A 1153433-nucleotide genomic window follows, 5' to 3' on the forward strand; every position below is an offset into this window, starting at 1 on the left:
ATGCTACTATCTGACTCTTAGATAGCATATGTGTATCTAGAGCAGGGGTACTCCTAGTATGGCCCGCGGGCCGGTGGTGGCCCGGCAAGCCTTCCTTGGCGGTGCGCAGACCTTGCAGACAATCACTGCTCCCCCGGCCCCCACAGAGCAGAGGCTTTTTTGTATTTCACCTGTTAGCGCCCCTGCATCTCCACTCTGACAATCACTGCTCCCCCGGCCCCCACAGAGCAGAGTGGAGATGCAAGGCCACAAAGAGGTGAAATAGAACAAAGCCTCTGCTCTGTGGGGCCGGGCAAGCAGTGATTGTCAGGGTGGAGAAGCAGGGGCGCTACAACAAACAAAGCCTCAATAATATGTTCATGGTCTTTTAAAGACCTGTTAAGTACTTTGGTGTTGTTGTCTGTGTGTGCGCGTTGAGGAAGCGGTCTCAACCCGGGCTGAAGGCTGACACAGATAGACACACACACAGTGAGATGACAGAGGGGGAGGGAGAGGGAGGGCAGGAGGGAGAGAGAGCTGGAGGGAGGGCAGGAGGGAGAGCAGGAGGGAGAGAGATGTATGTAAATGCTGGGTCTGGTGGCTCAGTGGATGAGGGCATCTGCTGCAGGGACCTGTGTGCAACCTCATGGTCACAAGTTATCGTTTTGCTTTAGCCCCGCCCCCTCTGACTCCGCCCCCACCAGTGCGGCCCTCGGCCCCAAACTACACTGTAAATGTAGCCCCTGAGAGAAAGTTTGTGAGTACCCATGATCTAGAGAGAGTAGACGGTCAGTGGATGAACTAAGTGTAACTTTGAAGAGCATGTAACACTGCACCCGCACGTCCGTTCCAGTGTAGGAAAGGCAAGGAAAAGAACTTTTAATTTTGTCCAAATACTACCATAAATAGTAGCAGTAGTTTGTATTGCAAGCACTGCATAGATCCGGTTATTATGGTGGCCACTCCCTACCTCTCTTAATAAGTTTAGTAGTACTCAGTCATTCATGTGTGGATGTATCACTGGTCACTCAATAAAAAGCAAAGCACCTAAAGTCATCCCATATATAAGCAAAAACATCCCATGTGAAGTGATAGATAATCAGATTATTTATCTTCTTCAATTTTCCATTTCTAGTACTCATTTCCACTGTAGGGTGAAAGTTAAATTAATTAAGCAGTAGCCCTTGAGTTGTAACAGAGTATTCTCAGTGCCACCCGTACTAGAAAAGTAAGAGCTTCACCACCTGCATGTACTGGACGGGTACAGTAACGCAACGGCAACGCAAGTCTAGGTCACTCCTCATGGCGTGCGTCTCTTTTTCTCGGGTGCAAGTTTACTGCGCTGGCATTATGCCGGCTTGCAGAAAATAACGTACCAATTTTCCAAAACAAGAGATAAGAAGAAGAATAAGACTGGTGTACTTTCATAGTCGACTCCAATGGAAGTCCACAGTGCTCGTAGAATTTGTTCCTTAAACTCCCACTAATGTTAGAGCAAGGATGAAGAAGTGTGAGGTTAGATAGATACTGGCCTCAATAGTTATGTAATGCGCTTGCAAGTTGCTAGTTGTACTGCAACACAAATTTCTGCTGAATGATTGAGTTAATCTTAAAGAGCATTGGTTACAGACTATGTCTTTCTTTCTTCATATAGGTTCTCCTTCCAAACGAACAAGGAGGAAGGAGCTGGCTAGAGCGGCCCGGCAACGGAGGATCGAGGCCACTGTTGCGGAATATCGGCGGCTGGTGGCCCTGGAGGACGAGGAAAGTGTGCAGTCGACAACAACAACAACGTCGTCTGCATCGGCCTCCGTGGCCCCACGGGCTGCCACCCAGCACAGTGGTCCACCCAGACTGAGCCGGGCTGCCAAAGGCAAACGCCACCGCCGAGCAGCAAGGCCAACAGCTGCCTCTCACAGGCATTGCACCTGCAAGGCAGTGAAGGCACGCCTGCGCCGCACTACCCTGATGGTGTCCCGCCTTCAGCAGGAGCTCGCCTTGCTCCGCGAGGAGCATGATGCCCTGGCCCAAAAAGTTAACAGCATCCACCCATAGTGTCCCTTGCCCCTTTTTTAGAGACTTTTGGGGGGTGGGAATTGGGAGTTGGGTTTTTGGGGACTTTTGAAGGACAATGGTTGGGGTTAGGGAGGGTCTTGCGGGAGATTATTTTGTTAGGGATATAAATATACTTTTTCAAACTTTATCTGAGCATACCTGTTTTTTACTGCTTGCCTGGTGGGTGGGGGTTTAACGTTGACTGTTTTCCTGAAAGTTTAGTTCCATTTTCTTCCTTTAAGTGTAAATGCCCAAATGTTTTCAACACTAAGTGCCTCTCACAGACTAAGTGAAGTGAATCCAAGAGTCCTAGGACTTTAGTAGTACTACCTTCAGTCTCTCGTCTCTCGTACTAATACTCCATTATACCCCCAAACCACCAAACGCTTATCTTACCTGTAATTTGTGTTTGAAAGTAGGGCTAGACCCAGGGCTGGCTCCACGGGAAACACCGAATAAGGTTGGCAATCTTGGTCGGATAAAATTTCCTCATAGCGGTGGTACTAGTGGTGTGACACAGTGGCAGTTGCATGCCTATGAAAAAAAAGAAAATGAAATCTGGTTTGTCCTCCTGAGCAATTCAACGGTACAACTGAGAATATAGCAGGTGACAGAAGTACAGTAGAGCAGTGCCACATTGTAGCCTAACAAATGGTAAAGTATAACTACTAATTCGGTTGAAGTTCTTTCACATTAGCAATGGTTCTTTGTGAAGCAGAGTAAGAATATATCCTCGGATTTCTTCACCAGCCTGTTGCTATCACCTTATCCTCCCCAGCAAGTGTGTGGATTTATTGCTGTAATAATAATTTAGTCACACATCAATCAAAACCACACAGCCCGGGGGAAGAGGGTTAGGGTTTGAAAAATGGATGGGTACGGGGGTTTTTGGGAAAGGTTTTGGGAGACAAGAAAAAATAGCACAGCATAGACAAACTATTGTGAACATAAACAAATCTTTGGGTACAAACCTATCCATCAATCTTTGAAAGTGCATGCACTACTGCATGCATGTCAGTGAAAAGTAAGTAGTACATTCGACAACTGTGGAAAGAAAGAATGCGACAGTACAGGGCCTGTGTGGAATTATTGATAACGATATTCAACATAAGGTCTCTGTAGCCAGATACCCGAGAGCCTTGCTGGTCACTATAAATCCATTCACAACAACACTCAATGGGGTTGGTCTGGAAGGTGTCAGGTTTACTCCCCGTGATCCAGTCGATGCAAATATGGTTCCACCTCCAAATGTCACCAACACCCAGAAGTGTAAACACAGGGTGTTCGAGCCATTAGGCGGGGGAGAAAAATAACAAACTAAAATAAAAAATGTGGGATGGGTAAAGGTAGGGTCAGCAGGGAAAGGATACCTGTAACAGAAGACAAGACAGGCATCAGTGAAGTGCTGTCCTAACATACAAGGGTACTCTCATATAGTCTCACTAAATAACCAAGGAAGTAGACAAGTACCTGAGCACCAAGAAAACATGACCTTGGATAGGAAATACTATAGCCCTTCTGCCACAATCTGTGAGGAAGGCCTAAGAAACACATAAACATATAGTTAACGAACACACTCCTGTCGCACCAAACACACTCGCGTTATACTAAGACATCAAACCCACTACTCACAACATACCACAAACTTGGTAGAGGACTCAATGTACAAAGGGGGTTCCAAATAGTCAAAGCAAAGATGTATGGTCCAACAAAAAGGAAGAGGGAAACGGTAGTGTGTAGGAAGCAAGTACTACAACACTGCGCTCTCTAAGTAATGACCCAGTAGAGAATCTTTGGTGAAGGTCAAACAGAAAAACGTAGTTGCGACCACCACTGAATTCTGCCAACAACACACCCCACGGTGCACTACACAAAGAGAACTGGGGTAGCCTGTAGTTACCTCACTACATGCCCAGTTATGGAGGTCCTTTGAAATACACAGTTATACAACGGAGACGCGTAGTTGTCCTTACTACCGTGCTCCGTTTTAATAGTACAAAAACGATCCCCGATGTGAACGCTAACACGTGGTATAGACCGCCACTGTGCTCCGCCACACACAATTCAACCAAAGAGGAATTCATCAAAGGTAGAATTCTGTTAGAAAACAGTCACAGAACCTCCCTTAACAATCCGTTCAGGCAGTAATCAGCTGACTGCACGGGCGGCCGAAGAGTTTAGAGCGGCTTTACCTGAAGACGCGTGAAGTCCGTCTACCGTCAAGGACAGAACACGGAAGCGCTCCCCACTGAGCCTCGGGGGGGGGGGGAAGGTGATAGTCCACAGGAGACACGATAGAAAAGCATGCAGAGCGTCCGCTCTCATGCCGGTGCAGAACAGAAACCAGAATAACGCGCAACAGGAAGCGCGTCTGTTCCCCAGATAAACTTCCTGCAAGTCTCCCGCCTACTCATGGGAAATGTAGTTTCATAGTACGGTAGGCGCTTAGGGGCTGCGTAACCTGACAGAAGGTATAGTAGATAGAAAAGGAGAAATTGCTTTTTTTCTAGGTGTCCCCTCACTCACCAGGGTTGCCCCTTGGTGACATGCTTCATCATTGGGGCCATCCCAGTCCTCTACGGCCTGGGGCGTGCTGCGACTTGCGAATTACGTTGGAGCACTTACAAATGACTATGTGTGGTGCAGATGTGATAGTGGAGTGGACTAAGTGATGTGTTAAGGGATCAATTTAGAAGCCTAGAGAGAGCCAAGAAATGCAGTCACAGTCAGAGAAAAAGGCAAGGGATACTGTATCTATGTGGTTGTAGTGGTCCTGTTGGAAGTGGTAAGTAAGTTGCCTGCAGAAAAAAAATCCTCCTATTAGCGGCACTCCTCCATTGCAGCCGACGCTTCGTCCATCGATGTTGGTCACCAGAAGACACCCTGTAAAAAAAAGCACAGCATAGACAAACAATTGAACATAAACAATTCTTTGGGTACAAACCTATCCATCAATCTTTGAAAGTGCATGCACTACTGCATGCATGTCAGTGAAAAGTAAGTAGTACATTCGACAACTGTGGAAGAAAGAATGCAACAGTAAAGGGCCTATGTGTAAATTATTGATAACGATATTCAACATAAGGTCTCTGTAGCCAGATACCCGAGAGCCTTGCTGGTCACTATAAATCCATTCACAACAACACTCAGTGGGGTTGGTCTGGAAGGTATAGTAGATAGAAAAGGAGAAATTGCTTTTTTTCTAGGTGTCCCCTCACTCACCAGGGTTGCCCCTTGGTGACATGCTTCATCATTGGGGCCATCCCAGTCCTCTACGGCCTGGGGCGTGCTGCGACTTGCGAATTATGTAGGAGCACTTACAAATGACTATGTGTGGTGCAGATGTGATAGTGGAGTGGACTAAGTGATGTGTTAAGGGATCAATGTAGAAGCCGAGAGAGAGCCAAGAAATGCAGTCACAGTCAGAGAAAAAGGCAAGGGATACTGTATCTATGTGGTTGTAGTGGTCCTGTTGGAAGTGGTAAGTAAGTTGCCTGCAGAAAAAAAATCCTCCTATTAGCGGCACTCCTCCATTGCAGCCGACGCTTCGTCCATCGATGTTGGTCACCAGAAGACACCCTGTCCACTGCCTGCCTGATGCTGAATTGTGGCTCGCTACTTTGAAGCCTGACTCCATCCTTTTTTCCCCATTGCAGAGACTGAAACCCGGCCTGTAATTATTCAACGAAAAACAGGAAGTGATATAATATTACAACACCACTGATAAATAAATATAAGGTATGTAGGCTGTGGAGTGCAAAAAGTCACAATTTGATTTTCCTAGTAGACAGTACAATATTTTTGAAAGTGCGTACTCTGAGTCACCTTTTGAAGGATAAATAAGTATGGGCAAATTAATGTAGCGGATCTTGCCCCTCAAGCTAGGTGTACTGTAAACTGTGTTTTAGAACAAAATTAGATCTTCCTAGCAGTGCTCCCACCCAGACCCTTACTAAAGCCAGTCGCAAAAATGTAGAAGACCCCCAATCAAATCTCAAAAAACGAGGCCTAGCAGAAAACTGGAGACAAAACTTACTTTGAAAGTAAAAGTAGGCCGAAGTACCCCCTTCCTAATTACCCATTACCCACCGTGGATTGCATTCAAACCTCTTGCAAGCAACCAAGCAAAAGTAGCCATAGCCAGCATCGCTCCAAGACTCGAAATCCCCCCCACTCAAACACATGCAATAGAAATACTGCTAACCCTAACGAACCCTAAGTTAAGAATAGTGGCAAAGGCTTTCTTTAACTATGCCAAATCCCCCCTTTCCCACCATGGATTTTCTTCAAATGACTTGCAACCAAAATTACACATTCTCATGAGTGCTCTAAGACCCCAGAACTCAGTTGGAAAAATCTAGAACACCCCGAAACACATGCAATCCTGCTGCTAGGGCTAACCCTAACGAACCCTAAGTTACAAAAAGTGCCAAAACTAAAGGCTTTTCCGCGCGGATTTTGTCCCAACCACTTCTATTAGACCTTCCCAGGAATGCCCCAAGACCCGGCAACCCACCCGCCAAGAAGCGTAACACCCCCAAACAGGCCAAAAGCAAAATCTCATACTTGCAATATTTCTGGGCCTTCGGTCCAAACGCGCTGCGTAGCTAGGCCATAAGTCGGGGTTGGCACGACGAATTTCCTGAAAAGCAAATGCAATCAAGATTAGAGTGTCCCAGCAGTGCTCCCAGACCACGAAACTCACCCACAAACACCAGGAAGCCCCCCAAACAGGCCCCTGAAAACGCTACATAGAGCAAAATGTCAGAAATAGCCCAAAAAAAAATCGGCCTGGATTTTGTCCCAACCACTTCTAGCCGGTATTAGACCTTCCCAGGAATGCCCCAAGACCCGTCAACCCACCCGCCAAGAAGCATAACACCCCCAAACAGGCCAAAAGCAAAATCTCATACTTGCAATATTTCTGGGCCTTCGGTCCAAACGCGCTGCGTAGCTAGGCCATAAGTCGGGGTTGGCACGACGGATTTCCTGAAAAGCAAATGCAATCAAGATTAGAGTGTCCCAGCAATGCTCCCAGACCACGAAACTCACCCACAAACAGACGGAACCCCCCCTAAGAGCACCTCAAAGGCAAGCAAGTCATCAAAAACACAAAAAAAATTCCGCCTGGGATTTGGTCCAAAACACTTTTATCCGGTATTAGAGCTTCCCAGCAATGGCCCCAGAGCCGTCAACCCAGGAGAAAACGAGTAGAAGACCCCCAAACAGCCAAAGAGCAAAAGTACAAAAATGGGGACTTAGTCAATTTTTCACAGATTTCCCAAATCACTCCGCGCGCGCTCTGCAGCTAGGCCCTAAGTCCCCTCTGCCACCATGGATTTGCTTCAAACCTCTTGCAAAGTAAAGTATATATAGCCAGCAGTGCTCCCAGACCACGAAACTCACCACAAACACCAGGAAGCCCCCCAAACAGGCCCCCGAAAACGCTACATAGAGCAAAATGTCAGAAATAGCCCCAAAAAAAATCGGCCTGGATTTTGTCCCAACCACTTCTACCCGGTATTAGACCTTCCCAGGAATGCCCCAATACCCGTCAACCCACCCGCCAAGAAGCATAACACCCCCAAACAGGCCAAAAGCAAAATCTCATACTTGCAATATTTCTGGGCCTTCGGTCCAAACGCGCTGCGTAGCTAGGCCATAAGTCGGGGTTGGCACGACGGATTTCCTGAAAAGCAAATGCAATCAAGATTAGAGTGTCCCAGAAATGCTCCCAGACCACGAAACTCACCCACAAACAGACGGAACCCCCCCTAAGAGCACCTCAAAGGCAAGCAAGTCATCAAAAACACAAAAAAAATTCCGCCTGCGATTTGGTCCAAAACACTTTTATCCGGTATTAGAGCTTCCCAGCAATGGCCCCAGAGCCGTCAACCCAGGAGAAAACGAGTAGAAGACCCCCAAACAGCCAAAGAGCAAAAGTACAAAAATGGGGACTTAGTCAATTTTTCACAAATTTCCCAAATCACTCCGCGCGCGCTCTGCAGCTAGGCCCTAAGTCCCCTCTGCCACCATGGATTTGCTTCAAACCTCTTGCAAAGTAAAGTATATATAGCCAGCAGTGCTCCCAGACCACGAAACTCACCCACAAACACCAGGAAGCCCCCCAAACAGGCCCCCGAAAACGCTACATAGAGCAAAATGTCAGAAATAGCCCAAAAAAAAATCGGCCTGGATTTTGTCCCAACCACTTCTACCCGGTATTAGACCTTCCCAGGAATGCCCCAAGACCCGTCAACCCACCCGCCAAGAAGCATAACACCCCCAAACAGGCCAAAAGCAAAATCTCATACTTGCAATATTTCTGGGCCTTCGGTCCAAACGCACTGCGTAGCTAGGCCATAAGTCGGGGTTGGCACGACGGATTTCCTGAAAAGCAAATGCAATCAAGATTAGAGTGTCCCAGCAGTGCTCCCAGACCACGAAACTCACCCACAAACACCAAGAAGCCCCCCAAACAGGCCCCCGAAAACGCTACATAGAGCAAAATGTCAGAAATAGCCAAAAAAAAAATCGGCCTGGATTTTGTCCCAACCACTTCTACCCGGTATTAGACCTTCCCAGGAATGCCCCAAGACCCGTCAACCCACCCGCCAAGAAGCATAACACCCCCAAACAGGCCAAAAGCAAAATCTCATACTTGCAATATTTCTGGGCCTTCGGTCCAAACGCACTGCGTAGCTAGGCCATAAGTCGGGGTTGGCACGACGGATTTCCTGAAAAGCAAATGCAATCAAGATTAGAGTGTCCCAGCAGTGCTCCCAGACCACGAAACTCACCCACAAACACCAGGAAGCCCCCCAAACAGGCCCCCGAAAACGCTACATAGAGCAAAATGTCAGAAATAGCCCAAAAAAAAATCGGCCTTGATTTTGTCCCAACCACTTCTACCCGGTATTAGACCTTCCCAGGAATGCCCCAAGACCCGTCAACCCACCCGCCAAGGAGCATTACACCCCCAAACAGGCCAAAAGCAAAATCTCATACTTGCAATATTTCTGGGCCTTCGGTCCAAACGCACTGCATAGCTAGGCCATAAGTCGGGGTTGCCACGACGGATTTCCTGAAAAGCAAATGCAATCAAGATTAGAGTGTCCCAGCAGTGCTCCCAGACCACGAAACTCACCCACAAACACCAGGAAGCCCCCAAACAGGACCCCCGAAAATGCTACATAGAGCAAAATGTCAGAAATAGCCACAAAAAAAAATCGGCCTGGATTTTGTCCCAACCACTTCTACCCGGTATTAGACCTTCCCAGGAATGCCCCAAGACCCGGCAACCCACCCACCAAGAAGCATAACACCCCCAAACAGGCCAAAAGCAAAATCTCATACTTGCAATATTTCTGGGCCTTCGGTCCAAACGCGCTGCGTAGCTAGGCTATAAGTCGGGGTTGGCACGACGGATTTCCTGAAAAGCAAATGCAATCAAGATTAGAGTGTCCCAGCAATGCTCCCAGACCACGAAACTCACCCACAAACAGACGGAACCCCCCCTAAGAGCACCTCAAAGGCAAGCAAGTCATCAAAAACACACAAAAATTTCCGCCTCGGATTTGGTCCAAACCACTTTTAGTGCTTCCCAGCAATGGCCCCAGACCCGTCAACTCACCTGCAAAGAGGTAGAACAACACCCCCACAAGTGCTGAGTCTTTCTTCATTGGGCGTAAACCAGCCCTCTGCTTTGATGGAAATAGGAGTCTGGAGGAGGAGGATAGAGGAGCATGTTCTTCTGAACTTGTGAACCTGAGGAATGCAGACTGCGGCACCTTCAAATAAATTAGCAAACAAGTGAAGACAGTTCTGCTGATGGGCTTGTTTTTGTGATTATCTGATTAAAGTTTGAATTATATTAACTGTGCACAACAAAGAAAGACAGACACACAGGAATAAAAGTGAATAAGGATGAAAAAGAAAGTTATTGATTCGTTGTCTCATTTTCAGGGCTCGAAGTCGGTATCACGGTCCAGGAATAAGAATAAGGCTTCGTCATCATACTCTGCGAATTCAGGCAGGGAGAGCTCAGTGTCACCTGACAGAGTAGAAATTCCCTCATCTATGTTGCTGGCCACCTCCTCTTCATCCGGCACGCTCTCTCGTACTCTGAAATCTGGTGGTATGAGGTGCTGATTCATCTTGATCATTGTTAACCTCTCCACATTTTTGGGCGAGAGGCGGCTCCGTTTGGGAGTTACAATCCCACCAGCCGCACTGAAAACCCGTTCAGAAGATACGCTTGCGAGTGGGCAAGACAAGTAGTTTAAAGCCAGGTTGGTGAGCTGTGGCCACAATTCTTTTTTCCCATGCCAATACGCCAATGGGTCAGAATTAACATAGACCTCTGTTGAGTCATTCAGATAGTCCTTCACCATCGACTCAAGGTCCTCATCCAAGGTTCCTCCACTTTGCTTAGCTCTTGCTGTGCCTCTGACCTTTTGAGAACCAAACCCACGCAGAGCTAGCCAATCCTCTTCAGCCTCCAATGTTTCTGTTGTCTTTCGTGCAGATGATCCGGTTGCCGGTGTCTTTAACGGCTGAGAGGTCACTTGTGCCACAGCCACAGGTGCAGAAGTGGATTGTTTTGACTGGGGATGGCCTGCTGATGTACTGCCATTTCCTTCAATTTCCAGCCGTTCTGTTTCAAACTTCTTGGCTGACAAGGCTAGCCAACGTTTGTACTTTAGAACATGTTCATCATCAAAAGGAAAGAATGCTTGGCCTGCCAGCGCCTTTTTGTAGCGTGGATCCAGAATAGTAGCACAAATGTAATGCTGTTCTGAGTGGATCTTTTTAAGACGTTCATCACCTTGTAGGAGCTCTAATAATTGCTCGGCCAGAAGCAAAGAGTCTTGGTTTTTATCTTTTCTAAACACAGAACACACCTCCTTCAGTTGGTCCTCCAGCATGTACAACAATGGGATAGCTTTTCCCAAATTAGAGTCCTCCTTGCTGACTGCACGCGTGAAGAACTCAAAAGGACGAAGCATGCGTGTCAGGCTTTCAACTATGTTCCATTGCGGCCCACCCATCCTCAGCTCCTCTGCACCCTCTTTAAGGAAATATTGATCGAGTTCCGTATACTGCTCATACAGACGCTCAAGCATGTAGAAGGTTGAGTTCCAACGTGTTACCACCTCCTGGATGAGTGCTTTCACTGGCATATGATGTTGATATAGCAGGCTCCTCAGCTGCTTCCGGGCCTTAAAAGAATGGCTGAAATGCTTGCACATTTTTCGGCAGGTGTCCAATACACCGTACGCTGCACTGCCTTTATTACCCAAGAATTTTTGGACAACCAGGTTTATACAGTGCGCCAAACACGGCACTCTGAATAGTAACCGTCCCTCATGGCCTTAACTATATTGGCGCCATTGTCCGTGGAAACATAACCAACCTTGCGTTTTAGTGGGGACAGACAGTTAAGGACCTTTGTGTTAAAGACATCCAAAATGTTTTCTGCTGTGTGACGTTTCTCCAAACCAAACATGGCTAGTGTTGCATGTTTCCGAGCACCTTTAAAAACAATGTTAGTGTCAACACCTGAGTTTAGCTTTGCTTTAGCCCCTGAAAAAGAGACCCAGTGTGCAGTGATGCACATGTAATCAGCGCCTGCGCCACTGGTCCACATGTCTGTTGTCAGATGTATAGTGTGAACAGCACTCTTCTGCAAAGCTGCCCCAATCACCTTCAGAACATCTTCATGTAGTGCTTGAACCGCAACTCGGGCAAAATAGTACCGGCTAGGAACCTTCCATTTAGGGCAGAGCGCTGTCACTAATTCTAGAAAACCAACCCCTTCTACAAAAGAAAAAGGGAGAAGGTCCAGAGCTAGCATTTTAGCCAGCTTAGTGTTATACAGACGGGTCATTGGGTGGTTGCGTTCATATTGCGCTTCTGTAAACAACATCTTTTTAATGTTGCCCTGGACCAATGATTTACGGGATGATGATGATCTCTTCGACCCAGTTACACTCGCTGATGAACTTTTCCGCATTGATGTCTCACTCTCTCCCACACTCTTAGTGTGGCTCCCATGGGGTGTGCTGCTGACATGGGAACTGGGTGTAAGTGAAGTGTTTGAATCGTCTTCTTCTACCTCCTCGTCATCAGCAGATGAAAAATCAACGTTTTCATTACGTGCAATTCCGGCTTTCTTGACCGCCTCTAGGTGCGGAAACCATCGGACAGCGTGCCTTCTCTCAAGATGACCTCTCTGGCCTCCGGTACCATAGTTAGAACCAAGCTTACCACGACTAACTCGAAGCTTACAAAGGCTACAAATGGCTACGTTTTCCTTTTTTGGGCAAACACTAAAGAAGTCCCAAACTGGAGACTTGAAATGTCTTCGGGGGCCGGAGGAGGCGGCGATACTGGTGGTGGTGGTCCTGCTGCTAATGCCAGATGAAGTGGAGGATGTGGATTGCCGAACTTCAGTACGTTTTGCACTTTCACCACCACGAATTGAGGTCGAGGACGAGGTGGGTACCTTCTTGCGAAGAAATATGGAAGCGGTAGGTTTTGGTGTACTACTTAACTCCAAATCTAATGATTCCATTTCCATTGCCTCCTCGCCGACATCATCATCACGCTCAGCAGCTTCTCGGGATAGGGTCAAAATGTCTCTTTGCTGCATGCCCGGTGGGGCTGCAGTGACCTTTGTGATGACTGGCTCGTCGTCATCGTGAGAGGCTTCATCACTAGCAGTATCTGTCACTTCTTGTTGAGCCTCATCACACTCCATAGGTTTGAGTTTTTGGATGACCTTCCTTTTACGCTTAGGTACCGGTGTCAGATCATGGTGTGCCTCACTGTCAGACCGCAGTTGTGGTTCCCAAGACAGATCACTTGCATCAGAACGAGGTGGGCTTGAAGAAGATGTAGACACCCCCCTTGATCTTTTCCTTGCTAGGGATGTGGAAGACAATGAATGATCATCAGGAGGAGTGGCTTCCAATGATACCTCGGCTTCATTGTCGATTTCCTGATGTGCCCCTACTTCGGGAGGAACAACTATTGTGGGCACTTTGAGGTTCCGTGACAATTGTAAGTGGTGTTTTTGACTCGCACGAATATGGTCGAGTCTGGTATCTATGAACCGCAAATGACGAGTTTAATAAGTGTGCGCAGTTTCGCTGTGCTAACTTAAACCGTTCGTTTGTTATATGGGTTTTTCATCTGTACCCACGGGTTCCATCTTAGATACGGCATCCATTTTGTCTCTTGCCCTCAAGTAGCCAGCGAACGGACGATGTCCGCTTCGCGACCCTGGGACTCCCAAGATATTTGCGGAAGACACATGTTCTTTGTGAGTGTCTTTATGACGAGGGGGATGCTACTGTAAGGCAGATGGCGCCGCTCGAGGCTCATCTTGCCGCACGGACTTATTGTCTCAGCCGTGCATCCCATTAGGCACGTCCCTTTGATGCCTGTATCTCGTGTTTCCCGATACCTCCCCTTTTACACCCTTTCCGATCTCCCCACTGTCTCCGTCTTCCTCTGCACCTGTCTTTGTTCCTATTTCGATCTGTTTTACTGCTGATTGGAATTCGCTAATGTTGGGAAGATGGGTTTTTACAGTTGGGAACCGCCAAATGTTTCCGCACTTATGTTCCGGACCTCATGTGTTTCAAAGTGACCAAAGCGACCCCTCTGGGGGATAATGGTGGGAACCGGGTTGTAAACTTTTGTGTTCAAAGTAACTCTATGGGTAAAAACTGTATAAAAGGAGCGATCCACAGAACCAATTTGAAGCAGTCTCCCCAAGTTGCACGTGGTGTACTTGTCGTGACTTCTGTGTTCCCTGCAGCAAATAAACCTTGAATCTTTGACGCCTAAGGAAGTGTCCCGTGTCTCTGTGATTCGTACGCCGGAGCAGGTTACCCACGAAGGTTTCAGGTGTTGTGCCCTGGCACCGCTGGGTCTTAAAGAACCCAGTCCTTCAACTTGTGAACCTCCATGCACCTTTGCTTGCGCATCTCCTTTTGCTGCCTCTCCTTCCACATGTACTTGGGCGTGTACTTGCACATGGTGTTGTTGTTGCGGCTGTGGTTGTTCAACACTTGTCAGATGAGTTACAACAACCTGTGTGGATTCAGGGACATTGCTGCTACTTTCTTGCGATGAGCCAACATCACTGGTCGATGGTGATTGGAGAAGTACACTGACTGCCTCTGAAGCACTCAAGGGCTTTGACTTAAGTTGGCGTGGTGGTGGAGGCACTGAACCCAATGGAGCAGGGGTGCTGCTCCCAGCTTGGTCCCCAGCAGAACCTGCTGCTGCAGGCGTACTTTTTTTTTTGCTCCCAAAAAACGTGGCGGGTGGCACACCAGCCTCCTTGGTAACTTGCTTCTTCTGCTCCTTACTAGCAACTTTCTTGCTAGAGGAGCTACGGAGAACTTTCTTTGGGGGCGGGGCCATCTTCTTCAGAGCAGGTCAGACAGCAGGCCGCAGTTGCACGAATTGTAGAGTTGTCTGAGGCCAGACGTGACGTCGCGTGACGTTATGCTGCACACACACACCGCTGCAGGACTTCTTCCTGGCACTGGTGGTTCTCTTGAGTCTTGTGCACCTAAAAAAAATGGAAGACAGAGGAACATCAGTTCAGTTATAGAGCACAAAAAAAATCGAAAAACACTGCAAAATCAGCACAATCCCAATCCATCCATGCCCTCCATAATGTTTAAATTCAAGACAACCCACAGAAAGACTAGGCCCATGCAAGACTCACTAGTACCCCTGGGCATAAATAAAGGTTGAAAAGTAGGCAAAATGGTTGGAAGCCTAACAACAAAGCCTGCATTCAAAATGGCCACTTGCCTCCTAGCACATGGCCAGGGCCTGCCTGTACCAGCACTCAAAATGGCCCCCACCCACATGGCCTGTCCCCATGAACACCCCCAAAAATCGAAAAACACTGCAAAATCAGCACAATCCCATTCCCTCCATGCCCTCCATGATGTTTAAATTCAAGACACCCCACAGAAAGACTAGGCCCATGCACCACTCACTACCCCTGGTCAAGGCCCCAACAACAGGTCAAAAATCGAAAAACACAGAAAAATCAGCACAATCCCATTCAATCCATGCCCTCCATGATGTTTAAGTTGAAGACAGCCCACAGAAAGACTAGGCCCATGCTAGACTCAAATACCCCTGGTGAAAAGGCCACAAGTACAGGCCCAAAAAACGAAAATCACTGAAAAATCTGCACAATCCCATTCCATCCATGGCCTCCATGATGTTTAAATTCAAGACAACCCACAGAAAGACTAGGCCCATGCAAGACTCACTACCCCTGGGCATAAATAAAGGTTGAAAAGTAGGCAAAATGGTTGGAGGCCTAACAACAAAGCCTGCATTCAAAATGGCCACTTGCCTGCCAGTGCCAGCACATGGCCAGTGCCTGTAGCTGCACTCAAAATGGCCACCAGCCACATGGCATGTCCCTCCCCATGAACACCCCCAAAAATCGAAAAACACTGAAAAATCTGCACAATCCCATTCCATCCATGCCCTCCATGATGTTTAAATTCAAGACAACCCACAGAAAGACTAGGCCCATGCAGGACTCACTACCCCTGGGCATAAATAAAGGTTGAAAAGTAGGCAAAATGGTTGGAGGCCTAACAACAAAGCCTGCATTCAAAATGGCCACTTGCCTCCTAGCACATGGCCAGGGCCTGCCTGTACCAGCACTCAAAATGGCCCCCACCCACATGGCCTGTCCCCATGAACACCCCCAAAAATTGAAAAACACTGCAAAATAAGCACAATCCCATTCCATCCATGCCCTATATGATGTTTAAATTCAAGACACCCCACAGAAAGACTAGGCCCATGCACCACTCACTACCCCTGGTCAAGGCCCCAACAACAGGTCAAAAATCGAAAAACACAGAAAAATCAGCACAATCCCATTCCATCCATGGCCTCCATGATGTTTAAATTCAAGACAACCCACAGAAAGACTAGGCCCATGCAAGACTCACTACCCCTGGGCATAAATAAAGGTTGAAAAGTAGGCAAAATGGTTGGAGGCCTAACAACAAAGCCTGCATTCAAAATGGCCACTTGCCTGCCAGCACATGGCCAGTGCCTGTAGCTGCACTCAAAATGGCCACCAGCCACATGGCATGTCCCTCCCCATGAACACCCCCAAAAATCGAAAAACACTGCAAAATCAGCACAATCCCATTCCATCCATGGCCTCCATGATGTTTAAATTCAAGACAACCCACAGAAAGACTAGGCCCATGCAAGACTCACTACCCCTGGGCATAAATAAAGGTTGAAAAGTAGGCAAAATGGTTGGAGGCCTAACAACAAAGCCTGCATTCAAAATGGCCACTTGCCTGCCAGCACATGGCCAGTGCCTGTAGCTGCACTCAAAATGGCCACCAGCCACATGGCATGTCCCTCCCCATGAACACCCCCAAAAATCGAAAAACACTGCAAAATCAGCACAATCCCATTCCATCCATGGCCTCCATGATGTTTAAATTCAAGACAACCCACAGAAAGACTAGGCCCATGCAAGACTCACTACCCCTGGGCATAAATAAAGGTTGAAAAGTAGGCAAAATGGTTGGAGGCCTAACAACAAAGCCTGCATTCAAAATGGCCACTTGCCTGCCAGCACATGGCCAGTGCCTGTAGCTGCACTCAAAATGGCCACCAGCCACATGGCATGTCCCTCCCCATGAACACCCCCAAAAATCGAAAAACACTGCAAAATCAGCACAATCCCATTCCATACATGCCCTCCATGATGTTAAAGTTCAAGACAGCCCACAGAAAGACTAGGCCCATGCACCACTCACTACCCCTGGTCAAGGCCCCAACAACAGGTCAAAAATCGAAAAACACAGAAAAATCAGCACAATCCCATTCCATCCATGCCCTCCATGATGTTTAAATTCAAGACACCCCACAGAAAGACTAGGCCCATGCAACACTCACTACCCCTGGTGAAAAGGCCACAAGTACAGCCCAAAAAAACGAAAATCACTGAAAAATAAGCACAATCCCAAGCCATCCAGCCCCTCCATGATGTTTAAATTCAAGACACCCCACAGAAAGACTCAGTCCACCCACCACTGAGTACCCCTGGGCAAAAGGCCCCAAAACAGCCCAAAAATCGAAAATTCCAAAATTTTAATTGCAGCAACTGTATTGCCCCAAACAAACTTACTTGTAAAATTTCTAATCCAACAGTGATCCAAAGAAAGTCAAAAAGGCCTCAAATCCAAATATCCAGCAGCATCCACAAAAAGTAATCCTTCCAGCTCCAGACCCAAATGAAAAGTGACCAGGAGATGGACAAAGCACTGGGAGGAGCCTGCTGAACAGGAACAGGAAGTTGAAGACTGTGGGTCACTTCCTTCCTCCCACCCCCCTGCCCCCTCCCCAAAATGGACTCCTCGCTAAAAAAGTGCAGGCAAATGTCAAACTAAGGAGTTATTCAGATAAAAATCATCATTTCTAGAAGGTTTATGCTGCTTGCTGGTGGATTTCTTGTGCAGAATTGCAAATTTATATTTTCGCTCGCCGCATCTCAAATCTCGCAATTGCGAAGTACCGCGAGACGTGATCTCGCCGTACTCGTGTTGACAAACTATCGCTGGCAAGCCGCGATGACGTAATCGCGCTCGCCAATTCCCGCGGGATCACACAGCAAGATCCAAAATGGCGCAGCACTCGCAAACTATCGAAAAAAACAACTCAGCAAACGATGATAAACGCCGCGCGCCGCAAAAATTGTATCACCAACGCCGCGCGCCGCCAAAAAAATCCGCTGCGTGCGAATTTGCGGATTTTGCGGGAAATCCGCAAATCTCGCGGATTGCGGATTTCCCGAAAATCCGCAAAATCCGCGAGCGTAACGGATTTTCCGCCCATGCTTAGTAGTGAATGGGGCACTAGGGGGGCAGAGCCGCAGGGAGGCAGCGGCGGGAAATGCGAGTGAGGGTAGCGGGGGGAGTGCACAGGGCAAAAAAACAGAGGCAACAGTGGCAGAAACAACAATCAGGCAGAGAAATAATAAACGGTAAACAGACTGTAAACAGTCCAGTTGACAATTTAAATTCAGTTGCAGGTCCAAGCTCAGCTCAAAATTCAGTTTAGACAATTAAACCGCTCATGGATGTGAGCCGATTAAAGTTGATTTAGAAGAAATTATTCAAGCGTTACTTATATCTTAAAGATTAGAGACTTATCAGGAAGATGAACTAATGTTCCTCTGTAACAATATCACAAGATGAGCAAATGTGGCTCATGAGAGATTATTTGAATTGGCTCAAAATATGGAATCGACATTAGAGAGTCGAAGATTTTACAGAAAACTTACAGGACTGATTTTTCTGATAAGGACACTGAAAACATGTAAACCCCAGGAAAGTAACTGCGGGTAAAAGAGATGGCGACATTTATTAGAAAATGGGAATATAGAGAAAAACAGCAAGGTAGATGGTCAAAGAAGAAGCAGGTGAAGCAAGTTCAAGAGCAGACACCACATGATCTTTCACATGGTAGACCTATAGCTACATAATTACTCCCTTTGAAAGAAGCACCTGGAGGAGGATATGTTCAAGTACCATGGAATAGACAAGACATTTTGTCATTAGAAATGATTTTCCTAGGTTGTGAGGAAAGCGCCTGAATGGTATAGGCAAGTCAAAGTTTTTGTGGATCGGTCTGAATACCCTATTTGAAATCATGGTTCCAGCAGATCTGTGGGTTGAATGTAAGATTGCTGTGAATTAGCCAGAGGGAGAACCTCAAAGTTATACTAGAACTGGTACACCATCTCCAGAGGTAATGAGGAAATATCCTCAGGTGATAACTCAACTGAAGACTAAGGTCTCTCCTAAAGAGATTCATTGGATGCAGATTGACAGAATGACACAAGAGCTGAAAGAGTCAGTACATGTTTTTTATGAGAGATTAGGACACAATTTTAAACAGTATAGTGTATCAGACACTATTGCAGAGAGAGATATAAGAAATGTGTTTATAAATTTGTCATGGGATTGAGTCCTGAGATTTCTAAAAGGATCAGACAACAAATACTCTGTTGACAGGGTAAATCTGTAGACGAAATATTGTGTTTTGCAAAATATGTTGCAGATGATATTGATTTGAGACATTAGCAACTTAAGGAGAAACAAATGCTTAAACAGATAAAAGTGATACAGAAAGGTCAGAATTCGATGGGTTTTGAAAATACAGAACAGGCACAGTGAAGTTTTAATAAGGTTCCAATGATGCAGGTTGTTAATGGATTATGACAGTTGAATTTCCTGTTTCAAGGTAGAGGTCGTGGGGGGTCCGATTGATCCTAAAACAGGTATTGAGGTGTCTTCTTTGAAAATTACAAATCTCTGTCATGCTTGCGGCAAGCTGGGACATTAGTGATGTGAGTGTAAGGCTGTTTTGAATAACATGGGAAATCAGATGCAGAATGTGGATTATGTACAGTCTCAAGGGAACAACATGGGACAGGCTCAACAGATGCAAGGACAGAGCATGCAAAACTCTAATGCAACATAACAAATGCCACAAGCTCCAATGCGACAACAAAATGTTCAGGTACAAAGATACCAGGAGAATTAAAATTCTATCCAGAATCAGAATGTAGCTCAGCAGTATTTGATTCAATTGGATGACAATGATTCAGAACTGTTCTCATGAGAGTGCCCGAAGGGGGAGAAGGACCGCCTGCTTAGCGTAGCCTTAGAGGTAGACCAGAGTGGTCCCTATGTAGACAGAGAAATGGATGGGAATATTATGTATCCTTGTCGACACTGGTGCAATCAGCTCTACTGTAATTACAGCAGAGGTTCCTAACCTACCCCTCTCGGGAGAAAGTATCCCAGTTGTAGGAGTTACTAACAGAAAGATATTGACCCCAATTTCAGAGGTAGTGACTGTTAAAATTGGATCCTTTGAGGATTGTCTTCGGTTTGTGGTGTGTGATGAAAGTCTAGTACATTTACTTGTACATGATTCTCTGTGCAAACAGAATTGTTGGACTTATTGCACACCTGAAGGAATTGAATTCCATACGAACGACGAAGATATAGTTTCTAAACCTGCCCAAAAGAAAACAAGTATTGGGATGTATCTTCTCCTGATATGCCTAAAGATTTGAGAGAGAGACAGTTCGACCTGAAGGTTGGAACTTTACAGGTAAAGATATTGGACTAGTCAAATGTGTTGATCCTCTTCGAATTACAGTGCAATCAAATGCAAAGATTCCTAGATCACCACAAAAGAATTTGTCTAAGGATGCAGTTCCAGGAATTACTCCTGTGATTGACTCAATGTTTGAGCAGGGAATTTTGAGAGATAACAGAGGTAGTCCATGTAATTCCCCTATCAGGGGCTTACAGAAGCTGCACAACAAGTATTGCATTGTTCAGGATTCGAGCAATGTGAATGCTATTGTTGTTCAATGTTGTCCTGTTGTACCAAATACAGCTGTAATTTTATTCCAAATTCCATGAAAGGCCAAATGGTTTTCAGTCATTGGCATTGCGACAAGTTCCACAAAGACATACTGAAAATCCTTCAATATTTAATAAGCTACATTAAAAGAATCTTGAAACCCTCATAATGTCTTATAATTTGGTGTTTTTTCAATACATTGACAACTTACTTCAACTTAGCATCAACAACAAGAGAAGCTTGCAAAACTGATACTAATATTCTACTGAATCATTTGGCAGAAAATGGACATAAAGTAATTCCAACTGAGCTATAGTTTTGCAAAACTGAAATCCTGTACTTAGGACATTACATTGAGAAGGGAGTGATGAAAGTTTTGTTAGAAAGAATGTCAGCAATTCTTAATATGAATCTGCCAACTACTCAAAAGGAAGTCTGAATGTTCTTAGGAGCTGCGGACCATTGCAGACAGTGGAATATACATTTTTCTTTAACAGCCAATCCCCTTCAGAGGTTGACACACAAAGACCTGTCAGATCTTGTACCCTGTGATAATGATTGCATGACAGCTTTCACAGAGCTGCAAAAAAGCCTTTGTGGAGCATTATCTTTGGGAATGCCTGAATATAATAAGTGCTTTGTGTTATTATGGAATGAAAGAGAAGGTTGCGCTCTTTCAGTGTTGACACAAATGCATGGATGCTATCGTAGACCTGTTGCCTACTTTTTGGCAACCCTTGATCCTGTTGTGGCTGCTTTGTCTGGATGTCTGAAAGTGGTTGCAACTACATGCATGAGTCTTGAGCAGTGTGAAAGTATTGTGATGGGTCATCCACTGACAGTGTTTGTACCCCATTCAGCGGAGATATCGTTGATGTGCACGCACACCCAGAATTTGACCAACTTGCCGTCTGACTAAGTATGAACAGGCCTTCTTGGGTGAAAAAAATGTGACTCTGAAAAGATGTATGGTGCTGAATCTAGAAACTGTATGCCATTGTCTGGAAGTGAGTGTGTGATGGATGAAGCAGAACATGATTGTTTAGACATGACTTCATTGTGCATAAAAGCCTATCAGGACATTTCTGACATACCATTGCCTGAATATGATCATGTATTGTTTGTTGATGGATATTGTTTGAGAGACAAAGAAGGAAATTTGAAATCTGCGTATGCTGTGTTTACAGCGGAGGGGTGGTGGAGGCATCCTGGCTGCAAGGTGTGTTTTCTGCACAAGTTGCAGAGCTTATAGCTTTGACATGCACATGCCCTATTTCAGAACAGCTTCGAGATTACAATTTACACTGATAGTCAGTATGGCTTTGGATTCATACATGATTTGGTAGCAGTCGTGCTTGGAGGCTCTGAGCTCTTGGGACTACCAGCTGGCTTGTTTTGAGGTTTTGTTGGATTTTGCTGGTTTCATCAGGGTGACTCTGTCGACACATTTGGTGATACAGGTGGATACATTTTGGATGGCCTGGTCTAAGTCTGCTGAGGTTATTAGGTAGGGAGGAGCTGAAGGCCTGTGTCCACTGTGTCTCAGTTACCTTGCTGTAGTTGTGGTGCTTGGTGGTGGTGGGCTGAGCATTGGCGATGATGAAGTGAATAAAGGCGTTGTCGGACCAAGTGTGTTTTGTGACGTTGCTGAATTTGATTTTGCTACTGGAGGTGAAAATGGCATTGAGAGTATGTCTGGCGTTATGTGTGGGTTTGGAGACCAGTTGGGTTGGCCGATATTGTTTCCGGTTTCCAGGTGGAGTTGTTATCCTTTGGGTCATTGATGTGGAAGTTGAGGTCAGAGAGAAGTAGAAAGTAGTAGGAGTTGATGGCCGGGAGAGAGATGATGTGGGTGATGGCATCGCTAAATGCTGGTTGGGGTTCAGCGGGTCTGTATACAAGGGTGCCTCTGAATGTCGTCTTGGTATTTGTCTGCACTTGGAAGTTGAGGTTTTTCATGAGGGGAGTGCACTAGTCGTTGATTGAGATGCAATTGTTGGTATCCCTGAAGAGGATGGTAATGTTCCCGGCTTGTTTTCCAGTGTGGTCATTGGGTACCATCTTGTATTCTCCAGGTGTTGCTATGGCAATGTTGTGGTACAAGGAGGGGTTAAGCCAGGTTTTGGTGATGAAGGAAACATCCAGTGAGAGGTTGGTGAGGGTGTCCATATTTCTGTTGCGTTTTTGCAGAAGGATCAGGCTTTGAGAAGGATGCAATGAAGTGGCTCCAAGATGCTTGTGGCAGCACGGGCTCCATTAAACGGTGTCAGTTCTATGTTGTAGGAGTAGCGGCAGTGGTGGCAGGTAATGGGTTCCTTGGTAGATTGCAGTGAGGCAGTGCAGCAGTAGTTGTCACAGTGACCAAGGTGCAGGGCCAGGAGCTCCTCAGGGTGAGGCGCAAGGTGTTGGGAGAGCCACTGGTCCTGGAGTTAGGTGCAGTACGTCTTCAACTAAACAACAAGCTGGTTCTGTCCAGTAGAAAGTACGTTACTTAATCTAGCTTCTAGTGCTAAATAAAAATGATTGCAACGAATGGGACACGCCTACAAAAAAAAACGTTTACTGTGGAGGAATTAAAGACAAAGCGTAAGTGCTGGAAGTTATTTCTTTTTATGATTAACAGAATTGATTCCTTCAATATATCATCATGATGAGCAAGTAAAGAAAATAAAGACTGTCAACATGAAATATTTACATGACAATGGGGTAATTTATCTGACATAAGTGCTCAGTGCTGTACAAATATGTAATATATACAATATGCTGGTGGTTTTTATATAAAAAGAGGGGGATGATAGGCCAGATGTTGATTTCACTCCAATACCTCCTGGCTTGCGTTGGGAGGAAGCTTGGTGGGTCTGGACCTGGAGAGAGCGTTGACATTTCAACCCTAAATTTGCCCCAATAGGTGGTCATGGCGGGTCTTCATGAGGGCAAAGTGTGTGGGGGAATGACAGCCTAGAAGAGTTGGAGGGTAGCGTGTTATAGGCGAGGTTGCTGGTGTACTCATGAAGCTGCAAAATTGGAAACAGGGCAGCGAGTACTCACCCTGTGGTGGCTGGAGGAAATCAGAGCCAAGGGCTGAGGACAACCGTGGAGAAATCTGTTGTGTGTCCAAGAGGTCACTGCTCTACAAAGGGGGGTAAAAAACTGAGGGGTCAAAGGTGCCCACTGGCCCAAAGGGGGGTACCTAAGTGATTTGCCCAATTGTTCATGTATAAGTTAAGACGCGTTAAACATGCATGGTCCTGTGAGTAAGAGGGTGCACACCGCTGGGAAGTGATGCCCATCTTGGTACTGAAAAAAGTGATGATTGAAAGCGGGGGCAACACCACTATCGGTAGTGGTTATAGGCATCTGTGAAGTGGCTAATTCGGACCAAAGAAAATTCAACACACAGCTCTGGAGACTGCCAGGTCCGTAATAAAGTACTGCATGCTGTGCAACTATGTTGGAGACGGTTGATTACTCCTAATCGGACGTGGACTAGGCTACCAGCGGGCCGAATGCATGGACGCCTCTCCGCGGTGTGACTTAAAGGGGTGACTTTAAGGTGTGACGCTAAAACAACAGATGCGTTTGAAGTGCGTTGTATCCTAAGGGGAGGATAAAATAGTGCGGGCGCAACGTTGTCTAAAAATAGGTGATTTAAAAACCAGAAACAGGCCAGATGTGCTGAGGGCCATGATCGCTGATGAGTGGGATATGACAGCCGGTATTATGCGATCTGAATCGGGCGCGACGTGGGCTTAAATAAGTGATTAAGATAGATGTTCGTTGTGACGATGGACCTAAAGTCGAGAATTGATAACTAAAAATGCCACATGTAACGGGCCCAACAGGGTCTTTAATAAGTGATTTTAAAAAGCCAAAACATGCCTAGCAACAACGCGCGTTCCTGTTGTGTATTAAGCCGTGGGCTTGAGCAAGTGCAGCGTTCTCCTATAGGTGTAGGGAATAGAGGGTTTTGAGCCATGATTTGAGGTGAGTAGTTCAGTGTGAGCTCTCAATTTTTCATGTGGTGATAGAAAAAGGACTATGGAACTGGGCAAATATGTAATTAAAAGCCGATAATTCAAGCATTGCAAACAATGTTTTTTTTAATCAACACGAGATTCTAAACAGTTCATGCTCAAATAGAGAACAGTCAATGCGTCAGCTGTGAGTTGTTTGTAAAAAATGGCAAGTGACTGGCAAGTATTATATAAAGCAATTACAAGTGTTTAACAGTTTCCATAAACCCAATATGAATTGTATAAAAAGGTTGTCCAAGCTTCAACATGGGCAATAGAAAGATCGCAATGGTCTTACAAATTGGTATATCAAGGTAATATTTAAAGCAATTACAAGTGTTTGACAGTTTCCATAAACCCAATATGAATTGCATACAATGGTTGGCCAAACTTCAACATGTGCAATAGATAGATCGCAAGTGGTATTACAAATTGATATATCAAGGTAACACAGTGTTCTAGGTGTATGTCATGCTATAAAGCGGCAGCCGCCACTAGATAACAGTCTGTGGGAGAACAGTTCTATTGTCATCAAGGCTGCAGACAAGGGTGGTGTAGTAGTTGTGCAAATCACTACAGATTATACAGAAGAAATTGAAGACCAACTAGCTGTATGGAAAACTACCTCCCCATACCCAGAGATCCTACATTGGAGATCATATCCTTGATTGAAGCACTCACCGAAGATGGAGTGAATAAAGGTTTCTTGAGCACACAGGTGAAAGACTTTCTGAACAAAAAGGAACCCAGAATCCCGACAATATACACACTGCCCAAGGTGCATAAACGCATACATAAACCACCTGGCATGCCGATTACCTCAGGATGTGGTTCGATCCTTGAGCCCATCAACCAATTTATTGGCCATTTCTTGCAACCATGGGTCACAGAGACTAAATCCTTTGTTCGGGATTCCATGCATATCATCTTACTGCTTGAAGCCCAACCCTTTGACACCAATGCTCAATTTTTAGTTACATTGGATGTTTCATCGTTGTACACATCAATACCACAAGGCAAAGCACTGGATGTGGTTCAGATGACTTTAGATAAACGACACAATCCGCATTGGATTTCAACAGATTTTCTAATCAGCTTTTTGGAAATCGCTATGATGAGGAATTACTTTGTATTGAAAAAACCTTTTTACTTCCAGTGTAAAGGAGTAGCCATGGGCGCGATGTATGCACCCAGCTTGCCAAACATCTACATGGACTACTATGAAGAGGAACACCTGTACAGTTTGAACATCTGATTCAATAACAGTCTGGAAAATATGCATAGACAACGTGATCATGATCTGGTCGGGCACAGAGAATCAACTGAAGGAGTTTACCGTTTGGTTGAATGGAAGAGATAATGATAACCAATTCACCATGAATTACAGCAGGAACTCCTTTGATTTCCTCCACATCACGTTCAGAGCTGATGAAGAATACTTATCTGGAACCAGCAAAACAGCCAAACCGATGGAGATTACTAGGATTACCACCCGTAGTGGGACACTTTAAGTGCGGTAAATGCAAAGCCTGCTCCCCCTGCCTTGTAGGGTCCGCGCTGACGCTGAACAATGTTACATATAAACTGTCTTCATTCATGAACTGTAACACTAAAAACGTGATATACATCATTCTTTGCCCATGCGACTCTCCCTACATAGGTCAGACATCGCAAAAAGTTAAACCCAGATTTCTACAGCACATGAGTAGAATCAGATGTAGGGTACAGGGAACACCCTTGGTAGAACATTTCTTGGCCTTGAATCATCCTCCAGAAAACATCAGATGGAGGGTAGTTGAGAAGATCTGTCCCAACCCCAGGGGTGGTTCAATTACTAGATCCCTTAACCTGAAGGAGTGTAAATGGATACACACATTAAATGCAGTAACCATCTGAATGAGCATGAGGAAATTGCGAAACAGATGGGTCTACTGTAGTTACAGTAGTTTTCCTCCACCCTGCTTAGTTTACAACCCAGTATACTGCTGACGAACAACAGACAATTTGTTCATCTACACCACTGATAGCCTTCAATCAGTTATGTACCTCTAGTGGTGGCTGCCGCTTTATAGCATGATATACACCTAGAACACTGTGTTACCTTGATATACCAATTTGTGATACCACTTGCGATCTGTGGGCTCGATTCACAGAATGAACTTAAGACTAAATCCTAAACTTACTACTATTTGGTATTCACAGAATGCACTTACTACTTCCGGGATTCACAGAGTGAACTTACTACTTTCGGGATTCACAGAATGAACTTACTACTTTCGGTATATTGTGTTTTATCTAGGAACCTGAATCAATATTGCTATTTTATGCCCTTGTACGGCTATAATCAATAATATCCCTATAATGGCATAAGGAATCAGATCCATATTTAAGTAAATAGCCCTTGCAGTCCAAAGCACGGCAGAAGCTACTTCCTTGGATTCCTAGAAAGCACAACGAGTTCTTTCGACACACCAAACCTCCAACAACCTGGGAAATCTCCATTTGCTTTTGTTTTGATTTGTCATTAAACTCCTGCGAACACTAAAGGAACAGTCAGTTCTTCGTGACATCTTTATTGACGTCTTATGTCCAAACCTTATGTCAAACTCGGCACCTTTCAGGTATAAATATACCAACGTTGCCTTAAGCAAACACACAGTGGTGGTTTTGGAGCCGAGCAGCCATCTACTTGCCCGAGAGCCCAGCTGATGCGAGAGCCCACGGACGCTGCCCCTCCTCTTTGACGCACTCAGAGAGACTCTGTCTTTTCTCCTGCCGAGAAATCCAGCTCCGGTGTTCTCAGCCGCCTTCGCGGGCTGCTGGGATATCGAGTCCTGAAAGAGAGATACCAGACCTCCTGCATTCTATTACCCAGGTACGGAGCTGACTAAACCCTTGAAGAGAATTCTTGAGTCAGATTCTTGGCAAAATCAACTTAACTTAAACTGCTACTTACTTACTTCTTCCCACGTATTAGGCTTAGGTCAGGTACACCGGGGTAGGCGTATCTAGAAGCACCAGTTGAGTACGTTAGTAAATGTATATATGTATGTATATATTTTATCCATTTTAAAGTATCTTATGGCTAAGAAACCATATCAATGTTTTTACAGTATTATTTTATAATACTCTTTTTACTGTACGCACTTTGATTTACATTAAGTATTGCAATAATGGCAATTCATTTCTCTTGCATGAAAAAGAAGACTGCTCAATAAATTACACCTTTTATTGAAAACGCCCGTCTCTCTTTTCTCTGCACTCTGGTGAAACTAAGTACGCACAATGACTGGGTGAAATAGCTGTCTATTGTTTTCACATGACTCTAGAGATACACTCTTATTCTGAGGGAGCAAAGTTGTCATGTTATATGGTTGTCGGAAGCTAATCCCTTCTTGTCTATCCAGGGAGGTTAAACTCCTCCTGGTTTATTCGAGAAAGTTTCTTGTGACCTCTGAGCTAGCTGGCAAACCTTAAGTCTAATATAGTCAGTAGAGACCTAGTCGACCTCAGTCCTACATCTACACTGCTGAATATATTATTCCAATGCGCAGAGCCTATTGGGAATATCGGAACTACACTACATGGCGCCCAACGTTTGGTAAGGCGATAAAACTAACGCAAGACGTTAGAGTAACTCAGTCGTGCTTTTTCACACAGAACCTTTTTCCCGTAAATATTCCAAAAGACGTCTGGAATGGGTAAAAGGTTAAAATCCGCCGGAACTTAGTAGGAAGAGATTCCTATGTATAGTTTTTGGTTTAGTCAACGTTGAAGGATACAGTGTTCCAAAATATTGTGTACCTAATCTTTGTTTCCTTGGAAACCTGCTCTGCAAACTTTAATTAAAACAATGCCAATTGACGGCGACAACAACGCAACCGGTGAGGCTGCAGTATATGCGAATCAACAGAGTTTCGATGTTACAGGGTTTAATGAAAATTAACCGGGTGCAATTATCATCCCGGCAAATATAAGAAGAACTATAACTCTTAAACTTATAGAAAACGGACTGACACCACGAGGTGGTACAGTAATATTCGTGGTAGAGCCCCATGAATTTTGGCAGACAGAGGTATTCTATTCATGGATAAACTTTCCAGCAGCAAACGCTGCAACACAAAAATTCCACTATTACAAAATAGAGGAACCTCCGGATGAATAAACTCCTTTCGAGGACGTTGAAATCCCACTAAATTACCAAGAGCACCTGCTCTGGTTTAAAGGCGCCCTAAAACATAATAATCACATAACCAGGTTCGGTCCACTAGGTAGACCAGAAGCAACGGGCCGGTCTTATGCGACTATGCAACACACCCAGACTACAAAACAATGTCAAGCGCACAACTCCTAGTTAAACTGAAAGAGTTAACAAAGGCATATAGAGAATTAGTTCAATTGACTAGGGATGATATAAAGATCCGCCAGAAACTGAAGGAAACAGATATAGCAGAACAACCATTTGAACTTGCCAGAATCATAGAAAAATCCTATGAAGAGGTAGGAAGAGATAGTCTGGGTGGAAAACCGGTAAAACCCCAACTAACTGAAAATCCTGAAAATATATTTATTAAAAATAATCTAAACACTCCAAAAAAGAGCTGGGATGGAAATAAACAATCCACTCCCAAAGGAAAAAGATTCCAGTCAAGAGGAAGGTCTCCTCAGCGTAGAGAGAGATCTCCAGGCCGAGAAGACAAGTCTCCCCAAAGGAAGCCCTCTGAAAAAAGATACAACCTTAGAGATAGGGATAAAATAAGAAAACCTGACAGATATCAAGATGTTGATACACGTCCCTCTCGATCCTTCTCACTTAATCTTTCTCGATCTTCCTCACAGAAATCGGAAAGAAGAGGACGGTCAGAACAAAGAGAAGAGCACGTCAAGTCCAAAGACAAGGAACCTGCTCAAAGTAAAAAATTACAATTTCCAAGAAAGAAGGTAGCCAGTATTAAAATAATCAAACATGCCAATGATACTGAGGACACAGCTGAAAAATGGAGAGTGGGCCCAGACAATGCTAGACAGCGCAGCGGAAGTGACAATAGCTCGCAAGATCCTGATGAATCATCTGGAGACAGTGGGCACGAATGAGTACATTCAGGTGGAAACTGCAGATACCAGATTTAGCAAACCTCATAAAATATATGAAATAACATTACGTATAGAGGGAGATAAGACTAGGAAAGTAAGGGGTCTGTTTTGGGATAACCTTTCAAAAGGCTATGACATCCTATTAGCTGAAAAAGACTGGCCGCCAGAGTTTGTCAGGGAGTGCCCTCATGGCGAAGAAATGATAATGCCTGCCTTCTCAAATCATATTCCAATCCATGGTAAATACATATATGCAAGAAAATGGGCAGTAGCTCAAGCTCCTGCATTATATAAAAATCATGTAGGATGGGATGAGGACTCTCCTCCTCACAAAATCCAGTTAAAATGTCAACCAACTGCTCAAAGGCAGTACCCAATTAAGCAAGAAGCTAAAAAACAAGTCAGGGAGATCTTAGATCAGCTTGAATACCAAAGGGTGATCGAAACATGCACCTCTCAAATTAACAATCCTTTGTTTCCTGTCTCCAAACCAGACGAGTCATATCGTCTGGTCTTAGACTACAGAAACCTTAACTCATGTTGCAAGACATTTGCTGTACAAAACTCACACAGTGCAGCACTAATGAATAACATCGTTCGCAAAAAGTACAAAACAAAATTAGACATCTCTAATTGTTTCTTTTGTCAAAATATTGCACCTGAAAGCAGGTATTTAACCGATTTCTCAATAATGTGGTCACAGAAAAATTTCGGTTGACTCCCACAGGGAATCAAGAATAGCCCAGGATTATTCTCAGCAAGAGTAACAGAGTTACTACAAATATATGATGATGAGGCATTATCTTATGTCGATGACAACTATCTCACAGATGATGATCTGGATACTCACTTGAAAAGAGTGAACACCATAATACTTGGGTTCGCAGCAGAGGGTTACAAATTCAACTTTAAAAAGTCACGGATTGCCCATCTAACTGTCCTGTTTTTAGGATATTAAATATCAAGTGAAGGCAAAAGCCTAGCAGACAACTTCTTAGAGAAGTGTGCTGTACTCCAAGCACCAAGAACGCTGAAGAACTTACAATCAATACTAGGTTTCCTGAATTTCGGAAGAACTTACATTCTAAATTATGCAGAGAGGGTTAAACCTCTCTATGAATTAATAAAATCTGATTTTAAAACAATCAATTGGACTCAGAAACACACAGAAATTTTGAGATCATTGCAAACAGACATGTTAGCAAAAACAAAATTACAAACTCGCGACAACACACGCAACCTTGTAATCAGAGTCATCCCAGGAAGATGCAGATTCATGTACCTGACCTCTAATGAGGGAGAAATGGTATCAATAGCTTACAAATCACATTTGTACACAAAAGCTGAAAAAAAATCCTGTCTTACAGAGAATATTGTAAATACGGTTCAAACTATTGTAGCAAAAGAAAGAGCCAAAGCCCAAGGCAAAAGAATAACTGTTTTTACAGCAGAACCAGCCCTTGAGGCGTTATTAACCCCAGTTAATCTAAAAACGGTGGCATTAGATTCAAAATGGATACAGTGGGAAAATTCTCTTGCTGCAAAAGACGTGACATACTATTTTGACCCGAACATGAAAAAACTGAAAGATCTAAAATATGAGGAAGAATATCCTCTGCCAATCGAAATTCTGCCTCTCCAACTGTACTCTTGTGTAATCTATATGGACAGACTTGCACAACATTACGATGTGGATAATAAATCCTACAATGCAGCATGCCCGATTGTTAAAGGTCGCTGGCGCTGTGGTAAATTCAGAGCAAAAATAACAAAAACTGAATCACTAAGAAACTGTTCGGCTCAGCGAGCTGAAATCAGATCTTTAAAGATGGCGCTTGAAAATGCCGATCGTGAATTCCCGACACTAATAGTGTGCGATTCACATTTCTGAGTCAAATCTTACAATAATGACTTGCAGAGCTGGGTTCAAAACGATTACAAGGATGATACAGGTACCACAATAAAGCATAAGAAGCTTTGTGAACAGGTAGTTCCTTTGCAGAAAGAACTACGAAAGACTCACGTATTACATACACTGAGTCATCAATGTGATGGCGTTCACGTTGCAGGGAATTCATTGGATAATACAGCCACAGCGGAAGCAACTAAACCGGCTTCCGTAGCCACAAATAAGCGTTCAGAAAAATCCATAGACGGGGAAACCATGCTGGCGGTAAAAACGTCTTCAAAAAGCGACTGTGCAGCACTACCATTGAACTATCCACTCAATTATACATACATAATTGATGCAAACTCCGTTCCTTTTGCTCGAATCCCTGGAGTGGGGGGATAGAGTAATTCCAAACACAAACATGAGAGTCTTCTTAATAGCGGACACACACTTGGGATTGGGTCTAAGGCACCAAGAGATCAAATAATCTCTGAAAGAATTACAATCGGAATACTGGTGGCCGGGGATGAGCCTGCAACATTACAAATTTGTAGAGAGCTGTCCAAACTGCAACAGAGATCGCAGCAGTGAACTGACCGGAGTATTGCCATGGCCATTCTTGTAGTTAGCATAAGGCTATCCATACGTAAAATCCAGCGTCCCATTAATTTCCTTTTTAAGACTAGATTCACTTAAAAATTTAGACCCCAGCGCTCGGCTAACGCCAGAACTGTTATAAAAGATTTGCGAGTCTATATCGGCACATACGCAATTGGCATGCTACATTCTGACCAGGGTCCTGCTTTTAGCTCTCGAGCTTATAAGGAGGCCATGACCAGCATGGGCATTGCATTGCGGTACTCTTGTCCCTTCCATCCTGAGGGAAATGGGATTGTGGAAAGAAAAAACCGGGACATAAAGCAATCTATAACGGCGAGGGTATTAGGTTCGGGTGATGGGTGGGTTCAACATTTAACAAGTGTCCAACGTAGTCTTAACAATCTGCCAAGAAATTCTCTTAAAGGTTTCAGTCCGTACGAACTATTGTTCGGAACTAGAATGCATATTCAGGACTTAGATAGTCAGACTTCAGTGGTAGAAAGAAAATGCTTTGACATCAAAGATCGTTTGGCTGTTTTACAGGACTTAAATGAAACAAGAAAAGACCTGAGCAACATAAAGTTAAAACAGCAGCCAACAGCCACTGAAGATAAACCACCTGTCCCAGCAAAGAAATTACAAATTCATTCCATTTGTATTCAATTAATTCAAAAAAAGCAAAGCTATTGAATGCAAAAAGAGTTTAATTCAAAATTGCATATACATCCTATTTAATGGATTTGAACTCATCATACATTTATTTGATATCAACAAGTTTATATACATGTATGTGCCCACATTCACAACGGGGGGGGTGAAGTGAGGGAAGTGTCGGGGATAGGATAGACGTGGTCTGAATCATTCAGTGACAAGTCTTATTCTTGATTTGAAGACAATGTACATGTGGTCCCTTAGAATTAAGGCCACAGCTTGAGGCTCATATAGAGTCCGAATTATATTTGGCAAAACAGGCTGAACTCCGTTAGAGCCGTAAATGTCTAAGTTGGTCGGTGGTTGTGTAGTCGTCTACGTTTCGACCCAAATAAACAGTAGGAATCTTTTCCTTACGAAAGGGTCTTCGTCAGGACAAAGAAGTTGTGGGTGGGCAACCTCCTTTCGCGAGGGGCGAGAGGGGTTTGATCAACAGAGGAATGGATTCTCTTGGTCCAGATTGGTGATTGGTGACAGCTAATATTGAAGGGGGACCGGCTCCTCCGTAATGTTCACAGCCTCCTTAGGACGTCCGCGAGCCCGCCCAAAATCGAGTCAGATTGCACAGCGTACGGTTTCACTACCGCAGTTGGGAAGTTGGGAAGTGTTAGTTCCGTAGCGGCGTTTTTGATAGAGAGCAACCGGAGTCTCAGATGGAACGGGAACGCTAACACTGTGGTAGTGAAACCGTACGCTGTGCAATCTGACTCGATTTTGGGCGGACTCGCGGACGTCCTAAGGAGGCTGTGAACATTACGGAGGATCCGGTCCCCCTTCAATAATAGCCGTCACTTGTTGGAGGCATAATTCAAAGCCATAATTTTCGACTTGATAGACGTTCCTACAAGCATCTTCCCATAAGAAGCGAAACTTTTTACTGGAATAATTAACCCTATACAGTATCCATTTCGACTGCCAAATTTAATGGTATACCAATGGCTTAAAACCAACACCTACCGATAAGAAACTTTAGAAGAACCTGCTAAGACTCTAACCTTTAGAGGTCAACAGTTACAAATCACCAATCTGGACCAAGAGAATCCATTCCTCTGTTGATCAAACCCCTCTCGCCCCTCGCGAAAGGAGGTTACCCACCCACAACTTCTTTGTCCTGACGAAGACCCTTTCGTAAGGAAAAGATTCCTACTGGTTATTTGGGTCGAAACGTAGACGACTACACAACCACCGACCAACTTCGGTCCCAATTTAGACATTTACGGCTCTAACGGAGTTAGGCCTGCTTTGCCAGTTATAATTCGGACTCTATATGAGCCTCAAGCTGTGGCCTTGATTCTAAGGGACCACATGTACATTGTCTTCAAATCAAGAATAAGACTTGTCATTGAATGATTCAGACCACGTCTATCCTATCCCCGACACTTCCCTGACTTCACCCCCCCCCGTTGTGAATGTGGGCACATACATGTATATAAACTTGTTGATATCAAATAAATGTATGATGAGTTCAAATCCATTAAATAGGATGTATATGCAATTTTGAATTCAACTCTTATTGCATTCAATAGCTTTGCTTTTTTTGAATTAATTGAATACAAATGGAATGAATTTGTAATTTCTTTGTTCTAAGTCTCGGGACCCCTTCCTTTCATTCTAATTGCTACCCAGGTCCCTACTGACTTTATTGGGTTTAACCCTGTTTTTCCATAACCTGTCCCAGCAAGGCCTGTCTGGATTCCAAAGATTGGGGATCTGGTCAGAGAGAAGATTGCGGTGAAGAAGGAATTTGGGCCTTCTTACAGAAAAGCAGTACCTGTCTTAGCTGTCAGTGGAACAAGATCAGTAGTACTACTGCCCCTTGCTGGTAAAAAGGAGAACCGAGTTGTATCCATCGACCTGGTAAAACCACAATCATGTGGCCAATAATAAGTAGTAGGCCCAGTGGACTCCCAGAAATAGCATAATACCAAAATTTGCTACAATCCAAGAGGTTCAAATTGAGAGACTAATCACATTTCATAAACATGCAGTTAATAAAAAAGGACTATATAACAATGCCATGGAACTTGTGCCTCTGGAAACCCAAATAGAAACAGTTCGTCAAGAAACACCTGTCTACAATGATGTAGCCTCAGAATATGCTAATGAAAGAAAAAATGAAAAAGCAAAAGAAAATTCAGAAGCAATTCCAACAATTGACAGAACTGCATCTGGCTACTTCATCAATTTCAATAACTTTTCTGAAGATCCAAGCGAACCTGAAGAAATGACAATAACAAAAACTTACAAAGACAAATTAACTGAACTTTTTCATCAACTCAAAGAAACCTATCTGATTTCTCCATGGATTGAATTTTGGATTGTGTTGGGTGTACTTTTTCTCCAGCTTTGGCTCATCATGGTACTTTGTTTGGGAAGATTCATTGAGGGAAAATACAGTACAATGGATACAGCAAGTCAGAACATCAACTTGGTCTAAAGCCACACAAGTTGTCTCACATCGAGAAAAGAGAACTATCATCAGTGAATGTCACAGCCATTCCAATACCCGGTGGGGTAGCTTGGGACAAAAGGGATTACGAAATCTATGGCTCCACCAAAAGCCAGTTAAAAAACATTTTATGAGAAATTCCCATACTTCTCAGGGTTTAACACAAGTGATGCAGAAACGTTTTATTTTAAACTGTTAAATAAGACAGGGATGAAAACAATGTTGACAAATACTAAATTGATTTATTCTGAAACATTTTATGAAAAAATGATTACATTTGGTTTTGATTTCTGGAAAGACAACATTGAAACAAAAACCATCTGGGGTACAAAAAATTGGCAGGTCCAAGGTTTAGAAGCATTATTTAGAGCCTGCATGATACCCGAACAAATAATATTTCTGAATGACACCATTCAACAGACTACTTGTCTTGGCCTAGCTAAGATTAAAGACTTAAACAAACCGTCTATTCCAAAGCCAATACCTGATAGTAATACCACTACAGATGTTGCGATAGACGTATCCAATATTTTTCCCCAAAACAGAACACATCCTGATTGGAAAAAATGGTTGATCTGGCCAACAGACACAAATAACTGTCAAGATAGATTCCTGAACAAAATACAGGGGTTAAAAATTACCAGACCAGACCCTAGATACTCCCAGAGATAACATCCAGGGATAGTAACAACATACAGTGTAGGGAAACTATGCCTTGAATGGCTACAGACATCCACACTGGCTGAAATTAAGCAACACTTGACTTTACTTAAAGACGGTGCTGACTTGCGTGATTTCATAATGGGACCACGCAAACAGCGTCAAAAACGTTTCATAGCGGCCGGTATATATGCTGCGTACAACGAAGCTTGGAAAGTAATGCAAATTGAGACAGCAGAAAAAATACGAGAAATTGATCGTATTAATTTGGAAAAATCACTTTCTGTTGTGAACAATGGGTTAATGACTCTGTCCTCGAGAATATATTCACTGGACAGTATTGTATCATCTGCTATCGATATAATAGATCAGGACTTACTAATGTTACAACACGGTCAGTCCCAATTACGTTCTATTGTACAGCTAGGCTGGACGTTGCAAAATCTGCGTTCCGGCTACGTGCCATGGCGTTTGATAAACACAACGTCTTTATTCTCTATCTTTAACCTTACTGATAAACAAATCAGTTTGGCACAAAAAGGAGCAGACTATACGATTCTGAGCATTGAAAAACTTGAGAGATTACCATTGACAATGTAGGAAAGACCTTTCATTGAATGGATAATACACAGAATAATTACAATTCAGATAACAACTTTCCAATTTAAATACTGCCAAGAGTATATACCAGCGGGCCAGTATGAAAGGTTGGGTAAAGGGTACATTAAGTCATCATGGAAATTGCCTTACACACACACATGTTATAGTGAAAGGAAACAGAATTTATTTCTTAGTGGTAACAATTGTAAACATTCACTAAGCGGTATACTTCTGTGCCAAGGTATTAATTTACATGGGGCCTGTGAGGGGACTTCAAATAACCTTTCATGTCACCAGCACGGCACACCTGCAGCACAGATAGAGCCATTCTTTAGACGGCTTTCTAACGGGAGCTATATTCTAATAATGGACCTCAGCTGTTGTGGCATGGTGCCAGGAAAAGCCTATCTCATAAGCGTTAGTTCCATGGTCACTTGCTGTATGCAAGTATTGTATCCAAACAGCTCTCCAGATACGGAGGCAACGATTTGGCCTTCTTTGAAAATCTCTTCTATACGAATTGATACTTTAAGCAGAATGAAGTCTGTTCTTTTACAGACAACAGTGCCTTTAACGTCGTCAAAAGAAATGTATGATCTCTTGGTTGCAAGGACAGCGGCAGAGATACATACCCTTTTATCAACAAATTGCCCTGTGCATTTCGTAGAAATGCTAAGCCAAATCCTAAATATGTCTGATGCCAGTGGTATCCCACATATATTTAAGACAATTTTTTCGGGACTGCTAACACCCTTCGAAGCAGTTCTGGGAATTTTTCCCAATTTTGTCCATTCTGTCTTTGGCGGCCTACCACTACTTTTGGGACTCGTAGTAGGAAATTTATTTTTGACCCTTCTGCTCCGATATGGCAAGCCAAGTCGCAGATAAGACTCCAGCAACGATGGAAGAAATGATCCTAGCTATACGCTATCGGGACCGCATAACTAAAGTCCTTGGATTAGCCCGGCTAAGAGATCTGAATATGACCTGGTTTCTTTCATTCAGACCTATCTGGCAAAATTGCATCTTACCTGTGCTTCAATGTATGCTTTGCGGAGAAGAATGCGTGCTGGACGTCTGTCTAACACAACCATCAGCAGTAACATTGGATACAGATACTTTGCTAAGTCCTTGAACGGCTCATGCATTGTGTTGTCCCCAGCGGCTACCCATTCTGAAGACAGCATTCATTGAGACTTCACCACTACGATTAGGTGGCAGTGAAGTACGAGATGAGAGCAGCATCACCCAGGTACGACCTTTCTGTGAGTATTGCTGATCCTAACATCGATGATAGCAATCATTCTCACGACTGCACTGTTGCGGCACTTTCAAACTTGATCGAACTTTCACCTGAATACGTAGACCAATTTTTTGCGAGTCTGTCTGAAATGATGTTCTCCCCTGAACAGAAAGAATAACGTTTTAAGCAATGAGCACACAGCGTTCCCTTGAACTCTGAATTCGGCCTTCAGCTTTGATAAAGAAAAGCTACTGAAAACATTTGGAACTATTTTTTTCCCCTGAAAGCAAATTTTTTTTTTTTAAACTTCCAAAATATTCACCTTTTTCTGGCACATTTACTCTGCTTAAAGTAGAACTATTCTTAAAGAACGGAGCTTCTATTTTTAGGAAACTCTAGAGACAATATATTACCTCAGCCTCTAGCACATTTACACCAACTGTATTTATATGTGATGGAATGGTCTCGACCTTCTTTTCTGTATTAAGAGCCATTTCATGTGTTATTTTCGCAAATCGTTCAGCTAATATATATAAGCATGTTTAACTGAATGATTACACTGCTTGAAAAGCGTACAGTACCAATAATCATTTTCGTGTATTCTGCATACACCATTTCAAAAGCATAAAATGTATTTTGGGGTGGGTTGAAATACACATGCACATTTAAATGTTTACTATTGCTTAGTTCTAGTAATGATGGACATTAGATCGTGGAGTGGGTATTGTGTTTTATCTAGGAACCTGAATCAATATTGCTATTTTATGCTCTTGTACGGCTATAATCAATAATATCCCTATAATGGCATAAGGAATCAGATCCATATTTAAGTAAATAGCCCTTGCAGTCCAAAGCACGACAGAAGCTACTTCCTTGGATTCCTAGAAAGCACAACAAGTTCTTTCGACACACCAAACCTCCAGCAACCTGGGAAATCCCCATTTGCTTTTGTTTTGATTTGTCATTAAACTCCTGCGAACACTAAAGGAACAGTCAGTTCTTAGTGACATCTTTAATGACATCTTATGTCCAAACCTTACGTCAAACTCGGCACCTTTCAGGTATAAATATACCAATGTTGCCTTAAGCAAACACACGGTGGTGGTTTTGGAGCCGAGCAGCCATCTACTTGCCCGAGAGCCCAGCTGATGCGAGAGCCCACGGACGCTGCCCCTCCTCTTTGACGCACTGAGAGAGACGCTGTCGTTTCTCCTGCCAAGAAATCCAGCTCCGGTGTTCTCAGCCGCCTTCGCGGGCTGCTGGGATATCGAGTCCTGAAAGACAGATACCAGAAATCCTGCATTCTATTACCCAGGTACGGAGCTGACTAAACCCTTGAAGAGAATTCTTGAGTCAGATTCTTGGCAAAACCAACTTAACTTAAACTGCTACTTACTTACTCCTTCCCACGTATTAGGCTTAGGTCAGGTACACCGGGGTAGGTGTATCTAGGAGCACCAGTTGAGTACGTTAATCAATGTATATATGTATGTATATATTTTATTCATTTTAAAGTATCTTATGGCTAAGAAACCATATCAATGCTTTTACAGTATTATTTTATAATACTCTTTTTACTGTACGCACTTTGATTTACATTAAGTATTGCAATAATGGCAATTCATTTCTCTTGCATGAAAAAGAAGACTGCTCAATAAATTACACCTTTTATTGAAAACGCCCGTCTCTCTTTTCTCTGCACTCTGGTGAAACTAAGTACGCACAATGACTGAGTGAAATAGCTGTCTATTGTTTTCACACAACTCTAGAGATACACTCTTATTCTGAGGGAGCAAAGTTGTCATGTTATATGGTTGTCGGAAGCTAATCCCTTCTTGTCTATCCAGGGAGGTTAAACTCCTCCTCGTTTATTCGAGAAATGTTCTAGTGACCTCTGAGCTAGAGAACAAACCTTAAGTCTAATATAGTCAGTAGAGACCTAGTCGACCTCAGTCCTACGTCTACACTGCTGAATATATTATACCAATGCGCAGAGCCTATTGGGAATATAGGAACTACACTACAGGTATTCACAGAATAGATTTAAGACTACTAACTTTATGTCTGCACTCGGGCTGGAAATTCCGGGGTGGAGGCGGAGCTTCCGGCTTGGGGGGGGAGCTTGCGGCCCGGACGCGGAAATTCAGGGCCAGAGGCGGAGCTTGCGGCTTGGAGGCAGAGCTTCCGGCTCAGAGGTGGGAATTTAGCCATGGCTGAAATCTCCACCTCTGGGCCGTAAGCTCCACTTTTGGGCCAGAAGCTCCGCCTCCAGGCCTCAAGCTCCACCCCCAAGCCGGAAGCTCCGCCTCTGGGATGGAATTTCCGGCCTGAGTGCAGACGTAAAGTTAGTAGTCTTAAATCTATTCTGTGAATACCGAAAGTAGTAAGTTCATTCTGTGAATCCCGAAAGTAGTAAGTTCACTCTGTGAATCCGAAAGTAGTAAGTGAATTCTGTGAATACCAAATAGTAGTAAGTTTAGGATTTAGTCTTAAGTTCATTCTGTGAATTGGGCCCTGTGTACTCCACATGTTGAAGCTTGGCCTACTATTGTATGCAATTAATATTAGGTTTATGGAATCTGTCAAACACTTGTAATTCCTTCATATAATACCTTGATATACCAATTTGTAAGAACACTTACAATCTGTCTATTGCAAATGTTGAAGCTTGACCAACCATTTTGTGCAATTCATATTGGGTTTATAGAAACTGTCAAACACTTGTAATTGCTTTATATAATACTTGCCAGTCACTTGCCATTTTTTGCCAAACAACTCACAGCTGACTCATTGACTGTTCTCTATTTGAACATGAGCTGTTTAGAACCTCGTGTTGATAAAACACCATTGTTTGCAATGCTTGCATTATCAGCTTTTTAATTACATATTTGCCCAGTTCCATAGTCCTTTGTCTATCAGCACTTGAAAAATTGAGAGCACACACTGAACTACTCAATTTGTTATGTGCGCTCTCACCTAAAATCATGGCTCAAAACCCTCTATTCCCTATACCTATAGGAGAAGGCTGCACTCGCTCACGCCTGCGGCGTAATACACAACAGGAACACGCGTCGTTGCTAGGCAACGTAATCCCCAATTGTAAACGTGCTTGCAGGCACTATTAATGCATCGCCTCCAGGGCTCACTTGCAATGACTTTATGCAGCCTTCGGATGGGACTACCGCGCGCCACAAATCTTTGACTAAGGTTAGCACTGAACCCGCACTCCTATACCAGCGGGTATTTCCCACATATAGTTTCATATAAGCCCTCGGCCACACATGCGACCCTTTTAGTTGTTGAATCACCACTTTAGGGCCACGCCCGGCATTTATTCAAATCGCTTTATCATACCCACTTTGCGGCTAATCTTGCGCGCTTCAAACTGGCGGTCATAACCCACTGACCCCGCTCATGGCCCAAGGCACGCCAGGCATGTTTCGGCTTTTAAAAGTCACTTATTAAAGACCCCGTTGCACCCGTTATATGCAGCATTTTTAGTTATCAAATCACGACTTAAGGTTCATCGTCACTCCAGAAATCTCTCTCAATCACTTATTTAAGCCCATGTCGCACCCGATTCTGCTTGCATAATACCGGCTGTCATATCCCACTCATCAGAGATCAAGGCCCACGTCACACCTGGCCTGTTTCTGGTTTTTAAATCACCTATTTTTAGACAGTGTTGCTCCCACACTATTTTATCCTCCACTTAGGATACAACGCACTTCCCACGCATCTGATGTTTTAGCGTCACTCCTTTAAGTCACCCCTTCAAGTCACACCAAGAATTGGCCTCCATGCATTCGCCCGCTGGTAGCCTAGTCCACATCCGATTAGGAGGAATCAACCACCTTCAACATAGTTGCACAGCACGCAGTTCTTTATTACGGACCTGGCAGTCTCCAGAGCCGTGCTTTGAATTTTCCTTGGTCCGAATTGGGCGCTTCACAGAAGCCTATAACTACTACCGATAGCAGCCTTTCCCCTGCTTTCAAGCATCACTTTTTTCAGTACCAAGATGGGCATCACTTCCCAGCCGTGTGCACCCTCTTACTCACAGGACCGTGCATGTTTAACGCGTCTTCACTCCTACATGCACAATTGAGCAAAACACGTAGGTATCACCCTTTGGGACAGTGGGCACCTTCTGACCCCTCGGTTTTTTACCCCCCTTTGTAGAGAAGTAACCTCTTGGACACGCAACAGAATTCTCCACGGTTGTTCTCAGCCCTTGCCTCTGATTTCATCCAGCCACCCTATGGTGATTACTCGCTGCCCTGTTTCCAATTGTGCATCTTCATGAGTGCACCAACAACCTCACCTATAACACGCTACCCTCCAATTCTTCTAGGCTGTCATTTCCAACCCCCAGACACTTTTTCCTGATGGAAACCCGCCGTGACCACTGATTAGGGCACATTTAGGGTTGAAACGTCATCGCTCTCTCTAGGTTCAGACCAACCAAGCCTCCACCCAACGCAAGCCAGGAGTTATTAGTGTGAAATCAACATCTGGCCTTTCATCCCTTACTTTGTATTTAAAAACCACCAGCATCTTGTATATATTACACATTTGTACAGCACTGAGAACTTATGTTACATAAATCACCCCATTCTCATGTAAATATTTCATGTTGACAGTCTTTATTTGTTTTACTTGCTCACCATGATGATATATTGAATGAATCAATTCTGTTTATCATAAAAAGAAATAACTTCCAGCACTTACGCTTTGTCTTTAATTCCTCCACGGTACATGTTTTTTCTATAGGCATGTTCCATTGGTTGCGATCATTTTTATTTAGCACTTGGAGCTGGATTAAGTAACGTAGGGGCATATTACCAAGCAATAGACAAAAATTTACCGCTGAGCTGGGGCGATTTTTACCGCAAATAAACCTTGGTATTACCAAGGTTTATCGCAAATGCGATAAAAATCGCCGCAATGCATGAATATCGCTGAAAAGTCAGCGATGTTCATGCATTACCGAGCTAATGTTCTTAGCCATGTTATCCACCTCCCATTGGATAACATGGCTAAGAACTGCTCAGGGCAGGTGTTAGCTTTTGGAGATATTCGCGCTTTGAGCGAATATCTCCAAAAGTTGGTAATAGGAGATAGCGATGTTAGCGACTGTTTTCAGTCGCTAACATCTTGGCACGCCTACTTTGCATGTCATTAGTGATAAATATCACTGACATGCAAAGTGGGGCCCAAGATGGTCGCTATCTCCTACTAGCTGTCGCTAACTGGTGTTAGCGACAGCTAGGTAATAGGGAGATAATTTTATCTCCCCTTTCTTGGCTTTTAAAGCCAAAAAGCGGAGATAAACCCCCTTGATAATATGCCCCTTACTTTCTACCCGACAGAACAATTTGTTGTTTAGTTGATAATTACCCAGGTTCTGAGGGACACAGGGTTACCCCATTTTTGCTAAACCATTATTGGTGCGTCTTCAGCTCAGCAGCCACCATAAATACTGTTTTTCTATTATAATGGTATATCATACTTTATATAGCAGATGTGGGGAAAACGATTGGAAGAAGATGAATTAAAACAGTGTAAGCCGTATATAAACCTAAAGGGGTATGGAAACATTAAGATTGATTCTGATTTACACTACGTCAGATGGGTTACTCAGTAACAACTGTGACTGATATTCCCTCCACCATATTACAAGTGTTATTGGATGTAATGCCTTTGAAAATAAATCGACAGGATATCATCACAGTTGTGCCAGAGTAATCCATCCCCGGAACTCTAAATCCAGCCCTAAGATTGATCATATTGACATTGAATTGAGAGGCAGAGAGAAGATTAATGAAGTATATGTGGCAAAGAGCAGCAATAATTTCTTGATATGGAGGTACCAACACAACCTAGGCATCCCATTAAACGCTAAAGCCCCTCAGCAAGTGATGATGGTTGCATGGTTGGGTGACAATAACATTATTGTGTATGTGCATTCACTTGGTATTTGTGGAAATACTAGGTTACTTAGGCGTTTTGAACACAAATTTGTTCACAAAGAAGGGATTAAACCATTTGTTCACAGTTTTAGAATTGTATTTAATGAAATGTTGGATTGATTTACTGATGTGGGTGAGAGCAAACAGAAAGAAGCTTCTAAGTGGCTTGCACCTGTAGTTCTGATGCCCAAGGATGAGGCAAGAGTATGAGATTATATGTGCACCACTGAGACTTGAATCGCAACATCTGTATGTTGGTCAGTCCATACCCAACATTACAAAGGACTGGGCAATGTAAGGAGGGGCAAAGTTTCAGTGTAATAGACGTGCCAGTGGATTACCATTAAGCACAACTACAGTAAGAATCTAAAGAAGTCACTTCTTTTGTCATGCTTTTAGCAGATTATTGATTTGTTAGAATGTCTTTTGGTTTAGAACCGACTGCCTTATGGTTCCAGAGAGTAATAAAGAAAGAGTTGGAAAGAGTTAACCAAGAGATGTTGTTCCCAGACAATTTTATTTATGGAAAAGTTATGGATGTTTATGGAAAAGTATTATCAGAGAATTTAGTAAGGTCAGGGAAAAGTGGGCTGACATTGAAAAGAGAGTAAAACAAGTTGTCTGTGGTCATAGTGTTATACTTATGACAAACTCTATCAGCTAAAGGCATTAGATTTATGTTTTTTTTCTGTTTTTGTAGTCCTCATACATGCCACCAGATGATAATAACTCTATATGGGATCTTCCCGTGCCTTTCACGCTGTCGAATTTGTTTGCCGCCCTGAGCTCAGTGTGCGGCGAACAGGAATCCCCCACTGAGGTAGGCTGTCTCCTTGTCCCACTCCCTTTCCCTCCGATTGACCGCCATGGGAACCCGGGAGGACAGAACCACAAACCTCTGGAATAATCATTGGACCACCATTAGATCTTCAACCAGGCCACCAGTGCAGACCAAACCCTGTCAGTACTCACTGCATCACAAGCCATATCTGACTTGCTGACCGTCATGATGTTTTTTAAACAGTCAGCAAACCTAGGTGGGCCTCAGACTTTCACTCTTTACAAATTTCTCTCCTTGCAATAACTATCACATAGAATATAAATTGTGAGGCAAAGTTGTTCATGTTATATTCCTGGGTCGCGACTTGAGAAAAGTAAAAGTGAACGAAGAAAGAAGAAAGAAGAAGAATGAGCCAATAGGGACAGCACCGGTGTGGGATGCTATAACAATGCCATATTCAGGGAAAAAAAAAAGAAGAAACAAAGAGATAAAAAAGACATATAAAATATATAAAATATATATTTCATCCTGGCACCATCCACATACTGAAAGCCATAAGATCATACCGCTTTTAAGTTTAGTGGAGGACAATTCATCCTACAGCTGTCCTCTTGGGGCCCCTAAAGGCGATTTCATCGCCAGGTATGAAGGGAGCGTTTCTCGGGGAGGGTTTGGGAGGGTTCACTGGGTGGAGGGAAAAATGGGAAAAATGTCCTCATACGTAATAAAGCTATCATATTTTCTTAGAGCTCTAGATGTTCGGCAAGCACTGGTTGGACCATGAGTAGGTCAATATGTATAAAAATCTTCTCCTGGAATGTGAATGGTTTAGGGGAAGGGAGAAAACAATCCAGGGTCTGTGAATACTTAAAAAATTTGGATGCCCATATTTTTTTAATACAAGAAACTCACCTAGAGGCGAATGTTTGTAAAATAGTATTTAGTAGAAAATAATGGGTTCAGGAAATACTGTGCTCAAGGGAGAAAGGGATAGCTAGGGGGTTGCAATAATGGTTAGGGCAAATAGGGGGATATGGGTGCTGAAATGGGATACCAATCAGTCAGGCAGGTGGCTTGTGGCAACCCTCTCGATATGTGGTACTCTCTACACCTGTGCTGTTTATTATGGCCCGAACGATGACAATCCTGGTCCTCTTCTGAAGTTGGGGGTAGGGTTACTACAGACATCGGCCCCTGTAATACTTGGGGGGGGTTTTAATTTGGTTTTTGATCAGGCCTTAGACCGGACCTCCAGGGTGAAATATCAAGCTCCTATTAAACCTATCTCAGCACTAGGAAACATTATGAATGATTTTAACTTGCTGGATGTGTGGAGATCAATATATGGCACTATGAGAGGATATTCATTCTATAGCAAAAAATACAATCAGTTTTCTAGAATTGATTACTTTTTAATGGATCAACGACTGCTTGCAGATATTACTTTGGTTTGCCATACTCCGGTGGGGATCTCCGATCATTCATCAGTAGAATTATTTTTTTACGTTGAGTGCTAGGCCCACAGAGATCAGGTGGACACTAGATAGGACGCTCCTCTTGGATGATAGAGTAAAGGTAGAGGTAAAGGAGAAAATTATTGAATTTTCTATTTTTAATATAGGCTCCTCTACTGATCAAATTGTCTGGGAGTCCTTTAAAGCCTTTCTCCGCGGATTACTGAGTTCATTAATGACTCATAAAAGAAAAACCATTAAGAAAAAAGATTTAGATGATCTGAAAGCAATAAAAGAAAAAGATCTAGAATTTCAGTTGGTTGTTGTTTCAGATAGGGGGAGGACTCTGAAGTTGGAGAAAGAGCTGCTAAATTTACAGACATCATTCAAAGCAGGTTCAGATAAGATCATTAAGGAAAGGTGGGAGGTCAGCAAATTGAAAAACTTTGAGTATGGAGAAAAATGTGGGGCACTTCTGGCCTGGAAATCTAGGACAGAGAGAGTCAGGAATAACATTTAATTGTTAATCCAGAGGGAGTCAGCCCTTCCAATTTCAGAGGACGCGGCTATAAGGGAGGAAGCTAAAGGGTTTATGCAGGGCGTATATAAGGAAGATATGAGCGTTGGACCGGAGGAGGTCAGAGCATGGCTGAGCCAGAGAGATTTGCCCCAAATATCTGAAATGAATAAGAATTATCTGGCGAGTGAGATCACGGAGGGGGTAATAAGAGAACAACTTAAGAAAATGAGTCGTGGTAAAGCTGCCAGCCCTGATGGGTTGCACATTGAGGTATATTTAGACATCTCTGAGTCAGTGGTTCCAGTGCTTACCACTCTCTTTAATAGTCTCTTTATACACAGCTATAGTATTCCCCCATCATGGTCTGAAGCTACGATAACTTTTATAGCGAAGCCGAATAAAGATCCCCAAAAGATAGAATCTTAAAGACCTATCACTCTGTTAAACTCTGATCTGAAGATCTACTCCGGGATACTGGCCACTAGACTCGCCAAAATTATAAAAGCAGTTATTCACCCACATCAAAGAGGGTTTATCACGGGGAGGCCGTTAAACGAGTTAACATTCCAGGTGATCGGGGCAATCGACTTTGCTGAGGAGAGGGGGTTGACACTAGCCATTATAGCGATCAATGCGGCCAAAGCATTTGATCAGGTTAATTGGGTGTATCTTTGGGCCGCTAATGCTAGTTTTTGGTTCCCTCCGATATTCATTGAGGGAGTTAAATCTCTCTATCAGAGTCCGCAAGCAAAAGTTCTGGTAAAAGGAGGCCTATCTGATTGGTTTAATACCTCCTGTAGCACCAGGCAGGGATGCCCCCTGTCCCCCCTATTGTTTGATATTGATATAGAGCCTTTTGTTTGTGCTATTAGAGCCGACCATGTAATTATACCCTTCAAAATAGCAGACCTGGAGCTTAAAACAGTTTTTTATGCGGATGACCTCCTTTTATGTACTTCCAACCACGTTGAGGCAATCCCTAGGCTATTCGAACTAGCTGAGGAATTCGGGAGGTTATCTGGGTACCAGATTAATAAAGGGAAAACAGAAATAATGGGAAAGAACAACCTAACAGTCATCCAGGGGGCTAGACACAAAATTAGGTATTTGGAAATCCATCTTACCCAAAAATTGACCGATATCCCTAAAGTCAGCTGGCAGATTGTTGTAAAAGAGATCTCTAAAATGCTTTCACAGGTGCAGATTCCAGGAGTTCCGGTCACGTGAGACGTGAGACGAGACGAGCAGGCAGGCTGAGGGAGGAGTGAGCAGAGTCGCGGAGCGAGCCGCGAACCGTGAGTCGTGAGCCACCCCCCCCAAGGTGTTGAGCGGCAACCAGTGGCAACCAGCAAGCACCGGCACTGGCCTCCGTCCTCTGTGCTGACTCTGGTGGTGGCGGCGGTGCGGGGGGCGGACCACGGGCTTTCGGGTGGCTCGCGAGCACGGCTTATGTACTCTAAGTGCCCTATGGATATTTGAGTGGAGAGGAGCAGGAGCAACATGCCACAGCCACACGCCACAGCCAGGGAGAGTGCGAGCAGCGAAGAGCAGGAGCCGCAGCCGGTGCGAGCAGAGAGCCAGAGATCCCCTGCAAGCAGAGAGCCACAGAGAGCTGGAGAGTGAGGGTGAGGCACGGCGTGCAGCGTGTGGCGAGATGTAACGAGTGGCAAGTGGCAGGTGAGCGAGGGGGGAGCGGACTGACAGAGTCGCCGCTGTTTTGATTCCCCCCGAGCACCGAGCCACCGCTGCTTTGAACCGCAGGACACATTTGGTGGGCGGAGCAGAGCAGTCAGAGCTAAGGAGCTAAAGTGGAGCCGCCGACATCCAAGAATACTGCCTCCACTCCCATCGGCGCTATCAGACCCACCTGGACCCCCATGAGCCGCCTAAGCTGCCTGAGTCGCCTGTGCTGAGCCATAGAGCCACTTGAGCTTGAGCTGTTCCAGCAATACTGATTAGGAAAGTGAGAGGCTGCAGTTTGTGGTGTGGCTGAGTTTGTGGGGCCATTTCCGCGGCGGGCCGCCCGGGCTCCGAACGCCCTGAACAATGCCCTGGACGCCACCCAAAAGCGGTGGGAGCCATGAAAAGTCCATCCAGTTGCAGCCGGAGCCGCAAAGCCTTTTTACAGTGGTTAGAGTTGCGAGAGCCGCGAAAGACCATCTTGCAGCGGCCGGAGCTGGAGCCGCAAAAAAACATTCTGCAGCCGGAGCCGCGAAAAAGGCATTTCACAAAGCGGTCGGAGCCGTGAAAAACTTTCCTTAACTTTCCTTAGCAGCAGGTGCTGTTATAAATTGTCCTGCAGCCGCAAAAGCCACGTAAAAGCCACGGTATCATCCAGCAGCCGAGAGGCTGAGAAATCTTCTTTAGCAGTGACAGGAGCAGTGAGAGCCTCCAATAGCGGCGGGGGCGCCGAGCAGTTGGTGGTGACTGCAGACTGTCCGGGAGATCAGAGAATCTGAAACCAGGCAAGTAGGCAGGTTGTTTGTAATACTGAATACTGTGGACTGCTGCCGCCGCCACCTCCTACAAACCTCCTACAAACGAACAAATAAACAATTTTGTATATCTTTTAAAACATAATGACAGCCAAAAAATTAAGGTCGGGGCATTTATTGGTGGGAAGGAATTGTGCAAAAACAAAATCAAACCCCCTACGAAACAAGGATGTATCGGGCAGACTGTCCAAAGGAAAAAATCAACTATTTAGCCTATGGGAAAGGGGAAAGTATACAAACTCCAAAGTTACATCAAATACTGTAATAATTTGAGACGAAGGGGAAAATGCGAGTGGGATTAGAAAAGAGTGTGAAAAGGTAAATACTACTGAAGAGTCCCATATTACTGGTAGTAATTCTAGAGGAGGAGAATCATGAGAGCCCCAAGAACCCCAAGAACCCCAGAGACATCCAGCGCGAAGTCCTGGGGATCAAATTAGTTCTTTAATTCCTCAGGTAGACTTGGGACCTGCTCTAATAACAGTAGATGTGACTGTACATAGAAAGCCTCACGCTCCCCATGGTTCCATAGAAGAACCCCTGGGTCTCAATCCAGCCGACGATGTTCAAAGTAATGATTTCACTCTCCCAGACCTAGATTTAGAACTCTGCAGGAGATATGTTTCTTGTGATTCCAGTAGGATTATAGAACTAGAAAATACTCCTACAAAGACAGTCCCTATAGGTCTAAAATTATTCAGCAGTACTCCATCAAATAAATCAAATAGCTCCCTCACCTCTATGACCCCTGATCTAAATATCAAGGATTGCCCTCCCACTCAAATACCTAGGAAGGAGATATTAGTCTCGGACTCACTACTATCCCTAGAATATCTATTATCCTCGATTGTAACGCTACTTGAAAAATTTGTAGGAGGTTCTGATTGTGTGTTAGAAACTGTAACCCAAATCCTAAAGGTATTGTTAAAAAGTAATCAGGAGAAGGAGGTTAGTTTAAAAACTGATCTCAAACAAAAAGAAGGAGAAGTAAAAATAGAAGAGGTTGTGACGCATATATGTGAGAATGCAAATAGCCATCAAATCTATATTAAGCATGACGTTAGTTCTCAAGTTGATAAGCAAATGAATAAATCGATACAGCTAAATTATGATTTAAAAGATTTGGTAGACTAAGCAAAAAGGATAGATAGGGAAGTTTGCCCCATTTTTAGAACCCAGTCAACTGGTGAGAAAGATGATGAGAAAGAAGATGCTTTAGGAATAGTACACCTGGAAAAAAAAGAGAGAAATGGGAAAAATGGAAAAATAGAGGGAAAAAGATTAAATCAAAACGAAGAATCTCAAAAAAGAAACAGCAGAGAATTTGTTTTAAAGAAAATATAGAAGGCCCTGTTAGTAAGGAATCTCGCACAGAATCACTGCAAAATGCATCACAAGATATGACTCAGGAAAATGAAGCAAATGTTTTGAATCCAGAGACTAGAGATCTAGCTTTAGGGCCAATAGTGGCCTATGAAACACCCATCTCAAACATCGCATATCCTACAACAGTATCTGATAACTTCACTACAGAGGGGTCTTCTTCCGTGATAACAGCAGAGCAGCGGAGGTCTGTTAGTCTTTCCTCTTCAGCACTTAATCCTTTGGCTATCCCCTTTTCCGACATTATAAAAAGTAAATTTAGATCGAAGGAAACTGAGGTTGATCACATCAGGGAAAGTATAGATACATTCCAATTAGATTTTATACCTCTGTTTGATACGGATTTAATACTAAATAGGTTCCTGCTTCTTAAATGTTTCCAGGAGATTGAAAGTTTAAAACTTATTCAAAATAGTGATATAAGCTTAGTCTCACTTTTAAAAACAGAAGTAGGCTATAAATCGAGGGTAAGATTTAATTCTAAAATTGTTGTTAACCTTGTATTTCAATGATCAGACGACCTACAAAGTAGTGCGATCGATGTTACTCCTTTCTTCGAGAAACCTCCAATTAGAGCCTCAGTTAATAAGTTCATGTCAACAAATGTAGTTTTATGTAGTAAAGACCGTCCACATAATACGGAGGAATTAAAAATCTGTATCACTAAAAATGGCAGACGAGTGAATTTTAAAGATTCTATTTCACCTTACTCTCAAGGGAACTGCAAGAAGAGAGCTCTAATTGGAACTGGCGTCCTGGTGTTCTATCGAGCAGATCTAATAATACACTTCCACAACAGCCATCCCCTTAAAAATATTGTCTTGGAATGCTGCAGAAATAAAGAACAATAAGGAAAAGTTACAATACATATGTGCACTTGGTGCAAACGTGATCTGTCTACAAGAGACCTGGTGTACAAAGGAATTTCTATGTAAGGATTATTTTATTTTAGATTGTATGGCAGTTCCATCTAGGAGAGGACATGCAAAGGGAGGAGTGGCATGTATGTTGTCTAATGAGATAAAATGGAACTATGACTACTATAAAGATCCTAGTAACCTTTTTATGGCAATAACACTGTATAACTCCGATAATGATGTAAAATGTAAACCATTGACTTTGATAAATGCGTATATACTTCCTGACGCCTGCCATGATGTACTTTTGAGGAAGGTTTTCTCTTATATTAGAAAACTCAATGAAGTAGAATCCTCCCCCCACATAGTTTTGGTAGGGGATCTGAACTGTAAAATCTCGAATTCCACCATGGATATATTCCGAAATAAGGAAAAAGAAGAATCCTTACAGATCCCACAAGCACTTCTTCCACAAAATATTAGAACAAATAAGAGGGGGGAAATGCTTCTGGATGAGCTACCAAAAGTTGATGGCATTGTAGTAAATGGAAGACTCTCCTCTGATACACCGGCGAATTTTACTTGTACATCAAATAACAGAGAATCTATTTTAGACTATGTGACAGTGGGAAGTACATCCTTTTTGTTATTGAAGGATCTTGAGGTTTCCAATTCTTTCTATAGTGACCATAAAATACTAACTCTCACTATAAGTTTAAATCTTCCAGGGTGTGACCCATGGTTACTAAACGGGGAAGCAGTTTGCTTTGCTAAGAATTCCGGGAAATGCTATTGCGATACTAAGGCTATTCTGGGTTTGGATAGTATCTTAGATGCTACTGTAGAGTTGGCTAACTGGAATTGATAAGAAATTGCTAGCTTTACTGATTTTATGATGAAATTGATAGCTATTGCTACGAAGTCAAACCAAAAAAGAAGCACTAAAGTAGCCCCTAAACCCTTACATCTATTTAATCTTGTAATAAATAAGCTGATTAGAGAACAATACCTTCACTACTCCTCTGATAGATATCGTACAACATTGTTATTAAAGAGGAGGAGGACTAGGGCAAAGGTAAAGTTAAGAAAAGAGAGGGAAGACAAAATGTGGATACATTTGAGAGAAGCAGTGTCAAAACGCCAAGTAAGAAGGTACTGGTCTATCATTGGAGAGGGATGTGGAGCTAGATCATGTCCTCTCCCAATTGCTATTGAGGAGCATAAATGGGTTAGTTATATACAAGACCTATATGCGAGTAATGCAGCTACAATGGTATGCACTGCATTAAAGGAAGATCTATCACTATATGGCTTGCCATCTGAAAAAGATATTGAAATGGCAATTAAGGGGATGCGGTCCTCCGGGGCGATGGGACCAGATGAGCTACCAATTACTGTTTTAAAACAAAACAGTAAAATGTGGAGTAAAATCCTCTATCTGGTGTTTAACTACTGCTAAGCAAACAAAACGGTCCTCCCATCTTGGAAAGGGAGTATAGTGGTCCCCCTTTTCAAGAAGGGAGACTGAGATGCCCCAAAAAATTATTGTCAAATTGCCCTTTTAGATTCAGTAGGTAAAGTGTTTGCTAAATGCCTCTTGATGCAAATAAATGATTGGGTGAAGGGGGGTGAAATTTTACCTTTTGAACAAACAGGGTTTAGGTCAAAACATGGAACTATGGACAATTTAACGGCTCTACAGTAGGCAGCGTTTATAGACTTCTCCACAGCATTTGATAAAGTAGATCGATCATTGCTGTGGGGAAAATTGTCAAACCTGGGTATGCCAGCCATCCTCTTGGAGTTAGTTCGTGCTCTTTATACGGATACCTGGTGTGGAGTCTTATTGGGAGGGGAAAGAGGTCTCTACCAAATAATTCCTACTGTAAATGGCCTGAAACAGGGATGTTTATTGGCGCCTCTACTATTCTCTCTTTATATCTCTGACCTTCCCTATGTTCTGTCTCAAAGTGAAGGCATTGCTCAATTATTGGGGGGAAAATCAATTGTTTGTTTACTCTATGCGGAAGACATTCTAATATTGGATTTAACGCTGAGGGGATTAAATAGTCATCTTCAGGTGCTTCATGAATATGCAGAGGCCCATTTTTTAAAGATGAACATAACCAAAAGCAAAGTAATGTGCATGCATGGTAGAAAAAAGCTGAAGTATGGAAACGTTGTTTGGTCTGTAGGTGGGCAAAAACTAGAACGTGTAAAATCCTGTCTTCTTGGGAAAAACGGTGTGTAGCAATTTAAGTGATAAAGCACATATAGAAAATAATATTCTTAAAGCAATTACACAGGGGAAAAGTTTAGGTTCCCTCTACAGGTCAACTGGAAGGAGACACTTTGGAATGCTATTGGAGTCTTTCGTGCTAAAATTCCTGCCTCTTTGTTATATGGTATGGAATTACTTGACCTAGGAAAATGGGGTTTCCTAAATATAACAGAAGGCAAAATTTTACGGAGCCTAGCCTCAGTTAACTCTGCTTGTCCCGTGGCCGCTTTAAGGTTGGAATTTGGATTAAGAAGCACTTGGGTACAGGGACTCGCGGGGATAGTACGTTGGGTTATAAGTCTTGTAGAGGGTGAGGTAGGGACAATAAGATCTTTTACCCGGAAATAATTTTTGGGAAGTTTAAATGAGCAATCTCTAATTGTTAAAAATTTTAGAGCTGCAGTAGACTTTCTTCAACTGGATAAATCCGCACTTTTCACCCTAACACCATATCAACTAAAAGCCACTCTGAAACAGGCTACCTGGAAATTGAGTTTTTCAAGGGATAGGGAAGCCCGCATTTTAAAGAGAGGCACTGACTATTGACTCCAGCATGATAAACAAACCACAGGCATATATTACTTGGAACCGGTCTCATGGAGTGCGCCGTTTTTTGTTATTAATGAGGCAATGTCTTCTCCCTTTAAACAACTTACTATCAAAATGGTATGGTTCCGCCCCAGCCTGTAATTTGTGCAATAATCCTGTACAGGACATTATGCATGTACTGTTTACTTGTCCTGCTCTATTATCATGTCGTCGTAAATGGATAAGGCCTATATGTTTATCTTTAGCTATTCTCTCTGCCCGGACTCTGACAGATTCCATTTATGTACCACCAAATACAATATTTTGTCATAGAATTTTTAACTTTTTTAAGTGCTTTTTAGATATATATTGAAACATTTATATGCTGTGTACTTTAGTTAAAATTGGTTTTAATCTGATGATTTTATAATTATAATCATTTGTATATCATTGCTGAATGTTTAAAAAAATGTACATTTTAAATTCTTTGTGGATCTCTTCGGAGTTCCAAGATCATAAATAAATAAATTGTCAAAAATCTTCAAATGCTAACAAGATGGGGTAATCTGCCACTGAATCTATATGGGCGAGTTAATCTTGTGAAAATGACTACACTTCCCAAAATAACTTTCCTTTTTAATACTATCCTGTTATCTTTTGCCCCGAAAGATATTACTAGCCTACAAGGGAAGATCGGATGTTTTATATGGGCTTCAAAATCACCCAGGATAGCCTGGAAGAAATTAAGGAGGGGATTGAAGATAGGTGGTTTGGCCCTACCGGATTTATTTTTATACTGCCATGCCTTTCACTTCAAGAATTTTAGATTATTGGCCAATAAATTTGATTCTTCTTCACAGGCCGCCTCTTTCAGGCGTTATTGCATGACCAGCCTCAGGGTCAGGAATTCTTTCTTTTCAAATTTGCCGACCAAAAATTCTATAAAAACGTCCGTCTTAAGATTCTGCAGACAGCATTTAAAAACTGGAAATATGTCCGGAGAATTTTGGAGATTCCCTACTATAATACTCATGCCCCAATTTGGGACTCCCCGGGCACTCCGGAATGTCTTCAAGACCAATTGTCCCAGCCGCTTAAAGCAGCAGGCTTCAGGAGATGGGAGGATCTCTGTGTTAATTCATGTCTTATGAGTGGGAGTCTCTAGCGATTTTGACCAACAGGTCTTTAACAAGATTCAAATTCTATCAACTTTCTGCCTGGTGGTCAAGGCAGTCGCTGGAGTTCGAAGATTAAACAGGGATCCTAGACTCTATCTGCAGGGGCGGAGCCTGGAAACGGGAGGTCTCGTTTTGGTATTGGTCGTTAATGGGGGGGGAAGGAACACTGAATTCTAAATTGGCGAGCCTCTGGGGTAATGTTTTGTCTGATAGCCCTGAGGAGGCTCAAAAAATATGGACAGATTCATTTTCTATGTCTCAGAGTTTAATAAAACCTGCAAACCTGAGATGAAATCATCTGTTCACAGCGTATAGGGTTTATTGGACCCCGGCTAAACTCTCTAAGGTCACGTTAGATAACTATTATTGTCCTAGATGCAAACTTCCGGCAGCAGACGATCGTCATATGTTTTTAGAATGTTCAGAGATTTCTGGATATTGGGAGGCAGTTTGTGGCTTTCTGGAGAAGGTCCTATCAATCCCTGGCATTAGATTTATGTTGAAATGTATGTAGTCAATAATTAAAGCACCAGTTCCAGATGACAAGGACAAATAGCCTCTATTTCTCAAAGTAGCTGAGTACTATGCTACATGTACCCAGAATGTAACTACCAATGTAAACCCCAAGAGAGTGATTATGATGAAAAAGAGAAGTTTAAATGTTCTAACAAAAGTCAGGATTTGTTTGATATAGTCAAGATTAGCATAGAAAGTATGCCTATGTTGGTTACTTTTGATGCCTATAAGAAAACGTTTTAACCACTGATGGCTTTGTATTGGGATTCAGTACAGTACTATCATAGGTTGTGAACAATAAAAAGAAGGAAATGGCTTTCATCTCCCATTTCATTAAGGTTGCAGTTAAAAAATATTTACTAATCAAGAGGGAGTCTTCAGCTTCAACATGAGCTATATATCATTTCAAATGTTGTAAGCAGCTAATTTCTTGATAAGTAAGAGTTCTCCTGGTCTACTAGTCGATGTGTTTATCTGCAAAGGTATTAAGAGGACTACCCTTCACATTGCTTGGTGGATTAAAAGTAAGATGCTTTAATTTCGATGTTTGATCATTACCCACTTTATATTGGAGCTCCTTAAAGAAAAATTCTCCACTAAAGCTGTGCCAATTGTTGTTACTCAGTGGTGGGAAAACTATACCAACTGAGTCCTCACGCAACTGCCAGCACAACCTGAGCTGTACATAGTTTTTTTATGCCAGCTCATGTTTTAGGCCAATATTTTGTTTTGTACCTACTTTTATTTTTGTACTTGTTTTTTGGGGGGAAATGAATAGCAGCAATATACAGTCCGATCACATGCAAGAAACACTTGGTGCACAGTGGGTGACAAATCAAGTTACAGTACATGTGGTAAATACCCGCCATGGTATACAATGCAACCGAAAATTGTAAAAATCGCTGCATGTCCCTAATAAGGTAACAATGATATAGTAAAAAAAAAATACCAGTTTAAAAAACTGTGCAGCAATTGGCAGAGTTGTGTGTCACATGTATCAACAAATAACTGAGATTGAGTCAGTTCTATACTATGTCCATCCCGCTCTTCACCTTGGATTGAACTATAGTTTACACGGCAACAAGTAGACACGTCAATGCCCTAAGGCTCCTTTCTCAGAGTGCAACTGGTTCCTCTCTCCAAGTGCTACTAGATGATGTCCTAGATGTACAGAGGTTGTAGGCACTATTAGCAAAATGTTTCAATATCCCAAGCCTCCCTGCAGTGGCTAGTTAGGCATCTCTGCCCCACAACCCCATTCATTTGTGCTGAGTGATGGAGTCTGAGTAATCGGGGTGCCGGTCATTGACTCCCACCCGGTAAACAGGCATCCCCATCTGTGGGAAAGCATCTGCGTTCATGCATATTTTATTTATTTATTTATTTATATTGTTTTATAGAGCGCGAACTTGACCAGTTAGGGTATCAGAGCACTTTACATGTGTTCACATTAGGCAAGGAAGCACATTAAGGGTAGAGGACAAGTATATACAGTTTACATTTAAATAGCTCCAGATATGGCCCCAGATTTCCTGATGAGGTAGTGTGGTATTCTGAAGGGAGTCGCTAGTCAGTAGTTAGTCAAAGAGTATGTGTTGGTAGGAGGCAGCATTTAGGAGAGGAATTTACCCATAAGAAAGGTGTTGGCCTCCTTTTTGAAACGTGCCAAAGAGGGGATTCTTCTGATGGCTGGCGGGGGAGAGTTCCATATTCTTGGGGCGGATCCAGAGAAAGCCCAGTTAAAAGTTTTTTTTTCCGGAACAGTGCAGGTTGGAGTAAGAGGTCTCTGGCGGACCGGGAGTTTCTGATTCCACCAGATTTTGAGTGTAAGGAGTTTGAATGTAAGGCCTTGTGTGTAATGCGGGCTAGTTTGAGTTGTACGAAAAAACTAGGCCAGTGGTATTGTTTTAGGTATTTGAGGCGCCAGTCAGAGTATCACACTGATGTAGGAAATTCAGTATTGAAAACGGTGCTAAAAGGTGGCTGTGAAAGTCCAGGAATAAACTTCATAAGAAACGACCGGACCCTATGAACAAGAGTCATTTTCTGAATGCAAGAATGATGAATGTATAACTCTGAAACACTAAAAAAGACTTGATATTTTACGTGTGCTAGGGAGTTTTTTTGCAGTTTGAGTTGTATTCTGGCCTCAAGGGGAAGCCAGTTCAATGCTTTCGGGTGTGGTGTTATATGGTCAAATTTTTTTGAGCTTGTAAGAAGTCTGGCGGCAGCATTTAGGCAGGCTCTCAAAGGTGCCAGGGAGATCTTGGGTAAACCAGAGAGGGTGGAGCATCCATATTCAAGTCTAGAGATTACTAGCGCTTGTACTGCACTTTTTAGGTCGGTAGTGTCAAGGAAGAGTTTCAGTTTCCAGAGGTAGCTCACGTGGAATCTGGCTGATTTGGCCATCAAGTTGATGTGGTCCCGAATGTTCAACTTGAAGTCAAGGGTTATTCTCAGAGATTTTGCTGAGTCTTCGATGGTCCGTGGGCAATCTAGGGCAGTGATAGCCTTGATCCATATCTGTGTCTCTGGATTGGTTTTTGGAGGGGAAATTAAGAGAAATTCTGTATTCTTGACGTTGAGCTTGAGTTGATTGGAGGTGAGCTAGTGGACAGTTGATTTCAGGGCCTCATTCAGAGAGAGAATATCCTCGAGAGAGGAGGCTTTGATGTAGAGCTGGGTGTCGTCAGCATACATATGGTAGGAGATATTTGCTGAGCGTAATACTTCGGCAAGTGGTTCGAGGTAGAGGTTGAAGAGGGTAGGGGACAGGGTTGATCCTTAGGGGACTCCAACTTTGACCAGAGAGGGAGCAGAGAGGTTACTGTTGATTAGGAATCACTGCGATTGGTTTTGGAGGAAGGATCTAAACCAATTTAGAACAGTTCCATTCAAACCCATCCTGAGTTTGAGGCGTTCTAATAGTTTTTCGTGGTTGACCGTGTCGAAGGCGATGAAAGATCTAGGAGGATTAAAGGCATGTTTTCCCTTGGTCTAAAGCTAGGAGGGCGTCGTCAACGATGTGGAGCATGGTCGTTTCCGTACCTCCTATAGAAGTAGGGTGACCACTCCCTCCCAAGCCCATGTGATATGGCGAACTACAAAAGGATAGTCCAAGGAGGTCCTGGATCCCATCATGAGACATCCCAGGAGACAAATCTCCCATCCCCAGTCTTCTAGGAAGGTCATTCTCTATATTTAAGCCATCCACACACCATTTTGCAGCATATATATGTAGGAGAGCTGCAGGATAATAAAGGTTCAGGTCTGGGAAACCCATTTTCCCCAGGTCCACATCTAACTTAAAAATCAATGGATTTACCCTGCTATGTTTCCCAGCCCACACAAGAGAGATAAGGAGACTGTTAAGGGTTCAAAGGCGGACCTGGTAAGTATGCAGAAAGCATTCTGAGAAACATAAAGACAATGTGGCAGCAGGACCATCCGGGCCAACGTCACACAGCCCATGATAGACAGTGGAAGGCGATTCCAGAAACCGATAGAAGACGGCAAACCCTAAGAACTGCTCCCATATTCAATGCGTATTGCACATTGGCTGAATGGGCCACTTAAATTCCTAGGTACCGGAAATGATCACATTCCCATCAAAACACCATTGGGGAGAGGTCAGTTACCTCTTTACTAGCCACTGCAGCAGGCGGGAACATAACCAAATTTTGGTTATCAACCTTCAGTCCCGATATTGCACCAATTCCTGATAGAATGTCCAGAAGAACAGGCAATGCCTCCTCTGGGCGAGTTATTATAAAGCAAGACATCATCCGCGTACAGTGATATGACGTGAACCAGGCAGCTCACCATGATGCCCCAACGAACCATGTCAAAACACAATCGAATTGCCAAGGGTTCTATTGCCAGGACAAATAAGAGTGGGGACAACGGTCTTCCCTGCCTCCTGCCCTGCTGATTAGGGAACATTTCAGAAAACAGACCACAATTTCAGACCCTAGCAGTCGCCAGTGGAGTAGTTGGCTAAATTTACGCTAGACCAGACAATCTAGTCTATTCCATATTTCTCCTACCCTACATTGGGCATGCGGCAATGTCTCTCCGCGTGCCTCCCCATCATGCTCTGGTTCCTACAAATTGGCCAGGTTATCCTCCACCAGAGATAAGTCACTCTCGAATTATCTTCTCAACCCAACCACCCTGGAGCAGCATTTCCCGTATGTCACCACCTTTAGAAACTCCCATTTGGTCCCTCTGTCAGTCATGTTTCCCCAGTTATCATCTGAATAAGCTCCTGTAACCTCTCTCAGTTCTCTTCTGATTATGCCATCCTTTACGGCTTCTGGACGCAATCGTCAGAGTGGAACCCATGGCTGGAGACCGCATTGTGGTCCCCACTCCAAAAGCACTAGTGCATGGTCTGGGATGTATTGCCCCAACACCCGTGCATGCAGTGCCATCACAGCAGCCTCACCTGAAAGGAGGAAGGGGTCCAATCAGCTATAACCTGTACGAGCGGGGGTGTAACGTGGATCCCCTTCCTCCGGGGCCTTGTGCGCCATCTGTCTGTATAGCCCAGCCAATCTAGAATGTAGCCATCATTTTAAGTTTAGAATTGACCCTCGAGGGATGCCTGTTCAAGGAGCTGTCTAAAACACAGTCGAAATCCCTGGCCCACACCACTGGGATCACTATATAGGGCAGCAGAAGAGCTGGTAAGTGTGGGTAAATATAGCCATTGTTGATATTTGGGGCATAAATATTCAGTAGGCAGATTTCCTTTCCATCTAGCTTCAAGTACACCAGGACAGACCTCCCCTCTACATTAGTCTCGCTACCAAGAACTCAGAATGGTACCTGCGGGCAACCCAGATAACCATTCCCTGGGCATAGGTGGAGTAAGTCACAGAGAGCATCTGGCCTCTCCATTTTTTAATGGAGCTTGCAAACCTCTGCTTCCGCTAAGTGTGTTTTCAACAGCATAGCCATATGAGCACTGTGTCTATTAAGGTAGGTGTGCACTCTGTATCTTTTCACAAAGGAATTGAGGACCCGTACATTCCACGTTATAATTTGAAACTGCGCATAAGTCAACCTATGGTTTTGTACCATTCCATCACATATGCCCAGCCTATACTGCCAACAAAAACATCCCTGAGGATAACCCATCCCCCCCCCCCGGGTAAACGCAACAATAACAAATCATGCCTCTCCAGTCATACATTAAACCCCCAACTTTAACCTAAGAATGAAAATAAAACAGGTTATAATTGTTCCACAACCACAAAACTGATTAGCAGGTCAAACCTCTGTCATACTATGGTCCTTCCAGACACGCTACGGCCAACCTAAATACAGTACTGTGCCAGGTAGAAGCAGTGCTCCAGCACAAGACTAGGAGTTACAGGGGGCCCCTAAAACCATGAAACAGTGGCGGCACACCCCACTCAGGCCACGGTGTACCGCCAGCCAACAGGGTCCCCTCACGACAACCTGCAGTATCTAGTGAGTGTGTCCCACAGAGGGGGAAGATGAAGCCAGTTAGGTGGAATGGCACAGAATTTTGTTCTGGAGAAGAGAGGTAGTTGTCGCTCTCTCCTGGGAAATTGCTCAGCAGCCCACCTGAGAGGTGCAAGGCACTCACCAGTGTGCCGTCTGTAGAAGCTAGTACAGTGCCCCAGTCTCAGCTGCATTCATGCCTGCAAACAAGGCATGGGGTAAGTGCAAATTGTGCAGGTGCACCACTGTGTTGCCTGTTCCCTCCACAACTCTTGTGGGTCAGGCCTAGTCCCTGGGCAACCCCCTATGGCTCCAGGGTGCGCCATGATGGGGGAGCAAATCAGGTTCCCCCAGGCATCACCAAGGCCAGGTAAGGCCCCATCACCACAGCAAATGGGGACCAGGGCTGGGCTCTCACAAACAGGGGCTGGCACATTGCCCTCCTAGTGGGCATTCCCGTAGTGTATCTCAACATCCTCAAAAGAGGGCACGGACCTCCCCAGCACCTCGAGAGCGGCAACAGTGACTCCCTGGCCACCGGCCGCCATACCACGAGAGGTCCAAAGTACAGGTCGGGCCTCCAACAAAGGGGGTGTCAGCACCACAGGGGCAGCCCCTTTGCCCTTCTAGCAGGAGGCCCCAGCAGCTTACCGCAGATTCCAAAACTCAGGGTGGGGCCCACCATGGCAGCATGGGTGGGGACTGACCCCCTGCACCCAAGCAGTACCAGCGATTACTTCGTTGTTGCCTGCCACCAGACCATGCAATGCCAGGTATTGTCAGTCTTGCCAGTCTGCAAGTCTGCCACCACCATGAAAAAAAGGACCCCAGCACCTCCGGGGTGGCTTCCGGGCTGAAGCAGGTGGGAAGGTCAAGAGAAATAAAGGATATTTTCGAGGCCGTTGTGGAGCTCCCTAGAGTCTTCCACTACGGGTACCATCTTGGCCATGCCCCTTTTGTATATACTTACTTTTGTTGGTTCACTTTCTTATATATTCAGTATAGCACGATGTTTGGTATGTACCACTACCATAAAGAACATCTTCTGAGTGTTCCTCACAACTCTTTTCCATTATCTTTGTTTATTATAATTGTATTGTTATGGTGAGGAATGTGTTATGGGCATTGATTGAGATTCTATCAATCAGAATGTGGAGATGTCACCAGGACGGTAGAGTGTGTTCGGGAACAGCACCTCAGTTGCACCAGACTTTCAAGCTTCCTGCATCTTGGTGGACTTTATTGTTGTACTCAAACAAATCCTATTTGTTGCAACCTTTTTGTTTTCTTCTCCAAGAGGACAGAAGATGTACTGGAGGGTTCTAATTGATCAGGTATGTAATGTGATAAATGGTCTATTGTTGTATAGAGCCACCCAAGTTGGCCCCACAAATAGTGGGGTAGAGTTCTGGAAATGTCATTAAGACATTGGTTCTTACTGTAATGCACACTAGAACTATATTTATGAAAGAATTGAGATTTAAACGTTTAAAAATTACTGGGCTTTCAAATTTTTTTAAACACAGATTATGACTGTGCTATGATTTATTATAGATATAAAGGCAAAGTGTTCTAGTGTTATGGCTGAAACTATAGCCGCCTTTCAGCTTTGAGAAAATACATTGCTCTTCTTTAATGGATAAATCTTGCTAGGATCTTATCATGATAAGGGTTTAGTGGATGCAATGCAGGAAATAAAATATAATAGGTTGAATGATGTGAAAAGAAAAGTACTTACTGTAGCAATTTTGAATTTTAGGGTCTCAAAAATAGTTGCAGCTGTTATAAGCTGCACTAATCAGAAAGATGTTTGGGATACTTCCCAACTCTTGCTAGCACCTAAAAAAGCTGGTCCTATGGGCACACTTTGCTGACAAGTTTATTAGAAGCTAGATGAGCTATGGTAAACGGCAAAGTTGATGACGCAACCCAGGGCATTTTGCAAGTTCCATGATGTCTTCTGAGTGAATTTCCAGTCTGTCAACAATTACATGATTACATCTCACAAACTGTTTTATTATGCTATCAGACAAATAGATATACCTACAAAAACTAGCGACTATGCACCTTTAGAATGTCCAATGGTGATATTTGTGCCTAATTCATGTGGTTTTTGCCATAGGGCAGTGACATAGGCTTTCCAGCTGCGCTGCACTGCAGCAGAAAAAAGTGTAGGAATGCGCTGTATCTATCAGATACGGCGCATTCATATCCTTTTCCCCTGGGCCGGGTCACAATGGGCTGCCCTGTGCCAATGCAGGCACCTTTGCACCATGGTGCGAGGGTGCCTGCGTTGCTGGGATGATTATTTTTGTTCAGGAAGAGAAACCTTTCAGCACAAACATAATCACAAGAGACTTTTTCCTAGTTCTAAGTGTGCTGCAAAATGAAGCACAGATTGAAAAAGGAAAAACGAGAAGGGATAAAGATATTTCTCTTCGTTATGCCCCCCTTATGCCTCCCTTACGGAGGCGTACGTTTTTGACCCTGCCTCAGGTTTACAATTTCAGGAAATCTGGGGCAGTGTCAAAATGATGTGGATGTTGATGGGAACGCCCCCAGCAACACCCATTGCATGCCCCTTTAACGCAGAAAACTGTGTTTGCTCGCGTGGCCATGGCAGAAGTCTCACCCCTCCCATATGTAGTAAGACAGGAGTTTCTGATGGTATTATAGTTATTTATTGTGGTCTCTTATTCTCTGCCTGATGTCTGCCCCAGAACTTCCCTGGTAAGGGCTTTCAGTTCTGGGGCTCAGGAAAATAGGGTTTGGGAGAAACAGATGTCTTAGAGGGAAATATCATAGGAATCCGCATCCACAGGGAACTGTTATCATGGTTGGGTTTCGGCACAGCTTTGGATCTTCTCCGATGGCAAAAAGAAGGGGAGGGGAAATCGTTTTTCTCCTCAGTAGGGAACCGGAAAGGAAGAAAGAGAAAGAGAAATAAAAAAATAGTCAGGCCACTGGTCTAGCACTGTCTTAGGGTAGAGTGCTCCCATCACCTGTGCGCCCTACTTGTGGCGTGCCTATGTGAAAAAGGGATATCAGTGATATAGGGTGGCGTGGCACGTAACCCCTACCACAAAACCTTTAACAAAAAAATCTGTGCTTGGGACACTTGTGTGACCCCATGACCCTTCTGGGCCATGGGGAGGGGAGTACCAGCCTCCGCTTCCCTCATTGGAGTGCTGGACTCATGGGCTTTGCTCCTTCAGCAGTCTCTTCCGGGCGGTCTTCCTCGCCCTGGAATGATTCTCCGGTCTCCGGCAACTTCTCTGTTCCTTCCTGCAGGTCAATGAGTCTCTTTCTTCTCATCTTTGGTATCTTCCTCTCCTCCCATCTTTGATCCTGTCTCACCCTGTATTCTGGCTTTCGGTGTCTTTTCGTCACTACTGGCTCAGCCCTCTTGGTTCACTGTTGGCGGCCCGCAGGTTCCTGCCTAGCCTGTTGGAGCGCATATTCCGCTTCCGGCCTGGGACATATCGGCTGCCATGTTGGGTTTAACGGGGCTCTCATCCGTCATGGGAGGTACTCCATCACAATGCTTTAAAGGGGACAATATTTTTCAAGGCAGCATTAAGCCAAAATAGTGGCTAAGTGCTGCCTCATAAATATGGACCAAGCTCCTGCGCCACGGAATGTCAAAAAAGGGACATTCTGGTGGCGCAAAGGGCCTCATAAATGAGGCCTCAAAAGGGTCCAGCCTTACTGAGCAGCAGCATCTCTAAGATCGATGAACATCCACTTTGCTCTCAATATTCTGGGACCTCTTCTAAGAATATTAATCGTGTCACACACTGAGACCCTGCAATATATTCTGAATGACATATGCACACTTCTATATAAAAGAATTAAGACCCTGTATGGCTTACAGCAGGGTCACTTTTTGTTACCCTTGCTTCTATATATATGATCAGCATTGAATATTTATTTAAGTTAGAACTTTCCCAACAGAATCTTGTTTACCGAAACTCCCCTCTCCTGCCCATACCCGACTTGAAGTTGGCCTGTACAGCCCGTCCTGGAAAGACAATCAGCCTTCCTGAAAATCTGTTTTACGCTTTGTGCAGCAGGCTCTGATACCCTAGAAAAACAACTCTGGAAAGAAATATTCAGAACGCTAAGGGGCATATCAGTAACAGACGGCGATAAAAATCGCAAAGCACGCTTAGCGCTTTTATATTTATCGCGGTCCATCGATGGAATATATCGCCCGGTTAGCATGTTATCAACAATGCATTACTCCAGGGCAATAATATTCCAGCGATATCTAGGGAAATGGGCTAACATCGCTGGAAAACCAGAGATGTTGCACTCAAAACAGCAATAGCCTTGGTGATACGACCATGTGGTGGTATCACCATAATCCACCTCCCATGTTAGGTATGCCTTAGTCAGAAATTAAACAGACGTTAAATTCCTGCGTTAAGGCATAGTTAACGCAAAGATTATTATTGCTAACGCTCTTTGCTGATATCGCGAAGCTGCCTTAGTGATAATTTCCCATGTAATATTCCCAGCCACGCTTGCTTTGCATCTCATTAGCGATGTTTATCGCTGAGATGCCAGGTGTTGGGAATTCGGCAGCTAACATGCACTAATGCATGTTAGCGCCGCCTTCTTGCAAGGGTGTTAAAATTATCGCCGCTTTAGCAGCAAAAAGTACCGCTAAAGTCGCGATCATACCCTTGATAATATGCCCCTTATTTCTTCCGCTGCCCTGGAATTCCTAAATCAATCTGTTAAGAACCTACAAGCAAATACGCTTTGGGAAGCCCCCACCTCATTTGCTAACTTTAAAAGGATTTTTAACAAAAGATTAGCTTGGCCTTTTAGTCTGATGTACTTGGAGTAACCGAAAATCTTTCAGAAGTTTTTATAATTTAATACACTATGCATTCATTTAGAGTATATAGTTTCATTTTGTCTAACCTGCAACTAAGTAACAAAGTTTATTGTAAGTAAACGAGTGCATGAAAGCCTTTGCTAGTTTCTCCTCTGCAGCTGCTAATAACGTTCCATCTTATATTGAAGTTTAAATGTTATAACAAATGAAAGATTTCCTGCCGATCCACCTCACGAACGCAGAAGACAAAGGAAAGGATGCATAAAAGCTAGATTTAACACTATTTCTTAAAGAAAATGGAGTTTCATCCTGTGCCCTTTGGGGAAAAGAGACCAGCCAAAATGTCTGCCTCTGGTGGGAAGCAGCAACAATGACCAATTCGTTTCTCAAACATAGCTATGTAATGATATGTGAGTACATGTAATTCTTTAGAGAAAGTATTACATGAATAAATACATGAAGGGTTATTTTTCAATTCCACTCTCCCTACCGCTACAGGGAGATATTAAATTTGAGAACATGCTGTCTGCTTCACAAACTATGAAACACTCCATGTTAAAAGCCTCGAGCGAGTATTAAGTGTCATTTTTAGGGCAAGTGAAAAGTGTCCTGCTAACTATGAATAATTCATATGTTCTTTAAGTTATATTTCGGATGGCAAAATTCATCAGAGACAAAGTTTTCGGTGAATCCTTTCAATACTTTTGATTGCAAATGGTTTCTCTGACGAGGAAGCTTAACATTGTTGCTGGTACAAGGTCATGCAGCTAACTAATGATGTAATGTATTCCTACATTTTACTTAAATAATTGTGGAGGGCTAAAATCTATTGGTAATAATAATAGGGAAAAATTGTGAAAATACATTTTCATTAACTGCATGTTGTGGTTCTACAATTTGTATCAGATATGTATTTATGTGTTATGTCAATTTTTCCTCATCAAACTCACCTCTGTACCTTAAGTAACAATGCAACATACTCTTTTTCCTTCTAGAATTAATTTGAGTTTCCTAATCGCATATAACTCGAGCGCCTGGCATGCACAGTTTTCTTATCAATAATTTCACTGCAAATGTTGCATGATATTATCAATGATGTTATAGACGACGCCATGAATTATGTAATATGTGAGGCAATTAGCAGTACATGGTGAAAGCACGAGTCATAGTTATATAAGGGCATAAGTTATAGTTACTTGAGATAACTATAACTGTAACTGATGAATTTCAGTGTTTTTTAGAGTTTAAAAACGTTACGTTGTTACTGAACATTTCACCTAACTGCATCGTTTTTTTAACCTCTGGTATTTTCAGTGAATTTCTAGGTTTTTTTAAAATGCAAACTAGTATTTAATTACCCTACATAAACCCTACCCCCGCCCCCCCCTGTCGTGCACAGCCACGGCACGTTGCGCACATCCTTTGGCCGTGTGCTGTAAAATGGTTGGCCACAAGGCCTGGCTTGCAGCAAGTCCTGTAGCTAACCCCATAAATGTAGCCAACCCCACACTTAGAACAGTAATTTCTCAGGGAGCAGGCACCCCTCCCTTTTCACTGGTTCAGCATCCCCATGGGATAGAGTCCATGGGGCATTTAGAGGCTTGGGGAGGGCGGCCGGAAGGCCCCCTTCAGCTTTTAGAAATAAATCAGGCTCCAAGAATGGGATCTCTGGGCCAAAAGCAGCCTGGGGAAAGGGGCTGCATGCCCCCTCTCCCTCATTCGGGTCCCTGAGAGGGGGTTCCTAGGGCTGAAAATGGCCCAGGAAGGGGGGGCTTGCCTCCTGTCCCTGAAAAAGACATTGGGCCCCAGGGCATGGGGTGTGCAGGAGCTAAATTGGTCTGTATGCCCCTTCCCCTAACTAGATGTTGGGTCCCAGGGGACTGGATCCCTGTAGCTAAAATCATCCTGTTGAGTGGGGCCACATGTACCCCCTCCCCTAAAAAATAATACCCTCTACCCCATGGGCCCCGGCCAACTCCTTTGGGGGTTAGGCCTTGCTTTTTTTTGCTGCATATTTGCGAGTCCTCTTTGAATTTGTGTCAACATTTAAGAAAAACAAAAACATTTTTTGTCCCTACACTTCCCTTCATATCTTTTTTAAATCTTTTTTTCAAACTGAGGATGGAGTCCCGAGCCCTAAGATGGCTGCCGCCACTTTCAGATTGAGGTGGTGGCAGCCAAATAGATCTCAGCTAGCTATCTGTCGGGGTCCGTGGAGACTCCACGACCCTAGATATGCAAAGTTTTTGAGCATTAATTGCACAAAAACTACCAGATTTATACAAAAAACAGAAAGTGTGCTTTCTGGGCCTGGTTATAGCTTTCTGCCATTTTTGGTGTGAATCTGTTGAGTAGTGTAGGCTGTTTCTAAAGTTCCATTGGGAAAATGAATAGAGAAAATATGTTTTGGGATCCCCCTTTTTTTCCTCAGGCCCTAATTGACGAATATCCACAAAACATTCCATGCATAAACTAGTCAACAAGTATCACTTTTTTGGAAGGTTTTGTGGAGATTCGTCAAACAGCACCAAAGATATTAGTTACAAAAAATGCACTTCCTATGGATACATGATGCTGACTATAACTATCCAGTAGTGCCTTCATTTACACATTGGACCATGGGGATGGGGTCCTGGAAATGGCTCGATCGAGATGGGCCATGAGCCCTACTCCCCTTATTAAATCAATTGCGCTCGGGGGATAAGGTCTACAGAGCTGAAAATGGAATGGGAAGGTGGGTCACGTGGCCTCCCTCCCCTTTAAAATGCTTAAGATCATGGTGGATGGGGTCTCTATGGCCTAATGAGGCTTGGGGGAGCTATGTGTCCCCCTTCAAATACACAAGGCCCTGGGAGATTGGGTCCTCAGGGCCTAATTTGGAACAGGGAGAGTGCAATGTAGGCCCCTCCCCTTTCCCCCAGGGCCTAGTGAGGTTTGGATGACTACATTTATAGATATAAAAGCAATTGGAATGTGTGGCAAAATTGAATGCTCAACCCTTTAATCTGAGTTTCACAGTAACCATGAGCTCTGAGGAAATGTCCTTTCTTGATATATCCTTAAAGGTACAGGAAGGGAGAATACAGAACTCTGTACATCAAAAGCGCACAGCAGGGAACAGCACATTGCACTCGAAGAGTGAACAGCTTAAGAATTTGATAGAAAGTATACCCTACGGGGAAACTTTGAGACTAAAGAAAATTTGCAGTCAGGAAGCATAATTTTCTAGACAGACCTCACAAGTGAAAAAGAGATTAAAAAAGAGAGGACACACACCAAAGGTGCTGCATACAGCTGTGAAGAAAGCAGAGTACCTTACGAAAAACCAGTTACTCTATCCTAACCTAAAGCCAGATAGAAATAGCAGAAATCCCAGCTTATCACAAGTTACAACTCACTGTCTCATAATGTTAAGAATGTTATCTGCTAACTTTGGGCTACTGCTAAAAACGATACATCAATATTCCCAGAATTGCCTACAAGACCACCTGAAAGGATTTTCCAGATGCGGGGACTGTAAAACCTGCAAATTTATTTCCAATACCACAGAGTACGCCACATCAGAATGACATAAAAGGAGAATAGGGAGTTTTTACAATTGTGGTACTGATCAGTGTATATATGTTTTGGTTTGCCCTCTTGCACTTATGTTCTTGGGAAGTACCTTCTTTCCCCTAGTCAAACATATATTGGAACATCAAAGAACAATAAGGTTTGCAGACTTTGCAAACCCAGTCGCAAGACATTTTTATAAATTACATAACAGTGCTGCTGCGAAGGTATAGTTTTTCGCTATAGATAGGATACCTTAACAACTTAAGAGGTGGTAAAAAGTGACATAATTGAGATGCCTAGAGTCTAGACCTGCATACTAAATTTCTATCAGGATTGAATAGAGATGAGGAGATGGAGGTGCATATAGGCTAAAACTGTACTTTTCGGCGTGGAACAGCCATGACAACGCGGGGATTACCCAGCACTGCCATTACAACGCAGGCATTACAACGAAAGTCGTTACAACGACTTTCGCTGGAGGGCGCTGTTGGATAGGGAATAGTTTAATTTTCTATCCAACACCTTCCCTACTGTCAACGTGGGCTGGAGTTGGAATAGAAAATTAAACTATTCCACTATCCAGCGCCCTCCAGCGAAAGTCGTTGTAACGACTTTCGTTCTAATCCCCGCGTTGTAATGGCACGTGTGGTAATACCACACGTTGTCATGACATACAACCTTTTCGGCCAGTATCCTCTGATGACTTACACTTGTACGGATATGTATGAGCATAGTTTATTCTGCTTTATTGTTTTTTTAAAGCTGTTTAGCCTGTATTGTAAGGTGGGAGCTTTTGGAGGAGTATTTCTCCTGATGGAATTGTGCACCAGCCTGGTATTGATGCATATCATTGGTAGTTAAATTTGAGGCACTGGCCTAGGTTGTATTGGTTTACTGTGACTCTGTATGCTGATTACTTAATAGGCATATCTGCCCAATGAACACCAGCCTTAAAATACACCCCGATTTAAGTATGCCAACTGCATGTTTTCATGCAAAATGGACATAGACGGAAAAGGGGACTAACAGAATAAATGTGGTATGAATATTTATATGCCTGAACATTTCCATTTTCTTTTTTTTTAATGTTAATCATCAACGGAACATAGTGCTGCTTGGAAATCTTTTGTAATCTCTATTTATTTATCTATTTTTTTACTGACCATCAAAATCCATCCCTGGTCAACATACGGTTTCAATTTGTAAATATCACCATTAATTGTTTGAAACTGAATGTTGGATCTATTTTCCACCATGAATTGGAAGGAGACCTCCACAATACTGTGTTTTCTATTTTTATGATGGATGTTGTATAAGTTTTCACGTGAGGTGATGGGGCTCACACACTTTGAGAAAGGCTTGCCGAAACTGAAACGAGTCAGTGTTCCTGAATCAGCTGAATAAATGGATTTTACTTGCAACACGCTATACCTGGAAGTCTCGCTTTCTTTGGTACTCTGAGTGAGACTGCAACAAAAAAAGAATGTTTAAGGACACCGGAGCTAATATAATTAAGAGTGGACCCACCTCTACTATTTTTGCACCCATCAGAAGAGGTAGGCGAATGGCAAGGTGGACTGTGGAGCGAGGATAATATGGCATCTTGCACTGCCACTGGCCGTCGGAACATCAGTGTCGTAATAAATCGCAAGCCATATAGACAGGAGGAGTATCCGATATATGCCGACCCCTGCGCTGACTGTGACAGAACCTCATGGTTGCAAGGTGTGCCTTTCCGACATTCCACACAAAGCAGTGAGGTGCCCAAGCCAGCGGTAAAGGTGAGTGTGACAGCTGAGGGGTCCAATACATTGAATACAGATTGTTGTATCTATGTATCTGATACAGATCATATACATAGGTTCCAGGGGCGTTATAGTTAGCTGGACATTTCACTCATACAAAAGAATGAAAATTCCACTGTTATAGTTAGTGAAGCTAACTATAACTCGCGCCCCCGCAATGCACTTGTCATGACATGCCATATTACATCATTCATGGCACGGTCAGTGACATCACTGATAACATCATTGATTATATCATCCAGTGACTGTGTGTTTCTGTAAAGTTTAAATATGTTTTCTATACATATGTCAAGGTGTATTGAAATATGAGTGGGTGTATAAGTGTCTGGATGAAGGATTTAAGAGGTGTGTGACTGTTTAAGTGTCTGTTTAAACGTGTCTTATTGAATGCATGTGTTAGTAACTAAACTGTGTGAATGTCTGTACCAGTGTGTCTGTTGTTGTGTAAGCTGGTACATGGGTTAGTCAGTAGCTACATGTCATTTTATATGGTTATTGATTGTTTGCCCGAGTATTAGTATGGGTGCCTGAGTGTGTGCGTGGGTGGGTTTGAGGTGTGTGACTCTGTGCCTAGATGTGTGAGTAGTTGATTCACTCGGTGTATGGGTTCAAGAGTGCATGTGGAAACAGCTCTATGAGTGGGGACACATTTTAATTTACTGCTGGCTAATCTTTATTGCTGTTGGGGAGCTGAACAACGCGCTGCCAGACCACGGAGGCTGATTCCTTAACTGCTTTTCTGCCGCAAGTGACTGCTGCTCGAGGGGTTGCCACAGGCTCCTGGGACTTCTTCTCCCAGCACCCCTGAGTCGGGCACACCACCCACGTCACTTCAGAGCACCCGGAGGCACTTAAATCACCTCTGTGCCTCCCGAGGCGTGGGATGCGCGCAGGCGTGCCCGGGCAAAGTCTGGGCCAAGGGCGGGCCTATCCGCGCCCGTCATAGCCAGGAGGAGGCAGGGCTGGGTCACCCCCTTTTCAACGTCATATTGTTGCTTCTAAAGACTTGGTTAGTGACTTTGAACCTTATCTGGTAGAGGCTGGGCTGGGACAGGTTATTTGTTTAAGGTTTAATTCTACTTTCGCGAATATTGATTCAGGTTTCATGGTGACTTTATTTTATATTTGAAATATTTGTTTTAATCTTATGTTATTACTGAGAGGCCTTTGTGATAGAGAAGCCCAGTGTTAAATCTGTTGAAGGATATTTATTCTTTGATGCTTTATTTGTATAAGGAAAGTTTGGGATATTTATCTAGTGCATCTATTATGGGGAGGCGTAAGACTCAGGCAAACCAGGATGGGGCTTTAGGTACAGCAAGAGCAACTATATCTACTATGGATGCCTTCCTATCTAGAGCTGCTACAGTGATAGATAGGGAAATTGAGATGGTAAATAGAATCTTATCTAGATCCCTTACCAGCGGTCTTTTACCTCTCTTGGGGGGGCTATTCATCATTCAAAAGAGTGTTCTGATGAGGTTGGAAGCACCATACTTACGCAGGGGTTGGGTAGTGTTACTCAAGACACGGATGTGCTCTCTCCTGTACTGGAGTTACAGCAGGATGTTACAGCTATGCCCCTGTCTCCTGCTGTTATTGTGGCAAATAGGCAGGGGGCTGTCCCTGCAGCTATCAGAAGAAAGGGTCGAGAGATAAAACGTGGGTCCACTTTTACCACTCACATTGAGGCATACGTCGACCCTAATCCGCCGCAACAATTGGGGGGGGGGCACACCTATCAAATGGTAGCATGAATAGAAAAGGTAAAGCAATTTATAGTCAAGCAAAAAAGATTACATCTAATACATTGTTAATACCAGCACCAGATATTAGGGCACCTTTGCCAGTAGTCACTGCTGCGATTGACCCCCCATTGATGGAAGTGTTTAAATCCACCCTGTGCAGTATACTGGAAGATAAATGACACCCAATTATGGTTAAGTTAGATAACATTGAGTAAAGTATAGCAGACCAGCACAACATTATACAATGCCTTCAATTTCGAAGTTGTATTGTGTCAGCTCCTTCTGTATCAAATAATGCACTGGCTAAGGTTCATATAGAGGGGAAGTCTGGAGCCCCTTGTCCTCCAATTAATAGTGCATCGCCTGATACAGATATGTTTTATAGCAGTTCAGGGGGGATGTGTGACAAGGCTCCTGATTGTCTGATGATAAATGGGGCTCAGGCAGTAAAGCAACCCATCCAGTTCCTAGTGTTGTGGGAAAGATTGGGGGCATGCTGCAGGGGAATTCCAATGATGTACAGCAGAACCTAGCAGTTATCGATCTCCCGCCGCAATCTACACTGCTGGTGGCTATCTTAGGGAATGTGCCGTCTTTCCCAACCGGAACAAAGGAGGACTTTTTTCAACTTAAAAATAAGGTTACTCACTGGCTGTCCAGCAATACAGATGTTGGTCCTGCGATTGAACGTAACATTATCATGGTTCGTCGTGTTGCCTGGTGGGGAAGTTCTAGGAAAACAAGGGAGGGTGACTGCATCGTGGTGAACTTAACAACCCATTGCCCATGGGGAGAATTTTTGGGGAGGTCAATGCTGGTTTGGCAAACAGGGTTCAAGGTATTCAGATACTGCCCTTGGGATATTTTTATAAGGCGGAGAACCCAAGACAGGCTAATTTGAATCTAGCGCATCATACGTGGCTTCAAAATTCGGGGGAGCCGACTAGGGCCAGATTTTATGACCCTCGGGCCGAAAGGTATAATTTTCTGGGGGATTGTCATCTTTCTTCTATTGCGCTGGGGCCAAATAGATTTGCAGTTCTTTCTGTGTTGAATAACTGCGATTGACTGAGTAATAGTTCACAGCGACCAGTTTCAATAGCCCGGCTATCTGCATCAGCTGACCCCGTTTTTCTCGGTGCAGGGTTTCCAGATCTAAGGTTAGCAGAGATATCTATTGTTGAGCCATTAGAGGCTTTAACCGGTGCAGGGCTACCAGCTCAGGCGCAATTAGAATTACCTATCCCCGTGTTATTGGAGGAGTTATACATTTCACCATCTATGGATCAATCCAAGATAGAGGACTATAATGTTCTGTCTTGGAATATTGCTGGGCTAGCAGAGAGGATCATAGACCCATTATGGGTGCAGTTCATCAAGCATTTCTCTGTGATCTGCCTTAAGGAGACGTGGATCGTGAACTATAACCTATTTTTGGAGGGTTATAAAGCTTTTTTCGTCCCTGCCTCCCCAGCAGTTAGTGGTAGAGCCAGGGGTGGTCTGGTTATTTTTACATCTTTGTCCCTGAACTGTAATATTAACCCCTTCGATGCTCATGACGAGCGCAGCTCAATGCCTTAACCTCGATCTGATCCTCGGAAAGTACACTGTTGCCTGCCAGGGGACAATCTACATGGCCTTCATGGATCTTTCCTCCGCTTTTGACTGTGTCGATCGGGGGAAGATGTGGCAGTCCATGAGTGCCATGGGGGTGGAGGCTAACTTGGTAGACTTTCCGATGGATTTGCATAGAGACACCAATGCAAACATCAGATTTGCCCAGGATCTGAGGGTCTCTAGGGACTTTAGCACTTAAAGGGGTGTACGGCAGGGGTGCATTCTAGCCCTGTTTCTTTTTATTCTTTATATCAATGACTTAGACAAGGCTTTGATAGAATCTGGGGCGGATTTCCCATATGTGGGACGTAGGGGACTGTCCGTCTTGCTTTATGCAGATGATGCGGTTCTCCTGGCACGCACCCCAAAAAGTCTGCAGACTCTGCTCGACACCTTCCGTAAGTTTGTGGCCGAACGAGACCTGGCCATAAATAATTCAAAATCCTATGTAATGCAAGTCGGGTTGCGTCCCAAGAGGCAGTACACCCTTAAGGTGAATGGAGAAAAAGGGCCTATAAATCAACTTTCTTCTATCTGGGTGTATTATTGGACGACCACCTGGATTGGGGTCCTCTAGTTCGGAGGAGAAGGGGGGAGGTGTCAAGGGCTAATGCAGCGATTTTTAATGTTGCTGCAAAAATGGGAAAGCGCCCGATAGCAGCTATGCTAAAAATTTATCAGGCAAAGAGTGTAGTGATTGCCAGCTATGGTAGCGAATTATGGGGATATGCAGCATTGGAGGGTATCTAAGTGGTAGAAAATAATTTTCTAAAACAGATGGTGGGGGTACCTAAAGGAACTTCGAACTTAATAGTTCATGAAGAGATTGGATTAACATTCATTTGCGATATTCTGGCTATGCACCCATTGCTTTTCTGGCTCAATTGCTGGCTGAATGAAGATCTTGGCCTTACCCAAGAGATATTGAAAGACATTTTGAGCCTGGACCACATGATTGATATTCCATGGTTAAAATACTTAAAGGGCTGTTTTGGAGAGCTGGGGCATCCAGACCTTTTTTTTAAGACCTGATCGTATTACTAGAGCAGATGTGGCCTTTGTGAAGCAATCTTTTATTTTGCAAAAGAAATTAAATAGAGATGGGATGGAATGGTCAAAAACTAGCGTCCGCAAATACGTGCTGCTCAAATCTACCCCAGAGATGGAGCCATATCTCTTGTGGCCTCTGTCCGATCATGAGCGGTTTTTACTGATCTGGGTCCGAATGGATTATTTCCATCTTTTACTTGCTGTCCTGAAGGGGTGCCATAAAGGACAAGTGTTAGCACCCTGTGGCTGCGACAGAGTGTCTCCACAGGATTTGCTGCACTTCGTGTTTTTTTGTAGCCTCTATGAAGCCCCTCGGAGGTTCTTTTTAAAATCACTTTTCAAAAAGTTAAATTTTAAACAGGTCTCTCCTGCTCTCTATTTTCTACAACTATTAAAGCCAGAATGTATTCCATTTGTGGTTGGTTTTCTGAAATGTTCTCTAAGGTACAGAAACTGTTTCGAACCTTAAAAGTCGGTTGTTGTATAATATCTGCTAAAGTAGTAACTTTTTAAATTTTTATGACGATGTGTCCATAACCTCTCATATTTTTTAAAAAATGTGGCTATTTGTGTGGTATGTCCAGAAATGTATGCATGCATTTTGTATATTTTTAAGAGGATTTGTAACTTTTTATGGTTTTCCAATATGTAAACCGAATAAAGTATTTTGAAATTGAAATTGAAATTGAGTGGGTGAGTGTGTAAGTGTGTATGTGGATGTGTTGGTGAGTGAATGGATGTCTCAGTGGTACTTGTGAGTAACTATATATGTAAAAGGGAATATATGTGAGTGATGGTGTATATAATTAACTATATGTGAGAGTGAGTGATTGTGAGAGTGGCTGCATGGATGATTGTGTACTTGTATCAGTGATTATATGTGAGAGTAATTATGAGTTAGTATCTGTATGAATAAGAGAGGTGGTGTGTATATAATTCTATAGGTGAGTAAATTGGAGTGTGATCGATTCTTTACTTGACTGACTAGGTGTGTGAGTAACTCCATAGATGAGTGGCGGTATGTGAGTGGCTGAATAGATGTATGAGTGCATATGATAGTGTTGTTTTGAAGAGCGACTGCATGCATTGTATGAGTGAATGAGTGGATGTGTGTGTGTGTAGACCTAGGAATCAGTGAGTGCATATGTAGTAACTGTATTGGTGTCTTGAGGGTTTTCAAAAATGGTAGTCTGTATTTTACAGAGGGTGTATCAAAGGTTATATTAGACTGTGAGGAGGTGCATCAGATTTTCATGTGGATGATGTCATCAGTGATGTCATTTGAGATGTCATCAGTGATGTTACTGACCATGCCATGAATGATGCAATATGTAACGTCATGGGTAGTGCATTCGGGGGCGCGAGTTATAGTTAGCTGAACTAACTATAAAAGTGGAATTTCAATGGTTTTGTATGAGTGAAATGTCCAGCTAACTATAATGCCCCTGAAACCTATGTTTTTCTCAGTGAATTTCTAAGATTTTTTAAACTCAAATTTCTAACTATAACTTCTGTAAAACCTATGTTTTTTTCAGTGAATTACAAAGGTTTTTTAAATGCTAATTTCTAATTATATTGTCACTAAAACCTATAATGTTTTTTAAGTACATTTTAAAAAGACGTGTATACTTTTTGTAGTGAAAAACTAACTGTAACAGTAGTCTTTTATAACTTATAATTATGGCTCCCGGTTTTATGGTATTTATTTTTGGGGCATTTTCGTCTGTATTTATCGGTTTTTTAAAAAAATAATTGTATCTGTATTACCCATATATATTTTGGGTTTGTGAAGAAATGAATCTGAAATGAGTATATTTCCACATTTATTTTTCTGATTAATATGTACTCATGCCTGAAGGACTGACCGTTTCAGTCTTATAAACACACTCAGATGATAACATATGCACAACCTTGATATTAAAATGTGCATGTTTTCTTATTCAAGTATATTTATTTCTGCTTAAGGCTCATTACTAAAATTGTTTTAACTCTCTTACTTTTAGAACGACAGAGCTATTGGCCTGGTAGTCATGATTGATAGCATTTAGAATCGCTCTAAAAATAACCCAATTTCTGTTTTTATCCACAATTTAAAATAAATACAGACAGGAAAATAAATAGTTTTCAGTCTGTATTTATCTGTAAAAATCAGTAAAAATGGGAAACAGGGAGCCCAACTCATAATTTAACAATGTTTATAACTTAATTAGCAGTAATTATCACATAAGTGTAGAAAAAGTTTGACACAGCACCTATGATACCTGACTTCGAACAACAGTGTTCACAGTTCGATTCCCGGCTCCAGTGGCATGTTAGCCCACCACTATGTCACTGTGGGCAACACCTTGCTTAATCTTCCCGATGACCCTGAGCACCGGCACACATTTCGAGGGTAGCTGTACGCTTTAAAACTGCTGGCATTTTTTTTATTTAACAGCATAGTGATGACAAATATTAGCACATAGTATTTTTTTCTTCTATTGTGAACGATATTTTTTGTATGTCTTCAATTTAGATGTTTTTAGTCATGAGAATGGAAATGACATGGTTTGCCAGGGAACAGTTTTTAAGCTGGCCAACGTAAAATACATATTAAAGACCTTATACGTGTTACGATCAAAATCGAAACCTTTAAAGCTTCACGTTTTGTAACTTTTCCCAACACGTGCACAAGTTAAACAGTTAAAACATGAGCACGTGTAAACTATAAAATGTGACATCTAAATGGGCAGAGCCACATCTTCCTTCCATAGACTACTCAATAACTAAAAAGTATATAAACCACACCTGTTGTTCGATTAGTTTCTTTTTTGCGAGTTATTTACCCGTGTCCATTCTGTGATGAAGGTTCCCTTTTCTAGCGTCGGATTCTTGTTTTGCAGCCACAAAACATATTCCGGAGTTGTAAGTTGTTTGAATATGGCATACTAGATATTTATAATACGTAGCTATTTGTTAATATTTAAACACTTGTATTTAAAAAAAAAGTGTTATTGCTTGTTTTTGCTTTTTTTTGTAATGTCAGCAGCATGTTTTCAGAATCAGACAGAATACAGCAAACATTTCTCCTTTTCTGGCTCCTTTGAGCTCACATATTGTGACTTTGTATATTATAATATTGATACTGTACTTCACTTCAGAGGTGATGGTGACCCGTCGAGGCAAACCCTAAAGATTTATAAGTAACGTCATCAGCTTCGGGTTGTTAGTCTGTTTTCCCCTTGGGATCATATACTGTCAATATGTATATTATAATATTGTCATTCATTGTGATCTCAGAGGTGTTCATGACCTATCGGTGCCAAGAGTACAGATGTATATGCAATGTCATCAGCTTCTGGTTGTTAGTCTGTGTCCCCCTTGGGATCATATACTGTGAATATTTATATTGTAATTTTCACAGTCATTATGATCTCAGAGGAGTTTATGACCCGTCATCACGAAAATTATTCATTTCGAAGTCCCGGAGAAAACAAGGTCTAAAATATTCAATGCTTGAAAGTATTTTGTTATTGATCTTCTGTTGTATTCATAACTTTATTTTCCTTTTCTTTTTTTGTGTAACAACAGTGTCATTTTTTACATTGTAATAAAGTGTCATATTGTTACAGAAAAGGAATTGGAGATTTGTCGGTGCCATCTGAAATACAGCTTACTAACCTTTATAACTTACTTGATCAGATATTTTTTCAGTGAGCATATTTTACTAAACTGCGGTTTAACAAATATAGCTTTCATACATACTTTCTTACTTTAAACATTGGATAAACCCTACATTTCTAAATGTTATTTTCTAATTTCAATTTTTCTCAGTTGCGGTTCCTTTACACCATCTCAATATCAAATATATATTACCAGTGCCGTATATTATAATAGTACTGTTCTATATATTCTTTAAAGGGTACGTGATTTGTTAGCGTAACAGTGTGCGACCTCTAAGCACTACAACAGAACGTTCCTGAATTCTACAGAATACAAATTTCCAAAAATGATAATGCGTACATTTCTATGCAGTAGGAAGTCATTTGTATTGAACTGTTTTTTACTTGTTCTTCTGACCTCCGATGATGTAGTGCGGGAGTGTATCTTGTAGCACTTCTTTTCTACTTTATCTAAACGTAACACATGCCCTCTTATATTATCAAGAATATGGGGCAACACTTTTACAAACTATAGAAGAAAAAAGGAGGGTGTGGCCACGCTTAAGTGATATTTTATGAAATTCCATTTTTATTTGTCATCCCTTTGATATATACAGCGTCAGTTTCCGAAGAAAGTTTATTTGTAATTGCTCTATAAAAACTGTTTGAAACCTAGACTGACATTTTTGATGCGCAACCACACCTCCCAGTCAAAAAAGTAAACACCACATTATAAGTAAATACTGCTTCTGGAAAGTATCCCACCCGCAAACTTGATAAAAAGAAGACCGCAAGACACTCAGTTATTTGTACACCCCACGGCAATTATATAAATGGTCCTTAAAATATATTAAAAACATTTTACCTTCACAATCCCTGTCCACCACCTTGTGACGCCTGTACAGAGTTAATAGTGTTCCTACCTTCCCCGCTACTACTTTGTTTCCCCGTACTCCTTTGAAGTGCATCACAAAATGGCTGACAATAGTGAACCATTCCCACCCAATAAGGAAAAAACTTGTACTCTGAACACTTTAGCCAATAAAATGTCCATACTGTTCCGCAGAGGAGGAGGGAATGGCTGGCATCTCTTCTACTGTTAATGCTTCACAGCAAATGAACATTAAGCTTGTGAAGGTCTCGCTTGGAACTCGTTGCCCAATGAGATGTCCCTAATACTCAGGGGAGGGGGAAGTAATCACTGACAACACTTCTACCTTCAATGGTTTACAGCCAATCAACATTAAGCTGAAGAAAGACCTCCTTTGAATATGTCAGCCAATCAGATGTCCTTCCTACTCCGTGGAGGGGAAGTGAATGACTGGCAACACGTCTACTTTCACAATAGTTTGCAACCAATCAACATTAACCTCTGGAAGCTTCTCCTTAGAAGATGTCAGCCAATCAGATGTCCCTCCTACTCTGCAAATGAGAAAGGAATAGCTAGCAACACTTCTACTTTCAATAGTTCGCAACCAATGAATATTAAGCTCTGGAAGGTCCTCCTTAGAACATGTGAGCCAATCAGCTCTCCTTGCTACTCTGCGAAGGGGAAGTGAACGGCTGGAAACACTTCCACTTCTAATGGTTCGCAGTCAATGAACATTAAGCTTGTTGTTGGAACACCTCAGGCAATTAAACGTTAATTTTGTTCCGCGCACAGATAGAGAACACGCCCTCCCACATATTATTAACTTTCTTGTAACAAAGTGATACTATTAGTGATAAAAGTGAACACTGCATTATAAGTAAACATTATTCCACATTATATTAAAAGAAGGCCGCAATATGGCGCATTGTTGTTTTCCTGATATAATTTCCACAGACTACTGAATCCCCCTCCCAACATGAATGAAGCCCCGGGGCTGCAGGGACCCCAGCGGGCCCGCTATTATTTTTCAAGAAATGCCCCCGGGACCTAGCCCACCCAGGGGCCTCATTAAAATAAAACGCGTTAACTCGCGACCACGGCGCGAATTACGCCAAAAATAATTTTTTACAAATATAAAAGGTGAGGGTGTTTGTACCCTGCCCCTTTCTCTTGTTTTATATGTTTGTTTCTCTGTTTTCGGGTGACTCGCTTCACCCAGTCACAAGATGGCTTCCAACTCTTCCTGGTTTGGAGTGTTGGCAACCAATCACAGTGAAGCTCATGCTCCGGACTTAGGCTGCACCCAGATATCAAAACTTTTATTTTTCTAATTTCTCAGCAACTACTGAACCGATTTACACCATTTTAAAAAAAAGATTGCTCTCTGATCCAAGCACTACCCTTTTTCCAAATTTGGGGTAATTCCATTCAGTAGTTTCGGCTGTAGCCTTGCCCAAAGTTTCTATAGGAAATTGCTTTTTTGACTACAATTTTTTGATCTTCTCAAAAACCTCTGAACGGATTTACACCAGTTGAAAAAAGGTCTCTTTCGGAACCAAGCTCTACCTTTTCGCCAAATTTGGGGTAATTCCGTTCAGCACTTCAGGCTGTAGCCTGTCACAAAATTTTCTATGGAAATTAACATGGGGAAAACGCATTTTGAGACCCCCCTTTTCTCTCAGCCCCCGCTTGACAAATCACCCTAAACTTTCAGTATAGGAGCTGACATGGATAGACTTTTTTGGGAAAGTTTTTCAAAGATTCGTCAAACAACGCCAAAGTTATTAGCAAATCAAAAAATGCTTTTCCTATAGAAAGTAGGTTCTAACTATAACTACCTACTTGGCGACCACCAGTAGGTAATATATATATATATATTCACTGAAAAAACCATAGGTTATAGACCATATATAGTTAGGAATTCGCATTTACAAAACCTTATTTTACTCACACAAAACCATTGAAATTCCATATATAGTTAGTTGCACTAACTATATATCGCGCACCCGCAATCCACTGCTGATGATGTCACATATTACATCATTCATGACATGGTCAGTGACATCACTGATGACATCACTGATGACATCTCAAATGACATCACTGATGACATCTCAAATGACATCACTGATGACATCACTGATGACATCTCATTTGACATTACTGATCACATCACTGATGATATCATTCATGTGATAATACGATGAACCTCTTCAGACTCTAATATAACCTTAGATACAATCAGTGTAAACAGACACTCACAGACTGTCACTCATCCATGGAGTTACTCACACACCTAGTCAGTCATGCAAAGAATCAATCACACCTCCATTTCCTCAACTATACAGTTATACAAACTTTACTTATTCAAACATATACTAACACATATTTACTCTCTTATACAATCCCTGATACAAGTTCACAATGATCCATACAGCCACTCACACATTCACTGGCTCTTATGCACAGTTATTTATATATGTCAACTCTCACATGTACTGTGTTTTACATATGTACTTACTTTGACATGTAGCACTGAGATATCCATTCACTCACCAATACACTCATGCACACAGTCAACCGCCCATACAGCTGTTTCCACATGCACTTTTGAAACCATACATCTAGTGAATCAACTGCTCACACATCTATGCACAGAGTCATACACCTCCCAGCCACCCACACACACACTCAGTCTCCTATACAAATACTTGGGCAACCAATCAATAACCCATATAGTTACTCATATAGCTACTTATCAACACATGCAACAGTTTACAGAACAACAGACATAATGATGCACAAATTAAGACAGTTTAGTCACTAACCCATGCACTCAGTGAGACACATTTAATCACTCACTCATACAGTCAGTCATGCACCTACTAAATCCTTCATCCAGACACTTATACATCCACTCATTCTTCAATATGTAAGACATATTTTAACTTTACAGAAACATACAGTCACTGGATGTTGTCATCAGTGATGTCATCAGTGATGCCATTTGAGATGTCATCAGTGATGTCATCAGTGATGTCACTGACCATGTCATGAATGATGTAATATGTGACATCATCAGCAGTGGATTGCGGGTGCGCGATATATAGTTAGTGCAACTAACTATATATGGAATTTCAATGGTTTTGTGTGAGTAAAATAAGGTTTTGTAAATGCGAATTCCTAACTATATATGGTCTATAACCTATGGTTTTTTCAGTGAATTTTCAAGGTTTTGTAAATGCTAATTCCTAACTATATATGGTCTATAACCTATGGTTTTTTCAGTGAATTTTCAAGGTTTTGTAAATGCTAATTCCTAACTATATATGGTCTATAACCTATGGTTTTTTCAGTGAATATATATATATATACATACATATATAAACATATATCATCTGTATATCTATATAAATACAAACATAAATGCATGCATACATATACTTATATGCATACAGTTGCATGTTATTTACATGAAAGTTGAAAAAACACTAATAAAAGCAAAGCTAAAAAGCCACCTCATTACAAACAGAATGGCTTTAACTTAAACGAGGGCGAGATCTATTGCATTTTCAATGCTTGTTTACTTTGGTTCCATCAAGAAGGCATTCAGATGTGTCACACATTTGCCATAAATTCTGAATGTTAGCACTCTAGTTGCACATTAGATCACTGTAGTAAAGCTACTGCTCACCAGGGACGTCTGCTGCTGGTATTCAAAGTGCATGTTTCAGTCTGCATGTCAGAATTTTTTTAATGAAATAGAAGAGGATTTGAGAAGTCACTCAAAATGATCCCTAATTTTTCTTTCTGAAGCACTAATCATACTTTCTATGGCAAAATTAACCCCCTCATGTTGTTCCTTTTTAAATTGAGTGTTTTCAGACTTACCACTTCATTCCAATCAAGATGGCTTCTGGTGTGCCATACTTTTGTCATAAGTAAGACTGTTAGCGCTCTAGTTGTTCTTTAGAACACTCTGGGACATTCTGTCATTGGGCTATACTTGGGGTACATCTGGGTGATATTTGGGCTACATTTAGGCTCTTTTGTCTCTGGTGGCCATCTTGGGAGACTGTATGTCAGAATTTTTTTTAATGAAATTGAAGAGGGTTTGAGAAGTCACTCAAAATGTGCCCTAATTTTTCTTTCTGCAGCACTAATCATAATTCATATGGCAAAATATACCCCCTCATTTTGTTCCTTTTTAAATTAAATGTTTTAAGAGTTACCACTTTATTCCAATCAAGATGGCTTCAGGTGTGCCATACCTTTGTAATAAGTAGGACTGTTAGCGCTCTAGTTGTTCTTTAGAACACTCTGGGACATTCTGTCATTGGGCTATACTTGGGCTACATCTGGGTGATATTTGGGCTACATTTGGGCTCTTTTTTCTCTGGTGGCCATTTTGGGAGACTGCATGTCAGAATTTTTTAATGAAATAGAAGAGGATTTGAAAAGTCACTCAAAATGTGCCCTAATTTTTCTTTCTGCAGCACTAATAATACCTTCTATTGCATAATATACCCCCTCATTTTGTTCCTTTTTAAATTAAATGTTTTAAGAGTTACCACTTTATTCCCATCACAATGGCTCCAGGTGTGTTATACCTTTGTAATAAGTAGGACTGTTAGCGCTCTAGTTGTTCTTTAGAACACTCTGGGACATTCTGTCATTGGGCTATACTTGGGCTACATCTGGGTGATATTTGGGCTACATTTGGGCTCTTTTGTCTCTGGTGGCCATTTTGGGAGACTGCATGTCAGAATGTTTTAATGAAATAGAAAAGGATTTGAGAAGTCACTCAAAATGTGCCCTAATTTTTCATTCTGCAGCACTAATCATACTTTCTATGGCAAAATATACCCCCTCATGTTGTTTCTTTTTAAATTAAATGTTTTAAGAGTTACCACTTTATTCCAATCAAGATGGCTTCAGGTGTGCCATACCTTTGTAATAAGTAGGACTGTTAGCGCTCTAGTTGTTCTTTAGAACACTCTGGGACATTCTGTCATTGGGCTATACTTGGGCTACATCTGGGTGATATTTGGGCTACATTTGGGCTCTTTTGTCTCTGGTGGCAATTTTGGGAGACTGCATGTCAGAATGTTTTAATGAAATAGAAAAGGATTTGAGAAGTCACTCAAAATGTGCCCTAATTATTCATTCTGCAGCACTAATCATACTTTCTATGGCAAAATATACCCCCTCATGTTGTTTCTTTTTAAATTAAATGTTTTAAGAGTTACCACTTTATTCCAATCAAGATGGCTTCAGGTGTGCCATACCTTTGTAATAAGTAGGACTGTTAGCGCTCTAGTTGTTCTTTAGAACACTCTAGGAGGCTGCAGTAGAACACAAAGGAATCAACTGACAGTCTCTGTCCTTGTTGGATGTACATGTTTTACTGAGAATGTCAGACTTCATTTTCACATGACTGAGAAAGATAATGTGAATTTACAGAAAATATGCTTTCAGTTTAGCTTATAGATCCCCTTCCAAACCACTGTGGGAAAATCATGAGATATTAGTTTTCTTTCAAACAATATTCATGATATCACAGCAGAAGGTTTTTTCACATGGTAAAATCACCTTAGAACCCACCACAATTCCTAAAACGAGTATGGTACCATCAACAAATGATTTATAATGTAACTAAAGTCCTAAAACCCTCTATTAACTACAATGCTTTTTAATGAGGTGCTATCATGTATATTGGTCCCAAGATGGCTGCCAACACTTCTTGGATGAAGTGCTGACAGCCAATCAGATCAGATGTGTGGTTAGGCTCCGCCCAGATATATATATTTTTTTGAACCTAAATTACTCAAAATCCACTGGAGCACATATATTGAGACCTAGCAAAGGCACATCGGGCTAACAGTCCCTACAATTTTGCCAAGTTTCGTGCAAATCCATTCAGCCGTTCGAGCTAAAAGTGAGGCCAACCGCCCTATGGAAATTAACATGGGAAAAACGTGTTTTGGGACCCCCCTTTTTTCTTGGCCCCCCCTTGATGAAACCCCCCCAAATTGTCAGGGGCTGCTCAGAAACAAAATGTTCAATTTTCCTGAAAATTTCAGCCAATTCCGTCCACAAACGCCAAAGTTATTAGACATAGAATTTTCAAAAATCCCATAGAGAAAAAATCCTAACTATATATACCTACTGGCGACCGCCAGTAGGTAATATATATATATATATATATATATATATATATATATATATATATATATATATATATATATATATATATCGCTCCAGCTATCACTCCTGGTAAGTCACACCAAATGGATCGAAGCAGACACTGAGGCAATTTCTGTCATTTTTTAACTTTATTCGCCTTCTGCCATGATGCGTTCCACCCGTCAACGTGGCCTTGATCACATGCCATGCTTGTGTCATGTCACTCTATTTAAATTTTTCTGGTATAGACATAGAAGTCAGACTTACATGTGTTATTCGCCTATATCTCCTCGTTCCCCACTGCATATCATTACATTTTTTTTAGTGTTTTTAAAAAGCTTATGTGTGTTATATATACCAAGTTGTATTTGCGAATCAGTGGGTGTATGAGTGCCTACTTGGAAGATTCAGTGGGTGCTTGACTGACTGTATAAGTGATTGATTATGTGTCTCAGTGAAAGTATAAGTGAGTGACTGGTTGTGTGAATGCCTTTATCTGTCTGTCAGTTGGTGTCTAAGTGGTTGTATGAATGTGTGAGTGGGTATGAAAGTTTATATGTGGGTAAGTGATTGCTTCTCTGAGTACCTCTACGAGTGTCTGTTTGGGTGGGTGAGGGTGTGTGTGACTTCAAGTATGGATGAGTGAGTGAGTGAGTCAGTGGCTGTATGGGTTAGTGAGTACATGTGTGAGGGGCTATATGGGTGAGTGAGAGTGTATATGGCTGTGTTAGTGAGTGAGTGCATGTGTCAGTAATATATGGGTGAGTAAATGGGTATTTGAAAGGTAGTATAGGTGAGTGATGGGGTATGGGTGAGTGAGTGAATGTGAGAGTGTCTGTAAGGGTGAGTGTGTGCTTGTGTCAGTGACTGTATAGGTGAGTGTGTATGTGTTATTATCTGTATGACTATGTGAGTACATAACTGTGTGGGTGAGTAAATGGCTGTGTGACTGACTATATGGGTGAGTGAATAGGTGTGTAAGTAGCTATATGGGTGACTGACTGTGTGAGTTGCTGTACAGATATATGAGTGGATATGTCAATGGGTGTATTAGTGAGTGAGTGGGTGTATGGGTGAGTGAGGGGATATGTGTGCTGGTCTATGAATCAGTGAGTGGCTGTGTAAGTACTGGTATGGATTTGTTAATGGGTTTAAAAATTGTAGTGTAGAAGTTGGAGTTATTGTATGAAAGGTTATATGGGGGTGTGAGTGGGTGCGTCAGAGATTCTGTGGATGGTGTCATCAATGATGTAATTTGAGATGTTATCAGTGATGTCATCAATGATATCTCTGATCATGTCATGAGTGCTGTAATATGTGAAGTCATAAGCTGTGCATTGCAGGGGCACAATTTATTGTTAGCTCTTTAACTATAACTGCTGAATTTCACTGGTTTTGCACAAGTTAAACCTGAGCTTAACTGTAACCTCCCTGAAACATTTAGATTTTTCAGTGAATTTCTACTTTTTTTAATTCCATTTCCTAACTTTAAAGTCCTTGCAACCTTTGTTTTTTTTCAGTGACTTGCTAAAGATTTTGAAATGTTAATTCCAAACTATACCGTCCTTCGTAATCTTGGTTTGTTGAGTGAATTTCAATGTTTTTTTAAATAGTAGTCACATTTATAGAGTGGTGGGTAATGGTTTGGGGCCTCTGACAACTCTCTGCAATCCTGCTGTGTAGGGTTAAAAGGAGGTACTAGGAGGGCTTCTTAGCCTCCAAGGTTCCTCAAGAGGAAAGTGGAATTCATTCTTCAACCAGCAGCTTGCCAGGAGGCGCATTTGCAGAGTGGTGCAGAAACGGGGCAAGGCCTCTGAAGACCTCTCAGCAATCCTGCTGTGTGGGACTTACTGGAGCTAACAGGAGGGCTTGTTGTCCCCTAAGGACCCTCTGGAGCCAAGGGGACTTCATCCCCCCAACCAGCAGTGAGCCAGGAGGAGCATTTGCAGAGTGTTGGAGTAAGGGGGCATGACCTCCAAAGACCTCTCAGCAATCCCGCTGTGTGGGACTTACTAGAGGTAACTGGAAGGCTTGTTAGGCTTCAAGGACCCTCTGGAGGCAAGGTGTCTCATATCCCAACCAACAGTGTGGGAGGATGCACATTTGCAGAGTGGCAGAGAAAGGGGCCAAGGCTTCTGTTGAGTTGTGTAGTGTTTAAAAAAAAGATTTTAGGTATGGGGGCTATGTAGCTTCCCTTTTCTGGGCTGATTTTGGCCCTGAGGATCCCATCTCTGGGGCCAGGCATTTTTGGAATGGCGAGGAGGGCCCACAGCCCCCTTACTAGGAAAATGTCAGCCCGGGGATCCCATCTTTGAGGCTTGCCCCTTTTTTAATTAATAAAAAGTGAAGTGGGCTGTGTGAACCCACTCCTGGGATAATTTTGGCCCTGTGGACCCCATGGCCGGGGCGCCCTCCCTCCAGTCTGGGTACCTTGGTCCCAACCAGGGTGGCCTGACACTTTGCTGGTGAACCAGGGAGAAGCCTGAAGGCTCGTTGTCCCTGGCAGCTGCCCACATCCTGAAGGTACCGGCATTGCTTTTGGACAGAGGGAGGTGCTGAACAAGCAGCTCCATCTGTCCAAAATCAATTCTGCTCCAATTTCAGCAAGCAATAGCATCTTTAATGCTCAAGCTTGCTGAAAGTGGAGCAGAGTTTGCTACGGCTTGGGGGGAGTGGTAATGCTCCCGCCAAACCATAACAAGCAGCTATGTCCCGGGGGTGGGCACCCAAGTACATATCAAGAGCCAGCCCTGGAGGGTTGTGGTCCCAAGGGCCACATATGGCTGCACGAAGGGGGCTGTGCGGCTCCCCTCCTCTTGAAATTGTGTCCTGGGAGGTGGTAGTTGCTGCAGCAGTGTTAGATTAGGCCCGCTAATGCTTTTGCAATGTCATATGTTAGTTAGCATTTGCTACCCCATATCCTTCGTAAGGGCCATTTTCGGCTGTTCGAAACTGCCCTCGTCCATTTCTGAGAAATGCCCTTTGCTAAGTTTTGTTTCCATTTTTTTTTCTTTGTAATGAGTAAACTGTACATATCAGTGCATAACTTTCTCACTAGATAGAGGCCCTCTCCCACTTGTCTGGTGACAGGCCCAGGGTGAAACGATCTTGGATTGTGCTAGGTTGTGTAAGAAACGAGAACCAAAACCTTTTTTTGTATTCCATTGTCGAGCTGCATCTGCCTGGAAAATTCCACTGTGAGCATGTTTTTGCCCAGCTATGAAATGTACATAACGCATCTCTATGCTTGCTGTTCTTTAGTTTCCACTGAAGCACTCTCATGGACTGTACAGATGGAGCTCCACTCTGAGTGTATATGAATAAATAGTTATTGTCTCATATTCTCCACTGTCTGGCCGACTTTTCATTTGGTACGGAAGGCTGAGAGGTGGTCATCAGTGACCCGGGTGAACCCAAGTGGGTCACTTTCTTCAATTGGCACCCAAACAGGGACTCCTTCTGGTTCTTGACCCATCCCTTTTCTGTGGATGAAGGGGAGGACGAGGAAATCATCAAGTCGGACTTACGGCTCAGGGATCCCTGCATGAAGAGCTTTTTTTCTCGCAGCTGCTGCCTTTGTCCCACTGTAGGGTGCCTAGCCCAGCGGTCATCCTGACTGGAGACTTGAACGGCGAAACCCTCTATCTGACTGTTTGGTCTGAAGAAAGAGTCTGCAGTGGAGTACTAGTACACTTGTACTTCTGATATCAGGTGAGTCTGTTTTGGTTCTATATGGATTTGGTACTATTGTGGTTTGATTTTGTTTCAGTCTAAGGACTGTTTTAAACAAAAAGTGTTTGCAAATACTTTGCAAGGTAAAATAATGATCCAAATTTTTTTTTGCAAAGCCTGGTTTTAGCAGAATTTGGAGTTTGTGTTGTTGTTGTTGCTCTGCAGATGCTCGGTTGGAAGACTCTCAGACTGCGCCACCTGAAGGCAGCCCTAACTTTGACATGTATGTGAAACATGGCCTTGGCCCTATTATGTTTAGTACATTATGGCACAAATATACGAGGGACAATGCTGAGTTGCACTGGCCTTTGACAGACTCTTTTGATGAATAGAAGATTGGATTTCTCCAGGAACAGTTGTTTGTGACATAGTAGACAGTCTATGTTTGACTCCAACAAACTTGGCAGAAGGAGGTCAAGCAAAGGCGGTTAAAGATGGAAAGAGATGCATGGAAAGAGAGGATGCAAACCCTTACACAGAAGCTGTAGCGTATGACAAAGAGAAACAAGAGACAGGAAAAGAATGTGAAGATTGGAGATTTCGGTTGCATATTGATAAGTCTTATATGGCCAAGTAGAAAGAGGATACTTTCATGGAAGTTCTGTTAGATACCCAACCTCCGCCCCCTTATACCCAGCAAAGGATATATCCTGTGGTTCCACCTCAGTTACAGCCACCTACCCAAAGTGTCCCCATCTCTACGGCTGTTATACCTACCACTCTGGTTACTGTGCCCACTACTCTTTCTTCTCCCGCACCTTCTTTGACGATAGTAACGTCTGTTACATCTGCTGCCCCGGTTTCTGTGCCCTCTTTTCATTCCTCACCAGTATAATCTCTGACCATGGTCCTAACTACTACTCCTGTTTCGGTTATTTATCCTACATTGTCTTTGGATATTGACACACCTGTACGTAGTTTTGAAGATATGGATTTTACGAGATTCAGAGAACGGGCAGATCCTTTGGTGCGGATATCTTGAGGATATTGGCAGGCTATACGTGATTTCCAACCTTTTATACAGCAATATGCCCTTAAGCACATGTTTGCCACGTTGAATGATCTTTGACACACGCATATTGAAACAGAGGCTCCCGAAATATTATTTGATATCAAAGACTGCGATTATGTTACTGATCTGGCACCTGAACAAGTGTTTGGTAATATTTCCACTATACTCTATTATAGAGGCAGAATATATGAAAAGAGTCCTACTCAAATAACTCAGTTACCTTATGTGTGAAGTCCACCCAATTTATCATCCAGACGTGCCGGCATTGACGGATCTTGTAAAGTTTACAGGAGTGGAACCCATTGACCAGTTCAGGACTGGGTAAGTAAAGTGCATTCAAAAACAATGTCCTGATCGGTAACAATACGTAGGCAATTAATTATGTATGCGTACAGCATTACTCATAGGGAAAGAAGGAGAAACCACTTCAATTTAGAAAAAGATAGTTAATCATCTTTATATTGTAACATCAGTTATGGTCGCAGAGTATACAGTTAGAAGCAGCACTGCATAAATAAATTGAAGACAACCATAAAACACTTGGTGCATAAAGGTGATTGTGATGAAAGTGGCGGCGCAAGTGAAGAAGTGAACAGCAGGAACGGCGCACTGTGATGTGGTGCAAATAATTTACAATGAGTGGCTCCAAGGTGAGTGACAACGTGATATCACAATACACAAACATTTTTTTAATTGGTTGTTGAGCCACAAGAGAGAAGTACGCCTGATAATATGTTGTTAGGTCGACGGCGTTTCGATCCAAATGAGTTTGGATCGTCATCAGGACTGGGTTGTCTGATTTAGGGCGTCTTTGGTAACATTCCGTTCTGGTTGGTTTGGCACCGATTGATTCAGGCGTGCTGACACACCAGCTCATCGCTTGCGGCCGCGTCAGACATCGCCCAAGTCAGAGTACCAAATTGCGAAACTTGAACCACCTTGCCTTGGGGAACCAGAATTCTTCATGGGCCACCCCACATCTCCAAAACCAACCAGAACGGAATGTTACCAAGTACGCCCTAAATCAGACAACCCACTCCTGATGACAATCCAAACTCATTTGGATCGAAACGCCGTCGACCTAACAGCGTATTAACAGGCGTACTCCTCTCTTGTGGCTTAACAACCAATTCAAAAAAATGTTGTGTATTGTGATATCACGTTGTCTCTTACCTTGGAGCCACTCATTGTAAATTATTTGCCCCACATCACAGTGCGCTGTTCCTGCTGTTCACTTCTTCACTTGTGCCGCCACTTTCATCACAATCACCTTTATGCACCAAGTGTTTTATGGTTGTCTTCAATTTATTTATGCAGTGCTGCTTCTAACTGTATACTCTGCGACCATAACTGATGTTACAATATAAAGATGATTAACTATCTTTTTCTAAATTGAAGTGGTTTCTCCTTCTTTCCCGATGAGTAATGCTGTATGCATACATAATTAATTGCCTACGTATTGTTACCGATCAGGACATTGTTTTTGAATGCATTGACGGATCAGCATGGAATGGTCACTAGGCCAGCTGTGGCTGCTAGCTTCCAGGAGCAATGGGTTTATACTCCATGGAAAAGGTGTGAGGTTTTAGCCCTTAAGACTACTTTGCCTGAACCTAGAAAAAACCCTACTGCCTATTATAAAGAATTGACAGAGACTACTTCTTCTACTGTAATGACTCTTGCTGACATTGAGATGTTCGTTGCTCTCCTTGTTCCGGCTGATATTTGGCGTCAGGTACATACTCAAGATCATGTTGCTGAGTTGGGCGGAACATGGGATGTGATTAGGGGCTGGGATCGAGATAGGAAACCAGGACATAAAGCACGTGCTGAGATACCTGGCCTGGTTGTTTTATCACATAGATGCATACACTTATTCTGCCTAAGAAGGTAAGCTGGGACAGATTGACTGCCTGTATACAGAAGAAGAATGAGAGTGTATCTGATTTCTTTACAAGGTTTGAAGATAGGTTTTTAGATTACAGTGGGCAGGATATGTCCACGGAAGGGGTAGTCTGTTTGTTTGTTGACAGGTTTGTCACTATCCTCCTTCCTGAAATAATGTCCCATTTGCAGGTGTCTGAAAGAACTTGATCTACGTCTTCTCCCTCTGTTATTCTGAATATGGCCCAATATTATGAGCACTGAGTTAAGGAGGAAAAAGATAAAAATGACAAAAGGCATAAGGATTTGATGATGAAGGTATTGTTGCAGCAGGCTTATTGGGGTAACATTAGAGGATGGGGAGGTCCTTTACGACAACTCCCAATGTACTAGGCAGCCTTGAATGATACCTTTGGGACAGAACCAGTGTGCATATTGTAAGGAGGAAGGACATTGGCATAGCCAGTGTCCTGTACTTGTGCAGAAGATTTGGTCCCCTAAAGGACGGGGTTCTGGTGGTAGGGGCCATGGGACCGATAGACCCCAGAATACCACTGCTCCCGTGGGCCGTCTGATAATAATAATTTTGATGACCCAGGGGATGGACAATACTACAATGATGATTATGATGTTGATGATGATGTAACTGGTATGTTCTATAGCTAGGGCAGCCAGAGACAGGGTGAGAGACCAATTCAGATACCTGTAGATCAGCGTGGTCCTTATGTCAAAGCGAATTTGCAAGGTTCGACTAAGGAATTTTTGGTGGACACAGGTGCGTCAAAAAGTTCTGTTTCCCGACATATGGTCCCCGGGGCGGCCCTGTGTCGCCATAGTAATTTTCGGTGGGTTTTTCAGGAGTGCCGGTTGTAAGCCCCATTTTATGACCCATTGCACTTACTGTTGGTCCTTTTACTGTTGAGTCCTCATTTCTATTAACTTAACATTGGGGTGAGAATCTGCTGGGTTTGGATTTATTGAAAAAATTACATGCTTCAATCTATTGTTCTCCTGATGGTGTAGATATTACCATGGGTCCGAATGTGAGTACTAGAGTGTCCCAAGATGTACCCCTTCCAGCTCAGTTTGATCAGGTGCCACCCATGTTATGGGCCACTGGTGATACTGATTTTGGTCTATTCCATATACCACCAGTTTCTATACAAGTTAAAGATAATGCCATCTTGCCTCACATACATTCATTAGGATAAAATACCCCAGACAGATTATTCAGGATTTTAATATGTAAGGGAGTGGTTGAGGAAACATCTGGCAACATCTGTAGTAGTCCTAATCTTCTGGTCCTTAAAAGGGCACCCTCGGGTTCTTCTGATGCTGCTCATGGCATTTATCACTTTGTGATTGAGTTGCGAGTTCAATAAAATAGTGGTTCTGCAATTTCCGGTGGTTCCTGATATCACCACACTTTTAACAATGATTCCATCTACTGCTAAGTTCTTCTCTGTTATTGACTTAAAAATATTTTTTTAGTATTCCTATACATCCAGATAGTAGGAATTTGTTGAGTTTACACTAGCCAGCAGGAGTTTTCTATTCTGTTGCACTCCTGAAGGCTATATTGAGACTATTAGTATTTATAGTCAGGCATTAAAAAGTCAGTTGGATTCACTCTATCTTTTCCCAGGTAATGCATTGGTGCAGTATGTGGATAATCTGTTGATTGCTACAGATACAGAACAAGGTTGTAAGGATAGTACAGTGAAATTGCTGTTGCATTTGGCACATCATGGCCATAAGATATCTCTTTCTAAGTTTCAGTATTTTTAACAGGAGGTTACCTATTTAGGTCACCTACCATCGAAAGAGGGTAGGAGGTTGACCCCCGAGCTCATTAGTACAATTGTTTCAAATGCCCATTCAACAAACTCAAAAAGATGTACGTGCCTTTATAGGCATTACTTCCTACTGACATCAGTGGATCCCAAACTATTCCTTAGTAATCAAACCTTTTCTTGCATTAACAACGAAAGCAGTGCATGAACCTGGATGCTAGAATGTCAGAAATCTTTTGAGCAATTAAAAACTGCACTTTGCTCAGCTCCGGTGCTTGGCACACCTAACTATAGCAAACTGTTTGTGCTCTATGTCCACAAAATGGCTGGCTGTGCACTTCATGTCTTGACCCAGAAATTTGGGGATAGACAGAGACCTTGTTCCTATTTTTCTGCTGTGCTTGACCCTGTTGCTAGGGCCCTTTCGAGCAGTCTGAGAGCCGTCATGGCTGTGGCCACTTAACTGAGGCAATCGGCTGGACTTGGACTCGATACAGTCCTCACAGTTATGGTACCCCATGCTGTTGATACACTTTTGACTAAGACAAAGACACAGCAACTTACTAATGCATGTCCTGTTGGTTATGAATTGACATTGCTCACTAACCATATAACGATCAAAAGTTGTGCCACTCTAAACCCAGCCACGTTACTGCCCCTCCCTTCTGAGAATAATGCAGTTGACAAACTCTGCAAAGCTACGCAGAGTTATGCTTGTTTCCACATGCTCGCATATGCTCGTGAGATGTTGTTGACGTTCGGCAATGCAGATTGTGTGTTCACCAGGAAATATTGCGCAAACTTCACCACGCGATCGCCAATAGACGCGGCCCTCTTGTTTTCCTATTTGTTTTCCTACTGTTTGTATGGTTCTGGGGCATGTTTTTCATCCCTTTCTAATCTTTTTAATCCTTTGTTTTACACTGTGTTTCTGATCTTTTTTTATGTATGATCTATCCCTGTCTGTCTTTAAGTGTATATTTAGCATTTTATTTCCACTTTTACAGTGCTTTTTTACTTTTTTCTACTGTTTTATATTACATGCTTTTTTACTTTCCTACTTCTACTCCTGACTTATTTTTTTCTCCTACATTTTCTTTTCTGCCCCCCACCCACCCAGAACCATGGCTAAGGCTACCTCCGGCTCCTCTAAGAATAAAGGGAAGGGGAAGGCAACTGCACCCAAGAGCCGCCTTCCTTGCGGCAGAATGCACCCGGAAGGGTTGCAGGCCCGGTTACTTTTTACTGAGGAGTAGGTGGCCGCCCTTGTTTTTTTTGTTCAGCTCCACCTCCCCTTGACCTTGGCAGCAGGCCCGGTTCCAGTTACGCTACCCAGGAGCGTCACCGCCGGTCGGCGAGGGTGCGCCAGGCAGCGTTTTGCTGCTCTGGGGTCCGGCACACCCATTACCAGCAGACCCATCGGTGGTCAGATATCTTGAACTTGGGGCAGGACCTGCTAGGTGTTGAGGGTGTGGACCTTGGTGAGCAGCTAATGCCAGTAGCATTGTGTGTTCTGTGGACTGCTTGTTACTGTCATTATGGATATAGTTTTTTTCTTAATAGCAAGAATGTTGATGCTTATATGCAGGTAAATTACTTTTAAAAATCTTCTGTGATTATTATCCTTATAGACACAGGTGCTCGGCGCTACTAATCTTACTTGTTTGCAACTTTGCGCTCGCTTAGACTGATTATGTAAGAGAGTTTTTACTTTAGAGAACTTAAGTAAGGTAATGCTAGAGAGACTCTAGTCCTTCCTTTGTCCTCCTGTCACTATGATAGTGGTGGATTGATAGGTAGTTTAGTTACTTAGTATTGTTTAGTTAGTAATGTTTTTGCAGTCTGTGTGATGCATCCTCTGTCACGTCACGTTCTGCTGAGTGCTGCTTACTCCAGTCCTTAGTAGAACCTTTTGTAGTGTGCTAGTGAGTGAGCAATAGGCTTAGCAGAACATGAGCAGCAACCAACCAACAATTTGGTGTATGCGAAAATGTATGCATGCGTGCTCCATTTACTCATTTCGACTCGAGGACTAAAATAAATGGAAATGCAGACTTAGGGGCATATTCTCATAGATATATTGCCGAGTTATCAGCACTTTATTGCAGCCAAAGTGATGATACATTTATCGCCTGATTCACAAGCTGGTGCTAAAAGCCCATATCACCAGTTTACCAGCGAAAGCAGCCGCAAAAAACATCCCCACAGATGACACCGGCAACTATCGCTAATGAGATACAGAGGAGGCGATCCCTTGCAAAAAGCCGCAACAACACCATTCCGCAACATTCTCAATGACCAGCCAGATCGGCCATAGGATCAAAGAACACGCGATAAGGCGCATTAGCAGCAGGAATTTTACACCTGCTCTCACCTGGTGTAAAGTCGGATGACAGCCTGCACCAGAAAAGGGAGCCCAGCCCAGAGCCACACCTGAAGAACAACAGATGCCATGGAGCCACTTATCATGCAGCTCGGAGCCCCAACAGGGCCACAACACCCACCACCACCACCCCCTAGACCCCCCTCCCCGGCACTCCCGGGCAAAGAAAAGTCACATCAACTTCAAGAAATCTTGTACAAATTAGCCTAATGTCGCTCAATCACAACAGGTAACATGCATGAGATATCACAAAAATGAGCATCACATATTCATCTTCGAATTACCAGACAAAACATTTTATTAAAAAAACCCTCAAAACAGCATTTATGAAGACTCATGGCGGGTCTCCTCAGGACAATCAATGATTCTGGTGATGTTGGACCTATCAGCCTTGTTCAACACGGTTTCACACCAGTTATTGCTCAGGAGACTGAAGGTGGCTGGACTTAGTGATTTGGCTCTGCAGTGGATGACGAGTTTTCTATCTTCTCATTCTTAGACCATCATCCTTGGCCCGTACTGCTCGGCGCCTATGGAATTAACCAAGGGAGTGCCCCAGCTCATCTGCTTGAGCCACACCTTGTTTAATATCTATGTTGCACCCTTGGCCGACCTCCTTAGGGCATGAGGGTTCATTTTCATCTCTTACGTCGATGACACACAACTGCTTTTTTCATTTGACTAAGTCATTTCAACAGTACAGGCGACCTCCTCCTCTGGTATGAGAGCTATCTCTAACTGGATGAAGAGTAACTTTCTCCAATGTTATGTTGGGAAGACGGAGATTCTGCTCTTTGGGGAGGCTCCTCTACTATGGACTCCGGATGGGTGACTGGCTGGCCTTGGGTTCCCCCTGATCCTAAATCCCTGGTCAAAGACCTAGGCATTTGTCTTGATCAGGCTCTTACCTTAAAGGAGCATGCCGCTCAGACAGCCGCTTCCTGTTTTCACACAATGGGCCTACTACACCGAGTCCTTCCTTTGATTCCTGACTCAACGTAGAAGACCTTGATTCAGGCACTTATATTAAGCTGTCTGGACTACTGTAATGGCTTGTTGATTTCTGCTAATGAGGTCTCACTTAGCAGACTGCAGGTAGTCCAGAACACGGCAGCACAATTGGTCCTCAATGCCCCTCCCAGTACTGCCTCCTGCCCTCTTCTTTGCCAGCTGCACTGGCTTCCTATATACGAGCGGGTCAAGTTCAAAGTCTGTTGTACCATCCACAAGGCTTTATTTAACCTTGGCCCACCTAGTTCTCTGAGAAATTCACACCTTATCTGCCTTCTAGGTCCCTCAACTCGGGATCCAAATCTCTTCTTATGGTCCCTCGAGTCAAGAAAGCTAGATTGGGTGGGATGGCTCTTTCACATCTCGGTCCCCTATACTGGAACAAACTTCCTCTGCGTCTAAAACAACGTTCAGCCTCATGTTCTGCCACCCATCCAAAGCACAGAGATACCCCTTCGGGGGTCGATTCAGGCGCTATACAAACAAATAAATGAATCTGTAGATCGCAGCCTGCAAGAAAAAAAACCAGATAAGAAGGTGTGTCATATGCTCATCAAAGGACAGAGAGAAAGCGAAAGAGAGAGAGAGATACAGAGAGAGATACAGAGAGGGAGAAAGATGGAAAAAGGGAGAGACGGAGGAAGATGGAAAGAGAGGGAGAGAGAGGGAGAACGGCAGAAAGAGAGGGAGAGAGAGACACAGAGAAAAGAAGAACATGGCACCCTCCACATCTTGCAGCCCCGCGGGCCACCAGGTTTCACACTTGATTCTGGGTCTTGATTTTGTTATGGCAGAGGACATATCAGTGCACCTGTGATCCAGCAGGGCCCACAACAATCGTCACCAGTCTGGATTGCCAGGACGAGGCATCATCGCAGGCTGCACACCCGCTCAGCACTTAAGGTGCCCCTAACTCAGTGCACCGAAAGTCAACATCCCATGGCTGTGTGCCTCTGCTGGCTGCAGTGTATCCGGTGCCACCAAGTCAGTGCCCCGCAAGTCATGGACCCCCTATGATTGAGTATCATAGTGCGGTCGCCATCATGTCACCTGTGGCCCTGGGGAATGTGATGTTGCAGTGCCCTAGGCCCTCATGCATAAATAAAAACCACACAAATACACCCAGAGAGACAGTGGATATGGCACCGAACACGTGCACCTGGCCCTTTTTATTGGCAGTGTCACATGTCCTGTGATACGTGTGCTGGTTGGGTGTGGTGTGGGTGTAAACCAGCCATGAGTGAGTGGCAGTAGCATGCTGACAACTAGACCTGTGATCAGCAGATCACCACAGGGAAGACCAAGGACATATAGCATTGTCCCTCCCCTGTGAGCGGAGTGGGCTTTCCCAGCGTATGCCAGCCAAGCGTAAGGGTGTGAACAATAACCCCAGAGCTCTTGGTGTGGTTCCGTCCTGGGCTGGACAAGGAAGTAACTAATGCGTGTGTCCCTGTTGTAGTGCCGGCGCCACCCAGACCCTATTCGGCAAAGTGTCACCCTGTGACCCAAGTCCCACAACATGAGCAACATGAACGTAAGGGGGAACTACTGACCCTACATTCACCTATACTGCCACACTTGAAAGATCATAGACATGACACATTTGTGTGAATATGAATGTTTAATGCGCATTCAGTGTTGCAGCTGGAGCAGTACAGGGTCATGCAAACCCCACTTTCTAATTGTGGCCCATGGAGGGCCAACCAGAGTCCTTTAGGGAATGACAGTCCAAAGGAAGAGGAGGAGTTCAGTCCCCAGTCTGATTGCTGTGTCATTGGCGATCAAATAGAACATGGCAGTCTCTTTCGAGGTCCAAGGTGAGTGTCACAGGAAACAACTTTTACAACACAGTCATTACATTGCACTACCTTTACATAGCAGTCATTACATAGCAACATCCATTACATCGCATGTCATTACAATGAAGCCATTATATTGCATGTCACTACAACGCAGGCATTACATCAAAAGTCATTACAATGCATACCATTACAACACATAGTACCCTTACACTATTCAACACTTACCCTACTGTTGCACTCACTGGAGTTAGAATAGTAATTTTTACCCCTACACTATCCAGCATTTACCCCACTGTTGCACTCACTGGAGTTAGAATAGTAATTATTACCCCTATACTATCCAACACTTACCTTAAATGCAGTGTAATGGTATGCATTGTAATGGCATGCGTTGTAAAGGTATAATGCGATGTAATGGAATGCATTGTAAAGGTAGTTTCTGAAAATGTGATTTAATGGCATGCTACGTTAAAGAATGGATTGTAAAGTATGTTGCGATGTAAAAACTGCGTTGTAAAGGCATGCATTGTAAATGTATGCATTGTAACGTCATACATTCAAGTGTTGCAGAGTGTATTGGGGGACAGTGGAAGGTGATGATGCAGAGGGCAGAACCAAGCAGAAACCGGCCAAATGGCAGAGGTGAATGCTACAGTTTTCTTCTTACTAGTAAGGCAGATTCATCCGCATCTTCATCCTCTGCTGTTTCATGTGCCTCACATGTGGGCGGTGGTGTTCTGTCTCCAGCACTGTGTGGCAGTGATACCTCAGGGGGCGGAGGTGCAATATATGCCACACTGTGTGGCACTGACACTTCAGGGGGTGGAGATGTGGATGAAGTGGTAGCAGCAGCATGCATCAGCGGCAGGCCTTGTGGCAGCAATGCCATGAGGATGGTCCTGATGTCATTGAGGAACCCAGCTACCTCTCGCTCGTGTGCAGCCGTGGCAGACGCTCTTTCAGCCTACGTCCCCTCCATGGTCTCCATTAACCTCTGCATGTGTGCCAACTCCCACGTGGCATTGCTAGAGCCACTCTGACTGGACAGTTGTTCTAGTCTCAGAGTCAGGGCTCCAGCGATGTCAGCCATGGTCCGTTGGAGAGCATGGAGCAGACTGTGGGTGTTAATTAGGGACTTGGAGTGGTCCCTGATGGGACTTAGACCTCCACGTATGACATCTAGTTTGGCTGCCATGCAGTCGAACTGCACTGGCACTTGTTCAGCCAGCTGCTTCTGGCATCCCAACACACGGCGTTGGAAGACCATGTGGTCTTCGTGGGGGTCCTAGGAGGAAGCCATGGTGGTGAGTTCTGCCTGCTTTGTGGTCTGTGCAGAGGGTGGGGTCCCCTTGATGCAGCTGGGCTGTCCAGCTCCAGGAAGTGGGCTCCGGAGGCTCTCCACGAACTGTTGATGGGTGTTGGAGTCGAAGGAGTGGTGGTTCTCTTCATCATCAGAGAAGCAAGGTTTGGGCTGCTCCGCAGGAGGTGTTGGGCTTCACTCTGCAAAGTGTAGGGAAGATGCAGTTTAACATTGTGTTCACATGTATGTTGTTGCATTGAACATGTCTACATACAGACTGCATGACTGTGTACATTGTGGCTGTTTGGGAAGAGCTGGCTATTTGACAGTGGACATTTCAACAACATCAATGATGTGTGTTGGTACTTGTACATTATCAACTCACATTTCTCCGCAATGCCAGATGTGATTGGCCAGTTTCTACACACATGCGGCACCAGTTGTGTCCTGTGTTCTGTTGTTGGCGTGTTGCAGTTTGTACCACATCGTTGTCAATGTTGATGTGCTCTGCATGTTATGTGTGTGTGCTGCTTTTTGGGTGATTTTCCCCTGCAGCTCTGATTTTGCTGCCCCTTATCCCTTGCATGTGGTGTGCTTTGACTTCTGTGCTTGACTTCTTTGCTTGTGCTGAGATGTTGCATACTTGGATACATCAGTCTCTGGTTGGGAGTTGGGGGTCTGGGGTATAGTTGGTCTGCAGGTTTGCTCTAACTAATTGTGCATGTGAGCCATTGTGCCCATCTCTCCTGTCCCCCCAGTCCCTGGTCGTTACGCACCCTGGTGCTGTTGTGTCCAGTCATGTTGAGCAGCGTCCGGTCCCACAACTCCTGCCACCGTCTCCCCACTGATGACTGTGGACACCATTTCCTCCACATCGTCCAGCTCCTCCTGTTGCGCAGGACTCCCACCCCCATTCTGCATTGCTGCCTTCAGGTTGTTAGTGAGTTTTTGCTTGGTTTTGTGCTTGACGTGATTCCAGCACCTCTTGACCTCTTCCATTGTCCTCTTCAGCACTCAGACTGCATTGACCTAGTCCACAATGGACTGCCATATTCCATTTTTGTTGCCAATGACAGTGGAGGTTACAAAAAGTAGTTGATGGTGTTCTATCACCTCCGTTATCAGGATCCTGTTTTCCTGTGGACTGAACTGCTTCTTCCTACTCTTCTTCTCCTTGCCCTTCCCTGACCCCGAGGTCCCAGGCTGGTCCTCTGGGGGGGCTTGTGGGGTTCCGGTTGTCCTCTGTACTTGCTCCTGCAACATTCATTGTGCTTCGCTGTTGTTTGGCTTTTGTTTGGCTTTTGTTTGTATGTTTTGTTTCTACTATTATGGAGTATTTTCCCACGTGACATGTGTGAATTGCAGGCCTGTCGCTGGTTTTCGCTGAATTTGTATTGCGATTGACCTCATCACAGATTTTTTTGTTTGCATTCGTGTTTCACATTTTTGTGGCATCGTGTTGACTTTATCGCGGACATTTGACGCATTATTGTGGGCCTTTGGCATGGTACTGCTGAGTTGTGAATACAACTTTAACACAGCGTTATTTTCCCGCGATAGACTGCGATAAGGTTAGTTGTGTTAAGGTACTTTTGCAGTAATTAGCACACGTTCTTGAGAATATCCCCCTTAGTGAACAATTTTCCCATCTGGAATAGGTGGGTTGGGTCAGGTGATACTAAGGCTTAGGATTCTGAAATCAGAATGGAACACTGAATTAATGTTCGTAAATAATAACTAGACGGTCCGCGAATCCCGCTATACTACTAGTCAATAGGATTAGATAGGTCAATTTTATTGCAATTGTTATTTCCAAAAATGTTTTTGAGCGTTTAGATTTTTTTTTATTTGTTTCACAGCAATTATCAATGTTTGTCTCTTTCTTTATTACATCTTACATGATCAGCACCCAGGGGCAAGAAGACGGTGTTGGAGTCAGCGGTAGCTAAACAAGATGCCTCCCAGGGCCAGGACCGGTCCTCTTCTGAGGGCTCTGATGCTGGGCCCAGTAAGTTCTCCTATTGTTAATATTAATACTTATATTTCCCTAACTTTTAATGCACCTTATTTTTCCTGAACTATTATTTCTGTTTCCTAATTTGATTTTTAAACAAATCTTCTTTGATCTAGACTATCTGTGTCTAAATTCTTGTAATCCCTGCCTCTAACTGCCTCTGCTCTGACTCTCTGTACTAGTACTGCTACTATTAGTTCGTCTGTAGCTAAGCTTGACCAATTGGCCACTCTTTATTTAAAAAGTTTTAAAACTCAGATTAACCAATAGCTCTAGCCACTGAGTCCAGTCCTTTGGGTTGTCCTCTTCTAATCTTCTTAATCTTGAAAGGCTTTTCGACAATTCCCACCAACAAAATGCCCAACCAGATATTTTTGATAGGATTGTACATACTGCTACCAGTGTACTCTACTTGTCTCTAGTACCTGATTTGTACTAGTGATGTATGAGGTATATGATATGTATGTATTTTAGATTTTTTTCAATCTTCCTAGTGAAAAAGAATAAATAGGGGGAGGTGTAAATGGCATCTTAAAAATGTGTAATGTTTTTCCCAGGCGGACCGACTACCAGTGCCAGAGCCAGCGGCAAAGGCGACGCCAGTAAGGAGGGAGAAGAAGATGCAGTAGCTGCAGAGGGTGAGTCAGCAGCCGTGGCGGGCGGTGGTAAGTTATATTCCTTACTTATTGACATTACTATTGCTGCAAGGGTGTACACTGTACTGATGAGAGAGACCAATTTGTTGTGAACAACGGTTGAAGAAAAAGACACCCTTTACTTAGCATTAGAGCAATAGCTTTAGTGGCGGGAGTTATTGAGTAACTAATGGTCTATTCTATATGACTTCAACTCGGCTGATAACGTTTTATTGAGAAGACTAAGAGTCAGATGACTTTGATGGATGGGTTCAACGAAAAGGGAAAGAAGGATGGAAGGAGGAAGGATGAGCAAGATGTTATATATATGACTGGCAGAGAAGGATACGCGGGATGCATAGGTGGCTGATAGGCATCAGATGCATGGAAGGTTGAAGCCTGAATGGGTGGAAGTTAAAATAAAAGATGCCTGCCAAGGTGGGTGAAACTGAATGGGTAATAGCAAGCATCCTCTGGGGTGTTTCATGGGTCAAACTCAAAGGCAAGCAAGGAAGGAAGGACGCATAAGTGGTGGTTTAAAAAAATGTTTGTTGTTGGTGAAACAAACGAAGGTTTGTTGAGAGATTAAGAAGAATGATAGACATGTTTACATTAAATGGATGGATGCCTGGATGGTATTCAATCATCATAGCATAGGTGAAGACTGGCTGTCACTGGATAAAGATTCTTTGAAGAGAATGTAAAAGAAAAATAAACTGTGCCAGAGTAGCAGAGCCAAGGAGAATAGAAGATTAGTTTAAAACAAATATAAGGCTAGCAGAGCAATGCAATGATTGATAAATGAAAAAATCACTGGGAAGAGAAACAAAGGACTGCTATTTTGCAAGGTTTTTGAGTCAAAATTGTATTTTCAGACTAATCCCTTGACTCACAGTAGTTTGCAAGCACAGCATATATATTGTGTATGTATGTTGTTATTGAGCGCCTCCCTACGACTCCGATGCCCAATCCTTACCAATGTTAATTTACTTTCAACTGTGTCAGCCTGCCATGGGTGAACTATCGGCTGCATGGTAACACAATCAATCAAAACAAAGTACGTCATCGTCCCATATATTGTCAATGATCATTTGGATCAGATATCATCTGCCTTGTTGTAGTAGTCAGGGCAGGGTGAAAGTCAAATTGAGAAGTTGCCCTTGATGAAACAGAGACTATGGCCATGCATAATAGAAAGATAAGATGACTGTGTAGTCAGCTTTCCCACCTGCAGACAGTAGTAAATAAAAATAACGCGACCTGAGTCTGCGTCACAAGTATGTTTGTCTTGGGCACAAGCTGACTGAGCTGGCATGCTGGCTACAACAAGGCTACTTAATTTGCTAAACAAGAGAGAAGGAGAAAACTGGTGTACTCAAGTCCAAAGTGCTAGTATAATGCCTGAAACTCCCACAAATGTTATAGGCCGAGGAAGTGGGATGGCACCACAAATGTTATGTACTTTGCTTGAATTTGAATTTTGAGCTATTTGTAGAGCGCACATTCACTTGGCAGTTTCTTGGCGCTATAGGATTTCAAACTGTAGAGAAAGAAGGGAACTATGGGCTGAAGGCTTGCTGAAACAAAAGAGTCTTGAGGTCTTTACGAAACTCCATGTAGGAGGGTGAGGATCTAAGAGGGGGGGAGGGAGTTCCAGAAAGTGGGGGCCAGTACCGAAAATTTCTGGCCACCGGATCGTTTCTTCTTGAACCGGGGGATGACTAACAGGGATTTGGAGGAAGAACGTAAGTCTCTGGCGGGACTATAATTGATAATGGCGGAATTTATAAACGCGGGGGCAGTGCCTGCCCGAGCTTGAAAGGTGAGGCAACCAAGTTTAAAGAGATCTCTTTGCTTAATTGGAAGCCAGTGGAGGGCCATAAGAAGAGGGGAGGAGTGATGGAATTTTGGTAGGCCATGCACCAGGCGAGCTGCCTGGTTCTGCACCATCTGGAGGCGTTGAAGTGCGTAGGCGGGGGCACCATTGTAGATGATGTTCACGTAATCGATCTTAGATAAGATCATGGCTATAACAATCAATTTAAGTGCGGAGGGAGAAAAAAACCGGGATACTTTCCTAATGATGCATAAAGTAAAAAAACAGGAAGAGACAACATAACTTATATGCTTGCTAGTGCTACTGTGTAACTATGTGTGGAATTACTTTGTTTTACTGTTTTAATAAGAGTATATTGGTTACAATAGTCTTTTTTTCTTTCTTGATATAGCTACTCCTTCCTAACCAAAAAAAACAGACCAGAACAAGTTGGCAGCCATGGCCTGGCACCGGAAGCTGGAGGCCATCTGCATAGAATATTGGGGTTGGTGGCTCATGTGGAGGAGAAGGAGGAGGATGCAGTGGTATGGTGTGGTAGTCTGGCATCCACCCGCCGCACTTCATCCAGCACTGCTGCCCCCCATGGATGCAAATGTCAAGCATTAAAGCGCTGCATTCTCCTCCAAATGGGGAACCTAGAGGAGCAGATGAAAGAGGTCCAGGTGGCTAACAAGCAAGCCGCTAATAAGAGATCCCGTTGGATTGTTCCTTTTTTATTCTTTTTTTGGTGGGTTGGCATTGGGCGTTCGTTGGGAAAAAGTTGGGGTTTACATTCATGGTCAATTTTTTAATTCAACGGACATTAGTTGGGGTTAGGGAGAGGGGTGGGTCAGGTGTTGTGGGATTTTTTACATTAGTTTATTTTGTTAGGGGATTAAATTACATTTATAATTAAACTTTACATACAATGTAAATTTTTTGTGGGGAATTACTCATTTACGTCACATAGTTTTGTTGGCTGCTGCAGGGCCACAGCCAGTTTTTGATTGAAATAATCTGTTGATAATGTAACACACGAACAGATCAATGCGGTACTCTCACTGAGTGACTTGTCCTACTAGTACTGACAGTATCTCCTCCTAGTCTATGCAGTATGCAACTGGACTGGTAAGGGTGTGGGTGTGTGAATTAATGAATTAACTTTCACTATTAATTATGCCTCCCCCAAACTTCTTCTCTAACCTGTGATTGATCTTTAAACTTAGGCACAGCAATGGCTGCATGGTGATGATGGTTTGGTTTCCCATGATCCCAGGGTGGTGGTGGTAGTGGTAGACATTGGCAGTAGCATTTGCAAAAAAAGAAAATGATTAATCCAATCAACTCCGGCAATTATTTATAATTTATGATGGATTATGTTCCTTTGTAAAAAAAATTGACTTGCAAATACTGAGTGTTGGACTTGGCCCTCTCTGCAGGGTCATCCCTGAACTTTTTGCCTACCTCTAATATCCTCTCTGACCTGTTTTTGTTGGTTTATTGACTCTGGGCACTTTACCACTGCTGACTAGTGCTAAAATGCATATGCTCTCCTTACTGAAGAGTGTATATGTGATTGGTGTCCATGATTGACTTACTTGGTTTACTGTCAGACCCCAATAAAGTGCACCAGGATTGCCAGGGCTTGTAAATACAAATGCTGCTGGTGGGCTTGCAGCACTGGTTGTGCCACCCACAGAAGCGGCTTAGTAAAATGTGTCTAAGGTCTGCCATTGCAGAATCTGCGTGCAGTCAGGTACTGTCATGCTAACTACGCAAGTACAACTACTTGCCAGTCCCTAAACCTTCCCTTAACTTCATATTAGTCACCCCTATGGTAGACCCAAGGGCAGGGTGCATTGTAAGCATAAGGTAGGACAAGCCCTGATGTGTGTGGCATGTCCTAATAGTGAATTACAGCCATATTCGTTTTTCACTATTGTAAGGCTACCTACTCTCCATAGGCCAGAATGGGCTGCTGGAATTATTACACTCTATAATCCCAGCAGACTCAGAGAGCATGGTAGAAAGTCAGGTTTAGTATGCCTGAACTCAGAATATTAAAATACTTATTTTAGTAAAGTTTATTTTAATATCCTGTGTTTGCAAATACTACTTTTAGAAAGTTAGTATTAACTTGCCTAACCATTTCAGCCCGCCTCTGCTCTGATGTGTATCTGCTGTCTGGTTTCTGTGTGTGACAGGGTTGGGGAATTCCAGGGGACAGGCTGGGGTTGACAGGTGGTGAATAGAGAGATTACACCAGGATGGGTGGGGGGAGTAACCCTTGACTCTGAAAAGGCCTGTGCTCTGCCACCACAATGCTGGCTCCGCCCCCTGGGGAGCGACTGATGACTCTGCCCTTCACCTGTTCCAGGAAGAGGGAAGACTGTCAACAGAGTGCTCCTGACTGCACTTGTCATAACAATGCTGACTCCACCTCCTGCGGTGCGTCTGATGTCCCTGCCCTGCACACTGAAACACTGAAAGTAGAAGCCAGGGCCTGAAAAACAAAGTGGTCAGAGTCTGACTGGATTAGGCAAAGGGCCCCCTGGCCTGCGAGAACAAAAGAAATGGTGTATAAAAGTAGGAGCCCTGCTCCTAAGAAATCAGATCCTGTTTACGCCAAGAAGAAACTCTGCCTGAAGAGAAGGACCTGGGAAAGCTGCATGGAGGACAACTGTCTCTAATCCTGAGAGACTTGCCTGTGGTGGGTGCCTTGCTGCAAGAAGGAGAGAGATAAAGACTAAAGAAGACTTTATTTCAACGTGTGCATTTCTGTGAACAATCTCCAAGGGCTTGCTGGTGAACTTGCCCCCTGAACTGCACCCCAGGAACATTGGGCGCTACCCCCTGAAGGAGAAGCTGCTGCTGGCGTCACTTATTCCTGCAGTGCTGCCCACAGAAAGTTAAGGGTGTTGTGCCCCGTCATTGCACCCTTTTAAAGAACCCGAGCAACCCCCTGTCCTGCCAAGCAAAATGACCTTCCGTAGTTGGGGTGCGATGGCAGCATCTGCTTTGTTGAATACGTGGTGTGGGCACGGGTCTGACGGAGATGTGGATGGAGTTCATGACCTTGCGTGTCTCGTTGTTCTTGACGTTGGACCAGGAGGTCAGGCTGTTGGCGCTGGTGGTGTTCACAGGGGAGGTGTAGTCTGGTGTAGTCGGGGTGGTCATGGTGTTGAAACTGTCATGGATGTCAGCGATCTTGAGGTGGAAGAAGATGGCCAGTAAGTTGCACAGTTCTTGTGTGGGTGGTATGTAGTTGGTGTTGGCGCTGGGGTTGGAGAGTTCCTTTACGGTGCTGAGAAGCTCTTTTTCTGTCGTGTGCGTTGTTATCCAGGCAGTCTTTGAAGGAGGATCTCTTGGCTAATCTGATGAGGTGGTGATGTCTGCGGCTGGCGTCCTTGTGGGCTGCGTGGTTGCCCGGAGTGCATTTGTGGAGCCATATCTTCTCCTGTTTCCGGCATGTGCGTTTGGAGGTCTGCAGCTCGTCGGTAAACCAGGTGGCTCTCTTGCTGGTGTTGTTGTTGGAGGGTTTCTTGAGTGGGGCGAGGGTGTTGGCGCAGTCGTCGATCCACTGTCTAAGGTTGCGGGCTGCGGTGTCTGGGTTGGTGGGGTCGGTGGGTGGGTTTTGGGCGAGGGTGGTGATCAGCTGGTCTTCAGTTACTTTGCTCCAGCAGCGGCGAGGTAGCTGTTGGGTGTGGTGGTGCGTGGTTAGTTTATTGAAGGTGAAATGGATGCAGCAGTGGTCGGTCCAGTGGATTTCAGTGGTGTGGTCGAAGGTGACTTGGGTGCCTCTGGAGAAGATGGGGTCCAACGTGTGGCCAGCGGCGTGGGTGGGTGCGGTGACGAGTTGTCTGTGGCCGAGGTGGCAAGTTTGTCCATCAGGGTGGCGGAGTTGGCATTGTTGTTGTTCTCGAGGTAGAAATTCCGGTCCCTGAGGAGGATGTAGTCCATGGAGTCAAGTGTTTGGGTGCTGGCGAGGTCAGCGATGGAGTCGCTGAATTGAGCTCGTGGTCCGGGGGGTCTGCAGATGAGTGTTCCTCTGAGGGGGCTGTTGGGGTCGGTGTGGATCCGGAAGTGCAGGTGTTTGGCGGTGTTGAGCATGTTGTATGCGTGGGTGGCGATCTTGAGGGTGGACTTGTGGACAATGGCTATTCCTCCTCTGATTCAGTTGGCGCGATCACTGCGGGTGATCTTGTAGCCGTCCGGGATGGCTATGGCGATGTTGGGCGCCAAGGAGGCGTTACCATGTCTCGGTCAGGAAGGCCACGTATGGGGAGGAGGTGTCGAGGAGATCCCAGAGCTCGACAGCATGTTTGCTTGCGGAGCGGGTGTCAGTAGATAACCGATCCACTACTGTAGACAATTTGCAAATATTCAGAACCACTCCCACTCCAGGTATCAGTGCACTAAATATATCACCTATTATTTCTCCTACACTTTCACGTCTACTACATACTAAACCATTAGTATTTTCATTGCTTCCAGCGGCATTATTCACATGGTATATTTTCGGGAAGACAATGCCAAAGTAGCAGCTTCCATACCAGTGATCCGGCAATTTGAAATAAGCCTTGTTTCCACATATATAATACATTCCGGGAAACACAGGTTCTGACCCATTTTTGAAACCCCAACCTCCAATTACCTTTTAATTATGTTCGCATTCACTGGAACCGATGAATACATTGTTATAATAACTAGTCTTTTCTCTATGAAGACAGAGTTTCCCTTTCCGTTCAAAGTCCAGCAACAGTGCAGGATTAGCTTCGCCATTTGAGGTGCTTTCCATGTTTTCAGCCCATTTAGGAGTTTTCTGTCTCTTATCATTGGCCTTTCTCTGGAAACTCTCCCTTCTCTTTTCTGCCATTTTCAAGAACATTTTCTCTTGCTCATGTAATGAACAAGTCAAATTATCTCTGCGAGCTTCATTTAAATCTATGTCACCTATAGTCAGAGAGTATTCTCCCATGTAACGAGTCACTTCGCTTCTAACATGTACAATGTTCAGGTTTCCCCGAATAGGAAGTTCAGAAAAAATCACGTCAGTGTTTGAATAGTAGTACTGTAAAGTGCTTCTATAAAATAAGCTTGCTAATATACTACAGGAAATTCCATAGGTCAGGGGTAAATGGTGATAGGTCACACCTTCAGCTACTGAAGTAGGTAGCTTCATGCAGACATAACAATCTTCTATTTCCATAGCTTCTACATAATGCACTAAAAGATTTGCAAAGACATTTAAATGTGTTCTGTTTCTCATTCTGTGAAAATGTAGTCCTTCCTCATCTGGTGCTTTTAAGTCAGGTCGGGTTTGTTTCAGGCTAACTGAATTTTCACGTCTTTCTATACTTCGTGGTGTTTCTTCGGTATGTACAACTTCTGTGTCTGGTGTCATCGATTTAGTAGGGTACAAGTTAGTATCTTTACTTATCATAAAAGGTATAAAGACTGTTAGTCCTATCCATACTACTATAACTATTGCTACGCTGCATAAGCATATCTTACAGCAAGTTTTACAACAATTCCCTCTAGATCTTCCATTCACATTTGAATCAGACATTTTTGCTCACAGGTGGCTTTCCAACCCCTCTTTGTTTCTCAACACAAGAGGCTTACATAGTTTCAATCTCAAGTTGGGTCTTCTTCCTCAGGACTCAGATCCTCAATCGAATCTTGGTCGCTTTTGTCGCTTATTTCGGGATCAATTTCTTCCAACACCAAGTAGGTCCATTCAGGACTTCGATAGTTTTTGTTATGTCTTTTTATTCTGGTACTGCGTCTGTTTTGCTGCGCTCCTGCTCTCTGTCTTTCACTAGCAGCTCTTTTCCGATCTTCTATTTTCTCTTCCACTGTTTTTAATCTTAATTTCAGTCTCTTTATGTATCTGGGTTCATTTTTCTTCTTGAGCCTTTTAGCTATTACTGTAATTTGGCCCTCTTCAGGAGCTCTTTTATTTTCGTTCTGTTGTGGCACTATTGTTTTGGCAGTGTCTTTTACCCTTCCTGTCTGACTAGTTCCAGGTCTTTCTTCAGTTTCTTCTGCCTGGTTTCTAAGCTGGCCTTGTTCAGGTATACTCTGGATTTGTCTTTGATTTTCAACAGTTTCTGGCTCTGCATCCTGAACACGTTCGTCTATGTCTATCTGTTCCTGTTCATGCACTTCGAACCTTTGTTTTTCTTCCGCATGAACTTCAGCCCTAATCACTATCTGTCCCTTTTCAGTTTCTGGAGTCTTTGGAGGTGTGTCGATGACTTGGTCTGTCCCTATTTGACCTATTTCCTGATCAGGTCTGACGTGAATCTCGATAACCTGACCTTCTTCTTCTAGCCCTGTCTCATCCTCATTATCCCACTCTCTATCTAGATAGGAATATTTTCTGGTTCTTATTGGATCAAGAATCAGATCGTCTGCTGGGAACCATTCGTCTTGACTGGTGCTCGGTAGTATGAAATCAGCTAGATCTGGACCCTCGTCTGGAGTCTCCTCAGCTGCACCACCTTCAGCTTCAGTCGCTTCTTCTTCGGTTACCTTCTTGGTATGGCTGGCATGAATCCACTTTGGCACGCCGGCGCACTTCACAGCAGTGGTAGTGACAGGATCACTTGCCTCGGTTTTCCCCACTTTGATGCAAGGCAACTCTTCCGGGTGTGTTTCTTCAACACAACCCAATCCCCAGGTTTCAGTTTATGGGCTGGAGTTGTTGGCCATTCGACAGCAGTCTCCCCAATCTGGTGAGAGATAGATTGCACTTGGTCACCCAGCTGCCTGCAGTATTCTTTTACCAAATCATCAGAAATACTTAGCAGTTTGTGTCCAGGTACCCATGCCTGTTGCGTCACTCTTCCCATTAGTATCTCATGGGGGCTCAGGCCTGTTTTTCGGTTTGGGATGCTTCTCAATCCCATCAAGACAAGAGGTAATGCTTCTATCCAGTTCAATTTTGTAGAATTACACATCTTTGCCAATCTGGATTTTATAGTGCCATTCACTTGTTCGACTATTCCAGAAGCCTCTGGATGATATGCACAGTGTAGCTTTGGCTCAATCTTGAACGCCTTATAGAGTTCGTCTAGGATTTCGTTGGCAAAATGCCCACCTCTGTCTGTTTCAATTGTCTCTGGAAATCCATACCTAGGTATTAGTTCCCTTAGTAACAGTTTGGCTACAGTCATGGCATCATTTTTCTTTGCAGGGTAGGCCTCCACCCACCTGGAGAATAGGCAAACTATTACCAAGACATACCTGTATTCTTTACACATGGGTAACTGAATAAAGTCTGCCTGTAGTCTGACAAAGGGACCTTCTGCCTTTCCAATTGTACTTTGTTGCACTACAGTCCTCTTCCCTGGGTTGAACTGCTGGCACACCAAACACCTCTGGCAAAGCATTTCCGCAATGTTTCTGAACTTTGAGTTATAGAACACTTCATGGAACATACAACACATCGCATCCCTCCCAATATGTGTGTCTCCATGGATCATCCGGGCCATTGGGGCAACCATGCTATCTGGTAACACAGGCACACCTGTCTTATCAACCATAACACCATCCCTTTCCCTGGGCTGACATTCCTCAGTCTCCCATCTTTGCTTTTCCTCCTCCTCTGCTGCTTTCTGCAACTCTTTCAGTTCCCTCCAAGAAGATACATTCTCAAACACCATAAGTTAGCAGCTGTTTCCGCCTCTCCATAATTTAATTTTTAGGGACATTTTGTATCGGGCACAATACTGGGCAATTTGGTCAGCATATCTATTTCCGGCTGTCACATCGTCATTACCAGATTTGTGAGCAGCACATTTGACCACCGCCAATTCTTTGGGTAACTGGATTGCTTCCAGTAGGTTTTGTACCACTTTTCCATTTCTGATAGGGGTACCTGAGGAAGTCATGAATTCTCTTTGCAACCATAGCTGGCCGAAGTCATGAACAACCCCATAACCATATTGACTGTCAGTGTATATGGTTACTCTCTTATTTTTCACTTGCTTGCAAGCTCTTGCCAGTGCAATTAACTCGGCTACTTGGGCAGATTTTATTTCACTTAAGTAGGATGCTTCCAGGGTCGTTTCCAGAGTGACTACGGCATAGGCAGCACTCAACCCTCCATCCTCATGTCTCAAACAAGAGCCATCCACAAACATTACGAGGTCCTCTACAGGAAGGGCTGTTTCTTTTATATCAGGTCGTGGTTTTGTGCTAAATTCAGTTAGGTCAATACAATTATGTTCAAACTCACCCTCCACTTCTGCACTCTGGGTGATGGGCAACAAGATTGCAGGGTTCAAAACATTACATCGGGAAATTATCACATTCTCTGCACCAATAGGAATTCTCTCATACTTAGTCAGCCGACTAGGTGTGAGATACTGGGTTTTGGTTTGGGTCAACAGAATCACTACTGAATGTGGAACATAAACCATTACAGGATGTCCCATGACAATGTTTTCACTCTGTTCCAGACTCGTGCAAGTTGCAGCTACTGCTTTCAGACACCCAGGCAACCCAGCAGCCACTGGGTCCAGAGTAGCTGAAAAGTAGGCCACTGGACTTCTGGTCAGACCATGTTCTTGTGTTAGGACTGAGAGTGCACAATTGTCTCGTGTATCACAGAACAATTCAAAGTTCTTGGAATAATCAGGCATTCCTAATGCAGGAGCTGAGCACAGACAATTTCGTAATTTTATCCAGGCTGTCATGTTTTCATCATCCCAGCTAACGGGATCATCTACTCCTTTCTTGGTCAATTTGTCTCAATGGTTTGGCTAAAACAGCAAATCCCACAATCCACTGTCTGCAGTATCCCACAACTCCTAGGAACATTCTGACTTCTTTCTGGGTTCTAGGTAACTCCATATCTCGAATTATTCTAATTCTTTCTGAAGTAACCCTTCTGATACCTTTTTCTATCTGGTGCCCCAGATATTTCACCGAATTTTTACAGAACTGCAATTTGTCAGGTGATACTTTATGTCCTCCCTTGCCTAAATGATTCAATAAGGCAATGGTATCAGTAACACAGTCGCTTTGACTTTTAGACGCCACTAGAAGGTCGTCTATGTACTGAACCAAAACAGATTCCTTTGGCAGGACTAAGGATTCAAGACATCTTTTTAAAATCTGATTAAAAATTGAGGGGCTTTCTGTGTACCCCTGAGGGACACGATTCCAGACGTAGACATGACTGTCGAACTCAAACGAGAAAAGAAATTTGCTGTCTGGATGCAATGGGATGGAAAAGAATGCATGACATAAGTCAATGACAGTGAACCATTCCGCATTCCATGGAATCTGGTACAGGATCACTGCAGGGTTTGACACAATAGGACAGCAAGGTACAACAATCTGGTTTACCTTCCGCAGGTCCTGCACTACCCTGTACTTTCCACAAGGCTTTTTAATTCCAATTATGGGTGAATTACAAGGACTGCTCATTACTTCCTGTATTATATTTGCCTCTAGCAACCTGTTTACTTCAATGGCAACTCCAGCTTTCACTTCTGCACTCATTTTATACTGTCTGGTTTTCGGGTAAACAGCATTGGTCTTAATGGCTATTTTAACTGGGTCCACATTTGCCATTAATCCCACATCTCTCCCGGTGAAATCCCATACCTCTGGTATCACCTTTTGTTGGAGCTCTTCAGGTAAATCCTGTATGGTCAGAGTCTTGATTGCTGCATCGGGCCTTAGCAACATAAGTTTGTACAGGCCATCTTCGTCTGGGGTCTGAATTTCGACGCCTTTTGGTGTGCAAAAGATGGTACAGTTCATTTTGCACAACAAATCTCGTCACAGTAGATTCACTGGACTGGAATCACAGACGACAAATCTGTGCATTTCTTTGAAATTCCCTATAGAAATCTCCATTGGTTCAGTTACAGGAGTACTAATTATCTGATTTGATACGCCCACTACTTGGATAGCTTCTCCCGAGAGGGGTAGGTTTGGAACGTCCGCTGTTCTCACAGTCGAACGGGTAGCACCAGTGTCCAACAGAAAGGTGACATCATTTCCTTCAACCTTTCCTTCAATGTATGGCCCTGTCTGGTCTACCGGTAAGGAGGCGCCAAGCACGCACTCCTCTTCCTCCCCCCTCAGGCCCCGTCAGTATGGTTCATCGCAGAGGAATGTATCATTTAACAGGAATTGTGAAGTTGCTGCATTTCTCTCATTCCCTCCTTCCCATACCTCGACCCCCTCATTCTGTTGAGCCTGATTCTTGTAATTAGGTCTAGGAGCTCGAGGCAATAGATGCTGGTTTACCTGCTGCTGATTCTTTCGTGGCCCCTCTTTCTGCACCTGTGGATTTAAACCATTTATGGGGGCATTACCAGCCTGCAAATGTGGACACTCGTCTCTCTAGTGCCCTATCTGACCGCACCCGTGACAGGGGAACTTCTTTTTGGCCTCTTCTTTACTCATTTTTACTCGGGGCTTCCCTCCTCCACCAGAGTTAGTATTTGGAGTATTACTATTCATTTTACTTAACAGTTTCTCTTGTTGCACAGCCAATTTTACTTGCGCCCACATAACCTTCTCCTTCAGGGCCTTCTTTTTGTTCTCCATCTCATCCTCACAGTACTTGGCGTACTTGAGAACCTCATCTATGGGCTTTCCCTGCCAACAGATTTTATTATCCCTGATCCACTGGGATATTTCAGGTCTCAAACCCAACACGAATTGATAAATGAAATGGGTCATGTCCCACTGTAGGTCTTGAACACCTGCAATAATCTTTCATAATAGGAATGCACAGTTTCGTTATGATCCTGGGTAGTTCTATCTATTCGGGTCCAATCTGTTTCCTTTGCTGGCACTTTTCCTTTTAGGTATTGTATGACTTGATCATACTTTCTCATTACATCTGGAGAAGAAGCTCCGGTTCGAGAGCCTCTCGCATATTCATCACTGGGCCAATCAATTGCAACCTTACACTCAGTCCATAAATCTACAGGAACTACAATGTCAAAGAACCCATCCAGGTCCTTCAGGAGACACTTTTGGACTTTCACAAATCGCACCACCTGTCTATACCACTCCACTGGCTTCTCTCTTAATTTTGGGAAGTCATTGGTAAAAGACACAATGTCTTGTCGGGACCACGGGACATGTACATATTTCCCACCTGGCACTTCTCTCATGGGATACAGTTTTTCTGCTTGGCCTACTTCTTTTAACACGTTTTCGGAAGTCTTTGGTTTGGCCTTACTATCTTCCTTTTTCTTTGCCCATCTGGATTTCCATTTGTCTAGATCTCCCCATTTCTGTAGTATGTTCAGTAATTCCTTTATCTGTATTTTTTTCCCTGACACATTCATATTTTCCAAATCCTTGTCGGAGATATGGTTTCTGCAAGACTTTGGATCGACTTACATCAATTCCCATATCAGCAGCAGTGTCCATTAATTATTCGTGGAGCACTCTGGTGTTCCGGGTAAGGCTTTTGCTGATAAACAGCAACTCTTCTTCATTAAGAGTATTCAATCTGTCTAATTCCACATTTCCAGCCATTAGTTCCTCCATTTCTATCCTTAGCCTGTAGATATCTAAAGGTTTGGGCTGGGGAGTTTCCCTTTCTATCTCTTTAGTCCATCTATCTAGTTCTTCTGGAGTCACCACTGTGGCACTCCTGATCCCTGAAGTGGTTTCAATTAGGACTTCCTTTGCCTTTGCCTGATTCCCTGCCCGTGGTTCACTGGTTCCAGGCTCCCTTATGGGCAAATCCATTAAGGAGATAACGGACTCACATTCACTTGCCTAATCATCAACTATGAGCGGCTCTTTTCTTGGGGGTGCTGCAATTGGAGTAATAACTGGAGTTCTTGGACTAGCCTGCCTATCCCCATAAAGAGGTATAGCAGGACCAATAGTTACTGGGATTGTTAAGGCGTCAGGACTGGGATGTATCTGAGCTATAGTCTGAATTAGGTCATTTCGTTGCTTAATCAGGGCCTCTCTTTCTCGTTCATGCAGAACCCTTTCCGTTGAGTTGTCATGCATTACTTGGAGTACCAAAGTAGGGTATATACTCGGGGCAGTTGGGTTGCTAACCCTGGTCTGTCTTCACCAAAAGGTCGGTAATTTGGGACTGCGGTACTAGGTCTACAAAAATCGTTATTACTATTGGGCTTGCTACCAGCACCAGTTACATCCGTCTCGCTGGCCCTTCTACTTCTTGGATGTCGGAAAAAGGGATTTTTCGAACTTAGGGTCCCAGATTCTTCAGCATAAGGAGGTGGATTTTTCATTAACAAATCCTCCTGGTATTCATCCTCTGAATCCCCCATAGCCATCAGATGTCGAGTTTTCTCTGTCTTTTTTTCCTCCCCCTTGCTCAGTTACCCCAAACATCGGAAATAGTCCCTCAACCATCATATTCTGTCTCCACTGCTTCATCTTCTGTTCTTTTGTTTCTCGCTGTAATTTTGGATATCATTTGCTCACTACCTTATCCATTCGGGGTCTGTCTCGCTCTAGAGCCTCAATCTCCCATTCCTCTAAAGCTTCATACTGCGTTAATCTGGGTCGGGGGTGTAATTCATTCATTCGGGTCCTTAAGTTAAACAAGATTCTGCCATTAAAGGTACCATCGAGGGGAAATGCTAGGACTCCATCGTCTTCAGTGTACTTTACCCAATTTTCCAACCACACACAGGTATGATACCCTTTATCAAACATCATAAAGGATGCAGGAGTATTAGGAGGTGGAATGATCACACCCTCCCTAGTTCTAATGGGTTTGTCTTTCTTGTAATAATTCTTGATCTTTTCGGCAAAGGTCAATTTTCTCTTTCCTCCATACATATTGTAAGGTCTACCTCTTAGCATCTGCTCCTTATGAAAACCTAGGTTTTGCGGATTAGGTAAGAATTCGGGATACCACATACACCTCTCCAAACTATCTTCAAGCTCGGATTGATTATTTTGTTTACTTCAGTGCTTCCAATGCTAGCGCGTCTTTCAACTCACGGCAACCAATCAGCACTGAGTTTGCAAGATCTGTTGACCAATGGGTGCGCGGCCCCTTCGTGAGACTCGGTCTCACTCTTCGGCGCTCACCCCTCCCTTACAATTCTGGCTTTGCTACACTCCCGCTGGCTCAACCAATACCAGCGCGGTACGGAGTGACGTCAGTGCAGCCTTGCGACCGACTCCCTCCTTCACAAGGTAACAGAAACTTTGAATTTTTCTTAAAGTGCAAGTGCTTATCTTTGTTAACAACGAATAACGTTCGCCACTGTGCTTGAGGGTTTTAAAAAGAAAGAGGGTTTTTCTTTTGCTGCAAGTAAACCACTTTTGTCTACTTTTCATTCACTACGGATAGATCTCTTCTGCCTATCCTCTCACACAAGCAATAGAGAACCTGCTACTCCTTCGACTAATCCACTTCTTTCCGGGATATATACTAAGTCAAACTTTCACCAGCGAACTCCTTTGCTGTCACTCAAGCTCCAAAGAACCTATTACTCCTGCCGTACGTGACCCTTACTAGGTGATATCACAACGGGAGTTTCATCAGGGTACTCGTAGCTAACATTTACACATCAATTAATTCGTGAAAATCCTAATTAGCGCTTCCAGTTCTGCCTAACCATGCACTAATCTCCCTCCTAGCCTGTGACCTCACAGCCAAGTGGATTCTACTCACCACCTGCTATTTTATTTCCCCGGGGATCCCCACAACACAAAAACAATCACTCACAATTTGTTAGTTATATGCAATAATGTAGCAGCATTTCATTATAATAAAACTTATTTTATAACATTTAAATGAAATAACAATCTTATTTTAGCAGCAAAAATGTGTAGCAGCACATTTTATTTTTCACGGTTCAACAGAAACTATCTTATCTACCTATCTTAACTAGTCCTAACCATCATCTTGCTACCAGAAAATACTGATAGAGCGCGCAGGTCGCCCGACCCTTAGATTTTCCAGATTTCACGCGCTTGGGCCCATGACGTGATTATGACAATATTTTTGTGAGTCGGGGGAGTTTACGCACCACTATCAGTAATTTGTATGTGTTCTTTTAAACACTATTACCATGGTACCTGACTTACCACAGGCACTTATCTTCCTGACGGATCAGGAGCTATCAGGGGACAAGAGATAAGATAATCCTTAAATACATTAATCATTCGTAAATACTATTAATAACTTTATAATGACCACAGACACCTGAAGGGTTTTAAGGATTTTATATAGTAATTAAAGTTCAAAGTGACAAAAGTATAAAGCTGGTGCAAATCAGTACATCAATAATCAGGATTACAACTATAATATAGCTTTGAATGAGGGCCAGCACCATTAAGTGCGAGTGGAAATTCTACTGGGTAAGGGTAACAGGGAACATGCTATTCAGTTTCAGGCTTATACTAGGGTAGGTAAGTTTAAAACACATTAGTCAGTAAATTTCTAAAGACCTATAAGTGCAAAAACTAATCTTGATCTATCTGCTAATTCAAACCTAAATTCTAAACACAAGAGAATTTTAGATCATGTCAATTAAGTAAAACAGTTTCAGTAATGTTCTATAGGTAGGGGGAAAAATGGAACACAACTAATAAACAGTTTGCATATACGACATTGGAGATGACAGGGAGAGTATCATGGGCATAGAGGCTTTATTTAAAGAACAGGAGGAAGGAAAATAGAAAGACGAACACCCACAGGTTTTATTTACCTAGGACAGGAATGAGGACTAACCCTGGCCACGGGTCACCTTCGGGAAAAGACGAGGACAAGGACCCTCAAGGATTTAGGATGCCAGTAGGTGAGCAGGTACAGCTCACGGACAATCAGGACAGGATACCCCTCAGGATTTGGGTCAGGACTGGGCTCACCAAAGGGCACGACCAACACCTGCAGCTTCGGATGCAACGCCTGCGCTACCCCTCACTGCACGGAATCCGCCAGTAACCCCGATTGGGTTCTCGAATCTCCCAGCAAAGTGCTTCGCCAGCACTTAAGACTATTTCCACCCCTTAGAGTTTGTGGAAATCTCGGACAGAGTGCTCCGCAGCGCTCTGTAACAATCACCTATAGAGTTCGTAGGGTCGGTGACAGGTCTGCTACTCGGACAAGTCGGACAATTTCTCTAGCTAAAACTAGGCTAATTATACCCTTCCAGGTCCCTAGACCACCCACAAATGTTGCAAGTGATAGGGCCCCCAACTTAGGATTGGTCAGGAGAGGTGGTTAGGTCATTGTCACCTCCTAAAATTCTGGGTTCCCATATTTAATATTCATTTTTCAGTACCCACCCCTTACATTTCAGTTCCCAGGCATACGTGTAGAAGAGAACAATAGAGCACACAGTGGGAAGAAACAAATGTAACAGTTTCAGGTGAAATTCAGCTTCTTCTCCCTGGGTCAGGGGGCAGGTTCCCAGGAGCATCTCAGCTTCGGTACCCAGCTGGCTGAGTTCCACTGATGTAAGGCTCGGTTCTCATGTCACATGATCGGGTCCGCATAGACTTCTAAGATGGAGAGGCTCCCCACTCCCAGGCCCCCAGATGCACGGTACATGAAAAGTAAGCGAAAACAAATTAGAAATACAGAAGAAATGAATACACTGTACACCATGATAAGCTACACTTCACCCCTTACTTTATAATAACTATAGCGGTTAAGAGTTATGCAGAAATAGACAGAAGTGCAAACGGCAGTGGCAAGCAGAGAGCGTGTTTAGAGACAAGCAGCCATTTTAGCAGTAATGCGCATGAGCGAAATATCCCTCCAAAACTGCGAGTGCGTCACATCACATGGGTATGACCGACGCATGCGCAGACTGGATTTCTGCGAAGCAGCGATTCTGTAGTATGCAAGCCTTGTTAGGATTAATAGACACATAGGCAAGCGTCTCTGGGACACCCGCGTGTACTGTAAAAGTGCCAAATTAATGACAAACAGGATTGGTTAATACTATTACAAGTTAACGAGGTTCATGAATGTGAGCAAGTCGCTTTACGCGCGAATCCTTGCTCCATCACCAGTGACAAGGATTGGTAAGTCAATGGTATAGGAATTAGTGGAATAAAATAGACTGGTAGTAGACCGTGGGTTACCTGATTGAATAGAATGTTATTTGAATTATGGGGACAGGTGAGTATTTGTAAAATGTATAGCCGGGTGACCTGCGCGCTCTATCAGTTGTATTAGGCATTGATGTGCTTGTAGCCATAGCAGCAAGTCGGGATTTCTTCCTCTTGAAATAAATCCCTTCATTTTACTTCTTTCGAGTCCTTACACTTATTGTAATTTACAAACTCAACGAAGAGCTTACTACAATGATGCTGCTTATGCGTTTCATTTCAGTATGCAAAACACTATGCCTTACATTTTAAATTTCATTTACAGTGACACAAAATTATAACAAGGTTATAATGTTATAATGTGAATATAGTATTGCACCTTCATTTTAAGAATGTATGTCTATTGAAAAAAGGGGGTTGTGTTGTGACACCTTAGCATGATGTGGGTGTTATGTATAAGCCTACGAGGCACCACACATCTAGTACCACTATTTTTGTAATGTCAGTCTGTCAGAAATTGGAACCTTGGGCTTGGATGGCGGTGGTAGATGATAAGCGGCTGACAGTCGGGACGGAGGGATATGTGCCCAGTTGTTTTGTCAGTGTATTGGAGAAATAAAGTTTAGTTTCACCAATGTCTGGTGTCAGCAACATCTCTACATATAGTGCCACAGCAAAGCATTAATACGTAACTTATCTGTAGCCGCAGGCAAAGAGAATGGAAACGGGTAAGGGTCCTCCATTGTATACTAGGAAAGGACTGGAGTTATCTCCATTTCATGCTTGAAAGAAGCAGGGTTGAAGGTAAAAGTAGATTCTTGAAAATGTTCTGTAGCTGCTGAGCAAAAATGTCTGCATACTAGAACCTCCCATATTTTAATGCAATTATAGAAAAAATTAAAGCAATATTGAAGCAGATCTAAGTTTTTCATAGGAGACTCGTGTTATCCTTGCCATTAGGCATTTTTTACCATTTCAGGTGCAAACTTTCATTTCTGTATGAAATGGAATTGAAAGCTTGTCATAAATTGAAACCATTTACATGTGCTTGCCATCTCCATTTTAGGCAAGTGAAACCCTTTGCAAACTGAGATAGCAGATAGCACAATTTGCCAGTCTGCGCTCCATGGAATGAGGAGAAACACACAGGAGAATTATCCCTAATTGCATTGTCTGCAGCGTACATATAGATTGTGCAACCAATATTTACGGCATCCTGCAGTAACAGTCATTTTTGGGTAGCTCGTGTGTTCCAGGCCTTAGCCTCTGAATGAAATCTTTCAGGAGGTGGGCACATTTTCTAGGAGCTATGGTCCTCTGGATTCCAATCAATCAATCAATCAGGGGTTGCTAAAGCACAGCTAATCATCCCCGAAGGTCTCAACGAACTAGGATTTGAAACATTCTAACAGAACTCACTATCACATAGACACATTCTCAGAAATTTTCAAAAAGCAACCTGAATCTTTTTTTGCCTCATGCAGTTTATGTCGCAAAAGCTTCATTTTGAGGGTACACATATTTTCTCTTTACAAATTACTGTTATTAAGGTGAATGAGATTTTTCTAGTTACGGTTATACTCATTTGTAAGTGTGTTTCTGTATGTTTCTGTATATTTAACAGCAAATTGAACAGCTTCAAATGCTGGAAACGAAAAATAATAATAAAAAAAATATGTTCATGGCTTAGCAGCTATAATGTTCTCAGCCTCCCTCTAACTAATGGAACCAGCACCACAGTTGTGTTAATTGAGGCTGAGTTGTAGATATAATAAGAATATTATTTTGGGAGGGAGAAACAGTTTCAAAAGGCCTTGACGAGAACTGAAAAGAAAATTGCAGATACTGTAGGCCTCAATTTAATTGAGCACTTCATATAATGTTTATTGAACATACAAACATGAAAAACAAATTGCCCTGTGGATTGAAGCAATTTTTGGTCATTATTTCTTACTTTATTTCATATAAAAGTGGCTGCCTGAAAAGGGTAAGTTTGTGTTTACAAAAATAATGTCTCTGTCTCAGATGTGAAGTCATGGCATCGTAAAAGAAATAAATCAACATTGTGGGCCAATTGACGAAACAAATAAAAAAAGTATGAACATAGATTTACACTTCTGCCTGTGCAACTTTTTCTTCTTCTTTTCTATTCCCTTCAGGTAACTGGGGCTGGATCATCCAGCATGGGGATTCTTGGAAGAACACACAAATACGCACACCCTAGACACTTAGTTTAGGGTCTTCATAGTAGGAGTATGCCAGATTTCTGGGTTGCCTTGTATGCTTACATATACACTTTTTTTTTTTTTATTGAACAAGGCAGTAGGAAGACATTGGTACATTAAATTCTTCATCATTAGACAACATTTCCAAACAATATACAAGAGACAAACCTAGAATATACAATACCACAGAGAAAGTGCAAAAACTGCAATAGCGTACGACTAAGCGAACCGATATTAAAGTGCTAGTGCAAGATAGTGCAAGGAAAACAGCTGATCTAATACATTGATCTTCCAATTATAAGTTATACAAAAAACAGCTGATATAACGCGGCGAGGATATCATTGCCATTTTTAAAGTGCTAGTACAGAGACGTGCAAAGTTGGCTAATATAAAAACAGCTGATAAAAAACATCGAGATTACTATACGGTTCATAAAGTGCTAGTGCAATAAGTGCAAAAACCACCGATTTAAAACAGCAAAAATATTATTGCAATACTTAAAGTGCTACTGCAGTATCGTGCAAAATTGGCTAATATAAGAAGAAAACTGATATGAAACATTAAGATTACTATTATAAATCCTATAGCCCTAGTATAATAAAGTGCAAAAACAGCTGATATAAAACAATAAAGATATTGATGCAATTCTTGAAGTGCCAGTGTAGTAACATGCAAAGTTGGTTCATAAAAAAAAATAAAACAGCAAGAGACCTATTACAGTTCATAAGGTGCTAATACGATGAAGTGCACAAACAGCCGATATAAAACAGCAAATATATACTTGCAATTCTTAAAGTGCCAATGCAGTAAAATGTAAAAATTGACTAAAATAAAGCAATAGTAGAGCATCAATTTCCTTTTATCAATTCCAGCTTCTCAAAATATTTCCAATTCCTTTCAAATCTTGCAATCGCTCCCACCCTACCTGCATAAGCTCTCTCAAAATTACATGTTCTTCTCATTTTATTAACCCATTTTAATTGACATGGAATCACCACAGATTTCCAATTTTGTAAAATCAAGGACCGTGCTACAACAGTAGAAATAAAAATAAATACTTCTTCTGATTTATTGAACCTATTCCTTTCTTTACAAATACCAAAAAGGGCCACCTCTGCTTCTGGTAATAGTATTTTACCAATTGCCAGCTCCATATCTGCAAAAATCGCCTTCCAGAAAGATTCTAGCTTTGGGCAGGAGAAAAAAATATGATACCAACCACCCTGACCCCTAGATTTGCATCTAGAACATTTATTCTCACATTCAGGGAATATTCTCTGCAAGGCCTCCGGGGTATAGTACGCCAGCCAGCGAGAAAGAAAGGACATTCGCTTATAATTAGCTGCCCGGAGTGCTTTGTTTCCTAAATGACATACTACTTCCCAGTCTTTATCTGTAAAAACGCACTGTGACGTGAGGCTTATTTTTTCTAGATGACTAACAATTACAGGAGATGATCCAGAAAGGAATAACTTTTTGTACCAAAATCCTAGACCCTTATGTTTCTCCCCATATAGAGCTGTTAACAAAACATTGGGTGAAGTATTCAAACCCCTTATCTCTTTTCTTATAAAATAAACCAGTTGTAGGTATTCAAAAATCCTAAGCCGCCTTGGATATGCTCTATCTATAACCGTTTGCCAGCTAATTACCTTATTTTGAATAAGTAGGTGTCTTATTTCGCAAAATCCGCCAGATTCCCATTCTATCAGGTGATTCAGGGATATCTTGAGACCCATTTTAACGCATTCTAGTAATTTCAAATAAATAGAACCATCTGAACTGTGTTTTTTATATAAAAACCGTAATCTTGATGAGTACCCTATCAAAGTCTTGTATCTTGTTTTCTTAGGAAGTTTGGCAGTTTTCAAAAAGAAAAACATTTGAGAGCCTGATTCCTCTAGCATTCTATCTAAAAAAAAATTGTCTCTTGTCTGTCTAATCAAGTAATCCTGCCACTATATCGAAAAAAGCTGCTTCCTTATTTTTATAACCAAAGGTTCGATAAAAAAGGTAAAAAGCAGGGGAGATAAAGGGCAGCCTTGCCTAGTACCGCGATTTATTTTAATCTTCCCTGCTTGCCTAGCATTGACTATTACCTGAGCTGATGCCCCTTCATAAATATTCTGTACCGGAAATCGCAGACTTGCGGCGCACCCCGGTGCGCGTACCGGTGAACGTCCCGTTTGCGCTATTGCCGCGAACAAAAACATCATCGTGACGTATCGCGTAGCCGCGTCCGCGTGATACGCACGGCGTAAGCGCACCGGGAAGCACCCGAGCGCATACGATCGCGCTACGTAAGCGCCCCGGGGTGTGTAGCGTAAGCGCGTCGGGTCATGTGACCTGAAAATAACACTTTTCATTGGTTCAGAACAGTTTTTCTTTCCAAATGATGAAAGCTCCCACCTTTTTTCCTCATTCTCACTTTGTACTTTGACTGAGGAAGACCTGTTTGCAGACCTATTTGTACTGAGAAATGGCTACAGTAGCAGCAGCAGCAGGAGCATCTCAACCACCACCACCACCACAAGGACCACCACAACACCACAGTGGTGGAGAAGAAGAAGAGGAGGAGGAGAAGGAGGAGGATGAGAGGCAGTTCCTGCCTGAAGATAATACCCCCTATAAGACAAAGGAGCACATTGTCTGGGAGTTTTCTAAAATCCCAAGGGGACTAAAGAAAGTTAATGCTCCCAAAGTTACTTGTCTGATCTGTGGCACTGTACTTTCAAGGGGGAACCCTGCCAAAAAGTATTTTGGCAACAACACTATGATTCGCCACATGCAACGCCGGCACCCAAACAACTATGCTGCGGGAGAGGTCAGAGAACTGACCAGAAACCCTCCCCAATCTTCTCCCAGCACCTCCCAAAGTAAACAACCCACTCCATCGGGTCCAGAGACAAGGGAGATGGTCCCAAATATCCAAACCCAGTTTGGAGATTTTAAAATAGTTTGTAAATTTTGCTATGGAGAGCAAAGTATTAAACTGATTAACCGTGCTGGAGACAACCACAAGTGCAAAAACAAACCTTAATTTTTTCCTTTTTTTTTTTGCTCCAGTTGAGCAGTTTACAATTCCCTGTTTTTTGTTTGTCCCAATAAAAATTACAAAAAAAATATAAAGTTGTTCATAAAAGCCAAAAAAAGTAAAAAATGTTCCAAAAAACAATAAAAAAAATATAAAACAACAAAAACAATAAAAAAACAGTTCTTTTTAGAACTACCTCCAATTTATAAAAAAATGCTACATTTTTTAAAAACTCTGTCATTCTTTTTTCCCCATGGTACGCTACCCGGTACGCTCCGCGGTGCGCGTACCGGGCGCTCCCCCCGCGCAAATCGAAATTTTTTTGTTTTTGTTTTTTGCCCCGCGGGGCCCTTTTATGGCCCCCACATCAAACCTAGGGGGTCAGGGGGCTTCTACCCTGTCCCCTTTTGGTCATTTCCCCCTTTGTTTTTGCCACCTCTTGTGTCTCGATCCTACCGAGACACAAGATGGTGGCCACTCCGGACTGTTTGGAATGTTGACAGACACCCGAGAGCCAATCAGCTTTCCGCTTGCGAACTCGCATAGCGCGCTGGAGCGCGCCCCGGTGCGCGTACCGGGGCGTGCTTATAGATATGTATATTATTTTGAACCTAAATTACTCAAAATTCACTGCAGCACATATCTTGAGAAATAGCAAAGGCACATCGGGCTACCAGTCCCTACAATTTTGCCAAGTTTGGTGGAAATCCATTCAGCCGTTCGGGCTAAAAGTGAGTCCAACCGCCCTATGGAAATTAACATGGGGAAAACACGTTTTGGGACCCCCCTTTTATCTCAGCACCTACTAAATCCTTCATCCAGACACTTATACATCCACTCATCCACTCATTCTTCAATATGTAAGACATATTTTAACTTTACAGAAACATACAGTCACTGGAGGATGTCATCAGTGATGTCATCAGTGATGTCACTGACCATGTCATGAATGATGTAATATGTGACATCATCAGCAGTGGATTGCGGGTGCGCGATATATAGTTAGTGCAACTAACTATATATGCGAATTTCAATGGTTTTGTGCGAGTAAAATAAGGTTTTGTAAATGCTAATCCCTAACTATATATGGTCTATAACCTATGTTTTTTTCAGTGAATTTTTAAGGTTTTGTAAATGCTAATTCCTAACTATATATGGTCTATAACCTATGGTTTGTTCAGTGAATTTCATCGGTTTTTTAATAGCAAATATCAAAAGCTGTAAAATGTATTCTTATTTTAATGCAAAAATATATTTTATATGTTTGTAATATAATTTTTTTTTATATATTTTTTTTATTATTTTTTTTGCTTCGCTACCGGTCCGCGCACTGGGTAGCTTCCCGTTAGCTCAATTTGGTTCCGCGACCCGGTCCGCGAACCGGTAAACATTCCGCTAGCGCAACTACCGCGTTAGAAAACAACATCGTGACGCGTCGCGTAAGCGCGACGTATCGCGTTGCCGCGTAATACGTCTTATGACGCGCCGCGTTAGCGCACCCGGAAGCGCTCCGGAGCACGAACCGAGGCGCGAAGCGCAGCGCCCCGGAAGCGCTCCGGGTGCGTAGCGGGACGCGTAACGTAAGCATAACAGGTCATGTGACTTGTTCATAAAACTTTTCATTGGTTCATTTTACTTTTGGTTTCCTAATGATGTAAGGCTTGGTCATATGACCTAAAAATAACACTTTTCATTGGTTAAGAACATTTTTTTCCCAAATGATGAAAGCCCCACCTTTTTTCCTCACTCTGACTTTCATTTTTATGAGAGAAAGACCTACTTTGATTCCTTACAAATGGCTTCATTAGTAGCTGCAGCTGGTGGACCTCCACCACCACCACCACCTCCTAGGAAGAGAGGACCACCTCCTCAGGTAGAGGAGGAAGAAGAGGAAGAAGAGGAAAAGGAGCAAGGGACGAGGAGGTTTTTACCTGAACAGCCGAGGAGGTCCCATGTCAAAGAAAATTATAGATGGCAATTTTTTACATTTCCCCAGGGCCAAAAAAAGGTAAATGCCCACTACGTTACCTGTCTGATCTGCAAAAAAGATCTGTCCAGAGGGACAGAAAAGAAATACAGCTATGGCAATTATGCCATGCATCGGCACATGGACAGGTGGCACCCTATAAATTATAGTGCTGCACAAGTACGTGACCTGCAGGATAACCCCCCTCCTGTGGCCAGTATATCCAATGAAGAGGCAGTGACGGGACCAGAGGCGAGGGAGATGGTCCCAAATATCCAAATGAAGTTTGGGAATGTGAAGCACGTGTGCATTTTTTGTGGCCAACTGATTTGCTACAGGGAGAGTAGCATACATTTGATCAATACAGCTATTTGACAATCACAAATGTCCAAAACGCCCCAGAAAATAAATTATCTTTTTTTTTGTTGCTCCTGTTGAGCCCTTTATAATGAATCATTTTCGTTCCCCCCCAAAAAAAATAAAACCGTTCAAAAAATACAAGAAAAGTAAAAAAATGTTCAGAAAAATAATAAAAAAAATATAAAACAACAAAAATAATTTTTAAAAAAGTTCTTTTCAGAACTACCTCCCCTTTATAAGAAATTGCTAGAATGTTTAGCACTCTGGCAACCTCTATTTCTTTTGATTCGCTTCCCGGTTCGCGCGCCGGTACGCGAACCGGAAGCGAACTAGAAAAAAACATTTTTTTTAAAAAAGAAGATAAGATACTGTTTAAAGAGGGACTGAGAAAAGGAATGGAAAGAGTAGAGTAAATAAGTAATAGAAAAAGGAATGAGGGAAGTAGCAAAGGCAGGAAGCTGAGGGTTAAAGAAATAAAGCAGTAGAACTAATAAAAGTTAAATGTGAAAGAGATGTAACGGAATGAGTACTAAACACTTACCTTATAATTATCGTTAACTTAGTCACTTGTTATTTTTATACTTTCAATCTGTGAATGAGAGAACAAAAATTTTAAAATCGATAGAAAGTAGTAAAAGATGAGTGAGCATGAGACAAGATGAGTACATATTAAAAATCACAATTCAAAGTACAGAATTAATTATACATATTAAATGGTTTATTTTTGCTGTTCTCAGAATATATCAAATTTCACTGAAAACAGTTGCGTTACTACATGCAAGATATCTACAGAGGAGATGGTGTGCACTTCTCAGATGAGGGAAACAGAGTTTTCATACAAAATTTAAGACTGTGTATTGGTACCTACTTATAAGTACCTTGAACTTACACATAACCCAAAAGCTCTTTTCAGAGCTACCTTAACTATAATTACTCTTTTAAAATTTCGAATGTACCTTTTTTCACTAATTTTCACTTATGTTCGCTTCCCGGTTCGCTACCCGGTTCGCGTACCGGCAGCTAACCGCGCGAAAAATTCAATTTTTTTTCCGACTTATATGAGCCTCCTCAGCTACCCTCAGAAAACCTAGGGGGTCAGGACACGTCTCCCATGCCCCCTTATATCCATTTCCCACATTGTTATTCCTCCATCTTGTGATTAAATTTGTCCAAAACACAAAATGGCGAACTCCCGTTACGCTACCGGTAAGCTACCCGGTTCGCGTACCGGGTAGCGCTCCTACCGTGAAAAATCGAAATTTTTTATTTTTTTATTTTTTACCCCGCGGGACCCTTTAATAGCCCCCACATCCTTCCTCGGGGGTCAGGAGGGGTCTACCTTGCCCCCTTTCATTAATTTCCCCCTTCGTTTATCTCCACCTCTTGTCTCTCGATCCTACCGAGAGACAAGATGGCGGCCGATCCGGACTGTTTAGAATGTTGACAGACACCAGAGAACCAATCAGCTTCACTTCGCGAAGTTCCGTTACGCGTCAGGTACACGAACCGGGCGCTAACCGGAGCGCTGTTACAGATATATCTGTTTTTAAAAACGTTAATTTCTCAAAATCCACTAGACCACATATATTGAGACATAGCAAAGGCACGTCGGGCAAACCATATCTACAATTTTGCCAAGTTTCGTGTAAATCCATTCAGCCGTTCGAGCTAAAAGTGATTCCAACCGCCCTATGGAAAAATGAATGGGAAAAACGCGTTTAGGGACCCCCCTTTTTTCTCAGCCCCCCCTTGATGAAACCCCCCCAAATTTTCAAGGGCTGCTCAGAAACAAAATGTGCCATTTTCCTGAAAATGTCAGCCAATTCCGTCCACAAACGCCAAAGTTATTCGACATAGAATTTTCAAAAATCTCATAGGAAAAAAATCCTAACTATATATACCTACTGGCGACCGCCAGTAGGTAATATATATATATATATATATATATTACCTACTGGCGGTCGCCAGTAGGTAGTTATAGTTAGGATTTTTTTCAATGTTAAATCACAAAATTATATTTGGAATAACTTTGGCACCGGTTGACGAATCTGCTTGAAAATTTCCTCAAAATGGCCTCGTCGAGTTCCGGTCTTTCCCTGAAAGTTTGGGGGGATTCGGCAAGCGGGGGCCGAGATAAAAGGGGGGTCCCAAAACGCGTTTTCCCCATGTTAATTTCCATAGGGCGGTCGATTTCACTTTTAGCTCGAACGGCTGAATGGATTTACACCAAACTTGGCAAAATTGTAGGAACTAGTAGCCCAATGTGCCTTTGCTATGTCTCAAGATATGTGCTGCAGTGGATTTTGAGTAATTTAGGTTCAAAAAAATATATATATCTATAGGCGCGCCCCGGTACGCGCACCGGGGAGCGCACCGGGCGCGCCACGCGACTTGCGCGCAGAAAGCTGATTGGCTCTTGGGTGTCTGTAAACATTCTAAACAGTCTGGAGCGGCCGCCATCTTGTGTCTCGGTAAAATCGAGACACAAGAGGTGGCAAAAACAAAGGGGGGAATTGACCATAAGGGGGCAGGGTAGACCCCCTCCTGACCCCCTAGGTTTAATGTGGGGGCTAAAATAGGGTCCCGCGGGGCATTTAAAAAAAAAAAAAATTTCGATTTGCGCGATGGGAGCGCCCGGTACGCGCACCGGGAAGCGCACCGGGGAGCGAAGTAAGGGGAAAATCCCGGACCATATTTATGAAGGCCTTGCGCTGCCAGTTTTGCGCCGTCTGTGCGTCACTTTTTGTGACGCACCAGCGGTGTAAAAAAATGCGCCTTGTTACGCTATATTTAAAAAGTGACGCATCTAGGTAGATGGGTCACTTTTTAAAACCCTGCGCCACATTATACCTGCGTCAGGTATAATGTATGCAGAGGGGGCGTTCCCCCGCAAAAAGCTTGGTAATAGCGACGCAGTGAAATCTATGAGATTTCACTGCGTCACTGTTAGGATGCTGTTGCGTCAAAATTTTGCGCCTGCCTCACAGCAGGTGTAAGACTGACGCAAGACCTTTCACATGGTGCTTTCCCCATGTGAAAGGACGCATTACTGGAGTTGCGTCACTTTTGTGACGCACTCCAGCAATGCGTCACTTTTGTGTTTACAGATACGTCAGAAATACTGACGTATCTGTAACTCCTTGCGACATGATTCGTCATACATTAAATATAACACATCTGGAATGTCGTAAGGAGTGCGCACAGAAAAGTGACGCATCGCACCAGCGGTGTAAAAAAATGCGCCTCATTGTGCTATATTTAAAAAGTGACCCATCTAGGTAGATGAGTCACTTTTTAAAACCCTGTGCCACATTATATCTGCGTCAGGTATAATGTATGCAGAGGGGGCGTTCCCTGCAAAAAGCTTGGTAATAGCGACGCAGTGAAATCTATGAGATTTCACTGCGTCACTTTTAGGATGCTGTTGCGTCAAAATCTTGTGCCTGCCTCACAGCAGGTGTAAGACTGACGCAAGACCTTTCACATGGTGCTTTCCCCATGTGAAAGGACGCATTACTGGAGTTGCGTCACTTTTGTGACGCACTCCAGCAATGCGTCACTTTTGTGTTTACAGATACGTCAGAAATACTGACGTATCTGTAACTCCTTGCGACATGATTCGTCATACATTAAATATGACATATCTGGAATGTCGTAAGGAGTGCGCACAGAAAAGTGACACATCGCACCAGCGGTGTAAAAAAATGCGCCCGTTGCGCTATATTTAAAAAGTGACCCATCTAGGTAGATGGGTCACTTTTTAAAACCCTGCGCCACATTATACCTGCGTCAGGTATAATGTATGCAGAGGGGGCGTTCCCCTGCAAAAAGCTTGGTAATAGCGACGCAGTGAAATCTATGAGATTTCACTGCGTCACTTTTAGGATGCTGTTGCGTCAAAATCTTGCGCCTGCCTCACAGCAGGTGTAAGACTGACGCAAGACCTTTCACATGGTGCTTTCCCCATGTCAAAGGACGCATTACTGGAGTTGCGTCACTTTTGTGACGCACTCCAGCAATGCGTCACTTTTGTGTTTACAGATACGTCAGAAATACTGACGTATCTGTAACTCCTTGCGACATGATTTGTCATACATTAAATATGACACATCTGGAATGTCGTAAGGAGTGCGCACAGAAAAGTGACGCATCGCACCAGCGGTGTAAAAAAATGTGCCTTGTTGCGCTATATTTAAAAAGTGACGCATCTAGGTAGATGGGTCACTTTTTAAAACCCTGCGCCACATTATATCTGCGTCAGGTATAATGTATGCATTCCCCCGCAAAAAGCTTGGTAATAGCGACGCAGTGAAATCTATGAGATTTCACTGCGTCACTTTTAGGATGCTGTTGCGTCAAAATCTTGCGCCAGCCTCACAGCAGGTGTAAGACTGACGCAAGACCTTTCACATGGTGCTTTCCCCATGTGAAAGGACGCATTACTGGAGTTGCGTCACTTTTGTGACGCACTCCAGTAATGTGTCAATTTTGTGTTTACAGATACGTCAGAAATACTGACATATCTGTAACTTCTTGCAAATTGATTAGTCATAAATTAAATATGACATATCTGGAATGTCATAAGGAGTGCGCCCAGAAAAGTGACGCATCGCTGTTTTCACGTAGCGATGCGTCACTTTTCAGAAATGAGGCCTCCAGTTTATTCAGTGTGTCACCTCTACGACCCTTTCTTGCGTCAATACGTCCCTTTTGCATACATTACACCTGACGTAGGAATAATGTGGCACAGGGGTTTACAAAGTGATGTATTTACCTAAAAACGCCACTTTGTAAATATGACTAAATAAGGTGCATTTTTTATTGGACTGTTGTGTCACAAAAAGTGATGCTTTGGTGGCATTAAAGTGACGCATGGCTTCATAAATGAGGCCTTCTACCTTCAACTCCAGCAATGCATCTTTTCTTATCCTTCAACACTCCTGTTCCTTTTCAACATTTTCATTGAATATCAACATTCCCCATATTCACTCTTCTTCTCATAACTTTCTTTCCTAACACTCACCTTCTTTCAGTCCTCCTACTTCACTTCCTTTTTCCTCTCATAACTTTCTGTTCTTTCTTACTCATTCTCCTTTCCATTATCAATGCACTCTATTTCACTTACTCTTTTTCATTTTTTTAAGAATATAGCTCTTTGATGAGAATTGGAGGTAGTTCTGAAAAGAACTTTTGTTTTTCTTCTTTTTTCTAAACAGGAACAAAAACAGGGAATGGAAACTGCTCAACAGGAGCAAAAAAAACAAAAAAAATTAGGGGTGGGAAGGGCAGCGATGGTTCTCCAATGCTCGAACCATGAGCTGGACACTTTGCTCCCCATAGGTGAGGAGTTGATTGCAGTATCTGCATCTGAGGACACCATGGTTAAATGCAGGTTGAATGTTTGGCACCTGCTCCTGTGATTGCCCCCTCCCAGAAGAAGTTGCTCCTTCGGTGGATGTAGAGGCCCCATCACTGGGAACCTCTTGTGCCAGAGCCCTGACACTTTCCCGGGCAAAATTCTGGGGATGCTTCCTCTCCACATGCCAGATCATTGTGAAGTTCCCAAAAGAGTACTTTTTCAAAGGGTTACCTCGTGACAGCTCTTCTTTGCAGATCCTGCACTGCACTTTTGGAGCATTTACCTTTTTTTGTCCAGGTGGGATTTAAAAAAATTTCCAAATGAAATGTTCCTTAACTTTTCGTTGAGGAGGCTCTTCATTGATGAACTCTGGGTCATCCTCACTGCTGGATTGTCTGGCAGCCATTGTAAAACCAAGAAATATCCAGGAGCAAAAAGGTAGGTCTTGCAGTCACAAAAGTGAAAGAAGAAGTGAAGGAAATGGGTGGGGATTTCATTCTTTGTAAAATAAACTGTTAGCAACCAATGAAAAGTGTTATTTTAAGGTCATATGACCCGACGCGCATACGCTACGCGCTCCGGAGCGCTTCCGGGTGCGCATACGCTGCGCGAACGTAGGCGCTTCCGGGGCGCATACGTGGCGCGAACATAGGCGCTTCTGGGTGCGTTTACGCGGCGCGAACGTAGGCGCTTCCGAGGGCGCTTACGTTGTGCTCCGAAGTGACGTCATCAAACTTTTACGGAAATGCATAATCATTTTCCTTATAAAAAAAACTGATTTTATTTGTATGGTACAAAATGTTTTGCATTATTATTAACTTTTCATTCATATTTTTTTTCACGAACGAAAATAGCGCTCTGGGTGCGCTTTCCGGTGAGCTTACCGGTGAGCTTACCGGAAAGCTTACCGGAAAGCTTACCGGAGAGCTTACCAGAGCGCGCACCCAGAGCGCAAAAGAAAAAAATTATATAAAAAAACTCAAAAATGAATACTTACACAAAACAGCAAATTGTCAAAAAAAAAAAGTTAGAAACTCGATATAGAAAGGAATTAGCATTTAAAAAACCTTTGAAATTCACTGAAAAAACCATAGGTTTCACACCAGTTATAGTTAGGAATTAGCATTTAAAAAACCTATTAAATTCACTGAAAAAAACATAGGTTTTACACCAGTTCTAGTTACCTGGAAATTTTACTGACATAAAACCATTGAAATTCCCACGTTATAGTTAGTTGGACTCACTATAACTTGCGCGCCTGCAATGCACTGCTGATGACGTCACATATTACATCACTCATGACATGGTCAGTGACATCACTCATGACATCACTGATGACACCATCCTAGTGACAGAGTGACAGACCTCCTTACAGTGTAATATAAGCCTTGAAACACATATTCAAAAATAGTATTTAACATTTTCAAAAAAGTGGAGATACCCATACCAGTTACAACAAACAATTCAGTAATTCCACCATCTATATACGCATCCACTCATTCACAAACAGTTCTATATAGTCACTCATACATATACTCACTCATCATATGTAGTGATACACCTATACATCCTGTTACACACCGACAGTCATCCAAAAGTTACTCACACACATACTCACACATGCAAATAAACTATTGAAGATCCATTTATTTGCATATACAACTATACACACACTACCACCTTACTTCTAAGGGAACTTACACATACTTACTCTCTTAAACAATCACTTATAGAAACACATACTTAATTAAACAGGAACTCTTACAATCTCTCACTATCACATATACTCACTTATATACATCAATACTCACATATACTAGATTAAAACATATGTCGTTACTGATAAAGACACTAGTGACACAGTCATTCACTCACTAACACACACATATACACACTCATCCACCCATACAGTCCTGCACATATGCTGTCTTCAAAACACATACAAACAGTGAGTCAGTCATTGATGCATCTATGTGCTAAGTAATACCCCCACCAAACCATACAGACACTCATACTGATACTAAAAAAAAACATCTAATAACCTCTATACACACACATGTAGCTAATCACCAACCCATGCAGCCACTTATACACAAAGTGAAACACTGATACATATATTTAAATATTTAAAAATGATTCGCTAATATATGTATTCACTAAGATACATTTAATAAGCCAGTTTACCAATCAACTTTTTTTTTAAAACATCCATTTACACACTTATTAAAACATTTATTCTTCCATCGACCTTTCCATATACATATATAAAACATATTTATTTTTCAGAAAGACACACATTCACTGGATGGTGTCATCAGTGATGTCATGAGTGATGTCACTGACCATGTCATGAGTGATGTAATATGTGACCTCATCAGCAGTGCATTGCAGGCGCGCAAGTTATAGTGAGTCCAACTAACTATAACGTGGGAATTTCAATGGTTTTATGTCAGTAAAATTTCCAGGTAACTATAACTGGTGTAAAACCTATGGTTTTTTCAGTGAATTTAATAGGTTTTTTAAATGCTAATTCCTAACTATAACTGGTGTGAAACCTATGGTTTTTTCAGTGAATATATATATATATATATATATATATATATATTTCTCCCCACCACCGCTGGTTAGGAGATGAGCTGGCGTGGGCGGTCCCGTTGCAGCCACCAGCTGGCTGTGTCAATTCACTCCGCAACGCAACAAAAGATATTGATGAAAATGGGACACCCAGGGCTGCAGTATACAAAAGTTTTATTAGGCAGATGAGAAAAGTTCCACGACGCGTTTCGCCATTACGGCTTGGTCACGCTCGTCTCGTGGCGTCCATCACCATTATTTAAACACCACACTCTAGTGCACACTGTAACATCACGTGAAATAATGGCGGCCATCTTGTAACATGTAAAATATCATTACAACAGAGCAGTTCTTACTTGTGATATATGTTGTATACATTTGTTGGGTCATAAAGCATAACATTTTTCAAAACAAACCTAATTCTGCCATGTTAGCAATTTGTTTACATTGTTTAGAAAAGCGGTGAAAGTATAAAATATACTATTTACAATGCGCTGCTAGGTGTTGAACACTATCGTGTGTGTTTATTAGCCTGTCTGAGGCCAGTGTGACAATGCAATGAGCCATAATATTGCTCGCAGTGTAAAGGCAAAGGGCTATCCCATGATTGGTCAGCATGTTATAGCGTCACTGTTTGTTTATATTGCATTTCGCCGATGCGATAAAGGCAGTCTTAGATCAGATTATAAGGACAAGCCCAGTGACTGTGAATGTATACGACCCAATAAACTGTGAGACCACCCAGTCAATCTGCCATTCATTCGACTCAACAATAGTCCTCTTGTTGCCATGGAGACCATGTATTACGTCTGTACCAGCAATTACAAGTGTCTTTCAATAGCCAAATAATAACGCCCCAGTGGGCAAGAAAGCACGTTGAGTATTACAACCTTTTAGCCCCAGTGGGCAAGGAAATTCAATTGTTGCAAAATAACAGTGTTCATCGATTGTTCTTAAGGTACTGTATAGACTTTCAACACAAGGTCAGCATTCACATATGCATCCCACTTTGAATAAATTGTCCCTTTAGTTGAGTATAAGTGCAGATCATTGGAATTAGATTCCATGTTGTACCGCCACCACGTGATGTGTGAGTTCCTGATAATAAAATAAGTTACATTAAAATCAAAGAAACCGCGGATATCAGTTCATAACATTACTTAGTCATATAGATGGATTGCCAATTCTTCAGTCACATTTAAACCTTTCGGTGTTGGACATTCAAAATCCACAATGTATTTGGACTCTAGTTTTCTAAGGGACAGTTCTTGATTACCACCCCTTACTCCCAAGTCCACACTATCTATCACAACCAATTGCACCAATTGTTCATTTTGCATATGCATATCCGAAAAAAGCCTGGCAACAGGGTATAGTTTGTTGTTGTTATGTATGGCTCGAAGATGTTCCAGTACCCTTTTCTTTGCGGTATGTTTGGTACTGCCAACATACCATTTGTTGCACGGACAGATCAAAATGTATATGCTGTAAGGGGTGTTGCATGTCAGTCGTTTACGGATTGTAAACACTCTTTTGCTATTGGGAACAGATAGTGTTTTGCAATCCTTGCTGAATTTGCACGCTTTACATTTCCGACAGCACCTGAAACCCACATCATTCCTTTTGGAATCTATTTTGGAGGTCACATAATTGTGGCTGAGTTCATCTCTTAATGATTTTCCTTTTCTGAAAGTTATTTGTGGATTATCAGAGAGATGTTTTTTCAAATGTGTGTCCGTCTGAAGGACATGCCAGTGTTTTTGAAGAGTCTTACGAACACTGTGTGCTTGTTCCGAATACGTAGTGATGAATCTCACTTTGTCAGTTTCTTCCGTATTAGTACGGGGATTTAGTAATTCCTCTCTATTTTTCAGAGCTAAACTGACAAAGTGAGATTCATCACTACGTATTCGGAACAAGCACACAGTGTTCGTAAGACTCTTCAAAAACACTGGCATGTCCTTCAGACGGACACACATTTGAAAAAACATCTCTCTGATAATCCACAAATAACTTTTCAGAAAAGGAAAATCATTAAGAGATGAACTCAGCCACAATTATGTGACCTCCAAAATAGATTCCAAAAGGAATGATGTGGGTTTCAGGTGCTGTCGGAAATGTAAAGCATGCAAATTCAGCAAGGATTGCAAAACACTATCTGTTCCCAATAGCAAAAGAGTGTTTACAATCCGTAAACGACTGACATGCAACAACCCTTACAGCATATACATTTTGATCTGTCCATGCAACAAATGGTATGTTGGCAGTACCAAACATACCGCAAAGAAAAGGGTACTGGAACATCTTCGAGCCATACATAACAACAACAAACTATACCCTGATGCCAGGCATTTTTCGGATATGCATATGCAAAATGAACAATTGGTGCAATTGGTTGTGATAGATAGTGTGGACTTGGGAGTAAGGGGTGGTAATCAAGAACTGTCCCTTAGAAAACTAGAGTCCAAATACATTGTGGATTTTGAATGTCTAACACCGAAAGGTTTAAATGTGACTGAAGAATTGGCAATCCATCTATATGACTAAGTAATGTTATGAACTGATATCCGCGGTTTCCTTGATTTTAATGTAACTTATTTTAATTTTAGGAATTCACACATCACGTGGTGGCGGTACAACATGGAATCTAATTCCAATGATCTGCACTTATACTCAACTAAAGGGACAATTTATTCAAAGTGGGATGCATATGTGAATGCTGACCTTGTGTTGAAAGTCTATACAGTACCTTAAGAACAATCGATGAACACTGTTATTTTGCAACAATTGAATTTCCTTGCCCACTGGGGCTAAAAGGTTGTAATACTCAACGTGCTTTCTTGCCCACTGGGGCGTTATTATTTGGCTATTGAAAGACGCTTGTAATTGCTGGTACAGACGTAATACATGGTCTCCATGGCAACAAGACGACTATTGTTGAGTCGAATGAATGGCAGATTGACTGGGTGGTCTCACAGTTTATTGGGTCGTATACATTCACAGTCACTGGGCTTGTCCTTATAATCTGATCTAAGACTGCCTTTATCGCATCGGCGAAATGCAATATAAACAAACAGTGACGCTATAACATGCTGACCAATCACGGGATAGCCCTTTGCCTTTACACTGCGAGCAATATTATGGCTCATTGCATTGTCACACTGGCCTCAGACAGGCTAATAAACACACACGATAGTGTTCAACACCTAGCAGCGCATTGTAAATAGTATATTTTATACTTTCACCGCTTTTCTAACCAATGTGAACAAATTGCTAACATGGCAGAATTAGGTTTGTTTTGAAAAATGTTATGCTTTATGACCCAACAAATGTATACAACATATATCACAAGTAAGAACTGCTCTGTTGTAATGATATTTTACATGTTACAAGATGGCCGCCATTATTTCACGTGATGTTACAGTGTGCACTAGAGTGTGGTGTTTAAATAATGGTGATGGACGCCACGAGACGAGCGTGACCAAGCCGTAATGGCGAAACGCGTCATGGAACTTTTCTCATCTGCCTAATAAAACTTTTGTATACTGCAGCCCTGGGTGTCCCGTTTTCATCAATATCTTTTGATGCGTTGCGGAGTGAATATATATATATATATATATATATATATATATATATATATATATATATATATATATATATATATATATTACCTACTGGCGGTCGCCAGTAGGTATATATAGTTAGGATTTTTTCCCTATGGGATTTCTGAAAATTCTATGCCTAATAACTTTGGCGTTTGTGGACGGAATCGGCTGAAATTTTCAGGAAAATGGCACATTTTGTTTCTGAGCAGCTCCTGGAAATTTGGGGGGGGTTCGTCAAGGGGGGGCTGAGAAAAAAGGGGGTCCCAAAGCGCGTTTTTAACATTGAGTTTTCCATAGGGCGGTTGGACTCACTTTTAGCCCGAACGGCTGAATGGATTTGCACGAAACTTGGCAAAATTGTAGGGACTGTTAGCCCGATGTGCCTTTGCTAGGTCTCAATATATGTGTTCCAGTAGTTTTTGAGAAATTAACGTTCAAAACAAGATATATATCTGTAACAGCGCTCCGGGCAGCGATCCGGTCCGCTTACTTTTCGCGAAACGGAACTTTGCGCGCAGAAAGCTGATTGGCTCTCCGGTGTCTGTCAACATTCTAAACAGTCCGAAGCGGCCGCCATCTTATCTCTCGGTAGGATCGAGAGAGAAGAGGTGAAAAACGAAGAGGGAATTTATTGAAAGGGTGCAAGGTATACCCCTCTTGACCCCCTAGGATTGTTGTTGGGGTTATTAAAGGGTCCCGTGGGGAAAATAAAAAAAAAATTATTTTTCACGGTAGAAGCGTTTCCCGGGCCGCGAACTGGGCCGCAAACTGGTAGCGAAACGGGAATTCGCCATTTTGTGCTTCGTTTTAATTGTTTAGAGACAAAAATTATCGCTGCACATCAGCCACAATGCATGAATATCGTTGAAAAGTCAGGGATATTCATGCATTATCCAGCAAATGCTCTTAGCCATGTTATCCACCTTCCATTGGATAACAGAAAGCTGATTGGCTCTCCGGTGTCTGTCAACATTCTAAATAGTCCGGAGCGGCCGCCATCTTATCTCTCGGTAGGATTGAGAGAGAAGAAGAGGTGAAAAACGAAGGGGGAATTTATTGAAAGAGGGGAAGGTATACCCCTCTTGACCCCCTAGGAATGTTGTTGGGGTTATTAAAGGGTCCCGTGGGGAAAATAAAAAAAAATTGATTTTTCACGGTAGAAGCGCTTCACGGGCCGCGAACTGGGCCGCAAACTGGTAGCGAAACGGGAATTCGCCATTTTGTGCTTCGTTTTAATTGTTTAGAGACAAAAATTATCGCCGCACATCGGCCACAATGCATGAATATCGCTGAAAAGTCAGCGATATTCATGCATTATCCAGCAAATGCTCTTAGCCATGTTATCCACCTTCCATTGGATAACATGGCTAAAAACCGCTCTGTGCGTGAGCTTTTTTTTTTTTTTTTTTTGCTGCGTGACGTTTGTTAACGTTCGATTCGATGGAAATCAGGAAGTGTTGAACACCATTTTGTCACTGCGAGTAAATATTTTCTTATAAATGAATCCTTATTGATAAACATTGTCTGCGCCATCTTGCGTTTTTGTCCAATGCCACAATTTTGTCGTGCACGGCAGCCATTTTAGATGCCTTGACCAGGGCCACTCTCTGCACGCCGTCGATTCTCAGCATGGCTCCCCACCCTCGCAAGAATCTCCCCCACGCACTGGTCACCCCGCTCTCTCTCTCATGCATGGGCCATATACTTCCCCCCATCTGCGCTGCTCTTCTCTGAGAATCACACCCTGTGCCCGCTCGACACCTCCCTTTCACCCTATTCACTACCGCACCCTCTGACACTTCTCTTCCTCTGTGTCCGATTGTCCAGGCCGGACCTAGGCTATCACCTAGCCCTGCGGATGTAGTTTATGGCTCCAGCTGTAGAGTATCCAGACATGCCAACCCTCCCGATTCAGGTGTGAGACTACTGATTTCAGTGCTAGTCTTTCGCTTCCCGATTCCTGCAAGGAAAAACCCGGGGGCATATTTCCAACAACTAGCGGTAATTTTTGTCTCTAACTTGTTTAGAGACAATAATTATCGCCGCACTTCGGCGAATTTTATCGCACATAAACCTTGCTATTAGCAAGGTTTATCGCAAATGCGATAAAAAACGGCCGCAATGCATGAATATCGCTGAAAAGTCAGCGATATTCATGCATTAGTCAGCAAATGCTCTTAGCCATGTTATCCACTTCCCATTGAACAAGCGCATGGTCTTTTAAAGATTTGTGAAGTACTCGGGGCGGCGGTGTGTGTGTGTCCTCTTTCAGGAGCGGGCGGGGGGGCACTGGCAGCAATTTGCAGGCCAGGCAGTGTTCAACACGTGCATCACCTTTTCTCTGCCTGCTATTGCGCTCCATTCTTCGGAAAGGTAAGAAAAAGAACGTGCATTTGAGTTTGAAATGTCCGATCTTGTAGTAGTACACTTGCAAAGCCCACACATGACAATAACCCGATTCAAGGCCCCATTCACCCGATTTTTTAAAAAAATATAGTACTCCAAGACAGTTACATTTTAAAACTTTATTAATATTTAAATATAACGAACGCAACAAAAACTGTAAATATATTTAACCATTTTTTGAAATTAACCAGAACTATAACGATAACAACAACAACAACAATAATATAACTTTTATGCCTAAATTACGCAAACATTTAGCTAATCTGCTAAAGGGGAGTCGCCATTTCTTTACAATAATCAATAATGAAAAATCCACATCAATAGGGTTGCCCGTTTTCTCGATGCAGCACTATAGTGCAATATACACAGCACCTGGGGTGTCAAGAGTGAACAGGTCTTTCTTTGTTCCTTAAGATGTTATCTCCGAGAATGCTGATGCATTGGTGTCTGTACACTTCTTTGTCAATTCTGTCAAGATGATAACTGCTTTATAAACAGACGATATCTTTGTTTCGTCATTAGTGTTAAGTGTGTCTGAAACTACAGTGCCCTTCTGTTTTTTTTTCTTCAGGCTCTACAGAGTTTTGTGTGTTGTTCTTTTGAGCGACAATTATTCCAGAGGTTTCAGGTTCACTTGTTTTGTTCTGCAGTGAGTTAACAGCTTTAGAGAGTTCATGTTTATTTGCTATGTCCTGCTGTTCGTGAACTGCTTCAGAGACGTCAGCCTCATTTTTTATGTTTCAGTAGATCCTGGACCTGCCCGGCCGCGCCCAAAATGGCGCCGGTGTAAATGGGACTCGTAACTGCTTGTTCTGTACTGGTTGCCCAACCTTGATATCACGAGATACATATGCAGTTTTGAAGCACATGGCGGAGGCTTGTCTGCTGTAGTGGGGCGTCCCTTTATCGTTTCAGTCGCCATTCCGCCCGCTTTTGCTACACTGTGCCTCATCCGCCATTCAGCTGTTTACCGCCCGCTCTTACGGCTACAGCGTCTCGCTCACCATGTAGTTGAGTTGTTCCCACTCTTGCGGTGCAGCGGTAGGCGGCTGCCACAGGACTCTTAAAATGGCGGCCGGCTCTTCGGATTTGGGCCTGGTCCAGTAAAATGGCCCTGGGACACCTTGGAACTCGGACGCTTGTCTGCCAGGGCTTGAGTTCCATTCTCGAAAGCGTCCCCTCAGCCTTGAAGATTGTACAAAAGTCTTGGGGGCCCTCGACTCCCGCAGGCTTCCGGTGGGGAGCGGCTGCCATGATTTCTTGCGGAATGGCCACGACGGAGCTACGAGATGGTGGTGCTCTCATGGTGACGCCAGCTTCAGTCTGAAACATCCAGAAACAAGGTGGGGCTTTCATCGTTTGGGGAAAAAAAATGTTTTAATCCAATGAAAAGTGTTATTTTTAGGTCACATGACCTAGTCTTACATAATTAGGAAAAGAAAAGTAAAATGAACCAATGAAAAGTTTTATTAACAAGTCACATGACCTGTTATGCTTACGTTACGCGCTGCGCGGCGCGCTCTGGATCGTTTCCGGGAAGCTGCGCCTTGCGCACCGGAGCACTTCCGGGTGCGCTAACGCGTCGCGTCATATGACGCATTACGCGACAATGCAGGTGCAGAATATAGTCAAAATGTCTCCACCAACCAGCGGTCGGAATTCCACCGCTTTCAGCAGTCCAAAAAGTTCGGTCAAATCTTAAGAGCGGGAGCAACTCAACTACATGGTGAGCGAGACGTTGTAGTCGCAAGAGCGAGCGGTAAAGAGCTGAATGGCGGAAGAGGCACAGAGTACCAAAAGCGGGCGGAATGGCAACTAAAACGGTAAAGGGGCGCCCTACGACAGCGTGTCTTCAGGTGAAACGGATTGTGGGACAAGGTCCAGAATGAAAGATTCTTCAAAAGGGAAAAAATTCCGCCGGACCCCGGGAGCCGGCCGCCTATGCCGGGGGCGATCTCAGGCCTCACCAGGGCAACTCGACTTGGGGAGGGGGCAGGAGCCAAGCGCCCCCTCTCAGTCCGCGCCATCTCACCGCCCCTCGGGGGCCTCCGTCAAGCGGTTTAGGGAGGCACCGTATCACATTGTTTTCCAATGCAGTCAGGTCCACAAATGGACCCCACTTACTTTGAATAGTGAAGCTGCAGCAGGTGCAAATAAGGTTTAAACAGTGTTACAAGAACTGCTTAGAATTCTGAAGTATGGCACTCAATAACCAAGACTTATGCCATTTATGTAAGGCAGTGACATGGAAGCAACTCAGGGACAAAAAGCATGAACGAACATTCACGTATGAAAATCTTATTTGGAGAAGGGGTAGAATCCAAACGCCCCCTGCCAGTTCGCGCCACTACACCGTATGTGGAAAATCTGAAGCCATCATTCTACAAACTCTCAACGCTTGTTATCAGTGCATGAGTTTCATGCTCGATCGATTGAGCTAGCCGGATCGGGCAATAAAAAGTATAAAATAGTTATGTAAATAGTTATTTAATAAAATGTTTTATTCTGTTTCTTTTGTGGTGTGTTGTGTATATTTATAATATTTGCATAGGGTTTGCCGTTATTTTGGGCGGTGTGGGTGGCGGAGTCGAGCTGTTTTGCAGCCCTCATGGTGTGGAGCTCAATTCATTTCACTATTTTCGTATTTCTCATGAAGGGTTATTCCTAATGTTTGTATTTTACCGAGGTTAAAAAGAGATCCAATTAGTGGCCTACTGATTTTGCTCGATTACTTTTATTTTTTTACACGATTTTTCACTATCTGCAAAGACTAAACAGAGTATTGCGACTTTGTGCTTGTTTGTAAATAGAGAATGATCCAAAGAGAACCAATTGTAAAACAGTAAATGCTTGGATAATAATCAATCAAATGGAGAGACAAGCAGGTACGACGGATTACAACAGGGGTAAAGGTCTGCGTTAACTACCGTTCACTATCTGCAAAGAGAGAGTACTACTAAGAGAAAAGAGGGGAGTGGGGAGGGGGGGCAGCGTTCAAAGCACATCAGCGTGCATAAACACGAAAACGTTTTTACCTATCACGTACTTGACATTTGACAGCTTTTGATGTTTGCTATTAAAAAACCATTGAAATTCACAGAAAAAACCATAGGTTATACTCCATATATAGTTAGGAATTTGCATTTACAAAACCTTGAAAATTCAATGAAAAAACCATTGGTTTTAGGCCATATATAGTTAGGGATTTGCATTTAGAAAACCTTATTTTACTCGCATAAAACCATTGAAATTCCATATATAGTTATAAGCGCTAACTATATATCGCGCACCCGCAATCCACTGCTGATGATGTCACATATTACATCATTCATGACATGGTTAGTGACATCACTGATGACATCACTGATGACATCTCAAATGACATCACTGATGACATCACTGATTACAACATCCAGTGACTGTATGTTTCTGTAAAGTTAAAATATGTTTTACATATTGAAGAATGAGTAGATATATAAGTGTCTGGATGAAGGATTTAGTAGGTGCATGACTGACTGTATGAGTGAGTGATTAAATGTGTCTCACTGAGGGCATGAGTTAGTGACTAAACTGTCTTAATTTGTACATCATTATATCTGTTGTTCTACAAACTGCTGCATATGTTGATCAGTAGCTATATGAGTAACTGTATGGGTTATTGATTGGTTGTCCAAGTATTTGTATGGGAAACTGAGTGTGTGTGTATGGGTGGCTGGGAGGTGTGTGACTCTGTACATAGATGTGTGAGTAGTTGATTCACTATATGTATAGATTCAAAACTGCATGTGGAAACAGCTGTATGGGCGGTTGACTGTGCATGAGTGTATTAGTGAGTGAATGGATATCTCAGTGCTACATGTCAAATTAAGTACATATGTAAAACACAGTACATGTGAGAGTTGACATCTATAAATAACTGTGCATAAGAGCTAGTGAATGTGTGAGTGGCTGTATGGATCATTGTGAACATGTATCAGAGATTGTATAAGAGAGTAAAGTAAATATGTGTTAGTATATGTTTGAATAAGTAAGGTGTGTATAACTGTATAGTTGAGAAAATGGAGGTGTGATTGATTTTTGGCATAACTGACTAGGTGTGTGAGTAACTCCATGGATGAGTGACTGTCTGTTTACACTGATTGTATCTAAGGTTATATTAGAGTCTGAAGAGATTCATGGTATTATCACATGAATGATATCATCAGTGATGTGATCAGTTATGTCAAATGAGATGTTATCAGTGATGTCATCAGTGATGTCATTTGAGATGTCATCAGTGATGTCATCAGTGATGTCACTAACCATGTCATGAATGATGTAATATGTGACATCATCAGCAGTGGATTGCGGGTGCGCGATATATAGTTAGCGCTTATAACTATATATGGAATTTCAATGGTTTTATGCGAGTAAAATAAGGTTTTCTAAATGCAAATCCCTAACTATATATGGCCTAAAACCAATGGTTTTTTCAAGGTTTTGTAAATGCAAATTCCTAACTATATATGGAGTATAACCTATGGTTTTTTCTGTGAATATATATATATATATATATATATTCACTGAAAAAACCATAGGTTATAGACCATATATAGTTAGGAATTAGCATTTACAAAACCTTAATTTACTCGCACAAAACCATTGAAATTCGCATATATAGTTAGTTGCGCTAACTATATATCGCGCACCCGCAATCCACTGCTGATGATGTCACATATTACATCATTCATGACATGGTCAGTGACATCACTGATGACATCACTGATTACATCATCCAGTGACTGTATGTTTCTGTAAAGTTAAAATATGTCTTACATATTGAAGAATGAGTGGATGTATAAGTGTCTGGATGAAGGATTTAGTAGGTGCATGACTGACTGTATGAGAGAGTGATTAAATGTGTCTCACTGAGTGCATGGGTTAGTGACTAAACTGTCTTAATTTCTGCATCATTATATCTGTTGTTCTGTAAACTGCTGCATGTGTTGATCAGTAGCTATATGAGTAACTATATGGGTTATTGATTGGTTGCCCAAGTATTTGTATGGGAGACTGAGTATGTGTGTGTGGGTGGCTGGGAGGTGTGTGACTCTGTGCATAGATGTGCATAGATGTGTGAGCAGTTCATTCACTAGATGTATGGGTTCAAAAGTGCATGTGGAAACAGCTGTATGGGTGGTTGACTGTGTGCATGAGTGTATTGGTGAGTGAATGGATATCTCAGTGCTACATGTCAAAGTAAGTACATATGTAAAACACAGTACATGTGAGAGTTGACATATATAAATAACTGTGCATAAGAGCCAGTGAATGTGTGAGTGGCTGTATGGATCATTGTGAACTTGTATCAGTGATTGTATAAGAGAGTAAATATGTGTTAGAATATGTTTCAATAAGTAAGGTGTGTATAACTGTATAGTTGAGGAAATGGAGGTGTGATTGATTCAGTGCATGACTGACTAGGTGTGTGAGTAACTCCATGGATGAGTGATAGTCTGTGAGTGTCTGTTTACTCTGAATGTATCTAAGGTTATATTAGAGTCTGAAGAGGTTGATCGTATTATCACATGATTGATGTCATCAGTGATGTCATCAGTGATGTCATTTGGGTTGTCATCAGTGATGTCATCAGTGATGTCACTGACCATGTCATGAATGATTTAATATGTGACATCATCAGCAGTGGATTGCGGGTGCGCGATATATAGTTAGCGCAACTAACTATATATGCGAATTTCAATGGTTTGGTGCGAGTAAATTAAGGTTTTGTAAATGCTAATTCCTAACTATATATGGTCTATAACCTATGGTTTTTTCAGTGAATTTCAATGGTTTTTTAATAGCAAATATGAAAAGCTATAAAATGTCAAGTACGTGGTAGGTAAAAACATTTTCGTATTTATGCACGCTGATGTGCTTTGAACGCTGCCCCCCCTCCTCTTTTCTTTTAAAAATTGGAAGAAACAAAAAGTATTCCCTTCCATAAATAACCCAAGACTTTTATTTTGTTATGGCAAGGGAACGAAATAGAGAATAAACTATAGTTGGTCACCATGGGGTTTAAAGAAGGGATGGTTTTTCACCAGATTAGATATTTAGCCAGACCCTCATTCTCCAATGTGATGAACTAGGCTAAAATTCTTCTGGTGCCTGCACCCTGTCACAGAATATCACCCTAAAACATGGAATCTCCCAAACACCAGATTGAGTTGAACCCCACAGTAAGCCTTATTTCTTCAGGGCCTCAGAATTTCTTTTGCTTTGCTCATGGAAATTGTGGGATATAGGAGAGATAAGGTGTCACCATTAAGAAAGGGTAGTATTTAAATTTGCATATCAATTATGTTAAACCTTTTAGACATATGATATGCTAGCTTGAACTTATGCTTTACATTTGAAGCCGAATTCAACAGCTTAAGTAAGTAGGTTTTCGTAGTTGTAACTTTAAAGGGTGATCTAGCAAGCTGTAAAGATTTTCTAAATCAGTGGAGCGTATTTAGTTTTTTAATGTACATGTTTATGAAACGATTACACAAATGAAACATTTGTGAGTTCTACATTTCCGGAGAAGTATAGTTCACCAATAGCTTTCTCTGTAGATGTTTTTCCATTAACAATCCCAGTTCCATCACCCGCCCAGGATATCACTACTGTTAGTTGTCATTGTTGCTTCTGTTTTAATAAAAAATGTTTTAAGGTGTTTACTGTTTTTGTTGCGATGTATATATTTATAAGTTATTAAAGTGTTATAATCCTACTAATTTTTTATCGATTATTGCTCTTTGAGATATTCCCTGTCTACAAACAGAGAAGAATAGGAATATTCTGTCTCCCTTTGCAGATAGTGAAGGATAGGTAATGCAGACTTTTGTCCCCCGTTGTAATCCGTCATGCCTGTTTTTCTCCCCACTGAATGATTGATTGGCTGGACATTTATTGTTCAAGGAATAGTTCTTTCGAGGTATTCTCTGTTTGCAAATAACGTGGAATAGAAATATTCTGTCTAGTCTTTGCAAGTAGTGAAGGGTGGGTAATGCGGACCTTTGTCCCCCGTTGTAATCTGTCATGCCCATCTACTCCCCACTGATTGATAAACTAGTTCCACCCGGACCATTTATTAGAGGTACATCATCTGGCTCAACCGGAGGGTACCCCTAATAAAGAAGACATATGTAAAATACGAAGTAATCACTGTATCCTGTTAAACAGAAACTTTAGCATGAAAAACACTTGAAAAGGAAGGGAAAGAAATCAAACAAAATCAGTAGGCCACTGATGAGTTTTTGACTTCGCTAGAAATAAGAAACATGAAAGTGGTGAGAGAAGCCAAGCTTGACGTTACCGCAGCCACGAGGTAGCTAGGCTCCGCCACCCCCCACTGCTCCAAGCATGTCTGTCCCACCGCCCGCCACGCCCAATAACGGTAACATGAAATAGATACAAATCAGCAGATACCTACCCCCCTTCCGGAAACTCCCGAAGTGCAACAGGTTCGCGGCTACGCCCATCCGGAAGACGAGGCCTTCGGCACGTGTAGGGTGGGTCCTGCTGGCAGCCGTCGGCCGGGGAGGTCGTCGCGTAAGGTGGGCCAGGAGAGGAGCCGAGGCCGACGGGATCCCTTGTCCCATCCTCTTCTTTCTTCAATAATGGCTGCGACAACGGGGGGGGGATGTCTTGCACATGCCACCGACCCCCCCCTCCCTTCGTATCTCCTGGTCTGGCCCCGGCTTGGTATGAGCTCCCCGTTCGGCCCTGAAGCGGCGCCCTGCAGGCCACGGGGGGGATGTCTTGCCTCTGCTTCCGACCCCCCCCTCTTATCGCCTGGTCCGGACATCACGGATATCAACGCCAGGTGTCGGCGTGGGGTGCGCTGGGAGGGAGAGGCGGCGCGAACAAGCCTCTCCCACCCCCCCAGGTGGGGGCCCCTCAGCTGCACCCCCAACGCTCCACTCACCCAACAAAAGGTCTTGTCCACTATTGCGAGGCAATGATGCTCCGCTCACCCAGCGGGGGTCTCGTTCACTAATGCGGTGCAACGGCGCTTCTGAGTTCAGCTAGAAAATGAGTCCTGCGTCCAGAAACGTTCTCCTCGACTTTGAAGATTCTATAAGAGCCACGGGGCCCCCGACCCCCGCAGACACCCCCGATGGGGAATGACTGCCATGATCACCCACGGAACGACCACGACGTAGCCGCGGGACGTCGGCGCGCTCATGCCGGCGCCGGCCTCAGTCTTGAAATGACCAAAATCCTGCAAGACTACCAACTTGATCAGTTCCGGTGGGACACCAGTATGACCCGGTAGGAGAGATTGTTGCCTCCCACCCCACTTTGACTGATGGTTCATGTCGACAGTCCCCTCTGTTACCCTTCAACGAAAACTTTTGGACTGCCGAAAGAGGTCCCGGTCCAACCACGAGTTGGTGGAGACATTTTGACTATACTTGGACCTTCCTGACCTCACCCAAAATGGCGCCGGTACAAATGAAACTCTCAACTCCTTGTTGTGCCCCGATTGCTCAGCCTTGATATCATGAGATATGTATGCAGTTTTTAGCACATGAATTGATATGGGATAAGACTGATTATATGTTCGGACAATGAATTGATCCGGGATGGGTATTGATTATACGTTCGAACAATGAATTGACATGGGACGGGTACTGATTACACGTTCGGACAATGAATTGATATTAAGTTCTAATGCATCATTGATTACTGTATTTATTGAAGGTTCGAATTGTCGACACTTTTGGTACTTGCTCACAATGAATTATCGATATGATTTTGTTGCACTTGTCGCACTTTTTACTATGAAATCAACGACCACTGACTCTGTTATGTTTTCCATAAATACCCCCCCCCCCATTTACAGTTCCAGCCTGCTCCATGGCTGGCCCACGGGGTTGTAGGCCCGTATTTGTGCACCAACATTTTTATTAAAGCTTTTTGAAAAAGCAAACGTAGTTGTAACGAGTAGATTGGTAAGTTTCGAATAAATGGCCACTGTTTCCGATATAAAAAAAAAAAAAAAAAAGCAGGTGAAATGAAGCAGCTCGATTAGTTAAGGGTTAAAAAGTATAGTACGCAGAAACATTGCAAATATGAATGGTCCAGGTTTGTTGTATGTGTTTTTCATTTTTGTACAGCATAAAGCAATCGATAAAGATCCTGGTATTTAGCCTCTACTTTATATGCTACCTGTATCAGGGAAGTTGTTTTAAATGCCCCTAAGCCACCCCGAAGGAATGTCACCTGGCCCCTCTAGTACGAATGAAAACGACCCCGTACCACTGTAGGTTATCTCTCTTCCTCAAAGGAGAGCACGAGCTCGCCCCCACTTTACACCGACTGCCCTTTGTTTTGACCCTCCCCTGCACACGATCCGTAATGCCACACTTGGGCGACCTATGCTATCCACAGGCCTCCGATAATTATCTCTACCACATTACCGGTCCCCCCTGGGCTTAAACGCCAAGATGGTAGGGACTGCATCCCGTGGAGATAGGCCGAGTATGTAGTAAGTAAAAGCCTTTTCTTGTTTATGCGCGCTGATGTGTTTTAAACGCTGCCCCCGCCCCTTCTTTTTCCCTCTTTTCTGCAGGTCACTTCGGAACGTCGATTAAAGTACGGAAAAATGGAAGACACTATGTGCGTGTCCGAAAATGACAGGCTCTCCTCATGAGAAATAAAACTCTGTTCTTGTGTTCCTGCTTCCAGCGCCCGTCTCTTTCTTTGGTAACCGTTCAAGATGGGAACTAAGTGGCGTCTTGTGCCAGCAGCCTGGGCATCGGTTGTAATCTGGGCTGAATTTTCCTCAGCACGGGGTGTGACCGCCAGTAGGTAATATATATATATATATATATATATATATATATATATATATATATATATATATATATATATATATATATATATATATATATATTACCTACTGGCGGTCGCCAGTCGGTATATATAGTTAGGATTTTTTCTCTATGGAACTTTTGAAAATTCTATGTCTAATAACTTTGGCGTTTGTGGACGGAATCAGCTGACATTTTCAGGAAAATGGCACATTTTGTTTCTGATCAGCCCCTGAAAATTTGGGGGGGTTCGTCAAGGGGGGGCCGAGAAAAAAGGGGGGTCCCAAAACGCGTTTTTCCCATGTTAATTTCCATAAGGCGTTTGGCCTCCCTTTTAGCTCGAACGGCTGAATGGATTTACACGAAACTTGGCAAAATTGTAGGGACTGTTAGCCCGATGTGCCTTTGCTGGGTCTCAATATATGTGCTCCAGTGGATTTTGAGAAATTAACGTTTAAAAAAACAGATATATCTGTGACAGCGTCCTAGATAGCGGACTAGTTTGCGTACTTTTCGCGTTTCGGAGCTTTTCGAAGCGAAGCTCATTGGCTCTCCGGTGTCTGTCAACATTCTAAACAGTCTGTAGCGGCTGCCATCTTGTCTCTCGGTAGGATCGAGAGACAAGAGGAGGCCAAAACGAAGGGGGAAATGAAGGAAAGGGGGCAAGGTAGACCCCTTCTGACCCCCTAGGATTGATGAGGGGGATATTAAAGTGCCCCGCGGGGCCAAAAAAAAAAAAAATGTTTTTTTCGTGGGGTGCGCCCGGTTCGCGTACTGGAAAGCGGTCTGGGGAGCGTAGTATAAGGAAACAAGAATGATTGACTTTTAACTTATTGTATGTTTATTGATTGTTCGTTTTGTTGTTTTTTTTGTTTATTTTTATTTACGTAGCTACATGTAGGTATCAATGTAGAGTGTATAATTTAATAAACGCCGTCTCCTTTGTAGATATGTTGCTTGTTGTTAAAGAAGTTATTGTGGTATATGGAATTCATACCATAGTCTGTCTGGAAAGCCGAAACAACATGGAAGCAGGAGATGATAAAGAGATGTTGTTGATGTTGTCACTTGTTGTTTTTGCAAATACACATTGGAGATAATATAGTGGGAGAAAGGAAGTAACTATATACAAAGTTAGTATGTAACACCAAAAAGTTGCACAGTATATTTAAAGTCTGACTTCACGTTATAATCAATTTGCTACTAGTTTTCAATATATATATAAAAATAAATAATGTGTCAAACAATTTTTGAATTAAGAAATTAAAATTTATTTTTCAGATTGTTTTTCAAAATTTAAAAGAAAATCTAAAAAATCGTGATCATTTTTTTCTTCATTTTTCAGTAGAAAATCTACTGCATCTACACATTGCACAAGTTCATTGTTTATTGTGTCGTCGTAGAAATCCATGTCAACTTCTGTCTCATTTTTTTTTTCTGTTTCAGTTTTAAAGTTGTTTACTTCTCCTTCCATTTTGAATTCTGAAAAATGAATTTTTAAAAAATATATCAGTACAGATAGGGCACTGTTGGGTTTCAGTACAGACAGGTAGTTTGGTTATTTATACAGTGTTTTTTTCTTTGGGCAGTGTGTGGTATCAAATTGGAAGTAGAAATATGAAGGAAATTATCAAATAAACTCTTAGTCAATTCTGAATTATACTAGAGAAGTCTAACTCTATCCTTAACTCAGGGCCGGCGCTAGGCATGGGCAGCGTGGGCTGACGGTCAGGGCCTCGCACTCAGCCCATCAGCATGGGGCCACACACTGGTGATGTGTCCTTTTGTTTTCCTGGAGATCTATCACAAAGAAAGGTGTCACCTGCAATTAAGGTCCATTGGCGGGGGCCCCTCCTTGGGCCTCTCATGGATGGTGTCAGGAGGTATAGGGGAGGGAGAAGGAGACGTTCCCTCAATTGCAAGGAGAACATTCACAGACACTGTGGGGGGCCCATTGTCCAGCATTTTGGCGCACCCTCAGTTTTAAAAATAATATCTTACCTTTTAAATATAATTTGAAGTTATCAGTTGATTTTTTGTTGTTCTGCACTTCACGAAGTAGTAGCCAAAATGGCTGTGTTTCTTTCTCTTTGTTTATATATATTCAGGTACATAACCAATCAAATGTCATGATATAGTAGTAGAAATTGAAAGTAATATTTTAATTGGTTGTCATTTCCAACACTTTCGATATTTTTTGTGAAGTAATTTACCTCAGGGATTTTAGAGAGTTTTACATGCTAAATGGCTAAATGGTATTCCAACTAAATTTGTGAAAATTGTAGGGATTGGTATGTAGTATGAGCTACTGTTTAATTGGTGAAAGTGTCTCCAGTGGTTTTTCTGTTAATTACTTTCCCACCTTTTTTGTGCGAGTGCTTGTCAGTGTGTTTCCCGGTACGCGAACTTGCAGTGTTACGGGAGTCCTCCATTTTGTGTTTCGGTAGAATTGAGATACAAGATGGAGGGTAAATAATGTTCAGAATGGAAAGATTGGGGTACTTTAGACGTATGCTGTTTCCCTAAGTTTTCTGAGGGTGGCTGAGGAGGCTCATATATGTCGATAAAAAAAAAGTTTTTTTCGTGTGGTTAGCTGCAGGTACGCGAATTGGGCAGCGTACCGGGAAGCGAATATAGGTGAAATTAAGTGGAAAAAAAAGGTTCATTCGAAATTTTAAAAGAGTACACTAAGTTAAGGTAGCTCTGAAAAGAGCTTTTGGGTTCTGTGTATGTTCTAGAAAGTTATAAGTAGGAACCAATACACATTCTTAAATTTAGTATGAAAATTCTGTTCCCCTCATCTAAGAAATGCACGCCATCTCCTCTGTAGATATCTTGCATGTAGTAACGCAAGTTATTGTTGTAGATGCAGCCCATTACATGGTCCCTCATGTAAGCTGAAACAGACTTATTTACATGCTTCCTCGATTTCTCAATTTGTGGACAAAATTGATTGGACCACCTCCATTTTTGTCTTTTGCATATATTGGAATATACCAAGGCAGTTTGAGGAAAAAGTGTCATCAATTGTTCAAAGGTGTCCTTTAAAAGCATTTCCAGTCCTACCCCAGTCAAAGTGCCCAAATCGTTTCCTCCACAGTGCACTATTATGAGGTCAGGGGTTGGCAAATTTAAAAAGGTTTTCACAAATGGTATCAATTGGTGACATTTCAATCCTCTTCGACCAATCCATTTGATTTCCACATTTTGTAAATTGAGGTTGTGTAAATTTCTGTTTTCAGCATACCTGTGAGCCCAGTGGATATAGCTATGTCCCAGAATCCAGACTGAAAACATGGCTAGAGGAGTTTTTGCTGCAGTCAGATGAAGTGTGGGAATGAAATGGCAGTTGAAATAGTGATGTTTGTAATGTAAAAAACTGTGGAGTTTAAGTGTAAATGATTCATTAGCAGTGATTTGTGTATTTTCATAGCTGAAAACAGAAAGTTCCATTGGCGGGGGCCCCTCCTTGGGCCTCTCATGGATGGTGTCAGGAGGTATAGGGGAGGGAGAAGGAGACGTTCCCTCAATTGCAAGGAGACCATTCACAGACACTGTGGGGGGCCCATTGTCCAGCATTTTGGCGCACCCTCAGTTTTAAAAATAATATCTTACCTTTTAAATATAATTTGAAGTTATCAGTTGATTTTTTGTTGTTCTGCACTTCACGAAGTAGTAGTCAAAATGGCTGTGTTTCTTTCTCTTTGTTTATATATATTGAGGTACATAACCAATCAAATGTCATGATATAGTAGTAGAAATTGAAAGTAATATTTTAATTGGTTGTCATTTCCAACACTTTCGATATTTTTTGTGAAGTAATTTACCTCAGGGATTTTAGAGAGTTTTACATGCTAAATGGCTAAATGGTATTCCAACTAAATTTGTGAAAATTGTAGGGATTGGTATGTAGTATGAGCTACTGTTTAATTGGTGAAAGTGTCTCCAGTGGTTTTTCTGTTAATTACTTTCCCACCTTTTTTGTGCGAGTGCTTGTCAGTGTGTTTCCCGGTACGCAAACTTGCAGTGTTACGGGAGTCCTCCATTTTGTGTTTCGGTAGAATTGAGATACAAGATGGAGGGTAAATAATGTTCAGAATGGAAAGATTGGGGTACTTTAGACGTATGCTGTTTCCCTAAGTTTTCTGAGGGTGGCTGAGGAGGCTCATATATGTCGATAAAAAAAAAGTTTTTTTCGTGTGGTTAGCTGCAGGTACGCGAATTGGGCAGCGTACCGGGAAGCGAATATAGGTGAAATTAAGTGGAAAAAAAAGGTTCATTCGAAATTTTAAAAGAGTACACTAAGTTAAGGTAGCTCTGAAAAGAGCTTTTGGGTTCTGTGTATGTTCTAGAAAGTTATAAGTAGGAACCAATACACATTCTTAAATTTAGTATGAAAATTCTGTTCCCCTCATCTAAGAAATGCACGCCATCTCCTCTGTAGATATCTTGCATGTAGTAACACAAGTTATTGTTGTAGATGCAGCCCATTACATGGTCCCTCATGTAAGCTGAAACAGACTTATTTACATGCTTCCTTGATTTCTCAATTTGTGGACAAAATTGATTGGACCACCTCCATTTTTGTCTTTGGCATATATTGGAATATACCAAGGCAGTTTGAGGAAAAAGTGTCATCAATTGTTCAAAGGTGTCCTTTAAAAGCATTTCCAGTCCTACCCCAGTCAAAGTGCCCAAATCGTTTCCTCCACAGTGCACTATTATGAGGTCAGGGGTTGGCAAATTTAAAAAGGTTTTCACAAATGGTATCAATTGGTGACATTTCAATCCTCTTCGACCAATCCATTTGATTTCCACATTTTGTAAATTGAGGTTGTGTAAATTTCTGTTTTCAGCATACCTGTGAGCCCAGTGGATATAGCTATGTCCCAGAATCCAGACTGAAACATGGCTAGAGGAGTTTTTGTTGCAGTCAGATGACGTGTGGGAATGAAATGGCAGTTGAAATAGTGATGTTTGTAATGTAAAAAACTGTGGAGTTTAAGTGTAAATGATTCATTAGCAGTGATTTGTGTATTTTCATAGCTGAAAACAGAAAGTTAGGGTGCATGGATGTGTTCTTTGAAAGATGTATTTTGAATGGTTATTTAAAAATGTTGTTATGAAAGATTGCAGTGGATTAGCAGGTGTACTGAGAGTTCAGAGTTCATTTGAAACATTGTTGTGTGAACTTGTGGCCATGACAGGTCAGGCAGGCGGTAGTTGCTATGGAAAAGAGGTAGAAAGGGCAGAGGGGGGAAGGGTGTTGATTTGAAAAAAGTGAGGGAAGAGTTTTTATTGGCTGACATGAGAGATATGTGTGTTGAATATCAGCGTTTCGGTGCCTTTGTTGGTTCCAGCCTCTGGAGTGCATACCTTTAATTCTGGTACAGAATAATTGGTGTGTTTCTGAGACTGTTTTCAATTTCAAAAAGAATTTGTAAAGGTGAGTTATCGTTTATATATTTTAGTTAAAGAGTAGTATGCTTTTTTGCGTAAATAAGAAAGTCAGCTGTGTATTTAAAATGATGTTTTGCGTTAAGTGTCTGCATTCTGCTTTCAAAGGCGGTTTTGCATTCTTCATTTATAGAATCGGAAAAATTTTTGGTTCGGAAAAATACCGAATCGGTAATTTTACCGATTCTGTAAATTTGCTATATAGGGGGGAGTCTTCTGAGTCTCAAATGACTTAATGAATCGGTATTTTAGCATGAAATCAAACTTCATGGTAAAATACCGATTCCGGTGTGCATGCACATTTGTGCATGCACACGTATGTCATGTGAAAGGCAGACCTGCCCTTACATGAATGTAGGTGTATAATTGTGTTACATTAAACGTTTTAAAACTTTGTTTGAAATCAAATGCATGCACACTTAGGGCCCGATGTAGGTGGTCGTTTAGGCCATTTACCGACCGGTTATGGCCGATTTCGGTCGTTTCCGACCTGTAAATGGCGAAAAGGTATGTAGGCGCCTAAATTCAGGGTCACATGTAGGTAAATTTACATTTACAGAATCGGAGAAATTGTTTTTGATGGTAAAATGATGTGACTCCTGCAATGCGTCGCTTTTGCGGAACAGATATATGATGTAATTGTGTTGTTAATGTTACGGTGTACATGTAAAAAATGATGCATAAGTGTTGCACGGGCATTGTAGATACTCTCTTATGTGTGCTTAGCAATTTCAAGTCACTTCCCCCGTGTTCAAGGGCCTTGTAAATACGTCCCCATGTGTGTCTGGTCATTTGAAGTCATTTTCCTTGTAGTGTAAGGCCCTTGTAAATACGCCCCCATGTGTGCCTGGCAAATTTTAATTTTGATTGTTTGAGTTACATAGCCATGTTAAAAGTTATTGAAAAAAAGGTGCAAGTTCCTTAAAAAAACGTTTTCATGTGTATTAGGGCATTTTAAGTCTGTTCCCCATGAATGTAGGGGCCAGATGTAGGTGGCTGAAAATAGCCATTTACCGATCGGTAACGGCCGAATTCGGCCGTTACCGACCGGTAAATGGGCATTGACATGTAGGGGCCCTTAAATGTTGCGTTTTCGGTAATTTTACCGAATCGGTAATTTTTCCGATTCGGTAATTTTACCGAATCGGTAATTTTACAGATTCGGTAATTTTACCGAAAATGCAAGATTGAAATGTGGGTAGCCAATTTTCCATTGGCACATGCCTTTCAGAATCGGTATTTTACCATGGAATACAAATCCATGGTAAAATACCGATTCCTGTGTACATGCACATCTGTGCATGTACACATATGCCATGTGACAGACAGACGTGTCCTTAGGGCATGTCTGTGTGCCACATTGCAAACAAAACAGGTGATGGACAGAATGTGGATCAATGTCACGCAATGCTTCAAGGTCCATAGGATTCAATAGCAAATATCGATTCGGTATTTACCGAATCGGTAAATACCGAATTTTTAAGGAATCAGAGATAAATCAGATGTTGGTACCTACATCCCATTTACCGATTTTGAAATACCGGTAATATTCGGTATTTCAAAATCGGTACATGTGATTTACCTACATCTGGCCCTAGGTGTTTTACATAAAGGGCCCGATGTAGGTACCAAATACCGGTCGGAACGGCCTACTGAGATGTAGGGGACCTTTTTTGTCCGATTCGGTATTTTAACGATTCGGTAAAATTACCGAATCGCAAAAATACCGAATCGGTAATTTTACCGATTTTTAAATTTGGGATGTAGGTGGGACTACTTTCTGTCCCACAGGCCCTTTAGATTCGGTATTTTAACACCCAATCCAATTAGATGTTAAAATACCGAATCCAGGTGTGCATGCACATGTGTGCATGCACACCTATGCCATGTGACAGACAGACATGCCCTTAGGGCTGGTTTGCTTGCCACATGGCACCTGTGCCTGTTTTGAGGGCGTCAGAGGGTGTCAAAGTGATACCCCCTGCACCCTTGTGCATACTTTTTTTTTTTTTTATATAGCATTGTCGAATCTAGTTCTTACTGTTATTGATTTACTGTTTGGTAATAGTGGTTAATAACATTTTTTATTATATTTCACCACAGATTCAACTGCAGATTATTTGGGAATTAGACAATGCCGTCTAAGGATAGAATTCGAAAGGCTACAAAACGTCAAAGACAGCAGTTACCAAATATTTTGCAGCAGTCCTCTACTTTAATATTATCTCAACGGACGAAGAGAACACCGGGTAAGAGAACGAAATCATTCCTTAAAAACATTTGTAGAAACAAAAGTATAACTACAGAACAAGTTTTAGTCCAGAAAAAGAGAGCCAATTTAAATGGAAAGGAAAGGCCCGTCAAAAAAGTTTGTGCTAGAGCAGGAGATAACTCTGTGCATGTCAGTAGAAGGGCAAATATTTTCAGGGACATTCGTAAGCGAATGTTCCGTAACAGGGTAATTGTCAATTTGGTAAAACAATTTAAAAAAGGTCAACAGAAAGTGTCATTTTATAAGAAAAAGAAAAATGTAGAGAAAATTATTGATCAGGCTTTCGAAATCAAGCGAAAGTTATTTATTTTGGTAATTAATAGAATTAGGAAACTAAACAAGGTGATCTATGTTTTCAAATCTAATAGTAGATGGAAGAGAGACGTTAATCGGAGTAATTTTTGTGAAGTTTTCTTAGGAGAATGGATGCATAGTTCAAATAGTGAGGCATTTTTTAATGAGGAGAATTATTTTCAGGACAATGTTTTGGTGCATGCAGTTGACAGCAGTGGTCGAGCATATGAGGTAAAAGATGGTCATCCGGTTGAAAAAGAAATACTTGTGTCTGCAGATGCAGAAGAGGCGCTAAGTGATGAGGTTTTAGGGAGACGTCCTAAGGGACCAGTGTACACCTGGAAGTGTAGTTCTATTTGCAGTGTGCGACAGGATTCTATCAATTTGCTTTGTGATTTTATACGGACATTTCATAAGAAAAGTGTAAAGCAAAAAATAAAGTTGTTGCAAGAATTAGATCCTTGCAGAGTGAGACAAGTGACAGGTTTGCGTGGTCATTCACTGGCTTGTCTTTCTAGGAGAGTATGCCAGAGTGTATTTCATCATTTCAGGATGCTTGCAGTGCATCATAATAAAGTGAGGAAATTAGTTAGAATGTTGTATTATGCTAAGAGTCCAGCAATTATGCTTAAAAAATTAAGCAAAGCTCTTTTGCATGGTTCTGAAGTAGATGTGAAGAATATTTGTCAAGAAATTGAGTTCTGTTATTTTGCTGGTAAAGAGAATAATGTTGATATTGAACCACTAGAAGATGGTAATGTGGAAGACAGTGAACAGATTTTCAGTACAGATAAGTTTCACAAGGAAATTTCCACGTTTATGGTGAAATCAAGTGAGAGGCCTAATTTCACTTGTGTGTGTTGTCGACGGACTTATTATAATAATCAGAGTAAGTTAGTGGATATATATGCAAAGAGTGATATGGAAAACAATAGTGAATGGAAGGATTTTGCCACATACTTGATGGTAGAAAATTGTTTTGATTTGGGAGCAGACCAACGTATGTGTACTTATTGCTATAACAAATTAAACCAAAACCAGATGCCTGCTAGAGCGGTTTATAATAATCTGGATTTAGATGACATTCCTTATGAATTGAAGGATTTAAATACTTATGAATCTATTTTGATTCAAAGTGTCCATCCCTTCCAGGCTATTGTACGAATGGAGCCAAAGACAGGGAAGTTGCCTCCATCAAATTTACAGAGAGGATTAAAGGGAAGGGTTGTTTATTTGCCTTTGGATTTGAAGAAAAACATTAATACAATTGGAGTAGAGAAAGTGGAAGAGGAACCTCTGGTTATCATAGTTAATGGTGTTCCGACAAAGAGTAAGAAAATCTGGCAAGATTTAGTGGATGTTAGGAAAGTTAAAAAGGCAACATTGTATTTGATAAAAAATAATAAGTACTACAAGAATGTATGTGTTGCAGAAGAGGAAGTAAGTGAAGAAGAGGACAGCGATTTGTGTCCTGGTCAAATTGAGAAAATAGAATCCTCTAAAAAGGAAGAAATATATGAACATTATAGTGTTCATCCTTTGCATTCCAAGGAAGTCATGGGGAATGCTATTGAGTTGTTTCAAATGAAACAAGCCAAAGGGAGTCCTATTAGTGTTTGGGAGGAAAGTTTGGAAGCTCGGTGTTTCCCACAGTTATTTCCCACAGGTCGAGGAGGACGTTATGATGAGCGACCTGTTCAAATTCCTGCTTCAGAATACCGGACTTTACGATTGTATACAGAAGATCCTAGGTTTCGACAATGCATTCCCTATTTATTTCGTCTATTGTTTGAAAGTGATCTCTCTGGATTGTCTTATACAGTGAACCACATCTTGAAAAGTGGTATACAACTGCGAAATATCTCGGCAAGGGACTTTATGGATAAAGTCAATGTGCAAGACAGTATTTTGGATTCTCACCTGATTAATCTCATGGCTTGTCAGCGTGGTACTAATGAGTATTGGTACCGCCGTCATGGTGACTTAAAATGTATGCTGAGGAACTTAGGAACTCCCACATGGTTCCTCACTCTCAGCTGTGCTGAGTATGGCTGGGAAGACTTACTTGAATTTCTACGAGAGGTAAATGGAAACATTGAAAATATTGAATTTAAGACACCTGGAGAACTGTGCTCTTTGGATCCTGTGAATGTTTGCAGGTACTTCAATCATAGATTTGAAGCTATGATGTCTTTCATCACGAACAAGAAAAATCCACCTCTTGGAGAGGTGTTGGATTTCTTCTGGAGAAAGGAGTATCAAGCAAGAGGTGCTCCTCATATACATATGCTACTATGGATCAAAGATGCACCTAAATTTGGAACAGATCCGGATGACTTAGTGATGAGTTTCATAGAACAGTATGCTACATGTGCTGTTCCAAAGACAAATGAAGACAAAAGTCTAAGAGAACAAGTTTTACGGTTTCAAAGTCATCGTTGTGGAAAGTACTGTCGTCGAAAATTCAGAAACAAGGACAAATACTACACCAAATGTCGTTTTTCATTTCCACGGTCGGTGATATCTAAAGGAAGAGTTAACAATTTGATGTCATGGCTGCGACATAATGTGACGAGGAAATCACCCAAAAACACATACAATTTGAAAAGAAACGAAGAGTCCAAGTACATCAACGACTACAACCCAGTGATTTTGTCCATGTGTAATGCTAACATGGATATACAGTTTGTGGCTGACAACTGTATGGCTGTTGCTCGGTATGTGACGTCTTACATCACTAAAAAAGAAAAGACAGAACTGAAGGATATGTGGGAGGATATTTCCCATGAAAAGAGCCTCAGTAAGAAGTTGTACAGTTTCAGTCTGAAGATGTTGTCGCATCGAGAAATTGGAGCTTATGAATGTTCTGACCAGTTATCTTCAGCAAGTCTCTATGCCAAATCTAGGAGTATCATTTGGGCGAGTCTTGGTCTTACTGCAACGCGTAATCGAGTTCTGAAACCTGTACGGGAAATTGAGTATTTGGCGGAGAAGGAGCCAAACAGTACAGATATTTTGAAGAGCAACATGTTGGATACATATTATACAAATAGAAGCAGTCACCTGGAGAATGCTTGTCTGTATGAAGTTCTTCAAAATTACATTTTCAAGAGGAACATCAAAGAAGATATTGATAAAGGTGTGTATGCTGTAATTGGAAGTGAGGGATGTCTGGTGAAGCAAAAAAAATGTCAATTGATAAATCATCGAAAATTGGATTGCGAATCTCCCGAAAGAAAAGAGTTTTTCGATTTAGCTCTTTTGCAACTTTTCAAGCCTTGGCGTGCAGAAGAGGAACTGCTTGGAGATTTCCTCTGTTATGAAGACTCTTTCAATGCAGCCAAGGAGTCCATAGAATGTCCTGTTTTTCCAAAATATCTACAAATGTTGAATGCAGAAATTGAGCAGGAAGCAACAATTGCAGCCGAGATTGCTAGAGACAGTTCTCAGGACAGTCAGAGTTCTGTTTCATTGAGTCAGGATCCACTAGGAGAACCAGTTATTGAAAATGAAGCTGCTACTGCCATGATTGAAGTGGAAAGAGCCATGGCACATGCTCAGAAGGATGCGGTTAACTTAGAAGAATTGGAAAGACAACTTAACGTTGAGCAGAGGAAAATATATGTCGAAGTTACCAACCAAATTGAGCATGGATTAAGTCATGAGAAGAAAGAGTGCTCATGTACGTCGTTGAAGCCTGTCCGACTGTACGTGAGTGGAGAAGCAGAAACTGGAAAAAGTTTCCTTATTAAAGCAATTTCATGTTATATGCAGAAAAGGACTGATTCATCACTGTCTTGTGTTGTGACCGCTCCAACTGGACTGGCAGCTCATAACATTAAAGGGATTACTTTGCATCGGTTACTGATGCTTCCAGTGGAGCATGATAACAAATTACAATACCACAAGTTATGTGGAGATGCTTGTTGTGAAGTATCTCGAGTTTTGAAGAAGATGAAACTTCTTATCATTGACGAAGTAAGCATGGTTTCCAATCTCATGCTTGCTTTTGTGCATTTAAGAATGCAGGAAGTTCTTAAAACAGAGTATGATGTGTTATTCGGTGGCAAACACATCATTGTTTTTGGTGATCTTCTGAATCTGACACCAGTGAAAGGACAACCAGTGTTTAAACTGCTTACACATGAAGATACCAAGAAGTGCCTAGGGAGCATTGGCAACGTTAACATATGGTTAAACTTCAGTTATGCTGAGCTGCGTGAAAATATGTGTCAGGCGAAGGACGAAAATTACAAGAATATTCTACAAGATATTAGAATCGGGAGAGTGACTGAGCGTGGTAAACAAGCTTTACATGCACGATTACTGTCAAATTTATATCCAGAAGAAGACGTTTTGCCAGAGGATATTTTTCAGAAAATTATTGTGAAGAAATCTGGATTTTGTTTGATGCCAACTCTTGCAGAATGTTCCATCTTCAACAACAAAATGTTGAATTTAGAAAAACAAGAGATTGTAAAACTTGAAGCTATTGACAAAATAGAGCATATGGGAGCAACAATTATTTTGTCAGAGAATTTGAAATCTAAATTGGATTCATTAGAGAAGACTATATCTAAAACTGCGGGTTTTGAAAAGACTTTGAATGTGTGTTTAAATTGCCGAATCATTTTGAGAAGGAATTTACATGTTGAAAGAGGTCTGGTAAATGGATCTATGGGTAATGTTGTTGATTTTGAGAAATACAGAAATAGAGATGGAATTGAATTTTTAAAAATTAAATTTGATGGCATTGAGGAAGTACAGCTAATTGGTCGTTGCTCTGCTAGGTTTTTGCTTGTTAAAGACTTATATGTTCGTCGTAAGCAGTTTCCTGTTTGCTTGGCATATGCGGTGACAATTCATAAATCGCAAGGTTTAAGTGTAGACACTGCTTTAGTGAATATTGGCAGTTCTGTATTCAAAGAGGGTATGGCTTATGTAGCATTGTCACGAGTCAAAACTTTATCGGGTTTGTACTTGATTGACTGTGATGTCACAAACATTTGTGCAGATCTAGATTGTGTTAAGGAATACAATAGGTTAAGAAGAGAGTATGCGCCACATTTGCCTCAATATCCTTTGATTGAGAAGCGTGTGGTAGGCCGGAAACGAATAAATATCAGTAATAGTAGGGAGGTTGTAGCAAAAAGAGCAAAAGTCGATGAACCCAAAAGTGGAAGCAGGAATAAAATGAATTCTGTTGAAAATGTTGTTGGTTTTAAATTTGAAAATAGTTCTGGTGTCAACTGCTATGCTAATGTAGTTGTTAATGTTCTCTTTTCACTAGAGACTTTCAAAGAACAGATTGTGATCAATTCGGAACAAAGTTTATGCTGTTTGTTGAATTCTGTGTTAGAGAAATGTAGTGCTGATAAAACGAGAGTAGAAAGTGTGTCTGAAATTCGTTTTCTGTTAGACGAATGTTCAGGTCAAACAGAATTCTCTGAAAATATTCAGCAGGATTGTCAGGAGTTTTTATTGTATATGCTTGATGTATTGCAAGATGAGGGTGTAGATGTAGATTATCTATTTGGCCTTTCTTATCAATGGCAGCATGACTGCGAGAACTGTAGGCTATCAAGTACTACTAGTGTAGACTCAGAAAGATTTATATATTTAACTTTGCCTGACAGTAAATCAGTATCCTTCAATAAGGTAGTAAATGCAGCCGATCAAAACATGGAGTGCAGGCAATGTAAGTCTGGAATGCTGTCCACGTTAATTTTACGAAGTTATGGCCAGTATGTCATTTTAATGTTCCAATGATGTAGGCCTGATGGAACTAAATTGACAACTTTAATTAATAATTTTGTGGCTTCGCAGTTGTCAATATCAGGAAGGACTTTTAAAACTACTGCAATTATATATCATAACGGTCCTTCAACTAATTCAGGACATTACACAGCTTATTTGAAATCTGGAAACGGATGGTCATTCTGCAATGATTCTGTTTTAACTTTTAAAAAAAGATTGCCTTTCCACCTTCAAAATTCTTACCTGGTGTTCTTACAACCAAAATTTTAGGAAAGGAAGCTTGGGATTTGTTTAGAGGAATTTACAGAGGTTCTAATGGTTCCTACTATATATGGCCTTGTGGATAATTGTAGTACAGAGCTAAAACTTTTTGTTTTTATAAGCAAAATCAAGCAGCAGATCAAAAAAAGGAGTAGAGGAAATGTAAGTTTGCAATGCTGTCCACATTATTTTTGAAAACTTATGGATGAAACGTCATTTTACAATTTCAACTACATAAACTAAAAGAAAATAAGTTGTCCAGTCTAATTAAAAATGTTTTTGCTACACAGTCATTGATTTCAGGAAGAACATTTGCAACTGCAGTTATTACATAATATGCTGGTACTTTGACAACATCTGGATATTACACAGCTTATTTAAAATTTTAAAAATGGCTATTCTTTCAGCAAACATTACTAATTGAGTATGAAGCAATGTTGCCTTTTAACTTGATTTTTGAAGTCAGAATTTAGGGTAGGTAATTGGACTACAATGATTCTAGGTGTTGCTGTAACTTAGTGTGCTGTTTCAAATTGCTTTGTATGTCTCAGTTTTCTTAAAACAATTGAGTTTATTTTTCAGAAAGTGGCGGGCAGAAAATAGTAACAGCACAACTGAGTATAAGCTGTTCATAGGATATCCTTTGACGTCATAGAAAGTAAGTTACTTTGGAGAAGTTCCTATTTCTGTTTATTTATATTATTTGGGTTTTTTAAACACAATCATTTTGATTGTGTTTTTTTTCCCCGCTGTTATATGATGAATACCTTCAACTCACTGTTTTCAGTGAAATTTGATTTTTTCTGATAACAGCAAAAATAAACCATTAAATATGTTTAATTAATTTTCTACTTTGAATTTTGATTTTGTAATATGTATATGGATTGGTGTGGCTCACTGATTAGAGGCGGTAGACCCAGAAGCAGAGGTTGGCCTGGGCCTTGGTCAGCGGACTTGATAATTTTTGCTTCGGTGCCTACTCCAACCATGGGTCCCACTCAGCAACTTTGGGTAATAGCTTGCTTAATCTCAACTAACAGCCCCATCAGCGCCGGGGATGCCTGGCATCACCTTGGGGATGCTCAGGAGGGTTTATCTCACATGGAAAGCCAGGATGGGTTCCCCAGCAAAATACAGCGCCGGGACGCTTCTTTGCTGGGTCAGCTGTACGCTTTACTAGTATACCACATTTAACATTTAACATTCATTTTGTCTTATGCTCACTCTTTTTTTACCATCTTGTATTAATTTAAATTTTTTTGTTCTTTTTTACATAGATAAAAAGTATGAAAATGACAATACAGTACGGTAATGACAATTATAAGGTAAGCGTTTAGTACTTTTTACGTTACATGTCTATCAGATTTAACTTTTATAAGTTCCTCTGCTTCTTTTTTGTAACCCTTAGTTTCCTGTCTTTGCTACTTCCTTTATTTCTTTTTCTATTACTTATTTATACTACTCTTTTCACTTCTTTTATCAGTTCCTCTTTCTACAGTAACTGTGTGTTATTCCCTCTATTTTTCTTTGTTTTCACATTACTCTCTGTTTATTAATTCGTCTTTTTTTAAAAAATATTTTTTTTACTTCGCTCCCGGTTCGCGTACTCGGACGCTAATCGGGAAGCGTATCAATAGAAATAGAGGATGCTAGAGTGCTAAACATTCTTGCAATTTTTTGGGAAAAGGGTAGGTAGTTCTGAAAAGAACTTTATTTTTTATTTTTGATGTTTTATATTTTTTTGGGTTTTTTTTGAGGAAGGAGAAACAAAAATGATTTACTTCAAAGGGCTCAACAGGAGCAACAAAAAAAAAAATTACTTTCTAGGACGTTTTGGACATTGATGATTTTCAAATGATCTATTTATTAAAGTAATACTCATTTCTCCGCATGAAATTAATTTCCCACACTGTACACAAGTCAATCTCATCTGCCCAAAGTTCTTTTGCAGATTTGGAATTGTTTCCCTTGCCTCTGACTCACTTATTGTAAAGTCATTGGTGGATGTTTTTGCCGGTCGGGGGTTATCCACCAAATCTCGAAGTTGCGCTCTAGAATAATTAAGAGGATGCCAAGTCTCCATGTGCCGATGCATGGTATGATTACCAAAGCTATATTTTTTTTCGGCCCCTCTTGAAAGTGTTTTTTTGCAGATGAGGCAGGTAACGTACCTAGCATTAACTTTCTTTTCATGAGAAGGAAAAGAAAAAAATTGCCAGATAAAATTCACTTTCACACGGGACGTTCTTGGCATTTCTTTCAGAAAGCCACTTGTCCCTTGCTCCTGTTCCTCGTCTTCCTCTTCTTCTTCCTGGTCGAAGATGACCTGGCTAGTCGGTCCTGTCTTCTTTGGTGGTGGTGGAGGTGGTGGAGATCCACCAGCTGCAGCTAATAGAAATGCCATGTCTTAGCAAACAAAAACAGGTCTTTCTCTCATAAAAATGAAAGTCGGAGTGAGGAAAAAAGGTGGGACTTTCATCATTTGAGAAAACAAAATGTTCTAAACCAATGAAAAGTGTTTGTTTTACGTCATATGATCAAGCGTTCCATCATTAGGAAACTAAAATTAAAATCAACCAATGAAAAGTTTTATTAACTAGTCACATGACCTGTTATGCTTACGTTCTGCGTTCCACACCGCGCCTTAGATCGATTCCGGGGCTTTACGTTTCACGCCGTTGTTCGCGTTCCAGAACGCTTCCAGGTGCGCTAACGCAGCACGTCATAAGGGGCATTACGTAGTAACGCGATATGTTGCGTTTATGGGACGCGTCACGTTGTGCCTTTTCTTACGCGGTATTTACACTACCGGAACGTTTACCGATTCGCGGACCGGCAACGAAACAAGAAAAAATAATTTAAACTATAATATAAATTGAATTAAAAAAATATAATACAAATATATATAAAAAATATTTGTGAATTAGAATAAAAAAATATATGTTACAGCTATAGATATTTGCTATTAAAAAACCATAGAAATTCACAGAAAAACCCATAGGTTTTAGGCCATATATAGTTAGGGATTAGCATTTACAAAACCTTAATATACTCTCACAAAACCATTGAAATTCGCATATATAGTTAGATGCAATAACTATATATCCCGCACCCGCAACCCACTGCTGATGATGTCACATATTACATCATTCATGACATGGTCAGTGACATCACTGATGACATCACTGATGACATCTCAAATGACATCACTGATGACATGGTCAGTGACATCACTGATGACATCACTGATGACATCTCAAATGACATCACTGATAACATCTCATTTGTCATTACTGATCACATCACTGATGATATCAGTCATGTGATAATACGATCAACCTCTTCAGACTCTAATATAACCTTAGATACAATCAGTGTAAACAGACTCTCACAGACTGTCACTCATCCATGGAGTTACTCACACATCTAGTCAGTCATGCAAAGAATCAATCACACCTCCATTTCCTCAACTATACAGTTATACACACCTTACTTAATCAAACATATACTAACACATATTTACTCTCTTATACAATCCCTGATACAAGTTCAGAATGATCCATACAGCCACTCACACATTCACTGGCTCTTATGCACAGTTATTTATATATGTCAACTCTTACATGTACTGTGTTTTACATATGTACTTACTTTGACATATAGTACTGATAAATCCAATTACTCACCAATGCACTCATGCTGATAGTCAACCGCCCATACAGCTGTTTTCACATGCACTTTTGAACTCATACATCTACTGAATCAACTGCTCACACATCTATGCACAGAGTCACACACCTCCCAGCCACCCCCACTCACACACTCACTCTCCCATACAAATATTTGGGCAACCAATCAATAACCCATATAGTTACTCATATAGCTACTGATCAACACATGCAGCAGTTTACAGAACTACAGTAATAATGATGCACAAATTAAGACAGTTTAGTCACCAACTCATGCTCTCAGTGAGACACATTTAATCACTCACTCATACAGTCAGTCATGCACCTACTAAATCCTTCATCCAGACACTTATACATCCACTCATTCTTCAATATGTAAGACATATTTTAACTTTAAAGAAACATACAGTCACTGGATGATGTCATCAGTGATGTCATCAGTGATGTCACTGACCATGTCATGAATGATGTAATATGTGACATCATCAGCAGTGGGTTGCGGGTGCCCGATATATAGTTATTGCATCTAACTATATATGCGAATTTCAATGGTTTTGTGCGAGTATATTAAGGTTTTGTAAATGCTAATCCCTAACTATATATGGCCTAAAACCTATGGTTTTTTCTGTGAATATATATATATATATCTACACCTACTTGTAGATAATTGATATCCTAAGCTTGCTGCTGTTTTGTTTCCAAACTGACTGTCCTTATTTAAGCTCTGCAATAATGTATTCAAATTGTTTGTCTTTTAAGTAGGGCTGCCATATTAGTTCCAAACTGTCTGTCTTTTATTAGCGCTGCAAATATGTATCCAAACTGTAGGTCTCTTATGTAGCACTGCAATAATATTCATTCATAATACTGCTTTCTGTATATCTGAGCTGCCTGCTCAAATATCATAGAGATACTGTTCCCAGAGGCGACGTCTTCCTCATATATGCCCAGTTCTGTTCTGAGGTGCTTTGCCTAGATTTCTATGCAACTAAATGTTGAGAACTTCTTCTCTATCGAAAAGAGGTGGAAATGCGCTTACGGCTATGTTCCAGAATTTCCCCGTTATGGTAGAGAAACCCCGGGTAAGAAAGGTGATGGATTAAACCCAGATCTTTTGACTGGGTGTGAGTGTTTGATTGATTCAGATGCTCCGTCCATCACCACCCCCTTTTGTACCGCTTTTGGCCGCCATAAGTGTGGCAGGGTATGCTCAGACGTGAGTCCCTTGCTCAATTTGCCACTGGATTCAAGCAAGCCGGGCTGAAGACGGCTGGAATGCCAGACACCGGTCCTCGGTAGCTTGTTTCTGGTCCAGGGAAGGATTGGTTTGGCAGTTCGGGCTGGACTGTTCCCATGAGGCACAGGGTCAGACTGATTTGCATATAACCATGTCTGAACTGGGGTGGCAGAGTGGGCTAAAGAAAGGTGATGGATTAAACCCATATATTTTGACTGGGTGTGAGTGTTTGATTGATTCAGATGCTCCGTCCATCATCACCCCCTTTTGTACCGCTTTTGGCAGCCATAAGTGTGGCAGGGTATGCTCAAACGTGAGTCCCTTGCTCACTTTGAAACTGGATTCAAGCAAGCCGGGCTGAAGACGGCTGGAATGCCAGAAACCGGTCCTCGGAAGGTTGTTTCCGGTCCAGGGAAGACATGGCTTGGCAGTTTGGGCTGGACTGTTCCCATGAGGCACAGGGTCACACTGATTTGCATATAGCCATGTCTGAACTGGGGTGGCAGAGTGGGCTAAAGAAAGGTGATGGATTAAACCCATATCTTTTGACTGGGTGTCAGTGTTTGATTGATTCAGATGCTCCATCCATCACCACCCCCTTTTGTACCGCTTTTGGCTGCCATAAGTGTGGCAGGGTATGCTCAGACGTGAGTCCCTTGCTCACTTTGCCACTGGATTCAAGCAAGCCGGGCTGGAGATGGCTGGAATGCCAGAAACCGGTCCTCGGAAGGTGTTTTCCGGCCAGGGAAGACATGGCTTGGCAGTTCGGGCTGGACTGTTCCCATGAGGCACAGGGTCAGACTGATTTGCATATAGCCATGTCTAAACTGGGGTGGCAGAGTGGGCTAAAGAAAGGTGATGGATTAAACCCAGATCTTTTGACTGGGTGTGAGTGTTTGATTGATTCAGATGCTCCGTCCATCACCACCCCCTTTTGTACCGCTTTTGGCCACCATAAGTGTGGCAGGGTATGCTCAGACGTGAGTCCCTTGTTCACTTTGCCACTGGATTCAAGCAAGCCGGGCTGAAGACGGCTGGAATGCCAGAAACCGGTCCTCGGAAGCTTGTTTCCGGTCCAGGAAAGACATGGCTTGGCAGTTCGGGCTAGACTATTCCCATGAGGCACAGGGTCAGACTGATTTGCATATAGCCATGTCTGAACTGGGGTGGCAGAGTGGGCTAAAAAAAGGTGATGGATTAAACCCATATCTTTTGACTGGGTGTGAGTGTTTGATTGATTCAGATGCTCCGTCTATCACCACCCCCTTTTGTACCACTTTTGGCCGCCATAAGTGTGGCAGGGTATGCTCAGACGTGAGTCCCTTGCTCACTTTGTCACTGTTTTCAAGCAAGCTGGGCTGAAGATGGCTGGAATGCCAGAAACCGTTCCTCAGAAGGTTTTTTCCGGTCCAGGGAAGACATGGCTTGGCAGTTCGGGCTGGACTGTTCCCATGAGGCACAGGGTCAGACTGATTTGCATATAGTCATGTCTGAACTGGGGTGGCAGAGTGGGCTAAAGAAAGGTGATGGATTAAACCCATATCTTTTGACTGGGTGTGAGTGTTTGATTGATTCAGATGCTCCGTCCATCACCACCCCCTTTTGTACCGCTTTTGGCCGCCATAAGTGTGGCAGGGTATGCTCAGACGTGAGTCCCTTGCTCACTTTGCCACTGGATTCAAGCAAGCCGGGCTGAAGACGGCTGGAAGGCCAGAAACCGGTCCTCGGAAGGTTGTTTCCGGTCCAGGGAAGACATGGCTTGGCAGTTCGGGCTGGACTGTTCCCATGAGGCACAGGGTCAGACAAATTTGCATATAGCCATGTCTGAACTGGGGTGGCAGAGTGGGCTAAAGAAAGGTGATGGATTAAACCCAGATCTTTTGACTGGGTGTGAGTGTTTGATTGATTTAGATGCTCCGTCCATCACCACCCTCTTTTGTACCGCTTTTGGCCGCCATAAGTGTCGAAGGGTATGCTCAGACGTGAGTCCCTTGCTCACTTTGCCACTGGATTCAAGAAAGCCGGGCTGAAGACGGCTGGAATGCCAGAAACCGGTCCTCGGAAGGTTGTTTCCGGTCCAGGGAAGACATGGCTTGGCAGTTCGGGCTTGACTGTTCCCATGAGGCACAGGGTCAGACTGATTTGCATATAGCCATGTCTGAACTGGGGTGGCAGAGTGGGCTAAAGAAAGGTGATGGATTAAACCCAGATCTTGTGACTGGGTGTGAGTTTTTGATTGATTCAGATGCTCCGTCCATCACCACCCCCTTTTGAACCAACCGCTTTTGGCCACCATAAGTGTGGCAGGGTATGCTCAGAAGTGAGTCCCTTGCTCACTTTGCCTCTGGATTCAAACAAGCCGGACTAAAGACGGCTGGAATGCCAGAAACCGGTCCTTGGAAGCTTGTTTCCGGTCCAGGGAAGACATTGCTTGGCAGTTCGGGCTGGACTGTTCCCATGAGGCACAGGGTCAGACTGATTTGCATATAGGCATGTCTGAACTGTGGTGGCAGAGGTGGCTAAAGAAACGTGATGGATTAAACACATATCTTTTGACTGGGTGTGAGTGTTTGATTGATTCAGATGCTCCGTCCATCACCACCCCCTTTTGTACCGCTTTTGGCCGCCATAAGTGTGGCAGGGTATGCTCAGACGTGAGTCCCTTGCTCACTTTGCCACTGGATTCAAGCAAGCCGGGCTGAAGATGGCTGGAATGCCAATAAACCGGTCCTCGGAAGCTTGTTTCCTGTCCAGGGAAGACATGGCTTGGCAGTTCGGGCTGGACTGTTCCCATGAGGCACAGGGTCAGACTGATTTGCATATATCCATGTCTGAACTGGGGTGGCAGAGTGGGCTAAAGAAATGTGATGGATTAAACCCAGATCTTTTGACTGGGTATGAGTGTTTGATTGATTCAGATGCTCCGTCCATCACCACCCCCTTTTGTACCGCTTTTGGCTGCCAAAAGTGTGGCAGAATATGCTCAGACGTGAGTCCCTTGCTCACTTTGCCACTGGATTCAAGCAAGCCGGGCTGAAGATGGCTGGAATGCCAGAAACCGGTCCTCAGAAGGTTGTTTCCAGTCCAGGGAAGACTTGGCTTGGCAGTTCGGGCTGGACTGTTCCCATGAGGCACAGGGTCAGACTGATTTGCATATAGCCATGTCTGAACTGGGGTGGCAGAGTGGACTAAAGAAAGGTGATGGATTAAACCCAGATCCTTTGACTGGGTGTGAGTGTTTGATTGATTCAGATGTTCCGTCCATCACCACCCCCTTTTGTACCGCTTTTGGACGCCATAAGTGTGGCAGGGTATGCTCAGACGTGAGTCCCTTGCTCACTTTGCCTCTGGATTCAAACAAGCCAGACTAAAGACGGCTGGAATGCCAGAAACCGGTCCTTGGAAGCTTGTTTCCGGTCCAGGGAAGACATTGCTTGGCAGTTCGGGCTGGACTGTTCCCATGAGGCACAGGGTCAGACTGATTTGCATATAGCCATGTCTGAACTGTGGTGGCAGAGGTGGCTAAAGAAACGTGATGGATTAAACACATATCTTTTGACTGGGTGTGAGTGTTTGATTGATTCAGATGCTCCGTCCATCACCACCCCCTTTTGTACCGCTTTTGGCCGCCATAAGTGTGGCAGGGTAAGCTCAGACGTGAGTCCCTTGCTCACTTTGCCACTGGATTCAAGCAAGCCGGGCTGAAGATGGCTGGAATGCCAATAAACCGGTCCTCGGAAGCTTGTTTCCTGTCCAGGGAAGACATGACTTGGCAGTTCGGGCTGGACTGTTCCCATGAGGCACAGGGTCAGACTGATTTGCATATATCCATGTCTGAACTGGGGTGGCAGAGTGGGCTAAAGAAATGTGATGGATTAAACCCAGATCTTTTGACTGGGTATGAGTGTTTGATTGATTCAGATGCTCCGTCCATCACCACCCCCTTTTGTACCGCTTTTGGCTGCCATAAGTGTGGCAGAATATGCTCAGACGTGAGTCCCTTGCTCACTTTGCCACTGGATTCAAGCAAGCCGGGCTGAAGATGGCTGGAATGCCAGAAACCGGTCCTCGGAAGGTTGTTTCCAGTCCAGGGAAGACTTGGCTTGGCAGTTCGGGCTGGACTGTTCCCATGAGGCACAGGGTCAGACTGATTTGCATATAGCCATGTCTGAACTGGGGTGGCAGAGTGGGCTAAAGAAAGGTGATGGATTAAACCCAGATCTTTTGACTGGGTAAGTGTTTGATTGATTCAGATGCTCCGTCCATCACCACCCCCTTTTGTACCGCTTTTGGCCGCCACAAGTGTGGCAGGGTATGCTCAGACGTGAGTCCCTTGCTCACTTTGCCACTGGATTCAAGCAAGCCGGGCTGAAGACGGCTGGAAGGCCAGAAACCGGTCCTCAGAAGCTTGTTTCCGGTCCAGGGAAGACATGGCTTGGCAGTTCGGGCTGGACTGTTCCCATGAGGCACAGGGTCAGACTGATTTGCATATAGCCATGTCTGAACTGGGGTGGCAGAGTGGGCTAAAGAAAGGTGATGGATTAAACCCAGATCTTTTGACTGGATGGAAGTAATTGATTGATTCAGATGCTCCGTCCATCACCACCCCCTTTTGTACCGCTTTTGGACGCCATAAGTGTGGCAGGGTATGCTCAGACATGAGTCCCTTGCTCACTTTGCACTGGATTCAAGCAAGCCGGGCTGAAGACGGCTGGAATGCCGAAACCGGTCCTCGGACGGTTGTTTCCGGTCCAGGGAAGACATGGCTTGGCAGTTCGGGCTGGACTGTTCCCATGAGGCATAGGGTCAGACTGATTTGCATTTAGCCATGTCTGAACTGGGGTGGCAGAGTGGGCTAAAGAAAGGTGATGGATTAAACCCAGATCTTTTGACTGGGTGTGAGTGTTTGATTGATTCAGGTGCTCTGTCCATCACCACCCCCTTTTGTACCGCTTTTGGACACCATAAGTGTGGCAGGGTATGCTCAGACATGAGTCCCTTGCTCACTTTGCCACTGGATTCAAGCAAGCCGGGCTGAAGACGGCTGGAATTCCGAAACCGGTACTCGGACGGTTGTTTCCGGTCCAGGGAAGACATGGCTTGGCAGTTCGGGCTGAACTGTTCCCATGAGGCACAGGGTCAGACTGATTTGCATATAGCCATGTCTGAACTGTGGTGGCAGAGTGGGCTGAAGAAAGGTGATGGATTAAACCCAGATCTTTTGACTGGGTGTGAGTGTTTGATGGATTCATATGCTCCGTCCATCACCACCCCCTTTTGTACCGCTTTTGGCCGCCATAAGTGTGGCAGGGTATGCTCAGACGTGAGTCCCTTGCTCAATTTGCCACTGGATTCAAGCAAGCTGGGCTGAAGATGGCTGGAATGCCAGAAACCGGTCCTCGGAAGCTTGTTTCCGGTCCAGGGAAGACATGGCTCGGCAGTTCGGGCTGGACTGTTCCCATGAGGCACAGGGTCAGACTGATTTGCATATAGCCATGTGTGAACTGGGGTGGCAGAGTGGGCTAAAGAAAGGTGATGGATTAAACCCAGATCTTTAGACTGGGTGTGAGTGTTTGATTGATTCAGATGCTCAGTCCATCACCTCCCCCTTTTGTAGCGCTTTTGGCCGCCATAAGTGTGGCAGGGTATGCTCAGACGTGAGTCCCTTGCTCACTTTGCCACTGGATTCAAGCAAGCCGGGCTGAAGACGGCTGGAAGGCCAGAAACCGGTCCTCGGAAGGTTGTTTCCGGTCCAGGGAAGACATGGCTTGGCAGTTCGGGCTGGACTGTTCCCATGAGGCACAGGGTCAGACTGATTTGCATATAGCCATGTCTGAACTGGGGTGGCAGAGTGGGCTAAAGAAAGGTGATGGATTAAACCCAGATCTTTTGACTGGGTGTGAGTGTTTGATTGATTCAGATGCTCCGTCCATCACCACCCCCTTTTGTACCGCTTTTGGCCGCCATAAGTGTGGCAGGGTATGCTCAGACGTGAGTCCCTTGCTCACTTTGCCACTGGATTCAAGCAAGCCGGGCTGAAGACGGCTGGAATGCCAGAAACCGGTCCTCGGAAGGTTGTTTACGGTCCAGGGAAGACAAGGCTTGGCAGTTTGGGCTGGACTGTTCCCATGAGGCACAGGGTCAGACTGATTTGCATATAGCCATGTCTGAACTGGGGTGGCAGAGTGGGCTAAAGAAAGGTGATGGATTAAACCCAGATCTTGTGACTGGGTGTGATTGTTTGATTGATTCAGATGCTCCGTCCATCACCAACCACTTTTGTACCGCTTTTGGCTGCCATAAGTGTGGCAGGGTATGCTCAGACGTGAGTCCCTTGCTCACTTTGCCTCTGGATTCAAGTAAGCCGGGCTGAAGACTGCGGGAATGCCAGAAACCGGTCCTCGGAAGCTTGTTTCAGGTCCAGGGAAGACATGGCTTGGCAGTTCGGGCTGGACTGTTCCCATGAGGCACAGGGTCAGACTGATTTGCATATAGCCATGTCTGAACTTTGGTGGTAGAGGAGGCTAAAGAAACGTGATGGATTAAACCCATATCCTTTGACTGGGTGTGAGTGTTTGATTGATTCAGATGCTCCGTCCATCACCACCCCCTTTTGTACCGCTTTTGGCCGCCATAAATGTGGCAGGGTATGCTCAGACGTGAGTCCCTTGCTCACTTTGCCACTGGATTCAAGCAAGCCGGGCTGAAGATGGCTGAAATGCCAGAAACTGGCCCGCGGAAGCTTGTTTCCTGTCCAGGGAAGACATGGCTTGGCAGTTCGGGCTGGACTGTTCCCATGAGGCACAGGGTCAGACAGATTTGCATATAGCCATGTCTGAACCGGGGTGGCGGAGTGGGCTAAAGAAAGGTGATGGATTAAACCCAGATCTTTTGACTGGGTGTGAGTGTTTGATTGATTCAGGTGCTCTGTCCATCACCACCCCCTTTTGTACCGCTTTTGGACACCATAAGTGTGGCAGGGTATGCTCAGACATGAGTCCCTTGCTCACTTTGCCACTGGATTCAAGCAAGCCGGGCTGAAGACGGCTGGAATTCCGAAACCGGTACTCGGACGGTTGTTTCCGGTCCAGGGAAGACATGGCTTGGCAGTTCGGGCTGAACTGTTCCCATGAGGCACAGGGTCAGACTGATTTGCATATAGCCATGTCTGAACTGTGGTGGCAGAGTGGGCTGAAGAAAGGTGATGGATTAAACCCAGATCTTTTGACTGGGTGTGAGTGTTTGATGGATTCATATGCTCCGTCCATCACCACCCCCTTTTGTACCGCTTTTGGCCGCCATAAGTGTGGCAGGGTATGCTCAGACGTGAGTCCCTTGCTCAATTTGCCACTGGATTCAAGCAAGCTGGGCTGAAGATGGCTGGAATGCCAGAAACCGGTCCTCGGAAGCTTGTTTCCGGTCCAGGGAAGACATGGCTCGGCAGTTCGGGCTGGACTGTTCCCATGAGGCACAGGGTCAGACTGATTTGCATATAGCCATGTGTGAACTGGGGTGGCAGAGTGGGCTAAAGAAAGGTGATGGATTAAACCCAGATCTTTAGACTGGGTGTGAGTGTTTGATTGATTCAGATGCTCAGTCCATCACCTCCCCCTTTTGTAGCGCTTTTGGCCGCCATAAGTGTGGCAGGGTATGCTCAGACGTGAGTCCCTTGCTCACTTTGCCACTGGATTCAAGCAAGCCGGGCTGAAGACGGCTGGAAGGCCAGAAACCGGTCCTCGGAAGGTTGTTTCCGGTCCAGGGAAGACATGGCTTGGCAGTTCGGGCTGGACTGTTCCCATGAGGCACAGGGTCAGACTGATTTGCATATAGCCATGTCTGAACTGGGGTGGCAGAGTGGGCTAAAGAAAGGTGATGGATTAAACCCAGATCTTTTGACTGGGTGTGAGTGTTTGATTGATTCAGATGCTCCGTCCATCACCACCCCCTTTTGTACCGCTTTTGGCCGCCATAAGTGTGGCAGGGTATGCTCAGACGTGAGTCCCTTGCTCACTTTGCCACTGGATTCAAGCAAGCCGGGCTGAAGACGGCTGGAATGCCAGAAACCGGTCCTCGGAAGGTTGTTTACGGTCCAGGGAAGACAAGGCTTGGCAGTTTGGGCTGGACTGTTCCCATGAGGCACAGGGTCAGACTGATTTGCATATAGCCATGTCTGAACTGGGGTGGCAGAGTGGGCTAAAGAAAGGTGATGGATTAAACCCAGATCTTGTGACTGGGTGTGATTGTTTGATTGATTCAGATGCTCCGTCCATCACCAACCACTTTTGTACCGCTTTTGGCTGCCATAAGTGTGGCAGGGTATGCTCAGACGTGAGTCCCTTGCTCACTTTGCCTCTGGATTCAAGTAAGCCGGGCTGAAGACTGCGGGAATGCCAGAAACCGGTCCTCGGAAGCTTGTTTCAGGTCCAGGGAAGACATGGCTTGGCAGTTCGGGCTGGACTGTTCCCATGAGGCACAGGGTCAGACTGATTTGCATATAGCCATGTCTGAACTTTGGTGGTAGAGGAGGCTAAAGAAACGTGATGGATTAAACCCATATCCTTTGACTGGGTGTGAGTGTTTGATTGATTCAGATGCTCCGTCCATCACCACCCCCTTTTGTACCGCTTTTGGCCGCCATAAATGTGGCAGGGTATGCTCAGACGTGAGTCCCTTGCTCACTTTGCCACTGGATTCAAGCAAGCCGGGCTGAAGATGGCTGAAATGCCAGAAACTGGCCCGCGGAAGCTTGTTTCCTGTCCAGGGAAGACATGGCTTGGCAGTTCGGGCTGGACTGTTCCCATGAGGCACAGGGTCAGACAGATTTGCATATAGCCATGTCTGAACCGGGGTGGCGGAGTGGGCTAAAGAAAGGTGATGGATTAAACCCAGATCTTTTGACTGGGTATGAGTGTTTGATTGATTCAGATGCTCCGTCCATCACCACCCCCTTTTGTACCGCTTTTGGCCGCCATAAGTGTGGCAGGGTATGCTCAGACGTGAGTCCCTTGCTCACTTTGCCACTGGATTCAAGCAAGCCGGGCTGAAGATGGCTGGAATGCCAGAAACCGGTCCTCGGAAGGTTGTTTCCAGTCCAGGGAAGACATGGCTTGGCAGTTCGGGCTGGACTGTTCCCATGAGGCACAGGGTCAGACTGATTTGCATATAGCCATGTCTGAACTGGGGTGGCAGAGTGGGCTAAAGAAAGGAGATGGATTAAACCCAGATCTTTTGACTGGGTGTGAGTGTTTGATTGATTCAGATGCTCCGTCCATCACCACCCCCTTTTGTACCGCTTTTGGACGCCATAAGTGTGGCAGGGTATGCTCAGACATGAGTCCCTTGCTCACTTTGCCACTGGATTCAAGCAAGCCGGGCTGAAGACGGCTGGAATTCCAAAACCGGTCCTCGGACGGTTGTTTCCGGTCCAGGGAAGACATGGCTTGGCAGTTCGGGCTGGACTGTTCCCATGAGGCACAGGGTCAGACTGATTTGCATATAGCCATGTCTGAACTGGGGTGGCAGAGTGGGCTAAAGAAAGGTGATGGATTAAACCCAGATCTTTTGACTGGCTGTGAGTGTTTGATTGATTCAGATGCTCCGTCCATCACCACCCCCTTTTGTACCGCTTTTGGCCGCCATAAGTGTGGCAGGGTATGCTCAGACGTGAGTCCCTTGCTCACTTTGCCACTGGATCCAAGCAAGCCGGGCTGAAGACGGCTGGAATGCCAGAAACCGGTCCTCGGAATCTTGTTTCTGGTCCAGGGATGACATGGCTTGGCAGTTCGGGCTGGACTGTTCCCATGAGGAGCAGGGTCAGACTGATTTGCATATAGCCATGTCTGAACTGGGGTGGCAGAGTGGGCTAAAGAAAGGTGATTTATTAAACCCAGATCTTTTGACTGGGTGTGAGTGTTTGATTGATTCATATGCTCCGTCCATCACCACCCCCTTTTGTACCGCTTTTGGCCGCCATAAGTGTGGCAGGGTATGTTCAGACGTGAGTCTCTTGCTCACTTTGCCACTGGATTCAAGCAAGTTGGGCTGAAGACGGCTGGAATGCCAGAAAACGGTCCTCGGAAGGTTGTTTCCGGTCCAGGGAAGACATGGCTTGGCAGTTCGGACTGGACTGTTCCCATGAGGCACAGGGTCAGACTGATTTGCATATAGCCATGTCTGAACTGGGGTGGCAGAGTGGGCTAAAGAAAGGTGATGGATTAAACCCAGATCTTTTGACTGGGTGTGAGTGTTTTATTGATTCAGATGCTCCGTCCATCACCACCCCCTTTTGTACCGCTTTTGGCCGCCATAAGTGTGGCAGGGTATGCTCAGATGTGAGTCCCTTCCTCACTTTGCCACTGGATTCAAGCAAGCCGGGCTGAAGACGGCTGGAATGCCAGAAACCGGTCCTCGGAAGCTTGTTTCCAGTCCAGGGAAGACATGCCTTGGCAGTTCGGGCTGGACTGTTCCCATGAGGCACAGGGTCAGACTGATTTGCATATAGCCATGTCTGAACTGGGGTGGCAGAGTGGGCTAAAGAAACGTGATAGATTAAACCCAGATCTTTTGACTGGGTGTGAGTGTTTGATTCAGATGCTCCGTCCATCACCACCCCCTTTTGTACCGCTTTTGGCCTCCATAAGTGTGGCAGGTTATGCTCAGACATGAGTCCCTTGCTCACTTTGCAACTGGATTCAAGCAAGCCGGGCTGAAGACGGCTGGAATGCAAGAAACCGGTCCTCGGAAGGTTGTTTCCGGTCCAGGGAAGACATGCATTGGCAGTTCGGGCTGGACTGTTCTCATCTGGCACAGGGTCAGACTGATTTGCATATAGCCATGTCTGACCTGGGGTGGCAGAGTGGGCTAAAGAAAGGTGATGGATTAAACCCAGATCTTTTGACTGGGTTTGAGTGTTTGATTGATTCAGATGCTCCGTCCATCACCACCCCCTTTTGTACCGCTTTTGGCCGCCATAAGTGTGGCAGGGTATGCTCAGACGTGAGTCCCTTTCTCACTTTGCCACTGGATTCAAGCAAGCCGGGCTGAAGATGGCTGGAATGCCAGAAACCGGTCCTCGGAAGGTTGTTTCCAGTCCAGGGAAGACATGGCTTGGCAGTTCGGGCTGGACTGTTCCCATGAGGCACAGGGTCAGACTGATTTGCATATAGCCATGTCTGAACTGGGGTGGCAGAGTGGGCTAAAGAAAGGTGATGGATTAAACCCAGATCTTTTGACTGGGTGTGAGTGTTTGATTGATTCAGATGCTCCGTCCATCACCACCCCCTTTTGTACCGCTTTTGGCCGCCATAAGTGTGGCAGGGTATGCTCAGACGTGAGTCCCTTGCTCACTTTGCCACTGGATTCAAGCAAGCCGGGCTGAAGACGGCTGGAATGCAAAAACTGGTCCTCAGATGGTTGTTTCCGGTCCAGGGAAGACATGGCTTGGCAATTCGGGCTGGACTGTTCCCATGAGGCACAGGGTCAGACTGATTTGCCTTTAGCCATGTCTGAACTGGGGTGGCAGAGTGGGCTAAAGAAAGGTGATGGATTAAACCCAGATCTTTTGACTGGGTGTGAGTGTTTGATTGATTCAGATGCTCCGTCCATCACCAACCCCTTTTGTACCGCTTTTGGACGCCATAATTGTGGCAGGGTATGCTCAGACATGAGTCCCTTGCTCACTTTGCCACTGGATTCAAGCAAGCCGGGCTGAAGACGGCTGGAATGCCAAAACCGGTCCTCGGACGGTTGTTTCCGGTCCAGGGAAGACATGGCTTGGCAGTTCGGGCTGGACTGTTCCCATGAGGCACAGGGTCAGACTGATTTGCATATAGCCATGTCTGAACTGGGATGGCAGAGTGGGCTAAAGAAAGGTGATGTATTAAACCCAGATCTTGTGACTGGGTGTGAGTGTTTGATTGATTCATATGCTCTGTCCATCACCACCCCCTTTTGTACTGCTTTTGGCTGCCATAAGTGTGGCAGGGTATTTTCAGACGTGAGTCTCTTGCTCACTTTGCCACTGGATTCAAGCAAGTTGGGCTGAAGACGGCTGGAATGCCAGAAACCGGTCCTCAGAAGGTTGTTTCCGGTCCAGGGAAGACATGGCTTGGCAGTTCGGACTGGACTGTTCCCATGAGGCACAGGGTCAGACTGATTTGCATATAGCCATGTCTGAACTGGGGTGGCAGAGTGGGCTAAAGAAAGGTGATGGATTAAACCCAGATCTTTTGACTGGGTGTGAGTGTTTGATTGATTCAGATGCTCCGTCCATCACCACCCCCTTTTGTACCGCTTTTGGCCGCCATAAGTGTGGCAGGTATGCTCAGACGTGAGTCCCTTGCTCACTTTGCCACTGGATTCAAGCAAGCCGGGTTGAAGACGGCTGGAATGCCAGAAACCGGTCCTCGGAAGCTTGTTTCCAGTCCAGGGAAGACATGCCTTGGCAGTTCGTGCTGGACTGTTCCCATGAGGCACAGGGTCAGACTGATTTGCATATAGCCATGTCTGAACTGGGGTGGCAGAGTGGGCTAAAGAAAGGTGATGGATTAAACCCAGATCTTTTGACTGGCTGTGAGTGTTTGATTGATTCAGATGCTCCGTCCATCACCACCCCCTTTTGTACCGCTTTTGGCCGCCATAAGTGTGGCAGGGTATGCTCAGACGTGAGTCCCTTGCTCACTTTGCCACTGGATCCAAGCAAGCCGGGCTGAAGAAGGCTGGAATGCCAGAAACCGGTCCTCGGAATCTTGTTTCCGGTCCAGGGATGACATGGCTTGGCAGTTCGGGCTGGACTGTTCCCATGAGGAGCAGGGTCAGACTGATTTGCATATAGCCATGTCTGAACTGGGGTGGCAGAGTGGGCTAAAGAAAGGTAATTTATTAAACCCAGATCTTTTGACTGGGTGTGAGTGTTTGATTGATTCATATGCTCCGTCCATCACCACCCCCTTTTGTACCGCTTTTGGACGCCATAAGTGTGGCAGGGTATGTTCAGACGTGAGTCTCTTGCTCACTTTGCCACTGGATTCAAGCAAGTTGGGCTGAAGACGGCTGGAATGCCAGAAAACGGTCCTCGGAAGGTTGTTTCCGGTCCAGGGAAGACATGGCTTGGCATTTCGGACTGGACTGTTCCCATGAGGCACAGGGTCAGACTGATTTGCATATAGCCATGTCTGAACTGGGGTGGCAGAGTGGGCTAAAGAAAGGTGATGGATTAAACCCAGATCTTTTGACTGGGTGTGAGTGTTTTATTGATTCAGATGCTCCGTCCATCACCACCCCCTTTTGTACCGCTTTTGGCCGCCATAAGTGTGGCAGGGTATGCTCAGATGTGAGTCCCTTCCTCACTTTGCCACTGGATTCAAGCAAGCCGGGCTGAAGATGGCTGGAATGCCAGAAACCGGTCCTCGGAAGCTTGTTTCCAGTCCAGGGAAGACATGCCTTGGCAGTTCGGGCTGGACTGTTCCCATGAGGCACAGGGTCAGACTGATTTGCATATAGCCATGTCTGAACTGGGGTGGCAGATTGGGCTAAAGAAACGTGATAGATTAAACCCAGATATTTTGACTGGGTGTGAGTGTTTGATTCAGATGCTCCGTCCATCACCACCCCCTTTTGTACCGCTTTTGGCCTGAATAAGTGTGGCAGGGTATGCTCAGACATGAGTCCCTTGCTCACTTTGCCACTGGATTCAAGCAAGCCGGGCTGAAGACGGCTGGAATGCCAAAACCGGTCCTCGGACGGTTGTTTCCGGTCCAGGGAAGACATGGCTTGGCAGTTCGGGCTGGACTGTTCCCATGAGGCACAGGGTCAGACTGATTTGCATATAGCCATGTCTGAACTGGGATGGCAGAGCGGGCTAAAGAAAGGTGATGTATTAAACCCAGATCTTGTGACTGGGTGTGAGTGTTTGATTGATTCATATGCTCTGTCCATCACCACCCCCTTTTGTACTGCTTTTGGCTGCCATAAGTGTGGCAGGGTATTTTCAGACGTGAGTCTCTTGCTCACTTTGCCACTGGATTCAAGCAAGTTGGGCTGAAGACGGCTGGAATGCCAGAAACAGGTCCTCAGAAGGTTGTTTCCGGTCCAGGGAAGACATGGCTTGGCAGTTCGGACTGGACTGTTCCCATGAGGCACAGGGTCAGACTGATTTGCATATAGCCATGTCTGAACTGGGGTGGCAGAGTGGGTTAAAGAAAGGTGATGGATTAAACCCAGATCTTTTGACTGGGTGTGAGTGTTTGATTGATTCAGATGCTCCGTCCATCACCACCCCCTTTTGTACCGCTTTTGGCCGCCATAAGTGTGGCAGGTATGCTCAGACGTGAGTCCCTTGCTCACTTTGCCACTGGATTCAAGCAAGCCGGGCTGAAGACGGCTGGAATGCCAGAAACCGGTCCTCGGAAGCTTGTTTCCAGTCCAGGGAAGACATGCCTTGGCAGTTCGGGCTGGACTGTTCCCATGAGGCACAGGGTCAGACTAATTTGCATATAGCCATGTCTGAACTGGGGTGGCAGAGTGGGCTAAAGAAACGTGATAGATTAAACCCAGATCTTTTGACTGGGTGTGAGTGTTTGATTCAGATGCTCCGTCCATCACCACCCCCTTTTGTACCGCTTTTGGCCTGAATAAGTGTGGCAGGGTATGCTCAGACGTGAGTCCCTTGCTCACTTTGCCACTGGATTCAAGCAAGCCGGGCTGAAGATGGCTGGAATGCAAGAAACAGGTCCTCGGAAGCTTGTTTCCGGTCCAGGGAAGACATGGCTTAGCAGTTCGGGCTGGACTGTTCCCATGAGGCACAGGGTCAGACTGATTTGTATATAGCCATGTCTGACCTGGGGTGGCAGAGTGGGCTAAAGAAAGGTGATGGATTAAACCCAGATCTTTTGACTGGGTTTGAGTGTTTGATTGATTCAGATGCTCCGTCCATCACCACCCCCTTTTGTACCGCTTTTGGCCGCCATAAGTGTGGCAGGGTATGCTCAGACGTGAGTCCCTTTCTCACTTTGCCACTGGATTCAAGCAAGCCGGGCTGAAGATGGCTGGAATGCCAGAAACCGGTCCTCGGAAGGTTGTTTCCAGTCCAGGGAAGACATGGCTTGGCAGTTCGGGCTGGACTGTTCCCATGAGGCACAGGGTCAGACTGATTTGCATATAGCCATGTCTGAACTGGGGTGGCAGAGTGGGCTAAAGAAAGGTGATGGATTAAACCCAGATCTTTTGACTGGGTGTGAGTGTTTGATTGATTCAGATGCTCCGTCCATCACCACCCCCTTTTGTACCGCTTTTGGCCGCCATAAGTGTGGCAGGGTATGCTCAGACGTGAGTCCCTTGCTCACTTTGCCACTGGATTCAAGCAAGCTGGGCTGAAGACGGCTGGAATGCCAAAACTGGTCCTCAGATGGTTGTTTCCGGTCCAGGGAAGACATGGCTTGGCAATTCGGGCTGGACTGTTCCCATGAGGCACAGGGTCAGACTGATTTGCCTTTAGCCATGTCTGAACTGGGGTGGCAGAGTGGGCTAAAGAAAGGTGATGGATTAAACCCAGATCTTTTGACTGGGTGTGAGTGTTTGATTGATTCAGATGCTCCGTCCATCACCAACCCCTTTTGTACCGCTTTTGGACGCCATAATTGTGGCAGGGTATGCTCAGACATGAGTCCCTTGCTCACTTTGCCACTGGATTCAAGCAAGCCGGGCTGAAGACGGCTGGAATGCCAAAACCGGTCCTCGGACGGTTGTTTCCGGTCCAGGGAAGACATGGCTTGGCAGTTCGGGCTGGACTGTTCCCATGAGGCACAGGGTCAGACTGATTTGCATATAGCCATGTCTGAACTGGGATGGCAGAGTGGGCTAAAGAAAGGTGATGTATTAAACCCAGATCTTGTGACTGGGTGTGAGTGTTTGATTGATTCATATGCTCTGTCCATCACCACCCCCTTTTGTACTGCTTTTGGCTGCCATAAGTGTGGCAGGGTATTTTCAGACGTGAGTCTCTTGCTCACTTTGCCACTGGATTCAAGCAAGTTGGGCTGAAGACGGCTGGAATGCCAGAAACCGGTCCTCAGAAGGTTGTTTCCGGTCCAGGGAAGACATGGCTTGGCAGTTCGGACTGGACTGTTCCCATGAGGCACAGGGTCAGACTGATTTGCATATAGCCATGTCTGAACTGGGGTGGCAGAGTGGGCTAAAGAAAGGTGATGGATTAAACCCAGATCTTTTGACTGGGTGTGAGTGTTTGATTGATTCAGATGCTCCGTCCATCACCACCCCTTTTGTACCGCTTTTGGCCGCCATAAGTGTGGCAGGTATGCTCAGACGTGAGTCCCTTGCTCACTTTGCCACTGGATTCAAGCAAGCCGGGCTGAAGACGGCTGGAATGCCAGAAACCGGTCCTCGGAAGCTTGTTTCCAGTCCAGGGAAGACATGCCTTGGCAGTTCGTGCTGGACTGTTCCCATGAGGCACAGGGTCAGACTGATTTGCATATAGCCATGTCTGAACTGGGGTGGCAGAGTGGGCTAAAGAAAGGTGATGGATTAAACCCAGATCTTTTGACTGGCTGTGAGTGTTTGATTGATTCAGATGCTCCGTCCATCACCACCCCCTTTTGTACCGCTTTTGGCCGCCATAAGTGTGGCAGGGTATGCTCAGACGTGAGTCCCTTGCTCACTTTTCCACTGGATCCAAGCAAGCCGGGCTGAAAACGGCTGGAATGCCAGAAACCGGTCCTCGGAATCTTGTTTCCGGTCCAGGGATGACATGGCTTGGCAGTTCGGGCTGGACTGTTCCCATGAGGAGCAGGGTCAGACTGATTTGCATATAGCCATGTCTGAACTGGGGTGGCAGAGTGGGCTAAAGAAAGGTGATTTATTAAACCCAGATCTTTTGACTGGGTGTGAGTGTTTGATTGATTCATATGCTCCGTCCATCACCACCCCCTTTTGTACCGCTTTTGGCCGCCATAAGTGTGGCAGGGTATGTTCAGACGTGAGTCTCTTGCTCACTTTGCCACTGGATTCAAGCAAGTTGGGCTGAAGACGGCTGGAATGCCAGAAAACGGTCCTCGGAAGGTTGTTTCCGGTCCAGGGAAGACATGGCTTGGCAGTTCGGACAGGACTGTTCCCATGAGGCACAGGGTCAGACTGATTTGCATATAGCCATGTCTGAACTGGGGTGGCAGAGTGGGCTAAAGAAAGGTGATGGATTAAACCCAGATCTTTTGACTGGGTGTGAGTGTTTTATTGATTCAGATGCTCCGTCCATCACCACCCCCTTTTGTACCGCTTTTGGCCGCCATAAGTGTGGCAGGGTATGCTCAGATGTGAGTCCCTTCCTCACTTTGCCACTGGATTCAAGCAAGCCGGGCTGAAGACGGCTGGAATGCCAGAAACCGGTCCACGGAAGCTTGTTTCCAGTCCAGGGAAGACATGCCTTGGCAGTTCGGGCTGGACTGTTCCCATGAGGCACAGGGTCAGACTGATTTGCATATAGCCATGTCTGAACTGGGGTGGCAGAGTGGGCTAAAGAAACGTGATAGATTAAACCCAGATCTTTTGACTGGGTGTGAGTGTTTGATTCAGATGCTCCGTCCATCACCACCCCCTTTTGTACCGCTTTTGGCCTGAATAAGTGTGGCAGGGTATGCTCAGACGTGAGTCCCTTGCTCACTTTGCCACTGGATTCAAGCAAGCCAGGCTGAAGATGGCTGGAATGCAAGAAACAGGTCCTCGGAAGCTTGTTTCCGGTCCAGGGAAGACATGGCTTAGCAGTTCGGGCTGGACTGTTCCCATGAGGCACAGGGTCAGACTGATTTGTATATAGCCATGTCTGACCTGGGGTGGCAGAGTGGGCTAAAGAAAGGTGATGGATTAAACCCAGATCTTTTGACTGGGTTTGAGTGTTTGATTGATTCAGATGCTCCGTCCATCACCACCCCCTTTTGTACCGCTTTTGGCCTCCATAAGTGTGGCAGGTTATGCTCAGACATGAGTCCCTTGCTCACTTTGCAACTGGATTCAAGCAAGCCGGGCTGAAGATGGCTGGAATGCAAGAAACCGGTCCTCGGAAGGTTGTTTCCGGTCCAGGGAAGACATGGCTTGGCAGTTCGGGCTGGACTGTTCCCATCTGGCACAGGGTCAGACTGATTTGCATATAGCCATGTCTGACCTGGGGTGGCAGAGTGGGCTAAAGAAAGGTGATGGATTAAACCCAGATCTTTTGACTGGGTTTGAGTGTTTGATTGATTCAGATGCTCCGTCCATCACCACCCCCTTTTGTACCGCTTTTGGCCGCCATAAGTGTGGCAGGGTATGCTCAGACGTGAGTCCCTTTCTCACTTTGCCACTGGATTCAAGCAAGCCGGGCTGAAGATGGGTGGAATGCCAGAAACCGGTCCTCCGAAGGTTGTTTCCAGTCCAGGGAAGACATGGCTTGGCAGTTCGGGCTGGACTGTTCCCATGAGGCACAGGGTCAGACTGATTTGCATATAGCCATGTCTGAACTGGGGTGGCAGAGTGGGCTAAAGAAAGGTGATGGATTAAACCCAGATCTTTTGACTGGGTGTGAGTGTTTGATTGATTCAGATGCTCCGTCCATCACCACCCCCTTTTGTACCGCTTTTGGCCGCCATAAGTGTGGCAGGGTATGCTCAGACGTGAGTCCCTTGCTCACTTTGCCACTGGATTCAAGCAAGCCGGGCTGAAGACGGCTGGAATTCCAAAACTGGTCCTCAGATGGTTGTTTCCGGTCCAGGGAAGACATGGCTTGGCAATTCGGGCTGGACTGTTCCCATGAGGCACAGGGTCAGACTGATTTGCCTTTAGCCATGTCTGAACTGGGGTGGCAGAGTGGGCTAAAGAAAGGTGATGGATTAAACCCAGATCTTTTGACTGGGTGTGAGTGTTTGATTGATTCAGATGCTCCGTCCATCACCAACCCCTTTTGTACCGCTTTTGGATGCCATGATTGTGGCAGGGTATGCTCAGACATGAGTCCCTTGCTCACTTTGCCACTGGATTCAAGCAAGCCGGGCTGAAGACGGGTGGAATGCCAAAACCGGTTCTCGGACGGTTGTTTCCGGTACAGGGAAGACATGGCTTGGCAGTTCGGGCTGGACTGTTCCCATGAGGCACAGGGTCAGACTGATTTGCATATAGCCATGTCTGAACTGGGATGGCAGAGTGGGCTAAAGAAAGGTGATGTATTAAACCCAGATCTTGTGACTGGGTGTGAGTGTTTGATTGATTCATATGCTCTGTCCATCACCACCCCCTTTTGTACTGCTTTTGGCTGCCATAAGTGTGGCAGGGTATTTTCAGACGTGAGTCTCTTGCTCACTTTGCCACTGGATTCAAGCAAGTTGGGCTGAAGACGGCTGGAATGCCAGAAACCGGTCCTCAGAAGGTTGTTTCCGGTCCAGGGAAGACATGGCTTGGCAGTTCGGACTGGACTGTTCCCATGAGGCACAGGGTCAGACTGATTTGCATATAGCCATGTCTGAACTGGGGTGGCAGAGTGGGCTAAAGAAAGGTGATGGATTAAACCCAGATCTTTTGACTGGGTGTGAGTGTTTGATTGATTCAGATGCTCCGTCCATCACCACCCCCTTTTGTACCGCTTTTGGCCGCCATAAGTGTGGCAGGTATGCTCAGACGTGAGTCCCTTGCTCACTTTGCCACTGGATTCAAGCAAGCCGGGCTGAAGACGGCTGGAATGCCAGAAACCGGTCCTCGGAAGCTTGTTTCCAGTCCAGGGAAGACATGCCTTGGCAGTTCGTGCTGGACTGTTCCCATGAGGCACAGGGTCAGACTGATTTGTATATAGCCATGTCTGACCTGGGGTGGCAGAGTGGGCTAAAGTAAGGTGATGGATTAAACCCAGATCTTTTGACTGGGTTTGAGTGTTTGATTGATTCAGATGCTCCGTCCATCACCACCCCCTTTTGTACCGCTTTTGGCCTCCATAAGTGTGGCAGGTTATGCTCAGACATGAGTCCCTTGCTCACTTTGCAACTGGATTCAAGCAAGCCGGGCTGAAGACGGCTGGAATGCAAGAAACCGGTCCTCGGAAGGTTGTTTCCGGTCCAGGGAAGACATGGCTTGGCAGTTCGGGCTGGACTGTTCCCATCTGGCACAGGGTCAGACTGATTTGCATATAGCCATGTCTGACCTGGGGTGGCAGAGTGGGCTAAAGAAAGGTGATGGATTAAACCCAGATCTTTTGACTGGGTTTGAGTGTTTGATTGATTCAGATGCTCCGTCCATCACCACCCCCTTTTGTACCGCTTTTGGCTGCCATAAGTGTGGCAGGGTATGCTCAGACGTGAGTCCCTTTCTCACTTTGCCACTGGATTCAAGCAAGCCGGGCTGAAGATGGCTGGAATGCCAGAAACCGGTCCTCGGAAGGTTGTTTCCAGTCCAGGGAAGACATGGCTTGGCAGTTCGGGCTGGACTGTTCCCATGAGGCACAGGGTCAGACTGATTTGCATATAGCCATGTCTGAACTGGGGTGGCAGAGTGGGCTAAAGAAAGGTGATGGATTAAACCCAGATCTTTTGACTGGGTGTGAGTGTTTGATTGATTCAGATGCTCCGTCCATCACCACCCCCTTTTGTACCGCTTTTGGCCGCCATAAGTGTGGCAGGGTATGCTCAGACGTGAGTCCCTTGCTCACTTTGCCACTGGATTCAAGCAAGCTGGGCTGAAGACGGCTGGAATGCCAAAACTGGTCCTCAGATGGTTGTTTCCGGTCCAGGAAAGACATGGCTTGGCAATTCGGGCTGGACTGTTCCCATGAGGCACAGGGTCAGACTGATTTGCCTTTAGCCATGTCTGAACTGGGGTGGCAGAGTGGGCTAAAGAAAGGTGATGGATTAAACCCAGATCTTTTGACTGGGTGTGAGTGTTTGATTGATTCAGATGCTCCGTCCATCACCAACCCCTTTTGTACCGCTTTTGGACGCCATAATTGTGGCAGGGTATGCTCAGACATGAGTCCCTTGCTCACTTTGCCACTGGATTCAAGCAAGCCGGGCTGAAGACGGCTGGAATGCCAAAACCGGTCCTCGGACGGTTGTTTCCGGTCCAGGGAAGACATGGCTTGGCAGTTCGGGCTGGACTGTTCCCATGAGGCACAGGGTCAGACTGATTTGCATATAGCCATGTCTGAACTGGGATGGCAGAGTGGGCTAAAGAAAGGTGATGTATTAAACCCAGATCTTGTGACTGGGTGTGAGTGTTTGATTGATTCATATGCTCTGTCCATCACCACCCCCTTTTGTACTGCTTTTGGCTGCCATAAGTGTGGCAGGGTATTTTCAGACGTGAGTCTCTTGCTCACTTTGCCACTGGATTCAAGCAAGTTGGGCTGAAGACGGCTGGAATGCCAGAAACCGGTCCTCAGAAGGTTGTTTCCGGTCCAGGGAAGACATGGCTTGGCAGTTCGGACTGGACTGTTCCCATGAGGCACAGGGTCAGACTGATTTGCATATAGCCATGTCTGAACTGGGGTGGCAGAGTGGGCTAAAGAAAGGTGATGGATTAAACCCAGATCTTTTGACTGGGTGTGAGTGTTTGATTGATTCAGATGCTCCGTCCATCACCACCCCCTTTTGTACCACTTTTGGCCGCCATAAGTGTGGCAGGTATGCTCAGACGTGAGTCCCTTGCTCACTTTGCCACTGGATTCAAGCAAGCCGGGCTGAAGACGGCTGGAATGCCAGAAACCGGTCCTCGGAAGCTTGTTTCCAGTCCAGGGAAGACATGCCTTGGCAGTTCGTGCTGGACTGTTCCCATGAGGCACAGGGTCAGACTGATTTGCATATAGCCATGTCTGAACTGGGGTGGCAGAGTGGGCTAAAGAAAGGTGATGGATTAAACCCAGATCTTTTGACTGGCTGTGAGTGTTTGATTGATTCAGATGCTCCGTCCATCACCACCCCCTTTTGTACCGCTTTTGGCCGCCATAAGTGTGGCAGGGTATGCTCAGACGTGAGTCCCTTGCTCACTTTGCCACTGGATCCAAGCAAGCCGGGCTGAAGACGGCTGGAATGCCAGAAACCGGTCCTCGGAATCTTGTTTCCGGTCCAGGGATGTCATGGCTTGGCAGTTCGGGCTGGACTGTTCCCATGAGGAGCAGGGTCAGACTGATTTGCATATAGCCATGTCTGAACTGGGGTGGCAGAGTGGGCTAAAGAAAGGTGATTTATTAAACCCAGATCTTTTGACTGGGTGTGAGTGTTTTATTGATTCAGATGCTCCGTCCATCACCACCCCCTTTTGTACCGCTTTTGGCCGCCATAAGTGTGGCAGGGTATGCTCAGATGTGAGTCCCTTCCTCACTTTGCCACTGGATTCAAGCAAGCCGGGCTGAAGACGGCTGGAATGCCAGAAACCGGTCCTCGGAAGCTTGTTTCCAGTCCAGGGAAGACATGCCTTGGCAGTTCGGGCTGGACTGTTCCCATGAGGCACAGGGTCAGACTGATTTGCATATAGCCATGTCTGAACTGGGGTGGCAGAGTGGGGTAAAGAAACGTGATAGATTAAACCCAGATCTTTTGACTGGGTGTGAGTGTTTGATTCAGATGCTCCGTCCATCACCACCCCCTTTTGTACCGCTTTTGGCCTGAATAAGTGTGGCAGGGTATGCTCAGACGTGAGTCCCTTGCTCACTTTGCCACTGGATTCAAGCAAGCCGGGCTGAAGATGGCTGGAATGCAAGAAACAGGTCCTCGGAAGCTTGTTTCTGGTCCAGGGAAGACATGGCTTAGCAGTTCGGGCTGGACTGTTCCCATGAGGCACAGGGTCAGACTGATTTGTATATAGCCATGTCTGACCTGGGGTGGCAGAGTGGGCTAAAGAAAGGTGATGGATTAAACCCAGATCTTTTGACTGGGTTTGAGTGTTTGATTGATTCAGATGCTCCGTCCATCACCACCTCCTTTTGTACCGCTTTTGGCCTCCATAAGTGTGGCAGGTTATGCTCAGACATGAGTCCCTTGCTCACTTTGCAACTGGATTCAAGCAAGCCGGGCTGAAGACGGCTGGAATGCAAGAAACCGGTCCTCGGAAGGTTGTTTCCGGTCCAGGGAAGACATGGCTTGGCAGTTCGGGCTGGACTGTTCCCATCTGGCACAGGGTCAGACTGGTTTGCATATAGCCATGTCTGACCTGGGGTGGCAGAGTGGGCTAAAGAAAGGTGATGGATTAAACCCAGATCTTTTGACTGGGTTTGAGTGTTTGATTGATTCAGATGCTCCGTCCATCACCACCCCCTTTTGGACCGCTTTTGGCCGCCATAAGTGTGGCAGGGTCTGCTCAGACGTGAGTCCCTTTCTCACTTTGCCACTGGATTCAAGCAAGCCGGGCTGAAGATGGCTGGAATGCCAGAAACCGGTCCTCGGAAGGTTGTTTCCAGTCCAGGGAAGACATGGCTTGGCAGTTCGGGCTGGACTGTTCCCATGAGGCACAGGGTCAGACTGATTTGCATATAGCCATGTCTGAACTGGGGTGGCAGAGTGGGCTAAAGAAAGGTGATGGATTAAACCCAGATCTTTTGACTGGGTGTGAGTGTTTGATTGATTCAGATGCTCCGTCCATCACCACCCCCTTTTGTACCGCTTTTGGCCGCCATAAGTGTGGCAGGGTATGCTCAGACGTGAGTCCCTTGCTCACTTTGCCACTGGATTCAAGCAAGCCGGGCTGAAGACGGCTGGAATGCCAAAACTGGTCCTCAGATGGTTGTTTCCGGTCCAGGGAAGACATGGCTTGGCAATTCGGGCTGGACTGTTCCCATGAGGCACAGGGTCAGACTGATTTGCCTTTAGCCATGTCTGAACTGGGGTGGCAGAGTGGGCTAAAGAAAGGTGATGGATTAAACCCAAATCTTTTGACTGGGTGTGAGTGTTTGATTGATTCAGATGCTCCGTCCATCACCAACCCCTTTTGTACCGCTTTTGGATGCCATAATTGTGGCAGGGTATGCTCAGACATGAGTCCCTTGCTCACTTTGCCACTGGATTCAAGCAAGCCGGGCTGAAGACGGCTGGAATGCCAAAACCGGTCCTCGGACGGTTGTTTCCGGTCCAGGGAAGACATGGCTTGGCAGTTCGGGCTGGACTGTTCCCATGAGGCACAGGGTCAGACTGATTTGCATATAGCCATGTCTGAACTGGGATGGCAGAGTGGGCTAAAGAAAGGTGATGTATTAAACCCAGATCTTGTGACTGGGTGTGAGTGTTTGATTGATTCATATGCTCTGTCCATCTCCACCCCCTTTTGTACTGCTTTTGGCTGCCATAAGTGTGGCAGGGTATTTTCAGACGTGAGTCTCTTGCTCACTTTGCCACTGGATTCAAGCAAGTTGGGCTGAAGACGGCTGGAATGCCAGAAACCGGTCCTCAGAAGGTTGTTTCCGGTCCAGGGAAGACATGGCTTGGCAGTTCGGACTGGACTGTTCCCATGAGGCACAGGGTCAGACTGATTTGCATATAGCCATGTCTGAACTGGGGTGGCAGAGTGGGCTAAAGAAAGGTGATGGATTAAACCCAGATCTTTTGACTGGGTGTGAGTGTTTGATTGATTCAGATGCTCCGTCCATCACCACCCCCTTTTGTACCGCTTTTGGCCGCCATAAGTGTGGCAGGTATGCTCAGACGTGAGTCCCTTGCTCACTTTGCCACTGGATTCAAGCAAGCCGGGCTGAAGACGGCTGGAATGCCAGAAACCGGTCCTCGGAAGCTTGTTTCCAGTCCAGGGAAGACATGCCTTGGCAGTTTGTGCTGGACTGTTCCCATGAGGCACAGGGTCAGACTGATTTGCATATAGCCATGTCTGAACTGGGGTGGCAGAGTGGGCTAAAGAAACGTGATGGATTAAACCCAGATCTTTTGACTGGGTGTGAGTGTTTGATTCAGATGCTCCGTCCATCACCACCCCCTTTTGTACCGCTTTTGGCCTGAATAAGTGTGGCAGGGTATGCTCAGACGTGAGTCCCTTGCTCACTTTGCCACTGGATTCAAGCAAGCCGGGCTGAAGATGGCTGGAATGCAAGAAACAGGTCCTCGGAAGCTTGTTTCCGGTCCAGGGAAGACATGGCTTAGCAGTTCGGGCTGGACTGTTCCCATGAGGCACAGGGACAGACTGATTTGTATATAGCCATGTCTGAACTGGGGTGGCAGAGTGAGCTAAAGAAAGGTCATGGATTAAACCCAGATCTTTTGACTGGGTGTGAGTGTTTGATAAATTCAGATGCTCCGTCTATCACCACCCCCTTTTGTATCGCTTTTGGCCTCCATAAGTGTGGCAGGTTATGCTCAGACATGAGTCCTTTGCTCACTTTGCAACTGGATTCAAGCAAGCCGGGCTGAAGACGGCTGGAATGCAAGAAACCGGTCCTCGGAAGGTTGTTTCCGGTCCAGGGAAGACATGGCCTGGCAGTGCGGGCTGGACTGCTCCCATCTGGCACAGGGTCAGACTGATTTGCATATAGCCATGTCTGACCTGGGGCGGCAGAGTGGGCTAAAGAAAGGTGATGGATTAAACCCAGATCTTTTGACTGGGTTTGAGTGTTTGATTGATTCAGATGCTCCAACCATCACCACCCCCTTTTGTACCGCTTTTGGCCGCCATAAGTGTGGCAGGGTATGCTCAGACGTGAGTCCCTTGCTCACTTTGCCACTGGATTCAAGCAAGACAGGCTGAAGACGGCTGGAATTCCGAAACCGGTCCTCGGACGGTTGTTTCCGGTCCAGGGAAGACATGGCTTGGCAATTCGGGCTGGACTGTTCCCATGAGGCACAGGGTCAGACTGATTTGCCTTTAGCCATGTCTGAACTGAGGTGGCAGAGTGGGCTAAAGAAAGGTGATGGATTAAACCCAGATCTTTTGACTGGGTGTGATTGTTTGATTGATTCAGATGCTCCGTCCATCACCACCCCCTTTTGTACCGCTTTTGAAAGCCATAAGTGTGGCAGGGTATGCTCAGACATGAGTCCCTTGCTCACTTTGCCACTGGATTCAAGCAAGCCGGGCTGAAGATGGCTGGAATGCCAGAAACCGGTCCTCGGTAGCTTGTTTCTGGTCCAGGGAAGGATTGGTTTGGCAGTTCGGGCTGGACTGTTCCCATGAGGCACAGGGTCAGACTGATTTGCATATAGCCATGTCTGAACTGGGGTGGCAGAGTGGGCTAAAGAAAGGTGATGGATTAAACCCATATATTATGACTGGGTGTGAGTGTTTGATTGATTCAGATGCTCCGTCCATCATCACCCCCTTTTGTACCGCTTTTGGCAGCCATAAGTGTGGCAGGGTATGCTCAAACGTGAGTCCCTTGCTCACTTTGAAACTGGATTCAAGCAAGCCGGGCTGAAGACGGCTGGAATGCCAGAAACCGGTCCTCGGAAGGTTGTTTCCGGTCCAGGGAAGACATGGCTTGGCAGTTTGGGCTGGACTGTTCCCATGAGGCACAGGGTCAGACTGATTTGCATATAGCCATGTCTGAACTGGGGTGGCAGAGTGGGCTAAAGAAAGGTGATGGATTAAACCCATATCTTTTCACTGGGTGTCAGTGTTTGATTGATTCAGATGCTCCATCCATCACCACCCCCTTTTGTACCGCTTTTGGCTGCCATAAGTGTGGCAGGGTATGCTCAGACGTGAGTCCCTTGCTCACTTTGCCACTGGATTCAAGCAAGCTGGGCTGAAGATGGCTGGAATGCCAGAAACCGTTCCTCAGAAGGTTTTTTCCGGTCCAGGGAAGACATGGCTTGGCAGTTCGGGCTGGACTGTTCCCATGAGGCACAGGGTCAGACTGATTTGCATATAGCCATGTCTGAACTGGGGTGGCAGAGTGGGCTAAAGAAAGGTGTTGGATTAAACCCATATCTTTTGACTGGGTGTGAGTGTTTGATTGATTCAGATGCTCCGTCCATCACCACCCCCTTTTGTACCGCTTTTGGCCGCCATAAGTGTGGCAGGGTATGCTCAGACGTGAGTCCCTTGCTCACTTTGCCACTGGATTCAAGCAAGCCGGGCTGAAGACGGCTGGAAGGCCAGAAACCGGTCCTCGGAAGGTTGTTTCCGGTCCAGGGAAGACATGGCTTGGCAGTTCGGGCTGGACTGTTCCCATGAGGCACAGGGTCAGACTGATTTGCATATAGCCATGTCTGAACTGGGGTGGCAGAGTGGGCTAAAGAATGGTGATGGATTAAACCCAGATCTTTTGACTGGGTGTGAGTGTTTGATTGATTCAGATGCTCCGTCCATCACCACCCTCTTTTGTACCACTTTTGGCCATAATAAGTGTCGAAGGGTATGCTCAGACGTGAGTCTCTTGCTCACTTTGCCACTGGATTCAAGCAAGCCGGGCTGAAGATGGCTGGAATGCCAATAAACCGGTCCTCGGAAGCTTGTTTCCTGTCCAGGGAAGACATGGCTTGGCAGTTCGGGCTGGACTATTCCCATGAGGCACAGGGTCAGACTGATTTGCATATATCCATGTCTGAACTGGGGTGGCAGAGTGGGCTAAAGAAATGTGATGGATTAAACCCAGATCTTTTGACTGGGTATGAGTGTTTGATTGATTCAGATGCTCCGTCCATCACCAACCCCTTTTGTACCGCTTTTGGCTGCCAAAAGTGTGGCAGAATATGCTCAGACGTGAGTCCCTTGCTCACTTTGCCACTGGATTCAAGCAAGCCGGGCTGAAGATGGCTGGAATGCCAGAAACCGGTCCTCGGAAGGTTGTTTCCAGTCCAGGGAAGACTTGGCTTGGCAGTTCGGGCTGGATTGTTCCCATGAGGCACAGGGTCAGACTAATTTGCATATAGCCATGTCTGAACTGGGGTGGCAGAGTGGACTAAAGAAAGGTGATGGATTAAACCCAGATCTTTTGACTGGGTGTGAGTGTTTGATTGATTCAGATGCTCCGTCCATCACCACCCCCTTTTGTACCGCTTTTGGACGCCATAAGTGTGGCAGGGTATGCTCAGACGTGAGTCCCTTGCTCACTTTGCCTCTGGATTCAAACAAGCCAGACTAAAGACGGCTGGAATGCCAGAAACCGGTCCTTGGAAGCTTGTTTCCGGTCCAGGGAAGACATTGCTTGGCAGTTCAGGCTGGACTGTTCCCATGAGGCACAGGGTCAGACTGATTTGCATATAGCCATGTCTGAACTGTGGTGGCAGAGATGGCTAAAGAAACGTGATGGATTAAACACATATCTTTTGACTGGGTGTGAGTGTTTGATTGATTCAGATGCTCCGTCCATCACCACCCCCTTTTGTACCGCTTTTGGCCGCCATAAGTGTGGCAGGGTATGCTCAGACGTGAGTCCCTTGCTCACTTTGCCACTGGATTCAAGCAAGCCAGGCTGAAGATGGCTGGAATGCCAATAAACCGGTCCTCGGAAGCTTGTTTCCTGTCCAGGGAAGACATGACTTGGCAGTTCGGGCTGGACTGTTCCCATGAGGCACAGGGTCAGACTGATTTGCATATATCCATGTCTGAACTGGGGTGGCAGAGTGGGCTAAAGAAATGTGATGGATTAAACCCAGATCTTTTGACTGGGTATGAGTGTTTGATTGATTCAGATGCTCCGTCCATCACCACCCCCTTTTGTACCGCTTTTGGCTGCCATAAGTGTGGCAGAATATGCTCAGACGTGAGTCCCACTGAAGGACTGGGTTCTTTTGGACCCAGCGGTGCCAGGGCACAACACCTGAAACCTTCGTGGGTAACCTGCTCCGGCGTACAAGTCACAGAGACACGGGACACTTCCTTCGGCGTCAAAGAGTCAAGGTTTATTTACTGCAGGGAACACAGAAGTCACAGGAAGTACATCGAGTGTAGTTCGGGGAGACTGCTTCAAATTGTATTTGTGGATCGCTCCTTTTATACAGTTTTTACCCATAGGATAACATGATACACAATAGTTTACAACCTGGTTCCCACAAGTCGCTCTCAGAGGGGTCGTTTTAGATCACTTTGAAACACACAAAGTCCGGAACATAAGTGCGGAAACATTTGGCGGTTCCCAACTGTAAAAACCCATCTTCCCACCATTAGCAAATTCCAATCAGCAGTAAAGTAGATCGAAATAGGAACGAAGACAGGTGCAGAGGAAGACGGAGACAGTAGGGAGATCGGAAAGGGTGTAAAAAGGGGAGGTATCGAGAAGCACGAGATACAGGCATCAAAGGGACGTGCCTAATGAGATGCACGGCTGAGACAATAAGCCCGTGCGGCAAGATGAGCCTCGAGCGGCGCCATCTGCCTTACAGTAGCATCCCCCTCGTCATAAAGGCACTTACAAAGAACATGTCTCTTCCGCCACATCTTGGGAGTCCCAGGGTCGCGAAGCGGACAGCATCCGTTCGCTGGCTACTTGAGGGCAAGAGACAAAATGGATGCCGTATCTAAGATGGAACCCGTGGGTACAGATGAAAAACCCACATAACAAGCGAACGGTTTAAGTTAGCACAGCGAAACTGCGCACACTTACTAAACTCGTCATTTGCGGTTCATAGATACTAGACTCGACCATATTCGTACGAGTCGAAAACATCACTGACAATTGTCACGGAACCTCAGACGCTCCTTTTGCCCTCATGTAGGCAAGCACTAGTCGGAATCATATTCGATACTCATCAGACCATCAAGATGTCGTTGTAGCATAGCTCTGTCCGATCGAGTCCCCTTGGTAACAGACGGTTGTCTCATACACGTTGTAGCACAGAGGCCACATAAGGCAGGACCACACTGCACACAAAGGCAACACGTGAACAGGAACACTACCACAACCCCGATGATCGTCAGAATCTTCCAACCCCAAGTCGACATCAGGCCCCAAAACCAACCAAGTAGCGTCCAATCCCCTACATCCACGTGTATGGATTCGGAGATCTTATGCAACTTCGAGATGGCTTGATAGACAGTAGGAGCATTATCTGGAATGAAAATGCAACAGCTCGAATGGATCACTTTACATACCCCACCGCGATCTGCTAAGACAACATCTAAAACCATACGGTTTTGTAATGTCATAAGTCTCTCCGCCTGAAGTTCTGTGGTGATATTACCAAGGGCACTGGCAGTAATGTTAGCTGTCGATTCTACCACTCGAGTCAAATGTCTCAGGTTCCTACTATTAACCATAGGTCCCCAAAACGGGAGGAAACCCTTGAAAAAGTCTCCTGCCTCTTGACCGGCAGTATCCTCTTCGCTAAGTACGCCTCGTACTACTCTAGTCTTATGATAATCGGCATCTACAGTAAACGTCGGAGGCAACAGATTTGCAACGAAACATGAGCCCATGAAGTCTGCGGGCAACCATGTGTATGCACGATCATGACAGATAAAGTATGTACCCTTGGCAGCCAGAAACACAGGGGACGGGGACATTGGCAGGACGTAACTTTCAGTGCAAGCACTTGCTCCAAGTGAGGCTTGCGAGCCACGACCCACAAGACAAAGATTACCAGTGTGGGGTACGACCCATATTGGAGACGAGCTTTTAGGCTGCTTTTCATTAGTGAACATACTATATTCCCCTCTACTTAGGACCCTATAAGCTTGTACCTCTTCTTTAGGGATAAGAAAAGGATCATGGATCTCATCTTCCATATCCTCTATAGCCATCGATAGCAGCCTCTGATACGAGGTAGGACCAAAGTTGGGGGAACGTTGTTCTTGCGTGGGGTGGAAACCCAGTGCGCTTCGAAACATTGTTTGGAATGCTCGAGCTGACCCTTGGGAACTATACGGTAACACCAGATATGGAATTCCCTTACCCGTAGTATGTGGCATCAACCCACACACCCAACAATTAGTAGTGTTAACCACTAACTGATGCTGATGGAGGAGCTGGATAAAGGAATTATTGCGGAATTCTACACGTCTAGCCTGTTCGTGTTCTGGTAACATATGAAAGGAATGAGGAGAAGCAGTAGAAGTAAGGTTAGGGTAAGGAGTAGGAGTAGGAGGAGCAAGGAAAACGTAAGACATAGTGTAATACACCCCACCCGCCAAAAATGCAGAAGCAGTCAAAAACAAAACAAACAATTGGGATACAAAACATTTCGTACGACTAAGTTTCTGCAGCTTGACTCTATACGCCTGAGCTCCTTCCAAATCATTCAGCTTCGAAAATGCCATTTCCCTACGACCGTCCGCAACGTTTCTTGACACACTTCGTTCTGTGCAGCAATAGTCAATCCCTAGGAGTTCCTAGGAACCGACGGTCTTTAACCTAGCGTCAAGACCTACTGTCCAGAAGGAAGTACGCGCGCGGCCCTACGGCCCTCAATACACAATGTATATATATTAGCACAATATTTCTCAGCTGTGGAAGGAAAAAGATACAGAGAAAAAAACTCAATATATGTACAAAAACAATTTTCAATGATACGATTGTTCAAAGTTGATCATGGGAAACGAGGATATTGCAGTTATCAATTTCAGCAAAGCAAGCAAATTTTATTTGTCCTTAGTATGAGATCTCAAAGAATATCGATGTTTCCCGGGACGTGTCTGCTCTTCAAACAAAGGATCCGTTGAAGAGACAGCGTCCTGCTGATCAATTCGTTGGTCTGGTCTTGAGTCTTTTGCTGACAAGTATTCAACAGTGGCTTTCTGCTGCGCTGAGGGTTCCTCAACAAGCTGTGCGTCGCTAAAAGGTACAAACGCCGGCAATGTTTCTGTTTCTGTTGACGCAATGCCTTTCCTTATCCACGGGTCTGCCGGCAAAGGAATAGGGACTCGCTTACAATGGGTAGCATGTACCCAATTTTTCCGCCCCTCAAGACGAACGGCAGTCCTCGTGGCCAGGAGCACCTGGTAAGGTCCGGTGAATCGGGGGTCCAGATTGTTTTTGCGTGAAAAATTTCGGGCAACCACCCAATCCCCGGGCTGGAGCTGGTGGCCTGGACCCTCCGTCTGCGTCGGCAAGGCGTCGTAAACCTGTTGATGAATTAACCTCAGTTTAGCAGTCAAGTCATGTAAGTAATCAATCAACATCGGAAACTCAAGATCAGAGAATACACCTGGCCTAGGAACCCCCCACACATTCGCAGGACGGCCGAACACTATTTCATAGGGACTAAGCCCTATTCGGGAGTGTACAGTCGCCCTAGTTGACAGTAATGCTAGAGGCAAAGCATCAGGCCACGAAAGTCCAGTCGTAGCTTGAATCTTCGCTAATTTCAGTTTAAGGGTGCCATTGTACCCTTCAACCAATCCAGCTGACTGGGGATGATTGGCGCTATGGAATTTCTGATTAATTCCAAGGCCCTTACACACACTCTTCATCACACTTCCAACAAACTCACTTCCGTTATCTGACCACACGACTCTAGGCATTCCATACCGAGGAAAGTATTCCTTCAGTAGGATTTTCGCAGTAGACAAAGTAGTATTGTCTTTGAGGGGATAGGCCTCAATCCATCGGGAGAATGCGCAAACCACAACCAAAACGTATTTCAGGTTATTGCATCGCTCCATATGGATGAAGTCCAATTGGATCACCTCAAAGGGATACGAAGGAGGAGCAAAACTGCCAGGAGGAGTTGGGGTTCCTTTGCCAGGATTGTACATTATACACACCATAACATTCTTCACCAAACGTTCTGCACACTTAGTAATTCCATCATTCTTCCACACATCAGCCAGCAACTTGCAAATACCTTTCGCGCTAATATGTGCTAACCCATGTGCCATTTGCACAACGGCCAGTACATACGCATCAGGCAACATCCATCTTTTCTGATCCGACAAATCAATCCAGCAACCATTCACATCCAACCTTCCCGTACTTTCTTTCCACTTCATTTTTTCAGTGTCGGTGGCCTCATTCTGAATTGCTTTCACACTCTCTATGGTATTTTCACACATACTCGATTCTGTAGGCCACCTAACCGAACTCGTCACATACATTCGAGTGCTAAGGTTCCGAGCAGTCTCCTTAGCAATCTCGTCTGCGAACGCATTACCACGACCAACATCATCCGTCACTTTACGATGCGCACTACACTTAACAATTGCAATTTGAGCAGGCAAAGTCAATGCATCCAAAAGATCGTTCACAAGCTGGCCATGCTGTATTTTCGTGCCATGCGACGTCAAGAAACCACGCTCTCGCCACAATCGTCCAAAACTATGCGCTACACCAAAAGCATACTGACTATCGGTATACACATTCACACGTTTACCTTTTGCTAATACACATGCTCTAGTGAGAGCAATCAGCTCTGCAGCTTGGGCAGAATTCTGATTCAATCTCGCAGTCTCAACAACAGTATTCAATGTCACCACAGCATAGGCAGTAGTCATATCACCATTCGGCAACTTAAAACATGACCCATCCACATACAGGGTGCCATCCGGGTCTTCCAATGGGGTGTTTTTAAGGTCCACACGACCTTTTGTTTCCTCTTCTGTCCGCAAGTAACAGTCATGTTCTGCTACTTCATCTGACTCTGCACTAATTGGTAACAAAGTTGCCGGATTTAGGACATTACAACGTTTTATCTGAATGTGGCTTGCCAAAAGCGTCAATTCGTACCCAGACAACCTCGCACTCGTCAAGTGCTGAGTTTTCGTACGATTCAACAGAGTATCGACTGCATGCGGAACCATCACCGTAAGCATATTATCCATGACCAATCCTGCTGATTGTCGGATGGAGACCGCAGCTGCCGCAGTTGCTCTCAAACAACTCGGCAATGCTCTAGCTACTGGGTCTAAGGTCGAGGAAAAATATGCACATGGACGTTGTTTACCACCAAAAGGTTGTGTTAGAACACTCAAAGCACAACCTTCCCTCTCGTGAACATATAACGTGAACGGTTTACTGTAATCAGGGGTACCTAACACAGGAGCCGAACACAATGAATCACGTAATTCAGAAAAACTTTTCTGACATTCTTCCGTCCATGGTAAAGGAGTCGAAACATCCTTGCACGTAAGAGCCACCAATGGTTTCGCTAGCAATGAAAAATTAGGAATCCACTGCCTACAGTACGACGTGATACCTAGAAAGGCACGCACATCTCTTTGGGTTTGTGGCACAGCCATGCGTGCAATCGCTGCAATTCTCTCTGGGGTCAATCTCCTTCCCTCCTTTGACAATAAGTGACCTAGGTAGGTTACTTCTTGACAACAATATTGGAGTTTAGAAGGTGACACCTTGTGATTTAACTCACAAAGATGTTGCAGCAGCGACACTGTAGCAATTTTGCAAATGTCCTGAGTATCGGCAGCCACCAATAGGTCATCAACGTATTGGATTAAAGCCGCACCAACCGGCAACCTAAACGCATCTAGTTGACCCTTCAAAGCTTGACTGTAAATCGATGGACTTTCACAGTAGCCCTGAGGAGCGCGTTTGAACCGGAAGCTACGTCCACCAAGAGAGAAACCGAAAAGGTCCCTACTCTCTTCGGCAATCGGGATGCTGAAAAACGCATTTTTCAAATCAATCACCGAGAACCATGAAGCAGTAGCTGGAATCAGAGTCAGTAGCGCCGTGATGTCAGGCACAACAGGGAATTGAGGAACCACAATTTTATTTACCTCCCGTAAATCGATAACAAAACGATAAACAGGCGGTTTGGTAGGATCAGTGCGTTTAAGAATGGGCAGTACAGGACTATTGCACACGTTTCCCCGAGTTTCTTCAATGACATCTTTCTCGATCAAGTCATAGATGATCGCTAACAAAGCTCGTTCACCATCAAGTGAGATACGGTATTGGGGAATACGTGGCAATCGCACATTCGATTTCAACTGAACAACATAAGGGGAGATATCAAGTAGGCCCACATCATTTGGACCCGTCGCCCACAAAGACGCGGGAAGAGAATCCAATTCCGGTGGAAGCTTATCAAGAGACAAGTACATGGGAGAGACTACTCTCTCTCCTAACGTAAGCTTTACACCCGCAGGAGAACAATACAAAGTTGCATACAAACGTTTGAGCAAATCCAGACCCAAAAGATTTTCGCCACAACCAGTAGACAAAATCAATGGAGCTTCGAGCTCACGAGGCCCAATTTTAAGGGGCAAAGGGCGCGAAACTGGATTGCTAACGGGGGCGCCAGAAAATCCAACGGAAACATTTGTTAAGCCAGACAAAGGTGCGCCAGGGAGTTTCGAATGGATGATAGAACTTTTCGCTGCACCAGTGTCCAACAGAAAAGGCTCAACGACGCCCGATGTAGCAACTGCGACGTAAGGCCCTCTCTGATCAACCGGAACTGATACCACTCCCTCTCCTTGTCTTTGGCTGTCCTAGTAATTACTATCGTCAGTTCCCTGATCGACGTAATAATCGTCTACATTGTACTGCGCAGATCGTCCTTGCGATGATCCACGTTGATCGAAACAGTTATTAGAATTTGATGAATGGTCAGAGCGATCATTCTGAGCACCACGACCCCTACCACGCGATGCGTGCTGTGCACCACCACGGCCTCCTCTAGACGAATTACCACCACTACGGTCATTTAAAGCAGGACAATTGAATTTAATGTGTCCCTCCTGTCTACAATAAGCACATTGGTTGTACCCTAATGAAGATCTCTGGAAAGAAGAATCATTACGCGACTGCGATCGATTCGATTGCGACTGTGATCTATTCTGCTGAGGCGCATTCTGATTAGAACGCGGCGGATACGCTTGTTGTAACAACACTTTAGTTTTTAGCTCTTTCGTCTTTTTATCAGCACGGTCATTTTCCTCTTTTTCTCTATTCTCATAATATTGTGCCGTAGCCAATATCTGAGCTGAGGTAGAAACGGCCCACGCACTTTCAGAATTCTTTAATTTATGGCTCAAGTCGGGCAATAAGTTTGACACAAACTTATCCACAAACAACCTCTGTCCACCCTCAGTACCCATATCCTGTCCACTATGATCAATGAATGCTTCCTCAAACCTCGTAAAGAAATCGGAAACACTCTCATCTTTCTTCTGCTTACAGGCTGACAACTTGTCCCAATTTACCCTCATAGCTGGCATAAGCGTTTTCATTAATGCAATGATTCGTTGGGGAAGAAGTTCAATCAACTGATCGGGTTTAGTAGCAGCCATTTGTCCAGCGTCTGCCGCTGTAATGGCAGCCCAATCACCACCTAATTCATTCGCGTGATCTTGGTGACGAATCTTGGCCCATACCGGTTGCGGTACGATATTACCAAACAACATGTCGATATCGGCCAGATTCATTATCGTAGCATCCACAAGCTGCGATAATTCTTTGTAATACCCCGCAGGATTTTTGCGAGGATCAGGCAAAGTTTGTTTCACCTGAAGCACTTCCGATCGTTTCCAAGGGAGGTGTATCCACACTCTCTGGAAATGTGCCGCCACTGGAGCATTAACATTAGTATTATCAGCGGGTATCCAAACTGGCGGAACTTCACGCATAGGATATTGGCCAGACCCATCTCCTTTCTCAATGTCCTCAACGAACAATGCATGAGGAATAGGAGCGGGACGAAGAGATAGCAACCGCTCAATAGCACGTCGGACATTAGTGTCGACTATCAGTCCACTTGCGAACTGAAGCCGAAGTTCGGACAGGGCGGACAGCACCTCGTCAGGCGCAACGGCCACTATCTGATCATGTAAGAACTTGCACATTTCATCAAACACATACCTCTGAGTAGGTATGTTGAATTGATCAAACGTTTCGAGGACAACACGAGGTGGATTTCTAACAGGGTTTATCATCCAACCCATCGCCATATTGTATAGCGCAACACGTTCTCTATTACCAGGAAGCTGGCTACGTCTCTGAGGACCATCAGAACCAGCAGACCCAAAAACAGGTCCGAGCGACTGAAAGAAGTTTGTCGCAAGGGGAGAATCACGATTACGAGTAGAGGGAGAAGAATAAGACACAGGACTAACAAGAGAAGGAGTAGAGACATTAGCAACAACAGGGGTTAACAACACAGGAGTAGTAGCGGGAACAGGAGGATGTGGAAGCGGAGGAGCAGTAGGAATAGAACCAGGCAAAGGGGCAGGAACAGGCGGAAGAGCGGGTGCAGGTTGAGGAACTGGTGGAGGAATAACAGGTGGAAGAACAGGTACGGCAGGGACCACAGGAGCCGCGGTACCCTGTACGTACGGAGGTGGCGACTTCATAAGATAAGACATTAAAGAATCCTCAACTGCCTCTTCCTTCTTATCCGACTCCGTAGGCAAAGCAGGATAGCATTTGTCTATGGACATACGCTGTAATCTCTCAAACACTTCCTTATCCTTATCCTCCTTATCACGCTGAAACTGCTCAGCTTTCTTCACTATAGTAGCAACGGTATCTCGCTGACTACGTTTATTTTGTCTGATCTCTTTCTGTCGGGCTTCTTTGCGCCAGAACCGAAAGGCATCAAACATGGCCGGCCTAGATTTACGTTCGAACAACTTTATTTCCAAATTATCTAAGATCGACGCTTCGAAGCTACCGTGAGGTGGCCAACGAAGATCGCCGTCTTTCTTTGTATATTTCATCCAATAATCGTTAAAAGCAATCGGGCCTAGCCCATGTTTGCTATATAAATCATAAGTAGGAGTTCCAACCGGAGGTATCGGACACGAGTCCTCCAGCAGGGAATCCGCACCACAAGGTCTAAAGCAACTGAACAAAGTACTACGACCAGGCATCTTGCACACTAGCCGAGTTTCACAAACTTCAAGGGTTACGGGATTTCGGGATTTACCAAGTCCCAGTAAAGAACTAAACCCTCGGTCTTTGGCGGCTGCAGTCGTCAAACAAATACAACAACAACAAAGTACGCTAGCAAAGTGTCACCGACAAAAACACTCACACAGCGTGTACAACAAAGACACCCGCTAAAGTGTCTACAACAAAAACACTCGCTAAAGTGTTTACAACAAAGACACTCGCTAAAGTGTCTACAACCAAGAACTCTGGGAGCGACCCACAAATACTTAACTCAAAGATCAATGGCGTCCTCAGGAAGGCCCGTCAATCGTCTCGCTATACCAAGGTCTACGCCAGGCGCCAAAACAGGTCTACAGTCAGGGCAGCAGTCCGTCGCAGCCGTTAGGAGGCGGGAATCTTCGCGGGAAAAGTCTTCGGGCCACTTATTTCGACAACAGGATCGATGAAGCGGGGTGCACCTTCCCTCGAAGATTTCACACGAAGTTCCTCACGATCGTCGGGCTTGGACCGGTACCACTGATGCAGCCCCACGTTGGGCGCCAACTGAAGGACTGGGTTCTTTTGGACCCAGCGGTGCCAGGGCACAACACCTGAAACCTTCGTGGGTAACCTGCTCCGGCGTACAAGTCACAGAGACACGGGACACTTCCTTCGGCGTCAAAGAGTCAAGGTTTATTTACTGCAGGGAACACAGAAGTCACAGGAAGTACATCGAGTGTAGTTCGGGGAGACTGCTTCAAATTGTATTTGTGGATCGCTCCTTTTATACAGTTTTTACCCATAGGATAACATGATACACAATAGTTTACAACCTGGTTCCCACAAGTCGCTCTCAGAGGGGTCGTTTTAGATCACTTTGAAACACACAAAGTCCGGAACATAAGTGCGGAAACATTTGGCGGTTCCCAACTGTAAAAACCCATCTTCCCACCATTAGCAAATTCCAATCAGCAGTAAAGTAGATCGAAATAGGAACGAAGACAGGTGCAGAGGAAGACGGAGACAGTAGGGAGATCGGAAAGGGTGTAAAAAGGGGAGGTATCGAGAAGCACGAGATACAGGCATCAAAGGGACGTGCCTAATGAGATGCACGGCTGAGACAATAAGCCCGTGCGGCAAGATGAGCCTCGAGCGGCGCCATCTGCCTTACAGTAGCATCCCCCTCGTCATAAAGGCACTTACAAAGAACATGTCTCTTCCGCCACATCTTGGGAGTCCCAGGGTCGCGAAGCGGACAGCATCCGTTCGCTGGCTACTTGAGGGCAAGAGACAAAATGGATGCCGTATCTAAGATGGAACCCGTGGGTACAGATGAAAAACCCACATAACAAGCGAACGGTTTAAGTTAGCACAGCGAAACTGCGCACACTTACTAAACTCGTCATTTGCGGTTCATAGATACTAGACTCGACCATATTCGTACGAGTCGAAAACATCACTGACAATTGTCACGGAACCTCACCTTGCTCACTTTGCCACTGGATTCAAGCAAGCCGGGCTGAAGATGGCTGGAATGCCAGAAACCGGTCCTCGGAAGGTTGTTTCCAGTCCAGGGAAGACTTGGCTTGGCAGTTCGGGCTGGACTGTTCCCATGAGGCACAGGGTCAGACTGATTTGCATATAGCCATGTCTGAACTGGGGTGGCAGAGTGGGCTAAAGAAAGGTGATGGATTAAACCCAGATCTTTTGACTGGGTAAGTGTTTGATTGATTCAGATGCTCCGTCCATCACCACCCCCTTTTGTACCGCTTTTGGCCGCCACAAGTGTGGCAGGGTATGCTCAGACGTGAGTCCCTTGCTCACTTTGCCACTGGATTAAAGCAAGCCGGGCTGAAGACGGCTGGAAGGCCAGAAACCGGTCCTCAGAAGCTTGTTTCCGGTCCAGGGAAGACATGGCTTGGCAGTTCGGGCTAGACTGTTCCCATGAGGCACAGGGTCAAACTGATTTGCATTTAGCCATGTCTGAACTGGGGTGGCAGAGTGGGCTAAAGAAAGGTGATGGATTAAACCCAGATCTTTTGACTGGGTGTGAGTGTTTGATTGATTCAGATGCTCTGTCCATCACCACCCCCTTTTGTACCGCTTTTGGACGCCATAAGTGTGGCAGGGTATGCTCAGACATGAGTCCCTTGCTCACTTTGCCACTGGATTCAAGCAAGCCGGGCTGAAGACGGCTGGAATTCCGAAACCGGTACTCGGACGGTTGTTTCCGGTCCAGGGAAGATATGGCTTGGCAGTTCGGGCTGAAGTGTTCCCATGAGGCACAGGGTCAGACTGATTTGCATATAGCCATGTCTGAACTGTGGTGGCAGAGTGGGCTAAAGAAAGGTGATGGATTAAACCCAGATCTTTTGACTGGGTGTGAGTGTTTGATTGATTCAGATGCTCCATCCATCACCACCCCCTTTTGTACCGTTTTTGGCCGCCATAAGTGTGGCAGGGTATGCTCAGACGTGAGTCCCTTGCTCACTTTGCAACTGGATTCAAGCAAGCCGGGCTGAAGACGACTGGAATGCCAGAAACAGGTCCTCGGAAGCTTGTTTACGGTCCAGGGATGACATGGCTTGGCAGTTCGGGCTGGAATGTTCCCATGAGGCACAGGGTCAGAATGATTTGCACATGGCCACGTCTGAACTGGGGTGGCAGAGTGGGCTAAAGAAAGGTGATGGATTAAACCCAGATCTTTTGACTGGGTGTGAGTGTTTGATTGATTCAGATGCTCCGTCCATCACCACCCCCTTTTGTACCGCTTTTGGACGCCATAAGTGTGGCAGGGTATGCTCAGACGTGAGTCCCTTGCTCAATTTGCCACTGGATTCAAGCAAGCTGGGCTGAAGATGGCTGGAATGCCAGAAACCGGTCCTCGGAAGCTTGTTTCCGTTCCAGGGAAGACATGGCTCGGCAGTTCGGGCTGGACTGTTCCCATGAGGCACAGGGTCAGACTTATTTGCATATAGCCATGTCTGAACTGTGGTGGCAGAGATGGCTAAAGAAACGTGATGGATTAAACACATATCTTTTGACTGGGTGTGAGTGTTTGATTGATTCAGATGCTCCGTCCATCACCACCCCCTTTTGTACCGCTTTTGGCCGCCATAAGTGTGGCAGGGTATGCTCAGACGTGAGTCCCTTGCTCACTTTGCCACTGGATTCAAGCAAGCCAGGCTGAAGATGGCTGGAATGCCAATAAACCGGTCCTCAGAAGCTTGTTTCCTGTCCAGGGAAGACATGACTTGGCAGTTCGGGCTGGACTGTTCCCATGAGGCACAGGGTCAGACTGATTTGCATATATCCATGTCTGAACTGGGGTGGCAGAGTGGGCTAAAGAAATGTGATGGATTAAACCCAGATCTTTTTACTGGGTATGAGTGTTTGATTGATTCAGATGCTCCGTCCATCACCACCCCCTTTTGTACCGCTTTTGGCTGCCATAAGTGTGGCAGAATATGCTCAGACGTGAGTCCCTTGCTCACTTTGCCACTGGATTCAAGCAAGCCGGGCTGAAGATGGCTGGAATGCCAGAAACCGGTCCTCGGAAGGTTGTTTCCAGTCCAGGGAAGACTTGGCTTGGCAGTTCGGGCTGGACTGTTCCCATGAGGCACAGGGTCAGACTGATTTGCATATAGCCATGTCTGAACTGGGGTGGCAGAGTGGGCTAAAGAAAGGTGATGGATTAAACCCAGATCTTTTGACTGGGTAAGTGTTTGATTGATTCAGATGCTCCGTCCATCACCACCCCCTTTTGTACCGCTTTTGGCCGCCACAAGTGTGGCAGGGTATGCTCAGACGTGAGTCCCTTGCTCACTTTGCCACTGGATTCAAGCAAGCCGGGCTGAAGACGGCTGGAAGGCCAGAAACCGGTCCTCAGAAGCTTGTTTCCGGTCCAGGGAAGACATGGCTTGGCAGTTCGGGCTAGACTGTTCCCATGAGGCACAGGGTCAAACTGATTTGCATATAGCCATGTCTGAACTGGGGTGGCAGAGTGGGCTAAAGAAAGGTGATGGATTAAACCCAGATCTTTTGACTGGATGTGAGTAATTGATTGATTCAGATGCTCCGTCCATCACCACCCCCTTTTGTACCGCTTTTGGACGCCATAAGTGTGGCAGGGTATGCTCAGACATGAGTCCTTTGCTCACTTTGCACTGGATTCAAGCAAGCCGGGCTGAAGACGGCTGGAATGCCGAAACCGGTCCTCGGACGGTTGTTTCCGGTCCAGGGAAGACATGGCTTGGAAGTTCGGGCTGGACTGTTCCCATGAGGCATAGGGTCAGACTGATTTGCATTTAGCCATGTCTGAACTGGGGTGGCAGAGTGGGCTAAAGAAAGGTGATGGATTAAACCCAGATCTTTTGACTGGGTGTGAGTGTTTGATTGATTCAGATGCTCTGTCCATCACCACCCCCTTTTGTACCGCTTTTGGACGCCATAAGTGTGGCAGGGTATGCTCAGACGTGAGTCCCTTGCTCACTTTGCAACTGGATTCAAGCAAGCCGGGCTGAAGACGGCTGGAATGCCAGAAACAGGTCCTCGGAAGCTTGTTTACGGTCCAGGGATGACATGGCTTGGCAGTTCGGGCTGGAATGTTCCCATGAGGCACAGGGTCAGACTGATTTGCACATGGCCACGTCTGAACTGGGGTGGCAGAGTGGGCTAAAGAAAGGTGATGGATTAAACCCAGATCTTTTGACTGGGTGTGAGTGTTTGATGGATTCATATGCTCCGTCCATCACCACCCCCTTTTGTACCGCTTTTGGCAGCCATAAGTGTGGCAGGGTATGCTCAGACGTGAGTCCCTTGCTCAATTTGCCACTGGATTCAAGCAAGCTGGGCTGAAGATGGCTGGAATGCCAGAAACCGGTCCTCGGAAGCTTGTTTCCGGTCCAGGGAAGACATGGCTCGGCAGTTCGGGCTGGACTGTTCCCATGAGGCACAGGGTCAGACTGATTTGCATATAGCCATGTCTGAACTGGGGTGGCAGAGTGGGCTAAAGAAAGGTGATGGATTAAACCCAGATCTTTTGACTGGGTGTGAGTGTTTGATTGATTCTGATGCTCCGTCCATCACCTCCCCCTTTTGTAGCGCTTTTGGCCGCCATAAGTGTGGCAGGGTATGCTCAGACGTGAGTCCCTTGCTCACTTTGTCACTGTTTTCAAGCAAGCTGGGCTGAAGATGGCTGGAATGCCAGAAACCGTTCCTCAGAAGGTTTTTTCCGGTCCAGGGAAGACATGGCTTGGCAGTTCGGGCTGGACTGTTCCCATGAGGCACAGGGTCAGACTGATTTGCATATAGCCATGTCTGAACTGGGGTGGCAGAGTGGGCTAAAGAAAGGTGATGGATTAAACCCATATCTTTTGACTGGGTGTGAGTGTTTGATTGATTCAGATGCTCCGTCCATCACCACCCCCTTTTGTACCGCTTTTGGCCGCCATAAGTGTGGCAGGGTATGCTCAGACGTGAGTCCCTTGCTCACTTTGCCACTGGATTCAAGCAAGCCGGGCTGAAGACGGCTGGAAGGCCAGAAACCGGTCCTCGGAAGGTTGTTTCCGGTCCAAGGAAGAAATGGCTTGGCAGTTCGGGCTGGACTGTTCCCATGAGGCACAGGGTCACACTGATTTGCATATAGCCATGTCTGAACTGGGGTGGCAGAGTGGGCTAAAGAAAGGTGATGGATTAAACCCAGATCTTTTGACTGGGTGTGAGTGTTTGATTGATTCAGATGCTCCGTCCATCACCACCCTCTTTTGTACCGCTTTTGGCCGTAATAAGTGTCGAAGGGTATGCTCAGACGTGAGTCCCTTGCTCACTTTGCCACTGGATTCAAGCAAGCCGGGCTGAAGACGGCTGGAATGCCAGAAACCGGTCCTCGGAAGGTTGTTTCCGGTCCAGGGAAGACATGGCTTGGCAGTTCGGGCTTGACTGTTCCCATGAGGCACAGGGTCAGACTGATTTGCATATAGCCATGTCTGAACTGGGGTGGCAGAGTGGGCTAAAGAAAGGTGATGGATTAAACCCAGATCTTGTGACTGGGTGTGATTGTTTGATTGATTCAGATGCTCCGTCCATCACCACCCCCTTTTGTACCGCTTTTGGCCGCCATAAGTGTGGCAGGGTATGCTCAGACGTGAGCCCCTTGCTCACTTTGCCACTGGATTCAAGCAAGCCGGGCTGAAGATGGCTGGAATGCCAGAAACTGGTCCTCGGAAGGTTGTTTCCAGTCCAGGGAAGACATGGCTTGGCAGTTCGGGCTGGACTGTTCCCATGAGGCACAGGGTCAGACTGATTTGCATATAGCCTTGTCTGAACTGGGGTGGCAGAGTGGGCTAAAGAAAGGAGATGGATTAAACCCAGATCTTTTGACTGGGTGTGAGTGTTTGATTGATTCAGATGCTCCGTCCATCACCACCCCCTTTTGTACCGCTTTTGGGCGCCATAAGTGTGGCAGGGTATGCTCAGACATGTGTCCCTTGCTCACTTTGCCACTGGATTCAAGCAAGCCGGGCTGAAGACGGCTGGAATTCCAAAACCGGTCCTCGGACGGTTGTTTCCGGTCCAGGGAAGACATGGCTTGGCAGTTCGGGCTGGACTGTTCCCATGAGGCACAGGGTCAGACTGATTTGCATATAGCCATGTCTGAACTGGGGTGGCAGAGTGGGCTAAAGAAAGGTGATGGATTAAACCCAGATCTTTTGACTGGCTGTGAGTGTTTGATTGATTCAGATGCTCCGTCCATCACCACCCCCTTTTGTACCGCTTTTGGCCGCCATAAGTGTGGCAGGGTATGCTCAGACGTGAGTCCCTGGCTCACTTTGCCACTGGATCCAAGCAAGCCGGGCTGAAGACGGCTGGAATGCCAGAAACTGGTCCTCGGAATCTTGTTTCCGGTCCAGGGATGACATGGCTTGGCAGTTCGGGCTGGACTGTTCCCATGAGGAGCAGGGTCAGACTGATTTGCATATAGCCATGTCTGAACTGGGGTGGCAGAGTGGGCTAAAGAAAGGTTATTTATTAAACCCAGATCTTTTGACTGGGTGTGAGTGTTTGATTGATTCATATGCTCCGTCCATCACCACCCCCTTTTGTACCGCTTTTGGCCGCCATAAGTGTGGCAGGGTATGTTCAGACGTGGGGTGGTAGAGTGGGCTAAAGAAACGTGATAGATTAAACCCAGATCTTTTGACTGGGTGTGAGTGTTTGATTCAGATGCTCCGTCCATCACCACCCCCTTTTGTACCGCTTTTGGCCTGAATAAGTGTGGCAGGGTATGCTCAGACGTGAGTCCCTTGCACACTTTGCCACTGGATTCAAGCAAGCCGGGCTGAAGATGGCTGGAATGCAAGAAACAGGTCCTCAGAAGCTTGTTTCCGGTCCAGGGAAGACATGGCTTAGCAGTTCGGGCTGGACTGTTCCCATGAGGCACAGGGTCAGACTGATTTGTATTGTCATATGGTTACTACGTTTCTATATATTGTGTTAAGTTAGCATGTGCTTATTAAATGTTTAAACGCCATATTTTCTTTCTGCTTCGGTTTTGCACACGACACCTAATTGTTATTGCAGCTTTTAACCTAGACGAAAGATGTGTTTATTTGAGAATAATATGTTATTGCACTGATATCAGTCGTGCTTGGTACACTTGGTACAACTGTCTGCACACTGAGAACTGCACACTCTCAGAATAACCTAACACAAGGTTGCTGTAGGCCTGATCCTCGAACCACGTTAGTCATAACACCAATAATGTTTGTGCCAAATTATGGCTCTACGTGGGTTTAAGATACAGTTACAGGGAATGAATCAACACACTTGATGCTGAGCATGCTGAGAGCTGGTAGCTGTTGATGTGATCTCCTACTACTGAGAATTAGAGGTATGGGTCCGCCCTGCTAAGAACCCAGATGAGACCTTCTTAGATATAATATAATATGCTAATTAGGGTGCGCGAAATATAGGTGACACAGAATTCTATAGATTTTGCATCATAACATGTTATCACCTTTTGCTTACTATGGATTAGTGACGATGTTGCTGACTCTGATTTTTATAATATGTATATTGATATTATACAAGATACTGCGTTTGAGAATGCTGCATTGAAAAATAAACATTTCAAACTTGCACGTGTTTTCATTGCCTCCCAGTTTCGGTTTGGAATGATAATATAACGAAAGAGTGTTCATGTGTTCCACGATACCTGAGGTATTCTAAGTTCATGTTCTGGATTGTCTAAGTCATTGGGAAGTAATTACTACCGATGCGACACTGTAGCTAGCTAGGTAAGGGGATTTCTGAAACAAAGGTGAGTTGTGTGTCACCCTACCTCACCCAGGTTCTAGGTCTCTGTGCACAGTTCTGTGAGAGAACGGAAACCCTGCGACATGGCGCCCATATGTTGGTTGGCCTTATATCATGACACTCGAGTAGTATGACATTCGAACCCTAACGCCTTCATTCCCGTTTCCGGAAAACGGCAGTGTCGGAAAAACCTACCTATTTTTGAAATAGGTCTTTTTCAAGCTTGAATCTATCTGTAAAGGTTTCTTTGAATTACTACCCAGTTGTGCTACAAAGTAATCTTTGTGTTTTAATTTTTCTGTGCTGGCATGGCACAAGCCGTGGACATCCCGCAGCATAGTCGCATTGCGGTGCGTGACCATTTGCCGATGTATGATGTTCCTGTGGAAGGCTTGGCTGTTGTTCTGGTAGTGAGTGCGGAACATGCTTACCCGTACGAACTGTTTTATTCGTGGGTGACGTTTCCACCAGTGGACGCTAATTCTGGAGTGTTCCATTCATACACTGCTACAGCTGTACCGGATGCGTACGCTCCGTACAGAGCACTGGAAGTACCTATAGACGCTTGGCAGCATGGAGTTTGCTTTGGTGGCGCCCTACCACACTCATTATCGGCTTCGAGGTTAGGTCCTTTGTCCATTCCGGGCACACCTTGGCCCGCTTTGGCTGGGTTTACTCCTCACCCCGACGTGCCACTTGTAACGTGGCAGATCTGCGGCGGCTTCATGAAGTTGCAGTAGCAGTGATTAGAGCGCTTGTTCATTACACTAGCCGTAATGTTCAGGACGCGGCCCCTAGGGGCGCACAGCTTCGTGCAGAACATGCTGGTCTGAAAATCAATCCGGTCATGGTTAATTCCGTGATGGGTAGGAAGCCACAAGAAAAGGATGATTTTCCTTTCTGGCTTGCTGAGAAATTCGGCCAGCTGGAAGCTGTGTTTCCCAATACGAGTCCGGGTGATAAGCACCGGATTCTTACACTAAGTTTGCCGAAAGATCTGGCTCCTGACCTTGCTGACTGTGAAACCTGGGGAAAAACTTTTGCGGCGGTCTATTCGAGGTGCTATGGCTCCCCGTCTGTGACCAATCTAGGTGGGGTCCTTAAACGTGTTCAAGACGAGCACGGACCAGAGGCGGCTGTTGAATTGGGCATGCGCCTGTGTGGCTCATTTGAAGTGGTTTGCGATCTGATCCTTGCGAATGTCAAGGGGGATGCAGTGAACTTTCAGGTGGCTAACGCATTGGCGTTGGTTCAAGAGGCCGACCGACCCCGACAGTTGGCAAAGATTATTGTGACTGCTTACAAAATGGTTGGCCGCAATGCGAAAGGGGTTAAAGCTTCTCCGGATAAGGAGAAGAAACAGCCCCAGGGTCAGACATCGGAAGCTAGTGTTCAACAAAAGTCCAAAAAGCAAAATTGGCCTAAAAAGCAGACTCAGGGTAAGCAACAACAACAACAAACACAGGTTTCTGCTCCTGCGTCTCCGTTGCCTGCGCAGTCGGATCGAGTTTATGATTTGCGCGACCGCGCGATGATTAAATCGCCTGAGAGGTTTCAGGCTTCTGACCAACGCTCTCCTCGTTCCTTTCAGGACTCATCGGCTCCGTCAACCGGTGGTGGAGGGGGCGGCAGGGGCCGGGGTGGCCAGCAAGGACGTGGTCAGCCCCGCCCGCGCAACGGTGGAGAACAGCAGGAAGGCTCTACGCCCAAGAGACCACAGTTTGCTACGAAGAAAGTCGCCGCCCTGACCGCGCATCGTTATGCCCCAGATAGTGAGAACGCGGCTTCGGAATCTGACGTGGGCTCTGACCTTGCTGGACAGCGCAGCCGAGATTACCATAGTGAGAGAGGCCCTCCGTCCACTGTTGAAGGTGACAGCGACTGATTCTTATGTTGTAATTGAAACTGCTGATACGCATGTTGCTCCCCCTGAAAGACTTTTTGAAATTGTCCTGTTAATTGAAGGTGACATGCAGCGAACTGTAAAAGGGGTATTTTGGGAAAATCTCTCGTCTACGTATGACATTTTACTTTCGGAGGCTGACTGGCCCCCACCTTTTGTTCTCGCAGCTCCGCGAGGGGAGGAGGTAATCCTGCCCAGCTTCGCGCACACTGTGCCGAGGGTGGAGGCGCTGCATTTTGCAGAAGAGTGGGCTCCGGCGCTGGCGCCGGCTGTGTACCGCAATCAGTGTGGCTGGGATAAATTATCACCAAGCCACGAGATTCCTTTGCGGTCACAGCCACAGCCTCAACCTCAATATCCCATACGGCGTGAAGCGAAAGCTTCGGTCGCAGCTATCCTTGAACAATTGGAATATCAAGGTATAATTGAAACATGTGTGTCACCGATGAATAACCCCCTTTTTACTGTGAACAAGCCGGACGGCTCATATCGTTTGGTTTTGGATTATAGGCATTTGAACTCGCATTGCCGTAACTGTGCAGTACAGAATACGTATGGCTCTGCGTTAGTGAATAGTCTTGAGCGTAAACGGTTCAAAACCACGCTTGACATTTCCAATGGTTTTTATGCCCATAGATTAGATGGTCTAAGTTCCCAATGGACCAGTTTTACATGCGCCGGTGTGCAAAAAATGTTTAAACGACTCCCAATGGGCTACAAGAATAGTCCTGGAGTGTTTTCCGCACGCATTGTCTCTCTGCTGGAGAGCTTCGACCCAGTTGCTTGTTCGTATGTGGATGACATTTATCTCACAGACGACGATCTTTGGGAGCATCTGTGTCGAGTAAATAGCATAATTTGTAACTTTGCTGACGTGGGTTACAAATTTAACTTTGCAAAGTCGCACATTGCAGAGTACACAGTGTTGTTTCTAGGTTACGAGCTTAACAACGAAGGGAAGGGTTTAGCACCCCATTTCCTGGAGAAATGTGCACAATTGTGCTCTCCGACAACACTGAAAAAATTACAATCTCTACTGGGCTTTTTGAATTTCGAAAGGACATACATTCCGGAATATGCCCAGCGTATCAAGCCTTTGTATGCTTTGATACAACCATCTTTTTCCAAATCATGCTGGCTGCCAGAGCATTCGGCCATTCTGCAGTCTTTGCAGGCTGATTTGCTCGCTTCTGAATACTTACAGACTCGTGATAACCAAACCAACCTGGTGATAAGAATTATCCCTGGGGCGGTGGGTTTCACATACCTGACTTTTAATGAAGGAGACACAGTACCTATTGCTTACAAGTCACACCTGTACACTTCGGCTGAATTGCGGTTTTCCACTGTGGAGAAGGTTTTAACGGCTGTACAGATGGCAATTCTTAAGGAACGTGCCCTGTCACAAGGAAAGCGCATGTTGGTTGTTACCCCGTGTCCTGCCTTAGAGGCGGTTACGAAAGCCAGTGTACCTAATTCCAAAGCTTTGCACCCTCGGTGGATTCAATGGGCTGCATCCTTGACGTCCCAGGATGTCACGTTTATTTTTGACGCCACTTTAAGGTCGCAGGAGTTTTTACAGTATGAATTTGTTCATCCTGCTCCGTTAGCAATGCGGCCGTTGGAGGATTTCCATTGCATCATTTACACTGATGGTTCGGCGCAGGTTGCGCATGGCTCTAAACATGCCTACGTTTCCGCTTGCGCCATTGTGGTCGGTGCCATGGTGAACGATGAGTTCAAGTCCAGTGTCGTGCATACACAGACACTTGGGGACTGCACCGCACAATTAGCAGAGCTTCGTGCGCTGATGCTTGCATTAGAGTACGCAGATCCTAGTGTGACGACTTTAATCGTAAGTGACTCTTACTACTGTGTCCAGTCTTACAATGATAACTTGTTCTTTTGGATTCAGAATGATTTTCGTGACTCCAAAGGTAGCACAATAAAACACAAAACGATCTGGGTAAGAGTGGCGGAACTTAAAGAGAAGCTGCCACTTGTCTTTGTGATTCATACTCTCGGTCATCAGCGCGTGGGGGTCCACGCTGTTGGCAACTCGCTTGCTGATGAAGCAGCGAAGTCAGCGGTATCGAAATACCTAGTTGCAGCAGTCACGAGATCCAAAAGCAAAATAGATGATGACATCTCGGCAGCTGTTGCTGCAACACAGAAGGGAAGTAAATATCCTGCGGGATTCCCTTCTAAATACACATACCACTTAAGTCCCGATAAGGTTCCTTATGTGAAAATCCCTGAAGTTGGCGAACGTCTAGTTCCCAACTCGGATCGCAGGGCTGCTTTGATTACAGCGGCTCATGAGGGTGTGGCGTCTGCGCATGCGGGCGTCTCGGCCACTGTAACTCAGCTACAACAGAGATTTTGGTGGCGGGGACTGTACAAACAGACGCGTGAATATGTTCTTCAATGTGACATTTGCCAGCAGATTAAGCCTTCAACTGTTGCGCGTCCGCCTCAAACACAGTTGTACATCTCGAATAAACCACTTGGATGTGTTTATTTGGATCACTGCGGTCCTTTTTCTTCTGATACTGCATATAAGTACATCTTAGTAGCAGTTGATTCATGCACACGCTTTGTGTGGGTATGGCCGCATCGAAGCGCTGATTCACGTACTGTCATTAAGGATTTGCGAGTCTTTGTGGGAATTTTTGCCTGTGGTACCTTCCATTCGGATCAGGGTCCGGCATTTGCCTCTAAGGCGTATAAGGATGCTATGGTTTCGATGGGGGTCCAAGTCAAATTTTCGAGTCCCTACAGACCTGAGGGTAATAGTGTAGTTGAACGAATGAACCGCGACTTAAAGCAATCTTTGACAGCTCGAGTTATAGGCACTGGTAGAAACTGGTTAGCCCACATTGTAGGCGTGCAGCGTGCGCTTAATAATCTCCCTAGAAGGTCTCTGGGTGGGCGGACCCCATACGAAATGCTCTTTGGTATCAAGATGTATGTACCTGACCTCGATGGGCTAGACAGCAAGGCCCAGGCCACGTCCTTTGACGTAGATGAACATTGCAATGTTTTACAGAATCTACAAAAGACCAGAGACAGTCTTGCAAAGGAACATTTGCCCTCCACATCGGATGATGCGCTGCAGATCCCGGTAGTTGGCTGGCTACCCCAAGTTGGAGAACTGGTTCGAGAGAAGATCGATAACAAGAAAGAGTTTGGTCCCTCATATCGAGCACCGGTTCGAGTTCTTGGAGTGAAGGGCACAAGAACAGTCGTTTTACCACCACTTCCAGGTCGTAAGGAAAACAGATTTATTTCTATTGACAATGTCAAGACACACAGGGTGGCCGATTCTTCATAGCATGACACCGGCTGTATCCTGTCCTTCCATGGTGAGGCACTCTGTGCTGGCTATTACATCTGGTGCAGAACAGGAGGTGTCCCTCGAGATGCCTGCCATATCCAGTCCTTTATTAAATACTATTCCTGATACTAACATTGATGAGCTAAACTACACTTATCCTGCTGATTTATCGATGCCTGATTTACAGACCCGTTTGGCAGGCCAGTCCAGATTCTCTTTTGACTCTGTTTCGGAAACTTCAAAGAAACCCACAAACATTGCCAGATATGCCACATTGTTCAAAAAACATTTTTTAATTCCGCCTTGGACATACATTTGGTTGATCCTATTTTCATTTTATCTTTTTATGTCAATTGGTTTTGTGTTTTATTTTTTCCGCCTGATTGATGGTCACTACGTTAAAGAAAGAACAGGAATTCGGTACCTTAATGGAACATTGGCCCCTCTTTCCTCTTCACATTCAGCGCACAGACTGAAACGAAACTTAAATACAGTTAACATTACTGCTTGGCCTGTCCTTGATGGGATTGTGTGGGATGCGGTTAGGTTTCAGATACATGGGCCTACTGAAGTGATTAATGTTCCAAATGTGCTTAGAGTAAACATGGGAGATGTGATTAAACAAGATATACGCTCTGATGATTGGGATATTCAGGCCGTAGAAGCATTATTCTCTGATTTAAAGTATTATGCTGCCTTCGATGCTGAGGATCTGTACACAGATTCTATTAATTATGGTGATTTGTTTTGTTTTCAACACTATGGTAATCATTTTTTACATAAAACAAAACTCCAGGAGGGTTGCTGTTAATTATACACAATGGGAACATTGCCCTACTCCATTTGGAGGCAGTTCCAATACGTTTCTGAAAAAATACACCTATTTTACAGACTTTAATCAATCTAATCCCGAGTCATTTTATTTTAAAACGACACAAATGTCCATGTCTAAAGTTAGACTTACCGATACAAAATTACTGTATTCGAAGTCCTTTCTAGACAGGTTGGCTGTAGATGGCTACGAGTTTTGGAAAGGAACAATTGACCTTAAATCGATTTGGGGTTCCAAAGATTGGCAGGTACAAGGCACTGAGGCTTTGCACCGTGCATGTCTCATCCCGAATCACATGTTGTTTTTAAATTCATCCATTTCCCAAACAACATGCTTTGGATTGGCTACTTCTAAAAAATTGAATACACCCACCATCCCAGATTTGGAGGAATATACAGGTTGGGGTAATTTTACTGATTTGTCCATTCATGAGTTGCAAACTCTTATACACAATTCGTCCTTTAACATATCCAGTTTGGATTCGAAAGGTTGGCTGATGTGGCATAAAAGTGCTGATTCTTGCCAACGCCGTTTTCTGGGTTTGGCTAAGGGGTTCACAAAAGTCAGACTCGATCCCCGTTTTGAAGAAGACTACACTGTCACTACTTATTCTGTGGGGAAGCTGTGTCAGAATTGGTTACAACATTCCACTTTAGCTGCAGTTAAAATACATCTGTCTCTATTAAATGATAATGTGGATTTGAATGATTTTATAAAAGGCCCAGCTAATGGTAGATCTAAACGATGGCTGTATGCGATTTACAATGAAATTTGGAAAGTTACCCAGGTTGAGGCTGCTAAACGCCTGAGAGCTATTGATCAAGCAAATTTAGAGAAGGTGCTTGCAGTTGTTGATAACAGCATTAACACGCTTTCTTCCCGAATTTACACGTTAAATAATATTGTGTCTTCTGTTGTTGACATTGTACATGATGAAGTGTCCGTGTTATATCATGGTCAAAATCAATTACGTTCTGTGATGCAATTTGCATGGACACTACAGACTCTTAAGTCTGGTCGAGTGCCATGGACTTTTATGAACGTCTCATCATTGTTTGCCCCTTTTAATCTGACTGAAAAACAGCGTATGCTGTCAATGAGAGATGCAACATTTTCTATGTTACATATTGAAAAATTAGAATCTTTGCCATTTTCTGTGGCTGAAGTGACTGCTGCGACGTGGCTTATTCATGGTGTTATAACATTACCTTTTGCTTTGTATAAATTTACAAATTGTATGAAATATATAGCCATTGGGCGATATGAACCATTAGGCAGTGCTTTTCTCCATGAGACATGGTCTTTACCATACACTTACAGATGCCTTAAGGAGGGAAATGAAGTGAATCTGAATGGTGAGGAATGTACACAGTCGCCTGACCGCTCACTAATATGCAGACACATCCAGTTGCATGGTTCTTGTAATCAGGACAAACCTAATTTGGCCTGTGTTTTAAAAGGGACACCAGTTCCTGCAATTGTTCCCACGTTCACGTTGTTGTCCAACGGTAGTTATTTACTTTTGAATAACGAGTTTTGTTGTGGGTTAGAGGCCGGTATCGCATATGTGGTTACCGTGTCAGAGAGGGTGGTTTGCTGCAAGAATGTGTTGTATCCACCCACGCATGGGAATTCAGAAGTTTTAATTTGGCCAAGAATACCAACCTTGAGAGCACAGTTCAATGGTTTAGGCCGTATAAGAGCCCTTTTGTCTCAAAAACAGGTGGCCCTGAGCTCTGCACGAGAAACATATGTCCTTCACATAGCAAACACGCGCACAGAAGTACAAGCACTTTTAAGTACTGATTTGCCTTTTCATTTTTGCGAGCTGGTTCATCAAATCTTCAATGCCTCCTCCACAACGAGCCTGGCTCATTTTTTTAAAATGGTTAGCAGTGGTCTCGTGACTACGTTTGAAAAAGTATTTGGTATTATCCCTGCGTTCTTTCACTCTATATTTGCTAGCCTGTTTGGCGGATTTCCTGTTTTGCTGGCTTTGGCTGCAGGCGTTCTGGTGATATTTTATTTTATAAAACATGGATGCCCATCATGCGCAAGGAAACGCACAGCGCCTACTGATGTGGTTTCGCAACCGGATGCTTGATTACTATGGATCCTTGCCGCTTGCGACATTGAGCACGGCTTTTGGATTATCCTTCAGATTTTCCTATTTTACCTGTGTCCAGCCTGTGTTTCATTGCCTGAGCTGTGATTTCGACTGGGCCATTGATTTGTGTCTCTGTTTACCGACTTCTCCTGACGTCAACTTTGATCAGCTGATGTACCCCGTAGTGGCTCACGAGTTGGTCTGTTCTGGCGAAAGGGTTATGGCTGTAGCAGCGATGCATGGACTAATGGGTCAGTGGGACATATTCGCAGCGGCGCATGACTTTCTGGCACAGAGCGTTCTCGAGAACCCACTGAGTTGTCCTCTGATGTTGCTAGAGGAATCAGTGTTGGAGGAGCACGTATGTTCTTTCCCATTGCTTAATTGGATGGCTGAACTGTTTTCGGATGATGGCAGTGATTTCATGTTGGAAGCTGTAGCTACATATTTTGCATATTCATTGAACGAGGAATGACTCTGAATACTTCCATCTGGCACGTGACTTTTTAGTAATTCTGAATGGTGCCTTTTTTAATATGAACATTCGAATTTTTCATATGTTCTAGGCCTGTTGATTGAAATCAGGCCTCAAGTTCAACTTTTTATGTTTTGTGTGGCCACTGTAGGCATTCATACATACATTTTTGTGTTTTTAAATTTTACATACATTTACATACATTTGGCTTGGCTCAATATCATTGAACTCTGCTTTCATGTCTTGCCTTTCATAGAGTATTGGCTTATATTTTTTAACCGTCCTCGGATCATTGGGGGGGTGTCATATGGTTACTACGTTTCTATATATTGTGTTAAGTTAGCATGTGCTTATTAAATGTTTAAACGCCATATTTTCTTTCTGCTTCGGTTTTGCACACGACACCTAATTGTTATTGCAGCTTTTAACCTAGACGAAAGATGTGTTTATTTGAGAATAATATGTTATTGCACTGATATCAGTCGTGCTTGGTACACTTGGTACAACTGTCTGCACACTGAGAACTGCACACTCTCAGAATAACCTAACACAAGGTTGCTGTAGGCCTGATCCTCGCACCACGTTAGTCATAACACCAATAATGTTTGTGCCAAATTATGGCTCTACGTGGGTTTAAGATACAGTTACAGGGAATGAATCAACACACTTGCTGCTGAGCATGCTGAGAGCTGGTAGCTGTTGATGTGATCTCCTACTACTGAGAATTAGAGGTATGGGTCCGCCCTGCTAAGAACCCAGATGAGACCTTCTTAGATATAATATAATATGCTAATTAGGGTGCGCGAAATATAGGTGACACAGAATTCTATAGATTTTGCATCATAACATGTTATCACCTTTTGCTTACTATGGATTAGTGACAATGTTGCTGACTCTGATTTTTATAATATGTATATTGATATTATACAAGATACTGCGTTTGAGAATGCTGCATTGAAAAATAAACATTTCAAACTTGCACGTGTTTTCATTGCCTCCCAGTTTCGGTTTGGAATGATAATATAACGAAAGAGTGTTCATGTGTTCCACGATACCTGAGGTATTCTAAGTTCATGTTCTGGATTGTCTAAGTCATTGGGAAGTAATTACTACCGATGCGACACTGTAGCTAGCTAGGTAAGGGGATTTCTGAAACAAAGGTGAGTTGTGGGTCACCCTACCTCACCCAGGTTCTAGGTCTCTGTGCACAGTTCTGTGAGAGAACGGAAACCCTGCGACAGTATATAGCCATGTCTGAACTGGGGTGGCAGAGTGGGCTAAAGAAAGGTCATGGATTAAACCCAGATCTTTTGACTGGGTGTGAGTGTTTGATTGATTCAGATGCTCCGTCCATCACCACCCCCTTTTGTACCGCTTTTGGCCTCCATAAGTGTGGCAGGTTATGCTCAGACATGAGTCCCTTGCTCACTTTGCAACTGGATTCAAGCAAGCCGGGCTGAAGACGGCTGGAATGCAAGAAACCGGTCCTCAGAAGGTTGTTTCCTGTCCAGGGAAGACATGGCTTGGCAGTTCGGGCTGGACTGTTCCCATCTGGCACAGGGTCAGACTGATTTGCATATAGCCATGTCTGACCTGGGGTGGCAGAGTGGGCTAAAGAAAGGTGATGGATTAAACCCAGATCTTTTGACTGGGTTTGAGTGTTTGATTGATTCAGATGCTCCGTCCATCACCACCCCCTTTTGTACCGCTTTTGGCCGCCATAAGTGTGGCAGGGTATGCTCAGACGTGAGTCCCTTTCTCACTTTGCCACTGGATTCAAGCAAGCCGGGCTGAAGATGGCTGGAATGCCAGAAACCGGTCCTCGGAAGGTTGTTTCCAGTCCAGGGAAGACATGGCTTGGCAGTTCGGGCTGGACTGTTCCCATGAGCACAGGGTCAGACTGATTTGCATATAGCCATGTCTGAACTGGGGTGGCAGAGTGGGCTAAAGAAAGGTGATGGATTAAACCCAGATCTTTTGACTGGGTGTGAGTGTTTGATTGATTCAGATGCTCCGTCCATCACCACCCCCTTTTGTACCGCTTTTGGCCGCCATGAGTGTGGCAGGGTATGCTCAGACGTGAGTCCCTTGCTCACTTTGTCACTGGATTCAAGCAAGCCGGGCTGAAGACGGCTGGAATGCCAAAACAGGTCCTCAGATGGTTGTTTCCGGTCCAGGGAAGACATGGCTTGGCAATTCGGGCTGGACTGTTCCCATGAGGCACAGGGTCAGACTGATTTGCCTTTAGCCATGTCTGAACTGGGGTGGCAGAGTGGGCTAAAGAAAGGTGATGGATTAAACCCAGATCTTTTGACTGGGTGTGAGTGTTTGATTGATTCAGATGCTCCGTCCATCACCAACCCCTTTTGTACCGCTTTTGGATGCCATAAGCGTGACAGGGTATGCTCAGACATGAGTCCCTTGCTCACTTTGCCACTGGATTCAAGCAAGCCGGGCTGAAGACGGCTGGAATGCCAAAACCGGTCCTCGGACGGTTGTTTCCGGTCCAGGGAAGACATGGCTTGGCAGTTCGGGCTGGACTGTTCCCATGAGGCACAGGGTCAGACTGATTTGCATATAGCCATGTCTGAACTGGGATGGCAGAGTGGGCTAAAGAAAGGTGATGTATTAAACCCAGATCTTTTGACTGGGTGTGAGTGTTTGATTGATTCATATGCTCTGTCCATCACCACCCCCTTTTGTACCGCTTTTGGCTGCCATAAGTGTGGCAGGGTATTTTCAGACGTGAGTCTCTTGCTCACTTTGCCACTGGATTCAAGCAAGTTGGGCTGAAGACGGCTGGAATGCCAGAAACCGGTCCTCAGAAGGTTGTTTCCGGTCCAGGGAAGACATGACTTGGCAGTTCGGACTGGACTGTTCCCATGAGGCACAGGGTCAGACTGATTTGCATATAGCCATGTCTGAACTGGGGTGGCAGAGTGGGCTAAAGAAAGGTGATGGATTAAACCCAGATCTTTTGACTGGGTGTGAGTGTTTGATTGATTCAGATGCTCCGTCCATCACCACCCCCTTTTGTACCGCTTTTGGCCGCCATAAGTGTGGCAGGGTATGCTCAGACGTGAGTCCCTTGCTCACTTTGCCACTGGATTCAAGCAAGCCGGGCTGAAGACGGCTGGAATGCCAGAAACCGTTCCTCGGAAGCTTGTTTCCAGTCCAGGGAAGACATGCCTTGGCAGTTCGTGCTGGACTGTTCCCATGAGGCACAGGGTCAGACTGATTTGCATATAGCCATGTCTGAACTGGGGTGGCAGAGTGGGCTAAAGAAACGTGATGGATTAAACCCAGATCTTTTGACTGGGTGTGAGTGTTTGATTCAGATGCTCCGTCCATCACCACCCCCTTTTGTACCGCTTTTGGCCTGAATAAGTGTGGCACGGTATGCTCAGACGTGAGTCCCTTGCTCACTGTGCCACTGGATTCAAGCAAGCCGGGCTGAAGATGGCTGGAATGCAAGAAACAGGTCCTCGGAAGCTTGTTTCCGGTCCAGGGAAGACATGGCTTAGCAGTTCGGGCTGGACTGTTCCCATGAGGCACAGGGTCAGACTGATTTGTATATAGCCATGTCTGAACTGGGGTGGCAGAGTGAGCTAAAGAAAGGTCATGGATTAAACCCAGATCTTTTGACTGGGTGTGAGTGTTTGATAAATTCAGATGCTCCGTCCATCACCACCCCCTTTTGTATCGCTTTTGGCCTCCATAAGTGTGGCAGGTTATGCTCAGACATGAGTCCCTTGCTCACTTTGCAACTGGATTCAAGCAAGCCGGGCTGAAGACGGCTGGAATGCAAGAAACCGGTCCTCGGAAGGTTGTTTCCGGTCCAGGGAAGACATGGCTTGGCAGTGCGGGCTGGACTGCTCCCATCTGGCACAGGGTCAGACTGATTTGCATATAGTCATGTCTGACCTGGGGTGGCAGAGTGGGCTAAAGAAAGGTGATGGATTAAACCCAGATCTTTTGACTGGGTTTGAGTGTTTGATTGATTCAGATGCTCCAACCATCACCACCCCCTTTTGTACCGCTTTTGGCCGCCATAAGTGTGGCAGGGTATGCTCAGACGTGAGTCCCTTGCTCACTTTGCCACTGGATTCAAGCAAGACAGGCTGAAGACGGCTGGAATTCCGAAACCGGTCCTCGGACGGTTGTTTCCGGTCCAGGGAAGACATGGCTTGGCAATTCGGGCTGGACTGTTCCCATGAGGCACAGGGTCAGACTGATTTGCCTTTAGCCATGTCTGAACTGAGGTGGCAGAGTGGGCTAAAGAAAGGTGATGGATTAAACCCAGATCTTTTGACTGGGTGTGAGTGTTTGATTGATTCAGATGCTCCGTCCATCACCACCCCCTTTTGTACCGCTTTTGAAAGCCATAAGTGTGGCAGGGTATGCTCAGACATGAGTCCCTTGCTCACTTTGCCACTGGATTCAAACAAGCCGGGCTGAAGACGGCTGGAATGCCAAAACCGGTCCTCGGACGGTTGTTTCCGGTCCAGGGAAGACATGGCTTGGCTGTTCGGGCTGGACTGTTCCCATGAGGCACAGGGTCAGACTGATTTGCATATAGCCATATCTGAACTGGGGTGGCAGAGTGGGCTAAAGAAACGTGATGGATTAAACCCAGATCTTTTGACTGGCTGTGAGTGTTTGATTGATTCAGATGCTCCGTCCATCACCACCCCCTTTTGTACCGCTTTTGGCCGCCATAAGTGTGGCAGGGTATGCTCAGACGTGAGTCCCTTGCTCACTTTGCCACTGGATTCAAGCAAGCCGGGCTGAAGACGGTTGGAATGCCAGAAACTGGTCCTCGGAAGCTTGTTTCCAGTCCAGGGAAGACATGCCTTGGCAGTTCGGGCTGGACTGTTCCCATGAGGCACAGGGTCAGACTGATTTGCATATAGCCATGTCTGAACTGGGGTGGCAGAGTGGGCTAAAGAAACGTGATGGATTAAACCCAGATCTTTTGACTGGGTATGAGTGTTTTATTCAGATGCTCCGGCCATCACCACCCCCGTTTTGTACCGCTTTTGGCCTGAATAAGTGTGGCAGGGTATGCTCAGACGTGAGTCCCTTGCTCACTTTGCCACTGGATTCAAGCAAGCCGGGCTGAAGATGGCTGGAATGCAAGAAACAGGTCCTCGGAAGCTTGTTTCCGGTCCAGGGAAGACATGGCTTGGCAGTTCGGGCTGGACTGTTCCCATGAGGCACAGGGTCAGACTGATTTGTATATAGCCATGTCTGAACTGGGGTGGCAGAGTGGGCTAAAGAAAGGTCATGGATTAAACCCAGATATTTTGACTGGGTGTGAGTGTTTGATTGATTCAGATGCTCCGTCCATTACCACCCCCTTTTGTACCGCTTTTGGCCTCCATAAGTGTGGCAGGTTATGCTCAGACATGAGTCCCTTGCTCACTTTGCAACTGGATTCAAGCAAGCCGGGCTGAAGACGGCTGGAATGCAAGAAGCCGGTCCTCTGAAGGTTGTTTCCGGTCCAGGGAAGACATGGCTTGGCAGTTCGGGCTGGACTGTTCCCATCTGGCACAGGGTCAGACTGATTTGCATATAGCCATGTCTGACCTGGGGTGGCAGAGTGGGCTAAAGAAAGGTGATGGATTAAACCCAGATCTTTTGACTGGGTTTGAGTGTTTGATTGATTCAGATGCTCCGTCCATCACCACCCCCTTTTGTACCGCTTTTGGCCGCCATAAGTGTGGCAAGGTATGCTCAGACGTGAGTCCCTTGCTCACTTTGCCACTGGATTCAAGCAAGCCGGGCTGAAGATGGTCGGAATGCCAGAAACCGGTCCTCGGAAGGTTGTTTCCAGTCCAGGGAAGACATGGCTTGGCAGTTCGGGCTGGACTGTTCCCATGAGGCACAGGGTCAGACTGATTTGCATATAGCCATGTCTGAACTGGGGTGGCAGAGTAGGCTAAAGAAAGGTGATGGATTAAACCCAGATCTTTTGACTGGGTGTGAGTGTTTGATTGATTCAGATGCTCCGTCCATCACCACCCCCTTTTGTACCACTTTTGGCCGCCATAAGTGTGGCAGGGTATGCTCAGACGTGAGTCCCTTGCTCACTTTGCCACTGGATTCAAGCAAGCCGGGCTGAAGACGGCTGGAATGCCAAAACCGGTCCTCAGACGGTTGTTTCCGGTCCAGGGAAGACATGGCTTGGCAATTCGGGCTGGACTGTTCCCATGAGGCACAGGGTCAGACTGATTTGCCTTTAGCCATGTCTGAACTGGGGTGGCAGAGTGGGCTAAAGAAAGGTGATGGATTAAACCCAGATCTTTTGACTGGGTGTGAGTGTTTGATTGATTCAGATGCTCCGTCCATCACCAACCCCTTTTGTACCGCTTTTGGACGCCATAAGTGTGGCAGGGTATGCTCAGACATGAGTCCCTTGCTCACTTTGCCACTGGATTCAAGCAAGCCGGGCTGAAGACGGCTGGAATGCCAAAACTGGTCCTCGGACGGTTGTTTCCGGTCCAGGGAAGACATGGCTTGGCAGTTCGGGCTGGACTGTTCCCATGAGGCACAGGGTCAGACTGATTTGCATATAGCCATGTCTGAACTGGGATGGCAGAGTGGGCTAAAGAAAGGTGATGTATTAAACCCAGATCTTTTGACTGGGTGTGAGTGTTTGATTGATTCATATGCTCTGTCCATCACCACCCCCTTTTGTACCGCTTTTGGCTGCCATAAGTGTGGCAGGGTATTTTCATACGTGAGTCTCTTGCTCACTTTGCCACTGGATTCAAGCAAGTTGGGCTGAAGACAGCTGGAATGCCAGAAACCGGTCCTCAGAAGGTTGTTTCCGGTCCAGGGAAGACATGGCTTGGCAGTTCGGACTGGACTGTTCCCATGAGGCACAGGGTCAGACTGATTTGCATATAGCCATGTCTGAACTGGGGTGGCAGAGTGGGCTAAAGAAAGGTGATGGATTAAACCCAGATCTTTTGACTGGGTGTGAGTGTTTGATTGATTCAGATGCTCCGTGCATCACCACCCCCTTTTGTACCGCTTTTGGCCGCCATAAGTGTGGCAGGGTATGCTCAGACGTGAGTCCCTTGCTCACTTTGCCACTGGATTCAAGCAAGCCGGGCTGAAGACGGCTGGAATGCCAGAAACCGGTCCTCGGAAGCTTGTTTCCAGTCCAGGGAAGACATGCCTTGGCAGTTCGTGCTGGACTGTTCCCATGAGGCACAGGGTCAGACTGATTTGCATATAGCCATGTCTGAACTGGGGTGGCAGAGTGGGCTAAAGAAACGTGATGGATTAAACCCAGATCTTTTGACTGGGTGTGAGTGTTTGATTCAGATGCTCCGTCCATCACCACCCCCTTTTGTACCGCATTTGGCCTGAATAAGTGTGGCAGGGTATGCTCAGACGTGAGTCCCTTGCTCACTTTGCCACTGGATTCAAGCAAGCCGGGCTGAAGATGGCTGGAATGCAAGAAACAGGTCCTCGGAAGCTTGTTTCCGGTCCAGGGAAGACATGGCTTAGCAGTTCGGGCTGGACTGTTCCCATGAGGCACAGGGTCAGACTGATTTGTATATAGCCATGTCTGAACTGGGGTGGCAGAGTGGGCTAAAGAAAGGTCATGGATTAAACCCAGATCTTTTGACTGGGTGTGAGTGTTTGATTCAGATTCTCCGTCCATCACCACCCCCTTTTGTACCGCTTTTGGCCTGAATAAGTGTGGCAGGGTATGCTCAGACGTGAGTCCCTTGCTCACTTTGCCACTGGATTCAAGCAAGCCGGGCTGAAGACGGCTGGAATGCAAGAAACCGGTCCTCGGAAGGTTGTTTCCGGTCCTGGGAAGACATGGCTTGGCAGTGCGGGCTGGACTGCTCCCATCTGGCACAGGGTCAGACTGATTTGCATATAGCCATGTCTGACCTGGGGTGGCAGAGTGGGCTAAAGAAAGGTGATGGATTAAACCCAGATCTTTTGACTGGGTTTGAGTGTTTGATTGATTCAGATGCTCCAACCATCACCACCCCCTTTTGTACCGCTTTTGGCCGCCATAAGTGTGGCAGGGTATGCTCAGAAGTGAGTCCCTTGCTCACTTTGCCACTGGATTCAAGCAAGACAGGCTGAAGACGGCTGGAATTCAGAAACCGGTCCTCGGACGGTTGTTTCCGGTCCAGGGAAGACATGGCTTGGCAATTCGGGCTGGACTGTTCCCATGAGGCACAGGGTCAGACTGATTTGCCTTTAGCCATGTCTGAACTGAGGTGGCAGAGTGGGCTAAAGAAAGGTGATGGATTAAACCCAGATCTTTTGACTGGGTGTGAGTGTTTGATTGATTCAGATGCTCCGTCCATCACCACCCCCTTTTGTACCGCTTTTGGACGCCATAAGTGTCGCAGGGTATGCTCAGACATGAGTCCCTTGCTCACTTTGCCACTGGATTCAAGCAAGCCGGGCTGAAGACGGCTGGAATGCCAAAACCGGTCCTCATACGGTTGTTTCCGGTCCAGGGAAGACATGGCTTGGCTGTTCGGGCTGGACTGTTCCCATGAGGCACAGGGTCAGACTGATTTGCATATAGCCATGTCTGAACTGGGGTGGCAGAGTGGGCTAAAGAAAGGTGATGGATTAAACCCAGATATTTTGACTGGGTTTGAGTGTTTGATTGATTCAGATGCTCCAACCATCACCACCCCCTTTTGTACCGCTTTTGGCCGCCATAAGTGTGGCAGGGTATGCTCAGACGTGAGTCCCTTGCTCACTTTGCCACTGGATTCAAGCAAGACAGGCTGAAGATGGCTGGAATGCCAGAAACCGGTCCTCGGAAGGTTGTTTCCGGTCCAGGGAAAACATGGCTTGGCAGTTCAGGCTGGACTGTTCCCATGAGGCACAGGGTCAAACTGATTTGCATATAGCCATGTCTGAACTGGGGTGGCAGAGTGGGCTAAAGAAAGGTGATGGATTAAACCCAGATCTTTTGACTGGGTTTGAGTGTTTGATTGATTCAGATGCTCCAACCATCACCACCCCCTTTTGTACCGCTTTTGGCCGCCATAAGTGTGGCAGGGTATGCTCAGACGTGAGTCCCTTGCTCACTTTGCCACTGGATTCAAGCAAGACAGGCTGAAGACAGCTGGAATTCAGAAACCGGTCCTCGGACGGTTGTTTCCGGTCCAGGGAAGACATGGCTTGGCAATTCGGGCTGGACTGTTCCCATGAGGCACAGGGTCAGACTGATTTGCCTTTAGCCATGTCTGAACTGAGGTGGCAGAGTGGGCTAAAGAAAGGTGATGGATTAAACCCAGATCTTTTGACTGGGTGTGAGTGTTTGATTGATTCAGATGCTCCGTCCATCACCACCCCCTTTTGTACCGCTTTTGGACGCCATAAGTGTGGCAGGGTATGCTCAGACATGAGTCCCTTGCTCACTTTGCCACTGGATTCAAGCAAGCCGGGCTGAAGACGGCTGGAATGCCAAAACCGGTCCTCGGACGGTTGTTTCCGGTCCTGGGAAGACATGGCTTGGCTGTTCGGGCTGGACTGTTCCCATGAGGCACAGGGTCAGACTGATTTGCATATAGCCATGTCTGAACTGGGGTGGCAGAGTGGGCTAAAGAAAGGTGATGGATTAAACCAGATCTTTTGACTGGCTGTGAGTGTTTGATTGATTCAGATGCTCCGTCCATCACCACCCCCTTTTTTTACTGCTTTTGGCCGCCATAAGTGTGGCAGGGTATGCTCAGACGTGAGTCCCTTGCTCACTTTGCCACTGGATTCAAGCAAGCCGGGCTGAAGACAGTTGGAATGCCAGAAACCGGTCCTCGGAAGCTTGTTTCCAGTCCAGGGAAGACATGCCTTGACAGTTCGGGCTGGACTGTTCCCATGAGGCACAGGGTCAGACTGATTTGCATATAGCCATGTCTGAACTGGGGTGGCAGAGTGGGCTAAAGAAACGTGATGGATTAAACCCAGATCTTTTGACTGGGTATGAGTGTTTTATTCAGATGCTCCGTCCATCACCACCCCCGTTTTGTACCGCTTTGGCCTGAATAAGGGTGGCAGGGTATGCTCAGACGTGAGTCCCTTGCTCACTTTGCCACTGGATTCAAGCAAGCCGGGCTGAAGATGGCTGGAATGCAAGAAACAGGTCCTCGGAAGCTTGTTTTCGGTCCAGGGAAGACATGGCTTGGCAGTTCGGGCTGGACTGTTCCCATGAGGCACAGGGTCAGACTGATTTGTATATAGCCATGTCTGAACTGGGGTGGCAGAGTGGGCTAAAGAAAGTTCATGGATTAAACCCAGATCTTTTGACTGGGTGTGAGTGTTTGATTGATTCAGATGCTCCGTCCATCACCACCCCCTTTTGTACCGCTTTTGGCCTCCATAAGTGTGGCAGGTTATGCTCAGACATGAGTCCCTTGCTCACTTTGCAACTGGATTCAAGCAAGCCGGGCTGAAGACGGCTGGAATGCAAGAAACCGGTCCTCAGAAGGTTGTTTCTGGTCCAGGGAAGACATGGATTGGCAGTTCGGGCTGGACTGTTCCCATCTGGCACAGGGTCAGACTGATTTACATATAGCCATGTCTGACCTGGGGTGGCAGAGTGGGCTAAAGAAAGGTGATGGATTAAACCCAGATCTTTTGACTGGGTTTGAGTGTTTGATTGATTCAGATGCTCCAACCATCACCACCCCCTTTTGTACCGCTTTTGGCCGCCATAAGTGTGGCAGGGTATGCTCAGACGTGAGTCCCTTGCTCACTTTGCCACTGGATTCAAGCAAGACAGGCTGAAGACGGCTGGAATTCCGAAACCGGTCCTCGGACGGTTGTTTCCGGTCCAGGGAAGACATGGCTTGGCAGTTCGGGCTGGACTGTTCCCATGAGGCACAGGGTCAGACTGATTTGCATATAGCCATGTCTGAACTGGGGTGGCAGAGTGGGCTAAAGAAAGGTGATGGATTAAACCCAGATCTTTTGACTGGGTGTGAGTGTTTGATTGATTCATATGCTCTGTCCATAACCACCCCCTTTTGTACCGCTTTTGGCCGCCTTAAGTGTGGCAGGGCATGCTCAGACGTGTGTCCCTTGCTCACTTTGCCACTGGATTCAAGCAAGCCGGGCTAAAGATGGCTGGAATGCCAGAAACCGGTCCTTGGAAGGTTGTTTCCGGTCCAGGGAAGACATGGCTTGGCAGTTCGGGCTGGACTGTTCCTATGAGGCACAGGGTCAGACTGATTTGTATATAGCCATGTCTGAACTGGGGTGGTAGAGTGGGCTAAAGAAAGGTGATGGATTAAACCCAGATCTTTTGACTGGGTGTGAGTGTTTGATTGATTCAGATGCTCTGCCCATCACTACCCCCTTTTGTACCGCTTTTGGACGCCATAAGTGTGGCAGGGTATGCTCAGACATGAGTCCCTTGCTCACTTTGCCCCTGGATTCAAGCAAGCCGGGCTGAAGACGGCTGGAATGCCAAAACCGGTCCTCGGACGGTTGTTTCCGGTCCAGGGAAGACATGGCTTGGCAGTTCGGGCTGGACTGTTCCCATGAGGCACAGGGTCAGACTGATTTGCATATAGCCATGTCTGAACTGGGGTGTCAGAGTGGGCTAAAGAAAGGTGATGGATTAAACCCAGATCTTTTGACTGGCTGTGAGTGTTTGATTGATTCATATGCTCCGTCCATCACCACCCCCTTTTGTACCGCTTTTGGCCGCCATAAGTGTGGCAGGGTATGTGCAGACGTGAGTCTCTTTCTCACTTTGCCACTGGATTCAAGCAAGTTGGGCTGAAGACGGCTGGAATGCCAGAAACCGGTCCTCGGAAGGTTGTTTCCGGTCCAGGGAAGACATGGCTTGGCAGTTCGGACTGGACTGTTCCCATGAGGCACAGGGTCAGACTGATTTGCATATAGCCATGTCTGAACTGGGGTGGCAGAGTGGGCTAAAGAAAGGTGATGGATTAAACCCAGATCTTTTGACTGGGTGTGAGTGTTTGATTGATTCAGATGCTCCGTCCATCACCACCCCCTTTTGTACCGCTTTTGGCCGCCATAAGTGTGGCAGGGTATGCTCAGACGTGAGTCCCTTGCTCACTTTGCCACTAGATTCAAGCAAGCCGGGCTGAAGACGGCTGGAATGCCAGAAACCGGTCCTCGGAAGCTTGTTTCCAGTGCAGGGAAGACATGCCTTGGCAGTTCGGGCTGGACTGTTCCCATGAGGCACAGGGTCAGACTGATTTGCATATAGCCATGTCTGAACTGGGGTGGCGGAGTGGGCTAAAGAAACGTGATGGATTAAACCCAGATCTTTTAACTGGGTGTGAGTGTTTGATTCAGATGCTCCGTCCATCACCACCCCCTTTTGTACCGCTTTTGGCCTGAATAAGTGTCGCAGGGTATGCTCAGACGTGAGTCCCTTGCTCACTTTGCCACTGGATTCAAGCAAGCCGGGCTGAAGATGGCTGGAATGCAAGAAACAGGTCCTCGGAAGCTTGTTTCCGGTCAAGGGAAGACATGGCTTAGCAGTTCGGGCTGGACTGTTCCCATGAGGCACAGGGTCAGACTGATTTGTATATAGCCATGTCTGAACTGGGGTGGCAGAGAGGGCTAAAGAAAGGTCATGGATTAAACCCAGATCTTTTGACTGGGTGTGAGTGTTTGATTGATTCAGATGCTCCGTCCATCACCACCCCCTTTTGTACCGCTTTTGGCCTCCATAAGTGTGGCAGGTTATGCTCAGACATGAGTCCCTTGCTCACTTTGCAACTGGATTCAAGCAAGCCGGGCTGAAGACGGCTGGAATGCAAGAAACCGGTCCTCAGAAGGTTGTTTCTGGTCCAGGGAAGACATGGATTGGCAGTTCGGGCTGGACTGTTCCCATCTGGCACAGGGTCAGACTGATTTACATATAGCCATGTCTGACCTGGGGTGGCAGAGTGGGCTAAAGAAAGGTGATGGATTAAACCCAGATCTTTTGACTGGGTTTGAGTGTTTGATTGATTCAGATGCTCCAACCATCACCACCCCCTTTTGTACCGCTTTTGGCCGCCATAAGTGTGGCAGGGTATGCTCAGACGTGAGTCCCTTGCTCACTTTGCCACTGGATTCAAGCAAGACAGGCTGAAGACGGCTGGAATTCCGAAACCGGTCCTCGGACGGTTGTTTCCGGTCCAGGGAAGACATGGCTTGGCAGTTCGGGCTGGACTGTTCCCATGAGGCACAGGGTCAGACTGATTTGCATATAGCCATGTCTGAACTGGGGTGGCAGAGTGGGCTAAAGAAAGGTGATGGATTAAACCCAGATCTTTTGACTGGGTGTGAGTGTTTGATTGATTCATATGCTCTGTCCATAACCACCCCCTTTTGTACCGCTTTTGGCCGCCTTAAGTGTGGCAGGGCATGCTCAGACGTGTGTCCCTTGCTCACTTTGCCACTGGATTCAAGCAAGCCGGGCTAAAGATGGCTGGAATGCCAGAAACCGGTCCTTGGAAGGTTGTTTCCGGTCCAGGGAAGACATGGCTTGGCAGTTCGGGCTGGACTGTTCCCATCTGGCACAGGGTCAGACTGATTTGCATATAGCCATGTCTGACCTGGGGTGGCAGAGTGGGCTAAAGAAAGGTGATGGATTAAACCCAGATATTTTGACTGGGTTTGAGTGTTTGATTGATTCAGATGCTCCAACCATCACCACCCCCTTTTGTACCGCTTTTGGCCGCCATAAGTGTGGCAGGGTATGCTCAGACGTGAGTCCCTTGCTCACTTTGCCACTGGATTCAAGCAAGACAGGCTGAAGATGGCTGGAATGCCAGAAACCGGTCCTCGGAAGGTTGTTTCCGGTCCAGGGAAGACATGGCTTGGCAGTTCAGGCTGGACTGTTCCCATGAGGCACAGGGTCAAACTGATTTGCATATAGCCATGTCTGAACTGGGGTGGCAGAGTGGGCTAAAGAAAGGTGATGTATTAAACCCAGATCTTTTGACTGGCTGTGAGTGTTTGATTGATTCAGATGCTCCGTCCATCCCCACCCCCTTTTGTACCGCTTTTGGCTGCCATAAGTGTGGCAGGGTATGCTCAGACGTGAGTCCCTTGCTCACTTTGCCACTGGATCCAAGCAAGCCGGGCTGAAGACGGATGGAATGCCAGAAGCCGGTCCTCGGAAGCTTGTTTCCGGTCCAGGGAAGACATGGCTTGGCAGTTCGGGCTGGACTGTTCCTATGAGGCACAGGGTCAGACTGATTTGCATATAGCCATGTCTGAACTGGGGTGGCAGAGTGGGCTAAAGAAAGGTGATGTATTAAACCCAGATCTTTTGACTGGGTGTGAGTGTTTGATTGATTCATATGCTCCGTCCATCACCACCCCCTTTTGTACCGCTTTTGGCCGCCATAAGTGTGGCAGGGTATGTGCAGACGTGAGTCTCTTGCTCACTTTGCCACTGGATTCAAGCAAGTTGGGCTGAAGACGGCTGGAATGCCAGAAACCGGTCCTCGGAAGGTTGTTTCCGGTCCAGGGAAGACATGGCTTGGCAGTTCGGACTGGACTGTTCCCATGAGGCACAGGGTCAGACTGATTTGCATATAGCCATGTCTGAACTGGGGTGGCAGAGTGGGCTAAAGAAATGTGATGGATTAAACCCAGATCTTTTGACTGGGTGTGAGTGTTTGATTCAGATGCTCCGTCCATCACCACCCCCTTTTGTACCGCTTTTGGCCTGAATAAGTGTCGCAGGGTATGCTCAGATGTGAGTTCCTTGCTCACTTTGCCTCTGGATTCAAGCAAGCCGGGCTGAAGATGGCTGGAATGCAAGAAACAGGTCCTCGGAAGCTTGTTTCCGGTCCAGGGAAGACATGGCTTAGCAGTTCGGGCTGGACTGTTCACATGAGGCACAGGGTCAGACTGATTTGTATATAGCCATGTCTGAACTGGGGTGGCAGAGTGGGCTAAAGAAAGGTCATGGATTAAACCCAGATCTTTTGACTGGGTGTGAGTGTCTGATTGATTCAGATGCTCCGTCCATCACCACCCCCTTTTGTACCGCTTTTGGCCTCCATAAGTGTGGCAGGTTATGCTCAGACGTGAGTCCCTTGCTCACTTTGCCACTGGATTCAAGCAAGACAGGCTGAAGATGGCTGGAATGCCAGAAACCGGTCCTCGGAAGGTTGTTTCCGGTCGAGGGAAGACATGGCTTGGCAGTTCAGGCTGGACTGTTCCCATGAGCACAGGGTCAGACTGATTTGCATATAGCCATGTCTGAACTGGGGTGGCAGAGTGGGCTAAAGAAAGGTGATGGATTAAACCCAGATCTTTTGACTGGGTGTGAGTGTTTGATTGATTCAGATGCTCCGTCCATCACCACCCCCTTTTGTACCGCTTTTGGCCTCCATAAGTGTGGCAGGTTATGCTCAGACGTGAGTCCCTTGCTCACTTTGCCACTGGATTCAAGCAAGCCGGGCTGAAGATGGCTGGAATGCAAGAAACAGGTCCTCGGAAGCTTGTTTCCGGTCAAGGGAAGACATGGCTTAGCAGTTCGGGCTGGACTGTTCCCATGAGGCACAGGGTCAGACTGATTTGCATATAGCCATGTCTGAACTGGGGTGGCAGAGTGGGCTAAAGAAATGTGATGGATTAAACCCAGATCTTTTGACTGGGTGTGAGTGTTTGATTCAGATGCTCCGTCCATCACCACCCCCTTTTGTACCGCTTTTGGCCTGAATAAGTGTCGCAGGGTATGCTCAGATGTGAGTTCCTTGCTCACTTTGCCTCTGGATTCAAGCAAGCCGGGCTGAAGATGGCTGGAATGCAAGAAACAGGTCCTCGGAAGCTTGTTTCCGGTCCAGGGAAGACATGGCTTAGCAGTTCGGGCTGGACTGTTCACATGAGGCACAGGGTCAGACTGATTTGTATATAGCCATGTCTGAACTGGGGTGGCAGAGTGGGCTAAAGAAAGGTCATGGATTAAACCCAGATCTTTTGACTGGGTGTGAGTGTCTGATTGATTCAGATGCTCCGTCCATCACCACCCCCTTTTGTACCGCTTTTGGCCTCCATAAGTGTGGCAGGTTATGCTCAGACGTGAGTCCCTTGCTCACTTTGCCACTGGATTCAAGCAAGACAGGCTGAAGATGGCTGGAATGCCAGAAACCGGTCCTCGGAAGGTTGTTTCCGGTCGAGGGAAGACATGGCTTGGCAGTTCAGGCTGGACTGTTCCCATGAGGCACAGGGTCAAACTGATTTGCATATAGCCATGTCTGAACTGGGGTGGCAGAGTGGGCTAAAGAAAGGTGATGGATTAAACCCAGATCTTTTGACTGGTTGTGAGTGTTTGATTGATTCAGATGCTCTGTCCATCACCACCCCCTTTTGTACCGCTTTTGGCCGCCATAAGTGTGGCAGGGTATGCTCAGACGTGAGTCCCTTGCTCACGTTGCCACTGGATTCAAGCAAGCCGGGTTGAAGACGGCTGGAATGCCAGAAACCGGTCCTCGGAAGCTTGTTTCCGGTCCAGGGAAGACATGGTTTGGCAGTTCGGGCTGGACTGTTCCCATGAGGCACAGGGCCAGACTGATTTGCATATAGCCATGTCTGAACTGGGGTGGCAGAGTGGGCTAAAGAAAGGTGATGGATTAAACCCAGATCTTTTGACTGGGTGTGAGTGTTTGATTGATTCATGTGCTCTGTCCATCACCACCCCCTTTTGTACCGCCTTTGGCCACCTTAAGTGTGGCAGGGTATGCTCAGACGTGTGTCCCTTGCTCACTTTGCCACTGGATTCAAGCAAGCCGGGCTAAAGACGGCTGGAATGCCAGAAACCGGTCCTCGGAAGGTTGTTTCCGGTCCAGGGAAGACATGGCTTGGCAGTTCGGGCTGGACTGTTCCCATGAGGCACAGGGTCAGAATGATTTGCATAAAGCCATGTCTGAACTGGGGTGACAGAGTGGGCTAAAGAAACGTGATGGATTAAACCCAGATCTTTTGATTGGGTGTGAGTGTTTGATTGATTCAGATGCTCCGTCCATCACCACCCCCTTTTGTACTGCGGCATGAACTGCGAGCACAGCTGCGCTGGAAACCAGGGGAAACCACTAGACTGCTGACCTTGCAAACACCTCTGGCGGCCATCTTGAGTTTACGCCAACTCGGATTTGATCGTTTGTTCAAAAGAAATGATGACCAACAATTAGGAAGCCACCTGCAGGAATGAAAATAGCGACTCAATGAACCCCTGCACCCTACAGGAAGGAATTTGAGTTGGACAAAGGAATTAACAGGTCCAGTCCTAACAAATGCTCCTTACACTTTCTTTGTAGACCAGTCATTTTTGCAGATGATCAGTCAAAGACAGCCTTTGCATTGTCTTACTTGAGTGGGGATGCAGCTTTGTGGTCCATGCCTATAGTTTCAAGAAACAATCCTGTGTTATATGACTTAGAAAGGTTCAAGACAAAATTTGTCTGAATTTTTGATTGTCGCGCTATCTCCCAAGCTACTGATTATGAGTTACTTGACCTTAAGCAACAGAGATCTGGTTTCATATTTGGCCCAGTTTAACAAGCTAATTGGAGAAACAGGGTGGCCAGAGACCAAAAGAGCTGCAATCTTCTACAGAGGGCTCCAAGAAGAGTTAAATGATGCACTAGCCCAAATTCTGGACCGGGCCACTGAAGTGTCCAAGTTGATTGATTTAGTATTACAAAGTGACCAGAGGCTGTTTGAAAGAAGATCAAAATGGCAGCAAGAATTTCACCCAGTCCCACCATGATTCAACAGGAGTAGGAAGGAAGGCACCAATTATTCTGAAACACATCCCACGGAGGAGCTCATGCAGATTGGCAGCGTTAGAGGTCCTCTATCAAAGGAACAAAAAGAAAAAAGGAGGTCTGGGAATTATGTTTCTATTGCAGTCCATCGGGATACTTTGTGAAAGAATGTCAAAGGTGAATAATGCAAAAGACAATCCCCATCAGTGAAAAGGGTTGCCCTGGTGGATATTCAGCAAACGTTAACCCCAGATCATCAGCAGGTGGCAAACACTTTACAGTCAGGTTCTCCTCTCCTAACTGTTTCTTTTTATCTAAATTTCAGAGAAAAGAAATTGTAGGAAATCTCTGTTATGATCGATTCCTGGGGCAACTGGAAATTTCTGTGACATCTAGTATGATTAAACAATTGGAGTACACTTTAATAAAAAGAAAATTACAGAACTTGTATGTGCTGTGGATGGTACAAATCTGTCTTCCGGTCCCATCACTGACAAAACACAACCCATCAAACCTAAGGATCATCGTGAACATCAAGAAAGAATTTCTTTCAATCTCATAGATGCTCCTCAATTTCAGTTGATTTTGGGTTTACCATGGTTGACTGAGCACAACCTGTAAATAAACTGGGAAAGAAAAACAGTCCAATTAATTTCAAGCTATTGTTCGAAGCATTGTTTTGGCCCTTCAGATGAGGACAATAAAACCTCTACAGCCGAGATTTTAGCAACCAAATCAAATGTAGCCTGTGCTGTGGAAACAGTGGTAATTCCCTCCAGAACATGAAGATTTGGCAATAGTGTTTGAAAAGACAAAAACAGAGAAGCTACCCCCGCACAGGCCCGTATGACTGTGAGATCAAATTAGAGCCAGGAGATAATTTGCCTGGTAGTAGGATCTATGCCCTTACAGAAAAGGGGAATACATTCCTTAAACAATATATAGACTGTTGGTGCATGGCCATTCTTAGTTGGAAAACAATTTGTTATTCCAATACAACAGGAGACTCCTCCATGCTAACTAGTTACATCACCTGCAGCGTTTTGGTCTAACTTCTTAGAAGGACAAGTATCATCCAGCCACACGAGTTTAAGCAATAACACAAATGTTATGACCTTAGATGTCCAGGGCTGTACATGCTGTAAACTGAATGAATTAGTGTGTGTTCAGCCTTTGCTGACTGTTGTGGGTGACTCTCTGAATCCTGTTTGTGAGACAGATTGCGGATTGCAATTATTTAACATGCATGAGGAACTGCCAGTAAGAGCAGGTCATAACCTCACGTTGATTAAGTCCCTGTTGTTTGTACAAACCACCAGTCGCTGCTACTGATTGGATGGTTCCATGAGATTCGATCAGAACCACAGGTGTCGGCAACCGCTCTGGTGTAGTGCCTATAAGATTTTCAAATTCGACAATCTAGAGGAACTAAAAGTGATAAGAAGGTTTCTGTAGGTGAATATGCGGAAGTAACATAAACAATGAAGGGGCCAGTGCGACTAAGAGTACAGCCTGAATTCTCAGACACCTCCTAAATGGAACCCAAGGAACAGGGCCTGACCCTTCTCTTATGCATCCATACCGGCAGAGCAGCCCACGGCCATTGGATGCATGAGTGAGGAGCAGGAACAGGCAGTTTCCTCCACATTGGAGGACCCAACTGACACATGAGGGCCCAGGGTGGGTGGCCCTCCTGGCCCTCCCGGTCCTCTGTGAGTGGCATTATGTGAGAGACAACCTTCCATACATGTAATCCATGCTCACTAGCATACATCTGGGGTAACCGAATTGCAGCGTCCTCCTGGGATGGGACCCCTAAAGACCCTGCCACCTGAGCCAGCTGGTGCTCATCCCTGCCGATCCAGGTTTTGAGTGTCCAAGAATTGTCCTAGATGAGAAGGAGCTGGGCCAAAAGGGAACCCTGGCTCCTCTTGACAGAGATGCAGTGCCAGTGTGAAATGCTTTGAGTGGTGGGGAAAGAAGCCCCCCAGCTGCTCAAGCTTCTATGTGTGTACCAGTGGCAGGTGATTTGCTTTGAGAGTGTGGGGGAACCCCTTTCTGTGCCTCACAACAGGGCAAGGGGGCCCGGGCTTGAGGCTGCCCCCTAAGCTGGGAACTCTCGGCATACAGGGGTCAAACCTTGACACGCACTTGCCTGGTGGGTGGTGGAGGGCTGATGAGCAGGTGTGATAACCCTCCCTTGTTGACAGGTATCTTGTGGTCTGGTCATGTGTGACAGCAATAGGGTTTCAAGAATTGTGCAGACCTGCCTAGAAGGGTAGTAGTGGAGCTGTCAACCTCCACTGCTATGGAAGCCTCTCTCTTGCCCACCTGCTGTGATGCCGAGTTGGGTCTACAGAGCCAAGTGCCTGAAAACAATCTATAAACCGAGGAGGCCAACTTTCAGAAGGGAAGGCTGCGAGGCTGCCTCTTCGTGTGGGCGGTAGATGAATGAATGAATGAAATATCATTTATAATGCGCAGCTATGCCCAGTGGGCGTCAAGGCGCCTAAATCAAATAACAGGCTGATAGCAGAACAGAAGCAGAGCCTACTGGTATGCATTGATAAAAAGCCAAGTTTTCAGTGACTTCCTAAAGAGGTCAAGGGAAGGCAGTAGCTTGATTTCCAGGGGGAGTGAATTCCACATCTGAGGTGCCAGTATAGAAAAAGCTTTGCTCCCCCATCTAGCCTTCTTGGCTCTGGGAGTTACCAGTTGATTAAGCTCACTGGAACGTAGGCATCTGCTCGGAACGTATCTAATGAGTAGCGATCCAAGGGCATCAGCCGAGCCTGCAGTTAAAGCCTTATATGTTAGGCAAAGGAGTTTAAACGTAATCCTTGAGGGAATAGGGAGCCAATGGAGGTTCTTCCTCGCCAAGGTCATAGATGCCAGCCAAGGCAGGGCGAGAGCAAACCGCGCTGCCGCGTTTTGAATAACCTGCAGACGCTGAAGCAGGCCCTTGTTGGCCCCGGCGTACAGTGAGTTGCAGTAATCGAGCCTTGAGCCAACAAGGGCGATCACCACCTGCTTCCGTGCCTGTGGGGACAGATAGTGAACGATCCTTTTCAGGGTCCTGATGACGCCCCAACAGGTAGCCACCGTTCTGTTGACCTGAAGCTCCATAGAGAGCTGGGTGTCAAAGATGACGCCAAGGTTCCTGGCAGATTGTGTAGGTATGGGGCAGCTACCTAAAAAAGGAGGCCACCAATCACCTGACCACATGCCCTGGTCTTTGCCAAAGACCAGGACCTCTGTCTTATCCCCGTTCAGCTTTAGGGAGTTGGAAATCATCCATTCTGCAACAAGTTGCATGCAGGCCCTAAAGTGCGATGCGGTTTCGTTCACAGAGTGGGTCAGGGATACCATAATCTGCGTGTCGTCGGCATACAACACTACCTCCATCCCCTGAGATCTTACTAGTCTTGCAAGGGGGGCCACGTAGATGTTGAACAGGGTCGGACTCAATGCCGACCCCTGTGGCACCCCACATTGCAAAGACTTAGCAGGGGAGAGGTACTCACCTAGCATGACACGCTGCTCTCGTTGGTGTAAAAAGGAGCTCAGGAGACTGAGTGCCGGTCCTTCTACCCCTGCCTCCCTTAACCTAGATGTTAAGGTAAGGGGAGACAGGGTGTCGAATGCTGCTGAGAGATCCAGCAGCACCAGCACGGTGGTTTGACCCAAATCCACTTTACTGCGGATGTTATCCATGACTTTCGTCAAGGCAGACTCCGTGCTATGCAGCTTTCTAAAGCCATGTTGGGACCCGTCCAGGAAACCTGAGGTATCAAGGAAGTTTGAAAGATGGAGGTTCAAATGGGTCTCCAACATCTTAGCAGGGGCCGGCAGCAGAGAGATGGGTCTAAAATTCTTCAGTACTCCAGGGTCTAAGGTGGTCTTTTTCAGCAGCGGCTTTACAATGGCTTTCTTCCAAAGTGACGGAAAAATGCCCTGTTCCAAGGCTCAATTCATTACTTCCAGCATCGGAGGAAGAATGATCTCTCTGCAGTTCTTAAGTTGTTTCAGAGGAACTGGATCAAGTGGGGAAGACGATTTTGTTTTGTCCAACAGGCTATTAAGATCCTCCAAAGAAGGAGCAGGGAAATGTTCTAAGGACTGAGGGGAGTCTTTATTCCAAGCTTCTAGTCGTTTAATTCGTGAGAAATCCTCAGAACTAAAAGAGTTCCACTGCGACTGTAGAGCTATGTAAATATCATCTATCAGTGGTGACTTCCTCCTACCTCTTCTCCATCCACAAGTGGACAAACATTTTAAATGTTACCTATGACGTTTGGCAGTGGATCAATCCCCTTACGTGTCAATGAAAAACGCTGCTAGCTGAGAGAATTAGCGTGAATTGTAGGACACATTGATCATCAACACTTCGAAAGAACCTTGCCACCCTAGGTTCCTCCCTGGGTTAGACTAGTCTAAGGGTTACTTGAATGTCAGTTGTAGGGCTCTCCCAGTGAGTAGCCGGGGCTGTCGCAGGAGGCGCTGCTTCCTTTGCCCTCCTTGCGTTTCCTAAATCACAGTCACAATTTGCAACTTTCATAAGGTAGAAATCGCAAATTGTGACTGTTTTTTGGCTTTTGTACATATAAAAAAGCTGTTTTGCAATACTTAATGGGCTGAAATTAGGATTCAGCACGTTAAGAAATGCAAAAAGCTTTCAAACTAGCCCCAGGATCTGTTCTTCTTGAAGTCGGGTTGCTTGGGAACGCAGCCCACAACTCAATCTAAGGCTACATACGGGTGTGAGACAGATGGCCAACAAATATCTTAATTGAAAGTTGAAAAGAACTTTGAAGAAAGAGTTCAATGGGCCGTGAATTCGTTGAGAGGTAAATAGGTGAGATCCGTGCAGTGCACCCGGAAAATTCAACTTAGTCAGAAGGTTGGTTGCCAGAAAAGGTGGATCACCTCCACAGGTCCACTGCTGTGGTGCACCTGGTCCCTACATTATGTATTTCCTCTGCAGCAGTGCACTGTACAGCTCCGTATCAGCTGGGAAGACTTCTGGGCAGCAGGAGGCTCTCTGCTCTGGTCGGTGGCCCAGGGGGAGTCGCACAGTAAAACCAAAGGGGATGATAGACAGAGTGTTGAACATTGCAAGCACTCACCCCCAGTCAACTGCCAGGATAACTTGAATCCAGTGACAAAGTGAGCAAGGGACCAACATCTGGGCATATCCTGCCAACTTAGGGCGAACAAAGCAAAACCAAAGGGGATGATGGACAGAGTGTTAAACATTGTATGCACTCACCACCAGTCAAATGATCTGGGTTTAATCCATCATCATTCTTTAGCTCACTCAGCCACCCCAGTTCCGACATGGCCATATGCAAATTAGTCTGACTCTGTGCCTCATGGGAACAGTCCAGCCTGCACTGCCAAGCCATGTCTTCCCTGGACCAGAAACAAGCATCCTGGGGCCGGTTTCTGGCTAATCAGCCGATATCAGCCAGGCTAGCTTGAATCCAGTGGCAAAGTGAGCAAGGTACCCACGTCTGGGCATACCCAGCCAACTTAGAGTGAACAAAGCAAAACCAAAGGTGATGATGGCAGCAGCAGTTGCAAATCTTGATTGGAATAGCAAATATTTTTGGGAAAACTTTGAAGGGAAAAATGGGGAAGGGTTCCATGTGAATAGCATTTGTACATGGGCCTGTTGATCTTAAGGGATGGGCGAGTGCTGTTCAGAAGGGACAGGCGATGGCCTCTATTGTCCTCAGCTGATCAATAGGGAGTCCGGTTCAGATCCTCGAACCTGGACTGGCAGAGATGGCCACCCTTACAGCTTCCAATGTGGTAACACATATGATCCCAGAGCAGCCTTTGGGAGCCCCAGAGAGTGTTCTTTTTCTTTGTTGAAGTGCAGGGTGCCCTGGAATGCATTTGCCCCAAAAGAGGGACTCCAGCCTTGGAAAGCATTGTGGTTCCATCAGCGTCTGGTGAGCTCTTGCTGGTCCTTGAAAATCCAGGGGAGATGATGTAAATCTTGTGCCATGCCATACCCATATCTGTGGCAGTTCTCCAAGTTGAACAGTCGCTAGTATGTTGGAACAATGGAGATAAGGGAAGTCGGCAAATTAGATTCAGAACTTTGGGATAAGAATTGGCTCTAAGGAAGTAATCAGTCAGGCTGGAGCACGAAAAAGGGCTGGGCATGCACTGCTGCTGGACGAGGCATCGTCTCCCTGGTGGCGGCAACTCTGGAAGCGAGCCAGGCCCTGTCTGTGTATCACCAAAGCTGTAGTGGTCACCTCTCCCATTGCAAACACAAGGATATGATGGACGGAGCGCTGAAACTTTTCAGACACTCACCCCCAGTCACAGATCTGGGTAGAATCCACCATCATTCTTTAGCTCACTTTGCCACCTCAGTTAAGACCCATCTATATGCAAATCAGTCTTGACCCTGTGCCTTATGGGAACAGTCCAGTCCAAACAGCCAAGCCAAGTCTTCCCTAAACCGGAAGCAAGCATCCTGGGACCGGTTCTGGGTAACACCTTCATCAGCCAGTCTAGATTGAATCCAGTAGCAAAGTGAGCAAGGGACTAAGGGCCCGATGTAGGTAGCCCTTTACCGATCGGAATCGGCCGAAAATACCGATTTTCGGCCGTTTCCGATCGGTAAAGGGCTATCGAGATGTAGGGGCACATTTTCGGTAATTTTACCGAATCGGTATCATTACCGAATCGGTAAATTTACCGATTCGGTAATATGTACCGAATCGGTAAAATAATTACCGATTCGGTAATATTTACCGATTCGGTAAAATTACCGAAAATGCAATGTAGGTAGGCTATTTACCTTTGGCACATGGCTGACAGAATCGGTATTTTACCATGGAATACAAATCCATGGTAAAATACCGATTCCTGTGTACATGCACATCTGTGCATGTACACATGTGCCATGTGACAGACAGACGTGCCCTTAGGGCATGTCTGTGTGCCACATTGCACACATGCCCGTTTTGGGGGTGCTAGAGGGTGTCAAAGTGACACCCCCTGCACCCATGACAAAATCGGTATTTACCGATTCAGTAAATACCGATTCGGTATTTGAATTGAATCCTGTGGGCTTCAAAGGCCCATAGGATTCAATAGCAAATACCGATTCGGTATTTACCGAATCGGTAAATACCGAATTTGTAAGGAATCGGTAACAATTCCAGATGTTGGGACCTACATCCCATTTACCGATTTTGAAATACCGAATCGGTAAAATTCGGTATTTCAAATTCGGTAAATGGGATTTACCTACATCGGGCCCTAAGAATCTAACAGGATCAAAACCCTGAATGTGGTGAGCACTGTTCCCTTAGAACTAACCATTCTATGTCTTCTGCAAGTTAAATCCAAACGCAACCAATTTAATCAATAAAAGAAACTCTGTTATGTTGTATGTTGTACAGATTATTATTCGTCAATAAAGCATATGGAACACATCAGCTCATGTACTATGTTTGATAATAAACAAAAAGAACATTCAAATTACTATTGTGGTTTACAATCCAAACCAAACCGTGTACAGAAAATTACAGACTTTACAATAACAGATTGTCATAGTATGAACACGAAGCCCAATGCATTTTGGGACTCTGCGGTAGGCCCGAGCGGTAAATTCTGTTCCGCTCGCGGAATTTGGGTAATTTGGGTAATTTTGTGTTCCGTGTAGTACACGGAATTGCCAAAAATTCAGCAATCCGCGGCTTCGCTTAATTTTTTGCTTGTTTGCGCTTTCAAAATGTGTTTCGAGCAATATTTCTCCCCGAGCATGCAAACAGCGTTCGCAAACAGGAAAAAAGCATCGCGAACGGGAGGAACAAGCAATTCCACGTGTTTGCAGAACTTTTGCGTGCTCGCAGAGATTTTTTACTGTTTTGCGGAGCTTTGCGTAGCGCAACTACGCAAATTCCACCTACTCTGTGGTCCCTTCCTCTGGGGCATGTTATGTAATCGAACAAATCTCAAATTATACATTCAAATATTATTTGCCATAACTGTGCAAGAAGAAAATCTTTTAGCCCAACAAGTGATAGATGCACTCACATGTTGATACATGATGTTGAATGAGCCCAAATCACGGAATGAAGAAAAAAGTGTTTGAATAAACAAAACGTGGGCAGAATGTGAGAATGAGATGTAAAATCAAGGCTAAGCAACTTGTTGAATACTAAAAACAAAAATTAATAAAGTTTTGATGTATTTAGAAAAAAGGTTTTAAAAGTGATGTTGACCCTTTTAATAGATCACCTCAAACATGTGAAATGGAGTACATAGCAATGCACTGAAGAAAACAGTAGAATGGCGTGCCTGTATTGTAATGAAAAAGGCTGTATCCTGCATGAATAAGGATACCATGTAAAATAATATGTCTACATTTATTTCATGAATAAATGAATGGGAATGTGAATATAGTCATACCTCGTCCGTACCAGTGTTGTCCGAAATGCGTTGACAAAATAATGCGGCAAGGAACTCTACTATTCCTGAAAAAATGTAAAACACATATATCAAGTAAGCACATTGTGATACTAAGACAAACATGGATGAATTCAAAGCTGAACTGAATAAAGTACTGCACTCACCAAATGCTGGTAAGACTAAATCTTAATGTAAGGATCTGCTGCTCAGGCATGGAACTCAGAAATGAGGAAAATACAATAACAATAACCCTTTAGATATGAAGTGCTCAGGGAGAATAATAACACTAACCGCAAGTTAATGAAAATCTTACCAAGGAAGGAGAAGGGATGCTGTATCTCATGTGTCGGCAGCTAAATGAGCTCCTACGCTGGACGTACGGTTGTTGCAGCAGTGATGCACCCATAAAACAAAGATTCATAAAATGTAAATAAAAAAGCAGATATGAGTAAAAGCTTAATTTAGGAGTGCTCCTCCATCCTTCATATTTTTAAATTTACTAATTTGTCAACATTGGAGGTAGCACCTAAGGAGTAAACATGTCATTTGAATCGATAACAAGCATCACAGAGAATCGTGCCACCTCCATAGCCTATACCAACGAACAGGCATCGGACATCTACGCATTAATACAAGAGGTAAAATTATCTGACTCTCATGGAGGTTCCATTACCCAACAATTGAAACAATTAGAATACCTAACTTGACGACAACTAAACCAGAGGCTTCATGCATCTACTTTGGTGCAACATCATAGAGCCTAAAGAATATCATGGGGACTTTGGTTATCTATCAGACCGATGTTATTTAGATTTCGCTGAAATCCAGCATTCATGGACAAATGGTTGTCTATTCTCAACAAATGTTCTTTGAATTTGATATTATTGATAATTGAAGAGCTATCAAAAACAATACATGAACTTGCTCAAGAAATATTTAATTTGAAAAATTCTCTGGAAAGAAGGAAATATCAACCTGGACAACCACTCTAGACTTGCAGAAGACATAGAACGGTTAGTTCTAAGGGAACAGTGCTCACTGCATTCAGGGTTTTGATCCTGTTAGATTCTTAGTTTATGATTATCACATGCTGTCAACACGTTGCAGCAGTGATGCACCCATGAAATAAAGATTCATAAAATGTAAAAAAAAACAGATATAAGAAAACACTTAATTTAGGAGTGCTTCTCTATCCTTTATATTTATAAAGTGAGCAAGGGACCCACTTTTGGGCATACCCTGCCAACTTAGGGGGAACAAAGCAAACACAAGGAGATGATGGACGGAGCACTGAAACCTCTCCCATTTCCCCGCCTGGGGCTTAAGTTCTGCCTCAGCCAGCACCTAGCATTTAACTTTGACCTGTTGCTGATCAGGGAAATCGACGCATGAATGGATGAATGAGATTCCAACTGCCCCAACCTCCTATGAAGTGAACCTAAATCCAAAGGAACAGGCTTGACATAACCAGTGGAGAAAGAAACCCTTGATGATCCTGACTCTAATCTGGCACTGTGAAGAGAAACGAGAGGTGAAGGATCATATAGGATAAGCAGGAGGCCCACAAACTACTCTTCATTCATCATTTTTTCACATACCATTTGAGGTGGGGCAAGCTCATGGGTTTTTCGCTTCTGACTCCAAGCTCCCAACACCCAATGGCTATGACCTGCTCTGGGGACAGTGGCAGGTGGGAATTCTGACTGTGGTTGTACACCTGTCAAATGATAATTCAGGCATATCAAGGTGAGTTCAGGCAGGGGAGATACTGCTCACAAAGCAGAAGGTCAAAAGTTTGCTTGATCTCGATTTTCAGTACAAATGCAACCATAAAAGTGGGGCCTAATGATCCTTCTGAGGTTTCAAGCAGGAGGTGTCCGAAAAGTTACATCATGGAAAAACTGGCCAAGCGTTCATAGCAGCAGGGCTTTTTTGATCCTTTAATGTTAGTTCTTCCTATCATTGTAAAGCATTGGATTGTTCAACGAGTAACAGGGAACATGAGTTTATACCATTGTGGGATAAGTTTGTTTTACTCTACTGATGATGTGCTGTTCCAGTAATATTCCCGCTGGGTACAAGAGGAAACGCAGATCTTACATGTAGTGTATGTACTTGGTGAAGGAGATTATGACTGAATGCCTTTAAGTAAGAACCTCCCTAATCGTAATGATACTGCAGTGCCATCGATCCTCTTCTGGCCTAGGATAGCTGACCTCTGGGCCTGTGTGTAGAGACGTGCACTTGAGAACCGGAGCATGGAAGAAAGGGCTTGCCTCCATCAACCTTAATGCACGGCATGTTTGTGAGCACCTGCTGATGAATAATTTATAAATTACTTCATTCTGGATAAGGGTTTTGTAATTAGCAGAGCAGCTGCATCACTACGATTTATTGAAAGTCATTTTCTGAGCCAAGCTTTTGTCTCCGTCGGTTTTTGCACATACGCCGCCTGGCCAGTAGGAAAGATGATGAGCGGGCCCTTGGAAGGCTGCCATCACTCTGTGCAGTGGGAGAGGGGGCATCCCCTTCCCACCCTTAGCACCAAGTGCAGGGATGGGGCATGATCCCTCACAAGTCAGAAGGATGACCAGATATCTGGGCCGGCACCAGAGGAGTCAAATGGAGTCAAGAATTCAGTGGGTGGCTCAAGTAGGAGCCTTCTGAGCACTGGCCTCATCATCTGCTGCCGTCTGGTCACTATGTTAGCCAAACCATTTGACCATCAGGGTGATCAAACAGATAACCAGCTGGTGGCTGGCTGACCAGATGATTGGTTAGTGGCTGGCCAATTATGCTGACCGGTTGGCTGGCCTGGGCTGCGATATCTGACCTCTGTCTCCCCAGGGTTCTTAAGCTTTCACTTAATGGGGGCTTAATAGTCAAGGAAAAACAGCTCAGCAAGGAAGAACCAAGAGAAGAGAGGATTGGCTGGATCCATAACCCTTCTAAGCTCCCTAGGCATGAGCACCAGGAAGGTAGTAGGCACAAACCAGGGCACCCTTTGCCAACAGACTGGGGTTTACCGGCCATATACAGGGTATGTTGATTGGAGACTAAGCAGGGCTCTTGAATCCCTCTGGGGTGTGGAGTGAAGGCTGGACCCCTGCAAAGCCCATCTAATGGGCAGATCCTGTGGCAGAGTGGTGTCGGACTGAGGAGGATTCTTTGTATCCAGCAGACTGAGCAGCTCCCACAATCCCCCATGAGCGACGGGTGAAGCCATGGCTTATGCCTGGTAGGCACGATCCCCATCGGCTGGTGGTTGCAGAAATGCCTGCTCAGGACCGGAAGAGGCCCCCACCTGCATGGGTTTGCCAGGTATTAATATGCCCACCAGTTTGCTTGTCGGCTTTGTGTTGGTAAAACGTTCACTAGTGACATTTCATTCTCAAGGCGGACGCAACCAATGGACAGGTATGGATGTACTAACTCAGTAAACCCTGTTGCAAGCTAATTTGAATTACACCCTTGCCAAATTCTTATGACACCTGAAGAGGAAGAGAAAGAAGGTGATCCCCAAACCACAACTAACCTGTTTCCCTGCAAAGACTTTGAGGGATCCGTGACAGGAACAAGTCTGTCTTCCCATCTGGCAGCAGGGCAGACGTGGGGTTTTCACTAGTTATTGTGCAGTTCCTTGATTTGTTCTTGCTGATATCAGGAATTCTATTTGGCCCTCAATATTATATTGACATGGAGCAGCTTTCAAGTAAAAAATAAATACAGAGTGTGCTGGACAAGGTAAGGGGCTGCATCAATTCGGAATCAGCCAAGATGTCAAATTTGTGGCAAATGAACTGTCCTTTCTTTTCTGGCCATGCACAGTGGGGATAATTCCAGAGGAAGAACTTCAATGGAGTAGCATTGAAATGTTTCAAATGCGTAGTCCAAAAGGGATTACAATCTGGCATACTGAGTTCACATCTTGAACTGCTGAGATAGAGTTAGATTTGCAGGTTACCAATCTCCTGAATATATTGAATGTATATAGAAGACTATCAAAAGGCCCCAATCATAAATAAAAAGGAAAGGTAAGTATTTTTGACAGCAAGGGTTCATTTAACATGAAAAACATGCATTTTCTTATAAATAATTTACCTGATGCCATCAGTCTTTACTGGAAAGGATCCTCACTAGTTTAGAATATTTCAGTTTTCATACAAGGACAACGAGGCAAACATTGAAGACGTACTGTAGAAACTAATACTAGATATTGTAACTGTTACTTTGTCAGACAAAGTAGGAATTTATTGTCTGCAAGGGTTGCCAAGTTGGTAGTGTATTTACAAAAACATTTTAAAATGTTATTTACCATAGTGTTACCTTCACCAGAATAACATTTAAGAAGCAACCTCGAATAAGTCGCCGGTCACAAGCATACCAACAAATTGTGTGACCTTGAAGGATGTTCTTTAGTAGGCCCAGTGCTAAAGACATCGGATTGCAGCAAGACATTTGTAGTCCAGATAACATCTTCAATCTAGGGAACTGATATAGTACTTTCTCAGCTATATTAGAATGTGGAATATGTGTGCCCTATGTATTTTATCAATAACAAATATTTGAAAATCCATGGTAACTATTTTATGACAGTATACATTTGGACTTTGAAGAGAAAGCATCAAAGAAGTTGACTAGATTTTCTACCATTATCAAGCTTATTTCTCCTACTTTAAGTTGAACATATACTTACTTTTGGTCTCTTTACAAAGGTAACTTACACTTATGAATTAGTTACATGTGTAAGTTTAGCTTTACGCGTTTGTGTAACTTTACTACATTTGGCTATTTACAAAATCTGAGTGTAAATGACTAAAACGTGTGGAATAACAGGTCTTTGCACATCAGTTTAGGTGGCGGAATCAGATAAATCCTAAAGTATGACCATATAGTACCATCATGTAACTTGGCATGACCATATTTACGTCTGCCGATATCTCCTCACTCGGGGAGATCTTACACATAAAATGACAGGAGAGGCAGAAACTTTGCACAAGGGTTTGCAAATATCATTCTGTAGTACTTTTTGTAGTACTACAATATGTACTACAAAATGCAGTTTTTGAACAGGAACCCACGTCTTTTCTGCTGACGAGGATGGAGGCCTATTCACTAGCCTCAGTTCCCATATAATTCATCTTATGTGGTCAGCCAAGCTCTATGGATGGAGTGCAATCTTGGCAAGAGTGGTCATACACTTGTCTGCTTTTATATAAGGACTTTGAAATGTATCCATGTAACAGGTGTAATACATATTCTGACCGCAAAGTGCCACAGGAGTGTCCCAGTTCAAAGCTGCACTGGTAAGAAATATTTTTTTTCTCTTTTACTATGCATCTACAAACAGAGAAAGTTTAGGCCAATTCACATACGCATTTTTGGCTGTGAATCTATGTTTATGGCTGGAATTGCCTTTAAGGAATTTATTTATTTATTTATTAAGTTTATATAGCACGACAGCTACCCGTAAGGGTTTCCCGGCGCTGAAAGACAATTGAAGCAACATACAACCCAGAAAAGTTATTGGGCAAAAAGCCAGGTCTTCACGGCTCTACGAAAATGGATGTGGCAGTACTCCATCCGTAGAACCAAGGGAAGCGAATTCCAGAGTCTGGGTCCCAAGGTCGCGAAAGAGCTGTCGCCCATTCTTGAGAGTCTGAACTTAGGTATGCAGAATAAGTGTTGGGACGAAGAGCGAAGTGAACGTGTAGGCAGGGGTGTAAGGTGTGACAAAGGCCTGAAGATAAGAGGGGGTAACTCCAATCTTGATCTTGTGCATAAAGCACAGTGCCTTGAATTTTACACGATTTTCAAGGCGGAGCCAGTGAAGCTCCCTCAGGCGCTCAGTAATAGGATCCCGTTTTCGGCAGCCGCAGAGAAGCCATGCAGCAGTGTTTTGAACCAATTGGAGACGGCGTATAACCGCCTTGGTTGACCCCAGATAGAGCACGTTACCGTAGTCTAACCTGGAAGTCACCAAGGCAGTCATCACTGATCTCTGGGTGTTGGGAGGTAATATCCAGAAGATTTTTCTCAGCCACCGTAAGATGGTAAAGCAGGTGGCTGCAACTTTGTTGGCCTGATCTTTCATAGATAAACTCTTGTTGATAATCAACCCAAGATTACGCGCCCGTTCTGATGGGGTGGGCAAGGAACCCATGGCCGATGGCCAATGTCTCAGGCTCCAAAGACCAGGTTTATTTCCAAAAACAAGTACCTCAGTCTTTCCGCTGTTTAATTTGAGAAAGTTACGATTCATCCAGCAGGATATTTCACTGAGACCAGTTTGCAGAGAAGAAGAATAGGTGGAGTCAGCTTGGGATAAAGAAAATACAATTTGGGAATCATCAGCGTAAGTGAATAGATTCAAACCAGAACGATGTGCAATGTGGGCTAGAGGAATAACGTAAAGGTTGAAGAGAAGGGGGCTAAGGATTGAGCCCTGGGGGACACCATGTGAGGACAGATAGGCATTGGAAATAGACGTGTGAGAAAAAATTTGGAAAGTGCAGTCCGTGAGAAAAGATGTAAGCCAGTTCAAGGCTTTACCCCCTATGCCAAAGGAAGCTAGGTTCTTAAGAAGGATACTGTGCGACACAGTATTGAAGGCTGCACTGAGATCAAGTAATATCAGTGCAGCCGTTTCGCCTCGATCCAGTAGCAGGCGAAGATTCTCTGTCACTTCTAGGAGAGTGGTTTCTGTAGAGAAACCAGAACGAAAACCAGACTGGGAGGGATGAAGAAGATTGTGAGTTGCCACAAATTGTGACAAATGCAAATGAATATGCCTCCCAAGGATTTTAGAGAATGCAGGCAATAACGAGATGGGGCGAAAATTAGAAGCAACATTTGGGTCCGCGGTCGTTTTTTTAGTAGCGGGGTGACCATTGCCTGCTACCAACAACTAGGGACAGTGGCCGAGCTAAGTGAAAGGTTAAGTAAAGTGCAAATCATGGTAAGTTGAGGGAGCTCCAGCATGCGTAAAATCGAGATGGGTAAAGGGTCAACTGGAGAGCCTGACTTAATGTTGCTCAAGATCTCCAGATGGGTAGATGGGCAAAGATCAGGCCAGGTCAAAAGTGAGGCCGAAGGAGGACACAAGGCTGGGGGCAGCATCGAGAGATCTGCGCCATTTCCCGTAATAAGGGGTGAATTCGTCAAGGCGTTACTATCATCTCGGGCTGCAATATCTGGATAGATATTCTCAATTTTATAAATAAAATACTGGGCGAGTTTGTCACATTTACTGCTAGATAAAGGGGGAGCTGTAGCAGTAGTCTGTGAGCCAACAAGGTTTCTAACCACACCAAACAATACTTTGGATTTGTTTATTGCTTCGGTGATTATTTTATTTGCATAAGTGGCCCTAGTGTGGGCACATGCCTTGTGATACTGCTTTCATTCCATTTTATATGTAAGACCGGCTGAGATGGAATAATCCCTTCTCCAGACACGTTCCAAGTTTTTGCATCGGGATTTATGAAGACGAAGTGTCTCGTTATACTAAATGGCAGGAGATTTGTGAAACACTCTTTTCTTTTGAACAGGGGGGAGACAGATGTTAATAGCTCCCAAAAGGCAAGAGTTCATAGAGCTGGCCACAGATTCCATGTCACACAAACCTAGTAAGTTGTATGGCACAAGATCGAGCAAGGCATTGTTATAAGCAACAATATCAAGATTCTTCCAGTCTCTCTTCCTGATATTCACAGAGGGATTGTGATTAAACAGTACTTCATTATTCACCACGGTAAACTTAGTGAGGTAATGGTCAGACCAAAGAACCGGCAGCGCTGGAAAGCAAACTAGTTGAATGATGTTAGAAAAAATTGGATCCAAGAGATCCCCACCTTTGTGAGTGGGGCCCTTATTATGTAAGATTAAATTCATAGAAGCTAGATCCGCAGTAAGATTGCCAGCCACGCTGTCCGTAGGGTCCTCTAAGTGAACATTCAAATCGCCAACAATTAAAAAATTACTGGACGATGTAAGGACGGATACTATATATTCTAGAAATTGTGACTGCCAAGAATTCACAGAGCCCGGAGGACGATACACTAGCAGTCCCGTAAGGGTGTTTTTAGGGTTAAGGGCAAGCTTAAAATGCAATGCTTTGCAGTTGCCTATTATAACAGGATCAGATTGACATTGATACTTTTTCTTAAATATAATTGCCACGCCACCCCCTACTTTTTTAGGACGGTCACTCCTGACAATGGCATTCTCAACAGGCAAAGCTTTGGCAATATCAGGGCCGGAACTGTCGTGAAGCCATGTTTCAGTGATGAAGAGTGCGTCCGGGGCTTCATCAATTAAAAGATCAAAAATCTCACGTTTATGCTTGGGCAGTGAGCGACAGTTCAAACTTAGAAACGTGTAGCTCGAAAGAGGAGGAGTGGTAGTCTGTGATACTAGGCTGCTGCATAACTGTGGAACGTCTAAACAGAAAGAGCAATGAGGGCAGTGTTGAGGGAATTGGTCAAGCATGTCAAAGGAGGCCACAATATGAGTCCTCAAAGGTCTCAGATCCAATAGTTGTTTGGCATTGTAAGTGAATAATGTCCACGAAATTTGGCCAGGGGCTATGGCCCTGGGGCCAGTATGGGCGCGGACGGGCGCAGACAGGCACGCCTTTGGCGCTCCTTTGGCGTGCCATCTGCGCGCCCGCTGCGCCCGCCCGCTGCGCGGACGGGAAATGACACACATTTATATGGGAAGAGGGTGGTAGAGTCGAAAAGACTAGACCGCGATCCCTGCACCTCCCTAGAAGATGGCGGCTCAGCCCGCAGCAGCGTTCAATCGGCTGTGCGGTCAGATGTCAGTGCAACAGAGTAGTCTTGTGCAAAATGAGCAGGTAAGCAGCAAATAGAGCGAAATAGTTAAAAATGATATTAAAACACAGGATAACGTATTCTGCCTAACTTTCCCAGCTTTCCGCCTCAGGAAAGTGAAATTGCCAAAAGTCAATCAATGCGCGTCATGGCCAGCGCGATTTAAATACCTGAGAGGACGGGAGGGTCGAAAAGACTACACCGCGATCCCTGCACCTCCCTAGAAGATGGCGGCTCACCCCCGGCTCAGACCGCAGCAGCGTTCAATCAGCTGTGCGGTCAGATGTCAGTGCAACAGAGGAGTCATGTGCAAAATGAGCAGGTAAGCAGCAAATAGAGTGAAATAGTTAAAAACGATATTAAAACACAGGATAACGTATTCTGCCTAACTTTCCCGGTTTCCCGCCTCAGGAAAGTGAAATTGCTAAAAGTCAATTTACGTCACTTTGTAAATGGTTTTACTACTGTAGATTTCTCTGCCACTTGTGCAGAGAGACCTGCAGGAAGTGGGAAGATCAAGTTCTTTTTTTGACTTGCAGGTTTCTGAACACCCACAAACCTATACATTTATGGACATTCACAATTTGCAATCTGACCCATTCTCAGCCTGGAAATGATGAATGATTTGCTGAAGCCAGGGGCTGATGTAACTCATTTTCAAGAATGGAACGCGATTAGTCCACCCCTTCAGGAGCTCTCCCCAGTGAGGGAACTGGGGCTGCGAGCTGCGAGCACATTCCTCTCGTGCAAATCTATTTTTGCTTCTGTGTTTTACTCATTCCGCTTTAGGAGCGATTTTTAAACTATAAAATTTGTAGAATTGTGCACCTCCTACCTTACTGTTCCGCTTTTGTTTGGGGGGCCTGAAAAGTTAAGGGGAATATTTTATTTAGGCACACTGACACTTGAACACCTTCTGCAATCCCTCTGCCGGCACAACCGCTTTTGCCGAGACTCGGCCGCGGTGGGCGCCATCTTGAGTCAGGCAGGGACAGCGCTCTAGTCGCGCCGTCCTCCCGCCCATTTGTTTACTTAAGGGATCTCTCCCTCGCGCTCGGTGCCCTTCAGGAGCTCTACCCAGTGAGGGAACTGGGGCTGCGAGCTGCGAGCACTTTCCTCTCGTGCAAATCTATTTTTGCTTCTGTGTTTTACTCATTCCGCTTTAGGAGCGATTTTTAAAGTATAAAATTTGTAGAATTGTGCACCTCCTACCTTACTGTTTCCGCTTTTGTTTGGGGGGCCTGAAAAGTTAAGGGGAATATTTTATTTAGGCACACTGACACTTGAACACCTTCTGCAATCCCTCTGCCGGCACAACCGCTTTTGCCGAGACTCGGCCGCGGTGGGCGCCATCTTGAGTCAGGCGGGGACAGCGCTCTAGTCGCGCCGTCCTCCCGCCCATTTGTTTACTTGAGGGATCTCTCCCTCGCGCTCGGTGCCCTTCAGGAGCTCTCCCCAGTGAGGGAACTGGGGCTGCGAGCTGCGAGCACTTTCCTCTCGTGCAAATCTATTTTTGCTTCTGTGTTTTACTCATTCCGCTTTAGGAGCGATTTTTAAACTATAAAATGTGTAGAATTGTGCTCCTCCTACCTTACTGTTCCGCTTTTGTTTGGGGGGCCTGAAAAGTTAAGGGGAATATTTTATTTAGGCACACTGACACTTGAACACCTTCTGCAATCCCTCTGCCGGCACAACCGCTTTTGCCGAGACTCGGCCGCGGTGGGCGCCATCTTGAGTCAGGCGGGGACAGCGCTCTAGTCGCGCCGTCCTCCCGCCCTCCTCTCTTTCTACAACATGTGCAAACCGGCCAGACGGCGCAGCGGGCTGGCGCAGCGGGCGCGCCGGACGCGCGCCGAAGCCGCGCCTAAGCCAAGCCCGTCTGCGCCCGTCTGCGACCGGACTGCGCCGGGCGCAGGGCATGCTGCCCAGCTTCCCTCTATATTCAGGTATGATAGAAAAAATGTACTTGCCCTACGTTCACATACAGTTATTCACTACGCCGATTGCCCCCCATTGACCCCCGATCCTGTCCAGTCTCATGTTCACATTGTAAATGGATACCCCCTGTTTTAACCTCTGAAGATTCTCACCCACCCTCTACCCTTAATACCAATCCCACTTACTTCAAGGGAGGTCTCATCAATGCTAGATCTCTCGCCTGCCACAGTCAAGACATATTCGACTTAATATCTGACCACAATTTAGATGCCCTCTTTATCACCGAAACGTGGCTTAATGACTCATCCAATCCTGACTTGGCTACTGCCCTCCCTCCTGATTTTACTTTTTTTAGACGGGACAGACCGCTTGGACGAGGCGGTGGGATAGCATTTGCAATAAAAAAAACTTTCCCCTGCCACATATTCGACCTAGAACATCTCAAAGAAAGTGAGGGCTTAGGCTTCTCTATCAAAATTAATGCTGTTACTTCCTTTTCGGGGGGACTTCTTTACCGTCCTCCTGGGAATGCCACCCCTTTTCTTGATTCATTAGATGAGGCCCTGGGAACACTTACTCTGCGCAATCCCTATTTCACCTTATTAGGAGATATGAATTTGCATTTAGAGTCTTGTGTGGACCCCCACGCCATTTCCTTCCAACATTCATTAAACATCTTCGGACTAACCCAACATGTCACTGCGCCCACCCATCTCGCAGGTCATACCCTTGACGGTATTTGCTCTAACCTCACGTCCCTAAACACGTCCCCTCCGATACCACAAATTTGGACTGATCACTCCTTTATTCCGTTTGACATTATGACACAAGTTCACACTCTGCCCAGCAAGATACACCCCCCCTCCTCCTTCACAGTCAATTGGAGGAAAGTGTTGGAACACATTAAGCTGGACTCTCAACCTTTACCCAAATCCCCGAAACCTACTGGAGATGTAATAGCCGATTCTCATAATTTCCATACGTGGATGGATCAAATTGTCTCGGCGAACTCCGTACCTAAAAACCAACATGTGAAACAACACAAAAGAAAACCTAATGCTCCCTGGTTTACCCAGGCCCTCTCCGACAGTCATCTTCTATGTAGAAGACTAGAAAGAAAATGGAGAAAAACGTATGATGATGCCACAAGGGCACTTTATGTCCAACAAAGGAAACTATATCTCTCCAACATAAAAACGGCTAAAAAGGAACACTTTACTAAAGCCATAAATGAGGCCCATCAAAAACAAAAAACTATCTTTAAGATAATTAAGTCCTTCACCCATCCTAAAACTCTCACGCTCGAAATCCCCCCCTCTGCAAGCCTGTGCAATCAAATCGCAGACTTTTTCGTTGAGAAAATTGTTAATATTCAGAAAGACTTCCCCTCCCCCCTGACTACATCTCACGTGGAAACAGACAATTATCTCCCTCTCTCTAACTTCAAACCTGTCTCCATTCAACAAACATGCAAGGCAATTCTGGCATGCAAATCAGGAGCCCCTACTGACCCCTGCCCTCCCAGCATCCTGCACCATTTGATTGATACTGTTAACCCTTATATCAACATCATTATTAATGAATCTCTTGAGTCCGGGATAGTGCCTAATGACTGGAAGAAGGCCATAGTGAAGCCTCTGATGAAGAAGCCAAACAAATCCCCCACCGACCTGACCAACATGCGCCCCATTTCATTACTTCCCTTTCTTGGTAAGATCACGGAACAACTAGTATATGAAGAGCTAAAAACTTTCGTTCAGATTGGTAACTTCTTACATCCGCAGCAGTCGGGTTTTCGTTCCGGTCATTCTACCGAAACAGCCCTTATAGAACTAGCTGATTCCATCAAGTTCCTGCAGGATGAGGGCAGGCAGGCCGTCCTCATCCTGCTTGACCTAACAGCAGCGTTCGACACCATCTCGCACGTCATCCTTATCAACAGACTGCGAGAGATTGGCGTGACAGACACAGTTCTGGCTTGGGTTACATCTTTCCTATCTAACAGGTCCCAAACTGTGTCCCTGGGCCCCTATCTATCCAGCAAGAAACCCATAACATCAGGAGTCCCCCAGGGGTCCATATTAAGTCCTCTCTTTTTCAACATCTATATGGCACCCCTCCTCGCTGTGATAGAATCTCATGGGATCCTTGTCACGTCATACGCTGACGACACACAACTTGTCGTCACGATTGACAAAAAGTGTACGAACGCAGAGTTGCGTTTCCAAAATTGTCTTTCTGATGTTTTCCAGTGGCTAAATAAAAATCATTTAAGATGTAATAGCGCCAAAACTGAAATCATACCGCTGAGTAAAGATCTATCCTTCTGCCCGAAGGACTGGTGGCCCATAGGATCTGAGGCCCCTCGCAGCGCCGTATCTTCAGCACGGAACCTGGGCGTGCAATTCGACTCATCCCTCTCTTTTGACGAACACGTCAGGATCACGGCTGGACGCTGTTTTGGACTTATTAAGTCCCTAAAGAAATTCTTTGACCTCCTCCTCATTGCAGCCCGAAAATCAGTTGCGGTAGCTTTGATACTCTCCAGACTTGATTACTGTAATGGTTTAATGGCGGGAGTGAAAAAGTCCACCCTCAAAAAGCTGCAGAGCATACAACACGCAGCTGCTCGATTAGTGCTGGGACTTCCTAGAAGGTCATCAGCCTCAATGGCGCTAAACACCCTCCACTGGCTACCTTTACACAAAAGGATCTTCTTTAAACTCCTTCTTACCGTTTTCAGAGTTATGAAAAACTCAGGGCCCCTTTATCTTGCAAAGCGTTTTACACGCTACCACCCCTCGCGATGTCTGAGATCCTCTGGCAAAAATCTTATCACCATTCCAAGATTTAAGTACATAACCAGGGGTGGGAAGACCTTTACTGTCCTGGCAGCCAGGGCATGGAACACTCTACCGGTCAATCTTAGATTGACGGACAAGGAGAGCATCTTTAGAAAACTTCTAAAGACATGGGTGTACCAACAATCAGACGCCGCAGTATTGGCAGCCATCTAGTTTCAGCTTCTTCATTTTTCTTTCATCCTTCTCCACTTTCATGTACTCGTAGCACGCTTTCCTAGCGCCAAGATGCTCCTGCCGGAGCGAATGTCTGCGCTCTATAAATACACATAAATATCAAAAATATCAAATAGATTTGCTGGTGTTGCAATGGAAAGGTTTTCCCTTAGAGAAAGCTCTTTCTCTCTCTAAGAGATGAATAGGCTCAAATAGGCAAACTGAAAATTTCACATAAATTGAGCAATAAATATTTTACAGTGGGTGCCCTTTCAGCCCACCAGGTGAGTGCAGGCTATGGACTCTGCTCTCCAGGAAGAGGATAGCTTCCATCCATATCTGTGATTCTCACCAAGCAGGCAGAGCGCGCTGTGCTTTAAGCAGAGCTACAGGTATGCCAGCTACACTAAAATAACTGAACATAGCAAAGCGGATGTCATGTTCCATGAGCTGAAATGTAAAGTTTGTGTTTCAAAAGAATTAACTCCCAGACTGGGAATTAATTCTTGAAAGATAATTTATTGACCTACACAAACAGAGAGTTGTATCCTTGCACATAAGGTTCTGTGAGACACTTTTGAGCCAGGATCACTATGCCTGACATGCGGGTCCTGGGAGAGGAAATCTAAATACAGTACCCCTACTCTAAATAGAGCAGGGCAACTATCTCTATCAGCTGATGACCTGGTGGATGACAGGGTGTTTCTGATAGATAAGCCAGCTGAAAACCCCTCTGTCAGAAACTCAGCACTTCCTTCTACTCCTCATAGAGTGCGAGAACCTCAAGTTGGCAGACAAGGAGCACCCCCACTGAGTTGCAGTGCTCCACCAAATCCTAAATGAAACACAAAGACTAGAAGTGGACTTGATAAATTGGGTTTATCCCATCCTGGAGGTAAACTCACTATATTGATAGCACAGAGAAATGCTTGAGCCACTGTGGAAAATATTTAAACACAGCAGACAATCACCATCATTAGTGACCACGTTTCATCCTACACAACTGCAACAGACTCTAGGATCCAAAGAGAGACCTCTATAAGATCATAGCAGCAAAAAATGAAAGACACAGTGATGGACTTGGCACTTTTTGGCAAATGTTCCCTAAACTTTTTGCCTTCCCCTAGACCTTTATTCTGACATGGTGTTCCCAACGTAGAAGCATTGGGCACTTTGCCACTGCAGATCAGTGTCAAAGTGCAAGTGCAAGTGCACCCTGTGTAAAGTGTAATGGTAATTGGTTGCCCGTGATTGGTATTTTTGCCTTCCTAGTAAAGTCCCTAGTAAAGTGCACTATGTGTTCCAGGGCTGGTAATGCAAATGCTACTAGTAGTTCTGCAGCACTAATTGTGCCACCCACACCAGTAGCCTTATAGAGAGAACTCAGGCCTGCTACTGCAGTGCCTGCGCACAGTTTATGAAACAGCCTTGTTGTCCTTATAAGTGCACCCCCTTGCCAGGTCTTACCCTTCCCTTTTTATGCACATGAGACACCACTATGGTATGCCCAGGGTATCTACTGGGCGCAGTGCAGTGTATGTGAAAGGTAGGACATGTACTGAGATGGGTACCATGTCCTGACAGTGAAATACTCTCCATTTCATTTTTCACTGTCGAAATGCCATCTTCCCCATAGGACAGAATGGGGGAGGCTGTGTAACATGTTTCCAGCCTATCTTGCCATAGGCTTAAGATAGAGAGGCAAAGTTTAGTATGCCTGAACTCACAATTTAATAATCTTTTTATGAAGGTGGTTTTTGCATTGTGTGTTTGGAAATCACACTTTTAGAAGTGGTTGTTTTTTGTGTTCTAACATTTCTGTGTGTCGCTGCCTGGTTGTGGATTGACTGTCTGGATTTAAATGTGATAGGATCTGGGGAATATCTTAACACAAGGGAGGAGGTGAGACAGCAACAGGCTGACCTGCATCTGGAGTGTAGAGGGGAGGAGTAGCCCCTGGAGGCGAAGAGGCCTGAGCTGCCGCCATAAAACAATGGCTCCATCTCCTGCTTAGTGATTGAGAATCCAGACCCCCACTAATCAAAGGAAGAAGGTGGCACTGGCAGGGAGACACCCAGAATTGTTTTAAGCAGGGGTCAGTGCCCCCCTGAACACAAAGACTTCAAAGACATTTAGGGGTATAACTATGAGAGCTGAAACACCTGGACTTTGCAATTGGATTGATCAAGACTGACTGTCGTATTCCACAGGCGGAAGAGGCGGTGCAGCGCAAGTTGAGCTGAGTTGAGCTGAGTTGAGGAGAAACTGTGCAGAGCGGCTGCAGTGGGTTCGGGTTCGGCGCCTGCAATAATCGGATCAGATTGCCGGTCGATTACCTCTGCCTCTGCATCTGGAGTCCGGAGTCCGAGCCCCCGCTGCGCTGTGTCATCCAGGCGGGAGCAGAGCCGAGCTTCGAGGTCCAAGCTGAGCCCCGCAGTCCTCCGGAGCTCGTCGGAAGTTACCCGTGCACAGGTGAGAGCTGCCCAAGCTCCGCGCTCCACATGCTCCACGCCCCACGCACCAGCCCCACGCCCCAAACGAAAACAAAAGTGAGGACAGTGACTTCGGGGGGTGAGGGGGAGTGGGGGACAGCATTGGAGCCAGACTCTCTCCCTCACCCCACATTTCCAACCTTCTCCAGGCCAGAAGAGCCAGTCCGGGTTTTGCAGTCCGCCAGTAGCAGCAGCAGCTGCAGAGTCCCATAGAGTTGAGCGGATCAGAGCGGAGCCAGCGGTACCAGCAGAACGGGGAAGGCGGCTGCTCCTCAGCTCCCGTCACCACTATCACTGCCACTGCTGTGGGACGCCGTGTAAGGCGAAAAAGCAGGAAAACAGAAAACCGAAAACAGAAGGTAAAGGTGACAGGCGGGAGGCGCCGAGGCACCAAGGCGCAGTTGGGGGAAATAGTGGAAATAGCGGAAGGCTGCGAGAAGTGGCGGAGCCCGGGGGAATCAGCAGTTCCTGGACCCCCGCCTCATAGCGCCACACAACGCCACACAACGCCTCAGAAAGCCACACAGAGCTGATACAGACATACATAGTGGCAGCTGCACAGAGGAGATACACGCTACTCCAGGGAGACGCTGGGAGCTGAAACTGCTTGACACTGCCCCTGGTCCCTGGCCCCCGGCTCCCGGCCTCAAGGACAGTCAGAGAGCAAGAGAGGCAGTGGGGGTAGAGAGGGGTTGACTGAGGCACGGGCACGAGCGCGGCTGCCGTTAGTGGCTGCTGCAGAGTAAGAGCCTGGGGATTGTCAAGGCTGAACCGACCAGGTCTGTTCTTGCTCGTGGCAACCCCTGAGTGCTCCGCTTGTGTTCTGCCCCTGGTCCCCCACCCCCCCCCCCCGCCCCTTGTGTACCTCGGGAGCCCTGGGTGCATATTATTAGTTAATTTGGCCACCAACAAGTCTTGGTGTGTTGGAGTTTTGTGAGGAGTGGAGCCGCAGAGCTGTTGAGGCACAGTTACACCTGCATCCGCTACAGCAGTCATAGTGGTGAAAGAGCAGTGATAGAGAGAGCTGCAGCAGTGGCAGGACACGCCTGAATGAAAATTGTGGGGATGACAGGTGGCAGATGAATAGGTGAAACGCAACCCAGTCTCCAAAAGGCCCTCAATAGAGTCTAGGATAAACGGCTAAACAAGACAGAGGCAAAGTTACTGATAACTGATAAAGATACTGATAAGCCAGGCAGCACAAGGCTTAGTAACGTTGGGTTTCACCATGAGGTCTGGCAAAGTGAGGAAGACACCGGGGGACAAGATTCCAGCCTCCAGAAGTGCTCTTAAACGGAAAAGATTGGAAAAGTTGAACTCCACCAAAGTAAATAGTTCTAAACAGAATCCACTTATCTCACCAATTGCCTCCCTCTTTGAAAAGTCAATTCAAAATAAAATCTCGCCTAGTACGCGATTCCAGTTTTTGAAAGATCCGGGGGGAGTTTTGTTCTCATCAACGGAAGGAGTCCTGGGCTTATCAACACCTATAGTGCCAACAATGGAGATTAGCCCAGGGGGGCAAGCGGCAGCTATGTCAATCAAAGCCGTTTCGACACAAGATACAATAACCATCCTTGGTGATATGGATGAACCCTTGAAAAACATTAGTCTAACGGAGAGCCCAGGACACACTGAAAAAACTAAAAGCCTCTGTGGGAGAAACCGTGAAGTCTTAACAGTAGCATTAGTACATACTACCTCAATGCCATCACTAAACCTGCAGTCTCCAAAAATGTTAATAACAACTAATCCAAGTCAAGTATTACCAACCACAAAAGAGTCTGCAAACATGGTGGAATTAAAAAACACTGATTTGATGGAGTTGGCATGCGACAAAAGCAAATGCGAGAATGAGCCGGCCAAATGCCTCTCGGAGAAAGGGGAGTTAGAGGAGGATGGAGTTACTGAGAGAGACAATGAGAATAAGTACCTGTCTAGTGAGTATCCTACTGAACACTTACAGAAATTAATAGGCCATGGGGGGGCCCCATTGACAATAATCAATACCAATAATAAAGACCCAATAAAAGAGGAACTCATGACTAAAACACAAATGGATATGGCCTTTGTGAATCTGGTTGCCCCTCTTCTAAAAGCCTTGCAAACATCGGCAAAAACAATGATAATGCAATCTGATAAGTTGGATATCCAAATCGACTTAATGAATATTATAGCGTCAAATATAGCAGGGATAAATACAAAGTTGGACAACCTGAATAACCTGATTACAAGAGCACAAGCTCATACATATCAGTCACAATCCACCTGCCCTTGTGGCCCTGTTTTGGACAAATTGAGCTCTCTCCCTATCATCCTCGAACAGATTTTAACCCTAAACCGAGGTTTGATTAATGCTGATCAGACGCTGGACAGTGCAAGCAGCTCTAAACTTGATGAAAACTCACTGATCGATGAAAAATCCTCAAACATGATGAGCCCCAATGTGGACAAAAAGGCCATGGTCAGGATTAAAATTAATGAAGTAGCAAATAAAACGATTTTGTTAGACTCTAGTAATAACGAGATCACAAAGCCAAGGTTATCCAAGAGACAAAGGAAAAAAGAGAGGAAACCTCGAAACAAGAAAAGTGAGGTGGTGTCAAACAAGGTATATGGAGTGTATCCTATTTTCGCGAATTTGAATCAAGGTCAATCAAAAATTGTGGACAAAGGTGGAAGTAACATGGATACTTCAGTAAGTGAAGATACGAATACTAAAGGTAACTCATCGTCCGAAAAAGCGTGTAAAAACCGAGAGCAACCAGTCACTGTTACCAAATCTCTGCAAGTTAAAAAAATACAGCATAATAAGATGGATGGTATAAATCAATCGCGCACCGCTGATCCAGACATTCAGTTCAATATTATGGGTACTAATTGTATGCAGCCGGAAGTAAATGATAAGATCAAGCCCATTGAAGCCATTGCCCATGGCACAGATAAGGGAGAAGAAGAAGGATGCCAACAACTTAGTGGCAACTCTGTGAAATTTATACCAGCTAAGTTACAGGTTGATGGTCACCTGATAGACAAAATAACTCCTCTAGAAGGTTCAAATAAACTCGCACAAATGTCAGTGAATAGTGATGAATGTCAAATGGCAATTCCAGCGTCCTCCATACAATCAATAGAGCTTGCGACTGTACCTAGAGAAGATCGATTGATCCATGAGCGCCAAAGACTAAATGCGGAGCATAGTGCCCTGACTGAGAAAACAGGGAAATTCTGTGTAAAGAATCCAGAGAGTACTCTAATCTGCATCCCTAAGCAGTTAGTCAATCACAAAGCTGGATTGGAGCTGCACAAAATAATCTGGACACCAGAGTATAAGTCTCAGGGGGCACATGACATATTAAATAGGAGCAACATTTTGAAGCTATTGACGGAATTTGAAGACCTAAAGGTTACTTGTACAGATGATCTTGAGCGGGTTGAATTTCTTAAAGGCACGACTGATGCTTCAGCAGAACAAACCTTGACAACCTGGAAAACAACACAAATAGCAGAAGCAATTATGGGGAAAGTCGATATTTTTCCATCATGGGGCATTCAGATATCGCATCAAATTTCCCCACGCTACCCTGCTCCATTGAAGAGGCAGGGTGGAGTTCAATACTCCCTGAAAATGGACAAAGTATCTTTAAATAAAATTAAAAAACCAGTATATTCCATATTATTTATTGCTAAGGGTAGGAGTGAACCCATGCCAGAACATGAAGAAATTAAACGGGGAAATGGGGAATCAGACAATTCCATAGATAATTGGAAATGGCTCCCTGGTATGTTGAATGAAAAAAGGAAGGTCTGACCAATTGAATGGAAACTGAAACATGACTCCAAAAAGGATATACATGTGGTATCCTGGAATATTGCTGGTGCAAAACGTTTACTGGAGGGAGGTTTTCCATTGGATGAATGGCAAGGGTGTGATATAATTGCTCTACAAGAAACCTGGCTACAAGAAGAAATTGCCCTTGCCGGGTTCATACACCATAGTGTAGCAGCTGAGAAATGTAAGATCTATGGCCGGGCCATTGGTGGACTTTCAGTATACGTGTCTTCATCCTTAAAGATTAATTCAGAACAATTACAGTCACCAGATTCTAGTATTCAGCTAATTAAACTAACAGATCACAGGAAAACCAATCCAATAGTTCTTGTAAATTATTACACACAACCGAAAATTAAGAAAAAAAAGTTAAAGAACGAGATATTGTGCAAAGTCATTATGAACTTACGCTCGACTGAACCATTAGCAGATATAATAATCACTGGTGACTTTAATTCCAACCTGATCCTAACACCGGTAGAGGATGATAAACTAACAATTGATAATGCATACTGGGGTGTTCCCGAACAGATACAAAGTAGCGTAGGAACACGAAAGGACAAACAGGCAATCCAATTAGTGACCGAGTTAGAGTTCCTTGGGCTGCGTGTACTGAACGGGAGGTTCCCAGAAGATCAACCCCCCAGTAAAACATACGTTGGTCCTTTTTCCCAATCAACCTTAGACTTTACAATGGTTAGCCTTTCAATCTTTCCTTTGGTAATTAGCTTTCAAATCGAGTTCACAGTGCTGAGTGACCATGCAATGAAACACATCATATTTAACCTCAACAAGGAAAGATTGCAATCGTCATATATATTGAAAGGTCAGCTAAATTCTGTTAACATGAAACGTATAAATTGGTCCAACACAAATGAACAAGAGTGGGATTCAACAGTGAAGGAAACATTGATAAAGATTGGGAATGTCCCAAATGCGATCCAAGGATGGTCTCTTTTTCTGTTAAAATTAAAACAAAAAATGAAGCTGCCTGTCATGAAATCCAGCACTGAAGGTCCACTGAGTAAGCTCCAGAAAGAGCTACAAGATCTGAGAAGACAACTTCGAAAAGCCCAAAAGAAGTTAAAGTCGGCAGACCATGGTACAAATCAATGGGCCAGCTTCCGTGCTCAGCAAAAGGAATATAAAAATATGATCTGGAAACTTAAAAGGTCAACAAATGATAGTTGTTGGTCAAAAATAATATATAGCTCAAAATTACAGAACACACATACATTTTGGCAAACAATAAATCAATTAACAAGACCCTGTAATGTCTTAACTTCAAATGTGCAGGAATCAGAGTGGGCATCATTCCTTGCTTCAAAATTTACGGACACCACGTTAAAAAGCTATTGTAGTGACCTTTGCCCAAAAAGTCTAAAAATAATACGCCCCGCGGAATATCAAGTGAGCCAATCAAGGATCAATAAAAACAGTAATGATCTGAGTACAGACTTTCAGAACAATCTATACACAGCGGAAGAGATAATTAAAATTATTAAAAGAGCAAAATCAAATGGGGCTCCAGGCCCGAATGGTATTCCACAAGCTGTGTACAAATATTCACCGGACTTTTGGGGGCCTTGCCTGGCAGAACTGTACTCAGATGTCCAAAATTTAAACCAAATCCCAGAAAGCTGGCAAGGATCAATATTCATGCCAATTTATAAGGGTGGTGAAAGATCCAAACCGAACAACTATCGTCTAATAGCGTTGCAGGATGTTGAGGCAAAATATTTTGCAACACTACTTCTAAACGATCTGGTTACCTGGTCGAATGAAAAAGAGCTGATCCCCATTAATCAAACGGGGTTTAGGAAGGGGATTGGAACTATTGCCAACATCCTATCCATCACCATGATTGCGGAGAATGAATGAGTAAAAAGCAGGATCTAAACATGTGTTACGTCGATCTTCAGGCGGCGTTTGACAGTGTCGATCGTAATTTATTGTGGACGAAACTGAGAGCATGGGCCATTCCGGAAAGTATTTTAAGGGGTTTGCTCCTATTCTATTCAGATACATGGTCGCAAGTAAAAATAGGTGATGGCACTCGGTTATCGAGAAAAGTCCCTACAACGATTGGTCTCAAACAGGGATGTGTTCTCGCGCCTCATTTATTCAATCTCTTCATCTCGGATCTAACAGGGCAATTGAATAGTTGCAATGCTTATCCACCAAAACTAGGTGATTTACAGCTCAACCATCTGGCCTATGCCGATGACATAGTGCTCATGAGTTTAACGAAGGTGGGTCTAACCAGATTAGTAAACGAACTTTCGGTTTACCTGCTAGCAAATAAACTGGCCTTAAACATCGCAAAAACAAAAACTATGCTGATAACCAATCGCCGCGGATCACATCACGCCATTTGGTTAAAAGGAAAACCATTAGAGAAAGTTTCAGCATATAAATACTTGGGCTTCTACCTTGACGATAAGCTTAATTTAAAAGAACAGAAGAAATATCTGACTCAAAGAGCGGGAGCCTTGATATTTGGTTTAAGTACGTTGACAAAAAAACTGGAAGGTCCATCACTCAAACCCTTATTAACTGTGATGGCCAACAAAGTTCTCCCAACCCTGACCTATGCAAGTGTGGCAATGCACGGAACGGACGCGGATCTATTGAATAGTTTAACAACCAAAATTTATAAAAAGGTTTTACGATTACCCAGTATGACATCACGAGCGCAAATGCGACTCGAATTTGGATTAAAAAATGAAGCCCTGGGCAGACTATACTCATACATTAAGATGTGGTATCAGATAAAGCAAAAAGCAGTTAATAGCAATCTCAATACCTATTTATGGCAAGAACTTCAATCCCAAAAAAAATCCAAAGCCAATCAATTCCTTACGTATGCTTTGAGGCCACAAGTTCAAAAACTCTATGGGATACAAATTTGTCATTTGCTTTATTAAAAAAGATATTAAATAAAGCAGCTAAACTTCATTCACTTGTTTTGGATAAAGAAATTTTCTCTCATCGTTCGCACTCTTGGATGGTAATAAATGGCTATAAGACACTGACACCGGCACTGTACTTGGAAACCAATTACTCCATTTTTATCAAAAGGAAGCTGATGTTATTGAGATTTGGTAACTTCCCAACATTAGCTGAAGAACCAGCCTGGAAACAGCTGGCAGCTGTCTCATGTCGTTTGTGTGGCAGCTCCAAAGAAGATCTTATACACATAATTTGCCTTTGTAAGTCGCTGTCCAAGGAACGGACATATTATTTAAAGAATAGTTTTCGGATCAAGAGGTTGCGAACATGTAGATCTGCCATTATTGGATGCCTAGATACAACTGCTCCTCGGTTACATTGTAAGCTGGTGAAGTTCTTGCAGGCATTTGAGAAACGCATTAAACAACATGAAGATATCTAATCCTAATGATTTGAACTATTGCACAATGATGTAAATATTGATCGGAAAATCTTTGAGTTTTACCTTTTGCCTTATAATAGACGTTTTATTACTAATTTTAACGTATTTTACAAAACAAAACAAAGCATTTTTTATATAATGGATGTGTTTTATCTTCTAAATTGTTATGGTTTTAATTAACTGAACAATAAAGTTTAAATCAGTTAAATCAGAGAAGGATTTAAACTACTTCATGATCAAGAGGAACCTCTGACAAGGAAGAAACAGCTGAAGAGACTGAAGAAAAGGACTGACCCTTGCTGTGTGTTCTGGGGCTACCCTGCAGTTTGCTGCTTTAACCAAGGAGAGGCTAAGGAACTTTGTTGTGTGCTGTGTCCCCCTGCTTTAAAGAGCTTTGCTGTGTTCTGTGTCCTGACGTAGCTTGTCCCCAAGGGCCTGAGGAGAACTGGCTCCCTGTTGTGGAAACTCAGGAACATAAAAGTTTCCAGCGGTGTCTCAGCGACACTGCCCCGGGATAGTGTGCACCCGGAATCCAAGTGAATCTCAGCAACGCTGTGTGCATGTGCTTTGTGCAGCCTGAGACCTTCGTGAAGATTGGCCTGTGTTTGTGAGCACCTGGAGTCCAAGTGAGTCTCAGCGACGCTGTTTGTGTGTGCTTTGTGCAGCCTGAGACCTTCATGAGGATTGTTCTATGATCGTGGGCACCCGGAGTCCAAGTGAGTCTCAGCGATGCTGTGTGCATGTGTTTGTGCAGCCTGAGACCTTGGTGAGATTTGCCCTCTGATTGTGTACACCCAAAGATGAAGTGAGTCTCAGTGATGCTGTGTGAGTGCCTCAGTTCTAACACAGAGTATAGCAGCCTAATATCATGGCATGAATTAATGAGTATTTGGGACATCAACAGAAATACCATCAGTGAGAAAGTCTTCATTTTGGCCCTGATCACCCCCATTTTGTGGATTTATACTGGTTGCAACTGACTGTGATTGTGTCCTGGGCTCTGCTTACCAGATCCAGGGCTAGTGCTCTGCTTTAAAAGTATATGGTGGTTAGGTATAATTACCATTGGCAGTAACAGACCCCTGTAAGCCCCTAGTATATAAAAAGGCTAGGTGGATCCAAACTACCTATATGTTCCTTGTATGTAATAGGACAGGGAGGTTTAGAGGCCCAGTAGATTTCCTGCACTGGAGTGTGCCCAGCGGTGTTGCCAGCTGTCGTGTTAAAGGAAGCCTTGCTTTACAGACTGCCTTTAAAATTAAATTATATGCAATTTCTTCTTTGGAAAAAAAGTACTTCCAAAGTAGTAATCTACCTTACTTTTACATATAAGTCACCCCTAGGTGCCCCTTCAGTAGGGTGCCATGTAATTATAAGCAGGAACATTATATAATAAGTTTTAATTGCCCTGGTGAGGGAAAAACTGTCAATTTAGTTTTTCCCATTGTAGATAATTTGCTCCGTAGGCTAACATTGGATTATTTTATTTAAGTGTAAATATTGACATGAGTGAGAAACAAAATATCATTCAATAACTTAAAAGGATAGTTATGATAAATATAACAACTTACAACTGTTAAATTTATAATACCTATCAATTTCAATTTCAGAAAGCTTTATTCGACAGCATGTCATAAAAGCAAAATTATACTTCCTCTTACATCATTAGCCATAGTTGTTATAAATACTAACCAAGTAAAAATACAATATTAAAAAGTTATTAAATCTCGTGGCTGTCATTTACAGGTTAAAAAACAGTTGTTCTAAAAGGATAATTTAAAAAAGCTAATGTATACAAAAACATGATCAATCATTTTACTGAAAGTCTTTAATAATCATTGGCTAGTGTCCAAGGAATTTAAAGTGTGTATGCGTATAATCCAGGCCCATCTTAAAAATTTGGCAACAGCAATCGCTAAACAAGGTGAGCAATCAGTCTCCAATATCCGTAGCGCCTCAATGTATCTCCGGGTGCTTATATTAATACATATTGGTTTTAGCCACTTGCTACGAGGGCATGTATAGAGGGGACATACAAACAGCATATGGGATACATTCTCAATCAAATTTTTACAATTATGGCATTTGTCATCCTGATTAGCCAACCACTTGTAACTGAAAGCTTTTACGGGTAGGGTTCCAGCTCTAAACTGGAAAAACAGTATAATAATACCTATCACAGAAAAGACGTTATCAAACTTTCTTTTCAGTAAGTCAAAATCCAGCCTACCAGCTGCCCGCTGCTGATTGGCTGTCCTCTGCCAGGCTGGCCAAGCTGTCTTATTGATGTGTGAAGTGGCCTGCTAGAGAAACGAAGGATTTCCTGTGGGTGGAGAACTGCACCTGCAGAAGCAGAATGCAGGATGAGGGAGGAGTAGGCAAACTGATCCTCAAAAGGAGAATTACACCATAGGACATCACAGGCTCATGCCCACATCCTGCACCCCTAGCCACACAGGTGCCCCAGTAATTAAATTAGGGAGAGAACTGGAAGGGGAGTGTTGGGGAAACTTAGCTATTCCAGTGGGCTGGCTTAGCCTGATTTAACCTCGAAGGAAAGTATTTCTCCATTTTGGATTTTTGGAAGATTTATGTTTTCTGGAGAAAGAATAGGCCACACTTTGGAGAAAGTGGTCATACACCTGGGTGGCACCTTGCATCCCATTGGTCTGGGGTGCCCTCCTGTTTGACGACCACGAACATTCTACAAATATGTTAGAGCTGTATGGCAACTCAGATCTGCTTCCTGAAAATACAAGGAGAAGAAGGACTGACCTGCTGGAAACCTGATCTGCCCCCCAAAGGTCTGCACTCTGAAGGACGGCACCTGCTGCATATTCTGGGACTACAGCCCTTAGGACTTTAGCTTGCTACAAGAAGGATTAAGAAGTGGACTCCCTACAAGCTACCGATTAACTGAGCCCATTTGCATCATCTTCACAAAGAAGTCCCTATCCTGGAGTGTGTGTCCAGTGAATTTTTAAGGATTTGACCAGGTGCATAATGAAAATTGTAGTCTCAACCTCCCAAGGACCATCTCAAAGACTCTAGATCCTTGGATTGGTGTTGTAGATACTATGAATTCTCAAGGAGACCTTCTGAAAGAAGATCCAGAAGTTTGGTGAAGTTTAGGATTTTTTTGTTAAGAAGATCCATAACGCGGCCATCGGCCACCTTCAACAGCAACCCAGTCAATATTTCAGGTTCATTCCGCTGAATGCTCCAGAGCCCCAAACTTCCAGGATTTCACCAGGAACTTGCAGAAACCCAAGCCGACTACGTTGACATGAATCCAGCCTGAAGAGGAGCTGCGCTCGACGTCAAGAGGAAAAGCTCCAGAAAAGGACTATGTGCGGACACAGAATTTTTACTAAGGCCTCCTGTTTAGTGCATCTAACCAGGGCTCCATTGGGGTTGACCTCAAACTTTGACTGTGTCCCTGTCCAGCATGACTAGATGTCCCTTAATTGGCACTACTGTTTTTTAAGCACTAAAAAGTGTTTATTCTTCATGAATTCATATCTCCAGTTCCCTACATTGGTTTTTGTTGTTTTGGAGTAAATATGTTTCTAGAAATATAATATAATTTTAATAATTGGTGTTTGATTTTTATTGTGTGTTGTGTTTTACTTAGTTAATGTAGTGGTGTTCTTAAATGCTTTACACACCTGTCTTCTAATGTAAGCCCGCCTATTCGATGCCACCTAGCAAGGGTTGAGCAAGGGATTAATCTATTGTGACCCTAACTGTACCTTTTATTGTGTTTGTGACCTTATTGCTAGTTGTAAGTCACTATTTATTACTACTAACAAACCACTTTCCAAAACCATGCATTAACCAGGTTTAACTTGTATTCAGTAAGTCGGCACAATTGTTAGATTTGATGCACTCAGGTGCACAAATCCTAGATCTGTCAATGTGTAAGTTTGAAAAGTGTGCAGGGATGAACCTAAATATGTAGACATCAGGAAGAATAGTTTTGGGGCCAACATTCATCATTCTTGAGCAGGGTAAGAACCAGGGCATATCCTACCTTTTGATAACTTTTCATTGAACTTGTTGTCTTAGTATTAGTAAACATGTTCTCCTTTAACCTTCAACTTCATATAATAATACCAAAGGATATATATATATAAATGATATTAGTATAGCCCCTATCCGAAAAGTTGATTGTTCTAGGCATCAGTCTTTCATTTCTGCTTTTTGGTAATTTCATCCACACTGACTCACCCAGAACATTTCTTAGAGTAATAATGTGAAGGGATTCCTCACAAATGCTGCTGGGTCTAAGGGTGACCTATGGCCATAATATTTTAGGACATTATTTATTAAAAGCATTTTGGAAGATCGTGTATTGTATTGGGGAAGAATCAAGGAGTGGGCAGACTGAGATGCTGAATGGATGTTTTTGGTATGGTTTTGAAGGATATATCCAGTTGAACTATGTATTAATCCTGTTTATTCATGCTAGTTTGCCTGATATTGCATGATGTTTGTTAGATCTGGGGGTCTCTAGTTGGCAATGGTATTCACCTTTGTCCAAATAGGGACCTTTACTTCTAAGTCAGGATAAGGGGATTACACTCCTTAATAACCCTGTTCACCCCCTTGGTAGCTTGGCACAAGCAGACAGGCTAATCTCAGAGGCAGTGTGTTAAGCCTTTGTGAATATACACAGTAATACAGTGAAAACAACACATGTTTTATAAAAATAGGTCTTTTTTATATAGACTTAAACACAAGACCAAAACTAACAAAAATCCACAATACTACACTTAATATTACTTAAAAGATGATTAAAGTTGCTTAGTTCAAGTTGTTGGTAAATGCGACAAAGTTCTCAACAAAGTACCTGGATGCTTAACGCAAAGTAAACAAAAGGTTTGCAAATGGGGCTATGCATCGGTTCCGTGATCCGGGGGAGAGGATGTGTCGTGCCTCAATGCTTGCGCAGAGTAGGAGATGCATTGTGATCCTTACCGGTGCGGAGGTGATGCGTAGATTCTCGGCCTGTGGGCCCGTTGCGGTGCGCAAGATGGCGCCTTGATGCGATGCGTCAATCCGGTTGCGATGCAAGAAGATGGCCCCCTTGATGCGGCAATGCGATGATGATGACGCCCTGGCAGCCTTGCGACATCTCTGTACTTTGGAGCCGCAACAGACCCTGTGACACGCTTCTCCGGTGATGCGATGGCGTCTCTCACAATGGCGTCACGCTGCTCCGGTGATGCGACAGCAGGCAGCTTTGATGAACACACGCTTCAAGGGAGATGCGGCGAAGGCTCGCTTCTCTGGGGATGCGACGATTTCATCTGCGGCGGCGACATACTTCTTTTCGATGTGTCACGCTTCCAGCTCCCAGCGGCACACAAGTGTCTGGAGTCAGAATTCCCAGCAAGGAAATTCAGGGGGAGCAGGAGGTGAAGTGTTTTGTCCCTGAGACTTCAGCAGGAGGAAAGCACAGTTCAAACCCTTGGAGAATATTCTGTAGATGAAAGTCCTTACAAAGTTCCTTCTCCTTTCCCTTGGCAATGAAGCAACAACTGCAGGCCAACCCAACAAACAGCACACTGGAAGAGGAACAGTACAACTCCTGCAGATTCCTTGATTCTTCTCCTTGGCAGAAAGGTTTCTTGTCCAGAAGTGATCTCATTTCTTGGGATCAGGATCCCAATATTTATACCCCAAACTCCTTTGTTCTCTGAAGGCAGAGAGGCCCCTGCCTAGTCCAAACCAGTTCCTGAGCACTTTGTTAACATGACTCTCTTCTTCCTTTCACTGTGCCGGGTAGGGACACCCCACAGGAGGTGGAGCCAGCACAGGGCAGGGTAGATACTGCTCTGGAGCATTCTGTTGACATGAATCCTCCTCTCCTTTCACAGTGCAGGGCAGAGACATCAGACAAGTCACAGGAGGTGGAGCCAGCATTGTAGAGGGAATGCCCAGCCCTATTCAGGTCCCAGGTGCAACTCCTCCCTCCCACCTAGATGCAGATCTCTCTATTCACCACTGGACTGCCCCAGCCTGTCTACTGGAATCCCCCAGCCTTGTCACTCACAAACCCAGACAAGGAATACACAACCCAGCAGAGGCAGGCCTGGATCGTTAGACAAGAAAATACCTAGTTTCTAAAAGTGGTATTTTCAAACACAGAATATCAAAACCCACTTTACTAAAAGATGTATTTTATTATTCTGAGTTCAGGCATACTAAATCTGAATTTCTACCATGTTCCCTGAGTCAGTTAGGGTTATAAGAATGTAATAATCAAACTGCCCATTCTGGCCTATAAGAACATGTAGCCTTTAATAGTGAAAAACTAAAATGGCTGTAATTCACTATTAGAACATGCTACACACATCAGAGCATGTCCTACCTTATACTTACAATGCACCCTGCCCTTGGGCCTACCATAGTGGTGTCTAACATGAAGCAAAAAGAAGGTTTAGGGACTGGCAAGTGGGTGCACTTGGCCAAGTCGACATGGCAGTGCTAGACTGCACTGAGGCCTTGCAATGGCAGGCCTGAGACACACTTTACAAGCTGCTTCTCTGGGTGGCACAACCAGTGCTGCAAGCCCACCAGCAGCATTTGATCTACACGCCCTGGGCACACATGCTGAACTGTACTAGGGGCTGACAGATAAATCAAATAACCCAATCATGGAATAACCAATTAGTACATCAATTTAACATGTGGAGCACTTGCACTGTGGCACTGTGGCACTGATTAGCAGTGGCACAGTGCCCAAAGCATAAAACCAGTAAAAACATATGAAAACAGAGGAGGCAATCCGTCAAACTGAATGGGAGACTCACGCCAATGATGCTAGGTCTAACAATGTTGAATCACTGCCACTATTGAAGCTGGAACAAGTTGTAATAAAAGTCATAAAATTGCCCTTAATGTACAATACAAATAATCAGCAGACATGAGTTGAAATGAGACCTGACAACATATTTACAATACATGGTTAATTTTACAATGCCCAGATTGCCTGATTTAGGCAGCAGTGTTACCCTTGTGGATTTTGTTGTTAACATCCCAAGCTCAGATCAGGAAGTGAAGCCACTGCCAACATGAGATCTTTCCGTGGGTCCTGCAAAGTGAGCTATTGGTGCAATGGTATCGAATGAAAAGTGGAAGTTTCATGAATAGGTCTTTTAGTAGCTCCAAATCTAAAATTATGCCCTAGACCCAATAATCCGCAGAGTCAGGAGCATTATGCTGCCTGCCCCATACAAGAAAGAGTTGAGTAGTGAGTCCTTGAGTGCTGTCCATTTGCATACATTGGTCAATTAACACTTAAAGAAAATGTTAACCCAGCAGGCTTAAATTAAATCATGAAATTAGAATAAAAAAATACATAGCTTAAAAACTGACAAAAAAAGACATGAACACTGAAATTCAAAGCAGCGTTTTTCTAACTCAACTCTCTGGACTAGGATTTTAATTATGAAATATTTTAGGGGGTCCAAAAATCCCCCCTACCCTTTTAGTTCAGGAGCTGCTCAACTGTTTCTTTTCTGAAGTGATTCTGATGGACCAGGGCCAAAATTTACATGCTAATGTACACAGATTTTGTAAAGAGACTACTTAGGCCTGCATTACAATTATCTCAATCACTTTGACGTCTTGAAATTGGAGTTACAAGCAGGCGAAGTCTGTGGGTGGAATACAGAGGATAAACATGCAGAAATCTGAAAACTAATTTCAGTTTCTGCATTCTTTTGCCCACAAACTAACAATGCACTTTATTTGTTCACCTCTGGGATGTCTGGGTGGGGAAAAACAGGATGTTTTACAGGCTACTTGTATTGACGGTCATAAAGGAGTGCAATCATGTTCCAGCATAGCTTATAGTCAGCCTTCTCTGTGGCATTACATTTGTTGAGAGGTGTCTGCTATCTCTATTGTTCAACTTAATACTTTATAGGGGGGTGCATTGCTAAGGTCAGTGAAGTAAATGGAGGCTATGGTGGTAAATAAAGAGGTTTTATTTTCTAGACTTCTTCCTTTTTGCAGGATGATCTTGGTAGCACAAGCAAACGCTGCTGCAGATGCTTCATTCTTCCCACCCCTTCTGTTTTTGGTTGATTTAATAAACTGATATAGGAGATGATATCTTCAAATCCCTGCTGCAGGCATCGCAATCCTTCATCCATCTTCAGTGGAGATTGTCTTAGTATGAAGAGATTTGTAACCAGTTCAGTGAATACATTGTACTGTTGCAGCAAAGGACTCTTGCTCAATGTCAATAATGTGGCCCATATGATAGTGTCCTTCATAAAACATGATTGGACAAAAGCAGACTTCACTAAGTCTGATGCAAACTGTGTGGGTTGAGTTTAAAAGTGCAAACTGCACAGTGCTAGGAATTCCTCATTGGTAGAAGCAAGAGTACCATTTCTAGTCGTTGCTGAATGCGGAGACATTTGATTTAATTCTACAAGTAGGCCTGCTCACTGGGATCACTTTTTTAGATTAAGTAATAGGTCCACAATTTCCCCCTACTGGGAACCAAGCACTCACAGTAGTGAAGCAGGACCATCCAAGGTATACTCAAGAGAGGTGGTGTGGGCTAGTAATCACCATTTACTGACACACAATAATAACACTCAATAAATGATTGTCCAGTCAGTGCTTTTTGTTTAGAAAAAGGAAAAATACCTTTATTACACACACATGCTACTAAATAGTATGCAATAATTTAGAATTATATACATTGGGCAGAGTGAAAATGCCATAGATGACATTGTGTAATTGCATTGGACCCCTAGAGGGTCATATAAACATATAAGATAAGTCTATTGGCTTGGTCACAGTGTTTTTTTAGAGTTCTATATAGCGCGAACTAGACACCGAGACATCAGGTATCAGACCGCTTTACATGAGCACCAGTTTAATTACAGATGGGCACATTCATTTTTGTTTGGTAAAGGGATATTAAGTGATTTGCCCAGAATCACAGGATGTTGAGCGTCGTTGCCGACGCTTGAACCAGGATCCCCAGCTTCGAGGTCGACCGCTCTAGCCGTAAGGCTACATCCTCTTTGAAGATCAAAAAAACAAATTTAAGACAAAATCCTAACTTAAGACAAAATCCTAATTTAGGACAAAATTCTAATTTAAGACAACATCCTAATTTAGGACAAAATCCTAATTTAAGACCAAATCCTAATTTAAGACAAAATCCAAACTTAAGACTACTAAATGCCTTCTGAGAATACCATAAGTAGTAAGTTTATGATTTTGTCTTAAGTTAGTTCTGTGACTCGGGCCCTATATTCCTAGCTGTAAAACAAAAGCTCCAGCTTTAGGAGCACTTTGAAAAACTGCGAGACAAACCAAAGAGTCATGGTTTTCTTGACCCGCAAACATAGGGCCCGTTTTTAAAAAGTTCCTGAGGGGGAGGGGAGCAACTGCCCTTCAGCTGCCCCAAAATAATGTTCAAGCTTTTTGTTATTGCCTATGTATTCTGGGGTCCACCATAAGAGAAGACATAATAATGCAAATTAGTCCCTCAGGGCATAATGGGACACTCCAGCCAGGAGCAGTGGATGACTAACGAGGGGCTAACCCGCTGCCCTGGGGAGAGCTACTGTTAATTTTCTTGGCACGTTGCCTTGCACAGCACTCCTCCTCTCCTTTCCTTTCCTTTCCTTTCCTTTCCTTTCCTTTCCTTTCCTTTCCTTTCCTTTCCTTTCCTTTCCTTTCCTTTCCTTTCCTTTCCTTTCCTTTCCTTTCCTTTCCTTTCCTTTCCTTTCCTTTCCTTCTTGGGTGTCTAGTCCTACAAGGGCATGCCTGTGCCTCCACACGTTAGGGCAGACCAGGGATCCCACCCCTGGCTGCCATGCCATGCCGGCTCCCATGTGCCAGCCTCACTCTCATGCTGCAGCAGGAACTGATAGCTCTGTTCTCCCCTGCCAGCTTTTATGGGCAGGGAGATTTCATCTCTGGTCGCCGCCCACAAGCCCCCAGACATGGGAAGCGGGGTCAGACTCACCTGAGCTGGTTCTGTGCCCCAGATTTGGGATCCAGGACTGTCCTCCTCCTCTCAGGAGAGCTATATGGTGCTTCTCTGCTATCTGCATTGCTGGTCCCGGAGAGATGGGGGCCCCAGGGGAAAAAGCAAAATGGGAGGGGCCCCATAAATTCCCCTCCTGGGTAATACATTAGACCCTGACCCCGTGCCCTATAGGAAAAGTGGCAAAACCCCATGTGCTCCTTTTGGTAAAAAAAAGTCAAAGGTTGCCAGTATTCCATACCCCATTACTCAGGCCTCATTGGGTAATTGTGGGTGATTGTGGATACCTTTCACTTTTGGTGGTGAGCTCTATCCCCAAGGAGCAGTTTTAGCAGAACTTCAAAGCAGTGTAATCTTCAGGGATCTGGTTTCACTGGCTTCCTGCTCCAACTTTCCTCCTTGTCTTTGTCTCTTGGCGCAGAAGTCCAAGGCTTTCCTACAACTGGTCCTCATGGGGTATAAGAGGGACTTGGAGATACCCACTGGTGCTGGGGTCCACTGAGGAAGAGTCCTTAGTCCTTTTTGTGCATAATAGGCTTCCTCCTTCTAGTTGTTCAAGGCTGTAACAGTCGAGGGTCTAACAGCAAGATGCCCAAAAACACCAACCCAGCTAGAATCTCCCCCTTGTGCAAGAGGTTTAACAGAGGGTGAAAGGTTCTAGAAGTCAGCCCTCTTTGGCCAATCCAAGCGAATCGTATCAGCTCTCCACCACTGTTCTTACCCTCCAGCACAGCATGTAGGAACAGTTTAAGATAGCGTCATCCAGGAGTCACTGGACACATCTATTCTGGGGGTTTCAGCTCTGCTCCTCACTGGCATCACTGCCATGGCCTTTCCTACCAAAGGTTTAAAGAGGAGCCCCCTCCTGTGTTGACTCCAGTTGACTGGGCTTCCTCCTTTGTTCAAGGGGCCTGAGCTGTCCCCAGCCCTGGTGCAGCATGACAGGTAAATAACAGATGCAGAAATTTTGTCCCCGTCCTTCCCTCCTTAGGAGCTGAGGGAAGCACTGTTAATTTCGCATTTTGTGTGGGGAAGCCTTTGTTACAGCTACAGGAGAGAACTGCAACTATTTGGCACACTCTGCCCAGCAAGATACACCCCCCCTCCTCCTTCACAGTCAATTGGAGGAAAGTGTTGGAACACATTAAGCTGGACTCTCAACCTTTACCCAAATCCCCGAAACCTACTGGAGATGTAATAGCCGACTCTCATAATTTCCATACGTGGATGGATCAAATTGTCTCGGCGAACTCCGTACCTAAAAACCAACATGTGAAACAACACAAAAGAAAACCTAATGCTCCCTGGTTTACCCAGGCCCTCTCCGACAGTCATCTTCTTTGTAGAAGACTAGAAAGAAAATGGAGAAAAACGTATGATGATGCCACAAGGGCACTTTATGTCCAACAAAGGAAACTTTATCTCTCCAACATAAAAACGGCTAAAAAGGAACACTTTACTAAAGCCATAAATGAGGCCCATCAAAAACAAAAAACTATCTTTAAGATAGTTAAGTCCTTCACCCATCCTAAAACTCTCGCGCTCGAAATCCCCCCCTCTGCAAGCCTGTGCAATCAAATCGCAGACTTTTTCGTTGAGAAAATTGTTAATATTCAGAAAGACTTCCCCTCCCCCCTGACTACATCTCATGTGGAAACAGACAATTATCTCCCTCTCTCTAACTTCAAACCTGTCTCCATTCAACAAACACGCAAGGCAATTCTGGCATGCAAATCTGGAGCCCCTACTGACCCCTGCCCTCCCAGCATCCTGCACCATTTGATTGATACTGTTAACCCTTATATCAACATCATTATTAATGAATCTCTTGAGTCCGGGATAGTGCCTAATGACTGGAAGAAGGCCATAGTGAAGCCTCTGATGAAGAAGCCGAACAAATCCCCTACCGACCTGACCAACATGCGCCCCATTTCATTACTTCCCTTTCTTGGTAAGATCACGGAACAACTAGTATATGAAGAGCTAAAAACTTTCGTTCAGATTGGTAACTTCTTACATCCGCAGCAGTCGGGTTTTTGTTCCGGTCATTCTACCGAAACAGCCCTTATAGAACTAGCTGATTCCATCAAGTTCCTGCAGGATGAGGGCAGGCAGGCCGTCCTCATCCTGCTTGACCTAACAGCAGCGTTCGACACCATCTCGCACGTCATCCTTATCAACAGACTGCGAGAGATTGGCGTGACAGACACAGTTCTGGCTTGGGTTACATCTTTCCTATCTAACAGGTCCCAAACTGTGTCCCTGGGCCCCTATCTATCCAGCGAGAAACCCATAACATCAGGAGTCCCCCAGGGGTCCATATTAAGTCCTCTCTTTTTCAACATCTATATGGCACCCCTCCTCGCTGTGATAGAATCTCATGGGATCCTTGTCACGTCATACGCTGACGACACACAACTTGTCGTCACGATTGACAAAAAGTGTACGAACGCAGAGTTGCGTTTCCAAAATTGTCTTTCTGATGTTTTCCAGTGGCTAAATAAAAATCATTTAAGATGTAATAGCGCCAAAACTGAAATCATACCGCTGAGTAAAGATCTATCCTTCTGCCCGAAGGACTGGTGGCCCATAGGATCTGAGGCCCCTCCCAGCGCCGTATCTTCAGCACGGAACCTGGGCGTGCAATTCGACTCATCCCTCTCTTTTGACGAACACGTCAGGATCACGGCTGGACGCTGTTTTGGACTTATTAAGTCCCTAAAGAAATTCTTTGACCTCCTCCCCATTGCAGCCCGAAAATCAGTCGCGGTAGCTTTGATACTCTCCAGACTTGATTACTGTAATGGTTTAATGGCGGGAGTGAAAAAGTCCACCCTCAAAAAGCTGCAGAGCATACAACACGCAGCTGCTCGATTAGTGCTGGGACTTCCTAGAAGGTCAACAGCCTCAATGGCGCTAAACACCCTCCACTGGCTACCTTTACACAAAAGGATCTTCTTTAAACTCCTTCTTACCGTTTTCAGAGTTATGAAAAACTCAGGGCCCCTTTATCTTGCAAAGCGTTTTACACGCTACCACTCCTCGCGATGTCTGAGATCCTCTGGCAAAAATCTTATCACCATTCCAAGATTTAAGTACATAACTAGGGGTGGGAAGACCTTTACTGTCCTGGCAGCCAGGGCATGGAACACTCTACCGGTCAATCTTAGATTGACGGACAAGGAGAGCATCTTTAGAAAACTTCTAAAGACATGGGTGTACCAACAATCAGACGCCGCAGTATTGGCAGCCATCTAGTTTCAGCTTCTTCATTTTTCTTTCATCCTTCTCCACTTTCATGTACTCGTAGCACGCTTTCCTAGCGCCAAGATGCTCCTGCCGGAGCGAATGTCTGCGCTCTATAAATACACATAAATATCAAAAATATCAAATAGATTTGCTGGTGTTGCAATGGAAAGGTTTTCCCTTAGAGAAAGCTCTTTCTCTCTCTAAGAGATGAATAGGCTCAAATAGGCAAACTGAAAATTTCACATAAATTGAGCAATACATATTTTACAGTGGGTGCCCTTTCAGCCCACCAGGTGAGTGCAGGCTATGGACTCTGCTCTCCAGGAAGAGGATAGCTTCCATCCATATCTGTGATTCTCACCAAGCAGGCAGAGCGCGCTGTGCTTTAGGCAGAGCTACAGGTATGCCAGCTACACTAAAATAACTGAACATAGCAAAGCGGATGTCATGTTCCATGAGCTGAAATGTAAAGTTTGTGTTTCAAAAGAATTAACTCCCAGACTGGGAATTAATTCTTGAAAGATAATTTATTGACCTACACAAACAGTGAGTTGTATCCTTGCACATAAGGTTCTGTGAGACACTTTTGAGCCAGGATCACTATGCCTGACATGCGGGTCCTGGGAGAGGAAATCTAAATACAGTACCCCTACTCTAAATAGAGCAGGGCAACTATCTCTATCAGCTGATGACCTGGTGGATGACAGGGTGTTTCTGATAGATAAGCCAGCTGAAAACCCCTCTGTCAGAAACTCAGCACTTCCTTCTACTCCTCATAGAGTGCGAGAACCTCAAGTTGGCAGACAAGGAGCACCCCCACTGAGTTGCAGTGCTCCACCAAATCCTAAATGAAACACAAAGACTAGAAGTGGACTTGATAAATTCGGTTTATCCCATCCTGGAGGTAAACTCACTATATTGATAGCACAGAGAAATGCTTGAGCCACTGTGGAAAATATTTAAACACAGCAGACAATCACCATCATTAGTGACCACGTTTCATCCTACACAACTGCAACACACTCTAGGATCCAAAGAGAGACCTCTATAAGTTCATAGCAGCAAAAAATGAAAGACACAGTGATGGACTTGGCACTTTTTGGCAAATGTTCCCTAAACTTTTTGCCTTCCCCTAGACCTTCATTCTGACATGGTGTTCCCAACGTAGAAGCATTGGGCACTTTGCCACTGCAGATCAGTGTCAAAGTGCAAGTGCAAGTGCACCCTGTGTAAAGTGTAATGGTAATTGGTTGCCCGTGATTGGTATTTTTGCCTTCCTAGTAAAGTCCCTAGTAAAGTGCACTATGTGTGCCAGGGCTGGTAATGCAAATGCTACTAGTAGTTCTGCAGCACTAATTGTGCCACCCACACCAGTAGCCTTATAGAGAGAACTCAGGCCTGCTACTGCAGTGCCTGCGCACAGTTTATGAAACAGCCTTGTTGTCCTTATAAGTGCACCCCCTTGCCAGGCATTACCCTTCCCTTTTTATGCACATCAGACACCCCTATGGTATGCCCAGGGTATCTACTGGGCGCAGTGCAGTGTATGTGAAAGGTAGGACATGTACTGAGATGGGTACCATGTCCTGACAGTGAAATACTCTCCATTTCATTTTTCACTGTCGAAATGCCATCTTCCCCATAGGACAGAATGGGGGAGGCTGTGTAACATGTTTCCAGCCTATCTTGCCATAGGCTTAAGATAGAGAGGCAAAGTTTAGTATGCCTGAACTCACAATTTAATAATCTTTTTATGAAGGTGGTTTTTGCATTGTGTGTTTGGAAATCACACTTTTAGAAGTGGTTGTTTTTTGTGTTCTAACATTTCTGTGTGTCGCTGCCTGGTTGTGGATTGACTGTCTGGATTTAAATGTGATAGGATCTGGGGAATATCTTAACACAAGGGAGGAGGTGAGACAGCAACAGGCTGACCTGCATCTGGAGTGTAGAGGGGAGGAGTAGCCCCTGGAGGCGAAGAGGCCTGGGCTGCCGCCATAAAACAATGGCTCCATCTCCTGCTTAGAGATTGAGAATCCAGACCCCCACTAATCAAAGGAAGAAGGTGGCACTGGCAGGGAGACACCCAGAATTGTTTTAAGCAGGGGTCAGTGCCCCCCTGAACACAAAGACTTCAAAGACATTTAGGGGTATAACTATGAGAGCTGAAACACCTGGACTTTGCAATTGGATTGATCAAGACTGAGAAGGATTGAAACTACTTCATGGTCAAGAGGAACCTCTGACAAGGAAGAAACAGCTGAAGAGACTGAAGAAAAGGACTGACCCTTGCTGTGTGTTCTGGGGCTACCCTGCAGTTTGCTGCTTTAACCAAGGAGAGGCTAAGGAACTTTGTTGTGTGCTGTGTCCCCCTGCTTTAAAGAGCTTTGCTGTGTTCTGTGTCCTGACGTAGCTTGTCCCCAAGGGCCTGAGGAGAACTGGCTCCCTGTTGTGGAAACTCAGGAACATAAAAGTTTCCAGCGGTGTCTCAGCGACACTGCCCCGGGATAGTGTGCACCCGGAATCCAAGTGAATCTCAGCAACGCTGTGTGCATGTGCTTTGTGCAGCCTGAGACCTTCGTGAAGATTGGCCTGTGTTTGTGAGCACCTGGAGTCCAAGTGAGTCTCAGCGACGCTGTTTGTGTGTGCTTTGTGCAGCCTGAGACCTTCATGAGGATTGTTCTATGATCGTGGGCACCCGGAGTCCAAGTGATTCTGAGCGATGCTGTGTGCATGTGTTTGTGCAGCCTGGGACCTTGGTGAGATTTGCCCTCTGATTGTGTACACCCAAAGATGAAGTGAGTCTCAGTGATGCTGTGTGAGTGCCTCAGTTCTAACACAGAGTATAGCAGCCTAATATCGTGGCATGAATTAATGAGTATTTGGGACATCAACAGAAATACCATCAGTGAGAAAGTCTTCATTTTGGCCCTGATCACCCCCATTTTGTGGATTTATACTGGTTGCAACTGACTGTGATTGTGTCCTGGGCTCTGCTTACCAGATCCAGGGCTAGTGCTCTGCTTTAAATGTATATGGTGGTTAGGTATAATTACCATTGGCAGTAACAGACCCCTGTAAGCCCCTAGTATATAATAAGGCTAGGTGGATACAAACTACCTATATGTTCCTTGTATGTAATAGGACAGGGAGGTTTAGAGGCCCAGTAGATTTCCTGCACTGGAGTGTGCCCAGCGGTGTTGCCAGCTGTCGTGTTAAAGGAAGCCTTGCTTTACAGACTGCCTTTAAAATTAAATTATATGCAATTTCTTCTTTGGAAAAAAAAGTACTTCCAAAGTAGTAATCTACCTTACTTTTACATATAAGTCACCCCTAGGTGCCCCTTCAGTAGGGTGCCATGTAATTATAAGCAGGAACATTATATAATAAGTTTTAATTGCCCTGGTGAGGGAAAAACTGTCAATTTAGTTTTTCCCATTGTAGATAATTTGCTCCGTAGGCTAACATTGGACTATTTTATTTAAGTGTAAATATTGACATGAGTGAGAAACAAAATATCATTCAATAACTTAAAAGGATAGTTATGATAAATATAACAACTTACAACTGTTAAATTTATAATACCTATCAATTTCAATTTCAGAAAGCTTTATTCGACAGCATGTCATAAAAGCAAAATTATACTTCCTCTTACATCATTAGCCATAGTTGTTATAAATACTAACCAAGTAAAAATACAATATTAAAAAGTTATTAAATCTCGTGGCTGTCATTTACAGGTTAAAAAACAGTTGTTCTAAAAGGATAATTTAAAAAAGCTAATGTATACAAAAACATGATCAATCATTTTACTGAAAGTCTTTAATAATCATTGGCTAGTGTCCAAGGAATTTAAAGTGTGTATGCGTATAATCCAGGCCCATCTTAAAAATTTGGCAACAGCAATCGCTAAACAAGGTGAGCAATCAGTCTCCAATATCCGTAGCGCCTCAATGTATCTCCGGGTGCTTATATTAATACATATTGGTTTTAGCCACTTGCTACGAGGGCATGTATAGAGGGGACATACAAACAGCATATGGGATACATTCTCAATCAAATTTTTACAATTATGGCATTTGTCATCCTGATTAGCCAACCACTTGTAACTGAAAGCTTTTACGGGTAGGGTTCCAGCTCTAAACTGGAAAAACAGTATAATAATACCTATCACAGAAAAGACGTTATCAAACTTTCTTTTCAGTAAGTCAAAATCCAGCCTACCAGCTGCCCGCTGCTGATTGGCTGTCCTCTGCCAGGCTGGCCAAGCTGTCTTATTGATGTGTGAAGTGGCCTGCTAGAGAAACGAAGGATTTCCTGTGGGTGGAGAACTGCACCTGCAGAAGCAGAATGCAGGATGAGGGAGGAGTAGGCAAACTGATCCTCAAAAGGAGAATTACACCATAGGACATCACAGGCTCATGCCCACATCCTGCACCCCTAGCCACACAGGTGCCCCAGTAATTAAATTAGGGAGAGAACTGGAAGGGGAGTGTTGGGGAAACTTAGCTATTCCAGTGGGCTGGCTTAGCCTGATTTAACCTCGAAGGAAAGTATTTCTCCATTTTGGATTTTTGGAAGATTTATGTTTTCTGGAGAAAGAATAGGCCACACTTTGGAGAAAGTGGTCATACACCTGGGTGGCACCTTGCATCCCATTGGTCTGGGGTGCCCTCCTGTTTGACGACCACGAACATTCTACAAATATGTTAGAGCTGTATGGCAACTCAGATCTGCTTCCTGAAAATACAAGGAGAAGAAGGACTGACCTGCTGGAAACCTGATCTGCCCCCCAAAGGTCTGCACTCTGAAGGACGGCACCTGCTGCATATTCTGGGACTACAGCCCTTAGGACTTTAGCTTGCTACAAGAAGGATTAAGAAGTGGACTCCCTACAAGCTACCGATTAACTGAGCCCATTTGCATCATCTTCACAACGAAGTCCCTATCCTGGAGTGTGTGTCCAGTGAATTTTTAAGGATTTGACCAGGTGCATAATGAAAATTGTAGTCTCAACCTCCCAAGGACCATCTCAAAGACTCTAGATCCTTGGATTGGTGTTGTAGATACTATGAATTCTCAAGGAGACCTTCTGAAAGAAAATCCAGAAGTTTGGTGAAGTTTAGGATTTTTTTGTTAAGAAGATCCATAACGTGGCCATCGGCCACCTTCAACAGCAACCCAGTCAATATTTCAGGTTCATTCCGCTGAATGCTCCAGAGCCCCAAACTTCCAGGATTTCACCAGGAACTTGCAGAAACCCAAACCGACTACGTTGACATGAATCCAGCCTGAAGAGGAGCTGCGCTCGACGTCAAGAGGAAAAGCTCCAGAAAAGGACTATGTGCGGACACAGAATTTTTACTAAGGCCTCCTGTTTAGTGCATCTAACCAGGGCTCCATTGGGGTTGACCTCAAACTTTGACTGTGTCCCTGTCCAGCATGACTAGATGTCCCTTAATTGGCACTACTGTTTTTTAAGCACTAAAAAGTGTTTATTCTTCATGAATTCATATCTCCAGTTCCCTACATTGGTTTTTGTTGTTTTGGAGTAAATATGTTTCTAGAAATATAATATAATTTTAATAATTGGTGTTTGATTTTTATTGTGTGTTGTGTTTTACTTAGTTAATGTAGTGGTGTTCTTAAATGCTTTACACACCTGTCTTCTAATGTAAGCCCGCCTATTCGATGCCACCTAGCAAGGGTTGAGCAAGGGATTAATCTATTGTGACCCTAACTGTACCTTTTATTGTGTTTGTGACCTTATTGCTAGTTGTAAGTCACTATTTATTACTACTAACAAACCACTTTCCAAAACCATGCATTAACCAGGTTTAACTTGTATTCAGTAAGTCGGCACAATTGTTAGATTTGATGCACTCAGGTGCACAAATCCTAGATCTGTCAATGTGTAAGTTTGAAAAGTGTGCAGGGATGAACCTAAATATGTAGACATCAGGAAGAATAGTTTTGGGGCCAACATTCATCAATCTTGAGCAGGGTAAGAACCAGGGCATATCCTACCTTTTGATAACTTTTCATTGAACTTGTTGTCTTAGTATTAGTAAACATGTTCTCCTTTAACCTTCAACTTCATATAATAATACCAAAGGATATATATATATAAATGATATTAGTATAGCCCCTATCCGAAAAGTTGATTGTTCTAGGCATCAGGCTTTCATTTCTGCTTTTTGGTAATTTCATCCACACTGACTCACCCAGAACATTTCTTAGAGTCATAATGTGAAGGGATTCCTCACAAATGCTGCTGGGTCTAAGGGTGACCTATGGCCATAATATTTTAGGACATTATTTATTAAAAGCATTTTGGAAGATCGTGTATTGTATTGGGGAAGAATCAAGGAGTGGGCAGACTGAGATGCTGAATGGATGTTTTTGGTATGGTTTTGAAGGATATATCCAGTTGAACTATGTATTAATCCTGTTTATTCATGCTAGTTTGCCTGATATTGCATGATGTTTGTTAGATCTGGGGGTCTCTAGTTGGCAATGGTATTCACCTTTGTCCAAATAGGGACCTTTACTTCTAAGTCAGGATAAGGGGATTACACTCCTTAATAACCCTGTTTACCCCCTTGGTAGCTTGGCACAAGCAGACAGGCTAATCTCAGAGGCAGTGTGTTAAGCCTTTGTGAATATACACAGTAATACAGTGAAAACACTACAGATGGACACAACACATGTTTTATAAAAATAGGTCTTTTTTATATAGACTTAAACACAAGACCAAAACTAACAAAAATCCACAATACTACACTTAATATTACTTAAAAGATGATTAAAGTTGCTTAGTTCAAGTTGTTGGTAAATGCGACAAAGTTCTCAACAAAGTACCTGGATGCTTAACGCAAAGTAAACAAAAGGTTCGCAAATGGGGCTATGCATCGGTTCCGTGATCCGGGGGAGAGGATGTGTCATGCCTCAATGCTTGCGCAGAGTAGGAGATGCGTTGTGATCCTTACCGGTGCGGAGGTGATGCGTAGATTCTTGGCCTGTGGGCCCGTTGCGGTGCGCAAGATGGCGCCTTGATGCGATGCGTCGATCCGGTTGCGATGCAAGAAGATGGCCCCCTTGATGCGGCAATGCGATGATGATGACGCCCTGGCAGCCTTGCGACATCTCTGTACTTTGGAGCCGCGACAGACCCTGTGACACGCTTCTCCGGTGATGCGATGGCGTCTCTCACAATGGCGTCACGCTGCTCCGGTGATGCGACAGCAGGCAGCTTTGATGAACACACGCTTCAAGGGAGATGCGGCGAAGGCTCGCTTCTCTGGGGATGCGACGATTTCATCTGCGGCGGCGACATACTTCTTTTCGATGTGTCACGCTTCCAGCTCCCAGCGGCACACAAGCGTCTGGAGTCAGAATTCCCGGCAAGGAAATTCAGGGGGAGCAGGAGGTGAAGTGTTTTGTCCCTGAGACTTCAGCAGGAGGAAAGCACAGTTCAAACCCTTGGAGAATATTCTGTAGATGAAAGTCCTTACAAAGTTCCTTCTCCTTTCCCTTGGCAATGAAGCAACAACTGCAGGCCAACCCAACAAACAGCACACTGGAAGAGGAACAGTACAACTCCTGCAGATTCCTTGATTCTTCTCCTTGGCAGAAAGGTTTCTTGTCCAGAAGTGATCTCATTTCTTGGGATCAGGATCCCAATATTTATACCCCAAACTCCTTTGTTCTCTGAAGGCAGAGAGGCCCCTGCCTAGTCCAAACCAGTTCCTGAGCACTTTGTTAACATGACTCTCTTCTTCCTTTCACTGTGCCGGGTAGAGACATCAGACACCCCACAGGAGGTGGAGCCAGCACAGGGCAGGGTAGATACTGCTCTGGAGCATTCTGTTGACATGAATCCTCCTCTCCTTTCACAGTGCAGGGCAGAGACATCAGACAAGTCACAGGAGGTGGAGCCAGCATTGTAGAGGGAATGCCCAGCCCTATTCAGGTCCCAGGTGCAACTCCTCCCTCCCACCTAGATGCAGATCTCTCTATTCACCACTGGACTGCCCCAGCCTGTCTACTGGAATCCCCCAGCCTTGTCACTCACAAACCCAGACAAGGAATACACAACCCAGCAGAGGCAGGCCTGGATCGTTAGACAAGAAAATACCTACTTTCTAAAAGTGGTATTTTCAAACACAGAATATCAAAACCCACTTTACTAAAAGATGTATTTTATTATTCTGAGTTCAGGCATACTAAATCCGAATTTCTACCATGTTCCCTGAGTCAGTTAGGGTTATAAGAATGTAATAATCAAACTGCCCATTCTGGCCTATAAGAACATGTAGCCTTTAATAGTGAAAAACTAAAATGGCTGTAATTCACTATTAGAACATGCTACACACATCAGAGCATGTCCTACCTTATACTTACAATGCACCCTGCCCTTGGGCCTACCATAGTGGTGTCTAACATGAAGCAAAAAGAAGGTTTAGGGACTGGCAAGTGGGTGCACTTGGCCAAGTCGACATGGCAGTGCTAGACTGCACTGAGGCCTTGCAATGGCAGGCCTGAGACACACTTTACAAGCTGCTTCTGTGGGTGGCACAACCAGTGCTGCAAGCCCACCAGCAGCATTTGATCTACACGCCCTGGGCACACATGCTGCACTGTACTAGGGGCTGACAGATAAATCAAATAACCCAATCATGGAATAACCAATTAGTACATCAATTTAACATGTGGAGCACTTGCACTGTGGCACTGTGGCACTGTGGCACTGATTAGCAGTGGCACAGTGCCCAAAGCATAAAACCAGTAAAAACATATGAAAACAGGGGAGGCAATCCGTCAAACTGAATGGGAGACTCACGCCAATGATGCTAGGTCTAACAATGTTGAATCACTGCAACTATTGAAGCTGGAACAAGTTGTAATAAAAGTCATAAAATTGCCCTTAATGTACAATACAAATAATCAGCAGACATGAGTTGAAATGAGACCTGACAACATATTTACAATACATGGTTAATTTTACAATGCCCAGATTGCCTGATTTAGGCAGCAGTGTTACCCTTGTGGATTTTGTTGTTAACATCCCAAGCTCAGATCAGGAAGTGAAGCCACTGCCAACATGAGATCTTTCCGTGGGTCCTGCAAAGTGAGCTATTGGTGCAATGGTATCGAATGAAAAGTGGAAGTTTCATGAATAGGTCTTTTAGTAGCTCCAAATCTAAAATTATGCCCTAGACCCAATAATCCGCAGAGTCAGGAGCATTATGCTGCCTGCCCCATACAAGAAAGAGTTGAGTAGTGAGTCCTTGAGTTCTGTCCATTTGCATACATTGGTCAATTAACACTTAAAGAAAATGTTAACCCAGCAGGCTTAAATTAAATCATGAAATTAGAATAAAAAAATACATAGCTTAAAAACTGACAAAAAAAGACATGAACACTGAAATTCAAAGCAGCGTTTTTCTAACTCAACTCTCTGGACTAGGATTTTAATTATGAAATATTTTAGGGGGTCCAAAAATCCCCCCTACCCTTTTAGTTCAGGAGCTGCTCAACTGTTTCTTTTCTGAAGTGATTCTGATGGACCAGGGCCATAATTTACATGCTAATGTACACAGATTTTGTAAAGAGACTACTTAGGCCTGCATTACAATTATCTCAATAACTTTGACGTCTTGAAATTGGAGTTACAAGCAGGCGAAGTCTGTGGGTGGAATACAGAGGATAAACATGCAGAAATCTGAAAACTAATTTCAGTTTCTGCATTCTTTTGCCCACAAACTAACAATGCACTTTATTTGTTCACCTCTGGGATGTCTGGGTGGGGAAAAACAGGATGTTTTACAGGCTACTTGTATTGACGGTCATAAAGGAGTGCAATCATGTTCCAGCATAGCTTATAGTCAGCCTTCTCTGTGGCATGACATTTGTTGAGAGGTGTCTGCTATCTCTATTGTTCAACTTAATACTTTATAGGGGGGTGCATTGCTAAGGTCAGTGAAGTAAATGAAGGCTATGGTGGTAAATAAAGAGGTTTTATTTTCTAGACTTCTTCCTTTTTGCAGGATGATCTTGGTAGCACAAGCAAACGCTGCTGCAGATGCTTCATTCTTCCCACCCCTTCTGTTTTTGGTTGATTTAATAAACTGATATAGGAGATGATATCTTCAAATCCCTGCTGCAGGCATCGCAATCCTTCATCCATCTTCAGTGGAGATTGTCTTAGTATGAAGAGATTTGTAACCAGTTCAGTGAATACATTGTACTGTTGCAGCAAAGGACTCTTGCTCAATGTCAATAATGTGGCCCATATGATAGTGTCCTTCATAAAACATGATTGGACAAAAGCAGACTTCACTAAGTCTGATGCAAACTGTGTGGGTTGAGTTTAAAAGTGCAAACTGCACAGTGCTAGGAATTCCTCATTGGTAGAAGCAAGAGTACCATTTCTAGTAGTTGCTGAATGCGGAGACATTTGATTTAATTCTACAAGTAGGCCTGCTCACTGGGATCACTTTTTTAGATTAAGTAATAGGTCCACAATTTCCCCCTACTGGGAACCAAGAGCTCACAGTAGTGAAGCAGGACCATCCAAGGTATACTCAAGAGAGGTGGTGTGGGCTAGTAATCACCATTTACTGACACACAATAATAACACTCAATAAATGATTTTCCAGTCAGTGCTTTTTGTTTAGAAAAAGGAAAAATACCTTTATTACACACACATGCTACTAAATAGTATGCAATAATTTAGAATTATATACATTGGGCAGAGTGAAAATGCCATAGATGACATTGTGTAATTGCATTGGACCCCTAGAGGGTCATATAAACATATAAGATAAGTCTATTGGCTTGGTCACAGTGTTTTTTTAGAGTTCTATATAGCGCGAACTAGACACCGAGACATCAGGTATCAGACCGCTTTACATGAGCACCAGTTTCATTACAGATGGGCACATTCATTTTTGTTTGGTAAAGGGATATTAAGTGATTTGCCCAGAATCACAGGATGTTGAGCGTCGTTGCCGACGCTTGAACCAGGATCCCCAGCTTCGAGGTCGACCGCTCTAGCCGTAAGGCTACATCCTCTTTGAAGATCAAAAAAACAAATTTAAGACAAAATCCTAACTTAAGACAAAATCCTAATTTAGGACAAAATTCAAATTTAAGACAACATCCTAATTTAGGACAAAATCCTAATTTAAGACCAAATCCTAATTTAAGACAAAATCCAAACTTAAGACTACTAAATGCCTTCTGAGAATACCATAAGTAGTAAGTTTATGATTTTGTCTTAAGTTAGTTCTGTGACTCGGGCCCTATATTCCTAGCTGTAAAACAAAAACTCCAGCTTTAGGAGCACTTTGAAAAACTGCGAGACAAACCAAAGAGTCATGGTTTTCTTGACCCGCAAACATAGGGCCCGTTTTTAAAAAGTTCCTGAGGGGGAGGGGAGCAACTGCCCTTCAGCTGCCCCAAAATAACGTTCAAGCTTTTTGTTATTGCCTATGTATTCTGGGGTCCACCATAAGAGAAGACATAATAATGCAAATTAGTCCCTCAGGGCATAATGGGACACTCCAGCCAGGAGCAGTGGATGACTAACGAGGGGCTAACCCGCTGCCCTGGGGAGAGCTACTGTTAATTTTCTTGGCACGTTGCCTTGCACAGCACTCCTCCTCTCCTTTCCTTTCCTTTCCTTTCCTTTCCTTTCCTTTCCTCCTTTCCTTTCCTTTCCTTTCCTTTCCTTTCCTTTCCTTTCCTTCTTGGGTGTCTAGTCCTACAAGGGCATGCCTGTGCCTCCACACGTTAGGGCAGCCCAGGGATCCCACCCCTGGCTGCCATGCCATGCCGGCTCCCATGTGCCAGCCTCACTCTCATGCTGCAGCAGGAACTGATAGCTCTGTTCTCCCCTGCCAGCTTTTATGGGCAGGGAGATTTCATCTCTGGTCGCCGCCCACAAGCCCCCAGACATGGGAAGCGGGGTTCTGTGCCCCAGATTTGGGATCCAGGACTGTCCTCCTCCTCTCAGGAGAGCTATATGGTGCTTCTCTGCTATCTGCATTGCTGGTCCCGGAGAGATGGGGGCCCCAGGGGAAAAAGCAAAATGGGAGGGGCCCCATAAATTCCCCTCCTGGGTAATACATTAGACCCTGACCCCGTGCCCTATAGGAAAAGTGGCAGAACCCCATGTGCTCCTTTTGGTAAAAAAAAGTCAAAGGTTGCCAGTATTCCATACCCCATTACTCAGGCCTCATTGGGTAATTGTGGGTGATCGTGGATACCTTTCACTTTTGGTGGTGAGCTCTATCCCCAAGGAGCAGTTTTAGCAGAACTTCAAAGCAGTGTAATCTTCAGGGATCTGGTTTCACTGGCTTCCTGCTCCAACTTTCCTCCTTGTCTTTGTCTCTTGGCGCAGAAGTCCAAGGCTTTCCTACAACTGGTCCTCATGGGGTATAAGAGGGACTTGGAGATACCCACTGGTGCTGGGGTCCACTGAGGAAGAGTCCTTAGTCCTTTTTGTGCATAATAGGCTTCCTCCTTCTAGTTGTTCAAGGCTGTAACAGTCGAGGGTCTAACAGCAAGATGCCCAAAAACACCAACCCAGCTAGAATCTCCCCCTTGTGCAAGAGGTTTAACGGAGGGTGAAAGGTTCTAGAAGTCAGCCCTCTTTGGCCAATCCAAGCGAATCGTATCAGCTCTCCACCACTGTTCTTACCCTCCAGCACAGCATGTAGGAACAGTTTAAGATAGCGTCATCCAGGAGTCACTGGACACATCTATTCTGGGGGTTTCAGCTCTGCTCCTCACTGGCATCACTGCCATGGCCTTTCCTACCAAAGGTTTAAAGAGGAGCCCCCTCCTGTGTTGACTCCAGTTGACTGGGCTTCCTCCTTTGTTCAAGGGGCCTGAGCTGTCCCCAGCCCTGGTGCAGCATGACAGGTAAATAACAGATGCAGAAATTTTGTCCCCGTCCTTCCCTCCTTGGGAGCTGAGGGAAGCACTGTTAATTTCGCATTTTGTGTGAGGAAGCCTTTGTTACAGCTACAGGAGAGAACTGCAACTATTTGGCACAGCAGGGTGACAAGAGGCTTGGGCTCTGATCCTGAGCTGAGCCAGAGAAATATTAAAATTCTGGATGAGCCATTAGTTGTACAGATATTCTCTTGGAAGTAGCAGATTTGCTTTACTCATGCAGGTTCCACCTTATTACATATGTCACATAACTTTGTAGACCAAAAGAAAGCCAAACTGTATTCTTAAGCAGTTTTACCCCATGTGATTAATAATATGTCCCTACAGACAAGACAGTTAATCAGACAGACTTTTCCTATGAGTGTACACTAACATTAACATTATAAGGCCTACCAAGGTCAATATCTAATCTTCCAGAGTCTCATCTGTGTCACGCTACATGTGTGCAGTTACCAGCCTGTGCACAACAGTAGTCTCACACGGGCAGCTCTTAAACATGTGTACAAGTATTCATATGTAACCAGCCAAGTGTCTCTTACCCTTGCTGCATTGCAGCACCCTTACTTTAAAAGCTTGACACTGACAGTAAACACTTGCCGTCCATTTGCCATGTGATTCATGTGAGTGGAGCACATGTAATGAGACTCACCCACAGTAAAAAGTACAAAACCGGGTGATCCAGAAGCAAAACTTCCAGGTATACTGAATGGGTGGAACCCAATCGCAACAGCTACTAGTACTACAATATCAGTTTCGCTAAGGGCTGGTCAGCTCCAGGTACTCTGTGTCCCTACACTTGTGATAACCCTGCTGTACAAACATTGGAGCATTTTGTCAGGATTTGTCCTCCTTTCGTTCAGCTGAGAAATAGTTTTTAATCCCTCTTTTTAAATAATTAAAATTTGCTCAAGTCAGACTTGCTATGGCTTAAATTGTGATACTCAGGGACATACATACCTGTGTGTGTGTTGCTAACTTCCTAAGCTGTGCAGTTAATTAGCAGAAGGCGTGGGGTTAGCATTGGTTACACTGTTCATCAGGGTGGACTGGGTGATAACGAGCCAAGTGCGCAATCAGTATTAATGTCATTGGCTTAGATTGACTTATGATATACCAGGTTGACGTATGATGCATTTTTATTGTTGCTTTTGTGTACATATGTTTTGCTTGCTCCATCAATGTTAAGATGTGCATGCATAATTTATTGTCATATAATTATAACCAAATAAAGAATAATATTACTACTAGTACTAGTGTGTACTTGAAATCATCTCAGACTCCCTGGTAGACCACAGCTGTGGGTCTTCATCCAGTCACATCACTTACGACTTTAGTTGAATGAAAAAAAACTGATACATGAGATGATATCTTTGGATGAAATTCTTCATGCATCGTCTGGCTAGTTTGTCTTTGTTGAAAAACAGCTTTAACCTATTCAAAGAATATGAAGTGATATTACAACCAAGGACTCTTGTTCAGTATCATCGGTGTGGCCTAGATATTTTAGGGGAGTTTTATATAGTACGAACTAGAACAGAAGGTATTAGAACGCTTTACTTGTACACCAGTTGTGTTACAGACAGACACATTCATTTTTGCTAGGCATGGGGAGATTAAATGATTTGCCCAGAATCGCAGGATGCTGAGTGTCCCTGCCAAGACTCAAACCTGATTCCTACGCTTCAGGGTTGACCGTTCTTGCCACTAGGCCACATCATCTTCCAGTGAGATTGTCCTTCATAAACATGAACTAAGGTAATCTGATGCGAACTGTGTGGGTCACATAGAAACTGCAAGCTGCACTCCACTAGGATTGATTAAAAATATTGTGGATCCCTGCTAAACTTCTTTGGTTGGGCCATTCCTACAGAAGGACCACTGCACATGAGATGGCATGGTGGAGTCACACCCAAATTCACGTGCAATGGAAACAGGAGTGTCATTACCTCCTTGTCAGACCTCCCTGTCACAGTCCTTACCATATGAGCAATAGCTCCTCCTCACGGAAATCCCAAGCGAAAAACTACCTTAGTCCCTACCCTCCAGGCCACTCCCATATCCTGTGGCACATAACCCCTGACCCACCAATCAACATCCTGCAGATTGGACACGCGGTAAACTTTCTGTTACACTCCAGTTCATAGAATTTACTAAGTGTGAATGGCTAACTGTACTGACCGTTTTTATATGTTAATTGGAGTCCCTGCTGTAGCTGGACTGTTCAATGCTCTACTAAGGGTACATGCACAGCTCTAGTGGTTTGTTGTCTTCCCTTCTGGATGTTTAAGGTGTTACTGGGGAAGGATTGGGCTAACAGCCCTGAGACGCGGTTGCTTGTGAGGTACCCGCTTCAGCGGGTCCTCCTGGTGTGCCATGGTACGGGTTTATTAAAATCAATGAGCCAGCGTGCCTGGGACGTGGCCGTGAGCTCCCTCTTCGACATTGAGGGGCACTCAGTGTATGCCACATATGGTAGCTGTGGGTGGCCATAGTCCTGGCTGAGCGGGATTGCTGGGTCCTTTCTTGGAGGTGGAGTCTATCTCTAGCCCCAGTGGCAGTTGTGTGAGGCTGCTTGGTGGGCTGCCTGCCTATTGAGGGTGTGGCTCATGGAGCCATGGGCTCAGTTGTTTGTTAATGGTTCAGGGGGAGGGGCGGGATCGGTGGAGGTTTGGGCCCTCCCACTCTGAACGAGTGGTATGATGCTGGTTGCATTACGGATGGGCATGGTAGGGAATTGTCCTGTTTGTCAGTCTACTTACTTGGTGGACTAGAGAGTGCCTGCTCATGCCCAAGTGCAATTCGGGAAAGGGGCTGTGATAGTTCTTTTACTTTATGGATTTTTTGGGCTGTGAGATTAGCTGCCGGAAGGGGTGTTTCTGCTGCCCTCTGGTCATTTGTTGGGCAGCTATGTGGCTTGTTTAATTGGACCTGGTTGTCTGCTAGGTGAGTGGTCTGGCCATATATATTGGATGTGCTGCCTCTGGTCAGAGAAGTGTAAGCACTTAGAGGAAGAGGAGGTGGTTGCTGGGCCTTCCACTGCACCTTCCTTGGCAGACGTGCAAAAGATGATTTAGGCCGCTGTTGCTGAGGCCTTTCTGACTAGGAAGTCCAAAGGGTCAAAAAGGCAGAAGTTGGATGCTTCTGTTGCTCCTGATCCTGACGATTATTCGGATGAGGAAGTGAAGGGTCGGTTTATTAATTGAGTGGACCATCACAATGTTCTTCAATATGTCTGGGACAATTTAGGGTTCCCTGATCCCTTGGAGGGTGAGGAATCAGAGAACTGCTTCACCAATTATCTGAGGCAAGAGCCTGAAAGTCTTCCTGTTCATAATTCAAAACAAAATGTACTGGAAGGAGAATGGAAGGATATAGATAAACATGCCTTTCCCCGGTTTCTGGCTAAAAGATATCTTTTGCAGGGGGTTTCGAAGGAATTCCATTTGGTTGTGAAGGATGATTCTCTGTTGGCTAGGCTTGAGTCACAAAGCCTGTTGGTTTCAGAGGATGTGGTGCATTCTGATCCTGTGGAGAAGAGGGTTGAAGGGGCTTTGAAAAGGTCCTTTGCCGCTTCCAACCTCGTTGTTTGTTCAGCCGCTTTCACCAATTATGTGGTTCACTCTCTGCTGAAGGACTGTCAGTGTATTTCAGAGCAGCTGTTGCAGGAGGAGGATCCCTCTGAGTCCTTGACGATGTTGGAACAGCAGTTGTGTTTCTTCTCTGACATCCTTTGAATTGCTTAGTTCTTCAGCTGCAGCGGCTTGTGCCTCGGTGGCGGCTAGGAGACATTTGTGGCTTAAACCTTGGAAGGCTGAGGTGGCGCTCATGAAGATTCCTTTCATAGTCTCCAAACTGTTTGGAGAACCGTTGGGGGCTTTGATAAAGAAAATGGTGGAGGACAAAAAGTTGTTGGCTCCAGTCCGCTCTTCACAGAACTGGAAGTTTGCTGGCTATAAACTGGCATTTGGGCAGGCATTTCAGTGTAAAATGGCCGCTCACCCCTTTCGTGGTAGGGGAGGTGGTTGATGTATCCCTTTCTTCCACAAATTCCGGGGTCAGCAGGGACACTGCGGTGCTCTCAGTCAGTCCAAATCATGACTATGCAATGTTCCCAGAGGGGGGGTTCAGTTGGGGGTCACCTCAGGAAGTTTTTCCAGTCTGGAAAGAGTTTGTCAGAGATCAATGGGTACTTCGGATTATCAGACTGGGGTATCGGATTGAATTTGTGGAGCCCTGAGGATTTGTTCAGGGCTACCCCTGTTCCCAAATCTCAGGTCCAGGGTTGGGTGCTTTTGGAAGGGGTTCAGGAACTTTTATCAAAGGGAACCGTTATGAGGGTCCCTGTGGGACAACAGGGAAAAGGGGTTTACTCAATCCTGTTTCTGATCAGGAAACCCAGTGTAGACTACCATCCTGTACTGGATTTGAAGGCAGTGAGTTTGTGCATTCCTAACCAGTCCTTCAAGATAGTGACCCTCCAGTTGATTCTGCCCTTCCTGTCGGTGGAGGGCTTCCTCACTTCTCTGGATGTACAGGACGCCTATGTTCATGTGCCAGTTCACAAGAATTCACAGAGATTTCTGCGGTTTTGTATGGGCCACTATGATTTCTAGTTTCAGGTAGTGCCATGTGGTCTCTCGGCTTCGCCTAGGATGTTTACTGAAGTGTTTGCGCCCTTGGTTGAGTTGTTATATGTTCAGGGGATCTTGGTGTTTCTGTACTTCGATGACTGGTTGATAGCTTCTGTAGGAAGGTGAATACTGAAAGCATGGTTACCCCCATTTTCTTCCTGGTGTTTTGCTGGTTTTCGACTTAGTTTGACTAGGATCCTGCTAATCAGGACCCCAGTCTATCTGCTTTCTCCCAATTTGTTTTTTAATGTACTTTAGGTACACTCCAGATTGGATTCTGTGGTACTAGTATAAGTCCCTAGTGTATGGTATACTATATACCCAGGGCATAGGTACCCCAAAGGCCTCCCAGGGGCTGCAGCATGTATTATGCCACCCCTGAGAGGCCACTCAAATTGACAGCACAGGTCTGCCACTGCAACCCATGTAAGGTGGTGCATGCACCCCTTACTTAGATATAGGGTCACTATATCTACCTCATCACTGCACATATATACCTATCAGTCACCCTTATGACAGGCCTGATCAATCCTGAAGGCAGGGTGCCGGGTTGTATGTGAGAGGGTGCCCATGCATTAGCAGGGTCCCTATGCAGCCTTCAGAATCTATTCTCTGGCGTTGTTCTGTGATGCAGCCATACCATATAACCTTGAGTGCATTATAACCTCGCTGTAAATGCTAACTTTAAAATGGCTGCACAGAAAACTGTCATGATTGGTGTCAAACACCTTGGAATCATACCTCTACACCAGTAACTGGTGTGGGAGGTATGATTCCACCCTCCTGGAGGGAGAAATATGACAATACCGGTACACCCAGTACCAGCTTTCTTGACTCTGGCATCACAAGATGGATGCTGCAAGCCACAGGCACATGTCTGCCCTCCGGCTGCTGTATGAAACTCCGGCATGGGAGGCTGGACAATAGGTTTCCTGCCACAGGGAGGAGTGATCACCTCCCAGGCAGGCTTTAGTGTATTACGGCTGGGTGGGTGCACTCCAAGAGTGCTTTGATGTCTGCACAGTGGGCACATTTGGTGTCCCTGTGCAAACGTCCAGCTCAAACCGGTTGCAGGGGCTATCAGCCCCTGCTCTGGCATGAAACTAGACAAAGGATATAGGTGTAGCCACCACTCTGTCCTGACCCTCCCAAAGGTGGGTCCCCAGAGTTTTTCCCACCCTTTCCTTGGGTATAAAGTAGGAGCCCTGACTACAGGACTTTAGATTTTACCTGGATGAAACTCTGCTACAGAAACCAAGTACTTCAACGATCTACATTGTGCTAGATGACTAAAGAATCTCCCTTGGATTAAAGGAGTTACTCCCCTGCTAAGCAGGCACCAAAGACGCATCTGACAGATTTGCAACTCCTAAGCTCCAGAGGATTCCGAAGACTTTTGTAATACAGGAGGTTGGTTTCCAAGTGTCCCCAAGAATGACTAGTGTGCTCAGCAAACCTGAGACCCGTATCCCTCTTGGGGACCATGCAACCTGAACCCCTGGGCACCAAATCTATTTGCAGAAGTATCTGCTTCCAGGTGACCCCTGAAGCTGTGCTTTGGGGTACTTGTATTCCAGACCCTGAGCAGTGATTCTACTGAAGATTACCATCCTAGACTTCACGAGTATTCCGTGGGCTGGTACTTAGTGATTCCTCTTGAGGTCCCTTTGTGATCCCTGGTCCGTTGGCCTGTGGGTCCCTGTGAAGGCAAATTTAACTTTCAGTGGGCTTACCTGGTTGCTCCAGATGTGCCCTGACTCTCCATCACTTGGGGAGTCCCCAGGACCTTGCTAGTTCTCATCATAGCATATTTTCTCTTACCACATGGATTGCAGTTGCCAAGGCTTGTTGGAGTTCAATCCGAACACTAACCCGCCAGCACTCGACATCCTTGGTGGGACAGCTCGCCTGTGGACTTTGGTCATCATCGAGATCTCCTGGTCCCGGGGTTGCAGAGTCAAGCTTCACCTTTTCTCACCTGAAGCACCCGACATCGGTGGGCATTCGTCTGCCTTAGCCCCTTGTCACTGGCAAGTGACCCAGACTCTGTCCCCTCTGCTTTCAGGTTCTTCTCAGCTTCAATCCAGGCTTGGATCACACCAGCCACTTTTTCTCTTCATGGAAGCAGCACTTTGCAGCATCACACCATTGAAAATATGGAAGGTTCCCAACACCATTTGACACCTATGCAGCAAGCTTCCCTGGGTTAGGTAACACGAGTGCTCCGGCGCTCACATGGGTGCTGGCCTTAGAAACTTGTAAGTCTGAAAGGGTTTGCTCAAAGTTCTCTCCTAAGTGTCCTTAAACTTTAAAATTCAAACCGCGATTTTCCCATAGGATTGTACCGAGTTCGCGGCTTTGTTCTGACACTGCACGCGTCCCCTGTGTGTCCCCTGTGTCACTACCTTGGGTGGTTCCTTGGGGTCCCAATGATTCTACGTGCTCTAGCCACTGTGTCTATTCAAGTCGTGGTTGTTATACCACTTGAATATGGTTCGGTCCCCCCCTTCAGCCCGCAGTGTATTGTGCTTTTTACTGTCATTCTAGTACTGTAATATTGTGTGTTTTGTTCTCTAATCTCATAAAGAGGTTAGTATAGAGTGTTTAGTAATAAATACATATATTTTATATATACCTTGTGTGGTTCTCCTTTCAACTGGTCATTCAGGAGGTTATAGACTGGTAAAACAAGCTGCTTTAAATTCCTTCGAGACTGAGCCTGAAGGCTGCTCTCCATAGCAACCACTAGGATAGCTTTCAATAAAGGTTGTTTTTAACCTAATCATCAATAAGGGTTGTTTGGACTGGTACAAGGTGCCCATTTTAATTAGTGGACAGCATATACCAGGCCAACTTCATACAGCTTCCACTTCTTTACTTAATGTTCAGTCACATACACAGAATGTCTGCCATCTGCTGTAGAAGTTTGGGTGGATTCTGAACTTGGAGAAGTCCCATTTGTGCCCCATTCAGGAACTGCTGTTCATTGGGTGGTCTTCAACATGAGGGTATGGAAGGTGTTCCTTTCCGAGCCACGCAGACTGTCTCTGGTGTAAGAGCTGAGGAAGGTGTTGGCCTCTCCTGCTTTCATGGCTCGACAGTAGTTGAGAGTGCAGAGATCAATGGCTGCAACGGTGATGATTGTTCCCTGGATCTGGCTGCACTTGTACCATCTGGTGTATCATGTTCTGGGTCATTCGTGTCTGGGTTCTAAGAATTATGACCAGTTGATTCCGGGGGGTGTGGGAATTTCCTTGGAGTTGTCCTGTTGGCTGGAAGAGTGGAATCTCTCGAAAGGCTATCCGTTTGTTCCCCAGGAGCGGTCGGTTGGTGCTGAGTACAGATGCCAGCGAGCTCGGTTGGGGGGCTGTGATTGCTCAGGATTCTGGTCAGGGCATGTGGTGGGTCAGGGAAGCTGGGATATCTTCCAACTATGGGAGTTGAAAGCCGTTCAGTTGGCCTTGGCGCATTATCTTCCTTGGGTCCTGCAGCAGGATGTGTTGTGGTAAATGGACAACACAGTGGTGTGTGCTATGCTCACCAGCAGGGGAGTGCGAAGGTGGCTTCCCTAAACTTTTTAGCACAGCAGACTTGCCAGAGGGCAGAGTTGGACTTGTTGTCTCTGAGGGCGTTACGTCTGCCGAGGGTGTTGAACTCGGAGGTGGATAATTGGAACAGGTTGCTTCCCTCCCTGTTGTAGATGTGTTTGGATCAGGGGATGTTTGGGGCTACTAATGAGGAAGTTTGGGGTCTCCGTAGTGGACCTGTTTGCAACCCAAGAGAACGCCTTGAGGGAGAGGTTTTGCTCTCTGAATCAGTAAGACTCAGTTTGGAGGGTGGATGCTCAGTCCTTTCGATGGGAGGGGGACTTCATGTATGTCTTTCTTTCAATTGCTTTAATTCAGAGGGTCCTTCTGAAGGCCAAGATGGACAGAGCTCAGTGGGCTGGGGGAGGACCTTTCAGGTTCAGGCCTGTGAACCTGTTGTGCCTTTGAGTCTGTTTAGGCCTTAGGTTCCTAGGTTTGAGTAAGAATATGATGAGTATCTTGCACATTGTTTGGGGGAGGATGCCTGCTTTCCTTGCTTCTTCGTGAACATTTTTAAAGATTGGGATTGGAGCATCTCTAGCCATTTTATAAAATTCTACCAGGAGCCCGTTAGCCCTCCCAGACAGCAGTTGCATAATGGCGGCAGAAATCTCTTCATCCTCAAAATTTGCAAAGAGGAATTCCCTTTGGGCATCCGCCAGCCAACCCAGAGTGTATCTTCAAAGTATGATACAAACTCTACTGGCTGCACTCTATGTGTTATGTATGAAGTGCTATAGAATTTGTAAAACGTTTCCAGTAAGTCTGGGGTGTTTCTATTTAGTCGTCCGTCTTCATCAGCGATCTCAAGGATAGTACTCAGGAATCTTGGTGTTCTGGTCAACTCTGCTAATGCTTTCTCTGGTCTATCAACTTCCCCATATTGTTGGGCTCTGTGGTAGTTCCCCCTGAACTTACACTCCCTGTCCCCTGTTGCCTGGCATACTGACATTCTGTCTCTCATTAATCGTTGTATGTCAGCAGTGTGTTCTGATTGCATTTTAGCCTCTAGTTGTTTCAATTCAGTTTCCAATTTCTGAAGCGTGCTTCATATATCTTTCATAATCCCACCTCCCTTTGCAATGCATATCCCTTGAATGGTAACTTTGAATGCTTCACTGTAAATAGTCCTGCAGCACACCCTTTGCTTTATCATTGTTAAACTCAGTATTTCTTGTAATGTTTTCTCAATCTTAGCGTGCAGCACTCCGTCATGCTCCGTCCCAAACAAGCACCTGAATTAAACAGCTCTGTAAAGGGCACAGGGTGTCCGTGCCACAAAGGAGTTGCACAGCCATATGCACAAATGTGAATGATGTACCCACGTATTCCATATTTACTTTAAATTCATCCATTTTTTATTCCAAGTTTTTTCAAGTTCTTTTCCAATGTTTACACATTTTTTTCACCATCACGTCAAAGATGCAAAGTTTTCATATTTTTATGCGTCTTATTGTTCTGAGAGTGCCCATCCGGGCTTAATCACAGACCATTCTTTAAAACTTCATGCATAATATTCAGAACGTTGGAGCAGGGACGCATGAAGGATCGACTGTGGATTCAGAAAGGTAGATGGGGGTTACACTTTAAGTAGATTGGATATGCACATTCATGCAAATTGGTTTTTGAGCGCGAGGTTTACCGAGAGGGCACATTGTTATCATGTGTAATGGGACAGTCCCTATGGGTGTTTAAAGACTGCAGGACGGGGGAGATAACAGCGCGCATAAGAGTCAATACATTTCATTTAGTTATAGCACCGATGAAGGGGGAGGGACACTTGGGCCAAAAGTTTGTGGGAGCGTTTTTCGTATAAATGGAGCGTTTATTAAAACATGTTTTTAATATTGTAGATACCCCCGAAGAAGGTCATGTGGACCGAAATGCATTGGGTTGAATGTTTTGGAACTATGAAGTTTTAAAGAATGGTCTGTGATTAAGCCCGGATGGGCACTCTCAGAACAATAAGACGCATAAAAATATGAAAACTTCGCATCTTTGACGTGATGGTGAAAAAAATGTGTAAACATTGGAAAAGAACTTGAAAAAACTTGGAATAAAAAATGGATGAATTTAAAGTAAATATGGAATACGTGGTACATCATTCACATTTGTGCATATGGCTGTGCAACTCCTTTGTGGCACGGACACCCTGTGCCCTTTACAGAACTTTGAATGCTTCCCATACTGTGGAGAATTGGGACATTGTATTAATATTGCATGGGAAGAACTCTTCTATTTCCTGTTCCAGCTCAGTCGGAAATACAGTGTCCAGTAGGGCAAGCATAGGCAGCCTCCAGGACTAATATGGCAACGTCATGCAGGGTAGAGTAGGTGTAATCAGCACCTGTGAATGGTCAGAGTATGTGAGTGGTACATGCATCGATTTGGTCAACCATGTTTTCAGTCCTCTAGAGATTAGTTATCCGGCTATGCGCGACCACGAGGAATGTATAGTGGAATAACGGGTGCCCTCCCTTTCAGTAGGGAGTAGGTCTCTCCAAGGGTCTATCAGTCCATGTTCAATAGTTAGAGCAACCTTCGACCCTGTCCTCAGGTAGGTCCCCCCCCAGCTGCCACACGGTCCTCCTGTGACACCTGCCACGCCTCGCTCTGGCCTCTGCCTCGCCTCTGTTGTGTGAGTCCTTGCCTCACCTGCAATATCTGTTTCCGCCTGTTTTTTACCCCCCTGTAATTTCTGTTTCTGCCCTTTTACTGTGGTACTGTGATTTCTTTACTGTCCATTTGACCTGTTTACTGTCTCCCCCCACTGTTGTGCCCCCTGTGCCCCTGTTTTTGCCCTTACTCTCTCGGTCCCTTCCCGCTGCTGCGCCCCTGCGGCCCGCCCCCCACTGCCCCATTCGCCGCCCCGCTCCCGCCTCCCAGCTGCTCCTCCCTCCCGCAGCCCCTCATATGGAGGCCGCGCAGCAGACGTGCGCAGCAGGCGCGCCGCAGGCGCACCAAAGGCGCGCCAAAGCCAAGCCTGTCTGCGCCCGTCCGCGCCTGCACTTGGACCGCCTGGACCGCGCCCAGCGCCAGAACCCCTGGCCCCCGCTGGAGCCAGGGAACCCGACTGAGATATGACTCTTCCACCCTCAACGCACTCAACACCGGACGTCGACCCGCCTGCTACAGAGAAACCCCAAAGCAAACCCAGGGACCCTTCACCTGTCAAGCCTGCAAATTCACCTGCCTCCGAACCTGCAGACCTCCCACCAGACCCAACATCAACAACAACCACCTCAAGTGCATCCTCCTCAACACCCGCTCCGTCCACAAGCATGCCATCGAACTCTGGGACCTCCTCGACACAACAACACCAGACGTCGCCTTCCTCACGGAAACCTGGATGAATGCCTCCTCTGCCCCAGACATCGCCATAGGTATCCTGGACGGCTACAAGATCACCCGGAAGGAACGAATCAACCAAACCGAAGGAGGAATCGCCATCATCTACAGGAACACCATCAACATCACGACCAACGACGAAGACACACTCTCTACCGCCGAACACCTGCACTTCCAGATTCACACCAACCCCAAGACCACCCTTAGAGGAACACTTATCTACAGAACCCCGGGCCCTAGCACACAATTCAGCAAAACCATCCCTGACTTCATCAGCCCGCACGCCCTAGCCTCACCAGAGTACATCCTCCTAGGGGACCTGAACTTCCACCTGGAGAAAAACAACGACAACAACACCACCCTGCTCGCCAACCTCGCCAACCTTGGACTCAAGCAACTGGTGAACACCCCCACCCACCTAGCTGGCCACACGCTTGACCCAATCTTCTCCGCCAGCAACCACGTCTCCTTCAGCCACTCCACCGGGCTACACTGGACCGACCACAGATGCATCCACTTCACCTTCAATAAAACCACATCCCACCTCCGCACACAACAAATCCCCCGCAGATGCTGGAGCAAAATCACCACAGACCAGCTCCTCTCTTCACTGAGCCAGAACCCGCCAGCCGACACTGCGGACACCAAAAACGCAGCCCACAACCTCGCGCAGTGGATCACCAATTGGGCCAACGACTGAAGAACCCCCCAGGCGAGCCCCGCAACAGGAAATTCTCTTGGTTCACCGACGCCCTCAAAAACTCAAAGAAAAACTGCCGAACCCTCGAAAAAACCTGGCGCCACGATCAGACTACCGAAAACATGACTGCCCTCAAGAAAGCCACCCGCGAACACCACCAGCTGATCCGCACCACCAAAAGGGCATCATTCAAAGAGCGGCTAGACAGCAACAACCACAACAGCAAGGGACTCTTCAGCATCGTCAAAGAGCTCTCCAACCCCAGCGCCAGCAACAATGACATCACACCTAGACAGCAACACCTCTGCAACTCCCTTGCCACGTTCTTCTACCGCAAAATTGCAGACATACACAACAGCTTCGGACCCCAGACACCGCCTCCAACCATCGAACCACCAACCCCCACCACCATCCTCAGCACCTGGACCCCCATCAGCACTGAAGACACCACCCACATCATGAACACCATTCACTCCGGCTCCCCCTCTGACCCTTGCCCCCATCACATCTTCAACAAAGCCGACATCATCATCGCACCCCACCTCTGGAACATCATAAACAACTCCTTCACGTCAGCCACCTTCCCTGAGAGCTGGAAGCACGCAGAAATCAACGCCCTTCTGAAGAAACCCGCAGCGGACCCCAAGGACCTCAAGAACTTCTGCCCCATCTCTCTTCTTCCCTTCCCAGCTAAAGTCATCGAGAAGACCGTCAATAAACAGCTGACCGCTTTCCTCGATGCAAACAACTCGCTCGACCCTTCCCAGTCCGGATTTCGAGCCAACCACAGCACCGAGACTGGCTCCATTGCAGCCACCGACGACATCAGGACCCTGATGGACAAGGGAGAAACAACCGCCCTCTTCCTCCTAGACCTCTCGGCTGCCTTCGACACCGTCTGCCACCGCACCATGATAACCCGCCTCTTCAACACATGGATCCAAGGAAAGGCCCTGGAATGGATCTCCTCATTCCTCTCCGACAGAACCCAGAGAGTTGGCCTACCTCCTTTCCGCTCAGCAGCCACCGAGATCATCTGCGGCGTACCCCAAGGATCCTCGCTCAGCCCAACCCTCTTCAACATCTACGTGAGCCCCCTCTCCACCATCGTACGCAAACACAACATCAACATCATCTCCTACGCCGAAGACACCCAACTGATAATCTCCCTCACCAAAGACCCAGCCACAGCCAAAACCAACCTCCAAGAAGGAATGAAAGACGTCACAAAATGGATGAAACCCAGTCACCTGAAGTTAAACTCAGACAAGATGGAGGTCCTCATCCTCGGACATTCCCCGTCCGCCTGGGACGACTCCTGGTGGTCCACAGCGTTGGGTGCCGCACCAAAACCCACGGACCATGCACGCAACCTGGGATTCATCCTGGACTCCTCCCTCACAATGGCCAAGCAAGTCAACGCCATCTCGTCATCTTGCGTCAACACTCTGCGCATGCTCCGTAAGATCTTTCGGTGGATCCCACCGAAACCAGAAAAACCGTCACCCAGGCCCTCGTCATCAGCCGACTGGACTACGGAAACGCCCCGTACGCAGGAAACACAGCCAAACTTCAGAACTGACTCCAGCACATACAGAACGCCTCTGCACGACTCATTCTCAACATCCCCCGCCACAGCCACATAACCGCCCATCTGAGAAACCTGCAGGGGCTCCCCGTCAGCAAGAGGATCACGTTCAGGTTCCTCACCCACGCACACAAAGCATTTCACAACAATGGCCCCGAATACCTCAACAACCGCCTCTCATTCTACACCCCCACCCACCAGCTACGTTCTGTCAGCCTCGCCCTCGCCACCGTCCCACGGATCTGGAGAACCACCACCGGAGGAAGATCGTTCTCCTACCTGGCAGCCAAAACATGGAGCTCCCTCCCCACACACCTATGACTGACCGAGGACCATCTCACCTCCAGGAAACACCTCAAGACCTGGCTTTTCGAGAAGTAGCAACACCCTCCCCCCTCTCCCTCCAGCGCCTTGAGACCCTCACGGGTGAGTAGAGCGCTCTATTAATTTTACTGATTGATTGATTATATCCCTTAATTGGCATTGGGCGCTCATATAAAGGTGTGCTTGTGGGTGCAATTGATCCATTGTTGGGTCTAGGGTAAGATTAAAGTATCCCCTCATACCACATGAGTAGATCCAATGTCTAGTATTTTCCCCCATAGGATACTGAAGAATTTGGTGTTGTCTGTGTTAGGTTTGTAACAACAGACAAACGTTATGAATTGGGATGCCATGTTACCCCACATCACAAAATATCGTCCCTGGGGGTCTGTTTGTGAACCCATGGCGACGTACGGCACACTATTTTTAATTAGGATGGTTGAATATGTGGAGAAGCAGCGATATGCCGCCCATCGAGCCGCAAAGGTAGTAGGAGCCGACGGGCCAAGGTGTGTTTCTTGTAACATTGCGCAGCGTATATTGTGTCTGTCTAAATATGCTAGGACATGCCTGTGCTTACGGGGATTCCCAAGGCCTCGTACATTCCATGTAACAATATTATAGCTAGGGAGTCAGGGCAGTTCATTTAGGGTGTGTGTTTTTAAGTTTGGAACAGGTGCAACAGTCATGTTTCGAGTCAAGGTTCCATAATTCTGCATGCTCTTGTCTGTGGTTTTGTTGCTGTTTCATTTCGTGAACTTTCCCACCCTCCTCCCACAATAGCAGCCCAATCCTGCCGTGACATATTGCCCTCCCCCCACCCGACCAACTCCATATTACGTGCCCATAATGTATTAACATTGAAAACATAAACCCAGTTCATGTTAGGGATGTGCTTCTGGGTAAACGTAAGAAGGAGTCACAGTTCTCACTTGTATGTACGAGGGCGCTCAGGACAGTATTTGTGTCCCATATGTCCGGTTAGACCAATTATGCTTCGGAGGGTGGACAAATGTAACAGTACTGTCTTGCAGCTCCTTATATGTTCCTGTCTCATGTACCACCAAGCGGGTCTGTATTTATTATCCATATATACACCATTGTTGATCTTGATCCGACTGTGCCATTGTGCAGTGGGTGTGTTATGATAGTTTCCTCAATCTATGTATGATAGAGCAGCTGTGGATCTGGATGGGCTAAAAGAAATTTCTTGAATAGGTGATTTTCTGATTGTGGGTTTCAGGAAGTCAGTCACATGCTAGGGGTTTGTGAAGAAATGCTGTTTGCCTTAATGTGTGAACCGAAGGCGTGTTGGGAACAGCATGGAGTATGTGATGTTTGCCTGCTGGTGTTTCTTCTTTACTGGAGGAAATTCTACTGGCTCCCTGGACCGCAATGGTAAAGTCCGGATAGATTGCCACCTCAGTGCCTTCGAATGATAACAGCTGTTTTTCCCTAGCTTATCGCAGAGCAGTGTCCCACTCACAATAATTTAGTATTCTTGCCATTATCGGCCTTGGAGGGGCTCCCAGCGGGGGTCGGCTGGCCAGTGACCAGTGCGCTCTCTCCACTATTACAATCGCTGACAAGGCTTCTCTTCCGAACAACGTTGTGATCAGACGTTCAACATATTCCTCCATTCTGCCCGTATGTAGACTCTGGTATTCCTCAAATTCATAGGTTGTTCCTGCTTGATCTGGATTCTAGGTCTCCGTTTTTAGCTGGTATCACTTTTAAGAGGCGCTCCATATTTAATATTTGTTCCTTGCGATCAGTGGATGCGTCTTCCAAATACGATATGCGCTGTTCTGCTTTTTTGATGCGTTCATCATGTTGATCCAGTTTGTGTGTAGTATTGTCTATGCACGTCCACATAGTGTCCATTTTAGCTTCTATGGCGGTTATGCTGTTTTGCATAATGAGTAGGAGTTCTTTAAGGTCCTCTGTCGAGGTTTGGGTGCCTGTGATTGGTGCCACCTCCATTGTGCCTTTGTGCTCTCCCTGTGTTCGGGCAGACTTATGGGTTTCAAAAGTGTAACTTGGTTTGTTTCCCATCAGCCTTTCCGATGCTGCCAGTACTGTGTTTTTTTTGGGCTGTTTTTTTCTTTCCTATGGCCCGTTTGGAGGATATTGTTCTGGGGTCTCGTGTCCATGCCTATCTTGTCTCCGGTTATTTATATTGTCTTCTGTCAAGCAGTTTTTGTAGTTTCAGCTCAGCCTATTTTGCTACAGGCTCAAGCCTTTTATTGGCCTTCTGGGCTGTTATTCACATAATTATGCACACTAGTGTTATTCTGAAGTGTCCCCTCAGTTGTTCTTGTCCCTATGGAGGAGGGGGCAACCACACCTATCCCAGTTCTTCGTAGGTTGGGTCCACTATATCATTTGCTATTCCTCCAATGTGTGTGTGCGTTCTTGCACCTGACCACCTTGAGGTTCTGGCGTGGGCCTAACAATATTGCTTTCAGAACCGTAGGGTTTTCGTTTCCAGCCTTCTCCCCGACAGGCTCCGGGAAGTTTCCTCTCTGCGTCTGTTGCTCGAGTTATCTTGTGCTCTTCTCTTTCCTGTGCAGATAAGGTTTCTATTTGATGTTGTCTCCGGGTTGTCTCAAGTTTCTTTCTGTTCATCTGCCATATCTTTGCTGAGTAGTTGTTTTCACTGTAGGCCTTGCAGAGCTTACTGTCTGATTTGTAGGCCCATCCCTCTGTCCAGCCGCTCTCACACGTAAGCAGTGCCTTCTCCCCTTATTATTGAGCAGAGTAACTGTTAGTTTGGCAATATCCCTGGCTTTGGGCCCTCTGTGTCTTTCTTTATGTGGGTAATATGCGCCTGTCTCTGTGCCTCTTTCCTCAGATCGTCTTAAGGTCAGGCCCAGTGCCGCTGCATCTTCTCGGCCAGAGCGGCACTCTACACTCTTTGTAAAGCAGGGGATGGGGGCAGGTGACACTTCTCTCTGTGTTGCTTCACTGCTTTTGCCAACCGGGTGGCGTGAGCAGGGGGGAAATGCCGGCCTACGCCTCCACCACTCTCGGCACCCCTACCCCTACTCACAGTTCTGCCTTCAACAGAGACAGTTTGGCTACGCACCCCGATCCCCTCAAGTGCTGACATCTCCTTCTATTTGGGGGAGGATGTTCTCACCTGCTACACTGCTGCTCCCTCTCATCACAATTTATGTCACGTCTGCCTCAGCACCCGCAGTCTTCCTCAGCGGTCGTAGTAGTAAATTTCAGCCCGCCGCTGCCATCTTGAGATTGGCCCGGTGCTAGGCTTTTTCGAATTTCTGCACTATTTAGGCTGCCTCGGTCTGTTTCGGTGTCATTGTGCAGCGGTCCTGATGTTCCGCTGGCGATGTCTCCTTTATTTTCTCCGGTACACCAACATTTGGAGGTTAGTGGCAGTTCTATTTCCTGAGCTACAAGAACCTCACGCACGTTCGGCCATCTTGCTTCTGCACTCTCTAGCGCCTCACCCTCCCTTTTTTTTCTGGATTGGGTGGTTCTCTGGCCTGACCCTTATTTTGTCCCCAAGGTTCCTTCCTCGTTTCACTGCTCAGAGGAGCTGATACTGCCATCTATCCTGTCCCGGCGGAGAGGGGTAGGTCTTCCAGTAGGAGCTCGGAGTTACACAACCTGAAAACAGAGAGGTTGAACCCGTAGCTCTACCTGCCGGGTGCTGTTGTTGTAGCTCACTTAACCAAGATAGGCAATTACAGCGCAACACAGGTACTTTTTTCCCTTTACACTTATTGGATAATATCCTCTAGCAGGTAAAGGCAACATGTAGATAGTTAATGAATTACAAACCTTTTGTTTGAATTTTCTTGGTCCTGAGGAATCGGTAGTCAGAGGACTTACAGCGAGAAACATGTCGACCGATTGATAAACTCTATAGTCTAGTCTCGCACTAGGGGACATTATTTCCCTACGAGCCTACTCTATTTTCCTATTTTAATTTGGAATAAGGGACTGCTAGAATAAACTTGATCCTGGTACCCTTTACGCCAATTTTAACTCATTCCCCACGTCAACATATTACTGGCCCCTCACCCACACTTCACCCATACAGCAGTTGGAAAAAGATCTCCGCCAAATAGCCCCTCTTTGAGGTGTTGCCCGTTGGGTATTGCACCGACGACCCAACGAGGAGCATTGCCGATGATGAAGCATGACACCTGCAAGGGTGTGTGAGGCCATTATATCCAACACAGTGGATACCCACGCGTTGATCCACGACATTGAGTAGTCACCAATAGCAATTTTTCACTCTGTTTAGGAACAGCTTGGTACTTCTTGTGTGTCACTGCCAGTGTTGTGTCATGATCCACAGTTGAGGATGAAGTGCGAGTGCACTGTTTTAATTCTAAATGGGCTACTGGGGTGTACTTGGTTTGTACCCTGCCGTTCTGTAAGGTGGATTCTATTTTTGTGACATTTGGCCTGGTCAGTCAGGGTTTGAAGCCTTCGGGTGCTACTCTCAGTAGGTGGCTGAGGTGGGCTGTAGGGGCAGCTTATGAATCCAGTGGTGTGCCTGTGCATGGGTCAGTTCAGGTGAGATCGAAATGGGTAATGGCTGCTTCCTGGGCTTGTTTCCAGAGGGCGTCAATGGCAGAGATCTGCAAGGCTGCCACTTGGTGTGCTCCACATACCTTTATGTCCCATTATCACTTGTTGGTGGGTGGGGCTAGTTTTGGAGACGCAGTGTTACGTTCTGTGCAGGTGGTGTGACTTTTCTGCTTGTTGTGCTAATAAAGCCTGCTTGCAGGTCTGTGGTGAAGCTAATTCTTGCTTTGGTATGTGCTCATATGTAAAGGACTGGGACAGGGTGGTCTGAAGAGGTTGTAAAGACTGTTTACTTACCAGTAATATTCATTACTCCGAGTCGTAGACCTCCCAGTCACAGTCCTGGTTCCCATTCCTCACTCCCTGTTTCAGCTTCTTGTGGTTGGTGGTACAGGATGTTGATCGGTAGGTCAGGGGTTTTGTGCCACAGGATGTGGGAGTGGCCTGGAGGGTAGGGATGGGAACAGGGGAGTTTTTCGCTTGCGATATCTGTGGGGAGGAGCTATTGCTCATATGGTAAAGATTGTGACAGGTAGGTCTACGAGTAATGAATATTACCAGTAAGTAACCAGGCATTATAATCTCTCCCGTATGAAGAGAGATTTGGTTTAAGCTATTCAAGACGTAAGCATGCTTTAGATCATCTTGAATCACTGTAAAAGTATGTGCCATAACCTGTAGCGATTTGGGATTAAAACTCATGTTGACTCGGGTCTTGCAATCTCTTAGTATTATCGAGTGTTATTGGATAGGTTCTGAAGATAATCCGCCTCACACCCCTGAATGCAGATCTATGTGCATCCAAAGTGAGACGTCGAAGACAAAACCGAATACCCGAGGAAAAGTAGAATAGGATGGAGAAAGTGGTACAGAGCACAGCTCTCTCTGATGTGGCCTCTCTGCTCACAGGATGGTGTTGCAATGAAGGCTCACAAGTTAGAGAATGGCTCACCAGCCATAAAAAGCACACTGGTGAAAGGCATGAAACATTTGCATCTATAGAATAGAAAACAAATATACTTGTCGGCTTCAGGTGATTAATTAATTAAATCTAGTTTACAATTCCAAAGTGTTAGTTATTCCCTTCCTCCATTGCTTTTGATTTACTCCAACGCTGCCAATGTCTCTAGTCGGTATTTCCACTGCAGTAGATTCAAATATTTATTTTGTGAATTGCTGTTGTTTTACTCTTATATAGGTGTGTGTTTAGTTTTGCTTTTCTGTCTCCCTTTTCCAAACTTTTTGAGCCTTCCGTGGCCTTGCTTATAATAGAGTGTTTACATGCTCTCACCCAAATAGAATATGTGTAAAGAATAGCACAGATAACTTTACTCTACTTTAAATCATTTCCTTTCTTCGCCAAAATCAATCGCGTGCAATTTTAAACTAAACAAACTGCTCTCATTTTCATTTACGACTTTATAGGACCATTTTTTACAATGTGCAGGTATTTAATTTTATTTAGGAATGACCATGGAATTCGTGTGTCCTTTATTTGCATGATAAAAAGGCAAAATGTCAAGAACTTCATATTTCGGAAACATTACATTGATTGTTATGCTTTAGTATGCAATCGAATTACAATTACATTTCTAACATGGCAGACGCTGCGCTTTATTGTCTGACACGTTTTTAAAAGAGATTCTCACAACAATGCGGTAAAATGGCTCCTTTGTGTGCAAGGTGCCAGAGCTATTGTTTAATGACAATGGATGCTCCTAGAACAAGCTTGCGCTTCATTGTGCTGTCCTTATTTAGGATGCCAGGCATTGCATTTCAGCGATATTAAATTCAGATTTCCCTATATTTATTCAACACAAGTCGAACAGGGTCACATTCAATATGCAGAGTCACAGGTCTGTCTAATTAGATAAAAATGAATGCTGATTTCTAACAAAATAACATATGCCATGCCATTTCAGAAATGGCATGCAAAGGCAGCATTTTAATAAATCTTAAGGTTAACGTCCAATTATTTCCTGAAAGGTTTGCGCATCGCAGCATTCAATGTAAGTTATGTTTTCTTCTCTATCATAAACAGAGCATGCATAAGGCACAAAGTTATAGTGACACCAAGATATTCGTGCTCTCTCAATTAGTGCTGTACATTTGTACCATCTGAATGACTTAAAAACATTTCGGGACAGATTTGCTAAGGCCCCTTGAGATGCTTGTCTAATAAACCCGAAGCCAACAGTTTATAGTTTACAAAGTGGTGTAAAGTTCGTTTTGTATTGTTTTTGACCCATATGTGGTGTAAAAATATCTTCCGATGTGATGGTATGAACTCTTTGCTATTACTATTATATGTTATTATATGCAAGGTGGGCATTTCAGGGCAGAATCAATAACCCGCGCAAAACAATCTATTTTCCATCAATGTCACAAAAAAATTTCTCTGCACAAAAACATAATGGGAGCTCAGTTTTAGGTGCAATAATCAAGGTTAACATCACCAGCAGTATCTAAAGGAGCAGAGCAAACACTCCTGACACTGAGCAACAACCAGGGAGATTGTTAGTCTGTGATAGTCCACCCCTGTGTCAACTTGCCACAAGAAGAAGACAAAGAAAGGATAGATCTTCAGGCAGAAGGTCACACTCCTTGAACAGAGTGATTAAGTCATCACTAAATTGTATTAATTTATTCATGAATCTGTTGGACAAAATTGGACACACCTAGAAGTCCACCACTTTCCAGACCACATGCCAAACCAGCTCATGTGAAGAACCCAGTGGCTGTATATCTATTGTGTTTATTTCAGAGCACATGGGCCATTGTGGCAGGCATATCACAATGTGAACTCTCTGTATTTTTACCAACCATCCTGGATGCCATCTGAAAATACCAACACAGCACCTTTGTTTCCCAAAACCTGGACATGAACAGATACAGGTTTAGCAAAATGTTTATCAACCAGAGCAATTTAAAATGTACTGGGGGCTATGGGCTTCGCCCATTGGAATTTATTTCCACCAGAACCCACCGCTCACCTCTACCGCAATTGCAAGCAATCCTACTCAATCAATGTGCAGGCCATAGGTCACGTGAACTTCCAATCATCAATTGACTAATGTTGTAGCTAAGTACTCTCATTCACGATTCTTACATCTTCCAACACTCCAACATCAATTACCAGTTTGGAAGGATGCATTTTTAGAAATAACCTACTGCTTGGTATTTCTACATGGTGTATTTAAATATTCCAAGACACAATTTTGTAATAGCGTTTAAATGTTCATAGGTAAATACAGTACCACGTAAGTTTCTGTGGGTATGTCATGATTGTTTGGTATCTACAGTTATATCTCTTACTATGCACATTGTATGTACTAGTAAACATATGTGTATGCTGTTAAACAAAAAAAAACACATTTTACATTTTTTTTACAACTTTAAAAATATGTTAATTTTAGCAACATATCTAACAAGTTAATTTTAATGCTAAAATTCACTTAATATTGTTTTTCTAATCCTATTTTTATTTATATCTTAAAAATGAAATGGCAATTTTGTTATTGTTAACAATTGTTTTCTTATTGAAACCTAATAATACTTTCTATTCAATTACATCGTGTATTACATGCATATCGATTGTTGATTGAATATTAAGATCATATTTATATTAAAATATTAAGGATTTATTATGACATTTATTGCTTAACTATAGGTACAAATGTATGCATATGAACATCATTCTTTTTACATGTTTTGAGAATGCTGAATCGGAAGCAAAACTCACTAGCAGCAGCTGGAAGAACCAAGTGGCAAAGTAAAGCCGGGACTGACCAACACTCTGTGTAGGTGTAGCAAGTGCTGCAGGGCCTTAGAATAGAAAGTAGCCTTCTATACACTATTTTGGAAATGCAGAGTTTGCTGCCGAAGGTAGGTCATTCCTGTGCTAGCCATGTGCAAAGTGGCTCCCGAAAACCGCAGTCAGTTGATGAGTGGACCAGTCAGTAGCAGAGAATGAAGGGCCATATTATCAAGAAAGGGCGATATATTATCGCTGCTTTTATCGGCAGAAAACTGCAGATAAAGCGGCGATAATGGGCTTGATAATATGCCCTTGTGAATTCCGATAGAACCCCAGGTTATGGTGTTAACCTGGGCTTCTATGGGAATTCTCAAGGGCATATTATCAAGCCTATTATCGCCGCTTAATCAGCTGTTTTCTGCCGATAAAAGCGGCAATAATGTATCACCCTTTCTTGATAATATGGCCCCTAGTACCACCGGGCCCCAACGTTAGTTGCATAATAAGGCCTGGAAAAAGGGCACTGGAAGTGGAGCTGGTGGCCCAATCCCTGATGGTCGCTGAAGTACAGTAGAGAACATAAATGCTGGGGGAGATGAGGAACATCTAGAAGACATGGAGGCAGGTCGGGTAGAGTCCCGAGATGCCTTAGCAATACTAAGGGGCTGATTTAGAGTTTCAAGGAGAAGGTACTTTATTGCAACGATAACAGAGTAAATTTTCCATCAAACTAAAGGTATGCCCACCTGATTTACAGACAAGTGAACCTTAAGTATTACAGCGACAGAGTCTACTCTGTCTTCATTGCTGACATAGTCCTCTGAGGGTCTGAAGGAGTGAGGGCCATTGGAGTTTTGGCCATTGGTCTGCCTGTCCAATTTAAAGTGGCCATTCGAATGGCCAGGTTTTACTCTCATTTACCACCCTGAAAAACATAGCGGTAAGGGAAAGTCACAATGTTTAAATGACGTTTGCTGCCGCTATACTTATGCCTGCAGTCTTGCGACCAGGTGCAATGAGGGTTTAGTTTGTCCCGGTGGCAAAGACGAAGGAATCAACCACAACGGGTATCAGAAACGCAGGTGTCTTTAATATTATGAAATGCCGCGGAAAACCTAGATACATTGAGGTTCTTCTGTTTCCCCAGGGGAACGTCTATTCATTGGAATAAAAAGTTTTTGGCCCCCATTCTCAGGATGTTCTTTGGCAGATTGTTTTTTTTTAGCACTCCTAGTAGTAATTGATTGGTTCCCATCTCTGTCTTTTGCAACTAGAGAGGATATGAATATTTGATGAAAAAAAATTGCTGTTTTGCTTCTACTTTTTACCCCTCTACTCCTGATATCCATACCAAGTCAAGATAGTGTGCCCTGAGGAAGTTTTAGGCTTCAAGTTGGCCCTTATAGAAACATGTGTCGGTATATGACAAAATAGACATATTTGAACACTTCTGGTGTTAAAATACAAGGAAATTCTTATTCCGATGTTAAATGATCCAGCAAAGAACTGCAATGATGTTAAGAATAACCGTTGAGATGAATTGTATGAAGCATTGAAGGATTTGGTTTGCAATGATCTAAAGAGAATACCTTTAGTAATAGATCTAGGACTGTAAGGTCTGACATTTTGACAAACACAAGGAGATGATAGACGGAGCGCTGAAACTTTTCAGACACTCAACCCCAGTCAAAGATCTGGGTTGAATCAATCATCGTTCTTTAGCTCACCAAGTTCAGAAATGTTGACATTTCGCCCTTATTTTTGTTTAGGTACACCAAAGTTGGTTTGTACCGATTGTTATTATGCAAGTTAAATGAGTACAATTGTAGTATGAATGAGAGTTGCTTCGAGGAGTGACTGATTTTGGGTGACTGGTGAGGGGTGAGAGAACAAAAGAAGAAATAGATGTATGTATCACTATAGTTATGTATATAGTGGTCATAAGTTATCTATATTATATTTTTTATACACCTGTAGCGGGGAGAGCTTACCTCCGGTAGAAGGAACCCCTCTAGTGGACTGGTGGGTCTCTGACGTAGATGTCCCTTTTTCTTGTTCCCCACACCAGGACAACCTGAATAGCTGGCCAGACGACTACGCTGGGGAAGGAGAAGGCTCCTTTAACTGGGAGACTGTGCTGGACGAAGCCAAACCCCGGAATGACGTCTTCAACACCGGATTGGTGAAAACCCAGGAAGCAGAAGGGACGGCGTGTGACATCACCGAACCAAGACCGGAGGAGGGCGAGCAGTTCGTGTGGAAGCCGAAAGACGTAACAGAGAACCGAGAAGACGTTTCTCAAAGAACGGAGGCGGAAGAAGGAGAGAAGACCCAGCCGGTGTCCATGCCAGAGGAAAAAGTAAAGCCAGGAGGCCAACGGCAACGCGAGCAGCCCAGCCGCACTCACCAGGGAGTGTGGCTCCACCAGGTAGGGCAGCGCGTTACTGGGTGGTTTGGGAGGCGGGGAGATACCGCATAACACACGAAGAGCCTGCTTGTTGGGACGCTTGTTAGTTCTTGCTGTCCTAGTACCTTCACAGTGCACTAGTCGTCTTCGTTGCATGAGACACGGTGACCCCTGCACATCCCGGGCATCCCCATGGGCACATTTTGTTAAAGGACCTTCCCTAACATCAGTCCTCATTTGTTTACTTTTCACGCATGAACGTCGGTGGAGAAACCGAGGAAGCGCTGGACCCTGACAAAGAGAGCAGCCATCCCCACACGAAGCCAGGAGGAAGAGGAGTCAACCCTGCAATACTTGCTAGAGAAAGAACTTCACAAAGGAGAAAGAAAACCTTTATTAAAATAAAACCCTATATACCACTCTCCAGTCTCCGTGCCCCTCATTCTCCCCCATCACCCCCGCAACAACCCATTTAAATGAACATTAACAAACTGGAAAAGTGCATGTGGCGATTTGTTGTGTTTTACTTGAAATCTCGATCCATGCTTATGATTTAAAACTTCCTTCTATAAGCGAGATATTTCCGCTTTATTGTATCTGAGGCAAGAGGCAATTTCCCCATTCTTTGGTATTTTTTTGGCTTTAAAGTTTAAATGACACCGGCACCAATAGGAGAAAACTCCCATGGAATGGGGGTAAGGAGTTTTTTTTTTTCAAAAGCAAAATCCCACTTTAACTGGCCACAGCAATAAATCGAGGAATTGCATACAGTGAACAAATCATAGACAACTGCCTTGTTGGCATGCTGCAGAGTGGCCCATGTGGTATTAAATGATGACCATGCAGCTCTCAGCACAAAGATGTAAGCAACCTGGTGGCCAGCAAAGAGTGTACTGACATTGATGTTAAATGCATGTAGGGAAATAAAGGAAGGAAAACTGACAAAAGTGGTGAAGTGGGCCATTTTAACTGATCCTCTCGGAGAGGTGGTCTGATTTAAATATTGTCATTGCCATCACCTAGAAATTCCTGCAGCAATTCTTGAAAGAGATCAATGAGGAAGTCAGCATCATTAGAGGAGACCTAATGGAATGTACACGTGAACTGCAAAGTGATACAAATTAACTAGGCATAATGGTCAACAACCTAAAACAAACAATTAATGAAAGATCTAAGGAGTACACCACACAGGAAACAGACTCTTGTCCTTTGAATACCAAAAACACACCTACTACTTAAGATGTTAAGGGATTAAGGGCCCGATGTAGGTACCAAATACCGGTCGGAAACGGCCGATTTCGGCCGTTTCCGACCGGTATTTGGCCTACTGAGATGTAGGGGACCTTTTCTTGTCCGATTCGGTATTTTACCGATTCGGTAAAATTACCAAATTGCAAAAATACCGAATCGGTAATTTTACCGATATTTAAAATTTGGGATGTAGGTGGGACTACTTTCAGTCCCACAGGCCCTTCAGATTCGGTATTTTAACACCCCATCCAATTGGGTGTTAAAATACCGAATCCAGGTGTGCATGCACATGTGTGCATGCACACCTATGCCATGTGACAGACAGACATGCCCTTAGGGCATGTCTGTGTGCCACATGACTCACATGCCTTTTTTTGGGGTGCTGGAGGGTGTCAAAGTGACACCCCCTGCACCCTTGCACAAATCGGTAATTACCGAATCGGCCGTTTCCGACCGGTATTTGGCCTACTGAGATGTAGGGGACCTTTTCTTGTCCGATTCGGTATTTTACCGATTCGGTAAAATTACCAAATCGCAAAAACACCGAATCGGTAATTTTACCGATATTTAAAATTTGGGATGTAGGTGGGACTACTTTCAGTCCCACAGGCCCTTCAGATTCGGTATTTTAACACCCAATCCAATTGGGTGTTAAAATACCGAATCCAGGTGTGCATGCACATGTGTGCATGCACACCTATGCCATGTGACAGACAGACATGCCCTTAGGGCATGTCTGTGTGCCACATGACTCACATGCCTTTTTTTGGGGTGCTGGAGGGTGTCAAAGTGACACCCCCTGCACCCTTGCACAAATCGGTAATTACCGAATCGGTAATTACCGATTCGGTAATGCCCATCTATTCCTATGGGCTTCAAGGCCCATAGGAAGCAATGGGGGATACCGAATCGGTATTTTCAGAGTCGGTAAATACCGAATCTTACAGATTCGGTATTTACCGAATCTGAAATACCTACATCTCCCCCCCTCTAATTTACCACTTCATAAATACCGATTCGGTATGATTCGGTATTTATGAAGTGGTAAATGTAGATTTACCTACATCGGGCCCTATATGCCTTGATTGTAGGCATTGGAAGAGCAGTTGGGAATGAATGCTGCATGTTTTATTATTGTTTTTATGGTTCATTAATATGTACTACAATTCCACGGAGTTATACTAAAATTGTGTCCTCATACTGTAGTGTTGTTCCTATTTCCCTGATAGATTCTGTGCATTGGAATAGCATACACGATAGGCTTGGCATAGGACTGAGGTCAGTATGCCCCTTTCGTGTATATTAAACCTAATTACTGTGTTCTAGCTAGCTCAGAGGCCACTAGAAACGTCTTGAAGACAAGAAGGGAATAGCTTCTGTCAACCACATAACATAAAACCCTGATCCCTCAGGATTGTGGAAACAATATACTGCTTTTCATTCAGTCACTCATCTCAGAGAAGTACATAGAAGAAACAGTTGGGTGTGTTTACAATAAATTGTATTTCACAGTTGTTATTCTAGTACTGGTTATATGTGCTGCGACAACTGTTGGACAGCAGCAGAGAAAATATGTCCAGTAGTGCAGTTAAATAAAAAGGCATTGTATAGTTCTACCATTTTGCAATAGTAATAAACACATACATGAAATACAGAATGCATTAAGATAAAGCCTATACCCCTATGATGCCTAACTAGATGTACCTAAGTGTACCTAGCACATGTGTAGTTTTTAGAGAGCCAAGAATCCCCCTAGGATTTAGTATAACCCCATTACCTTATTGGGACTTCATCTTGATCTCGAGCTGGACCCTCCAGGATAGGTGGATGAACTTCTGCCAGCAGGAGCTGTGGCATGACACAGGTTGCACCGTCTCAGGTCAGAGTGTCGGCATGGAAGTCTCGGTCTCCTCTGGTTTACTTAGGCAAAGGGAGGTATATTTATACCTGATAGGTACCTTGGAATGTTAGTATTGACGTAAAGTCGGTCAGAGGAAGACGTTAGGAATGAACCCTTAGGGAATAGTGGTTCATGCATATTTAATGAGTTCTTGGAGAAATCAATAATCCTGTGCTAGGGAAAATCCCAAGAGCTTAAGGGCCTATTTCTAAGAATTTGTTGTGACGTAGGTTAGTCACTGTTGGACATGGAGATGACGCACTTAGGATGGACCATCTTCTGCTCCCAGAGCACACGTCAGATAAGGGACAGCCTCTGTTGCTTGTTATTGTGAAGGGAGGGCTAATGTAGGTGAAAGGGCCTTAAGTGGGTGAAAGGGCCTGCCTGTCTTTGTGGCACAAAGGATTTGTGCCTCTGAAATGGCGCACCTATGTTAGGGCCTCAATCCAACATATAACACCCTCATGACCATGTATGTTAAGACAAACGTACATTGTTGTACTGCAACTCAGTACTATGTATAGGAAATGTACCCATGCTTATACTGACGTATATGATTCTTACACTCTGATAAAACAATAAAGATGCTAAAAAAGGGGGATTAAATTCCCCAGTATATCTCTTTGTTATATTCAACCTTCTAAAAAAGAGCAATGGTGAAATTCCTGCTAGAAGAGATACTCTCACCAAGAATAGTTTGGCAATTTTGTGTAGCCACTCCTTTAGAGGACACAAAAAGAAGGTATTCCTTGACAAAGCTGGGAGACTACTGGGGATGATAACACAGAAAAGACCCAACACCTACACAATACCTTCTCTTTATCTCCCTAACCTTAACAAAAAGCATCCATCAAGTCAGCCACATCAATAATCTGAGTATATAGAAGTTGTGGTGCTGAAAGAAGGGACATTAACGTAGCACTGGATTGCTTAAGGGATCGATCTTAATCAAGATTGAGGGCAGAGTGGTGACAAAACCCATATTTAAGAACTGCCGGAAAGAGGATGGAGTGGTAGATGCCTGGAACACTGCTCATGCAAAACACACAGAATATACCCTTTTCACCATGGCCCATAAATCCTATGCCCATATCAAATATTCTTGATATGTAACAGGCTAATAACAGAGGTAAATGATGCTCCCCTAGGTTACATAGCCCTTTTGCACAATGCACCAATTACACTTTCTTTAAATACAGTGAAACTGCCCAAACAGATGTCTATGCGGCGTCATAATGACAACCTGCTAATGGCCCCTGTGATGAAATGAACACAAAGCCAGGACAGCTAATGTCATGGCAAAATACAACATCAAGGGTATGTCACTACTCAGACAATGAGACACTCTGAAAGTAGTCCTGAGAGATATACTCATTGCTCCACTGGCAGGTCACAAAACAATTAGAGCAGATAGAAAGGCAACCCTGGAAAACCAACTCTCCATTACAGAGATAGAACACAAATGAAGAACGTCCAGGAAACTATGGTGAAATATCTTGATACTTTGACACACTTCAGATAGAGTTTGCCTTTTGAATTAGATAGAAATATTTTCCAAGTAAAAAGCCAATACAATTCTCCACTATCAACTCAAAAGAATTATGAATTTGATAGGATAAAGTAGGCCTGAGTTACCTGTAAAAGATTGTACAGATGACATAAAGATACAAGATTACCGTTGACAGTTCTTTCAAACCTTATACATTTCTCCCAAGGGTCAAACATAAGTTACATAAACTGCTAAGTTATCAATTACCAGCTTCATAAGAAGAAGCATTAAGTCAACCAATTTTGATGGAGGAGATGATTAGCGATATTTGCAGACTGAAAGCGGGGAAAGCAACAGGCCCAGGTGGGTGCTCTGACACTTTGTAAAAATTGTATTTTAGCATATTTAGCACCATTGAAACAAGGCTATGGAGAGTAGAACACCAGGAGATTCGAGGCAAAGATGTATTTCAGCATATTTAGCACAATTGAAACAAAGCTATGGAGAGTAGAACACCAGGAGATTCGAGGGAAAGATGGCATGTGAGTAACTGCGGTGGCCTACCATCTCCCTTGTTGGATCGATGCTGTAACGAGCGACTGTTTGGTCTGCTGGGATTGAGGCTGGACGCGCTGAGCTGGGTGCTGGATCTTTTGCTGCTGGTGTTTGTGTGGCGGCTCACAGGATCGTGTACCTGCCGCGTAATCTGATAAGACCCTGATTCCAGAGAGTGGTGGTACCGGCTGATATGTGATACTCTGCAGATGGTGGCAAGAGGATGCAAGACGGGGAAAACCCTGAGCCGTGAGATCCGCAGGGGGTGGTCTCATACCACCGGTGGGTCCCAATCTGATCAGGGCTAATGGGAGCTTGGTAGAAATAAAGCAACGCGCTGGCACAGGAAAAAAAAGATGGAGGCTGTCAGATAGAAAACAGTACTGAAGCCAGTAAGGCAGGCAGAGGGGAATCCTGCATAGCCCATGCTTAGGACAATGTTTTATAATCTCTCTGCTTCTGACCTCAATACAATTGAGATTAAAGCACTTCCCCCACCCAGGGCTGATGAAATCTTGAGCTTTGGGGCGCAGGGGAAATAGAGCCTGGTGAGAGACCGACGGAAGCTGTTAGCCTTCCAAAAGCATTACCGCTCTTCCCTGAGATTTTAAAGGAAGGGGAAAAGGAAGAAGACATTAGAAAAAAGTCACTGGGCATAGAGGAGGCCAAGCAGCATCTCGTCAGGAGACAAAACTCAAACAACACAGAGGAAGAAGCTTACAAGGGAGAGAAAAAGAAAAGACAGTCAGAAGTGGCATGTCGGCAAGCAGTTAAAGTGGGATTATTCTGACACGCGGCCTACACATCAGGAAGAAGGACCAAAGGAATGTACTAATGAAGAGGCAGAAATGGACTCTCAAGTAAAAGAAATTACACTAACCACGATTTTTCAATCTATCAAACAAATGCAAGAGGTAGTGAGGTCGTTTGGGCGCAGAGCTAGAGTGGCAAACAAAAAAGTACAAGCCAGAATTCGGAAAATAAACAAGAAATGAGGAGATATTGAGGAGAGATTGACATTTGTGGAGATGCAGACAGAGACTCGAAGTGGAGATGGAAACTTTGAAAGAACAGAATGGTGTCCAGGGGGATGCTCAGTTGGATGTTATACTCAAACTGGAGGAGCAGGAAACCAAACAGCGTAGAAACAACTTTCGCTTTTTGAAGTGTTCCGGAGGAGGTGGAAGGCAGCAATCCTAGATTGTATATTGTCAATCTGTTGAAAAACACCTTACCTGAACAAGTGAAGCTGTAATGGGATAGCGAGATCCAATGTGCCCACCAGGGACCCTTAATGATGAGAAAACCATCAATCAATCAATCAAAGACATTTATAGAGCGCACTACTTACCCGGATGGTCTCAAGGCGCTTGGGGGGGGTGTTGCTACTGCTCGAACAGCCAGGTCTTGAGCTTCTTCCTGAAGGAGAGGTGGTCTTGGGTCAGGCGCAGGTCGGGAGGGAGGGAGTTCCAGGTCTTGGCGGCCAGGTAGGAGAAGGACCTTCCTCCTGTTGTCGTTCTTCGGATGCGGGGGACGGCGGCGAGGGCGTGACTGGCTGATCGGAGATGGCCTTTGGGAACGTAGAAGTTGATGCGGTTGTTGAGGTAGCTCGGGCCTTGATCGTGTAGGGCTTTGTGTGCGTGGGTGAGGAGACGGAAAGTGATTCTTTTGTTGACGGGGAGCCAGTGCAGGTCTCTCAGAGCCCCAAAAAAGACCTATGACTTTTTTGGCATTCTTTGGAAATTTCCTGCTGAGACAACCGGTGTAGGACCAAGCCCGACCTAACTCTCCAAAATCTTATAATTGGGTTTCTTTTTTTGTCAAGCCGGATTTTGCCCACGCAACTGTTGAATGGCACTGCCGGTTAAGACAGCTGATAACTCCCTTTCTTTTTGCAAAACCCGGCTAGGCTCAAAGTTAAATTTAAAGGAACCTCTCGTATTTTTTGTCTGAGATTTTAGCACAGGGCTTCCTGGAACAAAGAACAAGGAAAGAGAAAGTAAGGGAAACCTCTAAGATATGAGGTGCAGCAATATAAGAGGTAATTTTGAGGAATAATGATGAACAATCGCCAATGATAATGTATTTTTTTACTTATCAAGGGGGATGGTAGGGCAGTTTATCAGACGCACATCGCTCAGGTTATGCCTGATTGCCTACGTTTTTTTTGGGGAGGTAGGGGAGGTGTGGGAAGGTGGGATGAGGGGGGCACTGGGGTGGGGAAGGGTGGGAGTAAGACAGGCATTGCACAGTGTGGGTTTTGTGTACGGGAGGCTGCATAGGAATCGCATGGTGGGTTATTGTAGAGTACAGAGAATTCTAGTATGGGGTAAAAGTAAAGAATCTAAAGATGAGTAAGTTAAGGATCCCAACGGTAAATATATGTGGCCTGCATGATCTAAAAAAAGGCTTCAATATTAATCTTGCTAGAGGCTGGGATCAGGAAGGACCATATGCTGGAAAGAAAGCTAAACTTTATCAAGCAATGTACAACATGTGCCAGGAGCATTGTTTGTGCGATGTCTGGGCTAAAATTGAGACGTAAAGAACATGGCTTTACATATTACTCCGCCCCTCACCAGAAACATGTAAGGCTGGATTGTTTCTTTGTCTTTCATTCGATTAGGCAGAAAAGCACAATTGGAAGTTCTCCCAGATATCTTTCAGATCACAATCCATTGGTATTTGAGTTGGGGGGGATCACTCAGGAAAAACCTTATTCTTCTTTGAGATTTGAAAGATCATCGCTGGTGGATGAGGGTTATGTGGAGTACATGAAGAAATGGATTCCGGAACTCCTGGGTACAAATCCAGGAACGGCTTCTTTGGGCACGGTGTGGAACACACTAAAAGCAGGGATCCGGGGAAAACAACTCATATAAGCAATAAGGAAAAATAAAATGGAAAAGGGGGCCTTCACTCCATAAAATTGAGCTTGGCCCAGGCTGAAGGCAAATTAATTAAGGCCCTGCAACAGAAGGAAGGCATAGAGGATGCTTGCCTAGGGGTTTGCAGTAAATATAGCAGCAATTAGAGAGAAACTACTGAGGAAAGTAACTGATAAAGCAACTGTGTACTGCGAGGATATGTACAAGTGCAGTGAAAGAGTACGCCATCTTCTCGTGGTCAGAACAAGGCAAGAAATTACACGGAATGAAATCAAACAAGTAAGGGACCCTTTTTTAGGCTTGGTTTTGAATGCAAACGTAATTCGAGCTGCTTTCTGCAAATGTAATCAGACTCTATATACAGAGGTCTAGGGGGAGAGCCAAAGGGAAGAACGGAAAAGGAAATACCTGAAGGAAGCTGCTGAGGTGCCCTCATCAATAGAAGAGAGGGACCACTTAGACCAAACATTAACCTGGAAGGAGGTTGCAGTAGCCCTAACTAGTTTACCGAGAGGGAAATCGACTGGACCCAATTTGAGCCCTACGGAATTTTATAAGGTTTTTCAGGAACAATTGAAAGAAATCATGACAACCATGTTCTTGCAAATACAGAGGGTATGAATCCATCAGCGTCATGGGATACGGTGAAGATAATTATTTTTTACCAAAAAAATAAACCTAGTGAGGAATTGGCTAATAACCCTTACAATGTCAAATTAGGGTTCCCTTTAGAATGAAATATACATTAGGCTCAGCATTCATTCGCCACGCTGTCTTGCAATTAAAACAGCCAAACTGAGAACACCCCAATAGGAATGCCAAACACAAATGAATTAAAAAAAATACATATAAAATTAACATTTAATCAGTAATACATAACCTCATGGATAACGAGTACAATTCATATATTAAAAAACACACATTACACATAATAAAAACAAAATACAGTATTCATTACAATAGTCAAAAAGACAGCAGACACAAGTTCTAAACATCAACAAATGTAGGGAAGGTAACTAAGGCAAAGACAGTTTTTAACCTTTGCACAGCTAAACCAAACACCGTGGTGTACAAGGGGAGAGCATTACTTTTTCTGCCTCTATCTCACTTGTACCCAAAAGAATTTAGCCACACTTCAAAGCGTCGACGCGTTTCGGTAGCACCACAATTATATAGCCACCATCTTCAGGACACAAGTATATAATGTTTTTTCCTTAGGTTCAATATACATCATTCTTAGAAGTCTGCTTCTTAATTGCAGTTGTCCACACATTAGAAGATGTTTGATTTAGCTTTGCAAAGTTTAAAAACTGTGTTTGCCTTAGTTACCTTCCCTACATTTGTTGATGATTAGAAATGTGTCTGCTGTCTTTTTGACTATTGTAATAAATAATGTATTTTGTTTTTATTATGTGTAATATGTGTTTTTAAATAGATGAATTGTACTCATGTTATCCATGAGATTATGTATTGCTGATTAAATGTTCATTTTATATATATTTTTTTATTCATATGTGTTTGGTATTCCTATTGAGGTGTTCTCAGTGTGGCTGTTCTAATTGCAAGACAGCGTGGCGAATGAATGCTGAGCCTAATGTATATTTAATTCTAAAGGGAATTTTAATTTGACATTGTCATTTGTGGAGCTCTGTCCCTTTGGATATACCGAGCCCCTTTCCTTGTTTTCAAGGTAATAACCCTTACAGATGCGGACGTGAACATTTACTCCAAAACGCTAGCCTCTCGTTTGTCACTAGTGATACACAAAATTGCTTCCCAGAGACAACATGGTTTATCCCAGGTAGAGGCACCATGCAACACATCAGAAATATTATCACGCTGTTTGATGTGAGGCAAGTGACAGGAGACCCTATGGCCACAATCGTCTTAGATTCTGAACATGATTTTGATAGGGTCTTCTGGCAGTGTCTGGGGGTCTCTATGCAATGGAAAGCGAAGGGGGTACAGTTCATTGGGACAGTGAAAGCCTGGCATTAGGAACCCGGGGCAAGAGTATGTGTAAATGGGGAATTGACATAGGCATTTAAAATAACAAGATGTACACGACAAGGGTGTCCCTGCTCACCGTTATTGTTTGCAATCTACACAAACCCTTTTTTGAAATACTTAGAGCATTCAGCAGATATCCACCCACTATTTGAATTGGAGCAAGCAGACAAGGTGTTGGCGTATGCTGACGATGTCGCATTAGTCACACCACACCCTGAGAAGGCAATGAGAGCAATTGAAAAGGAGGCCCAGAGATTTGGCTGGGTGTCCGGTAACGCCCTAAATAGGGACAAAACACAAATAGTTATTAAAGAGTTTGCACAGATTGTGGATAACAGAGTAGTAAAAAAACCACATATCTGGGGTTGGTAATAACTGCTAAAATTGATGAGATAGTTAGGGAAAATTTAGATCGGTGTGCCCTCGAAATGAAACAAAGCGCTTAAAAAATGGATAGTTTACATTTCACAATAATTGATAGAGTGAATATAGTTAAGATGGTATTTTCCCCTAACTTTTGAACTTTTTAAGAGCAATCCCCTTGATATTTATGAATTCCTGGTTTAAAAAATTCGAAAGCATATTTGCAAAGTTCATATGGGCGTACTCAAGACCTAGAAGATCGATTAAATAACTATCACAACCCAAACAGCATGGTGGCTTGGCCCCACCAAACCTCAAATTATACTGGTGGGTGGCCTCTATAAAGCGATATATAGCACTTTTGAATGTGAGCACTGGGATGGGAATATTCAGTGATATTTTATCTTATGTACTTGTGAGTGGCCACAATGTAAGAGGGTGTTTATGCTGCTAACTTAACTTTGGATAGTACAAAAGGGTACGCTTTAAGACACTGCTTACGGCTTTCAAAGTATGGTCTTCTGTACAACGCTTGATAGGACTAGGGAAATTATGTTAATATATACGCTTAGTAGAAAACAAACACCTTTCTGGTATTTTCAATGATTGCTATTTTGATAAGTGGATAAAGGCAAGTGTCATTCAGGTTGGATGCCTTTTCTCCTCAGGTGGTTTAATGTCATTTGAAGAACTGAGAGGGAAATTAGATTTAACTAATAGAGACTTTTTTTAAATTTACAAGTTAGAGATTTCTTGCATAAGAAGGGAGGAGGGAAGGAGAACTTTGAGAGCTGTGAGTTAGTGGATAGATTAAGGCGGCCTGAGGCACCTAGGATTGGGCTGCTATATGAATTTCTGAATGATTATATGAAAGATGATCTGTGAAAATACTCATCCAAGTGCCAAGGGTGCTGGGCATTTCAGATGAAGACTTTCAAGGGGCCTTCTCAAATACCTTATTGATTTTAATGCCGGCAAACTTATAAGCACAGTTCTACAAAACATGCTTTGAGCTATACTACACCCCTTATCGTATTGCTAAATGGGGATGGGAAAGGGGTGTTTTGTCTGCGGTGTGCGGTTTACAAAGCAGACCAAATGTATATATTTGCTACTTGTACTGAGCCTGGCCTGCTTATAAGAGAAATAGAGGTGTTCTTACAAGAGAAGCTGCTGCTACAAGTGAAAGTAACCCTCCCCCCGGCAATTATGCTTGGTACAACTAACCTGGAAAATGATGAAGGAGGGGCTTTTATTTGTATTGCAATGACAGTATATAGAATATGTATAGCTTCAGCATGGTTGGATGCTATCCCTCCAGCAATCATTCAAACGTTAGCACGTCTGTTGAAGACGTATAAGCTTGAGAAAGCTATAAATAAGCGAGGGGTTAAAAGCCCAAAAAGAAAGGGGCAAAAATGTGTCAGTACTTTGCCAATTGGAGGGAACAATTGGATGAGTAATTTACACATGTCATAAAAACGGCCTCAACCATTTTGTGTGGCAGCACTGAGAGCCCTTTTATTATATAATATCTGTGGTCTTAAAGTTTCCTGTAGGCACTTTAAAATCCTTGCACTTTATCAAGGGGCTGCTTAAACAGATAATAAGGTATGCACAAACACTTATGGATGGCAAATGATCAAGGTCTTGCAAAATAGGTCTTGAAGGTCATTAGCATTGAGTGCATTTTGACAATCTGAAGCGGCTGCTATAAAATGTGTTTCAAGCTAACTGAAATAGCAAATGAAATGTGTTTTTTAAGTTTTGTATTGGATATGGAAAATGTATGTTATTTATATCTCAGAATATTGTACGAATAAGAAAGCAGAAATATTTTTATGATATCCAAAGTTTTAGAGACTCCATGTATGCATTTTAAAAACGTTGCACTTTATTTAATGGGCTGCTAAAACAGTTAACAACGTATGCACATGCACTTTAGGGTTGGCTTAGAGAGTCTATGTATGCACTTTAAAAACGTTGCTCTTTATTATGGGGCTGCTTAAACAGTTAACAATGTATGCACATGCACTTTATGGATGGCCAGTGACTAAGGTGCTGTAGGAGGGGTTTTGAAGGCCGTCAGTGCTGATTGCACTTTGATAATCCAAAGTTGCTGTTAGAAAATGTGTTTTTAAGCTAAATTGAACCAGGAAATGGAATCTGTGCTTATAAGATTTGGTATTGGACAAGGGAAATGTAGTTCATCTGTATTCTATGATTCCGTATCCGAAATGTAATAAAACCCATATGAAAATTGGTTGGACAAATGGTGGGAAGGGTGGGGGTGTGTGGGCACAGGGAGATATGTAAAAGGAAATAAAATGTGGGAGGGAGAGAGAAACTGACTGTTTTTCTGTTTTCTCACTTAATATATATATATATATTTTTTTAAAGGAAACAAAGCTATGGAATGATTGTTCATTAGCACAATACTTGAAGCAGGTACAGACCCTTTATTGTGTGTATCATACTGACCAGTATTATTAACTGTTTGGGTGCTCGGTTGGTGTGAAGTCTGCATCAACAGCATTCCCAGTCAGGTTCTGTGGGTGTGGAGGTCACATCAAAGCACCCAGGGCAGGGAATCCTTCTGGTACAGGCACCAGACTGATTTACTTTTTTCATTTAAATTCAGGATGCCTGGGAATAGCTTCCCAGCACCCAGAGGCTATTTTCTTTTTTGTAATGATGATCAGGGTGCCTGATGAGCATCCATGTTTGCTTTGAAAGTGAAACTGTAAAACTAAAGCAAGCCAGTCAGTTTATTTCACTGTCACTTGCATCAGTGCAAGGGGGCATATCTGAAACACGGAACACCAATTTTGATGAGAGAGGTATAGGTGTAAAAAGAAGAATCTCTAATTTCCAATGATATCACACCCTGGTGGATCCCTGCTTGGGGATTGCACAGTAGGACAGAACAAGGATAAACCCACTAGACCACAGAGATGATGGATAGCAGCCCCAGTCATGGGCAAATGCCTACTAGACTCAAGGGAAATTACCTGGTTAAAAAAGGGGTGGGAAGCCAAATAAGGTGTTGGGGAGGCTCTTTGTAATAATGAAGAGGATTTATTAGTAACAGAGACACGAGTACGTGTCTCTACTAAATGGGGCCAGAGAGCAACTGCCTGTCATGGAATCTGGTGGAAGAAGATTCCATGACATAGCAGGACTCTCAGAGACGCGTCACCACACATCTCCCCTTTTCAAATAAAATACAAATAAACAGTATAACAGTAATAGGCAAAAAAAAGGAACTTACATTTGAAATATTAAAACGAATAATAATGTGCATTTATCTTTATAATCTAACAAGAAACTACATACTGACTTTCCCTTTCTTCTAAACAAAAGAAACGAAGAAATAAATTAATCACAAACAAAATCTTCTAATTTTCTTGGCTTACATTTTTCTCGAAAACTCTTCCTCACACTTTCTTCTTCTACAATTTTTTCATCACTCGCATTGAAACGATTGTCAAGAGATTTAAATTCAGCAAAACCAGCACTTGGGTCAATCGCTAAACGAGATATATTCCACCAATTTCCGTCAGATAATTTTGCAGCATTCCTTCTTAAATCTACAATTTGTAATGGATCTTTAAATTTAGAGAAACCTTTCCCAACAAGACCAGGGTTTTTGACCCGCACCCAATCACCTAGGACCAAGTTTGTTTTTGCAGTATCTTTAACAATTCTTTTAGCGCAAGAAACATCTGAATTAAATTTAGCTACATCCCATGCATTGTTAATGTCTACATTTTTGTTTAGACCAGAAGACATCCAAAGAGGGCACAATTCAGTGCTGGCTTTTCTCCCTCGCATTAATTCAAAAGGAGTTTTAGTTGTAACACTGTGAGGCATTGTCCTGTAACTCCAGATCAACTCCTTCTAGGCCGATTCCACATCCATGTTACACTTCAAAGTAGACTGAATACATTCAACTAGAACTCTATTGAATCGTTCTACTTTGCCATTACTTTGTGGACTATATAACAGTGTTCTAATATTTTCGATGTTACACTTCTTTAAAAATAGTTGCATCTCATTAGAAATAAACTGTACACCATTGTCAGTAAGTATTTCCTTCAGTATACCTTCTCTTGCGAACACATCCTTAAAAAATTTGATGACACTTGTTGTTGTTGGTTCCATTACACCTCTAACCTCAACCCACCTGGAAAGATGGTCAATTAAGACAATAAAGTACCTCATGTGACTGGGTAAAACATGATATGGCCCTAGGAAATCTACCCCAACTCGATGCCAAGCTTTTTCTGGACAACTGGTATAACAATTTATTTCCTTTTCTGTTTTCAATACCTTGTCGCTAATTATACATTTTCTACAATCAAGTATATACAAATCAATTTCTTGGTCCATTTTTGGCCACCAAAAATTGTCTCTTATCCTCCTCTTGGTAGAAGTTGCACCTAAATGACCGGAATGTGCTAAGTTAATGATTCGTTCATGAAAACAGGTGGGTGGGACAAGCTTATCACCACGCATCAGCTTATTACATTCCAATGACAATTCATCTGATACTTTCCAAAAACATTGAAGTTTTTCATCCAAACTCTTTTCTTTTGGCCAGCCTGAGACCACCATTTTTAAAACTTGACTCAGAATAGTATCATTCTGTAACTCTTGAATCCACTCATTTTCGTCCTTACAAATGCTAGAGTCACCAGTAAAGGCGATAAAGCATTCCTCTATTTCTGATTCCCAATCATACTCCTCACAATCACCAATAGGGAGTCTCGAGAGACAATCTGCTCTTGATGTTTTTCCCCCTGGGATGTATTCAATTGAAAAACTAAACTCTAATAGTCTTGTTGAAAGTCTGGCTATGCGTACAGTGGTGTGCTTCAGTTTTTTTCCTGACAAGATTTCTACTAAAGGACGATGATCTGTCCTTAAGACAAATGGTCTTCCCCACAAATAAGCTCTAAATTTTTCCACACTCCACACACATGGCAATAATTCCTTTTCGATAACGGAATATTTCCATTCAGGAGGACGTAAAGTCCTAGAAGCAAAGCCAACAGTTGTTTCAAGATTATTGTTGAATTGAGTCAAGACTGGACCTAAACTATATTCCGAAGCGTCAACAGTCACACAAGTCTTTCTTCCCTCTACAAATGGTTGCAATGCAGGTGCTGAAGTGATGTCTCTTTTAATTTGTTCGAATGTCTGCTGGAAAGCCTCGGACCAAACAAATTTCTCTGCTTTTTTAAGTAAAACTTTAAAACATTCAGTGGTGTTTGCAAAATTCCGCATACATTTTGCATAAAATTTGCACAAACCTAGGAAAGATAATAACTGCTCTCTGTTCTGAGGTGCAGGAGCATCAACAATACTCTTTACAAGGCTTGGTCTGGGTTTGATCCCTTCCTCAGTAAATACGTGCCCTAGGTATTCAATTTCTTTTGTTTTAAATATGCACTTATCTGTCCTTAAGGTTACACCTCTTTTTTCTAAGATTCCTAAGACCTCTATTAATGCAGCATCATGATCATTTTCAGAGTTGGCAAAAATCAAAATATCAACTTGAAAGATTGCTACATGATTATTACCAACAAACATATCTGACATGAGTCTTTGAAATACTGCCGCAGCCGATGCGATGCCAAAGGGCATGCGGCAAAATTGAAAAACTCCATCTGGGGTTACAAATGCTGTCAGATGTCTTGAATTTTCTTCTAACTCAACTTGGTGGTAAGCTGCCCTTAAGTCCAGCTTACTAAACCACTTAGCAGGTCCCACCTTAGTTATTAAATCCTCTATTCTAGGCAAAGGATAATTGTCTAACCAAATAGCCTCATTTACGCTCCGCATGTCAACACACATGCGTAATTCCCCATTCTTTTTCTTCACCAAAACAATCGGAGACAACCACAAAGTTCCATCAGTTTTTTCGATAATACCCTGTGAGCACATATCATTAAGCATGGCAGAAAGATTACTCCTCACACTTAACGGTATGTTCCGCAATTTATGCTTTACTGGAACAACATCACTTTTGATTTTAATACGATAAGTGAAGTCTGAAATTTTACCTAGTTTGTCATTAAAAACCTTTGAAAATTTCTTCTCCTAGAGCTTGTCTTCATTTATTAAGGAACCTACTCTCTTACTCCCAAATGAGATAGGGTGTTCTAAACCTGGTCTAATAGTAATACCAAATTCAGCTTGATGGATGAGACCTAGCACATTTACCCCTTTTCTTGTGACATAAACTTTGCCATATACTAATTCATTCAAGATTTTTATATTGGACCAAAAGAACCCAATGAGATCCACTTTACTACCTTCAAATGCTACTTTGGAAATGTCTGGAGGAAGTAAGACTTTGTTATGCCAATTCTTATCAAAGATATCTTTTGAAATGATGGTTATACGTGCACCTGTATCAACTAATAATTGTATAGCATGCCCTTCAATTGATACATTGAGATTAGGATCAATCACAAGCTCTTCATCGCTAGAATTGACACACCTCACACCCAGAAGCAATTCTTGATTACTTTCAAGATTTTCTTCATCAAAGTTATTACCAAAATCATTCAAAACACATCTAACATTAAAAGGTCTGCCAGTTCTGCACATTTTCATAGAATGACCAATTTTTCCGCATTTTTTACATTGTTGACCAATAGCTAGACAAAATTTAAAAGAAGAAACATGAGAGGGTGAACCACATCTAAAGCAGAATGTTCTTTGGAATTGTTGACCAGTTGAATTAGGTTTAACGAAAGGTTTATTTTTTAAACTTTGTTGCGGATTTCTTGTTAAATTCGGCTTATTAACAACTGCTCCTGAAATTGATGTTTTAGCTAATGAATCTTCTAAAACTTTAGCATCAATAGAGGAGCCTTCAATGCTTTTAGCTAGATCTATGGCCTTATCTAAAGTTGGATTTTTGCAAGCTAGGAGTCTTTGTTGAATATTCTTAGAATGGCACCTAGCCACTAATTGGTCGCGTATTAATTCTCCAGTAAAATTGTCAAAATCACACTTGGATGCTAACATTTTGAATGCTGTAACATAAGTGTCTATACTTTCATTAGGCTGCTGAGCTCTTGTAAAGAACTGACTCGTCAGAGACGGCCGCTCCTCATTCACGCTGCCTCCCCGACCCCACTGCGGTATTGTTCTGCTGTGCTTTGCCCAATTTGTTTGCTCATTTGGTCACTCAGCTGCTTGCTGCTTTGCTGCTTTGTGCTGCGCCCGATTTGTCCACTCATTTAATTACATAGCGCTCCTTACTTCAGCAGAGCAGAGTAGCGCTAGTCCATATCGCACTAATTAACATATTAGCACAGCGCGCTGCAACGCTGAGTTTTACCTGAAGTGCCTCGCTTTAACGATTGTGTCTCCCTGTGCCCTAATAGTAACTTTTAGCGTGTGATTGCAAGTGTGTGCCCCGACTGCCATTTTGTTTACTACCTTGTTGTTGTTAGTCTCCCCTCCCCGGATATCCACCCCGCCTCCCAGCTGCTCCGCCCTCCCACAGTGCATCAGGCTCGGTCTGTCCACACGACCTCTGTGACCATTCTGACTCGTCAGAGACGGCCGCTCCTCATTCACGCTGCCTCCCCGACCCCACTGCGGTATTGTTCTGCTGTGCTTTGCCCAATTTGTTTGCTCATTTGATCACTCAGCTGCTTGCTGCTTTGCTGCTTTGTGCTGCGCCCGATTTGTCCACTCATTTAATTACATAGCGCTCCTTACTTCAGCAGAGCAGAGTAGCGCTAGTCCATATCGGACTAATTAACATATTAGCACAGCGCGCTGCAATGCTGAGCTTCACCTGAAGTGCCTCGCTTTAACGATTGTGTCTCCCTGTGCCCTAATAGTAACTTTTAGCGTGTGATTGCAAGTGTGTGCCCCGACTGCCATTTTGTTTACTACCTTGTTGTTGTTAGTCTCCCCTCCCCGGATATCCACCCCGCCTCCCAGCTGCTCCACCCTCGCCCCTCCCCCCCAACTCCTTTATATGACTGATGTACTTCCGCGCAGCCATCGCGCCAAATCCGTGCCGAAGGTGCGCCAAAGGTAAGCCCGTCTACGCCCGTCCGCGCCTGGACCGCGCCCAGCGCCAGACCACCTGGTCAACGCAATGCCCAGCCCTACCGCATTACATACGACGCCGCCACCCTCCTAGCCCTTAACCCCGGCCGACTCTCCAACTGTGCCCAAGCCGCTCCTGGACACACCCATGGACCCTTCACATGCTACTCCTGCAAGTTCGACGGCACCAAGAACAACTCCTCATCCACTAACACCAACCAGATATCTGACACAAACCACCTACAATGCATCCTGCTCAACACCCGCTCGGTCCACAGGCACGCCATCGACCTCTGGAATCTCACCGGACGTCGCCTTCCTAACAGAAACATGGATGAATGCCTCTTCAGCCCCAGACATCACCATTGCCATCCCGGAAGGATAAAAGATCATCCGCAAGGACCGCATCAAGCAAACAGGAGGAGGCATCGCTATCGTCCATAAGAACTCCATCCGCATCTCAACCAGCTCAGACGTCAACCTTGCCAGCGCCGAACACCTCCACTTCCAGATCCACACTGACCCCAAGACCACACTCAGAGGCACCCTCCTCTACCGACCTCCAGGACCCCGTGCACAATTCAGTGACGACAACACTGACTTTATCACCCCACACGCCCTCCCCTCCAAGGACTACATTCTATTGGGAGACCTCAATTTTCACCTGGAAAAGAGCAATGACAGCAGCGCCAGCACCCTTCTGGACAATCTCGCCGACCTCGGACTCAAACAACTTGTCTCTACGCCCACCCACATCGCAGGTCACACACTCGACCCTATCTTCACCTCCAGCAAACATGTCTCCTTCAGTCACACCACAACGCTCCATTGGACGGACCACAGCTGCGTACACTTTATCTAAAATAAGACCACAACTCACAACCATCCTCAACCTACTCTGCGAAGAAACTGGAACAAAATCACCATCGACCAGATCTCCTCATCGCTTCTTCAAAACTCCCCCGCCCACTCCTCAAACCCCGACCAAGCAGCCATTAACCTCACCCAATGGCTATCCAACAGCGCCGACATCCTAGCACCGTTGAAAAAACGCCAAAGCAAACTAGGCAGCAAAAACGCCTCCTGGTTCAACGATGACCTTAAGAAATCGAAGAAACACTGTCGCTCCCTCAAGAAGGCCTGGAAAAAAGACCCAAACACCAGCACCAGGGTCGCCTTCAAAAACGCCACCCGCATACACCACCAACTAATCCGGTCTGCCAAGAAAGCCGCATTCAAAGACCGTCTAGATAACAACGCCCACAACAGTAAGGAATTATTCAACATCGTCAAAGAATTTACCAACCCATCAGCCAACTCCAACGACATCACCCCCTCCCAAGCCCTCTGCGACTCCCTAGCTTCCTTCTTCCACAACAAAATCGCAGACATCCACAACAGCTTCGACAACCGACCCGAAGACCAACCCACCCAACCTTCTGCAGGACCTTCACCCCCCTTGAACATCCTTAACGACTGGAACCCAATCTCCACTGAGGACACCATCCGCCTAATGAACTCCATCCACTCAGGATCCCCAACTGACCCATGCCCTCACCACATCTTCAACAAAGCAGACTCCATCATAGCACCACACCTCCGAGATGTCATCAACTGCTCCCTCAACTCCGCCACCTTCCCGGAAAGCTGGAAACACGCAGAACTCAGCGCCCTTCTGAAAAAACCCACAGCTGACCCCACCGAACTCAAAAACTACCGCCCCATCTCGCTTCTTCCATTCCCGGCCAAAGTCATTGAGAAAGCTGTCAACAACCAGCTCGCCGCCTTCCTCGAAGCCAACAAATCCCTCGACTCCTCACAGTTCGGCTTCCGAGCCAAACACAGCACTGAAACCGCCCTCATCGCAGCAACAGACGACATTCGAACTCTACTGGACAATGGAGACACAGTCGCCCTCATCCTCCTCGACCTCTCCGCTGCCTTCGACACAGTCTGTCATAGCACCCTTCTACAGCGCCTCAGAGACGTAGGAATCCAAGGAAAAGCACTGGAATGGATCACCTCATTCCTCACCGGAAGAACACAGAGAGTCCGCCTCCCACCATTCAAGTCAGAGGCCTCTGCAATCATCTGCGGCGTGCCACAAGGATCGTCACTCAGCCCCACCCTCTTCAACGTATACATGAGCCCCCTTGCGGCCATCGCTCGCCAACACAATCTCAACATCATCTCCTACGCGGATGACACTCAACTGATCCTATCACTCACCAAAGACCCTAACACCGCCAAAACCAACTTACACGAAGGAATGAAAGAAGTAGCCGAGTGGATGAAGCACAGCCGTCTGAAACTGAACTCAGACAAAACAGAAGTCCTCATCTTAGGCACCTCCCCCTCCGCCTGGGATGACTCTTGGTGGCCAGAAGCCCTTGGAAAAGCACCCATCCCGACGGACCACGCACGGAACCTGGGCGCCATCCTGGACTCCTCACTCTCGATGACCAGACAGGTCAACGCCATTTCATCATCTTGCTTCAACATTCTTCGCATGCTCAAAAAAACATTTCGCTGGATCCCCACCGAAACTAGAAAAACGGTCACCCACGCACTGGTCACAAGCCGCCTGGACTACGGAAACACACTTTATGCCGGTACCACCGCAAAACTCCAGAAAAAACTCCAACGCATCCAGAACGCTTCAGCCAGGCTCATACTAGACATCCCGTGTAAATAACACATCTCTGGTCACCTGAAAAACCTCCACTGGCTCCCCGTAAATAAGAGGATTACTTTCCGCCTCCTAACCCACGCACACAAAGCACTTTACGAACTTGGACCCGAATGCCTCAACACACGATTGTCCTTCTACACCCCCTCCCGTCAGCTGCGATCCTCCAACCAAGCCCTTGCCACTGTACCTCCCATCAACAAAACCACCATGGGAGGTAGATCCTTCTCCTACCTGGCAGCTAAAACCTGGAACTCACCTCCCACTCACCTTCGCCTTACTCAGAACCACCTAGCATTCAGAAAGCAACTTAAAACTTGGATATTCGACAAGTAATTCCCCACCCTTCCTCTAGCGCCTTGAGACCCTATGGGTATGTAGCGCGCTATATAAATCTCTTGACTTGACTTGACTTGACTATGTACAACCATATTTTTTGTTTTCGTGAAGTACTTATCAAGTTGCGCAACAGCAGTTTCAAATTCATCCAAATCTTCATTTTCAGCAGGTACATGTTCAGGCAAGTGATCAAAGACGTTTTGTCCTTCCACTCCCAAATGGTAGTACATTAAATTTTTTCGTCTCTCTGGTCTAAATTTCTGAGCATCAATTGCGCCTAAATAAGCCTTAAATGATCTTAGCCATAAGTTCCATTCCAAAGGAGGATCTCCAGGTTCTTGCAAGAAAGGTGCTGGAGCTTGTACACTTTGCATGTCGTCCATACAAGAATGTATACCCAGAGATTGGTATTATATTGTAATTAAAAAGAGAATTAAAAGAAATAAAGCGTACAAATCGCTGATGTAATTTGGTAAAAAAATGAAAAGCGTGCAAATCGCTGTTGAATTTTGCACTTATTCTTATTCTCTTTTATTTTTAAACAAATTTGACTTAATTAGATTTTTTTTATGAGAAATGTGTTAAATTGGTGATAAAATAAGAGTTTATGTGTTTAAACCTCTTATTTTGGGCTTATTTTACTTCTTTTGTCCCAAACATATCCCAGAATGCAATGAGAGGTTGTTTTCTATTTCCTGCTTTTATATCTTTAAAACTCACATGATGCACTGGGAGACAACGAAAACGAAAACACCATTGAAGTTAACTGCTCCAAAAGGTGAGTGAGACTCTGTGCGCTTCGTGTTGTACTCGCACTGCCAAGTGCAGTACTGCTGTGTTGAATGCCGTTCGATGACTTGTCCTTTATGTAGTTAAACAAAACAGCACACGGGAAGACTGCAATATGCTAAGTGAAGTCTGTCACTGAAGTTCATGAACGAACCAGTACTGTATTTGCGCCGTATTCGCGCTGCAGTGAGGAGATCTACCGCTGTGCTTGTGAGGCGCGTAGAATCTAAACAGCACGCGCTGATGTTGCTGCTTGGTATTTCACACGGACAGGCTCGCGCGGCGCTCAAACATGTAGAGACTTCAAAAAAAATATATTGGCTTAGAAATATTGCATGTGGCCATATGAAGCGTGATAGTGAAAAAGGAAAGGTCTCACCGCTCTTCTGGCCCCCTTTTTGTTTCGGATTTCTGTCTTGATGCTTTGCCGGTAATACAATTCTTTAAATCTCCATGTTCGTCCAGGATGAATTCAGCTTAGTTGGTTCTTCCCTATCGTCGCCAGTGTGAAAGAGGAGACCAGGAGGCTCTTTGTAATAATAAAGAGGATTTATTAGTAACAGAGACACGAGTATGTGTCTCTACTAAACGGGACCAGAGATCAACTGCCTGTCATGGATTCTGGTGGAGCAGATTCCATGACATAGCAGGACTCTCAGAGACGCATCACCACACTGTATCCCCACCCTTTGATAGGCCCAGCAGTCTTTCCAAACAGGAACACACATTTGTTCCTGTTGCAGATGTTAGGCCTAACCACACAAGTAAGGTACTGTTTTTATAGGGAGAAGTTGGGGAATATTGTTTGGATCCTCATAGGTGCTGTAACTTTCCAGTGCAGCAATGTGAGCAAAATGCATGATTTTAGCCCAACTTTGAGGTCTGGATGGTACTGTGGGTAAGAAGACATCATGGGACCCACTCAAGCCACATCACCCGAGATTCCGTTGCATGTTTACTTTTTAGAAATTTCTGGATTTGGTAGGTATCCCGGGTGCCAGCGGAGCCTGTGCAAAAATACCACAGCTACCCTCGCTGCCAAAACAGGTCATTTTTTGTACAGGAAATGCTGATATCTTCAGGTTGCATCGTGGGGCTTTTTGTGTTGCTGGTGATAGGCTGAGACACACAAGTGGGTATCATTTTTATCAGTAGAAAAGTAGAAACACTGTCTGGTAGGAATTTTTATGGAGAGACGTGTGGGAAAGAAGCGTGGTAGAATTTTTGGGGCTTATCACAAATCTCTGAAGTTTCTCTCAAAGAAATATGAGGACAAGTCTTGTCTGTAGGCAAAGTTTAGGGGTTCTAGTGGTTTGCTGGATCCATGCAAGGCACACCACTTTGCAGGCCCAGAAATGTCTAGTTTTCAAAAATGTCTGGGGTTGGTAGATTTTCCTGGGTGGCGTTGGAGTCTCCTAAACATCGCAGCTACTTCCATGGCCAAAACCGATCATTTAGTGACATGAAATGATGTATTTTGGGGCCTTTTCTGTCACAAGTGATCGACTAAGCAAGACATGTAGGGTTAGCTTTTTTATCAGAAGAAGAGTGAGAATGATGGGTGGTAGGGATTTTGTGGATTGTTTTAAGTTCTTGAAGTTTCTATCACAAAACTTCTGAAGAAAATGAATGATTATAAGATCTATTTGCTGGGTATTGTGATTAAGAAAAAGTCATTTGATTAATGTAAGGCTCACCATCCTCCACCTCCCTGGACGTATAATTTTCACAAATGTCTGATTTTGATTGGTTTCCCAGGGTGGTGGCTGAGCTTGAGTCCAAATACTACAGCTAAACCATGGCCAAAAAGGGTGATTTTTATTTACAGGAAATGCTGAGGTCTTCTCATTTCATTTTGGGACCTTATATGTCACGGCTGCTAGGCCAATTTCCACAAGGGGGAAATTGTTTCTATCAGTGGGAATACTGTGTGGTAGCGATTTTGGGGATCCTGCACATTTCATAAGCTTCCCTCACAGAAATATATGAACATTGATTTTAGGCACAGTTGATGTTTTCAGGGCATTGTGGTTAAGAAAATATGGAGTCAATGTAAGGCACGTGACCTTGGACTGCCCAATGTATCTAGTTCTCAAAAATATCTTGTTTTGATAGACTTCCCTAAGTGGCAGCCGAGATAGGGTCCAATGAACACAGAATCTGTCTTTGCCAAAACTGGTACTACTCTAGAAAATCAGTCAGCTCAGGGATTTAGGAAGTTAAGGGTCCAGGAAAAACTTACATGAGAAAAGAGCAGGTCACTTTTAGGGTTCTCCCATTCATGTTACCACACTGTTATGAGTTTTTAGTGTGCCTGTTGAGAGTCTAATGTTCAAACAATTGTCACTTTTGAAGGTCACAATCATAGTTTTTAGATCTGGCCTAAAACTGTTCTAATTTTCTTGTCAGCTGCATGCTTTCAAAAACACATGAGAAAATTATAGATTAAGATAACCTTCTAGTCAAACGCATCAATTGGGCTGTCACTCAAATGATGCTTTCTCCCACCACAACACACAGTGTAGAACAATGACACAGCTAACTTCAGTATTTGCTTGTTTTCAAATTGAGTGACTGCATTTACCCTTGCCACATATCTACATCTACGTGGTCTACATCCACCTGACAAACAAGCCCTTCAAGATTAGAAATGTGAAAGCACAACTGCCGCCTTACGATGTGGTCAGTCAGACAGCAGCAGGTGAAATGACTGACCAACACCTCCGATAGGTTCAAGGAGCCCTTCGGAGCATCGGTCCAAAAGTAATCCCAACAATGGGGCAATCCCATAGGGATTACAATGATCCCTTCCAACTGCTTTTTTAATGGTGGTTTGACCGCCATGAAAAAGCAGCCACAAAGGGACTTTGGAGGCCCCTAGCAGGTTCCCGTCCCCGTGGGTCTCTGCTATGTGCCCAGGTGGGCACGTGTGGTGCCCCTGAAACAACCATGCACAGTGTGCCAGGTGCCACATGGTGCCTGGCACACAGTAAATGGATGTTTGCAAAACGTATTTTTCCATTGCAGCTTGTGGTGTGACCCTTTTTGAGGGCAGCACACGCCTGCACTGTGGTTGTATTGTAATCAGGCAGGTGGAACTGACTACATATAGTCGGTCATTTACCTGTCAGAAGCAATGGTGGACGAACACTTGTCACCACTATCATAATCAGGCCCAAGTAGTCTGTGAGTTTCTGAGTATTTCCAAAATCTCTCTGGCCTCCAAACAGTGTGAAAAATGAATGTGTATACATATTCCCTAACATTGCCAGACGTATGCTTGGAAACCTGCAACTGGCTTACCTTTCTATGAGTATTACTGGCAATGTTGTGATCTGTACATGTTAGTAAAGCAGCACATACCTGGAGGAGTAGAAATAAATATGCAGATATACTTTTATTTTGGGTGAATGCACCCAGTGGGTTCCAACTTCCAAGGAAAAACACCAATCTCACTAGTGCCAATAAATTCATCTGAACTGTGACAGGCAGCCCACCAGGTTAGCAGAGGACTTCTGCTGTGCTGGCAGAGCACTATGCTGAACAGGTAGCACGTTGTTTTGGCACACTCCCCTAAGTTTTCTATATTTAAAAAAAGAAACTCCCAAAATGTTTTTTTTTATGAACCCACCTAACAATAGTAAAATTCCATTCAGGCATGCTTTTACCACTGTCAATTTTGAAGTAAAATGCAATGTGTTGGAGTCACTGTAGCTTCTTACCCTGGGTTCACTCTCTGATCCAGAGTGAGTGAGTTATACTTATTAAACAGCTGCATATCACTGTAATAACAGCAAAAAATGAAGTGCAAAAATTTACTGGTGGAAAATACACAAGTATTGCTGGTCCAATAAACCATAGTTGGCTATGGTAGTGATGCAGGTTTACATTTTGGCCACACATTGCAATGATGTGTGCACTTTATGACTCAACCTAATAAATAGTTCCTTGTATATTGATTTTGATGTTTGCAAATGCTTGTTAGTGTTATTGTGTTTCTGTGGTACATATGTGGGGAGCTGTATATGTCTCTTTCTGGTTGCTGTTACGTGCGTCATGCCTCATAAATTGGGCACTCAATGTGATGCATGTTTTAATTGTTTATATGTGTCCAGATTTGTTGTGCCATGTGTGTTATTATGTATATTGAACTTGTGCTACCTGCAGAGCTGTGTATTCGATTCATCCATTTCACTTTCCTTTGTGCTGTTGATTGTATTCCTTGGCTCCTTGAGTTTCTGTATGATTGTGTCACAGTTCCTGTGAGTGGTTAGGTGTGCAATGTGACATACGTTAGGGCTGGGCTGGAATCGATTTGAGCTTGTTTTGTCTTGAGTGTAATTTTATGACTTGGACTTTTGCTTCTGTACTCTTGTATTTGCTTGGCCCTCCATGTGCTCCTCCTTAATTTTGTAGGAGTCTTTCCCACTGTGTAGCACATTTTCTAAATGTTAGATTAACTCCTCTTTGCCAATTCTATGATAACTCCTGAGTAGTAGCTCTATGTGCTCAAACTTATACACAAGTTGTATTATTAACCATACAAGAGATAGGGAGCCTTAATATAGATTTACATATGTAGTTTTATGAATTGTCATTTAGGAATATGTGATCTAGTACTTCCGGAATAATTCCATTCATATTTATAATTAGCTGTTTGAATAGTGTTCAAAATGTTTATTATTAAATATGGCACTCATGATTTAAGAAAATATTGATGAGCACAGCTACATTTGTTTGTAAGCTACTAAGCAAAGGAAATACTTGTAGACTTTGGTGAGCCATTACAAGTGTATTGTATTGCTATAGCATTGTACTTTACTGATTAAAACAGCACAGTCTCCATGAAAACTTTCAAATCAATTGACATCTGAATCTGCAGTACCATTGTTAATATCTAACTACTATATTTGCTATATACTGTCCTGTTGGTGAGCAGTCAAAATTAAATATCGACCTACACTAATATCGAGGTGATAATATCGAAGGGACAGAATATCTATGTTAAAAGTATCGATGGACAGAATATCGACCCTAAGGTAAGTAATATCGATTTTGTTATATCGGTGTAAGTAAGTAATATCAAAGTTAGTAATATCAATATCAAATATATCGATGTTACTAATATTGATGCTACTAATATCGATATTTGTATTATTGTTATGTATTTTATTTAATATGTATGTGTTATATGTGTTTTGTTAAGTGTTCTACTGGTTTTAAAATATAAGTATACAATTTTTATATGTTAATAATGTTTTTTTAAGTTAATTTCGTGTTTTAGTAACGTAGCGGGTTGTGGGTTTATAGGGGAATAGGGAGGGCAGTAATTTAATTATACTGAATTAATTATTAATTTTTAGGAATGATAAATTAATTTTTATTATTTTTTGTGTTTAAGTTCTGTAGCGGGTTGTGGGTTCAAAGGGTAATAGGGTAGGAAGTAATTTAATTGTAATTAAGTAATAATTTATTTTCATTAATTGGTATTGATAATTATAGTATTGTTAATTAATTAATAATTGGCAATTCATTTTTATTAATAGGTAATTATGTTAAGTGTAGTATTTTATTATTGGAGTGTGTTGTACTTTTATAGTGGAATAGTGTTGGAAGTAATTGAAATCCAACAACGTAATTATTAAAAAAAAATTGGGGTATTGATAATTAATTTACTGGACATTAATTATTAATTGGTAATTATTTTAAATTATAACTTTTTGGTTATGAAAATAATTTTTTTTGGTTTTATCAATAATGGGTGATTAAATATTATTGAATATTATGTATTGATATTTGTAATCAATATAATAATACATAAATATTAATTGGTGATTAATGTTTAATAATGAATATTTTTGGTGTAAAAACATTTAATTGTTCAATATTTGTAAATTGGTAATTACGTTTTAATAATTAAAATGTTCTTATTAAAAATGTTTTATTGTTCGATATTTATTATTTGGTAATTAATATTCATTCATTATTATTTATTGCTATTTATTATTAATTTATAGTTAATTAAATATTAATTCCCAATTATGTATTTAATAATAATGTATTGGTAGTTGTAAATAGTTTAGAGTTATTTAATAATTAAGTAATTATTTTCAAAAATTATTTTATTTATAAGTAAGTTATTTTTAACTTCTACTCTCTCCAACACTTTCCCTACTGTTGCACTCTATGGAGTTGGAATAGTAATTTTGACCTTTACGCTATTCAACACTTTCCCTACTGTTGCACTCTCTGGAGTTGGAATAGTAATTTTTACCCCTACGCTCACCAAAAACTTTCCCTACTGTTGCACACTTTGAGGTTCGAATAGTAATTTTTACCCCTACGCTATCCAACACTTTCCTTACTGTTGCACTCCCTGGAGTGGGAAATAGTAATTTTTACCCCTACTCTATCCAACACTTTTTCTACTGTTGCTCTCTCTGGAGTGAGAATAGTAATTTTAAGCCCTACACCATCCAATATTTTCCTCACTGGTTTCTTTGGAGTTGGAATAGTAGTTTGATTTCATCCACTGTTTAATATTTTTTGTATTATTTTAGGTATTGTAGTATATAACTAATTAAAAAAAAATACCGTTTTTTTTGTTATACATAATTATTTAATTTCATGTTATTGTTTTGTGTATAGATATATTTGTAATTCATAATATTGTTAAAATAATTTATGTTATTAAAATAATTATTAAAACTGATTATTAAATAAGTATATATATTATATATTATCTGCATATGTTTAATTAATATTTTATTAAATGATATATATTTCGTATTATTTTAAACATTATACAATATTTTTAACAATGTTTATTTTATTTATAGGTATCATTTAGTTTATTTTACATATTCTTTTTAACAAAAAAAGGATATTTTTAATAACGATGTTTTCAACATCGATATTTCTTTTTTCGATATTTTTGTACTTACCATGTTGTAGATAGGATGTCGATATTCTTGACATCGATATTCTTGCTCTGATATTTTTGTAGGTCGATTTTTTGACTTTCGATATTTTGTCAGTGATCCGTCCTGTTTAATTCGTGATCATAAACGTTTTCATAGGCCAAGAATAAGCAATTTGAAGAAATAATAAAAAATTAAATACATTTCTACATTAAATAAATAAATTCTTTTTTTGTTTTTGGCACAAACTTGACCCGAAGGTATCAGAGTGCTTTACATGAGCACCAGTTGCTTTACACAAGGACACACTCATTTTTTTTGTATCTGTGTCTTTTTTTTGTTTCTCTGAACACTGATTTAAAAAATGAGAGATTTTTTTATTAACATTCATCGATATATGGCATTCAATGCAGAGGAATCTGGTACAATACAATCAGTAAAAGCAGTAGTGAGTAACAGTTTGTGTCAGAGCGCAATGAGTACAAATTATGGGGTGGGGGATCATCAGGGTCAATGTTAAGCGGAGCGTTGCAGATATGTCCTCTATAGGCGTTCCAGGGGTCCCATATCTTGGCCCCCTTTTTGGGGAAGCCACAGGCTGTGAAGACTGTCTTTCCTCTGTACATAAATCAGTCTAGGTCCTCTTTACAGGCTTCTAATTTAGGTGCCTGCTCTGAGTTTAGAGTTTAAGTTTATTAGCATAGTTTATTAAAACCATTGCAAAAGTAGCACTACAAAATTCGTATAACATGGTTAAAAACATTTTAAGAATTACAATAAAAACTACATTGTAATAAAAAATGATCGAATTACTGTATTTGGAGCAGTCAATGGATCATGAGATAGTGTGATTTTTATATATTCGGAAATCTGGGCAGCGACCATGCATGCTCAGATATCCTGGCGAGATTGTCTCTCTTTGTTACACTTAAGTTCCCGCCATTCCTCCTTGTCCACTTCCAGTAGCTGTTTCACACAGTCGGGCTTTGAGAGCAAACTTTAGCTGTGTTTTTTTGTTCGGCCGTCCTCAGATATTTTACCAGTCTACAGTTTAATTGAATGTTCGCCGGGTTAAAGCAGGCCAGCACTGCTTGCCTTCTGGTGCTGATCCCTTTCTGATTAAATGAATCTTTTAAATCTTGAGACTGTGCTTGATGCAGTTCTTCACATATGCAAATTATGTGCAGAATGTCACCATTCTTGTTGTTACACAGTCTGCAGGCAGCTTGGCCTTTGGTCCTCAACCATGGTGATACGTGTTGGGTACATGGAAGGATCCCCAATCTGTACCTTAGGAAATTCATTTTTGTCATCCTAGAGTAGGGCTGATTGAAATATGTTTGTTGGGTGAGCGATTTGTAAGAGCTAAGGGTCATCCAGGCGCGAGATCTTTTCAAGAAAGCTACCTTGTCCTTGAGTAGGGAGGATAGTTCTATGTTTTTCCAGACCAGTTTTTTTAAAATTAAGTTGGCCGAGTTGCGCCTCCCATAGTCCAGACCATTTGGTGGAATCTATGGCTAATTTGAGGTAGTTTCTCACTTGGGAAAACTCCCTATGTTGTATGTCTTGCCACAGCAGATAGTTAAGCGTGTCTGGATTGGCCTTACTTATCTTATGCCAACATATGATGTAAGCCCCATATCTAGCCAAGACTTGTTGTTGAAGGCCAAACTCCAGCCTTATTGCCTTCAATAGGGGGATCAATGTCGGTCCCATCAGTTTGTTTGCAAGATTTTTCATCGTTAAGGCAGTTAACAGACCTTTTCTTTTTATTTCCTCTTTTTGGCACCAGAATGAGCCTGCTCTGCTCCCCACTTCAATGCTATATTCTGTTTTGCCAGCAAAAGCCCTAGTGTGGCCCATTGCGTGTGATGATAATTTAAGTCAGTGGGCTCCCATATGTTTAAGAGGCATCTTAGTGCATCTGGGCGTATGACATCTGACAGCACCTCGTCCAGCATATCCAGTATGATTGCATGTATTCGCATTCCCATAGTATGTGTAGAAATGTCCCTTCCTGCCCTCATCCCCTCCTACAGTCTCCTGCGTCAGATCTACCCATGCGGACCAGAGTAGGCCCTGTGATGTATACTCTGTGAAGAATTTTAAGTTGAACTAGCCTGAGTCTAGCTGAGATTGCTACTACTTTTGGTGAGGACACTGCCTCCTGCCAGTTTTCATCATCTAATTCGATGCCATCTCTCACCCATTGCTCATGTAGTGGCCCGATTAAGTCTGCCATATTGTTGATCAGTTTTTTATAGGTCAGTGATATGGCTTTTTTGGGTAGGCGCCCGCCCAACAGCCTATCCTCTAATGGAGAGGGTGCCGAAGGGGAGGAGCCTGCCAGGAAGTGGGATTTTAGTGCATGACGGATTTGTGTGTATCTAAAACATTCTGAGTTAGCCAACTCATACTGTTGCTGCAAAGAGGTAAAGGATTTCATTTCGCCCTTTTCTCACATGTCCTTAATCAGTGACATTCAGATAAGATCCCACTTATCGAATCCTTTCAATTTCCATAAGCTGCCTAGTTACTCAGAGTCCCACAGGGGGGCTGCCAGAGTGAGATTTTGCTCCCACCCCAGATTTTTGTTAACTGCGTGCCAGATGCGGACGAGTGGTCAGTTGGTTAAGGTTAAGGGGTATTGTTTGGATTTGAAATATATTGCCCAATTATACCACCCGGTAGAGTCCATCTATCCATGGCATATCCAGGGTCGTCAAGTCGACCATAGGTGCCCTGATTAATGGCTGTAAGGTGTGGAACCCATAGTATTTTTTGATATCCAGGAGACTGATTTCCCCATCATACCAATTGAGTTTGAGTTTGGTCAAAGCAATGTGAGGTTTCCCGTCCCACAACAGGTCTCTCTGTAGGCTCTCAACCGCTCTAAAGTACTCTGCTGGGACCAGGTCCATAGAGTTCCTCAAAATGTATAGAAAGCGCGGCAGCACCATCATCTTGAAGAGGAACGCTTTGCCCAACAATGATAGCAGGAGAGTTTTCCAGCTAGCTATGCCACGTTTAAGCCTCTCCAGTGGTGAGAGAAGATTTTGAGTAAAGCGAAGTTTGGAGTCTAATGTAATATAAATATCCAGATACTTGAAGCCCACAGTGTTAATCTGGATCGGGCAATTACCTGGTGTGATGGGAGGGTCTCCTCTGAGGAAATATATGAGGGATTTATTCCAGTTGATGGAGAATCCAGAATATCTAAAAAATATTGCCGTGATGTCTAATACACATATTAATGACTTCCTTAAGGAGGCCAGATATTAAAAGGATGTAATTGACATAAAGAGAGATAAGGTCTTGGGGGACTTATGCAGGCCTCGTATCTCTGGGTCCTGACAAATCCATGCTGTCGGGGGTTCGAGGGCGAGGGCAAACAGGAGAGGAGAGAGCAGGCATCCCTGTTGAGTACCCCAGCTCTGAGTGAATGGGACTGACTTCTTGTTATTAACCACGACCTGTGCATGCAGTTCTGAATATAAGACCTGCACCCATTGGATAAAGTCAGGGGCAAAGCTAACTTTGCGAGTACTGCAAATAGGGACGGCCATTCAATGGTGTTGAACGCCATGGTTGCGTCCAATTACATCACCAAGGCATCTTTACGGATAGTGGTTACTCTACCCAGCAACCAGTGCAGCATGCGCAAGTTCAGCGCAGTGTTGCGATGTGTCATTAAGCTGGACTTATCAGGATGGACGAACCCTCCAATCACCTTGACCAGAGGGTTCGCTAGGAGTTTGGCCAGGATTTTGGGCTCAGCGTTTAAAAGGGATATCGGCCTATACGAGGCACAGTCAGTCTTGGGCCTTCCCTTTTTGTGGATAGTGACTAGCGTGGCTATTCTCTGATCCTGTGGTAGTGCGCCCAACTCTGTGCTTTCTTCGAACAGGCCATTTAGATACGGGATAATTTTTCAGGCTTGAGTTTGTAAAGCTCACTGGGTAGGCCGTTTGGGCCCAGGGCTTTCCCGGAATGCAGCGCTCTAATAGTCTGGGCAATTTCTTCATTTGTTAAGGGACTGTCTAGGAAGTGTTGGTCTTCCTCGGACAGGGATGGGAGTGCAATGTCCCGCAGCAAGTGATGTGAATTCCCCTCTGCATGTGATGAGCTAATTATAGACACTGTTTTATAATGGGTGGCAAAGTGATTTAAAATAGCTTGAGGGTCAGTAATGGACTCATTGTCTGCACCTGTGAGTTTGGGCACCAATCGACTCACCCACTCCTTCTTGTCAAGCCAGGCGATTCGTTTCCCTGCCTTGTCTCCCAGGTCATACACTCTTCCCAGCTTTTCACTCTCAATGCTTTTGGCCCTGTCTGTTACTAGAGTTTTAAATTAATCTTGTTTGAGATGTAATGTGTGAAGTTTTGCTTGTGTGACCTCATCTTTTAAATTATCCTCTATCCTGCCAATTTCTACCCTCAGTTCCACAAGCGCTTTCTGTCTCTCTATTTTCGTGCCTGCAATGAGTGACAGCGCTTGTCCCCGAATCACCGATTTGAATGCTTCCCATAGGGTATGGCAAGAATCTACTGTTCCGTAATTTTCTTGGAAGTAGGAGTCAATAGCCGTTGATAACGCTTTCAGGATTCTAGGGTCTCAGAGATGCCACAGGTTAATGGGGGCGATACTCCCCATCCTTGCCTGGCCAAGTACTATTTGGACCCAAACCGGGGAGTGATCCGAGATTCACCTAGCTAGGCGCTTAACTTTGCAGATGTATGCAGCCTGTGAAGCCGGGATCAGGACATAATCAATGTGGTAGAGGCTATAATGGGCCTCGCAGTGGAAAGTATATCAGATTTTCTCTGGGTGATATGTCATCCACCCATCAACAGGCCCCAACTCTTCTAGGAAATCTGGCAGCCACCCTGGGGAAGACCCAAGCATACACGGTGGGTGTCTATCTAATATGCCTGAGGTAACTGAGTTAAAGTCCCCTCCAACCACCAGAAGACCTTCCGGAAGAGAGAGTAGACGTGTGCCTAGATCTTTAAATGTGGTGCTCTAGAGACCAGGCAGTATGTAAACTGACAACAGCATGAGCGTGTTGCCCTCCCAGGATTCTGTGACCCCTATATACCTGCCTCAGTCGTCGGTCCAGGTTGATCGCATGGCCAGAGGAAAGGAATTTTTCACCAGAATGCCTAGGCTCCGTGAGCTAGTTGTGAATCCTGCATGGGCTAGTAGCTTGTAACCCCACCTGTTAAGCACCTTGCAGGAGGTTCCCATCAGGTGCGTTTCTTGAAGCAGGACAACATCAGGGGCATGGCGTTTAATGTATTGCAGGACAACACTATGTTTGATTTTATCTATAACCCCATTAACCTTCCAGCTCAAGATTTTGACACTTCTGTCCCATTGCATACTCATTGTGCCAAAGATAAGATGTGAGTTCCTCCGTGCAGAGATCAGCGTTCACCATTGACGTAACTCTATTGTCTTCCTTTCTAGGTCTCTTTTTCTGTACTACCTTTTTGCCTTCTGTGTTTTGTTCACCATTTTTTTTATTCAATCTCCTTTCTATGTATCCCTCAATGAACCTTTGTATTTCTGGGTCTACAGTCTCAGTATTGTTTCAGATTCACAAGTGAGCTCACCTTCTTTGGGTTCATCTGCTTCTTCCTTTTCTTCTGGTTCTACTTCTGTCTCATAAGCTGGTTCTCCTCTTTCTGTCTCGACAGCTGCTTCATTTCCCTCTGGCTTATTGGTGACCTCGCCTTCTTCTGACTCAACAGCAGTCTCCTCAGTCCCAGTATCTGGTGCCCACTTTACTTGACTTGTGCCTGGCTGTTCAGCATCAAAACATGCGTCATAATCTGTCACTCCAGACTCTTCAGCTTTATACACTTCAGATGCTGTATTTTTGTTTTGATTTACCAGTTGCTGTTCTTTAAGTCGTTCAATTGGATTTGTGACTCTGTGAGGATGGCTGGCATTTATCCAGTTTGGAAAGCCAACCCCTTCACCGCTGTGGTCATCACCAATACATTCTGGTAAGGGCCACTCCAATGGGGTTCTAAGTAAGTTTTCCTTACATGCTTCTTGACTAGGACCCACTCACCAGGATTCAGATCATATGCTTGGTCTCGCTGTGTCGTTGTTGCATCTCCTGCAATCTGGCAGGACACAGAGTGCACCAGGTCAGCCAGTCTGTTACAATAGTTTAGCACACGATCATCAGATATATTCATCAGTTTGTTCGCAGGTATGTTTGCTTGTTTCATGTATCTTCCCATTATCACCTCATGGGGACCTGATCTAGTCTTTTTGACAGGAATACTTTTAATACTCAGCAATACAAGGGGTAAAGAGTTAGGCCACTTCAGTGTTGTGGATGCACATACCTTCCCTAATCTTGATTTTATTGTGCAAACAAAAATTGACTTTCCGGGTGCGAAGAAATGGAGAAAACTGCCTGACACAAATCAATAACTGTACACTATTCTGCATCACAAGGAATTTGGTAAAGGAATACTGCTGGAGTTGACACTACTGGACAACAGATAACATGGCACTACCGTTTTATTCGCCTATCTCAAATCCTGCACTATTCTATATTTTCCATAGGGCTTTTTAATTCCAATATTAGGTGAGTTACAGGTACTGCCCATTATTTCTTTTAGAATTCCTTGTTCAATCATTTGGTCAATCACTGGTGTGACTCCAGCAATCATATCTGGACTCATTTTGGACTGTGGCATATTTGGATATATAGCACTATCTTTGACCTTAATCTGAATGGGGTCTACATTTTACATCAACCCCATTTCTTTTCCTGTGAAATGACACACTTCGGATCTTACTGTACTTTTTAATTCTTCAGGCAAATCTTCCTTAGTGAGTTGTGAACATAATTCACCTACTTTGGTCTCTCGTTAGGCCATCATCATTATACACTCAGCATCCTCACAAGGAGTCATAAATGCTACACCATCCGATGTACAATAAATAGTGCAATTCATTTTGCACAACAAATCTCTCCCCAAAAGATTCACAGGACTGGAATCACATACTACAAACCGATGCATTTTTTTGAAATTCCCAACATGAACTTCTATTGGGGCTGTGACAGGAGTTCTAATATGTTTATTCTACCTTTCCATCAACAAATGGACCTGGCTGTGGCACCTGTAACTGTGGATTAACTACCTGCTGCTGCTGTTGATTTCCCACCAACTCATTCTGCATCTCTGGATTTAAATTTTGATTTACTTCATTACCCATTTGACCAGATCTACACTCATTCTTCCAATGTCCAAACTTTCCACACGCGTGACCAGGAAACTTCTTTTTAGCTTCATTACTCATTTAAAATTTTCCATTATCTCCACTGTTTACCTGACCAACCAGATTCTGACCTTGTTGCACATTACTATTTTCTTGTTGCTGTTCTGCCATCTTCACTTGAGCCCACATCATTTTCTCCTACAACGTTTTTAGCCTTGAATCAATGTCGTCACTACAATACTTTGCATACCTCAGAATTTTATCCATTGATTTGCTCTGCCACCAGAGCCTATGCTGCTGTATCATTGCGCTAATCTCAGGTTTCAATTCATGTACAAATCAATACACAAAATGCCCCATATCTTTTTCTACGATATTCTCAATCCCACTATTTTGCTTAAACACCTGTAGAAATTTCTTGTAAAATGCGTGCACTGATTCTTTGGGCTCCTGGGTCATCCTATCAATCTTAACCCAATTTGTTTCCTATGGGGAAATTTTTCCTTTCCAGAAAGTAATGACCAGATGATACTTTTTCATCACCTCTCCAGATGGTGCACCTGTTTTTGCATCCCTGAGCCCTTTTGTCTTAGTCATTTCTTTTATCCAATTATATAATTCCTCTGGGGAGGAACCTGTCGAACTCCGTGCTACTGGAGTGGTATTTGGCCCTATTTTTCTCGGGTCTAATTGGATACTTCTCCTCGGGGTCTCTTTCAATAAATCACTAACCACTATGTCTAAAAGTGTGGGATTTTGGCCATCTTGACTACTATCATTTGTTACATTACTATTTCACTCCTTACACTACTTCTCGGGACTGCCAATGTTCGTAATTTTTGTAATGACAAATTTTCTCCAAACAGTGGAACTACAGGACCAATGGTCACTGGTACTGTCAAAGATTGTGCATTCAACTTCAATTGATTTAATTTCTGTACTTGTTCCACTCTAGCTTTATTCAACATACTCACTTCATTTTCTCCTCTTATTCTTGATATTTCAGTGACGTGAGGAGTTAATGGAGTTGCATTTACTATTTCCAGGGCACTTGGAGTCACCTCCCCTATATTTTCTTCATATGGTGGAGGCCTTTCCGTCATAATTTCTTCTAACAATTCATCATCAAATTAATCCAAACGTTCTCTGGATGTTTCTATATTTTTCTTCTCCACTGTCACTACCGCTCTTCTCCATATTTTCATTTGATCTTCTCGCCTCTCAAATAGATAGCTTGGGAAAAACCCTCTATATCTTCTACCACTTCTATCCTTCTCACGCTCAAAGGCTTCCTTTTTCCATTCTACCAATGCTTCATACTGTGTAAGTCTAGGATTTGGCTACATTGAGTTCATCCTATCTGTCAAATTTTGTAAAATCCTTACATTTTACGTACCAAACTCAGGGAAAGCTAACATTTCATCATCCTTTGTATATTTTCTCCAGTTTTCTAACCAAACACACATATTGTACCCTCGCTGCATCATCATATAGGAGGCAGCCTTTATTTGGGGAGGAATCTGAATTTCCTCTCTCATCACAACTGGTTTGTCTTTCTTAAATAAATTCTTTATTATCTTTAGCAAACCAATTCTTGGACTCTTTTACTAGTATGTCAACAAACAAAACAACAAAAACTTCTCCGTAATTGTCCTTTCCCTATTTGCTAATCTCTGTCCTATACCAGCGCAACTCACACTAACCCACCAATTACAACTTATTACGTCACCACTGTCTTAACCAATGTGAACGCGACTCACACCAATCAACTAATCTGGTCTTTGGTCACACCCACTCTCTGGCCAATGCCAGAGCAACACTTTGTGACATCAGTTTCTACTCTTTCTACTGACCCTCATTTTATACCAATAAATAAATAAACATATTTAATTAATTACAATTAAATTAATTCCCACCCTATTCCCCTATAAACGCACAACCCGCTACAGAACTAAAAAGCAAAATAAAATTAATAATAATTAATAATTGCTAACAATTAATATTTAATTTAATATAAATAAATTACTTCCCACCCTATTTCCCTATAAACCCACAACCCGCTACAGAATTAAATTACGCAAAAATTCAATAACACAAAATTCATTACTTAAAGTAAATTAAACATACATTACAAAAATAATATACACTTTTCACACATATACTAACATACAAAACACTTAAAAAAATTCCATATTATTAAAATTCAATATATTATAATGCCTATATTATATACTTTGATTATTTTGACTTCTATATTTTGACAATCGATATTATATTACTTACCTTCAATTCGATATTTTTAACCACTATATTGTGTACATTCGATATTTTGTCCATTCTATATTTTTACTTCAATATTATGGCCATTCTATATTTTGTTTTAGATATTATGTCTAGTTACCCTGAGTTCGCGTGGTCTTGGTCGTAGTAGCTCTTATCCATGAGGGGAGGCCAGAAAGGCCTTTGGGGTGGTACGTCTTAGAGGCAAATGTCATGAAGGTGCAGAGTGCAGGCATGTTTGGTATATCGATGACTATCAATGTGGGAAAGCCCGTTTGAGGAAGAGGTCTTTTAAGAGGTTTTTTATTTAACAAACGACTAATATTTGCTGGGATGGAGTTCCACATTTTTGGTGCGCTTCCAGCAAAGGATCGTGTAGCGGTTTTATTTTTGCGTGTTTTCCTAGGGATGAGTGGTAGGGAGTTGGAGCTCCTGAGGATCCATATTTGGCCGGCCTTTCTGAGTTTGGCATCCAGGTATTCAGGTTTCCCTGTGTGTGAGGCAGGCAGTTCTGAAGCTGGCACGCATTTCTATCAATCAATCAATCATCGCATTTATATAGCGCACTACTCACCCAGAGGGTCTCAAGGCGCTGGGGGAGGGGGGTCCGCTACAGCTCGAACAGCCAGGTCTTGAGTTGCTACCTGAAGGTGAAGTGGTCCTGGGCTAGGCGGAGGTGGGTGGGGAGGGAGTTCCATGTCTTGGCGGCGAGGTAGGAGAAGGACCGTCCCCCTGTGGTGGCTCTTCGGATGTGGGGGAAGGCGGCGAGGACGTGGCTGGTCGATCGAAGCTGGCGCTTGGGAGCGTAGAAGTTGAGGCGGCTGTTGAGGTATCCTGGGCCTTGGTTGTGTAGGGCTTTGTGTGCGTGGGTGAGGAGGTGGAAGGTGATTCTCTTGTTGACCGGGAGCCAGTGCAGGTCTCTCAGGTGTCCGGAGATGTGGCTGCGATGGGGGATGTCCAGGATGAGTCGTGCTGAGGCGTTCTGGATCCGCTGGAGTCTCTTCTGTAGTTTGGCGGTGGTTCCGGCGTAGAGGGAGTTGCCGTAGTCCAGACGGCTGGTGACGAGGGCCTGGGTGACGGTCTTCCTGGTCTCGGTGGGGATCCACTGGAAGATCTTACGTAGCATGCGCAGGATGTTGAAGCACGACGAGGAGACGGCGTTGACTTGTCTGGACATGGAGAGGGAGGAGTCCAGGATGAAGCCCAGGTTGCGTGCGTGGTCTGTTGGTTTGGGTGCACTGCCTAGGGAGGGGGGCCACCAGGAGTCGTCCCAAGCGGCGGGTGAGGATCCCAGGATGAGGACTTCCGTCTTGTCCGAGTTCAGTTTCGGGCGGCTGTTCTTCATCCATTCGGCTACCTCTTTCATCCCTTCTTGAAGGTTGGCTCTGGCGGTGGCGGGTTCGTTGGTGAGGGAGAGGATCAGCTGGGTGTCGTCGGCGTAGGAGATGATGTTGAGGTTGTGCTGGCGTGTGATGTCTGCGAGGGGGCTCATGTAGACGTTGAAGAGGGTTGGACTGAGCGAGGAGCCTTGAGGAACGCCGCAGATGACTTCGGTGGCTTCAGATCTGAACAGGGGGAGGCGGACTCTCTGTGTCCTTCCGGCGAGGAAGGAGATGATCCACTCCAGTGCCTTCTCCTGGACTCCGACGTTGCTGAGGAGTTGTACTAGGGTACTGTGGCAGACATTGTCGAAGGCCGCGGAGAGGTCGAGGAGGATGAGGGCCGCTGTTTCTCCGTTGTCGAGCAGCGCTCGGATGTCATCTGTGGCTGCGATCAGGGCGGTCTTGGTGCTGTGGTTGTCCCGGAAGCCAGACTGTGAGGGGTCGAGGGATCCGTTCGTCTCGAGGAAGGCGGCCAGCTGCTTGTTGAAGGTCTTCTCGATGACTTTTGCAGGAAACGGGAGCAGCGGGATGGGGCGGTAGTTCTTGAGTTCGGTGGGGTCGGCTGATGGCTTCTTGAGTAGGGCGCTGAGTTTGGCGCGCTTCCAGCTCTCCGGGAAGGTAGCGGTGTCGAAGGAGGTGTTGATGATGTCCCGGAGGTGGGGTGCGATGACAGCGTCGGCCTTGTTGAAGACGTGGTGAGGGCAGGGATCGGTCGGAGATCCGGAGTGGATGGAGTTCATCGTGCGGACGGTGTCTTCGGTGCTGTTCGGAGTCCAGGCGTGGAGGGTGGTGGTGGGGTGCGGTGGTTCGGTCGTGGCGTTCGTCGGTTGAGTGCTGAAGCTGTTGTGTATGTCCGCGATCTTGTTGTGGAAGTAGGAGGCGAGGGAGTTGCAGAGGTCTGGCGAAGGGGTGATGTCGTTGTTTCCGGCGTTGGGGTTAGAGAGCTCTTTGACGATGTTGAAGAGTTCCTTGCTGTTGTGTGCGTTGTTGTCCAGTCGTTCCTTGAATGCAGTTTTCTTGGTGGCGTGGATGAGTTGGTGGTGTTTTCGGGTGGCGAGCTTGAGGGCAGTCATGTTGTCCGGTGTTGGTTCTTTGCGCCAGGTTCTCTTGAGGGCTCGGCAGTTCTTCTTGGAGCTCTTGAGTTCGTCGGTGAACCATGGGGCTTTCTTGCTACCGGGTCTGTTAGGCGGGGTCCTCAGGGGGGCGAGCTCGTCTGCGCAGTCGCTGATCCACTTCGTGAGGTTGGTGGCCGCCTGGCTGGGGTTCGTTGTGCTTGTGGGAGGGTTCATGCTCAGGGAGGTCGCAAGCTGGTCGGCTGTGATCTTGTTCCAGCTCCTGCGTGCAACCTGTTGCTGGTGGATCGTGGTCCTTCCGAAGCTGAAGTGGACGCAGCTGTGGTCCATCCAGTGGAGTCAGGTGGCGTGGCTGAAGGCGATGTCCTTGCTGGATGAGAAGACGGGGTCGAGTGTGTGTCCTGCGTAGTGGGTGGGGGTGGTGACCAGCTGCTTGAGTCCCAGGTTGGCGAGGTTGTCCAGCAGGGTGGTGGTGTTGCGGTCGTTGTTGTTGTCCAGGTGGAAGTTGAGGTCCCCGAGGAGGATGTAGTCAGCCGAGCAGAGGGCGTGCGGGCTGATGAAGTCGGCGATGTCTTCGCTGAATTGTGTGCGTTGTCCCGGGGGTCTGTAGATGAGGGTGCCTCTGAGGGTGGTCTTGGGGTTGATGTGGACCTGAAAGTGCAGGTGCTTGGCGGTTGCGAGGGTGTCGTCGGTGTTGGTCGTGATGCGGATGGTGTTCCTGTGGACGATGGCGATGCCTCCTCCGGTGTGGTTGATGCGATCCCTTTGGATGATCTTGTAGCCGTCTGGGATGGCGATGGCGATGTCGGGCGCTGAGGAGGCGTTCATCCAGGTTTCCGTGAAGAAGGCGACGTCTGGGGCTGTGGTGTCGAGTAGGTTCCAGATCTCGATGGCGTGCCTGTGGACGGAGCGGGTGTTGAGCAGGATGCACTTCAGGTGGCTGCTGCTGTCGCTCGTCTTGGTCTTGGTTGGTGCTGGAGTAGTGCAGGTCCGGATGCAGGTGAACTTGCAGGAGTAGCAGCAGAAGGGTCCGTGGGTGCGTCTCGGGGTGGCTCGGCCGGCGTTGAGGGTGGCGGCGTCGTACGTCCGGCTGGCGGGCTGGGGTCTGCGGGGGTCAGGGGTCCTGGCACTGGGCGCGGTCCAGGCGCGGACGGGCGCAGACGGGCTTACCTTTGGCACACCTTCGGCGCACAATCGGCGCGCCCGCTGCGCGTCAACGCTGCGCGTTTGCCACTCTGCCATATGTGGAGAGTGGGGGGGCGGAGCGAGGGAGGGTCAGCTGGGAGGCGGGAGCGGGGTGGCGAATGGGAAGGACGAGCGAGGGAAGGGGGCGGGGCCGCAGGGGGGGCAGCGGCGGGGAGGTGGCGGGAAACGCGGCAGGGACTGGGCACAGCAAACAAGGGGTAAACAACAGACGAAGGGTAACACAGCGGAAAAACTTTACACACACAGTGAAGAAAGCACGTATGCAGAAATAAAAATACGCAGGGGGATGACGCGGCAGGGGCCGGGCACAACAACAAGGGGGGAGGAGGGGGAGAGTCACAGAGAGCAAGGCGGCGCAAACACTGAGGTGAGATACAGCACAGCAAAAGGGGAGAGCAGGAGGAGAGTCACAGAGCAAAGCAGAGATACACAGAGGCAAAATGCGAGGTTAGCAGGAGTACAAAATGCAAATGCGGCGGAAGTAGCTCCGGCGGTCGAGGGCCGAGTACAGCTGCGAGCAGTGGCGGCACTAGGCGGGAACAGGCTCACTTACGGGGAGTGCGCACGGTGTGTGGGGTGACCTCTATTGGGAGCCATTTTAGTTCTCTGAGTGCAGGTGATATGTGATCAAACGTCTTGACTCCAGTGACCATTCTGGCTGCTGCAACTCCACTCACAGCCCATGAATACCCCCAAGAGCAAGCCACAATGCAGCAAGACAGGGTCCCACAATTGCCTAGTGGAGGGGGCAGTAACCGATGCAACAAAAATGAGAAAAAAGGAAATGTCTAGCTGAGGCAACCTCCTCCACCTCTTCTAAAGGATCCAACCTAGACCCAGTAACAGAAGGAGGATCCCCCGGCCCGAAATACAGCCTCCACCATAGCCGCAAGAAATGCCCCGAGGTTGGGGTCAAAGCAGACCTAGTAGAAAGCCCAGCCACCACTGGGAGGGCCATAGAATCACTCATGACAGCCCAAGAAAATAGGCCAGCCAAACAGGGAATCTTCAATAGCATTGTATGCTGCAGCACTGAAGCAGGAACTAAGTATGGTCGAATGTAGCGAATTCACGCGAAAGCTTACTCGCAGTGCGCAAAATACGCGAACTTTTGTGAGATTGCGGATTTTTTATTTTTGTGAGTTCGCGAGTTCTTTTTTCACAGCGGCTACCGCGAAGTTACCCATGCGGTCATATATGGGCGCGGCCATCTTGTTTTTCACTGTTCGCGCTGCGTATTTCCGTTTCCGATGGCGAGTTGCATGCTCACGTTGCGCATTTCCTGTTCCGGGTCGCAGTTGCGTGTTCGCATCCGTTTTTGCGTGCTCGCGAGTAAAATATTCCACAAACTTACCCACACTGTTGCAATGGGTGCGGTCATCTTGTTTTTCATTCATTGCTATGGTTCTGGGCATGCCTTTTCTATCCTGCTTCAATCTCTGTAATCCTTTGTTTGTTTGAACTTTTTTTAAATCTATTTTACTCATTACCTATCTCTCTATTTTTGTACATCTATATTTTGTGTTTTTTTCTACTTTTCATTGATTTAATAACTACTTTTTTTAACTCTCTTTTCTTTTATTAACTTTTTCCCTATTCTTTCCTATTTTTTCTTCAACCCAGGACCATGGCAAAGGGAGCTGGCAAGAAATCCAAGGGGAAGAGTCCCGCACCTCAAAGCCGGCTCCCTTGCAGGCGTTTAAGGGGGGCATCTGCAAGTCTCAGTAAGATCTTCAGCGCGGTGGAGGTGGTCGCACTTGTCTTCTTTGTGCAGCCCCAACTCCCCAAGACCATCGCAGCAGGTGGCAGGCCCGGTACAGGGTACGGCCTCCGGGAGCTTCGTCAGTTATGGGGTAAGGTATTCCGGGCCATGTATCGGGAGTCAGGGGTCCGGCGTACCTACAACCAGGTGACGCACCGGTGGCCCGACATACTGGACCGGGAACAAGACCTGCTTGACCTGCTTGGCATCGAGATCCCTGGTCTTGGTGAGCACTTGTAGCTATTTAATAACTACTGTGTTTTCTTCTGCTCTGTGTTATATTGCATATATATATTTTTTCCGAAGAGAAAGAATGCAGCCGATTACATTGCAGGTAAATTATGTTTCAAAAGCTTCTGTGATAGCAGGTGCTCGCCTGCTCAGTGGCGGTGCTACTATGCTCACTTGTTTTCAATTGTGTGCTCATTTGGCCTGAGTGATTATGTATGAGTGTACTTTACAGAACTACGTAATGCTAGAGACTAGAGACTCAAGTCCAGTCATTCCTTTGTACTCCTGCCACTAAGAAGAGATAGTGGTGGTGGATTGATAGGTTGAGTATATTATGACATGTTATTTAGAAGGACATTTTTAGTGGTCTTCAATCATGCTGAACTGTGTCTGTCACTTCGCGTGCTGCTGTTTGCTGCCAATCCTAGTAGAACCTTTTTGTAGTTGGTTTAGTGAGTTAAATAACTTTCCAAGTAGACGGTCTGCGAATCCAGCAATAGTAATATCCTAGTAGACCACATCAGATAGGTCAATAAATTTAGTGCAATTGTTGTTTATTTCCCCAAAATAAGTTTTTTATTGTTTTTTTTTAAATGTTTGATTTTGTTGACAACAATCATCCATGTTTGTGTCTTTCTTTCATGTACATCAGCGCCTCCGAAGGGCAAGAGGACAGAGATAGCGGTGCCGGTGGAGCAGGAAGGCCAGGATCGGTCCACCGAGGGCTCTTCTGCTGGCCCCAGTAAGTTTTCCTGTTAATATTAATAATTATACTTCCCTAACTTTTACAGCACCTATTTATTCCAAACGTTCATCATAATTCTATTTTTTCCGAAATCGTCTTTGATCTTCTTGTAGACTGTTTCTAAATTCTTATCCTGCCTCTACTATGACTCTCTTGGTGCTACTACTATTTTATTATTAGTCTGTTTGTGTAGCTAACTCAGCTTGCACAGTTCGCAAAAGGTATTAAACAAAACTCCTATTCAGCAATAAATCTAGGCACTGAGTGCAGTCCTCTGGGTTGTCCATAATGTGTATTGAAGTCTTCTTAATGTTTATGCTTTGACAATTCCTAACAATAAAATGTCAATAGCCACCAAGAATAAGATACTATTTTACTTTTTGTTACGATAGGAGGACATACTACTATTGTTGCAGGGACTATTCTGCACACACAGAACTATGGACAGGAAATAGGGCATTGGTGATAATAGGCGCAGTTAGACTTTCCACATACCACAGTCATAACAGAAGTTGAACCCCTAATCTCCTTACTGACTAGCTAGTATGTCAAGTCATTATATGGCTCCCGAATGCAGCGATGATCCCCAATGATTATACAACCCAGAACATAAGACTACGGAGTCAGAGTCCCGACCTCTCAGAGTCACGGAATCATGCTTGCAAATTGCAAACCCTTTCCCTCACTCACTCATAACCAAACACCACAGAGTCTATGTAAGTTTTAAAGCTTTATTAAAAGTAAAACAACTAGTTGTGTGTGTACTCTGTATATTAATTTTCAATTGTGCATTATATAAAAACATTTATTAAAAGCAACTTCATAGAAGAGAAACGGTGAACTCATGAAAACTGAACTGTGGCTGATTTACACATTAATTGTGGGAGACCCCTCACCTTGTTGGAACTTAAAGTACTGGTGGTGATGATGATGAGTAACATATTGCTCTTGTTCGTAGAAGGGAATCTTCTGTCTGTTATGAGAAAAATGGTGCGCGTTAAAAAGCAAGCATTCATCAGTTGTTCCAAAAAGCATAGTATGTTATGGCTAAGCATAAATAAAAACACCCTCCCCTTCCGAAAGGGGAATTTTTAGTTTAGACTAGAGAGTCACAATAATTAAATTTGTTTATATAGTAAAAAATGTTTTCATTCCTGGACAAAATAGGGAGTGGTGTATATGGCATGTAAGAATATGAAATGCTTTTTCTAGGCGGAACACCATCGGCACAGACAACCACCAGTGCCGGGGCCAGCGCGGAGGTGGTCACTCCAGGGGCGGATGCGGTGCCACCAGTGCCAGCAGGAAGTGCTGTGGGGGATGCCTCGGTAGTGGCGGGGAGTGGTAAGCTATTATATTCCTTACTTATTGAGATTGTAGAGTATGCTTGCTGCAGGGGTGTATGTTGTACAGTACAAGTACAGTTGACTGAGAAGAATAATTACGAATTTAGAACTAAGTTTTAGTCAACCAGGTAGAAGACAATCACCCTTGACTTCGCATTAGCAATAGCATTAGCGGCAGGAGTTGACAAGTAACCAATGGCCTCCTCTAAATTTGACTTCAACTCAGCTGTGAAAGTTAAATCGAGAAGCCAAGTCACATCAGAGATGAACTTGATGGATGGGATGAACAAAAAGGGAAAGAACGGTGTAAGGAAGGAGGAAGGACGAGCGAGTTGAATTACTGACTGGCAAAGAATGGTACGTGTTTTTGAATGCAAGCTGAGGTGGCTGGTAGGAATCTGATGCATGGCCAGTTGAAGCAAGGAAGGGTGGAAGGAGAAAGAAAAGAGGACTGCCTGGGTGGGTAAAACAGAAACTGTATGAGTGCGCAATATATTAAGCATGGGCAAAATTTGCGAATTCACGTTCCGCGAATTAGTGCGAAAGCGAATTCGCGATGCGCATAATCCGTGAATTCGTACGAATTTGCGGGTTTTTTCCAGTTCGCAAGGGTTTTGTACAAGTTCGGGAACGAGAACTTACTTGTGTGGTCGCAACGGTCGCGACCATGTTGTTTCCATGTGTCCAGCCTGTTTGCGACCCTGTGGTTCATCGTGGCCACCCTCCGGTTCATCAGTGCCACCCTCTGGTTCATAACTGCCATCCTCTGGTTCACCACTGCCACCCTCTGGTTCATCACTGCCACCCTCTGGCTCACCACTGCCACCCTCTGGCTCATCACTGCCACCCTCTGCTTCACCACTGCCACCCTCTGGTTCATCACTATCACCCTCTGGTTCACCACTGCCACCCTCTGGTTCACCACTGTAACCCTCTGGTTCATCACTGCCACCCTCTGGTTCACCACTGCTGCCCTCTGGTTCATCACTATCACCCTCTGGTTCACCACTGCCACCCTCTGGTTCACCACTGCCACCCTCTGGTTCATCACTATCACCCTCTGGTTCACCACTGCCACCCTCTGGTTCACCACTGTAACCCTCTGGTTCACCACTGCCACCCTCTGGTTCACCACTGCCACCCTCTGGTTCATCACTATCACCCTCTGGTTCACCACTGCCACCCTCTGGTTAACCACTGTCCCCCTCTCGTTCACCCCTGCCACCCTCTAGTTCACAACTGCCACCCTCTGGTTCACCACTGCCACCCTCTGGTTCACCACTGCCACCCTCTGGTTCACCACTGCCACCCCCTGCTTCATCACAGCACCCTCTGGTTCACCACTGCCACCCTCCAGTTCATCACTGTCACCCTCTGGTTCATCACTGTCACCCTCTGTTTCACCACTGCCACCCTCTGGTTCACCACTTCCGCCCTCTGGTTCACCACTGCCACCCTCTGGTTCACCACTGCCACCCTCTGGTTGATCACTGTCACCCCTGGTTCATCACTGCCACCCTCTGGTTCACCACAGCACCCTTTGGTTCATCACAGCACCCTCTGGTTCACCGCTGCCACCTTCTGGTTCATCACCGTCACCCTCTGGTTCATCACTGTCATCCTCTGTTTCACCACTGCCACCCTCTGGTTCACCACTGCCACCCTGTGGTTCACCACTGCCACCCTCTGGTTCACCACTGCCACTCTCTGGCTCATCACTGCCACCCTGTGGTTCATCACTGCCACCTACTTGTTCATCGCAGCACCCTCTGGTTCAGCACAGCACCCTCTGGTTCACCACTGCCACCCTCTGGTTCATCACTGTCACCCTCTGGTTCACCACTGCCACCCTCTGGTTCATCACTGCCACTCTCTGGTTCACCACTGTCACCCTCTGGTTCATCACAGCACCCTCTGGTCCATCACTTCACCCTCTAGTTCACCACTGCCACCCTCTGGTTCATCACAGCACCCTCTGGTTCATCACAGCACCCTCCAGTTCACCACTGCCACCCTCTGGTTCAACCCTGCCACCCTCTGGTTCAGCACTGTCACCCTCTGGTTCACCACTGCCACCCTCTGGTTCAGCACTGCCACCCTCTTGTTCAGCACTACCACCCTCTGGTTCATCACAGCACTCTCTGGTTCACCACTGTAGATTATGGGGGGAAAGCACACCTGCCCAGCCTCAACTGAGATGAATTAATTTGGGGCTGGTTAATGTGTCACTGAATTTGAGATTCAAGTCTGGCACCTGCTTCCTTAGCTGTAAGTGCTTCCTGTTGCAGTTTATTTTTTTTTACAGGAACATTGTGCCATACTTGTAACTATACTCTGACCCTGCTTTGAGGGTCATAGCAGGGTCAGAGAATTGTTGCAAGTAGGAATCTGAACTCTGGAGGGGCCCCTCAGGAAGCACTACAGGGAATGGCTACAAATTAGCTTAAACATTTGCACCTGCTAAGTGCTTTTAGTTTTGCAAAATTTGTTCCGCGCGTTTTTGCGCATTTTTCTGCAATTTCGTGAAATTCGCGGATCGCGAAATAGCAGAAAATCCACAAATTCCATGAGCGGAACCAATTTTAAGCCCAATATATCCTTTGGGTCTAATTCAAATGCAAGTCAAGCACTGATGCATGGGTGGTGGTTAGTTTGTGTCATCATGGCTTGCGTCTGTTTTTCTTGGGTGCAAGCTGACTGCGCTGGCATTATGCCGGCTTCCACAAGTTTATATACTAATTTCGCTAAACAAGAGAGAAGAAGAAGACTGGTGTACTGTCTGAGTCTTTTGTAGTGAGTCCATAGTGCTAGTAAAATTCCTGAAACTCCCACTAATGTTTGAGCAGAGGCCGACAAAGTGTGAGGTTAGATAGATACATGCCACAAATGTTATGTACTATGCTTGCAAGTTGCTAGTGCTACTGTGACACAACTTTCTGTTGAAATATTTTGTGTTAATCTTAAAGAGTATTGGTTACAGTATTTTTTTCTTTCATCATATAGATACTCCTTCTAAACCATCGAGGAAGGAGTTGGCTATCCTGGCCAGGCGCCGTAAGCTGGAGGCAATTGTCGCTGAATATCGTCAGCAGGTGGCTCAGGAGGAGGATGAGTCAACAACAACAGCTGCATCCTCCTCCACTGCCCCAGTGTCATCCAGCCAGCGCAATCTTCCAGAGGTACAGCACTGTGGTCCGGCAGCCACCCGCCGCCGCCGAGCAGCGGAACCAACAGCTGCCCCCCACAGTACCTGCAAGGCGCGGGTGCACCGCCTAACCCTGCGAGTGGCCTACCTTGACCAGGAAGTGAAGAGGCAAAAAGTCCTGCTCAAGGACCTCCGGAGAGAGCTGCTGGACCACCTGGCCACAGGACACGGCCGGCCAAAGTAGAGACTGTCCCTTGCCCCTTTTTTAAAGACTTTTGTGGGGTGTGGGAATTGAGCGTTGGAGTTTTTGAACTTTTGGGGACATTTATTTCATGGACAATCTTTGGGGTTAGGGAGTGGGGTGGGTCGGGTACTTATGGGATAGTTTATTTTTGTTAGGGTCTAAATTATTATTTATTTCCCACTTAAACATAGCATACAGGTTTTTACTGTTTTGTGGGGGAGGCAGAGGGGGTTAACTGTATGTTTGTTTTCCTGAAACTTAACTGGCTGGTTGATTCAAATTGTCTAAGTAATCTCCAGAAATTTGTACAAAAGTGCCACTGACAGAGTTAGTGAATTCAATTGTCCTACTACTTTACTTGTACTACCATCAGTCTCTCCTCTCCTCCTACTCCATTATTCTTCCTCCCCCAAAATGCTTATCTTAGCTGTGATTCGTGTTTGCGAATAGGGCTAGGCACAGGCCTGGCTGCATGGCAAAGGGCGATTAAGGTTGGCTATGGAATCCTGGACGGATGAAATAGCATCGTTGTGGTGGTGGTAGTAGTAGTGGTACACACTGGCAGTAGCAGCATATGAAAAAAAGGAAATGAGACATTGAGTGGCCTGAGAGGAGTATTAGAACAGTACTATAGTACAGTACACAAGAACAGTGCCATAAATTGTAGCCTAAGCAATGCTAAAGTATTCAATCAAAAGTTAACTACTGGTTGCGTGGATTATGGCTACTACAAGAACTAGTACTGAAGGACACAGCAGCGTAAGCTTTAGTCACATGTAGGAGGATGTTGTTGATGATGAATCCACTCGATGGCGGACATAAAATTCTGAATTGATTTGCAAATACTCATGGGTGTCTGTCAAGCAGAATAAGAATATATCCATGGATTCCTTGACCTGCCTTGAAATTGATTTTCTGTTGCTTTTGACCTTATCCTCTCCAGCAAGCGAGTGGAATTATTGGTGTCATTTAGTCACACCTCCATAAAAATCACACAGCCCAGGGGAAGAGGGTTAGGGGTTGAAAAATGGATGGGAATGGGGGTTTTTGGGAGAGAATAAAAAAAACACAGTACGCATGGACTAACAACAAATGAAGAAAAGCAAATCTTTGGATTCGAAGATATCCATAAATCTTTTAAGGGACTTAAAGGAAGTGCATGCATGAAGTTGTTTGCTAAATGGATGGTTAGGTTACTGAAAAGTAGTACTTATTACAACTTACTAACTAGTACTAAACAAATAGAGAGTACAGGGCTGCGGTAATTACGCAATTTCACTTGCCTATCTGCCCTCAGAGAGAATAAACACTTAGTAGCACATTACATAAGTTTTAAAAATAGCAAAGAAACTTATCAAATAGCTGTATGGATGAATTTAAAGCAAAGAGCAAACGCACAGAGTTGCACTCATAGAAGTTCACAACAATAACATTATTTAAAAGATAAGGACAAGTGAAGTGGATACTGTAACTGTATGTTGTAGTTGTCCTGGTCAAATTGGGAAGTTGCATGCATCCAGCAATTCCTCTTATTCGCGGTACTCCTCCATTCCATCGGGTGCTCCGTCTATCAATCTTGGTGACCACACTGTCCACTGCCTGCCTGGCGGATGCGGAATTGCGGATTGCTATGGTAAGCCTGAGTTAATATTTTTCCCATCACACAGGGTAAGTGCCATCCTATAATTGTCGATGGAAAAACAGAAAGGGATATTAAAAAACCCCGGAGGATAAATATAAGGTACGGTGTATAGTGCAAAAATAACACTTTCACTTTCAGAGTCAACAGTATTACATACATGCTTCATTTCTTAAGCGCCTACTCAGAGTCTCTGTTTCCAGGATAATAATTAGCACACAGCAGGCCAGGGCCATGCAGAAGGTCAAGGCAGGCACCACTGAGTGAACCAACCTCCATGTAGCATACCTCTTTGACACAGACAGACAAAGCAGATCGAATTTTATACAGCAAGCCACATAGCTGCAATTTTACATGAACCGCTGTCTAGACTCTGGCATAACACTACACTGGCTCGACCACTCCATACCACAACTAGACAGACATGGAGTTCTGCTGTGGTTGTTGTTGACTTGTTTACCACTCACGAAATGGCCACAGTTCTTCCGTAAATCGACGATGATGATCCATCCATCCCAGTGAGTGACTCTGAAGAAATTATGTAACTTTGGTCATCATGACTCATCATCATCATGGTGTTGGCAAACTCAATGTTGTTCATGCAGTCACAGTCTACACAGTGAGTCTCAGGACATTTTCCATATTAAGAAATGCAACGTAGTGGCCCCTGCAGTGGAAGTATAATTTGTATTAAACAAGGTAAACAGAGTAGACTTGAGTTACGTTTAGTGTGTAAAAGTTTAAATAATAACAGAACACATAGGATTCATTTCATGCACAACAAACAAACAGCAATTGCTTTCATCAGAGCCAGGCAGCTAGATTTGTACACTGCATGCCATCTCATCATTCATTACCTGTTCCACTTTTTGTCAGCAGCTTATTCTTAAGTGAAGGGCCACAGGGCAGCCTCTCGTGTCAATTTCTGAAGTAAAAGTCAGCATAGTCAGTCATTCCAGTCGCACTTCTTTTGAGGGGACTCGTCTTCGAAGTGACAGTTTCTTGATTCTGTATAATCCGGCCATCTGCCTTGAGGGAAATGGATAGGGGGAGTCTGGAGGAGGAGGATAGAGGAGCATGACTGAGTTGTGAACTTGTGAACTTCAGGAATGCAGACAGCAGCACCTTCAATATGGAAATAAGACGAAGACAGTGCTGCTGATGGATTTGTTGTGATTAAAGTTTTGTTGTGCTAATACACAGAAATAAACGCGAATAAGGACGAAAAGAAAGTAAGTATTTCAAGCCTAGGTGTCAGGAAAGTAGAGCTCGTCCTCAAACTCTGTTAATTGAACCGGGAGTAGGTCAGCTAACAGAGAAGAACTTCTGTCACCTAAGTCGTTGTACTCTTCTTCCTGCGTGGATTCACGTATTTTGTAATCTGGTGGTATGAAGTGCTGATTCATCTTGATCATTGTTCACCTCTCCACATTTTTTGCCGAGAGGCGAATCCTTTTTGAAGTTACAATGGCACCAGCAGCACTGAAAACACGTTCAGAAGACACACTTGCGAGTGGGCAAGACAAATAATTTATGGTCAGCTTGGTGATCAGTGGCCATTGAGACCTTTTCCCACACCAATAAACCAATGCGTTCTGATCAAAGAAGACCTCTGTTGGGTCATCCAGATAGGCCTGCACCATCCACTCAAGGTCCTCCAGGGGTGCTCCACTTTGCGTACCATCTGTTGCCTTTGCATCAACACTGGAATGAGCAAACCCTTGATGAGTTATCTAATCCGCTTCTGACAATATTATGGCTGGGCCTGGTGCAGGTAATGATACGTGTCTTGTTTTTCAGCATCAACTCGGAACGTTGAAGACACCACCTTCAGTTGGTGCTCTAGCATACGCAGCAATGGGATAGCTTTGCCCAAAGTACAGTCCTCCCTGCTGACTTCACGCGTGAAGCCCTCAAAAGGATGAAGCAGGCCTGTCAGGCTTTTAACTAGGTCCCATTCCTCTACCTCTAGCCTCATGTCTTTCATAGAAGCACCCCGTGCCTGAAAGACATACTCATTGATTACCAAGTACTGCTCAAACAGACGCTCAAGCATGTAGAAGGTTGAGATCCAACGTGTTGCCACCTCCTGGATGAGTCCTCTGACTGGCACTCTACGGTCACGTTGAATGATCCTCAGCTGCTTCCGGGCCTTAAAATAATTGCTGAAATGTGTGCAGATTCTTCGGCAGGTGGTCAGTAACTTTCTGACTATGTTTTCTTTTTTCAAGAAATCTTGAACAATAATGTTAATTCTGTGCACCAAACACGGCACTCTGAAATAGCCAAAATCAGCCATGGCCTTAACTATATTGCTGCCATTATCCGTGGAAACATAACCAATCATGTGCCTTCTTGGCTGCAGCCATTCAAAGACCTTACTGTTAAACTCCTCTAAAATGTTTACTGCAGTATGATATTTCTCCATGGCAAACATGGCTATTGTTGCATGTTTCCGAGTAGCTCGAAAAATTGTGACACTGTCAACACCTGCAGCTATCGTCTCTCTAACCCCCGCAAAAGAGACCCAGTGTGCAGTGATGCACATGTAATCAACGGCTTGGCAACTGGTCCACATGTCTTTTGTCAGGTGGATAGTGTGAACAGCACTCTTCTGCAAAGCTGCCCCAATCACGTCTAGCACATCTTGATGTAGTGCTGGAACCGCAACTCTGGCAAAATAGGACCGGCTACGAACCTTCCATTTAGGGCAGACTGTTGCCACAAATTCTAGAAAACCCACCCCTTCCACGAAAAAAAAGGGAGCAGGTCCAGCGCTAACATTTTAGCCAGCTTTGCATTATACACACCTGCCATTGGGTGGTTGCGTTCGAATGGCGCCTCCACCAAACCACGCTTTTAATGGTGGTCTGGACCGTTTTCATATGTGATGATGATCCAGACTTCTACAACCCAGTTAGGCTCATTGATTTACTTTTTCGCATTGGTTTCTCTACCACACTCTTACTGAGCCATCTAGATGTTGCTGAGGTAGAGGGTGTGGGCGCTACCATTGCAGTGCTGCTGCCAGGGCTACTGTGTGTACCAGAAAAAATGTATCTCGCTTCATCACCTCCCCCCTGCACGATCAGCTCCTCGTCATCAGATGCAACATCAATGGATTTTAACTTTTGGCTTTCCTGATGTTACTTAGGTGCGCCTCCCACTGGATGCTGTGGTCTTTTTGGAGATGACCTCTCTGGCTTCCAGTACCATAGTTGGTACCAAGCTTACCCCGACTAACTACTTGTTTACAAATCGAATAAATAACTTGGTTTTCCACCTTTTTGCTAATACTAAAGAAGTCCCAAACTGGGTAGTTGAGATTTCTGGTGGTGGTGGAGGTGCCACTTTCAATGCCAGATGAAGTGGAGGATGGGCGTGGCGGAATTTGACTCTGTTGTGCACTTACAGCACCACTACTTGAGGTAATGGAGGTCGAGCTGGATGGAGGTGCCTGCTGGCCCTTCTGAAGAGAAAATATGGAAGCTGTAGGTCGTGTTGGTGTAGTATTTACCTGTGTTGGTGGTGGTACCAGTGACACGCCACCCACATCCCGTGCAGCATTTTGGGATAGGGTAAAAATGTCTGTCTGCTGCATGCCCGATGGGGCTGGAGTGACAACTGTGATGACTGGCTCGTCATCATCAGACTCTTCATCAGCAGCAGAATACACCACGTCTACTTCTTCTTCTTCATCACCCATAACTGAAAGCCTTGCGGGAACCTTCCTTTTCCCTAGATTTGTCGCCTCATGGCGTGCCTCCCTCTCAGCCTGTATTGGTGGGTGCCAATCAAGATCTAGATCATCAGAACGAAGGGGGCTTGAAGAAGAAGTTGTACTAGCCCTCCTTTATCTTGCTGGGGATCTGGAAGACAATGGATCATCAGGAGTGGCTTGCTCGGCTGATACCTCCACATGAATCTCGATTTCCTGATGTGATGCTACATCTGGAGGAACAAGTATTGTGGGCAGTTGTGGCTTGCTATGTGCCTCTCCTTGTGCCTCTCCTTGCGCCTCTCCTTGTGCCTCGCCTTGTTGCACCAGTGATTGCCGTTGAGGCTGTGGTTGAACTCTCGTCAGATGAGTTACACCCTGCGTTGAGTGGATGCTACTTTGCGATGAATCAACGCCAACATCACTGGTCGATGGTGAAAGAGCAATTAAAGTGGCTGCCTCTGCGACACTCATGGGCTTGTGCCTAACTTGCTGTGGTGGCACTGACACCAATGAAGCGGAGGTGCTGCTCCCAGCTTGGTCCCCGGCATACACCGCTGCTGCAGGCGTAGTTTTTTTTCCCAAAAAAAGTGGCGGTCGGCACACCAGTCTCCTTGGTAAGTGGCACCACTTGCTTCTTCTGCTCCTTCTTACCGGCAGTGGCACTGGCAACTTTCTTGGTAGAGGAGCTACGGCTATCTTTCTTTGGGTCCATCTTCTTCAGATGTCAGAACAGCAGGACGCAGTTGCACGAGTTGCAGAGTTGTCTGTGGCCACACGTGACGTCACATGACATTGTGCACACACCGCAGCAAGACTTCTTCCTGGCACTACAACAAGTGTTGATGATGATGAAGATGATTCCTGGTTCTCAGTCTTTGTGCACCTAAAAGCAAAGAAGGCAGAGGAGCATCAGTTAAATAAATGTTGCATATGTCGTGCTTCAATTAATACTATTGCATCTAAGCATTTATTATTAACACAACACACACAAAACGGAAAGACCCAAAATAAAAATTGCAATTCTAATAAAAAATTTATGTTTAAATTAATAGAAGAGAGACCACACAGAGAGAGTGGTTTCATGCACTCATTCATAACCCTAGGCCTACTGGCCTGCAAGCTTGCCGGCCAATTGCAAAAACTGCCTGGCCTCAATATGCCCCTCCCCCACCCACATGGCTAGGCCAACAACTATAAGTAGGCTATGCCAAAAGGAACACCAAAAAATCAAAATACACACAAAAATCACCTCAATCCAATGCCATCCATGCCCTAAATTATGTTTCTTTAAATTCAAGAGACCCCATAGAAAGACTTGGTCCATGCACCACTGAGTACCCCTGGGCATAATGGATGAAAGCAAGGCAGACTGGACGCAGGCCTATGGCACAAAGCACACTGCCTGGCTTCAAAATGGCCTCTAGACGCACACCCAAATTGCAGGGCCCTGGACCAGGCCTCAAAATGGCCCCCACCCACATGGCCAGGCCTCTCTACCAGGCCTCAAAATGGCCCCCACCCACATGGCCAGGCCCCAACAACACCCAAAAAATCGAAATACACACATAGATCACCTCAGTCCAATGCCATCCATGCCTTAAATGATGTTTCTTTAAATTCAAGAGACCCCACAGAAAGACTTGGTCCATGCACCACTGAGTACCCCTGGGCATAATGGATGAAAGCAAGGTAGACTGGGTGCAGGCCTATGGCACCAAGCACACTGCCTGGCTTCAAAAGGACCCCTAGACCCCCACCCACATGGCCATGCCCTGGACCAGGCCTCAAAATGGCCCCCACCCACATGGCCAGGCCCTGGACCACGCCCCAACAACACCCAAGAAAATCGAAATACACAGATAAATCACCTCAATCCAATGCCATCCATGCCCTAAATGATGTTTATGTTTACATCCAAGAGACCCCACAGAAAGACTTGGTCCATGCACCACTGACTACCCCTGGGCCTACTGGCTAGGGTGGCTTTAACACGCACAATCAAAATAAAAAATAAACTTCCACATATAACAGTGAGCTATTCAATTCCATGCCATCCATGTTGTAAACGATATTTAAGTTCAACAAAACTCACAGAAACAGTTGTATCATACACCCATGACTAACCCTGGGCTTACTGGATACTGTGGCTACCCACAATATATTTTTTTAAAGTTATGGTTCATAAATTGTAGTTGCAGCAACTGCAATGCCCCAAACAAACAACACCAACTTACTTGTAAAATCTCAAATCCAAAATTGATCCAAACAAAAAGTCCTCAAATACAAATATCCAGCAGCAGCCACAAAAAGTAATCCTTCCAGCTCCAGATCCAAATGAGAAGTGACCAGGACATGGACAAAGCACTGGGAGGAGCCTGCTGGACAGGAACAGGAGACTCTGGGGCACTTCCTTCCTCCCACCCCCCAAAAATGGACTCCTTTCACAAAAAAGTGCAGCCAAATGTCAATCTGAGGAGTTATTCTGATACAAATCATCATTTTCAGAAGGTTTATGCTGCCTGCGAGAGATTTATTGTGCAGAATTGCAATTTTTGCGAGTTCGAGAAAGCGAGCTGTTCAAATCTCCCAGTGGATGTCAGCTGCGCCTCGCATCTACGTATTCGAGATTGTTTACTCTCGCGATATGTGATCGCGGGCCCTTATGACGTATTGGCGATCTCAAAGTCTCGCAGTGCAAGATGGAGGGACTCCATGACATACTCATGGTCGAAAAGTCTCACGCGATCACGCAGCCAGATCCAAGATGGCGCAGCGCACGCAAACCGGCTGGAAAACAACTCGGCGAACTCAGAATCACGGTAAGTCAACGCCGCGCGCGGAGTATTGCATTTTTGAAGCGCGAACAAGCAAAAAAAATTCACCAACTCGCAAATTTCGAATTGTTTGGCAATTTCGCATGATTTGTGGATTGCGATATTGCCAAACTTTCGCAAATTCCTCAAGCGGAACGAATTTTCAGCCCATTCTTAGTGGGAACCAGACCTTCACAGGATTTCCTGAAAGGCCAGTCTGCAAACAATAATAATGCTGCCGCTTGATGTGCGGTCCCCTATCCGCCAAGGACAAGCAGAAGCCATGAGACACTGACCTCAAAGAAACTCACGTACCTGCAGAAGAAAGTGCTGTGCACTCCTCGCCAATCCTGGGCAGCAAAAAAGCACAGTTTGGGATATAATGGACAACAACACAACTAAATAAGAAAATCCCTCCCTGGGCCCATCTCACGCCTTACAGCTAGCCACAGATGCCCCTCTGGTCTTGCATGCCCTGCACAAGAGTGTGATCACACACAACAACAACAATAAACTGCTATAGCAGCCACAAAAAGAAAAATTGAAAATGTACCTGTAGCCAAGATGGTAGTCGGCTGCAGAAAAAAGAAAGATTAAGCCCTTCCCAGGAAGTGATGTATTTATACCCTTCAGTATGGGGGTCATCTTGGATTGGGAAGGAAAAGTCAAGTTTCTTAATTGGGTTCTGCATGAATGGAGATAAACTCATAGGTAAAGACTGTGAGAGGAAGACTGAGGAGGAGGTAATGTCCCTTTCCTCACTGTGGGCCCGATTCACAGAACTAACTTAAGACAAAATCCTAAACTTACTACCATTGTGGTACTTACAGAAGGCACTTACTCGTTTTGGTATTCACAGAAGGCATTTACTCATTTCGGTATTCACAGAAGTTAGGAGTCATAACTTTAGGACTCCTAAATGCCTTCTGTGAATACCGAAAGTCTTAAAGTAAGGATTTTTCTCAGTTTAGGAGTAGTAAAGTTAGGACTCCTAACTTTAGGACTCCTAAACTGAGAAAAATTCTAACTTTAAGACTTTCAGTATTCACAGAAGGCATTTAGGTGTCCTAAAGTTAGGAGTCCTAATTTCTGTGAATACCGAAATGAGTAGGTGCCTTCTGTGAATACCAAAATGGTAGTAAGTTTAGGATTTTGTCTTAAGTTAGTTCTGTGAATAGGGCCCAATAATCTCCTGGTGAAGGACAACACAATCTGTGGAAATGGAAAAAGAACTACATTTGCCCAGGTTTTTCCCAAACTTGTAAAACCAGAAAAAAAATTCAACAGCTTGTATCTCAGTCCTCAGTTTGAGCAAATGCAAATGGGAAGCGTTTGCAGAACCTTCCCCTCTGCCAGAAACAAATATGGGGACATAATAGCAACAAATAGCGATAATTATCGCTAAATGTGCTTAGCGCATTTTTTCTTATCGCCGGCTATTGCCAGATATCATCGCAGAGATAACGTGCTATTGTCAACGTTTATCTCCAAAGCAATAAAATATCCGGCGATAGCGGAGAAATGCATGAATATCGCTGGGAATCCAGCGATATTCAGGCACCATCACTAATGGGGACTTAACCTGTATATCCACCTCCCATTGGCTATACAGGTTAAGAAGTGGTCTGAGCAGGCGTTAGGTTTTAGCGATAATCGGGCTTAGTGCAATTTTTTTTATCGCTTCGCCTGCCTTGCTAATAGGAGATAGCTGTGTTAGCGACTGTTTTCAGTCGCTAACAGTTTGAGTACGCCTACTTTGCTTGTCATTAGCGATAAATATCGCTAACATGCAAAGCGAACCCTAAACCTGTAGCTATCGCCTAAAAGCTGTCGCTAACTGCTGTTAGCGACAGCTTGCTAATCGGGTGATAAAAATATCGCTGCTTTACTGAGAAAAAATCCAGCTAAAGCGGCAATATGGCCCTTGATAATATGCCCCATAGTTTTGTCTCATAGAGTACCATGTATAAGAGTGAGGTAGAAGGGGAACAGCTCTTCAAAACTAACATTTCGATATATGTCAATGCCTGAGAACACGTGCTATTTGAATAAACACGTTGAAAACATTCTCCAAAAAACAGGCATTGTTCTGAAACAAATGGTGCGAAATATAAAATGAAAGTGAGAGGAACTGATTACAAAACAACATTAAAAACTTTTCATTCACCCGCAAAATTTTTCGTCAAAATAGATGCTTATACTACTAAATCGAGGACGTTGGAAAACATTGTTCAAATTAGAACGCTAATTTAGATGTACACTTTTTTTGCTAAAATACACAGCGTTCATAAATTATTTGGATACAATGCACAAGCAGTTCAGCTCTTTCTCTGCATTGCATACTGATTAGCCCTAATTCCATTTGTCCATAATTAAGAGGATAAATTAAACTTGGGAGGTTGAAAGTTATTTTATGCTGTGGTCCCTGTGGAGCTGAATCGCATGCTTCTGTTTGAAGCTCGCATCTATCGAACAACTACTCATGCAGGGGGGAGTTCAAAGCATGCAGGTTTAGAAATATTGTCTTCAGTGAATGCACCTTAAGAGAATTGGTTTATCAAAGAAAAGAAAGAGCTCTCTCTCGAAGGAACGAAGCAAGGTTAATTTACAAAAGAAATGCAAAGCTTCATAGGGTGAAGATGTGCATGTAATGAATATGGTTAACATCTACATATTTTTAGCGTAACCACAAATGACAGTTTTTTTTATATGAACAGAGGTTATTTTTGTCTCTTTTTTCACCATGTAGTTAACCATAGCTTATTTCTAGGACTGTTTTTTCACAGACTAGTTAAACCACACTTTTATTCTGTGGCTGTGTTTTGCCTATACGCAAGGGAAAGAAAACAGGCTGGTCGTGGCTAAAGCAGTGTGGTTGCCGTCACTAGACACTTCTTTGTGAATCAAACGAAGTACAGATCCTTTGACGAGCAAAGATACTGTAGGAGACTGGCTATCTGTGCACTGTACTAAAATGAAGTACACTATGTACAGAGTGGGAGGAATCCCCAATTGGTTTACAGAGTTCTAAGTAGATAATACTAACTCTTTTTCAGGGTAGTGTTGGCGAGAAGATAGGCTTATCAGAGGGCAGTCCTAAGCATTTCTTGTACTCACAGAGGCAATAATTGAGACACATACTCAAGAATAAATCTGAGATCAATTTGTCAAAATAGTATTCATTTTCTATAATTTTTAAGTCCAATAACACAGTTTTAAGGGAAGTTATTTCAGAGATACGATTTTGCAAAGTCAATAAATATATGACATCTATGCCACATTTTGCACGGTGGGAAACAATGGGGAAAAGATGAAAAGTTGCATAGAAATTCATGCAATGCTTTCAGGAAGTTCACCTTATCCTTTTAGGTCAATGTCAGGACCAGGTCCAAAGTTCCTGCAGGAGGGGTTTGGGAGCATCCCAGATCGGCCGGGAGCAGAGTGCTGAGATCTTGGAAGCTGGTGCCCAAAGATGAAGGGGGCCACTTGAAAGTACACTGAACAGAGAGACTTAAAAGTAAGTCTGATGGGCCTCCTTAGGAGGAGGAGGTCGCAACTGACTTTAGACCATGGGACCAAAGCTGGTTTGTTGGTGAGGGGGCCAGGTGCATAGCGAACATGTTAGCCAGGTGTTGAGCATCTTGAGGTTCTCGCAGACAGGAGCAGGCAACTGGGAGAGTCGATCTCTGGACAGCCGGGCCACTCAGAAAGTAGGTCTCAGGTGTCTGAATGTCCCTCAATGGGTGCCTGCTTTTGGTGCTTTGGGAATTCAGAGTGAAGTCTTCTTCTTAATGTTTGCCACTGGAGGTCCGGTACCCCAGGTATATGTACTCCGTGGCTCTAGTAGGTCCCGGTGTCTCCAAAACATAGTGAGGAGGCAGATCTGACCCTCTAGATCTGTTGTGCCTTATCTTGATTTGGTGGTACATCGATGTCGCCGGGGAGCAGCAAGTCAACAAACCGGACTTCACTGGATCAGTGCCTGCAGGGTGCAGGGGAGTGATACCTTCACTCCAAGGAAGCTTCTCGCCAATTGTTAGAAGACGGAAGGCGCTCTAACTTTCTTGGAGTCATTTCAGTTTCCGGACAACACAGCAGGCAGTAATTGTCGAGTTGTAGGAGCATCAGGCAGGGTTTGGCGAATTTTTCTTCTGCAGCAGAGTTACAGTTCTAGTGCAGCGGGTCTTCTTTGTCCTGCTCTTTTCTTGTCCACTGAACCTGATGTTCAGGTTTCAGTGTGCCAACTAAATACTGAATTTAGGGGCTTACAAAGGGAGACAGGTAGTATCCAATGGGCTACTTACCTTTAGGCTGTCTACACACTCTAGTGACAACTTCCTGTGGGAAGGGGCACAACCCTATCACTGATTGGCTGTTTTACAACCATCTTAAGATGGTTGAATTTCAGGAGAGGGGTTCACATTGTTAGCCTCACCCTAGGGGTGGTGTAGGCTGAGTGGGTACCCTCCTCCTAATCTAGCACATTTTCCTGCCTTTCCGCCTGCCAAAGGTAGAGCATGATTTGGGGCTTGGACTCCCTCACTATCTGGAGGTACCTGGTTTGGATTTCAAAGATGGCATTGCCTTTCAAGCGTCGTTCTCAGAAAGGCTATCCTGTCCTGGAGAGGTGTGAAAGACCTCTGCCCGAGCTGGCTTTGTTCTCTGAGAGCACTGGCCCTCACCCCATGAGGTCACAAAACTATCCAGTGGTGGCAGACTTGTGAAAAGAAGTTAGAGACCACACCTTTGCTTGGTAGGTTTTCAGATGACCCTCTAAAAGGGTCTCCTGCGTGAATGTATTAATGATTCTAACACTGGCATCAGTGTGGATTTATTAAGACAAGATGTTCTTAGAAATCAAAGAAGCCATCATGGAGCTAGGACACTCGTATTGACACATATCCAGCCGAGGCACTCTTCATGGCTTCCCTGTGTACTTACAATATTTCGGAATAGACTGGACATTGTGGGAACATATCTGCTCATGCTGATATACCCTCACGTCGGATTTAGTGAACCCTGCCTTAGGGCTAAAGGCCTGCTAGAGGGGTGTCTTACCTATATCCCATGCAGTGTCTGTGGGCATGGCATACAAGGATGTGTGCCGTGTTGACTCTTTGGGTTTTTCTGCACCAAGGCACATAGTCTGTAATTGCAGCATAGATGGCCTTCGTGAGTGAATGTTAGGGTGGCACAATTCGTACTGCTACACTTGGGGTCCCTCTTCAGTGCCAATGCTCTAGGTACCAGGGGTACCATCTACAAGGGACTTGCAAGGGCCACCAAAGTTGTGCCAATTGCGGTATAGTTTTAGGGAAAAAACACTGGTACTGGGAACCTGGTCAGCAGGGACCCAGTACACCTCAGTCAAAGCTGCATTAAAAGCCAGGCAAAAAGTGGGGGGGTACTGCAACAGAAACCCAGTTTATTGCAGGTGCTTCCTGTGGTGACATGCCCCAATCCTCATCTAATTTAATGAGTCAGATTGGCGTTTATATCTCATAGCGCATAGCTGTGAAAGGAAAGATGGAGGCCAACAAGGGAGAGGAGGCCTCCATACTTGATTTCAGCACATTTTACTTGCTTTTTTGAACAAACGTTCTAGTGGAACAGTGAAGCTCTTCACCAAGGAAAGGTTTGTCTTTGCGAATAAATCTTGTAATTCCTAAATAGGCAGTTAATAGTTTAAAGCCAGATGATTACTACTCTTAAAATACTGAACATAATTTGCTAATAGTATTTTTGCAACCAGCAAGAAAAATTTGAACCAACCTATGTACAAATAATTCAGTTCAGAAAATTCAGATTCGAAGTGGGTCGCTGGTCTGATCTACGTAATTAATATTCATGTGGTAGCTAGATAGCAAATTGTGACTCACTGCATTTAAAAAGAAAAATGTAGGATTCTTCTTTGTATTTTTGGTAGTAATCAGTGGTCCCTTGCACCACTGCCTACGCCCCAACAACCTTTTCTTTGCACTTGGCAAGGGATTGCAATTTGTGCATGTCTGCCATATTTGACTTGTAGTGTAAACTTCATACATTGGCACTTGGGGAGTTACATTTACAAATCCAGAAACAATTCCAGAGTAAAGCAACTTTTTCTTTTTCAAATTCTAGAACATTTTGATACTAATCTTTGTTTCGCCATAACTGTAAGAGAAACCCAGACATAATGTTTTGAGGAAGAGGCATATCATTTTAAAGGGGAAGTTTTCCATGCATTCAATGGACATCATTCAAAAATCCAGCAACATAGCTCGCTTTTTTCCTACTGAACTACTGCAAGGTAACACTTGGATGCCAACATCTTTCTTCCTCATTCCTTTTTTCTGAAACATCTCATTTAAAAGATGTATGAGTTACTTTGGGGGAGATCTAGAGCTCAGCAGATGCACTGTTGTTACTCTGTCATGAATCAACAGATCTGTCCATCATGCTGATAGTTAATCTTTCTCCTTATTTAGAGTTTGGGCTGATGGGCCACCCTTAATTGTGACATAGAAGGACTTTGAGGTGTCCTTCAGACCTCTGTCATTGATTCCCCGTGCTCTGTCATCAGAAAGCCCTCTGTTAATTTTGGTAAGGCAGTCATCTGCCCACCATATTTAGATTGCTCTTCTGTCAGTGTGACGAGGATGCAAGCATGATAGATGACAGCAATGGCATACAGGGGTTCTGTTTGCAGGCGTGTTTGTCAATATTAATGTATGAATCCATCAATGCACACCTGTTCAAAATTGTTGGAGGGTGGTTTATTAGTAGGTGCAGGTGGTACCTACAGTTAGTGATAACACTACAGTCACAAATAAGGTCCAGTCAAGTCTCAATAATCCTTGCTCAACCGTTTGTTGCATGACTCACAAGCAGTCAGGTTTAACTTAGAAGACAGGTGTGTAAAGCATTTAATATCACCAAAACATTAAATAGGTAAGGCACAACACACAATAAAACTTCAACAGCACGTTATTATTATAAAGACTATTTGTATGATTAAAATGACACCAAAACGACAAAAATCAATTTTAAGGGAACCAGCGATATGTCTTTCAAAAGATTAAATGTAAAAATGTGCTTTCTAGTGCTTATAAGCATAAAGCGCCAACCTGGGGCATCTGTTCGTGCTTGACCAGGACCAAGTAAAAGTTTCAGGCTGATCACAATGGAACGCGGGATGGATTCGTTGGGTGGTTGAGGCCGGTCAAAATTTTCACTTCGTACTTAGTCACTTTTTTTGTTCTTTTTCCCTCGATGCTGAGAGAGGCTCGACAGCAAGTTGGGTTGCAGTCCAATGACAGCGGCTTGCTTCAGCACAATGACTCAGCGATTCCTGGAGATATTGGTTCTCATCCTCAGTTTCAAAGAGCTCTGGAGCTTTCAGTTGGGCAAACTTGGGTTTCATGCTGAGTCGTGGTTCAGCGTCCCTGGCTTGACTCTCTTCATCAGGGTTGGTCAACTTATGGAGCTTTTTGACAAACGGCATCCAAATGTTTCCAAACTTCTGGATCTTCTTCCAGAAGGTCTCCTTTGGGATTCTGAGGACCCACAACACCAGCCAAGGGTCCAGAAGTTCAGAGTTCTATCTTGTAGTTTTGGAACTACAGTCCTCACAATGCATCTGGTCAAATCCTTTAAAGTCCAGGTGAAGGAGGTCAGCTGGGCTTCTCTTAGTAGAGGTGATGCAGGTGATGGCTACTTCAAATGTTTAACCATGTCCACATTGTTTGCGGGATTTTTTACCTCTCTTGGAAACCGGTATCTGCCTAAGAAGAAAGAAACATATGTAGAGTCAGTCAGTCAAGGATTTTAAACATGCACCAAAGCTTAAACTTTGAAAATGAAAACTGGATATTACTCTTGACCCAGAAAGTTTCCAGAGGGTTACGTATATTCTGTAATTTATCAACACTACACCATTATTAAGTTGACGTAAATAACACAACAATAAGATATTGCTTTTATCCAGGACTATTCAAGCTATGGTTAAGGACATTTCCAGAATCAAGCTCGAAGTTCTTACAGATACAGCACTGAAATGTTGATAGAAGCCACAATCTTTAGAATAAAGTTGCTGTGTTAAAAAGAAATGCTCTATTCGAAATAACTTGTTATAGAAGCTTATCAAAGCATAACAATTTACCTCAATGTACTTTTGTTTGTTGGGTGCATGAAGTGTCTGTATGCATGACTATATGTGAGTATTAGATAGTGATGTGGACAATATGCATTGTGTGTATGAATTCATTGATGTATTTATAGATATAAATATGTATTCAACAAAAACATATTTTGAATATAATAAATAATAAACATTCATATTTATAAAATAAAAATAATTGTTATTAACTTTTTTGTTTGTGTTTTCACTCTGATCTGGAAATAAATAGCTGTCTATGATTTTTCTGAAATTGATTTTTATCCCTGCCGTAGAAAATCCATTTGTTAGCAGGGGAACTCCTCTCTTTACATTGTTGTTTCAGGTGATTTCTTGAATCTCAATTTTGCATGTTGCTTTCAGGTAGTCCACTCCTTAATCCCTTGAAGCAAGGCAAAGTTTTAATTTGTGAAGCCCAGAGTGTTCAACAGATACAGTACTTCAGAGTGCAGTTCTCTCTTGATGCAGACCAGGGGTTTAACAGGGCATTCCACCTTCTCTTGATGTTTCTAGGCAGGAATCTGAGTTACTGAACGGCTCTCCCATATTTAATCCAGTTTCTGGGCTGGCAAGAGGGGGGCACCCCTGACAAATGGGGTGCATGGTAACATCCTGCGTAATGACAACTTCCTTAGAAGTGTGGAATATGTATGTCCCAGAAAGCACTTCTCAACAGTAATCAAAATGTTGAAAATCTCTCCTGGAGGTTCGGGTCTGGGTAACTTAACCCACAGATCTGGCTAACATTTCCCTACACTATCTTTCCAGCTAACTCCTAATTCAATTAAAGGGGCTCCCCTATGGCTGATGGTGCAGGAGATGGAGGTGGACCTCGTAGTGTTGAGGCCCAGTTGTTAGAAGCACATGTCTAAACAACAACCACGAACATGAAAATGGAAACATGTCAGAATCATGGATAAGGCGACAGCTGTATCCAACACTGGACACTCACAGGAGGACCTCTGCAAGCAGTGGAACAGCCTGCGAGGGAGAGTGCGTTCCCAGTCTTTAAGGGCACATCAAGCAGCCCTGAACCTCAGAAGATGTTGTCTATACTCAACACTGACGGCATCATGGAGAAAAGAACAAACAAACAGTACTCTCTCCCTAAAAAACTCATCCTCTCCTTACTCCGGTATATCTATTCCATAATGCAAGGCTCTTCACAAATGCCAGCCTATTTGCACAAGTAGGTTACCTGATTTGTTTCTGAACTCACTACATTCATAATGTTATATTATTTATAATGTCATCGCTCTGTCACAACGTTCTTCTTAACATGACCCATATTAGAAACCCTTTCAAACAGGTGTAACATCTCATTTTGGTCAATACACACACCCTCCCCTTCTACCAAAAACATTTATCAAGTTACTCATCCCACTCCTATCATAAACAGATAGCAACTACTAGCTCTAAGGAGCCACTACAATGCCATATCAAATATAGGCAGTAATAAACAGAATACTAGATGAATCCATGTCTTTGGGACTAAACTGTTTCTATTGATGTTTTTTTTAATACACATTATTTCATTGATATAAAACCAAAGTCTAGGAATGGTAAAGATGTGTCACTGTGACATGAACCCATCTTGTCAACTAACATTACTGTGGCACTCATAAACCTCACACATAACAGTGGTTATTTTGGGGCTTTAAACGTGCATGGAATCCATATATATATGTATACAGCCACAATGCCCACCTGAGTGAACCACAACAAATCCTAAATTAACCTGTGCTTAAGCCTTTGGTAACTTGGCACAAAAGCAGTCAGGTTTAACTTTATTCATCACCCAAATAGAAATAAAGTGAAAACACACAGAAGAAAAATTACACACATATTTAGAAAAATAGAGCACATTTTAGCAAATTATTTGACACCAAAACAACAAAAATTAAATCACTTCTTGATAGTTTTAGAGTGATCTAGCACCAAAAATATCAAAGCGCAAACCGCAGACATCTAGTCACGGAAAGCGGGTCAAAGTCGAAAAAATGGCTGATTGCTTTGCATTGTGCGTCGGATACAAAGAGTGGATCTGGCCTGCCAGTGCTTACGCTCAGACTAGGTAAAGTTCAGCGCAGCAAGGTTGCAAATGGTGTGTAAGGAGGTCAAAAACCACAGTTGATGGACAGAATGCAGAACAATGTCATACATTCACCCCAGTACAGAGATCTGGGCCTACATCCATCGTTTTCTTTCACTCCACACCACCCCAGTTCAGACATGGCCATATGCAAATCAGCCTTGACCCTGTGCCTCATGGGAACAGTCCAGCCCGAACTACCAAGCCATGTCTTTCCTGGACCGGAATCAAGCATCCTAGGACCGGTTTCTGGCTATCAGCCATCTTCAGCCAGGATAGCTTGACTCCAATGGTGCGGAGAGCATGGGACTCACGTCTGAGCATACCCATCCCACTCGGAGTGACAAATGCAAAAACCACAGTTGATGGACAGAATGCAGAACAATGTCATACCTTCACCCCAGTTCAGAGATCTGGGCCTAAATCCATCGTTTATTTGCACTTCACACCACCCCAGTTCAGACATGGCCATATGCAAATCAGCCTTGACCCTGTGCTTCATAGGAACAGTCCAGCCCGAACTACCAAGCCATGTCTTTCCTGGATCGGAATCAAGCATCCTAGGAACGGTTTCTGGCTAGAAGTCATCATCGGGGAGCCACTAGATGAAGTCACAGTAAAGATTTCAATGTTTGGACTAAGTCACTTTTTTGGAAGTCAAAATCTACAGAATGATGAGGCAAGAAGTTGTAGGCAGCAAGAGTTCCACGAGGCCAGATACCTCTATGGGGAAGGACGGCTGAACAAGATTTGCTGCTGCATAGAAGAACATACCAGGAGCTGTTACCAAATCAGGCAGTCTAGCAATGCAGTAAACACCTGTTACAACGAAAGTACTGCATCTATTACATCGCGGGTGGCTGCACACCGAATGCTATTGCGCCTTATGCGAAGACGTCGCATTGGCATGTACATCGCTAGCGATTACATCGCTAGCGATGACAATGTGTGGGAAAGAACGAGGGTTTAGGTTTTAGATTTATGATAAGCGGGAAACGATGCTCCATAATATATTAACAAAGTAAACGCTCACATAATATATCACAAAGGCTCACATAATATATTAATATATGGGAAATCCACGACCACATAACGGGAAACAATGCTAACATAATATATTAATCTGTGGGGAAATCCAGACCCCAAAACACACGCTCACCTAATATAATAATATGTGGGAAATTCACGACCACATAACGGGCACGTTCACCTCATATAATAATATGTGGGAAATTCATGAGCACATAACGGGAAACGATGTGTCTGAGGCCAAGCGCTGCTGACTTTGGTGCTGGAAACCTGGTTTCGAGCCTCGTATCATGTCTCACGGTGACTACACACAAAAAAACACACTTACTACTTGTTATGTGTTTTATGTGTTTACTACATTTTAGGTGTCTCCTCATTCATGGGTGGTGGGTGCATGATGGATGGATGGGTGGGTGAATGGGTGGATGGATGCATGAATGATGGGTGGCTGGATGGATGGGTGGATGTATGGATGGGTGGATGGGTGGGCGGCTGGGTGGTGGATGGATGGATGGGTGGGGGGCTGGGGGGTGCATGGATGGATGATGGGTGGGGAGCTGGGTGGTGGATGGATGGATTAATTAATTAATTAATTAATTGCAAGTTTATATAGCGCTAGGATCGACTCCCGGAGGAGTATCTCCGCGCTTCGACCGCTGCGAAACCCTTCCTGGCTTCCCTGAGAGATGGTCCCTTAATGGGTATCTCCAGGGTGAGACCAGGCATCCCCGGCGGTCTGGTGGGGCCGTTAGTGAAGATGAGGCAAGCTAATGCCCAGAGTTGCTGAGTGTGATCGCTGATCAGAGTGGGCACCGAGGCGAGAGAATTATCGAGTCCGCTGACCCTGGTCCAGAAACTTGCCGCGTCGGGAATCGAACCCTGGTCCCGGGCCGTCCTCTGCTCTCGGGTCTGCCGCCTCTAACCAGTGAGCCACACTACTTCACTGGATGGATGGATGGATGGGTGGATGGATGGATGGATGATGGGTGGATGGATGCATGAATGATGGGTGGCTGGGTGGGTGGGTGGATGTATGGATGGGTGGATTGGTGGGGGGCTGGGTGGTGGATGCATGGATGGGTGGGGGGCTGGGTGGTGGATGGATGGATGGATGGGTGAATGGATGGATATTGGGTGGATGGGAGGATGGATGATTGAATGATGGGTGGCTGGGTGGGTGGGTGGATATATGGATGGGTGGGGGCTGGGTGGTGGATGGATGGATGGATGGGTGGGCGGCTGGGTGGTGGATGGATGGCTGGATGAGTGTATGGATGGATGACCATTGGATGGGTGGATAGATGCATGGGTGGATGGATGGACGGGTGGATGGATGATAGGTGGGTGGATGGATAGGTGGGTGGGTGGATGGATGGATGATGGGTGGCTGGGTGGATGGATGATGGGTGGATGAATAGGTGGATGGATGGGTGGGTGGATGGGTGGCTGGGTGGATGGATGGGTAGTGAAACAAACGCTCACAAAATATATAAATATATACACAAATCAGGACCACATAAGGAAAGAGGATGTGGTCTGAGGCCAAGCACTGCCTACTTTGGTGATGGAAACTAAGGTTTGCACCTCGTATCACGTCTCACTGTGACTACACCAAAAAATACACTTACTACTTGTTATGTGTTTTATGTGTTTACTACATTTTAGGTGTCTCCTCATTCATGGGTGGTGGGTGCATGATGGATAGACGGGTGGGTGGATGGGTGGATGGATGCATGAATGATGGGTGGCTGGATGGATGGGTGGATGGGTGGGCGGCTGGGTGGTGGATGGATGGATGGGTGGGGGGCTGGGTGGTGCCTGGATGGATGGATGGGTGTATGGATGGATGATGGTTGGCTGGATGCATGGGTGGATGGATGGGTGGGTGGGTGGATGGGTGGGTAGATGGATGGGTGGATAGGTGGGTGGATGGATAGGTGGGTGGTTGGATGGATGGATGTTGGATGGATGGGAGGATGGATGATGGGTGGATGGGTAAATGGATTGAATGGGTGATGGATGGATGGGTTGGTGGGGGGCTGGATGGTGATTGGATGGATGGGTGGATGTATGGATGATGGGTGGATTGATGCATGGGTGGATGGATGGATGGATGGATGGGTGGATGGGTTAGTGGATGGGTGGCTGGGTGGATGGATGTGTAGTGAAACAAACACTCACAAATATATAAATATATGCACAAATAACGACCACATAAGGGGAGACGATGTGGTCTGAGGCCAAGCACTGCCGATTTTGGTGATGGAAACCAAGGTTCGCGCCTCGTATCACGTCTCACTGTGACTTCACCAAAAAATACACTTACTACCTGTTATGTGTTTTATGTGTTTACTACATTTTAGGTGTCTCCTCATTCATGGGTGGTGGGTGCATGATGGATGGATGGATAGGTGGGGGGATGGATAGGTGGGTGGGTGGATTGATGGGTGGATGGATGATTGATGGGTGACTGGGTGGATGGATTGGATGGGTGATGGATGGATGGGTGGGTGGGGGGTTGGATGGTGATTGGATGGCTGGGTGGATGGATGGATGATGGGTGGATGGATGAATGGATGGATGGATGGATGGATGGATGGGTGTTTGGGTGTGTGAATGGGTGGCTGGGTGGATGGATGGGTAGTGAAACAAACGCTCACAAAATATATAAATATATGCACAAATCAGGACCACATAAGGGGAAACGATGTGGTCTGAGGCTAAGCACTGCCGATTTTGGTGATGGAAACCAAGGTTCGCGCCTCGTATCACGTCTCACTGTGACTTCACCAAAAAATACACTTACTACCTGTTATGTGTTTTATGTGTTTACTACATTTTAGGTGTCTCCTCATTCAATGGTGGTGGGTGCATGATGGATGGATGGATAGGTGGGGGGATGGATAGGTGGGTGGGTGGATGGATGGGTGGATGGATGATTGATGGGTGGCTGCGTGGATGGATGATGGGTGGATGGGTGGACGGATGGGTGGCTGGGCGGGTGGATGGATGATGGGTGAATGGGTAGATGGATGGGTGGCTGAGTGGATGGGTGGAAGGGACTGCGCACGCTCACCAGGGAAAGAAAACAGAATGCGCTCATCACCTAGCAAACGTTAATTTCACTAGCTGTTGCAGTTTGGTCCAATGTAATAACAACACATGAAAATAAGGGAGAATCCGTCAATTTTTATTTGCATTACATTGGATTGATATCACAGAAATAGATACAAAGTAATAACAACACACGAGAATAAGGGGGAATCCGTCAATTTTTCTTCGCATTACATTGGATTGATATCACAGAAATAGATACAAAGTAATAACAACACACGAGAATAAGGGGTAATCTGATCAATTTTTATTCGCATTACATTTGATTGATATCACAGAAATAGATACTTTGGATTTAGGGCATTACTGGCATTATTTAACTTGTATTTACACTGGGAAAAAGGACGCCATGATTTCACGTTTTGCATTCTTGTTTGATGTTAAACAAAAATTTCCGCAGGAACATTTGCATCTAACATTGACAGTATTGTTTATTATACAAATTTGCTGTGATAAACAGAAACGTACACACATTGTTAGTGATAGGAATTTCAGTATATGTGCAACGGAAGCTAGGTAGTCACTAACCACAGACAAGGGGTAAAGTTTTAGTGCTGCCAATAGTTGAGCCGACATTTCCTTTATGCGCTGGGAAATCTGTGGGTTTAAAGTACATGCTAATGATTGTGACATGCACATTACCTTGTAGCTTTGCTCCTTTCGCAAAATCTCTACAAAATGGTAGAAATTAGGGTGCGGTTTGTCAATACTTGTGTTTAAAGAGTTGGCTAACCCTCTATTCCATTGTTTGTCTTTGCTCCTCCCTCTAGGCCGGTCGAGTAGCAGTTCCACCAGTCCACAAGAAAACTTGGTTTCCTCCGGCGACCTGACCTGCTTAGATGGCCAATCCATGTGTCTTCAAAATAATTTAAAATTGGTGCCAATTTGTTTTTGTTTGCTATAAAGTACTCAGACTCAGTAATCAATGTGTAGTACTCGTCTACACTGGTAGGAGGAACAAAGCAAAGTGCAGTTAGTTTTTTAAGCTCAAACTGTAGTTTGCTATCAGACGAATATTCCTCAATTAGGGATGTTTTTTGGATTTTACTCCAAAACGCCTGAGAAAAATGGAAAAAACATCCTTGAATTTGGGTATCCAGGTACAATTTGGTTATAGTATTGAGCATTGGTAATTCAAAGTCCATGATGACTTTTCTCGGACTTTTGTTTGGATTTTTTAATTTTAGGATTGACAAAAATTCAGTATATGTTGAGGATTGTTTGTCTGGCAGTAAACTGTACACTAAAGGAACTACTGTGCTGTTAACATAGCCGTGAATAGTGTATATTTGGGTGAAAGGGGTGGGCGTACTTTTAAAGGCATCATCCAAACATCACTGTTCTCCAACCTACTTAGATTACGGGGGGTACTAAATAATAAAATACGCTTTAGAGCATTTTCATAGTCATATTTCACTGTAAGAGAAAGTTCACAAGGAATTGTTATGTCTGAAATTCTTTGTGGTGTAAAGTGCTTAGGATTAGTTGCCTGTTTCTTACGTTGGATTATTCGCCGCAAGTTTGGAATAGTGGGATCTTGAGGGGGCTGAAACCGTGCACAGGCGGAAGCTAAGGGGTTAAATACTCCCAGAGCAATACTCCTCACATGCACTGTAGGCAATCTGCCTGGAAAAGCCTTTGGGAGCATTTTTGCAAGCCCCGAATTAATATCTGGCCATAGCATCGCTAACGCGATGTCTTAGGCGAGACCTAAAAACAATGATTGGCATTGCAGCAATAACCCTATACATTTTTGTATAGGCTAGAAATGATTACGTACATCAGCACCTACAAAATGTGGCTACAAAAACAATTGGTTCACTCACAGATTATCAATGTAAGCTCTTTTACCTTTCTGGACACTGTGCTCTGGCACTTTGCGCTGACACCCACAAATGTTGCTTGCCTTGTAACTCCGTTAACTTTGAGACTCTGTAACAGAAAAAAAAAACATGGGTTTGCGGTAGAATTATTAGTTGAGTGTTTAAATGGCGAACATCCATCACAACAAGTTAATCAACAAGGGATAACAGTGAAATGCTAGAATTAAGATCTGTTGTGGACACCAAAAAATAGCAAGTAATAATGGTGAACACCCATTACAACGATGGGCTCTCATCGCAGTGGCATTACAACACAAGTTTTCCTTCGCGGGAACGTGGACATAGTATGGCTCTACAATGCATGGTTTTACATGGTAGTAGTGTGGGAAAAGGCTGGACAGGTGGACCCTGTGACAGTGTATGCAATGAGCTATCAGAAGAGCCTCATAGTCTGATGCGACATAAAAGACCAGGAACACCTGCAGTGTGTGTGATCGATCAATCCATCCAATCCCCCACCCATCCCTCTCTCCATCCATCCACCCACCCACCCACCCACTCACCACCCATCCACCCACCCACCCACCCACCCATCCAACCAACCCATCCACCTATCCTGCCATCCACCCATTCACCCATCCATCATTCATGCATCCATCCACCCAGCCATCCACCCAGCCATCCACCCACCCACCCAACCATCCAGCCATCCATCTATCCATTCACCGATTCACCCATCCATCATTCATGCACCCACCCACCCATCCATCCACCCACCCACCTACCCACCTACCCATCCAGCCATCCATCCATCCACCCATTCACCCATCCATCATTCATACATCCATCCCCCCACCCATCCATCTATCCACCCACCCATCAATCCCTCCATCCACCCAGTCATCAACCCATTCACCCATCCATCATTCATGCATCCATCCACCCACCCACCCACCCACCCATCCATCCATCCATCCATCCATCATGCACCTACCACCCATCCATCTATCCACTAAGCCATCCCTCCATCCACCCAGCAATCTACCCATTCACCCATCCATCATTTATGAGTCCATCCATCCACCCATCCATCCACCCAACCATCCATCCACCCACCCATCCATCCCTCCATCCACCCAGCCATCCACCCATTCACCCATTCACCCATCCATCATTCATGCATCCATCCACCCGCCCATCCACCCAGCCATCCACCCACCCACCCACCCAGCCACCCAGCCATCCATCCATCCATTCACCGATTCACCCATCCATCATTCATGCACCCACCCAACCATCCATCCACCCACCCACCTACCCACCCACCCATGCAGCCATCCATCCATCCACCCATTCACCCATCCATCATTCATACATCCATCCCCCCACCCATCCATCTATCCACCCACCCATCAATCCCTCCATCCACCCAGCCATCTATCCACCCACCCATCAATCCCTCCATCCACCCAGCCATCAACCCATTCACCCATCCATCATTCATGCATCCATCAACCCACCCATCCATCCATCCATCCATCCATCCATCCATCCATCCATCCATCCATCCATCCATCCATCCATCCATCCATCCATCCATCCATCCATCCATCCATTCATCCATCATGCACCTACCACCCATCCATCTATCCACTCAGCCATCCCTCCATCCACCCAGCAATCCACCAATTCACCCATCCATCATTTATGAGTCCGTCCATCCACCCATCCATCCATCCACCCAACCATCCATCCACCCAACCATCCATCCACCCACCCGCCCACCCACCCACCCATCCATCCCTCCATCCACCCAGCCATCCACCCATTCACCCATCCATCATTCATGCATCCATCCACCCACCCATCCATCCATCCCTCCATCCACCCAGCCATCCATCCATTCACCCATCCATCATTCATGCATCCATCCACCCACCCATCCATCCACCCATGCACCCATCCATCATCCATGCATCCATCCACCCACCCAGCCATCCATTCACCCACCCACCCACCCATCCAGCCATCCATCCACCCACCCAACCATCCATCCACCCAACCATCCATTCATTCATCCACCCAACCATTCATCCAGCCACCCACCCACCCACCCATCCATCCCTCCATCCACCCAGCCATCCACCCAGCCATCCACCCATTCACCCATCCATCATTCATGCATCCATCCACCCACCCATCCAGCATGCCTCATGCATCCATCTCGTGAATGAGGAGACACCTAAAATTTAGTAAACATATAAAAAGTAGTAAGTGTATTTTTTGGTGTGGTCCTGTGGAGACATGATACGAGGCTCAAACCTTGGTTTCCAGCACCAAAGTCGGCAGCACTTGGCCTCAGACCACATAGTCTCCCCTTATGTGGTCCAGAATTTTACATATATTAATGTATTTTGTGAGCGTTTGTTTTGTATTTTGCAGTGGTGTAGGTAAGGTTAATCGGGGCCTTGCACGCAGTTTACAGCAATCATTAATAAACGTAAACCTTCATTAAACAAGAATAGCACTGATATGGGTGGTTACAATGTTGTGGTTTTGTATTTGACGGAGAGGGTCACGGGGCTATCGAGAATGGAATTTTCTGACCATGAAGAAAGTCCACATTTTTGTCGGGAAATCGAAACACTTTGGGGCATCGCACGCAGTTTAGAGCAATCATTAAGAACCGTTAATATTTTGCAATGATGTAGGTAAAGTTAGTAGGGGCCTCGCACGCACTTTATAGCAAGCATTATTAATCGTAAAGTTGAACCATTTCAAGGCTTAAGTGGGGCAGGTTATAAATCCAAAATCCGCATTCTTTCACAGACGTTGGCATTGTTACTTACTTGAAATGGCGGAGGTCAGGTCGCAGGGATGTTGCACTCACGTCTGGCCAGCTGGACGATACACTGCAAAATGGATGGAGGCAGGGCGGGCGACTCCTTTTATACCATCCCAATACGTGTTTAAAACATGTAAGGCGAAGCATTTTAAAAAGACAGGCATTTCTAGTGATATATTTATCAAATGAATTTACACCCCCCCCAAAAAAAAACCCATGCAATAAAAAGTGAGGAATTGGCGTCTGGGGGACGGGGGGAGTGGGCCAGGGCTTAGAGGCGGGTTCACGCAGCAGATAACAAACACCGCGTTGTTTTGGCCTGCGAGTTCGTGTTCTGCGGGGTAATGTTCTGGCCAATAGAAAGCAACGGAATCGCGTTGCAACAGATAGCGATGTAAAAAGAGACGATGTCATGGTCTGTGCGATGTAATAGATGCGGAGTAAAAGCCTGCAGTCTCAATGTGCGCAATGTAACGTCATACATCCAGCGATGCTCCTTGGGTGGATAAACAACCAGTTTTGTCCCAGTCTTCCCTCAGTTCTCAAAGCAATTTTTGCAAAAAAGTTTAAAGTTTTGGATTTTGGCTATCTCGCCACCTTCAACAACACCACTAAGTAACCAGGACAGGAGGCGCCCACTTAGGGGATTAGGACTCACTCAGTCTGGGTCGAGGGGAGAGTTCAAGATGAAGGGAGGCTTGTCTGTCTCTGAAACTCTGAACAGGAGGCCAGCAAATTAGCCATTAGATTCACTCTGGTAATCCTGGAAGCTGACTATAAAACAGGACTCAAGCAGTAGGGCAGGATTCTGAGGGTTCAAGGAAGCCTCCAAACATCAAAGCAGTCCTTCCAAGTGTAGGAAACCAGTCTTGTGGAGTACAAATCAGGCTACAACAACAGGCAGTCCTCTGAGAGTACTTCATCAGGTCCTGAAAGAGTGGGTCTTGGGATCCCCTTTTTATACATAATGCCTTTTTTGAAGAAGGAGAAGTTTCAAGAGAAGTCCCCATGAAGTGCTTGAAGTTTCCTGACTCTCCTACCCTGGCTCCAAGCTGGCTGCATGAACAATGAAGGGATGACAAGTCCTTTTTGTGAAGGCAGAGCACAGCCTATTGAGTTGCAAGTGGGCTGTGTTCCGCTCTGCCCCTCCATCCTGCCATGCTGATGGCCCATTCAGTCACAAATCTACTTTCTATATTGTGTAACTGTTTAGGAGGAACAAAGTCCAACTGCCAACTACAACCAGTCATGTGACCCAGGATAGGCTGCAGGCACCAAATAGTTTTTGTCAGGGATCAGATGCCTATTTGCGATCTCCGGTTGTGGAAATTCGGGTCTTCGCTGTCCTGGTCTGCCAGAGGTAAGGGTAATTATTTTTGGTAATCAATATAACAACAAGGGAGAGGAGAGATGCAGTGGATTCGGTCTCCCCAAACAGAATTACATAAAGAAAAAGAATCAACACAAAGGTGTTATTGTAGTGGTCCCTGCAATGGTGGGGAGCACACAGTGTTCTTTTAATACCCCTCACACACCAGAAGGACCCTTGATGTCATGCTTCATCATTGGGGTCTTGGCACCCCTCTACGGGATGAGGCGTGCTGCTAACCAGCGATTACGTGGGAGTACTTTTATTTTGGCTATGTGTGGTATGTGAAGGGGTTGTATGTTAAGTGAGTGGTGGGTTCGAACAAGTGAAAAAAGTGATTTATTAAAAAGTGCCTGGCACGTGAGGTCTAATAACTTTGATGGGCCTCTGTGCTGGTACTATTAAAAGGGTGGTATTGAGGTTTTTTGTATGTTAATGTACAACACCTCGTGTGTGCATTGTCGACATGTTTCGAAGCCAGGCTTCTTCTTCAGGACAGGGTGCACAGATCCCCACCTTACTCACATCACAGGGTCACTCGTTTTAACTAATAAACAAGATTCTGTTTACTATTGGCTGTAAAAGTGGCTAATATGTGCCTACTTATGTAATAAAGGATATCTGCAATGAGTACTTGCTGCCAAAGCTGTGGTTAGCTTCATGAGCCGCCAATACAGTGGGGATAAAATGCTCAATGGCATCTAGAGCAGGACAATCCCGGTGCTTGTCTGCCCCAACCGTGGCTCTGTCGGTAATCATTTTTGGTAGCCATGTTCCTGATGATACAGGAAATGTCCAAGCTGAAAAGTGCCCTCCTGAAGGAATCCCAATGGAGGAAAAAGTCAGAGAATAAAAATCCTCCAAAAGTCACTTTTAATACTGGAATAAAAAATCAGGAAGAAAACAACTGGGAGGAACTAAACAGAAAGTGGAGCTGGAATAAGGCAGGTCAAAATGGGAGAGGACAAAAATGTGGGCTGGAAAAATACAATCAAAGCCGAAGCGAGGCACACTAAATCAGGAGCGTGAAGCATTGTGATGCACAGATTAAGCTGGACAGGCTTCCTTATATAGCCAAGAAACTCAGAAAACTATAAGGAAGCTATCTTGGATTTGAATAAGGTAAATGATGAATAGTCTGAGGTGGCCAGCTTGGTTTGGGATATATTAGAAATCAGGATCCCACCTAGGGAATCCTGGGAAGAAGAAAATATGATGGACTGTAGGCATGGACGGCATCCTCCAGAAGCAATTTGTCTCATGATGCTGGCAGGGGCATGACACACCAGCAGGTCAGCCTTTTGGAAGGTAAGTGTCGGCACACAACGACCCACCTGTGAGCTGCTCGTACTACCCTCCAATCTCCAACAGTGTGTCTCACCCACCCAACATGTTTCCAGGCATCAGAATCGGGTGAGATGTCAGTGGCACTGTCACAGTTTAGGGCAGGAAAATGCCTAGTTTCTAAAAGTAAATATTATGAAAAAGGGGTAACCCTGTGTTCCTCAGAACCTGGGTAATTAATGGTTAATTAAAGAGTGGTTCTGTTGGGTAGAAACACAAATAATTTAAAACTGCTGTTTAATGCAATCAAAGAATCCCCTCTGAAAACACAAGGACAGGCCTTCACAATGAATGAACAAGAGACCTGTGAGCAATTAGTTGTACTATATATTTATCTGAATTGAATTCATTCAAATTGATGTTTCATACAGTACGTACAATGACTGTCAAGATAAATTGCAAGTGCAAAAAACGTGACATTGGTAAATAGTGATCATGTGGTGAAGAAATATATACAGTGAAGATTTCAATCCAATACAATCAATATATACAAATATATACAAGTTTCTATCTGATGACCATATACTGGTTTGTTTCTAGAGATTCCTATTTCTTTCTTTCAGTTTAGTAAAATCCTAGAGGTACTAGGCCTTTGAAGGATGTCGACGTTTCGACCTTGTGGCGCCTGTGTCTATGGTCGTGGCGGGTCTTTTTCAAGACCTTTTCAAGACCTAAGCCTAGGGAAAAGATTTCTGTCTGGGCATGGAAAAATATAAATTGGGCGGAGATGGGTAACTTCCTGGCATTGAATATTCCTACCTTTCCTGACAATGTAGATAAGGCAGACGAGATGTACTCAAGGTGGATTGAGAGTGTGTGTGACAAATTTGCAAGGATAAAACTTTTCACTCCCAGGCGAGCTGAGCCCTCGGCACCTTGCTTCTCCGAATCACTGCAAAAACACAAAACAGACTGTAAGAGGCTTGAGAGGATTTGGAGAAAGGGGTACTGTCCTAACAATAAAGAAAAGTATAAAGAAAGCCTCATTATATATAAGAAATTGATATCGGAGGCAAAAAGAGCTATTTTGTTGAGCAGATACAGAGGGCCAACTCATCCTCTAGAGAACTGTTCAGGACCATGTCAAAGCTGACTATCATGACCAAGCCCAGCTCCCACAGTAGCCCAGCCTTGTGTGAGTCACTAGCCTCCCTCTTTAGGAATAAGGTGGAAGGGTTCTTTTCCTCCTTTTCCAATGCCCAAGGGGAGGCGGGGGAAGCAGCAAACAGCATCGAATCAAAGCTGAGGGTGCAGTCGGACAGATTAGAACATTTTAGTCCCTTACAGTCCACAGAGGTCTTAAACTTACTGCGGGCGGCTCAGTCGGGATCTCCCAATGATCTTTGCCCAGATCTGCTCTGAGGTCATTGCATCCACACTTACACCCATGTTCAACATGATTATTGACATGGGTGAGTATCCTAGGAGGTGGAAATCCGCTTCGGTACTTCCCTTAATAAAAAACCCCAATTTGGATGAAAATTACCTAATAGCTATAGACCAATATCACAACTCCCGCTGTCGGCCAAGTTACTAGAGAAGGCTAAAAACCAGCAACTAAGTGCTTTCTTTCAGAGGACTAAGGCACTGGACCCCCAGTTTGGGGTTCGTGCAGGGCATAGAACAGAGCTGGCCCTTTTCAAGGCCACTGAGGAGGTTAGAGCAGCTGTGGACCAGGGAGGGGTGGCTGTTTTGATTCTGTTGGACTTGTTGGCAGCCTTCGAAATGGTCCACCATGGGGTGTTGATGGACTTGTTGTCAGAGGCAGGGGTGGATGGCTCGGCTTGGAGCCTCCTGTATTCCTTTTTGGTTGACAGAATACAAACAGTTGACCTAGGATTGGATAAATCTAAGCTTTTTGCCCTCCCTTGCGGGGTGCCGCAGGGGTCCTCCCTGAGTCCAACGCTCTTTAATATCTATGTCAGCCCGCTGGCGGCCTTGATAAGATCCTTTGGTCTGCAACTTACATCTTATGCAGATGATACACAAATTGTGTTATCCATACAACGAGGGTCCCAAGTGGATTTGGCAGCGAGATGCCACAATTGTCTGAAAAATGTTGCCGGCTGGAAGGCCTCCAATTGCCTTAAATTGAATGCTGGGAAGACAGAGGTCATCATGTTTGGGTACAACCCTAACATCTGGACTCCGGATAAGTGGCCTGAGGCCTTGGGAAAGCTACCAGCCCCCACTGGAAAGCAAAAAATCTGGTTGTGATCGTGGACCAAAATCTTGACTTCGGGGATCGGGTTAGTGGAGTGGTTTCATCCTGCTTTCATATCCTTGGGATATTAAGGAAAATAAAAAATGTTCTTCCAACTGATTGAGTCAGGACAGCAGTCTCTGCCCTCATTTTCTCACGCTTGGACTACTGTAAAATCCTGTACCTGAATTTGAAAAAACAACACGGGTACAGATTGCAGCTGGTTAAAAACGCGACAGCGAGACTGCTGAAGGGGATCCCCAGATACGTCTCAGTACGAGAGGGTCTCAGGCAACTCCACTGGCTGCCTGTAACAAGACGTGCACAATTCAAAGGCCTGTGCTCTGTCTTCAAAGCTTTAATGGGCAGTGGCCCATAGTTTTTGAGTAGTTGTTTTAAGTGGTATGTGCCAGGAAGAGCGCTTCGTCGGCCGAAGGCAGACTAGCTGCGATGCCACGAATAAAAAAGGCCAGGTGGGGAGGAAACAGCTTCTCCTTCTGTGCATCAAAAGCCTGGAACAGCCTGTCGGTGCATCTCAGGAATGCCTTGGAGCTCCTCTCCTTTAAAGAGGCAAAATGGCGGTCTAAGCGTTAGACCGACTTGCAGCACTTCACTGAGCTCCGATGGATTCTATAATGACCAAAGACGTTTGAAGCAGATTTTGGACAGAATCAGTTTCTGAATGACTCGGACTTATCCGCTGATTAAAAGAAGGGAAAATCGGAGATCAAGCTACCGAGTTGCGGAGAGGCGACGGAAAAACCACTGGCCGGGCTCTTGCTAATGAACTGACACGCTGATACTCTGATTACGAGCGATCACGTCTCCACGATACTAACCTACAAGGCAATGTGCTACAAGGACTTGTATAATGCTACAACGCTACAAAGTTAGCAAAAATCATGAACAGCATTTAAATCAACTCACGCTTGTTTGGGGATCCGCGGTTTCTCCGCACGGCGTCTTGGAGAGACTTAGACCTACGCTGTCAGCAGTGCTTCAGGGGGTGTGTCAGACGCTGCAATCATCGCGGCGGAGCTCCGATCTTACGGTGTGTGGCTTTGTCTGGCGAGTGCAGCGGTGTTTAAGGAGAAGAACGCCGAGGGAGCCAAAGACAGCAGTAATGCCGCCAAAAAGTGCCTCAGCCGCTGCAACCAGAGCTCGGATCTCAAAGGCAGCCAGGGTGCTTCGCAAAGAGGCAGAAAGGCAACAACGAGAAGGCTTATTGGACGATGAAGACTCTGATCACTCACAGGTAAAAGAAGCGAGTTCAAGGACAAAGAAGCAAGCGACTTTGCCCCCAACCAACACCCCAAGGCAAGAAATCTTAACATCAGGTAGAAAGCTAAGTAACACAGGAGGGAGGTCTGTGCTTGATTTATTATTAAAAAAAACACCGATTCAGACTAGCTCACAGACTGAGGTTGAGTTTGTGTCTACCCCACCTATGAATGACGAGCAGAATAACACAACCACTTTATAACCAAATAGCACACCAGGTATGGATAACGGACTGTCTAACCCCCCAAACGCTCCTGCCACCTCCCTGCCTATAGTTGTTAACAGTGCTGTAGATCCGAAAAATATCAATATTAATACTTCTGAGACTATTGAGATTTCTAATTCCAGACAAAACGATGTATCGATAGAAGGAACAGGAAATGGCGAGAAGCAAATTGAGGAGGGGCGCGCAATGTCATTCTCCCGGTGGTAATATTTTAGGTGTACAAAATGAACAGGCTAATCTGATTACAGAAGTAACATTAATTAATAATCAGAATGTATCTACAACACCAACACCAACCCCACGCTTAATAACCCCAGTAGAGGTATCATGAGTATCCCCACATCCAGTCCCTGAGCAGATTATCGCAAATGAAGGTATTAATGACGTATTACCGAATACAGCTCTGCTACAAACTTGACAATTCCCGGAGGGGGAAAAAGACCTCAGTGAGTTCTACTCCTTTTCCGACGAAACCGGGGAGGTTGAAGTAGATGCATTAGGGGAGTGGACAGAGAGCTTCGAATCTACAGAGGGGGAGGATGACGATGAGGATTCAGAACTGCATCCGTACTCCTCAGAAGACAGCTACGGAGAAGGAAGACAGAATGTTAATACTGTCAAGGCTAAGCCAAAAACAGGTGCTAAAACCACACAGAACAAATTAGCTAAAGATCATCCTGAGACTAACCAAGGCGCCAGCTGAGACACCTCGGAGATAACTCCCACGGCACTGGAGACCATCCTACAAGCGATAGCAGCTCATAGGGAAGAGACTGCTCTAGATAGTAGAAGATCTCGCGCTGCATTGCGTAAAATGCAAGGGGTTGTCAAGAAACTCTCCAAAACGTGTAATCATATCGGCGAAAGAGTAACAGAAATGGAACTAAGGGTGATGTCAGCAGAAAAAGATTCCTCAGAGAATCACAGGAAAATCAAGCTTCAGGAGGCAGAGCTGATGGATATTAAATGGAAGCATGAAGATTTCCAAAATAGACAACGTCGCAATAATCTGCGCATCCTAGGGGTACCCGAGAAAATAGAAGGGGAGAATGTGCGAGCTTTCATTGTCAAACTTTTAAGCAAGTCTATGCCTGAAATACAGAACTGGAACTGCGAACTGGAAATCCAGCAGGCTCATCGAGTCCCATTCAATCCACCACTGAAGCCAGGGATATACCCACGTGCTATTCAAGTATATTTCGGTAATTTTCTACTTGGCAGGCAGTGGCGGAGAAAGCGAGACCAGATCGTAAACTATCTTTTAGTGATTTCTCCTTTTTCTCAAGACCTGACTTTTGCCACGCAACCGTTGAAAGACGATGGCGGTTGCGACTGCTGAATAAACCATTTCAGGAAAAGGGTGCTCTGGCTTTTTTGAATAATCCTGCTAGGCTTAAGATTATTCATGGTGGTCAGACAAAGTTTTTTCAGTCTGAGATAAAAGCAAAAGCCTATCTAGATGAAATATCTTAGACAACTCTGGGTAAAATTCATTGGTAATTCCAGCAATAATTTACATATGCGCAGAGGGGGGAAAAATGATATTCCAGTATTTCTTTGTGTTTTGATAAAACGTAAAATATCTGCTGACAGTTCTTTGATATTCTAAAAACTGATTGGTGTGAATTAGATAGAAGTCTGACTAGATGTAGATGTCACGATGGTCATGGTTATGATATATAATGTTATTTTTTTTTCTTCTTTATTTTAAGCTTTAATCCTACTCACTTTAAAAGTTTGTTTTGTTATTTATGACAAGGAGCAGTAGCTCAGTAGAAGTGCAGCAACTTCATCACACAGACTCTGGTAGAGTCTGAATGCCTGTGTAAGGGGGGGAAAGGGAAAAGGCGAGGGTTTGCGGGTGGGTCTGGGGGAGGGACAGTGGGAAGGGGGGGTGGAGAAAGGGGGGGAGGGGGAAAATGAAAAAAATGAACCAGGTTCAATAGCAGGAATAAAATTAACTTTTGAGATATTGAGAAAGGAGATACAGCAGGACAAGGATATGGAGTATTATTTGAGCAATGCTATTAGTCAACTTTACCACATTAATAATGGGTAAGCTTAGTATTCAATCCTGGAATGTAGGAGGGCTACTGTCTAGAGATAAATGCCTCAGATTAGAGGAATTAGTAAAATTACATCCTGTAGACATTCTGTGCAAACAGGAGACGCACATTCCTTGGAGTAAAAGAGCGTTACTAAGATTTAAGGGATATCATTTACTGGTGGCATCATCTCAATCATCAAATATTAGGGGTGTTGCAATTTTTTTAAAAAATTGTTATGGGCAAGGAACACGCTTTTTATCTGATGCACATGGAAGGTGGGCAATCGCTAAATTAGCAAATGGAATCACTATATGTACTGTTTATGGATCAAACCAGGACGACCCCACAATATTTGAAACTCTGGAAATAGAACTAGCTATGTGGCAAGGTCCGCTAATTCTTTGTGGCGATTTAAACATCTCCCTTTTACCACCCTTATCGGCGTATTCATCTAAACTGAAATATATGGGCCGGAAACCAAGGGTTTATCGCGCTGTTAGTAGTTTGATATGCAGCCTTGGACTAACTGACATATGGCTGCAAAATAATCCAACTGATCCCGGCTATACTTATTATTCTCATCCCCACCAAAAGCATGTACGGATAGATTATATCTTCACTTCCAGGGACTTAGCACCTTCTTCATATATAAATAAATTCCCAAAAATAATCTCGGATCATAATCCCTTAATATTACTAATTGTTTACGATACTAATCTCACTCAAAAATCCTCGTGGTCTTTTGATAGGAAGCTGCTATCTAACAAAGAAAACCTGGACTGAGGAATTCTTTAATATGAATCGTTTTAGTGCATCAAGAAACACCGTATGGGATACTTATAAAGCTGCATTGAGGGGGGAGACCATGAGCTACCAAAATAAAATTAGAAAAAAGGAAAAAAAAGAATATGAAATAAAAATAGCGGCTTTAGCTAAAGCTGAGGAAGAACACACTGTCAAAATCATACAAAAACAAGATACTAGTCACTTGATGATGCAGGTAGCAGTACTGAAATCAGAATTAAACACTAAACTTAGCCAGAAAGCTGCCCAAACATATCAATCACATAGGAAACAAGTCTACGAAAGTGGAGAGAAAGTGAGTAGACAACTGGCACTTAGTACACGACAAAAAACTACAGGAAAAGATATTATTTCTATAATAGAAAATGGGCAGACCTTCACCCATTCGATTGATATCAACTTTCAGTTTCAAAGGTACTACCAGAAATTGTATACAGAGGAAGTTCCAATCTCCGAAGAGGATATAAAAGATTATTTAGATAATTTTCTTGTTAATCCTGAGGCCACAAAATTACTAGATGATGCTACAAAGGATGATCTTGAAAAAGAAATCACACTGACAGAGGTGGGTGCCCCATTAACATTATTGGCATCCGGTAAAGCAGCAGGCCCCGATAAATTACCGATCGAGCTGTTTAAGATTCTCAGCCATCAATTAGTTCCTATCTTGCATGATCTATTTCTTGGGATACAGTGTAATGGTGTACCTCCAACCTCCTGGGATGAGGCTAACATAATCGTTTTTCCAAAAAAGGGAAAATCCCCTGAAGAGCTAACCTCATATCGCCCCATATCTCTAATTAATTCGGACTCTAAATTATATGCAAAGGTACTAGCGCTCAGACTCAGCAGGCTTATCGAACATCTTGTCTCCCCCTTGCAACATGGCTTCATTCCTGGTAAAGGAACTACAGAACATACCTGCAGGGCAATTGCCTTATTTGACGCCATGGTTGCCAAGGGGGGACGAATGTCGATGATCCTGCTTGACGCTGAGAAAGCTTTTGATCGTGTCACTTGGAACTTTCTCTGGGAAGTTATGACACGCAATAATTTTGGCCCTAAATGTATTAACTCTATTAAATCAATGTATCATCGCACCAAAGCAAAAGTTCTGGCAGCAGGGTTATTCTCTGGATATATCAACATAACTAGGGGCACTAGACAAGGGTGTCCATGCTCACGCCTACTTTTTGCTTGATTTAACCCTCTTATTTTGAAATTACTAGAAAGCAATAATATCAAACCTGTTATTAGTCATTATTTTGAAACAAAAGTACTGGCCTACGCCGATGACATTGCAATCACTACATCTGAACCAAGTGAGGCTATTCGTGAAATAGAGAAAGTCACTACCGAATTTGGGCGCTGTTCAGGCTACTCTCTTAACAAAGGAAAAACGATTATTATATGTACAGATAACACAACTTGCATGGACCAACGAAGAGCTGAAAAAGCTACATATCTGGGAATTGAACTCTGTGCAAAGACTAAGTTAATCACAAAAATTAATTTCGATCCATTACTGATTAAGATAAAGAACGACTTTGAAAGGGTTAATAGTCTTCATCTCTCTATTATAGGAAGAGCCTATTACGTTAAAATGAATACGTTACCCAGATGCCTCTATTTGTTTCGGGCAATTCCATTAGCCATTAAACATGAAACATTAGTACTGATTAACTCACTTATATCCAAATTTGTGTGGCAAAACGGGAAGATTCTGAGATCCCTTGCATCATTATCACTTCCTCTTGATAGAGGCGGACTTACTATACCTAATATAATTTTATATTATTGGGCAGCACAGATAAAACAGCTTACACCTATGATTAGATGCTATAATCCAGAGAGCCTAGAAGGCTCTGAGGAAATACCTTCAATATATGAGCTTCTCGTAGGTCAGGAGGCTAAGGGCCTACTACTACGGAAGACCGAGACAAGAAATTATAAAGATTTTAAAGGAGAAATTATGGTTAATGCATGGAAAACCTGGAATAAAGTCGCTAAATATATGAAAATTGAGAAGATTAATCGATATACACCGCTTTGGCACTCTAATGCCATTCAAGGACATGATCTCACTAGCGTGTTAAAGAAATGGGATAAGCTGGGAATTAGAACAATTGGTGAGTTTTTAACAAATGATTTTGAAACCACCTTTTTTGATCTAAAAATAAAATATAATTTACCCAATGGAGACTTTTTAAAATTTGCACAGATATTTGCTAAATTAAAGGCCAAAGAGTCCCTAATTTGTCTTTCTAAAATTGAAATTTTGGACGTAATACCTAGAACAAATACTAGAATTGGAACCTTATATAATATTCTTTTAAGTATGAAGAATGATGACCTTGATAAGACGGAAAAAAATGGGCCATAAAACTAAACAATCCTAATGTAGACATCAATAAAGTATTAGAGATGAGCAAAAAAATAACTGATGGCGAGTAATCTCAAAGCACAACTTTATAAAACTGTTTCGACCTCTATTTCACCCCCGCTAAACTGTTTATTTGGGGTAAACGTGAGAATGATCTATGTCCTAGATGCACTCAAGGACCGGCAACTCTCACTCACATGTTTTACACTTGCCCTGATTTGGTCCTAATTAAAAATATGATAGCTTCCTTTTGGGAGGAAATATTCAGGCACAAAATACCAGAATCAGAAACCTTGTTTCTACTCGGCCATGACCATTCTCTAAATTTAACGAAATCTGAAGAAAATCTAATTTTTATTGGCATGGCAGTATTTAGGATAATTTTATCTGCAAGGTGGAAAGAGGTAGATCCCCCAAGCTTTCAGATGTGGCTAGCGCGCTTCCTGGCAGTTTATAGATACGAAACTGCTATATTTGAAACAAGAGGAATACATTCTAAGTTGCGCGGGGAAACACTCTGGCGCCCAATAACTGAATGGAAAAATTGCATTATCCCCAGCGGTATTGGTTGACTTTAAAAATTTGTATGTGATCTTAGGTTTTATTTGTCTGATGTTGTATTTAATTTGACCTCTTATTCTATTCTCCTTGTTTCATCATGATCTTTGCTTTACCCCTCGTACTTTAGTACCTGCTGTATGTTTGTATCATTTGTATTATGTATTTGTATCTCACGGCACATTATTGCAAAATGACTCCTGTTTTGCCTGGTATAAAAATAAATAAAAAATAAAAAAAATAGAAAGGGGATTAAGACCTGGTCATTTATGGATTAGATCCCAGTATTCTTTCTCAGGAGTCATTATGTAGCACCAGGAAGCCCTTGGGTATAAGCGCGCTTTATAAGCTCCTAAATAAATAAATCTTCAGCACCCTGTATCCCTTGCATTAAAACCACTCCATTGACATCAATGGTCGTTTTGGCTTAAGGATTATAAACTGGATGAAGAATGCTAAGGCTGTCCCCCTGGACCTGATTGGTCCCTGTGACTGACTCCATATCGGAGTTGGCACATACACAAGTGCCCATATAGCTGTTTTACACCAGCATGTAGTGGCTAACCCTAAACCTCTATTGTGGTAAATTACAAACATTTATTGTGATGAGTGAAAAGCAGTGATTTATTGTTTCTTTGAAATTCATATCTCCGGAACCCTCCTGTGAATTTGTCTAATTCAGATGTCTATTTAAAGAAACAAAAACACCTTCTATAGTTTGGTATTGGATTTTTATTATGTTGTGCTTTCTCCTTATGCAAACACAACAGGTGATGGACCGAATGTGGATCAATGTCACACACTCAACCCAGTCCAAGGATCTGGGCCCAAATCCATCGTTTTTTTGCACTCCACACCACCCTGGGTTAGACAATGGCGATATGCAAATCAGCTCTGACCCTGTGCCCCATGGGAACAGTCCAGTCCGAACTACAAAAGCCATGTCCTTCCCAGAACGGAATCAAGCATCCGAGGACCGGACCGGTTTGAGGTAACACCTCTCATCAGCCCGGCTAGCTTGACTCCAGTGGTGTGGAGTGCCTGGGACCCACGTCTGGGCATCCCCAGCGCACTTAGGGCGGAATATGCAAACACAGCAGGTGATGGACCGAATGTGGATCAATGTCACACACTCAACCCAGTCCAAGGATCTGGGCCCAAATCCATCGTTTTTTTGCACTCCACACCACCCTGGGTTAGACAATGGCGATATGCAAATCAGCTCTGACCCTGTGCCCCATGGGAACAGTCCAGTCCGAACTACAAAAGCCATGTCCTTTCCAGAACGGAATCAAGCATCCGAGGACCGGACCGGTTTCGAGGTAACACCTCTCATCAGCCCGGCTAGCTTGACTCCAGTGGTGTGGAGTGCCTGGGACCCACGTCTGGGCATCCCCAGCGCACTTAGGGCGGAATATGCAAACACAACAGGTGATGGACCGAATGTGGACCAATGCCACACACTCAACCCAGTCCAAGGATCTGGGCCCAAATCCATCGTTTTTTTGCACTCCACACCACCCTGGGTTAGACAATGGCGATATGCAAATCAGCTCTGACCCTGTGCCCCATGGGAACAGTCCAGTCCGAACTACAAAAGCCATGTCCTTCCCAGAACGGAATCAAGCATCCGAGGACCGGACCGGTTTCGAGGTAACACCTCTCATCAGCTCGGCTAGCTTGACTCCAGTGGTGTGGAGTGCCTGGGACCCACGTCTGGGCATCCCCAGCGCACTTAGGGCGGAATATGCAAACACAACAGGTGATGGACCGAATGTGGATCAATGTCACACACTCAACCCAGTCCAAGGATCTGGGCCCAAATCCATCGTTTTTTTGCACTCCACACCACCCTGGGTTAGACAATGGCGATATGCAAATCAGCTCTGACCCTGTGCCCCATGGGAACAGTCCAGTCTGAACTACAAAAGCCATGTCCTTCCCAGAACGGAATCAAGCAGCCGAGGACCGGACCGGTTTCGAGGTAACACCTCTCATCAGCCCGGCTAGCTTGACTCCAGTGGTGTGGAGTGCCTGGGACCCACGTCTGGGCATCCCCAGCGCACTTAGGGCGGAATATGCAAACACAACAGGTGATGGACCGAATGTGGATCAATGTCACACACTCAACCCAGTCCAAGGATCTGGGCCCAAATCCATCGTTTTTTTGCACTCCACACCACCCTGGGTTAGACAATGGCGATATGCAAATCAGCTCTGACCCTGTGCCCCATGGGAACAGTCCAGTCCGAACTACAAAAGCCATGTCCTTCCCAGAACGGAATCAAGCATCCGAGGACCGGACCGGTTTCGAGGTAACACCTCTCATCAGCCCGGCTAGCTTGACTCCAGTGGTGTGGAGTGCCTGGGACCCACGTCTGGGCATCCCCAGCGCACTTAGGGCGGAATATGCAAACACAACAGGTGATGGACCGAATGTGGATCAATGTCACACACTCAACCCAGTCCAAGGATCTGGGCCCAAATCCATCGTTTTTTTGCACTCCACACCACCCTGGGTTAGACAATGGCGATATGCAAATCAGCTCTGACCCTGTGCCCCATGGGAACAGTCCAGTCCGAACTACAAAAGCCATGTCCTTCCCAGAACGGAATCAAGCATCCGAGGACCGGACCGGTTTCGAGGTAACACCTCTCATCAGCCCGGCTAGCTTGACTCCAGTGGTGTGGAGTGCCTGGGACCCACGTCTGGGCATCCCCAGCGCACTTAGGGCGGAATATGCAAACACAACAGGTGATGGACCGAATGTGGATCAATGTCACACACTCAACCCAGTCCAAGGATCTGGGCCCAAATCCATCGTTTTTTTGCACTCCACACCACCCTGGGTTAGACAATGGCGATATGCAAATCAGCTCTGACCCTGTGCCCCATGGGAACAGTCCAGTCCGAACTACAAAAGCCATGTCCTTCCCAGAACGGAATCAAGCATCCGAGGACCGGACCGGTTTCGAGGTAACACCTCTCATCAGCCCGGCTAGCTTGACTCCAGTGGTGTGGAGTGCCTGGGACCCACGTCTGGGCATCCCCAGCGCACTTAGGGCGGAATATGCAAACACAACAGGTGATGGACCGAATGTGGATCAATGTCACACACTCAACCCAGTCCAAGGATCTGGGCCCAAATCCATCGTTTTTTTGCACTCCACACCACCCTGGGTTAGACAATGGCGATATGCAAATCAGCTCTGACCCTGTGCCCCATGGGAACAGTCCAGTCCGAACTACAAAAGCCATGTCCTTCCCAGAACGGAATCAAGCATCCGAGGACCGGACCGGTTTCGAGGTAACACCTCTCATCAGCCCGGCTAGCTTGACTCCAGTGGTGTGGAGTGCCTGGGACCCACGTCTGGGCATCCCCAGCGCACTTAGGGCGGAATATGCAAACACAACAGGTGATGGACCGAATGTGGATCAATGTCACACACTCAACCCAGTCCAAGGATCTGGGCCCAAATCCATCGTTTTTTTGCACTCCACACCACCCTGGGTTAGACAATGGCGATATGCAAATCAGCTCTGACCCTGTGCCCCATGGGAACAGTCCAGTCCGAACTACAAAAGCCATGTCCTTCCCAGAACGGAATCAAGCATCCGAGGACCGGACCGGTTTCGAGGTAACACCTCTCATCAGCCCGGCTAGCTTGACTCCAGTGGTGTGGAGTGCCTGGGACCCACGTCTGGGCATCCCCAGCGCACTTAGGGCGGAATATGCAAACACAACAGGTGATGGACCGAATGTGGATCAATGTCACACACTCAACCCAGTCCAAGGATCTGGGCCCAAATCCATCGTTTTTTTGCACTCCACACCACCCTGGGTTAGACAATGGCGATATGCAAATCAGCTCTGACCCTGTGCCCCATGGGAACAGTCCAGTCCGAACTACAAAAGCCATGTCCTTCCCAGAACGGAATCAAGCATCCGAGGACCGGACCAGTTTCGAGGTAACACCTCTCATCAGCCCGGCTAGCTTGACTCCAGTGGTGTGGAGTGCCTGGGACCCACGTCTGGGCATCCCCAGCGCACTTAGGGCGGAATATGCAAACACAACAGGTGATGGACCGAATGTGGATCAATGTCACACACTCAACCCAGTCCAAGGATCTGGGCCCAAATCCATCGTTTTTTTGCACTCCACACCACCCTGGGTTAGACAATGGCGATATGCAAATCAGCTCTGACCCTGTGCCCCATGGGAACAGTCCAGTCCGAACTACAAAAGCCATGTCCTTCCCAGAACGGAATCAAGCATCCGAGGACCGGACCGGTTTCGAGGTAACACCTCTCATCAGCCCGGCTAGCTTGACTCCAGTGGTGTGGAGTGCCTGGGACCCACGTCTGGGCATCCCCAGCGCACTTAGGGCGGAATATGCAAACACAACAGGTGATGGACCGAATGTGGATCAATGTCACACACTCAACCCAGTCCAAGGATCTGGGCCCAAATCCATCGTTTTTTTGCACTCCACACCACCCTGGGTTAGACAATGGCGATATGCAAATCAGCTCTGACCCTGTGCCCCATGGGAACAGTCCAGTCCGAACTACAAAAGCCATGTCCTTCCCAGAACGGAATCAAGCATCCGAGGACCGGACCGGTTTCGAGGTAACACCTCTCATCAGCCCGGCTAGCTTGACTCCAGTGGTGTGGAGTGCCTGGGACCCACGTCTGGGCATCCCCAGCGCACTTAGGGCGGAATATGCAAACACAACAGGTGATGGACCGAATGTGGATCAATGTCACACACTCAACCCAGTCCAAGGATCTGGGCCCAAATCCATCGTTTTTTTGCACTCCACACCACCCTGGGTTAGACAATGGCGATATGCAAATCAGCTCTGACCCTGTGCCCCATGGGAACAGTCCAGTCCGAACTACAAAAGCCATGTCCTTCCCAGAACGGAATCAAGCATCCGAGGACCGGACCGGTTTCGAGGTAACACCTCTCATCAGCCCGGCTAGCTTGACTCCAGTGGTGTGGAGTGCCTGGGACCCACGTCTGGGCATCCCCAGCGCACTTAGGGCGGAATATGCAAACACAACAGGTGATGGACCGAATGTGGATCAATGTCACACACTCAACCCAGTCCAAGGATCTGGGCCCAAATCCATCGTTTTTTTGCACTCCACACCACCCTGGGTTAGACAATGGCGATATGCAAATCAGCTCTGACCCTGTGCCCCATGGGAACAGTCCAGTCCGAACTACAAAAGCCATGTCCTTCCCAGAACGGAATCAAGCATCCGAGGACCGGACCGGTTTCGAGGTAACACCTCTCATCAGCCCGGCTAGCTTGACTCCAGTGGTGTGGAGTGCCTGGGACCCACGTCTGGGCATCCCCAGCGCACTTAGGGCGGAATATGCAAACACAACAGGTGATGGACCGAATGTGGATCAATGTCACACACTCAACCCAGTCCAAGGATCTGGGCCCAAATCCATCGTTTTTTTGCACTCCACACCACCCTGGGTTAGACAATGGCGATATGCAAATCAGCTCTGACCCTGTGCCCCATGGGAACAGTCCAGTCCGAACTACAAAAGCCATGTCCTTCCCAGAACGGAATCAAGCATCCGAGGACCGGACCGGTTTCGAGGTAACACCTCTCATCAGCCCGGCTAGCTTGACTCCAGTGGTGTGGAGTGCCTGGGACCCACGTCTGGGCATCCCCAGCGCACTTAGGGCGGAATATGCAAACACAACAGGTGATGGACCGAATGTGGATCAATGTCACACACTCAACCCAGTCCAAGGATCTGGGCCCAAATCCATCGTTTTTTTGCACTCCACACCACCCTGGGTTAGACAATGGCGATATGCAAATCAGCTCTGACCCTGTGCCCCATGGGAACAGTCCAGTCCGAACTACAAAAGCCATGTCCTTCCCAGAACGGAATCAAGCATCCGAGGACCGGACCAGTTTCGAGGTAACACCTCTCATCAGCCCGGCTAGCTTGACTCCAGTGGTGTGGAGTGCCTGGGACCCACGTCTGGGCATCCCCAGCGCACTTAGGGCGGAATATGCAAACACAACAGGTGATGGACCGAATGTGGATCAATGTCACACACTCAACCCAGTCCAAGGATCTGGGCCCAAATCCATCGTTTTTTTGCACTCCACACCACCCTGGGTTAGACAATGGCGATATGCAAATCAGCTCTGACCCTGTGCCCCATGGGAACAGTCCAGTCTGAACTACAAAAGCCATGTCCTTCCCAGAACGGAATCAAGCATCCGAGGACCGGACCGGTTTCGAGGTAACACCTCTCATCAGCCCGGCTAGCTTGACTCCAGTGGTGTGGAGTGCCTGGGACCCACGTCTGGGCATCCCCAGCGCACTTAGGGCGGAATATGCAAACACAACAGGTGATGGACCGAATGTGGATCAATGTCACACACTCAACCCAGTCCAAGGATCTGGGCCCAAATCCATCGTTTTTTTGCACTCCACACCACCCTGGGTTAGACAATGGCGATATGCAAATCAGCTCTGACCCTGTGCCCCATGGGAACAGTCCAGTCCGAACTACAAAAGCCATGTCCTTCCCTTAGTCACTATTTTTGGTACTGCTTAAGGATTTACACTTGTTCCATTGATAAATCCTAACTGCTCCATGCCACAGCTATCCAGGAATGAGTTAAGGTTTTACAAATGAACCTGATTGGACCTGATACGGAATTGTGACATTATGACATGGTGAGGTTGCACTAAGAAACCATCTAATAATTTTTTCACAAGGTGGCACCAATGCACCATTGGTTCCAACTACAGCATGTACCACATGTGTTATGCCTCTCAATTCACAGAACTCAACTATGACATTGTTGAGTGTAGCATTACCCATAGAAAATTGGATATTGTCATTCATGGCCTGAGCAGAAAATGCAAAACCTGGCTGAGGACAGCAAAGAAAGTTGGCAGAGACATTCTAATTGAGTCACAAACTGTATATTGGAATGATCTAGTAGTACCATCATCTTCACAACATGTGGGGTGGGAGTCTAAATTGTGATGCCATACTGAAGTTCTGATTGAAATTTCTGTTCCAATGTCTCTGAGGTGTTGCTGTTCAGCCCTTATTTCTTAATGATGTGTTTTTGCTCCATGGTCTGTAGATCTGGACGGCGTTTGTACACATGTTCATTATGCTCGAATATCCTTTCCATCTTGCCTTGGGTGGATGATGGACATATCTGCAAATATAAGCACAATTTCTTAATGTTATAGGTACACTCACCTCACGTTAACTGAACACATTTGTTGAAATGCAAATTCCCAAAATTTATTAATGCAGACACATATACAATGGCTACAATTTGAGCAATGCTGGTAACATTAGTTACACACACAAAACAATGATGTGCAATAGATAAAATTATATATTTTTTCAAACAAATATCTCCTAAATTCCTATATACACACAGTCAAACTTATTTTCTTTTTCATTTGTACACATTTTAACATATATATGTATTTAATAATATATACATATATATTTATTTTTACATATTTTATTTATACATTTATTTCTACTTATTTCTAAAAATGGCATTCACCATATATATGTAGTTTTAGTATTTTTAAATAAATCAGCAAAATTGGCCAAAAAAACATGTTTGATCGTGTAAAGATACTGACTGTAATGGAGACATTCTAGTTGTTACTGAGAGAAGCAAAGTATGATCAAAAAATGGTGGATGCCTGACACATTATTTATGGACAAAGGCTAATAAGCCAATGTGGAGTGAACTTTTCTAGTGAACATGGGCCCTCTTTGAAATAAAAGGCTGCCTGATTTATCGCTGTGTAATGTGATGGAAATCTATCACAATGGTTAGACCTTACATGGCTGAAGGATCAGGTGACAGGGCCCCCCATTTTACTCCACAGGAATTTGAGATTCTATTCAGGTGGGGCCCTGGCCAACTACAGTCAGCTATATGTCCCTAAGCAAATCAAGTAGGTGTTACAATTGAAATCACAGATATTTTTCATAATTCTTCTAAATTGTTTAAATATACACAATAATTCTAATCTGACACTAATGGGGTGATGTTTACTCTGATGTAGTCAATGTGTCATGTGCCCTCCGGTCCACCATCTGAGTTTGGAACATAGGATACATAGTCTAAAATGTGTTTCAGTGTACTGTATGTTTCAAACAAATCAATTCAGGTATTTTTCCTCTATTATGCCGGACCAAAACGTTTGGAAATACAACTTTATGGATGACCACCCAGCTTAACCATACCAAATGTAGGGTTTTGATGCAAAAGATGATAAATGTATATACTTAAATCCACCAGGGACACTACTCTGGGTATGAATAGGCCCGGATGAAATTATAATTCACTTTGCCCAATTGCTGGAGTTTGATAACTCCGCATTACACTGGTAACACAGAGTTCCTGCCAATTTCTGCCAAATTCGGCTTGGTAGTTCAGGCTGGACTGTTCCCATGAGGCACAGGGTCAGACTGATTTGCATATAGCCATGTCTGAACTGGGGTGGCAGAGTGGGCTAAAGAACGGTGATGGATTAAACCCAGATCTTTTGACTGGGTGTGAGTGTTTGATTGATTCAGATGCTCCGTCCATCACCACCCCCTTTTGTACCGCTTTTGGCCGCCATAAGTGTGGCTGGGTATGCTCAGACATGAGTCCCTTGCTCACTTTGCCACTGGATTCAAGCAAGCCGAGCTGAAGACGGCTGGAATGCCAGAAACCGATCCTCGGAAGCTTGTTTCCGGTCCAGGGAAGACATGGCTTGGCAGTTCGGGCTGGACTGTTCCCATGAGGCACAGTGTCAGACTGATTTGCATATAGCCATGTCTGAACTGGGGTGGCAGAGTGGGCTAAAGAACGGTGATGGATTAAACCCAGATCTTTTGACTGGGTGTGAGTGTTTGATTGATTCAGATGCTCCGTCCATCACCACCACCTTTTGTACCGCTTTTGACCGCCATAAGTGTGGCAGGGTCTGCTCAGACATGAGTCCCTCGCTCACTTTGCCACTGGATTCAAGCAAGCCGGGCTGAAGACGGCTGGAATTCCAGAAACCAGTCCTCGGAAGCTTGTTTCCGGTCCAGGGAAGACATGGCTTGGCAGTTCGGGCTGGACTGTTCCCATGAGGCACAGGGTCAGACTGATATGCATATAACCATGTCTGAACTGGGGTGGGAGGGTGGGCTAAAGAACGGTGATGGATTAAACCCAGATCTTTTGACTGGGTGTGAGTGTTTGATTGATTCAGATGCTCCGTCCATCACCACCCCCTTTTGTTCCGCTTTTGGCCGCCATATGTGTGGCAGGGTATGCTCAGACATGAGTCCCTTGCTCACTTTGCCACTGGATTCAAGCAAGCCGGGCTGAAGACGGCTGGAATGCCAGAAACCGGTCCTCGGAAGCTTGTTTCCGGTCCAGGGAAGACATGGCTTGGCAGTTCTGGCTGGACTGTTCCCATGAGGCACAGGGTCAGACTGATTTGCATATAGCCATGTCTGAACTGGGGTGGCAGAGTGGGCTAAAGAACGGTGATGGATTAAACCCAGATCTTTTGACTGGGTGTGAGTGTTTGATTAATTCAGATGCTCCGTCCATCATCATCCCCTTTTGTACCTCTTTTGGCCGCCATAAGTGTGGCAGGGTATGCTCAGACATGAGTCCCTTGCTCACTTTGCCACTGGATTCAAGCAAGCCGGGCTGAAGACGGCTGGAATGCCAGAAACCAGTCTTCGGAAGCTTGTTTCCAGTCCAGGGAAGACATGGTTTGACAGTTCGGGCTGGACTGTTCCCATGAGTCACAGGGTCAAACTGATATGCATATAGCCATGTCTGAACTGGGGTGGCAGAGTGGGCTAAAGAACGGTGATGGATTAAACCCCGATCTTTTGACTGGGTGTGAGTGTTTGATTGATTCAGATGCTCCGTCCATCACCACCCCCTTTTGTACCGCTTTTGGCCGCCATAAGTGTGGCAGGGTCTGCTCAGACATGAGTCCCTCGCTCACTTTGCCACTGGATTCAAGCAAGCCGGGCTGAAGACGGCTGGAATTCCAGAAACCAGTCCTCGGAAGCTTGTTTCCGGTCCAGGGAAGACATGGCTTGGCAGTTCGGGCTGGACTGTTCCCATGAGGCACAGGGTCAGACTGATATGCACCTGGACCAGCTTCAGTACGGTCGCTCCACCATGCCCCTCTTCACTATCTGCTGCTACTCGCCCTGGTATCGTTTTCTGCACCTTTTAAACAGCACTGTAGTTACCTGCATTATAGCGCTTTACTCGCATAGCGCCACTGTAAAGATTTGCATATTTCAGCGCGACCTCACTCAGGCTATTGGAATAATATTTAGCTGTGTGTGTGCATTTGTCTCTACTGCTCACTTGCTCATTGTTGTTTGGGTCTGTGCTTTTGATTGATTAGCATTTCTCTCTCGACGCATTTGGGTTTCTGCTGCCCCTGTCTGCCTTTCCCCTCTGACCCTCCATTTTGCTGTTGTTTTCCCAAGACCCGCCCCTCATCCACACCACCGCCTCCCTGCTGACCCTCCCACCCACGTTTACCGAGCACTCCTCTCCTCTGGCCAAACTGTGACCACCTGGACCAGCTTCAGTACGGTCGCTCCACCACGCCCCTCTTCACTATCTGCTGCTACTCGCCCTGGTATCGTTTTCTGCACCTTTTAAACAGCACTGTAGTTACCTGCATTATAGCGCTTTACTCGCATAGCGCCACTGTAAAGATTTGCATATTTCAGCGCGACCTCACTCAGGCTATTGGAATAATATTTAGCTGTGTGTGTGCATTTGTCTCTACTGCTCACTTGCTCATTGTTGTTTGGGTCTGTGCTTTTGATTGATTAGCATTTCTCTCTCGACGCATTTGGGTTTCTGCTGCCCCTGTCTGCCTTTCCCCTCTGACCCTCCATTTTGCTGTTGTTTTCCCAAGACCCGCCCCTCATCCACACAACCGCCTCCCTGCTGACCCTCCCACCCACTTTTACCGAGCACTCCTCTCCTCTGGCCAAACTGTGACCACCTGGACCAGCTTCAGTACGGTCGCTCCACCACGCCCCTCTTCACTATCTGCTGCTACTCGCCCTGGTATCGTTTTCTGCACCTTTTAAACAGCACTGTAGTTACCTGCATTATAGCGCTTTACTCGCATAGCGCCACTGTAAAGATTTGCATATTTCAGCGCGACCTCACTCAGGCTATTGGAATAATATTTAGCTGTGTGTGTGCATTTGTCTCTACTGCTCACTTGCTCATTGTTGTTTGGGTCTGTGCTTTTGATTGATTAGCATTTCTCTCTCGACGCATTTGGGTTTCTGCTGCCCCTGTCTGCCTTTCCCCTCTGACCCTCCATTTTGCTGTTGTTTTCCCAAGACCTGCCCCTCATCCACACCACCGCCTCCCTGCTGACCCTCCCACCCACGTTTACCGAGCACTCCTCTCCTCTGGCCAAACTGTGACCACCTGGACCAGCTTCAGTACGGTCGCTCCACCACGCCCCTCTTCACTATCTGCTGCTACTCGCCCTGGTATCGTTTTCTGCACCTTTTAAACAGCACTGTAGTTACCTGCATTATAGCGCTTTACTCGCATAGCGCCACTGTAAAGATTTGCATATTTCAGCGCGACCTCACTCAGGCTATTGGAATAATATTTAGCTGTGTGTGCATTTGTCTCTACTGCTCACTTGCTCATTGTTGTTTGGGTCTGTGCTTTTGATTGATTAGCATTTCTCTCTCGACGCATTTGGGTTTCTGCTGCCCCTGTCTGCCTTTCCCCTCTGACCCTCCATTTTGCTGTTGTTTTCCCAAGACCCGCCCCTCATCCACACCACCGCCTCCCTGCTGACCCTCCCACGCTCCGCCCCCTCCTGTCCATTTATGTCAGATGGTCCCACGCGCAGCGTCCACGCGCCCAATCCGCGCCGAAGGTGCGCCAAAGGTAAGCCCGTCTACGCCCGTCCGCGCCTGGCTCGCGCCCAGCGCCAGACCCCCTGCCCCTCGCGCTGCCCAGCCCCCCCGCATTACCTACGATGCCGCCACCCTCCTAGCCCTTAACCCCGGTCGCGCCCCCAACTGCGTCCAAGCCGCTCCTGGACACACCCATGGACCTTTCTCCTGCCACTCCTGCAAATTCAGCGGCACCGACAACATCTCCACTACGACCACAGCACAGATTCCCGACCCCACCCACCTACAATGCATCCTTCTCAACACCCGCTCGGTCCACAGACACGCCATCGACCTATGGAATCTACTAGACACAATCTCTCCGGACATCGCCTTCCTAACAGAAACATGGATGAACGCTTCCTCCGCCCCAGACATCACCATCGCCATCCCTGAAGACTATAAGTTCACTCGCAAGGACCGTACCGGCCACACAGGAGGAGGAATCGCTATCGTCCATAAGAAATCAATCCGCATCTCAACCAGCTCTGACGCCAACCTCGCCAACTCCGAACACCTTCACTTCCAGATCCACATCGACCCCAAGACCACACTTAGAGGCACCCTCCTCTACAGACCACCAGGACCCCGCGCAAAATTTAGTGAAGACATCACGGACTTCATCACTCCTCACGCGCTCCCCTCAAAAGACTACATCCTTCTGGGAGACCTCAACTTTCACCTTGAAAAGATCAACGACCGCAACACCACCACCCTCTTGGACAACCTCGCCAACCTCGGACTTAAACAACTGGTCACTTCCCCCACCCACATCGCAGGTCACACTCTCTACCCCATCTTCACCTCCAGCAATCATGTCTCCTTCAGCCACACTACGGATCTCCTCTGGACTGACCACAGCTGCGTTCACTTCACCTACAACAAGCCAAAACCCATCAACCACCTCCAACCAACTCTGCAAAGAAACTGGAACAAAGTCACCACCGACCAGATCTCCTCATCGCTCCTTCTAAACACCCCAGCCCACTCTTCTAACCCAGACCAAGCCGCCGCCAACTTCACCCTATGGTTATCCAACACCGCCGACACCTTAGCACCACTGAAAAAACGCCAAAGCAAACCTGGCAACAAGAAGGCCTCATGGTTCAACGATGATCTTAAGAAGTCCAAGAAACTCTGCCGCTCCCTTGAAAAGGCCTGGAAAAAAGACCCAACCACTAGCACCAAGGACGCCTTCAAAAACGCCACCCGCACTCACCACCAACTAATCCGAAAGGCCAAGAAAACAGCATTCAAGGATCGACTTGACAACAACGCCCAAAACAGCAAGGAACTTTTCAACATCGTCAAGGAATTTTCCAATCCCTCGGCCAACTCCAACGACATCACCCCCTCTCAAGCCCTCTGCGACTCCCTAGCCTCATTCTTCCACAACAAGATTGCAGACATCCACAACAGCTTCGACAACCAACCCGGAGACCAACCCACCCAACCTTATGCTGAACACTCTTCCCCCGCGAACACCCTTAACGACTGGAACCCAATCTCCACTGAGGACACCATCCGCCTAATGAACTCCATCCACTCAGGATCCCCCACAGACCCATTCCCTCACCACATCTTCAACAAAGCAGACTCCGTCATAGCACCGCACCTCCGAGACGTCATCAATTGCTCCTTCATCTCCGCCACCTTCCCGGAAAACTGGAAACACGCTGAACTCACCGCCCTTCTGAAAAAACTCACAGCGGACCCCACCGAACTCAAAAATTACCGCCCCATTTCGCTCCGTCCATTCCCGGCCAAAGTAATCGAGAAAGCTGTCAACAACCAACTCGCCGCTTCCCTCGAAGCCAACAAATCCCTCGACCCCTCACAATCTGGCTTCCGAGCAAAACACAGCACTGAGACCGCCCTCATCGCAGCAACAGACGACATTCGAACTCTACTGGACAATGGAGACACAGTCGCCCTCATCCTCCTCGACCTCTCTGCAGCATTCGACACAGTCTGCCACAGCACCCTTTTACAACGCCTCAGTAACATCGGAACACAAGGAAAAGCACTTGAATGGATCACCTCGTTCCTCACCGGAAGAACCCAGAGAGTCCGCCTTCCACCATTCAAGTCCGAGGCCACTGAAGTCATCTGTGGCGTACCACAAGGATCCTCACTCAGCCCCACCCTCTTCAACGTATACATGAGCCCCCTCGCGGCCATCGCCCGCCAACACAACCTCAACATCATCTCTTACGCGGATGACACTCAACTAATCCTTTCTCTCACCAATGACCCCAGCACCGCCAAAACTAACCTACACGAAGGAATGAAAGAAGTTGCCGAATGGATGAAACACAGCCGTCTGAAACTGAACTCAGATAAAACAGAAGTCCTCATCCTAGGTACATCCCCCTCTGCATGGGATGACTCTTGGTGGCCGGAAGCCCTTGGAAAAGCACCCATCCCGACAGACCACGCACGGAACCTAGGCGTCATCCTGGATTCTTCACTCTCTATGAATAGACAAGTCAGCGCCGTATCCTCATCCTGCTTTAACATTCTTCGCATGCTCAAAAAAACATTTCGCTGGATCCCCACCGAAACCAGGAAAACTGTCACCCATGCTCTGGTCACGAGCCGACTGGACTACGGAAACACCCTCTACGCAGGTACCACCGCTAAACTCCAGAAGAAACTCCAACGAATCCAAAATGCCTCAGCCAGGATCATATTAGACATCCCACGCAACGAACACATCTCTGGTCACCTGAAAGACCTCCACTGGCTACCCGTCAATAAGAGAATCACTTTCCGACTGCTAACCCACGCACACAAATCACTCTACGACATCGGACCAGAATGTCTCAACTCACGACTGTCCTTCTACACCCCCTCCCGACAACTACGTTCTTCCAGCCAAGCCCTCGCCACTGTACCTCGCATCAACAAGACCACCATGGGAGGCAGATCCTTCTCATACCTGGCTGCTAGAACATGGAACTCACTCCCCACTTACCTTCGCCTCACCCAGAACCACCTAGCATTCAGAAAGCAACTTAAAACATGGATATTTGACAAGTAATCCTCCTCCCCTTCCTAAGCGCCTTGAGACCCTCTGGGTATGTAGTGCGCTATATAAATTCTTTGACTTGACTTGACTTGACATATAACCATGTCTGAACTGGGGTGGGAGGGTGGGCTAAAGAACGGTGATGGATTAAACCCAGATCTTTTGACTGGGTGTGAGTGTTTGATTGATTCAGATGCTCCGTCCATCACCACCCCCTTTTGTTCCGCTTTTGGCCGCCATAAGTGTGGCAGGGTATGCTCAGACATGAGTCCCTTGCTCACTTTGCCACTGGATTCAAGCAAGCCGGGCTGAAGATGGCTGGAATGCCAGAAACCGGTCCTCGGAAGCTTGTTTCCGGTCCAGGGAAGACATGGCTTGGCAGTTCTGGCTGGACTGTTCCCATGAGGCACAGGGTCAGACTGATTTGCATATAGCCATGTCTGAACTGGGGTGGCAGAGTGGGCTAAAGAACGGTGATGGATTAAACCCAGATCTTTTGACTGGGTGTGAGTGTTTGATTAATTCAGATGCTCCGTCCATCATCATCCCCTTTTGTACCGCTTTTGGCCGCCATAAGTGTGGCAGGGTATGCTCAGACATGAGTCCCTTGCTCACTTTGCCACTGGATTCAAGCAAGCCGGGCTGAAGACGGCTGGAATGCCAGAAACCAGTCTTCGGAAGCTTGTTTCCAGTCCAGGGAAGACATGGCTTGACAGTTCGGGCTGGACTGTTCCCATGAGGCACAGGGTCAAACTGATATGCATATAGCCATGTCTGAACTGGGGTGGCAGAGTGGGCTAAAGAACGGTGATGGATTAAACCCCGATCTTTTGACTGGGTGTGAGTGTTTGATTGATTCAGATGCTCCGTCCATCACCACCCCCTTTTGTACCGCTTTTGGCCGCCATAAGTGTGGCAGGGTATGCTCAGACATGAGTCCCTTGCTCACTTTGCCACTGGATTCAAGCAAGCTGGGCTGAAGACGGCTGGAATGCCAGAAACCGGTCCTTGGAAGCTTGTTTCCGGTCCAGGGAAGACATGGCTTGGCAGTTCGGGCTAGACTGTTCCCATGAGGCACAGGGTCAGACTGATTTGCATGTAGCCATGTCTGAACTGGGGTGGCAGAGTGGGCTAAAGAACGGTGATGAATTAAACCCAGATCTTTTGACTGGGTGTGAGTGTTTGATTGATTCAGATGCTCCGTCCATCACCACCCCTTTTTGTACCACTTTTGGCCGCCATAAGTGTGGCGGGGTATGCTCAGACATGAGTCCCTTGCTCACTTTGCCACTGGATTCAAGCAAGCCGGGCTGAAGACGGCTGGAATGCCAGAAAGCAGTCCTCGGAATCTTATTTCCTGTCCAGGGAAGACATGGCTTGGCAGTTCGGGCTGGACTGTTCCCATGAGGCACAGGGTCAGACTGATTTGCATATAGCCAAGTCTGAACTGGGGTGGCAGAGTGGGCTAAAGAACGGTGATGGATTAAACCCAGATCTTTTGACTGGGTGTGAGTGTTTGATTGATTCAGATTCTCCGTGCATCACCACCCCCTTTTGTACCGCTTTTGGCCGCCTTAAGTGTGGCAGGGTATGCTCAGACATGAGTCCCTTGCTCACTTTGCCACTGGATTCAAGCAAGCCGGGCTGAAGATGGTTGGAATGCCAGAAACCGGTCCTTGGAAGCTTGTTTCCGGTCCAGGGAAGACATGGCTTGGCAGTTCGGGCTGGACTGTTCCCATGAGGCACAGGGTGAGACTGATTGGCATATAGCCATGTCTGAACTGGGGTGGCAGAGTGGGCTAAAGAACGGTGATGGATTAAACCCAGATCTTTGACTGGGTGTGAGTGTTTGATTGATTCAGATGCTCCGTCCATCACTACCCCCTTTTGTACCACTTTTGGCAGCCTTAAGTGTGGCGGGGTATGCTCAGACATGAGTTCCTTGCTCACTTTGCCACTGGATTTAAGCAAGCCGGGCTGAAGACAGCTGGAATGCCAGAAACCGGTCCTTGGAAGCTTGTTTGCGGTCCAGGGAAGACATGGCTTGGCAGTTCAGGCTGGACTGTTCCCAGGAGGTAAAGGGTCAGACTGATTTGCATATATCCATGTCTGAACTGGGGTGGCAGAGTGGGCTAAAGAACGGTGATGGAATAAACCCAGATCTTTGACTGGGTGTGAGTGTTTGATTGATTCAGATGCTCCATTCATCACTACCCCCTTTTGTAGCACTTTTGGCAGACATAAGTGTGGCGTGCTATGCTCAGATATGAGTCCCTTACTCACTTTGCCACTGGATTTAAGCAAGCCGGGCTGAAGATGGCTGGAATGCCAGAAACCGGTCCTCAGAAGCTTGTTTCCGGTCCAGGGAAGACATGGCTTGGCAGTTCGGGCTGGACTGTTACCATGAGGCACAGGGTCAGACTGATTTGCATATAGCCATGCTGAACTGGGTGGCAGAGTGGGCTAAAGAACGGTGATGGATTAAACCCAGATCTTTTGACTGGGTGTGAGTGTTTGATTGATTCAGATGCTCTATCCATCACCACCCCCTTTTGTACCGCTTTTGGCTGCCATAAGTGTGGCAGGGTATGCTCAGACATGAGTCCCTTGCTCACTTTGCCACTGGATTCAAGCAAGCCGGTCTGAAGACGGCTGGAATGCCAGAAACCTGTCCTCGGAAGCTTGTTTCCGGTCCAGGGAAGACATGGCTTGGCAGTTCGGGCTGGACTGTTCCCATGAGGCACAGGGTTAGTCTGATTTGCATATAGCCATGTCTGAACTGGGGTGGCAGAGTGGGCTAAAGAACGGTGATGGATTAAATCCAGATCTTTTGACTGGGTGTGAGTGTTTGATTGATTCAGATGCTCCGTCCATCACCACCCCCTTTTGTACCGCTTTTGGCCACCATAAGTGTGGCAGGGTCTGCTCAGACATGAGTCCCTTGCTCACTTTGCCACTGGATTCAAGCAAGCCGGGCTGAAGACGGCTGGAATGCCAGAAACCGGTCCTCGGAAGCTTGTTTCTGGTCCAGGGAAGACATGGCTTGGCAGTTCGGGCTGGACTGTTCCCATGAGGCACAGGATCAGACTGATTTGCATATAGCCATGTCTGAACTGGGGTGGCAGAGTGGGCTAAAGAACAGTGATGGATTAAACTCAGATCTTTTGACTGGGTGTGAGTGTTTGATTGATTCAGATGCTCCGTCCATCACCACCCTTCTTTTGTACCAATTTCTGCCAATCAGCATGTGCCGGATATATTCTGACTTTTGAGACTTGCGATGTCCACAGGAAGCAATCGAAGCTTCATCAATGCATGCGTTTTAGCCTGCCCATGGCGTGATTTCCGGACACCATTATATAGTACCATTTTGTGTATGCTGGTGGTCAAAAGCAGTCAGGCTGCTTCTCAAGTAGAGTTACTTCAGAAGAAGTAGCTAAATCAACTCTAAAATACCTTTTCAAATTCATATTCCACTCAAATGGATGGTTCAGGTTGTATTTTAGTTCAAAAAGTGTTTATTCAATTTTAATTTTGTTTGCAACATGAAGGAGGCGTCACTGATACTCTAACCTCCTCTTCTTGTCCAGAAGGCTCCTCTTAGTTCTCTGCCCATCTGCTGGTCACTTTTCATTTGGATTTCAAAGTGAAAGAATCACTCTCTTTGTATTCAATTCCTGCTGCATGTACCATTGGATTTTAAGGACTTTGTTTTTGTGACATCACAAGTAAGCTACAAAAACTTTGAATTAGGATGTTGTTTATTTGAGGGCATGCACCAGTATATATTTGCACCTTTTATTCAATTTTTAGATTTGATTGTGGTTGTGGTGGGTGGTCTGGAGTTGCAGTAGGGCCTATTTTTGTTTTGCTTTCATTTTTTTCATATTTGTAAGGGCAAAAGTTTGCACAGTTAAAAACTTTTTATCCGTGTTTATAAAATGTGCACTATACATTTATTTTACCATGTGGCCTTCTCTGCCCATGGGCCATTCAGCCAGTACTAGGTATTGGGTATATGAACAAAGATGTTTCTCTGGTATATGTTGTTTTACCATTTCTCGGATTTAGGGATGGCATTTGATTAAACACAAAATGTGTTTTTTTGGGGGGATTTTGTGTTTTTTTCTTCAAAATATTTATTTTGGTAGGATAATATTTTAATGCCTTGGGAGGATGTGTGTTGTTTGAAATTGTGTTATAGCTGGCTTAATTTTCTTTTTTGGCAATGCTGAATTAATGGTAGTGTTTTCGTCTATGTTTGCCATGCTTCCTTTATGCTGGCTAATAGGCACACGTTTTTGTCTGAAATGCATGTGTGTGTATATATACCTTCACTGAAGAAATCCAAGCCCAACAGGGTTCAAGTCTAATCTGTGGCTGTGGGCAGATCATCGAGAAGCTATCTTCCCTCCCAGTGATGCTGACTGACCTCATTGAGGTTCTCAGTAAAGAAATACCATTTGGCAACAACTCACTGAACAGTGAAATAAACAAAAAGCCAAGCAAGAGCAGATGTCAAAAACTTAAATACAGAAGATACAAGAAGCCTATCTGAGAAGGTCCCCATCGCTGGACCAACACCATCCCGAGCTTGAGGCGTTATCACCCTAAACGCCAAACAAAGTAGACAACTCAGGAAGAAAGGTTGTTGCAAAAGATTAGAATGAACAACATTAACCATATACCCCCTTTTCTGCCCAAGAAAAATAAATGTGCCCTGAAAGCATCCAAGCTCAACTCCTCAAAGACCAAGCAGTCGAGCAAACCCCAGTCAGGGGCAAAGTACATCAACAGAGAGCCAATGGAGGTCACCACACAAAGTAAAGCAAATAGTCCAAACATAAATAATCACCAAGAGGACCCAAATTCACTGATCAGAGTGCAAGCCACTCCGCTCAAAATCTTACACACCTCAAGTAGCAGACAATCAAATGTTCAAGCTCACATCACTTGGTGAGACCATACAAGAGACTTAGTAGAACCGGGAGTAATTGCAACAAACAAAAACAGAGCCAGCACGGTCACAACCACTGCACAGGTAATTCCAAGGAGTGGGCCATAGGGATTACGGACAACTATGCACCAGAGCCTTGAGACCCTACGGGTATGTAGCGCCTTGAGACCCTACGGGTATGTAGCGCGCTCTATAGGTGTCACTGATTGATTGATTGATTGACCCTGATGCTTCAGTCCGGCAAACTAACATAAGGGAACAAGTCCCAAGAATGGACAAAACAGGGACATCTTTATGTCACCGAACGCTTGGCCCTATCGCAGCAACCCTCACTTGGATCTGAACATCCAAACTATCTTCGGTGATGGGGCATGAAACTGTCACTCCTCAGGAGGGCCACTGAGGGGTCAAGGATGCTTAAGGACATATTCCACTGGCTCTCAAATTGATGAATGCATTACATTCTGAAACCTGAATTCAAATCTAAAGGGACTTGCATCACCTTGAACAGAAGCAACATTCTGCAGTTACTATCAACTTTCTCAACTCTAAGGGATATAAGAGCAACCGATCTGCTTTCAAAAGAATTTATCAATCAAGACCTGCATTCAGAAAGGGAGATCACTAAGGCCTCAAGGGGGTAACCGGAATTGCCCAATAAAGTCCTCGATGACCAAGATACCTTCAAGGCATGGAGTATAACTATATTGGGCTATCAGAGCACAGGATACTCCTTTCCAACACTCACTAACATAAGGAAAAAAAGTGGCTGCAAAAAGAAAACAATCTCAGTATTTAAGGGAGCCCGGGACCAATCACAAATGAGGGATCCAGTAAGAAGCGATTGTTACAGCCAAGCCCAGTATCTAACTTGGCAATCGTCTAGGCTCCTTGAAACTCAGCAGATCACCCGACCCGATTACTGTTCTAGGGGTTTCCAATGACAAAACAAGCAAGATCCAGGGACACCTAAATAAAGGGTAATTCAACCATTCGTCTATGCACATGGAATGTGAATGGCCAAAAAGCAAAATAGCAGACCCAGATTTTAATCAGTATATTAGAACACATGTCATAATTTTGCTGCAGGAAAAATGGATGACCGAACCACTCCAAATACAGGGCCATACTTGTTTCCATATGCCGGTAACCAGGAATTCACAATACGGCCACCTATCCTGTGGGCTGACAACATATGTATCAATAACCAGCACAATCGCCATAAAAGAAATCCTCTCTACCACGACAACTGTCAATGTGATTAAGATAAGTCTTACCTCAGAGGGTAAATGGGAAGATGTGTTAATCTTTAACACCTACATAAACCCAAAAAAGAAATTCAAAGCCTCAAGACTCCCGGTGGACTGCCTAGTGACACACATTAAAAAGCACGACATCTCCAACTTGGTGCTCTCAGGGAACTTTAACCTTCACCTCCTAGGATCCCAGATGACGAAAAGACACTAGCCCAGTCGTCGGACTGGAATATATTCGAACAAAACAACAAACACCAATGCAGAGTCAGCACAGCAGCCAGACGTTTGCTGGACTATCTAAAGCACATCAACCTCAGGCCACTCAATGGCAGATTTCCTGATGACTTACCACCCCTAGCTTCATTTTATTCCAATAAGGCATCCTCAGCTTTGGACTATACTCTGACCTCCGTCTCATTTTTCACAGTGTAGCCACTTTTCGGCTTGGTGACACAGCAGATAGCATCCATCGACGACAGGAAATTACCCTCCTGGCAACATTACCAATATTTGACCCCCCCCCCCCCCCCCCTCATGGGGCCCCCTTTCTAACCATACAATCAGCCTTAAAATAATTAAATCCTCCCTAGTAAATCCAGAGGAGGTGTTCCAGGTTGCAAAAGCTGTACTACAGAACCAGAAAGACCACACAACCAGCCCCATAAGCAAACGGGAAAAGTTCACCTCAGTTCTATCAGGCACTTTTTCAACAGCTGCCAAATATAGGCCACCAAATGACCCAACAGAAACAGGCTGGCTCTCTGGAGCACACCAAAAGCAACAAGAGGATATAAAAAAAGGAATAAATAAAAAGCTGAGACTTTTGAGGCTCAAACCAAAAGACCCTAATCTCAAATAATATCTACAACAACAGTGGAAAACTCTAGAGGTGCTCTGGGAAAACTGTCACATGACTCCAAATTTCAATATAGCGCACACTTCTGGGCCACAGTGAATAAAATAATGCACCCATCTCGCATAGAGGGTAATTTCATACATTACAAAGGAGACATGATCGAAGTTCTTGACAACCAACTTCACCCACCAGAACAAGAGCAGGCTGAGTAATGCAAGACATGCCCCTAATATAAAAGAAGAACTCCAGATAAATATCTTCACCAAAACCGACATTTTTCCTACAATGAAATGGAAGAGTTGACTCACATTGCAGCAATTATACGCCAGATTGCAAAAGGCAGGAGAGAGGAGTTGCAGGGCCAAATGAGATTCTTCCTGCCCTCTTCAAGCAGGACTCCGATTATTGGGCAGCGGCCCTGGACCCACTATTCTGGGAAGCCAGACAACTGGGTTAACTACCGGCCTCTTGGAAAGGCTCTATTATTTCTCCCATCTATACAAGCGGTGCAAAATTTGCCCCAAAAAACTATCTCCTAGTTGCTCTACTAGATAACAAAGCCAAATAGTTAGCAGGTACCCTAGTAGAAGAACTTCAGACATGGGCAGCCGAGCAAAGAATCATACACCCAACCAAAACCGGCTTCTCTAAAAAACAGAGACTCTAACCAACATTCTAACACTGTCACTACTTATGGACAAGACAAAGCCATAAAAACAGTTGCTTCATCTGTGCATTGTAGACTTCAAGGCTGCCCTTGACAACATAGAGAAATCTAGTCTCTGGAAAACGTTGCCTACAATTACATATAGCAGTTAATCCCTAGGAGGAAGAGACTCACAAACCCTGGACAGCACCCTAAGCAGGGCCTAAAGAATTATGTTCAACATCTCAACATATGCATTTGCAGCACAAATGAGGCTGTAATTTGGTCTCATAAAACAACAGCTAGCAAGATAGGGAACCTACATTACCTGCTGGCACAAAATCAGGTACACCACCTCAAATAGCTTAAGCCATCTACTCACGCAAGAGCTTCAGCAAAGTATAGCTGCACCCACAAGAAAAGACCTATATCACTGCCTCACAAACCCCAGGTTCACCCAGGCCTGGGAAGTTTCGACCATACACGCTGACTTTTGGAATATAATGCGGAAGACAATAAAGAGCATGTCACTTGTAGAAGAAAAGTTACCTTTGCATTGAGTAAACACGCCTGGATGACATTTAATGTCTACACATCTATTAGTCAACAAACATACTTCGGCATAGGATACTCCAGTACCATCAAGGAGAATTTCCTGAAAACATCGGGTAGGAAAATTGCCAGCCATCCAGCATCTGCCACCATGGCTGAGGGGGGAAGATACCCTCACACTGCTGCCTGTGTAGCAACAGAGTTGAGGATATGGCACATCTGATATGTGCATGCAGCAGCCTGACAGGGGAAGGATCCAACCTGTTCAAACATCAATTGAACCAGCGCATGATCCATACATGGAGACAAGCCGTGATAGCCTGTTTTAACCCAGATGGCCAACAGATGAACTGTAAATTAGTAAAATTCCTAACGCTGATAGATGTAAAACTGACAAACGCATGATGAACTACAGGAAAGTCTTTGGATGGCGCTGTTTAACCAATAAAGCACACACGTGTACTGGAAATCCCCACACAATTCTGCTTTTAGAGTGAACGGCCAAAGGACTTGAGGACACTAAGCTTAATGGCCCTGGCTACTCATGCAACAGCATCTTAACAGCAAATGCTTTTTTATTTGTTATTTATCATTTTGTTTTCTCTATCCATGAGAAATGTGCAGTTTTTTACTTCCATTTCTCATTAGTTTTAGGTAACTTTTCTACAATAAAGACTACACACAGACACGAAAAAATCTAAAGGTCACAGTGACATTATAGCTTGGAAACAGAATTTTTAAAAACGGTGCACCCCCAATTTATTTTATTTGCAACCCCGGGAGGTAGATCCGCACAGTCCCTCCTTTCACATTAACATAAGCCCAGGGGAGGTGGTGGTCCCCGGGGAATAAAAATGCCCATAGAGGGGGGCCAAATGCACCCCCTCCTTTAATTTACTGAAAGAGGCATCCCCCAGGACCTGCCCCATCTGGGAGCTTATTTAAAAACAGGCATGGGAGTCCACACTTGTTTTCTTTTTTTTTATTTCTGTCACATATTTTGTGAATTTGAGGCAAACATTTTAAAAAATAAAATATTTTTTTACCCAGCCAGGACCCCTCTGAGACCTCAAGATCAAGTCCCAAGATTGCTGCCATCACTTCCTGGTCAAAGTGTTGGCAGCCAATCAGTGCTCTGCAGATCTCTGCCATAGCTCGTTATTATTCACAAAGTAGCTGTGGTCGTAGATATACAAATTTGTATCTCTTTGAATTTCTACTAAATGGATTTCCATCAAATAACTGAAAGCGTAATCTGCAAACCAAAGTCTACTGTTCTGCCAAATTCAGTGAAATTCCATCCACTGGTTCAGGTTGCAGGCATGTCTAAAGACTCAATGGGAATTTACATAGGAAATGCACTTTATTTGACCCCCCCTTTTCTCAACCCCATCTTGACAAATATCCGCAATATTTTTCATGCACAACCAAAATCTCAGGGGCTTTTTGTTTGGAAAATGTCATGAAGATTCAACAAACGGTGCAAAAGATATAGGCAGGTCAAAAAGACTGAAGTTGGGTCAGGGCACAAACCCCTTTCTACCTGCGTCACCCAATGGGTGCTGATGGCACAGCATGCTTCTGCTGCAATAATGAGGAGGGAGGCCATTGGAGACAATTGGAGTTGGGAGTGGAGTCTGACGGGTGGCATTCTGACTGGGATGGAAAGGACAGGAAAGGAAAAATTAAAACATACTACAAAAAAGTCTCAAAGACACAGTCTGAAATGTAAAACCAACAAAGGAAAGTGAAACAGTAACACAAACAAGCAAACAAAAGTTGGGATTGGGAACTGGGGTGGATTGGTTTGGACTCCGTGGAGCAGGCAGCCAGCAAGGAGAGAGAAACAGAAGTAGGCAAACAAAATGGAGTTTTTTTATAACTGTAGAATTCCGCAGAGTTAAACTCTGTGAGCTTCACCCAGGCCTAAATGGAATCATATTCCTTTCCTGCAATGTTGCACTGTCATTACAACTGCGGACATACTAAATAAATAAGACAACATTAGGGGGTCCATGGCCACCGCATCTCTTTTTGACTGTTTGATCAAGAAATCCTTCTTAACCAACATGTTTTGTGAATAATAGTTTACTTGGGTCATCTTCACAGTACCACAAATGTGTTACCTTAGTCATGTGTTACCTTAGTCTTATAGTACCACAAGACATATAACATAGGGTTTGGGGAAAGCTTACAAAAAAAAAGAAAGCAGAACAAAGCTACAGACTGAAGAAAGTCAGCTGCAGAAACAGGAAGTTTAGAAAAAAACTGATAATGCAGTGATAACAGATGTTAAATAGGGGACTTAAGAAAATTGTACAGAGTTAAAAAACACAAGGCCAAATAATTTGACTAGTAGGGAGAGGTAAAATTAAGAAATAATAATGAACAGGAATTAATGGGGGCAGCAGAACCATCTGCCGCAGTGTTGCTGGTGGTGGCGATAGTTCCACCCATTGTGGAGCTGGTGGCAGCAGCCACTTCACCCTCTGATGCCCTCTTGCGCACTGATGTAAGAAATAAAGAATATAAAAAAAATTTGACAAGCACAGCAGCATTGCACTTTCTAAATAAGATAGCAAATTATTTAAACATGCTTTGCCACTATTTGAGAACTCAGAATATATGTCCTGCTTTTAGTTGTTCAGAGCACTGACCATAGTTTCTATGGGAATAAGCCACTTCCATGGAGGAGGGTACAAAGGCAGCAAATTGACCCAGCTGGGCAGGTGGGAGGGGGAGTGGTAGCACATCAGACCATGGAGGGCAAGGGAAAAGTGGCAGGGACCACAAATGAACCATGCATTACAGGCAAGAGATGCTGTGACAATATGAAAGACATCGAGGGCAAATCGAAGTGACAGTGACAGTACAACCGTACATGCCAATAGACCTAATTCATGTATACACAGAGGTTTTGGGTCCAATAAACCGACCAGCCTGGACCTCAACAATTGCAAAACAGAAAAAATGGCTAGCCAGAATACTTTGATTTGAGATTAAAGCCCACACAGCCCATGAGTACTGTGTAACCAAACCATTTGTTTAGCGAAACATTTATTTTCGTTCAAAATCATTTTTCAAAGTTCATAAAGACATGACATCAAAAAGAGAACACTGTCGAGAATAGTCAAGTCAAAGGCAAAAACAGACAATTATGTGCACCATAAATACAAAATATACAAGCATAAATACCAAATATTCAAACGATTATATGACACCAAAGTGCAACTTAGAATATAAAATATACAGTCCAAATCAATTGTAATTCAAAACCATAGAACATGAAGGAAAAGACAGACAAAACCAGTCCTTTAGCTGAAATACCAGTGGACAGGCGGAATTAGGGGTGGTAAACCAATGCCTGCCTGTCTCACAACACCCGTGACTGAATGTTCAGTCTGGTTGCAGGCCAGGGCCCACACAAGTGGACTGAGTTGATCCCTAGCTGCACCCTTCTTTCTTGCCACGGGCTGGGGGTCAACGCGTTTCGAACCAACGTGATTCAAGGTTCTCCTCAGGACATGGACTGGGTACGATCTTAACTATAAAGAAATTAAAAAAAGGGGGGTGTCAAACTTATAGGCTCACAATTTGAGAGACCTCTCTGAGCTCTCCACAAGTAAATAAATAAACACATCACGTTACCTGCACCACATGCACAGAAAATTGCAGGAGTGGAGGTAATCTGCAAAGCAGGGGATTCTGTAGAAAAAATAAATTGAGTGGCAATCAGGGCGATATACTATTTAGGCTTAGAGACACCCACCACGCTTGTTTGTATATGTAGGGGGGCTCAGTTACCTGAATCGAGTTGTCCAGGTGTCAACAACAAGAAACGCCCGCCGAGCGGTGCACTGTTAGAAAGGTGGCAGAGTTCACATTGCTAATATGAGCTGTAAAAAGAGATCGAGAATGCCCCACATCCGAACACCGAGCCTCAATAAAAGTGGACGCTGATCGATAAAATCAATTGCGGCACTTTTCCTACCTGCACGCCGTGTGTCAAAGACGTCGGCTGTGTAGAAGCAAAGTCGGGGATTCTTAATTAGGTAGGCGGGAAAGATTCAACCGCATGGAGCCGCTGCAAAGGACACAAAGAAGAAATTGATAAAGTTGCCTGCAAACGCAGAAGCATGGTCTGCTCCAATCGGCAGGAGATCAACTTACAAATGCAGCAGGGATTGAATCCAAGCGGCAACCGAAGGCGTACAAGGAGTCCTTGGCGCGGGCTGGTTTGCAAACTACTAAATACAAACCCAGTAATCCCACCGAAAGCGAGAAGGGACACCAAGGGATTCACTGGAATGCTGGTACTTGAAGTCAAGCCAGTCCGAGTCATTAAACTGAACCAGGATGTGTCAGTGTTCGGGAGTATCTATGGGCATTTCCTCATTATGCTGAACCGGGATGTTTCAGTTTTCAGCAGTGTCTACGGGAATTTAATGTGTTTAGTAAAATAGGGCACGGTTTACCTATTCTCACATTTCCGAGCAACGGAGTTGTTCGGAACCATCTGCTGGCTATTCCCTCGTTTTTTAAGGGAAACACGGGAATGGAACAGTGTGCTTCATAATGGAACACTGTGGTTTGTTCAATTAGACACGGTTAGCATATTCTCACATTTCTAAACGGAACATTTTTCGGAACCGTCTGCGGACATTTATCTCATTTTTTTGGAAACGGGCATCAATGGAACAGTGTGTTTTGTACCGTAGAACATGATTGAAATAATCACACATCTCCATACCGTGACATATTGTTATTTGGGCAAAACCTCAGTATGTGACACATCAGTCAGTGTTTTCTGCGATGCAAATAGATGAAATATTATCACATTGCGTGTACATACATTGGAACTCCACATACAAGAGTCTTAGATACATAAATATATCAGTCATTATAGATATTCAGACACCGCATCAAAACACACTTGTCGTGTTAATGTACTGAGGTGAACAAAAGTGAAATTAGTCAAAACAGACATTGCCACTGAAAAGAAACCACTCATCAAAACTAAGAAACAGTGCCATTAAGGGGAAATTTGTAGCATAAGTGCTATATATGACTGTAATCGAAGCAGTACGGCTAAAGCTAAAAGCAGAAAAGGTAGTGAAATTAGAGATTGCCAAGTTCAGACATTTCGTTCAAGCCAGAGTTTGAAGTATCAAATTTCAGAATCAGGTAAGCCTCCTTCTGAGAAAGGCATACATCAGGGTCCCCACTGCCGCCTCTGATGACCGCAAGCACAGTCCATCTTAATTCATTGGCTGAGTGTTTGTACTGTATGAAGTGGGAAATCAAAGGAGCTGTTAAAATCTTATTGTTTATTCTCGATCGATGTTGAATGATTCGCTGACGAACCTCCTGGGTGGTCTTCCCAATGTACACCTTTTTGCAAGGACATTGAATGGCGTACACTGTATTTTTGGTCTTACAGTTTGTGTGTTCGTCATGTCTCCAAAATGTTTTGCCTTCAACAGGAAGCACTAATAGATAAAATAAAGCAGGTGCTCGAGCACCTGCTTTTTTTTTTATCTATCAGTGCTTCCTGATGAAGCTAATTTAGTAACTATTTTAGGATGGCGCTGGCAGTTTGCTGGCGCCATCCTAAAATAGTTACAGGATGATGGGGCGATTGCATAGTAACACACACATGGTCGCTGGAACTAGTTGAAGCTCAAATTCAGTGACTCATTCATCAGCCCAAAAACAATCGTGAGCATCGTCGAGGCTGGGCAGGTGTGCCTTCTTCCCAAATCTACAGTCGAAAATCAGCTATGATGCTGGATAGAGGCCTTTGTATCCTTGACTTTCACGAGCGCAATCCTCGTGCGGTTCCTGTGACCAGGAGCTTCTTTCTCTTGATCTGCTGCTCTGATCAGTCTCTGACATTTATACACACAAGAGGCATGATTGTGAACTCGCATGGAAGCCCGCACGTTTGGTCCCGTTCACAAACTCGCGGTGTGCACCGTCTTCCCGCCATCTACCCACTATGATGGACAGCTCAGCTCACTCAAGGGACCCCTGCACCCTTCGGGGCGATTGCATAGTAACACACACATGGTCGCTGGAACTAGTTGAAGCTCAAATTCAGTGACACTTTCATCAGCCCAAAAACAATCGTTATCGTCGTCGAGGCTGGGCAGCTGTGCCTTCTTCCCAAATCTACCGTCGAAAATCAGCTGTGGTGCTGGATAGAGGCTTTGTATCCTTGACTTTCACGAGCGCAATCCTCGCGCTGTTCCTGTGACCAGGAGCTTCTTTCCCTTGATCTGTTGCTCTGATCGGTCTCTGACCTTTTATACACACAAGAGGCATGATTGTGAACTCGCATGGAAGCCCCGCACGTTTGGTCCCGCTCACACACTCGCGGTGTGCACCGTGTTCCCGCCATTTACCCACTATGATGGACAGCTCAGCTCACTCAAGGGACCCCTGCGCCCTTCGGGGCGATTGCTTAGTAACACACACATGGTCGCTGGAACTAGTTGAAGCTCAAATTCAGTGACTCATTCATCAGCCCAAAAACAATCGTGAGCGTCGTCGAGGCTGGGCAGGTGTGCCTGCCTTCTTCCCAAATCTACAGTCGAAAATCAGCTGTGATGCTGGATAGAGGCCTTTGTATCCTTGACTTTCACGAGCGCAATCCAAATCCGCAAAATCCGCAAATTCGCAGATTTTGCGGATCCGCAAATACGCAAATCCGCAAATTTGTGGATTGTGGATCCGCGAAATCCGCCCATGCTTAACTGGGATCCTCAGAAAAGGTATCGAAGTTGATGAAATAGCCAGAGGCAGTTCTGTCAATGGTTGGTATTGCATCCGGATTATTTGAAATCGCTTGGTGCTACTTGTTCCCTTGACATGTTAGTATAGTCAGATACTACATCATTGTAGACAGGAGTTTTTTGATGAGCTGTTATTTGGGTTTCAAGAGGCACAAGTTCCATGGCTTTGTTGCACAGTCCTTCTTTTCTCACTGCAGATTCTTCAAAAGTGATGAGTATTTCAGTTTGAACCTCTTGGATGGTAGCAAGATTTGGTAGTCTGCTACATCTATGGAGTCCACTGGGCCTAGTACTTATTATCGGCCACATGGTGGGGTTTTACCAGGTCAATTGATACAGACCGGTTCTCCTTTCTTCCAGCAAGGGGCAGTAACACTGTTCGTGATCCGTGGACTGCTAGTACAGGTACTGGTTTTCTGTAAGAAGGCCCAAATTCCTTCTTATCCACTAGTTTTTTCTCTGACCAGATCCCCAATCTTTGGAATCCAGACAGGTCTTGCTGGGACAGGAGGTTTTACTTCAGTGTTCGTTGGCTTTTGTATGGTGTTGCTTAGACCTCTTCTGTTTCATTTAAGTCCTGTAAAACAGCCAGACGATCTTGGATATCAAAGGGTTTTTGTTCTACCACTGAAGTATGACGATCAAGGTCTTTGACTATCATTCTAGTACCAAAAAGGATTTCATATGGAGTGATTTCACTCAGAGAACTTCTTTGCAGATTATTAAGACTACTTTGGACACTTATAAGATGTTTGACCCACCTGTCACCCGAACCTAATACCCTGGCTGTTAAAGATTGCTTTATGTCACGTTTTTCTCTTTCCACAACCAAATTTCCCTCAGGATGGAATGGACTTGAGTACCGCAATGCAATGCCCAAGCTGGCAATGGTCTCCTTGCAAGCCCGAGAGCTAAAAGCAGGACCCTGGTCAGAATGTAGCATGCTGATTGCGTATGTGCAGATAAAGACGCGCAAATCTTTTATAACAGTTTGGGCGTCAGCCGAGCGATGGGGCCACATCCAAATGAATCTTGAGCCTGATACTTGTGGGACCGCTTTTGTCCATAGGAACGTCTGAGCATGGATAGTCTGTACTGGGCTGGCTACACTGTAGTCAGGAATCTGGTAGCGCTCCAAGCTGTGATCTCTGTAGCAGACATCGCAATTAATTCCAAATTTGTAAAAGTGGGCGCTCATCCCTGGCCACCAGTACATCTCTTGTAATTCTAGTAGAGATTTAGAGATCCCTTGATGTATCAGACCCTCTCCCATATGTGCTTCTTGAATCAAAGCACCTCTCTGATTCCGGTTTGGGATTACCCTATCCCCCACTCCAGGGATTCGAGCAAAAGCAACAGAGTTGGCATCAATTATGTATGAATATTCGAGTGGATAGTTTAGAGGTAACGCTGCTCTGCTGCCTTTGCTTGTGGCATTGCGAGCTAGCATTGTTTCACCGTCTATTTTTGTTTTTGAATGAGTGATTGCAGCTATGGAAGCCGTTTGCACAGCTGCCTTCGCTTCTTCATCAGCCAATGAATTCCCTTCAATGTGAACGCCATCACGCTGATGACTCAGGGCATGGATCATGTGAGTCTTTTGTAGTTCTTTCTGTAATAGAACTACTTGTTCCCAAAGCATTTTATGCTTGATTGTGCCTCCTTTTGCGTCTTTAAAACCATTTTGAACCCAGTTCTGCAAATATTTATTGTAAGACTGGACTCAGTAATACGAATCGCACACTATGAGTGTGGGGAATTCGCGATCATTATTTTAAAGCGCCATCTTGAAAGCCTGTAGTTCAGCTCGCTGAGCTGTACAGTCTCCGAGAGATAGAGTTTTTGTGACTATAGGTCTGAATTTACCATCGGGCCAGCGACCTTTAACAATCGCACACTCAGCACTATAAGCTTGTTTGCCCCCAATCGCAGGCTGTGCTGATCCGTCTGTATATATTATACAGCCGTAATGTTCTAGAGGCAGAATCTCAGTGGGCAGAGGATATTCTTGTTTGTATTGGAGAAATTCTTAACTCTTCTAGTAGGGGTCAAAAACGTATTCAACGTCTGTTGCTGCAAGAGAAATAACCCATTGTATCCATCTTGGATTTAAAGCTTTTGCATTTGCAATGCTTGCCTTTGTCACTGCCTCTGAGGCATGTACAGGCGTACCGACTTTTATGCGTTTACCCTGTGCGAGGGCTCTCTCTTTTGCTACCGCAGTTTGAACCGCTGTCAGAATTTTTTCTGTGGAAGTGAATTTCATTTCAGCTTTTGTGTACAAGTGTGATTTATGAGCTATTGGTACCTTTTCACCATCTTTGAAGGTTAGGTTTGTGAATCCGCATCTCCCTGGGATGATTCGGATTACAAGGTTTTGTTCATTTACGCATGTCTGTAAATGTGTTGTTGCTTACATGTCTGTTTGCACTGAACGCAACATTTCTGTGTGTTTTTGAGTCCAATTAGAATGTTTGATATCAGGTTTGATTAATTCGTAGAGAGGTTTAACGTTTTCCGCGTAATTTAGAATGTAAGTTCTTCCAAAATTCAGGAATTCTAGAACTGACTGTAAGTTTTTCAGCGTTTTTGGTGGTTGGAGCAGCGCACATTTTTCTAAAAAGTTTGTTGCCAGGCTTTTGCCTTCACTTGAAAGTTCGTATTTCAAGAATAGGACGTTGAGGTGGGCAATTCTGGATTTTTTAAAGTTGAATTTGTACCCTTCTGAGGCGAATCCGAGTATTATGGTGTTCAACCTGGTCAAGTACCTGTCCAAGTCATCATGTTTAAGAAAGATGTCATTGACATAAGATAATGCCTCATCATCATATGTTTGCAGTAACTCTGTTACTCTGGCAGAAAATAACCCAGGACTGTTCTTGAATCCCTGTGGGAGACGACAAAAGTGTTGTTGTGTCCCCATTATCGAGAAAACTGTCAAATACCTGCTTTCAGGTGCAATGTTTTGACAGAAGAAACCGTTTTAAATATCTAATGTTGTTTTATATTTTTTGCGCACAATGTTATTCCTCAGTGCTGCACTGTGTGCATTTTGTACTGCAAAGGTTTTGCAACAGGAATTTAAATGTCTGTAGTCCAAAACTAAACAATATGTATTGTCTGGTTTGGAGACAGGAAACAAAGGATTGTTCATGGACGAGGTGCATGTTTTAATCACCCCTTGGTATTCAAGTTGATCTAGGATCTCCCTGACCTGCTTTTTAGATTCTTGTTTAACTGGATACTGCTTCTGAGCAGTTGGTTGATTTTTTAACTGGATCTTATGGTTAGGAGAATCTTCATCCCATCCCACATGATTTTTATATAATGCAGGAGCATGGGCTAAAGCCCATTTTCTGGCATAGGTGTACTTTTTATGAATAGGAATATGATTTGAGAAGGCTGGCATAATGCTCTCTTCGCCATGTGGGCACTCCCTGACAAATTCAGGTTGCCAGTCTTTTTCAGCCAGAAGAATGTCATAACCTGTAGATAGTTTTTTCCAAAAGAGTGCTTTTATTTTCATGGTTATGTCCCCCTCTGTTCGGAGTGTTACTTCATATAATTTATGTGGTACACTAACCCTGGTATCTGCAGTTTCAACCTGAATGCATTCATTCAGGTCCACTGTCTCCAGATGATCCTTCAGGATCTTGGAAGCTATGGTAACCTCTGCTGCGCTGTCCAGCATTGTCTCGGCCCACTCCCCGTTCTTGAGTTGTGTCCTTAAGATCCTCGGCATGTTTGATTTTAAGACTTGCTACATTCTTTTTGGTACATTGAGTTTTCTTATTTTTCGGAACGTTTTGATCGTCCTTGGACTTCACGCGTTCTTCTTTGTGTTCTGATCGTCCTCTTCTTTTGGATTTCTGCGAGGAAGTCAGAAAGGTACAAGAGGAACGTGTATCAGTATCTTGATATCTATCAGGTTTTCTTAAATTATCCCTATTTCTCAGGTTATACCTTTTTTCAGAGGGCTTCTTTGGAGGAGACCTTCCTCTGGATTGGGAATGCTTCTCTTTAGGAAGTGGCTGTCTAGTATTTTCCCACTTCTTTATAGGAGTAGCGAGTGTGTTTTTGATAAAACCTTTTTCAGGATTTTTTGTTAGTTCGGGCTTTCTGGTTTCCCTCCCAAACTATCTCTTCCTAGTTCTTCATTGGATTTTCCTATTATTCTGGCCAGTTCATATGGTTGCTCAGTTACATCAAGTTATTTTAGTTTTTGGCGGATTGCCACGGATGCTGCTTCACCTTTAATAATAGCTAATATTATAGCTGAGACCTGGTTGAAATCCTTCAGTAACTTCATACCGAGATTTAAAGCAGGCTCTGCCCCGTATTCATTTTGAATCTGTTTCAGGACATCTGGTATTACCGCCCGGTGTTTTGGTGTAGATTGCAGCAAAGACTGTACCCCAAGTGTCACAGTCCTCCAGGTGGGGTGTGATCCCCATTGGTAAACAGATTGTTAGAATCCTGTGTTTTTCATGAGCTGTACTATCGGGAAATACTGCCTCGATCTGAGCGATTTTTTGAGATAACCAGAATGGAATGTGTTCCTTTTTTGTGGGTAATTTACCAATGACTGATTGTATAGTCTGTGGTGTCATTATGTTTGTGTTCCCCTGATGAGGAGTGTGTTGTGGAATTCTTATAGCAGGTTGGACTGTTAGAGTCCTCATGACATATTGCACCAATTGTCTGTATATTTCTAATTAATTGTTTTAGCTGAGCTAACAGTTCTGGACCTGTCATTTGTTCTATGGCAGGATGTGGTGTATAGCTCGCTAGTACCGGCCATATTGCTCCTGGTCTACCTAGTGAACCGAGCCTAGTAATGTGATTTTGATGTTGTAGGGCACCTTTGAACCAGAGCTGATGCTCATGGTAAGTTAGTGGAATTTCAATGTCTTTGAAAGAACGTATTCCACTGGATGTTCCTCTATTTTATAGAAGTGGAACACATGTGTTGTTGGATTACCACCACCCGTAACAGGTTCCCCGCAGGAGCTGGAACAAGATCACCACCGACCAGCTCACCACATCTCTGAACCAGAACCCCCCCGCCAGCACAACAGACCCTAACCAAGCAGCCAACAACCTCTCACAGTGGATCACCAACTGCGCTGTTGACCTCGCACCTCTGAAAAGCCATCCCAGCAGGCCCGCCAACAAGAAAGCCTCCTGGTTCAACGAAGACCTCAAGAACTCCAAGAAGAACTGCCGTACCCTGGAGAAAGCCTGGCAAAAAACCTGACTACAGACAACATGACCGGCCTCAAGCACGCCACCCGCAAACACCACCAGCTGATCCACACCACCAAGAAGACAGCATTCAAGGAACGACTAGACAACAATGCACACAACAGCAAGGAACTCTTCAGCATCGTCAGAGAGCTCTCCAACCCCAGCGCCGGAAACAACGACATCACTCCCTCACAAGACCTCTGCGACTCTCTCGCCTCGTTCTGCCACAGCAAGATCGCAGACATACACAACAGCTTCGGCGCACAGACCATGCACCCAACCACCGAACCAACGCCCCCCACCACCACCCTCCGCGCCTGGACCCCGGTCAGCACCGAAGACACCATCCACACGTTGAACACCATCCACTCCGGATCACCAACCGACCCATGCCCCCACCACGTCTTCAACAAGGTCGACTCCGTCATCGCACCCCAACTCCGGGACATCATCAACTGCTCCTTCAACACCGCCGCCTTCCCGGAGAACTGGAAGCATGTCAAACTCAGCGCCCTCCTGAAGAAACCATCAGCAGACCCCACCGACCTCAAGAACTACCGCCCCATCTCGCTCCTCCAGTTCCTGCCAAAGTCATCGAGAGGACCGTCAACAGACAGCTTGCCGCTTTCCTCGAGATGAACGGATCCCTCGACCACTCGCAGTCCGGCTTCCGAGCCAACCACAGCACCGGGACCGCCCTCATCGCAGCCACTGATAACATCCGAGCCCTGCTCAACAACGGAGAAACAGCGGTCCTCATCCTCCTGGACCTCTTCGCAGCGTACGATACGGTCTGCCACCGCACCCTATTCCAGCGCCTCAGCAACATCGGAATCCAAGGGAAGGCACTGGAGTGGATCATCTCGTTCCTCGCCGGAAGAACCCAGAGAGTCCGCCTCCCCCCGTTCAGATCCGAGGCCACCGAAGTCATCTGCGGAGTACCACAAGGATCATCACTCAGCCCCACCCTCTTCAACGTCTACATGAGCCCCCTCGCAGCCATCGCACGCCAACACAACCTCAACATTATCTCCTACACCGACGACACCCAGTTGATCCTCTCCCTCACCAACGACTCAGCCACTGCCAGAACCAACCTACACGAAGGGATGAAAGACGTAGCCGAGTGGATGATGAACAGCCGCCTGAAACTGAACTCAGACAAGACGGAAGTCCTCATCCTTGGATCTTCACCCTCTGCCTGGGACGACTCCTGGTGGCCCCCTGCCCTGGGCAGCGCACCCAAACCAACGGACCACGCACGCAACCTGGGCTTCATCCTGGACTCCTCCCTCTCGATGACCAGACAAGTCAACGCCGTCGCATCATCATGCTTCAACATCCTACGCATGCTCCGAAAGATCTTGCGATGGATCCCCACCAAAACCAGGAAGGCGGTCACCCAGGCACTCATCACCAGCCGACTAGACTACGGAAACACCCTCTACACAGGAACCACAGCCAAACTGCAGAAGAGACTCCAATGCATCCAGAACGCCTCCGCTCGACTCATCCTGGACATCCCCCGACACAGCCACATCTCCAGACACCTGAGAGACCGGCACTGGCTCCCCGTCAGCAAGAGAATCATGTTTCGACTCCTCACCCACGCACACAAGGCCCTCCACGACCGGGGCCCCAGGTACCTCAACAACAGCCTGACCTTCTACACTCCCACCCGCCAGCTACGATCGACCAGCCACGCCCTCGCTGCCGTTCGACGCATTCGAAGGGCCACCATGGGAGGAAGATCCTTCTCCTACCTGGCAGCCAAGACTTGGAACTCGCTCCCCATCCCCCACCGTCATACCCAAGACCACCTCTCCTTCAGGGCGCAACTCAAGACCTGGCTGTCCGAGCAGTAGCAGACCCCACTCCCCCAAGCGCCTTGAGACCCTCCGGGTGAGTAGCACGCTATACAAATTTCTTGATTGATTGATTTATTGATTTGCTTGTGGAAAGATAATCCATGAGTAGAATACCTCTGTCTTCCGATATTCATGTGCCTCTATGACAAAAATTACCCTACCACCTGTTGCAGATAGGCCATTTTCTATGAGCTTTATAGCTATTGTTTTCCTTACGTTTTCCAGGATGATTATAGCCTCCACATCGTCTTGTCAAAAACCTGTAACGTCTAGACCTGGTTGGTTTGCATTTACTGCATCTCCACTGTTTTCTTCGTCACTAGTCAACATTTTGTTGAAAGTCTTGCAGAGCAAGTTACAAGGAAATAAAGATAAGGTGCACAATATTTTGGAACACTGTATCCTTCAACAATAAACAAACCAAAAACCAATAAATAGGAATTAATGGCGGATTTGTTATCCTTTAACCCACTCCAGACATCTATTGGAGTATTTTACGAGATAAAGGGGTCTCTGTGAAAAGCACGACTGAGTTACTCTAGTATCTAGCGTTAAATTAGTGCCTTACCAAATGTTGGGCGCCATGTAGTGTAGTTCCTATATTCCTAATAGGCTCTGTGCATTGGAATAATATATCCTATAGATGTGACGCAGGACTTATCTCTACTAGGTCGCTATCAAATATATTAGACTTAATTGTGAGTGCCAGCTAGTTCAGAGGTCACTAGAAACTTTCTCGAGTTCACAAGAAGGGATTTAGTTTCTGACAACTGCATAAACATGACAACTTTGTTTCCCCAAGATAAAACTGATCTTTAGAGTAGTGGAGACCATAGATAGATATTTTACTCAGTCATTTGTGCATGCTTCGTTTCAGAGGTGCAGAGAAATAGATAGACGGGCGTTTCAATAAAAGAGTATTTATTGAACAGTCTTCTTTCTCATGCAGAAAAATTGAACTGCTATAATGCGTACACAACAGCTTCAGCCCACAGACAACGCTCCCCACGACCGCACCAATGCCCCCCACCACCACCCTCAGCGCCTGGACCCAGATCAACACAGAAGACACCATCTGCATGATGACCTCTATCCACTCCGGATCTCCGACCGACCCCTGCCCCCACCACGTCTTCAACAAGGCCGACGCTGTCATCGCACCCCACCTGCGGGACATCATCAACACCTCCTTCAACACCGCCACCTTCCCTGAGAGCTGGAAGCACGCCGAACTCAGCGCTCTACTAAAAAAAACAACAGCGGACCCCACCGAACTCAAGAATTACCGCCCCATCTCGCTCCTCCCATTCCCAGCTAAAGTCATCGAGAAGACCGTCAACAAGCAGCTGGCCGCCTTCCTCGAGACGAATGGATCCCTCGACCCCTCACAGTCTGGCTTCCGAGCCAACCACAGCACCGAGACCGCCCTCATCGCTGCCACCGATGACATCCGAGCCCTGCTGGACAACGGTGAAACAGCGGCCCTCATCCTCCTAGACCTCTCCGCGGCGTTCGACACTGTTTGCCACCGCACCCTAGTGCAGCGCCTCAGCAACATCAGAATCCAGGAGAAGGCACTGGAGTGGATCATCTCCTTCCTCGCTGGAAGGACACAGAGAGTCCGCCTACCACCGTTCAGATCTGCAGCCACGGAAGTCATCTGCGGCGTTCCTCAGGGCTCCTCGCTCAGCCCCACCCTCTTCAATGTCTACATGAGCCCCCTTGCGGCCATCGCACGCCAACACAACCTCAACATCATCTCCTACGCCGACGACACCCAGCTGATCCTCTCCCTGACCAACGACCCGCCGCCGCCAGAACCAACCTCCACGAAGGGATGAAAGACGTAGCCGAGTGGATGACGACCAGCCGCCTGAAACTGAACTCAGACAAGACGGAAGTCCTCATCCTGGGCTTCTCGCCCTCCGCCTGGGATGACTCCTGGTGGCCCCCCGCCCTGGGCACCGCACCCAAACCGACATACCACGCACGCAACCTGGGCTTCATCCTGGACTCCTCCCTCTCCATGACCAGACAAGTCAACGCCGTCTCCGCGTCCTGTTTCAACATCCTGCGCATGCTACGGAAGATCTTCCGGTGGATCCCCACCGAGACCAGGAAGACGGTCACCCAGGCCCTCGTCACCAGCCGACTGGACTACGGCAACGCCCTCTACGCCGGAACCACCGCCAAGCTCCAGAAGAGACTCCAGCGGATCCAGAACGCCTCAGCCAGACTCATCCTCGACATCCCCCGACGCAGCCACATCTCCGGACATCTGAGAGACCTGCACTGGCTCCCCGTCAACAAGAGAATCACCTTCCGTCTCCTCACCCACGCACACAAAGCCCTACACGACCAAGGCCCGAGCTACCTCAACAACCGCCTCAACTTCTACGCTCCCAAACGCCACCTCCGATCGACCAACCACGCCCTCGCCGCTGTCCCCCGCATCCGAAGAGCGACAACAGGAGGAAGGTCCTTCTCCTACCTGGCCGCCAAGACCTGGGACACCCTCCCGACCGACCTTCGCCTGACCCAAGACCACCTCTCCTTCAGGAAGAAGCTCAAGACCTTGCTGTTCGAGCAGTAGCGGTACCCTCCCCCCCCCAAGCGCCTTGGGACCCTCCGGGTGAGTAGTGCGCTCTATAAATGCCTTGATTGATTGATTGATTGATTGATTGATTATTATGAAATAATATTGTAAAAGCATTGTATGGTTCCTAGACCATAGATAAATACATACATAAATAACAAAGGCTAAAAAGTGCTCAACAGGTGTTTCTAAAATACACCTACCCCAATGTACCTAACCTAAGTCTAGTACGAAGGAAGAAGTAAGTGAGGTGTAGCATACATTTAGTATTCTTTGCCAAGAATCTATCCAAGATTTCTCTTAGGGCCTAATAAAGCTCTGTACCTTGGTTTTAGAATGAAGGAGGTGGATGAATGTCAGTACAACGCGATCTTTTAGATCGCAGTACTTGACCACCCTGCCATTACAACGCAAGTCGTTACAACGACTTGCGTTGGAGGGCGTGGATTGTGGAATATTATAATTTTATATTCCAACATCAGTCCACGTAACAGAAGGAAGGTGTTGGAATATAAAATTACAATATTCCTTAACCAACAGCGCCATCCAGCGCAAGTCGTAGTAACAACTTGCGTTGTATTGGCAGCGTTGTTAAGGTAGTGTGGTGTAAACACCGCGTTTTAAACGATGTTCCCCAAGGAGGTCAGTCTCAAGACTCGATTTCCCAACAACCCGCAAGGGAAGCTTGGAAACACTGGAGCTGGATTTCTCGGCAAGAGAAAAGACAGCGTCTCTCTCAGTGCGTCTCCTTGAGGGTCGGCTTCCTTCGGCATTTGCTGTAGCAGGATGCGTCGGGCAAGTAGATAGTCGAACTGCTCCAAACCACTGTGTGTTTACTACAGCAAGTGGGGGCATATTTATACCTTGAAGGTGCAGTGATTGACGTAAAGGTGGACATAATAACCTCATCAAAGAGTCTCAGTTCTTTGAAAACTCCATGAGTTCTTGGACAAGTCAGTATTCAAGCAAGGGGAAGTCCCTAGCTGCTGATGCTGAGTTTTCCAGGAAATCGTTGTGGATTTTCGGAACTTGTGGAAGTAGCCCAGCCGTATTTGGACTGCATGAGCTATGTCTAAATATGGTTTTGATTTCTATGTCTATATAAGGATATGGTGATTTATACCTATATAAGGGCATGAATCGGGAAAATTACACTAGGGTCCTAAAATGCTATACAACAAAATGACATTACTAATGACGCCATCAAGTGATTTTGAGTGTTTTATAAATATTCATGAGTGTTAAACATATATAATAACCGACTAAACAAGTACCACTTATGCCCAAGTACAAACTAGTTTTCCTATAATATCTCTGAAACAACTGAATGGATTTACACCAAGTAACAAAAAGTGTGATTTCCAGGACAAATTCCACCTTTCTGCCCAATTTGGTGTAATTCCCTCCAGCAGTTTGAACTGCAAGTGCGTTTAAAAACTCAATGGGAATTAACGTGAAAAATGCACTTTTTGACCCTCCTTTTTCCCTGCCGCCGCTTGACAGATACCCCTGAAGCTTTACACGCTCAACAGCACACTTCTCTTTGAAAGATTTCTTGAAGAGTCTTCAACCGGTACAAAAGTTATAGGCAAGTCAAAAACAGCAAAAAATGTCCGTGCCATCCATAAACACACACCCAGCCTAAACCATAGAAATGATCTTGCAAACTAAAAACACATACCCACCCTAAATCAGATAAATCCCCTTTCCATCCTAAATCCTAACAAATCCCTTTGACCCAAAAGCCCATACCCACCCTAATCCCTAAAAAATCCATTACCATGAAAAAAACATACTCACCCTAAACTCCGCCCTTGCACAAAGAAGGCAGAGATTTGAGGCAAATCTCTGCACATTCGGGGCGGAACGGAAGTTGGCCGCTCGCCCGCCGCCCGTCTCCCGCCCACCTTATTAAATTATATTTAAAACCCTAAAATGAAACTTAAATAAAACTTACCTTATTGCGGCCGCATCCTTCCCCATCGCGGCTACATCTGGAAACTGCGCATGCGCGGGAACCTGCGAATTGTAGTATATATCACTTTCATCGATGTGTACTTTAGAGAACCCAGCATGTCATTATAAACACAAAATCACAACATTATATAAAAATCACATACATTTATTCAATATACATCAACACTGATCTCTAATACAATTCTTTCAAAAAGCAAACCCGATCCAAAATGAATAAAGACAATTTTTTAAATCGGTCAATCAACAAAAAGAGACAGCAACAAGTGACATTAAAAATCATCAGCAATACATTAATTTGATGGAATCTATATTGGAATCATATCATTCTAAAAGATTTCTGACTCAGTAGTTTCTCAAATTTAATACCACAGGAGCGTTTACGTGGTTCGGTGTGCTAACACATTTTGCACCACCTCCATCCGGTCCTTTCACGATAATTGTCTCTTTATGGGAAATAGCACAAAGTCATGTGTGCCTGTGTTGGAACAAAATACATATATCAAATAATAGGTGTGCAAAATATCTACTTTAGATTCAATCAAATTAATGTATTGCTGATGATTTTTTAATATGTCACTTGCTGCTGTCTCTCTTTGTTGATTTTATGAATTGTCTTTATTAATTTTGGATAGGGTTTGTATTTTTGAAAGAATTGTATTAGTAATCAGTGTTGATGTATATTGAATAAATGTATGTGATTTTTATATAATAGTGTGATTTTGTGTTTATAATTTCATGCTGGGTTCTCTAAAGTGCACATCTATGAAAGTGATTTATATGACGTATGGTTGAATGTGGCTTATTAGTGGCTAGTTGATTTCAAGGGGAAAACTTTTTTGTTAATATTGTTACTATATTTGGCACCCTGTCCTTTGGATAGTAAGGCCACTCCCTATCTTTCAAAATTGATTAAACATAGTTACACGAGTGACACACTGTGGGTATATCTTTGAATATTGCTTGTTGCATTGATAATGTGATATATTGAGTATGCATACACCTAGGTAAACTGTATTAGTGCAATCTTTGGTGATTGATTGGGGAATCTGTGCTTATTTTAAAGTGCACTATGTAAACATGTAACATAACAATGAGTGGAGTGTGGTAATACTTTTTAGGGTATATGGTTGTTTTGTATGTTTGGGTAGTGTCAGGTAAGTCTATAGATGGGATCAAGTCAAACCACATAATATTGTTAAATGTTCAAAAAATGAGTTCAATGACTTAGGCCCTGATTACGAGTCTAGGTGCTGTTTGGAGTAGTGGAAAAGTAATAATGCCACAAGGTACATTACTTATCTGGTGCGATAAATAGTTCCAATTGCAAGCTTGTGGGGAATAACACGCGGACTTTGGCAGATTGTCCTGACGAAATTTATTGAAGTTTGAGGTATTTAACTCATCTGATACCTATCAGATGCAGTACATATCTTATAGCTCATAATTCCTTTCTGTGTGTAAACATGGGTTTATGTATGGGTTGAAATTAACCAACCCACTCTTAATCAGGCCTCTTTTGAGGCTATGAAAATACAATTTAAATTATATGGTAGTTAGCTATAATTTCTTGTATTAGATGTTATGTTGCACATTTCCAGTACATACACACGCAGTATCCTACAGATTAGGAATTGTGTGGTATTAGACTATTTCAAAATGTGTGTTTTACAAGGGTAGGTAGTGCAAGTTATATGGACAGACAAGGAGAGTTGGGATATTTCTGTTTGAAATGTTTGGAACAGCTGTAAGAAATTGGGTTATTAATTAAAAGGGGTAGAGGACCCACACAAATAGGAAATACAATACTGATCAGAATAAACCACAAAAGTCACTAAATAAATCTATGCTTAATCTTCTAGTAGCTTGGCACAAAAGTAGTCAGGCTTAACTTGGAGGCAATATGTAACATATTTATTCAGCACTTAAACCATAATAAAGTGAAAAAACCCAACAGAAGAATAATCTGAAACCAATTTAGAAAGATAGGGTTACTTTTAATACATAAATTGACACTGAAATTACTACAATTCAATCAGAAGAATTGGAGTATTGATTTTTTAAAGCTTTAGGTGAAAATAGCACCAACAAACACAAAGCACCACTCAAGTATTTCTGGTGCCACTGGACCGGAGTAAAGTAACAAGTTCAGGTTGACCTGATGGAACGAGGGTTGGATACAGGGACCAACTCATCATCCCACTAAGGAGTTTACCTTTTCAAGGCTAAGTCCTTGTGATGAGCTACAGATGGAGTTTCACACTGGTGTGGGACATAAGGAGGCAATTCTCAGTGCAAGGAGCAGGCCAGGATTCGCAAACGGTTGCTGTTGTAGAATGATGAATTAGTTGTTTCTTTGCATTGGTGATTAAGGCAGGTTCTCGCTACTGATGCGGACCATTAAGAGTGACTTGAACAACAGTCATTGCTGGGGATTCATGTTAACGGAAGTCAGGGACAGTTGTTTGCCGAGAATATTCAGTTTCATGGTCACTAGGAGCTTAAAACTTCAGCATTTTCAGCTTGATTTCAGGTGGAGTAAACTTTGATGCCAATCTATGGTCAAGAACCTGGGGGCACCTCTGGAGGATCAGGACTCACTCTAGCAGAGGATGACAGCAGGACTGATTTGCATCTACATGCATTTACTCTCCTCTTCTGCTTCTCAGAATCCCCCCTAAGAGGCTGGAGTTTGGAAATGCTGTCTCTACTTGTTCAAGGGATTACTGGAAAGCATTAAGCCAATCTATCCTGGTCAGTGTCCATGTCAGTTAAGGAATGGAGACAGGGCTTTATGGTAGTCTACTTTTAGCAATATTACTCACACATTCAATCATCTTTATGTCCTTTTTTAGGGGAACTTTTTTCAGTTACCCCTTCTCAAGGTGGTGATACAATTGGACCTTCTTTATGATTGCTATCAGTTGTTGACACTTTTTATTATTGACCCTCAAGCACATGCACATGTTGATATCCTATTCAAAGATCTAGCCTGCACTGGTAGGGTTTTATCAGTTTTGCTCTGCAGTGCTTCTTATTGATCTTACATTTGGATTAGGGTTTAGGTGGTTCCGGTCTTTTGAGGGTCATTTTCCACCAAGACCAGATTTTTTGCCTGGTTTCTACCATGTTCATCCTACCTGTACAACACTCACCAGAAACACTAATTTCAATGACACTTGATGTCTCTTGCCTTTTGATACGAGCTCATAGTTCTTAGTTCTTATCTTTCTCTGTCATTCATAGTTTTTGTTGTGTGCTTTCTTTTAACTGGGGACCTAAAGTCAACATCACATTGTATTGTTTGTGATATGTTGGTGCTAGTGGGTTATTTTATCACCTTCCCTGCCTTCTATGTTTGTTTGTGTCCAAGCTTGGCCTTCCAGGGGGCAATTTCGTTTTAAGTCGAACCTGGGGGGAAAGTAATTCCTAGGTGTTTTGCTTTTCCACAACCTAAAGTTTTTATACAGTGAGTGAATGGATGTGGTGACTCTCCTTTTTCAAGTCTTCTTCATGATGTAAGAACCAAGACGAGGAAGACAGCAGAGAAGAAGTGTTTTATTTACTTACTGTTTATCTTCATTACTCTGACTCGTGTTCTTACTTGTTACAGTCCTAGGCAGCTGCCCTAGCTGTTGGATCATAGTTTCCCAGAAGTCTGGCAAGTAATTTGGTATTTTATGATGTCCGGCAGAGAGAGTTCCTCTTCATGGTTCCCCAGATAGGTTAGGAGCCTAGGATACAGACAGAGTCTAAATGTTAGGTTCAAAGTCTATTAAGGAGTGAAGTAGAAAAAATCCTGTTTTGTCAAAATGGCACACTTCATGATGTAAATACTGTTCAAAGGAAGACGAGGACTCAGAGTAACAAATATCACAGTTAAATAATCTGGTAATTTGTCCATCTGTTGTTTACAGTAACTGTCACCAGAAAACCAAGTACCTCTGGTAAGAACTTTGCAATCTAGTCTTTAGTTTTGCCTCCATTTAGTTATGATAAACAACGTCTTTGTGTTTAACTGTTCTGAAACCCAAATATTAAAAACATTAAACTATGAACCTTCATAGGTGAAGTGCTTAGTTTTAAGAAGACCATCAAAATTAGACAATAACTGGACAAGCGGAGTGTCAGGGGACATCTTCAATTTAACACATGTTTTTCCTTTCGCAGATTTGTGTAAGAAAATGTTTCTTTGCTATGAAGAGATAAAAGAGGGGAACAACAGATTAATAGTCAAAATGAGATTAGTGAAAGTCTTCCACCTTCTACTGATTATTTAATTCCTGTCCCCCTTTTTACCCAGGACCCCCATGCTTTAATTGTCATCTGGTACCCTACTTCTTGCAGAACGTGTTCATCCTATGATTAAGTGTGAAGGCTGCACAAGATGGCGGCTTAGCTGCGGAGCTCCGTCATCCGAGCTCCGAAACCGGCTCATTATACCCCGTTTCATCGGTCATAGACTTCACATGGCGCTGGAATTTTGTGGGAAAACATGAGGTGAGCTAGGCACTCTGCTCTAATACCTCCCATGCCGCATTTATGCCCTGCAAAGTGCTGCGAATCAGCCCGTTTTGGATGCAGCCGCCATTCTGTTTCTTCTTCACTCGCGCTATTGCCGATTTTTTATAGCGCAATGCTGCAAATTGTTTTATGGCTACAAAATTGCCATTTTCTCCTTCTTTTTCATGGAAGTTTTTAATTTAGAGGTCGCCTGTTGTTTTTTGTAATCTCCCCCTCTCTTCATGCTTCTCAGTGCCACCATTTTGTCACGGAAGGAGGAAAGAGCTCTTACATCTTATGATTGACTATATATTTCACTATTAGATTTTTGCTGCACATTTCATGCCCTTGAGGCTTCCTCCAATTTTGGACATACTTGTTACCTATTTTACATCAGGCTTTGGGAGTTTTGAAAGGTTTTGTTGCTTTCTCATTACCTTTTCACATCCTCTATGGGGAAATTGCGCAACTTTAAACTCTTAACCTCTGTTCAGCCTAGCACCTGCTCAGACTCAGACTCAACTCCCCCAGACATGGAAGAAACGTCACAGAAAAATGATTTGACGCCTCGGGCGATTCCAAAAACGCAGTCTTCAAGTAAACTTCCACAATCTGCGTCAACAAAGCGGCTGAAGAAAGATCCTCTGTCCCCAGGCGCTCCCTCAAATTCTGCTTTGATGGACCTGATTCTAGAGGAAATTTGTGCCCTTAAACCGTTTATGACTGAAACCACTAAAACTTTACAGCTTTTACACGATAAATGGTCCTCTTTAGAATCTTGTGTTCTCCTTGTGGAACAATCGACGGAATCCCTTCAAACTTCATTCTCTCGGATTACAACTCTGGAAAAAGACATTTCACTCCTGAAGAGGCAGGCGGAAGATTTGGAAAATCGAAATCGCAGAAATAATCTCTGAGTTTATGGACATCCTGAACACACAGAAGGTTCAAACCCAACCAAATTTTTTCAAATTTTTGGCCAAAAATACTGGACCTTCCTACTTCTTCTGTCATCAATATTCAACGAGCACATAGACTGGGCCCAAAAATTTCTATCAAACCCCGAGACGTCATCATGTTGTTCCTACAATATACTGACCTTCTCCAGGTTTTATCCTCAGCCAAGACTAAAAAGCAGATTGTTTGGGAGGGTCCCCGCCTATATCTTTCCCAGGATGTGGCTAAGGTAACAGCTGATCGCCGCAAGCAGTTTTTAGATATGCGCCCACAGCTACGTGCTCTTAATGCCAGATTTTGCTTGCTTCATCCTTGCCTCTTCAAGGTTACCTATAAAGAAAAGACCACGACTTTTGAGGATCCTTTCGCTCTGTAAGAATTTCTCCGCCAGCAAGGGGCTGATGTCATAGACACTTCAAGAGTTGTTTAACTGTCAGACTTAAATTTTTGGTCACTCAATTGTCTTTTGTCTTATTTCTTCCCTTACATGTTCTCCTTTACGTAATCCTATCTACACCCTTGTATTGTTACATAATGGACATGTTTTGTTCTTTTGATTAATTCTTTATCTTGTCTTATATTTTTTACAGGTGTGCTCTTTTCCTCTCTACCCCGATGTTGGCCATAAGTCACGTAACATGCTGTTTTTCTTCGGACGTTCGATGATGTTTGTTCTCGTTGTTGATGTCGTCATCTTCTGGCATTGTCACCCCAGTTCTCCGTTTTGTATCTGTAGGTATGTTTTTTAGTCGTCTCCTTTTGGCCTATACTGTCTACTGTGTCTCAATTTCTTACTTTCCTCTTTACTTTCCCACTTTCTTTCTCTCTCCTTCTTCCCTCGGCTTTGCTCGACTTAATAATTTTTTATTTTTTATACACTTATGCTCTTACCTTTTCCGCTCTTATCTACTCTCAATACTTTCTCTCTCTACACCTAGTAATTGTTCCTCATATTACTCCTTTGTTTCAAATTCCAGGTTGTCACTTGGAACGTTAAAGGTTTAAATACCCTATTAAAAGGCAACAGGTTTTATCCCATTTAGGTAGGTTTAAAGCAGATGTGGCCCTTCTCCAGGAGTCCCACCTCTCAGAATCTGAATCCTTGAAACTCAAACGTTGCTGGGTGGGTCATGTTTTCCATTCACCTGCTATAGGTAAGAAAAATGGACTTGTGATATTATGTCATAAAAAGTTAAATGTTTCTATTGTTTCCCAAGAATGCGATGTTGATGGTCATTGGGTGCTTGTTAAGTTAAATATAGATAAGATTCCAGTAGTTATTTTTAATGTTTACGCACCCACTGGTATTGATAAGTTGCTGCGGCCTGCTATCTTGGAAAAATTGGTTACACTTACTGATGACTATATTCTTTTCGTTGGTGATTGCAACCAAGTTTTAGATCCTATCTTAGACAGAAATTCCAAAGTTAAGTTTTTCACTTCCAAAATGCACTCCCTGTTTACTGCTTCTATTCGCAACAATGAACTAGTTGACATTTGGAGACTTTGTAACCCTGACCTTAGAGAATACAGTTTTTATTCTCCCTCCCATCACTCACAATCCGGTATTGATTACCTTTTTCTCACTAAATCCCTAGCTCAACTTACCCTTCATTCAGACAATGGTTCTATTTTAATTTCAGATCATGCACCTGTTTTTGTTGATATTGATCTCATCACCTTTTCCCCTCATCCTGAACACTGGAGGTTAAATAATTCCTTACTCCTTTACCCTACTTTCTGTACTAAATGTAATGCATTTGTTACTGAATTTTTTTTAATCAATCAAATCCCTGACTCTCCTTTTGCGATGGTGTGGGATTCTTTTAAGGCGGCTTCTAGAGGTTTTATTATTAATTTTGTTTCCCAAAAGAAAAAGCTATTGGAAAACCAATCGACTCAGCTTTTGAGAAAAATTAAAAAACTTAAATATATCTACTACCAATCCAATACTGAATCCTCTCTTAAAGATCTTGTTGATGCTAAATTTACATTTAATAAATTTACCACGACCACTGCGTCAAATTTTCTATTGAAATGTAATCCTCGTTATTATGGCGTCAAAATAAAATGGGGAAATTATTAGCCAATTACCTCAAAATACGGAAGGAAAGAATGAAAATTGAATCTCTTCAAGGCTCTGCTGTTGTATCCTTATTTAAGGATAAAGATATTTTTAATGAATTTGTTTCTGTCTACAAAACTCTCTATACTCCCGAAACCTGTACTGACTCGGCTGATCTTCTCTCCTATTTCCAGAATATTCCCTCACCTCCTTCGGCTCACGTAAACTTTCACTCCCTGGGTTCTGATATCTCTCTTATGGAAATCTCACATGCTGTCTCAGTTTTACAACATGGAAAGGCTCCTGGCATAATAAACATCTTAAGATTCAGAATCGTTCCATTTTCTGGAAGACTTGCTATTCTCATGGTCTGAAATGGATTTCCCAACTCATTTCTCATAATCAGCCTCTTTCCTTCATTGATCTTCAATCGCAGTTTTCCTTACCTTCCTCTTCTCGCTCCCAATATAATTCTCTTTGTCCTATTCTTATTCGGTATCTTCAATCACTACCTAATACCAATGATATTCCCAATTCTCTTCATCTCATATCTTCTGCGCTAGATCACTCCCCAACTGCTTCTTTTCTCTATAAATGGATTCAGTATGCAATGGATAGGGTTAAATCTAAAGTTGAGTTGGTTTGGGAAAAAGATCTTTCACAAGATTGGTCAATCTCCTTATGGAATAAGATTTGGTCGAAAATCCATAAGACCTCTAGAGCTGCCAACACCACTCAAACCCTATTTTTCCTTTATAATCGTATTTTATGTACTCCACTTAGCTTATCGACCTTTTCCTCAGGCACTCCTCCTACCTGTTGGTTCTGCTCATGCCCTTCTGCTCGTAGCTGCTTCTGTGCGCTTCTACCGACAGAGACCTCTCTCGCAAACTCACCGCCTGCTGCCTGTTGCTCCGTGAAGCCTAGGAGACAGGCTTCTTCTCTTCTCAACGTTGGAGGCTGCCTGACAGGGGCTGGGACTGCGAGACCCAGGGTACAGCGCGTGGAGACCTGAGCGCACCTGGAGTCTCTTCCCGCCCCTGCTCCGCCTCAGCTGATTGCCTGTTACCTGATTGGCGGACGGCGCTATTACAGCTCGCGGCCCCCGCTTCGCGGGTGCCGCTCGTAGCTGCTTCTGTGCGCTTCTACCGACAGAGACCTCTCTCGCAAACTCACCGCCTGCTGCCTGTTGCTCCGTGAAGCCTAGGAGACAGGCTTCTTCTCTTCTCAACGTTGGAGGCTGCCCGACAGGGGCTGGGACTGCGAGACCCAGGGTACAGCGCGTGGAGACCTGAGCGCACCTGGAGTCTCTTCCCGCCCCTGCTCCGCCTCAGCTGATTGCCTGTTACCTGATTGGCGGACGGCGCTATTACAGCTCGCGGCCCCCGCTTCGCGGGGGCCGCTCGTAGCTGCTTCTGTGCGCTTCTACCGACAGAGACCTCTCTCGCAAACTCACCGCCTGCTGCCTGTTGCTCCGTGAAGCCTAGGAGACAGGCTTCTTCTCTTCTCAACGTTGGAGGCTGCCTGACAGGGGCTGGGACTGCGAGACCCAGGGTACAGCGCGTGGAGACCTGAGCGCACCTGGAGTCTCTTCCCGCCCCTGCTCCGCCTCAGCTGATTGCCTGTTACCTGATTGGCGGACGGCGCTATTACAGCTTGCGGCCCCGCTTCGCGGGTGCCGCTCGTAGCTGCTTCTGTGCGCTTCTACCGACAGAGACCTCTCTCGCAAACTCACCGCCTGCTGCCTGTTGCTCCGTGAAGCCTAGGAGACAGGCTTCTTCTCTTCTCAACGTTGGAGGCTGCCTGACAGGGGCTGGGACTGCGAGACCCAGGGTACAGCGCGTGGAGACCTGAGCGCACCTGGAGTCTCTTCCCGCCCCCTGCTCCTCCTACTTAAGACACACCCTCCACGCTAAGCGGGACGCGTGCGGGACGCCGGGCTAAGCCCGGGCAAAGGGCGGGCCCTCTGTGGCCCTCAGTGGCCGAGGTAGGCCGGGCTGGGCCCTGGTATCTTGACTCTTTCAGTCGTTTTCTTAAGATATTAGTTTGCGTTATTTTATGGTATGGTATCGTAAATACGCCGTTAGAAATATAGGCACGAAGTAGTTGTACTGTTAGTTTCACTCCCATTTTCATTTTCGGTGTGTTTATATTATTCTAAAACTGTGTTTTTAAAAGTCTGGGAGATTTATTGTAGGCTCTCATAGAATTTTAAGTATTATGGAGGCTAAGACATTACGATCCGGGAAGGTTGTAATGGAGAATCACGGTGCAATTCACGGCCCAAGTCACTTGAGGAAAAAACAAGCTAACAGTGCTATCCTGAAAGGTCAGATGCAATTAAAACAAATTTGGGAGAAAAGCTTGAATGGATCACTTGAAGTTTCCAGGAAATTTGATAATGATCCATTACAGCAATTAATTCCCTGCTTCAATAAGGAGGAAGGTAGTGAGGTTGCCCCTATGGTGGAAATGAAAAGGTCACTAAGTCAGGCTAGTGTGGTAGACCTTCCAATAGGTTCTGAACATGTGGCTGCTGTTGACCCCTTGTTAATATCGCAATCTCTGCTACATGATACTCACAAGGGGAATGATATTCTGGAAGAAGATAAGGGTGATGTTTCCATAGCTACTAGTATTGACTTTGAACTTTGCGGAAGATATGTGGATAAGAAATCTCTACCTCCCATAGTAGTTAATAAAACGCCTAGTGGAGAAACACCTTCTGGTCTGCTATTATATAGCAGTACCCCCTCCATCAAATCCACAGATAATTTGTCTCCGCTGAGTAATGAACAATCCCCTCACTTTAATTTATCTGGGATTTGTCCCCTTACATCTTCAAGTTATCCGAAAAATGACAAACCCATTTCTGAGTCACTCATAGCTCTTGAGCAAATTCTCTCTTCCATATTATTGCTAATGGGTAAATTTGCTGTAAATTCTGATTGTATTTTATCCTCTGTTACTGAAATACTTCAGGCACTGTTGGCACAGAATGCGAAAAATGTTGAAAATGAATCTAAGACTTCTGTTTCCACTCCTAATCTTCCGCCTGTTGTACATCAAGAGGTTGTTTATCCTTCTGAAGGGAGGAGAATTGCCCCTTTGGGATTGCCTATAGAGGCGGAGATTCATAAGTCCCCTAATCCATGCACCTCATCTGTCCTGCCATTGAGTATGGAACCACCACTAGCGGAGCAGGAAGAGGAAGTGTGTGAAGTAGCTCAAACGGGGGGCCAAGATCTTTTTCCCATTTTTGTGCAGGAAAAAAAGGAGTCAGAAGTTCTCTTGGGGTCTCCTCGAGTTGCCAAAATGATAACAAGAGGAAAAAAGGGGAAGCCTATACGAAAACACAAAAAGAAAAGACCTAGACAAATTATCTTTCCAAAACATATAATAACTGAAACGCCTGCTCCCCTAGGAAGAGGGTATAGCCCACCTTCTGATATCCCGGATAATGTAGATGGGGAAGGTATCCTAAATGATACTAATGATTCCAATGATACCCCACTTGTATTATCTACGAATAGGGTGGTTTCTGGATCAGCAATTGAGGCCCTAGATGAAGTATCTTCGAATAGAGTGGTTTCTGGATCTGCAATTGATGCCCCTGTTCCCCAGCCTATAAGTGTGGCTGATAGACATTCTCCAATTGTAACAAGAGTATTTAATCCAACAGCTCCTATTTTTCTGCCTCAGACTGATGCAGCTAGGAATGTAACACGTCAGTCATCAAAAGATAATATTTCATATGTGGATACTTTGTCATTGGATTTTCTGCCATTACTTGACTCTGATTTAAGAATGAATAGATCTTGGCTACTTAGCTGTTTTAATGAAATAGAAAGCTTAAAGTTGGTCCTAACGAATGATATTGATTTAGTTCTACCTATAAGAACCACAAACGGCCAACGAATAAGGGTAAAGTTTTACTCAAAAATAATTGCTAATCTAATCCTTCAACATGCAGAAGCTTTTCAACGTAGAGGAATTGACGTGTTACCTTTTGTTAATAAAAACTTATGTCTTTCTTTCTCCGAAAGAAATACAAGATGGTCCTCTGGTCAGGATGATTATCCTGTATGTAATAATGACCTGAAAATTTGGCTCTCCAGAGGCAAACGTATGGTTTCTCAGGTCTTTCCTTTAGCGGGGTGCACAGATAACCCTCTAGTTGAAGATGCTTCGATGTGGAATTGGTTACCGGGAGTTCTCTCAAACACCTCCTCGAGAAACCCACGACCATCTACATATCTTTAACCAGTGTTTAAAAATAGTTTCTTGGAATGCTGCTGGTTTGTCTAATTGTCCGGAGAAATTTGATTATCTTTTTTCCCTGAATGCAGATGTGTATTGTATCCAAGAAACATGGTGTGAAACTCTCCCCTATGGAGGGAATGATTACTTCATCCTAGAAGCCACTGCAACGCCATCTAAAAGGGGCCACGCTAAAGGTGGAATTGCTTGTTTGCTATCCAATACATTACAATGGCAATTCTCACATTACAAGGATGAGAGTAATTTATTCCAATCCATAACTATTTCTAACCTGGATAATACTGTACAACGGTCGTCGTTTATAATATTAAATGCCTACATTCCTCCCGAAGATAATTTTACCCCAGTTTTAAAGCGTATGTTCTCCTACATAAAGCAGTTATTAGAGGTGGATGACCCCCCATACCTATTATTGGTGGGGGACTTAAATTGTAAAGTGTCCAATACTTCCCTAGACATGTTTAGAAACAAGGTAAAAGAAGAAGTATTTAATATTCCCCAAGCTCTCTTCCCTAATAAAATAAAAACGAATAAAAGGGGTAAGATTCTTCTTGGGGAGCTCAGTGCCGTGGAAGGAATTATTATAAATGGCAGAATGCCTTCTGATTCCCCGGCAAATTATACACATGGTTCTACTAGTGGTGAATCTATTTTGGACTATGCAATAACTGACTTCGACACGTTCTCTTGCTTTAAAGATCTGGTAATCTCCCATACTCCTTTGAGTGACCATAAAATTATTAAATTAACTATCTCATTAACACCTCCTGATTCTGACTGCTGGTCCCTAAAGAACAAAGGCTTCTCTATTAATTGCCATTCTGGGAGATGCTACTGGGGTTCCAGTTATAATAAGGATGTACAAAACATCCTTATCCAACTCTTAACTGAACTCGACTCTTGGCAAGGTAGGGAATTCAGGTTCCTTGAAATGCTTATTCAAAAAATTACTGAAATGGCCAGGAGTAGAGGAAAGTTTATAAAGAAATATTTCACTCCTAGCCCTCTATTAAAGTTAAATAAAGAGATTAACAAATTGGTTAGGATGCAATATCTTAATAGATCAGGAGAGATTGGGATACAGTTAGCTTTGTTAAAGAGAAGGAGGGTGAGATTGAAAGCCAAGCTCAAAAGAGACAAAGAAGATATGGTTTGGATCAGTCTAAGAGAAGCATCAAGGAGTAAAAACTCTAGAGCTTTCTGGTCCATAATAAGACAAGGATGTGGTGTTGTTAAAACATCCACTCCTACTGTTATCTCTGAAGAAGTCTGGACCCAATTTGTGCTCAACCTATATGCATGCAATGACGCAGGGGGTGATGCCCGGGTTCCAGACTGTAACATTGATCCTCAAATGGAACTCCCCACTGAGTATTCCATAGCTACCGCAATTAAAAGTATGCGCTCTTCCGGGGCCATGGGACCGGACCAAGTGCCCATGTCTATAATTAAGCAAGACATAACCACTTGGAGCAGGATTCTTCTTCCAGTGTTCCAGGCGTGCTTCAAAAACCGATCAGTTCCCGACTCTTGGCGGGGAAGTATTTTGATTCCAATTTTTAAAAAAGGTGACCGTGATAATCCCTCTAACTATCGCCTAATTGCGCTATTAGACGCGATAGGAAAAATCTTTGCTAAACTTTTATTAATTTTAATAACAGACTGGGCACTCTTAAATAATATTATTCCTAGGGAACAAACAGGCTTTCGAAAAGAGCATGGAACTCTAGATAACCTAACTATGCTACATGTAATCATAGACAAATATGTGCGGGTTCGTGGTGGGGGCATATATGCAGCATTTATAGATTTCTCCGCAGCGTTCGATAGGGTTGACCGGCCGACGCTGTGGAGAAAACTGACGTCACTGGGTATGCCGAGATACTTATTGGACTTAGTCAAGTCCCTACACTGTAATACTTGGTGTAGATTGTTACAAGGCGGAGAAAGGGGACTCACTCAAGCAATTCCCTCCCGGAATGGTTTAAAACAGGGATGTATACTGGCTCCCACGCTGTTTTCCCTGTATATGGCCGACTTACCAACTACAGTTGCTGAATGTGAGGGTCTTCCCCCAGTTATTGGAGGGACTGCCATATCTATTCTAATGTATGCAGATGACATACTAGTCTTAGATCTGACCCCAAAAGGTCTTGCTAATCGTCTTCATACATTGAATGATTTCGCGGACAAACATTATATGAAAATTAATAGCTCAAAAAGCAAGATCATGTGCATCTTTGGTAAAAAGAAATGCAGATCTAGGAGCTTTAATTGGTCATTAAGCGGAGAAAAACTCGAGGTAGTTAACTCCTATACGTTTCTGGGCAAAATAATATCTTCTAATCTTAGTGAGAAGCCTCACATTGAAAATAATTCTAGAAAAGCCATGGCCCATGGTAGGGGACTACGTTCCTTATATAATGCAACAGGGAAGAGGCATTTCTCTTCTTGCTTAGAGGTATTTCGAGCGAAGATTCCTGCCACCCTCCTTTATGGAATAGAATTGGTGGATTTAAAACAATGGGATTTTATGCAAAAAACGGAGGGAAAGGTATTAAGGAAAATTTCCTCTCTTAATTCAGCATGCTCCACATCCGCCTGCAGACTGGAATTTGGTCTGCGAAGCTGCTGGGCACAAGGGCTAGCCGCTCTTGTAAGGTGGGTAGCATGCCTGGCCAGAGGTAAACCAGGAACCCTACGTGAAATCGTAAAAAAGGAGCTTTTAGGTAACTTTAATGAGTTCTCGCAGCTGGTAAAAAACTTCAGAAAAGCTGTTTTATTATTAGAACTCGATGAAAGTACGTTATTTTCTCTTTCTCCATCAGAGTTAAAGCTAAAGCTAAAAAGTAGGTCCTGGGAACTGTGTTATAAGATGGATATACTTGACCAACAGAAGTATAAAGAAAGGGAAGCCCTGGTCCTCACCTATACACCCAAACAAGCACAACAATACTTAAGGTGGAATATCCCACATGGTGTCCGGAGGTTATGGTTTCTTTTACGCCATAACTTGCTTCCACTTAATACACTCCTCGCAAAATGGTATGGTGTGTCTCCCTTATGCAACCTATGTAATAATGCTGCTCAAGACCTCAACCATGTATTGTTTATTTGCCCGATATTACGATTACTGCGCAAAAAATGGATAAAACCAATTTGTCTACAGTTGGGAATTTTGAATATAAAAATGTTTTCCAATGCTCTGTATTGCCCCCCTAACGAAATGTTCTGTTTCAGACTATTTAATTATTTTAAAGAATTTTTAGACATATATTAATGTGATTTTGGGAGATGCTGTTGAGTATATTATTCGTCTATATTCTAGTGCTTACTTTTGAAGCTGTATGTAACTTTTGCTTATTTTGTCATGATAATATGTATGTTATTTTATGTGGCCCTCAATAAGAGCCAAATCATAACAATAAAAACTTTGAACTTTGAACTCATGCCCTTCTGCCGATTTAAAACATATGTTGTTTGAATGCCCATCCATATTCCAGTTTTGGAAACTGGTATGGATTAACTTGGGGTCATATTATCAAGATAGGGCTTTACATTATCGCCGCTTTTATCGGCAGGAAACTGTCTTCACATCTTACATGGGCTTCGATTGGAATTCATAGAGCAGAAACCCTTCCAGAAACCCTACCTGCAAGCGGTTTGCAGCCCCCTTGTCTGGATAATCCTGTAGAGCTGCCACCAATCTGTCGACTCTAACTGGTGTACAAGCCCTTCGGCCCAGGCCCCTTAGCCCCTCTACCACCCCTGACTGCTGCTTGTGTCGCGGACTGAAAACCTCCTGCATGTCCCTGCTGGCCCCCCTGTTGCAGACCCTGAGCACCCCAGCATTTAACCAGGGCATGTCCACTCTTCCCACAGCCTGAACACTCATGTCGGAACCGGCAATACTCCAGAGTGCATGCCCCTTTATTGTAGTCCCACCATGTCCCTTTGAAACCTGACGGGCCCTTGGCCCCGGCCCCCACCCCTCCTCGGGTGGAGTGGCCCTGAAAGGGCTGGTAAACGATGGGTAGCCCACTCGCCTGAATATAGTCTTTCCCGACCATGCCAGACCCATTTTGTGCTGCCACCAATCTTTGTCCAGCTCGTGCCACTTTGCCTCGGGGTCCCACACCATACGGGCCCTGAACTCCTTTTCGTACTGGGCCCACGCATAACGCCCCCATCCCATAATTTGTGCCTTCCTAATAACGTCCATATACTATTTTTTGTTTAAGAATTTTTTATTGAATTTTCAGGAGAAAAAATAAATACACAACGCATTCATAAAATATATGAACATATTACAATATTATATATAAATAAAGCGATCAATATGTAAATGCAATATCTAAACAGTATGAGAAGAAAAAAGAGAAAGAAATAGAAAATAAAGAGAACAAAAAGGAGAAGTAGGAGAAAGGAATAATAAATATTTAAAAAATGAGATAGAAGAGAAGAAAGTTCAAAAGATTAAAGGAAAAGAGAATTAGTGCAAATTAACATGTGAAGAGAGATATGATGTAAAGGGTAGCCAAAGAAGATCAGCTTTAATTTTTTGAACAAGAGAACAAATTTGTAATTCTGTGTTCATCACAAATAAAATTCCACCAAGTTAATGAAGATAAATTGGAATTATCCTTCCAAGATGATAAAATAACTTTGAATGCTAAAGCAATGAACAATTCAAATAACATGGAAATAGAGGAGGAATCTTCCACAGCAGGTGAGGAAGAACCTAAAAATACATTTTGTATTGATAATGGAAGATTACATTTACAAATTGTCATGCAAATAGTCCAAACAGATTTCCAAAATAATAATACATTTGAACAATCATAAAGTTGATGTCTCAAAGTGCCAGTAGCAGTAGAACAAGACCAACATAATGGGGACGAGGAAGGGGAAAACTTAGAAATGCAAACAGGAGTAATAACAGCCCTATTATAAATAAAATACAAAGATTGGGTTATGCGAGCAGCAGGAGAAACTTTAAATAATTTAGGGCCACATGCATCAAGGTATTTAGGAATCGCAAACGGTGCGATTCGGTAAAATCGGCCGTTTGCGATTCCTAAATACCTTTTTAGTATGCATCCTGCATTTTTGGAAAAATCGCTATTTTTAGCGAATTCCAAAAATGCGATTGCTCTTAAGGAATCGCAAATTTGCGATTCCTTAAAAGCAATGCATGATTAATTTTAAAATTGCGAATTTGCAATTAGGGGGGGCAAATTACCACGAGGGTGAACCTCGTGGTAATTTGCGAAAAAGGTTTAAAAGGCTCAAATTAGCATTTAAACCACTCTCATGTTACAGACACACACGTCCTTAGGACATGTGTGTGTGAAACATCCATTTAAAAATACATTTCAGGGGTGCGGGGGGGTCCTTTGGACCCCCCCTGCACCCATGGAATGCATTATCATTTTGCGAATTCCAATTTGCGAATTCGCAATTCCCATTGATTCCTATGGGCCTTTTGGCCCATAGGAATCAATGGGAAGGTTTTCCTTAATTGCGAATCGCAAAATGTGAATCGCAATTAAGGGAAATTAGGAATTCGCAAAAATATTTGCGAATTAATCATGCATTGCCGTTTGCGATTTCTAAATTGCGATTCCTTAATTTTCACGAATTTAGGAATCGCAAACGGGTGCAATGATGCATGTGCCCCTTAGACCATATCTTATCCCAAGACGTGATAGAAAGGGAGACAGACAGGTCAGTTTCCCAAGCACTTTCAATAGGGGATTTAGATCTCTCCACAACACATCACATCAATAGTTTGTAGACAAGTGCTGCTTTAGGTCTGTGAGTTTGAAACAGACTATATAATGGGGTGATTGGTGTAAGAGATGGTGTATCAGTTGGAAGATCATAAGTGGCTAATTGAGATTGTAAGGCAGTTGAGATTGCAGTATATTCATTAATACAAGTATTAGGTAAATTAAATTGTATTTGTAAATCAGGGAAGGGAATAACAGAATTTTGGTGAATCAATTGGTATGCAGAAATAATTCCCTTCTCCTTCCAGTATTTGTAGTAAAATGATTTACCTTTATATTTGAGATATTTATTATACCATATCGTGGAGGATAAAAAACATTGAAATGGTGTTAGTCCTGAGGTGAATGTGCTATATAATAAGCTCTGGGAATATTTTAAAATGGGATTTGTGGATAAGAAGGTACTATTCGACATATACAGTACATTTTAAAAAGAAAAATCCTTTAATAAAGAACGTTAAAAAAGAACCCATTTGGTGAGAGGGGTATCTGCAAAGTCATAGGATAGAACAAAGGATTGTTTAATTACAAAGGCCGAATGGTAAGCTTTGAAATTTGGGAAACAAACACCTCCTTCAGATTTAGGATCAATTAGCTTTGTAAGAGCAATTTGTGGATGTTTTTTATTCCATAGAAATTTTGAACAGATGGAGTTAATTTGAGAAAAATATGAGATGGGGATCCGAGTAGGTAGCATGGAAACTATGTATAAGACATGCGGGACAATCATCATTTTAATAGTATCCAGACGACCCCACCAAGAGAGATAAAGGGGAGACCAACTAAGAAGGAGGGATTGAATGTTATCAATTAATGCAGTAAGCTTATGTTTAATTGTAGTATTTAAAGAAGCAGAAAACCAAAGACCTTTCATTTTTTTGTGGGACACCATGCAAAATTTGTGTCAGTGAACATAAATTGATAACACAAGGAGTTCAGGGGTAAAACGTCTGTCTTAGAGAGGTTTCATTTATAACCAGAAACACTGGAGTATAACCAAACCTAATCCAAGAATGGGGGGAGAGAAGTAAGGGGATTTGACATGTAAATTAATATATCATCTGCGTAAGCTGATAACTTGGGGTCATATTATCAAGATAGGGCTTTACATTATCGCCGCTTTTATCGGCAGGAAACTGCCGATAAAGTGGCGATAATGGGCTTGATAATATGCTCTATGAATTCCAATCAAAGCCCATGTTACATGTCTTCACATCTAACATGGGCTTCGATTGGAATTCATAGAGCATATTATCAAGCCCATTATCGCCGCTTTATCGGCAGTTTCCTGCCGATAAAAGCGGCGATAATCTAATGCCCTTTCTTGATAATATGCCCCTAGGTTTCTATGGAATTATAAGTAAATCCAGTTATATGAGCATTGACACGGATGCGTTCAAGGAAGGGTTCAAGGCATAAAACAAATAACAGGGGAGAAAGAGTACAACCTTGGCGGGTACCTCTAGATAAGGAAAAGAATTTAGAGAAGTGATTATTAACAAAAATACTGGCCCTTGGACAAGAATATAACAACTTAACATACGAAATAAAAGCCGGACCAAAACCAAACCATTGAAGGGTAAAGAGGGTGGGGAAGGGAGGCCCGAAAAAAAGGTATCTAAATTTTGATTTATGGGATTTGTGTCATCTGAATAAAGTGATTGATAATATTCATGAAAAACATTAGCAATATCCTCATCAGACGATACCAATTTGTAACTTGATTCATTTAAAATAGAACCAATGAGTTTGCGTTCAGATTTAATTTTCAAATAGTTAACTAGCATCTTACCAGCTTTGTTTTGACCACCATGATCACCATGGTCACCACTGACCACCATGATATTTAGACTTTACTTTAAGGAGAATATTACATGCTTCAATTGTAGTGAGTTTATTAAGTTCAGTTTTGGCCTTGATCAAGTCATGCAGACTAGAAGATGATTGGGGAGTGAAATATATATAATTAGGATTTTATTGTGTGTTGTAACTGGTCAGTATATTTTTTCCGAGTTATTTTCTTTTTTCTCGAAACATAAGAAATAGTGAAGGCGCGAAAAGAGGCCGTGAATGCATCCCAAGTATTGGAAACAGAGGTATCCAATGGGTTGTTAATACTAAAGAATCTAGTGATAAATGAATTAGCCTCATTAATAAAAGCATTATCAGATAATAAGAAATTATTGAGTTTCCATCAGCTGAATTGTGGGGAACAATGTGAGAGGTCTAAAACAGTAACTACTGGGGCATGGTCAGAAATAAAAATAGCACTAATGTTGGAGGATTGAATGGAGGGAAGCAATGATTTACTAACCAAATTATAATCAATTTGAGAACGTGTTTGGTGAACATTAGAAAAAAACAGTATACTCAAGTAAATCAGGGTTACAAGTTTTCCATACATCATACGAAGGACGAGAGGCAATGGCCGATTGAAAAGATTTACGAGATTTATCGGGGTCAATCCATTGATTAAAATCACCCGCAATAACAATATTGGGACAATATTGGGACAATCAATTGCAGAAAGTAAAATCTTAATATCATTCCAAAACTTAGGGTCTGGTTTTACAGGTCCATAAATATTTAGTAAAACCAGGATTTTGTTCTGTATAACAACCTTTGCCATTACCCATCGTCCATTTTCATCACTTTGTGTAGTGAGAATGTGTGCAGACAATGCCTTATGAAACAATATGGCAACACCCCATTTTTTACCCGAGGCAGGAGAATAAATAAATAAATAAGAGAATAAATAAATTGACCCACCCATTGTCTTTTCAATTTAAGTGATTCTACTTCACTACAATGGGTTTCTTGGAGAAAAGAAACCTGAGAATTTAGTTTGGATAAATGAGAGAGTACCTTTTGTCGTTTGACGGGATGTCCAAGACCACTAACGTTCCACGTAACAAACTTACACATGATGGAGGGAATGGAGGGTCATACACGAATAGAGATGATACACATCAGGAATATGGCTATAAAGGAAAAAACGACACAGATGGGAGCCAAAGAGAAAATACGCTACCATGAAACACATAACATGAATGAGCACATGCCATGAATTAAGCAACAAGTGAAGAGGAAAGACAGAAAGAAGCCAAGAAGAAGAGAAAATAGAGCGAAGGAATATGAATAGGGACAAAAAAAGATAGATCAAGGACAGAAGTCTAGATCTATGAGATAGTAAGAACAATAACAGCATGAGGCGTAGCTGCATTGAAGGGAGATGGAACGGCAGAGAAAGAGAAATATATATACATAAAAAAAGAAAACGAAAGTCGCCAACAACCACAATGAATATGATAGTTAAATTAAAAGAACAGCAGGAACCCTAAGGCCGAGAGGTAGAGCCTCCCGCAAAATCAGCAGATATGTTCTGAAGAAAATACTTCAGTTTAAGAGGATCATCAAACGAAAGTGTGGAACTACTATGAGTAACTTTACACAAGCAAGGATGAAGGATGCCATATCTGATATTCAATTGTCTCATCTGAGGACGTAGAGCCAAAAATTATTTCCTTCTACGTTGGTGGCAGTTGACAAATCTTGAGAAATGAAGATATTGTGACCAGACCATGAGAGGCGACACTTTGATTTGACAGCAGAGAGGACTTGCATTAAGTCAGTGAATTCTAAGACCAACATGTAAATGTAAATGTACATGTATTTATATAGCGCAAATCGCCCACATCGCAGGCATCTATGCGCTTGCTTAGGGAACCCGTCCTGGTATTCCCCTGTGAGATACCCCGGCAGGGTATCCACAAGGTGAAAGCCAGGCATCCCGCCACGAGGGGCCGTTGTGGAGATTAAGCAAGCTATTGCCCAGAGTCGCAGAGTGTGAACCCGTGAGTCGAGTAGGCACCGGAGTGAGAATTATCGAGTCCGTGGAATTATTGAGCCCAACCCCCGTCGGGGCGGGGAATTGAAGCCTGGTCCAGGGCCGATCTCAGCTTCCGGGTCTGCTGCCTCTAACCCCTGAGCCACACTTCTCCACTCCACTATGCCTCTAGGTTTGGAAGCATGGGGCTACAGATGACCAAGTCTATGAGCACGTTGGATATTTGATGCAGGCTCTGGTGGAATGTTCCAAAGTTCTGGCAGAAATTTCTTTAGAAAAAGAAGCATATCCGGACCTTCAAGATTTTCTGGAAGACCATAAAGACGGAGATTATTGCATCTGTTACGATTTCCAAGGTCCTCTGTATGAAGCTTTAAACAATGAATTTCTTATTCCGGAGAAGGGATTTTGGTTGAAACATCATTTAAGTCACTAATTCGTTGCTCCATATCTAACACCTTAGCTTCCATCATAATCAATCTATCCTCATTTTTTTGAAGTTTCCCATTAGTTGTGGACATAACGGACTTAAGCCCTCTCACTTCATCCAAAATAATATCAAGAACAGGATTTTGAGATGATAGGATGGGTGAAGGAGGGTCATTCTTAGCTCTCTTAGGCTTGGTACCAGTTGAAGAGTCTTTTACCGAAGATTGAGAGTCATTAGCCATCTTGAAATGATGAGACGTACGAGAATTAGCTAATAATGTTTTCAGTCTGCCCATATGCGTAATGAAACAAGTATCAAAAATGAGGAAAGCATCCAAAGCGTATCAAAAATGAAAAAGGCATCCAAAGAGAAATATGTCAAACAAAATGTGTCACCCACCTGTCAGCAATCAAATATTCATTGTAAGGAATATGAAAAAGGTTACATGGCGAGTAGTAATTCAGAAGCCATGCTTGAAGAGGTTAAGGGGTGTGACCGAACATGTAAGAAATATAAAGGATTCACCCATGTCTGGCCCCCCCCAAAAAAAGAGACATATTCCTCATAAGAGAAACAAATAAGTGAGGTGAATAGTTATTTCTTATTCTGATTCAGAGGGCTAGATAAGCATGAAGAGAAAATATGGAGCAAGTATTTAAATGCAGGAGGGTGAAAAAAATATATATTTGGAGCCAGAAATGCTTAAAGCAAAAAGAATGTCAAGAAAACACTTTTTCTGAGGTATGGTGCATGTAGAGAAGAGGACCCATTGCCGAGCGCCTAAAAAGGAAAATCACCGGTACCTTGTAGATACGTGAGACGAGCGGCCGCCGTAAAATGGTGTCCGCCTCTGTCATAACCCTGAGGGAAAGTCAGAACAACGGCGATGGGCCCCCGCGGCAGTCGGAGATCAGCAGGAAGCGTCAGAGGCATCTCTGCATCTTCATCCATGATAAACCAGCATCAAGGCTCCCGCCGTGACCAGAATGAGGGCTGCAGGCGACACAGAAGCTCTGCGGTCGCACGGAGCTCAATCACAAGGCGCCATCTTCCTCCGGCGCAAGAATTACCTCCAACGTCTATATACTTAAACATGGACACCGACCGCTCCGGATACTTCTTGCAATACACGCTGGCGAAAATGAGGAAAGCTACCATCCAATTCTCTATCATAAGAGGCACCTTTGGCCTCTTCTGGAGCTCATACTGCTATTTCTTCGAGCCTTCCTTCACCCTCACTTCCCGCTGCAGGAGTTTTAGTATCCCCACATTCTCTCCCTTCCATATACGTTCCTTAGTAGTCAACATCAGATGTGCCCCTAACGGCTTCGTGACCCCCATGTATGGCAGTCGTTTGACCTTCAACTCCTTACTCTCCAACTTCACACCTTCCCTGACATCCACCACAGCAGCCCCGCCCGTGGCCCCCACGTCCCTGCTTCCTTTGCTCCCACATTCCCCTTTCCCTGAGGGCACCACACCCGTGCCCTTCCTGTCCTCAGTCACCTTACCTGAAGGCCCTGCCATCACCTCATCCGGGCCTACCCCTTTGTCGGACACATACTTCCCTTTCCGTTGCCTGTCCCCCTCGTCTCCCTCCCCACCCCCCACCCCCACCGAGACCATACGAAAGGCCACACCGGCCGCATTTTTACCTAGTGCCAAGGAAGCCGAACAACGCTTTCCACTCTCCGTTCCAGAGGGGCCAACCTCGCCTCCCAGCGCGATGCCTGGCCCGTACTCCCTGTCTAGCGCCGTGACACCTGCAACACACTAGTAACAGCAGCTCCCCCCCCCACCCTCACCATGTCTCAACTCCTCCTCCTCCATACTGTCATCATTGTCAATCACTTCAACCTCCCTAGAACAACTAGCCCTTCTGGCCGGAGGTGCCGACTGCACCCTTCTAGTAACATTAAAAGAAACATGTGCGTCGCTCCTCTTCCATTGTTGCTCCCCAAGCCATAGCTGCTCTGTGGGTGTAGGGGTCGGCGAGCCCACTGTTGGCGTTCTTCTGCCAGCCACGACGGGATCCCCGCCGGTACCGGGCACGCCACCCAAGGTTCAGCCCTCCCTTCCCCTTGGCGCGGTTGGGCTGTCCCCAGCCCTGCCAAGTCTGGAACCCAATGACGCTCCTCCTCCTGAAAAACAAACTGCAGGAGTAGTGTGCTTGGCCCCGCTATCTGCCCCCCGTCGGACCCTACATGGTGCACCCCCACCCCGAGCACTGATGGCCCACGCCCTACTGACCACCACGAGGTCCACCTCCCCTCCCTCATCCTCCTCGTCCTTGCTCCACGTCAGGCATTTATCCCTGCCCCCCTTTCATCCAATAAGGCCCTCCTTCACCCCAAACCCCTGTACCTGGCACCCCTCCCATCCTCGCTCCGCTGCCCCCGCCTTCCCCCCTCCACAGGGACGCTGGAGCCCCACCCTCCCGCTCCGCCGCACACCCTCCTGCCCCCTGGGCCTCCTTAACCCCTTCCGCCCAGGAATCAAATACGTCTAGCCCCTCTCTGTCCCTTACACTGCCCTCCGATTCGAGCAGTAACGGGGACATATCCCCCATGTTCACCCACCAGCCCCCCTCTCGCCGGTCATCCCAGCTGTCCTGTCCCCCTCCGCTCCCCCTGTGGCATCCCCACCACCCTCCCTTCCAATGCTATCCCCTCTCGTGCCCCCCATCTACCTGCGCCCTTGCGACACCCTAATCACATCTGCCCTCCCTGCCACATTCCCAGGAGCCGCCCGCTTCCCCCGTGTGCGGCCCCTGCTTGAGCCATGATGCACCAGTGGGGGGGCTCTCCTCTCGCCCACTGTCACACTCCCGCTCACTTCTTTGTCCAGCCATACAAGGGGGCCCAGGCCTCACCGCCCACATTCCCTGGCCCCGCCCACCCTCCCACGACCGCTCCCAGGCTCCCGAAGTGGCCAGAAACGCCCGAGCTCGCAGTGGGGAGACGCTCCCAGCACCTTCCCGAGATTGCCGCCCCCCAGCCCCACAAGGAATGCCCATGCTCTGTAACAGGCCCCAGCTGCCCCAGCATTCTCCATGGGCCCCACCCCCACTCCCCACTCTACCACACTGCGCTCCCCGGCCAAATTTTCTACCGCTCGGTGCCCGCTCCCTAGCCCCGGCACTCAAAACCCCGCACTCAGGGCCGCGCTCCCTGTCCTCTCACCTGCACCCTGGACGTCTTGCGTGGCAGTGAGCAAGCCAACACGGCGGCCACCACGCCATCCAACGCGCTCCTCACAGGGCGCCCCCCCCCCGGGGGCCCAGCAACAAGTCCATACGGCCCGCCTCACTGAGCAGGCAAATGGCCTTCAGGACGCGAAAATCCTCGGCAGACATTCCTGAAAATACGGCAAATAACGAGTCGACTATATAGGCCTCAGCCAAAACCACCTCAGAGAAAAAGCCTGACAACTACTGCGCTCGCAGCCACCAGGTCACCAGAACCTAAAATGGTGGCTGGGAAGGCGCCAACAACCCCTAAATAGCCGTGGGCTATCTTTCAAAATTGGGCTACATTTGGGCTAGTCCCAAAGTAGCCCAAGGCCACAAAATGACCTCGCCCGTCTGCCCCCTTCCCAATCTGCCAGGGGGGAAGACCTCGCAGTGCTCGGCTGCCCCCCAAACCCCCATCAACCATTTAGCCCTTCGGCAATATCACCTAACTGAAAGGTTATTATATGATTCTTCCCTTACCTGCTATGATGTTGGATCAAGTGCTTTATTTTAACTCTACATGATTTGCCAAATCATGACAGAATCACCAGTAAATCGACTAGCCTGCACCTTTCCCGCCCATCGTGTTTTCCTTGTCTGCCCATTAAATTTGTATTAGCATTTTTCAATACAGTGCGTACTTTAATGCCACAAACAGTGCAAAATAAATTAAAGCACAGCCTAAAATAAATAGGCATTTACCATGAAATCCTTACTGTTTAAAGTTCACATTTGCAACTTCCAAAAATGGCACACATTAAAGCAAATATTACAAAAATTACAATTATCAACATTAACCAACAATTGCACCCCATCCCACACCCCGGGTCGTTTTGACATTATAATTTTTTTCAAACGGAATAACTCTTCTTTTCCATAAGGCCAAATAAACCATGACATATGGTAAGAGTTTGGTAATGTTATATTTGTCCCACGAACGAATGAGGTTCTATAGTATTTTTGATGCATTCAAATGTGACAATCGCGCTAAGTTTATAATAAAATATTTGCCTATATACCTTTGGGACCAAAAGCCTATGTCAAATGGTAAGGTGTAAGAAAAATAAAATCACTAAAGCGTGATATCAAACCCGACAATAAATTTCAAAAGGCACGTTTCGTTCATTTGTACTGCTTTAATCACAATAAAACCATGGTTGGTGGCATTTTGATCATCATTTCAGTAGTATGTTTTGTTGCAAAATCACTCGATTCGATTTTGTATTTCTTTTAGAAAATGGCACGTGCTTGAACTATTTCACCTGCTGTTCTCATTAGCTTTCCCGGATTAAGTATCCGCAGTGCATTCGTCATATTTGGTCAATTAATAACTAAAAGGATGCTTTCTGTCCAAGAAACTCAACCCGGGAATTAATTAGCCAACACGGGCATGTCAAAAGGTTGGTTTTAAAAAAAGAAAAGACTCGCCTCATGCCGAGGTCCCTCAGATGTTGCAAGACATCTAACCTTTTCTATCTAAAAAAGAAAGAAATTGTTTCTGTGTTATTTCAGTAGGTGGATAGATATGTTTGAGTGACATCAATTGGACGTTTTTTTTCATTACCTTGCCCCGAAAGTGCAGAGTGCCCTGGATGCGTGACAGGTTGTACCTGCCCATCAAACGTGGGGTTAACTATTGAAGCCCTTGAGAACAGCGAGTCACAGGGGTTAGGGGCAGAGTTGACTGATGAGAAAAGAACACACATCTATGGTAGATATACACGGTTGCTCCATTTTAAGAGTTTCATTGCATAAATCAGTCAACCGAAGCAATTAGTAGAAACACACCCTGGTTCCTGATTTAAACATGGATCCCAAAGTTACGAAAAAAATCTGCGGTATCTGATATATTTCTAAGCACAAAATGCATGCATTTGCATATGAGTTAAATATATGGATTATTATGTTGGGAGTATGAAACTTTTGTAATTAAACAGTGGATTTGAAATGATATATTTTTACATCTCTTGAAAAGAGACCACACATACATTTTTAGTTTTCATTTTTACTATATGTGTCTGTGGAAAATAAATTAATGTTTGCATGTCAAAGTGATGAGTGCATAGAGGTATATTTACAAAAGTGTCACACAACACAGCCACAAGTTATTTTCAGAGATGTCACACATCTGCTCTTTCATTATGCAGCCTCCCTTGCCAGCCTAATGCCAAAACAGGCAACCTTTCCTGGTGCAAGGGTACCTAAGTTGTGGTCAGGTTCGTTTTTGTGTAGGTAAGCACAACGCTATTTTTTGAGGAGGTTTTCCTCTTTGTAAGTGTGCTGCAGAATGCAGAATAGAAATAACCAGGACTAATACATATATTTCTCCTTCCTAAGCCAACCTCAGGTTGGTGAGCCTTTCTAATCCAAATCCAAGTTTTCAAGTCTTTGTAGCATAATGCAGGAATTGCGTACTTTGTACATCCACAAATGGAATTTAAGTCAGGTCTGCATCAAAAAGGTGACGCAAACTCAACCCAAAACATTTGTAAATCTGGGCGATGGTTTTAGCTTGTGTTAGTTGAAAGATGTTTTGTGATCATTGTACCAGGAAGTGAGAATTATTTATTGGTACATTATAGTTAGGCTATTCTGTGTTAGGGTTATGCTTAGACTAACTGATAAATCTCCACTAAAAAGGAAACAACCCTCATCAGTATAAACATAGAAAAATTGATAGACACCTGCACAAACACAAACTAAAATGCTATTGAAACAAAGGAAAGTTGGAGAAAATGTGTCAATTTTATTTATTTTTGAAAGGGTCATCATGCAAGTACAACTTTGTTATAAAAGAAAGCAGCAAGAAAGAATGGTCTAAGATTTTCCTGCTTGAGTTATGTTTTTCAGGGATGCCACTAAAATATGTTTTCTTTTCTTTTTGTTTCCTCCTGTTTGTGTACTTGGATTAAAGGTGCAGGGTTTGGGAACATGTTTAGGTCTGATATAATTATTATATACACTGTACAGAATCTGGGAATATTAAAATCTTTTTTGATCTTTTGGGAATGTTTAATTTTTTCACTGATTAGAGAAGTGGCAAACTCATAAGCATCTTGGCCAAAATATGTTCAATCACATTTGCCCACAGAATAAGTACAACCCTTTGATACATCAGTGCCCTTTTCTAACATGTCAGTATGGGCTGGATGTATCAAACAGTTTTACCCATTCTATGTCTATGGGAAAATGTGTTAGTACATCTGTCCCATTGTATCGCTGATTACTTGCCAAACATTCCAGACTTTAAACATTCAAAGCAGGATGAAGTGACAGGTACCTGTGAAAAGAGTGCTGTCAACATGCACATGTCATGGTGGTGAAAACATGATACAAGACTTTCCACATACCAATACCATTGATAGCTGCAAGGTGTCCTATTGTAAGGTGTGATGCCTTCAGCTAATTCTGGGTTTTATTTAACTGCACTTAACAGCTGGGGATTTGAGCCCAACATCCCAATGTTAACAGAAACATTTCAAGTCCCAGAACACAATGTGATGTATTTTAAAATGGCAGGACTAATTTAAATTGAGATATTTGTTATGGGTACACTTAGCAGATGTGAATAGCTACTCAGTAGCAGTGCCACCTCACTGTAGTCAGGCAAAGAGTGCAGAAAAGTAATAGCGAGTAAGATTAAAGCATCACATTTCAGGTGCCTTAGAATGCAGATCTACAAACAAATCTGATGTATTTAAAAAAATGTGTAGTATTCTCATGTCGTGGTATTTCTCATATGTTACCCTTTCCATAGCTGCTCAGCCTGTGTGTGTGTTCTGAGTGGAATGTTGATGTGTGGACTATCACACAGATTCATCAAAGTGCCATTCTGCGAATTTCTAATTGCGAAAAATTTCGAATCGCAATTAGAAAATCGCAGAATGGCATTCATGAAGAAATGCGATTGAAAAATGCGAATCGCAATCGGCCGCAATTTCCGATTGCGATTTTGCCACAATCGCCTAAATTTCACAGAATCGCCCGTTTTCCATGTTGAAATTGCGATCTCGCAATTAGCGATCTCGCAATTTGCGATCTTGCTAACTGCGAGATCGCAAAAACAGGAAGTCGCATTTCGAGCCCATTGATAACATCACAACCAGGAAGTAGGCTATTCCCTCCCACAAACAGATCACTGAGCCAGACAGTGGAAGCAGCATTGTGAAAAGATCCACAGCAGTGATTTTGCAGCACCCCAGCAGGACACATACCACCAACATGTCCCAGGAAGCAGCAGGGAGCATTTGCCAAGGAAGGAAGAGAAAAATAAAGTTCTTTGAACAAGAACTTGAGTACCTCATAGAGGGGGTCTGTAAGGACCATGGACGCCTCTTCGGCAAGGACTCCTGGAGGGTGCCAGAGGCAGACAAGCACCGGATCTGGCTTGTACATCACAGGTGCTGCCGACCAACCCAGCACTGACAGCGAGGCCCTACATATCGAGGAGGTACCAGAGGAAACTGTGGGAGAGGGCCAATCTGACCAACAACCAGGTCCATCCCAGCCACCTGCAGTGATTCCACCACCACCCCGTGTGGACAGGGCCACCCCTGCTGCCACAGGTGTCCAGCCACCACCCCAACAGACACCCTCAGCAGTTGTACAGGCAACACCACCAGCGGACGAGGCGCACAGCCGGAGCAAGAACCCAGTCTAGCGGACTGAGGCGCCAGCAGAGTCAAGCCACAAACAGGCACAGGCAGGGCACTCCATCTACCTGATCCTGGCCTGGTCATTGAACGCCGCATGCTGGCGGTACACCAAAGACAGGCGCGTCACCTAGCAGCGATACACCTTGAGCTGCAGAAGACTGGCCAAAATGTTGGACAGATGACCGCAGCTGCCCGTGAAAATAGCCAGCTGCAGGTAGCCCAGCAGGACATGACCCGCCGCCGCCAACCCCAACTACTGGCCCGCCTGTCGGCCTACACCAGGCCCAACCATATAGTAGGCAATGCTACATCGCAACTGTCACGCAGATCACTTGCCATGCAGGGTCAAATGGTACAGTGTTGCCAAGATGTGGCCAGGTCACTCGAACTGCTGACAGCAGCAGTGCTCAGCATGCGGCCCACTGCCCATGGTCAACCAGGGGGGGTGACGATGTCAGCGAGGTTGCGTCAACCAACGGCAGCATGTCCTTGCCGCCGGTGCCTGCACTCCGCCGCAGCAGCAGGCCCACAGCAGGATCACGGGCCAACACCGTCGCTCAGGACCAAGAGTGCCTTTGGACGTAGGCGCCAGTGACAACTTTGACAGTGTCTGTAGGGCCATGCTGAACACCTAAGCAAGCCCTCTACCCCTGCATGGGGAGGTATGAAGCAATACTGCCCTCATGTGACAGACAGGAAATCAAAGGCCACAATATTGTGAATTAACAATAACATTTTATGGTCTCACTTAACTCCAACTCATGTCATTATTACATTTGTCATGCATGAGTGCAGTGTTGTGTGAGGGGAATGGGTGCACTAGAAACAGTTAATAGTGATGTGGCTGCGGCGCCTGTGTCCTTCTGCAGGATTTTCCCCGCGTGCATGACGCACATGTGGAGGTGGGCAGTTGTCCCCTTCCGACTCACTGCCAGATATCTCCACTGGTATCCTGCGCTTGGTAGCAATGTTGTGGAGTATTGCACACACGGCCACGATGCGGCAGCAGACCTCAGGCGTGTATTTGATGGCACCACCAGTCTTGTGAAGTATGCTGAAACGGCTCTTCAAAAGCCCAAATGTCCTCTCAATGCAATTTCTTGTGCGTATGTGTGCAGCATTGTAAGGCCGTTGCTGTGGTGTGGCAGGGTTGAGGTATGGGGTGAGGAGGTACTCACGGAGACTGTAGGCGCTGTCACCTGAAGGGAAGAAGCAGAGGGTGAGTACCTGTTCTGCGCAGATACATGATCACAGTGTACTATTTGGGGGCGTGTGTACTTACCTAGTAGGTGTCCTTCGCCAAAGTCTCCTCTGGCCAGTCGTGTGTGCATGCCGCTGTGCCGGAATATGAAGGAGTCATGTGTGCTACCCGGATATTGTGCCACTATGTCCGAGATGATAGTCTTGCCATTGCACACCATCTGGATATTGAGGGAGTGGTAGGACTTGCGGTTGCGGTACATGTATTCTGTTTGTGCTGGTGGGCAGATGTGGATGTGGGTACAGTCAATGCATCCTATTACTTGTGGGAATTGCGTGACGTTGTAGAAATGCAGCTTGGTGTCATTCAAGTCCTGTTGGGTGGTCCGGAATGAGATGTAGTGGTGTAGCGGGGTCAGCATCGCCTCCAGGAAACTCCTTAGGCAGCGGGACATGGTGGGCTGGGATATCCCCCCTGCATCAGCGACTATCCCCTGGAAGCTTCCGGAGGCCAGTAGGTGCAGGCTGCACAAGACCTGGACATGTGTGGGCACGGCATTGGTCCTCCTTGTTGGGTGCTGCATCAGGGGGTCTAGGTACCGGATCAGCTTGATGATCATTGCCCCATTCAGGCGGTACTTAGAGTAAATTTACTCATCCGTTTGGCCCAGAAGGGTGATCCGCTGGCGGAATATTCGCTTCTGGATCCTGCGTCTGTTCCATGCTGCTCGCTGTAGGCTTCGCGGCCTGACCACCATGTAGAGTCCTGGCATGGTGAGAGTCCTCATGCTCCAGCTGCATGTCCTTAAGTGTGTTTGGTCAGGCCTGCACCTGTTGGTAGTTTGTTAAATTTTTTTTGTTTTTTGTTTTTTTCCTTACTGGTTACTACCTGCTTTGGGTTCTCCTTAAATTGCGCGTCGTAAATAGCGATTTTTGGGTTTTTTGCATTTAGCGATTTTACTTGAATAGCGATTGCGATTATTTAGCGATTTTGCAAATTAATTCGCAAAATCCATGGTTTCTCGCAATTTCAGATTCGCTAATGGGCTTCTTCCTGGATTCTGCGAATTACTTTGCGAACTCGCAATTTTTCTTTAGCGATTTCGCAATTTTAGTGTTTTCACTTTCATGTATTCCTTTTCTTCCAATTGCGATCGCAAGTGCTAATTCACAGCTATTGCAATCGCAATTTGGCTTCATGAATCTATCCGTATGGGTAAAATACCATCACTCCGCATGTTTTACTCTGCATACTTTCACTCCTCATACCATTAGTCCGCAGGTACCTTTACTCCGCATTTTTTCATTCCGCATGCCTTCATATATTATATGCTTTTATCTCGCATGCTTTTATGACGAAAATCATTTTAAAAGCATGATTGGTAAAAGTATATGTTTTAAGGTAAGTTGTAAGGTAAGTATATGGGTTTAAGTTATGGGGTGCAGGGGTATTTAAGGGTTAAGGGGTACAGGGGTATTTTTAGGGTGCAGGGGTAGGTTTGCGTTTTGGGGTACAGGGGTATTTGTAGGGTTCAGGGGTAGGTTTGCGTTTTGGGGTACAGGGGTATTTTTAGGGTTATGGGGTAGGTTTCCGTTTTGGGGTACAGGGGTATTTTTAGGGTTCAGGGGTTGTTTTGTGTTTTGGGGTACAGGGGTATTTTTAGGGTTCAGGGGTTGTTTTGTGTTTTGGGGTACAGGGGTATTTTTAGGGTTCAGGGGTAGGTTTGCGTTTTGGGGTACAGGGGTATTTTTAGGGTTCAGGGGTTGTTTTGGGTTTTGGGGTACAAGGGTATTTTTAGGGTTCAGGGGTTGTTTGGGGTTTTGGGGTACAGGGGTATTTTTAGGGTTCAGGGGTTGTTTTGGGTTTTGGGGTACAGGGGTATTTTAGGGTTCAGGGGTTGTTTAGGGTTTTGGGGTACAGGGGTATTTTTAGGGTTCAGGGGTTGTTTTGGGTTTTGGGGTACAGGGGTATTTTTAGGGTTCATGGGTTGTTTTGGGTTTTGAGGTACAGGGGTATTTTTAGGGTTCAGGGGTTGTTTTGGGTTTTGGGGTACAGGGGTATTTTTAGGGTTCAGGGGTAGGTTTGGGTTTTGGGGTACAGGGGTATTTTTAGGGTTCAGGGGTAGGTTTGGGTTTTGGGGTACATGGTTTTTTTAGGGTTCAGGGGTTGTTTTGGGGTACAGGGGTATTTTTAGGGTTCAGGGGTAGGTTTGGGTTTTGGGGTACAGGGGTATTTTTAGGGTTCAGGGGTTGTTTTGGGTTTTGGGGTACAGGGGTATTTTTAGGGTTCAGGGGTAGGTTTGCGTTTTGGGGTACAGGGGTATTTTTCGGGTTCAGGGGTAGGTTTGGGTTTTGGGGTACAGGGGTATTTTTAGGGTTCAGGGGTAGGTTTGCGTTTTGGGGTACAGGGGTATTTTTAGGGTTCAGGGGTAGGTTTGGGTTTTGGGGTACAGGGGTATTTTTAGGGTTGAGGGGTAGGTTTGGGTTTTGGGGTACAGGGGTATTTTTAGGGTCAGAATGGGTTAGTGTTTAAGGGTGCAGGGGTATTTAAAGGAACTAGGGTGGGATTAGTTTTTAGGGTGTATAGGGTAATTATTAATTTAAAAAAATTAAATCTATCTATATATATATATATATATATATATATATATATATATATATATATATATATATATATATATATATATATATAAAAATAAAAGTACTTTACAAAGCTATGACTTCACCACACATGCATTTGTGAAGTAATTGCATGCGGAGTGAAGTCATATGCGGTATCAAAATTTGAGGAATTATGGCTTGCGGAGTGATGGTATTTGCGTCCTAAAAAATGCGGAGTGATGGTATGTGGGATTTTTGTTTGCGGAATGGGATCACATATTCATCTGTATGTGTAGAATGCCTGGGTGACCGGATGAGGAGTGACAGTTGTTGAGAGGGCCTGAGTAGCTAGCAGGCTGCTCCTGGTGGAGCTGTTGATTACCAAATAAGACTGCCTTACAAGTTTTATACTGCTGTTCATGATGATCTATAAGTTACCTGTCGACCTGTAAATGAACCTACTTGGGTAGGTTTGCGTTTTGGGGTACAGGGGTATTTTTAGGGTTCAGGGGTTGTTTTGTGTTTTGGGGTACAGGGGTATTTTTAGAGTTCAGGGGTTGTTTTGTGTTTTGGGGTACAGGGGTATTTTTAGGGTTCAGGGGTAGGTTTGCGTTTTGGGGTACAGGGGTATTTTTAGGGTTCAGGGGTTGTTTTGTGTTTTGGGGTACAGGGGTATTTTTAGGGTTCAGGGGTTGTTTTGTGTTTTGGGGTACAGGGGTATTTTTAGGGTTCAGGGGTAGGTTTGCGTTTTGGGGTACAGGGGTATTTTTAGGGTTCAGGGGTTGTTTTGGGTTTTGGGGTACAGGGGTATTTTTAGGGTTCAGGGGTTGTTTTGGGTTTTGGGGTACAGGGGTATTTTTAGGGTTCAGGGGTTGTTTTGGGTTTTGGGGTACAGGGGTATTTTAGGGTTCAGGGGTTGTTTAGGGTTTTGGGGTACAGGGGTATTTTTAGGGTTCAGGGGTTGTTTTGTGTTTTGGGGTACAGGGGTATTTTTAGGGTTCATGGGTTGTTTTGGGTTTTGAGGTACAGGGGTATTTTTAGGGTTCAGGGGTTGTTTTGGGTTTTGGGGTACAGGGGTATTTTTAGGGTTCAGGGGTAGGTTTGGGTTTTGGGGTACAGGGGTATTTTTAGGGTTCAGGGGTATGTTTGGGTTTTGGGGTACAGGGGTATTTTTAGGGTTCAGGGGTAGGTTTGGGTTTTGGGGTACAGGGGTATTTTTAGGGTTCAGGGGTAGGTTTGGGTTTTGGGGTACAGGGTTTTTTTAGGGTTCAGGGGTTGTTTTGGGTTTTGGGGTACAGGGGTATTTTTAGGGTTCAGGGGTAGGTTTGGGTTTTGGGGTACAGGGGTATTTTTAGGGTTCAGGGGTTGTTTTGGGTTTTGGGGTACAGGGGTATTTTTAGGGTTCAGGGGTAGGTTTGCGTTTTGGGGTACAGGGGTATTTTTCGGGTTCAGGGGTAGGTTTGGGTTTTGGGGTACAGGGGTATTTTTAGGGTTCAGGGGTAGGTTTGCGTTTTGGGGTACAGGGGTATTTTTAGGGTTCAGGGGTAGGTTTGGGTTTTGGGGTACAGGGGTATTTTTAGGGTCAGAATGGGTTAGTGTTTAAGGGTGCAGGGGTATTTAAAGGAACTAGGGTGGGATTAGTTTTTAGGGTGTATAGGGTAATTATTAATTAAAAAAAATTAAATCTATCTATATATATATATATATATATTCAATAACAAACAGTCCAGTGCAGTACGCTCTCAGGAATCAAAAGCTTAGCCAGAAGTATATTGCAACCTTGGTTTATTCACACAACGCGTTTCGGCGACCTGCCTTGATCACGTGTGACAACAAAGTGAAAAAAAGTGTGCTTTTTACATACCATAACATGAAAATCGAGGTAGGACTAAGGTTAAATCATCACCAAACGGTCAGACATATTGGAATGGTCATTCAATGTCGACAGACATGGTAAAATACACTCATCGTATAGCTAGTACATATTATGTAGGTAACATTATAATTGATACCACTATTAATCCCAATGGTGGGAGAAATTAATCATACGACTAGCATTAAACCGATGTAAAGTAAAACATGGTATTGAGACAGAAATTTATCAAACCCTCAGACATATTGAACTGATCATCATATGTCAACTCCGCGGCAATATACCATCCAACATGTACAACAGTTTATATTTAATGGGTGGCAAAAAAAGTGGGAAAATAATCATAAAGCAAGCATAAATCAATTCTAGAACTTGCACAGAGAGCCGCCCGTCTAGTATAATAATATACACAGTTAATGCCCGGCGATTGTAAATTCTAATCAAGGCCAGGGCTCATGCTGCCACATAAATCAACATTTACAGCATTCAAGTTATTGCGTTCCATAGATAATAATATACACAGTTACTGCCCAGCGAAATGAATTCTAATCAAAGCCAGGTCACATACCGCCACATATGACAATGTGTACTGCATTCAAGTTATTACGTTCCATTGATTAAAAGACTCAATGAGTACTGTCCAGAAGTTATCCATAATCCAATAGGGTATAACAAGTGCTAGTGGATAATCAAACGGAAGGCACAGATGAAATACTAGCGTTCTTGCCCCCAACTAACGTGTGTGGAAGTAGTGCTTCGTGCAGTATGCAGCGGTATCAAGATCACGTAAAAGTTCAAAGGTGTCTTGATCAAAAAGTAATGCTGCGCATAGTTCCAATGGGGATCTTAATGACAAGCAGAGTTATGATGGTTACTATGGTAACTTACATGCTACGTATAGATACATAGGATATATGTCTAAAACATGTTAAGTTCGTTTTCTTGTTATATATAGTCGAAAGTTTTTTCCAGCAGTGTGAAAATTCCTAGTTGTTCTGGCCAGAGCAGAGTAGTGTGACAAGAGAATTTACACAGTGCATTTGTTCTGTTTCAAAAATAGTGGTATTGATATATCACTAGTGTTGTGGACGTACAACACAAGTTTAGGGATTTTAGGTGTGATAGGTTAAAATGTATAGTGAGGATTGCCTATGAAATCGTAGCTTTGAGTATAAGGACTAACGGCCACATGCATCAAAGTAAGGTTTTGCGATTCCTTATTTGCGATTTTTAGGGAATCCCAAATAAGGAATCGCAAAATGGGATGCATGATTTAAATCGCATAATATTTGCGATTCTGTAAAAATCGCAATTTTTACCAAATCGCAAATATTATGCGAATTCTAATTTGCGATTTCGCAATTCCCATTGATTCCTATGGGCCAAAAGGCCCTTAGGAATCAATGGGAAGGCATTGACATTGTGCGAATTTCAATTAGCGATTCGCAAAATGTTAATGCATTCCATGGGTGCAGGGGGGGTCCAAAGGACCCCCCACTGCACCCCAGAAATGTATTTTGAAGTGCATGTTTCACACACACATGTACTAAGGACATGTGTGTCTGTAACATGACAGTGTTTTAAAATGCAATTTTGAGCATTTTAATAAATATTCGCAAATTACCACGAGGTTCACCTCGTGGTAATTTGCACCCCCTAATAGCGAATTCGCATTTTGAAACACAATAATGCATTGCTTTTAAGGAATTGCAAATTTGCAATTCCTTAAAAGCAATCGCATTTTTGGAAATCGCTAAAAATATCGAATTTCACAAAAATGCATGATGCATCTCAAAAACTTATTTAGGAATCGCAAACGGCCGAATTTACCGATTCGCACCGTTTGCACTTCCTAAATAGGTTGATGCATGTGGCCGTAAGTGCCTGTTTTAAAACTCGCTGTGAAAAGAGTAATATGATTTATCCGAGCTTAAATGAAGGGTAAGGAAGTGTCGTCTATTCTTACTGGCGATTCTGGATTTCTATTGGTGGGTTAAAGTCCTCCCGAGATATCACGTATGTATAGTTAGGGTTTTCCGTCTGAATGCTTATAAATGATTTTGTGAAAAATAGCTTTGTCTATTTCACGTAAAAGGATACTTGTTTGATTGTAAAACTATCACTTTATTTAGCAAAACAGACAAATGGTTTGTTTTTCTGTAGTTACTAATTAAATTTATCGAAAAAATTGTTTTTAAAATGGCGCTGTGAAAATATTTTGTAAAGCAGGGGTGAGTTTACGGAGCGGAGACAGAGGAGCTGCAGCGGCAGTATACGTCACAGGGTCTCCGCTGTGATTGGCTAACATACGTCACAGCAAGCGCACTGGTTGGTTCACGTGACAGTGACGAGCTGATAGCTGATTGGTCCTTTATGAAAACAGTACTTTCATTGGTTGAGCAAGGTAGTGGCGTGGCTTAACCTGATTGGCTTGTTGGTGAGTTTCGCTCACGGATTGGCTAGAGTAGCGTAACAACAAAAATATTCACGATCTTTCCCGAATTAAGTGGAATAGTTTTAAAACATGAGTTATTGGTACGGAAAAGCGGAAAAGAAGCCTTCATGGTTTCAGAAAATGAAAACTATTTTCAGCCCTGACAATAAAATTGTTAGGCGTGGTGGAAAATTACTTCATAAATATAAAACACCTGCAGCATATATGAAAGGTGAATATGGTTACCATACTGTTCTTTGGTTCGACAATTGGATGCAATATACCAAAGGTGATGGTGTATTAGTGTGGCCGGAAGACGGGTCATTTGATCAGAAAGTTTTGAAAAACTTAAGAGAAAAAATGATGGCTCTTGTGCCAAAGCCTAGACCTACTCAATTTGAAGCTTTAATTGAATGGGAGGTTGAAATGATGGAACTCGAACGAGAAGCCAGAGGTATACCAAGAGGCCCAAAATTAGATATTAATAGGGAAACTCATGAAGATAAGGTACGACGTTGGAGAAAGTATGATATGTCTGATGGTTTATACCCAGTTAGAGTAATGATTACTGAAACACCAGGTCAAAAGAATACTAGAAAAAGAAGTCATCTCGATGAGGAATTAGATGATGCAGTTTTAGAGGAAATTTATACTACAAATCGCAACCCGTCACCTTATCAAGCAGATTCACAGTCTACCCCGAGAGTTTCTTCACGAACCTCTCCAAGTGCACCTCCAAGAGAGTTTATTGAAAATTCACCTAGATTTTTGAGACTACCTGAAAGTGTAGGGACAAGAAATAATTCTAATGTCTCAAGACAAAACAGAAATTATCCTGAGATTCCTGAGTTGAGAAATGAATCCTCGAGAAATGTAAATGAATCGGAGAGACTTGGGGATGTACAAGAAATTTCTAAATATTTAAAGGCAAAAGAAGAATTAATACAGCAATTGGCAAAAGGGATGGAAGCAGTTACAGTACCAGTAACAATTGGTCCTGTTGTACCAGTTTTTGAGCAAAAAGAAAATAGACACTCAGCTCTGATTCCATTAAATCCGGAAATTCAGAAGGTGGCTGAGAAATGTTATTCAGAATTGTCAGAGTTACATCAAGAAAAAACAATGCCAGATTTAACTTTTAATCAAAGTCTGTCAAGTATTCAGACACCACCATCTGTTGCAAGATCTGATTCTGGTTCTCCTGAAAAGAGCATAAATAAAACAGACTTCACACAGACACCAAAGATTTCACAAGTTTCTAAATCTAAACAACTTGATGTTGCAAAATTAAAAGCAGATTTGGAAGAATTAATTATTGGCACAATTGGAACTGACAGTTTAAAGCAGTATCAGGATGATGAATTACTGTTTATATGTAAGAGCATTCAATGGAAAACGAAAAAAAATATGATCAATTAGAAGAAATGGCTACTGAACTAGAATTATATTTGTCAAGGCAGAAACAATTGCAAAAACATTACAAAGTAGATTTTTCTGGAAAAGATATTGAAAACCTAAATACCGTAGGTAGGATAACACATGTTAAAGAATTAATTGTTTTTCTGTAAAGATTAGGTGAATTAAGTAAATGGAGAGTGAAATGGACAAAGAGAAAGAAAGAAGAGAAAGAGGGGAAGTTGCTAGTGAGTTTCCAATGAGAAAAATAGCTGGCGGAGGGTACGTCCATGTCCCTTGGACAAGGCAGGACATTTTACTCTTTACAAATGATTTTCCTCGGCAGAGAGAAGAGCCAGTAGAGTGGTATCGCCAAGTAGACAGATTCATTAAGGTTTCAAAAGTTCTGTGGATTGATCTTGATGGATTCTTTGACATTGTTGTCCCATCAGATCTTTGGACATAATGTAAAATGTCTGTAAGTTGGCCCAAAGAAGAACCAGCCCGAGATAAAATAACAGGTGCTCCTTCAGCAGATGTCATGGATTTCTATGACAAGGTAATTGTCTGACTGAAAAACAAAATTCCCCCTAAAGAAGTAGACTGGGTTAAAATTGACAGAACAAACCAAGAACCAAAAGAGTCAGTACATTCATTTTATGAAAGATTACTGCTGGTATTCAAACAATACAGTGGCTATGAAAAATTAAGTGAAAAGGACATGAGCCACTTCATATACAGGTTTGTTTATGGTTTGAGACCTGAAATTGGTGAGATGATTAGAAACGGAATCGTCGGATGGCAATCATTATCAGTTGATGACATCCTGAGAAAAGCAAAATACTGCTGTGACGAGATAGATGCTAAGCAAAAGAAGCTTAAAGAAAAGGCAATGTGGGCACAGGTGAAGGTAGCTGAACAGCAGATAGCAACCTTAGATAATAAAAATGTTTACCAGAATCAAGGCAAATTTAAAGGTAATCTGAATAAGGCAAAATTTAATGTAAATATTGAAGAGCTTAAGCAGAAGCTCCCATGTTTTAACTGCAGCGAAATTGGACACTGGAAGCAGGAGTGTAAGAATCCGCCCAGAAATTTAAAAAATCAATCATTTTATCCACAGATGCTGAGTGAGATAAATCAGCAGCAACAGCTACAGCGACAGTTAAATAAAATAAGTCCGCTACAGCGACAGGTAGTGAATCAGCAGAGCCAGATTCCACAACCGGCACTTCCTAATTGTATGAATGCACAAAGATTCAGTCCTGAAACGGGATTCTGCAGAGGAGATCAGGTAAATAGATCGCCAAGAGTGAATGTGTCAAATGTTTCTCAACAATTTTGGTTGAAAGAAAATGAAGGGAGTGATTCAGATGATTACTCATGACGGTGCCTGAGAGAGGAGGAAGAGTGTGTACTTGGAGCCACTCTTGAGGTAGATCAGACCGGTCCATTTGTTAATGGTAAAGTGAATGATGTAGAAATCACTTTTCTTGTGGACACTGGTGCTACCCGTTCTACTGTTAGATCAGTGGGAATAGAAAACCTTCCTCTCTCAAGTGAGTCTATCCAAGTAGTTGGTGTAGCAAATCAACACATTAAAAACAGATTTAACAGAACTAGTTAATGTTGAAATAGGTAAATTCAAAGACAAACACAGATTTGTAGTCTGTAACAGTAGTCCAGTAAACCTGTTAGGTAGGGATATTTTGTGTAAGATGAATTGTAAAATATATTGATCACCAGATGGTATTGAGCTACAAACTTTAGAAGAAGATGGTCTATACAAATTAGCAATGCTGATGGTTGAAGAAGAAAATACATTGTTCCCTGCTTTTGATAAAAATGATTTAGCTGAAGAATTAAAAGAGACAGTTAATGCAGAAATGTGGGACTTAACTGGAAACAATATGGGTTTGATGAAACATGTAGACCCAGTGCAAATTACTGTAAAGCAAGGAATAGATTTCCCAAACATTCCTCAGTATAAAATGAAAGCTGAAACTATTGAGGGTGTTATTCCTGTGATTGAGAAATTCATAAAACAAGGTGTTCTAAAAGAAATTGAGAGCAGCCCATGTAATTCACCGATTATGGGAATCAAAAAGCCAAACGGAACTTACAGAATAGTTCAGGACCTGGGAAAGGTTAATCAGATAGTTGTTCCATGTTGCCCAGTTGTACCAAACCCAGCGGTAATTCTATATCAGATTCTGCATGATGCAGAATGGTACAAGGTCAAAGACCTGTGTAATGCCTTCTTTACGGTTCCACTGCATCAAGAGAGCCAACAAGTTTTTGCGTTCAGATTCCAGGACCGTATTTTAGCATGGTGTTGCATCCCTCAAGGGTATACTGAGAGTCAATCTATTTATTTTAGACAAGTAACAGTTGAGAGAATTAAAATGATTCGAGCACTACAACCTCGAACAACACAGAGACAGGTCAGAATGTTTCTAGGAATGGTAGGTTATTGTCGTCAATGGATTAGTGGATTTTCAGTAATTGCGAAACCACTGCAGAGACTGAGAAAAGCAGACATAAAAGACCCGATTACCCTGACAAAAATTGAGTTAGAGGCTTTTGAGCAGTTAAAAAAGAGTTTGTGCGAAGCTCCAGCATTAGGGATGCCTGACTACGAAAAAGAATTTGAGCTGTCCTGCAGTGAAAGGGAAGGTTGTGCATCATCAGTTCTAATTCAGAGACATGGAAAACTGAGAAAGCCAATTGCTTATTTCTCAGCTTTTCTTGATCCTGTTGCAAAAGCATTGCCAGGTTGCTTAAAAGCAGGGGCTGCAACAAGTATAAGCCTTGAGCAAAGTGAAGGAATCATAATGGGGTTTCCTGTAAAAGTGTATGTACCTCATTCAGTTGAGACTCTTCTTACCAGAAGCAAAACACAACATTTGTCTAGTAGCAGTTTGACTAAATATGAAAAGGTCATTCTAGGATCAGATAATGTCTCAAATGCAAGATGTGTGAACCTAAATCCTTCCTCATTGTTGCCTGATGGTGCGATTACTGAGTTCAAAAATGAAATTGACATTGACCATGAGTGCTTGGATGTTCTGGATTACTGCACCCAACCAAGAAAAGACATAAAGGATGTTCCCTTGCCGGAATCAGACTTCGTATATTTTGTTAATGGTTCTTGTTTAAGAACAGATATGGGCATTCTGAGAGCAGCATATTGAGTTCGCACAGTTGCAGGAGTAGTTGAGGGTTCCTCTCTTGATGGAATTCGTTCAGCTCAAGTGGCAGAACTAATTGCCTTAATTCGTGCATGTGAAAGAGCTGGAGGGAAAACGATTACCATAGTGACTGATAGTCAGCATGGATATGGCCTAGTCCATGACTATGGCCAGCTTTGGTCTCAAAGAGGTTATTTGACCTCTGCTGGAACACCAATCAGGAATGTAAAATAGATCAAAAGGTTGATCAATGGCATTCAGTTACCAAAAGAGATTGCTCTTGTGAAATGCGCAGCACATAAAAAGGGCGAGGATAATATTACTAAAGATAATTCCTTTGCAGATGAAATTGCACTATATTGTGCAAAAAACAATTTTTCAATTAATCGTGAAAAAGACAATGATCATATTTTGAACTCTCTCATGCTAATATCTGTAGTGGAGACATGGCAAGGAGTAAAGGATCTACAAGATGAGGCAGATGATGAGGAAAAAGACACATGGCTAAAAGCAGGTTGCAGACAGCGGGAGGAAGATGGAATTTGGGTTTACAAAGATGAAAGACCTGTAATGCCAAATTGCATGATTGCTGACATGGCACGGATGTACCATTTTCCGGGACATATAGGAAGAGACTCCATGATCAGGTTGTTTAGACAAACCTGGTTTAACACAAAATGTAGGAATATTGCAGAGTCACTTTGCCAACGTTGCTTGATCTGACAACAAATGAATCCAAACAGATAAACAATTGTGAGCATGGGAACCATAGGACGGGAGGGTGGTCCTTTTACTAGGTTACAAATGGATTTAATTGACATGCCACCACATAATAAATTAAGGTATGTCCTAGTGATTGTCTGTCTGTTTTCAAGGTGGGTGGAAGCGTTCCCAACACGTCACAATGACTCAGTTACTGTGGCAAAATTGCTTTTAAGGGAGATCATACAGAGGTATGGATTTCCAGTTACAGTTGAAAGTGATCGCGGAACACATTTTGAAAACAGATTGCTACAATTGATTTGTGAAGCCCTGAACATTAAGCAAAAGCTACACTGTGCATACAGGCCAGAAGCATCAGGAGTTGTTGAGCAAATTAATGGCACAATTAAAAACAGAATAGCCAAAATGTGCCTGGCTACAGGAATAAAGTGGACAGATGCACTTCCACTTGTTCTAATGTCTTTGAGAAGCAAACCAGATAAGAAGACAGGTTTAAGTCCACATGATATACCTATGGGCAGAGTAATGAGGCAAGCATTTGTACCAGTTGGAAAGATTTTGAGCATTAATGATAGTGCAATTATGGAATACTGTAAGAATTTATCTGATGTGGTAACTTCTGTATTCCATCAGGTGGGAACTGATGTGATTTCAAAAGAAAAGGAGCAAGCTCACGATCTGTTGCCAGGAGACTGGGTGAGAACAAAAGTTCATCGAAGAAGAAACTGTTTAGTACCCAGGTGGCAAAAAGCAAGACAGGTGATATTAGTCACAACAAATGCAGTTAAATGCAAAGGTTTGAAAAGGTGGGTGCATGCGAGTCACACCATTCGCGTACCACCTTCTGATAATCCTGAGGATAGTGACGACACAACAACTGATTCAGACTCTGAGGAAGAACCTGAGAATCCGGATTCTGAAGATCGACAGGAAGGTCGACATCTGGAAGATTCTAATGCAGATCAGCCATTCAATGGAAAAGATCTAGAGATTGTGATTCTAGATTCTGAGAATGATGAAGATCTGCTAGAAAAAGAAGTAGAAAAAGAATCTGAGACAGAAAAGAATCAAGATCAGATTGAAGAGCTCTGAAAGCAGGAACAAGAATTCTGAAACTGGGAAGTTAGAAGTGATTCCAGAAGAAGAAGACAAATCAAAAAAAAAAAATCAAATAAGACTTTATTTCGGTTAATATTTCAAACCATAAAAAGTACATGCATTGATTACATTTTCAAAATTGCACAACAATACATTATTAAAAACATTATACACAAATATCGTTAAAAATCATCATGATTGTTAGTTAGCAAAAGTGTCCTACTGGTCCTGATCATAGATCTAAGCAAGTTCTTATTCTCAGTGCAAGTTTTAAAAACGACAAAATATGGAGTACACAATCCTGGTGCAGGAGCTGCAAATACATGAGGGCAGGTCTAATTTGTTTAAAATCCAATGTTCTCAGCAAATCAACAAGAAAGTAACGTCTGGGATAATCATAAAACCTACATAAAAATATAAAATGTAGCATGTCCTGAGGAGACTTCCCGTCGCAGCCACAGGGAGCTACAAGTTTGCTAAAAATGTCTGAGTTGGGTCTTATTAAAAGCTGCTGAAAAGTGTTAAATCTGAACCTGGTCAGCAAGAACTTTTCATGTGGGCTAAAGGCGCAAGCCAGGTAGGGCTCCATTCCACCACACGACTTTAGCATGATAAACTTTCTGACACTTGGTTTCAGCACTTCCACACTTTCTCTGTCCGCCAATTTAAACTTGAGAAAGGCTCTTTTGACCGCTGTTATGTCCCCCTTCACAATGCCACTCGGATGGGAGAACAGTTTAGGGCACCCCAGCATTTCAAAGCAAGATTTCAAGTATTTTAGCCAGGGGATGCGCATACAGCTATCCTGAGATGTTACATCCCGTACAATCTGGTGAGTGAGTGGTATCTCTTTGTTAAGCCACAGAGAGACCCAGCAGGTCAGGGGCTTCAGTGCAAGATTATCGCATAAAAACGGTGTCCCTAACTCCTCATGCACAACAAGGTTCGGGGTACTCGCGGGAACACATAGTAATCGTTTAAAAAAGGTGTTTTCGATAACCTGTAATTGAGTATTTGACACATAGCCCCACAGTTCACTACCGTATACTGCCGTCGCTACAGACTTGGCATTATATAACTTAATCATTGCAGTTATTGGTTTCTTTCCTATCTTTTTCGCAAGATTAAGGATAGTTCCATTAACCCTCAACATATCATTTTTCTTCTTCATCAGATGAGGGGCCCAACTTAACTTCGAGTCAAATAGCACACCCAGATAGGAAAAAGTCTCTGTTACCGGAATGGGGCTGTCATCAAGCTTAGAAGAAGAGGAATTACCGAGTACCAGCTACAAGGATGCTGTTCCTAACGGAGTGAAGCTGCCGAGTAAAGAAGTCCCTGAAACAAGATTTCAAGTCTTAGAAACAGATGATGAAACTGATAAAAGTGATGAAGAATCCTAAGTGAGAAAATTCAGAAAAAGAACTTGGAAAACTGAATGTAACGAAACTGAACCAAAAAAGAAACTCTTAAGAAAGGGAGATAATTGGCCAAGAGGAAATTTAAAATTCAAATTAGCCAAAGAGCAGGTTAATGAAATATCAAGTAAAATAGGTGTCTCAGTTAACAAAAATCAGACTGGGAAGAAAATAGAAGTGGTTAGCAGTGGAGCAAAAAGAGTGTTGAGGCCCAATCAAAAATATAAGTCCCCTGAATGGACCTATATAATCATCCCACCAGTAGTGCAAATTAGTAGCAGTAGTCAAGAGGATTTAGAAGAAATCAGTGACAATGATTGAGGTTGTTTTCTTTTCTAATTGTGGTTTATTTTTGGCATGAGGCTGAAGAAATTGTGTTAGGTGACACAAGGTTGAAGAAATTGTGTTAGCTGGAAAAACACTTTGATGTAAGACGCAAGGTCCAAGAAAAGCTCTTAGAGGGTTTCTAAAAAGAATTAAAAAAAATTAAAAGGGGAGGTGTTTATATAACTAATATTTTTAAATTTTTGTTTTTGAATTTTGATTTAAGTAAAACTTTGTAAAAAAAAAAAGATGCCTAATTCTAATAATTCAAAGTGTGCTATTATTAGAAGATGCTGTAAAATGTCTTCCATTTGTGTGATTTTTATAATTTTGGTCTGGTTGATTTTGGCAGTCATCTTTCCCTTTGGCATTGACAAAGAGGATTATAAAACTAACATGACAAGCAAAGCTGAATCTAAACAAGCTGTTCATGATGTTGTAGGCAAAACTAATAGAGTTATTGAGCACAAGCCAGAGATCCACCAAGATAGATCTGTTGGTGATTTTTCTACTAATTCCTTCTCTAGATTGTTGTCAGAATATGTAAAAGTTATGGATGTGAAGGATTGCTATGTTTGTGTGAAGCTTCCTGCTTCTGTTTTAGAGGGGGTTAAATATAACATGCTACCCCTCACTTATGGCATTACATGCAGTGTTATAGCTAGCTTGTTTTATCAAACAGGTCGTCTGGAGTATTTTTATTCAGATTACGACGAAATCTTCGCTAACCTAAAAGTTGTAAATAGCATGAACAAAGTAAGGCATGCTAAGCAGATGAGGGAATTCTTTTTAGTGACTAATGAGCTGACATATGAGTATGCTTACAAAAATAATTTAACCTGTGAAATGAGAGCTGAAGAAAAATCTTTTCTTAATTTGGTTGAGGAGACAAGGGCGATTTATAAGAGAAATGAGATGTTGAAACAGACCAAATCCAAATTTTGGCAGATAGCGGATGAGAAGCTTAATGGTAGAAATAGTTATGCTGCTATTCATATAGATGAACCTGTTAGTGGAAAATTTTGCATTAGGAGAGACAACACCTTATACGACAATTATTTTGTGGGTGCAAGTCAATGTGAGGATACCTATCGTATCGTAGGGGGTTGGGGATTTAAAGGTGGCAAAGACCCAATTTTCCCTGGAATTTATTTTGTTTGTGGGAACAAAGCTTACTTTAGTCTCCCAGACCATTGGTATGGGACGTGCTATCTTGGATTAGTTTTTCCCAAAATCTTTCATGTGGACAGAAACACAGAAGGCTCGTTCGAAATTGGCAAAAACCTGAATAGATACAGGAGGGAGAGTTTTTCAGAGATTATGGGTGACATTTTTGGAGCAATAATTCCTATGGTGGGAATAACCCTGAATGCAGTTAAAATCAGAAAAGTTTCCACAATTGTAGATAGATTGTCCACGGACACCGCAAGTGGTTTTCAATTAGTTATTACTGAACTTGTCGCCACGAGAAGCATGGTTATGCAGAACCGTCTTGCTTTAGACATTCTGCTAGCAAAAGAAGGAGGAGTTTGTGGGATCTTGCATGTCCAACATTGCTGTACATATATCCCAGATAAGAGCCAGAATATAGAGATGCTTATCAAAAACGTTACTGAATTTCATTCTGAAATAGAACCCCTAGAAGATGATAATTTTTCTGAACGTTTGAGCAAAAGGTTTGAAGCAATTGGGGAATGGTTTCGAAAGATTGGCAGTTCAATCATTGGCAAAGTACATTATCCTGTAATAATTATAGTTATAGTGACACTTTTGTTAAAAATTAGTTGCATGATTCACAAGAGGAAGACGCATGTGAGGGAAAAGAGAAGGATCTATAAACTCAGAAAGGAACAGGAGAAGGAGATAGAGTTGGAAGAGTTTCGTAGAGTACAATATGAGAGTTCCAGACAAACTGCTGAGACAGGAGTTTAGAAATACTAACACAAAAAGAGTTCAAATATGATGTCATAAATTAAAATTTGGTACAATTTTTGGTATTGTTTGGTGATTTTAAAATCACCAGCTGAGGGAGTTGATGAAGCGAGTTTCAGAAATAAATTTGTTTTTGACTCGTGAAGTCAGACTTCCATTATGATTATTTGTACTAATGGTTTTTGCATGTTTTGTATTAATTCAACCTAGTTTAAAATGCAATCATAAACACGAGGGACTAACGTTATGTGCACTATGTGGCATATGTGAGTATGTTTAAATAATAAATTAATTTTGTTTCTGTTTTGTTAATATTAATTGCAGCTGTTTAAATAATGGCATTTGCTTATTTAAAACGTGCTTTCGTTTATTTTCGTGTGTTGTCGCCTGTGTGTGTAAGCATTAGGTCTTTATGTTTGTTGTATACTTTGTGCTAAAAGCTAGGTAACATAAACTAATGGTTTAACATTAGCAAGGAGGGTGGGTAACAGAATATTCTTCATTACTCGAATTAATTAATGTTTTGTGTTTCCTTGCATACTAGTTTTGTGAAAAAGAAGCCTGAGGCCTAGCTTCTGAAAGGGTGATTGATATCCTGTCCTGTCGTGATGAGCTGAGCACAGCAAAAGGACATGGTCAAGGTTGCCACAAAATGATGTCCGTTAAACAAAATTAAATAATGGAACTGTGCAAAGTTGTGCTTCGTGTATTTTGCCAAGGACAGGAAGCGGCGGAACTGCCAAGCTGAGGAAGCAACGAACTGATGTTTTAATAAATTGATACAACTTCCTCGGTAGGGACGAAAGACAATGATGTCTCTGAAAGGCACAAGTTTGGTTTGTGAAAGCGATGATCTAATGTGGCCTGACGGCTGTAGGCCAATCAACACGTTGAATGTCACTAAGAAAGTATTCTTTTAGTTAGTTTAAGATAGAGAAAAGGTATAAAACATGGCCCCTTGGGAGGAGCTAGGTTGGCTCATTCCTGAATCCTGCTGAGCGTGAGATACTGTCAAACTTTTGACTCACGTTAGGATAAATAGAACTCATGCTTTTCCCCCTTAGGTTTCTAATGAGTTAATTAGGGAAATAGAATTTAGGGAATGAGGCTCTTTCTGTTAAAATACTTCTCATGCTGATTTTTCTTGGAGTGACAGTCTAATGTGCCTATACTTGATTAATAAAAAAAAAAGCTTGATATTGCTAATAAAGATTATTTGCTTAAAATGCTCTTATTTAGAAAATAAAATTAATAAAATAGATTTTTAAATGACAAGCTGGTCTTGTTTTCTGAGTCTAGTTACCATCAGTTTATTCATCGCCTAGGTGGCTTAATTAAATGTTTACATTATATTTTTATAAATATGTTAGTGATAAACTGCAGTTGTATATAACATGTAAATAGTTTCTGAATAGATCAGATAAATTAGGCCACATGATTCAGTAGCCCAATATTTGTCTCGGTAAATTATTGGCCTATGATTAATGGTGAGTATTGAGGTATTGGGGTAGTGTGGCCGAGACAGATTTTCCACAGGGCTGCTGGATCAAGGTCATAACATCAAGAGCTGAGACTGCTAATAAGGTGAGACTATTCTATTACTTCATGGATGCTGTGCAGTGTGAACCTTCAAGTACAGTGAGCCACTACTTTTTATTTCATGGAAGCTGCACAGTGTACGAAAGGCAAGATGTGATTTCACTATCACTGGTTGACAGAATAGTAACAAGTGTGAGGATCTGTCTGTTGCCACACAGCAGCAATGTTTTACCTGTTCTTTGTGACGAAGAGAGGTGAGAATAAATCTGTATTTGATTATTGGACTTTTCTGAGACCTAATAAAAGCACACAAACAGATTTTCATGGACTTTTAATCAACACTACAAGCTACAAGGAAGATGCCTATACTATGTGCACAGTTTTTATTATGTATCCTGTCTGATGTTCGAATTTCTTGGACTTTCAACCATTTGTTTTGTTGAGACAAATGTGAGAAAGTCTGCCTGTGTATCTGCTGCTGGATATGGACATTTTTGGCTGAGACAAAATGTTTTATTTTGATTAAATTTACCGGTTTTAGTCCACTCTCTGCTATGGACAGTTAAACAGTCACTTAGGTTGTTCAAAGTGTGCACAAGTTGTTAGACAAATACACGAGCCGCCTAATGAGCGCTAAGCTTATCAACGTTCGTATGGAGGAGCAGCAGGGACTTTCCTGACGTGATGTCGAACAGCATTCCCCATTGTTCTTCTTTGACGTCTTCAAGTGCTGCTGCTTTGTGACGCTTTGGTGCATGGATGTGCAAGGAGCCATCCTGTGCAGCGTCAATCCCGTGTCACCATATTTGGGTTTGTGGCTTTATTTGGATTCACCTGTCACTGATCGTGTGCGTAGGAAAAATGTGTGGCCTGTCACTAGCACAAGTAGTTTGAATGTCTCTTCTGCTGTGAGTTTCCTGAAGTGCATTTTTCCTGCTAGGTGGTTCCCATTCCTTTAAGATGAAGTCAACGCATAACAGGGTGAAAGGCACTGTACAAACGATCATCTACCTGGTAATGGAAGTTTGTTGCGGGTCACACTTTATTATTGCACTACTAGTGGGAATGTTTTTTTGCATATATATGTATTAACTTTTCATGTGTTTTTATGCCACAGTTTAGATTAATTTTGCCTACATTGGGTGGCCTATAACTATCACATTATTTTACCTCTGCATAGGGGTTTGCTAATGGTAGAGCATTTACCCTTACATGATGATGGGCTCTAGGGGGTTGTGTTGGATAGTATTTTTGTATGAAGTGTTTACGACATTGTGCCCTTACATGTGGGTGGGCGCTAAGGATAGTGTTCCCTTTTGAAACTGTTGCAAGGAGATTTTTTCCTTGCGTGCGCAAGACACCTTGTGCCGCACATTATTTGTTGATGCAGGGGTGGGTTCCTTGTGTGCGTAAGACACCTTGTGCCACATGTTATTTTCCCTGTGTTTTGTTTGTGCAAGGTTTAGACCTTGTATGCCTCTCAATATGGAGTGCATACAGGTTTTTACGGTTGTCCCTTGTAGATGGTGGGGCAGGACCTTAGGTTTTTTGTCCCTCTAGTCCACATGACTTGATTCTCCTCACAGAGAGCACATACGGTTGTCCCTTGGTTATGTTGGGGGCAGGATATTGGGTTTTAGTCCCTTTATTCCACATGACATTTTGATCTTTATTTATTTCCCGTATTTGAGGAGGGGGATAGGTACTGTATTCTGTATCCATCTTTCCTTCTTGTTGCCTTCTTGTTCTGGGTTACTTTTTTTCTCGTGGTGCGGTGTTCCCATCATCCATGGGTCTGGGCTTTTGACTCTGTTTTAAATTCTTAATTTCCTCTTCATGATGCGGGTGTTGTTCCCTTCATCTTTGGTTTATGGACTATTTACGTATGATGTACTTTTATGTTTATAGTTTATTGCATGTTTATATTTTTATGCATTTGTTCAGTCTTCTTTTCATTATGGAATAGGTATGTTGTATTCTTATGTCATGGTATTTCTCCTATGTTACCCTATCCCTAGCTGCTCAGCCTTTGTGTGTGTTCTGAGTGGAATGTTGGTGTGTGGGCTATATGTAGAATGCCTAGGTGACTAGATGAGGAGTGACAGTTGGTAAGAGGGGCTGAGCAGTTAGCAGTCTGCTCCTGGTGGGGCTGTTGATTACCACATAAGACTGCCTTACAAGATTTATACTGCTGTTTATGATAATCTACAAGTTATCTGTGGACCTGGGAATAAACCTACTTGGTTTACATCATACCAGCATGGCGTGATTACTACAAAATGTAAAGGCGCTATTAAGTTGGCAGGTTTGACTACCCTTACAATGTCATAAATCAGTGCCGGGATACCCTACTGGGTGATAGTGTGATTTATAAATCTGCATAACATAACATTTATTAAGAAGAAGGTAAATGATATCCAAATGTGTCCAGGATTTTATTTATTAAAAGAGTTGCACATAGTACTCTTACTTCTTTAATTCATTAATAGTCCTACTAACCAGAGAGAGCCCTGACAAAGTGAGTGTGAAAGGTAATGACATGTAGAAACAGGTACTGTGATGTGAGTGAGTTATAGTGCTATACATATACATTCTATGCATTAAAGCAGTCTCACATAATCCCATTTGACACACTGCTAATGGGAAGACACACACCCTACTCTACTTCTCCTTTAAATTAAATATGTGCTTTTTTATAAAAATCACTGCAAAAACCATGTTTTTTAAATCCGAAAAACAACACAGCATTTGTCTGTTTTGGGATTAGATAGCTGAATATACACTGATCAACACTAATTTCAAAAGGTTTGGAAAACTCAAAGAGAAAATTACTGAAATCCAAAGACAGTACCCCTTTGCGATGGACCACTGAAATGAATATGCTGCAGCTGAGAATGAAGTGGGAGAAGCCACAAAGTCAATCCGGCAAGCAATGCACTTCAGGAAGAAAGGTGAACAGATTGGTCATGGTCTCCTCTTGGTTCTCAGAGCAGTTTGTACAAAATGTGGGCAAAATGTTTCTAAGCCCTCAGATTTGGACTTCAACCTTCTGGGCACCTTTAGATCCAGAGCCATGGGTCAAGGACTGATAGGATACCTCTTGGGGCGGGGGGGTGTCAGGATTAACTCTAGATGCAGGGTCAAAATGGTGGAAGCATTTTGTGTCCCTGTGGCTCTGAACAGAAGGCTAGGAAACTAGTCTTTGGAGTCACTCTTGTAGTCCTTGGTTCAGGTGAAAACGGCATCAACACACACCCAACATATCAATCCTTTCTATCCACTTTCTGTTTCACTGAATCCAAATGTCCCACAGACTACTCACTTCACAAACAACACATGCTACATTTGTATGTAGCACAGACCAAATATCTGATATGAAATAGTCTTTACATCTAGAACAGATTACCTAGAACACATTATCTCCTTTCAATGTAAAAAATAAAACAAACTGACCTTATCCACATTTCAAGTAAGACAACAGCTACCCTTTTATCTATGCTCACTGCTGAAGAGCATAAACCCATTCTTTGATGTCCTTCCTCTCTACACACTAATTCCTGTCAGGTTAAAAAACCCAAACACATTGGAATTCATCAACATCCAGTGCAGATTTTAACTGAATTTACATTTACATAACCATATAAAAGGATGTTTTACTTACCCCATTAAACATAATCAGTGCTTGATTACAAAATACAACAGTCTCCCACATCAGCATTACCCAAAATAGCATACAAATTCAATAGTGCAAAAGGTAGTGTTGTTCACATACAAACTCCACTAGCCCTAGTCCTCAAAATTTTGAAATCCTCCAAATCCAGACCATTCACTTGCAATAAAATGCAACTTCCTTTTTAGAAGAGATCCTTTGTAGCATGGTCCACATGGTGAAGCACAATATGACATTATGCAGTGCTTTTTATTAAGGCCTGAAGGGACATTACCAAATTGCTGGCCCTGGACCTCCACATTACTTTCATTTAAATCCCATTTGAAGGGCCACAGGTTAGATAGGGGACACCGCCCCACAGCTTATCATGGTTGGGGTCGTTTGCCTCTGGTATCGAAGCCAAGCACACCATTTCTGCACTTGATACTCAGGGTAGTTAGGGCAAGCTTTCAAAGGTTTCATAGAGAGGAAGTATGGGGGGAGACTCAGAGTTCAAGTAGTCAAACAACAGGCACAATAATTCAATGTGCAGTCCAGTGCGTGTGTTTTAGTTCAATAAAAAGGTATTTTAATTTTGCACCAAAACAAAATACTACATAATTGGATGGGGGTACATACTACAAGTTTAACAATTTCACCTCAGGCTCCAGTTATTCACCACACACTCTAGCATTCCTTTCTTCCAACTTTACAGCATCCCTCTGCAATTCAGTCTAAGGCAAGTCAAAGCACATGTGCAAGTTCACTAAGCATTCGCCACATCGACAACTTATAGGTCACTTGGAACAGCTCTTAAACTCACACTGATAGAGATAACGTATTATGGCTTGATCATGTTTGTGCATTTTAGGTCAGGCCTGCTATGATGACACAGGTTGGTGGGGACAGGGTGTTGTGCTCACTGGGCTTGTAGCTTCGGAGTTTTCTTCAGAATCACTCAACCGCAGGAGTAGCCTTCTCCACACGCAGGCTGTTTAGGAAATCAGTGCATATTACACAAGACAAGAGTAACTCAAAGGTCAATGCAAACTGGGTATGAAAGTAAAATTTACACATGTGTTCACATGGTACTCATATATGCAGTTTACAGTAAGACAGTAAAATAACTGTCAAGATTAAATCAAGAGAAATCCATCATGTTAAAGTTATCTTCAAACATTTATTTCAAATTTATTGTGCATTGTAAAATAAAAATATATAAATATAATTAAAGAATCAGTGTGAAGTGCATGTTTACCCCAAGTGACATACAATAACCAAGAAAAATGTAAACCAGTGCGTGTGGTACAAGTATATTAGTTTTAGCAAACAACCATAAACAATATTTCTGTCAGAAAATGCCGAAACACAGAAGTGAATCAGCGTGGTTTGCTAATGGTAACTTGACAAGTGCAAGCGACTTTTGGCATTATCTGTCACGATTTTCATTTGCTAGGAGTGCACCCAACATGATTTCTCCAACGCGGGCGGTTGCAGGAGGTCACAACCATTCAGGTCAGAAAGTGGCAGCAAAATGTACTCGAGAAGCTGCACCCTCTGGCAAGCTGCATGATGCAGTTCACACTCATTTTTTAGTGTGGAGTTCCCTGTGCTAGATCACAGCGTGACATACCTACTTCCACCCCTCGTGGAATTCCATGGAATCTCACAGATTTTTTTTTAACTCCGTGAAATTCCATGAAGTGAAACTTCGCCGGTTCCACCCAGGCCTATATAAAACAGTTAATAATGTGAACTAAGAAAGCCTTCAGTGGTAATCTTGCTGGCCCTAGAAGATATGTAGACATTCAATTTCCTGAACACTTAACTACCACACGTAATGATGAACTCTTCCTCCTGTACAACAAACTAAATAATGACAAATGCATTATAATACTTGCTACAGCAGTAACTGTATTAACACTTAGCAAATGTCAAAATATTGATGATGGACAGACACTCAAAAGGTGCCCTAAACCATTCACTCAGATGCACACCATGCATGGTGAATATCAAAACACTAATATATGCAACATATATGCCTTGCTACCTAGTAAACGAAATAAAACTTGGTATGAACTACTAAGCCAAATTAAAGCTAAAATAAACAAATACTAACCCATAAAATAATATTTAACTCTGAATAAGTCCTGATACAAACAATACTTAAATGGTGCCAACACAAGGTTGTTACTACCATTTAATTAAAGAATTTGTCGAAATCTCCAACAATCTACACTAAGTGTAGAACATGCAATAAACAATCAGTTTGCATTTGAAATAAAAAAACACTATTTGCACTACGATATGTCCCTGTAAGAGAGGTAACAATCACTACAACTTACATCTAGTAAGCGTATTTTACAAACAAAATTAACACAAACTTAGGGCATGATTACGAGTTTGGTGGTCCTACCACTGTACCACCGTGTTGGCGGTCCAGAGAAGACCATTGCGGCAGCAGTCTCCTGCTGGTTGTATTACAATGTTCCTGCTGGCCCTTCAGCTGTAGTTCTGATGGCAGTGTGTATTTTTTGCAGATATGTGGATGCTGGGGTGCATATTTTTGACTGCAGTATACACATATGCATGACTCACGTGAAGAAATATCTACTAACTATACATTCCCAATTCTGGAGTCTGAACCATATGTGCCCGGTCCAGTCAAGGGTAAACACTGCCAAATGGACTTACCTGGATTTCAGCACCAAATGGGTTGTGTTTTGGCCCGGAGTGGTTGCTCTGACCGCAGTGTATATTTTTTTCCTATATGTTGATGCTATTGTGTATATTTTTGATTGTAATGTACACATATGCATGACGCGTGAAAAAAATACCTGTTACCAGTATAGTGCCATTGCAGGAGTCTGGACCATATGTGCCCATTCCAGTCAATGGGTAAGTACTGCAAAATGGACTTACCTGGATTTTGGTGTCAAGAGCTTCGTTTTCTTCAGGTCAAGATGGAGACCTCGATGAAGGGATCCACATGGGTGACAAGGGAAGAAAAGGAAATGCGTGAGTATGCACCCCAAATATTTTGTTTCCACTGACTCCTAGCAGGCGATTCCACCGCCATGGTTGGCTTGTCGGAAAGCCAACACATAATTTGGATGGTGGTGAAACTTCTCTGTACTTCCCTATGACAGAGGTGGTCCACAAATGGCTTTAGGTGTCGACGGTGCTCAGGTGGTCTTTCATTCTCATAACCGACAACATCGTAAAATGGCAGGCGTCCCGCCTATAATAAGGGTGGTGAATTCGACACTGAAGTAGCAGCAGTGGTGGGACTGCCACACTTGTAATTAGGCTCTAAATCTCTTAATGGACTACATTGAAGGCACGTGGGTTGGCATACTGCATCATTCTGGACACAGACACCAACTCAAATTCCACAAAGCATTGTGGAATGTGTACGAAAACGCCATTGCTCAAGAAGATAAAACCAACAGTGCAGTAGAAGTATGCTACAATGGCTTCCAAGACAAGTTAGTGTGAACCTCACCTACACTCTATCAATCAATCAGGGTTTTATATAGTGTGCTACTCACCAGTGAGGGTCTCAAGGTGCTGGGGGGGGGGCAGCTCCGGTTCAGTTGAAGAGACAGGTCTTGAGGTCCTTCCTGGACATGTGCATGGTCGGGGAGCATCTGATGTTCACTGGGAGCTCGTTCCAGGCCTTGGCTGTGATGTGGGAGAAGGCTCTCACACCTGTCACACCTCTGCCAGGGCGAGGTCGGTGGATCGAAGGTTCCTCTTGGGTGCATGGAAGGATAATCTCTCGTTGAGGTATTTGGGTCGATGTTGTTGAGTGATTTGTAGGCGTGGGTGAGGAGTTTGAAGGTGACCCTCTTCTCGATGGGGAGCCAGTGGAGGTCGTGTAGGTGTTGGGTCATGTGTTTGTGACATGGTGTCCCGAGGATGAGTCTGGCTGTGGTGTTCTGAATAGTTTGGAGTTTGTGTAGAAGGGTTCTGTTGATACCAGGATATAGGGCATTGCCGTAGTCCAGTCTGCTGGTTATGAGTGTGTGGGTGACGGTTCTTCTGCAGCCGGGGGGATCCATTTGAAAATCTGGAGGAGGATGCGTGGGCAGTTGGAACTAGTGGAGACGACGGCGTTGATCTGGTGATTAATGGAGAGGAAGGAGTTAAGGATGATGCTGAGGTTTTGTGCATGGTCTGTGGCAGTGGGCGGGCACCCAAGAGCATTGGGCCACCAGGTATTCTCCCAGGCAGAGGTGCAGGGTGGGAGGATGAGAACCATGGTCTTTTCAGAGTTGAGCTTCAAACATCTGTCTTTCATCCAGGCTGCCACATTCCTCATTCCTTCCTGGAAACAGAGTCTGGTTTCTTCAGGCTTCTTCGTGAGTGAGAAGATGAGCTGGGTGTCTTTGGCTTAGTATACATACTGAGCTGATGCTGTCTGACGATGGCGGCGAGAGGGGCCTTGTAGATGTTAAAGAGCGTGGGCCTGAGTGATGATCATTGGGGTACTCCTCAGTTGATACTGGTGAGTTCGGAGAGGAAGTAGAGAGTCTGATCCTCTGGGTTCAGCCGGAAGGGAAGGATTGTATCCAGTCGAGGGCGGTTCCTTGTATCCCCTCGTCGTGAAGTCTGGCTGCGAGTGTGCTATGGGAAACGGTGTTGAAGGCTGCAAAGAGGTCCTGAAGGATGAGGGCCACAGTGTTTCCCTGGTCTAGTAGCATGCGGATGTCGTCAGTTGCGGCGAGGAGGGCGGTCTATGTGATGTGGTTGCTATGGAATCCAGACTGGGAGACATCCAGGATGGAGTTCTCTTTGATGAAGGCATCAGTTGGGCATTTATGAGTCTCTCTGTGACTTTGGTTGCAAAGGAGAGGAGAGAGATAGGCAGTAGTTTTTCAGGTCCATTGGGTTGGCCTTTGGTTTCTTGAGGAGGGGTTTATTCTCCAGCCTTCCAATCGTCTGGGAATATGCCGGACCTGAAGCCCTTCAAAAAGAACAAAACAAGCAACAACTAAGAATTGAGCAACCAGTAATCCATATGAAACCTAAAATAAGTAAACAAACCAGTCAAATGTATGATATGCTGCAATGTAAATTTAGAAACATTGTAAGCAACAAAGGAGTACAGTACTTAGCAAAGTACCGGTTATAAAAAATATAAAAGAAATGTTAAAATTTTCAAATTAAATCTTTTTATGTTTGAAAAATGTATGTGTTTAAAAATTTTAAACATATTCAGTAAATAAAAAAGAAACAACTAAATACAGAAAAATATAAAACTCTGTAATTTACTGTCCTTTAAAAAAAAACTCAATTCTAATGATGGATCTGAAAAATGGCATACTTAAAATTGTATATCTAATACTCACATTTTAATATAAGATATTAGATTTAACATGTTATACACTAAACTATTTATATCAACTACTCTCACTGCGATTGAAACAATTTTAGATATTATCTTGTATAGTAAAGAGATCATCATCATATTTACTTTTTTTAGGTTTGAATAAAAACCATAAAAGGTACAGCATAAAACATTTAAAATTGGGATGTAATAAAATGTGCAAAGTCATTGTGAGATAATATTTGTAGGTAATGCTTCATTGTGTGCGAAATTTCGGTCCAACAATACAAGTCTCATCATATATTTTTAAGAGCCATAATATTATAGTAAAAAAAGATAAAAGAAGTTTGGAAGAAACATCCCAATGCTAAAATGATTTACAAAGAAGGCTAGCGAAGTTCTAGTTAAAAGGGTATAAAACCAATCATAGACACAATTGAGACAGTACATCAAGTATGCTTGCTATTTTAAAAAGCATTCAACCTAATGTACCATATTGCCTACAGGTGTCTAGCGATTGAATACACCACATAGTCTCTGGTGTCAGTTTTACATAGTCTCTGGTTTTGGTTTTCCATATTCTTAGAGCTGTATAGTGGTCCCTAAACCAGAGAAGTTTATAATGGGGAATAATCAGGCCCTAAGTGCCAGATTTAGATGTTGGCGGAAGGGTTGCTCATCACAGTGGTGATAGGTATAAATTCTGCAGAGATGTAAATCCCATAGGGTATATCAGAATTTATATTTCTGCAGATGGTATATCCATCACTGTTGTGATGGAGTAGCCTGTCCACCAACATCTAAATCAGGCCCTAAGTTTGGATCCTTGGCATTAACGTGGATAAACTTAGGCTGCAGAGTATATTCTAGTTTCATCTTTTAGCCGGGCCACTAAAATGTTGGAAAACCAGGTTCACATGCAGTTCAATCACTCAGGGCAGATGTGCACGCCCATAAGCCATGGTGAGGCTATTTACATCCCAACAACTCACCTAAGAGATACATTTGTCTCAAGTAATTTGATTCACAGTTTGTCATCTATAAAAATCATTATCTTGTGTGGAGGGTCCTAAGAATGTCTATAATTCATTGAGTTCCCGACCCAGCCTTTGTTCTCTGACTCTTGAGTCGTGAATCTAGGTGAATAATTAATGGTGTATCTCTCTTTTAAGGGTGCAGCAGTAGTGACAGTGTAACTAATGTTACATGATCAATTATTTATATTTTAACGTATAGATGCAGTGAGCCTATTTCAAGGTTCTCCCGACTTAGGTCAGATAGTGGACCTGAGTCCCAAACAATATAGTAATGGCCCAGGATCCCAAACTGTGCTCAAGAGGGGAAAACTAGGACTAGACACCTGGTCTACTAAATCCAAGGTTGGAAATGTATCCATTGAATCACTTCGCCACTGTAGATATTGTTGAAATGTTCAATGTATATCCAACAGACTATGACACTAAATGCAGATGAGACTTTATAATAGTAAGCCTGTCTCAATGTGTAACAGAACAAAACAAGATAAAGAGATGTTAACTACATGCTAAACGGTTGAGCAACTAGCTCATTGATAGCAGCTTTGGATTTCACACTAGAATGTAACTATGTGCCAATTCTGGTCCCAGGCTACAGGTTCGGTGGAACTTCCTCGTCGGACATCAACTCCAGGCCATTTACTGCAGTCTCTGGATGCAACTTCTCCAAACTTTTACTATCTGTCATGAGAATATTAAAATTGCCAAGACTTCCACCTTGCTATTTTTCTCAGGCATTTTGGAAAAAAGTATCACATGTTTTAGCTCTCTCTTCTTTATGGAACAATTATGTTTATTGATAGAGGTCCTTAGCATCAATATCACAGCTTTTTCCTACAACCAGCGTCTGGCAGTGTATGTCATGCAAACTAGGAATACACAGTGGTGTGCCCACAACACAGAGGTCTGAAGCAATACCTGAACCACATGAAAAATTGAGACAAAACAGATCTAAAACAAAGCCACAAAATCAATAAGATAAGTTGAACTGTCTTCCGGTCTCTCCTCCCTTCCATTCCCTCTGCACCAGTCACAAGTACCCATTCTCATCTGGCCATCAGTTGGGCCCCTTTAGTACCCCGAGAAGCGGCTAGGTGTGCTGGGGAGGACCCTGCCAGTGCCAATTCCGCTTGTTGTGGGGGGAGCAAGTGTAGAATCTGAAGATATTTGGGACATGTCACTTCCCTGAATTCTAGCCAGAGAAGAGGAATAAAGGGGACCTATTGCTCAGAGTAAACAGCAACGTTATTCTCCTCTTCTGAAGATAGGCATTCCATTGCCAAGGAAGACCAGAACCTGTAAAGTCAGAAGTAATGATTCAGGGCATTCCTTGAACTCCAGAGCGCAAGTATAGTATGCAGCGTTCAATGCCAGGGCCATCTGACATCCCAACAGTGAGCGGAGCGGGAAAGTCAGGGGATTTGCCAATCCAAGTATATTATACGCAGGGAAGCGTGGAAGAGTAGTGTTAAACACAAAATCAATATCTGCTACCAGAATCTGGCCAGTTTGGAGCAGTGCCATAGAAGATGCAATAGAGAGCCTGTCTGCCCGCAACCCCTCCAGCACTTCTCTGAGTGCCCATTGTTCCACCTGTGTATGAGCGCTGGGGTAAAGTACTGATAGGATGAAATTGTTTAAGCTGCCTCCATACCAGTCATGTTGTGTGTGGTGTGGTGTGCTACATAAAGAATGTCAGCCCATTCCTTGGCAGAAAGCGAGCGCCCCAGCTCCTCCTCCCAAGGCATTTGCCCTCTGATTTTGTCAATTATATCCACCCCGGCAAGCATAGTATAAAAAGTTGCTTGTCATCCTCTTTGCGAACCAGTCATTTCTCGAACACAGTGAGCAGACGGGAGGCCGCTGCCCTACAGACTGGGGAGGTCACCCAATGCCTCAGCTGCAAGTAATGGAATGCATCAGTGGTGGGTAGCAAGTAGTCCTGCTGAAGCTGTTCAAAAGGGATGATCCCTAAGTGCAACCCCCAGGTGCTGAATTTTCGACGGTGCCAGGCCTCTCACCAAATGTGTTCGCTGGTACTGCCTGGTCCATATGGACCAGTACTTTTCAGAAAGGAGCCTAAGCCATTCCACCAAGTATCTGAGATGCATGGTTTGGTAATACCGACTGATAAAGGGGAGTCCCAAGCCACCCTCTCCCTTTGGGCACATTAGTTGGCTGACTGGAAGACGTGGCCTCTTCCCACCCCTTACAAATTTGTTAATTGCGAGTTGTAGTGAGAGCAGCACTGTAGGAAGGGGACGAGGTGGATCATTGGTCCTTCTTGAAGCTCATGGAAGACATGGCGTAGATTGCCAACCAGTCCGCCCATTACTGTTGCTGCAGGGCACTTGCCGCACTGACTTTAGTACTTGCCACAGCTGTGAGAGCACTCTTGATTAAAGAGGTTCATACCCGGCCGTGCACTCCAAGGGGACCACAGAAACCTTTCTTGTATGATATGGTCAGTTTGCTGGCCTCGTGTTGGTTAGTCATAGGCACTTGGCGCTATTCCCAGTGCATCCGACAATTCCTCTGGCCTCAACACCACAGTAAGACTCTCTTCTTAACGCTCAGCAGTGGTAGAACATACCAGCCTTATGGTTGCCAACCTGGCCAGAGACAGGCCGCTCTCTCTCCAGGCTCTGCTCTTTCTCCTGGGGTCAGTTCACACCCGCTGCAGCAGCTGGAGCCCTTTCCCAAGCTCCTCGGGGCTTGGGCTATCCCAGGTATTCCTATGAATAGGCGCCTCTTGTGTGAGATAGGCCCATTTTCAGCTATGGGATTCTACGTTGAGTGCCCACTCCTATGTCAAGGCCCCACCACCATGGGGGATCTCCTGCTCAGCTATACCAGGTGGTTATCAGCCTTGGGCTGTACATCCTGTTTTCTCAGACCCCTGTTCTGTGGCCCCACTCCTCGGCCTCACTGCTGCTCTTCAACTGTGCAGCCTTTCCGGGGCCCCAGTCGGCTCTGCCGCCTTGTTCAACACTGCAGCTCAGCTCTGCCATTTTTTCTCCATCAGGTTGCCCAACACCGAGAGCTTCTGACTGAGGACTCACCAGTCACAGCCCTGGTGCAGGATCTTAATGGACAGGAGGAGGAAGTCCTAAGTTTCAACATCCCCCCACCCGCTGTTGCACTGAAGTATTATCAGCTGGCCCCACCTGCACTGAAAGTCTGGGGAAAGGCTGAGAACAGACCCCTCTCCATCACTGGTGGTTGCTGGGTCTTGATGGGTGCTCGGGCTGTCTGCGACACTTCGTCCACTCCCTTGTCCCCGCTGACTCTCTTGCCTCCTGCTACACAGCCTTGCTGCTGGCAGCTGTCTCCCCTGTATGCCGCTGCAGTCAGCCAGCCACGAGGTCCGTAGGCCTCCGTTTTGGGACTCGCAACTAGGCTTCTTCGCCTGTCTCCGAGGACACAACGTCAAGGGGAAGTATCCCTTTTTAATCTGGGATGATTCCTCTGTGCAATGGGGCCTGGAGGGCGACGTTACCAGCTGCAAATGTGTGGCAGATTTGGAGAGACACAGAGGCACTGCTCACCCGACCGTCATCTTGGCCACACCCCAGCTCTCTCTTCTTTAAAGCTCCCTCTTGAGTTTTCAAAAAGTGTGCCTGTGTTGCTAAACCACCTGGCTGAAGTCCGGAAAGAGAAGAATCTTAACACAATCCAACATCAATGGCCCTCCACCCTTTCCACCTGCAGAATCGCATTCCTATCTCAATATTTGTATAATGTCATCATTATAGCTTTGCATGGACGACCTGGATGTTGGTTTTGGTGCAAGTGGTGTGCTTTCCAATTCTGGTGATCCAAACAAAAGAGGTGATAGCGGGACAGGTGTTGAGGCTCGCTCTGGTGTTGAGGCTTCCTGGGTTGTGTTGTTGACTACTTGTACAGCGCTATGACCTGTGCTTTGTTTCTCTTTTTCTCTTCTGTTAGTTGCTGGTGCCCTCTCCTCCCTTGCTGGTGCTGTACTGCGTGAGGATTCTCCTGTGGAAACATATGGACATAGGGTCAATGGTGTTGTTCACCTGTGTGTAGTTATTAAATAAATTGTGTACACACCTTTGCCCATTGTACATTGTGTGTTTGGAGATGTGTGTGGCATGCCTTGCTGAGTCTTGTGGGGTATGCATTGCATGTATGCTATCATGACTACGTCTACCATGATGCATTGCTGGCCCCATGTATGAGCTGTTCTGCAGTGTAATGATTTTACACAGTGGGGTACGGGTTCAGGGTAATGGTTGAGGATTAGGGTCCATGCATCTTACCTTGTTTCTTATTTGCTCTTGCAGTACTGTCCAGGTCTCCAAACCCATGAATGCATTCAGGCTCCAGGGTTGATTCTACAAGCTCCTCCATCTCAGTCAGTTTTGGTGCTTTGCCCCTGCCACCTCCTGTCACACCAGCATCCTTTTTTTGGGCAGCAATCTTCTTTTTTGTAATGATGCGCAGGTCATACCATCGTTTTTTGATGTTGTCGATCTCCCTGTGCGTCACACCAATGGCATTGACTTTGCCCTGTATGCCAAGCCATATGTTTCTCTTCACAGACTCTGCAACATGCAGAGACTGTTTTCCAAAAATGTGGTTGTAGTGACTCACAATTTCTTCTACAACCACCTGCAGACTCCATTCTGTTGAACAGCTTGGCTCTGGGTAGTCAGCTCCTCTCACCTCAGCTTTGGTTTTTTTTCAGTTGCTGTGCACCTGCATGGGTGTGGCCACTCCCTGAGACTGAGGTGGGTGCTTCATTCTGATTGGTTGGATGCTCTGGGCCTTGGTTGTGGGGTGTGTAGGGTGTCCCTGATTGGTTGGCAAGGTCACATGTCGATTTTCAAACTGCCGATTCGGTTTTTAGCGAATCGGTATTTACCGATCCGGAATGTGCAGATTCGGTAAATCCCATTCATTCCTATGGACCAGTTGGTCCATAGGAATGAATGTGATTTACCGATTCGTGATTTACCGAATCGGTAAATACCGATTCGGTAAATACCGATTGGATATTCCGAATGATACCGAATCAGTAAAATTTACCGATTTTTTTGCTACATCACGTTTTCCGATTCTTGATTACCGATTCGGTATGAGTCGGTATTTAAGAGTCGGAAATAAAGATTTACCTACATCTGGCCCTTAGTGAGCAACAAAATCTAAAAAGAAATGGACAACATCCGTAGTAGGTAAAGAGTCTTATTTTAGAATATGAAATTAGCAGAATTTTAAAATCACTGTGGTGTGAACAAATGCCTCATTTTGTCAGCAAATTAGAGCACAGTAAGCGTAAATGTAATATTGCCTTAGCACGTAAACAATTTCCAACTACATGAATAGCTATTCTACCCCTTCTATGTAATATTATTCAGAGATAATAGAACAAACTAAATACATGACGGTGAGAAGTTGGCCTGGTATATGATGTCCATTATTTAAAGTGGGCACCTTGCACCAGTCCAAACAACAATTATAGTGATTTAAGAGGTCAACGATAACCTTAGTAATCTATTCAGTGGTAGCTGTGGAGAGCAGCCTCAAGGCTGAGTCTTGGAGGAATGTTAAACAGCTCGTTTTACCAGAATGCAACCTTAATGTATTGGTTAGATGAAAGGAGAACCACACAGTAGTTATAAAAATATGTATTTATTATTATAACACACCTTAAATACTTCACAGTTTCAACTACACGCAGCTAAACCAAAAGCACACAATACTGTAGCACAGAAACAAACGAAGTAGCCCTAATACACTGTGGGCTCCAGGGGCAGACCAAACCATATACTAAAATAGTGTTATAAAAACCACGACTCGAGTCAGGACCGTGTATAGAGGTTGTAGAACCACTAAGACTCCAAGGAACCACCCAAGGGGAGTAAGCAGGGACCCCACGGAGGATGGGTGCAGTCTAAGGACACGACTGTGTGCTACATGCAATTCAATGGGAGAGTTGCGGTTGCAGTTTTAGTGTTTAAGGACCTTTCCCAGTGGATTACAAAGAAACCCTTTGGAACATAGAGGTTGGGGAGTGTAGTTAATTACTCCAAAAATATGTTGATGAAGTTAAATAAAGTTGTAGATTTATTCAGAATAAAAGAGCACATCCATGTACTTCAGCTGGCAGCATACAACTGAATCACAACGAGTACATCATAGAACATAGAACAAAGCAATTCGAATAGATACATATTACTTAAAGGGATACTACATGAACATAGAACAAAGCAACTCCAGCAATTCAAATAGATACATAGTACTTAAAGGGATATTACAGGGAGCCACCCCACCCTTGGATACCAAAGTACCAGAGTTACCTATCCCAGGGAAGGCGGGTGCATGGGGTCGAAATGGCATCGGAAACCACTGTTGTACTCAATGGGAATAGTCAAAGAAATGCCACTGCTGGAAAGAAGAAGAATGTCTGGTGGAACCCAAAGGTGTATTCTTGATGAAAGGTACCTGGGTGAGGAAGCAGGAACCCCATGGAGGATAGGTGCAGTGTCAGAATACGGCTGCGTGCTACGTACAATTAAATGGGAGAGTCTCAACTGCAATTTTAGTGTTTATGGATCCTTCCCAGTGGATTACGACCAAACCTTTTGGAACATAGAATGTTGGAGAGCCACTCCACCAATGGATACTGAAGTACCATTGTTACCTATCCCAGGGAACCCGGATGCATACGGTCAAAGTGGAATCGGAAACCGCCGTCGTTCTCAATGGGAGTCGTCAAAGAAATGATACTACTGGAAAGAAGAGGAATGCCTGGTGGAACCCAAAGGTGGATTCTTGAAGGAAGGAACCTGAAAGCAAAGGGGACAGAGTCTGGGTCACTCAGGAGTGACCAGGGGCTCGGTAGATGAGTGCCCACCGATGTCAGGTGCTTCAGGTGGGAAGATGGAGAACCTGACTCTGCAGCCACGGGGACCAGGAGATGTCGAGGACAACCAGGAGCCATATGCAAGCTGTCCCACAAAGGATGTCCAGTGCTGAGGGGTCGGGCGGGAAAACCAACAAGTCTTTGCAGCGGCAACCCACAAAGAAGGACAAAGAAGGTCATGGTCTCGCCCAGCAAGGACCAGGGGGCTCACCATAGCAAGGGGAGTCAGGGCAGGCCTAGATCAACCAGGGGAGCTCAATAAAATCAGTGCTGTCCCTCAAATGGACCCACAGGCCAAAGGCACATGAGTCACGAGGGAACTTCAAGCTGTTTCATAAAGTCATAGCATGCAGGGCGCAGAGTGCAAGGAGGCAAAAGTCCTTTGTATGAAATGTGCGCAGAGGTTGGGGCGATCAATAGCCACTTTGTTGGAGCACCGCAAAAAGCATATGCAAATGCAAAAGTATGTGGTGCATAGGGGTTCGGGTTATGCAGTCCCCACAAGGGATACTTGCCTCAAACTCGGTTAGTAGGCAGCTAGACCTCAACAATTGTAGAAATCCTCCTCCTGTGTTTCTGCAACCTTCAGAGTCTGCAGAAACTCAGGATCAGCAGCCCAGGCAGTTGCATTATGGTGCCTGTGAATGTAGGGGTGTTACTCTTTCTCCCCAAGGGAGGAGATACTTCAGATGTTCTTGATGGCCCACAGATCCTGTACAGAGCCTGTATGGTGCACAGGCACAGACGATGCATTGGACGGTGATGAATTCGGGCCCAGTCGAAGTCCAAAGATGTCCAGAGTGTCCAGACGGTCGATGTTCAGTGGTTTCTTTATCAGAATCTTGCGCACATCGAATCTAGGGTCCTACAGCCAGGTAAGTCCTTTTGTACCCATGGAAGAGGGTTAGACAGATTCAGGGGACGCTTCCAGGGGAGGGTCAGGATAGTGGGGAGGATACTCCCATGTCCTTTGTCCAGTTTCGTGCCAGAGCAGGAGCCAATGGCTCCCAGGACTGGTTTGAATTGGACTATGCATAGGGACACCAAGTTTGCCCCAGATGCAGACTTTCAGGCACTTTGGAAGTACACCCACCCAGCTCCAATACAATAAATACTTCCTGGGAGGTGGTCACACCTCCCTGTGACAAGATGCCTATTGTCCTGCCTTCCCCTGCTCAAACTTGGCACAGCAGCAGGAGGGCAGAAATGTGTCTCTGGTCGGCAGCAACCATTTTGTGCTGCCGGGTTGAGAAGGTTGGTACCGGGAAGACCAGTGACCCCACAAAGCTTGCTTCAGAAGGGTGGAATCATACCTTCCACACCGGTTACCAATGTGAAGGTATGATTCCAAGGTGTTTGATACCAAACACAACATGTTTTGTTGCAGCCGTTTTCGAGATAGCATTTTATGCGAGCATATAATGCACCTCTACCGGTATATCTGGCTACTCACCGACAACCCAGGAGAATGGTCTCCGAAGGCTGCAGAGGGACTCTGCTTCTGGAGGGGCACCCTCTCACATAAAACCCAGCACCCTGCCTTCAGGATTGTCAAGGCCTGCTACAGGGGTGACTTATACCTTTTAAGTGTAGTGACCTATAGATATGGTAAACCTGTATCTCAAATAAGTGGTGTATGCACCATTTTGCACAGGCTGCAATGGCAGGCCTGTAGTTCCATGTTCAATGGCCTCTCATGGGTGGTATAATAGATGCTTCAGCCCACAGGCGGCCTCTGGGGTACCTATGCCCTGGGTACATGTGCACCATATACTAGGGACTGACATGGGTATCCCAGAATCCAATCTGGAGTGTCCCTAGGTACATGAATAACATTTTAGGGAGAAAGCAGATAGGCTGGGGTCCTGATTAGCAGGATCCCAGCCAGACTAGTCAAAAAAGTGTAACATCAAGCAAAAACTAGGGGTAACCATAAGAAGCAGATCCTACTTTCCTACAATGAGCAATAAGTTGTTATATGAATTAATGGGCACAGTGATCTATCCGAAAGACTTTGAAGAAATAGTGGAAGTTTCACAACTAAACTGGGGACGTTCATCATAATCAGCAGGAACAACTGAAATAGAAATAAACAAATTATAATAGCCTACTTGACTACATGCTGCATAAACAACAAAGCAGTGAGACATGCAAGGCAAAAATATGAGAGTCTTCGAATTTGGAAATATAGGGGCATATTAGCAAGGGCCTTATCGCCACTTTAGCAGCCCTTTTTGCTGATAAAGCGGCGATATTTATATTGACCTATTAGCAAGCCAGCGCTAACATGCATTAGCACGAGCTTTCCGGCGTTATCTGCCGGTTTTCCTATTGCCTTGCATGCCAGCGATAATTATCGCTAATGACATGCAAGGTAGGCGTTCCTTACAAAAAGCGCACAGAAAAGGTCGCTAAAACAACTTCTCTCTATTAGCAAAGCTGTCCCGCGATGACAAAGGTCGCACTAGGCCCCCATCATCTCAATATTCTATTGCCTGATTGAAACCTGACTAACCATTACTGCATATGGGAGGTGGATTGTAAGGTTATGTCCATACTCCCCTATTACCAAGCCTGACATTAGCACTGTGAAATCATTGCAGGATTTCACGCGCTAATGTTGATTATCGCAGTCTATTGCAGGATTTCACATCGCCTGTTAGTGGCGTGTTGCTAATAAGCCGCTAATACAGCAATAGTTTCCTGCGATAAGAAGAGGCGCGCTAACTGCAGTTAGCAATAATTATTGAATTCTCTTACTAATATCTCCCACAGATTTATTGCTAAATTAAGGTCTTGTTAACAATGGTCAGAAAAATGCACTTTCATAACTCATAGAGAATTTGTTTGAAAAGCAGCAGTACTATGTCATTGTATGCATGTGTTATCGAGTATGAAAATACATTTGGTAATTTGTTAATGATGTCAAGTCAAGTCACGTCAAGAAATTTATATAGCGCGCTACATACCCAGAGGGTTTCAAGGCGCTTGAGGAGGGGTGGGGAATTACTTCTCGAATATCCAGGTTTTAAGTTGCTTTCTGAATGCTAGGTGGTTTTGAGTGAGGCGAAGGTGCAAGGGAAGTGAGTTCCAGGTTTTGGCCGCTAGGTAGGAGAATGATCTTCCTCCCATGGTGGTTTTGTTGACACGGGGAACAGCGGCGAGGGCTTGGTTGGAAGAGCGCAGCTGGCGGGAGGGGGTGTAGAAGGAAAGACGTGTATTGAGGCAATCGGGTCCAAGTTCGTAGAGAGCTTTGTGTGCGTGGGTGAGGAGGCGGAAAGTTATCCTCTTATTGACGGGGAGCCAGTGGAGGTTTTTCAGGTGAGCAGAAATGTGCTCTTTGCGCGGGATGTCTAGTATGAGTCTGGCTGATGCGTTCTGGAGGCGTTGGAGTTTTTTCTGAAGTTTTGCGGTGGTACCGGCGTAAAGGGTGTTTCCGTAGTCCAGGCGGCTTGTGACCAGTGCGTGGGTGACCGTTTTTCTAGTTTCGGTGGGGATCCAGTGAAATGTTTTTTGAGCATGCGAAGAATTGTTGAAGCAAGATGAAGAGACGGCGTTGACTTGTCTGGTCATCGAGAGTGAGGAATCCAGGATGACGCCTAGGTTCCGTGCGTGATCCGTCAGGATGGGTGCTTTTCCAAGGGCTTCTGGCCACCAAGAGTCGTCCCAGGCAGAGGGGGAGGTGCCTAAGATAAGGACTTCTGTTTTGTCTGAATTCAGTTTCAGACGGCTATGCTTCATCCATTCGGCTACCTCTTTCATTCCTTCATGAAGGTTGGTTTTGGCGGTGTTTGGGTCTTTGGTGAGTGAGAGGATCAGTTGAGTGTCATCGGCGTAGGAGATGATGTTGAGGTTGTGTTGGCGTGCGATGGTCGCGAGGGGGCTCATGTATACGTTAAAGAGGGTGGGGCTGAGTGAAGATCCTTGTGGCACGCCGCAGATGACTTCAGTGGCCTCTGACTTGAATGGTGGGAGGCGTACTCTCTGAGTTCTTCCGCGATGAGTGCGGTCTCAGTACTGTGTTTGGCTCGGAAGCCGGACTGTGAGGAGTCGAGGGATTTGTTGGCTTCGAGGAAGGCGGCGAGTTGGTTGTTGACAGCTTTCTCGATGACTTTGGCCGGGAATGGAAGGAGCGAGATGGGGCGGTAGTTTTTGAGTTCGGAGGGGTCAGCTGTGGTTTTTTTCAGTAGGACGCTGAGTTCGGCGTGTTTCCAGCTTTCTGGGAAGGTGCCGGAGTTGAGGGAGCAGTTGATGACGTCTCGGAGGTGTGGTGCTATGATGGAGTCTGCTTTGTTGAAGATGTGGTGAAGGCATGGGTCTGTGGGGGATCCTGAGTGGATGGAGTTCATCAGGCGGATGGTGTCTTCAATGGAGATTGGGTTCCAGTCATTGAGGATGTTCAAGGGGGGTGAAGGTGCGGCTGAGGGTTGGGTGGGTTGTTCTTCGGGTTGGTTGCCGAAGCTGTTGTGGATGTCAGCGATTTTGTCTTGGAAGAACGAATCCAGGGAGTCACAAAGGGTTTGAGAGGGGGTGATGTCGTTGGAGTTGGCAGTGGGGTTGGTAAACTCTTTGACGATGTTGAATAATTCCTTGCTGTTGGGGGCGTTTTTGTCTAGTCGGTCTTTGAATGCGGTTTTCTTGGCAGTCCGGATCAATTGGTAGTGTATGCGGGTGGCGTTTTTGAAGGCGTCCCTGGTGTTGGTTTTAGGGTCTTTTTTCCAGGCCTTCTCAAGGGAGCGACAGAGTTTCTTGGATTTTTTAAGATCCTCATTGAACCAGGGGGCGTTTTTGCTGCCTAGTTTGATTTGACGTTTTTTCAAAGGTGCTAGGTTGTCGGCGGTGTTAGTTAGCCATTGAGTGAGGTTAATGGCTGCTTGGTTGGGGTTCGATGAGTGGGCAGGGGGGTTATGCAGAAGCGATGTGGAGATCTGGTCAATGGTGATTTTGTTCCAGTTTCTTCGCAGAGTAGGTTGAGGGTGGTTGTGGGTTATGGTCTTATTGTAAACAAAGTGAATGCAGCTGTGGTCCGTCCATTGGAGAACTGTGGTGTGACTGAAGGAAATATGTTTGCTGGAGGTGAAGATAGGGTCGAGGGTGTGTCCTGCGTGGTGTGTGGGGGTATTAACAAGTTGTTTGAGTCCGAGGTTGGCGAGATTGTCCAGAAGGGTGGTGGTGTTGTTGTCGTTGCTCTTTTCCAGGTGAAAATTGAGGTCTCCCAATAGAATGTAGTCCTCGGAGGAGAGGGCGTGTTGGGTGATAAAATCAGTGATGTCTTCAGTGAATTGTGCACGGGGTCCTGGTGGCCTGTAGAGGAGGGTGCCTCTGAGTGTGGTCTTAGGGTCGGTGTGGATTTGGAAGTGAAGGTGTTCGGCGCTAGAGAGGTTGACGTCCGAGCTGGTTGTGATGCGGAAGGAGTTCTTATGGACGCTGGCGATGCCTCCTCCCGTTTGGTTGGTGCGATCTTTTCGGATGATCTTGTAGCCTTCCGGGATGGCTATGGTGATGTCTGGGGCTGAAGAGGCGTTCATCCAAGTCTCAGTTAGGAAGGCGACGTCAGGAGAGATGGTGTCTAGTAGATTCCAAAGGTTGATGGCATGGCTGTGGACCGATCGGGTGTTGAGTAAGATGCATTTTAGGTAGTTGGCGTCAGATCTATGTTTGGTGTTAGTGCATGAGGAATTGGTTTTTGTGCCGTCAAACTTGCAGGAGTTGCATGTGAAGGGTCCATGGGTGTGTCCGGGTGCGGCTTGGGCGCAGTTGGGGAGTCGGCCGGGGTTAAGTGCAAGGAGGGAGGAGGAATCGTATGTAATGCGGGTGGGCTGGGCCTTACGGGAACCAGGGGGTCTGGCGCTGAGCGCGGTCTCGGCACGGACGGGTGTAGACGAGCTTACCTTTGGCGCACCTTCGGCGCGGCCGTAGCGCGTGGACGCTGCGCGTTGGGTCATCAACCTTAAATGGATAGTGGAGGGGGCGGAGCGTGGGAGGGTCAGCAGCTGGGAGGCGTTAGCGGGGAGGACGGGCGGGCCAGGGAAGAGGCAGCAAAACAAAATGGAGGTCAAAGGGGAGGCGAGGCAGGGGCAGCAAAACAACTGTGATACCGAGTGCAGCTAAAGTCTCACCAGGCACTTCTAAGACTCAGCAATGTCGCGCTTCTCCGAACAACAATGCAAGCGGCACTATGGTAGCGCTATATATTGTAATATGCAGGCGACGCGATGTAGATCTAATACCAGTCACAAAAGCACAATTCAAGCACAATGACAAATGCCAAAACGATACCACTGGATTTCTAATGCGTGGCGCGATATTGCAGGCTGCTTCCAAAGGTGCGATCAGCAGATGAATGCAGCGTGAGGTCCGATCCGATAGGCAAACAATCTCGAACACCTTCTCCAGGGTGCTGCTGAACTGAAGGTCAGGCCCTGCCTGGCCCAGAAACAAATATGACCAGGATTATGTGTGAATATGCTAAGGGATAGATATGGAACATGGTGCTCTATCATAGCAATGCCACCTTAGCCAGAGTTAAACCACATTCTCACAAAGCTAAACTTTTGGAACCTTCACTCATTTCATCTTACAGCGTTGTCGGCAGCTGGTATTTTTTTTCCTTTTTTTAAATGGAGCATGGTATGAGCCAAGTGACCTTTTACAAATGTTAACACTGCCACTTTGGGTTGCAAGTTTTCTCCAGAACAGCCATATTTTACTGGCCCTATTATTTGGTCCATTCCCCACTGTCGAAACTTATAGGGTGCAACATCGAGCAGCGTGGGGTTAGGAAAAGTCATCTGGTAAGCGTCGTCTGGTATGCTTCCCGACTTTCACAGAGGGCTCAGGAAAGCTATGACTGTGACTGGCAGCTTGGAAAACAATTCCCCGGAAGTACTTCAAGGAGAAGCCTGGATAGCAGGCAAAGTGGAGAGGCCTGCAGCACACCCCTCCAGTGCATCCACCTCCAAACGCCTCTGCAATGGCCAGCCTACAGACTGAGGAGGCAGCTGAGGAGAGACGCCAGAAATTTAAGTTCTCAGAGAGGGAACTGGAAGTCCACATAGAGGAATGCTGCAACCACCATAAGCAGTTTGTTGTTTGTGCATCTCTGACTGTCCCTGAGCAGAAAGAAGAAAAATCTGGAGAGCATTGCCTTGGGAGTGTCTGGCAGGTCAATTGAAGAAATAAAAAAAGTGCTGGTATGACTTGTGCTCTCGGGCCAAGGAGAGGGTGGCACCACACCTTAATGACTCCCAGGGAACAGGAGGTGGTCTATCACATGTCCTCCGACTGTGAAGGCGATGGTTGAGACAACACTGGAGCCAGAGGCAGTGGCTGGATTTGGGTCAATCAACATGTCTGCACCCCCACCAACCACAGGTAAGTGCAATGCTACTACTATGCCAACATGTATGTCAAAGACCTGCTGACTACATGCATGAAACACACCCTTACCCTGATCAACTTGGATGGTCCATGTAGATGCTCAAATTGTCACCCCTGGTGCAGTATGGTAACTGCAGTCATTTACATACCCAATGCAGGTACTGTCAGGCATAGGCTGAATACCGTAGTATGACCAATGAGATAGTGTTTCACTCGTTCATTTAATTCATCTCCCAATTTACTCCTAGATACACCTGTGGAATTACAGGAAAGGGCTGACGATGAGGGGGAAGATCAGGACCAGGCCCAGAAAGAGGAAGAGCAGGATGAGGTGCCTGTGAGTCTACCAAGTACTCCGCATGGCCAAGCCAGTGCTGTTTCTTGCTCCCCACAGGCAGTTGCAATTGAAGTCCCGGATTCCAACCACCTGCCACTCCCAAATGCATTTCTATCACCAGGGTCCGGAAGTTGCACGCAACACAACAGGCATGTAGACGCCAGAAGGCAAACCAGGCCTCTCGCTCCCAGGCAGGATCCAACACCCAGGCAGTATATGGTGACCTGGTTGAGGCCATGCTGCAGGTTCAGCACCTGCAGCAAAAACAGATCAGGTTAAAAAACCGTAAGCTGACACAGGGATTTATCACAATAACCCAGCAGTTCACCAGGCCTTCCTGGATGCTAAGTTTGATGCCCTTACAGGGGCAATTATCAACTATGCACAGAGCTGACAGAGGACAGAAGTCAGCAAAAGAGCAGGGAGGGTAACCGAAGAAGTATGTTGAAGACAATGCCCAAAGCATTTGGAAGGCTAGTACAGGCAACCACTCAGTGCTCCAAACAAACCGTGGCCCTGCAGGTACAGATGAGCCACTACAGAGGTGATGTATCACAAAGGCTGCAACAGATCACTGCAGCCACGGAGGCAATCCACACAGGCAGCATTGCCATAGGGGTTACTGCTGATGCACCAGACAGTGAGGTGTCAAGCCTCAGTAGTGTGTCTGCCGCAGATGCATGTGTGCTCTCTAAGAGCAGCAGGTGGCAACATGCACCTTTGACTGACAGCACCTCCCATGCCAGATGTATAACCACACACTGACGGTGTGCCATTGTGCTGACTGCCTTTTTGTTTATGTTTGCGGTGGAGTAACCGCAAAACATGAGCATCTATTTAAGTTCTGTTTTTTATGATGGACGAGCTGTCCATCAATGTTTTTGGGAACCCTGACATTAATGGGTTGTATGCAATTGAGAAATCAAGTTGATGTTTTGTCTTTTTTAGAGATTATTGTGTGAATGGAGATATCTTACTATGCAAACTAATGTCTGCTTCTATGGTCGCTGTGCCTTCTCCACTCTGCTGCTCTGCTTTCCTCACTTGGCAGGTGGACCAGGGTCATCATCCTTCAGATCAAATCCGGACACCTCTATGGTGAAGCCTCTCCTGCAGAAGACGGTGTGAAGTGTGGGACACAATTCTAAAACCTTGCACGTAGTCTTAGGTACATACTGCAAGGCTCCCCCACTCTTGTGAAGGCACCAGAAGCATAATTTCAGCAGGCCCAAAGTGCGTTCAATCATGGACCAGGTTTGCCTATGTGTCAAGTTGTAGCGCTATTCATTTGGGATGCTGGGAGACAGGTAGGGTGTGAGGATCCATGGCCACAGGGCATATGCACTGTCGCCAGGTGAAACACACATAAGGGTGAGACAACATACAGAAAGTAATGAATGTGCTAATGCATTTTACTTTGAACAATGCATTCCAGTAACTAGCAGGTTTCATTTATCAAAATCCCCTCTTTCTAGTCGCAGGTATATGCCACTGTGCCTGAACATGTAGGAGTCATGTGTGCTCCCTGGATATTTTCCACAATATATGTGAAGATATTGTGTGCATTGTAGACAACTTGGATGTGAAGGGAATGAGTGCTCCTTCAGTTCTTTACTATGTATTTCAAGCGGGATGGGGGACATATGGGCACATGGGTCCCGCCTATTTTCCCAATGGCCGGTGGTAATTTGGCTATCCGGTAGAATTGCATTTTGATATTTTTCATTTCCACATCATCCCTGGGCAGGTAGGTATGTTGGTATATGTAGAAAAGTATGGTGTCTAGGAAATTGTGAAAGAAAAACGAAAGTGCACTCTGTGACACCACTCTGGCCACTGCTATGGCATTTTGGTAACTACCACAGGCCAAAAGGGGAAGGGAGCACAACACCTGGACATGGGTGGGAATTACATTGCTGCACTGCATACTGCTATCAAGGTGCAGCTTTAAGGTAGTTTTTAGGACTCCAATATCTCATTGCTATTCAGCCTGTACTGCTCATATATCCCTTCCTCTGATTCTCACATCATGGTCAGCTTGACTAAGAATAGCATCTCCTCTTTGCGCCTCCTCTGCTGAGCATCCAGTATGCACATCCTTTTCGCCATCATGTACAGGCCAGCCATTGTAGAAGTCCCTGCTGGATTCTGGAGCTGTTTTTACAGTTTGGGCCCTGTTACCACCTATTTGAAGTGGTGGTAAATTGCATGTGCAAATGGGCCATTTTGCGACTAATCACAAATTGAGACTCGCTTATACATGCTGTTTGTGACTCGCAGTAAGGTATTCTCTAATTGCGACTCACAAAATCCTGTTGCTAGTTTTTGCGCTTCTCAATGAGCACACATCACTATTTTCATTTGTGAATGCTTGTCGTACATCACATATGGCCATTTTAGCATTTGCAAAATGAACTGCAACTGATTTTCGACTCGCAAAACGATCGGCCTGTGACCCTTAAAGTACAAAACTATCTTTAATTATTACAATGTTGCATCATTATGGTTTTTTTGTTTTTGCGTATTACTGTGTTGAGCTGTGCTGTATTGGTATGTTTCTGTGTTGTGGGACGGTTGTGTTATTTCTTTGTTATTATTGTTATGTTGGTGTATTTTTATGTTAGTGATTTGAGCTATTGTGTTGATATGTTGCTTTGTTCTATTGTTCTATTCTTGTGCACTAATTGTGTTTTTTTATTTTATTGGTGGTGTATTGTGCTACTGGTTCATGTATTTTCTTTATTGTGTGCTATTAGTATGTATTTTATTAGGCATTGTTGTGGTGTGGAGTTGCAGATTTGTTCTTTTAATGAGGTATTTTATAGTTACAGCCCATTACTGAGTTGTCATTGTAACTCACTACAGTTGGTATTTTCTCCTACATAGCATGATCCTGCACTGGTGCAGTATGTGTGAATACATTGTTTTCAAGTGTAGATTTACGTTTTGGTAACTCATAACCTGGACTAACTACCCAAAAAAGATGGAATTAGGAACACAAATGGCAAACTGTCTTACAGTGCTTGTAATGTCTTCCAGTAATTGAACATACAGTTTACGTGACATAAACATCAATTGAATTTAATGTCTTTTCCACATGTGAATCCACCCTGTATGTCTAAGAGTACAACCTATGTGAGGTCTATTTTGGGGATTCTTAGTCACTCAATGGTCAGTTCTCCCTATGCTGTGTGGGAAGTTTTGTTTATCAGGTGGGTCCTGGTGTCCCAATATTGTTGTACTCCAAATTGCATACCAAGGTGACCTCTGAAAGACACTTGTCCCCCTCAGGGTCATGAGGACAAGCAGTAAAAATGTGAAATGGTGGGGAATATACACACTAGGTAGCACCTAATTACTTCAATGATTAATCAGTGCTTTACTTTAAAAAAGAAAAGTACTTTAATAAAGTTTTAGCAAAAGTGCATTGTGAGAAGCTGGCCGGGTATATGATGTCCACTAAGGTAAGGGGGCAACTTGCACCAGTCCCGACAACCCTTATGGCAATGAAGAGGTCTCAGACAACCTTAGAAAGCTATCCAAGTGGTAGCTGTGGAGAGCATCCTTCAGGCTTAGTCTTGAAGGAGTGTAAATCAGCTTGTTTCACCAGAATGCAATCTTATAGTATAGATTAAATGAAAGGAGAACCACACAGTAGTTATAAAAATATGTATTTATTATATAACACAACCTAGTATGTTACAGTGTCTCCCACACGGAGATAGACACAAACCACACAAAACCTTAGCAAAGAAATCACAGTAAATAGCACTAATACACAGCGGGCCCCAGGGGTGGACCAAACCATATACTAAGAAAGTGGTATAAGAACCACAACTTGACTCAGGACAATGTCAAGAGGACTTAGATTTTCTAGGACCCCAAGGTGAGTAGATAGCGACCCCACTTTGTGTGTGTGCAGTGTGTGAACACGACTGCGTGCTCCATATAAATCCATGTGCAAGACGCGGTTGGAATTTTACAAATTAGGGATCATTCTTTCTGGACCCTGAAGAAACCCAGGGGAAGACAGAAGGTTGGAGAGCCACCCCACCTATGGATACCCATGGATACCAAAGTACCCAAGTTGCCTATCCCTGGGGAGTCAGGTGCATAGGTGTGAAGTGGTGTCGGAAACCGCCTTTGAACCAAATAGAGGACTTCAGGAAAGTGCTTCAGGGGGAGGGGAACGTGTCAGTGGGAATCCAAATGTGGATACCTGATGGAGAGTACTTGAAGGAGGAGAGTGACCAGGGGCTCTGTAGATGAATGCCCACCAATGTCAAGAGCTTCAGGATGGTTAACAGTGTCCTTGACTCTGCAGCTGTAGGGACCAGGTAATGCTAAGGATGACCAGGAGCCAGATACAAGCTGTCCCATGTAAGAGGTCGCAGTCTGAGGGCTCAGTGTCGGACAGGAGCACCAACAAGCCTTGGCAGGGGTAACCCACCTTGAAGGTCAAGAAGGGTTACGGTTCGGACCAGCAAGGTCCAGGAGACTCACCAAGCACCCTGGGAGTAAGGGCAAGCCTGGAGCAACCAGAAGAGCTCAAGTAAAGCAAAGATGACCCTCAAGAGGAATGACAGGCCGAAGGCTCATGAGTCTTGAGAGGACCTTGAGCGATTTCACCAAACAGCAGCCCACAGAGCACTCATTGTGAGGAAGCCAGAGTTCTTGGTAGGAAATGGTGCCAGAGGTTGGGGCTACTAGGAGCCCAATGCACTTGCTCAGGAAACACTAACAAGCATATGCACTTGCAAATGAACTTGGTGCACAGGGTACAAATATTGCAGCCCTCATGAGTGGTTTTATAATCGATTCTGTCTAAAAAATTGCAAGATGGACATCACAACAGTGCAAGAGATGTCCAGTGATTTACTTCTCCTTATTGTAACAGGGAAAGGCAGGGTGCAATGTGGAAGATGGACTGTTTAAGTGGGACCACCACATTAATGGCCTCCGTGATCAGGAATTGAAGGATTGGGTGGAGGAGGTAATTCAAGATGAGCTAGAATATGACCTTTGAAGATCATGTTAAAAGGTGGTGGCTGATACATTCGATTGTAGTATAGTGAGCTGAGGTAGAGGTTTGGCGCGTAGCACATGATTCTCTTCACCAAAGGTAGGGAGAAAAGCATGGAAAAGTAGTCTAAACAACTTAAAGGAACAGGCGACACAGTGACAGTTTTGTCTATGAAGGTAAATACAGCACTAAGAGACTTGAAAATCAAAGAAAGTCCAGAAATATCCAGGGGCATATTTACAAGGGCATTATCGCCACTTTAGCTGTGCTTCTTGCTGCTAAAGTGGCAATAATTTAATCGCCCTATTAACCCTTTCCCTGCTGTCGTGGGCCGTTGGCCGTCGTGAGCACTCCCTCCCCATTGCTGTGCACGACCAACGGCTGACACAGCCCCGCCCAACCTTTAGAACGCCCGCACCATGGCGGAAAAACCACCGCGGTTAAGGCGTTAACAAGGCGGTGCTAACATGCATTAGCGCATGTTAGCTGCCATTTTTGTAACGCCACGCATCTTAGCAAAATACATCGCTAATGAGATGCAAAGTAGGCGTACCTTCCTGTAACACCATGAGAAATGGTCGTGAACGGGACATCGCATTATTTACAACGCGGCCCTGGAACCACAAAGCGATAATGAAAACTGTGCTAATCGCTTGACTTAGGCATGTTTTGAATGGGAGGTGGATTGTTTGGTTATGTCCACACTCCCCTATTATCAAGCTTTTCATTAGCGTGTGAAATCATCGCTTGATTTCCCATGCTAATGATGAATATCGCCGTCTATCACAGGTTTGTACATCGCCTGTGAGCAAGACGTTGTAAATACGCCGCTAACACGGCGATGTAAACCAGCGATAGGTGGCGATATTGCGCTATGTGTGATTTGCTATGTTTAACGCAAAGCGTTGATAATATCCCCCAAGTGCGTTGATAAACCGGAGAGCATCCGCCTCCTTAGAATTCTCAGATGGTAAAATTGTGTGATGTAAGGATAAAGGATAAAAGGAGTTAGGACTTCAGTAAGACAATTGGAGCAGTGTCTGGATCTAGGTGGACGATACATCAGGATATCAGTATAGTCAGTTGTGGGCTTGTGCAGTAATAGTGTGCATGTTTGGATACTGTAAATGATGGCAATACCACTGCAATACCACTGCCATGCTTCTTGATATAGTCAAGATAGTGGCTAGCTTATGTAGGGGTGTAGTGGCTTGTGAAGCAATGGTCAATTGTAAAGATGGCAATCAGCTGAAGCTCTGAGATAAATGCAGACATCGCAAGCTGGTGTTTGAATAAGTACCTAACATTATTAAGGGAGGAGTTGGGTATGTATAAATCTGCTATATCATGGAGGGGCAGCAGTACACTAGCAAGAGATAGTATGGGACGGTTAAAAACTTCAAGTGAAGAGAAACACATGAATTGTAAGAGGAGAAGCTTTCTAAATTACAAAATGGAATTGAACCATTTGAGCATATCTTACTGGTAGTTCTTAGAACAAGTAGGTCCTGAAAGGAGTAGGTTACTGAGGCTTTGGGACAAGATAAAGAGTATGTCCCTGGTGCTAGGCTAGGCTGGGGCACAGACAAGCTTGCTTTTGGTGTTCCTTTGACCTGCTAACAGCGCCACCACTGTGTGCAGCTGAGGAGTTGCTCTATTTATGTAAGCTGCCATGGAATGGAGAAGGGGCATTCCTCTGACACAGGAGCGCAATCTTCTCATCAGCAAGAAATAATGGCGGGGATAATTACAACCATACTTAGAATCTGCAATACTTTCCCCTCTCATGCTCTCTTGGCAGTTGTAGACAACATGGGGAACCAAGTCAAAACTAAAATAAGAGCGTAAAAAGAAACCTTATACAAATAAAGGTGCATATTACGACATGCATTTCAAGGGGATGCCACTAGGGTGTTCAGGACCCAGGCATCTCCAGGAAAATAATAACAGGAAAATTAATTTATAATTAGGCAGAGTGACTACAAAGGACTCACGTCTCAAGTGTCTGCTGTGTTGGAAATGAAGGAGCAATAAGAAATAAGTTCTTAATATCATGTTTGTTACCCTTTAGAGGCATGCTATTCTGTGTACGATGCTTCTAAAATCTGAACACAGCTGACTAAATGTCCTAGTAGTATGATTAGATTGCCAGAACAAGTATCCCTCACACTCTCTTGACAATTTGGCGTATATTTACAAGGAAATGGCACAGGGTAGAGCTGCAAGCAATTTAGCAGCACTTCACTGCGCCATTTAAAAAATGTAGGGATGTACAGTTTTTGCATGAATATAGTGCACCCCTGTGTTTTCCCTTGGGCTGGTACTAAAACAATAGTGCAAGGGTGCATGTGTTACAGGGATGAAACCTGTAATGCAGGTGCAAGGTTGCCTGTGTTGCAGGGATGATTGCTTATGTGGAGGAAGGGAGACCTTCCTACACATAAACAATCTTTAAAGGCGATTTGCTCTTACCATGTGTGCTGCAGAATGCAAAGATCAAAAATGGGACCAAAAAAAAGTATTTATACTCTTTGCACCAATCTAATGCCTACTATTCAGTGCCATTAATTTTTGGCACTGCCTGAGATTTACAGATTTTTGTAGATCTCGGGCAGTGTCCAAAAGAAATGGGTGTTGGGGTGGAATGCCCACAGCAACACCCATTGTGTGCCCCTTTCACCGATACCTGCGTGAAAAGGTAAGATATTTACAAAGTGGCTTTAAGCCATGGAAATTGCATTGTGGCACCTGCAACATGTATCAAAGTGCAATACCAATTACTCTTGGTGGGTTCACAAAGTGATTTAGTTGTAGTTTGGCAGTGCCTTCATGGTATGGGCCACCAATTGCTCCTGAGTGGACCCAACATTAGGCCTTAGTACAAGTTAATCAGATTTAGATGCAGGAATACCAATGGGCTACTATCTCCAAATTTGGGAATTACATGTTATTTCCCACTAATAGGGAATGACCTGTAGGCCTGGTAATTTATAGTCCAAATCATATAATTTTTTGCAGTTCCACAGGACATAATTGACCAAAAACTGGGGGTGGGAAGTAAATTCTGCTCCACCTGCAGATTTTGTGGAGTTTTGCCCAGTTAACATTCTGCTTGAAACGCAGAGTTATGGTAAAACTCAGCCAACTGCCATGTGGTGGAGATTTTTCTCATGTGCAGCTTGCCAACGCTAAGAATTGGGGTCCCATAATATGATATTCGGGCGCTAGGAAAGGCACCATGCAAGATTTTTTCAACTCAGGCGGTCACAAGCAGTCGCAACAATTTGCAGTGAGAAAGCTACCTCTTTAATAGAAAATTCTGAACAGCAGTTAAGAAGCATCACCCTCTGCCGCACCACGTGGTGCCATTTTCACTGATTTTGCGCTGTGAAACAAGCCCCAGGGCTAAATATCAGTGGGATGTGCCAATTCTGCCCGCTTGCGGAACTCTACCAAATCTAGCAAAGTTTTGTAATTCCATGGAATTCTGCAGAGTGAAACTCCGCAAGTTCTGCCAACACCCCTACCCACATCCTCCTGTAGATAGCAAGTGAAAAATGGGTGCAATGAGACACCCCTCAAGTTGGAGTAGCCTGAAGTGGCACCCCTCAACTGAATACCACTCTAGGCCACTCAAAATGAAGACCACAGAGACTTACTAATGGTCTCATTTGGCCTTTAGAGGTTTGGTTGCTATCCAGCCTGGTTAGGAAGCAACAATGTGCTCTACAAGGCCAATAACATAGAAACTAAATTTGCTCATGGGAGGAATCAATAATGTGATCTAGTTGTGGTTTAACAGTGCGTCTCTCGTCAGGCCCTCCTGCTACTTCTGGATAGACTTCAAATGGTGGTTTTCTGGAGATTGAACTGTTTAGTTTTAGTCCTCCTGTTGTTTCAATTGGGATACAGCCTTTACAATGTGGTCATTACCTTGCAATACCTTTCCCATGCTTCCATTAACACGCATATGCCTTTACCAAGCATGCCTTTACCACGCAAATGTTTCCCATGTGTACATATATCTATATACGTATGTGTCTTCAGTGGGTAAGGACCTGTTTTCCATAAGAAAAATGTTTTTCAGCATGGCCCCTCATGTAAATCAGTGGCGGATCTGCAGATCTCGTACACATCTAAAACAAATATATATATATATATATGTACCTACTCTCTCAAAAAAGTATTCACAATACGCATTTACTCAACTTTATGTCCAAGTTTGAGCACCATTTCATCCTTAGAGTCTCGGAGGATATCCACAGAATGCATTCTGCACCACAGGAAAAGCTTTAGGAGGACTACTTCAGAACTTGTGCGGAGGAAGAATCCTGATCGTGGTTGACCTTAAAATTAGCTTGGAGAAAGAGAGAAAAGATGAGAGAAATGACTGGGCAAAGGTACCAAAGGAGAGAGGAGATCCCCACAGACAGAGAGATCCCTATTCGATTCAATACAGGAGGTAGTGTCTCCTCCTGAACCCAGTCCCCTGAGGAGGCCATGGACAGACAGACTAAGAGGGACGTGAGGCTCCAGCTGGACCAGCTGGCTGCAGAGGCGAGAAAAGCTGAGGCTAGAAGAGTTTTGGAGGAGAAAGTTTCTTGTTGGCTCATGAAGTGATTGCCAAGAAGGGGTCATGAAGGCTAAATAGCTGTGAGAGTCTAGCAAAAATGATGGGAGCAAAACTACTGTATCCAGTGAAGAAGAAAGTTCAGTTACCCAGAGACTTAGTGCCTGACTGTAAGGAGGGTGGTGATATAGACAGGTTGTTTCAGACATATGAAACAGGTGATGAAAGGGATGCCCTACTGGCCGAAGACCAGGATAAGAGGTTGAGGTCTCCCAACATGCAGAACTCCCTTCTCAGCAAATATGAATTAGCCCCAGAGAAGTGCAGGTTGAAATAAAGGGGCAGTCAGAAACAATGTCACCAGTCCTGGGAGGATGTTGTGGGGTACTTTTGAAATGTTTGTAAAATGTCCTGTTGTTTTTTAAGAAAGTTTTTCTTACAGTTTTATACTTTTTTATTTTTTTCAAAGAAAACTAGGAAGAAGGAATTTTCTTCAAACTGTGAAAAACATGAAGGTCCAATAGGGGGCTAAGAAAATAATTTGATATTTCTGCTGACAGTACTTTCTGTATCTATGTGATTGGAAAATACAGTACTTCCTGCTTCATCCTTTTTTCCCCACAGTATATTTTGGAATGCTAAATGTGATATATTGTTCTATGGAAGAAAGTGCAGACAAATGTAGGTGCATCTTTTACCCAGAATAACATATGAATATGATGAGCATTTCTTGCTTGGTACTCTTTTGTTAAAGGAAATCAGTGATTTCTCCAAGAAGTGGATTTTTTTATTGCAGATTAAGGACAGTATAATTTCTAATCTGTGCTTAAAGTACCTGTAAATGTTTTACAAATGCATAGGGAAAAGTTTTCCTGGTATCTTGAACTTGGTGTCTTTAATGTTACAATTTGTTTGTGTGAGAAAGTCTTGTAAGTCATCCCATATATATTCTGCACAGCTTAGAGTTGTTTGGTACAAACCTTATGATTGTTTTACCCCACTGTTCATTGATGATTCCTTCAAGGAAACATCACGTTTGGTGTATGAGTATAGAACCTGAGAACAGTATAAAAGGGAAAATGCACCAATAGAGCATATTTTTATGGTTTCAAGCATCTGGTATTTTGCACAGTGAGTAAGCATCTCACTTACATTTTTGAAAGTAGTTGGGATTAAAATGACTGCTGCTGATGGTGGTTTGCCCAACAGTTCTGCACATGTGGACTATCCTGCTGTACCTTGTCTGCCCAGCATCATTTAGTTGTGGCCCTTTTTGGATTATTTTTAAGTAGTTCCACATGGATGTTGTCCCATGTAAATAACATTTTGTAGTGCCGGCTGAGATAACTTTTTGCTGTAATTATTGAATAGCAGATATTTTACTGTAACCTTTTTTCCCTTGATGGTATTGTAAGATGCTTTAAAACATAAATGTTCTTTTGAGTTTCTTGAGGTATTTGTGCACAAAAGTGTATTTGTAAGTAGTTAACTAAGTTACGGTAAGTTTATTAGTTAATTGTCCGGTTTAAATTGTTTTGTATTGTGTTTTAAAATGTATTTGTAAAGTTATAAAAATGAATATTAGTAATTTAACTGAAGGGTCACAGACACACCCAACCAGGTACTCATACATAAAAATGACCGCTACAGGGTCATATAAACACATACTGGCACCCCCACACATACAGCTACTCAAAATCTCATTCAGTCAGTCATACACCCATTTACACAGGCACACTGCTACTTAGTTACACCCATACAGTGATTCACATACCCACTCACACATTCATACATCCACCCATGTACCAAGCTATACACTGATACCAGAACTCATACACGTACTCTCAAACTTATACAGTCACTGACACATTAAAAACACATAGGACCTGATTTAGATCTTAGTGGACGGGTTACTCCATCACCATGGTGACATATATTCCATCTGTTGAATCATAAATCATGTTATTTCCTACGGAATTTATATTCCAGGGGTTGGGATATTCTTCACCATTGGGACAGAGTAATCCCTCCTCCAAGATTTAAATCAGGCCCAGAGTTAGCTTTTTGTCTGACAATATGGTGGTTCTAATAAGAACCATTTTTTTCTTCTTCATTTTTGTGAACAGGGTAACAAAAGGTAAGGATTGGTCTAGAGGCAAGATGGCGTCGGAGTGAGAGGACGCACCAGCATCGCTCCGTGGGTCTGGTCCTCCTTTATCTCTGCTTTGATCTCCCCATATGATTGTTATATGGGAAAGAGACAGATAAAGACATGCTGCATTAAACGCAATGGAAATCACGAAGCTGAGTTGAACTTAACTTGAACTGGAACTGGAGGAAAAACGCGGAAAAGCTGGGCAGGGGGGGGGGGGGAACTGAGAGCTGAAAATCCGGGAGGAGAAGAAAGAGGAATCGATGAGGATCGTTGGCAGCTTTTTTCGACAAAAGGAGAAGAGCAAGAGTTGCAAGAGCTGCAAGGAGGCCGCAAAAAAAAGTGGAGAGCAGTGAGCAGAGAGCAGGAGGAAGCCTGCGCAAGGGGGAAGTTGAAGGTGACATTTGAGAAAACTGCTAAGAGGGCTGTATGATGGCGGAGGCAGCAGTTGTAAGAGCTTTTCATCATGTAAAAGCTGAGAATGTGCGGAGGCATGAGTAATGTGTGACAATATCGATACTGACATCCTCCGACATTCTTTTCAAGTACATCCCTCCGAGCACACTTCTGAGCACACTTCTGAGCGGCGCATGCCTTGGAATCGTGAGTATTGAAGTATTGAGTATTGAATTGAACTGTGCCATCAAGCGAATAACATTGGTTGTTTCCCCCTGCTACCCCCCTTGCCAGGGGACTCACACTCGTACGTATCTTTCCTGAACTGAACTGAACTGTTTGGAGTAATCAAAAAAAGCGCATGAAAAGGGAAGAGAAGGGAGCCGGGCGATGCGCGAATCGAAATGAGAGACCGAGCGGGACTGAGCTAAACAAAGGGCTCGGTGTCAGTGTCTAGCAATCTAGGAGCTTAAACACTAGTGCACGTGTCCCCCCTTTTTTTCCTTATCACTTTTTTTTCCTTGTTCATCACTTTTGTTAAATCACTGCTCATTTACCTTGGCTCTTGCTTTGGTTCTCGCCTCCGGCTCTACGGCGCACTACGGCGCTTGCACACCAAAATACCTTCCTTCCACTGCTCGACATCGGGCGTCATCTGCGGACTTGCAAGCCACGCCTTTAAATCGTGTGTGCTGCGTGCTGCGTTGTCAGGGAGACACTGAAGCGCTAACCGATAGCCGACAGCCAATAACAGCCAATTGCCCTTGCAGGGGAGGGGGGAAAAAATAAACCAAGGAGAGGAAATTAGGAAGGTAAAGGGAGGCGAAAACACTAAGGAAAGGATTAAATGAAAGAAGAGCCGCTACAGCAGCAGGAACTGGAGCGTGAGTGCTGCACAGGAACAGTTACAGGAACAGTGGTGCTAGCAGAGCAAGCAGTGCAAGCAGTGGGGTCGAGGGGGCTCGGTGCACTGCTAGACTCAGATAGCACAGATATTCCCTCTAAATCTGTGATCAAAATTGAGGTGCGACTAAAAATCTATATAACCAAGCAAACCTACAATACTCTATGGTCTCAAGCCCCAAGCTTCCTCAAAACTTACAGCAGATCTTTTACAGTGCCTAAAAAAAGAGCCTGGGCTGCTCTAAAAGCGCTAATAAGTAAAAAAACAAATAAAGGAGGGGGGCCAGATCCCCTCAGGAAAGCAAAAGGTCAAAATCAGCCACAAGGTCAGCTTCGATCGTCAGCACCTGAGCAAACGCAGATAAAGGACATGGCTGGAATAAATGGAACAGTTGCACAAAACTCATCGCTGCTTAATCTAGAAAGAGGGGAAAGAGGAGAGGAGGGAGCCTAAGCAATCCGAAATATGCAAGAGATACAGACGCAGGTGCAAAACCTTGAAGACCCAGACAGAGACTTAGAAAGCACAGAGAGTCCGGAAAACCTGGGGAACAGGGAAGATTTTAAAACCACACAGAGTATAAAAAGCCACACCCTGCAGGAAAACAAGGACACACAAAGACGACCTGAAACCAGAGGATTTAAAGCCAAGGAGAATAATGTGGAGAAAGCTACATCTGAAGAGACTGATAAAAATAAAATTAAAAATAAAAGCAAAAATACTGAAAAGGACAAGGATAGAGAAAAAGTGAAACAAAAACAGAAAGAGAACGACAGAGAGAAAGACAAAGAGAAGGGAAACGATACAGCGGACAAAGCTAATCTGGAATTAATGGCTAAAAAGGCTCAGAGGCTGCAAACAATAAAAAACTTGAAAGCTGCTGCTAAAAATACTGGACTCCCAACCTCCTCTCAGCCTCGGATATCCAACATTTTCATCCCGGTAGCCAAGGAAGGCCCAAGCGAGCCTACTGAAATTATAAAACAAAAAAACAACCAAGCAGACAGCGCGAACGGTACCAGTGGGGTTGACCCAAACACATCTGTGGAGCGAATCAGTGTGAACGGGAAAAATATTGCTCAAAAACAAACTTCCACCTCATCACGCGCGCAAACATTCCCCCCTGAGCCAGTCCCACAGCTTGGTAATACTGCACTTTCCGAAGTGGACTCGGATTCAGACATATATGAAGCAGGGATGTCCACCTCAAGCAAAACAAGTGAAACAAGCGAAACAAATGATGAACAAATACTAGAAGCAACAGTCTCCGAGATTCTAGACTCTAACAAATCCAGAAAACTTAGTGAAACATGCCAAAGCTCGAACTCAAGGAAAAAACGGGAAAAAAGAGGGCGAGAGACAAAAGGAGAAGAGCTAACTTAATCAACGATGAGACCACAGATCCTGGTAGTAACAATGAATATGCCATAACAAGACCTAAACTTATACGAAAAAGCCAGACTCCAAAGCCACCAGGAGAAACAGAGCATGTTCATGACCACACCTTAGCTGAGCCAGAAGGAAAAAGCCAGAAACAATCCGGAAATGGACATAGCTCAGCAACAACTGCAGAGCCTTTGTTGAGCGAAGTGCTGAGCTCCATAAAAAACTTCCATAAGGACATTAAAAAGGAAACCCAAAGGAATCACGTTGCTATTGAGAAGCTTCAAGGGACAATTAAAAAAGTTGGCAACATCTGTACCGAGATCTCGGATAGAATGACCTCAGTGGAAGCACGTGCAGAAAATTTGGAAATGGACGTAATTAAGCTGCAAAAACAGGAGAATGAGCACGACCGAATCATAAAGGACCTCATGATGAAAGTGGAAGATCACGAAAATAGGTCAAGAAGAAACAATCTGAGGTTCCTTGGAATACCTGAAGGCTTTGAGGAGAACTTCCCAAGGGGCTCTATGATTAATCTGCTGAAATTCAGCGTGCCCATCGATTACCTTTGACGCTACCCAAACACTCACAAAAATCACGTCAATATCCCCGGGCAATGTTGGTCTACTTTGGGAATTTCCTTTTAAAAGAAACCCTCTATGATCTGGCTAGGCCCACATAGCAGAGGAAACATAAAGATTTTATGTTTTTCACCAGACCAGACTTCGCCCACGCAACTGTTGAGAGAAGGTGGAGTATGAGACAATTAATCGTACCTTTTGAAAAAATCGGAGCAACAGTCTACCTGCAAAACCCAGCACGGCTAAAAATAATATACAAGCTATCAACAAGAAGCTTTTCAAGCAAAATTCAAGCTGAAGCTTACCTAAGAGAAATCTCAGCAACTGAGAAAGGGAATTCAGGAATATAAACGCAAATCAGCAACTTGTCTATGAACACAAAAGAATGGGGACCAATCAGAAGGGGTTGTGGAGGGGGGCGGGGGGAATAAATGTTTCAAAAATCTGGTATGAATTTCTGTGTTTAAATAATGGCTTGGGGCAAATATCTGATTGCATCATTAACCCCACCCACCCGATACGACCAAAGTATAAAGGACCTGCCCGCGGAATGCACTGAGGCGCACTCTGACCACACTGACGCCCACACCTGGGTACTCGGGGACCCAACAAGCCTCATAGGATGGTAAGGGGAGAAGGGAGGGGGACTGAGGGAGGGGAACCGGTAGGGGGGGAGCGAGAAGTAGGACGGGTCAGGGGGGGATAAGAGAGGGCCGGGGAGGGAAAAACGGGGGGAAAAAACTTCATCACATCAGGATATAGAAGAAACTAAAGACGCCAGGTTAACAAAAACTAACTGGGGGAGCGTGAAAATGAAACAGAAATGCCTATGCGGATAGTTTTGCTGAATGTTTGCGGACTAAATGATGGTAGAAAACGAAGAGCTATGAGGGAATATTTAAGAACATTGCACGTTGAGCTGATCTACCTACAAGAAACACATATAGAGGCCTCTCAAAAGGGACTCTTAGAACAGCTGGGATACCAATTAGTATCATATACGACGCAAGGAACAAGAACAAGAGGGGTAGCGATCTTAGCAAGGCATGGATGTGTGGTTGTAAATAGGCAAAAATCAGACGGCTATGGTAGATGGGTTTTGGTGGAGTGCCAGATACAGAGCTTTAATTTCACACTATGCTCATTGTATGCTCCCACTGTAGACGACCCGGAAGCTATGGACTCTGTTAACTTAGTAATAGCCAACTGGCCTCTGCCATCAATAGTTTGTGGAGACTTAAATGTTAATGGAATGAATGGCTTGTGGAAGAACGATCCGGGGAAATTCTCCGGTCGGAAGAAGAGAAGCCACAGAGCACTGATTCAATTGATGTGTGATAATGGTCTAGTAGATATATGGGAGCTGCAAAATAACTTAGGGAGCGGTAGTACATATTATTCTGCCCCTCATAAGGTCTTAGCAAGGCTAGACTATTTTCTGGTATCACCAGCTGTAGCATCCACTGCAAAGATTAGCATACTATCCCGGGTAATGTCTGACCATAACCCGCTTATCTTAGATATAACAACCGCTGCCCAGCAAAAGAAGGTGACAAATTGGACATTTGAGAGAGCCCTTTTACAGGATTCAGAGTATACCGCCCTAATGAAAGAATGGATGAGAAATGTTTTTGTACTAAACAAAGGCTCTGCTCCCCCTGCAGTAGTGTGGGATACCCTGAAAGCAGGTATAAGGGGGGAGACAATCAGGTATTCAATTAGGCGGAATAAGGCAGAGAGGGAGGAAGTAGAAACGAGAATAAGGGCAGTTGCTAGACTAGAACATGAACTTAGTAGCGCAATCAGGGCGAATCAGGATATTGTTAGTATAACATATGAGCTTGCTATGGCTAAGGCAGCGGTTGGGGAGCTATTTGCGTCTAAAGCAGCAGGGAAGTATTTGGCATGGAGAAAGGATCAATATGAGTATAGTGAGCAGATAGGCCGCATGCTAGCTGTTCGAACAAGGCAGGCTGCTACTAAGGGGGATATTTCTGAGATCAGGACTGAGAACATTAGTGTCGCAACAACACCCGAGAGTATATGTGCTAGCTTTCGGGACTACTATCAAAAGTTATATGAAGCTGACTATATGGCACCTATCGAGGATATAGAGGGGTATCTTGGGAGTGTCAGACTAGAGAAACTAACGACAGAGGACAGGGGGATATTGGAGATGGCAGTTAATAAAACAGAAATACAGAGGGCAATCTATGACTTACCATCTGGTAAAGCAGTAGACCCAGACTCTATACCCTTGGAGTTCTACAAAACATTTTTAGCCGAGATAGAAGAAGAACTATATGAGTTGGCTGTAAATATACAAGAGGGTGTGATACCTCCGGAGTCATGGGGAGAGGCAACTATGATAGTCTTTCTGAAAAAAGATAAGCCCGCAACCAATCCTGGATCTTATAGGCCGATAAGCCTAATGAACAGCGATGTGAAAATCTACTCAAAGATGCTGGCAAATAGGCTAGGAGCAGTAATTGGCAAGATCGTCTCTCCATGGCAGCACAGGTTTATCCCTGGGAGAGGAACAGCAGAAAATGTCAGAAGAGTGCTTACGTTATTTGATGGCACGGCATCCTCACGAGACCCTATGGCGCTGATCCTTTTAGATGCTGAGAAGGCCTTTGATAGGGTCTCGTGGGGATTTCTCTGGGCTGCGTTGGAGAAGCTGAACCTGGGGGAGGGCTATGTGGAAGCTCTGAAAGCCTTATACCACAATCCAAGAATAAGAGTTAGAACCATGGGGGAGCTGAGTGGTATAATAGATATTGGACGAGGAACTAGGCAAGGGTGTCCCTGCTCCCCGCTACTCTTCGCTCTATATATAGATACATTCATTAAGAGGATAGAGCAGAACAGAAACATCTTGCCCATACCACTGAACAGGCATGAAACTAAAATACTAGGATATGCGGATGACTTTGCCATAACATCAAGCAAACCAATGTCAGCCCTAAGAGAAATAGAACAGGAAGCAGCTGCATTTGGAAGACTGTCTGGGTACAAATTAAATGCAAACAAGACCCAAGTCGTAATAAACCAGAAAATATCTTTAGTCGATCCAAGAGTGGTAGAGACAGCAGTATATCTGGGGGTTCGCATAACCTCAGACCTTTCTAAAGTGGTACCTAAGAACTTAAGCCCCATTATAGATAAGGCCAAAATTGATTTTGACAAACTGAATAACCTACACCTAACAACAATTGGTCGCTGCAATGTTATTAAAATGGTGTTTATGCCAAAGGTGCTTTAATTATTCAGGACCATACCGCTAATCTTTAACAATAGCTGGTTCAGGGAGCTAGAAAAGGTGACAAATAGATTTATCTGGGCCAAGGGCAAAACACGCAGCAGCCAAAAATTTCTGTCACTCCCAAGAGAAAGAGGTCGGCTGGCGCTACCAGACTTTAAGGCATATTATTGGGCAACGGTCCTGCAATACATCAGAGGTATGCTGGGGGCGAGTGTTATAGACAGATGGAGAGGTAGAGATGGTGTCCCAGACGTATATGAACTCGTAGTGAAAAACTCTAATCATTGGTTACTCACATATGAGGAGAGGAGCTATCACAAAAAAGTAAGGTTTAAGACCTTGGTGGCCGCAAGATCAGTCTGGTCTGGGATAAGGAGAAAATTAAAACTAGGGAGAATTAATTATTATACCCCTCTGTATGGGAACCCATCACTGCCGGGGGTATTTCACTACCCAGTTATGAGGGGCTGGGATGCATTAGGGGTTAAAACTATCGGGGACCTTATAGGGGCAACCGGTCTGATCTCTTTTGAGCAGGCACAATGCTTATATAACCTAGGGCGTAGAGACTTCTTTAAGTACCTACAAGTGAGGTCAGTTCTGTTAAAGAAACAGGGAGGAGACATGAATTTTCAAAGAATCGAACTGCTGGAATGTGTAAGGGATGAAGGGGAAACGTCCATCTCGCAATTATACGAAGAAATTTGTAAACATAAAAAGGATGATTGTGATAGAATGTATGAGAAGTGGAGAGACAAACTAGGTCTAACAGGAAATGAGTTAGAGAAGTCATTAAAACTGTCAAATTCGGTCTTAAGAGTGGCAAATTTACAATCTCAACACTATAAGACTATGTACGAACTTTATTACACTCCTCATAAAATAGCGCAGTGGGGGGGAAATAACGGGGGCATCTGTCCGAGATGCCAATCCATGCAAGCAGATACAATTCACATGTTTGCATCATGCCCCTCTCTGGATATATATTAAAAATCTTTGGAACAATTTTTCACCGATTCTCTGGGGATACATTTAACTTTGACAGATGAAGTTATGATTTTGGGTGTAGTGAGGGCTGGTGTAGATGTTCTTCACCACGAGTTTCTGTATTAGCTATGACCCTTAGCAGACTATGCATAGCCACACTCTGGAAGGATCCTAACCCCCCAACATTACAGCAATGGATTTCTCGTGTACTGGCCATATATATCTTAGAAATGGCCCTATATGAAAAAAGAGGGAGGGGAAAAAAAGAGGCCGGACGGAGGATATGGGCCCCAATAATTGAATGGAAAAGGAGACTGGGAGAGATTTAAGATGAATTAGGGGGACAGCCAGACGCAATTAAGATTATATGATATTTCTTAATGATGGCTTTCTATTGTTTCTGAGATGATTTTTCCCCATTTTTTAGCTTACTCTACCCAGTCTAAAGCTCTTTGTGTTTTTGGAAAAAATGCTTTATTTGTTTTTATACTTGATGATAATGCTTTCTGAATTGTAAGATTTTTTATTTCTTTGTTTCTGTTTCTCTGGCAATGTATTATGAATTTGTAATTCTGATGTTGATGGAAAAATAAAAAATATTAAAAGAAAAAAAAGGTAAGGATTGGAAAATGCAAAGAAGCATCCTGCTTCTGTCTTTAAAAAACATTACATGATAACTGGAAGCAAAAAGATAAAGAAAACTAATGGTGAATGCTTCTTTGATGTATTCAAGTATGCAGCCACTGAGGATATTCTTTACAGCAACAAGAATGTGGCACTTTGCACAGTGAGTAACCACATCCCTCATTTCTCTGCAGGCAGCTGGAATTGTGATACCTGTAGCTGATGATGGTTCTCCCAAGGGTGCTGTAGAGGTAGACTGTCCTGCTGCACCTGTTTTCTCCCACATCATCTGGTTGTAGACCCTTTAATTAATTGTTTTTATGTGCTTCCACATGGAACTTGGACAATGTGAATACTTCTCTGCAGTGCCTCTGGATAACTGCTTGCCACAAATAATGCATCACACACATTTTGCTCCTACCTTCTTTTTCACAGAAGGTAGTGTAAATTGTTTCTAGAAATCCCTTTCTTTTCTTTGAGGTGGTGTATCTTCCTCCTCATCAGGTTGTGGATGTTCATCCTGACAGTAGGTGTAGTTTCAGCCATTCTGTAAAAGCAGATCACCCCTGGTTCTCAATCCTCTTTCCACAAAATTCACTGGAGAACTAATTGTTTTGGGGTGTGGATTTCCATGTCCATGGGTGGCATCCTCAAATATCCAATCAAAAGACAAGGTTTGGGTGTGGTTTTATGCAAATTCGCGAATCCGATGCATAGATTTGTGAAACTTGTGAAATGGGTAACTTTGTTGAAAAACAGATATAAGGTAGTTTATATATTCTTGTAAATATGTTTACACTGATGTAATTAATGAAAATGGACAGCTTTAAATATTTTAAATACCTTTTAACATTTTTGGTGAATCTGTAGATTTGGACTTGCAGATTCATTCCGATCACGTGATCGTGATTAAAAAACATACAGTAGTAGCCCGTCTATTTTTTTGTACCTGCAAAGGTACTGCAGTATCTAAAAAATAATTGGAAACAAAGCAATTTGTCTAATTACATAAATAAATATATTTTACATTAAGTACATATGTGATTTTTATGTTTTTATATAAATATGAAGTATATTTATAAAAAAAGAATGTCTGCAGTTAAACAAAATTAAATTAAAAATCTAAATAATTTGTAGAACAATTAGTATTAAAAATAAACCTTAAGAAATTAACTACAAAAACTGAATCATTATGGGTACATAACACTTTAGAAATTAAATTTGAAAAGACTTTGAAATTCACTGAAAAAAACAAATGTTAGGATCAGATTACACTCATACAATGCCAGTAAAATTCAGCAGTTATAGTTATCTGAGCTAAGAATAACTTAAGCCCCCACAATGCACTGCTTATGACCGCACATATTGCAGCACTCATGACATGTTCAGTCACATTACTGATGATATCATCCACAGACCCTTACAACCATTAAAGTCTACTAACTCACCCATCAAGCTAGTCACACATCCACTCACTGAGCCATACAGGCACTAACACAGCCACCCACTCCCACATGAAGCTACTCACACAACCACTCACACACAAATACCACAGCTTACACAGCCACACACTAACCCATACAGCTACTTTCACACCCACTTATTTAATAATACAGCCAGTCACTCACCATTAATGCCTATCAACACAGGCATTCACTCACCCACACAACTACTCTCATATGCACTCACACAACCACTTACATACCCATCCACACACCCATAAAACCACTTATATCCACTCACTCACCCAAATAAACAATTACACAAACATTCATTCTCTAATACAGCCACTCACATACCCACTCAGTTAACCAAACACCCACTCAAACAGGTACTCACTCCCCCATACAGCCACTCAAATATACATTCAGTTACCCATACAGCCAGTCACACACCCACTCACCCACCAATACAGTTACTCACACACACCCACATATTCACCCATGCAGCCACTCACATCCACTCAGACACCCATACAGCCTCCCACTCTCACATGAATATACACAATCACAAAACCACTCACATGATATATGTTAGAAATATTATCACTCATTAGTAGTACACAAAGTATACTAATTGAAGTACCTTAGAATATATGTTTAATGCGCATAAACGTTTATACTCACAATCACTGGATGATATAATCAGTGATGTCAATTTGGATGTCATCAGTGTGTCATCAGTGATGGCACTGACCATGTCATGAGTGATGTAGTGTGTGAGGTCATAAGCAGTGCATTGCGGGGACGTAATTTAAGGTTAGGTCAGGTCACTATAACTGCTGAATTTCTGTGGTTTTGTGTTTGTAAACTCTGAACCTAACTATAATGTCCCTTTAACCTTTGGTTTTTCTCAGTGAATTTCTAAGGATTTTTTCTAACATTATTTGCTAACTATAACGTCCCTGCAACCTTGGTTTTATTCAGTGAAAATATATATTTATATTCACAAAAAAACAAAGGTAACAGGGACGTTATAGTTAGGTTCAGATTTTACACTTGCAAAACCATAGAAATTCAACTCTTATTGTAATAGCTTGCACCCACACCATGCACAGTATTTTCATCAATAATTTTCCTGCAAATGTTACAGTGATATTATCAATGATGTCATAGAAGATGTCATGACTGATGTAATATCTGTGTTAATTAGCAGTGTATGGCGAGGGCATGAGTTATAGTTACCATAGGGCACAAGTTATAGATACTTGAAAAAACTCTATCTTTAATAGCTGAATTTCTATAGTTTTGTGCATGTAAAATATGAACCTAACTAAAATGTTCATGTAACTTTTGTTTGTTCAGTGAATTTCAAAGGTCTTTTAAAATTCTATTTCCTAAATATAACATCCCTGTAACCTTTGATTTTTTCAGTGAGTTTCTAGGTATTTTTATTTTAAGTAGGATGGCCATTGTTATTCATGGTGGGGGGTTGGATACAGGGCTTGGCGTGGCATTGTGGGCCCCATGAAGCTTGCTGCTACTTCCACCTCAGTCTTGCCATCCATTGTCCAAGTCCATGCCCGTGCTCCTTTGTTACAACACTGTGTGGAAGTTGTTCTGTCTTTGCCCTTCCCACCTGCCCTGATCAGTTAGTTTCCTGCTTCAGCCATCTCCTGTGAACCTCTGTTTTCAGAGTCCATTCACCAGCACCCTCCCTCCTGCTCTGCATGGTCCAATGTGCTGCCATTGCCCTCTATTAAGTTTGATGTCCCTGCCCACTCCTGTTCTCCATTGCCCAATTATATGCCCTATCATTTCCCCCTGGTTATCCTCTGTGCTTAGCTTGCTGTCCCCACCCACCTTCCCCCTTTCCTCTGGCACATGGGTGCATGCCCCTGCCCCCTCCTTTTTGTCCACCATATTTCATTGATCTGATACTGCCCCTCCTATCTACTGCTAGTGTCCTATTGAGATGCCATTGCTCCCCCACCTGTATAACATGGTCAGATGGCTGCTGCATGTCCCTGCCACCTCTAACCTGCCTGTCTGAGTTCCATACCCCATTCCCCTCCCTCCTGTCCTCCATGGTCCATTTTGCTGCCACTCCCTTCTAATATCCATTCTCTGCGGTGCTGCAACTTCTCCTCCAGCCTGTCCTGTATGGTCTGTTGTGAAGCCCTTTACCCTGTGCTCTCATGTCTGCATGTTTCTGCCACCTTCAACCTGTCGGTCCGAGTTCCATGCTTACCCCTCCCTTCTGTCTTCCACAGTTACCCTCCTGCTTGCTATGCATGGACTTCTGTGCTGCCATACCCCTCCAACCTGCCCTGTGTGGACAGATTGCTGCCCCTGACCCCCTCCCACCATTCTTCCATTGTTATATTATGTTATGTAGTTTTGTAAAGCGCACAGATGCCCCAGCAAAGGGGCGTCCCGGCGCTAATCCTGAAGAGAAAACAGAACTGAGTTCAGGGAGAAAGAGAAACAAAAAAGGATATTTCAAGGGAATAAATTAGTTTTGATGGCTTTCCTAAATTGGAGCAACTCCTCCATTTCCCGAATATGGACTGGTAGAGTGTTCCATAATTTTGCTGCGAGGAAGCGGAAAGAACGTCCACCCGCTCTGCTTCGATTGAACCGGGGTACCTCAACCAGGTTCTGGCCAGCTGAATGTAGAGCCCATGTGGGCACATATATGTTCAGCAATGGCCCCAGCATTTTGGGGGTAGACAGTTTTAAGATTTTGAATGAGATACATAAGGTCTTGAACTGTATCCGCTTATCTACAGGAAGCCAGTGAAGTTTCCGGATAGTTGCAGAGGTAGAGCTAAAACATGGCAGACCTACTAAGGCCCTAGCAGCTGCATTTTGAATGCGTTGCAAATGGGCAATTTCCGCCTTATTAGCACCTAAAAGCAGTGAACAAGCATAGTCCAATCTGGACAGCACCGTAGATTGGACAATCAGCTGCCTGGTAGCAGGATCGAAAAATGTCAGGACCGCTTTCAGATTGCGTAGTATGCCAAAGCAGGTGGCGGCCACTTTTTTCGTTTGGGTACGGAAGCTTAGAGCTGAGTCTAACCAGACTGCCAGATTTTTCACTTCTGTCTTTGGTATATGAACTTCACCTAAAGTAGATGGCCACCAATGGTCCCCCCATAGCTCGGTATTTCTGCCAACCAGTAGCGCCTCTGTCTTAGCGGTGTTAAGTTGTAAACAGTTAGCTGTCATCCACTCTGCTACCGCGGCCAGACCTGCTTTGAATCTTACATGATCTATGGTGATACCTTCCGAAAGGGCGACCGCTAGCTGCGTATTGTCAGCGTACGACACAATGATAAGGTTCCTTGCTATGGCGACCGCAGCCAGCGGCTGAACGTAAAGATTGAACAGGGTGGGGCTCAAAGCCGAGCCCTGAGGGACACCCTGCCCAATAGGATGCGCCCTGGAAAGGAAGGGAGGAGTGGAAACACAAAAAGACCTGTCGGCCAGGAAAGACCTAAACCAGGCAAGAGCCATATCCGTGATCCCTGCCTCTTCAAGCCAATGAAGCAGGATCTGGTGGGAGACAGTGTCCAAAGCGGCACTGAGATCCAATAGGATCAATGCCGCCATTTGACCATGGTCAAGAGTGGACCGAAGATGCTCCGTCATGGCCAAGAGCGCCGTCTCCGTGCTATGGCCAGCGCGAAACCCATGCTGAGTTTCATCCAGAGTGTCATTGGCATTTAAAACGTTAGTAAGAATTGAGTTTACATGAGCCTCAGCAATCTTCACAGCCCAAGGTAGCAAGGAAATAGGCCTGAGGTTTTCGGGCTTCAAAGGGTCTAAGGTGGATTTTTTAAGTATAGGGGAGGCCCATGCTTGCTTCCACTTGACTGGCACAGTAGCAGCTGAAAAGGAGGCATTAATAAGACTATGTAACAGAACCAAACAGTACAAAGAAGAGTCTCTGAATTGGGCAGGCTTGAGGGGATATGCGGGGAGCCAGATTTAATATGCCTAGTTAACTTATCAAACTCCTCCTCAGAGATTTTGGGAATAACTGATAGTTTAGAGACAGGACTAAGTCTTGTGGCCGAGGTACAGCGAGGCCCCATCACAGGGGTGAAAACTTGATAGATGCCCCGGATCTTCTCCACGAAAAAGGAGGCCAAGTCTTCGCACTGGGCCGCCGAAGTGGAGATATTATTAGCAGATTTTTTTGTGCTGAGTTCTTTAAGAATCTTAAAGATAACCTTAGCAGGATTAGAGCTAATTTTTATTTTGGAGGCATAATATTCCGCCCGAGTCCTGCAGATGGCTTTATGATATATCTTAAGCTCTTTGAGATAGCACATCTTTTTCTCAGAGGAGTAATCTTTCCTCCATTCACGTTCGCATCTTTTACAGATCTTCTTAAGGCCCGCCAAGGTATCATTGTACCAAGGATTGGCGTCCTGCGTGCGCCCTTTAACCCACGTGGCTGGAATAAGTCTATCCAGTGCCCGGGTTAACCATGTGCAAAAAGAGTCATAACCTGTCTCAATATCCGTAAAAGGGCCCAATGGATCAGATTCCAGAAGTGCATGAAAATCCACTAAGCGAAGCTTACACCAGGATCTTTTGCGCATGGCTCTTTGAGTTTTACACATGTTAGGGGTAGAGATACAAAAAGTCAGCTCTACTAAAAAATGATCTGACCAAGCTATAGGTGTAGGGATAGTGGTACTGGACAATTCGAGATTCGTAAAAATCAGATCCAACACATGGCCTCCATTATGGGTGGGGCCTTTAACTAATTGAAAGAGCTGAAAGGCGGCTAGATCCGCAATCTAAGTACGTATCGTCAGGTCGTGTTCCAATTCAAAATACAGATTAAGATCGCCAAAAATACTAAAGTTAGCTGACCCCACAGCAAACGCTTCTACAGTCTCCAAAAGAGAGATGTTGAACCCGCACATGGGTCCAGGGGGCCTATATATTAATATCCCTGAAAAGGTGAAGAGGGTGTTAATAGTGATGTTAAAATATCTGCATTCACCACCTTTCATATTAATCTTCTCAAAAAGGCAGGGATAGGCCGATCTTGTGATCACAGCGATACCGCCACCTATGGAAGCCCTATCTATCAAAGTGATCGAGTATTCAGGGGGTAGTGCTAAGTTCGGAATGATCGTGAGGTTGTCCCTCATCCATTAGGAAGAGGATATCCGGAGATTCATCCACTATGAGATCGAATATTTCACCATGGTGTTTCGGTAACGATCTCACATTCAACTGAAGCACCTTTAATCGTTGCTGTAAGGGAGATTTAGAATAGGCTCCTATGGTAGTAGGAGTAGGGAGACTAAATTGATCACAAATACACATTACCGGGTCACTCATGGGATCAAGGGGGGCCAAACAACCTTGAGGCTTAGAGGGGCGCAGACTAAGCAACTCCTTTCTAGAGTAGAGTCCATTTTCCGGTAGATTTTGACCAGCATCTCTGGCGAGAGGCTCTGGACTGGCATGGACGGGCGCAGACGGGCTTGCCTTTGGCGCGCCTTCGGCGTGCCTGCTGTGCCCGCCCGCTGCGCGACGGAGTCCAATGCACATTTTATGGGGCGAGAGGAGGGCGGGAGGATATAAACCACTGGTCTGCAACTCTCAGAGTCCCCCCAAGATGGCGGCTTGCCCCTCTTCAATCCGGGGTCAGCAGCTAATCAGCTGCGCAAGGATCAGGGGTCGGGATGCAGTGGAACTAGGGTAAATCAGCCCCTTGGACGTGATGCAGGTAATAAATGCGCTAGTGCAATTTGCAGAATAAAAACACAACACTATTTGAAATTAGCAGTTTCTAAAATACAATCTGCCGGCTTCCGCCTCAGGAGAGTTTCACCACAGGATTGTCTGTGTGTATGCCATTATAGTCACATTGTTGACCTGCATGGTGTGTTGCACTTCCAGTGCCCATCCCACCTGCTCTCCATGGTTAGCTTGCTGCTCCTGCCCTACCCCTTAGCCCCCTGCGATTTATTTTCCATGTGCAGGCCCCATCAACTCCCTCTTGCCTTATCTGGTCTACTGTTGTGCCTCTGCCCGCTCCCTCCTACACTTCGCGGTCTGTTTTTCTGCAAATGTCTCTAATGTCGTCTGATACGGTAAAATTGCGGCCCTTGTCTCTTTCCCTTCTGCTCTCCGGATGTCCATGTTCATTGCCCAGTTTCCTCCATATTGCTTTTCCTGGCGCGTTCTGCTGCACTTTCATCCTGCTTGTCCTGTGTGGTGTATTGTGCTGCTGCAACCCCTGACGCCTGCCCTGTAAGGTCAGATTGGTGCCCCTGCCCATCTCCCTCCTGCTCTCTGTTAGCTGAGTCCATATCCCTACCCCATTGCTCCTGCCCTCCGTGATCAAATGTACCATACTTACCAACATTTTGAACCTGGTAAGAGGGAGATTTTAGAAGAAAAACCAGGAGAATTGATTTTCCTCATTGACTTACATTGAAAAAGATAAGATTTTAGGCAGGCGACAGATAAACTAAAGCCCTTTTGTGCACAAAAACAATTGGAGTCTCTTGCCTGAATCTGATTTATTTGCATGTATGGTTGTACTGCCTTTTCCCTCTACCCTGAATGGTCTGTTATATTTCCACTGCCTTTCTTGTCTGTCCTGCATGGTTGGTTTGTTGCCCCAGCCCCCCTATCTTCTGCCTCCATTGTCCGCTTTGCTGCCACTGCCCCTCGCACCTGCCCAGCATGGGCAACGTGTTGCCTCTGCACCCTCCTCCCTGCCCTCAAATATCCAAGTCTTTTCTCCTGACCTCTGCCTCCCCACAGTATTCTAATGAACAACTAGAATGCTAACATTCCGCCTGTATTACAAAAGTGTGGCACGTCAGATGTTATCTTGATTTAACCAAAATTGTAATACCTAAAGCATTTGTTTTAGAAATTATAAAAATTAGAGGATATTATTCCCTTAGAAATAATGGTTGGTACTCAAAAAACTAAAATGAAGAGATATTTTCTTAGTTGATCACGTGATTATATGTTAGACTTAGGGGAGAGAATGTGGCATTACTGCAAGAGCTGCAGACTTTGCAACTAGATGTAGATGTAGATAGCGTATTTGCATAGATTTCAAAAAACGTTGCAATATGATAAAAAAGCGGATACTATCATTAATACATATAATGCTAATAAAAAGAAATGTACACATTCATATTTCTTAAAAACTATGGTGACTGAGAAGTAGCTAATCGTAAATGTTCTTTTTTGCTTTAGTGCATGTTATAGGGAGCAATATTCTCAGTTCCAACCCGCTTCTTCCCATCGTGCCTGATGCCAAGGCTGAAGCAAAATGCTCTTAGTGCAAAAAGAGTTTAGGTGCTTATCAAAGTGTTGATCCCATATTTCAAGCCAGCATAATTTACTGGTTGTAGGTGGCGTCTATCAGAGCTAATGCAATAATGCCCCCTTTCAAATTGCGGTCTGCATAGTAAATTAAAGTGAAATTGTTCCAAGGAGACTGTCCTTTGTCAAGTTCACATGCTTTGTACTGCCATATTTTTTTCACCAGTCACAGGAACTTCACTAGACAGCAATTGAGCTGTGGGTCACCAGGCGCAAATCAGGCCAGCAATTTTCAACCACTGAGAAAAGAAAAACATTTTCTAATATGTATTAATCAAAGTGCCATTGCATATAACTTTTAACTCAGAAACCACAACCGTTGAAACCACAGGATTTGAACACATAACCGTTAGGGAAAAAGTCAGGGACTTTAACCACTAGGGTCACAGTGACTCAAGAGTAATATGCATAAAATCTTATATATGACATCCAAATCAAACACTCCAGTGTATGCAGTGCCATAGGTTAGAGTTTACCTATGTTGACATCATTGGCAGTGTTTTTTGTTTAAATTGTTTTAATTAAACTTTTTGCACATTTATTAGTAAAACATACAGTCGGAACAGCAGTCATGTAATAGATAGAAAAAGGAGGGGAGAAGATTAATTGCCAGTAGCAAGGTACATTTTGACTAGTAATAACATGGTAATGAAAATTCAGACTGCATTAGTTACATCAAGGCTAGTGACAATGTCACAGGAAAGACAGTGTGGTGCTGACAAATCCCAGCATTGGGAAGTATGCAAGGAATGCAGGCAATAAAACATACAGTCAGGGTATTACTCATGTAACAGATGGAGACAGAAGAGAAAATCGAATGTCAGCGACAAGACACTCTTGGACTGATAACTACATGACAATGATCATTCAGAGTGCATGGATTAAATCAAAGCTTGTGGCAGTATCCCAAGAAAGACAGAGTGATGTTGACAAGTCACAGCATCATGAGAGCATTGCAGTTCAAATGTAACCTAGGACACAGGATACAACAAAATGAGAACAACGAAGGCGATGGAAGGATAGGGTAGAGTCGCGCAAGAACTGCCGCCATAGCCAGATTTGCCGGAGGACCTCAAACACCTCTAAGACTCAGTGGCAGCGGGGTTTTGTGGCAGAGGGGCAGTGGTGATCTGAGAGTCAGCATTAGTCTGCAGTCGCGTCAGTGGGGGAGGTACTCTGTGTAATAATCCTCTGTGACGCAGGTGAGGATTCCATGTCTGTGTCTGTCCCCAAAAGTTTGGAGACCATCGCATCCCATTGAGGTGCAGGGGGAACATAGAATGCCAAGTAGGTCTTCTCTGCGTAGTACCGCACCTTCTGCCCTTGCCCATTTGGATAGGGATCGACTCCAAGCAAGAGGGTGAGGTGGTAAGGGGGATTTCCACTGCTTGGTGATCAAGCGTATGAGTGCTATTAGTCCCATGTATAGAAACCGCGTGGCAGCTCTATAATTCTTGTTTCTGCTAAAGAGGTGCAGTACATGGGCTTCCCAGGTCGGGGGAATGGTGCGGGATGTGCAGCTTATGAGGGTAGTTGTCACGATGTTCCAAAAGTCAGTCAGGACTGAGCAACCCCAAAGCATATGTATCAAGTCGGCATCCGATTGTCGTCAGCAGGGGCAAGCTGCATCTATGCGGAGGAAATACCTGTTTATTTGGGCTGGGGTAAGGTAGGCCTGATGTAATATGAAAAATTGTATCTGCAGGAATCGTGGATTCCGACGGGCAGCCAACCATTCCCTATCTGTAAACTCTCTACCCAGGGTCTCCTCCCAGTGAAGTCGAAGTCGAGTGAGATCTGTTTCTGTGTGCTGTCAAAGCGAGGATGCGAACCAGTGCATGAGGTGTCTTCCCATCAACAACACGTGAAGTTATTGCAAAGTGTGGTGCATGGGAGGTTCCTGGGTGAGCTCACCCCATTTGGATGCTAATGAAGCTATGAGTGTTCTGTGTGATAAGAACTGCCCAGGATGTATATTCTCCCCTATTATAAGGTCCTGAAATGAAGAGAGCCATCTTGAAAGAGGTCCCCCACATCTTGTACCCCCTCCGAAGTCCAGTGATGTAACTCTGCTGCGGTCATGTAAGTGTCCCCCCGTGGAGTTCCCAACAGTGGGATGGAGGGTGAGTATGGAATGGTGGTTCTGGTGAGGAAAAGACATCTGTGAAAATATCTGGAGGTCTAAGCGCGGACCAGGGATGGAAGATCTGGAGTAGAGTTTTCAGTAGCAGCGGGGGTCGCAGGGAGGCCAGGTCTAGTAGGTAATGGGAGGACACCCAACTGGTGATCCATTGCAGCTGGGAGGTCAGGTAGTAATGCTCAAAACTGGGCACCACGAGGCCGCCCAGTTCCCTAGGCAGATAAAGTTTTCCCATGGACACCCTATGGAGCGAGGGCCCCCATATGAAATCTCACACTACTCTTTCCCATTGCTTGAAGAAGGGGGGGAAATGATGAGGGATAGAGTGGCAAAATAATAAAAGAAGGTGGGGAAGGACCACCATTTTAACCAGAGCGATTTTACCAGAGATCGCTAATGGGAGAGTTTTCCAGAAACCCATCTGGGATCGAATTGCAGAGGTAGCACGGACAATGTTTCCGTCAAAGAGGTCAGCCTTGGTGCAATAAATCCGGTAACCTAAGTAACGGAAAGGGTCAGTGCACCAGGCAACCGGAGTCCCCCCAAGTGTATATCCCAGATCTGGAGTGTCCCCCATATTAACAGGTCATCGGTGTAGAGCGAAATGGTGTGTACTCCATCACCTAGTTCAATTCCCATATCAACTTGCATGCGGATATGAGCTGCCAGTGGCTCCACCGCTACCGCAAATAGTAGCGGGGGCAACGGGCATACCTGCCGGGTCGCACTCAAATCTGATCCGAAATATATGGGCCTGTTCGAACCCGACAGAAGGATTACCATATAACACTTGCACTAAGCCTAGGAAGTAGGGGCCAACTCCAAAACTAACCAAGGTAGCAAATAGGATGTTCCATGCTAGTGAGTTGAAGGCCTCCTCAAGGTCTAATACCATTACCGAAGCGTGGCCCGCCGGTTAGGGCATATTCCACCACTCTAAAGTAGCGGCTCAAATTCAGGGCCGTGCTAAGCTGCGGAAGAAAACCGTTCTGGTCAGAGTGTACCAGATCAGGGACTAGCGGGACCAGACGGTAGGCCCAAATTTTTGCCAGGATCTTATAATCCGAATTTAATATAGCGATCTGTCGGTAGAAGCCAGGGGATGTGGGGTCCTTACCAGGTTTTAACAACGATACCACGTTAGCGGTACGCATGGTGGGGGTGGGGGGGGCAGGGTCCCTTCTGAGATTGCCTCCAGAAACACTGAGTGTAGTTGTGGTACCAGGTGTTCTGCGTAAGTTTAGAAAAAATCTGTTGGGAGTCCGTCCAGCCCTGGAGTTTTACCCGAGGACAAGGCACGTAATGCATCTTGTATTCCGTCTTCAAGTGTAGGAGAGTCCAGTTCCAGGGACTGGTCCACCTACAGGGTGGGTAACTCTACTGTGTCCAGGAAGGATCCTGCGTCATGCGTGTTACCTGTCAGAAGGGTGTCATACAGACGAGTGTAGTGTTCAGTCATCAGTGTGTGTATGTCTCCCTGGGTGCTACATTCTCGACCAAGATCACCAGGTAAGAAATATATGGGGCACTGGGGATGTTCCTGTGTAATCAAATAGGCCAGCAGTCTCCCCACTTTGTCTGCAGTCGAGTGGGAGTGGATCAAGTGTGCCAAATAGTTATGACTGCGCAGGCGGTCCAGAAGTGCCGCTCATTTGGTATGAGCAGCATCGATATTTTGCTGTTTCACTGGGTTGGTGACAACCTGTGATTCGAGTAGTAGTAACCGTCCTTCAATGTGGGTCAATGAGGTGTCTAACTGCCTGAGAATACTCCAAGTCTGTCCCAGACAATGACCCCTAACCACCACCTTAAAGGCCTCCCACTCAGTAAGGACCGAGTCCACGGAGCCGGTATGAATCGCAAAATAGTTTGCTATTGCTGACTCCAGTGAGCTTTGGAAGAGGGGGTCCTCCAGAGCAGTGGTCTGTAAGCGCCAGGTCGGAACCGGTGGGGGTGGTTCCTCCCAGGCCAGGTGCATCAACAGGGTATTATGATCGGAGTGTGTCCGACCAAATAATCTGTCTCTTGATTCAAGGGGAGGAGGGCTGCGGATGCAAGTATGCGATCAAGGCGCACGTGTAGCTTATGAACTGGGGAATAGAAGAAGTATACCATGGAGTGAGGATGACGTTCCCGCCAGACATCTGAAAGGGCCCAGTTACCTAGCCATGCGTTCAAAAGGCGAGCGTTGGAGGAGGCTGTAGTACTAGTGAGGGGGGAGGAACGGGCAAGGGAAACATCAAGTACTGTATTAAAATCCACGCCAACATCATTGACAGTGTTGAATGGAAGGAAAGAGAGAGAGAACAAGAAAGCAAGACAGGGGGATAGACAACTTATGTATTCTTTGGGGTAAGACATAGTTATAAAGAGAGATACTCAAACAAGGAGAGAAGAAAATGAATCCAATATTTATCAAAGAAAGTGCCATTGCCTATAAATTTTAACTCAGAGACCACAAACTTTGAACCACCGTGATATGAACATATAACCTTTGGTGTAAGAGTCAAAGACCCTAACCACTAGGCCATGGTGACTCAAGTGATCTGCATGAAAATGTTTATATGACATTTGAATCAAACACTCCAGTGTATGCAGTGCCATAGGTTAGAGTTCACCTATGTTGATATCATTGACAGTGTTGAATGGAAGGAAAGAGGGAGAGAGAGAGAAAAAGAAAGTAAGACTGAGGGAGAGAGAAGATATGTGTGAGAAGGTGGCCTGGTATATGCTGTCCACTAATTAAAGTGGGCTCCTTGCACCAGCCCAAACAGCACTTATTGTGATTTAAAAGGTGAAAGATAACCTTAGAAAGCTATCCAAGTGGTAGCTGTGGGGAGTAAGCCTTTAGGCTTAGTCTTGAAGGAATGATAAGCAGCTTGTTTTACCAGAATGCAACCTTAAAGTATTGGGTAAATAAAAGGAGAACCACACAGTAGTTATAAAAATATTTATTTATTAATATAACACTCTCTAGTATGACACAGTATCATCTACACAAAGATACTCACAAAGCACACGCTACTATATCACAGAAACAATAGTAAATAACACAACTATACAGTGGGCCCCAGGAGGGGACCAACCCATATACTAAAATAGTGCTATAGGAACCACAACTCGAGTCAAGACTGTATCTAGAGGATGTAGAATCGCTGGGACCCCAAGGAACCACCAAAGATGCGTAGGTAAGGATGCCACGGAGGATGGCTGCAGTGAGACAACATTACTGTGTGCTACATACAATTCCACGGGAAAGTCGCTGTTGAAGTTTCAGAGTTTGAGGACCCTTCCCATGGGACTTTGAAGAAACCCTGTGGCAGATAGGAGGTTGGAGAGCCATTCCATCCATGGATACCATATACCAGAGTTACCTATCCCAGGGGAGCCGGGTGCAAAGGTCCAACATGGTGTCGGAAATCGCTGTCGAACCCAAAGAAGGACTTCAAAGAAGAGCTTCTGCTGGATGGAAGAAAAGTGTCTGTTTGCAATCTAAAGGTGGATTCTTGTCGAAGGGTATCTGAAGGCAGGGGGGACAGAGTCTGGGTCACTTCAGAGCGACTAGGGGATCGGTAGATGAATGCCCATTGATGCTGGGTGCTTCAGGTGCATTGAGCAGTCCTTGACTCTGCATCTACAGGGACCAGGAGACATCGAGGACTACCAGGAGCTGGATACAAGCTGTCCCACGAAGGAAGTCGAGTACTGAGGGGTCGATGTCCGGCTAGAGCATCAACCAGCTTTGACAATGTCAACCCATGCAGAAGGTCAAGGAATGTTACGGTTCAGGCTAGCAAGGTCCAGGAGACTCACCAAGCTAAGGGGAGCCAGGACAGGCCTGGATCACCAGGGGAGCCCAAGAAAACCAGAGTTGTCCCTCAAGTAAACCCACAGGCTGGAGACACAGGAGTCGTGAAGGGACTTTGAGCAGCTTCACAAAGCAACAGCCCATGGAGCACTCGGTGCAAGGAGGTCAAAGGTATTTGTAGGAAAAAGGGCCATAGGACACGGCTATTCTCAGCCCAGCGCACTTGTTTGGGAAACTCCAACAAGCATACGGAACTGCAAATGTACGCGGTGCACAGGAGTTCAGTTATTGCAGCCCCCACAAGGGATTCTGACCTCAAACTTGGTGAGAGGACATCTCGGGCCTCGAGGGATGTAGAAACCCACCTCCTGTGTTGCTGGAGCCTTTGAGGTCCATCGGAGCTCAGTATCAGGAGAACGGACAGCTGTGTTGTGGTGCCTGCAATTGCAGGGGAATAAGTCCTTCAGCCAAGGGAGATATCTTTGGTTGTCCTCAATGCTCCACAGGTCCTGCATGGATCATGTGTGGTGAACGGGCACACATAATGCTTCAGACTGAGAGGGAGACGAAGTTGGGTCCAAACGAAGTCCAGCGAAGTCCAGAGTGTCCAGTCGGTCGAAGCTCAGTGGTGTCTGGTTAATCTTGCCCACATCGAATCTAGGGTCCTACAGCAAGGTAAGCCCTTAAGTACCCACCGGAGAGGGTTGGACAGATTCAGGGGACCCTCCTAGGTGAGGATTTGGACAGTGGGGAGGTTGCTCTCATGTCTTTTGTTCAGTTTCGTGCCTGTGCGAGCTGGAGCCGATGGCCCCCAGGACTGGTTTGAACTAACTAGGCACAGGGACACCAACTGTGCCACTGATGTAGACTTTCAGCCAAAGGCAACCGCACCCACCCAGGCCTAATACACTAAATCCTGTCTGGGAGGTGGTCACACCTCCCTGTGACAGGATGCCTATTGTTCTGCCTTCCCCTGCTTGAGCTTGGCTCAAAGCAAACACAAGGAGATAATCGAGGGAGCACTCAAACTTTTCAGACATTCACCCCCAGACACCGATCTGGGTTGAACCCATCATCATTCTTTAGCTCACTTCGCCACCTCAGTTCAGACCCAGCTATATGCAAATCAGTCTTGACCCTGTGCATCATGGGAACAGTCCAGCCCGAACTGCCAAGCCAGGTCTTCCCTGAACAGGAAACAAGCATCATTGGACCGGTTTCTGGGTAACACCCTTCATCAGCCAGGCAAGCTTAAATCCAGTGGCGAAGTGAGCAAAGGACCCACATCTGGGCATACCCTGCCAACTTAGGGCGAACAAAACAAACACAAGGAGATAATGGACGGAGCACTGGAAGTTTTCAGACACTCACCCCCAGTCACAGATCTGGGTTGAATCCATCATCATTCTTTAGCTCACTTCACCACCTCAGAACAGACCCAGCTATATGCTAATCAGTCTTGACCCTGTGTCTCATGGGAACAGTCCGGCCCAAACTGCCAAGCCAGGTCTTCCCTGAACACAAAAGAAGCATCATGGGACCGGGTTCTGGGTACTAGCCTTCATCAGCCAGGCTTCCTTGATTCCAGAGGTAAAATGAGCAAGGGACTCACATCTGGGCATACCCTGCCAACTTAGGGTGAACAAAGCAAATACAAGGAGATAATGGATGGATCACTGAAAATTTTCAGACACTCACCCCCAGTCACAGATCTGGGTTGAATCCATCATCATTCTTTAGCTCACTTTGCCACCTCAACTCAGCACCAGGAGGGCAGAAATCTTTCTCTTGTCTGCAGCAATCAATTTGTGCAGTACGGAACTAGAAGTCTGGTACTGGGAGCACCAGGGACCCCACGAAGCTCGCTTCTGAAGGAGGTGGAATCATACCTCCGACACCGGTTACCGGTGTGGGAGTGTGAATCCAAAATATTTGATACCAAACACAATAGGGTTTTTATTTAGCCACTTTAGAGTTTGTGAGTATGCGGCTGCATAATGCCACTCTATATGTCGTATATGGCTCATCACTGACAACCCGGGAGAATGGACCCCGTAGGCTGGGTATCCAGCTCATGCTAGGACACTTTCTCACTTAGAACCTAGTACCCTGCTTTCAGGATTAGTAAGGCCTGCTATAGGAGTGACTTATAGGTTTTAAGTGCAGGGACCCTTAGCTATAGTAAACCTACATCTAAAGTAAGTGGCACATGCACCACCTTACACAGGCTGCAATGGCAGACCTGTAATTCCATTTTGCATGACCTCCCATGGGTGACATAATACATGCTTCAACCCATGGGAGCCCTCTGGGGTACCTATACCCGGGTACCACATACTAGGGACTGTCGAGGGTACCCCAGTATCTAATCTGGAGTGTACCTAATCACATGGCATACAGTTTAAGGAGAAAGCAGATAGACTGGGGTCCTGATCAGCAGGATCCCAGTCAGACCAGTCAAACAGTATTACACTTAGCAAAAAGTAGGCGTAACCATAAGAAGCAGATCCTACTTTCCTACTCAAATCCCCCTAAAACATAAGGAGATGAGACTAACCTTGCCCAGTTGAGTCTTCATTTTCTAGGTGGAACTATCTGGAGAGTCCATCTGCATTGGCATGGTTACTCCCAGGTCTATGTTCCACTGTATAGCCAATCCTCTGTAGGGAAATGGACCTCCTCGAAACTTTGGGGTTTTCACCCTTCATCTGTTTTAGCCATAGGAGGGGCTTATGGTCTGTCTGAACAATGACGTGAGTGCAGGTATGGCCTCAGCTTTTTCAGGGCCCAGACCACAGCAAAGGCTTTCCTCTCTTTATCTGATCAACGTTTCTCTCTGGGGTCAACCTTCTGCTGATAAAAGTTACTGGTTGATCCTGACCCTCTGCATTAAGTTGTGACAACACAGCCCCCACCCCCCTCAACTCAGATGCATCTGTTTGGACAATAAATTGTTTGGATGATTCAGGACTCTGCAGAATGGGAGCAGAGCATATGGCCTGCTTGAGATCATCAAAATACCTTCTGACAGCTAACTGTCCACTGAACTTTCTTGGGCATTCTCTTTCAAGGTAACCCAGGTACACAACCTTGCTCTGACTTATCTGGCACTTAGAAAGCCTTGATAGCGAGGCCTGCTTTCTGCAGACCCTTCAAAACATTCTTCAGCTGGACCAGGTGATCCTCCCAGGTGGAGCTAAAGACAGCTAAATCATCGAGATATGCTGCACTATATGCTTCCAGCCCTGTAAGGACTTTATTCGCCAGCCTTTGGAATGTGGCAGGTGCATTCTTCAAACCAAAGGGCATTACAAAAAAATTATAATGTCCACTAGGGATTGAAAATGCTGTTTTGGCTTGGTATCCCATCCTCAGCTATTCTGATTTGCCAGTAGCCAGCAATGAGGTCAAATGTGCTCAAGAATTTGGCTGAGGCTAAAGTATCAATAAGCTCATCAGCCCTAGGAATTGGATGAGCATCAATCCTAGGGACTGCATTGAGTCCCCTGTAGTCAACACAAAACCTCATATCTATTTTACCACCCTGGGTGTGATGTTTTGGTACCAAGACCACTGGACTAACCCAAGGGCTATCTGAGGGCTCAATAACCCCTAACTCTAGCATATTTTGGACCTCAGTCCTAATGCAATCTCTGACATGGTCTGGTTGCCTGTAAGTCTTATTTTTAACAGGTAGACTCTCACCTGTGTCCACTTCATGGGTAAACCAGGTGGTCTGACTAGGAGTCAGAAATAACATGTGTGTGTATTGATTGAGGACCTTCCTGCAATCAATCTGCTGTTGGTCAGTGAGGCTGCCTGCCAAAGACCATCAACGGACCCATCATCAGGGTTATGAGCGAGGAGATCAGGGAGAGGGTCACTCTCTTTTTCCTGTCCCTCATCAGTTGCCAAGAGCAAGCCCATTTCAGCCCTGTTTATGTAAGGTTTGAGCCTGTTCACATGGAGCACCCTGTGGGGGCTCCTGAAAGTACCGAGGTCCACCAGATAGGTGACCTATCCCTTTTCCTCAAGAATGGTATGAGGTCCACTCCAGTTATCCTGGAGAGATTCTGGGGCCACATGCTCCAACACCCACACCTTCTGACCTCTCTGTAGGCAAAGAGAAGGCAGGGCAACAGAACATACCATTTTTGCCTAAGCTTTTCTGGGAGGCCCATGATTATGCCCTTGAGGGTTTTGTTGAATCTCTCAACTAACCCATTGAATTGTGGGTAATAGGGTGTGGTGAACCTATAGTTCACTCCACACTCCTTCCACGTTGCAGTGATATACCTTTGACATGAAGTTTGTACCCCTGCCAGTTAAGACCTTCTTAGGGAAATCTACCCTGGAAAAGATTCCCAGGAGGGCCCTGGCCACCACAGGGGCTGTGGTGGTACTAAGGGGTATGGCTTATGGATACCTAGTGGCATGGCCACCACCACTAGAATAAAACTGTGTCCAGATGCTGTAGAAGGGTTCATGGGACCAATGATATCAATCCCAACCCACTCAAATCGAACCCCCGCCACAGGTAGGAGTATGAGGGGGGCCTTTGTGGTACCAGTTTACAAAACTCGTTGGTGTCCTCTGACATATGAGGCCAGTGAAAGCCTGTCCCAAGTCTTATTTTGGCCTAGATGTCCTGCTAAGGGAATGTCATGTGCCAAGGTGAGTAGGAAGCCCCTAAACTTCAGCCGTATGACTAACCTTCTGGTAGCACCAGGCTTGGGGTATTTACCCGCTAAGTAAAGGAATTCCTCATCCCAATAGAGCCTGTGGGATCCACTGACAATCCCACAATCCCAGCAGACTCAGCAGCAGCTTGCTCTCTGAGGGGTTGAAGGGAGGAGCTGGTTTGCTGCCCCAAACTCAAATCTGCCTTGGAAGGGCACCTTATTCCCAAGAACTCAACCTGATCAGGTTCTAGTTAATCTGAGACAGTTACTTCACAGGGACTGAGATCATCTCCCTCAAGAGACTGATCCTAACTATGAGTCTGTGGGAAAGACACAGCCGTACTCCTCCTGCTCCTTCTCTTGGAAGGCCTTTGGCCCATTGTTCCAGGATCTAGGGCCTGTTCAGTGTTAGTCAGTTTGGCCTGAGGCCTGGTCACAGAAAACACATCTGCAGTGATGCCCAGCATTGCTGCATGAGTCCTTAGCTCCACATCAGCCCAAGCTGAATGTTCCACATCATCGCCGAACAAACACTCCACTGGAAGGTCTGAGCTAACCACAACTTTCTTAGGGTTAGTTACCCCTCCCCAGTTGAAATTAACAACTGCCAAGGAATGGTCAGTCCTGACATTGGTAGCAGTGGTCACTTGGTACATTTCTCCAAGTATGATTTGGTCCGGGGCCACAACATTCTCTATCACTGTAGTGACACTTGCATCTGTGTCCCTGTATGCCATGGTCTCCTTACAATTGATTAAAGGCTTTTGTCTGTATTTGCCAAGATTACTGGGACTGACACATAATGTGGCAAGATCCATGCCACCATCGCAGACAAGCACAGCCTGAGATGGAATTTTGACTAAGCCAGAAACCATCTCAGAGTCCAAGGTTAACTCTGCTGATTTCTTGTTCACTGTACCACCACTTGTACTTATGCTAGGGGGCGCAGTTGCCTGAGGGGCAGTGGTGGTAGGAGGATTTTTGTTGGCTTTTGGACATTCAGCATCTTTTGTCCAATGGATCTTTACCTCACAAAAAGTAACACCAAGGTTTTGTTTTGCCTTTACCTTTGCTAGACTGCAACTCTCCCCATATGCAGTGTTTTGGGACCATGATGAAGACTGTTTTTGAACTGTACCCTTGTTCCCACCTTTATCTGAAGTGAAAGAATCAGGCTTCTTTAGGTCACCACCATTGTTTTGTTTTTTCTGCCCCACCCTGGTTCTGACCCACTTATCTGCCCTCTTTCCCAATTCTTGGGGAGAAGTCAGAACAGAGTAAACCAGCTTTTGATGCAATACCTGATTTTGGCAATTATTAAGGATCTCCTTCCTCATAATCAAATTGTACATTCCCTTGAAATCATTCACTTTGCTGCCAAGCAATCAGCCTTCCAGAGCCTTAATGGCACTATCTACAAAGTCTATCCAATCCTGATTCTGTGGCTTCTGGGTGTCTCTGAAATGAATCCTATACTGTTCAGTGGTTAAGCCAAACCCATCAATGAGAGCACTCTTGAAGATAGAGTAGTTGTCAGCATCCTCATCTTTAACAGTGAGGAGCATATCTCCTCATCTGTCAGCAAAGGAGAGCTCCAAGAAAGATACCCACTGCTCTTGAGGGACCCTCTGAACTAACAGGCCCTCTCTAAAGCAGTTATCCATTTGTGGATGTCATCACCAATATGGTAGGGAGGGACAATCTTTCTCAGGTTCCTATTATTAAAGGGATGTTCCTTACCTCTAGGGACACTGTTGCTGCCACCATGAGACTCTCAATTTTTTTGAGCTCTCTGGACTTCTAGGGACTCTTTTTCCAGAGCCAATTGCTTTTGCCTGAGCCTAAGCCTTGCTTTCTCAAGTTCAAGACATTGGTATTCCTTGTCAGAAGAGTTTTCCCTCTTGCTCGATACACAGGTCCCTATAGACTGTTGTGAGTGATTAGACTCTGTAGAGGCAGATCTAGATCCCTTTGGTAAAATCTGCACTCTTCCAGGAGGTGTATAGAGAGGGACAATAAAGAACAGAAGAGTGAAACTGAGATGAATGAAGAGTTTGCAAGAGGAGTCACTCTTGTTTATAAAAGAACCCAGAAGTAAGGAAAACATGAGCAGGATACTACAAAACCTCACTCACCATCCTAGTTGGTGACATGCTTCATCATTGGGGCCCCACCAGAGAGGCAGAGTGCCTCTCTGGTGTGCTACAACACATGATTACAGTGGAGTGGGTTTTTAAAAAAAAATCTCCAGTTATGAGGAAGCCGGACTCATGTTTTGAAATATGACCATTGGATTCTGCACAGTTAACCAGGCTACCTATCATGGTTCTGAGTTTCGTGGTGGGATCAGTCGTCAGGGGGTGTAGTTCTTGCGGTCATCAAGGAGGCATCTGCATTCCTTTTCATGGAATTGGCACCACAATACCAGCATAATTTAACTGTTTACCTGGATTTTTGCCAGGTCATGTGTGACTCAATCGCAGAAAGTGCTAAAACATCCACACACTTATTATATCACGACCACCATAGGTTAGAAAGTACTATTTATGGATGCACTTCGAAGAGCACACATTTGCAGCATGAGTTTTATCACCCACGCCATGGCTCTATTACTGTTTATCTGTACAAAACCTGAATATGGCATGTTTGTCTGTGTGTTTTGTCTTTCAGAGTGACGTTGCTTTCAAGAATTTTGAAGGATCCCCTGTAAGCTTGAGTTGTGCGGTTTCTGTTACAGGTCAGGGTGGGCATACCGCCATGACACATGGTCCTGAAGAAAGCCTCGCTATGGGTGTTAGGAGGATGAACATGTAGACCACACTTCATTATCACTTTGGGATTTGACTTGTCAATTTATCCTATATTTAAAACATCCACCTCACTTAATTTATTACTCTTGCCTTCCTTCTCCACTATTAAATACTATAGGACAAGTAACGGCAATGTTAACCTTGTTTGCACCATCACCCCTTGCACCTCCACAATTTTTTTTTTAACTCTCCGCTGTAATCAGGTGACGTAGCACACCAGAGAGGCACTTGGCCTCTCTGGTGGGGACCCAATGATGAAGCATGTCACCAACTAGGTTGGTGAGTGAGGGTTCTTTTATAAACAAGACTGACTCCTCTTGTAAGCTCTTCATTCATTTCGGTTTCACTCTTCTGTTCTTTATTTGCTAATCTATTAGGGGAATAAGAGTGGCTCAATTTTTTGTTTCCCTCTCTCCCTTGTTGTTTGATTGTAAAGAGAGGGCCTTCGTGGCCTCCTCCATTCTCCTCTTGAAGATATGAGTTATCCAGGTGGGAACTATCAGGTTCCCTCTGGTCACAATTAGAATCTAGGTCATAAAAGGTGTCACCTCCTGACCTATCCTCATTCCCTGTCCCACCCACTCTCTCCTGTTCATCTGACCCAGGGGTCTTCCTAAGGTCATCAAGAAGTAACACCCATACTAGGCATTGAGTATTGGTACTTCTCTCTGTCTTCATCTTTCTAGAGGCACAAAGGTCTTTCAATTCTTGGAATGAAAGCTCACTGCATTAGTAAGGCTGAGAGCGATTGGCATCTCTTTTAGTAGGCATACTAAGTGTGGTGTGGTGTTACACCTACCTAACCTAGTGGGAACTACACTCTCTGAGGTTGGAGAAAGGGTGTACTAATCCGTTGACTTACCCAACACTAAGTAGAACTTACTTATTCTAAGCTGGTATTATATGTACCTAGTACTAGTGGTTTTTCAGTTAATCAATACAAAGATGTATCTGGTAAAACAATGCAGGCTTGAACCCTAACCTCTGCACACCAATGTGAGAAGTTGGCCTGGAATGTGCTGTCCACTATTTAAAATGGGCACCTTGTACCACCCTTATGGTGATTTAAAAGGTCAAAGATAACCTTAGATAGCTTTCCAAGTGGTAGCTGTGGAGAGCAGCCTTCAGTCTTAGTCTTGAAGTAATGTTAAGCAACTTGTTTTACCAGAATGCAAATCTATTGTATTGGTTAAATGAAAGGAGAACCACACAGTAGTTATAAAAATATGTATTTATTAATATAACACTCTCCAGTATGACACAGTATCTTCTACACGAAGATACTTACAAAGCACACAATACTGTAGCACAGCAACAATAGTAAATAGTACAAATACACAGTGGGCCCAGGGGGGGACGAAACCATATACTAAAATAGTGGTATAAGAACCACAGCTCAAGTCAAGACAGTATCTAGAGGTTTTAAAATCGCTGGGACCCCAAGGAACCACCCAAAGAGAGAAAGTAGGGAACCCATGGAGGACGGATGCAGTGTGGAAACAACGTACTGTGCTCCGTACAATTTTATTGGAAAGTTGTGTTTAAAGTTTAGTGTTGTAGGACCCTTCCCAGTTGATGTCAGAGAAACCCTGTGAAAGTTAGGAGGTTGGACAGCCACCCCATCCGTGGAACCCATAGTACCAGAGTTACCTATCCCAGGTGAGCCTAGTGCATAGGTCTGAAATGGCATCAGAAACCAATGCAGGACTTCGAAGAAGAGCAGCTGCTGGAAGGAAGAAAAGTGTCCGTTCGAATCCAAAGGTGGCTCCTTGTTGAATGGTACCTGAAAGCACTGGCTCACTTCAGAGTGACCAGGGGCTCAGTAGACGAATGCCCATCGATTTTAGGTGCTTCAGGTGCATTAAGTGAGTCCTTGACTCTGCATCTATGGGGACCAGGAGATGTCGAAGACAACCAGGAGCCAGATATGAAGGATGTTAAGTACTGAGCACAAACAATCCTTGGCAACGGCAAATCACGCAGAAGGTAAAGGAAGGTTACTATTTTGGATCAGCAAAGCCCAGGAGACTCACCAAGGTCAGGGGAGGCCAAGGAAGCAGAGTTGTCCCTCAAGTGGAAACATAGGCCGGAGGCACAGGAGCTGCGAGGTGACCACAAGCAGTTTCACAAAGTAACAGCCCACGGACCACTTGGTGCAAGGAGGTCAAAGGTCTTTGTAGGAAAAAATTGCCAGAGGATGGGGCTTCTCAAAGCCTAATGCACTTGTTTGGGTAAGCCACCAAGCTTACTCAACTGCAAATGTAGGCAGTGCACAGGAGTTCAGGTATTGCAGCACCCACAAGGGAGTTTGACCTCAAACTTGGTGAGAGGGCAGCTAAGGCCTTGTCAGAAAAGAAAACTAAATACTGTGTTGCTGCAGCCTTTGGAGTCTATAGGATCTCAGGATCAGCAGACCTGATAGCAGCGTTGTGGTGCCTGGTAAATGCAGAGGAATTCAGAGGAGTAACTCCTTCACCAAAAGGATATACCTTTGGTTGCCCTTGATGCTCTATAGATCCTGCACAGATCCTGTATGGTGCATGGGATCAGACGATGCTTCAGACTGAGAGGGAGACAAAGTCAGACGAAAACGAAGTCCAGAGTGTCCAGACGGTCAAAGCTCAGTGGCCTCTGTTTCAGGATGTTCTCCACGTCAAATCTAGGGTCCTACAGCAAGGTAAGCCCTTAAGTATCCAAGGGAGAGGGTTGGACAGATTCAGGGGACCCTCCTAAGGGAGGGGTTGGACAGCGGGGAGGTTACTCCCATGTCTTTTGCACATTTTTGCGCAAGAGCGGGAGCCAACAGACTGGGTTGAACATCACTATGCACGGGGATACAAAATGTGCCCCTAATGCAAACTTTCAGTCACTGGCAAGTGCAACCACCTAGGCCTAATACAATAAATCCTGTCTGGGAGGTGATCACACCTCCCTGTGACAGGATGCCTATTGTTCTGCCTTCCCAAGCTTGAGCATGGCTCAACAGCAGGAGGGTAGAAATGTATGTCTGGTTGGTGGCAACCATTTTGTGTTGTCCGGAACTAGAAGGCCGGTACCGGGAACACCAGGGACCCCACAAAGCTTGCTTCTGAGGAGTGGAATCATACCTCCTACACTGATTACCATTGTGGGGGGTATAATTCTAACATGTTTGATACCAAATATGATAGGGTTTTATTCAGCCACTTTAGAGTTATTCAGTAAGAGGTTGCATTATACCACTGTGTCGTATATGGTTGTATGACTGACAAAGCGGGAGAATGGTCTCCGTAGGCTGCAGGGGTGTCCAGCTAATGCTAAAACACCCTCTCACTTAGACCCAAACACCCTGCCTTTAGGATTGGTAAGGACTGCTGTAGGGGTGACTTGTAGGTTTTAAGGGCAGTGACCATCAGATATAGTAAACCTATATCTAAAGTCAGTGGTGCCTGCACCATCTTACTCAGGCTGAAGTTGCAGACCTGTAGGTCCATTTTGCATGACCTCCCATGGATGGCATGATACATGCTTCAGCCCATGGGAGGCCTCTAGGGTACCTATGCCCTGGGTACATGAGTACCATACATTAGGGACTGAAAAGTCAAGTCAAGTCAAGTCAAATAATTTGTATAGCGCACTACATACCCAGAGGGTTTCAAGGCGCTTAGGAAGGGGAGGAGGATTATTTGTCAAATATCCACGTTTTAAGCTGCTTTCTGAACGCTAGGTGGTTCTGGGTGAGGCGAAGGTAAGCGGGGAGTGAGTTCCATGTTTTAGCAGCCAGGTATGAAAAGGATCTGCCTCCCATGGTGGTCTTGTTGATGCGAGGTACAGTGGCGAGGGCTTGGCTGGAAGAACGTAGTTGGCGGGAGGGGGTGTAGAAGGACAGTCGAGAGTTGAGGCAATCTGGTCCGATGTCGTAGAGTGATTTGTGTGCGTGGGTAAGCAGTCGGAAAGTGATCCTCTTATTGACGGGTAGCCAGTGGAGGTCTTTAAGGTGACCAGAGATGTGTTTGTTACGTGGGATGTCTAATATGAGCCTGGCTGAGGCGTTTTGTATTCGTTGGAGTTTCTTCTGGAGTTTAGCGGTGGTACCTGCGTAGAGGGTGTTTCCGTAGTCCAGTCGGCTCGTGACCAGAGCGTGGGTGACTGTTTTCCTTGTTTCGGAGGGGATCCAGCGGAAAGTTTTTCTGAGCATGCGAAGAACGTTGAAGCAGGATGAGGATACGGCGCTGACTTGTCTGTTCATTGAGAGTGAAGAATCCAGGATGACGCCAAGGTTCCGTGCGTGGTCTGTCGGGATGGGTGCTTTTCCGAGGGCTTCCGGCCACCAGGAGTCGTCCCAGGCAGAGGGGGATGTACCTAGGATGAGGACTTCTGTTTTGTCTGAGTTCAGTTTCAGACGGCTTTGTTTCATCCATTCGGCGACTTTTTTCATTCCTTCGTGTAGGTTAGTTTTGGCGGTGCAGGGGTCCTTGGTGAGAGAAAGGATCAGTTGAGAGATGATGTTGAGGTTGTGTTGGCGGGCGATGGCCGCGAGGGGGCTCATGTATACGTTGAAGAGGGTGGGACTGAGTGAGGATCCTTGAGGTACGCCACAGATGACTTCAGAGGCCTCGGACTTGAATGGAGGAAGGCGGACTCTTTGGGTTCTTCCGGTGAGGAACGAGGTGATCCATTCAAGTGCTTTTCCTTGGATTCCGATGTTATTGAGGCGTTGTAGAAGGGTGCTGTGGCAGACTGTGTCGAATGCTGCGGAGAGGTCGAGGAGGATGAGGGCGACTGTGTCTCCATTGTCCAGTAGAGTTCGAATGTCGTCTGTTGCTGCGATGAGGGCGGTCTCGGTGCTGTGTTTTGCTCGGAAGCCAGATTGTGAGGGGTCGAGGGATTTGTTGGCTTCGAGGAAGGCGGCGAGTTGGTTGTTGACGGCTTTCTCGATGACTTTTGCCGGGAATGGAAGGAGCGAGATGGGGCGGTAGTTTTTGAGTTCGGTGGGGTCCGCTGTTGGTTTTTTCAGAAGGGCGGTGAGTTCAGCGTGTTTCCAGTCTTCTGGGAAGGTAGCGGAGTTGAAGGAGCAGTTGATGACGTCTCGGAGGTGAGGTGCTATGACGGAGTCTGCTTTGTTGAAGATGTGGTGAGGGCATGGGTCTGTGGGGGATCCAGAGTGGATGGAATTCATCAGGCGGATGGTGTCCTCAGTGGAGATTGAGTTCCAGGCGTTAAGGGTGTTTACGGGGGGAAGATGGTCAGCAGCTGGTAGGGTGGGTTGGTTTCCGGGTTGGTTGTCAAAGCTGTTGTGGATGTCTGCAATCTTGTTGTGGAAAAAAGAGGCTAGGGAGTCGCAGAGGGTTTGAGAGGGGGTGATGTCGTTGGAGTTGGCCGAGGGGTTGGAAAATTCCTTGACGATGTTGAAAAGTTCCTTGCTGTTGTGGGCGTTGTTGTCAAGTCGATCTTTGAATGCTGTTTTCTTGGCTTTACGGATCAGTTGGTGGTGAGTGCGGTTGGCGCTTTTGAAGGCGTCCTTGGTGCTGGTGGTTGGGTCTTTTTTCCAGGCTTTTTCAAGGGAGCGGCAGAGTTTCTTGGATTTCTTAAGATCATCGTTGAACCATGAGGCCTTCTTGCTGCCAGGTTTGCTTTGACGTTTTTTCAGTGGTGCTAAGGTGTCGGCGGTGTTGGATAACCATAGGGTGAGGTTGGCGGCGGCTTCGTTGGCGTTAGAGGAGAGGGCTGGGGAGTTTCGAAGGAGCGAAGCGGAGATTTGGTCCGTGGTGATTTTGTTCCAGTTTCTTTGCAGGGTAGGTTGGGAGTGGTTGATGGGTTTCGGCTTGTTGTAGGTGAAGTGGACGCAGCTGTGGTCGGTCCATAGGAGATCCGTAGTGTGGCTGAAGGAGACATGATTGCTGGAAGTGAAGATGGGGTCGAGTGTGTGACCTGCGATGTGGGTGGGGGAGGTGACTAGTTGTTTAAGTACGAGGTTGGCGAGGTTGTCCACGAGGGTGGCGGTGTTGCGGTCGTTGATCTTCTCAAGGTGAAAGTTGAGGTCTCCCAGAAGGATGTAGTCTTTGGAGGGGAGCGCGTGTGGAGTGATGAAGTCCGTGATGTCTTCACTGAATTTAGCGCGGGGTCCTGGTGGTCTGTAGAGGAGGGTGCCTCTGAGTGTGGTTTTGGGGTCGGTGTGGATCTGGAAGTGAAGGTGTTCGGAGTTGGCGAGGTTGGCGTCAGAGCTGGTTGAGATGCGGATTGATTTCTTGTGGACGATAGCGATTCCTCCTCCTGTGTGGTCGGTGCGGTCTTTGCGAGTGATCTTGTAGTCTTCAGGGATGGCAATGGTGATGTCTGGAGCGGAGGAAGTATTCATCCATGTTTCCGTGAGGAAGGCGACGTCTGGAGAGAGGGTGTCTAGTAGGTTCCATAGGTCGATGGCGTGCCTGTGCACCGATCGGGTGTTGAGAAGGATGCATTGTAGGTGGTTGGGGTCGGGAATCTGTGGTGTAGTCGTGGCGGAGATGTTGTCGGTGCCGCTGAATTTGCAGGAGTAGCAGGAGAAAGGTCCATGGGTGTGTCCAGGAGCGGCTTGGACGCAGTTGGGGGCGCGACCGGGGTCAAGGGCTAGGAGGGTGGCGGCATCGTAGGTAATGCGGGAGGGCTGGGGAGCGCGAGGGGCAGGGGGTCTGGCGCTGGGCGCGGTCCAGGCGCGGCGCGCGGGAACTACTGTCATATATGGGTAGTGGAGGGGGAGGGGCGAGGGCTGCTCAGCTGGGAGGCGGGGCGGGCTCCAGGGATCACAAACAACAACAAAATGGAGGCGGAGGGGGGAGCACAGCGTCGCGCTAGTCAGAGCGCGCAAATATAGTGAAAAGCGGCACTATAATTATTTAAATAGTTAAGAGAACAACTCGGCAGGCAGGCACACAGCAGGCTAATGCAATTAGGCAGTAAACAATGGCAAAAGCGGTACAACGCTACCGAGTGCGGTGAAAGCGGCACGATTAATTAATTAATTAACTAATACAGCAGCTCGGCAGGCAGGCACACAGCAGGTAAATGCAGTTAGATAGAAATCACGGTAAAAGCAGCACAACGATACCGAGTGTCACGAGGGGACACAGGGGAGCGACCACTCAGCCTGAGGGACAGGGACAGGTACCCCAGTATCCAATCTGGAGTGTACCTAAGTACATGGCATAACAGTTTAAGGAGAAATCAGATAGACTGGGATCCTGATTAGCAGGAAACCAGTCAGACTAGTCATAAACAGTACTACATTTAGCAAAAAGTGGGGGTAACCATAAGAAGCAGATTCTACTTTTCCAACATGTATTATTTGGTGAAAGCCATACTTATAAAAAGAGATAATCAAACAAGGATAAAAGAAAAACTTTTTCTAATATTTATCAAAGGAAGTGCCATTGCCTATCATTTCTGATTCAGAGACCACAACCATATTTGAACTCAGAACTTTTAGAGTAAGAGTCAAGGACCTTAACTACTAGGCCACAGTGACTCATGAGGAAGCTCCCAGAAAACGTATATATGACATTCAAATCAAACACTTCAGTGTGTGAAGTGCTGTAGGTTAGAGTTCACCTATGTTGACATCTTTAACAGTGTTAAATGGAAGGAAAGAGGGAGAGAGAGAGAATAACAAAGCAAGACAGGGTGCTAGCGAATATATGAAAGACATACTGATACAAAGAGAAATTTAAACAAGGAGAAAGAAAAACATTTTCCAATATTTATTAAAGAAAATGCCATTGACTATAATTTCCAAGTCAGAAACCACAACTGTTGAAATATCAAGTTTTGAACACATAACCTTTACATTTTGAGAGAGGTAACTAAACCACTAGGCCACAGTGGCTCACAAGTAATCTGACCGAAATCTTATATATCATATTCAAATCAAACACTCCAGTGTATGCAGTGCCGAAGGTCAAATGGAAGGAAAGAGGTAGTGAGTGAGAAAAAAAAAGCGAGTCGGGTGAGAGAGTAGATATGCATTCTTTGGTGTCAGCCATACTTATAAAAAAAGATAATCAAACAAGGTAAAAGGAAAAACATTTTCCAATATTCAATAAAGTAAGTGCTATTGCATATAATGTTTTACTGAGAAAATACACGATTTGAACACATAACTTTTATAGTAAGAGTCAGAGATCTTAACCACTAGGCCACAACAATTCATAAGAAGTCTTCCAGAAAATGTATATATGGCATTCAAATCAAACACTCCAGTCTATGCAGTGCTGTAGCATAGGGTTCACTGATATTGACATCTTTGACAGTGTTAAATGGAAGGAAATAGGGAGAGAGAGAAAAAGAAAGTGACACAGGGGGAGAGAGAAGATATATATTCTTTGGGGTAAGACAAACTTATAAAGAGAGATAATCAAAAAAAAGAGAAAAGAAAAACATTTTCCAATATTTATCACAGAAAGTGCCATTGTGTATAATTTTTAACTCAGAGACCACAACCATCAAAACACCAGCATTAGAACACATAACCTTTAATATAAGATTCAGATATCTTAACCACTAGGACAAAGTAACTCATGTGCAGTCTCCTCGAAAACGTGTATATGGCATTCAAATTAAACACTCCAGTGAATGCAGTGCCATAGGTTAGAGTTCGCCTATGTTGACATCTTTGACAGTGTTAAATAGAAGGAAAGAGGGAGAGAGAAAGAAAAAGAAAGCAAGACAATGGTTGTGGTCTCTGAGTTAAAAAAATATAGGCACTGGCCCTTTCTTTGATAAATATTGGAAATGTTTTTTCTCCTTATTTGATTATCCCTCTTTATAAGTATGTCTAACCTCAAAGAATACATACCTTGTCTCTCCCCTGTCTTGGTTTCTTTTTCTCTCTCTCTCTCTCTCTCTCTCTCTCACTCTTTCCTTCCGTTCTACTCTTTCAATGATGTCAACGTAGGTGCACTCTAAGCTTTGGCACTGCAAACACTGGAGTGTTTGATTTGGATGTCATACAAGCATCTGGCTCAAAACAAACACCAAACAACACAAACTTCACCTACATGAAATTAACAGATTATACAAGTCAGCATTTCAAAAAGACAAAAAAGCTACTATTCAGACAGAATTAAAAAAGAAGCTAAATGTGCAAATAAAGAATTCTATAAAATACTCAATGAATTTTGTAAACCAAATTGCCTAGAAGGAACGCATCCTGTTACTAAAGATTTCACAGAAAAATTGGCAAATCATTACACGGACAAGCAGACATGTTGGACTCATACTTAAAACAGAGACAAAGCACCAACACTAACCCTTTTACAAAACAACAATCCAATAATACTCTAACCAAGCCTCTTGGTTCTTCCAACACATCTCACACAATTAATTTAAGGACCTGGTCAAAGCAAGCAGGCCTGCTGGAGGCCTTCTGACCCATGTCAAACGCAATCTTTCAAGATAATTCTTTGAACAACCTCTGCTGCCACTTCAGTAAGAAGAATCATAAATGATTCCTTAACTACTGGTTTCCAGAAGAACTAAAAAAGTTATACATAAACCTTTTACTGAAGAAAACAAACTTGGACCCGCTGAACCCTGACAACTACAGACCCATTACAAATGGACCTTTTCTGGGCAAACTGATAGAAAGAGCAGTGTTCGCCCAGATGTCACAATTCATTGAAGACAATGCCATACTTTCTGACTTTTAAACAGGATTTGGTCCGGAAAGAGGCACAGAATCTGCCCTCCTCGCCATCTGGGATGACCTGAAGAACACAGTAGACCGCAATGGGGTTGCTGGGCTACTCCTCTTGGACCTCTCGGCTGCCTTTGACACTGTTGACCATTACATTCTGAATCAAAGACTCAATGAAGCTGGCATAGAGGGGACGGCTCAGGAATGGATTGTGTCCTACCTTTGAAACAGAACTAATGTCATCCATACCCCACCTTTCTCGTCCAAAACATACTCCACAAAAGCAGGTGTCCCTCACAGCTCTATCATCTCACCCATGCTTTACAACATCTACATGAAGTCATTAGCGGTACTGATCAATCAATTTCAACTCATGTGCAATACCTATGCAGATGACATACAAATACTCCTTCAACTGGAATGCCCCAAAGACATCTACATACCTTCCATGTACTTGAATCTATATATTTATGACTTTTCTCCTAAAAAAGAATATCCAATACACTTTCCTATTTCTCATCCTATACCTCTATCAATATCTTTATTCTACAAATACCTACCTCCTTTATGCATCTATACACTTTCCATGTACTTATGGATCTTCATATTTGTCACATTCCTCCAATTCAGCATATCCAATGCACTATCCAATTTCTCACCCTATACTTCTCTCAATATATCTTCTACCCCAACTTTCGGACTCATCTCAAACTTAATTCTATTACTCTTTCTAATGTACAACCCTGTTTCTTACCCTATACCTCTATCAATATATCCTCTACATCCACTCTCTCCTTTATCCCAAATCCCATACCACTACTATGATCCCCAGAATAACCCTTTCTAGACTCTCCCATACTCTAACCCTCATTGCATTATCTGACACCTCTTTTACTATACCGATCCCTCAAAACAAGCCTTTCTAAACTCTTCTCTCTGACTCTTCCCCTCCACATCCCCTTTTTACTCATCCTAAAGCCTCTTCCTCTGCTATGACCTGCAAAAAAAGTCTAAATCCTTCCCTCTTCTATCACTCCACTATCCTTTTCAATCAAAATAACAGTCCAACATGTTCACTTCTCAAATTTCATATTTCACTATACTAAATCACTACTAATCCTTCATGGGTTCCAGAGTAGTGTACTACTCACCAAGAAAGTGCTTCAACACCTCATCAGAGATAGCAAGCACTATATAAATGCAAACCTTTTCCCCTCTTTTATCCCACTGCTACCCTTCTCTATCCAAATAACTGAAAAACATATCCACCACTCAAATTACTTTCATATTTCACTATACTAATTTTCAACACTAATCCTTTATGGGTTCCGGAGTAGCGTACTGCTCACCCACAAAAAAATGCTTCAACACCCCATCAGGGGTAACAAGCAAGTGCTATATAAATACAACCATGTTTTCCATCTTTATCTTTCCACTATCCTTCCCACTACAAATAACTGACTAATATCCACCACTCAAATTATTTTCATATTTCACTATACAAATTTTCAACACTAATCCTTTATGTGTTCTGGAGTAGTGTGCTACTCGCCAATAAAGTGCTTCAACGCCCCATCAGGGGTAACAAGCGCTATGTAAATGCAAACCTTTTTCCTTTTTCTATCCCTCCCCAACCCTTCTCAGTGCAAATAATTGACTAACATATCCACCACTAAAATTACTTTCATTTTTCACTATACAAATTAAACACTAATCCTTTGGGTTCCAGAGTAGCATGCTACTCACCAAAAATACACTTCCAAACCACATCAAGGATAGCAAGCGCTATATAAAAGCAAACCTTATTTCCCTCTTCTATCCCTCCGCTATCCTTCTCTCTCCAAATAACTGGCAAACCACCATTCACATTACTTTCATATTTCACTATACTAATTCACCACTAATCCTTTATGGGTTTCCGGAGTAGCAAGCTACTCGCCCATGAAAGAAACGCTTCAACACCCCATTAGGGGTAACAAGCAAGTGCTATATAAATACAACCATTTTTCTGTCTTTATCCTTACACTATCCTTCTCACTACAAATAACTGACTAATAGCCACCACTCAAATTACTTTCATATTTCACTATACTAATTTTCAACACTTATCCTTTATGGGTTCTGGAGTAGTGTGCTACTCGCCAATAAAGCGCATTAACACCCCATTAGGGGTAACAAGCGCTATGTAAATGCAAACCTTTTTCTATTTTCTATCCCTCCCCAACCCTTCTCAATTCAAATAATTGACTAAGATACCCACCACTAAAATGACTTTCATATTTCACTATACTAATTAAACACTAATCCTTTGGGTTCCAGAGTAGCGTGCTACTCGCCAAAAATACACTTCCAAACCACATCAAGGATTGCAAGCGCTATATAAATGAAAACCTTATTTCCCTCTTCTACCCCTCCGCTATCCTCTCACTCCAAATAACTGTCTAACCACCACTCAAATTACTTTCATATTTCACTATATTAATTCACCACTAATCCTTTATGGGTATCCGGAGTAGCGTGCTACTCACCCCCCAAAAAAACACTTTAACACCCCATCAGGGGTAACAAGCGGTTTATAAATACAATCCTTTTTTCCCTCGTTATCCTTCTGCTATCCTTCTGAATCCATATAATTGACTAACCTATCCACCACTTAAATCACTTTCATATTTCACTATACTAATTCAACACTTGTCCTTTATGGGTTCTGAAGTAGCATGCTACTCGCCGAAAAAGTGCTTCAACGCTTCATCAGGGGTAGAAAGCACGATATAAAGACACTTATAATTACAATATGTACTTGCAAATAAACGCGGTGCACAGGGGTATGGGTATTGCAGCTCCCACAGGGGATTCTGACTTATAACTTGGTGAGAGGACAACTCGGACCTCAAGGGACGTAGAAACCCACCTCCTGTGTTGCTGGAGCCTTGGGAGTCCATAGGCACTCAGAAGCATGAGACCAGTCAGTCATGATGTGGTGCCTGCAAATGCAGGGGAGTGATTCCTTCACACCAAGGGAGATACCTTTGGTTGTCTTAGATGCTCGACAGGTCCTGCACAGATCCTGTATAGTGCATGGGCACAGACGATGCTTCAGTCTGAGAGGGAGACAAAGTTGGGCCCAAACCAAGTTCAGTGAAGTCGAGAGTGTCCAGACGGTCGAAGTTCAGTGGTTTCTGGTTCAGAATCTTGACCACATTGAATCTAGGGTCCTACAGCCAGGTTTGCCTTTACTACCCATGCAAGGGGGTAGGCAAGACTCAGGGGACCATTCCAGGGGAGGATCTGAACAGTGGGAAGGTTACGCCCATGTCCTTTGTCCAGTTTCATGCCAGAACGGGAGCCATCGGCTCCCAGGAATGGTTTGAACTGGACTATGCACAGGGACACCAAATCTGCCTCTTATGCAGACTGACAAGCACACCCACCCTGGCCTAATACACTATATCCTGCCTGGGAGGTGCTCACAGCCCCCTATGCCAGGATGCCTTTGGTTCTGCCTTCCCCTGCTAGAGATTGGCTCAGCAGCAAGGCATAAATGTGTCCCTGGCCGGCAGCAACCATTTTGTGCTGTCCGGGACTAGAAGGCTGGTACTGGGAATACCGGGGACCCCACAAAGCTCGCTTCTGAGGGGTGGAATCATACCGTCCACACCAGTTACTGGTGTGGGGTTATGATTCCAACATGTTTGATACCAAACATGATAGGGTTTGATTCACCAACTTTATGGTTAGTCAGTTTGCATAATGCCAATCTATATGTTGTATATGGCTGTATCACTGACAACCTGGGAAAATGGACTCCGCAGGCTGCAAGGGTGTCCAGCTCGTGTTAGGACACCTTCACACTTAGAACCAAGTACCCTGCCTTCAGGTTTGTTAAGGCCTGCTATAGGGGTGACTGATTGGTTTTAAGTGCAGTGACCCTTAGATTTAGTGAACCTATATCTACAGTAAGGGGTGCATGCAACATCTTACACAGGCTGCAATAGCAGGCCTGTAATTCCATTTTGCATGACCTTCATGGGTGGCATAATTCATGCTTCAGCCCATGAGTGGCCTCTGGGATACCTATGCCAATGGGGGCCAGTGAAGGTTTAGGACAACTGGGTCCCAGGTTCTCCTTTGTCCATTAAAGTCCACCTGGCGGATGTCACTGCCTAGGGGTAAGAGGGATCCCTCAGATTTCTGAGGATTATCCACCTGTCTAGTACTACTAGTTTGGGGGATCCTAATCTGTGGATAAAAGAATTCCTCCTGGCAGTGGGCCCTATGGGGTCCACTGACATCCCGGACCTCTGCATCCCTAGGCTGGCTGATGCGGGGGTAGAGAGGGGCAGGATACCTCTTCCATACTTGGCACCTCCTTGGAAGTTCCCCTGCCCTCAGTGCCTCTGCCATGCCAGGCCTGACCACCCCTGGGGCAGTGCCTTCACAAAGGGTAGGATCAGTACCCTGATGAAGCTGGTCTTTACTTATAGTCTGGAGGAAAAATACTTGTTATTGTCCCCTTTGCTGTCTGTTGGAGTAGGGTGGGCCATTTTGTCAGGCTCCACTACTACTACATTTCACTGGGGTTGCTCTGAAGCCCTTAGGATTTCAGCAACTTTTTCAGAGATGCCTATCATTTTTAAATTGGCCTGGAGTTCTATTTCAGCCCAGGGTGAAGTTTCTAAATCATTCCCCTAGAGGCAATCTATAGGCAGGCTTGGGAATACTGCAACCCTCCTAGGGCCAGTGACCCCTCTCCACTAAGATTAGCTATGGCCATTGGGTGATCAGTTCTAACACCATCAGTATTAGGTATCTGGTACTGGTACTCAGATAAGAGTTGCAAGGGGGGTGTGCACTAGTTTCTCTGCCTCCACGGTGACACTAGCCCTGTGTTTCTACAGGCTACAACCTTCTGACTATTTATCAGAGGCTCCTGTCTGTACTTGTCCAAAGTATTGGGATTGATAGAAAATGTGGCAAAACCCATGCCACCATCACAGACTAAGGTGGCCTGTGTAGGCAATCTGGCTAGGCCAGTATCCACCTCAGTTCTTCATGAGAATTTAACTAAGCTTTTGGGCGCACTACTACCATCTGGTGGACTACTACTTAGGTCACTAGCAGGTGTTGTAGTAGTTGTGGAAGTGGGTGGAATATTTCTATATTGTTGGCCTTCGGGCAATTAGAGTCATACTTTGTGTAGTCAGGTTTCTTGCAAACATGACAATAAGGAGTTTTTGATCCGCCCTCACAGGAAGATTTTTAGGGGCCTTCAGAAGACTTTCCTTTATTTATTACCACACCTTTCTCTTTGGATGTATCCTTCTTTTGGTCACCACCACCTTGGTTTTTTTCTTAATCCTGCTTAATCCTGGTTCTGACCCATGTATCTGCCTTCTTTCCAAATTGTTGGGAGAAGTCAGATCTGAGACCACCATGTACTGGTGCAAATGCTGTTATTGACAATTATGAAGGACCTTCTCCCTCATAATCAAATTGTACAATCCTAAATAGTCATGCACTTTGCTGCCAAGCAACCAACCTTCCAACGCCTTTGTAGCACTATCCACAAAGTCTACCCAATCCTGATTCGAGGCCTTCAGGGTGTCTCTGAACTTAATCCTATACTTTTCAGTGGTTAAGCCAAACCTATCAATGGCAGCACTCTAGGTACATAGCATAACAGTTTAGTGAGAAAAGCAGATAGACTGGGGTCCTGAAAAGCAGGATCCCAGTGAGACTAGTAAAAAACCAGCTTAGCACCAGGCAAAAAGTGGGGGTACACATGTAGAAAGATCTAACCTTCCTACATATGTCTTACCCAAAGAATACATATCTTATCTCTCCCCCTGTCTCGCTTTCTTTTTCTCCCACTCTCCCTCTTTCCTTCCTTTTAAAACTGTCAAAGATGTCAACATAGGTGAACTCTAACCTACAGCACTGCATACACTAAAGTGTTTGATTCAAATGTCATATATAAGTTTTCGTGCAGACTACTGTCACTGTCACTGTGGCCTAGTTGTAAGGGACTCTGACTCTTAATCTAAAGGTTATGTATTAAAATACTGGTGTTTCAATGGTTGTGGTCTCGGAATAAAAATTAAAGGCACTGGCACTTTCTTTGATAAATATTGGAGAATGTTTTTCTTTTCTTCTAGTTTGATTATCTCTCTTTATAAGTATGTCTTACCCCAAAGAACACATATCTTCTCTCTCTTCCTGTCTCGCTTTCTTTTTCTCTGTCTCTCCTTCTTTCCTTCCATTCAACACTGTCAATGATGATAACATAGTTGAACACTAAAGTATTCAGGCACATCATCTACAGGAGTGTTTGATTTGAATGTCATATATAGGTTTTCGTGCAGACTCTTCATGTGTTACTGTGGCCTACTGGTTAAGGTCTTTGACTCATTATCCACAGTTGTTTTTTTCAAATCTTTGGTGTATCAACAGTTGCTGTTTATGAAGTAATATTATAGGTAATGGTAATTCTCTGATAAGTTTTTGAAATATTTATTGATTTCTCTTTATTTGAATATCTCTCTTTGCAAGTATGTCTTACCCCAAAGAATACAAATATTCTCTCTCCCTCTGTCTCACATTCTTTTTCTCTCTCACTCTTTCCTTCCATTCAACACTGTCAGTGTTGTCAATATAGATGAACTATAACCTGTGGCACTGCATACAATGGGTTATGATTTGAATGTCACATATATGCTTTTGTTTAGAGTACTCATGAGTCATCGTGGACTAGTGGTTAAGGTCACAGAGTTGTACTCTGAAGGTTAGATGTTAAGTCTTGGTGTTTCACTGGCTGTGAGCTCTTAGACAAATAAAAAAGTCAATGTTATTTTTTTTGATAAATGTATTTCTTTTCGCTTGGTTTGAAAATTTCTCTTTATGAGTTTATCATACCCCAAATATTACAAATCTTCTCTCTCCCTCTGTCTCGCTTTCTTTTTCTCTCTCTCGCCCTCTTGCCTTCCATTCAACACTTTTGATGTCAATATAGGTGAACTGTAACCCATGGCACTGCATACACTGGAGTGTTTGATTCAAATGTCATATATATGTTTTTGTAGAGACTATTAATAAGTAACCATAGCCTAGTGGTTAAGGTCACAGTCTCTTACTCCAAAGGTTATGTGTTCAAATCCAGGTGTTTCAATGGATGTGAGTTTTCAGTTGAAAATGAAGGTAACATTACCTTCTTTGATAAATGTTTTTCTTTTCTCCTTGTGTGAATATCTTTTTTCATTCAGAAATGAACGGTCTGATGTGCCTCTGAGCACTCAACTACAATAACATTGCAGTGTAGCCAAATCAGTACATATGTCTCCAAATATTTCAGCAGACCACAACATTCGACAGTTCCAAGTAACGTTCAGCAGATTAGTGTCTCTTAATTCTCTCAAGTTTTATTTTCAAAGTTCCATGTGATTTCCAGAGTTCCACAGTTTCTTCAATACATCATTTCAGTAAGGTTGATACTGTTGTCAATACTGTTGCCAACACGTGTTTCGTCGTGTGTAAATTTCACACATTGACTTCCTCAGGGCTGTAACAAGGAAATACAAAGCCCTCTATTACAATCTTTCAAATCAAAAAGTTGTCAGGAGAAATAGATATAGTCCCCTCCACCACAGGGAAATATCATTGTGTGCAACATAAATGTAGGCATAATGCCGGAGAAACATAAGAGTGGAAATATCACACCCAAAGAACCAAAGGTAGTAAGCCAATTCTAAAAAGTTCTGTGACTACCTTATAACCCAAAAACACTGAAAAGGAGGAAGTGCCATAATTCACCTGAGAAAATATTCAATCCTCTCCAAATGCAATCTCCTCTCCGGTGTAAGTATGACAAATGTCTGCGTAATAAAAGCCAGACATTAGAAGTCTAACACTGGTTAATGTAGTCAGCAATACCCTTTGCTCACATAAGAAGTCATCAATGTAATATATAATAAAGAAAAGCACATGTGTATAACTCCACCAATGAATAACAAGTTCGTCATAACCTATACAACCAAACATGGCTCAACCAATATAGTACGTGTGCTCATTTCATTACCCTAGCTAGGGTAAACAATTCTCACTCACCAAAATATGTTCTGAGTTATTGTCTTGCGCTAAATTGTGCTCTTCTCTATATCAAAAGAGCGTCCTAAAAATAAAATTAAACTTGTTCAGTTCTGCACTATTAACGTAACATATACAGAAGATATCAACAATAAGAAGCGCCTCCACTCACCAAATCCAAAGCTAATTATCTTTGACTGGGGACACTGTAACATAAAGAATAATATTCACTCTTCTATTCAGTGGCCGTATCAATAACCAAGTAATTACTCTTACTTATCTTACCCTCATATCTTATCGACTAATCCAATTCCCCAATCCAGTGCTTTCCAACTGTACAGCGTCAATCTTCAAATTGTGTTCCAATATTATCCTAAGACCTATATATCCCAATAAAGTGAATAAAACCAAAGTGAGCGATAGTCAGTCTGAGATATTGAGTGTAACTTCGTTATCCATTATGCTCATAGTTCCGACCTTACCGTCCGGTATTCTTATTCGATTATGTCCAAGTCCTCAATTCTTTACCTACAACACGAGGAAATCTGTTGTAAGTAACACAACAGAAATTCTATAAACAAGAAATAGGCCGTAATAGTAGTCTAACTGCAACATTGCTCACCCGTACTGCAGCGGCAAGTGTCATCGCTGTGTCTCGGCGTTCTGCGTTCATTAATTTGTCTTACAGGAAAGAATATAACTTTTCTCTCTCGCCACTCTAACCTAGGGTACTGCATACACTGGAGAGCTTGATTTGAATGTCACATATACGTTTTCATGCAGATTACCTAAGGGCCACTATGTCCTGCTGGTTAACGTTTATGACTCTTATTCCAAAAGTTATGTGTTCAAATCCTGGTATTTCAATAGCTGTGAATTTTGTGGTAAAATTATAGGCAATGGTACTTTCTCTGATAAATGCTGGATTTAGTTTTTCATTTCTCCTTCTCTGACTATCTCTCATTACAAGTTTGTCTTACCTCAAAGAATACAAATCTTATATCCCCCTCTGTCTCACTTTTATTTTTTTTCCTTTCTCTCCCTCTTTTCATCAGCACTATCAACACGGATCCAAGATCTCGTTCTCATTCTCCTTTCCCACCACTCTGAGGAGAGAAGACTAGAGCAAACTTTCTGATGCAGTTGAATGATCCCCTTCCGTTATTACTACCTTGAATGCTCTGTGCAGGTGGTGTAGATTTAAGCTTGGGCCGAGTTCGCGTTGCGGTGCTACGCAGAACTCTGCGAAGCAGTAAAACAACTCTGCTACGCTACGCGGAGTTTTATGAGTTGCTTGTTCTGACCATTTGCTTGATGTTTCTGCTGTACGACAAAGCAAATTGTGTGTTCGGGGGGAAATATCACACAAACTGCACCACGCGGTCGTGCATGGGCGCGGCCATCTTGTTTTCTTCTCTTTTATTGAGCTGGGGCCTATTTCAATCCTGCCTTAATTTCTTCAATCCTTCTTTCTGAAATCTTTTTTTCTGAACTTCTTTATGTATTATATTTCCCTGTATCTTCTTAAATGTATATTTTGTGTTTTTTTCTACTTTTTGTGTGTTTTAGTGTGTTTTGTACGTTTTTCTATATTACTTGCTTTCTAGTTTTTTTTACTTCCTGTCTTTTTCTCCTCCCTTCAATTTTTACATTCTACATTTCATTTTCCGTCAGCATCATGGCAGAGTGTGCAACACGGTCAAAGAGGAGCCACCTTCCTTGCGGATGGTGGTGCCTGGAAGGTGCAGCCTGGGCCTTGTTTTCAGAGGTGGAGGTGGCAGCAGTTTTTTTTTTGTGCAGCGCCACCTCCCCTCTACCCTGGCAGCAGGCGGCAGGCCTGGGTCTTGGTACAGGCTCCAGGAGCACCAGCAGCAGTGGGTGAGGGTGCGCCGGGTAGTGTACCACTGCTCAGGGGTCCAGCGCACCCTTCACTAACTGACACACCAGTGGTCCGATATCCTCAACCGAGAGCAGCACCTGCTGGACATGCTTGGTGTTGAGGTCATGGGGCTTGGTGATTAGCTAATTATAATTGTGTGTTCTATGTTATTGCAAATATATATATTTTCCCAAATAGCAAGAATTCTCAGCTCAGATGCAGTTAAGTTATGTTTAAAAATCTTATATTGTGTGATTGTTATTCTAGACAGGTGCTTGGCACTACCTATTTATACTTGTTTAGAATTTTGCACTGGCTTGGGTTTATTATGTGACAGAACGTAAGTTAGGTAATGCAGACTAGGGAGACTCCTTTCCTGTGTCCTGTCACTAAGATAGTGGTAGTTAGTTAGTTACTTAGTATTAGTTAGTAATTGTGCGGCCCTTGCCCTCTCACTTCAGTCCTTGACTACTTAGTAGACACTCTTTTGAAGTTCGCATAGAAAGTGAATAGCAACCAACCAATTTAGTGTATGCAATATGCATGCTTCCATCTATACATTTAGACTAAATGCAGACTTTGTGAATTGGCCTGAGGGGTTGAGATAATTGCAAATGAGAACTGAACTTATAAGCAAATATCATTTTTTTAAATTTCATTCCAAAGTCTGTTGAATAGGTGGGCTAAATAGGTTTAGGATTCAGGAATTAGAATGGAACTGTGGAGTATTAAAGACAGAACAGTCCGCGACCGCAAAACTAGTTTACTAATACTACTAGTTGACCTAATTTAGGAAAGGTCAATGTTATTGCAATTACCGTTTCTTGTCAAAAAATCTTTTTGGAGCAATTATTTAAGATTTATTTAACACCAATCATTTTATGTCTCTTTAACTATGTCTTACCTGATCATCAGCATCCAGGGGAAAAAACACAAGATCTTCCGAATTGGGTGCAGAAGCTGGAGGTGTCTGGAGGTGTCTTCCAGTGCCAGGAACGCTCCATACTCAGATGGCTCTGCTGGCCCTAGTAAGTCCTCCTGTTGTTAATATTAATATATATTTCCCTAACGTTTACTGCTCCTTATTTTGAACTATATTATTTTCGTTTTCAAATCTGATTCTTTCCCAAATCCTCTTTGATCTATCTGTTTCTAAATTCTTGTTATCCCTGCATTACCTCCCTACTTAGGGGGTCATTAGGATGGCGGATGGTCGCGGCAAAAATACTCCTGACCGCTCCGCGGATAATCCGCGGTAGCGATTAGGATATTACTGACAGCAAACACCGATCGCGGCCGACGGATCACATTAAACACCGACCACGGCAGATGGATCACATGAAAGACCGCCGCAAGCAGAGGGTACCACAGAAAGATCCTCCGCCGCGGGCGCATTTACCGCGTAAACAGGCTCAACCGCAGCAAGACCTGCGGAGGGTCCGGCCGCACGATTAGGATAACCCCGAAACCAGCACTACACTCCCAACAGGCCCCCATGTCTACAGGGAGGGTGGGGGTCAGTGGGGGGGGGGTGAGAGACCACCACTACAACTCCCAACAGGCCCCCATGTCCCTTCCCAGAGCAAGATGGAGTCCGGCCACCATTTGATGACCAGTGCATCTCCTTCTTCAAACCTACAGGTAGGTAGCCATCTTCACAGGGGCACAATCCAACAGCAGGAAAGGACCACACGTATCCAAGTATTTTCTCTCCACCTCCACACCACCATAATGCCCAGTACTGCCTACCACACCAACATGATGACACCAACTACCATGTCCTGATTCCATAGTAATGTGTAATGTAACAACAACAAACCTGTCATGTCCACAGCATTGATTGTTCAATTCTTGTCCCTCTGGTGATCGAAACTTGACAGGTGAAACCAGCAACCACCAGCACCAGTCGCCCCTCTCACAGCCAGGACTCTCTAGAGAAGAATCCATGGACACCTCGGGTGCTGAGGACGATGCTGGCCCAAGCACACTTCCAGGGCCATCAGACTCCCAGGACATCCCTGCCTCCACCACCTTGGCCAGTGTCACAACACCAACACTTGCCATTGTGAGCTGTGCAGCTACCACCACCACCACCACCACCACTCCTGCCTGTGCCACCCTGCCTGACCCCTCGTCCCATAATGGGCCATCGACATCTCAGGCTAGCAGGGAGAGTGGACTGGGGAGGACACAGGTGATGCCACAGGTCACAAACAAGAGTACAGGTGCAAGGCGAGGTCGGGAACAACACCCAACCCATCCTGGGACCAAGACCCTGGATGCCATTTCCAGAGTGGAAGCCGCCTACGGGCAGTCGCAGGCACAGGTGGATCGGGCACACCAAGACTCGCTACACACCTGCCAGCTCTTGCGGTCCGTGGACACCCGATTGGGACAAATTGTTGACCTCATGGGGCAGCAAACAGCTCTTTGGAGGGAGTGGTTATCCCGCGCCACACCACCTCCCCCTCCCCCAAGTGGCCAGCGGGACGGACAGGGCACCAATACCACTTCCCCCTCCCCTAAGTGGCCAGCGGGACAGGGCACCAACACCACTGCCACCATCACCTGAGGCCACTGACAGGGAGGTGGTCCCAAAACAACCTGCCCCCACAGCTGGCTCCGCTCCGGCTCCGAGATGGAGGGGCCGTCCGAGGCTGGATGCAGCTGAGAGCAGTGGAAATGCACCATCCACCTTCTCCCTTCCTTGAGCCTGGCATTCACTCTGCGAACTATCTTGCCCCACAATGCCAAGCATTGGCACACGTCTGTTGGACTAGGTGTACATCACACAATGTGGTGTCCCCACGGTGTTTTCATCTGACATGACCTTCAACTCTCACTTCCCCCAACACCTATTTGTAAATATGCACAAACAGTAATCCACACCCTGTAAATAAACACCACATAAACACTCAATGCTATGTGACCTCCATGTTTCAATCACAGGTTTGTCTTAGTACTTGTCATTACCAGGTGATGGGATCAATGTTCTTGAGAATCATGCCTCTCTGGGAGTGACCACGGATAATGAGATAACAACCAACACAGGTCAGGAAACTGAATCACACCCATCACACCACACCGTATAGTAACATCCCGCAAACCACACTCATCACTAATAAGCGGATCACAGGATTACAGGATTGCATGTACACCATCTCCCACACCCATTTGCGAACAAAACATACCAGAACAGGCAGCATCCACACACCACATCCACACATCACCAGCAAACATACATCACACTTTGAACACCAGCACAAGAGGTAGTTACTCACATTCAAGGAAAGTAGCGAGCAATGAGCTGATGCCTCTGGTCCACACCTTCTTCCTCCCCACTCTCCTCATCACTGGACATGGGAGGCGGAGCAACCTGTTGGTCTGCAGGGTCCATGATCAGTGCAATATTATTGCATAAGGCCAGGCTGCGGAGCATGCAGCAGGCAATCACGATGTTGCATACTTTTCCTGGTGAGTATTGTAGGGCCCCTCCGGTTCTATCCAGGCAGCGAAACCTAGACTTCAGCAGTCCAAATGTACGTTCCACCACCCGATGTGTCCTCCCATGGGCCTCATTATAGCGCATTTCTCCTGGGGTAGTCGGATTCCGTAGGGGGCTCAGCAGCCACGGGCGGTTTGTGTACGCAGAGTCGCCTAGGTGGGGGGATGACAGACAAATACATCATTACCAGGATTGGTGGGAACAGCATAGCACACATACAACACAGTAGTCATCACAGCACACTCACCTACAAGCCACGCACGTTCTTGACGCAGATTAGCCATCAGTTGGGGGACAATGCTGCTCCGCAGGATGTGGGAGTCATGTGCGGACCCAGGAAATCTTGCACACACATGGGAGATGATGTTGTCAGCCAGGCACACCACTTGCACATTGATAGAATGGTAGTGCTTCCGATTGCGATAAACGGCTTCACATGCCTGGGGTGGAATCAGACCAATATGTGTCCCATCAATGGAACCCACTACGTGTGGGATCTGGCCCAGGGGATAGAAGTCACCTTTCACTGCAGCCAGCTCTGCCGGACGTGGAAAATGGATGTAATCATCCTTGTTATTGTTATTGTTATCTGAGGTTTGTAAAGCGCCAAATCACCATCAGGTCTCTAGGCGCTCCTGACAGAAGCAGTAACAACAGCTGAGTAAGTGAACAGAAGGTACAGATATAGCAACATTACTAAATGGAACAGAAAGCTTCCCTAAACAAAAGCGTTTTCAGTGACTTCCTAAAGTGGAAAAGATTAGTTTCTTTGCGGAGGGATCCGGTAGTTTGTTCCACATCTGTGGGACTTGGACGGAAAAGGTCTCCCTCCCTTAGTTGCCATTTTGAAATGCGGACAGGACAGCAATTAGGAGTTGGAGGACCTCAGCGCTCAATTGGGATTATAGACCTCAAGCCGTTCTTTTATATAGGCAGGCGCATGCCCATAGATTGCCTTATGGGCGATGCATAATATTTTAAATTCCACCCTTTGCTTTATGGGGAGCCAATGTAGCCTATGCAGTAATGGGGAGGCATGGGTCTGTCTGGGTGATCTAAAAATTAATCGCGCTGCATCGTTCAAAATAACCTGCAGGCGGTTGATCAAATTTTTAGGCAAACCTAGGTAAAGTACGTTCCCATAATCGATCCTTGAAATTAAGGTTGCCGAGACAATAGTCCGGAGCATATTTAGGGAAAGTAAGGGAACTAGCTTGCGCAGCTGCCTGATTAAGTTGGTGCAGGTTCCGACAACAGAAGATATCTGGCTAGCCATTGTCAGCTCATGGTCGATCTTAATACCAAGGCTTTTTACATTAGGGCATGGTTTCGGGGTGGGACCAAGCTCTTGGGGCCAGAACAAATCACCCCGGGGCGAGGCAGCAGTTGAAACCACCAGGACCTCAGTTTTTTCGGGATTTATTTTTAACAAATTTGCCGTCATCCAGCTCACCGTATATCTAAGTATATTTTGAGCTTGGGTCTGAGCAGATGCCGTGTTTCGAATACTCAGCAACAGCTGAGTATCATCGGCATAGTTAACAATTCTGCAGCCCATGCTTGCTAGGGAGTCTATCAGTGGTAGTAAATAAAGGTTGAATAAGAGTGGTGACAATGCAGAGCCCTGTGGGACTCCACACTCAAGAACACCCACCTCAGATATACAATCCGCTAATTGAATCCTCTGGGTCCTCCCTGACAGAAAGGATTTTAGCCATTGAAGTGCTAGATCCTTTATCCCGAACGCGGACAGTCTGTCCAGGAGCAGGGCATGGCTTGTAACGCATCATGGCATCCAGCACATCCCGCAGTACCATGCTGAACATGGATTGGGACATCCCCCCGGCATGACCAACTGTGTACTGGAAAGTGCCTGTTGCGAAGAAGTGAAGTGCCACCATCACCTTTGCTGTGGGTGTAATGCTCCTGGATATGGCCTGCATGGCTGCAGATGAGGTGACAATTAGGCTACAAGGTCCTGCAATCTCCGTCTGTCAGGCCAGAATTTGCGGATTACCTCCTCTTCAACCATGTCCTCCAGCACAGTGTATGGTCGATGCACATTTGGAGCCCTTCTGTGTGGGAGTAGATGGGAGCAGATGTCAATTGACCAACAACGCACAGCTGTGCCACACTATCACATCTTGACCAACACAATACAAATAATACATGTTGCAGACACTGATTGTATGTGTGACGTGACCAAAATATAAGGCACTACAGCTGACCACACACACAATGTTCACCCACATACAACATCCTGTGTGCAAACATGTACAATGTTACGTGCACACATGTTGAAATAACAGCCAACATCACATGACTGAGTGCCCAAGTGTGGACAAGCGTCACCACAGACACACATGGACGTGCACACACAACACGAACATGGACCACACCCCCCTTGTCATCATGCACCCATGACCCCACCTACAATGCTCTGCATCCTCACATGACAGGCATGGGCATACAATAGGCGACACACATACGCATACTCAGTATGCATGTATACCCCCAACAATGCTACTTGCACACACGAACCACACACTCATGACAGCTTTAGAATGTGGGTACACAACCTTGATGTACTGTGTAGATGTGTACCAATACCAAGATGTCAACACATAGCCATGCACATCTGACGCAACTTGGGCTCACATCACTGGCCTTTGTTAACCACTGGCAAAGTCAATAGTATGACCACACATGTAAGTAATGGACATAAATGAGACACGTGTACATGGGCCATTGACATGACATAATGATTCTTGACGCATTCCGGACATGTCCTGACACACATGTACAACTATGAACATTACATGTGTGCGGAGACATGCAGTGTGTGTACACACGTCATCCGGGTATGCCTTCCCCCAACAACAGAAGATGATCCTTGATACTGCAATAGTGCATAACATTTGCTGCATTGTCAAGGACCATCATGGTCACACCCCGCAAACTGCATGTGCGCATTACCGCGATGGTGCATCTTTTGAAAATCATCACTCACTGCATCGTAATGGCGTAGCACGCATTCTGCGCGGGCGGGGCAGGCTAACACATACATTTGATTGTGCAAGTGGGAATGGCAGTTGGTACCCCCCTTTCAGTCACATTGCAGCACCCACCGCAAACCGCCGGGCCTGGCCGGTACCCACCGCCAGGTGCGGGCGGTCACCCACTGCTGGGTGCGGGCGGTCACCCACCGCCGGGTGCGGGCGGTGGGTGACCACCCTTTGTATTGATGTTAGCCTGGCATGGAAGGACCTGGCCGGTCACCCACCGCCGAGCCGGGTGCGGGTGGTGGGTGACCGCCCTGTGTATTGATGTTGGCCTTGCACGGAAGGCCCTGGCCAGTCACCCACCACCGGGCCTAGCCTGTCACCCACCGCCGGGTGCGGGCGGTGGGTGACCGCCCTGTGTATTGATGTTAGCCTGGCATGAATGGCCCTGGCCGGTCACCCACCACCGGGTGCGGGCGGTGGGTGACCGCCGGGTGCAGGCAGTGGGTGACCACCGGGTGTGGGCGGTGGGTGACCGCCAGGTGTGGGCGGTGGGTGACCACCCTGTGTATTGATGTTAGCCTGTCATGGAAGGCCCAGGCCGGTCACCCACCGCCGGGCCTGGCCGGTCACCCACCGCCGGGTGCGGGCGGTGGGTGACCACCCTGTGTATTGATGTTAGCCTGCATGGATGGCACTGGCAGGTCACCCACCGCTGGGCCTGGCCGGTCACCCACCACCCGCACCCGACGGTGGGTGACCAGCCAGGGCCATCCATGCCAGGCTAACATCAATACATATGGCGGTCACCCACCGCCCGCACCCGGCTGTGGGTGACCAGCCAGGCCCGGCGGTCTGCGGTGGTTGCTGCAATGTGACTGAAATGGGGGATACCAATGCCATTCCCACTTGCACAATCAATTGTATGTGTTAGCCTGCCCCGCCCCTGGGACGCCAGTGAGTGTTGAATTTCAAATGATGCACCATCGCAGTAGCGCGCACATGCGGTTGCCGGTGTGTGACCGTGACGGTCCTTGCATATGTAGCCAATGGAAACAGGTAACGCGGAGGCGCGTAAGCAATTTTAAAAAAAGCGGAAGCCGTGCACCGCCACAGCAGGGCCTGTCATTGGCTCATTTTGAATGAGGCAGCCCAGGAAAACCAATTGCTGCAGACGTGTGCCACTGATATCAGCTCAGGGCCCTATAAATGTGTGAATTTCTGCAGCAAACATCCACTGCTTCCAGCCACTGCTGCCTTCACCCATCACCTCTACCTGCTGCTGCTGATCAATCCACCAACTGCTGCCTGTACCCATCACCTCTACCTGCTGCTGCTGAGCAATCCACTAACTGCTGCCTGCATCCATCACCTCTACCTGATGCTGCTGAGCAATCCACCAATTGTTGCCTGCATCCATCACCTCTACCTGCTGCTGTAGAGCAATCCACCAACTGCTGCTGTTGTGCGACAGTCCTGGACCTTGCCATGCCGAGAGTGCGAGAGATCTGGTCTTGTCCCTTCACCGCAGTGGAGCTGGATGTCCTTGTGGACGGTGTACTCCGCCACTATGAACGGCTCTACGGTGCCCCCGGACAGGTAGTAAGTGCAGTGGGGGACATGTTGGTGTGCATGAGGTGGTCACTGACTCCTGGCTTCTGCAATCTTGGCGGTGTGCTATGGGACCTTCACATGTGCTGTACTGTGCATGGCTGCTGAAGGATACGTGTTGCTCCAATCTGTGTGAATGGCCAAATGTCCACTGACTTTCCCCTCTTGTCTACCATCATGGTAGGTCAAGCTGCACCTTCACAAGGCCGTGTGGAGGACCATAGCATGTGATGTACGGGCAGTGGGGGTGTGCAATAGATGACACACACACTGCCACAAGCGCTGGGACGACATCTCCAGGATCAGCAAGAATGTGGCGGAGATGACACTGGGGCTGGTTCCAAGATCATCCCGGCTTGCACGACGCATCATGACCCCTCTAATGCTCCGTATCATTGTTGTGACGCATCCTGACCTGTCCGCCCGGTTGTGAGGGGAGTAGCAGCAAACTAGCGGTAAGCACACTGAATGTGTTTGTGACTTGTGAGTGCATGCATGTATTGCTGCTCAGACACAGTAGTGACATCCGTGGTGTGTATGTTGTGCTGCAATTGCATGTTGGTGCCATTAGCGGAGTGAGTGTTAGCATCCATGTCAGCCAGGTGGACATACCAGTTGCATTGTAGTGCAGGGTCCCAGGACATGCCGGTGAGGTCTGTGTTCCCATGGCACCACATGTGTGGTGGTCTGCATGCACTTGCCCTGTTTGTTTGATGTACATGTTTCACAGGCACCCCCAGTTCTTTGACATGAGGATGTCTGGTAGGGGTGGTTCGTGTGCAGGATGGGTGCTACATGTTGGTCAGCAGTCAAGGAAGTTTTGATTTTGTAATTTGCAGTACGTGAGTGTGGCACTTAGGTATACCTCTTTTCTCTCTCAGCTTTGGCCGAGGGCACTGACCCACAAATGACAGAGCTCAGTGGTGGCAATGCATCCAGATCCGAGATCACACACACGCAGACTGAGACTGAAGAGAGCATCCCCGGAGAGGGGGAAAGAACTGTCCCTGAGGACTCACATGTGAAGACACCATTGTCCTCATCTTCAGACAGTGTTGGTGAGTCAGCACTGTTGGTAGACACAGGGAGTGGGCAATCTACACCTTCAGTCGGTACACAGCACACAGGGCCCACACTGCCACCAACTGCAACAAGTACTGCTCGTGCTCGCCAGAGTAGGGGGAGCAGAGTGGCCTTCGGTGCAGGCACCGCTGCCCCTGCCCCTGTGACACAAAGTGCCCTTTGTGATGAGGCAGTTGATCTGCTGCAACAGCTGTGTGTAGGGCAGACAAACATGATTAATGCATTCCTAGACCACGATAGGAAGTTGGGGCAGGTGGTAGCATTTATGGAGGGGATGCATGGCGATGTTGCTGGTCTCCACAGAACAGTTCAGTCATTATCCAACACAGTGTCTGCAGCCATTCAACAGTCGCATGGACAAGGTTCTACTTCAGTTCCCCCATCCACACCACTTGATGTCTCAGCGGAGAGTGACATTTCTGACCAGGCCTCATTTTCGGGATATTGCATTAGAAGCAGCCACAGGCAGCAAGGCAGGGCACGGAGGGCACAGACCCCATCCTCTAGGACAGGGAAATCTTTCGCAGAACACGACATCAGCTACCCTGGAGTTGACGCACAGGATCCTCAAGGGGTGTTGGGGGACAGGGATTCACATGTAACACAGGCATCCCCCTCAAAAGGTACTCCCAAGGCAAGGGCACCTCCCAAGGCCAGGGAAACTCCCAAGGACAAGGACACTACAAAGGAATGGGCACCTCCAAAGGCCAGGGATACTCCCAAGGACAAGGACACTACAAAGAAAAGGGCACCTTCCAAGGCCAGGGACACTCCCAAGGACAAGGACACTACAAAGGAAAGGACACCTCCCAAGGACAGGGACACTCCCAAGGACAAGGACACTACAAAGTAAAGAGCACCTCCCAAGGCCAGGGACACACCCAAGGACAAGGACACTGCAAAGGAAAGGGCACCTCCCAAGGTCAGGGACACTCCCAAGGACAAAGACACTACAAAGGAAAGGGACACTACAATGGACAGGGACACTACAAAGGACAAGCCAACTCCCAGGGACAGGGCACCGTCACGGATCAGGCACATTCCAGAGACAGGACACCTCCTACGGCCAAGGCACCTCCCAGGGCCAAGGGTTCTCTCATGGACACGAGCTTCACCAAGGACAGGCATACATCACCCCTGCGTGCCCTGAGGCTGATTTTGGTGAAGGAACGTAAAAGACATGTGTCAGCGGTGGAGTCCCCCCATACCTCTACTCCCATCCACACCTTGCTGAAGCAGAGGAAGGAGTACACTGTTGTTGCATCCCCCATTACACATGATGCAGAGGGCAGAAAGCAGGGCCACAGCAAACGTCAAACAGGGTCCAGCACGTCCCCAAAGAGCAGACCCCCACCAGCACATGATCCACATTTGATGGGTGATGTTTCTGATGAGGCCACACCACTTACCAGTCCAGCCATGTCCAGTGTGCCCTTCCATATCCCAAAGAAACGGAGACACACACCAGTGACACCTGCCCACCACAATGTCACTCCAGTACTGCTGACCCCAGCTCCCAGAGCCACCCTGCCTCCTGGCCCATACAGCCCTGTGGCTCATCATTTCAGTGGTCCTAGTGGGTCAGCTGCAGTTCACTCTCATGTGTCAGATAGTGGCACTGCGTCTGTTGTTCGCTGTCATGCCTCATGTAGTAGCACTGTGTCAGTTGTGCCCTCTCCTGTTTCAGGTACTGCCAATGTGTGTGTCCGCCACTCTCATGTCTCAGATGCTGGCATCGTAATTGTTGGTCACTGTACAGGGACATGTCCTGGCAGTGTGTCTTGGTCTATGGTTCATGTGTCAGTCACTAGAGCTGTGGCTGTGTCTCACACTCCTGTATGTGGGTCTATGGCTCATGTGTCAATCACAAGAGCTGTGGCTGTGTCTCACATTCCTGTATCTGATGCTGGCAGTGTGTCTGGGTCTATGGCTCATGTGTCAGTCACTACATCTGTGGCTGTGTCTCACACTCCTGTTTCTGGTGCTGGCAGTGTGTCTGGGTCTATGGCTCATGTGTCAGTCACTAGAACTGTTGCTGTGTCTCACACTCCTGTTTCTGGTGCTGGCAGTGTGTCTGGGTCTATGGCTCACGTGTCAGTCACTAGAGCTGTGGCTGTGTCTCACACTCCTGTTTCTGGTGTTGGCAGTGTGTCTGGGTCTATGGCTCATGTGTCAGTCACTAGAGCTGTGGCTGTGTCTCACACTCCTGTTTCAGGTGCTGGCAGTGTGTCTGGGTCTATGGCTCATGTGTCAGTTACTAGAGCTATGGCTGTATCTCCCAATCCGGTATCAGATCCTGCCACTGTGTCCGAGGCTACTAGGTCAAGCAGTCCACCAAATTCTGTGCTGTGAGGTGTAGTTTCCATCACTCACATGTCATTGTACTTGGTGTGTAGATAGTCCATTGTAACCACCCTTGCATTATTAATGTCCATGGGACGGGGTGCTTGACACACGTCCTTGTGCTGTCTCAGATGTACCTATTCCGTTAGGAACCCTGCCCTGTTGCTGTTATGGTACTGCATTGTGCCCTCTCATGTGCTACCTCAGATGTACCTGCTCTGTTAGGAACACTGCCCTGTTGCTGGTGATACTGCATTGTGCCTTCTCATGTGCTGCCTCTGATGTACCTGCTCTGTGCCTTGCCATGGACTGTTGATGCTCTGTGCCCCTCTCATGTGCTGCCTCAGATGTACCTGCTCTGTGCCATGGACTGTTGATGCACTTAACCCCTCTCATGTGCTGCCTCTGATGTACCTGCTCTGTGCCTTGCCATGGACTGTTGATGCTATGTGCCCCTCTCATGTGCTGCCTCAGATGTACCTGCTCTATGCCATGGACTTTTGATGGTCTGTGCCCCTCTCATGTGCTGCCTCAGATGCACCTGCTCTGTGCCTTGCCATTGACTGTTGATGCTCTGTGCCCCTCTCATGTGCTGCCTCAGATGTACCTGCTCTGTGCCATGGACTGTTGATGGTATGTGCCCCTCTCATGTGCTGCCTCAGAGGTACCTGCTCTGTGCCTTGCCATGGACTGTTGATGCTCTGTGTCCCTCTCATGTGCTGCCTCAGATGTACCTGTTCTGTTATGAACACTGCCCTGTTGCTGTTAGGATGCTGCATTGTGCCCTCTCATATGCTGCCTCTGATGTACCTGCTTTGTGCCTTGCCCTGGACTGTTGAAGCTCTGTGCCCCACTCATGTGCCGCCTCAGATGTACCTTCTCTGTGCCATGGACTGTTGATGCACTTTACCCCTCTCATGTGCTGCCTCTGATGTACCTGCTCTGTGCCTTGTCATGGACTGTTGATGCACTTAGCCCCTCTCATGTGCTGCCTCAGACGTACCTGCTCTGTGCCATGGACTGTTGATGCTCTGTGCCCCTCTCATGTGCTGCCTCAGATGTACCTGCTCTGTGCCATGGACTGTTGATGCACCTAACCCCTCTCATGTGCTGCCTCTGATGTACCTGCTCTGTTATGAACATTGCCCTGTTGCTGTTAGGATGCTGCATTGTGCCCTCTCATGTGCTGCCTCAGACGTACCTGCTCTGTGCCATGGACTGTTGATGCTCTGTGCCCCTCTCATGTGCTGCCTCAGATGTACCTGCTCTGTGCCATGGATTGTTGATGCACTTTACCCCTCTCATGTGCTGCCTCTGATGTACCTGCTCTGTGCCTTGCCATGGACTCTTGATGCACTTAGCCCCTCTCATGTGCTGCCTCATACGTACCTGCTCTGTGCCATGGACTGTTGATGCTCTGTGCCCCTCTCATGTGCTGCCTCAGATGTACCTGCTCTGTGCCATGGACTGTTGATGCACTTAACCCCTCTCATGTGCTGCCTCAGATGTACCCGCTCTGTTATGAACACTGCCCTGTTGCTGTTATGATACTGCATTGTGCCCTCTCATGTGCTAACTCAGATGTACCTGTTCTGTTCTATCCAGTGCCCATGCTCCTGCCTACTCTAGGAGTCATTTACTAATATGTGCAATAAAGCAAGTTATTCGTGTGTAGTGGTTTCTCAGTGTCATTCCTGGTTGTCTCCTTGCATTGTTTATATATTGGTGGTATTGTAAATGCTGTTTCCCCAACATGCACCTCCCCCTCCCCATGTCACAGCCCCGGCAGGTACTCCCCTTCCGGCAGCGATTGGTGTGTTTGCGTACCTGCGTAGTCGTCGGTGACGGTCCATGACTTGCTGGTGGTGGAGCACGAAGAGGAGCGGAAATGCATGTAGAGCTGGGTCCATGACGGCGATCTGCCTGTGGTGGGTATCTCTGGAATGTTTTGCCTCTCCGCTTTGGTGTATCCGCCGTGTTCAGGCTGATGGTTTTTCCGCAGCGATTTGCTGTGTCTTTTACGCCATTGTGATCTGGAGGACGGTCGGAGACGTCATTCCGTACGGCAGTGTCTCTGGATTGGTTACGTCCGCCGCGGGGTCGGGTGCATTTCCGTGACGGTGCATGTTCTTCTGCGGCGTACGGAAATTTGACAGTGCTTCCCATCCTAATATGGCGGACGGACTGACAGCGGCTGGCGGACTGTAATAAGGCATTTTCCGCGTACTCAAGGCCGGCGGTCGTCCTTCCGTCCGCCATCCTAATCGACCCCTAAGTGTGGGACAGGATGGACGTCCACCCCATTAATGCATTCAGCCCCAGGGGATGGGTCACTGAGCCTATTGAGGCTAGGGGAGGCGGCCCACATGCACCCCTCCTTTACAATTAAATTAAATTATTAAACTAAATTCCACATTTGTAAAGTGTGATTTATCACCCCTAAGGGTATCCAGCTGCTGGGGGCCATCGGGGAGATTATACTTAAGTCTAAGGGATGCAGTCCCAGCTACCTATTTAAGCTCTTTGAGTGGGGTCATGCGTCCCTCCCCTTAAATAATTATTTTTTGCCCTAGTGCACAGGGCCTCTTAATACTTATGGAGGGGGCAACATGCCCCCGTCCCCTATAATTAAACTTTGGCCCCAGGAATGGGGTCCTCGGGCATCTTAAGGCGCATGGATGGGGGGCAGTGCCCACTCTCCTACAAGTATTGTATAAACCCAGGGAATGGGTTCCAAATGGGCCATTTGGACCTTGGGAGGGGGCATGCAACCCCTATATACCTATGTTGTGCCCCAGGGAATGGGACTCCTGGAGCCTCTGAAAGCGCATGGATGGGGCCGCATATTCCCTCCCCTAATATTAGACTTTGGCCCTGGTGATGGAGTCCTTGAGGCCCATTTGGGCTAGGGGAGGGGGACCATGAACCTCCCTCCTTTAAAGAAGTGATTTTGGCCTTGGGATGTAGCCACTGGGGCCTCTAAAGTTGGGGGGTGCACACACCACTCCCATTTTAAAAGGAATTCAGCCCCAGGGGATGGGGGTCCCCTGGGACTATTAGGGCCCGTCAGATTTAAGTAAATTGCCACTCCTGGTATTGGATCTATGGGCCTATAAAGGTTAAGGGAGGGGGCTGCGCCCCCCTTCCACTTAGCATATATTTTGGTCCTGAGGTTTGGAACTCCAGGGCTCAAAGTGGCTTGGAGAAGGGTGCTTCATGCCTTCTCCCCTTAAAAAAGACCCCAGAGAGGGGGTCACCGGAGCACGAAGTGACTTGGGTATGGAGGTTGTGCCAATGGGTTGGACGCAGAGCATGGCTGAAGGCCAGGACCTGTGGCCAACTAAGTGCTGAACATGGCCAAAGGTAGTGATAAGTATAACTTGAACCCTAAACATGCACTGCTTTCACTCTCATATATTACATCGCTCATGAATTGTTCTATGACATTATTGATGCCATCACTAATGGCATCTCAAATTATATCATTGATGACATCACTGACAACCTCCTCAAGGCTATGTTTGTACACATTACTGTATAAAGGACCAAGGCATTACCGTTTTGAAAGTAAGTACCAGGTAGCTCAGAATAATATAAAGCATCATTAGCATCACAGATACAAACACCTTACATGAAGCAAGCTTCTGTTATGTGCAACATTAATGCAATACCATATACTTTATGGTTAGTGAAACTCATGTTTACATTTAGCTACACATAGATGTGTAACCCCTACTGCACATGATTTTCAATCTGTATATAACTGCTGTGAGAAAATTAACACAATCCAGTCAATTAAACCCTATTACATAACTAATGCCCTATTACAGACAGACTTTAGCATCTATCAAATTCTTCACAGTTAGCAAACGGCATGTGGGGTATGAAGCAGATATGAGTTGGAAACTGGGTACTGCAAACAGTGTTTAGACTATGCAGAGACTTTATCCTGTACCAAACAGTTTGCAGAGAGATGAAGGTGCTATAGGTCATATGACCCATGACCTTCATAGTTTGCTGAAAACGTTATAGATAAATCACCTTCTGGGGTAATCAAGCATGTCTACACGGGTAAGTTCCTGGTGCACACAGTCGTCTGACCTATGTAAAAATTGTCACGCTAAGACAATTCCCTCAAATACTCAAGGCTGCTTTCAATGCTTATTATCCACCATATAGAATATTTGCTCTGTTGGAAACATTGTTTTGCAAAACCAAAATTTCGGTCCAATATATATTTATATTCTCAAGGTACCTAGATTTGTAGATCGGTATAGAAAACCTAACCATACTTACCTGTTGAAGTTTTTGTCCTTAATGTTTTTGCTACGAACTGAAGATATAATTACATTTTATACTCAATAATCAGGACCCAGATCTGTGGAAGTACATGGTAAAGCCAGTTGAGCATTTTATTTCATAATATTATCTAAAAAAATAACAGTGAGTGTTCTAAATATGTATAGTGGTTGATTGCAAGTGGGAGAACCCATAACTCTAGTATTTTCCTTTAGTAACAAGAGATGGAGAGAAGGGCTTTTTGGCAGGACTAGTGGTAAGGAGTATCAAATTACAAGACCCAGGTGGTTAAGGTATAGAAACCTGGATGCAGCACAGGGCACCTTAAATGTAACTTGGAGGCAGATATGTTGTACTTGTGCATCGGTGCAAAATGGAAAAAAGATCCATTTTATTTCAGAGGTCACACTGATTACAGCCCATTCAATAATCGGGCAACTCAATGAGTTGTGCATGAGCTCTACACAACACAATTTAGAAGCAGACTGGAGCAGATTTGCTAGGACTAGTAGTGAGCTTCAATTTAGAGGACTGAGGAGGTTAAAGAATTGTAACCTGGATGTGGTACAGGGCGCAACGGATGCAAGTCGAATGCATATCAATTGCACTTGGGCACAGGTGCAAAAAAAATGGAAACGTGGGTCCATTTTTCAGAAGTTACACTGTTTACAGCCTAGGGAGTACTTCAGTAACTCGATTACTTTGTGCATGAACTCCGGAAAATACAACTTGGAAACACACTGGAGTGAATGTACTAAAATATAGCACCATGCAGTTCTGTAACTAAAGAAGCTGCATTGCATCGTGTAAGGGGGAGACATCACCGCAGAGCCATACTTATTGAATATAACCTTCTACTCCTCTCTTTCATGCTATGACACACAAACAGATTGCCTAGCACCACACACACACCTTTGCATCATGATTCAAAGTTGTGTGTGTGATGCCTACCATAGGTTTGGTACTGGCAGTATAACATTCAATTACGAAATCCTATGTCAAAATAATATTTTTAAACAACTAGAAATAGTATCTGGGAGTCAAATGGGCCAATTCAGAATCTACTTTGAAAGCAATCAAAAACCATATTGTGTGGTGATTGAAATGACGTGACTATGTGTCTTACTGTACACTGATTTTCCTTTTTGGAAAAAAGTGCCCATCAGTTCCCGCCTGATTCCGCCCTACATCATCTGGGCTCTCCTGACCCAGGAGAAAATGCAGTATTACTATCAGTGTGGTAATGATAGTGTAACTTTAGAAAATTTCCAAAGTGTGCTGATAGGACCGTCGAGATGTTATTATGCGGGTAACTGAATTACAGTGCCAAAGTAAATGTGGAAAAATAGTGATGTTAAAATTAGGTAACTATTGAGTGCATGCATACACCTTATGCTGTTCTCTCAAAGCTCCCAATATTAAAATGTGAATAAACAAACAGATTTAACAAAATATCTGTTATTCAGTATGGTCAACATGTTTCAGCAAGTGTGACATGATTTATCACTGCTTTCTTCAGGACCTTGATCTTATTGGCTACTGTGTAAATAAGTAAAGGAAAAATATCATCTGTATATTTTCCAACTTCGTTCTGTCTTCTCCACTATTATTGGTGAACAAGAAAACAATTGTACGTGCAAATGTGAAACAAAGTAGAAACTTAAAAAGGCAAAAATCTTAAACCCATATTAAGGCTAAGACAACATTTCTTTGCAAGATTGGTTATTTATTCACCATATCTTTTTTAGAAAAGCAGAATTGCTGATTTTCTTACCTCAATTTAATAGGAGGAAAAGCATCACCCCACCTGGCCGCTGCTCAGGTAAGAGGAGCACCGCTCTAGTAAAAACACAGAACATGACGCTTGAACTCGCACAGATAATGCCACGTGTTTGCACAGACTCAATTACTTTTAAATAGTTATCACTATCTTATGTTCATAAGAACTATTGTTATTCTCTTATACATGATTGACTGTCTGTACAAGAGTATAAACAAATATATATATATACAGATATATATCCACACCCTTCGATTACGCGTATTAGGGTGTGTCAGAATGTTTGAAGTTTCTGCCCTTACAGAGGCATTCAAGTTTTAGAAAACTTATTAGTTGTTGTGTCATCTAAGGACCCAGTTATCGCGTTCCCAACCGGAAAGCGTCGATGCTATTGAAAAAGGTCTTGCGCACCAAGAAAGCCTTGTCACTTAGTGTGTCATCGAATAATGTGATCTAATACTTGCAGATAACCCAACGGGTGTACAATGCTTGACAACTTTTTGCACTTTACATGTCCAATGAGCATTATGTATATAGCCAAAAGCCCGATATTAGAGGCAGGTGTGTATCTCATGCTGGCTTCTTAAAAGACACCTAGTTGCAATGTTAAGTGACTGTGGCACCATTAATTAACAATATACAAAATCTGGTGTATAGTGTTCCCAGCCGGGAACACTGAGTCTTTAATTGAATTTCGCCCACGCTACGTGGAACTACAATGATGGAAATATATCTAGCGTGACTCGCCGCTTGTTGTAAAAAGACAACAGTTTTAGTGCTGCTTGCCGCTTGTTGTTAAAAAGGCATACGTTTAGCGCATTTATTTTGTGCACTTTGCACTACACTTAAAAAACGTGGGTCAACAAAGCTGTTCTGTTGACACACGTTTTTTAAGTGTAGCGCAAAGTGCACAAAATAAATGGGCTAAACGTATGCCTTTTTAACAACAAGCGGCAAGCAGCACTAAAACTGTTGTCTTTTTACAACAAGCGGCGAGTCACGCTAGATATATTTCCATCATTGTAGTTCCACGTAGCGTGGGCGAAATTCAATTAAAGACTCGGTGTTCCCGGCTGGGAACACTATACACCAGATTTTGTATATTGTTAATTAATGGTGCCACAGTCACTTAACATTGCAACTAGGTGTCTTTTAAGAAGCCAGCATGAGATACACACCTGCCTCCAATATCGGGCTTTTGGCTATATACATAATGCTCATTGGACATGTAAAGTGCAAAAAGTTGTCAAGCATTGTACACCCGTTAGGTTATCTGCAAGTATTAGATCACATTATTCGATGACACACTAAGTGACAAGGCTTTCTTGGTGCGCAAGACCTTTTTCAATAGCATCAACGCTTTCCGGTTGGGAACGCGATAACTGGGTCCTCTAATAATATTTCTAAAACTTGAATGCCTCTGTAAGGGCAGAAACTTCAAACATTCTGACACACCCTAATACGCGTAATCGAAGGGTGTGGATATATATCTGTATATATATATTTGTTTATACTCTTGTACAAACAGTCAATCATGTATAAGAGAATAACAATAGTTCTTATGAACATAAGATAGTGATATCTATTTCAAAGTAATTGAGTCTGTGCAAACACGTGGCATTATCTGTGCGAGTTCAAGCGTCATGTTCTGTGTTTTTACTAGAGCGGTGCTCCTCTTACCTGAGCAGCGGCCAGGTGGGGTGATGCTTTTCCTCCTATTAAATTGAGGTAAGAAAATCAGCAATTCTGCTTTTCTAAAAAAGATATGGTGAATAAATAACCAATCTTGCAAAGAAATGTTGTCTTAGCCTTAATATGGGTTTAAGATATTTGCCTTTTTAAGTTTCTACTTTGTTTAACATTTGCACGTGTAATTGTTTTCTTGTTCACCAATAATAGTGGAGAAGACAGAACGAAGTTGGAAAATATACAGGTGATATTTTTCCTTTACTTATTTACAAGGTAGCCAATAAGATCAAGGTCCTGAAGAAAGCAGTGATAAATCATGTCACACTTGCTGAAACATGTTGACTATACTGAATAACAGATATTTTGTTAAATCTGTTTGTTTATTCACATTTTAATATTGGGAGCTTTGAGAGAACAGAATAAAGTGTATGCATCCACTCAATAGTTACCTAATTTTAACATCACTATTTTTCCACATTTACTTTGGCCCTGTAATTCAGTTACCCGCACACTTTGGAAATTTTCTAAAGTTACACTATCATTACCACACTGATAGTAATACTGCATTTTCTCCTGGGTAAGGAGAGCCCAGATGATGTAGGGCGGAATCAGGTGGGAACTGATGGGCACTTTTTTCCAAAAAGGAAAATCAGTGTACAGTAAGACACATAGTCACGTCATTTCAATCACCACACAATTTGGTTTTTGATTGCTTTCAAAGTAGATTCTGAATTGGCCCATTTGACTCCCAGATACTATTTCTAGTTGTTTAGTGTTAGTAGGGCATGTACCTGGTGTGTCGTTAAACAAGCCCAAGGACCCCATCCTAATGTAGTTTTTCTTCAAAATAATATTTTTAACATTTCACTTGTTGAATTGATGCTGTACAGTGTGTCACACCTGCAATAGGTGAACTGTTTGGACAAATAAATATGGGGCATATTATCAAGGGGGTTTATCTCCGCTTTTTTGGCTTTAAAAGCCAAGAAAGCGGAGATAAAATAATCTCCCTATTGCCTAGCTGTCGCTAACACCAGTTAGAGACAGCTAGTAGGAGATAGCGGCCATCTTGGGCCCCACTTTGCATGTCAGTGATATTTATCACTAATGACATGCAAAGTGGGCGTGCCAAGATGTTAGCGACTGGAAACAGCCGCTAACATCGCTATCTCCTATTACCAACTATTGAAGATATTCGCGCTAAGCGCGAATATCTCCAAAAGCGAACACCTGCCCTGAGCTGTTCTTAGCCATGTTATCCAATGGGTGGTGGATAACATGGCTAAGAGCATTAGCTCGGTAATGCATGAATATCACTGACTTTTCAGCGATATTCATGCATTGCGGCCGATTTTTATCGCATTTGCGATAAACCTTGGTAATACCAAGGTTTATCTGCGATAAAAATCGCCGCAGCTCGGCGATAATTTTTTCTCGCAAACCAAGCAATAGCGATAATTATCTCTATTGCTTGGTAATATGCCCCTATATTTCTCTATTTTAGCACCTGATACGAAGAGGCGTTATTTTTTTTATTGAAAAGCCTACTTTGACAATTTTAGCACACAGTGCTTTGTCTCAAAAAGGGATGGCTTCCGCTGGAAAACGCAAGTACAGCGTGTAACACCCTTTGCAGAAAATTGGTGCACGGCAGCGCAAAGGGCTTTTTGCACTGAAAAAAAGGAACTATTTCAGAGCAAAAACGCGTTGTGCTTTCATTACTTTGTGCCGCTTCGCTGGAAGTTGAATCATTGCAAAGTCTTAAAAAATTTACCACAAATTGGCAACTACTGTTTTCTGAGCTGTGCCGTCTTTGGGCATAAACGTATTCAAGGAGTTACTGAGATAGAACATGTGACCTACCAATCTTTTCTTTGCCGAAAGAGTTCATCATGATATGGCTTGTGTCATGTCCCTGGTTCAATTTTAATAGTGGTTACTTTGCTCCTAATAAGGATAGTCTACCAAAAAATGTTCACAGACAGCCGTCCATGTACAGGTCAAAAGACTGCATTATTTTACATGGGCCAATCAGATGAAGTGATGCACTAAAACTGTAAACAGCAGATACAAACCAAAAGTGAGCAGTTGTCCATCCCTCCTGGGTTTATACTAATCTAAAAACATCACTAAATACAATTCACATGTTCCTAATACACTCCGGCTGCAAATGGAAGACTGCTGAAGGAATTATGGTGATGAAATAAGGAAATGAAGCACAGAATTGTTTTGCACCCTAGTGCGGGCATTCACAGTCGACAAAACTAAAAATCCATCCTTTTGATTGTATTGCTTTTCTTTCCCTTTTTGTGAATCTGCAATTAATGAAAGGAGAATATTTTACTGATTGCAATGCAAATGGAGGGGAAATTAAGCGGAAACGACTCCATAATTCATTTTGCAACTCAGAAAAGACTGAAGAGAAGAGCGTTCTGGTTGAAGCGTGATTGATAATATTCTAATGGATTCATTTTCAGTTGGGATCGTGACGCCGGGAGTCTCACAGTGTTCCCATAGTAACGTAATGATGTATAGCACAATTCAGATGGATCACATTTGACCCTCCAGTATCCACTACGAAAACATTATTCTGAAATTAAAGATACTGGCGTGTGCACGTGTTTGATTAGTCCCAATGAAAAACATTCATATAATGATTATTTAATTATTTGCTTGCACATTTGTTAAATTAAACATTTAAGAATGGATCCGTTACCTTTATGTACTTAAACATTAAAAAAAGCACTTCGATTTTAAGGTGTACTTTGAAAATCACCGTTTTGTACGTGATTAACTCATATGATATACATCACAAAGCCTAGTCCGCGAAAGAAGCATATTTGCCAAAGCGTCCCTTGTCAGTATAGAAATGTTATTTTAATACTTTATAATCAAGCTGACAGCTTATAGGAATAGTACTACAATATGCAGAACTTGTCCCCGAACATTAGCACAATTTAAATATTTCTTCGTCAGATATAACTCTTGCCGAATAACATAAATACACGTAAATACCAGGTGGCTGGCCAAGTTGCGTCAGAATTGCAGCCATTTATGTGGAACTTTTCTATAAAGACTTCCGCTTTACTGATGCTTTCCTAAGTGGTAAGCAGCCATTGAGCAGGCGTTTTTCCAGAGCAATAATGGTTGCACACTTCTGTTTCTTGAAATATGGTATGGCTATGCTCTATCTGCTAATGAAACAAAGGGAAAAGGAGAAGTATAGACCCATTCGCCTTCCCAACCGTTAAATACATTCAACAACACCACAACGATTCTTCTACCTATATCATTGATGTCTTTACAACAACCTTATTTATTTTTTCACCAAAGCATCATTGATTTGGAAAACACAAGGGGCCTCATTTATGAGGCCTTGCGTCAGTTTTGCGCTGCTGATGTGTCACTTTTTGTGACGCATCGGCGGCGTAAAACATGCGCCTTGTTGCGCCATATTTAAAAAGTGATGCATCTAGGTAGATGCGTCACGTTTTAAACCCCTGCGCCACATTATACCTGCGTCAGGTATAATGTATGCAGAGGGGGCATTCCTCCTCGTAATAATGACGCGTCACTTTTAGGACGCTGTTGCGTCAAAATCTTGCGCCTGCCTCACAGCAGGCGTAAGACTGACGCAAGCCCTTTCACATGGGGCTTTCCCCATGTGAAAGGACGCATTGCTGGAGTTGCGTCACTTTTGTGACTCCTTGCGACATGATGCGTCATACATTAAATATGACGCATCATTGGTGTCGCAAGGAGTGCGCAGTGAAAAGTGACGCATCGCTGTTTTCATGCAGCGATGCGTCTCTTTTCATAAATAAGGCCCCAGGGGTTTTTAGAAGAACTCTCACTCACCTGCCTGGTAGGTGATATGCTTCATCATTGGCTTCCCACCCTGGTTGCCAAGTGCTTCCAAGGTGTGCTGCGACGCCTGATTACAGCGGAGCTGGGTTTTTTGAAGGAGTGATCTTGTGGCTGTGTGTGTGTCAGCTTGAGGTGAAAAGAAAAAGATTGGCTTCGACTCCTTTCCACAAGTTGTTATTTTATTTCTAGGATTCTCGGGCAATATTAAAAAACAGAGGTGCATAGTTGTGGGATATTAAATTGCTCCCACTTATCCTCAATGTGGTTGACATGTTTCACTCATATTTTTGTGTCCCTCATTGACTTGTACAGGGTTGCTCATATTGAAAAATGTATACTGAAGTCAGGGTAGAGTTTTAATTTTGTTGATCCGGAGCAGTCTAAATTCATGCAGTTTTTTCATACATCCATCTTTATACATAGTACATGATTAGTTCATAGGACATTGATTCAAGGTATATTTTCAATCCGGCCTGTTTTATGAGTTGATATTCGGTAAATTTGACGTTGTTCTTTTTCAAAGAGACGGCGTTCCAGATTTTTTGAAGAATTTTCTAATTGTTCTATAATTTCCCAAGTCATGTCGTTAAGAGTGTGCCTCTGCTGGATAAAGTGTTCCCTCATTTTTGTTGTGTTTCTTTTACACCTTATATTACTCCTGTGTTCGTTTCTTCGTGTCTGGATTTCCTGGTGTTCATGCCAACTGTGAAGACAAATCCTTCAGATCATTCAAAGCCTTTTCCATACACAGTTTAATGCTGGAACTCTTGTCTCACCCCATCGGATTCAGGTTCAATGCCGACACTCTTCTAAACAACTTCAACAATGTATTTGAAAGATATGTGAATGTCCACGTTCCAGTTACGACACACACATGTAAAACATAGCTTTCAGTACCCTGGTATTCTAAAGATCTTGTTGGGAATACACCATTGAGTTGCAGACAAGAAAAAAAATTGAAGAAAATCAGATCTTCAGAGGACCTCTTTATACTGAAGGCCCTCAGTGCAACAAGCAGACAGGTCATCACATCAGCCAAAGCAAAGACTACCCCATCACCACCAGACCCACTTATTCCCAATGCCATAGAAAAGTGCAACACCATCATTTTCTTCTTCCTTGAAAAATGCAGAAAATCTGACAGCATATGGACGATATCACACCTTCTTAATTTCTCACACTGACTCCTTCCCCGTAGAATTCTGCAATGGTTAGCCTTCAAAGCCCTGTCCCTCCCAGATCTGGTTGAGAATTAAGTCCCTCAAAGCCACTTCTTATGTATATGATATCTCACCATCATTTCAGCTTTCTTTTTAGATGATCCCTAGCTCCTACTTACCAGTGTCAGCACCTCCCTCACTCATGGCATTGTCCCTGAAGCTCTCGCACTGCAGCATACAGACTACCCTCTTACACATTATAAATAATCTCTTCGTGACCTCTGATGAAGATGACCCCTGACTCCTGATATTGCTGGACCTCCTAGCTGTCTTTGACACAATTGACTGTCCCACACTCATATTCACCATCAAGTTGTGAATGAGATTCACCCCTGCAATGTCCTTCACTGGTTCTACTGTTACCTTTCCAACTGACATCAGTTTGTTCACATGGGAACCTCTAGGTCACAAAAGATCCCTATGACATGTAGAGTCCCCCAGGGTTCCATACTAATGCCTGTCATCTTCAACCTTTAGATATAGCTGCTTGGGGCTCTACTCACAGACAATGCATCCAAATATGTAGGTGATACGCACTTCTATTTAAAAAGTCTCTCCTGATATATAACAGTTCAAGCACAGCTTGCACCTCATCCAGACCAGGATGTGCAGTGCCTACCAAAAGTTCTGCCCAACTAGATAGAACTTATATTATTTGCAAAGAACAACAAACTGATACTGTACAAACCTGGCTCAATGACATGAACCTTAACAGTTTCAAACCTAACACTCAAAGATTGCCAATCACTTGGATTCATCCTTGACACCAACCTCTCCCTCAAGAAAAACATTGCTAAAAAGCAAAGATGCCTGGTACCAGATTTCTCTTCTAAAGAAAGGCAAACTGTTTCGGCTACAAAGCGAATTCAGAACTCATGTTCAAGCTCTCGTATTCTCACACCTGGATGGTGATAATGTCCTGCTCCATGACCTCCAAGACTCCTCAATGGCACCCCATATGATCACATTACTGAACATCTCTGGTTGTTCTTGGTACTCTCATGGCTATGCAACCACCAGACATCAGACTAAGTGTAAACACAAAATAAGACACCAGGCCTTTTTTAACCATGTACCCAGGATGCAGAACAACATCTGTGTATCCAACAGGACTACCCCAAAGCTGAGCCAATTTAGGGAAGATTTAAAGATTCACCTCTTTAAAGAACACTACATGACAACATATTAAACGTCAACAACACAGCTCTCGCTCCTATTTTTCACTGACTTCTTTGACCCTCTATAGTGTTCTTTTGGCCAGGTTTGCTCTATAGAAAAACCATGTACATGAATACATACAGGCAGATTGCATTGATTCTGCTCTCACCTGCAGGCAGCGAGAGGGCAGAAGCCATGGGGACTCCTTGACACCCAATGTGGCCTCATCATAAAACAAATGTTGTGGGTGTGCAGGTAAAATTGAGGCACCCATTATAAATATGAATGGGAAAGCGCCTTCTCCTTAGCAGTGACATCAAAGAATTTCTGCGGACATTGGATCAGCTGGGCCCTGGAGCACTTTATGAGCCCTTTAAAGAGAAGCTGTAATGTGTATGCTTGACTCTTGGTGCCCTAGAGAGAGGTGGAACACCGCAGGCATGTCCCTAATGTTTCTGGGGCTCCAAGGCGGGGCAGTCCCCAAAGGAGCACCATTAAAGATTTTTTTAAGTCACCTTAAGTCTCTGAGGTGGTTTGATTATTGACCCTGAGAGAGTTGTCACATAGTTTTAAACATATGAAGAATTTAGGGTTTTGTTCAGAGACTCTGGGTTCCAGGAACCGTGAGTTTGTGAGTTCTAAGTGGGAACTTTTAGAATGCTGAAATTTAAAGTAAGACTTATTCTTATGTTTTTATTGAAACTATAGTCTTTTATTATAGGATCTTAGCTTATGTAAAAAAAAAATCAGTGAGGATTCTAAGGGTTTGAGATAAGTTATAGTTAAGCTTTAAATGAGATAAGAACTAAAGTTAACAAAACTAAATACAACACAAAACTGAAATTTGGCAACAAACTATAACTCCCCCCTGTCATTTTCTGCTTATGACCTTGCATATTACATCACCCATGACACGTTAAATAATAGGATTGCTGACATCACTGATGAAATCACAAATCAGATTTAATTTAATGTGCTATTCACATTAGCCCATAAACCCTTTGTTCAAAAAGGAAAGTTGTTAGTACCAGACCTATTATTATGTACAGCATAGGATAACTGTGTGTACATATTTGCATTCATAGAATGGAAATAGTTTAAGCCCTGAAGGCAAGTGATGTTGAGCATTTTGAAAGTTTTATGGTTTATGAACCAGTACATTTTGGGGTGCAAGTAATACTCCATGATATGGCAGAGACTAAGGGCAGCTGATGTGAGTTGGAGAGCCATGTTTCTAAGTCAGTTTTGGCTTAAATTCAAAGCCTGTGGCAAACTATCTGTGAGGAAAGCCAAAGCTTCAGTCGACAATAGAGTATCCACGAGTGTATGTCTAGGCACGTGTCCATGTTAAATAGTTGTAATACAGTCCTAAAGCCAGTGGTTTTTACTCTATGGTGTGTGGATACCTGGGAGTCAGCAATGTCTCCTCAGGAGGTCTGCAGCTAAATTTCTAATGATATTATAATAAATATTTAAAGCAGAATAGTAAAGTATATATCAATAAAGAAACACAGTGTAAAATTCAAATTTTTAAATGTTCTGTCAAAGTAGAGGAATTTGAAATTGTAAACTGAATTTAAAGTAAGAGGCTCACAATTAATCTAGTATTGTTAGCTGGATGCATGGGCAGCACAGGCACAGCAAACAGTGGATAATAAGGATGATGAAATGTCTCACTTAAAGCAGTGACAAAAAGAGAGCAAGAATTAGCAGCAAAAAAGAATAGTAACATTCTAGAATCTTGCATATTACTTCATCTTTCAGAATTAAAAAACAAATCCAGAACGTTTTTAACATTCCAATTAGGAAGGAAAGGTTTCATAATTTGTGATTTTTTTTGCTGCATTCTTGCTTCTGTATTTTTGTGTATTGTTTTGAGGTTCAAGTCCTAGAAATTGCTTACCTGGGGCCCCAGCTTCCTGAAATGACTCAGTAGTCATCCTCGTATTCCAGCAATGATTGAAACAAGGTCCCAGGATTTCAGCACTGACTTAGTTGGGTTCCACAGAAGTCAAAAGATTAATATCTGCTCATATAGACACCTTTTGTGTAACAAGGGCATTTATAATATGTGGATATTTATTTCTCGAACTTTCCTGAAAACTTGAACATTGCTGAGTGTTGAATAATGTAGAATGTAGTTGTTACCCACTTACAGGTGGTTTAATTCACATTGGGATTGTAGTAATGGCTCTAACGCTGTATGCCATTGTGGTCATCTCAGGAATGTGAGTAGTATATTTTACCGCCCATGGCCAACCACTGGTACTATAACACTTTCCTATAGAAAGTATTGAAGGCAGGGACTTAAAAGAAAACTAAATAGGGATAATGATACATTAAGTTAAATGCAATTTATTCTTCTTCCTTATACTGTACTATTACACCTATATGCTTTAGAGTGGGCTTCTGCCAAAACATCTGCCTGTTTCTCTCCATGTTGCTGAAATTTGTTTTGTTGGCCTTAGGATTCTACCACTTTACAACTACTAACCCGTGCTAATGTGCTTGTTCTTACTCTCCTAAACCTAGTTCAATTGATTTACACCTTATTGGCACATTTAATTTACTCATAAGTCCCTTGTAGAGTGGTACATGATATACCCAGGGCCTGTAAATTAAATCCTACTAGTGGTCCTGCAGCACAGATTGTGCCACCCACATAAGAAGCTCCTTAAAACATGGCTCAGGTCTGCTTGTGCCGCCTGAATGCAGTTTTAAACTGCAGATTTGACTAGGCAATGTAATCCCCTTGCCAACTTCCATTTTCTTGTACATAAGTCACCATTAAGATAGCTCTTGGTACCCCATAGCACAGGGTACTTTGTAATTAAAAGGTTGGCCATAAACGTTTAATTTGTGCATTTCCAGGTAGTAAAAAACCCCTAAATTGGTTATTTACTACTGTGAGGCATACTTGGAACATAGGATAACATTGAGTCTACTTAATATGTTAAATAAGGGTCAGGTCACCCCTTGAAATGTTGGAGTTGCCTGAGTGGGTTTGTGTGACCAGCAGGTCCATGGCTGCCAGGAGGGCATCAAGGAGGCCTGGAGCCTGTAAACATGGCCCAGGCAGCTGTCAAGAGAGGGAAGGGAAGTAAGGTGGAAAACCAGCTGCTGAATGCCCCACGGTACAAAAGGATGGGGGTTGGAGGAGGCTGCCCCGGAAACTACCGGAGAGGACATTGCCTCCCTTTGTGACAAACCTGAACTTGCTGGATTGAAAATAGAAGGGGAATCCATCAGGAAGAGTTCTGTAAGGCACAGAGGTGCCCCACCCTGGAGGGGATAAGGTGGAAAGCTGTAGCCCGGGCAGCTGGTGATAACTTTGGAAATCAGCTCGTATATTGAAAGTTTGACCTCCTGTATAGTGAGCCTAAGGCACCTGTGCATGGGGCAAAATTTAAGTTTGTAGTCCTCCAATGCTACAGGGCCTTCTTCCTAGGGTTGGTTCATGAAATTCCCCTGGTAAAAGACATGTCGGGCAGGACAAGACCTTTCCCAGGCTTGTCTCCCACTTTTAATGTTCCTGGTTGAGGATAGCCTCCGATGGATTCTGCGGATGTGTATAACCTGTCATGCCAGTGGGAAAACAAGGAAGAAGCTGAAGGTTTCCCTGAATCCCATACCTTTTAATGGCATCTCCTTTGAAAGGGTGGGCTTTTATATTGTAATTCCCTTGGGCCCCAAGACAGCCTTAGTCAACAAGTTTATCCTAGTGTTTGTGCACCATGCCACTAAGTGCGGCCTTAACCGCATGGAGGACTGGACCGCGCTGATCTAATTGTAGCTTGTAAATGTATCTGATTGCCAACTGTCTCCTTCAGAATGGTATTCTTATCATACCAATATGTCAATTGCTTGACTAACAAGTTCAATATGATATGGTCTTCAATGTATAAGTATTTGCTTCATGTACTGATAACAGAAAATACATTGAGATTTCTGATCCTCCTTTTCTTTTGACTCATGTATATATCTTCCTCTTATACTTGAGGATACTCATAAGACCCCTTGATACTTACCAATATGGACGCTACTGTAATCGGAAATGCCTATGTCCTTGTAGTCCACTTTTCTATTTTTTCTTTAGCCTATTTCTATCTTTACTATGCGCATGACTGCATGCTCACAATGATGGTGACACCACTTCGCCAGTGATGTTTTCTCCACTCATATTGAATTTCACTATCCGGTAAGACATTCCCTTCGTTCCACATGATACCACTCTGTGCGGTTTCTTATGCAGGCTGGTGGGTGATAATTCATATATCCTTTTGCATTCTTTCTCAAATTATTGAATTTGTCTTCCAATATATAGGCTAATTGTTTTTTGGGGCAGGGCGGAACTTGCCATCTTACGGATGTAATTTGTAATCGCATTATCGGCGGAATTTAAACCAACACGGTACCGCATTGTGCCTTTACAAAAGGACTGGCGGGGGTCATTTATATATCCATTGGTGATTTTTATTCACATCAGCATGCTGGCCTCATTCCTAATTATTTTTTTATTTCTTTAAGCATAGAAACTTGGTTAATTGAAACACAGCAGAACTTGGATTGTCATGGTTTCTGATGGATGTACTTTGTAGTCGCCTTATAAGTAGGTGTATTAGAAATTTCTCGATTATGAATATCATTTTTGTTAGTTGCCATATCGACTTTCCACATATGCATTCTTGTTTCATTGACAGGACAGAAAATTAACATCCTTCCATGGTGCCTCTATGATATATGACACTCGTCATCTTCACATTATCTTTTCGTATTTGATTCCATCTTCAATCAGGTCTGAATACAGGATTGTTACCACTAATTGCATGACCAAGATATCTGGTCTGAATACAGGATTGTTATCGCTAACTGCATGACCCAGATTTACTCACTGATTGCATGCATGTTTCTGCCTATAACCTCACGATATGTGCATGGGATGTTTGCCCCAGGAGGCCATACACACCTGACACACTCTTGAGACAGAATTTAAATTGAACACTGCTTCGTTTTTTCACAATTTCTTCACCAATTACTCATTATGATACATGGTCCATATATTTTCAGCATTACCTATTCTTTTTTTTTTCTTTTCCTTCATTTCAAGTGGTTCATATTTGTACTAAAATGTGATAGAATAGTAATTGGCCTGTTTATGATCACAAATTTAAATCATGTGTTTACTGCAATATTCCATTTAGTATGTCACCAGGCAACTGAATCCCAGTCCTGATGATGATCCCACATTTTTAGAGGGAATGAAACCCAATCAACACACATTCTGAGCCGTTAGATCATGTTAAAAATCCTTTTCGTACTGGGTGCAGAAGTGAACTCAATTGTCTCATGAGTGAGCTGGTTGTTCTACATAGTTATTGGTCACTGTCTCTTGCCTGTATGTTTGTAAATGTCCTGTTTTGCCAGTTTTTAACACCTGCTCTGAATTTACTCCACTGGGGGTAAATCATATATATATATATTCTTTGTTGAAATCTATGACTTTCACTAAAAATGTATAAGATTTAATCATCAAAATCGCTCCAAGGAAAACATTTTTTTATCAATGAGCACTATCAAAAAAAATTGTGTAATGGTTAGGGATTTCTGTTCCTATAATGACGAAGGGCCCAATGTAGGTAATAGTGAAACACCGAATTCTTAATACCGAATTTTACCGATTCGGTATTTAGAAATAGGTATTTCAGATGTAGGTAAGAATTCGGTAAAAAATACTGAATTCTTAATATTCGTTATTACCGAATCGGTAATTGAGATTCGGTATTAACAAATACCTACCCATTCATTCCTATGGGCTTGGAGGCCCATAGGAATGAATGTGAAGACATTTGGTATTACTGATTCGGTAATACCGGTAATACCGGGATGTATTTCAAAGGACAAAGGACACCCGATTGCGCCCCTGAAATATGCATGTGTGCACATGTGGCACACATGCATGCCCTAAGGGCATGGACGTGTGCCACATGGCACTTAAAAAAAAGCAAGAAAGTGCTTTTTTAAAGGAATTCCGTAATTACCACCAACTTGAAGTTGGTGGTAATTACCGATTCCTTTAGGCCCACAAGCACTCTTATATGTGCTTTCTACATTGCATTTTTGAGGAATCGGTATTACAGATTCCTTAAATTGAAGGCCAATTAGTAATCGGTATTAAGGAATCGGTATTTACCAATTCCTTATTACCGAATCCTTCCCTACATCACAAATGCCTAAATACCGGTCGGTAACGGTGACATTTACAGAATTTCACTGTTACCGACCGGTATTTGGACCACCTACATCGGGCCCTAGGTACCCAGAGGCAATTCCTCTGGGGACTGTGACTGCAACTGTAGTGGCTCCGGCCCTAATGGGGATTTTCAAGACTGATGCTCAACCAATCCTCTGAGCTGTTGAGCTTATTGACAGATAAGAGTACTTTTGATTTGACTTCAGGGTACTGGCAGATTGCCCTAACTGGTGGGGCTAAAGAGAGGTCAGCACTTTCTGTCCCAGAGGGCCACTTTCAATTTAAGGTGATGCCCTTTAGGCTGAAAAAAGCCCCTGCCACCTTCCAGAGACTGGAGAACTAGATTTTGGCTGGGAAGGAGGGTTTCAGTACTCCTTACCTGGAATAGCTGTCTTTAGCAGCAGCTGGGAGGACGACTCCTTGCACCTGCTGGAAATGCTTCAGTCCCTGCAAAAGGCAATCCTTACTGTCAATGTCAATACATTCTAGATAGGGCAGGGGTCTGTGGTGTACGTGGGACATCTTGTGGGTGGGGGTAAGGTGCATTTCCTTGAGTCCAAAATAAAGACTATTCTGTCCTGGAAGCCTCCTAAACTCACAGAAAGAAAAGGTACCCCTATTATAAAAAAAAATAGGTCTGTGATGATGGGAAAGCAATAGACTAAACAAGAATACAAAATCCTATTCTACCTGTATCTCTTCAATAATATCTCATAATGCTCAATGGGCTGACCAGACACAATTTAGTTTGAGACAAAATGCACTTGTTACCTTGACAAACTTCTTTATTTTTTGTTATTTTTTAACCTTTTTTACCCAAATTGGTGCATCATTCTATACATCATCATTTGCAAATCCACAATATATGGTATTGGTTATTTACATTATTTCTTTTCTTCAATGTCAAAACATATTTTCACAAACAGAAAAGCACCATTTTTTTCAGTGACCAATAAAGCTATTGAATGTAATACCTTGAAAGTGGTCTATGTATTAAGACATTGTATGGGGTAAAGCAAACTCTGTTATGAAAATGACTTCCCTAGAAGGTCGTATGGAAACTTTCAAAATTTATTTAACCAGAAATGACCATCTCACAGATGCATTGGTGCAAGCCAGAGCCAAGCACAGGGGAATTGTTGGACAGAGAGAGCAGGGCTAAATACAGGGAATATGTTGCCAGGCAACATGCTGAGAGAGATAAGGCAGGGCACATGCTAGACTGACTCTTAAAATCTAGCACCCCAAGAAGCTTGATAGAACATATCCCTGATCAGAGGGTTCAGTGGTAAATTCACAAAGGGAGATCAGAGTGTTTGGGGGTTAATACAAAACCCTCTAGGGCTTGCTTCCAGATACACAGGGCACTGCTGCCAGTAGCTACCTAGAAGGGATTTGTTCCATGCTATTAATACTCTTCAGTGTACTGAGTTGGATGAACCACCAAACCTGCGGAATATAAAGTTAGCATTGTCCCAAATAGCTAGGAATCAAAATCCAGGCCCACATGGTCTACCAGTGAAGTTCTATGCAATATAAGAAGGGACGCTGTCCCCTCGTTTATACAGGTTTATGAGATGGCCTGAATGGTAGATCACTTGCCTTCATCCACATGGGAGGCATTGATTGTAGTTCTTCCCAAAACCCAGGAGAGACCCCCTACATTTGAGCTCTTACTGGCTACTCTCATTATTAAATTTGGAACATAAGATCTAGGAGAAAGTGCTAGCAAATTGTTTAATACAGATAGCCCAAACCATAATACATATTGACCTATGTGCGTTTATTCCCAGCAGGAATACTTTTTTGAATCTGTAACATTTATTTAGGGTCGTGGACTGATCAAGACACCAAGTGACTGAATATTTGGTAGCCTTATTAAATATCAAAAAAGATTTTGATACTTTAGGCTGGCCATGATTGTTAAAGGTGCTGCACCAAATAGACAAAGGCCCGGAGTTCCTGCATTGGGTTCAATTAATATACATGCAGGCAATTGTGCAGGTTTATGCAGGTAGGGTGGTTTTTATAGGAAATTCAGGTAAGCAGAGTTACTAGGCAGAGTTGTCTTCTGTCTCCTATCCTGTATGCACTAGCGATGGAGCCCAAGGCATGTAGAATATGAGGTCAAGGCCCAGAAGGGGGATGCAAATTGAGAATGACTGGCATTTTGTATCTCTGTCTGTGGAATACCCTTTGGTATAGCTCCATAAGGTGAAAGCTGACAGTCATTTCTTGACCCTCTTAATAGGCCTACTGAAATAAATTTCATAATTTGACAGTAGTAAGAGTTAATTTGAAATAGATTAGATACCAATAAATCTCTATTTACCATTCAGCATTATTTTGGAATGTGCTAATGCTGTCGACACTAGGCAGGTTAGAGGGTTCCAAAATGCTAATACTACCCAGACTATTGTATTTCACATATGGCCCTACCAGTAGTACTCAAAAAAAATTCTGAGACCTACACTCCCTACTTACCTCTGATAAATGGGAATAGGCAAGATAGACAAAGGGTGCTGATTGTGAAATGATTGAGGGTCATTTAGGAAGCCCTAATAACAAACTTTACTATGTGGTGGTAAAACTACAGTGGCCTGCGAGGTGGTTGGGGATGCCATTAGATTGCATGATGAAATTGGTCATTTAGGTTACCTATATTGGAGCACTTATTGAGAATGAAAGGGAAAAATGCGGAAGTGCATTTACTCTTGAATGTTGCATGAGGATGCAGGAAGACGTATGTACAGGTGAGAACTGGACCAATGCTGTACACTCATGGATTGCCATTGGGGTCCACATCTAATTGTAATTGGATGACTCTGATGAGGACTCTGAGAAGATTATGAGTTGGCAATTTCTGTTATATAATGTATGGGCATGTCAAGAAAGGGTGACCTGGATATAATGAGCCTCCAATCTCTCATCTGCTTCAGATACTGCTAACATAAAGCCAACAAGGGGTGGTAAATTACATTCATATATGCAACGCTGGTCACAATGTTATAGTGCATTATTCTATGAAGTTAAATATATATTACATTATAAAAGAATTTAAATATAGTATTTTAAATGTAATTATTTTTAATAAAAAACTGTAACACAATAACATACCCTCACTAACCTTTTTGAGATGAATTAATTATTAGTAAAGAGGGCAAAAATTCATGCATTTAATTGAATTAATGTTAAACTTTTTATTTTTAAGTTGAATCATAATGTTGTTATAATTATGATGGTGGCACTCTAGGAGTTGCTGGTAGAACATTACCTGGCAGGCCTGGTAGTACGTCTATGTGTTCAACGCAAATCGTCTTTCTCATGACAGGAAATGTGACAGCACATACTCTTTATGGATTTTACACTCACTTGACGCAAACACTAAAGGCATAAAAGAAACCCACATCATATATATGTATTTTCTTTTATCACATTATGATGTGCACTTGGTAATGCCAATGTTATTTGAACTCCGGGCCACTATCATCATTTTTAAGAGATGTAGCCATTTGACTATGTATCCAATTGGTTACCTTGCTAATATATATATCATTTATCTGTTGAAACTTAATATTTCTGCAGCAACACATCATAATGCATTATTACCAGGTGGGCCCACTCACTCAATCAATGACTCCTAGATTCTATCTGTAACAAACTTTGTGCCTCAGTGGGCTAAATAATGTATTGGCAATATTAGTAATCAACTTAATCAATCTATTCTTCTGGATGCATGTCCACTCAGTCTTTCAATTTAGCCCAAATGATCTCAATTTCCTTGCATTCAACCCACACATGAGCATGTACATTTTCAATGTTGTCAAATATCGCTTTCGTTGATATTGGTGTCATACCATAATTTCACTTAAAAATCATAAATTTCATAATGCAATGTCCTATACAGAAAAAGAGGAGAAAGAAAGAAAGCACACAGTTACATTTGCATTAGATGCTGTATACAATATTCACAGTTTGCAGCAGGGAAGGAAAAAATGAGTTCCAAATAATAGCTGCACTATAGATTCACAAATATCTCTTCATTTTCATTCCATTCATAAATTTGGCAGGTATCGAAGAGTAAAATCAAATGCAATTAAAGCTTTCTCAATTTTATCTTTTTATCACTCCCCTCTCCTGCTTTCCTACTGAATTTAAAAAAAGAGGTTAAGTTTGTTGAAATCACTGTTGTAAAGATTTAAGAAGGTGTCTGGCAACTGATTTGCTGCATAATCGTTTTGCTATATCCATTCTCTGTGCAAATATTTTTTCTTCATGTGGAAAATGGCACATCTCACATGCTATCTCCACATGGCCCCCCCCCGAAGCATGTATGATGCACAAGATGTATTTCAATCAATATGCTTTTTCATAAGAAAGCATTCTTTGAAGTTCTTTATCATAACATATATTAAATTCTTGTTGATCCTATATACCTTGGGGCTTATTTATGAAGGCCTTGCGTCAGTTTTGCGCCGCCAGTGCGTCACTTTTTGTGACGCACCAGTTGTGTAAAAAATGCACCTCGTTGCGCCATATTTAAAAAGTGACGCATCAAGGTAGATGCGTCACTTTTTAAACCCCTGCGCCACATTATACCTGCGTCAGGTATAATGTATGCAGAGTGGGTGTTCCCCGCAAAAAGCCTCGTAATAGTGACGCAGTGAAATCTATGAGATTTCACTGCGTCACTTTTAGGACGCTGTTGCGTCAAAATCTTGCGCCTGCCTCACAGCAGGGGTAAGACTGACGCAGGCCCTTTCACATGGGGCTTTCCCCATGTGAAAGGACACATTGCTGGAGTTGCGTCACTTTTGTGACACACTCCAGCAATGCGTCACTTTTGCGCTTACAGATACGTCAGAAATACTGACGTATCTGTAACTCCTTGCGACATGATGCATCATACATTAAATATGACGCATCAGGAATGTCGTAAGGAGTGCGCAGTGAAAAGTGACGCATCGCTGTTTTCACGCAGCGATGCGTCACTTTTCATAAATGAGGCCCCATGCATTTAAAACATTAGAAATACACTGGTGATCGTTTCCTTGCTATAAAAAAACCTTTTTACCAGTGTTATCTTTCAGTGATTTAGCTTTTATGTATGTAATTGATAGATTTCCTCCAATCATTCTGGGCACAACCTAAAATAAAAAAATACAGACATATATGTAAACAAAACATATATGTAATATCATTTAAATATTTAAATATTGAGATTAATAGAAAAAATAGACATTAATATTGTGAAGTAAACATACATATATTTAGATAGATATAGATATAAATATAGAGATAGATAGAAATAGGTAGTTATAGTTAGGGCCTATTATCCATAGGAAATCCGCAACATTCTTTTTGGAATAACTTTAGTGCCGGTTGATGAATGTGCGTGAAATTTTCCAAATGTTTGGCCAGCTCAGTTCCGCTCTTTCCCTGAAAGTTTGGGGGAGATAGGTCAAGCGGGGGCCAAGAAAAAAAAAGAGGGGTCCCAAAACCTGTTTTCCCTGTTCAATTACCCGTAGGACTTTTAGCCATGGCTACAGCCCGAACGGCTGCACGGAATTACACCAAATTTGGCAAAGATGTAGTCCTTGGTTCAGACTCATGCATTTTGCTTATTTGGTGAAAATCCGTTCAGTAGATCCTGCGAAAATTACATCTAAAAGTACATATATATCTATGGGCGCGGTGGATTTGCGGATAGTCAGCGTCACCCTAAGCGCAGCCTACAAGCACCCTGCCGTGCACGAGCTGAATGTTAATTGGCTGACAACTGTCAAAATCCGGAAGTCATGGCAGCCATAACAAACGCCGCAAAACGTGAAAAGGGGGCAGGGTAGACACACCCTGAACCCCTAGGCCTGCTCAGGGGGTGCCACAAGGACCCCCAGGGTAAAAAAAAGCAGTTTAAAAAAAAACAAATGGGCAAGATTCGCGCACCCAGAGCAAAAACGAACCACGGGCTCCAGCGATTTGTTGCTATTTAGCCCCCGGGTGGGCTAAATTCTGGGGGCACTGTTTTAATTGTTATGGGGGGCCCGAAGAACCCCCAGCTCCGGGGACCGCCACCCCCGGGACTTATTCAATTTGGTTAGGGGGGCTCGCAGGCCCCTCAGCCCCAGGGACCACCACCTCCGGGGCTACAAAAAATTGGGTGTGGGGGCGCTCTGAGGCCCCCCCAGCCCTGGGGACGGCCCCCCCGGGGCTTCAAACGAATGTACGGTCCCCATGGCCTTGTACAGGCCATGGGGACCGCCACCCCCTAGGGCCAGCTCCTGCAGTGTCCCGGGGTGCCCACCCAAGGGCACTGCTGTCTACAATGGCAGGGTGGGAGCCTCGCGGCTCCCACCCTGCTGTTGCAAACTGCTTTGCTTCATTGAAGCAAAGCAAATTGCTTTTCCATATTGGGAGCAGAATGTTAGCTGGTCCCCATATGGAAAAGCAATGCCGGCTCCCGCAGGAGGTGGGGAGCCGGCGGGACCATGGGGGATTGGGGAACCCCCACAGTCCCCAACAAAGAGGGCCAGCCCCGGAGGATGGGATCCCCGGGGCTACAAGTGGACCGGGAGGAGGGCCACATCGCCCCCTCCCCCATAAAAAAATAAAAATAAAAGAATGGGGGATGGGGTCCCCGGGACCTTAAGTGGCCTGACGAGCCCTCTATAAAAATATCAAAAAAATGTGGCCATGCCCCAGGAGATGGGGTCCCTGTGGCCTGGAATTGGCCACAGGAGGGGGGCCACGCAGCCACATTCCCGTAAATATTTTTTTTTACATTATAATTTGGGGGTGAGGCCCTAAGGTATGGGGTCCCCAGGGCCCCCCCCCCAAAAAAAGGGGGGCTACACAGCCCCTCTTCACAAAAAAATAAAATAAATTAAAACGGGATCGGAGCCCAAACCATAATACATATTGACCTATGTGCGTTTATTCCCAGCAGGAATACTTTTTTGAATCTGTAACATTTATTTAGGGTCGTGGACTGATCAAGACACCAAGTGACTGAATATTTGGTAGCCTTATTAAATATCAAAAAAGATTTTGATACTTTAGGCTGGCCATGATTGTTAAAGGTGCTGCACCAAATAGACAAAGGCCCGGAGTTCCTGCATTGGGTTCAATTAATATACATGCAGGCAATTGTGCAGGTTTATGCAGGTAGGGTGGTTTTTATAGGAAATTCAGGTAAGCAGAGTTACTAGGCAGAGTTGTCTTCTGTCTCCTATCCTGTATGCACTAGCGATGGAGCCCAAGGCATGTAGAATATGAGGTCAAGGCCCAGAAGGGGGATGCAAATTGAGAATGACTGGCATTTTGTATCTCTGTCTGTGGAATACCCTTTGGTATAGCTCCATAAGGTGAAAGCTGACAGTCATTTCTTGACCCTCTTAATAGGCCTACTGAAATAAATTTCATAATTTGACAGTAGTAAGAGTTAATTTGAAATAGATTAGATACCAATAAATCTCTATTTACCATTCAGCATTATTTTGGAATGTGCTAATGCTGTCGACACTAGGCAGGTTAGAGGGTTCCAAAATGCTAATACTACCCAGACTATTGTATTTCACATATGGCCCTACCAGTAGTACTCAAAAAAAATTCTGAGACCTACACTCCCTACTTACCTCTGATAAATGGGAATAGGCAAGATAGACAAAGGGTGCTGATTGTGAAATGATTGAGGGTCATTTAGGAAGCCCTAATAACAAACTTTACTATGTGGTGGTAAAACTACAGTGGCCTGCGAGGTGGTTGGGGATGCCATTAGATTGCATGATGAAATTGGTCATTTAGGTTACCTATATTGGAGCACTTATTGAGAATGAAAGGGAAAAATGCGGAAGTGCATTTACTCTTGAATGTTGCATGAGGATGCAGGAAGACGTATGTACAGGTGAGAACTGGACCAATGCTGTACACTCATGGATTGCCATTGGGGTCCACATCTAATTGTAATTGGATGACTCTGATGAGGACTCTGAGAAGATTATGAGTTGGCAATTTCTGTTATATAATGTATGGGCATGTCAAGAAAGGGTGACCTGGATATAATGAGCCTCCAATCTCTCATCTGCTTCAGATACTGCTAACATAAAGCCAACAAGGGGTGGTAAATTACATTCATATATGCAACGCTGGTCACAATGTTATAGTGCATTATTCTATGAAGTTAAATATATATTACATTATAAAAGAATTTAAATATAGTATTTTAAATGTAATTATTTTTAATAAAAAACTGTAACACAATAACATACCCTCACTAACCTTTTTGAGATGAATTAATTATTAGTAAAGAGGGCAAAAATTCATGCATTTAATTGAATTAATGTTAAACTTTTTATTTTTAAGTTGAATCATAATGTTGTTATAATTATGATGGTGGCACTCTAGGAGTTGCTGGTAGAACATTACCTGGCAGGCCTGGTAGTACGTCTATGTGTTCAACGCAAATCGTCTTTCTCATGACAGGAAATGTGACAGCACATACTCTTTATGGATTTTACACTCACTTGACGCAAACACTAAAGGCATAAAAGAAACCCACATCATATATATGTATTTTCTTTTATCACATTATGATGTGCACTTGGTAATGCCAATGTTATTTGAACTCCGGGCCACTATCATCATTTTTAAGAGATGTAGCCATTTGACTATGTATCCAATTGGTTACCTTGCTAATATATATATCATTTATCTGTTGAAACTTAATATTTCTGCAGCAACACATCATAATGCATTATTACCAGGTGGGCCCACTCACTCAATCAATGACTCCTAGATTCTATCTGTAACAAACTTTGTGCCTCAGTGGGCTAAATAATGTATTGGCAATATTAGTAATCAACTTAATCAATCTATTCTTCTGGATGCATGTCCACTCAGTCTTTCAATTTAGCCCAAATGATCTCAATTTCCTTGCATTCAACCCACACATGAGCATGTACATTTTCAATGTTGTCAAATATCGCTTTCGTTGATATTGGTGTCATACCATAATTTCACTTAAAAATCATAAATTTCATAATGCAATGTCCTATACAGAAAAAGAGGAGAAAGAAAGAAAGCACACAGTTACATTTGCATTAGATGCTGTATACAATATTCACAGTTTGCAGCAGGGAAGGAAAAAATGAGTTCCAAATAATAGCTGCACTATAGATTCACAAATATCTCTTCATTTTCATTCCATTCATAAATTTGGCAGGTATCGAAGAGTAAAATCAAATGCAATTAAAGCTTTCTCAATTTTATCTTTTTATCACTCCCCTCTCCTGCTTTCCTACTGAATTTAAAAAAAGAGGTTAAGTTTGTTGAAATCACTGTTGTAAAGATTTAAGAAGGTGTCTGGCAACTGATTTGCTGCATAATCGTTTTGCTATATCCATTCTCTGTGCAAATATTTTTTCTTCATGTGGAAAATGGCACATCTCACATGCTATCTCCACATGGCCCCCCCCCGAAGCATGTATGATGCACAAGATGTATTTCAATCAATATGCTTTTTCATAAGAAAGCATTCTTTGAAGTTCTTTATCATAACATATATTAAATTCTTGTTGATCCTATATACCTTGGGGCTTATTTATGAAGGCCTTGCGTCAGTTTTGCGCCGCCAGTGCGTCACTTTTTGTGACGCACCAGTTGTGTAAAAAATGCACCTCGTTGCGCCATATTTAAAAAGTGACGCATCAAGGTAGATGCGTCACTTTTTAAACCCCTGCGCCACATTATACCTGCGTCAGGTATAATGTATGCAGAGTGGGTGTTCCCCGCAAAAAGCCTCGTAATAGTGACGCAGTGAAATCTATGAGATTTCACTGCGTCACTTTTAGGACGCTGTTGCGTCAAAATCTTGCGCCTGCCTCACAGCAGGGGTAAGACTGACGCAGGCCCTTTCACATGGGGCTTTCCCCATGTGAAAGGACACATTGCTGGAGTTGCGTCACTTTTGTGACACACTCCAGCAATGCGTCACTTTTGCGCTTACAGATACGTCAGAAATACTGACGTATCTGTAACTCCTTGCGACATGATGCATCATACATTAAATATGACGCATCAGGAATGTCGTAAGGAGTGCGCAGTGAAAAGTGACGCATCGCTGTTTTCACGCAGCGATGCGTCACTTTTCATAAATGAGGCCCCATGCATTTAAAACATTAGAAATACACTGGTGATCGTTTCCTTGCTATAAAAAAACCTTTTTACCAGTGTTATCTTTCAGTGATTTAGCTTTTATGTATGTAATTGATAGATTTCCTCCAATCATTCTGGGCACAACCTAAAATAAAAAAATACAGACATATATGTAAACAAAACATATATGTAATATCATTTAAATATTTAAATATTGAGATTAATAGAAAAAATAGACATTAATATTGTGAAGTAAACATACATATATTTAGATAGATATAGATATAAATATAGAGATAGATAGAAATAGGTAGTTATAGTTAGGGCCTATTATCCATAGGAAATCCGCAACATTCTTTTTGGAATAACTTTAGTGCCGGTTGATGAATGTGCGTGAAATTTTCCAAATGTTTGGCCAGCTCAGTTCCGCTCTTTCCCTGAAAGTTTGGGGGAGATAGGTCAAGCGGGGGCCAAGAAAAAAAAAGAGGGGTCCCAAAACCTGTTTTCCCTGTTCAATTACCCGTAGGACTTTTAGCCATGGCTACAGCCCGAACGGCTGCACGGAATTACACCAAATTTGGCAAAGATGTAGTCCTTGGTTCAGACTCATGCATTTTGCTTATTTGGTGAAAATCCGTTCAGTAGATCCTGCGAAAATTACATCTAAAAGTACATATATATCTATGGGCGCGGTGGATTTGCGGATAGTCAGCGTCACCCTAAGCGCAGCCTACAAGCACCCTGCCGTGCACGAGCTGAATGTTAATTGGCTGACAACTGTCAAAATCCGGAAGTCATGGCAGCCATAACAAACGCCGCAAAACGCGAAAAGGGGGCAGGGTAGACACACCCTGAACCCCTAGGCCTGCTCAGGGGGTGCCACAAGGACCCCCAGGGTAAAAAAAAGCAGTTTAAAAAAAAACAAATGGGCAAGATTCGCGCACCCAGAGCAAAAACGAACCACGGGCTCCAGCGATTTGTTGCTATTTAGCCCCCGGGTGGGCTAAATTCTGGGGGCACTGTTTTAATTGTTATGGGGGGCCCGAAGAACCCCCAGCTCCGGGGACCGCCACCCCCGGGACTTATTCAATTTGGTTAGGGGGGCTCGCAGGCCCCTCAGCCCCAGGGACCACCACCTCCGGGGCTACAAAAAATTGGGTGTGGGGGCGCTCTGAGGCCCCCCCAGCCCTGGGGACGGCCCCCCCGGGGCTTCAAACGAATGTACGGTCCCCATGGCCTTGTACAGGCCATGGGGACCGCCACCCCCTAGGGCCAGCTCCTGCAGTGTCCCGGGGTGCCCACCCAAGGGCACTGCTGTCTACAATGGCAGGGTGGGAGCCTCGCGGCTCCCACCCTGCTGTTGCAAACTGCTTTGCTTCATTGAAGCAAAGCAAATTGCTTTTCCATATTGGGAGCAGAATGTTAGCTGGTCCCCATATGGAAAAGCAATGCCGGCTCCCGCAGGAGGTGGGGAGCCGGCGGGACCATGGGGGATTGGGGAACCCCCACAGTCCCCAACAAAGAGGGCCAGCCCCGGAGGATGGGATCCCCGGGGCTACAAGTGGACCGGGAGGAGGGCCACATCGCCCCCTCCCCCATAAAAAAATAAAAATAAAAGAATGGGGGATGGGGTCCCCGGGACCTTAAGTGGCCTGACGAGCCCTCTATAAAAATATCAAAAAAATGTGGCCATGCCCCAGGAGATGGGGTCCCTGTGGCCTGGAATTGGCCACAGGAGGGGGGCCACGCAGCCACATTCCCGTAAATATTTTTTTTTACATTATAATTTGGGGGTGAGGCCCTAAGGTATGGGGTCCCCAGGGCCCCCCCCCCAAAAAAAGGGGGGCTACACAGCCCCTCTTCACAAAAAAATAAAATAAATTAAAACGGGATCGGGCCGGAGGCCATGACCCCTTATTGCACCATTCTGCAAACGCGTCCCCTGGTGCGTTTGCAGAGGGGGAACAAATTCCCCTTAAATACTGGGGGTCCCTGGGGCCAACTAGCCCACCAGGTACCTCCAATATGCGCCCGCCCCTTTTTACACCTCTCTGCAATGCAGCTCTGTGGCACTTACTAGAGGTAGCTGGTGGGCTACTTGCACCCCAAGGACCCTCAGTATTAAAGGGGAGTTAATCCCTCAACTTAAAATGCGCCACAGGGCGCTTTTGCACAGTGGTGAAGGGAGAGGGCGGGCCTGAGTTCACAAGTGTGCAAGCCCGCCCTGTGGTGCGGTTTGAGTTGAGGAATTAGTTCCTTGTCAATACTGAGGGTCCCTGGGGGCCAACTAGCCCACCAGCTACCTCCAGTAAGCACCACAGAGCTGCGTAGCAGAGTGTTGTAAAAAGGGGCATGGTCTCTGAACACCTCTCTGCAACGCAGCCTCCTGGTGCATACTGGAGGTACCTGGTGGGCTAGTTGGCCCCCAGGGGACCTCAGGATTCAAGGGCACTTAACCATGCAACTTAAAACGTGCCACAGGGCGTGTTTGCACACATTTCACCTCGGGCCCTGCCCCCTGCCTTCACCATTGTACAAATATTCCTCTAAAATCAGCTGAACTCCGAATTCTGATTTACTCGCCTGTTATCAGGAGAGAACCCAGTGCACCATCTTTTAGCCCAGCACTGACCCTGAACAGTCATTCTAAGCATACTTACAGTAACTTGTATTTCCTTCCATGGGATTCCATTGTGTGGTTTTCCGCAGAAAAGTTTCTAAGTGTTGATTTTTTAAACATACAAATATTCCTCTAAAATCAGCCGAACTACGAATTCTGATTTACTCACCTGTTATCAGGAATGACCTCAGTGCTGCTTCTTTTAGCCCAGCACTAACAGTGAAAAGTAATTCTAACGATACTTACCAGTAATGTGTGTTTCCTTCCATAGGAATCCATTGTCTAGTTTTCACCAGAAAAGTTTCTGTGTCTATTTTCACAAACTACAAATATTCCCCAAAAATTGCTTGTATGACTCAAACGCATTCTTTTAACTGTTTACAGTAGATGCACCAGTGCTGGATCCAGGATACACCACTAAGTAAGAAAAAGTAACGATAACACTACTTACCTCCTAAGTGAATTTCCTTCCATAGGATAACATTGAGTGATTTCATTCGGAAATTCTTCTAAGTGTGGAGTTTTGGAACTTTAAAGTATTCACCTAAAATCAGCAGAACAACGAATTCTGATGTTCTCACCTGTTATCAGGAGAGACCTCATTGCTGCAACTTTGAGCCCAGTACTGATCCTGAAAAGTATTTCTAACCATTCTTACCAGTAACTTGAATTTCCTTCCATATGCTATCATTGACTGGTTTCACTTGGAAAGTGTGGAGCTTATGAACTTTATAAAATTCCTATAAATTCAGCAGAACTACAAATTCTGATTTACTCACCTGTTATCAGGAGTGACCTTAGTGCTGCTTCTTTGAGCCCAGTATTGATTCTGAGAAGAAATTCTAACCGTACTTACCAGTAACTTGTATTTCCTTTATTAGGAATCCATTGCCTGGTTTTTACCAGAAAAGTTTCTAAGTGTCTATTTTCAAAAACTAAAAATATTCCTTACAAATTGCCTGTATGACTTAAACACATTCTTTCAACTGTTTACAAGAGATGCACCCGTGCTGGATCCAGGAGCCACCACTGAGTAAGAAAAAGTAACTTTAACACTACTTACCTGCTAAGTGAATTTCCTCCCATAGGATAGCATTGGTAAATCTATGTGAAAAAGGTTTTAAGTGTCAACTTTTAAAATACAATATATTCCTTAAAAATCACTACTGTAACCAAAACGCTTTTTATTCAACTGATTACAGGAGATGTCTCAGGACTGAATCTAGGATCCAGTCCTGTGGTTAGAAAAGTGATCCAAAAAGTAACTAATTGCATTTAACTAGAAATTCACATTGACCTCAATGTTGCATTGTGACTGAAATTGTGTTGCGCATTACAACAACTGTCACTACTGTACTTAGAAGACTATTGCCTATTTGCCAAGTATTTAAACTAAAGTAATTCATTCTGAGAAAGTATATTTTGTAATGTAATGTATAATGTAATTATAATGCAATTAAAAAAAAAAAGATCTAAAAATAAATTGTTTAAAAAAAATGTAGAAAACCGTAAAAAAAAAACCAATTAATACAATTAAAAATTGTCATTTACAAAACCTTTGAAATTCACAGAAAAAACATAGGTTTCAGACATGTTATAGTTAGGAATTAGCATTTAAAAAACCTTTGAAATTCACTGAAAAAAACCATAGGTTTCAGACAAGTTATAGTTTGGAATTAGCATTTAAAAAACCTTTGAAATTCACTGAAAAAACCATAGGTTTTAGGGGTGTTATAGTTAGCTAGACATTTCACTCGTATAAAACCATTGAAATTCCCCAGTTATAGTTTGTTGTACGAACTATAACTTGCGCGCCCGTAATCCACTGCTGATGATGTCACATATTACATCATTCATGACATGGTCACTGATGACATCTCAAATGACATCACTGATGACATCACTGATTACATCATCCATGTGACAAACTGATACACCTCATCATACAGTAGCATAACCTTTCAACACTCATTATAAAATATGAAATACCAGGGAGGCATGGCACAGGAGGCGACTAAGATGGCCACCTCCGCCTGAAGCTCCGTCGGCCGGGCTCCTGTTTTCGGAACCAGACATGTAGCTGCCAGTGCCCGAGACCGCCACAACACTCCATCCTGTGGCTGACCCGGTTTTGCACCCTCCGGTGCGGTTGCGGACCCTGAGGACGCCGGGAAAGGGTGATCGGGCAGACGGGCGTGGGGGCCCGGTACCCTCGCGGAAGATCTTCCTAACTGCGCCCGGCTGGTGAGTGGTGCCACGCTTGCCACATCCCTGTGGCCACATCCCTGTGCCTCCTTGGCCCCCGCCCGGCGCTCGGTGCGCTCGGTCTTGTGCCCTTGTCTCTGCTCCCCCCCGGGATGGGTCACAGTGGCTTGGGGTCCGGGAGTGCGCTTCCGGCCCTTGGGCCTAGCATGCCGCAGTGAGCTGGGGCCTAGAGTTGCGGACTTGCCGCTGGGGCTTGGGTGCTGGGCTGGGCGGTCCGGGGTGGCGGGGGGGGTTTGCTGGCGATTGTGGGTGTGGGGGTGGCGGTGCACCATCAGCGCCTGATTGCCTGGCTGTCCCTGACATGGCGAAGGGCCCAAACTGGGGGTATTGCCTGGTGCAGTGAACGCACCCACATATTGGAGGGTACACCACCTGCTTGCACTGGCTCCTTGACTGGGTGCACCTCTTGTGCGGTCCCATCACTACCCTACCACCTGAACCAACAGTCAGCTGGCCGCCCCCAGGGCCGGACCCTGGAACTTTGCCTTGGGCCTGTTTTTGTTTCTGTGACGCCATATTAATAGACCGAGAGTCTGTCCCTGTCCCAACCGGAAGACCCTCATAGACCATACTTGCTGCAGGGGGTGGCTTGGCCCCCGGGACGACTACTGTCCAGATACGCGGGGTGTCCTGGACCCTACCACGTACTGCTCATTTGGCCCTGCGCATTTTGACGATCACTTGTATGGTTTCCACCGCGCCAGAGACGGTCTTCCTCACAGGTTGCGCTGCTACGGTGAACCTCCCACGCTGCCATTAATCCTCTTGTGGATGATTGATATCCTCGCCCACTGCCTGACTATCACCTGCTGAACATTTTCTTACCCTCTTGCCCACCATGGGGAAAAAGGACAATAACCAGCGTAAACTTACCTTTGATAAGGCCTCCCTCCTCACCACAGACGCTCCCCCGAGCTCCACATCTGGCGCGACGGGAATCACGGATCACGATGACACCACCTCCTTGGTAACGGCCATGATGACAGAAATGAGGGCGAGTTTTAAATCGTTGGACAGTCGCTTTGACAGCCTTGAACAGAAAATGGCGGACATGGAGTCCAAAGTACAGGCTCACGACCGGAGGCTAGACGTGGTGGAGTCAAGGGTCTCCGATGTAGAGGATGGTTCATCCAAGGCTTTGAAGAGACTCGATCGTTTTGAAAAGTGAAGAACGAGGACTTAGAAGCACGTAGTTGCCGAAATAACATACGTATCCTTGCCGTGGCAGAAACTACACCGACGGGGTGGATGGATCTCTTCGTAGAAAAACTACTGGTCGAATTGTTTGGCAAGGAGGTGTTTACGCAAGGGTTTGTTGTGGAGCGAGCACACAGATCCCTGGGGCCTAGGCCTCATCATGGTCTGCCCCTGTGCCCCATAATTGCCCCCCACTGAACTTCTGAGATTGAGATGCCGCCCTCAGGCCCGCCCGTGAAAAGGGAGAGGTACAGTGGCAGGGCAGCGCCTTATCATTCTTTTCTACTTTACCTTTATGGTTCAGGAGGCCCTTCGGAAATATAATGGCGTCAAGGCAACTCTTCGTAATTTAGGCCTCAAGTATGGCATGCTTAATCCAGCGCATCTCAAGGTGGAGGTGGCCGGCAGATTCCGCATTTTTGAAACACCCACGGAGGCTCAGGAATTCTGCCACAATAAAAAAAGCAGGGATCCAGCTCGGCTTCTGCTACGGGTTTGCTTTCTCCGGCCCATGGGGACTCGCAAAACAGTGTGGAACTCTTTACAGAACTTGGGTCTGGCTAAATATCCATTATTGTATTCCTCTGGTCTTTTTCTTGCAGCTGCATGACTGTATACATTTTTTATATTTGTGCATCTTGAAATACGGGTATGTTTGACCGGCGCAGCGTTGCTTCCCCCCATGGCCGATGCCTTTAATCTTTCGTATCTTGGGGTTATTTTTTTGGTTACGATACACTCCTTTGTCAATGATTCAGTGACAAGTATAATGTTTCTTATGCCGTTACGATTATTGTGGTTCTGCCTCGGTGGGGTTGATTAGAGGCTGGGTGGGGGGTGTAGGGGGGGATTTGTTTTATTTTCTATTTTTGGCCATCGTTATTGTTTTCATTATGCATCCCCGAAGGATTGGCGCGCTGTCCAGATCAATAAAAATGTGGTTCCCCAGATGGCCAAGTTAGGTCTCCAGACAGGCACATCTGAGCTTATTTTGATGTCTTGGAATGTTAGGGGTCTGAACGACAATAGGAAGTACAGGCAGGTTTTTAATTATATTGCTAGGCATAGAGTTGGTATTGTTTTTTTCCAGGAAATGCATCTGGCCCCCTCTGACTCATCATGTCTTGCCAGGAGTTGGGGCTCCCATAGGTTTTTTTCGCACTACAGTAGATACTCAAGAGGGGTGGCCATTCTTATTCATAAACGTGTACCGTTTGCTTTATCCTCTCTTGTAGGGGACAGAGAAGGCCGTTACCTGATTGTTTCTGGCTCCCTCTTGGGACACAGGGTCACCTTAGTGGGAGTATATGGCCCTAGCGTTAATACTCCCGCCTTCTTCCAAGAATTACAAGTAAAACTCCTTACGCTTGGCACTGGCTTATTGATCGTTGGTGGGGACTTCAATCTCCTACTGAACCCCAAGAGGGATAGTACGTCCTCCTCTCCTGAGACTAAGACTAGGTCACGCTCCATCCTGTCGGATTTATGTGCTCACTTCTCCCTTACTGATATAGAGTCAGGAATGCACTCAAACAGCCCAGATTACACGCACCACTCCGGATACCACAACACCTGGACCTGAATCGACTACTGGCTTGCCTCCCCTGCGTTCGCAGGTTGGTTTGCAGACCTTCTGACCCTGCCGCGCACACTCTTGGTTCATTCTCCTATATTGCTGAAATTGAATATACCCTGACTAGGGGGATATGAGAGGCAGTGGCGTTTCCCGGGGAGGGCATTGACTGACCCGGTGTTCACTGAAGAGATACGACAAGCAATAGAAGACTACTTCGACCTAAACACTGGGTCTGTGGAGTCTTGGGCTATTTTGTGGGAGGGGTTCAAAGTGACTATTCGGGGTGGGTGTATCACCAAACATGTGGGGGCTTTAAGGGAGATCAGGTCCACATTGTCCCATATTGAGAGCGACATTTCTACTCTAGACAGCGAGCTATTACATAACCCTTCCAGTGACAGTGAGGTGAAGCGCCTGTCCATATTAGTGGAGTTCCGGGATGAAGCGGTCAGGGAATTAAAGTTTCTGTCCACACAACACACAGCACGGCAATACGGACAGGGGGATAGACCTGGTAAATTATTGGCACAATTACTCCGGTCTCCATGTCACCGAAATTACAGACAAGCGGGGAGAGGTGCTCCGTTCCACACCAGTAATATGCGATACCTTTGTATCTTATTATAAAGAATTGTACACGTCCACTCTGTCAGGGGATCTAGAGGATCAGGGCACATACCTAAACGAGATAGCGATGGTGTATCTTGAATAACACATGCAGGAGTTTTTGGCAGTACCTATCACCCCAGACAGCATAATTGAAGCTATTGACGCACTTAGGGGCTCGTCTGCTCCCGGCCTAGATGGCTTCGCCGCCGACTTCTACAAAGCTTATAAAGAGGACTGGTTCCCCGATTGGTGGAAGTGTATGCGGGGGCGATCGAGTTGGGATACATGCCGCCTACATTCAGGGAAGCAGTCATAATACTTCTTCTCAAACCAGGCAAGAACGCCACTCTGTGTGGTTCATACAGACCCCTCTCTTTATTGAACCTTGGCTACAAGATCCTGGCCAAGGTCATTGCCATTCAGCTCTCTCTGTTGATGGAGTCCATAATATCACTGGCGCAGTCTGGGTTTGTTCCTCATCGCTCCACCTCTCTGAATGTAAGGACCCTGTTTTCGGTATTGCACCACATAGGCCCATCTACTCCGGCTGCCGCCATCCTTCTTGATGCCGAGAAGGCATTTGATTCCTTGGAATGGCCATTCTTTCTGTCCATCATGAGACGTATGGGTATGCCAGAGTGTTTTGTGTCAACAGTAGCCTTATTGTACACTATGCCCACGGCCCGGATACACCTGAATGGCACCATTACGGAGCAATTCCCCTTAACACGCGGCACTCAACAGGGATGTCCACTGTCCCCTCTGCTTTTTATCCTGGCAATGGACCCTTTGGTCCGCCATTTTCAGGAAAAACATCTGTTCCGGAGTCTCTAGTTTCGTACGGGTCCGCTATTGATCTCGTTATACGTAGACGCGCACAATTCTGTATGTAAGAATGCCCCACATCAATATGGAACCTCTTTTGTTCGAAATTATTCGCTTTGGCAAGTTTTCTGGATAACGCATTAACTGGCATAAGTCATTCATCTTCCCACTTTACCCGTGGTACCACGGAGTGGAATTGTTCATTCCCACTTGAATGGTGCAGTGACTCGGTCAAATACCTGGGGATACATGTCCACCTCAACACGGTGTCCATCGTCAGGTGGAATTATGGCAGGGCATCAGACTTCTTGGAAGACCAAATTGATCGTTGGATCCGCCTCCCGCTATCTATGGTGGGAAGGATCACCATAATCAAAATGATAGTGCTCCCTCGGTTTCTATATTTATTCAACAACATCCCGATACCTCTCACTAAGGTATTCGTCACGCAGTTGCGTTCCCTGCTCCTGCGGTTGGTCTGGGGGGACAAGAACCCAAGAGTTTCATGGCAAGTGCTCACTTTCCCATATGAAAGAGGGGGCTTGGGAGTCCCTGACTTCTATCTGTATTTTCTAGTCGCTCAGTGCTCGTTCGCATATTCATGGTTCCACCCAGATGCCCACATATTATATTTGAAACCTGAAGCTGATATGGTCCTTCCTGGAACACTCTCTACGGTCCTCCCTAAAGGGTCCCCGGAGACCCGCAAGACATACAAACAGTGTCATCTACCTGTTGGGCGTGGGATAGGGTGTGTAGACTGCTCGGTTTGGACCGACTGTACTCTCCTGCCCTTCCTCTGCCAAATGCAAACTGGCTTCCTATTACCGGGGAGGCGGTGGTTAAACACACCTTAACCAAGTTCCATATACACGTAATTGGTTACCTTTTCCCTGAGGGACATCCTTTCTCCGTAACAGAAGACCCCCGTTTCTCTGACCGTTCCTTCATGGACTCCTTTGTGTTGACCAGATTGCGATCCATGATGCGAGCTTCCTTTCCCACATCTCCAATTGCACCTGAAGCCCCCCCTCACACTTGTAATCCAGCACCCCTTGGGATCACACTTGGTCGCTAGATTGTACAGACTATGCAACGCAGCTCTTCCCGCCTTGGACGCTAAGGTTCTCAAGGCTTGGGAGGACGATTTGGGTGTAACGATATCGGATGAACAATGGGCTCAGTGTTGTAGAGCAACTAGGGAAGTCTCTATAAACAGCAGGCATAAACGTATCCACTTTAAGTTCCTGCGTAGACTTTATCATACTCCTGAGCTGTCTCATAGGATATACTCTGGTCGGCCTCATCTGTGCCCCAAGTGCAATGCCCCACATGCCGACTTTGCGCACCTATCTTGGACCTGCCCACTGTTACATACATACTAGTCCCAGGTACATCAAACCTTTAGTGATATGCTGGGTCTTCAACTGAATACCACTCCCGAAGTGGCATTGTTGGGTTACCTCTCCAACTTTCCCCGTTCGATACGCAAGCTTGCGGCATTGAGTTTCCTATTGGTCAAAAGGGAGATTGAATTGCTCTGGTGCGCCAACGACCCCCGAGTTTGAAGTCATGGCTCCGGAGTATGGCATTTTGTAACGTCAATAGCGTGGAATATTCAACTTTGGTCCCTACTCCACCCCGCCCTGTGGATATTTGGGGTCCCTATCATTCCTACATAGCCAAGATCGCTGTTGCCCAACAGTCCCAGGCCGAGAGTAATATAGATCCAACGGGAGTGGGCTGAGGTATCTTGTCACCTTGAATGTTCATATATGAGTGATTTAATTATGGTTTGGATCATGGTATGGCCCCCTGTATTTCCTTGCTGGAATATTAGCAGGACTAGCAAGTTTACATCGTTCTTTCAGGTTGGCGCGTACACCCTCTCCCTTTATCGTTTGTCAAGACTGTTATTGTGTATCTGGATCAGTTCTTGGTCCACAACAGATACAGTCATTGTCTAGCACTGTAGATGCCATGCAATATAATTTAATTTGTTGTCATTATTCGGTATGATGTATCTCATGAATATTATATATGTGCCTTTTTTATTCTCTGGATGCAATATTAATGTGTCTTTGTGTAACTCATGATGCAACATTGGTGTTTTTTTATGTTTGTTTCTTTTTTGATTTGGAAAATAATAAATAAACGTTTAAAAAAAAAGAAAAATATGAAGTACCATATTTGAAACCATTTACACACCAATAAAAGTTTCTAAAAACCCAATCAGTGATTCCTACATTTACACACACATCTAAACATGTACCTATTGATTCACTCATACATGCTAACAAAGATCAATAGAACACTATTAAATATACTTATACACCAACATCAACATCACACAGCAGCACATATCCTATTCGTCTATGCAGACATCCTACTCACTTATGCAAACAATTGATCATACTTATATTTACTAAGCTACACACTTACAGAAACACCACTTTATTTATTAAGATAGATAGTAACTCATACTTAGTGTGTTATAAAATCACTATTACAAGTATACAGTTATCCATACATCAATCATACAATCACTGAGTCTTGTGTATACTTATTTATATACAACAGCTGTCACATACACTGCCTTTTATATTTTTAGTTTGTTGGACATATATCATTGAGAAATATATTTATTCATCACCACATCCATAAAGAGATTCACTCACCCAAACAACTATTTCCACATACAGTCTTAACGTCATATATCTACTAAATTAACTATTTACACATCTTTCGACAGTCACACACGTCCCACCCAACCACACACACATTCATTCACTATCCCATACAAATACTCACTTAACTAATTAATAATTAATGTAGACTTTTACATACCTAGAAACCAACTTATGTAGTAGTTTACACAACAAGAGATAGAGTGATACAGGTAGTCACACAGTTTAATCACTATCCCATATATTTAGTGAGACACTTTAAATTTGTCACTTAGACAGTCAATCACATTGCTACTAATTCCTCCATTCACACACTTTTACATCAACTCAGTCTTCAAGGCAGATTGCTATATATATATATACTACTTATTCAAATATCGAACTAAACCACATTCACTGGATGATGTCATCAGTGATGTCATTTGAGATGTCATCAGTGATGTCACTGAACATTTCATGAATGATGTAATATGTAACATCATCAGCACTGGATTGCGGGCGTGTGAGTCATAGTTAGTACAACTAACTATAACGGGGAATTTCAATGGTTTTATACGAGTGAAATGTCTAGCTAACTATAACACCTCTAAAACCTATGTTTTTTTCCAGTGAAAATATATATAACCAGTTTGCTGCCTTCAACTTCGTCTCGGCGATGAAAAACCAGCACAAACTCCACTTCAGGTTGGCAAAAGGTGTTTATTTTTCACAACAAATAAGTCACAACGCGTTTCGGCTGACTCCGCAGCCTTGATCACTAACTATAAGGGGGAATTTCAATAGTTTTATATGAGTGAAATGTCTAGCTAACTATAACACCCCTAAAACCTATGTTTTTTTCAGTGAATATATATATATATATACATATGTATATATATATATTTATATATATATATATATATATATATATATATATATATATATATATATATATATATATATATATATATATATATATATATATATATATATATATATATATATATATGTTCAACCAAATCGCCCTTCTTTTGAAAACACACTCCACAGAAGATTAGTTAAGTATAGCCAGCTTTTTATTAGTAGATGTTTCATTTGGCCTGACGTGTTTCAGAGCATGGCTTCTTGCTCACAGGCTGCCATGATACCAAAAATGCAGCGACAAGTGTTATAGCATGGTGGAATGCCCTCTGCAAACCTGGAATGGTCACCTGTTACTTATTGCTGCATGTGGATGTTAAATTTGTACTAATGGTGTGCAAACCACTATTGCTTCTTTCTGTGCCTCTCTTGCCTCTTTTTGCATTTCTGTTGCTTCTTTTTGCACCTTTTTTTCTTTTTCTGCACTTCTTTTGCCTCTTTCTGCACCTCTCTTCCCTCTTTCTGCACCTCTGTTGCTTCTTTCTGCACTACTCTTGCTTCTTTCTTCACATCTCTGGCTTATTTCTGCACAAGTTGTGCTTCTTTCTGCATCCCTCTTTCCTTTTCCACAACGCTCTTGCCTCTTTCTGCACCCCTGTTCCTACTTTTCACTCTTCCTTTGTTTCTTCCTGCACCTCTCTTGGTTCTTTCTGCATCCCTCTAGCCACTTTCTCCACCTGTGTTCCCTTTTTGCATCTCTGTTGCTTCTTTCTGCACTTCTCTTGCCTCTTTCTCCACCCCTCATCCCTGTTTCTGTACCTCTGTTGCTTATTTCTGCACTTCTCTTGCTTCTTTCTGCACCTCAGTGCCTTCTTTCTGCAACCCTTGTGCCTCATTCTGCACCCCTCTTCCTTCTTTCTGCTACCTCTCTTCCCTCTTTCTGCACCACTCTTGCCTCTTTCTGTACCTCTGTTGCTTCCTTCCTTATGCACTTTTCATGCCTCTTTCAGCACCTCTTTTGCTTCTTTCAATACTTCTCTTCCTTCTATCTGCACTCCTCGTGTCTTTTTCTACACCCTTCGGTTCTTTTCCTGCATGTCTCTTGGTTCTGTCTGCACTGCTCTTGTCTCATTCTGCACTACTCTTGCCACCTTGTGTACCTCTGTAGTTTCTTGCTGCACTGTTCTTGCTTTTTTCTGCACCTCTCTTACAAACTTCTGCAACCCTCTTGCCTCTTTCTGCAACCCCCTTGCCTCCTTCTGCAACTCTGTTGGTTGATTCTGCACAGCTCTTGCTTCTTTCTGCACCTCTTTTGCCTCTTTCTGCAATACTCTTGCCTTCTTCTGCACTTCTGTTGCCTCTTTCTGGAGTTCTCTTACCTATTTCTGTACCTCTGTCCCTTCTTTCTGCACCTCTTTTGTTTCTTTCTGCACATCTCTTGCTTTTTCTGTACCCCTCATGCCTCTTTCTATACCCTTCTTTTTTCTTTTTGAATCCCTGCTGCCCCTTTCTGCACTTCTGTTTCTTCTTTTTGCACCTCTCTTGCCTCTTTCTGTGCCACTTGTGCTTCTCTCTGTACCCCTCTTCCCTTTTTCCACACAGCTCTTGCCTCTTTCTGCACCCCTGTTCCTACTTTTCACTCTCCCTTTGTTTCTTCCTGCACCTCTCTTGCTTCTTTCTGCATCCCTCTAGCCACTTTCTCCACCTGTGTTGCCTTTTTGCATCTCTGTTGCTTCTTTCAGCCCTTCTCTTGCTACTTTCTCCACCCCTCATCCCTCTTTCTGTATCTCCGTTGCTTGTTTCTACACTTCTCTTGCTTCTTTCTGCACCTCAGTGCCTTTTTCTGCAACCCTTGTGCCTCTTTCAGCACCCCTCTTCTTTCTTTCTGCTGCCCTCTTGCTTCTTTCTGTACCTATTTTCAATCTTTCTGTATCCTCTTGCCTCTTTCTCTACCCCACTTCCCCCTTTCTTCATTATTGTTGCTTCTTTAAGCACTTCTCTTGCTTTTTTCTGCACCTCTCTTGTGCCTTTCTATACCCCCCATGCCTCTTTCTGTAACAATTTTCCTCTTTCTGCACCCTTCTTCCTTATTTCTCCACTCCTCTTGCCTCTTTATGTACATCTGTTGCTTCTTTCTACACTTTTTTTGTTTCTTTATACACCTCTCTTGCTTCTTTCTACATCCCTCTTGTCTCTTTCTCCACCCCTCTTCCCCCTGTTTTATCTCTGCTGCTTCTTTCTGCACCTTTGTTGCTTCTTTCTGCACTTCTATCACCTCTTTCAGCATCCCTGGTGATTAATTATGCACTTACCATGCTTCTTTCTGCGCCTGTTTTGCTTCTTTCTGCAGCCCTGTTGACTCTTTCTGCACTCATCGTTCCTCTTTCTGTACCTATCTTGCTTCTTTCTACATCTCACTTGCTTCTTTCTGATCTTTTCTTGCTTCTTTCTACACCCCTGCTGTTTGTTTCAGCAATACTCTTGCCTGTTTTGGTACCTCTGTTGCCTCTTTATGCACCTCTCTTGCCTCTTTCTGCACCTCATTTGCTTCTTTTTGTACCCCTCTTTCCTCTTTGTGCATCTTTCTTGCCTTTTCTATACCTCACTTCCCTCTTTCTGCACCACTCTTGCCTCTTTCTGTACCTCTGTTGCTTTCTTCCTTCTGCACTTTTCTTGCCTCTTTCAGCACCTCTGTTGCTTCTTTCAATACTTCTCTTCCTTCTATCTGCACTCCTCGTGCCTCTTTCTACACCCTTCGGTTCTTTTCCTGCACGTCTCTTGGTTCTATCTGCACTGCTCTTGCCTCATTCTGCACCACTCTTGCCACCTTGTGTACCTCTGTAGTTCTTACTGCACCTTTCTTGCTTCTTTCTGCACCTCTCTTGCAAACTTCTGCAACCCTCTTGCCTCTTTTTGCAAACTCCTTGCCTCCTTCTGCAACTCTGTTGGTTGATTCTGCACAGCTCTTGCTTCTTTCTGAACCTCTTTTGCCTTTTTCTGCAATACTCTTGCCTCCTTCTGCACTTCTGTTGCCTCCTTCTCCACCAGTGTTGCTTCTTTTTTGTACTTCTCTTCTCTTTCTTCACCCCTCTTGCCTCCTTATGCACATTTATTGCTTCTTTTTGCATTTCTCTTGCTTCTTTCTTCATCTCTCTTGCATCTTTCTGCACCCCTCCTGCCGCTTACTCCAACCCTTACGCTTTTTTCAATTCTGTTGCTTCTTTTTGCACCTTTTGCTTCTTTCTGCACTTCTCTTGCTTCTTACTGCACCCTGTTGCTTCAATCTGCACTTCCCATGCTTTTTTCTGTCCCTTTCCTTCTTCTTTCTGCACCACTGTTGTCTATTTCTACACTCGGCTTCTCTCTTTCTGCACGTCTTTTGCCTCTTTCTGCACCCCTGTTGCTTCATTCTGCACTCCCCATGCTTCTTTCTGCCCCTCTCCTTTTCCTTTCTGTACCCCTGGTGTCTATTTCTACACTCAGCTTCCGTCTTTCTGCATGTCTTGCCTCTTTCTGCACCCCTGTTGCTTCATTCTGCTCTTCCCATGCTTCTTTATGCACCTGTCTTGCTTCTTTCTGCAGCCCTGTTGTCTATTTCTGCACTCGTCTTCCCTCTTTCTCTACCTCTCCTGCCTCTTCCTACATCTGACTTACCTCTTTTTGCACTTTACTTGCTTCTTTCTACACCTCTGTTGCCTATTTCAGCAATTCTCTTGCCTCTTTCTGTACTTCTCTTGCCTCTTTCTGCACCTCTCCTACTGCTTTATGTACTTTTCTTGCCTCTTTGCACCTCACTTGCTTCTTTCTGCACCACTCTTGCCTCTTTCTGCACCCATCTTCCCTCTTTGTGCAACACTCTTGCCTCTTTATACACTTCTCTTCCCTCTTTCTAGAGTTCTCTTACCTCTTTCTGTACCTCTGTCCCTTCTTTCTGCACCTCTTTTGTTTCTTTCTACACATCTCTTGCTTTTTTCTGTACCCCTCATGCCTCTTTCTTTACCCTTCTTTTTCCTTTTTGCATTCCTCCTGCCTCTTTCTGCACTTCTGTTTCTCCTTTTTGTACCTCTCTTGCCTCTTTCTGCACCACTTGTGCTTCTCTCTGTACCCCTCTTCCCTTTTTCCACACCGCTCTTGCCTCTTTCTGCACCCCTGTTCCTACTTTTCACTCTTCCTTTAATTCTTCCTGCACCTCTCTTGCTTCTTTCTGCATCCCTATAGCCGCTTTCTCCACCTGTGTTCCCTTTTTGCATCTATGTTGCTTCTTTCTGCACTTCTCTTGCCTCTTTCTTCACCCTCATCCCTCTTTCTGTACCTCTGTTGCTTGTTTCTACACTGCTCTTGCTTCTTTCTGCACCTCAGTGCCTTCTTTCTGCAACCCTTGTGCCTCTTTCAGCACCCCTCTTTTCTTTCTGCTGCCCTCTTGCCTCTTTCTGTACCTCTTTCATTCTTTCTGTATCCTCTTGCCTCTTTCTCTACCCCACTTCCCCCTTTCTGCATTTCTGTTGCTTCTTTAAGCACTTCTCTTGCTTTTTTCTGCACCTCTCTTGTGTCTGTCTATACCCCTCATGCCTCTTTCTGTACCCCTATTCCCTCTTTCTGCACCCCTCTTCCTTCTTTCTCCACTCCTCCTGCCTCTTTCTGCACCTCTGTAGCATCTTTCTGCACTTCTTTTGTTTCTTTCTGCACCTCTCTTGCTTCTTTCTACATCCCTCGCGTCTCTTTTTCTACCCCTCTTCCCCCTGTTTTATCTCTGATACTTCCTTCTGCACCTTTGTTGCTTCTTTCTGCACTTCTCTTGCCTCTTTCAGCATCCCTTGTGCTTAATTTTGCACTTACCATGCTTCTTTCTGCACCTGTTTTGCTTCTTTCTGCAGCCCTGTTGTCTCTTTCTGCACTCATCTTCCCTCTTTCTGTACCTATCTTGCATCTTTCTACATTTCACTTGCTTCTTTCTGATCTTTTCTTGCTTCTTTCTACACCCCTGCTGTTTGTTTCAGCAATACTCTTGCCTGTTTTGGTACCTCTTTTGCCTCTTTCTGCACCTCTCTTGCCTCTTTCTGCACCTCATTTGCTTCTTTTTGTACCCCTCTTTCCTCTTTGTGCATCTTTCTTGCCTTTTCTATACCTCACTTCCCTCTTTTTGCACCACTCTTGCCTCTTTCTGTACCTCAGTTGCTTTCTTCCGTCTGCACTTTTCTTGCCTCTTTCAGCACCTCTGTTGCTTCTTTCAATACTTCTCTTCCTTCTATCTGCACTCCTCGTGCCTCTTTCTACACCCTTCGGTTCTTTTCCTGCACGTCTCTTGGCTCTATCTGCACTGCTCTTGCCTCATTCTGCACCACTCTTGCCACCTTATGTACCTCTGTAGTTTCTTACTGCACCTTTCTTGCTTCTTTCTGCACCTCTCTTGCAAACTTCTGCAACCCTCTTGCCTCTTTTTGCAAACTCCTTGCCTCCTTCTGCAACTCTGTTGGTTGATTCTGCACAGCTCTTGCTTCTTTCTGAACCTCTTTTGCCTTTTTCTGCAATACTCTTGCCTCCTTCTGCACTTCTGTTGCCTCCTTCTCCACCAGTGTTGCTTCTTTTTTGTACTTCTCTTTCTCTTTCTTCACCCCTCTTGCCTCCTTATGCACATGTGTTGCTTCTTTTTGCATTTCTCTTGCTTCTTTCTTCATCTCTCTTGCTTCTTTCTGCATTTCTTTTGCTTCTTTCTTCACTTCTTTTGCTTTTTTCTGCACCACTCTTACCTCTTTCTGTACCCCTTTTGTTTCTTTCTGGACATCTCCTGCCTCTATCTGCACCTTTCTTGCCTTTTTCTGCAGTTCTATTTCCTCTCTCTGCACCTCCTTTGCTTATTTCTGTACTTTTCTTGCCTCTTTCTGTACCCTTTCTGCCTCTTTCTGCAACTCTGTTGGTTCTTTGTGCACTGCTTTTGGTTATGTTTGCACCTCTGTTGCAAATTTCTGCATCTCATTTGCCTCTTTCTGCACCCCTTTTGCCTGTTCCTGCATTTTTCTTGCTTCTTTCTGTACTCTTCTTACCTTTTTCTGCACATCTTTTGCCTCTTTATGTACCTCTCTTCCCTCATTCTGCAAGTCTCATGGTTCTTCCTGCCTTGCTCCTGTCTCTTTCTGCATCCCTCTTGCCTCTTTGAGTACCGCTTTTGCTTCTTTCTGCACTTCTCTCTCCTCTTTATGCAACCCTCTTGCCTCTTTCTGCACCTCTACTGCTTGTTTCTGCACTTCTATTGACTCTTTCTGCACCTCTCTTGCTTCTTTCTCCACACCTGTTGTCTTTTTTTGCACTGCTGTTGTCTCTTTCTGTACTTGTCCTTCCTCTTTTTGCACCTCTCCTGCTACTTTATGCTGTTCTCTTGCTTCTTATATATCTCTCTTGCCTCTTTCTGCACCTCTCTTGCTTCTTTCCACACATCTGCTGCTTCTTTCAGCAGTTCTCTTGGGTCGTTTTGAGCTTCTTTTGCTTGTTTATGTACCTCTCTTGCGTCTTTCTGCACCTCTGTTGCCTCTTTCTACACCTCACTTGCTTCTTTCTGCCCCCTCTTGCCTTTTTCTGCACTCCTTTTTTCTCTTTCTGCACCTCTCTTGCCTCTTTCTGTGCTCCTGTTCTCCCTTTCTGTACCTTTCCTACCTGTTTCTGTACCTCTCTTGCCTCTCTCTGTACCTCTGTTGGTTCTTTCTGTACTTCTCTTTCTTTTTCTGCACCGTTCACACCTCAGTTGTTTCTTTCTGCACTTCTCTTCCTTCTGTCTGTACCCCTCCTGCCTCTTTCTGTACTACTCTTGCCTCTTTGTGTACCTATCCTACCTCTATCTGCACCCATTTTGCCTCTTTCAGCACCTCTTTTGGTTCTTTCTGCACTGCTCTTGCTGCTTTTAGCACCTCACTTGCCTGTTTCTGCACTTCTTCTGCAAATTTCTATACCTCTGTTGCTTCTTTCAGCAATTCTCTGGCCTGTTTCTGAACCTCTGTTAGTTCTTTATGCGCTTCTTTTGTTCTTTCTGCACCATTCACACTTTTCAGCACCTCTGTTGCTTCTTTCTGCACTTCTCTTCCTTTTTTTACGCACCCCTCCTGCCTCTTTCTGTACCTCTGTTGCCTCTTTGTGCACCTCTTGTACCCTTTTCTGCACCCCTCTTGCTTCTTTTTGCAACTCTAGTGTTTCTTTGTGCACTGCCCTTGCTTTTTTTGCATCTGACTTGTCTCTTTCTGCACTTCTCTTGCTTGTTTCTACACTTCTGTTGCTTCTTTCAGTAATTCTCTTGCCTTTTTCTGTACTTCTCTCCCTTCTTTCAGCACCCCTCCTGCCTCTTTCTGTACCTCTCTTGCCTCTTTGTGCACCACTGTTTGTTTATTTTGCTCTGCTCGTGCTTCTTTCTGCACCCATCTTGCCTCTTTCTGGACCCCTCGTTTCTCTTTTGACACCTCTCTTGTCTCTCTCTGCACCCCTGCTCCCTCTTTCTGTACCATTTGTGCCTCTTTTTGCACCTCTCTTACCTCTTTCTGTACCTCTGTTGATTTTTTCTGCTCTTCTCTTGCTCTTTTTTCACCCTTTGCACCTCTTTTAGCACCTCTGTTGCTTCTTTCTGGACTTCTCTACATTCTTTCTGCACCCCTCCTGTCTCTTCAGTACTTCTCTTGACTCTTTGGATACCTCTCCCAATCTTTCTGAAGACCTCTTGACTCTTTTTGCACCTCTTTTGGTTCTTTCTGCACTGCTCTTGCCTCTTTCAGCACCTCTGTTGCTTCTTTCTGCACTTTTCATGCCTCTTTCTGCACCTATGACTAGTAGTTTTAATCCCCCGACCCTATTATATACTAGGGCCTTACAGGGGAGGTCATTCCAATCTCAGGGTTACCCCAGCACATAGTGTAGCCTAGTGTATGTAGTTGTTTTCACTGTATTCTAAGTGTCTTTCAGCATAGCACTGGCTCCGGCCCTGGTTAGTCAGAGTCAGTTACCACCAGTACCAGTCATCAAAAGGTTGGGGGCACAGGATGACTTTGAAACAAGGCCTCTTTCTGCACCTCTTTTGGTTCTTTCTACATATCTGTTGCTTCTTTCTGCACTTTTATTTGTCTTTCTGGACTTCTGTTGCTGCTTTCTGCATTTCTCTTGCTTTTTTCGGTGCCCTTCTTCCTCTTTCTGCACATGTCCTACCTCTGTAGCAAAAACCACAGGTTTCAGGAACATTATAGTTAGAAATTAGCATTTAAAAAACCTTTGAAATTCAGTGAAAAAAACACAGGTTTCAGGGACGGTATAGTTAGTTGGACATTTCACTCGTACAAAACCAGAGAAATGTGTCCATTATAGTTAGTTGAGCTAACTATAACTCGTGCCCCCACTATGCACTGCTAATCACGTCACATATTACATCATTCATGACACGGTCAGTGACATCACTGATGACATCACTGATGACATCTCAAATGACATCACAGCCTGTTTATCGAATTACCAGGGACCCACATTAATTATTATAGCATGCGCCACCTCACCTTAAAATATATTTTGGTTCCACTAGTGTCACATATATCTCAGGAAGGGTATTTGGCCTCATGTTTTCTCCCACCTGAAGAGGGAATTTTCAAATCTCCCGCCAAACAGGAGCAAACACGTCTGCTCCCAGCAGGAAGGAGCTTTAAAAAACTGGAGCAGACTTGTGTTCTGAGCAACAGATTGCTCCTGCCCAGAGGGAGCAACATAAATAGCTGCTCCTTGTGAGCCAGAGGAATGCGAGCTCCCGCAGAAAGCGGGGAGTCAGCTGAGGCTGCAGGGGCATAGGGCTTCACCATGGCCCCCAATATGTTGTTTGTGGGTTCCCCAGGTGGGCAGTGGGGTACCCACTTATATTAAAAGCAAACCCCAGGGGATGGTGTCCCCGGGGCCATGATAGGCTCGGTGAGGGGGAAGCCATCCCCACGAGAATAAAAACAGCCCTGGAGGATTTGGTCCCCAAGGTCTAATGAGGCTTAGGGAGGGGGCCACAACGTCTCCCTTCCCTCTAAATAAAATATAGCCATGGAGGATATGGTCCCAGGGCCTAATCTGGCACAATGAGGGGGGTCACACTGCTTTTTTATCCTTTTTTTAAAAATTTCAGTACCAGGAGACAGGTTCCCTGGGGCCTAATTAGACTCAGGGATGAAGGCCGTGGGTCTCCTCTCTTTATTATTTACTCTGCTCTGAGGGAGAGAGGCAAAGTGGCCTCCGTTTCCTTTTGAAAAACAGATGGCCCTGGGTATGGGTTCCACAGGGCCAAAAAAGTCTTGGGGAGGTGGGCTACTTCATTCCCCTCTTTAAGAAATGGATAACTCTAGGGCATGGGGTCCACATAGCCAAAGAATGCTCAGGGAAGTAGGTTGCATGGTACCTATCCTCTTTTAAAAAGAGGATGGGGTCCCAGGTTCCTCATAAGGCTTGGGGAGTTGGGCTGTGTTGCATCCTTCTCTTTTTTTAAATTATATTTGGCACTGGAGGATGTGGTCCTCAGGGCCTTTTAGGGCTTGGGGAGGGGAGCGACACCCTCTTGTCCCCTTAGATTTTAGCTTTAGGTGGGATCCCCAGGGCCCAAGAAGGCTTCTGGAGGGCACTGCACAACATCTTCCTTTTTTACATTATGTCTGCCCTTGACGGATTGGGTCCCTGAGGCCTATTGTGTCTTGGGGATGGAGGCCAGAGGGCCCCTCCCTTTTTATTAAAACTGTCCCTAGGGATGCGGTCCTGGAGAACTGCAGCCTTAAGGCCCGGCGGCGCAGGGTACGCCTAAAATCCCCGGGATTCACCTTCCTTGTCAACACACAGAGACACGGACTCTTCGTCTGGCGTAGAAGATAGTATTTATTAGCTGCAGCTAGTACAGTGGTCTTAGAAGTCGTCAGTACAACGAGGTTCAAAAGAGACTGCCACTTAACTCCGTGGCGCACAGGTTTATAAACGATACAATACAATGCAAAACTGCAATCACACAAAGAGCATGAGCTATAGGCAAACGTTATAGACAATGTTTTAATACTAAGGCAACTCAAATTCCCGGTTACGTTTGTCACTCGACCCCTTAAGTAAATTACAAATGAATCCACACAATTCAATTTACAAGCAGAGAAAACACAGCTGTGTGTTGTAGAAGTACAGTCGTGAAACAGGAGAATGCATGAGACATGTAGCGAAGGACAGCAGATAAGATAACTTAAAGGAAACAATGGTGTGAACCAACATGTAGTCCGGACGGGGATTAATTAGCTCAGACAGGAATTAGTGTACTCGGCCAGACCCTGACACTCGATAGTAAACATAAGCAGAGAAGCCACCTGACACGCAAAGGCAGAAACGACAAAAAAATTGCGTTCGCCGAGTTGCCTGAGTGAGGGCAACACAAAATGGCGGCGATCCCAAAATGGAGGTTGAGCACAAACAAATTCGTAATTTTCAGAACCTCAGACCCTCCTTTTGCCAAATCTGAGTCGGAATCAACACTGATGTTCATAAGATCTTCAAGCTGTTGCTGCACCATCATTCTAATATTCTCTGTCTTCTGAGTAGCAGATTGTGGAACAGATAAAGTAGTCAACTGGCCACAAACTGCAGGACCACATTGAACTCATAAGCAACAGGAGAATATGATGGCCAAGATTGCTCCAAGGAACGTTAAGATCTTCCATCCCCAAGCTGACAATATTCCCCAAAACCATCCCATAAAAGACCAATCTCCTTCGTCTTCATGAATCGACTCGGAGACCGTGTGCAATTTGGAAATGGCTTGGTATACTGCCGGAGCTTCGTCTGGCATATAAATGCAGCGACTAGATCCGATCAATCTACAGACACCTCCTCGGTCTGCTAAGATCTCATCTAATGCAATTCGATTTTGCAACATCATGAGACGGTCAGCCTGAAGCTCTGCTGTAATGTTACCTATCACACTTGCAGTAACATCAATAGTGGTCTCAACCACTCGAACCAGTTGCCTGATGTGTCTGCTGTTAATCATCGGGCCCCAAAAGGGAAGGAATCCTTTAAGGAAATCTCCTCCCTCTTGTTCTGCCGTGTCTTTGGCATCAATTACACCTCTGCTATGCCTAACTCTGTGATGGTCTGACGGAGCCGTATATGTAGGGGGAAGGAGGAAAGCTATGTAACAAGTTCCAGAAAAGTTGGAAGTGAGCCAAGTATAAGCTCGGTCATTGCAGACAAAATATGTTCCTTGAGACGGGACCAACGGAGGAAAATCAAGGGACGAAAATATGTATATGTATGAACATTTCTGCTGGATGTCAGCTTTATTGCTATTGACTTGGAGACAAAAATTACCTTGATGGGGTACAGTCCATACTGGGGAAGACTCACCCTTCTTAGTTTTGTCACCAAGAATAGAGACCTAGTGAGTAACATTCCATCCATCATAAGCTCTCTTCTCATCTAATGGAATCTTATTCTTCTCTATAATCTTAGCCATTACCACTATACCTTTAATCAGAGAGCTGTGACTGAAATCTAATCCATTCCCGGAAGTTCTTACAGGGCTTCTAAGTCTGCTGTGGTATGCGGCTGAAAACATTGTCAGATAAGCCCAAGCTGAACTTTCGTATGAGAAGGGAAGAACCAGATATGGCATTCCCTTTTGCGCATTATGTGGCATAAGTCTGCACACCCAACAGTCAGTCATATTAATAGCCAACTGATGTTGGTGTAACAACTGAATGAACGTATTATTCATATATTCGGCTCTCCTTATCTGCTCATGAGGGGGTAGAGTATGCATTTTGTGTGAAAAGACAGAAAGACGAGAAGGCAAAGAAGTTGTTGAATTAGCAACATTTCTTGATTGAAAAACATGTACGATCCAACCTGTGCAGGCTAATAAAATACACAAAAACATAAAAACACACAAAGTTATGCCAAATCGACTACGCAATAATTTACAATACTTTGATCTCATTTCCTGCTTCCTATTTTCCCTACCCATGGTTGTTGCGTCATCCATCTTTATCTAAAAAAAATGTCGCTCACGGCAATCTTCCTTAATCACTCAGCTACTCACTTCTGTATGTCCTGAGGCTAAGAGAACAAAAATCAGGTTACAGTCTGAGTCTCCTACCGTGACCCTGCGACGGAGACAGATGGCACATCTAATACTAAAAAAGGAAGCAAAAAGGGACCCAAAAGAAATGTCTTTAGGTAAAAAGGTGTTCAAAGAAGTTCAGTTTTCTTTATTAGCTCTTGGTCTTAATTTGTAACGTGTTTTGCTCTGCACGGTCTGATCCGTGAATAAGGCTTCTGGATTGGTAGTGTCTATTCGAAGATGCACAGGCACAGCGGCTTGAAGAATATCATCATCTGCTTTTTCAGACTGAGTCCCATAAATTTTAGCATCACTGAAAGGAACGAAGCAAGGAACTGCTGCAGTGGCCGATTCTCTTACACCACTATGAATCCACTGGTCAAAGGGTAACGCCAATGGCACCTTTTTACAGTGCACGCCGTGAATCCAGTTACGCTTGCCAACCACTTTCATGGCCGTGCGAGTAACGAGCAAAACTTGCGTAGGCGCAGACCAGCGAGGCTCCAGATTCTTAGTCCGTTGAAAGTTCTTCCCACAGACCCAGTCGCCGGGTAGGATGGTGTGACCTGGGTCTGTGGAGGCCTCCGGCAAAACACTTTGCACCTGTTGGCAAATAACACTTAATTTAGTAGTCAAATCATGAAAATAGTCAATTAACAAAGGATATGGTATGTCGGAATATCTTTTGGGACGGGGGATGCCCCAAACATTAGCTGGGCGTCCAAATACCACTTCATATGGGCTAAGTCCCATGTGAGAGTGCACAGTAGTTCTGGTTGACAAAAGAGCTAGGGGCAAAGCATCAGGCCAAGCAAGACCCGTACTGGCTTGAATCTTGGCCAGTTTAAGCTTGAGTGTACCATTGTAACACTCAACCAAACCTGCTGACTGTGGATGGTTTGTTGCATGAAATTTCTGTCTAATACCAAGACCAGAACATACTTTCTACATAATCTGGCCCACAAATTCACTTCCATTGTCACTCCAGACAATGCGCGGCAAACCAAATCTAGGGAAAAACTCCTTAATCAATACTTTAGCAGTCGACAGAGCAGTGTTATCCTTCAAGGGGTAGGCCTCTATCGAGCGGGAAAAGGCACATACCACCAACAGAACATACTTGAGGTTGTTGCAGCGATCCATATGAATGTAATCAATCTGCAACACCTCAAAAGGATATGACGGGGAGCAAAATGACCTGCCGGAGTTGGGGTACCCTTTCCTGGGTTATGCATTAGACAAACAATACAATGCTTAACCACGTTTTCTGCACATTTCGGAATTCCTTCATTCTGCCATACCGGGGCCAAGAGCTTACATATGCCTTTTGCACTAATGTGAGCTGGACCATGAGCCATAGTCACAACCGGTAACACATAAGCGTCCGGTAACAACCATCGCTGATGTTCCGACAACTCTGTCCAACAGCCCATTGAATCTAACATTCCCGTACTTTCTTTCCACGTACTCAATTCCTTCTCAGTAGCCTCTCCCTGACTCTCAACCGTGTCTTCACACATTCCAATTTCCCTAACCCAATTTGCAGGACCTGCCACATACATTCGGCTAGTGGTGTTTCTGGCTGTTGTTTTCGCTACCTTATCTGCAAACGCATTTCCACGACCCACATCATCTGTAAATTTCTTATGTGCACTGCACTTTATGATCGCTATTTGTGTAGGTAAGGTAAGTGACTCAAGAAGATCAGTCACTAACTGACCATGCTGAATCTTCGTCCCATTGGAGGTAAAGAATCCTCTTTCCCTCCACAACTTACCAAAACTATGTGCAACACCGAAGGCGTACTGACTATCTGTGTACACATTCACTCTCTTTCCCTTCGACAACACACACGCTCTAGTCAAGGCTATCAGTTCAGCTGCTTGGGCTGAATTATGTCCAATACGTGCCGTTTCGACAATTGTACATGAGGTGGTGACAGCATAGGCAGAAGTAGTTTCTCGATTTGGAAGCTTAAAACAAGAACCGTCCACCCAAAGGGTCCCGTCCGGGTCCTTGAGCGGAGTATCCTTTAGATCAATCCTACCCTTCATTTCTTCTTCTGTTCGGAGAAAACAATCATGCTTTTCCTGATCATCTTTCTCATCTGGGAGCGGCAACAGTGTAGCTGGATTTAACGTGTTACATCTTTTGATATGTACATGGCTCGCTAACAGTGTCAGCTCATAACCGGACAAACGAGCACTCGTGAGATGCTGCGTCTTAGTTCTGTTCAGCAAGGTATCCACTGCATGTGGAACCATAACAATGAGTGTGTTATCCAACACTAATCCGGCAGACTGTCTAATAGAGATTGCAGCAGCTGCTGTAGCTCTGAGACAACTGGGCAAAGCTTTAGCTACTGGGTCTAATGTAGTGGAGAAATAGGCACATGGCCTTTGCTTATCTCCGAATTGCTGTGTCAAAACTGACAACGCGCAACCTTCTCTCTCGTGAACGTACAATGTAAAGGACTTACTATAATCTGGGGTACCCAACACCGGAGCAGAACACAGGGCAGTATGTAAATCAACAAAACTTTTCTGACATTCATCCGTCCAAGGGAGCGGATGGGGCGTGTCTTTCAACGTTAGTGCCACCAGTGGTTTCGCCAAAAGTGAAAAATTGGGAATCCATTGTCTACAGTAGGAAGTGATACCTAAAAAGGCACGCACTTCTCTATGTGTGGTAGGTAAAGACATCTGTGAAATAGCATGAATACGTTCTGGGGTCAATCGCCTTCCCTCCTTCGACAAGAGATGACCTAAATAGGTCACTTCTTGGCGGGCATATTGCAGCTTAGAGGGTGACACCTTATGATTTAAAACAGACAAATGATGCAACAACGCAACAATCACACTCTTGCACACATCTTCTGTATCAGCAGCCACCAGTAAATCATCCACATACTGAATAAGCGTAGCACCTGGAGGCAAAGAAAAAGCATCAAGTTGAGACTTAAGAGCTTTACTATAAATAGAGAGACTTTTACCATAGCCTTGAGGAGCTCTCTTAAAGCGGAAACTTCGGCCACCCAAAGAGAAACCAAAGATATCCCTACTTTCTTCAGCAATAGGAATGCTAAAGAAAGCATTTGTCAGATCAATCACAGAAAACCAAACTGTCGAAGCAGGAATCATTGTTAACAAAGCTGTAGTGTTCGGAACAACAGGGAACTGTGGCACCACTATTTTATTTACTTCTCTCAGGTCAATAACAAATCGGTAGACAGGAGGCTGTGAAGGATCCGTTCTCTTAAGGATCGGAAGAACAGGACTGTTTCAAACATTGCCTCTCGTTTCTTCGACCACGCCTTTCTGAAGAAAATCATCAACAATAGCCAATAGTGCTCTTTCTCCATCACTAGAAATACGATATTGGGGAATGCGTGGCATTCTAACATTATCTTTAACTGTGACAACGTATGGTGGGATTGCAAGACGACCCACGTCATTTGGGCCCGTGGCCCAAAGGCTTTCCGGGAGAGAAAGCAACTCAGGTGGAAACTGGTCTCGGGACAAACACATAGAAGACATCAATTTTTTTCCCAACGTAAGATGTACACCAGAAGGGGAACAATACAATGTTGCATGCAGTCTTTTCAACAAATCCAGACCTAGCAAATTCTCACCACAACCAGTTGTCAGGATAAGTGAAGCTTCCAAATCATGAGGACCAATTGAGACAGGCAAGGGGCAAGAAATCGTATTACGGACTGGGGCACCAGAAATCCCACAGAGGTATTCATTAAGCCAGACAAAGGTGCCCCAGAGAGTTTAGAATACATGATAGAACTTCTCATCGCACCAGTATCCAAAAGAAACTGTTCTGAAACACCCATAGTATTGACAGTGACATACAGCCCATTTTGATCTACTGGAATCGACACAACTCCCTTACTTTGTCCATGGCTGTCCTATTCGATCTGAAAATCGTCAGCCCTATCTTCAACATGATAATCATCATTGTAATATTGTGTGGACGGAACTGCCTGTTGGTCAAAGTAATTCGAAGTAGATGGAGGAAAAGAATGCTGCTCCTGAGAGGACGCACCTCGTCCTCTACCTCTGGATCCTGTCTGAAAATGATCACGACCTCAGGGAGCAGACATCCCATTATTACGCTGTAATAAAACCGGGCAACTATTCATGAAATGTCCTTTTTCCCTACAATATGCACATTGGTTAGGACCTAACGGAGGTTGCGTCGTATAATATTCGGGCTTCTGCAACAATCTCTGAAACTGTGGAGGCTGCTGAAACTTGGAAGATTGCTGATGCTGATTTGAGCGAGGCGGATACGCCTGCTGTAAAAGAACCTTTGTTTTTAAATCTCTGTTTTTCTTCTCTTGTTTCTCCTTCTCCTCCTTATCTCTATTCTCATAATACTGTGCAGTAGCCAATATTTTATCAGGGGAAGAGACAGCCCATGTGCTTTCAGAACTCTTTAATTTATTCGATAACTCGGGAAGCAAATTGTATACAAACTTGTCCACAAACAATTGCTGACCACCTTCTACACTCAAATCCTGACCACTGTGGTCAATAAACGTCTCTTCAAAGCTAGTGAAGAAATCCGAGACACTTTCATCTTTCTTTTGCTTGCATGCGGCCAGCTTATCCCTATTTACTCGCACCGCAGGCATCATTGTCTTCATCAATTCAATTATTCTACCTGGAAGAGCCGTAATCAAATCCTCGGGTTTCGCACCACCCACCTGATTCGCATCCGCAGCTCTAATAACAGCCCAATCACCACCTAATTCAGCCACATGATTTTCCTTACGAATCCGTGCCCATATGCCTTGCGGAACATCATTTCCAAATAGCTTATCAATGTCGGCCAAATTCATAATACAAGCGTCAACTGTTTGGGACAATTCTTTGTAATATCCAGCAGGGTCTGGAAGAGTGTTCTTAAGTGCCAACACTTCAGACCTTTTCCAGGGTTCGTGGACCCATATACGCTGGAAATGAGCAGGGACTTGAGGTGGACCAATCACCTCTTCTCTCCATACGGGAGGAACTTCACGCATCGGATAATTCTTACTACCTTGTTTATTGCCGGGATTAGTCTCGGAAAAGGACAGGGACAAAAACATTGTACGAAACGCAATGAGTCTATTCACTGCCTCTTCAACTCGGTGTCCTACAATAAAACCTTTATCAAAATCAGCTTGTAATTTCAGCAATTCAGAAGGAACTGTATCTGACTCCGTATCTTCCCAACCTCTAATAAGGGTTTGACACATAACGTTGAAAACATGTCTCTGCGTTGGCTCTGGCCATTGATAGAAGCAGCTCATGATATCTTCAGTGCTATATTCTAATCCATGCTCAACCCATTTATGAGCGAGCGAACCCAAAACTACTTTCTTGTCCGTAAGAGGAAGTTGACAACGAGATTGTCGTCTAGAGAAAGCTGGAGACAAATTTAAAGACCCAAGAAGAGGAGAAAGGAAACAGCATCTGCTATCCTCCTCTGCGAAGTATGAGAATCCCTCAAGAGGATAGGAGGCATTACAGATGTAGAAGGCAGCGGAGACTGAAACGTAGCAGTCTGAAGAGTAAGAGCAGAAGGTGGGGGCTGAATTACAGACTGTGAGGATGGAGCAGAAGTAGGCAGAGAAGCATTAATAGACTGAGCCTGTTGCTGAACAATCGGCAACTGAGCAACCACTTGTTGAGCAACAGGAGGGGGTAACGGAGGTGCATTAGCATTTTGGACATAAGGCGGAGGGGAATTCAATAAACAAGAAATTAGGGCATCTTCTTCCAATTCCTTATTTTTATCTGAAGAGGAAGTAGGCAGCATCGGATAGCATCTATCTATCGCCATACGATGTTGTCTCTCTAGTACCTCCTTCGCACTATCCACTTCGTTATCTTTAAACTGTTGGGCAGCCTGTAAAATCGACATGTCTTGTGCTTTCTTATCCTTTTTTGCTTGTTTGATTTCTTTCTGTTTGGCTTCTTTACGCCAAAGGCGAAAGGAGTCAAACATGGCCGGCCGGACTTTTCTTTTAAACAAAATCGTTTCCAAGTTGTCTAATATAGCGGGATCAAAGCTACCATTCTGGGGCCATCTTAAAACTCCACTATTTTTCGTATATCGGACCCATGTCTCGTTAAAGGTAATGGGACCAATACCGTGTTTCAAATAGAGCTCATAAGTGGGAGTTCCAACTGGAGGGATCGGACATGCTTCCTCCAACTGGGAATCACTCGCACAACCTAAACAACAAAATCTCTTGAACTTACTCAGCCCAGGCATCGTCACTTCTCTAGACTGATCACAAACAACAAGGGGTATAGATCAGTGAAACAGTACAATCATACTTACCCCTTGGCTTCAGCTATTGCAATACCTGAATAAACCAAAAAAAACAAAAAAAAAAACAAAGGTCTGTGGGAGCGACCCACCAAATACTTAACTAAGGATCGTTCTACACCAGCGAAGGTCCGTCTATCATCTCGCTTTATCAAACATCATCAGAAGGGTCCAAGGCAGGGTGACAGTCAGGGCAGCAGTCGTCAGCAGCCGTCGGAGAGGAGTAGCCGCGCTGTCAAAGACCTTCGGTCCACTTCCGACATACAGGGGTCGATCACGTGGTGCGCTTCCTCCGGAATTTTCTTGCCGGGCTCCTCACGACCCTCGGGCTCAACCGCTACCGCTGAAGTCGCCCCACATTGGGCGCCAGTTGGAGAACCTCAGCCTTAAGGCCCGGTAACGCAGGGTACGCCTAAAATCCCCGGGATTCACCTGCCTTGTCAAACACAGAGACACAGACTCTTCGTCTGGCGTAGAAGATAGTATTTATTAGCTGCAGCTAGTACAGTGGTCTTAGAAGTCATCAGTACAACGAGGTTCAAAAGAGACTGCCACTTAACTCCGTGGCGCACAGGTTTATATGTAGCGAAGGACAGCAGATAAGATAACTTAAAGGAAACAATGGTGTGAACCAACATGTAGTCCGGACGGGGATTAATCAGCTCAGACAGGAATTAGTGTACTTGGCCAGACCCTGACACTCATTAGTAAACACAAGCAGAGAAGCCACCTGACACGCAAAGACAGAAACGACAAAAACATCGCGTTCGCCGAGTTGCCTAATGTATGTTTCTAGAGAGCCATGTATGCAATTATATATCAAGTGTGATACCTAGATTTCACTCACACATAGCTCAGAAGAAAAGCATATAGACAGTAAAATGTATAATTTGATACTGACAGAAGGAGATAACCAATGAGTGAGAGATATAGTGACAAGTATTATGTATCTAACAGCAATGAAGGTACATTCCCTGTCAGTCAGGCAGTATCCAGGCACTAATGCAATCACCCAGCCACTGCTTAGGCTCTATTCATGCACTCATCCAAACCCTCAAATACTAGTGGTATACACATTCAAACACGCAGGCAGTAGGTATGCAGATATGGAATGGCCCAGGGAGTTATGACATAGTCAGGGAACCATCTAGGCACTACTTGTATCCTCAGGGAATCACCTATGTACTATCTGTGCTCTCATTCAATCATCCAGGTAGTATTAATGTATTCAACCACAAACCCATGTATTTACAAGTTTTACTGAGGAATATGTAATCTTCAGACAATATAGTTGATAGGTTTACTACAATGGTACTCTCTGCGTAATTTGTTGAGTGCATGAGTAGAGCCTGAGTGTTTCATCAGTGCACATGTGGGGCTTAGTATTTCAATGACTGCATGGGTTGTAAGTGGGTGTTTAGATGGCTTCATAGGTTCTGTACAAATGTTATAATTATTACATAGTTACAGCCTTGTAAATGTAGTGAGACATTTAAAAAACTGTATCAGAAGAGAGATGCAGTGAACTGAGTTTAGAGAGTAGTTGATAAGGCCTTTGCTTTGAAGAGGAAGCTTTTCATTTTGATTCTAAATATAATGAAGACTTGACAAAATAGTGTTGTGCACGAGGAGACACACCCAGAAGCAAAGACTTTTGAATGGATGTAATGGTTATAAAGTTTGTAGTAGAGAATGGATACATATTTCTTGTACATAAGTTTTCTTTAATGAAGAAAGCTATCTCCAGGATAACAGATTTGTTCAGGCTATTGATTAAAGATGACAATGTAATGAAATGAAGAATGGTAGTCCTGTTGCAAAAGAGGTGATGGTACCTAGAAATATAGAAGAAGTTATTGCAGAATAGGTACAACGAAGGTGAAGTCAGGGTAGTGTTTACAAATGGAATTGATTGTAGTAGTGGTTCTAGTTTTAAACAGCAATCCATTGAAAGATTAAGAAAATGTCTATGTATCTTTCCAATGAGAAGTTTAAAACACACAATATATTATTACCACTCAACAATGTGAACTTTAGTGAGGAGGCTGTATTATGTGAAACTCCTACTTTATTTTTAGGATCAAAGAATAGAGCCCTTTTGCATGGTAGTGTGATTGACATAGAAAAGGTTTGTGGTGATGTGCAGTTTTGTTTCTTTGGTCCTGAGCAGGATTCTAGGGAAAATAAAGAGTTGTTAAGAGGAGGAGTTGCAGAAAAAGACTCATATATTACAGGTGATAGTTTTAAAGAATGGATTACAACATTTAACACAGTATTATTTAAAAACCAGAGTATGTTTGTAAATGTTGTCGATACACTTACCAGAAGATTTAAACACAGACTGTTGACGTATATTTAACAAGTGAAAAAGTAAGTAATGATAACTGACAAAAGTTACCTGTGTAATTATTTGTAGAGGGACAGTTTAACTTGTCTCTATGGCAAGTTATATGTAAGTAGTGTTACAATAGATTAGAAGATAATAAAATAAACAAGACATAGATATAAGACACCCATTTTGTAAGATAATAAAATGCCTGCTAATGTAGGAAAACTATGAAGGTCCAAAAATAGGAATAAAAAAGCATTTATTATTCTTTGCAGCATTGAGAAGGGCCCTCCAGCACTCACTACAACTCCACAATCCATGCAGTATGATGCCATCAGGGAAAACTGTGGAGCCAAATTTTTAAGTTAAGATTGGACTTTTGAATGGACTCCCAGCTTCGTAATTAGTGTTCTGCTATTGAAGTTGAGGGTCCTTCAGCTTTGCGTTGCCTTCTTGCTGCTCACTATGAACTTGTCTTATGAAATGTGAAAAAAATATAAAAAGGGGGAAATAAATTACCATGTATGATTTTGGCAGTAGTGCAAATAGCTGTAACACACTGATCATCATCTCTTATAACAACACGACAGTCCATGCAATACATGGCCATTCTTGAAAACTCTGGAGCAATATCTGTTGTAGTAATCTGTACCTCTGAAGGGACTTTCAGGCCAGGAATTGTTGCTGCAGCCACTGATATAGATGGTCTTCCATCTTCTTTCTACTTCATCTGCAGTTAGAGGATTTTTTTTATAAGTTTAAGATGATATAACATGAACATCACCCCACATGAGTCCAAAAAAAGTCTCCAGCCAAAATCTACCACCTGTTCACAACAAACTTCTGGAAAGTAAAATTCAAGAAGGAGGAGTGGGTGGATACTTCTCATTCATTTTACTGAACAGAATATTATCCAATAAAATTCCTTACTTTCAGTCATGTGATGTTTTTAGATTGTGCATTGCACTAGTTTGGCAACAGTTTTTAATTTCCCATGAGTTTGGGTAACAATGGGTAGTTTGGTGGGTGTTTGGTAGTTATGTTCTATTTGTTAGTTCAGATGTTGAGTTTTTTTTTAAGCTGTTCTTTTTTATAAATGTGTTGTTAAAATAAAGTTAAACCAATATGTTACTAAACAGCTAGATTCAAACTTTGTGTAAAATATGCAGATATATCTGTTTTTCACTTTGTCATTTATATTTGTGACTACTGATGTCATTGCTGACTTCAGTGTTGCTGTGATGAAGGAAAATGCATTTTTGATTTACTTATTTCGACAAATGAATACAAAGGTAAAAGATAAATTAGTGTCTTACTAAATGGCTACACTGAAACCTCATGTAAAATATGTTTACATATGTGTTTTACAGTTTGTTGAAAACACATGTTTTTCGCTGTCTGTCCTTGGCAATGGAACTCCAAGAATCATACCAGCACTACCTCTGCAATCATCAAGTATGTCCTTTCTCCACCACTCTGCACACGTACCTCCTGGCATAGTTGGAGTTGGGGAACCAAGTCCCCTTGGTCATTGAGGGTATTTGGGGGCCCACTATCCCTCCTGTTAACCTCTAGCAATTCCCACACAGTCAGTTTGCTAAGAGGTCTTTGGAAGCCATGCCCCTTTCTGCACCATTCTGCAAACGCGTCTCTTGGCACACTACTGATTGGAGAATAAAGTTCTCTTGGATGCTAAATAACCTTGAGGACCAAAAAGCTCTCCTGGTACTTTATGTAAGTCCTACACAGCAAGATTCCTGAGAGCCGGTCAGAGGCCCGGCCCCTTTCCACACCATTCTGCAAACACCATTGCTACTTAAAAAACTAAGTAAAGTCACTGAAAAACCAAAGGTTACAGGTAAGATATAGTTAGGAATTAGCATTTAAAAAACCCTAAAAATTCACAGAAAGAAACAATGGTTACAGGTCTGTTACAGTTAGGAAATATAATTTTAAAACTTTAGATATTAACTAGAAAAACAAAGGTTACAGGGGTGTTAGATTTAGGCTGATACTTCACTCGTACAAACTGAGAGAAATTCAGCAGTTATAGTTAGCTGAGCAAACTATAACTTGGGCCTCCACAATACACTGTTTATGACCTGAAATATTACATCATTCATGACATGCTCAGTGACATCACTGATGACATCTCAAATTACATCACTAGTGTAAGTAAGCCATGTGGGCTTCCGCAATATTGACGCCCAGTTCAAATCCATCTCCAGCAGGCTGGACCATTGTGGAGAAATGACTGTACTTCCAGAACCTTCAGTTGGACAGTGCGGAGGAGGGAATATCTACCATGGATGATGCAGCTCCATCAATTAATAAGAAGCTGGAGAAAGTGGAGCAGCTCTTAAAAATAATAGCAGCCAAGAAAGAAGACCTAGAAACTCACTCCTGTAAAAATACGTTTTACATCATGGGAATAGCAGTAACTACAGATATGGGCCATCCAAACTTGTTTGTGGAGTGTCTTCTTGTTGAACTATTTGACTGCTGAAACTTTGCATCCGCATTTGTGGTAGAGAGAGCTCATCATTCTTTTTGCCCATGACCGCCTATTTGCACCTGCATGTCCAATTAATGCCCACCTCCTAAATCTAAGAGTCTGGGACATGGCGCTCTGGCTGGCAAGGGAACATTGTCCGGTATATCAGAGCAAAATGCAGCTCATGATTGGCTATAATGCTGAGCAACATGAAGCCTTGCATAGAGGATTTAAGGTAAGCTCTTATTGGGACTAAGCTGGTCCCTGTAGCCAGCCCACGCTCCATCATAGTCAGTCCAAACTTGTCACTTTGTCCCAGTCAGGTGTAATCAGATAATCACATTTAGCGCTTCTGGTGCTATCTTTACTAAAGTGTTCAAAAGTTAATATCACTGGTTCTATTGATTTGTTGAAGTATAATTTTATTTATTGAAATGTACTCTATTTTTCTAAATTGACTTTGGATTTCTCTTTTGTTGTGCTGTCACTTTATTACTGTTTAAGTGCTGCATAAAATACTTTATACATTTCCTCTAAGTTAAATCTGACTGCTTTGTGCCAAGTTACCGGAAGGCTAAGCACAGGTTTAGTGACTTTTGTGGTTCTCCCCCACAAGGTTTGTGGTTGTTGCCTAAGTAGAGGTTCCACCCCCTCAACCAATAACCCAGTTTCCCACATATCACAAACTGCAAGCTAGAAATCAGAAAAATAGGAAAGATGGACTACCACTTGCTATGCAAAAACTGTGGTACAGAAAAAACACAACTCTGCCTATTCCTGAAGGCTGGGGAGAGGGTGACCTTAGAATAGCAGACCTTTCGTTTATGCCATTTTTAGAGAAAGAAATCTGTTTCCTTGCACAACACTTTTTGCCGATTGTTAAAAAGAAACTCTATCCGTTTGCTATCTTCTTTGTGCTCTTCAGTGGAATACACACATCTTGGGTACCTTTAGTATCCTCAGGTGAGGGAAAAAGGACATTAATTTGGTAGGGATATAATTGTGGAAAAAAAAGTTATGAAATATTAAGTGTGAAGTGCCCTAAACATCAAAAAAGGACTCAGCACTTGGAGGGGGAGCCTTAGTAGTTACGGGATTAATGTGTATGTTTGTCTCAGGACAAATCTTTCTGATCTAATTTTCAATATATTAGTAAAAAGGGTAACTGCACTCTTAACCACTACATTTAATAAATGCGTTTTTGAAGAAGGGTCTTGCCCTAAAGGTAAAAGAAATAGAAAGGGAAAAGATAAGTTGTGCAATACAATATCCATTTGCTTGATATATTAATAAGCTATGGCCTAAATTGCTTAGAGGGTTGATTAATGTCGGTTTATTTCTTAAATGTAAGTTGATTTCTGTTTTGTTAATAACTACATTTGCCTAAGTCACTGAGAATGATGGACCCTACTCAGCACATTCATTTTGAAAGATAGTGAGTTCTGGAAACAATCCTTTGCAGGGGTTCAATGAAGACTTAAGTTCTTAAAATTGATCTTTATGTGTGTACCTGTGACGTCAGTCCTAGGACCGTAGTCCTTGGGCACATCCTGTGGGAAAGATTTGCCATTCCTAAAGTTCACTGCAGAAATGCCGACACTTATTATTATTATTGGGACATTTGTAGAGCGCTGCGATTACGCACACCGGCGTGTCCACGCGCTGAAAGTGGGAGAGGCAGATAGCAGGGGACACAAAAACTGAGCGGACCGTTATTTAGTATAGAGAAATGTTTTGAGTTTCGCTCGGAACCTAGCCTCCTCTGGTTCCAGGCGCAAGTCCGCTGGCAGTTTATTCCAGTTAGTTGCCGCTAGGCATCTGAAGGACCTGCCTCCCATGCGGGCCTTCTTAATTCTCGGAATCCTCAGTAGGCCGCACCCTGTGGATCTAAGCGCACGTGTAGGTTTGTACACTTCGATCAATTTAGTCAGAGGGTCAGGTGCCCTGCCATTCAAGATGCGATGACAGGTGCAGAGGGCTTTATATTCCACTCTTCTCCTCACAGGGAGCCAGTGTAGCTGCTGGAGGGCCGCCTTAGAAGGCGCCCTTTTAGGCAGTCTAAGAATCAGACGCGCTGCCGCATTCTGCAGCACTTGCAGGCGAGCCATGCTTTTTTCTGGAGCCCCCAGGTACAGCAGGTTCCCATAGTCCGACCTAGCTGTCACCAGGGCATGGACCAGGGTTTGGCGGGCTTCAATCGGGAGTAAGTCCAGGACTTTTCTCAGCTTCTTCAGAATCCCGAAACAGACTCCCACCACCCGATTAATCTGGGGGCTAAAAGTAAGACCAGCGTCAAACCACACCCCCAGATTGCGTGCCTCTTGGCAGGGGGTTGGGGTAGGTCCAAGGCAAGAAGGCCACCATGCCGACGACCAGGCAGACTGGGCTCTCCCCACCACCAGCACCTCTGTCTTGTTGCCGTTCAGCTTCAAACAATTGATGGCCATCCATTCGGCTAGATCTTTCATGCACGAACGAAAGCCAACGGCAGCAAGACAGGGCGCATGCGATAGGGAGATCACCAGCTGCGTGTCGTCGGCGTAAGAGACCAGTTGGAGGCCATGGCTCTCCACAATCAAGGCAACAGGCGCGACATACATATTAAAGAAGGTTGGGCTCAATGACGAGCCCTGCGGCACGCCTTGGCCCAGAGGCACCCCCTTTGAATAGCAGTCTCCCTGCCTGACTCGGAAACTTCTCCCATGGAGAAAGTCTTGGATCCATCTCAGCGCGGTGCCAGAGATGCCACCTCTGTTCAGACACTGTAGCAGGATGTTATGCGCTACAGTGTCGAACGCCGCGCTGAGGTCCAACAGGATCAAGGCCATAGTTTGGCCTGCATCCACACCCTCTCTCAGATGTTCCGTAGCCATGAGAAGGGCGGACTCGGTTGAATGTCGTGGCCTAAAGCCAAACTGCGTCGCATGGAGCAGTCCCCTCTCTTCCACGTGCTTCATAATTTGGGTATTGACCACCTTTTCCGCCACTTTTGACAGAAAAGGCAGGAGGGAGATGGGCCTCAGATTTTCTAGTACCTCGAAGCCTAAGTGGGGTTTCTTCCGGAGCGGGAGCACCACCGCCTGTTTCCACCCCTCTGGCAGCTTTCCTGATCCGAAAGAGACGTCGAGGATGTGCCTTATATAAGGCTCCAGGACTTCCAGGCTATCTGCCAAGCGTTTTGGCGACACCGGATCCCACGGGGACCCTGATTTAACAGAGCGGCACACCACTACTAATTCCTCAAGAGGAGGGGTGCGGAAGTATGTAATATGCCCTGCCGTCTCTGTGTCCCCCATTGCTACCTCCAGGTCAGACCCTGTCGGCGGATTAGGGAAAGTCGAGTAGATCTTCTCTACTTTAGCGGAGAAATATTCGGCAATCCGGTCACATGACTCCGTTGAGCAGCTCTCCGGCTCTGTAGGTGCATTTACCGAAGTCAAGGATTTGTAGATGCCGAAAAGTTCCTTGGCGGAGTTTTCCGCCCCCTGAATTTGTCCAGCATAGTAGGCTGCCTTAGACTTTTTTATCAGCCTATGGTGAAGGCGCCTTTTTTCCAGAAACAATTCCCTGGCCTCGTTGTCATAAGACACCCTCCAGACTTTTTCTGCCCGCCTACAGTCCGCCTTTGTTAATCTCAGCTCAGCACTGAACCATGGGGCTGAGCGATCTTTCCGAGCACATGTGGTTGTACGGCAGAGTGGGGCTGTCTGGTCAAGCGCTTCAGTAATGCGCTGATTCAGGTTGGAGACCGCTGTTTCTATGTCCTCGCCCCCAGGCTGGCCATCCCTACTTAAGGCTTGATTAAAATCCTCCACCGAGAATTTAGCCCACTTCCTCCTAAGATAATTAGGGGGTACCTGACTGGCTTTGTAGGATTTTATGCTCTGTATGGAGAATGCCACCAGAAAGTGGTCGGTCCAGGGAATGGGCTCAACACCTGACACCTCCACACCTCCCCAATTAGCATAGACCGGGTCCAAGAGGTGTCCCTGTCGATGCGTGGGGCCCACTAGCTTCAAATCCAGTTGGAGAGCAAGCATGTCCCGACAAAAGTCCTTGACCCCTGTGTCCTCTGGGCAGTTAAGATGCAAGTTCAGGTCTCCTAATAGGAGGAATTTGTCCCTGCGCAGGGTCGCCTCCATGAGGCTTTCTAGCAGGCTCTCCCTGAACTTAGTGCAGGCCCCTGGCGGCCGATATACCAAACAGCCAAATATGCACATTATCGCATTAGTAGATCACCCCATCGCTTGTGGAAGGACTTTTGCAACTAATGTAAATTCTTGAAATTGCTGCTGGCTAAATATTATGCAAACACTGACATTGCCATAGCTGCTGCTATGGAAAGTTAGCTATTGACTGGGGAGGCTGCCTCCAATTCCTGAAAGCAAAAATCAAGCACAAAGCAGTGCACGGCGGGTATTTCTGTTAGACTCTGCACACAGAGGCCCACACACAATGACACACACATCGATTAGAAGAGATGAACAGAATGAAAAGTAGTTGGCTACAAATCAGGTTCAAACTACTGTAGCTGCTGTCTAAATCAAATAGAAATGTATTTTGTTTTGTGTGTTTTCTTTTGAAAATTAGAACCGTCATTGAAAGGGAAAATGAATGTTGAGCAGCTGGCTGTATAAATGCTGCAATCTCTACGTGAGAATTAGTATTCCTGCTCAAAACAAATTGTATTTGCTTGGAACAAATCTTTTCTTTCCCAGCCTTCTTTCCCGGAGCAGATAAATGATTCAATGCCAAAACAAACCTTTTAGAGGCGGCCCTCACGAAAGTATACACAAGTTTGTAGAATTCTAATTACCGAATCTACTTGTGAGAAACCGATTGATATTTCATTTAATAAACTTTCATCCCAGACAAATGTGTTTTAAAGTTCAGGTTTAATTAAAAGATAAGAGTGAGCTGCAGCGCGGCAGGGGATAAGGAAACATCTATCATTTTCAGTGTAAGACAGTGCAGCAGCTGCATTCATTTTAAAACTAATCTCCCATAATGGCAAATCACATATCCGCTTTTACATTTTGGGCGCACTTAATGACTTTGTCTGCAATGCAGTTGTACAATTATCCTTCTTTTCTCTAATGAGGTTGCAGTGGCATTTCACAAATAACTAATGATTTCTAATTTAAGATTCCTTATGGAAGTCGTTGGGTGCATTTTTCATCCATTCATAGTTTGAACGTCATTTCCTTCACTGGCTTGATTTCCAGAAAATTAGTTTGTAAGAGTCCGTGAAGTTGTGGAGAATAATCACTTAACAGGCATTTTCAAAGTCAATAGATTCCAGATCTAAAAGTCTGAGCTATTGGCCTAGGCAATGCTTTTTACTGGGAGAAAGTAAATGCATGTGGCATGTCACCCAGGTCAGAGTTTTACCAGGAATTGTCTTCCACTGTGTGATGGCCAATACATACATAGCCAAAGATCACCAACATTGTAAACACGCAAAAAATGGCCAGGTGCTCCACCTATGTCAAAAGTGATTTTGAAGAAATCGCCTCACCCAGAACGTTTCCGGCCTTCATCATCAGCAGTTTTCTACACTATAGTAGGTGAATACCACCATGGTGGACTCTGTCACTGCTGGGAGTTCTTAAATAATTCAGACATTGGATAGTTGCAAGGATCTAAATATATATAAAAATAGCTTGAAGTATTCCCAGAGTATTTTCTTTATTATGAGTACCTCGGATGTGATTAAATCATATATTGGGTGTAAGGTAAGAAATATTACCTCACCAGCCCAATTGGCTCTGCCAACATGTTTTGACCATTCTTGAAAACCATGCGCATCTCCGGACTTCATCAGGGTTACTGCTATCCCTGCAAACACAAGGAGATGATGGACGAAGCGCTGAAACTTTTCAGACACTCACCCCCAGTCACAGATCTGGGTTGAATCCATCATTGTTCTTTAGCTCTCTTCGCCCCCCAGTTTAGACCCAGCTATATGCAAATCAGTCTTGTCCCTGCCTAGCTACTCATACATTTCGTACGATCAAATGAGGACTAACGGTCTCACCTTTCTAAATTTCATTTATAACAATAAACTGCTAAAACTGTTTTTCAACACAGGGAGACATCGGAACATATGGAATTTCTTCCACAGAGTGACCACTCAGCCAGCCGGTGTAGAAACTGCAATATATTCTTTACTTTTGGATCAAACAGCAAAGCACCCACTTCGAGTTCCTGTTGAATCACATTCGGTGAAATGATAAATAACATGCTAAAAATAGCTACAGAGCCACTCTTAAATGTACATCACATTTGAGCACGATTGGGTCGACATTTTCACACACACATGTTCATCATGCCCTTATCCTAGACTGAGAGAGGTTCGAGAATTTACTAGTTAGAACAGGGGGGCACTTTCCCCGAATCACACACTGTAGACCTAAACAGAGCGCGAGGGCGGGAAAAAAGTATATTCTCATACAATCAGTGGTATTGAAGCATAAACCATGTTGGTATTAATCTCCATTGTGCCAGCGAATTTTTGGATTAACCCAAGATTCTTCTTTACTTGTTTACTGGAGGTATTGAAAAAAGATACATTGTGTGTTTTTGGTCGTTTTGACAGACAACAGTAATGTCCCATAGGATGCCTGTCAATTGTTAAGAGAGAGAGAGAAAATGCAAATAAGACTTGGAAGGTCTCAAGTACTTCTCAACCTGCTCAGTGGAAATGCAAAATGCCCCCCCCCCCCCCCCCACCCACGGTTACTTCCCAAACAAACATATTGGCCCATAGCAAGAATGCCAATCATTACGAGAGGGAGAGATATTGTAAAAAAGACATGGATGGGCTCAAGTCCCTCTCACCTTCTTCAGCGAAATTGAAAATTGTGCGACCCCCCCCCTCCGGCCGCTTTACCATAGATTGAAGGTGCACATAAAATGGCCAACTACACAGCCCCCCATAAAGCCCACTTACTTCAATGCAAGTGCACCTGCGGGTGGTCCTGTCTGCCAGCCGCTGAATAGTTAATAAGTTCGGATGGCAGGTATTTCCTTGCAGTGAACACAGCGCCACCGCACCATGTAACATGGCCTCTACAGCAGTTGCACGTGGCCGAGGCTTCATTGGAAAGGTAGTTACCTCCCATTCACAGTTGTATAAGGGAGATCCAAGGTCTTTGGAATCATTTATCTAATTTTGAAAGTTGTGCATAATCGGGTGGCAATTGGCCCACATAAGGGGGAGCGGAGCTAGCCGGCAACCATGATGGCGGCTTAAGCCCGGAGCTCCGGCCGGTGAACGACCAAAATCCTTCAATATCCTGCATCTGAGACGCCGATGAGACAGTAGTCAGCTTTCCCAACCTGCCCGGAGCATAGCGATACTGAACAGGTGCCCCAGAGGTGCTATATATAGCTGCCTGCATTGCCTCCCGAGGAGTCGCGGGGGAGCCGTGGTAGGCCGGGAAGCAGCGGACTCGCGGGCTGGCTGACCCGTGCTGCGTCGCTATGCGTGCAGCAGCGAGGAGGCGACGGAGGCCAGAGCGGAGTGCAGTCTGCCGAAAGCTCACTGCCCAACGAGGCTTGGGGGCGAAGACAGAACACAGGCGAGTGACCCAGAGCCCCTCCGCTCCTGCTGAGTGTTGTTGGCCACAGTGCGACGAGGCGTGCAGGGACGGCGCGCACCACTTTGAGGCCTGATCAGCGGTGCTCTGCTGAATTCAGGTGCACTCGGACCCGCAGTGGAGGCTTTGCGCCCTGAGCGGGGGCCTGCACCAGGGCACCCCGCAACGGTCAGAGGGTGGACAGAGAGCGGAGGCTCCCCTCGGCCTACACTTTGTTGCGGGGCCCCAGATAGACCGGCACTACGGGCACGACCACAGCAGCCTGGGTGAGACTGGGAGTCAGTGCTATACTCACGCCCCGGCCGCTGTTTGCAGCCTATTCGGGCCCCTGGAGGACACTATATCGTGGCTGATGAACGTGACAGCGGTGTGCCACCTGCTGGGCTGGGCTCCTGACCGCAGGACTAGGGTGCGGGGTCACTTGTCGGAGAGAGGGATAGAGGCAGTAGCGTGATCAAAGGTCAGTGAGTGCCCAGCTGGAAAATCTGGGTCGCCTCTCATCCCCCCCGGCTACTGGAGGGAGCCCCTTACGCACAGAGTCTGATTGCTAGCGAGCCAGGTGTTGGGGGCCAGCTCCACCTTCTGCGGGCGACAGGTGGGAGTAGCACATCGATGAGGGAGGTGTGAAACACCATGATTACAGCGTCGCCATGGGCAGGGGCGACAAGACCCAGTCTAAGCTGTCTTTCCAGCAGCAATGCTCGCAATCGCAGGATGGTGCGAATAGAGCGCAGCGGACCCGCAACGAGGAGGAGAACCCTGCAGAGGAACAGGACCTGAAGGCCATGCTCCTAGCCATGGAAAAAGGTATCCAAGGTAGCATAACAACGCTAGGCTCCAAGGTTGACTCACTCACATATCGGATGGATAGGATGGTGGAAAGGATCGACAAGCACACGGAGAGGCTGGATATGGACGAAAGACGGATCTCAGAAGTGGAGGGAGCGCAGATGGAGTTAGACGCGGGCCATAAGAAAATCGAACAGCAGATGCAGGCCCTTCAAGACAAGGTTCAGGACTTAGAAGCGCGGTCGCGGTGCTGTAAACTCCGGATCACGGGCCTGCCAGAGACGACCCAGACTGGAAACATGGAACGATTCACTGAGTCCTTACTAACCACGTTGCTGGGAGCGGAAACCTTCTCTCAAATGTTTGTAGTTGAGAGGGCGCACAGATCGCTAGGGCCGCGTCCATGCCCGGGAGCCCTGCCACGCCCAATCATTGCTAAATTGCTCAACTATAGGGACCGTGATGCAGCCCTGAGACAGGCCAGAGCCAAAAAATCGCTCCAATACGAAAGGTCGGAGATCTCCTTATAGCCGGAATTTACTGCCAGAGTGCAAGAAGCGCGCAAACATTTTGCTCCGCACAAAAAACAGCTCCTAGGCATGGGTTTGGACTACGCTATGTTGTATCCGACCAGACTCAGGGTGAATCGACAGGGGCACTCCCACATATTCACAGACCCACGGGTTCTGCAGCAAACCCTCAAGAAGTGGATGAGGAAACGGCGCTAAAACAACTCATCGAGGGACACCGCAGATGCAGATAGGAGCCCCTTAGATGAACAGGAATGACACCATCGTCGGAACAGGTGTCGCAAATCTGTGGTCTAACAGACCTTGCGGCTGACAACGACCATGATGGTTTGGCCTTGCTGAATGGGGTTCTATTTGTGCACATGACTCTCAGGAAGCAAAGGGGGGTTTTTCAGCTCCAAACATTACTGTTTATGGCGGGCTTGACCGCAACTCAAGGTGTGACTTAGCTGCCCTACTGGGGCCGCACGGATATGAGGAGAGGTGGCTAGCTAAAGGGACGGCGACACCGAAGCTTGGCAGACATGAAACATGGGAGCTTGTCGTCAGGTATCCGGTGTGCTCGGATGTTGTCCAAGCCACTGTAACTTTACTAATGATTGTCTGTTGTTTCAGTATGTATATTGTCTCAGATGCGTGCAATTGATCACCGAGGGCGAAGAGTGCTGTGTCTACTGCAGAGCGCAATACAGGCTCCGGTAACTGCAGATATGGCTACCTCGGCCCCGGCGCGCAATACACCTATCTGACTTGCACGAGTCTTTACTGTTTGGGGGGAATCAGGGTGGGTGGCGGGGTGGACACAGGTACTGCAAGGCCAGGTTGGGGGTGGTCTTCTGTGGGAGGGGGGGCGGGGCTGCATGGCACTCTACTTGGGAATGTTTGGAGAACTGGGATTGTTCTTGACTCAGTTCAGGGGGGAGGGTACTGTTTCATTGCAATGCACAGGAGGGGTCAGTGAGGGAGGAATGAGGCCGTTGTCACATCACAGATTGAGCACACTGGTCTGATACACAGCTGGGGACCTTGCGCTTTCCGCACTATGCATACCATCTCAGGATGACTAACCCACCTGAAGCGCAGGGACACGCACAGACGGCCACCATACGCGCCCTCACATGGAATGTCAGGGGGTTGAACGATTTCAGGAAGCTGAGGAAAGTGCTGAGTTATTTAAAAAGACAAAATATAGACATAGCGCTGCTGCGGGAAACCCATTTGCCACTCTCTAGCAGGATGCTACGCAGAAGAGGTCTGGAGGGAAACATAGCAGCGGCTGGGTCCATGACCCATGCCAGAGGGGTCATCACATGGGTTAACCCGGGGTCGAAAATCAGGCTGCAGATACTAGGAACCGATCCAGAGGGCGGATACGTCATAGCAACCTGTAGGGGCAGGGGGCTGGATTTACTGGTGGTGAACGCTTATGGTCCCAATTATGATGCCCCAGAATTCTATGAATCGCTAGCTGCAATGATCGGTGCATATGACATGCTCCAAATAATCTGGGGAGGGGACTTTAACCTGATGCTTAACCCAGATATGGACAGGTCGACTGGCCCACCTCACAGGCCATCGCCGCGGCACAGATGCTGACTGCTAGACTACTCGTTCTAGACTTGGAGGACGTATGGAGAAGCAGAAATGCGGGTCCGGGAGGGTATACCCACTACTCGGCTTACCATGGAGTGCACACAAGAATAGATTATTAGTTTGCTACCCCGGGGGCGCTCCGCAGTATCAGAAATTGCAAGGTCCTACCGCGCACGCTGTCGGACCACTCCCCCATACTGTTGGTCATTGCGGTCCCGGCTAGGAAAATTCCCCCTTTACGTGGAGATTTCCACCATACTCGCTCCTAGACCCCGTTTTTAGAGGGGAACTGGCAGAGGCGATAGACCTCTTTTTTGAAAAGAATGTGGGCTCAGTGGAGGACTTCCAAACGGTGTGGGAAGCGTTTAAGGTTTACATACGGGCAGCGACGGCTCGTGGAGGGAGTTACGGTGGGGCAGGAGGGCGGGGAGGGGGAGGGGCAGGGCGGAGGTTGCTAAAAACCGGCATATGGATAATTGCAGGTAAGTAAACAATTTAATTAATAAAACGAATTTCGTAGCTCGCACTGCATTGCATTTTGCGATGCAAGGCGCACTACGAAATTCGTTTTATTAATTAAATTGTTTACTTACCTGCAATTATCCATATGCCGGTTTTTAGCAACCTCCGCCCTGCCCCTCCCCCTCCCCGCCCTCCTGCCCCACCGTAACTCCCTCCACGAGCCGTCGCTGCATACGGGGCATTGCTATGTCAAAACACTCCAGCGTTCTGAAGGCCATAAGGCACCGGGTATCGTAATTAGAAAGCCAGCTGCAGGTCCTTGAGAAACGGCAACTGAGCCATCCAGATGACGCTACGGAGGAGGAAATAAAAAACCTCATTGCAGAGTACCATGATGCAGCAGACAGGGAGGTCAAACACTTGGGCAAATATGCCACCGCCCGCACTTATGGTGAGGGTGAAAGGCCTGGCTCTGTTCTGGCTAACATCCTTAAGGGCAGGAGAGGGAAGCCACTGGTCACGGAGCTGAAAGCTACTGATGGCCAACGCACCATGGATGAGGCGGATATAGCTAACATATTCAGAGATTTCTATTTGGAATTGTACTCCTTGAAGTGCGGGGATTTGTCAGCTGAAATTCTAGATTACCTGGAGCATATAAAGCTCCCGTTCCTCACTAACTCACAAAGGGAATTCCTCATGTTTCCTATACAGCATGACGAGATTAGGGAGGCCCTGGCCTCTACGCGCACGGATAGCACACCTGGTATAGATGGCCTGACGGTAGAGTTTTACAAAACCTTTCAGGAACAACTGCTACCGCATATCTCAACTCTGATGAGTGACATCTGTATTCAGGGCAGCATGCCGAGCTCCATGAGGGAGGCAATGATAGTCACAATCCTTAAACCAGATAAGACACACGACGAGGGCGGATCATACCGGCCGCTGTCACTACTGAACGTAGACACTAAGTTATATGCCAAAGTCTGAGCGACAAGGCTTGCGCTGCTAGCCCCTGAATTAGTGGCCCCTGAGCAGGCAGGATTTATACCTAGCAGGAATTTAACGTATTATGTTAGAACAGTACAAGGGACAATCCAGCACGTCAAGCAGGACATAGCAGCCATGGCAATATTCCTCGACATGGAAAAGGCATTTGACTCGGTGGAATGGCAGTTTCTACTCCAGGTATTACGGAGGATGGGGCTAGGGGAGCCCTTCCTGCAAATGGTTGGCGCCCTTTACAAGGGACCCTCGGCTAGAGTGCCAGTTGGCAACGCGGTTTCGCAACCCCTCTACATCGGCGGTATCAGAGGTAGTCGCCAAGGGTGCCCCCTATCCCCGTTGTTGTATGCCCTAGCGGCAGAACCGCTGGCCTGCGCGCTAAGAGAGTACCATAGCCACGAGGGCATACGATTTCCGACCTACAAAATAGTGGTGTCAATGTATGCTGATGACACGCTGCTCTACGTTCATGACCCAGCGACAAACCTGTCCCCGCTGCTGAGAGAGGTTGTTCACTTTGGTGCGCTCTCAGGCCTTAGAGTCAATTGGGCAAAATCTATTGTCTTTCCTCTCACACCTGCGATTAGGCAAAAAGAGATGGAATACCTGCTCTAGTGGTCCGACGACCCGATCGGTATCTTTGAATACAACTCCACACGGATCCGGAGCTGCTCATCAGCCAAAACTACGGGAGAGCAGTTAGCAAGCTGGAAGATGACATAGTGCACTGGAGTAAACTGCCACTCACTTTGATGGGCTGCGTAGCTATTATGAAAATGGTGGTCCTGCCGCGGTTCCTTTTCCTATTTAATGCCATTCTAATAGTACTATCTAAGGCTTTTTTCCAGCGGCTGACGAATCTCATGATTAGCTTAGCGTGGGCGGAGAAGCAACCCAGGGTTAGGTGGTCAATCCTCACTCAGCCCTACAGCATGGGAGGCCTGGGTGCCCCAGACCTTGAACTTTATTACAGAGTAGCACAAGCATCGCACCTGCACACTTGGGTACATGGCGACAAGATGATCCCACATGTTCGCATGGAGAGACTGTTTGCACACCCGCTACCGCTCCCGGCCACGATTTGCATGCCTTTGGACCGTAGAACCAGAAAGCTGGACTCCATAACTACTACTAACCATGCTTGGCACTCGCTTCTACAGAGGAAGGGAAGTGCACTGCTATATTCACCAGATATGCCCCTGGAGTGGATGCTCTGGCTTCCGCCTTTGGGAGAGATGGGTGTAACTAGGGAGCTGGCGAAACTCGGAATACACCGAGCAGTCGACCTCTTTCAGGATGAGGTGGTCAAGACCTGGGACCAAGTGAGCGTCGACCGCAGAGATATACCTATGCTGCAGTGCTTTCAATTCCACTGGGTGCGCAGTGCTCTTTTGGAGTTGCTTGGCACGGACATGGCAGAGCTGCCAGAAGTCCTAGAACTGACATACATCATCAAGGCCAAGGAGTCCCGCAAACTCCTCACGAATCTTTATAGGATTGCTAGGAAGCGAGGAGAGCACCAGCTCATGAAAGCAAGATTGACTTGGCAAAGAGACCTGGAGACCACGATAGGCGACGCAGTATGGCGGTACTGCTGTGAAAGCACGAAGTGGATCTCGCTCAATGGGCGGCACAGGTTGATAAACTTTAAATTCCTGCAGAGGGTCTACTACACTCCGGAGAGACTCCATAGATACGGTCTACGGCAAACAGCAGACTGTGAACGATGCCACACTGCTAATGCTGACTTCATGCATTTGGCGTGGAACTGCCCAGGCATCCAGGCTTTCTGGTGCGACATCTTCTCGGAAATGTTTAAGATCCTGGAGGTCGACATGACCCCGGAACCTGGCTTGGCGCTCATAGGCAACTCCAAGCGGCTCCCAGTCACGATTCGTCGACTCACGGATATGGGGATGTTAATGGCCAAGAGAGTAGTGGCACATTGTTGGATGAGAGGTCTGCTCCCTACCAAAACTAGATGGGCGCGAGACATGTTGTACTGCTATACACAAACATACCTCAAAATGACTCTATGCTAGTCATTGAAAGAGTTCTCAACAGCCGCCCAAGACCCCATTTTATACCTACATTATTCATTCTTCAGCTTTTGGAAACTTGTCTTTCCAAGAACTATTTTTTATTTGACGGCCAATATTATGGCCAGATCAAAGGCACATCCATGGGGGCCGTTTTTGCTTCGAACCTGGAAGTATTATACATGGATAACCTAGAATGTGGGCGTATCCTGACCCCGTCTAACCCTTTCCATAGTGGCATTGCCCTATGGAAAAGGTACATTGATGACATCTTTATGATCTGGAATGAATGTGAAGATCTACTACCCCCATTCTTACATTGGCTTAATTCCAACTGAATTACACCCTAACCACCAGCCGTACAAACATTCCCTTCTTAGATCTAAACATACAGGAGAGGGAAGGTGTTCTCATTACTAGCCTCTATAGAAAACCTACTGAGCGCAATACCTTATTATGCTACAAGAGTAATCACCCAAGAGCACTCCGTGATTCTCTACCCTATTCACAATTTTTAAGGCTTAGGAGAAATTGTTATCTAAAAGAAGATTACTTCAGAGAAGCTCATCTACTCAGTGCTAAACTTAGCGCCCGTGGCTACCCCCGCAGATTGATAAAAACTTTGTTAAAAAGAGCGTGGTTTTGTCCAAGGGAAGCATTATTGGAATCTAAACCTAAAAAGACACAGAACCGGCTGGTCTGTGTTACCACCTTTTCTCCAATATCTAATTCCCTCACTAAGAGCATTAAAAAACACTGGCCCGTGTTGAATGCTGACCAACTACAACTAGAAAAACCTATGTTTGCCTTTAAAAAGTCCAAGAACTTAAAAGACCACCTGGTGCGGGTAGCATTACCCACTTCTACAGAAATGACCACAATTGATACACTCTGGGGACTGCCAAGACTTACTGGGCATGTCAGATGTGGTAATTGTTCCATGTGTGATAGCACTATAGAAGGCAAAGAGTTTGTGTACAAAGATATCAAATATGAGCGTAGAGAATTTTCTAACTGTAACAGCTCAAATGCCATCTATGCAATTTTCTGCCCTTGCGCTATGATTTATATAGGACAAACAACTCAAAAGACACGAACAAGGATGTGTCAACATCGGAGCAGGATACGCTGCAGAACTGCGAATGCTCCCCTTGTACAGCATTTTACTGAACAGGCCCACCCAGAAATGGACTTCAAATGGACTATCATCTGCTTGGTTAAGCTCCCTAGCCGTGGTGGCAACCTGCAACAACTTCTGAACAAAGAGGAACTATGTTGGATTTTGAAGACAAAAAGTCTTCATACTGGCCTTAATCGGACTGAGGATTGGACCTCTTTGATCTAACTGCCTTGAACTGACTTTTTGGTCTAAAATAGATTTTTCATGTTTATACTCTCAGTGGCGCCTACAAACACGATTGTCCTTTCCCCTCCCCCCCCCTTTTTTTCATATGTAAATAACTATTTATTGTCAGAAATTGTGAACATATGAAATGTAATTATTATTTTTGTTTGCACCTTGGTACTGCATGTCTAAAGTGATTTGAATGTATCGGCTTGCAATTCCCCGCCCTTCACTCGGTTAAACAGTAATGCACTTCCATTTCGCACTGCTTCTCTAAATATCACAGCCCTCTTTATGGTTCCTCTTCCCAATCAAAATGGCCGACAACTTTTGCTGTATGCTGATTGGCTCTCAACACCCACGTGACATCCCACGTTTACTACATCGCATCCTTCCTTTGAAGTGGACGCCGCGCAAATTCCCCGTGCCAGCAAGAACCCCCATTGTGGACTTGCACGCTGCATTGCCAGGTGAGTCCGAGCATTGCCCTGTTTGCTGCCGCTCTATTTTTGGCTAAGAGACACCGGCACTCACGCCGCGGGCTTGTTTGTTTATCTTTCCAGACCCGGATATCGAAAGCAACTTATTTCGGGTAAGCTTCCCTTAAAAGCGTTATTGTTAACGCTACCTCCTTGCCTTCACTCTTATTTTAATCTGTCCTCTTCACTCATAGATCCTTTCCTACCCTGGACATTCGTCAAAGGTAGGATTTGTTCTCATAGACCTGCAATGACTGCATTAGTTTGGGTCACTTCATAATTTCCTTTTTCCCCCATATTAGATCATTTACGAGTTTTTGCCCTGGAGCAAAAAACCAGTTTTTCTCAAATTGAGTGCTACATAACTGGTAAGCAGCTCTCTTTTGAGACCTCACCCCTCCCCTTCACATCCCATTGTTTGCACCTAATGGCACTCCTACACTGACGCCGATTCACTACTTGAACGATTATCTACCACTTTTGCACCCCGGTTTGCACCAGATAGAGTTATCCATAATCACTGTCGAGACGTTGCGCCACTAGCCCTTCTCCTACCGTTGTTTACCCTGCCTGCACCTAGCATGTACTACACCCCGCTGCCGTTAGCACTTTGGCATGGTATGAGTCATGCAACCTATGCACGCAGTTTTAACAATGCTCTAATGACATGTCTTTATCTTTTTATGTTTCCCTTCTCTTTCTATGGTATGGCATACTTGTTTTTATATTAGTGACACTCTTACATATGTGTAATTTTAAGGCAATTACCCTCTGTCCTGAGGATGAACCTTTATTGACTATGGTTCGAAACGTCGTCGACACCATTACACTAAATGCATAAGTTGATTTACACTTTGTATTGCATATGTGTATGTTACAGATTGTCTGGGATATGATTTATTCCAATTAGATGTCCTTTTATTGCCTGCTATTTTCTTCATGTTGTATGTTTTCTTAGTGTGTTAGTCGGACACCGGCTGGTGTCCCGCTTCTATCACACTCTGTGTTTTATTGTTTCATGATTATTGTTGTATCAGGGTAATAAATTGTCCGGCTGGACTTTTTTCCCCCCTAAAAAAATATAGTTCCATTTGTTCTATATTTATTTTTCCTTATAGTTTCTTCTTCTAAGGACCCCTGTTCTTGATAATAATGTTTTACTGCAGCACCAAAGCGGAGCATTATAGTGAATTGCGGCACTGCAAGAGCCGCCCTAAAAACTTTTGGGCTTTGTACCAAATGTACCTCAGTGGCACGGAGCGGGAGGGGACCTCAAGTCCGGAGACGGGGACCCCGGGCCAGCAGACCGACAAAGGCACGGAATCGGAACTTCGAACAGTGGGATTGGAGGGACGCACACATGACTCAGAGATTGTTTCACGGAGCTCGTCAGAGGGGGAGTGAGAGACAAGCTATGGATAGAGGGCGGGTTGGCAACTCGGACACACTGCTCACCTCACGGATGGCTGGGGAATTGAGTCCGCGGCAGACACTCTAGCTTGGGCAGCTCTGATGTGGCGCTGGCATTGCTCTTGCATGCATTTAAAGTAAGCGGGAATGTGAAACTGTATACGGCCTCTTTATGGCACTTACACCCTTACCACACACTGTGAAGCAATGAGGGTGGGGTGGGGGAGGGGGGTCATTACTTGGGTTGTTGTTATTGTTTGTTAAGCTAAGACACAAACGCACCTGGCTTTACTCTAAGCTTCAGTGTTGAGGGGAGGGAGAGAGGGGACGAGCTGTTGGTGAAAAGAATGAAACCATGAAAGATAACTGCAATGCGCTATGTCGGAAAGACTAGCTGGTTGATTTGTCTGCCCCCTCGAGGGATACGCCGCTGGGCCCCGGGTTATCGGCTGATGGGCTGTGTCTACACATGTCTGATGTTCAGTTTAAATATGCATAACGCAGCCGGCCCTTGAGGTTGTAGGCTTGGAGCTGTGTCTCTGAAGTTCGTGCCAATAAAGGTTTTTAAAAACAAAAAAACAAAAAAAGAAATTGGCCCACATAAGGGGGATCTGAAACATGGGCACATTTTCTGGAGCTAAACATTTGGAGTCACTTGGCTATTTCTTGGACTTCTGTATCAGTGAATGGCATTTACACCAATTGAGGGAGATCTCAAAAGTGGCCAAATCTATTTTAAAAAGTCTCAATAGGGGAATGTGCAATATTGGAAATCTTAAGGTTAATATCAATCAATCAATCAATCATTGCATTTGTAAAGCACGCTACATACCCGTGAGGGTCTCAAGGCGCTGGGGCGGGGGCTACTGATCGAAGAGCCAGGTCTTGAGGAGTCTTCTGAAGGCCAGCAGGTCCTGAGTCTGTCGTAGGCTGGTAGGGAGAGCGTTCCAGGTCTTGGCGGCGAGGTAGGAGAAGGATCGGCCGCCGGCTGTGGTTTTCTGGATGCGAGGGACTGTGGCGAGGGCGAGGTTGGCAGAGCGGAGGCTTCGGGTAGGGGTGTGGAAGCTGAGTCAGTTGTTGAGGTATGTAGGTCCGGTGTTGTGTAGTGTTTTGTGTGCGTGGATGAGGAGTTTGAAGGTAATCCTCTTGTTGATGGGGAGCCAGTGCAGGCCTCTCAGGTGGGGTGTGATGTGGTTGCATCGGGGGATGTTGAGGATCAGTCGTGCCAAGGCGTTCTGGATTCGTTGTAGTCGTCTCAGGAGCTTGGTTATTGTTCCTGAGTAGAGGGCGTTCCCGTAGTCGAGTCTGCTGGTGATGAGGGCCTGGGTGACGGTCTTTATTCACGGAAGCTTTCTTCATCATAGAAATACAACAACAAGTTAGGGCAATACACATCAATGCTGAAGGATCAATAGAAATACAAAGGATGCCAACAGAGAACAAAATAGAAAGCAGTTTATCATTTTAGGGAACATAAGGGGAGAGAGGGAGGGGAGGGAAGGAAACAAAGAAGGGGCAATTACAGCTGAGCATCGAACGGCTATTTCTATATACCAGAGGAAAAACAAGAAAGAACCATAATGAGACAATTCATAAAAAAAACACGATACTAAAACAGATATCAACACAGACAGGCAAAAGTGTGCAAGAGAAAAATCATGGAGGCAAACAATTTCAGAGCAATCTCCAGACACTTGAGTAGCTGAAGTCTTATTTAAATAAGCAGTTAGGGGGTAACCAAAACAAAGTTCTATCTAGGCAAGGATTAAAACAAAAAGAAAAAGCAGTATCCAATCATTGATAATGGCATGCATTATTCCACCATGCTTTGAGTGAGAGGTTATGGGCACATTTCCAATTAAAAGTGATATGTTGAAAAGCTAAGGCTAGCATTAAGATCAAACAAACCTCGTTAATGAGGTAATACATCCAGGGAATCTGATAAGCTGCCTGCAAAAAGTAAGGAATTGGAGAGGGTAATGTGCAAATTAAAAATACTCGAAATTTTGAGCCGACCTGTGACCAAAACGACGTGACAGAGGGACATAAGAAAAGGAGGTGATAAAGGTCAGCCACTGTGTGATCACAAGACCAGCAAGTCTTGTTGGCAATATTGGAAATCTAATGTGTTTTAAGTTGTAGTCCCACAGCAAACTCCCACAAAAACTTTATAGAGTAACCAGCTTATATTTCCACTTCTTAACATGCTCTATATCTCGATCGAATGGCCTCACAAGTAGAATCTCATCTATTGTTATAGAGAGGAAGAAGGTTTTAAGAGTTTTTTTACAAGAGGAGTACATGGTGTTAAATCAGGGTAACTTGTGTGTAGTCCCCAGGTATGTTGTAAATTGGGAGCCATCCTTTGGCTTTTAGATTACTATGCATGTTTTTTGTGTGACTCCAAATGGGACATATTCAGTCTGAATCATGGAGAACCTGGAAAACCAGCCTTTCTTTCAAATACAGGAATCTCCAAAATCCCATAGGCATAAACTTCATTTAATGTCACTCGATAATTGGGATCATTGGATTATGTCATTCAGCCCTAGGTTTAAACTCTTCAGAAGGTATATCCAGCGTTGTTCTAAGTGGAACACCCTTTGATCTCCAGAGTTTTGGGGTAATTTGTCCATTATATATATAATTCCAAATCATTCTGAGATTAATTGTTCTCAATAAAATGTCTCATCCATTTATAAACTATTTATTTTCATACCTTATTATGCTTCAGTGTTCATTTGTTCTAATTTGGAAATTACAAGTCGTTATCCCTATTTATTTCAGATTACAGGGGTACATTATCATGTAGATGAAATTAGAAGAATCACAAAGAGTGGTGTCTCAACATCCAATATGTAGTCAAACCTAGATCCATCTCCTTGGATCTTCTTGTAAGAGCACATATAATGGAGTGGGCTCACATGAAATGACTAATGATGAGGGGAAGGTTGAATGTGTGTAGTGTGGACAGGGGACGGTACAGTGACCGGTCTAAACGCATGAGCCCATGCCTGGGAGTGGAGGCAAAGAAAGTTGGCAGGAGGGTGCGGCACGTACCTACTGGCATACAGGAGTTCCTGCGCGTGGGACCTACCCATGTCCAAATATCGAGGGAGATGTCAGGACGTGGGGAGGGGCGGTCCTATGAACAGCATCGGGCTCAGAACCATACACCGAGAAGGTACTCTTGCACGCAAGCAAAAGGTGGGTGCCACATTAGGTGGGTGGAGACTACGGTCTAACTGATGGAGATAAGGAGCCCGGCAATTGAGAAATCACTGATGTGCAGATGGCTGCAGTGGTTCCACCCCAGGTAACACCCAGACTGAGGATTGGAGCACACTGACCGCAATGAAAAGACTTTACGTGAAAATAACACTACATGGTCTACTCATGACAGAATATCTGCATGCAAATACCGTCCTGGTGGTCCAATTGTTAGGAACATGCCAAACATTTTCCTAGAGGATATGGTCTTCAGGAGGGAATGGTCCCTGGTGGCATGGAAGTGCACCAGGGATTGGCTGATCCTAATCATCAATACTGCCAAACGATTGGCTGATGACCTCCTCATTAAGATCACTGTGGCAGAGAATTCACTCAAAATCACAATTCAAATTACCGCATACAAGAAAAAACTAGTAGAAATAAATATGAAAATTAATGAAAATAGAGACTATCTACTCAAACAGAAGATCCACAAACTACAGAAGGATATCAAAAAGTTTGACAAGGAACAAGTTCATCCCTACTTAAACGAGGAAAACACATGCACCTGCGATGTGTCATCTGATGAGAACAGTACATCATAGTCACAATATTCTTCATCCAGCAGCAACTCCAGCTCTGGGAGCAGGGGGAATGACAACACCTGCAGGAACGTACAACAGCCATAACCACTGATGGGCTACGGTGGACCACCCTACCAAGGCACCCTGCATGTACACCTACCAGATGTATACATCAGGACCCCAGCATACCTTTCCCCAACCCTACTTTCCCCCTCCTTTTTTAGGTAGACGTTGGGGCAGAGGGTGAGGAAGAAGCAGAGGCGCGCAACAGTAGCACATCCAGTGGCCAACTCCAGACACTGAGACCTCCAGACAGACCAGGAGCCAGACGGCCAGCAAGAAAAATTATTCGTCAACCTGTCCATCAGAAAACTCACTGAAATGGAAACCTCCATCCTCAGCAAGTGTCTGGGGTATGTCCCCACCCCCAAGGAAGACAACTTCAGGGGCACACAGGATCTACACCGGTTCTTTAGAAAAATCCGGCATTCTTGCTGGAAAAACCTCCGGCAGACAACACTGGCTCAGGCCTGCACTGGCGGTCCTGCAAGATGTGGCACAGTACCCTTGCGATAATGCCTTTTCTAACATGTTCAAAGCTGAAACTGAAGTCATGCGAGCACTTGGCAATGATGAAACGTTCACCATAAAACCAGCTGATAAATGGGGCACCATTGTCATCCTCAACACCATTGACTATAAAGTGGAATGTGAACGTCAGTTATCGAACCGTGACTGCTTTACTCCCATCAGGGATGAGCCCTCAGGACGTCTTAAAAAACACATAACTTCCATCTTGTTTGCAGCCGAAACACAAGGCTGGATAAGCAAAAAGAATATGCCTTTTTGGTCAATAACCCCAGGACACTTTACTTTTATAACAAGATCCATAAAGCTGGACTGTTCCCATGAGGCACAGGGTCAGACTGATTTGCATATAGCCATGTCTGAACTGGGGTGGCAGAGTGGGCTAAAGAACGGTGATGGATTAAACCCTGATCTTTTGACTGGGTGTGAGTGTTTGATTGGTTCAGATGCTCCGTCCATTACCACCTCCTTTTGTACCGCTTTTGGCCGCCATAAGTGTGGCAGGGTATGCTCAGACGTGAGTCCCTTGCTCTCTTTGCCACTGTATTCAAGCAAGCCGGGCTGAAGACGGCTGGAATGCCAGAAACCGGTCCTCGGAAGCTGGTTTCCGGTCCAGGGAAGGCATGGCTTGGCAGTTCGGGCTGGAATGTTCCCATGAGGCACAGGGTCAGACTGATTTGCATATAGCCATGTCTGAACTGGGGTGGCAGCGTGGGCTAAAGAACGGTGATGGATTAAACCCTGATCTTTTGACTGGGTGTGAGTGTTTTATTGGTTCAGATACTCCGTCCATTACCACCCCCTTTTGTACCGCTTTTGGCCGCCATAAGTGTGGCAGGGTATGCTTAGACGTGAGTCCCTTGCTCTCTGTGCCGCTGGATTCAAGCAAGCCGGGCTGAAGACGGCTGGAATGCCAGAAACCGGTCCTCGGAAGCTTGTTTCCGGTCCAGGGAAGACATGGCATGGCAGTTCGGGCTGGTCTGTTCCCATGAGGCACAGGGTCAAACTGATTTGCATATAGCCATGTCTGAACTGGGGTGGCAGAGTGGGCTAAAGAACGGTGATGGATTAAACCCTGATCTTTTGACTGGGTGTGAGTGTTTGATTGGTTCAGATGCTCCGTCCATTACCACCCCCTTTTGTACCACTTTTGGCCGCCATAAGTGTGGCAGGGTATGCTCAGACGTGAGTCCCTTGCTCTCTTTGCCACTGTATTCAAGAAAGCCGGGCTGAAGACGGCTGGAATGCTAGAAACCGGTCCTCGGAAGCTTGTTTCCGGTCCAGGGAAGGCATGGCTTGGCAGTTCGGGCTGGAATGTTCCCATGAGGCACAGGGTCAGACTGATTTGCATATAGTCATGTCTGAACTGGGGTGGCAGAGTGGGCTAAAGAACGGTGATGGATTAAACCGTGATCTTTTGAATGGGTGTGAGTGTTTGATTGGTTCAGATGCTCCGCCCATTACCACCCCATTTTGTACCGCTTTTGGATGCCATAAGTGTGGCAGGGTATGCTCAGACGTGAGTCCCTTGCTCTCTTTGCCACTGGATTCAAGCAAGCCAGGCTGAAGATGGCTGGAATGCCAGAAACCAGTCCTCGGAAGCTTGTTTCCGGTCCAGGGAAGGCATGGCTTGGCAGTTCGGGCTGGACTGTTCCCAAGAGGCACAGGGTCGGACTGATTTGCATATAGCCATGTCTGAACTGGGGTAGCAGAGTGGGCTAAAGAACGGTGATGGATTAAACCCTGATCTTTTGACTGGGTGTGAGTGTTTGATTGGTTCAGATGCTCCGTCCATTACCACCCCCTTTTGTACCGCTTTTGGCTGCCATAAGTGTGGCAGGGTATGCTCAGACGTGAGTCCCTTGCTCTCTTTGCCACTGTATTCAAGCAAGCCGGGCTGAAGACGGCTGGAATGCCAGAAACCGGTCCTCGGAAGCTTGTTTCCGGTCCAGGGAAGGCATGGCTTGGCAGTTCGGGCTGGAATGTTCCCATGAGGCACAGGGTCAGACTGATTTGCATATAGTCATGTCTGAACTGGGGTGGCAGAGTGGGCTAAAGAACGGTGATGGATTAAACTGTGATCTTTTGACTGGGTGTGAGTGTTTGATTGGTTCAGATGCTCCGTCCATTACCACCCCCTTTTGTACCGCTTTTGGCTGCCATAAGTGTGGCAGGGTATGCTCAGACGTGAGTCCCTTGCTCTCTTTGCCACTGTATTCAAGCAAGCCGGGCTGAAGACGGCTGGAATGCGAGAAACCGGTCCTCGGAAGCTTGTTTCCGGTCCAGGGAAGGCATGGCTTGGCAGTTCGGGCTGGAATGTTCCCATGAGGCACAGGGTCGGACTGATTTGCATATAGTCATGTCTGAACTGGGGTGGCAGAGTGGGCTAAAGAACGGTGATGGATTAAACTGTGATCTTTTGACTGGGTGTGAGTGTTTGATTGGTTCAGATGCTCCGTCCATTACCACCCCCTTTTGTGCCGCTTTTGGACGCCATAAGTGTGGCAGGGTATGCTCAGACGTGAGTCCCTTGCTCTCTTTGCCACTGGATTCAAGCAAGCCAGGCTGAAGACGGCTGGAATGCCAGAAACCGGTCCTCGGAAGCTTGTTTCCGGTCCAGGGAAGGCATGGCTTGGCAGTTCAGGCTGGACTGTTTCCATGAGGCACAGGGTCAGACTGATTTGCATATAGCCATGTCTGAACTGGGGTAGCAGAGTGGGCTAAAGAACGGTGATGGATTAAACCCTGATCTTTTGACTGGGTGTGAGTGTTTGATTGGTTCAGATGCTCCGTCCATTACCACCCCCTTTTGTACCACTTTTGGCCGCCATAAGTGTGGCAGGGTATGCTCAGACGTGAGACCCTTGCTCTCTTTACCACTGGATTCAAGCAAGCCGGGCTGAAGACGGCTGGAATACCAGAAACCGGTCCTCGGAAGCTTGCTTCTGGTCCAGGGAAGGCATGGCTTGGCAGTTCGGGCTGGACTGTTCCCAAGAGGCACAGGGTCAGACTGATTTGCATATAGCCATGTCTGAACTGGGGTGGCAGAGTGGGCTAAAGAACGGTGATGGATTAAACCCTGATCTTTTGACTGGGTGCGGGTGTTTGATTGGTTCAGATGCTCCATCCATTACCACCCTCTTTTGTACCGCTTTAGAAAAATCCGGCATTCTTGCTGGACAAACCTCCGGCAGACAACACTGACTCAGGCCTGCACTGGCGGTCCTGCAAGATGTGGCACAGTACCCTTGCGAGAATGCATTTTCTAACATGTTCAAAGCTGAAACTGAAGTCATGCGAGCACTTGGCAATGATGAATCTTTCACCATAAAACCGTCTGATGAATGGGGCGCCATTGTCATCCTCAACACCATTGACTATAAAGTGGAATGTGAACGTCAGTTATCGAACCGTGACTGCTTTACTCCCATCAGGGATGACCCCTCAGGACGTCTTAAAAAACACAAAACTTCCATCTTGTTTGCAGCCGAAACAAAAGGCTGGATAAGCAAAAAGAATATGCCTTTTTGGTCAATAACCCCAGGACACTTTACTTTTATAACAAGATCCATAAAGCTGGACTGTTCCCATGAGGCACAGGGTCAGACTGATTTGCATATAGCCATGTCTGAACTGGGGTGGCAGCGTGGGCTAAAGAACGGTGATGGATTAAACCCTGATCTTTTGACTGGGTGTGAGTGTTTTATTGGTTCAGATACTCCGTCCATTACCACCCCCTTTTGTACCGCTTTTGGCCGCCATAAGTGTGGCAGGGTATGCTTAGACGTGAGTCCCTTGCTCTCTGTGCCGCTGGATTCAAGCAAGCCGGGCTGAAGACGGCTGGAATGCCAGAAACCGGTCCTCGGAAGCTTGTTTCCGGTCCAGGGAAGGCATGGCATGGCAGTTCGGGCTGGTCTGTTCCCATGAGGCACAGGGTCAAACTGATTTGCATATAGCCATGTCTGAACTGGGGTGGCAGAGTGGGCTAAAGAACGGTGATGGATTAAACCCTGATCTTTTGACTGGGTGTGAGTGTTTGATTGGTTCAGATGCTCCGTCCATTACCACCCCCTTTTGTACCACTTTTGGCCGCCATAAGTGTGGCAGGGTATGCTCAGACGTGAGTCCCTTGCTCTCTTTGCCACTGTATTCAAGCAAGCCGGGCTGAAGACGGCTGGAATGCCAGAAACCGGTCCTCGGAAGCTTGTTTCCGGTCCAGGGAAGGCATGGCTTGGCAGTTCGGGCTGGAATGTTCCCATGAGGCACAGGGTCAGACTGATTTGCATATAGTCATGTCTGAACTGGGGTGGCAGAGTGGGCTAAAGAACGGTGATGGATTAAACCGTGATCTTTTGAATGGGTGTGAGTGTTTGATTGGTTCAGATGCTCCGCCCATTACCACCCCATTTTGTACCGCTTTTGGATGCCATAAGTGTGGCAGGGTATGCTCAGACGTGAGTCCCTTGCTCTCTTTGCCACTGGATTCAAGCAAGCCAGGCTGAAGATGGCTGGAATGCCAGAAACCAGTCCTCGGAAGCTTGTTTCCGGTCCAGGGAAGGCATGGCTTGGCAGTTCGGGCTGGACTGTTCCCAAGAGGCACAGGGTCGGACTGATTTGCATATAGCCATGTCTGAACTGGGGTAGCAGAGTGGGCTAAAGAACGGTGATGGATTAAACCCTGATCTTTTGACTGGGTGTGAGTGTTTGATTGGTTCAGATGCTCCGTCCATTACCACCCCCTTTTGTACCACTTTAGAAAAATTCGGCATTCTTGCTGGACAAACCTCCGGCAGACAACCCTGACTCTGGCCTGCACTGGCGGTCCTTTAAGATGTGGCACAGTACCCTTGCGAGAATGCCTTTTCTAACATGTTCAAAGCTGAAACTGAAGTCATGCGAGCACTTGGCAATGATGAATCTTTCACCATAAAACCAGCTGATAAATGGGGCGCCATTGTCATCCTCAACACCATTGACTTTAAAGTGGAATGTGAACATCAGTTATCGAACCGTGACTGCTTTACTCCCATCAGGGATGGCCCCTCAGGACGTCTTAAAAACACATAACTTCCATCTTGTTTGCAGACGAAACACAAGGCTGGATAAGCAAAAAGAATATGCCTTTTTGGTCAAGAACCCCAGGACACTTTACTTTTATAACAAGATCCATAAAGCCCTGAGACCACCACCAGGGAGGCCGATAGTGTCTGGGATTGGGTCAATTCTTGAGCTCCTGTCACAGCTTTGTAACTACTTCCTGCAACCTCCGGTTACCAAAACCCTGTTTTTCCTTAAGGACACGACTGCAGCCCTGAAGCTCCTTGAAAACCTGGGGGAGGACACCCTTGTGGACATTATCGCCATGCTTGACATAGAAGCCTTGTACACCAATATACTCCAGGATGCAACCATGGGCTGAACCTTGGTCTTTAGCCACCCCGATTAGCTTCATCATGGAGTGTGCCGCCCTCAAGAAGAACTTTTTCCAATTCAACAATAAACTTCACCATCAGACCCAGGGCACATCAATGGGTAGCACCTTCGCTTCTAGTTTAGTCTGTCTCTACATGGCAGACCGCGCGGATAGACACATCCAGAAAAATGACAACCCTTACCAGTCCAAAATCACGGTCTGGCATAGATACATCATTGATATCTTCATCCTTTGGCAGCCTAAGTTGAGTTCTGTATCTGGATGAATACCCTTAATTGCCTTCTAAGATTCAGCAGTAATCTTTCTACGTCAGAACTGCCTTTCCTCAACCTGTTGATCACCCTCCATGAGGAAAAAACATCGACCAAAACATACAAGAAACCCACTGACAGTAACAGTTTACTCAGATGAGACAGTCACCATCCTAAGCACCTGCGGGATAATCTCCTGTTCGGGCAATTTCTACGACTCCGCCGCAATTGCAGTATTATCAATGACTACAAAGAACAGGCCCAAGCTCTAAAAACAGACTTAGTAACCAGACACTAACCCCAGGCCGTGGTGCAAAAACCTTACAAAGGAGCACTTAACAACAACATGGAAGTCCTCCTGGAACACCATGAGTGGGCCCCCTGTAACGTAATCACCTGCGTCACACCTTTCACCCCCTAATTAAACTTGATTAGAAAGATTATGATGAAGCATTGGCCTATACTCAATACTGGGGTGATGTCACCTGCTATACCGCATTTCTCTTTTAAACGCACCGCCAACATCAGAGACAACATTGTACTCACAGGACCTCAAATGCTCACCACGCCAACAACAACTGTGGGGGCTTCCTCAGATTACAGGACACTTCACTAACTCTGTGGGTCCTGTAGCGGGTGCCCCTTCACACGTCCGTCCAAGGAATTCATACTGAGACCCTCAGACACTTCGACCCAAAAGTACCACACCAACTGCAATAAATGTAACTCTGTCTACCTAATCACATGCCCTTGTCAGAAAGATATGTGGGAATGACGACCAGGGCTGCTAAGATGGGAATCACAGAACAACTAAGCAACATCAGGTGCAGGAGGTTCACATCTAAACTGCTCTCTCACTACTTAGAGATGCACCACACATCTGATGGCATACACTCGACAACACTTGAGTTCTACACTAACTTTAGCCAGCAAGCTCTCTTCAGCAAAGTACAATGCTGGGTTTTCCATCTAGCCACACACATCACAGGACTCAACTATGACATCCCATGGGCTGAGGTAGGACACTGAATCTCTAGCACCCCAGTAGTCAGTACCTTGGTACTCTTAGCAGTCCTTTCCCTACATGAGGCTGTTATACAAGGTAGCAAAGTAGTGCTTGTTTGATACTAGTTGACACCATTCCTTGCCTTGCATCAGGTCAGGACTATTTTACTGGGCTTGTCACACATCATCTACACTTTCTGGCGCGTCACTAGCCAATATCCCCCTGATGGTTCTGGGCTACATACTAGCCAATGCAGCTGATGTAGCACCAACACCTAGGCCCTTCCCTTTACTCCTTGGACCTAAGTCTCCATTCTGTTAATCCAACCAGTGTGCTCTACAGACTTTGTTCCTCTCCTCTCAGCCTGTGGCTTCACCATCCCTCTCTTAACTCCCTACGCACTGCCTCACTCTGTTTGGGTACCAGCGACATGCCTCCTCCGCAGCATGATCCACAGGACCGCAAAGCATCCTTGTTTCCCACTCCTAACCCCCCCTACTGAGACCTTAAATTCCACACATACCCTGCCTCATAGCTCCATTCCAATATGGCGCTGCTGCTCCAATAGTCTCCACCCACCTAATATGGCTCCCACCGTTTGCTTGCATTTAAGAGTACCTTCTCGGTGCATGCTTCCACACCCGATGCAGTTCATAAGACCGCAACCTCCCCACGTCCTGCCATCTCACTCGATGTCCAGTTGTGGGTAGGGCCCACACAAAGGACCTCCTGTACGCCAGGAGGCACATGCTACACCCTCCTGCAACCTTCCCTTGCCTCCACTCCCAGGTATGGGCCCATGCGTTTAGATGGGTCATTGTACCATTCCCTTCCTCATCGGCACCACCACAGCTTCCATGCAATTTGATGGATTTCGGCATTGTATCATGCCCTTGCCGCCCCGACATGGCAACAACGCTATCCCAAAGCGAGTATCCCTGTGCCCAGGCTCCCAGACTACCCCTCACCGACAGTCCCCAGTTCACTGCCCTTAGAGGGCTCACCACACCACAGCTGGCCACAAGGACACCACCCTGTCTGTCCCAGGCTGCCTAGCTACGATCTCATGCTGTGCTTCACCCGCCGTGAGCATCCCCCAGCCTCCTGCGTTTTCATGGGCAGGCCGTTGCAACCCTTCACAATGCTTCCCACCACCTCTGCGTGGCCATTGACATCGCCTTAGCAGCTCCCTGCTGGCTAGGGCGCCCCTACATGCAGCGCTCCCTTCCTTTTGTCATTTACCCTCATTCCTTGCCAACAGCCCCCAGCATGGCCCAGGATCTCCTCCCGCCCCATAGTTCAGGCATATGCATGTACGGGCCAGCCTCATTCACTAGCAACAGATTGGTCTCGTACCTCACAAGTGTTTCCTTGGACCTTCCCATGCTATCTGCTCCAGTACGCTTGCAGTCTTTCCTCTCCTTCCATCCCAGTCACTATGCCCACTACGTTTCCATCCCTCTCTTCAGCTTGAAATGGCCTTTGGAGACACCCCACGTACGCTAACCCTGCTGGGTCTCCCAAATCCCACCATATACCCTTACCCTTTTGACTCTTGCTCAACTGTTTACTACAGCCTATCTCTCTTCCACTTACCATTGTACCTTCACACAAAGAGGTTATTCGCCCTCACCAGTGTTGCGAGTGTCTCAGATGTGCAGGTTGGGTCAACCCCATAACCCCTTCTAGATGAGTCTGTTGTTGTTGTTTTTTGCCCCCCTTTTGGATAGATCATCCAGGGGACATTGTTGCGGCATTGGCACTCTATCAACCCCCTCAGGCTGATCCTCCTAGTACAGGACTAGTACATGTACCTAACTTAGGCTGTGCATGATTGCTGTTATTTATGTCTGCATGTTTTTTATTTCTACCACAGGCTTTGTATGGTACCTTTGACACAGTGTCACCAATAACTTGATTGCTCTTCCCACATTTTCATGTGCTGGTCCACAGGCCCCTCCATTACGGTATACTGTGATTACTTACCTTTGCTTTGTACCCCTTTCTTCATCCTCCAGGTATTTCCAGAAGGTAGACGTTTTGCTTACACCCACCTCTCACTTGCACCCTGAATTTCAGAATGAATCCAGATTGCAGGGATGGTACCTCTTAGTACACTTGCTTGACCGTTCCACTAATTTCAAAGTCAGTGAGGTCCGCCCCCCGTCCTGGTGAAATGCCACTCATCCTTTTGGAGAACTCAGGCATGAAACATGTTGACCAATTGACCACTTTCACACTTCACCTTTTGAGCTGCAGCAGGTTTAATTCTCCTTGCCAGCCACAACTCCTGCAGACGGTTTTAATCATAGCATCAGTATCCAGCGAAAAAAGGTTTTTTGGACACTCATAGCAATTTCTAAACACACTCTCACTCCCACTCTGCTCATCAAACATTCACTCCCACACCCTATTTTGTAGGGCCTGTCGGCAAACAACACAGAAGGCCTCCGGCAAAGAGCTCTCTTGCCGGGCCCGTTGGGCATTGCAGCGCCGGCCAAAAGAGGAACTGCCCTATGATGAATCATGACACCTCTCAGGGCGTGAGGGCCCTTGCTCCTTATAGGAGCTATCCCCTCCCTGCCTTCCTTCCCTTATCTGGAGCCTCCTGACACTCCCATTGCCCCCCTTGCCCTTTACCCTCTGGCCTCCCAGCCCTTCTACATAGGAACTGCATACCCAAACATCTGCAGTCCAGCGATCCTGGTTCTACTGTAGTTTGACCTGCACACATTCTGTATGCAAAGTGCTACTCATGCTGGGATGATCTTTTTAGCCTTCTATTCAAGTTGCGTATCGATTGATTTAATTAATCATGTGTTCTTATATATTTTTATGACCTTGTGCCGAATAAAGGCATGATCAGATGTATTGCAGCTGCTGTAAGATTGCGTAAATTAGTAGGCAAGTAATTTTAGTTAGATATCTATACAAGCTGTATATAAGAATCAAGTTGTCCCTTTCTGTATTCTCTTATGGTCTGTTACAAATGGGTTACTACCAATTTGACTTTAATGGTAGGAAATATTGGGAGTTGTATTATGCACACAATACAAGTTATGTTACGAAATGGGACTGTTCATGCTGCTAGTGTTAGCTGCTTTAGTAAATTCAGTATTTTTATTATTGAGAGGAAGCACTACGGTGATACCAACCACCAGTCTACATATACAGATACTGGAATACAGAAGACGGTTTCCATTTTATTTGATCAATTTTTATAATAATGATTTTTATTCAGTCCCAAATAAGAATTTTATTGAGCTTTTTAAAGTTATATCAGATTTAGTTCAACGTCAAGGCACAGATGATGGCATAGGGATCCTCTTAGGGGGGGATTTCAATGCTAAAATTCCCAAGGCATACCAGGATATGGATAAACCCCAAGCAGATCCAGCAGTGCGAAGGGGTTTAGAATTAGACAGTTTTATTAGGGAACATATCCTTAGTGATGTAATGGCTTTGGGCCACATCCCTAGAAATCAACAGGCACCAACCTTTAGAGGCAGGGACTGCTCCTCAACTATAGATTACATTTTTATGTCTCCATGCTTAGCAGACCGCCTAATAACGACCAAAGTTCATGTAACAGCCTTCGGAGATCATAACCCGCCGATAGCGGTTTTACGATTGGGACCCAGCCCGGTGTATACTACTTCTCACGGGGCGAGAGATATCACTCCCTCAACAGATAATTTAAGGCTGAAATGGAGGGGAGTAGATAGCGGTAGAATAGTTGAGACCATGATAGAGGAACATCAGCTTCTAATCACCTCCTGCATGTCAACAGACGGAAACCACTTGAGGACAATTGAAGATTTGATCAAATTATGTTCTGTAATAAAATCTCTCCTGTCGGTGCCACCACATAGGATAGCTAAAGAACCTAGATGGTTGGACCGTAACTGCTTAGAAGCAAATAAGGTTCTACGCAAGGCTCTGACCTCTAAACCTGGTTGTCCTAGGGAGGTAAGGGCAGCAAGGAGGATGTACAAAATTAAAATCAGAGAACGAAAGGCTGCCTTACTGGGGAAGCCCTGGGAGGCATTAGTTGATTCTGCAGTTGGGAAGAATGGAAACTCATTTTGGCCCGCAGTTAGGAAAATGCGCAATATGGGTCAACTATTGACAACAGTTAGCTGCACTATCTCGAGTGACTCATGGGAGAACCATTTCTCTAAATTATACGCCGCACCACCACAAGGCAAAGTTTGCTATGCGCTGGGACATCTATGCTACCTACAGATCACTCTGCTGGAAGAGGAAGTGGCAATCAGACAGCAGGCCCTGATGGCCTTCCTATAGACATCATAAAGTGGAAACCGGAATTTTGGGCCCCAATTCTATTAAATGTTTTTACCAGTCTGCCTCTAGTTCCCTTACCAGATACCTGGACAACGAGTATTATTGTGGCGATATATAAAAAGGGTGATAGATCTGACCTAACCAATTACATACCAATCTCGCTGCTCGATAATACACTTAAGATTTTGGGGCGAGTACTTTATAATAGGGTCTTGGAATGGACGGAGGAAAGTGGAATACTGGAGTTGAGTTTTAGAAGTAAGGTTGGCACGGTCGAGCAATGTCTGAACCTTAATTTAGTCATTGGCATATATAACATTGCTGGATCATCACCTATTTACTTAGCATTTATGGATTTATCGTTCGACTTAGTCAACAGGTCCAAACTCTGGTCTATTTTGCTGGATTATGGACTAGACGAACCCCTGGTACACTTTCTGGCATTTCTACACACCGATCTTAAAGCACAAGTCAGGATTGGGTTGGATGGGGAGATTTCTGGTGCCATCAGGGTGGGAAGAGGGGTTAGACAGGGGTGCGTTTAAGCACTCCTGCTTTTTACCATCTATAATAATGGGTTGAGCAACTCCCTAAAGCAGGCGACCTCAGATGTCCAGTAAATTAAGGGGAAATTACTACCAGCACTTCTCTACACAGACGATGCGGACCTTATGGGCCGCACTCCGAACTCCCTGCGTATTCTGGTCAAAACTTTTGTACAGCATGTGGATGGCATGGATCTACGCGTGAATTAAAAAAAATCTTTCATCATGTCATGCGGGCCTGGGAAACGACAGCTTAATTCTATCCTAGTGGGGACTGATAGACTACACTCTACTAGCTCATTCCCATATTTAGGGATGGTCTTTGCTGTGAACGGCTCGTGGACTGGACATTTGGCCCACTCCACGAGCAAGTTCTCAAAGGCCATCAATTATATTCTTAGTCTACCACGCCCGAGGAAAATAGGCGCCACTAAAGCTATTTTAAATGTTTTTAAATTGCTATGTGCCCCAGTAGTTACATACGGGGCTGAGATATGGGGTTTAGCAAAAAATCATTGCATCCAACTAGAAGAAAACAGTTTCTGTAGGAAACTTTTGGGTGTACCGATTTCTACCTCTGAGTACATTTGCCACAGGGAATTAAATTTGCATTTCATCTGTGACTTTATTGGGACAAGACCAGCGTTATTCTGGGTCTCTGTTTGGAGGAATAAATTAGCCATTTTTACGCAAGAAATCATAAGCGACTGTCTTAATTGCGAAAAAGTAATGGACATTTCTTGGCTCTCAGGACTTTACAAGAGCTTATGTAGTGTGGACAAAGCCACCTCTTTTTAGAACCTATGAGAGTTGAGCCTAGAGATAAGAATGAGTTAAAAAATGCACTATATGCACTTCATAACCTAGACAGAACAAAAAAGTAATTAAACAAATCGTCAGTTGCGGCATAAATGGATAATGAGTTGCATAGGTATCCCTTACCACTCTACCTCACTCTGCCAATGACTAATTGGGAAAGAACACTCCTGTTTCGTTTAAGGGCAGGAACTGTAAGATTCTGACTAAACTTTCCCCTGGGCTATTGTTCAAAATCAGATTATAAATCATGCACTTGTGACGGAGTGAGCACACAAAATGATTTGCACTTTTTCTTCTCTTGTAAATATTATTTAAAATATGTTAAATGGTTTTTAGCCCCGTTTTTTAGAAAACATAGACCCCTCTCCCTGGGGAAGTCCTATCTGATGTTGCTTTCCATGGACACTGAAGAATTAGTTTTTCGCACCAGCACTTTTTTGAGACTTATTACCCATGTTCGCAAAATGATGGAAAATCCCTGAACCTCTGTTTTATATTATTTGTCATAATCATCTGTTACCTAAATTTGAAAATTTGAAAATGTTAATCTGTAAAGTTTTAAAAGGGAATTTTTATGATATTTTGTATGTTAGATTGCTTTTTCGAATTTCTGAAATTCAAATAAAGATTTTTGATTTTTTTTTATTGAGATATCTTTGCTACAATCATAGGAGGATGACAGCTGCAGTTGCTTTTTGGACATTTGCACACGGTTTAATGGCAAGTTGTCTTTACACAGAGCCCATTATTTATCATGGAGTTTTTAACATATGGGAATTCTTAAATGCTATTTTAATGAAATTGTTTATAATGATTTGTATGTTTTCTTTTATGGTTTTTAACAAAATAAAGATGTTTTGAATTTAAAAGTAAGGGATATTCAGAGTCTTTTTCTTGTATGAATTTTGCTTTGTGTTTAGTCTCCAAGTTGTTTACTACTGCTTATTAACCATACATTGTATATCTTCCACAATATCAGTTGTAGTGCCTCCTTATAATCTTTATTCTCCTTATAACTCACTGTGCTGTTCAGAAGTTTCAAGCATTCTGCCCATTAAATTTCTCTTAGAAGAATCACAATGGCCTCCTTTGTCAGCTATTTTTTTACAATTGTGTCAAGTTGTGAGATTTCCACAGTTGTCATTTGTTCTGTTTTTGTGAGATTACTGTATGTGTGCTTTTTACTTTATTAAATAGCTCTATTTCACATGTCACTGCTTGCTCGAAGGCTAGTCTTCCAAGCGGCAAATTACATAATGGCGGGTAACACCTAGATCTTTCCTTTAAACTAGTATTTATTTCTGCGTCTTCTTCCCTTAGGGGTTTATCGGAAAATAAAATCTAGAGTCTAATTCATCAAAAAGATTCAGCAAGTTCTTTTCGTAATGTGAAGCCAACAGATCTTGGGGTGGGGACAAAGCCCAAACCTTTATTAAGTACTTGGATCTGTAGGCCTGAGAAAACTTGGTCACTCAAGTTCAATACTGCATTCATGACCTGTGTGTTCCCAGCTGGGGCTGTACCTCCTTCTGCTGTATTTGTTGCTGGTTGTCCTACTTTACTTTTTGGTCTTTTTTCTTTCCTCACCCTAGTCCGGTGCCTCTTCCTGAAAAAGGCCCACTGTTTATGCTGTAATACCATTCATTGTATGATAATATTTTTTTCTGCCCCTCACACTCTGTTTTTGGAAAGGAGGACCATCTGGGGAGGCCCAGGAACCTAATATTCCTCAAAGGGGCCTGTCCTGTCACAGGCTGATGTAGCTCACAACTGGGTCAGCCCCCTCTAATTGTCCTCCTGCCCATTCTGGTCCCAGTGGGAAACAGGCCACCCTCAGAACCTTGTTTTATTGACCAAAGAGGTGCAATTGCCTTTTTCCCTGGCCACACCTCCAGGGTGGGCCAGGAGCTCTACACAGGGGAAGATATGTTCTGCGATGTTGGACACTCTGGGATTGTTTGTACTGCAGCATAGAGGAACAGCTGCAAAAGTGGGTAGGGTTACCCCTGCAAACATTTCCTCTGTTGGTTAAGGAAGGTCAGGAGTCACCCTACTCACAGGCTAGTGTCAGCCATAAGTGTGGCATCCCTGTACACCCTCTTCAGAATACCACTGGACAGGTGAAAGACCTGTGAAAGGATACACCTGCTGTTGAGATCTGTGAGGAGAACCCTAAATGCTGAACTTGCTCACACTTGTACCCAGGACAAAGAAGTGGACTCAAATGATCTGTTGGCTGACCTCCTGTTAAGCTAGAGGAACAAACAAGCTGTAAGAATCGCCTTTATTGAAAAAACCCAACTGGCCAGTTTCAACTGTATTTTCCCTAGACCCTGATGGTGGATTCTGCTGGAGTGAGGCCTGTTCCCCAAGTACTGTTTGTGGAAACTTGTTTGGTGTCAGAATGTACAACTCCTGCCGAACCCTAAAAGTTGAGACTTGCCTGGAGAACCATAATGGGACAGAGGCCAACCTGCCACTCGATCTGCAGAGGGCACATCGTCCTTGGCTCTGACTTTTCCCTAGCTCTTGCTACATTTTACTCCACAGCAACAAATCACGTCAGGTGGCTCAGTGCTGATCACCATCCAATGACATTCAACACTCTTTGGCTTCAGCCTGCAGCCTTGCCCCACTGAAGAAATTTGACTTCCAGAAAAGAGTTTTATTTCAAAGGGAAAATCTTCACTGGGAGCTATGCGGAGCAGTATCCAATCTATGTAGACAGTCCCTTGGGCACGAACTCTGGACATTTCCCACTCTAAGCTTTTCTTTCCTTTTGCAATGGTTTCACCAAGACCTCACCCTTTGTCAGCCCATTGTTGACAAGCCCATCTTTGTATCAGGTCTGCAGCCGTATCTCTCTAAGGACTTTACCCTTCTCTAAAATTTTCCAAGTCTGAAGATAACTCTTTGACCAGGACCAACCTGTATCTGACTGTAGACTTAAACCATATTCTTGTCACGGTCTAGTGTGACCGCTGGCACGTGGTTGGCACTTTACAATTTTTGGGGCTATTATTTAAAAACGTTAAAATATATACCTCTGGTTCCCCTTATTGAATTATTGTTGTTTTGCTTCTACTTTTACTTCTACTCACCCCTGAGGCGAAAAGCCGGGGGCTCTCCCTGCTATCCCTTTCATTTCTTGCATTTACCGCTACATTAGCACTGTTTGCAGAACGTTTTTAAAAATTGTAGTATATTTTAAACTGCCCGGTTTTACCTGCTGACAAAGTCTATTTACTCGCGCCTTGATTAATATTGGGCCGAGGACCCCCGAGGACATTGCCTGACCGGTGCAGCCGATTTTAGGGCTGACGCCGGCAGGTCAGAAAGGTCGCCATCTTGGGGAGGAAGGAAGGAAGAGGGTAGCGGTCCAGTTGTTGGACGCTCCCCGAGTAAAAAGGTATTTAAATCTCGCGTTCACGCTGAACTACAGATTTACTTCTACTCACCCCTGAGGCGAAAAGCCGGGGGCTCTCCCTGCTATCCCTTTCATTTCTTGCATTTACCGCTACATTAGCACTGTTTGCAGAACGTTTTTAAAAATTGTAGTATATTTTAAACTGCCCGGTTTTACCTGCTGACAAAGTCTATTTACTCGCGCCTTGATTAATATTGGGCCGAGGACCCCCGAGGACATTGCCTGACCGGTGCAGCCGATTTTAGGGCTGACGCCGGCAGGTCAGAAAGGTCGCCATCTTGGGGAGGAAGGAAGGAAGAGGGTAGCGGTCCAGTTGTTAGGACGCTTCTCACCCCCCCCCTACTGGATATAAGGATGACATCTTCCCGTCCGCGCAGCGGGCGCGCCGGCGGCGCGCCGAAGGCGCGCCAAAGGCAAGCCCGTCTGCGCCCGTCCACGGCAGATCGGGGCACGGGGCCAGAACCCCTGTCCATTCCACCCCAACTGCCATTACCAATATGACGCACATTAAGTATACCACTAAGGATTTGCTTGACATACGTCCCAATGTTAAAGATAGCTGTCGCCATAGTATGTCAGTAGACTCTCCCACGAAGAACTGTGCGTCCTGCCACTTCACGATTAAGGATAGAAAAAATGGTGAGTTAAGAGGGAAGATTTTGAAAATGTCACTACTCAATTGTAGATCCCTCAAAAAACACAGATTAGAGATACATGATCTTGTGGTGGATGGTGAGCTCGATGTGCTCTTTTTAACAGAGACGTGGCTTGACACAGCCTCGACTCCAGAAACCTTGGAGGCGGTCCCGATAGGATACAGCTTGCTTAGAATTGACAGAGAAAAACAGATAGGAGGAGGATTGGCTATAATTCATAAGAGCGACCTACACTGCACTTTAGAGAAGACTACCTTGCCGAACAGTGAGGGTGGGTTCTTTGCGATTAAAACTAGTTCCAAAAGCAATATTAATGGACTTTTAGTATATAGGCCCCCTGGTAAGTCCTCTCAATTTGCTACTCAGCTGACAGAATTAATAACACAACATGCGCTCCGACATAAGAAATTTCTTATTTTAGGAGACCTTAATTTTCATTTTGAAGATCGCAAATGTAGGGAGGCACAGGCCGTGATACAGGCTCTGAAACCATTATCATTAACACTGCAATCCACATCTCCTTCTCATCAACTTGGTCATCTTCTTGACCCGGTTTTTGCTAACTGGGAGGATCTTAAAATAAACACCCCGTTGCAAATTACATGGTCCGATCATTTTGTTATCCCCTTTGAGGTGGAAAATGTTCTACAGGAATGCAGTACGACCAACTCTAATGTGCCCAATTCTAGACCCTTAAAACGCAGAGACTGGAAGAACTTCACAGAGGAAAAGTTTAAATCTGCCCTATGTAGAGAACCTCCTCCCTCTAACGACACTCTGCTCAAGGCATGGGAGGGCTATGAAAAATGGATGTCCAAAGCTCTGGACACAGTAGCACCATGGACATCTAAACCCCCTGTCAGAAAGACTCAAACGGCTCCTTGGTTCTCCAAAGAACTTCAGGAAGCTAAAGCTAAATGTAAAAACATTGAACGTGGATGGAGAAAAAACTATGATCCAGAGGACAAGAAAAAATACAAAAAGGAATTAAAAATGTATCACAAACTTATAAGAGCAGCGAAAGGTGTGCATTTTAAAGAACGTATTGAATCCGCAAAAAACCCTACTAAGGAACTTTTTTCAATATATAAAGAGCTCACGGTGCCCACCAGACTTGAGGCTCAAGATACATACTCTAATGAGTTATGTGATGAGATTGCGGACTTTTTTGTGAAAAAAGTAGAGCTAATACATGCCACTTTCACAGACAGCTCACACGACTCTCAATCCATAGTGAGAAATGCTCCCGTTACCAAGCTCCAGTTAACAAGCTTCTCAGTCCCTAAGAGATCAGACCTGCGTTCCATCATGAGAGGAATTCATTCTGGATCCCCCCTGGACGTAATCTCCCCTAACCGCTGTACAGGAGTTCTTGATAGTATGATCGAGCAGATTGAACAGCTTATTGCTCTCTCTTTTTAGGAGTGCCATGTGCTGGAGGCTTGGAAAACCGCACAGGTTATACCCCTGAAAAAGAAAGCAAATATTCATATCTCCCAACTACAAAACCTCCGCCCTATATCCCTCCTCCCCTTTTGCGGAAAAGTTGTGGAGAAGGTTGTGAATAAGCAACTTATGAAATTTATTGAAGAAAACTCCCGTCTTCACCCAACCCAGTCAGGATTCAGAGCAGGATATTCAACTGAATCCGCGGTCCTCTTTTCCATTGAACGCCTGAGACAACTGGTTGATGGAGGGCAGACAGCAGCGTTGGTACTTTTAGACCTTAGTGCAGCATTTGACACCGTGCTGCACTCAACGCTGCTGTCACGCCTCTCCGATATGGGAATAGAGGGTCCAGCCCTGGAGTGGATAAAATCCTTTCTGGAAAATAGGAATTTTCAGGTGCATTGCCCTCCTTACAAATCATCTCCTCGTAAGTTGAGGCATGGAGTTCCACAAGGCTCAAGTTTGAGCCCCACGCTGTTCAACATTTATATGGAGCCTTTGGCACATATTGTGGAATCCTATGGTGTGGATATCGTCACATACGCTGACGATACCCAATTAATAATCCAACTTGCCAACAACCAGCCTGAGGAAGCCGCTAACTTTTCCAATTGTATGCGGGCTGTGGCAGGATGGATGAACAGCAACTGCCTCCGCCTAAATGGCGATAAAACGGAGTTGTTGGTGGTCGGTAAGTCCCCCTCCACCTGGTCGCAGGACTGGTGGCCAACGGAATTAGGGCCAATCCCCCGCCCAGCAGAGGTTGTCAAAAATTTGGGAATTATGATCGATGCGGAGCTTTCCTTCAAGCAACAGATTAATAAAATCACTGGAAAATGCTTCGGAATATTGAAAACTCTCCGCAAATTTCTCGATCTGCTCCCCTTCGGTGCCAGGAAGAAACTTATCCACGCCCTGGTCACGCCACATTTGGATTATGGTAATGCCCTTCTTCTTGGCCTGAGCAAAAAAGGCATTCAACAGCTACAGGGTGTTCAAAATGCCGCGGCCCGCTTGGTACTCAATCTTCCACGCAGGGCATCCGGTAAAACAGCATTGCGTAAAGTTCATTGGCTCCCTATTGTGGAGCGCATTAAATTTAAGGCACTATGTATGGCTCATCGTATTGCCCAGGGAAAAGGCCCCAACTATCTGCAAAGACTCCTCACTATCCATCGCCCCACCCGAAATCTCAGATCCGCCGGAGTGATGTTATTCCAACTTCCCCGTGTTCACAAAACCAGAATGGGAGGTAGCTCCTTCCGTTTCTTGGCTTGCAAACACTGGAATAGCCTCCCCCTAAACCTTCGTATGGAGCCCTCCGAAACAAGATTCAGACAATATTTAAAAACGTATCTCTTCCCCAAATAAATAGTACTCTGGTTCTTTCTGTCTCATCTGGGAGTAGTAGCATTTCAGCGCGGGGACACACCGTCATAGGTGTAACCAGGCGCTTTAAAAATGGCTTTATTATTATTTATTATTATTATTGCTCTCATTATGCTCATTGAATTATTCACTTTTAAAAATAACATGGAGTGGGGGTTTTATAGTGCTGTTTTTTGGATGTTTCACTGTTTTAAATACTTTACACATTTTCTTAAATTAAACCTGTCTGCTCTGTGCCATAACTACCAGGGGTTATACTGAGATTTAAATTACTGAAACGTTTACTGGACCTAACAAGATTAATGACATTATTACTTGTGGCGGACTGACATCCACCCAACTAAAAATCAATTTTCTCACACCACGAATAGCCATCCTTGAGCCTAGGCCAGTATCTTACAAGAAATTACTACCATTGTGCCAGGGCCAGTATGTTGCAAGGGATTATCACCAATGAGCTAGAACACATATGTTGGCAATAATTAACACTAATGTGCCAGAGTCCACATATTACCAAGGATATCCTTAATTGGGCTACAGCCAACAATTAATCCAGAAATAACCATGATGTTGCAAGGATCAGCATGTTGCCAGGAATTATCCCCATCCCATCAAGGTCAGCATGTTGCCAGAGATTACTACCATGGTGGGGAGGAATCATGTTGCTAGAAGCTACCACTATTGAGCTAGGGCTTGAATGTCAGCAGAAGTGACCACCTTAGTGTCAGTGTTGGCATGTTGCTAGGCATTGTCACGTTATCTCTTGACCTTCATTTTCCAGGTATTACCATCAATGTAGAAAACACAATAGGATGATGGACGAAGTGCTGAAACTTTTCAGCCACTCACTCCCAGATCTGGGTTTATTACATCATCATTCTTCTGCTCACTAAGCCACCCCAGTTTTGACCCAGCCATATGCAAATCAGTCTTGACCCTGTGCCTCATGGGAATATTCCAGGCCGAGCTGCCAGGCCAGGCCCTCCCTGGACCGGAAACAAGCATCCTGGTACCAGTTTCAGGGTTTCACCCCTCATGCATAAACAAACATAAATGCACACTGACAGGTAGACATGCTCTTGCTCACACAGAGCAATCAGGATTTTTTTTAAACTTACCTTTCTTACTAACTCCTGCTTTTGCTCTGGTACACCTGCATCTTCTATCCTTTCCCTCGCACAGCTCCTAATTGGCATTTCCAGTGGAGAGGTGAAGTTTTTTTGGCAGCATCAGAGAGGGAGGAGCGATGGAAAGCATCTGTGCAGGAAGTTACAGTGAAACAGTTATGAGTGCCCAGTGTGGCACGGGAGGTGGGTTGCAACAGGAACCGCTAAAGTAACACAGGATGCTGTTGGAGATATGAAGAAGAAGAGTAGGGCATGAGGGGAGAAAGAGTGTAAGTGCCTGGCATGGCAAATTGAAAGGGGGAGGTAGTGTCAGGAGCCATCACATGTTCTGGGGAGCTGGTAGTCAGCCGCAATGGAGGCCCTGTTTTTTTCTTCCCTAGTGATGTGCCTGCAACAATTTTCACAAATAACATTTGAATTAAAAAATAAAATGCATGTGTGCAGTTACCATTTCAGAATAATAGAAATGCATTTAAAATGGCTGCCTCCTAATTAAGCGGTGCATTGCACAATCAGCATGGAAGATGAGGGGAAAGCAAATGCAGAGCGAATAAAGGGAGAGGTTAATTAAAAAGGGTGGAGTGTGGAAGAAGGGCAGCAGAAAACAAGGTAGGATGACCAAAGAGTCCCTGATATGCACTGCAAAACAGGGTATGACATTAACCTCAAATCACAGTGGAAGGGTATATCGCCCAAACAAAACACTTTGGTAGCAAAATGTTCCTGGGCAGGACTAATCCAAGAATAGGGAGGAAAGTTCTCAAATCATGGAGCAGGTAAGTGAGCTAGATAAAAGTGACATCCCTTCATGAGAAAGGGGGATAACTCAAAGCTCTTTCTGAGTATATGTAATGTATTGGAAATACAGGGTCTAAATATGGTTAAAGTTGTCTGTAGTCGAGGGGCAAAGACTGTCTGAGCTAAGTCACTCCAATATCATTCATAGAAGCCAGTATATTAGCACAAGAGCAGGAAGGCGTAAATAATATACAAGATAGGTTTATATATCCACACATACTATTATGAGAAAACCAATAATCATAGAACATTGTTATAATCCATAAAGCAATTTTGACCACCCAAAAGGGAAAACTCACGAACTTATTCAGAATCTGATAGAAGTCATATTCACTTCCATGCAATGAAACCACAGGGCAGATTTACAAGCCCCTTGTGCCACCGGTGCATCATTTTTTGTGACGTTCCGGTGGCGCATTTCGTTGCCCCATATTTACAAGGAAAGGGAAAGTCACACTGCATGACTTTTCCTGTGCTTGTAAATATGGCCCCTTTGCACGAAGCACTTTGCGTGAAAGGGGCGTTCCGTGGTTGTTGCTGTGCGTGTTCCCACGCAACACCATGGAACCAGACACATTTCCAGATTTACGAGGAATTATTAATCTGGAAATGTGTGTGAATGCTACTCCTTCCCAGGGGAGGCGTAGCGAGGGGCGACAAGGAGAAATGTATTCATTTCTCCTCGTTTACTTTTCCTCTTTCTATGCGTACTGCATTCTGCAGCACACATAGAAAAAGAAAATTACCTCTAATGATTGTTTTTGTTCAGGAAGGGTTCCCTTTCTGAACAAAAATAATCACTGAAACATTTAAATTTTTCAACTTTTATGTGTGCTAATTCAGCACACATAGAAGTTGAAAACGGCATTTTCCAGATTAATTTTGTGCAGGAAGGGAACCCGCCCTGAACAAAAACAATCTCCCCACGACACAGACATCCTTGCACCATGGTGCAAGGGTGCCTGCCTTGGCGCATGGCAGATGTTTGTGCTCCAGCGCAGGGGGAATCACAGAGATGCGACATTTTGCTGTAAATATGTCGCATCTCTGTGCTTTCCAAATTAGCCCAGCGCGGCATAGCAAAATGAATTGCTGCACCATGTGATGGAGCAAGGTTACACACATAAAATAACTTGCTCGCATTCAACCCTCTCGAAGATAATATTAATGTACTAACTAACATGTTTCGTTATATTAATATAAGTAAAGCACGTATGCTAGAGTCACTGGGAACTGCTGCCACCACACATATATGTCTTTCACAATCCAAAAACATAAAAAACATTAGCGAATCTGCTTCACGCCATCAATCTGATCAAATTTGATAACTAAGGGTCTGATTACGATGGCGGGTGGACTTGATCCGGTCACCATCGTAGTGGTGTTTGGGACCACCCACTAGACATGCGGCGGTTCCACCACTGCAATTAGGATGTGCCCACCATAGTGATGGGCACATCCTGGGCTTTTAAGGTTGCGGGCGGTGATGGTGGCTGCAGCACCGTACGCAATGTTAAAAGTGCTTGCACTGCATTTCCCTGCACTATGTGGCTGGCACCATGCAGTGCCTGCCACTTGGTGTATGGAAATGCAGCCCCCCCCCCCAGTGCAGCGACGCACTTTTTCAACATTGGGGGGTGGTACATTGACCTGGAAAATAGTATATCTAGGGTAGGCTTAATTAGTTAGATTGCCTGACTTGTCTGAATAGCTGACCTGTCACTGACCCAACGCACTCAATAGGTGATCGAGAGCAGAGGTGCTGGCGTTCTGCTGTTAGTTGCAGAGAAGGGTGCGACTCTGGCATTGCACTTTAGCTGTGGGTGCCGGTCTTAGCCTGTGGTGGTCCTGTCCTGATTCAATTTGGCCTGTAACCTGTCCTGATTCTGGTCTGCACCTGTTCTTTCTCGCTGGCACCTGCACTTTGGGATTCTTATCCTTTGACTCAGCCCCTGGCCAGATTTGGTCTTCACACCATTCTAGGTAACTATAAAGTGTGGGTTTGTCATTGTATTGTTTTCCCTTTTCTACCCTACCATGTGTTTATGCTTAATGATAATTTCTTTCCAAAATTATTGCACATGTTTGTTTCAATCTTCATCATTCTAATAGAACAAGGAATTATTGATTTATGATGGTTTCAAACATTACTTTAGATAAAAGAACCTAAACCTTACCCGAGTTTGTGGTTATTTACGAAATGCTAAATGTTATTTTACTACCTATTTTCTTGCTAACTCCCTTGATCCTCTAGGACTCTAGGACTTTAGGTTTAGGTGAATTGGATTGGTAAGTCAAATGGTAAAAATTCAGAATAGTAACATTTAAAATTGATTGGGTATACGTTTACCTGTTTAAATATGTACATAGTTTTATGGGCCCATGTGAGTATGTTGAGCTGGTGAGCTTGCGCTCTATCAGTTTATTTGGTAGCAGCGTGATGGTTAGGGTTTAGTTAAGATAGGTAGTTAGTTGTAGTTAGGTGGTTACATTGAATTGCGTTGTGTATAAAAATTAATTTGATTTAATTTATTAACCAAACTTGTTCGTACCTGTTATTTGTTTTGTTTTTTAATCCCAGGGGGCAGAAGAACAGGTGGTAAATGGAAGTCACTCTGTAGTGAAGTCACTTGTCTGAGGATGTAAGTGTATGGTTAGGTAAAACCGGAAGCACTGTTTTAGGGACTTTCTGAATAAATGTGTGAATAATTGATAGAAAAGAGTTCGCTAGTAAAACTTTGGTGTGTTATCACCTAGAAAGGGTCACACTAAAGAAGTAACAGGTTCTTCTGAGCTTGATTGACAGCAAAGGGGTTCGCTGGTGAAACTTTGGCCTTATATCACCTTGAAAGGGTAAGCCCGAGGGAGTAACAGGTTCTCTGATGCTTGTGTGAAAAGTAGACGGAAGGGATCTACTTGCAGTGTATGAAGAGTAAACGGAAGGGAGTGACTCGCAGTGAAAACAAATCATTCTTTTCTTTGAATTAGTTACTCAGGTACAGTGGTGAATGTTTTTAGGTCGTTTATCAATGAGAATGAACATTTAAGTGAATAAAAGGAAGTTCTCATATTACCTTGCAAAGGAGGGAGTCAGTTCCAGATTTGCACCAACGTCACTCAGAGCCGCTCTGGTATTGGTCGAGACAGCGGGTGTGTAGCTGAGGTAAAATTGTAAAGGAGGGGTGAGTACAGGAGTGTGAGAACTCGTCTCACATGAAAAGCTACACAATTATTGGCTGAATTTATTTGAATTCTAATTGTTGATTGGTCATTGAAAATAAGAGACGCATTGGTATTGGAGGTTTTTCATGAACAAACGAGTGTCATCACAAAAGCAAAGCGGCATAAAATATATGTGGCATTTAGATCCAGGATTCATAGTAAAAAGACCAGATAGAAAATATCTAGGTTTTGCTAAGGAACAGATAATTAGAGGGAGACCTTATATCATGTACGGAGATAAAAGAAAAATGTCATTCGTCAAGAAAGTTAAACATTTCTTCAAAAAGGATAAACCGATAAAAACCAGAGAAGGGATTATTATTCCACCACCGAATACGCCCACATCATACATGATGGTTGAAATGGGCTATCACACTTGTATATGGTTAGAAAACTGGATAGAATATACAAAAGATGATGGGATTTTGGCATTTCCAGAAAATGGTACCTTCAATGGTAGAGTTTTGTATAATTTAAGAGCACACATGAATTAATTAGATCCTAGACCTAGAATAACTCAATATGAGGCATTAGAGGAATGGGAAACAGAGGCTTTTGAGCGAGATAGATCTAGAAGTGACAGGAATTTAAATACATTTTATCAAAAATTTCCTCAAGAAACGAGAGATAAACAGATGAAACAATGGAAGTAGTCCACGTTAGTCGAAGGATTATATCCTGTCCGAGCTTTAGAAGAACAAACAGTAAGTAAACGTACAGAGAAAACAAAAAATCTAGTTGATCCAGAAGATGATTACTAATGAAAAATCCGCCACCTTATAATGAGGAGTAAAATCAAGTTAATCCTGTGCTCCGTTCTTAAAGCCACCTTTAATTCCACAAGTAATTCATGAGGCATCATTAGAAAAAGTGTTATAGGAAAAGGAACGAGAGGCAAAAAATAAACAAAGAAATGAGTTACTTCAGAAAATTACACAGCTAAATATAAGTCCTGAAGCCGTAACAATTCCAGTAACTATAGGTCCTGTTGTTCCTTTACATGGAGATAAGCAAACCAGTCCTAGACCTCCTGTTCTAACTACACCTGTAGTGCAGCCAAGTAAAGAAACATTAATGGTGGATGATCAAGCAAGTGAATGTGAGTCAGAAATTTCTCTGATGGATTTACCTATAAGGGAACCAGTAAGTAGCTCAGCTAGGAAAACTACACCTGTAAATTCTAGAGAGGTACAAATGGAAACCGCTTCAGGTAAGAGAAATGCTACTGTAGTTACCCCAGAACAAATTGAAAGATGGTCACGAGAAATAGAAAAACCAAAATTACAGCCAAAGACATTGGATATTTTTAAATTAAGAGTTGACTTGGAAGAACTGCTTGCTGGAAATGTGGGGTTAGACCGATTAAATACATTAAATGAAGATGAATTGTTGGTTATATGTCGAAGTATCATCGAAATACAAAAACATTTCAAAAACATTTCATGAAAAGTTAACGAGTTTGGCAAAAGAAATGGGAATTGATATTGCTAAATCAAAAGTTTTACAGAAACCATATTGAGCTGAATTTTCTGACAAAGATTTAGAAAACATGAATGTGTCAGGACGTAAATTGCAGCTCAAAGAGTTGTCATCACTATTGCAAAAATGGAGTGATTTAGATTGCTGGAAAGCTAGATGGATAAAGAAAAACGAAGAAGCTCAAGCGAAAAGCACTGTATCAGAGTATATGTTGAAAAAAACAGAAAAAGTGGAAAGGTTGTGTCCAATGAGAGAAGTGCCAGATGGAGGTTATGTACATGTCCCATGGTCCAGACAAGATATTCTATAATTTACGAATGATTTCCTAAAACTCAGAGAGAAATCCGTAGAGTGGTACAGGCAGGTCGAAAGATTTGTAAAAGTTTTAAAAGTGTTGTTAAAAGATCTGGATGGGTTATTTGATATTGTTGTTCCTGTCGATTTATGGACAGAATGTAAAATCGCAGTAGACTGGCCAGATGATGAGTATCCCAGACACCCAAAAACAGGAGACCCATCAGATGAAGTCATAAAAAAATATAATGAGGTAATACTGTACTTGAAAGCGAAGGTACCTCCAAAAGAGACTGACTGGACTAGGATAGACAGAACTACACAGAATAAAGCTGAATCTGTGTATGCATATTATGAATGCCTCTTACAAGTTTTTAAACAGTATAGTGGTTTAGAAAACATTGATATGAAAGACATGACGCATTTTATCTATCGGTTTGTGTCTGGCATAAGACCAGAAATTTCGCAATGGATTAAAGTTCATAAGATCTGTTGGCAGGCCAAACCTATTGATGAAATACTCAAATATGCTATATATATATATATATATAAGCCAGTTACCAATCAATTTAAAAAAAAAAAATCCATTTAGACACTTATTTAAACATGCATTCTTCCATCGACCTTTACATATACATATATAAAACATATTTATTTTTCAGAAAGACACACATTCACTGGATGGTGTCATCAGTGATGTCATGAGTGATGTAACTGACCATGTCATGAGTGATGTAATATCTGATGTCATCAGCAGTGCATTACACGCGCAAGTTATAGTGAGTCCAACTAACTATAACGTGGAATTTCATTGGTTTTATGTCAGTAAAATTTCCAGCTAACTATAACTGGTGTCAAACCTATGGTTTTTTCAGTGAATTTCATAGGTTTTTCAAATGCTATCTCCTAACTATAACGTGTGTAAAACCTATGGTTTTTTCAGTGAATTTCATAGTTTTTTTGAATGCTAGTTCCTAAGTATGTAATCATGTTCGTAACTAGATTGTGTCACCGCCTACACGTCCTGAGAAGCGCATGTAAAGTCATGTGACTTGAAAACAAGACTTCCAATTGGTTCTTAGTAGTTTCTGTTCTGGAATTTACACGAAGCACTCCACCCACTTTCCTCACAATCTTTTCTACTCTCAAGAGACAACAACATCGAGCATCTTCCGGAAAACTTTGCTGAAATGGCTGCCCTTTCGCATTCATCTTCCGAATCTGAAGGAAATGAGCGACCACCATTAAGAAGAAAAAAGGAATCTTTCATTTGGCAATTTTTTACTTATCCTAAAGATCAAAAGAAAGTCAATGCGCCAAAAGTAACCTGCACGATATGCAATTCGGAGCTCTCAAGGGGAAATCCAAATAAAAAATATTCCTTTTCTATACACACCATGCAGCGGCATGTTAAACAAAGGCACCCTGAGCATTATGCAAAAGCATCAACAAGAGCCCTGGCCACGCTATTACCATCAGAGGTGGCCAGCACATCTTCTTGTGGACGACCTGTATCTCCATCGAGTGCTCAGATGGACTTGAGACCATATCTTGCGAAGGTGCACATGAAATGCAACGAGTGTGGAGAAATTCTTTTGTACAGAGAGCAGAGCCTCGTTCTTATTCAACTCAAAATTGAAAGTCATAAATGCCCCAAGAAAAAATAAATTTCTTTGCTTCATTTTCATAGTATTACATACTGAAAAATGTAGTAGCAACTTTAAAAAATCGAAAGCATCATAACACTTGTTTCCAAAAAAAACAAAAAAAACAAAAAGTTTTTTTCAGAACTACCTCTTTCTACCAAAACGTGCTCCAAGAGCATATTATGAGATGTTTTTTCGCCGCTTTATTTTAGTGCGAGACCAGGTGCGCGCACCCTCCTATCGCGTACAGGACCTGACGCTTGCATGTGAAGTCATGTGACTTCAAAACAACACTTCTAATTGGTTCTTGGTAGTTTCTATTCTGGAATTTACACGCAGCACTCCACCCACTTCCATCACTTTCTTTTCTACTCTCAAGAGAGAACAACGTTGAACATCTTCCCGAAGACTTCGCTGCAATGGCTACCGTTCCGCATTCATCTTCCGAATCTGAAGGAAATGAGCGATCACTTATGACAAGAAAAACGGAGGCCACGCTATTACCATCAGAAGTAATCAGCACATCTTCCGGTGGACGACCTGTATCTCCATCCAGTGCTGAAATGGACTTGAAACCATATCTGGCGAACGTGCACATGAAATTCACGAACTGTGGAAAACTTCTTGTATATGGAGAGCAAAGCTTTACTCTAATTAAACACAAAATTGAGAGTCATAAATGCTCCTAGAAAAGTTAAATTTCTTCACTTTATATGGATAGTATGACATACTAAAAAATGTCGTAGCAACTTTAAGAAATCAAAAGCATCATAACACTTGTTTCCAAAAAAAAAAAAAAAAAAAGTTCAGAACTACCTCTTTCTACCAAAACGTGCTCCAAGAGCATATTATAAGATGTTTTTTCGCCGCTTACATTTAGTGCGCGACCGGGTGCGCGCACCCACCTATTGCATACAGGCGTCGAGACACGCATGTGCAGTCATGTGACTTTAAAACAACACTTCCAATTGGTTCTTACTAGTTTCTATTCTGCAATTTACACGGAACACTCCACCCACTTCCCTGGAAAACCAGTTTATCGAAAACCTTTTAAAACTCCTCTTATGAAATATTCAACATCGTTCACATAGCAGAGTTGTAAATAGCACTATATACACTCCGTCCCTTAATTATAAGAGACTTAGTGCTATGTGAGAACAACTTTTGTTTTCACGCGATAATGTGAAATGCTGAGCCTGTTATATAATTTTATTTCACATATATGTTACTATTCTCCTTCGAGCACTAACACCGTAGAAAATACCACCAATAGCGGTGATATTTTTTACACCGAGAACGGGCGATTTGTATCGATTAGAGCCCTTACAATTATAAAGTTTTATTTCCTAAGTCTCTGATCTCACACTGTGCAACGTGGCTCCCCTGTGTCGTAATGAGGTCCATAGACAAAAACTACAGGGCCAGCATTATACACATGCACAAAACCACAAGAGCCACCATGTTAATATATATCCTTAATATAATAAACCTCTGAGAATAAATACATATTTCCGTGGCACCCCATAAAAGAAATTTGGCGTCCTCTGACTCTGCTTCATTACCAAACACCCTAACCCCCGCCCCCCTCACTCTTCACTAAACTCCACAATCCACCCCACCCGGACCCCCTATTACAAACCCCCAACCTACCCTCCCTGCCCAAACCCACCATGAACCTCAAACCGCCCCTGCAAAACTTATAAGACACAGGATTACTAAAACTCAAAGAATAGGCAACAGGCAGATAATCTAAATAGTACATAAAGGCACATATTTTTTCCATAATACTATTGAAAAACATGTTCTATTTTTTATAAATCTATCATGCATCTGACCCTCTAGAACCGCTTTCAAAACGTGAAGTATAAACCTCTACTTTTCATTTTCAAACCATACACTTTCAATTACATTATTATTTTTTTTACAATTCATGTAATGTTACACACCTTTTCTAAAATACACCAGTCCCTATTATTTATAAGGATTTATTTTCAGTCTTCATCAGTGACACTTTCTTAACATATAATGAAAATCACTGTAACTTTTTAAACGACAATGCTAACGCGGTAAAAATAACCCTTCATTTCCTTTCCTTTAAGAATGCAGACTATCTACCCCACGCATGCGTTTCTTGATCTTTGTATTTGGCAGCGAATACCGACCTTGAATCGGAAGACATGAACAAGACCTCCATTGTCACATTTAAAACTGAACGTTGCATCTGCTCACACACATATCTTTCACTTAGCTAACATTCACAAAAAACAGCATTGATGTAAAAAAAAATTGACCTTGCTTTACAACTTGGTCAAATAACTCCCTTATTTTTTAACGCATCCTCCACTTCAAGAAAAGCTACTTTTTTGATACCTACTAAGCAATATATAAGTGACTAGACTCCTAAAAAATATATCAAATCATTCTGCTCCTCTCCACTGCATAGCCGGCGACCTAATTCTGTGGAGTTGCTATACAACCGGCAGTGCTGCGCCGTTTCCTGTACCATCTTGGGAAATTCAAAATGGATGTCCCTCCTGCCTTCGCAAACGAACCGGACTACTTAGAACTATTTCGACAGAGAATGCTTCTGTACTACGGCACCTTACCACTCTCAACTTTGAATACTTCATATCGATTATCATTTCGATATTCGTATTTCACCTGTGTGCAGCCTGTATTTCATTGCCTGAGCTGTGATTTCACATGGGCCCTGGATTTATGTCTCTGCAATTTGGTACCTCCTGAACCAAATTACAATCACCTCATGAATCCGTTACTTGATCATGAACAGCTTTGTTACAACGGAGGGTTTATGGCCTTTGCAGCGATACAAGGAGTTCTGGGTCATTGGAATATATTCGCAGCGGCGCAAGATTTCCTAACAGAGAGCTACATCGAAAACCCACCGAGCTGTCCTATGATGGTAAAAGACGCTCCAATAATGACAGATCATGAATGCTCCTTTCATCTTCTCAATTGGATGGCTGACATGTTTTCAGATGATAACAATGATTTCCTGTTAGAAGCACTTGCTGCATACTTTGCCTACACAATGGACGGTTAACTCTTTCCTAACAGAGAACTACATCGAAAACCCACCGAGCTGCCCTCTGATAATAAAAGAGGCTCCGATTTTAACAGATCATGAGTACTGCTTTACTCTTTTCCATTGGATAGCTGACATACTTTCAAATGATAAAAGTGATTTCCTGTTAGAAGCAGAAGCTACCTATTTTGCCTAAACAATGCTTCAATAACTCTTATACAAGCCATTGACGTCCTCATTTCCTTTTGCTTCCCTATATTCTTCACGTTCTTTTCCATATTTTCTTTTGAAGAACAGACCTATTGGCTTTACTAACAGTGGACATTATGATTTCGTGTTGTTTAAATTTTGGTCTTTTATGTGGACTACATTTGTTTCTTCAGCTACTCGATTTTTAACTTTTTTTATTTACAGTATAATCTCAACAATTCTATTGCATATCTTATCTAAGGTTATTTCAAACGTACTCGATGCAAAACTCGCTAATATATGCTACATGTACCCTAATTAATGTGTAAATTATAAACAAGTTTTTTATAACTGTAAATGCCATTTCGCATCTCAACTGCTTATTTCCACCTCACACGCCTCTGCTCCTTTAATTTTCTATAAAATTATTAATTTAAAATACTTTACAGAAAAATATGTTCTTTCAACAATATTTCCATTGTTACTTGTGCTGTATTTCAAATGCAATACTGCAACCTTCAAAAGATATCTTAATACAGTAGTTCTCCTCAATAGTGATTTCCGCAGCATCCAACAGATTACATACATGCACCTCTCGCCATTTTGTCACTTTTGGCTCCTTTTTTTCCCCGTACACAGTAACATAACACAAACTTGATAGTGCTTCACATGTAGACAGCTGATTGATAAAGTAATGATGTATAACCACTTGCATTTTCATATATCGTTTCTAAACTGAAAGGCCAGAGACCTTCTTCCATTTATTAAAATATAATATACTTCCTTATAAGAGTGTACAATGTTTTTTTCCAACTATATTCATTTTTCTTTAACTGTAGCGTTTGTATTCCAAATACTACTGACAATACCAATTACTGTGTTTTTTGCAATTTCTGTACTCATATTACATAATGATTTGCCTTTAAAACATTACATTACTAAATAAACATTTCAAATATTCACGGTTTCTCTTTTAATCCATAATCTCAACTGAAATGATTTCATATTGAAAAACTATTCATGGGTTCCACATAACCTTAACTGTAGTCACTGAGGACCTTATTTATGAAGACCTTCCGCCGCCGGTGCCTCATTTTTTAAAATGGGAAAAAGTGACGCACCGGTGGCGCAAGGCCTTCATAAATAAAGTCCTGAATGTTTTCTTTTCTCGACCTCACTTACTGATACTAGAACCTGCAAGCCAATTACGGCCCGTGAACTTTTTCTTAGTAGGTCGCGCACCGTACAGACAGTTATACCACTGTTAAAAAAAATTTTTTATTGTTACCAAACACCGCCACAGTTCCGCTTCACTCAGAGTTAATCACTGCTCCCACGCTACTACAGGCCAAACGCTATGTCGTATTTCTCTCCTTATCACCCTTTCATCTCTACAATAACAAACAGTTGTCCGCCTGCCACCACAGAACAGAGTCAGACACAGAGGCACCAAAGAGTGAACCCATCACCAACTGCCATCTCCGGCTGTTTCCATGGTTACACCTCATTCTGCACCTTGCTGAAGGCACAGGTCAAAAGTTCATGTCTCAACGTTCTACAGCAAACTAAGAAGACTGTTTTCCCTCCAGAAACACCTGCCAATCCACAGCTCTGTTACATGTCTTGTTTTTCAACACCCAATAGTACCTCTCGTTTAACATAAACATTAACATGCAACGTACTGTTCAATGTCCACTTATTACAATCAACCAATCATTTTTATTTTTTTAACCACACCCAGCCTCTTCCTTTTTCTTTATTTAGAATTTCAACTTCTAACTACCATTCCACTTCCAGAACCGATCGGAGGACGACTACAAATCCCTTGAAAATGAAGGTCTGGCTTATAGGACACAGTTGTATTCACTGGAGTGAAAAATATGCAGTAAGCAGACGAATTTGCAACATCGGCTTACCAAATGTACACATAACATGGATTGCCAAAAGAGGATTGAAATGTCACCAATTGATTCCATTGGTGAAAACGTTTATGCATCTCCCAGAACCAGACATTATAATTGTGCACTGTGGTGGCAACGATCTAGGCACAATCATTGGGGTAGGTCTGGAAATGCTTCTAAAAGACACCTTTCGACAATTGATGACACTTTTTCCTCGATCTGCCTTGGTATATTCCAATATATGCCAAAGACAGAAATGGAATTGGTCCAATCAACATTGTGCACAATTTGAGAAAGCAAGGAGACATGTAAATAAATCTGTTTCTGCGTTCCTCAGAGATTATAGCATGGGTTCTATTTACCACAACAACTTGCGATACCACATGCAAGACGTCTATAGGAGAGACGGTGTTCATTTCACGAATGAGGGAAACAGAATCTTCCTCTGCAACATCAGGCTCTGCATCGGTACTTACTTATAAATGCAGAAAACACTCAATTAACACAAGGGCTCTTTTCAGAGCCACCTTATATCTAAGCACTCAAACTTCTGATTTATCTCCATTTTCACACTCTTGTAAATAGGTGTGCGCGACCGGGTGCGCGCACCCCGTATTTTTTTTCGGGAAAAAATTATATCTTTTCGCGTTTAAGGGCATTACTGCACACCCCGAGAAAAGCTACGCAGCAAAACAATCTCTAACTTCTCCCCTTTCCATGTTTCAAAGCTTTGAAATGAACAATATATTTACTCGCAGTGACAAAATGGTGAACAAAACTTCCTGATTTCCTTCGAATCGAACATTAACAGACGTCACGCAGCAAAAAAAAATTCCGCTCACGCGCAGCCGCTTGAGTGCGCGCACGCGTGCGCGCCTATAGATATATAACTGACTTTAACTTTAATTTTCTCAACAACTACTGAACGGATTTACACCATTCCAAAAAAAGCGTAATCTGCGAACCGGACTCTACAATTTTGCCAAATTTCTTATAAATCCATTCAGCCGTTCGACCTGTAGCCGAGTCTAAAGGTCCTATGGAAAATAACATGCAGAAAACACGTTTTGGGACCCCCCTTATATCTCAGCCCCCACTTGACCAATCCCCCCAAACTTTCAGGGAAGGAGCGCAGCGGACCGACCCATCTTCTTTGAGAAATTCGCTAAGATTCTTCAACCAGGGCCAAAGTTATTCCAAATAGAATGTTGAGGATTTCCTATGGAAAACAATCCTAACTATAACTACCTACTGGCGACCGCCAGTAGGTAATATATATATATATATTCACTGAAAAAACCATAGGTTTCACACCAGTTATAGTTAGGAATTAGCATTTTAAAAACCTATTAAATTCACTAAAAAAACCATAGGTTTCACATCAGTTATAGTTACCTGGAAATTTTACTGTCATAAAACCATTGAAATTCCACGTTATAGTTAGTTGGACTCACTATAACTTGCGCGTGTAATGCACTGCTGATGACGTCACATATTACATCACTCATGACATGGTCAGTGACATCACTCATGACATCACTGATGACACCATCCAGTGAATGTGTATCTTATTGAAAAATAAATATTTTTTATATATGTATATGTAAAGGTCGATGGAAGAATAAATGTTTAAATAAATGTTTTAATGAATGTTTTTTTAAAAAAAAATGATTGGTTAACTGGCTTATTAAGTGTATCTTAGTGAATACATATATTAGCGAGTAATGTTAAAATATTTAAATATATGTATCAGTGTTTCACTTTGTGAATAAGTGGCTGCATGGGTTGATGAGTACCTACATGTGTGTGTATATGGGTTATTAGATGTTTTTTAGTATCAGTATGAGTGTCTCTATGGTTTGGTGGGGGTGTTACTTATCATATAGATCCATCAATGACTGACTCACTGTTTCTATATTTTTTGAAGACAGCATATGTGCAGGACTGTATGGGTGGATGAGTGTGTATATGTGTGTGTTAGTGAGTGAATGCCTGCCTCAGTAGTGTCTTTATCAGTAACGAGATATGTTTTAATTTAGTATATGTGAGTATTGATATATATAAGTTAGTATATGTGAAACTAAGAGATAGAAAGAGTTCATCTTTAAATAAGTATGTGTTTCTATAAGTGATTGTTTAAGAGAGTAAGTATGTATAAGTTTCCTTAGAAGTAACGTGGTAGTGTGTGTATAGTTGTATATGCAAATAAATGGATGTTCAATAGTTTATTTGCATGTGTGAGTATGTGTGTGAGTAACTTTTGGATGATTGTCGGTGTGTAACAGGATGTATAGGTGTATCACTACATATGATGAGTGAGTATATGTATGAGTGACTATATAGAACTGTTGGTGAATGAGAGAATGTGTATATAGATGGTGGAATTACTGAATTGGTTGTTGTAACTGGTATGGGTATCTCCATTTTTTTGAAAATGTTAATTTCTATTTTCCAATATGTGTTTTAAGGGTTACATTACACTTAAAGGAGGACTGTCATCAGAGATGTCATGAGTGATGTCACTGACCATGTCATGAGTGATGTAATATGTAATGTCATCAGCAGTGCATTACACGCGCAAGTTATAGTGAGTCCAACTAACTATAACGTGGAATTTCATTGGTTTTATGTCAGTAAAATTTCCAGCTAACTATAACTGGTGTCAAACCTATGGTTTTTTCAGTGAATTTCATAGGTTTTTCAAATGCTATTTCCTAACTATAACGTGTGTAAAACCTATGGTTTTTTCAGTGAATTTCATAGTTTTTTTGAATGCTAGTTCCTAAGTATGAAATCACGTTCGTAACTAGATAGTGTCACCGCCTACACGTCCTGAGAAGCGCATGTAAAGTCATGTGACTTGAAAACAAGACTTCCAATTGGTTCTTAGTAGTTTCTGTTCTGGAATTTACACGAAGCACTCCACCCACTTTCCTCACAATCTTTTCTACTCTCAAGAGACAACAACATCGAGCATCTTCCGGAAAACTTTGCTGAAATGGCTGCCCTTTCGCATTCATCTTCCGAATCTGAAGGAAATGAGCGACCACCGTTAAGAAGAAAAAAGGAATCTTTCATTTGGCAATTTTTTACTTATCCTGAAGATCAAAAGAAAGTGAATGCGCCAAAAGTAACCTGCACGATATGCAATTCGTAGCTCTCAAGGGGAAATCCAAATAAAAAATATTCCTTTTCTATACACACCATGCAGCGGCATGTTAAACAAAGGCATCCTGAGCATTATGCAAAAGCATCGACAAGAGCCCTGGCCACGCTATTACCATCAGAGGTGGCCAGCACATCTTCTGGTGGACGTCCTGTATCTCCATCGAGTGCTGAGATGGACTTGAGACCATATCTTGCGAAGGTGCATATGAAATGCAACGAGTGTGGAGAAATTCTTTTGTATGGAGAGCAGAGCCTCGTTCTTATTAAACTCAAAATTGAAAGTCACAAATGTCCCAAGAAAAGATAAATTTCTTCACTTCATTTTCATAGTATTACATACTGAAAAATGTAGTAGCAAGTTTAAGAAATCGAAAGCATCATAACACTTCTTTCCAAAAAAAAAAAAAAAAAAAAAGTTCTTTTCAGAACTAACTCTTTCTACCAAAACGTGCTCCAAGAGCATATTATGAGATGTTTTTTCGCCGCTTTATTTTAGTGCGAGACCGGGTGCGAACACCCTCCTATCGCGTACAGGACCTGACACTTTTATGTAAAGTCATGTGACTTCTAAACAACACTTCTAATTGGTTCTTGGTAGTTTCTATTCTGGAATTTACACGCAGCACTCCACCCACTTCCATCACTTTCTTTTCTACTCTCAAGAGAGAACAACGTCGAACATCTTCCCGAAGACTTCGCTGCAATGGCTACCGTTCCGCATTCATCTTCCGAATCTGAAGGAAATGAGCGACCACCTTTGACAAGAAAAACGGAGGCCACGCTATTACCATCAGAAGTAATCAGCACATCTTCCGGAGGACGACCTGTATCTCCATCGAGTGCTGAAATGGACTTGAAACCATATCTTGCGAACGTGCACATGAAATGCACGAACTATGGAGAACTTCTTGTATACGGAGAGCAAAGCTATACTCTAATTAAACACAAATTGAGAGTCATAAATGCTCCAAGAAAAGTTAAATTTCTTCACTTTATTTGGATAGTATGACATACTGAAAAATGTCGTAGCAACTTTAAGAAATCAAAAGCATCATAACACTTGTTTCCAAAAAAAAAAAAGTTCTTTTCAGAACTAACTCTTTCCACCAAAACATGCTCCAAGAGCATATTATGAGATGTTTTTTCGCCGCTTTATTTTAGTGCGAGACCGGGTGCGCGCACCCTCCTATCGCGTACAGGACCTGACACTTGCATGTGAAGTCATGTGACTTCAAAACAACACTTCTAATTGGTTCTTGGTAGTTTCTATTCTGGAATTTACACGCAGCACTCCACCCACTTCCATCACTTTCTTTTCTACTCTCAAGAGAAAACAACGTCGAACATCTTCCCGAAGACTTCGCTGCAATGGCTACCGTTCCGCATTCATCTTCCGAATCTGAAGGAAATGAGCAACCACCTTTGACAAGAAAAACGGAGGCCACGCTATTACCATCAGAAGTAATCAGCACATCTTCCGGTGGACGACCTGTATCTCCATCGAGTGCTGAAATGAACTTGAAACCATGTCTGGCGAACGTGCACATAAAATGCAACAACTGTGGAGGAATTCTTGTATACGGAGAGCAAAGCTTTACTCTAATTAAACACAAATTGAGAGTCATAAATGCTCCAAGAAAAGTTAAATTTCTTCACTTTATTTGGATAGTATAACATACTGAAAAATGTCGTAGCAACTTTAAGAAATCAAAAGCATCATAACACTTGTTTCCAAAAAAAAAAAAAAGTTCTTTTCAGAACTAACTCTTTCTACCAAAACGAGCTCCAAGAGCATATTATGAGATGTTTTTTTGCTGCTTTCTTATAGTGCGCAACCGGGTGCGCGCACCCACCTATCGCGTACAGGCGTTGAGACACGCATGTGCAGTCATGTGACTTTAAAACAACACTTCCAATTGGTTCTTACTAGTTTCTATTCTGCAATTTACACGGAACACTCCACCCACTTCCCTAGAAAACCAGCTTATCGAAAAACTGTTAAAGCCTCCTCTTATGAAATATTCGACATCAATCACATAGCAGAGTACTAAATAGCACTATATACACTCCGTTCCTTAATTATAAGAGACTTATTGCTATGTAAAAGCAACTTTTGTTTTCACGCGATAATGTGAAATGCTGAGCCTGTTACACAATTTGCTTTCACATATATGTTACTATTCTCCTTCGAGCACTAACACCGTAAAAAATACCACCAATAGCGGTGATATTTTTTACACCGAGAACGGGCGATTTGTATCACTTAGAGCCCTTACAATTATAAAGTTTTATTTCCTAAGTCTCTGATCTCCAACTGTGCAACGTGGCTCCCCTATGTGTCGTAATAAGGTCCATAAACAAAAACTACAGGGCCAGCATTATAAACATGCACAGAACCACAAAACGACAAGAGCCACCATGTTGATATATATACTTAATTTAATAAACCTCTGAGAATAAATACATATTTCCGTGGCACCCCATAACACAAAAGTGGCGTCCTCTGACTCTGCTCCATTACCAAACACCCTAACTCCCCGCCCCCCTCACTTTTCACTAAACTCCGCACTCCACCCCACCCGGACCCCCTATTACAAACCCCAACCTACCCTCCCTGCCCAAACCCACCATGAACCTCAAACCACCCCTAGAAAACTTATAAGACACAGGATTACTAAAACTCAAAGAATACGCAACAGGCAGATAATGTAAATAGTACATAAAGGCACATATTTTTTCCATAATACTATTTAAAAACATGTTCTATTTTTTATAAATCTATCATGCATCTGAGAAATCACTGTAACTTTTTAAACGACAATGCTAACGCGGTAAAAATAACCCTTCATTTGCTTTCCTTTAAGAATGCAGACTATGTACCCCACGCATGCGTTTCTTGATCTTTGTATTTGGCAGCGAATACCGACCTTGAATCGGAAGACATGAACAAGACCTCCATTGTCACATTTAAAACTGAACATTGCATCTGCTCACACAGATATCTTTCACTTAGCTAACATTCACAAAAAACAGCATTGATGTAAAAAAAATTGACCTTGCTTTACAACTTGGTCAAATAACTCCCTTATTTTTTAACGCATCCTCCACTTCAAGAAAAGCTACTTTTTTGATAACTACTAAGCAATATATAAGTGACTAGACTCCTAAAAAATGTATCAAATCATTCTGCTCCTCTCCACTGCATAGCCGGCGACCTAATTCTGTGGAGTTGCTATACAACCGGCAGTGCTGCGCCGTTTCCTGTACCATCTTGGGAAATTCAAAATGGATGTCCCTTCTGCCTTTGCAAACGAACCGGACTACTTAGAACTATTTCGACAGAGAATGCTTCTGTACTACGGCACCTTACCACTCTCAACTTTGAATACTTCATATCGATTATCATTTCGATACTCGTATTTCACCTGTGTGCAGCCTGTATTTCATTGCCTGAGCTGTGATTTCACATGGGCCCTGGATTTATGTCTCTGCAATTTGGTACCTCCTGAACCGAATTACAATCACCTCATGAATCCGTTACTTGATCATGAACAGCTTTGTTACAATGGAGGGTTTATGGCCTTTGCAGCGATACAAGGAGTTCTGGGTCATTGGAATATATTCGCAGCGGCGCAAGATTTCCTAACAGAGAGCTACATCGAAAACCCACCGAGCTGTCCTATGATGGTAAAAGACGCTCCAATAATGACAGATCATGAATGCTCCTTTCATCTTCTCAATTGGATGGCTGACATGTTTTCAGATGATAACAATGATTTCCTGTTAGAAGCACTTGCTGCATACTTTGCCTACACAATGGACGGTTAACTCTTTCCTAACAGAGAACTACATCGAAAACCCACCGAGCTGCCCTCTGATAATAAAAGAGGCTCCGATTTTAACAGATCATGAGTACTGCTTTACTCTTTTCCATTGGATAGCTGACATACTTTCAAATGATAAAAGTGATTTCCTGTTAGAAGCAGAAGCTACCTATTTTGCCTAAACAATGCTTCAATAACTCTTATACAAGCCATTGACGTCCTCATTTCCTTTTGCTTCCCTATATTCTTCACGTTCTTTTCCATATTTTCTTTTGAAGAACAGACCTATTGGCTTTACTAACAGTGGACATTATGATTTCGTGTTGTTTAAATTTTGGTCTTTTATGTGGACTACATTTGTTTCTTCAGCTACTCGATTTTCAACTTTTTTTATTTACAGTATAATCTCAACAATTCTATTGCATATCTTATCTAAGGTTATTTCAAACGTACTCGATGCAAAACTCGCTAATATATGCTACATGTACCCTAATTAATGTGTAAATTATAAACGAGTTTTTTATAACTGTAAACGCCATTTCGCATCTCAACTGCTTATTTCCACCTCACACGCCTCTGCTCCTTTAATTTTCTATAAAATTATTAATTTAAAATACTTTACAGAAAAATATGTTCTTTCAACAATATTTCCATTGTTACTTGTGCTGTATTTCAAATGCAATACTGCAACCTTCAAAAGATATCTCAATACAGTAGTTCTCCTCAATAGTGATTTCCGCAGCATCCAACAGATTACATACATGCACCTCTCGCCATTTTGTCACTTTTGGCTCCTTTTTTTCCCCGTACACAGTAACATAACACAAACTTGATAGTGCTTCACATGTAGACAGCTGATTGATAAAGTAATGATGTATAACCACTTGCATTTTCATATATCGTTTCTAAACTGAAAGGCCAGAGACCTTCTTCCATTTATTAAAATATAATATACTTCCTTATAAGAGTGTACAATGTTTTTTTCCAACTATATTCATTTTTCTTCAACTATAGCGTTTGTATTCCATGTACTACTGACAATACCAATTACTGTGTTTTTGCAATTTCTGTACTCATATTACATAATGATTTGCCTTTAAAACAGTACATTTCTAAATAAACATTTCAAATATTCACGGTTTCTCTTTTAATCCATAATCTCAACTGAAATGATTTCATATTGAAAAACTATTCATGGGTTCCACATAACCTTAACTGTAGTCACTGAGGACCTTATTTATGAAGACCTTCCGCCGCCGGTGCCTCATTTTTTAAAATGGGAAAAAGTGACGCACCGGTGGTGCAAGGCCTTCATAAATAAAGTCCTGAATGTTTTCTTTTCTCGACCTCACTTACTGATACTAGAACCTGCAAGCCAATTACGGCCCGTGAACTTTTTCTTAGTAGGTCGCGCACCGTACAGACAGTTATACCACTGTTAAAAATTTTTTTTATTGTTACCAAACACCGCCACAGTTCCGCTTCACTCAGAGTTAATCACTGCTCCCACGCTACTACAGGCCAAACGCTATGTCGTATTTCTCTCCTTATCACCCTTTCATCTCTACAATAACAAACAGTTGTCCGCCTGCCACCACAGAACAGAGTCAGACACAAAGGCACCAAAGAGTGAACCCATCACCAACTGCCATCTCCGGCTGTTTCCATGGTTACACCTCATTCTGCACCTTGCTGAAGGCACAGGTCAAAAGTTCATGTCTCAACGTTCTACAGCAAACTAAGAAGACTGTTTTCCCTCCAGAAACACCTGCCAATCCACAGCTCTGTTACATGTCTTGTTTTTCAACACCCAATAGTACTTCTCGTTTAACATAAACATTAACATGCAACGTACTGTTCAATGTCCACTTATTACAATCAACCAATCATTTTTATTTTTTAAACCACACCCAGCCTCTTCCTTTTTCTTTATTTAGAATTTCAACTTCTAACTACCATTCCACTTCCAGAACCGATCGGAGGACGACTACAAATCCCTTGAAAATGAAGGTCTGGCTTATAGGACACAGTTATATTCACTGGAGTGAAAAATATGCAGTAAGCAGACGAATTTGCAACCTCGGCTTACCAAATGTACACATAACATGGATTGCCAAAAGAGGATTGAAATGTCACCAATTGATTCCATTGGTGAAAACTTTTATACATCTCCCAGAACCAGACCTTATAATTGTGCACTGTGGTGGGAACGATCTAGGCACAATCATTGGGGTAGGTCTGGAAATGCTTCTAAAAGACACCTTTCGACAATTGATGACACTTTTTCCTCGATCTGCCTTGGTATATTCCAATATATGCCAAAGACAGAAATGGAATTGGTCCAATCAACATTGTGCACAATTTGAGAAAGCAAGGAGACATGTAAATAAATCTGTTTCTGCGTTCCTCAGAGATTATAGCATGGGTTCTATTTACCACAACAACTTGCGATACCACATGCAAGACGTCTATAGGAGAGACGGTGTTCATTTCACGAATGAGGGAAACAGAATCTTCCTCTGCAACATCAGGCTCTGCATCGGTACTTACTTATAAATGCAGAAAACACTCAATTAACACAAGGGCTCTTTTCAGAGCCACCTTATATCTAAGCACTCAAACTTCTGATTTATCTCCATTTTCACACTCTTGTAAATAGGTGTGCGCGACCGGGTGCGCGCACCCCGTATTTTTTTTTCGGGAAAAAATTATATCTTTTCGCGTTTAAGGGCATTACTGCACACCCCGAGAAAAGCTACGCAGCAAAACAATCTCTAACTTCTCCCCTTTCCATGTTTCAACGCTTTGAAATGAACAATATATTTACTCGCAGTGACAAAATGGCGAACAAAACTTCCTGATTTCCTTCGAATCGAACGTTAACAGACGTCACGCAGCAAAAAAAAATTCCGCTCACGCGCAGCCGCTTGAGTGCGCGCACTCGTGCGCGCCTATAGATATATAATTGACTTTAACTTTAATTTTCTCAACAACTACTGAACGGATTTACACCATTCCAAAAAAAGCGTAATCTGCGAACCGGACTCTACAATTTTGGTAAATTTCTTATAAATCCATTCAGCCGTTCGACCTGTAGCCGAGTCTAAAGGTCCTATGGAAAATAACATGCAGAAAACACGTTTTGGGACCCCCCTTATATCTCAGCCCCCACTTGACCAATCCCCCCTAAACTTTCAGGGAAGGAGCGCAGCGGACCGAGCCATCTTCTTTGAGAAATTCGCTAAGATTCTTCAACCAGGGCCAAAGTTATTCCAAATAGAATGTTGAGGATTTCCTATGGAAAACAATCCTAACTATAACTACATACTGGCGACCGCCAGTAGGTAATATATATATATATATATATATTCACTGAAAAAAACATAGGTTTCACACCAGTTATAGTTAGGAATTAGCATTTTAAAAACCTATTAAATTCACAAAAAAAACCATAGGTTTCACATCAGTTATAGTTACCTGGAAATTTTACTGTCATAAAACCATTGAAATTCCACGTTATAGTTAGTTGGACTCACTATAACTTGCGCGTGTAATGCACTGCTGATGACGTCACATATTACATCACTCATGACATGGTCAGTGACATCACTCATGACATCACTAATGACATCATCCTTGTGACAGAGTGACAGACCTCCTTTCACTGTAATGTAACCCATGAAACACAAAAAGAAAAATATAAATTAAAACATTTTAAAAAATGGAGATACCCATACCAGTTACAACAACCAATTCAATAATTCCACCATCTATATACACATTTACTCATTCATCAACAGTTCTATATAGTCACTCATACATATACTCACTCATCATATGTAGTGATACATCTATACATCCTGTTACACACCGACAGTCATCCAAAAGTTACTCACACACATACTCACACATGAAAATAAACTATTGAACACCCATTTATTTGCATATACAGCTATACACACACTACCACCTTACTTCTAAGGAAACTTACACATTCTTACTCTCTTAAACAATCAATTATAGAAACACATACTTATTTAAACAAGAAGTCTTTCAATCTCTCACACTCACATATAATCACTCATATACATCAATATTCACATATACTAGATTAAAACATATCTTGTTACTGATAAAGACACTAGTGAGACAGTCATTCACTCACTAACACACGCATATACACACTCATCCACCCAAACAGTCCTGCACATATGCCGTCTTCAAAACACTTACAAACAGTGAGTCAGTCATTGATGCATCTATGTGCTAAGTAACACTCCCACCAAACCACACAGACACTCATACTGATACTAAAAAAAACAAATAATAACCCATATACACACACATGTAGCTACTCACCAATCCATGCAGCCATTTATAAACAAAGTGAAACACTGATACATATTAACCAATCATTTAAAAAAAAAAAACAATTACACACTTATTTAAACATTTATTCTTATTTATTTATTTTTCAGAAAGACACACATTCACAAGGATGATGTCATCAGTGATGTCATGCGTGATGTCACTGACCATGTCATGAGTGATGTAATATGTGACGTCATCAGCAGTGCATTACACGCGCAAGTTATAGTGAGTCCAACTAACTATAACGTGGAATTTCAATGGTTTTATGACAGTAAAATTTCCAGGTAACTATAACTGATGTGAAACCTATGGTTTTTTTTGTGAATTTAATGGGTTTTTAAAATGCTAATTCCTAACTATAACTGGTGTGAAACCTATGGTTTTTTCAGTGAATTTCAAAGGTTTTTTAAATGCTAATTCCTAAATATAACTGGTGTGAAACCTATGGTTTTTCAGTGAATTTCATAGGTTTTTTTAATGCTAATTCCTAACTATAAGTCTCACTTTATAAGTAAGACTGTTAGCGCTCTAGTTGTTTAGAACACTCTGGTACATTCTGTCATTGGGCTACAGTTGTGCTACATCTGGCTGATATTTGGGCAATTTTTATTTTTGTCTCTGGTGGCCATCTTTGGGCTACATTGGGCTATATTGGGCTACATTGGGCTACATTTGGGCTCTAACATATATATAGCCCAATGTATCCCAATATATATTTTTTCAAAGTTAATTTTCGTAAAAACCACTTAAGAATAGGGCTACCAGTCCATACATTTTTTCCCATTTTTTAAAATTTATTTATTTATTTATTTTGAGGGGGGGGGGCGCTCCCGGTGAGCGCCCCGGGGAGCGTCCCGGAAAGCGTAATTATATGAAGCGCCCCGGAGCGCGAACCGGGGAGCGTCCCGTTAGCGCGAATGTCGCGAACGAAAACATGTTCGTGACGTATCGCGTAGCCGCATCCGCGTGATACGCACGGCGTAAGCGCACCCGGAAGTACTTGAGCGAATACGATCGCGCAACGTAAACCTCCGACGCGCTTACGCTACGCGACCCGGGGCGTAGCGTAAGCACGTCGGGTCATGTGACCTATAAATAACACTTTTCATTGGTTCATAACAGTTTTGGTTTCATAATGATGAAGCCCCTGGTCTTGTGACCTGAAAATAACACTTCTCATTGGTTCAGGACAGTTTTTTTTTCCAAATGATGAAAGACCCCACCTTTTTTCCTTATTTTGACTTTGTCCTTTGACTGAGGAAGACCTGTTTGTACATCTCTGTACCTTTTGGATCTTAATAATGGCTTCAGTAGCAGCAGCAGCTGGTGCATCTGCCCCACCACCACCACCACCACCACCAACAGGACCAGCTCCAGATTATATTGGTGGTCAAGAAGAGGAGGAGGAGGAAGAGGAAGAGGAGGAGGGGAGGAGAAGATGGCTGCCTGAAGAAAATACCCCATACAAGCCCAAGCCACACATTGTATGGGAGTTTTTTCAATCCCAGAGGGGAAGAAAAAAGTGAATGCGGCCAAAGTAACTTGCCTAATCTGCAATGAAGAACTCTCAAGAGGCAATCCAAACAAAAAATATTCATTTGGTAACTATACCATGATTCGTCATATGACCAGAAAGCACCCAAACAACTATTCACGTGCAGAGTTCAGGGAACTGGCCAGTAACCTTCCCCATTCTTCAAGGACCACCTCCCAAAGAAACGAACCCACTTCATCGGGACCAGAAACATCAGAGATGATGCCTTGTATTCAGCCAAGATTTGCTGATTTTAAAATCACTTGTTCTGCATGTGGCAAGCTTATCGCCTATGGTGAAAAAAGCGTAAAGCTCATCGTCCTTGCAGGTGATAATCACAAGTGCCCCAAAAAGAAGTAATTTTGGGGGTTTTTTGTTTTTTTGCTCCAGTTGAGCCAGTTTCAATTCCCTTTTTTTGTTTCTCCCCCTAAAAAAATACACAAAAAATATAAAACTGTTTTGTAAAGCCAAAAAAAGTACATAATGTTCAAAAAACACAAAAAAAATAAAACAACAAAAAGAAGAAAAAAAAAGTTCTTTTTAGAACTACCTCCAATTTCTAAAAAAAGGCTTCCTTTTTAAAAAACTCTGTCATTCTTGTTTCCTCATAGTACGCTCCCCGGTACGCGCACCGGGGAGCGCACTGAGCGCTCCCCCCGCACAAAACAAAAAAATATATATATTTTAAATGCCCCGCGTGGCCCTTTTTGAGCCCCCACATCAAACCTAGGGGGTCAAAGGGGGTCTATCCCTGTCGCCTTATGGTCATTTCCCCCTTTGTTTTAGCCACCTCTTGTGTCTCGATTTTACCGAGACACAAGATGGCGGCCGCTCCGGACTGTTTTGAATGTTTACAGACACCCGAGAGCCAATCAGCTTTCCGTGCGCACCTCGCGTGTCGCGCCCGGGGCGCTCCCCGGTGCGCTCCCCGGTGCGCGGCTATAGATATATATATTTTTTTGAACCTAAATTACTCAAAATCCACTGGAGCACATATCTTGAGACATAGCAAAGGCACATCGGGCTACCAGTCCCTACAATTTTGCCAAGTTTGGTGTAAATCCATTCAACCGTTCGGGCTAAAAGTGAAATCGACCGCCCTATGGAAATTAACATGGGGAAAATGCGTTTTGTGACCCCCCTTTTATCTCGGCCCCCGCTTGACATATCCCCCCCAAACTTTCAGGGAAGGACCGATGCGCCGCGAGGCCATTTTGAGGAAATTTTCATGCAGATTCGTCAACCGGCGCCAAAGTTATTCCAAATAGAATTTTGAGAATTAACATTGAAATCCTAACTATAACTACCTACTGGCGACCGCCAGTAGGTGATATATATATATATATATATATATATATATATATATATATATATATATATATATATATATATATATATATATATATATATATATATATATATATATTACCTACTGGCGGTCGCCAGTAGGTATATATAGTTAGGACGGTTTACCATAGGAAATCCCCAACATTCTATTGGGAATAACTTTGGCCCTGGTTGATGAATCTTCGCAAATTTCTCAAAGAAGATGGCTCGCTCCGCTCCGCTCCTTCCCTGAAAGTTTGGGGGGGATTCGTCAAGTGGGGGCTGAGAAAAAAGGGGGGTCCCAAAACGTGTTTTCCCCATTTTAATTTCCATAGGACCTTTAGACTCAGCTACAGCTTGAACCGCTGAAGGGAATTACACCAAACTTGTCAAAATGGTAGTGTCTGGTATGCAGATCACGCTTTTGGTAAAATTGTGTAAATCCCTACAGTGGTTCCTGAGAAAATTAGAAGAGAAATCAATTATATATCTATAAGCGCGAACGCGTGCGCGCACCCCGCGATTTTTCGCGATTTTTTTGGGGGGGGGGGGCTTGGGGGGGCTTGGGGGGTTTCTCTCTTTCATTTTAATGGTTTTATTTTAATTTCGAGGGTGCCCACCCCTCGTTTTGGCCCCCGAGATCACCGCCGCCGCCCGAGCTGCCTTAAGATGGCCGCCGCCTGGTTGTGGGCGGGGCCGGCGAAGGAGCCGCGCTCCGATTGGTGAAGGAACTCTGACGTCATCGCGGGGCTCGCCTCAGGGCCGCGCTGGGATTGGCCCATCGTTCGGAGGTTAACTCCTTTTGCCGACATAATTCACGTAATTTTTGGAACATCACAATAAGTTTGTGATGTGACATTTCTGAAAAGTGCTGCTTCTCGTCTTTTTTTCCCCCATCCCTGACATCTTTTCCCTTTTCCTGCCGGAGTCGAACGTTAATGTTTTTACATTTTTCAATCAAGCTCGCGCGAGGGAGATTTTCCCGCAGAAAGCAAAAGTGGAAGGAGCAATGATTTTAACGTTTCCACAATAGTAGCAGCAGTGCCGGGTGGAAGCTGCGTGCGTGGTAGAGAACGCGGGATCCGTGAGGCACGCAGCTCTCCTCAGGGCTACATCCCTGAGATGCCACTTCAGTAGCTCAGGGTGGAAAAAACGACTCCTTGCTCCGATTTCTCATGATTAATGACTTCTTCCCGGGCAGACGGAAAATGGATTATGAGGAGGCGAAGATGTGAGATTTATTTTGGAAAATAAGCTGTGGAAATGTTGTTTTCGCACAACCAGGAGAGGATGACTATGCTGGAACTTCTGTTTCTCGCGCTGCTGTTCTCTGGAGCAACACTGGGCAAGCTGAGCCGGACCAAGGGCAAGCACTGGAAAGGTGGTAAGTGCCCAAATTTTTTGTCATGAATGTCCGGATGACGCAGTTCAAAAGAAAACATTCCTTCACGTTGAGTGATGCCCTGGTGAGGAGGCTGCTTAAATCTGCTGTAAGAGCAGAAGCAGTGGTCTGTGCTTGTGATTTAACTGATAATTTAGGAGAACTCTGGCGAAGAATTGTGACCCTGACAGGTGTTTCAAAGGCAGCAGCTTCACGTTGAATGTCTCACTCGCACAGCTGATTTAGGAATTCGGAATTTCACATTCGCGTTCACTGCATTTTAGTCTGTGGTACTATTTGGAATTCCGTTTAAGCGCGTGGAGGCTGGACCAGGCGCTGTTAGCATGCGTTGCAGAGAAAGGTTTAGAGTATTTCATTTGCAACTGAGTATCTCAGAAAGGCATGTTGCCTGACTACAGCGGACGCTTGGGTGTCTTTGTTGGTCATGCTTAGGTGAATTGTGTATTGCATTGCCAGAAACAGCATTAGCATGTCAGTTTTGTGTGGCATGCTATGTGGAAGTGATACAATATACATATTAGTTAGTGACTGCCTATCTTATGATCAGTTTGCTTCATTTTATGAAATAAACATGTTATTTGGATGGAACGTGCTATTTAATGTGTTGACTTTGCTCGGAACAGAGTGGCTAGAAGCCATGCTGCCCTCAGTGGAATCACACAGCACTTTACCATGAACAATTCAGCATGAATAATCTAATAGAAGCAAATGTTGAGCAGGCAATGTTTTCCATTTATGCTTCTTGATGCTATTGATTGGCCACACGCTGGGTAATTTGCTCATCACAAGGAACCCCACAGCATGGGGTGTTTATCTCACCTTCAATAGCACTTTCGCCACTCCTCAGCTGCTCGTGTTGTGATCTGAGGTTAAAGAGAGTTATCAACATTAAAAAGAAGTTTTAATAATTTATAAGAACATCTCAGCATGAGTCTGTCTTTCCTCCTTAGCCTCTCTCTTCAGTTCTTTTGTTGCACACATTAAAGGCATTGCAAATCTTCCGCCTATCTTTAAGTGAAAAGTTCTAGGAGGCACTTAGCCTCATCTGAATAGGAGCACAGGAAGTTGTTGAAGAACAGTAGGTCTGGATGATGTGTTTCTCTCTTCGATACTGTATCACATACGCTTTAACTTACATGACCTCAAGGTTATATATACACACATACATATACATATACACACACACACACACACACATATATATATATATATATATATATATATATATATATATATATATATATATATATATATATATATATATATATATATATATATATATATATATATATATATATATATATATATATATATGGTGTGAACAAGCTCCCTAGTGGAGTGAAACGCGTTACTTCTAAATAAACGTTTAAACCTGCTACTCACTTGAGTTTGGATCGTTTGTGAGCTTTACACCTGGCTGTCTGCCGTGGCGCTTTGAGGTCTGCACCCTGCTGCTGCCTGTCATCCACTGACAGGCTGGGATTCCTTTTCATATATATATATATATATATATATATATATATATACACACACACCCACATATATATATATATATATATATATATATATATATATATATATATATATTCACTGAAAAAACCATAGGTTATACACTATATATAGTTAGGAATTAGCCTTTAAAAAACCAATGAAATTCACTAAAAAAAAACATAGGTTTTAGGCCTTATATAGTTAGGAATTAACATATAAAAAACCATTGATATTCCTCCTATATAGTTAGCTGGACATTTTATTGACATAAAACCCAATGAAATTCCATATATAGTTAGTTGCAATAACTATATATCCCGCACCCGCAATCCACTGCTGATGATGTCACATATTACATCATTCATGACATGGTCAGTGACATCACTGATGACATCACTGATGACATCATCCAGTGACTGTGTGTTTCTGTAAAGTTTAAATATGTTTTACATATTGAAGAATGAGTGGATGTATAAGTGTCTGGATGAAGGATTTAGTAGGTGCGTGACTGACTGAGCGAGTAAATGAATGTGTCTTACTGAATGCATGGGTTAATAACTAAACTGTCTGAAAGTGTGCATCAATATGTCTGTTGTTGTGCAAGCTGCTGCATGTGTTGATCAGTAGCTATATGAGTGGCTATATAGCTTATTGATTGGTTGCCCAAGTATTTGTATGGAAGACTGAGTGTGTGTATAACTGGCTGGGAGGCGAGTGACTCTGTGCAGATCAATGTGTACTTGTATCAGTAATTGTATAAGAGAGTAAGTATGTGTTAGTATATGTTTGAAAAAGTAAGGTGTTCTGTGTTTAACTGTATAGATGAGGAAATCGAAGTGTGATTGATTCTTTACAGGACTGACTAGGTGTGTGAGTAACTCCATGGATGAGTGGCAGTGTGTGAGTGTCTGCGTAGGTGTATGAGTGCATATGACAGTGTTGTAATAATGAGTGACTGAATGTACGAGTGATTGTATGGGTGAATGAGTGAATGTGTGCGTAGACGTAGGAATCAGTGAGTGCGTATGTAGTAACTGGTATTGGTGTGTAATGATGTCATCAGTGATGTCATTTGAGATGTCATCAGTTATGTCATCAGTGATGTCATTTGAGATGTCATCAGTGATGTCATCAGTGATGTCACTGACCATGTCATGAATGATGTAATATGTGACATCATCAGCAGTGGATTGCGGGTGCGCGATATATAGTTATTGCAACTAACTATATATGGAATTTCATTGGGTTTTATGTCAATAAAATGTCCAGCTAACTATATAGGAGGAATTTCAATGTTTTTTTTATATGTTAATTCCTAACTATATAAGGCCTAAAACCTATGGTTTTTTTAGTGAATATATATATATATATATATATATATATATATATATATATATATATATATATATATATATATATATATATATATATATATATATATATATATGTATGTATATATATATATATATATATATATATATATATATATATATATTTATATATATATATATATATATATATATATATATATATATATATATATATATATTTTTTTAAACTTTTTTATTAAGCAGTTTATGTTTTTATACAGGCAAGTATAAGAAGCAGAGCAGTACATTATACCATAGTATACGACAAAAAGAACAGAGAAATATAAACGAGTGGAATATTGTCAAAAAGTACCGCATACAGTTCATAATTTACAGTATCCAGATGCTGCAAACAGCCTCAAGAGAAAACAAATATATTTTTACCCTTTAATCCAAATCTTCAATGGTGTCCATATTTACAGGCCCATGTCCTTCTTTTTCCTCCCCTTAGTCTTATATATAGCCATCTCAAGATTGTATTTAGCAAATAATCCCGCCCGCCAGGTCTCAAAGGAAGGGGGGTGCATCTAATCCATTCTCGAGTAATGCAGGACCGAGCAACCGCCATAAAAATAAATAGAAATTGTTTTCTTTCTATAGGCATAACATCAGATGTTACCCCGATCAAAACTAATTCCCCTGTAATGAAAATTGCCGACTGCAGGACTATAGTCAGAAATTTTTCAATAGAAATAAACAAATCCCTCAGTCTTGGGCATAAGAAAAACATATGTATTTGGTCTGCAGCAAACTCCCCGCATCTGCTACAAGATGTTCCCACTAAAGTCTGTCATTTTGCGATTTTGCTGGGAGTATAATAAAGATCGAATATTGCCATATAATGTTGTGATCTAGAGCGTCCTGTAATTAAAATTTCATTGGCTAATTTAATTGATTCCTCTAAATTAACTGATTCTACTTCCAATTTAGCAGCCCATTTTCCTTGAGTCAGCTCCAGATCATCAGGACAAGCTTCCAGCAGCAATTTATAGTACAGACCAATTGGGGTTCTTTTATACAAACAGTCAATATTAGAGATTCTATCTAAATATGATTTCAATTTATTGATATGGCTATGAATTTGCAAGTACTTAAAGTAATCAGAGCCGGACAGCTTGAATTTATCCTGTAAATCCTTAAAAGGCAAAAAAGACCCATGGGAGATTATATCGCCAAACCAGCAAATACCCTTCATCCGCCATCTAGACATCACGTTGTCTTGCCATATTACTGGTAAGATGTGTGAGGCATCAAAAGGTGTATATAATGTGACATTCAGGATTCCTATTTGACGTTTAATTAATCTCCATACCGTGTATGCTGTTTTTAGAACCTTGAATTTCGTCTTTTTAAAATAGCTAGGTTCAATTATTTTTGTTAGACAAGCTCTACACTCCTTTCCCATGGCGAATTCATAGATAGAAGGAGAGTGGCACAGAGCTAGTCTTGCTTTATCACCAATCACTTATGGCCCCACAAACTGTAAGACAGCAGCAAGATAATAATACAAAAAATAGGGAATAACCCACCCTCCTCTTTCTTTCTGTAAGATCATTTTTTATATGCTCGTCTGTGTCGTTTATAGCTCCATAAGAACCTAGCAGACAATTTCTCTAGCTCTTTAAAACAACTAGTAGGAAATTCTAAAGGTATGGCTCGGAACATATATAAAAACATGTGGAGGACCACAATTTTTAATATATTAGCCCGGCCAGTTATTGAAAAATGAAGGTGGTCTATTCTTTTCAGCATTGAGTTTTTTTTTTAAACTGAGTAAATATTTGTGCACGGAATAGCAGGCAATGGAGTACCAATCTTAATTCCTAAATATGTAGCCTCCGTCACCGTTTTAAATTGTGTAGGAGGCAATATGTTTTCTGCTAGATATAAAATTTGGGTTTTAGAAATGTTCAATTTATAGCCAGAAAAAAAGCTGAATTTAGTTGCCAAATCTTCTATAACTGGGATAGTTTTCTGAATGGTTGTTTTGACTACTACAATGTCATCTGCATACGCCAATGCTCTATACTTCATCCCTGAAATTATAATAGGGTCTATGTCTTTAGAGGAATTCAATTTATTTAAAAAAAAGTCAATTTAAAGGGCAAATAACAGTGGAGAACTTGGGCACCCTTGTCGGGTTCACCTAGATATTGAAAGGGGAGCTGATTCCTGTCCTGCTATTTTGATAGATGCAGTTGGCAAGATATATAGCGCTTTCAGAGCCTGTAGCATCTTCGGGCCAAAACCCTTCTGGGTCATCACATCCCATAAATATGACCATGTTACCCTGTTGAATGCCTTTTCGGCATCCAACAGGGTAATTCCCATGGGCGTCCTCGTCACTTGAGCCCAATCCATGAGAGCAATGAGACGGCAAATTTGACCTGTGGTATCCCTGTTAGGGATAAATCCATGCTGAAAATTAGAGACTATGGGTGATATTATAGCAGATATTCTAGTGGCAAGAATCTTTGAATAGATCTTACTATCGGCATTGATTAAAGAAATCGGTCTATAGGAGGTCGGCAAGATAGATGGTTTATCTTTTTCAAGAAGGCCATGATAATAGAATGTCTCCATGACTCTGGTGGTTTACCTTTCTGTGCTTCTATTAGTGTCAACATTATATCTTCCTTTAATATATGACGAAACATCCTATGAAATTCCAAAGGAATTCCATCAGGTCCTATAGCCTTGCCCACAGCTAAAGAAAGAATATTCGCCTCTGTTTCCTCCCAGGTAATAGCTCTCTCTAAAATTAAGGTCTGTGCTAATGTTAGTTTAATCATAGGTCCATCTTTATTAAAATTCAGGAAGTTTTCTAATATATACTTAGTATTCTCCTCCGTATATAAATTACAGTAGTATTGTCTAAAGACTTCCAGAATCTCCTCTAGTTTTTCCACGCTTTGCCCTGTCTGATCTTGAATGCATTTTATTGAATTACTAGCCTCCTTTTGACAAATTTTCTTTGACAAAATTCGTCCTGTATTTTCTCCCACTTCATATATTCTTGCTTGATTAACAGCGATTTGTTCTGTCAATTTCTTTGCGAAATTCTCATACAATCGTGATTTTTGAATGGCTAGTTCAGACCTTATGTCTTCGGTATCTAAGGAAAGCCTCATGGTGGTTATAAGCTTAGCTTCACACTCCTGTAGGTTATTAATTTGTAATGCCATATGATCACGAGATTGTTTTTGTTTATTGATAGAATATGAGAGTGTCTCGCCCCTTATCCCTGATTTCAGTGCATCCCACACCATTTGTGGAGAAGCAGAGCCATGATTAAATCCCAAGATATCATTTATCCATTTCCCCATGTGCTCCTTGTAGCTAGTGTCTGCTAATAATTTCCGTTCAAATGTCCACTGGTTATGTTTTGTAGTTGCTATTCCATCTGCCGGGAGTTCTATCAAAATGGGGTTATGATCTGATATTATTTTAGGAAAAATAAAGTAATCAAGATTCGTAATTGCTCTATATGTTATAAAAAAGTAGTATAAACGTACACATTTCTGGTGAGGGGATGCAAAGAAAGTGAACCCAGCGGCACCCATATTTTTCATAAATCCAACATCAGCCAAGCCCAGTTCATTTACTAAGCCTCTTAAGGCCTTATAAACTTTAACTTTCCTGCCTAAGTATCCTTCATCATTAATGATATCAAATTGTGACTCCAGGTGAATATTGAATTCCCCACATAATATAAGTGGGGCGGGCCAACCTACAAGTTCCAAGCTAAGAAAATTTAGCAATTCTGGGTCATTCACGTTTGAGCCAAATATGGCACAAATAGTCCAGGATTTGTTACCTAACCAGAAATCTGTGATCTCCCACCTCCCCCAAGGATCAGTTTTTACAAGTTTACAGATACCGCTTCCCCTTTTTTTCAAGATTGCCACCCCTCTAATTTTTGAACCTTGTCTAGAGGCCGCTACTATCTCCATCCCTAAATCCAAAAGCAAATGTCTATTGCTCCAAGCGAAGTGAGTTTCTTGTAAGCAAAAAAGATCACATCTCAAAGGCTGGATAATTTGTGCCGCAATTCCTCTCTTTTTCCTGTCATTGAGCCCACTGATATTCCATAAGCAGATCCTAAGCCTAGCCATTATCTAACGTCACATATCTTGGCTGGATACATCCATAATTTCTGATAAATGTCACACTGTAAATATCTAAAATGCCTCCATCTTTAATCCACTTTAAATTGACATATTTCGTTACCAAAAAAAAATCTGCTCTGTGCTCGTACCTGCCTGTCTCCGCCCACCCACACCCAGACCCACCTACTCCCACCCAAAAAAAAAAGAAAACCCACCCACAGTAGGCAAAAGGACCTTTGGGTCCCCATACATGATGGATAGAGAAGTATGGTGTGCATCTCTCTGGTCAGATCCAATCTCCTAACAGCGAGTAAGCAGTAGAACATAGATAAAGAGCAGTGCTTACAATGCTTTCTCCAAAGTACATATGCAAACAAGATGCCCCTCATTCCAATTTTTCCTCCTCTTGCCAATCACCCCCATATCACATCATAAGAAGAAAAAAGAGTCATACTTTAATGAATCAAAAGGGGAAATTTCTGAAAAAAAAGACTTCATATCTTCTAAACAATGAATGACGCAAATTACATCTCTCTACACGGCAATATATGTCATTTTTCAGTTTAACTATACATTTACTTTAAGGAAGCCAAAAATTCCTGAGCCCTGTTCTCTGAATTGAAAAATTGAGTCTTCTCCTTATATACAATTTTAATCTTAGCGGGATGGAGCAAAAACGCCTGCGCTCCTTTTTCCTGAAATAGAGGTATAAGCTGCCGCAGATGCCATCTCTGCTGTACTGTCACTTGACAATAGTCAGGTCTTGCAAAGAATTCTGTGCCTTTTAGCCTTCCGTTTGCGGTCAGGTCTAGCTAAGTCATAAAGCGTTTCTCTTGCAAGGAAGTTGTTCAGACATATCAGGATTGCCCTTGGTTTAGCATTCGCAGTCCCTCTCAAATCTCTTATATGAAATGGGAACCTGTGTGCTCTTTGGATTTCTATGTCCCACTGCCACTGGGTTAGCTCGGGGAAGGCTTCTGTGAAAAGATCAATGATGAACTGGGAAATGTTTTTCCGTCACTTCCCTCCGGTATGCCCAGGACCCGCAGGTTGTTCCTTCTTGACCTATTTTCTAGGTCAACAAGTTTCCAATCAATATCATCACGTAAGGACAATAAGCTGGTGATTTGCGTTTTTTGTTGAGTCATTGCATCTTCCATCGAGAAAATCCTTTCTTCTGCCTCTACCACCCTAGACGCGAGTTCATTACAGCTTTTAGCAACTCTTCGCACCATATTTTGGAGCCTCCGAGCTGCTCCTTGAGTTCTCAAGTTTTCAGCTTTAGTATCCTCGCTGTGCTGCAACATTACTTTTTAGATAGTTTCAAGTGTGATTTCAGATCCTGCAAGTGTCTCAGAAACGTTTTTAGAGCTTTCCGCAGACTGATTCAAAATTAGTGGTCCCTCATTTTCCACAGTACCAAGCTCCGTTGGGGGAGGGGGAGGTTGGGTATTTACAGCCTTGCGATCTGTACCTTCCTCAGGACGCCATTCCTCCCTTCTTGCTGGTGTCGCGTCCCCATCCTCATCATCCTCCTTCTCTTGAATAGAACCTGCCATACCATTGGTGCTGGTCAGACTCGTGTCATCTCTCCAATCATCCTCGCCCTTTAGACTTTCCATTTCTAAGGCATTAGAAAGATCTGACATCGAATAAAAATTGCCTGCAGAGTCAACAGAATCTGTATCTAGGGCGCCCTCTACCACAGGTCCTACAGTTCCTACAGATCCTATAGTCCCAGACATAATTATCTGCTCCACAAATTCACAATGCAAATTTCCAGTCTGGGGCGCGGAGTTATCCTGTGTCTGATACACATATAACACTGGCTCAGAAACTTCAGTGCTAAGCCGAGCATCTGTTACTAAGTCTGTAGTATTACTGGTATTACTATTTACCTCTAAGCCTTCTTCATTTACACAATTCTTTGATATACCAGGCGTTTGCTGCTTATCTTTGGGTAAGTTCTTCTTTTAAAACATTCCCGGAATTTTCAGAATTGCCCCCTCTATCATCCCCTTTTTCGTGATGTTTGTCTCAAGTGTAGTTATGGGGGTATTAGACTCCATTACCGACCCTTTATTCATAGAATTTATAGCGATCTCTTGCTCAGTAATGTTCTTCTCTGTTCTCACTGCTCTAAGTACATTCTCAATCGCAGCTGCCACCGCTCGAGTTTGTGGCCTGCCCGTTTTGTTCTGAGCGTTTGAGTTAGTACTTTTCGACGGCATCTTTAAATGTCCACAATCAGCGTTTTGTGATCCCTGCTTGTTCTATTTTAAATCACTCCTCGCTTTCACTCTCGTGCCGCTGGGGCCATTAACATTTTTGCAGGGTAAACTCTCGTCGTTTGGACAGGGCGCCGTCTCCGTCTCCACTAAGCCGGAAAAGCTGGCCGCCACCCACCTCGATGTTTCACTAGGCACACCTGCGGCCTGAGCGGTGAAGCGGCAGCGGCACCCAGCGTATCGGAGAAGCTGTCGGGGGAGTTGTCAGGGTAGCCGCCGATAGAATCGAATCCAGTCTCCAATCATGCCGCTATACTACCCCAAGTCGGAGAAGATTGCATTCCGTATTCCACAATCTTCATTCCACAATCTCCGCTCTCCGCGCTCGGTCAGCTCGCCATCAGGAGGAGAGGGTCCGATCTGAGGTGAGACACACAGCTACCTGCTCACTCAGACACACGCGCACCCGCCATCTTGCCTCAAATATGCAAAATATTGTGAAGATGAATTGGACAATAAGCAAAAGAATTTAGAAGAAAAAGTAATGTGGGCACAAGTAAAATTAGCAAAGCAACAAGAACTTCAAATGAAAAATATTCAGACCCAAGGAGATGGAAATGGAAATAAACCTAGGGGAAAGTATAACCAAGATGAAGCTAAAAAGAAATTTCCTTGTCATGGATGCAGCAAATTGGGGCAGTTGAAAAACGAGTGTAAGGCTGTATTAAATAATAACATGCAAACTAATAATTTGAATTCACAGACGCAGAATGAGGTATCGAAAAGGCAGCAGCAACAGGTAATACAAAACCAGTTACCATTGGCTCCTATGCCAAATCCTGGGAGTCAGCCCACATACAGTGTGGATACCACAAGTTGGGAGGGAAGTGGTAAAAGGGACACAGTGACACCCCAATTTCTTTTGAGTGACACATTTTTGATGAAGATAGTTTCTGAGAGTGCCTGAGAGGGGAGGACGAGGAGTGCGCACTTGGGGCATCCTTGCAGGTAGATCAGTCAGGTCCATACATTGAGGGAAAGGTTGAAGGAAATGATGTTACCTTTCTGTTGGATACTCACGCTACCCGATCTACTGTAAGAACAGCAGACTTTCCAAACCTACCCCTCTCTGGAGAAGCAATCCAAGTAGTGGGCGTTTCTAATAAACAAATTAGTACCCCAGTTACAGAACCAATGGAAGTCAAAATAGGCAATTTTAAAGAAATGCCTAAGTTTGTTGTATGTGATTCCAGTCCAGGAAAACTGTTAGGTAGGGATTTGCTGTGCAGAATGAATTACACTATTTTTGTACACCAAATGGTGTTGAAATTCAAACCCCACATGAAGATGGAATTTATAAAATTATGTTAGCAAAACAAAGAACTGAAAATGAAAAGTTTATCTTAGAAGATTTGCCAAAGGAATTACAACATACGGTAAATCCTAAAGTGTGGGATTTCAGGGGAAAATATGTAGGATTAATGGCAGATGTCGATCCGGTAAAAGTGACAGTAAAAGAAGGTCAGTTTACCCAAATATTCTACAGTACAGAAGGAGCCCAGAAATAAAAGCAGGAGTTGCACTAGAAATAAAACATCTAGTTGAAGCAGGTATTTTGCAAGAAATAATGAGCAGTCCATGTAATTCACCCATAATTGGCATAAAGAAACCGAGCGGAAAGTAGAGGGTCGTAAAAGACCTCTACAAAATTAATAAAACTGTTGTCCCATGTTGTCCAGTTGTGCCAAACCCTGCTGTGATTTTGTATCAAATACCGTGGGCAGCAGGTTGGTTTAAAGTAATAGATCTATGCCATGCATTTTTTTCTATACCATTGCATCCAGATAGCAAGTATCTTTTCTCATTCAAGTTCGATGACCATACCTACGTTTGGAATCGTGTCCCTTAGGGGTACATGGAAAGTCCATCGATTTTTAATTAGATCTTTAAAAAGTGCCTTGAATCTCTAATATTGCCTGGACAATCAGTCCTGGTGCAGTATATAGATGACCTACTAGTGGCGTCTAAGAATCAAAATGACTGTGTTGTTGATACCATCACTTTACTGAATCATTTAAGAAAAGGGGGACACAAAGTATCACCTGAGAAACTGCAATGTTGTACTACATCAGTGAAATATCTGGGGCACCAGACAGAAAGAGGTATCAGAAGGGTTATCAGAATAATTCAAAACATGAATCTACCTCAAACAAAGAAAGACATCAGAATGTTTCTTGGAGTTGTAGGTTACTGCAGGCAATGGATTGTGGAATTTGCAGTCCTAGCAAAACTATTGATACCAATGACAAATAAAAGAGCAAAAGACTCAGTAGAATGGGATGATAAAAGCATGTCATCTTTCTTAAAATTACGAGATTGTCTGTGCTCAGCTCCAGCGTTAGGGATGCCTGACTATTCAAAAGATGTTGCATTGTTTTGTGATACACGAGACAATTGTGCACTTTCAGTTCTGACTCAGACCCATGGTCTGGTGAGACGTCCTGTTGCATATTTGTCCTCTACACTAGATCCAGTAGCAGCTGCATTGCCAGGATGTCTGAAAGCAGCATTAGCAACTTGCATGAGTCTTGAGCAAAGTGAGTCCATTATTATGGGACATCCACTAACCATATATGTCCCACATGTAGTTGTGATTTTATTGACCAGGACTAAAACTCAGTACCTAACACCTAGTCGGCTGACTAAGTATGAAACAATTCTTGTAGGTGCAGAAAATGTAACTATTGCTAGGTGTAATATTCTGAATCCAGCAACATTTTTGCCTGACTCACATTTTGCAGAAGATAAAAATGAAGTTGAACACAATTGTATTGATCTTACAGAATATTGAACTAAACCTTGCCCAGATATAAGAGAAGAGCCACTAATAAACTCAGAACATGAGCTATTTGTAGATGGTTCTTGCATGCAACATGAGGAAGGAGGTTTGAGTGCTGCTTATGCAGTATGTTCTTTCTGGGGTCCAGTTGATGCATCTTAATTACCTGGAGTAAAATCTGCACAAGTAGCTGAATTAATTGCATTGGCAAAGGCTTGTAAAATTGGGAAAAATGTAAAAGTGACTAATTTTACTGATAGCAATATGGCTATGGATTTGTGCATGATTTTGGCCAACTCTGGATGCAGAGGGAGTTTCTGACTTCATCAGGCACTCCTATTAAAAATGGAAATCATGTGAAAGATTTGCTGAAAGCAATCCAATTACCAGAAACAGTGGCTGTGCTTAAGTGTGCTGCTCACCAATCTGGCAATGACAAAGTGACAGCAGGTAACTGATATGCTGACCAATTAGCTCAATATTGTGCTAAAAATAAAATAGCAATGAACAAGAAAATTGAAACTAATGGAAACAGCTGCCAACTTATGTTGCTTGAAAGAGTGAAAACGAGAGAAGAAGTGAGAGACTTGCAAAATGATGCAGAACAAAAAGAAAGAAAAGAATGGGCAAAGATAGGTTGTAAGAGAAGGGCTGGAGATGGTGTCAATGTTTACCTTGATGGAAGGCCTGTGTTACCAGACTGTATGCTTGCTCCTATGGCTAGGATGTACCATGGTGATTTTTACCTAGGGCGGGACGCCATGGTTAGGTTGTTCAGACAAACTTGGTTCAATGCAAAGTTCAGGAATGTAGCAGAGAGTATTTGCCATAGGTGCTTAATTTGTCAGAAAATGAATCTTGGGAAGAAAACTGTAGTGTTGCCAGGGAAAATTGGGAAAGCAGAAGGTCCTTTTGTTCGTCTTCAGGTTGACTTTATTCAGTTACCCCCTTGCAGAGGAATGAAGTATGTTCTTGTCATTGTCTGCCTATTTTCAAAATGGTTGGAGGCTTACCCTACACGCAGGAATGATAGAATCACATTAGCAAGACTACTACTCAGAGAGCTCATACCACGTTTCCGTTTTCTAGTAACAATTGAATCAGACCGAGGAAGTCATTTTAATAATGAAATAATTGGTCTAATCTGTGAAGCATTCAAAATTGAGCAAAGACTGCACTGTGCATATTGTCCAGAGGCGTCTGGAGTGGTAGAACAACTGAATGGCACAATCAAATCAAGATTGGGAACGATATATAAATCTACTCGGTTAGATTGGTCAGATGCTTTACCTCTTGTTTTGATGGGACTCAGAAGCATTCCAAACAGATACACAGGCTTGAGTCATCATGAGATACTCATTGGAAGAGCACTGAGGCAGGCATGGGTGCCAGGACACAAGCTGATAAATATATCTGAAGACTAAGTACTAGAGTACTGCAAAGAACTGGCTGACCAAGTGTGTTCTATCTCTCACCAGGTTGGAGAAGACGCTGTCACCAGACAATCAACACCAGCACATGATCTGATTCCTGGTGACTGGGTTGTGATAAAGAGACATACTCGAGAATCTTGCCTAGCTCCAAGGTGGGGAAGGCCAAAACAAGTGATTTTGGTCACCACTACAGCTGTAAAGTGCAAGGGAATTCCAAATTGGATCCATGCAAGTCACACTAAAAGAGTGACTGAACCTGATGAAACTGAAGCTGAAGGTTGTGCAGCTGAGGCGTCCCAAGAAAGTGATTCCGAAGTAGTTGATGATGAACAACCGAGCACCAGTCAGGGTGAATGGATTCCAGTGATTGACATTCCTGCAGATGTTGTGAGAACCAGAAGTCAGACCTATTTAGATAGACAGAGTGATAGTGAGGATGAGTCAGGAATAGAAGAAAGTACTCAGATTACAGAAATCAAAGCCAATAGTAATTCTGAGGAGGAACAGATAAGAGAGATCAATATACTCAGACATTTCAGATACCTGTCACAGTTTCAGAGACTGAGGAGGGACAGATAGATAATAGGGTGAAGGCTCAGGAAGAAGAAAAACAAGAGATTGAGATACCTGAGCTGGATCAGATAGATGTAGAGAAACGTGTTCAGGAAGAAGAAAACAAACAAAATCAAAGCCAATTACAGTACACTCCTGAACGAGGCCAGATTAGCATCCAGGCAGAAGAAACAGAAGCAAGACCTGGACCAAGTCAGACAAAGAGGGATACGGACAACGAAGATGTACAAATTGTGCCACAACTGAACGAGAATAAAAGAGCAACTGAAGAAAAACAAAGCACAGTTCTAGCTAAAAGACTCAGAAAGGGAGATAAGTGGTCTGTTTTTGTCAAAAGATTGAAATTTTGTCTCAAAACAATAAATGAAGAACTAGAGCAAGTAAATGAAATATCAAGTCAAACTGGACTTTCCACAGAACAACCAAGAAGGAGAAGTCCATGACAGAAAAGACTAAATAATAAGTTCAGAGGCCCTGAATGGACCTATGTCATTCTTGAAGATTTTGAAAATTAGAACTGAGTGATGAAAGTGATGACGAATTAATTGATGATCCAACAGACGAAGAAGTGAGACCAACTTGAAAGTTTCACAGGTTGAAATTCTGTGAAAAGTCCCAAAGAGGGGCTAAATCTGCTTAGTCGAAAAATGGCTGATCATACTGTTAATGGTAAACCGAAAAGAAACTGCTCAAAACATGCTGTAAAATATGCACATGTAGTGTAGTAATAATACTCATAGTATGGTTAGGACTGACAGTAGCTATTCCTTACCTAATGAATAAAAATTAGAAGAATAACACTAATATTAATGAGAAAGTAGATGCACCTGAAAAGTTAAATATACATGGAAGAATAGATAATTTTAGGCAGCAAAGAGTAGAATTAGAAGCATCAGATGAGGAAGAATTGCATTACAATAAAGCTAGAAATAGAACACACTTGAACGTATTTGCAAATTTGTTAGTACATTATGTAGAGGCAGTGGAAATAAGTGATTGCTATGTTTGTATGATGCTACCATTCTCTGTTGGGGAGGGTGTCACTTACCACCATTTGCCCCTTACCTATGGTATTTCATGTAGTATTTTAGCTAGTTTATTTTATAAAAAAGGACCCTTGCAATATTATTGTTATAACTCAGACATGATTTTTTCTGAACTTCCTATTCATAGTAACCTAAATCCTGTACATACTAAGGGTGACATAACTCGTTATATGGGTGAATATTTTCTAACAATAGGTACAATAGATATAGCTGAAGCACACAAGAATAATTTAACATGCATTTTACATGAAGAAGAAAATATATTTTTGAATTTAGTTGAAAAAAGGAGAGAGGATTTCCAGAGAAAAGCTACAGAACAGAAAAGAGAAATGGGCATAGAATAAAGAATACACCTTGAATGGCAAACTCATGCTGCTATGTTGCTAGACTTTGAAAAGAAAGGAAAACTCTGTCTCCACAGGGAGAGAACGAGTTATTATAACAATATATTCATTTGTTCTAATGAATGTGAACACATGTTTAAGGTAATTGGGGGTTGGGTTTTTTTTACAGATGGAACTGATCCAGTATTTCCTGGAATTTATTACATATGTGGGAACAAAGCATATTACAAATTGCCTGATCATTGGTATGGGAGTTGCTATTTTGGAATAGTATTCTCAAAGGTATATCATATATATCATTTTGGGGGATCAACTGGGACTCCCTCACAGTTGATACCCCAAATCCAATGGTATGGACGGATCACTTTTTGGTACCATTTCAGATCAATCACTCCCCTGGAATTATCCAAGGGAAAGGGGATGGTACTTTTAAGTTACAGAGGCGATGGGCTAGGTTTTCCCCCGCAGACTTCAAGGCCCGTTTGGAGCAGGGAGGACCACCGGAAGGTCTGGGCCTAACAACCGATGGGGCGTGTGAAACACTTGATCGACGCATCCATGCTGCTTTGGACGCTACAGCCCCATGGTCTAATAGGGGACCCATGCGGCGCACTAAATCCGCGGCTTGGTTTAATGAGGACTTAAAACGGGCTAAGACCGTGTGTAAGCAGTATGAAAGAACCTGGAGACAGGATTACTCACCAGACCATGAGAGGGAATATAAGTTGAACCTTAGAAAGTACCATGCTCTGATAAGGAAAACACGGGCAGATTACTATACTGAAAGGATTACTAAGGCCGATTGCTCCACCAAAGAACTCTTCACAGTATATAAGGAATTATCCTCTCTGGCTTGTTTGGAAGAAAGAGCAGCGACCTCGGTGCAATCTTGCAATCAGATAGCTGACTACTTTCATAAAAAGGTACAGGATATATATGCCGCCTTTTCCAACATGGCCAGGGCCGACTCCAGTGATCAAACTCTGCTGGATGAGGGACTTTCAGCCAAAGATAAGCTGTGTGCTTTTCTGACCCCTGATATTGATGAACTAAAAAAGGTGGCTGGAAGTATAAAATCAGGCTCTCCCAGAGATCCGGCACCCGCCAAAATTTTGAGAAGCAATATGGAGACACTAGCGCCGTATGTCAGGCATCTCCTGACACTGTCATTTGACTCTGGTACGGTTCCAACGACGTGGAAACAGGCAGTGGTACTTCCACTTAAGAAAAAACCACAGATTAGCATCGCTCAAATGAGCAATCTACGGCCTATCTCACTTCTCCCCTACATCGCCAAAGTAGCGGAAAAATTGGCGAACCTACAACTTACGGCTCACATTGAAACCCAACAACTCTATCACCCCACTCAGGCTGGCTTCCGTGCTCCCCATTCTATGGAGTCGGCTCTACTCTACTCCATGGAGATGCTAAGGAAGCATGCGGATGAGGGTCAAACTGCGTCACTGATTCTTTTAGATCTCAGTGCCGCGTTTGACACTGTGGCCCATCACACTCTGCTACAGCGCCTGAGAGAGGGAGAAGTTGCTGGCAAAGCGTGGCAATGGCTGAAGTCCTTTCTCCTTGGTCGCAGTTTCTGTGTGGAGCAGGGGCCCCATAGGTCCAGAGCTATCGCCCTGAACCAGGGAGTTCCCCAAGGCTCCAGCCTAAGCCCCACTTTATTCAACCTCTATGTTGCCCCAGTGGCATCTATCGTGGAGAAACATGGGGTTGCTGTGGTGACCTATGCGGATGATACTCAGCTGGTTGTAGCTCTTTCTCAGCCAGCTGAGCAGGCAGCTAGTCAGTTTAGATCCTGCCTGCAAGACCTGGCTAACTGGATGTCAAACAACTGTCTCAGATTAAATGGAGACAAGACGGAGGTGCTTATCGTAGGCAAGTCTCCGTCTGTTTGGACATCCGCATGGTGGCCCCAGACCTTGGGCCCCTTACCCCAACCTAAAGATCAGGTCAAGAACTTGGGTATCTGGATGGATCCAAAACTATCTTTTGAGTATCACACCAGACGTGTAGTCGGTACTTGCTTTGGCATTCTCCGTTGTCTGAGAAAGACACTCGATCTGCTCCCAGTCTCAGCTAGGAGGGCCCTGGTCCATGCCCTGGTGACTTCCAGGCTGGACTATGGGAATGCCTTATATTTGGGAGCTAACGTGAGATGCCTTATACATTTGCAAGGTATCCAAAATGCTGCTGCACGTCTGGTGCTAGCGCTGCCAAAAAGATCTCCCTCCAAAAAGGCATTGGGGACGCTTCACTGGCTACCAATTAAAGAGCGTGTCCAGTTTAAAATCTTGTGTATAGGCCATCGGATCGCTCACGGTAAGGGCCCTAGTTTCCTGTGGAATTTGCTCAATTGTATAAACCAACTAGGCCCCCTCCGGTCGGAGGGCACTGGGTTAATGTGTATCCCGAAGACTAGCAGGGCCAGGATGGGCGGCAGATCCTTCCACCTCTTGGCAGCACGGAGTTGGAACACTCTCCCTCTCAGACTCCGGATGGAACCGTCCGAAAAAGTTTTCCGCAAGGAACTCAAGACATATTTTTCCCCAAATATTAAATTGCATTTTTTCGAGCTGCACTAGGGATCATTCAGGCCACTATTAGCGCGGGGACACACTGGCTAGTGTAACCAGGCGCTTTATAAGTTCAGTATAAATAAATAAATAAATAAATGTAAACAAAATCACTGGAAGCAATGAAGAAACTAATGAACTAATGCGTAGTAAAAGAGGTAGTTTTGCAGAAATTGTAGGTGATATATTTAGTGCATTGATACCTTCAGTGGGAGTGGTTCTGAATACTCAAAGAGTTTGAAAATTGTCAACAGTGGTGGATCGTTTATCGACTAACCTTGCTGGAGGATTCTTAATGATCCATACTGAACTAGTTGTGGTAAGGTCAATGGTTTTACAAAATCGACTTGCTCTTGACACATTGTTGGCAAAAGAGGATGGAGTCTGCAGAATGCTGAAAAAAAGTGTAGAAATTAAGGGGTATGTAAGGAATTTTACACATTTAGGAAGAGAACTCAAACCACTGGAGGTTGATAGTGCATCGAAGAGGCTTACAGATGGTCTCTCCTTTATAGGTAGTTGGTTTTCTAACGTAGGAAAAGGTTTTGTAGGTAGAATACTGATGCCAATGGTGGAAATAGCCTACTGTTTTTAGGGATAATAACTTTTTGCAATTGTCGCAAACATAAAAAGTCATATACAGTGAATAAGAGAGGAAAGAAAAGAAATAATAATGAAATTGAATCAGAAGAGCATAATTGACATTTCTACAAGAAAGTGAAAGATCTTCACATGAAAAATGAAAAGAAATTTAACAGAAAGTTTTAAGAAATTGAGTTGGGTGAAATGTAAAAGTTGGCATCTGTTTCATTACCTATTGATGATATAAAATATCATCAAAGAGGGGATTGATGGAGCAAGGTTACACATGTAAAGTGACTTTGTTTGTATTCAGCCCTCTCAAAGATAATATTAATGTACTAACTAACATGTTTCGTTATATTAATATTACATTACATGACATTTCTAATATCTAGGGGAAGCTCAACAATGTGCTTTACTAACCATAATCCACTTGCATTAAAATGCTTGCTGCTACACGGGATTTTCTACTGCTCATGCGTTTGTCACACTCACATGACATGACGTGTTATTTCGCTTGGTGGGAAACTTTTGCTTCTGCACACTAGAACTGAGATGGCTGCTCTGTGTCCTAACGTGCAAGAAGCTTGCATCGCTGCTTTTGCTAAGCTATTCCTTCTGCTTAACCTTTAATGCAATATTTAAAATAATGGGAATGGAATGGAGATAAGTAGTATACAGTGCATTAATTTATTCTGTGTCTCTAAAACTGTTTCTCTTCTATTTTTGCTTGTATCGCATTTGGGCCTGAAATGTACCTCTGAACTCCATCTTTGGAGAGACTGCACCTGTGCAAAGAAATCCAAGCTATTGAAGCTGTAGCATTGAACCAGTGCCAGAATCTGACATTGACTGAGAAATTATGAGAAAAGTGACCTCCTCACTCTGCCAGAGGAAGCTGAATTGAATAGTTTGTATGTTATTGGTACATTCACTGCTGGGCGGAATAAAAGTACATTGGAAGATAAAGTCATGGGAGGGAACATTTAAATACATGATTGACAAGTTACCTCATATTAATATAGTGTGATGACTACTCCTCGTCTTTTGTCCAATAAAATTGTGGGATTCACACATTTCAACATTGGGGTGGTACATTGACGTGGAAAATAGTATAACTAGGGTAGGCTTAATTAGTTAGATTGTCCGACATGTCCGAATAGCTGACCTGTCACTGACCCAACGCATTCAATAGGTGATCGAGAGCAGAGGTGCTTGTGGATCATTCTGTCAGAAGATTCGATAACCCAATCGGGGTTCTGGAGAGGAGTTTGATGACCCAATCGAGGTTCGGCTGTTAGTTGCAGAGAGGGGTGTGACGCTGGCGTTGAACTTTAGCTGTGGGTGCCGGTCTTAGCCTGTGGTGGTCGTGTCCTGATTCAATTTGGTCCGTAACCTGTACTGATTCTGGTCTGCACCTGTTCTTTCTCGCTGGCCCCTGCACTTTGGGATTCTTATTCTTTGACTCAGCCCGTGGCCAGGGTTGGTCTTCACACCATTCTATATGACTATAAAGTGTGGGTTTGTCATTGTATTGTTCACCCTTTTCTACCCTATCCTTTGTTTATGCTTAATGATCATTTCTTTCCAGAATTATTGCACATTTGTTTCAATCTTTATCATTATAATAGAACAAGGAATTATTGATTTATCATGGTTTCAATCATTACTTTAGATAAAAGAACCTGTGGTTATTTACGAAATGCTAATTGTTATTTTACTACCTATTTTCTTGCTAACTCCCTTGATCCTCTAGGACTTTAGGTATCTGTGACTTGGATTGGTCAGTCAAATGGTAAAGATTTGAATAGTAAAATTTAAAATTGATTGGGTGTAAGTTTACCTGGTTAAATATGTACATAGTTTCATGGGCCCAGGTGAGTATGTTGAGCAGGTGAGCTTGCGCTCTATCACATGCTTCCTTAGTTTGTTGTAAATCTGCTCCCACGTTTTTTATGCACAAAGTATATCAAACAAGGGGGCATGCAAATCAAATGAGGCAAATGCCTTAAAGGGATTATCCATCAACACCACAACCTTCACCAAAACTTTCAAACATACCATGGCTTCCACACTCTTGGTTACAACATGAAAGCACAAATGTTATATTACCAAATGAAAAAAATCTACAAAGTAACATTTTCTGGACCATGCGGATGAAGGCTACATGAGAGAAGAGTTCTGCGTTTTACATGCAACTTCATCTGGCACACTCCCACACGCAAGAGGTCACGACGAGAAGAGACCACAGGAAATCAGAGTTCATGCTAATGGCACCACATTCTAACTAGATGAGTCAGAAATGACTACACGAACACCGGCTGAAAAACTTCTATATCTCTTCACATTACATCAGCACATAGAAAACTATGCCCATCTGTAGTGTGAATCTTTGCCACTCGGTCCTGTCAGTAGGACAGCACAGGTACCAATGGTGCATTATAAGAAGCCATATGTAAAGGTACTAAATATACCAAGTCACAAATGCACTTAAATACCTCCCCTCGATATAGAGCAGATAACGGAAATATAGGGGAATTTTATGATATTTATGGCTGTATACTTACCACAGAATTAATCAATACTATACAAGCATTGCTCAGAATCAAACACACATTCCCCCCATCCTTTACACCAATATCATCATGCAGTTTCTGTGCAATATAGAATTTGGCTTCACTATAGAGGATTTATAGCTAGATTCATCAAAGGAAATTCGGCTCGCAAGGGCCCGATTCTGAGAATCCGGCCCTTTGCGAGCGCTATTTTTGCATTTGGGATTCATCATCCAAATGCAAAAATCGCAATTATAGAAATCGCTAAATTGCGATGAATTGCATTTAAGGACTCTCAATTTGAGATTCCTTAAATGCAATTCATGTACCATTTAAAAATTGCGAATTCGCAATCTGGGGCCGCTATTTACCGCGAAGTCTAACTACGTGGTATATAGCGAAAACTTAGATAAATGCACTTTAGTGCATTTTTTAAGTTGTATGTTACACACACATGTCCTTTGGACATGTGTGTGCGCAACACCAGTATACATTACCATTTCAGGGGTGCTACAGGGTGTCATTTGGACACCCTGGCACCCTTGAAATCGCCTCCTTATTTGCGATTTGCTATTTGCTAATCGCAAATAAGGAAAAACTCCCCATTCATTACTATGGGCCTTTGCAAATAAGGAAGCTGTAGGAATCGCAATGAATATTGTGATTTCTACATGAATCCCGTTTTGCGAGTCTTTAATAGCGATTCCTTAATATTCGCTATTAAGGACTCGCAAAACATGACAATGATGAATCTGGGGGTTAGACTTTCCCCTATGAACCGTCTATCTGTCAATAGAAAATTCATTTGGAGCCTCTAGAAGAGGTGTGGCGCAGGGGCCAGTGTGCCTGACACCAGACTGTGGGGTTCACAGTTCAATCCCCGGCAATAGTAGCAGGTTGGGCCAGCACCATGTGAATCTGGGCAATATCTCAGTTAACCTTCCCATTGGACCCCAGCGCCAGGACACCTCCCCGGAGGTAGCGTGCGTTTTACAAATACTGGTATTTCATTAATGCGAAGATTACAGCAGGAATTGTGTCAAGCTAAGTGAGTTGTGCAGAAAGCAATATACTAAAGAGATATATTTAAAATGAACAAGAAATAATGATGGTATTTAATTAAAGGTGCAGAACTAATGTGCAACTTTGACAAAAAATAATGTGCTAGAATACAAAAAACTGCAAACTGTTTTTCAATTATTCCTACTAGACCTCCAAACTTACTAAAGTAGCATTTCTTGAAAATTGCTTGGAAAACAGCCTAAATTGGAAGTGCTAAACACGCATAAATAATTTAGATCTTGACCTCTCTATGATCATGTTTTGTAATAATTAATGAGTTACATATATAGTTGCAAGTATTTATGTCAAATGTTTCTGCCTATTCAAATATTTCAGATAACACATGATTAGTTTTGCCAATTAATAAAGAAGTGAAGAACACATTAATTGAAAGAGAGCTTGAAATGCAGAGTTGACATTTTATCCTACCTGTTTTTCTCCTTTAATGAAAATATTGCTAAATATTTTCTCTTTTATTAATATATAACTTTCAATTTCTACATGGACTATAGAGGAAAGTGTTGATATTAGATATAGAGTATATGTGGGAAAAGTCAGCATAAACAAAGCAGCCAGGTGTAGTTAATATAAAATAGTTACACATGTAGCATTGTCATTTAAAGACTATTTTATTCACAATAGAAGATGAGGAGTGATCCTGTTCCCTGGAGACCATTAGACATTGATTGACTCAAGGGAGACGAGAAAAGAAACAAGTTTCCAATCATTTACAAAATATGATGTCTATAAAAGTGCGTGTTCCTAGAGTAAGTTCCCACTTTTTCCATTATTCCCTGACCCAGACTTTATGTAACATTGCTGTAAGACTCTACTGAGTTTTCCTGAACCTCTCTTTATAAGAAGTTCTTTGCTACAGTAATATTTATTTATTGAGTTGATCCTAACTGTTATGCTTTTTCTCACTCTCTTGAACTAGAGCTCTTTATGGGTTTTGACTAACTCAATTTTTCCTGATTCTCAGAATAGTGATTCTTTCCTTCATTGAATACGCTTTTTGGTGCATTTTTAATATTAATTGATTAACTGATATTGACTTATATTTCTGTAATTTATTGACAATTTAATTAATCTGAATTAACTTGTGATTGGCAATAAAGGTGATCAACTAAAATATTTAATTATTAAAGCCTATAAAACCTTAACAACTCTTGTTATTGACTAAAACTTTAGGTTAATGATTCTGATAATAATTGAAGAGATGTATTTTTTTCTTCCTCTTGACAACAATGATCTAGTGCAGTAACTAGTGGAAGACAGGGGATTAACCCTGATGCTGTAAACTAAGTCCAATAACAACCCCGTGTTCTATTTTAACAATACAATACACCATATCTACACTAAATACCAGGAGATACTACTTTCCAGTTACTAGGCAGCAGCTAACCTCTGCAAACATGGTTGATAAGGCAATGGCAATTCTCAACCACTAGCGAATAGAGAAAAATCAACTAAACATATGTCCCAACAAAAAGCTAAACCAAGCAAGTCATTGGAGTGCTTAAAAGTAGATTTATGATAATGCTTCTTTTGATGAGTTTGAGGTAACTCCACACACTGAAGGCTGGAGATCTGTTGAAGGTTTGCATAGTGCTCCACTACATGGTTGACAAAAGACGAATACAATCCAATATTTTACAACTGTAAACTGGGAGAAGGAATGTATTGTCCGCATTGATTTATATTGAAGAAGAGGATTTCAAGTGGGAGATGGCTCAAATAAAACCATTAGCAGGACCATTTTCAATATCCTTCTCCTCTTAAATCACTGCAGGGTCAGAAGGTAATAGTTTTATAGTTATTTTAAAGACTTTCATGCTGTGCTGCAGTGTCTCTGTGAAATATTGCTGCAGGATGTAAAGAGAGTCAACTCATGAAATTCCCCCTAAGCTTCAAAACAAACTTTTGAAAAGGAGGCAGATTTCTTTATGAATACGTTTGCACTAATTGTCTTTGAATTGTAACAGAATTAGGAAAAACTTTTATGCTATATCAACTTTTAAATAAATGCCATGGAAGTTTTCTTTTTAGTTCTGTATTGTAGAAAAGGCAATATTTTTATGGATACAAAACACACTATTTAACGGAGGGTCTAAGGGCAGGTTTTACGACTCGAGACTGGACACATGCCCCTACCTAACTTATAACAACAAAGGGTGTCCAGGAGTCGCCATTTAATGTTTTTACTCAAGACCTTTCAACAAGTGAATCTGTAAGTTAGACTGTGTGTGCACTCAGATGTGAAGAGACAATCAACTACTCATATATACGACATGCAACATGGGTAGGAATTTTTCCCATCAGTTGCCGTTCTGTACCACCATTATCACATCATATGGGTTCTCCTTACCCAGGAGTTAGTACACAAGATCAATCACACTCTAACAGGTGTGAGGACTATGTGAGTGAGGAGACCGATGTCAATTGTGTATGTGATGGTATCAAATATGGTGTTGGAACAAATAGTTGTACACCTGAGGAGAAGCAGTGCAGAGGGTGTGAAGTGAAAAGTGAATACAATTGGGTGAAGCTGAGTAGAAAAGTGATTTATTAGTTTCTCTCAGACCCCAAGGTTAAAAGCAAGTGAGAAGTAGATTTGACAAAATATCTACCGGCAAGTGGTCAACATGTTTCTGCATACCAACGGAAGATTTTCCTATGCATTCGTCAGGACCTAGATGGTGCTACTGCTTGCATTTAAATAAGTGAAGATAAAAGGGAAAAATTTCACCTGAAAAGCAGGTGTAGAATCTCCACCACAGTCTACAAAAGTCACATAGGAGACAAGGAAAGAGAAAAACATTACACGTATTAGAGAATGCACTCGGCACATCGTGCTATTCTAGTGGTCACGTATTAACATTTAAACAGACGTGATAACACTCACCCAAAACTTGTGGGGATGGCGCCTCACCTCACCTGGCAGCAGCTCAGGTAGAATAGGAGCACCGCTCTGTTTAGCAAAATATAATCACAGGGACACTCAACCGATTCCGTTAAAACAAAGCAAAAGAACAATAATGTGTATCTCTGATAGCGTGAGAGACAAACTATATGCGTTAAAAGTATCACTGGTGCCGTACCGGAAAAGTTTTATGAGTTTGGGCTTCTAACATTATAAGGCTGCGGACTCGTAGCGGACAGGGCTACCTATCTAGATTACGTAACCGCACTCTTACCTCTCCGTCGGTGTCTCCAAGCGTCCCTCTGGGCTGTTCTGGGGAGGCACCGAACAAGAGAAAAGGGCGGATATATGAGTGAAGCCAGTGTGGTGCATGATGGGAGTCGTAGTTTTTCAGATAACAAGGAAAACATGGGAAAGGTTGAAAAAACTACTCAATGATCTTATAATGACATCCACGGTATAGGTTCATTTAGGCCATCCTTGTCACTGTTTAGTTTGTAGACCCATTTCTGCTCTATTTTAAACAGAAACTTTCCGACATCGGGGCAATGATCTGGTATCGTCGGCTGTTCGAGTATTGTCCACTTAAACTCACTAGGACCGTGGCCTTTTTCCAGAAAGTGAGCTGTTAAGCGAGTTGCTTGTTTTCGACAGCGAACTGTGCTCTTGTGCTCGCCAATTCTTATTTTGGTTTTTCGGGTTGTCATCCCCACATATCTCTTTTCGCATGGACACGTGATCATGTAAATTGTATTCTCGCTATTGCAGTTAGTGAACTTACGCTGTTGCCATGGGCGCATAGTTCCAATGTCCACACTGGTGGACTTAGTGGTTTGTGGACATGCCGAGCAGCTACCACACGGGTGATGTCCTTGTACCGGCGGCAGGTCCCACAGTGCTCCCACCTGTCTTGATTGTTTGGTTTTCGGTCGAGTGTGGACTAGGTGGTCTTTTGTGTTGGGTCCTCTTTTGAAGGCAAAGAGTGGCGGTGGCAGAGTTTCTCCACTAGAGTTCAAAATGGACCAGTGTTTGGTTATTATTTTCCGAACCTCATTAGATCTTGTGTGAAAGGTGTTCACAAAGGTCATTCTGTTAGATCTTTCTTTCGGAATAGTCTCCAATAGGGCGTCTCTGTTATTGTTAGAGGCCCTTTTCTTCGATTGGCAGATGATTTTAGCTGGATATTTCTTTTCTCGTAGGTATTCCGAGAGTGTCTCAGAGTGTTTTTCGAATGACTCCTTGGTCGAACAGTTCCTCTTGAGTCTCAGGAATTGCCCGAAGGGCAAATTGTCCCTGAGTGCTCGAGGGTGACAACTCTCATAGCTGAGAAGAGCGTTGCGTGCCATGGGTTTCCTGTACAACTCTGTTTTCAAGCCGTCTTCTGTGGCTACTATCAAAAGATCTAAGAACGGTAGTTCTTTTCTACTGAACTCCAGGGTGAAGTTCAGAAATTCATTACAGTTGTTCAGCCAATTATGGAATTCTAAGAGACTGGCCTCCAATCCTCTCCATATGGCAAAGATATCGTCTATGTATCGCTTCCAAAGGCGAAGCGATACATAGTGTGGGTTGTCTTGGTGCAGTATTTTTACCAAGACAACCCACATAATGAAATGTAATGAATGAATACCTACGAGAAAAGAAATATCCAGCTAAAATCATCCGCCAATCGAAGAAAAGGGCCTCTAACAATAACAGAGACGCCCTATTGGAGACTATTCCGAAAGAAAGATCTAACAGAATGACCTTTGTGAACACCTTTCACACAAGATCTAATGAGGTTCGGAAAATAATAACCAAACACTGGTCCATTTTGAACTCTAGTGGAGAAACTCTGCCACCGCCACTCTTTGCCTTCAAAAGAGGACCCAACACAAAAGACCACCTAGTCCACACTCGACCGAAAACCAAACAATCAAGACAGGTGGGAGCACTGTGGGACCTGCCGCCGGTACAAGGACATCACCCGTGTGGTAGCTGCTCGGCATGTCCACAAACCACTAAGTCCACCAGTGTGGACATTGGAACTATGCGCCCATGGCAACAGCGTAAGTTCACTAACTGCAATAGCGAGAATACAATTTACATGATCACGTGTCCATGCGAAAAGAGATATGTGGGGATGACAACCCGAAAAACCAAAATAAGAATTGGCGAGCACAAGAGCACAGTTCGCTGTCCAAAACAAGCAACTCGCTTAACAGCTCACTTTCTGGAAAAAGGCCACGGTCCTAGTGAGTTTAAGTGGACAATACTCGAACAGCCGACGATACCAGATCATTGCCCCGATGTCGGAAAGTTTCTGTTTAAAATAGAGCAGAAATGGGTCTACAAACTAAACAGTGACAAGGATGGCCTAAATGAACCTATACCGTGGATGTCATTATAAGATCATTGAGTAGTTTTTTCAACCTTTCCCATGTTTTCCTTGTTATCTGAAAAACTACGACTCCCATCATGCACCACACTGGCTTCACTCATATACCCGCCCTTTTCTCTTGTTCGGTGCCTCCCCAGAACAGCCCAGAGGGACGCTTGGAGACACCGACGGAGAGGTAAGAGTGCGGTTACGTAATCTAGATAGGTAGCCCTGTCCGCTACGAGTCCGCAGCCTTATAATGTTAGAAGCCCAAACTCATAAAACTTTTCCGGTACGGCACCAGTGATACTTTTAACGCATATAGTTTGTCTCTCACGCTATCAGAGATACACATTATTGTTCTTTTGCTTTGTTTTAACGGAATCGGTTGAGTGTCCCTGTGATTATATTTTGCTAAACAGAGCGGTGCTCCTATTCTACCTGAGCTGCTGCCAGGTGAGGTGAGGCGCCATCCCCACAAGTTTTGGGTGAGTGTTATCACGTCTGTTTAAATGTTAATACGTGACCACTAGAATAGCACGATGTGCCGAGTGCATTCTCTAATACGTGTAATGTTTTTCTCTTTCCTTGTCTCCTATGTGACTTTTGTAGACTGTGGTGGAGATTCTACACCTGCTTTTCAGGTGAAATTTTTCCCTTTTATCTTCACTTATTTAAATGCAAGCAGTAGCACCATCTAGGTCCTGACGAATGCATAGGAAAATCTTCCGTTGGTATGCAGAAACATGTTGACCACTTGCCGGTAGATATTTTGTCAAATCTACTTCTCACTTGCTTTTAACCTTGGGGTCTGAGAGAAACTAATAAATCACTTTTCTACTCAGCTTCACCCAATTTTATTCACTTTTCACTTCACACCCTCTGCACTGCTTCTCCTCAGGTGTACAACTATTTGTTCCAACACCATTTTTGATACCATCACATACACAATTGACATCGGTCTCCTCACTCACATAGTCCTCACACCTGTTAGAGTGTGATTGATCTTGTGTACTAACTCCTGGGTAAGGAGAACCCATATGATGTGATAATGGTGGTACAGAACGGCAACTGATGGGAAAAATTCCTACCCATGTTGCATGTCGTATATATGAGTAGTTGATTGTCTCTTCACATCTGAGTGCACACACAGTCTAACTTACAGATTCACTTGTTGAAAGGTCTTGAGTAAAAACATTAAATGGCGACTCCTGGACACCCTTTGTTGTTATAATATTTTTATGGATCCCTGTGCCTTTCACCACTCTCTTCCCTTGTGTGTTGTAGGCTCATAATTTCACCTATTCAGTCATGGTTTTTATAATTTGATTTCAGGAACTTTTAAGTTTGTTTTTACTTTGATAGCTGCAAAAACACAAGTCACAGAATACAACAAAATGAACATAGAGGTTGTTGAGCCAATGATAGCTCAAGCCAGAATTTAGCCAGTTGCCTAGCAATGGCTCAACATGAGGGCCTCTTGGACCCTCATGCCCAAAATTAACTGAACGTTCACAGGATCCAATGTGGCTCAATGGCTACAGCTGGCGACCTGGCATCATTGGCGTGGGTTTCCTATGTAATTTTGATTTGCCTCCTGTGTTTTTGCTGTGTGTTGGACTTTGTTTTGCTGGTCTAAATGCTTTGGTGATTTTGCCACTGCTGTTCAGTGCCAAAGTGCAAGTGCTCCCTTTGTAAATTGTTGTTATGGATTGGTGGTCCCACAATTGGCGTATTTGATTTACTAGTCAGTCCCTAGTACAATGCACTGCGTGTGCCCAGGGCCTGTAAATCAAATACTGTTAGTGGGCCTACAGCACAGGTTGTGCTACCCACATAAGCAGCCTGTAAATGTAACTTAGGTCTGCTATTGCAGTGCCTGTGTGCAGTCTAGTACTGCCATGTCGACTTGGCAGTACCTAATCTTCCCTTTCTTACATGTTAGTCACCCCTAAGGTAGGCCCAGGATACCCCTGTGGGCAGTGTATGTGAAAGGTAGGATATGCCCTGAAGTGTGTGGCATGTCCTAATAGTGAAATACTGCAAATGTATTTCATTTTTCACTATTACAAGGTTATCTGGATAGAATGGGGGTTTTGCTTATAACATCTTATGAGCATAACTACTCCTGGGAACAAGGTAGGACAATAAAGTTTTGTATGCCTGAACTCAGAATGTTATAATGCATCTTTTAGAGAGGGTGATTTTCACATTCTGTCTTTGAAAATACCACTTTTAGAAAGTAGGTATTTTCTTGCTTAGCCATCCAGAGTGCCTCTGCTAGGATGTGCATTGACTGGCTTTGGAGTGACAGGGGCTGGGGATGTGCAGTGGCTCCAGAGAGTCTGGTTGAGCCAGGGCTGGGCTGAGCTGAATAGATCTCAGCTGCATTTAGAGTAGGAGGAAGAGATTTCCTTTCACCTGAATGGGCCTGGTCTGCCTTCAACAATGTTATCTCCACCTCCTGCCAGGAAGCTGCACCAGAGACAACTGAACTGGTTTTGACTGACACAGGGCTTCTCTGCCACGAGAGTAAAAAAGGATTTGGCTGTATAAATATTGGGTTCCATACCCCAGACCTTTAGATCACTTCTGGGTATCAAGAGGAACCTTTGCCAAGGAGAAGAGCTGGAGAAACTATAAAGGAATACTGCCCCTGTGCTGTTTGGGTTGGCATGCAGTGGCTACTTTCTTCCAAGGAAAGGGAAAATGATTTTCCTGTTTGCTGAGTCCCCTGCTTGAGGAAGGTTTTTTTTCTTAATGTACGGTCATTACCTAAGCATCAACATCAAGTCTGGGATCTAATCTATTCCATGAAACCTGACATCTGCTTCCTGGCCGAAACATGGCTAAAGCCACACACAGTCACTGCCATTGCCATGGGGATCCCGGCTGGGTATAAAATCAAACATCTTGACCGAGAAATAAAAACTGGAGGTGGCCTTGCTATTATACATAAGGATAGTATAAAAGTAACTATAAGTGAGCAGCACATGCACCCTCAACTAGAATTAATGATTTTTAAATTCACCCTTACCAATCATGTTACCTGGAAAGGTGCTTTGGTATACCGACCCCCAGGCACTGACTCGAGTTTTGCTCTTCTTCTTCAAGAAATCCTGGCCCCTCATATCAAATCTAAAGAAGATTTTCTTCTTTTGGGAGACTTCAATATACATGTTGATCTACCCACACACTCTGATGCCACTGCCTTGATTACAGACCTTGCCAGCTTAGGTCTGGAATTACAGAATCATGGACCCACCCATAAAGGAGGACACACGTTAGATCTACTCTTCTGTAACTGTGCTAAAGTTAGTTGTTCCCCGGCAAAAGAAATAGCATGGACAGATCACTCCATACTGGAATTCTTTTTAGCTACCCCTATAAAAACGGCTAAGAGTGCTCCTCTTCCCCCTATTTGGCGTCGAGAGTGGCACAAAGTCACGGCCAACAAAATCCAGGAATTTTGGATAGACCCCGGAATCTCAGCAACCGACACTGCTGATATGGCCTTAACTAAGCTTAATGTCTCAATTAAGCAAGCCATTGATCTTATAGCCCCTTTAAGAAAGCACAAACAATACCCAGTGTCCAAACAAGACAGCTGGTATACCCATGAATTGAGGGTAGCTAAGCAAAACTGTAGTCGGGCTGAGAAAGCCTGGAGGAAAGGGAAGACCGAGAGCAGGAGAGTAGCTTTCCTAGATTCTCAATCCAAGTACTACAAAAACATAAAGCAAGCCAGGAAGCAACACTTAACACAGCAGATTGCACAGGCAGGCAACTGCTCTAAGGAGCTTTTTAACATTCTGCAGAATTTTATTAAGCCGACTGCCTGTGACAGCTCTGAGGACTTCTCACAAGACCTATGTGATGAAGTCTCGAGATATTTTGAGGATAAAATAAAGAACATCTACGAAAAAATAGTGGCAGCCAATGATGCTTTAAAAACCCCCAACACTGGCCCTCTCTATCCTCAAACACCGGTATCTGGTAATAAACCCACCCTTTCATCCTTTCCTCCGGTCACCAACACAGAGCTCATTGCCCTCTGCAGCCACATTAAATCCGGATCGCCTAATGACCTTATTCCAACCAAAATGGTTGGCCCCATGATTCCTATTTTGGGCCCGCACATGCTGGATGTGATTAACATCTCCCTAACTAAAAGCCAGGTCCCTGCAGATTGGAAAAGGGCGGTGGTGAACCCGATCAGGAAAAAGGCATCTTCTCCTTGGACTGACCTCTCCAATTTACGACCGATCTCCCTCTTGCCTTACCTGGGTAAGGTTACAGAGAGACATGTGAACACCTATCTCTCTCAACACCTGGAAGCGACGGAGGGCCTGGACTATTCACAATCTGGTTTCAGGCCCAACCACAGCACAGAATCAGCCCTTCAAACAGTGACCAACAACATCAGAATGGCACTGGATGAGGGCAGCTCACTGATTCTGGTGCTGTTGGACCTTTCTGCCGCTTTCGATACGGTGTCTCACACGGTGCTTCTTGACCGCCTAGGTGAGGTGGGTGTGGAGGGTGAGGCTCTGACCTGGATGAAAAGCTTTTTGACTGGTCGTGTCCAAGAAGTTAGGCTGGGCTCCCATAAATCCACACTAAGGGAGCTCAATAAGGGGGTGCCACAAGGCTCATGCCTTAGTCCCACACTCTTCAATGTGTATGTGGCCCCCCTAGCCAACCTGGCCAGATCATTCGGGTTCACCCCGGTGTCGTACGTCGACGACACCCAACTCCTTTTCCCGTTCAAAACTCTCACATCTGCAATAAAAAGATCTTTTGCAGATGGTATGAGAGCCATTGCAGACTGGATGTCAACTAACTGTCTGCAGTGCAATGTGGGGAAAACGGAGGTAATGTGTTTTGGACAAGCGGCAACATATTGGTCATCTGACTGGTGGCCTGTGGAGCTTGGCCCTGTCCCCACCCCCAAGAGTTCTGTTAGGAACCTGGGAGTGCTTTTCGATCAGCAACTCACCTTCAAGGGACATGTCAATCAGGTGGCCGGTACCTGCTTCCGGGCTATCGGGATGCTGAGACGAGTCTTCCCCTATTTACCAGACCATCATAGGAAAACGCTCGTGCAGGCTCTGGTCATCAGCAGGGTAGATTACTGCAATGGGCTGCTCCTCGGAGCAAACGAGGAGCAGCTCAGCAAATTGCAAGTAATCCAAAACACAGCAGCAAGGATTGTCCTGAATGTTCCAGCTAGGACCCCCTCTAGCCCCCTGCTGAAGAGACTCCACTGGCTTCCAGTGAGGAAGCGAGTCCAATTTAAGACTCTATGCACAATTCATAAGAGCAGGATAGGGGAGGGCCCGAAGTATATGACCAAGATCTTTCAGCCCTACATCCCGGGGCGTTCCCTGCGCTCCAGTCATCAGCAGCTCCTACAGACACCAAGAGTAAATAAAACCAGACAGGGTGGCCGTGCATTAGCTTATGCCGGCCCAATACTCTGGAATTCCTTGCCTCCAGAACTCAGATCAATTTCCAGTCATTTGTGTTTCCGGAAAAATTTAAAGACCTACCTATATCCCGACACATAAATAACTTTCCAGTTTCCGCACTTTTTATCACTCATGCTCTCGTAACTAGCACAGTTTCATGGTACAGTAATAGCGCAGAGATACCCCTTCGGGAGTCTAGTCTGGCGCTCTACAAGAATATAAAATAAATAAATAAATAAATAAAGGTCTCCAAGGGTTTGAAGAAGAGCTTACCTCCTGTTCTTAAGTCTCAGGGACACAAAGACTTCACCGCATGCTCCCATGAACTTCCTTGCTGGGAGTTCTGGCCTGCCATGAGGTGCCTGTAGATGTTCTGGACCTCTGGAGACTGTTCTGACTGTTGGGACCTGGATAAGCAACAAAACAACAAGAATTGTGTTGCATCCACACCTGTTTCTGATGCATCGCCAAATTAATCGTCGCAGCGCCTGCCCACCGCTGGAGAAATCACAGCACGCCGTATCAAGTGCGCCTGTCTCCGAAGTCGGAGATCGCGGAACCGATTCCATTGCAAGCTCTGCTGTGCGGCTGCAAGAACCTATGCATCGTCCTGAATCATCACAGAGCATTGAGGCACCAGGTCTATCTCATCGTTGGGGGATGCAGTAAGAAACCGATGCATCACCTCCCCATCCAATTAGAAACCGACACATCACCTCCTCTCTGACCCTTTTGTTTGTGTGCGCGTAGCATCCAAGGTACTTTGTGCGAAAAGTGTTGCATCTGCAATTTGCTGTGAATTGAACTATTTGTACCAATTGAAAGTAATAATATTACAGTATTGTGGATTTTTGTTGTTTTGGTCTGGTTTGGTTTAGATGAAGAATACTTATTTTTATGAACTGGTGTGGTGTCCATTTGTAGTGTTTTCACTTTATTACTGTATGTGTTCTTAAATACCTTACACAGCACCTCTGAGGTAAGCCTGTCTGCCCGTGCAAAGCTACCAAGGGGATGAGCAGGGGGTATTTTAGAAGAGTATTTCCCTTACCCTGACTAAAAGCAACGGTCCCTGTTTGGACAAAGGTACCTACTTCTGCCAACTAGAGACCCTCTTTTCTACCGATTAGGAATCAGATTAAAATCCCAGAAAATCTCACAGTGCCATTTTGTTTTTTCACAGGCTGACTTTTGTAAAGAGCTCTTTTGTCCCTGGCAAACATTTGTGCTATGTCACCTGAGCTTTAATCTCATTCTCAAAGAATGATGGACAAAGCATTAACCCTTGATGTCAGGAAGGAATACCATATAGAGGCCAAATTGCACAGTGTGAAGCTGGAAAATCCTGGATGAAACCCAGTGTGTCTGCTCAACTAAACCCATGGTTGGGGGAGATGCTGGGCCATGCTGGGGAGCTGGCATCAAGGAATGAGGGTAAATGACAAAAGGAAGGGAACGCTGCACGTAGGGGCACCCTAGCCAGCATGGAGCTGCTAAGGCGATGTCAATGGCCAAGCAGAGGTGATGGGAAGTATTGTGAAGGGTTGCACGGGTTGCCCCTGAAGACACAGGAGGCTGGGGAAGGGTTGCCCCTGAAAGTGCAGAAGGCTGGGGGATGCCCAAGGTGGGTGGAGCACCACGTGAGGTCATAGCTAGGCAGCCGCGGACAGACAGGGTGGTGTCCCTGTGGCCAGCTATGCTGGGGTGAGCCCTCCAAGGGAAGTGAACTGGGTACTGTCAGTGAGGTTGTAGTGACCCTGCATGAGCACAGGGATACTCGCTTTGTGATAGCGTTGTTGCTGTGGGACGATGCTGAAATCCGTCAAATTGCATAAAAGCTGTGGTAGTGCTAATGAGGACAGGGAACGGGCAGTGACCCATCTAAATGCATGAGCCCATGCCTGGGAGTGGAGGCAAGGGAAGGTGGCAGGAGTGGGTATTACGTAACTACTGGTGTACAGAGGTTCCTGTGCCTGAGACCTACCCACAACCGGACATCGAGGGAGATGTGAGGACGTGGGGAGCGGGGGAGTCTTATGAACCACGTCGGGTGTGGAGGCATGCACCGAGAAGATACTCTTGGATGAAAGGAAAAGGTGGGCACCATATCAGGTGGGTGGAGAATGTGAGAGTGGCAGCGCCATATTGAAATGGAGCTATGAGGCAGGGTACGTGTGGAATTTAATGTCTCAGAAGGGGGGAATTAGGAGTGGGAAACAGGGGTGCTGGGTGGATCATGCTGAGGAGGAGGCATGCGGCTGGTGCCAAGAGTGAGGCAGTGCATAGGGAGTTAAGAGAGGGATGGTAAAGCCATAGGCTGAGAGGGGAGGAACAAAGTCCGTAGAGCGCAGTGGCAGGATTAGCAGAATAGAGACCTAGGTCCAAGGAGCAAAGGGAAGGACCTAGGGGCAGGTGCTACATCAGGTGCATTGGCTAGTATGTAGCCCCATGTAACTGACTTAGGCTACGCATGATCGCTGGTATGTCTACTTGTTTTTTATCTCTACCACAGGCTTGTTATGGCACCTTTGACACTGTGTCACCAATACCTTAATGTTGATTTTTCAGCGATTGCTCCTCCCATATTAGTATGTGCTGGGCCACAGGCCCCCCCATTTTTCTTATACTGTGATTACTTACCCTTGTTTTGTTCCCCTTTCTTCGCTCTCCATGTATTTCCAAAAAGTAGATCTTTTTTTACACTCACCTCCTACTTGGACCGCACCCCACCCCACTTTCTTTCAATCCAGTATTAGTTTTTGCTTCCTCTTCGCTTTAATCGGAAAATAAAATCTTGAGACTAATTCATCCCAAAAAATCAGCAAGTTCTTTTCGTAATGTGAAGCCAACAGATTTTGGGGTGGGACAAAGCTAAAACCTTTATTGACTACTTGAACCTGTAGGTCTGAGAAAACATGGCCACTCAAGTCAATACTGCATTCATGACCTGCGTGTTCCCAGCTGGGGCTGTACCTCCTTCTGCTGTAGTAGTTGCTGGTTGCCCTACTTCACTTTTTGGTCTTTTTTCTTTCCTCACCCTAGTCCACTGCCTCTTCCTGAAAAAGGCCTACTGTTTATGCTGTAATAACATTCATTGTATGATAATATACATTTTTGCCGCCCCGTGGTCTGTTTTTGGAAAGGAGGGCCATCTGGGCTGGCCCATGAACCTAATGTTCTTCAAATGGGCCTGTCTTGTCACAGGCCCCTTTGTAGCTTACAACTGGGTGTGCCCCCTCTAATTTCCCTCCTGCCCAGTCTGGCATCAGCCCCAGGGGCAAACAGGCCACCCTCAGAACTGTTTTTATTGACCACAGAGGTGTAATTGCTTTTTTCCCTGCCCACATCTCTAGGGTGGGTCAGGAGCTCTACTCAAAGGAAGATAGGTCTGCGATGTTGGACACTCTAGTATTGTTTGTACTGCAGCATAGAGGAACAGCCGCAAACTGGGTAGGGTTACCCCTACAAACATTTCCTCCGTTGGATAGCGAGGGGTCAGGAGTTACCCCATTTGCAGGCTAGTGCCATTTATAAGTGTGGCATCACTGGACACCCTCTTCAGAACACCACTGGACCTGTGAAAGACATGTGAAAGGACTGCATCTGCTGTTGAGATCTGTCAGGAGAACCCTACAGGCTGGACTTGCTCCCACTTGTACCCATGACAAAGAAGTGGAGATAAGAAAAAAAACAGGTTTCCAATCATTTAGCAAAATGTGATGTTTATAATAGTGTGTGTTTACTAGAGTATGTTACCACTTTTTCCATTATTCCCTGACCCAGAATTTATGTAACATTGCTTTCAGACTTAACTGAGTTTTCTTGTACCTCTCTCAATGGGAAGTTCTTTGCTTTGATATCATTTATTTATTGAGCTGATCCTAACGCTGAAGCTTTATGCTTTTTCTCACTCTCTTAAACTAGAGCTCTTTATGGGTTTTGATTAACTCAATTTTTTCCAATTCTTAGAATAGTGATTCTTTCCTTGATGGAATGCGCTTTTGATGCATTTAATACATTAATTGATAAACTAATATTGACTTATATTTCTGTCATTTATTGACAATTTAATTATTCTGAATTAACTTGTGATTGGCAATAAAGGTGATCAACTAAAATATGTGATTATTAAAGACTAAAACATTAGGCTAATGATTCTGATAATAATTGAAGAGATGTTTTCCTTTCTTCTTCTTAAAAACAATGACAAAGATCTAGCGCAGTAACAAGTGGAAGACAGGGGATTAAAACTGATGCTGGTAAACTGAGTTTAATTACGACCCTGTTTCCACTTTAACAATACAATAGAGCATATCTACACTACATACCGGGGTTACTACTTTCCAGTTACTAGGAAGCAGCTACCTTCTGCAAAGATGGTTGATAAGGCAATGGCAATTCTCAACCACTAGCGAATAGAGAAAAATCAACCAAAACAAATGTCCCAACAAAAAGCAAAACCAAGCAAGTCATTGTAGTGCTTGAAAGTAGATTTATGAGCATGCTTCTTTTGATGAGTTTGATCTAATTCCTCACACTGAAGGCAGGAGATCTGGTGCAGGTTTGCATAGTATTCCACTACATGTTTGACAAAAGACACATTGATTTATATTGAAGAAGAGAATTTTAAGTGGGAGATGGCTAAATCACTGTAGGGTCAGAAGGCAATTGTTTTATAGTTATTTTAAAGACTTTCATGCTGGGGGCTTGGCCAAGCTGCAGACCAAGATGTTTGTGCAGCTCTAAAGCTTCTCCGGACGTATGGGCAACCAGACATTGTCCCACCCTCCACCATGACCCCATGCAGCAGCCTTACTGTCCTGGCGATGAGAAAGGCTCACTGAACACTTGGAGCCTCCAAGTGCCCGAAGTGGCACTGAAATGAGGGAGATTCGGCCACCAACGCACCGCCGCTCGTGAATCCAACATGGCAGCTGACTGAAGAAAGGGAGTGGAGCGGAAGAACTGTGCGGTCTGTGGGGCGTTCGGCTGGGACTTGCCCCGATTATCTGCAGTGAGTGGACAGGGCCTGCGGTAGTGCCGAACAGCTGATTACCGGCAATCCCTGCACTATACTGACGGGAGGTCCGGAGGCCTCCTGCGGTTGCTCCATAGTGCGATCCCCATAAGGCAATACCCCACGCAAGGCAGCTAGCATGGACAGGGCCCGTGAGCATACCTCTAATTGCCGTGCCATTGCATGCCTCCAGTGGCAGATACCCGCGGGGGCGTGCTGTCCGCATTCATATTGGCACCTGGCCTTGCCCCCCTGCCGCGCTCTCCCTCTCTTGCCCAGTCGGGCACACACGCAAATTGACTGATGTCAGCTCCTGAGACCAGCCTTAGCAAAGCCTGTTTGGGACGTGCCCTCCAACAAATTAGCCCCAGCTGCTTATTTTATACTTTGACACTGATGATCTATCCATAAGTGCCGCCACACTTCCCAGTGCACAATAGAGTGTTATTGTTTCCAGTTAGAGGTGCCTGGCACCCCCTGCGTACAAACCCCAATCCCTGCATCTGCGTCTCGGGTCCAGGGTTGCATGTTAGTTTGCGGCATGGGCCGTAAAGATCCAAAGCAGCGCCTACTTCCTATTGAGAACCTGTAGGTATGGCTGAAGGTGGGCAGAAAACGTCAACCTCGGATGAATCCTCCACCCAGATTGGCTCTCTTCTGCAGGAGATGCGTGCTGGGTGTAAGGCCCTGGATGTTTGTTTTGACTCCTTGGACAAACACATTGCAGATATGGGGGTCAAGATTCAGGGCATAATCGATGCCTGGACGTTGTGGAATCACGTCCAGGCCTCTGAAGCATTTGGACCTCAAAGATGGCATGGCGCAATCACTCAAGAGACTCGAACCCGTCGAATGTATCCTCAAGGAAGTCGCAATTAAAAATGAGGACTTGGAATTGCGCAGTCGTCGCAACAACGTGCACATTCTTGGTGTGCTGGAAACCACTGCTACTGGCCGTATGGATACCTTCGTGGAAACAATTCTAATTGACCTATTTGGCAGGGAAGCATACACGACGGGCTTCAGTGGCAGAACGCCCACGTCATTCCTTGGGACCTAGGCCTAATCCAGGATGCCCTCCTCGACCAATTATAGCCCGTATTATGAACTTCAGGGACCGAGACACAGCGCTCCGTATGGCACATGAACGGGGTGAAACAATATGGCAGGGCTCCAAATTGTCGCTATTCCCTGACTTCACCATCATGGTGCAAGAGGCCAGATGGAAATATAATGGCTTGAAGGCCACTCTGAAAAATCTCAGGTTGAAGTACGGTATGCTATACCCGGCGCGGCTCAGAGTTGAATTCAACGGAAAAACTCGCATCTTGAGAATCCCACAGAAGCGCAGGAATTCTGCCATAAATACAAAACCGATTTTGGAAAAGGGGGTGGTGATGGACAGAGTTTCTGAATGATGAAGAATACTCCTACCCAGTCAAGAGATCAGGGCTTGATCCATCACCGTTTTTTAGCTCACTGCACCATCCCAGCTCAGAACCTGGCTACATGCAAATTAGTCTGTTCCTGTACCAGTGCATGATGGGAACAGGGCAAACCAAACTACCAAGCCAATTCTTATACTGGGAAGGAAACAAGCTTCCAGGGACCGGTTTCTGGCATTTCAGCCGTCGTCGGCCTGGCTTGCTTGAATCCTGATGGTGCAATTAGCAAAGGACTCACGTCTGAGTATACCCTCCCACACTTAGTGTGGACAAAATTGATTTTGGAAAAGGGGGTGGTGATGGACAGAGTTTCTAAATGATGCAGAATACTCCTACCCAGTCAAGAGATCAGGGCTTGATCCATCACCGTTTTTTAGCTCACTGCACCATCCCAGCTCAGAACCTGGCTACATGCAAATTAGTCTGTTCCTGTACCAGTGCATGATGGGAACAGGGCAAACCAAACTACCAAGCCAATTCTTATACTGGGAAGGAAACAAGCTTCCAGGGACCGGTTTCTGGCATTTCAGCCGTCGTCGGCCTGGCTTGCTTGAATCCTGATGGTGCAATGAGCAAAGGACTCACGTCTGAGTATACCCTCCCACACTTAGTGTGGACAACATCGATTTTGGAAAAGGGGGTGGTGATGGACAGAGTTTCTGAATGATGCAGAATACTCCTACCCAGTCAAGAGATCAGGGCTTGATCCATCACCGTTTTTTAGCTCACTGCACCATCCCAGCTCAGAACCTGGCTACATGCAAATTAGTCTGTTCCTGTACCAGTGCATGATGGGAACAGGTCAAACCAAACTACCAAGCCAATTCTTATACTGGGAAGGAAACAAGCTTCCAGGGACCGGTTTCTGGCATTTCAGCCATCGTCGGCCCGGCTTGCTTGAATCCTGATGGTGCAATGAGCAAGGGACTCACGTCTGAGTATACCCTACCACACTTAGTGTGGACAAAATCGATTTTGGAAAAGGGGGTGGTGATGGACAGAGTTTCTGAATGATGCAGAATACTCCTAACCAGTCAAGAGATCAGGGCTTGATCCATCGACGTTTTTTAGATCACTGCACCATCCCAGCTCAGAACCTGGCTACATGCAAATTAGTCTGTTCCTGTCCCAGTGTATGATGGGAACAGGGCAAACCAAACTACCAAGCCAATTGTTATACTGGGAAGGAAACAAGCTTCCGGGGACCGGTTTCTGGCATTTCAGCCGTCGTCGGCCCGGCTTGCTTGAATACTGATGGTGCAATGAGCAAGGGACTCACGTCTGAGTATACCCTCCCACACTTAGTGTGGACAAAATCGATTTTGGAAAAGGGGGTGGTGATGGACAGAGTTTCTGAATGATGGCGAATACTCCTACCCAGTCAAGAGATCATTGTTAAATTTGCCAATCTGTTTCTTTTTTTTACTAATTATAAGGCCCCAGTAGTACCGAAATGGCAATACCCAGAGATGAGTCACTCACTGAATTCAAGTAGTCCAATTCAAGACGTCAGGAATGTAGCACGGCTTGGATTGTATTTTTTTCACTTGTTTTTTCTAGAAATGCTTTTGAAATGTTTTTCTGTGGTCATAAACGGCTAGCATCAAAGTAAAGAAAAACTAATGTAGCTGGTCTGATGTTATAGCAGAGCTCTTTTATGTTGTTTTCTCTCTTCCTTTATATAGTTTTTTTTTTTTTAGCATGTCGGGAGGGACCTGGCAACTGAGATCACACACATCGCTCTTAAGACAGCAACCCAGGGACAGGAAATAAAGGAACACTGTACAACACTCAATGGGGAGGATAACCGTTTGGAGCTGGAATGTTGCCGGGCTCCTAGACAGGGGCAAACGGGGTCAGCTTGACGAAGTAGTTAAGCAGCACTCACCGGACATTATTTGTCTACAAGAAACTCACCTCGCTTTGAACAAAAGGAGCCTATTACAAATTCGGGGGTATGATATTCTAGTAACCACAACATATACAGCTAAAACTCGGGGTGTAGCCATCCTAGGCAAAAGATACTTAGGTAAGCCGGTCCGGCAGGCCCAGGATATACACAGTAGATGGGCAATCGTGGAGTTGGCTCTCAGCGCAACTTTATGTTCGGCTTATGGCTCCAACCTGGACGACCCATCTGTATTTGAGGCTTTAGAAATTGATCTAGCAAGATGGCCCGGCCCACTTATCCTCACAGGGGATTTTAATATCTCACTCGGCTCAGACCTCAACAGTGCAATTAGCCCAAAATATCGTGGCCGTAAGCCTAGGGTTTTTAAAGCAATCAGCTCACTAATGACTAGCCATAATCTTGTAGATATTTGGTCCTTAAAGCACACTGCAGAGCCAGGTTACACATTTTTTTCTCACCCTCACAATAAGTATACCAGGATTGATTATATATTTACCACCAGAGATATCTCAAATAAAGCCACCATCACAAAATACCCGAAGCTGATATCAGATCATAACATTTTGGCTCTGATAGTAAATATATCTCCCTTAACTCGTAAGATTCGCAACTGGACATTTGACCAGAAGTTGCTGACCAATGATGATTATATTTCTTTTATCAGGACCTAGACTCAGGGATATTTTGATCTAAATCGATACAGCGCCACTAGAAATAGAGTGTGGGACAGCTATAAGGTTGCCCCCAGGGGTGAAACCCTCAGCTATGTAGCGAGGGTCCAGAAGCAGCAAGCCTCCGAGAACTCTAGGAAAATGTCAGAATTAGCTAACCTTGAAACTGCACATATAACAGCGATCGCAGAGAACAGGGCTTTAGATGGGTCGCATATACTTCGCCACATTTTAATATGTAAATCCTTTAGATCCCAGCGAAAAAATCTCTATGAGAATGGCGAAAAAGTAGGGAAACAATTAGCGCTGCGAACCAGACAACAGACCTCCCTGAATGCAATCTCTTTAATAAAGGAGAATAATTTAGAATATACCGAAGTAGAAGACATACTCAAAGTGTTCCAGAGGTACTTCCTTTCCTGCCCAGATAACAATCTCGACAGCCTTACTAAGAACGACTTAGAGAGCGAAATTACCATCTCAGAGCTTGAAATTGCTTTGTCGGAATTGGCATCTGGGAAAGCGGCTGGCCCCGACAAAATCCCCTTGAAACTTTATAAAATCCTAGGCAATACAATACTCCCATTATTGTTAGATCTCTTCCTTGGGATTCAATGGAGCGGAACTCCGCCTGAGTCCAGTATTATTATCTTTGCTAAAAAAGGAAAGCCTGCTGACTCCACTGCCTCAAACCGCCCAATTTCTTTAATTAACTCTGATTCAAAACTCTATTCAAAAATTCTGGCCAACCGCCTGAGAAGAGTCATCACACAACTGGTTAGCCCATGGCAACATGGTTTTATCCCTGAGAAGGGCACCACCGACCATACCTGCAGAGCAATCACAATATTTGACATTATGTCGGTGACAGGGGCCCAAGCTTCAATGATCCTTCTCGATGCCAAGAAGGCATTTGATCGGGTGTCCTGGGAGTATTTGCGGGCCATTCTAGATCATTGCAACTTTGGGTCTCTATTTATAAAATCAATCAAAGCCATGTATTCTAATCCAACAGCGAAACTACAAATAATGGGGGAGGAATCAAATTTGATTAATATATCAAGAGGAACGAGGCAGGGGTGCCCATATTCCCCAATTTTGTTCGCTCTTTATATTAATCCCCTGATTCTGAAAATACTTGCCAACCCTAGAATTTATCCAGTAGTGACAGGTACCTTTGAAACTAAAGTCCTAGCCTATGCGGACGACGTCGCTATCTTAACACCTGACCCGGAGGCAGCTTTAGTCGAGATAGAGGAAACTACACTTCTATTTGGGTCTTATTCAGGCTACTCCCTAAATAAGGATAAGACAGTAATTTTATGCACGCAAAACGCGCTTTGCTCAGATCCTAGGCGGGCTTCGAAGGCCACGTATTTAGGAGTGCATATAACGGCTGAAACCCAAAACATCATCAAATGCAACTATGAACCCCTTATTGACACAATTAGTCAGGACCTAGACAGAGTAAATAGCCTTCATCTCTCCATCAAAGGTAAGGGGAATTATATAAAAATGACCATTTTCCCTAAAATGTTATATTTATTTTGCGCCATTCCTCTTTTTGTAGATGACAAATTTATAAAAATTCTTAACTCCCAGATTTCCAAATTCATCTGGCAATATGGTAAGATCAGAAGATCGAACAAATACATGTCCCTGCCGTACAATCGCGGAGGTCTGGCTATCCCTCAATTGCTCCTGTACTATTGGGCTGCTTATATGCAGCAATTTGCTCCCATGGTCAACATAACACAGGATGAAGCTGGGGGTGGCATTCCTTCAATTTATCAGCTGGCCTTTGGTCCTAAAGCCAGAGGGTTTCTACTTAGACATTATGACCCTGGGTACTATAAAAAAGTCAAATTCAAGATTGTTATAGGGGCTTGGAGAGCTTGGTCCAAAATGGCAACATTTATGCAAATTCCTAAATATAGCCGATATACCCCACTTTGGCAATCCCCTCTTTTTCCGCAAAACATTAACAATGGTACTTTTGCTAACTAAGAGAGCCTTGGAATTACCTCTCTTTTCAATCTTCTAGGTCCTGATAAAAAGCTTAATTTTAGTGTCCTCCAGACGCAAAATGGCATATCTAATAGGGACTATCTGAAATTTTTTTCAATTGAGGTCAAGCATTAGCCACCTGCTTCCTAACATAAAGTGGAATAGAATATCCCTTATGGAAGACATCCAGAAACCCTCCTCCAGAGTAGGCACATTCTATAACACTCTTCTTGCCAACTCATCTGACGATATGGAACATACGGAAGCAGCCTGGGCCAGCAAATTAGATAATCCAGTTATGGACTTAGATAAGGTATTGGCACTGGCCGCCCAACTGCTACTTTCAACTGATTTAAAAGCCCAGCTATATAAAACAGTTTATAATCTCTACTATACCCCCGCTAAATTGTATACATGGGGGAAAACCTCTAGCGATCGCTGCCCTAGATGCAAAAACGGACCTGCGACTCTTGTGCATATGTTTTATGATTGTGACAGCTTGGGGCTTTTTAAGAAGATGATATGGGAGTTCTGGAAGGAGGTGTTTGGACGGGATCTGCCGGAGTATCCTACTATTTTCATGCTGATTGCACTCTGAGATTGCGCCACAATGAGGAATCAATCTTATTTATTGGCACTGCAGTATACCGCATTATTTTGGCCGCTCGCTGGAAGGAGGAAGATCCTCTGAGCTTCCAAATGTGGCTTGATCGGTTTTTGGCAGTCTATAATTACGAATTAGCGTGTTATGCTACCAGGGGGGTAAAGTCTAGGATGCGTGGGGAAAAGGTGTGGTCTCCCATCACTGCCTGGTCCGCCCTATCCTCTTCTATGTGATTGTCTAGATTCCCCAACTGTTTTTTTTTGCAGAACCGTATGCTCCGTTATTTCGGCAGCATGGCTGTTTGATTGTTTTACTTATTGCCAATATATGCTGCCAATATATTATTGTCTCTTGTATGCAATATATTGATTTTAGTTTTTTGTAGGTTTTTCCTTTTTCTGCTTGTTAAAATGTATCAATTGCTTTCTTTTATGGTTAAGTATTTGGATAACCTGTATTGGAATTGTTTTCACAATAAAAAAAAAAAAAAAAAAAAATTATTTACTAGTCAGTCCCTAGTACAGTGCACTGTGTATGCACAGGGCCTGTAAATCAAATGATGCTAGTAGGCCTGCAGCACTGGTTGTGCCACCAACATAAGCAGCCTGTAAATGTAACTCAGGCCTACTATTATGCAGTGCCTGGGTGAAGTCTAGTACTGCCACGTCGACCCACTTGACAGGCCCTAACCTTCCCTGTTCTTACATGCTACACACCCCTAAGGTAGGCCCATGGTACCCCTGTGGGTAGGGTGCAGTGTATGTGAAACGTAGAACATGCCCTGGTGTGTGTGGCATGTCCTGATAGTGAAATACTGCCAATTTTGTTTTTCACTATAGCAAGGCTCCCATAGGATAGAATGGGAATTTGCTTATAACATCATATAAGCATATCTTCCCCTGGGAACAAGGTAGGAAAATATAGTTTAGAATGCCAGAACTCAGGATGTTAAAATGCATCCATTAGTGGGGGTGATTCTTACATTCTGTGTTTGAACATACCACTTTTATAAAGTAGGTATTTTCTTGCTTAGCCATCCAGTGTGCCTCTGCTAGGATGTGTATTGACTCTCTGGCTTTGGAGTGACAGGGGCTCAGGATGTGCTGTGGCTCCAGAGAGCATTGATGAGTGAGGGCTGGACTGAATAGACCTGGGCTGCACTTAGAGTAGGACGAGGAGATTTCCTTTCACCTGAATAGGCCTGGTCTGCCTTCCACAATGCTGAACTGGTTTTTACTGAGCACAGGGCTTCTCTGCCACCAGAAAACAAAGGATTTGGTGGTATAAATATTGGGGACCAGACCCCAGAACGTTAGATCCCTTCTGGGAATCAAGAGGAACCTTTGCAAAGGAGAAGAGCTGGATAAACTGAGAAGAAACAATGTCCCTGTGCTGTTTGCTATGTGGGGCTGGCCTACAGTGGCAGCTTTCTGCCAAGGAAAGGGAAAAGAACGTTGCTGTTTGCTGTGTCCCCTGCTTGAGGAAGATCTCCAAGGACTTGAAAAATAGTTTTTCTCCTGTTCTGAAGTCTCAGGGACTCAAAGACTCTCCCCCCACAGCTCCTCTGAACTTCCTTGCTAGGATTTATGTCCTGCCAAGAGGTGCCTGTAGCTGTGTTGGGCCTCTGGAGTTTGTTCTGGTTGTTGGGAGCCGGAAAAGCAATGCAACAATGAGAGCATCAAGTACACCGGTCTCTGAAGTCTGATATCCCCGCACTGATTCTGACGCAAGCCCTGATGTGCGGTTGCAAGAACCCATGCGTTGTCCCGGATCATCGCAGTGCATCGAGGTGCCAGGTCTGTCACATCGTTGGGGGATGCAGTATAAAACCGACGCATCACCTCCCCACGTAGTAAAAAACCAATGCAACACCTCCTCTCCGGTAAGGAACCGACACATCACCTCCCCTGCGCAGCAGTAAGGAACCAACGCATCACCTCCCACAGAGCAAGGAACCAACTCATCACCTTTCCTGAGTGTAAGAAACCGACTTATCACCTTCCCGGCGGCCTTTTTTGTTTTTGTGCATGACGCAGCCAAGGTACTTTGTGTGAAAATTATTGCATCTGCAATTTGCTTTTAACTGAACAATTTCTACCAATTGAAAGTCATATTTGTATTACTGTATTGTGGATTTTTGTCGTTTTGGTCCTGTCTGGTTTAGATAAAGATTACTTTTAACGTGGTGTGGTGTCCATTTGTAGTGTTTTGACAATATTAATGTATGTGTTCCATCTGCTTTTGCACACTGCCTTTATGGTAAGCTTGTCTGCTCATGACAGGAGTTATTTTAGAAGTGAATCCCCCTTACCATGACTAGAAGCAAGGGTCCCTAATTCTACAAAGGTACATACCTCTGCCAACTAGAGACCCCTTTTTCTAACAATGAGGAATCAGATTGGAATCCCAAACTTGGCTCCCCATCCTGTGAGCCCCAGCAAATCTCACAGTGCCATTTTGTTTTTCCACAGGTTGTCTCTTGTGAAGAGCTATTTTGTCCCTAGCATACATTTGCGCTATGTCACACTGTCCAAAAAAAGCTGTGGATTCTGCATGGCATCTGAGCTTTAATCTCCTTCTCTAAGAATTATGGACAAAGCATTAACCCTTGATGTCAGAAAAGAATACCCATCTGGTGGCTAAATTGCACAGTGTGGAGCTGGAAAATCTGGGCTCAAACCCAGCATCTTTGCTCAAACAAATTGAGGGATCCTAGGCAAAAACTTTAGTTCACCAAACCCCTTTTTTGTTCATTATGCCCCTTTGTCGATGGAAAATTGTAGTCCTCCTTATTATGTTTGTCAAATGTTCCAGTTTTTGGTTTTCACAAAGTTGTCACCCCAACTTATGCAGCCCTGCTTTGACCTGCCCCTAGTATTTGTGAAACCTGAACACAATGAGGAAACAGTCACAAAGGTAACCCCCATTGTAAACCCTCAACCATTTTATCCAGACTCCAGCGCTTTGCCCTTACTTTCCTTGTTGACTTGCCTCCTTGCCCACAGCTTCAAAGATTCCTGCATCCCTGAGAACAGACGAAGGGATAGGAGGAGGAAGCTGTTTGCTGCCTTTTGCTTACTGCCCACATCTTGCAACAGACGAGAACCAGGACCTCCACATGCCATCCACTGGCTGGCAGCCAAAGGCTCTGGGTTGTCTAGTGATCCTTGCACGCCTCAGCAACAGCACTGCCAAGCTTCCCAGGTCCATATGTTATGAGCAGCTCCAGACCGTGGTTTTTTCTTTGAATTCTGGGACTTGTAGTTTTGTTTATTCCATTATAAAGCCCAGACTACAAGCCCCAGAATTCAAAGAAACAAAAGCTTGACTGGAGCTACTCATCATGAATGGACATTGGAAACTTGCCAGTTATGCATCCCGTCCCCTCTTACTAACTCAAAGCTTCGCTTCACACTGAAAAATAGGGCAGTCAATGTTTCATCCAGCCTAACACCTACAGACTGCTACTGCCAAGTATGAGAATATTGCTAGAGCACAACCATGTACACTCCAAAAATGTGTGAAGTTTAAACAAAGACAGAAATGCAGTCTCTGTTTAAACTTAACTTTCTTTGTACTGCATTAACAACATTTTAACTGTGATCCTGCCTACGATGAAGGTGGGGTAGTGCCAAAAATAAACAATATATGATTTAATCCCTTTGCAGACTATTTATCCCAATGTCAGGGGTCTATTAAATACTTAATCCATATATTCTTTAAAATTAAGCAGGCCAAGTGACAAAAAACATGTTATATTCTTGAATCAATCATGTTCATTCCTCACTTAAATTCAGCCAGACTCAGCAGGGCTCTTTTCAAAAAGCGGCTGCAGGAGTCCTTGATATGTGTGCTACACAACAATATGCCAATACCAAGTTGCTTGAGTAAATTAATTCACTCCATGAAACTCAGAATGTTTGAAAGTCGAGTGGTAGGAACTTCAAGGCTTCAGTCTTAAAGAGACTGGGTCTTATTACGAGTTTGGCGGCCTGACCACTGAGGGACCGCATTCACGACCACAAGGAGACCGCTGCACCGGTGGCCTACCGACTGCTGTATAATGAGTTTCTCAAGGGGTTGGTGTGTGGCGGTCTTGCAGTGGTGTGCAATGTATTTCCAAATATCTCAATCCCTGTGTGTACCATCTGACTGCACATGTGTCAAATACACAAATATGCCTGATATACGTGGAAAAATACCACCTACCGGAGTACGACCCTTATGTGAGCAATCTCAGTAATGGGTACATGGACCAAAGCATTTCACAGAAGAAGCGGTCGTATTCCACAGGGTGCAGATGCTCCTATGTAGTGGGGACCCAGAGAAAGGGATCCATGTCGACGTTTGCGACCTATAGAAAGGGATGCTTGTTGAAATCTGCTAGGGAGAACTGGAAAGGGGTGAGTTTGTACCGGGAATCTTTCATTTCCGCCAACCTTTAGGCGGCCATCCAATCGTGGCAGTCAGCTCATTGGGGAGGGAACTAATAATAAATGGTGGTGTTGTGCATCTGTTCCGCCCAATGTAGGATGCGTTCTCCCTACTGTGGCCCTGGCAGTCGGTGGTGTGATGGTGATGCTGGCGTTCCAGCCGCAGTCTTCTCAAAGCCAACTGCCCAACACAAAATATGGCGGACGGCTCACTGCTGTAGGACCACCACCACAGTGACGGTGGTCTACGGGCCACCAAACTTGTAACAAGGCCCTCGCTGTTTTGCTACCTGTGGCCAGCTGTTTTTCCTATTCTCAGTGTTCTTACATTTACTGTTCAGACAGAGCAGAAGCAACCTTGGCAAGAGCTATTATACTGTGTTGTTCTAATCTTTTGTACTGGTGTGCCCGGGCTAGCTTGTGACCTTTACTAATACCCTGTCAAGCAGTTCATCATGTCCAGGGCCATTAGAATAATGTGATTCAACACCTTCTGCATTTTTTACGTACTTAAGGATTTAACGGATCAAAAGTTACTAAAAGTGCAGTGGCACGAATTCCTGCACATTGGAAAGCTATTTGCAATGTGAACCTGTCAACCTTTCATGTTGCTTTTTACTCGAGATGGCTGTTTAAATATTACTAATGGGATGAAACTATGCCCTGTGTTATTGTTTGTAATCATTTCAAACTAATGAAGTAATACCATCTCAAAATGTGCCTATTGTGCCACATAATTCGACTTTTATGGTTGCATAATTTCGTCAAGCCTATCACATACTTTTGTCCTTTCAGCCAAATATTACGAGTGGCCCTGACCGTGGTAGATAACTGCATGTAAAATATAATACAAATAACTCTAATGGATAAGACACAAAAGATAAACGAATCTGTGGGAAATACATTGTTCTGATACGAAAGCTTAGTTCTTTAAAAAGATTACTTCAGATATCTGTGTCTATAACTGGTTGGCGCGCTGGGGAATAGCAAGCTGTGTGTTGAAAGAAAGCATTGCTAATATGTAGGTCAATTAAAAAATGTAGAACACACGGTGTATAATAGGCTGTGCATTGCATAAGGCAGGCTGTGTAAAAAGGCTTATGGGGAAATATACTAACACTTTTCACCAGTGACGCAAATCTAGGACTAAGTGTTATGTTGGGAATATAGGGCCCGATTCACAGAATGAATTTAAGACTAAATCCTAAACTCACTACTATTTGGTATTCACAGAATGCACTTACTACTTTTGGGATTCACAGAGTGAACTTACTACTTTCAGGATTCACAGAATGAACTTACTACTTTCGGTATTCACAGAATAGATTTAAGACTACTAACTTTACGTCCGCACTCGGGCCGTAAATTCCGGCCCGGAGGTGGACTTTCCGGCTTGGGGGCGGAGCTTACGGCCCGGAGGCGGAGCTTCCGGGCCGGAGGCGGAGCTTGCGGCTTGGAGGTGGAGCTTCCGGCCCAGAGGTGGAGATTTAAATACCCACCTCCGAGCCGGAAGCTCCGCCTCTAAGCCGCAAGCTCCGCCTCTGGCCCGGAAGCTCCGCCTCCGGGCCGTAAGCTCCGCCCCAAGCCGGAAACTCCGCCTCTGGGCCGGAATTTACGGCCCGAGTGCGGACGTAAAGTTAGTAGTCTTAAATCTATTCTGTGAATACCGAAAGTAGTAAGTTCATTCTGTGAATCCCGAAAGTAGTAAGTTCACTCTGTGAATCCCAAAAGTAGTAAGTGCATTCTGTGAATACCAAATAGTAGTAAGTTTAGGATTTAGTCTTCAGTTCATTCTTTGAATAGGGCCCACAGTTTCCAAAACACATTCTGATTTGCATTGTAACATTGCCTAAAGCAACGCAAAGTAGAGCTACATGTTACATTCATTCCGATGCAAACACCCACTGTTTTTGATTTTAAAGCCCTATCAACTGAAAAAAAAGACAAGACTTTCTGTCAAAACGGTACCCTTCCTCAAGGCAGCCGTAAACTTTGAGGCAATTATTTTCTCCCAACTAATCAAACTTTGCTTGTGTACTGCACTTTACAGCATATATACAAAGTGGTAAAATCGTCAATGGGCACCCATCCACCCAAAAACCGATTCTTGACTTCACATGTCAATCAATGAATTATTATAGAAGGTACATAACTATAAAGCATACTTTCAAAAGGGGGCTACATGCCTACATTTCTATTTCACTTGGGACTATGTTTATCAGAGCCTGCAGCCCGCAGATCACAAGCACTTTGTAGGGGCAAAGGGAAAGTAAACAATCCCGTCCCTGCTCGCCGCACCCTAGCGGCCTCATTTATGAGAAATGACGCATCGCTGCGTGAAAGCAGCGATGCGTCACTTCTCAGTGTGCACTCCTTGCGACATTCCTGATGCGTCATATTTAATGTATGACGCATCATGTCGCAAGGAGTTACAGATACGTCAGTATTTCTGACGTATCTGTAAGCGCAAAAGTGACACATTGCTGGAGTGTGTCACAAAAGTGACGCAACTCCAGCAATGCGTCGTTTCACATGGGGCAAACCCCATGTGATAGGGCCTGCATCAGTCTTACGCCTGCTGTGAGGCAGGCGCAAGATTTTGACGCAACAGCATCCTAAAAGTGACGCAGTGAAATCTCATAGATTTCACTGCGTCACTTCTACGACCCTTCCTTGCGTCAATACGCCCCCCTTGCATACATTACACCTGGCGCAGGTATAATGTGGCGCAGGGGTTTACAAAGTGACGCATCTACCTAGATGCGTCACTTTGTAAATATGGCGCAACAAAGTGCATTTTTTCCGCCACTGGTGCGTCACAAAAAGTGACGCACCGGCGGCGTAAAGTGACACACGGCCTCATAAATGAGGCCCTAGTAATTTAGGCCCAGATTTATCAAAGCATTGTGTTGCCCTTGCATCAGACAGGGTGACACAAGGGCTACACAGTACTTAAGTCAGATTTTCCAAGCCACGCAAGGCCACAGTGCATGGCCCTCTGTTGCCTGGTAAATCTGGAGTAACGTAAGGCAGCCCGAGTCGGTGCCTTGTATTACTCTGTGTCGGGAAAGTGTTACATACGTGAAGAGTGGGTATTCCCGCACATCCACCCATGCATTTTGACACATTTCCACGTTTCTTAAGAAAGGTAAACCCGGGAATGCATCAAAATGTTGCACCTGCCCGATAGAGGCACAATAAAGAGAAACATCTTTATTTCTCCTTGTTTTTTCCTCTTTCTAAGTGTGCTGCAGTCACACTTAGAAAGTGTAAAATGCCACTAAGGGTTGTTCTTCTGCAGGAAGGTGTCCTTTCCTGCACAACAACAATCCTGCTTACAATGCAGGAACTCTTAGACCACAATGCAAGGGTGCCTGCATGGGCACAAGGCAGCACACAGTGTTCCAGCACAAATGGAGAGCAGGAATGGGCTATATGTTGGTGAACATGGCACGTTCCTGCTCTCTCAATTTAATGCTGCACTTGCGGCGTTGCACTACGCCAAATAATTATAAAACTGGTCCTTAGTGTCTCTGAACACCTGCCTTTATGCTACATGGAACAGAGATAAGGTAGAGTGACATTAAATTCATTAGGAAGACAATTCAAAAATCATAGTGATAGATTAATGCACAAACGGTAAAGCACACAGCTCTTTGCAGAATTCTCTTGAGCAAAAGAAACACTAAGTTGTATTCAATAATTTTTTTTAAAGTTTGATTATTCGTCATTAGAAACACTCAGTAGGAGATTACAGAGACATGCAGGACATTTGAGACTGTTTAGAGCCCCAGGTAAAATTAGCATCCATCAGTAATCGGCTACCATTCAGGAAGATCAGGGGCCATATTATCAAGACTGGGCGATAAAATTATCGCTGCTTTATAGGCAGGAAACTGCCGCTAAAGTGGCGATAATGGGCTTGATAATATGCCCTTGTGAATTCCCATAGAAACCCAGGTTAAACATCTAACCTGGGCTTCTGTGGGAATTCTCTAGGGCATATTATCAAGCCCATTATCGCCACTTTAGCTGCAGTTTCCTGCCAATAAAGCGGCGATAATTGTATCGCCCAGTCTTGATAATATGCCCCCTGATTCGTAACATAATTTCATGTCTACCAACAGGTGAGTGATTTTTGATATTTGAAGGCTCCATGACTATATTTGTATTTGAGCACTATTGACGGAATCAACCTCCGTGAGTAACCTTTAAACGTGGATTATATTTCATGAGGATCACATTTCCCTGCAATCTTCAGAGACAACCTAATAATGCCATTGGGTTGTTCGCACAGGCACAGTTTCTCATAAACAAAAGAATAAGATAGATAGGCAGCTTGTCCTCATTTACAACCATGTAATGACAGCATTAAATGGTGATCAGTTTTTGGTTAATGGCTAATTAAAACATAAATTGAAACTTTTGTTACTTTTGGTAATGTTATTTAAATGAAGAAGTTGTGCTGGGAGCCAATATAGCACTGCCAGTGCTGGAGCTGAATATATTGTTTGGGGAACATAAAGAGTGAGAGTGATGTGGCATTCTGGATGATCTGCAGGTGACTTTGGGTGTAGGGCTTCTCAGAAACAAGGAGTTGCCTCTGACTTCCTAAATCATATTTGATGATAGGTAATAAGAACTGGCTACGTGATTCTATGTTAATTTTTTGTTTCCAGATTGATGATTTAACCAAATGCAGAATGGTAGGTCCCCGAAATGCCTTAGGGATTGGGGAGTTACCTAAACAAACGATAAAATAGTAAAAGCCATTTCCATACAGAAATTGGACTTTTTGATGAACCAGAAAATGAAGTCAAAGAAGTGAAGTAAATACATTTTAATATTGAATACTGTGGTAAATATACAAAACACGAGAATCACTCACAGCCAAAATAAGGACTTTGTGCAGGCATTCGGCAAGACACAAACCACAATTAGAGCACATGCATAATACAAGTGTAAAGAGACTTAGGTCCAGATGTAGGTAAAACTCATTTACAGATTTCAAAATACCGATTCCTACCGAATCGGTATTCAGAAATCGGTAAGTGAGATGTAGGAAAAAAATCGGTATTATTTACCGATTCGGTAAAAATCGGAATCTGTCAATCGGTATTTACCGAATCGGAATTTACCGAATCGGAATTTCCCGATTCGGTATTCCCCATTCATCCCTATGGGCCAAAAGGCCCATAGGAATGCATTGGAAATACCGATTCGGTAAATACCGAATCGGTAAATACCGAATCGGTAAATACCGAAACGGGAAGCAAGCAAAAGTGAAACCTATGAAAACAGCCAATCAGGTGCCACCACCCTCCCCCACCCAACCAGGAAGTGGCTGACCAGGCAGCTGCAACTAATTAGAAGGTTCTGGAGAGGCAGACAGAGCACAGCACAGACACAGAGCTGCAGGGAGTGATTAATACAACTTAACCACAGTGGAAATGGCCAGCAGCAGTGAGAGCCAGAAGGCAGAAAGGAAGAGGAAAGCAAAGTTCAGCAACATGGAGCTGCAAGATCTAGTGGAGGAGGTGGTAAAAACCACAAACAACTGTTTGGCAGACACACCCTCACAGTAGCTGAGTCAGCAAAACGCAAGCTGTGGCTTGATATTGTTGAAAGGGTGAATGCTGTGGGAGTGACAAGCAGGAGCCTGGATGACCTTAAAAAACGATTTTATGACATCAGGAGTCTCACCAAGAGAAATATGTCAGACCTACATAAGCAGGCTGGTCTCACCGGCGGAGGCAGGAACCCAGAGCCCCCCCTGACTGACCTGGAGGAGTTGGTGGCGTCTACCATCGAGCCAGACAGTGTGGTGGGATTGGGAGACGTGGACAGCTCAGCCAGAGCAGGAAAAAAAAGGTAAGACGCATGCGCAGCATTACACCCCATACCAGCTTGCCTCCCTTAACCCTTTGTGCACAGGCAAACCCCAGTCCAGTCCTGCTAGCACCTTACAGGAGCAATGCATTATGGGAAATGTAGTCAGATAGCATTAGATCATGTGTAACTGCCCAGACATCAGCAAGGCAGTGAAAGTAATGCAGAATAATGACAGTGAAATGTGTAATGCATTTATTAAAGTGAATGTGACACAGTAGCATTCAGTTGACATACGCTTACTTATACCTAGGGCCAACAGCAGCCAGTCAAGCCACAGCTACAGCAGGAACTGCACCAGCAATGGACCAGAGTGATGTGCCAGGGCCAAGCCAAGTGAATGCCTCACTGGAGGAAGAGCACTCAACTGTTGCCTCCCAGGATGAGGACACATTCCACACACCTGAGTTTCCCCACTCCCCACATCTCTTGCAATCGCCTCCTCTGCAGTTCTCTCCTGACACCTCCCCAACACTGTCACAGCCTGCACCTTCAACGTCACCAGCCAGGAGGTGAGTTGTGGCCACACTGCCACTGATGGAGGCAGCTGAGGGACATGCCCAAGCCACTGCACCTGAGAGTCCTGCTGCACAGCAGCCCACAACAGAGTCTTTCACCTTGCGCAGACGTCAAGGCAGGCCCAGCAATACAGGTGTTCATGGAGAAGCCTCAGTGTTCCGTGGACTGGAGGGGAGTATGGTAAGAATCCAACGCCAGCAGGGTAAAGCAATACAGGCCTGCCACCGCCAATTTCGTGCCCTGAACAATAAAATTGGAGAAATGGGGAATGGCATCAGAGACATGGTGGAAAGCAACAGGGAGACATCCAAACACATTGGTGACTTAGCTGCAGGAATGCATGAAATGAGCACTTCTATTACCCTGCTGTGCTCTAAACTGGACAGCCTTGAGCAAACACGGCGCAGGGACGCCCGTGTTACCAATAGAGCAATGAATCGCCTAGCCACTGCCACATCACTCCTCTGTCGCAGAAGCACTAACATGCAGGAAAGCCTGAGTCAGAACACGGCTGAGGTCACAAGGGGCATGGCTAGGATCACCACTGCCCTCGAGGCAATGATCATATCCAACACTGCAGTGGATCCAGCCCTGGATGTGGCTGGGGGAGATGATAGCAGCAGCCGCAGCAGCATGTCTAGCGCTGTGCTTCACCCACGTAGGAGCAGAAGGCGCCCAGCTGAGCCTTCAGGCAATGAGGGAGGCAGTGAGCAACACCCCAGTGGGTCTGGGAAGCGCGTGCGCAAATAACTTGGCCGTTGTGGGTGATGTAACCCAGGACATGTTGACCCCATCTTTCATTTGTTTGATTTATTGCACTTATGTGGATTGACGTTGTGACTACATAAACATACGTTGGTTCCATACACCACCTGTCTGTGTCACAATACTTACTCAGAAGTAGTTGTTTGTAATTTCATCACGTCTGTATCTGCCATCATTTGGTGTTGTCACTCCAGCAGGTTGTTTTTCAGGCACAGCATTGTCGTTGTCATGATCCTCGTAGTCAGACAACTCCACCTCAGTTCCCTTCCTCACAGCCAAGTTGTGCAACATGGCACAGGCAGCAATTATCTTGCAGCAGGTGATGGGGGTATACTGCCTTGCACCTCCGCTCTTGTGAAGGCATCTGAATCTGCTCTTCCAGATGCCAAAGGTCCGTTCTACCACATTCCGTGTACTTTTGTGGGCTAGGTTATACCTCCTTTGGCTGGGTGTTGAGAGGTTGAGGTAGGGAGTGAGGATCAATGAACGTAGGGCATATGCACTGTCTCCTACATGGGAAAAGGTAATACATTACTCACATGCATACTTGTAATTAGTACTGCAATAGGTGTGGGTGGGGTTGCACACTGTGTCTTACCTAAGAGGTATCCTTCGCCAAATTCCCCTGCAGACAGCCGTGCATAGATGCCGCTGTTCTGGAAAATATAGGAGTCATGGGTACTCCCGGGGAATTTCGCTACAATGTCAGTGATGACAAACTTGGCATTGCAGATCACCTGAACATTGATGGTGTGTGTGGACTTCCTATTCCTGTAGATGTATTCCGTGGCAGCAGGGGGACAAATGGGGATATGCGTGCCATCAATGCAGCCGATGATATGGGGAAATCTGGCTATCTGGTAGAATTCAGATTTGGTTTGAACCAGTTCAGCATGGGTGGATGGAAAAGAAATGTAATGCTCCATCCTCTGCAACATGGCGTCAATGAATTTGTGAAATAACCTTGACAGGCTGCTTTGGGTCACACCACCCACCGCAGCAACCACACTCTGGTAGCTCCCAGACGCGAGCAGGTGGAGGCTGCACAGCACCTGTACATGGGGTGGTATTGCATGTGCCCTTGGGGTAGTGTTCTGCAACAGTGGTTGGAGGTCCCTGATTAGTTCCTTGATGGTGTCTGGATCCAACCTGTACCTCTGCAGTATCTCTGCCTCTGTGAGCATGAACAGGGTCACCCTCTGCCTGTAGACCTGCTCCTGTCTCTGTCATTCCCTCTCTCCTTCCTCCTGTAGCCGTAGCCGTCTTGTGATGACATAAAATGCCGCCATTGTGCAAACAGCATTGCATTTTGGGACCATTTTTATAGGCTGCACCTGGTTACCACCTGATTTGAATCCATGGTAAATACCGACTCAGAAATACCGATTTTGGTGCAAAATCGGTATTTCTGAGCTTTCCTACATCTCAATCTTCATTTTTTCGGAATTTTCATTACCGATTCGGTATATTTCTGATTTGGTAAATTTACCGATTCGGTGAAATTACTGATTCTGTAATTTTTCCGATTCGGTATGTTAACGATTCGGTATACTTTCCGATTCGGTGAATATTTTCCGATTTGTTATTTTACCGATTCGCTACATTTAACGATTCTGAAAAATTACCGATTTCGCACTATTTCTGACACCTACATACCGATCGCTCATGACCGGTCGGTAACGGCCGAAAATACCGATTTTGGGCCGTTACCGACCGACCTACATCTGACCCTTAGTGATCAGTGGACCATACCCATCCCGCACACCAAACAAATTAATCAGGATAAAGAAAAAAGAGCAAACAAGTAGGGAACTAAGCACAAAACTTTGTAAAACCTAAGAGTCCTGGAGAATACACAAATAATTTAAAAAGTCTTCAGCTATTTAGCATGCTGTAGTCCCTGAGTCCTGTACACTGTAGACTGGAAAGCAAGTGAGGCCAACGTAATGATTCCACACTGTCCAAATTTCCTTAAACATTTGGGGCAGGCTCTGCTAGCATATATAACCCTTTTGGTCACCATACACAAGTCCTTTTTTAGCACCAATCTTCTTTTGGGGGAACCAATGAACTGCTCCACTCCTATGCAATATCGGTATGGGCCGTTATTAGGTCCAGGTTGACAAGCAGTTCACTTTCCATTAGTCTTGTTTGCCCTATATGCCCACAACCGCCATTTTTGCCATTTACTAAAGAGTGTTTGCCAATATTGTATTCATTAGCTTTATAAATTTGCTCCAAAAGGATCATTGCCATAAAAATGGTAGAAGGCATCTCTCTGCTTAAAACACCTTAAACAGGTTTTAATGAGAGTTCTCCTAAATCACTGCTTCTGGCCTCTTGGAGCAGTCTGCAGCCCGCTAATATTGCCAATTTCCTTAAGTCATTTTGAGATCTCACAGTTTACTGAGTTTCACTTCCATTTAATTTTTAAATTATCTATGGATTTAGGAGAATTATACATTAAGGGCCTCATTTATTACTTTATGCCGTAGGGCAGTGCTACAAGTCTCCTTGCTGCACTGCCCTTTATCAAAAGAAAAGGGCAGGAATGCGCTGTATTAATGAAATTCTGTGCATTCCTGTCTTCTTTGCCTGAGCCGGCGTGCAAATTGGTGCACAGGGCCAATGCAGGCACCCTTCCACCATGGTGCAAGAGTGTCTGCGTAGTTGGCACAATTGTTTTTGTGCAGAAAGGGACACCTTCCTGCACAAAAATAATCAACAAAGGTGTTTTCCTCTATCTATGTGTGCTGCAGAATGAAGCATGCATAGAAAGTGGTAAAAATGAGGAAAAAATTAAGTTATTTTTCCTCATTACTCCTCCCCTGGGGAGGCACGCTATTCCCAGGTTTACAGACCCTTCTAAATATGGAATGTGTCAAAACCCACGGGTGTTGTGTGAGAAAATTCACCGCAATGCCCATGGAATACCTCCTTGATGTTGAGTAAGGCAACACAGTGCTTTCTGCTGCCTTGCCTTACTCCATATCTATGAGGCCATGCAAAGGCATTCAGGGTGACTTTGTGTCACCTCATAGACATGACTGAGAGGCCTGCACAACCAAAGCATCATAAAAAGTGACGCTGCAGTGGTGAAGGCCTCTTGTAAATGAGGCCCTAAGATTATAGATATTAACAAACAAACAAACAAAAGTGCCTTCTGTGTCAGTTACTCCAAGATGAGGTGGTTTTCAGTTTAGAAATTCATTATCTCCCAACTCCTTTGACATATGTGTGGAACATGTAGCACATCTGTATATAGCTAAAGAATCTGATTTTTTAAATTTGTTTTCCATGCTCTCTTGTTCAAATTTTTACATGGTGTTGGTTGCAGTTGGACCTGGCCCTCTCTGCAGGCTCTCCCTCCAACTGTTTGCCTTTACCCTCTACATTTTGTTGAATTTGTTTTTGTTGGCCTTAGGGCTCTGTAATTATTTTGTGTTTTGGGGTAAGAGGTGGTAAAGTCAACAAGTACAAATGTATTGATTCAGACATTCTTGCAGAGTTTTAATATATATATTGTGACAGAAGTAAATGTTGAAAACATTGCTGAATCTTGAATTGTTTAACAACGCATGGTTATGATAAGTTATTTAATCAATGGTTTTGTGGACTCTTAAGCAACGGAGATTCCAAAGATACATGCCTTTAACTTGGGATCTCTAGAGGTATGTTGATGTCCTGGAGACAGAACAGCTCAGAAACAGTGAATATTGATTGTCTTTCTATGTTTAATCTTAAAAGCAATATTTTCCCCATTCCACTGTGTTTCAGTAATTGAGTCTGGCCCGCCCCCCTGAACTGATAATCATTTAATTTCTATCCAGCACTCTTCTCCTTCCATGCTTAAAAGAACCCACCCCTCACACCATTATTGGATCCTCTCATCCTGAAAGAAATTTGGAACTTTTTTCATCAGCACAGTCCTACCACCTTAACAATTAGCACACCAATAAGAGCTCAACATTTTCATTTAAATTTGTCAACTCTTTTTGATGATCTCATACCACTCCGTAGGAAATGTGATTATTGGTTGAAGGGAGTGGAAGCCCCACTCAGGCAACAACCACAATCCTTGTCAATGTGAAGTCACTTAATTAACCTGTTCTTAACCCTCTGGTAGCTTGGCACAAACAAAGTCAGGCTTTAACCTATAGGCAATGTGTAAAGTATTTATGGAGCACATAAGAGATAATAAAGTGAAAACACAACACGAGAAAAACTCCAAACCAATTTAGAAAAATATTGTTAGTTTTAATAAATAAAATTATACCAAAACAATAAAAATCTAATAAGTCTAACTGGAGATATTCATTTTGAAAGATTTAAGAGAAAATAGTGCCTAAAAACACAATGAACAACTCATGTTCATTTGGGTTTGCTAGACTGGAGGAAAGTTAAAATCTCAGGCCAAGTGGGATGGAGCATGGGTCAGGTAGAGGGGCCATGTTTATCCCACTGAAAAGTTGCTTCCTAGGTTAGGTGTGAGTAGTTCCATTCTAGGTAGAGGAGGCCATGAGGAGGAGGCTGAGCATCATGGATGGTTGTCACTGTAGCATGAAGATGCAGTTGGACATCACTGACGGTCATCACTGTAATGCAAAGAGTCTGTCTAGCATCGCTGATGGTCAGTGCTATAGCTTTGCATTGACAGTTGTTGCGGGCTGGTATTGCTGTTGTACGAAGTGCGGATCATCAGCTCAAAGAACTGGTTTCACCTGTGCTTTTTGTTAGTGGTCATCGCTTGTGTCAGAGGCTTGGCACAAACTGACCCATTTGTCATTATGAGGTGCTCCAAACTACAGGATTTTCAGCTTCTCTTTTTTGGAGGAGCACCCACTGATGCCAACCAAGGTTTCAGGACCTGAGGGGCACATTTTGCGAATTAGTACTCACTGGATCAGAGGCCAGCAGCAGAGCTTGGGCAGTTCAATTTGTAAGCCCAGTCAGTCCAGTTGCAACAGGTCAGCTAGACAGTTGCAGTGAGTCATCTGAAGCTAGTTCTGTCCTTGTAGGTCCTTCAAGCAGGAGTGTAGATGCCTGGAAGCAGGGAAGTCCTTCTTCTGTACCTTCCACAGGCCCAAGAGTGCCCTTTTTAGTGGCTCTGGAAGTCCAATATTTATACCTGCTGCTAGCTTTTGTTTGGAGGGCTTCCCTGTCCTATACCCACATCTGGTTCTGGAAAGTTCTTCTCTTTCCCAGTCAAGGCTCCAAACAGTCGGGAGTGGCAAAAGGTGAGCAGGCTTGGAGTTAGGTGTTGTGTGTGCAGGAGGCAAAGGCCTTTGAAATAAAAGTGAGCTGTGTACAGCCCCTCCACATTCAACCTGGCAGGATTGCCCACCCTGTTCCCATGTAAGTTGCCTTTATATTACTGTCTGCATGCAATACACAAACCCCAACACCAGAGCCACTCACAGTCATGTGACCCAGAACAATGCCAGAAGGCACTTGGTGTTTTGGACATGAAAATGGCAACTTTCTAAAAGTGCCATTTTCATAATGGTAACTTAAAATCTGACTGCACCATTAAGAAAGACTTTGAATTACAATTCATGAATAGGTAAACAGCATAACTCTATCTGCTCCCAATCCAAAGTTAGCACTTATTAAATGTGATAAGGTAACCCAGTGCAAGAGATAGGCCTTTCAACAGTATACACCAACTTTAAGAGTTTTTCACTGCAAGAGCATGTAAAACTGAAATACACATATCCTACGTTTTGAAAACAATGCACCCTGCCTTTAAATCTTTAGGGCCTACCTTAGGGGTGACTTAGGAGTATTAAAAAGGAAGGATTAGCCCTGGCAAAATATTTATTTTCATCTAAAACACAAAAAGGAGTCTGTTCCTCTATCGGGCAGACACACTGCAAGTTGCTATCTGACTAGCGTTCAAGTCGCTGGGAGATCTCAATTTCAGATTGTAATGCCCTAACACACCTGTTAGGGTGTCATGCTTCATCGTTGGGCGCTCCTCGTCAGACCGGCGCTGCAATGTCTGACGGGCAAGTTGGCTTCTTTGGTGGAGTTCTTTTGATCTGAGGACGCAGTATGTGACAGGTGTTTGTGGGCTAGAAATAAGTGATCAATGGTGTGTGCAAAATGGCTAGGTGATTCAAAATAGGCACCGGACCCACGAACGTTTTAATTAAGAAATGGGACCAGGACTTGGTAAAAACAGTGGGGCTACCAAGAGGTCTTAAGGTACCAGGGTAGCTGTCTTCTGTGTGTGGTCAACATGTTTCGTGCCCCCAAGGCTCAAAAGTCGAGTGGCACTTCTTCAGGACCAAAATAATTATGAAAAGACGGGGTCCCCAGAGGATGAGGACCGCAAGGGGACTCCCCGAGATGTAGGGATGTCCAGATGGTGTATCTCTGGTCCCAAATTAGGAACAAGAGGTATGTCTCCACCGGAAATGAGGGAGACAAAAAAGGGAGAAAAATCGTGAAACTGTTCCGCCCAAAATTATTGTCAATGCTATACAGATGCAGAACAGCCTCAACCCCATACTTATAGGAGATGTACAGATCCACGGTCAGGTTGGCCTACCTGACCCAGGTAAGCATTTTATGTATACTGATAGGAGTGTTGTAGGTTACTCAAACACATATTGAAAGTTTTAAAAAACAAAATGCGCAGGTAATATGCTCTCATGGCTGGGACCGCCTACAGAAAACAGACACAAAATCACTTCCCCTCCCACGAGATGGGGGGGAAAACTCATAGCAGATATTACCTCACTTGAGGAGTAGAGTTACTTCATAGATGAAGGGGTGGGACCCGACCACTGGAGGGGACCATCTTAGGGTAGACATGTAGGAAATAACAGACAATCATGGTAGGTCAACAAGAAGCAAAGCCAAGACTACCCATGTACAGGATAGTAATGAACTAAAACCCAACGCATAGACGCACTTGTAGAACGGTGGGGGCCATGTCCAACTGTTCTCAAGGCTAGTGGCGAGGGAATGAGATGTAACATATACATTGTGTGATGCCCCAATAAACACTGTCTGTAATAAAACACTGTCTACAATACAACAGTATGCCAGCAGTTGCTTAATGTGTTAGCATGAAAAATAGTGTGTACGCATGTGGGGACCCCTATTTGACAAGAAGGTTTTCAGATCATGCACTTCTCATCTGGACTGGACGAAGGGCACCAAGCGGGTGTGTAAATTAACCAGTGCTGCTGGTGTTGGTCAATGACGCGAATACCAGCAAGTAGCGTGTCTGGTTGTGCTTGTTGGAAACGTACTAATAGAAGAAAATATCCTGGGTGAGCGGAAGCCCAGCGTTTGCTCCACGGTCGATGGAAGCTAAGATGACGTCTCTGCAAGTGTCCCAGTGAAACTAAGGGAAGCGCATGAGTTATGCTAAGTCCAAGCAGGACACATGTGTGGCGCGAAGAGCGCTCAGGAGGTCCTCACTTACTGGGTAGAAGGTGCGGGCAATGACCGTACTCCAACGCATCTCCTCAACGTCTGGATATTACCAGTACTGCAGGACTACCGTCAACTTAAAGGAACGGCCCATGTGATACGGAAGTTGGGAGTTTCGCGATAACCCGGCTCCGAGCATCGCTGCCATCTTGTCTCGAACTTTCATTGCCTGAATGCAAGGAGAAAGCCTGACTCTGCCTCAAAGTGGTGCACTATCATGACAAAGAATAAAAACGAGTTAATGAAGGTGGGTGGCCGTCCCTGGTGAGACTGATTTGAATTGAAATTAAAATGACATGCCACAAGAATTGCATTGGCCTCATTGTATGTGAACAGTCACTTACAGTACCTAAGGCCAAGTGCTGATGATAGTGTAAACACTGAGTATGTTGACCTCATTATGTGAAGATGGCCACATACAGTACCTAAGACTCTCTACTCTTTTTAGTGTAAGCGGAAGTGGGCCTAAAAGTCTTAATATGAGGATACTCTGTGTAAGTGGCTACAGATGGTAGTGTATACTCGCTCGTTCATGAGAGTGGTTGACACTCTCAGGTGTACATGCGGAATGTTATCTGCGATTCCTCATATAGGAAGGTAATACTAGATTTGAGCCAGATATTTTTATGCCACAAATAGTGTGTTGACCTTATCCTTTGTGAGTATGTCATATGCAGTTCCTGAGGCTAAGGCCTGTGGTACAGTGTCAATGGCAATATGCCTGATGGTATATACATGAGGCTATCCTATGTATGTTATTTAAAAAGGATCTGTGATGTCTATCCGTGTACTCTTCCCAATTAAACCAATTAAACAGATGTCCAGTGTACATGTATACAATGGACATGGGTGCTATGAGTCCGAGAAAGCCAGTGTGAAGTATCTATAGTTCAGTCAAAGGAATTTCATCGTTGAGACCCCTAGGCTGCGTGGACAGGCAAAAGATCCATTGTTGCTCAGTTTCAAACAGTTTCTGTGTGGACCACGTATTGTTGCTTTCAATCAGTGACCAATTCATTTACTCTGATCTGTGTGGGTGAGAGAGATAATGTGCACTCATTTTTGTTGTGGATTTGCCACATCTTATGTTTCTGCAATGTTCCATGATTCTTGTCTTAATGGGGGGGGAGGGGGTGGTCATGCCAATATACTTCAAATGGCATGGACATTCAATTAAGTTAACACAATTTATTGTGTTGCAGTTAGTGTGGGTTCTTTGTGTCCAAACTTTGCCTTCTTCGAAGATCAGTACTTTGGTCACTTTTGTCAGGTTGCATACCCCACAGTGGCCACATGGGTGGTGTACCTGCACTGGTGTAGTGTTCCACAGGGTCACCAGTTTGTTCTTTTGATGGATTTTTGGGTGGGTGTGGTTCGGTAGATCACATAGATTGCTGGTGCGCTTCATTGCAAATGTAGGCATTGGAATGGAGAGAATCCCTGTGGAGAGGACCCTCCAGTGTTTCCGGATGATCCTTTGGATCCAATTGGAATCTGGTGTTTATGTGGTGACACACGTCATAAGATTTTCTGGTGTTTTGTGTTTTGGTTCCAGCAAGACCTCCCTGTTATTTTTGAGTGCTCTCTTACTGGATTTCCTAATAACATGCGCTGTGTATTCGCGGGCTGCTAGATTAGTACTCAATGCTGATGCTTCCTTTTTATAGTTTGTGGTTGTATCGCAATTCCTAAGGAGGCGCAAGAATTGGCCAAATGGCAGGTAGTCCCTAAGGGCTTTAGGGTGGTTGCTCCCATAGAGAAGCAGATTGTTGCAGCCCGTGGGTTTTCTGTAGGTATGCGTAGACAGTCGGCCATCCCGTAGGGTGATGGTAAGATCTGGGAAATGGATCTCGGAAGTAGAAATACTTCTGGTGAACTGGAGGTAGGGGTCCCGAGAGTTGACCCACGTGTAGAAGGCGTCACATGTATCCATATCTCCTTTCCAGAAAATGAGGATATCATCTATGTAGCACCTCCACAGAATGATGCCATCCGCATAGATGTTATTGCTTTCAATGTGGAGGCGTTCATATTCGGCCACATAGAGGCAGGCCAGACTCAGCGCAAACGTGCTCCCCATAGATGTACCCTGGGTCTGGTGGTATAGCTGGTCCTGGAACTGGACAACATTCTCACACATGGCTAATGTGGCACAATCCATTATGAAAGCTACTGGTGTTTGTGATGTCCAGTCTTCTGCTAGGAGGCGCTCTTCCACCACCCTGAGGGTCTCTGCCTGGAGGATGTTTGTGTAGAGCGCCTCGACATTCATGGTCATCATGAGGTTGATTTCATCATTCCTAGTGGTGTGTGTGATGAGGTTTAGGACCTCTCTAGTGTCTTGTAAGTATGAGGGTATCTTCTTGACAAAAGGTTGCAGGGAATAGTCGCAGAATTTACTGAGTGGTTCAAACAATGAGCCGATCCCTGATACTATTGGGGGACAGGGGGGGCAAGACCCCTTTGTGGATTTTAGGGAGAGTGTAGAAAGACGGGGTCCTAGGTTCCCTGTTCACCAAAAATTCAGCTTCATTTTCAGAAATCCAGCCCTGGGCTTCTGCCGATGGCACGATTGATTTAATCCTTGATAGCAATGCCCTGGTCGGGTCTTTTTTGAGCTTTTTGTAGTGTCTCTCCTGTGAGAGCTATCTGAGGCATTCTTTTTTTTTTATAACAGTTTTTATTGGCTTTTCATCAAGTTACACCATAAACATGCAATATTCAGTTTCCGTACGTAAATACATATAATAATTTTTCCCGTTTACACAAGTCAGCATAGTATTTAGATATAAACGTCTGCTATTTTACATTACAACACATTTGAAAGTATTGGATGATTGGATCTTTGGAAGTTCCCACCCCCATGGGTGATCCCTAGATTATACATGACCTGAGTCCTTCCTCCCGCAACCATAGATAGCAAATAATAATAGTAGTCCTTCGAGGGCGGAGCTTGCCAGCACCGATGGCGGACGCGTAGTCCCAGCGCTCCGTGCCATTGAACCTAAATATCCTACACTGATCCTTTCTTGGCAGTGCCATCTAATCCATAGCACCACCACTAAGCCCCCGCAGGACACCGGAGGCGATTGTGGGCGGACTTGGAGCCGGCGGAGCTGGTCCTTGACGACGGCGCCGGGTGCGAGCTTAGCGATGCACTGGGCCGTCAATCCGAGGCCTCGAGTTTGGAGCGCGCCGGCTGGCGTGACGAGACGTGCGGCAGCACGTGTGAGCATCGGCCCGGCCGCCGCGAAACCCCTTCCTGAAACCCGAGGGGCGGGCCCGAACACCGGCGTTGAAGGCTGCGGAGCGGCGAAGGAGACATCATCGCGGATTGCCAGCGCTGGGGAGCGTGACCCCTCTGCTCGTGCGGAGGTGAATGGGGAGCCTTGCGGCCCTTGCAATCGGCTGCGCCCCCCCCCTCATCTATTCTCCGTCTCTGCCTCTGGCCCCCACAGAGAACTGTCCTGGCCACGGCCCCCCCCCCTCGAGTGCATGGACAAGACACGGGGCAGATTTTGAGCCTGCCCCTCCCACGTTACTAATTAACCAGCGTCTTCCTGCGCTGTGGACTGGTGGTTCCAGGAGCCCGTGAGAGGCCCTACACCAACGAGTGGAGTTGTGCACTCTGCTGGGAGCATGGCAGACTCACAGGCCTGCTTGCGGGGAGCAGCAACCGGGGAGTGAGGCCCTGCTGTGGTCCAGGATACAGGTACGGCGAGACACACTACATATAAGGGACGATCCCTGTTGAAGGAGGCCTGTGTCCAACGCTGGGCTCCACACAGTCCTGATGGAACGGAGAGGCTGGCGATTCAAAAATTCAGCGCCAAAGTGGGTTTGGCCCGCATTCTGGTCCCTGGCAACCTCCCCCAATGATCCTACAATTGGGGACTTAGCTGATACCGCGTGTAGTGGTCTTCTGCCTGCCGGGTGCAGGTTGCATCTGTGGTTCAGAGACGTTTGCTTCAACAGTCCTGCTGTCCCTTCCTAAAATATGGGTAAAGGGGACAAGACCCAGAGTAAACTCCCCTTTGAGAGCCGACGCGCTGAGCCCCTGAGACCCAGGATACGGAACCCACGCACTCGCCCAGGGGCGCGGAGTGTACAGTCTACACGGACATTAAAGCCTTACTGGTGTCACTGGAGAAGGGCCTTCAAGACAGCATGGCGTCCATAGGCACCAAAATCGATGCCCTAACCTACAGAATGGATCGCATGGCAGAACGAGTGAACAAGCACGCGGAGCGCCTGGACATGTCGGAGCGGCGCCTAACAGAAGTTGAGGAAGCCCAAACTGAAAAAGACCAGGACCGAAAGCAACAAGATAGGTTGGAGGATTTGGAGGCCCGCTCGAGGCGCTCGAATATACGCATTACGGGAGTTTCGGAGACGACGCAAACCGGTAAGATGGAAACTTTTGTCGAAAAACTACTAACTACGCTGCTGGGAGAGAACGCCTTTTCCCCAATGTTCATAGTGGAGAGGGCTCACCGCTCGTTGGGGTCGCGCCCGTGCCCGGGGGTCCCCCAGGCCTATTATTGCCAAGCTATTAAACTACAGGGATAGGGACACGGCCCTGCGGATAGCCCGAGAAAAGAAGACGTTACAATTTGAAGGCTCCGAAATTTCCCTATATCCGGACTTTACTGCTAAGGTTCAAGAGGAACGCAGACACTTTGCTCCCTATAAAAAGCAACTTCGCGACCTCGGGCTTGATTATGCCATGTTATACCCAGCTAAGCTACGGATCAATCGGCAGGGACATTCCCATATATTTACTGACCCGAAAGCTCTGCAAAAGGCACTGACGTGCTGGGTGAAGGAACTTCGGAGTGACTCCAACGGCCATCCGGACAGAGAGGAGACCTGCAGCCAGCTAGAGGAGCAGGACTGAGGGGATCTACCGACGGGACTGGCACGTATCACGTGGCATCCCCGCACTATGAGGGGTGACTATGCCCGGACTCCGAGTCCGGACCTGCTGCACCATTGACCTCGATACTGGGTGGGGAGCTAATGCAGAAACCCAATGCTCCAATAAGAAGGCCTATGGACTCGCTGATGGGTGAGACTATTCCGCTCCACATCTCCCTTAAATACCCACATGGGAAGCCACTATACCCTAAGCCTATGAAAAATTATCTCCTGGTGGTGTGGAGGAACGGTCCTGGTAAGACTCATTACGGTTGCGCCCCGAGGCTGAGAGACATTACGGTTATTTAATTGTGTTTATGTTGATTTATGCCGAGATAGAAGCAAATGGCGGTGGCGCTGTGGCTGGGCTATTTGCTAGTTCTGTACTGAGTCCACTGATTTATCTGCTGGCGACCTTGGCCCTCGTGCTGTGTGCCCCTACAGCCCCTTTGAGGGCTTTCTAGAGTTTTCGTGGGAATTGGATGGGGGCGGGACACTGACATGCTTGGCCGAATTGGGGTTGGTCTGCTGTGGGAGGGGGATGGAGGGACTTTGGGTAGGGGTAGTTTAGTTTTTTCAATTGTGACATACCATGCTCCTTATAGCACCAGGCTTACACTGACTACGCAGACTACACTCACAATAGATGCACCCACAGATCGCGACAATGGTGGAAATGGCGAATGAAGCAGACAATACACGAGCACCCAGGCTCAGGGCACTCACGTGGAAAGTTTGCGGTCTCAATGACCACAAAAAGGTTAGGAAAGTACTTATCTACTTGCAGCGCCAACCTATAGACTTAGCATTAATTCAAGAGACACACCTTCCGGTCCATAGTAAGATGCTGCAATGTAGGGGGCTGGAAGGGAACATAGCTGCTGCAGGTTTCACTACACACGCCAGGGGCGTCATCACTTGGGTGAACCCGAAATCCAAACTAACACTCCGGACCCTAGAGGCTGACCCGGAGGGTAGGTACGTCATCTCTAGTTGCACAGGCCATGGCCTGAGTTTAATTATCGTGAACACTTATGGCCCGAACTTTGATTCACCAGACTTTTACCGGACCATAGCAACCAAGACTAGTCAATATGACCCGAACAACCTTTGGAGCGGGGGCGACATGAACCTTACCCTTGACCCCGCACTGGACAGGTCTGCTGGCCCACTCCGCAGGCCATCAGCGGCTGCGGTGGAATTGCAGAGAGCTATGACGTGCTTGGGCCTGGAAGACGCCTGGCGGGTCCGTAACCCTCAGCAGGGAGGCTACACACACTACTCTGCGTACCATAACATACATACCAGAATAGACTACTGGTTGGTCCCCTCCTCAGGGCTGGGGCTTGTTAGTGACTGTAGAGTGCTCCTGAGGACACTATCGGACCACTCACCAGTGCTCCTGGGGCTGCAGGCTCCGGGTAAGTCCATCCCACCATTCATGTGGCGATTCCCACCATACTCATTACTGGACCCGGTATTTCGAGGCAAACTAGCTGAAGCCATTGATGTGTACTTTGAAACTAACCTGGGCTCTGTCGAGAGCTTTCAAACCGTTTGGGAGGCTTTCAAGGTACACATACGGGGGTGGCAATGTCTAAGCACTCTGGAATACTCAAATCTATTAGGAAGAAGCTTTCCGACCTAGAGAGACAGCTAGGGGGCCTGGAAGAGAGACAAAGGAGACAGGCGGACAGTGGGGTAGGAGAAAACATTAAAACATTACTGGCAGAATACCACGAAGAGGCTGATAGGGAAGTTAGACACATGGGGATGTATGCCACGGCTAGGAATTATGGAGAGCGCAACAGACCTAGTGCGGTGCTAGCCAAAATAATTGGTGGGGCGAGAAAACGACAGCTCATCACAGAGATAACGTCCCCCGACGGGGAGCGCTTTACTGATCCCTCTGACATAGCTGCTGTGTTCAGGGCATACTACGCAGATCTTTATACTTCCAAAAGTGGAGGCCTTGAGGACGACATTGATGACTATTTTAGCCACATAGACATTCCTACTTTAACAAACACGCACAAGGAATTTCTCATGCTTCCCATCGAAAAAGATGAAATCTCAGAAGCCCTGTTGGGCATGAAGGCCGGTAGCGCTCCTGGTGCAGACGGACTCACTGGGGCTTTTACAAAGTTTTCAAGGACCAACTGATCCCGCACCTGTCAGCACTATTTGATGATATATGTGTTGAAGGCAGTATGCCTGAGTCAATGAGAGAAGCCCTTCTGGTGACAATACTTAAGCCGGGGAAGCCACAGGACGAATGCAGCTCGTACAGGCCTCTTTCCTTACTGAATGTAGATGCAAAGCTCTTCGCCAAAGTGCTGGCCACCCGTCTGGCTCTCCTTGCACCTAAACTGCTTGCTCCGGAGCAGGCGGGCTTTATCCCGAGCAGAACCTTGTCATATAATATTCGGACAGTCCTAGGTACGATACAGCATGTCCGGCCAGACAGGAAAGCACTGGCGGTTTTCCTGGACATGGAGAAGGCCTTCGACTCAGTCAAGTGGCCATTCATGAAGAAGGTTTTGCAACGTATGGGCCTGGGACTACCTTTCCTACAGATGGTGGGTGCGTTATACTGCCGGCCGCGAGCTCGACTAAGACTGAATGACCTGGTCACAGACTCCTTTCCTAATTCTAGGGGCGCCCGATAGGGATGCCCGCTCTCGCCTCTGCTGTATGCCTTGGTGGCTGAACCCCTGGCCTGTGCCCTTCGGGAGTACCATGGTGACGAGGGCATAGGCTTCCCAAACTATAAGATTGTGGTGTCAATGTACGCAGACGACACCTTGTTATATGTACGGGACCCGGACAATAACCTATCCTCGTCCTACAGGAAGTGGTCCGCTTTGGTGGGCTTTCCGGGCTGAGGGTTAAGTGGTCCAAATCGCTGGCCTTTCCCCTGACTCCTATTACACGACCCACCACAATGGATTACCCGCTTCAATGGACGACAGACACGGTCAGATACCTGGGGGTGCATCTTCACACGGATGCTGAGACCCTCTTTAGGGCTAATTACGGCACAGCCTTCAGTAGGCTGGAGGATGATGTGACGACTTGGTGCAAGCTCCCGCTTTCCTTACTGGGCCGAATTTCTATAATGAAAATGGTGGTACTCCCCAGATTTCTGTTCCTATTTATGACCATTCCGATGGTCCTCCCCAAATCCTTCTTCCAGCGGCTACAACAACTACTGACAAAATTCACTTGGGTGGGCACACAACCACGCGCAAAACGGACGGTCCTCACATTGCCTTACTCCATGGGTGGGCTTGGCGCGCCTGACCTTGAATTGTATTACAGAGTGGCGCAGGCAGCGCAACTACATACTTGGATTCATGGGGACCGGAACATACCGCATGTGCGAATGGAAACCCTTTTCGCTAGGCCTCTTCCCCTCCCCATACAATCTTCGAGCCAACAGATCGTAGAACTGGAGTGCTGGACTCGATCACAACCATGAATCATGCATGGTCCAGACTTCTGCAAGCACAGAACGGCGCACTGCTGTACTCCCCAATCATGCCTATTGACTGGGCTCGATGGCTTGCCCCCCCTCCGGGAAAGGGGAGTTGTCACCGAACTTCAGAAACTAAACATTAAGGCTGCTGGCGACTTGTTCGCAGATGGGGTTGTCAAGACCTGGGATCAGGCGGCAGGTGACCTTGAGTCGCCATCACTACTGTCGAGGTTCCAGTTTCACAGAGTTCGCCATGCGCTTTCTGGACTTCTGGGTGAGGACATGGCGGAACCCCCAGAGGTGAGAGAACTCACATATACAATCAAAGTTACTACCCCCAAAAGCTACTATCTAATTTATACGCACTGTCGCAAACACACAGAGAAAATACGTACACCAAAGCACGACTGGCGTGGCAGTTGGATCTACAAATTGTCCTTGACGATGACACATGGCGGTACTGCTGCACTAACACTAGAACACTCTCACTGAATGGCCGGCATAGGTTGCTTCACTTTAAGTTCCTGAATAGGATATACTATACGCCCGCTAGGCTTTGCAGGTATGGGCTCAGAACTACAGCGGATTGGGAGAGATGCCATGCACCCGATGCCGGTTTCCTACACCTAGCGTGGCAATGCCCTGACGTATGGGACTTCTGGGATAAGATATTTACAGAAATTGGCTCCGCAGTGGAAATAGACCTCACGCCAGACCCATTGATGGCCTTGCTAGGATACACCAAGGAACTACCCAGAGCCGTGCTGAGGCTGGTGGACATGGGTTTACTAATAGCGCGCAGAGTGGTGGCATGTTGCTGGATGAGAGGCCCGGTGCCGACACCTAAACGATGGGAACATGAGATGACATATTGTTGTACACAGTCGGAGAACTATAGTGAGCTTCTGCCCCCCACAAGCAGACCCAAGAACTTCTGGGGTCTTTACCAAACCTACCTATCGGGTAAAGGAGGCAACAACACAGACATAGAGCTACAGGGAGATTGAGACTTGAGAGCAACAATGACAGCCTTATCGGGACATTGAGTAACTTGTACTAGTGGCAATTGAGGGCATGAGCGTTCTCATAGTTATTGTCTGAAGCTGCTTAATGTGCACCTATGTACCATGTTATGCATACTAAGCGCCGCCTGCCCTGCTCTTTTGGGTTGTTGGCTAAATGGCTGTGTCATGGCTCGAGTGGAAGTAGTCACAAAATTGATTTAATAAGGATGCAAAGACAATCAGAGCGGTGGGAGGGGGGTAGGGGAATGTCACTCTTAAGTATTGTTTGTTACAAATCATTAAAAAAAAAAAATTTAAATAAAAAATAATAGTAGTCCGTCTTCTCCTCCCTTCATACCCTAACACACATCAATTACATTTTCAGTATTTCAAGTGCTTCCCATCATGGGCTTGCTTCGGGTTCAGGCACATCTTGTGGAGTTTCACATAGGTTTCCTCGATAATCTTTCTATTTTCCCCAGATCTTGGACCATTTTTTGGGGCAGCCCCTATGTACATATACTGCTCTTTCTGCCACCATTGCTGCATCCATATCATTTACCCATTGTGTGCTTGTGGTATCTGAGGCATTTTTGATCATAATCAATCGTATTCAGTAAGACTATTGCGCCTCCCTTGTCGGCAGGTTTCATAGTGAGTGTTGTATCCTTGGTGAGGTGTTTAATAGCCGTTCATTTGCCACAGACACATTGTTGAAATGTTTTCTATTAGGTAGACTGGCCACTTCTTTTATCACTGCTTGTACAAAGGTAAGCTCCTCGTGTGGTGTCATCCCTTCATGTGGTGTAAATTTAGAGGGAACTCGTAGGCCAGTGTCAGATGGTTCTTGGTATTCTTTGTCTTGAAAGTAGGCTCTCAATTGCAACTTTCTGAAGAAATCATGAGGTTCTTTGTGCAGGCGGAACCGATCCATCTGCGGGGTGGGAACAAAGCCCAAACCCTTGTTGACGACTCTCTTTTCGATGGAAGTAAGGATTCTTGTGGAAAGATTTTAGTGCTCTTCTTGCTCCTCAGCTCCTTGCGTTCCTGTTGTTGTGGTGCCGGTTGGTCTTGCCACTGGACCTGTTTCTGGGTTCCGCCTTGCCTTCTGCCTTTGCCCCTGCCCTGTCCTAAAAAGGCTGCTGGTTCTGGTTGTAGTGATACATCAGTGGGGGGACGTGGTACATTGGGTTCCAAGGTGTTTGTTGACCAAAGAATGACCCATAGGATATGCATATATGGGTAGTGGTCCTCTGTTATTTTTGAAACTGGAGCAGCTGTCATTACTCGAGGTGCTGCTGTAGGAGCTCAGGAGTTGTCGGTTGTCAGAAGAACCTTCATCCGAGGAGTCATCCCCCTAGGGTAACTGGTAGTCCTCTTTAATGTATGGATATACCTTTTCCTTGTCAAATTTTGTTATGTCTTTTTGCAGTTAAGATATTTTCTGCTGCATAAGGTGATCTTTGTGGTTGTCCATTTCTGCATTGATTTCTGCAAGTCTGCTTTTGAAAGCAGTGATGTTGATTGTTGCTTAGATTGTTCTCTGCAACTGTGATCTCGACTAAAAGTTTGTCAGCAAGACATTTTGCAGTGTTGATAATCAGTATGAGCCAGTCCCTGGTGCACTTCCATGCCACCAGGGACCACTCTCTCCTAAATGCAATGTCTTCCAAGAAGATCCGTGGTGCATTAGAGACCAAAAGTCCATTAGGGGCTATGTTCGCCCTCAGGTATTCTGTCATCATAATAACATGAAGTGCTATCTTTGTCTGTAATTTCTTCTGCTTGGCTATGGAGTTCCAATCGTCGGTGTTACTGCCAGATGGATTACTGCCATCATGTTGTAGTAAAGAGGGTGCACGAAGAATTTCTGACACCATGTCATCGGTGAAGCTCAGACCTTGTGTGTCCATCGTATATAGGTGAGGCTCAAGATATATGTAGTAAAGTGGGAGGAAAAAGGCTATGCGGTGTAGGCACTGCGCTAGGGAACTGGGAGTATCAGGGTCCCTCGGCAGAGCTGCCGTGCATAAACGCTAAATCAAAGGGAGGATCAAAAGAGCTAATTATTTAGAGAGGTCCTGCTCCTGTGCTCCTTCAGGTACACATCTAAATCACAAAAAGGAGTCCGTTACTCTATTGGGCAGACGCACTGCAAGTTGCTATCTGACTAGTGTTCAAGTCACTGGGAGATCTCAATTCCAGATTGTAATGCCCTCACAGACCTGTTAGAGTGTCAGGCTTCATCATAGGGCGTAACTCGTCAGACCGGCGCTGCAATGTCTGACAGGCCTGGTGGCTTCTTTGACAGAGTTCTTTTGACCTGAGGATGCGGTATGTGAAGGGTGTGTGTGGGCTAAAAATAAGTGATCAATGGTGTGTGCAAAGTGGCTAGGTGATTTACAATAGGCACCAGACCCACAAACGTTTTAATTCAGAAATGGGACCAGGACTAGGCAAACAAAGCGGGGCTACCAAGAGTTCTTAAGGTACCGGAGTAGCTGTCATGTGTGTGTGGTCAGCATGTTTCGTGCACCCAAGGCTAAAATGTCGAGTGGCAGTTCTTCAGAACCAAACAAATTGTAAAAAGACAGGGTCCCCAGAGGATGAGGACCGCGAGGGAACTCCCTGAGATGTGTGGATGTCCAGATGGTGTATATCTGGTCCCAAATTAGGAACCAGAGCTGTGTCTCCACCTGAAATGAGGGAAATAACAAAAGGGAGAAAAAATCGCGACATGAAACTGTTCCTCCCAAAACTATTGTTTGTCCTATACAGATGCAAACTGCCTCAACCCCATACTTATGGGAGAGGTACAGATCCTGGGTCAAGTTGGCCTACCTGACCCAGGTACACATATATGTATATTGATAGGAGTGTATAGGTTACTCAAACACATATTGAAAGTTTTAAAAAACAAAATGCTCAGGAAATATGATCTCATGGCTGGGAACGCCTACAGAGAATAGACAAAATCCATTCCCTTCCCCCGAGATGGGGGTAGGGGGAAGCCTAGCAGATCTTACCTCACTTGAGGAGTAGAGTTACTTCATAGATGAAGGGAGGGACCGGACTACTGGAGGGGACTATCTTAGGGTAGACATGTGGGAAATAAAGACAATCATGGGAGGAAAACAAGAAGCAAAGCCAAGACTACCCGTGTACAGGATAGTGATTAACTAAAACCCAATGCACAGACGCACTTATAGAACGGTGGGGTGCATGTCCAACTGTGCTCAAGGCTGGTAGCGAGGGAGTGAGATGTAAAATATATATTGTGTGATGCCCCAATAAACACTGTCTATAATAAAACACTGTCTACAATACAACAGTCTGCCACGAACCAAGCAATTGCCTAATGTGTTAGCGTGAAAAATAGTTTATACGCATGTGGGGACCCCAATTTGGCAAGAAAGTTTTCTGATTGTGCACTTCTCATCCGGACTGGACGAAGGGCACCAAGCGGGTGTGTAAACCAACCAGTGCTGCTGGTGTTCGTCAATGACGCGTATACCAGCAAGTAGCGTGTCTGGTTGTGCTGGTTGGAAACGTGCTAGTAGGAGAAAATATCCTGTGCGAGCTGAAGCCCAGCGTTTGCTCCACGGCCGTTGGAAGTTAAAGTGACGTCGCTGCAAGTGTCACAGTGAAACTAAGGGAAGCGCAATGTTTTATGCTAAGTCCAATCGGGACACAAGTGTGGCGCGAAGAGCGCTCAGGAGGTCCTCACTTACCGGGTGGAAGGTGCGGGCAATGACTGTACTCCAACGCATCTCCCCGACGTCTGGATATTACCAGTACTGCAGGACCGCCATCATCTTAAAGGAACGGCCCACATGATGTGGAAGTCGGGAGTCTTGCGATAACGTGGCTCCAAGCTTCGCTGCCATCTTGTCTCGAACTTTCACTGCCTGATGGCAATGTGAGAGCTTGACTCTGCCTCAAAGATCATGACAAATAATAAATACTGGGAAATCGAGGTGGGTGGCCGTCCCTGACCAGAATGATTTGAATTAAAATTAAAAGGACATGTGACAAGAATTGCATTGGCCTAATTGTATGTGAGTGGCCACGTACAGTACCTAAGGCCAAGTGCTGATGATAGTGTAAACACTGAGTATGTTGACCTCATTATGTGAAGATGGCCATGTACAGTACCTAAGGCGCACTTCTGTTTTTAGTGTAAACGGAAGTGTGCCTAAAAGTCTTAATATGAGGATACCCTGTGTAAGTGGCTATGGTTGGTAGTGTATACTCGTTCGATCATGAGAGTGTTTGACACTCTCAGGTGTACATGGGGAATCGTATCTGCGATCCCTCATATAGGAAGGTAATACTAGATTTGAGTCAGATTTTTTATGTCACAAATAGTATGTTGACTTTATATTTTGTGGGTATGTCATATGCAGTTCCTGAGGCTAAGGCCTCTGGTACAGTGTTGATAACAATATGCCTGATGGTATATGCATGAGGCTATCCTATGTATGTGATTTAAAAAGGATACGTGATGTCTATCCGTGTACTCGCCCCAGGTAAACAGATGTCCAGTGTACATGTATACAATCAACGTGCCAGGTCAAATGGCAGTTTAAAACTGTACTTCTGGCTGTAGTGGCAGGCCTGAGACATGATTTAGAAGGGTCCTTTAGTGGATGGAACAAAGAGTTTTACAGGCTCACTGGTAGACTTTAATTTGCAGGCCCTGGGTGCATGCAGTACCTTTTACAAGGGGTTAACATGGAGATTAAAGGTGCCAATGAGAAGTAGTGAAGTTGTGCCTGGTATGAAGGAGAGAGGTCAAGCACTTTAGCAGTGGTTAGCAGTGCTAACATGCACAAAGTTCTAAAGCCAACAAAGACAAATTAAGCTAAACGGGAGGGCTTAAGGCAAACGGTTTGGGGGAATTTAACACCAAGAATGTCAGATATAACACATTGACCACAGCAACTAAAGTGCCCAGGAAATGCCTCCTCTCCTTACACATACTCACTGTAGCTTGAAAGATTAACTTTAAGTGATGTGAGAAGTTCACAAACGATGTATGAGACTGGACCAGTCTTTCGTTGACAAACACTTTACACTTATCCTCAGTTAAGAACTACGTGAACGGGGATTGCACCATCATTAACTATACAAGAGGGATGAGGGGTGCACTGCTAAATTGTGTGGGATCCTTTACGTTTTTGGAGAGAGTTTGGAGGGATGGGTGCACTCTCAGGTAGCGTTTCCGTCAAACGCCTGTGAATGTCTAAGGTAGGTTGTGTGCGCATATAAAATGCGGGTACATCCCTGGGAGAGGCACTCCGGGGTGGATCAAAATGACTGATTCCAGCGTTCTTTAGGAAACATTCTTTTATTCTTAAATCGTGATCAAAGGTAATTTCTTCGTGATATTGTCATCATATCAGCGAAATAGGTAGATTAGATCAACATTTTCATTGTTAGATAAGAACTGCGATGCATTTCGGGCGGGGAGCACTTTGTCAAGGAAAGCTGAAAGAAGGGGAGACGAGCCGAAGTCAGAATGCAGGAAGTATAACTGGTGAAGTTAATGTACACAGTGATCGTGCAGGGGTGTGAGCAAACCAGGGACAGATAGTCTATCAGTCATTTTGATCCACCCCTGAGTGCCTCTCCCAGGGATGTACCCGCATTTTATATGCGCACGCAACCCATCATTAACTATACCTGTAGTCAAAAGTAGTTTAACCAGTGGAAGATGCTTCTCTGTCCGGACAGCAAAACTCTAAGATTCATTGTTACTAGAATGAGCACTTAAAATCACCTCCAACTCTTTAAATCATTAAAACATGTATGTTCACACCATTATAAACACATCATACACCCTATAAACTGTAGAAACGAGTAAAGAGACAACTGACGCGGCGCCTATTCTCACACTGTGCAACACCTCAGGCTTGTGTGCTGCGACATGTTTGAAACATGGCTTTAAACCTTAAGCACTTAGACCAACATCTCCCACATAGGTCATAGTACATCCAACTTCATTTCACCCACACACTTCTGAAAGGGCCCCCAGGACGTTATGGATATAGGTGTGCTTACTCCGAACATATGTTGAACCTTCACAGCCTATGGTATGTTTGCATTCAAAACTATTATGAGTCACAGAGCAGGTTCAATGCATGTTACTGCCAGAACTCGTGTTCTTCACAGTGCTCGCCCATGTGCAGTTACTATGCATGCTATGATTTCGTGTTTTTAAAGGTGAAGTAATTCATCAGCTTGACTGCATTGGTACCACCAGCTGGCTCGCGCTGATCAAGGTATGGCTTCCCAGCCGCCCTGCCACATTGCATTGTCCCTGAACGGAGCAGATGAAACACGCCGCTGTCAAACTGCATTGTGTTTCATTTCGTTTTGTTTGCTAAAATTCCTTTCAGCATCTCCTTATCTAGCAACTGTCCTCACCTTTAATTGTTTCTTATTGATCTGTATGAGGACACTGCAACTATAATTACCTGCGGAACATTCTCTTTTCGGGACAGAGGTTATAAATGTATTCAGAGAGCTGCGGCTCTCTGCAGACTATTTTTAAGAGCGCCTGTTTACCTACGTTGGCATACAGTACGGCGCGTGAACAAAAATCCCACATTGTTAACGTGTCAAATTTGATCTCGGCTGTGATGAATCTCTTCCGCGTCTGTCACAGGGGGGACTGAAAAAGGCAGTGCGGATTTCCACCTTCTAAATTAAATTTCTACAGCAGAGTGCGAACTCTAATACAGGGACAGAAGACTGTTGCTGAAAAATTGTAGAATCTCTGGTTATGTGGATACTGTAAACTGCTATGATACATGATTTGTAGTTTGAAGTTTGGAATACCTGATAATGAAAAAAAGTTAAGGAAAAACAGTTGAATAATATAATGTAAGACAGAATTGTCTATACTGCCATTTTTTGAGCGAAACATAAGTTTTCTCTGTATTTTGCCTTCGGACAACAATTTGAGGAAACCGTAAACCTCAAGGACCCTCCAAATTGCTGACCGAGTATTTCAGGATGTTTTAGGGGAGTGAGACCCTTCACCTCCCTTCCCCCAGTCTCAAGGGTATATGGGGAACTCCTTCTAGCCTACAGGTGCAAGTTGTTAGGTTTGTCCTTTCATTTTTTCAAATAAATATACTTGCTAATATTATGCTCAGTGATTCAAACTAACTTTCTGTTGCAACTTGTCAGAGGGCTATCCATGAATGCCAACACACCTTCACGAATGGCATCTACAAGTGCTTCCACAGGGGACCAGACCAGGCCCGACTGTTTCTTCCGGCTTTTTCTTATATTTGCCTTGTCTATGGGGAACACAAATGGTTTCCCGCCAGCCTTAGAAAGTTGATGTGATACTCTGCCTGTAGCCATACCAGACTCTTCTCTGATGAGGGAATGACTCACCCTCCTTTATAGGTCAAACCTATTAGTATTTCTCACAGGGAAAGTGTACGTCATTTACCGGACCATAGGATTTTGGTGCAGTAAGCACCAAAATGTACATGTTATTCCCCAGCCACTTCTACAAGGTGCTATATTTATCAAACCCAATATAGGACATCTTTCATGGTATCGTTAAACAGCTGGTTTACCTGAAATTCGACAAACTGTGAATCAGGGACTTAATAGTGTATTTAGGGCCCTGTATCAATATAGTATGGTGCCTAACTTTAGTTTTTTTAACTGCTGCTAGGTACTCACACTAAATTACCTCTCCTTTCTCAATGTGAGGCTACTGGTTCATTCAGCCATTACTGCATTACATTGGTGTATTGTGTGTTGTGCTTTCAATTGATCATCAATGGATTTGATTACTATTTATATTATAAATATTTCTAAAGCATATGACATCATATTGTATTGTTGTGTTAACACACGACTCTAGCTGGATATTACTGTTTTATTGCAAGTGTTATAACTACTTTGAACTATAGCTAGATCTGCCCCCACACAAATCCCCCAAGATTTAAGCTTTGGAGTACTTTGAACCCTTACCTAGAGAGTGAAGGGCACTTAAGCGTTACATCAATTTTCGTTGCACACTATTTTGAGCCCAACAACTTTGCTCATGGATGCAGTGTCATCGTTGACTCTTCTTTGCCATATGTTCTGAATGGGGGAGTCACACTTTTTGACCCATGAATTTGTGGTGGGCAAAGAAAACCTTACTGGCATGCATTAAATCAGGTGACTTGGGTAGTGCTCAATAGCTCTCACTTGTTCAGATAAAGTGAGATATATTGACTTCATAGTGCTTGCAATCGGCACAGTAACTAGTTTTATCACAAAAAGTCACGGAAATTGGATGAAATTATGAGCCTATTGTTCAATAGTCATGCAAGATCGAGGCAACTTGACTTACTCCAGTACAACATGTGTCTCACAAGACTTTTGCTCAAAACCAGTCTGCTATGAGTCATTTTTCTTGAACCAGTCCCCACAGAAAAACATTGTGTAAATGTTCACGTCAGGAACATTTTGGGCACATTTTGCACAGGCCTAGTAGAAACGTTTACTTTAAAATGTCTTACCTGCTAGGTAGTCGGCATGTGGCTGAACGTTGTGGAATCAGCTTTCCACTGACAGTGTAGCCACTGTTTTGGGTACATGTAGATTTGGAAGGAGCAGCTGATATAGAAAAGAAGAGCTGTATGTGAATTAGAGGGGGTCAGAACAGTCTTTCACTTTGTGTGTGATTAATGTTGAGGATATGGATATAACAGTCACCCAATCCTGGTCAACACATTTCAGTCACATGCTTATGAGAATTGTCTGCTTATATTGTTGTGAATATGGTCTCACTGTACTAATGAGGCCCTGTGACTGCAGACATACCTGTCTGATGGATGACAGAAGGTTGATCTCCTTGCATATCCAGTGTCAAGTGTGGTTTAGTTTTGTGACCAGAGGACGTTGAATGACTATAACTGTGAAGAAATAAACATTGGTAAAATGTGAATAGTTTATTGACAATCTTCATAAATGTGAAGTAATGTATATTGGTACTTGGTAGCAAGTCCAAATGCCTTTAATCAGTGCTACTCCAGCCTGATTGATGCTGACTAGGGCTGTTTGTAACTCAGTGTAGCGAAATAAAGCATAATTACTAGAGGGGGGGGCCGAATTTGCGTAATCGCACTATGCAAAACTCAGCGAAACGGTAAAAATCTCCACGAACACGCAGAAATTCCGCGAACACACGGAATTGCTTGTTCGCGATGTTTTTTTCCTGTTCGCAAATGCTGTTTGTGTGCTCGGGGGAAATATCTTGCGAAGCCGCGGAACACAGAATTTTGGGCAATTTCGCGTTCTCCGCGGAACGCAAAATATGTAGATTCTGCAAATTTCGCAAGCGTAACGGAATTTACCGCCCAGGCCTAATAATTACCTAAAAATTCAGCGAGATTGCATTTAATTACATGCAAAGAGTAAATCTGTATTTAGCACAATTTCTTAACACAAAATGGTCCCTTGCATCTAAAATGGCTGCAAGAATGTATTCTGCACTTAGAAATAGCACCAAATGGACTCCTAACTCGAGGGAGGGGAGGATGTGGCTGACGTGACCCCACGCACGTTGCCAGAGAGCTTCCTGGTCATTGAGCTCCGCCCTCTACGCTATGGCCGCCCGCACGCTAGAGGAAAGCCGGTGAACACTGAATGCTTGCTCGAACGGCGGATTGAATCTCCCTGACCCGGGGGCTGGATCCTGAGCTTTTCTAGAAACCCCGTCCGACACTCATCCGGGCATCCGCCCGCATTTTCGGAATCCAAGGTCCGCTGTCTGGTCACGGGTCACTTGGTGCTGGGCGCTTGGTGTTGGGCTGGGCTAAGGCGAGACTGAACCGTGATCGGATCGAGTTGGGCTGAAATTGTGAAGGACAGAGTCGAGCGGAAACAAGGAACGGAACGAAGAGAGCAAGTGAGTCTGTCCTCTTGGGTTAGCTCACGCAGTTTCTGCACTTAATCCCCCCCCCCCCAAAAAAAAAGAAAAGCTGGAACTGTGTCACTTTGCACCTTGCGCCTCAACCACGACTGGGGGTGCAGATTCGATTGAGTTCCTCATCCTCGCTTCTGCCTCTGCCTTTGCGACATCTCTGCCTTGACCTCACCTGACCCTCACCATGTCTGTGCCTCAATGGTGTGACTGTCTTCGGCTCTACTGTCGACTGTCGGGCTATGGACAGTGACGGGTGGCATCCCCGGTCCCTCGACGCTGAGTGGACACCCAGTCCACACTGCTGAGCTTTGTTTTTTTTTTTCTGATATAGTAGAGCAGCTGAGTTGACGCTCCTTGTCCCACTGTCCCACTTAGGGGGGTAGTGTAGTCCTAAATCATTAGGATGACAATGACAGCGAGGGGTAAACAGGCCAAGGCGGAGACAGTAAGAGAGCTTCTAAAGACTGGTGCATCACCATCAGTACCAGTAGCGGTACTTGTGTCTAAAGGGGCCAAAAAAGGGAGAAGAAATACGCAACAAAGAAACGCTTTAAGAAATAAAGCTATGGCACTGGCAGAAAAAAATAGACAAAATAGACAAAATACCTCAATTAAATCCCTGGAAGAGGATGATGAGGTGTAAGAAGATGAAGACGCAGAGACTCTATCTGAATTATCTGCAGAATTGAGTGTGCTCGCTGTTGGGGATGAGTGTGAGGGAGATGGGGAGGATACAACGGACAAAATAGGGAAGACCGCGAGCAAGGGGTCATAGAACCAATCAAGTGCTAAACAATATCCTCTCTTTAGCAAACCATTGGTTCTACAGGGGCGACTCACAAGTACCCCCCAGATAAATTGGGAGGAGTTGAAGGGGTCAAAGGAGCAGGAAGAACATATAGTAGAAGGGGATGGAATAAAATCACAAGTATTACAACCACAGCCAGTGGCAGTGACAGTGGCAGTGTCAAACGACGATGCACATCCCCGGTTTTCCAAACTGAGCTACAACAGCTCCAACAGCTCCAGGTCCAGGCCCAGATACAGCCTAAACCTCAACCTCAGATTAATCCAGATGAGTTTGAGAAATCTGCTGAACAGGTGGAAGTTGTAACTGAAAATATCCCTCTTCTCTAATTACATCATCCCCCGAGGACCTGTCAGGTTTAAGCCTACAAAATATCCAAGAAGAGGTTCTATCTAACAAATTAGGTACCCTGTCAAAAACATTGGTCCCAAAAGAAAGCTTAATACAGGAAATGCTGATAATTATCCTTCAGGAAATAAGGGATCTCAAAATTACTCAAGCGTATGAAATATCGCAACTCCACAGCAGACTTACAAAGATGGAGGAAAATCTTGGCAACCTTCCTAGAAGGGTAACAGAGGTAGAAGCTCAGGTTTCAACTCTGGAGGATACTGTCACCACTATGCAGAAGGACCTCCATGCAGTAAATAAAGATGAATCTCAAATGGAGGCGAAATTACAGGATTTAGAAAACTATAACAGACAGTCCAATCTACGCCTAGTAGGTGTTTCTGAAGGATTGGAGGGCACAGACGTGGTGAAATGGTCTGAGTCACTCCTAAAATAGGCTATACCCGAACTTCAATGTGACCTAACAATCACAAGAGCGCATAGAGTGCCCGCACACAAGCCTACTAACCTTAAATACCTGCAAACTATATTAATGAATTTCTCTGACTATTGGATTTAAGAGAAAATCTTGAATATGGCATTTTCAAGAAGAACTTTTTTGGATCTAATGTTTGCGTAGTTTTGCACATAGAAAGATGTTTGAATTTTACGCCATTTGCACTTTAAGGTTGACTTTCCACATATTGCTGCTGCTTTTTCTTGATCTAATGTTTGCGTATTTTGCACATAGAAAAGCTGTATTCTGGAAGGATGTTTTGAGTTCTACCCTGATGGTTGCGTATTTTATACAACTAGCTAGGATTTGTCTAAGGGAACCTCTCTTTCATTGTTTATTTTCCAGAAGTATTTATATTGTACAAAGGTTTGGAAATTAATGAGAAATAAGCTAACTTTTCTGTCTTTTAAGGCAAATGGGCTGAATAATGTCCGCAAGAGAAATGCTATAGAATGCTGGTTAAAAAATTTCTGCCCAGATGTAATTTTTAGACAAGCAACTCACCATAGAGTCCTAGCAGACTCCGATAAATTCTTAAAGAGTTGGGCAGGCTATAGTTTTTCGTCAGTATCAGGGTTGGCGCAGAGGGGTGTAAGTATCCTCATAGGAAAACATGTGAGGTTTTTAATCGAAGGCTCACACTCAGACCAGAGTGGTAGATGGGCATTTGTCTATAATATTAACCACAATATATGCACCAGTCATAGACAACCCACTCCCGATTTTGCAACTTAAACAAGCACTGACGGGCATACCAGGCAAATAATATGGGGGGGATTTTAATTGTTTACAAAATCCCACAATTGACTCATCTAAAAAAAGATCGGCGCCAAAATAAACCGCAAGTAACCATTGCCCTACAAAATTGTAAAACAGATCTGGATATCTTTGACTGTTGGCATTTTCAAAATCCATTTAAACATGAATATTCTTGCCACTCTGCAAAATACAACTCAGCATCCAGGCTGGATTTCTATTTAATATCTCATGGTCTTGAAATCAGTACCTATGAACACCTCCCAAATGCATTCTCAGAGCACGCATTACTTAAAATGGAAATAAATATAGGAAATCAGGAAAAAGATGGATTTAAAAGATGGTGTTTTAATAAACTCAACCTTGCAGAACCACAATGGTGCAGAGACACTGAGGAGGAGATACAGGCCTTTTTCAATTTGAACAGAGGCTCTGCTCCAATCAATGTAATATGGGATGCATTCAAGGCCACATTGAGAGGCATAATTACCTCTAAAGAAATACCGAAACAAAAGGCCAAAAGAGAGAAGAAAGTCACTTCACAGATGAATCTCGTACACGCAAACCAAGAGCACTACAGAATCAGATCCCCAGCTACTAGGCAAAGGGTATCAGAAGCAACAAAAAAGTGAGGAAATTCTATTACAACCTAGGCAATGCAGCAAGCAGTCTATACGCTCAGATGCTTTATGAAGAGAGTGAATATACTGGGAGACTCCTAGCTTGGCAAGCAAAAGAAAATCAAGTTAAAAAAAAATTGTCCACCTAAATGACCCAGTAACTAAAACCCATTCGAAAACCACTGCATTCATAAGAGAGAGGTTTTTTAAACACTATGGGGGTCGATTCCGTTTGGGGAAAAAAGCGTCCCTACGATTTGTATCCGGAGCCCTCTCCGTACGAATCGTACCCGTCCATCCGAGTCGCGAAGTACGATCCGTTTTCCGTGAATCTGTCCGAATCGTCGCGATCCGTACGTATTGCAAAGCTGAAACCGTTAACCGTACGACTCGTACACATACCGTACGACTCGTACACATGCCGTACGACCCGACAAGTATGATCCGGACCGGGGTATGAGGACGCAATTCGTACGGTCCATGTCAGGTAAGGGCGAGTCTTACGGAAAAGCATACAAACACATACACACCGTACAGTTCGTACACCCCATGATCGCAGGGGTACACACCGTACCCCTGCGATCATGGGGTGTACGAGCCGTACCCCCATTGTACGATTGGTGTACAATCGGTGTACGAGCCGTACCCCCATCGTACATGGGGTACGGCTCGTACACCGATCGTACATGGGGTACGGCTCGTACACCGATCATACATGGGGTACGGCTCATACACCGATCGTACAATGGGAGTACAAAAAACTGCTAACTGAGGAGTTCACAAAGGAAGAGTTGGATGAGGTAATAAGTTCCCGGCCTAGTGATAAAGCTACCGGGGAGGATGGCATCCCCAGGGAATTTTTTTAAATATTCTCCGGTACCCTACGTAACGAGTTTTTGATACCAGCTAATCATCTATTACAAGGAGGGCCACCGCCAGAATCTTTTCGCACTGCAGTTGTAGTCAGTATTTTAAAGAAAGGAAAAGATAAAGAAAATATGAATTCATATAGGCCAATAAGCCTATTAAACACAGACTACAACATTTTTACCAAACTCCTTGCAAATCGACTTAATAAAATGGTAGGATTACTTATTGAACCAGATCAGTGCGGTTTTATAGCAGGGAGACGGTAAACAGTCATAATATCGATTCCAAAATATAGAATGGACATAATATCGAAGTAAAAATATAGAATGGACAAAATATCGAATGGACACAATATAGTGGTTACAAATATTGAATTGAAGGTAAGTAATATCGATTTTCAAAATATGAAAGTCAAAATATCGAAGTATACAATATAGGCATCAAACATATCGAATTTTTAATAATATCACATTTTTTAAAGTGTTTTGTATGTTAGTATATGTGTGAAAAGTGTATATTAATTTTTGTAATGTATGTTTAATTTATTTTAAGTAATGAATTTTATGGTATTTAATTTTTGCGTAATATAATTCTGTAGCGGGTTGTGGGTTTATAGGGGAATAGGGTGGGAAGTAATTTAATTGTAATTAATTAAATATCTTTATTTATTTATTAGTATTCATTTTGAGTTTATTGTTAATTTTTAATTGGTAATTAATTGTTATTAATTGGCAGTTAATGTTTATTAAATGATTAATTGTTAATTATGTTAATTTTCTAAATTTATTTTCTGTAGCGGGATGTGGGTTTATAGGGGAATAGGGTGGGAAGTAATTTAATTGTAATTAAGTAAATATTTTTATTTATTTATTGGTATTGATTTTAAATTTATTGGTAAATAATTTTTAATTGGTAATTCATTTCTATTAATTGGCAATTAAGTTTTATTGATTGGTAATTATGTTGTATTAAATAAATATTTGATAATTATGATAATTGCATTAATGTATTTTCTGTAGTGGGATGTGGGTTTATAGGGGAATAGGGTGGGAAGTAATGTAATTGTAATTAATTACATAATAAAAATACTTTTTGTGTATTGATAATTATTTTTACTGTTAATTATTAATTGGTATTAATTTGTATTATTAATTAGTTTTTGTTATTGAAAATTAATTAGTTGTTAAATAATTATGAATAGGTTATTAATTTTTAATAACTAATATGTATTTGTATTCCTAATTAATTATTACATAATTTTAAATTGGTTATTAATTTCGATTAATGATTTATTGGTATTGATATTTAATTTATTGTTAATAATATATTAAATCATTACTTTCCCTACTGTTAAACTCACTGGAGTGGGAATAGTAATTTTCACGCTCCCGCTATCCAACGCTTTCCCTACTGTTGCACTCTCTGGAGTGGGAATAGTATTTTTTACCCCTACGCTATCCAACGCTTTCCCTACTGTTGCACTCTCTGGAGTGGGAATAGTAATTTTTACCCTTACGCTATCCAACACTTTCCCTACTGTTGCACTCACTGGAGTGGGAATATTATTTTTTATCCCTACGCTATCCAACGCTTTCCCTACTGTTGCACTCTCTGGAGTGGGAATACTATTTTTTACCCCTGCTCTATCCAACGCTTTCCCTACTGTTGCACTCACTGGAGTGGGAATAGTAATTTTTACCCTTCCAATATCCAACGCTTTCCCTACTGTTGCACTCTCTGGAGTGGGAATGGTAATTTTTACCCCTACGCTATCCAACGCTTTCCCTACTGTTGCACTCTCTGGAGTTGGAATAGTAATTTTTACCCTCCCGCTATCCAACGCTTTCCCTACTGTTGCACTCTCTGGAGTGGAAATAGTAATTTTTACCCTTATGCTATCCAATGCTTTCCCTACTGTTGCACTCACTGGAGTGGGAATAGTATTTTTTACCCCTACGCTATCCAACGCTTTCCCTACTTTTGCACTCTCTGGAGTGGGAATAGTAATTTTTACCCTTCCAATATCCAATGCTTTCCCTACTGTTGCACTCTCTGGAGTGGGAATAGTAATTTTTACCCCTACGCTATCCAACGCTTTCCCTACTGTTGCACTCTCTGGAGTTGGAATATTAATTTTTACCCTCCCGCTATCCAATGCTTTCCCTACTGTTGCACTCTCTGGAGTGGGAATAGTAATTTTTACCCTTATGCTATCCAACGCTTTCCCTACTGTTGCACTCTCTGGAGTGGGAATAGTACTTTTTACCACTGCGCTATCCAACGCTTTCCCTACTGTTGCACTCACTGGAGTGGGAATAGTATTTTTTACCCCTACGCTATCCAACGCTTTCCCTACTGTTGCACTCACTGGAGTGGTAATATTAAATTTTACCGTTCCTGCTATCCTACGGTAACATATTGTACATTTTTCATTAATAACTTAAATTAATGATATCTTAAATTTAAGGTTAATTTAGTATTTTTAAGTATGTTTTAATTAATTATATTTATTATTTCATTAATTTTAAATTACTTTTAAGACATTTAAAAAAATTCGATATTTTGACTGACTATATTTTTTACAGACTATATTTTGGATTCGCTATTTTTGTACTTACCTGTTTGTAGATAGGAATTCGTTATTTTTGCATTCTATATTTTGGCGACGATATTTTGGTAAGTCTATATTTTGTCATTCTATATTATGTCAGTGATCCCAGGGAGACATCTCCATACTAACACAGAATTTTTATTGGCGGCTTCGGATTTTTTTTAACGTTAATAAAGTAGAAGCACAGATTTGGTTTTTAGATGCTGAAAAGGCTTTCGACCTTGTTTCATGGGACTGCCTCTTTGCGATTTTGCACAGTTTTGATTTCCCGACTGAATTTATAACTCTTTTGAAACAACTATATGAGCATTCTAGGGCACAGATTATAATTAATAATGTAAATGTAGGGACATGCCATATAAACAGAGGCACCCAGCAAGGCTGCCCCCTATCTCCAATTTTATTTGCCCTATTTATTGAACCTTTGGCTATTGCAATTAGGGGGAAAATGGCCCATACGGCACCAGTATCTGGAATGACGAATATAAAACTCTATGCTGACGATATTGTGTTATTTTTAAATCCAAAGTTTACCAGTCAGTTGGACATTTTAAAAATCTTCTAAAATTTTCAAAAATTTGAGGCTATAAGATAAATACGAATACAACTGAAAATATTTTATGTAATTGCACTGTAGACACTTTATTAACAGAATTCAGGCAAATATACAAACCCTCCCTAAGAGATATTTAGGAATTTACATAACAGAAAAATTGGAAGACCTTTACCCACTACATTATATGCCACTATTAAAAAGGGTTGGCTCTCAATTAGTCCGTTGGAATCAACTCCCACTATCAATAATAGGTCGTGCTGCCCTAATTCGAATGTCTATTTTACCACTTTTTAACTTCTTTTTTAGTTCAGCTCCTTGTGCAATTCAGGCTTCTTTCTTTAAGGAAGTAGACGGTATGTTTTATTCTTTTTTATGGTTAAATATGACTCCGAAGTTGGCAGTAAGCACTTTGAATTGTCCGATCAAGGAGGGTGGACTGTCTCTCCCAAATATTAGAGACTATTATTATGCAACTTTTGCACACCACAGTTCTAGGTTTTTCTTTTTAGATGACCATGAGGCAGATAATTTTTTTATGAGAAAGATTCTAATTGAACTTAAGAATAATGACCCAGTAAGAGTGACCAAATGCCCAAAGAAAGTACGTTATAAAGATATACAATGGCTACTCTAACAAAGAGCCCCGCTTCTGAAATACTTTTATATTTTTAGAACGAATAGCTCAACCAGCTTAATGAATTTATAAATAGGAGAGACGGGTACTTTAGATAAAAACATCCTGAGACTCCTGGATTCATAAAATCCAGGATTTTATTCTGGGGAATAGTTGGAAAACCTGGGAGGAAGTAGAAAGAGAGATCCAGCATTCAAACACAATTTTAAAATGGTCCTTTATCAGCCTCAATGTCTCATTGAGAGAGTTATATATAGGTAACTTATTTTATAAAACATATATAATGAAGCACTAAACAGTCCGACGCAGAGGAAGATTAGCACTTGGATAAAACATTTTAAAGAAAGATAAATCAGTCACTTTATATGGTAAGGTGAGAGACAGGTGGAGAAAAAGAGAAGATATTGAGATTAACAGATCCACCTGGGATAAAGTTAATAAATATAATAAATCCATATTCTGAGGCGCTAATTTTAAACTGATGCAATTTTTCACTAAATGGCTAATTTATATAACACCTTCGTTGCTCCACAATATATATCCTCAAGTAGAGGATAAGTGTTTTTGCTGTGAAGAAAAGGGCAACTAGAAACATATTATATGGGAATGCACCAACATACAGGAATTTTGGAAGGATATTGAAAAATATCTTAGAAATACAATAGATGCCCAAATCTTACTCAACTAATCTATTTCGGTCCTTGGTTGCTCCCCTACCTCCACTCCCCATGATGAGTCCCTATTTATAGCATCCCTCGTAGCGATATCACTTATTCTGCAACTTTGGAAAACAGACAAAGTACCGACCTTCAACGCATGGAAAGTTAAAATAGCTAAGATGCAGAGAAGAGAAAAAAAATATTCACTGAGGTCAGGGGCACTCAAAAAATATGATAAATACTGGAGTGTGTTTGAATGCTAATTATTGTGGGACTTTAACTCTTTTTACTTTCTTAGGATTGGATTTTGGCTACACTAGGCTGGCTTGACTGCATAGGGTTTTTTGTAAGGTCTAATTTAAATAATATTTAATATATTGCACACTGCACATTGCACTTTAAAAAGAAATATCTTCTGTCAGAATTTGTATTCATATTACGGTATATTTATATTTAGCCTTAGTCTTATGCGAATTCGATATGTACTGTTTCTACGCCTATGAAATCTCAATATAAAAAAAATATTAAATAGCACCAAATTGAACAGAACATGAATAGCTTGCTCACTAAATGTGCTTTTGGTGTCAGATTTCCCTCCACATACTGCCAGAATTTAGAACTCGTTTCTTAGTGTAAAATGCACCCTTGCATCCAAAATAGATGTGAGGATGCATTTTGCACCAAGAAATGTCGCCAAATGCAGCAGAACACAAAAGGAAAGTGCAAGTGGCCACACGCGGTTGCTAAATGTGCTTTTGTGGTAGAATTGTTTTCAACCAAATTACTGTTCATCACGCGAGCAGGAGTAATCGTGTTATTATCTGTAATTTTGCATCAGGTTGCAATATGAAATTGCTGAAATTACTCCGACTGCACTTGCATAATTACAATTACACCTAGGCCCAATGATGACATTATGAGGACTTTCCTTTAGTTATTTGGCAGAATTCAGTATATCACAGTGGCATGCTTATTAAATAACACTGTCTTGTTCTACCGCATTTAAAGTGATGAAGTGAGACTAAGCCAATATAATTACAGACTCACTTATTATCTTCAGGCAAACACAGTCATTACTACAAGTCTGATATGTAAAATATTGGCACTAATTTGAACTTTTATCAACCTTCACAGGAATGCAATACTGCTAGTTTTAACTTGAGTACATCTTGCTATTTTGAGACACACAGACATAAAAGACACAATTGTTACACTCAGATCTAGGGGTTGGTAACAAGAATTGCAGGTATGGAAAGGGTTTATGTTGTGCGAGAATAATATAGGCATGACACTTATGAGAACACCAACATCAAAACTTTGTGAGGCAGGCATTGCATTAGGCAGTGTGTTAGTGATAACATCTAGGGTGAAAAAGGCGAATGTGTGCTGTGCCAGATAAGCAGAAGAAACAATTAATGGATGGAATGCTGAATAATGCAAACATTCACCTCCAGTCTCAAGGATCTGGGTCTAATCCATCATTCTTTTGCTCACCATGCCACACAAATTTGGACCCAGTCATAAGCAAATCAGTCTTGACTCTGCTTCTTATGGAAACAGTACAGCCTGAATTACCAAGGCAGGTCCTCCCTGGATCGGAAACAAGCATCCTGGGACCGGTTTTGGGGCATCACCCCTCAGCCAGGCTAGCTTGAATCCAGTGGTGTAGGGAGCACGGACCCACTTCTGGGCATACCCTTCCCACTTAGGGCGACAAATGCAAAAGAAACAATTGATGGACGGAATGCTGAACAATGCAAACATTCACCCCCAGTCACAAGGATCTGGGTTTAATCCATCATTCTTTTGCTCACCACGCCACCCCAGGTTGGACCCAGACATATTGAAAGCAGTATTGACCCTTTTCCTTATGGGAACAGTTCAGCCCGAACTGCCAAGCCAGGTCCTCCCTGGACTGGAAGCAAGCATCCTGGGACCAGTTTCGGGGCACCGTGCCAGGTAAGCAGAGTACATTTGTGGTAGATATGAACGTGGATTTGCCACATTCTCTCATTTGTCTCTCCCTTTCATGTCTAATCATCATGTAAGTGCTGGAAAAGTCACGTCCGTGGATATGTTGGCATCTAGCTGGGGGCTGGCATCACAAGTCTTGCAAAGGTTCCATAGAAAGAGAATATTTGTTACTACGCGAGGGCAAATTCATTTGGAAGTTTTCATGGCGTGATAACACAAGTTGTAGATTCAAAGATATGGGTGGTTAAGAGACCCAGTACTGCCAGTGATTTAGTGAACATTGCAACGCTCTACACCAGTTTTGTTGCACTTATGTTCAGTTTGTAGGTGTGAATGACATTCCCTTGAGACCAGTGAGGTAGGGAAAGGGAACTGGATTGTGTAACAAGTCCTGGTTGTTCCCTTGAAATACAAAGCATGGTCAAAGCTGCAGGTCTGCACCGGTGCTTGCAAAGTTACACACAAGTGGTCTAGGAAGCGTAAAGAAACAGACTGCGGAAATGTGAGTTTGCTGAATTTGATTAGAGATATGTATAGGTACATTTAAGTCCAATATGTTTCCTAGTCTGCATATATTCAAAACAAAATGAAAAATTCAGAAAGTCGGCCTTCTTTTGAGGGACTCCATGCTGTCAATAATGACCCTTCAGATTGACATCATGTTGAGCTAAAGAGGATGATTTGTTGTACGAAAATGGCAATGCGTGTCTCTAAGTGCATTGCATTATTATAATTGGAACAGTTCCTGGTACCAAGATAAGGCATGCATTTGCTCAAACAGAATTTAGGTTATACTTAATTATGAGAGCCGAAAACAGCACTGGTTGACTTTCTAGAAGCAATTTGCCATGCTTTAAAAACAGATTTCAATTGCCATATGTTCTTTTTAAGTTGCCCAGTTTACCCAGTAGTAATATAACTTGTTCCCTAATGCTGTTCATACATATTTTGAGTGGCACCAAATCCATTCATATATATCCTTTAGTGATGCAAATTGTATTTATTTCTTTATTATTTATTTTACAGAGAACATGTTAGAACTGGCATCCTTGGCGTGGTTTTCCCTGACATTTTGCCGCTACCTCCTGTGTTTGTTATGCTGTGCTGGATTTCGTTTTTGCTGGCTTAGATGCTTTGAGCATTTTGCCACTGCTGATCAGTGTCAAAGTGCAAGTGCTCCCTGTGTAAATTGTTATTATGATTGGTTTCCCCTGATTGGCATATTTGTTTTATCAGTAGGTCCCTAGTAAAGTTCACCGAGTGTGCCAGGGCAGGTAAATCAAATGCTACTAGTGGGCCTGCAGCACTGATTGTGCCATCCACATGAGTAGCCCTGAGAAGAGGTCTCAGGCTTGCCACTACAATGCCTGTGCGCAGTTTGTTTACTGGCATGTTGACTTGGCAAGTGCACCCACTTACCAGGCCCCAACCTTTCCTTTTCTCACATATAGGACACCCCTATGGGAGGCCCAAGGTACCCTCCTGGGCAGGGTGCAGTGTATCTGAAAGGTAGAACATGTACTGGTGTGTGTAACATGTCCTGTTAGTGAAATACTGGCAATTTAGTTTTTCACTATTGAAAGGCTAAACATTGAGTTTGGTATCCCTGACCTCAGGATTTAATAACACATTTTTTAGTAAAGATGGGTTTTAAATTGTGTGTTTGAAAACAGCACTTTTAGAAAGTCGCTATGTTCTTGTTCAACCATCCTGTGTGCCTCTGTCTGTTTGTAGATTGACTGCCTGGTTTCTGAGTGTCAGGGACAGAGGATGTGCATTTCATGTAGACAGCCTCTGGGGTGGTTGAGGTGTGCCTGGCTCTTCCTGGATAACTCAACCCTGAGCTGAATAAACCATGGCTGCATATAGAGTGGTGGGAGGAGATTTACCTTGCGCCTGACTGGAGCCTGTCTCCCTTGCACAATGTTGTCTCCACCTCCTGTGGTCATGCTGCACCAGTGAAGGCAGAACTGGTTTGAACTGGGCTCAGAGCCCCCTGCACAAAGAGAACAAATACATTTTGGGGTATAAGTATTAGACCTAAAACCCCTGAACTTTAAATAATTCCTGGAATTCAAGAGGACCCTTTACCAAGGAGAACAGCTGGAGAAACCGAGGAGCAGTACTGCCCTTGCTGTGTGTCTGGGGTTGGCCTGCAGTTGCTGTTTCTGCCAAGGGAAGGAGAAGGACTTTGGTGTGTGCTGTGTCCGCTGCTTGAAGAAGAACTACAAGGGTCTGGGTGTGCTGGCCTCCTGTTCTGAAGTCTCAGGGACACACAGACTTCACCCCAGCACACCCTAACTCTTCTGTTGTGAGTTCGGACTTGCCTAGAGGTGCCTTTGCAGTTTTGGACCTCTGGAGGTTGTTGCTGCTGTTTGGGAGCTGGAAGAAAGAAGAAATGTGAAGAGCTGCTAAAATTGAGGCATCGCTCTTAACATAGCAGATGAACAAAAATACAGTTTAACAATTTGAAAAAAGCCTAATTGCAACCCACATAGGTCATGTAGAAAAAATGGACCTCCGTTCACTGAAAGTAGAGAGCTAGTTGTTGGGTCTAAATTGAAACATTTACCCATTGGAGGATGCAACCATGATTAAGACCCAGCAAGATGAAACAATCAGGATATTGATTCAAGACATAGACAGGCATGCTTATAGGTTCACAAACAAGGTATAAGGAAAGGTGAGAGCACCATTTCTAAACTCGCCACATCTGTAGACATCCATACAGGGTCCAAATCACTGAGAAGGAGGAAATGATGACACTAGGCAAAAGTAACGGAGAGGTGGCGTCTAGGGGTCATAAAAATAATTTACAGTTGTTATAAGCATGACAGGCTCACATTTGAGAAAAAGAGCATTCAAACACACCATCGACCATCTTATATCACAGAAAATCCTTTAGAGGTAGGGACATACCATCTGCATAATTTTTCGATGAAACTGGCAAAGAAACATTGTTAATACCCTGGGAAAATCCTGTGACAGAAGGATCTCAATCCCATGGAATGGGAATGAGACCTTCCCAAGAACTGGTCACCCCAGGAGAGACAAGGTTATGGCAAAGAGCAAAACTGAGGAGAAGAAGGAGATCATATTCTGAATCAAAGGCCATTGCCAAAGGAGATGAGCTTTCCAAAAAAATAAGCAGGATACAATGCACCACTTCAGAATCAGGTGACTTCAAATGGGACTCACAGGAGTAGGGAAGGAAAATATAAGCATTATTTTCTGTAACATAAGGTACACAAGCATAAGAGGTCAGGAGACATGGTGGGGTGGTGACATAGATTGGTCATGATTTATAGAGTTTAGAGTGTACTCTAGGAGGATTTGGAACACTGGTGGTGGTAAAGTGTTTTAATTTGATTGTTATTTGTTACATTTTGTTTGGGTTTAAAGTGATTGTTTACCTGCTCAGGTAATAAAATATACAGATATTTTTAGTCAGAGACAAGTCAAATTATAAGGTACAAGTACCTTGGACAGCAGCAGGCACAGCACTATTTAAACAACACATTGAAATGGCTAAAACATTCGGGTTCAGTGGCTTTGGCTTTATGTACCCTACTATAAGATCAGTAGTTCTGCATATGGGTCATAAGATGGCGAGACATTGGCCCTATTCAGGAGTCACACCTACTCTAAAGGGACTGCATAATTTTAAAATTTAGTGGTTTTCTATGCAGTTGTACTTGTCTAGTAAGACTTAGGTGGAATAGGTAGTTATTCGTACCTCCCAGGACTTCCAAAGTGATGTTTGTAAATCGGTGACAGATGCTGTATATAGGTCCCAACCTTCCTCCTCAAAATCGGCTCATACAGATTCACTTTGCCCCAGTTTATGTCTTGAATACCTTAGAAATGCAAACAAAGAAATGTTATAGTTGACAGAAGGTCCAGAGAGCATCAAAGTGAGCTTAATGTAATATTGCATAACTGCAAGCCGTGGATTATCAGTTTGGGTGGACGGTAGTCCTCCTTAGGTTATAATATCACTATTCTTGTTAGGTCCAGGAAAAGTTCAATAATTTAAACCTGAGCTCAACCTCTAGTAGCTATGGTACAGAGCAAACAGTCTTCAATTAGAAAAATGTGTAAAGCATTTAGAAGTACTAAACAGTTAAAAAGTCAGAACCACAATACAAAAAAATGGCATTCTAATTCATTAAAAAAATAGAGAATAATTTAACAAACAAAATAACACCAAAACAAAAATCCAATAAGGGGACCTGGAGATATGAATTTATAAATGTTTGATTAAAAATAGCACATAAATGAGTTAAATGCCAACCGCTGTCACCTGGTTGCACTTGACCAGGAAGTAGACCTGATTTTAAGCAGGCCATGACAAAGCGCTGCTTGAACACAGGAGTCAGGTTAGTCCCAGTTGAAGGTTTTACCAACTGATTTAGTCTCTGTAATGGAAATATGAGATACTCAGGGGAAGCAACAGGCTGTGGCCAAAAGGGGCTTCTAGAGGATGGATAGCCATCTAACCAGGTCCTGGGAAGCCCCTGACTTTTGTCATGAAAGCTGAGAGAGGGAGAAATTCTAACTTTGCTCCCCCAGATGGTCTCTTACCAGCTGGGTAATTTTGGCACCTCTCCCCGGTGAAGATGTTTACCTATGCACTGAGTCACTTTCATCTAGCTTGAACTTTCCCTGTGGGGAAAGGCTGAAGGCTGCAGCCAAACAGTCTGTTTTTTGTGCCCACAAGGAGAAGAGGATATTCACTCAAGGAAGCGTTCAACATTGTTTTTAAAATAAGGTATGCATGAGTAATTAGGAAATATTATAATCTCAAACATAATAAAGATATAAGTTTAACTAAAATCACAAACTTTATTCATGCAGTTAATACCAGGACCAACGCGGGTGCTGGGATCCCTAAATTAAGGCTAGTCCATCACTGTGAATTAGACGCACAATTTCCGCACGGATTTTATAAAGTAAGTCCTGAGGAAAATTTTCAACAAAGGCCATTTATGATAATAAGGGGTAGTGAAACAGAATATATGGATTAAATAATGTAAAAAGAAAAAAATTATTTCTGTGTGTTCCCAGATAAGAAATTGACTAACTGGGACGTCTTCATAAGAAGTACTTCCGAGATGATATAGTCCGCATGACTCTGGGGCTGACTTGGCTTACATCGCCTCAAGTAAGTCACAACACATCATTCTTTATAACCCATGAATGGTGGGAATAGACATTTATGAATTATATAACACATGCGGACTAAGAGGTACATATTTTTTATGACCCCAGGAGTGGAGAATGGTAGAGAAAGTGTGATTGAATGGTTCTGAGGCTTAAGATATGATTAGGATGTTTGTGGGTTGGTGGTATTGGCATAACATTTTCATCCTGTTCCTATATATACATATATTTACATGTAGTGTTTAGAGAATGGAATGTGTTATAGAGATGGCTGTAAATTAGAAGAAGACATTGCAGTTATATTTTAAATATATTTGTTTATTATTATAGATTTTTAATGAACGGGAGTAACAATACTGTCTTGAGAAAGAAGGTGTTGTGTGAACATACCTTCTAAAAGCTAGACACTCTTATGTAGCCAAAAATCCATCTGTTTGAACATTACCTTAGATGTATATGACTTGTAAAGCATCAAGATATATGTGGTAAAATTCTGTTTTTTGATTGTGGCAATTGATGACAAAGGTTACTGTTCGTTATTAAACTCTTGTGCAATATTTTTTGTATTTTTAACTAGGATCAATTCGTTTTTATATTGAATGTAATCTAATTGTCTTATTGTGTAATGTTTTGAAAAACATATTGTTTTAATAAAATCCAACCAGCATTTCACTAATTATAAGTTTTTGTGCCAATACTTAGCAGACTCAAGGTTTGTATGTGGTCGGTATGATTGGATTTAAATGTATGTGATTTGGATCAGAAGTGTAAATTAAGGTTTAGATATAAAACATTCCCAGAGGACGTCTTTGCAAAAAGTTCTCAATAGTATGCCCAGGGATGCAACAGTTATGCCTTCAACTAGCCTGTGGTTGGGCGTGACTCCTAGCCCCTTCCTGACCAATAGGGGGGAAATTCTTAGGGGTAACACTGGTCACTGTTACAGCAGTTTCAGTTTCAGTATATTTTACTGCAAACAATGCCAGAGTGAATCCGTCTACCTCAATCCAACATGGCAGGACCATTCATTCCTTGTACAAAGCTCCTATGCTTGCCCTAGAGGTATGGCCATGGAAATGAGCAAGGACTCCACTGTGGCCACTCAAAATCTGTTCTTGGGGCACTGAGATATGGAGACTAACAGACTTAACGTGCCTAACTCTAAGATGGCCGCCAACACCACACCACTCCTACCCTGCCACCATCGCAAGCGCCTACCACCTGACTTTGGTTCATAGCCTTCTGATCCCCTCCTGAGCCTCACTCCTCTCTGGCGGAGCCTAAACGCATACATGGATGCTTTCCGGTGGAGCTGCACCGACAGCTATAGGGGAGATTGGCCCTGGCACACCCCTATGGCCGTCACCTACCCAGCCGGATTACAGACAATTGTCTAGTTTTTTTCCCCGCTGCTGTCTCCTTCCTGATGGATTACCTGCTGTCCCTGGTCTTTCCTATCCTGACTTTCGTATTTGCTAATTTACTCCTGTATTGTTTATTTATCCTTCTGATCCCCTACTGATCCTCACCCTTCTCTGGCGGAGCCCTAAACACATACATGTCAGCTTCCAGCGTTGAGCTGCACCAACAGCTATAGGGGAGATTGGCCCTGGTACATCGCTATGGCCGTCACCTACCCAGCCAGATCATGGACATTTGTCTCGTTTTCTTCCCCACTGCTGTCTCCTTCCTGTGGATTAACTGCTGCCCCTGGTCTCTCCTATCCTGACTTTCGTGTTCGCTAATTTACTCCTGTTTTGTTTATTTATCCATTATGTAATTTCTGTGAAACTTTTGTAACTCGCTGTGTCCTTATGTAAAGCGCTCTAATACCTCAGGGTCTAGCCAGCACTATGTAAAACTCAAGTAAATAAAATAAAAAAGTAAATAAATAAGCTCCTCTCACACTGGGATTGGTTCCTGGCTGACTAGAGGGACAAAGAATTGGGAAGGCCCAGGTGTTAGCTACATCCTTCTATGACAGCATAGGCCCCTGTGAAGTTAATTAAGCACTCCTCAGATAGTCATACTGTCAGGTAAGCATGGGCGGAAAATCCGTTTCGCTCGCGGATTTTGCGGATTTTCGGGAAATTCGCAATCCGCGAGATTCGCGAATCTCCCGCAAAATCCGCAAATCCGCGAGCAGCGGATTTTGCTCGCACTGCTCGCACTGTTCGCGTGAGTTCGCGGCTTCCCAGTACAACTTCGCGCCCCGCGAATAAGTGCTAAATTGCAGAAATACGATCTTAGCAAAACTGAAACTACTTACCAGGTTCAAAAGTTCAGGCTCATCATTAGTAGCCATTTCCTGTAGTGCTTCCTGAGGGGCCCCTCCAGAGTTCAGTTGCCAGTTGCAACTATTATGTGACCCTGCTCTGAACCTCAGAATAGTTACACATATGCCACAAAGGTCCTGAATTACAGCTAAGGGAGACAAGCAGGAGCCAGGCTGGAAGTTAAAATCCATTAATCAGCCCCTAATTCATTATTGTCAGTTGGGGCAGGGCAGGTGTTGTAACTAATTTTGCAACAATGAAAGCACTTAGCAAGTGCAAAAGATCACTAATCAGGGCGCACTAAGGAAGCAGGTGCCAGCTAAAAAAATATTCTGTGACACATTAATCAGCCCCAAATTAATTCAGGTCACTTGAGGCAGGGAAGGTGTGCTTTGCTTTGCCGAAAATAATGTACACTGGACAACCAGAGGGTGTGGTGATGAAACAGAGGGTGGCATGGGTGGGCCAGAGGGTGGCATGAGTAGTCAGAGAGTGGCAGTGGTGACAGAGAGTGGCAGTGATGAAGAAGAGTGTCCCAAACAGGCTGGACACGTAGAAACAACAAGTTCGCAAAACTTGCGACCCGACAGGTAAGTTCGCAAATTGCGAAATTGTAAAAACCCTCGCGAACTGGCAGAAACACGGGCGAACACAAAAAAAAAAAATCCGCAAATTCGCGGGAATTCGCGGATTTTGCGGATTGCGAGTTCGCAAATCCGCAAAATTTGGCCTTTGACTCAGCTCTGGGAGAAAGTTTACACCTCATCAAATGGGCTGTTCAGCTCCAGGGTGACAGTTGGCAGGTCATGCAAATTGGGTTTTTGAGGCTTAGGCAGGTAAAATGTGACTTTTTAAAAGTACCTTTTGAAAAATATTTGTTACAAAATGACATTACGAATGAATTGGACTTGTAATAAATATCCTCACAAATTCAAGAATCAACTTTGTAGATGTTTTCTTAGTGGAGATCATGTTATCAAATCTAATAATGCAACCCGGTATTTTCCTATTGAACAGCGAACCCTGCTATAGTTAGAATAGCATTTAGGGCCTTGTCACTATAAGGACAACATGTTGTCCTTTAACTTTTGAACGCCCTACTTTTGATAGCCATGCACCCTGCCTAATGCGCATATAAGTCCTAATTAGAGGTGTCATATTATTATTTAAAAGCAGGGTTTTGGCCTGTCAAAAGGGATTATGTTGTCACGTATAATTACAGTTTTGAAACTGCACAGACAGGCTATAGTTTTAGGCCTTCAGTCATGTTTTGCACTGTCACTCTAAGGGTAGCACCATGGAGGATGTCTTACAATTGTGAAATTTAACTTACAGACCCTGGGGACATTTCATACCATATACTAGGGACTTACATGTAAGTTAAATATATAAAAATAGAAATATATCCCCTTTAGACATGTTTCAGGACTCATAGAATATGTCCTGGGCCCTGGTTAGCAGAGTCCCAGAGCACAGATTCAAAACAATAGCAGCATCAATCTGAAAAATGAGGGTGATCAAGTAAAAAAGGGTATTTTCCTACAATAGGGTTATAGCTAGATCCTTCCAGAGAAAAGGCTAAAAAAGCTCTATAAAACTGGAGAAGAGAAAATGGATTTGTAGTGGGGCCTGGAGTATGTATGGCACACATAGATCATCCAGGGCCCTACCCACAATGCAGATCACACCCTCAACCCTATCCTCACAGCCAGCAACAAGGTCAAGTTCAGCCACCTCACTCCGCTCACCAGGACAGAACACTCATATAGGAAAGTGCCACTATTTTCCTGATGTGATTTCCAACTGTAAGTGCACTGGGTCCCTGGTAACCAGGTTACCAGGGCCAGATCTCTTTTCCAAAGACTGTATCATGATTGGTACGACTTCAGCTACCTCTGTAAGTCCATAATAAATGGTACCCGTGGTGCCTAGGGCATGAGTACTGAAGAGGGTCCTCTGGGGCTGCGGCACTGGTTGTGCAACCCCAGGGCCTTTCAGCAAGGCTATGCACTCTGCCATTTCAGGCTGCATGTCTTGGTGCAGAGAAATCTAGGGAAGTCAAAATGGCACACAGCCCTATGTGCCATGCCACGCATATACTTCATAAGATAGAGGTCAGTTACTCCAACTGCAGGCCTTCTGCCCTAAGGCAGGATACGCAGTATACTATGTGAGGGCATATAATCAGAACAGCAAGTCACCCGTCTTATCATACTTGGGTGATTGTCTGTACTGGTACCGTAGGTAAGCAGGAGTGTTGAGCTCAGGTTTCGCCTTTTGTTCATGCGGGAGACAAGAAGGCCTGCGGATTGTAAAATAGAAACTGTATTTTAGAGTCAAGAGAAAGGACAGAACGAAGGTAAGCTTCATGAGGAATCTACCAAGAAGACTCAGAAGTGGACCAAAAAACAGGTGGGCTCAGAGTTTCATTTTTGCAACCAGCATAACACACACACAAGCACACACTCAGCAGCATTTCACAAATCAAGTATGTCCCTCCATTCTACATAGTTGAGTACTACTCCTCAGAGTCATAGATACCCTTTGAAGTCGATAACCTCTTGCTTCTAGCTGTTGATGAGAAGTCCCGCTCTGAGTTCTTCCATCTTCCTCCTGACTCCATCCCAGTGACAATAGACATGTTGTGCAGTGATATTGAAGGAACAGTAGGGAAACAGAATTGCAGTATTTTGGATAGGTTTATGGTTGTTAAATAAAGTGACTGTTCTGGTGACTGAAGAACCAGAAAAAAGGAGTGGACCCTGCAAGTAAATCTGGCTGAGTGTGAAAAGGCTAATTACTTCCATGGTGGTAGGTACACTATCTTCTCTTTGATGCATGCAACAGAAGGTAATCTTGTAAATCTAACCATCATCTAGGGCAGCATTTCTAGGTGATGGAAAAACTGAAGGATCATAGGAGTGAACCGTACAGGTAAATTTTCACTAAGTAAGTTTGTAAAGGAAAATCACCTCTAAGAAAAAAATGATCATCTATCATTCAGGCCCCAAACATTGCAAATCATTTCAACCAAGTGCCCAAATTACAGTTCAACACCCTCACTCACTGTTTGCTATCACATGAATCGACAATCACTCAATAATCACTCATTGGTGCAATTGTTTCCTGTTCCAAACCAAGCACAGTGGTAGGTACACTATCTCCTCTTTGATGCAAGCAACATATTGGAATTTGACAGTCCTGTAAATCAAATGATCATTTGGGGCAGGTCACCTTGGTGATGAAAAAACAGAAAGATCATAGGAGTGGACTTTATAGGATAATTTTATCAAATACGTTTGTAAAGGCCAATCACCTCCAGAAAAATCATCACCCATCATTCAGGCCCCAAACATTGCAAATCATCTCAAGCAAGTTCCCAAATGTAAAGTCACCTCCCTCCCTCACTGTCTGCCACTGTATGAATCATCAATCATCACTCACAATCACTCAATAATCACTCATCTGTGCAATGGTTTCCTGTTCCAATCCAAGCACAGTGGTATGTACACAATTTTTTCTTTGATACAAGCAACAGATTGGAATTTGACAGTCTTGTAAATCAAACGATCATTTGGGGCAAGCCTTCATGGTGATGAAAAAACAGAAAGATCATAGGAGTGGACTGTATAGGTTAATTTCAATAAGTAAGCTTGTAAAGGTCAATCACCTCCAGAAAAATGATCACCCACCATTCAGGCCCCAAACATTGCAAATCATCTCAAGCCAGTTCCAAAATTTCAATTCAACACCCTCCCTCACTGTCTACTACCACATGAATCATCAATCATCAGTCAGAATCACTCAAGAATCACTAATTGGTGCAACGGTTACCTGTTCCAATCCAAGCACGGTGGTAGGTACACTATCTCATCATTGATGCAGGCAAGACATTGCAATTGGCTATTGGCACTCTTGCAAATCAATGATCTTCTGAGGCAGCCCTACTAAGGGATGCAAAAAAGGATAAACACATGAGGGAGACAGGCATTGGCTCTAATGTCATGAAGGAATAATGGAGGCTTGATCACTGCACACTAGTCCAACTGCAATCCGGCAATATATGTGACTAAAAATGGTGTGGCAGCATAAATCTGACACAAACATAATGTTACTCTAGCTGCTCTTATTTTTGACAAGAAAGACGTTCTACAGAAGTAATTAAAAGGTTATATGGTGTGACTGGCAAACTCAGTCTGGGAAGGAGAGTTTGTCTTCAAACTCAGGTGGTTCACCCTGAAATTGGTCAGCTAACACTCTGGATATTGACTGAGCCTCCTTCTCTTCTGCTGTTTCAGTAACTATGTAATTGTGAGGTATCAAATGTACGTTCATTTTGCTCATAGTTAATCTCTCCACATTTTGAGATGTTACACTGGTCCTTCTCACTGTAAGTGCATCAGCTACACTGAACACATACTCAACAGACACACTGAATACAAGACAAGCCAGAAACTTTATTTCCAGCCCGAGGAGCTCTGGCCATTGGTACACCTTCTCACACCAATATATCAATGGCTTTTGATCCATATAGACCTCTTTCGGATCATCCAGATACTCCTGGAACATCTTCTGGAAGGTCATTAGTGCTGCCACTAACTGTATCTCTTTTACCATCACCTCTGCGCTAGACTTAAGACCTGACAATTGAAACTAATACAATGCAGAAGTGGGGTAGGGTCCTTCTGATGCAGTTGTCACCAGTTTTCTGGTTGATGGTATTGGCTGCTGTGAGACAAAACTGCCCTCTCTAGATGTTGAAGCCGGGACCCCAGAGCTGGTGGGTGGGACTCTAAGTTCCAGTAGTTCTTTTTCCAGGTTACCGGCTTGCTCAACAATCCACCTCTTGTTTATTGAAACATCCCATTCAGAAAAAGGAATGAAAGTGTGCAGAATTGTTTTGTACCATGGATCTAGTAGTGTGGCATGGATGTACTTTTTGTACAAGATGATGTCATGTTGCAGCCTTGTATTACAAGACAAGCGTAGGATTAACCTCTCAACCAAGGAATGCGCTTATATATTTTGTTCCCCCCTGTGGGTGCAAGCCTTTTAAAGACCTTCTTTAGCTGGTCCTACAGCAGATGCAACAACTAGATAGCTTAGCCGATTGTATTATCCTCTTTGCTAAATTTCCATGTGAAAACCTCAAAAGGTAATAGCATCTGTGTCAGGTATTTGACTATGCCCCATTTGTCCACATCCATGGTCATAGCTTTTCCGAACTGTTTCCCCTCTTCTTTAAATGACATTGTCACTGATTTGTTTGTACTGCTCAGAAGTTGTTACATGTAATAGGTTGAGTTCCAATAATTTGGCACCTCCTGTAGCAGGGCTTTAACTGGTGCTCTATTTGCACCCTGAATAATCCGCAACAGCTTCCAGGCTTTTAAAAGAATGGCCTAAATGAGTGCAGATTCTTCTGCAGGTGGTCAGTATGTTGCTGACCATGTCTTCTTTTTAGAGAAGGTCTTGAACAACCAGTTTGGTGCAATGGGCCAAACACAGGACCTCGCAATTGCCACCATTGTCCGTGGTAACAAATCCAATTCTGAGACCTCTAAGTCACAGCCATTCATACACCTTGCTGTAAAATTTGTAAAAGATGTATACGGCTATATGTGATTTCTCTGTGGCAAGCATGGCCACTGTTGCATGCAGCCTAACACTCTTAAAACTTTCTTCTAGGCCAAGACCTGTAGATATTTGTTGCTTTACCCCCACAAAGGAGATCCAGTGTGTAGTGATGTGCATGTAATCAGTCACCTGACAACTGGTCCATATGTCTGGAGTCATGTGATAGTGTGAACAACACTTTGCTGCCAAGCTTGTCCAACCAATTTCAGCACATCATGATGCAGTGCTGGAACAGCAACTCTGGCAAAATGGTCCAACTTGGAACCTTCCATTTTGGGTAGATGGCTGCCACAACTTCTAAAAATTCTACTCCTACAAATGAAAAAAGGAGGAGATTTGGCGCTAACAGATTCCCATTGTACAAATGTGCTTTTGAGTGCTTATAGTCAGAGGACCCCCTCCTGCCTGAACATGTCCGTAACTGTAGCCTATTGTGGTAGACTCAGTGAGCATCGTAGTGGATCAGTCACTGTATGTCGTGGTGTCTCTTGTGCCATTGTGAAGTTGCTGAGGAGGGTGATTCTGCTGGAAACTGCTGGCGACAAGGCTGCTTTGTGTGAAGATGTCACCCTCTTTTTACTCATCATCATCACCTCCCACCATGATTGGAATTGTAGCTGACTTTCACCAACTCTCTTCACCTTCACCACCCCAACCATTTGCAGAAATATTTTAAGGTCCCTCTCCCGCCGGATTGTGTGGTATTTTTTCATTTGGGTAATTTGGCCTCCAGTGCAATAATGAGTACCAATCTTACCTCAACAAACATTTGTGTGGCAATTGGTGCATAGTGCAATGTGCTCCCCCTTTTTGCTAACTGTGAAAAAGTCCCAAACTGGGAAGGAGTACTTTTTTGCTGTGCCACTGCCAAAGCTTGAAGAAGAACTGGAGGTAGGTGGGTGTGTCAGCGACTGCCTCTCTGCAGTGCATAGGTATACTGAGGCAGCGGGTACTAGTGCAGGTCTCTGCTGGGGCTTTGCAAATATGGAAGCTGGCAGTGCTACCTGTGCCACATCCCTTGGAGCATGATAAAAAGCAATGTCAGACTCCTCAGCTACCTTATTAACTGGCTTGTCATCCTCCTCATCATGTTTTTCCATAACTCTACGACTTTCAGGAACCTTTATTTTTCCTTACCTCTCCTGGCATCTCCAGGACTCTGTTGAGTTCAACTCTATATCCCTATCATCATCATCAGAAGTGGTGCTTAAAGAAGATGGTAGAGTAGTACTCTTCCTTTACCTTGCTGGTGATATGGGAGCCCATGATTCTAAAAGAGGAGGTTCTTGCTCACAAGGAAGGTCAACCTCCTGTTTTGCTCCAAAATCAGAAAGATGTACTATTGCTGTCTGCGGCTGCTATCCACTTTGCTCAGTTTCTTGAAACAATTGAGTACTACTTTGCAAAAGGGACAAATCAAATTCTGTGTCACTGCTCATTAGCATTGCCATGATTGCAGTGACCACCTCACTGAAAGACATGGTCTTGAGCTTAGGTTGGGGTGTTGCTGCTGATACCGGGGTGCTGCTCTCAGCTTGCTCCCTGGAGTCCTGTGTGGTAGACACATGATGTCATCCAAAAAACGCTTGATGTGACAGGCCACTGGTGGGAAGCAGAAGCTTCTCACCTAAGAAAACTGAATGTTGTTGTGCAGATGTAAGCCTATGGTGGATGGATGGATGCATGGATCGATCGATTGAGGTAAAATGTAAAAAAAAGAAATATATTTAAAAAAAACGTACAATTAAGCAAATAAAATAAAAAAAATTAAATGAGTTAAATAAAAAGAAAATACATTGTATTTAAAGCTAAGGATGAGAAGAAACTTGCTGGTGATGCAAGATAAAAAAATGTAAAAAATGCATGGAATATTATATAAGCACTGTTCATCAAAATCATATTCTTACTATACAAACTACAATGATCCTCAAGCATATTAAACTGATATCTCATATCCATCCATGCAAGCCTATGTCAAAGGCACACTGTCTGGACTAACAAACTGGCTGCCAGCCAGGGCCACATGGTCAAACAATAACACTGAGCAAGGAGGCATGACGAACAAGGAACACTTGCCCATGGCAAAGGTATACTGGCTAGATGCACAAAATGGCTGCCAGCCATTCCACATGGTCAAGCATCAACACTGAGCAAGGAGACATTTTGAACAAAGAACACATGCAAGCCTATGGCAAAAGAACAATGGCTGGATCCGCAAAATGGCTTCCAGCAAGTCCCACATGATCAAATGACAACACTGAGCAAGGATGCAAGGGGAACAAAGAACACATGAGAGCCTTTGTCAAAGGCATACTGGCTGGATGCACAAAATGGCTGCCAGCCAGTGCCAAATAGTCAAACAATGACAGCAAGCAAGGAGGCATGGGGAACAAAGAACACATGCAAAACTATGGCAAAGGCACACTGGCAGGATACACAAATAACCTATGTTCACAGACTCCATAAAATGGCCCTCAGCCACATGCTATGGAGAACAAAGACAAATCAATGGTAAGCTATGGAAAAAGACACACAAACATATACACACTGGACAGACAAAGGAGGAATTGGGGATATTGAATGAAACAATACCATTCATTCAGTAATGCCAAAAATAAAAATTAACTAAGCAATAAACATTCTACAACAACACACATCCTCCCAAGTCATCAAATATTACCCCACATATACAATTTTTGTCCACAAAAATGTGAAGTACAAAAAGCAAATGTTTAATTCAATCCAATGCCATCACCCCCTAAAAAAATGTTTTAAAACAACATAAACCACAAAAACAGTTCTTTCATGCACCCATGATTAGTACTGGCCTGGCCCTACTGAATGCCCCTTGGCAGACTAGGCCATCTAGCAAAATAAATAAATATTGCAAATTTAACAAACATGGAGAAAATGTAGTGAACTGTGCAACATTGTTCGTTTAAAAAAGAAAAAAAATGCTAAATTATAACTAGGCCCCCACTCAAAAAACGCAGGTCACCTACCACAATAACTTTGATAAATTGAATACAAGTACAAATACATACTAGTGCATGCCCTCTTTTAAACAAAACAATACCCTTACACAAGAGTTTTTTAAACTTACTTGTGAAATCTCAAATACAAAGTCCTTAAATGCATTGGTATATAAGTAGCAGACAAGGAGAGTGATCATTCCAGCTCCAAATCCAAATGAAAAGTGACCATGAGATGGACAAAGCACTGACAGGAGCCTGCTAGAGAGGAAGAAGGAGTTGGATTCTCTGGGGCACTTCCTTCCAGCTGGAACAAAAAGTAAAAAGAAGGGTTTTTCGAGGGAAAAAACAACCCCAGCAGCCCATTGGAGAAGAAAATCCACTCGAAAAGTCTCTCAGCTGCTTTTCAAGTGCAAAAGCTGCTCGAGCAGAGCATTTGCGGCTGTAAGCCATGAGAGTCAGTGCAAAGTCTATACGAGTTCTCTAGCGGCCTGAGATTATCATGGCATTTTGAAGGGATCTTGAGTAAGCGCTTCTCCTTTCATACGCTCCTAAGCGTTGTTTTCACTCTTAGCTTTGATCAGTTTTTAATACGAGCTCACAACCACGTTTTTTGAGGGTCCTCCCCTGCATGAGGAATTACGAATGGCATTATCATATTATAATAGTATTTACACAGATGCATTGATAGTGTTTACGTGTGCCTACAATACACAGTGAATTTCGCATTCTGAATCACTATTGACAGCAGTATGCACCTATCAGTCTAATACTAGATTCACGCCACATCTCAGTACCAGCTAATTAGCTTACCAGTATTTGCACTTGAACCATGGGGAAAGCATGAAGCACCTCAAACAGTGAACCCACGTAACAGGCATGTATTAAATTGTTTGTTTCTTTTGTTGTTTGCTTCCACAGGTTTTTCTGACTCCAAATTTTTGGAGAGTCAGACCATTTTTGACTGTGATTTTACATTCAAATATTATTTTTCACTTAGCCTAGGGTTGAGTGCGCCTTAGCGTGCGCAGAGTACCCAGGCTTATATGGTCCTGACAAAAACCTGCAATGTAAAGGTAAACACCCAGGCTATCAGTTAAACACAAACCAGCTATGTATTCCACTAACGAATTCCCAAAGTTGGAAACTTAAACCATAACACAAACAAACATAATGATATAAAAAATAGTATTTTTTAATAAAAACAAAGATAAATTTATACAATGTAAATATACACTTATAATAGATTATTGGTGCAAAAATGATGAGTTTCCTAATTGAAGAAAACATAAATTTAAAACATATTTGGATAGACACTGATACATATCCTTTCTACAGTTATTGTGGCTGTTGAGTTTGAGTCAACGCGTTTCGACACGTCGTGGTGTCTTCCTCAGGACAGTTTTATACGTTCAGCCAATATGTCTACAAAGAACAAAATACTATTAGTTCTTATATATTTGTTTAGAAATTCAATGTTATAGTTTATAGTTTCATATTAGAATATCAAAATTAATGAGTGATAGCAGTAAGCCTAAAAGTCATTATCCATTTCATTTTGTCATATCTGATACATTTCAATTTAGCATGGGAATATTGATTGCATTCATTGTTTGACTTTAAGAACGTTTTAATACATAGCATAGCACAGTACATTTTAATCTATATTTATACATTGAGGGTAACGTTGGGAGAAACGGCCTAGACAGTTGCAATTTACATGATATTAGTTATTTTGTCTAAGATTTACAATTATTTTGTTGTTGATATTCATTGAAGAGCTGATTCACATTTTGATTTGATGACAAGGATTTTTAATATTTCCCCTTCTATTTCAGGTAGGCAAATTGAGCCCAAATTAAAGTTTAGAAAAAGAATAGATAAGTAAAAGAAACCTATAGAGAGAAGGTAACAACAAGGATTAATCATTTATTTCTTATAAGGGTTTCAGTATTAACTTGGGCCACATCTAAGGACTAGTATCCTAGCTTCAATACGTTCATGCATCTGGTACTGCATCCCTATCTACAACAGTACCTTTTTATGTCTAAACTGTTCATGAGTGAGTATCTCTTTTCTTTCACCAAGATAATAGGTGTCCTATCATTTTACCTGACTGCGATCTTTCTTCAGGATTTGTCAGCCAAAACTTTCATTTAAAACCAGAATGATTGAGGCACCGTTATTTTAATTTCCTAAAATTCGGCATGTGTAACCTGCAAGAGAGACAATTGCATATTTCTTAAACACCCTTCTATTTAATACTTTATGTCTAGAGCAACCTAAAGAGCCACATATGCTCCTTATGGGATATTTTATCTACCTTATTTTTAAGGGTTCACTGCTTCCATCTCAATCAGGCTGTATTCCTATATCTTCATAAAAACGAGTTCGCTCCAAGCTATAAATACTAGTGGTACAAAGCTTAACTAACAGTCACATCTGTTAGTTAAGCTTTGTACCACTAGAAAACCTCTATGACTTATTATGACGACTAGTTGGTTGTATTTTAGTGAAGGTATACTGTGTCAATTTCTTTAACCCCCCCCCACACACAAACAAATTACCAGCTCCACTGTAATTCAGGTGTCGCAGCACACCCGGATGGCACTCGGCAATCCGGGTGGGCCCCGATGATGAAGCATGTCACCGACCAGGTTGGTGAGTGAGGGGTTTATTAAAACAAGGAACAATTCTCCTTGAGTCTTCAAAAATTTCCCCATCTCCAGTAGGGCCACCTCCCGGTCCTGTGGTGATACTTCTCCATTTTGTTTATATAGAATTGGTCTAGGGCACCAGGAGTACCCCCCTCTACTCTTGTGGAAAAACCCTTACTCTCCCATTGTTTTTTGATATATTTGGCAGCGCACAGCTGCGAGAGAGCACCTCCTTTCTGATCATTGCTATCCCATGTGCATTTTTTCAACATGGGGGAAAACCAAGGATTATCCTACTCAAGCGATGAAGTCGATGCCATCAAGGGTAATCTGTCTGCATTTCCTGACGCAACCATTGCACAAACAATTTCACAAACATCTGATTGGGATAAACTGTCTGAATTGAAAAGAAACCGTATCAGGGCGATCCTAAATGGTACTATCATGAACGAATTAAGCATGGGCGAATTTTGTGAATCTGGCGTTCGCGAATTTGCGTATTTGCGAACTTGCAATCCACAAAATCAGCGAATTCTCGCGAATTTGCGGATTATTTTGTTTTTTTTTGTGTTCGCAAGGGTTTCTGCCAGTTCGCGAGGGTTTTGTACTAGTTCGCAATTGCGAACTTACTTGTCGGCACGCAACGGTCGCGACTATGTTGTTTCTACGTCTGGTTCATCATCACAGGTTCACAGCACCCTCTGTTTCAACACTGCCACCATCTGTTTCACCCATGCCACCCTCTGGTACATCAATGCCACCCTCTGGTTCATCATCACTGTAGATTATGGGGGGGGAAAGCAAGCACACCTGCCCTGCTTCAACCAACATGAATTAATTTGGGGTTGGTTTATTAATGTGTCACTGTTTTAAAATTCCAGTCTGGCACCTGCTTCCTTATCTGTAATTTGCTTTATGTTGCAGTGCAATTTTTTTTTCCAGGACCTTTGTGGCCTACTTGTAGCTATTCTATGAGCCTGCTGTGAGGGTCAGAGCAGGGTCATACAATTGTTGCAACTAGCAACTGAACTCTGGAGGGGTCCCAGTCAGGAAGCACTACAGGGAATGGTTACTAATGATGAGTTTGAACTTTTGCACCTGCTGATTGCTTTCAGTTTTGCAAAACTCGTTTTTCAGCAATTTCGCGGGATTCGCGGGGCGCGAACTTGCGCAAGATCGAATTCGGAAGCCGCAAATTCGTGCGAATATGCGATTTGTTTTTTTGCGGCGTGTTAATTTCGCAAGGTTTTGTGTGTTTTAGCGAGCCGCTTGTAGCGCAACGGCACGAAGTTACCCTTGCGGTCGTTCACGGGCGCGGCCATCTTGTTTGCATGACGTATTTCCGTTTCCGGGCGCGATGTGTAATCTCGCAAAGTGTGCGGCTCGCTAGTACAATTTCGCGTGTGATCGCGAGGAAAATCTCGCGCGAACTTACCCATGCGGTCGTGAACGGGCGTGGCCATCTTGTTTCTCATTCATTGGTATGGTTCTGGGCATGCTTTTTGTATCCTCTCTAAATCTCTGCCATCCTTTGCTTGTTTGAAGTTTTTTTTATCTATTTTACTTATTATCTATCCCTCTATTTTTCTAGCCCTATATTTTTGTGTTTTCTGCTACTTTTGGTTAATTTTAAACTACTTTTTTAAACTCTTTTCTTTTCTTCTTTCCCTATTCTATTTTCTTTATTTTTTAGCTTCCTTTCCGCCCAGACCATGGCGAAGGGAGCCGGGAAGCATCCCGAGAAGGGGAAGGGTCCCGCACCCCGTGCCCGGCTCCCGTGCGGGCGTTTGAGGGGGGAGACAGTCGCACCCCGGGAGATCTTCAGCCCGGAGGAGGTGGCCGCACTAGTTTTTTATGTTCAGCGCCGCCTCCCCAGGACCATCATGGCAGGCGGCAAGATCGGTAGCGGGTACGGGATCCGGGAGCGCCGGAAGCGGTGGGAGAAGGTGTGCCGGGCCATGTACCACCACTCTCGGGTCCGGCGCACCTACAACCAGGCCACCCACCGCTGGACGGATGTCCTGGACCGTGAACGCGATCTGCTCGACCTGCTTGGCCTTGAGATCCCCGGGATTGGTGAGTAGTAGTAGCTATTTCCTTACTACTCTGTTTTCTCCTGCTCTGTGTGTTATTATATTGCAAATTTTTGTTTTTTACCAAGAGCAATAATGCTGCTGATTACATTGTAGGTAAATTATATTTCAAAATCTTCTGTGCATTTCAGGTGCACTGCTCTCCTTCTCAGTAGTGTTGCTACTATGCTTATTTGTTTTCGATTTTGTGTTCATTTCATTGGCCTGTGAAATTATGTATGAGTGTAGTTTAAAGAACTGCGTAATGCTAGACACTAAGGTTGAGATTTTTAATTACCGGCGCATCCCTGCAAAGTAGCAGGGATGCGCCAGTAATTGTGCGCCACGCCACCACCACCCATGGTGCGCCGTATTTACAATGCGGCGCACCATGGGCCCAAAACATCACCAAAGCGTTTCGCATCTGTGCCATAAAGGTGGCGCATTGCTGGAGTTGCGTCGCAACGATGGTGCAGCTCCATCAATGCTCTGGGGTGCCCTATCTCCCCAATGCTGCGTCAAGCCGTACGTCTGCTTCAAGCAGGCGCAGGGTTTGAGTCACGCATCATTGTCCTTAAAGTGACTGATTGAAATCTTGTAGATTTCCCTCAGCCACTTTTAGGATGCGTTCCTGCGCAGGAACGCCCTCCCTTGCGCTGGAACGCCCCCTGATGGCGCAGGGCTTTACAACGTGATGCATCTCCCATATGCGTCACGTTGTTAATATACGCCGCACCATTGCGTCTCTTTTGTTCTGCCGCTGCGTCACAAAAGTCACGCAACAATGGAGCAAAAGAGCCGCAAGGGGCTTCTAAATCAGCCCCTACAGACTCAAGTCCAGTCCTTTCTTTGTACACATGGCGATAAGAAGAAATAGTGGTGGTGGATTGATAGTTTGAGTATTTTAATGACTGGTTAATGTAGTAGGAAACTTTAGTGTTGTCGCTGATCTGCAATCACAATGGACTTTGTCTGTCACTTCGCGTGCTGCGGACTGCTGCCTGCCAATCCTAGGCAAACCTTTTTAGTACTTTGTTTAGTGAGTTACATAAGAACTTTCCAATTCGACGGTCCGCAAATCAAGCAATACTAATAATGTAGTAGACCACATGAGATTGGTCAATATATCCAGTGGAATAGTTGTCTATTTGCTATTTCGCCAAAATATTTTGTTATTGTTCTTTTGAAATGTTTGATTTGGTTGACAAATATCATCCATGTTTTCTGGTCTTTCTTTCTTTCATGTTGTACATCAGCTCCCCCCAGGGGCAAGAGGACACAGGAGGAGGAGGAGGGTGCTGTTCAGGATGCAGGCCAGGATCGGGCAGGCGAGGGCTCCTTTGCTGGCCCCAGTAAGTTTTAATTTTAATATAGAGTACCTATTATTTCCTAGCGTTCCTCATTCGATTTTTTCTAAATCGTCTTTGATCTTCTTGTAGACTGGATCTAAATTCTTATCCTACCTCGACTATGACTCCCTGTGGTATTACTAGATTATTCTTATTAGTCTGTCTGTGTAGTTAACTAAGATTGCACATTTGGCAATTCCATTAGACTCCCATTCTAGTCAGCAATAGCTCTATGCACTGAGTGCAGTCCTCTGGGATTGTCCATAATGTCTTTTCAAGTCTTCTAAATGTTTATGCTTTGACAATTGCCAACAATAAAAAGGTGAATGACCACCAAGAAAGAATAAGATACTACTTTACTTTTGGTTTGGATAATAGGACAATCCATTCTACTACTGTTGCAGGGACAAATCTGCACAAACAGAACTATGGACACTAAATAATGCATTGCTTAGCTTATCAATTATAATAGGTGCTGTTAGACTTTCCACATACCTCAGTGATAACAGACTTTGTAGTTGAACCCCCAATCTCCTTACTGACTAGATAGTGTGGCAGAGTCATTTAGGTCCCAAAGTCACCGATGATTGATCCCCAATGATGATTAGATTATCCAACGCCGGACAAGAGTACGGAATCAGAGTCAAGAAGTGTCAGAGGCACGGACTCATGCTTGCAAAAATTCCAAAACCTTTAGCTCATCCGCTCTAGTCTGGAGGACCAAAAACCACAGAGTCTATTTAAGTTTAAAAGTTTGTCATAAAACTTAACGTTTAACTGAAAATGGAAAAGTGCTTAGTGCTGACGATTAATTTGACACATTTCTTGTGGTCGAGCCGAGCTCTCACCTGGTTTGAACTTGATCCTGCTTGTGTTCTTAGAAGTCAAGCTTCTGTCTGTTAGGAGAAAAAGTGGTGCGTGTTTAAAATAAAAAGCAAGCATTCATCAGTTGTGCCAAAAAGTGCAGCAAGACAACAGCCTTCCCTGGAAAAAGGGACATTTGTACTTTAGAGTAGACAGTCACAAATTAGTACATTGTATTCTGTTTTTTTTCACATTTCTTTATTCCTCCTAGACCAAATATTATATAGTAGTGAGTGGTGTATTCTAACATTCTTAAATGTACTTTGTAGGTGGAACATCTGGTGGCGGGGCCAGCACGGAGGTGGTGTTATTGCACGAGGGGAACAACTCTGGGGGGGAAGCGGTGCAAGTGCCGAACGTGCCTGTGAGGGTTAACACGGTGGTGGCGGGCAGAGGTAAGCTATATATTCCTTACTTATTGAGACTGAAGACTGCAGAGTGTGCTTTCTGTACAGGTGTATTATAAATCAACCAGGTAGTAGCCTCCTCTAAATGTACTTCGACTTAGCTGTGAAGTTTTTGGCAAGAAGAATCCCAATCAGATCTGAGATGAACTTGATGGATGGGATGAACGAAAAGCGAAAGAAGGGTGTAAGTAAGTGTGGAAGGACGAGAAATGTAATGATGACTGGCAAAGAAGAATGATATGTGTTTGCTTGGTCCCCGAGGTGGCTGGGAAGGAAAGAATATGGTATGGTGCATGGCTGGGTGAATGATGAAGCAAGGATGGGTGGAAGGAGAACAGCCTGGGTGGGTGAAACAGAAACTGTATGTGTGCATATACTTTGAATGGATGGATGCCTGGATCATGGTACTATCTGACTCTTAGATAGCATATGTGTATCTAGAGAGAGTAGACGGTCACTGGATGAACTAAGTGTTACTTTGAAGAGCATGTAACACCGCACCCGCACGTCCGTTCCAGTGTGGGAAAGGCAAGGAAAATAAGTTTTAATTTTGTCCAAATACTACCATTAATAGTAGCAGTAGTTTGTATTGCAACTGCAAGCGCAGCATATATCCTGTTCTTACGGTGGACACTCCCTACCTCTCTTAATACCTTTAGTTTAGTAGTAGTACGTCATTCATGTGTGGGTGTATCACTGTTCACTCAATAATAAGCAAAGCACCTAAAGTCATCCCATATGCCATCAAATACATCCCATGTGAAGTGATAGATAATCAGATTATTTAGCTTCTTCATTTTCCTTTTCTAGTACTCATTTGCACTGTAGGGTGACAGCTAAATTAATTAAGCAGTAGCCCTTTAAACAGGGTATTCTCAGTGCCACCCGTAATAGAAAAGTAAGAGCTTCACCACCTGCATGTACTGGACCGGTACAGTAACGCAAGTCTGTCTCACTCATCATGGTGTGCGTCTGTTTTTCTCGGGTGCAAGTTCACTGCGCTGGCATTATGCCGGCTTGCATAAGATAACGTACCAATTTTCCTAAACAAGAGAGAAGAAGAAGAATAAGACTGGTGTATTGTCATAGTCGACTGTAATGGAAGTCCATAGTGCTCGTAGAATTTGTTCCTTAAACTCCTACTAATGTTAGAGCAAGGATGAAGAAGTGGGAGGTTAGATAGATACTGTCCTCAATAGTTATGTACTGTGCTTTCAATTTGCTACTTGTACTGTGACACAACTTTCTGCTCAATCATTTTGTGTTAATCTTAAGGAGCATTGGTTACAGACTATGTCTTTTTTTCTTCATATAGTTGCTCCTTCCAAATCAAACAGACCATCAAGGAGGGAGCTGGCTCGAATGGCCCGGCAACGGAGGCTGGATGCCACTGTCGCCGAATATCGGCAGGTGGTGGCCCTGGAGGAGGAGGACACACAGTCTACCGGTACAACAACAACATCCACTGGGACAGCTGCATCCTCCTGCGTGCCCCCACGGGCTGCCAGCCAGCGCAGTGCTCCAGCGGTACGGAGCCGGGCTACCAAAGCCAACCGCCACCGCCGAGCAGCAAAGACAGCAGCTGCCCCCCACAGGAGTTGCAAGGCACGCCAGCGCCACTTATTCCTCAGAGTGTCCTACCTGGAGCAGGAGGTCCTAACCTATAGGAACTTGGTGGAGGGCCTCCGCTTCGACCATGCCACCCTCCGCAAGGAGTATGATGCCCTGGCCGCTAAAGTCAACAGCACCCTGCCGTAGTGTCCCTTTCCCCTTTTTTAGAGACTTTTGGGGGGTGGGAATTGGGAGTTGGGTTGTTTTTGGGACTTTTGAAGGACAATCGTTGGGGTTAGGGAGGGTCTTGCGGGAGATTATTTTGTTAGGGCTACAAAAATATACTTTTTGAAACTTTATCTGACCATACCTGTTTTTTACTGCTTTTGAGTCTGGTGGGTGGGGATTTAACAGTAAGTTTGTTTTCCTGAAGAGTCCTAGGACTTTAGTAGTACTACCGTCAATCTCTCGTCTCTCCTAATACTCCATTATACTACCTCCAACCAAACGCTTATCTTACCTGTAATTTGTGTTTGAAAGTAGGGCTAGGCCCAGGGCTGGCTCCACGGGAAATGGCGATTAAGGTTGGCAATCCTGGGCGGATGAAATGTCCTCCTCATTGCGGTGGTACTAGTGGTGTGACACAGTGACAGTTGCATGCCTATGGAAAAAAAGAAAATGAAACCTGGTTTGTCCTTACTGTAGCATTACAACGGTACAATAGAGAATATAGCAGGTGACAGTACACTAGAACAGTGCCACAATGTAGCCTAACAAATGGTAAAGTATTGAAAGTATAACTTGTACTTGTGTTGGATTTCTTTGACATTGGCTACTACTACAAGAAATAGTACTGAAGCTGAGTAAGTCTAGAATATATCCTCGGATTCCTTCGCCAGCCTGTTGCTATGACCTTATCCTCCCCAGCAAGTGTGTGGAATTATTGATGTCATTTAATCACACAACAAGCAAAACCACACAGCCCGGGGGAAGAGGGTTAGGGTTTGGAAAATGGATGGGAATGGGGGTTTCTTTTTGGGTAGGTTTTGTTGAGAGAAGAAAAAAAAAGCACAGCATGGACAAATAATTGAAGATAAAGAAATCTTTGGGTACAAAGCTAACCATAAATCTTTTAAGTGACATAAAGGAAGTGCATGAACTACTGCATGCATTGTTACTGAAAAGTAAGTAGTACTAGAATGCGACAGTACAGGGCTGCAGCGTTTTCACTTGCCTATCTCTGCACTCAGAGAAACACTTCTTACATTAAATTAGGTTTAAAAAATAGCCAAAGTGAAACCTATAAAATGGCTGTAGGGATCAATTTAGAAGCAGAGAGAGATCCAAGAAATGCAGTCACACTCATAGAGGAAAACAATGGATACTGTATCTGTATGTTGTTGTAGTTGGATGTTGAATTTGGTAAGTAAGTTGCATGCAGCAAACAATTCCTCTTATTAGCGGCACTCCTCCATTCCAGCTGACGCTTCGTCCATCAATGTTGCTGACCAGAAGACACCCTGTCCACTGCCTGCCTGGAGGATGCTGAATTGCGGCTCTCTAATGTGAAGCCTGACTCCATTCTTTTTTCCCCATTGCACAGACTGAAACCCGGCCTGTAATTATTGAACGAAAAACAGGAAGTGATATATATTACAACACCACTGATAAATAAATATAAGGTATGTACGCTGTGTAGTGCAAAAAGTCACACTTTGATTTTCCTGATAGACAGTACAATATTTTTGAAAGTGCGTACACTGTCTGAGTCACCTTTTGAAGGATAAATAAGTATGGGCAAATTAGTTTAGCGGATCTTTCCCCTCAAGCTAGGTGTATTGTAAACTGTGTTTTAGAACAAAATTAGACCTCCCCAGCAGTGCTCCCACCCAGACCCTTACTAAAGCCAGTCGCAAAAATGTAGAAGACCCCAATCAGATCTCAAAAAACGAGGCCTAGCAGAAAACTGGTGACAAAACGTACTTTGAAAGTAAAAGTAGGCCCAAATACCCCCTTACCCACCGTGGATTGTATTCAAACCACTTGCAAGCAAGCAAAAGTATCCATAGCCAGCATCGCTCCAAGACTCGAAAACCCCCCCACCCAAACACATGCAATAGAAATACTGCTAACCCTAACGAGCCCTAAGTTAAGAATAGTGGCAAAGGCTTTCTTTAACTATGCCAAATCCCCCCTTTCCCACCATGGATTTTCTTCAAATGACTTGCAACCATAATTACACATTCTCACGAGTGCTCTAAGACCCCAGAACTCAGTTGCAAAAATCTAGAACACCCCGAAACACACGCAATCCTGCTGCTAGGGCTAACCCTAACGAACCCTAAGTTACAAAAAGTGCCAAAAGGCTTTTCCTTATGGATTTTGTCCAAACCACTTCTATCCGGTATTAGACCTTCCCAGGAATGCCCCAAGACCCGCCAACCCACCCGCAAAAAAGCACAACACCCCCAAACAGCCAAAAAGGAAAATCTCATACTTACAAAATTTCTCGCCCTTCGGTCCAAACGCGCTGTGCAGCTAGGTCATAACTCCCGTTTTCGACCACGGATTTCCTGAAAAGCAAATGCAATCAAGATAAGACTGTCCCAGCAGTGCTCCCAGACCCAAAAACTCACCCACAAACACCCAGAACCTCCCCAAAGAGCACCTCAAAGGCAAGCAATTCAGCAAAAACACAAAAGAAATTCCGCCTCCGATTTGGTCCAAACCACTTTTATCCGGTATTAGAGCTTCCCAGCAATGGCCCCAGAGCCGTCAACCCAGGAGAAAACTAGTAGAAGACCCCCAAACAACCAAAAAGCAAAAGTACAAAAATGGGGACTTAGTCATTTTCTTGCTAATTTCCAAAATCACTCCGCGCGCGCTCTGCAGCTAGGCCCTAACTCCCCTCTGCCACCATGGATTTGCTTCAAACCTCTTGCAAACTAAAGTATCCATAGCCAGCAGTGCTCCCAGACCCCGAAACCCACCCACAAACACCAGGAAGCCCCCCAAACAGGCCCCCGAAAACGCTACATTGAGCAAAATGTCAGAAATAGCAAAAAAAAATTCTGCATGGATTTTGTCCAAACCACTTCTATCTGGTATTAGACCTTCCCAGGAATGCCCCAAGACCCGCCAACCCACCCGCAAAATAAGTACAACAGCCCCAAACAGCCAAAAAGGAAAATCTCATACTTACAATATTTCTCGGCCTTCGGTCCAAACGCGCTGTGCAGCTAGGTCATAACTCCCGTTTTCCACAACGGATTTCCTGAAAAGCAAATGCAATCAAAATTAGACTGTCCGAGCAGTGCTCCCAGACCCCAAAACTCACCCACAAACACCCGGAACCCCCCCAAAGAGCACCTCAAAGGCAAGCAAGTCAGCAAAAACACAAAAAAAATTCCGCCTCCGATTTGGTCCAAACCACTTTTATCCGGTATTAGAGCTTCCCAGCAATGGCCCCAGAGCCGTCAACCCAGGAGAAAACTAGTAGAAGACCCCCAAACAGCCAAAAAGCAAAAGAACAAAAATGGGGACTTAGTCATTTTCTTGCCAATTTCCAAAATCACTCCGTGCGCGCTCTGCAGCTAGGCCCTAACTCCCCTCTGCCACCATGGATTTGCTTCAAACCTCTTGCAAACTAAAGTATCCATAGCCATCAGTGCTCCCAGACCCCAAAACCCACCCACAAACACCAGGAAGCCCCCCAAACAGGCCCCCGAAAACGCTACATTGAGCAAAATGTCAGAAATAGCAAAAACAAATTCTGCATGGGTTTTGTCCAAACCACTTCTATCCGGTATTAGACCTTCCCAGGAATGCCCCAAGACCCGCCAACCCACCCGCAAAAAAGCACAACACCCCCAAACAACCAAAAAGGAAAATCTCCCACTTACAATATTTCTCGGCCTTCGGTCCAAACGTGCTGTGCAGCTAGGTCATAACTCCCGTTTTCCACCACGGATTTCCTGAAAAGCAAATGCAATCAAAATTAGACTGTCCCAGCAGTGCTCCCAGACCCCAAAACTCACCCACAAACACCGGAACCCCCCAAACAGCACCTGAAAGGCAAGCAAGTCAGCAAAAACGCAAAAGTAAATCTACCTCCGATTTGGTCCAAACCACTTTTATCCGGTATTAGAGCTTCCCAGCAATGGCCCCAGAGCCGTCAACTCACCCGCAAAGAAGTAGAACACCCCCACAAGTGCAGAGTCTTTCTTCATTGGGCGTAATCCAGCCGTCTGCTTTGAGGGAAATAGGAGTCTGGAGGATGAGGATAGAGGAGCATGTTCTTGTGAACTTGTGAACCTGAGGAATGCAGACTGCGGCACCTTCAAATCAATAAGCAAACAAGTGAAGACAGTTCTGCTGATGGGCTTGTTTTTGTGATTAGGTGATTAAAGTTTGAATTATATTAACTGTGCATAACAAAGAAAGACACACAAAGGAATAAAAGTGAATAAGGACGAAAAAGAAAGTTATTGATTCATTGTCTCATTTTCAGGGCTCGGTGTCAGTGATTAAGAATAAGGCTTCGTCATCATACTCTGCGAATTCAGGCAGGGTGAGGTCAGTGTCACCTAACAGAGAAGAAATTCCCTCATCTACGTTGCTGTCAACCTCGTCTTCATCTGGCGTGCTTTCTCGTACTTTGTAATCTGGTGGTATGAGGTGCTGATTCATCTTAATCATTGTTAACCTCTCCACATTTTTGGGCGAGAGGCGGCTCCGTTTGGAAGTTACAATGCCAGCAGCAGCACTGAAAACACGTTCAGAAGACACACTTGCGAGTGGGCAAGACAAGTAGTTTATAGCCAGGTTGGAGAGCTGTGCCCACAATTCTTTTTTCCCATGCCAATACGCCAATGAGTCAGAATTAACATAGACCTCTGTTGAGTCTTTCAGATAGTCCTGCACCATCGACTCAAGGCCCTCCAAGGTTCCTCCACTAGGCTTACTTTTTGCTGTGACCCTTTGAGAACCAAACCCAAGCCGAGTTAGCAAATCCTCTTCTGCATCCAATGTTACTGTTGTGTCTGGTGCAGATGATCCGGTTGCCGGTGTCTTTAATGGCTGAGAGGTCACTTGTGCCACAGCCACAGGTGCAGAAGTGGATTCTTTTGACTTGGGATGGCCTGCTGATCCTGATGTACTGCCTTTTCCTTCAATTTCCTGTCGTTCTCTTTCAAACCTCTTGGCTGACAAGGCTAGCCAAAGTTTGTACTTTGTAACATCTTGATCACCAAAAGGAAAGAATGCTTGGCCTGCCAGCGCCTTTTTGTAGCGTGGATCCAGAATAGTAGCACAAATGTAATGCTGTTCTGAGTGGATCATTTTAAGACGTTCATCACCAAGTAGGCGCTCTAATAATTTCTCCGCCAAAAGAAAAGTGTCTTTCATTTCTTCATCTTTTTCAAACATAGAAGACACCGCCTTCAGTTGGTGCTCCAGCATGCGCAACAATGGGATAGCTTTTCCCAAATTACATCCTCCTTGCTGACTGAACGCGTGAAGACCTCAAAAGGACGAAGCATGTCTGTCAGGATTTTAACTAGGTTCCATTGCGCCGCATCTAGCCTCAGGTCCTTCAGAGCTGTACCCAGTGTTAAGAAATACTGATCGAGTACCGTATACTGCTCATACAGACGCTCAAGCATGTAGAAGGTTGAGTTCCAACGTGTTGCCACCTCCTGGATGAGTCCTTTCACTGGCATTCGACGTCCATGTAGCAGGGTCCACAGATGCTTCCGGGCCTTAAAAGAATGGCTGAAATGGTTGCACATTCTTCGGCAGATGGCCACTATCTCGCATGCTGGACTGTCTTCATCACTCAAGAATTTTTTAACAACCAGGTTTATACAGTGCGCCAAACACGGCACTCTGAAATAGTCACCCTGCTCCATGGCCTTAACTATATTGGCGCCATTATCCGTGGAAACATAACCAATCTGGCGTTTTTTGGGGGACAGCCAGTGAAAGACCTTTGTGTTAAACTCATTCAAAATGTTTTCTGCTGTGTGACGTTTCTCCAAGCCAAACATGGCTAGTGTTGCATGTTTCCGAGCAGCTTTAAAAACTTGGTCCGGGTCAACACCTGCGTTTAGCTTTGCTCTAACCCCTGAAAAAGAGACCCAGTGTGCAGTGATGCACATGTAATCAGCGCCTGCGCCACTGGTCCACATGTCTGTGGTCAGATGTATAGTGTGAACAGCACTCTTCTGCAAAGCTGCCCCAATCACATCCAGCACATCTTCATGTAGTGCTGGAACCGCAACTCTGGCAAAATAGAAACGGCTAGGAACCTTCCATTTAGGGCAGACCGCTGCCACTAATTCTAGAAAACCAACCCCTTCTACAAAAGAAAAAGGGAGAAGGTCCAGAGCTAGCATTTTAGCCAGCTTAGTGTTATACAGACGCGTCAGTGGGTGGTTGCGTTCATATGGCGCTTCTGTAAACAAAATGTTTCTAATGTTACCCTGGACCAAGCATTTACGGGATGATGATGATGACTTCTTCGACCCAGTTACGCTCGCTGATGAACTTTTTCGCATTGGTGTCTCACTCTCTCCCACACTCTTATTGTGGCTCACATGGGGTGTGCTGCTGACAGGGGTATTGGGTGTAAGTGAAGTGTTTGACACGTCTTCTTCCTCCTCGTCATCATCAGATGAAACGTCAACGTTTTCTTGACGTGCAATTCGGGCTTCCTTGATCGCCTGTAGGTGCGCAAACCATTGGACAGCGTGCTGTCTCTTAAGATGACCTCTCTGGCCTCCGGTACCATAGTTGGTACCAAACTTACCACGACTAACTGCAAGCTTACAAATGCTACAAATGGGGAAGTTTTCCCTTTTTGGGCAAACATTAAAGAAGTCCCAAGCTTGGGACTTGAATTGTCTGTGGGGGCCGGAGGAGGCGGCGATACTGGTGGTGGTGGTCATGCTGCTAATGCCAGATGAAGTGGAGGATGTGGATTGCCGAACTTTAGTACGTTGTGCACTTTCACCACCACTAATTGAGGTCGAGGTGGATGGAGGTCCCTTCTGGCGAGGAAGAAATATGGAAGCGGTAGGTGTTGGTGTACTAGTTAACTCCAATGATTGTTGTGTTTCCATTGCCTCCTCGTCGACATCATCATCACGCTCAGCAGCTTCTCGGGCTAGGGTCAAAATGTCTGTTTGCTGCATGCCCGCTGGGGCTGCAGTGACCTTTATGATGACTGGGCCGTCGTCGTGAGAGCCTTCATCAGCAGCAGTATCCGCCACTTCTTGTTGAGCCTCATCACACTCCATAACTATGAGACTTTGGACGAGCTTCCTTTTACGCTTAAGTACCTTTGTCAGATCATGGTGTGCCTCACTCTCAGACGGCAGTGGTGCTGGTTCCCAATTGTGATCCGTATCATCAGAAGGAGGTGTGCTTGAAGAAGATGTAGACACCAGCCTTGATCTCTTCCTTGCTAGGGGTGTGGAAGACAATGAATGATCATCAGGAGGAGTGGCTTCCTCAAATGATACCTCGCCTTGATTGTCGATTTCCTGATGTGCCCCTACTTCGGGAGGAACAACTATTGTGGGCACTTGTGACCCCACTTGTGACCCTCCATGCACCTCTGCTTGTACATCTCCTTGCGCTTCCTCTCCTTCCACTTGTACTTGGGTTTGTACTTGCACATGTGGTTGTTGTTGCGGCTGTGGTTGTTCAACACTCGTCAGATCAGTTACAACAACCTGTGTTGATTGAGGGACATTGCTGCTACTTTCTTGCGATGAGCCAACATCACTGGTCGATGGTGATTGAAGAAGTACACTGGCTGCCTCTGCAGCACTCAAGGGCTTGGACTTAAGTTGGCGTGGTGGTGGTGGTGGCACTGAGCCCAATGGAGCGGGGGTGCTGCTCCCAGCTTGGTCCCCAGCAGATCCCGCTGCTGCTGCAGGCATACTTTTTTTTTTACTCCCAAAAAATGTGGCGGGCGGCACACCAGCCTCCTTGGTAACTTGCTTCTTCTGCTCCTTACTGGCAACTTTCTTGCTAGAGGAGCTACGGGGAACTGTTTTTGGGGCCATCTTCTTCAGAGCAGGTCAGAACAGCAGGCCGCAGTTGCACGAGTTGCAGAGTTGTCTGTGGCCAGACGTGACGTCGCGTGACGTTATGCTGCACACACACACCGCTGCAGGACTTCTTCCTGGCACTGGTGGTTCTCTTGAGACTTGTGCACCTAAAAGCAATGGAAGACAGAGGAACATCAGTTCAGTTATACACCCCCAAAAAACGAAAATCACAGAAGAATCAGCACAATCCCAAGCCATCCAGGCCCTCCATGATGTTTAAATTCAAGACACCCCACAGAAAGACTAGGCCCATGCATCACTCACTACCCCTGGGCATAAAGGTTGAAAGCTAGGCAAAATGGTTGCAGACCTAAGAACACTGCCTGCATTCAAAATGGCCCCCTGCCTCCCAGCACATGGCCAGGGCCTGCCTGTAGCAGCACTCAAAATGACCCCCACCCACATGGCCTGTCCCCATGAACACCCCAAAAAACGAAAATCACAGAAGAATCAGCACAATCCCAAGCCATCCAGGCCCTCCATGATGTTTAAATTCAAGACACCCCACAGAAAGACTAGGCCCATGCATCACTCACTACCCCTGGGCATAAAGGTTGAAAGCTAGGCAAAATGGTTGCAGACCTAAGAACACTGCCTGCATTCAAAATGGCCCCCTGCCTCCCAGCACATGGCCAGGGCCTGCCTGTAGCAGCACTCAAAATGACCCCCACCCACATGGCTTGTCCCCATGAACACCCCAAAAAATCGAAAAACACAGAAAAATCAGCACAATCCCATGCCATCCATGCCCTCCATGATGTTTAAATTCAGAACACCCCACAGAAAGACTAGGCTCATGCACCACTCACTACCCCTGGTAAAAAGGCCACAACAACAGCCCAAAAAAACGAAAATCACAGAAAAATCAGCACAATCCCAAACCATCCAGGCCCTCCATGATGTTTAAATTCAAGACACCCCACAGAAAGACTAGGCCCATGCATCACTCACTACCCCTGGGCATAAAGGTTGAAAGCTAGGCAAAATGGTTGCAGACCTAAGAACACTGCCTGCATTCAAAATGGCCCCCTGCCTCCCAGCACATGGCCAGGGCCTGCCTGTAGCAGCACTCAAAATGGCCCCCACCCACATGGCCTGTCCCCATGAACACCCCAAAAAATCGAAAAACACAGAAAAATCAGCACAATCCCATGCCATCCATGCCCTCCATGATGTTTAAATGCAAGATACCCCACAGAAAGACTAGGCCCATGCACCACTCACTACCCCTGGTGAAAAGGCCACAACAACAGCCCAAAAAAACGAAAATCACAGAAAAATCAGCACAATCCCAAGCCATCCAGGCCCTCCATGATGTTTAAATTCAAGATACCCCACAGAAAGACTAGGCCCATGCATCACTCACTACCCCTGGGCATAAAGGTTGAAAGCTAGGCAAAATGGTTGCAGACCTAAGAACACTGCCTGCATTCAAAATGGCCCCCTGCCTCCCAGCACATGGCCAGGGCCTGCCTGTAGCAGCACTCAAAATGGCCCCCACCCACATGGCCTGTCCCCATGAACACTCCAAAAAATCGAAAAACACAGAAAAATCAGCACAATCCCATGCCATCCATGCCCTCCATGATGTTTAAATTCAAGACACCCCACAGAAAGACTAGGCTCATGCACCACTCACTACCCCTGGTGAAAAGGCCACAACAACAGCCCAGAAAAACGAAAATCACAGAAAAATCAGCACAATCCCAAGCCATCCAGGCCCTCCATGATGTTTAAATTCAAGACACCCCACAGAAAGACTAGGCCCATGCATCACTCACTACCCCTGGGCATAAAGGTTGAAAGCTAGGCAAAATGGTTGCAGACCTAAGAACACGGTATGTTACCCCTACAACGCAACTTTTACGTCGCATTCCGTTACAACGCAGATTTTACAATGCGGGATCCATTACATCGGATGTCATTACAATGCATGGCATTACATCGCAGATGCTATTACAACGCATACTATTACATCGTAAGTATTGGTAAGTATTTTTTTATTTTTTTATTTTATTTAATATTATTTAATTGATTTAATTATTATTAATTATAAAAAAAATATTTATTTTTGTTTTTAAATATTATAAATTAAATATATTAATTTAAGTGATTTTTTAAATAAGTATGAGTATAGGAGTATATGTTTTGGGGTACTGAGGTATATGTTTTGGGTTGTTTGGGTGTTTTTAGGTTTTAGGGCAGGGTTTGGGTTTTGGGGTACAGGGGTGTTTTTAGGTTTTAGGGCAGGGTTTGGGTTTTGGGGTACAAGGGTGTTTTTAGGTTTTAGGGCAGGGTTTGGGTTTTGGGGTACAGGGGTGTTTTTAGGTTTTAGGGTAGGGTTTGGGTTTTGGGGTACAGGGGTGTTTTTAGGTTTTAGGGCAGGGTTTGGGTTTTGGGGTACAGGGGTGTTTTTAGGTTTTAGGGCAGGGTTTGGGTTTTGGGGTACAGGGGTGTTTTTAGGTTTTAGGGTAGGGTTTGGGTTTTGGGGTACAGGGGTGTTTTTAGGTTTTAGGTCAGGGTTTGGGTTTTGGGGTACAGGGGTGTTTTTAGGTTTTAGGGCAGGGTTTGGGTTTTGGGGTACAGGGGTGTTTTTAGGTTTTAGGGTAGGGTTTGGGTTTTGGGGTACAGGGGTGTTTTTGGGTTTTAGGGTAGGGTTTGGGTTTTGGGGTACAGGGGTGTTTTTAGGTTTTAGGGTAGGGTTTGGGTTTTGGGGTACAGGGGTGTTTTTAGGTTTTAGGGTAGGGTTTGGGTTTTGGGGTACAGGGGTGTTTTTAGGTTTTAGGGCAGGGTTTGGGTTTTGGGGTACAGGGGTGTTTTTAGGTTTTAGGGCAGGGTTTGGGTTTTGGGGTACAGGGGCGTTTTTAGGTTTTAGGGCAGGGTTTGGGTTTTGGGGTACAGGGGTGTTTTTAGGTTTTAGGGCAGGGTTTGGGTTTAGGGATAATTAAATTATATTTACCATTTTAAAATTAATTAAAATATATTTAATAAATTAAATTAATTATTTTACATTAATTACATTTTTTAATTAAATTAATTAAATTAAATGAATTAATATTATTAATTTAATTTAAGTTCATTATAAAATATATGTATATTAAACTAATTACTTTTTTAAAATTAAATTAAATTAACTATAATTTTTAATAAAATTACATTTATTAAATAGTTATTATTTTATTGAATTAAATTAATGACAATTTTTAAATGTCTTTTAATTAAATTATTTTAAAAAAATTAATTACATTAAACTAAATAACATTTTTAAAAAAAGGTATGCTTACCTATACTTACGATGTAATGCCATGCGTTGTAATAGCATCTGCGATGTAATGCCATGCATTGTAATGACATCCGTTGTAATGGATCCCGCGTTGTAAAATCTGCGTTGTAACGGAATGCGTTGTAACACAACGCGTTGTACTGACACCAATCCAAGAACACTGCCTGCATTCAAAATGGCCCCCTGCCTCCCAGCACATGGCCAGGGCCTGCATGTAGCAGCACTCAAATTGGCCCCCACCCACATGGCCTGTCCCCATGAACACCCCAAAAAATTAAAAAACACAGAAAAATCAGCACAGTCCCATGCCATCCATGCCCTCCATGATGTTTAAATTCAAGACACCCCACAAAAAGACTAGGCTCATGCACCACTCACTACCCCTGGTGAAAAGGCCACAACAACAGCCCAAAAAAACGAAAATCACAGAAAAATCAGCACAAACCCAAGCCATCCAGGGCCTCCATGATGTTTAAATTCAAGACACCCCACAGAAAGACTAGGCCCATGCATCACTCACTACCCCTGGGCATAAAGGTTGAAAGCTAGGCAAAATGGTTGCAGACCTAAGAACAATGCCTGCATTCAAAACGGCCCCCTGCCTCCCAGCACATGGCGAGGGCCTGCCTGTAGCAGCACTCAAAATGGCCCCCGCCCACATGGCCTGTCCCCGTGAACACCCCAAAAAAACGAAAATCACAGAAAAATCAGCACAATCCCAAGCCATCCAGGCCCTCCATGATGTTTAAATTCAAGACACCTCACAGAAAGACTAGGCCCATGCCTCACTCACTACCCCTGAGCATAAAGGTTGAAAGCTAGGCAAAATGGTTGCAGACCTAAGAACACTGCCTGCATTCAAAATGGCCCCCTGCCTCCCAGCACATGGCCAGGGCATGCCTGTAGCAGCACTCAAAATGGCCCCCACCCACATGGCCTGTCCCTATGAACACCCCAAAAAATCGAAAAACACAGAAAAATCAGCACAAACCCATGCCATCCATGCCCTCCATGATGTTTAAATTCAAGACACCCCACAAAAAGACTAGGCTCATGCACCACTCACTACCCCTGGTGAAAAGGCCACAACAACAGCCCAAAAAAACAAAAATCACAGAAACATCAGCACAATCCCAAACCATCCAGGCCCTCCATGATGTTTAAATTCAAGACACCCCACAGAAAGACTAGGCCCATGCATCACTCACTACCCCTGGGCATAAAGGTTGAAAGCTAGGCAAAATGGTTGCAGACCTAAGAACACTGCCTGCATTCAAAATGCCCCCCTGCCTCCCAGCACATGGCCAGGGCCTGCCTGTAGCAGCACTCAAAATAGCCCCCACCCACATGGCCTGTCCCCTTGAACACCCCCAAAAATTGAAAAACACAGAAAAATCAGCACAATCCCATGCCATCTATGCCCTCCATGATGTATAAATTCAAGACACCCCACAGAAAGACTAGGCTCATGCACCACTCACTACCCCTGGTGAAAAGGCCACAACAGCCCAAAAAAACGAAAATCACAGAAAAATCAGCACAATCCCAAGCCATCCAGGCCCTCCATGATGTTTAAATTCAAGACACCCCACAGAAAGACTCAGTCCACCCACCACTGAGTACCCCTGGGTAGGCATGAGCGAATTTTGCGGATCTCGCGTTCGCGAATTTTGCGGATTTGCGGATTCGCAATCCGCAAAATCCGCGAATTCCCGCGAATTTGCGGATTTTTTTTTGTTTTTTTGTGTTCGCCCGTGTTTTTTGCCAGTTCGCGAGGGTTTTGTACACTTTCGCAAATTGCGAACTTACCTGTCGGGTCGCAAGTTTCGCGAACTTGTTGTTTCTACGTGTCCAGCCTGTTTGGGACACTCTTCTTCATCACTGCCACTCTCTGTCACCACTGCCACTCTCTGACTACTCATGCCACCCTCTGGCCCACCCATGCCACCCTCTGTTTCATCACCACACCCTCTGGTTGTCCAGTGTACATTATTTTCGGCAAAGCAAAGCACACCTTCCCTGCCTCAAGTGACCTGAATTAATTTGGGGCTGATTAATGTGTCACAGAATATTTTTTTAGCTGGCACCTGCTTCCTTAGTGCGCCCTGATTAGTGATCTTTTGCACTTGCTAAGTGCTTTCATTGTTGCAAAATTAGTTACAACACCTGCCCTGCCCCAACTGACAATAATGAATTAGGGGCTGATTAATGGATTTTAACTTCCAGTCTGGCTCCTGCTTGTCTCCCTTAGCTGTAATTCAGGACCTTTGTGGCATATGTGTAACTATTCTGAGGTTCAGAGCAGGGTCACATAATAGTTTCAACTGGCAACTGAACTCTGGAGGGGCCCCTCAGGAAGCACTACAGGAAATGGCTACTAATGATGAGCCTGAACTTTTGAACCTGGTAAGTAGTTACTTTCAGTTTTGCTAAGATTGTATTTCTGCAATTTTGCACTTATTCGCGGGGCGCGAACTCACGCGAACTCACGCGTACAGTGCGAGCAGTGCGAGCAAAATCCGCTGCTCGCGGATTTGCGGATTTTGCGGGAGATTCGCAAATCTCGCGGATTGCGGATTTCCCGAAAATCCGCAAAATCCGCGAGCGGAACGGATTTTCAGCCCACCCCTACCCCTGGGCAAAAGGCCCCAAAACAGCCCAAAAATCGAAAATTCCAAAATTGTAGTTGCAGCAACTGTAATGCCCCAAACAAACTTACTTGTGAAATTTCTAATCCAAAAGTGATCCAAAGAAAGTCAAAAAGGCCTCAAATCCAAATATCCAGCAGCATCCACAAAACGTAATCCTTCCAGGTGAAGAATCCGAATGAAAGTGACCAGCACATGAAGAAAGCACTGGGAGGAGCCTGCTGGACAGGAACAGGAAGTTGGAGACTGTAGGGCACTTCCTTCCTCCCCCCCCCAAAAATGGACTCCTTGCAAAAAAAAGTGCAGGCAAATGTCAACCTGAGAAGTTATTCTGATAAAAATCATCATTTCCAGAAGGTTTATGCTGCTTGCTGGTGGATTTCTTGTGCAGAATTGCAAATTTTGTATTTTCGCGAGTGCGAGATTGTTGCTGCCCGCCGCATCTACAAGTTCGCAATTGCGAACTCCCGCGATACGTGATCACGGCGTTCTCGCGTTGACAAACTCTCGCAGTGCAAGGTGGCAAGCCGCGATGACGTAATCGCGCTCGCCAAACTCCCGCGGGATCCCGCAGCAAGATCCAAAATGGCGCAGCACTCGCAAAATATCGAGAAAAACTATTCGGCAAACGCTGAATGATGGTAAGTGAACGCCGCGGGCTTCAAAATTGTATCACCAAGAAAAAAAAATCCACTGCGTGCGAATTTGCGGATTTTCGGTAAATTCGCGAGCGTTCGCGGATTGCGAATTTACCAAAAATCCGCAAAATCCGCGAGCGGAACGGATTTTCCGCCCATGCTTAGAAGGAATACATTACCAACAACATGGCTCCTTAAGGTCTATTGGTTACCAATGCGCCACGGATTTTCCTTGACGATCCAGTCCTCAGAAAAGACTGGGCACTCATAGCCTGGCATTGTACCCATGACTGGATATTACTAATCTTGAAAACAGCCCTACGCCTCTATGAGGCAATCATGATAGATATTCAAACAACTGAAAGTCACATCAAAACCACACTTACCGGCTATAAAAAAAAGCTTGATGAACTTAATAAAGAGATAAATTAATATAGGGATAACCTAACGCAACAAAAAGTACTGAAATTTCATAAAGATTTAAAGAAATTCACTTTTGTGAAGGCTTATCCCTACTCTGACCCAGAATACACCCCTCAAGCTAAACCAGATGATGAGACTGATGCCTCTAGCAACTCCTCGATAGGAAGCAACTCAAGCACAGGGAGTAATCGCCAGATACAAAGAGGGAGGAATAGACAACAGCAAAATTGGCCTACATTCAATCAACAACAAAACCCTGGCTTTCAACCTATTTATCAGCCCCACCAACAATACCCAATGAACGGGTGGCAACCACCTTTTGCATCACCACCCCTCTTCCAGCCACCTGGATTCAGGCCCCCTTTTTTTAGGCCGGGGCAGGAGAGGAAGGGGAAGGCAAAAGCCAAACAAGCAAGACCATTGGGAAGAGGAGGATCCAGTGGGGAGCTACACGCGGAGCAAGGCCCAGGCAGGGACAAGCAGCAGCAGACCCTAGTGACGAATCTATCAAAACGACCGCTCTCTCCAACTGAAGAAAAAGTACTAAACAAAGGACTCGGATTTGTACGGACGGCACAACTGGATAAGTTCCAATTACATTGTGAACTAGCTTTGTTCTTTAGGAAATTGCGACTCAAGGCTTTTTTTGAAAAATAGGGAGAATCAACCCAGTCTGTAGATCAGAATGAGACTGGCTTGCATTTGAAATCAACTTTCATACCTCCACTCCATACCATCCCAGTGGATATTCAAGCCTTTGAGCAAGCCGTCTTTAATGACATTGAAAATTTACAGGCTACACATACCTTTCAAAATATGAGCAAGGAAGAAAATGCCGCTCTGACCAACCTCAAAACATGTGAGGTGGAAAGAGTTCTGCTTTGGAGGTGGAAAGAGTTCTGCTTTGGAGGTGGAAAGAGTTCTGCTTTGGAGTAAGCTAATAAAATTAGGAATGCCCCCGAGCCTATTGAATCTAGTTATCGCACTCCATACAGACACCTGGTGCAGAGTTTTAATGGGTGGTGACAGAGGACTTTCCAGGATAATACCTACCAATAATGGGCTTAAACAGGGCTGCCTCCTGGCGCCCCTGTTATTTTCCCTATACATTGCGGATTTACCTAAAGCCATATTATCCACGAGCAATGGTATTGCCCCTGTATTAGGGGGATCATCCATCGCATGCTTAATGTATGCTGACGATATTTTAATTCTAGATCTCACCCCAAAGGGTTTGAATAATCGTTTAAAAAGTTTGAACTCCTACTCCGAGGCCCACTTTTTAAAAATTAACACCTCAAAAAGTAAAATAATGTGCTTCTGTGGAAGGAGAAAACCTAAATACAGCGATTATTTCTGGTCAGTCGGGGGGGAAAGATTAGAAGTAGTTAAATCCTACCCCTTCCTTGGGAAGATAGTCACGAGTAGTCTATCAGAAAAAACCCATACAGAGAAAAATGGTAGGAAAGCTCTCGCTCAAGGGAGGAGTCTTATCTCCTTATACAAAGCGACAGGTCGGAGGCATTTTTCTATATTGCTCGAAGTCTATCGGGCAAAAATCCCCGCATCTCTAATCTACGGACTAGAAATAGTGGACATGGCATGCTGGAAATTCCTGGATTCTATTGAAGGAAGAATTCTTCGTAATTTAGCCTCTGTAAACACTGCAAGCTCTACGTCATCGTTACGACAAGAGTTTGGTCTGCGTAGTGCACGGTCCCAGGCAGTGGCGAGTGTGGTGCGATGGGTTTTTTATATTGCTGAAGGAAAACCTGGCACCCTGAGGTTTCAAATAAAAAATGAGTTGTTGGGTTCCTATAATGTTTACTCCTCTATTGTAAAAAACTTTAGACAGGCAATTTCCCTATTACAGATAGATGAACAAAGTCTTTTTACACTATCAGCTCCCCAACTAAAGTTATCTTTAAAGACCTCGTCTTGGGAGTTGAGTTTTAGAGCTGACAGTACGATCCGAAAGTCTAAGAGAGGAATGTTCCCCCTCGGTAACTCTTGTGAAATTAAAAAATTTCAACCATATTTAGGTTGGAATCTTCCTCATGCAGTTAGGCGATTTATTTTTTTGTTAAGATATGATTTACTTCCATTGAATTGTTTATTGTCTAAATGGCATGGTGGTACAGATATCTGTGACCTCTGTAAACTTTATCCCCAGGATTTATACCATGTAGTTTTTGTTTGCCCAGCCCTTATGGTACACAGACGAAATGGTTAAAACCTTTGTGTTTTCAGCTGGGTATTTTTACTGCTTATGATTTCATTGCAGCTATGTTTAATCCTCCTAACGAAATGTTTTGCTTTAAATTGTTTTCCTTCTTTAAATGTTTTTTAACACTGTATTGACATTTCTATTTACTTATGTAATCAATGTTGTTTTTTTTTCTTTATTGCTAAACTGTTATGTGGATCTCGACAGAGTTCCGTTATCATAAAAATAAAAAACTTGAAACTTGAACTATGTGATACAATCATCATAAAACCGGCGGATAAGGGAGGAGGTGTGGTGATTCTAGACAAGGAAATCTACCAGACTGAATGTCTATGCCTGTTGTCAGACACCGCCAACTACAGACCCCTTCCTTCAGATCCTACTAACAACCTTCGCAGTGAGATCCAGAGCCTCGTGGAGCACGCGGAGTCCAGAGGGTTCATTTCTAAACAAGAAGCAGACTACCTCTGCAAGAGTGAAGGCAAGATTCCCTACTTCTACATATTGCCCAAAATGCATAAAGGCAAGAACCCACCACCAGGACGACCAATCGTGTCCGGTATCAATTCCCTCCTGGAACCACTTTCCAGTTTTTGTGACTTTTTCTTTAAAAAACTCGTCCAAGAAACTTCCACATAGACACCAAAAGTCTACTGAATTTGATCAAAGACCTCACCATAGATGAAGACACCATCCTACTAAAGTATGGATATCGAGAGCCTATAAACCAGCATTCCTCAAAATGACACCCTTGGGGTCCTCAGAAAAACCCTTGACGATACAGAATGGGACTATAATACACCTAAGAACTTGATCCTGGAGTGCGCCAGACTGGCATTAAAAAAGAACTACTTTGAATTTGAGGGCAATCTATACCTCCAGACGGGGGGTACCTCTATGGGAAGTATTTTTGCCCCCAGTGTAGCAGGCCTGTATGTGCACGATTTTGAGAAAAAACACATTTTCAATGCCAACAATCCATTCCTCTCCCATATCTCTTTATGGAAGAGATATATAGACGACCTCTTTGTCTTTTGGCAAGGACCGCTTACCAGTCTGACAGAATATACAGAGTTGATCAACACTTGCGACCGTTACCTTAAGTTCACTAACACCATCGACATCTGCATAACTAAGGAGAATGGCCTTTTGGAAACTGACACTTATCAAAAACCCACAGCAAAGAACAATTTGCACCGATTCGATAGTTTCCATCCCAGACCACTGAGGGAAAATTTACCCTACGGCAATACCTCAGGCTTCGTTGAAATTGTAGCAAGGTCAGTAACTATCAATCGCAGGCAGCCTCTCTGACAGACAAATCGGTCGCTAGAGGTTACCCCACGCAGATCTTGAATAAATGCCAGAAACGAGCGCGAAATCAGCCAGAGTCGCATTACTGGAAACCACCGTGCGCACTAGTGATGAGATTCCACTAACGTGCATTACCACTTACAATACAGCATCTAATTTAATGACAAAATCTGTCAATAAACATTGGTCAATCATAAACTCTGGTAATCTCAAATGTGAAAAACCTTTATTTTCCTTCAAAAGATCGCGCAGTCTAAAGGACACACTGGTCAACACACTTCCTAAAGTCCATGAACAAGTACCACAAACTATCACTATGGCATGGGGTCTGCCCAGCGTGATTGGACATTTCAAATGTGAAAACTGTAGCGTTTGCCACTTGACAAGCAATTCAAAAACACTGAATCTTGAACCAGTGAAAATCTGGACACAAAGATGGCATACTAACTGCAACAGTGAAAATGTTGTGTACTTAATCAAATGTCCATGCAATTTATCTTATGTGGGGATGACCTGCAGAAATGTAAAAACAAGAATCTGTGAGCACAGGAGCACCATAAGATGTAAAAAGTCCATGACTAAACTCACAGAACATTTCCTTGAGAAAAACCATACCACCAATGATCTTCGATGGACAGTAATCGAACAGGTCAAGTCCGGTCCCAGAATTCAGCAACGTCTCTTTGAAAAAGAACAACGTTGGGTGTATAGACTCTCTATGAACAAAACTAGGCTTAATGACAATATCCCGTGGAACATTGTTCTTCAGAAGTAACACCGTGTGCATTTAAAGTGAATCAGCAATGCCCCCTTTACCCTATTACTGCACTATGCATTAAAACTATCTTTTCATACTCAGACTTTGTTTCCCTACAGCTCTTAACCACAGAGCTTTTCGTTGTTTAGGTGTTTTGGGACATAATCCTTTCTGGCACTACCACTATTCCCCAGAAACATCTATAGCTGCTTGCTTGCCCCGCCGCAAAACACTCTCTGATTTTTTACTTTCCCTCCACCACACAGGTTCCTTTAACCTGTTAGCGGTGCCTTTAACATGAACGTGCACTTTGCTAATCGGCACGTATTGATAGTATCCCCACATTGCCTTAGTAACCGCATCATTGGACGTCACGCCTTTCAGCGCGACGCACATCACGTGCCACTTCAAGTCACGCCCATACCCGGAAGCCAGCCGTTATTTAACTACACGCTGATCGGGCTCGCTTCATCCTCGAGGAGTCGGCGGGCAGCTACTAGGCACATCTACCCTTTCCCTTCCAGGTCGCAGTGAGTACAGGTTGCGAGGCTACAACAACCCCTGTTGGGGTGTTGTCTTTTTGTTTTTTTGCTCACTAGTCGAAATCTACCACAATGCTGATTGATTTCCACTTGTGCTTTATTCAGACAGATTCTGGATCGCAGCCTGTCCCCGATTTCCAATGAAGCATTACTGACTCGATCTTGAGTAAGCGCTTCTCCTTTCATACGCTCCTAAGCGTTGTTTTCACTCTTAGCTTTGATCAGTTTTTAATACGAGCTCACAACCATGTTTTTTGAGCGTCCTCCACTGCATGAGGAATTACGAATGGCGTTTTCATATTATAATAGTATTTACACGGGTGCATTGATAGTGTTTGCGTGTGCCTACAATACACAGTGTATTTCGCATTCTGAATCACTATTGACAGCAGCATGCACCTATCAGTCTAATACTAGATTCACGCCACATCTCAGTACCAGCTAATTAGCTTACCAGTATTTGCACTTGAACCATGGGGAAAGCATGAAGCACCTCAAACAGTGAAACCACGTAACAGGCATGTATTAAATTGTTTGTCTCTTTTGTTGTTTCCTTCCACAGGTTTTTCTGACTCCAAATTTTTTGAGTCAGACCATTTTTTACTGTGATTTTACATTCAAATATTATTTTTCACTTAGCCTAGGGTTGGGTGCGCCTTAGCGTGCGCAGACCGCCCATGCTTATATGGTCCTGACGAAAACCTGGCAATCCCGCTCAGAGGTTGAAACATGTAGACTCTTTTTTCTCCACATAGATATAGTCGGCCATTGTAACCTTCTTTAATATCTTACACTTTGTTTTTATTATTGTCCAGTACCTTCAGATTAAAGTTTTATTGAAGGTGTACTGTGTCAATTTTAAATCACTTTTTTCTGTTTCTTTAACCCCCCACACACAAAAAAATTACCAGCTCCACTGTAATTCAGGTGCCGCAGCACACCCGGATGGCACTCGGCAATCCGGGTGGGCTCTGATGATGAAGCATGTCACCAACCAGGTTGGTGAGTGAGGGGTTTATTAAAACAAGGAACAATTCACCTTGAGTCTTCAATAATGTCCCCATCTCCAATAGGGCCACCTCCCGGTCCTGTGGTGATACTTCTCCCTTTTTGTTTATATATAACTTTGAAACAAGCACCAAAAGAAATCTTGAGAGTGAACAGAAAAAACTCTGCTACTCACTCAGAAAGGAGTAATTCAGGAACTCTGCACTCCTCCACAAAGCGATCACGGAGTTTACCACCTAGGGCTATTTTTTTTCCTGCTAGGTTGATCTCATCTATTACAAACTTCTTGTTACTGGTGAGTGACTATTACTCTAATAATACTACAAATGTGGCTATTATAATGCTCATTGCCATAAAGGCGTTCAATTTAGCACAATGGGAGATCCTATTCCTTATACATTTGATTTTTGGTTTTCTGGGAAAAATTGTAGGTTAATCAGGACATTTCTATAAGGAGGCTAAGGCTAAAATTATAACTCTTACACAACAGGGTATGTTACCATTAAAAGAGGCGCAAGACAGGGTGCCCTGTTTTGTTTGCATTGTTTATTGAAACTCTGGCAGCTGCATTAAGGCAAGATTCACAGATTAGAGCTTCCATTCAGGGTTACCATAACAGAAAACCTTTCACAGATGATATAATTCTGTATCTGGCACCGAGAAGCAAAATATTCTCAATGCACTCGCAAAAATTCCGCTTTTACAGATATTAAGGGCTATAAAATCAATCATGTCAAATCTGAAGCTCTCCTTTTTAACAGTACCACTGTGATTCTGCTAGCCTCTACGAGACCTCACTATTCTAGCACATATGCTATAAGATATCTAGGCATCTTTGTAACACAAAATTTTTCAGATTCGTTTAGACTAAAATATATTACTGTGTTCAATAAGGTGTGAGGAGTACTACATCAGTAGCACTCCCTGCCTCTTACTATTATAGGGTGCGTAGCTTTAGTTGAGTTTCTATTCTTCCTCTATTCGTTTATATCTTTTCTAACATCATGCTCAAAATTCCCCAATCTTTCATCAATTAAATTGACTATGCTTTGCCATTTTGTATTGCAGGGGAAGGAAGTACACACCAAATTGTTGATGTTGCAGTTGAATACTGAAGAAGGAGGAGTAGCTCTCCCACACCTGAAAAAGTACTATCAAGCTGCGTTCTTCGACTGACTCATTTGCGCTGCAACTACATTGATAAGTTGGATTATTTCTGCCTCCAGCAGATGTTAAGTAAGGCCAATATCCAGCTTCCTGTCTTTCTAAAAATAACAAAACGTCCTAAACGCACAAGAAAAAAGCGACCCCATATTGTGGTTTTTAGATATGCGAAACTAAAGGATGAATTTCAAAATTTCCAGTTTCCTCCCCATATCTGTTTGAGGTATTGCCACTGATTTGGAGTGCAACTAGAGATCCCAGTCATAAGGAAATGTGAAAGGGTGGGGTTTTACAGGCTTAGATATTTTGGGGTCGATTCCGATTCAGGAAAAAACACTCCGAATAGCCGTTCGGAGCGTTTTTCCCATACGAATCGTACCCTGCAACATCCCCTGTACGTACGACGAAGTACGATTCGTACCAGAAGCTGGACTCCATACGATTCGTACAGAGACCGTACAAATCAAATCCCCGTACGAATCTCCCTCGGAACCCGCTGTACGCGACATCTGCATGGTTCACGGCTGCTTTTTCCGACTCAGCAAGTACGATTCGTGTCGGGTACGCACCGTACAACCCTTTTTCTATGGGAGCTGAAAACTGCTGACGGGTACGAATCGTACGGCGATGGCTCCGAATCAAAATCGTACAGACGTTTTTTTTCCAGGATCGGAATCGGCCCCTTTATGTTGTCTGAGATGGTGAAGTACTGGGAACAGCTTACTACGAATAATTCAACTATTTCTTATGAATTAGTATTCTCTTTTCTGTGAATCAGTAATTTTCTAGTGAGCTACAAACAACCACTCAATTCACTATCCGTGGACGTCAGTCAAAAATATTTTGGGCCTCATTTATGAAAAGTGACGCATTGCTGTGTGAAAACAGCAATGCGTCACTTTTCACTTCGCCCTCCTTGCGACACCAATGATGCGTCATATTTACAGTTTGACGCATCATTGCGCATCGAGTTACAGATACGTCAGTAATTCTGACGTATCTGTATGGCGCAAAAGTGACGCATTGCTGGAGTGTGTCACAAAAGTGACACAACTCCAGCAATGTATCCTTTCACATGGGGCAAGCCCCGTGTGAAAGGGTCTGCGCCAGTCTTACGCCTGCTGTGAGACAGGGTTAAGAAATTGACGCATTTGTGTCCTAGAAGTGGCACAGTGAAATCTCGTAGATTTCACTGCGTCCCTTCTACGACCCTTTCTTGCGTTAATACGCCCCCCTGGCATACATTATACCTGGCGCAGGTATAATGTGGCGCAGGGGTTTACAAAGTGACGCATCTACCTAGATGCGTCACTTTGTAAATATGGCGCAACAAGGCGCATTTTTTACGCCACTGGTGCGTCACAAAAGTGACGCACCAGCAGAGTAAAAGTGACGCACAGCCTCATAAATGAGGCCCTATGTGACTGGTCTCATGGAATAGGGAATTGGTACCGGCTATTTTATCAGAAACTTTGGAAGGAAGCGCTCCCTGCTATTTTGACTAATGTGTAGACCTTTACAGAATGTTAGATTGATATGTGATCATGGCTCTGGTATAGCCCATAAAGCAGTGCTGGTATAAAGCATAAAGCAGTTCAGTAAAGAAGTTCCGGTATAGCCCATAAAGTGGTGCAAAACTTAAAAGGGTGGCATTTTATTCAAAATGAATGCTGTATTTTACTCCCTTTTGGCTGCAAAAAATGTTGTCTACCATCTCTGCAGCATGTTTCAGGTGTGGTCACGTGAAGAGCTATTGCCTACATTTCTGGTTTACATGCCCAGCTCTTTTCCAAACTACAAGTTAGGATTGATCCAGATCCTTATGGAGTCCTATTTGGCATGTGCCCTATGCAAATTGAAATTACATTACATCAGCAACAATTCCTTTTAATTTCCACGTTGATACCTAAATCTTTAACATTGAAAAAGTGGAGATCCTCCAAAGTACCTACCTTTAACTAATAGTTGGTGAAATTGAAGTGGATGAAATGCCTTGAAGAGCTTTATCTACAAAGAGTAGGTGCTTTCGAAAAATATGTGGCGAAATGGCACCATTGACTGGATTGAGTCATTGTATGACGTTTTTAAGTTTCACCTGTCATCATAGCTGTGTCAGTGTTTTATATCACGTTTCTAGGGACGTTTGCACTTAATGGAATAATACATTCTTTTTTCTTATGCACATTGCTGGATATAAGTTATGCTTCACATATTTAAATGAATTTCTGAATCATAGTGGATGTTTGTGTTATTACTATGAACTTTTTCTAACTGAATAAAAACAATAAAAAGCAATGGATAGGCTACTGTTATGGGACAGGGTACTGGTGCTGGTAGGTTTCTCTACATCCCCTTCCCCATGCACATCAATAATAGATACGTTTGATTTTTCCTGAGCAATATATGAAGAATTATTTGATATTTGGAATTCCAAATGCTCTCAAATAGTGAGTGATTTTTTTGGCAAGTCAGGTATAATAGGATTTTGCATCCTAATTTTGAATATTACTGTTAAAATCCCCGGATCCCTTGTTGGCTAAGGTAGGTACCGCAGGTCAAAAAGGGACCCACGAGCCCCCATCATTAGGGAAAGAAAGGTCGCCTCTAGAGATAGCCCCCGCTCCACCCCTTTGGTAGCTTGGCACAAGAAGCCAGGCTTATCTTCAATGCCAATGTGTAAAGTATTTGTAATTACGCTCACAGCAACCCAATGATGACCCCACAAATAGACTTCACCCTAGTTTCATAGAAAAACAAGTATATGTTTGTAAAAAGATATACGATGCAACCACATTATACCAAACCAACATATGCATCAGGATATAGCTCCCCTGGCATATTGGTATTGAGCTAAACTAAACAATCCTTTGTAATCCTAATGCCGTAATATGCAGTACGTTATGCAACAATCAGGTATTTCACAACATAAGAACAATGCAGATCGTAATACGGCTATCTGGTGACTTGTACTGTTACTGTAATGCAGTTGCGTAATGCAACAACGTTGAAAACTGTTAGGCCCCTGTAATGCAATGCGTTCGGTCCCCTTCAGATACTCTGTTAGGAAAAAGCAATGCAACATGTAATACAGTTATCAGGTAGTTCGTTATGTGAAACTAATGCAATGCAAAACACATATATAAGGCAGTTCGGGATGCAATACTAATGCAATGTGTAATAGGAAAATTAGGCAGTTGGTGATGCAGGACTAAGACAAGGTGTAAAACATCTATCAAGCAGTTTGTTATGCAAACTTACTGCAATGGGTAACACACATATCAGGCAGTTCGTTATGGAGAACGAATGCAATGGGCAATACAACAAACAGGCAGTTCTTTGTACAGAAATAAGGCTGTGTCATAAAATCATCAGATACTCCGTTATGCAATAATAATGCAGGGTTGGGGACCAAGGGTCAACGGACTGGATAATTCTCGCTTCAGTGCCTACTCTTAACCAGGGAACACACTCAGTAACTCTGGGCATTAAGCTTGCCTCATCTCTACAACGGCCCCCCACAGACGCCGGGGATGCCTGGTTTCACCCTGGAGATACCCAGAAAGGGACCATCTCACAGGGAAAACCAGGACGGGTTCCCCAGCGGTCTACAGCGCCAGGACACTCGGGCAGAGTAACAGTGCGCTTTACAAGAATCCCACATTTACGTAATTTAATCCAGCACCGTTCACGGTGCCTCCGGTGGTCTCTCCTCCTCTTGTGCTGGCTTGAAGTTAGTCTCTGGCCACAGTTGCCCCCCGCCCAACATTGGTAATATATAACACAGTAAATGCAGCTTCCCACTCAGGCCCCAGTGCTGCCACTCCCTTGGCACACAGGCCGCAATCCGAGCAGAGACTCGCGCTGCAGGACAGAGAAAGGAGGCCGACAGCGTCTCCCTCCAAGCCCACGCCCCGCCACAGGAGTCGACATACGTTACCTGGGGGGGGCGAACCCACTCTCCTCTCCTCATCCAGCGACTTGGGCCTCCGATGCAATCTCTCTGAATTTCCAGGCAATGAGAAAATCCCAGGCTGTACATTACACCCGCACTCAGAGTCAATGGGACTCACTGAACTCCGGGTACACGATAACCAGACAACTCCTCACGAGGGTCTCAGGCTGGACAAGACACACGCACGCAGCATCACTGAGACACACTTGATCTTCTGGTGCCCACAATCACAGGGCGCAACTTGCGCAGGTCTCCTTCTGTAGAAAGAACACGCACTCCATGTCGCAGAGACACACTTTATCTTCTGGCGCCCCTGATCACAGGGCACAACTAGCGCAGGTCTCAGGCTGTAGAAAGCACACACACACAGCGATGCTTGACACCCGCTTGATCTTTGGGTGCCCCTGATCACAGGGCACCTCTGGTGAAGGTCTCAGGATGCAAACAGCACACACACACAGCATCGCTGAGACACACTTGCCCTTCTAGTGTGCACGATCACTGACCAATCCACGCCAAAATCTCAGGCTGCACCAAGCACATGCACACTGCGTCGCTGAGACTTACTAGGCTTCCCGGTACACTTGTTCAAAGGATGATCCTATTGAAGGACTCAGGCTGCACCAAGCACATGCACACTGCGTTGCTGAGTCTCGTTTGGAACTCCACGTGCCCAAGATAACAGGGCACAACTTACGAAGGTCTCAGGCCAGACAGAGCACACACACACAGCGTCTCTTTGGAAACTTTTGTGTTCTTGTGTTTCCGAACAGGGAACTAGCTCACCTCAGGACCATGGGGACAGTTGCTTCAGGACACAGCACACTGCAACGTCCTTCAAGCAGGGGGACACAGCACACAGCAGAATCCCTTTAGCCTTTCCTTGGTTGAAACAGCAGACTGCAGGCCAGACCCAGATCACACAGCAAGAGCAGTCCTATCAATCAGTCTCTTCAGTTGTTTCTTCCTTGGGAACGGTCCTCTTGACCTCGAAGTAGCTCCAGTCTTGTTCACAGTTGATCAAGCCATTCTCCAAAGTTCAGGGGCTTCAGCTGGCACAGTTATACCCCTCAATGGCTTTGAAGTCTTTGTGTTACAGGGGGCACTGACCCCTGCTCGACCAGTACTGGGTGCCTCCCTACAAGTTACACCTCCCTTCCTTTGATTAGTGGGGGTCTGGATTCTCAGTCACTCAGCAGGAGATGGGACAATTGTATTATAGCACCGGCCCATGCCTCTACACCTCTAGGGGGTTCTCCTCCCCCTACACTCCAGATGCAGGTCAGCCTGTGCTGTCTCACCTCCTCCCCCGGGTCAAGACATTCCTCATATTCTATTGCTTTTAAATGCAGCCAGTCAGTCCACAGCCAGGAAGAGACACACACAAATGTTTAAAGCACAAAAGCCCAGACACTTTTGAAAGAGTGGCTTACAAACACATAATGCAAAAACCATCTTCATAAAAAGATGTGTTATTGCAGGGTGAGTTCAGGCATACTAAACGTCACCTTTCCATCTTAAGCCTTTGGGAAGGTAGGCTGGAAAACATATTACATGGCCATCCCATTCTATTCTACTGTGCAAGATGGCCTTTCAACAGCTAAAATGAAATGGTGAATATTTCACAGTCAGGACATGACACACACCTTAGTACATGTCCTACCTTTCACATGCACTACACCCTGTACAGGGGGACACTACACCTACCATAGGGGTGTCTTAGGTGCACAGAAAGAGAAGGGCACGGTCTGGCAAGTGAGTGCACTTGACAGAACAACATGGGAGTTTCACAAACTGCACGCAGGCCCCGTAATGGCAGGCCAGAGTTCCCTTTTCAAGGCTACTTGAGTGGGTGGCACAATAAGTGCTGCAGGCCCACAAGTAGCATTTGCATTACTAGCCTTGGAACACGAAGTGCATTTTACTAAGGACTTCACTAGTAATACAACATACCAATTATGGACAACTAATTACCATTACACTGTACACAGGGAGCACTTGCACTTTGACACTGTTTAGCAGTGGCAAAGTGTCCTAAATATCTAAGTTGGCAACACATGTCAGAAAAAAGATCTAGGGGAAAAGCAAAACGTTTAGGAAACTTTAGCCCAAAAGGGTCAAGTCCCACAATTACCCACCAGAAACAGGTAGATACTGTTCCTGAAAAGTTTGACATTGGGGGGCATATGTACAACTGAATGGCTGAGTGCGGTGTTACTTCACAGTTGGTAATGCCATGCTCCACATGTTGGAAACGCAGGGATGCGCCATATTTACAATAATACGGCACACTCCTGCATTTGCCCTAGTACTGGCGCTAAATTTAGATGCCTAGCAACAACGCAGGCACCCTTGCACCATAGTGCATGGTGCCTGTGCTACAGGGAATGATCGTTCATTTGCAGGCAGGTGTTCCTACCTGCACATAAACAATCAATAATGGTGATTTGTAACTTCTATGGGTGCAGCAGAATGCAGCTAATATAGAAGTTGGAACTCATAATTTTCCAATGAGTGTTTAAGTGCATTAAGGGACAACCTCATGCACATGAACAATCACTTACGCGATGTGCTCTTTCTATATGTGCTGTAGAATGCAGCACACATAGTAACAGCAAAAACAAGGAGAAATAAATAATTTCTCATTGTTGTGCCAAGTTAAGACCAGGTTTTCCCTAGTCTTATTTTTGGTGCTACCCCATATTTACGCCATCCTTGTAAATAGGAGGCAGTGTCAAAAAGTAATCGGTGTTGTGGCGGAACGCCTGCTGCAGCACCCACTGCCCATCCCTTTCACTCTAAGGGCTGCATGAAAGGGATATTATTTAAAATGTGGCTTCAATGCCACTTTAAGTGGCTTAATGCCACCCTGTACATCGTGCACAGTCTAAATATCGAGTTTTATATATCGACCTACAAAAATATCGAGTTGGAAATATCGAATGTATAGAATATCGGGATCAAGAATATCGTTGGATAGAATATCGACCCTAAGGTAAGTAATATCGTTTTTTTGAATATTGTGTAAGTAATATAGAAGTTAGTAATATCAATAGCATATATATCGATGTAACTAATCTCAATGTTACTAATATCGATATTTGTATTATTGGTATGTATTTTAATATGTATGTGTAATATGGTTTTGTTAAGTATTTTAATTGTTTTAAATTATATGTGTATTTTTTTATATATTAATAGTGTTATTTTTAAGTAAATTTTATGTTTTAGTACCTGAGCGGGTTGTAGGTTTATAGGGGAATGGGGTGGGAAGTCATTTAAATATACTAAATTAATTATTAATTTTTAGGAATTATAAATTAATTGTAATACATTTTTGTTTTTATTTCTGTAGCGGGTTGTGGGTTTATAGGGGAATTGAGTGGGAAGTAATTTAATTGTAATTAATTAATGATTTATATTTAGTTATTGGTATGGATAATTATTTTATTCATAATTAATTAGTAATTGGCAATTAAATAGTTTTATTGATATTTAATTTTTTAATAGGTAATTCATGTTTTTAATTATTAATTATTGTTTTAATTGTCAATTAATGTTTTTAATTGGTAATTATTTTTTTTAATTGGTAATTAATTTTGTAATTGGTAAATAATTGTGTTAATTGGCGATTAATATTGTTAATTGGTAATTCATTTTTAATATATGGAAATTATTTTTAATTAATTGGTAATCAATGTTTCTTAAAAAGTAATATTTGGTTTAAAAAATAATGTTATTTTTTAATCATTTTTAATTGTGAATTATTTTAAATAATTATTATTTTTTGTATTGACAAATATTTTATTGTGTAATATTTATTATTTGGTGACTAATATTTATTATTTAATATTTATTGGTATTTATTGTTAATTTATTGTTAATTAATTATTCAATTGTAATTGCTTTGAATAATTATTAATTGTTTATAAATGATGTAGATTTATTAACAAATGTAATTATTTATTATTTTCAATACAAATATTATTTATAACTATGTTATATTTAAATTCTACGCTATGCAATGTTTTCCTTACTATTTCACTCCCTGTAGTTGGAATAGTAATTTTTACCTGTACGCTAATCAACGTTTTCCCTACTGGTAGCACCCTCTGGTGTTGGAATAGTAATTTTTACCCCTACACCATCCAACGCTTTCCCTACTGTTGCACCCTCTGGAGTTGGAATAATAACTTTTACCCATTCGATATCCAAGGCTTTCCTTACTGTTGTCCCCTCTGGAGTTGGAGTAGTAATTTTTACCTATACGCTATTCAACGCTTTTCCTACTGCAGCACTCTTTGGAGTTTGAATAGTAATTTTTACCCCTGCGCTATCCAATGCTTTCCCTATTGTTACACCCTCTGGAGTTGGAATAGTAATTTTTACCCCTACGCTATCCAACGGTTTCCCTACTGGTCCAGCCTCTGGAGTTGGAATATTAATTTTTACCCCTACGCTATCCAACGCTTTCCCTACTGTTACACCCTCTGGAGTTGGAATAGTAATTTTTACCCATACGCTATCCATATGCTTTCCCTACTGTTGCCCCCTCTGGAGTTGGAATAGTAATTTTTACCTCTACGCTATCCAACACTTTCCCTACAGTAGCACTCTTTGGATTTGAATAGCAATTTTTACCCCTACGCTAGCCAATGCTTTCCCTACTGTTACAGCCTCTGGAATTGGAATAGTAATTTTTACCCCTACGCTATCCAATGCTTTCCCTACTGTTCCAGCCTCTAGAGTTGGAATAGTATTTTTTACACCTACGCTATCCAAAGCGTTCCCTACTGTTAAACCCTCTGGAGTTGGAATAGTTATTTTTACCCCTACGCTATCTAATGCTTTCCCTACTGTTGCCCCCTCTGGAGTTGGAATAGTAATTTTTACCTCTACGCTATCCAACGCTTTTCCAACTGTAGAACTCTTTGGAGATGGAATAGTAATTTTTACCTCTACGCTATCCAATGCTTTCCCTACTGTTACAACCTCTGGAGTTGGAATAGTAGTTTTTACCCCTTCGCTATCTAACGCTTTCTTTACTGTTGCCCACTCTGGAGTTGGAATAGTAATTTTTACACTACGCTATCCAATGCTTTCCTTATTGTAACACCCAATTTTATCATAACTGTAGTTGTTTTTGGACTTTGAATAGTACTTTTATTTATTTATTTATTTGTATTATTATTTTTGATAATGTAGTATAATAATAATTTTTAAAATATTGAAAGTATATATAACTTTTTCAATGTATGAAATATAATTATTTACTTTTTATTTATGTTATTGTTTCATGTTTAAATGTATTTGTTATTTATCATATTGTTTAATAATTTATGAGTTATTAAAATGATGATTTAAACTTATTATTAAGTAAGTATATAATATATATTTTATGTATATGTTTAATAATGTTATATTATTGTATATGTAGTATTTATTCATTTTAAACATTATTAAATATTTTTAACTATGTTAATTTGGTTTATAAGTATTATTTACTTTATTTTACACTTATTTAATTACAAAAATAATGATATTTTTAATTACGATATTTTTAACATATATATTTTTTTCCCATATTTTTGTACTTACTATGTTGTAGATAGGATGTCGATATTCTTGCCTTCGATGTTCCAGCGTCGATTTTTCTGTAGGTCGATATTTTGTCCGTTGATATTCTGTCAGTGATTCCCTATACATATGGTAAAAGGGTTTTTGCTACCAGAAAGTCACAAAAAGTGACATTATGGTGACAATAAGCTCTTGAAAATAAGGCCCTGGGTCTTCTATTGTATTCTATTAAACTCCAAGTGAACCGACCCTTCACAAAACCTGAGAAGTGGTCATTTACCAAATAGGGAAATACAAAACCCATGCCAGATATACATACATTTCTCTTGAACATAAAAGGCTCAGATAAATTCCCAGTATACAAGGTGTGGGAGATGGAGCTGGGGAGAACACTTATGAAGAATCCATGAGAAGAGATACATTATACAACTCTGGACCCAATAGAACAGATGCATGCTGGTGAGGCTGTGGTAGAATAAACACTTTGGTACACCTTCTTTGCCATTGACTGAAGCTCTGTACTAATTGTGCTGACATTTTTGATGTACTGAAAATGATATTTGAAACTGTTATACCTAGATTCCCAATGTTGACATAGTTGGTCCTGAATACCAAGCAGGCCTATCAATTCTGCTATTGAAAAGATTCATAGATGTCACTAACTTTCTGTGCTGCAAACAGGCTTTTGTGACATGTGAGGGAAAACATAAGACATTTAATAAAAATGGCTGCATGGTCTATGACATCTTTGGGAATGGAGAAAAATGTTCTTGGTAAATTATTTTAGAGTTAAGAGAGAACACATCGTCGTCACTCTTAGGTGCCCATTAGGATGGCGGGCGGACTGTGCCCGCCCGCCATCCTCGCGGTACTAGGGACCGTCCACCATAAAGGCAGGGGTCCGGTGCATGAGATTAGGATACGCCCACCACAGTGGCGGGCGCATCCTGTATCTTTACCATTGAGCCCACCGCAATGGTAAAGATACATGTTGTGCATTTCAAAGAACAACATGATAGGCACCGCGCGGTGCCTGCCACGTTGTTCTTTGAAATGCTGGGGGTTTGCACCCCCCACCCCCCTGGAGTACCTGGGGTCCCGCAATGGGCCCCCGCAGGGAGTCTCTGCATGCCTTTCCGTGGCAGCAGTGCCGCCACGGAAAGGCATTGACAAATGCCCATACTGATAGACACCGCCAACAGATTAAACCTTTTCCGCCCGGTCGCAAGGTGACCGGGGCGCAAAAGTGGCGGACGGTCTTTTCGTCCAGCACGAACACCCCAGCTATCTTAATATGGCGGGGGGTCATTGCAGCAAGGATGGCAGACGGATCGCCTCCACCAGGCCGGTGGTGGCTACCGCCAGCCTTGCGGGGCGATCCGCCCGCCATCCTAATGGACCCCTTAGTGAGTTTGGGTGTTGTTTGGGATTTTGCCCAGGCCAAAGAACAGGTGTCTGGCACATTTAGTGCCTTTTGACCTCTTGATTTAATTGGAGATGGACAAAGGTACAACCCTCCTTCACACTTCCTTATTTCCTGATCCTGCATGTTACACAGATGTTTCCTACCCAAAGTCACATTGACCCTAGTCTGGGACAAAAGGAGTACAAGCCTGCAAGCCTGGGCAGTTGAAATCCCCCATGCCTCCATTTTGTCATAATCCTTACCTGTTAATGCTGTCAAATACCTCATGGAAATAAAAGAATATATCACATGTAGGAAAGCTTTGATAATACAACTATTGCTACAGCTATTGCCTGCCATCTCAAAGAATGCTTATAGAGAAATTGCATAAGTCTTTCTTATAAAAATGCATCCAATTACTGAGTGACATATAATCGTAGATTTACTATCATTTACGCGGCCCATGGCTGCAGGAAAATCTGCAAAATTGTGTTGCACAAATGTTGAAAAATGATGCAGTGGCAGATTTATCAAGTGTGATATGTTGATAATGTCATCAATCATTGTCACGCAAAAGAAAACTGTTACCTAGATGCTAGAAGTAGCTCAATGGCGCAGTCATAAGGTAACTTTGAGGTGAGTACAAGACTGAGGTCAATACTTCAATAGACTTTTCATTGGAAGGGGAAATGCTGAAGGTTAAACTGGATGAAATGTGGGATTGTGATTTGATTGCACATTAAATTCATTGGAATATAATGCAAAATTCAACTTTTTTTCTCGTAATTTTATATAGTGCGAACTTGACCCGTTCGTATCAGAGCGCTTTACATGAGCACAAGTTGCATTACACAAAGACACGTAGGTAAGGGGAGATTAAGTGGCATATTCACAAGGAGCTATCACCAAAATAACGTTACTTTATCTCAGCCAAAGTCGTGATAAATTTACCCCACCATTAACAAGCAAGTGTTTACATCCCACTGTAGTGTAGTTCCTATTTTCCCAATAGGCACTGCGCATTAGAATAACATAAACAGCAGTGTAGACGTAGGACTCAGGTCATCTAGGTCTCTACTGACTATGTTAAACTTAATTTAGGTTTGCGCCGGCTAGCTCAGAGGTCACTGGAAACTTTCTTGAATGAAGAGGGAAGAATAACCTTCCCTGGCTCAGACAAGAAGGGATTCTGTTTCCGACAACCGCATAAACATGACAACTTTGCTCCCGCAGAATAAGAGTATATCTCTAGAGTCGTGTGAAAACAATAGACAGATATTTCACTCAGTCAGCAGTGCATACTTAGTTTCACCAGAATGCAGAGAAATAGAGAGATGGGCGTTTTCAATAAAAGGTGTTATTTATTGAGCAGTCTTCCTTCTAATGCAAGAGAAATGATTTGCCACAATTGCAATACTTAAAGTAAAGTAAAGTGCGTACAGTAAAAGTAGTATTATGAAATAATACTGTAAAAGCATTGATACGGTTTCTGAGCCATATGATACTTTAAAATGGATAAAATATATACATACAGAAATATATTGGCTAAAAGGCTCAACTGGTGCTTCTAACTACGCCTACTCCGGTGTACCTGACCTAAGCCTAATACGTTGGAAGGGACAAGTAGGTAGCGATGTTAAGTTAAGTTGGTTAAGATAATTTTGCCAAGAATCTGCATCAAGAAATCTCTTAAGGGTTTAGTCAGCTCCGAACCTTGGTAATAGAATGTGGGAGGTCTGGTACCTTTTTCCTCAGGACTCGATATCCCAGCAACCCGCAAGGGTAGGCTGGAAACACCGGAGCTGGATTTTCTCGGCTGAGAGAAAAAGACAGCGTCTCTCTCAGTGCGTCAAACAGGAGGGGCGGCTTTCGCGGGCACTCGCATCAGCTAGGCTCTCGGGCAAGTAGATGGCCACTCTGCTCCAAATCACTTTGTGTTTGCTTAAGGCAACTGTTGGTATTTTATACCAGAAAGGTGCCGGGTTTGACGTAAGGTTGGACATAAGACATCACCAAGAACTAACAGTTCTTGCAGGACTTCAGGAGTTCTTGTTCAAATCAAAACAAAAGCAGGGGGTTTTCCCGGGCTGCTGGAGGCTTGGTTTGTTTAAAGAACGCATTGTGCTTTCTAGGAGTCAATGGGAGTAGCCGTGCTGTGCTTTGGATTGCATGGGCTATTACTGAATATGAATCTGATTCTTATGCCTTTGTCAGGACATTATTGATTATAACCTCACAAGGGCATAAATCGGGAATATAGAATTAGGGTCCTAGATATGAACACGACACCCACTCCATGAATTGATGTCCATCATTACTAAAACTAAGCAATATTAAACATTCAAAGGTGCATGTGTTTTTTCCGACCCACCCCAAAATACACATTTCGCATTTGAAATGGTATACGGTAAATACACGGAAATGAGTATTTGTACTGTACGCTTTTCAAGCAGTGTTATCATTCAGAGAAATGCATATATATATCAGCTGAACGAATTGAAAAAATTACACATGAAAGGGCTCTAAATACAGAAAAGAAGGTCGAGACCATTTCATCACATATTTATACAAATTGCTGTATATCTGCTAGAGGCTGAGGTAAAATATTGTCTCTAGTATCCTAAAATAGAAGCTCTGTTCTCTAAGAATAGTTCTACTTTAAGCAGAGTACCATGTGCCAAAAAAAAAGGTAAATATTTTGAAAATATGGGCAAAAATAATTTTGCTTTCAGGGGAAAAGTTCCAAATATTTTCTGTAGCTTTGTTTATCAAACACTGAACGCCGAATTCAGAGTTCAGGGAACACTGTGTGCTCATTGTTTTTATTAAGAGTTATTCTTGTTGGTTGGAGAGAACATTATTTCAGACAGACCTGCAAAAAAGTGGTCTACCACATCAGGTGAAAGTTTGACCAAGTATGAAAATGCTGCAACTGTGCAGTTCTCTGCATGAGTGCTATCATCGATGGTTGGATCAGCAATGCTCACAGAAGGCTGTACCTGTTCGGTGCTGCTTCCCTCTCTTACCTCACCCCCACATACTCGTAGTGGTGAAGTCTCAACGAATGCCGTCATCAGAATCGGTAGCCGCTGGGGACAACACGATGCATGAGTCGTTACCGGACCTAGCAAAGTATCGATATCCATTGGTACTGCTGATTGTAGTGTAAGACAGATGTCCAACGCGCATTCTTCTCCGCATAGCAGACATCGAAGCACAGGTATGATGCAATCTTGCCAGATCGGTCTGAATAAAAGAAACCATGTTGTACTTAGATCTCTTAGCCGGGCCAATCCGAGGACCTTAGTGATACGGTCTCGGTATCGTATTGCTAGGATTGTTTCTTCCATCGTTGCTAGAGTCTTGCCTGTGGATTGGCTTGCCATATCGGTGCAGAAGAAGCAAAAATAAAATTCCTGCCACGAGTCCCAAGATTAAGGGTAGGCCGCCAAAGACAGAATGGACAAAATTCGGGAAGATGCCCAGAACTATTTCAAAGGGTGCTAACAGTCCCGAAAAAATTGCCTTAAATACATGTGCGATGCCACTGGTATTAGACATGTTTAAGATTTGGCTTAACACTTTTACGAAATGTACGGGGCAATTTGTTGATAAAAGGGTATGTATCTCTGTTGTTGTCCTTGCAACTTGCAGATCATATGTTTCTTTTGATGACGTTAGAGGCACAGTTGTTTGTAAAAGAATAGACTTCATTCTGCTTAAAGTATCAATTCCAATAGAAGAGATATTCAACCGAGGCCATAACGCAGCCCCCATATCTGGATTGCTGTGTGGATACAATACTTGCATACAGCAAATGGCCCTGGAAGTTACAGTTGTCAGATAGGCATTTCCTGGCAGCATGCCACAACAGCTGTGGTCACTTATTAAAATGTAACTACCGTTTGAAAGTGGTCTAAAGAATGGCTTTATCTGTTTTGCAGGCGTGCCATGCAGGTGACATGAAAGGTTGTTTGAAGACCCTTCGCAGGTTCCATGCAAATTAATTCCTTGACACAGAAGTGTACCGCTTAGTAATTTTTTACAATTTTTACCACTAAGAAATACCTCTCTGTTTCCTTCACTATAACATCTGTTTGTATAAGGTAAATCCCAGGTTGATTGGATGTATTCTTTACCCAACCTTTCATACTGGCCTGCTGGTATATACTCTTGACAGTAATTAAACTGGAAAGTTGTTATCGGAATTGTAATCGTTCCATGTATTATCCATTCAATGACAGGTCTTTCTGACATTGTCAATGGTAATCTCTCGAGTTTTTCAATGCTCAGGATTGTATGATCTGCTCCTTTTTGTGCCAAACTGATATGTTTATCAGTAAGGTTAAAGAGACCGAATAATGATGTTGTGTTGATTAAACGCCATGGTACGTAGCCTGAACGCAGATTTTGCAACGTCCAGACAAGCTGTACAATAGAACGTAATTGAGACTGACCATGTTGTAACATTAGTAAGTCCTGTTCTATTATATCAAAGGCAGATGATACAATGCTGTCCAGTAAATACATTCTGGAAGACAGAGTCGTTAACCCATTGTCCACAACAGAAAGTGATTTTTCCAAATTTATACGATCAATTTCTCGTATTTTTTCTGCTGTCTCAATTTGCATTACTTTCCATGCTTCGTTGTATGCAGCGTATATACCGGCCGCTATGAAACGTTTTTGACGCTGTTTGCGTGGTCCCATTAAGAAATCACGCAAGTCAGCACCATCTTTAAGTAAAGTCAAGTGTTGCTTCATTTCAGCCAGTGTGGATTTCTGTAGCCACTCAAGGCATAGTTTCCCTACACTGTATGTTGTAACTATCCCTGGATGTTGTCACTGGGAATATCTAGGGTCTGGTCTGGTCATTTTGAAACCCTGTGTTTTGTTCAGGAATCTATCTTGACAGTTATTCGTGTCTGTTGGCCAGATCAACCACTTTTTCCAATCAGTATGTGTTCTGTTTTGGTATAAAATATTAGAAACGTCTATCCCCACATCAGTAGTGCTTTCACTATCAGGCATGGGTTTCGGAATAGACGGTGTGTTCATGCCTTTTATCTTAGCAAGGCCAAAACAAGTCGTTTGCTGAATTGTGCCATTCAAAAAAATAATTTGTTCTGGGATCATGCAGGCCCTAAACAGTGCTTCTAGGCCTTGTACTTGCCAATCTTTGGAACCCCAGATTGTTTTTGTTTCAATGGTGTTTTTCCAAATTTCGAAACCTAATGTAGACATTCTGTCATAAAAATTTTCTGAATAAATCAATGTAGTATTTGTCAACATTGTTTTCATTCCTGTTCTATTTGACATTTTAAAATAAAACGTTCTTGGGTCACTGTTATTAAGTCCTGAGAAGTATTGGAATTTATCATAAAACTTATTTGAACTGCCTTTTGGGGGAGTAGGACAGTGTTCCCACTGGTTAAATGATAAAACATTTCTAGGCTGAGCACTTTTATGCAAATAGTGATCACCATAATGGTTGTAGCAGTAAACCTCTTCATAATTGGATGAACCCTGCAAGTAATCTTGTTCTGTGAATTTTGCTGACATTACTAAATCTGACATCATATTATTAATGTTTTCAAAGTCCCAGTCATCAGAGAAGGTACTAGGTGTCACAAAATCACTTAATGAAATCTTGAGCTGGGGGAGATACTTTAAAAGCTCGACCGGGCCCAAAATTTCATAATCAGTTCTGACCCATGCTACCCCACCGGGTATTGGAATGGCTCTGAAGGTCACTGATGACAGTTCTCTTTTCTCGATGTGAGAAGATGTGTGTGGCTTTAGGACCAAGTTGATGTTCTGACTTGATGTGTCCATTGTACTATATTTTCCTACAATGAATCTTCCCAAACATAGAACCATGATGAGCTAAAGCTGGAGGAAAAGTACACCTAACATAATCCAAAATTCAATCCATGGTGAAATTAGGTAAGTCTTTTTCAGTTGTTGGAAAAGTTCAATTACTTTGTTTTTAAAACTTTGTGTTGGAGGCGTTTCTTCATGCTCGCTTGGGTCTTCAGAGAAATTGTCGAAATTGATGAAGTAGCCTGATGCAGTTCTGTCAATTGTTGGAATTGCTTCTGGATTTTCATTTACTTTTGCCTTTTTCTTTGTTTCATTAGAATAGTCTGAGCCTATATCATTGTAGATTGGTGTTTCTTGACGAACTGGTATTATTTGGGTTTCAAGAGGCACCAGTTCCATGGCATTATTGCACAGTCCTTTTTTATTCATTTCTGATTTCTCCAATTTGATTAGTCTCTCAGCATGAGCCTCTTGGATTGTAGCAAACTTTGGTATTCTGCTATTTCTTAGGAGTCCACTGGGCCTACTACTTATTATTGGCCACATGATTGTGGTTTTACCAGGCCGATGGATACAACTTGGTTCTCCTTTTTACCAGCAAGGGGCGGTAGTACTACTGATCTTGTTCCGTTGATAGCTAAGACAGGTACTTCTTTTCTGTATGAAGGCCCAAATTCCTTCTTTACCGCGATCTTTTCTCTGGCCAGATCCCCGATCTTTGGAATCCAGACAGGTCTTGCTGGGACAGGTGGTTTTTCTTCAGTGGATGTCGACTGTTGTTTCAACTTTATGTTACTCAGGTTTTTTCTTTTTTCATTTAGATCCTGTAAAACAGCCAAACGATCTTTGATATCAAAGCTTTTTTCTTCTACCACTGAAGTGTGACTATCTAAGTCCTGAATATGCATTCCAGTTCCGAACAATAGTTCGTATGGAGTGAGACCTTTTAGAGAGTTTCTTGGCAGATTGTTAAGACTACGTTGGACACTTGTTAAATGTTTGACCCACCCATCACCCGAACCTAATACCTTTGCCGTTATAGATTTCTTTATGTCCCGTTTTTTTCATTCCACAACTTCATTTCCCTCAGGATGGAAGAAGAGAGAAGTGTGGCTCAGGGGTTAGAGGCGGCAGACCCGGAAACTGAGATCGTCCCTGGACCAGGGTTCAATTCCCTGCCTCGGCGGGTCTTGGGCTCAAAAATTCCACGGACTCGATAATTCTCGCTCCGGTGCCTTCTCGACTCACGGGTTCACACTCTGCGACTCTGGGCAATAGCTTGCTTAATCTCCACAACGGCCCCTCGCGGCGGGATGCCTGGCTTTCACCTTGTGGATACCCTGCCGGGGTTATCTCACAGAGGAATACCAGGACGGGTTCCCTAAGCAAGCGCCGGTAAACCCTTTGTGGGTAGCTGTGCGCTATATAAGCTCAAATACACATGGAAGGGTGAAGAATACCGCAATGCGATGCCCATACTGTTCATGGCCTCTTTGTAAGCTCGAGAGCTAAACACAGGACCCTGATCAGAATGTAGCATGCCAATTGCGTATGTGCCGATAAAGACTCGCAAATCTTTTATAACAGTTCTGGCGTCAGCCGAGCGCTGGGGCCTACATTTTTAAGTGAATTCAGTCTTAATTATTATGGGGACGCATTTCTCCGACTGGATTTCTGCGTTATAGATAGCCTGCTGCTATCTAATAGTGGTATCTGGGCTACAGGCTGGACCGGTTCACAACTGCGATCTCTGTTGCAATCCTTGCAATTTTTTGCAAAATAGTAGATATCTACGCTCATTCCCGGCCACCAGTACTTCGATTGTAGTTCCGTCAGAGATTTCAGGATCTCTTGGTGCCTCAGACCCAACCCCATATGTGCTTCTTGTAGTAAGAAGATTCTCTGGTTCGTGTTTGGAATTACCCTATCCCCCACTCCAGGGATTCGAGCAAACGGAACGGAGTTTGCATCAATTATGTATGTGTTACTGAGTGGATAGTTGAGAGGTAATGCTGAATAATCGCCTTTTAACAAGGCTTTTACTGCTAGCATGGTTTCCCCATCTACTTGTTTTTCTGAACGCTTTTCAGTGGCTACGGAAGTCGGGTGTACCGCTTCCGCTGTGGCTTTGTTAGCCAATGAATTCCCTGCAACGTGAACGCCATCATGTTGATGACTCAATGCGTGTATCACGTGAGTCTTTCGTAGTTCTTCCTGTAAAAGAACTACTTGTTCCCAAAGCCTTTTATGCTTTATTGTGGCACCAGTGTCATCTTTGTAACCGTTTTTGATCCATGTCTGCATGTCACTGTTATAGGATTTGACGCAGAAATACGAATCGCACACTATTAGTGTGGGGAATTAGCGATCAGCATTTTCGAGCGCCAGCTTTAAAGTTCTTATTTCAGCTCGTTCAGCTGAACAGTTTCTGATTGATCCAGTTTTGGTAATCATCGGTCTGAATTTACCAGAGCGCCAGCGACCTTTAACAATTGTGCACGCTGCTTTGTAGGATTTTTCCACTACATTGTAGTGTTGTGCAAATCTGTCCATATAGATTACGCAGGTATATTTTTCTAGAGGCAGAATTTCAGCTGGCAGAGGATATTCGCGTTCATATACTAGATCATCAAATTTTTTCAGTTTTGGGTCAAAATAGTATTTAACGTCTTCTGTAGCAAAATAAGTTTCCCATTCTATCCATTCTGGATCTAATACTCCTTTAACCAGGTTACAAGGACTTGTTAACGCCTCAAGGGCTGATTCTGCTGAAAAAACAGATATTCTTCTGCCTTGGGCTAGGGCTCTTTCTTTAGCTACAGCAGTTCTGACCGCAGTTAGACTTTTCTCTGTGGAGCTGAATTTCATTTCAGCTTGAGTGTACAAATGTGATTTGTAAGCTATAGGTACCGTTTCTCCCTCATTAGAGGTCAGGTATGTGAATCCGCATCTTCCTGGCATGACTCGGATTACAAGATTGCGTGTGTTTTCACGTGTTTGTAATTTTGTTTTAGTTAACATGTCTGTTGGTAATGATCTCAAAATTTCTGTGTGTTTCTGAGTCCAATTGGTTTGTTTGAAATCTGGTTTTATTAATTTATAGAGAGGTTTAACCCTCTCAGCATAATTTAGAATGTATGTTCTTCCGAAATTCAGGAAACCTAGTAGTGATTGTAAATTCTTCAGCGTTTTTGGTGCTTGGAGTACAGCACATTTCTCTAAGAAATTGTCTGCCAGGCTTTTGCCTTCACTTGATAATTCATAACCTAAAAATAGGACATTTAGATGGGCAATTCGTGACCTTTTAAAGTTGAATTTGTAACCCTCTGAGGCGAGTCCAAGTATTATGGTGTTCACCCTTTTTAAGTGAGTCTCCAAGTCATCGTCTGTGAGATAGATGTCCTCGACATATAATAATGCTTCATCATCATATATTTGTAGTAACTCTGTTACCCTTGCAGAGAATAATCCTAGGCTATTCTTGAATCCCTGTAGGAGTCGGCAAAATTGTTGTTGCGACCCAAATATTGAGAAAGCGGTCAAATACCTGCTTTCTGGTGCAATGTTTTGACAGAAGAATCCATTAGAGATGTCTAATGTCGTTTTATATTTTTTGCGCACAATGTTATTCATTAGTGCTGCACTATGTGAGTTTTGTACTGCAAATGTTTTACAACAGGAGTTTAGGTGTCTGTAGTCCAAAACTAGACAATACGAATCGTCTGGCTTGGAGACAGGAAACAACAGATTGTTCATTTGAGAGGTGCATGTTTCGATCACCCCTTGGTGCTCAAGTTGATCTAAGATTTCCCTGACTTGTTTTTTAGCTTCTTGTTTAACTGGGTACTGCCTTTGTGCAGTGGACTGATTTTTTAACTGGATCTTGTGGTGAGGTGAGTCCTCATCCCATCCTACATGATTTTTGTACAAAGCAGGAGCTTGGGCTTCTGCCCATTTTCTGGCATAAGTATATTTTTTATGAATCGGGATATGATTCGAGAAGGCAGGCATAATCATTTCTTAGCCATGAGGACACTCCCTGACAAACTCTGGTGGCCAGTCTTTTCTCGGCTAACAGAATGTCATAGCCTTTTGAAAGTTTTTCCCTAAAGAGACTTTTTATTTTCCTGGTTTATTCTCCCTTTATACGTAATGTTATTTCATATAGCTTATGGGGCACACTAACTTGTGTGTCTGCAGTTTCCACTTGAATATATTCATTCATGTCCACTGTCTCCAGAAGATTCATCAGGGTCTTGTGAGCTATGGTCACTTCTGCTCAGCTGTCTAGCATTGTCTGTGCCCACTCTCCGTTTTTCAGCTGTGTCCTCAGTATACTCGGCATGTTTAATCTTAATACTTGCTACCTTCTTTCTGGGAAATTGTAATTTTTTACTTTGATGAGCAGGGTCCTTGTCTTTGGACTTGATGTGCTCTTCTCTGTGTTCTGACTGTCCTCTTCTTTCCAATTTCTGTGAGGAAGATCGAGAAGGATTCAGTGAGAATGATCTAGAGGGACGTGTATCAACATCTTGATATCTGTCTGGTTTTCTTATTTTATCCCTATCTCTAAAGTTGTATCTTTTTTCAGAGGGTTCCCTTTGGGGAGACTTTGCTTCTCGGCCTGGAGATCTCTCTCTAAGCTGAGGAGATCTTTCTCTGCACAGGAAACATTTTTCCCTGGAAATGGTTTGTTTATTACCTTCCCAATTCTTTTTGGGAGTTTTTAAATTATTTTTAATAAATGTTTTTTCAGGATTTTCAGTTAGTTGGGGTTTTATCGGTTTCCCACCCAAACTATCTATTCCTTGCTTTTCATAGGATTTTTCTATGATTCTGGCAAGTTCCAATGGTTGGGCTGCTATATCTGTTTCCTTCAATTTCGGGCGGATCGCCACAGATGCTGCTTCACCTTTTATGTTGGCTAATAATATAGCCGAGACCAGCTTGAAGTCTTTCAGTAATCTCATACCCAGAGTTAAAGCTGGTTCTGGACCGTATTCATTTTGAATCTGTCTTAATACATCTGGTATGACCGCCATAGACGGGACACTGTGTGTTTTTGTGTAGATGGAAGCAAAGACTGTGCCCCAAGTGTCACAGTCCTCCACATGTGGTGCGATCCCCATCGGGAGACAGATAGTCAGAATTCTGTGTTTATCAGTAGGCATAGTATCTGGAAATACTGCCTCTATTTGAGTAATTTTCTGTGCTAACCAGAATGGAATTTGTTCCGTTTTATAGGTACTTTTCCAAGACATGATTGTATGTTCTGTGGTGTGATTTTGTTTATGGTCCCCTGGTGAGGGGTCTGCTGAGGAATGTTAAATGTCGGTTGGACTATTGAGGTCCGCATGACATATTGGACTAAATGTCTATGTATTTTAATTAAGAGTTTTAGCTGAGCTAAAAGTTCAGGAACTGACATTTTATCAATGTCTGGATGTGGTGTGTAGCTGGCTAGAACCGGCCATGTTGCTCCTGGTCTACCTAGTGGACGAGCCTGGTGATATGATCATTATGTTTTAGGGCGACTTTAAACCAGAGCAGGTGCTCTTGGTATTTAGTGGAATTTCAATCTCCTCGGAAGGAGTGTATTCATCCGGAGGTTCCTCTATTTTGTAATAGTGGAAGTCTTTTGTCGCAGCGTGTGCTGCTGGAAAGTGTATCCATGGATAGAATACCTCTGTCTGCTGATATTCGTGTGCCTCTATCACGAATATGACTGTACCACCTCGCGGTGTCAGGCCATTTTCTATAAGTTTTAGAGTTATAGTTCTTCTTAGATTGACCGGAATGAGTATAGCATTTGGTTCGGTTCCATGAAGACTTGTGTCTTCCTCTAAGAGTTGAGCTGCTATTCTTAATCGCTCCCTTTCTTGGTCACTTTCTGTCATTTTAACTGACTGAAAGTTTTCTTTTGCAGATCGAGTTTCAAGGAAACAAAGATTAGGTGCACAATATTTTGGAACACTGAATCCTTCAACGTTGATCAAAACCAGAAACTAATACATAGGATTCTCATCCTACTAAGTCCAGGCGGATATTAACCTTTTACCCACTCCAGACGTTTATTGGAGTTTTTACGGGAAAAGGGTTCTGTGTGAAAAAGCACGACTGAGTTACTCTATTGTCTTGCGTTAGATTATCGCCTTACCAAACGTTGGGCGCCATGTAGTGTAGTTCCTATTTTCCCAATAGGCTCTGCGCATTGGAATAACATAAACAGCAGTGTAGACGTAGGACTGAGGTCATCTAGGTCTCTACTGACTATGTTAAACTTAATTTAGGTTTGCGCCAGCTAGCTCAGAGGTCACTGGAAACTTTCTTGAATGAAGAGGGATGGATAACCTTCCCTGGCTCAGACAAGAAGGGATTCAGTTTCCGGCAAACGCATAAACATGACAACTTGTTTCCTCAGAATAAGAGTATATCTCTAGAGTCATGTGAAAACAATAGACAGATATTTCACTCAGTCAGCAGTGCATACTTAGTTTCACCAGAATGCAGAGAAATAGAGAGACAGGCGTTTTCAATAAAAGGTGTTATTTATTGAGCAGTCTTCCTTCTCATGCAAGAGAAATGAATTGCCACAATTGCAATATTTAAAGTAAAGTAAAGTGCGTACAGTAAAAGTAGTATTATGAAATAATACTGTAAAAGCATTGATACGGTTTCTTAGCCATATGATACTTTAAAATGGATAAAATATATACATACAGAAATATATTGACTAAAAGGCTCAACTGATGCTTCTAACTACGCCTACCCCGATGTACCTGACCTAAGCCTAATACGTGGGAAGGGACAAGTAAGTAGCGATGTTAAGTTAAGTTGGTTAAGATAATTTGCCAAGAATCTGCATCAAGAATTCTCTTAAGGGTTTAGTCAGCTCCGTACCTTGGTAATAGAATGTGGGAGGTCTGGTATCTCTTTCCTCAAGACTCGATATCCCAGCAACCTGCAAGGGTAGGCTGAAAACACCGGAGCTGGATTTTCTCGGCTGGAGAAAAAGACAGCGTCTTTCTCAGTGCGTCAAACAGGAGGGGCGGCTTCTGCGGGCAATCGCATCAGCTGGGCTCTCGGGCAAGTAGATGGCCGCTCTGCTCCTAACCACCGTGTGTTTGCTTAAGGCAACTGTTGGTATTTTATACCTGAAAGTTGTCGGGTTTGACGTAAGGTTGGACATAAGACGTCACCAAGAGCTAACAGTTCTTGCAGGACTTCAGGAGTTCTTGTTCAAATCAAAACAAAAGCAGGGGGTTTTCCCGGGCTGCTGGAGGCTTGGTTTGTTTGAAGAACCCGTTGTGCTTTCTAGGAGTCGATGGGAGTAGCCGTGCTGTGCTTTGGATTTCATGGGCTATTACTGAATATGAATCTGATACTTACGATTTGTCAGGACATTATTGATTATAACCTCACAAGGGCATAAATCGGGAATATAGAATTATGGTCCTAGATATGAACACGACACCACAGCACCAGTATTCCTGTGAAAGCAGCCGCAAAAACATTGCCACAGAGGACCCCCGCAACTATCGCTAATGAGATGCAGAGTAGGCTTTCCCGTCCAAAAAGACGTAACAACACCACACCTCAACATTCACAATGAACAGACAGATTGTCGATAAGAACTCAAAACAGTCAATAAGGCGTGTTAGCTGCAGGAAATTTACACCTGCTCTGACCTGGTGTAAAGTCGGATGGCAGCCTGCACAACAATAGGGAGCCCAGCTCAGGGCGTCATTCGAAGGGCAACAGATGCCATAGAGCAACTGATTATGCCCACCGGACAGCCAAGAGGTCTACATCACCCACCTCTTTCCCCCCAGCAAAGACATGCCACAACAGCTACTTCTAAACATGTACCAAATATTCCGCCTGATGTCGCACAATAACAACGGGTGACATGCACAAAAATGACCACCACACATTCACTATTGAAGCAAACAATTAAACTTTATTGAAACAACACAGCAATCAAATTTAGACACATGGCGGCTCCCCTCGACACATCCCGTAGTTCACAACCTGCAAGAAAAAAAGAAATGATGAAAAGTAGTATCCTGCGCACATCAAAGGACAGAGAGAGAGCAAAGGAGAGAGAGAAGAAGCGAGGCGGAGAGAGAGAGAAGTGAAGGGGAGAGATAGAGAGAGAGAGAGTGAATAGAGGGGGAGAGAGAGAGAAGAAGAGAGGGGGAGAGAGAGAGAAGAGAGGGGGGAGAGAGAGAGAGAAGAAGAGAGGGGGAGAGAGAGAGAGAGAGAGAGAGACGACCCTGCGAACGCAGGCATCACTGCTCACCTGCTGCCACCGGTGTGTCTACAACCACTTGCAGGTACTTATAGCATAACACCAGGTCCCACATTGTCCAGGGATTCTGCTCCTACACAGAACTGTGCATAGAGACTTGGAACCTCAGTGAATTAGGGTGTGCCAAACCTACCTTGGTAGCCAAATCCCCTACCAGACTAGCAATCAGTGTCTCATTGGTTCTTCCATACTCCCAATGATTAGACAACCCAGAAGATGAACTTAGAACACCTCAGGTAACGTGGAACACATGAACACTCTTTCGTCATACTAACATACCAGTCCAGAACGAGGAGTAAATGAAGACACGTGCAAGTTTGAACTATTTATTTCTAATGCCGTGTTCTCAGGCGCAGTATCTTGGCTAATACAAGCAAACATATTATAAGCAACAAAGTTATCAGCATAGGTACTATTCCATAAAATACAAAGGGTGAAAGCATGTTAAAATGCTAAATCGAAGAAGTCCAAATAGCACCTCAGTCTTACCCTCTCTTGCTAGTATATTATATTATATCTACAGAAGGTCTCTTTGGGTTTTAGAAGGGCGGCCCCATACCTCTCGTCTTAGTAGAAAGGGATCACATCATCTGATACACCAACTCTCTGTATACGAATATTCATCAAGTGTGTTTGCATGCTCTGTGCGGTGCGTTATTAAACGCGCCAAAACCAGAGTTGGCCACAGCTGCATATGTGTTATGCCTAGGACGTGCGCTGATCAGACCGAACAAAAACCAATGTGTTGAAATAACCTTGCAAGCCTTAGCACTCACTGTTCAGACATAGCTTACCAAGCAAAGCTGAAACTATAGGAAAACATATTATTCTCGTGTGAAGCAAAATGTTCTACTAGGCTCAAAGCATTAATAACAATATGTGCTGTGTGCAGGAATGCAGCAGAAAGGAAAAATGGCGTTTAAACTTCTAACAAGCTCATGCTAACTTAACACAGTGTAAAGACAAAGCCCATCTCCATGACAACATCTGAGACTGTCATCTGAAACAGAGTCCAGAGACATGACTGGCACAGTACACACACTTGCACAAGACCACATCGCCCGCTCGCCCATGCACAACCAGGCAGAGGCATCCCAGGCCCTCCAGCCGCCCATCGGAGCATGCCTTCCCATACACACCTGGGCCACACTGATCACCTTCCAGCACCGGCATGTAGACTGCAGGTCCCACCACATGCCGCTGCAAGCCACAAGGCCGGGTCACGCAGACATGGCACTCTCTGCACCATGCTGCGCTTGCCACCATGTAACACACCTGGTGCTGGGGCTAAATGACACCATGGCATGGTATGAACCAGGAAAGTGGGGCTAGTTGGCAGGACCTGCCTACTAGACTCAGGATGCGCACAACATAAATGAAGAATTTTTTGATCATTACTCAATTGGAAAAAGAATTGTTTAAGACTTCTTAGTCTTGCGGTTTATTCATAAACCAATCAGCAAGTATTTGAACAATATCTCCAACATTCGTGTTTGTAACACTGTTCATAGTAAACGTTAACAAAAACTAGACTTTTAAATACAATCAGATAATAAATGATGCAATCAAGATGATTTTAAGCCCAATGCATTTCGAGACATAAGATGTGGTCCCTTTGTCAGGGACTTGCACTTAATAAAAGGAAAAAGAATATAACAAGCACATCAATACAGAAATGGTCTTTTTCAATGTAACTCAATCGTATGTTTGAATGCGAAATAAACATGCTGGATCTGAACTGAACGTGAAAATGAGAGCCATCACCAGTGTGCCAAAAAACCCCAAGTGGAAATCATGCAAGACAAAAACTCACTCCATATGTAGAAAGCACCCCGCTGGGTGTTAATCACTGTATATTGAGATGAACCTGCCAATTTAAGAGACGGGAAACCATTTCTAAATATAATAGACCCCAACTCTGTGTGTGAATTCTTATGTAAAAAAACACTTGATAATACTCACGTCCTACGATGTGTTTATAATCTGCACAAAACAATATACCATAGGTATGATTACACACAAACTTCCTATAACAAGGAAAATAACATTATCCGGTCACTAAAATCAATGTCACAAAACAAACATAGCGTGATTTTCAAAAGTACAGTTCTTCCCAATCCTGATCCATGTAAACGTGGCTCGAATATCTTTACTCCCACTTGCTGCCAAAAAGTAAAAACCAACAATGACTGCTGATTCTAACCCCTACAAAACAATCTAAAATGAGCGCTCATAAATAACCATCAATCTTTTACTCACCTTCAAAACAAAAAACAATCTTCTCTCTACAAGTACGCGCTGCCACTGGTTTACCGACCAAAGTGCTTACTGCGGCGTTTCATACCCAATGACGTTATTACGTACTCGGTTCTGATTGGTCTAACCTCCGTGAAAAAACAACCAAACTACATGCAACCAAGCTTGCGCGTTCACGCCATCTCACGATAGTTACAGGAGTTCCCGTTTCCTAGGTGATCAAGAGTAAACAGTCCTCTCACAACAAAAACTGTATTGTTGCGAACGTATTCTACTAATCGACGTTTCATATGAACCAGTTCTGTTGAAATAAATTTACACTCGAAGATCCCTACTCGGACATCTAAATAAAATTGAAAAAATGAATATAAATTAAAACGTGACGGAATTTGAAAAGTGCTAAAGTGTAAGTAAAAAAACAGAGAGAAGTGTAAGCAAAAAACGGAGAGGCAAAAAAAATACAAGGAACACACTGTTACATTGATGAAACATTTTGTTCTTATTTCATTACAAAAAACAACTGAGTTCAATCTGGTCATTAAGACCGCCCGGGGTCAAAGTGTTAAGTTTTTTTATCCAGTAAGTCTTCCTTTGGAGCAATTTTCTGTTTATGTCCTGACCCTCGTGTGGCAACTGCCTCTGTGATTTGGAACCTTACTTGCGCAATGGTGTGATGATTATCTTCCCAGTGCATTGCTAATGCTGAAGTCATAACTTTGTTCCTAATCCTGCTTTAGTGTTCAGAAATCCTCGTATTCAATTTGCGTTCTGTCTTGCCTATATACAAAAGGCCACACGGACATTTGATCATATAAATTACTTGGCTAGTGTTGCAATCACCATCAAAAAACAAATTAATTTTTTCTCCTCTATGTGGGTGAGAAATGCTATTCCCATTGATAACATTATTGCAGTGTATGCAATTCGCACATCTGTGCATGCCTTTACAATCCTTTGTCTGAAATTGTCTTTTTCCTGTGTTCAAAATCTCTTTAATATTCATTGCTCGAGTGTATGCGCACAAAGGACGCTCCATGTAAATGTTCTTAAAGTCTGTCTCAGATTGTAGTAGCTCCCATCTTTTGTTGATGATACTCCTCATTTTTTGAGAGCTGATGGAAAATTTGGATACAAACACATTCCTCCTAGTTTTATATTTTTCTCTTCTTATTAGCAAAGTGTTACGGTCCTGTTCAAGTGCTCCTTTTTCTGCATCTTCCAACAATTTATTGGGATATCCTCTGTTGCTGTATTTTCCTTCGAATTCTGAAATGTGCTTTAAACAATTATCTTTATCCTGGATTATCCTTCTTAATCTCATGAACTGTGAGTAAAGTAAGTTATTAAATAGACTCTGAGGATGGAAGCTCTGGTAATGAAGTAAACTGTTTTTATCCGTTTCTTTTTGGTGTAATGTGGTCGTCAACTGCTGTTCATTGATTTCAACCATTACATCCAAAAAAGCGATTTTGGATGTGCTCATGGTAGATGTGAACTGAATTCTAGGATTTCAAGTGCTCAAAATCTCGATGTTCTCCAATAGTTGTTTGTGGGTTCCAGACCAGATAAAAAAAATGTTATCAATATAACGACAATAAAATTTTAGGTGATTAACCCAATCACTCTTTTCAAAAATATGTTCTTCTTCATATTGAGCCATGAATGTATTGGCGTACGCTGGGGCCCCGGCAAAACCCATAGATGTTCCATTGAGATGCATGTAAAATTTGTTGCGCCATTTAAAATAGCTCTGATGTAAGCAAAAATGGGTAAGTTCCAGTAAGAAAACAGGATTGATTTCAATTTCCGGGTGTTGGAGTAGCATCCACTCTTGTTTCTTGAATCCCTCTGTATGAGCTATGGACATGTAGAGAGATACCACATCTATGGTACACACGATGTGATTAACTCCAGTTGACAGTTGTATCTGTTAAAGTTTGAGAATAAAATCTGAATTTTCCTGTATGTATGGATGCCATTTTTGTATAAGAGGTTGCAAAAAATGATCAATAACCTTTCCCGCTGGTTCAAAAAGTGAATCACATCCTGACACTATGGGTCGGAAAGGAGGGTTCTCAAGACACTTGTGCACTTAAGGTAGCATATACAAGCTGGGCCTTCTTGGAAATTTGACTAGCAAAAATGTTTTCATATTTTCTGTGATCCAGCCCATGTTGAAAGCTTTATGTACCAACTGTTGCAGCGTTTTTTGTATCTCACAAATGGGAGGTAAGTGTAGGTAAGTGTTGTTATCCTCTACATGTGCTTGTACTTTGGCATTATAGAATTCGGTATCCATCAGTACAAGGGCGCCTCCCTTGTCTGCCTTTTGGAAAGTTAATTCTGATCTGGTACTCAATTGAATCAAAATACTTTTGTCAGCTCTACTTAAATTGTTGGACGTTCTTTCTCTTTTGTAATTCAATTTTTTGAGATTTTTTAGAACAAGAGCTTCGAACAGATCAAGAGTTTTATGCGATGTAGGTGCTTCAAACGTACTTTTTGGTTTGAAGATCTCCATTTTGGGTCTGTTGGATTCTTCTGTAGAAATGATGTTCTCAAAAATGTTCCTTAATCATAAATTCCTCATAAATCTATAAAATGAGATGTCATTTTCAAAATTCGAACCAATGTATGTGGGAACAAAAGTGATCCCCTTGTTCAAGATTTTTTCTTCTTTAGGTGTTAGTTGATGATTGGAAATATTAATTATGAGAGTTTCCCCTGACTCCGTAGACCCTTTTTCATTTTCTCTTTTTCCTTTTCTTTGTCCTCTTCTTGTTTTTTTTGGCTTGACGGATCTGGTGGATGGTCTGATTCCGTGGCCTGTAACAAAAAAGAAACCTGTTGTCCTGAGGTACCTGCTTCCTCCATTGGTTTTTCAATAGAGGGTGGTTCAGACACTATGGGGTCCATTAGGATGGCGGGCGGGCTTCAGCCGCCCGCCACCCTAACGGAGAAGTGGACCGCCCGCTAACAGTGCGGGGGTCCCGACATAGGCATTAGGATGCGCCCGCCATGCAGGCGGGCGCATCCTGTATGTTTACCATTGCAGCGGGCGGAGCAGAATTCTCCGCCCGCCGCAATGGTAAAAGTGCACGTTGTGCTTTTCAAGGGGCAACATGACAGGCACCGCGCTGTGCCTGCCATGTTGCACTTTGAAATGCGGGGGTACCATATGTACCCCCCATGTGCACCCCCCCAAGCCACGGACTCCCAGGGGGCCCGCAACAGGCCTCCGCAGGGAGTCTCCGCATGCCTTTCCGTAGCGGCATTGCCGCCACGGAAAGGCATTGTCCACAGTCAATAGGTCTAACAGACACCGCCACCATGTTACTGGTTTTCCGCCCCGGCCGCAAGGCGACCGGGGCGGAAAACATGCGGGCGGTGTTTGTCACCGCTGCGGTCCCTCCCGCCATACTAATGTGGCGGGGGGAATTGGGCTGATGATATCGGGCGGATTTCCTCCGCCAGGCTGGCGGTAGCCACCGCCAGGATGGCGGAGGAAATCCGCCCGACATCATAATGGACCCCTATGGGTGGAGCTCTTGATGCATCAATATCTTTATCCGTAGCCAAACTTTCATCCAAAGATGTCGTCAGACGTCGAGTGAACCTTCTCTGAGCATATACCTCTGCCCAGGTATAGGCTTCGTTCAACTTGTAGTCGATTGTATCCCTTTTAAACTTTCGAAGTTTGGTTTCTTGCAATTCCTTTCCATATTTTGCAATTTTCACATTGAGATCATCCAGAAATTTCCTCCATTCATCTTCAGGCATTCTTTCGGATAAGTCTGCCCTTATACTCGCAATTTCTGAATTCAGCTCCTCAATAGTTTTAGCTAATTCCTCAATAATCAAAAGAATCAGTTCCAAAGAACAGTGTTCTGAGATGGCGTTAACAAGCAAGCATGGCTGCATGTAGTATGGTTGTTTTTTCACGGAGGTTAGACTAATCAGAACCGAGTACGTAATGACGTCATTGGGTATGAAACGCCGCAGTAAGCACTCTGGTCGGTAAACCGGTGGCAGCGGGACTAGTAGAGAGAAGCTTGCTTTTTGTTTTGAAGGTGAGCAAAAGATTGACGGTTATTTACGAGCGCTCGTTTTAGATTGTTTTGTAGGGGTTAGAATCAGCAGTCATTGTTGGTTTTTACTTTTTGGCAGCGAGTGGGAGTAGTGATATTCGAGGCGCGTTTACATGGATCAGGATTGGGAAGAACGGTACTTTTGAAAATCACGCTATGTTTCTTTTGTGACATTGATCTTAGTGACCGGATAATGTTATTTACCTTGTTATAGGAAGTGTGTGTGTAATCATACCTATGGTATATATTTTTTGCAGATTATAAACAGATCTTAGGATGTGAATATTATCGGGTGTTTTTTTACATAAGAATTCACACACAGAGTTGGGGTTTATTATATTTAGAAATGGTTTCCCGTCTCTTGAATTGGCAGGTTCATCTCAATATACAGTGATTAACACCCAGCGGGGTGTTTTGTACATGTGGAGTGAGTTTTTGTCTTACATGATTTCCACTTGGGGTTTTTTGGCACACTGGTGATGGCTCTCATTTTCACGTTCAGTTCAGATCCAGCATGTTTTCTTTACCATTCAAACGTATGATTAAGTTACATTGAAAAAGACCATTTCTGTACTGATGTGCTTGTTATATTCTTTTTCCTTTTTCAGTGCAAGCCCCTGACGAAGGGGCCACCTCTTATGTCCCGAAATGCATTGGGCTTAAAGTCATCTTGATTGCATGATTTAATATGTGATTGTATTTAAAAGTCTAGTTTTTGTTAACGTTTTCTATAAACAGTGTTACAAACACGAATGTTGGAGATATTGTTCAACTATTTGCTGAGTGGCTTATGAATAAACCGCAATACTAAAAAGTCTTAAACAATTCTTTTTCTAATTGAGTAACGATCATAAAATTCTTCATTTATGTTGTGCGCATCCTGGATCTTGTAGGCAGATCCTGCCAACTAGCCCCACTTTAGTTGTATTGAGAGTATTAGGTACACTCTATAAGGAGCAGCACACGGATCTAAATAATCAGATTATTTTGAGTTCAAGATTACTTAAAAACTGAGTGCTCAGATCACCTTCACAATATGGTATGAACCAGGGCACCCGGCAGCATCACAGCCTGCACAGCTACTCAGCCCAATGCGTGCCACTAACTCTGTGACTCCGAAAGTGGTGCCACGTTGCGGTAGGCCCACCCAGGATGCTGGCGTGACCTTCAATGCGGTCCAGCAAGACACATAAATCCTGGGCAGTCCGGACCGCCAGGACGGGCCATCATCGCAGGCTGCACACCCACTCAGCAGCTCAAGGTGCCACTGACTCAGTGCACCCTAAGCCACCGTCCCGTAGCGGGGTGCCTGTGCAGGCCGCAATGCAGCGCCTGCCACAAACCCTGTGCAAACCCAGTCAGCGCCATGTGGTGGCAGACCCATGCCGGCCTCAAGGCCTCGGGGCCACCATCCAGTCACCTCCAGCAGAGGGTTATGTGATGTCGTGGGCCCCTTATATTTGTGGGGTCAGATGGCCTGTAATGCCTGTGCCAGGTGTGTGTGGTGTGTGTGCAGACCTGCCCTCAGGGAGTGGCTGTGACATGCTGACAACTAGACCAGTGATCTGCACACTGCCTGCGAATATGCCTTCAACGGGTAGCAACGAGGCCCCCCTGGGAGCGTGAGTGGAGTGGTCTGGTGTGCCGCATGCCGAAACAGGGCAGGGCTAGCAAACAAAATGACCCATTGGCACTGGGAGTGGTTCAGTCCATGTCCAGACAAGAAAGTGGCTGACGCATGTGTCCCTGTTGTGGCATCCACGGGACCTGTGACACAAATTGCCATGTTGCACCCTTTAACTGTCATCCCACAGGATATACATCATTGACGCAAGGGAAATCACTGTCCCTACATTCATCCACACATACATGAATGGAAGACATTACACAGCAGTGCGTCACAGGATGTTTATTGCACATTCCGTGCTTTTCAGCAGCTGGAGCAGTACAAGGCACTGCCGGATGTCCCACACTATCTGGGCTCGTGGAGGGCCAGCCAGAGTCCATCCGTGTAAGACAAGTACTGCTGAAGAGGAGGGGTGCAGTCCACAGTCTGGTCGCCATGTCATTGGTCATCAGACAGGATGTGGCGGTCCATGTCGCTGTCCAAGGTGAGTGCATCTGAGTGAATCGGGGGTCAGTTGAAGGTCATGAGGTCACGTGCGGGACCAACCAGGAACAGGCCAGGTGGCGGAGGTTAATGCTCCTGAGCCCTTCTGATCACATGCCCATCCACGTCCTCATCCTCGGGGTGTTGCTGTATTGGCTGCGGCACAGGGAGGCATTGACACCTCCGGTCCTGGAGGTGGTCTGTCTGCCGCACTATGTGGCACTGACACCTCAGGTGCCAGAGGTGGTCTGGCTGCCGCACTGTGTGGCACTGACACCTCAGGTGCCGGAGTGGTTAGGCCTGCCGCACAGGGAGGCATGGCCACACCAGGGGGTGGAGATGTGGATGTTGTGGGGGCAGCAGCATTCAACATCGCCCCGCCTTGTTGCAGCAATGCCATGATGAGGATCTGCAGGGCATGAAAGATCCTAGCTACATTAAGCTGATGTTCAGCGGTGGCTGCCATCCATTCCACCTCCACCCTCACCATGTCCTCCATGAGCCTCCGCATCTGTGGCAGCTCCTGGCTGGTATCCCTGGAGCCACTCTAAGCAGACAGGTGTTCTTCTCCCTGCGTCATGATTCCAGCGATTTCAGTCAGGGCTCGTTGGAGCCCATGTAGTGGGTATACACTCCCAAGGATGGCGCCAAGTTTGGTTGCCATGTTTCCGAAGCCCAAATGCACCTGCTCTTTGGTCTCCCTCTGGTACTGTAGCACACGGAGTTGGAAGGCCATGTGTTGTTTCTAGGGGTGTTGAGGGGTGTCGGGCTGTGGATGCCTCCTGCTGGGTGCTTTGGGTAGTGGGTGGGGTCTCCTTGATGCAGATGGCCTGCCCTGATCCTGGAGGTGAGTTGCGGATGAAGTCCATGATGTCTTGGATGGCTTGGGTGTCGATGCTGGTGTTGTCCTCCTCATCATCAGTGAAGAGTGGCTGGGACTGCTCTGCGAGAGGTGTTGACAGTGCCCCTGCGATGTGAAGGGGAGATGGTGTCTTACGATGTGGCCACATGTATGTAGCCGCATGGTACATGTTGACAATCAGACAGCATGGCATTGTGCATTGTGACGGTCTGTAGATCTGGGCGAGGACCCAGAGTCATTGTGGGCGTGCACTATGCTCTGCTTGATTGTGCATGTGTGACATCGTGCCCATCTCCACCCGTCCCACCAGTACCTGGTGGTCACTCACCCTATTGTGGTTTTGTTGTGTCCTATCGAGCAGTGTCTGATCCCCCGACTCCGGCCAGTCTCCACACTGATGACTGTAGACACTAGCTCCTCCATGTCCTCCAGCTCGAGCTGTGGCGCTGAGCCCCCACCACCAGTCTGAGTTGCTGCTTTGCGGTTGGTAGAGAGTTTCTCTTTGGTCTGCTGCTTGATGTCATTCCATCGCCTCTTGAACTCGTCCATTTTCCCCTTCTGCTCCCCGACGGCATTCACCTTGTTCACGATGTCCCGCCATGTTCCGTTGTTGGTGCCCAATGACACAATGGAGTTGACGAACAATTGTTGATGGTGTATCATCACCTCTGTGACTATGATCCTGTTCGCCTGCTGACTGAAGTTCGTCTTCCTCTTCTTCTTGTCCTTGGCCTTCCCTGTCCCCGAGGTACCGGGCTGGTCGTCGGGGGTGATTGTGGGGTTGCGCTCGTCCTCTGCGCCTGCTCTGGCTTCCTCCAAGGTGCTTGGGTGTTGGTTAGTTTGTGTTTGGGTGTTTTTTCTACTTTTATGGTGATTTTTCCCGCCTGCCAGGTGTGTGTTGCAGGACTGGCGCTTCTTATCGATGATTTCCTCATCGTGCTTGGGCCCATCGATTTTTTTTTGGTGTTGTGATTTGTGTTTTTGTCTCCATCGAGGTGGTTGTATCACTTACATTGTCCGCGGTTTTGGCTGACTATCGTATGCTTTTACCGTGTTGTGAATTCCATGTTGACACAGGGCTATTTTCCTGCGATGGGCTGTGATGTTGAAAGTTGTGTTACTCTACTCTTGCGGTAGTTATCACACCTTCTTGTGAATATACCCCTAAGTGATTTACCCAGAATCGCAAGATGTTGAGCATCATGGCCGAGACTGGAACCTGGTTCCCCAGATTAGAAATTGACCGCCCTAACCGTTTGGCTACATTACCTGCTCTTTATGAGTTGTTTCCTTTTTTATTGTTATTTCAGGAAAGGATAGGTCATGCCATTTTAGTTAACCTGCTTTTGTTGCAAACCTATATGTTGTTGGCGCTTTTCCTGTTTAATTGTTCACTTTTGTATAAATTATAGGTGGCTTGTGGAAGGGATTTCGGTGCACTTCTCCAGTCAACTCATGGTACAAAAAAAAGGTTTTTGCGGCAAAAAGTTAAATTGGTGCAGTCATTTGCATCACATTCGCATCACTGTTTGTGCAAAGCACCGCCATGCATCTAAAAAGCACTGTCACGAACAAATGATTATTCTAGACAATGGTTTCTAGTGTTTTTTCCCCAAGCTTTCTGCATCCTGATTGCTGCTTGTAGACAGGAGTTATCCACTGGTGTATCCTAATTGAAGGAGGCAGAAAAACCTGACCTGAAGGAGAAGGGAGAAGCACATATTATATAGTAATTTATTTGTATCCATGGTGATTTGCACTGATTAATATAATGTTTTTGTAACTTTTCCACCGCCCACGGATACATTTAATTTATCGGTTCAGTTGGAAAAAAATTAACAATCTCCCCGAAAGATCGGCTCGTCTCAATAACAAAACGTAAGAAGCACAACAGGCAACATGTTCAAAACTGTGGCAGTATTCAACTACGCAATGATCTGATTTTCATGAGTAAACGTTCTACACGTGCAGGCGTCTCCGATGGTGATGGACAGAAAGGTTCCGGCTATTGGAAATATTTCGCAATATATTCCCCGATGTATTTTCATTTTATGGGGCAGGTAAGCAAATAAACTTTATTCTCAGCATTAATAACGGCCTTAATTGACACACTGAGTAAGGGGTCCTGCCGGTAATATATAGTACTGATGCCCACTTTTAATATTTCTTAACTACAATAATGATGTTCACTCTTAAATCGCGCAACCCTCACATGGGCAATGTGCGAGAAAAAGATCAAGGTAGAGGGGGTGGACCTAAATTAAAAAAAAAATGTGCTGCACAGGGAAGCTTTTTTGTGTGCACAGTGCACTAAATAATTTGCCTTTCCTGAAATGTCGTGACAACGGGCGTTCCGTTATAATTACCATTAGTAAATGCAAAGCCGTAGCAGAGAGGGTGGTACGAGTATGACGTACATACACAAATACAAGTGGAGACATGCTAAATGCACAAGCTAAACTGGCAGACGTCAAACATCTGAAAAACAGTGGGGCATATTAGCAAGGAACCTCGTTAAAATTTTTGCCGTTTTATCGGCAGGAAACTGCCGATAAAACGGCGATAATGCGTTTGCTAATATGCGTTATAGAATTCCTATAGAATCCCAGGTTAGATGTCCTGCACATCTAACCTGGGATTCTAAAGAAATTGTATAACGCATATTAGCAAGCCCATTATCGCCGTTTTATTGGCAGTTTTCTGCCGATAAAAAGGCGATCATTTTTAACGAGGTTCCTTGCTAATATGCCCCAGTATTACTTGTCACTCTAAAGACAAAGGGCAGATTTACAAGCTCCCTGCGCCACCAGTATGTCACTTTTAGTGACGAACTGTTGGTGTATTTCACTGCTCCATATTTATGAGGACAGGAAAAGCCACTCTGTTTGTCTTTTCCAGTCCTTGTAAATACTGCCCCTTTACACGCAGCACTTTGCGTTAAAGGGGCTTTCCATGCCTGTAGTGATTGTTTTCGTGCAGGAAGATGCCCCTTCCTGCACAAAAACAATCTCCCGATGATGCAGGCATCCTTGCACCATGGTGCAAGGGTGCCTGCGCTGGCGCATGGCAGCTGTTTGTGTGCCAGCGCAGAGGAGAGCACAGGAATACGACATATCATTGTAAATATGTTGCATTCTAGTGCTCTGAAAGTGACTCAGTGTGGCGCAGCCAAATGGTTTGCGGAATGCAGAGTCTCTTTCTCGTAAATCTGCCCCCAAGTGCATGTGACGGTTGTCTTACAGTTACTTTTAAAGAGACACAAGCAGTATGTGTTAGAGCAAGTAGATGTGGGGTTCTTCCGAATTTGCAAAAAGCACCTCACAGTTACAATTTTCCGAGTTCAATTATTTATGTGTATTGTTAAAAACCACAACGACATAAAATAGGCATAGCAGATTTGCTGAAAGAAATGCTTAGGTGCTGTGAGTTGGAAATACAAACATGTTAACAGAGAGTGGAGTTGACCAGGCAAACATAATGTTCTAAGTCTCAGCTCTAAAGGACAGCCATAGAAGTCACATCTGTCGGATGGTTTAATCAAAGCAGTACTGTGAATCAAAACAACTATAAAGTTGGGGCGCATTTTAGGTCTGCCTTCAGACAGATATAGCTGTCTGCCAGAATGCCGTAACTCACCTCAACATATAAAAACAATAGAAAAATCATTTTCTGGTATTTTTGTGTCTGGCCCCTTCAGACATTTATCACGTTGGGTCAGTCCTCTTCCGTCTTAGCGTGTGAATAGGGTCATTTACATTTTAGGCCTGCCAATGGTATTTCATTGATGTTTACATTTTCAGGTGTTAATATTACCATGACACCAGCCTCACTCTGTGTGGTGTGACACTCTCAGGTGCGAAGATCCTGATAGGACTGCACCAGGGAGTGGTGGATGTCACTAGAAAAACATCTTAGCAACATGTAAAAACACAACCAAGTCAGCAAGCCTTGCAGAGTGCTTCCATTCCCTGCCCTCACACAGTGGGCATAAATTGGTGCAGTGACCTCAGCAGTGGACCGCCATTCTTTTTTATCCTCATAGAGAACACTCAGCAATGTGCTGCTCACATGAGAACCAGGGAAGCAGCCCAGGCACAGTCTCTATCCTCCTGTCCTTTGGCTTATACACATTAGTGTCTGATCAGGGTGCCATGCTTGCATTATGCCCGAGGTACGGGCCTCTGCAGTAGGTCTTCTTCCTCTTGCCCTCACATAGTGGGTACCAGTCATGGCACCAAGCATCCCACTCAGCAGCACAAACACACCAGAGAAACAAATTCTGCAGATGATCTCTGCCCTCTTGCCTTCCCACAGCGGCTAACTCCCCATTGACATCACTGTGCAGCCCGCAGGTAGTGCCTGAGCCATAGAGTCCTGGTGGGTCAAGATAACTTAAGTTTACTACTGCCCACGGTGGGTCTGACCACTATTCTGATCTCAGGCATACACAATTTTGATTCTGCAGGCAATAGATACATTTTGATTTATTACCTCTTTACCAAAAAAAGGATGCAAAAATGGCTTCTTAGTTATGTGAAAATGCTTCCTGGCCCATAATTACAGCTAAGCAATTGGCGTGACAGTGATAGACATGAGTGATTCCTTAAAAGCCATGTCTGTGAAAGTCTGCACCCATTTGCAAGTGTTAGACCTGTGACGAGGTTGAGGTGAGTTTTCGATATTATGTGCTCGTTCTAGTCATACAAGATGAATGAGTAGAATTAGAGGCAACGGTTGGCAACTTGATTGATCTGTACTTACTGCTGTTTCTACTACTATTGAAAACAAATTTACACTGAGGACCAGAATTACTAACATTTTGCGTCATGGTTGCACCACTTTTGTGGGGCATCCATGATGCACAATGCTAGTAGATATTTACAAAGCCCAGTAACGAAATACAGCGGCTTGTGCTACATTACGTTTCATTTCATTCTGGGAGGCATTCCACAGGTGGAACATGGGAATTTCTTAGCACCCATCCATGGATCTCACACTATCCCAGATTTGCAAAGAGTTGGAAACCTGGGATGTAGTGAAATAACTACGACTCCCATGAGGATGGCGTACAGAGAAGAACAATCTTTCTCCTCGTTATTTCCTCTTACTATGTGTGCTGCAATCTGGAGCACATATAGAAAGTGTTAAATGCCTCGAGAGATTTCTTTTGTGCAGGAAGGTATTCCTTCCTGCACAAAAACATCTCTCCTTGTAATGCAGGTACCATTGCACCTTGGTGCAAGGGCTGCATTGGCGCTGGCTGCCGGAAGTGCACCAGAACTATGAGAGAGCAGAAGTGCACCATATCTTAGCAGATATGGCGCATTTGTGCTCTCTCCCTTTCACGTGACGTATCACAGAAAGTTGCGTGTTACATTGCGTTGAGAGAAGGTCAAGTAAACCTGGCCCTTAGTGTTTATGGTTGAGAATCCTTAAGCCTTGTTCAAAAATTAGGAGTTGGGTAAGGGAAGGCCAAACAGAGTGCAGAACTTGTTATTGGTAGGCATTATATGATCCAAGCTGGTTTGGGCTATGTGACCGGCCAACAGCTTCCTCAGGGGTCATGATTCACCCTAGGTAGTTAAGAGACCTGTAATGCCACTTGCCCACAACAGACCAGACTTTAGCCTACTAATGGTAGAGCTTCAATGAATACCTGCCATGCCGTCCTTTGAGTATTAAGTGTTTTACTGTTATATACTTGGCTGCATGCCTTCATGCACTTCCCTGCTCAAATTTGCCCAAGCACTCTCTATCTCATCCACAAATGCCTTCATGCCCCTCCCCGCTCAAGTTCACCCAAACATTCGAACTCTCATCCACAAACCATCACATATTTACTCCCATAGAAATCCACAATCACCCACCCTCTTATCTTTGTCAATCCATCCAACCCGACACTCATGATTATAAAAAACACTGAGCATTATGAAGCACTTTCATTAGTAAAAATCAAGACGTATTGGCTTTACTTGTTTAACTCGGTACATAGCTAGCTGTCATTACAATTAACTGCAGCGCATGATGAAGAGATTTCCGTCATTCATATGGTAACGTATAGGGTTGATGGTACTGTTGAAATAATGGATTATGGGGATCATTTAGACCCCATAGGTTCGACCCCAGTCCACCCCTGGGTCAGACCATACTGCTTAAATGATAGGGGTTGAGAAACAAACCTTAAAATTGGTACTTTGTCTCTCAAATACAAAAAGACAATGGTCGTGATGCACAGGAGAGTTTCTCCCTGCATAAGATGACTATTGATAACATTTCCTGCCAAAGCGGGTCATGCTTTGCATAGGACCCATGTCCTTCTAAAACTCCTATGGGAACCTGAGTATATAATATTTTCAAAAGACAGTGGTTCCCATTGATATCATTGTATCATATAATCATTTCAATTAAGACAGCAACAAAAGCTGTAAACAATGAATGTACTCTCTGAATAAGGCCAGCAATTAAAATCATACATAAAACAATATTGTATAGCATTTTTAGAATAAACGTAGCAAAACAAAAAAGATCAAGTGCACTGTAAACCATATGAAAGAAGAACCACTCTATAACAGTAGTAACAATGTTATGCCCAAGAAAGAAAGTGTGTTCCATTGACAAGAAGCAAAAACAATAATTAAATAGGTCCAAGAGTTTAGGGACACCCAGCTCTGTTCCTAATTTAAGCTTCAATAGGTTTGCTTGTATGCATCAAGTCAACTACGTTTCGACCCTGTTATGAATGAAGGGTATCATCAGAAACAATTGATAAGGGGACATACAAAAAGGGGCAAATCATTCTATTAGGATTATGCAGAGATGGCCAAATAGCCCCTTACGTTTTCCAATAGGATGGCATATGTGGAGCCTCTCCAGTACTGCAGGCAGCCACCTATGGATGCGTGATCTGGGGGAGCAAAGGCATTGCCTGCTGTATATACTCCCTGAGGCCGGAAAGCATTTCTCATTTTCGGCTTCGATTGCAGGGGCCACTGTTTGTTATTTCTCGGAGACATGGCCTACTAGTCCTCGGGTAGATTTGTAGAAAATCAGCCACAGTGATTATCTAGCTTTGCTCCACGAAGATGATTTAATTTAGATTCTGTGAGAAAATGAATCCGAGCTCACTCAGTTAAGTAAAGGGGGAGAGGAGCATTCATTTAATTGTTTCTCTTCATCCCTAGTAGCAGTCTTTTATTTGCCAGAATATGTTGTACAGCACCATCCTGTAATGACTCGACATCCTTCTATTATTCTTATGCGGATGGTCTGCTCATTGTCATATTTCTCGAACTCACAGTGGGTCACTAGTTTTCTTAGCCTTGTTGCGAAATCATCTAGTGACTCGTCGGGTTGTTGAAATGCGATGTTAAAACTTTATCTTTCAAAATCAATATTTCTCTGAGGGTCAAATTTGTTCATTAGACACTTGATCAGTCCTGTGTACGTCTTTATCTCACTTGTTGGTAGAGTTACTAACAGGTCATCTACCTCATCTCCTGCCAGGTTTAGGAACAGTCGTAGTTTTTCAGCTTCTACCACGTCAGTGGCATCCATGTATCTTTCAAACTTACTGATCCACTTCTCCCATCTTATTCCCACTTGTGGCTCCGATACACTAAATGGTAGTGGACTGCGATATTGTGCACTTTGTTTGGTCTCAGCCATGTTTCTTTCCTTCATTTATTCTCTTTTTGTTCTTGCTCCTTCCTTGTGTTTAGTGTTTTATTTCTACTTTGTTTCTTTGTTTTCTTGTTTTCTTTTCTCTTTTTTTTCCCCTTCGTTTTTGGATCTTTTGTCCCTTTTATTTCTTCTTTCTTTTTCTCTGTTTGACTTTATTTAGCCTCTTCTGGGCTTTCTTACTCTTCTTTCCTATTTATTCTCTTCTTATTTTCTCCCTACCTGGCCTTAATATGGCAGCCCTGTTTTTTCCTGTGCAATTCCTTTCAATGTCCTCTTTCTAAAATGGCTACTGTTCTTCTCGCGAGATTTCGCGATCGAAATCTCGCGCGCCTGACTCCAAAATGGCCGCTTCCCCGGATCTCGCCTCTGATTGGCCCAGCCGCCTGATTCTAGGATGGCCGACGAGACTCTCAGACTCTCGCGAGAGCTCGCATCTCTATTTTCAAACAACCGCGCTTTACTCCGCGCTTACCACAGTTGGCCTGATATCTCTTCAGAGGCGGTCGGGTGGGCTCCGATGTCGCTTGTTTCTTCTTCTTCTTTCCGCTGCCAGTACATCCGGGGTGGGCACCTGGTTATTCCTGATGGTGCGCTCGACGGATACGCGTCGATTTACGCGTCGATTCGTTTCCCTTCGTCGCCAGTTGTAGTGTTTACACTGGTAGCCAGGAGATACATCAATCACGAGACACAGGTTAGTCGGCAATACTTCTTTATTGATCTCTCTTGCGGCTGGTCACAGGTACATCCGTCCTGCTTCCTGTCCTGGTCATTCTGTCCTCGCTTCCTGTCCCTAACCGGATGTGGTGTCCAGTGACCTGGTCACTGACCTCATGTCCCACAGAGTCCTAGTGCCGTCCAGTCAGGTCGATCTATCTGTCGAGTATATTAAAGTAGCCAACCACCCTAGAAAAGATTTTGGAACTGGCAAGAGCAGAAGCAAGAGCGATGGCTCATTCGAGACAGATGGACAGACGGGTTGAACAAGCCCACAGAATGTACCATGAACATTTGTTTGCAACAAGGGGGAAGATGTAGTGACTCGACAGATAGGGCGACCTGACAGGACGGCACTAGGACCCTGTGGGTCATGAGGGCAGTGACCAGGTCACTGGACACCACATCCGATTAGGGACAGGAAGCGAGGACAGAATGACCAGGACAGGAAGCAGGACGGATGTACCTGTGACCAGCCGCAAGAGAGATCAATAAAGAAGTATTGCCGACTAACCTGTGTCTCGTGATTGATGTATCTCCTGGCTACCAGTGTAAACACTACACATCCTATTGCTTGAAGTCCACTTTGCAGCACTATATATTATGCCACCACTGGTTGCTAAGCTCATTTGTACCCTTTCTATGGCCTCAAAGCCAGACTTTGTTAGAGGACAGGTTCCCATGTGAGACCTCCAATCCAAGGATGGTGGATTCACAAGTAGTTTCCTGGGAGGCCTGCTCTGTTGAGTCTTTGGTTATTGAAGGAAGGGGTGAGGCCATTGGGTGGGTGGTAGGGAAAAGCTTTTGCCCTGAAAGAAATTCTGGGAAGCTTTTTGGGCATGCATAGTCCTGCTTGCTTGGAGGAGAAAGTGCCCTGCGACCCCTTCGTGGCATGCCAGTACTCAGCAAGTCTCAAACCAAGATTAAGCTGGCAACTCATACCCTGTCAGGCTAATGCACGGCAAGTTTAGAAAGACTAAACTGTATTTCGAATCAGAGAAGGGTAGAGTCTGTCTCCATGCTGTCATATGATTGTTAAAACTTCAAGGAAAAACATGATAAAAAGTACATTTGTAAAAGCTGACAATTTTGGGGATCAAAAACAAATATCGTGGAATTAGGGCAACTTTGAGTAGTTGGACTGGCAGCTTCATGTTTTGCTTTGAAAAGAAGAAATCGATGTTCCCAATATATGGTTGCTTCTTTTGTTTCAGAGAGTTTTTGGGAGCAAATGTTTTTAGCAGCACATTGTAGCTTTATATTCATTTATGAGAAAGAAAATTGAGAGCCATGTCTGAGTAAAATGTGAAACGGCCCTGTAACAAAAACGGCCCACAGGGACCCAAAAACCGGCCCAAAAACCTGCGGCGCACTGGGGGATTGCCCGGTGCCCGCTGTGGCCAGTCCGGCCCTGAGTGAGATCTGACTGTAAGAATGGAAGAGATGGAGAAATTGCCCTTAAAAGTTGAGCAAATGATAAATACAGCTAGGGATAGTGATTTACTGCATATATTTTTGTTGAGCTGAAATGTGATGGTAACAGGGATTTTAATAGGATCAAAACAAAGAGAAGCAGACAGAGCCGGTTTTGGGTGGCATTATTTTCAATTACCTCTGTACGCTGTTCTGTAGACACAGCCTTTCTGTGGGGTGAAGCCCCGACACAACAGGGTAGTCTCCAGCCTGGAAAACCCACAACTATCTGCAATTGGCAATGAACATTCAACCAGCCAATGATCAGGAAAGAAACAAAAGGGTGGTTTCACCTAAAATACCCTTTTCACTCTGAACAACAGACTGCAGGCCCCTTCACTCTCACCATCCACCAAGTGGCAGTGATATAGGAAGGACCTAATCAAATTTCTATATGAGCCTTGTCTCGTTTGTCCTCACTTCACTGCCTTAGTCTCCTCCCTCCTGCCTCCTGATACGCTTCCACTGTCTGGTAAAACAGCTTTGCACCCAGCTTCAGTATAGGAACAGGTCTGAGACACCCAAAGTGGAACCCACAGGCCTTCTTCTTAGCTCATACATACATTGTATATACTACAATATTCACATACAGATCACCCACAATATGCACTTGGATGGCATTAAGTGATAAAACAGGATATACATCTGATTGCACATTGGCAAGACACTCTTAGCCAGTGCCAAATTACAAATCTTTAGTGAGTGAAAAAACCTTTAATTTCCAGAATAGTGAGGGAAAATCTTTAAATGAGTCCTTTTCTATTTTATGCACCAACCCCCCTTGTGAAGTGTACAAATCCTGTACCATGGAATAGATACTGTATACTATGTTTAAAAGGGTTATACTATGCTTGGGGCACAACAGGCAAGTGCCTTTAATGTTTAAATGATGTGCACACTCAGAATCCTATGTTTAAGCTGTTAGATTCTCCAACTGCATGCTAACTCCGAAATCCTTCTCCCACTAAACTCCTAAAACCCTGCATGAAACACTTCCACTTGAATCCGCTCCTCTATTTCTTCAGTGATTGTCTTCTTACTTTCAGTCCTCTGCATACCGTCTATTTCTGAGGATAGCCTCCTCTCATGCATGTCTGCCTCATTCCTTCTTATTGTAATTGTGCGATTTTCTGAAATCTCATTTCATAGATCACAACCTCCCCTCTTTAAAACCCTATCCCTTTAATTTACCATTACCATATCCCACCAACCATTCACATGAAACTACTTATTCCCCCTTCACTAATGATCAGACCTACCTGATATTAATACATCTGAAAGTAATTTGAATAAATACATGCATTTTTTCTTGAAAGCACATGACTAATCACAGTAGCCATCAATAAACAACAGATTAACTACTAAACTTGGGTTCCAGCGTAGTGTGCTCTTTGCCATAAATTGTTTTGACACTTTGTCAGGGGTAGTAGTCCAATTACAATTATAATTACACTTACAAAACATTTCCTATGAGTTTTATTTTAAGTCCCTGGCTCCATCATGGGAGGGTTTGCAGCACTAGTGGTTGGCCATACTACAAAAGTTTATGTTACTATTAATGTCCAGTTTGCGATTACCAAAAGTAGTAAACTTACTCAAAAGTATGAGTTGCCTTTGTGCATCAGCAGTAGCGTTCGGTGGTGGGAGTGCTGCCGGGCAGTGACGTGGGGCGGAGGAGTGGCAGGGTGGGGGTAGTAAACTATGAATTACGGCCAAATGCAGGTAAGTAAACATATAAATAAATAAAACGAATTTCGTTGTGCGCCCTGCATCGAATTTGTCGATGCAGTGCAGTCTGATTTTGTGGAGGCCATTTATGCTTTTCATACTTTACACCCTTTGTGCCCATTGTCTATCTATATTTTGTTTATGGGCCTAAACACCAGAAGTGATTTTTGCTGTTATTGGTGCATTTTTTGTAATCCGGCATCTACATGCCAAATTGTGCACTATTTGGACAATCGCCGACTTCAAGGGCATTGCTGGAAAAATACAAGTTCAGGATGCGGTGGACAGCTTCCAAAAGTTATTTTGCAATGTAGGCGAAATTTTAGTGGGGAACAATGCTTTGCATCATAAAGAGCTCTAAACCATAAAAATCAAGTTATTAATGAAATATATGACTCTTTATTTGTAATTGAATACATATATCATTGCTATGACCATTAGTGCCATATTTGAAATACAGTGTGGAGGAATATCCCCAACTGGGGAGCAAGTACAGTAACTGATTTGTCAGTGGAGAAAAACAGCATGCATATTCAGAATTTCAACCGAAGCGTATGACCCCGAGTAATCCCATTATTTAAGTGTTCCTGCGGATATACAAAGTGACTATTAAGTATTGCGCTGTAAGCAGTTTAGCAAAACTTTTGCAGACACTTTTTTTGCTTTGATTTATATTGGGCAGCATTACACTGGCGAATACAAAGAACAGAGACTTTAAAGCATAACAAAACAACTTAAAGACTAAATTGCAGTAGTGATGACAAATTACAAGTGTCACAAAGTTCACCAGTTCAAGAGAGTAAAAAGCATTTGCTATGAGCGGACTATCTCAAAGGAAGCCCGTCATCTTACATTTTCTAGACATTCATAACCACTTTACCCTGCAATCACGGGAACACACTTGCAATAAGCGTTCAGTAAAAGAGGTCAGAGTTAAACATTCCACCCCATCATTTTGAGAATTAGACAAATGTATCATGCCATGAGCTTGGTCAACCTTTTAAAATTTCGATTTTGGGCAAGAATGCAAGTTAAAAGAGAGCAGGGCAGAGGAACAGAAAAGAGACAGGGAAGAAGCGGACAGAACAGCAAAGCAGGGTGAGTGAGACAAAGATTTTTTTTCCTCCTGAAACGTGTTTGTTAACGATTCACACAGTGTGCTACAACAATTGTGAGTGGGGCAATTCACTTCTGGCACTCGTCGGTCTTGGCTTCCACATTAAGTAGAACAGTCTTCCAGCATTCACCACCTGTGTTGTTATTACTTTTCATGGGAAGCAACTCAAGAGTGTGAGTTTCAGCCCTGGTCCGCGTCAGTAAGACATGGAGCCATCACTGGATCTCTGGGAGGGATACTTTTCCACGCCATGGCTATATATTCAAAGAAAACAAAGGTCAGGTTAGTAAATGTGTGTGTGTTTATTGCCCTTCACACGGGGGCGTAATCCCAACAAGCAGAAATGTCCTCGCTGTAAACTGCAGAATGCTGACTTTTTCCACATGGTGTGGGCATGTACAGGGCTACAGCCACATGGCTGATGGTCACCACCGCAGTGTCAGACATGTTAGCACATGTCCTCACTCCTACTCACAAATCCTGGTGACCATCAGCCATGTGGCTGTAGCCCTGCACATGCCAACACCATGTGGAAAAAGTCAGCATTCTGCAGTTCTCAGCAAGGACATTCCGGGGAGATTGCCAGGAACATGCGCTGGATGCGCTGTGGGGAGAGGTAGGTGTGGTGTGTGTAATCGAACTGTGTGAAGTGGAGCCCGGGAATGGGAGATGCCCCCTTTACCAGCTGCACAGCATGAACCCAATCCACATCTGAAAGTGGCTGTTGTAGCACCCCGTTCCACTTGGCGTGCGGTTTCGTGGCATAGTCTGGAGGGGGAATGTTAAGTTAAGTGTAAAGAATCGTGATTGTGTGGCGAGCACCGGTAGCTGTGATCAGAGTGTTCAGTTTCACTGAACTATGCGGTTCATCTTCTCCAGTGCCCCATTTCTTGGGAAGCTCATGTTGAACAGCATGGAATGTTAACAACTGACCAGCATTTAACCCAAAGTATCCATGAGTTCCTGGAATGTTATGAGGGTCCTCTCATTGTAGAAGCTGCCTACTCGTGTAACCTCCACGCCAATCCACTTGCCCAGTTCAGTGCATTGCAGTAAGTGGGTCAGCCATGGTAAGTCCCAGATGGTGATGCATGGAGAGGATGTGAATTTGGGGTCTCTGGTGTGCACTAGCAGGTGTGGGCCAGCACCATCTGTCTAGTCTCATTCCGTGAGTGGACAGTGGCATCAGAAAGCCAAGCATAAGTGTTCACTTCCTGCAGCACCGCTCGCATGAGCAATGTTTTGGGGCAGTGTGGTGTGCATAGCCATGCCATGCCATTGTAACTATGCCGCCGCATAACACATTTCAAAGATAGGAGCTCAGAGTCTGCCCTCAGAGAGTTGACACTGGAGTGTAGTCAGTGCAACCTGGCGGTGGTCTGAGCTCCATATCAACTCCAATGGTAAGCCGTGAAGTTCCCAGAAGAAGCTCCTGGGGAGCACGATGGGGAGGGCAACAAAGAAATACAGCAGCTTCGGAAGAAATAGCATTTGAGAAGCTGGGCATAATGGGTATAAAGAAAGAGAGCATCAGAAGGGTAAAGACCAGAGTATGGAGCATACTGCTCTGTCAAGATTCCCCTCCCTGAGATCCTTTTCGGTGGGATAGAGCTGTATACCTAGGTATTTAAAAGTGTCATAGCATCAAAGCAAGCAAGTCCCCAGAGGGTCCTCGCAATTCCAGGGGACACTGACCTGATTTTGGCCAGTTCATAAGTAAACCAGAAATCTTGCCAAAGTTGTCCAGTATTTGTATGAGAGAAGGAAGCAAATGGCCCACCTCCCTCAGGAAGATCAGGGCATCATCACCATATAATGAAATAATGTGAAAAATGTCACGTTCAAGGATGCCCCAATCCATTGCCCTTTGGCGAAGTTGGCAGGCCAAAGTTTCCTTTGCCAAGGCAAATATAAGGGCGGACATCGCGCAGCCCTGTCTTGTGCCCCTGCAGATGTTAAAATCACCAGAGATCAATTGCCCAGTTTTTACTCGTGTCCAGGGGCCAGCGAAGAAGGTTTGCACCAAGCCCAAGAATCCCAGTCCAAACCCCATGTTGGTGAGAGTTGCTAGGAGGAAATTCCAGCTCAGGGTGTCAAATTGCCTTTTCTACATCCAATGACACCGCAATATTCTTCACAGGCCTCATCTGGCATAATATGTACCAGACGCAGGAGACTGCAAATGTTCCGAAACCGATCAGTGTGGAAAAGTGAATGAACAATGGGAAGGAGGTGATTCGCCAATACCCTACCCAGAATCTTGCAATCTAGATTGAACAAGAAGAGGGGTCAGTATGAGCGCACATCCATAGGGTCCTTGCTGGGTTTGGGTAGAACACTATCAGGGCTGTCTGGGAGACGACCTCAATCCATAGCCTCACAGAACATATCAAGTAGGCGTTGGGTGGTTTGAGTAAGGAAGGTGGTGTAATATTCATTCAGTAGACCATTAGTGCCCGGGTCTTGTTACGAGCAATCTGAGCATGTTTCTCCAATTGTAATGGTTCATCCAACTCAGGCAAATGTAGTGCATTCAGCTATCCCAGAAGGAGTTCAACAAAAACCTTGCGCATGTGATCGGGTGCCGGGGGACCGGTGTGGCAATGAGCTCCTGATAGTAATCTCAAAAAGCCACATTGATATCCAGTTGCGATGTGAGCAACCCACCACCGGTGATGGGAATTGCACCTATGGGAAGCACGTAGTTACTGCTTGTGTGGTCCCCTTCAGAATTCTGTGGGGCTGTGCACCGCCTATAGTCATGCCTGCACAGCAGCGATTCAGCTGCTTGTGCAGCTGCTGAAGCAGCGCTGCCGGTGCCATGCGATCCACCACACCTATCTATAGGGAGCGAAGGTCATGCTCAATGGCTGATAGTTACTCTGGCAGGCACCTTTGTATCCTCCAGGAGGCCGATAGGCAGTGACCACAAACCACCACCATATGGGCATCCTACTCAGTGGCAAGAGATGTCGCAGTGCTAGTATTAAGCTCAAAGTATCGGTCAATACATAGTGCTAGATCTGCACAGAAGGGAGGGTCAGAAATGGTCTCCACCTGTAATTACCATGTGAGTATAACAGGATGTTGCACTGTCGCGGCCTGGAGACATCCAGGTCTGCAAGGTGCTCAACCTAATGTCCCTAGGGTTTCAATAACGTACCACTTTCTTTAAAGATATTGACTCACACATTTTGTGATGCCTATTTAATGGGACAAAGTAAACATTTCAATTGAAAAAACTAAGCTTGAAAAAGTCATTTTTAATTGTTTAAACAGAATTGAAAACAAAAGGTTGCTCAATAACATTCAAAACATGTTAGAAATGTAATCACATTGGAATAATCCTAATTTTGAAATTATCAACATAAAAAGCCCAATGCATTTCAGGTTTCATTGAACCCTTCTTCAGGGGTTAATGTGTGATTTCGCATTTCATGTAAGTCTTCTTGACTTTTAGTTCCGTGGCTGGACACTACAATATAAACAATCAGAGGAGTTGCTTTAAATCTTAATATAGGAAGTATTGTGAATTAACATACAAAACATATGTAGAATTTGCACATATTTAAAAGGAAAGAGAGAAAAGCAGAAGGGAAAAGCTTAAGATTAGGGATGAAATGAGTCCTGTGATGCGTGTGATATCAATGCTTCTCAGTGTAAACCCAAGACTGTACTATGGACTCAGTTGCAAACGTTTAAAACAAATTATCAAAGGCGGTGCATCCTATGCCTATGGAGTGGTGAGTTAACCCCAACAGTACACACAAACTACCTCAGTGTTACGTGCTGTGATAAGTGGAAACCAACTGTACCACTGAAGTATACTTACTACACCAGTTAGTAACGAACTCTATGGCTCTGTAATACACACTTTTTATTACAGAGCCATAGAGTTTGTTACTAATTGGTGTAGTAAGTATACTTCAGTGGTACAGTAGGCATAGGATGCCCCGCATTTGATAATTTGTTTTAAACGTTTGCAACTGAGTCCATAGCACAGTCTTGTGAGAAGCATTGATATCACACGCATCACGGGACTCAATTCATCCCTGTTCTTAAGCTTTTCCCTTCTGCTTTTCTCTCTTTCCTTTTAAATATGTGCAAATTCTACATATGTTTTGTAGTTTAATTCACAATACTTCCTATATTAAGATTTTAAGTAACTCCTCTGATTGTTTATATTGTAGTGTCCAGCCACAGAACTAAAAGTCAAGAAGACTTACATGAAATGCGAAATCACACATTAACCCCTGAAGAAGGGTTCATTGAAACCCAAAATGCATTGGGATTTTTATGTTGATAATTTCAAAATTAGGATTATTCCAATGTGATTACATTTCTAACATGTTTTGAATGTTATTGAGTAACTTTTTGTTTACAATTCTGTTTAAACAATTGAAACTGACTTTCAAGGTTAGTTTTTTTAATTGAAATGTTTACTTTGTCCCATTAAATAAGCATCACAAAATTTGTGAGTCAATATCTTTAAAGAAAGTGGTAAGGTTACTGAAACCCTATGGACATTAGGTTGAGCACCTTGCAGACCTGGATGTCTCCAGGCCTCGACAGTGCAGGTTTCACACAGGGTGTTGGGCAAAACCCTCAACAGGATTGCTCCCTCATTTGTTGAAACTAGTTTAAGGATTTGAATAAAATTCACGAAAAAGGTGTGCAGGTCTCATACTTACAGAGCTATAACTGGATGTTGTCATCCCCATCACAGGATGAGCAACAACTGATAGTTATCAAATAGAGTCCACGCCAAGATTTCCACCCCGGTCAGCAGGGCACCGAGCTGATCAGTACAAAGTAAAAGATCGATCCTGGTGTGCACGTCGTACACTTGTGAACAAAAGGAGCATTCACATTTCAGTGGGTGCACCAACCACCACGCATAATGAAGACACAGTCACAAGAGACACAGGCTGAGGTGCTGTGCAGCATAATAAATAGCAGCCGCCCGGAGGGGGTGTATGGCCAGTCGAGGTCCATGTCTGGGGCACAATTGAAGTCACCTCCGCAACGTCCAAGGGAAGACAGGTCTCTCGATAAAGAGTTGGAGTGAGAGTACAAAAGAATTCCACTTGATGTGTATTGGGAGCATAAAACACAGTCAGTGTGAGGGCTACGCCATCTAGGTGGCCTTCTAGGATCACTTAGAGACCCCCTGCATCTAACCTCTGTGTGTTCACAACATAAGGGACTCCAGCTGCAATCCATATGAGATCCCTGCCAGCAAAAGAGGATGTGGATGTGCCATGCACTTGCCCTCTCCACTTTGTGTGAAACTTATAAATTCAATGGCATGGCCGTGAGATGTGTTTCCTGGATCATACCTATGTGTACATGACAACGCTTTAGGTATGCATAAATGCTATAGCATTTAGACTGGCTAGCCAAGCTACACACATTCTAGGTGATGACATGGTATTGGAGGATGTGAGTGTCAGCTGTTGTGTCTGCCATGGAATTCATTGTGGGTGTCTAGGAAAGAGAATACATGACCTACCTGTATCCCCCACTGAGATCCAGGGAAACCCCTTTATTTTGTGCAAGGTATGTAGACAAACAGCAGTGAAGTAACATAAATTAGGGACCCCCTCTAACATACTTTAAGCCAGGGAAAAGAGAGGAAAACGACAATACAGCAAAACATTATTTCCCTCATGGCCTAAATACTCTTTTATCTTAAGACAAACAGCAGTGAACTCATTCAAAGCATCTTCATAAACAATATCAACAAATAAGAACATTTTGCCCCTTGGACAGATGCTCAAGTAAAGCCCGTCCAAAATTCGGCAACTATGCAACGAAAACAATATGAGGAAATAAAACTGTCAACAAAAGCATCCACGTGGGAGTGGTGTGATGAAGTGGCACTAGGATGGAAGATCATGTTTGGTCCATGGCAATGACAACACTGTTCAATGGGACCATTGTGCGGGCCCAGAATGGGAAGTGTGCCACCCAACTCCATGACAGTATTGCTTACCTTCATATGGGCAATGAGACCCCATGAGATTCCCCCCTCTCCTTAATAGCTACGTCTCAGGTTGAGGTGCAGAACTTACAAATCATCCGCCGATCTAGGAGCGACCTTCGGGCCCTGAAGAATCCCATTTGTCAAAGAGATTGAGCCACCCGAGTCCGATCCCTACTCCAAAGAGTGCTCAGCATGAAGAGGAGTGAAGGAGTATGTACTATGGAGAGAAGCCTTTAAGACCGCTCAGGCCTGTTTCACTGCAACCTGATCCCTACTTGATACACCTTGAGGGAGCTGTGCTTGCATTGACTTGACTTAGATTCTGTCCAGCCATCAGATTGTGTCCTTGGCCTGGAGCTAGGTCCTCACATTGTCTGGTGAGAGGAATATGTGGGTCTTTTTGCAGTCTATGACACAGAGCTTAGCAGGAAACACTAGAGCATATTTGAAGTTCAGTTCCCTGACGCGTCACTTGACCCTGAAGTATGAGCCACAACGACATTGCACCTCCATGGTGAAATTCGAGTGTGCCATGGTCTGGGCACTTTCATAGGTCCAGGTGCCCTTGGTGCGGAAACATTGCTGGAGCAGGCCCTGATCACAGTAGTTGAGGAGAGGAGCTATGATGGGGCAAGGAGGGGCACCGGGGCGGAGGAGCAACCCAGCCTACGATGTGCCTATTCAATAGAGAAGAATTTTGGCGCACTGCTCTCCAGGAAAGTCTTCCCCAAACAGTCCTCCAGAAATAACTTGCTTATGGGGCCCTCTGAGTGTTCATGAAAGCCCAATAGGCGAATATTAATGTGTCTCAACCTCCCTTCTTTCATTCTGCGATGCAGAGTAGCACCTACTTCAGATGCTCCTGCACCAACGGTATTATCACCGCCAGGGTGAGCTCAATGTCATCCATCCTCTCTAATAAATTGTGATGGTCAGCCCGCAACAAATGTACTTCTACAGACATAGAGTCAATGCAGGTTTTCCGCAGTCAATTTCTGAAATTTTGTCATATACTGTAACAAATCTTTTATTACATTCCCTAAGATCTAGTAATTCATGATTAGCCCCTCAAGCCAATGCGTCTTTTATCAGAAATCCTCTTTAATTCTTTTTTAAATAGTTGAAGGTCATGTAATAATAAACTTCCTTTCTATCAACAACATTGATCATGGTGCTGCATCTCCTGATACATAGGATAATACAAATCACAATTTTTGACTCTGGGGTTGGAAATAAACTGGTATAACACAAATAATGTAACCCACATTGAGTTAAAAAAAATCCTAGCATTTGAGACCCATCGCCTTACCTTTCAGGTGAAGCTGCTGGTGTGGTTATCACAACCACTATTTGAGATTTCTGATCAAAAGTACTCCCTGCACCAATTTCAATTTCAGAAGTTTCAATTGATGTTGAAACCCCATCGTTACTTATTTAGTTACATTAATGTGACATTCTTAATACTAGTTGTTAAAGCAACAGATTTTCATTCCTGGCTTCTTTTGTCTCTTTTCATGAACCTAGGATGGCTTGTCCCATTTCATCTGAGTAACACGTAGAGGTATTCAAGGCACCTGGGCTGATAAACCAATTTGGGCTTCCCAAACTGTTGTAGTTCACAAATCCTAATTTCCATTAAACCAATTCACCTCCTCAGAGAGCCCATGATTTTTCATTGTGACAGAAACCACAGCAGTCCAGACAGAGGGGACAAAAGAAATGGGAAGAGAGATAAATCACTGATATAATGATTTTCACTCTTCATTAGGAATCTGCTTACAGAAGTCTGCAATGAAACAATACCAGATTAGAAAAAGAACCTTGTAACATTCAAATCATATGCAATTCTTTCACCTAATTCTCTCATGGACAAATCCACTAACTCAGCCCTTGCTTCTCTAAAACGTACTGCAATTTTTCCAATGGGAATGTATAAGAAAACAATGCTTATAATTTGTTCTCTTCAAGATCCTTGTGGTGAGCCTTCACATATAACTTTTATGAACTTACTAGAGAGTTCAATTCAAATGATTTAAAAATTAGGTCTGGTCTTTTGAATCTAGGTACAAATGATGACATAAAATATTGATGATGAAAACAATGTGTTAGTAAATATGCACACACAGAACAAGTATCGGTATACAAAACTTTGAAAATAGTAATGATGGTGAAAAGGATCTATGTAGCAAGTGCAAAAAGTTGGAAGTCAAAATTCCAATCCGACATTCCAACCATGAGACACTGGCTTCATGGTGGACCTCTGATGACTGCCAAACATGAATAGCTTTGGAAAGCAATGAGACTCTAACTTCATTCTCCTTTTATTCTATCTAAATCCAGGATGGCTCTGTATCTGAAAAAAAACTTCAGTGAGACTCAAGCTAGTTTCATTTTGGTTGTGGCACTCACCACTGTGAGCACCAGCTTTCCTCCGAACCTGAATATCCTTATATCTAGTGCTCCAATTGTTGTAAGCATTTAACAAACACTATTTGGACTTGTTGTGAGTTGTAACTCAACAATTATTAACATCACTATATCACTTAATCATGAAACATACAATGTTCCAAAAGGGACATGCTCACAATGAAAGGTTGACCAATCCCTGGTAATGTAGCAGGAGCCCAAACAAAATAATGTCGCAGGTCATAAAGAAAAGCATGCAAATTTTGCATAACATTTGTTTGATGTTATTTTTAAACAAGATATTTTCACACGTAAATGATTTTCTTACACGTGATACATACTATAGACCATTTACATACTTAATGTTTGATCATACATTAAGAAAGCATTCTTTTATTATGCAGAACATGTTGTGTTTGGGGATGGCTAGTTTTCAAGATAGCGTCTGCGCTCCCCAAACAGTCCATGTCACGTAGGTGGAATGATGTAAACAGCGACTAGAATGAAGTGATATGTATTTACTTCTCTGAAACCATGGAAGCCTGATTCACAGTTTGCTACAAAAGTACTGTAAAACATACTATAACATGCTTTTTCACAAACAGTACTTTTGTGGTAAGCACTTGCCTTCATTACTTTTTATAAGTGAGTGTTGCAGTATCACTGGTTGGCCATGTGTAGTATCTGACTTACAACAAAAGTGCAAATTATTACAAAGTGCAATTTGTGAATTCCAAAATGTAGTAAACTTTGTCAAAAGTGCAAACTTACCTAAAAGTGTAATTTACCATTTTAAATCAGGCCCACAGTGCTTATAATTTCAGTATAATTTCAGAACAGCAGTAACAAATGTTCTGGGAAACAACACGCAATCAAGCTAGACCCAAAAAACATTGAAGTAATTAGACCCAGAGGTAAACTTTGCTCTCCCCGTGGAGTTTGCGGAATTCGGGCACTCCACACTCCGTTGTAAAGTTCCCAGATACTGCCTTCCATGCCTGAAGTTGTTTCCATTCGCACGCTCGAGATTTGGGTTGGCACTCGCACCACAATATTCTCGGGCTGCTAGAGTGCGCACACGCAACAGTTTGCCTCCTAGCATGGCTTCTGGCCCCGAATGCGCCAATGTACTGCTGCTTGTTATTTCAGCACTCGAATAACTTTTGTGCTTGAGAAGCAGCTAAATCTACAATAAGATGTTTTCAAATGGATTTTCTTCTCCAACTGACCGATGGAGTTGTTTTTTTGTATGAGAAGCCCTTTTTCCCAACGGGGGGAAGTGCCCCAGAGAATCCAACTTCCTGTTCCTGTCCAGCAGGCTCCTTTCAGTGCTTTGTCCATCTCTTAGTCACTTTTCATTTGGATTTAGAGCCAGAAGGAACACTCGATTTGTCTGCTTCATATATACCGTTGGACATATAGACTTTGTATTTGAGATTTCACAGGTAAGTGAAAAAATCTCTTGTATAAGGGTGTTGATTTTTTGATAGAGGACATGAACCAATATGTATTTGTACTGTTATTCAAATTATCAAAATGTATGTGGTGCATGGTCTGCAGTTTCAGTAGGGGCCTAGTAATATTTTTGCATTTAATTTTTCTTCTTTTCTACAGGAACAATGTTGCACAGTTCAGTGCATTTTCTCCATGTTTGTTTACTTTGCAATATTTATTTATTTTACTATGTGACCTGGTCTGACATGGGGTCCTCCAGTCAGTACGCGCATGCCTGTGCTAGTCATGGATGAATGAAACATGTGTTTCTGTGGTATATATTGTTTTAAAAAATCATTTAGGGCTGGGATGGCATTGATTAAATTAAAACTGTGGTTTTCTTGTATTTCACATTTTTTGTGTGTACAAAAAGTGTACATGTGGGGTAATCTTTTATGACTTGGGAGGATTTGTGTTGCAAAAGATTTATAGCTCAGTTAGTTCTTGTTTTTGGCATTGCTGGATTACTGGTAGTGTTTTTTCAGTGTTAACCATGCCTCCTTTGTCTGTCCAGTGCGTGGGTATGTCTGCCAGAGGCCACAAATATTTGTCTTTGTTCTCCATAGCATGCAGCTGAGGGCCATTTTGTGGAGTCACTGTCCATAGGCCTGATGTGCTCTCTTTGTTCCCCATGCCTCCTTCCTTGCTGTTATTGTTTGGCAATATGATTGGCATCTATTATTCCTTTCCTGTAGGTTTGCATGTGTTTTTTGTTTCCCGTACCTCCTTGGTACCTGTTGATGTTTGACCAAGTGGCATTGGCTGGCAGCAGCCATATTGTGCATTGGGTCAGTGTGTCTTTGATATAGGCTTGCATGTGTTCTTTGTTTCCCATGCCTCGTTGCTGGCTGCTGTTGTTTGACCATGTGGCTGGCTGCCATTTTGTGAATCCAGCCAGTATGCCTTTGTCTTAGGTTTGCATGTTTTCTTTGTTCCCCATGCCTCCTTGCTCACTGGTGTTCTTTGACCATGTAGCACTGGCTGGCAGTCATTATGTGCATCCAGTCAGTGTGCCTTTGCCATAGGTTTGCATGTGTTCTTTGTTCCCTATGCCTCCTTGCCCACTGTTGTAATCTCTTAGATTTTATATTTTAATTTTTTTTTTTCAATTTGTTTAAATTTTGGGGGGAATTAAGACTCGGTTGATCCATCCATCCATTCACCATAGGCTCACAGCTGCACAACAGCATTCAGTTTTTTTAGGTATAATTCCATTTCCTCCTGGACACCATGGATGCAGTCCACTGCAGACACATGAGCATCATTCACTTTTTTAAAGATTATTCCATTTCCACCTGGACCACATTGCCTGCCAAAGGCACACACTAACCTCCATTTTTTTAAAGGTATTATTATATCATTTACCAATGCTGTTCCCAGAGTGCCATAGGGGTCTCCTTCAGACTATATGGACAGAACAGAATGAGCTCTATATGTATTTTGTGTTATCCTGATAGGTAATAACACTGGTATTGTAGTGTGGTTTGACTTTAAAGTGTTTTATTTAATATTACCTAAATATCCAACCAAACTCATATTGCCATTGTATGTTCAATTTCAAACTACAACAATGCCACAATTCACTAAATGTTTTTCTTGCTTGTTTGCTTTTAGGTGAACAAGAAAACAAGAGACATCACCCGCAGTACTACCAAACAGAAGGCCTGTACGGTGATGCCAGTCCTCCAATCTCTTCTGCTTGTGTAGCTTAGTGCCACTACCAACTGGGAACTTTAACATGAACCCAAAGAAAGTTCCTCCCAAGAAAATGGTCAATGAAAAGAAGCAGCTTTCCACTAGTGGTGTGTGGGCCCAAACCATTCTCATAAAACGTCGAGTGTGCCCCACCGGCCTCTGCGGAGCAAGGCTGGGAACATCACCCCTGCATCAACTGCAGCACCCCAACCTAAGCCCAAGACCAGTTTGCCAGTGACGCATATAACTACAAAAGAGTAACTGTGGGTCTGAGCCAAAAACCTTGTAGTATGCCTAAATGTGTTCTGACTTATTACCTATGTGCTTCCTATGTGTCAGTATGGTATGCAACAGGATACTCGCACAATGTGTCAGGTTACCATCAGTTAACCATCCTATACCGCCCTTTTCATCATTTGGGCCACTTCACAGAGTGGAGAGTCCTCGTTGCAACCACTTCACTAGAGTCTAGCTGTGAAGTGTTTAGGACTCACTAGATTGTTGAATAGGCAAGGATTGTTTACTAGAAACAGTGCATAAAGAAAAGTGGGTGAGAAAAGTGCTCAGTTAAAATTGGAGAGTGGACGCAAAAATTACTTTATTCTATGACCGTACACTTCCAACAGATAAAAACATAATTAGTGCAAAGGGTCAGTGGGTTCAACAAATAACTACTGACTAGATGTTTAGGTCGACATGTTTCTGCAGGTTTATGATCCTCACAACGTATCTACTGCTTCATCAGGACCAATTAGAACTCTGCTACTGTTTCAACAATATGTGTAAGTGAAAAAACAAGAGAAAAAAATTGAGAAGGATATCATCTGATTCGTCCTCTCAGTCCTCCTGTGTGTAAGGAAGGTGTCCAGACGCGGGGGACATCAGGTCAAAGACAGAATACAACACAGACATACCAGGGTAAAGAAGACAGTAAACTCATTAGTACCGTAATCTCACATAAAGCTGTTCACATATAATAGCTCATGTACAAGTGATTTCGACATTACCCAACTTAGGCTTGTGGGTACTCCTCTAGCTCATCTTTAGTGCGAGAGGAACGTGCTTCTCCTCACCTGGCTACAGCTCAGATTCTAGGGGCACCGCTCTGTTAATAGAGAGATAAGTGTAATAAGAAAGAAATGCTACGCGACAGCTAAAAGATACATGGGCTTGACTCTGTATATAACATATGTGAAGCTGCACGCTATTGATATCAAAATTACAGCGAGCGAGATGACCAAGCATTGATCATAGAATATTTTTGGTCAACTATCGTTCATGGTACAAAGATTGCCAGTATTTACACCCCATGCTAATGTCACACAGGCCGTTGACAGAGAGTAAACTGTTTGTGAGGTAACCAAGGTTTCTCAAAGGAATTGCCGGGCGGGTCACTTGTTAGGAATATGATTCGTCCGTTCAAAGCAGAGTTAAAGTCTCCACTGCTGCATATAAGCAAATACAGATCTGTTTTATCTGGTTGGATTTCATAAATGAAGTCTAACGAGTTAACACAAACCCCTTTACACTCAATTAGAGTGTGTGATGCATTGGCTACCGGTTTTGTATCGTAGACGGTTAACGCGTTCGTGCATCAACTCGGCCGAGATGAAGTAAGACCGGGAAACATTTATAGGCTCAGTAGTTCAAAACCAACAGTTACACAAAAAATACAAAAGATTAGAATATTTTTCTTGCTTGTTTGCTTTTAGGTGAACAAGAAAACAAGAGACATCACCCACAGTACTACCAAACAGAAGGCCTGTACGGTGATGTCAGTCCTCCAATCTCTTCTGCTTGTGTAGCTTAGTGCCACTACCAACTGGGAACTTTAACATGAACCCAAAGAAAGTTCCTCCCAAGAAAATGGTCAATGAAAAGAAGCAGCTTTCCACCAGTGGTGTGTGGGTCCAAACCTTTCTCTTAAAACGTCGAGTGTGCGCTACCGGCCTCTGCGGAGCAAGGCTGGGAACATCATTCCTGCATCAACAGCAGCACCCCAACCTAAGCCCAATACCAGTTTGTCAGTGACGCAGCCATTGCAATCATTAAGACACTGATGCAAGGACGTTGAATTGGATTTGTCCCTTTCGCAAAGTAGTACCCAATCATTTCAGGAAACAGAGCAAAGTGGACAGCAGCCGCAGGCAGCATTAGTACATCTTCCTGATGTTGGAGCAGAACAGGAGATGGCGCTTCCTGCGGCATAAGAAGCTCCTCTTTTAGAATCTTTGGGTCCCGGACCTCCAGCGAGGAATTGGAAAGGTACTACTCCACAATCTTCTCCAAGCACCACTTCTTATGATGATGACAGGGACTTGGCATCGACCCCGCCAGACTCCGGGAGGCACCAGGAGAGGCAAGGGAAAAGAAAAGTTCCAGAAAGCCTTAGAATTATGAAAGGGGATGATGAGGAGGATGACAATGATGAGCTAGTCATTGTGGGAGGTGACATGGAGTAGTCCGACATTGCTATTAAACCTGCTCCAATGGATATGGCACAGGAAGCACTGCCAGCTCCCATATTTTATATCCCATAGCTAAGACCTGCACTAACCCCTACCTCAGGTGAGGTATGCAATTCTTGAGATAGGCAATTGATAACACACCCCCATACCTCCAGTTTATCTTCAGGCATTAGCTGTGAAAAGGTAAAAAAAGTACTTTTTTCCAGTTTGTGACTTTTTTACGGTTAGCGCACCGGGGGAGCACATTGCTAAATGCACCATTTGCCACACAAATGTTTGCCAAGGTAAGCCTGGTTCACATTATGGAACTGGAACCAAGCTATACATATGAAAAAACATCACACAATCTGGTGAGGGGTGCACCTTAAAAAAAATTGGTGAACGTGGTTGTAAAGATGAGGGTAAAGAGAGCTGGGAAACATCAGCTACAAGCCAATCATGGTGGGAGGATGATGTTGAGGAAGAAGAGGGTGACATCCTCATGCAACACAGCCATGTCCCCAGCAGTTAGCAATCAGAATCACATGCTTCAGCTGCTTCACAATGGCACAAGACTCAGAGTCAGAAGGAACTCCATGGCATAGAGTGACTGCCCAACCACGACGCTACCACCACCTACTACTCAAAACTCGCCAACGTCAGTGGCCCAAGAAAAAAAGAAAAAATACAGTCTACTATTATGGACATTGTTAGAACTGGGGTCTCTAGTTGGATGAGGTAGGTACCTTAGTCCAAATAGGGACCCTTGCTTCTAGTCAGGGTAAGGAGGGACACCCTCTCAGATAAACCCTGCTCACCCCCCTGGTAGCTTGACACGAGCAGCCAGGCTTATCTCTAAGGCAAAGTCTAAAGAATTTTAAACCACACTCCCAGTAACACAGTGATAACACCACAAATGGAAACCACACTGCTTTAATAAAAATAGCGGTATCTTTATAAAAATGAATACGATAAAACCAAGCAATAGAAATTCAACATATGCGTATTCGTAATATTTCACTTTGCCGGTTATCAGGTTGTAATCACTTGTAGGTTCTTGCGGTATTTATGAGTAATTCACAATCTCTAATGCAGTCCTAATGCAACGCTATGCAGTTCGTAATATAGCAACAAGACAGTCCTTAATGCAAGAATCAGGCAGTTCGTAATGCAAGAATAATGAGGTTCGTAATGCCAGAATCAGGCTGTTCGTAATGCAAGAGTAATGCGGTATGCCAATCTGCGCAGTCGACACGGGCACCACTAGGCTCCAACAGCAGAGACAATGGTCGTAAGCTTAAAGGGCGGCCCAGGTACTGCTGGGCAGGTACAGGCTGTTCGGGGACTCAGCTCGTCTAACTCGGTGCAGCGGGAGGGAGATCAGAGCACTCTGGTACTCCTCCTGCACACATTCCCAGGCCACAAACACTTGCAGCTCCTGTCTGGAGTCTAAGCCTTACCGGGGGGTGGGCTGCCTCACTCTCTCTCTCTTCGATCATCGGACATCCTGCTGGGCGATCCCGATCACGTTGCAGCCATGTAGCTAGGCGACACTGTAGTCGGACGTGGTTACGGCGCTGCCTTCTCCTTCATTGATGATCTTGGGCAGATTCCTTTGAATGAGCAACGATCACAACCCCTTTCACTTGTAGCTTCCTTAGCTTCAAGAAATCCTTTAGCACGTTGCGGATCGGCTGGCCACGGCGATCTTTACTCGCAGCCTCAGTTACGATGACGGCTCGGGCCACAAACAGCAATGCAGCAGCGTGGACGATGTTTAATGCTATGGGGGCAATGCGGTCATGGTGCACCTCATAAACAGCACCACGTACCACACGGCAGTCTCAGGCGTGCAAAAAGCACACGCACGCAGCGTCGCTAAGACACACTTTAGGTTCAAGTAAGCCTTTAGCATGTTGCAGCTCAGGCCAGCGGCCGCGATCTTTACTCACAACCTCAGTTATGCTGGCGGCTCGGGCTCAAACAGCGATGCAGCAGCGTGGACGATGTGTCACGCTGCGGGGGCTATGCGGTCAAAGGGCACCTCATAAACAGCACCTCGGATCACACAGCAGTCTCAGGCATGCAGAAAGCACACACGCACAGTATCGCTGAGACACACTTGGAAACTTTTATGTTCCTGAGTTTCCACAACCGTGGTCCAGCTCTCCTCAGGCCGTCGGAAACAAGTTACTGCAGGACACAGCACACAGCATGGTCCTCTCAAATCAGCAAACTGCAGGCTAGCCCCTTGTGACGGGCGCAGGACAAATAGGTAACACGTGGGTTTTTGTTATCTTGGGTTTCATTTTACTATACAACAAATCAGAACTCTTCTTCTTGACGTATACAGTCAGACGCGGTGAACGGCTCCTCTCGGCTCTTTTTGGGCAGGGCTCTGTAGATTCCGTTCGACGGGTTCTCTCTGGGTTCCGTCGATGTAGAGTCTCGTCCGGTTCCATCTTGCCGCTCGGTACAAACAGAATGAGATAACACGGTCTAAGTCAAATGTCCTCTTTTTTTACCACTCTAGGGGAAAAGGAGTGAGGGAGCAGCAACCCGTGTAACACAACTATATACAGTGCCGAGGTGATGGGTCAGTGCTCAGGGTAGGGGAACAAACCGGGGATGGGTGGATACCAAGGTCACGCGGTAGAAACACTATTTACGACTGACCCAGCCCTTGATTTTGTTTTGTACCTGTGTGAGCCATACACCTCCCGCCGGTGTATGGCTGGGCGACTCGCGATGTTGGTGGCCTCCTGGCTTCTCCTTCTCCGCTTCCGATTCTCCAACTCCCGTCTCCTCTTCCTCGAATTCTCCCAAACTCTCCTCCTCTTCGCTTCTCTCCTTCTCCACACTCCGCTCGACAACTCTCTCCCTCCGAGTGAACAAACACACCTTTGATTCGTCGTTCTCCGTATAAGACGTCTCTACGTCTGGCTGTGTCTCCTCCCACTCGTCCTTCCAGTCCGAATTGAAGGGCCATTGTACCATCTCCTTCTCTTGTTCTTCAAAGTCAATATCGACGTTCTGTGGGAAGTATAAAGAAGGAGAGGAGATAGTGAACATCTGGTGAAGTAAACCCTGGTCACACCCCTGAACATGCGATGGTACCACGCCGTTACACCCCCTAACACACAGCAAGGGCAGTCCTTCTCTTCAGTCTGTTCAGCTGTTCTTCTTTGGCAGAGGTTACTCTTGATCAAAAAGTAGTTTCAATCTTTTTTCAGTATGGATTTTAGTTTAGAGTTCAGGGGTTTCAGATCTTACATTTATACCCCTAAATGCCTTTGAAGTCTTTGTGTTCAGGTGGCTCTGACTCCGGTTCAAACCAGACCTGGGTGTCTTTCTGCCAGTGCACACCCTCTTCCTTTGATAGTCAGGGTCTGGGGACCAGACCCTCAGCAGGAGGTGGAGCAATCCTTTGGTCGCAGCAACACAGCCAACTTCACATCCAGAGGGTTACTCCTCCCCCCACATCAAACGCATGGCAGCCTGTTGCTGTCTCACCTACTCCTCCCTGGGGTCAGGACACGTACCGGACCCTGTCACATCCAAACCCAGACAGGCAATACACAACCAGGCAGAGGCACACAGGATGGTTAAAGACAAAAAACCAGCCACTTCTAAAAGTGTGGTTTCTAAATACACATTTAAAAAGAAATCTTCACAAAAAGATGTGTTAGTAAATTCTGAGTTCAGGCACACTAAACTCCATCTCTCCATCTTATGCCTATGAGAAGATATGCTGGAAACATGGTACACAGCATTCCCCATTCTGTCCTATGGGCAAGATAGCCTTGCAACAGAGAAAAACGAATTAGGCAGTAGTTCACTGTCAGGACATGGTACACACCTAAGTACATGTCCTACCTTTCACATACACTGCACCCTGCCCGGGGGGGGTACCTTGGGCCTACTATAGGGGTGTCTGATTTGCACAAAAAGGGAAGGTAAGGCCTGGCAAGTGGGTGCACTTCCCAGGAGAACAAGGCAGTTAACAAACTGTGCACAGGCAGTGCAGTGGCAGGCCTGAGATCTCTTCTTTGGGCTACTTGTGTGGGTGGCACAGGTAGTGCTGCAGGCCTACTAGTAGCATTTGCATTACCAGCCCGGCCACACATAATGCAGTTTACGAGGGACTTTACTAGTAAGGCAAACATACCAATTATGGACAACCAATTACCATAACACTTTATACAGGGAACACTTGCACTTTGACACTGATCAGCAGTGGTTAAGTGCCCAAAGCATCTAAGTCGACAGCATAATGTCAGAAAAAGGCCTAGGAGGGAGACAAAATTTTAAGGAACTTTAGCCAAAAAGGGCCAAGTTCAACAGGCATTGTAGGAAAGTAGAATCTGCTTATTATGGTTACTCCCAATTTTTGCAAAATGTGATACTGTTTTTGACTAGTCGGACTGGAATCCTGCTAATCAGGATCCCAGTTTATCTTCTTTTTCCTTAAACCATTATGTTATGTACTTAGGTACCCACCAGATTGGATACTGGGGTACCCTTGTCAGTCCATAGTATATGGTACACATGTACCCAGGGCATAGGTATCCCAGATACCTCCCATGGGCTGAAGCATTTATTATGTCACCCATGAGAGGCCATAAAAATTGGAACTACAGGCCTGCTATTGCAGCCTGTGTAAGTTATTGCATGCACCACTTACTTAAGATATAGGTTTACTTTATCTAAGAGTCACTGCACTGAAAACCTATAAGTCACCCCTCTAGCAGGCCTTTACATTCCTGAGGGTAGAATACCTGGTTGTAAGTGAGAGGGTGCCACTGCAAGAGCAGAACACCCCTGCAGTCTACGGAGTCCATTCTCCCGGGTTGTCAGTGAGGCAGTCATTTACGACATATAGAGTGGCATATGCGACCGCATGATGACCAACTCTAAAACGTCTGAAACTAACCCTATCGTGTTTGGTGTAAAACATGTTGGAATCATACACCCACACTGTTAACCGGTGTGGGAGATATGATGCCACCCCTCAGAAGCGAACTCCTTGGCATCCCTGTCTACCAGGTACCAGCCTTCTAGTCCCGGGAAGCTAAAAATGGTTGCTGCTGACCTGAGACACATTTCTGCCGTTCTGCTGCTGAGCCAAGCTCAAGCAGGGGAAGGCAGAGCAATAGGCATCGTGTCACAGAGAGGTGTGACCCCCTCCCAGACAGGATTTAGTGCATTAGGGCTGGGTGGGTACGCTTGTAAGTGACATTATAGTCTGAATGAGGGGCACATTTGCTGTCCCTGTGCATAGTCCAGTCCAAACCAATCCTGGGAGTCGGCTCCCGCTCTGGCATGAAACTGGTCAAAGGACATGGGAGTAACCTTCCCACTGTCCAGGCCCTCCCCTGGGAGGGTCCCCTGAATCTGTCCAACCCTCTCCTGTGGGTACAACAGGCCTTACCTGGCTTTAGGTTCTTAGATTCGATGTGGACAAGATTCTGAACAAGAAACCACTGAATATCTAGTGTCTGGACACTCTGGACTTCTCTGGACTTTGCTTGGGCCTGACTTTATCTCCCTCTCAGTCTGAAGCATCATCTGTGCCCATGCACCAAACAGTATTCAAGCAGGGCCTGTGGAGAATCAAGGACAGACAAAGATATCTCCCTTGGAGTGAAGGAGTCACTCCCCTGCATTGCAGGCACTGCCACATTGCTGTCCAGTCTGCTGACCCTGAGCTCTTACAGACTCCGAAGGCTTCAGCAACGCAAGAGGTGGTTTCTATATCCTTCGAAGTCTGAGCTGTGCTCTCACCAAGATTGAGGTCAGAATCCCTCGGGGGGCCTGCAATACCCAAACCCCTGTGCACAATGTACATTTGCAAGTGCATATGCTTGTTGGTATTTCTCAAACAAGTGCATTAGGTCCTGAGTAGCCCCAACCTCTGACACCATTTCCTACAAAGAACTCCATCTTTCTTGCACTGAGTGCTCCGTGGGCTGCTGTTTGGTGACATCACTTGAGACCCTCCTGCGACTCCTGTGCCTCAGGCCTATGGGTCCACTTTATGGTCAACTTTTACTTTTGTTGTACTACCCTGGTTGCTCCAGGCCTACCCTGACTCCCCTTGCTGTGGGGAGTCTACTGTACCTTGCTGGTCTGAACCGTATCCATCCTTGACCTTCTGTGTCGGTTGCCATTGCCAAGGCTTATTGGTGCTCCCGCTGGACACCAAGCCCTCAGCACTCAACATTTTTCATGGGACAGCTCATACACAACTCCTGGCCATCCTCAACATCTCCTGGTCCCCGTAGCTGCAGCATCAAGAACTCCATCAACGCACCTGAGGCACCCCATATCGGTGGGCATTCACCTACAGAGCCCCTGTTCAATACTGAGTGACCCAGACTATGTCCCCTCTGCTTTCAGGTACTCATAGACAAGAATCCACCTTTGGATTCCAATGGACCATGATCTTCCTTCCAGCAGCAGCTCTTCTTCGAAGTCCTCCATTGGGTTTGAGAGCTGTTTCTGACTCTGCTTAAGGCCTATGCACCCGGCTTCCCTGAGATAGGTAACTCTAGTACTTTGATATCCACGGGTGGGGTGGCTCTCCAACCTCCTAACTTCCACAGGATTTCTTCGAAGTCCACTGGGAAGGGTCCTTTAACTCTAAAACTTCAACCGCGACTTTCCCATGGAATTGTACGGAGCACGCAGACGTGTTCCCACACTGTACCCATCCTCCGTGGGATCCCTACTTTTTCACCTTGGGTGGTTCCTTGAGGTTGCAGTGAATCTACACTCTCTCAACACTGTCTTGACTCACATTGTGGATCTTACACCACTGTTTTAGTTTATGGTTTGGTCCCCCCTGAGACCCACTGTGTATTAGTTCTATTTACTATCATTTATGTGCTTAAGTATTGTGTCCATGTAGGAGATATTGCGTCATACTAGAGAGTATTATATTAATAAATACATATTTTTATAACTACTGTGTGATTCTCCTTTCATTTATCCAATACTATAAGGTTGCATTCTGGTAAAACAAGCTGCTTAACATTCCTTAAAGACTAAGGACTAGATGTAGTTAAAATCAAATATGCGAGTCCTTAATAGCGAATTTTACCGATTTTCTATTAAGGACTCGCAAAATTTAATGTAGGTAGGAATCGCTAAAATATTAGCGATTCCTTAATATTCCTTAATAACGAATCACAAATTGGGATTTGCTAATAAGGAATACCTACCCATTCATTCCTAATGGGAAGATATTCACTATTTGCGATTCGCTATTAAAGAATCGCAAATAGCGGGAGCTATTTCAAGGGTGCCAGGGTGTCAAAAGGACACCCTGTTGCACCGCTGAAATGTGAATTTGTGCACATGTGGCGCACATACATGCTCTAAAGGCATAAATGTGTGCCACATGGCACTTTAAAAAAAGCAAAAAAGTGTTTTTAAAAGGAAATCACTAATTACCACCAACTTAAAGTTGGTGGTAATTAGTGATTCCTTAAGGCTAAAGTGCACTTTCTTTTGTACTTCTTACATTACATTTAAGGAATAGCAATTTGCGACTCCTTAAATGCAAGAGCAAAATAAGGAATCGCAATTTGCTATTCTTTATTTTGCTTGTAGGTTTAAACTCGCCTACATTGCTCTCAGCCAAATTTCAGCGTTAGCGCTCGCTATTTGGCCACCTACATCTGGCCCTAAGGCCCATATGCAGCAAAGCAAAAACCGGTCACAAAAGGGCAGATTCTCAGAATCTGCCCCTTTGTGACCGGTATTTTTGCATTTGGGATGCATCATCCCAAATGCAAAAATTGCAGTTTAAGTAATCTCTAAATTGCGATTACTTAAATTGCTCTTGCATTTAAGGAATCGCAAATTGCTATTCCTTAAATGCAATGTAAGTAGTACAAAAGAAAGTGCACTTTAGCCTTAAGGAATCACTAATTACCACCAACTTCAAGCTGATGGTAATTAGCGATTTCCTATAAAAAACACTTTTTTGCTTTTTTTAATTTGAGATTCCTTAAATGCAATGCAATAAAGTAAAAAAATTAGCGATTTCGCTAATAGGGGGCGCAAATTATCATGAAGTTGAACTTCATGATAATTTTAAAAAACTTTTAAAAATGCACTAAAGTGCATTTTTCAAAGTTCCATTTTACACACACACATGCCCTTGGGGCATGTGTGTATGCAAGATGTACTCATATGCAGATTTCAGGGGTGCAACAGGGTGTCCTTTTGACACCCTGGAACCCTTGAAATTGCATTCTCAATTTGCGATTCTCTAATTATGAATCGCAAATTGAGAATGTCTTCTCATTCATTCCTATGGGCCTCTAGGGGAGGTATTCCTTAATTGCGACTCGCAATTTGCGAGTCGCAATTAAGGAATGTTTAGAAATTGCTATTTTTAAAGTGATTTCTACATGCATAGGCTTTTGCGATTCCTTAATTGCGAATCCTTAATAATCTCAATTAAGGAATCGCAAAAGTCTACCTTGAAGTATGTACCTGTATCCCTGAAGGCTGCTCTCCACAGCATCCACTTGGATAGCTTTATAAGGTTATCTTTGACCTCTTAAATCACAATAAGAGTTGTTTGGACTGGTGCAAGGTGCCCACTTTAATTAGTGGAGAGCAAATACCAGGCCAACTTCTCACATTGGTGTGCAGCGGTTGGGATTCAAGCCTGCATTGTTTTAGCAGATACATCTTTGTATTGATTAACTGAAAAATCATTAGTACTAGGTACATATACTGCTAGATAGGACTAAGTAAGTTCTACTGAACCTAGGGTTGGGTAAGTCAAGGGTTTAGCAAGCCCTTTCTCCAACCTCAGAGATTTTAGTTCCCACTAGGTTAGGTATGTGCAATACCTCAACACACTTAGTATGTCTGCCAAAGGAGATGCCAGTGGCAAGAGTGAAAGCCCTGTGTGCCTCTAGAAAGTTGAAGACAGGGAGAAGTGCCAACACTCAATGCCTGGTAAAGGAGTTACTTCTAGATGACTTAAGGAAGACCCCTGGGTCAGATGAACAGGGGAAAGGGGGTGGGACAGGGAATGAAGACAGGTCAGGAGGTGACACCTTTTATGACCTAGACCCAACCCCTGACCAGGGAGAACCTGATGGTTCTCACCTGGATTGCTCAGATCTTTAAGCTGAGAGTGGAGGAAGCCATGTAGGGCCTCTCTTTACTCCTCCTGGAAATGTGCAGAGTTTACCAAGGAGATCGAGATCTTCCTCTGCAGAGTCTAATCACTCAGGACAGCCTGTTGGGACCTCTGTATCTAGCAAGAGGGACTCCTCTTAGGAAAGGAAATACCAACTTATTGAACTTGAGAAAGCTAAGCTTAGGCTCAGGCAAGTGCAGTTGGCTCTTGATAAAGAGTTCCTAGAAGTCCAGAGAGCTAGAGAAAAGGGGGACTAGAGTCCCATGGTGGCAGCAACAGTGTCCCTAGAGTTAAGGAACATTCCTTTGATAACAGGAACCTGAGTAAGATTGTCCCTCCCTCTCATGTTAGAGATGACATCCACAAATGGATAACTGCTTTAGAGAGGGCCTGTAAAGTTCAGAGGGTCCCCCAAGAGCAGTGGGCAGATATCTTGTGGCTCTCCATTGCTGACAAAGATATAGATAATCTCCTCACTGTTAGAGAAGAGGATGCTGAAGAGTTCCCTCATTGATGGGTTTGGCTTAACCACTGTACAGTACAGGATTAAGTTCAGAGACACCCAAATGACACAGAATCAGGACAGGGTAGACATTGTGGATAGTGCCATTAAGGCACTGGAAGGCTGGTTGCTGGTTCCTGGTTGCTTGGCAGCAAAGTGAATGATTTCATTGGATAATACAATTTGATTATGAGGGAGTAGATCCTTAATCATTGCCAAAAACAGTTACTGCATCAATACCTGGTTGACTCTGGTCTGACTTCTCCCCAAGAATTGGGAAAGGAGGCAGATCAGTGGGTCACAACCAGGGTGAAGCAGAAAAACCAGAACAATGGCGTTGGCCAAAAGAAGCAAGATTCTAATACTCCAGATAGGGGTGGGGGAAAGGGTAAAGATCAAACACAGTCTTCATCAGGGCCCCAAAAACCTGCAACAGGGAGGAGTCACAATCCAACAAAGGTAGAGGCAAAAAGATACCTTGGTGTTATCTCTGTAAAAATAAGACCCATTGGACATGAGATGCTGATTGTCAAAAAGCCTACTTGGAAATTCCTCCCACCACCACTGCCCTTTAGGCAACTGCGCCCCCTAGCACAAGTACAAACGTTGGTACAGGGAACAAGGGATTAGTAAGTTTAACGTTGGGGCTCTGAGACGGGTTCTGGCCTAGTCAGAACTCCAGCTCAGGCCATGCTTGTCTGTGATGGTGGCATGGATATTGCCACCCTATTTGTCAGTCCCAGTAATCTGGGCAAATACAGACAGCAGCCTTTAATCAATAGTAAGAAGGCCATGGCATACTGGGACACAGGTGCTAGTGTCACTATGGTGACGGAGGATCTTGTGGCCCCTGACCATATTATATTTGGAGAAATGTACCAAGTGACCAATGCACACAGTGTCAGGACTGACCATTCCTTGGCAGTTGGTAATTTCAGCTAGGGAGGGGTAACTGGCCCTATGAAAGTTGTGGTGAGCTCAGACATAATAGTAGAATGTTTGTTGGGCAATGATTTAGAAACTTCAGTCTCGGCTGAGGTGCAACTTAGGACTCATGTGATAATGCTGAGCATTTCTGCAGATGTGTTTGCTGTGACCAGGTCACAGGCCAAACTGACAAACAATAAACGGGCCCTGGATCCTGGGACAATGGACCAAGGGCCTTCTAACAGAAGGAGAAAGAAGGGTAAGGCTGTGTCTTCCTCCCAGACTGAGAGTGAGGATCAGTCTCTTGAGGGAATCAATCTTATTCCCTGTGAAGGAACTGTCTCAGATGAACTTGAACCTGATCGGCTTGAGTTCTTGTAGATAGGGGGCCCTTCCAGGTCAGAACTGAGTCTGGAGCAACACACCTGCCCCTCTCTTGAACCCCGCAGATGGCAAGCTGCTGATGTGGCTGCTAGGAGTGTCAGTGGATCTCATAGGATATGTTGGAATAAGGGACTCCTTTACTCAGAGGGTAGAGACCCCAAACCTGGTGCCACCAGGAGGTGAGTCATACCTCTGAAGTTTATGGTATTCCTACTCACCGTAGGACATGATATTCCCTTAGCAGGACACCAAGGCCAAAGTGAGACTTGGGACAGGCTTGTCCCTCACTTTCACTGGCCTCACATGTCTGAGGACACGAAGGAGTTTTGTCGCTGTATCACCTGCCAAGCCAGTGGTAAGTCAGGTGGTACCACAAAGGCCAGCTCATACCATGACCTGTGGTGGGGGTTCCCTTTGACAGGGTTGGAATTGATATCATCAGCATCTGGACACAATGATATTCTAGTAGTGGTAGACCATGCGACTAGGTATCCAGAGTCAATACCTCTTAGAACCACCACAGCCCCTGTGGTGGCCAGGACCCTCTTTTCCAGAGTGGGTTTCCCTAAGGAGGTCTTAACTGACAGAGGTTGTTGTTGTAATACTTTTTTCGATACATATATCATAAAAGTACAAACATAGAAAATACATAGAAAAATGTATCGAGTATTACAATTCCTCCTAAAAACATGGCATCATTACAAACAATTAAGAACTGAGGAGAAAATATCATAATTAAAATTCATACTAGGCGATGATCTGTGCAGGGATGGGACAACAACTTTGACCGAATAATCCAGGCGCTAGCCAAAAACTTAGCAACCCCGCAGACAATAAACATACAGGTAGTGTTAGTTAAAATAATGCGGAGAGCTGATCTATGGTCCCTGACTCCTAGCGTTCTACAGACTGGCTTCAACCATTTAACTCTAGCCTGCTTGTAAGCTTTACATGCAAAAAGAAAGTGGCCTAGAGATTCTTCCGGACATGGGCAACCTGGGCATTTTAAATCCTCTTCCCTCCTATCCTTCCACCCCTCCATAAATTTTTTGAGAGGAAGGATGCCATATCTTAGTTTCAGAAACAAGGTTCTGTCTCGAGGAGTCTGTATAAGATCCAGAAATGGCTCTAACTTTACAAGGAGCTTGTTCAAAAAATGTATTCGTTAAGGGACCCCAGTTTAGGTTATGCAAAACCTTGGCCTCTACCCACTCCCAATATAATTTCTTTACTGTTTGTTTAGGTGGGGGGGATTGGGAGGCCCAGGAGCCACTCAGGCCTATAGATACCACAAGCTTCTTTAAATTATTTAGCCACTTTATTTTGCTTGAAACATTCAGACTAATTAGCTCGTCCAACGCTAAAGCTTATTTTGCTAGTTCCGGGGTCCTTCTAAGGCGCACCCAGAATAGCAATGGATGGAGTTGAACTATTTCAGAGATCGATCTTTTGCCCATGTCAAGAAATAATGGTTTCAGAGGGGTCGAGAGAGGGAGCGAGACTATGTCTCTCATAAACTTATTCTCTGCCACTACCAGTGCTTTGGTGTTCACAGCGCCCCATAATTCGGATCCGTAAACTGCAGAAGCTAACGCTTTCCCCTCATTGACTGCTAGTGCAGGGGCTATTGGTCTAGTGATTGAAAGTCGCTGATTCTTTAGTATTGCACCAGAGACCCTTATAAGATTTAAAACCATTTTACACAAATGGGATTCCCAGCTCATGTTGTTACTGAGCCTAACCCCAAGGTAATCAAATTCATCCACTACCTCTAGAGGGGACCCATTCAGGGAGAGACAAGCCTTCCTATGATTTCTTTTGGCAGACATAACCATCAGCTTCGTTTTCACAGGTGCTAGTGTCACTATGGTGACGGAGGATCTTGTGGCCCCTGACCATATTATATTTGGAGAAATGTACCAAGTGACCAATGCACACAGTGTCAGGACTAACCATTCCTTGGCAGTTGGTAATTTCAGCTAGGGAGGGGTAACTGGCCCTATGAAAGTTGTGGTGAGCTCAGACATAATAGTAGAATGTTTGTTGGGCGATGATTTAGAAACTTCAGTCTCGGCTGAGGTGCAACTTAGGACTCATGTGATAATGCTGAGCATCTCTGCAGATGTGTTTGCTGTGACCAGGTCACAGGCCAAACTGACAAACAATAAACGGGCCCTGGATCCTGGGACAATGGACCAAGGGCCTTCTAACAGAAGGAGAAAGAAGGGTAAGGCTGTGTCTTCCTCCCAGACTGAGAGTGAGGATCAGTCTCTTGAGGGAATCAATCTTATTCCCTGTGAAGGAACTGTCTCAGATGAACTTGAACCTGATCGGCTTGAGTTCTTGTAGATAGGGGGCCCTTCCAGGTCAGAACTGAGTCTGGAGCAACACACCTGCCCCTCTCTTGAACCCCGCAGATGGCAAGCTGCTGATGTGGCTGCTAGGAGTGTCAGTGGATCTCATAGGATATGTTGGAATAAGGGACTCCTTTACTCAGAGGGTAGAGACCCCAAACCTGGTGCCACCAGGAGGTGAGTCATACCTCTGAAGTTTATGGTATTCCTACTCACCGTAGGACATGATATTCCCTTAGCAGGACACCAAGGCCAAAGTGAGACTTGGGACAGGCTTGTCCCTCACTTTCACTGGCCTCACATGTCTGAGGACACGAAGGAGTTTTGTCGCTGTATCACCTGCCAAGCCAGTGGTAAGTCAGGTGGTACCACAAAGGCCAGCTCATACCATGACCTGTGGTGGGGGTTCCCTTTGACAGGGTTGGAATTGATATCATCAGCATCTGGACACAATGATATTCTAGTAGTGGTAGACCATGCGACTAGGTATCCAGAGTCAATACCTCTTAGAACCACCACAGCCCCTGTGGTGGCCAGGACCCTCTTTTCCAGAGTGGGTTTCCCTAAGGAGGTCTTAACTGACAGAGGTTGTTGTTGTAATACTTTTTTCGATACATATATCATAAAAGTACAAACATAGAAAATACATAGAAAAATGTATCGAGTATTACAATTCCTCCTAAAAACATGGCATCATTACAAACAATTAAGAACTGAGGAGAAAATATCATAATTAAAATTCATACTAGGCGATGATCTGTGCAGGGATGGGACAACAACTTTGACCGAATAATCCAGGCGCTAGCCAAAAACTTAGCAACCCCGCAGACAATAAACATACAGGTAGTGTTAGTTAAAATAATGCGGAGAGCTGATCTATGGTCCCTGACTCCTAGCGTTCTACAGACTGGCTTCAACCATTTAACTCTAGCCTGCTTGTAAGCTTTACATGCAAAAAGAAAGTGGCCTAGAGATTCTTCCGGACATGGGCAACCTGGGCATTTTAAATCCTCTTCCCTCCTATCCTTCCACCCCTCCATAAATTTTTTGAGAGGAAGGATGCCATATCTTAGTTTCAGAAACAAGGTTCTGTCTCGAGGAGTCTGTATAAGATCCAGAAATGGCTCTAACTTTACAAGGAGCTTGTTCAAAAAATGTATTCGTTAAGGGACCCCAGTTTAGGTTATGCAAAACCTTGGCCTCTACCCACTCCCAATATAATTTCTTTACTGTTTGTTTAGGTGGGGGGGATTGGGAGGCCCAGGAGCCACTCAGGCCTATAGATACCACAAGCTTCTTTAAATTATTTAGCCACTTTATTTTGCTTGAAACATTCAGACTAATTAGCTCGTCCAACGCTAAAGCTTATTTTGCTAGTTCCGGGGTCCTTCTAAGGCGCACCCAGAATAGCAATGGATGGAGTTGAACTATTTCAGAGATCGATCTTTTGCCCATGTCAAGAAATAATGGTTTCAGAGGGGTCGAGAGAGGGAGCGAGACTATGTCTCTCATAAACTTATTCTCTGCCACTACCAGTGCTTTGGTGTTCACAGCGCCCCATAATTCGGATCCGTAAACTGCAGAAGCTAACGCTTTCCCCTCATTGACTGCTAGTGCAGGGGCTATTGGTCTAGTGATTGAAAGTCGCTGATTCTTTAGTATTGCACCAGAGACCCTTATAAGATTTAAAACCATTTTACACAAATGGGATTCCCAGCTCATGTTGTTACTGAGCCTAACCCCAAGGTAATCAAATTCATCCACTACCTCTAGAGGGGACCCATTCAGGGAGAGACAAGCCTTCCTATGATTTCTTTTGGCAGACATAACCATCAGCTTCGTTTTCACAGGTGCTAGTGTCACTATGGTGACGGAGGATCTTGTGGCCCCTGACCATATTATATTTGGAGAAATGTACCAAGTGACCAATGCACACAGTGTCAGGACTAACCATTCCTTGGCAGTTGGTAATTTCAGCTAGGGAGGGGTAACTGGCCCTATGAAAGTTGTGGTGAGCTCAGACATAATAGTAGAATGTTTGTTGGGCGATGATTTAGAAACTTCAGTCTCGGCTGAGGTGCAACTTAGGACTCATGTGATAATGCTGAGCATCTCTGCAGATGTGTTTGCTGTGACCAGGTCACAGGCCAAACTGACAAACAATAAACGGGCCCTGGATCCTGGGACAATGGACCAAGGGCCTTCTAACAGAAGGAGAAAGAAGGGTAAGGCTGTGTCTTCCTCCCAGACTGAGAGTGAGGATCAGTCTCTTGAGGGAATCAATCTTATTCCCTGTGAAGGAACTGTCTCAGATGAACTTGAACCTGATCGGCTTGAGTTCTTGTAGATAGGGGGCCCTTCCAGGTCAGAACTGAGTCTGGAGCAACACACCTGCCCCTCTCTTGAACCCCGCAGATGGCAAGCTGCTGATGTGGCTGCTAGGAGTGTCAGTGGATCTCATAGGATATGTTGGAATAAGGGACTCCTTTACTCAGAGGGTAGAGACCCCAAACCTGGTGCCACCAGGAGGTGAGTCATACCTCTGAAGTTTATGGTATTCCTACTCACCGTAGGACATGATATTCCCTTAGCAGGACACCAAGGCCAAAGTGAGACTTGGGACAGGCTTGTCCCTCACTTTCACTGGCCTCACATGTCTGAGGACACGAAGGAGTTTTGTCGCTGTATCACCTGCCAAGCCAGTGGTAAGTCAGGTGGTACCACAAAGGCCAGCTCATACCATGACCTGTGGTGGGGGTTCCCTTTGACAGGGTTGGAATTGATATCATCAGCATCTGGACACAATGATATTCTAGTAGTGGTAGACCATGCGACTAGGTATCCAGAGTCAATACCTCTTAGAACCACCACAGCCCCTGTGGTGGCCAGGACCCTCTTTTCCAGAGTGGGTTTCCCTAAGGAGGTCTTAACTGACAGAGGTTGTTGTTGTAATACTTTTTTCGATACATATATCATAAAAGTACAAACATAGAAAATACATAGAAAAATGTATCGAGTATTACAATTCCTCCTAAAAACATGGCATCATTACAAACAATTAAGAACTGAGGAGAAAATATCATAATTAAAATTCATACTAGGCGATGATCTGTGCAGGGATGGGACAACAACTTTGACCGAATAATCCAGGCGCTAGCCAAAAACTTAGCAACCCCGCAGACAATAAACATACAGGTAGTGTTAGTTAAAATAATGCGGAGAGCTGATCTATGGTCCCTGACTCCTAGCGTTCTACAGACTGGCTTCAACCATTTAACTCTAGCCTGCTTGTAAGCTTTACATGCAAAAAGAAAGTGGCCTAGAGATTCTTCCGGACATGGGCAACCTGGGCATTTTAAATCCTCTTCCCTCCTATCCTTCCACCCCTCCATAAATTTTTTGAGAGGAAGGATGCCATATCTTAGTTTCAGAAACAAGGTTCTGTCTCGAGGAGTCTGTATAAGATCCAGAAATGGCTCTAACTTTACAAGGAGCTTGTTCAAAAAATGTATTCGTTAAGGGACCCCAGTTTAGGTTATGCAAAACCTTGGCCTCTACCCACTCCCAATATAATTTCTTTACTGTTTGTTTAGGTGGGGGGGATTGGGAGGCCCAGGAGCCACTCAGGCCTATAGATACCACAAGCTTCTTTAAATTATTTAGCCACTTTATTTTGCTTGAAACATTCAGACTAATTAGCTCGTCCAACGCTAAAGCTTATTTTGCTAGTTCCGGGGTCCTTCTAAGGCGCACCCAGAATAGCAATGGATGGAGTTGAACTATTTCAGAGATCGATCTTTTGCCCATGTCAAGAAATAATGGTTTCAGAGGGGTCGAGAGAGGGAACGAGACTATGTCTCTCATAAACTTATTCTCTGCCACTACCAGTGCTTTGGTGTTCACAGCGCCCCATAATTCGGATCCGTAAACTGCAGAAGCTAACGCTTTCCCCTCATAGACTGCTAGTGCAGGGGCTATTGGTCTAGTGATTGAAAGTCGCTGATTCTTTAGTATTGCACCAGAGACCCTTATAAGATTTAAAACCATTTTACACAAATGGGATTCCCAGCTCATGTTGTTACTGAGCCTAACCCCAAGGTAATCAAATTCATCCACTACCTCTAGAGGGGACCCATTCAGGGAGAGACAAGCCTTCCTATGATTTCTTTTGGCAGACATAACCATCAGCTTCGTTTTCGCAGTGTTCACCATTAACCCACGGTCTTTGCAAAAGACATTAAAACGATCAAGCAGTTTTTGCAGGCCCTTGGGGCTTTTGGACATCAGGAGGGTGTCGTCAGCAAAGAGGAGTGTGGGTGTTTTCTCCCCGGCAAGGACAGGGGCATCCGCTGGGTCCTCCCTCAAATGGTCCACCACCCCATTTATAAAGAGGGAGAACAAGGTCGGGCCATCACACATCCCTGCCGCACCCCTCTACTGACTGGGACCCTCCTGGTCAATTGACCCTGATTCCCCCATCGAATCCTTGCATAGTTTTCTTCATGGAGTTTAATAATAAACTGCAACAGATAACTAGGGAACCCCATGTCCATGAGGACCTCCCAAAGTTTAACACGTGGGATGACATCGAAAGCTGTTTTCAAGTCTATTAAAGCCAGGTATAAACTACCCCGTGTAATAGACACTGACTTCCAATAGACTGCGCAGAACCGAAAAACCTGGTCCATGGCGCCTACATTACGCCTAAACCCCGCCTGGAAGTGGGTCAAGATGTCCTCTTCCATTAACCATATCTCTGTCCAGTTTATGATGACCCTACCAACTACTTTTTGGATGGTATCAATTAGACTTATTGGTCTGTAGTTGGCAGGGTCCTCTCTATCACCTTTCTTAAATATGGTAATGACCTCTGCACCTTTCCAGGATTCAGGTACAGGGTGACCAAACTGAATTATGTTCATTAAACTGGCTATGAGGTCAGCCCATAATTTGGGGTCATGTAATAGTAGGTCCCCCGGCAGGCCATCTGGGCCAGCCGCCTTTCCCGGGATTATTTTAAGGATGGCGTCCTGAATTTCTCGAGGTGAAAAAGACTCTTCATTAGTGCCGAGCTCTATGCTAGACCCACTCTCAATGGCCGTAACTGGGGATTTTGGCTGGCCCTCAACACTGACCTCGTAATACAAATTTAAAAAGTGGGAGTACCATTGGTGCTCAGTTATGTGATTTAAAATCTGCTCTGCCCCTCTTCTATCAAGAGCGTTAATCAATTTCCAAAAAAGAATGGAATTTTTTCCACAGGCTGCAGCCTTAAGCTCCTGCCAGTGCTCCTCCTCCCAATCCTTCTTGGCTGCTGTTATGGTTTTATGATAATCTTGTCTAGCTATTCTCACTGCTATGGGGTCCTTACTTTTTATGGCCAGTGTGATAGCTTTCCTCTTGTTCCTGCAGTTTGCCGTGTACCAGGGGTTACCCTTATTAGATTTTTGATGAGTCGAGAACGTCCCCTGAGGTTTTTTGGTGAAGAACTTTCCTATTTTATCTGTTAGGTTCTTATACACAGCTGGTAAATTTGATCCCGGAGTATGAGGGGCTGCTAGAGCAACAGATGCCAAGCCACGAGTTTCTGCCAAAACTAGCTCTTTAATACTGTTAAGTTTCCCCTCTTCGCACCTGACTGCATTCCACTTAAGCTTACGATTGCAGTTTGAGGGGAAGACCTCTTTAGTGATCATCTCTGGCTTTCCACTGTTGCTGATCCCGTTTACCCAATGGATTTCCATACATAGTGGGTGGTGGTCACTATCTGTTGATTGCCTAACCTTCATATCGACTAGATTGACCCATGACTGAATGTCCAAAAGGATATAGTCAATCCGGGATGGGCAGCCTAGCCTATTAACGGTCATTGCTCCATCGTGATCGGAGACGGTTCGCCCGTTCAAGGCCCGTAGGTTATGTTCTAAAACCAGAGCATTTAACTGGATTGCTCTAGCAGTCCAATTCTTAATGGGGGCAAGGGCTAGGGGTGGTATAATCTGTCTCCAATCCTCGAATTAAAACCCAATATCTCCTCATCGTCCAGGGGTTCAAAGGTACAGTTAAAATCCCCCCCCCCACTAATATTTTGGATCTTGGAGGGAGGGCTGATAACTTCCTATCTAGCAACTCTAGTGTGGACGAAATTTGGCCACCCGGTAAACCTCTTGGGTATACACAAAAGAGTTCTAGTATAGTACTCCCGGATGGGCTTTTTATGGAGATATGCAGAATGTCATTAGAATTTATATTATGAAAAGTGGCAACACAGTTCAAATTTATCTTTACCCAAATGTGCAGGCCACCAGAGGGACGACCTTTCCCAGTCGTAACTGCGCGAATAAAATGGGTTGAGTATCCATTTTTATATTGTGGCAGGGGACACCAGGTTTCTTGGAACATGCATATATGGAAAGTGTTTATAAAATCATTCCAATCGGGATTATCAAGGTTTTTTGTTAAACCTGCAATGTTCCAAGACAGGATATTAATGGAGGTAGGGGCTGCAGATAGTTCCTTCGATGTGTTTGGTGTACTAGATTCTTGGTCTACTCTGCCTGGGCTGGTGGTACCCGTACTGGTTAAGTCATCCCTGCTAATATTAATTCGTACCCCCGGGGAAACAGGCACCACTCTCTTACCAGATTGTTTAGGGGACTGGATTGGGAGTCAGTCCACCCCTTCCAGTCCACTGTAAAGATTATAACAAGGGAATAAAGGATAGTTAAGCTGAGGGCCCAACCAATCCCCATTGAACTGTTGGCCACCCAAAATGGGTCTCCCTGCTCTTCTTCGTACTAGGTTCCAACCTTCCTCATCATTCCCACCCCACTTGGTGGAGGTCTGGTGGTTTGGATACTCCCGCCTATTCCTCCCTCTCCCAGTAATGGAGGAACTCAACCAGCTCCACCTGTTGTCATGGTGTTCCGTAGACATATAAAAGTGTGACAGGGGTTTAACCATAATTGTGGTGTTGTTGTCACATGGGGGACCAGAACAAATGTACTCCACCAATCGCGGGTCCTCAAATGTGACAACAACACAATCTCCCTTTAGGCTTTTCTTATTGTCACCTACCCAAGGGGCTCTCTCCACCATGAGCATTTTATTACTTATTCCGGGAGGTGGAGGATAGTTCCTGTCTAACCAATGACAAATTTTGTTTTTGAGTGCCCAGAATGGTTCAGAGGTGGCAGGGGCAAGTTCAGGGACGCCTGTCAAGACTATCACATATGGACAGGCATCTGGTGGTAAACTGATGTTCCGGCGTGGATTTGGCTTCTCAGGGTGAGGTAAGGAGGATTTGGGGGCTGGGGTAATAGGATCAGTTGCACTCTGAGAATTAATCGGAGCAACAGTGGATGGCTGGTTAGTACAAACTTTATTACCCCTAGGGATAGGTATTTTGGGAGGGCGGGTCTTAGGGGTGGGATTGTCCCCTGCAGAATGCTTCTTGGAGTTGGTCGGAAAGCTACGGGCAGGAGGTGGTGCAGTGGAGGCCCCATGGACATGATTAGTTTCCTTGGGTTGTTGTACCAGAAGAAGGGCCTCAAGCTGGTGTTCGATGCCCTGCAATCTAGTTTCCAGGGGCAAAAGTAGAGACTTGATAAGGTCAGATAGGGAGTTCAAAAATGAGGCATTCCTATCCTCTAGATCCACTGAGGATTCGTCACAACTACTGTCATCAGAGATGCTAACTAAACTACTGTTGGAGATTGTGTCATCTGGAATACGTAATAGTAGGGGGTGGGATACACTTTCAGCCTTATCACTCCCTGTGTTGTCCTTGTTACCCAATTGGTCCCTCCCTTCTTCAATGGTGCCACTTGCACCGGCCTTACCATCGTTATGTCCCAACATTTCTTGAGAGACTGGGTTGACAGTATTAACCTTGTGAGTTGTTTGATTTGTTTTGGGAATTGCACCTTCCAAACTGCCCTTTTGGGATTGATTAGTCTCATGGTGAACTACAACTGGTATCGATAATAGATTGTTAACCAAAAGGGGAGTCGAGATTGGTGCAGTCACAGGTGGGGGATCAAGGGGGGATAATTGGGTGCTAGGTGGGGTATGGGTCCTGGCATCTGACTGTATAGAATGGGGGTCAGAGCTGCTTAAAGCTTTGGTCGGGGATCGCGCTAGGGCTATATTGCCTAATAAGGACCTTTTGGCTTGAGCGAGGTCCAACGAAACCCTCCTTTCCATGAGGATTATTCCCTGATCAATTAACAAATTGGTGCGAAGAATAAAATTGTCCAAAGTGCCTGTTAATTTTTTGGTTTTTGCACTTGCCGCAGTCTGACTGCGAGTTTCACGAGCAGACATGATTTTTAACAAGTATGGCAGATGGCGGTAAAAAATAGGATCGAATTAGTATCAGATACAGTTACAATTAACAGTGCCTAGCATTAATGGATACCACTAGATAGTCTAGACTTAATGCATAAAGGGGTGATGGTAGAAGAAATAGTACCAGTAGAGATTGATAGCAAGAAACTAGCACAACCGCAGGATGAGGAGTCAGATGAAAAAGGATAGGGGTCCGGGCCCAGTCCAGGCTCTACAGGCCTCGGAGGGCCTCAGAGGGCCCGCCCTTTGCCCGGGCTTAGCCCCGGGCTATGTTCCGCGCGCGTCCCGCGTGCGCGTTAGAGTTGCCCAAAGTTATAGAGAAGACCCAGTAGGGGGCGGGAAGAGGACCAGCTGCGGCCGATCAGCGCCGCTGAGCAGGCTGGTCCTCGCAGTCCCGCCTCTGTCCTGAGTGTAGGGCGGGTGATTCCTGACTGCTCAACAGTCCTTGGGGTCCAGGCAGATTCCGGCAACAGCAGAAAAGTTCAATTGACCACGAGCGGCACCCGCCAAGCGAAGGCCACAAGAGGTGGCGAAGTGGCCGGCACAGCAAAAGGAACAGCGGACTCCGCCGCAACAACAGCTCTCCAACGTGTCCCGGTAAGACTCCTCCAAGAAACAATCTCTGCAAGATCTTTTTGTGCAGGAGGGGTCGGGAAGAGGACCAGCTGCGGCCGATCAGCGCCGCTGAGCAGGCTGGTCCTCGCAGTCCCGCCTCTGTCCTGAGTGTAGGGCGGGCGATTCCTGACTGCTCAACAGTCCTTGGGGTCCAGGCAGATTCCGGCAACAGCAGCAAAGTTCAATTGACCACAAGCGGCCCCCGCGAAGCGGGGGCTGCGAGAGGTGGTGAAGTGGCCGGCATAGCAAAAGGAACAGCGGACTCCGCCGCAACAACAGCTCTCCAACGTGTCCCGGTAAGACTCCTCCTGACAGAGGTACAAACTTCATGTCAAACTATATCACTGCAATTAGGAAGGAGTGTGGAGTGAACTACACGTTCACCACACTCTATCACCCACAATGCAATGGGTTAGTTGAAAGGTTTACAAAGTGATACAAAAGGAATGATGGACGGAGTGTTTGAGCAAATCAAACACTCACCCCCAGTCAACTGATCTGGGTTTAATCCATCACCATCTTTAGCTCACTCCGCCACCCCAGTTCAGACATGGCCATAAGCAAATCAGTCTGACCCTGTGCCTCATGGGAACAGTCCAGCCCGAACTGCCAAGCCATGTCTTCCCTGAACCAGAAACAACCATCCTGGGACCGGTTTCGGGTTCATAACCCTCATCAGCCAGGCTATCTTGAATCCAGTGGCAAAGTGAGCAAGGGACTCACGTCTGAGCATACCCTGCCAACTTAGGGCGAACAAAGCAATACAAAAGGGGATGATGGATGGAGCGTTTGAGCAAATCAAACACTCACCCCCAGTCAACTGATCTGGGTTTAATCCATCACCATTCTTTAGCTCACTCCCCACCCCAGTTCAGACATGGCCATATGCAAATCAGTCTGACCTTGTGCCTCATGGGAACAGTCCAGCCCGAACTGCCTAGCCATGTCTTCCCTGGACTGGAAACAAGCATCCTGGGACCGGTTTCGGGTTCATAACCCTCATCAACCAGGCTATCTTGAATCCAGTGGCAAAGTGAGCAAGGGACTCATGTCTGAGCATACCCTGCCAACTTAGGGCGAACAAAGAGATATAAAAGGGGATGATGGACGGAGCGTTTGAGCAAATCAAACACTCACCCCCAGTCAACTGATCTGGGCTTAATCCATCGTCATTCTTTAGCTCACTCCGCCACCCCAGTTCAGACACGGCAATATGGGAATCCGTCTGACCCTGTGCCTCATGGGAACAGTCCAGCCCGAACTGCCAAGCCATGTCTTTCCTGAACCGGAAAAAAGCATCCTGGGACCGGTTTCGGGCTCATAACCCTCATCAGCCAGGCTATCTTGAATCCAGTGGCAAAGTGAGCAAGGGACTCACGTCTGAGCATACCCTGCCAACTTAGGGCGAACAAAGCAATACAAAAGGGGATGATGGAGGGAGCGTTTGAGCAAATCAAACACTCACCCCAAGTCAACTGATCTGGGTTTAATCCATCACCATTCTTTAGCTCACTCCGCGAACTCAGTTCAGACATGGCCACATGCAAATCAGTCTGACCCTGTATCTCATGGGAACAGTCCAGCCCGAACTGCCAAACCATGTCTTTCCTGGACCGGAAACAAGCATCCTGGGACCGGTTTCGGGTTCAAAACCCTCATCAGCCAGGCTATCTTGAATCCAGTGGCAAAGTGAGCAAGGGACTCACGTCTGAGCATACCCTGCCAACTTAGGGCGAACAAAGCGATACAAAAGGGGATGATGGACGGAGCGTTTGAGCAAATCAAACACTCACCCCCAGTCAACAGATTTGGGTGTAATCCATCCCCATTCTTTAACTCACTCCGCCACCCTAGTTCAGACATGGCCGTATGCAAATCAGTCTGACCCTGTGCCTCATGGGAACAGTCCAGCCCGAACTGCCAAGCCATGTCTTCCCTGGACCTGAAACAAGCATCCTGGGACCGGTTTCGGGTTCATAACCCTCATCAGCCAGGCTATCTTGAATCCAGTGGCAAAGTGAGCAAGGGACTCATGTCTGAGCATACCCTGCCAACTTAGGGCGAACAAAGCAATACAAAAGGGGATGATGGAGGGAGCGTTTGAGCAAATCAAACACTTACCCCCAGTCAACTGATCTGGGTTTAACCCATCACCATTCTTTAGCTCACTCCGCCACCACAGTTCAGACATGGCCATATGCAAAGCAGTCTGACCCTGCTCTTTCAACTCCTTTAGTGAGCTGACCCCGGACCTAGCGCTGTCTCTGCTACACAACGTAAAGTCTGGCTCCCCTCTGGACCCAGTCCCGGCCAAAGTCATGGGCATTCTTGCCCCTATTCTAGTAAATCTGTTTCTTTCCATCTGGAATGCCTCCCTGTCATGCGGCCAGTTCCCCTCAGTGTGGAAACAGGCCAGGCTAATCCCCATACTGAAAAAACCTGGTGCTGACCCCTTGCAATTCAGCAACTATCGGCCCATATCGCTCTTGCCCAAACCTGCCAATATTCTGGAGAAAGTGGTACAGAAACAGTTGGCGCAGTATCTAGAATCAAACCAGCTTCTACACGACTCCCAGTCCGGCTTTAGAACCGGCTACAGCACTGAGACTGCGCTGTTAGAAGTCTCTGAGATCATCAGGGAATCAGTGGATAGGGGCGAGGAGGCCATGTTGGTCCTCCTCGACCTATCCGCTGCATTTGATACTGTATCCCATAATATACTTGCCACCCGTTTACAACAGCTAGGGGTAGGTGGGACAGTGCTGGCCTGGACTAAATCTTTCCTGTCCGGTCGATATCAGAGGGTTACGTTGTACCCATTTGAATCTGAGGATAAACCCCTCCTGTGCGGAGTGCCCCAGGGTTCTGCCTTGAGCCCTTTATTGTTCAATGCCTATGTGGCCCCTCTTGCCAAGGTAGTAGAGTCTTGGGGTGTCAGGGTGGTCTCTTATGCTGACGATACTCAGCTTGTTTTTTTCCTTTAGAGCCCACTCTGACTCCCTCTTTTCCAACTTTAGAAACTGCCTTGGCAATATTTGCACCTGGATGTCAGCCAATCATCTTGCCCTCAACACCGACAAAACGGAGGTTCTCTTTTTCAGCAGGAAATCTCCTCCCCCTGCAATTCTTTGGTGGCCTACCGTTTTGAATCCTCCTCCCTCTCCTGTACAAGCGGCCCGCAACCTTGGCTTCACCTTTGACAACTCTTTGTCTGGAAGTGTCCAAGTCAACAAAGTTGTAGGGGCTTGTTTTTCCAAATTGCGTATGATCAGGAAAATTTTCCCCTACCTCCCTCAATCATCTCGCAAAACAGTTGTCCAGGCACTTATCACCACCCATCTAGACTATGCTAATAGTCTATATGCAGGTGCCCCCCTATACCTAATTGACCGTCTGCAAATTGTCCAGAACGCGGCAGCTCGGCTCATTGGTAATATCCCTGCTCGCACCTCGGTCAGAGCCTACCGGGATGAGCTCCACTGGCTCCCTATAGCCCGACGCATCGATTTTAAAATTCTGACCCTGACATTCCGAGCAATCCATGGGATTGGCCCGCTCTATCTGAGAAAACGTCTCAAGATCTCTTCCTCAGTTAGACACCTGAGATCCAACAGTCTGCGTCTACTGATGGTGCCAAGATTTAGGCTTTCTCGTAGTGGCGGCAGATCTTTCACCGTCACTGCTGCCAAGCTCTGCAATAGCCTTCCTCTTGACCTCAGGTTCACTGAATCCGAACAGGCCTTTCGACGCAAACTCAAGACCTGGTTGTTCACTAATCATTAGGTCTTCAGCATTCTCAGGTCTTCAGTATTTCCTTTTCCCTCAGTGGGATGTGTTCTTGGTTACTCTCTGTGGGGACTCTCATATAATCTTAGCGCCGGGACACCTCCGCCGGAGGTAGCCGTGCGCTCTACAAGCTTCTAAATAAATAAATAAATAAATAAATAAATAAACAGGCCAGCCCGAACTGCCAAGCCATGTCTTCCCTGGACCGGAAACAAGCATCCTGGGACCGGTCAAGGCACAGGTCAAGACTGATTTGCATATGGCCATTAATGAACTGGGGTGGCTTGGTGAGCAAAATAACGATGGATTAAACCCAGATCTGTAACTGGGGGGGAATGTTTTGCCATTGTGCAACATTCCATCCATCATCTTGTTTTTTTTTTTAGTTGAAAGGTTTAACAAAACCCTCAAGGGCATGATCCCGGCCCTCCCAGAAAAGCTTAGGCAAAAATGGGATGTCCTGTTGCCCTGCCTTCTCTTTGCCTAAAGAGAGGTCCCACATAAGGGGGTTGGCTACAGCCCTTTTGTACTTCTGTTTTGGCATCCAGTTAAAGGTCCCATGTGTTTGGTGAAGGAGGGATGGGAGTTGATTGATTAGCTTTATTCGATTTCAATATGAAAAATCCTAAAAGCAACAGCAGTACATAAAAATACACCAATACATTAATACATTTCATTTCATTTCATAAAAAGAATTAGATGAATTTAAAAATAAATTAAATCAATATAATAAATCGGCTAATCAATGAACAACATGAAGAATGAACAAGTTGATAAAAAACAGGGGAGAGGTGGCCACTCAATACAAGACCACTTCTCGCCGTCCGGGAATTGCTCTATGTTGTCTGACATCACGACGGGGCATATAATGTTCTGGGGTAGAATTCACTTAAACTCCAAACGGATATAGGACCATCACCTATTTGTGGCTGCCAAGATTGGAGGTATGGGACGACACATTTATATCTAAACTTTACGAGTACCAAGTCGCCCACAGTGTTTTTTGCGAGAGGTCCTAACCAGCCCACCCTTCTAACACTTAATATAGTCCCGTCTATATTGGGGGGGCAGAGGTCTATTTTTGGTGAGCCAGTACACTACCTTTTTCCTTAGGTCCTGCTGTCTCTCAAGTTTTCCCTTTGGGAGTTCAGGTATTCCTGAGAGGACACATACAATAGGGGCTGCCTCTGGTGGCAGATGTAGGTGGTTAGTTTTGTGCGGTAAAGTGTCATGACTAGACGCTATTCTTTTATGAGATGACTTCTCTTTATTCTGCCCAGCCCTAGGGTAAGAAGTCTGTGATGTCGTGGCGGCTTTTGGGATATTTACGAGTTTCATGTGTGGAGCAACTGATTGGTTACAGGAGATCTTACTTTGTGTGATAGAGATTGGCGTTTCTATAGGGGCTGGATGCTGTGATTGTACGGGTCCACCCATGGTTTTAGTAACTATCGCCTTAACTTTTATTGCTTCCTCGACACCCCTGAGCCTGTCCCCTAGGCTAGTCATTTTATCAATCAACGGGGATATGATTGACTTCATCATGGCTTCGAGCGCCGACAGTAGGGAGGTCTGTGTAGATGCTTTCAAAGTCGCAGTACTAGGAGTATTAGGTAAAGGTGAATTGCGATGTAATTTTTGTAATTTAGCCTGACTGCCCGCTTGTTTGGCCTCATCTCTCTTACTTTTGGTAGAGAGCACTTGGTTGGGGGCTGCCGGTAGAGAGTTTGCTGTTGGTCGTATTATGTGGGGTGTTACCTGTGGAGTGTGAGTTAGTTGGGAAGAACCGCTAGACCCATGATTAGGCGTAGCTATTGGGGAAATAGGAGCCATAGCGTGCACTTTTTCTGAATCCAGAGGGGCATACAAGGATTTGCACATTTGATTAAGTTCATCCAGTAATGATATAGCCGGGGCTATATCAACAGTCTGTGGCGGAGAACCCAGAGTGAAAGAACTGTCCAAGACTGGGGATCGTTCTATTCTATCTAATTCACTTGCAATGGGCAGTATAACACGCTTAAAATACAAATCCATTGTTCCCCTATGCAGGTCACCCTGAGAGGAAAGTTTTCTAAGGCCCCCTTTGCAAGACATAGCGTGGCAGCTGTTACCAATAAGAATAATTTGTACTAAGTCAATATCGACAACCTTAGAAGGGGCCTGTTAGAAGGACCGAAAATAGTCAGTGGGTAACAGTACCTTTGGTCAATGTTCCTGGTGTATTAGAACAAGAGCTAAGGGGGGTGCCCCGACCCGGCCTCCTCTGGCCTTTGATGGCCGCAGATGGCCCCGCCCTTGTCCCGGGCTTCTCCCGCGCGCGACTCGCGGGCGAGTGGTCGTTCCCCCCTTTAATCCGCCTCCGGTCGCGCTGGTGACGCGTGAGCAGGGCGCCGCCCCCGGGGCTGCTGGGGAGTGTGGTGTTGGGAGTCTCCCGGCGCTCCCAATGAGCCAAAAGTCTTTAGCCGTTCCCCTCACGGCGTTTGGTGCAGCGCAGGAGCCGATGCCCCCAGCGCTGTGTAATCTGCACAGGTAAGGTTACCTCTCAAACCTCCTAAACAAGACATCGTGGACTATGTACTTTGTCTCCGCTCCAGGATGGCTGAGTACATAAAGAAGGCCAGCAAAAACCTTGAGGCAAGTCCAGAATTACAGAAAGCTTGGCATGACCAAAAGGCTGTTATGACTGTTTATCAGCCAGGGTGAAAGGTATAGGTGTTGGAGCCTGTGGCCCAAGCAGCTCTTCAAGACAAGTGGAGTGGACCCCATCCTGTAATTGAGCAGAAAGGTGAGGTCACCTACTTGGTGGACCTTGGCACTCCTAGGAGCCCCCACAGGTGGTTCCATGTGAACCGGTTCAAACATTTTGTGGACAGGGCTGACATGGGCTTGCTTATGGCAACTGATGAGGGACAGTTGGAAGAGCGTGAACCTCTCCCTGATCTACTCTCTCAGAACCCTGATGAAGGGTCAGTGGATGGTGCAGCCTTGACAGGCAGCCTCAGTGACCAACAACGGATTGATTGCAGGAAAATCCTCAATCAAGACACATGTTCTCTCTGACTCCTAGTCAGACCACCTGGTGTACCCATGAAGTGAACGCAGGTGAGAATCTACGTGTTAAAATAAGACTTTCAGGCAGCCTGACCATGTCAGAGATTGCATCAGGACTGAGGTCCAAATAGTGTTACAGTTGGGAGGTATTGAGCCCTCAGATAGCCAAGTGGTCTTGATACCAAAACCTCACACCCAGGTTGATAAAAGAGAGATGAGGTTTTGTGTTGACTACAGGGAACTCATTGCAGTCACTAGGGCTGATACTCATCCAATTCCTAGGGCAGATGCGATTGTTGATACTTTGGCCTCAAGTTCTTGATCACATTTATTTGACCTCACTGCTGGCTTGGCAAATTAGACTAGCTGAAGATGTCAAACCAAAAACAGCATTTTCAACCCCTAGTGGGCATTATCAATTTAATGTAATGCCCTTTGGTTTGAAGAATGCAGTGTTTTATGGCGGGCTCAGGAAGGTAACGGAAATCACATGGCAAAAGCGGGAGGTCATATGGGCTGAACGCCAGGTTTTAATTTGGGCGGTGGTTAAAAACCTGTAATGATTGCTTGGATATGAAGAGGAAAGTATGGTTGTCAAGAAGCAGGTATGTGTATGGGGATTGAATTAGAAGTAAGACGGAGAACACAGCGCACTTACGGTTGCGTGTAGAGCAGAGAGAAGGTTCTAAGAGCAAGAGCATGATTAAAGGGTGTCTCGACGGGGGAGGAATTGAAACGGGGAAGAAAAAGGGAAGTGTTTCGGTGAAGGGAAGTGTAGTGAGGAGGGGAAGAGAGAGAGAGGTTAGAAGGGGTATTGCAGTCATTGTGGTTGAACGCATGCGGCATTAAACAGGGGGAACTCAGTAACACTAAACATTAAGGAGTCCGAGTGTAGCCATACAAAATAGGGGATTACGTTTCTAATATATTCCTAATATAATAATTTCATCGATTTAGATGTGTCAATTAAGGAGAAACGAAGTACAATTTGTAAGAAATGCTGTTTTGAATGAGATTGTTACCACACATTATGGGGGATGATTTTTGATGTTTTTTTATTATGAATTTCAGTTTCCCCTGACGAAGGTCCTATCGAGGCCCGAAATGCATTGGGATATAATAAACTGCTCCTGATGAATACAGCGCTTGTACGTGTTCTGAATTAGATGTTCGGATGGCCCATTTTGAACATTAGAAACCGAAGGAAATTGCTTTCCTGGCATGAAAGTTTGAAATTTGTCAAGAGCGGAAAATGAATTAAGTAAGCAGTAGTAAAAGGGTTGAATAAGAAAGAAAATATTGCAAATGCAACTCTGGCAGTGTCATTGGTTTGGGTTGAAAAGTAGCCCCTACACAATGTGGTTGAAGAATGCACCTGCCACATTCCAAAGGCTGGTGAATAAAGTCCTTACAGGCCTGGAAGCCTACAGTGCAACATATTTTGTTGATATGGATGTCTTTAGCTTCACCAGGGAGAATCACCTGGTCCACCTGAAGAATGTTTTGGAGGCTCTGCAGAAAGCAAGCCTCACTATCAAGGCTACTAAGTGGCAGATAGGGCAAAGCAGGGTTGTGTACCTGGGCCACCTTGTGGGTGAAGGCCGGGTTCAACCATCACAGAGCAAAATCTGGACCATAATGGACTGGGTTGTTCCAACTACCCAGACTCAGGTCCGAGCTTTATTGGGCCTGACTGGGTACTACAGAATATTTGAAAAGGATAGGGGTCCATAGTGACTCCCTTGAATGATCTTACATCAAAAAGAATGCCCAAGAAGATTCAGTGGACAGTTAGCGGTCAGAAGGCAATTGACGATCTCAAGCAAAATATATGCCTTCTCCCATTCTGCAGAGTCCTGGCTACCATGAGCAATTTATTGTCCAAACAGATGCTTTTGAGTTGGGGGTAGGGACTGTGTTGTCATAACTTAATGCAGAGGGTCAGGATCAATCAGTAGCTTTTATCAACTGAAGGTTGACCCCCAGAGAGAATCAATGGTCAGCTATAGAGAGGGAAGCCTATGATGCGGCCTGGGGCCTGATAAAGTTGTTTCCATACCGGTTTGCACTCACTTCATTGTTCAGACAGATAATTAGCCCCTCCTATGGCTAAAACAGATGAAGGGTGGAAACCCGAAACTTTTGAGGTGGTCCATTTCTCTACAGGGGATGGACTATTCAGTGGAACATAGACCGTGGAGTAACCATGCCAATGCTGATGGACTCTCCAGATATTTCCACTTAGAAAACAAAGATTCAACTGGGCAAGGTTAGTCTCCTCTCCTTACGTTTGGGAAGGGGAGTTGTGTAGGAAAGTAGTATCAGCTTCTTATGGCCACCCCCACTTTTTGTAAAATGTGATACTGTTTTTGACTAGTCTGACTGGGATCCTGTTAATCTGTACCCCAGTCTATCTGCTTTCTCCTCAATCTATTATGTGATATACGTGTATGTATTATGCTAGCCATGAGATGCCATGCAAAATGGAACTACAAGCCTGCCATTGCAGCCTGTGTAAGTTGGTGCATGCATCACTTACTTAAGATAAAGGTTTACTGTATCTGAGGGTCACTGCACTTGAAACCTATAAGTCCCCCCTCCAGCAGACCTTTACATTCCTGAGGGCAGGGTACCTGGTTGTAAGTGGGAGGGTGCCACTGCAAGAGCAGAACACCCCTGCAGCCTACGGAGTCCATTCTGCTGGGTTGTCAGTGAGGCAGCCATTTACGACATATAGAGTGGCATTATGTGACCACGTGATGACCTACTCTAAAACAGCTGAAATTAACCGTATCATGTTTGGTGTCAAGCATGCTAGAATCATACCCCCACACTGGTAACCGTTGTGGGAGGCATGATTCCACCCCTCAGAAGCGAGCTTTGTGGGGTCCCTGGTGTTCCTGGTACCAGCCTTCTAGTCCTGAAAAGCCCAAAATGGTTCCTGCTGACCAGAGATACATTTCTGCCCTCCTGCTGTTGAGCCAAGCTCGAACAACAGAATGCAGAACAATAAGCTTTCTGTCACAGGGAGCTTTGACCATCTCCCAGGGAGGATTTAGTGTATTAGGGCTGGGTGGCACACTTGCAAACGACTGAAAGTCTGCTGGAGGGACACATCTGGTGGCCCTGTGCATAGTCCAGTTCAGACCAGTCCTAGGAGCTGTTAGCTCCTGCTCTGACCGAAACTGGACAAAGGACATGGGAGTAACCTCCCCAGTGTCCAGACCTTCCACTGGGAGGGTCCAATGAATCTGTGCAACCCTCTCCTGTGGGTACAAAAGGGCTTACCTGGCTGGAGAACCTCAGGTTCCTAGTGGACAAGATTCTGAACCAGAAACCACTGAACTTCGACTTAGGCTATCGGCTGACACTGAAGCATGTAACATTTAAATGCTTTTAAATGCTTTTAAATGCTGGCATGTTGTGGATCTTTAATTCTGAATGCTTCAAACTGGTCCTACATTTTTTTGAAATCGCACTGTTCTTAATACAATTTGTAATTGTATGCTTTTATTGCTCATCCTGATTTTAAAAGCACTGTTCTGATTATTGTTTGAAATTGAATATGCACATATCCTGGGGCAGAATTCCTTAAGCTGACTCACCTTGCTCTTGCGATGCTCGGGAGGGGGAAGCCATTTCTGATTGAGGTGGTTCCTGAACGTTAGGAAATCACCACGTAGCACCGGAAGCAGCGCACAGTTGGGCAGCGCTCCAGCTTCTCGAATATGGGTGTCCATATAAATGGGGCTGCTGCGCACATCACATAAGACTATTGGCTGACATGGCAGCATATAACATTTGTATGCTTTTAAACACTGGCATTTATAGGTCTTTAATGCTGAATGCTTCAAACTTTTTCTGCATTTTTTAAATAGCACTGTTCTTAATACTCTTTGTAATTGTATCCTTTTATTACCCATCCTGATTTTAAAAAGCACTGTTCTGAATGCTGTTTGAAATTGAATATGCCCATGTCCCGGGGCAAAATTCCTTAAGCTGGCTCACCTTGCTCCTGCGAGACTTGGGAGGGGGAAGCTATTTCTGATGGAGGTGGTTCCTAAACATCAAGAAATCACCACGTGGCACCGGAAGCAGTGCACAGTTGGGCAGCACTCTAGCTTCTTGTGTATGGGTGTCCACATAAATGAGGCTGCTGTGCAGCTGCGGCTGCCCCACCGGCGTGCCAAAGGCAAGCTTGTCTGTGCCAGTCCGCGTCCGGGTCAAGCCAGCACCAGTCACGCTGCCCGTTACCCGTTAGGTGGCCGTATTGTATGGTCCAAGGAGCAACTATTAAGTTTGAATGATAAAGCCTGTGAGCCCTCTATTGAGCTAGACCGCTTGAAGGCTAACCAGCCTATGACCTGCAGCTGCTGCCCTTTTTCTTCAGGGGCAGGCTCTGGGATATACAAGGATGACTCCTCTCCCAACTCTCCCCCTACTATTTCTGCTCAGGGAGATATTAGCCCTATCAAGGCCTGCCCGATTAACTGCATATCCCTCCCCAAACATGCAGATGACATCTGGCTCTCCTTGGAGGCTTACAAAACATGGCTCAAGAAGTGCTCAAATCCAGAACTGATGTTGGCCATTCCAGATGGTTTCAGGTTGGCAGGTGGCAATGAGACTAGACTGGGGTTGGGGCAGGTAATATTCTTAGGGGGAGCTGGAAAATCTCCTGCAGAAGGATTGAACAAATAGGGATCCTGGAGGCCATGTCTTTCTGTGTAAAAATCGCATCCACTCTATTAGTGGCTGGGACCCTAGTTTATAGAGCTCCTAACACTCTGACCTGTCATCTAGCAGATCTCTGCGATATAGCAGCTGACTTCTCTCTAAAATACACTAGCTTTACTATTATATGGGACTTTAACGTCCACATGGACAATAACATGTGCACGAAAGCCAACCAACATGCAGATAGGTCGAGCGGAGTCAACTTTATACAATGTGTCACGGCTCCCACTCATGCTGCTAGCCACATACTCAATCTATTTTTTACTAATGACCCCAACCTGACGGTTGAGGCTCCCCTACCACTAACATGGTCTGACCATTTACTGATACCTTTCAACGTAAAAACTACTCACTAATGTATTGGATCTCAGCACTGCCCTGAGAGAAGGAGAAACTGGAGTAAAGTCACAAGTAATAGCATGACACCAGCACTCCTCATGGTCCCCCTCACGCTGTCAGGAAACCCTGATGAAGATACAGCAAGTTTTAATAGTTGGGTGGACAATGCTCTTGTTCCAGTTTCCCCCCTCAGACTTGTCACCTCCAATAGGAAGAGACCATCTGCTCCCTGGTTTTCCTCCGAACTTCGATCTGGGAAAGTTTATGTAAAAAATTGGAGTGTGCTTGGAGACAATCTTATGACCCTGCAGCCAAACTCACCTACAGAAAGTTCCTTACAAACTTCAATAAACTCAAGCAAAGTACTATGCGAGACTACTTCACCCACAAGATTAAATCAGCTCAAAATTGAGCAAAAGCTCTATTCAAAATCGCTCAATGCTTTACTAAACCAGCAGCTCTTGATAATACTGTGATTCTCTCCTCTTCTCTCTGCATAGGGCTGTCAATTTTTTTCAGGACTAAATTGAATTTATCTATGCTATTTTTCCATCCAATTTGACTCAGTCTGGACAGAACGCCACTCTGGTCAGCCCAGAGTCTTTTACCAAATTCCACCCTCCTTCTCTGGAGGATTCTTTAAAAAAAACTATCAGAATGTAAATCTGGTTCACTGGGGGATTCCTGCCCGGCCCAGTTTTTTAATCAGCTGGCCCCCTCTTTTGATGCCTCCCTGAAATAAATTTGGAACTCTTCTCTGAGCTCAGGCATTTTTCCAGAAATATGGAATCAGGCTTTCCTACTCCCCATACTTAAAAGACCAGACGCCAACCCTACAGAGTATAAAAACTTCAGGCCCATCTCACTTCTACCTGCTCCAGCATAACTCCTTGAACAAATAGTCCAAAGCCAACTATCAGAATTCTTGGAATCTAACAATCGATTCTACGACTCCCAATCCAGCTTTAGAGCAGGTTATAGCATGGAGACCACTCTCTTAGAAGTGGCAGAGAGTGTCCATGAGACTATTGATCAGGGCCACGGCCTTCGAAACTGTTGCCCGTCGATTCTGCTAGAGATATTACAAGAAATGGGAATTCAGGGCACTGACCTTGCCTGGTTCTGGTCCTTTCTAGAGAACAGGACACAACAACTTTTTCTACGTCCCATTGCCTCTTCCCAGAAGCCCCTGGTTTGTAGGGTCCCCAAGGGATCAGCCCTGAGCCCTCTCCTTTTCAATGAATACCTCTCCCCTCTTGCAGCCTTGTTCGAATCCCTGCGGGTGAAGGTAATTTCCTATGCTGATGATACCCAGAATTAGAAGCAACCAGAACACCGGCAACAATAGCAACAGAAGGATCGGACCCAATCTCTGCATAGGATTGGTATCAAATGGCAGGGCTTAAGCCCAGTGCAAAGGTGATGGCAAAAGAGGTCAAGCAAGTGTCAGCACCAATGACCATCCAGAGGATGTTCCAGGAGTAGCTGGGTGGTCCAAAAGAGGTCTACTTAGATCAAAACCCTTTGGCGTATTGGGATGGGAAGATCATCCGATAGCCAGAGCTCAACAGACCCGCAATAAAGAATCTGGCTTGTCCTGTAGCCACTGTGTCTGGGGAGCATGTGTTCAGTGCAGCGGGGACAGTTGTTACTAAGTCTGGGTGTGAGTTACTGATAAATTCCGCAACGGAGCCCATTTTTTTTTAACATGCTTGAAATGTGCTTTTGCGCACATGCGAGTGACTTGCCTGGTGCTTGCGATTGCCCATGAGATTGATTGAGCACGCAGGTCACCCGACTAGGATCTTACCAATAAGCGCCTGGGCCCATACTTCAGAAGGACATCAATTTTATGAACCTTTCTCAGGTCCTGTACTACTCTGTACTTACCGCTGGGTTTCTTTATACCAATTATAGGGGAGTTCCTAGGACTGCTCATTATTTCTTGCAAGATGCCTGCTTCCAATAACCGCTTTATTTCTACTGCAACTCCTGCCTTTATTTCTACATTCATTTTGCATGGTCGTGTGTTTGGGTAAACGGTGTCTTCTTTTATGGTCACTTTTATTGGGTCAACATTTGCCATTAATCCTACATCCTTTCCTGTAAAGTCCCATACTTCTGGTTTGTTCCGTCTGTTGCCGTTCTTCTGGTAAGTTTTTTATTGTCATCCTGGCAATGCCAGTCTCTGGTTTTGCTAACATTAGTTTGTAAATTCCATCTTCGTCTGGGGTCTGAATTTCAATGCCATTGGGAGTGCAAAAGATGGTGCAATTCATTTTGCTCAACAAATCTCGTCCTAGCAGGTTTACAGGACTTGAGTCACAGACTACGAATCTATGCATTTCTTTAAAATTCCCTATTTTTACTTTCATTGGTTCTGTGACTGGGGTATTGATCTGTTTATTAGAAACGCCCACTACTTGGATCGCTTCTCCCGAGAGGGGTAGGTTTGGAACGTCTGCTGTTCTCACAGTAGAACGTGTAGCACCAGTGTCCAACAGGAAGGTGACATCATTTCCTTCAACCTTTCCTTCAATGTATGGCCCTGACTGGTCTACCGGCAAGCATGCACTCCTCGTACTCCCCCCTCAGGCACCGTCAGTAAGGTTCTTCACAAAAGAATGTGTCATTCAAAAGAAATTGTGAGGTTGATGCATCTCTTCTTTCCCTTCCTTCCCAATTCTGAGTCTCTACATTCTGTTGTGCTTTGCTCCTATAATTTGGCATAGGCGCCGGGAGTATCTGGTTCTGTTACCTGCTGCTGGGTCTTCTGTGGCACCTCAGGCTGCGTCTGCTGATTTAAATCATTATTTTGCACATTACCATTCTGCACAGCCTTACACTCGGCCTTCCAGTACCCCAACTTACCACATCCGTGAAAAGGGAACTTCTTTTTCGCATCTTCTCTATCGAATTTTCCTCTGGGCCTTCCCCACTTCCATCGCCCTTATTCTGATTAGTAGTCATCTGATTTAACTGTTGTTCTTGGTGCTCTGCTAATTTTACTTGTGCCCACATAACCTTTTCTTTTTATTCTTTCCGTTTGTTTTCTAGCTCATCTTCACAATATTTTGCATATTTCAGGACCTCATCTATGGGTTTAGCTTGCCAACAAATTTTATTGTCTTTAATCCATTGGGAAATTTCAGGTCTCAATCCTAGCAGAAATCAATAAATAAAATGTGTCATGTCCTTCATGTCAATGTTGTCTAATCCACTGTATTGTTTAAAGGTCTGTAGTAGACGTTCATAATATGAATGCACTGATTTGTCTTTATTCTGAGTGGTTCTATCTATTTTCATCCAATATGTCTCTTTTAAAGGCACCTTTCCTTTCAGGTAAAGTATTACCTGATTATACTTCTTCATTACATCCTCAGAAGGTACTCCTGTCTTCGGGTCTCTTGGATACTCATCACTAGGCCAATCAACAGCTACTTTGCATTCTGTCCACAAATCTACGTGAACAACAATGTCAAATAAGCCATGTAAGTCTTTCAAAAGACACTTCGACACCTTTACAAATCTCTCAACCTATCTGTACCATTCTACAGGCTTTTCTCGAAGTTTCGGGAAGTCATTTGTAAATGACAAAATATCCTGACGGGACCATGAAACATGTACATAGCCTCCACCTGGTACCTCTCGCATGGGACATCATTTTTCTACCTTTTCTGATTCTTTTAAGACATATTCTGAAGTCATTTGTCTTGCTCGCATGTCTTCCTTTTTCTTTGCCGATCTTGCTTTCCATTTCTCTAGTTCACCCAATTTTTGCATTAAATTCATCAGCTCTCTTATTTGCACTTTTTCTCCTGACACATTCATGTTTTCTAAATCTTTGTCAGAGAATTCTACTCGGTAGGGTTTCTGCAATACTTTAGATTTTATCAATGTCGATTCCCATGCTAGCTGGTGTGTCCATAAATTATTTGTGAAACACCTTTGTATTCCTAGTGATGCTTTTACAGATACACAGTAAGTCATCTTCACTAAGGGTATTTAATCTCTCCAATCCCACATTCCCAGCAATCATTTCTTCTATTTCAATCCTTAATTTATATATGTCTAATGGCTTGGGATGTGTCTTTGGTCTCTCTATATCTCGTGTCCATCTGTCTATCTCTTCAGGACTTACCACAGTGGCACTTCTTGTACCTGAGGAAGTCTCGATCTGTACTTCTCTCGAAGTTAAAGAAGTGGTTTTCCTCATTGAACCACCTTCAGGTTCCTTTATCAGTAAATCCATAAAGGATATCACTGATTCACATTCACTTGCCCGATCATCCACTATTAGTGGCTCTTTTCTTGGCTGTATTACTGATGCAGCTGTAACAGGAGCTTTTGGGCTAGCTTGTTTATCTCCATACAAAGGAACTGGGCCAATAATCACTGACATTGTCAAAGCCTCAGGGCTTGTATTTAATTGGGAAATTTTCTGAATTAATTCACTTATCTGTTTATTTAAAGCTTCTCTTTCTCTTTCTTGTAATACCCTTTCAATGGCGGTCTCATGTATCACTTGCGGAATTAAAGGTGGCTTTAAGAACGGGGCAGTTGGGTTCGATGTGCTTGACTCCTCATTATAAGGGGGCTTAAAGAACGGGTTATTCGGATTTACTATTCTTGTCTCTTCGTTGTAGGGTGGTGGATTTTTCATTAATAAATCCTCCATGTAATCATCATCTGAATCACCACCAGTCATCAAATGTTTAGTTTTCTCAGTCCTTTTCCCTCCCACAGGCTCTTCTACAGTTAGTACTAGGTAAAGCCCTTCCACTAACATATTCTGTCTCCATTGTTTCATTTGTTTCTCTTTGGAATCGCGTGGAACCTTTCGGTAAAACTTACTCAATCCTTTATCAATTCTGGGTCTATCTCGCTCGAAAGCCTCAATCTCTCATTCTTCTAGGGCCTCATATTGCGTTAATCTAGGTCTGGGATGTAAATCATTCATTCGGGTCCTTAAATTAAACAAAATTCTTCCATTAAAGGTGCCTTCTAAGAGAAATGCCAGAAGCCCATCATCTTTTGTATATTCCACCAGTTCTCTAACCATACACAAGAATGGTATCCCCTGTCAAACATCATGATTGATGCAGGAGTATTCGGTGGTGGAATAATAAATCCTTCTCTAGTTTTAATAGGCTTGTCTTTTTTAAAGTAGCTTTCAACTTTATCCACAAGGGACAATTTTCTCTTACTTCCGTACATATTGTTAGGTCTGCCTCTTAACATCTGATCCCTAGCAAACCCTAAGTATCTCGGATCAGGTCGATTTTCTGGATGACTTGGATACCACATATATTTCACAAAAATTCAAATCGTGCAAAAATACTTCTTTTTGTTTACTAAATGCATCCAATGCTAGTGCGTCTTTTATTTCTCGACAACCAACCAACCAACAATGCGGTTTCAAATAATTTCAACCAATGGGTGCGCAGCCTTTCTTGTGAGACGAGTGCTCACGCTCCTGTGCTCACCCCTCCTTTACAATGCTATCTCAGCTACACGCCCGCTGTCTTGACCAATAACAGCGCTGCACTGAGTGACGTCAGCGCAGCTCCGCAACTGACTCCCTCCTTCACAAGGTATTTCGAAAACTCAGTTCTTTTGAATTTTAAAGTACAAATTTTATTATTTAACAACGGCAACACATTCGCCACTGTACCCGAGTGACTAGATAGGAAATACATTTTTCACTGCAAGTAAATGCCTTCCGTTTACTTTTGATACACTATGAGTAGAACCCTTCCGCCTACCCTTCACACAAGCATTATAGAACCTGCTACTCCTCCGGACTCCTCCACTCTGGGATATATACTGAGGCCAAAGTTTCACCAACGAACCCCTTTGCTATCAATCAAGCTGCTATTCCTTCCGTGTGACCCTTACTAGGTTATATCACAATAGAAGTTTTGCCAGCAAACTCTTTGCTATCACTTATTCGCACATTCATACGAAAACCCTAAATAGGGCTTCTGGTTCTGCCCAACCATGCATTAACTTCCTACAGGTAAGTGACCTCGCTGCGATGTGGCTTCTATTTACCACCCGCTATTCTGCCCCGGGGATTCCAGACAAAACATATAACAGGTACGAACGATTTTGGTTAATACATAAAATTCAACATAGCAGCATCAAATAAACATTTCAATAACACCACATTTGATCGATCAATGAAACATGAATTTTAACCTACTAACTAATTGACTACCTAACTTTAACTAATCCCTAACCATACTTCTGCTACCAGGAAATGTATTGATAGGGCGCGCAGGTCACCCGACTAGGATCCAACCAATAAGCGCCTGGGCCCATACTTCAGAAGGACATCTATTTTATTACCTCAGACAGGTGACACACGCTCTATTATCAGTTTGTGCTTATACTAATTCCTATACCAGTAACTTACCAATCCTTGTCACTAAATACCTAAACACGATGAATCAGGGAGTTAGATAAGAAAAAGGCACTAAAAAATACCATAACATTTGCATTTATATAATAACCACAGACTCAGGGTAGGTTCAAACTCTTTATCTAATCATCATCATCAAAAGTCATAAGCCACAGGTTAAATGCAATCAAACTATCAATAACCAAGATCAGAAACAGCGTATAGCTATGTATAAGATAGTTTATGCCAACCATTTAGCAAACTTGAAATAAAGGGAAGGTAGAACAAGGAACATGCTAATTTTAAAAAACAGACTTTCGCAACTTGATTAAAGGAGTGTAAAGAAAGGGAACATGCTAAACCCAAAAACTTTCATAATTCATTGGCAGTTTGGAAAGGAGAACATAATCATGCAATTCGAGAATCAGATTTAGCACAATAACTATAGGGAAGGTAAATATTTGGAACACACTATAGATTCAGCTTATCTATTGTAAAGGGAGGGTGAGAAAAGGGACATATACTATATAGAAACGATTTAGCATTTGACTAAAGGTGGGTTGAAAATTGGAACACCGCAACAGACAGAAATACATGAAAGTCTCATTTACCAAGGGACAGGGAAGATAAAGGAGCATATGCAATCAAAACTTTGCAACAAATCAGGGAAGGTAAGAAAGGGATGCAATTTAAAAAGACAATTACCCACACAGATGTATATTTACCTAGAATAGTTTAAAGACCAACCCTGGCCACGGGTCAGTTGGAAAGGACAGGAGAAACCCCAAATACTTCAGTGCCAGTAGGCAAGCAGGTGCAGCTCATGGACAATCAGGACAGGATAACCCCAGAATTTGGACCAGGACCGGATCACCAAAGGTTAAGACCAGCACCCGCAGTTTCGGTTGCAACGCCTGTGCTTCTCCCTCTCTGCAAGAAATCTGCCAAAACCCTGATTGGGTTACAACTTTCACCAACAAAGTGCTTCGCCAGCACTTTCACTTCCCAAAATACCGATTGGGTTCTCGAACCTCCCGACAGAGTGCTCTGTAGCTCTCTGCTCTTAGTCACCTATTGAGTGCGTTGGGTCAGTGACAGGTCAGCTATTCAGACAAGTCGGACAATTTCTCTAGCTAAACCTACGCTAATTTTACTGTTTTTCAGGTCAGTGTACCACCCCCCCCCAATGTTGCAAGTGTAGGATCCCCAATTTCGATTGGACCAAGGAGGAGGACAGGTCATCACACCGCCCTAAATTTTGAACTTTCTCAGTCTCCTTATTTAAATTTTGTCTACGCCCATTACATTTTCAGGTTCTCATGACATATGCCTTTCGGTTAACAATGGTGAATATAACATTAAATACAATGTAATAATTTTCAGTACAGTTCAGCTTCTTCTAGCTGGGTTAGGGTTTGTCTTACCAGGCGCATCTTGGCTGTTGCTGCCATCTGGCTCGGTTTTAATGCCACAGAGTTCATCTCCCCTCTGCAGAGTGACATGCGCGGAAAGAACTTTCAAAATGGAGTAGTAAGCACCTCCCAGGCCCATAGAATACGATACTTGAAAAGTAAAAGGAAACAATTTAGAACACAGAAATACATGATTACTCTGTATACCATGAATTTCTACACTATACCCATTACTTTATAATAAACTATAGCATTAGGATTAAGCAGAACGAACAGCTTAGCAAAAGCAGCAGTGCAAGCTTCTCGCATGTGAGAACACAGAACAGCCATTTTAGCACTAGTGCGCAGATGCGACAGGGTTCCCTCCAAAAGCTGCGAGTTCGTCATGTCATGTGGGTATGACAGACACATGTGCAGTAGTAATTCCCGCGTAGCAGCAGCCATATTAGATGCAAGCGTATTAGGATTAGACAACACATAAGCAAGCTTCTCTCGGATACCCCATGTAAATGTAAGATGTGCGAAATTAGTAAAACAAACAGGTTGGTTACTTCGTTATTGTTATTTGAGGTTCATGAGTACGAGCAAGTCGCTTCATATGCGATTCCTTGCTCCATCAAGATTCCCGAGCTGTTCACGGTTGTCATGAGATTTGTTAGCTGGGAGCATGCTCCAGTGAGTTTTTGCGGTCATCCACACGTGATTCGGGCACGCCAGCCTTTCCGGTGGATGTTTTCTGCAGTGCGTGATTCCAAACATGCAGGATTCTACTGCAGTTGCAAACTGGTGAAGATTATCTCCATCAGAAGCATCAAAATATTCCCGAAATTATGATTTGGAGTTAATAACCTCCTTGAATGGACATTTGGCGTTGGTTTTTTTGTGCAAGTGGCCCGTTTTTTTCCAACTGGAAGGTAGTGCCCCAGAATCTCCAACTTCCTGCTCCTTTCCAGCATGCTCCTCCAAGTGCTTTGTCCATCTCCTGGTCACTTTTCATTTAGATTTGGAGCTGGAAGGATCACTCTTTGTGTCTACTGCAGATCCCTTTGGATTTAATGACTTCATAATTGAGATTTCAAAAGTAGGTTGAAAAACTGATGTTGTTTGTTTGATTGGGACCATGCACCTGGATGTATTTGTACTTTTAATTTCAAATGTGTTTTATTGATTTTAAGACCAAAAACAGGCATCACAGTACAATGGAGAGGCAATAGGCATATATTGCTAGCGAGACAGACAGACACGTCTTCTCTGTACATCGAACAATAGGCGAGGTACTTATGCCAGAGCAGAAGTATAATGCCAAGGCAACGAATGGTAGGCGTTGTAAGAAAGCAAAACTGTAAGAACAGAAACCAGGAACCCACCCCCGCCCCCGACCAACCCCCCCACCCCCCTCCCACCCCAACCAGTGTGCCGTGCCTGGGAAACATTCTCAGAAACAATCAGGTAATGGGTACTGCAATGACACATGAGATCACGGAGGGTCATGTGTGGCTTCGGTAAGTCGCAGTTCAATTTTTTACATTTATTGTTGTGGGTGGCCTGTTGTTACAATAAGGGTCTAGTTAGTTATTTGTAAGTAAGGTTTCTTCTTTTATAAAGGAAAAATGTTGCCCAGTTCACCTCATTTTCTCTATTAAAAAAAATACATTTGCAATATTGGTTTAATTCACTATGTGGCCTAGTCTACCATTCAGCCTTTCAGCCAGTAGGCCCAGTGCTAGTCGTTGGTGCACGAAACAACTGTTTCTGTGGTATCTGTTGAATTTGAAACATCATTTAGGCCATGGATGGATTTGGATTGAAATACAATTTGTTTTCTTTTTTGTGGTATTTCACGTTTTTTTTACTGCAAACAATGTATAGGTGGGGTAATGCCTGTGGAGGATGTATGTTGTAAACATTTTTAGCCCTGCTAATTTAAATTTTTTGGCATGGTTAAATTAATACTGTGTTCTCTTTTTTAACATGCCTTCTTTGTCTGGCCAGTATGTGTGCGTGTGATATAACTGATGTTGTGTTTTATCTTTAAAATATAAGTGCTGAAAAAGAATTGTGAAAACGTAGTAATGGAAACGATTGTCGAATAAAAATACACTAAAATATGTTCTATGTTAGCTGCACAACCATAACTCATCTCTCAAAAGATGGGAAGGCAGAATTAGTATGTGATTCGACATCAGAATTTTAGGCCTCAGTTTAGGGATATTGATAGGTATATTTCTACAACCACAGTGGCAAGTGCCAAGGTAATGACGCCATGTGTCTGCTTAAAAGGCATGCAATCATTTTCTGTCCTTCCTATGTATTACTAGAGTGCAAGACTGACATGCGAGGTAGGCGAATATGAATGTGTGGCATGCTTGTTCATATATCACAGATATGAATCTATGGGGAAATGAGAATGTGATTGAATCCTGAATGAAAGTCACTCCTCACACTTGATAACTTTAACAGGGAATGAGTGTTGCATACTCATCGTTATGGAAATGTGCACACCAGTCTGATGCAGAGATACATTAGGCAATACCCCAAGATCCTTGGATTTAAGGAGTCACTTTTAACTTATTCTTTGATGGAGGTTTCATGGATGCTTGTGAAATATTTGCACTCATCAGAAAAAAGAATTCACTATTTTACTGTTTTAAAAAATGGAAATGTATATAAGAGACAATGAAAAGACCAAAACCAATTCAAAATTGGTACGGGAGCTGCACTCAATTGCATGTCCAAAATGCCTCATCATTATTACATCAGCGGAATCTTGAAAAAAAACAGGAAGCACACGTTATGAATTACTAAATGTTGAAAATAGCACACATAAAATAAGCGATCCATTTCAATATCTATTTAAGGAAGGCAGAGGAAAAAGACTGACCTACCCTCCAAGTAAGTTTTTATCTGCAATTCTTCTAAAACATATACTGTTCAATACCAACCTTTGTTGCTCAAATGACATAACGGATGCCTTTCAATTCATTGGCCACATGTTTTCAAGTGACAGAACGTACATATATCCTAGCTCATTTAGAGCTGTACAGTGAAGTTTGATAGCAGTATTGCTGTGCATGTTTACCAGTACTAGTCAACTAAGACGTTCTATAATACCACCTTGTGAGGAGGGAATGTCTCCTTCAAGGTAAAAGAGTGTTGAACTGTGTCTTTAGTGCCCAAAGCATGCGAATCTGCTATCCTGACTGCTAGTTTGGCCTGACGTAATGCTAACCTAATGTGGCCTCTCGCTGACAGTGAGAAGTACAGGATCTGCCAGTGTTAAGATGAGGCAAACTAAGTGCATCTTCATTAGGTAATTGTCTACATTTCTTGCAGTGGGTACATTACATTCAGAGGTGGTAACAGCATACTATGTTTTGTGAGTTTGTAGTGGAACCAGACCGTATTCTCTGGGTCATTGGAAGCACAGTTTTCTGACCTCTCTCATGTATAGTTCTGCTGATTTGTGAAACCAAAAACCTGGGGCTGACATTCTCTGTCAAGAGTCTGTCCCCCACATGCATCATTGTTTCATTTTGCACTTCCTAATTTGCGATTTTTAGGGAATCGCAAATTAGGAAATGCAAAATGGGATGCATGTACATTTTTGCAAAATATTTGAGAATCGGTAAAAATCGCAATTTTTACCGATTCTCAAATATTATGCGAATTCCAAAGTGCGAATTTGCACTTCCCATTGTTTCCAATGGGCCAAAAGGCCCATAGGGATCAATGGGAAGGCTTTAACAAATTGCGATTTTCATTTTGAAAATCGCAATTTGTTAATGCATTTCATGGGTGCAGGGGGGGGTCCAAAGGACCCCCCCTGCACCCCTGAAATGTATTTTTCGCATCATGTTACACACACAGATGTCCTAAGGACATGTGTGTCCGTAACATGACTGCTTAAAAAAAGCATTTTTAAGCATTTTTACACCTTTTTCCAAATTTACCGAGTGGTTCAACCACTCGGTAAATTTAACCCCCTAATTGCGAATTCGCAATTTGAAAAATATTAATGCATTGCTTTTAAGAAATCGCATATTTGCGATTTCTTAAAAGCAAATGCAATTTTAGAAATCGCAAAAATGATGCAAATTCTAAAATTGAATGATGCATTCCAAAAAGCTATTTTGGAATCGCAAACGGCCGATTTTAAGGAATCGCACCGTTTGCGATTCCAAAATACTTTGATGCATGTGGGGGTGTGTGTCTGTGAAGCATATATATGATAGTAGGGCTCTGTTTGTTGTCTTAGTACTAGTGCCAGTGAATTCCACTTTGGATGCCCCTTATTTATCATGGAACAAGAAGGAGGGTTAGGATAGCTTCCTCAGACAGTGGAAGTGTATTGCCTGCATTCCTGTGGATGGGAGGTGGAGACACAGATATTGAAATGGGCAGGATGGAGATAGGGCTACCTTTAGAAATTTCATGAGATTTTTGTTACCCTGCCTGGTTATTAGTTCTTTCTGGGCTCTGACATTTTGTAGATAGTAGACGTGAGGCATGGCACTGTAGTTTTTGTTATATGAAGTGAAGAAGTTTCCAGGCAGGACCTGCCCTTTTGTCCGACTCTGATTGCTGCACCAGAAAGTTGCAAAGAACTCACACGTCACTGTGTCCATATTATAGATGCATCTGTTTGAAGCCGGCCCTATTACTAACTGCTGTGAGAAGAATCATTTTGTACATAGTACAACATTATTTTGAAGCTTGATACAGCGAATCCACATCTGCTGTTCTGAAAGTGTACATAAACGTTAGATCTTAACTACCACACTTTGTTCCAGTCCAAGTCCTTCATGACCAAGGAAGGGAGTTCTCCCTATATTTGGAGGATTGCTGAGTGCCCATGGCTGGTGTCGGCATGAAGGGATATCGCCTGATGTCTGCAACTTGCTGGAGAAGCTGAAGGTTTGGTTATGTGCCTAGAAGCCTGACTGCCTTCTTACAGAGGGAAGGATAATGCATTGCACTGCATAGGAAGAGAGTGGACAGGAGGAGAAGCTTGCATGCTGTTCGAGGTGTGGGGCACCGAAAAGTAGCTGATTGCTGTGTGGGTTCAAAGACAGTAATGATCCAATATACACATTCCCCCACATGCATCAATCTAGGATTTTGCATTTCTTAAATAGCGAAAATTAAGGAATCGCTATTTAGGAAATGCAAAATGCTATGCATCAAGAAATCCTAAAAGTTTTTAGGATTTCTTAATTTTCGGAAATTGCGATTCCTTAATTGCGAAGTGCAATTAAGGAATGGCATTAAATTGATTCCTATGGGCCTAGAGGCCCATAGGAATCAATGTAGTCAATTGGAAGGCACTAGCAAATTGCGAGTGGCACTTAGAAAATTTCATGGGTGCAGGGGGGGGGGTCCAAAGGACCCCCCCATGCACCCCTGAAATGCAATTGAAAGTGCATGTTTCACACACACATGTCCTAAGGACATGTGTGTCTGTAACTGGACAGTTTAACAAATGCATTTTCAAGCATTTTTAAACAATTTCGCAAATTACCACGAGGTTGAACCTCGTGGTAATTTGCACTTCCAATTTGAATAATTGCAATTTTTTTTTTAATGATGCATTGCTTTTAAGGAATCGCAAATTTGCAATTCCTTAAAAGCAATCGCATTTTTGGAATTCGGTAAAAATACCGAATTACTCAAAAATGCTTGATGCATCCCAAACACATATTTAGGAAGTGCAAACGGCCGAATTTACCGATTCGCACCGTTTGCACTTCCTAAATAGGTTGATGCATGTGCCCCAGAGTCCCTCTCTGTGTTGTTTCAGCTCCCACCATAGGCTGCGTAAAGAACTTTACACCAAATTGCCATTGTGGGACCCGACATTTCTGTCATCAATCCTGATGGCCTACTGCTGCAACTGCCATCCAAGGTTCCCAGGCTGCCTACCTGAGAGGAGCAACTGTCAAAGACTAAAAGACAAAAGCCTGTCTGCATTGGCCTCCAAGGCCACAACAGATGAAGATGAATATTCGATTGCACGAGCCCCAAGGACTGCAACTTCCAAAGCTGAATGCCCACCTACGTTGACCTAAAAGTTGCACATGTCCACAAGCCTGCCAACCGTGTCACTCATCACCCATTAATGTATGGGGGGCTAACCACCATTCATGGTTTCCCATCCCAATGAGAAAGCTCAAGAGTTGAAGGCACTGATTGCACCGGCGTGCACCCAGGAATCACCAGTGTCACTGAAAAGATAACTTTCAAAACAATATGAGACTGTCCCTGAGTACGAGTAGAAAAAAACTGTTGCCATCAATGTTAACCATTGCTGGCATGAGCTTGTTTGGGCCAAAAACAATTGAGCTAACATAAGGGGTAATCACCTGTGCTAAGCTTATACCTGTACCAATACCATTGCCTCAGTCACAAGCGAGACAGAGAAGGGTGAGGGGGACTGGACACCAAAAGGTTATGTGCATTTTTTCAGATGCCACAAGGGTATAGACTTCTGTATCTGAACCACCTTTGGAATGCCCAGTATTTAGTAATAATTTGTGAATAAAGTGCTCTATTTTGCTTAAAAGACTAGAACTGGACTAAACAATACTTTTATTGTGCCTGCTGGTTGACTGTTGAGTTCTGAGCATTTCGCTTTCATACAGCCATCCTTAGAAACCTGTGGCTGCTCGCCCTTGCTACCCTGAGAGTCAAGTGCAGAAATAACTGTACTTGTTCAAGTTTTCAGAGACACAGCTTCATAAACTACATCAGTGGCAAACATCCTCAGTAACAATAGCTGGAACCATGTGGCCACCTGCCTGTCGCATGACCAACCCGAGTGGAGTCCATAGCACATTTATCACAAAATTACCCTGCATTGTTTCTGTCAATGAAGGGGTGGCTTAATTCAAATGCAAATTAAACCATGCCATAATGTTATTACTGCAACTTATTTCCCATTTATTTCTACAGCGTGATAAATCTCAGAGCAATGCTGTTCATTTACATTATTTCAGCATCTTGGTATACAATCCAGATTTAGCATTACATTTTAAATAAACCTTTAAATAGCCAAAGCAAGACAGGTATCATCCCATCTACTCAGATGCATCACTACAACTACCATCATTTGTGACAAGCTCTTGGCTGACTGACTGACTTGTTTCACTTTTTATATACACACTCTTCTAAGTGTCTCTTGGTTAAGTATTGTATTACTTTAAATCATATTTGTTTAGAGACCTTTGAAAGAGTGTAAATGACTTAGAGTGGGCAAATTAAAGTGGAAGTGAATTAAAAAAGCGATGGGGCAGATTTACAAGAAAGTGACAAATCTTTATAGATGCGTAATTTTCCCTACACCACCATTAGAAACCCTTGCGCCACTATGTATGTGCCGAATTTACAATATGGTGCTCCATGGCGCAAGGATTGACAGATGCGTCAGAAATACTGACGCATCAGTTGACACAAAAGTCACGCATTGCTGGAGTTTTGTCGCATGCACAACGCAACTCGAGCAATGCAAGGGGAGGCCTATCCTCATTGCACTGCGTCAAGTAGGCGTAAGAATTTGACGCAGTTGCGTCCTAGAAGTGGCGAAGAGAAATCTTGTAGATTTCACTGCGTCACTTCTACGAGGCTTTTTTATGCTGGGACACCACCCTGCATATATTATACCTGACGCAGGTATAATGTGACGCAGGGCTTTGCAACGTGACAAATCTCCCTAAATGTATCACGCTGTAAATGGGCCACATTTATACTCTGCTGCTGCGTCACAAAAAGTGACGCAATAGAGGCACAAAAATGACACAAGGGGCTTGTAAATCTGCCCTGGTGTCTTTGAAAACAAAGCCCTACCATCAATAATTCTCAATCTAGAATCCAGACAATGCTATTATGTGTGACTAGTACTCTGAAGTGAGTCAACTCAACAGTGACTTGTGACACTACAATGCCCGCACTTCAAGTAAAATAAATGAAGAGATTGGTTTGCCCCTGCTTTTCCCACATCATCAAAAAGGAGAGTGGAAAAAGGAGATGTACTACTTGGGCGCAAGTGAACTCAAAAACAAATCAAACAAAGAGTTCCTGTGTTCTATTAAAAAACAAATGTATACATAGGAATGTATTTTCTGCCACATCTATATATATATATATTCAATGAAAAAACCATAGGTTATAGTCCATATATAGTTAGGAATTAGCATTTACAAAACCTTATTTTACTCGCATAAAACCATTGAAATTCCATATATAGTTAGATGCGCTAACTATATATCGCGCACCCGCAATCCACTGCTGATGATGTCACATATTACATCATTCATGACATGGTCAGTGACATCACTGATGACATCACTGATAACAACTCAAATGACATCACTGATGACATCTCAAATGACATCACTGATGACATCACTGATGACAACTCAAATGACATCACTGACAACATCACAGATGACATCATTCATGTGTTAATACGATGAACCTCTACAGACTCTGATATATCCTTAGATACACTCAGTGAAAACAGACACTCACAGATTGTCACTCATCCATGGAGTTACTCATACACCTAGACAGTCATGCAAAGAATCAATCACACCTCCAATTCCTCAACTATACAGTTATACACACCTTACTTATTGAAGCATATTCTAACACATATTTACTCTCTTATATAATCCCTAATAAAAGTTCACAATGATCCATACAGCCATTCACACATTCACTGGCTCTAATGCACAGTTATTTATATATGTTAACTCTCACATGTACTGTGTTTTACATATGTACTTACTTTGACATGTAGCACTGAGATATCCATTCACTCACCAATACACTCATGCACACAGTCAACCGCCCATACAGCTGTTTCCACATGCACTTTTGAAACCATACATCTAGTGAATCAACTGCTCACACATCTATGCACAGAGTCACACACCTCCCAGCCACTCACACATATACTCAGTCTCCCATACAAATACTTGAGCAACCAATCAATAACCCATATAGTTATTCATATAGCTACTGATCAACACATGCAGCAGTTTACAGAACAACAGATATAATGATGCACAAACTAATATAGTTTATTCACTAACCCATGCACTCAGTGAGACACATTTAATCACTCCCTCATACAATCAGTCATGCACCTACTAAATCCTTCATCCAGACATTTATACATCCACTCATTCTTCAATATGTAAGACATATTTTAACTTTACAGAAACATACAGTCACTGGATGTTGTGATCAGTGATGTCATCAGTGATGTCACTGACCATGTCATGAATGATGTAATATGTGACATCATCAGCAGTGGATTGCGGGTGCGCGATATATAGTTAGCGCATCTAACTATATATGGAATTTCAATGGTTTTATGCGAGTAAAATAAGGTTTTGTAAATGCTAATTCCTAACTATATATGGACTATAACCTATGGTTTTTTCATTGAATTTCAATGGTTTTTTGAAAGCTAATATTTGTATCTGTAAAATGTATTCTTCTTTAAATCATAAAATATATTGTACATGTTTTTTATACATTTTTAAAAAAAAAAAAATTTGTTCCGCTCCTAGTCCGCGAACTGGTCAGCTTCCCGTTAGCTGAATTCAAAGCCGCGACTTGGTGCGCGAGCCGGTAATCGTTCCTTAAGCGTAACTGTTACGTTATCATGACGTTTTGCGTTGTCGCGTAATACGTTATCCGACGCGCCAAGTTAGCGGACCCGGAAGCGGATTGGATAGTGGCGCAAAGCGCGAAACGTAAAGACAGCAGGTCATGTGACTCGATAATAACACTTTTCATTTGTTCATTTCACTTTTGGTTTCCTAATGATGTAATACTAGGTCATGTGACCTAAAAATAACACTTTTCATTGGTTCAGAACTTTTGCTTTTCCCAAATCATGTAAACCCCTCCTTCTTTCCTCACTCTGACTTTCATCTTGGTGAGAGAAAGACCATTTACCTGAAGTTCAACAATGGCTTCCATTCTTGCTGCAGCTGGTACACCCCCACCACCACCTCCACCTCCTCATAAGAAGAGAGGACCACCAAGTCAATTTACCTCCAACAGAGAGCAGGAAGAGGAGGAAGAAGAAGAAGAGGATCCAGATCAACAACAATTTATCCCAGAGTTGCCCCGTGTTTCAAAGAGAAAAACTAGTTTCATCTGGCAGTTTTTTTCCATCCCTCCAGGGGAGAAGAAGGTGAATGCGAAATATGTCACCTGCCTCATCTGTGATTACAGATTGTCAAGAGGCACAGAGAAGAAATATAGTATGGGCAACTATACTATGCATCGACATATGACCAGGTGGCATCCCTTGAACTACAGCCGGGCTGAGTTAAGGGACCTACAAGACAATCCCCCGACAACTCCTGTGGCCAGATCTACCTCATCAATGTCTTTGTCAGGAAGAGAGGCACAGGAAACTGTGCCAAATATTCAACCAAATTTCCAACATATGAGGTTTACTTGTATATATTGCGGTGCAATGTTGTCGTATGGGAACATGAGCATCAATTTGATTAATATGGTGTTCGAAAACCATAAGTGCCCTAATGCACCCAAGAAGTAATTTTTTTTTTGCTCCTGTTGAGCCGTTTTCAATGCCTGTTTTTTTGTTGTTTCCCCTCCATAAAAAACACAAAAAAAACATAAAACTGTTCTAAAAATACAAAAAAATCAAAAAATGTTCAGAAAAAAAAAAAATATATATATAAAACAACAAAAACAAAAAAAAAAAGTTCTTTTCAGAACTACCTCCCCTTTCAAATAAAATTGCTAGAATGTTTATCACTCTGGCAAGCTCTATTTCTTTTGGTTCGCTTCAAGTTCGCTGACCGGTTCGCGAACTTTAAGCGAACTAAAAAAATATTTTTTTTAAAAAAAGAAGAGTTAGTATAAGGGAAGTAAACAGAGAATAATGTAAAAAGAAAGACAGCTATAGAGAGTAAATGAGAGATAGTGTCAGTGACATCATCAGCAGTGCATTGCGGGTAAAAAGAGTAGAAAACATTTACCTTATAATTCTTGTTACCTTTTTAAAATATTTTTTCATACTTTCAATCTGTAAAACAGAGAACAAACATTTCCAAAAATATTAAAACATGTACTTAAAAATTAGAAAAGACAAGGGAAAAGGTTCAAGAACAAACAGTTTTTCAACAACTTTGACATTTACAGAAGTCTCTGCTTCTCTACGTCCCCTACACAATCCTAAATATATATATTTTACAAAAAACTGTATCTTGATGTTGAAGATGTAAAGCCATCATAAAATTGTCTCTAATATTTTAAATGATAGTTTCAGGATGCAAATAAGATGTCTGCTTTGAAGAGCTTTCTTTGAGGTGAGGCCTATTCCTTTTTAAAAAAACAGTACCCGGAAATACAGCACTATAAGCATTAAAATTGACACTTACAAAAGACTCAGTTTTTCCATATCTACCTCACATTTCTAAATGTATATCATAAGTACAAACAGAAGAACATTAATTATACATGTTAAATGGTTTATTTTTGCTGTTCTCAGAATGTATCAAATTTCACTTAAATCAGTGACTTGAAGATATTCATCATGTAACAGCGGGGAAAAAAAAACACAATCAAAATGACTGTGTTTAAAAAACCCATACAACCTAAGAAATCTGATTTCAAAACTCCTTAAAATTAACTTACTTTCAATGACGTCGAAGGATCTCCTATGAACAGCATCCACTCTGTTGTGCTATAAATATTTTCAGCCCGCCACTTTCTGAAAGAAAACCTCCATCGATACGAAAAATATGTTACATAGAAAAAAAGACTTCTCTCATTCTATCACATGTTTCCACTAGGCCAAATCATGTTGCCGCGATTCGCAAGTCTTGTAATTCTTCCAATCAAATCCCGACATTTTCTATTTTCGCAACTTGCTAAAAGAAAACATTTGAGATTATTTTCACAATCCTGGACTACTAATATCTTACTCTTCTTTGTCACTCATGTTCTCCTTTTCCTATGACACTGATACTGCTTACTATGAAGCAGACTTACTTGCATCAGGTTTATATAGTCGGATTTTACAAAATGACATTATAATTAAAAGTTTTGGACCAATAATCTAGACAGCATTGCAGACTTACATTCCCTCAACTTGATGAACCTTTTCCAATTCTTCACAGGAAATCTCGAGATTCTTTCTTTAAAATTTTGGTTTTAAAAACACCAGGTAAGAATTTTTAAGGTCAAACGGCAATTTTTTTTTTAAACTTACAACGGAATCATTGCAGAATGACCAGCCGTTTCGAGACTTTAAATAAGCTGTATAATGTCCTGAAGTTGTTGAAGGACCATTGTGATAGATAATTGCTACAGTTACAAAAGTCCTTCCTGATATTGAAAGCTGAGAAGCCACAAAATTTTTTATTAAAGTTGACAATTTTGATCCATCAGGCCTACATCGTTGGATCATTAAAATGACATACTGTCCATATCTACGTATAAGTAATGTTGACATCATTTCAGATTTACATTGGCTACACTCCATGTTGTGATCCGCTGCATTTACTAGCTTATTAAAGGAGACTGATTTACTGTCTGGCAAAGTTAAATATATAAATCTTTCTGAGTCTACACTAGTAGTACTTGATACCCTACAATTCTCGCAGTCATGCTGCCATTGATAAGAAAGCCCAAACAGGTGATCTACATCTACACCCTCAATGGGAGCGTATTTACAAGACACTTGCCCCAAGAGGAACACTTTCCATTTAAAAAGGTAAACATAACATCGCAGAAAAGTCAGCAATATTCATGCATTATCCAGCAAATGCTCTTAGCCATGTTATCCACCTTCCATTGGATAACAGAAAGCTGATTGGCTCTCCGGTGTCTGTCAACATTCTAAATAGTCCGGAGCGGCCGCCATCTTATCTCTCGGTAGGATCGAGAGAGAAGAAGAGGTGAAAAACGAAGGGGGAATTTATTGAAAGGGGGCAAGGTATACCCCTCTTGACCCCCTAGGAATGTTGTTGGGGTTATTAAAGGGTCCCGTGGGGAAAATAAAAAAAAAATGATTTTTCACGGTAGAAGCGCTTCACGGGCCGCAAACTGGGCCGCAAACTGGTAGCGAAACGGGAATTCGCCATTTTGTGCTTCGTTTTAATTGTTTAGAGACAAAAATTATCGCCGCACATCGGCCACAATGCATGAATATCGCTGAAAAGTCAGCGATATTCATGCATTATCCAGCAAATGCTCTTAGCCATGTTATCCACCTTCCATTGGATAACATGGCTAAAAACCGCTCTGTGCGTGAGCTTTTTTTTTTTTTTTTTTTGCTGCGTGACGTTTGTTAACGTTCGATTCGATGGAAATCAGGAAGTGTTGAACACCATTTTGTCACTGCGAGTAAATATTTTATTATAAATGAATCCTTATTGATAAACATTGTCTGCGCCATCTTGCGTTTTTGTCCAATGCCACAATTTTGTCGTGCACGGCAGCCATTTTAGATGCCTTGACCAGGGCCACTCTCTGCACGCCGCCGATTCTCAGCATGGCTCCCCACCCTCGCACGCATCTCCCCCACGCAATGGTCACCCCCGCTCTCTCTCTCATGCATGGGCCATATACTTCCCCCATCTGCGCTGCTCTTCTCTGAGAATCACACCCTGTGCCCGCTCGACACCTCCCTTTCACCCTATTCACTACCGCACCCTCTGACACTTCTCTTCCTCTGTGTCCGATTGTCCAGGCCGGACCTAGGCTATCACCTAGCCCTGCGGATGTAGTTTATGGCTCCAGCTGTAGAGTATCCAGACATGCCAACCCTCCCGATTCAGGTGTGAGACTACTGATTTCAGTGCTAGTCTTTCGCTTCCCGATTCCTGCAAGGAAAAACCCGGGGGCATATTTCCAACAACTAGCGGTAATTTTTGTCTCTAACTTGTTTAGAGACAATAATTATCGCCGCACTTCGGCGAATTTTATCGCACATAAATTGATTTCTTAAATCGTTTTTAAAAACAACATATCTGTTTCAGCTTACATAACAAACCATGGAATGGGCTCCATGTACCACAATAACTTGTGTTACTGCATGCCAGAATGTTACACCAAATATGCAATTACAATTTCTCTATAAAACTAATTCTATTACTATATCACTAGAGACAAAACCACATTTTAAAAACACAGCTTTCTTCATCATTTTCTCCTTAAATCATACTATTCTCTATCTAAATTAAATAAATCTTTTCTCACCTTAGCAAATATTGTTTGAGTTTTGAAAACAGTCTCAGAAATACACCAAATTGTCTTCAGCAGAAGAAAAAGGATGCACTCCAAAGGCTGCAGCTATTGAAAGCACAGAAATACAGATATTCATTTCACATATCTCTCATATTAGCCAATCATACCTCTTCCCTCACTTTTTTCAAATCAAAACCCTTGCCCCCTCTGCCCTCTCTCCCTTGTTTCCATAGCAACCACCTCCTGGAAGACCTCTCATGTTTGCAAATTCACACAACAATGTTTCAATTGAACTCTGAACTCTCAGTGCACCTGCGTATCCAGTGCAATCTTTCAATAAATGTTTCTTCCTTGACCATTCAAATTACATCTTTCAAAGAACACATCCATGCACCCTAACTTTCTGTTTTCAGAAATGGAAATGCACCAATCACTGCTAATGAATCATTAGCATTGTAAATCCACAGTTTTTTTTCTTTAGAAACTCCTACTGTTTCAACTGCCCTTTCATTACCACACTTCATCTGACTGCAGAACAACCTTCTCCCACCATGTTTAAGGTCTGGATTGTTGGACATAGTTACATCCACTGGGCTCAAAGGTATGCTGAGAGCAGAAATTTACCTAACCTCAATTTACAAGATGTGGAAATTAAGTGGTTGGGCCAAAGAGGATTAAAATGTCACCAATTGATACCATTGGTGAAAACCTTTATGCATTTGCCAAAACCTGACCTGTTAATAGTGCACTGTGGAGGTAATGATTTGGGCACTTTGACAGGGGTAGGTCTGGAAATGCTTTTAAAGGACACCTTTGAGCAATTAATGGCACTTTTTCCTCAAACTGCCTTGGTATATTCCAATATATGCCAAAGACAGAAATGGAGGTGGTCCAACCAATTTTGTCCACAAATTGAGAAAGCGAGGAAGCATGTAAACAAATCTGTTTCAGCTTACATGAGAGACCATGGAATGGGCTCTCTGTACAACAATAACTTGCGTTACTACATGCAAGATATCTACAGAGGAGATGGAGTTCACTTCTCAGATGAGGGCAACAGAATTTTCATTCTGAATTTAAGACTGTGCATTGGTACCTACTTATAAGTACCTAAATGTACCATAAACCCAAAAGCTCTTCTCAGAGCTACCCTACATCTGATCACTCACAATTATTATTTTCCTCTAACTTTTTTCACTAATTTTCCACAAAATTCGCTCCCCGGAGCGCTACCCGGTTCGCTAACCGAAAGCTAACCTCGCGGATTTTTTAAAAAAAAGTTTTTTTTCCGCACATATAAGCCTCCTCAGCCACGCTCAGAAAACCTAGGGGGTCAAGATAAGTCTACCATGACCCCTTCTACCCATTCTAAACATTATTTGCCCTCCATCTTGTATCTTAATGCGACCGAAACACAAAATGGTGGACTCCCGTGACGCTTAAGGTTCGCTAACCGGGCCGCTTTCCGGAAAGCGGTCCTAAAAAAAGGCGGGAAAGTAATTTACAGAAAAACGACTAGAGACACTCTCACCAAATATAGATTAGCTCATACTACATAACAATCCCTTCCATTCTCACAAATTTCATTGAAATTCCATTTAGCCATTTAGCCTGTAGACCTCTCCAAGTACCGTGAGGTAAATTACTTCACAAAACACATCTGAATTGTTGGCATTGACAACCAATGAAAATGTTACTTTCATTTTCTACTTTTATTACCTGACATTTGATTGGTTATATACCTGTATATATATAAAGGGAGAGAAGGAAACACAGCCATTTTGACTACTACTTCTTGTTGTACCTCCTATTTCAATAGCTTCAAAAAACTTCAACTTCTTTGTGAAGGTAAGTTATAATTTAATATATTGTGCACTATGACTTAATATAGTAGACTTTTTTTGCTAGATATACACTATCCCTCTGTAGTAGTAATGTATTTAGATAGACTTCTCTGTTATAGTTATCAATGGAGTAAGGCTTGTCTTGGTTAAATCACATACACTTTTTTATAGTCCTATTTCCACTCTCATACTATACACTGCCAAAAGATAAATTCACTGATAAAAACTGCCTATCTAAAATTAATCCCAACAGTGCCCTATCTCTACTAATATATATTTTTTTAATCCAAATTTCAGGCAAAATTATAGTCCTATTTCCACTCTCATACTATACACTGCCAAAAGATAAATTCACTGATGAAAACTGCCTATCTAAAATTAATCCCAACAGTGCCCTATCTCTACTAATATATATTTTTTTAATCCAAATTTCAGGCAAAATGGAAGGCGAGCAGCAAGTTTCTTTTGAGATGGACCTGCAAGAGAGCAGCCACGAATTAATTGAACAAATTGACATGGAATTTATGGATGAAAGCTTGGATAATGAACTGCTGCAATGTGTCCAAGCAGTAGATGTCCTCCTTGCAAATGAGGACATTTTGCAACCTCACAGATTGCAAACAATATATCAAGAAAATAATGACATTTCAGACACTGAAATGTTAGAAAATGTAATAAATTATGAAAAAGAATCAAAATAAAAAAAACACTTTAAAAAAAAGAAAACAAAAAAAAACAAGAAAAACAACAAACAATTAACATACAGCATTAGAAAAGTCTTTCATTCTTTTATCCATAAAGTTCGCTGCCCAGAACGCTTTCCGGTTCGCGAACTTGGCGCTTATCACGCAAAAAAAAATTTTTTATTTTTTTTTTTGGACCCTCCTAGGCCCTTTTAAAACCTCCACATAAAACCTAGGGGGTCAACGAGGATCTACTATGCCCCCTTATGGTAATTTCCCCCTTTGTTTTGCCCTCCTCTTGTCTCTCGATCCTACCGAGAGACAAGATGGCGGCCGCTCCGGACTGTTTAGAATGTTGACAGACACCGGAGGGCCAATCAGCTTCTCATCGCAAAGTTCAGTTACGCGAAAGGTTCGCTAACCGGATAGCTGCCCGGAGCGCTGTTACAGATATATATCTTGATTTAAACGTTAATTTCTCAAAATCCACTGAAGCACATATATTGAGACCTAGCAAAGGCACATCGGGCTAACAGTCCCTACAATTTTGCCAAGTTTCGTGAAAATCCATTCAGCCGTTCGGGCTAAAAGTGAGTCCAACCGCCCTATGGAAATTAACATGGGAAAAACGCGTTTTGGGACCCCCCTTTTTTCTCGGCCCCCCCTCCACAAAACCCCCCCAAATTTTCAAGGGCTGCTCAGAAACAAAATGTGCCATTTTCCTGAAAATTTCAGCCAATTCCGTCCACAAACGCCAAAGTTATTAGGCATAGAATTTTCAGAAATCCCATAGGGAAAAAATCCTAACTATATATACCTACTGGCGACCGCCAGTAGGTAATATATATATATATATATATATATATATATATATATATATATATATATATATATATATATATATATATATATATATATATATATTGTCAATTTACACACACCCTAATTACGCACTGAGTGCACTCTCCTGGTGGGATACAAACATAAGAACATTTGTTCTGCACGCCACCCAAGTCAATAGCTCATACTCCTGAATTATTTATTGCGGTTACTTGCTGGGTCCCACATTTACAAATAAATCACACAATGCAGTGCAGAAAGGGTAGTTGCTGCACTGCATTGTGTGAATGAAAGGGAGTAGAACAAGTCGATAGCTTGAAAGAAATGGCAGGGAGGAGGAGTGGTGGGCACTAGCCCATGTCATTTTGGCTGGTTGTCTTAAGATGGTCAACATGGGTACTGATATTTCTCCAACTCATCTGTGTTGAACAGATGGGTGAAGATTAGGCACAGGCTCTCTGTGCTTCAGTGAGCATTAAATCAGTCCACTCATGCCAATCCTGGTGCTTCTCTCATGCTTGGTATTAGCATGAGAGAAGCGTCTGGATTGGGTGGGGGAGGTTAGGAGCCTGTGTTGTTTGGCAGAGGAGCACCGAGGCGGCTGGCAGTGTCAGCGGCAGGTGATGCTTTTTTATTTATTTAATATTATCCACGGACAATGCTACTTCATCACTTTATATTGCAAGCAGCCAACATTGGAGTTTTTATGCAAGAAAGGTTCCCTTACTGCACAAAAACTATGCTAAAAGGCAATGTCCTATTTGTATATATGCTGCAGAATGCATAACACATACAAAGATTAAAAAAACAAGGAGATTTTTTTTTATTTCTCCTCATTATGCCAGTGTCAGGCGAGGCACAAGATTTTGGCACACATTCAGGCTCACAGTACTGCTATTCATATACCACATCTGCAATATATGTATCTTGCACTGGGTTAACTTGCATTCTGCCTGTCTTATTTGTTGTAGATTTGTAAAACAGGCCAAACTTGTAAACAAATGAAAATGGTATTGACTTCCCTTCTAACCTAGTCCCCTCTGAAGAAATGGCTATAAACTTGGCATACATGTTAGACCTGGCACCATTGGCCTGGGTCTCCCTTCCATTTTTGTTGTTGCCTCATGTATTTTTGCTGATGATAGATGCTTTGGGCACTGTGCCACTGCTATTCAGTACCACAGTGCAAGTGTTCCCTATTGTAAATTGATATATTAATCAGTGGTTCCATGTTTGGCTATTTGGTTTACTTGTCAGACCCTAGTCTAGTGCACTGAGTGTGCCCAGGGCGTGTAAATCCAAATGCTGCTGGTGGGCCTGCAGAACTGGTTGTGCCACCCACAGAAGCCGCTTTGTAAAATGTGTCTCAGGTCTGCCATTGCAGAGTCTGCGTGCAGTCTGGTACTGTCATGCCGACTGGGCAAGTGCACCCACTTGTCAGTCCCTAAACCTGCCCTTTTCTTCATATCAGTCAACCCTATGGTAGGGCCGGGTGCATTGTAAGTATAAGGTAGGACAAGCCCTGATGTGTATGGCAAGTCCTATTAGTGAATTACATCCATTTTGGTTTTTCACTATTGCAAGGCTACCTGTTCTCCATAGGCCAGAGTTATTTCATTTTATAATCCTTACTGCCTCAGAGAACCTGGTAGAAATTCGAGTTTAGTATGCCTGAATTAAGAATAATAAAATAGACCTTTTAGTAAAGTTTATTTTAATATTCTGTGTTTGCAAATACCACTTTTAGAAAGTAGGTATTTGTTTGTCTAACCATTCAAACCTGCCTCTGCTAGTTTGTGTATTCCACGTCTGGTTTTGTGAGTGACAGGGCTGGGGGATTCCAAGAGACAGGCTGAGTCACCTGGTGGTGAATAGAGAGATCTGAATCTAGATGGGAGGGAGGAGTTGCACCTGAACCTTGAATAGGGCTGTGCCTGCCTTTCACAATCTGGTTCCACCTCCTGGGGAGTGGCTGATGTCTCTGCCCTGCACACTGAAAGAAGAGGCGTCCTGTAAACAAAGTGCTCCAGGACTGTACTTGCCTTCCACAATGCTGGCTCCACCTCCCGTGGGGCATCTGATGTGCATGCCCTGCACTGTGAAAGGAAATCAGAAGTCTGGTAAACAGAGTGCTTCAGAACTGGTTTGGACTAGGCAATGGCCCCTCTCCCCTCAGAGAACAAAGGATTTTGGGGTATAAATATTGGGACCCTGATCCCATGAAATTAGATCACTTTGGACTACAAAAAGAAACTTTTACTGAGGAGAGGAACCTGAAGAAACTGAGGAGAGACTATTCCCAAGCGGAAGTGCTGCTTGGAGGATTGGCCTGCAGTGGTTGCCTTACTGCCAAAGGAAGGAGTAAGGAACTTTGTGTACTTTGCTTTCAACTTGTGAAGGATCTCCAAGGGCTTGGAAAAGAGCTTGCCTCCTGCTGAAGTCTCAGGGACAACAGACTTCACCCCCAGCTCCCCAGAGTTCTTGTGGAAGTGCCTGCTGCTGTTTTGGGCCTTCTGAGGAACTGCGTGTCGGAAGGAGCTGGAAGCGCGACTCAACGAGAAGAAGCGTGTTGCCATCACTGTGCCTGCCGTCGCAACTCCGAAGGATGGTGTCGCCGCTGGAACTGTCGCACTGCACCGCATCGGAGAGAAGGGTGCCGCAACAATGAGGAAGCGTGTTGCCGTCTCTCATTCTGCCGTCGCAACTCTGAAGAAGAAGGGTGTCGCCGCTGTAGTTGTCGCACTGTACCGCATCAGGAGAAGAATCTCGCAACGAGGTCGGAGCGTGTCGCCGTCGCTGTGCCTGCCATCGCAACTCCGAAGGAGGGTGTCGCCCCTGGAACTGTTGCACTGCACCGCATCGATGAAGAGCACCTCACATCCCTGAGAAGCGCGCCGCCATCGGAGCTGCTGCCCTGGCATCTTGAATGTCGCCGCTGTAGTTGTCGCATTGAGCGGAAGCTTCACGCATCGTGGAGAAGAGCATTGCCACTGGAGCTGCTGCCGTCACATCGTAAGGGTGTCGCCGCTGCAGTCCACGCATCGAACCGAGAACTTCTTGCATCCCCGAGAAGAGTGCCGCATCTGGAAGATCTTCACGTCTTTATTTCCTTGTATCTGAATTTTGCCGCATTTCCCATCGCTGAGACATTGCTTGTTGTGGAAGCACAACGCAACTTAAGGTACATTGACGCAGAGTGTTGCATCTAAGAACTGAACTGAACTAAGCTTAAATCTACCATCTTAAAGTAATCATAGTGTGTATTTTTGTTGTTTATGGTCTTGTGGTAACTCTATATAAAGTCTACTTATTTTTTATATAAAACCTGTGTGGTGTCCATTTGTAGTGCTGTCACTGGGTTACTGTTTGTGGTCACAACTGCTTAACTTACAACGCCTCTGAAATAAGCGTTGACTGCCAAGCACCCTAGAGGATGAGCAGGGGTTATTTTAGGAGTGTAATCCCCTTGTCCTGACTAGAGGAGACGGTCCCTATTTGTCACAAGTACCTACCTGTGCCAACTAGAGACCCCCAAATCTAACAATACCCATAGAAAGCTAATCATTTTAAGCAATAGCCAAAGTTTGTGCAGAAAAATCACACTGTGCCAAACTTACTAGAAGATGAATACTTGTTTTTACCTCCATTTTTGACTGCCTCCTGATTGATGTGCATGAATGCGAAGATACCACAAGTCATTTCAACATACTAAGCTTCTACCAAATGCCATTATTATTTTTCAAACTGAACCAAAGTTATAGAGAAATCAATGATGGCTTTTCTACTAACAAAATATACAAGGTTGTTCACCCTTGCAAGCCTACCTGGCACCTTTTCCCAATACTAATAGTTCTAAAACCACTGAGCAGTATTAGATCAAACTATCAAAAGCGAACTTTCTGAGTAAAATCCTACTTTTATGCCATGTTTGATGTAAATCCCATCAGATTTTGTGGGCTTTAGACAAAAGAATAATTTTCTCTGAAAGCTAAAACTGGAAAACACTTTGGTCCTGATTACGAGGCTGGTGGGACTGCCACCAACAGCCCATCAGTGGTGCTCCCACTGTCATCGTAATAATGTTTTCTACCTGCCACATTAGGATGGTGGGTGGATGGGTTGCGGTCCGAGAGACCTACCGATATGAATCTGATTGGCTTAAGGAGCCCGTCAGAGCCTTGAGGGAAATCCAATTCCTACAATGGTGGCGGTGCCTGCCAGGCACTGCCATATGGATTGTGATGTCCCCCTCCGCTGGACATTTCATGGCGGTTTACCCGCCATGAAAAGGCTGGTGGAAAGAGACATTGGGGCGAGAAGTGGGCCATCCTTCCTCCCTGGCTCTCAGTCATATTTCTGCACCATGGGGCAAGCACTACATGGTGCCTGCCATATAGTGCAGGGATATGCTGTAAGTCTACTTTTTGTACTGCGGCATGTGCTGCAGTCCACAGCACACACTACAATACAAACGATACACTTTGCAACCACCTTGAAGGCAGTCACATTGTAATATCATTGGTGGGACCGCCGACAGCAAGTCAGGTGGTCCCGTCTTTGATATGATGGCGTGCGGTCATAAGTCTTACTGCCATCATAATGAGGCCCTTCGTTTTCATCTCCCCTTAGCTTTCTCCCTCTGTATGGATGTTCACTAAACTTAGCATGCTGCACTTTATCTGACCATAGAACCAAAAAGTATAGGATAATCAAAAATTCCTTTTCAATGGAAAGTGCATCTGAATCATATCTACACAGTGGCACCCACCTCTGTATAATATGTATTTCTTTCCTGGAGTAATTTTATGCAACATAGAATGCTGTTTACATTTGCTTTGTTTCTCAATGTGCGAGTTTAAGTGTTATGTTTTCCTGTAAATTCATTGAGCTGTATGGATATGGTGCGATCTCTATGCTACACGCATCAATATCCTTGCTCCAACTATGATCCATTGTACTGTCTTGAGCTTTAATCCTATAGCAATTGAGTTAGTTTATACATTTTATAGATTAAATATGTTTTTCATTTAGTCATAGAGCTGCATGCTTTCTGCGTAGGGTTAAATTATCAACGCAGGGGAAAGCTTTAGTAGTCTTAAGAATTTTGGATTTTTCTCTCCGTAGGGAGAATTTATATGTGTACCAGGATAACCTGCTGCTGCACATAATGTGCTATGCATTCAGGGATCGAACTACCCCAATTTTGCTCCCTTGACTGTACTCAGTAGTCACTTCTTGGGCCTATCTGTTGAACTATTGCTTTGTGTGATGAATGAATGAATGAAGTGACTTAAAAAGCGCAGGAAGCCCAAAGGAGTCTTGGCGGAAGCCTTCTTTTACCTGGTCACTTCATATTCTTGTCACGTAATATTGGGCTTATTACTATTATGGCAATTCTGTATTATACAATTACAAGTACTGCAGGGTTCAGAAACGACAGGGCTAGTATTGCACCATCATGAGATTTGACCCTCAGAATGCAAGATAACTATGAAAACTGTGTTTTTTGCACTGGTTTCTGTGCATTCTTCCCTTTTTCTGACGACTTTTACCTAACTATATATATATTAGTGAAATGCGTGGATGGAAAATTGCGAAAGCGCGTTTTGCCACAAAACTTCTAATTTTCAGTTCAGCCTCTACTTCCCAGTTGCTGCCAAATGTGTTATTTACGAGAAACTCTTAATGATTCCCAAAGTATGGGTTCATGAAGATTAGTTCTGTATATGGTGAATCTTCATCTTTACACTTTGGTTTTGGTCAAGAAGAAGTGGCGTAACAAACAGAAGAACTAGGGGGCATATGTACAAATCATAGGGTTTTTTACCGAACCGCAGTTTGTAAATCGCACGTCCTAATGTATAAAAATGTAAGAGTCTGAAATAGCATTTCCTAGTGGGTCGCAGATCAACCTCCCTCATGAATATTAATACTATAGGTCGCAGTTTGCAACCCATTAGGAATTGCAGCCATCACAGGGATGCTGGCCTGTTTGGGTCTTGAGACCACCATGTCTGTGATTGCTTTTTAATAAAGCATTTTTTTCATTTTAAAGATTGACCGTGTTCAAAGAGCACTCGTTACAACTCCTGTGTTTTCCACGCATGCCATTACAGTGCAAGTCATTACAACAACGCGTTGTAACATCGCATGCCATTACAACGCAAGTCTTTAAAACAACTTGCTGTAGAAGGGGGGGGCTGGAGTTTAGAAAAGTATAATTTATTATTCCAATTCCATTGTGTGCAACAGTAGGGAAGATGTTAGATTGAAAATCCAACACCTTCTGCCCCCTACAGCAAGTCGTTGTAACGGCTTGCGTTGTAATGGCATACGATGCAACAACACATTGTTGTAACGACTTGCGTTGTAAAGGCATGTGATACTTTTTAAAGAATGATTACCATGTTTTCATTGAAGGAGAATGGGATGCTTTTCAAAAAATAAAAGGAAATAAGTTTAGAATAAAATGAATTAAAATTCATTTTTTTTTATTGCAGGCAGTGACCACTGCCTACTCCTAAAAAATATTTGCTTCAAAATTCACAAAGGGAAAGAAGTCCTGCAGGGACCCCTTCCCATTTGTGAATGGTTACCACCACCTTTGAAGTGTTGGTCAAAAAATGAATGTTTTGCAATCATAACTCGGTCTCAAAAGATTCATACAAACACTGCAATTTGGTATTTGGAAGGAACGCCCTACACCAGCCCCTTCCAAATAAGAATCACTAAACATAAATTGTGATTGAGTAAGATGTTAAGGAAAACCCAATTTGTGCTTTGTACATATGAAAAAGCATTTTTGTGTTTGGAAACGGAACTCAGAAAATTCTTTTGTGCCTAGGTTCGAGTCTCAGCTTCAACTCAACATTCCCTAATGCTGGGCAAATTGCTTTATCTGTGTGATCTGCAACCGCGAAAAAAAAAGAGAAATAGGTAATGTAAGCTGGGGCTCTTGCAAAGCACTCTAATGCCCTTGAGCCACTGTCGCACTCCATAAAACTACAAATATAAATGTGCCTTCTGTACCAACTATGTTTGTGACCTCAGGTGAATGCGAAGGTACTCAATTGAAACCTCGATTTATACATGTCGGACATGTTAATTAGAAAAACGGAACGAGGCCACTTTATTTCAAGCGCAACATAGAGTAATGTTGTGAAAAGCATCACACAAGGGGAAGACAGTCACTTCTTGCTCACTCCTTCTCTGCCTGTCTCTTTCCTATAGTCTCCGTTTATCAATGTCTTTTATCGAGTAGACATAAATCCAGCCTTCTACTCCAATCGTATTGATTTTCTTTACAGGCCACAACTCCACCTGTGCAGGGAAGCTTTGGTTTCTCCCTTCATAGCCTGTGATTGATGCCTTTTCTTACGGCGCGTGACAGAGTGATAGATGCATTTAGTTAGGTTCCTGTGAAATCATTAATGCCACACTAACTGGTTGGCTGCCCATGTATTGAATAAGTAGATATCATGCATTTGTTACCTGCAACAGTACACTGTTGGAGAAGCAATCCATTACATTTCTATCAGAGCTGGTGCCAAGGAGGAAATGGGAAATAGGCGTTGGGGGCATACAGAGGAACAGCTTATGTGGTTTCGAGCCTCTTCAGCTGGAAGCCGCATAAGCTGCTCCTCTGCATGACGTCGGCGCCTGTTTGACATTTCCTCCTTGGCACCAGCCCTGATAAAAAAAAATGTTTGGGTTGCTTAAGCATTTTAAAAATACGACTGGAGAAACTTTTGATAAATGACACCAAAAGGTACAAAAACAGGTCAAAGCAATGTAATTATTTTTGAGCTTGGGACGGGTACCATTATACATTAACAGTGTAAAATAATTTAAAAAATTGCTCACTTTAGAAACGAATAAAAACAATATCCACTGTGCAAACTTGTAGTATGTTTGCACTTTATGCCTGACAATCATACATTTATTTTAAAAACGTGATCAGTCCATCACTTTTTTAATGTCTTGCCCACTAAATATAACTGTTGTGGCTGCATTAAAAGACAACAGTCTTTAAAACGCAATAGATTTAGGGGCCAGTTCCGATCCGGTAAAATCCCCCACGAATCGCAGTACAGTCCGTTTTTCCCCTACGATTCGTACACCTACAACGTCCCTGTACGTACGATGAAGTACGATCCTAACCCAAAGCATATCTAGGCACAAATCGTACCAAACACCGAACGAACAAAAAATACATACAATACATATCCGGGTCACGCTGTACGCGCCATCCGTACGTAAACAGGCAGCAGTTTCCGGCCCAGCAAGTATGATTCATCTCGGCGACACTCCGTACGACCTTATTGCTACGGGAGCTGAAAACTACAGTAAAAGCAAAGTCCCGCCCAAACAACACCCAGGTACACAACAGACATGCCATGAACCCCATCAACCGTGTCATCCCAGTCCTGTACGCCTACGACCTGGTGCATAGAAACCGACGACGGCGCATACAGTGGGAACAACATACCGCAACAACGGAAGTGTACATGTACGGTGCATCACACGCTCGCGTATATCACCATTGCAATAGTGATACAAGTCGCACACATGCCGTGATTGTTGGGGTACGGTGCGTCACACGCTCGCGTATATCACCATTGCAATAGTGATACGAGCTGCACACACGCCATTTATGTTGGGGTACGGTGTGTCACATCTGAGGGGTGTGTGGATATCACTCCCAGCAGTGCCCAGACATAGGAGGGGTGGGTGGATATGACTCCCAGCAGTGCCCAGACATAGGAGGGGTGGGTGGATATGACTTCCAGCAGCGCCCAGACATAGGAGGGGTGGGTGCAGAGGACTCCCAGCAGTGCCCAGACATCTGAGGGGTGGGTGGATATGACTCCCAGCATAGGCCAACAGTATGGGAGCGGGTGGATATGACTCCCAGCAGTGCCCAGACATAGGAGGGGTGTGTGCACAGGACTCCCAGCAGTGCCCAGACATAGGAGGGGGTGTGTATATGACTCACAGCAGTGCCCAGACATAGGAGGGGTGAGTGCAGGGGACTCCCAGCAGTGCCAAGACATAGGAGGAGTGGGTGGATATGACTCCCAGAATAGGCAAACAGTATGTGGGTGGGTGGATATGACTCCCAGCAGTGCCCAGACATAGGAGGGGGTGTAGATATGACTCCCAGCAGTGCCCAGACATAGGAGGGGTGGGTGCAGAGGACTCCCAGCAGTGCCCAGACATAGGACTGGTGGGTGGATATGACTCCCAGCAGTGCCCAGACATAGGAGGGGGGGGGGTGCAGAGGACTCCCAGCAGTGCCCAGACATAGGAGGGGTGGGTGGATATGACTCCCAGCAGTGTCCAGACATAGGAGGGGTGGGTGCAGAGGTCTCCCAGCAGTGCCCAGACATAGGAAGGGTGGGTGCAATGGGCTCCCCGCAGTGCCCAGACATAGGATGGGCGGGTGGATATGACTCCCAGCAGTGCCCAGACATAGGAGGGGTGGGTGGATATGACTCCCAGCAGTGTCCAGACATAGGAGGGGTGGGTGCAGAGGACTCCCAGCAGTGCCCAGACATAGGAGGAGTGGGTGGATATGACTCCCAGCAGTGTCCAGACATACGAGGGGTGGGTGCAGAGGACTCCCAGCAGTGCCCAGACATAGGACGAGGTGTGGATATGACTCCCAGCAGTGCCCAGACATAGGAGGAGTGGGTGCAGAGGACTCACAGCAGTGCCCCGACATAGGAGGGGTGGGTGCAGAGGACTCCCAGCAGTGCAGAGACATAGGAGGGGTGGGTGGATATGACTCCCAGCAGTGCCCAGACATAGGAGGGGTGGGTGGATATGACTCCCAGCAGTGTCCAGACATAGGAGGGGTGGGTGCAGAGGACTCTTAGCAGTGCCCAGACATAAGAGGGGTGGGTGCAGAGGACTCCCAGCAGTGCCCAGACATAAGAGGGTGGGTGGATATGACTCCCAGCAGTGTCCAGACATAGGAGGGGTGTGTGCAGAGGACTCCCAGCAGTGCTCAGACATAGGAGGGGTGCGTGGATATTACTCCCAGCAGTGCCCAGACATAGGAGGTGGGTTTGGATATGACTCCAACAGTTCCCAGACATAGGAGGGGTGGGTGGATATGACTCCCAGCAGTGCCCAGACAGAGGAGGGGTGGGTGCAGAGGACTCCAAGCAGTGCCCAGACATAGGAGGGGTGGGTGGATATGACTCCCGGCAGTGTCCAGACATACGAGGGGTCGGTGCAGAGGACTCCCAGCAGTGCACAGACATAGGAGGGGTGGGTGCAGAGGACTCCCAGCAGTGACCAGACATAGGAGGGGCGGGTGGTAAACAACCTTTACAACGCAACTTTTACCACGCAGTGCCTTTACAACGCGGTATTTACAACGCAAACCATTACAACGCATTGTGCTGGGGGGCGCTCTCGGATAGGGAATAAGTTTAATTTACTATCCAACACCTTCCCTAGTGTCCACGGGGACTGGTGTTGGAATAGTAAATTAAACTTTTCGCTATCCAGCACCCCAAAGCGCTATGCGTTGTAATGGATTGCGATGTAAAAAACGCGTTGTAAAGGCATGCGTGGTAAAAGCATGCGTTGTAATGTCATACATCTGGGGCGGGTGGATATGACTTCCAGCAGTGCCCAGACATAGGAGGGGTGGGTGGATATGACTCCCAGCAGTGTCCAGACATAGGAGGGGTGGGTGCAGAAGACTCCCAGCAGTGCCCAGACATAGGAGGGGTGGGTGCAGAGGACTCCCAGCAGTGACCAGACATAGGAGGGGTGGGTGGATATGACTCCCAACAGTGCACAGACATAGGAGGGGGTGTGCAGAGGACTCCCAGCAGTGCACAGACATAGGAGGGTGGGTGGATATGACTCCCAGCAGTGCCCAGACATAGGTGGGGTGGGTGGATATGACTCCCAGCAGTGCACAGACATAGGAGGGGGTGTGCAGAGGACTCCCAGCAGTGCACAGGCATAGGAGGGGGTGTGGATATGACTCCCAGCAGTGTCCAGACATAGGAGGGGTGAGTGCAGGGGACTCCCAGCAGTGCCCAGACATAGGAGGAGTGGGTGGATATGACTCCCAGAATAGGCCAACAGTATGGGGGTGGGTGAATATGACTCCCAGCAGTGCCCAGACATAGGAGGGGGGTGTGGATATGACTCCCAGCAGTGCCCAGACATAGGAGGGGTGGGTGCAGAGGACTCCCAGCAGTGCCCAGACATAGGACTGGTGGGTGGATATGACTCCCAGCAGTGCCCAGACATAGGAGGGGGGGTGCAGAGGACTCCCAGCAGTGCCCAGACATAGGAGGGTGGGTGGATATGACTCCCAGCAGTGTCCAGACATAGGAGGGGTGGGTGCAGAGGTCTCCCAGCAGTGCCCAGACATAGGAGGGGTGGGTGCAGAGGGCTCCCAGCAGTGCGCAGACATAGGATGGGCGGGTGGATATGACTCCCAGCAGTGCCCAGACATAGGAGGGGTGAGTGGATATGACTCCCAGCAGTGCCCAGACATAGGAGGGGTGGGTGCAGAGGACTCCCAGCAGTGCCCAGTCATAGGAGGGGTGGGTGGATATGACTCTCAGCAGTGTCCAGACTAGGAGGGGTGTGTGCAGATGACTCCCAGAAGTGCTCAGTTACAGGGGGGGGCATAATCATCACCATAAAACAACTACATGGGTGTATGTTTACATCCCTAACCTGTGACAGTCCTGATAGTGCCATAGCAACACATCACTTACAGCATTGTCCCACTCCATGGAGGATGGATTTCTGTCACACACTGCGTGACACACCACCTTTGGGTGTGATGTCAGATCCCACATGCATATCCACCCATGGAGTTTGCAGGCAACCTACACACCCTCCCATCATTACTCTATAGTGTATAGTCATGTAACCGTCCACCAAACAAATAGAGCAAAGAGGAAAAACACACTGTCATGTATATTTTGGCCTGATATGAATGTGCAGGTGGTGCCCTGGTTTGGATTTCTTTTACAAATGAATTATGGGAATAAGTTTACATTTTCTTGTTCGTTTGTATGAGTGATGATTAATTCTTGTGTGTACCCTATGAACTGGTTGTTTAAAAACTTACATAAGAGAAAATACTCTTTGATATAAAACTTCCCCGTGTTGCATTTTCCCTTATTTATTGTTTATTTAAGTAACCTTATAAGTAATGTTTCAGACACCAATTGAATTGGAACAGATATAAATTTAAGTATTTAACAAACAATCTGTCATCTGTGATAAATACCTTAAAGAAAAATCCCTTTCTGGCCCTTTTTTATAGTTATCTCATTTGCCCAAGCCGGCAAGGGTATATTGAGTTTCCCACCCCTTTCTTCTCCATGAATGACAACAACTGTGTCAGTATCTGGGTTTGACCATGGAGGACAGTCAGCATTGATGTCTGACCAACATGAATCTGCCGGAGTAGGTCCACAGACTCGGCAGTGGGGGCAGCAGGGGAGACAGGGGCAGGGGCTGCGGTGCCGGGGACGAAGGAGACATGGGGGGCAGCATGGACAGAAGGGACATGAGCAACTGGGAGGGTGGAGATGGGTCTGGAGGAGGTGGGGACAGACACAGTGGTGGAAGATGCTGTCGCCGCCTTTTCCCCCTCCTCCTGGGAGTCAGAAGCCGAGCCATCCGCATGATAAGAAGTGTCCCCTTCCAAAGGTCCGGCCGCCTGACTCCCCTCACCCTCCGTGCCACTGGCTCCCTCCAACTCCTCAGCGCATGTGGCACTGCGGCTGGGTCCCTCCTCTTGGTCCGTGCTTATGTCTCCTCCTGTGTCGGTTGATGATGCTGTGGGCAAGGAGAATAAACAAAAATGCATCAGTCACCTGCACACATCTGACACATGAACACTAATTTATTTGGGCACATTGGAAATCATGGCATGCATCATGAGTAACAGCCACATAACTCAGCACATATTTCAGACTAGTACTGCACAGTTGGTATACACACAATGCTACTTGAAAACAAGGATCCAAATAACAGACCAGGCCACAACTTGAGTGAGAGTCACACTGAGGATGTTCTGTTTGTTTACATGAGAGCTGATCTATACGATGAAGTTATGCCACCTCAAGACCACAAAGAAATAAACAGTTGTGTTTCCCCTCAGGGCAAAGTAACACACCTCACTCCACAAGGTAACATCACTCCCAGAGCCCAGAAAGTAGTGTTTGTTGAAAAGTAATGGCATAAAATCTTAGCAGCTTGGGACTCTGTATACTTCACAGATGAAAGATCTCTCAAAAGAAAATGCACACAAACAACATTTACACATTTATTGAGACAGCTTGCACACTTCAAGATGAAACACTGTTAGAAATAAATGGCGTGGACCATATAACATATACATGGTCCAACGGAGGTCTTGATGGATTGACACACATTAGTCTGTACAATTGACAGCAAAGGAGTCTCAAGCACTCAAGACCACTGTGGGGACATGTCTATGTAGGTCAAGGCACACCATTAACCACTAACACTGGCCTCATTCAAAACCTGCCTGCTCATTCAAAAACATTGCACATGTTGTGTGGTGTGCACTAAATTGTGAGACAACTATAATGCAGACACATAAGTGTAACCTACACATTTTCTCATATGAACACAATCCAAACATTAACAACTCTCAACAAGTGTTGGGAGTGACTAGGGACATTGATCAATGTGACATTACTTCAAATGTGTCACTACTCACAGGGGCATCTATCACTAGATCATACAGTTGTTAGCACATGACACACACTGGCTGTCATGTGAAGTGGCCCACATGTCCCAAATCACAACAATGCTTAAGCTAATGTGCCTGCAATTGCGAAGATCAAAATCATTGCTGCATTGTAGACACACCCTTAACCACATGGGAAATGTGAGCACTGTAGTGTGCGCACTAGGACAAAACAGCGCAGCACCACAACTACATACATGTTGCAAAAATCTTTGAGGCACAATCATCTCTGTAAGCAAACAACATAGCCTGTAAAGACCCCAATGACAGCACTGTCCAGCATCACAGGGGAAGTGCATGGTGATAACTCTAACTCACAAATGACATCCACATTTCACAACAGACAAGGCGAAACAGGCAGGCCCATCACACCTCTCCTACACAAGACTCCCATCACTCCATTAATGTGTTTGAAACAGCTTAATAAGTTAAACATCAGAATCAGGGTATCAAAAACTGTGCAGCAACTTTTGAAAATGTACAGCAAGGTCACCTCCTGTGGCTGGCAATCCATATTAGTCACAAACAATCAGCAACAGATTCTTGAGAATAGGCACACAGCCAATGCCCAGTGTGAGTATGCACAAGCTAAATCTTGTATCCATGGACAGTGTGCAGATGCAGCTAACACATGATAAATACAAAGTATGGCAGGGACCAATGCCACTGAGGCACACCCATGCTGAACCCACATACAATGGGCATAGTGTTGGATGACACACATGATTAGGAGGCCAGGGTGTTTTAGGGTACTGTGGTGGGCAAAAAGGTCTGTGGGTCAAGAAATTGCTGACTGTCTCATGAATAACCGTCTTGTCACTATGCATATCTTGCAAATGATGTACATCATATATGAGTATGCAACATGGCTCATGCATGCTGGTAGGGTGTGAGTCATATAACTTGCACTCTTATGTTGATAGTCATGATCAGTGCAAACGAATATGAATGCCAAACACAGTTCACAGGTCTTGGCACAGGCAAGGTTACAACACATGTCACAGACCTCCCTCCCACATGATGCACAAATCAATGTGCTGTCTAATTACCTTGCACCCTAGAAGTACATGTGCAAAATTTGAAACACACAAACCAGGGGTCACATGTGGAGGAGGGGAAGGGATGGAAAAGAGCAGGAGATGAATATGGTGAATTTACACTACAATGCACAAATAGCCTGTCTGACCAGACCCTCCAACTGTGGGAGTGTTCACAGGCTTCAGAGCACCTCAAGTACCATGTGACACACAACACTACAAACAGACATGCACCTACCCCCTCCTTGCGGCTGTCCGTCCTGCAACTGCCTATGGAGGTCTGGAAAGACCACTTCCAGGACCCGGAGCATGTGGGGGGTGAGGTGACAGCTGCCGCCATGCCGGTGTGAAGCTTCCAGCTTCAGCTGGACCCAGGCAATAAGGAGGGTCCAGCACCGGATTTCCTGCCACCTCTTCCTGATGTTGATAAGCTGACGGCAAGGGCCCCCAACAGACCTGACAGCCCTGACAATGTCCGACCAGATCTCCCCCTTCTCATAGGCAGTTACCTGTCAGGAAGACAAAGTTGAACAACATCGCTACACCTGCTGCATGTCCCTGACACACACACTTGCACTACATTGATGATGTGAACAGGGCATAGGATGCTGATAGGACTTGCATCATTGTCCATCTGAATTTGCCCAGTGGGCACACACAAATGCACTACATGACTTTCAAAGGCAACAGATGGCATAAGGGGTTCAACACACTCACTGACCATGGCACACACTGTACAACACATGCAACTGCAGGGTGTTGGACAGCACGTGATATGCTGTCACATATCCCACTACACCTACGAACCCTCAGCAGACCACACATACACACCCTGGCACAAATCACTTGCCTGTCAGTCTCAACATTGTATACAACACTCACTTTGCACATGTCACACTTGACAAAGAGGTGCCACAGGTGTTGGGATAACTGTGCAAGTCATGCACAGAAAACTGCATACCTGTCTCATTAGATGGCTATAGCTGCTGCATGCGCCATGCAGCTGAGGTGCAAAACATCACAAACACACTCAGCCAGGTGACAAGGAACATTCACACTCTTCAATGTCCATGAGTTCAAACACAGCATATGTACAAAATCACCACAGGTAAAAAAAAAAAACAGAAACATCAGTGAGTACAATCAGCTATCACTCTGTGGTGAACACTATTACAGCTCATTAAATTATGCCAAAAAAGCCTGCACGGGGTGGCACAGCAGAATGTGTAAATCAGTATGCATTGAATGTCACAGTTACCTTAATGCAAGTAAGGAGTAAACACACTTTTACTACAACATGCTCTGCATGGGAGACACCACAATGTACACATCCTGCACTCACTGCGACACCACATTGCATGTCTGATCCACAAATACACAATGGCTGTAGTGACACTTACACAACCGGTGCACAGTCAAAGCTAGTACAGTCATCACTCAGATACTCCCCATGTCTCCCACACAGTTTGCTGCAGTTTGGTTGGAGGGCATCTAGCGGGGCCTGGTTCTCCTACTCACTAAATGCAGGTGCACTCTCCTTGGTCAGCAAAATCAGAGTCCAGGGAATGCAGAGGCAGCAGCAGTGTGGTCCACTCCAATGCTGTACAGGCAAGTGCTCTCTCACAGACACATGCAGCCTTAAATCAGTGCTGCTGAGGGGCTTTCAGTATCAGGAGTACAGTGTGATAGGCCACATTACTTAGCATCCTACGTTTCATCCAATCACTTTCAACATAATGCCCTGACACACATTTGCATGGTTCAAAATTTGAGCTTCAGTTCCACAGCAACATTGTATAGTTTTGCCCAACTGACTTTTGCAGAACACCTGTAGCACACACTCAAATCTCAGTATCCATTACAACCAGCCTGCATTCTGGCCCTACTACTCATAGCCTAGGTGTCCCCTATGTATTTTTTGGGATCCACACACAAGCCCCGTGCGTTTCACGTCGCGTATGCCACTTTTTTAATAATGAAATGTTGCGCACACATGCACGCAATGTCGAGGTACGGTTCGCTCGCGTATGGCAACATTACAATAGTGAAACGATGCGCACACACGTACGCAATGTCGTGGTATGGTTCGCTCGCGTATGTCAGCATTACAATAGTGAAATGATGCGCACACATGCACGCAATGTCGGGGTGCGGTTCGCTCGTGTATGGCACCATTACAATAGTGAAACGATGCGCAGACACGCACGCAATGTCGTGGTACGGTTCGCTCGCTTATGGCTCCATTACAATTGTGAAACGATGCGCACACACGCACGCAATGTCAGGGTACGGTTCGCTCACGTATGGCACAATTACAATTGTGAAACAGCTATTACTGTTACAGGATGCGGACGTTTTTCCCTTCATTTACTCAACATCGGTAAGAACTTCTGTTCAATAGTTTTTCACTATCACGTACTTATATCGGACATTGAGTCACGCACAGATATTTACATCACAGGTCTATCGTCCCACGTTTTCACTGAGAAGGGAAGAGAGGAAATTTAACAAAGCTCTACAGGTGAGCGCTTTTACGACATCTCTACATTAACATTTGGAGCTGCTAGAGTTATTGATACCTTGCATGGGCATACACTCATGGCACACATGCTTGATTTTGTGTTTACTTTACACCATAGACACGGCGGTGTTTTTGCACAATGTACTAGAATCACAAGTCATTACTTTGATATGATCTGTTGTTGAAATTGGGTTCTCCTATTACCAGAAATGTAATTACGTATATATTTTGTTTGTTACAGATTTACCCCTGACGAAGGGACATTTGGTCCCGAAATACATTGGGTTCATTGAACATTTATGATTTCTTGTTGAGCTTTATGGCAAATGATGGAATGTTTTGCAACCTTGTAAATTACAAGAATTTATTTGTGTAACATGATTTATATGATTTTGAAATATGATGCAATACTAATTGTAATTCATGTATTGAATATTGTGCAGTGATTGAAACACAGCAATGAACTAAATATAAGGCTTTGCATTAAAAGTGTTAATAAGATTTTGAAGTGAAACCTATGAGTAAGGTTTTATTTTAGGTAGTTTCTACCATAAGGGCACAGTGCCACCCACACGCAGGACTTGTTTTCTGTTTCTAACACTAGTAATTAAAATTCTGCTAGGTCAAGGCAGGAAGTGGGCAGGCACCACTGTGAAAATAGTGACTAATAGTAAAGTAGTTTGTACAGTTAATAGGGGGAAGTGCATCTCCTATCCCCAAATATTATTCATAATTTCTTTTGACCTTGACGAGATAGCACTCACTGTCCAACAATTCACAATCAGCATAACAGAATGTCGTATGAGTCTATAGCAAGCATCACAGACAACAGAGCAACTACACTGGGATGCACAAATGATCAGGCCACAGAAATGTATTCTTTGATTCAAGAAGTTAAATTATCCGAAACACATGGAGGATCTATCTCTCAACAGATCAGACAATTGGAGTATTTAACACGACGACAACTAAACCAACGACTGCACGCTTCAACTTTGGTCCAATACCATCGCGCCAAATGTATTCCTAGAGGACTAAGATTATCCATACGGCCCATGCTGTTTAGACTACATCTCAATCCTATTTTCATGGAGAAGTGGTTCTCTATACTGAACAAGTTTTCTTTGGATTTAATCTTATTAACCATTGAGCAATTGTCTAAAACCATACGGGAACTAGATGAGGACATTTTTGATCTAAAAAAAGAACTGGAAAGAAGGGTAGAACAAGATCCACTGAAAATTACATTGGACGAAATAGAACAGAAACTTGGAAAATATAATAAGGAAGTACAAGAAGGAAAGTTGCGCAAATTTCAACGTGACACTATAGACTATAAGCTCAACGAGGTCTATACGTGGGCTGAAATATATGCAAGACGCAGATTCAACTAACCCAGGGCAAACACTTCATCTGAAGAGAGCGTGGCCACTGACCTGGACACAGCTACGAATCGTCCACCAATCACACCAAGTGCAGCGGCTTCTCTAGGAGCAGCACAACAGACAGGATTGACACAAGGTACCCAACAACCAGCATCTACCTCTGTGGCTTTTTTGTCACAGGTCTGGGATTCAAGTCATCCATCGTCGACACAAACCACAGACATTACCAAAAAAGTAGGTGAGGAAAAGGGAGGAAGAACGCTATGGAGCACAAACAAACCTTAATCATAAACATATCATCCGCTACCCTTACATCACAACAATCTAATACATTATCCAAAGGCATGAGTTTTGTTCCAACTACTGACACCACCAAATTGAACACTCAGGTGGAATTCTACAAGTTTATGCGGAAAATACGCTTGAAACATTTTTTCAAAAACATCATGATTACTGAGCCTGAGGGAGAGACACATTCATCGTCAAGATTTCGTCCCCAAAGCAATTTCCAGCCACCCTTTTCCCACAAAGTACTTGATGTGTTTGAATGTTTGGTTAAAAAGGATTTGGCTAAAATCCACTACAACAAGAAGGGATATCAAAATCTCAACATTCATGAAAAGAAAATAATCAAATCAATTGCAAACAATAGAGATTTAACCTTTAAACCAGCGGACAAGGGTGGAGCCTTAAATATGATGGACACTAGCTATTACATTGACAAGGTTAATGGACATGTATTGGATGAGAGGACATACATGAAATTGAACATGGACCCAACTAATCAACTACTGAGCATCTTACAGGGGATGTTGGACAAAGCAGAAGAAATGGGCATTATCAATGCGACATGTAAACAGTTTTTGATAACAAAGAATCCTAGGAGACTGAAAATCTACATGATACCGAAGATACACAAAAATCCGGTTGATCCCCCGTTTCGACCAATAGTGTCCGGTTGCATTTCACTGTTTGACCCGATTGGAACATTCTTGGATTACTATCTCCAACAATTCGTTCAGAAATGGTGCACCTACATTCGAGACACCACTGATTTTTTGAAAAAATTTGAATGCATTCAATCATATGCACAGCCACACTGGATCATGTGCACAATTGACGTGACAGCATTGTATACCTCGATTTCGCATGAAGCAGGTCTAGAAGCGGTGGAATGGGCCATGTGGTCAATGGAAGATTTGGACATGGATAAGGTGTTTTTGTTACAGCTCTTACATTTTTGTTTACACCATCGTTATTTTCTTTGGCAATCTGAGTTTTACATGTGTAACATGATTCATATGATTTTGAAATATGATGCAATACTAATTGTAATTCATGTATTGAATATTGCGCAGTGATTGAAACACAGCAATGAACTAAATATAAGGCTTTGCATTAAAAGTGTTAATAAGATTTTGAAGTGAAACTTATGAGTAAGGTTTCATTTTAGGTAGTTTCTACCATAAGGGCACAGTGCCACCCACACGCAGGACTTGTTTTCTGTTTCTAACACTAGTAATTAAAATCCTGCTAGGCCAAGGCAGGAAGTGGGCAGGCACCCCTTTGAAAACAGTGACTAATAGTAAAGCAGTTTGTACAGTTAATAAGAGGAAGTGCATCTCCTATCCCCAAATATTAAGCATTACAATAGTGACACGATGTGCACACACGCACGCAATGTCGGGGTATGGTTCGCTCGCGTATGTCAGCATTATAATAGTGAAATGATGCACACACCCACACGCAATGTCGGGGTACGATGCGTTTTACACAGTGCGTTTCACATGCTGATGTGAATGCAGGGGTACGGTGCATTTTACACAGTGCATTTCACACGCTGGAGTCAAAGTAGGGGGATGGTACATTGCACACTCTCACGTATGGCAGCATTGCAATAGTGATACGAGGCGCACACATGGCAGGGATGTAGCAGTACGGTTAACACAAGGATGTCTATCAAGTTCTTGTCATTGCATACTTACATTAGCAGGCCCTAGGTGTGCCAGGCACTGATATAGCACAACATATCAGTTAATGTTGCACAATTGATGTGTGATGACCTGTTGACACATGTGATGTGTGATGGGGCACTATGTGGTACACATCACCTTTCGACTTGTCCCATTGGTATCATCATGCACATGTTGTCATGCAAATAAGCACTGAGATAGCACACTCATCACTTCCGGAACCTGTCTCATGACGCCAGGGACGTGGCAATTTCTCACTTGTCAATTTGACGCTAATCAGGTCCCTATGTAACAATGTAATGTGTGTGTAATTTTGAAGATTGAATTTGCAGTTTGGGTTCCGTATAATGCATTTGCTGTTGGTGCATCTATAATGGGTCTGTGTTGTGACTGAAATGGTTTTGCATGTATGCACACCATGGCACATGTGCCTTTTCAATGGCTTTTGGGTCTGATGGCATCATACATCATTGATCCCCATGCATACATGTCTGCATCATGAAAATTGCTGTGGTGTTGCGTTGTCACATACACACCTCATTAGCAAGTTGTCTGATATGTCCTATAGATATTCCATGTGACCTGGGTCTGTGCCTTGCAGTCAGATGTCTGTATGGAATGACAACCTTATAATACAGGTCTGGTGATGTGTGTCACTCCAGTGATATATTGCTCTGCTCACTCAGAGCAGCCCAGCAGTTTTTTTGTGTGCATGTAATGTTTTTATCAAAAACTACAGATGTATCTTGGTTATTTTTGAAGTGCCAGGAAGCTGGCTTATGTGTCCAGGATGTATTGCTTACACCAGACCTCATAGTACCTTGATGTGTAGTAGCAGTTTTGCATGTGCTATGTGCATTGGAATCGTTTTTGGCTGACAGTTGTTCTCCATTCTTCAAAAATATGTCCTGCAGGGCACCGCCTCTACCAAGGCCTTTTCCCAACTTGGAGACCATGAGGGAACGTGATTGCATCCGTCGTTACAGATTCACTCGAGATTTGATTCAGAACTTGACGGACAGGCTGGAACCACATCTCCAACCGCGACACAGGTATCCAACTGCGCTGACACAAAAGCTAAAGGTGATGGCAGCCCTATATTTTTTTGCCACAGGTGCATTTCAATTTACCATTGCAGATGTGGGGGGTATGTCCCAAACCATGTTCAGCCGTGTCCTACGTGATGTCTTAGCTGCCATGTTAGAGCACATTGATGAATTCATCAACTTTCCGAACCCAGAAGAGTTGAGAGATGTCAAGGGTGAATTCTATGCCCTGAGAGGGATGCCAAATGTCATTGGGTCCATTGATGGAACACATGTGGCTTTGGTGCAACCACAGGCTCAGGTGCAGGCCTACCGCAATAGGAAGCATTATCACTCAATAAATGCCCTTGTAGTGTGTCTTGCTAACATGCCGATTTCACATGTTTGTGCACGTTTTCCAGGATCGTGCCATGATGCATTCATCATGAGGCGTAGCAGGGTGCCATAGATGATGCTGCAGCTGCACAACGATCGGGCATGTCTTGTTGGTGGGTATACTCTGTCCAGTATGTTTAAATTGTTGTTTGCTCTGACGAAATTGCTTTACCCAAATTTCAACACGCTGTATATTTGTAGGAGACGCAGGATATCCCAACATGCCGTGGTTCATGACACCGCTCCGCAACCCAAGGACAGCTGCAGACCAGCGGTACAACAATGCACACGGGCAGACCAGGCGCATGATTGAGCGTACTTTTGGACTCCTGAAGAGCTGATTCCGGTGCCTTGATAAGACAGGCGGATCCCTCCCATACATCCGGGTCAAGGTGTGTAACATCTTCATTGTGTGCTGCATGCTGCACAACATGGCAGTTAAGAAGGCCGTGCCACTCATCCTGGATCCTGATGAGCTGGAACATCCACCCGTTAAGGATGAAGGGCTTGGGCACGATGAAAGTGATGAGGAGGAGGAGGAGAATGATATCCGGAGTCAGCTCATACGCAACTTCTTCTCTTAATTGTGAGTGACTGGGTATTCGTGTGCAAGCTTGTCGCATGGAGTGGCATGTGTTGCATACTGTGTGTCCAGCTGACTGTATGCGAAAACACTTTGATGTTTGTCTTGATGTGTCACACAAGTGATGATGTCATGACACACACATATGTGCAATGAGTGAATTTGTAATGTACATGTGTACTACAATGGTGATGTATTTTCACATGACCATGTGTGTATGCCCTTCCTATTAATGTGTCCCCTTGTCTGCCTGTCTTTCCCAGGTCGCTCTGCCTGTTGTCTGTTCCTGTTCCATGCACAGACATGTCGAAATGTCAGTTTGGGTAAGATATCTGAACATGGTTTTTTGGGTTGGTATGCTTTGGGAATGTGTGGGAGCTGTTTCTGTGCTTGTTGTTGAAGCATACATACATGTGTCTTTAACATGGATCAAGATGCCTGTTGCAACACTCCCATGACTGGACAGTCACCCTTCTTGTCAGTCATCTGTTGTTGATTAATGACTCTGGTGAATACATCAATGTGTGTAAACCAAGGTCCAGACACATTGCGGATGTCACCGGTTTACATTGTGTGTGACATCACAACCACAGGCTCTGTGTGGAATTGCAACCTCACTGTGTGCAGCAGGATGTGTTTCTCTCATCACATTTATGTTGTGGGCCAGTACAGTTATGTTTACCTATTGACATGTTGTGAAGGTGTGGACCACTGTATGTACCACATGTTCTGACAATTGTCCAGTGAGTCTGTTAGTATGGATGCATTACCCCCTGTGCCAGTATGTAATGTCACTGTCCAGTCGCTACATCAGTGCCGGTGGAGAACACTGCTTCACAAGCCTTCTTGGTAACTATATGTCAACTTTCTATTCCCATGATTCCAGGAATTTTGCACTGATGACGTAGCAACGTATTGGTGTTGCTAAGGTAAACACTTCCGTTACACCAGTCGGTTGACGTTAATCGCAGCAAACTCTTGTGCCGTGCTGCATATCCTGGTCACGGTAGAGGTGGTTTGCTGGCTTTGTTCCTTATTACTCTTTAGAGTTTGGTCACACCTGCTTGTCATGTTTGGCATTGTAAGGCACAGTTTGAAGAGCCAATGATTGGCTCTTGCTAGGCTTCCTTGTCTTTAAATAATCCCCTTCCTCGTTGCATTAGCTAAGTACGGCTCTAGGGGGTGATGTGTATCTAACATTCATGACCCTCACTGATTCCCAGGGCTGACTACAGTTATTTGATTTGTGTGAGTAGCATTGCTACACATTCAATTCACTGTATTTTTTGAGCCACATTCATACACTGTGAGTAAGTTTGTGAGCGCATGGTTCTAATTGTATTGAAGCAGCCTGGTGAGCGTTAGACCCCCTTCATTTAGGAGGCAAAATCTGCGATCATTTTATGTGTCCCTGGTAAAACCTCAGATATAGTATCATTTCAAAACTTGTGCTGACAAATTGGATACAGTGGCTGTGGTTAAAGTACACAGGTGTAACTGTTACAGTATACATCATGAGTATAATGTTATTCAGTGCCAAGAAGTCTTGAATTGTTATGCTTGTTTACCTTTATTTCAGATCTCCCTCCATGCTGTTCCCATCCTCTCCTTCCCTCACCTGATCACCCTTTAGAGTCTGTCATTCATACTCAGACCAAGGGGCTATCTGGAGATGGACCCCTTTCAGCATCGCACAAATCTGAGGATCAAAGGTACCAACTGTCCCTGGCAGTCGTGTGGAGATAGATTCAGCAGCATTGCAGGTACCCTCATTGCATTACAGTTATTTCCTTCTGAGCAATGCCCCTGGCCATGTACATTGGCTAAATCAGCATGGCCTCAGAACACACTTGAACCATTTCTGTTGTAAAAGTATTCCTTAGTGTACATTGTGCCCCATTACTGTCACCGCAGATGTCTTTCTAGTGTGCAAGCCTCATCTATGGCATACTTTACAATGATTGTGGTTATGTGTAATGGGGGAACATGCATGGTGTTTGTAATATGTCATGGTCCATTATGTGATTGACAAACATGCTTGTGTACGTATTGTTTTAGCTTAAAACCCACAACGGTCAGGCAACACATGCTGATGCTGTTTGTCCTCTGCCCCTCTTGGCCTTTTGGTGCCTGATCCTGTGGCCATCATATTTAGTGATTGTTCACCCATTTCCTAGCAGTGACCCATGAGTAACCAGACACTTCTTCCTTTCATACACATGTAACATGCTGCTATGCAAATATCCTTGTCTTTGTGTGGCACTTTTTCATGGTGTCTCACACCTTCTGCCATCATGTGTTCAGGCAATTCTAATGCTGCATCCCCAGTGACACCGCAACACCCAGTGGCCAGATTCTGCGACACACACGCCTACAATATGCTCCACCATCCATCAGTCCATTCTTAAAGCAGACCGCAGATTGTACGTGCCACAGTTGCACCACATCCATGACAAAGGCAGGCCTATCAGCGCCTGCAACTTGCACAGTGCAAGGCCCTGTGGTCATTCAATGACACAGGTTACACTACAGACTCATGCTCCGGCCACCCTCCACCCAATGAACACCAGACAATCATGCACCTGGTATCAGGCAACCCCTGAGAGTACACATTACAGCTTTGCAGGCTGTGTGTGCAACTCATACTGCCAACCCCGCTCTGCCACACATAACAGTGCATGTCTGTACAAGCAGGTCATGTGCGTCGTTCTGCACACATGCTACTTACACCAGCACAACATTGGACTCTGTTACCTCATCAACACAACAGCATAACACAAAATCATCATTACTGTGACCTGGTTGTACTTAAGCCCCGCACACAACTTCTACATTGCCATCACAGATGGATAATAGACCACCCGCAAGGACGACACTAACTTTACAGGAGTATGATTGTCAAAACTTTGTGAGGTACACCTCTAGAGTGACATACAACACCAAGGACCAATTGTGGTGATGCTCAAAATTTGCAGCTCTGACAGGATTTTAGTTGATTAGAATCAGAAGATCCTCAGCATATAATATCATTTAGACTCCAGACATGGCAATCTATTCAGCCAGCGTGGTAAAGTAAATATTACCAAAGTCTGCGTGCTCTGAGCAGAACGCTGCGTCATACCCCACTTCTGTGTTTTGACTAAGGAGTCGATGTTGTCGTTGCGGACCTGATGTGTGCAGTCAGATAGCTAGGACAATATCCAGTTCTGCACTGAGGACCAAACACCTATGGTCTTCATGTGGTTCTGAAGAATGTGATGGCCTACGGTGTCAAAAGCTGTAGACATGTCAAACAGCACCAACGCCGCCTTGGAACCTCTATCTACCTCCCATCGTATAGAGTCTGCCATTTGTATGAGGGCCACCTGTGTACTATGGGTGGGATGGAAGCTGGATTGTGAGTCATGAAGGAGGCTATTACCTTCAAAAAAGTGCATCAGTTGCTTCCATGAAAATTTCACATAAATCTTTGCCAGGACTGATAGATAGATCTTGCTGTATGATTGGAAGCTTAAACAGGATCTGTGTTAGCTTTACTAAAGATGTGCAGGAGGAACGTGTGTCTCCACACATCCGGGTTAGAGACCAATCTGAGGTAAGGGTTCCACATGACGTTTCAGTGTTGATAGTGAATCTTTGCAAGGATGTTGTAGTGGTTTGTGGGCAGGGGGTCAGTAGGGGAAGTGGATTAACCTATGCTAATTGAGTTGAGAGGCTTCCACATAAATTGTGTTGAAATCTTAAACCACTGGACTGCTACACAACTTTCCTGATTGCTCCTCAGACATTGGAATAGTACTTCAGCATGCAGGTCCAGAGCTAAACCGTAAAAAAATGGGTCAGTGGTAGAGCAACTCCTGCCTGGAGGACAGCCACACCACCATCCTGCATTGGTACATCAATGTTTGCATCTAGTTCACCAAATCCACACCATTGCTAACTCATGATGCAAGTCCATCCACATGCTGCAACAGACCTTCAGATAGATCCACTCCTAGTCAAGACAGACAGCCACCCAGGTCCACAACAGCAGCCGACTCAACTACGTCAACAACCTCTACACAGGAAGAAGGCCCAGACTCCTGGAGGACATGTGCACACCCAGGGCGCATGCGCACACCTCATCATCAACATCCCCTGCCACAGCCGCATGACCGTCCACCTGAGATAGCTACTAGAGTCAAGAGTGACCCTTGACCCTGCTTGCAGGCCAGGTCGCCTCCCTGCCACCAAACAGCTCTACCTGTTTTCTGCTCGCTACTGCGTGAAGCGTGACTTTGCACCTGCTGTGCCCACCCTTCCACTGTGCAGTTGCGGTTGCCTACTGCTCTTTACCCTGTGATTTGTAACTTGTATTATCTTTCTCCTCTGTGTACGCTGTGCTCTGTTTTTCCATTGTAGCCGCTAAGGCATGCACATGCAATTTTTTTACCCACCCGCCCCCTTGCTTCTGCTCACCCCATCCCGCCGCCGCCCCTGAGGCAACGCCCCCTCGCCACCACGCTCCAGCCTCCCAGATGCACCTCCCTCCCCGCTTTATAATGGCGGACGCTGTGCGGCCGTGCAGCGAATGTGCACAGCGGGTGCCCCAATGGCGCACCAAAGGTGCACCAAAGGCAAGCCCATATGCGCCCGTCCACGCCTAGACCGTGCCCTGCGTCAGACTCCCTGGACCCCAAAGCCACCACTGCACTACGACTCCAGCACCCTCCAGGCACGCAACCCCGGACGCGAAAACTCCTGCTACCGTGCTACCCCAAAGCACACCCAAGGGACCTTCACCTGCCGGAACTGCAGCTTCAACAGCCTCCGGCCCACCAAACCATCCAACAGAGAACCCACCACCTCCAATGCATCCTCCTCCTCACCCACTCCTCTCGCAAGGACGCCATCGAACTCTGGGACCTCCTAGACTCAACCACCCCCGATGTCGCCTTCCTGACGGAGACCTGGATGAATGTCACCTCGGCACAAGACATCGCCTTTGCCATCCAAGAGGGCTACCAAATCTCCCGCAGAGACCGCACCAACAGAGTGAGAGGGGGAATCGCCATCATCCACAAGGACTCCCTCAGAGTCACAAACAACACCAACGACACCCTCACCACAGCCAAGCATATGCACTTCCAGATCCACACCGACCCCAACACCACCCTCAGAGTGACTCTCGTCTGCAGACCACCCAGACCCCCACCACAGTTCAGCGACACCATCGCCAACCTCATCAGCACCCACGCCCTCGCATCCACGGGCTGCATCCTCCTCTGGGACCTGAACTTCCACCTCAAAAACAACAACGATGCCAACTACACCGCCCTGATCGACAACCTTGGCAACCTCAGACTCAAACAGCTTGTGACAACACCCCCACACGTCACATAACACACACTGGACCCCATGTTGTCTGCAAGTCCCCACGTCTCTGTCAACCACACCACCAAACATTACTGGACTGACCACAGATGCATCCACTTCACCTTCAGGAAGCACACCAAACACCACCGCACCCAACAGTTGCCACGCCGCTGCTGGGCCAAGGTCACCAAGGACCAAGTGACCACCACCCTCACCCTGGGACCACCCACCGACCCCACCGACCCCAACACCACCACCATCAACATCATACAGTGGATCAACAACTTCCCCAACACCCTTGCCCCACTCAAGACCTCCGCAAGCAATCACAACAACAAGAAAGCCGCTTGGTTCACCAAAGACCTCCGGCCCTCCAAACGCACCTGTCGGAAACTAGAGAAGAACTGGCTCTGCAACTGAACACCAGACAGCTACACAGCCCACAAGAATGCCACCCACAAACACCACCAACTAATCAGGACTACCAAGAGGACCTCCTTCAAGGACCACCTACACAACAACACACACAACACCAAAGAGCTCATCAACATCGTGAAAGACCTCTACAACCCCACCTCCGACACCAACGACATTCCACCATCACAAGACCTGTGCAAATACCTGCCCACCTTCTTTTACTGCAAGATCACCGACATCCACAGCAGCTTCAACGCTGACACCCCCTCATCCACAACCAAGACCACCACCCCTGCCACCCCCACACGCACCAGTCGCCTGACCGCCTGGTCCAAAGTCAGCGATGAAGACACCAGCAAGACCATGAACTCCATCCACTCCGGATCCCCATCTGACCCATGCCCTCACAACATTTTCAACAACGCAAGCACAGCATTCGCACACCATCTCCGAAAAACTATCAACATCTCCTTCAAGACAGCAACCTTTACGGAGAGCTGGCAGAACACCGAGATCAACACCCTACTGAAGAAACACAAGGCAGACCCCACTGACCTAAAGAACTTCTGTACCATCTCCTTGCTCACTATCCCCGCAAAAGTCACGGAGAAGATTGTCAACAGACAGCTAACCTGCTACCTAGTAGATAACAACATCCTGGACCCATCCCAGTCCGGCTTTTGCAGCAACCATAGCACCGAGACCACCCTCATCGCCACCACCAACGACATCTGGATCCTGATGGACAAAGGAGAACTCATCCTTCTGGACCTGTCAGCAGCCTTCGTCACAGTCTGCCACTGCACCCTAACAGCACGCCTCCATGACGCTGGAATACAAAAGATTGGCCCTGGCCTGGACCACATCCTTCCTCTCCAGCAGTACCCCGAATGTCCGCCTCCCACCCTTCCGCTCTAAGAAAACCAAGATCATCTGCGGCGTCACACAGGGATCATCCTTCAGCCCGGCACAGTTCAATATCTACATGGCACCACTCGACCACGTCACTCAACAACACAGCCACAACATCATCTCCTACGTCAACGACACCCGAATGATCATATCCCTCACCAGAGACACCCACACCACCAAAGCCAACCTCTAGAGTGGAATGAATGCCGTTGCTGAATGGATGATGGACAGCAGGATGAAGCAGAATGAAGACAAGACAGAGGTCCTCATCCTCAGCACCATCCCATTAGCCTGGGACGACTCCTGGTGGCCAACATTTCTTGGAACAGGCCCAGCACACACCGACCACGCACACAACCTGGGGGTCATCGTCAAATCCGCACTCTCCATGACCAAGCAAGTCAACGCCGTCTCCGCGTCATGCTTCAACACCCTGCAAAAGCTCCGCCGGATCTTCAAATGTATCCCGTCCAACACAATAAAAAAACGTCACCCAGGCCCATGTCACCAGCAGACTGGACTGCGGGAACACCCTCTACGCAGGAACATCAACCAAGCTCCTGAGACGGCTGCAACACATCCAGAATGCCTCAGCACAACTGATCCTCGATGACCCCAATGCAGTGACATTACACCCCACCTGAGAGGCCTGCATTGGCTCCCCGTCAACAAGAGGATCACCTTCAAGTTCATCATCCACGCACACAAAGCCCTACACGCCGCCGTACCAGCATACCTCAATGACCGACTCAGCTTCTACATCCCCAACCGCTGCCTCCGGTCTGCTAGCCTCGCACTCGCCACTGTTAGACGCATCCGGAATCCACCACCGGTGGCAGATCCTTCTCCCACCTCACCACCATGACCTGGTACACTCTCCCAACCAACCTACATCAGACCCAGGAGCTGCTGCCCTTCACAAAACTCCACAATACCTGGCTCTTCGATCAGTAGCAGCCCCCTCCCCTCCACCCAGCGCCTTGAAACCATCACGGGTATGTAGCGCACGTTGCAAATATCCTGTTTGATTAATTGTTTGAGAGTCCCACTGTCAACTGCAGGCAGACCTTCATACTCCTCAGCCACACTCAGTAGGCACTCCACAACCACAAAACAAAAAATAAATATGGACGTCTCCCATCCAACACCACATTGCCTGTAGTCCGTCCAGCCACCCTTGGCCTGGGCAACATTCATCACTTCCACAGTACAACTGCATGTGGGGGATAGTTATCCCACATCAAGAAACAGACCTGGTAGTCCCTCCCTGGACACTGACACATTACCCATGACCTGTACACCTTCATGAGACTCTTACGTAACTGTCTGTCAGAGCAGTATGGCAACCCCCTCAGCAGATAGTAACCATCACGTGTGAATATTTCCCTCCATGGATGTAGTTGATCATACATTGTGACCTATGTGTGTCCACAACCAGACTCAGATCCCAGTGTATGGATGGCTTGTGTTTGTTTAACACTCTGGCATACTTTGACATATCTCAACACGTATGTTGTTGACTCCGGGAAAAAATACTTCAACATCAATATGTATTGTGTTTTTTTTTTTTATATACTTCATCTTGTGAGTGAAATGTGAGTAGGTGCTAGTGCTGTACAAAAATGGGGGGAATCCAAAGTTCACAGAAGGAGATGTGATGCCTTGCAGTTTCAGTCAACAGAGTCCAGAGCACAGTGTTTGGCATCATTGGTGACACTGCGACCTTCAAGTCCAAGTGGGAGAGTGTGACAGTCAATAAGGTGATGCTGTTGCGCACAAAGCTAAGATGCCAGACGAGGTGACCTGGGAGATGCGCATGGCCCTCTGCCTCTTAACGTCTTCTCCGTAGACGACCCACCTTCCTTGGTGGACCCTCATATGCATGCCTTGACGATGCCTGGGACTCTCCGTCGGATGGTTCCACCTCCTCCTCCCTCCCTGTGCCTGTTGGCAGTCTTTGCCTGGATGTTTCTGGCCTAGTGACACAGGGAGGGTGCTGCATGTTGTCAGCAATCCGACGGAGTGAATGGCTTATGTCCCCCTGCACCGCCAAGCGCTCAGCCAGTCTTACCTCCACCCGTCCTTGGTGTCGTCGTTGACTGGCGTGTTGCTCGGCCTGCTGTTTTTTTAAAGCAATGAGGGCCCTCACTCCCTGGCTGAACTCCCTGGTATCCTGCCGGTATCCCTTCATGATGTTTCTGAGTTCAGACATACCAGGCCCATCAGCTTGCAGGTCAGGTTCTCGCCTCCGCCTTGTGCCACTCCCACCACCCCTGCCCACACGAGCCCGGCCTGCTGTTGTGGGCACATCAGGACGACGGGACTCCTGAGGGTTGACAGAGGTGGTGTTGTCTGCCTCCTCCTGGCTGTCCGATGAACCTTGTCCCTCATTGTCAGACTGGCTCAGTTGTGGATTGTGAGCAGGGCTCCGAGCTGTCTGCTGGGATGTGGCAGGAGTGGGTGTGGTGGTTGGCGCAGATGTCCCTGATCCAGCTGCTGCACAGGTTTGGAATCCAGAGGTGCCAGGTTGATCTGTGTCATCCATGGAGTGGTGAGAGGCGTCGCTGTTGGTGGGATCAGGGTCCTGTGGAGCCTGCGACTGTGATCCTTCTCCCCCTGGTTGGGGGTAGATTATACACATTGCCCTGTGGGTGTGAGAGACAGACAATGTTAATGCTATTTAATGCTAAAAATATTTTTCATATACATTGTCGTTATCACTGCTACACCTGCTTTGGAATTTTCACACTGTTCACTTGAGGTGTCAGATTGATCTTTGTTCAGGACACATTTTAATTTGAGGGTCTATTTACAATGATTGACACAGCCAGGCATATCAGCAGTAATTTGGCAGTGATTTTGCAGCACACCTATGCCAGCATGGATGCAGCACTTTCACACTGTGGATCACCATAGTGTGATAACAGTACAGCTGCGTCCCACATCTGTGCCATGGAAGTGGCACATTGCTTGAGTTGTGTCGCTGGTGCAACGCAGATCCAGCCATGCTCTGTGTGGCCCTATTTGCACATTGCTGTGTCAATCCTTACATCAGCTTCAGGCATGCACAGGTTTTTGAGGCAGCATGCGCATAAAAGTGGCTGAGTGAAATTTTTAAGATTTCACTCAGCCACTTTTGTGAGGTGTTGATGTGCCGTGATGGGCAGCCACCGCACACCACACCACGAACACACCATGACCAGTCCAATTACTTCTGCCACAGGGCTTTAGAACGTGACACATCTCCCAGGTGCATCACCTTGTCAATACCCAGCACCATTGCAGTAATATTTGTGCGTCCGCTGCGTTATTAAGGTGTAGCTACGTCATCGTGGTATAAGTGCAACTGACTTGTGAATCAGGCCTGTGAAGTTTTTGCTTAAATGCTTCATCAAATCGGTATTTGTAGTGTTACATGACGGTTGTGACATTGGGCCACTACATTGCCTGTCCCAGCTGTCTATGTTTATGTAAGGGGTGCTGGTAGTTGGAGTGTGTGTTGGAACTGGGCCTCACTCATGGTGTGGCTGTCCCCCCATGGAGCATGCTGCAATGACCGTGGTTGTGGTTCCGGTTTAAGATATCTGATCTTGTTGTCCTGATGTTAGTGTTTGCCCTGGTCACAGGATGATCTTGTGCGGCATACACAATGGCCCAGTGTCAGCTATGTTGTCAGTACTTTCTCACTCCCTGTAAATCGAGCATGGTCCATGGGTGTGTACCTGGACCATATGGAATGATTGCAATTCGGCTTGTGTGTACACAGTAGTGGTGATAGGGTTGTCCAAAGTTTAACCTTCTTCAACATCCCCTTTGCAGCCTTCTGGCCATGAGTCTTGCACCCACCCCCATGCTGTTGACCACTGGTAGGAGTCATATCCACCCACCCCTCCTATGTCTGGCCAGTGCTGGGAGTCATATCCACACCCCCATCCTATGTCTGAGCACTGCTGGGAGTCATATCCACACCCCTTCCTCTGTCTGGACACTGCTGGGAGTCCTGTGCACACACCCCTCCTATATCTGGACAATGCTGGGAGTCATATCCACACCCCCCTCCTATGTCTGGGCACTGCTGGGAGTCATATCCACCCACCCCTCCTATGTCTGGATACTGCTGGGAGTCATATCCACACCCCCTCCTATGTCTGGACACTGCTGGGAGTCATATCCACACACCCCTCCTATGTCTGGGTACTGCTGGGAGTCCTGTACACACACACCTCCTATATCTGGACACTGCTGGGAGTCGTATCCACACCCCCCTCTTATGTCTGGACACTGCTGGGAGTCATATCCACCCCCTCCTATGTCTGGGCACTTCTGGGAGTCCTGTGTACACATCCCTCCTATATCTAGACACTGCAGGGAGTCATATCCACACCCCCTCCTTTGTCTGGACACTGCAGGGAGTCATATCCACCAACCCCTCCTATGTCTGGACACCGCTGGGAGTCATATCCAACAACCCCTCCTATGTCTGGGCACTGCTGGGAGTCCTCTGCACCTACCCCTCTTATGTCTGGCAAATGCTGGGAGCCCCCCCATTTCACATGAGTTGTTTGTATACTCACCAGGCTCCACGACTCCATCAATTTAATGTACTCTCACCTGTGGTAGCAGGGCCATGACCTTCTCCTCCCAGGGCTGGAACTGTACTGGTCTGCGGGGACCACCACCTCCATTGAATTGGCTATTGCGTAGTCCTCATCCATCTTGCGCTTGACCATCCTCCGCAGATCGTACCACCTGGCCTGGCAATCCTTCCTGGTGCGCCTGATGGGTGCATCAGCATTGACCCTATTGACGTTCCTCTCCCACAGCTGGGTTTTGTTAGCTATGCTAGTCTGTCTGAACAATGCGCCAAACAGCTGTGGCTCTACTCTGATGACTTCATCTGCAAGGATCTCCATCTCCTGGTTTGTGAACTTTGGATTCTTTGGTGCAGACATATTGTGGGGCGAATGTGATTGGGGGGTGATGGTGTGTATGGATGGGGGGATTGTGGATCTGAATGTGGAGGGGGTGTGTGGGTCCGAATATTATTGGTGATATGTGTGAAGGTGGATGTGTGAGGTTGTTGGTGGTTTGTCAGTCTCTGTAGGTAAATGGGTATGTTGCAAAGGATGCTGGTTTGTGTGTGTGGGCCCTTTTTATTGGTCTATTTGTGGGTGTGGCTTGGTTTGAATTTTTTTCTGGGTGTGTTATAAGGGGTGGGTCTGAGTTGGGCCCTCTGTTTGCCACTTTGGATTTGGCCAGGACATTGCTTTACAATGGTTTGTACCCAGGAGATATATTTTGTGGTGTTGTGTGATTCTTTTGCACACTCCTTGTGCTGTTTTAGGGGTACGCGTGTGTTTTTTGAGGGGGGTTTGTTTCGTACTTTATTGTGTGGCTCTCTCATACGCAACGTATTTACGGGGTATGCGTGCGCTTCATAGAGGGGGTTCGTTTCGTACTTTATTGTGTAGCTCTCTCATACGCGACATATTTACGGGGTACGCGTGCGCTTCGTTGAGGGGGGGTTTGTTTCGTACTTTATTGTGTAGCTCTCTCATATGCTACGTATTTACGGGGTACGTGTGCGCTTCGTTGAGGGGGTTCGCTTTTTATTTGATTGTGCGGTTCGCTCATACGCGATGTTTTGCATACAAATTGCAGTTTATACGCGACAGAGTTTTCCCGTACGAATCGCGTTCACGGTGTTCGATCAGGATCGTACTTGGCGGGTCGTACGCCATGTTTACAAATCGTACGGTTGAGTAGCCGAGTCCGTATCGTACTGTTCTTCGCTAGTTTTTCGTATGGTTCGTAAACATTCGGACGGAATCTTTGGAAACGGATCGTATTACGCAATTCAGACGGCTTTGTACGAATCGTACGGAAACGGCTACAAATACGAATCGTAGGATGGTTTTCTTTCCCGAATCGGAATTGACCCCTTAGTATTTTTTTTTTTAATAACATTATTATTAAGGTAATAAAGTTTGTTAAATACCACAGCAGTAACATATGATCCCTGAAGTGAACATGCCATGAACACTCTCCCATGTGCTTTTTTTGCAGCTGCAAAGCTCTATTTAATAAAGTCCATTAGAAATGCCTCTATTCAGGGTTTCTAATCAAAACAGCATTAAGCTGCACCACCATACTGTGTAAGGTAACATTTAAACTAATGCCTGTTAGACCTGACAACCTTGGTATGATATTCCCCCCCCACATGCTTGACTTCACTCCTTCTGTGTTTGCTGAATTTGTTTTTGTTGGCATTAGGACTTTGCTCGCTTTTGATCTCTCCTTCAAACAAGGTAAAATTGGGCTACACCTAATGGGCATATTTAGTTTATCTGTAATACCCTACTAAATTGTATTATTTGTACCCATGGCCTGTAGTGGGCCCTAGTAGGCCTGCAGCACTCATTGCGCCCCACCCATTAAAGTAGTCTTTTCAAACATGACTCAGGCTTGCAACTGCAGCCTGTATTGTAGTTTTGAACTGCCATTACGAAGTGACAAAATAACCCTTTTGCCAAGCCTAAACCTTCCTTTTAAACACTTGTAACTGAACCCTAAGGTAGGCCCTAACAGCTCATATGGCAGAGTGTATTCTATACAAAACAAGCATTTGCAATGCAATCGGTCTTGCCTTTGGGACCATATATGTATTTAGCTATGAAGCACATTAGCCTGGGCGCTGAAAAATCTACTGTTCTTTAACATGGAGGGAAAGTAGGCACCAAACTGCGTAACACGCCAGGTATGGAAAGACTTGGATAGAAACATTGCCTTTCAGCAGGAAATATTATAGTCCAAAGCCCTGTTTTTAATATGAAGTCAGGGTGTTTGGTAGCCATATCACTGAAAATACAAGATCTGAAAAAAATATTATCGTCTACGGGTGCTCGTGGAAGACAATTTCTATGGACTGGAATCTAGAGAATGCTAAAGTGATTCTGGTATTTTACTGATCTCTGCTGGTCGTTTTCTATCAAGAAAGGAAAATAGAGGCAGTTGAACAAGCAGAAAGCAATTCTGGTAGTTTACTGACCTCTACTGGTCGTTTTCTGTCAAGATAGTTAAATAGAGGCAGTTGAACAGAACAGAAAAAAAGGCCCTAAGCGGTAGAAGACAAGTCCTAGGGCTGATCTAAAGAGTCCACAAAGTACATACACATAAAAGTATATTCTAAAGTATATACAAGAGGCCTCGAATGCTCGACCTAATTAGGACATGTGTACTAATGTTTTACATGTCTTGGCAGTGAAAAACTCCTAAAGCTGTTTTTGCATGCCTCTTCCATTGTCTAACAATGGGTTGCTTTATAACATTTATTATTTGCTTTTTTTAATTGGGAGCAGATAGAGATATGTTGTTTACACTCAAATGAATTGTAATTTAAAATTCAATTTAATGTTAAAGTTGCATTTTGAGTCACAATTCTGAAAATGCAGTTTTTAGAAAGTTGGGATTTGCTTGGCCTACCTATTAGTGCCTTTTGCCAGTGTCTTGGGATATGTGTCTGTGAATTACCCTGCTGTTGAGGTTTCTGCATTGCTTCCAGGCAGTAACACAAATGGGCTTAGCTGTGGATAGGATGGACCAGGCTGGCAGATTGACTGGAAGAGGCTGTACCCCGTACTCCTGCACACACAAATGAATTTGACACCAGGACTGCTCAGTCTTTTGTCATTAGAGAGAGTTTGGAGCCTTGACAAGGGCAGTGTAAGAACTTTCCAAGAACAGATGTAGGGTTAGAACGTGGAATCCACCCACACAAAGACTGGAACTAGATATAAATACTAGCTCTCCATAGCCACTTTTAAGAACACTCCTGGACCTGTGGATGTTACTGGAGGACTGCCCTGCATCTTGAGGACTGCCTTGATCTCTGAGAAGGAAGACTGGAAAGGCGTACCTTCATCCCGATATATCCTGAGTGACTTCAAGGGTCAGTTGGCTGACTTCTCTCCTCTGTGAGCTACAGGAACTAAAGAAGCTCAAGAACCCTTCCTGCATTTGCCCAGCTAACCTGCTGCACTGGACCTGCCTGGACTGGCAACTGAACCTGCCTGAGCCCTGCGTGTTCTCTACTAGAGTGAGTCCCTGATCCCAGGAGGTGCCTTCCCAGGTCCTGGACCCATGGCTGTCATCAGAGTGTACTCCTCCTCAAGAAAAGGTGAAAACACAGACATTTCTTCACGACCCCTAATGGACTCCTTTGTCCCGAGTGTTTGTCACCTGTAATGACTGTTATCACAAAGCTTTGGAGAGACCTGCTCTTTGTGCACAGCAACTGCAAATTACGACCGCCAATGTGGGACCTGCACTTCAAATTAGAGCAATGACCCTCGCGGTGATAGCCAATGTGAAGCTCTAGCACCAACCGTCTGCTTCACCTAACCAACTCTTTTCATTACAGTGCTGACACCCTTCAACACCTGCCCTGCTTTTCACACTAAAGTGACAACTATCCACAGCTCTCTCTCTGCTTCTCCTCACAGCTTAATCCACTGCAAACAGAACTCTTTGCACCAGTGAAGAATAGTACAATGCTCTAGATTTGGCCCATGGCAGCTCTCAGCCTCACAGGTTTCTTCCATAGCTGTTTGGTTCCCCAAGTCATGGATCTTTGAAGGTTTTACATAGCCTCGGAGCAATTTTTGAGCCCAATACCCACTCGATATTCTAAAGCCCCATGGCACTTGACCTCCCTGGAGGGGGTGTGAGTATTAGTTTTTATTGATTTAGATCTCATCAGAGATCAACAATATTTACAATCATAAATAATTACTAAACAGACTAATGAGAGACATAAAAAATCTATACAAATTATAACACAAATTCATCAGGATGTGGCTTTGCAAAAGTAACCAAATCATTAATTTTAAGCAAACTGGGCCTAATTACGAAACAGTTTGGACCGCAACTGATGGCTTGGCGGTTAAGGTCCGACCGGCATCTACTGTTACGGTCTGCCAATGCATTATGATGCATGTGGTCGGAGTTGCAGTCGAAGGGACTAACCAATGACCAATGGATTCTGACGGTGTCAAAGCAATCCAGGTCGTCCCTTACCTTGCCTTGGCTGAAGCCCTCTTGGATGACGTGGATGATTTCGCAGAGACGCAAGGGACCAACTTCCCTAATCACTAACTAAAACTTACTGATTCAGAAGTGTACAGCAAGGTTTAAACTAGGAATTAGGGAGGAGGGCCGGTACTGGACGTTGAAGTGTAGACTTTAATTCTTGCTGTCGACCTGCGAAGCAACAAGCACCAAAGACTTTAGTATTCAGGTCAAAAGATATGTCTCCTATCTATTCTGTTGCCTTTTAACTATTCTAATCTATCTTGTTAGAATACCTAAATCAGTGTGGAGAGTCTTGAAGTTCCCCTACCTGCGATCAGTAAGTTGTTGGCCTTCGTCCAGTATGTCTTTCTTTGATCGAGATGATGAAGTCATCAGACGTCCTCTAGGATTAGTGGTCAGCTTATGGGATGTCAGCTTGTTTTGTCTAGTTGTAGAAGCTAAAAAGAAGGGAAGGATTACTTTACATTCTTTAAAAGGCTCTTTGCAAATCTTCCTATCTAATCCTATCACTTACTTGACATTAACTTCTTGCTTCTTTGTCTTGGGGTTCGTGTTTTTCCTCTAGTACAACAAAAGATAAGCATAGACCAAAAGAACACAAAATCCTATATGTCTTTCTTCAATCACCTTGCTTTAGGCATAAAATCTAAAACCACATTGTTAAATCACTTCTCTGATATCACATAAATGAACAGTGAACAAATGTTCCTCAAAAAACTAAAATGCGTTCTTTAATTTAAAGTCTGAAATGTCCAAAGTCTCTTTCTTGCATTTTCTTCTGCAAATAAAAGTTCCAAAAATTCTGTTGACCTTTCTTGCGAAGGGCGCCTTTAATCAACTAAAGTACTTAGCTTTCTAATCTTGTCTTTCAGGATTCTTGTTCCGGAATGAGAAGAGCCGCCTTGGAGTCCTGCCAGGATCGAATACACCATCAGGTAAGTTCCCCCTCCAGACGCGACCTTCTCTGAACGAAATCAGAAGGCAAAGCGCCTTCCAGAAGGCTGGGTGCGGTTTAAGTACAGGACCGCACCCAGCCGCTCCCAGTTACGCACTCAGAACGTGCGCGAAGACGTAGCCTGCAATCCCCTTCGGGCATGCACCAAAAGGAGCGTGCGAGGGATGCGGGGAAAGGAATCATGAGACCTTCACTGGGCATTGTCTTCGTAGAACCATACGCAAAGTTCAAACCTCTGAAATACTGCACTGTCAAACCCTAAAAATCAACGCAAGGCACAGTAAAAGCAAAGTAGACTACAAATAGGCATGAGTCACAGTAAAAGCAAAGTTGACTACAAAACTATATATTAAAAGGCATGAGTCACAAAAGTATAAACACACCCAAATCACACTGACTTTGAAGCGTGCGGGGAGCACGGGACAGGGGTGGGTTTTAATAAGGGAAACACTGCACATGTCTTCTGGATATGTGTATTACGTATAGGGGTATGCAGAACCATGACAGACGGCTCATGGTTGGTCTGAAACTCACCATAATCCCTTAAGGACAGCGTTTTGGCAGTCAGGAATATGATGTTGGTTTCCTACAGCCATTCCATGTCGGCCTTTCTGACATGGAAAGGTTCTCAGAAAGTGACAATGGGGACCCCTTCAGGGCTCCTTTCCCTCTGCAGCCTCCGCATTTGTGTGCCCCCCTGAACATACCTGCCCAGTGTGGCAAGAACCATGAGATGCCTGCCACACGGTCCAGGGATGTTCACAAACTTCCATTTCTCAATGGGAGCTTGTGCTGTGGGGTAGGCAGACAAAATATCGATGTTCAAATATCGACATACAATAATGTTGATTTTTAAATATCGAAGGGGCATAATATAGAAGGCAATATATATTGATATTTTTAATATCGATGGGACAGAATTCTGAAGGTAAGTAATATCGATTTTATGTTAATATCGATGTTAGTAATATCGATGTTAGTAATATCGATGTTACTAATATCGATTTTTATATGATTTTTATGTATATTATTCTGTATTTAATATGTATTTTTTTTTATTTCTGTAATTTTAGTACATTTTGTATTTTAGTTCCGTAGCGGGTTGTGGGTTTATAGGGGAATAGGGTGGGAAGTAATTTAATTATACTAAATTAATTATTATTTTTAGGAATTACAAATTAATTTTAATTAATTGGTTATTAAATTGTATTAATTGGTAAATAATTTTAATTAATTGATTAATTAATAATTATGTTCTGTAGTGGGTTATGGGTTTATAGGGGAATAGGGTGGGGAGTAATTTAATTATACTAAATTATTTATTAATTTTTAGGAATTATAAATTAATTTTAATTAATTGGTAAATAAATGTTATTAATTGGTAACTAATTTTTATTAATTGATTAATTGATCATTATGTTCTGTAGTGGGTTTTGGGTTTATAGGGGAATAGGGTGGGAAGTAATTTAAATGTAATTAAGTAATAATTTATTTTAATTATTTGTTCTGTTAATCATATTATTGTTAATCAATTATTAATTGGCAATTAATTATGATTAATTGGTATTTATTATTAATGTATTTTTACTTAATTATTTATTGCTAATCATTTTTTAATAATTATGTATTGGTATTTGGAAATAGTTTATATTTATTTATTAATTATTGTTTTTAATATTTTAAAATATTAATTTATTTATAAGTGTGTTATTTTTAACTTGTACGCTATCCAACACTTTCCCTACTGTTGCACTCTCTGGAGTTGGAATAGTAATTTTTACCCCTACGCTATCCAACACTTTCCCTACTGTTGCACTCTCTGGAGTTGGAATAGTAATTTTTACCCCAACACTATCCAACACTTTCCCTACTGTTGTACTCTCTGGAGTGGGAATAGTAATTTTTAACCCTACACTATCCAATATTTTCCCTACTGTTGCACTCTTTGGAGTTGGAATAGTAATTTTTACCCCTACGCTATCCAACACTTTCCCTACTGTTGCACTCTCTGGAGTGGGAATAGTAAATTGTACCCCTACTCTATCCAACACTTTCCCTATAACTTTATTCATAAGTTATTAAAATATTTTTTAAAGTTATTATTAAGGAAGTATATATTATGCATTATATGTATATTATTAATTAAATTAAAGTATTATTTTATTTATATTACATATATTTTTTCATTAAAAAAAACGATATTTTTTAATTACAATATTTTTGACATCAATATTTTTTTCCGATAATTTTGTACTTACCTTGTTAGAGATAGCATATCGATATTTTTGTAATCAACATATTTGTTGCAATATTTTTGTAGGTAGATATATTTGTAATCGATATTTTGTCAGACATTCGTGCTGTGGATGCTTTCCACCTGGCGCACAAGCTCCCATAGAGAAATGGAAGTTTCTGACCGCACTATGAGCCTGATCATGATGTGGTCGGAAATGTCTTCAACCATCGGCCGGTCACCTCGTAATAAGCCTGTCGTATTCCTTTCCGACCGCCCTATTACGATGGAGGCGTTCGGAAAGGAATCTAATTGGTCATTCCACCTGGCTTCCAATGTGCTCGGAGAGCGTGTCCACTAGACAGAATGTGGCCAGTAATCTGAAGGGCAGCTTTTTCTGCTTCTGGGATTATGATGTCAGGTTTCAGCAGCCTTTCTGTGCCGGTCTTTCTGACACAGAAAGGCTGTCAGAACTCGATTTTGGGAGCCCCGAGCAGGGTCCTCTTGGGTGCACTGCCTCTGGTTGGAGGACGAGGGGGCACCTATGGTGCCGCCCCTGTTGATTCCTTCACCCTCCAGCAGGCACCTTGAAGTGCCTGCCACAGCATCCAGGGATGAACAGCACCTCCTATTTTACAATGGGAGCATGCATTCTGGCAAGAATACATGCTCCCATTGTAAAGTATAGGAATGTGACCGAACAATGTGCTGAACTGGTAGTTACTTGGATCAGTATCCAGGTCCAACTTTTTTTCACACCATGCCACCTCAGTTTGGACCCAGCTGTATGCAAATCAGTCTTGAAACTGCTCCAAAAGCAACAGTTCAACCCGAACTGCCAGGCCATGACCACTCTAAACCAGAACACAAGCAACCCAAGACAAGTTTTGCCCTAGTTGGGGCTCTTCAGAAGGTGTTGTTTCGTTCCAGTGGCACACTGAGCATAGGGTGTTTTGTGATGTTTAACAACATCTTTCATTTTACTATATTTTTAAAGCAGTTTGCACAGGTACTCATTCAAACAATTTTGTATCATTTCTGTAGGTAACAGCATGGATGTCAATCGGTGTTAGTGCTGTTACTACTCAGAAGCGCCAACTATGCATACATTAGACATGTTGTGCTCGACTAACAAAGCAATTTGCTACTGGTCTTGCATCAGCATCAGAATACACTACAAAACTCCCACTTAGCATGCATGCCTGCCATATTCTGGGCGGTAAACCCCACAGTCAGTCCCATACAGAGTGCCAAAGGGTATTGCTTTTGTACTCTACTTGGAACTCCTATGGGAAATGGAACTCTCTTACCATAAATGCTGCTTAAACATCTGCTGAAAGTGGCAATCAATGGTGTAGTTTAACTGTGGAATGAGCAAGAACTCTCTAATGAGGTTGAAAATAAGTATCAGACAGTTTTTCACTACAGTCCTATATTGGGTTAGCTTCACATGGTGATCTCTGTGTTACCCATAAACACATACCAATCGAGAAACAGCAAAAGCAAATCACATTGATTGCTTCTATTTTTCAAAGATCAAGAAGAAAACCTTCTTAATCGCACATGCAAGAGTTAGGCACTCTTCATCCAAACTCATATGTGCAGTAGTTACCATTCTTAGTTTCAAACCAGCTAGAAAATAAAAATGAAATATGAAAACAGTTACTACTTAATTCCATCCCTTTGTACGCCTTACAAAAACAGATACTCTCAGTCAGTATACATACAAAATATTGAGTTGGAAATGTCGACTTACTCAAATATCGAGTTGTAAATATTGTAACAGAAATATTGACAGCCAGAATATTGTGGTCAAGAATATCGATTTTAAGGTTAAAAAATATCATTTTTAAAAATATAGAAGTCATTAATATCATTTGCAAAAATATAGTTGTTTAAAATGTCGATTTTTGAATTAGCGTTATGAATTTTACTATATATTTTAAATGTGTGTGATGTATTTTTTTGTACAAGTATTATTAATGTTTTTTAAATAAGTGTTTTAAGTTTTAGTAGTTATCAATATTTTTTTAATTACATTTTGTTTTTTTTAGTTCCGCAGCGGGTTATGGGTTAATATTGAAATAGGGTAGAAAGTAATTAAATTATAATAAATTAATAATTTTGTATTTATTAGAATTTATTTAAATGAGATGTTATAGTGTTAATTGTGGGAAGTAATTTATTGTGAATTCATTATTAATTGGTTGTTAACTAATATTAATTCATTGGTAATTAATTATGGTAATAGTGTAATTTATTTTAGGTGTGAGTAGTGGGGTTTATAGGAGTAAAGGGCGAGAAGTAATTTATTTTTTAATTAAATAATAATTTGTTGTTAATTAATATTAATTAATCGATTGTAAAGTAAATATGGAAATTGTGTAATTAATTTTAGGTGTGGGTTGGGGGGTTTATAGGGGTAAAGGGTGGGACTTGATTTATTTTTAATTCATTAATTATTAGATTAAATAAATACTATTAGTTTTTTAATTGAAAATACATTTTAATTGTGTATTTAATTTATTTACAGTTTAATTTTAGCTGTTGGGATTATAGGGGTATAGGGTGGGACGTCAATTAATCTTTATGTATTTTATTTTGTTATTTAATTATTAATATTTCTTTATTTGATTATTTATGTTAAATATGGAAGTACAGTTTTTTTTATTTTGATGTCGGTTGTGAATTGTGTGGTGTTATAGGGTAGGAAGTAATTAAACTATGTACTAATTAATGTTTTTGTTTCTAAATAATTCCTCACTAAAAGTATTTATTTTTTTAAATTGTATTTAATATAACATTTGTAGGTATTTGTCATATGTATTTAACATTATAATATGTTTTTAATTTTATATTTCTAATATTAAAAATATTTGTATTTTAATTTTTAATTCATTTATATATCTTTTTATTTATTTAGTTTTTTTCAAATTTTTGTTGTTGTTGATATTTTGTTTGTTTTTAATTTTGAACTAACTGGAGTGGGAATACTAATTTTTACCCCTCCGCAATCCAATAATTTTCCCACTGTTGCACTGACTGGAGTGGGAATAGTAAATGTTATCCCTCCACTATCCAACACTTTCACTACTGTTGCACTCATTGGAGTGGAAAAAGTCTTTTTTTACCCCCCACCCATCCAACACCTTCCCTACTTTTGCACTCATTGGAGTGGTAATGCCCTATTGCTTACCGGTAATCTTCATTACTCCTGGTACCGTTGTCCTCGTCCCCTTCATTAACAAAGTGAGAAAACCTATCTCACGACGGACAAAAAAAAAAAAGAACAAAGGAATGGTGACCCTACCCGACCTCTTCCCTCTGGGAGTACATATTTGTATCTATCCCAGCATTGTTCCTGAACATACCAAGCCCCGATAAAGGCCGGCAAGACAGGGAGGGAGGCAGGGAAGTTCAGAAGGGAACAAGGACAACAGGAACAGGAGTAATGAAGATTACTGGTAAGTAATAGGGCTTCACCCAGGATCACTCCTGTCCTCGTCCCCTCCATTAACAAAGTGAGAATACCCAAATAACCGCCAGCATTCATCCAAAGAAATCACCAGGACACAAAATACAGAAAACCAAGTGATTTAATGAACAGCAGAACAAGAAATTCAGGAGCACACAGCATGCAGTACTCCAAACCAAAAGTAGCATAACCCCCCAGCAATTCTGGAGCTCATAACGCCTCACAAAGGTATTATGGGACGCCCAAGAGGCCGCCCTACAGAACTCAGACAGGGGAACCCCCCAACCTCAGCCCAGGAATCCGCCACACCCGAGTAGATCGAACCTGCACCCCTGCAGGAGCAGGAGACTTAAAGAGAGAGTAACTCAATGACCTGCTTAAGCCAACGACCAATGGAAGCCGAAGAAGCCTTCCCACCACAAGACGCCACTCCAAAGGAAACAAAAAGGGAGTCAGACTTCCAAATGGAAGTTGTGCGATCCAAATAGACACACAAAGCCGGCCACACATCCAACTGAGACCAAGGAATGTCATCGGGAGAGTCAAGATCAGAATTTAAAGCAGGCAACACCAATTCCTGGGAGCAATGGAACAGAGAAGACACTTTGGGAACAAAGGAGGAATCCAGCCTAAGGACCACCCCATTCACCAAAATGGACAAAAAGAGCTCCCAATTCCCCCAGGCGCCGAACAGAGGTAATGGCCACAAGAAAGACCACCTTAAAAGTGACAAATTTGATGTCCAATTCAGACAAAGGCTCCAAAGGAGGAGCAACCAAGGCTCTCAGAACCAAAGGCAAAGCCCATTTTGGAGAGGAAGGCCTCACCACAGGACAAAACAAGAAAGAACTCCACAAAAGACGAGAAACCAAATCCTCCCCATCCGACAAATACCCCCAAGGAGAACGGAAGGCTCGAATAGCCGCCCACTGAGTCCTCAAAGTGGAAACCGGTAAACCATTTTTAAAGCCCTCCCAAAGGAACTGGAGAGCCTCCTGCAAAGAACAAGCCAAAGGGGACATGTTCAGAACCAGACACCAGCACTGAAAATTACCTCAATGACGGCCTTAGGATTTCAAGGTAGAAGGCCAACGAGAATGATGAAGAGCCACTGCTAAATATTCCGGAAACTCCCGATTATGCCACCCCTGCCTCTAAACCTCCAAACTGTTATTCGCAGGCGAAGGAGGAATAACAGAGGAACAGACTACAGGGGAGACTGACAGCAAGGAAGAAAGCAGGGACCCAGCACGCCCAACATCTTCAGAGAGGGGAACCAAAGTGTGCCAAAACAGAACCTCCACAATCACCTCCCCCAGGACTCCTGGCACAGGCGAACCAAAAACCTGGGAATCAGAGCTAGCGGAGGGAATGCATATAGGAGGCGAGGAGGTCAAGGAATGGTCAGAGCATCCACCCACCAGGAGTCCTCCTGACCAACTGAGGAGCAGAACCGAGGCAGCTGGGAATTGTGCCGGGAAGCAAAGAGGTTCAGATAGGGAAGACAAATCTCCTGCACACAAGCTGAAAAGCCACTGGAGTCAGAGACAACTCCTGAGAGGCTGGGACCATCCGCCTGTCAGAAGGGTCTCAAATGCTGGTAATTCCACAAGAACAGATGCCAGTCTCCCAGATCCTCCAGGCAAGTGCCAACACAAACTAGAAACTCTGCCTCTAGGGGGAAAGGGGAGTGGGATAAAAGAGAGACCGCCTTCAGATTCAGCACCCTTGCTCGAACTTCCCTCAACACATAGTTGGTCAGGTATCCTAGGAATTGCGATTGAAGTGTTCACTTAAAGAACCGACAAGAACATAAGGTTAATACAACCTACCTAACTACCCTATGTCTATTATTCTCTAGGGTTAAAGTCTTTTCTCTATCTGAATCCTACATAGACTAGCCTCTCTCTGGAGAGAGTTTGACTGTATAAATATTATTCTTTTTGAGGTCAAGTAGGAATGAAGCATGGAATGTCTTTTAACGAACAATGAACATTTTACTACTTGCGATAAAGTCTATTATAATTTAAAAGTTAACAATGACTCTTGTGTCTTATCATAATTCTTACTGTCCTTCAAGAGGGGTGAAGAGTCTTCTTCGTTGTCTCCTCAGAATGCCACAAGAACAACTAAAACTGCAACAAAATCTTCAAGACACTTGTCTCTTCAGGTAGGCAAAAACTGGCGTGCATACTGCTCCAAATATCGGAGGCAAAAGGAAGTATGCCACACCGATACTGGGCAGGCACAACAAAGATACATGCGCACAGTTGTGAGTTTCTTGTGCTAGCTGCTGTGCCGTTTTAAAGACTTTGTTTGTTTTAATCCTTTTAACTTTGGACTCTGCTCATTGTATATTGTTTTGTACTTGGCCACACGCTCCCTCACCCTTTCATCTCCTTGTCTCAGCCCCTACCGCAGTCCACCACGGGCCTACCCGATTGTTGTGAAGGGTAGAGCAGGCTGCTGGGCTCTTGCTTCCAGTCATGTTGAGGGGAGGAGTGAGGGGCTAGCGTTCTAGCGCTAACTGCCCAGCTGCTATTTAAAAACCATGCCAGTTCTGATGTTCAGCAGACAAGCGTACCATGCACACCTCTGGCGAGCCAAAGGCATGGCAAAGGCAAGCACGTCTGCGCCTGTCCGCGCCTGTTCCACGGCCAGCACCAGCCATGCTGCTGGTTGCCCTGCCAGAGCGTGAATACATTGGACCAGGTCACAACAAACGGAAGTCAAAGATAAAGGTTGCAACGCCCCAACACTTTGTAAGTTTTCAGGGTCTTCCAATGCCCATTTTAATTGTGCCACTTGTCCATTTTCTTTTAAGCCAGGTCCTAATGTTCTATCCAGGCTATTCCCCTCTCCCGCCGGACCTGTAGTTGAGCGCTCGGGCCTTTCTCCAAACACCAAGGCGTGCCGGCTCAACTGTAGATCACTACCCCATCATTCAGGAGATATCTGGCTATCCCTCACTACTCATACTTGGGGCTTAATGTTCCTTACTGAAACTTGTGTAAAAGACTACTCAAATCCTGACCTTAACCTGGCTATCCCCCCTGACTATCGGTTTGTGGGGATTAATAGTGCCACCACCAAGGTGAGTGGCGGGATTGCTGTGATTTTACACTCGGGCTGGAAGATCTTCTCTAGGAAACTCTCTAACATTGGCCCTGTAGAAGCCACGTATTTTAATATTTCTGAAGCCTCGTATTCAATTCTGGCGTGTATTGTCTTATACAGACCTCCCGGTTCACACCCAATCTCTCATTGATTTCTATACTACGGCTGCTGCTCTATCACTTAAACACCCCCATTTCACTATATGAGGTGCTTTTAACCTGCATGTGGATGACACCTCTTGGACCAAAGAAGGGTTGCCCATTCACACCATGGTGTGCCTCAATGTGACCTAGCGGGTTAGTGGCCCCACTCATCCGGCTGGCATACACTGGACCTATTGTTCACCAACCAGCCTAATCTGACCACAACACCACCCCTTCCTCCCACTTGGTCAGGGATGTATGACATTACAACGCATGCTTTTACCACGCATGCCTTTACATCGCAGTTTTTACAACGCATGGTGTTACAACGCATAGCGTTAAGGGGTGCTGGATAGTGAATAGTTTAATTTACTATTCCAACTCCAGTCCCCGTAGATAGTAGGGAAAGTGTTGGATAGTAAATTAAATCTATTCCCTATCCTAGAGCGCCACCAGCGCTATGCGTTGTAATGACATGCGATGTAATAGTTGCGTCATAAAGGCACTGTGTGGTAAAAATTGCGTTGAAAAGGATGTTCCCCCTTGGTCAGACCACTTCCTAATCCCATTTATTCAGGCTATCACCACTCCTTCTAACATTCCCGTTAAGGCCAGGGATTCTGGTAGGAAATTGTTTAAAATCACCTGCTCATCGCTGGCCCCCGCACTTTCCCATTGTTCTTGGAAGTCAGTAGGGGATCGAGACACTGATGTCTCTAACTTAAATGGCTGGCTATCCACAGCCATAAACGCGATTGCCCCATTGCGACCGATAAATTCTGCCAGATTAAAATCTTCAGCTCTTTGGTTGTCCTCCGCCTTGCGTGCTGAGAAGAGTCACTGTAAAAATCTTGAGCGGAGCTGGAGACAATCCTATGATCCAGAGGCAAAAGCTACTTTTAGAGCTGCCATTAAGAAATTCCACAAATTGAAAAGTGCCATAATGAGAGAGTACTACATTAAGAAACTCAGCTCTGCTGATAATTCCTCAAAAACTCTGTTCAAAATAGTGAAAGAGTTTTCCAAACCATCTGCATTATCTAGCTTGACCCCCCTTAACCAAGGACTCTGTGATGGTCTATCCAACTTTTTTTCACAAAAAAATCTTTGACATTTTTTCTACCTTCAACCCGTCCTTGGATGCCCCAGTTCTTGACTCCAGGGTAACCAAGGAGGAGGCTTGTACGTCTTTTAAATCTATCTCTATTGACACCTTTTCTCCAAAAATTTTGGTATGCAAATCAGGCTCCCCTTTGGACCCTTGTCCGGCACAACTATTTAGTGCACTCTCCCCTCTTATCATTTCCCTGCTGAACTTGATCTGGAACACCTCCTTACAAACTGGTCATTTCCCTTTGTCTTGAAAATAGGCCTTGCTGATCTCTATTCTGAAAAAACCTGAAGCCGACCCATCGATGCTTAGCAACTACCGGCCCATTTCCCTTTTACCTAAACCAGCCAAAATCCTGGAGAATGTAGTACAAGAACAACTCTGTAACTAAATACCTTGAGTCGGACAACTTCTCCACGATTCGGATTCCGGTTTTAGATCCGGCTATAGTACTGAGACGGCACTTCTGGAGGTTGCAGAGACTATCCACGAATGCATGGAAGTAGGCGATGCAGCAATGTTAGTGCTCCATGACCTGTCCGCTGCATTTGATACGGTCTCCCATGCCATATTGATTGAGAAACTGTATAGTCTTGGGATTCATCTAAGTGGTCGTACCCAACAGGCCTGCCTTCAAGCTTTTGTCTCGGAGAAGAAACCACTTTGTTGTGGGCTCTGCCCTGAGCCCACTGTTTTTTTATGTCTACTTATCACCGCTGGCCATGGTGGCAGAATCCTATGGGGTCAGAGTGATCTCATTTGCTGATGACACACAACTAGTGTTTTTATTTAAAGATAACTCTGACACTAGATTTTCTAACTTCAGACGTTGCCTTAGCAATATCTCTTCCTGGATGTCACTTAACACTCTTAGGCTCAACTCTGATAAAACCGAGGTGTTGTCTTTTAATCAAAATAATCCCCCTCTACCTCTATTTTGGATACTCACCGCACCATTATTCATGCCCTTATAACATCATACCTGGATTATGAAAACAGCCTGTTTGTTGGAGCGCCAGCCTATCTGGTCAGACGTCTGCAGATTGTGCGGAATGCGGCTGCAAGAATGATCTGTAACATCCCATACTGTCACTCAATCTCTCCTCACTTAAAAAAGTTACATTGGCTGCCCATGACTAGTCGCAATCAGTTAAAATCTGCCATGTTGAGTGAACTTTTTCCTTACCGAGGCCAAATGGTGCACAAACACCCACAATAGGAACCAGGCATGTGGGCGTTGTTTTTAGCCAGTGAGGTTAGTGAGCCAGATAGTGCCTGTTCTGTCTAGGTGGTTTTACAATTAGGCAAGCAATTGATTTCTTGACAGTACCCCCCTTCAAAGGGTGTCCTCCCACAAAAGGTTTGTTTGGACCGGTATTGTGAAATTTTCTAATGAGTCTTCATGAACGTTTTCAGAGGGCTCCCAGGATCTTTCCTCAGAACCGAAACATTTCCAGTCAACAAGGTAAAATAGTTTCTCTTTCTGTAGTTTTGAATCTGGAATTCTTTTAATTTCATACTCAGAGTGGGAGTCTATTATAGCTGGACCCGTAGGAGTTAAAATCCTAATATTACTAGGGTTCTTTTTAAGCAGTGACACATGGAATACTGGGTGAATCTTACCTTGAGTAGGCAGGGAAAGCTTGAAAGTCACTGGATTCATCACCTTCCAGATCTTGGATGGTCCTAGATATCTGGGTTGGAATATTCACTTTCTGATGCAAATGTTTAGTGGATAACCACACCTTATCTCGCGTGGAATATTCTGGATTGCCTCTCCTCTTTCTGTCAGCATATGTTTTATAGGAGATCTTTGCTTTAGTCAAGTGTTCTCTAGCTAATTTATAAGCCTCTTGAATTCTATTGATTAAATCATCCACTGCTGGAACTGAACTTTCCGATCTTTCCAGAACTACATTTGAATTTCTGCCTGAGTTCAGGTAGAATGGGGAAAAACCTGTGGAAGTATGAACAGCATTGTTATAAACAAATTCTGCTGTCCAAAGAAAGTCGGGCCATTCACCTTCCTGATCTAAAAGGTATAGACGTAAGTATTGTTCATTTTCCTGATTCACCCTCTCAGTCTGGCCATTTGTCTCTGGGTGGTAACTTGTGGAATATCGAGAATCAATTCCTAATTGCTGCATGAAGGACCTCCAAAATTGCGAGACAAATTGGGATTCTCGGTCAGAAATCATCACCGCTGGAAAACTATGTGCTCTGACTTTGTGTTGTGAGATGAGCTGAGCTAATTGGAAGCACTAGGAAATTTCTTAAGAGGAATGAAATGGCTCATTTTCGAGAAAGTATCGACAAATACTAGAATTGTGTCAAAACCTTGACTTGAGGGCAAATCTACAATTAGGTCCATAGTGAATGTGTGCCGTGGATAAGGGGCTGTGGATAGGGGCTGACGTTCTCCATCAAGAGGCTGTCTATTAGTTTTTCCTTGAATGCATTTTGCAAAAGTCTGAACGTATTGCCTTATTTGAGAAGTCATGGTGGGCCACCAATAATGTCTTTTTATTAGTTCTGTAGTTTTTGAAATTCCTTTGTGACCGGCTAAACGGTCATCATGACAGGCTTCTAGAGCAGCCTGTTGCAATTCTAGAGTGGGACGAAATAAAGTCTCTTGGACATAAGGCATTTTCTCTTTATGTTCTCTTTGACTTTTCTATCCTTGTCCTCCTTGGGCCAATAAAGAATTTCTTGGTCTGACTGTGCCTCTCAACTCTTTTCCTTGATTTATGGAAATTGTAGGATGCAGGCAAACTTCTCAGTTGGAATTATTGCAGTAATAATCATATTTCCAGTTTCCGATTTTGTATCCATTCTAGATAAGGCATCCGCTTTGCCATTGGTAGAACCTGGTCAATAGGTTATGGTAAAATTAAAATCAGCCAAGAACAATGACCATCTCAACTGCCTCGGAGTTAGAGTTTTGGCTGATTAAAAAAATTAAAGATTTGAATGGTTTGTAAATACTTTGATCACATGGCGCCATCAACCCAAATATCCATGCCACTCAAGGAAGGCATCTTTCACAGCCAGCAACTCCTTGTATGCAATTGTATAATTTATCTTGGGCTGGGTCAACTTCCTTGATCTGTAGGTGACAGGGTTTAGCTGTCCGGTCTCCTTATGTTGTTGAGAAAGGATTCCCCTAATGGCTAGATTCAAAGCATCGGCTTCCATATAGAATGGTTCTCTCTGATCCGGATGGAGAAGAATAGGCGCTGGGATGAACAAATTCTTCAGGTAGGTAAATGCTTCTTCAGCATCACTGGACCAATGAAGAGGTACTCTTTTCTTCAGTAATCTGGTTATAGGATCGACCTTCTTGGAGAATTCTTTGATGAAGCATCAATAGAAATTAGCGAACCTGATAAAACTCTGAAGGCCAATTCTGGATGGCTTGAATCTTGACGGGTCCATAGAGATTCCACCTTCAGACAAGACAAATGCCAAAAACTCTACCTTCTCGACATGAAATGCCCATTTCTCCAACTTGACATACAAATTGATCTCAAGGAGCTTCTTCAAAATTGCTCACATGTGCCCAACGTGGTCTTGCAAATTTTTAGAAAAATGTAAGATATTGTTGATGTATACCACAGCGACTCGATCTAATAATTCTCCCAAAATGTAATTTACAAAGTGTTGGAAGGTAGCTGGGTCATTACACAGCCCGTAGGGCATGACATGGTATTCAAACAGACTGAATCGGGTGGGGAAGGCCGATTTCCATTCATCTCCCTTTGCCCCTCGAATTGGATGGTAGGCCCCGCGAAGATCTAGTTTTGTATAGACTCTGGCTTCCTTTACCTGATCCAATAGGACAGAGAACAAGGGCAAAGGGTATCAATGCAAGTTCTCAATTTTTGATTATTTTTTGGGACAAAGAAAAGGGGTGAGGAGACTGGAGATTGACAGGGAGAGATGAAGCCATGTGCCAGGTAGATGACTAAATAGTCCTTGAGATACTCCTTCTCTTTTTCAGTTAAGGCATATATTCTGCTACAAGGAAAATTAGCTCCTGGTTCCAACTAAATCTTGCAGTCATAGCATTATGGGGGTAGTTATTCCACTTTTGTCTTATCGAAGACTGCTGCCAAATCTTCATATTCTGTGGGTACAATTACTTCCTACAGGGTACAGACCATCTTTGCAACAAAAACCATGATTCAGCAATCCAACATGTGTACAGATTAATATTTTCCACAAGTACGGACAAGATGAAGAGAAGCACATCAACTCAGCAGGTTTGTGTTTCTTTGTTTCTTTATTGTAAAAATTCTTCTTAAAAATTACCATAGCCAACGCTTTTCGACCCAAAGGGTCTTCTTCAGGGCAATGGTAGTAACAATGTTCTATTGCAGTTCATTTAGATCATTTTCTGTAATTCAAATTGGTCCCTCACTCTATCTAGGAGTACCAGTAGGACCTCTTATTCTCTAAATGGACAAAGAAGGTAAGTATTTCCTGTTTGAGTTGCTTCTTAATGAGCTAATTCAAGTAGGTCATGTCATTGTGGACATGGTTTTTTTAGCCCATGTATATCTTTGTTCTGTATAAGAACTACTCCCGCTATGTAGCCAAAGTCGATGCCCTGGAGATGCAAGGAAGCCACAAACTGAGCCACCACCTTGGTAAACACCCGCGGAGCTGACCTCAGCCCAAAAGGCAGGAACTGAAACTGGAAATGACAACCCTAAATGCAAAATGTCAGGAACCGCCGAGAGCTGGAGTGAATCGTAACGTGAGAATAAGCGTCCTGTAGATCGAGGGTGCACGTGAAATGACCGGGAAGAACCAAAGGAATCACCCGCTGAAGTGTCTCCATCCGAAAAGGCAGATGAACCACCTATTTGTTAAGAGCCTTTAAATCCAGGACTAGCCTAAACCCCGTGACTTTGGTTGGGTACCAGGAAAATCTGAGAATAAAACCCCCTTCCACCTCCAGAGGAGGAACAACCTGAATCACCCCCTTGTACAGCAGAGTCTCAGCCCCCAGAGAAAGTTCGATCCTCTGGGCTAGAGAGGACGGCCAATGAGTCGGACAAATCCCTGACTCGGGAGGAGGATCCAAGACTTCAATTCCATGATCCTGATGAACAATGTCTAGCACCCACACGTCTGAACATGACTGCACCCAAGTTAAAATGAAGAACCGTATACAACCTCTGACCAACAATCCTGGATCTGCAGACATACAGTCAGGAACAAGGTTTGGAAGGGGGAGACTTAGCCTTCCTGTCCCTACCCTGCCAGAAGAGAACTTCCGGTGGCCTCTGGAAAACTACCCATGAGAGGGAGGATGGAAAAAAGATTTAGGCGTAGAGGAAACACCAGCAGCAGAGGACTGCTTAAACGAAGAAGAATGCGTTTGCTCCTTAAACAATTCATGCAATTTCCCCTCCAACTCCTCCCCAAATATCATAGTTCCTTGAAAAGGCAGACAAAGAGCACAAGCCTTCAGAGCGGAGTCCGTTTTCCAATGTTTCAGCATCAAATTGCGAAGGGCAGCCACGCCCTCACCATCAGACAGGGCTAAGGCCAGCACCACATCGAAGGAGACATCAGAGAGAAACTCCTTGTGTCTTTCAATTTGCACCAAAAGCCCACGACAGTCAGAAGCATCATCTATCGATTGATACAGAGCATTGATATCCAAAATCAGAAACTGAGCCACATAAGTACCATAAATGCTCACCCGAAGGGCCAGATGAAAACCAGAGTACACCTTCTTGAGGGAGACATTCACCTTCTTATCAACTGGATCCTTAAGCACATCATCTTCAGCCAAGGAAGTCCAACCCACAAGACTGGCCACAAATGAGTCAATAGGAATAGATCTTTTGACATATCCTGAAGAGGATAGAGTTTCACGATAAACCATGGAAGCATGATACGGCCAGGATCCTTCTACTCTCTTTGCAAGACCTCCCGGATGTAAGGATGGACAGGGAAATCGACATCGGTAGAAATCCGGAACTGCCACAACAAGGAACCTCCGGAGGTGTTAGGAGCCTCAGCAGCTGGAAAACTCCTGTTAGACTTAACATGTTTAATCAAATCTGTCAACATATCCTTGTAAATATATTTACCCTTATGCTCCACACCCCCATCCATTCATCATCTGAACCAGAAAAATCCGAAGAATTAACTGGCAGAAAGCCCTTGGAATGAGCCCCCCACCCCATCTCTCTCAGGGTCTCTTTGATTAAAGGTTTTATCCTGGAATCATCCCCCTCCCTGCGGCGTTTTGACCTGGACGGAGAAGGAGAGGATGAGGACTCAGAGGAAGAGGTGGGAGAGCTCTCCCTGTGACAGCTCTTTCAAGTCTGTTTGCTCATGATGGTGAAGAACCAGGAACCACAGGTGAAAAAGTCCCGGAAGTCAAAGACACAGACCAGAACCTGCCAGAGAATCAAACCAGAGACCTCTGAGAGAATCCAGCAAACAGCTAGACACTTGTCATCAATAAACAGCAGCCCCTGGCTGTCCCAGGTAGATACACATCCAAGAGGGACCAGGGCCGACCCTGCCACACCCCTCTGATCCACACTTCAACGAAGGAACAAAGAGGAAACAAATGTCACAGGTGAAAACCAGTAGCACTGAAATATTCTCATCCAAAGAAACCACCAGAGAAATAGACAAAAAAGTAATCCGCTATACGTACTTCCCGAAGGCTGGCTCCTAAATGCCCTCTGCGTAGGAGAGCAGCCCAGCAGCGCCCAACTTCTGGTCCCGCCCGGCACCCGGAAGTCAGGCAACACAACAAGGAAGAGGACCAGTACACACCTCCAACACTCTGGGAAAGAAACACCACACCTTTCTATGAGCCCGGCAACACAGGAGGCTCGGACCAGGACCCCTGTGGTTAAACACAACCAGAGGGAACTTCAGTGCCCCCCAAGCCCGGCAGGGCACATCCATGCTGCCCAGCAGCAAAGAAACATAAGTAACCACAGGAGCGTCCACACTCCTGAATTGTCCCCTTCTCTCAGTAGACAGAAAAAAAGAACAGGAGGAATGCTGGTATGCGTATGATTATGTACTCTCAGAGGGAGGGGTGGGGTAGGGCCAGCATTCCTTCATTATTTTTTTCTGTCTATAAGATAGATTATCTCACTTTGTTAATGAGGGGGACGAGGACAGAAGAGACCTGGGGGCATTGGCAAATTTGACCCCTTTGCTATCCAGCACTTTCCCTATTGTTGCACTCATTTGTGTGGTAATAGTAATGTTTACCCCTCAGCTATCCAACACTTTCCCTACTGTTGGAATAGTAAATTGTATCCCTCTGCTATCCAACACTTTCCCTACTGTTGCACTCACTGTGGTGGGAATAGTAATTTCTACCCCTCTGCTACCCAACACTTTCCCTGCTGTTCCACTCATTGGAGTGGAAATTTTTATTTTTACCCCTTCGCTATCCAACACTTTCCCTACTGTTGCTTTGACTGGAGTGAGAATAGTAATTTTTTCCCCTCTGCTATCCAACACTTTTCTTACTGTTGCACTGAATGGAGAGGGAATCGTAAATGTTATCCCTCTGCTATCCAACACTTCTCCTACTGTTGCACTCACTGGAGTGGGAATAGTCATGTTTACCCCTCTGCTATCCAACACTTACTCTACTGATGCACTCATTGGAGTGGGAATAGTAAATATTATCCCTCCGCTATGCAATACTTTTCCTACTGTTGCACTCACTGGAGTGGGAACAGTAATATTTACCCCTCCACTATCCAACACTTTCCCTACTTGTGCACTAATTAGAGTAAGAATAGGCATTTTTACCCCTCCACTATACAACACTTTCCCTATTGTTGCACTCACTTGAGTGGGAATAGTAATTTTTACCCCTCTGCTATCCAACACTTTTCTTACCATTGCACTGACTGGAGAAGGCATAATAAATGTTATCCCTCAGCTATCCAACACTTTTCCTACTGTTGCACTCACTGGAGAGGGAATAGTGATTTTACCCCTCCACTATCCAACACTTTCATTACTGTTGCATTGACTAGACTGGGAATAGTAAATTGTATCTCTCCACTATCCAACACTTTCCCTCCTGTTCCACTGACTGGAGTGGGAATAGTGAATATTATCCCCCTGCTATACAATACATTTGCTACTGTTGCACTCACTGGAGTGGGAATAGTAATGTTTAATCCTCCGCTGTCCAAAATTTTCCCTACTGTTGCACTCATTGGAGTGGGAATAGTAACTTTTCCCCTCCGCTAACCAACACTTTTGTTACTGTTGCATTGACTGGAGTGGTAATAGTATATTTTATCCCTCCGCTCTCCAACACTTTTCCTGCTGTGGCACTCACTGGAGTGGGAATAGTAATTTTGACCACTTCACTATGCAACACATTCCCTACTGTAGCACTGACTGGGGTGGGAAGTTTGTGTTTAAAGATTTTATATAGTTTAATATTTGAATTTATTACAGAATTTTTTTAATAGATTTTATATGTAATATATTTCTGTTATTATATTATATTATAGGTATATGTATATATATATATACACATTTTTATATAATTTTAAAATGGTAAAATAATTAAAAATGAAGGTTTAATAATGGTTTTAATATAAATATATATGTGTTTAACTTGTTTTAATTAAGTGTATTTGTTATATTGTTAAAATGTATACTAAATCAAATTTAAAAAAAATTAATTTTATTATTGAATATATTTAATATTTAGGGGTCCATTAGGATGTCGGGCGGTGGCACCACCACGGTGCTGGCGGGGCGGAAAAATGCCTTTTTCCACCCGCGAGCAGCGGGAATCACGTCCACCATATTAGGAAAGCAAAACATAGGTCATTTCCCATCCGCCGCGGAGCGACCTGCTACGCCATCAAAGTGCGCCCGCCACCGCCGCGGTGGGAGCCAATGGAGACTCTCCGCCATGGGAATGACGTCCGCCCGCTCCACAAATTAGGATGGCCCAAACTGGTAGATGCACCGCAGCGAAGACACCGTCCAACCAGAGACGGCGGAGGCTCAACAGCGGAGTGCGATAGCAGAGACCCGGTCCACACCACCCGGTCACGACCGCCATGGACCCAGCTCTACATGTGTTTCCGGTGCTCTACCTGCTACAGCACTATTATGAAATGGGCCACCGTGGACGCCAACGCAGGTACGCAACTACACAAATACAACACACAACACACGGGCTGAAACAGGGTGCAGTTCCACCACAGACACCCTGCTGGGGGTAACAACACATCCGCAAGGGCATCCACACATGACCCACCTGCCACCAAGTCACTCCACTGCATCCTGGACACACATCGACCACAAACTAGCAGCAATGTCCCGGTCACGTCATCGCAGCGGTCAACACATGCGCACAATGCAGAAGGCAGGGCCACTCCAAGGCATGGGCAGGGCACAAAGACCACAGGGACACACTACCCCCAACCACTCATAAACCATTGGGGCAATGTTCAGTGTGGAACATCACTCTTGGCCCAAGAACTGCACCACAAGCCACAGTGTCACAAATGAAGTGATGGGGAGGCACATATACATGTAAACCAAGGGGACACCTGACATCAAAGTCAACTGACTTGCATGTCAGTAGTAGACATGTAAGGGGTGTACCATACACAAATAGAGGGAGTGCAGTCCCACGATGGCTAAGCACAAGTGGCACACATAGGAGATGGCATTACACCACACACACCATGCCACACACACACCATGCCATAAAGCAGGAAAAAAAGCACCAAGTGCCTGCAATGCATGAGAAACACAAACACAATGCCAGTGAGGAGCAGCAGGGCCACACAGTCTACACAAACACACATAAGACACATTGATGATCAAACAAACACAACACTGATGTGCAAGTCACACACTTTGCACACTCATAAGTGACCAAAACTACAAGGAGGAGTCAGACAGAACTGCATGGACACACCAACACACTGCACAGTGCACAACAGACAACTCACACATGAGCATACAATCATTGACATAGGGCAGGACAATCCAAACAAGAGGCACACAACTCCTGGGTGACACATGTGTGTCTATCACAATCCAGGGGCAGACACACATCCACACCCGCTACAAAGTCACACCCTTCACACTGCAGACCTCTTAACCACCCAAGAACACACATCTCATGTAGGGCAGGGGACCAGGACTAAGGGCCAACACAAGATGACCATACACATACACAGCTGGGCACATATACAGGAATAACACACATACATCATGACATTGTCCAGCCTGCATGCAAACCTGTGCACAGCATCACACCCTGTGCTGGCAGTGTCCCCCAACCTGAAATAGCAACAATGTAGCCAACAATAGCAAACCACTAAAAGGAGAACTGCATGACAGGTAAAATAGCCATCACAGATAACACTAGTATCAGTGTCTGAATGGACTGAAGACACTGTCACCCCTGTATAAAAATGTGATGCGGGCAAAGAGCCTGGCAATGTTGAAGTGACACATAGAGCATGGGGCACAGGCAACCCAATACACACACCAAAAGAACTTTAATCAGCAAGGACACTAACAAAACACACAACAAGAGTAACTGGCTTTATTCACATATTGCACAGATGTGACAGTAGAACAACAGTAGACAAGAGCAAGGCACAAAATGCTGATCATATGTAAGATAATCTGCACAGGCAAACTTCAAACAGGAAGGCCAGTGTCCATGGCACAGGGGGGACTCCAACACAGCAGAGCAACAGGGCCAGTGTTCATGGCACAGGGGAGAGTACAACACAGCAGAGCAATAGGGCCAGTGTACATGGCAGGTGGTACAACAAGTACATGAGAGGCTGCACAGGGGAGAGTACAACACAGCAGACCAACAGGGCCAGTGTCCATGGCAGGTGGCACAGCAAGTAGATGAGAGGCTGCACAGGGGGGGACTCCAACACAGCAGGGCAACAGGGCCAGTGTCCATGGCACAGGGGATAGGCCAACACAGCGGAGCAACAGGGCCAATGTCCATGGCAGGTGGCACAGCAAGTACATGAGAGACTGCACAGGGGGGACTCCAACACAACAGAGCAACAGGGCCAGTGTCCATGGCACAGGAGAGAGTACAACACAGAAGAGCAACAGGGCCAGTGTCCATTATAGGTGGCACAGCAAGTACATGAGAGGCTGCACAGGGGAGAGTACAACACAGCAGAGCAACACGGCCAGTGTCCATGGCAGGTGGCACAGCAAGTACATGGGAGGATGCACAGGGGGGACTCCAACACAGCAGACCAACACGGCCAGTGTCCATGGCAGGTGACACAACAAGTACATGAGAGGCTGCACAGGGGAGAGTACAACACAGCAGAGCAACAGGTCAGTGTCCATGGCAGGTGGCACAGCAAGTACATGAGAGGCTGCACACGGGGGGCTCCAACACAGCAGAGCAACTGGGCCAGTGTCCATGGCAGGTGGCACAGCAAGTACATGAGAGGCTGCACAGGGGGGACTCCAACACAGCAGAGCAACAGGGCCAGTGTCCATGGCAGGTGGCACAGCAAGTACATGGGAGGCTGCACAGGGGGGACTTCAACACAGGAGAGCAAGAGAGCCAGTGTCCATGGCAGGTGGTACAGCAAGTACATGAGAGGCTGCACAGGGGATAGGCCAACACAGCAGCGCAGCAGGGCCGGTGCCCATGGCAGGTGGCACAGCAAGTACCTGAGAGGCTGCACTAGGGAGAGTCCAACACAGCAGTGAATGACAATTTCAGTGCCCAGGGAGAAATGTGGAGTCAGGACATGAGAAGCTGCACAGTGAGTGTGTTTGACTGTACTCTTCCATGACCAGCAACACACCCAGATTGTCAAACAATGGGCACGATTAGCACACTTGTATGAGAGACAGGTGTATGAGGGGGACTGCCAATCACATTTGTCTGTCAGGCGGACTTGGAGCTGGCTGTGTGTCGGGGACAGCAGGAACACTTGACTGGGGAGACAGAGGCCCAGATGATGTGGGGCTATCAGTGGTCTGACACCCCCCTGCTCTACAGCTTTCTTCATGATGACTTACCACTACATTGGGGCCACCATACAGCCGTGGGTACTGTGCCAGCACCTCGTCCAAAAGGACCTCCAGCTCCTCGCTTGTGAATGGACTGGCACAGATCTTTTCCGTCCTTGCCATCACTGTGGACATAGAACACCTGTGGTTGAACTGAGTGGTGAGGGGTCCCTGGCAGCAGGCACTTGAGGCAGCAGCAGGAGAGGGTCCCAGGCAGCAGGCACTTGAGGCAGCAGCAGGAGAGGGTCCTAGGCAGCAGGCCCTTGAGGCAGCAGCAGGAGAGGGTCCCAGGCAGCATGCTCTGTGAGCAGTGGAAATGTGGGGCTCACACACACAGATGCACAGCAGGGGCCCAGGGTGCGCTACCGCGATGGTGCATCTTTCAAAGGCATCCAATGACCGCCTTCTGCGATTTTCAAAACTTCATCATGCTACCGCAATCATCGCTCCCATTGGCTGTAGGCAATGCTCCATGGCGGTGATGCACCGCAGGGACCCAGGGTGCGCAACCATGATGGTGCATCTTTAATGGCATCCAATGACCGCCTCCGCGGTGGCGGAGCACACCTTCTGCGGTTTTCAAAACTGCATCATGCCACTGCAATCATCGCTCCCATTGGCTGTAGGCAATGCTCCATGGCGGTTATGCACCGCAGGGGCCTGGGGTGTGCTACCGCAATGGTGCATCTTTCAAAGGCATCCAATGACCGCCGCCGCGGTGGCGCAGCACGCCTTCCGTGATTTTCAAAACTGCATCATGCCACCGCAATCATCGCTCCCATTGGCTGTAGGCAATGCCCCATGGCGGTGTCACACCACCGTAGCCAGGCAGTAACTACCGCGATTTGGGTGGTGGAGCATGCCCACCACCATCTACCCATGTCTCCGTGCCAATGGCTACCGCACTTGTGAAGGGGTGGTGCTGGAGTCACACCACCATGGCCAGGCGGTAACTACTGCGATTTGGGTGGCGGAGCATGCCCACCGCCATCTACCCATGTCTCCATGCCAATGGCTACCGCACTTGTGAAGGGGGTGTTGCTGGTGTCCCACCGCCGTGGCCAGGCAGTAACTACCGCAATTTGGGTGGCGGAGCATGCCCACGGCCATCTACCCATGTCTCCAGGCCAATGGCTACCACACTTGTGAAGGGGGTGGTGCTGGTGTCACACCGCCGTGGCCAGGCGGTAACAACCGCAATTTGGGGCATATGTAATGTCCATCGTGAACACTGCATCAGTACACAGCAGCAACATGGTTAAGGGCACATCATTGTGCACACTATGCCATTATTCCATATAATCCACAGGTAGACACACGTTATGTGTGACGCACATTGGTCTGTGGTCCCTGCCATGTCACTAATGTATTTGATGGTTGATGATGCTTGACAGTGTTAATCTGGTGTCAATAATGTGGAACCAATCAATGTGTTGTGGGTCAGTGTTGACCTTGGCAAGGCTTGTCTCACTGTATGTTGCTGTTACTTACTTGTGCTTTCCTATCAGCTCATGCACACAAGTGACAGTTTTCCAGCTATTGTGATCATTGGGTTGTGGATGTGTGCCAAGTTCACATGATGCATTGTGGTGTGACAGGTACAGCAGATGGGTATGAGACAGTCATGGTTATTTTACACACATTGGTGGATGGTACGGTACGAGGCATCCACATGTGAAATGTGGGGTTCAGTATGTGTGCATTCCCATTGACCTATGTGTTGTTTGCAGCACTTGTGTATTGTAAATGGAGAAGTGTGCCCTCTGTGTGTCTCAAATGTCCATCCATGTTAACTGGTGTGCCACACATCTCTCATGGCATTCTTTGTTTTTCCGTGACATCCTTAACGGGATGTGCTGTGGCCATCTTATGATGGTTGTCATTGACATGTGTCCATTTATATCTCAACTAGGAGGAGGCCTAATATCATACGTCACCTGACACTGCTGGAGGACATGGAGGATGTTGCGATCATTCGCAAATTCCGCCTCGACAGACCGACACTGAAGATCCTTTGTGATCTGTTAGAGCCCCACCTGCAGCCTCGTCGCCACTACCCAACAGCATTCACACCCACATACAAAGTGATGGCAGCCCTCCACTTTTTTGCAGCTGGTTCCTTTAAGGAGACCATGGCCAGCGTTACAGGGATGTCGCAACCCATGTTCAGCCTGGTGCTGAGGGATGTTCTTGCAGCCATGATGATATATAAGGATCAATACATATATTTCCCCAGCGGAGCAGAATTGGCCGGTGTGAAGGGTGACTTCTATCCCCTTGGGCACATTTCCCATGTTGTTGATGCAATCGATTGCACCCATGTCGGTCTGGTGCTACCACAGGCGAGTGAGCACATTTTTAGAAATCGTAAACATCATCATTTGTGCAGGTGGTGTGCCTTGCGGACATGACCATGTCACATGTGTGTGTGCAAGATTCCCTGGCTCAGCCCATGACTCGTACATCCTGACGAACAGCTTGGTGCCTCGGATGATGGCAATTCTGCTTCCCGAGCGTGTTTGGATTGTGGGTGAGTATGCCTAGTGATATGGCATGCTGTGTGTGTGACCTGCAGCCCTCTTCCTGTGCAACATTGCAATGTGTGTTTGTCATTCACAGATGACTCTGCATATCCCAGCCGCCCATGGCGTCAGGTACAATGAGGCCCATGGCAGAACCCAACGTGTCATTGAGCGGTCTTTTGGCCTGCTCAAGTCAAGATTCCGCTGCCTTGACAGGGCTGTAGGTGCATTGTCATACTCGCTTGGGAAGGTCTTCAAGATCATTGTGGCATGCTGTATTCTCCACAACATGGCCATTCACAAGGGGATTCCATGGATGTGGTGACCCAGTCCAACAGACAGGTGCCATTCACAAGGCAGTGTGGGAAGGGCAGTCCAAAAAGTCAATGCAGTGGGGAAGAGGATTGCCATCAGGGCTGGCTCCGTGACTGGCGTGTCGATGGTGCTTTGCCTCCAGAGACTCCCAGGCTCTTCTTTGGACGCCCCCTTGATCGCTTTGGCGGTGGGGGGCTGCTGCATGGCCAGCGGTGTCTGAGAACTCACCCCTCTCTGTGGCCGCAGGAGAGGATGATGAACTGTCATCCTGCAGCACAACAGAGGGGGCAGAGGTGTTGTTTGGGACGGAGGCCTGTCCCTCAGTAACGCCACTTGCTGGGCCATGAGGACCACCATTTGTTCAATGCGTGTGTCGATGGACCTCATCAGCAGGATGAGCTCACGTAATAGTTTATCAGACCAGCCACTTTGTCCCTGGACCTGTTCATATGCCCCAATGACGCTGGTGAAGTGGTCCAGGGATGGTGTGCTAAACTCCTGAGGTCTGGGGGTGACCCTGGCCCTCCCACCTGCCCTGCTGCCACGGACCTGTTGCCTCGCCACTGTGGGTCCCGCACACTCTCCCCGCCGTCCACAGTTGTTGGTGTGGCCTTGTCATCCCCTGGGACAGGGAGGGTGCTGCAGGTGGTTCTGATGGTGGTGGAGGTGGCAGTGGTGGAGGCACAGGTTGTGACTGCAGGGGTCTGCTGTGCTGTTGTTGTTGCAGCAGACGTGTTGGTGGGGAGGATGGGGGCCTGGGACCTGTTGGTCCCCGGCACACCAGATGGGCCGGCCTGGAGCTCATCATCCAAACTATCCTAGGAGTCAACATCCGAGAGTCCATGTACCGGGGTGGAGACTGGCTCTGCTGGTCGGTGTTGTCCTCAGCAGTGAGTTCTTAATAATCACCCATGGATTAGATGGTGAATGGTCAGTGTTGGGCACTGTGCAAGTATTCTGTTAGCTGCGTGCCATCCACTGTCTGTACACTACACAATTGAGAGATCTTCACTATTATTATTAAGTGCAATACTGGGCGTCATTACATGGTGCAGAGGAACATCATTTACTCGTACATGTCAGGTATCAATGCATTGGGAAACAACCTTTACACATGCAAATTTTACAACGCACTACCATTTCAACAAAACTTTTACAACGCAACATCCATTACATCGCATGTTATTACAACACAACCATTACAATGCATGACACTACAACGCATACCACTACAACGCATGTTATTACAATGCAGTCATTACGACGCATACCATTACAACTCATACCAACACAATGCATAGTACCCTTACACTATCCAACACTTACCCTACTGTTGCACCCCCTGGAGTTAGAATAGTAATTTTTACCCCTACACTATCTAACACTTACCCTACTGTTGCAACCCCTGGAGTTAGAATGGTAATTTTTACCCCTGCACTATCCAAAACATACCCTACTGTTGCACCCCCCTGGAGTTAGAATAGTAATTTTTACCCCTACACTATCCAATACTTACCATACATGCAATGTAATGGTATGCGTTGTAATGGTATGCGTTGTAAAGGTAGTTTTAAAAATTCGTTGTAATGGCATGCGTTGTAATGGAATGCGTTGTAATGAATGCGTTGTAAAGGTATGCGTTGTAAAAGTATGCGTTGTAACGTCATACATTCAATGCATTGCATGCAATTGGTGCTGTGTGTAGTGATGCAGGTCTCCCACCAACAAACAGCCAGCACAGTGAATATGGCTACCTACCTGTAAGTTTGTTTGGTTAACAATGCAATGACTGACACATGCTCCTGGGTGGGGGAGTGCTGCATGCTGCTGGGGTGGTCGACAGGGGGCATGGTAGGAGTCATGGTACAGGCCTTCCATCCCCAAACAGCCAGAACAGGGAAGATGGCTACCTACCTGTAAGTTTGTTTGGTGAACAATGCAATGGCTGACACATGCTCCTGGGTGGGGGAGGGCTCTACCCTGCTCAGGTGTGGGACAGGGGGCATGGTGGGGGTGGTGGTACAGGCCTCCCACCACAAACAAGCCTCCCAAGCAAGATGGCTACCTACCTGTTAGGTGAGGGTGGACAATGCAATGGTGTTTGGATTGTGCAAGGAAGTACTTGTCAGTGTGTTGGTTGCCATTTCTTTGTACTTACCAGCCTCCACTCCCCCGGATACTGCTGTGAGACTCTCAGGATGCAGTATGGCAAGCATCTTCTCCTCCCATAGTGTGAATGTTTTCTGTGGGATGGGAGGTCCACTGCCAGTCCGGCTAGCCTGCTCCCAGTTCTTGCTCCTCCTCTCTTTGACAACCCTCTTGAGATCATGCCAACGCTTCATGATCTCCTTCTTGGATCGCGGGGTGGTCCCTACTGCATTGACCCTTTGTACTATCCTTTCCCACATTTGAGTCCTTGTGGCTAATGGTGTCTGTTGGACCAAGCTACCAAACAGTTGTGGTTCCACTCTGAATATCTCATGTACCATGACTGTCAACTCGCTCTCTGTGAATTTGGGCATTTTCTGTGCTGTCATGGTGCGTGGTGTTTGAAGTGTTTGTGGGTGCAGGGGTGTGTGTGGCGGGTGTGGTGTTGATCTGTGAGATGTGTTGTGTGCTGGGGGATTGTTGGTGCTGGTGGGATGGTGGTAGTGGTGGTGGTGGTGTGTGTGCTGGTTTCTTTTGCCCCTCCTGTCAGATCTGGTGTATGCCCTTCTCTTCTGGATTGTTGCAAAGGATTGTGGTCAGTGAAGGGGCTGGTTTTATACTCAGCTGTGTGGGTGTGTCCAAATGGGATTTTGCTGTCAGGTGTGTTGTGGGTGTTGTCCTGGGAATTGTATGTTTTTTGGCATTTGTTTTTTCATTGGTATGTGTTTTGTATATTTGGAGGGCATGGCTACTTTAATTTGTGTAAAGTTTGGCACTGTTGCGGTGTTTTAGCATGGTCCGCCATGTTTTTCATGTATCGTCCGCTGCGGTGGCTATGCTGCAGTTCTTCCGCTGTCTCTCCCATTCACTCCTGTGTAAGACCGCAGCAGGTCGGAAACAGAGGATCGTACCGCTGGACCATCGGGGATATAATAATTTCCCATGCGGTGTCTCCGCTTTGCTTGCGCCGGGTTGTAGCTTTTCATCAGCGTTTCCGACCACCGTGGTCGGTTTTTGGACGTCACCGCCCATGTCGGGCTGTTTTGGTTTACCCGCTACCGCCGCAGTTAGTCTTTTTTGGCGGTTGTTCCTAATTTGACCGCCGGTTTATCTGACAGCCCGGCGAGCGGTTGTTTCCTGCCTCTATGGCGGTTGGGGTGGTTTTCCGCCCGCTATCCTAATGCGGCCCTTAGTATTTTATATATATAAAAACAATATTTTGTACATCTATATTTTTGACATCGATATTTTTTTCGATATTGTTGTACCTACCAAATATCAAATAAAGGGTGTGGATATTTTGTACTTCGATATTTAAAACTAGATATTGTAGTATGGGGATATTTTAGGTGACGAGATTCTATTAGTGTACCCTCTCAGTCTCGTTGGAAGTCTTCAGTGCTAACTTAATGTATGAACGAAAATCAATATCAATGTAGTGGAACACTGGGCAAAAATACGTATGAATTGATAATGGGAACACTAATTCCACTACCTACCCGAAATCCTGCAGTCTTGAGTATTTCTGTCACTCTGAAGTTACGTATGTATCCAGTGTCATTACAACTCAGGGAAAGAGGTGCTTCTGGCAAAATCAAACCATCTCCATTGTAGAGCAGAAAATTGAGGATGGAAGGTCCAGTGGCCACTATATCATCAACAAAATTTTGAAAACCAAAATATTAAGGAAAAAAGAACATAAAGGCCAGTATATATTTGCTATTCCTAGCTCTACATTTGCATACCTTGATGGCATATATATATTTTAAACAACCGAACTTCCTTGAAAACAAGAAAGGCGCACACTCTTTAATGCTTCCTTAGCATGATTTACTGTGCAGGAAGAACACCCAACGCATGTCGGCGAAAACTCGCCTTGATTACAGATGGCGTATTTATGAAAGAGTGGCACAGCACAGCAAGTCACCCGCATCAATGGGAAAGGGAAGGAATGCACCACATTTAAGGCAATATGGTGCATTCCTGTCCTTCCCCTGTGCTGGCACACAATTGGCTGCCTAGCACCAACGCAGGCACACTTAGACCATTGTGCAAGGGTGCCTGCATTGCATGCAGGATTGTTTCGTGCAAGAAGGGGCACCTTCCTGTACCACAACAATTCTGAGAGGCTTTTTCCCTCTTTCTATGTGTGCTATAGATGCAGCACACATAGAGAGAGGAAAAGACAAGGAGAGGCACATCTTTTGCTGCTTTCCCGGTTTTAGCTGTTCTTGTAAATCTGGGAATGTATCAAAATCCATAGTTGTGCCATGGGAACATCCACGCAACACCCATGGAAAAGCCTCCTGGCGCAATAATGCAGCATAGCAATTTGTGCTGCGTTATATTACTCGAGATTTATGAAACCAAGCAGGACTACACTAGGTGGAAAGTTTTACAAGAGGGGAGGGGTCGGATTGGCCCCCCTCCCCTAGCCAATAAAGGCCCAGGGTATCCCTATCCCTTTAAGCGAGGTCTGCCCTCACACAATAGGAGCTTTGAAAATGCTCCTGCCGGGTGGGAACATACTTTAGTTTCCCTGCCCACATACCTGCAGGCAGGAAAATACACATTGCTCCCACCCTGAGGGAGCAAGCTAAAACAGTAGGAGCAATGCCGGCTCCCACAGTATGACGGGTTATAAGCTGGGCCCAGAGGGGCCTTGGGACTCCTTTTTTGGCACCAAACTAGTGATTTGTGAGTGCTCAGGGTCCCCACCAGGGATGGGTCACGGGACTCTAGGTGGTTCAGTGAGGGACCCGTGTCCCACCCACTCTTAATTATTAAATAGACCCGAGGAGATGGGGTCCCCTGGGCCCAAGGAGGCTCAGAGAGAAGGGCCGGTGCCCCATACCCAATATTTTTTTAAAGAGCATACTGGTGAGGTAATGGGGCAACAAACTGAATAATAAATGAGCAGCAGGAAGAACTCATTTATTATTCACTACTCCATCATGCATACCATAATGCCCTATGCGGTCTTTTTATGGTTATTAATGTTTTAAGCTTGGTGGTGCCACCAAGCATTTTGTCTATGATGTCCGGGGGCTGCAGGAAGTGAAGCATTCCCACAACATCATTAAAAAAATAAAAACTGTAAGTTCTCTTCTGGGTCAATAAAAATATCACAGAACTTACAATATTTTTGCAACTAAGTCAGGTCCCTGAGACTCCCAGTGAGGGTGCTGGCATGGGTTGAGAGGCAAGTGAATTCTGAGCCCTGGGGGGTTTATACACAGGGCCACTGGGGGACGGGGGGGGAAGAAAGTTGGAGCCACAGGCTACTCTGCCTCTGTTTGCTGGGCCATGGGGAATCGCTCCTTGGTGACTAAGACGCGTACCAATTTCTTGGAGATTGTTTAACATGTCAACTCAGTGCATATTACACCTCCACTACAGGAGAGTGTGGGGTTGGAATAGTCAGAGGTTGTTGAGTTCATTCTCAGCTTACAGCTCCAGAGAGCTGGTCATGCGGACTGTTTCTTTACTTTAACCTTAGCCGTAGTTGAAGGGTGGAAATTGGGTGGGTTTTGGAGTAGGATTTGCAGTCCTCTCCAACTGATGTTTTTGTCTGGGGATTGCAGATGTTTTTTTTTTTTTTTGTCCTCATTATCGCCCTTGGTATATCACATCAGGCTATCGGAGAGAGGAATATACTGCCACAGATATACTGGTAGTGCTTTCACCGATTATTCAATGTTGACACTCAGCATTATCACATCTCTCCATAAAGCACCCCGATATAACCGTAGCAGGGAGATGTTGCTGCTATTCGATACCCACTGACGTTTGGGGAAACCATTGGGTATACCAAAAAGGAAATTATAGACCAAGCAGCTTAATCATAGGACAGTGGGGAAAAAAAAAAAAAAAAAAAAGGGAGGGAGGGAGGGTTTGGGGAGGGGTGATTGAAGGCCATGAGGGGTCATTCTGATGGTTTTGTTATGCACATATCTATGTTCCTCAAAGTTACTATGGGGCTCATTATGATGGCGGGCAGAAATCAGTCCGCCCACCATCATAACGGTGATGGGACCACCACCAGACGTGCAACAGTCCCACCAGCCCAATTAGGATGTGCCCGCCATACTGGCGGGTACATCCTGGCCTTTTTCCATTGCGGACGGTGCTGCTGGTTGCAGCACCATCCACAATGGTAAAAGATCATGCCCCTGCACCACGTGGCAGGTACCACGCTGTGCCTACCACTTGCTGCAGGGAACTGCAGGGGGCATGGTACCCCCCAAGTGCACCCCCCACCTCTCCCCAAAGCCATTCCCCGCCAGCCTTTCCAAGGCGGCATCGCCATGGAAAGGCTTATACATCACCCTCATCCTAATATGGCTAACGGTGCCTGCTAGGCTCCGCCACAATGTTAGTGGCCCAGCTGGCAATCAAAAGTATTGCCACTAGTGTAAAAGTGGTAGATGGACTTTGCATCCGCCACGATACCCACCACCATCCTAATATGGCGGTGGGTAATTCTCATTACAATGGTGTAACACTCGCCACCGCTGGTACGGTGGTGGCGATCATTACGCCATCGTAATGAGCCCCCTATGTTTGGGGTTGAAGCTTCTCCACAAGTAGGGCACTCAGGACGGGGAAACACACAGCAGGTTATGGTGCGCAGGGACTGGATATTCCTAAATGAAGATAATTGCTAGACTGGGTACGAAGTACAAGCTGTTGACTTGGAATGTGCAAGGGCTTCAAGGACAGTAAAACTCAACAGGACCTGTGCCTATCAATGCTCAACATGGACCAGAAACTTCTCAGCCATATTCTGGCAGCACAGTTTTTGCCATGTCTTGCCTGTGTGGTGCCTGAGGACCAGTCGGGATTCATACCGGATAGGAATACACTGGGTAATATATGCTGCCTGACCCATATCCTAAATGCTACTGAATTGGATCATGACCTCTATTCTCTTGCCTTACTCGATATTGAGCAGGCTTTTGATTCTTTAAGGTGTGACTAAGTCTAGCAGGTGGGTTACGTTATTATTGGAAGCCCCAACAGCAAGGGTGCTTAAGGGATGATACGTTTCATCAGAGATTTTTCTCCACAGGGGTACACGTCAGGTCTGTCTGTTGTCACCCTTCATATTTGCCCTGATGACGGAGCCACTAGTGTGCCGTTTTTGACAGAAACTGCATGGATGGGGATGCAAGTGGGAGCCACAATACATGTGGTCACTCTGTATGCTGATGGTACGATAGTTTACCTGATTCAACTTGGTATAACCGCCCCTCTATTGCTTTATATCTTTTGGAAATTCTTTGTTTTCCCTGGCCTCCAATGACACTAAATCAGTTATTTTCCCGTCATACTTGTGAAAGATCAGTCAGTGAAGTGCCTACCACCCACGGGCATATCATTGTGCGTGGATAATGTTACCACCCGCTGGGAACTGTACACAGGACCCGGTGATGAAATCATGAGGTTGGGTTTTCGTGTGAAAAAACAAAGGTTAAAGTCATGGTATAGTTAGGTAGAATCTTCAGTGACAACAAATGTAAGGTTTTAATATAAAATAATCACTGAAATGTGCCAGTAATAGTTATCTCAAGTATGTTTAACTCATGCCCTAACATAACTACAACTCATGCCCTCACCATGCACAGCATTACCCCAGGTATTACATCGCTCATTACTTTTTTGAGAACATCATTGCTAACATCACTGCAACATTTGACATGACATAATTGATGAAAAAACTTTGAATGGCAGGGACATGAGTAATAGTTACTTTAGGGCATGAGTTATAGTTGCTTGAGATAGCTATGACTAGTAAATGTCAGTGTTTTTTAGTTTAAAACATTATGGGGCCTATTACAATGTTGGGCAGGCAACCATCTCGGTGTGAGAACCAACCGACTATAGTTTCACGGTTCCCCACCCCCTATTACATTGCGACCGCACCGGCCGCAACACAGGATCCCATTGAGAAATGTGAGTTTCTGTGAATCCCTGGTGCTTGCCACGAGGTGCAGGTATTTATAGGGGAGCACTATAGGTGCCACCCAGGTCCCCAACTGGAGGCCACTTAGGGATGGGAGCCTGATAGGGATCCTCAAGTAGCTTTCCGACAGGCTTTCCATGAATGACCTGCTGATTTTAACTCTGACCACCTTCTTTGTAATAAGGTGGTCGTAGTTTAAACCAAGGATGTCCTGTGGTCGGAGGCATTCCGAGAGAGATCCTAATGGGCACTATAGTTGTCACATAAAATTGATACTTAACTATAACTTTACTTTAACCTTTCTCTTCAGTGACTGTATGTGAATACATATTACAGATTGGTGGCAGCCACTCTGTAGTTAGAGTTAGGGTTCCCAGGTATAGGAATTCCCCAGAATTTTGCTCCCTATTAACTTTGCCCCGGTTCGACAAATCTCCAAAACACTTTCCGGAGCTATTGCTTTTTCTACATTGGCAGGGGTTTGGGAGTTTTGCAGTGATAGGTCAAGGGGGTGCAAACATAAATGGGAGGTTCCAAAATGCTTTTTCCCCTAATGCTTTTCCCATTGACGTTGGTATTGGATGTAGTGTGAAAATGGCTAAACAGATTTTATTAAATTTGGCAGGATTACACAATATGGTGCTCAGTTGATCCTTTTTAGGTACTACAAGTGAGTAGGGTAGGTATTTTTTTTATATTTAAAAGGCATTTTAATTTAATGATATCTGTTTGTCATGGAACTTTGCAAAACTTCACTGTATTTCACAGAAGTACTGTGGTTCATACATATGACAAGTACCTTTGTGATTGGCTAATGACTGCCGTTACAAAAGGCAGCCATTTTTTTTTCAGTACAATTTGGGTGTATACTGCATTAAGCTTTTTTTATATAGATAAGTATTAGGTTGAAATGTTTTCCCCTTTAGTAAAATGGTAATAGGTCGGGAAAAATATTTTAAGTTTCTATATATTTAAAAAAAATATGGAGTACTGCACTACTTAAATACATTTAAAAAATGCATATGTTAAAAAAATTACAATACACTGTACTACACAATATTTTACAAATATAGGGTATTACAGTGTATTCTCTATTTTTGACATATTTAATTCTGCTCATAAATGTCTACGGAGTACCACAGTAATGCCTACAAATTATTGCGCTGCTTGAAAACAAATTCAAACCTGCAGTTACTCTAAACTCTGTAAAAATGTATACAAAATGTTAAATGTATTTCTCTATCTATTACCACTTTGATAAAGTAGTAATAGGTAGGGAACAACAATAACACGTACTAATTACTTGCATCTAAGACCCTAACCCAGAGGGCAATGAAACACAGAACACAGAAGGCAGCCACGTTCTGCTAAAAACAAAATAACTGCCTCTTGACTTTGGTAAACACAGCCATTAGCCTTTCAAATACTGTCTTCTCATCAAAATATCCAACTAAGGGGCATCTTAGCAAGCACCTTTTCATCACCAGAACGTCACTAAGTGACATTGTTGTGCCGATCGGGGATTCACATTATTTACAAGGCAGCGTTAAGCCATTTAACATGGCTTAATGCTGCCTTGTAAATAAGGCACCCTTTCAAGATATACTTAGTTTGAAAGGGGAGGGCAATGGGTGTTCACAGGTTGGGTTCCACCCTAAAACCCATTGATTTTGGCGCTGCCCCATTTTTACAGGGGTGGCGTAAATATGGGGCAGCAGCAAAATTGAAAACTAAAAAAATCCTGATATTACCCTTGCCGAAAGAGAAGAAATTCTTTATTTCTCCTTGTTTTTGCTGTTTCTATGTGTGCTGCATTGTGCAGCCCACATAAAAACAGCAAAATGCCATTGATTGTTTATGTGCAAGGAAGGTGTCCCTTTCTGCACATAAACAATCTTTTAAAAACATAGTGCGTTGCAACTTCTGTGTGTGGGTCATTATGCAGCACACACAGAAGTTACAAAACGCCATCAGTGATTGTTTATGTGCAGGAAGAGACACCTTCCTGCACATCAACAATCTTCCCTTGCAACGCAGGCACCCTTGCACAATAGTGCAAGACTGCCTGCGCTGGAGCTAGGCAGCTGCAATTAACGCCAGATATGGGTAAGACGCAGGGCTGCACCCTATTCTTGTAAATATGGTGCAGCCCTGCGTTTCTGAAGTGGGGGAGCACGGCATTAAGCCAAAAGAGCTAACACTGCGCTCTGTCACTTCATTGTGAATATGCCCCTTACTTTATTCCCCATTATAACTTTAATACTACTTACACTTTTTCACCTACTTCCAAAAATTAACATTTAAACCTCATAATGTAAATTACTGCCATATTACATATACATACGTTCACTTAGATCCACGATGCTTATGTCTATTAACACACTCTACTCTATGCTGCTCCACTCTATGCCACTCCACTCAACCCTATTACATTCTACACCACTCCACTGGACGTCACTCCACCGTACGCCTCTCCACTCAATGCTAATCCACTTTACTATACTGCACTCTACTCCATTACACTCTAACGCACTCTACTCTACACCACCCCACTGTAAGCTTTTCCACTTGATGTCAATCAATTCTATGGCACTCCAGTCTACCCTACTCCACTGTGTGCACCTCCACTTTACACTAAACGCTATTCTACTGTACGCAACTCCACTCTATGACTCAACACTCTACAACATTGTACTCTATGCCACTCCATGATATGCCACTTCATTGTACACCACTGCACTGTATGATAATCCACTGTATGCTGCTTCACTATATGTAAGTCCCCTATAGGACAATCCACTATACACTATTACACTGTAAGGCACTCAAAGGTTAACCTTTGGGTTTTTTTCTTTAAAAACAAAAATGCATATATACGTTCTTTCATTAATAAGTTGACATGCTTGGGGATTTGAGTCCTACAGCGGTGACAACTACAACGTACACCTTGCCCTGCATGCATTGACCAATGTTCTGCTCTGAACACAGAGGACTACCTGATTTCTAATGGAATGCAATTAATCATAAATACTTGTATTCCTTAATACTGACATGTAGGCCTGTAAGCATAGTGGGTCAATATTCATCTACCCTGATAAATGAGACATGCAGCGCCCATCTGGATTCTAGCCTAAATCCATGCTGTGTTTCTCTGTTTTTCCAATCACATAAATCTGTTTGATGTACTCCCTGGGCCGCACTTACCCTCTAGAAGTAAATGGTCTGACATTATTTTTCATTAGTAACAAATGGGTTGCCACAGCAGTTTTTTGTCTGAATAATCTGCTCTACATGCATCCTTTTTAGCCTTTTTTTTATGTATGTGCAGTGAGTGCATTGCTTCGCAATTCATGTTTATTTCAATGTTTTAAGTGATTCAGTGGGGACTTCTATTACCTGGTATCGTGTCGCATATGTATAAAGGAATCTTTCAGATCTTCGTTCATCTGACCGATTTTGAGATAAGGTAATGCAAATTCCCGTCAAAAACTCACTTACGGTGAAAAGCCACAATACCAGGCAAAGTCTGTATTTCGTTGTAATACAAATTCGGGCGGGAAATGGGAGTTTATGTCTAAAAACCGGCAGCTCGCTGCAGTGGTGATTCCAAGTGCGGTAATACACCATCATTTTACTAGGGCATTAAAATGGAGCCTAAATTGACATCCATATGTAGGATATAAATGCAATATAAAATATACGATATTTTTACCAGCATGAATCATTTCATATTTTATTACTACAACAGGGCTTTGATGATGATGACATTTCCATTCTGTGTGAACTAGAATCGATTCTGTTTCCTGGCTTTGAGTTAACATTCAAACACCCTCATTAGGATGTTTCTACGTAATAGTGCCTAAAATACACAATGAGTATGATATCGATCATTGACTTTCCTCTACAACTGTATATCCAAAAAAAAGAAAAGCAGACGCCACCCTCGCTTTTATCGTACACAAAAGTCGAAATGTACAAGTCAATTAAAAAGATATGAGTTTAAGAAGCCAATAAAGATATTATTCAAATTTCTAAAGAAAGAGAAAAATTTAGTTATCTTTATATGTATCGCCATATTGAGGAAATGGTCGTTGTGATCACTGCTTCATATGTACATATGTAACTGAAGGACCGCAAAGCATTTCCGCAAAAGTTTGTCTTGATACCAAGGCTACCATTGCCTTCATTCAACCTGATGCCTATTTTTCAACCTATGTTTACTTTCACTATCTCTCCTGGAGGGCATTTTCATTTGTTCTTACTCCCTTTAACCGGGTTTTCTTTTCTTTCTCTTCCTTCATCCTTCTCCCTTTTCTGTCGTTTACTCTCTTGTTTTGTGGATTTGAAAATAAATAGAGTAGAAGTCTGTGAAGTGACAGTGAGTATGGCTACCACTCTAGTAGAGACTTGCTGCATAGTTACTACCATCAATTTGTAATCATGTTGCTTAAAAAGTGCATGATCCTTATTTGAAATCATCTTTTATCAGTGCTACTAAGTCCTCTGACATTCCATAACTTACATTTAGTTGCTATCAGATATAAAACTTGAGCAATGAGCATTGATTGGATCAACTGTCAGAGTAACATTATATTTACGGTTGTATTCTTCAAACCCCAACCAAAAATCATGATTCAACCTTTCTAGATCAATCCTCAATAGCAGTCTCTCAAGTTTTTCACCAATTTTCAACCTCTCTCTCCCCTATCCCCCAATAGCACAATCAATCGCTTCCAAGATGGGCTCCCTCACCGGAGAAAATCATCCCACCTATTGCCATCGAGGAAGAACAGCAGTTGGCGGGTACTCACAGGCCATACATGAGAAATGCTCGAAAAAAAGATTAAACAAGGAGGATTCTGCTGCTGTGAGTACCCAAAAATCATTGAAAGAGCTCCAATTACAACCACAGAGAAATAAAAGAAAATATGAATCCCCATTGATCAGTGAAATCTGCTTAGAATATGCATAAGACAAGATAAATCCAATGCTGGATATTCTGTGCCCCTTATTTACGCCTCTGTTAGACTTGGCATCTTTTGACATGTTTCCCCTGTCTTTTTGCTTTCTGAACTCTTGGTTTTGACTCTGTTTCTGCTGGTGTAGTGTCTCTGCGTACTTTCTCACTGCTGTTCAGGGTTAAAGTGCAAGTGCTCCTGTTGCCTGTTGTAAATTATGTTATGGATTGGTGTTTCCATGATTGGCATATTTTATTTACTGGTGAGGCCCTAGTAAAGTGCACTGAGAGTACCAGGCTGGTAAATCAAATGCTACTAGTAAGTTTGCTTTTTTTTTTTTTTTACTGCAATTGTACACGGACGGTCACGCTGATTGATAGAGCGCTGACCGCTAGAGCGACTCGGCCGGCTAGAATGCAGTACCCACAACCAAGCAATTAACCGAGCAAGGCCAACCCACAAGGCCAGAGAATTTTGATTCTTCTGTTACGAGCAAGGGACCAGCTACAATAGACATGTATTTACGCCTGGCCCATTAGCGTTGACACCAATTCATCGGTGACTCACCTAGCTGCCGTATACCAACCTACCTCCTCTACTTAGTCTTCAGGATCCATATTCACTGGGATCCCTTAAAGCACTTCCCAATTCAGACAACCAGTCCTGATGATGATCCTAACTTCTCCGGATCGAAACGCCGTCGACCCAACAGCCTGAATAACAGGCGCACTTTTCTCCTAGTGGCTTTAGACCTGAATCAAAACTAAGTGTGCCCACTGTGATATCACAATGTCACATGCGCCGTTCTAGCCACCCACTGTAAATAGCTTGCACCACTTGCACAGTGCGCCGATTACGCTGTTCTCTTTCACTTGCGTCGCCACCAGCACTATTTATTCACGTTTGTTGCACCAAGTCCCATGTGGTTGTCATTACATTCTATGCAGTGCTATTTCTTTAACTGTATTCGACCATGAAATGAATTTTTTCCACATAAAAGTGAATAAGTTCTTTTTTGACAAAACTATGAGTTATCTCCTTCTTGTCCACCCAAGTAATGCTATGTGCATGCTATGATTAACTGCCTAATGACTTTTACCTTTCAGGACATTGTCTTCCGATTGCACTAGTAAGTTTGCAGCATTGGTTGTGCTACCCACAGAAGTAGCCCTGAAAAAGTAACTCTGACCTGCCACCACATGGTCTGTGCGCAGTTTGTAAGTGCCATGTCCGCATGGCAGGTACCCCCACTTGCAAGGCGGACATTTTGTACATGTCAGTCACCCTTAAGTTATGCTCAAGGTAACCCTGTGGGCAGGGTGCAGTGTATGTTAAAGGTAGAACATGTACTGCTGTGTGTGACATGTCCTGGTGGGTAATTACAGTGTATTTCATTTTTCACCATTGCAAGGCTGCCTGTTCCCTTAGGACAGACTGGGGAGTATGTTTATAACATCTTATGAACATAACTGGCCCTGGGAACAAGGTAGGAAAATAACGTTTAGTATGCTTGAACTCAGAATGTTAAAAGGCATTTTTTAGTGAGGGTGATTTTTGCATTCTGTGTTTGAAAATACCACTTTTAGAAATCAGGTATTTTCTTGCCTACCCATCCAGTCTGCCTCTGCCAGGTTTGTGTATTGCATGTCTGGCTTTTGGATGGCAGGGGTTGGAGAGGGGCAGCAGCTCCTGAAGTCTGATCGGTCAGGGCTGGGCTGAATATACCTAGGTTGCATTTAGAGTAGTGGGAGAAGATTTCCTTGCACCTGAATGGGCCTGGTCTGCCTTGCACAGTGCTGTCTCCACCCCCGTGCCAGAAAGCTGCACCAGTGAGGACAGAACTGGATTTGGCTGGGTACAGAGAACAAAGGTTTTGGTGGTATATATATATTGGGGTCCAGACCCGCAAACTTTAGAACTCTTTTGGACCAAGAAGACTGCCAAGAAGAAGAGCTGGAGAAGCTGTGAGGAGGAACTACCACTTTGCTGTGTGCTTTGCTGTGTTGGCCAAAGGGGATGATAGACGGAGCGTTTGAGCAAATCAAACACTCACCCCCAGTCAACTGATCTGGGCTTAATCCATCATCATTCTTTAGCTCACTCCACCACCCCAGTTCAGACACGGCCATATGCAAATCAGTCTGACCCTGTGCCTCATGGGAACAGTATACCCTGCCAGCTTAGGGCAAACAAAGCGATACCAAAGGGGATGATGGATGGAGCGTTTGAACAAATCAAACACTCACCCCCAGTTAACTAATCTGGGTTTAATCAATCATCATTCTTTAGCTCACTTCACCACCCCAGTTCAAACATGGCCATATGCAAATCAGTCTGACCCTGTGCCTCATGGGACCAGTCCAGCCCAAACTGCCAAGCCATCTCTTCCCTGGACCGTTACTTCTGCTGTGGACGATCGTGCGGTTAGACTTGCTCGTTGACATTGCTACAACTTATACAACATTGTAAATTACTTGGTGTACAAGAGGTATAGAGACAAAGAAAAATGAAAAAGCCCCTGATACACGGGCCGCTGATTATCCTCAAATCCTTTTACAGATTTACTGATCACAAACACGTTCAAAATTGGTCATGTGAAAACGCATCATAAAAAAACATTGTGAGCCCTGAAGAAGTCCTTGTGTGGACAAAACGCGTTGGTGTTTGCAAAACATAAAAAAAAAGGAAAATAAAGGATGATGTTGTATAGGAAAAGCATAACATCGACTCGTCTTTGTGCGATAACTGTATTACAAATCTGATAATTGGTTGAATTATTAAAAAGTGTGCTGGGCTAACTGTTTTTGTAAATGTTTTGGGTAAGCCAGTGGGGTAATTCTTGGCTTTACCAATTTGAGATATAGGGGATTGTGCCTCAAGCCCTTTGCACCTTTGCATTAGACAATTAATGATGTCAGGTTTGGTGCAGGAATCTATGCTTTGATCCCCAAAAAAACTTCTGTTATTAAATATTTGATTTGCTCAAATGCTCCGTCCATCATCTCCTTTGGTATCGCTTTGCTGTGTTGGCCTGCATTGGCTGCTTCTGTATTTGTCATTGGAAGGACTGGACTGAATTTTCTGCAATCTCTTTTTATGAGTTTCTCCAAGGGCTTGAGGTAGAGTTTGCCCCCTGGTCAAGAAGTCTCAGGAACAGCAAAGACATCAAGTTCTTCTGCCCTCAGCACTGGGGACTGTGTGTTTTGCACTGCAACAGAAGAAATAGCAACCCAATGCCATCTACAATGCCGCCGCCGTGTCCTGAAGGCATCGCAGAGGGAACTACCACAACTCTGCACTGCAACCATGGTCTCACCGACAACTCCTGCTGATGCCCCCACCGAGTCACTGCTTGTACCGTGACCTGTGGGCACCCCACTTCGTACCGCCTCACTTCACACCATCGCCCTGGTATCCCCGACGATGCTGCTTCATGGCGTCATCGATGCCTCTGGTTGCGCCGTGGTTTGAGGGCACCGCTCGTAAGTTACACGATGCACCATCCTCATCCCGTATTGCAGCCTTGGCATACCGACGCTGGCGACATCAGCTCCAGTTCAACAGACAACGACAGCACTTCAGAAATGACGACGACCCTGCTTACACTGTGACCTGCCAGCACCGCGACGAGCACCACATCACTTCACACCACAGCCCTTGTCTCACCGATGCCGCTGGACGACCATCACCGAGCCACTGCTTGCACTGCAGCCTGAGGGCACAGCACCCCGCACCGCTACACTTCGCACCACAGCACTCGACGCCTTCCAACGCATTCTGTGTTGAAGAGAATTTAATGTGTAATCCCCATGAGGCTCCTAGACCTCATTATTGCGAATAGGGGGATTTCAAGAAATAGCATCTGAGGCAGAATTCCCAAGAATCTCCGAGGAATATGACTCTACAAAGGTCTTAGTCTTTCGAAACTATCAAGGAAGCAGATCTTTAGCCACCTAGTCTTCTTTGCACATGTAGGTGTTGCCTTTTCTGATTGCATTCAGTAGGCTCCTGTACAAATACCTGGGCTTCTAATTCTTGCACTGGAGTAATACATTTTCGAAGCCACCATCGTCGCTCTATTCTAGAACGGCAAAAGTCCAACCTCACAAAGGACTTATAATTTTTTTATAGTGACCAGAGTGGTAGCGTAGATTTCTTGTTGAAGAATACAATTGCTGCCTTAGACCAGGATGATATATAAACAGAAACAGAGGTTCAAGTGCACAAATGCAACTAATAAACAATTATCATAAGCACAATGCCAATAAGCAAGGGCAAAGTGGATGTCGGAGAGAGATAAGATCATATACTATGGGGTACTTGTAAATTCACACATTAATATACATAAATCTTCACATTTATTCTGAAGTCATGTGCATAGTGTACCCAGTGAACATAGAACCTACATAATAATTTGTGACATTTTGTGACATAAAAATGGTTTCCAAAGTTACAACAACGACCATAACAGAAGTATAAAATAAATGATCACAGCCTTCTAATACATTTGTGGAAGTTAATAAATGGTTTGCTTTGGGTTTGTCGAAGACGTTTCGACTCCACCAACAATAAGGGGTCTCTTCAGGACCTAACAATACAGGGACAACTGAAGGAATGATAATGCAGTTGGATCAGTATGAGGCCCAGGAGAATAAAGCTGTAAGGATAAGCTAATTAGAGACTGGTTGTTATTATTATTATTATTATTAATAATATTATAAAAAATATTAAATTAAATTCATATGGCGCAACAGCTACCCAGAAGTTTGCAATTGCCTACGGACCCAAGCTTGGAAAAAAGAGCAAAAAATCAAGCTTTGATGGAAGAGGTTGAATAGCCACGTTTTGAGGCCTAATTTAACATATTTGTGTTCATAATGAAGTGGGAGTGGAAGAGAATTGTTGTACCTGAAAAAAGAATCCACTGTCAGAGTGACAAATGTGCACCACAAGGAAGTGAGTGTAAAAGGAGGGTACTCACGTGAGACCCAGCTGGGCACTAGCGAGAATGAGAAATAAAGGATTAATAAAGCCTCATTCCTGACCTACTAAGTCAAAAAGTACCAAAACTATTGGGTAAAAGGACTTACCCAGTAAGGGGGAGGACAGACAGTCTTAAAGCGAACTGGAATTTATTTGCTTTATCTATAATTGTTTAAACCAGGACAATCTATGTTGATGGGTGGTTTTCTAGAAAAGTAACAAATCCGAAGGTTCAGTATTGTACATATTATTTGTTAGCTCTGCTATGGGATAGTTAATAATTCCCCAGATGCTCTTACCGATATTAGGGTCAAGCATGACTCATCTATTTATTATAGTCGAGGCAGCATTCATCAGCTTAATTTTGGATCAACGGAGGGATGAAGGAGATCCGCGCAAGTCCATCTCCGCTTGTGAATTGACAAGGAGCTGATACCCACTGTGGAGATTATTTAAGGAAGCACACTCTACCCGCCAAAAACAGGCTTTGTTATTCCTTTTTTTCTCATTCTCGCTAGTGCCCTGCTTGAGTGAAAACAAATGGGCTTGTATTTGGGAATCCCAGTCTCAGTCTGAGAGATCAGGGAAATCTTTCAAATAGAAAGTTACCACAAATTCTTGGAGTTGTTTCTTTCAATGTCTTCTTTGACCCCCATGAACCACAATTTATTCCAGCATTGCCTGTTTTCGAGGTCCTTGATTTTTCGACACTGCCAGTATGCTAGCATCTTGTACATCCAAAGTCTTTTGACTGTGAGCCACCACTTCCTTCATCTTGATGGGTCTCTGGTCAAGCTCTTTGATGCGGTCAGCAATTAGAGCAATTTCTTGGGCAATTAAACTGACAGTCTGTAGACCCCTGGCATTATCATTCCCAAGAGGACACTTAGGTTGCCTGTATATGCGCAGATGGGAACAGAAGAAGATCTTGATGGTGTAGAGCACGGGTACTCATAGTACGGCCCGCGGGCCGGTGGCGGCCCGGCAAGCCTTCCCTGGCGGCCCGCGGACCAAGCAGACTGTGACATCGTACCCGTGATTTAAAAAAAAGCATTTTTAAAGCGTGTGTGTAACCGGAGTGAGACTCAAAGGGGGCCGAGGTGAAAAGGGAGGACGTGGCGGCAAAGGTTTAAAGGGGGAAAAAGGTCACAGGGGCATTGATGGACTGAAGGTGAGTTGCGTAACCAAATCTTAAAATTAAAAGCGAATATTATAAAAAACAATGTTTGTTTACTTTGACACAGGGTGCCCCGTGAAAGCTGTAAAACCCTTCTGTGCATGGCTTCGTTCGCGTAGTCAAGGCAGCGAGGGAGAGGGAGCTTGAGGGAATATTAGGTGGGGCAGCGACGGCTTGTGGAGGGAGTTACGGTGGGGCAGGAGGGCGGGGAGGGGGAGGGGCAGGGCGGAGGTTGCTAAAAACCGGCATATGGATAATTGCAGGTAAGTAAACAATTTAATTAATAAAACGAATTTCGTAGTGCGCCTTGCATCGCAAAATGCAATGCAGTGCGAGCTACGAAATTCGTTTTATTAATTAAATTGTTTACTTACCTGCAATTATCCATATGCCGGTTTTTAGCAACCTCCGCCCTGCCCCTCCCCCTCCCCGCCCTCCTGCCCCACCGTAACTCCCTCCACGAGCCGTCGCTGAGGTGGGGTTTGGGCGTGCAGGTGAATGGCAGTGGGAGGGGTGTTTGTGAGGGAGAGCGCAAGGCCGAGCAAGGGAAAGAGAGCGGGTGTGAGGCCGGGGAACATGCGTAGGGGTGCTTGAGAGAGTGCGAGGGTGTCTATGTGATGGAAGTGAGCGGGGGTGAGGCTTGGAGAGTGAAAGAGTGAGGGTAAGCTTGAGGGATGAGGGGGTGAGGGATGAGGGGGTTGGGCTTGAGGGGAGAGCAGGTGTGGATGTATGATGTGGGGAGGGTGTGGCACATGTAGATTGGTGGTTATGGGCAAGAGTGTGTATGTGGTGAAAGTGAAAGGTGAATGGATGTGAAACTGGCTGAAGGAGAGATGAAGGGTGAGCTTGAGGGACGAGGTGGGGTTTCAGTGTCAGGGTTGAGCACACATAAATTGGTAAGTGGGTATGTGATGCATGTGGTGGAAGCGAGAGGTGGATGAGGTAGTTTGTGCGGTGCCGTTTTGTAGTTTCGTGTTAGGGCCGAGGATGGAGGTAGGTTGTTTATGAGAGAACACAGCATGAAAGCCTGGGGGACACAGCAATTGGCAGTACTTAATTTGAGCCGGTGGGGGCCAGCTGCACTCATTTTTGGGAACAAGTACTTGTTTTTATGTAGTGTTTGCTATCAGGTCACCATGTCACCCAATGTAACTGTACTCAATTTCTCAGCCTGGGAAGGCTCAATACCTGAGTCACCCTGCCAAAAAACGCCTGTGTGACCTGTAACACACTACCTAATGTGTAGGCCCTGTCTATATAGTATGGGTGATCATCATCTCTGTCTCTCAACAAATCGTTTGCTCGGCAACCACTCCTGCAATAAATTCTCTGTTCACATCCATACATGCCGTTTCTTGGCCGCAGCTTTCCCCTGCCCATAAGAAGAAAGAGTTAATCACACGGAAATCAGCAGTGGAGAGAGCAAGCCTCAGCGCCTACCCTATACTCCCCGGTGCCCCCCTCCCTCCCCTCCTTCCATCACCTCACAGTCCACGCAGGCCCTGCCAAAATAACATCTCAGAAGTAATGTGGGCACTGGGCAGACATTAAATGTCGCTTACAGCAGTTGCCACATTACAGTTTGACAAGAAATCCGTCACGAGCTGTTGGACAGATCTGATAACGGTTTACTATACCACATATGATATCAAACAAAAACATAAAACAACGAGTCTCGTTCATTTGGCAGACGCAACAATGTGTTCTCTCATTCTGCAGAATGAGGGAAGCGGAGTGAGGGTGAGGGAAGGGGAGTGAGGGAGAGGGAAGGGGAGTGAGGGAAGGGGAGTGAGGGAGAGCGAAGGGGAAGGGGAGTGAGGGTGGGAGTGAGGGAAGGGGAGTGCAGGAAGGGGAGGGAGGGAGAGTGGGAGGGAGTGAGGGAAGGGGAGTGAGGGAGGGAGTGAGGGAAGGGGAGGGATGGAGAGTGGGAGGGAGTGATGGAAGGGGAGTGAGGGAGGGAGTGAGGGAAGGGGAGTGAGGGAGGGAGTGAGGGAAGGGGAGTGAGGGAAGGGGAGTGAGGGAAGGGGAGTTAGGGAAGGTGAGTGAGGGAAGGGGAGTGAGGGAGGGAGTGAGGGAAGGGGAGTGAGGGAAGGGGAGTGAGGGACTGAGGGAAGGGGAGTGAGGGACTGAGGGAAGGGGAGTGAGGGAAGGGGAGTGAGGGAAGAGTAGTGAGGGAAGGGGGTGAGGGAAGTGAGGGTGAGGGAAGGGGAGTGAGGGAAGGGAAGTGAGCGTGAGGTAAGGGGAGTGAGGGTAAGAGAGGGTGAGGGAAGGGGAGTGAGGGAGAGGGAAGGGGAGTGAGGGAGAGGGAGGGAAGGAGAGAGAAGGAGAGGGAGGTGGAGGGAAGGAGAGGGTGAGGGAGGGAAGGAAAGGGTGAGGGAGGGAAGGAAAGGGTGAGGGAGGGAAGGAAAGGGAGAGGGAGGGAAGGAGAGGGAGAGGGATGGAAGGAGAAGGAGAGGGACGGAAGGAGAGGGAAGGAGAGAGGGAGTGAGACAGTCGGAGTGAGGGAGAGTGAGAGGGAGTGAGGCAGAGTGAGTGAGACAGAGAGAGAGAGGGAGAGAGAGGGATGGAGGGAGACAGTGGGAGAGATAGATAGAGGGAGGGAGAGAGGGATGGAGGGAGATAGAGGGAGGGAGAGAGAGGGATGGAGGGAGAGATAGAGGGAGGGAGACAGAGAGAGAGAGAGAGCAAGAGAGAGAGAGAGAGAGAGAGGGATGGAGGAAGGGTGACAGAGAGAGAAAGAGAGATGTGCAAATGCGGGGTCTGGTGGCTCAGTGGATGAAGGCGTCCGCTGCAGGGACCTCTGTTCAACCTCATGGTCACAGTCTTTTTTGTTACTCTAACCCCGCCCCCTCCTCCACTGACCCCGCCCCCACCGGTGCGGCCCTCGGACACAAACCACACTATAAATTTGGCCCCCGAGAGAAAGTTTGTGAGTACCCATGGTGTAGAGCTACAATTAGCAGATTTTGACAACTTAGGTAGTGAATCACTCTCTTCAAGCACAAGATATTCTAAGAGGCTCATGGGTAAGAGTTATGTACTGGACCTAATCAATGTGCCACTGCTGACTATCTTAGATCTCCTTCCATTATACCTATTAGGCAAGATGGTGAAGGTTTTGAAGCCACTGGGACAATCAGACAGAAAGAAGTAAGAGAGGTGGGTATAGAAATTTCAGCAGCAGGTAATGGTGCCAGTTCATTAATCGAACGATGACCATGAAAAGTTAAACAGCTCTCAATAGGTGCCTCTGTGTTGCCATTATCAAGTAACATAGATCAGGGCAAAGGTGAAGCAAGTGATGCTAAAAAGGTGAATACTGGTGCACCAGCGTAGCTCATATCCCTGTCAGATAAATCGACAGACAATACCACACAAGGAGAATATATAAACCTGAGAGTCTTTACATAAACATTGGGCTGCATGACATCCCCAGTAACAAGTATCACCTACTCCAATGCCAGTGGAGTTAGTAAAAGAGGGGCTCTGAGTTAATTGCTTGCTTACTTGTGAGATCATAGTGCCAAATCCATCCTGCCGCGAGTCAATAGAGTGCTGCTAAATATAATCCTCTTAAAACTTGTAGGGATTCTGAGGATAAAGATAGGATTTGGACAATCACAGAGATTGACATAAACCAATTTCATATAGCATCTGTCTGATTTATGGTTCTAATCAAGACATTCCTCAAATGGTCAATGCAATCTTATCAGTACTCCAGGGCAGCTATTAGTTGTCATTTATTTTAATTGCATTTTTGAATACAAAAAGAATACAACCAATCATCATGCTTCTCCTTGTATGCATAAAGTCCTGTAAGAAATTGGGTGTTTCTTTGAGATAGGTGGAAGCCACAATCCTTGTCAGGGTGAACCACAAAAGTCACCAAACTAACCTGTGTTTTATCCTCTAGTAATTTGACAAAATCTTGCCATGTCTAACTTAGAGGCACTGTAAAGTATTTATGCAGACAGTAATAAAGTGAAACCACTGCACACTGGAAATCCCACTGCAATTTAGAAATATAGAGTGCAATTTAATAAATCTATGGAACAAAATGAATTAAATACAATCAGTCAAACCAGAGATATGTAATTTCAAAGTTTTTGTTAAGTATAGCACCTAAAAGCACAAAGTGCAGCTCATGGTCATCTGTTCATTCTGGACAGGGAGAAAGTCACACAATCAGGTCATCCATAATGGAGTGCGGACCAGAAGATGCAGGGGCCAGACGGTCCCACTGAAAATGTTACCTTCTCAAAGCACAGCACGAGGAGACCAGAAATTCAGAATATCTTGTTTTCTGGTAAAGAGGAGCACTCTGACATCAGCCAAGGATCCAGGACCTGGGAAGGCACCTTTTGGGGTTCAGAGACTCACTTTAGTTGAGGCCACCTGGACTTAGGTAGATCCAGTTGCAGGTCCAGGCAAATCCAGTTGCAGCATATCAACTGCAGGGACACTACTGGAGCTAGGAGTGTCTCTGTAGCTCAGACCAGGAGGTCAGCCAACTGACACTTTGAGTCATTCAGTTAGCCTGGAGTGAAGGGAGCAGGTCCAGTCATCCTTTGCTGAGAGCAGCGCAGGTCTCAAACAGCAGGGAAGTACTCTAGAAAATACGGCATGCCTCAAACCTGAGGGCAGTCCTCTGGAAAACAAAGCAGGCCTCAAGCAGCAGGGCAGTCTTCTGAAGGGCAAGGCAATCATTCATCTATAATTTCTGCAAGTACAAGAGTGTACCAAAGAGTGGTTCACGATATACAATATTAATGCCTGCTGCCATCCTTTGAAATGGGGGAATTTCCTATGTTACCCCCTCCTTCCTGTTCCCTGCCAAGTCAAGGCACAAAGTAGCCTGGGGTGAAAAAAGACTAGTGTCAGGTTCCTTTGTGTGTGCTGGAGGAAAGCCCTTCCAAAGGTAAGTGGGGCAGGGAACAACTCCACTCTCCTCCCGTGCTCGTCTCGTCGGTAAGAGTAAAACAGGTTTTACTCTTACCGACGAGACGAGCACGGGAGGAGTTCTGCTTTCACAGGCTCTTCCGTGGTCTCGGGCGCACCCGCCCGCCTGACCACTTCCCATTCTATTTTTCTTCATTATTTTACCCGCACTCCGAGTTGGAAATATCACCGGACCTCCGATACCTGCATGACACTCTCAAGCCCTGAAGAGTCATAGGCACCGTCCTTTGACGAAACACGTGTTGGCTGGCGTCTGTCTATTTTAAGATTATCCACACGCATAAAAATCTTCAAGAAAAATATCCGGTGTCGACTATACTGACTACTAATTACTTTATGTACAGTTGATAATCATATATGTGCCCAGGTTTTGGTGTTTCATGGTAGAGGGAAGGGCTTTGCTCCTGACTCTTTTAGGGACTTTGGGGTTTCCCCTATCCTAGCAGCACCATACTCTTAATGATATCCTTCACCTACTTATCCTTATTAGCTACCTGTCTGAGCGCCACTAGCCTGCCACACCAAACCCTGCACAGTAGCCATTCCTTTTGTAGTGTGCCTGGGATGTTGTTGCTGTGTGCGTGCGCAAATGCTTTACACATGGTCTTCAGGATAAGCCTGACCGCTCCTGCCAAGCTACCAAAGGGGTGAGCAGAGGTTATCTTTGGCTTGTTACTCCCTTGCCCGGACTAGACTGGTGGTCTCTGCCGGGCTTTGGCGCAAGCCTTAGTCAACCAGAGATCCCATTTCTAACAATCAGTATTCTAGAATTGACTTAATTACGGCACTGCTTTGTGCACTTCATGACATTGATATTGAGATGTGCCCTAGGATGGTATTATAAATCATTCTCTTATTTTGTCTATAAAGCACTATCATCTTGGCTTAAAATATGCCTCATTGTTCTTTTGATTGTCAGCTCCTTGTAGATGATGAACACAAAAGTATAATGCTTACATCGCTGAATACATTTTAAGAATTATTACTGCCTCTGCCTCTATTTATATCATAGGGATTCTCTACTGTCTTATATCAATGGTATGATGCTTAAATACTTGGTTGATTGATCGAAATGGAAATATTTTCAATAAGGAAACACAGCTTTTCTCTGATTTATCTCAATTAGAGAATACACATGCAACTACAATTTCAGTAAAAGTCCGATTAGAAAGGGATTACTTGTTACATATGGGTGAGTTTTATAGCTGAGTCCCCTATGGTGCACAAGGGGAGTGACTATGAATATGGTGAGTCCATTGTAAACAATATTGCCTATAAAACTAAAGGAAAACAGAATAGACTCATCTCAAGTGAATTAGGGATGATAAAGGGCAAACTTTATCTCAAGCCTCAGGAGATCTTGCAACATTTCAATATATTCTATCAATCTCTTTATAATTTGAAAAATCTTATAGTTTCAAATGCCATTGCTTCATATCTAGAAACTATAGAGATTCCAATTTTGAGCAAACATCAAATTAATATGTACAGGGTTGATAAATGTATTAAGGAAGTCAATGCAACTATCTTATTGCTCTCTTCAGGTCAAGCTGTGGGCCAGGATGGAATTTGCGCAGCATTCTATAAACTTTTTAAGGTCATCCAAATATTTACCTCTGTCAATTTCACAGTCTTTCTTTAAAGAAAAGCAAAGCCTTTCATGGAGAGAGGATCATATTGACCAATTTCCCTCATTAATACAGAGGCTGTAAGGAAATACACCTTTTTTGCATGTTCAACCTCCCCCCACACACATTTTGGCCTGATACTGCTTGTTTGTCTACTCTGAGAGTGCACTGAGGCCTGCTATCCTTACCTCAGTGCCTGTGTTGTAAACCTATACCAAAGTATGTAAGATTGGATACACCCAGTTGGCAAGTACTGACTTACTTATAATCCCTAATATATGGTACCACAGGGCATGTAAGGCAGAGTGTTCTCCCAGTGCTACAGCACTGTTTGTGCCACCCTGCATGTGTCAGAGACCAAATGGACCCCACCCTGCCACCACAGACTGAAAGGGCAGTGTTTTACTCTGCTACACATAATGACAAAACCACCACTTTCCTTAAGGATATATGTCAGCTTTCCCTAAGGACAGCCTATGAAGCCCTATGGCAGTGAGATATATATTCCTAAGTAGGGCATATCATTTTAATTATGCCGTAGCAGCAACACTTCCAAATTGTTGTTTTGTTGCAGAAAGATTAGGAGCCCAACAAGGTTACCACCTGGCACCCCAGCCCAGCTAACCTCTGAATGGGACTACCTAGCAAGCTCAAGTAAGTTAGCAAATTAATAATGGTATGAAATCTGACCTAATGCCCAGGCCGGATTTAAAGTCACAATTAAAGTTAGCAACTTTTGGAAAGTTTCTCCTCTGTACTCCAGCTAGTGCAGTGGCCTCACAAAGGCTCTGACACATAGACACATTTCTGACATCCTGGTGAGATGTGTGAATGAGCTAAGGCATTTATCGCAGAGCCAAGTGTTACCTTCTTTCCCAGGAAGGCCACTCAGTGTGTTAGCCCAAAAGGTGAGCTTCAATGGTGAAGCTGCCTTTGAAGAGCAAATTATGACTACTTCCCTGAGCAAGTTTGCCTTTTGCTCCTGCAGACAATTAGAAGACAGAGCTAAGGAAGGGAAACCTGTGCCCAAACCGGATTGGCTGTGGGCATGTAGCTCACTGGTAGCCACATATCTAGGGTGGCCTACCTTGATTCTGATAACCAAGGAAGGGTCATGCCATTTTGAAAGGGGCAAGAATGGACCCTCTGGGAAAGCTAGATGCCACACACCACAGGAAATCATCACTGGGTAGGCGGAGACCCAGTAGCCAATAGGCTAGGGACTATGTGGCCCCCTCACAGCTCTTTCCTGGGACAAGTATTGCATCACTGTCACCCTGCCCCTTAATTCACACTGGGGAAGAAGAGAGGACCAAAGAAGGACTGCCCTGCTGCCCTTGACCTGCATAAAGAAATGCTGCACCACTGAGAGGACGGCACCTGCTGCACTTTTTGATTAGCGAGACCGGGACTGTGCTGCCGCTCCTGACATGGGGAAAAGTTGATTTCCCACCTTCACCCACAGCAGTGACTGCAAGGATCAGTTGACTGATCCCCTAGAACCAGCCTCAAGGCTATAAGTGCTGAAAGGGCCCAAACCAAGAAGTTGGTAGCCACTGCAGATGTTTTGCCGCTACCAGTCACCGGGCATGACGAGACAAATCTTAGATAGCCAAAACTTGCACCCATGTCTGCTGGACCCAGGAGTGCTCACAGAGTTCAGATTCATCACACTCAAGCCCCCACCACATTGTTGCATCCAACTTCAGGGCAACACGATCAGTAGTGCAGTACTGGCTGATCAACTACTGCAATGCAGAGGACTTTGAGAAACCCATATCTCCATGGCCAAAGTTGGCCCACATCACCCGTGGACCAAAGAATCATCACACCCTGTCTACCATATCACAACTGGAGCATCCTTTGAGCATCCTCTGCCTGCATCCTCAGCATCAGGACCACTTCAATGGAGTCGATGGTGGTCACCATGTAAAGTTTGGAACTTGCTTCAAACACACTATTGTGGACAGGTAAAAGCCCAAGGTATCCTTTCTGCCTCCCTTGACCCTTTTCCTGCTGGATTTCTTTGCCCGACCTATGCCGGAGTACTCAGACTAATTCTTTCAAACTTTTGAAAGGTTTTCAGATTTTGTTGACCAATGCTTGTTTGCAGTTGCATTTAAAATTGATAAACGTTTCTAATCTGTATTTCCAGAACACTCCAGGAGATTTTGATGACCAAGGTCTCTAAAAAATAATTAAAATATGCTCTATTGTTATAAACTGTTGTCGTGTCTCTTTGTGGGTGTGTGATTTTCTTATTCTCTTGTTTGGGGTCTTAAATGCTTCACACTAAGTTACTTTGCCAAGCTTTACTGCACGCAGCCAAGCTACCCAGGGTTGAGCTAAGGGTATGTAAACAGTACTGACTGAACCCAAGATAGTATCTGCGAGTGTACTCCATGATAAGGCATTGCCGACATATCATACACAACACCCAGCACCTGACAGGCACTAAAATCGAAGCCAAAATCTTTAGTACTATTCTTGGTGTGGTAAGTCACACAATTGCCAATTCATGTCAACATGATTCTATTTTAGGAAACACTATTAACACAAATACTGCAATTCATCTTTTCAGTGCTGCACACAATTTATGGATAACTGTCTTATGATCCTCCTTAATAAGCAGTAGTCTTTCAACAGGGCCTCAGCCTTATCTCTGGGGCACTATGTTTAAAGTACGATTCAGCACTAAATCCATGATTTGTGTGAATTTTCTTTATCAAAACCCTTATGCCCGGGTACCTATTGGTGGGGAGGCATCTGAAGCTTTTATGATTAAGTGGGGCACTTGTTAGGGCTACCTAATGTCGCTGTTATCATTTAATATATATCTTGAACAATCTCTATCTCTTAGTAACCATTCCCTATCACCCATAGAAATTATTCAATGGTACTAGAGTCCATTTAATCTCTGATATACTGCATATTGAGCAGGAAGTATTAGAATTTTGAATGGTATTTGGCTATAAATTAAACACAAACAAAACGCAAATCATATTTAATCACCCAACTTTAATACCGGATTCAAGGATTACTATTCATGCTGCATATTTATTGTTACATCAAATAACGTGCATGAATTTTCAACATCAATTATGACACTCTTCTTTCCAAAAGTTTCCAACATACGCAATTGTGGCCTCGCTTATCAAATTTAACTAATTGTGAGGTATAACGTCATTAAAATGAGTGAGCCTGATTCACAGAACTAACTTAAAACTAAATCCTAAACTTACTACAATTTACTCATTTTGGTACTCACAGAAGGCACTTACTCATTTTGGTATTCACTGAAGGCACTGACTCATTGATGAGTAAGTGCCTTCTGTGAATACCAAAATGAGTAAGTGCACTTACTCATTTTGGTATTCACAGAAGGCACTTACAGCCAGATTCATCAATGTCCAATTCTTCACTTTTTAAATTGCGAGTAAATGCGAATCGCAATTTAGAAATCGCAGAACGGCATTCATGATGTTTTGCGATGAAAAAATGCGATTCGCAAGCTATCGCAATCGCCGATTGCAAGAAGTCAGAAATCGGTAAATAATCGCAGAATCGGCCGATACCCCTGTTGCAATTGCGATTTCGCAATTACCGATATCGCAAATTGCGATCTCGCTAACTGCGAGATCGCAAAAACGGGAAGTCTCATCCTGAGCACAGTGATGACATCACAAACAGGAAGTAGCAGGTCCCACCCTCATTCAGTAGTGAGAGGCTGAAGCACAGGCAGCAGTAGCAGAGCTCCCCTCCAGCATTCCAACAGGACAACAGCAGGAGACACCACAGTGGCAGCCATGGCAGAGGATGCAGCAGGAGCTTCCACCAGTGAGAGGAAGCACAACATAAAGTTTTCGGAGCAGGAGCTCGAACACCTAATTGAAGGAGTCTCCAGGGATCACAACCGCCTATTTGGCAAAGACTCCCGAAGGGTGCCAGAGGCAGACAAAAGACGCATATGGCTGCGCATCCGGGCCAAAGTTAATGCCGTGGGGGTGACCCAGCGCTCGGTGGGCGAGCTGAAAAAGCGCTGGTATGACTTGAGAGGGCGGGCAAAAGAAAAGATTGCAGAGAGGCTGGGGGAGCAATTGGTGACAGGTGGAGGGGAGCCCACCGTCCCACCGAACACCCCACTGGAGGACCAGATGGAGGAGACCATCGACCCAGAGGCCTGCATGGTTGTGACCCGGCTTGACTCCTCCTGACCCACCCAAGACACACCAGGTAAGTGCCATGCGACTGCAACCCCCTGTCCCCTAACATTGTCCACGACTCCAGTGCATCCCATCACAAACCCCAAGCATGCAGCCAATGTACAGCTCCAAAGCGCAATTGCATTGTGGGACATGTAGTCTGCCCAAAATTACCAACCTGTACAATAGAGCCCCACATGTCCAGTGACAGTCAATCCTGCAGCCAGACAGGGAATGGTAGACTGCATGCATGTAGCAAGCCTAACTGTGTACGTAACATGCCACTAATCAACGTCCACTTTACATCACGGGTAGCGCTGATGTCCCAAGCACTGACAGTGAGGCCCTGGTGATTGAAGAGAGCACGGAGGACACGGAGGGGGATACACACCATACTCCACAGCCCGGACCATCAGGGCAAGCTGCAACAACACCGGTCATCCCACTACCCGCCCCTGTGGCCCGTGCCACCCCCGTGACAACAGGCGCTGCAGTCGTACCACGCACGATTCAGAAAAGGGGGTGGTGATGAACAGAGTGTCTGAATTAAGCAGACCACTCTTACCCAGTCCAAGGATCAGGGCTTGATCCATCACCGTTATTTATCTCACTGCACCATCCCAGCTCAGAACCTGGCTATATGCAAATCAGTCTGTCCCTGGCCCAGTGCATCATGGGAACAGGGCGGACTAAACTACCAAGCCAATTCTTCACCAGAAAGGAGACAAGCTACCGGGGACCGGTTTCTGGCATTTCAGCCTTCTTCGGCCCGGCTTCCTTGAATCCTGATGGTGCAGTGAGAAAGGGACTCATGTCTGAGTATACCCTGCCACACCTATAGTGGCCAAAAACGATTCAGAAAAGGGGGTGGTGATGAACAGAGTGTCTGAATTAAGCAGACCACTCTTACCCAGTCCAAGGATCAGGGCTTGATCCATCACCGTTATTTATCTCACTGCACCATCCCAGCTCAGAACATGGCTATATGCAAATCAGTCTGTCCCTGGCCCAGTGCATCATGGGAACAGGGCAGACTAAACTACCAAGCCAATTCTTCACCAGAAAGGAGACAAGCTACCGGGGACCGGTTTCTGGCATTTCAGCCTTCTTCGGCCCGGCTTGCTTGAATCCTGATGGTGCAGTGAGAAAGGGACTCATGTCTGAGTATACCCTGCCACACCTATAGTGGCCAAAAACGATTCAGAAAAGGGGGTGGTGATGAACAGAGTGTCTGACTTAAGCAGACCACTCTTACCCAGTCCAAAGATCAGGGCTTGATCCATCACCGTTTTTTAGCTCACTGCACCATCCCAGCTCAGAACCTGGCTACATGCAAATTAGTCTGTCCCTAGCCCAGTGCATCATGGGAACAGGGCAGACCAGACTACCAAGCCAATTCTTATACTGGGAAGGAAACAAGCTTCCGGGGACCGGTTTCTGGCATTTCAGCCTTCTTCGGCCCGGCTTGCTTTAATCCTGATGGTGCAGTGAGAAAAAGACTCATGTCTGAGTATACCCTGCCACACCTATAGTGTGGCAGGGTATACTGCTTAATTCAGACAATCTGTTCATTACCACCCCCTTTTCTGAATCATTTTGTCCACCATAAGCGTGGAAGGGTATACTCAGATGTGAGTCCCTTGCTCATTGCACCATCAGGATTCAAGCAAGCCGGGCCGAAGACGGCTGAAATGCCAGAAACCGGTCCCCGGAAGCTTGTTTCCTTCCCAGTATAAGAATTGGCTTGGTAGTCTGGTCTGCCCTGTTCCCATTATGCACTGGGCTAGAGACAGACTAATTTGCATGTAGCCAGGTTCTGAGCTGGGATGGTGCAGTGAGCTAAAAAACGGTGATGGATCAAGCCCTGATCTTTGGACTGGGTAAGAGTGGTCTGCTTAATTCAGACACTCTGTTCATTACCACCCCCTTTTCTGAATCATTTTGTCCACCATAAGCGTGGAAGGGTATACTCAGATGTGAGTCCCTTGCTTATTGCACCATCAGGATTCAAGCAAGCCGGGCCGAAGACGGCTGAAATGTCAGAAACCGGTCCCCGGAAGCTTGTTTCCTTCCCAGTATAAGAATTGGCTTGGTAGTCTGGTGTGCCCTGTTCCCATGATGCACTGGGCCAGGGACAGACTAATTTGCATGTAGCCAGGTTTCTGAGCTGGGATGGTGCAGTGAGCTAAAAAACGGTGATGGATCAAGCCCTGACCTTTGGACTGGGTAAGAGTGGTCTGCTTAATTCAGACACTCTGTTCATTACCACCCCCTTTTCTGAATCATTTTGTCCACCATAAGCGTGGAAGGGTATACTCAGATGTGAGTCCCTTGCTCATTGCACCATCAGGATTCAAGCAAGCCGGGCCGAAGACGGCTGAAATGCCAGAAACCGGTCCCCGGAAGCTTGTTTCCTTCCCAGTATAAGAATTGGCTTGGTAGTCTGGTCTGCCCTGTTCCCATGATGCACTGGGCCAGGGACAGACTAATTTGCATGTAGCCAGGTTCTGAGCTGGGATGGTGCAGTGAGCTAAAAAACGGTGATGGATCAAGCCCTGATCTTTGGACTGGGTAAGAGTGGTCTGCTTAATTCAGACACTCTGTTCATTACCACCCCCTTTTCTGAAGCAGTCGTACCACGCAGCACACAGCCAGCAGTGCGGCCTGCAACACCAGCAGCAGGTCGCCAACAAACCCGCCGCTCTGCGGCTGTGAGGAGCCAGACGAGCGGTCTGGTCAGGGAGCCGCGCACCAATACATCCCGCGCTGGCAGGGGCAGAATTGTTAGAGCAGGTGGGCTCTCTATTGAGCGCAGGATGCAGAGTGTTCACCAGACCCAGGCCCGACACCTAGCCGCCATCCACCTCCAACTGGATAAGACGGCACGTAACGTCGCACAAATGACTGCAGCTGTGGAGGCCAACACTCAGGCAATGTCCAGGCAACGGGATGTCAATCGCCGCCGACACTGTCAACTGTTGACCCGCCTGTCGGCGTACACGAGGTCAAATCACATCATTGGTAACGCCACCTCACAGCTCTTGCGACGATCCTTGGCCATGCTGGTGCAAATGGTGCAGTGCTGCCAGGACGTAGCTACAGCCCTGGAGAACATATCAGTAGCCATGCAGGGCATGCAGGCCAGTGGCCATGGCCAGGCGGGGGGGGCAGACGACAACAGTGAGGCAACATCAAGCCACAGCAGCCAGTCCCTACCACCGGTTGTGGCACCCCGCCGCAGCAGCAGGCCCTCTGCCTCCGCACGGCAAAATCAGGAGGAGGACGTAGAGAGGAGGTCTGGGGCAACTACCCGGAGACGCCACTGAACTGTGGTGCATTCCAAAGAGGCCACATGCTGACACAACAAGCATGAGAAATGTGATTCCAGTGGGTCACTGGGACCATCCCCTTGGGAACGCTTTCTACTCCTCGTGTGGACAGAGGATTCCACACAGTTAGTTTAGTACATAAACTTAATTTATTTATCAATGTTCACTGAATATTAGTTTGCAGCATATTCAATTGTTCATGATTTCACGTTTTTTTCACATTTGTTAGTCAATGAGGCATCGTTATAGTGCATGATATCCAATGCATTTCGGGCTGTAATATAAGCCCTTCATCAGGGAATAGCACTGTGAAGAGAAATGTTTGTGTGTAACTAATTTCTCAAGTTGACCTTAAATCATACATTCTTAAAGCATATAGAGATGAACAGCAACTTAAATAATAGAGTCATTTGTTGCATTGTTAATAACATCTGAAGGAGTAAGTAAAACGGTGACTTACATGCCTGTATTTTAATTTTCACGTCTCAAATGTTGGATTAAACTAAAAGGAAAGGAAAAGTTCAAGGAATGCGTTTAAAAAGTTCAACGCGGTTAAGGGATACAGCGTGACAGTGCGAGTTTGTGCAAACAAACTAACCAGATGTTCGAAGAACGAGGGATTCAGAAACAATCAAGAGCGCGGCTCCTTTATCGTTCTTTGTTTCTAACTGCAACATTGTTGCATTCCGGTTTGTGTATTCAAACGTGATCGCGATCACGTGTCTAATAGAGAATGAAAAAAGACTTCGGAATAACGGGTTTTTAAGAGTTTAATAGTAAGGTAAATGTAGGTAAATAAACCTTAAATGTTTCAACGACCCAAAATTGCACGATGGTTGCAATTAAGGAATAAAATAGTGTGGCGTAAGAAAAAAGGTCGTCTGTCAGTCTCGAACCAAGGTCTATAGAAAGAAAATGTTGGGGAATGGTGTGTGTTCCAGTGTGTTGAGCTATGTGATGAGTCTGTTGGAGTAAGTGCTGTGATAAATGTATAGTAGTCATACACAGGGGTACCAAGATAAAAAACGTGGGGCAAATTTACAATTCATACATTATAGGTAACATGAGAATTCACTCCTTTCATTGAGTCCAAAGGGTTTATGAGTACACAGTCTATTTATCCAAAAGTTCTCTTTTTGAAGTAGATATTTGGTGTTGTCTCTTCCTTCTGTCTTTTTGATGTTTTCTAGAATCAAAAATTTCAGTTGAGCGATACTGTGTTTTGATTCCATAAAGTGCATAGCGACAGTGGATTTCACATTTTTTAGGCGTATGTTCGATTTGTGTTCTGTGAGTCTTACTTTAATCCGGCGTTCCATCTTACCAATATATAGTTTGCCACACGGGCACTTGAGGGCGTATATGACATTGGACGAATCGCAAGTAGCGTTAACTCTTAACTTGATTTCCTGACCTTTCATGGGGTGGTTGATTTTGTCGCCTTTGATGATGTTATTACAATGTCCACAGTTATGGCATGGTTTGGTTCCATGATAGATTTCTGGTGTAGACGTCCGTGGTTTGATCATTTCCCCTAAGTTTCTTGATCTGGTAAATGCAAATAGAGGTGGGTCTTTGAAACAGTTATTGAAATCTGGTTCCAAGTTTAGCATTTGACAATGTTTAAGTATGGTCTTCTTGAATTTATAGCTTGATGTTGAAAATTTGGATATAGCAACTATCCTAGTTTGCTCTTTTGCTAGACTTGGTTGTAATAGAGACCTTCTGTCTTTTTGTTCAAGTTTCTGTTTGGATTCTTCCATGATATGTTGCGGATATCCTCTTTGTTTGAATTTGTCTTCCATCTCCACAACACAACAAGCATGCCATACAGACTCACCTGGACATATGACGCAATATGCCAATCTTTGAACACTTTTCAGAATGCCATGTTTATTGTGCAGTAACAGTAACTAAAATTCCGAATAACGTAAAGTGCCTCATGTCATTATTAATGTTGTCATGCATGAGTTGAGTAATGGGTGTGGGGAGTGGGTCCCCTAGAAATAGTTCATGCAGATTTCGTTGCGGCGCCTGTGTCCTTCTGCTGGATTCTCCCCACGTGCGTGACGCACATGTGCAGGTGGCCGATTGTCCCCTTCTGACTCACTGCCTGAGATGTCTACAGGTATCCTGCGCTTGTTAGCAATGTTGTGTAGGATAGCACACATGGCCACGATGCGGCAGCAGACCTCTGGATCGTATTTGATGGCCCCACCAGTCTTGTGCAGTATGCGGAATCTGCTCTTCAAAAGGCCAAATGTCCTCTCAATGCAATTTCTTGTGCAAATATGTGCTGCATTGTAACGCCGTTGCTGTGGTGTTGCTGGGTTGAGGTATGGGGTGAGTAGGTACTCACGGAGAGCGTAGCCGCTGTCACCTGCATGATAGGAGCAGAGGGTGAGTGCCTGTGCAGCGCAGCGTCATTAGCATATTGTACTGTTGTGTGGCATGTGTACTTACCCAGTAGGTGTCCTTCACCAAAGTCTCCCCTAGCCTGTCGTGTGTGGAGGCCACTGTGCCGGAATATGAAGGAGTCATGTGTGCTCCCCGGGTACTGTGCTACTATGTCCGTGATGATTGTCTTTGCATTGCATACCATCTGTATATTGAGGGAGTGGTAGGGCTTGCGGTTCCGATACATGTATTCTGTTTGTGCAGGTGGGCAGATGTGGATGTGGGTACAGTCAATGCATCCTATAATGTGTGGAAATTGGGCTACATTGTAAAATTGCAGCTTGGTTTCGTTCAAGTCCTGTTGGCTGGTGGGAAATGAAATGTAGTGGTGTAGGCGGGTCAGCATGGCGTTCAGGAAACTCCTTAGGCAGCGGGACATGGTGGGCTGGGATATTCCCACATGCCTGTATTTTTCTTTTCACGTCTCAAATGTTGGATTAAACTAAAAGGAAAGGAAAAGTTCAAGGAATGCGTTTAAAAAGTTCAACGCGGTTAAGGGATACAGCGTGACAGTGCGAGTTTGTGCAAACAAACTAACCAGATGTTCGAAGAACGAGGGATTCAGAAACAATCAAGAGCGCGGCTCCTTTATCGTTCTTTGTTTCTAACTGCAACATTGTTGCATTCCGGTTTGTGTATTCAAACGTGATCACGATCACGTGTCTAATAGAGAATGAAAAAAGACTTCGGAATAACGGGTTTTTAAGAGTTTAATAGTAAGGTAAATGTAGGTAAATAAACCTTAAATGTTTCAACGACCCAAAATTGCACGATGGTTGCAATTAAGGAATAAAATAGTGTGGCGTAAGAAAAAAGGTCGTCTGTCAGTCTCGAACCGAGGTCTATAGAAAGAAAATGTTGGGGAATGGTGTGTGTTCCAGTGTGTTGAGCTATGTGATGAGTCTGTTGGAGTAAGTGCTGTGATAAATGTATAGTAGTCATACACAGGGGTACCAAGATAAAAAACGTGGGGCAAATTTACAATTCATACATTATATGTAACATGAGAATTCACTCCTTTCATTGAGTCCAAAGGGTTTATGAGTACACAGTCTATTTATCCAAAAGTTCTCTTTTTGAAGTAGATATTTGGTGTTGTCTCTTCCTTCTGTCTTTTTGATGTTTTCTAGAATCAAAAATTTCAGTTGAGCGATACTGTGTTTTGATTCCATAAAGTGCATAGCGACAGTGGATTTCACATTTTTTAGGCGTATGTTCGATTTGTGTTCTGTGAGTCTTACTTTAATCCGGCGTTCCATCTTACCAATATATAGTTTGCCACACGGGCACTTGAGGGCGTATATGACATTGGACGAATCGCAAGTAGCGTTAACTCTTAACTTGATTTCCTGACCTTTCATGGGGTGGTTGATTTTGTCGCCTTTGATGATGTTATTACAATGTCCACAGTTATGGCATGGTTTGGTTCCATGATAGATTTCTGGTGTAGACGTCCGTGGTTGGATCATTTCCCCTAAGTTTCTTGATCTGGTAAATGCAAATAGAGGTGGGTCTTTGAAACAGTTATTGAAATCTGGTTCCAAGTTTAGCATTTGACAATGTTTAAGTATGGTCTTCTTGAATTTATAGCTTGATGTTGAAAATTTGGATATAGCAACTATCCTAGTTTGCTCTTTTGCTAGACTTGGTTGTAATAGAGACCTTCTGTCTTTTTGTTCAAGTTTCTGTTTGGATTCTTCCATGATATGTTGCGGATATCCTCTTTGTTTGAATTTGTCTTCCATCTCCACAACACAACAAGCATGCCATACAGACTCACCTGGACATATGACGCAATATGCCAATCTTTGAACACTTTTCAGAATGCCATGTTTATTGTGCAGTAACAGTAACTAAAATTCCGAATAACGTAAAGTGCCTCATGTCATTATTAATGTTGTCATGCATGAGTTGAGTAATGGGTGTGGGGAGTGGGTCCCCTAGAAATAGTTCATGCAGATTTCGTTGCGGCGCCTGTGTCCTTCTGCTGGATTCTCCCCACGTGCGTGACGCACATGTGCAGGTGGCCGATTGTCCCCTTCTGACTTACTGCCTGAGATGTCTACAGGTATCCTGCGCTTGTTAGCAATGTTGTGTAGGATAGCACACATGGCCACGATGCGGCAGCAGACCTCTGGATCGTATTTGATGGCCCCACCAGTCTTGTGCAGTATGCGGAATCTGCTCTTCAAAAGGCCAAATGTCCTCTCAATGCAATTTCTTGTGCAAATATGTGCTGCATTGTAACGCCGTTGCTGTGGTGTTGCTGGGTTGAGGTATGGGGTGAGTAGGTACTCACGGAGAGCGTAGCCGCTGTCACCTGCATGATAGGAGCAGAGGGTGAGTGCCTGTGCAGCGCAGCGTCATTAGCATATTGTACTGTTGTGTGGCATGTGTACTTACCCAGTAGGTGTCCTTCACCAAAGTCTCCCCTAGCCTGTCGTGTGTGGAGGCCACTGTGCCGGAATATGAAGGAGTCATGTGTGCTCCCCGGGTACTGTGCTACTATGTCCGTGATGATTGTCTTTGCATTGCATACCATCTGTATATTGAGGGAGTGGTAGGGCTTGCGGTTCCGATACATGTATTCTGTTTGTGCAGGTGGGCAGATGTGGATGTGGGTACAGTCAATGCATCCTATAATGTGTGGAAATTGGGCTACATTGTAAAATTGCAGCTTGGTTTCGTTCAAGTCCTGTTGGCTGGTGGGAAATGAAATGTAGTGGTGTAGGCGGGTCAGCATGGCCTTCAGGAAACTCCTTAGGCAGCGGGACATGGTGGGCTGGGATATTCCCCCTGCAACAGCGACTATTCCCTGGAAGCTTCCGGAGGCCAGTAGGTGCAGGCTGCACAATACCTGCACATGTGTGGGGACGGCGTTGGTCCTCCTTGTTGGGTGCTGCAGGAGGGGGTCTAGGTCCCGGATCAGCTTCTATATCATTGCCCCACTTAGGCAGTACTTTGCGTAGATCTGCTCCCTGGTTTGGCGCAGTAGGGTGACCCGCTGACGGAATATCCGCTCCTGTATACGTCGTCTGTTTCGTGCTGCTCGCTGTAGCCTTCGCCGCCTGACCACCATGTAGAGTCCTGACATTGTGAGAGTCCTGAGGCTCCAGCTGCATGTCCTTAAGTGTGTTTGTTCAAGCCAGCACCTGTGGGTACTTAGCAATACTTTTTTTCAGATGTGTTATTTTTTTTTCATGGTTACCACCTGGTTTGGGTTCTCCTTAATTTGCGCGTCGCTAATTGCGATTTTGTTTTTTTTCGCTATTTGCGATGTTTCATGAATTGCGATTGCGATTTTATAGCGATTTCGCACTTTTATTCGCAGAATACCTGCTTTCTCGCTATTACCGATTCGCTGATTGTGTTCTTCCTGGTTTCTGCGCATTTCATTGCGATTTTGCATAGATATTTAGCGAATTCGCAATTTTGTTTGTCGAATACCTTTTCTACAAATTGCGATCGCAATTGCTTTTTCGCAGCTATTGCGATCGCAATTTGGCTTCATGAATCTAGCTGTATCTCATCAATAAGTCAGTGCCTTCTGTGAATACCAAAATGAGTAAGCGCCTTCTATGAATATCAAAAAGAGTAAGGGCCTTCTGTGAACACCAAAATGGTAGTAAGTATAGGATTTTGTCTTAAGTTCACTCTGTGAATAGGGTCCCAAGTGCGGCCGAAGTTTCTATATCACTTTTGTGCATCCTGCTTTTGGTTGTAATTCTTTTTGATACACGCATCATTATAGCTATCAGTAGCTTTCTTTGGGGATATCAGAGAGCAAGGTGTGCCATTAAACTTTTGAAATTGCCACAAGGTGAAGGTGGATGCTCGCTACCAGACTTCGAGCAATATTTTTGGGCAGCATTTAAGGAATGTATTCGGTGTCTAGTGACTGGGAATGTTTAATGTTCATGAAATAGCCTCGGGTAGACAAGCTTGCGGTGTATTCTCTTGCAATGATCCTAATGACTGTAAGCAAGTGAGGTTTAAGGTGATCCGTGATGCCCTGAATATTTGACTGGAATGCTATTAAAAATGCAATATCATGTATATTCACTCTCATAAGCAAGCACATACCAATTCTCTTGTACCCTCTATCTTTCACGATGCTACAAATAGTATGTGGTACAATAGAGGGTTACAAATTATTGGTACATTTTTTCGACTTGGCAGGATTTATACTTTTTTCTGATCTAAAAGATGAATATGCATTCCCTTCTGAGAACTTATTTAAATATCTACAGATATGGAATTATTTAATTTGGAATCCACCCCTTATTATTTGGAACAGTATATAACTTACTGGATATTGTATTTGAGGAGAGGACTAGAATCCCTATTAGACATCGTTATGCCTGCTTTTCTGATTTTCGACTGCATTTTGGGGGAACTAGCAGGTAAATGGACCAGTAGGTTAGGCCAGAAGCTAAACCAAAAATGCTTTTGCAGGCATTTATAATATCCTCTGCACTATTAGCTTCAGCCAGGCTGAAGATACATCAATTTCAAACTATTTGCAAGTTATATTCCCCCTAAAGCAGGTTGCTAAATGGGCTAAAGAAAACACAGATACTATACAGTGGCCACTCTGTGGCCTGTTTTCCGCATGCCCGCTGTTCCAAGGGCCTCATTTATGAGGTTGTGCGTCACTTTTACGCCGCCGGTGCATCACTTTTTGTGACGCACCAGCAGCATAAAAATGCGCCTTGTTGCGCCATATTTACAAAGTGACGCATCTAGGTAGATGCGTCACTTTGTAAACCCCTGCGCCACATTATACCTGCGCAAGGTATAATGTATGCAAGGGGGGCATATTGACGCAAGGAAGGGTCGTAGAAGTGACACAGTTAAATCTATGAGATTTCACTGCGTCACTTTTAGGACGCCGTTGCGTCAAAATCTTGCGCATGCCTCACAGCAGGCGTAAGACTGCCACATGCCCTTTCACATGGGGCTTGTCCCATGTGAAAAAAGACATTGCTGGAGTTGCGTCACTTTTGTGACACACTCCTGCAATGCGTCACTTTTGCGCTTACAGATACGTCAGAAATACTGACGTATCTGTAACTCCTTGCGACATGATGCGTCATACATTAAATATGACGCATCAGGAATGTCGCAAGGAGTGCGCACTGAGAAGTGACGCATCGCTGCTTTCACGCAGCGATGCGTCATTTCTCATAAATAAGGCCCCAAATATTTTGGGGGAATTGTGAACTGTGAAGCTAGCAACGGAGGTGGAATTCATCTTTCTGAATACAATGCTTGACATCAATTTGAAAATACCACTATGAAATACACCTATCTTGTTTATTTCTATTTTCATTGCAAAACATTTTTTGTCTCAACTCTTGGTAACTGGTGTTTTAGTCCATTAACCTTCTACTCTTTTCGATATGTCCAAAATATATGGGGGCAGACTTACAAGCCTTTTGTGCCCTTTTTACGCCGCTGTTGCATCACTTTTTTGACGCTGCGGCGGCGCAAAAGAAGCGCCATGGTACGGGGTACTTACAACGTGACGCATCTGGGGGATGCGTCACGTTGTAAAGCCCTGCACCAGAAGAAGGCGTTCCTGCGCAGGGAGGGGCGTTCCGGCTCAGGAACGCCTCCTAAAAGTGGCTGAGTGAAATCTACAAGATTTCACTCAGTCACTTTGGGGCCCATGCTGCGTCAAAACCCTGCGCCTTCTTGAAGCAGGCGTAAGGATTGACACAACATTAACAAGATAGGGCTCCCCCAGAACCTTGCTGGTGCTGCGTCGCGCTTGCAACGCAACTCCAGCAATGCGCCGCTTTTAGGGCACAGATGCGTCACGCATCTGTGCCGTTTCTGCCCATTGGTGCGCTGCATTGTAAATGCGGCGTATCAAAGGTGGCGGAGGCATGGCGCACAATAAGTGGCGCATCCCTGCTGATATGCAGGGATGCGCCACCTATTGTAAATCTGCCCCATGTAGTCTTTCTTAAATTCGGATTAAAATGTAATCTTAAAATGTTATTTGATAATCGGCGAAATTAGATCAGATATTCAATTGAACATCGATTTCATATTGTGAATGTGCTATCTATGCAAGATCCGATCAGTACAGTTACAATTTTATTCTCATGATATGGTCAGTTTCATATTTCTGAGAGAAAATATTGATAAAACATGGTGCATCTTTAGAGTCCACTTCCATTTTTAGTCCAGACAACAAGCGCATGATACAAACTGATTATTGCTCTACTGTTTGAGATTTGAAACATGTCATTCAATAATTTTCAAACTTTTTGGTGAGATATGTGCCTATAACAGCGTGATGCATCCATATTACAAAATTCGCCCTCCTCCTCCAATAGAAGAACAAATCGTAAAGTCCTTTTTTTATATTTAAAACCCATTCGAGTTAATTTAACTTAAGCTTGAATCGAAAGTTTTCAGTTTAGTTTGAAACTTGTTTGATTTGAAGGCAGGTACACATAATGTTTCTTTTTGAATTGGGCTGAAAAGCTGACCTTCAGGTTTGGCAGCTCAGAAATCTTCTTAAACATGCTTTTTACCTTGGACATCCCCATAGCACCCTCTGTACCCTCTTCTTTGGTAGAGACTTTGGTCGCAGTTACATTTATTTTGGTCCTATTGTTACTTTTACAGACACTAAATGGGATCTGAAAGAATAGTTTGATGTTTCTTGTATCTAATTTATTCAATTCAGAAATGGGGGGCGAAATGCTGAAAATTAGCATTTGATCTTTCCAGACATTTTCCTCACCATCTACCTTAACTTGTAGGCGGGCTAACTGCTAGGGTTTATTTTGTGTTTAAAGACGTTTACTAAGTTTTGCAAGCAGAGTTGTACAGTAGTAAATGGACAAAATTGTATAGACAGAAGGGAGAGTTACATTGATGGGAAGGGGAAAAACTGTGCACAAAGTGAGGCATATTTCGATTATGTACTCGATACAAATCATTTCTCTGATATTGAATAATGTACAGAAGAGTTATGCATGAATAGCATCTTGGATACATATGAGCAATTACATTTCCGAAACCATGTTACTGTTAGAGGTTTTTTTTTTCAACAGATAACTCAGATGCTGTGCACAATTTCACTATGTGGTAGGAGGAGACTTCAATGCAACTTTCTGCATTCTTGAGCGGAGTGTACATTGTGTACAAGCAACTACTAATATGCAGATCTAGGTTAGGGGCGTGGAATATTTAAATGAGAAACCGTTATGTGATAGATGTAAGGCTAACTATGAATCTTTTTATCCTTTAATACACGTCTGACAATAAACAACAAAAGAAACTCCCATATAAATGTATATCTGGTGTCCAATTCATTCTTTGACCTGTGTTACTCTTTGATCATTCACCTATAATAGAGAAGAGTTATGCATGTGATTTATCGAGCAGAGCACTCTTGGTACCTTATTGTTGTTCGAGAAAGCGCTTTAATATTTAATAAGGCACTATATCATACATTTCATCTTTGTAAATATGAAGTGTACATCTAATTGAAATATTGTTCGTGATTGTTTTATAGACTTGTTTACAATCATCCTGGTTTGCAGCACATTGCCCAAGAAAAAACTGCACAAAAGTTAAATGAAGCCACATTAGGGACTTCTTCAGAAAGCGTATAGGGTGTCAGAGAAAAAAAAAGGTTTTGTGGTAGGAATAAGGGGGCATATTACCAAGGGCCTTATCGCCGCTTTAGCTGGAATTTTTCCCGCTAAAGCAGCGATTATTTTATCGCCCTATTACCTAGCTGTCGCTAACACCAGTTAGCGACAGCTAGTAGGAGATAGCAATCATCTTGGGGACCGCTTTGCATGTCAGCGATATTTATCGCTAATGACATGCAAAGTGGGCTTGCCAAGATGTTAGCGACATCGCTATCTGCTATTACCAACAATGGCGTACTTTTGGAAATATTTGCGCTAATCGCGAATATCTCCAAAAGCTAACGCCTGCCCAGAGCAGTTCTTAGCCATGTTATCCAATGGTAAGTGGATAACATGGCTAACAGCATTAGCTCGGTAATGCATGAATATCGCTGACTTTTCAGCGATATTCATGCATTTCGGCCAATTTTTATCGCTTTTAAGATAAACCTTGATAATAGCAAGGTTTATCTGCGATAAAAATCGGCGGAGCTCGGCGATAATAATATTGCTGCTAACCGTGTTAAGTGATGATTATCGCTTGATCTTGGTAATAGGCCCCATTGACCTTAGAGGTGGAGGTGGCGAACCATCAACATATTTACAGAAGCATCATCAGGAAAATAATGAGACTGGGAAGTTTCTGGCTTATCAAGTTAAGAAGTGACAGCCCAGTATTTTTATGAAACTCTAGATTAAAAAAAGTAAGGCAACAACGAATATTGCTGGCAACATATAAGAAAGTTATTAATAGCTTTACGTTGGAGGCCTGTTCTTTGAACAGCAATAGAATGCATTTTAAGACTGGTTGACATGCCATTTCTCGAGTAGGCAGGTACTAAAGTCTGACAGCGTTGCTTGTCCTTGACGGCGGCAAATGTGGTCTTTTCTCATCATTTGTCTACTCACGGAGCGTAAACGATTCTGCATGAGCAAAAAATTTTAACTGCGTCCATTCCAAAAGATGTGACTTTCTGGTGCATTTCTGTCTGCATGTTAGCACACTGATTTTATGCTTTCTTTCTGCAGCTGTGTTTGCATGCTCAGGCGAACGCATTCAGGGGCTTATTTATGAGCCCTTGCATCACTGTTGGGAAAAAAATGTGCCATTTTGAGTCATATTTACAAAGTGACACATCTAGGTAGATGCGTCCCTTTGTAAACCCCTTTGCCACATTATACCTGCGCCAGGTATAATGTGTGCAGGGTGGGCGTTTGACGCAAGAAAGCCTTGTAGAAGTGACGCAGTGAAATCTATGAGATTTCACTGCGTCACTTTTAGGATGCAAATGCGTCAATATCTTACGTCTGCCTCACAGCAGGCCTAAGAATGGCGCAGGTACATTTATAATGGGACTTGCCCATGTGTAATGACCCATTGCTGGAGTTGCGTCACTTTCGTGACACATTCCAACAATGCATCATTTTTGCGCCTACAGATACGTCAGAAATACTGATGTATCTGTAACTCCTTGCGACATGATGCGTCATACTGTAAATATGACACATCATTGGTGTCGCAAGGAGGGCGCAATGAAAAATGACGCATCGCTGTTTTCACGGAGCGATACGTCACTTTTCATAAATGAGGCCCTCACTTTCTTCTTCCATAGATTTTGACGCAAGGTAGGAGGAGTTGTAGACTTGCTTTCTTGCTTCTCTCGAACATTATAATATTGCCAAGCTCATGAAAAGACCCAAAACTGTAAACCACATACATGCGCTAGTATTGGAGTGGAATCCAAAACACTCCTTTCTCCTCCTCTCTACATGTATCTTTTCTCCCCCAAAACAGGAATACTTTTGTGCCTAGTCAGGAAGAGATCGGGGTTCGAGACCCCACTCTCCCTGCTGGGCTGTACGGTGGGAGGGTTTCTGCTCGGTTTCAGAGTCCACAGTAAATAAAAACTTGAGTTATAATGGGTATCTATAGGCTGCAATATTCTTCTCCCTAACTTTTTTTAAAATTTATTTTTATTTAAAGAGTTTTATATAGCGCGAGCATGACCCTTGGGTATCAGAGCGCTTCACAATTACATGAGGTAGGTTAGAGATACATCCTGTATAGTACAACATTTTACAGTGATATGAGGTAGGTTATGTATGCAGCAATACAGTATTAGCACAAATATAAACATTGACATGAATTTGGATACAGCTTGATGTCAGAGATAGTAAATATATATATGTATGGTTTCTAAATATGTCTATCTTCAATGTTACCAATAAAGATACTAGAACTGCTTACTCTACAAGATGTATTGGGGCTTCCAATACACATAGTTCCGGGTCTCTTTTTTCGTGGATTCTACATCCACGAATCTCGAGTTATATAGTTATCGTAAAAAGTTATCCCCAGTATAACTGGTGACTTTTATCTTTACTTAACATTGTCAATCTTTTTGGACATATCTATATCACGATGTTAGTGATGAACTGTCATGCCTAAGGAAGGAATTTACTCATTAGGAAGATCTTTGCTTCCCTTTTGAATGTTGCCGTGTTTGGAATTTTCCTAATGTTTGGAGGAAGTGAGTTCCAGATTCTGGGGGCTGCTCCGGAGAACGCTCTATCATATGTTTTCTTCTTCCGGAAGATGGGTGGTCTCAGCAACAGCTCCTTGGCACTCCTGGTAAGTCTGCTTCCCCCTGATAGCTTAATTTTCTGGGCCAAATATCTTGGTGTTTAGTAGTCTAGCACATTGTGGGTAATACATGCCATTTTCAGTTGAATTCTGGCTTCGTAAGGTAACCAGTTTAACGCTTTCAGGTGTGGGGAGATATGGTCGAATTTCCTTGAGCCGGTGATGAGTCTTGTGGCCGCGTTGAGACAAGCTTTTAGTGGCGCTGTGGACATTTTTGATAAACCTGCTAAGCTTGTGCATCTATATTCAATATATTCACTATATAACTATGGATTGAATTGAATTGAATTGAATTGAATACGCTTTTCTATAGCACATGGCTACCCTGAGGCATCCCAGCACTGTAAGACCCAAGGACAGGAGAAGACAATCAGTGGAACAAAAATGTCTTCAATCGCTTCCTGAATGCAAGATGATTAGTTTCCAGCCTGATGTTATCTGGGAGTTTGTTCCAGCCCTTGGCTACATGGACGGAGAGCTGGCGGCCGCCCATACGGGCTCGCTTCACCCTTGGTACCACCAACAAATTTTGCTGATTGGATCTCAGGGATCTGTGGGATTGATGATGGCAGAACAAGGGCTGAAGGATGGTAGGACCAACATTACCGATGGACTTATGCACCATGCAGAACGTTTTAAACATTATCCTTTCCTGAATCGGCAGCCAGTGGAGCGACCGATTGCCAATTTGAGGTCCGTCCTAGAAATAAAAGGTTTCACTTTTCTAATGTAGTTCAAGTGAAATAGGGCACTTTTTACATTGATTTGATGTGGACTATCATGTCTAGGTTCTTATCTAGCGTGATTCCTAGCGATTTCGCCGAATCCACTAGAGTAGGGGTGCAGTTTAGTGCTGTGATCAGTTTGGTCCATTCCTTCACTTCTGTATAGTTCTTTGGTGGTGAGATTAGTAGGAATTCAGTTTTATTGTGCATGTGGCTTCAGATGGTTCCTAGTTGACCAGTGTAATTATACTTTTAAAGCCTCATTCAATAACTTGATGTCTTCGAGAGACGCGATCTTGATGGGAATCTGCGTGTCGTCCACGTATATGTGTTAGGATATGTTAGCCTCTCGGAGAATTTCTGTAAGGGGTTCGACATACAGGTTGAAAAGTGATGGAGATAGTGTAGATTCTTGAGGGACTCCAATTGAATTTGGGCATGTTGTGGATAGTGCCTGGTTGACCAGGAATCTTTGCGTTCTGTTCTGAAGGAAGGATTCAAACCATTTCAGCACATTTCCATACAATCCCATCCTGTCATGTAGCCTAGCTAGTAGTTTTTCATGATTTACTGTGTCAAATGCTGACGACCAGTCAAAAAGGACTAGTAGACATGTTCTATTATGATCTATGGCCCGTAGCACATCATCCACAATATGTAGGATCGCTGTTTCCATGCTGTGACCTGTTCTGAATCCCGAATGGCAGTCGTCCAGCAGCTTGAAATTGGCGATGTAATGGCTCAGTTGATTTTGCACACCTTTCCCAATTAATTTGGCAAGTACTGGAATATTGGTTACTGGGGGGACGTTATTAGGTTCTGCTGGGTCTGCTGCAGGTTTTTTGATGATGGGGACGACTTGATCTGATTTTAGGCATTCTGGAAGGATCCCTTGAGAAAGAGAGTCATTTAATATTTTTGTCCATACTGGGATGACAATATGGCTGATTTTCTTTAGGCATTTAGAGGGTAGAGGGCCATTATAGGCGTTATTAGGTTTGATATCCGAGAGCATTCTGGTGATGGTATTCTGGTCATATAGCTTGAAGGTATCCTATTGTGTTTTGTTTTTTGTCCCTTCACTTTTGATTGTCGTGGTGGCATGGTTCAGAGCGGGTGGTTGGTTGGGAAGGTTGTCAGCTGCCATCCTGAGCTCTCTTTCAAGTGTGTTGGCCTTGTCGGTGAAGAATGATGAGAATTCTTCACAACTCAGTTGGGTTTTAGTAGTTTCTTGAGCAGATTTGGCCAACTTATTGGATTGTTGCTTTAAGATCTCGAATAGTTTTTGTGGTCTGTTTTTGGCGTTATCCAGTTCTGATCTAATAAGTTCCTTTTTAGAGTTGTGGATCTTTTTGTTGTACTCGTTTCTGATTTTTCTGAAGGATTTCAGCTCGGGGGATGATGGGTGCTGTCTCCATTTTCTTTCAGCAAATCTTAGTATCTTCCTATCATCATTCAGTGTCCCATTAAACCATGGATTTGTATCCTTCTCTGTGACCCTTTTCAGTTTTAGTGGCATGGTGAAGTTTACTATATTCGTTACTGACGTAGTGAAGTGATCCGTTAGATCGTTCACATTCTGCAAGTTGGTAGGCAGATATAGGTCCTTTTCACATCTTTCTACTAGTAGATCAATATTAGCGTCTTTGGTGTCCCGGGTCCACTTCTTGAGTTTGATGGGCTGCTTGGCTTTGTTCTTCTTCAATGTGTGTATCAGGAAGGTTATGGTATGGTGATCCGACCAGTCGCATGGAACAATTCAGTGGGTTGAAGTATCCTTGTTTCTCGATATCCAGTCTACGGTTGCTCCTTTCGAGTGTGTTGCCTGTGAGCAGGCTTGGATGAGGTTTAGCTCATTTAAAAAGTCTTTAATAGCGTTGACCTGTTGGTCATTATTGTCGTCCCAGTGTAAATTAAAATTGCCTAGGACTATGTTATTAGAGTGAGTGTTAGAGTTAGCCGTGATGATCTCCATTAACTGGTCTATGAATGTAGCATTATTTCCTGGTGGGTGGTAAAGGGCATGCAGGTTGCATCTTTGATTGTCTGTTGATCTTATATTGAGACCTAAGTATTCACAGGATTCGAGTAGGTCGGATTGTATTTGGCTGACCTCTAAATCGGATAGATGAATGCATGCTATACCACCTCCTGTCTTTTTCAGACTGTCTAATCTCACAATGTTATACTGAGGGGGCACCAGAAGATCCATGAGTGGAGAGGAGGATTCCGAAATCCATGTTTCTGTTAGGATTGTCAGGTCAATTTCCTGGCTACCGATGAGGGCAGTGATATCTGAGGCAATTTTTACTGCAGACCGACAGTTGAGCAGTAGGCATAACAGTGGTTTCCCTGAGCTACTAGTGTTAAGCTCTTGCGAGTTGGTGGTTAGCTGGACTTGTTGTAAGTTAAGGTTTGGTTTCCTTTCCTTATGTCTGGATGTTCTATTAGCATCGATCAGGACTGTCCAAATTTCTTCCCCTCTACTGCGGTCTGTAGGCTCATACCCCCGGAGTAAGGATAAGGTCACTGCTTTTTCCTTGAGGATTATGCACTAATTTTTGGATGTGCTCGACTTCGGAATGAGTGCTTGCAGTGATTTCAAGTATTTTTTCCATCGCATGCAGTACGTTCCGAATGTCCTGTGACATATTGCCTATTTGTGTTTGTACCTCTTTGATTTTACTCTGAGTCTGGGGTGACATATTAGGAGAACCCATCCGCATATTTCAGGATTCGTGGTTTGCGTCCCGTTGTTTTAGATCTGTTATTTTTCTCGAGTTCCTTTCTTTTTTATCATATACCAGCAAAACCAGGAAGACGGTCACCCAGGCACTCGTCACCAGCCGACTGGTTGGCCTTTGTGATGTTATAGAGGTGAGTATGGGAGGGGCGATGTCTTCCATAGCATTTATTTCTAGATTCTCATTGACTGGCCTACTCGTGCAAGTGGTCCCATCGTGGGGGAGATGCGTTGGTTCTTCCCTCTGTAACAGCGTTGGGGTGATATTGGCATTTAGTAAGGATATTTCTGTTGTCTCTGTATCTTTCCCATCCAATCTGCCTCCTGTCGCAGTTGTGTCTCCTCGCGGCTTTGTATATTGTGGTTCCTGTGGGTCTCTAGGTAGTATGATGCCAGTGGTGCCTTTGCTTCCTGTCATAGTTGTGTCTCTTAGTTGCATTGTGGTTTCTGTGGGTCTCTGGGTAGTGTGATGCCTGTGCTAGTAGTGATGGCGGTGTATAGGGTGGCTACTTGTGGGGTCAGATGTTGTTGAGATCTTGATTTCTCTACACATTCTTTTAAGGTTAAGAACAGGTTGTTGAACTTTTCTAATGCTGCTTGTATAAGCACAATTCCGTTCTTATACATCGTTATGCATAGGTCCGCTCTAAGTCTTGGTGACGGTATGATCATAATTTTAGTTCCATGTGGGATATTACTTACAGGTTTAATGTTTAGCATCCTTGTGATGACAGTGCACCATTTAGTTGTTCTTCTAGTGAAAAATATCAGGTCATTTTTATGCCTTTGTCTAAATTAAAGATGGGGTCAGAGATCAGCGTGTCTGGGTTTTTCCACATTAGATTGTGTTTGAATTTTTTGGCTGCGTTCTTGGATAATTTGGTTGGATACCTTATGGCATGTGCATTTATGCCTACTGATTCTAAATTGGTATCTGTCATATTTGCTGGTTAGTGTAGAGTACTTTAGAAGTGACCTCTCTTAGCTGCCACTATCTGTCTCCGGCTGTTTACAGGGCTAGCGTTCTTGTGGTGTCCTCTCCTATCTTGGTGAGTGTCCAGTTTGATGTGTCCTCTTGCCCCCCTGTCTTCCTGTGATTTCTGTTATTACACTAGCTCCCCTCTGGTACCTAAAGTTGTGGTTGTTTATGAGCTCTCCTTTTCTAGAATATGTTTGTTTAGTTATTTAGATTTTAGGATAAGTCGTATTTCCAAAATAATGTTCAGAACAATTTCCCATTCAGTCCCTCATTTCCCTTCATTGGTGATATAAGAAAGACAACATCCCAAGATGGCTGACTTATAAGTTACCAAGCTCATCTGAGAGCTAGATGTCTTTATCTATTTCCATTCCAAGTCCTCTTTCCTTTGCCTTTTCCTTGCTACTTTCATTTTGTAAGTTGAAGCTTCAGCAGGGAGCTATCCTTAACGCCCTATGACCGGGGCAACATGGCAACAGAGCACCATGGTGACATGTGCGGTTAGAAGGTGAAAGGAGACTTTGATTACTGCCTGCCTTCCTCCACCACATTTAAGGTATTATGGTTAGCATCGGCCGCCATTTGTAGGTTAGGCAGGCCGTGTCCTGATTCCCCAGCTTTAATGTCTGATTTAGCTGGGCCCTAACTCCCCACTTACAGTGTGTACCGATTTGAGCCTCACTCCTTTCTTTCCTGCACCCTTGAAAAAGCTTCAGCTGGTCGTATTGTAAAATCCTTACCAGCAGGGGGCCGAAGTTGCCCGCGAGGAGATGTGGTGTGTTTCGAACCAGGAATGCACTGCACCTCCCATCGGGTTATTAGCGTCCCACAGCAGTTCAATGATTTAGCCCCGGGGCGCAAGCTCCGGTCCGTTAAGCTCCGTGCATTACCGGAGGTTAAAAGGGGGCCTGGGCAGCGTAGTCAAGTCCAGGGGCAACGGGCACCGCTATTAGCATCCCACGGCAGTTCAATGATTCAGCCTCGGGGCTCAGGCTTCCGTCCCTTGAGCTCCGCGCCTCACCAGCGCTTAACAGGGTACCTGGACAGCGCAGTCAAGTCCAGGGGCACCGGGCACCGCACAGCCTGCAAGCGATGCCTTGGTTGTACAACCTCCGGTCCGCTGAGCTCTGTGCCTCACAGGAGGTTAAAAGGGGGCCTGGGCAGCGCAGACAAGGGGCACCTGGCACTAAACAGCTTGCGTGCGATGCGGCCAGAGGATCTGTTGACCCCCCCTCTGGCCCGTGTCCTCAGGTGCCCTCCGATGTCTCTGACGGGACAGCCTCTTTCAGCCACACAAGCCACCGTTACTTCTTGGCAGTGTGGTCGATCCACCATCTCTAGGTGGCAGACATCGGTCCCAGTTGCAAGCTCCTCAGTGCCATACTTTGAGGTGATTTTGATGTCCCACAGTGATTGTGTGTGTCCAGTGTACGCTTTTGAAAACACCGGGGCGGCAAGTCTGGAGATGAGAAGGTGTACTGGATGATCTTCCCAGGGGTAAGCTGATTTTTCTTCAGTGCTTCTTCTTCTTCCTTTTGGTCCTGTTTGTTTTGATGGTAGTAGTCGGGTGGCCGGAGGATGGATGGCGGGGTTTATCAGGGATTTAAACAGCTTTTGGTTATCCCGAACCCAGGAGCTCTAGCATAGAGCTCCTACTTGGCGGCCATTTAAAAAAATAAATAACTTTATTGTCAAACTTTAGTGATAAAAGCAGAGACTGGCCATCTAGTCACTGAAGGGGAAATCAGGGCTTAATTTGTAAAAGCAAAAGTATTACTTAGAAACCTACAATGACACTAACAAAGGTGGGAGTAATGAATACGAAGGCTTCTAAATCGTGATTCCAGCTCATCCCTCCTTCATCAACCACCAGATACTCCTTTCCCTCTATCTCACTGTTTCAGGTTCTTTTTAATCCCTGCTTTCTTTCTTTGTCATACTTTCCCTTGTTTGAGTTTTTCTCTAGCTTTTTCTGGGTCAAAGTCTGATCAGGTCAAATAAGTGCCGGTACCCAAAAATGAGCCTTACCTGTAATCGCCGGCTCAAATGCACCACTGGCGGCAGTTTATAAATGGAGGATTTGAGTTAAAAGTTGAACAAGAAAGCAGAATATTAAACCACATTTTGAACACACGTTTGACATTACTTCCATCCAGTCCATTTTAACACAGATTTTACCTCCCTTTCTTCACTGGTGCAGACGTGGTTGAGATAATAGGAAAACGTGGGAAGCCTGAATGTCCCTTTTCCCATGTTTTTGCAATTTTCACTGCACTTTAACAGAGTATAAATGAGGGTGTGTGCAGTCGGAGGGTGAAATATACTTTGCTCAGAGGTAATGCACAATGGAATATTAGGGCCTGATTACGAGTGCTGCGGTCATAAGACTACTGCATTTGTACTGGCGGTGGTCCATCCACCGCATTACGACTTGAATAGTCTTTGCGGCAGAGGACCACTGGCTGTGCCAGGGAACAGTCTTCCCTGGCAGTGGTGGAGCTACGCCACAATGTAACATGCTTATCAGGACTGGCGGAGTCCCGTTGAGCATTTTATAAGTTCCTGCACCACGAGCCATTTGATGATGGGGGCCCGCCATGAAAAGGCTGGTGGTGCAGGAACATAGGGGGACATACAGGGCCCCTATGCCCTCCCCCCACTTAATTCCATTGTGGAAATGTAGGAGGGGGGCACAGGAACCACCTCCTAGGGCTTTTCAAAGCCCGGGGGACCACCACCTTCCAGGGGCAGTATCATTAATATATGCTGGGGAACTCAGCCTCCGGGACTGCCACATCTTCAGGCAACAAATGTAATTAAAAAATAATGTGGGGGGCCCTATCGGCCTCCTGCTGCACCGAGGACCGCCACCTCCCCAGGGCATATACATTAAATAATTTTAAAAAACAATGCAGTAGGAGGCCAGCCTCAGAGAATTCCACCTCTCTGGGGCTAAAATAAGTCATATTGGGCATGGCCCTTTGGCCCCGTCACGTAGCCCCAGGGACCACCACCTCCCAGGGGCACACATACAATAATGCAGGGGTCCTTTGCATACCCCCGGCATCGGAGACCACCACCTCCCTGGGGCAAATCGAGACAAAGCCCTAGATGGTACTTGGGACTGCCACCCCCCCAGGGTCTGCTAGAACAATGTCCCAGGGTGCCCACCCAGGAGACATTGTAGTTTGCTATGGCATGCGGTAGCACCACTCCTGCCATGCCATAGCAAACTCAGCTCTGATTCCAACAATCAAGAGAAGAAAATTCTCTTGCTTGTTGAAAGCAGAGCATATCTGTTTCCCTGTCGGCTGTGAAGCTAACAGGGAAACAGACATTGCTTGGGATCCAGGGAGCTGAATGTTAGCAGCTCCCTGGGTCTTAAAACAATGCCAGCTCCAGCGGAAGGTAGGGAGATGGCAGGGAATGCAGGGGCCTTAAGCTTAAGGCTCCCCTGAGGTCCCTAGTAAAGTGGACAGGCACCGGGGATTCGGTCCCTGGGCCCAAAGTTGGCCCGGGGATGGGTACCACACACCCTCCTCCCCTTTTAAAAAAATGTATTAAGGGCTGTTCCCAGGAAGATTAGGTCCAGGGGCTGGAATCAGCCTGGAAGGGGATTTTAAAAAGAAAGAAATAGGGGGAGGCTCTAGGGAATGGGGTCACTGGGGTCGAAAATGGCCCAGGAAGGGGGCTGCTCAGTGCTTCCTCTATTTCAATTATTAAACATAAAACAAAAAATGAGAGGCTGGGCCCTGGGGATGGGGACCCTGGGGCCGAAATCAGCCCAGGAAGGGAGTGTGCTGCCCCCACCCTTTTTTTAAAATATTTTTTTCTTTTAAAAAGGGTCAGGCCCCGTGAAATGGGGTCCGAGGGGCCCAACATGGTCCAGGTAAGGTGGACAACACAGCCCCCTTCCTTAAAAAAAAGCAATAGAAAAAGTGCACCAGGACGTGGGTTTGCAGAGTGATGGAGAAAGGGGGCAGGGCCTCTAGTGAGTTACTGGAGTTTTTTTCCTTTTTAAAAAATTCATTTTTGGGGGAGGGGCCCTCATGGACCATGGCCTTGGGGTACCCAAGGCCATTTTTTGGCCTTGGGTACCCCATCCCCCAGGGTCAGGCATTTTTTCAATGGAGAAGGGGCTAGCACGCCCCCCTCCCTGGGCTAATTTCGGGCCTTGGGACCCCCTCCCCTGGGCACGGCTTTTATTTTATACTTTTTTTACCTAAAAGGGAGGGGAGCCAAGCATCCCACGTCCCAGGTGGATTTCTGCCCCAGGGATCTCATCATACCTCTGGGTCTGGCCTCTAATGTGGGTGCCCTGGTAAAACCCAGGGCACCCACTCACCAAAGATGGGGACCGCAGGGGGAGCCTGAAGGCCCCCGCCGTACCTATCGGCTCCCCACCAACTACAGGAACATGTACACATACGTTAGAAATGGTGGTCTCTAGTTGGCAGAGGTAGGTACCTTTGTCGAAATAGGGACACTTGCTTCTAGTCAGGGTAAGGGGTATGCACACTCTAGTTAACCCATGCACACCCCCTTGGTAACTTGGCATGAGCAAATAGGCTTATCCCAAAGGCAATGTGTAAAGTATTTGTACCAACACTCACAGTAACACAGTGAAACACCACAAATAGACACCACACCAGTTTAGAAAAATAAAGTATCTTTATCTAAACTTGACAAGACCAAAACGACAACAAGCCAAGATACAGATATTCCAAAAACTGTCTTTCAAAAGGATATTGCAAAAATAAGCTTGTAGAAATCAAATAGCACTAACTGGGGCTATTGCGACGTCATGATAGCAAGAAATCCAAAGTATGGCACCAACCGCGAGGATCGGGCCGCCAGGCGTGGAGTCCCATAGACCCCCAAACAAACAGTACCTTGGAAACGAAGTTGGTGACGAGGCACGGCATCGAAGATGGCCGATGTCGGCTCCGTTGATGATGGGATGCCGGCAAGTTCATAGAGTCACCCTAGGTGGCGTGTAAACAGGATGTAGGCACTTGCGAAGACGGAGTCGATGCGAGCGTTGAAGTTGGGCACGGCCGATCACTGCCGGCAGGCAAGAGGCTCTGAGACTAGTTCAAACCAGATCTGGGGGCACTCTGCCAGTGCACAACTACAGCCTTTGTTGGCCTTGGTCCCAGGCACACCACAGGGGGGAAGAGTCAGCATTGTGGAAGGCAGGCACAGCCCTATTCAGGTACTGGTGCTACTCCTCCCACCACTCCAAATGCAGAACAGGCCTATTTAGCCTAGTGCTTACTCATCCAAACTCCCGGAGCCACTGCAACTCCCCAGACCTTGTCACTCCAAAATCAGACAGTCAATCCACAAACAGGCAGAGGCACACAAGAAGGTTGAACAAGAAAATACTCACTTTCTAAAAGTGGCATTTCAAACACACAATTTAAAAATCATCTTGACTAAAAGATGTGTTATCAAATTCTGAGTTCAGAGTATTAAACTCAATTTTTCAGAAGACATGCTTGTACAAAGTTACAAAGCCTTCCTTATTCTGTCCTATGGGCAATATAGCCTTTCAATAGTAACAACAAAATTGGAAGTATTTCAATATCAGGACATGTTACACACATCAGTACATGTCCTACCTTTCCCATTCACTACACCCTGCCCAGGGGGGTACCTTGGGCCTAACATAGAGGTGTTCTATGAGTAAGAAAGGGGAAGGGGAAGACTTGGCAAGGGGGAGCACTTGCTAAGTCGACATGGCAGTTAACAAACTGCTCACAGGCACTGCAGTGGCAGGCCTGAAACCTCTTTTCAGGCTACTCATGTGGGTGGCACAATCAATGCTACAAGCCCACTAGTAGTTTTGATTTACCAGCCCTGGCACACTCAGTGCACTTTACTAGGGACCTACTGGTAAAACAAATATGCCAATCAGGGCTAACCATCACAATATTAGTTTACACAGGGAGCACTTGCACTTTGACACTGATCAGCAGTGATAAAGTGCCAAAAGCATCTAAGCCAGCAAAAACTAAATCCAGCACAGCATCAAAAACACAGGAGGTAGAGGTAAAAATCAGGGAAAACCACACCAAGGATGCCAGGTCTAACACATGTCCCCTCCAGCTGAAAAGTGGGGAGAACAACCCACCCTCTTGGAAGTTTCTTTGCTAGGGCAGAAGAATCTGGACAGACCATCAGCATTGGCATGTTCTGTACCAGGACAGTCTTCCACCGTAAAGTCCATTCCCTGTAGGGAGATGGATCACCTCAACAGTTTTGGATTCTCACCCCTCACCTGCATCAACCATCTGAGGGTCATGTGGTCAGTCTGAACCTGGATGTGAGTCCCAAACAAGTAGGGCCTTAGCTTCCTCAGCACACAGACCACAGAAAAAGCTTCTCTTTCAATTGCACTCCACCTCTGTTCCCTGGAAAGTAGCCTCCTACTGATGAAAGCTGCAGGTTGGTCCAAGCCCTCGTCATTCAATTGTGACAGTACTGCTCCCACAACATGCTCTGAAGCATCTGTCTGCACAACAAATTCTTTGGAGAAGTTGGGTTCCTTAATCATGGCGCCGTGCACATGGCAGATTTTAGGGCATCAAAAGCGGTCTGGCAGACATCAGTCCAGATCACCTTCCTGGGCTACTGCCATGAAGTCAGCTCTGTCAAGGGGGCAAATATGGTGCCATATCCATTGACAAACCGTCTGTAGTACCCGGTGACACCTAAAAAGGCTCTCACCTCTGTCTGGGTCTTAGGGGACTCCTAAGGCAGAATGGTGTCAATCTACGCTTGTAGGGGCGCCACCTGGCCGCTCCCTACTGGGTGTTCCAAGTATACCACAGATACTTGCCCTTTCCTGTACTTACTTGCCTTGATAGTGGTGCCTGCCCTTTGCAGAGCCTTTAACACTTCACAGAGGTTTTGCAAATGTTCCTACCAAATGGAGCTGAACATAGCAACACGCTGAATTCCTGCAGCCCGGACAGTACCTGGATGATCAGTCTCTGGAAGGTGCAAAAAAAACAGTTGATGAGCATACCCGTCCCACTCAGGGTGACAAATGCAAAAACAACAGTTGATGGACAGAATGCAGAACAATGTCATACATTCACCCCAGTACAGAGATCTGGGCCTAAATCCATCATTTTTTTGCTCACCATGCCTTTCCAGTTTGAACCCAGCCATATGCAAATCAGTCTTGACCCTGTGCTCCATGGGAACAGTGCAACCCGAACTGCCAAGCCAGGTCCTCCCTGGACTGGAAACAAGCATCCAAGGACCAGTTTCGGGCTTTCAGCCCTCATCAACCTGGATAGCTTGATTCCAGTGGAGTGGAGAGCACGGGACTCACGTCTGAGCATACCCATCTTGTCTGAAGACGGCTGATAGCCAGAAACCGGTCCTAGGATTCTTGATTCCGGTCCAGGGTAGACATGGCTTGGCAGTTCGGACTGGACTGTTCCCATGAGGCATAGGGTCAAGACTGATTTGCATATGGCCATGTCTGAACTGGGGTGGCTTGGTGAGCAAAATGACGATTGATTAAACCCAGATCTGTGACTGGGGGTGAATGTTTTGCCATTGTGCAACATTCCGTCCATCATCTTGTGTGTTTTGTTGTTCACCCTATGTGGGAAGGGTATGCCCAGACGTGGGTCCCGTGCTCACTAAGCCACTGGAGTCAAGCTATCCTGGCTGACGACGGCTGATAGCCAGAAACCATTCCTAGGATGCTTGATTCCGGCCCAGGGAAGACATGGCTTGGCAGTTCGGGCTAGACTGTTCCCACGAGGCATAGGGTCAAGAATGATTTGCATATGGCCATGTCTGAACTGGGGTGGCTTGGTGAGCAAAATAATGATGGATTAAACCCAGATTTGTGACTGGGGGTGAATGTTTGCCATTGTGCAACATTCCGTCCATCATCTTGTGTGTTTTGCAGTCTCTGAAAGGTGGCAGGGGCGTTCTTCAACCCAAAGAGTATAACCCAGAACTGTTAGTTCCCCTCTGGTGTTGAAAACACTGACCTCTCTTTGGCACCATAGGTTAAGGCAATCTGCCAGTACCCAGACATTAAATCAAACGTCCTGAGTTACCGGGCAGCTCCTAACTGATCAACAAGCTCATCAGCTCTGGGGATGGGGTGGCCGTAAGTCTTGGTGACCGCATTGAGCCCATGGTAGACCACACAGAACCGGAGTGGCACTGGGTGCAGCAGCTTTTGGCACTAAGACCACTGGGCTAGCCCAGGGGCTACTTGAGGGCTCTATCACTCTAGCGCCAACATCTTGGAAACTTCTTCCCTGATGCTGGCCCTGACTTTGTCAGCTACCCTGTACAATTCCTGCTTGACAGGCAGCCTGTCCCCAGTGTACACATCATGGAGCACCAATTGGTGACTCCTGGTGTCAGGGAGAACAGGGAGGCAAACTATCCCAGCACCTGGCAACAGTCCCTCCACTGCTCTGGGGTCAGGGAAAGAGAGAGGTTCACCCCATCCACTGACCTATCATGTTCCTTTTCTGACAGGAGGTCAGGAAGAGGCTCACTCTCCTCTTCCATTCCATCCTCTGTTGCAAGGAGCATAGTAACTTCAGACCTCTCAAAGTGTGGTTTGAGGCGGTTCACATGCAGGAACCTCAAAGGGTTCCTAGGAGTCTGCAAGTCAACCAAATAGGTTACCTCACTCTTGCGCTCCACCACCTCTTATGGACCAGTCCACTTATCTTGGAGCGCTCCAAGCTCCACTGGTGCTATCACTCACACTTTCTGGCCAGGTTTAAATTCTACCAGAGTGGCATTCTGGTCGTACCATCTTTTCATTTTTTCCTGGCTAGCCTCTAGGTTCACCTGAGCGAGTTTCCTGAAGCGTTTTGTCTGGTTTATGAAGGCCAGCACATACCTTAATACATCCTGTGGGGTTTTACCAGGAGTTCTCTCACAAACCTCCTTCACCAGACTCAGAGGTCCTCTCACAGGGTGACCGTACAGTAGTTCAAAGGTACTGAAACCTAAGGACTTCTGGGTACCTCCCTGTATGCAAACAACAGGCATGGCAAAAAGACGCTGCACTTCCGTCTTATGGGTTCTGCAAGACCCTTGATCATGCCCTTCAGGGTTCGGTTGAATCTCTCAACCAACCCATTCCCTTGAGGATCATAAGGAGTGGTGAACTTGTATGTCACAACACACTCCTCCTACAAAGATTTCATGTACTTCAAAATGTAGTTGAACTGCGGTCAGAGACCACCTCTCTGGGGAACCCCACACAGGAAAAGATCCCCATCAATGCACGGCCCACCACAGAGGCTGTGATTGTCCAGAGAGGGACAGCTTCTGGGCACCGGGTGGCATGGTCCACCAAGACCAAGACAAACGTGTTGCCTAATGTGGTCTTGGGTTCCAGTAGCCCCATAATGTCAATTCCCACCCACTCAAAAAGGGGTGCTCACTACAGGAAAGGGTTGGAGGGCAGCCTTACACTTCCCTCCACTCTTGCCACTTGCCTGGCAAGTCTGAAAAGACCTACAGTGCGTGCCAACGTTCATTTTCATTTGGGGCCAGTAAAAGGTAGTGACAAGCCTCTGAAAGGTCTTGTCGCACCCCAAATGTCCTGCAAGGGGCACGTCATGAGCCTGACCCAGGAGGAAGGTCCTGAAGCACTCCGGTGCCACGAGCACACAGGCTGCACTGGGCTCAGGGACCTTAGGCTCACTATACAGCAATCCATCTTCCTAGTAAATCAGATGTGATCTGGACTGATCACAGGCTGCCTGGTCTGCAGCCTGTTGCTGCAGACAAACAAGAGTAGGGCACTCCATCAACACTTTTCAGAACTACTCCCTGCAGGGACCCCCTTTCTGCTGCCAATGGGTCAGTTCAGGCAGGTCTCCCATTACGGCCACCTGTAGGTTCCAGAGCATCCCCCTCAGGTTCTGCCACCTCCTGGACCATGGGAACATCTGGGGCTGATTTCCCTTGCCCCTTGCCCTTCCTCTTCCTGGCAGGCACCTGGGCCACTATTTCAGGTTCCAGGTCCTCTTGATTACCCCTACTGGCTGCCTTTGACTCAGTCGTAACACAGACCCACTCAGGCAGACCCAACATCTCCAAATGATCCTGGCGTTCCACCTCCCTCCATGGGGAACCCTCCAGGTCATTTCCAAGCAGACAGTCTACAGGCATGGATGGACTAACAATGACCATCAAGGAACCGGAGACCCCCCACTCAAAAGGAACTAGCGCCACTTCACATAAGCGCTCCAAGTTGTCTGCTGCAACTACAGTGTGAAGTACATTGGGAATAACCGGCTCCTCAGACACCCATTGAAACCTGATGGATGTCACACTGGCTCTTGTGTCTCTCTGAGCCTCCACCCTCCTCCCATTGATGGTCACCCACTGCCTGTATTTCTTAGTGTTCTCAGACAGGTAGGACTCCTGGACCATCTCGCAGTCTCCTAATGAGACATGGGTCACCACTGCTTGCCCCCCATCCCTACACTCATTTTTCCAGTGGCTGAGCACCAGTGGGTGCTGAGGATGTGTTGGGGTACTTGGGATCTCTTGCAAGGTGACTCACCTGACCACATGAATAACACTTGGGGGGACCCCGGTTGTCATGGCTGCCCTTAGTGGGACAGGGCACCTTAGGCTTGGGGGGCTGGGACTCCTTACCCTGGGAATTGTTTTGGGACCCTTTAGAGAACTCCTTTTGGTTACCCTTGTCCCCCCACTCTTCTGCTGGTGACCCTGCCCACCCTTGGCGGGGTTACCCACAATCCCCTTGTGGACCCTGGTACTAGCCCAGTGGTTGTTCTCCTTAGCAAGCTCCCTCGGATCAGTTAGCTTACTATCCAAGAGATGCTGGTGTAGCTCTGGAACACACATACTACTCAAGTGCTCCCATCTAATCAAGTTGCTCAACCCCTGGTAATCAGTTACCTTGCTGCCCATTATCCAACCTTCCACAGCATACGTATACATGTTCACAGATTCAACCCAAGTACTTGAATCAAGCTTCTTGAAGTTCCTAAACTTCTCCTGTACTGCTATGGAGTGAGCCCATACCTGAGGCATAAAGCCTCCTTCATGTTGGGATAGGTCAGGGTACCCGCCTGCTCTAAAGGTGGTAGGGTGTCCCTTAAAGTGTTTCCACAGGCCCGCCTCCCAATGCTTCTCAGGAACCTCATTCATTCTTAAGGCTATCTCATACGCTGTAAACCATGCATAAATCTCATCAACCTTCTGATAATTCTGCACTAAGTCCTTGGTATGTACACCTTACCCCCTTGCACTGGCTGTGCGCTGCCACTATTTGAACTGGACTCCACTTGTTTGGCCTTAATGTCCAGTTCCCTCATGCTCAACTCATGAGCCAAAAGCTATTTCTTTTCTTCCAAGGCTCAAGCATTCTTGCTCTCCTCTGCCTTGGCCTGGAGCCTCATGACCTCCAGCTCATGCTCCCTGACCCTTTGGTTCTCCTCCTACTTCTCTGGGGAAAGACTTCCAGCAGAATAGACACTGCCAGCTCTGGAGGCTGCTCTTGACACAGGCAGATCCTGTGACCTGAAACCATCCCTTTGTGCATCGTCATCCACTTCGGCATCACCTGTCTCCCCAGCCTCTTTGGCCTCCCTCCAGGCCCTTAAGGCCTTCTGTAGCTCCTCCTTCTTTCCATATCAAACTCCAATTGCCATCTGCCGCCTGTCATAGCGCCGGGAGACCGCTGTTGGGGGTAGCTGAGCGCTTTATAAACTTCTAAATAAATGAATAATTCTGCAACTTCACTTGTTGGTTCACCCTTCAGAGACAAATACTTTAAGGCTCACTCAAAAATAGAAGCAAAAACAAAACACAGTATGTGGTTGCGTAGTGGTCTGCACTAAACTAGTGATATAAACCAATCACTGTGAGTCAAGTGCAAATGCAGGTTCAAATCCTCACCGGTGCCCACCAATGTTATAAATGGGGGTCTCCAGTTGGCAGAGGTAGGTACCTTTGTCCGAATAGGGACCCTTGCTTCTAGTCAGAGTAAGGGGGCTACACACTCTAGATAACCTCTACTCACCCCCTTGGTAGCTTGGCACAAGCAAACAGGCTTATCCCAAAGGCAATGTGTAAAATATTTGTACCAACACTCACAGTAACACAGTGAAACACCACAAATGGACACCACACCAGTTTAGAAAAAAAAATTATCTTTATCTAAAAACGTGGCAAGACTAAAACGACAAAAATCTAACATACAGATATTCAGAAAAGTGTCTTTCAAAGGGATATTGCAAAAATAAGCTTGTAGAAATCAAATAGCACCAAATGGGGCTATTGAGACGTCGTGATACCAAGAAATCTAAAGTACGGCGCTGGCCATGAGGATCGCGGCGTCGGGCGTGGAGTCACGCAGACCCTCAAACAAACAGTACTTTGGAAACGAAGTCGGTGATGAGGCACTGCATTGAAGATGGCCGATGTCGCTTCCGTTGACAATGAGACATCTGCAAGTTCGTAGAGTCGCCCTCGGTGGTTATCGGCGGTGCGATAACAGGATGTAGGCACTTGCGAAGAGTTGATGAGAGCACTGGTGTCGACACGGCCGATCACTGCCAGTGTCAGAGGGCGTCGTAGGGCATCGGAGCTACAGAGCAGGCCAGGCGATGCGATGCTCACTCCACTAACAGCTTCCCGGACCTCATTGTAGGTCGCGGCTTCACAGCGGCTTCGTTGACAGTGTCGGAAACAGAGTTTCTTGCTTCTCTTCGGTTTCTTCCAGCTCCCAACAGCAGGAACAACATCCAGCGGTCCAAAACAGTCACAGGCACCTCAAGGCAGGTCATAACTCACAACAGCAGAGCTCAGGGGAGCTGGGTGGAAGTCTTTGTGTCCCTGAGACTTTTGAACAAGAGGCCAGCTCACTTCAGGCCCTTGGAGATCTCCTTCAAGCAGGGGACAAAGCACACAGCAAAGTCCTTCTCCTTTCCTTGGCAGAAACAGTAACTGCAGGCCAACCCCAGACACACAGCAAGGGCTGTACTTCTCCTCAGCTTCTGCAGCTCTTCTCCTTGGCAAAAGTTCCTCTTGAACTCCAGGAATGATCTAACGACTGGGGCTTTGGGTCTGAAACTTATACCCCAAAATGTATTTGTTCTCTTTGTGCAAGGGGCCCTGAGCCCAGTTTAAACCAGTTCTGGGGGAACTCTGCCAGTGCACAACAACACCCTTTGACTAAGATGGGCGCAAAATCCGCTCCGCTCGCGAAATTTGTGAATTTTTGGCAATTTCGCGATCCGCGAATCTCGCGAAATTGCCGAAGAATTCGCGAATTCGCGAGCGGGCGGATTTTTGTTTTTTGGCCCACAGGAAGCACAGTTAAGGCAGGTGCTCGAGTTGAAGCTAACTTTATAACCGTTTTAGAATGGCGCCGGCAAGCTGCCAGAGTGCTTGCTGGCGCCATTTTCAAATGGTATCAAAGTTAGCTTCAGCTCGGGCACCTGCCTTAACTCTGTAAGTGCTTCCTGTGGGCCAAAAACTTAAACCTCAACAAGCCCTTTACGCAGCTGCAGTGTAGGAAAAGCACTATCATTTACCCAACGAGGTAGCACTTACTGATTAGCCAGTAGAAAGTACTCCAGTTGAGTAGAGGTATTGCACAAAACGGTGGCATCTTCGTGGATAACTATGCAGGGCAGGATTCATTCTGGCACGAGGCTCCTGTCACAAAAATTAAACCTCAACAGGAAGCACTTACAGATATAAATAAAGCCGGTGCCGGAGTTGAAGCTCAAATTCGGTAACATTTTAATCAGCCAAAAACATTAGTGAGCACGGTCGAGGCTGGGCAAGTGTGCTTTAACCCCATATCTGCCATCGAAAATTAGCTGTAATACTCGAGGGAGGTCTTTGAATCCATGAGTTTCTCGAGCGCAATCCCCGTGTAGTTCCTGTGACCAGGAGGCTGCTTTTTCCTCACCTGCTGCCCTGCTCGCTCTCTGACCCTTTATACACGAGGCATGTTGACACGCATAGAAGCCCTGCACCACACACTAGTGGTATCAAACGTCTTCCCGCCCTTTCCCAACTATGATGGACAGCTCACTCAAGTGACCTCAGCGCCTTTTGGCGCTGTGGCAAAGTTACAGGCACACATGTTCAGTGGAGACAAATCTTCTGGCCCTACTTAGCTGCAGTGTAGGAAAAGCACTATCATTTACTCAACGAGGTAGCACTTACTGGATTAGCCAGTAGAAAGTACTCCAATTGAGTAGAGGTATTGCGCAAAACGGTGGCATCTCTGTGGATAACTATGTAGGGCAGGATTCATTCTGACACGAGTCTCCTGTCACAAAACTTAAACCTCAACAGGAAGCACTTACAGATATAAATAAAGCAGGTGCCCGAGTTGAAGCTCAAATTCAGTAACGTTTTAATCAGCCCAAAACATTAGTGAGCACGGTCGAGGCTGGGCAAGTGTGCTTTAACCCCATATCTGCCGTCGAAAATTAGTTGTAATACCCGAGGGAGGTCTTTGCATCCGTGAGTTTCTCGAGCGCAATCCCCGTTTCTGTGACCAGGAGGCTGCTTTCTCCTCACCTGCTGCCCTGCTCGCTCTCTGACCCTTTATACACAAGAGGCATGTGAACACGTATAGAAGCTCTGCACCACACACTAGCGGTATCAAACGTCTTCCCGCCCTTTCCCAACTATGATAGACAGCTCACTCAAGGGACCTCAGCGCCTTTTGGCGTTGTGGCAAAGTTACAGGCACACATGGTCAGTGGAGACAAATCTTCTGGCCCTACGCAGCTGCAGAGTAGGAAAAGCACTATCATTTGCCCAATGAGGTAGCATTTACTAGATTAGCCAGTAGAAAGTAATCCAGTTGAGTGGAGGTATTGCACAAAACTGTGGCATCTTCGTGGATAACTATGCAGGGCAGGATTCACTTTGGCACGAGGCTCTTGTCACAAAAATTAAACCTCGACAGGAAGCACTTACAGATATAAATAAAGCAGGTGCACGAGTTGAAGCTCAAATTCAGTAACGTTTTAATCAGCTAAAAAGCATTAGTGAGCACGGTCGAGGCTGGGCAAGTGTGCTTTAACCCCATATCTGCAGTCGAAAATTATCTGTAATACCCGAGGGAGGTCTTTGCATCCCTGAGTTTCTCGAGCGCAATCCCCGTTCCTGTGACCAGGAGGCTGCTTTCTCCTCACCTGCTGCCCTGCTCGCTCTCTGACCCTTTATACACAAGAGGCATGTGAACACGTATAGAAGCTCTGCACCACACACTAGCGGTATCAAACGTCTTCCCGCCCTTTCCCAACTATGATAGACAGCTCACTCAAGGGACCTCAGCGCCTTTTGGCCCTGTGGCAAAGTTACAGGCACACATGGTCAGTGGAGACAAATCTTCTGACCCTACGCAGCTGCAGAGTAGGAAAAGCACTATCATTTGCCCAACGAGGTAGCATTTACTAGATTAGCCAGTAGAAAGTAATCCAGTTGAGTGGAGGTATTGCACAAAACTGTGGCATCTTCGTGGATAACTATGCAGGGCAGGATTCACTTTGGCACGAGGCTCTTGTCACAAAAATTAAACCTCAACAGGAAGCACTTACAGATATAAATAAAGCAGGTGCACGAGTTGAAGCTCAAATTCAGTAACGTTTTAATCAGCTAAAAAGCATTAGTGAGCACGGTCGAGGCTGGGCAAGTGTGCTTTAACCCCATATCTGCAGTCGAAAATTATCTGTAATACCCGAGGGAGGTCTTTGCATCCCTGAGTTTCTTGAGCGCAATCCCCGTTCCTGTGACCAGGAGGCTGCTTTCTCCTCACCTGCTGCCCTGCTTGCTCTCTGACCCTTTATACACAAGAGGCATGTGAACACGCATAGAAGCCCCGCACCACACACTAGCGGTGTCAAACGTCTTCCCGCCGTTTCCCAATCCCAACTATGATGGACAGCTCACTCAAGGGACCTCGGCGCATTTTGGTGCGGTGGCAAGTTACAGGCACACATGGTCAGTGGAGACAAATCTTTTGGCCCTTTACGCAGCTGCAGTGTAGGAAAAGCACTATCATTTACCCAACGAGGTAGCACTTACTGATTAGCCAGTAGAAAGTACTCCAGTTGAGTAGAGGTATTGCACAAAACGGTGGCATCTTCGTGGATAACTATGCAGGGCAGGATTCATTCTGGCACGAGGCTCTTGTCACAAAAATTAAACCTCAACAGGAAGCACTTACAGATATAAATAAAGCAGGTGCCCGAGTTGAAGCTCAAATTCAGTAACATTTTAATCAGCCCAAAACATTAGTGAGCACGGTTGAGGCTTGGCAAGTGTGCTTTAACCCCATATCTTCCATCGAAAATTAGCTGTAATACTCGAGGGAGGTCTTTGAATCCATGAGTTTCTCGAGCGCAATCCCTGTGTAGTTCCTGTGACCAGGAGGCTGCTTTCTCCTCACCTGCTGCCCTGCTAGCTCTCTGACCCTTTATACACAAGAGGCATGTTGACACACATAGAAGCCCCGCACCACACACTAGTGGTATCAAACGTCTTCCCGCCCTTTCCCAACTATGATGGACAGCTCACTCAAGGGACCTCGGCGCCTTTTGGCGCGTTGGCAAAGTTACAGGCACTGATGGTCAGTGGAGACAAATCTTCTGGCCCTTTACGCAGCTGCAGTGTAGGAAAAGCACTATACATTTACCCAACGAGGTAGCACTTACTGATTAGCCAGTAGAAAGTAATCCAGTTGAGTTGATGGAAATCGCAAAAAAATCCGCAATTTGGCGGGAAAATCCACGAATTTGCTGACTTTTTCGCGATTTCGGGCAAATTCGTGGACCGCAGATCTGCAAAATTCGCCCATACTTACCTTTGACAGTGTGGGCCTTGGTCGCAGACAAACCACAGTGGGGCCTATTCAGCCTAGTGCTGACTCATCCAGTCTTCTGGAGCCTCTGCAAATCCCCAGCCCCCGTCACTCCAAAGCCAGACAGTCAATTCACAATCAGGCAGAGGCACACAGGAAGGTTGAACAAGAAAATAGCCACTTTCTAAAAGTGGTATTTTCAAACACACAATTTAAAAAACATCTTTACTAAAATATGTGTTATCAAATTCTGAGTTCAGTGGTACTAAACTGCATTTTTCTATCCTATCCCTATGAAAAGCCATGCTTGTACAATGTTACAAAGCATTCCCCATTCTGTCCTATAGGAAGATAGCTTTTTAATAGTGAAAAACGAAATTGGTAAATTGGCAGTATTTCACTATCAGGACATGTTACACACAGCAGTACATATCCTACCTTTCACACACACTGCACCCTGCCCAGGGGGGTACCTTGGGCCTACCATAGGAGGCCCTATGTGTAAGAAAAGGGAAGGGTAAGGCCTGGCAAGTGGGTGAGCTTGCCAAGTTGACATGGCAGTTAACAAACTGCTCACTGGCTTAGCAGTGGCAGGCCAGGGACCTCTTTTCAGGGCTACTCATGTGGGTGGCACAATTAGTGCTGCTAGCCCACTAGTAGCATTTGATTTACCAGCCCTGGCACACCCAGTGCACTTTACTAGGGACTTACTTTTAAAACAAATATGCCAATCAAGGATAACCAATCACAATATTAATTTACACAGGTAGCACTTGCACTTTGACACTGATCAGCAGTGGTAAAGTGCCCAAAACATCTAAGCCAGGAAAAACGAAATGCAGAACAGCATCAACAACAAAGGAGGTAGAGGCAAAAAGTTAGGGAAAACCATGCCAAGGATGCCAGGTCTAACAGCATGGGAGCTGCTAACACATAGCTCCCTGTGTATTAAGAAATTGTGCTCTTGAGCAAGCAAGAGCAAAATGCTCTCACTTGGGCAAACAGCTATATCCCAGGACACTTGTTTCCGGTCCAGGGAAGACATGGCTTGGCAGTTCGGGCTGGACTGTTCCCATGAGGCACAGGGCCAGACTGATTTGCATATGGCCATGTCTGAACTGGGGTGGCTGAGTGAGCTAAAGAATGGTGATGGATTAAACCCAGATCATTTGACTGGGGGTGAGTGTTTGATTTGCTCAAGCGCTCGGTCCATCACCCCCTTTTGTTTCGCTTTGTTCGCCCTAAGTTGGCAGGGTATGCTCAGACGTGAGTCCCTTTCTCACTTGGCCATTGGATTCAAGATAGCCTGGCTGATGAGGATTATGAATCCGAAACCGGTCCCAGGATACTTGTTTCCGGTCCAGGGAAGACATTGAATGGCAGTTCAGGCTGGACTGTTCCCATGAGGCACAGGGTCAGACTGATTTGCATATGGCCATGTCTGAACTGGGGTGGCTGAGTGAGCTAAAGAAGGGTGATGGATTAAACCCAGATCATTTGACTGGGAGTGAGTGTTTGATTTGCTCAAGCGCTCCGTACATCATCCCCTTTTGTTTCGCTTTGTTCGCCCTAAGTTGGCAGGGTATGCTCAGACGTGAGTCCCTTGCTTATTTGGCCACTGGATTCAAGATAGCCTGGCTGATGAGGATTATGAATCCGAAACCGGTCCCAGGATACTTGTTTCCGGTCCAGGAAAGACATGGCTTGGCAGTTCGGGCTGGACTGTTCCCATGAGGCACAGGGTCAGACTGATTTGCATATGGCCATGTCTGAACTGGGGTGGCTGAGTGAGCTAAAGAATGGTGATGGATTAAACCCAGATCATTTGACTGGGGGTGAGTGTTTGATTTGCTCAAGCGCTCCGTCCATCATACCCTTTTGTTTCGCTTTGTTCGCCCTAATTTGGCAGGGTATTATCAGATGTGAGTCCCTTGCTCACTTGGCCACTGGATTCAAGATAGCCTGGCTGATGAGGATTATGAATCCGAAACTGGTCCCAGGATACTTGTTTCTGGTCCAGGGAAGACATGGCTTGGCAGTTCAGGATGGACTGTTCCCATGAGGCACAGGGTCAGACTGATTTGCATATGGCCATGTCTGAACTGGGGTGGCTGAGTGAGCTAAAGAATGGTGATGCATTAAACCCAGATCCTTTGACTGGGGGTGAGTGTTTGATTTGCTCAAGCGCTCCGTCCAACATCCCCTTTTGTTTCGCATTGTTCGCCCTAAGTTGGCAGGGTATGCTCAGACGTGAGTCCCTTGCTCACTTGGCCACTGGATTCAAGATAGCGTGGCTGAATAGGATTATGAATCCGAAACCGGTCCCAGGATACTTGTTTCCAGTCCAGGGAAGACATGGCTTGGCAGTTCGGGCTGGACTGTTCCCATGAGGCACAGGGTCAGACTGATTTGCATATGGCCATGTCTGAACTGGGGTGGCTGAGTGAAATAAAGAATGGTGATGGATTAAACCCAGATCACTTGACTGGGGGTGAGTGTTTGATTTGCTCAAGTGCTCCGTCCATCATCCCCTTTTGTTTCGCTTTGTTCGCCCTAAGTTGGCAGGGTATGCTCAGACGTGAGTCCCTTGCTCACTTGGCCACTGGATTCAAGATAGCCTGGCTGATGAGGATTATGAATCCGAAACAGGTACAAGGATACTTGTTTCCGGTCCAGGGAAGACATGGCTTGGCAGTTCGGGCTGGACTGTTCCCATGAGGCCCAGGGTCAGACTGATTTGCATATGGCCATGTCTGAACTGGGGTGGCTGAGTGAGCTAAAGAATTCGTGATGCATTAAACCCAGATCATTTGACTGGGGGTGAGTGTTTGATTTGCTCAAGCGCTCCGTCCATCATCCCCTTTTGTTTTGCTAGCCCACTAGTAGCTTTTGATTTACCAGCCCTGGCACACCCAGTGCACTTTACTAGAGACTTACTTTTAAAACAAATATGCCTATCAAGGATAACCAATCACAATATTAATTTACGCAGGGAGCACTTGCACTTTGACACTGATCAGCAGTGTTAAAGTGGCCAAAACATCTAAGCCAGGAAAAACGAAATGCAGCACAGCATCAACAACAAAGGAGGTAGAGGCAAAAAGTTAGGGAAAACCATGCCAAGGATGCCAGGTCTAACAGCATAGGAGCTGCTAACACATAGCTCCCTGTGTATAAAGAATGGTGCTCTACTTTGTGCAAGCAAGAGCAAAATGCTCTCACTAGGGCAAACAGCTATATCCCAGGGGTGGCCCCCCGGGGCATAACAGGAGCTGGCCCTGGGGGTGCCGGTCCCAGGGTCCAGCCCCCATCCTAACTTCAATTTTGAACCTGGGAAGGTGGTGGTTCTAGGGGCTGTGAGGGGTCCAAGCAGCCCCTGCATTTTTTTAATTTAAAGCTCCAGGGAGGTGGTGGCCACAGGGGTGTTGGGGGGTCTGCATGACCCCCGTTTTGTTTATACATATAGCCCCAGGGAGGTGATGGTACCTGGGGTTGCGGAAGAGGCCATACAGGCCTCCCCCACACTAATTTAATAAATTGCCCTGGGAAGGTGGCAGTCCCCAGAGCTGCGGGGCACACGGCCCCCTCTGCATCAGTTTATTGTTCACTCCGGGGATGTGGCCATCCCCAGGGTGCAGACGTACCGCATGGGAACCCCCACATAATGATAAAACATTGCCCCCAGGATTTTGCCAGCATGGGGCCTTCCTATGCACACAAAGTCTGCAGGTCTTTTTTTCAATTTTGCCATGGATCCACCTGTGAATGCACTGCAAATTTTAATTACAAAAATACTTTTAACCCCTGTTGGGGTCCCTGTGGGACCACTCAGCATATCTTCAGGGTCAAAGCATTTCTACCCTGCCCCCTTTTCTTTATATTTTACAATTTTCGTGGAACTCAGTTTCTGGCGAGTCCCAAAATGACTGCCAGCACTTCCTGGTTGAAGTGTTGGCAGCCAATCAAATTTCAGTAGGATTCGCGAGTCCACTGCAAGGACTTGTTGTGACCCCAGATATCTGGATTTTTGAAACTTAAATATCTGTAAAACTACTATACAGATTTATGTCAAATCACAAAAGCATGCTTTCTGGACCAACATCTAACTTGCTGCCAAATGTTGTGTAATTCCGCTCGGTGGTGCAGTTTGCAATCATGTGGGGAAAATGCATAGGGAAAACGAGTTTTGGGACCTTTTTATTTTCTTGGCTCGCACTTGACATTTCACCTCAAAGCTTTCAACACAGCAGCTTAACCAAAAGCGGAAACGTTTTGAAAATGTTGTGAAGATTCATCAAGTGGCACCAATTTTATTGGCAAAAAAAAAATGCAAAAGTGAAAACTTATATTAAGGTATTATATTCATGAAAAATGATTATTCTGTGAACAAACAACAAAATGGAATGAATTATGAAATGTTTCCTGTTTTTAACACAAATGCACTTTCTTTTCTAATTCTATGCACTGTCATGTCCTCTCTGATGCATTTTTAAAGGCTTGTGACCAATACATAAACACACTTAGAATCAGAGGGGATCTGAGCAAGCCAGGGGGTACTGATCCCTCAAAAGAACAATTCTTAACACACAAAGTACGCCCGGCTATACATGGAAAAGAAAAGAAAAGAAAAGAAGAAGATAGAGGTAGTGTAATGTTTGTGAAAGAGAAAGGAGGAGAAATTTTCTTCAGGACAAGAACCATCACTCACCATTAGGTGACATGCTTCTTCATATGGGTTCTCTCCTCACACCGGGTGTGGGCTTTGACTCCCCGAGGGGAGGAACTCCAGGGAAATATGGCAATGTTCTGTATTCCTCACAAAACCTCAGTTCTGACACGTTTCGGACAACACTAGTCCTTGATCACATACAAAATATAGTTTGCCATGTTTTTTATTTTTTAAATATGCTGTGCATTCCACCTAAGTGTTGTATAAACATAAACAAGTTACTGGAGCATAGTAATACTTGATCACACCTACTAGTTTTAGGCAGCAAAAATTGAATTACATAAATGCACTTTGTAAATCCATGGTAAAAGCATAGCGATAAATACTGTAATAAATATGGTAAAACAATTATGGTAAAACAATTAATTGTAAATGCCTGAACCTTTGTTAAAATTATAGTTTCAATCAAAGCATACAAAATAGTGTACAAAAGGAATCAGAATGTAAACACCATCCTTCAAGCCCAATAATGAGCCCATACACGGGACTGTGCAATTATTGCATAAAACCATGTAAACAATAGGACAAAAGTGCATAAAACCGCATTTAGTAGATCCTCGCCACTGACAAAATATCTGCATAAATGCTGTAAATATAATGACACTACCTCTTGCGATAATTTGATCGCATTCATGTTCATGAGAAAGTGCCCAGCTGCGCAGACCGTAAAGTATGTGCAAACTATGACAATAATAAAAGTGCTATATGCCTATAAAGTGCTACCATAGGTCAACTGAACTTCTAAAGTGCTAGTGCTAAATGAGACATTCAATTAATACCAACTAATTACGTGGAAATATTAAAACCCATTATATAAGCACCATGTTAATATTGTGGCGCGGCTTCATGTATATCGCAATCAAAAGAAATATTCTATCATTCAATCATAAATGAAACTGTATGGTGGGACATCACAGAAACTCACATAACCTTTACAGTGAAGTCGCCTGCCACAAACTTATGGTCCAAACAATGACCGTGACAGAAAACAATGTAGGTCCTCAGTGTTTAGCCCATTTGGAGACTTATTACCCAGCTCAAGAATCATTCTCAACTCCAGCTGTCGCAACAATATATATATTACCTACTGGCAGTTTCCAGTAGGTAGGTATAGTGAGGACATTGTTTCTATTCAAAAAGCATTTCTTCTTCTGCCAATATCTTTGGCATAGTTTGACAATTCTTCATGAAATATTCAAAACTAATTTGTCACTCAGGTCAGCACCTGTCTTGAAAGTTTCGGGGTGATTCTTCAAGTGGGGGCCGAGATAAAAGGAGGTTCCCAAAACATGTTTTCCCCATGTTAATTTCCATTGGAAATTTGAAACAGGTTACAGTCCGAACTGCTGAACGGAATTACGCCAAGTTTGGCAAAAAGGTAGCCCTTGGTTCAGAAAGAGACTTTTTTTAAATGGTGTAAATCCGTTCAGTAGTTCCTGAGGAAATCAAGAAATAAAAATATCAATATCAGATCCGAGGAGGGTTCACAAACTCTCCCAGGCACGAAGTTCACTCTGATTGTCTGTCCACACTCCAAGTCACAAGAAAAAGGGTGAAAAAACATGAAAAATAAGAAAACGGGGCAGGGTAGAAAAACCTGCCCCCCCAGGGCTACTCAGAGGGTCCCACAAGGAACCCCAGGGCCCCAAAAAGCTTTTTTCTTTAAACGTCCGAATTTGCACTGGGTCTGTGAATCGACCGGATTTCTTTTAAAAAAATTAAGCATGGGCTCCCGCACTTCATTTCTTAAAAGCCCCGTGTGGGCCAGATCCCGGGGACCACCACCTCCCAGAACTTTCTTTAATTATTTGCGGGAGCATGCCCCCCCCTGCAACCCCAGGGGCTGCCACCACCCTGGTGCTTGGTATTTATAAATGTGTGGGGGGTTCCTGCCCTCCCACTCTACCCCAGGGACCACCTCCTCCCTGGGGCACTGTTTAATAATATGCGGGGACCTCACAGGCAGCCAAGCCCCGTGGACCACCACCTCCGGGATCTCAATTAAAAAAATGAAAGTGTGGGGGGGGCTCCTGCCCCCCACACTGCCCTGGGCACCACCACCTCCCTGGGGCACTAATTATTTGAATGCGAGGGTCCGTTGCGGACTCCCTGCTCAGCGGACCACCACCTCCCTGGGGCTTTGAAAATGATGGGAGGAGGGTTGCGTGGCCCCCCTCCAGGAGCCCTTGATGTCCCTGGGGACCGCCACCCCCCGGGGCTGGCTCCTGCAATGTGCCCCGGGGTGCCCACCCCGGGACATTGCCGTTTTCTATGGCAGGGCCAAAGAACGGCTCCTGCCCTGCCATAGCAAACTCTGTTTTGGAAACCTGCTCTCGCTTCAATGAAGCAAAGCAGGATTGCTTTTCAGAAAGATGAGCTGCATGTCAGCAGCTCTCCTTGATCAAAAGCAATGCCGGATCGTGCAGGAGGTGGGGAGCCGGCAGGACGGTGGGGCCATTGGTGCTCCCCCCACGGTCCCCAATGCAAAAGGCCAGCCCCAAGAACGGAGTCCAAATAGCCAGAAGTGGCCCAGGAGGGGGGCCACTCGGCCCCCTCCCATATAATAAAAAGAAAATGGCAAGCCGGCCCCAGGGGATGTGGTCCCTGGGGCCAATAGTGGCCTAGGGAAGCGGGGCCATGCGGCCACCCTTCCCATTATATTTTTTTTAAGGTCTATGCCCCGGGGATGGGGTCCCCAGGACCAAAAGTGGCCCAGGGAAGGAGGCAACGTGGCCCCTTCCCTATAAATACATTTTAAAAAAGGAGGCCATGCCCCAGGGGATTGGTCCGCAGGGCCAAAATTGGCCTCAGGAGGGGGGACGCACGGCCCCTTCCCATTTTTTTTTAAAATAAAAAAGGGGTCAGGCCCTGGGGGGATGTGGTCCCCAGGGCCACAAAAATGCTAAAAGAAGGGGGGCCACAAAGCCCCCTTATAAAAGAAAATACAAAAAAAAAGCTGTCATCTCGTCGGAGGCCCCAGGCCCTACCTGCACCACTGTGCAAACGAGCCCCCTAGCGCGTTGTAAGTTGAGGAATTAATTTCCCTTGGATACTGAGGGTCTTTGGGGGCCAAGTGCCCACCAGGTACCTTCAGTAAGCGCCACACAGCTGGATTGCTGAGATGCCTCTTTTTACACCACTCTGCAAATGCGCATCTTGGCGCACTGCTGGTGGGGAGATGAGGTCCTCTTTTTTTCTGAGGACCTCGGGACACAAGTGGACTTCATGCCCCGAGCAGCAGTGCGCTACGAGTTGCGTTTACAGAGTCATATAAAAAGGGGCATGGCTTTTGAGCACACTCAGCAATCTAGCTGTATGGGGTTTACTGGAGGTAACAGGTGGGCTAGTTGACCCCCAGTGACCATCAGTATTCAAAGGGACTTAATCCCCCAACTAAGATTGCACCAGTAGGGGCGTTCGCAGAGTGATGGAGAAAGGGGGCATGGCCGGTGTCTAGCTTTAGGCAATCCCATTATATGGGACATACTGGAGGTATCAGGTAGGCTAATTGGCCACTAAGGCTCCCCAGCAGCTAAGGGGACTTCAATCACCATCCAAGAGCGCACCAGGAAATGTGTTTGCAGTGCGGTGGGGAAAGGGGCGTGGCCTGCTATGACAACGTAGCAATCCTGCTGTGTGGGACTTACTGGAGGTAATAGGAGGAGTAGTTGGCCCTCAAGGATGTCCTTGGGGGCCAACTACCCCTCTTGTTCCCTCCTGTAAGTCCTACACAGTGGGATTGTTAAGACGTCTTCGGAGGCCATGCCCCCCTTTCTCCACCACTCTGTAAATGTGCCTCCTGGCAGCGAATGAGAGTCACACGAAAAGGGTAAACACAGAATCACTGGGACCTGGGTATTAGACAGTATAAAGAAGGGTGGTCCCAGTATTTATAACATCACAAGTGTGTCAGAAAACAAGGCAAATCAAACAAAGCAAATAAACCAGACATATCAAAAATGGGTTTCTACAAACACAGTGTTATTGAATCACACTAATGTTTGTTCAGAAGATCATTTCATAAATAAACATAACAAATTTAAGCAATTAATTTCATACATTGCCTTATCGCAGTGAACAGGGAAGGGTGGTGAAGGGGTGGGGGGGTTTGTGATGAAGTAGTGGGATAGAAGAGAGTGTCAATCACAATGAATCAAAGGCAATAGTCAATCATATGCCATATAACATGAATTCAATATATCATACGAGTGAGAGTACATAATGTCTGTACTGATGAGCCACGTACAATTCAAAACGCTCAGTAATTCAAGTACTGTAGGTTATACTGGCATCTGACAGTTGTCGACGTTTCAACCCCTTTGTGTGGTGTAGGCATGGATCGTTGCCTTATGGGTGGGGTCTTCTTCAGGACAGTGTGTGGGTGGCGTGAGGTAACAAGGCACCTAAAGGGAAAACGTAATGAATCTAATCAATTGGTGCTATCAATTAAAGAAGAAACATCTCCAACTGCGGGTGTGTGAATCATATTTACTGTGAATGTGGAAGGGAGAGATCCCAAAAATCAATTTGCGGAGATCAACATGGCACGGAAGGCTCATGAAGGGGAGAGAGCGAAGAGGCCACCTAAAAATCAAATTGAAAAGTGGGAATCAGCTACACTATCCATTAAGGTGTGGCAAAGAATAATCTAATGTGGTTGTTATGGAACTTACTCAAGCAAATAAATCCAAGACCATGCAGCCGAATAGATCAAGGGAGCAGGAAGGGAAATAAATCCAATACTAAGGTAAATGCAAGTACCCAAATCAATCAGGGAACCTATTTATGAAATAAAAACAGAGGAAAGAACCAACTTTAAAAAGAATCAGCCGGTCGCGAGTGGCATGGCAACCTTAATCAGACCATCCATAATACAGTCAAAGATTAACAAAGACCAACCCATGGTCGTCACAATGTGCCCAGAATACCAAACCATATTAGATTGGCGATGTAAAAGTGTGGTGAACTTCAACACCCAAAAGGGGCTTGGCCCACCTTTGTAACAATACTTGCAGTAAGAAAATATTGAAGTCCCAGTAGGAAAAGGGCACCCTGGTCTCCGTATATTCAATAGTAATGGTCAACACGTACTAAGTACACATAAAAATGAAACGTGCTTATTATGCCTACGTTTCAACTATGCGCGAGTGTCTTAAAAGCGCAAGTGTATGCATACGAGGTGTCAATTGTGACTGCATTCATTAGTATCCTAATAGATGGAAACGAAGAGTGATGAACATCAAGGGGATGTTAATCGATGTTGCATGCTTGTTTAGAAAAACACTGCGTGACAATACTAAACATGTTATCCAAACCATGGCTAGGCCCGCTATGTGTATGCTTCAATCAGAATGAAGATAAATGCCTCGATCTGACAGAATGGGTCCGAGCCCAAACCTGCGTTTACAATTGCCCGGTACATTAAGAATTGTCTGAGAGATCGACAGAAGAATTAAAGTCCTTAAAACTATCTAACATTATCACATGTTGGTTTCGTCAAGTGTAAATAATAGTTCACCCCACATTGTCACATGTTGTAAAAACTGCTATCCTAGAGTCACAAAAAACAGGCCATATTTGCAATAGAAAATATAGTGTAACACTTCAAAAGAAGATCAATCAGACCGGAGCGCGTGCTACCGCTAAAAGAAAGACCGCTTGACTCATCTCAAAACTCACCCGTCCAGATGGCGGAACCTCTAACGATGATCCCTATCATAGCCTTGACCGCTTGCCTATATAGGTAGAATGGAAACGCCGCGTGAGGCGTGCACGTCCGCGAAACTGCGCGTGATGTGTTGAAAGTAGAATCACGCCTTCATGCGCGTGGGGGGGGGGGCCAAAAGAGCAACAGTGAAAAAAGACTATTCTTTTCATGTTGTGTGTGCATTACTAGTAACATAAAGCGCCGGAAATAGAAGTGTATTTGGTAGGGCAAAATACATGTAAAAATGCAATATGGCCACATGTCGATTACTAGTTTAATACTGTAAACATTTGGTGCTCTTAGTAATGGAAGCGTATTTAGTAGGACAAAACAACTTTGTAAGGCCACATGTCGATAAGTACGTATGATGGCATAAACAAAATAATACATCACTGTACATTGTGTATAGGTATCCAGTCAATGAAAGCTTCGACAACATCATAAAAATCATTGTAGCGGGTTAACAAGATAAACACAGCATCTTGATGCACAAGTAAGTCCATTAACATCCTAAGAGTATTATTTCAAATACCTCAGAGTGGTTGTTTTTGATAGGTCAAGCCAAATATACTGATTCCAGAACCGGACCACCTGTTGTATTGTGTCTAGATAGGTGTCCTGTGTAGAGCAGGCTTCGTAGTATGCCTCCATACGATAATGGGTTAAGTCTATGGTCCTTATAGTGTTTATTCCATTACTAGGTTTGCTAATTGGGCATTGCTGGCCTCCAGTTCGTTGAGGCCATTTGCGATTGTGTTCATGCGGATCATTAGCTTGAGTTCACGAGTGTTTAGGACTGCACCCATGTCACCACTTCTAGGGCCAAGCTCTGCTCATTCCACTACCAGCCATCGTAGGTCATCTGACTTGTGTCTCTTGCTTAGGAAATGCTCAACATGGGGTGCCCCTTGTACCATACATCTGATACTGTAGGATCCTGACCTTGGCTTTTTGCTGTGTCTGTCCTATATACAGCAATCCACTGGGGCAGATGATTCCATATATGACGTTTATGTTGTTGCAATTGGTAAAGACCCCTAACTTGATTGTTGGTTATGAGTGAAGCTCTTGGTTTGAATTGTTATGTGGCAGACTTTACATTGATCACATTTGTGGTGTCCCTCAATTGGTGGTAGGTTTCACATCGATTGAATAGTAGGAGCCTTCTCGTCCGGCAGAAAAGAGTTCACCACCCGGTCTTTAATGCTCTTTGCTTTCCTGGATGCATGCAGGGGGAGAGTATTTTGCTCAATTTTTTCAGAGACCAAATTCCAATGTTTGTTGATCACCTTCTTAATCGCGTTGCTCCTGGTAGAGAAGGTAGTTACACAAATCAGGCGTTTGAGGGATACATTTTACTTTCATCTAGGTTCAAGTAGGTCTTCTCTTGGGCAGAACCATGCGCCTTTCTGTGCCCTTTTAACGATCCTCCTTGGGTAACCTCACACCAGCAGTCATGTGTACAGGGCATCTGACTCTTCTTGGGTAATGGCTCTGGTAGTTCAGAAGTGAGTTACATTCTGAAGGCTTACGGAACAGGGTTGTATAGAGTTTCTTGTACTCATAACAAATCTTCAAATCCAGGAATGGGATCTCTTTAGTATGAGATTGCAAGGTGAATTTTATATCCTGGTCACACTGATTTAGCCATTCATGAAAGTGATTTAATTCTGATTTGCACCCTGTCCAGATCATCAGAATATCGTCTATGTAACGCTTCCATAGCACAACCCTTTGTTGGAAGGGGTTGTTGTGAAAGATGAATGACTGCTCAAATTTGTTCATATAGATTATAGCCAAGTCTGGAGCGAAGGCTGCCCCCATCTCAACCCCCTTTGTTTGAACATAATGGTGACCCTGAAAGTAGAAAAAGTTATTCTTCATGGCTATGTTTAAGAGGTGTATAATGAAGTCTGTGGGTACCTCAAATGGTGCTTGGCGCTGATCCAACACTTCCCTGAGGACTCCAAGGGGGGGGGGGTCTTGTGGTATACTAGTATAAAGTGAGACCACATCACAAGTGACTAGCAGTTGGTTCTCTGGTTGGAAAGGATGATCATCAATCAGGGTTATCGTCTGCATTGTGTCACGCAGGTAGGCTTGGGTATTCCCGGCGATAGGCTTGAGGAAAAAATCAACATATTTACATAAAGGCTCCAGGATTGAGCCACAACCTGAAACTATCGGTCTTCCAGGTGGGTTTGTCATGTCCTTGTGGATCTTGGGTAGGGTGTATATCGTGGGCAAGCAAGGTTTTTTTTTTATTCAGGTAGTGGAATTCTAATTCACTCAGGAAACCCATTTCCAATGCTCCGAAGTTGTCTCCAAGATCTTTTTCGCTAGATCCTTGTTGGATCTGATCCCAGGCGGGCGTAGCTGACACCATCCTGTAGTTGTCTCATAATTTCGCTTTTATAGGCCTCTGTATCCTGTACCACTATGGCGCCGTCCTTGTCCGCTGCTTTTATCACGATGTTCCTGTTGTTCTTAAGATTCAAAAGTGCACTTCTGTCTAGTTTGGAGGTGTTCTGAGTCGAATGATTGTAAATGGCTAGTAGTTTTGACACTTCTTTCAGTACCATGGTCTCATATGCTAGAATTCTGCTTGACATGGCGTAGCTGGGTGGGAAGAAGGTTGAATGGGTCCTAAGGCCGGTGACTGACTTGTTTGGAATAGATGCTGAATTTCTAAAGAGATATCGAAGGCGTATTTTTCGGAAAAAACTGTGGAGTTCGGTTTTCGTCTGGAAGACATTGGGATGAGTTGTGGGTACAAAGGTCAATCCTTTTGAAAGTACTTTGTTTTCATCATCTCCCAGGGTATAGGAAGATATATTCACCACCGGGTTTTGGGCGGTGTTCACCAGTGGTATACCTTGCAGCGGGTGGAGATCTCTCTGTGGTGCTCGGGTTGAAAACGCACCTGCTTGGGAGGTGCTCCCCGACCTCTCTCCCATGATGTGTTGTTCTGTTGTTGTCCTCAGCCTGGGCCTCAGGTCCAGTTCCCTCCCCGCCCTCGCGGGGGTCTCCAATGGCCTTCTCCTAAAAAAGAGGGAGGGTAGTTCTGAGGTGGGTATTTCTGAGGTGGCTACCATGCTTCCCTGTAGTTGTATCCCAGGTTATGGCCTTGTGGTTCACCGTCGCCATCATTAGTCACAGATGAGTCCGAGAAGGTAGTATAATTCCTCCTGCCTCTGAATCCTCCTCTGCCTCGGCCAGTAAAACAACCCTGGGTATCTTCTTATCGTAAAATCTGATATATTTGGATAGTTTATCCAGTTTCTTGTTCTGAGTTGTTAGTTCAAAATCTTTCAAACTTTTTTCCAAATTTTCCAAAGCCTCTTCAGCATTACTCAGGGTGGAGTCTCCTGCGATCTCTTGTTGCAGGGCGGCGATCTCCTGGGTCAAGGCTTGTACCTGTTCTGCATCTGTTTCAACTCCTAGTACCACCCAATGACATGATGCATTGTTGGCGATAAAGCTAAATCCCTCTTTAAATTTTGGCACATCAACGAAGATCCCTGGTTCGTTTTTGATCTGGAGACCTACTGGGATTATGTTGGCCAATAGATATTTTGAGAGTAGATGGGAGTGTAGGCATGTTCGAATGAGTTTCTTTTCTAAACGTTCAAGTTTTGCAATTTTATCATTAAGGGTGAAGTCTATATTCCCTGTATCTGAAGAAAGGAATTATTAAGCGGATCTTGTAAAAGCCGGTTTATATATTCCTCTGTATAGGATAATGTTTCACTCTCAATCATTTTTGGTGAAAGTGTGTGATAGCCCAAGAGCTACCTCGCAGGCATGAGCCTGCTCTAGGAGAGTTACACAAAAAGGGTAAACCCCGAATCACTGAGAGCTGGGTACTAGACAGTATAAAGAAGGGTAGTCCCAGTATTTATAACATCACAAGTGTGTCAGAAAACAAGGCAAATCAAACAAAGCAAATAAACCAGACAAATCAAAAATGGGTTTCTTTAAACACAGTGTTATTGAATCACACTAATGTTTGTTCAGAAGATCATTTCATAAATAAACATAACAAATTTAAGCAATTAATTTCATACATTGCCTTATCGCAGTGCTCAGGGAAGGGTGGGGAAGGGGTTGGGGTGTTTGTGATGAAGTAGTGGGATAGAAGAGAGTGTCAATCACAATGAATCAAAGGCAATAGTCAATCATATGCCATAGAACATGAATGTGATACATCATAGGAGTGAGAGTACATATTGTCTGTACTGATGAGCCATGTACAATTCAAAACGCTCAGTAATTCAAGCACTGTACGTTATACTGGCATCTGACAGTTGTCGACTAGTAATGGAATAAACACTATAAGGACCTTAGACTCAACCCAATATCGTATGGAGGCATACTACGTAGCCTGCTCTACACAGGACACCTATTTAGACACAATACAACAGGGGGTCCGGTTCTGGAATCAGTATATTTGGCTTGACCTATCATAAACAACCACTCTGAGGTATTTGAAATAAGACTCCTAGGTTGTTAATGGACATACATGTGCATCAAGATGCTGTGTTTATCTTGTTAACCTGCTACGATGATTTTTATGATGTTGTCGAACCTTTCATTGACTGAATACCTATACACAATGTACAGTGATGTATTATTTTGTTTATGCCATCATACTTACTTATCGACATGTGGCCTTACAAAGTTGTTTTGTCCTACTAAATACGGTTCCATTACTAAGAGCACCTAATGTTTACAGTATTAAAATAGTAATCGACATGTGGCCATATGCAATTTTTACATGTATTTTGCCCTACCAAATACACTTCTATTTCCTGTGCTTTATGTCATTAGTAATGCACACGCAACATGAAAAGAATAGTCTTTTTTCACTGTTGCTCTTTTGACCCCCCGCGCATGAAGCCGTGATTCTACTTTCAACACGTCACGCGCAGTTTCGCGGATGTGCACGCCTCACGCGGCGTTTCCATTCTACCTATATAGGCAAGCGGTCAAGGCTGCGATAGGGATCATCGTTAGAGGTTCCGCCATCTGGACGGGTGAGTTTTGAGATGAGTCAAGCGGTCTTTCGTTTAGAGGTAGCACGCGCTCTGGTCTGATTGATCTTCTTTTGAAGTGTCACGCTATCTTTTCTATTGCAAACATGGCCTAATTTCTGTGACTCTAGGATAGCAGTTTTTACAACATGTGACAATGTGGGGTGAACTATTATTTACACTTGACAAAACCAACGTGTGATAAGGTTAGATCTTTTTAAGGACTTTAACTCTTCTGTCGATCTCTCGGACAATTCTTAATGTACTGGGCAATTGTAAACGCAGGTTTGGGCTCGGACCCATTCTGTCAGATCGAGGCATTTATCTTCATTCTGATTGAAGCATACACATAGCGGGGCCTAGCCATGGTTTGGATAACATGTTTAGTATTGTCACGCAGTGTTTTTCTAAACAAGCATGCAACATTGATTAACATCCCCTTGATGTTCATCACTCTTCGTTTCCATCTATTAGGATACTAATGAATGCAGTCACAATTGACACCTCGTATGCATACACTTGCGCTTTTAAGACACTCGCGTATAGTTGAAACGTAGGCATAATAAGCGCGTTTCATTTTTATGTGTACTTAGTACGTGTTGACCATTACTATTGAATAGACGGAGACCAGGGTGCCCTTTTCCTACTGGGACTACGATAATTTTCTTACTGCAAGTATTGTTACAAAGGTGGACCAAGCCCCTTTTGGGGGTTGAAGTTCTCCACACTTTTACAGCGCCAATCGAATATTGTTTGTTATTTTGTGCACATTGTGCCAACCATGGGTTGGTCTTTGTAAATCTTTGACTGTATTATTGATGGTCTGATTAAGGTTGCCATGCCACTCGCGACCGGCTGATTCTTTTTAAAGTTGGATCTTTCCTCTGTTTTTATTTCATAAATAGGTTCCCTGATTGATTCGGGTACTTGCATTTACCTTAGTATTAGATTTATTTCCCTTTCTGCTCCCTTGATCTATTCGGCTGCATGGTCTTGGATTTAATTGCTTGAGTAAGTTCCATAACAACCACATTAGATTATTCTTTGCCACACCTTAACGGATAGGTGTAGCTGATTCCCACTTTTCAATTTGATTGTTAGGTGACCTCTTCACTCTCTCCCCTTCATGAGCCTTCCGTTCCATGTTGATCTCTGCAAATTGATGTGTGGGAACTCTCACTTTCACATTCACGGTAAATAGGATTTACACACCCTGCAGTCGGAGATGTTTCTTCCTTAATTAATAGCATCAATTGATTAGATTCATTACATTTTCCCTTTAGGTGCCTTGTTACCTCACTCCACCCACACACTGTCCTGAAGAAGACCCCACCCGAAAGGCAATGATCCATGCCTACACCACACAAAGGGGTTGAAACATCGACAACTGTCAGATGCCAGTATAACCTACAGTACTTGAATTACTGAGCGTTTTCAATTGTACATGGCTCATCACTACAGACATTATGTACTCTCACTCGTATGATGTATCAAATTCATGTTCTTTGGCATATGATTGACTATTGCCTTCGATTCATTGTGATTGACACTCTTCTATCCCACTACTTCATCACAAACCACCCCAGCCCTTCCCCACCCTTCCCTGGGCACTGCGATAAGGCAATGTATGAAATTAATTGTTTAAATTTGTTATGTTTATTTATGTAATGATCTTCTGAACAAACATTGGTGTGATTCAATAACACTGTGTTTAAAGAAACCCATTTTTGAACTGTCTGGTTTATTTGCTTTGTTTGATTTGCCTTGGTTTCTGACACACTTTTGATGTTATAAATACTGGGACCACCCTTCTTTATACCGTCCGGGCAGCGAATGGCATGAGGGAAGATGTCTAATTTACTCCTGAGGGACTTTGGGGGCCAAGAAGCCCTCCTGGTACCTCCTGTAAGTCCTACGCAGCGGAATTCCTGAGCACTGGTTAGAGATTCAGCACCCTTCCTCCACCACTCTGCAACGCGACTACTGGTTAAAGAAGTTTTTGCAATGTTATAGGTTTTGCGTTTGCGAGATTTAGAGCTAATGACAATGTAAATGTAAAAGTTTTTAATGCTTTTCGGAGTGGAGTGGATATACATTGTGTGTAGTGGAATTATATGGTAAATT

At 44.3% G+C, this 1153433-nt stretch overlaps 1 protein-coding gene and 1 pseudogene across 1 annotated transcript; both read left to right on the forward strand.

Moving 5' to 3' along the window:
- The first annotated feature begins 248956 nt into the window (after window positions 1-248956).
- Window positions 248957-249110, forward strand: LOC147708092 (5.8S ribosomal RNA; annotated as a pseudogene).
- Window positions 249111-269541: 20431 nt separating this feature from the next.
- LOC147708093 (uncharacterized) lies at window positions 269542-273198 on the forward strand. The gene is made up of 2 exons (XM_086925707.1): window positions 269542-269704; window positions 269747-273198. The coding sequence occupies exon 2, from the start codon at window positions 270616-270618 to the stop codon at window positions 273196-273198; it is 2583 nt and encodes an 860-aa protein (XP_086781833.1). The 5' UTR covers window positions 269542-269704; window positions 269747-270615.
- The last annotated feature ends 880235 nt before the right edge of the window (window positions 273199-1153433 follow it).

Source organism: Lissotriton vulgaris, chromosome 6, assembly GCF_964263255.1.
Source record: "Lissotriton vulgaris chromosome 6, aLisVul1.2, whole genome shotgun sequence".
NCBI lineage: Eukaryota > Metazoa > Chordata > Amphibia > Caudata > Salamandridae > Lissotriton > Lissotriton vulgaris.

Bases quoted from the DNA above. Each gene is read 5' to 3' on its own strand.
- LOC147708093 (XM_086925707.1), top strand. From the start codon at position 270,616: ATGAGGTCTGGCAAAGTGAGGAAGACACCGGGGGACAAGATTCCAGCC.